This window comes from Pteronotus mesoamericanus, unplaced genomic scaffold, assembly GCF_021234165.1.
Source record: "Pteronotus mesoamericanus isolate MK-2021 breed Mesoamerican mustached bat unplaced genomic scaffold, CSHL_Meso_final contig_41, whole genome shotgun sequence".
NCBI classification, from domain to species: domain Eukaryota; kingdom Metazoa; phylum Chordata; class Mammalia; order Chiroptera; family Mormoopidae; genus Pteronotus; species Pteronotus mesoamericanus.
In genome coordinates this window covers 60194-1213626 of record NW_026555152.1, presented here as the reverse complement: position 1 = coordinate 1213626, position 1153433 = coordinate 60194, and the positions used below count along the sequence as shown (strand labels likewise).

The following is a 1153433-nucleotide window of genomic DNA, read 5'->3' as shown; positions in this document are numbered from 1 at the left end:
ACACTGTTTTCTGCATTAGCTTATTAAATCCTCACAACAACCCTTTGAAGTAAGTACTGTTTTCCACAACTTACATTGGGGTAACTGAGGTACAGAGAGAATAAGTAACTAGCCCAAGGTCACATGACTGGTAAATGGTAGAGCTGGGTTTTTGAACCCAGACACTTTGGCTCCAGAGTTTAATCCCTGTGCTCTTTCACCTCAGCCAAGAAGAACATGTAGTTTACTCATTCATTCATTTGACAAATGTGGTTTGAACACATACATTGTGCCAGGCATTGTGCTAACACTTGAGTCCTCGGTGGTGCTATCTAGGTCATTCCATGTCAGGAAACACACACTTTTTTTTTTTAAGTGATTCTCTAGGCAGAGAAGTGAAACAGGAGAACTACCTTTGTCCCCTGGGCTTTTTGCACACCAGTCTCGAGGATATTTTCAGACAGCTCTAAATCTAGATTATCTTTCTACTATTTTCCCTTCCTATTTTATTCTTCTTCCAAGTTTCTACTGATTTCACAACTGGAATTGGGGGTTGTTCAAACCCTTTATGTTGCAGTGGAATGAGCACGAGACTAAGAAGCCCTACTGCTGGCTTCATTGTGCAATGCCGGGTGACTCACTGTGTGTCTTAGGGCTTTAAGTCTGTAATAAAATAAAGAGGCTTGAGCTTTATTATATGGTTCTACCGTTTTAATGTAGAACCTGCATTACTAACTATTCCCTATAGGTGTCATTTCCACCTTTGTACTCTATTATGAAAAGTCCTTAATTTCAAGACTTCAAGGTTCTCTAATTACATTGAATTATCTGCTCAATCAATTTGGAAAAATTTGTCATAATGAGTTTAATCAATTTGAAATGTATTTGACTTTCACTCATGTGTTCAGAAACATAGGAGAACTCTGTGATAAGGTAGTTTTAAGATAACATTTTTTTTATGGATACAAAATGTAACTTTGGCTCACTAAATATATATTGATTAAGTATTCCATTATATTTTAGGTTCTGGAGATGCAATGGAAGTAAAAGTAGACAATTCTCTGCCCTTGTGGAATTTATAATCTGGGGTATGCACAGTAATGAAAAACTGCTATGCTTATTCCTCCCAAAATATATAATTATAGACTTCAATAAGTGTTAAGAGAAAGCTGGGGTTTGATTTGAAATGTAAAAATAAAAAGCAGTTAACTGAGTAAAGGGGTCAGAAGGAGATCATTTTATAAAAACGAAACAGCAGCAGACGCAAAAGCCCTGTGGTGGAGGGCTTATGGCTTCTCTGAGAAACTGACAAAAGCCAGTGTGGCTGGGATGCTCTAGGATCATGTAGTTTACACCCCTTTGTGACTCGCTTCCTTCATTTACTATATCATGAACATCTTACACACTGTTAAATATTCTATAACAAAATCCCCACATAGTATTCACTATATGTCTACACCTGAATTTATCTAAGGAATTCTCTATCACTGGTTATTTTGGTTATTTGCAATTTCACACTTTTTTTTAACAGTCTCACTGGTATGCCATTTTCACACTTCTAAGTAATTTTTTTAAGAGATTAAATTGAAGCAAGGATGATTTATCTAAGATTAGACATTATCTAATGATTAGACATTAAGGCCAGGATTTTGAGTTGGGCTGCTTACATTGGTTATATCAGGTAGGGGGGTTGAGGAACTTTTACTTTTCTTATTAAAGGTGCTATTTTGACGACAGTGAAAAGAAAACAATAACCATCTCTAATGCAACTTCTAACTCTTTCTTTTTCTATGTTTCCCCCTTTCTCTTTCTACTCCTTCCTTCTCTTCTCCATTCTCCCCTCTTCCTTCCTCCCTTCTGAGACCTTTTGATCAAAGTCTTAACGTTATTAAGAACATTTTGTACTGTATACTTATGAAACAAGAAGCCCAGGCAGTAGGGTTATAGAAGTCAGAATGCAGATAGAGTCAAAATAGTACCAGACCTGAGGTTTTATTTTTCTACTATTAAACTTAATACTGGCAATTTAGTTTTAGGGGAAAAATACATCACACTAAATTAATGTAATTAGCTTTATTGGCTTGGGAATATTGTTTGTATGTACTTTGTTAGTTAATTTTGTCTTTACAGTTGTATAAAAGTGATAACATAAAAAATTATGGACTGCATTGTTTCCTCATCAAATTCATTGGTAGACGCCCTAACTCCTAATGTGACTGCATTTGGAGATAGGGCCTTTAAGGAGTTAATCAAGGTTAAATGAGGTCTTAAGACTGGGACCCACTGGTATCCTTATAAGAAGAGGAAGAGACTCTAAAGATCTCTTTCACTCTCCATGCATGCATGAAGAAAAGGCCATGTGGGGCCACAGTGAGAAAGTGGCTGTTTACAAGCCAAGGAGAGAGGCCCCAGAATGAAATCAATCCTGCTGACACCTTGACCATGAAGTTCTAGCCTCCAGATCTGTGAGGAAATACATTTCTGTTGTTCAGGCCACTCAGTCTGTGGTGTTTTGTTTCTGCAGTTCGAGCAGACTGAGACAGAAATACACAGTCAGGCCTATATTTGTAAATATTTAAGTAACATTACAATGAAAATATTGAATAATTCAAGCTGATGGCCAGATTCCATGAGCAATGTTTTCTGAAAGGGGAGTTACATGATTCAAATTTGACAAAGCCTTACTTGTCAGATTTGAATCATATAAGAGAATGCTGGAGTCATAAAACCTGGATTTTAGTCCTGACTTTGCATCTTAATATGATGCTGGCCAAGTGACTTAACCTCTCTACGTCTCAATGTTTTCTTCCATAAAATGGGTTTAATAACAGCTCCTACCATTTAGGGTTGTTGTGAGGAGTAAATAAGTTCCTAATTTTCCTAATTCTCATAAATTTCCCTAGACAAAAAATTATTGATAGAGCCACATATGTAACTTATAATCTTTATGTGTTATTAGTAAATAACTTGTATTGTTGAAAAAAATTAAACAGAAATACAGGATATAGAACATCCTAAATCCCCTAGCAAAGGCACCTGAATCAAGTTGCCAATAAGAGATCCTAAAAAAAAAAGAGCATGTGATATCCTGGGCAAGATATAGCTTGGGCTGCTGGTTCTAACAAAGGTATAAATTATTTGCTTATAAAATAGCATGCTCCTTTGGCGTAGAAGCGGCATACTGGGCATTGCTTAACTGATGACTTTTCCAAGGATCCAAAGGTTAGTTAAAAGTTTAGGTTTTCTTTTCACATTAGGCAACAGTTATAAATCTCTTTGAGTACCCAAGACTTTTTGGGACTTTTTGTCTTTAATGTGTATACCCAAAGTTTCAACTTCCAATTGACAAGAATATGCAACAGAATGAGAAACTTCACCTGGCCAGGGATTTCATGTGATATCTGTATTAGTTTCCTATTGTTGCTGTAACAAATGACCACAACTTAGTGTCTTCACACAACATAAATTTATTGTTTTACAGTTTTGGAGATCTGAGTCTGAAAAGGACCTCACTAGGCCAATAATCCAGGTGTTGTCAGGGCTGCCTTCCCTCTGAAGTCTCCAGGAGAGAATCTGCATCCTTCCCTTTAAGCCAGGAATCAGTTTTCTTGCAGCTTCTGGAAGCCACCTGCATTCTTTCTTCATATCACCCTCAGACCTTCCTCTATGTTTGACCCTCCTCCCTCCCTCTCATTAGAACCCTTGGTATTGCATTGGACCAACCTGAATAATCCAGGTTAATCTTCCAATCTCGAAATCTTTAACTTAATCACATCTGCATTCCTTTAGCCATGTAAGGTAACATAGCCATAGCTTCTGAGGATTAGAATGGAGACATCTCTGGGGGCCATTATTCTTCCCGCCATACCATCCTAGGCTGTTTTACCTGGCTGCAGCTTTTACCTGGGTGTGCTTCTGTTAAGTGTTGCCTAGGGCTACATGTATGATTAAGCTAAATGTGTGGCCAGTGCTTTTTCTGGCAAATCAATTCCACATGCATTTATGTGCAACTTAAGTGTAACTGGCCTTGTCCTAAAAGTCTGTTTTTAGTAACAGTTGTACATTTTTCTCCCTGTCATCACACTGGTTTAGAACCCACAGATAAAGAGTCCTGCTGACATTTCTGTAACAGCCTGTTAACGTGTCTGTTTCCACGTGATTATTACCTTTTGGTGTTCTTACACTTCACAGAAGGAAGAGCAGCTCAGAGAAATTGCGTGTAACAGTTTGATGTCAGAATTATTTCATGATGAAGTTGGAAGCCAGCCTTTTGCATCATGCTAGTGCTTCTATTTCAAATGATAGCATCTTTGGATTGGCATTTAAGATGCTCAGTATCCACTAATTTAAAAAATTTCCATAGAGGCTCTTGTCAACAAAAGTTTGCTGCCACCAACCTAATGTCAATGAAAGTCCCCAATCTTGGGTGCAAAAAGAAGAGAAACTTTATTCAGATAAACTGTTTGTCAACCCAAAAATCACAGCCTCCAGCAGAAACTGAAAGTGTGCCCGCCCAGCAAAGATGAGGCTGCTTTTTATAGAGCAACTTCCTACCAAGGTCCCTAATTGCTCCATTTTTATGCAAATGAAAAATCCAAATTTGCACTGTGTGATCCTGGCAAATAGCACTGTCCTGATTTGTCAGAATCACATGTGCTGATTGGTTGTTATGGAGCCACTCTAATTAGTATAGATTCAAATAAGGATATAGCTGCTCAATTCTTACTGGACAGTGCAGGTCTCAGCCCACTGGTTGAAAGGCAATAATAGGAACTGCTTTATAAGGCAGCAGGAGCACAGTGTAGGAAGCTGGCACCTCAGTCTGTGGCTTCTGCCTGAAAAGCAGTGTGTGTGAGAGGTCTCTGTCAGCAATAACTGTTAGACTCTGGTTGGGAATTTGGGCCCGGTTAACCACAGGAAGTCCTCCTTGGCAGATATATTCCTTCTCAGGGTCACCACTTTTTAGGAACAAAAAGTAAGGGAAAATATTCTTATGGCTAGAGACATTTAAATAAATTCCAACAAATCATTTTTGAAGACTACAAAAATTGTATTCATTTCTATTTTCAAGGGGGATTGTATTCTAAGAGATAAATCCAACTTCATTTCCCCTAGAGAGAGAAAAATGAATAATTATTTAAGTAGGAATGTTCTGCAAAGCACATATTTGTACAGTTCTACTTTTCTGTAATGTGTTGTGAGTGACACGTGCCCTCACTATAAGGTTGGTGAATGGATTTCCCTGGGAGGAAGACCTGGGGGTTCTGAAGAGGAAGATGATATGACAGTTTTCAAATTACCCTGTTTTAGGTTTTATTATTCATACTTTCAGAAAGCAGGGAACCAAATCCCTCATTAAAGAACCTGACAAGCTTATGGGAGCAATGTGGTGTCTACCATCAGATCAACCAGGCCTGCAGAGATGGCAGAATCTCTGCTTTATAATGAGGGACAGTTAGAGGGGAAAGAAGAGATGCAACTCAGAACCTTTCCCTGGAACAACCTCTTCTGTATAAGTGAGAAGCTGGAATCTCACAGTTACTGTGCAGAAAGAGGGAGTGGATCAGGTTGCTAGTCATGAGAGAACACAAAATAATCTTCCAGCCAAGGTGGAGGTGTAAGTAGATATACTTTGCCTCCTTGCACAACCAAAAGAAGGACAACAACAAATTTAAAAACAAACAACCAGAATTGCCAGAAAATTGAACTATACAGAAGTCCAATAACCAAAGAGTTAAAGAAGAAATATTCATCCAGACTAGTAGGAGGGGCAGAGAGGGCAAGGTGGAAGCTGGCAGACCGGGTGGTCCCACATTTGAGTGTGGATAAACCAGGAGGAGCAACTGAGGAGTGAGAAAGACCACACAACCCAGGGTTCCAGAACAGGAAAAGAAAGCCTAAGAACCTCTGGCTGTAAAAACCTGTGGAGGTTGCAGCAGGAGAAACTCCCAGCCTCACAGGAGAGTTCACTGGAGAGACCTACAGGGTTCCAGAATGTACACAAACCCACCCACCTGGGAATGAGCACCGTAAGGGCCCAATTTGCTTGTGGGTAGTGGGGGAATTTTCTGAAACCAGGGCGAGAGCTGAGCAAGTGGCATAGTTCCCTCTCAGACCCTGCCCCTACATACAGCACCACAATACAGTGAAGTGGGTTGCCCCACCCAGTTAAATACCTAAGGCTCTGCCCCTTATAGTGTACTAGGCATGCCAAGACAAAGAAATGTGGACCAAATGAAAGAACAGATCAAAACTCCAGAAAAAATACAACTAAGTGATGAAGAGGTAGCCAACCTATCAGATGCAGAGTTCAAAACACTGGTAATCAGGATATTCACAGAAATTATTGAGTATGGCCACAAAATAGAGGAAAAAGCAAAAGCTATGCAAAGTGAAACAAAGAAAAATATACAGGGAACCAACAAGGAAGGGAAGGAAACTGGAACGCAAATCAATGATTTGGAACAGAAGGAAGAAGTAAGCATTCAACCAGAACAGAATGATGAAAGAAGAATTCAAAAAAATGAGGAGAGACTTAGGAACCTCTGGGACAATTTTAAAAGTTCCAAAATCCAAATCATAGGGGTACCAGAAGGCGAAGAGGAAGAGCAAGAAATTGAAAACTAAAATTTAAAAAATAGTGAAGGAGAAGTTCCCTAACTGGCAAAGGAAATAGACTTCCAGGAAGTCCGGGAAGCTCAAAGAGCCCCGAAGAAGTTGGACCCAAGGAAGCACAACCAAGGGATATCATAATTGCATTACCCAAGATTAAAGATGAGCTAATCTTAAAAGCAGCAAGAGAAAAGGAGACAGCTACCTACAAAGGAGATCCCATAAGACTATCGGCTGATTTCTCAAAAGAAACCTTGCAGTGAAGAAGGTCCTGGAAAGAAGTATTCAACGCCATGAAAGGCAAGGACCTACATCCAAGATGACTCTATCCAGCAAAGCTATCATTTAGAATGGAAGGGCAGATAAAGTGCTTCCCGGATAAGGTAAAGTTCAGGGAGTTCATCATCACCAAGCTCTTATTAAATGGAATGTTAAAGGGACTTATCTAAGAAAAAGAGGAAGATGAAAACTATGAACAGTAAAATGACAACAAACTCAGAACTGTCAACAATTGAACCTAAAAAACAAAAGAACAGACTAAGCAAACAACTAGAATAGGGACAGAATCACAGAAATGGAGATCACATGGAGGGTCATCAGGGAGAGAGGGAGTGGGGAGAAAGGGTGGAAAGGTACAGGGAATAAGAAGCATAAATGGTAGGTACAAAATAGACAGGGGGAGATTAAGAACAGTATAGGAAACGGAGAAACCAAAGAACTTATATGTACAACTCATGGATGTGAACATAGCAGGAATGCTGGTGGGATGGAGGGTGCAGGGTGGAGGGGGATAAAGGGGAGGAAAAAATATGGGACAACTGTAATAGTATAATCAATAAAATATACTGAAAAAAAAAAAAAGAACACAAAACAATCACTCCTGAAGGAGAGATTCCCACCCTAAGTGGGCAAATAGAGCAGATCTGAGGCCTGGAACATCCAAGTACTACTTACTTCTGGGAAATAGAAAAAAAATGTTATTTTAGTGGGATTATGTTAAATGTCTCCACTTCTACCCCAGGCCAAGGTAGGAGACAGGCAATTTCCTTGTAGTCCCCAGGGTAAGGTGGAAGATTTCTACTTCACATTCACATGGAGGGGACAGCCCTTTGTGGCCCCAGCTTTGTTTGGAGACACTTCATGTGAGCTCTTCCAGTCTAGGCCCTAGGACTTGGCCCCTGGCCCAGGAACTAGGACAGCTAGCTTTAAGCTTATGTTGTGTGGCCAATACCCTCAACATCAAACAGTTTCCATCTACTTTTTTTCAGACTATCTTAATTTGGTGTTTGCCTTGTGCATTCTATACTTATTTCCAGTTCAGCTTACTCATTTTCAGTTCAGTTTAAGGATATTAAAGTATATTTTATCCATTCTTTTTCAGTTGTTTTCAGCAACAGAGTCCACCATACTTCTGGGAACAGAAGGCCTGATTTTCTTAAATATTTAAAAGATTTTAAATAATAAACACAAATAGGTTTACATAATGATTCTATAATGTAAGACAAAAGTGTTCTCATTATGACTTTAATTTACTCTGTATTTTTATAATTATTTGTATACCTTCTTGGTGTGACAGTGCCATTTGCAGAACCAAGGGGAGAAGATTTGTCATCACAGGCTAACTGAACCTACAGGGTTGGAGTGTCAGGACTGAGAGCTGATTACTTACCTGTCACAGATTCAAGATTGAGACACAAGAATAATGTGAGCCAAGTGAATATTCTGTGTATCTAGTCAATTATGCCTACTGTGTAAATGGTGAACCCAAATAGACATTTATCTTACTGCTTAGATAAATTTTACCCCAGTGGATCATACTTTTGTGCATTTCAACCTCATTCAATTTTAGTATAACCTCTTCCAAGTTTCTTTTATCTCCTGATTTGGGTAGATAAAATTCTGCAACCTTTGCCTAAATATTAGCTATTCATTTTGATATGTAGTTACAAGAAACTGACTTCTGTATATCCTATGACATATTAACCATTTTCATATTTATCTTAATAATTTTTACAAGCCAGATAGGGAGAAAATATTCACAATGCTTCTACCTGATTCCTACAGATCAGTAATAAGAAGACAATTCAATTTTTTTTTATAATTTTATTTTGTTATTGTTCAAATATATTTGTCTCCACCTTCCTGCCACCACTTTCCCCTGCCCAACTCCCTCACCTCCCTCCCTCTAATTTCCCCACTTTGGCTTTGTCCATGGATCCTTTATGCATGTTCCTTGACTTGACCCTTCCCTTCTCTTTCCCTGCCCAGCCCTTCCCTCTTGATTCTGTTGGTTTCTTTTTTTCTTTCAATATTGCTGGTTATATTTTTCTTGTTTGTTTGTTTTGTTGGTTAGGTTCCACTTATAGGTGAGATCATATGGTATTTGTCTTTTGTCCCCTGGTTTATTTCACTAGGCATAATGCTCTCTAGTTCCATCCATACTGTCCTTAAGGGTAGTAGCTCTTTCTTTCTGCTGCATAGTATTCCATTGTGTAAATGTACCATAGTTTTTTGATCCAATCATCTATTGATGGGCATTTAGGCTGCTTCCAACACTTGGCTATTGTAAATTGTGCTGCTATGAACATTGGGGTCCATAGATTTTTTTGAATTTTGGGATTCTTAGGGTATAATCCCAGCAGTGGAATTGCTGGGTCAAAAGGCAGTTCCATTTTTAGCTTCTTGAGGAAATTCCAAATGGTTTTCCACAGTGGCTGCACCAGTCTGCATTCCCACCAACAGTATACTCGGATTCCCTTTTCTCCACAGCCTCGCCAGCACCCGTTGTTTGTTGATCTGCTTAAGATGGCCATTCTGACGGGTGTGAAGTGGTATCTCATTGTGGTTTTAATTTGCATTTCTCTGATGGGTAGTGATGCTGAGCATCCTTTCATATGTCTCTAGGCCTTCTGTATGTTTTCCTTGGAGAAGTGTCTGTTCAGGGCCTTTGCCCATTTTTTAATTGGATTGTTTGTCTTCTTAGAATGGAGTCGTTTGAGTTTTTTATATATTTTGGAGATCAAACCCGTGTCTGATGTGTCATTGGCAAATATATTTTCCCGTATAGCTGGCTCCCTTTTCATTTTGCTGCTGTTTTCCTTAGCCATGCAGAAGCTTCTTATTTTGAGGAGGTCCCACTTGTTTATTCTTTCCTTTATGTCCCTTGCTTTAGGGGACATATGGGTGAAAATATTGCTGCATGGGATATCTGACAGTTTCCTGCCTATGTTCTCCTCTAGGACTTTTACGGTGTCATGACTTATATTTAAGTCTTTTCTCCATTTTGAGATTATTTTTGTGTATGGTGTCTGTTGGTGATCAAATTTCATTTTTTTTTTTTTTTTTTGCATGTAGCTGTCCAGCTCTCCCAATTCCATTTGTTGAAGAGGCTATTTTTTACTCCAATTATGACTCTGCCCCCTTTGTCAAATATTAATTGACCATAGAGACATGGGTTTATTTCTGGGCTTTCTATTCTGTTCCACTGATCTATGTGTCTGTTCTTGTGCTAGTACCAGACTGTTTTCACTACAGTGGCCTTGTAATATAGTTTGATGTCTGGTATTGTGATCTCTCCTACTTTGTTTTTCTTTCTCAAAATTGCTATGGCTATTTGGGGTCATTTATGGTTCCATATAAATTTTTGAAATGTCTGTAAAATATGTCATTGGTATTTTAATAGAGATTATGCTGAATCTATAAATTGCTTTGGGTAGTATGGACATTTTGGTGATGTTAATTCGTCCAATCCATGTACACGGTATATGCTCCCATTTATTTGTGTCTTCTTTAATTTCTATCTTCAGTGTTGTATAGTTTTCTGCATACAGGTCTTTTATCACCTTGGTTAAATTTATTCCTAGGTACTTTATTTTTCTTGTTGCTATAGCAAAGGGGATTTTTTTTTCCTGATTTCTGCTTCTGCTATTTCATTGTTGGTGTACAAAAATGTCCCCTTTGATTTCTGAATGTTGACTTTGTATCCTGCTGTTTTGCAAAATTCACTTAATAGGTCGAGTAGTTCTTTTGGTGGAGGCTATAGGGTTCTCTATGTACACTATCATGTCATCTGCAAACAATGATAGATTTATTTCTTCCTTTCCAATTTGGGTACCTTTTAATTCTTTTTTTTTTTTCTGACTGCTGTGACTAGGACTTCCAATACTATGTTGAATAGAAGTGGTGAAAGTGGACATCCTTGTCTTTTTCCTGATCTTAGTGGGAAAGCCTTTAGTTTTGGCCCATTGAGTATGATGTTGGATATAGGTTTTTCATATATGGGCTTTAATATGTTGAGATATGCCCCCTTTATTCCCACTTTGCTGAGTGTTTTGATCACAAATGGGTGCTGTACCTTATCCAATGCTTTTTATGCATCTATTGAGATGATCATGTGGTTTTTGTCTTTTATTTTAATTATGTGATGTATTACATTTATTGATTTGCATATATTGAACCATCCTTGCATCCCCGGGATGAATCCTACTTGATATTTATGGATGATCTTTAATGTATTGCTGGATGCAGTTTGCCAATATTTTGTTGAGGATTTTATCATCTATGTTCATCAGTGATATTGGCCTGTAGTTTTCTTTCTTTGTTGTGTCTTTATCTGGTTTGGGATTATGATGATGCTGGCCTCATAAAAAAAGTTTGGGAGTCTTCCCTCCTCTTGGATTTTTTGGAATAGTCTGAGAAGGACAGGGGTTAGGTCTTCCTTAAATGTCTTATAAAGTTCTCCTGTGGAACCGTCTGGTCCAGGGATCTATGTGCCAGGAGTTTTTTGATTACAGCTTCAATTTCCCCAGCTGTTGTCGATCTGTTCAGGCTTTCTGCTGCTTCTTCATTTAGTGTTGGAAGTTTATACTTTTCTAGAAATGTGTCCATTTCATCGAGGTTTTCAAATTTCTTGGCATATAATTGTTCATAGTAATTTCTTAAAATCCTTTGTATTCCTGTGATATCAGTTATTATTTCTCCTTTTTCATTTCTGATATTATTAATTTGGGTCCTCTCCCTTTTTTTCTTGATGAGTCTGCTTAAAGGCTTGTCAATTTTATTTATCTTTTCAAAGAACCAGCTCCTGGACTGGTTGATTCTTTGAATTGTTCTTTTACTCTACGTCATTCAATTCTGCTCAGATCTTGATTATTTCCTTTCTTCTACTTGCTCTGGGATTTATTTGTTGTTGTTTCTCCAGTTCTTGAAGTTGTAAGGTTAGGTCATTTATTTGAAAAGCTTCTATCTTTTTGAGGTAGGCTTGTATTGCTATGAACTTCCCTCTCAGGACTGCCTTTGCTGTGTCCCATAGGTTTTGGACTGTTGTGTATTCATTTTCATTTGTTTACAGAAACTTTTTGATTTCTTCTCTTATCTCATTATTGACCTATTCATTGTTTAATAGTGTGCTATTCATTCTCCATGAGTTAGAATGTTTTTGAGGTCTTTCCTTAAGGTGCTTTCTAGTTTCAAGCCCTTACGGTCCGAGAAAATGCTTGTTATTATTTCAATTTTCCTGAATTTGTTGAGGCTTGTTTTGTCTCTTATTGTATGGTCTATCTTTGAAAATGTTCCATATGCATTTGAAAAGAATGTGTATTTTGCTTCTTTGGGATGTAGGGTTCTATATATGTCAGTTAAGTCTATTTGATTCAGTACATCATTCAGCTCCACAATATCCTTGTTGATGTTTTGTTTGGAAGATCTATCCATTTTTGACAGTGGAGTGTTAATATCCCCTACTATCAGTGTGTTGCTGTCTATACCTTTCTTGAAATCTTCCGATATTTTCCTTATATATTTGGGTGCTCCTTCATTGGGTGCTTATAGGCTTACAATGTTTATGTCTTCTTGATAGATTCTTCCTTCGAGTATTGTGTAGTGTCCCTCTGGTTCTCTTTTTATGGCTCTTGTTTTGAAATCTATTTTGTCTGATATAAATATTGCTACCCCTGCTTTATTTCCCTGTCCATTAGCTTTGAATATTTTTTTCCATCACTTCACTTTCAGTCTGTGTATGTCCTTTGTTCTGAGGTGGGTCTCCTGTAGGGAGCATATGTGTGGGTCATGTTTTCTTATCCATTCAGCCACCCTGTGTCTTTTGATTGGGGCATTTAGTCCATTTACATTTAAAGTTATTATTGATAGGTACTTATTCATTTTTTCCCTTTGTAGCTGTGTTCTTCTCTTTCTCGCTCTTTTCCATCTTCTTAAGCCAGTCCCTTTAGCATATCTTGTAGTGCTGGTTTGGTGGAGATGTACTCTTTTAGCCTTCTTTTATCTGAGAAATTCCTTATTTCACCTTCCATTTTAATTGAGAGCCTAGCTGGGTAGAGCATTCTTGGTTGTAGGCCTTTGCTTTTCATTACTTGGAATATTGCTTGCAATTCCCTTCTGGTTTGTAGTGTTTTTGTTGAAAAGTCAGCTGCTAGTCGTATCTGGGCTCCCTGTATGTTACTAACTCTTTCTCCCTTGCTGCCTTTACGATTCTTTCTTTGTCTTTGATACTTGCCATTTTAATGATGACGTGTCTTGGAGTGGGCCTCCTTGGGCCCCTCTTGAATGGGGCCCTCTGTGCCTCCTGGATCCATGAGACCTTTTCTCTCCTCAAATTCGGGAAATTTTCCGTCATTACTTTTTCAAAGAGGTTCTCTATCCCTTGTTCCTCTTCTCCTTCTGGTATCCCTATTATATGGATATTATTACATTTCAGGTTGTCCTGCATTTCCCTAAATGCCTCTTCATTCTTTTGAGTCTTTCTTTCATTTCTTGTTCTTTCTGTGTGCTGTTTTCTACCTTGTCGTCCAGCTCGCTGAATCAATCTACTGCTTCATCTAATCTGCTTTTGATTCCTTCTACTGTGTTCCTCAATTCAGAAACTGTATTCTTCATTTCCTCTTGTCTCTTATTGATAGTTTCTGTGTCCTTTTTCATGTTGATATATTTTGCAGTAAGTTCCTCATAGTTTCCTTGTAGTTTTTCATAATTCTCTTTGAACTCGCTGAGCTCATTGAGCTTTCTTAGAACCATTGTTTTGAATTCAATATCTGATAGTTTACTTGCCTCTATTTCATTTAGTTCTCTCTGTGGGGGACCTCCTTTCCCCTTATTTGGGGGGTGTTTCTTTTCCATTCCCATTATTTGTGAGATTCTTCTTTTTCACTTCTGCTTCTTAAATTGATCTGTCTCCATTTTCTGACATTGTGGTGTGAACTCCTATGGTAGTAGGCGGGTCTTTTTTTATTTTATTTTTCTTTCTGGGTCTGCCTTTGATGATGTCAGATGTTGACCCTGTCTGACCTTAGGCAGTCTGTTTGAGACTTCCAGGAATCTACTGTCTGTGTTTGTCTCTTGCAATTGTTAATCTAGTCACTTTGCCCTCAGCCATCAGTCTTAGGCACCCCAGGGTGGAGCAATGCCTCCTAAGGATGGGGCTATTGTTTCCTTACTGGCTTCTGCCACTCTGGGGAGTGGTTTGCCTGAGCAAGATGGAAGCTGATGAGTGGGGGAGGAGTCAGCACCTATATCCCCTGGTTACTCCCTCAGTTCTCTCTCCAATGCTTCCATCTTCAGTCTCTCCTTATGCATCTCTAGGCAGCTCTGTGTCCCCTTTAGCCAGGGATCCACTTTCTGTGCCGGCCACTCTGCACTCAGCACCCAGGCCCATGCTCAACTCCTGGCTGGGGCAGATCATCCTGAGGGCAAGGCTATTGTTTCCTTTTGTGCTGCTGCCTCTCTGGGGTGCGGCCTGCCTGAGCAAGATGGAGACTGTGGAATGTGGAAGGTGTCAGAACCAGGAAACCCCTGGCTACTCCCTCAGTTGTCTCTCCAATGCCTCGGTCTCCAGTCTCTCCTCCAGCATGTCTAGGCAGCTCTGTGTCCCCTTTAGTCAGTGACCTATTATATGTGCAGGCCGCTCTGCACTCAGCACCCAGGCCTGCACTCAACTCCTGCCTGGGGCATAGCCTCCTGAGGGTGAGGCTAATGTGTCATTTATGCCTGAGCAAGATGTAAGCTGCAGAGTGGGAGGTTAGTCTTCACAGGGGCCCTGTTGGTCACCATTTCCGTTCTCTCTGCAAAGCTCTCTTCACCAATCTTTCCTCAGGCTCCAGCCCACTCTGCTCCCGCCTCTGCCCAGAGACCAAGAAAGGTGGCTGCCACTGCAAATTTTTGTGTTGGCCCTTTAAATGTCTCTTTGTGTTTCCAGCTGCCTGTCTCTGGCAGAGAGCACCAGTATGCTTTTCACAGCTGTCTTTTGTCTGTGTGTTTTTTTGGGTTCTGGTGCTGTAGGCTAGAGGTCTCACTTATGATTCAGACCCTGTTCTTCTTAGGGTTATCCAACTGGCTGTTTCAATATCCCTCTGGTGCAGGCGCCTATGAGTTCCCAGCCTACCCTCTTGAGCTTCCACTGCACTTCTCACCCATTAGGATGTGTGAAAGCCGATTCCACTCTCTGTCTGAGGTCCCAAGGCTCTTTCACTATCATTCCATTATTTTCCAGGTGATTTCTCCACAATTTAGCCTCAATTCCAGTTTGGTCCTGGGAGGAGTTCAGCATGACCTCCACTCACTCCTCTGCCATATTCCTCTCTCAACAACTCAATTTATAAGTGGACAAAAGACTTGAACATGTACTTTCCAGAGAATACATATGAATAGACAATAAATGCAGAAAAAGACATTCAACATAATTAGTAATCAGTGTTAAACTCTTAAGTCAGGGACTTTGAATGCTCTGAGATTAATTCTCTTCACAAAGCTAACATGTTAGTCTGTTACAGTTTCATGGACACTGGCAGAAAAACATAAGGCATCTGTGTCAGAAACAATAAATCATTTATTACTCTTGGCCATAGTAGTAGCCATATTACATTTTGTCTCTACTCCCTCTGCCACAACCCTTACAGGACCATGTGATGAAGGTCAGGTGTTTCCTGCAGGTCCATGGGAGGCATTCCAGGAGAAAAACCCAGAGATTACAAAACTTCCATTGGCCTTATGTAGGCGCTACTGGCAAACCTTGTCTTATTACCCTGGATCATAAGCAAATCTGTCCTGGGGAGAGGAGAGAGAGGTCTCTAGCTTTACTATACTGTAACAGTAATGTATGTAAGGGAAGTAAATGAAAGTACTCCTTAAGGAGTCACTGACAATATTTCCAAGGTCCTTATAACAAATATTCTTGCAAAGATAGTTCAAAGAATTTGACTGTTAATGCCTAGGTGTTTAGAAATGTGAGATCTGAGGGAAATTGTCTCAAAGAAATCAGTTTGGGTGACTCATTCAATAGGCGGGGATAGCACACCGAAATGTGCCTAATTTGGGTAGTAGAAGGAACTGGATGCAATAATCTTTTCACCTGAGAAGGAATATCTTGACATGCCTCCACGCCATGGATACCTAGTAACTTCACTGATAGAGAAGGTCCCTGAAAATTTGTAAAATTTATTGTCCACTCTCTGACATCAGCATGTCTAGGATAGTAGCTACTTCCTGATCACCAAGCCAATCAGCCAAATGTCATCTATGTAATGGGTTGTCATGGTATCCTGTGCAGGGAAAAGGTAATCAAGGTTCCTGCCATACCACTGTATGACAGAAAGATGGAGAGTTGATGTGACGCCAGGGTGGAATAGTGAAGGTAGTCCCCACTAACTGGAATAGAGAGAACATTTGCCAGATCAACAGTTACATACTAGATGCCTGGGGGTGTGTTTTAACTTGCTCAAGCAATCACATTATATCTGGAACAGGAGATGTGATTGGAGTCACCACCTGGCAAACTGTTTTGTCATTCTCCAAGATTCACTGTCTTCTGCACAAGTAGACACATTGAATGGTGATGTGGTAGGAATCACAAGCCAACATCTCTCAGATTCCTCCAGAAATGCATTATTGTTTTAGTTTCCCCTTTTCACAGGTAAAGACAGTTCTAGTGACTTCCACTTGGTCTTTCCTATCATAATAGCCCTCTCTCCATTGGTCAGGAAACCAATGTGTAGGTTTTGCAGTTACTGAATAGGTCCCTTCCATTTATGCATCTGGACCTGGGTGGGTATGGGGACCCATTGGGCCCACTGAGAGACTGATCTGAACTAAATGTCTATTGATAACCTCACCTCCATAAGGAATTGTTTCGAATGGTGGACCACAATAGCATTTTGGGTGTCCAGGAATTGGTGTCCATTCAGAGCCAGTGTTGACTATTCTGTGAAAAGCATAATTATCTCCCTTTTCCCAATACATAGTCATCATAAGGCCCTTTGGGGAAGGCTGAAAGACTAATGGTGTTAATATTTGGCAATTTAGTGGGTTGCTTTCTCAAGGGGTGTCATCTGCCACTACTTTCATCCAAGGACCTGAGTCTGAAGACTGGGAATTGCAGGGCTGTGACATTTTGGTGATTCAAGTCAGACTTCTATATACTAGACCTAGAACACTGTCACTTATACTGGTCAGGTAAGAATTTAGTAGGCTGCCCATCTATTTCTTTTCTAGAGACACTGACATCAACTAACCAGTTCCATAGATCTTGGCCAGTTGGACTATTTTGACTACTGCTTTGGTCCCACTGCCCCATACCATAGTCATGCCCACATTGTCTTTGACATTTAAGGGTCATCCTCTGGCCACTGCCACCCTAGATCCCATAATCTACACTGCATTTAGAAATCCCCATTCAGTGGGAACTACTCCCACTGTAATTTCCAATCTATAGAGAAGAACAACCACAGAGCAACGTAGGGATGCTGGGGCTCCCCTCCCTAATCTTTTTCTCATAATCATGGTAAAAAAAATGTTTTCTCTGGGCCCTCCCAAGTTGGGAGAGTCAGATTTGCATAATACATCCACTTTAACATTCTAGTATCCCTAAATATGACTGCTTTTCTCTACAGCCTGCCAAGGAAATCCTGGCATTTGGCCACTTGTGGTCCATATTTCAGTCAATCAACCAAACAAAGCTCTTCCTAACCCCTCAGGCTGAATAAGTCCAGAATTCTGGTTAGTGAGCCCATCTTAGTAATTGCAGACTCATCCAACTTTATATTCCTTCCACGTCAATCCCACACCCTTGAGACCCATTCCCACATATATCTCTCACTTTCTTTTCTCTTTTAAATTTATTGGGATGACATTGGTTAATAAGATTACATAGGTTTCAAGTGTACATGTCTGTGATACATCATCTGTATATTGCATTGTGTGCCCACTACCCAAAGTCAGATCTTCCATCATCATATATTTGACCCCCTCTACCTTTTACTACTTTCCACTCTCATCCCTCTGGTAACCACCATGCTGTTGTGTGTCTGAGTTTTTGTTTGTTTTTCTTGTTGTTCATTTGTTGCTTTCAATTTTATATTCCACATATGAGATAAATCATATTCTTCTTGACTTTTTGTCTGACTTATTTTGCTTAGCATGATATATTCAAGATACATCCATGTTGTTGCAAATGTCAGTATTTCATCTTTTCTTGTGGCTGAGTAGTACTCCACATTGTATATGTACCACATCTTCTTCATTCAGTCATCTATCAAAGGACACTTTGATTGTGTCCATGTCTTGGCCACTGTAAATAATGTTGCAATGCACCCCTATGTTTCATTGCACCATTTTCTACTTATATGAATTAGAAAGATCACACAGTTCTTTTGGCATGTGTCACTCCTCTTCACATGTAGGACCCCAGGTAGGGAAAAACAGCTATAGCAAACTTCACTGGGACAGTTGATGAAATTTCAATATAAATTGTGGATTAGGTACTAGTATTCTATGTTAAATTTTCTGAGTTTGATCCCTGTACTGCTATTATTTATGGTCTTGTTTTTAAAAAATACAAGTAAAATCAGGGCAAAAATCACCTACAACTTCTTTAAAACATAGCTAAACATGAATTTCACCCTTAAACTTCAATCATAATGTTATCGTTTATGTAGCCTCTAAAAGAATTTCAAAGAATTATGTTTCCCTTATCTTTTTAGGTTGAAATTTAAAATGTTTCATCATAAGTTTTACTGAGGAGAATTATCAGAAACTTATAAATAAGATAATTATATGAACTTTTTGCATCTTGCTAAGCATCTTTCATCAGCCAGTTTGAAAACAATCTGATTCTTCAGTGAAAGTTAGTTTGACTTAATTTGTACTGAATTAGGGTTTAGTCATTTTATAACTCTATAAAATTAGAAGTTAACTTGTAGATGATAAGGTGTGCTGATTTTTCTTCTCTGACTGCTAGACCAGATAATATTAATAGTTATGATTTTGTTGACTTTAACACATTAACCAGTTTTGTTTCTAATTTAGCAACTTTGTTTCAGCATCCTTTCTTTCATGGACTGCATATAATCTCAATTTTCTTACACCCTTTTAGAAATGGTTTTGTTTCGAGCTGGTTCTTTCTCAAAATTCCAACTGAAACTTTGACTTATGTACTTGTATGATATTTAACTTCTATTTGTATGATAATTTTTTAATGTTTTGTGAGCTGTGTTGACAGTTTGAATAGTCATAAAATATATAATTATACTATATTGTAAAATATTTAAAATGAAACTTGCTAAATTACTTTTGATTTATCCAGATGAACCCACATACCATGGCAATTTAATACCTACCATCATTCATCTACAAAATACAGGAATGAGCTCTTTGTTAACAATCAGAAGCTTAAATCATTGTTTTTCCTCCTTAAACTCATGCCCAGAATTCTCGAAAGTCATTTATTAATAATCCATCATAGTTCTTGACAACAAAGTGTGTGTGTATGTGTTTGTTTAAAAACCTGCTCTGACTCTAAGGCTTTAAATGTTAAAAAATTCTGGGTTGATTTATCATTATAATTATTATGAAGAAACAATTGGTTAATACAACATTTAGATTTTTGATAAGTATTAAATATAAGAAAGTACTTTATTAGAAATGCAACTCAATGAGATTTGTGAAGCTTTATAAAAATTTTATATATTTATAGATAGGTATTACTTATTCCTAGTTTAATTTTTATTGATATAAGCACTCAATAAGTAGATGAAATGAAAAAATATTATAATATATGCATATATTCTTTGAAACCCTCTGAGTTGTATGCCAAATATTACACAATAATTTATTCATGCAAAATGATGTTTATTGATCCACCAGCAAATAACTGCATTACATCATCCTTCAATTTTATTGGGAGCAAAGAATTGAACACCTGACTTACTTAAGGATTTTTACTTAGTTATTTCCCATGATGATACCTAGATTTTGAAAGGATCTTTTGTTTTGCCCCTAGACATATACCCAGGACAATATACCATAGTGAGCCTAGGGATGGGAGCCATAGCCTTTTTCTTATGAGTGAGAAGGGAGATTGTGAAAGGGAGATGGGGAGGGAGAACCTGCATCTGTGGCACAAAGTTCAGAGAATGGATGCAAGTACAGATCTGGAAACTGATTCTGTTAAACATCCATAAACATGCACATAGTTTGAAGACTGCTATACTGGACAGTTTAGCTTATAATTTTGTAATGTTGCAAAGTAGGATTCCCTTTACCAATGCCAACCTCTCAATGGGTTTAAGTGACTTTTCAGTGTGGGGGAATTGAACCCCCCATATCAGCTCTGTACTGAGCCTAGACATAACTGCCTGTATGATTCCAATGAGAAATTCACAAAATGAAGAAAACACAACATAGACATTTACATCAGCATTTAACAAAAATGTTTTTGGGGTTGAAGCTCTTTAATAAAGATGAAAACTATTGCCTATTATCAGAAGCTAATGGTAATATTTTGTTCTGATGTATTAACATAGAAATTTGCACTTACTCATTCACTTAGAATTAAGAAGCAGAAATATATCATGTCCCCAATGATATGAAGAAAGTCAATCAAGAAATGTAGCAGAATACACCAATGTTGGAATAGTCTAATCAGAGATATCATCATTTGCTGGATAATCTGTGAAACAACTCAAAAGGAGAAAAATATGTTTCCTCTTTCTCTCTTTTTTCTCCCAATACATTTTTAAGTAGTTTATACTTAAGTTTCAGTAAGTGATAAGTTTGTAATTCCCTCTTAAAAATAAAAAGAAATGGCTTTTACATTTCATTTCATTATATAACTTTACTGGTAGGTCAAGGCTAATTTAGATAATGGACAGAAAGCAAATGCCTCTACTTATAAAAAAAAAGAAAACATATAAAACCTCCTAAACTATATGTTCACTTGTAGACTAGTTCTTGGTAATGAGACACTCTCTCTCTCTCTCTCTCTCTCTCTCTCTCTCTATATATATATATATATATACATGCCAATATTTCAGATTGTAAGATTTATCTGCTCACTGATTTTGTGAAAGTTATTTTAATGCAGGAAGATTTAGAGGTTTCCCCACATGGAATGCGGTTCATTGCCATTTATATACAGCATCCTCCATCTATGAGAGAGTTTTCTCTTAATGTGAGTCCCTGACCATGATATCAGCGCAGCTGAGAGGGAAATGAGATGATGGTTATCTGCTTTCTCTGTGATGGGACCTCGTGAGCACTGACAATGCAGGTGACCTGATGATGGCTCCATGTGCTCTGTGGCAGAGTTGAAACAGAGCCATGGTCATGGCTGGGGGTCCATCACAAAATACCCCACTCATTTGTACCTCTGACCTAGGAAGGAAGGGAAGATGGAGGTGAGGGTTTAATTTTTGCCTCCCAACTGGAAAAATCTCTAGGTAGCTATTTTCTGCTTGGCCTCAATCTTTTTCACTGAAAATGGGCAATATTCTGAGGAAAGGTGGAACAAAGAATGTCCAGCTCACTTCAGCAGAACATCCTCCGCTTTGGGCTCTTAACTTCTTTGTAGTTAAATTACAAGTAAATTAGTTATTGATTGTTGTGCAACAAATTATCATAAATTTGGAAACTTAAATCAACACATGTGTTTTATTTCACAGGTTCTTAGGATCAGGAATCCAGACGTGGCCTAGATGGGCCCTCTGTTTCCAACTCCCTCATGAGGCTGTAATTGACGTGTCAACTAGAACTAGGACCTCACCTCAAGGTTAGACCCGGGAAGGATTCACTTTTAAGTTCACTCAGTGGTTGTTGGCAGGATTCAGTTCCTGTTGGCTGTTGCATTCAGGGCCTCACTTCTCAGCCAGCTTTGACCAGTGGCTGTCTCAATTTCTCCCCACATGGGCCACTACAATGCGGCAGCTTGAGCCATAAAAGTACAGAAGCTGAGAAGGCAGTGGAGAGAGCTTCCTAGAAAGATGGACGTTACAGTCCGATACTATGAAATCATGGAAGTGACAGCCCATCACCTTTGTGATATATTGGTTAGAGGCAAGTCACAAGTCACACATATGCACTCAAGGGGCATGGATACCGTGAGACAGGGATCACTGGGGATTATCTCAAAGTCTAACTTCCCCATTGATTGTGCCCTGCCTGCTTTGGCTAATTTTTGATGACCAGATTCAAAAGGTTTTCTTCCCCCCTCTAAATTTTATTCTGTTTATAGAGTTTTTCTTTGTGGAAAGTTTGTTCTAATACAGCCTAGCCTATCAGTGCTGCAAGCAGAAAAACAGTACACATGTACTTTTTACTTATTGTGGAAAAATACAAATAAAATTTACCATTTTCACCACATTAAAGAGTATGATTCAGTGGCATTTAATACATTCACAGAGTTGTGCAAACATTATCACCACCTAATTATAGAATGTTTTTATTCTCCATGTAGAAACTCTATACCCATAATCAGTTACTCCCGTTTCTTCTCCTCCAGACCATGGAAACCACAAGTATGCTTTCTGTCTCTATGAATTTGCTCTTCTGAATGATTTTTAGAAATTGAATCATACATATGTGGCTTTTTGTGTGTGATTTCTTTCATTCAGCAGAAGTGAAAACAAGGCTTATCCATGTTTTAGCATGGATTAGTACTCTTTTCTTATTTATGGCTGAGTAATATGCAGTTGTACAGATATGGTGTAGTTACTTTTAATTTATGTTAACATACCCTACCATAGTTCTCATTATGCTTCTTAGTTTGTTTTGACTCAGCTTCTTTTTTAAAAAATTTTTTTAAAAATTTGTTTCTTGAGGTATAACATTTTCTAATATTAAGTGTACAATTGGATGAGCTTTGACAAATATATGTGTTTCTGAAACTACCTCCACAATTATTATGTCAAACATTTTTCTCAAAATGTCCCTCATATTCCTTTGTAGTTAATCCTTTCTGCCCACAGTGGGCTCAAGGCAGCCACTAATCTTTTTGTCATGATAGTTTTGGTTTTCCTAGAATTTCATAAAAATCATCAAGTAAAACACCTAATGAATGAATGAGATTTTCATGGGAATACAGAATTTGGAGGGGAAAAATTATTAAACAAATAATTTACTAAAATTTCCCAGGGATGTAAAGAGACTTGAATTTTCTAATTAAAAGGTCCTATTCTGTGTCTAACACAATAAATACAAAATAAAATATAAAAGGAAACATAGAAACCTCGCACACTTAGACAACAGCATGTAACACTTAATAGAATCAAGAATAAAGGAATGATCTAACAGATCCATTAGGAAAACACAGGGCTCATATGGAAGGAGAGTAGGATGGGTGTTAAGCTATACTGTTGAAATCAAACAGATCAATATCTTTAATGTGCTAAGAGTAAGATATCTAGAGCTTGGAATGCTGTCTATGCAAGCCATGGTCTCAATCAAGTGTGAAGAGTCAGTGGAAATATTATGAAGTACACCAAGGTTCAGAAACTTTATTTATCATGCACTATGAACTATTACTTATGAAGCTACTCATATTTCAGTCAAATGGGACAGTGAACAAAGGGAAGAATCCAGAAAACAATGACTCCTACTCAAGTGAAGAGTAGGTGTCCAGGAGTGACAATGCAGCAGGAAGATAAACAGGTCCGGGAGAGCTTCTGGAGAAAAACAGGATCATAGACTAGATAACACCACTGAGACGCTGGAGGAGCCAAATAACATAATAAAGGGAGGAAATACTAGAAAGGCAATTGGTATTTCAGAGCTTAAGAGCTGTAAGGGGAAGAAGCATGATCATTAACCCACTAGCTCTGGGTGAACAGTATCTACATCAGCACAATAGTGTAAGTATTCTATTGATATTGAAAACTTTAAGAATCTATCTATAGACAAAGAGCAGAAATATTATTATTACCAAATAACATGATGATTATAAAATTGCACATGATGAGTAATAATGGGTCACGGTGGGGAAGAGGTGAAGGGAAAAGTAGGAAGGCTCTGATCCTCATATTAAAGTCTGAAGGGTCAAAAGATAATGCCTAGAGGTGACACTATAAGAAATAGAAATTTAGCATTTGAAGTTAAAAAAGGTAATCAGTAGAGAGATAAATAAATGATATAACTACATGTACATTGGAGGGAAGTGGAGAATGCAGGAAGGGGATCCCTAAATTTTCTAAGTAAAAAACGACAGTGAAATCTATTATCTAGAAATACACTGGTAAACATGGAAGAATCAGGAACACACAATGGAAAGTGACCACCCTGGGGATCTGGACTGGGAGAGGAGAGGACTGGAGAAAGCACTTAATTACAAGCCCCTGTATCACTTGATTTTAAAACTATGTGTATGTATTATTTTGATAAAATTTGAAAACACAAACATCTCAAAGTGGTGAAATTAAGAAGATGGTGCTAATTTCCATCAAAGTCCTAGAGGAGAACATTGGCAGGAAACTCTCAGATATCCCACACAGCAATTTTTTCACTGATATGTCTCCTAAAGCAAGGGACATAAAGGAAAGAATAAACAAGTGGGACCTCATAAAAATAAGAAGCTTCTGCATGGCGAAAGAAAACATCAGCAAAATGAAAAGGGAGCCAACCATATGGGAAAATATATTCGCTAATGATACATCAGATAGAGGTTTGATCTCCAAGATATATAAAGAACTCACTCGACTCCACTCCAAGAAGACAAAAGATCCAATCAAAAAATGCACAAAGGACCTGGGCAGATGCTTTTCTAAGGAGGAGATACAGAGGGCCCAGAGGCATTTGAAAGGATGCTCAGCATCACTAGCCACCAGAGAAATGCAGATCAAAACTACCATGAGGTACCACCTCACACCGGTCAGAATGGCCATCATAAACAGATCAACAAACAACAGGTGCTGGCGAGGCTGTGGAGAAAAGGGAACCCTAGTACACTGTTGGTGGGAATGCAGACTGGTGCAGCCACTGTGGAAAGCAGTGTGGAATTTCCTCAGAAAGCTGAAAATGGAACTGCCTTTTGATCCAGGGATTCCCCTGCTGGGACTATACCCTAAGAACACCAAAACGCCAATACAAAAGAACCTATGCTCCCCAATGTTCATAGCAGCACAATTGACAACAGCCAAGTGTTGGAAGCAACCTAAATGCCCATCAGTAGATGATTGGATCAAAAAAGTATGGTACATATACACGATGGAATACTACGCAGCAGAAAGAAAAAAAGAACTACTAAACTTCGCGACAGCATGGATGGAACTGGAGAGCATTATGCTAAGCGAAATAAGCCAGGGGGCGAAAGACAAATACCATATGATCTCACCTATAAGCGGAACCTAACCAACAATGCAAAGATGCAAGGAAAATATGACCAGCAACACTGAAAGGAAAAGAAATCAACAGAGACAACAGGGAAGTGGGGGCAGGGAAAAGGAAGGGAAGGGGAAAGTCAAGGAACATATAGCAAGGACTCATGAACAAAACCAAAGGGGAAGAGCTGAGGGAGGGAAGGAGGGAGGGGGCAAGGGAAAGTGGTGGGGGGGAGGCAGAGACAAATGTATTTAAAAAGTAAAAAATTTAAAAAAAAAGAAGATGGTGCTAATTTGATAACTAAGATTCAGATTTATGAAAGAAATCAACAGAGACAAGAGGGAAGGAGGAAGGGGGGTGGGGAAAAGGAAGGGAAGGGGAAAGTCAAGGAACATATAGCAAGGACTCATGGACAAAACCAAAGGGGAAGAGCTGAGGGAGGTAAGGAGGGAGGGGGCAAGGGAAAGTGTTGGGGGGTAAGCAGAGACAAATGTATTTGAAAAAATAAATTTAAATAAATTTAAATAAATAAATAAATAAAAAGGAGTTAAGATTTTGTCCTGGGTGATTCTAAGATCTTGAAGATTTTTTTTTTTTAATCCTCACACATGGACATGTTTATTTTATTGATTTTAGAGAGAGAGAAACATCATTGTGAAACATAAACTTAGATCTGTTTCCTCCCTTTCAAGCCCCAATCAGTAATCAAAAACTCACAACCTAGGTGTGTGTCCTGGCTGAGGATTGAACCTGCAGCCTTTTAGTGAATGAGACGGCACTGCAACCAACTGAGTCACCTGTCCAGGGCTTGAATAATTTTTATCAAGAGACAGACTTAGTACAATTTGCATACTAGAGACAGAGTTTAAGGGGTTGATTGATGTAGTATGAGACTAGAGACAGGTAAAAGTGAGGGTGCTATTGTACTAGATCAAGTAAGAGGTGATGAGGGCCTAAGCCAGAGCAGTGGAAATAGGTGAGGAAGGAGGTTGGCCTGGGCAATGGGAGTGTGGGGGAGCAACTCCCAGAGAGAAAGGAAGGGAAGCTGAATAGGGAGAAAGATAAAGGCTTTAGAGACAAACCTGCCTAGTATCCACAAAGTCATGATTGTGGGTTAAATCACTTAGAAAAAGAATATAGAAGAGGAATCATGGGTCAGGGGAGTGAGCTAAAAAACATCAAAGTTAATGTGGTGGGCAGAGGAATAGGAGCATCCTGGGGACTGGGTGCCGCAGAGGATACTTGGCCCATCCTGATTTGGACACATCTCTCTTGACCTAGCTACTTCCTTCAAGGTTAAACTTTCCTCTTTATTTTAGAACTTCTGTCACAGAAACTATTTGAAACTGATTTTTATTTTCTCATTCTCTATCATAATTGTCAATAAATAGCAAAAAATTAGCAGTTATTTAGTGGGAAAGAGAATACAGAGGCTGCAGAAAATAATGAGAAAACACAATGTATTCTTCATCTTTCATGTAATTGTTACGTAGCATAGAATTTTAGTTGGAAAAGTAAGAGTAGTGGGTTCTCAGTCAGCATATTGACTAATACTTACTTTTCACCCAGTACTGGACCATATTGCCTTGGTTATCAATTTCAACATAGGCAAGGTATTGTCTTATCTCTTATATGATAGCTTTAAAAGCAACTAGATTTTGGAAAAAGTAACACCATTCTGGACATGACATCCACTTGGAAAAAGATGATCTGAACTATGTATTGGTACATTTAAATGTGCAAACAAGTGGAATTAAAATGTTCAACTGCACTATAACATGAAAAGAGTGATAATATACCTATGAAAATGAGTCACTTTTTTTCCTCATGGGTATGGACATTGAAGAAATGGGGCACATGAAAACCAAAGTGAACTTTGAGTTGGAGATTGGTCATAAATATCAAGGGTGTTCTCTCAGTGGAGGCATGAAGTCTCCTGAAAAATGATCTATGCAACAAACATTTGGGCACCTGGCTTCCATATGTCAAATACATCATAAGATGCTTTACTTCTCTTCACCAAAACTCAGCATCCAGCCTCATTACTACAGAATAACAGTATGATGAATCATGTTCCCTTCATTATTTCTTAGCACCTGAATTATATGCTTTCATATTAAATTGGTCTACAAAGATAAGGATTTAAATAATTTTGTTGACCTGAGGTTGAATTACATGTCATTCAAGTCAACACACACACACACACACACACCCATCAACTGATAAGAAACAATGGTAAGATGACAACACATAGCCAGCACAACCATCAACAAAGAAAGAACCCTAATGAAAGTTCACTTGGCATTAAGTAAGCCAAGATTTCCTAGGTAGGAACAACTATTTTTCAAATTGACATATATAGAAAGGAATAAACATTCTGACTTTGTGGTTTCAGGTGGAAAAACCAGATGATAAAGTTAGAAGAGACAATGGGAATTACAATTTTGTGAAAATTTTTGGCCTTTAATTTTCATTCAGTATCATCTCCTGGGCTGACTAGGTCAGTTAATGAACTTTAAAGAATGTAGAATTGGTAACATGAGAGTCTCTAAGACTAAACTTTAAACACTGTGTAACTTTGTAATTACAAGGGGACAGCAATCTGTGACATGGTCTGAAATAATGAATCACAACTGAGTTTAGACAGTAGACCAACTAGAAATCAGAGTTCATTTTAGAAATCCACAAATGTTGAGATTATTTCCTCATGAAATCAGAAATCATTTCAGACATAGGAAATGATGTGTCTGGAAAAAAAATATAATCAGATTTAGAAAGCTTGTTTCTGAATTTCTCACCAATATCTGTTTGCTATTGATTATTGGTTAGATTTGGTCATTTCATGATGTGTTAATAAGTAAGCAGCAGCAACTTCCACATGCATGAATGATTGGAGAAAAATATTAACACTGAGAAAATATTTCAATTCATCTAATTTTTTCAGGTAATTGGGAAAATACTGTCGTTAAAACTTGAGCACACATTAACCCATCTCATTGGAAACTATTCTGTAGGAGTACCTTTCTGGGAATCACTGTTTCAGTCAATAAAGAAAATGGTGCCAAAGCATCAGAATTCTGTTACTCACATTTCCTTTTCTTTACCCATGTAAACATTTAGTTCACTTTGAGAAAGTCATTGAGTCTTTGAACTATTGCTGCAATTTGAAGTAAGCAGGTAAAAACTGCTGTCATTCTCCTTAAGCCTGTTTGCAATATCTAAAATTCATGTAAGAAAATAGATATTGAAAATGTCAACATATACAGCATAGTTCAGTGGATTTCAGATGAAATTCTGGAAAAAGCTGATAATGTGAAGAGCAGAAGGAGCATTGGGGAGAATGCTAAGAGGACAGAAGGAAAAAAGATAAATAGGAGACACTGAGTTCTGGAAAGAGATTATGGTAAATTAGGTAAAAATTAATATTTTTACAAAAATATGACTTTTTAAAAAAATCCCTTCAAATTTGGCAGGGCAAGGAAAAATATGTGTATTATTTTTATCTAAAAGTGATAGGAGTCACTGGAGTGGAAATCAAATCTGCAAAAATAAAATACAGAGAATTTTACCAAATCCATGCTAAAAGAGAGATGCAAATTAAAGAGCAACTGTTGGCCTCATTCTTTCCCTTTCTTCGCTTTTGTGGAGAACGGATACGCAGGCCTTTCTCACTACCATCAGGGTTAGCTTTGCAGTGCAGGGTGAGGGGCTTTGGCAAACTCAGCTCTGGGCCAGCCAAGACATGTAACCAGACCCGTCCCTTCGATGGAGAAATTTTAGTTCCCTCCAGGAATGAGTGTTCTTGATTCTGATGGAAGAGAGACCTCTAAGTCTGTGTTGACTCTCAGTGGCTGACCTTTCCTGAAGGCTTAGCCATCCCTTCTGTCAGCTCCTCTTAGTGCACTTAAACTCTGGAGCCAAAGAGAAGGACTCAGACCAGTCATGGGTCATGGACACTCACATTAATTTCCTTCCTCTCTCTCCCTTCCTTCAACACAGCTATTTTGAGTCTGTAACATGTACCAGACCACTGTTCCTTGACACTGGAGAGAGTGATGGAAACTATCAAGGAGTTTTCATTCAAGAGGATGGAGGTAGAAAATTAGAATACAATTTATTTCTCAGGTTTTTATAATTTCTATGAAGGAAATAGATAAGATGATGTATAGGGAAGTGGGCTCAAGAAAGACATTTCAGGTGAAGTGACAAGAATGAAAATGCCTCACTGTTATATAAGGCTCATGTGAGTGGGGCCCTTATTTGTCTCATGACTTAGCTTGCTACAGTTTCATGGATGTTGATGGAAGGCACTAAATGAAAAGGAATTTCATTTTCCACAGCACAGAAAGCAACAGGAAGTTCATGTTTGTGTCATTTTTCCACTGCCCCTAAGTCCCATGGGTATGATGTGGAGATGTTGCACACACAGTGGGTTTGCATCTCAGGTGGGGAACTCAGAGCTTTTGGAACCCCAATTTTTTTTAATTTATTTTTTCAAATACATTTGTCTCTGCCTACCCCCCATCACTTTCCCTTGCCCCCTCCCTTCTTACCTCCCTCAGCTCTTCCCCTTTGGTTTTGTCCATGAGTCCTTGCTATATGTTCCTTGACTTTCTCCTTCCCTTCCTTTTCCCCACCCCTGCTCCCTCCTTCCCTCTTGTCTCTGTTGATTTCTTTTCCTTTTAGTGTTGCTGGTCTTATTTTCCTTGCATCTTTGTATTGTTGGTTAGGTGGAACCCCGATTTTTTTAATGGGCTCCCAGAAGACTGGCTCATATATTGCCTCAAAAAGATATTTCCTCTATTGTATTGGAAAGTAAATAAATAATTTCTACCTCCCAAGGCTTTGTGTTTTACAGATATCCTTGAAGAGATGGTCTGGAACAAGAACTGCCAGCAGAAACACAAGAGACCTTGGAGAACTGTTTCCCAACAATGTGATTCTGCCTAGTGATGCTCAGCAATGAGGTTAAGCTTCCTGGCTCCCTGATGGTTTAGAGGGTCATGTGACTACTTCCAGCCAACAAGTTGTGAGCAATAATTGCTGATGTGGAACATTCTTGAGCCCTTTCTACCCAGGCACAGTGATCATCATGTTGAGATAGTGGCTGTTTAACCAAGATGGATTTTGAGTCACTGCTGTGAGCAGAATCCTCAGTTGACCCAAGATTCACATGGAACATATGCAGGAATTAAACCTTTGTTTTTTGAGCCAGGGTCTGGCAAACTGTAACCCACAGGCCAAATCTGGCCTGTAATTTGTTTTGGTGTTGCCCATGAGCTAAGAATGACTTTTTACATATTTAAAGTGTTGTTTAAAAAAAAAGGAGAGGATTATGGAACAGAGTTCTATGTAGCCTGTAAAGTCTAAAATATTTTAGGTTTGGTCCTTAAGAAAAAATGTTCCTCAGTCCTTGGTTTACCTAGCCCATCTGCCTGATGTGGAGAAAAACCAAGAAGATGTGTTATTAGGGAAACAAAGGTAGAAAGTATTTGAAAGAGCAGTCAGTATTAAAGGCTATCAAATTAATTGAATGAGGTAAGTTTCTGAGGAAAAGCCATTGGATTAGAAAATGTGAAAGTTACTGGGGGTTTGACAACTGTGATTTTATTTAAAGAGTCAGGGACAAAAGCTGTTTATTTTTTATTTTTTAATTTTTTTTCTTTGATTTGCTGTGTCCTTATGGAGTGCTGGCATCTCCTCATCTTTTCTTTCTTTTTTTTCCTTTTAATTTATTTTTTCAAATACATTTGTCTCTGCCTACCCCCCACCACTTTCCCTTGCCCCCTCCCTTCTTACCTCCCTCAGCTCTTCCCCTTTGGTTTTGTCCATGAGTCCTTGCTATATGTTCCTTGACTTTCCCCTTCCCTTCCTTTTCCCCACCCCCCTCCTTCCCTCTTGTGTCTGTTGGTTTCTTTTCCTTCCAGTGTTGCTGGTCTTATTTTCCTTGCATCTTTGTATTGTTGGTTAGGTTCCACTTATAGGTGAGATCATATGGTATTTGTCTTTCGCCCCCTGGCTTATTTCGCTTAGCATAATGCTCTCCAGTTCCATCCATGCTGTCGCGAAGTTTAGTAGTTCTTTTTTTCTTTCTGCTGCGTAGTATTCCATTGTGTATATGTACCATACTTTTTTGATCCAATCATCTACTGATGGGCATTTAGGTTGCTTCCAACAATATATTCGCTAATGATACATCAGATAGAGGTTTGATCTCCAAGATATATAAAGAACTCACTTGACTCCACTCCAAGAAGACAAACGATCCAATCAAAAAATGCACAAAGGACCTGGGCAGACGCTTTTCCAAGGAGGAGATACAGAGGGCCCAGAGGCATTTGAAAGGATGCTCAGCATCACTAGCCATCAGAGAAATGCAGATCAAAACTACCATGAGGTACCACCTCACACCGGTCAGAATGGCCATCATAAACAGATCAACAAACAACAGGTGCTGGCGAGGCTGTGGAGAAAAGGGAACCCTAGTCCACTGTTGGTGGGAATGCAGACTGGTGCAGCCATTGTGGAAAGCAGTGTGGAATTTCCTCAAAAAGCTGAAAATGGAACTGCCTTTTGATCCAGTGATTCCCCTGCTGGGACTATACCATAAGAATACCAAAATGCCAATACAAAAGTCCCTATGCACCCCAATGTTCATAGCAGCACAATTTACAATAGCCAAGTGTTGGAAGCAACCTAAATGCCCATCAGCCTAAAGCAAGGGACATAAAGGAAAGAATAAACAAGTGGGACCTCATCAAAATAAGAAGCTTTTGCATGGCTAAAGAAAACATCAACAAAATGAAAAGGGAGCCAACCATTTTTAGTTTTTTGAGATACCTCCATACTGCTTTCCACAGTGGCTGCACCAGTCTGCACTCACTCCAACCAATAGCACAAAAGTGTTCCCCTTTCTACACATCCTCACCAGAACTTGTTTGTTGATTTATTGATGAAAGCCGTTCTCACAGGTGTGAGATGATAGCTCACTGTGGTTTTAATTTACATTTTTCTGATGACTAGTGACATTGAGCTTCTTTTCATATATCTATTGGCCATCTGTATATCCTCTTTGGGGAAATGTCTATTCAGGTCCTTTGTCCATTTTTAAATTGTGTTCTTTGATTTCTTGGTGTTGAATTTTGTAAGTATTTTATAAAATTTGGATATTAATCCCCTATCAGATATATCCACAAATATGTTCTCCCATTCTGTGGATTGTCTTTTTATTTTTGTTAATTTCCTTTGCTATGCTAAAACTTTTTAGTTTGATGTAGTCCCATTTGTTTATTTTTTTCTTTTGTTTCCCTTGCTATATCTGATAAAAAATTTCTATGAGCAAATATCCAAGATTTTGCTCCCTATGTTTTCTTCTAGGATTTTTATGGTTTCAGGTCTAACATTTAAGTCATTGATCCATTTTGAATTTATTCTTGTGTGTGGTATAAGAAGGTGGTCTAGATTCATTTATTGAATAAACTATCTTTAGACCATTGTATGTACTTGCTTCCTCTGTCAGATATTAATTAACTATAAAGGTGTGAGTTTATTTCTGGGCCCTCTATTTTTCCATTGTGTATGTTTTTATGCCAGTACCATTCTGTTTTGGTTACTATGGCCTTATAGTATAGTCTGATATTAGGCACAGTGATTCCTCCAACTTTGCTCTTTTTTTCCTAAGGATCATATTTTGCTTTGCAGGGCCTTTTGTGGTTCCATATAATTTTTTGAAACATTTGTTGTAGTTATGTGAAATATGTCATTGGAATCTTGATAGGAATTGCGCTGAACCTATAGATTGCTCTGGGTAGTATGGACATTTTAATGAGTTACTTATTCCTATTCATGAATACGGTATGTGCTCCCACTTATTTGTATATTCTTCAGTTTCTTTCTTGAATGTCTTATAATTTTCTGAGTACAGGTCTTTTACATCCTTGGTTAGGTTATTTTATTCTTTTTGTAGCAAGTGGGATTGTTTTCTTAACTTCCCTTTCTGTTATTTCATTATTGGCATATAAAAATGCAACTGATCTAGATATTAATTTTGTATCCTGCTACTTTGCTGAATTCATTTATCAGTTCCAGTAGTTTCTTGGGGGAATCTTTGGGGTTCTCTATGTACAGTATCATGTCATCTGCAAATAAAAACAGTTTTACCTCTTCTTTTCCAATTTGGATGCTCTTCATTTCTTCTTCTCATCTGACTACTGTGGCTAGGACTTCTAGTACTACATTGAAAAAGAGGTGAAAGCAGACATCTCTGCTTTGTTCCTGATTACTCACTGAGTATGATGCTGGCAGTGGGTTTGTCATACATGGCCTTTATTATGTTTAGGTATATTCCCTCTAATGCCACTTCGCTGAGAGTGTTTTTTTTTAATCATGAATGGGTGCAGAATTTTATCAAATGCTTTTTCTGCATCTATTTATATGATTGTGTAGATTTTCTCCTTCATTTTGTTTATGTGGTGAATCACATTTATTGATTTGGGAATGTTGTACCAGCCTTACATTTCCAGAATAAATCCCACTTGGTCATGGTGTATGATGTTTTTGATACATTTCAGTATTTGGTTTGCTAATATTTTGTTGAGGATTTTAGCATCTATGTTCGTCAGAGATATTGGCCTAAAATTTTCTTTCTTTGTAGTGTCTTTATCTGCTTTTTGAATTAGGATAATGCTGACCTTGTAAGATGAGTTTCTTTAGACTCTATTTTGTTTATTTCTGCTTTAATATTTATTATTTCCTTCCTTCTACTCACATCGGGCTTTGTTTCTTGTCTTTTTCAAGTTCTTTTAAGGTGTGAAGTTAGATTATTTATTTGAGGGTTTTTGTTTTTGTTTTTTTGAGATAGGTCTGTAATGTTATGAATTTCCCCCTTAGAATTGCTTTCCCAGTTTCCCACAGATTATGGATTATTGTATCCTCCTTATCATTGTTTTAAGGTATATTTTGTTTTCTTCCTTGATCTCATTGTTACCCATTTATTGTTTAATCACATGTTATTTAGCTTCCATGTCTTTGAGTGTTTTTCTGAAAGAGTGTTCTTGTGATTGATTTCCTATTTCATACTATTATGGTCAGAGAAAATGCTTGATGTAATTCCAATCTTTTTAAATTTATTAAGACTTGTTTTGTGTCCTAACATGAGGCCTATGTTAGAAAATGTCCCATGTGCAATTTAAAAGTATGTATATTCTGCTGCTTTGGGGTGAAAAGCTCTGAACATATCAATTAAATCCATTTTATCTAGTCTGTTGTTTAAGTGTGTCTCCTTGTTGATTTTAAAGTCTATTTTTCAGATATAAGTACTGCTACCCCAGCCTTTTTTCCCTTTCCATTCACATGAAATATCTTTTTACACCCCTTTACTTTTAGCCTGTGTGTATCTTTCAGTCTGAGATGTGTCTCTTGGAGGCAGCATATTTTGGGGTCTTGATTTATTATCCATTCAGCTAGCCTGTTTCTTAGTTGGAGCATTAAAGCCATTTACATTTAAATTATTGATAGATATGAATTTAGTGTCATTTTATTCATAGACTATTTTCTCCTGTTTTTTTCCTTTCACTTTTTATTCTTCATTTTTTAAAAATTTATTTTAACTTTATTCATTTCTTTCTTTTTTAAATTAATTAATTTATTTTTTCAAATACATTTGTCTCTGCCTACCCCCCACCATTTTCCCTTGCCCCCTCCCTCCTTACCTCCCTCAGCTCTTCCCCTTTGGTTTTGTCCATGAGTTCTTGCTATATGTTCCTTGACTTTCTCCTTCCCTTCCTTTTCCCCACCCCTGCTCCCTCCTTCCCTTTTGTCTCTGTTGGTTTCTTTTCCTCTTCATTTTCTTAAAGAAAGCCCTGTGACATTTTTTGCAGTATTGGTTTGGTGTTAACAAACTCTTTTAGCTTTTTCTTGTTTGGGAAACTCCTTATTTCTCCTTTGATTTGAAATGTTAGCTTTGCTGGATAAAGTAGCCTTTGTTGTAGGTCCTTGCTTTTCATCACCTTAAATATTTCATGCCACTTCCTTCTGGCCTGAAATGTTTCTATTAAGATATCAGATGACAGTCTAGATGCTCCCTTGTAGGTAACTACCTGCTTTTCTCTTGTGGCTTTTAGGGTTTAGGATTCTCTCCTTGTCTTTAAGCCTTGTCATTTTAATTATGATGTGTTTCATGTAGGCCTCTTTGGTCCAGCTAGCTGGGGACTCTGAGCTTTTTGGATTTGTGGGGTATTTTTTCCTTCACCAGATTAAGGAAGTTTTCAGTCATTATTTGTTCAAAGAGATTCTCAGTCCCTTGTTTTCTCTCTTCTTCTTCTGGTATTCCTATGATGCAGTCATTGTCACATGTCATGTTGTCCAAAATGTTTCTTAAGCTCTCATCTTTTAAAAATCTTTTTTTTTCTTTCTGCTCTGCCTGGGTGTTTTTTTCTACCTTTTCTTCCAAATCACTTATTTGATCATCTAACTTGCTTTATCTAACTTACTGTTTATTTTTTCCAGTGTATATTAATTTCAAATATCACATTATTTTTGACTGGTCCTTTTTAATGGTTTCTATGTCTTTTTTCAAGCTGTTAAGTATCCTTATAATCATTATTATAAACGCTCTGTCTGATATATTGCTTGCCCCCATTTTATCTAATTCTTCTTCTGGAGAATTCTCTTGTTCTTTCATTTGGGGTCTGTTTATTTGTCTCCCTCTTTTGGTTTCTTTGCATTTTTCTGCCTTAGTTGTTAAACTAATCAGTGTTTTGAACTCAAGCTGTAATCAGTGATATAGCCTCAAGGTGTAATCAGCAGTCCAGCTTAAGCACCACAGAGTTGGACAGAGTAATTCCGGAGTGCATGCTATTGCTTTCCCTAAGGCTGATCCCACTTGGAGAGGAGTGCTGTGCTTGAGAAAGACAGCTTCTGTACTATGGGGAATAACTTAGCACAGGGATCATGGCATCTGTACCTTCAGTTCTCTCCCCAGAGCCTCCAACTCCAAACTCTTCTCAAGCATCTTCAGTCTACTGTACCCTCTCTCTTGCTGGAGCCTAGGGTAAGTGGTTGCAAATGAATTTTTTTTTTTTTGCATTGGTCCTTTAATACCCTCTCTAGGTCTCCAGTCATCACTCCATGGGAGACTGAAACCCTGATTTTCACAGCTTGATGTTATCTGGGTTTCTTTATGGCTCTGGTGCTTCGGGCTGAGGAGCCCAGCTTGGGGTTTAGATCCCACACTTCTGGGGCACTCCCCTGGGTCGCTGAAATATCCCTCCAGAACTTCTGCTGTTGCCGGTGGAAGCCCAGCCAGACCTCTCATGCCTATTCTGCCCTCCTTACCAGTCCTACGGTGAAGTGGTTTCTTCTGTCTGTCCTTGGTTATAAGGCTTCTCTCTAGCTAGTGTTCAGCTAGTTATTCAGGATGATTCCTCTATATTTAGTTGTAATTCCAGATTGGTCCTGGGAGTAGGTTAGTGTAGCTTCCACTTACCCTTTTGTTATCTTTGATCCTGTCAGCATAATATTTTAAAGAAGAGCTTTCCCTTCTCCCTTTTATATTTATTAACATATTTTTTAATTTTTAATTAATTTATTGGGTTGACATTGGTTAATATAATTACATGGTTTTCAGGTGTACAATTCTATAATACACCCTGTATATTTTATTATGTGTTCACCATCTTGGGTCAAGTCTTCTTCTGTTATCATTTACCCACCTTTACCCTCTCCTAACCTCCCCACCCCTATTCCTCTGGTAATCACTATACTGTTGTCTACGTCTATGAATTTTTGTAGTTGTTGTTGTTGCTGTTGCTTAATCCCTTCAACCTCTTCACCCAGCCCCAACTACCTTCTCCTTTGACAGCAGTCTGTTCTTTGTAGCTATGAGTCTGTTTCTATTTTGTTAATTTATTTTGTTTATTAGATTCCATGTATAAATGAAATTACATGATATTTGTCTGTGACTGGCTTATTTCACTTAGCATAATACTTTCCAAGTCCATCCATGTTTTTGCAAAAGGTAAAATAGTCTTCTTTTTTATAGTCATGTAGTATTCTGCTGTGTAAATGTACCATAGCTCTTTTACCCATTAGTCTACCAACGGGCATCTGGGTTTCTTCCAAACATTAGATATTGTAAGTAACTGTGCAATGAATATAGGGGTGCATATATTTTTTTGAATTAGTGTTTTGTGTTTCTTTAGATTTGGTTCAAGAAGTAGAATCACTGGGTCATAAAGCATCTCAATTTTTAATATTTTGAGGAACATCCATGTATTTTTTCCACAGTGGCTGCACCAACTGGATTCCTACCAACAGTGCATAAGTATTCCCTTCTCTCCACATCCTTGCCAACACTTGCTTGTTGATTTATTGATGTTACCCATTGACTGGTGTGAGGCAATATTTCATTGTGGTTTTAGTTAGCATTTCTACAATAATTAGTGATATTGAACATCTTTTCATATGTCTATTGGCCATCTGCATGTCCTTTGGGAGAAGAGTCTATTTGGGTATTTTGCCCATTTTAAATTGATTTTTAAAAAGATTTTATTTATTTTTACAGAGAGGGGAAGGGAGGGAAAAAGAGAGGGAGAGAAACATTGATGTGAGAGAAACATTTACTGGTTGCTTCTCAATGTGCTCTTATTGGGGACTGAACCTGCCACTCAGGCATGTGCCCTTACAGGGAATCAAACCTGTTACCATTGGTGTATGGGATGATGCCCAACCAACTGTACTGCACTGGTCAGGGCAGACTGTTTGTTTCCTTGTTTTTTGCTCTTGAGTTGTATAAGTGCTTTATAAATTTTCGATTTTAATCCCTTACAGATGTATTGGCAATATGTTCCCCGATTCAGGGCTCCGTCTTTTCATTTTGTTGATGGTTTCCTTTGCTGTAAAAAGTCTTTTTATTTTGATGCAGTCTCATTTGTTTATTTTTTGTTTTGCTTCCCTGAGGTGATATATCAGAAAAAAATATTGCTATGAAAAATGTTAGAGATTTTACAGCATATGTTTTCTTCTAGTCTTACATTTAAGTCTTTATCCATTTTAAGCTTATCCTTTGTATGGTGTAAGAAGTTTGTCTAGTTTTATTTTTTTGCACATTTTTATACAACACCATTTATTTTCCCAACACCATTTATTGAATAAACTGTTTACTCCATTGTATCTTCTTGTCTCATTTGTCAAATATTATTTGACCATAATGGTATGATTTTATTTCTGGGCTTTTAATTCTCTTCCATTAATCTATATATCTCTTTTCATGTCAGTAACATGCTGTTTTAACTACTATGGCCTTGTAGATTAATTTGATATTAGGGAGCATGATTCATCTAACTTTGTTTTTTCTCAAGATTTCTGTGGCTATTTGGGGCCTTAAATGTTCCATGCAAATTTTTAGAATATTTCTTCTAGTTTGGTAAACTATGCCATTGGTATCTTGATAGGAATTCCACTGAATCTATAAATTGCTTTGGGTAGTATGGACAATTTAACAATGTTAATTCTTTCTGTTCATGAACACAGTATGTGCTTTCACTTATTTGTTTCTTCTTCAATTTCTTTCTTCATTGTCTTACAAGTTTCTTAGTACAGGTATTTTACATCCTTGGTTAAGTTTATTCCAAGATATTTTTAATTCAACTATAAATGGGATTATTTTCTTAGTTTCCCTTTCTGGTATTTCATTATTGGTGTACAAAAATGCCACTGATTTCTGGATATGTATTTTGTATCCTGCCACTTTATCAAATTCATTTATCAGTTCTAGTAGATTTTTTTTGGTGGAAACTTTAGGGTTCTCTGCATACATGCCATTTGATAATAACAGTTCTACTTTTTCCTTTCTGATTTGGATGTCTTTTATTTCTTCTTTTTGTCTGATAGCTGTGGCTAGCACTTCCAGTACTATGGTGGATAAGAGTGGTGAAAGGAGGCATCCCTGTCTTGTTCCTGATCTTAAGGGAATCACTCGTATTTTTTGCCCACTGAGTATGATGCTGGCAGTGGATTTTTCATATGTGGCCTTTATTATATTGAGGTACATTATGTGTGTTCCCACTTTGTTGAGAAGTTTTATCATAAATGGGTGCTAGATTTTATCAAATGCTTTTTCTTTATTAATATGGTCATGTGATTTTTATCCTTTATTTTGTTTTGTGGTGTATCACATTTATTGATTTTACCAGCCTTGCATTCCCAGAACAAATCCCAACCCTGATCTTTTTAAGGTATTGCTGAGTCTTGTTTGCTAATATTTTGTTGAAAATTTTAGCATCTATGTTCAGCAGAGATATTGGCTTATAATTTTCTTTCTTTGTAGTGTCTTTATCTAGTCTTGGAATTAGGATAATGCTGGTTTTGTAAAAAGAAATTGAAAATTTTCCTTCCTCTTAAAACTTTTGGACTAGTTTGAGAAGTACATGTGTTACTTCTTTGAATGCTTGGTAAAATTTACCTATACAGCAATTCAGTCAGGGCTTTTATTTTGGGGAGTTTATTGATTACTGCTTCAATTTCATTACTTGTAATCAGCCTATTCAGATTTTTTTATTCTTCCTGATTCAGTTTGAGAAGATGGTATATTTCTTAGAATTTGTCTATTTCATCCAGATTGTCCAATTTGTTGGCATATAGTTGTTCATGATATCTTCTTAATCTCCTTTGTAATTCTTTCAAGTGAATTGTTACTTCTCCTCTTTTATTTCTGATTTTATTTATTAAAGTCCTCTTCTTTTTTTTTTCATTGATGAGTCTGGTTAAAGTTTTGTCAATTTTGTTTATCTTTTCAAGGAACCTGCTCTTGGTTTCATTGATCATTTGTAGTGGTATTTTAGACTCTATTTTATTTATTTCTGCTGTGATCTTTAATAAATTTATTGAGACTTGTTTTGTGTCCTAACATGTGGTTTATTCTAGACAATATTTCATGTATATCTGAATAAAATGTATGTTCTGCTGCTTAGAGTTGAAATGCTTTAAAGTGTATCAGTGAAATCCACCTAATATAGTATGTCTTTTAAGGTCATCACTTCCTTGTTTATTTTCTGTCTGGAACATCTATCCATTGATGTCAATGGGATGTTACAGTCCCCTACTATGACCATATTACTGTCAGTCTCTCCCTTTCTGTTCATCAAACTTTGCTTTAAATACTTAGGTGTTCCTATATTGGGTGCACAATTTTTTAAAATTTAATTTTAATTTATTTTTTCAAATACATTTGTCTCTGCCTACCCCCCACCACTTTCCCTTGCCCCCTCCCTCCTTCCCTTCCTCAGCTCTTCCCCTTTGGTTTTGTCCATGAGTCCTTGCTATATGTTCCTTGACTTTCCCCTTCCCTTCCTTTTCCCTGCCCCCCCTTCCCTCTTGTCTCTGTTGATTTCTTTTCCTTTCAGTGTTGCTGGTCTTATTTTCCTTGCATCTTTGTATTGTTGGTTAGGTTCCGCTTATAGGTGAGATCATATGGTATTTGTCTTTCGCCCCCTGGCTTATTTCGCTTAGCATAATTATTAACAAAGGTTATATCCTCTCATTGGATTCTTTGTCTTTTATTATGGCCATTATTTTTTCATTGCTGTTTATAGAGAGGGGAAGAGAGAGAGGAAAGGAAAGAGAGAAACATTGATGTGAGAGAGAAACATCAATTCGTTGTCTCCCATACACACCCAGACCAGGGATTGTACAGGCCTGGGACTAAGAATGAATGCATAATCCAGTTTTGTGCCCTGATGAAAAATGGAACACACAACCCATTAGTTATGGGATGATGCTCCAACCAAATAAGCCACTCTGACCTGGGCTATTGCCTTTGTTTTAAAGTCTATTTTGTATGATATAAATATTGCTTCTCCAGCTTTATTTTTAATTTCTATTTGAATGAAATATTTTTTCATACCTTTACTTTTAGTCTGTGTGCATCTTTCATTCTAAGGTGAGTATCTTATAGAGACAATATATACGCATGTATTCTTATCCATATACAGCTACCTCATGTCTTTTGATTGGAGAATTTAAGCCATTTACATTTAAAGTAATTATTGCTAAGTATGTTTTTACTGCCATTTTATTCTTTATAACTATGTCCCTCTTTTCCCTTTTTTCTTCTTTTTAAAGAAGACCCTTTAACATTTCTTGTAATATTGGTTTAGTGGTAATGAACACTTTTGGCTTTAGTTTTCTGAAAAGCTTTTTATTACTCCTTCAAATTTAAATAATAGCCTTGTTAGGTAGAGTAGTCTTGGTTGTAGGTCCTTGCTGTTTATCAATTTGAATATTTCATACCAATCCCTCCCAGCCTGAAATGTTTTTGTTAAGAAATCAGCTGACAGTTGTATAGGAGCTCCCTAGGAGGTAACTGTCTTTCTCTTGTTGCTTTTAAGTTTTTCTCTTTGCCTTTAACCTTTGCTATTTTAATTATGATATGTCTTGGTGTGAGCTTCTTTAGCTGTAATTCCAGTTTGGTACTGGGAGGAGGTAAGTGTACCTTCTGCCTTCTTTGCCGCCATCTTGGATCCCTTTATTAACTTATTTATATAATAAACCTGTGTGTTACAGTTTTATCAATGTGTTTAAATCCCACATTGTGTGTATATTTCAAAACAGAGATGTAATTACAAAATCAATCCATTTGCATTATTTCAAAAGCTGCAATACTTTTCTTCATTTATCACTGAAATAAGTTAAAAAATAACTTCAAAAACAGCCAATTGGTGAACAAATCTCCTTGAAACTCCTGTAAATGGTACATTCTTGAAAAGAGGAGGAAGGTGAAAGTTTAATCCTTTTCATAAATTTTGCAAAATATAGGGTGGGACAAAAGTTGGTTTACAATTGTGAGTACATGATACACATAATTTACTCTTATATTATTATTTATTAATTATTGTGTTTTCTTTAGGAACTGAAAACTTAGTTTTGCCAACCTCTGTACTGAATCTACTCAGGTGTGGAGAGAAAAGACAGCTTTCAAAAAGAATTACCTGTTATTGAGTGCAACATTTACTATTTTACTTTTAGTAACTCCAGATGGGGAATGTGTTTTCCAAATGAGATCTAGAAAGTGGAATAACCAATCAACCCATCTTTCTCTGCTGAAAGACTGTCAGCTCATTAGTTAAAAAAAAAACAAACAAAACAAGACCACGTAAAAATTGCTTCATACATTCCCTAAAAAGAAAAGGAAAAAACTCCTAAAACAACAAAGTCCACTGTATGTCTAAAATTAGTCTCTAGAGTGTAACTAGGAAGCTGTTTAACAATTCAAGCCAAGAATTTATCTGTCAAAGTCATCACAAGCTTGCCTTCATATCAAACAAATAAAACACAAAATTGTGTTGATCACTTTTCTTACAATGCAGTTACTTGACATTAACTAGTATTTAGAATGAGTTAGGAGGGGAAGCAGCCATCCTATAGGTCTTGTCTCACAAGAGCACATGTAGGTTGGTTCAGGGCATTTGTCATAATTGCAACAGCAAATTTTAATTTTTGATCTTTAGTTTGATTTAAAGTTTTTAGTAGTATGCCAACACCACTGGTGCAGAAAGGGGTCAGGAGTGACATTCAGAGCAGCACAACAGGTTCTTCTGTTTTGGAGACTGCAGGACAGCTAATAAGTAGTGTTTTGTCACACACACTCTTTAGGTCTTTCTGTACAAGTGTAGGACACCCCACACATGTGATAACTTCAGGCCACAAGCCTGCATGTTAGTGGTCTCCAGGGTGACAAGCTATTGTTTGCTCTTAGCAAGTGTCTCAGTATTGGAGGGATTGTTTGAGGTCAATGCCAGTCTCCACAAGAAACAAAGGAGTCTTTGGGCAGTGGTGTTCTAAGTACCCATTTTTCTTTTTTATTCTCAGATGAAGATAGAGCACTGAAAAGAAGACTAGGGATGCATCTGTCTGTGGACTGGCAAGAAGTCATAATCTGTCACAATTATCTGCACTGTAGTATCAAGAAATCTGAGCACACAAGGCCATCTACCCATCCTAACTGCTGGCACAGCAGTCAGGTGTGACTAGTATACATTCAGACAATAATTTTGTTGGATAGGCTGTCATGTGACTTTTCCCTCTTATTGTTCTTTCACTCACTGACAACACAATTGTTTGCCTATGTTGCTAAAATATTTCTGCATCTACTTTACACGTTGGCCTCAAGCTCTCCACTAGGGCATTGGCAGCTTTGTGTGGGGTCTCTGCCACTAGACAGTGGCATGCCCACAACATATTTAGCTTTTCACACTTTTTTAGATTTGGCCAGGTGGGGCCCCTTCAAGCTAGCTCTTTTTTTTGTCTTTTTTTGTATTTTTGCATTTTCTGGAAAAAAAAGTTGGGCTCTTAACTCAAAGATGGAATCACCTGTTTCTCTGAGGACCTGTGGTTCATTTCAGTGAAGGATGATATTTAGAAACCAAGTGTGGTTTGAGCACTCAGAATGCTCACTGCTACCAGGTCCTTCAGCAGAAGGAGCAGAAAATATAAGTATGTACACACACATGTTAATGTGCACACATCTATAACATCTGTAGCTATCTCTGTCTCTATGCATGTATGTATGTATATTTGTATATATGTATGTATGAAAAATTCTCAAGTTAATACCAATACACCTAATTCCAATTCAATACTATAGTCATTTCTAGTCTTTCCCTTTCCCATATGGGTAAATCCCTTTTCAGCCCGATTAGAATGTTTTTTAACTGAGGTTTAAGTTGGAGGGAGATAAGTCAAAACTGCAAGCCTAGGTATTATTGATGTAGTAACTATCACATAGAAATAAATCAGGATTGACTTTCTGTCACTTGTTTATGTACAGGTTTCCTCTAAGTGTAGGTACTTGCTGACATCAAGATGGCTCAGAATTGCATTGTTGCACAGAATAAAGTGGGGTTTGCTAGAACGGGATATAGGGCCATTTGGCAATAGCATGCCAAACAGGAGCCATTAAGGTCGAGGTCCTCTGAGGAAGGGATTCTGCACACTCATCTTCCGCCTAACCCTGAAATGGTCTAGACTATGTGCACCTAGAAAAGGCATCCTGCTTCTGGCCCTTTTGGGGTAGGGGGCACCATTCAATATCTGGTAGCTTTTTGTCAAAGTCAAGTTTATCAGAATTGCTTCTTCTGGGTACATTTCCCCCCTGCTCTAGGTTCCCTGCCTCCCTGAGATGCCAGCTATTCAGGGAGCTCTAGAGGCTGAGCCCCTCTGGTCTCTGTGAGGACCCTAATGGTGAGGAGGTTACAGTCCCTGGAGTCACATTACAAAATCTAAGCTGGAGACAGAAAATGTTTAGCTGTTGGTTGAATCTGGCCCATGGATATTTTGTTTGAATCCACTTTATAAAATTAGGAGTTTTCCAAAGAAAAATTCAGATTTGTGACTTTTCTGGAAAAATGTGAAGATCTGGCAACAAGGGACCATATTCTTATGCACTGATGCTTAGTTAGAAGTTTAGAAGGGGCAAGTATTCCCGTAGTCACTTCTCTTACTACAGGGCTAGTTAAGGACCACCAGCTTTCTTGGAGCATTAGTCCAGCACTAGTTGAGGACAACTTTTGGCCTGTCTAGGGAGATGGGGCAGGGGAGAAAAGCAGCCCAGACCAAGCCTTGACTTCAAGTTCATTTTTGAGAGAAAGTGGAAAAGAAACCAGAGTCTCTAAGCATCTGAATCTCTTTATTCTATCATGTTCCTAGTGAGCAGAGGAAAAACAAAGACATGGCAGAGGGGCTCAGAGAGAGGCTGAAGCTGTGTTGCTTGCTTTTCTTCTTGGGCATACACCTAAACCTCTTTTCCCAGAGAATTCTCCAGGCAGAGTGGGGCCATGTGACACATGCAGGTAGAAGTGATGCACACCAGCTCTAAGCCTGGCCCTTACTCCTCCACCTTTCACATCGTACACTCACAATCTGTTTCCTTGCTTCAAGAGTTATAGATTCATTAGAGCAGTCTAAGGCCTCAGAAGATGGGTATCTTACTCTTTTAAACACACACTCTTTTACATACTGGCCCTAGAAGTAGAATGTTTCATGTTCCAACTCTACCACCACTTATTAGCTGTGTGACCTTGAGCAATTTTAAAGCTTCACTTAACTCAGTTATGGGGCTCTTGTGAGAATTCATTAAGATAATATCAAGTGCACTGAATGAATACTGTGGACAAATGCAAGAGCTCCCTGAATGTTGACCACAGCCACTAGGATGAATAGTGAGCATCTTCACTGTCTTCCTCCTTCTCTGACTTCTCTTCTGGAATGTATTTTTGGCTCTTTTCTCTCTACTCCCTAATTTTTCTTTTTTCAAAGGTTGTTGTCTTGGGTCTTTTTACATCTCACTTCTCCTCTGTGACTGACATACTTTTATGTCAGGTTCTGAATGTTCTACAAGCTTTTTTTCCAATCTGCTTTCTCTATATCTCTTCTCTCACAGGTCACCAAAGCAATTCTACCTACACAGGAACAGATCAACTGAGCTCTTTCCTCTGGGGCATTGTGGCAGACACAGAGACTGGATCAAAAAGAAAGATCTGGAGGACATAAATTGTGTCATGTGCTCTATGCACTATAACTAAGTGACTGAGCCACAGCACATTTTGATGACCTAGTAGAGATTTCTTGAAAGGGTTGTGGGTGAGGCCTTTATATATTTCAAGATCAAGAAGTATGGTCTGTCACTCATGATCCTTCTCTCTTAAATATAGCCCAACCTAAGATTATTTCAGTTGGTTTATTTTTCTTTAGAATGGGTATCCCAGGGTGAGATCCACAGAGTATTTGACCTAGAGAAGCCTTTGAAAAAGAAGCCTTTCAGAGTTAAGTAATTTTAGAAACATGAAACAAGTCAGAGCAGCATCTTTGTGTTGAGGCCAATGTGTTAAGGTCATTCAGCTGCCACAAGAGGGCTCAGCAGAGACAGAGAGAGAAGAATCCCAGTTGCCTAGAGCCGCCAAGGAGCAGTTGAGAGCAAAGAGGCCAGACAGGAGAGTCAGCACTGTGAGAAGGAAAGAGATATCTGTAGTGTCCCAGATGTCAGGGGTTCCAAGAGATTAAAAAAAAAGAGGGTATGCTCAGCTTCATAAAATGACAAACTGTCAAAGAGAATTTGTTCACTCCTACTTTGAGTCATATTTCAAGAAGTTTTTTAAAAGATTTTATTTATTTATTTATTTACTTACTTATATGGAGAGGGAGGGAAAAAAGAGAGAGAAAGAAACATCAATGTATGAGAGAAACTTCAATTGGTTGTCTCTCATACACCCCCAGCTGGGGACCTGGTCTGGAACCCAGGCATTTGCCCTAACCAGGAATCAAACTGGCAACCTTTCAGTTTGTGGGATGATGCCCAGCCCACTGAACCACAAAATTTAGGTCAAGAATTCTTTTGTACTGGCCTACTTAGGGATTTTAGCCAAGGTTAGTTACTAAGCAATGACTCAAACAGACATAGTTCCAGCTATTGAGACGGAAGAGACGGATGGGTCTATGAGTACCCACAGCAAACTGAGACCCAGGTAGGGAAGCCAAGACTGATGAGAGCCATTAGGCTGAGCATCCCTTTGGAGGCCCAAGGATGGAGGATCATGGATGGAGCAAAATCTAGTGGGGAATTAGGTTATTCTGAGTCTTTTATGCTAGTCCTCAAAACAGAAAAATGTCAGAGTAATTGGTGAAGAGGGAGAGCCAGGCACATTGGGTGTACTTCAACTATCAATAATTAGAGAAACTTCAGAGTAATCTTGCCTTTGATTATTGTTTCAAGTGAGTGACTCTGGAAAACAGTTATTCAGTGTACTGATTACTTCCTTTCAGAGTCCACAGGAATAAACAAGCCTGCCTCCTTTCAAATGTTTTGAAAGAAATTCCATGGGGAGAAAATAATCTCTGTGTCATTACAGCTTAGCAGAGGGAGCATGACTTACACATAGGTTGGCATCCTTGATAGGATTCTTGGTGTCTTGGAAAGATATTCCCCATGTGGCCACAGGGCAAGGCTATGTGGCAGAGATTGCAGAGCAGATGCCCAAGGTCCAGGAAAGACTTGCTTTGTTTCACTTACACAGTGACAGTGTTATAAAAAAAGTGAATTCATTGCTGACATTTAAAAATAGGGAGATGTATCATAAAATATGAGTTTCCAGCTTCTGTAAAAAAAATTTGGAGAGATGGGCAAATTGACTGGATCTATGGAACCGTTTCCTCCTCTCTATGGGGCAGGTGCTGTACTTCCACCAATGGTAGAGTCATTCACTATGCCATTTACCTAGCCCTCACAGAGGTCTGAGGTGTCCACCTTTGCTATACAGCATTGTTGGCATGGATACTATCACTTTAAATCATGTTTTCAGGCAACATTATAAAATCTAGGTTTCTTAAATCCCTAGAACCAGTAATATAAATGAAGGAGCCAATCCAGTTTCTTAAAATTATTCCCAAAGAGACTCAGAGTCCCTTTTCTCATTCACTTTTTCTCTTCTTTTTCTCCGACCTGTAGAAGCTACTAATACCCAATGAAATGAGTATTATGAAGTGACCGAAGATCCACTGAACTTCATAGTGTCTTTATGACAGTTATATGAGTGACTATTTTTGAAGTGCTTCAAACAGAACCTGGTAAATAATAAGTACTATATCTGTATTTCTTAGATGAAACAGTTTAAATGCTGTCAACATTTAATGAGGTTTCCAACTCATATTTACATTTTCCTATCGCTTTTTTCTCCAGTCTGAGTTCAAGATAAAAAATGGCTTATTCCCAGGTCACTGTGTTTGTTCATGGCCCTAGTAAGAAATGGACCTGTCACCTTTGCATATTTTACTTCCTATATTTGTAAGTTGCACGAGACTCCACTCCTAAGTCCTCAATGCCTGGTAGAGATTTTTAGTAAAAGAGATCTATTAGTTTTTATTTGCTCTTAATTGTGCCCTATCCTTATGCCCTACCAACCCTAGGTCCAAAGACGTAAAGCCTGGACAAAAAGAATCTGAATCATAGAGACTGGATGACATTCAGATTTGCATCTCTCCTCCCAGTGTATAAGTTTCAGGTCTCATCTTTCCTTTCCTATAGAAAGGGTTCTATGCTTTTTCAGCTACAACATATAGCCCAGCTTCCAGGGTACTTTGGAAAGCCTAGCTCTTCAGAATCCAATGAGAAACACAGATTAGGGTCCCAGGCTTGGTTCTCTTTCAAACTAAGAGTCATCTTCCAATGTTTTCTGTGCTCTAGCCATCTAGTCAAAGTCACACATAGCCCTGATTTTCAGAGCACTCATTTTTTCCAAGGCAGTGGCTATCTCTACCTTAGAGGCCCAGTGAACAAAGTTGGAAGAGCAAGGATATTTAATATAATCTCTCTTTTCTGTCAAACCTCTCCTTGCCACTCCCATTCCAAACCACAACTAACCAATGACCAAATATAAAATAAACTTTTGTTAGTACTCATCATTAGTTGTTTACAGCACTGATACTATTGTTGAAAGGCCACACAAAATATTAATCACTCAAGTGGAAACCCTACTTTCAGGTACTAAATGCATTTTTTTTTTTTTTTGCTAAGATGAAGGAGATTCTCCTTCTCTCTTTCTCTATTTCATATTCTTGGTAGTTTATTTATTTATTTTTTAAAGAATGCACACCTTTATTACATGAGCTAATATAGAAGAGAGGAGGATTTATTTGCCTTTCTAGGCCTTATTTTCCTCATCTAGAACTCCAGCTCCTTGCCCTCTAGCACATAGTCACTTGCATGACCATTCTTTTTCTTTTCTTTTCTTTCTTTTTTTTTTTTATTTTAGAGAGAAGGGAAGAGAGGGATAAAGAGAGGGCGAGAAACATCAATATATGGTTGCCTCTTATGCGTCCCCTACTGGGGATCTGGCTGGTAACACAGGCTTGTGCCCTGACTGGGAATCGAAGTGGTGATCTTTTGGTTTGGAGGCCAGCACTCAATCCACTGAGCCACACCAGCCAAGGCTGATTTTGGCTTTTTTTTTTTTCATCATATGTTTTCTGAATTTTCTTTGATTGTTTTTTGTTTAAAATGTGTTCCTCCTCAGGGGTCAGCATGGCCCCGGTCTCATGTCCTAGGAGCAGGGCCTAGTGGGACTCATACCACTATTGGCACAGTGTGCTATCAATGAGCATGATGCAGTTCTTTACTAGGGTCTTGGTGCAGATAAGTTTGTTGTAGGATGCATTGTAGATCTTGATAACCCTTATTTTGCATGTACAATACTTGGATCCCCAGGATAAGCTGCCTACATCCAGCCTCAGGGTAGTTCTTGTTGCCTCCTTGCACACAGACTGTGCATATGTGGTGGAGGCTAATCTTAGTGTTGGCAGCAGGGCATCCTAGATCCTTATGGGGGACTTCAGCCTGCGAAGCACCCCGATTTGCCGTGGATGGAAGAGTCATTCCAGACACTGTTTGCCTGTTAAGGAAAGGGGAAAGCAATTCTCTCTCAAGGAGAATTCCCTGAGCCCCTGTCCCGTTCTCAAAGGCTTTTATTGACAGGGTTACAAGCAGGGCCAGGTAGCAGGAATGTATAGGTAATCTAATTACATTAGTAACTTAAGTTTACTGATAATAGGTGATGTTTAAAAAAGACGATGGCAGGAACACACCGAATTGCTTGGGTCTAAGATGAGCTAACATTATGGTGCCAGATGGGATTTGGGTCAGGGTCCAGGAATTTTGTAAATTTCTTTCCCAGACTTGAGTTGGTCATCTGGTATAAGATTAACAGAGCTTGAGGGAGAAACAAAGCATGCTTAAAGAAGTGTAATTTACTTCTAGGCCTGATTTCCCCTGGGAACCCTTGGAGTTAGTATTGGCCCTGCCTATCAACTACATTACCAGTGTTCCAGCCAAGTCTTATGGTTCCTCTCTCAGGCCCCAGCTTATGTGGAACTATAGTCCCCAATGCCACTCAAAGTGGCCCCCTACAGATCCTATTTTCACTTCCTGTGGTGGGGTTAACTTTTGCTCCCTAGTCTCGCAGCACTTGTTCCAGTTGTCCTATGAGATGCCCATGTTTTGGTGCTGGCTGGGAAGAGCCTTGGTAAAATTTCTTGAGAGATTTATTACCTTGCTTGAAATATTATATTTGATTATGACTCTAGATATCACCCCAATGAAAGGATATAAATGAGGTCTGTCCAGAAGGTATCCAACCATGTAATATGAAAAGTACAAGAAACATTGTACATAGGACAATGATGCCTCAGTCCCCCTCAAAGTAGGAATGTTGGGACCCCACACAGTTCTCCCAAACCCCATTAGCTGCCACATCACATTTTTCTGATTTTAGTTTTGGGAAAGGGAAGAAGTTGCTGGGTGCCAAATCTGGGCTCTAGGGGGACTGAGTCACCTGGGTGATTTGATGTTTTGTCAAAAAACTCTGCAATGAGATGTAATGCATGAACATGTGTATTGGTGTAATGAAGCTGCCAATCACTAGTCTGTGGCCTTCTGAATCATCTAAACAGTTCCCACAGACGAATGTTCAAGCTTAACACAAAATTTGATGCAGATTTGTTGCTCTACTCATTCAGTCATTTTTGAATGTGATAGCCACACGTTACATATGCTTACTCAATGGCATCTACCACCCCCATTGACTAGTACAGTGAAGTTGTCATTGTTCATTCATGCATTTTCTAGTCCACTCTCCTTGGCTGCCAGGTTACACTGATGTCACCCAAACTGTTCTCATTTTATTAACAATGGCTGGACTTTTCCCTGACAATAAAACATTATACATATAATTTTTTTATATAAAATATTTACATATATATATATTGCTTTTAAAGAAATGATACCTGTAACTTTGTGTACATACACAGGTGGTGTTTATGTCAACATCAATCATTGGGAACACAGCCATAATAAAATGAGTGTCCACTTTGTATTTTATTTAATTGGATGCTCCCCCTATGAGATGGATAATGTTTCCTTTTCATAGATGAAAAAACTGTTCTTTACCAAACAGAGTAACTTGCTCAAGGTCATACTACTGAAACCAGAAGAATCAGTATTCATGCTGCCTGTCACTACTAGAACCAGTAACTAGAGACAAGGATTGAACCTTTATGGGTGCTTTATTCAGATGGCTGGCAATCTGAGAAGAAGGTGGGTTATGTACCTTCAAAATCATCTTAACATCTCTTTTCAAACTGACCTTTTATAAAGAGAAAAAGGAGTGGGCAAGAGATGTGGAAAAAAGGTTAATTGGATAAAAGGGTAGGTAAGGTGTTTGGAGAAAAGGTTAATTGGAGAAGAGTTGTGGTCTGGTGTTGATTTTCTTAGTACTTCTTCATCTGTTGATCAATATTTCTTTATTTGCATCATAGGCATTTCCTCCCTGGAACACGGTGGCTCAGATACTCTCTCCATGCCTTGCAGACCCCCTGGGGTACAAAGGTTGAATTGCCTGTTGACCTCCTGGAGTCATATGGTCATGCATTCTAGATCCTATATTAGTCACTTAAGCCTATCAATTAAAGCTAAAATCTTTAACTCTTGAATTCCCCTATCACTATTGGCCAATGGCAGAGTTCAGATTCAACCTCTGGCCTGTCAGGTCCTAAGTCCTTCTGCTTTGCCACTAATGTATGGGTAAGTCTTTAGCTCTCAATGCTAAAGAAACAAAGTCTGAGACAGACACTTTACAAAACACACTCTACCTAAAACCCACAGATTTTATGGGTTGGGTCTTTGCCTTCTTTCCAGATAATTTGGAAAAACTTTGTCAGATTCTAAGAAGGGTATGCTGACAGCAATGCAATACTGCAGTTCATATCAGAGGGATAAAATACTCATACACTCTTTTGTTCTTTTAGGAGTTGAGAAACTGGATTTTTGTAGAATTTAACACAGATAAAAGCATTTTCCAAAAGGAACTTGAACTTGGGCCAGTGATGTTCTCCTTTAAAAAATTCAGTTCTAGCAAACTGACTTTCAACCCCTCACTTAAGTGGTTTTCATGGAAGCTCTGAGGGAGGTCAAGAACACAGTTTCAGACTCTCTGGGACAGGATGCACCAAGGGTTCTAGCCATCGATAGAAAGGGAGCTGGGTGGGTCCTGGGCAAGGAGGAAATTTAGCCACATTTGGGGCATTATGAAGATTGTTATGGACAGCTATTATGGTGGGAAAGGACATTGTGGCCTCCAAGATGTCCTGCTGTTAGAACACACTGTTTTTTCCACTGCTGACAAGCTTCCCATTCTCAGCCTTCTCTGTGCCTTTGAACTTGCCATGAATAGAATCATTCTGGAATATGTAGATCATGTAGTTGAGATAAATGAAGGGTTTGTTGATGGTGACAACATCCACTTTGCCATAGTAAAAAGCAGCCCTGGTGACCAGGCGCCCAATATGGCTAAATCCATTTGCTCCAATGTTTACCATTGCATTTCAGGTTTGAGGCTGATACCGGGCGGGAAGACACGGCTGTCTATTGAACAGGAGTCCCACCCAAATCAAATAGGGTGAAACTGGTGCTGAATATGTTGTGGAGTCCCCTTGTGTCTTCACTACCATGGAGAAGGCTGGGGCTCACTTGAAGGGTGGAGTCAAGAGGGTCATCATCTCTGCTTCTTCTGCAGATGCCCCCATGTTTGTGATGGGTGTGAACCACAACAAATATGACAACTCCATGAAGATTGTCAGCAATGCCTCCTGCATCACAAGCTGCTTGAACCTCCCTAGCCAAGGTCATCCATGACAACTTTGGCATAATGGAGGGACTCATGACCATAGTCTATACCATCTCTGCCTCCCAGAAGACTGTGGATGGCTTCTCTGGGAAGCTGTGGCATGATGGCCAAGGGTTGCCCAGAACATCACCCCTGCTACTGGCTCTGTCAAGGCTGTGGGCAAGGTTGTCCCCGAGCTGAATGGGAGGCTCACTGGCATGGCCTTCCATGTCCCCACCCACAATGTGTCAGCTGTGGGTCTGACCTGCAACTTGGAGAAAGTTGCCAAATATGACGACATCAAGAAGTTACTGAAACAAGTGTCAGAGGGCCCCTCTCCATGGCATCCTGGGCTATACTAAGGACCAGATTGTCCTATGACTTTAACAGTGACACCCACTCCTCCACCTTCAATGCCAGTGCTGGCATTGCCGTCAGTGACCGCTTTGCCAAATTCATCTCTAGTATGACAATGAATTTGGCTACAGCAACAGGTGGTGGGCCATAATGTCGACATGGCTTCCAAGGAGTAAGACCCCCTGGACCACCAAACCCAGCAACAGGAAGAGAGCCCCTTAGCTTCTGGGGAGTTCTCACCCCAAACTGATCCCCCAACACACTGAGAATCTCCTGATCTTCAGTTTCCATCCTACACCCCATGCATCATCAATAAAATTCACTCTGCCTGCCCCCCACCCAAAAAAGAACACACTATTCTAACACAGATATTAGGATGTTGCTGGATAGGAAGTGGCCCACAAAGGGTTGCACCCTGTGATGGCTTCACCTTGGGCCAGTCTGTAGTGTGTGGGTTCTTGACTTGGTGCAGGAAAGATTTCACAACATGAGCCCAGGTGATTTTTGAGAGTACATTTATTAAAGCTGATGGCAGTGAAACAAGGAAGGGCTTAGAATAAAAGAAGCAACAGAAGAGAACCTAGGCAGGGCTGATTTGGCTCTCTGAAAATGTTATAGGAAAGAAATGAGCCTTGGCGGGACTGCTTTGGCTCACTGGAAAGTCAGAGAAGAGGGGCCCTTGGAGACAGGTTCTAGGGCATTAGCCTGGAATGAGCAGCTGCTGCCCATTGCTCCCTTGAGTGCAAGTCTCATGGGGACTCAAATTAGAGTTTAGGAGATGCTTACCTGGGGGTGGGGGCAGGGGAAGAAAAATGTGGGCTTCCTTCCAAGAAGGAGAGCGTACCTTGGGTCTTTTGCTTTGAAGGTTTTAGAGCCTGGAAGTTTAGGGGAAGTCTTAGGGGATCATCTCAATAGAATATTCATCAAATTTATACTGATGAGCCAAAATGAGGTTTATTCCCTTAACTTCATCTGTCCTTTTGGTGTGGTTGGTATAAATGGCACTAATTGGATGCTATCTATCTCCCTGACTTGGGTAATTTAAGCTATTCAGGCTCTGGTTGGGGAGGACTAGTGTAAACCATTTACTCTTAAGTTGCCTTGGTTAGGGAAGATAGGATTTTGTGATTTATTAGATGACTGTAACCTGCTTGATCATTTAACTATCTGTCTCAGTTTCCCTATTTCACTTGTCCTGGCTTACTAGCCTGTCTCAAGGAGACTGATCAGAAATCCTCAGAAATACATTTCTGAACAAAAATGCCCATGGGCTTCTTACCTACTTCATTCTGTGACATCTCTGGGCCATTCAGACTTTGTTTTTTCCACAAAAATTTTCACATAGGGGACAACAGACTAAATAATGCCCTTGATATTAGTGATGTATACTTTCAATAACAATGCAGCAGTGTTGATCATATTATTGTTTTTTCTAATAACTGAAAATTAAAAGTCCAAACATTAAATGAATTCTTAAAAACAACTTTGGAGGCAGAGCTATTCTAAGATGGTCTAAATATATAAATTTCTGCAGGCTTCACTGAATTACATTTCAGCATGTTTATCACATTATCTCTTTTAAATCAAAGTACTTTAATTACCACTCAGCCCACTCCTACAGGGCTGGCAAAAAATTAAGTTTATAATTATTGGGATGCCCCACAGGATTGGGCAGGGTCCTCCCACACCTTCCACAGACCAAGGTGCTCAGGCCTCTGTCGTGGTCCTCATTGGTGCCTCTGCTGCGCCCAGTGATGGCTTCACCATGTGCCTGCTTGGTTGGGCTGTCCTACATCTCCCAGAATTACCTCTCTGTGTGTTTCCTGACAGTGTGAGCTATGAGGGAGATAATCTCCCAACAGGTAGAAGATGGAAGGTCAGCAGCAGCCCTTTTGTAGCACACACACGTTGTTTCTGATCTGTTGCTTCTTCATGTCAGGAAACAGCAACTTGACCTGCAGTTGCTCTCATTTCCCCCTAGATCTTCTGTGTCTCTGACTCCTGGGTTGGGTGTGTATGTGTGTTTATGACCCTGACAAAGAAACTTGGCCTCTGTAGGACCCTCTTGTCACCAAGGTCAGAAGCAACAAGAAGCTGCATGGGTCGTCCTGGTCCTTGTGGAGTTCCAGCCCACTCATGACCTTCCTTTCTAACTTCCAACCTGTAGATGTGGAGACAACTTTGCAGAGATTGTTTACTGAACCCCATGAGTTCTTAAGCCAAGTCCCTTTCTTAAATCTGGATTAATCTATCTTCTACAGGTTTTGCTTCTCTGAATTATCCTTATATACTTCAAAACTGCTCTCTGAAGGCACAACCTTTGTCAAAGCCAGAATCCCAGGGTCTAGGATGGGGCCTGCCTATGTAGACACCTGTAGCCTCTCCTCATTGAGTCTCTGTCACTCTCTCAATTTAGCATGGTTCTCTGCCATAGTAGGACCTGAAACTTCTGTCCCTCTCCTAGTCTGGGAGAAATCCTACTGTGTGACTCTGTTCCATGGTCTTCACCCTGGAAGATCTCATGATATTTCCTCAGTGGGTTGAGGCTTTTAAAGAGAGCAAGAGGGTTTGACTTCAGGCCACTTCTGCTTTCACCTCCAGTAGAAACTTACCATGAGCAAGCCAGGACAACCCCTTACCATCTTGGATTTGGAGAGGTCCATGTGGGAGAAAAATTAAAGGGAAACAAGCACAAACACTTCAATAGTTGTCCTGTCATAGGAGGGCACAGCTGAAGATGGGAACATAGATATACTCATAGCCAGTGTTTCCAAAAGCCTTCAGTTGTTTCCAAATTATATGCCTGCCAAATTATAGACTTCCAGCGTGGGGTTAGGAAATTGATTTTTAATTAAAAAAATTTTAAAAACTCTTCTCAGTTGTTCTAATGTACAACTGAATTAAGAATAGCTATTTTACAGCATCCTCTCTACATTAAATATTAATTCTGAGTGGAGCATTTGATGCTAGTGGATAGCAAATAGCAATAATTCTCCTGTACAAGGACTTGGTGTGTTGGCTATTCCATATAGCTAAATAGGCCCTTGTGTGTTCTGGAAGCCGGAAGAGGTAGAGACAGGACTGACGTTCCATTATCGAAGTTAGGAAACTTTCTTATCCAGTATTCTTATGCAATTGGGAGACACTCCCATCTGTGGGAGAACATGAGCAGTGAGGATTATAATCCAATAAAAACATATTTGGGGGTCAGGGCTGGACAGTCACTATGGCTACAGCTCACATACTGGGGGATGTGCTGGCCAGAGAAAGGTGCAGCCTCCTCATTTGCCTGGATGCACACAGATGGGCTGGTCTCATGGTGGTAGGTCAGGTTGCCCTGAACTGATCTGGCAGATTTCTGGGGGCTAGAGGAGCTTCAATTCACTGAAGAAATAAACACAGCCATAGGATGATGGTGACTGAGATTGTCCAATAAGAAAGCAAAGCCTGCCTGGAGCAGTGCTGTGTGAGTCCTGGTGTGAGGAGTCCTGGGGGCCTTTCTGCACTCAGCATGAGAAACATTCACTGGCAGGCAGCAGGGGCAGGAAACTGGAGAGTCACTGTGGGAGGCTGCCCAGAGCATGCTGCAGGACCTTGAAGACAGTGTAATTGATGAAGATGAAAAAGTTGAAGCTAACAGAAATATTAATACCTCAGTCTTGTCCTAAAACAGATTTGAAGAAGGAGTTCCATGAAGTTTTTACAAAAGAAATGATTGAGTCTATGAGCTGTTCTTCCATGGGGGTTGTATTCTGGGAACATCCCCCCAACCTTTTCATCAGCCAAAACTTTGATCTATGTGCCCAGAACTCCATAGGACAGAGCCCAGTGGACATGGGGCTGCTGTTACCTCAGCAAAGAGGGTGCCTTTGCAGCGGCTTTGAGAGAACTGCTCACACAGGTGAGATGGAACTCAAGAAACTAGTTTCCAAAGTAATAGTGTCAGCTTTCAGCAGACCCCTGTGGCCAGGAGCCTACTAGCTTGAGTGCTTCATGAAATGGGTGTAGTTATAGCTCTGCCTTGCCTCCAAAGAAAGCCATTTTCTAGGGTGTTCTTAAACAAATTTTAGCCTTTGTAATGGTGAGTGTGGAAGCTGTAGGTAAGGGTGACTAAAGTCATTTGCCACATTGTCTAAACCATTTAGGCTCACTGAGAACATTCTCTTTAAGATGAAAGAGATGCCTAAAGAAAAAAGGCTGCTCTTGCTCTAATGGGGCCCTGGCAGCTAAGACACAGCTCAGTCCATATTCAGGGCCTGTTTTTACAGTGGTGACTATGTATGTAATTGGTGAGAAAAAATCAAGAGCATAAAAGAAATGTAACGGGCCCTGGAGGTAGTATATTATTTGTCAATTAAACAGTTTTGTCGATTAAATAGCCAGGAGCATCATGACTTACCTCTTTGTCTCTGAAAATGTGGTAGAAATACAAAGAAATGGGTTTTTTTCCCACAAAGAATTATTTATCTTACACTAGGTTGTCCCTGGTTTTTCTTGCATAATTGACAAGCCCAGCTATTCTGTGTATTGGCATGTTAATGTTGAGCAATCAATATAAAGATTAGGGGGTGAGTGAGGCACAGGCTGGCTATGGAAGTGCAGCTCAATTAGCCCTGAGGAAGTGCTGAGTCAGCCAAATGCAGCACTAAAGACTTCTGTAATTAATAGAAAGTTACACCTCTATGACAAGTTGAATTTTTGTTGAGGATTAATTTAGAAAATGAATAAATTCTTTTTTTAAATTTATTTTTTCAAATACATTCGTCTCTGCCTACTCCCCACCACTTTCCCTTGCCCCCTCCTTCCCTCCCTCCCTCCCTCCCTCCCTCCCTCCCTCAGCTCTTCCCTTTTGGTTTTGTCCATGAGTTCTTGCTATATGTTCCTTGACTTTCCCCTTCCCTTCCTTTTTCCCCCGCCCCCGCCCTTCCCTCCTTCCCTCTTGTGTCTGTTGGTTTCTTTTCCTTCCAGTGTTGCTGGTCTTATTTTCCTTGCATCTTTGTCTTGTTGGTTAGGTTCCGCTTATAGGTGAGATCATATGGTATTTGTCTTTCGCCCCCTGGCTTATTTCACTTAGCATAATGCTCTCCAGTTCCATCCATGCTGTCACGAAGTTTTGTAGTTCTTTTTTTCTTTCTGCTGCGTAGTATTCCATTGTGTATATGTACCATACTTTTTTGATCCAATCATCTACTGATGGGCATTTAGGTTGCTTCCAACACTTGGCTATTGTAAATTGTGCTGCTATGAATATTGGGGTGCATAGGTTCTTTTGTATTGACGTTTTGGTGTTCTTAGGGTATAGTCCCAGCAGGGGAATCACTGAATCAAAAGGCAGTTCCATTTTCAGCTTTCTGAGGAAATTCCACACTGCTTTCCACAGTGGCTGCACCAGTCTGCATTCCCACCAACAGTGTACTAGTGTTCCCTTTTCTCCATAGCCTCACCAGCACCTGTTGTTTGTTGATCTGTTTATGATGACCATTCTGACCGGTGTGAGGTGGTACTTCATGGTGGTTTTGATCTGCATTTCTCTGGTGGCTAGTGATGCTGAGCATCCTTGAAAATGAATAAATTCTTAATTGAGAATGTATTGGCAAGTGACATTGAGCTTTACTGAGATAGTCAATTTGCCTGGTCTTAAAATATTGTTGAGTAATCCTAACCTTTGGTGGTTTCTTGCTAGCTGACCCAGGCTCTAAGATATCCTTTGGATGAACACAGGATTGAAGTTTTTACTTCCTCAGGAATCACTCTTGTGTGTGGAAAGAGCTGTCATGAAAAGTGAAATGACAATTCCTTTACTGCTACAACAATGAAAAGCTGGCCTTTGAATCACATGGCAGACCATCCTAATTTTTTTCCTATATTTTGTTCAGAATCAAGTATTTGCATAGAAGAAATGGTTTATGCCAAGTAAAGATGAATTTTTAGAAAGCATCTCCCAGGCCTTTTGAAACCTATATTGAGCTCTCTTCTCTGTTGCTGGTGGTATAGATGAGACATAAGCCTGTTAATTCAACAGATTTTGGGCCCTGCTCTCAGTTTTTGTCTGCCTAATCAGGAACACTTTGAACATTTGGTATTTGAGGGCAATATTTAATTGCAGAGTAAAACTATTCAAACTTCCAAAACTAGTATTGAAACCAGGTGTAAATCGGCTAATGGTTTCTTAATCTCAGACTCAGAGATGAATGTAAACTGTTATTTTCTGAAGTGTGTTTGAAAAACTCCTGCTTCAAGATCACCATTTAAAAGATTCAACTTCCAAAGTTGTTTCAGAGCTAAAATGCTTATTCTGGTACAAGACAAAAACTGGGAGAGCATGTCCAGAGTCAGAAGGTGTGATGGTATCTTTCCAAAACATGACTAAATTTGTGTTTTATAATAAACTATGATACTATTCCTATAGAAGTGACATGAAGAGGAGAAAAGAAGGGTCTCCAACTGTTAGTAAAGATTGGGGAGAATTAAGCTTTAACATCCAAACAGAACTTGTTTCAGGAGACTTTATCTAACATGATACTTATTTTCTTCCAAAAAAGGATATTAATGTCCCTTTTTGAACTTTATCTTCTTGTATTTTTTTAACAAGAATTGCTTCCTTCTTCCTGTGATGTTTTATTACTTGTTTCATTTAGTACAACTTCTGCAGCATGAATTAGATGTTAGCTCACTATGTTAATAGTGGAAGAGAAAAAAAATTAATCTAAACCAGGTGAACTGTAATGAACAAATGTAAATTTTCTTTAAGTTCTAGAGTAAAATTTGGTTTGATTTCTTTATCGTTGTTTTTAACATGAAGAAAATGAGTCCAGTTCTCATAAATATGAAAGAAAAAACTACTTACTCAACTTGTATGGATGCAAGCTTTACAAATATAACAAAGGTGACATCAGAAACATAGGAGGACTATTTACTAGGAACGTGTATTTGTTAGATGGGATCTAAAACATATTTTTTCATTTGTTTTTTAGATAGTGACAACAATTGTGCAGTATTAGGGAAGTTCTGGAAGAGAGCATCAATTTTACTTTAAAATAAGAATGTAGTGTTTCTGTGTTATATTTTTCAATGAAAAATGTTAAGTAATTTCTTTTGGGAAAAATCTAGCATAAGTTCCCATCACTTTTACCAGTAATTCCAGGCACACATGAGGGATAGTTGGGACTATGGTCCAAGTTTAAAGTCAAGGCCAGAGTAGTGTGGATTCAAGACAGAGTTGTAGACCAGATTCAGATGCCAGTCAGAGAGACTGCCTCAGTGGTATCTGAGCCAATACTGCTTCTCACAGTGACTGAGGATTTATATTATAGAGATATATACTCAATATATTTTAATCAATCCCAGTCATTCTATCTGGTGCTCAAAATGTCCTTAATTTGACCAATGGGTGCCCATTAAATTGCTGTTGTGTCATTTTGACATGACCTGGTGGTATTTGGATACTTCTGTGCTTTCTGTAACAAGGATCACCTTCTTCAATTTCTACCCCACACCTGGAATCAGTCAAGTTTTGTTTAGTAGCATGATAACAGGATGGTATTTTGAAACCAGATCTTGACACTGATGGAATGAGATATGAATAACATGGTATCACCAGTGAAATACTCATGCACATGTTGAACTTAAATATGGCCCAGCATTTAGAACTTACTTCTAGTACACTGAAAATGCAGGGAGTAGAGGAACAAATTAAATGACATGTTGATAAAAACATACATCTAGCTGGGTTTGTTTTTAAACAAGTCAGCATCATAAACAAGGTGAGGAGGATGTTGTAGATTTGAAGAGACTTAAGAGACACAACAAAAGCAATGTGGGGTCATTACTTGAATCCTACTTTGAAGAAAAACTATAAAATAATTCTGGAAACTGTTAAGAAAATTCTAATATTCATTATTAGATGATATCAGTTAATCATTAATTTTTTTAATTATTATTGTTGACATTATTGTAGATGTTCCCTATTTCTCCTTTTGCCTCCTTTTGCCCAGCCCCCACTCCCCTTTCCCTCTGGCCATGAGCACACTGTTGTCTGTGTCTCTGGGTTATACATATATCTTTTTTGGCTAAACTCTTCACCTTCTTTTATCCAGTTCTCTCTAACTCTCCCCTCTGACAGCTGTCAGTCTGTTCCATGTATTCATACCTCTGTTTTTATTTTGTTCATCAGTTTATTTTGTTCATTAGATTCCACATATAAGTGAGACCATATGGCATTTCTCTTTCCCTGACTGGCTTATTTCACTTAACATAATACTCTCTAGGGTTTAAAGGTAAATATAATGATGTCTGTAGTTTATTTAAAATGTTTACAACAATAAAAACAAAATAGTATATAAACACATGTAAATTAATATAGATAATGTATATATGAAGCAGATGTAGCAAATTTTTAACAATTTTTTGAAGAATTGTTGAGTCTAGGTGATAGGCATTTATTGTACTATTCTTTCTACTTTTCAAAATATGTTTAGAGGACTTCTGGTCAAGATGGAGGTGTAGGTAGATGCACTTCACCTCTTTGCACAACCGCAGAAAGAATTACAACAAGATCTCAAAACAAATAACACCCAGAACCATCAGAAAATAGAGTTGTATGGAAGTCCAACAACCAAGGATTTAAAGAAGCCACATTCATCCAGATGGGCAGGAGGGGTGGAGATGCTGAGACAGGCAGAGAAGTGTGGAGACACAGTGTGGCATGGAGAGGCAGCAACAGCAGTGGGATGGGTGGTCTCACATTCACATGTGATAGATAAGATTCAGGAGAGATACCTTGGGGGTGAGTGATCCCAGCTCCAGGCCATACCACACAACCCAGCGTTCCAGGGCTGCGAAGATAAATCCCTGTAACTTCTAGTTGTAAAAACCAGTAGGGGTTGGGGCAGCAGAAGAAACTGCTGGGTTTTCAGAAAACTCTGCTTAAAGGGCCATCACAGACTTAGATATATGCAAACCCACCCACTCTGGGATTCAGCACCAGGCAACAGCTGGAAGGGTGCCAGCTGCATACGGGGAGTGGGTGAAGTGACTAGAAATGGGGCAAGTGCTGGGCAAACCTCCAGAAGTCAGGCAATGGCACTGTCCCCTCTCTGAGCCCTCTCCTCCACAAAGCCACAAAGCAGTGAAGCTGGTTGCCCCACCCTGGTGATGATTACCTAAGGCTCCACCCCACACAATTTACAGGTGCCTTTTCAACAACAGATCACAGTACTAAGACAAAGAGTCAAAGCAGCTCTACCTAATACACAGAAACAAACACAGATAGGCTGCCAAATTGAGGAGACAAAGAAATATGGCCCAAATGAAAGAACAGAACAAAATCCCAGAAAAAGAACTAAACAAAATGGAGGTAATCAACCTATCAGATGCAGAGTTAAAAACACTGTTGATCGAGATGCTCAAATAACTTATTGAGTGTGGCAACAATACAAAGGAAGAAATGAAGTTTACACTAAGTGAAGTAAAGAAAAATCTACAGGGAACCAATAACGGAGGGGAGGAAGCCAGGATTCAAATCAGTGATTTGGAACATAAGGGAAAAATAAGCATTTAACTAAAACAGCAAGAAGAAAAAAGAATTTAAAAAAAGATAGTAAAATGAGTATTGGGGACATTTCTAAAGGTACCAACATCCAAATCATAGGGATGCCAGAAGAAAAAGAGCAAGAAATTTAAAAATTATTTGAAAAAATAATGAAAGAAAATGTCCCTAATTTGGTGAAGGAAATAGACATACAAGTCCAGAAAGACACAGCGAGTCCCAAAGAGGATCACACCAAGACTCATAATAATTAAAATGCTGAAGGTTAAAGATAAAGAGAAAATATTAAAAGCAGCAAGAAAAAAATCAGAGAGTTACCTACAAAGGAGTTCTCATAAGACTATCAGCTGATTTCTCAAAAGAAATTTTGCAAGCTAGAAGGGACTGGCAAGAAATATTAAAAGTGATGAAAAGCAAAGACTTACAACCTACATTACTCTATCCAGCAAAGCTATCACTTAGAATGGAAGAGCAGATAAAGTGCCTTCCAGACAAGGTAAAGCTAAAGGAATTCACTATCACCAAGCCATTATTACATGAAATGTTAAAGGGACTGACTTACGAAAAAGATCAAAACTATGAACATTAAAATGGCAACAAATTCACAACCATCAAAAACTGAATCTAAAACAAAAAGCAAAACAAAACAAAAAACAAGCTAAGCAAACAACCAGAACAGGAACAGAATCCTAGATATGGAGATCATTTGTAGGGTTATTAGCTGAGAGGGGGGAGGGGAGAATGGAGGAAAGGTGCAGAGATTAAGAAGACTAACTGGTTGGTGGGTACAAAATAGACAGAAGAAGGTTAATAACAGTATAGGAAATGGAGGTGAAATTATATGCATGACCCATGGACATGAACTAAGGGAGAGATTGCTGGAGGGAAGTGAGAACTGGGCAGAGGTGGTAAAGGGAGAAAAATTGGGACAACTGTAAAAGCATAATCAATAAAATGTATTTAAAATAATAAAATTAAAATATGCTTAAAGTTTTTTTTTTTTTTTTTTTTTAATTATAAAATAAGATTTAGAAAAAGGGCATGAGGAACTCCATGTCTTTGGGACATAGGATGCTTCTTGCTCCTGAGAGCTTTATGGCCATGTTTCTTCCTGTGCAGGAATGGTACCACTGTCCCATCGGCTTCCAACTCAGGAATCTGAGCCTTCCTCATTTCTTCTTTCTCTGTCAGCCTTCCCATTCAACAAGCACCACCTTTTTCATTTATATCTTCTAAAAGGTCATGAATCTGCCCCTCTCTTTGGCCACTACCCTGGAGCACCTTGGCAGCTGTCTTCTGACCCACCCTCCTCCTCCATGGTCATCTCCTCAAATCCCCATAGTCATCTTTCTAAAGTGCAGTTCTCGTCACACTGCTCTTTTAGGATGCCCCACTGCTTAGAGGATAAAGTCCAAGCCCTCAGCATGGGATGTGATGCAGCATTACCTGTGTCACCATACCCTTGTTCCACAACATAGGAACAACTCAGGTCCTCTCTATGATGCCCTTTAGCATCCTGAAATTCTCAAGTGTGGAGTCCTCCTTCTCCAGGATGTCCCCTCCCCTACACTGCTACCTCACTGGGCTGCCAGTCCCCCATAATAACATGTGCACACCACGTCACTACACTTGCTCATACTTGTGAGAGATCTAAAGGATAGTGATTAGAGTCAAAGTGCCTGAATTTGAATCCCAGCTCTGCTACCCACACTCACTCTTTGTGTGACCTAGGGCAAATTAACCATTTAATGCCTGCAGTTCCTATCTATAGAGTCAGGATAACAAGAACAGAACCTCACTTACAAAGTGCTGAGGCTGCAGTGAGTGTAAATGATTAAAAACAGTGCTTGGCACATTATAAGCACTCAATAAGTATTAACCATGAATATTACCTAAGCTGTGTTTTTATGCTTTCACTAGGTAGTGAGTTCCTTAAAACAAGGAGTAGTATTTATAGAAACTACCATGTGCCAGGTGGGGTGTTAAGTGCTTGTATTTCATTGAACAAATGAGATAAGTACCAACATTTACACCCTCCCTCCCCATGTCTTTCACTTCCCCCTACACCCTCCTGCCTCTCCCCTCTTCCTCTTTTTCCTTCCTTCCTCCCACACATATTTCAGTGCCAAGTCTGGGTCATCATCCCTATTTTACAGATGAGGAGACTGAGGTACAGAAGAGATAAGTGGTCTGTCCATGTGCACAAAGCCAATTCATTCAATGGCATTCCCAGTGCCTAACTCTGAAGCTGATGCATGTAACACTGTACTGTACCTTTTTCTTAGTATCATAGCATTTAGTGCTCACTAAGTGTTTGTGAAATGAATGAATGAATGAACAAATGTGAGTAAATTAAGTTAAAATGAGGAAAAGAGGGACATATAGGTGTGGGTATGATGAACTCAGGTTTGGACATTGATATAATGTGTTCTGAACATCCAGGCAAGTAGCCTTTCCAGGAGATATTTGGAAAGTACAGACCTAATGTTGATCCATGAGTGTGTGGAGCAAACAGAGGGGAATCTTGAGGACATCTGCACCAGTTCTTTGAAAGTCAGTCTTGTATTTTGCTGAGAATTCACATTAAACTTAGCAACCTGGGCCAAATTCTTCACTTTCTTCCCTGTGGTGAATAATCAGCACTTTCTGGGGGGTTCCCACCTTGTCCTCTATAATCCCTCAGATATTACTCAATTTCCAGGGTTATGTCCACAAGTTTCCTCATGATTTTAGTTCTTCTGAGTAGGGACTTCAAATAATAGGCTGCTAGGAGTTCTCATTACTTTTAGAATTGCATGCCTTTTTTTTACGACTTTCTGTGGGATTTTCTAGTTTTAAATTCATTCTCCTTGATGGTGGTGCTTGGAGAAAGGCCAGTTTCTATTCTGGTAGTGGGTAGAAGGCCAGTTCATTTGATCAGAGGAGCCTTTCTTGACCATCCTATCTATCTTAGACCCCTAATCTCCATCACTACCATATTATCCTGTTTGGCCTTAATAGCATTCACTGTCTTAGAAATTATCTTAAGCCGTAAAATAAACACTACATGTTTCCAGTATCAATCAAACAAAATTTAAGGTGTAGGAAGGCAGAGCCTAGCATATCCCATTCACTAGTGGGCTGCGTCTTGAGGTGGCCAATAGATGCTTGTTGAATGAATGAAATGGGGATGCAAGTGGTATGGAGAAAAAAGATAAGAGGGATGAAAGCAGGGAAGAGCCTGGACGTGCTTCCAGCATGCTGCACTTCTGCTACCAAAGCCCTTTCCTGAAGTGCGTTGTTTCCTACTTTAGTAGAAAATAGAATAATTTCTTATCTTATCATTCTATTGTTTTCTGCGCTATCTTGTCCTCACGGTTGGCCTGTGGGTTCTAAGAGCTTGGTAACACTTGCTAACTTTTCCACTTCTTTCATTTATTCATTCATTCCTTGCATTCACTCATACAAAATCTACTGAGTGTGATTATAGGGTAGGCAGTGTTTTGGGAGCTGCAGGCCCCTTTTGGCTCGTTGACAAAGGAAGAGATGAGATGTACCAAGACTCTTTTGACTTAATAATTTTGCTTCAGGATAAACCTGTAGCACCAGGACAATATTCCCCTTCTTTTTTGCCTGAGAAGTTTTGCTTAGAAGCTATGAGCTGCAGGAGAGTGATTTGCTCCCGGTCACCCAATCCCAACTCCCAAGGAGATCTTCATCAGCCAGTTTATGGGTTGACAAAATTAGAATTTTTTATTTATTTAACCTCTTTCAAAAACATTGTATATATTGCACTGGTCTTTTTTAAAATGAGACTTGTAGTTTATATTCCTTTGCATTTTAAGTGGAGTAGTTTGTGTGTTTTACACTTGAATATAGACAATAGTCTAAATTTAATTATGACAACATACTTTTCATTTTTCAGTTTGTTGGTAATAAATATTTAACTTAAAAGTTATTTTGTTTAAAGTATTTTTGTAGTTTAAAAAGATCTGCAATGCTCAGAATATGTGAAATATGGAGGCAAAATTTTACTTCTCGTAAAAGAACAACTGTTAGTATAAAACCATAGTCTCACCTATGAATAAACTCAAGAATATATTAGGAATTTACTTCAAAGGTGAAATTTATGTCTGGAATTTAAAATGCTATGCCTAAAGCATCTACAAAGTATAATCATGTAATTTATGAGGTTGTTTTTAAAAACTATCTTATATACCAACCATCTCCTCCATATGAACTTCTATGATTTCCACTCCCCGCATAGCCACTTCCTCCCTCATAATCTCTCTTTCTGCTCCCCTCCCCCTTTCTTGGAAATCCATTGTTTGCCTTTGCGTTCCTTCACCTCTCCCCACCTCCCAAGCCACCTCTTCTCTTCCATCCCTACACCTCCCCTCTCAACTTCTACCATCACAACCAAGCATCCCCCCAACATCTCCACCTTGCATTTCTCGCCACATGGGCATTTCCTCAGATGGTGGTTTATGTCACTCAGCTGTCCTACCTGCCAAGCATGCTTCTCACTTACTCTTTGTTAACAGTGCATGATATCTGACTAGTGCCACTTCACATCCTAGTGCTTGTCACGAGGGACACAAAGATGGGCCAGTGTAACTGTTGTCTCTATTGGCAAAGTTTAGGCTGGTAAATTCTCTCCATGTCATTTGTCCTTACCTTTGCTCTGGTCCAAAGGACTGTGCTGTCATATCTAATTTTTTCATTAATATCTAAAAATGATGTTCATTTTCATAAAAAAAAGAGAATCATTGATTTTGTCCACCTATTTCACCTATTTTAGATTTAAAGTTTTGCTATTGTTTTTCCACATAGCTGGAATACTTTGTTGCATTACAGCATTTTCACCAAATTGAGAATTTTTGCTACTTATTTTACAATATTTGCAAGGGTTAAAGCTTTGTTCTTAAAAATAGAAGTTTAAAACATCACCCTTTTACAGAATGGTTTTACTATTTTCTGACATGACATCAGAATATGACATCATGACATTTCTTTTCAAAAACCACAAGCTCACAGAAGCCACAGTATCACAAGCTCAGAGCTTTCTGTGTCAGCTCTGGCTGAAGCCTCTTACCCCACACAACATGTTTACTTGAGAGACTAACCAAGTGTGTGCTTTACATTCAGGGGACCATCTGCCTCTGCTGCTCTGAAGAGGGTGCGCTCTTTGGTAGTGGCTCCTTACACACTGGGACCGCTAGTGTGTCCAGCAATACCTCTCCATCATGGGTGCAGCGCCCAGTTCTGTCATCTTGTAGTCTTTTGGAGGGGACATTCTTCATGAAAGAGGGGTATGGTATGCGGAGGGAAGGGAGTTCTGTGACCAAATAAGCACTTATTTGAACCAAAACAAACATCCTCACATTTCTCCCCCAGTGTACACAGCTGGAATTCAACTTGAAGTTCCTGAGTATTTTTCCTAGGCACATGCCCTTGCAGCTGTGGAAGTCAGGTTTATTCCAGCCCATCTGAGGCCCAAATCTGAGTCAAAAACTGGATAATTTCTAAGTAAGAAATTAATGACTGTAAGATTTCCATAATGAGGATATGTAAAGGGCCTATCAAGTAATGCATATAAAGGTCTCACAAGGAAGGACAGTGAACAGGAAGTGATGAACAAAAATAACTCAGAATGTATGCCTTTTCCAACCAGGAGAATGGAATTTTAATTTAAATTTATTTTAATTTCAATCTGGGTATCTCAGAACAAATCCCTTCTTAATATGCAGGTTAATTTCTTTTTAAAATAGGGTCCATTCCATGACACCCCCAAGAGATAATGTGATAGTCCTCACTGTCCCCTCTTCTTCCCCACCAAGCATGCTCTCTTTCCTTCCCAGGCCCCTGGAGTAAAGCAAGTTAAGGCCTTGCAAAGATCTTTTACATGAAAACCTCATCCTGTTATTGTACTGACTAAAAACCCTTTCCACAGCTTCTTGTTGCCGCCTTGATAAAGTCCAAGCTCCTTTTCCCAGCAGGCCCACCTGTCACCCACCATCTGCCCTGCTCACTGCTCTGACCTTGAGACACATCACATGACCCAGACCTTGGCTTCTCCTGATGGTCCACGTTGACATCCTTGACCTTCAGGAATGCCTCTTTGTTTCCTCTCCCCCTTCCACCTTACTCATTCTTCATATTCAATTTAGATGTCTTTTCTTGACTTGCAGTGTTGGGTTACATGCCTGCTGGGTTACACACCTTCCCACTCCATCTCAGCCTTTATCATAGCAGTGTTACGTCCATCCTCTTGTTTGTCTACATTGCAAGTCCCAGGAGGCAAGGACTGTATTTTAATTCATTATGTCCTAGTATCTGGCACGAAAGTGTTTGTTGAATGGGAAAACCATAGATGTATAGTGGAGAGGCATGCTGGGTTCAGTGTCTCTTGAGGGTCTCTTGAGAGGAAAATGGAGGAGGCCACAAATAGGTGAGGCAATGGGACAAAGTGAGTATGAGTTTTGTTGATGAGCCCCCAACCCAGGTGATAAACTGTAACAGAATCAGAAAAATGAGATTCAGATTAGTCATCATGCTGAGATTAAAGAAAGACTTGGTGGACCAATGAGTGTCCCAGAAAGCCCTGGAGACACCCCAAGTACCATACTGAGGGGTGAAGATCAGGAAAGATGTGGAGCTGAGATCACATCTGGGGTCTTCTGTCCCTGCATCTGAGTGTGGCTGGAGCAGGACAGCAGGGAGACCTCTTTAAAAAGAAATCCCCTGAGGAGAACTACACGGAGTTTAATTAACCCATTTTGTTTCTACTTGTGACTATAAAACAAAGTGATTGAGCATACATGAGTGGTCTACTCAGTGAGATAAAAAAGGGCTTGAAATTTATACAGGTCTAGAAAACAAAGGTTTGCACTGAGTGCTATCCAGTTCCTACAAAGACAAATGGCTATGAGAAATACTTGAAAACAATTCAAAACATGGACCTATACTGTTTGTGGGGCAGTATTAGGAAAGGATACTCCACAGCTCGCATAATTCTCAGGGTTAATAGTTTCTCTGTTGGCAATATTTATCTGATGTGTATAGGAGAACTCACTTTAGAAGCAATATGGCTCTGGCAGCAAAGGTGTCTGGGCAATGTTAGACTCTCTTTAATTCTCTGTGACTGTTTGACTCACTGAAGCCTTGGGCTGGGCTGACTACCCAAAAAATCTGAATACCCAAAGATAAACGCCATGCCCCCAGGAAGGAGGTTAATGAATATATAGAGCATGATAACTGCCTGAAATTATCTGCTAGCTTAGGAATTCATTGTTCTTGCTGGCAGTCTCCTTGACTACCCACTATATAGTTTTACTATTAACCCCCTATACAAAGAGATCCTGTCCTGGGAGGGGTGTGGATTCTCCCAGGCTGGCCACCTCTGGGAGCAGCTGCTTTGCCTATGTAGTGAAGGTAAGCTTCTCCTATGAAAGCTCTTATGAATTTGAATAAGGCTACCCTTCAGTTCTTCAGAATCAATCCTGAATTTAGACTTCTGGGGCTTTCCTCCAACTCACATTTTAGAGGCTTGTGGAGATCCCAGCATCGTAGCTCTTGGGAGGTGCTGAAAAGGTAAGAATCTCACAGAAAAGAGGGGGCCTGAGGACTGTTAGATAGGCTGATATGGCCCTCCACATAATTCTTGCTATTCTCCAGTCACTATCAGGCTAATTAACTTGCTCCTACTAAATAAGGAGAGCTGTGCAAGAAAAATAAAAAAAACACCCCACCTATGTTGGTGGTTCACTCAGGCAGTCTGCAGGTACCAGAGCTCAGGAGAGAAAAAATGAAGAAATGATATAATCCAGAGCCTTTCCCTCCAAAGTTGCCCACTGACTAGGCCCTCTGGGCAACTGACCAGCTGCCCATTCCCTCCTGAAATCCTGCATTCACTTTCTTGAGCCCACTTACTCCCAGTTCCCTGTCTACCCATCTGACTGCTTATCATCAGAGCCCATTACAGGCTCTTCTTCCCTTCCCTCAAGATGTCCATCCTCCCTGCATCTCTGCCCTGGCAGCCTCTTCATTCTACGTTTGCCTGCTGGGCTATCTCATTCAGAGCATGACTTCGGCTTCTATCTATACATTGATGACTCCCCAGATCTGTGTGCTGAATTCCTGCAAGCGGAACTATCCAACTGAATGTTCCATAGGCACCTCCCTTATTTTCTGTCACCAAGACACAAAGACCTCTGTACCCTCAGACCCAGACTTTCTTGGTAAAACTAGTGAATGACACTCATGTGTCAAATTCTCCAAAGGAGCTGGCCACTAGTTACCCCAAATCCCTCCCCGTCCTTTGTCCTCTCCTTTGACAGGTATGAAACAGCAACTTCTCTTGCTATTACATCCTAACAGTCAGCTTCCTTGCTGGTTTCTGACCACCAATATCACATTCTCTGCTCTATCAGTACTGCTACTGTTGTGAATTTTCTAAAGTAAAATTTCATGTCACAAGTGGCTTTCTAGCTAGCTTCAGTGCAGATTTTCTGTTATCAACCCTCACAGGAGGGTTACATATGGACTCCCATGATGATAATGGCATGCTGCTTTCCCACTTTTTTCTCAAACACTCCTACAATACTACTTTTCTTGTTCTTCCTTTGGCATATGTTGCAAATCCATATAGGACCACCATGAACTTGAATGTGAACAGCATGACATTATTCTTAAATACTGAACTCAACTTCATTCTTGTGAAAGCAGATAATTTATATTCCCATTTTGTCATATTCAGTCTAATCTAGGGATTTTTTTCCAGCTACACTCAAATGTCATTTTCTCAATCATTGTCAAGTTCAAAGGTTATCATGTGGGGTAAATGTTGTTTCCTAGGATTTCTTTTCTCTTCACTTCAACCTTTTTCAGAGGTGATATTAAGTGCCTGGAACAAAAGGGACTAATGTGTTTTCTGACACTGGAAAAGGACAGTCTTGTACCCAGTGGCATTGCTGTCTGTCCCTGCAGTATCTGTTGAGTGTGGTTTGGTGGCCTGGGCATGAGGTGTCTGATGCTGGGATTCATCAAGTTATGACTCCCCTGCCCTCTGATGATGACCAAAGTCCTTATCATTGCTCTCTTTTAGAATTCAGACCCCTCCTAAGTCACTTTTCCTCTCAAGAGTTCCAAAGTCTCCTTGAGGATTAGAAAACATTAGTTTACTTTTTCCATGCCTGATGGAAGCATTGACCTTGTGAGGTTCCTCCACTTGGCTGTCACAGTGACTACTTTCCCTTCTCCTACCACAGTATAGACAGTCTCATGAAGTAAGCCCTTAGAATAATCAACCCTCCACAAATTTTACTTATTTCCTGCATGTTTACAGGTCTTTCATTTGAAGAGATGTCTTCAGCAGTGACAACCCAAGCTCAATGGTTTACACACTGTTTTGCATGTATATGGAAGTGGTCACAAATCTCAGAATGATATCTTTCAATTTTATCTTTGATGCTGCCAACATGACAGGGTGATGGGAGAGCTATCTTAGTCAAATCAAGGATTCTAATGCATTTGGCTCAGGGTCTTGAATAAGTTCCAGGGACTTTACCAAAGAGCCAGAAGGGTCCAATGGTCCTCCAAGTCGTTTGCCTGCAAGTGTGCACTGTGATGTCCATTGATGCACTGGGCCCACAGTTACCAAGTGTTTACCATATCTCAGACATTTTCCAAGAGCATTATATGAATTAACCCTTTTAACTTTTACAACCTCTGTATGAGGCAAGGCTATGACTGTCATCCTCCTTTTCTCAGACAAGGATACTGAGGTGCCCAGAGGTGCTTTGTCTGAGATGGTGCAGTAGGCAGCAGAGCTGGACCCAGATCCTGACAGAAAACCTACTGTCTTTGGTCTTAACTTCATGACAACCTCGTTGATGCCTTTCATCTGGGTCAAGCACTGCAGTCTACAAAGAGCTGGCCTTGTCATCTACTCCTGGCTTGGGCTTGGGGAAGCTGCTCCTACAACTTCTGCACCAAAATGTTCCTAAGGCCAGAGGACAAGGAATTTACATCATCTCCCCATTGCTGGGCATTAACCACACTCTTCCTAACCTCACTTTAGGCCTGCCCCAAAACACCCAGAAATATTGACTCTGTTCTTGAAATCTCATGTTTTGTCTTAAAATTCAGGCAATTTTATAACTTACTGCATAATATATCTGAGTTTATTTTTGTACTCCTCCCATATTGACAAATGACAATGATAGCTTTAGGCTGATAGGCTGGAGGCATGGATTGATAGACTGGGCACTAGATAAGGCTTCTCTGCAGGATAAGGATGTCTGGGCAAACGAGGTAGATAGCAGAAGACAGCTGCATCCCTGTGACAGGTGGAAGTACAGAGCATAGGAACACTGCTACCCTCAAGGCTTGTAGACTGGGAGCACATGCTGGTGGCCCTCTCCAGTGCCAGTGCCTGTTACTGCTCTCACCAGATATATATGAGGGGCCAGAACAGCATACTTGGGTGTGAACATCTTCCTGACTGATCACCCTAATCTTCTTACCTAATCTTGATCACCCTAAAACTTCTAGGTCCACCTACCTAAAATCTTTTCTGATCATAGAGCTGTGAACTTGAACAAGTAAGTCTCAGACACTGGGGTCTCTTAGAATCAGACAATAGGAACAACCCTGTAATTTTACCAATATTTAATTGAATATTTTAGGAAAATGTACATTTTCTTTAGTGGCTTGTATACCCCCAGCCTTCTGCCACTTATATCTAGACTAAACACCCCGATTTTTGGGATGCATGGGGATGGCATTATAGTGCTGGGGTTATGAACATAGGGGTTTTCAGGAAGCAGATGAGACACTGTGGAGTAAAAATTCCCACAGGACGCATGAACTTGGCCCAAGCACTGAGTCACTGGCAGTCACCCATGTTCCATAACCCCTTGCACAGCTGTCCTGTCTTGTCTGTGCATCAGGAGCCAATGATTGCAGGAATGGTTCAATAGGCCCTGGTCCCCAGATGCTGAGTTGTTTTTCCACGTTGACAGAAGCCACATCCCACCAGCTGTGCTCTCCAGGAGTCACCAGAACACAATGACTGTCCAAGTTACAGCCCCTTAAGGGAAGAGGGACTATTGCACAGGAACTGGAGTGGATGACTAATACATCTCTTCAAGCCAGACGTCAAGCCAGGGACCACAGAAGGAGTCAATTGTGTACGACATTCTGATACACTCTTTAACAAAAATGAAAACCATTTCCAGTGCTTTAAACTCTTCCAGACCTAATGCATTCCAGGCACTTTCCTTTTTATCTTTATATCAAAACTCACTCTTATGAGCAATTAAAATAATCACACGTAATTATGCACATTTTATCAACACCTTCTTTAAAGTATGTTGGCAGTGAAGTCCACATGTTAAGATTACAATCTCATAAAATGACCCTTCTCTAAACTCCTGTCCAAGATTAGTATGACAGTGAGCTTTCGTGTGAGTAATCCTGTGAGCAGCAAGCTGGCCTCAGAGGGCATGTTTCTAATCACCTGCTCATGCAGCAAATGAAAAAATTAAATGACCTCTTCAGTGAATTAAATATCTTGTTAATGATACTGTAAAACATATAGTTAAAATTAAGCAAAACCGAACACAGAGAGATGGCTGATCACTTCCAATCTCATTAGTGTTATTAAAGACATGGCCAGAACACTTTAAATTTGAAACAGAAGTTACCTCATAATATATCCAACATTTAAACTGACTTTGGATTGGTGGGGGGTAGAAATAAAGACAAAAAGAGGACAGTGTTTAGAGTTACATGTTGGCCTGTGAAATCACTACAGATTTGTAGTGTGTAATAATAGTTAAATCGTGTTCTTCAATGAATGCATTTATTTTTTACATATTTGTGCAAACCCACATACTAATGTTTACATTAAAGGGGTGTGTAAGACAGGAGCACGAGTAGGAGGGAACGAAATGCTGAAGACACCAAGAACTGAGTGAAGAGGACAAGGGGATTGTCAGTAGAGCTGGAAAGGAGAGGACATATGTGGAGATGATGGGCAGTGATAGGTGGGAAAGATAGGAAATTGAAGAGATAATCCAGAGCCAAATCCTGCAGGATTTGTAAACCAAGATAAGGAATTTGGACTTCATCCAAAGAGGAATGGAGGACTTTTGATGTATTTTAGATAGTAGTGAGACATGATCAGAGTAGCAGGACATGCATGGATCAAAAAGTGCTCAGTCAAGAGATAGATGTGGCAGATTTAAAAAGAAAACCCAAGGCTGGCACACCTTCAAAGAGGCTGGCCAGTATGCTTTCTTTTCCTCTATTTTAATTCAATGTTTATGTAATTAATGTGTACTGTGTCAGGCAATATAAGTTTAAAAAAATTGTAAGAATCATTCTTCTATTGCCCTAAAACTTTCAACAGATGGGAAAACAAGACACATATGAAGTTAAATAAGACTCTATGAAAAATATGAAAATAAGTAGACTATTGGGAGTATAGAGTGAGGAGAACAGGTGCCTTTCCAGGAGGAAAGAGGAAGGGTAATGAGGTCATGTTGAAGAAATTATAATGGAGTCCTGGTTTATAGGCAGAAGAGAGAGAAGGAACAGCAACAGAAGTGATAATACAAGAGGCATGAGAGTATTCAGGCTTTTCAAGGCTCTTGGAAGGAGCCAGAGTAATTAGAGTGGGAGGAAGTTACAGGGGGTCCGATTGAAAAGGGAATCTAGGGTCAGATTGAAAATTTCATCCAAGGAGCTTGATTTCACTTGTTGACAATGGGGCACCATCTAAGATTTTAGGTGGGAGAGTGCCATTCACCTGCTAAAATGTACACTTTTAAAATTCAAATTATTTTTAAATTAAAAATAAAAAGAGAAAAAGATAACAAAGTGAGGCTGCTCAGAGCCAGGAAGGTTTCTAGTGGATGCCTCTCCACATGCTAGGGGACATGATGGTAGAAAAAACAGATATAGAGCAAAACACATTGCTGGATGAAGTAAGGGCATCTTGGGATTCTTTGAGAGGATTCCGGATTCCTGAGAGTCTTGGAAGCAAATAGCTTCATAAACTGTAGAGGTCAGGAGACACATGAAAACATTAGCATCAAGAGCTTCCCCAGACCACACAGATGTGACCAGTGTTATAAAGCTGAGCACAGAGCTAACGTCCTCAGCCTGAGACCTCTTGCTGATCTCTCTGAACCCACAGATTTTCCAGGGATTACTCTCTCCAGCTTCCCCTGTATTCCCTGAAATCTGGGTAAAGAACCATGGGTATAAAATGGGCAGTGGCCTGCCCAAATTCACCCAACCAATCCAGCAGAATAAGAACCAGAAACCGTGTGCTCTTATGGGGCCAAAGATGTCACCTTCAATCCCAAGGGGCTCTATAGTTCCAGAAACCTGAATTTCCAAACTCTGTATGTGTCCACATTGACTTATGGTGTCTACTTTCCCCTCTTAACTTCAACTTCTGAAGTTCTTCTTGACTGCACCTCCCAGACCCTTCTTGTGAAGCCAGATCCTGGTATCTGGGTCCTGCTGGCCCTCTAAGGGGATAAGAGGGAGGAGCAGTAAGAGTCTAGGCCAAGTAGGTAATGAGATCACCTACAAGTGAGGTATCATAGTATCCACCAGATGGCAAGTTAAGAAACAAAGAAGCAAAATGACCAGAGGTAGGCAGCAAAGTCTGTGGACCTGCTCTGTGGAGGTTTGCAGTAATTACAGGTAGAAAATTGACAAAATGTATTTGCCATTAGCTACGATGGCAAGAAAATGGGTGGGAGGCTAGAGAGAGGCCTCCTGCTTATAGTTGCATAAGAAATGGATTGGTGTCCATATTTTGGACTAGTGGAGAATACTTTCCACCACAAATTTCAAGTGACCTTTTATGTTCAAACTTCTACCCCATTTTTCCTGTAATGAGGATCCTTTTGAGCTGATATTCAGCTACTGAGCTGGATTTAAAACACCTCTCTGATTCCCATAGCTTGTAGGAATAGAGGAATGCAATTGCTAGAGAGAACACAGAACAGGCACATCAGACTTGGGCTGGAGACGGAGGATGGCCCCAATGCCACAGCAATCTGCACACAGCATTAGTGCAGGCAAGCAGAGCCCACTATGAAATAAATGGAAAGAAACTTAGAGTCTGTTCTGCAAGCAACTGCCTAAGCTACATCCAGGTATCAGAAATAAGGGCACTGTAGCAAGAAGGGGTACCCAGTGAAGATCTGATCTATGGAACATGGACATGTGGGACATGAGAGGACCCAGACTGGACTAAGTTTTATCATCCACTCCTTAGTGGGAAAAATTCCAAATTCATACCAGCACCTATTATCCACCCTTTTTGATTGATAGCCAGTCTCATTTGTCACTGAGGTCATACACGCTACATGTCCCCTTCATGATCCCTCTTCCAAAATGTTCCTTAGGACTCCTAAATGTGTTTTCATTTGTAACCTGAATGTCTATCCCTCTACTTCTAGGAAAGCTCATTTTTCTTCCAAGGGTACATGGAAGGAGTCATAGGGACTTCCATCATAAAAGCACAGTCAAATGCTTTGCAATCCGTCTGTCCCCAGCTCCATGCTGGTCTCCTCTCACACAGGCAACCCCCCACACTGCTGGCCATCCACTCTGATCGTTACCTCCTCAGACCACAGCCTCTCCAAAGCACACTCTGCCCCTGGGGAAGGGAAGAAGGAGAAGGTAGGGGGATAGAGGAGCTGGCTCAGGGAGGCCTGGGACAGCCCTGCTGTCGGCAACGTGCATTGCCCTGCTCTGTCAGGTCCTATCAGCTAAACTTCATTCACAGGGACTTTCTCTCAGGGCTCCTATACTTTCCTCTTCAGCCTGGTTTCCTTTCGGACTTTAGTCCGGGGGAGATATCTGAATATACTGGTTTCAGATGTTCCTACAGGGTTCCTGCTCCATCAGGTGCACCAGAAGATAGTGCTGGACACTGCTATCAGTGACAGTTAAGAACTTCTCCAGTGTTCTATGACAGTTACAAAGCAGGTCTCCCTGAGCATTGCAGCTGACCTTTGGGTCAGAGGTCGTGAGTTCTCCGTTTCCTCAGCTTAGGCCTAAATCAAAGCACCCTTTCACATGTTCATAACAAACTATGTATCATCTTCATTTCAAAGCACATGTTCACTCATATTCAGTATATAGTCTTACTATTTTTGCATAAAATCCTGAGAGAATTCTAGGTATTTTTTTATGCTCATGCTTGATTGGGTGGATCTCAAGACCAGCTTCCCAGAGGTTTCATTCTGAAGTGGGCAGCACTCCTGCCAATGAGGATCACTTTATTTTATTATTTTTATGAGAGACATTGGTCTGCAGTTTTATTTTTGTATTATTTCTGTCTGGTTTTGGTATCAGGTGAATACCAGAATCCAAAAAGGAGTTGGGAAATGTTCCCTTATGTTCTATTTTCTGAAAAAGATTGTAGAACTGGAGTTAATTCTTCAAGTATTTGAATGAACTCTGATGTGAAATAATCAAGGCCTGGAGATTTCTTTCTTCAGAAACTGTTAATATTACAAATTCAATTTCTTTACTAGTTACAAGGCTATTCAAATTATCCATTTCATATTGGATGAGATTTGCTATTTTGTGCTTTTATTTTTTAAAACAGAGGTATAATTGACATAAATTAGTTTCAGGTATACAACATAATTATTCAACATTTATATATTGCTAAATAATCACAAGTCTAGTTAACATCTATTACTTTTTTTATTTTGATGAGACTTTTAAGATTTACTATCTTAGTAACTTCCAAATATGCAATATAGTATTAACTGAAGTCACCATGCTGTACATTACATCCTAGGACTTACTCACTTTATAATTGGAAGTTTGTACCTTTTGACCCTCTTCCCCCATTTCACCCATTCCTCACTCCCTACCTCTGTTAACCACCAATCTGTCCTCTGTATCTATGAGCTTGGGTTTTTTTGTTTGTTTGTTTGTTTGTTTTTTAGGTTTAACATATAAGTGAGATCATACAGTATTTGTCTTTATTTGCCTGGCTTATTTCACTTAGCATAATGCCCTTGATGTACGTCCATGTTGTCACAAATGGCAGGATTTCATTCTTTATTATGACTGAATAATATTCTATTTCATGTGTGTAAGATTTTATTTATCCATTCATTAATTGATGAACACTTAGGTTTTTTCCGTATCTTGGCTATTGTGAATAATGCTGCAGTGAACATATGGAAGCTTATGTCCTTTCAAGTTAGTGTTTTTGTTTTATTCAGATAAATATCCAGAAGTGGGGTTGCTGGATATTTATATAGATGATAAAAATAGATCATATTGTAGCTCTAATTTTAATTTTTTGAGACTTTTCTATACTATTTTCCATAACAGCTGTACCAATTTACAATCTTACAACAGTGCACGAGGAGCCCCTTTTCTCCACATTCAAGCCATCTTTTTTTTTTATCTCTCTTTTTTTCTTTTGATAATTGCCATTCTGACAGGAGTGAAGTGATATCTCTGTGGTTTAGATCTGCATTTCCCTGATGATTAGTGATGTTGAGCACATTTTAATGTACTTGTTGGTCATTCATATGTCTTCTCTGGAAAAATGTCTATTCAGATTCTTTGCCCATTTTTAAATAGAATTGTGGGTTGTTTTTTGTTTGTTTGTTTTTTTGCTATTTAGTTGTATGGGTTTTTTTTATTTTTGGATATTAACCTCTTATCAGATATATTATTTGCAAATATTTTCTCCCATTCAGTATGCTGATTTTTTCATTTTTTTGATGGGTGACATGACTTTAAAAAATACTAAAACAACTATTTTTCTCATCATAGAAATATTTATTTTTACTTTTTTTGAAATATAATGCAGAAAAATACATAAAACTATCTGTACGGTATAAAGAATAATATTAAACAAGCACCTATGTAACCTAAATATGTATTTTCTCTCTTTGTTTTCAGGCAATAATGTTGTAATGACTATGTATGGTGCCGTGTGAGTACCTGAAACATCAGGAGGACTATGCTGCAAAGTATATGACTGTCCAACCACCATGCTGCACACCTGAAACCATCACAGTACAATACCAAGTGTAAACTATATTTGAAAAACAAAACTAAAAAACAATCTGCATGTTTTCAGCTCATCTTCCTTTAGACCTGTGGTACTTTAGACCTGTCCTTTCCCTTCTCTGGCATGTAAACAGATTGTAGTTTTGGTAAAACCTCACCCTTGACAACAGGGCCATCTTTGGCCTCACCCCCAGTCTTTGGCTGATATTCTTCCTGGGGAGTAGCTTCTAGGGCAAGCCCTGCATCTTGCATTCCAAAGCACTCTAAGTTTGATAAATTTTCCTTGTTGACATCAAGACCATTTTTGCCCTTACCTTCAGTCTTTGAGTAAGCCACCCCTTAGAGATCAGCATCCAGTTCAGCGTCTTGAACCTCAGGTGCCCTGCATCTTCTTTTTTATGATCAGGTATAGTATCCTGACTCTTAGTTGGTGGCTCCTCTTGTTGATGTTGTTCATCACTGGGCTGCTGGGCAACCCCGAGTCCAACTGGTTGGGAAGACTCTTCACGTTGTAGTATTTTGTTCCCATCTTACATGCCCACCCATATTTTACATAGTTGAATCTCACTTAGTGAGAAAGAATAAAGACAGAAGGAACATAACTGCCTCTGGCCCAGCCCCCTAAACATGTGTTTTTATAAAGGCAGACTCTAGTCCTTGAATTTGACTGGTATGGAGCTTGTAGGGCAGATATGGAAGGGTTATTAGAGCATAAACATGTACAATGGTATGGATTTATGTGGGCAGAAAGGAGGTGCTGGGGTGATGGCATGTGATTGCTTTGGGCTGTCTGCCTTCAAAGGCCTGAAAAGACATTCAACAGCAAGGTATGGAGCCAGGAGCAATGAACTAGGTTCTCTGTCAATGATCTTAACTCTACATTAGTATAAATAACCCAGATTTGGTTGTAACAGAAGAGACAACTATGAAGACTGTCATATACTTAATGATATCCATAGAATGTCACAAAAATGATAGTTTGACCCACTGACAAGAGGTAATAATTGAAGCATTATTGTAGCAAATTTTCTTACAAACTTTGCATTAAGTTTTAAATACCAATTTAAAATCACTTTGACTCATTTGGCATCAGAACATCATAATTTTATTTACAATTCTGGGAGTATCTAAGATTATTCTGAGCTTTATCTTAAAAGGTCTCCCTCTTCTCCCAGGTATAAAGACTTCCTCCCTTCCTCCCTCCCTTCCTTCCTTCCTTTCTCCTTCCTCCTTCCCTCCCTCCCTCCCTCCTTCTCTGTCTCTCTCTCTCTTTTTCTTTCTTTTTTTGCAGCTAACCCCAGGATACCTTTTTGTCATTTTTCCTGTCAGTATTGCAAAGAGTATTTAGCCCTCCATGTGGCCCTTTAGTTATCATTTTAATGGATTGCCCACCAGGGGCTATGAAGGGAATCTATCCAGAAACACCATGATCACAGGCCATATTCAAGAGAAGCTCAAAGAAGAATGAGAAATATGATGTTTTTAGGTCTTATTGAATGTCATCCTTTTTAAAGTTGATAGAGTCTTTAAAAAAAATAAGGCACCTTGGGAAGTAACACAGTTCTATCTACTCCTGTTTTTTTTTCTTTTGGAGGAATAAAGGGTCCATTTCCATTTTTGCAGTTTATTAGAAAAACTAATTGCTATATATTAAAGCCACTGGGCTATTTCTTTTATATTAAAGGTCTATTTTCACCGATACATTCCTTAGGACAAAGGATATATAAGAAAGAATAAACAAATGAGGCTACATCAAACTAAACAGCTTCTGCATGGCTAAAGAAAGCGTCAACAAAATGGAAAGGGAACCAACCATATGGGGAAACATATTTGCCAATGATACCTCAGACCAGGGCTTGATCTTCAAAATATATAAAGAACTCACATAACTGCACACCAGGAAAACAAACAATCTAATTAAAAAATGGGCAAAGGACTTGAACAGCCACTTCTCCAAGGAGGACATACAGGGGGCCCAGAGACACATGAAAAAATGCTCAACATCACTAGCCATTAGAGAAATGCAAATTAAAACCACAATGAGATACCACCTTCCATAGGTTAGACTGGTCATCATTAATAAATCAACAAACAACAAATTCTGGTGAGGTTGTGGAAAAAAGGGAACTCTAGTACATTGTTGATGGGAATGCAGACTGGTGCAGCCACTGTGGAAAACAGTATGGAATTTCCTCAACACACGCAAGATGGAACTGCCTTTCGATCCAGTGATCCCACTGCTGTGATTATACCCTAAGAATTCTGAAACACCAATTCAAAAGAACTTATGCACCCCAATCTTCATAACAGTGTTATTTACAATAGCTACATACTGGAAGCAGCCTAAGTGCCCATCAGTAATTGAGTAGATCAAAAACTGGTGGAACATTTACACAATGGAATATTAGGTGGTAGAAAGAAAAAAGGAGCTCCTATCCTTCTCAACAGCATGAATGGAACTGGAGAGTATTATGCTAAGTGAAATAAGCCAGGTGGTGAAAGACAAATACCATATTATCTCACATGTAAGTGGAACTTAATCAACAAAAAAAAGTGAGAAAAAATAGAACCAGAGACTTGGATATAAAGAACAAACTGACAGTGACCAGAGGGGTAGGGGGGATAACAGGAGGAATGAAAAAGAAGGGAAAAGCCAAGGAACATGAATAGAGGACTCATAGGCACAGAAATTGGGGGGTGGGGGGTTGACTGTGGGAGTAGGGGGTAGGGCAGAGTAGAGCAATGGGGAAAAAGGAGGGACAACTATAATTGAACAACAATAGAAAAATAAAAATAAAAAAATAAAGTGGCAAAAATATTTTTACACACTTTATAATTTCTTTTGCTGCCATAAGTTTTCATGGATGTCTCAGGCAGGTCCACCATATATATGTGCCCCAAATCTCCCTCTGAAAGAGGTCTGCCAGAATGATGGGGGAAGAAATCCAAGCATCAGTGGAATTTTATGCTGCCAGAGGTATGTAAGGTAGAAAGAGTGAAAATGCTTCACTGGGCCTTTGTAGGATGGGAAAGTAGTAAGAGGAGGAGTAACCTTTTGGGGACAGCACTGTGGTCTAAAATCATTGCTGCCCCTTTGGCCTCAAGCCTTTTCTGTGCATAGCAGAGGCCAACTCAATCTTTGTTTCTTCAAACTTCCACTAAGTTTTTAATTTTTTTTTCTTTTCTTTATACACAGGCCATTTCTTAGATTCCTAGGCCACTTGGTGGAAGAAAACTGAGTCACTTCACCCTTTAGAGTGCATTTCAAGTAAGTTATATTTTAGTGCTATCATTTACTTCATGAGCAGGTGACATGGATGTCTATGTAGAAAATCTGATACAATTTTATCAAAACATATAAATAAAAGCTACTAGAACTAATAAATGAATTTAGCAAGGTTGTAGCATACAAGCTTAATATATAAAAAGTTAGTTGTGTTCCTATATATTAACAAAAAATAATCAGAAATTAAAGTTTCTGTATTATTAAACAATACCAGGCAGTAACACCTAAAAATATGATATATTTGGGATAAATATACTGAAAACCATAAAACATTAATGAGAGAAATTAAAGAAACCTAAATAGAGTGATATGTTATGTTAATGGCTCTGAAGACTCAATATGGTTAACATGTTCTTCCCAATTATCTATATATTTAATGCAATCCTAATTAAAACCTCAGTTGACTTTTCTGGGAGTAGAAATTGACTAGTTAATTCTAAAATTTATATTGAAATTTAAAATATCTAAATTAGCCAAAACAATAAAAAAACACAACAAAGTTGGACAATTAACTTTACCTGACTTCAAGGCTATTATAAAACATACATAATTAAGACCATGTGGAAATGACATATAGATAAATTGATTAATAAAACAGAAGAAAGTTTCAAAAATATATAAACAGACCAACATGTAAAGACAACTAGTTTTTGACAAAATTTCAAAGATAGTTCAATGGAAAAAGAATATTCTTTTCAACAAATGGTGCTAGAAAAATTGGATATCTATATGCAAAAAAGAGAACTTTATTTATACCTCATACCATATAAAAATTAACTAAAAGTAAATCATAGATTTAAATATAAAATCTAAATCTAAAAATATTAAAGTTCTGGAAGAAAACATAAAAAATAAGAAGATAAGCTACAAGATGGGAGAAAAAACTGCATTTTAAATATTGAGTTCATTTTTTTACTATTGGATTTGAAGATAAAAATCTTGAAACAATACTATAAATATAACTTCTTCATCAGATATATGAATATGGAAATATTTTAATTCAGTTTATCTTTTTATTTTTTAAGTCTTTTAAAGGGTAAACATTTTTAATGTTGATAAAATCCATTTATCATTTTGTTCATTTGTGGATTATGCTTTTGGTGTCATATTAATGAAATCTTTGCCTAACCCAATGTTACAAATGTTTCCTCCTAAGTTTTCTTTTAGAAGTTTTATTATTTCAAAGGGATGGTGACACTGTTCTCTATCACTCCAACTTTGCTGGAACTGGAAGTCCCACTTCCCAGAAGACTTTAACAGTATCCAGAGTATCATAAAATTATATTTAAAATCTTTGGGGTGAAATTCAAACATAGTTATATACAAAGAACAGGAAATATCTGAAAAAAGAAAGTAAACAGTTGCCTACACTGTGATCTGAATCTTTATAACCACGATAACTTATTGGCTCAAAGGAAAGTTGGACACTCTTGTGACAAATGGATGGACAGTAGTTCTCAGCAGAGAAAGAGAAGCTATAAAAAGAACCAAGCAGATACTTTAGAATAAAAAATAAAGTAAGTGATAATGACAGAGGAAAGAATCTACAAACTTGAATAGAGCAATATGATTTATCCAATCTGAACAACAGACAAAAATATTAGAAAAAGAAAAGTTAACAGGTCTCAGAGACCTATGGAATAATATTAAAAGGTATGGCATTCATCCCAGTTGTGTCCTAGGGGGAAAAAAATGTGATTGGTGCAGAATAAATATTTGAAGAAATAATGGTTGAAAACACTCCAGGTTTGGTGAAAGACATAAATTTACAGACTCAAGAAGCTTTGAAAACCCCTAACTGGATAAGCTCAAAGGAAACCATGCTCAGGTAAATGTTAGTCAAACTGCTAAAAACCAGTATTTAACAATAACCTTGAAATCTGCTAGAGAAGAAAATGACACATTATACCTGAAATCCCATGGATTTCTCAAAAGAAGCAATGGGGCCAGAAGGTAGTGGGATGGCACTTTAAAAGTGGTATAAAAGAAGAACTGCCAACCCAAGTCCTTCAGTAAAAAAGATCTTTCAAAAATGAAGACATACTATTAATACTATGCAGAAAGAAAGAGTTACTACCCTTTGTGACAGCATGAATGGAACTGGAAAACATTATGCTAAGTCAAATAAGCCAGGTGGTGAAAGACAAATACCATATGATCTCACCTATAAGTGGAACCTAATCAACAAAGAAAACAAACAAACAAAAAAACCAAAACAACAAAAAAAAAAACCACCAGCAACACTGAGAGAAAAAACAAATGATAGTAATGATAGGGAAAGAGGGAGAGAGGTAATGGGGAAAAGAAGGAGAAAGGTCAAGTCAAAGAACATGTATAAAGGACCCATGGACAAAGCCAAATTGGGGAAGGATTGAGAGTCAGAGGTATGGGTGGGTGAGGCAGGGGAAAGTGATGGTGGGAAAATGGAGACAAATATATTTGAAAAATAAAAAAATTAAAAATAAAATTGTTGATGAGCCTTAAAACCTCTGACAGAGAATTGGAATTGGCTTTCGCACAACCTAACATGTAAGAGGTGCGATGGTACTTGAGGAGGTGAGCTGGGCACCCACGGGTGGCAATGCCAGAGGGATATTGAAACAGCCATTTGGATCCCTCGAAGAAGTGCAGGGTCTGAATCATAAGTAGGGACCTTTAGCTTTCAGCACAAGAGCCCAAAAAGCACACAGACAAAAGACAGCTGCAAAAAGCATAGTTGTGCTCTCTGCCAGAGACAGGCAGCTGGAGATGCAAAGAGACGTTTAAAAAGCCAATGCAAAAATTTGCAGTGGCAGCCACTTACCTTGGTCTCTGGGCAAAAGCAGAGACAGAGTGGGCTGAAACCACCTGAGGAGAGATTGGTGAGGAAAGATTTGGGGAGAGAACTGAGACCCAAGTGATGACTCACTGGGCCCCAGTGATGACTCACCTCCCACTCAGCAGCTTCCATCTTCCTTAGGCATAGAGGAAGCAATAGCCTCGCCCTCAGGAGTCTCTGCCCCTGCCAAGAGTTGCACACAGGCCTAGGTGCTGAGTGCAGAGTGGCTGGCACAGAAAGTGGATCCCTGGCTAAAGGGGACACACAGCTGTCTAGAGATGCTTGAGAAGGGACTGGAGATGGAGGTATTGGGAAGAGAACTGAGAGAGTAGCAGGGGGGCTCCTGGTGCTAATGCCTTCCCCATTCCACAGTCTCCATCTTGCTCAGGCAGGCCACACCCCAGAGTGGCAGCAGCCTGTAAGGACACAATAGCCCCACCCTCAAGTGTCACTGCCCTCCCCTGTGGTGCCTAAGCCTGACAGCTGAGGGCAGAGTGACTAGTTTAACAATTTCAGGAGACAAACACAGACAGTAGATTCCTGGAAATCTCAGACTGTCTAAGGTCAGGCGAGGTCAATGTCTGACATCATCAGAGGCAGACCCAGAAAGAAAAGAAAAGAAAAAAAAGAGCCATCTACTACCATAGAAGTTCACAACACAAAGTCAGGAAATCAAGGCAGATCATTTTAAGAAGCAGAAGCAAAAAAGAAAAGTCTCACAAATAATGAGAAGGAAAGAAACATCCTTCAACCAAGGGGAAAGGAGGAATCCCCACAGAGAGAACTAAATGAAATAGAGGCAAGTAAACTATCAGATATTGAATTCAAAACAATGGTTCTAACAAATACAAAGATGCAAGGAAAATAAGACCAGCAAAACTGAAAGGAAAAGAAATGAACAGAGACAAGAGGTATGGAGGGAGTGGGGGACAGGGGAAAAGGAAGGGAATGGGAGGGTTGGGGAATGTGTAGCAAGATCTCATGGGAAAAACTAAAGGGGAAGGATTGGGGGGGTGGGGGTAGGGAAAGGTGGTGGGGGGAAGGCAGAGACAAATGTATTTGGAAAAGAAAAAGACTAGAAATAATCCAAAAGCTGAATAAACAACTGTTTGTCCATGTGAAAAAAAATTATGAAATTGTGTAAATGATGTTTAACATAAAACATACTAAATGTAAAAAAAAAAGAAAGCTCAATGAGCTCAGCAATTTCAAAGAGAATTATGAAAAACTACAGGGAAACTATGAGGTACTTACTGCAAACTATAGCAACATGAAAAAGGACATAGAAACTATCAATAAGAGACAAGAGGAAATGAAGAATACAATTTCTGAATTGAAGAAGAGAGTAGGAATCAAAAGCAGGCTAGATGAAACAGAGGATGAATTCAGCGAGCTGAAACACAAGGTAGAAAAAAGCTCCCAGAAAAAGCAAGAAATGGAAAAAAGACTCAAAGAGAATGAAGAGGTATTTAGGGAAATGAAGGACAACCTGAAACGTAATAATATCCGTATAATAGGGATACCAGAAGAAGAGGAGCAAGAAATAGAGAACTTGTTTGAAAAAGTAATGATGGAAAACATCCCATATTGAAGGAGAGAAAAAGTCTAACAAGTCCAGGAAGCACAGAAGGGTCATTTCAAGAGAAACCCAATGAGGCCCATTCCAAGACACATTATCATTAAAATGGCAAATATCAAAGACAAAGAAAGACTCCTAAAAGCAGCAAAGGAGAAACAGCTAGTAACATATAAGGGAGCCCAGATACAGCTAGCACCTGCCTTCTCAACAGAAACTACAAGTCAGAAGGGAATGGCAAGAAATATTACAAGTCATGAAAAGCAAAGGCCTACAACCAAGACTGCTCTACACAGCAACGCACTCAATTAAAATGGAAGGTGAAATAAGGAGTTACCCAGTCAAAAGAAGGCTAAAAGAATACACCTCCAGCAAACCAGCACTACAAGATATGCTAAAGGGACTGCTTTAAGAAGATGGAGAAAAAGAGGGAGAAAGAGAAGAACACAGGTTCAAAGGGAAAAAATGAATAAGTTCCTATCAATAATAACTTTAAATGTAAATGGACCAAATGCCTCAATCAAAAGACACAGGATAGCTGAATGGATAAGAAAACATGACTACACATATGCTGCATACAAGAAACCCACCTCAAAAAAAGGACCTACGTAGACTGAAAATAAAGGGATGGAAAAAAAAATATTCCAAGTAAACAGACAGGGAAAAAAAGCTGGGGTAGCAATACTTATATTAGACAAAATAGATTTCAAAACAAAGGCCATAAAAAGAGATACAGGACGCTTTATAATACTCAAAGGAAGACTCCATCAAGAAGATATCAAGATTGTAAATATATAGGAGCACCCAAATATATAAGGAAAATCTTGGAGGTCTTCAAGAAAGATATACACAGCAACACACTGATAGTAGGGAATTTTAACACCCCACTGTCAAAAATGGATAGATCTTCAAACAAAACATCAACAAGGACATTGTGGAACTGAATGATACATTAGATCAAATGGACTTAACTGACATATATAGAACTTTTCATCCAAAAGAAGCAAAATATACATTTTTTTCAAATGCAAACAGAACATTTTCAAAGATAGACCATACAATAGGAGACAAAACAAGCCTCAACAAATTCAGGAAAACTGAAATAATAATAAGCATTTTCTCAGACCACAAGGGCTTGGAACTGGAAACCAACCTCAAGGATAAACCTCAAAAACATTCTAACTCATTGAGAATGAATAGCATACTATTAAACAATGAATGGGTCAATAATGAGATAAGAGAAGAAATCAAAAAGTTTCTGGAAACAAATGAAAATGAACACAGAACAGTCCAAAACCTATGGGACACAGCAAAGATAGTCCTGAGAGGGAAGTTTATAGCAACACAGGCCTATCTCAAAAAGATAGAAACATTTCAAATAAATGACCTAACCCTAAAACTTTAAGAACTGGAGAAACAACAACAAACAAATCCCAGAGCAAGTAGAAGGAAGGAAATAATCAAGATCAGAGCAGAATTGAATGACATAGAGATTAAAAGGACCATTCAAAAGATCAACCAATCCAGGAGCTGGTTCTTTGAAAAGAAAAACAAAATCAACAAGCCGTTAAGTAGACTCATCAGGAAAAAAAGGGGAGGGGACCCAAATAAATAATATCAGAAATGAAAGAGGAGAAATAAAAACTGATAACACAGAAATTCAAAGGAATGTAAGAAATTACTATGAGCAATCACATGCCAAGAAATTTGAAAACTCGATGAAATGGACAAATTTCAAGAAAAGTATAACATTCCAACACTGAATGAAAAAGAATCAGAAGGCCTGAACAGACCAATAACAGCTGGTGAAATTGAAGTTGTAATGGAAAACTTCTGGCTGTAATCAAAAAACACAAAAGTCCTGGACTGGAAGGTTTCACAGGAGAACTTTACAAAACATTTAAGAAAGACCTAACCCCTGTCCTTCTCAGACTATTCCAAAAATTCAAGATGAGAGAAGATTCCCAAACTCTTTTTATGAGGCCATCATCATCCTAATTCCAAAACCAGATAAAGACACAACAAAGAAAGAAAACTACAGGCCGATATCACTGATGAACATAGATCCTAAAATCCTCAACAAAATATTGGCAAACCACATCCAGTAATACATTAAAAAGGTCATCCACTATGATCAAGTGGGGTTCATCCCAGGGATGCAGGCAGGGATGGTTCAATATTTGCAAATCAATAAATATAATACATCATATAATTAAAAGGAAAGACAAAAGCCACATGATCATCTTAATAGATGCGGAAAAAGCATTTGATAAGGTACAGCACCCATTTATGATCAAAACACTCAGCAAAGTAGGAATAAAGGGGGAATATCTCAACATAATAAAGGCCATATATGAAAAACCAACACCAACTTCATATTCAACAGGCAAAAACGAAAAGCTCTCCCACTAAGATCAGGAACAAGACAAGGATGTCCACTTTCACCACTTCTATTTAACATAGTATTGGAAGTCCTAGCCACAGCGGTCAGACAAGAAAAGGAAATAAAAGACATCCAAATTGAAAAGGAGGAAGTGAAACTGTTGTTGTTTGCAGATGACATGATAATGTACATAGAAAACTGTATAGAGTCTACCAAAAAGCTACTCAACCTAATAAGTGAATTTGGCACAACAGAAGGATAAAGTCAATATTCAGAAATCAAAGGGGACATATTTGTACACCAACATTGAAATAGCAGAAGGAGAAATCAGAAAAAAAAAATCCCTTTTGCTATAGCAACAAGAAAAATAAAGTACCTAGGAATAAATTTAACCAAGGAGGTAAAAGACCTGAATGCAGAAAACTATACAACACTGAAGAAAGAAATTAAGGGAGACACAAGTAAATGAAAGCATATACTATGTTCATAGATTGGAATAATTAATATCATCAAAATGTCCATACTACCCAAAGCAATTTATAGATTCAACACAATCCCTATTAAAATAACAATGATGTATTTCACAGACATGAAACAGACATTTCAAAAATTCATATGGAACCATAAATGACCCTGAATAGCTGCAGCAATTTTGGGAAAGAAAAACAAAGCAGGAGGGATCACAATACCGACATAAAACTATATTACAAGGCCACTGTACTCAAAACAATCTTGTACTAGCACAAGAACAGACACATAGATTAGTGGAACAAAATAGAAAGCCCAGAAATAAACCCATGTCTCTATGGTCAATTAATATTTGACAAAGGGGGTAGAAGCATAATTGGAGTAAAAATAGCTTCTTCAACAAATGGTGTTGGGAGAGCTGGACAGCTACATGCAAAAGATTTAAATTTGATCACCAACTGACACCATACACAAAAATAAACTTAAGATGGATAAAAGAATTAAATATGTCACGACACCATAAAAGTCCTAGAGGAGAACATAGGCAGGAAACTCTCAGATATCCCATGCAGCAATTTTTTCACCGATATGTCCCCTAAAGCAAGGGACATAAAGGAAAGAATAAACAAGTGGGACCTCCTCAAAATAAGAAGCTTCTGCATGGCTAAGGAAAACACCAGCAAAATGAAAAGGGAGTCAACCATATGGGAAAATATATTTGCCAATGATACATCAGATAGAGGTTTGATCTCCAAAATATATAAAGAACTCAAACAACTCCACTCCAAGAAGACAAACAATCCAATTAAAAAAATGGGCAAAGGATCTGGACAGACCCTTCTCCACGGAAGACATGCAGAGGGCCGAGAGACATGCAAAAGGATGCTCATCATCACTAGCCATCAGAGAAATGCAAATTAAAACCACAGTGAGATACCACTTCACACCCGTCAGAATGGCCATCATAAACAGATCAAGAAACAACTGGTGCTGGCGAGGCTGTGGAGAAAAGGGAACCCTAGTACAATTTTGGTGGGGATGCAGACTGGTGCAGCACTGTGGAAAACAGTTTGGAATTTCCTCAAAAAGCTAAAACTGGAACTGCCTTTTGACCCAGCAATTCCACTGCTGGGATTATGCCCTAAGAATCCCAAAATGCCAATTCAAAAGAACCTATCCACCCCAATGTTCACAGCAGCACAATACACAATAGCCAAGTGTTATAAGCAACCTAAGTGCCCATCAGTAAATGAGTCCATCAAAAAACTATAGTACATTTACACAATGGAATACTATGCAGCAGAAAGAAATAAGGAAGGAAGGAAGGTGGAGACAAATGTATTTGAACAATAAAAAAAAATAACAATAAAATTGTTGATTCAATGCTCAGCTCCATCTAAAAAAATGAAGACATAATAACAATAGTATTAGATGAAAGAAAACTAAGAGAATTAGTCAAAAGCAGGCATTCTTTAAAAAGCATAAAAGGAAGAATCATAGGAAGACAGAAAATCTTGCCACTGGGAAACAAGAATTTTAGGCATGAAAAAAATAATCGTTAATGTAATAACCAGGTAAAATGACAGATTATCTGTTAAAGTTCTTTCAAATGTGAATGATGATGAAAAGCCAAAATTATAATAATGTCTGCAGGTATTATATCCATAGAACATAAAAAGGGGAGGATGAAGTTTCTACATATTATTTGAAGAGGTAAATATTAATTTTAATATACTTTATATGTGACATATTTTATGTATACAGTAATACGGTAAAGTATTTTACTCATTTGAGTTTATTCAGGTGTGTGGTGTAAATTGGTGGTCAAGTTTCATTTTTTTGCATGTACCATTCCAGATCTCATTTGATGGAGAGGCTATTTTTACTCCATTCTATGCTCCTGCCCTCTTTGTCAAATAGTATTTGACTATAGAAACATGTGTCTATTTCTGGGCTTTCTATTCTGTTTCCATTGATCCGTGTGTCTGTTAATATGCCAGTACCAGACTGTTTTGAATACAGTGGGCTTGTAGTATAGTTTGATATCAGGTATTTTATTGTGATCCTCCTATTTTCTACTTCTTTCTCAAAATTGCTGAGTCTTTTTGGGGTCATTTTTGTACCATATAGATTTTTGAAATATTTGTTCTAAATCTGTCAATAATGTCTTTGGTATTTAACAGAGATTGCATTGAATCTATAGATTGCTTTGGGTAGTCTGGACATTTTAATAATGTTGATTCTTCCAGTCCATAAGCATGGTATAGGCTTCCATTTGTATCTTCCTTAATTCCTTTTTTCAGCGTTCTGTAGTTTTCTGAGTATAGGTCTAATACCTCTTTGGTTAAGTGTATTCTGAAGTATTTTATTTTTCTTGTTTCTATAGTAATTGAGATTTTTTCCTAGTTTCAGTTTCTGATATATCATTGTTGGTGTATAAAAATGCCTTCAATTTCTGAATATTGACATTGTATCCTGTTGTTTTGACAAATTCACTTATTAGGTTGAGTAGTTTTTTTGGTGGAGACTATAAGGTTTTCTATGTATACTATCATGTCATCTGCAAATAATGACAGTTTTATTTCCTCCTTTCTAATTTGGATACCTTTTATTTCTATTTCTTGTCTGATCGTTGTGGCTAGAACTTCTAATACTATGTTGAATAGAAGTGGTGAAAGCGGACATCCTTGTTTTGTTCCTGATCTAAGTAGGAAAACTTTTAGTTTTTGCCCATTGAGTATAATGTTGGCTGTAGGTTTCTTGTATATGGCCTTTATTATATTGAGGTAGGCTCCCTTCATTCCCACTTTTCTGAGTGTTTTTATCATAAATGGGTGCTGCACTTTATCAAATGCTTTTTCAGTGTCTAAATCACAGAGCATGTGATTTTTGTCTTTCATTTTTTTGTTGGTGTATTATGTTTATTGATTTGTGAATATTGTACCACCTTTGCATCCCTGAGATGAATCCCATTTGATCATGCTGTATGATCTTTTTAGTGTATTGATGGATCCAGTTTGCCAATATGTTTTTTTGAGGATTTTAGCATCTTTGTTCAGCAGCGATATTGGTCTGTGGTTTTCTTTCTTGCTGTATCCTTACCTGGTTTTGGAATTAGAATAACTAGCCTCAAGAAAGAGTTTGGGAGTCTTCATTCTTCTTGAATTTTATGGAATAGTTTGAGAAGGATAGTCTTTAGCTCTTCCCTAAATGCTTAGTGAAGCCATCTGGTCCCAGACTTTTGTGTACCATGTCTTTTTTTTATTACTGCTTCAATTTCACTAGCTGTTATTGGTCTATTCAGGCTAACTACTTCTTCTCAATTGAGTTTTGGGAGATTATATGTCTAGAATTTGTTCATTTCACTCAGGTTGTCAAATTTCTTGGCATATAGTTGTTCGTAGTAGTTTCTTACATCTTATGTATTTCTGTGGTATTGGTTGTAATTTCTTCTCGTTCATTTCTGATTTTATTTATTTGGACCCTCTCTCCTTTTTTTATGAGTCTGGTTAAAGGCTTGTCAATTTTGTTTATCTTTTCAAAGAACCAGCTCCTGGATTTATTGACTTTTGATTTAAAAAAAATTCTCTATGTCATTTAATTCTGCTCTGATCTTCACTATTTCCTTCCTTCTATTCATTATGGGCTCTGTTATAGTTCCTCTAGTTCTTGTAGATGTAAGGTTAGGTTGTTTATTTGAGATTTTTCTCCCTTTTTTAGGTAGGCCTGTATTGCTATGAGCTTTACTCTCAGACTGCCTTCTCTGGGTCCCAAAGGTTTTGAGTCGTTTTATGTTCATTTTAATTTGTTTCCAGATACTTTGTTTCTTCCTTGATCTCATTATTAACTCATTAATTATTTAATAGTATGTTATTCAGTCTCCATGAATTTGAATGTATTTGAGTTTTTTCCTTGAGTTCGGTTTCTAGTCTCAAGCCATTGTGACCTGAGAAGATTCTTGATATGATTTCTAACTTCAGAGTTGGTTGAGTCTTGTTTTGGAACCTACCATGTGGTCTATCTTTGAAAATGTTCTATGTGAGTTTGAGAATGTATATTTACTTCTTTTGGTGAAAGGTTCTGTATATATAATTAAGTCCATATGAACTTGAGTGTTGTTCAATGCCAAAATGTCCTTGTTGATTCTTTGCTTGGAAAATATATCCATTGTTGACAATTGAGTGTTAAACTCTCCTACTATGAGCGTATTGCTCTTGATATCTTTCTTGAAATTTCCCAAGATTTTCTTTACATATATAGATGCTCCTATGTTGTGTGCATATATGTTTACAAGGGTTATAATTTTCTTCATGGGTTGTCTCTTACGTATTATATAATGTCCTCCTTAGTCTCTTTTTACGCTCTTGTTTCAAAATCTATGTCGTCTAATATAAGTATTGCTACCCCAGCTTCTTATTCATGTCCATTAGCTTGGAATATTATTTTCCATTCTTTCATTTTCAGTCTGTGTAAATCTTTTGTCCTGAAGTGGGTCTTTTCTAGACAGCATGCATGTGGGTTCTGGTTTCTTATCCATCAGCTACCCTATGTCTTTCTAGTAGAGCATTTAATCCATTTACATTTAAGGTTATTATTGATAGGTACTTATTCATGGACTTTTTTCCTTTGTAGTTGTGTTTATCTTTCTCTCTCTCTTCTCCCTCCACTCTTTAAAGCAGTCCCTTTATCATCTCTTGCAAACCTGGTTTGGTAGAGATATGTTCTTTTAACCATTTTCCTTTTTTGGTCTGGGAAGCTCCTTATTTCACCTTCCATTTTAAATGAGAGTCTTGTTGGGTAGAGTTGTGTTGGTTGCTGGCCTTTGCTTTTCATTACTTAAAGTATATCTTGCCATTCCCTTCTGGTTTATAGTGTTTCTGTTCAGTAATCAGTTGATAGCCTCTTTGGAGCTCCCTTGTTTGTTACTAGCTTTTTTTTTCTTGCTGCCTTTAATATTCTGTCTTTGTCTTTAAATTTTGCCATTTTTATTATGATATGTCTTTGAGTGGGCCTCTTTATATTCATCTTGATTGGGACCCTCTGTGTTTCCTGGACTTGCTTGACTTTCTCTCTCACCAAGTTGGGGAAGTTTTCTATTATTACTCTTTTAAACAGGTATTCCATATCTTGCTCCTGTTCCTCTCTTCCTAATCTTCCTATAATACAGATATTACATTTCATGTTTTTCTGCAGCTCCCTTAAACCCTCTTCATTCTTTTTGACTCTCTCTTTGTTGTTGTTGCTCTTTCTGGGAGTTTTTTTTTTTTTTTCTATCTTGTCCTCCTGCTTGCTTATTTGATGCTCTGCTTCATCTAGCATACTTTTAATTCCTTCTACTGTGTTCTTTATTTCAGATATTGTATTCTTATTTCCCTGGCTCTTATTGATAGTTTCTATGTCTTTTTCATGTTGATGTGGTTCTCAGCAAGTACCTTGTAGTTTCCATGTAGTTCTTTGTAGTTCTCACTAAACATACATAACATCTTTTTAACCATTATTTTGAACTCAATGTCTGATAGTTTACTTGCCTCCATTTCATTTAGCCCTCTTTCTTGTGATTCCTCCTTTCCTTTTGATTGTTTTTTTCTCTGTCTCCCCATTTGATGTACTCCTCCCACTTGTTTCTGCTTCTTAAATTGATCTGCTTTGACCCTTGTCTTTGTGATGTGACCTTCTATGGTAGGAGACTTGTGGGATTTAGTGATGTTGTCTCCTTGATATCTGAACTTACTGCTTTTGGGATGTCCTTTATGTCATTTGTATTGGCTCTCTTGATGTAATTAGATTTTGATTGCTGTTGGGTAGTTCTTTTGTGGGTTCTTCCCTCTAGCTAGCTGACTTAGGGTCACTATGCCCACCACGTGTTATATGCTGTTGTGCAGGTACTGCCATAAACAAAACCACACAGCCCAGGAAAGAAATATGCACCCCCACACACAAAACTCCCACCCACAATAGCACTATCAACAGCAAATGATCCAGTATTGATAAGGGTGTAAAGCAATAAAGACTATAATAAGAAAGGGGAAACCAATATGAGATGACTAAATGAAAGAAAAATGATTTTGAGAGTATAGAGGGAGGTACAATAATGAGTAAGTAATTGGGGCAAGGTGAAGAGAGAAACAAAGTAAAATTTACATTGTAAATAAAAAAAGGAATTAATAAGGCAGAATGGAGCAAGAAAAGGGCAGAAATTAAAAATATATATATAGTGAGAGAAAGAAAAAAGAAAAAATAAGAAAATAAAAATACAGGAAGCAAATTGGAGAAAAAGATCTACCACAGCCCTATCAACAACAAATGAGCTAAGATTAATAAAGATGGGATGGGAATAAGAGGAGAAAAAATAAAGAAAGGAAAGCTTAAGAGATGTATAGAGGACTTCTGGCCAAGATGGAGGTGTAGGTAGATACACTTTGCCTCCTCGCACAACCAAAATAAAGACAACAACAAATTTAAAAACAAAAAATAACCAGAACTGTGAGAAAATAGAACTGTATGGAAGTCTGACAACAAAGGAGCTAAAGAAAAAATATTCATACAGACTGGTAAGAGGGGCAGAGACAGGTAGCCAGGGTGGAGAGGTCTCATGGCAAGGCAGCAGCTGGTGGCTCAGGCAGTCCCACATTTGCATGCAGATAAACTGGAGGAACAGCTGGGAAGCAAGACTGACCATGCAACCCAGGGTTCCAGTGCGAAAAAAGAAAACCTCAAAACCTCTGGGTGTAAAAACCTGTAGGGGTTACAGCAGCAGGAGAAACTCCCAGCCTCATAGGAGAGTCCATTGGAGAGGTCCAAAAGGTCCTAGAATCTACATGAACCTACCCATCTGAGAATCAGCACCAGAAGGGCTCAATTTGTTTGTGGGTAGTGGGGGAAGTGATTGAAAGCTGGCTGAGAGCTGAGCAAGCAGCAGTGTTCCCTCTTGGAGACTCTTGCCACCACACACAGTGTCACAACAAGACCTGGGTTGCCTTGCCCTGGCAAATACCTAAGGATCTGCCCCTCCCAACATAGCAGTCATTCTGAGACAAAGAAATATGTCTCAAATGAAAGAACAGATCAAAGCTCCAAAAATAGAACTAAGTGATGAAGAGATAGCCAGCTTATCAGATGCACAGTTCAAAACACTGGTAATATGGATGCTCACTGAATTGCTTGAGTATGGTTGTGAAATGGAGGAAAAAGTGAAGGCTATGCAAAGTGAAATAAAGACAAATATACAGAGAACCAACAGTGAAGGGAAGGAAACTGGGACTCAAATCAACTATTTGGAGCAGAAGGAAGAGAGCAACATTCAACCAGAACAGAATGAAGAAACAAGAATTCAAAAAAATGAGGAGAGGCTTAGGAACCTCTGGGACAACTTTAAATGTTCCAGCATCTGAATCATAGGGGTGCCAGAAGGAGAATAGGAAGAGCAAGAAATTGAAAACTTAGTTGAACAAATAATGAAGGAGAACTTCCCCAATCTGGCCAAAGAAATAGATTTCCAGGAAATCCAGGAAGCACAGAGAGTCCCAAAGAGGTTGGACCCAAGGAAGCACACACCAAGCCACTTCATAACTGCATTGCCCAAGATTAAAGATAAGGAAAGAATCTTAAAAGCAGCAAGAGAAAATGAGACAGTTACTTACAAAGGAGTTTCCATAAGACTATCAGTTGATTTCTCAAAAGAAACCTTGTTGTCAAGAGGGGGCTTGCAAGAAGGATTCAAAGTCATTAAATCAAGGACCTATATCCAAGACTACTTTATCCAGAAAAGCTCTCATTTATAATAGAAGAGCAGATAAAGTGCTTCCCAGATAAGGTAAAGTTCAAGGACTTCATCATCACCAAGCCTTTATATGAAATGTTAAAGGAACTTATCTAAGAAAAAGAAGAAGATCAAAAACTATGAACAGTAAAATGACAACAAAATCACAACTGAACCTAAAACCAAAACCAAAAACAAACTAAGCAAACAATTAGAACAGGAACAGAATCATAGAAATGGAGATCAGAGGAAAGAGGGAGGAGAAGAATGGGGAAAAATGTTCAGGGAATAAGCAACACAAATAGTAGGTACAAAATAGTCAGAGGGAGGTTAAGAATAGTATAGGAAATGGAGAAGTCAAAGAACTTACATATACGACCCATAGACATGAACTAAATGTGGCAGGGGTGGGGGTTGCTGGGGAAAGGGGTCATGCAGGTGGGAGGAGAATAAAGGGGAAAAAAAATGAAACAACTGTAATGGCATATTCAATAAAATATATATTGAAAAATTATGCCTAGAGGAAAAGAGATTTTGAGATGATAGAGGGAGAAGAAATACTAAGATTAAGGAATTAAAATCAGGCTAAGACAGGGAAAAAGTAAAATTTAAAATGAAAAAAAGAAACAGCCGGAAGAAGGCAGAATGGAGTAGGAGAGGGGAGCGGTAAATTTGAGATTTGAAACATCGAAATAATGAAGATCTAGAGATAAAATTGAAGAAATGCAACAATAGCCACCCTATCCACAACTAACGAGTAAAGTGTGATAAAGGTGGGGAGAGAACAATGGTGTTTTAAGAGTGGGAAAAAGAATGTGAGATGACCAATGACAAGAAAAATGGTTTTGAGAGGCTGGATGGGGGAAATATAATAAGAGTGTGGAAGGGAAATAAGTCATAGCAAGAGAGAAAACAATTTTTAAAATGGAAATAAGAAGGTAAAATGGGGTAAAAGAAAGAAGGAGCAAAATATGAGATTTGAAATAAACTATAATATAAAATCTAGTGACTTAATATGCACAAACTGGAAGGCAAAGAAATGAATGCTAAAAAGCTATGTAGGAGAGAAAATAACACAAATCATTAAGATCGCAGTGGAATTCGTCTTTGTAGAATGTAGTATATGCAGTATTTACCACTGTTTTTACTTTCTGGATCTACCTCTGATGATGTCAGATGCTATCCCAGTCTGGCCTTAGGCAGCCTGTTTGAGACTACCAGTGATCCACAATCTATGGTTGACTCCTCTAGTTGTTAATCTAGTCACTCTGTAATCAGCAGTCAGGTTTAAGCACCACAGGGTGAGACAGAGTAATTCCCGTGGACCAGGCTATTGCTTTCCCTCCTGCTGATGCCACTTGGAGAGGAGTGCTATGCCTGAGTATGATGGCTCCTGCAACATGGGGATGACTCGGCACTGGGATCCTGGTGGCTACTCCTTCAGTTCTCTCCCAAAGACACCATCCCCAGTCTTTCCTCGGGTGTCTCTAGTCCATTCTGCCCACTCCTTACTGGAGCCCAGGATAAGTGGCTGCAAATGAAATTTTATGCATTGGCCCTTTGAAAGACCCTCTGTGACTCCAGTCCCTGGCAGAAAGGGACCCTGCTGCTTTCACAACTGGATGTTATCTGGGTTCTTTTTGGACTCTGGTACTGTAGACTGGGGAGCCCAGCTTGGAGTTTAGACCCCACACATATCAGGGGGCACCTGCTGGCCCCTGATCTATTCCTCTAGCACTTTAGCTGCCACCCACGGGAGCCTAGCCAGCGCTCGTGTCTGTTCTGCACGCTGTAGCAGTCATGTTGTGGTGCAGCTTTCTTCTGTCTGTACATGAGTACAAGGCTTCTCTACTGCTATTGTTCAGTTGTTTGTTCTGGATGATTGCTCTACAATTTAGTTGTAATTCCAGATTTGTCCTGGGAGGAGGTTAATGTAGTTTCTACCTACTTCTCCAAGATCTTGGATCCCCACCTTAAATGGAAATGTCCTAAGTACACTTTAGAAAAGACAGAGAGCAATAGACTGGAAAAAAAAAAAACAAACCTAAGACTCAAATAGATGCTGTCAAGAAATTCACTTGAAATACCTTGATATAAATAAGTTGAAAGGATAATAATGAAACAATACACACCATACAAACACTTATCAAAAGAAAACTGAATTATCTCTATTAATATTAGTCAAAGTAGGTTTTAGAACAAGGAAAATGTCAGGAACAAAGAGGCCTCATTTCGTAGTGATAAGAGCATCATTAACCTAAAGTACACAATCTTTTATACATAGGCATACACAGGAAAGTAACAAAAAGGTATTAAAATCCAAATGAAAAAACTCAAGGAGAAATAAACAAATCCAGTATTCTAGTTGGATCCTTTCAGTTTCCTCTTTCAGTAATAGAACAAATAGGCAAAAAATCAACATGACCACAAGACTGAACATCACCACCACACCAGAGAATAGCAGAATCCATGTACTGTTCAAGAGCACATGGAACACATCAAGATAGACCATATACTGGGTCATACAACAACCTTAACATATTTAAAAGTATTGGAACCATACAAAGTATATCCTCTGATCATAATGGAAATAATCTAGCAGAAAAATATATGGAAAATCCCCAAATTCTTAGAACTTAAATAATATATATACCTCTAAGAAACTCATGGGTCAAAGATCAAGTCTCAAAGGAAATCAGAAAATATTTTGAATTGAAGTGAAAATGAAAATACAACATATCACAATTTGTGAGGTAAAGTGAAAGCAGTACTAGAAAGAAACATGTCATTAAATGCATATTTAAAAAAGAGTCCTCAAATTACTGTGATAATTCCACCTTAGGGAACAAAAAAAAAAAAAAAAGAAAGAAAGAAAGAAAAGAAAAAAGAAAAAAGGAGAGCAAGATGAACCAAAGTTGTCAGAAGGAAATTAATAATGGAGAGCAGAAACCCATAAAAATTGAAAACAGAAAAACAATAGAGAAATCAGTAAAACCAGAAACTAGTTCTTGGAATAGATCAATAAAATTGATAAACCTCTAAACAGGCTGACTAAGAAAATGAAGAGTAGAAGTAAATTATAATATCAGGAATAAAAGAGACACTGTCATTACAAACTCAACATATATTAATGTAATAAAAGAATACTAGGAAGAACTGTATGCACATACATTCAAAAACAGATGAAATGGAATAATTCCTTGGAAGAAACAAGCTACTAAAACTCACAGAAGAAGAAATAGATCACTAAATAATTCCATATCTATTGAAGAAATTTAATTCATAGTAAAATGCACAAAACCCCTGAGATTTGTGGTTGTTAATTTATTTGATGAAGGGTGTTAAATAGTAGATTAGGTTTTGAGCAAATGTCTTGAAATAGAATAATATGATAGATGGTTCATTAGGTCTTAATTTCCTTAAATGAGGGAGGTCTTAGCAAAAATATTTTGGAATAGATATCTGATTAGAAGAGATGACTGCTACAGACAAGGATACTAACCAGGAGGAGGCTACTGAAATATAACGGTAAAGGTTAGATCTACACAGGCACAAACAGAAATGTAAGGGATAAATCCAAGAATTGGTATAGTTTATTATAACCATGTTTATTTTTCTCTAAGTAAGGTATTTGTCTACATAGAGAATATAGAGCTATGCTATTTGAGTGAAAAGCAGTACATATTGAGCATTTCTGAAGCATCTGGAAAGAGCTACCTGGTTCACTACCCTTTTTCCCGTCTGCTCTAGATGTTTGGACCAACTGCATTCCCCACAATAGTTTCTTTGGACATTAAAATAACTGAATTCTCCAAGCAGAAAATGAACACCCTGAAATAGAGGCAGGATAGTAAGAATTACTTCTGTTCAATCAAATATAGAATTTAAACACACAATTAAGCTGCTTGTGTTTATGTGCTTAAACATTTACATTTTCTTACCCATGCTATAATTGAAATTACCAGAAAGAAAACAACCAATTTGAGACTGAATAAAATGGGCCTGGTGGTCTCAAGGACAAGTGTATCTAGTTGAGTAGCAGTGGCAAAATTCATTTTTATGTGTAATTTTGAGAGTAAGCCTCTGGGTCACCACTGAATCGGTGCTTATGCTGAAAGTTAAAGCAGGTACAATGTGATGTTCTCACCATTTCCAACTTCAGCTCCATCTGTTAGTAAATATCTGCAGCAGTGCCCAGATAGCCTGTTGGTAACATTAATGCATTTTCAAGGGGCAGGACCAAATAACCTTTAAAACATTCAAAAGAAAAACAGAATGGTCTTCTAAGATGTTGCGTCTTAGTATGTGGTTCATGGATGAGCAGCAGATGTATCTGGGGAGTGTGCTATAATGCAGACCTAATGAATCAGAAAGTTATTTTATCACCATCTCCAAGGGATGATATTTAAATTAGAAATGTGTTTGAGACTCTTTGAACAGGATTTTTTGTAGGAAGGAGTGGGTTGGAGAATAAGAGGGTTACATGTTTTAAGAGATAATGGTTGATTCTGTAAGCAGGATTACAGCAATGCAATAAACCAGCACACAGGAAAATTACAGAAAAGAAAAAAAAGGCCCCTTTGAGACCTCAGTTGCTGCTGGCACCGGTGCTCAGAGGACTGACCTCTTCTATGGCAGATCAGAGTTCCTGGAAGCATGTGGGTCACTTAACAAGTTTAAAGGCAGGAGTTTCAATATTAGCCAGGTGGCATTAGTGCTTTCTTCACAGATACACAAATCCACCTTTTTTATTATAAAAATGCATTTATGAAGTAATAACCACTTCCAGGGGGCCAAGCCTTCAGCACTTTATCAAACCAAGAGAAAGTGATTAGATTTGTAAACAGCCTAACTTTTTAATCACACAAGAAACACCTCCTTCCCAAAGTCAGGACAGAGAGTGAAAAGGCCTGGAGAGATACAAACTGAGTGGTGTACCAGGGTCCAAAATCATTCATTTTCTAATTTCCAAAGTGCAATCCTGGCCCAAACCTCTGGACATGCTTAGAACTCTGCCAGTAACATTCTGTGCTGGAGGAGAAAACACTTCCCATTTCAAGTCTCTGGCAGGCAGGATCCCTCTGCTTTGTTTCAAGATTAATTTCCTCTCTAAATCTTTGTGCTTTTTGTTCTCAAAAATCTTTATGGGGAGAACAGACAGATCTGAATGGTTCAGATGGTTTTGGCCAGGTGATGTCACAGTATGGATGGAGCAGCAGCTAAGCTTGGGAAGGAAGGGGAGCTCTCTCTTTTTTCCCCCTCTTTTACTTTGTCTCTTACCTGTAGCAACTACATTCACGACCTTAGTTGGCTCATTAATGTGACTCCACTTACAAATGAGTCTTTAAAATGGTACATCAATCACTCATTCTTGTCATACCTCCTGAAGCTGTGACATGTCTTTGTATTATTTTCCAGTGCAATGCTGATGCTTATGATAGTATTCATAATGTCTCAGGTTTTGCGCCACTCTGTGTGGCAGCTGACTTTCACCCTGTGCATCTTTGACTTTCCCTTGGAAAGCCTACTAGCCACCAGGCCTGCATTTCAATATCACCCTCCACCTCTTACTGAATGTTTCCCAGCACCGGAGGCATTGTCATCTGAGCATTCTTTGTTATTTTGTAAGTCAATCTTGAACCCCGAGAATATGTGAGAATAAGAGCGATACCAAGGAGTTGAACCTCATTCTCATCAAGGAAAGCACCTAAAGAGAAGCAAGCTTATGGGCTGAGAGATTATGATAGACCTTTATTGATCATACCTACTCTATATAAGAAAAAATATTTTTTATAGGTTGAAAAGGTTGAATATTGGAAATTTCATATGCTTCAGCCTAATAATTGTACTCTTCCTCACTGTAGTGAGTTTATATATTCTCTACATATTTTTAATAAGAAATACTTCCATGAAGAGAGTTTTGTAACAAACAAGGAAGTGCTAAGTAACATATGTGCATTATTATTGCTGTTGCTATCATTAGACTGTAGTTACAGTAAAGGGTAATAGAAAGGCAACTCAGATGAGTCTTTGCATTAACAGGCCACTTTCCTGTTGTCCCCCTCCTAATGATGGAGATGTGACTAAGCACAGAGGCTGGGAGAGCCTCTCATTGTTGACATCACAATATGCAGGCTGGAGGCATAGGCCCCCTGACCAGAGCACCATCACTGAACCACCTGTTTTCTCCAGCTGACCTAGACATTTACCCTGGGGACAGATGAGTATCATGTGTCATATGATTTACTTGTCAGTCAACTATTTCCACTGTTTTGGGGATTTTCAGTACAGATGGTACCAAAGGCTATGTGGCAAAATATTAAATGTATATGCAGATGGGCTTTTGAAAAGTAGAAAAATACCAAGTGGTATTTATTAAACTGTTTTTAAAATCCTGTTTTATACTTTACATCATCCAGACTGCCATGTCCTTAATAGATGCTCAATAAAAATATAAGTTGCAGTGTGTGATATAGTAATCTAAAGGCCTTGACTTTTCAGCTGGATTAACTGGATTTGAATGCTAGTTTTGTCACTGAATAGTTGTGTAATCCTCAGCAAGTTAATCGCTCTGTGACTCATTTTTCTCTTCTGCAAAATGGGGATAGATGAGATCATGTTTGTAAATTCTGATGCTGGTTATATAAAAAGCATGGTGTGTGTTGATGATGATTATTATTAAACAAATGACTTTTAGTGTAGAGAAGGAGTTTTAAAGTCTATTACAAAGCAGCAGTAAGATCCTAAAAACCAACAAAATGTCCAAACTCCAGGAACAATGCATTTTTCCTTGTATTAAAATAGTATAGTATTGTGAGGATCCAAGATGGCTGCCGGGTAGCTGGAAGCTCTGTCCACTTGCTCCTAGGCCTAGACCAGTCTTAGAGATAAACCACAGAAAAATCAAGAGCAATCAACTCAAAAATCCAGCTGAGAGTGAGTGAAAACATGTGTGAGTGAGTGTGTACGTGGATGAGTGTGTGTGGCATGTGTGTGAGTGGGCAAAAGCCTGCCTGACTACAGGGAACTCTGGAGTGGGTGACCCGGGCTGGGCTCTCTTAGCAGAGCAGCCGCTCAACCTGGCACTTCTGGCTGCATAGATTCGGGGCAGGAGCCGATCTGAGGAATTTAAAATATCACCTTCAGGAAGAAGTCTCCAGAGTGCCCACGCCTCAGTGCCCAGATGTGTTTCTGTGCCCCTGACCTTACAGGGCCAAGCACCCTGCTGCTGCCAGGATCCCAGGACTGTGGTACATACTGGGGAAGAGGATGTCACCTCCCTGATCCCAAGCACCATGGGAGACATGAATGAGACAGAATCTGACTGAGGAGACTGGTTTTGCTCAGGAGCCACGAGCTCTGGGAGTGAGGAGAGACACCTGGGGTGGTGCTGGCTGCAGAAACACTGTGGTGGGAGCTGGCCTGCCCAAGGCTGAGGGAGCAGAGAGAGCACTCTGCCATTACCCCATATTATAGTATTGCTGGGGAACTCTTCCCAGCGCCATCTGGGAGAGATCCAGAGAGAAACTTTATCTAGAACTGTCAGAGGCTCTGGCAGACTGTGGCCAGCCCTGACTGAGAGAGATTTTGCTTTTTGGCTTGGGGTGAACACAGAATAGGCCTCCCAAGAGCTCAGTGCTGCAGTGAGGGGGCCACACGGAGACTCTTTTAGAGAGGAGTTGAGGGGAGACTAGAACTCAGTAGGGACCCTGTGCTCACAGGTATGCAAGGAGGGCCAGGAGCAGAATGTCTGAGATTTGCTGCAGACAGGCAGGTCTCCTAACAGGCAGGCATGCCCAATCACCATCTGTGGGATTACAGGCTCTGCAGATCAGTGAGGCCAGGCTCAGGAGTCCCCTGCTGGGTGCAATCTGCAGGAGAAAGCTAAAATCTGTGAAAGAGCCCATTGTACCAGACAGTATGAGCTACAATCCAGGCATGTCCAACTTGTGGCCTATAGGCTGCATGCAGCTCAAGATGGCTTTGAATCTTGCCTAACACAAAATCATAAATTTACTTAAAAGATTATGAGATTTTTTCAGTGATTATGTGTCACAATATATTTAATGTGTGGCCCAAGACAACACTTTTTCCAGTGTCGCCCGGAGATGCCAAAATATTGGACACCCCTGAACACTGTTCCTTAGGCCCTGATCCACTTACAACTAGCAGAGCAGAGAGAGAAGAGATAGGAGCAACAAGGGAAGTTCAGGGCCCCACCCAGTTTATGCACCTAGACAGAGCTGCTATCTGTGCCAAGTAGGAAAGAGGTGTCCTTTTTACACAGATTGACCTCTCATAGGAAATGGACATTAATTCACCAGAAACCATACATTACTGGAAAGAATCTGGGACAGATCAGATATGTGGTGAGGGGGCAGGGAAACACTCCTACCATCTTTCCTGAAAACTTAACAGCCTACCCACCAAGGGGTGACCCAGTGTTCCCACCTTCCCAATCACACCAGAGGCCCCCTCTGGAGGCAGGTGGAGAAGGTACTAGTGGTCCTCTATGGTCACTAAATGAACTCCTGGACCCTAGGTTAATGGAAAGCCAGCTCGGCAGAAGAGTGGGGATCAGCCAAATCTGAAGGAGGCAGCCACAGACTGCTGATCACTTCTAGTCTTGAACAGGCTGCCTAGGGCCAGACTAGGACATCATCTGACATTACCAGGGGCAGATCCAGAATGAGAAGGCAGTGATAAACACTGAATTCTACAGAGATGAATTCCACTACAGTCTTCTTTATGATTTGCATTATTTTCTCTCCTGCATAGCTTTTTAACATTCATTTCTTTTCCTTCAAGCTTGTGTCTTTCACTAGTTTTTAAATTTTCATTTATTTCATATCTCATATTTTGCTCCTCCCTTCTCTTATTCCTTTACCTTCTTATTTCCTCTTCTTATTTTTGTTTTACATTTTAATTGTTCTCTGGCTCTGACTTGTTTCTGTCCTGCACTTTCACTATTTCTCCCCCATCCAGCCTCTCAGAATCATTTTTCTTGTCATTAGTCATCTCACATTCTTCTTTCCTGTTCTTAAAATACCCTTATTCTCTCTCCACCTTTATCAGTCTCTTCACGTTGGTTGTTGATATAGTGGTTGTTATTGCATTTCTTAAATTTTATGCCAAATCTTCACTATTTTTGTATTTCAAATCTCAAATTTTACTGTTCCCCTCTCCTACTCCATTTTGCCATCCTCCTGCCCTTTCATTTTTATTTTTCATTTTAAATTTTACTTTTCCCCTGTCTTAGCCTGGTTTTCATTTCTCACTCAATATGTCTCTTTCTTCTATCTTTCAAAATCACTTTTCTTTCTTCTAGACATCCCATAAGCTTTTTTTCCTTCCTTTTTTCATTCTTATTCCCATTATAACACTATTAACCTTTGCTCATTTGTTGTTGATATTGCTGTGGTGGATCTTTTTCTTCAACTTGGTTCTAATTTTTTCACTATATTTAAGAAAATTTTTAAACCTTATGTTATACCCTTCCCATTTCTTACTCTATATTGCTTTCTTCCCCCTCCTTTTTTAAATTATGATGTAAATTCTATTTTCTTTCTTCACCTTCATTAGTCATCACATTTGTTTTTCCTTTCTTATAATAGTCTTAATCTCCTTACACCTTTATTAATATTTACTTATTTGCTGTTGAGAGTGTGGTTGAATGTGGGGATTATTACTGCAAGTGTGATTTTTGTTTCCTGGGTTGTATGTTTTGTTCTGGCAGCACCTGTACAGCAGCATACAAGATGTGGTGGGTGGTGTGACTCAGACAGTGAGCCAGAGGCAAGAACCCACCAAAGAGTGACCCAAAAATAACCAAAACCCAATTACAAAAGAGAGCCCAAATAAATGGAAAAAGGACATCCCCAGAGCATCCAGTGAAGGATATCAAGGAGACTGCACTGCTGAGTTGACAGGACTCACACCACAAAGACAGGGAGTCAAAGCAGATCAATCAAATGCACAGAAACACAAGAGTAATCTAAAATGGGAAGACAAAGAAACAACCTTCAATTGAAAGGAAAGGAGGAATCCCCAGAAAGAGTGCTAAATGAAACTGAGGCAAGCAATCTATCAGATGTTGAGTTCAAAATAATGGCTATAAGGATGTTCAAGGAGCTCAGTAAGAACTACAAGGAACTCTATGGATGTTACAAGGTACTTACTGGAAACTCCATCAGCATTAAAAAGAACATAGGAACTATCAATAAGAGTGAGAATGAAATGAAGAATACAATATCTGAAAGGAAAAACACAGTAGAAGGAATTAAAAGCAGGCTAGATGAAGCAGAGAATCTAATCAGCAAGCTGGAAGACAAGGTAGAAAAACACTCCCAGACAGAGCAACAAAACAAAAAAAGACTCAAAAAGAAGAAAGGGGGTTTAATAGAGCTGCAGGATAATATGAAATATAATAATATTCATATCTTAGGGATACCAGAATGAGAAGAAGAAAGTCAAGGGATAGAAAACCTGTTGGAAAAGTTATGACGAAAACTTCTCTAACCTGATGGGAGAAAAACTCAAGCAACCCCAGGAAGCATGGAGGGTCCAATCAAGATGAACCTAAAGATGCCCACTCTAAGACACACATAATAATTAAAATGGCAAAACTTAAAGACGAAGAGAGAATCTTAAAGACAGCAAGGGAGAAACAGCTAGTAACATACAAGGGCACTCCAATAAAACTAGCAGCTGATTTCTTAACAGAAACACTACAAGCCAGAATGGAATGACAGGAAGTATTTCAACTAATGAAAAGCAAAACCTGCAACCAAAACTACTCTACCCAGCAAGACTCTCATTAAAATGGAGGTGAAATAAGAATTTTCCTAGGCAAAAAAAAAAAGGCTAGAGAGTATATCTCCACCAAACCAGCATTGCAAGTGATGCTAAAGGGACTGCTTTAAGAAAATGAAGAAAAGAGACAGAAAGAAAGGAACACAGATACAAAGGGAAAAAAAATAAATATCTATCAATAATAACCTTAAGTGGAAGTGGATTAAATACTCCAATCAAAAGACAATGCATAGATGAATGGATAGAAAGTATAGCTTACATATATGCTGTCTACAAGAGACCCACCTCAGAACAAAAGGTCTATACCAAATAAAAGTGAAGGGATGAAAAATACATTGCAAACAAATGGACATAAAAAAAAGCTGAGGTAGCAGTACTTAATATCAGAAAACATAGGCTTCAAAACAAAGGACATATCAAGAGACAAAGAATATCACTACACTATACTTAAGGGAATAATCCATCAAGAAGATATGTCCTTTGTAAACATATATGCACCCAACATAGGAGTATCTATATATATATAAGAAAACTCTTGGCGGACTTCAAGAAAGATATTGACAGCAATGCATTATAGTAGAGGATTTTAACACCCCATTGTCAACAATGGATAGATATTCCAAACAAAGAATTAACGAGGATATTGTGGTATTGAACAACATTCTAGATCAAATGGACTTAAGTATATATACAGAACCTTTCACCTAAAGAAGCAAAATATACATTCTTTTCAAGCTCACATAGAACATTTTCAAAGATAAATCACATGATAGGACACAAAACAAGCCTCAACAAATTCAATAAAATTGAAATCATAATGAGCATCTTCTCAGATCACAATGGCTTGAAACTAGAACCCAAATTTAAGAAAAAAACTCAAAAAATTCAATTTCATGGAGACTGAATAACATGATATTGAATAATGAATGGGTTAACAATGAGATCAAGGAAGAAATCAAAAAGTTTCTGGAAACAATTAAAATGAACACACAACAACCCAGACCCTATGGGACACAGCAGAGGGAATCCTGAGAGTGAAGTTCATAGCAATATAGGCCTATCTAAAAAAGAGCGAGAAATCTCAAATCAACAACGTAACTTTGTATCTGCAAGAACTAGAGGAGCAAACAAAGTCCAGAGAAAATAGAAAGAAGGAAATGATGAAGATTAGAGCAGAAGTAAATGACACAGAGGAAAAAAAAAGCAATTCAAATGATCAATAAATCCAGGAGGTGGTTCTTTGAAATGATAAACAAAGTCAACAAGCCTTTAATAAGACTCATCAAGAAAAACAAACAAACAAAATAGAGAGGACCCAAATAAATAAAATCATAAATGGAAGAGAGGAAATTACAACCAATTACAACCAATACCACAGAAATACATAGGATTGTAAGTAATTACTATGAACAAGTATATGTCAAGAAATTGGACAACCTGGGCAAAATGGACAAATTTCTAGAAGCATGCAATCTTCTAAAACTGAATCAAGAATAATCATAAAGCTTGAATAGACTGATAACAGCTAGTGAAATTGAAGCAGTAATCAAAAAACACCCAGCACAAAAAGCCTTGGACCAGATGACTGCGCAGGAGAATTTTACCAAACATTTAGGGAAGAACTAACTCTTATCCTTCTCAAACTATTCCAGAAAATTCAAGAAAAGCAAAGACTCCCAAACTCTTTTTACAAGGCCAGCATTATCCTAATTCCAAAACCAGGTAAAGACATAGCAAAGAAAGAAACCTATAGTTCAATATCTCTGATGAACATAAAGGCTAAAATCCTCAAAAAAATACTGGCAATCCAGATTCAGCAATGCGTTGACAAAATCATATACCATGATCAAGTGGGACTCATCCCAGGGATGCAAAGATGGTACAATATTCACAAATCAATAAAAGTAGTAGACCACATAAACAAAATAAAAGATAAAAATCACATGATCATATCAATAGATGCTGAAAAAGCATTTGATTAGATACAGCACCCATTTATGATAAAAATGCTCAGCAAAGTGGAAGTAAAGGGGACATATTTCTACATAATAAAGGCCATATATAAGAAACCTACAGCCAACATCATACTCAATGGGCAAAAATTAAAAAATCTTTCCCATTAAGATCAGAAACAAGACAAGGATGTCCACTTTCACCACTTCTACTCAAAATAGTGTTGGAAGTCCTAGCCACAGTGATCAGGCAAGAAAAAGAAATAAAAGGAATCCAAATTGGAGAGCAGAAAGTAAAGCTGTGGTTATTTGCAGATGATATGATAGTGTATATACAAAGGCCTATAGACTCCACCATAAAACTGCTTGACCTAATGGGTAAATTTAGCAAAGTAGTGGGATACAAAGTCTATATTCAGAAATCAAAGGCATTTTTGTACATCAACAATGAAATATTAGGAACAGAATCTAGGAAAAAATCCCACTTGCTGTAGCAACAAGAAAAAAAAGTATTAGGAATAGACCTAACCAAAGAGGAAAAAGATCTGTACTCAGAAAACTATAGAACACTAAAGAAAGAAATTAAGGAAGAAACAAATAAATAGAAACACATACCATGTTTATGGCTTGGAAGAATTAACATAATTAAATTATGATTAATGCCCAAAGCAATCTATAGATTCAACACAATCCCTATTAAAATACCAATGGCATATTTCATGGAGCTAGAACAAATATTTCAAAAATTTATATGGAACCATAAATGACCCCAAACAGCCTCAGCAATTTTGAGAAAGGAAAACAAAATAGGAGGGATCAAATACTTGGTATCAAATTATACTACAAGGCCACCGTAATCAAAACTAGCAAAAGAACAGACACATAGATCAATGGAACAGAATAGAGAGCCCAGAAATAAACCCATGTCTCTGTGGTCAATTAATATTTGACAAAGGAGGAAGAAGCATAGAATGGAGTAAAAATAACCTTTTCAATAAATGGTGCTGGGAGAACTGGACTGATACATGCAAAAAAATGAAACTAGACCACCAATGAATGCCATATACCAGAATAAACTAGGATGAATAACAGACTTATAGTCTTTTAGGTCTTAAGTCTAGGACAACCATAAATTTCCTAGAGAAAAAGACAGGCAGTAAAATTTCAGACATCTTACATCGCAATATTTTTGCTGAGATATTTCCTAGGGCAAGGGAAGTATGGAAAAAAATAAACAAATGAGACTACATCAAATTAAAAATCTTCTGCATGGCTAAAGAAAGCACCATCAAAATAAAAAGAGAACTGACCATATGGGAAACCATATTTGCCAACAAAATACCTCAGACAATTGTTTGCTCTCCAAAATACATAAAGAGCTAATACTATACAACAGTCCAATTAAAAAATGGGCAAAAGACCTGAATAGACACTTCTCCTTGGAGGACAGACATACTGAGGGCCCATTGACATATGAAAGGATGCTCAACATTTCTAGCCATCAGAGAGATGCCAATTTAAACTGCAGTATGATACCACCTCACACAGGTCAGAATGGACATTGTTAGCAAATCAACAAACAAGTGCTGACAGGATGTGGAGAAAAGGGAATGCCACTGCATTTTTGGTAGGAATGCAGACTGATACTGCCACTGTGGAAAACAGTATGGAATTTCCTCAAAAAACTAAAAATGAAAATTGCCTTCTGCCTGAGTGATTCCACTGCTGGGATTATACCCTGAAAATCCTGAAACACCAATTTGAAAGAACCTATGCACCTCTATGTTTGTAGCAGTGTTATTTACAGTAGCCAAGTGCTGGAAACAGCCTAAGTGCCCATCAGTAAATAAATAGATTAAAAAACTGTGGTACATTTACACAAAGGAATACTATGCAGCAGAAAGAAGGAACTCTTATCCTTCATGACAGCATGGATGGAAATGGAGAGCATCATGCTAAGTGAAATAAGATAGGTGGTGAAAGACAAATACCATATGATCTGACCTACAACAGGAACCTAATGAATAAAACAAACAAATGAGCAAAATAGAACCAGAGGCATGGCGACAAGGAACAGACTGACAGGGACCAGAGGGGAGTGGGGTAGGGCATAAGGGAATCAAGAAGCAGAAGGGTCTATTTAAAGAACAAGTACAAATGACCCATGGACATGGACAACAGATTGGGCATTGGCTATGATAGCAGGGCATGGGCTGGGTAGAGGAGAGCAAACCTGGAAAAATTGGGACAACTGTAACAGAGTAACAATAAAACATTTAATAAAAAAAAGTTATAGTATTTGTTCTTGTGTGCTATAAAGTAGGTCAGAGGCTAAACCAAGCTAAAATCTCTTGGTTGCATGTACTTGTTCCTACTCTACTCCATTTTCCTTTTGGTATTTGATATAACTTTTCCAACTGCCTGAAGTGGCTGATGTAATCATTTCTGTCCATAAAAACTGATGCTGTGGCATTAGTAATGATTATTATGATCAATCAACAACATAACCTGTCTGGTATATCCAGGTCTGCGTTCTTAGCCTCAAATTGGAGATTGTTATCTATTCATTTTGTTCACAATGAACTAAAAATGAGTTTACATATATTTTGCCATTATGTTGCTATGTGGCAAATAGAATTAGCAATATGTCATCACAGGAAAGCGTTTTTCTAAACTACAAGCTTCTTAGAATACCAAACATGAAAAGAATTCAGAGAACCCTTAAATATCTTTATCAGTTATTTTCAAAAGATCTCCTGGAGGAAGCCTGGCATCTCAACCCTGCATGATTTTTCTTGCTGCTTTGAAAACTGCATTCACATTGACCCCAAAGCTACTAAACTGTCATAAAAAAAATTCAGCTTTAGAGAAAAGGTTTTTTAAATAAAAGTGATAAAAATAACTTTTAAGTTTTCAGACTGTCTCCTCTGAAAAACTCTCATAAAACCTTTACAGTTTGGTGAAAGTATTTTTATCCAGGGGTGTTTTTTTCTTGGGTAGCATTTGATTGATACTAATAAATATTTATGAACATCTTTCTCATCTTTTGTTGTTGTGTTTCCCAGTTCAACATATTTCAATTTAACTTATTACAGACACCTATTCCTTCAAAAAAATATTACTCAATTGGCTGGAGCATTGTCCCATGCACCAAAATGTTGAGGGTTCAATCCCTAGTTGGGGCGCATAGCGGAAGCCACTAATTGATGTTTCTCTCTCACACTGATGTTCTTTAAATCTCTTTCTCTCTCTTCCTCTCTATCTGAAATCAATAAACATATCCTCAAATGAAGATTTAAAAAAATCTGTGTGAAATCTGAGTCACTTAGTTTCTTTGTTGTTCAGTTTCTCTGGTTAGCATTTTGTTCCCAAGTCCTTACTTGTGGTTCAGCCACTCCTAACTTCATCGTTCCATTTCATCTGGAGTTTTCCCAGCTGGGGCTGATGACTGACTGCTGAAACTCTAGTTCTCTGTCCAAATTACCAAGCATTCCTTTTTATAGAGTGTCATGTTTCATTACCTAGTGTTCAAGACTCTGGGTTTGGCTCCCCCAAGAAGTTGAATCTCTTACTTCTTCCTATTGTGTGACGGTTAATTCTTTTATATGTATTCCTGTCCCTCTGTCTTCTCTGCACATATATTTGTTTATGGTTTTAGGCCCCTGCATTCTCAGCTTCTAAATGACTTTTTTTGCTTCTCAATATTTTTAATCTTTCCTTAATTTATACATACTATATAAACTTTCCAACTCTGCTTTAATTACATACTATAAAACAAATATTTATAGTTTCAGAATCTTTATCTTTTCCTCTATATATGTTCATTGTAAATGAATAAAGCTTCCATATGAAATTCTACCTCAATGAAATTAACAATGTCCATTTCTTTTACAGTTTTGTTTTTGAATTTAAAGAAAAGTAAAAATTATAATCATACCTAACTGGATTGAAGTTTAGGAACAATCAGAACCAAAATACCAGTGCACTGGGCATGACACACCAAAGGTTTATAGATTTTTATTGATTTAAAACATTTTATATCATTTTGTAAACATTTCCCCAGGTTTTATTCCTTTAAAAAATATTCTCAAATAACTGCATGGGTTTATCATTTGAAAGCATCCAAGGGTTAGTTCTCCTAAGTGCTCATAAAACTTCAGCCATTGAATTATGGCTTTTGTTGTCTGTGATTTCAAAGAAAAGAAAATGATAGCTGACCATTGTCCCTGGAAAGTGAAGGGACCACATAGCAGTGACCTTTGTTGCAAGTGCTGCTGAAGTGAGCACAACAAACTCTGGGATATGTGTTTTAGTCAGAGTTCTCCAAAACATAAGTAATAGAATATTTACAGTGATTAATTTATTATTTAAAGAAATTGGCTTATGTAATTGTTGAGGCAGGCAAGTCTTAAATTTGTAGGGCAGACCTGTAGGTTGGAAGCAGGCAGAGTTTGTACGTCACAATCTTGAAGTGAGGGAATGAAGTTTTATGCACAAGAAAGTCATTTAACACTCTCTTAAATTCTTGTCCTGTTAAAAGTCTTCAACAGCATAAAAAGATGAAAACTTCCCAATTTATTTCAGACCTGCAGCCAGAGCTTTTGGCTTCAAGAAGCCATTGGCTATCTTGTCTTCACTGCTATCATTAGGGCCAGGAGCAAATCAAACTCCATAAATCCTTACTGCTTTGAACAATATATCACAGAAAGAAAACTTCAGAATAATCTATTTTATAAAATGCAAGAAAAAATTTCCGTGTAAATATTAGCAAGTTGAGTTCAGGGCTTGCCTGCTCAGGTGTTAGTAGAGAAAGAACAGAATTGTGATGGGATTTGTCTGGGCAGGCCAGAAAAAATGGAAGATGGATAAGAGACTTTAGGTTTTGTCCAAGAGTGGGACAAGCTTGGAACTACTATACCATGGAGTTTAAATGGAAGAGAGAGGGAAGTAGAAAGAAGCAGGGCTGCTGGATGGGGAGAAGACAAAACACCTATGAGCCAGAGGTTGTGCTGACAGCACCAGGGTGGAATCAAGGATGATGTGACCAGGTAGTATGCATTCCACAGGGCAGGGGTCTTCACCAGAAACTGAAGGAAAATGGTCTAGAAATTCTTTGGGGAGGAGGGGGGTGGCAGGCAGGAATGATAGTGACCTCACCTCCTGACTTGAGCAATAACACAATGATGGTTATAATGATGGAAATTTAATAGCTACTATTTCTGGAGACCTTACTGGGAACCAAGTTATGGGCTAAGAATTTTGTATATCTTATTTCATTTTTCAAGGGCTTAAGAAAATGAGCAGCTCCTTGGAACTGTAAGAGAACTGGTGCCTTTAAGGGAGAACTAGTGTCAGTTAAGGTGGGGACACAAAGAGTGCCTTCCAAGAGAGGTCTGAAGACATAGGGAAGTTTGTAGACACTAGAAAATACAGGAAGGCAGAGTGTCAGAGATTGGGAGGAAGAGGGTGGAATGGGAGGGACCGATCATATAACCTGTGCAGTGAAGGAGGGAAAACAAACTTGTGGATTGGGAGTTAGACTGGATTCATGTTGGATGAAAACAAAACACAGTGAAAAATCAAGTCTAGGTCAGTGAAAGAAGCCTCGACGCAGGTAATGGAAACAAGTGAGAAAGCAGAGCAGGGGCTGCTTACAGAATCTCTTCACCAGGGCCTCTTCTAGGTGCTGTCAGAGGCAGAGCAAAGAATAGGGGCAGGAGCCTCTAAATGACATGTAGGCCACAAGGACATCTGGCTTTCTTTCTGTTTCTCCAAAGAGTTGGTATCGCTGAATACATATTTTCAGTGTCTCAGGAGGATAAGGCTTCTAGAAATTCTTGAGCTATTTTATCTTTTTATGTTATCAAGAAATATGTATTTATATGTATGCTATATTAAGTGCCATAGGGATACAAAGATATAGAAAACAGGGCCCATGCCCTCAAGAAACTTGGGTTCTAGTTGAGAAGAGAGGCCAGGCATGATGAGTCAAAAGTATGAGAAGTTAATGGTAAGACACAACAAAGTCATAGTGCATGTGACATTTGGAAAATAAACAGTATGGATAAACAAGTGACTGAATTCAGAGAAGAGAGTAGACCTGAGTGGTCTTGAATAAGAGTTGGGATAGCATGTGGACAAGTCAAGAGGAAAGTGCATTCCAGGCCTGAATAAGACGTTTGCCAAGTTGGAGATCAGGCAACAAAGGGCTCATGCCAAAGGGGCAATGGAAAAGGACTCAAGCAGCAGGCAGCAGGACCAGAGTGAGGAGGCCCAGGAATGTCATAATGAAGAGCCAAAAAGGCAAGGTTTGTCATGAGACATTGAGAAGCCATGAGGGTGTGAGTCTTTACTTTCTATGACTGATATCTCCTGAGAGAATAGTTCTGTAAAACAATTCCATGTGGTTTATTCTAGGGTGCTCACAAACATTCAATAAATGAATCTTTGACTCAGGAACAGTCACTAGTCTTTTTAAGGTAAGAGTCTAGTAGTTCCTGGCAATTGCTCTTTTGCAAGTTGGGATGCAAGAATAAAAAAAAAAACCAAAGGGATGCCTAATTTAGATGTGTTTGTTTAAGTATGTTTACCACGTGGTTTTGGAAGGGACCTCACCCGGGTTTAGTGATCCACAGGAAGAAGCTGAACAGGGTACACCCTGACAGCTGAAAAGGGTGGATTGCCAGGTTTCACAGATCTGGTCTCTATCAGTTCTTAAGGCTGGAGGACAGGCAGGCCTACTGTACCTAGCTTCATGCTCATCATGAGACCATACAAATATGTTAATGCAACCTGGGAATGATGAAACTCTTCTTTCTCATGCATCCAATTTGCATTTATGCCATACAGATAGCCATAGAGATAAAGAATTATTACCTGCACATGTGCATGTTAAAGCACATTTATGCAGTAATAAGTAATGTTGGAACCCACTATGGACTGCACAAATAAAGGCAAACCACTTGACAAGGAAAGGAATGTTTGGTAAAAATAAAGTGTCCATTTAAGGCATGGACAGCTCAATTTTTAAGGTTAATTACAGGAAAAGCATGTACATAAACTCTCATACATACTTCTTAAATTTCCTAAAGTATTTTATGTTGTCACTATAGTTCTATATCTATATTTTGGTCATGACCTTCTTAATATATTAAATTCTTAAGAATGGTGAAAATTATGCATCCAGAGCAAAATCTTAAAATCCCACCTGACTTCGACATATTGTCAGGACCTTTAGATCCTCTCTTTGTTCTTCTATTACTTTTAGCGTGAAAGTCATTGTACATTTTAATTCATTCTGACACACTCAGCTAATAATCAGGTAAATCAATTAGATGCGAGAAAAAATATATATGTAAAATTGGGGGATATAATTTGTAGATATGGGAAAGGGGGGTATACACCGATCAAAGTTGCTTACTTAGTAGTTTTTTCTCTTTCTATGGATGAAATAAAAGTACATATCAGCTCTGTGCCATTTAAAAAGATTCTGAATTTTAAGTCAATCTATATTTTTTAAAAATTCAGTCGAGCTTTAATCGTTATGGTTTTCTGACTATCATAGACAACTTCAGACACATTCTATGGAAATGGACATGCACATGGGAGGGCTGTCACTTCATCATCCTCATCCTTGCTCTGGAATGTTGGCTGCGTTACCAACATGGAGAAGCCAGTTTGTAAGTGTCCTACTGAGTTATCCTCAGCTCTTGGAGAAGAGATATCTAAGGGAGTAGCAAATTCTCACATTGCCCAGTCTTTTAAGTTGAGGAAAGCCAGGGAATTAATAGCAGACTACCAATGGATGAATTCATCACTAGCACCATATCCCAGACCACTCAAGAGTTTTTGAACTGAGGTTTATATTTATGTCAACAGGTTAGGTTTTAACCATAAGAAGTTTCTATCAGACACTTAACAGATGACCTGACTAAGCATGGGAATTTCTCCCAAGCTCCCTTTCTAGCCATAAAGTATCAGTGATTCCTGCAGGATGTGAAGCCACAGTACACAGACCTCACTATCTGAGAAAGGCAGCACCGTGGTCATGGAAATGTCACAACTGATATTAATAATTTTAGTTTAACACAAAGAATGAGCAAAATGTCTAATAGAGGTGGAGGATGGGAAGTCTGGAGGCTTTGGGGAGAGAGGAGATGTGCCCTGAGAGACAGCTTGGGATGATATATGTACTTACTAAAGGTGAAATGACTACTTTTCTTATAGGGAATGAATCAAGGTTTGGAAGAAGAGGTGGGAATTTTGAGATGTTGGAGCAGAAGAAAAGAACTTAATGAGCTGTGGTAGTGCACAGGAAGAGATGTCCCAGGCAAATGTTCCAGACAAGGAGCTGTATCCAGCAAGCACATGCTCACTCAGTAGAAATGTTACAATTTAAACATTACTTAAACCTTGGTGTGTCAGAACATATTGTACCCTTGGTTTAAAAAGGCCAGTTTCATTTATTCCATTCCTGAATTTCAGGAAGCCACATGGCTGACCATCCCTCCTCTACCCCTTCCCAGAAATCCCATTTCCTTGTTCTTCAGCTACACTGGTCATTTCACAAGTCTAGACACACTTTCAGTGCTTTCTCTACATATGCTCTTGAGGATGTCACTTCCTCCCTTGAAACACCTTTCTTCTGGGTCCTTTTTAATGTTTATGGAATGCCAACTCCTTTGCAAAGATTCTCCTGATCCTTCTGATAATAGTTTTTTCTTCCTCTTGACACACGCCATTTTCTACGTATGCTGGAATTCAACCCATTTCATCATATAGTAGGGTTATCTTTCCAACAGATTATTAAACTTCATGAATAGGTGAATTTTTATTTTAATTTTCTTTGGATGCTTGCCTATACATAGAACAACTCTTGTATACAGAATGTGCATAATAAATACTTGTTGAATTAAATTGAATCAATATTTGTTGAATGACAATGAATCAATGCTGTGAACATGGCTCTCTTTCTGTGGAAATTCCTTTACTGAAAAGTGGGACCAGAGTTCCATAAAGCTTGGAATTCTGGTGGGTGGTTAAGAAGTGAGGGTGGATGGATTTGGTACTAGCATTGTAGAATATGGTGCTAAGGGCATTCACAAGATTTTATCTCAGGGTGAGGTCAGATTTGAGAATGAAACACACAGTCCAAAATGAGCATGTACTGAAAATGCAGCAAATGACAATTTACGAAGATGGAGTAAGCTGGCTGGGCAAAGGAATGTCTAGGAGATACAGTTGAAGAGTCCTCTCACAGTTATGAGCATAAAGAAATTGAAAGCTGGTTGAAGGATTAAGTAAAATAAACTCTTCATGACACTTTCCTCCTTTATTGTTTCAGGAGATTTCAAACTTGTTTGCCATTGTCTGAGTTCATATATCATCAACATAGTTGGTAGAAGTTTTCAGTAGCTAGTGGTGGATCATCCTAATGACCTAGTTGGAATCAGTTTTTCTTAATCTCTCTTTTAAGAGTTAGTGTTTAAACTGTTCTTCCAATGACTTGTTATCTGTATCTTGTTTCAACCCTGTGAACAGGGTGAGGTGGGTGGCCTTCCAGAACCCTGGTCAAATTAAGTAGGCTGGACACACCATAGTTGGCTCTTTCTGTCAGAGACCAATGTCCTAAACTTACCGAGCCTCCTAGAATCTCATTGTCAGAGTATCACCCTTTTGATTGAATTTTTTTTGAGAGGGGCAGTTTTGGATCTAATGATTATGGTGAGACATGGTGAAAAAAGTTCTGAAAGTGAACAGTCCAAGTTGCACTTTTTTCACTGAAAAACTTTGTGGTTTAAGGTTAGTCTCTCTGGGCTTCAGATATATTACTTTTAAAATGGGATAATAAAGCCAAGTAGCACTATTGGTAAATTCTTGGAGGTAGCAAACTTGACACAATAGGTTTCTGAGGTTCTTTTCTTTAATTAGTTAATTCATATTTCTTGAGGCCTGGTTTGTGAGTTGCCCAGGACTGAACAAGACATGGCTGTTCCCTGGAAGTGCCAATACTCTATGCTTTGGACTGCTGATTCCAATTTGTCTTAAGGAATCATTGCTCTCCTGGGTTTTAGGAAGTCTCTGAAATCTAGAAAAATGTTGATAGTGAAATTATAGGTACCTGTCTCATTACTTTGTAAGTGTTTCTGTAAAATGAAGATGATAAAAGCACTACTTGATGAGGCTGTGGCAAGGATGAAATAATTTGTGATTTGGAAAGGATTTATGAACTGTGAATGGCTGTGAAAATGTAAATGGTAATTCTTACCATTTTTTTCTGCAGACTCAGGAATGCCTTTTCCAGTTCTAGTCTGAAGGAGACAAAGAAAGGAAATGGGCAGGAGGAAGTTTCTCATTGCACAGGTGATTTTCAGGCCACGTCTGTGCTCTCATGACTATGATCCACAGCCCAGAGAGGAAGGAGAAGGCACATCTGGGTGGGTAAGGAAGTATTCAGCAGGGAAATCATTCTTTTTCTCAACCTCCTTTTCTGTGGTAGACATTGTCCCCTTCCACCTGTTTTACCTGTCTTTAGTGCCTGGTATAGTGGAAGGCCACAAGTCTTTGGGAGTGAACAGTCCTGGCCCTATTATTTACCACCAGCCCAAGGCAATGTACGTACTCATACTCTCCCTTAGCCTCAGTCCCCTAATTTGTGTAATGGGAGGAATGGTACCTAATTTGACAGTTGTGAAGGCTAACTAATTTATGAAAAATGTTTTGCACAGTACTGGCACATTTTATGCACTTAAAAATATTTTTGATGCTTTTAAATTTTATTTATGTTTCAGAGTTCATATTGGCAGGTGACTTGTGGCTGGAAATATATATTTCACCCTTTAGTCCCTTGATGGCAAGTTTCTTGGGGTCCCTTAAAGTTTAGGAGATATGTTCCTGTGGGGGAAGAAGAAGGGGGAAGGAACAGCGTGGGCCTGCTCCCAGGAGGGAGACTGTATACTTAGTCCTTCATTTTGAGGTTTTTTAAAGGCTGGGAGTTTAGGGGAGATCTTAGGGGATGATCCCAATATAATATTCATCAGTTTTATGCTGACACACCAAAATGAGATTTATTTCCTTAACTTCATCTGCCTATAGGTATGGTTGGCAAATAACACCAATTGGAATTCTGCTATCTATCTCCCTGAGTAGGGTGATTTAAGCTATTAACCTTCTGGCTGGGGAGGAAAAGTGTAAACTATTTACTCCTAAGTGTCCTTGGTTAGGAAATACAAGATGTTGTGATTTACTAGATGGCTATAAACTGCTTGGCCATTTAACTATCTGTTTCAGTTTCTCTATTTCACTTGTCCTGGCTTACTAGCCTGGTGCATTCCTCCCTTAGAGACTTCCATTCCTGAAATCTTTTAAGGGTGATGAGGGAAGATGATTTGTCTTCAATAATTGTTTCCTGCTGACAAGATCTATGGTCTCTTTTTGGTGTAGGGTATGGAAGTCTCCCCTTGCCTGACCTAAGGGAGACAAGGGACTGGAATCAAGGGAGCTGGAACAGAGAAGCTGTTAGCTGATTCTTGCAAACTAGGGATAAGCCAGAATCCTCAAAGCATCATCATCTTGATAGAGAATTGTAGTATCATCCCAGAAGTGAAGTTGGTAGATAGTGTCATATTTCATTGACTCAATAATTTAGTCCTGAAAATAAGTCAGTTCAGTTAAACTGTTGAGTCTCACTTCAAGAGGTAAGGGTGCAGATGGGTTCTCAAAGTGAGGTCTATATTGTGTAAACAAGAAATCAGGTATTTAACAAGAGGTATGCCTATGAAAACAGAAAGAAAAACAAAGGTTAATAATCACAGCAAATTATGAAGAGACACAGACAGTTTCTGAATCTGTAAGACACAGTTGAGAAAATTTTTAGATGTAAGGCACAAAGCTTCTTCTGCTGGAATGAAAGCAAGCAATGACAATCTGATAGATCTTCCTTATCTGCAGTTTGAATATCTCTGATGATGTATATTCTGCATGGTTTACACAACATCAGTCACTAGGATTAAGTAGGAGCTGTTGTGGCAATTTCTCAAGGTTATATCAAGTCCTTTAGCTATAATTTGCAATTATAAGTCTCAGGGAACATTTTTTACTTCTCAGTAATTTCAAGTCAAAGGATAGGAGAAAAATGAACATTAATTTGGAAGAAAACTAGAAAAGCTCAGGATCTAATTTAGTTTGCAGGTGAAAAATAAAATTTTAACTAGCGTCTAATAGCCACAACTCAAAGAGGGAACAATTTGAATAATTTCAGGCAAGTTATTCAGCCTCCCAGTGTTGTACTGTAGTGTGCTGGTACTGGTTCACAAGAGCCCACTGTGTGTCTCTTCTCAACTTCGCATTTGAGCAAAGATCTGAAAGAGGTAAAGAAACAATCCATCCAGCTATCTGGGAGACAACTGTTCCAGGAAGAAGGAACAGATAAATGTCTGGAATGTCTGAAAGACATTGAAGAGACTGGCATGACTGAAAAAGAGTGAGAAAGAGAAGGACCTGAGACCTGAGAGGTAATCAGGCCTTGAAGAACTCTGGCTTCTACTCTGAGTAAGATGCAAAGCAGGGTTTGAGTGGAAGAGTGAACTACCATGTTTAACAGAGATATCTGGTTTCTGAGTTAAGATAAGGCCGTAGGAAGGTAGGTTTGGAAGCAGAGAGAACAGGTAAGAATTCTTGCAGTTGTACAAGCAGGGATGCCTATGACATGAACAAGTTTGGTATTTGGTAAAGAGGATGAGCTCTTGGCCCTGGCTGGTGTGGCTCAGTTGGTTGGAGTATCGTCCCATAACCAAAAGGTCATGGGTCTGATTTTTGGTCAGGGCACATACCTAGGTTTCAGGTTTTGTCCCAGGTCCAGGCGCATATGTGAGGCCACCAATTGATATTTCTCTCTCACATAGATGTTTCTCTCTTTCTTCCTCTCTCTAAAATCAATGAAAAAAATGTCTGCAGGTGAGGATAAAAAATGTATGAAAACCTGGATACAGAGGTGGGCAAAAGTAGATTTACACTTGTGGGTATGCAAAACATAGTTTATTCTTGTATTATTTATTTACTAATTATTGTAAACCTACTTTATTCATTACTGGAAACCTATCATTACCGATCCCAATATAATGTGACAGTAAGGCCTAATGATTTCTGATTGATCACCTCTCAGGTAAGAGACAAGCAGAGGAGTCAAAGATGAGTCCAAGTATTTTGGCTTGAGCAACTAAGAGGATCAAGTTGTCTTTATGAAGGTGGAAAGACCATAGGAAGACCTGGCTTTGGAGGAATAGTCTGGAGTTGGATTTCAGACATGTTAAGTCTGAGATACCTAATAGACATTCAAGAGGGGATGTCAGCTTGGTATTTGGTTTTGTGACCTGGGTGTTAGGGGAAAAGTTCAAGCTTGAGAAAAAAAAGTCTTTATCAACATATAGTATTTAAAGCCAAGTCATTAAATAAGATCAACAAGGAAGTGAATATAGATAGAGAAGAAGTCTTTACTACTCTCTGAGGTACCCTAGTGTTCATGATCATGGAGGTAAGAATCATCCAAAAATACCGAAGAGGATAGTCAAGTCAAGGAACATATATCAAGGACTCATGGAAAAAGCAAAAGTGGGGAAGGATTGAGGAAAGGAGGTGGCTGAGGGGGGCACAGGAAAGTGATGGTGGGAAGGTGGAGACAAATATAATTGAACAAAAAATAAAAATTAAAAAAAAAAAACAAAGATACTAAAGAGCGTAGAAAGTAAGGCAGAAACCAAACCAGGGAACCAAGGGAAAAATATTGTAAGAAACTGATATCTGTTTTAAATATTCTTAATAGGTTGAGTAAGATAAGGACATAGAATTGACTTTTTAATTCAACAACATGGAGGTCATTATTGACCTTCATAAAGCAATTTTGATAGACTGTCCTATATCCAGATTATGAAATCAATATTGTAACTTGTTATGTTGTTTACATTTCTTTCCATACTACTGATATGGTATACCACTCTCTCTTAGGCAGAGAAAGTATCATGTCTTATTAATTTCAGTGTCCTGACATGCAGTAGATGTTCAAGGAATGTTTGTGGAATAAATGTGTGAATATGTGAAAGGGAGTATTTTAGGTATCCACCTAGGATGTCCATTGTAAGTCTACTATCACCCCAGAACTATTGGAAGAGAAAGAGATCTATTGCCAAACAAATTGTATTTTAACAACTCAGGCATATAGATGACTATTTATCCTACTGTTAATGATGCTATCATTCCATGTCTTATTTTGCATATTCTCCTCCTCCTCCTCCAATAAACACATTCTGTTTTTCTTCCCTCATAATTTCATCTTAGAGTGCTCACTCTACTTTTACTTAACTTTTCATATATACTCATTATTATAAACTCCCTAATACCATCTTCATATTGCTATAATGCTGTCTTCATATCAGATTTTCAAGGACCTTTGGTGGCTCCCCCCTTTAGTTATTTATATATTCATTTTTTGGCTTTGAATTTTTGCCTGTAATTTACTCATTCAACTGGAGCCTTTTATTAAGTAGGGTTGTGTGCCAGGTAGATACTCCTCTTCAGAGATGCAATGGGGAGCAAGTTATCCATGATCACCACCCTCAGGGAGCTAGCGAGTATAGTGAGGATATGTGGCAGAGACATCAAACCAAGCACTTACGGTAAGGGTGAAGAAATGTCATGAGAAGGAAAGCGTAGAGTCCTCTTTACCTATATGGAAACTTGATCCTCCTACTTGCTCAAGCCAAAATACTTGGACTCATCTTTGACTCCTCTGCTTGTCTCTTACTGTAACAGGGCACAGCCAGGCCCTCCCCCACCCCCCACCAAAGGGTATTTTGTAATGGGGTCCAGAGATTGGGATGTCCAAGAAAAATATATTCTCCCCACCCCAGGGTGGGCCACCATGGGGGATGGGAGCCTTGAGCAGGGCCATTGAGAGTCAGTTTGCATGTCAATAACAGGATAGCTTCATTCCTCATTTCCAAAGAGGATTATTTATCCTATCACCAGAGCTAATCAGGAAGGTTTAAAAGACTTAATACAGAATGAAGATGGCAGAGGAGTGAATGGGAGTCACGCTGACCTCCTCCGGACAACACCTTACTGGAATTACGACTAAATAGTGGAGTAATCACCTGGAAAACAATGGAACGATAGTGGGAGAGGAACCTTGGAGCCACGGACAGTGGATTCAACTCTCATACATCCCAATGGGTGAGAAGTGCAGTGGAGGCTCGAGAGGGTGGGCTTGGTGCCCACGGGCACTAGCACCAGAGGGACATTGGAATGGCCAGTTAACTACCCCCCCCAGAAGAACGGGGTCTGAATCATAAACAGGGACCCCTAAACTACAGCAGCTAAAACCAAGGAAATAGACAAAACGCAACCCCGAAAAGCTTAGGGGTGCTCTCTGCCAGAGCAGGTGGCTGGGGATGCAAAGAGATATTTAAAGGGCCAACGCAAAAGTTGCAGTGGCAGCCACCCTCCTTGATTTCTGGGTAGAGGCGGCAGCAGGGTGGGCTGGTGCCTGGGAAAAGACTGGTGAGGAAAACTTTGTGAAGAGAACTGAGAGGGCGGCCAGCGGAGCCACGGTGATAACGCACCTCCCACTCTGCAGCTACCGTCTGGCTCAGGCATAAGGGAATCAATTAACCTGCCTTTTGTGCACTCCACACACAGCTTTGGTGTGTGAGCTCGGAAGCTGAGTGCAGACTGGCTGGGAGAGCCTTGAGGAGAGATTGGAGACAGAGGCGTTGGGGAAAGAAAGGGAGGAGGAACTGGGGAGTCCCGACTCCTTCTCCTTGCCTTAGTCTCCATTGCGCGGGGAGAAGCCACACCCCCAAAGAACCAAAAGCCGAAAAGCACACATAGACACCCCAAAAACACCCAGTGCAGGCGCGCACACTTGCGCGAGTGGCTGGCGAGGGCTGGCGAGCGTGTGTGTGACCTGCGCGGGCTGGCGAGGGCTCGCACAGGCTGGCAAGGCCTCTCACAGATTGGGACCGATATTGCCTGCGAGGGAGTGCACAGAGCGGCAAGGGCAGGTTTAAATTGACCCACCAGGCCAGCGATTACAGAGCTGCTCACAGAATTAGTAGATCCCAGGCCGAAGGGGTCACAGAGCTGCCCAGAGAACATGGAGGAGAGAAAGGAGACAGGATTAACTGGAGAGTCCTGGAGCTGACTTCCTCCCATTTCCGTAATCTCCATTTGGCGAGGGCAAGCAACGCACCCAATGAGCCAAAAGTGGGGAAAACACACAATAGAAGACTCTAAACTTACCAGTGCCGGGGAGCCCGTGGCCAGCGGGGCCAGACGAGTATGTGGAGTCGCGAATAAGCCCCCTTGTCTGGGGCAAGCACGTGCGAGCCCAGGCAGGCGAGGGATCCTGCCCAGCAGGGGAGTGCACTCAAAGAGCCGGCGTGAGAGTGCAGCGAGATCCCAGAAAATTAGTCCATCCCTGACCAAAGGGTTAACAGAGCTGCCCCAAGCAGGAGTTAGACACAGACAGTAGACTCCTGGAAGGCTCACACGAACAACCCAAGGTCATATAGGGTTAACAACTGACATCATCAGAGGCAGGCCCAGAAAGAAAAGTAAAGGGATAAATAAATAAATAAATAAATAAATAGACTGACCTACTACCATAGAAGTTTAGTCCACAAAGTCAGGAAATCTAGACAGCCCAATTAAAGCAGAAGCAAAAATGAATAAATAAATAAGTAAGTAAATTACTTAACAAAAATGGGAAGAAAAAGAAGTTCACCCCAAATGAGTGGAAAAAGGGACTCCCCACAGAGAGAGCTAAATGAGATAGAGGCAAGGGAACTATCAGATACTGAATTCAAAACAACGGTTCTAAGGAGCTCAATGAGCTCAGCCAGCTCAAAGAGAACTATGAGAAATTGCAGAGAAACTATCAGGATCTTACAGCAAACTATATCAGCCTGGAAAAGGACATAGAAACTATCAAGAAGACACAAGAGGATATGAAGAATACCATTTCTGAATTGAAGAACACAGTAGAAGGAATCCAAAGCAGACTGGATGAAGCCAAGGATCAAATCAGTGAGATGGAGGATAAGGTAGAAAAAAGCTCCCAGAGAGAACAACAAATGGAAAAAAGACTCAAAAAGAATGAAGAGGCATTTAGGGAAATGCAGGACAACCTGAAACGAAATAATATCCGTATAATAGGGATACCAGAAGGAAAAGAAGAGGAACAAGGGATAGAGAAACTCCTCGAAAAAGTAATGATGGAAAATTTCCCTAATTTGAGGAGAGAAAGGCTCTCATGGATCCAGGAGGCACAGAGGACCCCACTCAAGAGGGACCCAAGGAGGTCCACTCCAAGACACATCATCATTAAAGTGGCAACTATCAAAGACAAAGAGAGAATCCTCAAAGCAGCAAGGGAGAAGGAGAAAGTAACAGACAACGGGACCCCGATACACCTAGGAGCTGACTTCTCAACAGAAACACTACAAGCCAGAAGGGAATGGCAACAATTATTCCAAGCCATGAAAAGCAAGGGCCTACAGCCAAGGCTGCTCTACCCAGCTAGGCTCTCCATTAAAACAGAAGAGGAAATACGGAGTTTCCCAGACAACAGAAGGCTAAAAGAATACATCTCTACCAAACCAGCACTCCAAGATATGCTAAGGGGACTGGTTTAAGCAGATGAAGGAAAAGAATGAGAGAGAGAGGAACACAGGTACAAAGAGAAAAGATGAGTAAGTTTCTATCAGTAATATCTCTCAATGTGAATGGACTAAGACACAGGGTAGCTGAATGGATAAGAAAATATGACCCACACATATGCTGCCTACAAGAGACCCACCTCAGAGCAAGAGACCTACACAGATTGAAAGTAAAGGGATGGAAAAAAATATTCCAAGCAAACGGGCATGAGAAAAAGGCCAGGGTTGCCATACTTGTATCAGACAAAGTAGATTTCAAATCAAAGGCCAGAAAAAGAGACCCAGAGGGGCACTTTATCATACTTAAAGGAAGACTCTATCAAGAAGACATCAACATTGTAAACTTATATGCTCCCAATATAGGAGCCCCCAAGTTTATAAGGAAATTGTTGGATGACTTCAAAAAAGATATAGACAGTAACACACTGATAGTAGGGGATTTCAACACCCCACTGTCAAAAATGGACAGATCTTCCAAACAAAACATTAATAAACATATTGTGACGCTGAATGACACACTGAATCAAAGAGACTTAACTGACATATATAGAACCTTACATCCCAAAGAAGAAAAATACACAGTCTTTTCAAAAGCTCATGGAAGTTTTTCAAAGATAGACCACATGATAGGACACAAAGCAAGCCTCAGCAAATTCAGGAAAATTGAAATAATACCAAACTTTTTCTCAGACCACAAGGCCTTGAAACTCGAAATCAACCTCAAAGAGAAACTTCAAAAACTTGCAAACTCATGGAGACTGAACAGTACACTATTAAACAATGAATGGGTCAATAATGAGATAAGAGAAGAAATCAAAAAATTTCTGGAAACAAATGAAAATGAACAGACAACAGTCCAAAACCTATGGGACACAGCAAAGGCAGTCCTGAGAGGGAAGTTCATAGCAATACAGGCTTACCTAAAAAAGATAGAGACATTTTAAATAAAAGACCTAACACTACAACTTGAAGAACTGGAGAAACAACAACAAATAAATCCCAGAGCAAGTAGAAGGAAGGAAATAGTCAAGATTAGAGCAGAACTGAATGACATAGAGATGAAAAGAACAATTCAGAGGATCAACCAATCCAGAAGCTGGTTCTTTGGAAAAATAAATAAAATTGACAAGCCTTTAAGCAGACTGATCAAGAAAAAAAGGGAGAGGACGCAAATTAATAATATCAGAAATGAAAGAAGAGAAATAAAAACTGATACCACAGAAATACAAATGATCATCAGAAACTACTATGAACAATTATATGCCAAGAAATTTGAAAATCTTGATGAAATGGACAAATTTTTAGAAAAGTATAATCTTCCAGCACTGAAGGAGGAAGTAACAGAAAGCTTGAACAGACCGATAACACCTGGGGAAATTGAAGCAGTCATCAAGAAACTCCCAGCACACAAAAGCCCAGGGCCGGACGATTTCATAAGAGAATATTACAAAACATTTAAGGAAGAGCTAACCCCTGTCCTTCTCAGACTATTCCAACAATCCAAGAGGAAGGAAGACTCCCAGACTCTTTCTATGAGGCCAGCATCACCCTGATCCCAAAACCAGATAAAGACCCTACAAAGAAAGAAAACTTCAGGCCAATTTCGCTGATGAATATAGATGCTAAAATCCTCAACAAAATATTGGCAAACCACATCCAGCAATACATTAAAAATATTATCCACCACAATCAAGTGCAATTCATCCCAGGCATGCAGGGATGGTTCAATATACGCAAATCAATAAACGTGATACATCACATCAATAAAAGACAAAAACCACATGATCATCTTGATAGATGCAGAAAAAGCATAGGATAAGGTACAGCACCCATTTATGATCAAAACACTCAGCAAAATGGGAATAAATGGGGCATTCCTCAACTTAATAAAGGCCATATATGAAATACCTACAGCCAACATCATACTCAATGGGCAAAAACTGAAAGCTTTCCCACTAAGATCGGGAACAAGACAAGGATGTCTGCTCTCACTGCTTCTTTTCAACATCGTATTGGAAGTCCTAGCCACAGCAGTCAGACAAGAGAAAGAGATAAAAGGCATCCAAATAGGAAAGGAGGAAGTAAAGCTCTCATTGTTTGCAGATGACATGATAGTGTACATAGAGAGCCCTGTAGACTCTACCCAAAAACTCTTCCACCTAATAAGTGAATTTGGCAAAACAGCAGGATACAAAGTCAACATTCAGAAATCAAAGGCATTTTTGTACACCAGCAATGCAATAGAAGAAGAAGAATTCAGAAAAAAAATACCATTTGATATAGCAAGAAGAAAAATAGAAATACCTAGGCATAAATTTAACCAAAGACATAAAAGACCTGTACACAGAAAACTATACAACATTGAAGAAAGACATTAAGGAAGACACAAATAAATGGAAGCATATACCATGCACATGGATTGGAAGAATTAATATTTTCAAAATGTCCATACTACCCAAAGCTATTTATAGATTCAATGCAATCCCTATTAAGATACCAATGACGTATTTCACAGAAATAGAACAGACATTTCAAAAATTTATATGGAAGCATAAACGACCCCAAATAGCCTCAGGAACTTTTAGAAAGAAACACAAAGTAGGAGGGATCACAATACCGGACATCAAACTCTACTACAAAGCAGCTATACTCAAAACCATCTGGTACTGGCACAAGAACAGACCCATAGACCAGTGGAACAGAATAGAAAGCCCAGAAATAAGCCCAGGTCTCTATGGGCAACTAATATTTGACAAAGAAGGCAGAAGCATAAAATGGAGCAATAACAGCCTGTTCAACAAATGGTGTTGGGAGAGCTGGACAGATATATGCAAAAAAATTGAAATTGGATCATCAGCTGACACCATACACAAAAATAAACTTAAGATGGATAAAAGACTTAAATATAAGTCACAACACCATCAAAGTCCTAGAGGAGAACATTGGCAGGAAACTCTCAGATATCCCGTGCAACAATTTTTTCACTGATATGTCTCCTAAAGCACGGGACATAAAGGAAAGAATAAGCAAGTGGGACCTGATCAGAATAAGAAGCTTCTGCACGGCAAAAGAAAACATCAGCAAAATGAAAAGGGAGCCAACCATATGGGAAAATATATTTGCTAATGATGCATCAGATAGAGGTTTGATCTCCAAGATATATAAAGAACTCCCTCCACTCCACTCCAAGACGACAAACGATCCAATCAAAAAATGGGCAAAGGACCTGGGCAGACGCTTTTCCAAGGAGGAGATACAGAGGGCCCAGAGGCATTTGAAAGGTTGCTCAGCATCACTAGCCATCAGAGAAATGCAGATCAAAATCACCATGAGGTACCACCTCACACCAGTAAGAATGACCATCATAAACAGATCAACAAACAACAGGTGCTAGCGAGGCTGTGGAGAAAAGGGAACCCTAGTCCACTGTTGGTGGGAATGCAGACTGGTGCAGCCACTGTGGAAAGCAATGTGGAATTTCCTCAAAATTCCGCATACACGACTCAGCATACTCGTCTCGCCCCCCTGGCCACGGGCTCCCCGGCACTGGTCAGTTTAGGGTCTTCTATTGTGTATTTTCCTCGCTTTTGGCTCTTTGGGTGCATTGCTTGCCCTCGCCAAATGGGGAATATGGAAATGGGAGGAAGTCAGCTCCAGGACTCTCCGGTTAATCCTGTCTCTGGTCTCTCCTCCAGGGACTCTGGGCAGCTCTACAAATTTTGTGGGACGCTCCGCAATCCTGGGCGGGCGGGTCAATTTATTCCTGCCCTTGCCACTCTGTGCACTCCCTCGCAGGTAATATCGGTCCCAATCTGTGGGAGGCCTTGCCAGCCTGTGCGAGCCCTCGCCAGCCCGCGAGGGTCACACACACGCTCGCCAACCCTCGCCAGCCACTCGCGCAAGTGTGCGCGCCTGCACTGGGTGTTTTTGGGGTGTCTATGTGTGCTTTTCGGCTTTTGGTTCTTTGGGGTGTGGCTTCTCCCCGCGCAATAGAGACTAAGGCAAGGAGAAGGAGTCGGGACTCCCCAGTTCCTCCTCCCTTTCTTTCCCCAACGCCTCCGTCTCCAGTCTCTCCTCAAGGCTCTCCCAGCCAGTCTGCACTCAGCCCCGCAGCTCACACGCGTACAAGCTGTGTGCTGAGCGCACAAAAGGCAGGTTAATTGATTCCCTTATGCCTGAGCGAGATGGTAGCTGCAGAGTGGGAGGCGCGCCTTCGCCCAGGCTCCACCAGCCGCGGTGTCAGTTCCTTTCACAAAGTTTTCCTCACCAGTCTTTTCCCAGGCACCAGCCCACCCTGCTGCTGCCTCTACCCAGAAATCAAAGAGGGTGGCAGCCACTGCAACTTTTGCGTTGGCCCTTTAAATGTCTCTCTGCATCCCCAGCTACCTGTCTCTGGCAGAGAGTGCCCCTAAGCTTTTCGGGGTTGCGTTTTGTCTGTATTTTCTTGGCTTTAGCTGCTGTAGTTTAGGGGTTCCTGTTTATGATTCAGACCCTGTTCTTCTCGGGGGAAGCTAACTGGCCGTTTCAATGTCCCTCTGGTGCCAGTGCCCATGAGCACCCAGCCCACCCTCTGGAGCCTCCACCGCACTTCTCACCCATTGGGATGTGTCAGAGTCGAATCCACTGTCCGCGGCACCAAGGCTCCTCTCCCACTATTGCTCCACTTCTTTCCAGGTGATTACTCCACTATTTAGTTCCAATTCCAGTTTGGTCTTGGGAGGAGGTCAGCGTGACTCCCATTCACTCCTCCGCCATCTTCTCTCCTTCGAGTCTATCACAACTATTAACTTTTATTAGACCTTTATTATGTACCATACTGTATACTAAGTGCTATAAATGTATTTCCTCATTTAATCCCCAGAACAATACTATTGTGTAAACTTCAGTGAGTTCTAGTGTTATTTTCATTTATATAGATAAGGAAAATGAGGTATAAAGAGAGTAAGAACTTTGCAGGGGCCATGCAGATGGCCTCTGAAGGGGCCTTGTTGTATGAACCCAGTGTCATTAATCCCTAAACACTCAGTTTAGGAAACTATCATTTTTCTGGAATTCTACAACTCCCAACCATGCCCTTTTTCAAGCTTCACTTCAAAAAAGAGTGAAATAATCTTTCTACTTAAAGTTTTTTAGTTGCTTTCTGTTACCCTAAGGATAAATCCCAAAGTTCATAATATATCTTTTGACATTGTGCTCCATGATCTGCCTTCTGATTACTTTTTAGGGCCTTCCCACCCACTCCTCCCTTATCCACCACATAGCCCTAAAGCACATTTTTTAAGTTCCGCAAACATGTTTCCTTTTACCTTTGGGTCTTCTTACATGCTTCTCCTGTTTGGAAAGTTTTCCTCTCTATGACTGATTTGCCTCCTTCACTTATCCAACTTCCCCACTGTGACCCCCTCCAGCCTTCACCAGAAGGATAATATTTTATCAGTCAAGCTTTAGTTCAGATATCTCTTCTTTGAGGAAGCTTCCCTGAATTCCCAACTCTGGGTGATATGCTGTGATAAGCAGAGAGTAATGGCTCCCTAAAGGTGTCCATGTCTTAATGCCCAAATCTGTGAATATTTTACCTTACACAGCAAAGAGACTTTGCAGATGTGACTACGTAAAGGATGATGAGTCAAGAGAGGATTTTGGATTATTCAGATGAGCCCAATTTAATCACAATGATCCTTAGAAGATGGTGTCAGGACAGTCAGACCAGAGAAAGAGCTGTGACAATGGAAGCCCAGCCTGGATGATGAAGCTGTGAGTCAGGGCACTCAAGGACCCTCTAGAAGCTAGAAAAAGCAAGATAGCAGGTTCTTCCCTAAAGCCTTTGAGGAACACAGCTTTATGGACACTGTGATTTAGCCCTGGAAGACCCATTTCAGACTTCAGAATTGTAAGATAATATATTTGCTTTATTTTTTAAATAAAATATATGTTTTTATGTTTTAAGAAATAAAGTTTTACATTGCATTTAAAATACTTCACCAGGTCACATCACAGAAAATAAGAGTTGCCTTTATAGATCTCCAACTGGTCAAACTGGGACAATTTGAACATCACAAAGCAAATAATGGTAATGGCTTATACTATATTGAATATAGGAAAATCACCAAATCCATAATAATGCTAAAAAAAAAAAAAGATAAGGAAAACTCTTCATTGCAGAAAAATGCTAGCTAATACATCTGTATGTAACAATACAAATCACCAATGACCTTTGCAACCATTAACACAATTATTGATTTAAGCAAGAATCATCAACAGATGCTAAAACTATTAGGTGAAATGTAAGAGGACAGGGTATTAACATGGTCTCCTGGTATAAAGCCACAGCTTGCTTATTAATTACAATGGTTAAGAATATCTCTGCAATGAAGAGAGCTGGAAAGCATCATCTTCATTCAGTCTCCAAACTAGCATAACCACAGCAGGACAAGACAATATTATCTGTGTTCCGATATACTGTAATAAGAAGTACACATTGTATTTATAGAATTCTTATAAAACAGTATTTAACATGCATCTAATTATAAGAAAACATTTAGATAAGTCAAAATGTGAGGTGCTGTATAAGACAATTGACCTGGTCTCTTAAAAAAATCACTGTTATAAAAGACAATGTGGTGGAAATTTTCTTAATTAAAAGAAGTTAAAGGTACACGACAACAAAATGCAGTCAGTGATCCTTGCATTTGTGTTATTTTAAACTACCAAGTATGCAGTAATTTATTGTAGCAGAAGGAAACTATTACAGGTGAATTTCCAGGTACTTCCATGCCTTGCTCTCTGTTCTATGTCTTAGCATTTTTCTCTCAACCCACCGTTAATGGTCATTGATGCCAATTTAATGCCAACAGGAATCCCAAATTTGGGGTGTGGTAAAGAAGGAAATTTTACTCAGTGCAAAACAACTCAATAGTGATGCAACCCATTTGTGAGGTGGCCTGAAGCCAGGAGGCCCTAGGGCCAGGCCATTTTTTAGTTAGGCAGCTCTGCTCTGCTCTGGCCTACTTCACGCTGGTCTGCTCTGCTGTACTCTGGTGAGATGTTTTCAGTGTTTCAATTCAGCTAGGGAAGTACAATCTTTGGTTTTCAGTGGAAAGGCAAAGTACAGTTCCTGAGCCAGAGGGGAGCTATCTTATATAGAGAGAAGTCCTTGTCCCTAGTCCCTGACTGGTCCATCCTCATGCAAATGAGGACTCCAAATCCTTGCAGTCTGATTGGACTAAAAGGCATTGTCCTGACTGTTTAGAATGGAGCTGCTCTGATTGGTTGGTGAAGATGTTAGGGGCAGGGGGAGGTTACAGCCGTGCAGCTTCAATTGGACAGGAAAGCCTCAGTCTTATTGGGTGGAATAGGATTCCAGGAACTCTTGTAAGGGCTGGCTCAGATGGCAGAAATACACTGCAGGCAGGCAGTTCAGCGAAGAAGGCAAGGCAGCTTAGCATAGGCTTCTTCCTGAAGTGTGGTTTGGGTGATAGGCTCCTGTGCAGAAATGGCTGCCAGGATCTGTTGTTGTTTTAAATTTAAACCCAGGTAAGAGCCCTTCGTAGTAGGCAACTTCTTTCTCAGGGTCCACATTTCAGATTCTATTTTAATAGCTTGGCGACTTGTTCATTTCTGCAGCAGCTCATCAGATCTTCAGGAGAATATACAGAATCAATACTATTCACCTTATATCTTTAAGGACAAACATGGCTCTTGGAACTTGGATGGTGCTTAATTAATATTTGTCAGATGAATGCTCTTCAATTGTATAGAAATGCTGTAATTTATTTTCTGTGTTTCTCCAAGAATAAATTGGGCTAAGAGGGAAAGTGTAGTGCTTCTTTGTAGACTTGGCCTCAGTCATATATATTTATTTATATGCAACTACAGTTACTGCTCTTCCTCCATGGGGACATTCTTAGTTTGGGTTACATCTGTGTGACTTCATGCACATGGAAATCCACTCTTCCATAAAGAACTTTCTTACCTTTGCACACCTACAGGTGCAAGACTTCTTTTTATGAAAAGCTTAAAACAAAGACCTTGTTCACCCACCAACCTCTCTCTCTGAATCCTCAGGTTAGTGACCTCAAACTATCTGTAGCAGTTGGGTGGATAAGAACCATTTTGGGAATCTCTTAAAGCTAGACCTTTCCTCTCTTAACCTTGACCTGCAATATAGGAATCTCCAGGTGAAGGTCTGGTTCTGTAGGTGGGTCTGGTTCTGTAGGTGGTTCTGAAGCACATCCAAGTCAGGAACCTCTGAGACCCCACTGTGCCACAAGATGAGGCTTCACTGTCACTTTGGCCACTAGATGTCATGCTTTTACTCTCCACAGAAGAGTCAAAGCAAAGAAAACAAGTTAGCTTACATGCTCCTCCTTCCTTGTCCCATCTCAAGGGAAATTCAGTAGTTTTGGGGCCAAGTGCTAGGACAGGTATTTTCATATACATGATCCCAGTAAGCCTCACAACCACACTGCAAGTTAGGCTTTTGACCCAATACAAAGCAACTGGCAGAACTGAGATAACTCAAAACACCACAGTGCTGTCTTAACCTGATTGGTCTTACATGTAGGAGAAGTTTGGTAAATAATTTAACACATTAACTAGCAAATGTAAAACAAACAAACAAACAAACAAAAGCCATAAGCTTAAGAGAAGATCCAGGTGAATCTCTAGGTTTTTTCCAAAGCAATTTTATTATAATAACTTACCTTTATTTTTATTTTCATAAAAGGTCAAGAAGAAATATAAAATGAGTCAAATATGATGCCTTTTAAATTTCCTAGGTAGTCTTTGGAAATGAATAAGCAAGTCTAATAGTGGACATGCCAAAAAGATACTCATATCTAGGATAAGCAGTATGGCCACCTGTAACAATTGGTGTGTGAGTCTTGAAAGAATGAAGCTTGCCTAGAGCTGTAGTTCTAAGATAGTATGCCTCAGAGGCTTCCATTCTGGGAAGGCGTGTCAGACTCTCCTCAGTGCCTGGTATGTGTGTTTTTCTCATGTGTGGGGACAGAATGTATGGTGTGTATGTGTGAAAAAAGAGGAGTCTGGGAAAGACCAAAGGGAGAGGACATTTAGGCCTTTCAGCCCCCATTTCAATGAATACACCCTAATTTTATTGACTTCATGTGTTGGTAGTTCATGTAAGATTTAGTTTTTAAAAATGGTTTTCATCACCATTTTAAAGTAGAAACAGTTGACTTAGGGTCATCCCACAGATTGAAAAACAACTGTAACATTTTGTATAGAATTTTCATCTGCACTAAACACATGTTAAATAGTATACTTGTTATTTATTTTTAAGAGTTTTCAGTTAAGAAGAAATGTTTAAATTTCTTAAGAAAAAGAGAAATAAGGCATCAACCCTGGCTGGTGTGGCTCAGTTGATTGAGTGCCAGCCTGTAAACCAAAGGGTCTCTAGTCTGATTCCCAGTCAGGGCACATGCCTGGGTTGCCAGCCAGGTGCCCAGTAGAGGGCACACGATAGGCAACCACACATTGATGTTTCTCTCCCTCTCTTTCTCTAAAAATAAATAAATAAAATTAAAAAAAATAAAGCATCAAAACAATTACCTTGGAAGTTCAAAAACTGTTTAAGAAAAGTTCAGGTAGAAACCCATCTCTTTTTGTGTCCAGGAATGTGACCATGTGAAAAGTACAGGTAAGGGCCTGTGAGATGCTCTGTATTGAGGGGAGGAAAGTGCAGGGCTTATACGTTGCTTGCCAAATATCCCCTAAAGCGTTCTCCCTCCACTCTGACCTTATTTTAAGGACTGTTAGGAAGAAGGTGCCTTATAGACTGAAATCAGCATGTTATGCTTGTATGATTAGGACCATGTTTCTGTTTCTGAGCTGCTTGGGATCAAAAGAGGAAAAAAAAGCTTAGAAAAAAATCAGTGTCAAGTATAAGACTGGAAACAGAACAATGGTTGGAACAAATTAGAACCACATTTCCATCATCAGATCCAATAACCAAAGGAAATAACCTTTCTCCTTTTTGGAAACTCTAGTTTTCTCTGGAGTTTTGGGAAGGCCAAGGGGAACATTAAGACCATTTGGCCTCCTGGTGAGGCTATGACTGGGTTCCACCAAGTCTCTGGACAGCCATTTGTCATTTATCTCCTTTTAAACTACATCTCATCTCATGCCTTTTAGGGGCAGAAAGTGATGGCAGTATTTTTTGGAGATTTTGCAGGCACCATACCTGCCCTGGTAAGTTAACAGTGACCTCCTTAGCTCTCAGGGTAAAATGGAGGATAATCAAGTCTCTTGTGCTTTAAGGAATGGAAGACATTTACAAAACTGTTTTGCAAAACCAAATAGTTCTGTTGAGAATTGTTATTGTTGTCTTCCAGCTTCCTTTTGTTCTGAAAGGCTCCTAAGGCCATTTAATATTACGTGTCTGCCGAGCAGATCAGAGGGAGCAGAGCCTCATCTAGGGTGCAGGATCCCCCAATACAACCTCCACCGAATACTTCTGGAACACTGGATAGCTGGGTCACCTCTTCCTCTAGGTCCCAAGCAGCATACAATTCATGTCAATCAGTCAGGAGGTGAATCGGCACCCTTCTCTCTCAGAGTGTCAGAACGTCAAAGCTCTTCAGAGTAACTGAAGATACTCTGTACGTTGCTGTTGTGCACACTGGAGCTTAAAGAAAAACACTATCAAATTTTTATTTCAGACCTCAATTTTTAAATCTGACTTTTTTTTTCTTTCTCCCCTTCCTTTTTTCCTTTTGGAAAAGAAAATAAAAAATTTAAGTACATGTAGACAGAATGAAGAGAAGAGGCAAATGTTTAGGTTTTTTGAAATGAAGTAAACTTTTTAAGTGTTAAAAAAAACAAAGGATATTTCAGTGTAAAAACTCTTGAGTGCAAGGTCAATTAAGCAAATAAAAATCTCATTTTTTGACCTCAGAAAGTATAGTTTATTGATTTAATGGATTTTTCAACTCAACCAAATTGCCATCTTAAAAACAATGCTGTTTTTCTCATGAGTGTTTTTTTTTCCCCCCACAAGTCCCAAAATTTCTTTATAATTAGGCAGGCTTCTGTATATGAATTTTGATGTAAATGAAGAATCTCTTAAATTTCTGTGTCTAAACTGCTATTCAGCTTTTCTTCCATAAGCACGCTTTAAGCTGGACCACTGAGTTTTATTTGTAAAATCTCATGAAGCTGATGCAACTTCACTAAGTTTTCAAAATTGCTCTATATTAGTGGGAATGCTGAAGGTCACCAAGTCACCAAAGGGCAAAGGGTGCAGAATGTGCTAGAAACAATTCCTGCCTGCTCACAATCTTTGCTACAGCTGTCCTGACTGGCATTATATGTGAATGGAAGTGTGGTTGTTACCTAAGTACGTGTGTTTCTGTTGTGAGGGATATCACTGTTTTGTGCAAACCTCAGAAAGCCCCTCACACTGAAGTTTTACACGGATTGCTCTGGCACCCTCCCAGCAATGTTGTATTCTTGCCAGGAGGTGGTGAGATCTCATGGACCCCCAGGAAACACAGAAGCAAACCTGGGAAAGCTGAGGCTGAACCTTTAGGTCTGGTTGACTTGGGGTGTGCTGGTGGCGTGGCTCATGCGATGAGAAAAAAGGACAGTCTGTGTACATCTATACTTCATTCTGGATTTGTAGAAAACTTTGTGGTCGACATCTTCTGTGCACTTTCAGAAAAAATATCCCACAGCATTTCGTTTCCATATTTAAAGCATGATTGAAAATGTTCCTAATAATAGCTACAGGGAGACTGAAAAAGTGTTTTATATTCCACAACTCGACAATCTGAATTTGGGAAGGAGAGGAGATTAGTTCTAAAGGCATACATTACTGCATTCCATTGTCCACATCTGGATGTTAACCACACTGTGGTTAAGCAAACTGTATCTGGTTCTTATTACCACTTTATGTGTCTGGGGGTTTTCCCCTTGATATTTGAAATGTTCATCCATCTTCATAAGATTCCAGAAAATGACAAGCCATATCCATCAGTTCCTCTTTCACTAGCCACTTCACTCACCTCTTCCAAACAAGCAGATAGAATCTTCAGTGCATATCACCATCAGTAAGGAAATGAGGTGGGATAAGCACGGGGCTGGAGCAAGGATACATGACATGACACCTTTACTGCCACCCAACAGCAGTGCAATATTGAGGACAGTTAACATCTTAGAATCACAGCTTTCTTGCCTGTAAAATAAGAGTAATCAGATGACTTCAAGTGCATACTCTAGGGCTAGAGTTTAGAAAGCAGCAGGAAACTGCCATGACATGTCACACAGCATGAACTTCCTTTTTATTCTCAGTGACTATGCACATTGTGACTTGTAATAAAGAACGTTCAACAGGTAGACATTTTGTCTCTTCTCAAAGGAAAGGGACAAAGAAAGGGAAGAGAGAATAATACAAAGAAAAGAGTTTGTGATAATAAAAAAGATAAGAGATAGTTATGCCAATTTGAAAACTAACTTGTTTGTGTATCAATTAATACACCAGCTTTTATGACAGTTATCCAAATAAACAAGATTTGTTAGCTATGACACACATACCCTAACACCCTCCAGATATAATGAGTATTTCTTCAACTAATGAGCACCAATTTTAATCGTCAGGCCAACCCCCAGGGTTAGAGGGTGGTGACAACAGGGCAGAAGTGACACTATCACTACTCATGGTGGGACCTGGAACCCAGAGGAGGAACTTGTTTGTTTGCTAAGGAAAAAAATAACAAGAAGCCTGAACTCATATAACTGATAAAAAGTAGATTTTGGAGAGATTACCATATGGAAATGATTTATATATAACCCCACCTAGTTGTAATTCACTAGATTCTGTCTGTAAGCAACATGCGACTGTCTTGAATAAAAACCTTCAGTAACTCTTTATTTCTCCAAACCAGGGTTCCTGGATCTTGGCACAAATGACATTTTCTTCCCCACTGCTGGCTAATTCTTTGCTGTGGAGGCCTATCCTGGGTATTGTAAAACATTTAGCAGCATCCCTGGCCTCTATACACTGAAAGCCTGTAGCATCCTTCTCAAGTGTGAATACTAAAAATGTATCCAGACATTTCCAAATGTGTCCCCTGGGGGTAAGTCATCCCCCCACCTCACCCCAAACATTGTTATAAACTATGCCTGGCTAACTTTTGCAACGAACTATTAGATTTTGAATCCTACATGTTAAGTCTCTGTGGTAACTAACTCTGCCATTGTAGCGCAAAAGTATAAGCAATATATAAATAAATGAGCATGACTGTTTCAATAAAACTATGTAAGGATATTGAAAGTTTAATTTTATATAGTTTAATTCTGTCATAAAATATCATTCTTCTTTTAAATTTTAAACTCATTAAAATATAAAAGCCATTTTAAGCACCCAGCTGGCTCAATTTGGCCTCTGGCCCCTAATTTCCTAATCCTTGATCTAAGCTACTATCAACAGCATAGCCTGGTTCTCAAGGTCCTCCATGATGTTACTTCTGCTTTAGGAGAGGTCTGAGATCACACGTCATTGCTAAGCAGTTCAGACAAGCTGGGACTGTGAATTTTATTCATTACGTGATTTAGATGTGTGATTTCAAACAGCCACTCTCTTACTCTGAACATCAAAGTGGTAGCCCTATCCAAATATAGTTGTGGACACAATTAAGCAAATATTTGTAGTATCCCTGTAAATTATAAATCACTGTAAATGAAAAGTGCATACATTTAAAGTGTACCTGTAAAATCGTAAACACCATGAAGAAAATTAATATATCCATAACATCCAGAAGTTCACTCATAACCCTTGGTAATCTCCTCCACCTGCCTGACTGCAAAACCCCTGTCCCTGTCTTGAAGCAAAGATGCTTTCCCTATAGAAAAGTTTGTATTTTCTACAGCTTTATATAAGTGAAATCTTGTATATATCCTTTTGTGTAAGACTTCTTTCATTCACCATAATTATTTTGGGATTCACCCACTGTTATTTCTAAGTAGTTACCACTGTATGGATGTATTATAGTTTGTTTATTCATGAACATACTGATGGACATTTATATGGCTTCCACTTTTTCTCTACTATGAAAAAAGCTGCTCTGAACATTTATACACAAACCTATGCGTAGACATATGCTTTTAGTTCTAGGAGTGGAATAGCTTGATAAATGGAAGGTGCATATTTAACTTTTGAAGAAAGCGCCAAACAGTTTCCCCCAAAAATTTATGCTGTTTTACATTACCAAGAGCAAGAGTATGAGAATTCTAGTTACTTCACATACTTGTCAACACTTGCGTGTCTTTTTAATTTTAGCCTTCTAATAGGTGTGTAGTGGTATCCCACTGAAATTTTATTTTCAATTTCCTTAATGACTAATCATGTGGCATCTTATCATGTGCTTATTTGCCATTTGTGCACCATCTTTGGTGAAGTGTGTTCAAGGTTTTGGGCTATTTTGAAAATTGAGCGGTTATTCTTCTTATAATTGAGTCATAAGGCATCTTTATTCTTGACACAAGTCCTTTTTGAATATATATTTTGCAAATATTTTCCCATTATGTAGCATGTCTTTTCATGTTCTTAAATGTCTTTTGAAGACAAAAAGATTTAAATTTTGACCAAGTCCAATTTATTTTCTAAAATATTACATGCTCTTCATTGCTGTAGTTAAGAAATATTTGCTAAACCCAAAGTCATCAAAATTTTTTCCTGTTTTCTTCTACAAGGAAGAATTTTTATATATATTTTGCTCTTACATTATTTTTGATTTTTTGTATTGTATTTTTTTTTGTTTTGTATGTGTTGAGAAGATCATCCTTGCTCCATTAAAATTATTTTGTTACCCACTTAAAAAAAAAAAAAGTAGATTTTGGGTTACTTCACTAGCATTTCAGAAATAAATTTCCCTTAAAGTAATCTGTAACTTAAGAACAATAGAATCATTGTAATAATAATAAGTTCAAGACAGTATCTATGATAATTCATAAGGCTTTCCTATGTTTCCTATTGTTTGCTCACAGCCAAGGAGGTATTTGGTTTTGCTGTATGCATAAGCATGAAATTGGAACTTTTTCAAATTTATTATGTAGTTTAAAGCTTTCTCTCCATTTTATTATTATTTTTGTTTATGTGAACTTTGACTAGATGAATTAATTTCAAATTCATTGTATCTTGCCACTTTCTTTTTTTCAATTTCAACTGATATATTTACTTTTCCAAAGTGCTATCAGATATCCATTCCCCTATATTTTATATTATGACTGGCTTTGCAGGTACCAACATTCCTTGAAAAACAAACTTGTGATGTGCATTTATAGAATCACTATAAGTCATAGGATTTTATTCATCAGCAAATTTGTTGCATTTTATATTTATTGATATCAATATATTTATTTTTAGTCATGTGATTTTATTCCTTTGACATAGAATTGTTGGATAATTGCATCTACAGATTATGATTTTTATGTTGGTCCTAATAAATGGTATATTTCTATAAGTAAAAAAATGTTTCTCCTACAAAACCACAATAAAATCACTTTCAATACTTAAGCATGGTAAAAAGCACTTAATTTACCCCCAAAAGTTCTTCATAAAATCTGTAAGCTTTTTATAGTCAAGCACATCCTGTAAGTTTCTGTTCGGTCTGTTCAACAAAGATAAATGCTTCTACTTTACTTTCATTTGTTGGACATTAATTTTAATATCTCTGGGTGGACATTTGTGAGGACAACTCTGCTTCAAAAACAGTGTGCTTGGATCTCTTTCTGGCACATCTGAAAACTGATGTACAGAGATCCACAAATTCCATGCATGTGTGGGGTTTTCCAAGCCCACACGCGTCCACCCCTATTTACCATCGGACTTCTGTTATTATTTGCTCTTAACCAGATATCTCATTATAAGAAAGATACTGACTCTAACATCTGAAGTAATCCCCATGTGGAATCATCCACCGAAGAGGAAGAGAATCATTTCCCCAGGAATTTTCTGTCACAGTTTGAATGGAGTTCTTCAGCAGTTGCAATGTGTGATATTGACTTCCATTCAGTGATTTATTTAAAAAAGAAATTCACAGTTTAAATTAACTTTCATTGAGCACATTTTTGTGTTCCTTTAAAACCCCTTTACTTCTAGTTCAAACACAGACACACTCAGAAGGGGAAATAAGTTTGTTTTTATGATGTCAGTATAACATAATGGAGAAATGTCATCTTTATCTCCAATTTGAGATTTACCACTTTCTAATTCTGAAGGAGAGTTGAGATAGTGCATGGAGATGTTGACTTGGTTCTTGTCTGGGCTCCTTAAAATGTAATTTATGCTGGTCTTGTGTCCTGTATATTTGCCTGTTCTTGGCATTAGGTGATTAATGTCTATAAGAGGAACAAAACTTACATTGAAGTTATAAAACATCCTCTCATCTGTGAAGTCTTGGCAAGCACTGAGTAAACTGCAGGAGGAAACAGTTTTAAATTGTGCTCTAGGCGCAAAAGAGCTGAGTGACTAATTTTAAAGAGGAACTCAGATTGAGAGACAAAACCACTTTTTGAAAGGCATTTCCACAAGAAAACTGTTAATGCCTCTCTCATTGTGCTCTTTGAGAAAGGGAGATGCGACTAACCCCAAGGGCGTAGAGCTGTGCTGTTGTATCATTCCCTGTGGACTTTAAGAATGAGGTGACATCTTTACATGCCTGTGTTTGCATGATGTCATATCTTAGAACTGAAAAAAATAAGTCAAACAAGCTTGACATTGTGTGAACAATGCAACCTTTGTATTAATCTCTCTTTCCAGCTTGGTATTTCCCATTACACATAGAGAAATAAAATAAAGGAGGAGAACAAGAGGAGGAAAATAGGGAAGCAGAAAGATAAGTCTGGAAGAAGGAAAGGTGGCTGTAAACATTCTTGTGTGTAATTAGATAAATGACTGACCACAGATTGGGCTGGCAAATGGAGGATGGTTGTTTTTCAGCAGAGTTGACTGGATCTTTTGGCTCAGGAATTTCCTTTGGCCAAGTGAGGAAGCAATGGCAGCTGTCTTTACTATTTCTTCAGTTTTCTTTTGTGGCCACTCTTTCTCCTACATTTGTGCTTCCCTGTTTCCTCCAGGTCCGCTTCTGGGAGCAGAGCTCACCTCTCACTGAGCCAGGGGAAGAGTCATAGAAACAAAAGGAGAACAGGAGATGTGAAGTCAGAGTTATAGAGCTCCTCCTGCATGGGTCAGCGTCTGTAGACTGCAGCACCTGGGTGCAGGACCAACAGGTGGTTGACTCTGTGGGTCAGGCCCTCAGCATCCTTATTTTCAGCTTCTGAAGGTGTGCTGATTAAAAACTCACTTTCCTGAGCTGTACTATGGGTAAATAAACCTTTATCTCTGTGGGCAAGACCCAGGAATCTGAATTTTTCATAACCTTCTAAGGGGATTTGGCTGGGTATTAACTCTGATACCCACTGGGCTCTCATCTAGATGGTCTCTTACTATTCAGTACTAACACCATAAGGCTCTAAGGCCACTCAAGTTTGTCCCACTTTATTACCTCTAAAGAGAAGCCCTGGTCACAGACATTTGGCAAGAACTCTCCTAGAGCCTGTTCTTACCAGCCTTACAGTCTGCAGCATTCTTGTTCAGCATATCAGGTCTTGGCAGACAAGGAGTGCGTGTGTGGGATGGGTCAGGTCTCGAATGCTGTGTAGCTCAGAGCACAGCTGGCCCCACTGCAGCCTAGTGACTGATCCCTGCTTACGGTCACCAGATGGCATCAGAAGACACTTAGGAGAGGCAAATGAGACAGCCTGGACCAGCAAGCACATCCCAGGGCAAGGAGATCAGTGTTACACAGAGGCACCTGGGTGGAGACTCAGGTCCAGCTGCAGGGAGGACATTTGGGTCAACATGAAGAGTGTTAGGAAGCCAGGGAAGAGCACACTGGGTCAGAACGTGCCAAGGGTCAAAACGGTCAAAGTAAATCAGCCTATTCCTGGTGGAAAACACACATTTTCAGAATGACCTATGCTGTTGGACTTCTGGGGCCTTCTAGCTGTGCAAGAATAGCCTGTAACCCTGAGAAACTCTATTGATGTAAAATCCTAGAACTGTAGCCAGTTCTCTGATAGGAGCCAGATCCTTCTTTAAGGATCCTTTTTTTCTCCATGGTTCACTAAAAACAAAACATAACCAATTTCTCTGGGCCTTAGTTTTCTCATCTGTGAGATGTAGGTGTTAAACTAGTTAATCTCTACAGTATCTTCAGCTCTGTTTCTAGGGAAACAAAACAAAACAACTGAGACAGGAAGAAAAATGAAAAGAAGTTTTTCTGCAAAATAGGTAGGAGGGGAGGCTGAATTTTCTGGAGAGGTACAAGTTGTTAAAGGGCAGAAGGGAAGCTTGGCCAAAGGGACTAAATGCAGCTGACCATACATGGGTACAGGTGGGAATGATGCTCCCAAAGTACAGCACACACTTTGGAGAGACAGCAGGAGGTGGGTGATCAGCTCACGACCATCCAAGGTCATGGCACGAACAATGCGATCACTGCTAATAGTAGCCTCCAAATGCAATGGCTCAGACTCCTCAGTCTTCTTTCAATTCACCGTTGTTGTTTTGGTAGCTTTGTGTAAAAAACACCGGTGCATTAAAGGTATTGGAGAATATTTACCTTGCTCAAGTCCCCAGTGGTGGTAGGGATTAGTCTTTTGAGTGTATTTTTTAGAAGTATGAATAAATTGAAAGAAAATTCAACATACATTTTCTATTTTGCAGCTGCAAGCCCCACACTGCCCCTCAGTTTCCCAGTGTGCTTTTAGTTTCTGAGAGAGCTCCTTTGGGAGGACTTTAAAAAAACAATAGCCATGTAGAAATATACAGTATTATTTAGTACAAATATTTTTTAAATTTGCTTTGTTCACTCTAATGGCTTATAGATTTTCAATGTAAGCAGCTATACATCCACCTCCTTGTTTTGTAACTACAGCTAATATTTCACAATGCTAGTAGGGAATTGGAGGGTATGGTTGAATATAGTTATCCATAGAAATCAGTGGATGAATTTGGCACTTAGAGACTACCAAACATAAGTGAAACTGAGAACTATGTGTGATTTAAAATGAAAGTCCTAAAAAAGAAGCAGATACTACAATACACAATAGGCAGCCTTGAGAGGGGAAAATAATGACATGGGATATTGAATCACTCAGTCTCTCTATCAGTAAATCCTGTTGAGATTCTAGTATGTGATCCTCACTGTGCTGGGCACTGGTGACACAGTGTTATTTAAAGCTGATCCCTTCCTCCTGCAGCTTATAGTGAAGTAGGAAGCACATGACACAATAATGTGGAGAGACTCTTATCACGAAGAGAGTAGAGAGCACTCTAACCTATTTTAGGGGTTCAGCAAGGTCCCCCAGACGGATTGAAATTTAAAACATATCTGAAGGATGAGTGGGATTTTCCTCAGTCACATGGAGGTGTCAATCTGGATTGGGGAAGAAATAGCATTACAAGCTGAAGGAGCAGCACATGGGAAGGACTAAAAGCTAGAAGAGAATATGAGTAAGATGATAAACAGGAAAAGAGGCAAGAGAAGGGGGCAGATGTCAGTTTGGAGGGTTTTGAAAGCCAGGTAGGGATTTGACTCTTACACCTAAAGGCAAGGAAGTTTACTGAAGGTTTTGAGCAGATGTGTGGCAGTCTCTTAGCTGTGATGAAATAGAGTGATGGTGTGATGGATGGGTTGGAGAGGAGTGGACCTAGATCAGGGCGACCAGTGTGGAGGTTATTGCCATAATCCAGATGGGAGTAAAAGAAGATTCAGTCAAGGAGGGTAGGGAAGGTCACTCATTCAAGATACAATAGAAGACAGAATCAACAGCGCCGGTATTGGAAGTGAGAGTTGATGCCTAAGTTTCTAACTTCAGAGATGAGGGACAGAGTGGACCAGAGATCATCTTTTAGTCCAGCTGGTTAAGGTTATCACCCATTCCTTAACAGAGTAAATTAGAGATGATATCAGAAACCAGTTCTTTGTATAGAAGTATGAATAGTAGATAGTATTTTATTTCAGACCAAAGCTGATTATTTTCAATATTATCTTTTTTAATAATACATTCTTCAATATTATGGTTTTATTTTTGTTATCTCAGAATGCTCTGCACAGTATAGCTAGATTTGGGTCTTTTACCTCATAATTACTAGTTAAGATTTGAAATGAGCAAAACCAGGAAAATACTAATACAGAATTCTGAATTAAAGAGATTTGTTTCTATTTGGTTAAGTTATATATTTTACTTCACAAGTCAACTCCTATGATTCTCCTTATAGTCTTTTAGCTTGAAAAGGAATATGTGCTTTGGGTGTTGTGTCTCATTGGGCTGGGTTGCAGGTTCAATTCCCAGGTCAGGGCACATGCCTGAATTGTGGGCCCAGGCCCCCATTTGGGGGTGTGAGATAGGCAACCAACTGATATTTTATTCTCTTTATTTCCCCCTCCCTTCTCCTGTCTCTAAAAATAATAAATAAAAATATAATCTAAGAAAAAGAAAAGGAGATATTTTTTGTTTCATTGTATAAAAGGGAATTTAAGTCTAAGAAAGTTTAAGTGACTTTCATAAAGTCACATGGAACCAGCGTATTTGATTTGTGTATTGAGACTTCTTTCTCATTTAATGCTCCTATAGCACCAGCTGACTAAGAAGCTGGAAATGGGCTGGCAGAGAAATGGACACTGCCCTTCTGATTGAAGTAAAGAAGTTGAGAGTGGCAGTGGGAAGCTCCAAGATCAGCAGACAGAAACTTCAAGCCTGAGGTCCAAAGTGGTTGTCCCTTGTGTTTGAGCAGAGACTTCATATTTTGTTAGTAAAATGACACCCAAATGGGATCACAGAAAACATCAATATGTTTGAAGTGATGGCATTTTTCATCCTGAGTAGTAGTGTACTTTAAGTGCCTGATCTTAAAAACTGGTCTTTGAGCAACTTGTGGGCAGGAATTAAGTGAGATGAGTTTTGGTGTCCACACACTGCTTCGTACACAAAGGAGCTGACAGGTTGCTGAGTGAGTGAATTCAGCACATGTGTTAGCCAGCTGACCAGAATAGAATTGTTGGATTGTGTCGAAGTCCCCTCCCAGGGGATATTGACTCTGACAGCCAGCTTCATCCATGTACCCAAGGCTGATCAGCAAACTTGCAATTGAACAAAGATTATTTAAGGCTCATGTACACACATAAAAAACAGTTTGATAAAATTGTTTTTATTTTTATTTATATGTTTTTATTGTTGTTCAATTACAGTTGTTCCCATTTTTCCCTCATTAGTTTCTGCTGTCCAACCCACTCCCACATCCTGCCTTCAATCCTCCCCCTCATTCCTGTTGTCTTTGTCCATGGGTTCTTTATACATGTTCCTTGACCGGACCCTTTCCCTTCTTTCCCCTGTTATCTCCCTCCTCCATCCCTTCTGTTTACTGTCAGTTTGCTCTTTATTTCCATGTCTCTGGTTCTATTTTCCTTGCTTGTTTGTTTTGTTGATTAAATACCACTTATAGGTGAGATCATATGGTATTTGTCTCTCACCACCTTGCTTATATCACTTACCATAATATTCTCCAGTTCTACCCAAGCTATTACAAAGGGTACAAGTTCCTTCTTTCTTTTTGCTGTGTAGTATTCCATTGTGTAAGTGTACCAAAGTTTTTTGATCCACTTACTTGCTGATAGGCACTTAGGCTGTTTCCAGCACTTGGCTATTGTAAATAATGCTGCTATGAACATTAGGGTGCGTAGGCTCTTTTGAATTGGTGACTCAGGATTCTTAGGGTATAATCCCAGCAGTGGAATTGCCAGGTCAAAAGACAGTTCCATTTTTAGTATTTTTTTTTTAGGAAATTCCATACTGTTTACCACAGTGGCTGTATCAGTCTGAATTCCCACCAAGAGTATACTAGGGTTCCCTTTTCTCCACAACCTCACCAACCCTTGTTTGTTGATTTGTTTATCATGGTAATTCTGACCTGTGTGAGATGGTATCTCATTGTGGTTTTAATTTGCATCTCTCTGGTGGTTAGTGATGCTGAGCATCCTTTCATATATCTATGGGCCCTCTGTATGTCCTTCTTGGAGAAGTGTCTATTCAGGTCTTTTGCCCATTTTTTAACTGGATTTTTCATCTTCTTGGTGCGGAGTCATGTGAGTTCTTTAAATATTTTGGAGATCAAACCCTTGTCTGAGGCATCATTGGCAATATATTTTCCCATACAGTTGGTTCCCATTTCATTTTGCTGATGTTTTCTTTATAGCCATGTAGAAATTTTTAAATTTGTTTATTCTTTCCTTTATATCCCTTGCTGTAGGGGACATATCAGTGAAAATATTGCTGTGTGGAATATTTGAAGTTTTCCTGCCAATGTTCTCCTCTAGGACTTTTATGGTGTCACAACTTATATTTAAGTCTTTTATCCATCTTGAGTTTATTTTTGTGTATGGTGTAAGTTGGTGGTCGAGTTTCATTGTTTTTCATGTATCTGTCTAGATCTGCCAACACCATTTGTTGAAGAGGCTATTTTTACTCCATTTTATGCTTCTGTCCCCTATGTTGAATATTAATTGACCATAGAGACATGGGTTTATTTCTGGACTCTCTATTCTGTTCCATTGGTCTATGTGTATATTCTTATGTCAGTTTTGATTACAGTGGACTTGTAGTATAGTTCGATATCAGCTATTGTAATCCCTCCCACTTCGCTCTTCTCACAATTGTTGAGGCTATTCAGGGTTGTGTGGTTCCATATACATTTTTAAAATACTTGTTCTAACCTGTGAAATATGTCAATGGTATTTTAATAAGGATTGAGATGAACTATAAATTGTTTTGGGTAGTATGGACATTTTGATGATGTTAATTCTTCCAACCCATGAACACGTATATGCTTCCATTTATTTGTGCCTTCTGTAATTTCTCTTTTCAGTATTCTGTAGTTTTCTGAGTACAGATCTTTTACCTCCTTGGTTAGGTTTATTCCTAAGTAATTTATTTTTCTTGTTGCTATAGCAAATGGGATTTTTTTCATAGTTTCAATGTTTCTGATATTTCATTGTTGTACAAAAATGTCTTCAATTTCTGAATATTGACTTTGTGTGCTGTTGTTTTGCCAAATTCACTAATTAGGTTGAGCAGTTTTTCAGTGGAATCTATAGGGTCTTTTATATACGCTATCAGGTCACCTGCAAACATTGATAGTTTTACTTCCTTCTCTCCAATTTGGGTACCTTTTATTTCTTTTTCTTTTCTGATTGTTGTGGTTAGAACTCCCAATCCTATGTTGAACAGAAGTGGTGAAAGCAGACATCCTTGTCTTGTTCCCAATCTTAGTGGGAAAGCTTTCAGTTTTTGCCTGTTGAGTATGATATTGGCTGTAGGTTTCTTGTATATGGCCTTTATTATGTTAAGATATGCTCCCTCTACTTCCATTTTGCTGAGTGTTTTTACCATAAATGGATTCTGAACCTTATCAAATGCTTTTTCTGCATGTACGGATATGATCATGTGATTTTTGTCTTTTATTTTGTTTAGTGATGTATTATGTTTATTGCTTTGTGAATATTGAACTATCCTTGCACCCCTGGGATGAATCCCACTCAATCATCGTGTATGATCTTTTTAATGTATTTCTGGATGTGGTTTGCCAATATTTTGTTAAGGATTTATTGTTAATGTTCATCAGAGATACTGGACTGAAGTTTTCTTTCTTTGTCATGCTGTTTTTCTGGTTTTGGGATTAGGATGATGCTGGCCTTGTAAAAAGAGTTTGGGAGTATTTGCTCTTCTTGAATTTTTTGGAATAGTTTGAGAAGGATAGGAGTTACATTTTCCTTAAATGTTTTGTAAAATTCTCCTGGGAAACCATCCGGCCCAGGGCTTTTGTGTATCATGTGTCTTTTGATTACTGCTTTAATTTTGCTGGCTGTTACTAGTCTATTCAGGCTTTCTGGTTCTTCTTGATTCAGTGTTAAAATATTATACTTCTTCAGAAATTTGTCCATTTTGCTCAGGTTGTCAAACTTCTTGGCATATATTTGTTCATAGGAAATACAATCCTTTGTATTTCTGTAGGGTCAATTGTAATTTCTCCTCTTTCATTTCTGATTTTATTTATTTGGGTCCTCTCTTTTTTTTTTTTTTTTTCCTTGATGAGTCTTTAAAGCCTTGTTGATTTTGTTTATCATTTCAAAGAACCAGTTCCTGGTCTATTGATCCTTTGAATTTTTAAAAAATTCTCTATGTCATTTAATTCTGCTGTGATCTTCATTATTTCCTTTCTTCTCCTCGCTCTTGGCTATGTTTGTTGTTCCTCCAGTTCTTGTAGAGGTAGGGTTAGGTTGTTTATTTTAGACATTTCTGAATTTTTTAGGTAGGCCTGTTTTGCTATAAACTTCCCTCTCAAGATTGTCTTTCCTAAGTCTCATAGGTTTTAGGCTATTGTGTGTTCATTTTCATTTTTTTCCAGAAACTATTTGATTTCTTCCTTGATCTCACTATTGACCCAGTCATTGTTTAATAGCAAGTTATTCAGTCTCCATGGATCTAAATGTTTCTGAGTTTATTCTTTGAGGCTGGTTTCTAGTTTCAAGCACATTTGGTCTTAGAAAATGCTTGCTATGATTTCAATTTTCTTGAATTTGCTGAGGTTTGTTTTGGTCCTATCATGTGGTTTATCTTTGAAAACATCCCATGTGAATTTGAAAAGAATGTGGATTTTGCCTCTTTGGGGTGAAAGGTTCTATATATATATATCAGTTAAGTCCATTTGATCTGTGGTGTCGTTCAGTGCTACAGTAATCTTGTTTATATTTTGCTTGGAAGATCTATCTGTTGTTGACAGTAGGGTGTTAAAATCCCCAACTATCAGTGTGTTGCTGTCTATATCTTCCTTGATATCCTTGAAGATTTTTTTTTATATATTTGGGTCCTCCTATGTTCAGTGCACACATGTTTATAATGTTTTCATCTTCTTGATGGATTCTTCTGTTGAGTATTAGAAGTGTCCTTCTGTGTCTCTTTATGGCCTTTGTTTTGAAGTTTATTTTGTCTGATATAAATATTGCTACCTCAGCTTTCTTTTTCCTGCCCATTTATTTTCCATCTATTTCCTTTCAGTCTATGTAGGTCTTTTGTTGTGAGGCAGGTCTCTTGTAGTCAGCATTTGTGTGGGTTATGGTTTCTTTCCTTTTTTATTTATTGATTTTACAGAGAGTGAGAAGAAGAGAGAGAGATTGATTTTTTTTTTATTCCACTTATTTATGCATTCATTGGTTGAATCTTGTATGTGCTCTGACCAGGAATTGAACCAGCCACCTTGACATATCTGGACAACATTCTAACCAAATGAGCTAACGGTCAGGGCCATCAAGTTTTTTATCCATTCAGCTACCTTATGTCTTTTTATTGGACCATTTAATCCATTTACATTTCAGGTTATTATTGATAGGTTACTTATTCATTGTTATTTTCCCACTTTGTATCTGTGTTCCTCTCTGTCTTGCTCTTTATCTTCATCTTCTTAAAGCAGTCCCTTTAGCATATCTCGCAGTGCTGGTAAGGTAGAGGTGTATTCTTTTTGCCTTCTTTTGTCTGGGAAACTCCTTATTTCACCTTCCATTTCAAATGAGAGCCTTGCTGGGTAGAGTAATCTTGGTTGCAGGCCTCTGCTTTTCATTACTTAGAATATATCTTGCCATTCCCTTCTTCTGTGTAGTGTTTTTGTTGATAAGTCAGCTGCTAGCCTTATCAGAGCACACTTATTATGTTGCTTCCTGTTTCTCCCTTGCTGTCTTTATGATTCTCTCTTTGTCTTTGAGTTTTGCCATTTTAACGATGATCTGTCTTGGAGTGGGCCTCCTTGGGTTCCTCTCTAATGGGATCCTCTGTGCTTCCTGAACTTGTGTGACATTTTCTTTCCTCAAACTACAAACATTTTTCATCAATACTTTTTCAAACAAGTTCTACATCTCTTCCTCCTCTTCTTCTCCTTCTGGTATCCATATTATACGGATATTATTATGTTTCATGTTGTCTTGCAGTCCCCTAATCTCTCCTCTTTCTTTTGGAGTCTTCTTTCATTTTCTTGCTCTTTCTGGGGAGCTTTTTTCTCTCTTGTCCTCCAGCTCGCTGATTCGATCCTCTGCTTCATCTAGCCTGCTTTTGATTCCTTCTACTGCATTCTTCAATTCAGAAATTATATTCTTCATTTCTTCTTGACTTTTTTTTGACAGTTTATATGTCCTTTTTCATGCTGATGTAGTTCACAGTAAGTTCCTTGTTACTTCCCTGTAGTTTTTTGTAATTCCCATTGAGCTAATTAAGCTTCCTTAGAACAATTGTTTTGAACTAAATGTCTGATAGTTTACTTGCCTCCATTTCATTTAGTTCTCTTTCTGGGAATTCCTCCTCTCCTTTTGATTGGTGGTTGTTTCTTTATCTCCTCATTTTTGGGGAGACTCTTACTGTTTGCTTCTGCTTCTCAAATTGATTTGCTTTGACTCCCTGTCTTTGTGTTATGAACCCTTCTCTGGTAGGTGATCTGTGTGATTCAGTGGTGCAGTCTCCTTGACCTCCTAAAATTGATGTTCTTGGGATGCTTTTTATGCCATTTATGTTTGTTCTCTGGGTGTAATTGAGTTTTGGTTGTTGTTGGGTCATTCTTTTATGGGTCTTCCCTTCAGCTGGTTGTCTTGAGGGTCACTCTACCCACTGCACCTTGTTGTGCAGGTGGCGCTAGAACAAAACACACAGCTCAGGAAACAAACCCACACCTGCAAAAATAACTTTCACCCACAATCCCATTATCAACAGCAAATGAACCAGTATTAATAAGGGCGTAAAGTGATTTAGAGTATTATAACAAAGGAAAGCTAATATGAGATTACCTACTGAAATAAAAATGATTTTGAGAGGGTAGAGGGAAGAGCACTAATAAGAGTAGGGAATCAGAGCAATGCAAAGAGAGAAAGTAAAATTTACATCATAAATAAAAAAAGAATGAAGAAGACGGAATGGAGTAAGAGAAGTGGAGTGTATAGTATTATGTTTAACCAGGAATTAAAAATAAAATAAAGTGAAGGAAGAAAGGAAGAAAATAAAGTGAAGGAAGAAAGGAAGAAAAAAGTAAATAAATAATAAAAAATACAAACCAAACTGGAGAAAAAGATCCATAACAGCTCTATCAACAACAAAGGAACTGAAATTAATATAGGTGTATGGGAATCAGAGGGGAAAAAAGAAAAAAAGAAAAGCTTAAGAGATGTCTAGAGGAGAGGGAAGTGATTATGTGATGATAGAGGGAGAGGGAATACTAAGAGTAAGGAATAAAAACCAGGCTAATACAGGGAAAAATTAAAATTTGAGATGTAAAGGGAAAAAAAGGCAGGATGAAAGAAGAAAAAAGAAAAACAAACACAGGGAAAAATGAAAATTCAAGACAAAAAAAGGAATAGGAGAGGGGAATGGTAAAATTTGAGATTTGGAATACCAAAATAATGAAGATCTAAGGATAAAATTAAAATCATACAACTACCCTATCCACAGCCAATGAGCAAAGATTGCTAAAGGTAGAGAGAAAACATGGAGGGGGTAATTTAAAAGCAGGAAAAAGAATGTGAGATGGAGTGGAGAAATCACCTGGAAAACAATGGAATGATAGAGCGAGAGGAGCTTTGGAGCTGGAGACAGTGGAATCAACTCTCACACATGCTAACAGGTGAGAAGTGTGGTGGAGGCTTGAGAGGGGGGTCTGGGCACCCACAGGCACCAGAACCAGAGGGACATTGAAATGGCCAGTTGGATCCCCCTGAGAAGAGCAGGGTCTGAACCATAAACAGGAACGCCTAGACTACAGCAGCTGAAACCAGGAAAACACACAGACAAAACACAACCCCGAAAAGCTTAGGGGTGCTCTCTGCCAGAGACAGGTGGCTGGAGGTGCAAAGAAACATTTAAAGGGCCAACACAAAAATTTTCAGTGGCAGCCGCCTTCCTTGATCTCTGGGTAGAGGCAGTGGGAGAGCGGGCTGGTGCCTGAGGAAAGATTGGGGAGGAAAGCTTTGTGAAGAGAACAAAGATAGTGGCCAGTGGATCCTCGGTCATAACTCACTTCCTACTCTTCAGCTACCACCTCACCCAGGCATAAGAGAATCAATTAACCTGCCTTTTGTGTGCTCCGCACACAGCTTGTGCACATGTGGTCTAGGGGTTGCGTGCAGACTGGCTGGAAGAAATAGAGGATCCCTGGGCAAAGGGGACACACGGCTACATAGAGACCCTTGAGGAGAGACTGGAGACGGAGGGGTTGGGGAAAGAACTGGGGGATTACCTGAGATCCCCGAAGCAGACTCCCTCCCCATTCTATAGTCCCCATTTGCGCAGGCAGGCCATGCCCCCAAAGACGTAGGAGCAGCACCAGAACCAGAAGGTGCATGATTACAACAGGGTCCACAGAAATAGTAGATCTCTGGCCGAAGGGGTCACAGAGCTGCCCAGAGACCCTTGGGGAGAGACTGGAGATAAGATTAACCTGAAAGTCCCAGAGCTGACTTCTTTCCCTTTCTGTAGTCTCCATTTTGCGCAGGCAGGCCACACCCCCAAAGAGCCCAAAGTGGGGAAAGCACACTCTAGAAGACCCTAAACTGACCAGTGCCAGGGCATGCGTCCGGGCAACAGGCGAGCATGAGAGGTCTGGCGTGTACATGAGCCCTGGCTGGCATGCGGGGGCACCCAGGCGGCGGAGGGTCTTGCCTTGGCTGGCCAGTATGCTCAAGTGAGCCGACATGAGAGTGCAGAGTGATCCGCAGAAATAGTGGATCCCTGTCCGAAGGGGTCACAGAGCTGCCCAAAGACCCTAGAGTAGAGACTGGAGAAAGAGGCGTTGGGGAGTCCCGATGCTGACTCTTCCCCGGTTCATGATCTCCATTTGGCTCAGACGGACTACTCTCCTGAGTGACAGCAGCCTATAAGGGCATGATAGTCCCACCATCATGAGGCACTGCTCTGCCCTGTGGTGCCTTAGTCTGATAGATGAGGACAGAGTGACCAGATGGACAATCACAAGAGTCAGACACAGATAGTAGATTCCTGGAAGACTCAAACAAATGACCCAAGGTCGGATAGGGTCAACAACTGACACCATCAGAGGCAGACCCAGAAAGAAAAGTAAAGAAAATAAATAAATAAATAAAAACACGAGCCTACTACCATAGAAGTTTAATTCACAAAGTCAGGAAATTGAGATGGATCAATTGAGCAGAAGAAAAAATAAATAAATATATTTTAAAAATAGTAGACTCTCACAAAATTAGGAAGAAGAAAAAGTTCACCCCAAATGAGAGGAAAGGAGGAGTCTCCACAGAGAGAGCTAAATGAAATAGAGGCGAGAAAACTATCAGATATTGAATTCAAAACAATGGTTCTAAGGAAGCTCAGTGAGCTCAGCCAGATCAGAGATAACTAGGAGAAACTGCAGAGAAACTAAGAGGATCTCGCAACAAACTATATCAATCTGGAAAAGGACATAGAAACTATCAAGAAGACACAGAAAGATACGAAGAATACCACTTCTGAATTGAAAAACACAGTAGAAGGAATCAAAAGCAGGCTAGATGAAGTTGAGGATTGAATCAGTGAGATGGAGGATAAGATAGAAAAACGCTCTCAGAAAGAACAAGAAATGGAAAAAAGACTCAAAAAGAATGAAGAGGCATTCAGGGAAATGCAGGACAACCTGAAATGCAATAATATCCAAATAATAGGGATACCAGAAGTAGAAGAAGAGGAGCAAGGGATAGAGAACCTCTTTGAAAAAGTAATGAAGGAAAATTCCCCCAGTTTGAGGAGAGAAAAGGTCTGATGGATCCAGGAAGCACAGAGGGCCCCATTCAAGAGGGACCCAAGGAGGCCCACTCCAAGACACATCATCATTAAAATGGCAACTATCAAAGACAAAGAGAGAATCCTCAAGGCACCAAGGGAGAAGGAGAAAATAACATACAAGGGAGCCCCAATACGGCTAGCAGCTAACTTCTCAACAGAAACACTTCAAGCCAGAAGGGAATGGCAAGAAATATTCCAAGTAATGAAAAGCAAAGGCCTACAACCAAGGCTGCTCTACCCAGCAAGGCTCTCATTAAAATAGAAGGGGAAATAAGGATTTTCCCAGACAAAAGAAGGCTAAAAGAATACGTCTCCACCAAACCAGCACTACAAGATATGCTAAAGGGACTGGTTTAAGAAGATGAAGAAAAAGAGTGAGAAAAAGAAAAACACAGGTACAAAGAGAAAAAATGATTAAGTTTCCATCAGTAATAACTCTCAATGTAAATGAACTAAATGCCCCAATCAAAGGACACAGGATAGCTGAATGGAAAGAAAACATGACTCACACATATGCTGCCTACAAGAGACCCATCTCAGAGCAAAAGACCTACACAGATGAAAAGTAAAAGGATGCAAAAAAATATTCCAAGTAAATGGACAAGAGAAGAAAGCAGGGTAGCAATACTTATATCAGACAAAATAGATTTCAAAACAAAGGCCATAAAAAGAGACCCAGAGGGACACTTTATAATACTCAAAGGAAGAATCCATCAGGATGACATAAACATTGTAAATTTATATGCACCCAACATAGGAGCACACAAATATATAAGGAAAGTCTTGGATGACTTCAAAAAAATATAGACAGCAACACACTGATAGTATGGGATTTTAACACCCCACTGTCAAAAATGGACAGATCTACCAAACAAAACATCAACAAGGATATTGTGGAGCTGAGTGACGCACTGAATCAAATGGACTTAACTGACATATATAGAACTTTACATCCCAAAGAAGTGAAATACATATTCTTTTCAAATGCTCATGGAACTTTTTCAAAGATAGACCACATGATAAAACACAAAGAGAGCCTCAGCAAATTCAGGAAAACTGAAATAATAACAAGCTTTTTTTTGGACCCCAAGTGCTTGAAGCTGGAAATCAACCCCAAAGAGAAACTTCAAAAACTTGCAATCTCATGGAGACTGAATAGTAGACCATTAAACAATGAATGGGTCAATAGTGAGATAAAAGAAGAAATCAAAAAATTTCTGGAAACAAATGAAAATGAACATAGAACAGTCCAAAACCTATGGGACACAGTAAAGGCAGTCCTGAGAGGGAAGTTCATAGCAATACAGGCTTACCTAAAAAAGATAGAAACATTTCAAATAAAAGACCTAATACTATGACTTCAAGAACTAGAGAAACAACAAATAAATCCCAGAGCAAGTAGAAGGAAGGTAATAGTCAAGATTAGAGCAGAACTGAATGACATAGAGATGAAAAGAACAATTCAATGGATCAATGAATCCAGGAGCTGGTTCTTTGAAAAGATAAATAAAATCAACAAGCTTTTAAACAGACTCATCAAGAAAAAAAGGGAGAGGATCCAAATCTATATTATCAGAAACGAAAGAGAAAAAATAACAACTGACACCACAGCAATACAAAGGATTGTCAGAAACTACTATGAACAATTATATGCCAAGAAATTTGAAAACCTGGATGAAATGAATGAATTTCTAGGAAAGTATAATCTTCCAACACTGAAGGAGGAAGAAACAGAAAGCATGAACAGACCGATAACAGCTGGAGAAATTGAAGCAGGAATCAAGAAACTCCTCGCACACAAAAGCCCTGGGCCAGACAGTTTAACAGGAGAATTTTACAAAACATTTAAGGAAGAGCTAACCACTGTCCTTCTCAGACTATTCCAAAAAATCCAAGAGGAGGGAAGACTCCCAGACTCTTTCTATGAGGCCAGCATCACCCTAATCCCAATACCAGATAAAAACCCTAAAAAGAAAGAAAACTACAGGCCAATTTCACTGATGAACATAGACACTAAAATCCTCAACAAAATATTGGCAAACTGCATCCAGCAATACATTAAAAAGATTATCCACCATGATCAAGTGGGATTCATCACAGGGATGCAGGGATGGTTCAATATGCTCAAATCAATAAACGTAATACATCACATAAATAAAAGACAAAAACCACATGATCATCTTGATAGACATAGAAAAAGCATTCGATAAGGTACAGCACACACTTATGATCAAAACACTCAGCAAAATGGGAATAAATGGGGCATTTCTCAATGTAGTAAAGGCCATATATGAAAAATCTACAGCCATCATCATACTCAATGGGGAAAAACGAAAAGTTTTCCCACTAAGATCGGGAACACGACAAGGATATCCGCTTTCACCACTTCTATTCAATATAGTATTGGAAGTCCTAGTCACAGCAGTCAGACAAGAAAAAGAAATAAAAGGCATCCAAATAGGAAAGAAGGAAGTAAAACTATTATTGTTTGCAGATGACATGATAGTGTATATAGAAAACCCTGTAGATGTCACCAAAAAACTACTCAACCAAATAAATGAATTTGGCAAAACAACAGGATACAAAGTCAACATTCAGAAATCAAAGGCATTTTTGTACACCAGCAATGAAATAGAAGAAGCAGAAATCAGAAAAAAAAATACCCTTTGATATAGCAAGAAGAAAAATAAAGTACCTAAGAATAAATTTAACCAAGGAGGTAAAAGACCTATATGCAGAAAACTATATAATATTGAAGAAAGAAATTAAGGAAGACACAAATAAATGGAAGCATATACCATGCTCATGGATTGGAAGAATTAATATTTTCAAACTGTCCATACTACCAAAAACAATTTATAGATTCAACACAATCCCTATTAAAATACCAATGGCGTACTTCACAGAAATAGAACAGACATTTCAAAAATTTATATGGAACCATAAATGACACTAAATAGCCCCAGCAATTTTGAGAAAGAAAAACAAAGTAGGAGGGATCACAATATTGGACATCAAACTATACTACAAAACCACTATACTCATAGCAGTCTGGTAGTGACACAAGAACAGACCCATAGACCAGTGGAACAGAATAGAAAGCCCAGAAATAAGCCCAGGTCTCTATGGGCATCTAATATTTGACAAAGGAGGCAGAAGCATAAAATGGAGCAATAATAGCCTCTTCAACAAATGGTGTTGGGAGAGCTGGACGGCTACATGCAAAAAATTGAAATTGGATCCTCAGCTGACACCATACACAAAAATAAACTCAAGATGGATAAAAGACTTAAATATAAGTCGCAACACCATCAAAGTCCTAGAGGAGAACATTGGCAGGAAACTCTCAGATATCCCACACAGCAATTTTTTCACTGATATGTCTCCTAAAGCAAGGACATAAAGGAAAGAATAAGCAAGTGGAACCTCATCAAAAGAAGAAGCTTCTGCACGGCAAAAGAAAACATCAGCAAAATGAAAAGGGAGCCAACCATATGGGAAAATATATTTTCTAATGATACATCAGATAGAGGTTTGATCTCCAAGATATATAAAGAACTCACTCGACTCCACTCCAAGAAGACAAACGATCCAATCAAAAAATGGGCCAAGGACTTGGGCAGACTCTTTTCCAAGGAGGAGATACAGAGGGCCCAGAGATACTTCAAAGGATACTCAGCATCACTAGCCATCAGAGAAATGCAGATCAACACCACCATGAGATACCACCTCACACCGGTCAGAATGGCCATCATAAACAGATCCACAAACAACAGGTGGTGGCGAGGCTGTGGAGAAAAGGGAACCCTAGTCCACTGTTGGTGGGAATGCAGACTGGTGCAGCCACTGTGGAAAGCAGTGTGGAATTTCCTCAAAAAGCTGAAAATGGAACTGCCTTTTGATCCAGTGATTGCCCTGCTGGGACTATACCATAAGAACACCAAAACGCCAATACAGAAGATCCTATGCACCCCAGTGTTCATAGCAGCACAATTTACAATAGCCAAGTGATGGAAGCAACCTAAATGCCCATCAGTAGATGATTGAATCAAAAAAGTATGGTACATTTACATAATGGTATACTGTGCAGCAGAAAGAATAAAGGAACTACTACACTTTGTGATGGCATGGATGGAACTAGAGAGCATTATGTTAAGCGAAATAAGCCAGGCGGTGAAAGACAAATACCATATGATCTTATAATACCACTTATAAGTGGAACCTAACTAACAAAACAAAGATGCAAGGAAAATAAGACCAGCAACAGTGAAAGGAAAAGAAACCAACAGACACAAGAGGGAAGGAGGGAGGGGTGGGCAGGGGAAAAAATGGGAAGGGGCAAGTCAAGGAACATAAGGAAGGACTCATGAACAAAACCAAAGTGGGGAAGTATTGAGGGAAGAAAAGGGGGGAGGGGGCAGGGGAAAGTCTTGGGCGGAAGGCAGAGACAACTGAATTTGGAAAAATAAATTAATTAATTTTGAAAAATATATTAAAAAAAGAATGTGAGATGATCATTGACAAGAAAATTGGTTTGAGAGGCTCGATGAGGGAGATATAGTAAGAGTGCAGAATAGAAAAGTTGTAGCATGAGAGAAAACAAAATTTAAAATGAAAAAGAAAGAAAGTTAAAAGGGGTAAGAGAAGGGAGGAGCAAAATATGTGAATTGAAATGAACTATAATATAAAATCTAGTGACCTAATATGCACAACATGAAGGACAATAAATAAATGTTTAAAAGCAATGCAGTAAAGAAAATGTCGCAAATCATGGATGCCATGGTGGATTTCATCTTGGTAGCATCTAGTATTTACCACAGGTTTGGTTTTTTTTTCTGGATCCGGCCTCTGATAATGTCAGATGCTGACCCTGTCTGGCCTTTGACAGCCTCTTCCAGATTACCAGGGATCTAGTTTGTGGCTGACTCTTTCAGTTGTTAATCTAGTCACTCTGCACTCAGCAGTCAGGCTTAAACACCACAGGGCAAGGGAGAGGCCTTCCTGGGGGGAGGGCCGTCATTTCCTTTCAGGCTGCTGCAACTCAGAGAGGGGTGGTCTGCTTGAGCAAGATGGCTGCTGCAGTATGGGGGATGACTCAGCACTGGGATCCCAGTGGCTACTCTTTCAGCTCTCTCCCCAAAGCCTCCATCCCCAGTCTCTTCTCAAATGTCTCTAGCCCACTCTGCCCCCACATTTGCCGGAGCCCAGAGTAAGCGGCTGCAAATGAAAATTTACGCATTGGCCCTCTAAACTGCTCTTTGAGTCTTCAGCTGTCCGTCTCTGGCAGAGAGAAACCCTGTTGCTTTTCACAGCTGGATGTTATCTGTGTACTTTTCTGGCTCTGATGCTCTAGGCTGGGGATCCCAGGTTGAAGTTTAGATTCCACATTTCTTAGGGAAATCCAACCAGCCACTTAAGTATCTCTCCAGAACTTCAGCTGCTGCCTATGGAAGCCCAGTGAGCCTTCTTGGGTCCCCACCGCACTCCCTACCAGTCACGTTGTGCTGAAGGGTTTTCTTCTGTCTGTCCGTGGTTATAAGACTTCTCTCTTGCTATTGTTCATTTGTTTGTTCTGGATGATTTCTCCTCAATTTAGCTGTAATTCCAGATTGGTCCTGGGAAGAGGTTAGTGTAACTTCCACTCACTCCTCTACCATCTTGGATCTCTCCTGAAATTCTGTTTTTAATTAAACCATTCTATTCACATAGCTCAGGGTGTGTGTGTGTGTGTGTGTGTGTGTGTGTGTGTGTGTGTGTGTGTATACTGCCTTGAGGATTATTATTTTTTTGATTAAAAAATATTGGTACCCATACAAGTAAGAGATTTGATTATTTGATTAATTCTGTAGTTGAAAACCAATTATTTTGGTTTCATGAAGGCATGACCTGTTGTAAAAGAAATAGGTAATATATTACATGCTCTAAACCAAATCGTTTTTATGTAAAAGCCCTTTCTCATGCACATCCTCTTCTGTGTTAGGTAGGAAAAAATCTCAATTAATTACACACTACTACTTTATGAATTATACCAGTTATGTAGGTGTTTGTACATGCAGACCCAGGGAAGGGCCCCAAGACTGGAAAACTTGCTCCATAAGAGGGCAGTTAGAGACAGAAAAAGAGGCTGCCACTCCAGTCTGGCAACTAACAGAGCTTATTAAGGGAAATTTACATATGAGGTCCATCTTGGGTGGCTGCAAGATGAAGTGGCTACCTTCCAGGCCACTTGACAGGCACCAGAGAATTACATAGGGAAATGACAGGAATGGTTATGGATACTAGTATGTGAAAGCTACCAGGCACAGGAAATTACCTGTTTGACCAGGCCAGGACTACAGCCTTTTCCAGGACCCAGCACATAGCAGGAGGCAGGAGAGGGGCGCTGATGAATGTCAGTCAGAAGAAAGCATTGATTATCAACAGACAGCCTCTAGGGGGGCTTGCTCCCCATTCTGACCCAGTCTGGTTCACTCTCCTACAGTGGTCATGTTATTGAACAATCGCTCCTCCATATCAAGCAAAGTAGAATCTCTCAGTTTAAGGAAAGTAGCTTCCTTCCCCCTAATCCTTCCTTTTCTGATTCTTCTAAGAAAAAAGTTTCAGATAGGTTTGGTACTAACTTTACTTAGAGAGCATTTCATAGTAAGAGTACATAAGTCTTGTTGCTTTTCCTGTTTTAAAGATGTCAAGCCCATTTTCAGCTTCTGAAGCTGCAGAGCCTGCCAGCAGGGTACATCTGTGCTGTCTCTTCTTGGCCCCATTAGGTCCTACACAGCCCATCTGGTTCTTACAGTGGCACAATGTTCAGAGCATGATGCAGTCTACATGCCAGAGTAGATCCCATACAAGTGATGTGGGCAATACCAGGCTCAGCTTCTTGTGCAAATTGCTTTTTATTCTAGACCACAAGCCTCTGGGCTACCCACAGAAGGATTTGTCTGCACATGAACTGATATTTTAATATTGTGATATTTTATGTTAAAATCTGCATTTCAGCCTCTCTATAAAAGTCAGAACTTCTAGTGACATTGGGTTTCCATTCCTACCTGGCAGCAACCAACCTGTTTAAGTGAGACTTATGCTTTTGTGTGTGTGTGTGTGTGTGTTTGTGTGTGTGTGTGTGTGTGAGAGAGAGAGACATTTCTCACCATTAGTATCACTTTCTAATTATTGTGTTTGCATTGTTGTATTTCTCACACCTAGCCTGGCTTTTCTCATTTATGTACACTATATGTACGCATCTATAGACATTTAAATTTGTAACTCCTATTCTAGTGTATTTTATTTAAAAACCCCAATTTAGCTTTAATTGGCTTGCTTTAAAATCACAAGAACTAAGTCCTGGTCCTGTAGACTTTACATTCAAGCTGGAAAAAAGGCAGATATATTCATTTATTCAGTCAACATTTCTTGAGTACTTCCTGTATTCAAGGCATTATGCTGGATACTGGGATACGATTCAAAATAATCCTGGTGCCTGCCTTAGTGATTTTACAGCCCAATTATAACATCATTATTATAATAATATGATAATCATAGTTCAATTCAATTATAAAAATATAAATATTTGCTATGAGTAAGTAAATAGTTGCTATAGGACAGTGGAAGAGGAAACATAAATTTACACAAAACAGCTAGGAAACCTTCCCAAATATTATACAAGCTCTCTGTTCTTGAGGTAAGCAGATAATGTCATGCTCTGAAGTATACCGATAGGGCAGAACTAGGAAATGTCACACAGGAATCATCTGGGATACTTGCTTTCTAAGATTAGGCTTTAACTCTGAACATGGAATGAACATGAGCCAACCATCCTTTGATGACTGTGAAGTCATCTCATGATGTCACTGAGTCTTCAGGGGCGTCATGACATAAAATGACAAAGAACATTGGGAAAGTCTCTTAATCTCTCAGGGCCTAACCATCCCCTTCTGTAAGGTCACTTTCAGCTCAAAAGTCCTATGACCTATGAATGAGAGGGCTACAGATGTATGACAAAGGGTGTAGAGCATTTACAGATAACACATGAGATGTCTTATGAATACCAAAGTATCCCTGAGGGATGAGGTGAATTTGGAAAGGTGAAATTTTTACCCTAGGTCTTGAAGGAAATTAAGGATTTAGTTTAATGGACAGAAATTAAGAGAGTGTCCTGTGTTGAGAAACAAAGGCAAATACAGAAAATTTGAGCAAATCATAGAGTACCAGCTGATGGGAGGCTTGGCACCAGGGAAGAGCCAGAGAGAAGCTCAGAGAGATCAAGTGAGGCTTGGAAATTGGAGGGATAGGATCTTAAAGTAGAGGATTTAGTCTTGATCCAATAGCAACCATTGAAGTAATGCTTTATAAAGATTATTTGGGCAATTTTGTATACCAAGCTACTGCCTTCCCACTCCCAATCCTTAACATCACTGATTAACAATCTTCAAAGCCACCCATCTAGCCTCCTGATTTCCTGTGCTACAAAGGCCTGGTACCCTTTGAATCTTAAAGGAAATGATCACAGCCCAAAGTCGGTTGAACTATGATAAATAGAGTTGTGGTTGAAGTGAAATTATCAACTCAAGCAGCCTTACAGGTGCATATATATTTTTAAAAGTCAATGGCTAAAAATGTTAAGTCTATATCTGAGTTGCTCCCAGGTAATTTGCCATTGCCAGTCACTTTCCCTTCCTCCTTGGGTAATAAAATACAGGGATCTATTCACACAATTAAAAGAAGAAAAAAGAAGTAGAGTTAATTGATTTCAGGTTCTGACTTACAATTATCCATCTGGTTACCTGGTTGCCTGGCAGACGGGGTGTCATTTTCCTGGATTCTTTGGTTCAAGAAGTTTGAGATTGAGTTTTCTAAAGTCTCCCATCTCTTTTAAAAATGAAAAATGATCCAGTCATCTACCGCATGGATGGAACTGGAGAGCATTATGCTAAGCGAAATAAGCCAGGGAGCTAAAGACAAATACCATATGATCTCACCTACAAGCGGAACCTAACCAACAATACAAAGATACAAGGAAAATAAGACCAGCAACACTGAAAGGAAAAGAAATCAACAGAGACAAGAGGGAAGGAGGGAGGGGGGGTGGGGAAAAGGAAGGGAAGGGGAAAGTCAAGGAACATATAGTAAGGACTCATGGACAAAACCAAAGGGGAAGAGCCGAGGGAAGGAAGGAGAGAGGGGGCAAGGGAAAGTGGTGGCGGGGAGGCAGAGACAAATGTATTTGAAAAAATAAATTAAAATAAAATTTTTTTAAAAATCTAAAAAAAAATGAAAAATGAAAAATAAAAGAATAATAATCTGCTATGCTGGCAGAGTAGACTTGTGGTGATAATCAAATGATTTTCAAGTTAAGGTGATTTAAAACACAAGGTAAAACCAACTACCTTCCAGGATCCCTGGAAGGCTCACTGAGTTCCAACATCACCAACCTGATCTATCATGACCCTCTTCAGTCCTTCACAGAATATTCACAAGAAATTTTGTTTAATTAGTTTATATCTTCTTAATTTGAACATCAATAGCTCAGCAGGATGCTAGCCATAACAAGCAACTCAACTCAGAAAATACTTGGAAAAATACTTAGGCTCTATCGCATGCACTATTGCCTCATTTTGAGAGATTCCTTTAAGCTATCTTTGTTTACCTTAAGGATGGAGTGAATCCCTTCCCAGCTTTGTAGGTAGCCCAGAAAGTACTTACTTCATGACAACATCTTAAACCAAAGGAAAATGCATGTCACCTTTAGGCTCCAAAGAACCTGTAGAGGTTTTGGGTGGAGAAATGGAAGATAAAGAAGAGAAAACTTCCCTCTGAATTGTTTGGAGTCATTACTTTGACACTTTGAAAATATTTATGGTGTGGGATAAACTAAATCAGTTTATCAGGTTTCAAGCTGCTCTCAGCAGAACTGCTCTGTGCTGCTTGCACATGGAGGCCCATGGCATTAAATCACTAAAGACACTTGTGCTTGGCTGGACTTTACCTGCCAAATTAGAAGGATGCCCACTCACTACTAGGATGGGCTAAGGGTTTTTTCCACACTAGTTGAATGTTTCTAAATAAAACCATACTTTAATTCCAATAAGGGAGCATCTATTTAAAGAATTCTACCTTTTAATCCATTTTCTACATCATCTCTAAAATCATTTTTGTAAAAGTTATAAATCAGAGTATGCCACTCCTGCCTTTGCAAAAAATGTTCAGTGATTTCCTATTACTTACATCTACTCTCTCTGTCTCTGGTACTCTCAATATCCCCACTCCAGTAATAACAAAAATCTCTTTGCGCATGACAAAAAATGAGGATTACTCCCAATCTCACGAGTCTATTTATTACATGTAAGTGGTTTCTTTTAGAAAGAAACATCATGAATGCTGTAGAAACCATGGCAACACATTGCTTTTCTTTTAATACTTACTTACTTTTCTACTTTGCCATTCTTTAGGAAAACTATCCTTTTTTATCTAGTGAACTCATTCATTTCCACTTGAAGCACCACCTTTTTTTGGTACTTGCCCAATGTCTGCAACAGTTAACTGTCCTGATCACTGCACTCCTAAAGCTTTTGAGCATCTGTTATAACAATTGGGTATGAGTGATTGTGCCAAAGTTTCTTGGTCTTCTCCAGTGTCCTCCGAGATCTGTGAGGGCAATGGAATCTGTTTTACACAACTTTGTGTCTTCAGAGCCTAGAAGACAGTCCATACTTAAATGTTTGTTGAAAAAATGAATTAATAAAACAATGGTGAATCCTTTTATAAAATGCAGAGCTCTTTCTGTGATGTAAATAACATACCTTGATCCATTTGGTTTATGAGTTTGGGTATTTGCTGGGTTTTTGTTAATTGTGGTACACCAATACGTCATGTAGCTTCAAAGTGAAAAATAGGAAAATTTTCTCAGATATCCCTATGTCTGATACAGTGATTTATCTAATGGAATGTCAAAAATGACTCAAGAAAATGGTGGAAAGGAAAATAAAAACACCTGGAATAAATCTATTTTGTTATAACTTATCAACCTCTGTTCCTTTCCCAGACTGGAAAAGGTGTAATAAAGTTGCCTGGTTTGAGTTTCCTCTCTTTTTCCTAGAGGGAGTACCATTACCTATAGCAAGGTCCACAGGGCTGGAGTTATGCTGGGGGAGGGAGACCCGGCTTAGCCACTTTAGCACACTAGTCCTCTGCGGCAGGTCACATGTATGTAGCTGATACACAAAACACACCTCAAAATTCCTTCCTCAGTGCAATGCAGATTCCCTGTTTAAGCAAAATTGTGTTTTGTATGCTGTTTATTTTGCTTTGTAAACCTTCTTATTATTTTACGTCTGTTCAAGATACCTAATTATAATGACATCATCCTTAGGAACAAGCGGACATGTTCCATTTCTTAGCTGTCCTCTTTCCATGCCCAAAGGCCCCCAGCATAGGGTTTCCCCAGTACTAACACATGAAGCTTTTGCATCCGAGCTATAGGAAATACTTACCATGTCTTCAACTTTCTCTTCACTCCTTCCATCCCCCCCTTAAGTGATATATAGAATATTTAATTCAGATGATTTCTTTTTTTAATTTAGAAAATATTGTAGCATCTCTTAAAATTCACTGGAAGTCCCAAATTGCCAAAAAATTAAGTCCTATGATGCTAGTATTTCAAAACCAGGATAGAACAAATGTTGCGTTAAGTTCTGTCATCATAAGGCATTACTTTAGTTATTAATTACTGTGCCCCATTGTTTCAGATTCAGACATGTAAAATAACAACAACAGCAGCAGCAACAGTAGTAGCAGTATTCTGCCACTGTCATAGACCTGGTTGAAAGATTATTGAGATAGAATGAAGATTCACTTAGTAAAGAACAAGCCATGATACACATACTCAGTAATAGACCAGCAAATTGGCTCTCCCAGGGGAAAAAAAATCCCCAATATGTAGTGTTTACTGATTTCTGTGGTGAAAGTACTCGCACGATGGTTGATTTCCAGCTGTCAATGATTTAACTACAAGCTTGCAAAATTTTTGACTATTTAACAGTGGATTCTTGATACAGTTGGCTTCAGCTCACAACTACATATACCTTGACTCTGAGGTTCCATAGTAGATTAGGTCATTGTAAAATGATACACTAGTCCCCCCAACCAACCATTTTCAATCTTGGAAGGTAAAGATTACTCCTAACTCTCACAAAAATCCTTCAGTTGTCATATTCATATGGTCTTCTAGGTTTGGACATCATGAATGCAGGGGAAATGGCAAAAACTCAACACACAGGCTTTTATGAATATTTGCTTTATTTCCTATTTTGCAACAAAATGAGATTTACTGTTTTCATCCAGTAAGAACTCAGTGGCTGCAGCAATGTCTACACAGCTAATTATTTTGTATCCTAAGTTAAATGCAAAAGAAGTAATAATTATTATTACAGCTAATGTTTAATGAAAGTTTTTGGTGTTCCAGGACTTCGTGTGTATTAATTCATCTATTACTCACAACCACCTTGTGAGTATTAATAAATACTATGACCTGCGTTACACAGCAGGAAATTAAAACCCAAGTGCGCAGCTAATAAAGTGAGCGGGATGCAATTCTATGCAAACTGCTGTTAGCCAGACCTCTTTACCACCAAAGATTAGTAGCTCCAGGTTCCTGGTGATCGACCTCTTGCCTAGCATCGACCTATTGTACCAATAAAACTAGCTAGTTACATTTATCACAATGCAGTTAGGTCTTATTTCTACCCTTGGCTTTACAGCAGGAAGCCTACTTGAAAAATTCTGTTCATTAAGGGAGAAAGTAATTGATCTCTATCGATGGCTTAGACATATACCTCATTATCTGATTTTAATTTAGGCTATTTTTTCTATATGGTAATTCCCTTGCACTGGCTATATTGCAGGGTATAGCAAAATTCTAGAAATATGTGGTATAATCCAACCTTACTGTGAAAGTGAGCTCTTTCTTCTTTTTTCCTATTTATGCAATACCTGGTTTCTAGCCCTAAAAAGTTTTCTTACTTGGACTTTGATTTTCATATTATTGTAAATTTCCTATAAATTGAACTTCACTTTTTTTTCCTTTAGCTACACAAAGACCAAGAGAAGAACAAAGTGAACATTAAGTGCTCAATAGACTGGAAAAGAGGGTTATGGTGGGGGTTTGAGAAAGAAGTTTGGTTTTAGTGAATGGTGGTTTACAGAGTAGAGATACAGGGGAGTGTGGGTGGGAGATGATTTTTACAGCAGAGTGAAAAATTATGACAGGCTAAGCAACAATTCATTTCTTCCAAGCAAACAGCTGGGAAAAGCTGCATAAACAGATGGTGTAGAGGTACATTTCATTTTATTAACCGCTATGGGGGAAGTCTGCTGTGCAGAAGTGTTTACTGCCATGGGATCTCTGCCCTGTTGGGAACTTCTCGTTATAAGAATGGAAGGAATTGGGGAGGGTGGAGCACAAAAGGGCCTGTAGGATGATCTCATCCATTTTCTTCATTATGGAAGGATTCCTCAGGCTTCCTTCTAATTGCAAGCCAGTGAAAATATTTACCTGGCTGCATGTGTAAAGTAGGTTTCAGCAGTGCTTCCTGTCAGTAGACCTAGTTCAAAAAATTTGGTTTGACCTGTGATCTTTTAGCACTGACATTGCAAGGAGCAAACCATAGCAGTGTCCTATTCTATTGGTATTGTAAAAATGGCCTCTCCTAGATAATATTCTTGCTTCTCTCTTTAAACAATCTCATTTTAGAATTATAAAATTCCTTAAATTATTTTTTGGAAGTAAATGACTATATAAATAATCTATAAGTACCCAATTCAGTCTATACCATAAGACTTTTTTCTCCCTTGATTTAGTCTCTGAGTTTCAGGATGCTTTACTAGTTGCAAGTGCTAAATAAACAGTGAAAGTGAGAAGTATGTGTAAAAAATATGCTCTAATTTGAATCTTTCTGGTTCAGTTAGGGACAAAGGCAATTTAAGTATTTGCAACTCAGCTGGAATCAAAGATATACCTTATGGAACTATATAACATGAATTTTAAAAAACATCCCCAGTCATAGAAGAGATTTTCATATGGTGAGTGCTAAATTATATTTGTCATTTATTTCCACTTTTTTGTTTATTCCAATTTTCAAATTGTTAATGTTTCTTAATGTAAAATATATACAATGTTAAAATAAAATAATAAATGAGGTTTGGTACATGCTTAGTACTCAATAAAGTTCTGTTGAATGAATGCATGGATTAAAGAATTATAACCCCTTCCTCAGCCCTAGCCTTAGCTCCAGGTCCCAAAGACAAATACATTAAAATCAAATCTATTTTTACCTTTAAGACTTTATTTTTTATGTGCTTATGAATAGAAAGAATTAACATTGTTAAAATGTCTGTACTCCCCAAAGCAATATACAGACTCAATGCAATCTCTATTAAAACATTAATGACACTTTTCAAATAACTGGAACAAATAATCCTAAAATTTATATAAAACCACAAGACACTGAATAGGCAGAGCAATCTTAAGACATAAGATCAAAGTTGGAAGTATTACATTTCTTGATTCAAACTATACTACAAGGCCATAGTAATCCAAACAGCATGGTACTGACATAAAAACAGACACAGTGGGGCATGGGAGAAAATGAAGACAACTGTACTTGAACAACAATAAAAAAAATCAACAGAGACAAGAGGGAAGGAGGGAGGGGAGCCAGGGAAAAGGAAGGGAAGGGGAAAGTCAAGGAACATATAGCAAGGACTCATGGACAAAACCAAAGGGGAAGAGCTGAGGCAGGGAAGGAGGGAGGGGGCAAGGGAAAGTGGTGGGGGGTAGGCAGAGACAAATGTATTTGAAAAAATAAATTAAAATAAAATTTTTTTAAAAAAAGGACACATAAGTCAATGAAACAGAATCAAGATCCCAGAAATAAACCTATGTCTATATGGTCAATTAAACTATACCAAAGGAAGCAAGAATATCCAATGGAGTAAAGACAGTATCTTCAATTAATGGTGTTTGTAAAACTGGATGGATATATGCAAAAAAATTAAAATAAAACTAGACCACTTTCTTATAGCATATACAAGAATAAACTAAAAATGGATTAAAGACTTAAGTGTAAGGCCTGAAACCACAAAACTCCCAGAAGAAAACATAAGCAGTAAACTCTGACATCACTCTTAGCAACATTATCTTGAAATTTATATTGAATTTATTGGGATGACATTAGTTAAAAAAATTATATAGATTTCACATGTACAATTCTGTAATACATCATTTGTGTATTGTGTAATACATCATTTGTGTATCATTTGACCATCTATAGTCAAATCTCCTTCCATCTCCATTTATTGTCCCTTAACCCTCTTCTACCTTCCCCAATTCCTTTTCCCTCTGGTAATCACCAGACTGTTGTATGTCTATGAGATTTTTCTTTTTTTTTGTTTATTCACTTCTCCTATTTTCTCCAGCCCCTCAATGCCCCTTTCCTCTGACAGCCATCAGTCTGTTTTATGTATTTTTGAGTCTGTTTCTAATTTGTTAGTTGATTTCATTAATTAGATTCCACATGTAAGTGAAAACATGGTATTTGTCATTCTCTGGCTGGCTTATTTCACTTAGCATAATACTTTCTAAGTCTATCTATGGTGACACAAAAGGTAAAATTTCCTGCTTTTTTATGGACAAGTAGAATTCCGTTGTGTAAATGTGCCACAGCTTTTTTATCCACTCATCTACTGATGGTCAGTTGAGCTGCTTCCAAATCTTGCGCATTGTAAATAACACAATGACATATGGGTTTTCCTATGTTTTCCTCTAAGGCTTTTATGTGTCACAACTTATATTTAAGTATTTTATCCATCTTGAGTTTATTTTGGTCTAGGTCTAAGCTGGTGGTCTAGTTTCATTTTTTCACATGTACCTGCCTAGCTCTGCCAGCACCATTTATTGAAGAGGCTATTTTTACTCTATTTTATGCTCCTGCTCCCTTTGTCAAATATTAATTGACCATAGAGACTTGGGTTTATTTTTTGGCTCTCTATTATGTTCCATTGACCAATGAGTCTGTTCTTATGTCAATACCACACTGTTTTGACTATAGTGACCTTGAAAAATAATTTGATATCAGGTATTTTCATCCCTCCTACTTTGTCCTTCTTTCTCAAAATTGCTAAGACTATATGGGGTTGTTCATGGTTCCATTTAAATTTTTGAAATATTTGTTCTATATCTGTGAAATATGTCATTCGTATTTTTATAAAGATTGCATTGACTCTATAGACTGCTGTGGGTAGTATGGACATTTTAATGAAGTTAATTCTTCCAATCCTTGAACATGGTGTATGTTTCCATTTATTTGTTTCTTCCTTAATTTCTTTCTTCAGTGGTGTGTAGTTTTCTGAGTACAGGCCTTTCACCTCCTTGGTTAGGTTTATTCCTAGGTACTTCATTTTTCTTGTTGCTATAGTAAATGTGATTTTTTGCCTTGAGTTTCTGTTTCTGATATTTCATTTTTGTTGTACAAAAATGCCTTTGATTTCCAAATATTGACTTTGTATCCTGCTGTTTTGCCAAATTCACTTATTAGGTCAGTAGTTTTTTGGTGGAGCCTATAGTGTTTTCTAGGTACACTATCATGTCATCTGCAAATAATGACAGTTTTATTTCTTCCTTTCCAATTTGGATGCCTTTTATTTCTTTTTATTGTCTGATCACTGTGGCTAGAACTTCCAATATTATGTTGAATAGAAGTGGTGAAAGTGGACACCCTTGTCTTGCTCCTGATCTTAGGGAGAAAGCTTTTATTTTCTGCCCATTAAGTATGATGTTAGCCATAGGTTTCTCATATATAGCCTTTACTGTGTTGAGGTATGCTTCTTCAACTCTCACTTTCCTGAGTGTTTTTTTTTTTATCATAAATTGGTTCTGTACCTTATCAAATGCTTTTTCTGCATCTATTGATATGATCATGTGATGTTTGTCTTTTATTTTGTGTAATGATGTAGTACATTTATTGCTTTGTGAATGCTGAACCATCCTTACATCCCTGGAATGAATCCCACTTGATCATGGCATATGATATTTTTAATGTATTGCTAGATCCATTTTGCCAATATTATTTTAGGACTTTAGCATCTATTTTCCTCAGAGATATTGGCCTGTAGTTTTTTCTTTGTCATGCCTTTATCTGGTTTTGAGATTAGGATGATGCTGGACTCATAACAACAGTTTGGTAGTATTCACTCTTCTTGAAATTTTTGGAATAGTTTGAGAAGGATAGGAGTTAGTTCTTCCCTAAATGTTTGGTAAAATTCACCTGTGAAGCCATCCAGTCCAGGGCTTTTGTTGCTGAGCGTTTTTTGATTGCTGGTTCAATCTCCCTAGATGTTATTGGTCTATTCAGACTTTCTCCATCTTCTTGATTCAGTTTTGGAAGATATATGTTTTTAGAAGTTTGTCCATTTCACCCAGGTTGTCGAATTTGTTGGCATATAGTTGTTCATAGTAATTTCAGACAATCCTTTGTATTTCTTTGATATCAATTGTAATTTCTCCTCTTTCATTTGTGTTTTTACTTATTTGGGTTCTCCCCCTTTTTTTCTTGATGAGTCTGCTTAAAGGCTTGTCAATTTTGTTTGTCTTTTCAAAGAACCAGCCCCTGGATTTATTGATCCTTTGAATTGTTCTTTTAGTCTCTATGTCATTTACTTATGTTTTGATCTTCATTATTTCTTTCCTTCTACTTGCTCTTGACTGTTATTCTTTCTTTAGTTCTTGTAGATGTAGGGTTAGATTGTTTATTTGAGATATTTTTCCTTTTTTTAAGTAGGCTTGTATTGCTATGAACTTCCTTCTCAGGACAGCTTTTCCTGTGTCCCATAGGTTTTGGGCTGTTGTATGTTTATTTGTTTCCAGAAACTCTCTGATTTCTTCCCTGATCTCATTATTAACCCATTCGCTGTTTAACAACATGCTATTCAGTCTCCATGAGTTTGATTTTTTTTTAGTTTTTTCCTTGAGGTTGGTGTTTAGTATCTTTCCATTGTGATCAAAGAAGACATTTGATATGATTTCTATTTTCTTGTATTTGTTTAGGATTGTTTTGTGTCCTACCATGTACACTATCTTTGAAAATGTCCCACGTGCATTTAAAAAAAAAATGTGTATTTTGCTTCTTTGGGATGAAAGGTTCTGTATATATCAATTAAGTCCATATGATTTAGAGTGTTGTTCAGTGACACAATATCTTTGTTGATACGTTGTTTGGAAGATCTATACATTGTTGGGAGTGGGGTGTTAAAATCCCCTACTATAAATCTGTTGTTGTCTATATCTTTCTTGAAGTCCTCTTAAATTTTCCTTATATATTTGCTTGCTCCTATGTTGGGCACGTATATGTTTACAATGGTTGTATATTTTTGATGGATTCTTCCCTTGAGTATTCTGAAGTGTTCTGCTGTGTCTCTTTTTATGGCTTTTGTTTTGAAGTTTGTTTTGTCTGATAAAAGTATTGCTACCGTGGCTTTTTTTTTTCATGTCTTTTTGTTTGGAATATTTTTTTTTCATCCCTTCATTTTCAGTCTCTGTAGATCTTTTTTCTGAGGCGAGTCTCTTGTAGAGAGCATATATGTGGGTCATGTTTTATTATCCATTCAACCACCCAATGTATTTTGATTAAAGCATTTAACCCATTTACCTTTAAGGTTATCATTGACAGGTATGTATTCATTGCTATTTTTTCCAGACATGGGTTTTTCTCTCTCCCTCTTTCTCTTTCTCTCTTTCTTTGTTTTCTTGGTTTGTTTGTTTTTTGTTTTTTTAAACAGTCCCTGTAGCATCTCTTGGTGGAGACATACTCTGTTAACCTCCTTTTGTCTGGTAAGCTCTTTATTTCACCATCTATTTTAAATGAGAGCCTTGCTAGATAGTGTCATCTTGGTTGTAGGTCTTGTTTTTCATTATCTGGAATATTTCATTCCATCCCTTCATGCTTGTAGTATCTGTTGAGAAATCCGCTGATACATTATTGGAGCTCCCTTGTATATTTCTTGCTGGTTCTCCCTTTCTGTCTTTAAGATTTTTCTCTTTGTATTTAACATTTGGACTTTTAATTATAAGGTGTCTTGGAGTAGGCCTGTTTGGGTTCATCTTGATTGGGACCTTCTGTGCTTCCTGAACTTGTGTGACATTTTCCCTCACCAAGTTTGGGAATTTTTCTCTTATTTTGTTTTCAAACAGGTTTTCTATCCCTTGCTCCTCTTCTTCTCCTTCTGGTGTCCCTATGATATGGATATTATTATGTTTCATGTTGTACTGCAGCTCCCTTAAATTCTCTTCATTCTTTTTGAGTCTTTTTTCATTTTGTTGCTGTTCCTGGGTATTTCTTTCTACCCTGTCTTCCATCTCACTGATTTGGTCCTCTGCTTAATCTAGCCTGCTTTTAATTCCTTCTAGTGTACTTTTAATTTCAGATATTGCATCCTTCCTTTCTTCTTGGTTCTTGTTTATAGTTTCTATTTCCTTTTTCATGCTCTTGTAGTTCCCACTCAGTTCCTAGCTGTTGTCACTGAGATTCCTTCAGCATGCTTATAACTATTCTTTTGAATTCTATGTCTGATAGATTGCTTGCCTCAATTTCATTTAGCTCTTTTTTTTAAGGACTCCTCCATTCATTTTGATTGGGTTTTTTTCTTTTTCTCTGCATTTTAGGTGACTCTTTTTGTTTGTTTCTGCATCTCAGAATGCTCTGCTTTGCCTGCTTGTCTACATTGGGTAGGATTCTCTGGCAGGAGTCTGTAGGACTCAGTGGTGCATCTCTTTGATCTTCTGATCTGGATGCTCTAGGGTTGCCCTTTATTCAGTTTGTGTGGGCTCTCTTTTTGTTCTTGGCCTTGCATGTTGGTGGCTCATTCATTGGTGGGTTCTCCCTCCAGCTGGCTGACTGGTAGTCACAACTCCTACTGCATCTTGTATGCCATTGTACAAGTGTTGGTTAACAAAGTAATATTATCAGAAAACCAAACCCATGCCAGCCAAAAACAAACAAACAAAAAAATCCCCCAAAACCCATCACATCAACAATATCAATGACAAATGAGCAAAGATTAATAAAGGGGAGAGGGATTAAGAATATTACAAGAAAGAAAAGAGGAAATATGAGATGACTAAGAGAGGGTAAATTATTTTGAGTGGGAAGAGAGAAGAGAATAATAAATGTAGGGAATAAAAATAAGGTGAAAAAAGGGAGAAAATAAAATTTAAAATGTAAGTAAAACAGGGAGGGATGATGGCAAAAATGGAGTAAGAGAAGGGAAGAGTATACTCTGAGGTCTGAAATAAAATTAAAAAGGTATTGAACCAGTGGGAACAAAATTGCAGAAAAACACAGCAGGTTCAATAACAATGAAAGTTGAATGAAGATTTCTAAAGGTAGAAAGGGAATAAGAATATAATACAAAAGAGAAAAGTGAATTGAGATGTCTACAGTAAAGAAAAATGATTTTGAGAGGATGGGGAGAAAACTAATAAGAGTGAGGAATAGAACGCAGGACAAGAAAGAAAAAACATTAAAATAAAATTCCTTACTCAATCTGATCAAGGGCAAGGGGAAGGCAAAATGGAGTAAGACAGGGGGATAGTATTCTATATGATTTAAAGTATAAACAAATAATGAACAAATAGGAATTCTGCTGGAGAAGAACAGCAATAACTGTGATATCCTCACCCACCTAGCCACAATTTATAAAGGTGGAAAGGATATGAAACTATTATAAAAGAATAATATAAAAAGGGGAAAAGAATGTGAGCTGTCTTAATGAAGGAAGAATGCTTTTACAAGGATAGATGGAGGAGAAATAGTAAGGGTAAGAAATAGGAACATGGCATAGTGTGGGAGAAAATAAAGATTACAACAACAAGAAAGGTCAGGAAGAAGGAAAAATGGAGTAAGACCAGGAAAGCATGCTATGTGGTATTTGAAATAACAATAATATGAAAAATATATAATCTGAATAAAAAATAAAAGACCAAGAGTAGTGAGTTAGTTGGAATACAATTGAAGCAAAAGAACAAATATTAAAAGGCTTTGTGAAAGGAAAAAAAAAGAAAAAACACTCAAGTTCAGAGGAAGAGTGAGGTGAAATTCATCTCAGCTGTTGTTATTTGCCTTCTGACTTCTTTCTAGACCTGTCTCTGGTTTCTTATCTGCTAGAAAGCCGGGGGTGGGTTGTCCAGCATCTGACACCACCACCTGTATCTCCTTCTCCTGCCTCTAGAGGGAGTTTCTGTTGTGTGATTGAAAGGGTAGGGGCTCTGTGTCTCCACTGGGAAGAAGTGTTCAGTCTTCTAGAGAAATTGTGGTGCATTCCCCCTACCCCTACATCTCCCCACTTAGTCTGTCTCAGTTTATTTCTAATAATGTATAGTTTCTGATTAAATAGCTGTCCTTTTCATGGAAGGGACAATCTGAGCAAGATTTTCAGCTCTCCCCTGTTTGGGGTAGATGGCAGCTCTGTGTATGAGCCGAGGCTGGACCCCCTGTATCCCTTTTGCTTACACACTTTCTGAACTTCCTGCTTTGATGGCCTCAGTGAAATAGGGCTCTAGGACCCAGTGTATTTTGTCTCCCTGAGAGGAGCTCAAAGTGGGCTCTTTAAGGCATTCATCTTGCTGTCTTACTCTTGAGGAAATGCCCCCTGTAGGGTTAAGCTTGCCTGAATGGTATTTCAGATCTTCCTCCACTCTTGTAGGAGTTGGGGGCTGAGCTCAACCTTCCCTTCCTGGAGGTTCCACTAAAGAAGGGGGCTCTGTCTTGCCTCAAATAATCTTAGGTGCACAGTTCCCAAGCCCACCCTTCTCACAACACACTGCTGCCCGCACTCTCCACTCTGTACCGCTATGCTGGGATTGTGAAACCACCTGGCTTTGGCCCCTGTTCGAGCAATCCTCCAAGGTGTACTCAGTAGGAGAAAATCATGCCCACAATCCTCCCTTCTTGTTGGCAGGGCAGCTGTGCGTGCAGGGTCCCTCCCTGGAATGCCTCAGCTCCCCTTTTAAAAAAGTCTCTCTGGGTGCTCTCACTGCAGTACTGAGCCACTGTCTGGCTTCCCACACACTCCACCTCTCCAAAAAGTCAAGAGTCTATCACAGTCATGGCCAGCTGAAGCCCTCCTTCTCTAACAGATCCAGGTGCAGGCAGTATCTCTCATTCTCTGGCACTCTCTCCCAGTCGGCATCTGAGGTAAACCTCCAGATTCTCAGCCACAACCCTTGGGGGTGTGCCCCCCCATTGGAGTTTTTCTCCTTCATACCAGCCTTGATGTGGCAGCTTCTGTAAATCTTTGGTTATAAGACTTCTGTTCAGCTAGTCTTCAGTTTGTTATTCAGGTTGATTGCTATATATTTTAGTTGTAATTCCAGTTTGGTTGTGGGAGGAAGTGAGTGTACCTTCCACCTACTCTGCTGCCATCTTGAAATGTCAATAACATATTTTTAGATATATCTCTTCCAGCAAGACAGACTAAAGAAAAAATAAGCAAATGAGACTGCATCAAACTATGAGGTTGTGCACAGAGAAGGAAACCATCTGCAAAATAAAAATACAACCTACTGAATGGAAGATATTTGCCAATAATAAATCCTATGAGGAGTTAATATCCAAAAATATATAAGAACTCATAGAACTTAATACCAAAACAAAACAAAACTCCAAACAATGTGATTTAAAAATGGACAGAGAACCTGAATACATGTTTCTCCAAAGAACATACAAATGGCCAATTAATATACAAAAAATACTCAACATCACTAATCATCTGAAAAATACAAATTAAAACCACAATAGATATCACCTCATACCTGTCAGAATGCTTATCATCAATAAATCAACAAATGTTGGTAAAGGTGTAGAGAAAAGGGAACTCTTGTGCACTCTTTGTGGGATTGCAAATTGTTGCAGCCAGTATGGAAAACAGTATGGAGGTTTCTTGAAAAATTAAGAATAGAATTATTTTTTGACCCAGCAATACCAGTTTTGAGTATTTATCTGAAGAAACTGAAGAACTAATTAGAAAGAATATATGCACCCCTATGTTCATTTCAGCATTTGCAATAGCCAAGAAAACTATGGAGGTAACCCAAATGCCTATAAAGAGATGAGTGGATAATAAAGTGGTGGCATATATATACAGATAGTGGAATATTACTTGGCCATAAAATGAATGAAATCTTGCCATTTCCAACAATATGTATAGATGCAGAGAGTTTTATGCTATGTGGAATAAGTAAGAGAGGAAAAGACAAATACCATAGGATTTCACTTATATTTGGAATCTAAAAAATAAATTAAACAAAACAAAAACAGATTCAGAGAGAACAAACTGATGGTTGCCAATAAGAGGGGAATTGTGGGGCTAGGAGAAAAAGGTGAGGGGATTAAGAAGTACAAACTAGCAGTTACAAAAAAACCATGGGAATGCAAAGTACAGCACAGGGAATATAGTCAATAATATTGTAATAATGGTGGTGCTAGGTGGGTACTAGACCTATCGGGGTGATAACATTTTAAGTTATATAAATGTCTAACCATTATGCTGTACACCTGAAACTAATATAATATTAAATGTAATTGTAATTTAAAATTTTTTAATTAAAAAAAGAAGAAATGGTGAAACCAGAGGGTCTAAGCAGCTTGGATTACTGAAATACTGTGTGGAGAACAGCTGATCTGGAGAGTTAGCCAGACCCATGGTGGACTCTGTATGAGTGAAAAACTTTTGTTGTATAAATTACTGAAAGAATGACATTGTGTGTTACAGCTACATAGCCTAGGCAATTCTCATCAATACACTGTTATAGAGCTGGAAGTTACTCTCCATTTCACACATCTTAAATTTAGAGAATTATGTAGTTATATATGACAGAAATCACCCAATCAGTGGCACAGCTTGGACTAACACCCCATTTTTAGATTTTCTTCTACTATATTGTTCTATCTCATGATAGTCTAAATCCCACCCTAATTTGTAGGACTACTGTAAAGAATAGAGACAAGGTAAGCAAAGTGCCTAGCAAAAGATCTAGCCCATAACAGGTATTTAAAAATGTTAGCTAATCTTTAAAATCTCTATTTTTAAAAACCTATTGCTATTGCTCCATACTTCTACCATGTGAAACATGCTGGTTAATGACCTTTAATTTTGAACCCCTATTAAGCTGGGAATGGATAATATATCTGCATTTGGAAGCAATTACATTTTTATAGCTTATTCCACTGGCACAGAATCTATACATTACTTGATTTACACCCATTTAATGCAAGAGAAATGCCTATCCTTTATTCAAAGAGAGAAAATTCATTCACATTTTCAACATCTAGAAATTTTGGGAATTTATAAAAAAACAGAAGCCAAATCCTAGGAATTATTTTGCCATTGTCTCTTCTTGGCCTCAATTCCTCTAGCAGGATATCTCCTCTAATCTTTCTTTTTTTTTTTTTTTTTTTTAACTTTTGTCTCTGCCTTCCCCCCACCACTTTCCCTTGCCCCTTCCCTCCCCCCCTCCCAAAACCCTTCCCCTTTGGTTTTGTCCATGAATCCTTGCTATATGTTCCTTGACTTTCTCCTTCCCTTCCCTTTTCCTGTCCCCCCCGCCTTCCTCTTGTCTCTGTTGATTTCTTTTCCTTTCAGGGTTGCTGGTCATATTTTCCTTGCATCTTTGCATTGTTGGTTAGGTTCCGCTTATAGGTGAGATCATATGGTATTTGTCTTTCGCCCCCTGGCTTATTTCGCTTGGCATGATGCTCTCCAGTTCCATCCATGCTGTCGCGAAGTTTAGTAGTTCTTTTTTCCTTTCTGCTGCATAGTATTCCATTGTGTATATGTACCATACATTTTTGATCCAATCATCTACTGATGGGCATTTAGGTTGCTTCCAACACTTGGCTATTGTAAATTGTGCTGCTATGAACATTGCGGTGCATAGGTTCTTTTGTATTGGTGTTTTGGTATTCCTAGGGTATAGTCCCAGCAGGGGAATCACTGGATCAAAAGACAGTTCCATTTTCAGCTTTTTGAGGAAATTCCACACTGCTTTCCACAATGGCTGCACCAGTCTGCATTCCCACCAACAGTGTACTAGGGTTCCCTTTTCTGCACAGCCTCGCCAGCACCTGTTGTTTATTGATCTGTTTATGATGGCCATTCTGACCGGTGTGAGGTGGTACCTCATGTTGGTTTTGATCTGCATTTCTCTGATGGCTAGGGATGCTGAGCATCCTTTCAAATGCCTCTGGGCCCTCTGTATCTCCTCCTTAGAAAAGCATTTGCCCAGGTCCTTTGCCCATTTTTTGATTGGATCGTTTGTCTTCTTGGAGTGGAGTCGAGTGAGTTCTTTATGTATCTTGGAGATCAAACCTCTATCTGATGTATCATTAGCGAATATATTTTCCCATACGGTTGGCTCCCTTTTCATTTTGCTGATGTTTTCTTTTGCTGTGCAGAAGCTTCTTATTTTGATGAGGTCCCACTTGTTTATTCTTTCCTTTATGTCCCTTGTTTTAGGAGACATATCAGTGAAAAAATTGCTGCGTGGGATAACTGAGAGTTTCCTGCCAATGTTCTCCTCTAGGACTTTGATGGTGTTGTGACTTATATTTAAGTCTTTTATCCATCTTGAGTTTATTTTTGTGTATGGTGTCAGCTGATGATCCAATTTCAATTTTTTGCATGTAGCCGTCCAGGTCTCCCAACACCATTTGTTGAACAGGCTGTTATTGCTCCATTTTATGCTTCTGCCCCCTTTGTCAAATATTAGATGTCCATAGAGACCTGGGCTTATTTCTGGGCTTTCTGTTCTGTTCCACTGGTCTATGGGTCTGTTCTTGTGCCAGTACCAGATTGTTTTGAGTATAATGGCTTTGTAGTAGAGTTTGATGTCCGGTATTGTGATCCCTCCTACTTTGTGTTTCTTTCTCAAAATTGCTGCGGCTATTCGGGGTTGTTTATGGTTCCATATAAATTTTTGAAATGTCTGTTCTATTTCTGTGAAATACGTCATTGGTATCTTAATAGGGATTGCGTTGAATTTATAAATCGCTTTGGGTAGTATGGACATTTTGATGATATTAATTCTTCGAATCCATGAGCACGGTATATGCTTCCATTTATTTGTGTCTTCCTTAATTTCTTTTTTCAATGTTGTATAGTTTTCTGTGTTCAGGTCTTTTACGTCTTTGGTTCAATTTATCCTTAGGTACTTTATTTTTTCTCTTGCTATGTCAAATGGTATTTTTTTTTCTGATTTCTTCTTCTTCTATTGCATTGCTGGTGTACAAAAATGCCTTTGATTTCTGAATGTTGACTTTGTATCCTGCTGTTTTGCCAAATTCACTTATTAGGTTGAGGAGTTTTTTGGTAGAGTCTACAGGGTTCTCTATGTACACTATCATGTCCTCTGCAAACAATGATAGTTTTACTTCCTCCTTTCCTATTTGGATGCCTTTTATCTCTTTCTCTTGTCTGACCGCTGTGGCTAGGACTTCCAATACGATGTTGAAAAGAAGCGGTGAAAGCGGACATCTTTGTCGTGTTCCCGATCTTAGCGGGAAAGCTTTCAGTTTTTGCCCATTGAGTATGATGTTGGCTGTAGGTTTTTCATATATGACCTTTATTACATTGAGGAATGCCCGATTTATTCCCATTTTGCTGAGTGTTTTGATCATAAATGGGTGCTGTACCTTATCGAATGCTCTTTCTGCATCTATCGAGATGATCATGTGGTTTTTGTCTTTTCTTTTATTTATGTGATGTATCACGTTTACTGATTTGCGTATATTGAACCATCCCTGCATGCCTGGAATGAATCCCACTTGATCGTGGTGGATAATCTTTTTAATGTGTTGCTGGGTGCGGTTTGCCAATATTTTGTTGAGGATTTTAGCATCTATGTTCATCAGCGAAATTGGCCTGAAGTTTTCTTTCTTTGTATGGTCTTTATCTGGTTTTGGGATCAGGGTGATGCTGGCCTCATAGAAAGAGTCTGGGAGTCTTCCCTCCTCTTGGATTTTTTGGAATAGTCTGAGAAGGACAGGGGTTAGCTCTTCCTTAAGTGTTTTGTAAAATTCTCCTGTTAAACCGTCTGGCCCAGGTCTTTTGTGTGCCAGGAATTTCTTGATGACTGCTTCAATTTCCCCAGCTGTTATCAGTCTGTTCAAGCTTTCTGTTTCTTCCTCCTTCAGTGCTGGAAGATTATACTTTCCTAGAAATTCATCCATTTCATCCAGGTTTTCAAATTTCTTGGCATATAATTGTTCATAGTAGTTTCTGATGATCCTTTGTATTTCTGTGGTATCAGTTGTTATTTCTCCTCTTTCATTTCGATATTATTGATTTGGGTCCTCTCCCTTTTATTCTTGATGAGTCTGCTTAAAGGCTTGTCAATCTTATTTAACTTTTCAAAGAACCAGCTTCCGGATTGGTTGATCCTCTGAATTGTTCTTTTTGTCTCTATGTCATTCAGTTCTGCTCTAATCTTGACTATTTCCTTTCTTCTACTTGCTCTGGGATTTATTTGTTGTTGTTTCTCCAGTTCTTCAAGTTGTAGTGTTAGGTCTTTTATTTAAAATGTCTCTATCTTTTTTAGGTAAGCCTGTATTGCTATGAACTTCCCTCTCAGGACTGCCTTTGCTGTGTCCCATAGGTTTTGGACTGTTGTCTGTTCATTTTCATTTGTTTCCAGAAATTTTTTGATTTCTTCTCTTATCTCATTATTGACCCATTCATTGTTTAATAGTGTACTGTTCAGTCTCCATGAGTTTGCAAGTTTTTGAAGTTTCTCTTTGAGGTTGATTTCGAGTTTCAAGGCCTTGTGGTCTGAGAAAAAGTTTGGTATTATTTCAATTTTCCTGAATTTGCTGAGGCTTGTTTTGTGTCCTATCATGTGGTCTATCTTTGAAAAACTGCCATGAGCATTTGAAAAGACTGTGTATTTTTCTTCTTTGGGATGTAAGGTTCTACATATGTCAGTTAAGTCTCTTTGATTCAGTGTGTCATTCAGCGCCACAATATGTTTATTAATGTTTTGTTTGGAAGATCTGTCCATTTTTGACAGTGGGGTGTTGAAATCCCCTACTATCAGTGTGTTACTGTCTATATCTTTTTTGAAGTCATCCAACAATTTCCTTATAAACTTGGGGGCTCCTATATTGGGAGCATATAAGTTTACAATGTTGATGTCTTCTTGATAGAGTCTTCCTTTAAGTATGATAAAGTGCCCCTCTGGGTCTCTCTTTATGGCCTTTGTTTTGAAATCTACTTTGTCTGATACAAGTATGGCAACGCTGGCCTTTTTCTCATGCCGGTTTGCTTGGAATATTATTTTCCATCCCTTTACTTTCAATCTGTGTAGGTCTCTTGCTCTGAGGTGGGTCTCTTGTAGGCAGCATATGTGTGGGTCATGTTTTCTTATCCATTCAGCTACCCTGTGTCTTAGTCCATTCACATTGAGAGATATTACTGATAGAAACTTACTCATCTTTTCTCTTTGTACCTGTGTTCCTCTCTCTCTCATTCTTTTCCTTCATCTGCTTAAACCAGTCCCCTTAGCATATCTTGGAGTGCTGGTTTGGTAGAGATGTATTCTTTTAGCCTTCTTTTTTTGTCTGGGAAACTGCATATTTCTCCTTCTATTTTAATGGACAGCCTAGCTGGGTAGAGCAGCCTTGGCTGTAGGCCCTTGCTTTTCATGGCTTGGAATATTTGTTGCCATTCCCTTCTGGCTTGTAGTGTTTCTGTTGAGAAGTCAGCTCCTAGGCGTATCGGGGTCTCCTTGTATGTTACTTTCTCCTTCTCCTTTGCTACTTTGAGGATTCTCTGTTTTCCTTTGATAGTTGCCATTTTAATGATGATGTGTCTTGGAGTGGACCTCCTTGAGTCCCTCTTGAGTGGGGTCCTCTGTGCCTCCTGGATCCATGAGAGCCTTTCTCCTCAAATTAGGGAAATTTTCCATCATTACTTTTTCGAGGAGTTTCTCTATCCCTTGTTCCTCTTCTTTTCCTTCTGGTATCCCTATTATACGGATATTATTTCGTTTCAGGTTGTCCTGCATTTCCCTAAATGCCTCTTCATTCTTTTTGAGCCATTTTTCCATTTCTTGTTCTTTCTGGGAGCTTCTTTCTTTCTTGTCCTCCATCTCACTGATTCGATCCTCAGCTTCATCCAGCCTGCTTTGGATTCCTTCTACTGTGTTCTTCAGTTCAGAAATGGTATTATTCATATCCTCTTGTGTCTTCTTGATAGTTTCTATGTCCTTTTCCAGGCTGATATAGTTTGCTGTAACATCCTGATAGTTTCTCTGCAGTTTCTCATAGTTATCTTTGAGCTGGCTGAGCTCATTGAGCTTCCTTAGAACCATTGTTTTGAATTCCATATCTGATAATTCCCTTGCCTCTATTTCATTGAGCTCTCTCTGTGGGGAGTCCCCTTTTCCACTCATTTGGGGGGAACTTCTTTTTCTTCCCATTTTTGTGAGCGTCTGTTAAGTATTTTTGTCCTTTTCTTTCTGGGCTTGCCTCTGATGATGTCAGTTGTTGACCCTATAAGGCCTTGGGTTGTTTGTTTGAGTCTTCCAGGAGTCTAATGCCTGTGTCTGACTCCTGCTTGGAGCAGCTCTGTGACCCCTTCGGTCAGGGCTGGGCTATTTTTTGGGATCTCTCCGTGCTCTCACCCGGGCTCCTTGAGCACGTTCCCAGCGCGGCAGGGTCTCCCGCCTGCCGGGGCTCGCATGTGCTTGCCCCAGACCTTAGGGGGCTTATTCGTCACCTCACGTACTCATGTGGCCCCCCTGGCTGGCATGCTCTGCGGCACTGGTCAGTTTAGGGTCTTCTATTGTGTATTTTCCCCGCTTTTGGCTCTTTGGGTGCGTTGCTGGCCCTCGCCAAATGGGGACTACGGAAATGGGAGGAAGTCAGCTCTGGTACTCTCCGGTTAATCCTGTTTCTGGTCTCTCCTCCAGGGACTCTGGGCAGCTCTACTAATCTTGTGGGCTGCTCTGCAATCGCGGGCGGGCGGGTCAATTTATGCCTGCCCTTGCTGCTCTGTGCACTCCCTCGCAGGCCGTATGGGTGCCAGTCTGTGGGAGGCCTTGCCGGCCGGTGCAAGCATTCATCAGCCCCCGTGGGTCACACACACGCTCGCCAACCCTCGCCGGTCACTCGGTGCAAGTGTGCGCGCCTGCTCTGGGTGTTTTGGGGGTGTCTATGTGTGCTTTTCGGCTTTTGGCTCTTTGGGGGTGTGGCCTCTTCCCGCACAATGGAGACTATGGCAAGGAGAAGGAGTCGGGACTCCCCGGTTCCTCCTCCCGTTCCTTCCCCAATGCCTCTGTTTCTAGTCTCCCCTCAGGGGCCTCTGGGCAGTTCTGTGGCTCCTTTGGCCAAGGATCCACCCCCTGTGCGGACTGTGTTTCAATCGCAGGCAGTCTGGTTCACGCACACCCTGCTTCTGCCTCTTTGGGGTCGTGCCTTTCTAGCCCACAATGGAAACTACAGGAGGAGGAGGGAGTCAGGACTCCCCGGTTCCTCCTCCCGTTCTTTCCCCAACACCTCCGTCTCCAGTCTCTCCTCAAGGCTCTCCCAGCCAGTCTTCACTCAGCCCCGCAGCTCACACGCGCACAAGCTGTGTGCTGAGCGCACAAAGGGCAGGTTAATTGATTCCCTTATGCCTGAGCGAGATGGAAGCTGCAGAGTGGGAGGTGCGTTATCAGTTATCACCGGTCCATCGGCCGCCGTGTCAGTTCTCTTTACAAAGTTTTCCTCACCAGTCTTTTCCCAGGCACCAGCCCACCCTGCTGCCGCCTCTACCCAGCGATCAAGGAGGGTGGCTGCCACTGCAACTTTTGCGTTTGCCCTTTAAATGTCTTTTTGCATCCGCAGCCACTTGTCTCTGGCAGAGAGCGCCCCTAAGCTTTTTGGGGTTGCGTTTTGTCTGCATTTTCTTGGCTTTAGCTGCTGTAGTTTAGGTGTTCCTGTTAATGATTCCGACCCCGTTCTTCTTAGGGGACGCTAACTGGCTGTTTCAATGTCCCTCTGGTGCCAGTGCCGTGGGCACCCAGCCCACCCTCTCTAGCCTCCACTGCACTTCTCACCCGTTGGGATGTGTGAGAGTAGAATCCACTGTCCGTGGCACCAGGGCTCCTCTCCCACTATCGCTCCACTGCTTTCCAGGTGATTACTCCATTATTTAGTTGCAATTCCAGTTTGGTTTTGGGAGGAGGTCAGCGTGACTCCCATTCACTCCTCTGCCATCTTCTCTCTCCAATCTAATCTTTCTTATTCTTAGTGTTGTTATCTTGTCTTTGAAAGAAGTATTATTGCATCAGTGTAAATTCTTGTGGGTATACTTAAGAGAACACCTGGTTCCAGCATAACTCAAATGCATTCGAAAGCATTCAAACTCTTAATAGAAATATAGTACATTTCCTTTAAGGAAGCCTTAGTTTACAAGGGATCTTCCATTTTAGAGTCCAAAATTCTCATCCAAACAAATGTCTAAAAATTGCCTTGGGTGTTTCTCTGAAAATATTGATTCTTAAACCCATTTTTAATCTACTGAATCATAATCCTTATGACAATAGTGGGATACAGTAATTTTGTAATTTTTTAAACCATTATTTTTCTAATATACCTCTACTTCTCCCAGGTTATTTCTCCAATCAAGTTATTTTAATTCCTACAGTACAGTTTGGCAACTATTGATCAAGTGTCAGTTCCTACCTGATTCTGGAATTACCCATACAAACTCCTCTGCCATATTTTTTCTTAATATAATATAATGTAGCTCAGTATATGAGTAAATTTTTTTGATAAAATTTATGGTTAATAAACTAAAAAGTAAGATGCCCATGTTCCAAATGTATGCCTGGAATAATGTTATGTAAAAAATTCCATTCAAGAATGTGAAAGAGCAATATCAAATCAAGGAGTATCAGTCTAATCATACAGTTGTATATCTATGTACAAGATAAGTAGCCTTAAATCTACAGTTAATCAATTAACAAATTAAAAGATACATAGAAAAAGGTAACTTTTTTATTTTTTTAAAGAGATTTTATTTATATATTTTTAGAGAGAGGAGAAGGGAGAGAAAAAGAGAGGAAGAGAAACATCAATTGGTTGCCTCTTGCATGCCACCAACTTGGGACCTGGTCTGCAGCCCAGGCATGGGCCCTGACTAGGAACTGAGCCAGTGACCTTTTGATTTGCAGGCTGGCACTCCATCCGCTGAGCCATACCAGCCAGGGCAGAAGGTAATTTTCAAAAAATGACTCCCAAACACCAAATTCTTGAGAGTAACTTACTAAGAAATTAATGGATCTTAATGTTACTGGAAATATTTAAGATAAAGAAATAAAGACATCTTATGTTCTTAAGAAATTCTAATCACAAACTGAATCAAATTTGATATCTTAATTCCAAAGTCCATTAGGAAGGATAAACAAGGAAAAGCTACAGAATTTTGAAAAAAGTAACAGGACATTTTTGTTAATGTCCTCAAACATAATATAAAACTACTGGTGACATATACTGTGTGTTGGCTCAGTGCTGATTTCAGTATCTTTGGTCTTCTTTTACTTACAGAACAATACAAATGAACCAACAAAAATTAAAAAAAAAAAAAACCCTATTGTAATATTCTAGAGTGTCTTGCAGCTAACGATGACCCTATAGCATAAATATTTGTATCTTCCTTTTTCTCCTTCATGCAATTGTGTAGTGGCTGGAGGTGCAATAATCATTGTTAAATCTGATGAAGCAAAAGGAAAGAATTTTGAGTTCCTGATGGTATTTTGAGCACCTGAGTCATCCCTGGGCTACCACCTCTTGACTTCTTATTGAGTAAATAAAAAAATAATGCCTTCCTAGTAGTGGAGATTTTTATTACAGCTGAATACAATCCAAACTAATATAACAATAAAAATTTTCTCTTGCTGATATAAGCAAAGATATATAGATCTTTTGGGAAAAGTAAAATCCAGAAACGCCAGTTGTTACATATATTACATTATATAACCTAATATAATAATAAGCACAGTATCATAAATCATTCAGTGGGGGAAGAATTATATGAATTATTTTTCTTGAGTAAAAATAGAGCCTTATATAACATCCATTAAGTTCTAGCCAGATCAAAGGGATACACAAAAAATATCAAACTATAACAAAAATACATCTTAAAAATGAATACATTTAAAAATATATTAAAAATATTCATCTGATCTCAAAATAGAGAAAGAACTTACCATGCATAAAATCTTTCAGAGAAATCCTAAGAAAATTTATTTAATTTACTTCTTCAACTTATATATTTTGTGTGTACACACAAACTTAAGTTTATAAATCAGACAAGATATTAGGGAAAGTTTGCTTCAAATGGGATAAACAAATGCTACTTCCTTAATATATAGGAATATTTACACTTTAAAAAACAAAAACAGTACAGAAAAATGAATAGAGGGCATTTGGAAAATTGGAGGAGAAACACAGATGAACAATCAGCATAAACCATGTTTAATTTCATGACTAATAAGACTTTCAAGATAAAAAAAGAGTTTAAGTTACCAAAGAATGTGCCATAAAAATAATCAGATATCAAATTAAAATATATGTCCAGATATGTTCATCTGAATGCCACCTCAGTTGAGTTATTTTCATTGAAGTAGTTAGTATAAGCAGTACATTATACTGTAAATTCAAATTGCAAATAATATTTTTAATGCCTTAATCTTATTCTAGGCTATGTATTTCAAACAAAAATTATTTTGTATGACCATCATGCACTTTTTTTGGTCACACAATAAGCAATGGCATTTAAGTCTATAGTCAAATTGGCATGACCAATTTGAGTATGGTAAAGAATTTTTACTCAAGCCTAAATATCTACATGCCAAAATCTCTGGCTGACACCCCAGATGATGGAAAAGTAAGTGGAAGGTACACTAACCTTCTTCCAGGACCAATATGGAATGACAACTAAATTATAGATAAGTCACCCTGAATAACCAACTGAACACTACCTGGAGAGAAGACTTATAACCAAGGACAGACAGAAGAAACCACTTCACCACAGCATGACTGGCCCAGCAGAGGGAGCCGCTTGCTGTAGATTACTGATAGCTCAAAACTGGTTGGCCAGTGCCAGTCACAAACAATATCTGACAAAGGCCTATACCAGAGTCTTTGTAGATCTACCTAATACATAGAAATAACTACAAAGAAGCAGTCGACATGGAAAGACAAATAAACAGACACCAAATGAAAGAACAAGAGATTTCTCTAGAAGGAAAACTAAATGAAATGGAGCAAGCAATTTATGAGATAGAGAATTCAGAGTAATGATTCTAAGGATACTCAACATGAAAAAAGACAGAAACCATAAAAAAGGACCAGTCAGAAATAGAGAATGCAATATATAAAATAAATTATACACTGGAAAGAATAGATAATAGGTTAGATGAAGCAGAGGATTGAATCAGTGATTTGGAAGACAAGGTAGAAACAAACACCCAGGCAGAGCACCAAAAAGAAAAAAGAATTTTAGAAAAATGAGGAGAGCTTAAGAAACATTTTGAAAATCATGAAGTGGAACAACATCCATGTCATGGGAATATCAGAAGGAGAAGAGAGTGAGCAAGAGATTGAGAATATGTTTGGAAAATAAATTACTGAAAACTTCCCTAATCTGGTGAAGGAAAAAGACACACAAGCCCAGGAAGCTCAGAGAATCCCAAACAAGTTGGACCCAAAGATGTCTACACTGAGACACATCATTATTAAAATGGCAAGGCTTAAAGACAAGGAGAGAATTCTAACAGCCTCAAAGAAGAGCAGGTAGATACCTACAAGGAAGTAAAAATTAGACTGTCATCTGATTTCTCAACAGAAACCTTACAAGCCAGCAGGGAGTGGTGTGAAATATTCACAGTGATGAAAATCAAAAACCTACAACCAAGGTTACTTTACCCAGCAAAGCTATCATTTAAAATTGGAGAAATAAAGAGCTTCCCAGTCCTGAAAAAACTAAAGGAGTTTGTTAACACCAAACCAGTACTGCAACAAATGTTAAAGGGCTTCCTTTCCTTTAAGACGAAGGAAAAAAAAAAGAGAGAGAAAGGAAAAAAAAAACATAGAAGAAAACATAAGAGTAAAATGACACCTAATATGTATCTATCAATAATCAAATGTAAATGGCTTAATTGTTATAACCAAAAGACATAGGGTAGCTGAATGGATAAGAAAACAAGACCCATATATAGACTGCATCCAAGAGACTCACCTCAGGTCAAAAGAAACACACAGACTAAAATAAAAGGTTGGAGAAAGATATTTCAAGCAAATGGAAAAGGAAAAAACAGCTGGGGTAGCAGTACTTATATCTGACAAAAAAGACTCTAAAACTAAAGCTGTAGTAAGAGACAAAGAAGAACATTACATAATGATAAAGAAAACAAGAGGGTATAACCCTAGTAAACATTTATGCACCCAACACGGGAGCACCTAAATATGTGAAGCAAATTTTGATGAACACAAAGGGAGAGATCGACAGAAATACAGTCATAGTTGGATATTTTAACTTCCCATTGACTTCAATGGATAGATCTACCAGACAAAAAACCAACAAGGAGATAACAGCCTTAAATGGCACACTAGAACAAATGGATTTAATTTATATCTCCAGGGCATTTAATTCCAAAGTATCATATATATATATGTTCTCTCTCTCTCTCTCTCTCTCTATATATATATATATAGAACATATATATATATGTATCATAAATATATATATATATATTTAGTTTTCAAGTGCACATGGAACATTTTCTAGAATAGGTCACATGTTAACAAAATAAGTCTCAGTAAATTGTAGAAAATTTAAATTAAACCAAGCATCTTCTCTGACCATAATGTTTGAAACTAGAAATTAATCAAAGGAAGAACAAAGAAAAGCACTAAAAGACATGGAAGCTAAATAATTGTGTTATTAAAGAATGAGTGGGCAAACAGTGAGCTCAAGGAAGAGATCAAAAAGGTACTTTGAAACTAATGAAAATGAGGACACACAATCCAAAATCTGTGGGACTAGGGGAAGCAATCGTAAAAGAGAAATTCATAGCATTACAGGCCTATTTCAAAAACAAAGAAAAACCTCAAATAAACAATCTAACTTTACACTTAAAGGAACTTGAAAGAGAGAAAAAAGCCCAAAGTGAGTAGAAAGGACATAATAAAGATCAGAGCAGAAATAAACAAAAATAATCTAAAAAAATGATACAAAAGATCAATGAATCTGAGAGCTGATTCTTTGAAAAGATTGACAAATTTTAACAAGACACAACAAGAAAAAAAGAGAGAGGTCCCAAATCAATAAAATCAGAAATGAAAGATGAGAAATAAGAACTGACACCAAAGAAATATAAAGAATTGTAAGAAATATTATGATCAACTATATGTCAATAAACTGGACAACCTGAACCAAATGGATAAATTCCTAGAAACCTACAATCTTCAAAGAAAATCAGGAAGAATCAGAGAATCTGAATAGATAGATTACATCTAATAAAATTGAAGCCATAATAAAAAAATTCCCAACAACAACAAAAAAAGCCCTGGATTGGATGGCTTCACAGGTGAATTTTACCGAGCATTCTGCAAAGAATTAACACCTCTGCTTCTCAAACTTTTCATGAAACTCAAGAAGAAGGGAGGCTCCCAAACTTACTTTATGAGGCCAGCATTATCCTAATTCCAAAATCAGATACAAACACTACAAAATAAGAAAATTATAATCCAGTATCCCTGATGAACATAGATGCTGAAATCCTCAACAAAACATTAGCAAACTGAATACAGCAATGCATCAAGAAGATCAAACACCATGAGAAGGATTTATTCTGAGGGGTGTAAGGTTGTTACAACATTTGCAAATCAATAAATGTGATTCACTACATTAAAAAAATGAAGGATAAAAACCAGATGATCATATCAATAGATGCAGAAAAGGCATTTGATATAATGCAGCACAAATTTATGATAAAATCTCTCAGTAAAGTGGGATTAGAGGGAACATACCTAAACATAAGAAAAACCATATATGACAAACCAACTGCCAGTATCACACTCAATGGGCAAAAACTACAAGCATTCCCCTTAAGACTGAGAACAAGACAGGGATGTTTGCATTCACCTCTCTCATTCAACATAGTACTGAAAATCTTACCCACAGCAGTCAGGCAAGAAGAAGAAATAAAAGGCATCCAAATGGAAAGGAAGAAGTAAAACTGTTTTTACTTGTGGATGACACAATGCAGTACCAAGAGAACCCCAAAGATTTTGCCAAGATACTACTAGAACTGGTAAATGAATTCAGTAAAATAGCAGGATAAAAAATTAATATCTAGAAATCAGTTGCATTTTTATATGTTAATAATGAACTAACAGAAAGGGAAATTAAGGAAACAACTCCAGTCACATTGTTTCAAAAAGAATAAAATACCTAGGAATAAACCTACAAAAGGATGTAAAAGACCTGTACCCAGAAAATTAGAACACACAGAAGAAAGAACTTGAAGAAGATACAAATAAATCAAGCACATACTATGTTCATGAATAGGAAGAATTAGCATCATTAAAATGTCCATACTACAAAAGTAACCTGTAGATTCAACACAATCCCTATCAAGATTCCAATAATGTATTTCGTAGAACTAGAACAAACATTTAAAAATTTATATGGAACCACAAAATGTCCTGCATAGAAACAGTGATTCAAAGAAAGAAAAACAGTTGGAAGAATCATGCTACCTAATATCAAACTATACTGTAAGGTCACAGTAATCAAAACAGCATGGTACTGGCATAAAAACAGATACAATGGAACAGAATAGAGAGAAATAAACCCATACCTTTATAGTGAATTAATATTTGACAGAGCAAACAAACACATACAATGGGTTAAGGATAGTTTATTCAGTAATTGGTGTTGGGAAAATTGGAGAGATAGATGCAGAAAAATGAAACTAGACCACCTTCTTACACCACACACAAGAATAAATTCAAAATGGATTAAAGACTTAAATGTTAGACCCCAAACCATAAAAATTATAGAAAAAAACATAGGCAGCAAAATCTCAGACATTGCTCATAGCAATATTTTTTTCTGCTATATCTCTCAAGCAAGGGAAACAAAAGAAAAAAATAACCAATGGGACTACATCAAACTAAAAAATTTTTGCACAGTGAAGGAAAAGATTGACAAAATAAAAAGGCAACCCACAAAATAGGAGAACATATTCACTGATACATCTGATAAGAGGTTAATATCTGTAATTTATAAAGAATTTACAAAATTCAACACCAAAAAAAAAACCCCAAAAACAAAAAACAAGCAATCCAATTAATAAATGGGCAAAAGACCTGAAAAGACACTTCTCTAAAGATGACAGATGGCCAATAAACATATGAAAAGATGCTTAATGTCACTAATCATCAGAGAAATACAAATTAAAACCTCATTGAGATATCATTTCACAGCTGTGAGAATGGCTTTCATCAGTAAATCAACAAACAAGTGCTGGTGACAATGTGGAGAAAAGGGAACCCTAGTGCACTGTTGATGAGAATGCAGGCTGGTGCAGCCACTGTGGAAAGCAGTGTGGAGATTCCTCAAAATTTAAAAATGGATCTGCCTTTAATCCAGTGATACCATTCTGGGAATATCTCTGAAGAAACACAAAACACTTATTCAAAGAAACATAAGCACCCCTATGTTCATTGCAGCATTATTTACAATTACCTAGATATGGAAGCAACAGAAATGTCCATCAGTAGATGAGTAGATAAAACAACTATGGGACATTTACACAATGGAATGTTACTAGGCCATAAAAAATAAGAAAATTTGACCCTCTGTGACAGCATGGATGGACCTGGAGAATATTATGCAAAGTGAGATAAGCCAGACAGAGAAAGAGATATACCATGTGATTTAAGTCATATGTGGAATCTAATGAACAAACTGAACTAACAAGGAAAATAGGGACAGACTCATAGATGGAGTGCAGGATGACGGCTAAGGGGGCCCAAGGTTAGGGTGTGTAGGGATTAATCAAAAATGAAAATGGACTCATGGACACAGACAACAGTATGGTTATTGCATTGGGGGATGGGGATGTGAGGGGACTAAATGGTAATGAAATAATACAATAAAAATTTAAAAATTAAAAAAAGAAAAAAACTCTGGCCAAGGACCAGAAAAAACTAGGTTTTCTAATTAAAGAAAAACTTTGGCTAAATTTAAACAGAAAATGAAGGTAAAACCTGATACTTTTCAATGTATCTCAAAATTCTATTTTTTAAAATATTTTTTTAATTTATTGTATGTCTTTTTTTTTAATTGTTCAAATACATTTGTCTCCATTTACCAACCACCAGTTTCCCCTGGCCCTCCCACCCTCACCTCCCACCCTCAATCCCTCCCTACCCTGAGTCCATCCATGTGTCCTTCATACATGTTCCTTGATTTGACCTTTCCCCTGCCTTTCCCCACTACCCCCTCCCTCTTTCCTTCTCGTTTCTGTTGATTTCTTTTTTATTTCAATGTTGCTGGTTATATTTTACTTGCTTGTTTGTTTTGTTGACTAGGTTCCACTTATAGGTGAGATCATATGGTTCTTGTCTTTCACCCCCTGGCTTATTTCACTTAGCATAATGCTTTACAGTTCCATTCATGCTGTTGCAAAGGGTAGTAGCTCTTTCTTTCTTTCTGTTGCGTAGTATTGTGAATATACCACAATTTTTAATCCACTCATTTACTGATGGGCACTTATGCTGTTTCTAGCACTTGGCTATTGTAAATAATGCTGCTATGAACATTGCGGGGCATAGGTTCTTTTGAATTGTTGTTTCAGAATTTTTAGAGTATAATTCCAGCAGTGGAATTGCTGGGTCAAAAGGCAGCTCCATCTTTAGTTTTTTAGGAAACTCCATACTGTTTTCCATAGTGTATGCAGCAGTCTGCTTTCCCACCAACAGCACACCAAGGTTCCCTTTTCTCCAAATCCTTGCCAACACTTATTGTTTGTTGAATTGTTTATGATAGTCATTTTGACTGGAGTGAAGTAGTATTTCATTGTGGTTTTAATTTGCATCTCTCTGATGGCTGGTGATGTTGAGAATCCTTTCGTGTGTCTATGGAACCCTCTGTATGTGCTCCTTGGAGAACTGTCCTTTCAACTCTTTTGCTCATTTTTTAATTGTCGTCTTCCTGGTGTGGAGTCATATGAGTCCTTTATATATTTTTAAGATCAAACCCTTGTCTGAGGTATTCATTGGCAAATATGTTTTCCCATATGGTTAGATCTCTCTTCATTTTGATGATGTTTTCTTTAGCCGTGCAGAAGGTTTCCAATTTGATATTGTCCCATTTGTTTAGTCACTCCTTTATTTTCCTTGTCCTAGAGGATATATCAGTGAAAATATTGATACATGGGATATCTGAAATTTTACTGCCAATGTTTTTCTCTCGGACTTTTATGGTGTCACAGATTAGGTTTAAATCTTTTATTCATTTTGAGTTTATTCTGGCTTATTGTATAACTTGGTGGTGCAGTTTCATTTTTTTGCATGTACCATTCCATTTCTTCCAACACCATTTGTTGAAGGTACTCTCTTTACTTTATTTTATGCTCCTGTCCCCTTTGTTGAATACTAAGTGACCATAGACACATGGGTCTATTTCCTGGCTCTCTATTCTGTTCCATTGATCTATGTGTCTGTTCTTATGCCAGTATCATAGACTGTTTTGATTAAAATGGCCTTGTAATATAGTTCAGTAACAGGTATTGTGATACTTCCTACTTTGTTTTTCTTTCTCAAGATTGCTGAGGATATTTGAAGTCATTTTTTGTTCTATATAAATTTTTGAAATATTTATTTTTTTATCTGTGAAATATGTCATTGGTATTTTAATATGCATTGCATTGAATCTATAGATCGCTTTGGGTAGTATGGACATTTTGATGATGTTAATTCTTCCAATCCTTGAACATGTTATACGCTTCCATTTATTTGTGTCTTCCTTAATTTCTTTCTTCAGTGTTGTATAGTTTTCTGTATACAGGTCTTTTACTTCTTTGGTTAGGTTTATTTCTAGGTACTTTATTTTTTTTCTTGTTACTATTAACAAATGGGATTTTTCCCTTAGTTTCTATTTCTGATATTTCATTGTAGGTGTACAAAAATGCCTTCAATTTCTGAATATTGACTTTGTATTCTGCTGTTTTGCCAAATTCATTTATTAGGTAGAGTAGTTTTTTTGGTGGAGTCTATAGGGTTTTCTATGTACACTATCATGTCATCTGAAAACAATGACAGTTTTACTTGTCCTTTCCAATTTGGATGCCTTTTATTTCTTTGTCTTGTCTGATTGCCGTGGCCAGAACTTCAAATACCATATTGAATAAAAGTGATGAAAGCAGACTCTCTTGTCCTGTTCCTGATCTTAGAGGGAGAGTTTTCAGTTTTTGCCCATTGAGTATGATGTTGGGTATAGGTTTCTCATTTATGACCTTCATTATGTTGAGGTATGTTCCCTCTACTCTCATTTTTTTGAGCATTTTTATCATAAGTGGGTGCTGTACTTTATCAAATGATTTTTCCTCATTTATTGATATGATCATGTGATTTTTGTCCTTCATTTTGTTTGTAAGGTATCACATTTATTGATTTGTGAATACTGTACCATCTTTGCATCCCTGGGATGAATCCCACTTGATCATGGCATATGATCTTCTTAATGTGTTGCTAGATCCATTTTGCCAATATTTTGTTGAGGATTTTAGCATCTATGTTCATCAGAGACATTGGCCTGTAATTTTCTTTCTTTTTTGTGTCTCTATCAGGTTTGAGAATTAGGATAATAATTGGCCTCATATAAGCAGTTTGGTAATCTTCCTTCTTCTTGAAGTTTTTTGAAAACTTTGAGATTGGGGTTAGCTCTACCCTAAATTTTTGGTATAATTCACTTGTAAAGCCATCTCATCCAAGGCTTTTGTAAGCTTGGAGTTTTTTTAATTACTGCTTCAATTTCACTAGTTGTTATAGGTCTACTTTGGCTTTTTATTTTTTTTTCTTTCTTTCTTTATTTATTTTTAAATACATTTGTCTCTGCCTCCTCCCCACCACTTTCCCTTGCCCCCTCCCTCCCTCCCTCCCTCAGCTCTTCCCCTTTGGTTTTGTCCATGAGTCCTTGCTATATGTTCCTTGACTTTCCCCTTCCCTTCCCTTTCCCTGCCCGCCCCTCCCTCCTTCCCTCTTGTCTCTGTTGATTTCTATTCCTTTCAGTGTTGCTGGTCATATTTTTCTTGCATCTTTGTATTGTTGGTTAGGTTCCGCTTATAGGTGAGATCATATGGTATTTGTCTTTCGCCCCCTGGCTTATTTCGCTTAGCATGATGCTCTCCAGTTCCATCCATGCTGTCGCGAAGTTTAGTAGTTCTTTTTTCCTTTCTGCTGCGTAGTATTCCATTGTGTATATGTACCATAATTTTTTGATCCAATCATCTACTGATGGACACTTAGTTTTTATTTCTTATTGATGCAGTTTTGGAAAATTATGTGTTTCTAGAAATTTGTCCATTTTGTTCAGGTTGTGAAATTTTTTGGCATATAGTTTTTCATAGTTTTTTCTTATAATACTTTGTATTTCTGAAATATTTCTTGTAATTTCTCTTCTTTAATTTCTGATTTATTTGGGTCCTACATTTTTTTTCTTGATGAATCTCATTAAAGGCTTGTTGATTTTGTTTCTTTTTTCAAGGAACCAGCTTCTGGACTTATGGATTCTTTGAACTGTTTTTTAGCCTCCATGTCATTTAGTTCTGCTCTGATCTTTATTATTTTCTTCCTTCTACTCATTCTGGGCTTTGTTTGTTGTTGTTCCTCTAGTTCTTGTAGACGTAAGGCTAGATTGTTTATTTGAAATTTTTAAAATCTTTTTTAGGTAGGCCTGTATTGCTATGAACTTCCCTCTCAGGACTGCCTTCCCTGTGTCCTTATCATAGGTTGTGGGTTATTGTGTATTCATTTTCATTTGTTTCTAGAAACTTATTGATTTCTTCCTTGATCTCATTGTTAACCCATTCATTATTCAATAACATGTTATTCAGTCTCCATGAAATTGAATGTTTTGAGTTTTTTCCTTGAGGTTTGTTTCTAATTTCAAGCCATTGTTATCTGAGAAGATGCTTGACATGATTTCAATTTTCTTGAATTTGTTGAGGCTTACTTTGTATCCTACCATTTGGCCTATCTTTGAAAATGTTCCATGTACATTTGAAAATAATGTATATTTTGTTTTTTGGGGGGATGAAATGTACTATATATATCACTGAAGTCCATTTGATCTGAGTGTTGTTCAGTGCCACAATATCCTTGCCGATTCTTTCCTTGGAAGATCTATCAATTGTTGGCAATGGGGTGTTAAAATTCCCTATTATCAGCGTGTTGCTGTCTGTATCTTTGTTGAAGTCCTCCAATATTTTCCTTATATATTTGGGTGCTCCTATATTGAGTGTACATATGTTTACAAGAATAATAACTTATTGATTGATTTATTCCATTAAGTATTATGAAGTGTGCTTGTCTCTTTTTATGGCCTTTGTTTTGAAATCTATTTTATCTGTTGTAAGTATTGCTACCCCAGTTCTTTTTTCATGTCAGTTTGCTTGGAATATTTTTTTCCATTCCTTCACTTTCAGTCTATATAGATCTTTTTTTCTGAGGTTAGTTTCTTGTAGACAACATACCTGTGTGTACTGTTTTTGTATCCACTCAGCTACCTTATGTCTTTTGATTAGAACATTTAATCCGTTTACATTTAAGGTTATTATTGATAGGTATTTGTACATTTCCACTTTTTCCCTTTATACCTGTGTTTCTCCATCTCTCTCTCTCTTTTTCTTCATCTTGTTAAAGCACTCCTTTTAGCATCTCTCACAATGTTGGTTTGATGGAGATATATCCTTTCAGCCATTTTTGTCTGGGAAACTCTTTATTTCACCTTTCACTTTAAATAAGAGCCTTGCTGGGTAGAATATCTTGGTTTCAGGTCTTTGCTTTTCATTACTTGTAATATTTCTTGCCATTCCTTTCTGGCTTGTAGTTGAGTAATCAGCTGATAGAGTTATTGGAGCTCTCTTCTATGTTACTAGCAGTTTCTCCCTTGATGCCTTTATGATTCTGTCTTTAAATTTAACCATTTTAATTATTATGTGTCTTGGAGTGGGCCTCTTTGGGTTCATCTTGATTCAGACCCTTTGTGCTTCCTGGACTTGCATGATTTTTTCTCTTATCAAGTTAGGGAAGTTTTTTTCTCATAACTTTTCCAAACAGGTTTTTTATCCCTTGCTCCTCTTCTTCTCCTTCTGGCATCCCCATGACATGGATATTAATATCCATGTTGTTTCATGTTGTCCTGCAGCTCCCTGAATCCCTCTTCATTCTTTTTGAGTCTTTTTTTGTTTTGTTGCTCTGTCTGGGAATTTTTTTTACCTTGTCACCCAGCTCACTGATTCAGTCCTCTGCTTCATCTAGTCTGATTTTAATTCCTTCTACTGTGTTCTTCAATTCAGATATTGTATTCTTCATTTCTCCTGGTTATTATTGATAGCTTCTATGTGCTTTTTCATGCTAGTGTAGTTTGCAATATGTTCCTTGTAGCTTCTCTGGAGTCCTTTGTAGTTCTTGTTGAGCTCATTGAGCATCCTGATAACCATTATTTTTAACTTAATGTCTGATAGTTTGTTTGCCTCTATTTCATTTAACACTTTCTGGGGATTTCTCCTTTCCTTTCCATTGATATTTGTTTCTTTGTCTCCCCATTTTAGGTGACTCTTCTTGTTTGTTTCTGCATATTAGATTAATCTGCTTTGACTCTTTGTCTTCATGGAGTGGCCTTCTGTGGTAGGAAACTTGTGGGATTCAGTGGTGCAGTCACCTTGATCTCATGAAATTCATGTTTTTGGAATGCCATTTTTGCTGTTTATGTGGGCTCTCTGGTTGTAATTGGGTTTTGGTTGTTGTTGTGCTGTTCTTTGGTGGGTCCTTCTCTCTGACTGGCTAACTGAGAGTCACTGTCCACCATGTCTTGTACACTGTTTGTACAGTTGCTGCTAGAAGAAAACCAAAAAAGCCCAGGAAACACACCCAAACCTGAAAAATTAACCTCCACCCACAACCACACTTTCAACAGCTAATGAGTCAGATTAATAAAGGTATAAAGTGATTAAATCTATTATAAGAAAGAAAAATGAATATGAGATGACTAACTGAAAGACAAATGATTTTGAGTGTGTAGAGGGAGCAGCAATAAGAGTAGGGAATAGGGACAAGGTGAAAAGAGAAATAAATAAAAATTTACATTGTAAATTAAAAAGGAAAAGGAGAAGGCAGCATGGATTAAAAGAAGGGAAGTGTATAGTATTATGTTTAAACAGAAATTTAAAAAATATATAAATGAAAATAAAAATAGAAAATAAAGAAAATTAGTGAAAAAGAGAATAAAAAAATAAGAGCAAAATTGGAGAAAAAGATCAACAACAGCACTATCAACAATGATATATCCAAAGATGGATATAGGTGGGAGGGGAATAAGAGGGGAAAAAGAAATGAAGAGAAGCTTAAGAGATATCTAGAGGAAGGAGAAGTGATTTTGAGATGATAGAAGTAGAAGTATTACTCAGAATGAGGAATGAAAACCAGGCTAAGGCAGGGAAAATTAAAATTTAAAATGACAAAAAGAAAGAGAGGAAAGGTAAAAATGGGGTAAGAGAGTTGGAATGGTAAAATTTGAGATTTGAAATACAAAAATAGTGAATATCTAGAAATAAAATTGGAAAAATGCAGCAACAACTATCATATGCACAACTGACAAACAAAGATTGATACAGGTGGAGAGAGAATAAGTATATTTTAAGAATGGAAAAAGAATATGAGATGACTAATGACAAGAGAAATGATTTTGAGAAGCTGAGGGGAGATACAGTAAGGCAATATATGGGGAAATATAGTAAGAGTTTGTCAAGGAAACAAGTCATAGTAAGAGAGAAAACAAAATTTAAAATGAAAATAAGAAAGCAGAAGGTATAATGGAGTGAGAAAATGGAGGAGCAAAATATGAGATTTGAAATACACTATAATATGAAAACTAGTGACTTAATATGCACAAACTTGAAGGACAAGAAATGGATGTTAAAAAACTGTGCAGGAGAGAAAATAATGCAAATCATGATGAACACCATGGTGGAATTCATCTCACTGTTTTTTCTTTCTTGATCTGCCCACCTGGTGATGTTAAAGGATGTCCCAGTCTGGCCCTAGGCAGCCTATTCAAGACTATGAGATATCTACAGTCTGAGGCTGTCACTTTCCATTTTTAGTCTAGTCACTCTGTAATCAGCAGTCAGGTTTAAGCACCACAGAGTGGGGCAGAGTAATTCCTGTGAATGGGGCTGCCACTCAGGCTGATGCCACTTGGAGAGGAGTGTTATGCCTGAGCATGATGGGTCCTGCAGTATGGGGGATGACTCAGCACTGGGATCCTGGAGGTTGTTCCGTTTGTTCTCTCCCCAAAGCCTCCATCCCAAGCCTCTCCTCCAGTCTCTCTAGTCTATTCTGCCCACCTCACCCCACTTACTGGATCCCAGACTAAGTGTCTACAAATGAAATTATGTGCATTGACCCTTTAAAAGGTTCTTTGTGACTCTAGCCATCTCTCTCTGGCAAACAGAAACTCTGCCAATTTTAACAGCTGAATGTTATCTGGGTTCCTTTCCCAGCTCTGGTGCTGTAGGCTGGGGAGCCCAGCCTGGGGTTTAGACCCCCTTCTCAGGGGAAACCACCAGCTGCTGAATTTCCCTCTGGCACCTCAGCTGCTGCCCATGGGATCCCAGCCAGCCCTCTGGCATCTCTTCTACATTCTGTACCAGTCATGCTGTGGTGAAGCAGTTTCTTCTGCCTGCCCATGGTTACAAGGTTTCTCTCCCGCTAGTGTTCCATTGGTTATTCTGGATGATTTCTCTACAATTTAGTTGTAATTCCAGATTTGTCCTGTGAGGAGGTTAGTGTAGCTTCTACTTACTCCTCCACAATTTTTGAGCTCCTTGGCATTAGTATTTTTTAAAATACCATAGGTGATTTTTTTGTATCTAGGGTTGAGAAGCATTGCTCCATCCCTGTCACAGTAGCCTCCACATTCTACAGAAACTCTTATCACATTTTATTGTGCACAGAAATCACTGGAGATGTCATTAAAATGCAGATTCTGATTCAGTCAAGCTATGGTTAGCTCGGATTCTACATTTCTAACAATGTTACAGGTAATGCTAATGATACTGGCCCACAGACCAGACTTCAAAAGGATGTAGACCATATTACAGAAATGTAAACATATTATATGGGACACAGTAAAATGGCTTATAAAAGTTTTTGACAAGTGTGAAAAGTATTCCATAATATGAATATTTATATTCCTGTAAAATAATGTTGGATGATAGTTTATTTCATCATTGGTTGAGTCATTCAAAAATATTGATTGAGAATCTTCCTTGTGCTAGACACTGTGCCAATTTATGTCTACTAAAATTATTTGAAAGAGCTTCGAAGCATTTACCATTTAAACCAGATAGATACTGTGGTCTAAAGCTCAAGTTTTGAATGATGACATTAATAGATTTGCCTGCTGCTATCTGTCTTTACTTATGTTTTAGAAAGGCTTTTCACACTGGCTTCCAAGGGTATTTAATGTAAGGAGTGATGAGGGATATGTCATGTTAATCCAATACCAGAAGTTAGTGTGCTAACAGAATGTAGTGCTGTCATTGATGTACCTTAGCTCTCTCATTGTGTTTTTGTTCAATTATCTTAGAGAAGAATGTGGTTGATCCTGTGATATTTTTGAACTCAAGCTACTCTTGTCTTTGGTGTTGGCCAGTCTGTGGACATACTCGCTTTGGGTCAGATGTCTGCATCTTCCAGTATTCCATCAGGTATAATCATAGAGAAGAGGTCTAAAGTGTCTACACAATGAATGGGCAGAAAAGGATGACAAGGTCACCAAAATATTTATAAAATTTTTAAATTGTGTGTTCAGAAGGATGAGTTGCTTCAATTTTCTTTAGTTAGACACAAAGAAAAAAATGTGAAATTACCAGGGTTTTATTTGTAGTTATACTTTACACAAAAAAGTGATGTCTCAAAGCATTTAGGTTCTCAAGAGATTTTTCAAAAACTCTGGAAATAAGTTAGTGATTGTCCAAAGACTTTGGGAATTCCAAAGTCCTTCTTGCTAATAATATTCTAATGTAATTAAGTTAATTTATTCCAAAGCTTTGAATAAAAATTAAATAATAATATAATGGGATAAATGTACCTAATCAAGAAGTCTCCAACATACGAACCTTATTAAATATAGAAAATGCTAAGAAAAGTCTTATTCTTAATTGAGAAATTCTTTTAAACTCATGTTTAACATACACATATGATACAATTGAGAAAGGACAAATTTAAATATCTTCTTCTTAATAAGACTTCAACTAAAACTCATGATTTAAGGGTTTTAAGAAGAAATCAATGTATGTTTAAATTCAATTAAGAAGCCCTTTTAACTTGGAAAGGTATACCCCTTCGCAAAAAATACCACTATGGAAATGTGAAAAGATGTGTGGTTAAAATCATAGGATAATAGAATATCAGCTTTGAAAGGGATTTACTGTCTGGATTTTCTCTATGACATCTCAGCAAAGGGTCACATAGCTTTTCTTAAGGACTTCTTAGACAATGCACTTTGGTGGTAGAATATGGATTGTACTGGAAAATGAAGAGACCAGAATCATGAAGGCAGATTAAGAGCTGAAGGCATTGACTGTGTCAGTCCAGATGTTAGGCAAATCTGGGCCAGAAAATGAGAAGGAAGGAAGGAGAAGTGTATGCGGCAGATATCAAAAAGTGAGAATGAACTGAGTCTAGCAACGAAGTACAGCTAGAGTTTCCAGAGAAGGGCTGATTCTGAGTTTACAATGTGAATGATTGGAGAAGGAAATAGCCTTATCTTGGTTGTTTCTTAGTGGGAGAAATAACAAGGTATTTTTTTTTAATATGCTGAATTTAAGCTGACAAGGCATCACGTGATACTGTCTATGGATTGTTTCTCTATTTTCATTCTCAGGACCATTAGTTTTTCTTTTGCAGTCGTAGGTATGACTCATAGAAGTCCTTGTTTTTATAAATAGAGAACACTAATGTAGTTACAGGATTTAGCAATCTAACATTATATGCTCAGAAATGGTAGAAAAATCATAGATAGTATCATTGACAAGAGGAAAAACAAATCAGTGAAAATCATTGTTTTAATATCCTTTATTTTTCTGGTCACGTGTTTTATCAGAATGGATTTGCTGTGTTTCAGTGGTTCAAAGCAACTACCTACCTACAACTAGTAAATGTTCAGAGCACAAATCCTACTGATGGTGATTTAACAAGGCCAAGGGTTATCTCTACAAGTAAGAAAGGAAATGATAATATAAGTAAATAAGTGCTTGCTTATACTGATAAGCCTGCATGAATCAATAATTGACATAAAATTAAGGTAAAACTTTAATAAAAATCATTTTTTAAATTTAAGATGAATATTCTTAATTCTTAGAGGTATGACTGGTAACAAATAATAACTTCTATGTCAAAATGTGTTGTAGTTAATAAAGCAGTTTAATGTTTATTTTCTTATATAAGCTGTACCTGAACACTGTAGAAGCAGGGATTATGATATTCTTATGAGGGCTTCAGAACTAGTTGATATGTCTAAGATGACCAACAAATATGGGATCCTTTATTTAGAGTCTGGTTTCTGAGTTAAACATTCTTTTTATTATAACTTCCTGCATGGCAAAATTTTCAAAAATATATATTTGTAGAAGATGATATATCTTTCCTAATGTCTTTTAACCATTAAAATGAAGAGTCTGTCTTTTGAAAGATCAAAATTTTTTGATTCACAACTCTAATGCCGTATCACAATTTACTCAGGAACACTGAATCTGTACAAGTTATTTAAACAAAGACAATTTAATATATGGGAGTGTAGAACAAAGATATAATACTGAAACAGTAACTGCAGGAAGCAGCTGCCATTCCTGGGTCTGGGGGAATAAAGAAAGTTGGAAGTTGGGCTGGCATGCATGGAAATATTAAATGGCTTCTCTGGACTGAATTGCATCCACCTCCATATTTATATATTGAAGCTCTAACCCAAATATGATGGTATTTGGATACAGGGAGGTAATTAGGGTTAGATGAAGTCATGAGACTAGGGTTTTTATAAGAGGCACAAAAAACTCTCATTCTCTCTGCCATGTGAGGACATGGCAAGAAGGTAGCTGTAAGCCAGAGAAAAGAGCTCCCACTAGAACCTGACCATGTTGGCTCCTTGATCTTGGACTTCCAACCTCCAGAACTGTGCAAAAATAAACTTTTATTCTTTAGGTGACCCAGTTTATAGCATTTTGTTCTGGCAGCCCCAGAAGAGTGAAAAAAGACTAAGGGGATACTGGAATGGCACTGGCTAAAGTCTGCTGAAGGTGTTTGCAGGACTATTTATTAGTTTCTTTTAGTTTGTCTCATCAAATGTCACTAAAAGTTAACCTTATCTTTCTAGTTGTTTGAGCTATTCTGAAAAATTGTTGTGAAGAATCCAGTGGTATTCAGGCCAGTTAGTGGCATATAAGTGGCAGGCTACTGGGAGTGGAGCTCCCCAGTATAGATAGTAAGGAGATAATTGACTGTAGAGAATTTTAAAATGATGATAAACCTGATTAAAAGTCTGTCTGCTTTTATTATCACAATGCACTGGCAGTTCTAAACAATGTCAACGTTAAAAAACTGTTCCCTCATGGGCCAACCACTCTTCCCCATCCTACCCCCTTTTTCTTGTGTACACTGCTGAAATAAGTTGTTACAGTTTCTAGAGAATATATTTAGGTCAAAATGTTTTAGAAGGCATTTTTATCCCACATGGTGTTTGATTTTGCAAGTAGTGTAATGAATGAAGAATGTTACACCTTAACACTTTAAATAATTCATACAAATAACCCTGATATCAGATGTAGCCACAGCAACACAAACTGTGATGGCTATATTCAGGTGATCATTCAGTAGTGCACAGGTTGAATTGCAGTTGACCAAACAAGAGATCGCTTTTGATATCTTCTGTGATGGTCACTAGACCTGGTGTGGCACAAAGCTCCCACCTGCTCTACTGTTGGAGAGAAATGGATATGCAAATATCAAATACTAGGATCCACCAAAGATCCTTGCTTTTGGAGTGAGTCAGTTCGACATGGTCATTTAAAAATCCAGGTTACTGTCTCCACCTCATTGTTTCACCATAGCCAAGGGAATTGACCTCTCTTGTTGAGAGAGTTGAGTCACTTCCTTGTTCTTCTCTCAGCCCCTGAAATGAGGAGGGCAAATGATTTTTCTTTCTTATCATCTGACGCAGAAGAAGCATATATCACTTTCCCTCATAGTCTACAATTTAGAATTTAGAATTTCCTTTAGGAAAATAGAACACAGTATGATCTCACTGAATTAAAAGCAATTACACACATGTTCTGGGATTGATCAAGCAGAAGGACACAGAGACACCATTTCCATCGAATCCTGTCCACTCTTTATATTCTCCATTGCCAAGGCTGAGAAAACCATCTGCCTAAAGAATTACTCAGTGAGAAAGCAGCCCTAAAGAACTTAGTCACCTGCTACATCTAGCAGTAAGGGAAACTGAGAAATGTAGTCTCTAGGTAGGTGAGCAGGGGCCCAGTCTAAAACTGAATTACTGTGGAAAAAAGGAAGAGCAAATTTGGGGAAACAGTTAGCAGTTTTCTTATTAAACAGTATGTATTCACAGATTTTTGTAAATATGCCTATCTCTTAGCTAAAATGACAAGAAGGACGCTGCCCGTAGCCAAGAGAGTAACCTTTTGTCCAAAAGACTGTGAAATTGACATGTTGATAAATATGCATTTACACAGACATAATGACATCAAATGTTCTGATGAAATTAGAACTCTATATTTTCATTTTATTTCAGCACAACAATTTTTTTCCTTGCCAGAGAGGGAAAAGTTCATTTATTCTCCAGGTGCAGGAAGAATGTAAACAATTAAAATACAGCAACTTGCTTAACACTTGGAAAATCTGTATTAAACAACATGGACATAATTCATTTAAACACTTATGTTTCCTTAGAGACTTTTAACCCAAAGTCTACACAAGCTTTTTAAAAAAATTTTTAGATGGAACAACATTATATAAAAAACCAAGGGTGAATCTTTCTGTCCTAATGTTATTCAGTCAAATGTACAATGATTGATAGAATTACTGGGGAAGCTACCATCTATGGCAATAAGCAACATTTCCTCCACTCAGGTCAAATCAGTGATTCATAAGTTGACTTCATTTTGTCTGTCTTATAAACTAGGTACACAGCAGTTCACTACCAGGCATGATACTGAATGCATTATAAGATACAAGTCATCAAAATTTTCTGTGGGCTTAATTCCTGCTATTTTGTCATCTTTCTATTGTTCACTTATTACCACCCAGATGTGAAGTTGATATTTACAATTACATGCATATTAACCCATAGAAGAATAAGGGTCCTCTTTCTTCCCAGTAAAAGTGATTATTAAAAAACAGAATTATAATATTTACTTCTATTTGAAATGTTGGAATAATAATGTTTGTATACAGTGAAGATAATGACCCAAAATACATCTTATTACTTATTACAAGATTCCTTACAACTATGCAGGGGTCCAGTTGACTTCTCTATAAAAAGGATCATCAGTATGTTAAACATGGGTAAATGAAATGCAATCTATATGTTATGTGATATTTAGAAATAAAATAATTTATTTTGTATGAATGTCAGAAATTGATTTTTTTCATTAAGATGTGGTTCCTTTTAGGGGAAAGAATAACATACAAGTCTTGGAATTAAGAATCATAACTGGTGAAAGAAATTTTAGAGGGCATTGAGTTAAATACTTCCCAAAGGCACATATTACTTCATTACCATCCCTAACCCATTACCCTTCATTCCTCTCTATCTGCATAGTTTCAGTGAGGCATATCCAATTTCATTCCACCAGTCCATTGACAGGCAGCTCTAAATTGTCTCTTAAATGTTTTTCATATTTTTAACAGCCTTCTCTAAAACAATAGAACATAAATCTCTCCTCACTTCTGTGATTATCTGTTAAATATTTAGAAGTTTTGTTTTTCTGAAGCTTTTCCAGGCTGAAAATTCCCAACTGTTTCAGAATTCCTTGATCAAAATGTTTTCCTGTCCCATTACTATCTTGATGACTTTCCTGTAGACACCCTTTTGTTTTCCAAAGTTCTTTAAAAAACGGTTGCAAATGTATTGTGACCAATCCAGAAACAGAGTCCAGTAAGTAACCTTTGTGAACTGGGTATTATGGGTTTGTTATTGAAATAAAAATGAAATCAACTTTTTCATCAGTTTTATCACATTATATGGTCTTATTAGATGTCATGGGGCAGGCTCCTCATCCCCGACATGGCCTTACAAGCAGTCTACATTTTAATCAATAAAGGTTTTATTTATTCTTTCAATCAATAAAGATTTTAATATATGTTGAAATTTTAATTTTTTCTTTGAGACATTTCTAGAGTCCTCCAATAAAATATAAACCACTTGCTGTAGGTAATTCCTTAAAGTTTTTTAAACTGGTGCTATTATCATAATTAGTTCACAAATGAATGAGAGAAGGAGGGGAAGAAAAGCTAAGTAGTTCATGAAAGAAGAGGTATCAATAGTGCCATTCCATAGAGACACTAGCAGGAAATTGGGAAGATACCAAAGAATAAACTTTGCCTACTACAAAATTTTCTTGGCTCTTAATGCATTGTATTGTAATTACTGACACTCATGGAATGTTTGTACTTATAAGCTACTTTGTATTCTAAAGGTAGCCTGAAATAGTGGGGTACAGGAAAAAGATATAATCGTTGGTTTCACATCTGGAACATACACCTGCATTCTCTACTATACTTCTGTACAGAATATAGGAGGGTTTTGCTTTTTATTCCATCTGACAATCCTCACCTTTTAAATAGAATGTTTATAAAGTTATCAAAAGGAAAAGTAATGTGAGCCATATATGTACATTTAAATTTTCTAGCATTAACATTTAAAAAAGTAAACAGATAAAATTAATTTTAAGTGTGCTTTTAATTAACCTGACTATACAAAATATTATTTCAAAAACTAATTAATAGAAAATTTATTAATTAGATATTTAACATTTTTTGGTACTAAATTCTTGAAATCCAGTAATTGAGACAAGCCATGTATCAAATGCACAATAACTGCATGTAACTAGTGGCTGCAATTTTAGCACAGGTTTAAATAATTTCTAATGAACTGTTATTGTGTTAGATTTAATTGACCATCTTGATAGTTGTTTTTTAAATTTAAATCTCTTTTTGTTCTCTCCCTTTTTACTGACTTATGTTTTTTAATAATTCCATTTATCTCCACTATTGACTTATTAACTATACCTTTTTGTTTCACTTCTAGAGTGAACAATATACATCTTTAACTTACCACTATTTACCTTCAAATACTATTATACAACTTTTTGGACAGTGTCAGATGCATCTTCTCATGCTTTGTGTTATTGTTTTGGTACATTTTTATATATATCATGCAGTTCACAATATATTGCTATTATTTTTAAAACTGTCTATTATATAATAAGGATATTAGCAAGTGAGAAAAATACTTACCCAGATATAATTTCTAATCATCTTTATTTTTTTGTGTAGTCCTAATTTTTATGTTATTATATTCTTTATTATTGAAGAAATTTTTGAAATATTTTTTAGAGTTTCTTCTTCTGATGAATTCTCGCAGTTTTTCTTGTTAGGCTTTGTTTCCTCCTTCACTTTAGAAATGTATTTTGCTAGCTATAGAGTTACAGCTTGACATATTTTTCTTTTTATTTCAATATTTTGAACTTGTCATTCCATTGTCTTCTGGCCCGCCTAGTCTCTGAAGAGAAGTCTTCTATAATTCTTATGTTTATTCCTCTAAATATGTTTCCTTTGGCTGCTTTCAAGGTTTCCTCTTTATACTTGACTTTTAGCAACTAGATTACAATGCATCTCAGTGTGCTTTTCTCTGTGTTTCTTCTGCATGCAATTCTCTAAGTTGATTGGATTTGTAGGTGTGGAGTTTTCATCAAATTGGGAATATGTTCAGATGTTTTCCTTTAATTTTCTATATTCCCCTTATATTTATTTCTGCTAGTAATTACTAATGCAGCTGATGGACCCCTAAAATCCGGAATTCTGATTTGAACTATTGACTAAGACTGTGTAAAATAAATAACTGAAAAAGAAAAAAAATGTGGTCTGTTGGAATGTTTGTATTGAAGAATTTTGGCTTTTGCCTTTAACTTTTATAGAGAATGGAGACAAATTTCTTTGGACTTTATTATGCTATGGAAATAAAATAATATAAGAGCATCCATAATATACAATTTTGAGACTTTTTATATCATTGATCTCATTCTACTGTAGTGTTTTTATTCTATTATTTAATGTTATTATGGGTCAGGGGAAATTTTGAGTTAGGAAATAAAAATGAGTGCATTTTTAGTCTGGAGTTTTGGACTGGCCTTGGAGTTGATCCAATTCAGGGCAAACGAACTTCTTCCCATTGTTCCCAGGAAGATAATCCAAACAGAAATAGTTGGTATTGGGGAAATATCAAAAAAATGACTGATCTTGTTCATGAAGGAATGACAAAACCCCTGTTAACTTCAGACTTGATTGGTGAACCCAGAGTTGTAGAAGACAAAAATGTTGCATCCCTGTACAGCTTATTTCACAATGATCTGGCCTCCAAAAATGCATCTTTTCTCCCTCCTCTATATTGAAAATGATTAGTGCCTGACATGCTGACCTGATCACATCCAGCTCTGCTTCAGGGAAATTTACTTAGGGTAGTGGTTTCAGTGGGGAGGAAGGAATACTGCAAAACCTATTAGCTGAGGAGTTCAGTCTTAAAGTTTGTCAGTAAGAAAGATAATCAGACTCATCAAGAAAAAAAAGAGAGGGCACCCAAATAAATAAAATCAGAAATGAAAGAGGAAAATTAACAACTGACACCACAGAAATAAAAAAAATTGTAAAAAATATTACAAACAACTACATGCCAACAAATTGCACAATCTGGACAAAATGGATAAATTCCTAGAAACATACAGTTTCCCAAAACTGAATCAGGAAGATTTAGGAAATCTGAATAGACAAATTACAACTAATGAAATTGAACCAGTAATAATAAAAAAAAGAAAACTCCTAACAAACAAAAATCCTGTGAATACTACCAACATTCAAAGAAAAACTAATATCTCTCCTTCTAAAACTATTCCAAAAAATTCAAAAGGAGGGAAGAATTCCAAGATAATTTTATGAGGCTGGCATTTCATAATTCCAAAACCAGATAAAGATACTACAGTAAGAAAATTATAGGCTAATATCCTTGATGAACATAGATGCTAAAATCCTAAACATAATATTAAGAAACCAGATCCAGCAATATATTATAATGATCATACACCATAATCAAGTGGGATTTATTCTGGGTATTGATAGTTTGTACAATACCCACAAACCAATAAACGTGATGCACCACTTAAACAAAATGAGGAATAAAAATCATATGACTATATTAACTGATGCAGAAAAAACATTTGATAAAATGCAGCACCAATTTATAATAAGAAAAAACCTCTCAATAGAGTGGCAATAGACGGAACATATCTCAATATAATAAAGGCCATGTATGACAAACCCACAGTCCACATCACACTCAATGGGCAAAACCAAAAGTGTTTTTCTTGAAATCAAGAACAAGACAGGGAAATTTGCTTTCACCATCTTTCACCACTCTTATCCAACATAGTACTGTAAGTCCTAGCCACAGGTATCAAACAAGAAAAAAAAGTCATCCAAACTGGAAGAAATAAGTACAACTGTCATTATTTGCAGGTAACATTATACTGTATATAGAGAGTCATGAAGTTTCTACTAAAAGACTACTGGAACTGATAAATGAATTCAGTAAAGTAACAGAATACAAAATAAATATCCATAAATCAGTTGTATTTTTATATAACAATAATGAACAATCAGAAGTGGAAATTAAGAAAACAATCCAATTCACAATTGCTTTGAAAAAGGTAAAATACCTAGGAATAAATCTAATGATGTAAAAGAGCTATACTAAGAAAATTATAAGACAGGGAAGAAAGATATTGAAGAAGGTACAAATAAGTGAAAGAATATATAATGTTTATGGAAGAATTAACATCATTAAAATGCCTATGCTATTCAAAGTAATCTATAGACTCAACACAATTTCTATCAAGATGCTAATGGTGTATTTCACAGAACTAGAATAAATATTCCCCCAAATTTATATGGAAACACAAAAGACCTCAAAAAGCCACAGTAATCTTGAGAAAGAAGAACAGAGTTGAAGGAATCATGCTTCCTGATATGAGATACTGCAAGGCCATAGTAATCAAAACAGCACAGTACTGGCATAAAAACAGACATATAGATCAATGAACAGAATAAAGAGGCCAGAAATAAATCTATGACTTTATAGTGAATTAATATTCGACAAAGGAGGCAAGAATATGCAATAGAGTAATGGCACTCTATCAAGAAATGGTACTCAGAAAATTGGACAGATATGTGCACAAAAAATGAATCTAGACCACCTTCTTACATCATACACAAGAATGAACTCAAAATGGATTAAAGGAGAGAGAAGATGGCAGCAATGTAGGTGGGAGCTTAACCCGCTTGCTCATGTACCCAGCTGGGACACATAGTCAATCTTCCAAAAAAACAAAGTGAACAGCCAACAGAATCTCAGCTGATATGAAGTTTAGAAGACAAAGGGTACAAAGGACTCTTCAAAATGGGCAGTAAGGAGGTTTTATAGGCCCACGGGGATGGTCTCCAGGTCTGGTGCCAGAGATCGCTGCTTTCACAGGAACATTGGAAGAAAGCTAGGTCAGTGATAGTAGCCTACTGGCTCCCTGCCCTCCCAGGGTGAAGAAGTCTTGGACCCTCTGTGCCAGGAGAGGCTTGGATGCATAAAGTTGCTAGGGGAGGGGGGAGGCAGCAAGTGACACAGCCAGTGGTGTATCCAGGCAAGTGCAGCAGTGGCGGCCAGGACAGTGCCAAAGAATTTGGGGGAACCTGGTGATACCTGGAGCTGCGAGAAGAGGTAGACTGTGACTGGCCATGACCCACACAGAACCTGGACTTGCCGAAGAGTTGGACTGTGTGGAAAGCTAGGAGGTGGCTCAGAACAGCAGCGGCACCCAAAGAGACTTTTTTAAAAGGTGAACTGAGGCACACTATACAGGGATCTTGCAGGTGCAGCAGCCTGGCCACAAATGAGGAAGGACCGTGGGCCTGATTTGCCCCCACTAAGTGCCTTATAAAGGAGGAAGTAAAACTCATTGTTTGCAGATAACATGGTAGTGTACATAGAAAACCATATAGACTCCACCAAAAAAATACTTGAAAAAATAAATAAATTTGGCAAAACAGTGGGATACAAAGTCGATATTCAGAAATCAAAGGCATTTTTATACACCAACAATGAAATATCAGAAACAGAAAAAAAAACATTTCATATAGCAACAAGAAAAATAAAGTACCTAGTAATAAACTTAACTGAAGTGGTAAAAGACCTGTACTCAGAAAACTACACAGCACTGAAGAAAGAAATTAAGAAAGACACAAATAAATGGAAGCATATCATGGATTGGAAGAATTAACATCATCAAAAATGGCTGTGCTACTCAAAGCAATTTGTAGATTCAACACAATCCCTATTATGTATCAATGACATATCTAACAGATATAGAATAAACATTCCAAAAATTTATATGGAAACATAAATGACTCTGAATACTCTCAGGAATTTTGAGAAAGAAGAACAAAATAGGAGGGCTCACAACACCTGACATCAAACTATATTACTAAGCCATTGTAATCAAAACAGTCTGGTACTGGCATAAGAACAGACACATAGATCAATGGAACAGAATAGAGAACCTAGAAATAAACCAATGTCTCTATGTTCAATTAATATTCAACATGGGGCAGGAACATAAAATGGAGTCAAAATAGTATCTTCAGTAAATGGTGGAGGGAGATCTGGACAGCTACATGCAAAGAAATGAAACTCAACCACCAACTTATACCATACACAAAAATAAACTCAATATGGATAAAATATTTAAATATAAGTTGTGACACCATAAAAGTCCTAGAGGAGAACATAGGCAGGAAAATTTCAGATATTCCAAGAGCAATATTTTCATTGATATGCCCCTAGAACAAGGGACTGTAGGAAAGAATAAACAAATGAGACTTCATCAAATTAAAAAGCTTCTGCATGTCTAAATAAAACATTAGCAAAATGAAAAGGTAACCAACCATATGGGAAAACATATTTGCTGTTAATACCTTGGACAAGGGTTTGATCTCCAAAATATATAAAGAATTCAGGATGTACAAAGATGGCAGAGGAGTGAATGGAAGTCACACTCACTTCCTCCCAGGACCAATCTGGAATTACAACTAAATTGTGGAGAAATCCCCTGGAAAAAACAACTGAACAACAGTAAGAGAGGAGCTTTAAAACCTTGGACAGACAGAGGAATCAACTTTAGCACAACGTACTGGTGAGGAGTGCAGTAGAGACTTGAGAAGGCAGGCTGGGTACCCATGGGAGGCATCACCAGAGGAATATTTAAACGGCCAAGTGGATTCCCCTGAGAAGAGTAGTGTGTGAACCATAGGTGGGGATTTCCAGCCTATAGCACCAGACGCCAAAAAGTACACAGACAAAAGCCAGCTGCGAAAAGAGGCAGGGTTGCTCTTTGCCAGAGATGGGTGGCTAGAGATGCAAAGAACTGTTTAAAGGGCCAATGCATAAATTTTTATTTGCAGCCACTAACCTTGTGCTCCAGCAAAGGCAGGGGCAGAGTAGGCTGGGGCCGCCTGAGGAGAGCTAGGGAAGGAGGCTTTGGGGGAAATACTGATAGAGTAGCTTGAGGGGTACCAGTGCTGACTCATCACCCAGACAGCAGCAGCGATCTTTCTCATGGAGACCACTCCCCTAAGCAGCAGCAGCTTGAAAGGACATAGTAGCTCCACCCCCAGGAAGCCCTGCCCTGGCCTGGTGGTGTGCAAGCCTGACTGCTGAGTACAGAGCAGCAAGCAGAGAGAGTAGATCCCTGGCTAAAGAGGGCACAGAGTGGTCTAGAGATGCTTGAGGAGAGTCTGGGGATGGATGCTTTGGGGAGAGAATGAAGGGAGTAGCTAGTGGGATTCCAGTGCTGACTCGTCCCCCATGCAGCAGCCATCTGCCTAAGACATAACACTCCCCTGACCAGCAGCAATGTGAGAAGACACAATAGCCACACCCAGAAGAGGGACTCTCATCCGCCCTGTGGTGCATAACCGTGGCTCAGGAGAGCAGAGTGACTAGATTAACAACTGAAGGAGACAGCCGCAGACAGTAGATCCTTGGAAGTCTCAAACAGACTGTCTAAAGTCAGATGGGATCAACAGCTGACATCATCAGACGAAGATCCAGAATGAAAAAAACAGCAGTCGCATACCATAGAAGTTTACACCACAAAGTCAGGAAGTCACGACAGATCAATTTAAGAAGCAGGAGCAAAAAAAGAAGACTCGCACAAATAATGAGAAGAAAAAGAAACATCCCCTAGACAAAGAGAAAGGAGGAATCCCCACAAAGAGAACTAAAATAGAACTGAAATAGAGGCAAGTAAACTATCAGATATTAAGTTCAAAACAATGTGCTAAGGAAGATCAGGGAGCTAAGTAAGAAAGACAATTACCAAAAACCATAGGGAAACTACGAGGAACTTACTGCAAATTATATCAGCATGAAAAAGGACAGAGAAACTATCAATAAGAGGCAAAAGGAAATGAAGAATACAATTTCTGAATTGAAGAAAACAGTAGAAGGAATCAAAGGCAGGCTTGATGAAGCAGAGGATCGAATCAGTGAACTGGAGGATAAGGTAGAGAAAAGCTCCCAGAAAGAACAAGAAAATGAAAAAGAGACTCAAAAATAATGGAGAAGCATTGAAGAAAATTCAGGACAACCTGAAACATAATAATATCGGTATAATAGGGATACCAGAGGAGAAGAAGAGGAGCAAGAGATGGAGAACCTGTTTGAAAAAGTAATGATGGAAAACTTCCCTAACTGGAGGAAAGAAAAAGTCACATAAATCCAGGAAGCACAGAGGGTTCCATTCAAGAGGAACACAATGAGGCCTACTGTAAGACACATCATCATTATAATGGCAAATGTCAAAGACAAAGAGAGAGTCCTAAAGGCAGCAAGGGAGAAACAGGTAGTAACATACAAGGGAGTCCCATTATGATTAGCAGCTGAGTTCTCATAAGAAACACTACACATCAGAAGGAATGGCAAGAAGTATTCCAAGTCATGAAAAGTAAAGACCTGCAACCAAGACTGCTCTACCCAGCAAAGCTCTCAATTAAAATGGAAGGCAAAATAAGAACTTTCTCAGACAAAGTAAGGCTAAAAGAATACACCTCCACCAAACCAGCACTGCAAGATATGCTAACAGGACTGCTTTAAGAAGATGAAGAAAAAGAGTGAGAAAGAGAGGAACACAGGTACAAAGGAAAAAAATGAATAGGTTCCTATCAATAATAATTTTTAATGTAAATGGATTAAGTGGTCCAATCAAAAGACATAGGGTAACTGAATGGATGATAAAACATGACCCACGCACATGCTGCATACAAGAGACCCGTTCCAGAACAAAGGACCTACAAAGACTGAAAGTAAAGGGGTGGAAAAGAATATTCCAAGAAAATGGACAAGGAAAAATAGTAGGGGCAGCAATACTTATATCAGACAAAATAGATTTCAAAACAGAGGCCATAAAAAGAGACCCAGAAGGACACTTCATAGTACTCAAAGAAGAATCCATCAAGAAGACATAAACATTGTAATCCTATATGCAGCCAACATAGGAGCACCCAAATATATAAGAAAAATCTTGGATGACTTCGAGAAAGATATAGAGAGCAACACATTGATAGCAGGGGAATAAACACCCCACTGTCTACAATGGATAGATCTTTCAAACAACGTATCAATAAAGTATTGTGGTCACTGAATGACGCTCTAGAATAAATGGACTTAATTGATATATACAGAACTTTTCATCCCATAGAAGCAGAATACATATTTTTTTCAAATGCACATGGAATATTTTCAAAGACAGACCACATGATAGGACACAAAACAACCTCAACAAATTCAAAAAATTGAAATCATAGCAAGCATTTTCTTGGACCACAAGGGCCTGAAACTAGAAACCAACCTCAAACTAGAAACAAGCCTCAAGGAAAAAACTCAAAAACATTCAAACTCATGGAGACTGAATAGCATGATATTAAATAATGAATAGGTCAATAATAACATCAAAGAAGAAATCAAAAAGTTTTTGAAAACATATGAAAACAAACACACAACAGCCCAAAACCTATGGGATATAGCAAAGACACTGCAGAGAGGGAAGTTCATAACAATACAGGCCTACCTAAAAAACAGAAACATTTCAAATAAATGACCTAACACTCCAGCTTCAAGAACTGGAGAAACAACAAAAAACAAAGCCCAGAGCGAGTTGAAGGAAGGAAATAATCAAGATCAGAGCAGAACTGAATGACATAGAGACTAAAAGAATAATTCAAAGGATCAATAAATGCAGGAGCTGGTTATTTGAAAAGACAAACAAAATCAACAAGTCTTTAAGCAGACTCATCAAGAAAAAAAGGGAGAGAACCCAAATAAATAATATCAGAAATGAAAGAGGAGAAATAGCAACTGATACCACAGAAATACAAAGTATTGTTAAGAAATTACTATGAACAATTATATGCCAAGAAATTTAATAACCTTGATGAAATGGACAAATTTCTAGAAAAATATAACCTTCCAACACTGAACGAAGAAAAAGCAGAGCACTTGAACACACCAATAACAGCTGGTGAAATTGAAGCAGTAATCAAAAAAACTACCAGCACACAAAAGCCCTGGACCAGACTGTTTCACATGAGAATTTTAAAAAATATATAAGGAAAAGCTAACCCCTGTCCTTCTGAGACTATACCAAAAAAATCAAATAAGAGGAAAGACTCCTAAACTCTTTTTATGAGGCCAGCATCATCCTAATTCCAAAACCAGATGAAGACACAACAAAAAAAAGAAAACTACAGGCCAATACTGCTAATGACAATAGACGCTAAAATCCTCAAAAAAATTGGCAAACCACATCCAGCAATATATTTAAAAAATCATCCACCATGGTCAAGTGAGATTCATCCCAGGGATTTAAGGATGGTTCCATATTTGCAAATCAATAATCATAATATATCACATAAAAGGAAAAGACAAAAAAATACGATCATATCAATAGATGTTGAAAAAGCATTTGATAATGTACAGCACCCATTCATGATAAAAACACTCAGCAAAGTGGGAATAAAGGGGGAATACCTCAACATAATAGAGACCATATATGAAAAATCTACAGCCAACTTCATACTCAATGGGCAAAAACAAAAGGCTTTACCACTAAGATCAGGAACAAGAAAAGGTTGCCTGCTTTCACCACTTCTATTCAACACAGTATTGGAAGTCCTAGCCACAGTGATCAAAAAATAAAAAGAAATAAAAGCCATCCAAATTGGAAAGGAGGAAGTAAAACTATCGTTGTTTGCAGATGACATGATAGTGTACATAGAAAACCCCATAGACTCCACTGAAAATCTACTTGACCTAATAAGTGAATTTGGCAAAACAGCAGAATACAATGTCAATACTCAGAAATGAAAGGCATTTTTGTACACCAACAATGAAATGTCAGAAGCAGAAATCAGAAACAAAAATCCCATTTTTCGATTTGCTATAGCAACAAGAAAAATAAAGAACCTAGGAATGAACTTAACCAAGGAGATAAAAGACCTGTATGCATAAAACTATACAACACTGAAGAAAAAAATTAGGGAAGACACAAATAAATGGAAGCATATAACTCTTCATGGACTGGAAGAATTAACATCATTAAAATGTCCATACTACCCAAAGCAATTTATAGATTCAATGCAATTCCTATTAAAATACCAATGACATCTCTCACAGATATAGAACAAACATTTAAAAAGTTTTTATAGAACCATAAATGATCTCAAATAGCTGCAGCAATTTTGAGAAAGAAAAACAAAGTAGGAGGGATATCAATACTTGACATCAAACTATATTATTAGGCCATTGAAATCAAAATGGTTTGGTACTGGCATAAGAACAGACACAGATCAATGGAACAGAATAGAGAACCCAGAAATAAACCCATGTCTTTATGGTCAATTAATATTCAATAAGAGAGCAGAAGCATAAAATGGAGTAAAAACAGACTCTTCAACAAATAGTGTTGGGAGCGCTGCACAGCTACATGCAAAAAATTGAAATTCGACCACCTACTCACACCATACACAAAAATAAACTCAAGATGGATAAAAGACTTAAATATAACTCATGACACCATAAAAGCCCTAGAGGAGAACATAGGCAGGAAACCCTCAGATATTCCGTGCAGCAACATTTTCACCAATATGTCCCCTAGAAAAAGGGAAATAAAGGAAAAAATAAACAAATGGGACCTCATCAAAATAAGAAGCTTCTGCATGGCTAATGAGAACATTAGCAAAATGAAAAGGAACCCAAATGTATGGGAAAATATATTTGCCAATGATACCTTGGACAAGGGTTTGATCTCCAAAATATATAAAGAACTCACATGACTTCACTTCAGGAAGTCAAATAATCCAATTAAAAATATTGGCAAAGGACCTGAACAGACACTTCTCTAAGGAGGACATACACAGGGCCCAGAGACATATGAAAAGATGCTCACCATCAGTAGCCATCAGAGAAATACAAATTAAAACCACAATGAGATACCACTTCACTCTGGTCATAATGGCCATCATAAACAAATCAACAAACAACAAGTGCTGGTGAGGTTGTGGAGAAAAGCGAACCCTAATACACTGTTGGTGGGGATGCAGACTAGTGCAGCCACTGTGAAAAACACTTTGGAATTTCCTCAAAAAGCTAATAATAGAACTGCCTGTTGACCCAATGATTCCACTGCTGGAATTATACCCTAATAATCCCAAAACACCAATTCAAAAGAACCTCTGTATCCCAGTGTACATAGGAGCACAATTACAATAGCCAAGTGCTGGAGGCAACCTAAGTGCCCATCAGTAAATGAGTTGATCAAAAAACTATGGTACATTTACACAATGGAATACTACACAGCAGAAAGAAGAAAGAAAGAAAGAGAGAGAGAGAGCGAGCCACTACCTTTCATGGCAGCATGGATAGAACTGGAGGGAATTATGCTAAGCCATGGGGTGAAAGACAAATACCATATGATCTTACCTATAAGTGGAGCTAATCAACAAAACAACCAAGCAAGAAAAATACATCCAGCAACTTTGAAAGGAAAAAGAAACCATCAGTAGCGAGAGGGAAGGAGGGAGCAAGTAACAGGGAAAAGAAGGGGAAGGATCAAACCAAGTAACATATATAAAGGACCCATGGACAAGGCAAACATGGGGAAGGATTGAGGATGGGAGGTGGGGGTGGGTGAGTGAGGAAGGGGAAAGTGGTGGTGGGAAAATGGAGACAAGTGTATTTGAACAATGAAAAAAAAAAAAGAAAAATACTGGTACATTTTCAAAATGGAATACTATGCATCATAAAGGAAGAAGGAACTCCTACCTTTTGGGACAGCATGAATAGAGCTGGACAGCATTATGCTAAGTGAGATAAGCCAGGCAGTGAAAGGCAAGTATCATATGATCTTACCTACAAGTGGAACCTAGTCAACTAAATCTAATTTTAAGAACCAAAAATATTCCATTTTACATTATGATAAATTGACTTTGTGATTTTTTTTTTTGGTTATTCATGTATTCATTTTGAGAATATTTAATTCTGATAAGATTTTAGTAGATTGCTGGTTAAGTGGCAAATAAACTTTTTCTGGTTTGTATTCTAAAAAAAAAGAATTCACATGACTCCACACCAGGATGAAAGGATGCTCAGCATCACTGGCCATCAGAGAAATGCAAATTAAAACCACAATGAGATATCACTTCATTCCAGTCAGAATGGCCATCATAAACAGATCAACAAACAAGTGCTGGTGAGGTTGTAGAGAAAATGAAACCTTAGTACCCTTTTCATGGGAATGCAGACAGGTGCAGCCACTGTGGAAAACAGTTTGGAATTTCCTCAAAAAGCTAATAATAGAACTGCCTTTTGACCCAGTGATTCCATTACTGTGATTATATCCTAAGAATCCTGAAACACCAATTCAAAAGAACCTATGCCCTGCAATGTTCATAGCAGCATTAATTACAATAGTCAAGTGCTGGAAGCAACCTAAGTGCCCATCAGTAAACGAGTGAATCAACAAACTGGTACATTTACACAATGGAACACTACAAAGCAGAAAGAAACTCCTACCTTTTGCAACAGCATGGATGGAACTGGAGAGTATTATGCTAAGTGAAATAAGCCAGGTGGTGAAAGACAAATACCATTTGATCTAACCTATAAGTGGAATTTAATCAACAAAACAAACAAGTGAGCAAAATATAACCAGAGACATGGAAATGAAGAACAAACTGACAGTAACCAGAGGGGAGGGTGGAGAGTGGTAGTGAGGGGAGAGATGGGGAAGGGTCATCAAGGAACAGGTATAAAAGATCCATGGATAAAGACAACAGCGAGGGGAGGATTCAATATTGGAGGTGGGGAGTGTGTTGGGATGGGGAGAGTAATGGGGGGAAAATGGGGACAGTCATAATTGAACAACAATTTAAAAAATGGATTAAGGACTTAAATGTAATACTTGAAACCATAAGAATCCTAGAAAAAAAACATAAGCAGTAAAATCTCTAACATTTCTTGTAGGAATATTTTTGTGGTATATTTCTTGGGAAAGGCAAACAAAATGAAAAAAATAAACAAATGGGGCCACACCAAATGAAAAAGTTTTTGCACAGCAAAGGAACTCATCAACAAAATGAAAAGACAGCACAGTGAATAAGAGGACATCTTCACCAATGATAAATCTGATAAAGGGTTAATATCCAAAATTTATAAAGAATTTATACAACTTAAAACCAATAAACCAAACAACCCTATTAAAAAGTGGTCAAAAGATCTTAATAGACACTTCTCCAAAGAGGACTTACAGATGGCCAATAAACATGAAGTACTTATCTTTCATGAAGTACTGTGAAGTAATCACAGTAATGAAATCACTGGGTCAAAAGGCAGTTCTATTATTAGCTTTTTGAGGAAATTCCAAACTGTTTTCCGCAGTGTCACTTATCTTCAGAGAAATGCAAATTAAATCCATAATGAGATATCATGTCACATCTGTCAGCATGACTATCATCAATAAATCAGGGATTCGGAGAAAAGGGAACACTCATGCACTGTTGGTGGGAATGCATATGGGTGCAGCCACTGTGGAAAACAGTATGGAGGTTCCTCAAAAAATGAAAAATGGAATGGCCTTATTACCCAGGTATTCTACTTTTGGGAATATAGCAGAAAAAATCCAAAGGAGTAATTTGAAAATATGTATGCATATGTACCTCTCTGTTTATTGCAGTATTACTTTCAATAGCCAAGTTTTAGAAACAGCCCAAGTTAATGAGTGGATAAAACAGATGTGGTACATTTAAACAATGGAGTACTCTTTGACTGTAAAAAGAGAAGGAAATCTTACCTTTTGCAGCACGATGGTTGGATGTGAAGAGTATTATACTAAGTGAAATAAGCGAGTCAGATAAAGGCAAATACCACATGATTTCACTGGTATGTGGACTCTAGTGAACAAAATAAACTAAAAAAAAAAATAGAAACTTACTCATAGACACACAAAACAGACAGCTGTCAGAAGTGAGGGAGGTAGGTTAGGGGGTTGGGTAAAAAAAGTGACAGCATTAAGCAAAAAAAAAGGAAGAAGCCCTTATAGACACAGACAACAAAGTAGTGATTACCAGACGGAAAGGGGAGTGGGGACAGGTAATCGAGGGCAAAATGGAAATAAATGGTGATGAAAGACTTGTCTTTGGATGGTCAGCACACAATACAATATACTGATGATGTATAACATAACTGTACACTTGAAACATATATAATTTTATTAACCAATGACACCACAGTGAGTTCAATAAATTTTTTTTAAATTGTGCATCAAAAGACATTAGCAACAGAGTAAAAAGGCCACCCACAGAATAGAAAAAAAAAATACGTGAGGTGAATAAGGGTTCCCTTTACTTCACAACCTCTCCAACACTTGTTTATTACCTGTCTTGCTGATAATAGCCATTCTAACATGTGAGAAGTGGTATTTCATTGTAGTTTTGATTTCCATTTCCCTAACAGCTAGTGAAATTGAACATTTTTTCATGTATCTGTCCTTGCTGCTGGTTGGAATGTAGACTGATACAATTCCTGTGGAAAATAGCATGGTGGTGCCTCAAAAAATTAAGAATAGTGTTACCATATGACTCAGCAATCCTTCTTCTGGGTATGTACCCAAAAAACTCAGAAACATTTATCTGCAGAGATATATGCCTTCCTCTGTTCATTGCAGCATTATTCACAGTGGCCAAGACTTGGAGACAATCACAGTGTCCTTCAGTAGAGGACTGGCTAAAGAAGATGTGGTACGTATATACTATGGAATACTACTCAGTCACAAGAAAAGATGAAATGCTGCCATTTGTGACCACATGGATGGACCTTGAGAATATTATGGTAAGCAAAATAAGTCAGAAAACACTCAGAACCATATGATTTCACTCATATGTGGGATATAAAACTGAAACTCATAGATATGGACAACAGTGTGATAGATACAAGAGGGAAAGGAAGTGCAAGAGTAGTAAAAGTTAAAGGGAGCAGATATACGGTAACTGAAAATGGTTTGACTCTGGGTGGTAGACACATAATGCAATACACACATCATGAATCATAGAAAGGTACACTTGAAATCTATATAGTCTTACTAACCAATGTCACTACAATAAATTTAAATTAAAGAGAAAAAATATATGCAAATTATAGATCTGATAAAAAGATTACTATCCAGAATATATAGAGAACTAAAACTCAACAACAAAAACAAACAATCCAATTTAAAAATAAAGTACCGAGTAAACATTTCTCCAAAGAAGTTATACAAATGGTTAATAAGCAAATAAAAAGATGTTCAATATTACTAATCAACAGAGAAATGCAAACCAAACCACAGTGAAATTCTGCTTCATACTCATTAAAATGACTACTATGAAAAACAAACAAAAGGAAACAGTAAGCATTGATGAGAATGTAGAAAAATGGAAACCCTCATGTACTATTGGTGAAAATGTAAAATGGCATAGTTGTGGTGGAAAACAGTATTGTAGTTTTTCAAAAAAATAAAAATAGAGTTATCATGTGATTCAGCAATTCCACTTCTGGGTACATACCCCCAAAAATTGAAAGCAGGGTCCCAAAGATCTCTTTGTACACCAGTCTTCATAGTAGCATTATTCATATTAGCTAAAACCTGACACCAACCCAAGTGTTTATCAATCGATATTCATAAGCAAACTGGAATATACATAGAATGAAATAATATTCAGCCATAAAAAGGAAGGAAATTCTGTTATATGCTACAACATGGTTGAACCCTGAGGACATTATGCTAAGTAAAATAAACCAGTCACAAAAAGACAAAGATTATATGATTCCACTTCTATGAGGCACCTAGAGGAGTCAAATTTTCAGAGACAGAAAGTAGAAGAGTGGTTGCCAGTGACTTGGAGAGATAGGAATGAGGACTTTTTGGTTAACAGAGACAGTTTCAATTTTACAAGATGGAAAACGTTATGATATGGGTGGTGGAATGATTGCTCAACACTATTTATATATTTAACACCACTAAACTGTACACTTAAAAATAGTTAAGATTGTAATTTTTATGTTATGCGTATTTTACCACAAGAAAAAACTGAAAGAACTGCTGTTTAAAGTGACTGTTTGCAACAACGTTTAGGAAGAAATTTAAAAAAATACAATTACTGTTTTTCTTAGATGAATAAACTGCTGGTTAAAGAATTTAAATAACTTACTCAAATTTATATGGCTGTGAGTGACAGAGATGGAGTTAGAGCCAGGCAGTCAGAGAAAGAGTCTATGCAGACTACATTATATGTAGGGTGAAGAGTTTAGTTAATTTTCAAAGAATTTAAAAGGTTAGTACTTTTCTGACAATACAACACCTTTAAAACATGATATTGAACAGAGTTTGTGCTGCCATTAATGCTTTGTACCTACTTAATCCTGAAAATAAGCTTTTAACATCTTTTAGTTTGTTTTATTCCCATTGGACAACATTCATAATAGGAGCCAACAAGACTAAAACATTGCATTTCATTTAAACAATACTTGCAGGGTAACTAAATGAAAACTGGTTTCAAATATAAGTGCCAGATGCCACAAAATGAAGTATCTCTGGTTACAGAAAGAACAAGTTTCCTATAGTGTTTATACATTGAAGGGGCATATATCAAAAGTCTATAATAGATCGTTATTGTACACAAAGTAAAACTCCCTAGTCTGCTGCAGCATGCATTTACAACTTCATTTTCATCTTTTAGTCTTCATAAGCCCTCTTCTGACTGCTAATGGTTTCAAAGTGCCTGATGATTTTCTGTGTCTGTACCTCCATTCCAGTTACATCCTGATGAAACCATCCTTTTCTTCATCTTTGCCTCTATAACATTAACTCATTTGTTAAAGTGGAGCTCAAATTCCATCTTGCTGGTAAAACATTTCACCATAAAAACCCCTGCTTGATATGATACCTTCTGCCATCATCTCTGCTGACATTTATTGTCTACATGCATTCATCATTTACTTTGTAGAATTGTTAGTATTCAATTCAATTCTTTAAATATTTATGGAATTTCATTATACTGTGCCAGGCTCTTGATAGAAAACAGTGCATAAGACACAGCCCCTGTCTTCAAAGAGTTATTTCTCAATTGAATAAAAGCTACTTGAATGACAGATAACAAAGATTCTAAAGTAAATTTTAAAAACCTAAGCTATGCTTTCAAATATGAAAAGCTTGCAAATTTAATGGGAAGAAAAAAAGATACATGCTAAAAATAAACTTTGAATTTTAAACAAAAACATACACACTTTTTTTTAGAACAAAAAATTAGGTCCTGGGCTCTAAAGCTGTGCTTGTAAGGTCAATTTCTCCTCAGTATGAACAAAAATGGAAAAGGAAAACATTTAGTATGAACACACGAAATGTGAACTGATTATGGTTGAGGCGGAAAATGTCAGTTGAAATAAATTATGTTACGGAAACATATTTCTTTATTAAAGGTGATAAAGGAGAAAAGAAGGAAGATTCATCATTATAATGCCTCATATATCTAAATTAATATATGCAACAGGTGTTTTTTAATAAGACAGCAACAGGTGTTTCGCTGCAGCTGGTGAGGTTGAGTGTAAAATTCATGTAAAAAGTAATTAAAGAGACTGTCTCTATCAGATAAAAATTCATTATAAGTATTACAATACTCGGTATTTGAAAGACTATGGTACAGGTGCATAAACAGACAACCCAATGAAAACAAATAGAAAACCCAGACATCTGGTACAGATATAGGAACTGTTAAGTGTTTGAAAGTATTATCTTGAATCAATTTGGAAAATACAGCCTTCTCTCAAAAGTGGGTTTTATGTAGCTGGATGGCTATCCGGAAAGAACTAAGGTTAAATCCACATTGTCTACTTACAAAGATAAATTGAAAGGTTAGTAAAAATGAGATTACAACTTCTGCTTTGGGAAAATAGAACTGGTACACTTTTCCGCATTCCTCCTGTTAGGTGCAATAACACACCCTTAACACTGTGTATAAAACTGCACACAGGGAGACTGAGTTGCAGAGGCTGACAACCAGAGACTTTGGGGCCCAATCAATGAAACAGGCAAGTTACATGGATTTTGATTTGCCTTGTATAGTTCAGATTTGGAGCTAACAAAGCTGGCAACCCAGAAACACCAATGAGCACAGACAAGAAAAGCCCCCCAAAAGTCTGCTCTCTGGTTAAAGGAACCGAAAGGGGCAGTCTTGCAAGACTGAAAACTCTCACATAGCAACTCCTCCACTCCAGCTAAAACCACCGAAAATGCTGTGGTCCTACTCCTGGCTTTGCCTGCAAAGGTAGAATGAGGAATCTCGACTTCCATCCCTGCAAGGTTGTAATCTGGTGTCCCAACCGCTTTCCATGTCAGTGGGGTCACAGTGGGAAGACTGGAATTCCACCCCATCCCTCAAGTAATGAAGCTTCTCTTTTCCTACACAAGGAAGGCAGTGTCAAAGGAGGCCTAGTAGAGAGCGAGTATGCCATTCCCCAGGGTGTACGTGGAGGTTATGTGGGGGTAGGAAAGAGGAGACATTTCTAACCTCAGCCAAGGTGTGAAGTAGAGATGTATTAGAGAATGGGAACTCCCTGCTCTCCTGCCAGCAGTAATAAGACGACTCACCCCTTTATGTAGCAGTAATGAAGCATGATCACCTTTCCCCTCTTCTCTCAACAGAGTTGTGTCAGAGAAAGCCAACTAAAACACAAGGTTTGAAAATTCCAAATCTCATAACTTAATACCCTGACTGTCCAGATTGCAACTGAACCATCACTAGTATGTCATACAAAAAAAAAAAAAAGAAAAAAAAGAAAAGAAAAGAAAAAAAAAATCCAGGCAATCTAAACTTGAATTAAAAAATAAGCAAACAAACAAAAAAAACAACCACCACCACCAATGCATGGAAGCCAGATGACAAGAAAGGAAATGCTTCAGGAAAAGTGAAAGGGACTAGAGAGTAACTTGAAGCCTCACAAAGATATAAAGAACTTCAGTAAAGGTAACTTCGTAGTTCAGTATAAAATTTGGTGTTCTTGTGTATGCATTTTGTAACTGCTCTTTTTATTTCCTATATGAATTTTAAAATAAGAATAAAAATAATCATTGTAAAACAGGGCCTGAGCACCTGCACTTCTCTCGAGTCTCCTCCAGGGTGTGGATGCTGCCGTCTGGGGACCACACAGCTGCTCTCTAGATATGACATGTCCTCCATGCAGTGAAAGTGAGCTCCAGCTCAGATCACTGATTTGACCTTCAATGTGTGCACCAGTATCTATGTGACTTGTAATCACCCTGGATACCACCTGGATGCAAACCCAGCAAAAATACACACTTTAACTTATGATTGATCAGCCACCAAACAGCTCTTCCCAAACATTCATCATGAGTGGTTGTGGTGTTTTGGTAGTGCTCCCTATCAGCAGATGGCAGTGCAGTGATCCTTGTTCTCACACCAAACAGTCCTCTTGCCCCCTTTTAAGTTCTTACAACTCTAGTTCCACCCATTCTGATGACCAAGGCACCCCTCAATTATGAGCACACAGTGGCTACCTGGTACAAAGGGGGATGGTGTTCTTGCTTTTCCACTGTCCCCTTGTTGTGGAGCCAGCTGCTTCCCTTCTTCCTATGTGGCATTGGGACCTCACAAATAATCTCACTGTGTTACTTGTGTCATAATTTATATCAGACTAGTCAGCAAAGCTTTTTCTGGTCACCACACTTTTGCAAACTCCGCCACTTACTCTGACACCTATTCACCCATTCTTCTAAGTTTTTCCTTTCTTTTCTGAGAAATAGATATATAACATAAAAAAGATTTATTGTTCAAAGCTCTGCATGTTGTAACCTTCACCTGGAAATTTCAGAGCTGCTTTTCTCTAAGTGCTCCTTAAAGGAGACACCTCCCTTTTTTAGTGAACCTGTCGCTTGTATTATGAACACGTTGGCTACAAAGCAACTTCAGGGCTGGCTATGCACTCACAGTTATGCATTAATGATTTCTGCTTTAGGACTAATTGTGTCTGCTGTGTACTGCATCATCTAGCAAACAGGTACTACATACTGAGTATGCGCTGCATGCCAGCACCTGCACCAACTGCTTTACACAGTTTACACAGTTAATTCTCATAATTACCCTCTCAGGTAGGTACTGGTATTGTATTTATTCTGCAGATGAAGAAACCAGAACTTAGAAAGATGAAGTAACTAATGTCACACAGCTAAGCACTGGGGAAAAGTTTAAAACCCAAAGAAAACCTAAATATGTTTTACTCCAGAACATTCAACTGCTTTCCATTTATTTGCTGGCCCCATAATCAGCAGATTCATACAATCATTCACTATACACTGACTCCAAATCCTGGAGTATCTTAAAACTGCCTTCTCTTTCCATTTCCGTTCCCACATTTAGGTAAAGGACTTTCATGTCTGTGGGCAAAGATGTGGATGAGGAACACGACTTGATGTATTATGCCTCTCTCCTAGAACCAATTAAAATTCTACCCCCTCCTCTTTCCTGGTAGTATCTGAAGCATTCACTTGGCTATTGCAACAGAATTCAGTTACCTGCCTTCAAAATTTCCTCTAGTTCCATTGGCCAGAGCCTCTGATTTCTGCTCTTATCCAGGCTGAAAATGTTTCCAGCTGATAAGGTTTGCATCTTTGTACAGGGAAGGGAGGGAATCCATCCTGACTTCTCAGAAGGGACATTAATTAGTTTCAAATCCAAGTTTTTCCTTAACAAAATTACAAATTACTGCGAGGCAAGTACAAGAGGAAGTAATTTGGGCCTCTCATTTTTGTTGTTTGTTCTGTTTCCTAGAGATCCAGTTTCATGTTTTGAAAACTTTAGCAGTAGAATCAAACTTACCAGGAGAGAAAACACCCTGGAAAGAAAGGAACCAAAGAAAAGCAGATACTTCGTTGTGATGGGATTGTACCAAGATTTTCTGATTATATTTTCTCTCAATTCTTAAAAGCCATAGATTGCTGTGTTTATTTTCCAAGTTTCCATTTCTAACATATAACCATAATTTGGGTGAGAAAATAAGACCCATTCCTTGCTGCCTGGAGCAAACCCCTTTCTGCTGCTACAAAAGAGAAATGAGGAAAAATGGACTACATGATCAAAACTGTGAACATATATAAAATACTGCTATTTTGTACCAGCTTGTATTTCCCAACTTTTAAACCCTAGATTGAAGTATAATACACATAGAAAAATGCACAAAATATAAAATTCATCTTAATAAATTACACACAGGAAACACCTGTGTACTCACCAAGAAATGGAGCACAAGCAACTATTCGTATGTCCCTTCCACCTACTATGTCACCCCTTCTGCCCAAAGGTGATCACTAACCTACTATCCTAACCAATATTGATGTAATTCAGTTTTGCTTATTTTTGAACTTTGTGTATATTTAAACTTACAATATCTGATCTTTCACTCGATAGCATATTTGTTAGCTATACCCATGTTGTTATGTGTTGCCATAATTTATTTATTTTCACTAATGTATAGGTTTTATTGGTGATTTTGGACACTCTAATTATCCAATCTAATGTTAAATGATATTGGAGTTGTTTTCTGTTTACACCTCATACTAGCAATATTGCTATGAACAATCTTGTACTCGTTCTTGGTGCACATTATCATAGGATATATACCAGGAGTAGAATTGGTGGGTTATAGAGATTCTGTGTGTCCAACTTTACTAAATAAAATCAAACTATTTTCCAAAATGGCCAGACCATTCGTATCCTCACTAGTAGTGTCTGAAGGTTCCATGTTTTGCCATCATTTAGTTTTGTTCCCAGATGCTTGAGGGCACTCTTCCTGTAAATGCCATACCAGCATTTACTGAGCCTCCTTTCTGCACAACTACAGGAAGACCAACCTTCTTAGGAATTCTTCTTCCCAATAATGTCAGAGGCTCCCCATAGAATGCTGACATGTCCTATAGATCTTTCATGGTTGTCAATGTGACCTGCATCTTCTTCGATAGCATTCCTTCACGCCCAGTAGGTCACCTTTTGCCATTGTATTTCTCAAGGCTCTCCTGAGGAAATACAGTGAAAGGCATACTCCCAAAGGTGAGGGTCTTGCAAGAAAGAGAAGTTTGGGGGATAAAGAATTAGTGATGAATTCTCAAAGCTGTAATGCTTATGATCCTGACTAAAAAGTTACTGGAGCATAAGTGAGATTAACCAATTTGAGATACACATGAGAGGTGGTCATCCTTGGGTTACATATCTTTCGGGGGATTTCACCTGGACCTCTACTTTGTACAATAACTTCATGCTCAGTTCCTTCAACTTAACTAGACTTTCCTAGTTTTCCTGACTGGTAGGCATCCCTCTTGTCAATGCGGCCATTAAATTTTGGCAAGTACCTGGGCCTGGTACTCTTGTTTTGGACTTCCTCCACCTGTGCCACATTCCATAGGGAAGGTGGGCTCTGAGTCTAGGAAATACAACACCCTTTTACTCCATACTCCAGGTACATAGTACCTCAGAATATTCTGCCTAACAGCCCCAAGCCCACTTCCAAAGATCTATGCGCTTCACCATTCAGCCTATCTTCCTGATGCAGGTATTACCTGTGACAGACCTGTAAGCCTAGACAGCTGAGGGGTGGTCAGTTGCAAGGGGTGTGTATGGTTTTTGGATATGAGAGCTAGGTTAATGTCAGACATGTGTGAAAGTCTCTTCAACCTTCTGAACTTACCTGGGGTGAGGAAAGAGGGGCAGCACTGGGGAGCCAGAAGCTGGACCTGCTCTCTCTGTTCTGTTGTGGAAAGACTGAGGAGTTTGAGAATTTTCAATTCAAATCTCACCTTCCAAGTTGTAAGGAAGGTGTATTTGTCATGGTAAGAGGATAAAACATCTTTCATTTAATAGTTTGTTATCTTGATTTATCACAGCTCTTAAGTATTTAGACTATGGGGAGGGCCTATATTCATACCCTAGTTCTGGGCCCTGCAAGTGTTAGTGGTGTGCTTCATGTTTCAACCTCCTCCTCAGGTGCTTGTTCCAGCTTGATTCTGGCCCCCAGCACTGGAACTTCCACTTAATATCTGGCTGATATTAATTAATTCCAGGAGATTTTCCCAAGCCCTTCTACTATCTGATTCTGCTCCCACCTCTGCTTAAGAGTAAACAGTGACTGAGATGGTCACCGGTACCTCAAGCTTCAAGAGTTCTACCGTGCCTCTTGATTAATATTGAAGAATAGCTTTTCCTTCCTTTTCCTCCATCTAACAACCAAGGAGATCTACAAGCCTTCGAATTATTCAACAAAACATCTTAGATTGTAGGATGAACAATGATCCACCTCTTAAATGACTTGGATCAATCAAGAGGAAACAAACCCCATTATCAAAAACCTTTCCCCCAAAATACCACACAATAAATACTTTAAAGTTAAGTTTTTCATTACTCAATGCATTTGAAAGTTGGAGAAAATCCCTGTGTTAATTTGCAGGATGACACAAGTTTAGGTGAAAAATATTGAACATTGATATGAATGAAATTTTGGTTGGATAATCTAATCTAACTCTGCTAATAAGTAATTGCCCAATAGCTGTAGGTATCTAAAATAATAAAAAAAATACAGAAAAAAGAATCAGCAAAATACTGTAACATATATAGTAAGTTACCCTTTAAAATTATAAAATATTGTTGCATTCTTTATGTATTAAGGTAAAACAAAGTTTCATGCTGATGGAAGAATTCATCTTGAGGAGAGAGCGGTGTTGAACACCCTCATGACCTCTCCACTGCACCACAAGAACATGGTGGGGATAGGTTAGGAAAAAAGTGAAGCTAAGGGTATGGGATTTCAGGGTTTCAAGAGTAGTCTGGGAAGAATGAGATATGAGGAGAGAAAAAGGGACAACAAGCTAGTGAAGGACAGAGGAGCAAGGGTAAAAGTCAAGGAGCAAAACTTTCCAGAGGTGTGAATGGTGAGAATGCTGTGAATGGCTTAGAGCTCTTGAAGACTGAGATTCAGTTTCAAATGACTTCCTGTGCTTTGTAACATTATTCTCTTGTGTTTCTCTTTAACAAAAAACAAAAAAACAAACAAACAAACAAAACCCTGTTTTGTGTAAGTAGTAAGTAGCATTTGTAGGAATCAAGAAAGGGAAACTATGCTCACTTACATTAGTGTAAGATGAAAAGCAAGTACTAACCACAGGAGAAGAAACACAAATGAAATAGAAAATTCTACATAGGGAAGAAATACAAATAGGATATGACTTCGAGAAACATAATCTCCCTTAGAACCCCTGGAAACATTGGTGGCAATGCTCTGTTTTCCATTGTTTGTGGGATAGGTGTCAGACTATTTTAATATAGATGCTGAAGGGGAGGATTTTCTGTAAAGCTGGAAAATGTGGGGACATATGTGATGGTACCTGGGTCATCCTTACAAATTTAAGCTATCTTCATTTTGCAGAAAAGTTTTTATAGAATACAGTGCAGATAGAATTGATCAGAAATTATTTAATTCTTTATAGACATGAATTTTTAAAACTAACAGGCTTACTGACTAAAGGATATGACATATTGGACCTGGGCATCAGTTAACACGTACTTTGTATTTCCTCTGTTCTCAGGCTCATACAGTGCTGTGAAAGGCACAGAGGATATGTGAGGAACAGTTACTGCTCTACAGGATATAACGAAGAATGGAGGCACATGAAGCCATAAGAGGATTGGGTGCTAGATGTGGGCTATAAAGGTAATGGAAGTTCAGAGAAAGGCAAGATCAACTGAGATGCAAAAGTCTGGAGAAGGTGAGCTGTGCCTTGAGGGAGAGTGAGGCCTGGAAGGAGACTGGAGAAAAATGTGGTCCTCTGGGCTGAGGAAGCAGCAACACAGCAGCACAGGCACAGGGAGCCGGGATGGCAAGGGCTGTCAGGTTGGTGCACCATAAAATGAGCCAGTTAATATTAATGGATGGTTCTTCCCCAAGGGGGTGTCCTGAGGGCAGGGAAGATAATGTAGAACTTTGAAAGAGCAGGCTGAGGACACTGTAAATTATTGAGCCACATGAAGAACATTTAATAAATCGTATTTTAGAAGTGTATGCCTGACAGCAGGCTGTGGGATGCCCACATAAATGAGAAACTGGAAGCAGGAGGAAACCACGGCCGAAGTTAGACCAAAACAGTGATGTCCAGACCAGGACTGTGGGATCACAGTGTAGTTGAGGGAGCTTGAGGGACTGTCCATATTTTCAGCCAGCTCTATTTACTGTTATCCCTTTAAAAGCCTTCCCTAGATTAAAACACACCATTTCAAAGAGATCTGGCTGTCACTATCATTCTACACTCAAAAAATATTTTAAACTTTCTTCATTTTGAGAGAAGCAGTCATTCAACTTTATAATAGAAACCTCCTTAAAGAAATTTGCTTCCCATTTTTGGTAACTTTCAGGCTCATGCATTCTCATCAGCTTGAGATAGCCAACCTACTTCCTACAGGACTCATGCATTATACATATTCTAAAGGAAAGTGAAGATTAAAGTTCATTATTACTTTATCTGTGTGGTTCCTACAGTCACAGGGCCTATGAGATGAAAACAACATTGATGCTGGTGCACTGATACACACCGGCTCTGAGGTAGCAGGGCTGGTGACAACCTTTGTGGGTTTGCAGTGACATTTAAAGTTTGTGAATAAATACAAAACACATAACTGGTACTGCCTAAGTTACTACAACATAATTTATGCACCAACTGTAAAACTCCAACGAGCCAATAAATCCAGGCCAATGGCAAGGAAGTCCCAGATGTTAAGTGATTCTGCAAACTAAGTACACGGATCTCAGTGAATTTACGATGGCTCTATATTTGACTCCTTTCTCCATTTTGGAGATTAGTGCCTCTCTTTAATTCTATCTGGAAAATGTGCAAGCTAAAACTGCCTCACAAACTTGATTTATCATTAATCCACAGATTAATTTCAGCATTGGAAAATGCTAAGGTACCAGAACTTTTAAAAATACAATTTTGCTGTCTATTTTACTAATTACTAGTATCATTGTCTCCAGAGATAAGTGCAACATTAGTCAGAAATTCAGGGAAGCATTTTCCACATTGATGTAAGTGGGTTTCTGGGGTTGCTTACAAAAAGTGTAAAATGTTTGCTTATTATTCTGGATATACTAGGTTGCTAAAAGGTTATTTCTAGTTTTATGATTTCTCAGTTTATGACCTTATAATTCAAGCTATAGTTTTAGCCATTAGTTAAAAGGTATTAGGAAACACTGCAACTTCTCACATGTAGGAAAAATAGGCTTTATTTATATTTATATAAAATTGTTTTATAAATGCAAATAGTACTAACGCAAAGGGAAATTTGAAAATGTATCCAGTGAAACAAAGTCTCATAGAACAAATATTTAACAAATAAATAAATGGGAAAAAAACCTCATGGAGATATTAGCTATATAGACTTATGTTTTTAAGTTTAGCAAAGCTAAGTCTTCAGGATGCTAGTTTTTTTCTCTTTATCTATTCAACCTGTAACTTGGGTATTATTGTCTGATGAATTACCTAAAGTAGCAGAATGTCTAATAAATGTAGTTGTTGGAGTAAGGATAATTTAGTAAGTAACACCACACTAAAATAGTTAAGTATAAGTCATCACTAATTCCTGGTAGAGGTTCTATTTTATTTCTAATGAGTACAGAAGGAGGGTAATTTACCTGTAGGCATCAAATTAATTAAAGGTTAATGCAGATAGTCTTAGTTTCTGCCTAAAAGAAATGTGATGAGTTTTCATTTTACCTAACTTCATTTCCAGCAACATCCCTCTCACAAACCTTACTGAGCTCTTCTTCAGGAGCATGTCCTGTCCTGTCTTACTGTCCGTGAAACCAGGCAGCTCAGAGGACTGCGATCGATCAGTGAGAAGCAATTCACCATGTGGTTTGGTGCAAGATAGAGACTCTGCTTCCGCAGACTCTGGAACATTGCTTCAATTAACCAGGATTTCAGAACATCACTGATTAGTGTTTCTTGCCTATTTGTGTTCCTGGGAACACCTAAAAACAAAGTAAGTTGTTCTATAGTTAGTTCACAAGCCAAGAAGACTGACACCCTTTCATTCTATCTTTATTATTAAAGTTATTCTACCTCTTGTGCTTCGAAAAAGTTTCAAGAAAGACACGAAATGTGAAGAAGGAGAAGTAGAGTAATACAGCAGATAAGAGCCAGAAAGCTTAGTCTCAAATATAGCTCTGCTCTGTGACCTTGGGTAAACTATTGAACTTCTCCATGGCCCAAATTTCCTGTTTGAAAACTGGGAAATTTAACTCATAGGATATTGTGAATATTGAATGAGTGTAGATATAAAGGGTCTAGACTGTGCCTGATACATAAATTGTATATAAGTATCGGCTGTGTTGGTGTTGAGCTTTTCAGTGTGTGTGGATGCTGGGGAGAATAATTCGCTAGCAAAAACTGCAACAACTTCATGAAGATGAGCATATTGTGTATTAGAAAAGCATATAGGAGAGCTACATTCCCACAACATATATAAAAATATCTTACAAATCTATATATAATTACTAAATTTTGTTATTTTAAAATAAGAGATATTGGTGGCATACCAAATTGGACAAAAAAATTTTCCAGGGAGAATTCCAAAGACAATGACTTAAAACAGTGATTGTCAACTGTGGTTCATGTTAAAATTCTTGGTTCATGTTAGAACTCAGGGGAGGGTCTGTTAGAATCAGCCTGGGACCCAGGCTTCTGTATTTTTGAGAAAAGCTCTAGGCAATTCTGATGTAAAATAAAGATAGAAAGTAGACAGAGAAAGAAGGGTGCAAAGCCTGGGTTCTAGGTGGGAAAGGGATTTGAATCAGCTCCTTTGGCACTTGGAACCATGATGAATTTACTCAGCATTCCTAAGCTGCAAACTAAAATAATCCATTCAAGTCAGATCAAGCCGGTAACTTGTTACTGAGTATTTCTGCTTTTGGTTCACATTTAAAAGATGTTTATTTTCAAATAGGATCCTTTCCTCTGACAGGGTGAGAGGACTGGTTTCCATCAAGGATGTTAAAGCCCTAGGCAGTAATTTATCACAGTAAGGCTGTCTTTCAAAAGTGTAGCATGTCCCAACGTCTTATGGTTAGACAATCTTTATACATATACACACATTCTGCTTCTTTTGGCTGTAGATATTCCAAAGTAATGAATAAAAGCCCCAATCAAAATAAGCCTGACATTTAGTGCCTCTCCAATTCCCACTCTTTGCTTTTGTTAACCACTTGGGTGGGATAAACTAGAGACCAAACAAGGAAGTGTTAATTTGGTGAGCTAGTAATTTCAAACTCTGTGGAAGTTTGAAAGGCTGATCTAGATTTCTGAATCTTTATAATTCAGCTGAGGTTAAAATAATGTCTCATTTTCTAGGATCAGGCCTCATCCAAAAGGAAAGTGGATTTTCCTGAAAACTTGGTTACTATTAAAGTTACCTCACAAGAAAAAGTGTTGGAAACAGTGGAGAAAACTTTACACCAGGCATATTCACATTCTACTTACTTGAAAGAATGGGTCAGAATATGGGAAAAATTGAAAGTGGGGATATTGTATCTTTTGAAATTTGGTCTTATCAACTCCCAGAAGGGAGATATTTCATTCCCAATACTGTGTCCCTCATTTTTCAGCTCAGTTTTTCACATCTCTAACCAATTAACCCAGAATCATATTTTTAACAAGCTTTTATCTCCTCTCCAATCTGTGATGTTATTTTAAATTTTTATATATATTAAACTGCTATTCCTGGGCTATTAATTTTGTCACATTGATTTATCTCATTACTTTTGCATCAGTATCAAGCTTGGTAATTGTGTTTCTAAGATGTATTTTAGTAACTGGCACTATGTCTTCCCTAGCCTTCCTCTTCCTGTTCTCACAGCTCTCAGTACAGTGTAGTTTCCTTATTGTTTAGGTTTCCCCCACTTGGTAATTTTTGGTGTTACTGTGAAAGGTATTTTCTAACTGGTTATTGTTGGCATAATTGAGTCTTCAATTTATACAACCATATAGTTTGCAAATACTTAAACATTTTCTCTTTCAATAAATTACTTATTATTTCTAAAACTTCAAAAGCATGTTGAATAATAAGACTATAGCAGGCATCTTGGTTTTATTCTGAGTTTTACGGGAACTTCCTTGAGTATTTCCATTTTAACTTTGAAGTTGTCTCTGGCTTAAAACAGACATTATTTATGTTATCTTATGAGACACTATTTGGAATAGCAGGCCTCCAAAGTACCCCCAGTGATGCTTACCTCTGGTAGTTAGAACTTTGTGTAGTATCCTCTCATTTTGAAAAGGCTGACCTATGTAACCCATAGGAATAAGAAGGAAATAGTGTTTTGTGACTTCTGGACTAGTTCATAAAAGGTATTGAGGTTTCTTGAAGTTTCCTTGTGGGAGTTTTTTCTGATCACTCACTCAGATTGAAGCCAGCTGCCATGCTGTGAGGATACTTCAAGCAGCCTTTGAGTGTTGAGGACCTGAGGCCTCCTGTGGACAGCTGGCACTAACCCTCTGGACAGGCGAATAAGCTTCTTTGGAAGCAGATACTCTGGACCCAATCCAGCCTTCAGATGGCTGCAGCCATGACCAATATGTGGAATTTAAATCAGCAATGATAACAGTTATATTGAGTGCTTTTTCTTTTCTTTTTTCGAAAGTGAAATATTAACTATAACAAGAGGTCTGAGTAATGGGATTTGGCTAGTCTACTAGTTTGCTCGGGCTGCCACATAATATGTTCCAGAGCCTAGATGGTATAAACAACAGAAATTTATCTTTTCATAACTCCACAGTCTAGAAGTTAGAAATCAAGTTGTTGGCAGGATTGATTTCTTCTAAGGCCTCTCTCTGGTTTGTAGATGGCCATCTTCTTTTGTCTTGATATGGTCTTCTCTATGTGTGTCTAAATTTCCTCTTTTTCTATTTGATTAAGGCCTGCCCTAATGACCTCATTTTAACTTAGTTACTTTAAAAAATTCCTACCTTCAAATATACATGATCTGCCCAGAAAAAATCCAGCCATTGTTGCTTTATTTTTTGAGATATTTTTTCATAAAAGCTAAATTTTATTTTATTTTATTATTTTATTTATAACACATATTTTATTGATTATGCTATTACAGTTGTCCCATTTTTTTCCTCCTCCTCTTAGTTCATGTCCATGGGTTGTACATGTAAATTCTTCAGTTTCTCCATTTCCTGTACTATTCTTAACCACCCCTTACCTATTTTGTAACTATTATTTATGCTGCTTATTCCCTGTACCACTTCCCCCATTCTCCCTCGTCCCACTCCCCTCTGATCTCCATTTCTGTGATTCTGTTCTTGTTCTAGTTGTTTGCTTAGTTGGTTTTTGTTTTTAGGTTCAATTGTTGATAGTTGTGAGTTTGTTGTCATTTTACTTTTCATAGTGTCTGATCTTCATCTTTTTCTTAAATAGGTCCCTTTAACATTTCATATAATAAGGGCTTGGTGATGATGAACTGTTTGAACTTTACCTTATCTGGAAGGACTTTATCTGTCCTTCCATTCTAAAAGATAATTTTGCTGGATAGAGTAATCGTGGATGTAGGTCCTTGTCTTTCATGACTTTGAATGCTTCTTGCCTGCCCCTTCTAACTTGCAAGGTTTCTTTTGAGAAATCAGCTCATCTCCTTTGTAGGTAACTGTCTCCTTTTGTCCTGCTGCTTTTAAGATTCTTTCCTTTTCTTTAAACTTGGGTAATGCAGTTATGATGTGCCTTGCTGTGTGCTTCCTTGGGTCCAACTTCTTTGGGACTCTCTGAGCTTCCTGGATCTCCTGGGAATCTATTATCTTGGCCAGATGGGGAAAGTTCTCCTTCACTATTTTTTCAAATACGTTTTCAACTTCTTACTCTTCCTCTTCTACTACTGGCACCCCTATGGTTTGGATGTTGGATCTTTTAAAGTTGTCTCAGAGGTTCCTAAGCCTCTCCTCATTTTTTTGAATTCTTGTTTCTTCATTCTCTTCTGGTTGAATGTTTATCTCTCCCTTCTGCTCCCAATCATTGATTTGAGTCCTGGTTTTGTTCCCTTTATTGTTGGTTACCTATATACTTTTCTTTGTTTCACTTTGCATAGCCTTCACTTTTTCCTCCATTTTGTGACCATACTCAAGCAATTCAGTGAGCTTCCAGATTACCAGTGTTTTGAATTGTGCACCTGATAGGTTGGCTATCTCTTCGTCACTTAGTTCTATTTTTGGAGCTTTGATCTGTTCTTTCATTTGGGCCAAATTTCTTTGCCCCAGCGCACCTCGTATGTTGGAAGGGGAAGAGCCTTAGGTATTTGCCAGGGGTGGGGGCAACCCAGGTCACTGAGTTGTGGCACTGTCTGTGAGTGAGGGGTCTGAGAGGGAACAATGCCACTTACTCGGCTCTCGCAGGCTTTCAGTCACTTTCCCTGCTACACACAAGCAAAGTGGGCCCTTCTAATGGTAATTTTCAGGTGGGTGGGTTTGCATACATTCTAGGACTCTGTGGGTCTCTCCAACAGACTCTCCTGTGAGGCTGAGAGTTTCTCCTGCCACTGCAACCCCCACAGATTTTTACGGCCAGATGTTTTGAGGCTTTCTTTTCCCACGATGGAAATCTGGGTTGTGTGGTCTGTCTCACTTGCCAGTTGTTCCTCCTGGTTTATCCACATGCAAATGAGGGACTGCTTGGTCCACTAGCCACTGCCTTGTTGTGCATCCTCTCCATCCTCGCTGCCCATCTCCATCCCTTCTACTGGTCTGGATGAATGATTTGTTCTTTAGCTCCTTGGTGTTGGACTTCCATACAGTTTGATTTTCTGGCAGTTCTGTTTATTTTTTTTTAATTTGTTGTTTTATTTCTTTTGGTTGTGCGAGGAGGCAAAGGATATCTACCTATGCCTCCATCGTGGCTGGAAGTCTCAGTCATTGTTAATATAATGAGAAAAGTTTGCAGAATGGGATCCTGATAGCCTATATTGAGTGCATTTTCAATATCTATTGAAATGATTTGTTTTTTTTCTTCTTAGTTGATTTACCAAAGTGATGTTTCATTTCATTATCTTGTCTAATATTAATTTATTCTTTCCTTCCTTGGTAAAATCTTCTTGATTATGGCAGGTTATTATTTTAATATACTTGCTAATTTTATTTTCTAGTCATTTATTTAGAATTTTGTTTATGCATTTTTATAAATGAGATTGGCCTGTACCTTTTTTTTATTACAATAAAGATTAATCTACTTTTATAAAGTTACCTATTTTTTCCTACTCTAATTTATAATTTGAAGGAAATCATCTGTCCTTTGAAAGCTTAAAGAACTAGGCCATGAAAGCCTCTGAGGCCAGCACTTTTGATTATTCTTTCCTGAGCAACTTTCTCAAATCTTTTCATAGTTATTAATCTATCCAGATTTTCAACTTGAAACAATTTTTAGGGTTTATGTGTTACATAAAATGTTATCTAAACCACTCAGTTTATTTGTCTGTATATATATTTTTAGTATTATACTTCTTTCATTTTTTTAAAATTTGCCTAAAATAAGAAATGACTGTGAGAAACTGAATCATTAGCAGAAATGACCACCTAATGAGAGGATATGTCCCCTCCAGTAAAAACTGTCATGGGAGAAGATGGAGCCATATCACCCAAGTGGAAATTACCCAACATGCAGTTTTGGAAACTGGATTGGTGGAATCAAGGAAAGCTGAAATCAAGCTAAATTAAGAAAGAAGCTAAGTCAGGAAGGAAACATGCTTTCCACTCTTCAAGAGGAACCAGATTTTGTTATTGAGTTGAAGTAAGTTATATGGACACATTGGCCACTGGGAACATAACTATATGGTAGCTAGCACACAGAGCCACTCTAACACTCAGTGTCAAATATTTGCCACAATGTTTTAAGGAGTTCCTTAATAATTCTAGGCCTGGCTGTTTTCTCGCTGCTCCTTATCAATCTGCTTGATTAGTGCTTTATCGAAGAACTATTCATCTGAAAGAACCTGCTGGTGCAAAATCTGTTTTTTTCTGGAAATAACTGGTCTCCCCCTCCCAGTTCAAATAATCTACCTAAATTATAGACTATTAACATTCTTTTTATTTTTTAATCCTCACCTGAGGTTACGTCCACTGATCACAGAGAGAGAGGAAGGGGAGGAGGGAGAGCAAGAGAGAAAACCATTGACGTGTGTGAGAAACATCAATTGGTTGCCTCTAGTATGCGCTCCAACTGGGGTTTGAACCCACAACTTCTTGGTGTATGGGAGGACAATCTAGCCAACTGAGTCGCCAAGCCAGGGCAACCATTAATATTCTTTACATTTTGATGAAAAATTCCTTGCTTCTGAGATTTTTAAAGTGTTCTCCAAGTCACAATGAAGCAAGTCTGGAAAGAAGTGTGGTACAGTGGGTCCTGGAATAACATTTCATTTAACATTTTGTAATAACAATGAGAGAAAAAAATTGATTCCTGAAGGTGCCACTGTCTGTGTGGAGATTGTCCATTCTCCTCTCATTCGAATGGGTTTTCTCTGGCTTCTTCAGTTTTCTCCCACCTCCCAAAGGTGTGCACATGAGGTGAATTGGCATGTCCACGTTGTCCCAGTCTGAGTGAGTATGGGTGTGGGTGGACCTGTGATGGAAGGGCTCCTGGTCCAGGGTGGGTCCTGCCTTAGCCCTGATTTGCCAGGAGAGGCTTTGGCCACCCATGACCCTGAATTGGAATCTGTGGGTTGGAAAAGACTGATTTATCTTGTTTTTCATCTTTCTTAAATGGAGGTAGAACTGACATTTATTTCAGTGTTAAATGTTAGAAGTATCCGGGGTCTTTATTTAGAAGACTGATGTTGTTTTTGTAACCAGAAATATGCTGTAGGAACATAACTCTTTTTAAATCAATCAGCCTAGAGTAAAACTGGTTTCATCATTTCTCTTAAAGTCACAGTTTCCAAGTACCAAAGAGGTCAAGTGAAGGTTTGCTGTAAACCTGAAAGAGCAGAGAGCATGGACTCTGATTTGAGTCTTGCCTCTGCCATTTGCCAAGCACGTGTCATTGGTTGTCCTATGTTCTCACTCTGATCCTGAGTTCTCATAACTGTAAAAAGGGAATAGGATAATAATACCTACCTCCCAGTTCTTTAAAATTATAAAAAGACATACTCAAAAGTGCTTCAATAACTGTAAAATACACTGGACATTGATAACTGTTCTGCAGCTTCTGTTTTTGCAGAGGAGCGTAGAACTATAAGGTACCTCTGTTTATTTGCCACATCCTGAGATTGTGCTCCTGGAGAGACTTCTGCATACACATCTGGTTGCCAGCACCAGCTCTGTGACAAATCAGCCTGTGTTTTCACTCTTTGTCTTTCACATGTGGTTTGGTCAACGGCTGTGTAACCTAGCCACAGATTGGCAAGTTGTTAATTCTCTGTCATTTCTTGGTCAGTTAAGGTCACTTTCTTGTCTAATTTTTTTGGTGTTTATGTTTTGTTATTTTTTAAACTTCATTTTGTTAGAAATTTTGTTTTAATAAGATTTAAATATAAACAGATTTGAGCTTCATGTATTTCATTATTTTCAGGTTCCTAATGTCTTTTTTTCTGTACTTAGAAAAGTTTTTATTTTTATTTTTTAATTTTATGTTTAAGTCATGTTTATTCTACTACAGTTGTCTCAATTTTTCCCCCTTTGCCCTCCTCCAAACATCCCACCCTGCCTCCCTCTCCCACAGTCAATCCATACATGTTCTTTGTTTAGTCCCTTCTCCTTCTTTCTACCATTGTCCTCCTTCCCCACCCCTCTGGTCACTTTCACTCTGCTCCATGTGCCTGTGGTTTATTTTATTCATTAGCTTATTTTGTTGAATAGATTCCACTTATGGTATTTGTCTCTCACTGACTGGCTTATTTCACTTAGTATAATATTTTCCAGTTCCACCCATGATGTTGCAAAAGGTAGGAGTTCCTTCCATCTTTTTTTTAATGCAGATTTTATTTATTTGTTAATGTCAAGATCCATTATAAAATATTTAAAAGTTTAAATCCATTATAAAGGCCCAGCAATTAAAACAACATGATACCAGCACAGAAATAATCAAGTAGATCAATGAAATAAAATGAGCATTCTAGAAACAAATGTATATATCTGTCTAACAATGGAATATACAATTGAATTGATATTTCAAATCAATGAGGAAAATAAAGCTTATTCAACAAATAGGGTGCATGGACCACTATTATTTGAAATAAAACAAATATAGAGCCCTATTTCATATATTATACAAAAAATATTCAGGTGAGTTAAAAATCAATATGTAAAATCCAAGGAGTTTTAGGAAAAACACAAAATAATATTTTTCTTACCCTGAAGTAAGATATTCAAACCCAGAAGCTATAATGTAAAATATTGACATATGACCACATTAAACATTTAAGACCATATAATAATATATATATATAAAAAGTTAAAGGACAAGTAATAGAACAGGAAAGTATTTGCAACACATCTAAAAAAGGGTTAATAGGTCTTTTAAAGGCAAAAATTCTGCAAACATTTAATCAAAAAAATGGATAAAGAATACCAAAAAGTAATTTAAAGCTTTTTAAAAATAATGTAAATAGGAAAGAAATATATAAAAACAGGTTTAGTTTCAACAAATAATAAAGTAACAAAATAACACATCATTGTCACAATCAGATTAATATGTATTAAAAATATTGGTAATATCAAGTATTGGTGACTGTGACAGGAATTGGGTATTCATATACTCTTTTTTTTTCATCTTCTTAAAGCAGTCCCTTTAGCATATTTTGAAATGTTGGTTTGGTGGAAGTATATTCTTTCAGCCTTACTTTGTCAGAGAAACTCCTTACTTCACCTTCCATTTAAACTGAGAGCCTTGCTGGGTACAGCAGTCTTAGTCACAGGATGTTGCTTTTCATGACTTGGAATATTTCTTGTCGTTCTCTTCTGACGTGTAGTGTTTCTGCTGAGAAGTCAGCTCCTAGCCTTACCAGGTCTCCGTTATATGTTACTGCCCCTTTCTCCCTTGCTTCCTTTCGGACTCTCTGTTTGTCTTTGATATTTGCCATTTTAATGATGATGTGTCTTGGGGTGGCCCTCATTGGGTTCCTCTTCAATGGTACCCTCTGTGCTTCCTGGACTTGTGTGACTTTTTCTCTCCTCCAATTAGGGAAGTTTTCCATCATTTTTCAAACAGTTTCACTATCCCTTGCTCCTCTTCTTCTATTTCTGGTATCCCTATTATACAGATATTATTATGTTTCAGGTAGTCCTGCATTTTCCCTCAATGTCTCTTCATTCTTTTTGAGTCTTTTTTCATTTTCTTGCTCTTTCTGGGAGCTTTTTTCTACCTTGTCCTCCAGCTCACTGACTCAATCCTCTGCTTTTTCTAGCCTGCTTCTGATTCCTTCTACTGTGTTCTTCAATTCAGAAATTGTATTCTTCATTTCCTCTTGTCTCTTATTGATAGTTTCTATGTCCTTTTTCATGCTGATATAGTTTGCAGTAAGTTCCTCATAGTTTCCCTGTAGTTTTTTGTAATTCTCTCTGAGCTCACTGAGCTCATTGAGCTTCCTTAGAACCGTTGTTTGGAACTCAATATCTGATAGTTTACTTGCCTCTATTTTACTTAGTTCTCTTTCTGGGGATTCCTCCTTTCCCTTCAACTGAGGGTATTTCTTTGTCTTCCCATTATTTGTGAGACTCTTCTCTTTTGCTTCTGCTTCTTCAATTGGTCTGTCTTGATTCCCTAACTTTGTGGTGTGAACACCTATGGTAGTGGACTGCTGTTTTTTTCTTTCTGGATCTTCCTCTGATGATGTCAGATGTTGACCATGTCTGAGCTTAAGCAGTCTGTTCGAGATTTTCAGGAATCTACTGTCTGTGGCTGTCTCCTTCAGTTGTTAATTTAGTCACTCTGCACTCAGCAGGCTGGTTAAGAGACACCACAGGGTGGGGCTGATGTCCTCCTGGGGGTGGGGCTATTGGGTCCTCTCATGCTGTTACCACTCAGGGGAGTGGTCTCCTTGAGCATGATGGCTATTGCCATATAGGGGAGGAGTCAGTACTGGGATCCACCGGCTACTCTCTCAGTTCTCTTCTCAAAGCCTCCTTCCCCAGTCTCTCCTCAGGCATCTGTAGCCTGCTCTGCCCCCGCCTTTGCTGGAAACCAGGGTAAGTGGCTGCAAACAAAAATTTATGCATTGGCCCTTTAAATGACTCTTTGCATCTCCAGCCTCCTGTCTCTGGCAGAGAGCAACCCTGCCATTTTTTGCAGCTGGCTGTTATCTGTGCACTTTTTGGTCTCTGGTGCTGTAGGTTGAAGATCCCCATTATAGTTTAGATCCTGCTTTTGTCAGGTGGATCCAACTGGCCGTTTCAATATTTGTCTGGTGCTGCCTCCCGTGGGTGCCCCGCCCACCTTCTTGAGTCTCTACCACACTGCTTACCAGTTAGGTTGCACTAAAGCTGACTCTTCTGTCATTTTGAGGTTATAAGGCTTCTCTCTCTCTATTGTTCAGTTGTTTGTACCAGGTAATTTCTCCACAATTTAACTGTAATTCCAGGTTAGTCCCGGGAGGAGTTCAGTGTGACTTACATTCACTTCTCCGCCATCTTGATTCCTCCGCTAATGTTTTTTATTTTAAAATCTTAGCATCCTTTTTCTGTGTTTTTAAAGATTTACTTATTTATTTATTTTTAGAGAGGAAGGGACAGAGAAAGAGAGGAAGAGAAACGTCAGTGTGTGGTTGCCTCTCACATGCCCCCTACCAAGGACCCTGCCCGCAACCCAGGCATGTGCCCTGACTAGGAATCAACCAGTGACCTTTTGGTTCACAGGCCAGTACTCAATCCTCTGAACCACACCAGCCAGGGCTCGTTTTTCCTGTTTTTATTTTCCTTGAGTTGAATATTTAATTATTTTTCTCTGAAAAAAGATACATGATCTTTCTTCTATTAACTAATAAATAAACTTAAAATCACAACTATACATGGAACACTTACATTTGCTAATAATTATTCTTTCCTGATAGACACATAATGCATTACACATATAACATCTCTGTCATCTTATGGGAAATTTATAGGATTTTCAAAAGTGAGTTCCGTAATAACCTCTAGCAAGATCATTGCTTAAATTTGTTCCCTGCTGGAGTGCTTTAATCATATTTGGGGTGGGGAATAGAAGAATATTTGACAAACTCTTTTTCTGTGTCTAGTTCAGTCTTCATTGTTGAGTTTGCATTCACTAGAACATGCATGTACTTAGAATGCAAATATAGTTCATAATGCCATGAAAAAAGGAAAAATGCGCTAATTCTCATTGTTTATTAGTAGGAAAATGTGATGGCAGCCTGTTTTTCTTAGGAATTTAGGTTAACATACATTGACTTTGTTACTACAAATGACTAAAATGTTAATTCATTTGAGTGAATTTGTGCCAATTCTCACTTAGTTCAAAGTGCTGTGATGTGCCTCCTTGCATTGTCGGCACCATCATCAAATCCTCTGCTCAAGTACAGAAGGTCTAACTCTGTGTGTGTTACTGCCCGTCAGTATCTAGTCCATTGACATCATCACCACATGCCTTTCAGCTGCAGCACACACAGAACTTGCCATGTGTCTTACACTCTTGACTCCTTTTGCTGAGACAGGTTCTGGATGATTAGCTACTCATACACATGCACAACAAATGGAATAGCATTCTTGCTTAGTTACCCAACACCTCACCACATTACACATACTAGAATCACTTTGTGTCTACTGTATTTTCTAATATATTTCATAAATCAATAAATTGCTTCCCTCTCTCCACTTCTCTAGAGGCACAAGGTATTAAGATGCAGAGGTAAAAGATGTCTTCCTTGGAAAGGAGGGAAGCTGCAAACAGTGGGTCTCTCCAGTGAGTCCCTTCCAGCCTGTGGACATAGCAATACAGACTGCATGCTCCAACTACTGTACATATTTTTCCCCTGCGGACAGCATTTAGCACTTGCATCCAGAGTAGCAGTTGTCTTGGAGTCCTCTCTGCCAGGAGAACTCACTGCTGCTGTTATCCCTGGGAGTACTACATCCAAGTGTCTTTTCAAGGGCGCAAACAGGCCATCCTTGTCTGAAATGTGCCTGGAGGTTTGAACTGAATGAAGACAATATGATATCTGAAAAGAGTAGCAAATTAGCTGGCTAGAATATTATTAAGAATTAATTGATCACCTTTTGCTCTCAGGCAAAGAAAATGAGACACAAAATAAGAATATTTCCAGGGAAGGAATATTTCTCTTCCAGATCGTTCTATTGAGTGGTCTGGAGATCAGAGTTCCTTGAGGTCAGACCTGAAAGTTGTTTAACCTTTCAGTTACTAATCATGTTTTTCCTCTCTGTTGTTTGCCAGTCACTGCACTAGCTGATAAGATTACAATGTAAAGTGGTATCAGGGGTTACCACTATAGCCTTGGTGACAGTGTTGGCCACTCTTCAGAGTGTGTGGGTAGAGGAGGGCACCCTGCATTTGTGTCTGTGGGCACATGACCAGGCCAGGGCAAGGCAGGCCCAAAGCAATCACCTCCTTGCACCAGCAAATGGTTTTTGGTTGTCGAACCCCCTGTACTATTCCCCAGCCATGCCTTTCTGCACTTTGCTCACTCCCCTGCCCATAACCAGAAACATTTAACCTGCCGTATCAGAAGTGCAACTTTCTTTTCTAGCTCTGGGTTGTTCTCAGAACTGTCAGATAGAGACAAATCTATCAGAAACACTTTCTAGATAGCTCACCAGAGAATGGCACTAATTCTTTCCTAACCTTCAGAAAGCAAAAGCACTTTAATTTCACCTGAATTAAAAGTAAATTCTAATGAAACACCTGATGGATATGGAAAAGTACCTATTGGAAAAATTCACTTCACATTTTGAAATTAATTCCAAAGGAAACTGCTATTTATCTTTGATTTTTAAAGGGAAGAGTAGCTTCATGTTGTTGTTGTTGTTGTTATCCTTTAAAATGTGTGTAACTATTACAGGGGAAAGTGGAGGGTTTGAAGTATATAAATTGTATTTCAGTCCAGGGCAGCGCATTCTCTTTTCCAGAAAAACAAACATCATTTGCTTCCACTGAGATCTTTATAAGGACTTTTTTCCTTTCTTTCTCTTGTCTTCTTCAAATTAAATTTTCATCATTTAAGGAACTGAAGTTGTTTTCCTTTTATATAGGTAGTGCTATAAAAGAAATCGGCTTTTCTGAGAAATATGTAGGTACATGAATATATTTCAAACTAGGATTTAGTGCTCACAAAGAATTGCATGGAAATTATTCAGACAAAAAATTCAGGTTTTTGATTATGGTGGTGAGAATCTGATATTTAAGTGGAAAATGATTCACTGGGTTTAGAAATTAGGAGGCCGTTGGTGACTTCCCCAAGTGTAAGGAAAATATGTGTTTCCTTATAGGATCTTCTGAACCTTTGGTGCACTTTATGTCAATTTTTATTTTTTCTAATTGCATTTGGTATTGATATGGAACCCAGTTTTGGCTGCCAGGTGCTTGAAAGCCAATAGTCAAGAGACAGGGACTGGTGGAAGGAAAAATTTGTTTATTCAGAAGCTGGCAGCCTGAGACAATGGGGGACTGTCAGCACAAAGACCTTCTTAACATCTCAGGGCAGGCAGGGCTTTTTATGAGTGGGGAAGGGAAAAGCAGAACAAAGGATATCAGAAGGGGTTGTGAACTCTCGTGGAGGGTACCATGTGCAAGTCTGCTCCCATAACCAGCTTGAAGCTGGTCAAGTGATGGTCTGGTTTTATCCTTGGAAGGTGAGCAAATCTCCAGGAGCCAAAATGACTGAAGGCCGGAGTTTGCTTCCTTTGAGGTTAGCTCCTAGAATCCCTTAAGCAAACAGGGTTTTTTCTGTAGCTACATGTAAACTTACAAGGCATCATTTACATTAAAAAATGTGAAAAGAATGGTAGGGTGGGTTACAGTATTTTAAAACTTGTATGCAGTAGAGGCTTGATCTGTGAGAGATGGGACTCAATGAAGTTCAATTTCTGTGATCACATTGTTTAAAGTTTACTTTCTAACTGGGCCTATAATATAAGATAACAGATAATGTATGTCTCCTAAGATAGAGATTTTTTTTTTTCATTCACCATTGGTTAAGGTGTGCCAAAGAGAAACAGAGCTGGACACTGGTTAAAGGTGGTGTTACCAGAAAGGGAACCTGACCCTTAGTGGGTCTGCCTAGAGCCAGGCTGTAGTGTGTGGATTCTTGACTTCGTGTAGGAAAGATTTCACGACATGGGTCCAGATGATTTCGAGGATACATTTATTAAAGCTGGGCACAGTGAAACAAGGAAGGGCTTAGCATAGAAGAAGAAACCAGAGAACATAGGCACAGCTGCTTTGGCTCTCTAGAAACATTATAGGAAAGAAAAGAGCCAAGATAGTGCTGCTCGTTCACTGAAAAGTCAGAGAAACGAATCCTGGAGACAGTTTCAGGGGGTTACCCTGGGATGAGCAGCAGCAGCTCATTGCTCCTTTGGTGGCAGGTCTAGTGCGGACCTAGAGTTTAGGAGATGCTTGCCTGTGGGGGAGCAAGGGGGCAGGGAAAACCATGGGTGCATTCCCAAAGGAAGGGAGAGCATGCTCTGGGACTTTTGTCTGGAAGGTTTTTAGGGGATGTCTCAGGGGAGAATCTCAATAAAATATTCACTAGTTTTATGCTGATATGTCCATACAAGATTTATTTCCTTAACTTCATTTGTCCTTGGGTGTGGTTGGCACAATTTGCATTAATTGGATTTTTGCTATCCATCTCCCTTAATAGGGTAACTTAAGCTATTAGCCCTCTGGTTGGAAAAGGGAAGTGTAAACCACTTACTTTTAAGTGTGCTTGTTTATGGAAGATACCCTTTGTGATTTATTAGATGGCTATAAACTGCTTGGCTGTTTAACTATTGGTCTCATTTTCCCTAGACCACTTGTCCTGGCTTACTAAATTGTCTCTATGGTGAAGACAGATTTTATTCAGAACTATTGCACTAGGGGAGAGAGGCTTCAATAAAACTGAGCTCAACTCCCAACATAGCAAAAGAGCTGGGATTTATAGGTAATGAGCAGAATGAGATGGCAGTAGGTAGAAAATTACTATAGGGAGACAGCAGGAGTACAGAGTTATCTGATCAGATGACTGGGGAGAAGCTGGGAGCAGCTGTAGGAGGAGGTTGCCCAAGGCAACCATAAACAGTCTAGGATGGGATTGGCTGAGAAGATGAACCTCTCCAGAGCGCTTTGAATTACAGGCAAGAAGATTTGAAATAAAAGATGGGCTCTCAGACGGGTGGGCACTGGCTCCCTCTGGCTCTTAATCTCTCTCTTCCTTGATGATGCCTGGATGATCTCCCTGCATTTCCCAGCAGACAGTATTTTGGATGGAAAGGCACTCCAGGCACAGCCTAGGATCAGGCTGGCCTTGGCCTGGCAAGAGGTGTCAGGGTTATTCTTCTTAGGGTGTTCTGGAGGGGACAAGTTCCTGGGCAGAAGCCGGCCATTCATTTAAAATTGCAAAATTTTTGTATCTTATGTTGTTTTACTTTGTAAGCTAACTCCATAGATATAAAATAATTAAAAACTAACGGGGGAAATGAGACCAGACTCAGGTGTTAAAGAGTTTAGCCTTAATTGATAAGCTTAATGATTAGTGCCTGTGGAAAGCTGTTATTCCACAATTGTGAAGCTTTTGAATGAAGATTTCTTTCCTTTATCACTAAACTTTTGCCTCTGGAATTTTGCCTCGAGGGTGGTGGTGGGCAGTGGGATGCCAATTGCTTGCTGTTCCATAACAGGAGGATTCCTACAAAACTGCCCCTGTATTCTTGGCACATTGAGGTGACAGAAGTGACCCCTCAGATCATGCTGATGAGGGTGACAGTCCCAAGTTGGTTCCAAGGCCCATCACTCTTCTGGTTCCCTTAGCCCTTGCTTAGCCATTTCCAGCACATCACTTCAATGTTTGCACCTCCGGTGACATGTAGAGTCTAATTCCTAGTGGACAGCTCTGAACTAGACCCCACCGGATGTGATGCCTCCCTTCTCAGTGCATCAGGATCTCCACTAAAAATCTTTGTACTAGTTGGAGCATACAACCCCAGCTGAGTGACCACAGGCCATGCGGGTGAGCACTCAGGGACTCTCCTCTGCTGCTCTTTCCTGTCCCCCTGCCTGCTGTAACCTGCGTTCAGGGGACAAGCCCACAGGTGGATGAGCAGTGCTGGATCTCTGAGGCAGCTGGGGCAGCCAGCCCGGCCTCAGCTCATGGGTCTTTACTTCACAATCAAATGCTAAATTTTGTTGTTGGTTAAAATGGTCTTAATTGTCTGATAATTTTTGGTTGCTTTAAGTAAAAGCAACCCAAAATGCAAATTGTTTTATACTACTTTATCCCCTTTTACTCACATCACTTAGACACAGTAACCCTAACAGTCTGTGAGACCATTATATAACTATATCGGGTTATAGATATTTATGCCAGGTACTTATCAGGTATTCCATCCAAGTTGCTTACTTCAAATTGCTGGTGAAACATTACATTAAGTTTAGCTAAAATAAAAATCTTGTTCTGACCCCGAAGTTTGGTTCAGACTATTCGGCTTCTTGGTTTTCCAGGTTTTGCTGACATTCCTCACTCTTCTGTCCCATGGGCGTCAACGCTGATACTGAGGCCCATGACTTTTTTATACACTTAGTCAAAGTTTGGTTAAAGTACTCAGTCTCTCTTTAAAAATATATATGCAGTTTACTATCAATGTTTGCATGAAATAGACCATCAAGGACATTATATACTTTCATCTAAGGAGCCAATTTCTAGTGAGAAAAAATGATAACTGGTCATCAGTACACTGATGCACTGAGAGAATAAGGCTGGTTCTACCCTCATTCTCTCTGTGGTTCTCCTTCAGAGAGGCAACCACCACAGGGAATTTGGTACACAGCATCTCTTTCATTCTCTCTCTCTCTCTCTCTCTCTCTCTCTCATATTCTTTTGTGTCCTTTTAAAATGTACATCAATATTATCAGACTCTACCTGAGAATCTGTAACTTCCTTTTTTTGTTTGCCATTTTGTTTGCAAGGTTTGTCTGTATTGACTAATATATTAGTTAAGAACCACACCATTATTTTGTTAGATTTGTTTTTTTAAAAAACTTTTACTTCATTAGATATTCAAAAGTTCTATTTATTTAAACTAAAAAAAAAAAAAAAACACCTCAGTTCATCCATTCCTCCCACCTCACATTCCCTACCTCTGGCAACTGTCATGTCTTAGAGGGTGATCTATCTTTTTTTCTGCAATAGTGTTGACAATTTTGTCTTTGTCTTTCAAGTTTTGTAGTCTCACTCCTAAGTATTAATTTTACTTATTCTTATCAGTGTGTTTTTAAGGGTCCCTTTTTTTTTTTTCCAATTCAGGAAAATAGGGTTTTTATCCATTGTATTTTCAAATATAGCTTTGCCTCATCTTCTGCACTGTGTCCTTTCAACACTCTTCAAAGACATATAGTAGAGCTTTTAAATTTTATCCTTTTGTGTCTAAACATCAGTTTCAGTTTCTTTTTAGCCTCTCTGCTGCATTTTCGTTGATATTCTTATTTTTTATAAGTCTGTATATATTTACTACTTTTACTTTAAGTAAGTCTTTTTTTCTATTTTCTGAGTTTTGAGTTCCAAAGGCCATTTTAATTTCAAGACTATCTTGATAGTTCTGTCAAAGGTTTGCTCTTTTTTTATTCTTATATATATTTTTTATTTCTTTAAACAGTCTAAACAGACTTATTTTAAATTCTCTCTGATGTGATTCTGTTCTCTTCAGTTCTTAAAAGGGCAAGTCTTCTAGCAATGTCTATTCCCCTTATGCTCTTTTTTTTTTTTCATGTCACTTTACAAAGTTTATTAGTATTGGTGTGTGTATGTGAGATTATCTTCATTGGGTTGTTTTCTGTAGGAATTCCATGTGCTGGTTGTGACTTTGTCTTTATAGAATGGTTTTCTGTGTTTCCATGCTGGGATCACTTTTTTGTCATTAACTTGGTATCCTTCAACCATGCAAGTACCCTAAATTTAGACTTCACACTTATGCACACTACAGAAGCAGAGTTCAGATTTCTCATGAGTGGTTCTTTTTCTCCCATATTCCTTTGAGGAAAGCAAACTTCCTTTGACTTTCTCTCTGGGGTTGCCCAGTATGACCCCTGTCTTTGGCATGCATGCTGGGACCAGAATGCACTCGCTCCACATATGGAACCAGTTTGTGGTAGTTCCCTGGCTTCAGCTTCCATTCACCATTCTGACCTGCAGTTTCCTGCTCATTTCTTGGGTTTGAGCTGAGTTCCGTATTAAACAGGTTTTTTTGCTTTTTGTTTTGTTTCATTTCGTTTTGCTGTTGTTGTTAAATCCAGAATTTCTATGTTCTAGGAGGTTAAAGAGGTTTTCCCTTTGTTGCCTCAGCTTAGTCAAATCTACTGACCTCAAAGAAGTGATGTACAGGATTATTATCAATGTCATCCCTAATGAGGTTTGCTTCATTTACTGTAAGATACAAAGATACTGCAATACATGACTGTTCCTTCTATGTGGTTGTTTCTACCACTTTCTCTCCTGCATTCTGTCCATATCAATCCAATTAGAGGGTCTTTCTTTGTATATTTCTTCTGAAGGTGGGGAGTGATTTTTATTTTCAATCTATGCTAAAAAGGATGTCCCACTGGGCCAAATGCGTTATCTTCCATCTTTATATGCACATCTTCCCTGGTAACATAATATCAGACTTGTTAAAAATTTTATTAAATATATTGGGGTGACATCGGTTAACAAAATTACATACATTTCAATTGTACTATTCTGTAATACATCATCTGTATACTTTACTGTGTGTTCACCATCCCAAGTCAAATCTCCTTCAGTCACCATTTAACTGCTCTTTACCCTTGTCTACCTCCCCACACCCTTTCCCTCTAGTAATCAGCATAGTGTTATCTGTACCTATGAGTTCTTTTTTCCTACTATTTTTGCTTAATCTCTTCAACTTTTTCACCCAGCTCCCCAAGCCCCTTCCCCTCTGACAGATGTCAACCTGTTCTCTCTATCTGTAGTCTGTTTGATTTTGTTTCTTTTTTTTTTTATCTTCACCAGAGGATATGTTCATTGACTCTAGAAAGAGAAAAAGGGGGAGAGAAAGAGAGAGATAAATATTGATCAGTTGCCTCTAGTACATCCCCCTACCTGGGATTGAACCTACAATGTAGATATGTGCCCTGACTGGGTATCAAACCCGCAACGTTTTGGTGCATGACATGATGCTCCAACCAACTCAGCCACCAGGCCAGGGCTATTTGTATGTTGTTTGTTAGCTCATTTTCTTCATTAGATTCCATATATACAGGGTGGAACATAAGTAGGTTTATAGTCATGAGTATACAAAACACAGACTTCTTGTATTATTACTTATTAATTATTGTATTATTTTCTATACAAACAACTGTAAATCTACTTTTGCCACACCTTGTAAGTGAAATCATATAACATTTGTCTTTCTCTGACTGGCTTATTTCAATTAAAATAATATTCTCTGAGTCCATCCATTCTGTCACAAAAGTAAGATTTGCTTTTTTACAGCTGCATAGTATTTAATTGTATAAATGTACCACTGCTTTTTTCAATTGTATTTTTCCATTGCAATTTATCTCACTTATACCCTCATCCACCTCCACCCCACCCCCGTGCAATCACCATGGACATGTTGTCCATGTCCAGGAGTCCTTTTCCCTTTTTGTTTGATTCCTCCACACCCCAACCACCTCCTGAGCTATGAGCCTGCTCTCTACTGGAGTGTCTCTATTTTGCTTGTTAGTTCAGTTTGGTCATTAGATCCCACATATGAGTGAAATCATATGGTATTTGTCTTTCTCTGACTGGCTTATTTCACTTAGCATAATGTAATCCAGGTCCATCCATACTGTCAAAAAGTATAAAATTTTCTTCTCTTCTATGGCTGAGTAGTGTTGCATTGTGTATATGTACCATACCTAGTTTTTTCATCCACTATTCTACCGATGGACACTTGGGCTGCTTCCAAATTTTGATATTGTAAATATTGCTATGGTGAACATACAGGTGGTTGTGTTCTTTCAAATTAGTATTTTGGGGTTTTTCATATAAATTTCCATAAGCAGAATCACTGGCTCATAAGGCAATTGTATGTTAAATGTTTTGAGATATCCCCACACTGCTTTCCATAGTAGTTGCACCAGTCTGCATTCCCACCACCGGTGCAACAGTGTTCTCCTTTCTCCACATGCTTATGAGCACTTGTTTGTTGGCTTATTTATTTATTTTTGGTTATTTATTTATTTAATATATATTTAATTGATTATGCTATTACAGTTGTCCCATTTTTTTCTCCCATTTATCCGCTCCACCCAGCACTGCCCCATCCCCCAGCATTCCCCCCGTCCTTTAGTTCATGTCCATGGGTTATACATATAAGTTATTTGGATTCTCCATTTCCTATACTCTTCTTAACCTCCCACTGCCTATTTTGTTCCTACTTTTATGCTGCTTTTTCCCTGTACCTTTTCTCCTATTCTTCTCTTTCCCCCTCCCCCCTATTTTACTGTTCATAGTTTTTGATCTTCTTCTTTTTCTTAGATAAGTCCCTTTAACATTTCATATAACTAGGGCTTGGTGATGATGAACTGTTTGAACTTTGTTTGGGAAGCACTTTATCTGCCCTTCCATTCTAAATGATAGCTTCGCTGGATAGAGTAATCGTGGATGTAGGTCCTTGCCTTTCATGACTATGAGTACTTCTTGCCTGCCCCTTCTTGCCTGAAAGGTTTATTTTGATAAATCAGCTGATAGTCTTATGGGATCTCCTTTGTAGGCAACTGTCTTCTTTTGTCCTACTGCTGTTAAGATTCCTTCCTTATCTTGAATCTTGGGTAATGCAGTTATGATGTGCCTTGCTGTGTGCTTCCTTGGGTCCAACTTCTTTGGGACTCTCTGAGCTTCCTGGATCTCCTGGGAATCTATTATCTTGGCCAGATGGGGAAAGTTCTCCTTCACTATTTTTTCAAATATGTTTTCAATTTCTTGCTCTTCCTCTTCTACTACTGGCACCCCTATGGTTTGGATGTTGGATCTTTTAAAGTTGTCTCAGAGGTTCCTAAGCCTCTCCTCATTTTTTTGAATTCTTGTTTCTTCATTCTCTTCTGGTTGAATGTTTATCTCTCCCTTCTGCTCCCAATCATTGATTTGAGTCCTGGTTTTGTTCCCTTTATTGTTGGTTACCTATATACTTTTCTTTGTTTCACTTTGCATAGCCTTCACTTTTTCCTCCATTTTGTGACCATACTCAAGCAATTCAGTGAGCTTCCAGATTACCAGTGTTTTGAATTGTGCACCTGATAGGTTGGCTATCTCTTCGTCACTTAGTTCTATTTTTGGAGCTTTGATCTGTTCTTTCATTTGGGCCAAATTTCTTTGCCCCAGCGCACCTCGTATGTTGGAAGGGGAAGAGCCTTAGGTATTTGCCAGGGGTGGGGGCAACCCAGGTCACTGAGTTGTGGCACTGTCTGTGAGTGAGGGGTCTGAGAGGGAACAATGCCACTTACTCGGCTCTCGCAGGCTTTCAGTCACTTTCCCTGCTACACACAAGCAAAGTGGGCCCTTCTAATGGTAATTTTCAGGTGGGTGGGTTTGCATACATTCTAGGACTCTGTGGGTCTCTCCAACAGACTCTCCTGTGAGGCTGAGAGTTTCTCCTGCCACTGCAACCCCCACAGATTTTTACGGCCAGATGTTTTGAGGCTTTCTTTTCCTGTGATGGAATCCTGGATTGCTTGGTCTGTCTCGCTCCCCAGCTGTTCCTTTGGTTTATCTGCATGCAAATGTGGGACTGCCCAGTCTGCCAGCTGCTGTCTTGCCATGTGACCTCTCCACCTCTGCTGCCCATCTCTGCCCCTCCTACCTGTCTGGATGAATGTTTCTTCTTTAGCTCCTTGGTTGTTTGACTTCCCTACAGTTCGATTTCTAGCAGTTCTGTTTATTTTTTGTTTTTAAATTTGTCGTTTTCCTTCTTTTGGTTGTGCAGGAGGCAAAGTGTGTCTACCTATCCTTCCATCTTGACCAGAAGTCTGTTTGTTGGTTTATTGATGACTGCCATTCTGACAGGTGTGAGATGATATATCATTGTGGTTTTAATTTGCATTTCTCTGATGATTAGTCACATTGAGCATCTTTTCATATGTCTATTGGCCATCTGTATGTCCTCTTTGAAGAAACATCTATTTAGGTACTTTGCTCATATTTTTATTGGGTTGTTTGTTTTTTTTTTTCTTTTTGGTGTTGAGATTTATAAGTTCTTTATACATTTTGGCTATTAACCCCTTATCAGATGTATTGGCAAATATATTCTCCCATTCTGTGGGTTGTCCTTTTATTTTGTTGATGATTTCCTTTACTGTGCAAAAACTTTTTAGCTTGATGTAGTCCCATTTGTTTATTTTGTTTCCCTTGCTTGATGAGATATATGAAAAAAAAATATTGCTATGAGCATTGTCCTAGATTTGACTGCCTATGTTTTCTTCTAGGATTTTTTTATGATTTCAGGACTAAGATTTAAGTCTTTGATCCATTTTGAATTTATTCTTATGTGTGGCATAAGAAGGTAGTCTAGTTTCTTTTTTTTTTTCATGAATCTATCCAATTTTCCCAACACCATTTATTGAAGACTGTCTTTACTCCATTGCATGTTCTTGCCTCCTTTGTCAAATATTATGAATTGACCATGAAAGTGTGGGTTTATTTCTGGGCTTTCTATTCTTTTCCATTGACCTATGTATTTGTTTTTATGCCAGCACCATACTGTTTTGATTACTATGGACTTGCAGTGCAGTCTCATATCAGGCAGTGTGATTCCTCTAGCTTTGTTTTTCTTCCTCAAGGTTGCTATGGCTCTTTGGGATCTTTAGTGGTTTCATATAAATTTTTGGAATATTTGTTCTAGTTCTGTGAAATACACCATTGGTATCTCAATAGGAATTGCATTGAATCAAAAAATTGCTTTGGGTAGTATGGTCATTTTAATAATGTTAATCTTCCCTGCTGTGAACACAATATATGCTTCTACTTACTTGTATCTTCTATTTATTTTTTCAGTGTCTTATGATTTTTCGTGTTTAATATTTTACACCCTCACTTCAATTTATTCTTAGGGTTTTTTTAATGCAATTATACATGGGATAATTTTCTTAGTTTCTCTTTCTGATAGTTCATTATTGGTGTATTAAATGTAGCTGGTTTCTGGATATTTACTCTGTATCCTCCTACTTTACTGAATTCATTTATCAGTTCTAGTAGTTTTTTTGTGTGGAATTTTTAGGGTTCTTTATGCATAATACATTATCATTTGCAAATAATGACAGTTCCTTCCTGTCCAATTGGTTACCTTTTATTTCTTCTTATTTCTTCCTCTTCTCTGATTGCTGTGGCTAGAACTTCCAATAGTATGTCAAATAAGTGTGGTGAAAGACATGCCTGTTTTATTCCTGATGTTAAGAGAAATACTTTTATTTTTCCCCATTGAGTATGTTTTCAGCTATGGGTTTGTCATATTTGGCCTTTATTATGTTGAAATATGTTGCCACTTTGCTGAGAGTTTTTATTATAAATGGGTTGTGGATTTTATTAAATGCTTTTTCTGCGTCAATCGATATGATCATGTGATTTTTATCCTTCATTTTTGTTTATGTGGTGTATCATGTTTATTGATTTGCAGATATTGTACTAACCTTGCATTCCTGGAATAAATCCCACTTGATCATTGTGTATCATCTTTTTAATATATTACTAGATCTGGTTTGCTAATATTTTTTTGAGAATTTCAGCATCTATATTCATCAGCAATATTAGCCTATAATTTCCTTTCCTTGCAGTGTCTTTATCCAGTTTAGGAATTAGGATATTGCTGGCCTTTAAAAAAACAAACAAACAAACAAAAAAACAGCAACAACTCAAAAAGTTTTTCTCCCTTGAATTTTTTTGGAATAGTTTGAAAAGGATCAATGTTAGTTATTCTTTAAATGTTTGATTAAATTCTTCTTTGAAGCCAGATTTTACAAAAGTGTTTAAATTACTGCTTCAGTTTCACTAGTTGTAATCTGTCTCGTCAGATTCTCTGATTCTTTCTGATTAAGTTTTGGGAGATTTTGTGTTTTAGCAATTTATCTACTTCTTCCATATTGTGCAAGTTGTCCGCATAAAGTTAGTTCATGATATTTTCTTACAATACTTTCTATTTCTGTGGTATTTGTTGTTATTTTTCTTTCATTTTTGATATCTTTTATTTTGATCCTCTCTTTTTCTTCTTGAGTAGTCCTGTTAAAGTTCTGTTTCTCTTTTCAAAGGACCTTTTATTTTATTTTATTATTTTATTATTTTATTGTTCACACACATTTGTCTCCATTATCCCACCACCCTTTCCCCCTGCTCCACTCACCCCCATCCTCAATCCTTTCCCACTTTGGCTTTTTCCATGTCTTTTCAAAGAACCATTTCTTAGTTTTATTGATATTTTATGTTTTTAAGACTCTATTTCATTTATTTCTGCTCTGATCTTTATTATTTCCTTTCTTTTACCCATGTAGGGCATTTTTTCTTTTTCTTTTTTAATAGCTTTAAGCTTAAAGTTAGATTGTTTATTTAAAATTTTTCTTGATTCTTGAGGTAGATGTAAAATGCTATGATTTTTTCTCTTAGGGCTGCTTTGGCAGTGTCCCATAAATTTTGGTTCATTGTTTTCTTATTTTCATCCGTTTCAAGATATTATTTAAATTAACCTTTTTTTTTAAAGAGAGAAGAAGGGAGGGAAAAAGAGAAGGAATGAAACATCAATTTGAGAGAGAAACATTGACTGGTTGCCTCTGACATGTGTGCTTACTGGGGACTAAACCCTTATCCCAGGCATGTGACCAAACCATGACTTAAACCTGTGACCTATCACTTTGCAGAACAATGCCCATCCAACTGAGTCACATTAGTCAGGGCTATTTCAAGGTATTTTTCAATTTCTTCCTCGATGTTATTGCTAACTCATTCATTGTTTAGTAACATGTTATGCAGTCTCTGTGTCTTTGTGTGTTTCTCAGTTATTTTTTTTCTTGTGATAGATTTCTAGTTTCATATCATTATGGTCAGAGAAGATGATAGATATGACTTCAATCTCCTTAAATTAATCAAGACTTGTTTTGTGACATAACATGAGGTCTATCCTAGAAAATATTCCATGTGCACTTGAAAAGAATGTATGTCTGCTGATTTAGAATGAAATGCTCCCAAGTGGTCAGTTAAATCTATCTGATCTAGCATGTCATTTAAGGCTGCTGTTTTCCTTGTTGATTTTCTGTCTGAAAGATTTATCCATCAATGTCAACGGGGTGTTAAAATCTCCTACAGCAATGGTGTTATTGTCAGTCTCTCCCTTAATGTCCATCAAGATATCCTTTACATATTTATGTGTTGCTATGTTGAATGCATAAATGTTCACAAGAGTTATGGCCTTTTGTTGGATTGCTCTCTTTATCATTACGTAGTGCTCTTCTTTATCTCTTGCTATAGCCTTTGTTTTAAAGTCTGTTTTGTCAGATATAAGTATTACAACACCAGCTATTTTTTTCATTTGCATTTGCATGAAATAATTTTTCCATGTCTTTACTTTTAGTTGTGTATATCTTTCACTCTGAGGTTGGTCTTTTCTACATAGCATATATATGGGTCTTATTTTCTTAACTATTCATCTACCCTATGTCTTTTGATTAGAGGACCTAAGCCATTTACATTTAAAGTGATTATTGATAGCTATGTACTCATTGCCATTTTATTCTTTATAACTATGTTTCTCTGTCGAAGAAGAAGAAGAGGAAGAAGAAGAAGAAGAAGAAGAAGAAGAAGGAGAAATTTTAACGTTTCTTGTAATACTGGTTTGGCGAGAAGAAGCTCCTTTAAATTTTTCTTCTCTAGGAAGCTCTTTATTTGTCCTTCAACTTTAAATTATAGCCTTGTACAGACATCCAGTCAAAATGACAGTGTAGGTAAACACAGCTAGCCTCCTCACACAATTACATCAAAATTACAACTAAACTGTAAACAACCATCATTCAGAACTGTCAGAAATCAAGCTGAATAGAAGTGCTATGACTATGAAATTAAAGATGAAATCATACAAGACTTGTAGGAGGGGTGGAGACACAGAATGCACTGGTTTCACAACCACATATGACTGAGAAAATTGGGAGGGATATCTCAGGAGTGAAGGGTCCCAACCTCACTGCAAGATCCCCAGCCCAGGGTTCCAGTGCTAGGAAGATAAGTCTCCATAACATCTGGCAGTAAAAATAAACAGGTATCAAGGCTGTGGAAGAAAAAATCTGGAGTCTCAGGTAGTTCCTTTTAAAGGGCCCATGCACAGATTTACTCAGGCTTACCCCCTCTGAGCTCCAGCACAAGGGTAACAGTTTGAAAGATATCAGAAATATATGGGAGGGAACAGAATTGTCCAACTTCAGAGCAAGATCTTGGGGGCAGCTTTTCCCAAACAGAAGTGTTGGCAGAGGCCACTGTCCCTCTTCTGAGTCCTCCCCCAAGAGAGCCACTGAGCCTGCAAGTGGATGCCCTATCAGAGACTCCATCTACTTGGTTCACACTGTTTACCCCATGCTGGTACCTGAGGCCCTGTCCCACACAAATTTTGGGGCCACCTAAGCAGTTTCCTGTGGCTTTTCCATATGAATGGCTTGTCTTGGCCCATGCTTCATATTTTCCTAAATTCTCTCAAGCAAGCAGCATATGGCTTCAGAGAGCCCCGAACCTCTTGCTTAGTTGCTCTAGGCCTTGCACTAGTAGCAGCTGGCCTTGGTTCACAGCTTGCCATTGCCTGGGTACTTCCAAGCCCAGTACAAGTAGGAGCCATCTGCAGATTGCTTTGTAGTTTATGCTGTAGTTTACCCTGGACACAACATGGGCAGTGGCTGACATCTGACATGCCAACAATTAAGGTTCAACTACAACAGGAGGTTGTACACAGCTCCCATGGGGGATGTACCTTGAGTACTCAACTTAGTTAATAAAAGAGGCTATGCCACTGGACCCTACAGGACACTACCTACCACAATAGGCCACTCTACTAAACCTGGGATACATAACAGCTCTACCTAAAACCTAGAAACAGACAGACAGGCTGTCAAAATGAAGAACCAAAGAAACAAGGCCTAAATAAAAGAACAGAACAAAACTCCAGAAAAAGAACTAAACAAAGTGGAGACAAGCAATCTACTAGATGCAGAGTTTAAAACATTGGTTATAAAAAATGCACAATGAACTTAGTGAAGATGCCAAGAGCACAAAAAAGATCCAGTCAAAAATTAAGGATACACTAACTGAAGTAAAGAACAATTTAAAGGGAATCAATAGTAGAGTGCATGAAGCCAAGAATCAAATCAGCAATAAGGAATATAAGGAAACAAAAAACAACCAATCGGAATAGCAAGAATTAAAAAAATGAGGATAGTGCAAGGAGCCTTTGGGACAACTTAAAGCATACTAACATTCACATCATAGAGGTGCTGGAAGAAGAAGAGAAAGGGCAAGAAATTGGAAACCTATTTAAAAAAATAATGACCAAAAAGTTCCCTAAATTGGTGAAGGAAATAGACATAGAAGTCCAGGAAGCACTGAGAGTTCCGAACAAGATGGATTCAAAGAGGCCCACACTAAGATACACCATAATTAAAATGCCAAAGTTTAGATACAAAGAGAGAATCTTAAAAGAAGCAAAAGAAAAACAGTTAGTTACTTACAAGGGAACTCTCATAAGACTGTCAGCTGATTTCTCAAAAGAAACTTTCAGGCTAGAAGGGATTGGCAAGCGATATTCAAAGTGATGAAGAGCAAGCACCTGCAACCAAGATTACTCTACCCAGCAAACCTATCATTTAGAATCAAAGAACAGACAGAGAGCTTCCCAGACAAGAAAAAGATAAAGCTGTTCATCACTACCAAACCAGTATTATGTGAAATGTTAAGACCTTCTCTAAGAAGAAGAAAAATATCAAAAGTATGTACAATAAAATGGCAATAAATACATATTTATCAAAAATTTAATCTACAAAACACAATAAATAAGTAGCACAGAAACAGCATCATAGATACAGAGACCATTTAGATGGTTGCCACATGATAGGGGAGTTGGGGGAATGGGCAAGAAAGATGAAGGGATTAAGAAGTACAAATTGGGATAGTTACAGAATAGTTGTGAGAATGTAAAGTACAGCATGGGGAATAGAGTAGCCAAAGAATATATATGCATGACTCATGGACATGGACAATGGTGTGGGTGTTGTCTGAGGGAGTGGTTGGGAGCTGGGTGCAGGAAGACAAAGGGGAAAAAATTAGAACTGCAATAGCATAAACAATAAAATATAATTTAAAAAAACAAATAACTTACAGCCTTGGTTGCTAGAGTAGTCTTGGTTGTAGTTGCTTGCTTTTCATCACTTTGACCATTTTATGCCTATTCCTTCTGGCCAGAAATGTTTCTGTTGAGAAATCAAATGGCAGTTTTATGGGATCTTCCTTGTAGATAACTGTCTTTCTCTTGCTGCTTTTAAGATTCTCTCCTTGTCTTTAACCTTTGTCATTTTAATTATGATGTGTCTTAGTGCAAGCCTCTTGGGGTTCATCTTGTTTGGGACCCCCTGTGTTTCCTGGTCTTGTGTGTCTTTTTCTTTCAACAGGTTAGTGAAGTTTTTAGCTATTTTCCTTCAAGTAGTTTCTTAATCCCTTTTTCTCTCTCTTCTTTTTCTAGTACCTCTTTTATGTGTATGTTGTTTCACTTCATGTTTCTCAAAGGTCCTCTAAACTATCTTCTAATTTTTTTTTCTTTTTGCTGCTCTGATTCTGTGTTTTCTGCTACCTTGTCTTCCAAACTGCTGATTCAATCTCCTGCTTCATCCAACCCACTGTTTATTCCTTCAGTTTATTCTTCTGTTCAGTACTGTTTTCTTCATTTGTGACTTGTTCTTCTTCATGTTTCTATGTCCTTTTTCATGCTGCTGAAGCAGTCACTAAGTTCCTTGAAATTCTAAGTTCCTTAAGCATCCTCATTACCATTATTTGGAACATGTCTCATAAATTGCTTGCCTCTATTTTATTTATCTCTTTTTCTCAGGATTTCTCTTGTACTTTCATTAAGGGTATATATTTATCTCCACATGGCTGCCTCTCTGTGTTCGTTTCTGTGTGTTACGTAGGTCTGCTATGTCTCGAAGTTTTGGTAGGGTGGCCTTATATAGTAGGTGTTCTATGGGACCCAGTGGCACAGCTTTCTTGATCATTTGAGCTTGGTGATGCAGGAATGTCCATTGTGTGGGTTATGTGACCCCTCCTGTTATAATTGTTGCCTTGATTGCTAATGGCCCATTTGTGCATGGGATCAACCCTCAGGCTAACTGATTGTGAAGAATGACCCTGACCACAGTGTATGAGCTGCTGTGCAGGTGTTGACCACATGAAGTGAAATTGGTCTCAGCAGGGCCTAGTGCCTGCTGAGATCCCCCTTTGGAAATGGTGCTAATGAAGCTAATTGAATCCTGCTCTGATGTTGTCTGAAACTGTCTACTGGGTCTGTCTGTTGTGGGGCCCATTGGGAGGGACTTTGGTAAAGACCAATGTCAGCCCCTGCCTGTGACTGGCCCTAAGCAACCTCTTTACAATTACAAAGTTCCCATGGTTTGGGCTTTGGTGTGTGTGGGAAGAACCAAAGCCAGCTCCCACCAGCATTGAACCCAAGGGCAGGTTAGCAAAAGGCCCAAAGTACCCCAAGGTCTACCCTCTCCCTGTCTCCACCTTCCTGCTCCCTGTTAGGGTCAGTCACTAAAAGAGTCTCTGGTGGTACTTTATTTTCATGAGGTAAGCCCTCAGTGAATCACCAGGAGGAGATGTATACTATTCAACAGACTGATACAGGTTCAAATTCAGTGCCAGTGCTGGGTCTGAGGCCACTGCAGAAGTCCCAACATATACCATGTCTTGCTGCCCCCACCCCACCCCACTGGATTCCCTCATACTTTTGTTTGGTTCAGGGTCTCTGGGTGTCATCATGGTCAGGACAGCAGAGTTTATCAGGCTGAAGCAGACCTAGATTTGGCCATGTGAAGGAAAGGCTCTTGCATCAGTCTTGTGTTCAAGGTGAAAATGGCCCCTGTCCTAGAGCCCCACAACCCAGTCTATTACAGATTTTGCCAGAAGCCTGTGCTCAGCAGGGTGAGGCTGCCAGGAGTCAGAAGGTCGGGCTAATTGGTCTCTTCTGAGGGGGAAGCATTTATCTGGCTTGGGAAAAAACGGGAGAGCATGGCTCCTGCCCCAGAGCCATATAGCTCGGTGTACCTGGGATTCTTCTCAGACCTCTTGAGCTGGCAAAAGCCACCAGGAGTCAGGAGAGTGGGGCTAATGGATCTCTGCTGAGGGAGAGATACGGGTCAGAGTCATGGGAAGGTGTGGAGAATAGCCCCCACCCAAAGCAATGTAAATCAGTCACTGATACCCCAAGTCTGCACTGACCTCTATACCCCAGCTCAGGTAGCAGACTCCTCAGCAGGGTATGAGTTCCACTGGGATCCTTGCAACAGCCCCTTTGTTACCGAACAAAAGGACCTGTGGGGGGGTGCCCAGATGCTATTACCAAAACGACACCCTCCTCACCCGGGACCCCTCGGTTGTGGCTCCTTTGCCCACCGCCCTTGGAATTATGGCTCTGAATGGCAGAATTTGGTGAGAAGGAAAAGGAACTATTTATTCAAAAGTTATACAGGTTTGATTAATGGCTAAACATCACCCTTAAACCTCAAAATCCCTTCAAAACAATCACCAGCACACACACTGTCCTGTCTTCCCCACTTTGCCCAGTTAGGCCAGTCAGGTCAGTCAGGGTACCGCCCTTCAGAGAAAAAGAACAGAAGTCCGGGGCTCGGCTAGGCAGGCCTCTCACAGGTCTCAGCACCATCTACCACGTCGTCAGGATCTCCAGCTCTTAATCCATAACCATGTGGCACCTTCTCCTGGCCCACTAGCAAGAGTCCTTTTTCCCCTCTTTCTTCCCGTGTGGTCTTCACACTGTTCCCCAGAGTCTGTGTCCCTTTCTCTCTCCTGCAGGTCCTTGTCTCTCCTCTTTCTCTCTCAGTTACATTCTATATTAAGTCTTTTAAACCTTCCTGATTAGCTTTTGTGATATGCCAAATAATCCTCTTTGCAAATGAGGAATGAAGCTATCCTGTTATTGACATGCAAACTGACTTCTCAAGGGCCCTGCTCAAGGCTCCCATCCCCCATGGTGGCCCACCCTGGGGTGAGGAGAATATATTTTTCTTGGACACCCCAATCTCTGGACTCTGTTACAAAATACCCTTTGGTGGGGGGGACTGGCTGTGCCTCGTTATACCTTCAGCTTCTCTTCAGAACCACAAAACCCATTTTCTCCTCACATGACTCTTGTCCACTCTTCCTTTCATCCATGGAGGCCAGAGTCAGTGGCTGCAAAGGCAATTTTGTGCATTGATTCTTTTAGAGGATGACTGTGTCTCCAATAGACTCCTGTCTCTCCCTAGGTGACAGGATTCCCTCTAATTTTTGCAGCCAGATGTTATGTGATCCCAGCTCTGGTGATCCAGGCTCAGGATCATGGTGTTGGGTTGAGACCCCCACACTCCTCAGGGGGAACGCTTGCAGCTGAGATACCCCTTCAAATTCCCAGCCACCATCTGTGGGAGCAGGGTCAGCTTCTTGTTGCTGTGCTTCCTACTAATCTTGATGTAGCTTCTTATATAAATCCTTGATTATAAGACTTCTGTTCATGTATCTTCAGTTGGTTATTCAGGTTGATTGTTCTGTAGGGGGAAGACAAAACCAAAAACCAGGAAGCCCAATGGTATTAACCAGCTCTGCTCTCGCCTCTGTAAATATGCTTAGCCTCCCCGGCTCCGCCCCCGCCAGCCTTGATAAACCCTCAGACAAAGGGCTGACCATTGCAATCTACTTCCGCATTCCGATCCTTTTCCCGCCCAACGTTAAGGCTTATAAACTCCAGCCCAACCCCTGTTCGGGGCTCAGAATTTGGAGACTGCCTCCTCTGAGCCCGCACGCATGAATAAAGCCTCCGTTCCCTGAACCGTGTCTGAGTCTGTTCTCCCGCAACAGTTCTACACTTTAGTTGTAATTCCATTTTGGTCCTGAGAGGAGGTGAGTGTGATATCCACTTACTCTACCAACATCTTGAATCCTCCAGACTTTTTTTTTTATAACACAACTTATATATTTCAAATGGACAAAATTAGTATTTACAGTTTCTTAAGATAAATTGCCTTTGAATGGGAGCTCCCTTTCCAGTACTTTGAGGTCTACAAGATGTATCTAGAAAATTTAGTACTGTCGAAAATAAAGACTGCTAAATTGAATGAGGGAAGGTGTGGGCCTGTGGTTTTTCTTTTGATTAATTGCTATAACACTGTCCTTCAAGTGGCTGAGGGAGTTTCATACTTTCTTTAGATATCATTAGGTGCCGAAGCTCCTGCAGGACAGCTTTGATCCTATATGAATTCTGCCATTTTGCCAGCACCGATAAACTCTTGGGTTCACCACTCCATTAAAACTATTAACTCCATTCATGTTAATTTTTGTTACAAATCTTACAAAGGGGGATGCTTCTGGGTATTTAGGTCCACATTCTATTTTAAGGCTGTATGTTTGGTTTTCATAAATTGTCTGAGCCAGTGGTGGCTGCCACCTTGTGTCTCTGTCGCTCCTAAATCCTCCAGACCTTTTGACCTCTAGTCCTTTCCCATCCAGTACTCGGTAGACAACACTTTTACCTACATTGTCTCATTTGTCCCTTTTAAAATACAGCATAGCTATTATTATTTTCATTTTATACCTGGGAAAACTGGGCTTCAGGGGATGATTAACTTATCCAAATTTAGTATCTAACAAAACTCCCCTTCCTCCATTGATGAGGAATCCTTCCAAGAAACATGGCTCACATGGAGCTTAATGGGTCTTTTTCTTTCCTGTTATGGTAGTTAATGGAATCTGCAGGGCTCCTCTCAGCCTGAGAATATACACTGGAAATCCACTCAGGGAATCCTCTGCATGTTCTTGCCCTTTGTTTTGTAAATCTAAAGCAACAGCAAAATTCCTTGGAGACAATTATGATAATAAATACAAAAATGACTCTGAGAAATGCATTCATTTTCTCTCTGAAAGCTGTGTGTTGCACTTTTAAACATCTTGGATTTATTATGTGAAATTTCTAGGGTATATCTTTTGGCAATCATTGCTACAAATTATAGACAATGGCTTTTTAGATGCAATGTTTATATGAAGATGTACTTATTTGATAATTGTATATCATGGAACATTACATATTTTAATCCTCAGAAGTTCAATTGGCATGCTGATGTAAAATTTATAACATTTAGAAGATTGTTTTGGCTCTGATCTCTGTAATGTAGGTTTTATAGTGTTCTTTAAAAGTAGGGTTAACGTTCTGCCTTGAGACCCTCAGTTTTCCTTGTTACCTTTGTCCCTCCTATCCCTGTAATATGTGATCCACAGAAATCACCCAGTGTTGTGTGCTGTCTCTTTGTTTTGTTTACCTTGTGGAGCTAATAACAAAGGAACTATCAGCAACTTTTGGGGACCACTCCCCACTTCTTTTTTGCATCCTCAAGGTGCCTAATGAGGCAATCCCTCTGTCTTTTTCTTTTTTACCTTCTACACAGAAAAGGGATTCAAAGGCATTTCACCCTCCTTGCATTTGTCTTATGGTTTCAACAATATGAATACTGAGTTGAAGTTGTAGTTTTTCATGTAGCAGCAGTGCTCTTTACTTTAAGGAGACTAAAGAAAATGGAGCAGAAACATACAAATTGACAGTTAAATCCACAGGGTCCAGAAGCCTTCAAAGTTCTATCTCTAGAGTCTTAAAAAGAGAAGGGCCAGTGCTCTGAAGGTTTTCACCTCTGGCTTTTAATGTACAAAGGTGCTTTTGAGATTTCACAGGGGTTTGATGTTTCATAGTTAGGGGGAGATTTCCTTGAGTTGTGTTTTGCCCAGTACAATGTCAATACCATCCTTCACATTAGCGATTTTAGCTGAAACTATACCTGAACACATCTCAGATCTGAAAAGCATTCACTGTTATGAAGTAAATGTTTGTGTCCCTCTACATTGGTCTGTTGAAACCTAATCTCCAGTGTGATGGTATTTGGAGGTGGAATTTTTGAGATGTGATTAGGCCATATGTGTGGAGCCCTTGTTAATGGATTAATCCCCTAATGAAAGAAGTCCCAGGCTCCCTTGCCATGCAAGGACACTGAGAAAAGATGAGCCAGAAAACAGGTCCTCACCAGAACTCAACAGACACTGAACCTGCTGGCATCTTGATCTTGGACTTCCCAGCCTGCAGAACTGTGCGAAATAAATGCTTGTTGTTTATTAGCCACTCAATCTATAGTATTTTTGTTAATAGACCAAATGGACTAAGATACTCATCCTGCTTCTCTAGAGAATTCTAATCTTAAAACTGCTAAAAATTTCACCTAGCACCACTGACTAGATAAAGGAAAAAAAAAATGATTATCTTGAAATAGTTGCTCAGTAATATCTGTCCACTCACTGTCCTGTAAAAACATTATAAGGGGGGGAAGATTATTGGAGAGCTATGCTGATTTTAGTTAGTAAGGGTAACTTTATATTTCTGTTGTGTGTGTGTGTGTGTGTGTGTGTGTGTGTGTTTTGCTATATTCCCTAATTCCTTCTGTAGGCTTCTATTTCATTTTGTTAGGTCCAGGATATTTCTCTTAAGAAAGGAAACTTGAGACACCTGATCTTTGCTCTATATTTATTGTCTTACTGTTAATCTTTGGTACCTCTCCCTCTAAGTTCTTACTGAAAACATCAGGTAACACATTTGGAAGAGGAATGTCAAAATCTGTATAGTGTTACTGAGAGAAATTAAAAATCCTCCAGAGAAAAAATATGACACACACAAAAATATCTTAGGCCTTATTTACACTAAGAAAACTAACCCCTTGAAATAAAGTAAAGAAACCACTGAAAAGAAATAGGATTTTGGACTCTGCCCATGACAAACCAAATCATAGACATAAAGTCATCTTATGGTTTCTACATTAGGATGGAAGAAATTACCATGTTAAGGTGGCCCTTGTTTTCAAAATTAGGCAGGACACTCAGGCAACAGTGGCTTGTTGTGATATTCAAGTTATCTTATATATGTAAGTATACCTTATTAGTTTTATATGTATATAAATTTATATAAGCTTTATATATAAATTTATGTGTATAAGTCACCCCCATATATATATTTAAAAATTGTCAACACTTTGCATGACTTCTTGCCCTTCTGTTCTGCTCGTTGCACAGCAGACAGGCAGAATTCAAGCACAGTACAGATAAGTATCTGACATAAGATTACTAAAAGTGGCAGCAGAGCCAGATCCTTAGTCTACAACCTTTAGATTGATCTACAACCAGCTGTACTCCTTTATCTGGAGTACAGCTTCACCATTTCCAGATAAAGACTATTGATTTGTTAACGAATACCTAGATGATTAATCAAGAAATAATTATTCATAAAGCATCTTTAATTTATTTTTCACTCTTTAGGACTGAACAGCAGTATCCTTTATCTGGCCTTGTATAGCTGATGCTAATCTGATTGAGGAGATGCATTGCTTAATATGTATTAGACACGAAGCAATGAGCAAGTAGCATGTCATTGCTATTGATAAAGTGAATGCTGTAGAGATATAGTTTTGTTTTGGGTTCACAGACAAGGAAGATCTAGGAGAACAGAAACTACTTAGGAAGGCTTCAATTGTAAAGGGATTAAGCAAGCCAGTGGCAAAGGAAGATGCTTTATTGGCCAGAGATCAAGTCAAAATATGCCATAGCAAGTTTGTGGACTATGGAGAAGAAGCAGAGAGAAAAGCTTACTTAGGGGAAATAAGATTGGGAGAGAGAAGTAGGGCCATCCTACACTTTCACCTTCATGTGCCCACACAAATCTCCACACAGCATATGCTTCAGCCACTTTTGACCACTTGCCATTCTCTTTATCCATTTATGTATTTACCTTTTTATTCAACCACCCAAGGAATATTTCTAGAATGCTCCCCTTATGCTAATACTGTACCAGTCACTGAGGGTGAAGGGTGAGTAAGAGGTCATTGTAGCATACTGGTTACAAGCATGGGTTTTATAGTCAGATAGACTTGCTTAAGTCCTGGCTCTGCCAGTTATCACCTAAATGAATTTTTTAATCTCTCAAAGCATCAATTTTGTCATCAACAAGTAATAATATCTCATGGGATTTGTATATTTTTGCCTAGCCTTCCTTCCTTTTTATGAAATTTCCTTCGCAAACTTCAAAGGAAAAGTGGCATAGAGAATTTCCATTCTCCCACAGATACACTGAACATAGAGCTAATACAGAGCAATTCCCTCTGAGAGAAATTCAGAATGAGTTGAGTGACTCCTATACTTTGAGTAAATGAGGGGAAAAACTCACATCAAGATGGGTAGGAAAGGCTGAGACACACTCTGCTGTGAACTCCACCCCTGCCACCGTGGCATGTAACTGGGAGAGAGCCCCAACTCCTAGCTTCTCGCTGAGGAGCAAAAGGTCTAGTGTCCCAGCTGTTAAGGCTCTACCTGAGGGATGGGCTCCCCCAACGCCTAGCCCTCATAGCCAGTGGGGCTGGTGTTCAGGACTCGTACAAAGAAGCAGTTTTTAAGGAGTGCATGAGCATTCACAGTGGTGATCCCTCCAGGGCTCAGCGTAGAGGAAGTGGTCCAAAAAGCCCACCTTTCTAAGACTCCCTGGAGTATGACTGCATATCGTACAGGCTGCTGCCAAGGCCCCGCTTCTCATTAGACACATTTAACTGCTGGCTGCTATCCTCCTGAATCCCAAAAATTTGGTGGGCACTTGCTCTGCCTTCTCCCTCTGGCTTGCCCCAACAATAAAGCATCTCTCTGGAAGAAGCTTGTCACACATCAGGCAGCCCAACTTTTGCAGCTGCTGCTGGAGGGACAGACCCCTAGAATGCTTGGTTTTGATATCCAGTGAAGTTTGCATTCATGAGTCCCACCAGACTGTAACAAAGAGACAGTTATTAATGAGCACAAACATGAATGCTGATCACAGCTGTTCCTACAGGGCTCAGTTCAGAGGAAGCAGGCTGAAACACCTGGTTGTTTAACTGCATGCTCTCCCAGCTTTTAATCAACCTGCATGCTCGTGCTAATTGTAATCCTCCCCTTTGGGACATTGATGGGTTTTGCCGCACCCTCAAATCCTAATCCTAGGAGCCACTAAGAACAAGTAGAGGAGCTTGGAAAAACAGTTAATAGAACTCCTTAAGGGAGCTATGGGACACCATCAAGTAGATTGATTTATGAACTAAAATTTCCCTAACACGGGGAGATGTATATATATGTAAAGCAAATATAAACAGATCTGAAGGGAGAAATACAGCAATGTAAGAAACAAAACCGCTATCTTGAAGAGATCTCTGCACTCCCATGTTCATTGCAGCATTATTCACAATAACCAAGATATAGACACAATGTAAGAGTCTCTCAACAAACAAATTAATAAGGAAAATATGGTTTAAATATATACAATGGAATACTATTCAGCCTTAAAAAAGGAAATTCTCTTATTTGCAACAATTTCTATTACTCCAAAGGGCATTGTGCTATTGAAATAAATCAGAGAAAGACAAATACTGCATGGTACATTTATACTTGAAACCCCAAAATAAAAACCAAACTAATTCTCAGAAATGGAGAATAGAATGGTGGTCGCCACAGTTTGTGGGGTGAAGAAAACAGGGAGAGGCTGGTTACAAACTTTTTGAAAGGTTATGAACTTTAAGTTATAAGATGAATAAGATCTGAGAATCTAACATATAATGACTATGGTTGATAAGATTGCATTGTATAATTTGATATTTTCTAAGAGAATACAAGTGGTCTCATAAAAAATAAAAAGTAAATATGTGAGGTGATGGATATGTTAAATTACCTTTCACAATGTTTATATAAAGTAATCATGTTGTACAATTTAAATACATTATAATTTTATTTGCAATCACATCTCAACAAACCAGTAAAAATTTTTCTTCATAGAAATATGCCCTCTCTTTCATGAAGCTTTGAGATCTTTTCGCATGAGTACTGTTTGGTATCTATCAACTAGAGGGCTGCACTTTGAAGATACTGTCCTAGATTCCCAAGACACCTATTGCCATTCATCTCACAACCTGGTTTTGAGCTTTTCCTTTAATTCTGTGAATTTCTATGCACCTTTCCACCCTCCTCCCAATATTTTCTTTAGGTATCTAACTTAGCATCAGATTCTGTTGCTAATGAATACAAACTTTATGGAGATTAAATGAGATATGTCACGTAAGGAATTTAGTATCATTAGCATATATGTGCTTAATTTGTAATGTCACCTACTATCTTCTTTCATTTATTAAGATAGTCATGACCTCTACTCTTCCTGCTTTTCCTGTCTAGTGGGTAATATGAGAAATTAAGCAAAGACATGGTGTGATTAAGTACAGATCAAGTAGGGGATCTCTTCACACACAGAAGGAAAGGGACTTTCCCATGGTTGGGGACCTGGCATGGAGAAAAGACAGCCAAGGTGAACTGTGAAGGGTGAATCAGAGAGAGTCAGACTCAGAACTTGGGAGGGAAGAGCACTCATGTAGAGAAGGGGCAGAGAGAGTTATTTGAGGCAAGGGAGCCATGTATATACAGTCTATGGGGACAGGAAGTGCAGCATTCTTATGGAACCTAAACAAATTGGTTGAGATAAGGCTGGAGAACTAACTAGTGACAGGATATGCAGAGCTGCCTAAACTAGGTAAGAAGTTTTGACTCTATCCTAAGAGCAAGGAAGGGTTATTAAAGTCTTTTAAGCATGAGAGTGACATGATCATGGTCATAAGCCACAGAAATATTACTTTTATGTGGAGAAAATTACACTTCTTATTTTGTCTGGTTTAGAGCTACCCAAACCAGCTTTAATCTCTCTAACATTGATATTCATATACAGAGAGAGAGAGAGACTGAATAGTCAAAAAGGCTTTATCTCAAGAAAATATTCATTTAGCATTTATAGACTTTCATTAACTATAGGAGAAATCAGATTCTGTTTTTTAACAACTTGAATAGAAAAATATAATCTTCTATAGCAAATGTTATAATATAAATAGACTATTCAACCTTTGGAAATATTAGTAATATTGGAAGAGGCTCCATAAATACCATAACAAGGAGGCATGCTGGCTTGTCAGGATGTGGCCCGCATGACCAGCCTCCAACAGCACTTCTAACTTGTGCTCTCAAGGCAGCAGGAATGTAAACATCCCATAACTTCTTCCTTTACCACTTCTAGAAGAGCAGTTTCAACACAGCATTAACAATCCTTCATGTACTTACAGCTACAAGATTACTCCCTCCTTCTTTACAAAGACTTGTGTCTAATACAGTTGTAACTTACTGCTCCATAGACAAAGTCAGTCAGCAGTAAGAGGGTCCTTGTTGATTCCACAGTGGCTTCTCTAGAGAGAACTGATTGAAGGCAGACAAGATTGGGGGCAAGGACACCAGTTTCGACAGGATGGTAACCTGAATTTGAATAATGAGAATAGGATTGAGCTTGAAAAATACTTAGGAGGTGGACTTAAAGGAACTTGGTGATTTACTGGGTAAAGTTACTGAGGAAGGAGTAAGACTGGGATAAAATCTCATTTTCTGTTTCAGGTAACTGTGGAAGATGGTAACATCATATAGATAGAAACACAGGTGGAGGAGCAGAGTAGGGGGTTAGATTGATGGAGTTCTGCCTGGACATGTTGCATTTCAGTGCCTTTATCATGTGCCAAATAGCCTAGTCACCTACCTGTCGAGCCCATCTCCACCTGATGACTGCAGGGCGGCCACATGGATCCTCCAGGTATGAAGCTTAAGAGCCAGATGTTTTGCCATCAAGTCTGGATCCCAGAAGGAAAACAATATAGAGCCAAAACTCATCCAAGTTGAATATGTAGTATGAGCAAGAAATAAACCTTTGAAAAATATTGTAAGCCACTGGGATCATTTGTTCCTTAATCATAAACTAGTCAATACTCCCTGTTACAACATCTCAGCAGCATGTGTATCTAGAGCACCAACTCTCAGAAGAGACATAAGAATAGAAAATATGGATCTGGACTCTTCAGTGGTTAGGTAGTAACCACATTCCTTACAGAGGATGGTATTTTCTAGAGAGACTACATATAGATTAACGAGAGAAAAGAGTCATTGTACATGACAAGATGAAACCAGGAAAAAGAGAAACCTCCTTGGGTATCTAAAACAAAGAGAATTTAATACAGGGAATTTAGTGCATATGTAATGAAAGAGCTAAAACACCAAACCAATGGACAGTGATACCATCCAGGGACTAGCAACAGCAGAAAGCCACTACCACTCTTTGGTTGAAAAGACCAAGAAAGACCGTGGAGAGACCAAAGTCCAAGGTCAGGGACACCAGCAGAAGCTGGACTCATGGCAGGCCAGTCCGTGAGAACTGGAGTTGTAAAGCAACAGAGCTGCTGTGAGAAATGCTGCCACCACTAAAAACAGAAGTGGGGGGGTGATGATGAGGACCCTGGCTCTCCCTTTCCTCCACCCTCCAAACTACCCCCCAGTGCTTCCCAGACAACCTGGAGGAGTCAGCCTCCCTAAGACACAGAGAACCTCTTGGATATCAGATGATTTCTCTGTTACAGTGGTGCCAGTTACCAGAAACCCGATTTCCCACTGGCAATTGAGATCATTCACCATAGCCAGTAAAGCAACCTCCCCTCTGTCTACTGGTTCAAGAGCATGAGCAGGCCAAATAGCCAAGAGACAGGCCCATTCCAATTCATGGGGCTCATTGTTGCTTTCCCTGGTAGAAACAGTCCTCCCTTGGTTGCAGGGATAGAATGCAGAAATCCTGAGTGTGCCTATGAGGTATAACAGAGTGGCCAGTCCCATTTGGATCCAAGAGCCATGTATTGTTCCATGTAAAAAACAGCACCATATATTGGTTACTGGTTCAAAGCATATACTAGGGCCACAATTGTCACCTGTTGAATCTTAGTGGATAGACCATTTGTCAACTTAAAATAAAGTATGTGGAAAATGTAAGGTGGTATATAACATTATTCTGACAGAAAATCACTCACCCCATTTATTCTAATTGAATTACTGAATGAAATATATGAACATTATGTAAATTACAAAGTCATATCAGAGGCATGAATATATGAAACAGACTGACAGCTGTCAGAGGTTTGAGAGGATAGATGAAAGAAAGTGAAGGGATTAGGCAAAACAAAACAAAACAAAACTATATGTATATACACACAAACAACAGTATGGTGATGGCCAGTGGAAAGAAGGGTGGGAATTAGGTGGAGGTGGGCAAAGGGGGGATAAATGGGGCCAACGTGGACACAAAGAGACTTTGCTTGGGGTGATGGGTGCACAATGCAGTGTGCAAATGATGTTTTGTTGAATTGTACACTTGAAGTCTGGTTTTGTGAACAAATATCACACCAATAAATTCAATAAAAATAAAATAATAAAAAATTAAAAATCATTACCAGATCAAAAACACTATTTCCTATGTAACATTTAATTTAGAAATCAGCTTATAAAATAAGAAATCACCTCCAAAGACAACTTAGATTAATAAATTAGTGTTTTTAGCTGTTAATTAAGCACACAACTGCATTTTTTTATATTGATCTCCCATAAGTATATTGATGCTAACTCACTGCCAAAGGATGGCCAGGCAAAGTCATTAATTAATTTTAGTTGCTTGTCAGCATTTTAGAAAAGGAAGTCTTGGAAAGAGTAGTTTATATTTTTGGTATTCTGAGATCTTTCAATGTGGCAAAAGATCTAAAACATCTCACTTGCCTCGTTTTTGGGTCAAAGCTCTACCTCTCAAGAAAGGTAGAGAAGACAATTTCAGTGTAGAGCAATCTTTTCTACCCTTGTATTTGGAGTACAGGCTGTGAAACTCAGCAATGTGAGACAGTGCTGGGCTGATGGGTTACCTCAGTGACCCACAGGTGAGGACTGGAGACAGAGGGAGTGGAGCACATCAGAGGGCCATCAGGAGCTTTTTCCCAGAAGGCTTGTGTGGCGTATCCATGGATAAGTAAAAAAACAGATGGCCTTGAGGCTCACCAGCCTCATGGGAAACTGAGTAACCAACATTAAACCAAGAAGTCAACAAAAGAAGAAACTGAGTGAATGTTTTATTTCTAGTTGATTGCTCTTAAGAGACAATTCAGTCCTTTCACTTTGACCTTGTATTTGAACAAAGCTCTTATACGCTGAGCATTTGTTACTTTAAATGGGATTAAAAGGCTGCTGTGTCTTTTTAGTCCTCATTTGCATGGATTTTTTTTTTCTTTAGCAGTGATTTGAATCACAAGACAGAAGAAAGGTCGGAGACAGCCCCTAGGATATTCAAGGAAAAAAGTAATTCTAAAACTATTACATTCTTGGCTCACAATTACATACTTTTTAAAAATTTCAGTACATTTTGCAGACAATTTTATCAGCTATTGCCAAAGGATATTTTTTCTTGGTGCTTTTAACAACTTCACCTGCCCTTTACCCATCCTAGCCAATAGCTGAGCAGAAACTCTTACCCATTTTCAGAATGAAACAGAAATGCCTTGGCCAGCGCTTAGGCCTTTTCTGGCCAGGAAGTACTTTACATATGCTTCAGATCAAGGGGACAGGAGACAGACAGAATGGAGACTGATGGTACACTGCCAAGCAGATTATCTAAGATTAAAGTCCTGCTTCCAACAGCTAGGATTCCAGTGCCTATGGCAGTAAACATTCAGCAACATGAATCCTGTTATATCACTGGTCCCCCCTGAGTCAAGAAAACACTTAAGATGAGCAAGACCTTCTAAAGGAGCCTCATGGGACTGTTTTTAAAGGGAGGCGATCATGAGCACTCTGAAAAACCTATTCCAGAAAAAAGAATATCTGAGTGCTCTGTAACTGGAACTTCAAATGGAGCCTGAGTTTTCCACAAGCAGAAAGTGAATAGAACAGTAATTGGAGTGAGGTAGTTTCTTGGCATTACTACGTAGAGTTTTCTCTTTATTTTCTCTTTGTCCCCTTACTTTCCAAGGAGTTGACTCTGAGCTAGGGCTTAGTTCAAGGGGTAGGGTGGAGTGGAGAACTAGAACTGCCTGACAGATATGTTTTTTCTTGGATGTACTTCCAAAAGCCTATGCTGAAAAGGAGTGGATTCATGCTTGTAGGAGCAAGCACACTTTGGAGAAATAGGGGTGAATGAACCTCACCACCCCCAACCCAAGCCCAGTAGAGGCTCCCTGAGCTGAGGAGAAGAGAGAGAGACATACAGGGGCTCTGGACTCTGCCTCTCAGTAACTTCTCTAGAAAGATGCCTCTACTGTGGGGGGAAGGCTTCCTGACATGTCTAGGATGGTGGGAGCAGACATCCTGGAGTGGCACAGAAGTTGCAGGAGTACTGCAATTAGTGGTAATGGTGTCTGGCGGCCAATGGCCCATGGTCAGGGTGTACCTTTTTCTGGTTCTTTAGAGCTGCACCAGAATCAGGGTGTCATGAAAGAGCCCAGGAGCAGGGAAGGAAACACTGGGAATGCCTAGGATTGAGGGACTGGAAATTATATTGCATGAAAGAAACATTAAAGCTATATTTCTCTCATTTAAAAGTTTTCAGTGAGTTTTATGCCTACCAAAATGCTGCTCCCCCAGTAATTCCTGCCACCTCCAACCCCCACCCCAAACCCAAGTCAGGCACTATTCTGATTTCTAATACCATATATTAGCTTTGACTTTTAAAGACATTTCTATTAAATGGCATCACACTATTCATTCTCTTTTATGTCTGGTATCTTTTCCAAAGCTCAATGTTGTTGAGTTTTATCTCATCGTCACACATATTAGAACTTTGTGATGTTCACTGCCAAGTAGAATTCCATTGCATTAATACACAATTGGTTTGCCCTTTCTGTCTATTATCATTTGATTTGTTCCCTGTTTTTGGCTTTAAAGAATAAAATGGCTGTGAATATTTGCATGCATGTCTTTTATTTAAAAATTACAATTTTAAGTGATATATCAAAAAAGAAACCACGATGAATTAGGGAGAAAGAAAATCAGAATTGAATTACATTGAAAGCATTACCTAAAACTTATAGGTAATGCAATAAAAACAGTGCTTTGAAGAAAATTGATAGTCTTATATGCTATAATTTATAAGCATAAAAGAAGGTTAGAGGCTAAAAAAATGAGTGGTTAGGGATTTAGTACTGGCCATGAGGGAGTAACAAGTAACATGCTAAAATCAACTCTAAACCTGTACAAAATCTGTGAAGGGACCATTTTCAGGCAACAGACAACAGGCAACACAAGGTAAGCTCAACAGTGATGCTGGTTTCTGTCCGGGGTTCCTTCCAAACTATAGCACAGACAAGTGGGGCCCAAACAGAAACCAGTTTGTGGTGAGGCAGAAGACACAAAGGTCGGAGTCATCTGGGATCTGTGAGGAGGGCCACTGGAAGATGGGAACTGAATGAATAAAGAGCCTCAGAAAACTGCAGTGAAATCCCCTTGAAATTCTGGGCATAGTGAGACTGAGGTCTGGTGGAGGATATAGGGGTGGCGGTTCTAGCGGTGGTTCCAGAGTGTGGGGAGACATTGGAATTCTGAGCCAATGCTTAGTAGCTTTTAACCACCTTTATAGTAATTTTATACAGATAATACTTGTTAGGATTTACTTAAATATTTACCATTTTATTGTCTACCATTCTGTCTTGCATCCTCCAGCTGTCCTAGAATCCTTTTTGTTTTGTTTCTTTTTGGGTTTTTTTTTTGAAGTCAGAAACTTAGAAGTTGTTTTGAAATAAGTCTCTTCATTATAATAGACTCTTCCATTATGTAAATTTATAAATATTTTATTTTGCTTTTGTTCCTGCATTACAGTTTTGTGGAATGCTGCATTCCAGGCTGACTGAATTTTTCTCCATACTTTGTAACTGTGAATTGTTGCATTTTAAGTTCCATTTCTGCTGTAGAAAAGTTGGGTCTTTCTTCTTTGCTATTTTCCAATTTCTCTGCAATATTTCCAGGCAGGACTTATTTTCAGTATCTTGCTTAAGATACACTGTGCTTTCTGGGTCCTTCTGGACTCATGTTCTTTATGTGCAAAATTTGCAGGCACTATCATTTAAAGTAGTTCCACTCCTCAATTTTCTCCCTTTTCTCCCTCTGCGGCATCAATCATACATACATTAAATCTTTTCATTTAACCATCCCTGTCTCTTAACCTGTCTTTCATATTTTTCTTGTTACTTTCTTCAGCAAGGGTTGGTTAAATTCTTTAGATATATCTTCTCTTTGGCTATATCTAATCTGCTGTTTAACTCATCCATTCTGTTTTGACATCAATTATATATCTTATTTTCAGAAGTTTTGCTTCATGTTCAAGTTTCTCTATTAATTCCTGGTACTCTTTATTGTAATTGTGTCCTTTAGATGTTGGTATAAGTCACAGCAACTATTCAGTATTCTGTATCTGATTGCTCTAGCATCTACAGATGTGGGGATCATATAGTGACTGTTTACTGATTCAGTAATTTCCACTCATAGTTTGTCCTGTCATGTAAGTGGTAATTACTATTCCTAAGGTCATGCTTGATTTTAGTCCTTTAGGCCAAAGAAGGGAACTCTGATTGACTCACATGGGAGATTATTTTTTCTTCTGAAGGTGGTCCCCTGACCTCTGGCTTCCCACTCTCCCAATGCCCTTTTTGGGAGGAGACATAGTAATTCTTTTACAAGGTGATCTGTTGACATTAATTCAACAAATATTTATTAACATTCATTATGTGCCTGGCACAGTTCTAGGTGCTTGGGAAGTAAGTAACATTAAAAAATACCAAGGGCCAATTGTTAAGAAGTGCCTCAGGAAAAAATTAAAACAGTATAAGAAGAATGAGTGTGCTTAGGCTCTTTTGGGAGATGTTTTGCAATTTTAAATAGGGTGGCAAGGAAGCCCTTCCTGAAAGATGCCATCTCAGCGAAGGTCTCAGTGGGGTGAGGGAGCCAGGTATATGGATACCTGAGGGATGAGCATTGTGGGTGGGAATAACAGCAGATGCTAAGACCCTGAGATGGAAAATGCCTGTTGTTTTGGAAAAACCACAGAGAGATCAACACAACTGTAGAGTAAAAGGGAAAGTAGTAGGAGATGAGGTCAGAGAGGAAGGGATATCAAATTCTTAGGGCTTGATAGGCTGCTGAAAGAATTTAAGCTTTTACTTTGCATAAGATGGAAAGACACTCTGGTTTTGAGCAGGGCAGTGACATGATCTGACTGAGGATCTAACAGGATGACTCTGCATTCTGTGTTAAGAATAAATTGTAGGAAGAGCTAAGAAGTGAAGCAGACAGGTCAGTTAGAAGGCCACTGTGATAATCCAGGTGAAAAAAATGGTGGTGTTGACCAGAGCATTGGCTATGGAGCTCACAAGAAACAAGAAGGATTTGGGCTAGTCTGAATGCTGAGCCAACAAGATTTGCTGATAAACAGGATGGAAGATAGGAGGAAATGAGGATCCAAAGGGAGATGTGAAGGCCTGAACAATTAGCAGGATGGAGTTAACATCCTTGAGATTGCAAAGGCTGTGAAGGAGCAAAAATTGTTGTGGGGGGAAAAAGATAAACTCTGAACATGACAAGGTTGAGATATTTATTAGATATCAAAATGGAGATGACAAATAATTAGCCAGATACATGAATATGAAGTTCAGGAAGAGGTCTGGGCTGGAAATAAGAATTGGGAGTCTTCAACATATAATAGTATTTAGACCCAAGAGACTAGATGGAAATTATCTTGACACTGAATGTAGCTAGAGGGGAAAAAAAGAGATATGAGGAACAAACTCTTGCACATTCCAACGTTAAGAGGTTGGGGAGATGTGCAGGAGGAGGTAAAGGACACTGAGACACAGCAGCCATAATAATAATAGGAAAATCTTGAGAAACTCAGGAAGCATGTTCACAGAGGACACAGTAATTGGCTGGGAAGTCAAGTACAATGAGGTCTGAGATTTAACCTGATTGAAATGCATTCAAGAGGAAATGGGAGAAGAGGAACTGGACAGTGAGTTCAGATGATTTTTAAACTTGCTGTACTTCAAAGAGGATCAGAGAAATAAGCAGTCTAGTGGGAAATGGGAGTCAGAGAGAGTTCTACTTTTTAAGAAGGATGAAATAATTGCACTTTGTATATTGACGAGAAAAACCAAGTAGAAAAGGAAGGCAAGAGAGAGAAGGGAGAATATCTGAAGTGATGTCATTGAGTAAGGAAGAGGAGATTGGATCGTGGGCTCAAGTAAGAGCCATGGCTGGGGACAGAGACAGTTCATTCATAGTAACAGGAGGGAGGGTGGGGCTGATATGCCCATAAGAGCAGGTATTGGAATATGTGGTGATAAAAACTTGTGGAAGTTTTCCTCTGATTTCTTAGAGTAAAAGCAGCCTGCAGAGGAGGAATCGCTCTCCTTTCTGCAGTTTTACAACTATTAACTGTATAAAAACTTGTACTCATTGGTCACATTAAGAGGGAATCTTCTAAGTGGATTTTGTTAACACCAGGGACTCTTTTCTTTTAAAGATTTTATTTATTTATTTTTAGAGAGAGTGGAAGGGAGGGAGAAAGAAAGGGAGAGAAACATCAGTGTGTGGCTGCCTCTTGCACACCTCCAACTGGGGACCTGGCCCGCAACCTAGGCATGTGCCCTGACTGGGAAACCAACCGTCAGCCTTTCAGTTTTCAAGCTCGCACTCAATCCACTGAGCTACACCAACCAGAGCAGGAACTCTTGAATGAGATATAGACACCTCTGCTGACTGGGAGAAGATATCAGCTCTGAGAAAATGCAGAGAGCATGGGAAGCAATTTGAGTACCTGAGGCCAGTGGTGGAGAAGATATCAACTGGATGTTGTGCCTTCATCAGGAAGCTCAGAGGGAACTGAAAAAGTACTGGGTGATATTTATTGTGGCTCCAAGACTTGGTGGGAAACAAAGTTAATGAGCTGGCCATAAGTAGTAATGCTTCTCTTCTTTTAAATAAAACTTTAGTCTGCTACTTTGCCATCAGCATACTTGCAAGAATGTGTCATATAACTAACATATACTAGTGTATAATGTCTTTACTCAGTTGAACTCTCTGGGTTAAAGTTGATATAAAAGCAGCAATATTTTTTCAAAGGTCATCAGATATTTAGAGTACTATGGCATCTCCAATAAAAATGAGACATAGGATTATAATCTGCTGTTAAAATAAGTACAGAGCAGTTTAATCAACAATAATAATTTTAAAAATTCCAATTCATGCTTTTGCTCAAGTACTATTTTATTTCTGGTTGTGCTAGTGCTTCAAAGATTGAATATTTCCCTTTGGGAAGTAATTCAGGCATGAATAATTATTTCTACCCTTGTTTCCCCTTATCTCATCCATCTTACTAGTCCTCATATCTACCACAGGGTCTGAAAATGGTAGGCATTATAATATATGTATTAATTAAAGAACCCTGTAGGTTTTCAATGTTTACTTTTCTTTATTTTTTTCTGCTTTGTTATAATATATCCTTCCTTGAATCCGGTTAAATCAAAGAGCTTTACGATTGTAATTATAAAATATAAGATCAACATAAAATCAAAGTCTAATTCTACTAGCAGAGTCAGTGAAGAACTGAAGTCCAGGTCAATCCTCATGATTCCCGTGATGCACACACGGACAGTGTGTTTGTGACAGTTAGGCAGTATAGGGCAGTAGCACTGATGATTTTAGCCCGAATTATTTAAATTGGTTGTAAGAGTGTTTCCAAAGACATAACTTTGTTCTTTTAATTGGCTCTTTTAATCAAATGAAATCCCAAACCTCCTCATTTTTTAGCACTAGAAGAATATCTACGTAGCGGGGACACTGATCACTTGACAACGCTGCTCATAAGTGTCACCTTCCCCTGGGATTCACTCATTTAGTTCCCAGCACTGATACGTCTCTGGGGCTTAGGTGCATATGTTTCTTCCTGTAACTCTCTACCTCCTTTCCTTGATAAGTCAGGGTGCAGTTGAGATGACTGCTTTTTCAAGAAGCATTCCTAAATAACATAACTTAAAGAAAATAATCACAGGATCCTTGAAGCACAAATTCAGTCCAGCTTCTCAGTGCATTTCTCTGTTTCTATGATACTAGATTACTGGCTCTGACTTCTGGGATGCTAACATAAGAACTTTCAAGAGTATAATCTTCCAAAATAACAGTGAGAATACCAACAAAAATGGTCAAAATCAACTTTTTTTTAGAACTCTGGAAAATAACTAAAGAATTGCAAAAATCTCAGGAGCACAATTGTATTCCAGATAAATGACTGGATTTTCATAGGAGTAACATGCTGTATGTTTTTCAACTTGTCATATACCACCATCCTCTCCCAAGCCTGGTAGTAGCCTTGAAAACCAGCAGCTTTGCAACTACAGTGGCTGTAAAAACTATCTGTTCAGCAGCCACCTGACGACCCAGAATAGGTTTGGAGCTCTCCAAAGCCTCATCTCCAGAGAACTGTCACCTCTTGACCCATATGGCAGCTCCTTTCAAAGATGTATTGTCAGGTATTGTATTTTTAATCTGAATCTAAGCTAGCTCTGTGCAAACAGCCTTATCCCCAGGTGTTTATCAAAAAACAGGTAGCAGCACTTGTTTACATTGCAGCTGCCCAAGGGAAAATACCTGTTGGGGGTAACAAGGGCTGACTAAGAAACTTAAAAGGAAATATTGGAGACTCACATATACATATGAAGCATTGAAAAACTTGGACATATGGCCAGGAATCTAGAAAACCATGTGTATGTGTTGGTCTGTGCACATTCCCAGGAATGGTATGAAAAGGCCCTCACCTCCAGCCTCCAGCAGAATTTGAGGCTTTGTGTGAGCAGTAAGGGAAGGCTAAGGTGGAGTTGGGACCTGCCTGCTGGAGTGCCAAGGACATGTCCACACACACAGGAAGAGTCTCACAGCAAAGGTGTATTGAGATATGGATCAAAGCATTGAATGTGATCTCTATCCAGTTATTATTTGATCGCCAAGCTGATTTTCAAAGTTGTTACATTATATTACTTAAAACATTCAGTTTTTCACAGAAATGTATAAGACATGCAAAATACAAAGGATAGTAATACACAGATAGGAAGAAAATTGTCAAGAGAAGTTTTCCCCAGCAAAGTCCAGGTGTTAAAGTTACTAAAAGAGGGCTTCTCCCCCCACCCCCCGCCGCCCAATTCCCATTTATTTTTGGCTTTAGAAGCAATGTCATTTTTTAAATATGAAAAAAATCAAGTTCAAGACAAAACAGAAATTTGAAGTGTAGCATAGGCCAAAATCAAGAGTCGTGGGGCAGGGGAAGGCAATAGCAAAAGAAATGAGATGTGGCCAAAAGACAGAGGGTGTACTGTCCCCTCTCCTCCAGGGAATGACTCCAACACTTGGGTGGCAGTAAGTAATTTTTCATACACATATCGGACTGCTGTTCTTTTTCAGGTAAGGAAAGATTGAGATGCGGAGGGACCTTCTGGAGGCTTAGCGACCAAAGGTGGTCACCCTTCACCCTTTACCTCCTTCTCTATCCAGAGAAAGAAAGTGATTCAATATGAGAGGTAAAATGGAAGAGGAAAGGATCTCACTTGACAGAGTGCAGCTGACCCCTGCAAAGGAAATAACTCAGCAAAGAGCTTAAGAAACTGAAAATTGAGGTAATACTGTTCATATCTTCCCCAAAGCTGGGGGTAGATCAGGGAAAAATACTCGGAAAATAGAACACCTCAAATCCATTCTCCAAAGCTGTTCTGGAGTGGGAAACCCCACCCGTTCCTTGTGGAGACTTTTACCTGCTAGAGTTGGAATCATTCCCTTTCTACTTGGCTACCACATTGGCTTAGGATGGTGTTTCCAGCATACAGTCCTAAATGGGACCTGGATGAGACCCAGCTTTTTGGAGAATTATCTTAAAAACAGAGAGGGGAATATTAACTGGACAAATAGGAGGAATGGGCACCAGGAAGAAATACTAGATTATCCCCAAATAGCAGAAATATAGATTTCCTAGAGTGGAAAGAGAGAGAAGACATTCAGCAAATAATGAATATTTATTGAGTGGCCTATTATGTGCTAGGCACTGCTCTACAACACCCCTAAAAGAAAAAAAAAGAGGAAGGAGATGTAAATTCTGAAGGAGAGTAAAGAAGCACTTGAAGAAGTTTAAGAGAACTGAGAAGCCTGACTGATGGATATGGGCTTAAGCCTCCTCACTGAAATCCTCCTCCTCATCTACTGTGGCATCCTGGTACTGCTGGTACTTGGAGATGAGATCATTCATGTTGCTCTCAGCCTCTGTGAACTCCATTTCGTCCATGCCTTTGACCATGTACCAGTGCAGTAAGACTTTCTGGTGGAACATGGCTGTGAACTGCTCTGGGATGCGCTTAAATAGTTCCTGGATAGTCGTGCTGTTGCCAGTGAAGGTGAATGCCAGCTTCAGGCCATGGGGTGGGATGTTGCAGACAGCTGTCTTGACATTGTTGGGGATCCACTGCACAAAGGAGCTGCTATTCTTGTTTTGCATGTTGAGCATCTGCTCACCCACCTCCTTCATGGACATCTGCCCATGGAAGACAGAAGCCATGGAAAGGTACCAGCCATGGCAAAGGTCATAGGCAGCCATCATGTCCTTGGTATCAAATACCTTCTGGGTGAGTTCAGGTACAGGGAAAACCCAATACTGCTTGGTGCCACAGCTGGTTAGAGGGGCGAAGTCAGGCATGAAGAAGTGGAGGCATGGGAAGGGGACCGTGTTGACTGCCAGCTTGTAGAGGTCAGTACTGAGCTAGTCAGGGAAGCAGAGGCAGGTGGTGAGACCACTCATGGTGGCTGAGACCAGGTGATTAAGGTCCCCATAGGTTGGCATGGTCAGCTTGAGGGTGTGGAAGCAAATGTAGATCATAAAGGGCCCCATTATCAATGCAGTTGGTCTCATCGGTATTCTCTACCAACTGATGGACAGAGATTGGTGGCATTGTAGGACTCAGTCATGACTTCTGACACTTTGGGTGAAGATACCACACTGAAGGTGTTCATGACACAGTCAGGATACTCTTCACAGGTCTTGCTGATGAGCAAAGGACCACTCCAGAGCCTGTGCCCCCAACCAGAGTGGGTCAGCTGGAAGCTCTGCAGGCAGCCACAGCTTTCAGCCTCCTTATGCACCATGTTCATAACTAAGTCAACCAGCTTGGCCCCCTCTGTATAGTGGCCCTTGGCCCAGTTGTTTTCTTCCCCAAACTGACCAAAAACAAAGTTGTCTGGTCTGAAGATCTGGCCGAAAGGACCTGAGTAAACAGAGTCCAAGGTACCAGGTCCCAGCCCACCAAGATAGCATGAGGAACATATTTTCTGCCTGTGGCTTCATTGTATTACACAGAGATGTGATCCAGCTGCAGGCCACTGTCCCTGTGGTAGGTGCCAGTGGGGCTGATGCCATGTTCTTCGCTAATCACCTCCCAGAACTTGGTACTGATTTGTTACCACACTGGCCCACCTGGATGTGCATGATTTCCCTCATGGTTCAAACTAAAAGTTTTGCTCACCTCAAAAAAATCAGATAAGAAAATATGAAATGTTTTTTCTCTATTGCTGCTCAAAGGCTGGTAGACTGGGACATGCCCTAGAGGCTGGAGCAGTGAGGTCTGAATGCAGCAGCAGGAAGATTCTGAGAATAGAAAAAGGTTTTAAATCTGCTACTACGAGTTTGTTCAAAGAACTAAAGGAAACTATGCTTAAATAATTAAAGGAAATATAAAAACGATATTTACCAAATAAAGAATAACAATAAATAAACATAAATTTAAAAACAGAACCAAATAGAAGTTTTGCAGTTTGAAATGAAAAATTCACTAGAAGGGCTCAATGACAAATTGAAATGGTAGAAGAAAATAATCAGAGAGCTTGAATATACGTCATCTGAAATTACCATATTTTGCCATGTATAATGCACACTTTTTTGCACAAATTTTGAGGGAAAAATATGGATACACATTAACTTAGGTAGCACTAATTCCCATACATAATGCAAACTGTACATGGGAATTGGCAGTAAAACATTGGGAGCACATTATATACAGAAAAATACAGTATCTAGTCCAAAGAACAGAGAGAAGAAAGAATGAAGAAAATGAACAGAGCCTTGGAGACCTATGGGTCATCACAAAGCATAACATCAGATGCTAATGAGAATCCCAGAAGAAGAGACAAGAGATAAAGGAATAGAAAGTATACTTGAATAAATAATGGCTCAATGCTGAATTACCCCAAGTCCTATCTTATTTCTCATTGAATCTCCCCAGGAGTTTATATTACTGCCCTAAAGGAATGGTACAATTTGCAGACACCATACCTAGTTCCTATCTTCTGGCTTCCAGCTTTTCTCACCAACCAAAGTAAAACAGAATAAAAGAAAAAAGAAAAGAGACTTTGGAATATGTTCATATGTTCTACATTTGAATTTCGGTGCTATCACTTATTAATTAAGTGAACTGGGTAATTACTTCTCCAGGCCTCAGTTTCTTCCATTATTGAAACGCACATAATGGTACCTTATTCATAGGATTCTTGTGAGGTTAAAAATTATACATCTGGCCTTTAATGGACAGTAACACTTTCCTGCCTCCCTTTTCTGATTAGACTATTAACTTGAAAGAATGGTTTCAAAAAATTGCAAGTTGTCTCAGAGTGGAATACTTTGTTAATGGAACTCAATTTCTAAAAATTCATTCCTTACCAGAGATGGTAAAGAATGAGGACAAAAACTGAAGCATTCCATCTAAAGATTTGACTTGGACTGGAAAGGAAAAGAATATCCCTCTTCTTCCCTTCCAGAGCCAAAGCTTGGGGAAGCTGCTCATCTGAGAACCATGTGGAGGGCTGAGACCAATAAGCTCAAGAAAGCAACTTCAATGATCCAATAAAATGGAAGGGGCCCATAATGGAAATGCCAGCATGATAACGAAAGCAATAGCTATGGTTTGAGAGTAAAGGGAGGCAGACAAGGGTAAAAATTTGAAAGAGACAATGTTGATTTTTCTCTTCTTTAAAATGCTAGGGACAAGTATTAATTTACTTACTGGCAAAAGTGAGCTTTACATTGTCCCCCACTCCCAACCCTTAGGACATAACTCTCAAAATGCCTGAATTCTCCAAAGAATATATCATACATGTTTTCTAATGCTCATACATTACTCTTTATGGGTCTTTGTTCTATATCTGTAGACTGGTGCAGCAGACTTGTTACAAAGGCCTAACACTCAGGGCCAGATGCTAAAACAACCTCTCTGAATCATATTGAAAAAAGGGGAAATAAAGAAGGCATCTATGTCAAGTCTCTGTGTCCAGTGGGTCCATCAGAAACACAGAAACCATATCATATTACACAAAGAGGATTTAACACAGAGAGCTGGCTTTAAAAATAGTGGAGAGTTGAAAGAGTAAAAAAGCATGCTGAAGCCCTGGCTGGTGTGGTTCAGTGGATTGAGCACTGGCCTGCGGACCAAGAGGTTGCCATGCATTCAATTTCCGGTCAGAGCACATGCCTGAGTTGGGGGCCAGGTCCTCAACTGGGGAGGTGTGAGAGGTAATGGCACATTTATGTTCCTTTCCCTTTCTTTCTTCTTTCCCCTCACTCTAAAAATAAAATAATATCCTTTAAAAAAAGCTGGCTCAGGGAACCAAAAGAAAGAGCTGGGGTTACTAGAATCTAGTTGTTAGAGATGAGGATCCTCGGGACTTGTGTACAGATATATGGGGCAAGGTTCACACAACTAGTACTCAGCCTTAGGAGGAGCTGTGGGCTGGTGTCTGATGCAGAGAACAGATCAACGGTTGCCTGGGTGGTGGGTGTGTGGAGAAAAATGGGCAAAGGGGGTTAAAATGTACAAACTTTTATAACTTCCAGTTATAAAGTGGGTCCTGGGACTGTAATGTACAGCAACTATAGTTAATAATATTGTATTGCATATTTGAAAGTAGCTGTGTGATTGAATCTTGAAAGTTATTATAGGAAAAAATGTGTAACTCTATGGTGATAGATGTGAACTAAGCTTATTGTCATGATCGCTTTGCAATGTATACAAAGACTCTATCATTACATTGTACATCTGAAACAAATCTAATGTTATGTAAATTATACCTCAATAAAAATAAAAATAAAAAGAAGAAATAGCTAGGGTTGGAACCAAGTGTCTGCTCCATCTGGACTGAAGCTGAAAACAGAAAGGAACTTCCTCTCTGCTTGTCTTGTCTCCCACTTTTCACTGAGTGCCTCTCAATGGAAGAACCAAATAGGAAGCCAACTAACATGGCAATTTTGGAAATAAAATTCCCTTTAAGAGCCTCAGTTCCAACCATCACAAAGAGGGTGTGGAGCCCAGGGTGAGCAGTTATATAAGCAACCCAATCCTGTAACTCAGAACTCTGGTAAGACTGTAGAGACAGCCCAGGTGAGCCCACAATGACAGCAGCCCCAGTCAAGACTGACTGTCACTGCATCTCAGCAAGTGAGGGACATTCACTTGAGTGCAGTTAACTGACAGGGATGTGAGAGAAAGTAGGAAATTGTTGTCTTAAGCCATTAAGGTCTGGATTATTTGTTACTTATCAATGGATAACAGGTGGACTCAAGAATGGAGGGAAATTATTTCAAGAGAACAGGACTAGACCCTAATCAGGAAACTAATGACAAGGGTCAGTGACTGTTTTGTACCTCCTATTTTCTGCTTTAGAATAAGAGTGTCTAATGTGTGCCAATTATATATTGGGGTAGATAAGTTGTCTCTTTAATTCATAGGTCTTCAAAGGAAAAGGAAATGTACTCAAGGAATAGCAACAGAAAAGCCTCATCTACATCTCGACTTAACTTAGAATATGATATCTTAAATCTGAAGTCAATGCCATAAGGAATGAGACTTTGAGAGTCCTCTGGGGACAATCTAAATTATTTTTTGGCCAGTGAGAAGGCAGGAGCACACCTAAGATAGCTGAAAATTCATGACACTCTTCCAATAGAAAAGTGTGTATGTGTTCCTCCACCCTTTGGATTGGGGTGGTCTGTGGCTATTTTGTCCAACAGAGTATGGCAGAAGTAACAATCATTCTGGGCCTAGCCTCTAAAAAGACTAACAATTTCTTCCTCTTCTCTCCAGACTCAGCTCTGCCTTGGAAGAAGTGCAGTCACCAACACAGAGAGGTCCCTAAACTACACAAGGAGGGAAATGGCCCTGCTGAGTTTTGTCCTTTAAGTCACCACCAAGGCCCTGGGCAAGCTAAGAGGTCAGCTGGACTCTTCTGACCAGACCAGCTATAAGCTAAATATCATAAAGCGACCCTTATTGATGTCACATGAAGCAGAAGTATCTTCCAACCCCATCTTTTGCCCCAAAGACACTTCAAATCAAGAGATATAAAATAAAAAGTTCATTGTTTCAAGCCATGAGTGTTAAGAGGAGTTTTTGTTGCAACAATATATACCCCAAATGATTGTGTTTGTTCTGTTTTTGCTAGCTTCCCATTTATAGTCCTCCCACCCACAGGGGAAAAAATTATGTCTATTCTAGACTTCTTAAATCTCTCCTCTGAGAATGATTTCATACCTTTAATAGTAAGCTCTCTGTTTTACTGCACAGGTGCAGTCAGCTTTAGGAAGACCCAAGGTGCATCATTGGAATTCAGTCTTCTCTTCTAACTTTTGCAATTCTGTCCATACTTGCTTCATTCCAAAGACTAAAGAATTCAACCTAGCTGCTTGATTAAAGGCACATTATAGTAAAATCATGCTTTTCAATTAAAAGACAAGAATTCACACTGTAAACAAAGAGTAATGCCACTCCAAAGATGTTCTTTTAATTCAGCCAGGTGGCCAAAGGCATTTTTCTTTGTCATCACTCTGGCTTGATGTAACATGGAATGATTATATTTGGAAAGCATTGACTTTAGACAAGTGTGCTAAATTTGTACAATTGCATACCATATGCTTTTCATTTTGCAATAATCTATTTTGAGATTTCCATTTTTCCTGTTTTTCTTTGGCAGTCTTTCCTGAATGACAGCATGTTAAAAATTTCAGGAGCTGTCTCTAGTGGCTTAGGCAGCTCTTTAACTTGTTTTAAATATTGACTTCCTGGTATTTATTCAAGCCTTTAACTCTAGGAACTATTATCAAATTATGTATAGTGGTTTTCCCTTTGGAATTTTGTCATTATGTTTTTAGGTTTTATCTATTATTTGAAGCATTAAAACATATTTGTGAATGGATTCCTGGGCTTTTCCCATATACACTGAGGTGGCAGGAGGGTGCTCTCTTATTATTAAGCTGTTGTCAATGAAGAGATATCTCTGTCATCCTGATTGTTCATTAGTCACCTAAAATCTTTGTACCTGAAATCTTTCTTCCTCAAAAAATATAATCTTCATTTATCACTTTGATGTCAATTATACAGTGAAGTATTGTCTCAGCAATTTGTCTCTAATGTAACGTGGTACAATGTTCTGGAGGTTATGGAGAAAGTGATCATATGTTCCAAGTGAAAAGTCAGTTGTGGACTAACAGATGAAAAGAGTGCTGGGATTTTAATGGCTGCCATAGTTAAGATTTCCCTTCCTACTTGCCAGTCCCTGGTGAAGATTGAAATAACATGGTGACTCATTCAATACACTTGGCATTATAATCTCTGAGACACATCTACCAGTTTAAAGAATAAATTCTATGTTTCAAAATACTTCATTTTGAAATTTGTCTTTCTTGTCAAAATTTAGCTTGAAAAGGAATTCTTCCTTAATTTTAGTTTCTTATGTTACCCCACTCCCTTTAGAATCCTATTTAAATCCAATTTCCTAACTCTAAATTATTAGACTGAGTGGAAGTAAGTTCTTTTGAAATATGTATTGTGTTGCATGCCTACAAATCCATGAAAAACAACGAGCTACCATGTTCATTCATATGCAGGCAGTGGGGTGCCGTTAAAGCTTTGACAACTGGCTTTCCACATAAAAGTCCTGATTTGTAGAATCTGCCAATTTCTGTGGTGCAAACGTTCCTGTTATTTCTGGCTGAAAACTGCTAAATGACATCACTGAACATGGCATCAATTCATCTATTGAGATAAAATAATAAAAATTTGACATTTTCCTTTTGAAGTAAATTAGTAAAAACCATGAATACCAAAAAACAAAATAAAACTCTTTTGGTCATTTTTATACCTTTATTATATACCTTAAATTAAATTTTAAAAATATCTGCCAAGGGAAAAATTACTGTCTGGGAATTTCTTGATGGCTGGGTCTGCTCTAGCTTTACCTGTGTCCACAGTCTCAATCAGGAACAATTTGGCCACAGAAGTATACTTCCTCTTAACAAGTTGATAAAGTATCAATTCTATATCATTAAATATATCAAGTACATATGGTCAAATATACACACACAATATAAAGTATGTACATGCTCGGGGGACCTCAGTGAAAAAGAAGGAATGGAAAAACATATGATACTTTAACCGACCTATTTCTTAGCCAATTAAAACCTGTTTACTATTTTGATCGGGCATAATGAATTTCATAGAACCAAAAGAATAGGAATATGGTGTTAGCTAATTCTAATTTAAAGATTGACTTTACTTTCAAAGAAGTCTGAAAGTCTCATCAATTATTTTCAGAGAAGAATATGCTAGAGAGCAATATATTAGAATATAAAATGAAAAGTAATGTAGGTTCACAATCCTTCTTACAAAACGCTTAGAGCCAAAGGTGCTTGGGTATTCAAGATTTTTTCAGCAGTGTTCTAAGGCAGCTTCAGTAGATAAATGCACTAATTTTTCTGCTCAGAAATGTACGACTATTTACACAAAATGGAATACACAAAGACTAAGGCCTCACGTCAGTTAAAATCAAATTTTGTGGTCAGATGAGTTCAGGTCAGATCAGGATTTGCAGCCAAGTGAGTTATGAAAAGATATTCAATTTTTAGAGGTTTTTTAGAATCCAGAAATGCAGATGAGAAATTGAGAGATTACAATGAAAGAGAAACTTTGTTTTTAAAGAGCTTTACATTGCTGTTGAGTGATTTTCTTCAGGGCTATTACCAAGAATCTAAAATGATTGTAGACTCTTGGTCAAATTGGTGGCATAGGTAAACAATGGCTTGCCTCCTTGCACAACCACATAAAAATTAAAACAAAACTATGGAACAGCCATCATTCAGAATTGTTTTCGATTCAGAGCTGAATGGAAGAAATCACTTTGAGACTGGCAGGAGAGGCAGAGACACAGAACAGGCTGGTACCACATCCACATGTGGCAGATACAAATCAGGAGGGATTTCTCAGGAGTGAGGGGTCCCTTCCCCACACCCAGGCCCAGCAGCATGGGGTTCCAGTGCCAGGAAGATAAGTTGCCATAACTTCTGGCTGTAAAAAACAAGCAGGGATTAAGGTTGTGGAAGATAGAAACTTCTGGAATCCCAGGCAGTTCCTCTTAAAGAGACTGACACAACTTATTCAGACTCACTCCTTCTGAGCTCCAGGGTCAGGGCAGCAGATTGAAAGGCATCATAGATATGCAGGGAGGAAGTAAATTGTCTAATATCAAGGTGAGAGCTGGAGGCAGCTTTCTCTCAGACAGAAGTGCTGGCAGAGGTCATTGTTCCTTTTCTGAGCCTTCCCCTTACAGATCCACAGAGCGGGCAAGAAGGTGCCATATCTGAGATTCCATCAACCTAGCTTATACTGTTTGCCCCACACTGGTGATTCCCTGAGGCCCTGCCCCACCCAACTTTTGGGCTCAACTAAATGTTTCCAGTGGCTTTTCCATATGAATGGCTTGTGTTTGCCCATGCTTCAGATTTTCCTAAATTATTTCAAACAAGCACCATGTGGCTTCAGCAAGCTTTGTACCTCTTACTAAGTTTCCCCAGTCCAGCACTAGCAGCAGCCAGCCTTGGTTCACAGGTTGGCCTCTTCTGCACACCTCAAAGCCTAGAAAAAGTAGCAGCTTGTGCTGCAGATTGCTTCGTAGCTAATACTGTGTGACCCTGGACAGAACACAGGCAGTGACTAACCTTGGACATGGCAACAACAATTGAGGCTCAACTACTATACAACAATAGGATGTACAGAACCCACAGAATGGGTATACCTTGAGCACCCAGCTTGGGTAAAAGAAGAGGCTATGCCACTGGCCCCTGTAGGACACCTACTACATCAGGCCACTTTGTCAAACCTGAGATATGTAGGAGCTCTACCTAATACATAGAAACAGAAACAGGGAGGCTGTCAAAATGAGGAGACAATGAAATATGGCCCAAATGAAACAACAGATCAAAACTCCAGAAAAAGAACTAAACAAAGTGGAGACAAGCAATCTACTAGATGTAGAGTTCAAAACACTGGTTATAAGGATGTTCAATGAACTTAGTGGACCTCAACAGCATAGAAAAGATCCAGTCAGAAATTAAGGATACCCTAATTAAAGAACAATTTACAGGGAATCAACAGTAGAGTGGATGAAGCCAAGAGTCAAATCAGCCACAGGGAATATGAGGAAACAAAAAACAACCAATCAGAATAGCAAGAATAAAATATAATTTTAAAAATGAGGATAGTGTAAGGAAGCTTCTGGGTCAACCTCAAGCATACTAACATTCACATCATAAAGGTGCTGGAAGGAGAAGAGAAAGGGAAAGAAATTGGAAACCTACTTAAAAAAATAATGACACGAAACTTCCATAATTTGGTAAAAAAAAAAAAAAATGGACACACAAGTCCAGGAAGCACACAGAATCCCAAACAAGATGGACCCACAGAGACCTACAACAAGACACATCATAATTAAAACGCCAAGGTTTAAATACAAAGAGAGAATCTTAAAAGCAGCAAGAGAAAAGCAGTTAGTTACCTATAAGGGAGCCCCTATAGGAGTGTTGGCTGATTTCTGAAAAGAAATTTTGCATACTGGGAGGGATTGGCAAGCAATATTCAAAGTGATGAAAAGCAAGCCTTACAACCAAGATTACTGTACCCAACAAAGCTATAATTTAGAATCAAAAAAACAGATAAAGAGTTTCCCAGACAAGAAAAAGATAAAAGAGTTCATCATAAACAAACCAGTATTATATGAAATATTTAAGGGTCTTCTTTAAGAAGAAGTTCAAAAATATGTACAATAAAATGGCAATAAATACATATCTATCAATAATCAACTATAAAAAACAAAATAAACAAACAAGTAGAACAGAAACAGAATCACAAATACAGAGAAGATTTTGATGGTTGCCTGATGGAAGTAGGGTCGGGGCGATGGGTGAAAAAAGTAAAGGGATTAGGAGGTACAAATTGGTAGTTACAGAATAGTCATGGGGATGAAAAGCACAGCATTCAGAATAGAGTAGCCAAAGAACACATATGCATCACCCAGGGATATGGACAACAGTGTGGCGATACACCTTGAACAATCAGGGGGAAGGGAGTTGAGTGGAGGGGAAAAAAGGGGGAAAATTTGGGACAATTAATAGCATTAACAATAAAATATAATTTAAAAAAATAAAATTATTGTAAAATGTAGTAATTAACTTTCATTAACAAAAACAAAAAGCTCTTAGTCCTTAGGACTATCCATCCTGTATAGATGATACTCTCTATAAAATTAGAGAGATCTATACACTATGTTTTTCAGCATGTCAAAATCAGTAAAACACCACTGTGGCTCTTTTCAGAGTTTTACAGTTTATAATTCCAAAGGGAGTTTTAGTTGCAAAAAGTATGAAATTCTGTGTGTGTGTGTGTGTTTTTGAGGGGGTGGCAAAGATGGAGGCAACTATAAAGTATATATTTTCTTTCTTTAATTCTATCCCACAAAGTAAGACAAAAATCAGACTTCTAATATGAGAAAGGAGTGAATGGAAGTCACACTGACCTTGCCTCAGGGCCAATATGGAATTACAGCTAAATTGTGGAGAAATCACCTGGAACAAATAACGGAACAATAGTAAGAGAGAAGCCTTGTAACAGAGAAGAATCAGCTTTAGCAAAACCTGACTCATAAGGAGTGTGGTAGAGACTCAAGAAGGCTGGCTGGGCACTCACAGGCAGCAGCACCAGAGGGATATTTAAGTAGCCAGTTGGATCCCCCTGATCCCCACTCTGAGAAGAGCGGGGTGTAAACCTTAAGCAGGGATCCCCAGCCTACAGCACCACAGCCCAAAAAGGACACAGATAACAGTGAGCTGTGAAAAGTGGCAGGGTTACTCTCTGCCAGAGATGGGTGGCTAGAGATGCAAAGAGCTGTTTAAAGGGCTGACACACAAATTTTCATTTGCAGCCACTTACCCTGGGCTCCGGTAAAGGTAGGGGCAAAGTGGCTGGAGACATCTGAGGAGAAACTGGGGACGGAGGCTTTGGGGAGACAACTGAGAGAGTAGCCAATGGGATCCCCGTGCTGAGTCATCCCCCATACAGCAGCAATGATCAAGCTCAGGAAGACCACTCCCCACCAAGCAGGAGCCTGAAGGAAACAATATCCCTGCCCCAAGGAGGGATTCCATCATGCCCTATGGTGCTTCAGCCTGACTGCTGAGTGGAGAGTGACTAGATTATCAACTGAAGGAGAAAGCCACAGACACTAGATCCCTAGGAGTCTTGAACCAATCCACTAAGGTCAGGCAGAGTCAATATCTGACATCACCAGAGGCGGATCCAGAAGGAAAAAACAGCAATAAATACTAGAAGCTACCAAGATGAAATCCACTCTGTTCTTCTCCATGATTTGCAATATTTTCTTTCCTGCATAGCCTTTTAAAGTTCATTTTCTGTCCATCAAAGTTGTGCATATTAACTCATTTGATTTTACACTATAGTTTACTTCCTTCCTTTCTTAAAATACTCTAAATCTCTTTACAGCTTTATTAATACAGGTTCATTTGATGTCAATAGTGGGATTGCAGAGGGGGAGTTATTTTTGTGGATATGTGTTTGTTTCTTGGGCTTTGTGGGTTTTTTTCTGGAAGACCTGCACAAAAACACACAAGATGCGTTGAGGAGAGTGACCCTCAGTCAACCAGCTAGAAGGAAGGATTCACCAAAGAAGGACCAAACAATAATCACAACCCAACTACTTCCAGAGTGACAACATAAACAGCATAAAATGCAACCAAAGAGCATCAATTTCAGGATATCAAGGAGATGGCACCACTGAATCTCACAGGTCTCCTACCATAGAAGGTCACACCAAAAGTCAAGAAATCAAGACAGATCAATTTAAGAACCAGAAGCAAAAGAAAAAAGAAAAAAAAGAGTCTCACAAATAATGGAAAGACAAAGAAACATCCCCCAGATGAAGGGAAAGGAGGAATCCCCAGAAAGAGTACCAAATGAAATAGAGGCAAGTAAACTACTTCAGATACTGAGTTCAAAACAATGGTACTAAAGAAGCTCAATGAGTTCAATGAACTCAAAGAGAATTACCAAAAGCTACAGGGAAACTATAAGGAACTTACTGCAAACTATATCAGCACAAAAAAATGACAGAAAAACTATAATTAATAGACAAGGAAGAAATGAAGAACACAATTTCTGAATTGAAAAAAATGGTAGAAGGAATCAAAAGCAGGGCAGACAAAGCAGAGTATCGAATCAGTGAGCTGGAGGACAAGGTAGAAAAAAGCTCCCAGAAAGAGCAAAAAAATGAAAAAAGACACAGAAAGTATGAATAGGCATTTAGGGAAATGCAGGACAACCTGAAACGTAATAATATACGTATAATAGGGATACCGGAAGAAGAGAATGAGGAAGGCATAGAGAACCTGTTTGAGAAAGTAATGATGGAAAACTTCCCCAATTGGAGGAGAGAAAAAGTCACACAAGTCCAGGAAGCACAGAGGGTCCCATTCAAGAGGAACCCAATGAGGCCCACTCCAAGACACATGATCATTAAAATGGTAAATGTCAAAAACAAAGACAGAATGTTAAGGGCGGTGAGGAAGAAACAGGAAGTAACATACATGGGGGCCCCAATACACCTAGCAGCTGACTTCTCAACAAAAACACTGCAAGCCAGAAAGGAATGGCAAGAAATATTCCAAAGAATAAAAAGCAAGGGCCTGCAGCCAAGATTTCTCTACCCAGCAAGGCTCTAAATGAAACTGGAAGGTGTAATAAGGAGTTTCCCAGATAAAAAAAGACTAAAAGAATACACCTCCACTAAACCAGCATTATAAGATATGCTAAAGCAATTGTTTTAAGAAGATGAAGAAAAAGAGTGAGAAAAAGAGGAACATAGGTGCAAAGAAAAAATATTAATAAGTATCTATCGGTAATGACCTTAAATGTAAATGGAAGAAATGCTCCAATCGAAAGACATAGGGTAGCTGAATGGGTAAGAAAACATGACCTGCACATATGCTGCCTACAAGAGAGCCACCTTAGAACAAAAGACCTACACAGACTGAATAAATAAATGGAAAAAATATTACAAACAAATGGGCAAGGAAAAAAAGCTGGGCTAGCAATACTTACAACAGATGAAATAGATTTCAAAACAAAGGCCATAAAAAGAGACCCAGAAAGACATTTCCTAATATTAAAAGGAAAAATCAATCAAGAAATATAAACATTGTAAACCTATATGCACCCAACATAGGACCACCCAAATATATAAGGAAAATCGTGGATGACTTCAAAAAAGATATTGACAGCAACAAACTGATTGTAGGGGATTTTAACACCCCACTGTCAAAAATGGATAGATCTTCCAAACAAAATACAAACAAGGATATTGTGGAAAAGCTAAAGCCTGTCCTTCTCAGACTATTCCAAAAAATCCAAGAGGAGGGAAGACTCTCAAACTCTTTTTATGAGGCCAGCATCATCCTAATCCCAAAACCAGATGAAGACACAACAAAGAAAGAAAACTACAGGCCAACATCACTGATGATCATAGATGCTAAAATTCTCAACAAAATATTGGCAAACCATATCCAGCAATACATTAAAAAGACCATCCTCCATGATCAAGTGGGATTCATCCCAGAGATGCAAGGATGGTTCAATATTCACAAATCAATAACATAATACATCACATAAACAAAAGGAAAGACCAAAATCACATGATCAAACCAATAGATGTGGAAAAAGCATTTGATAAGGTACAGCACCCATTTATGATAAAAAACACTCAGCAAAGTGGGAGTAAAGGGGTCATATCTCAGCATAATAAAGGCCATATATGAGAAACCTGCATCCAACATCATACGCAGTGGGCAAAAACTAAAAGCTTTCCCACTAAGATCTGAAAGAAGACAAGGTTGTCTGCTTTCACCACTGCTATTCAACATCATATGGGAAGTCCTAGCCACAGCAATCAGACAAGAAAAAGAAATAAAAGACATCCAAATTGGAAAGGAGGAAGTAAAACTGTCATTGTTCACAGATGACATGATAGTGTACATGGAAAACCCCATAGATCCCACCAAAAACTACCTGATCTAATAAGTGAATTGGCAAAACAGCAGGATACAAAATCAATATTCAGAAATTGAAGACATTTTTGTACACCAAAAAGGAAATATCAGAACCAGAAATCAGGAAAAAAAATCCCATTTGCTATAACAACAAGAAAAATAAAGTACCTAGGAATAAACTTAACCAAGGTGGTAAAAGACCTGTACTCAGAAAACCACAAAACACTGAAGAAAGAAATTAAGGAAGACACAAACAAATGGAAACATATACTGTGTTCACAGATTGGGAGAACTAAGATCATCAAAATACATGTACTACCCAAAGCAAACTATAGACTCCACATAATCCCTATTAAAATACCAATGTTACATTTCACAGATATAGAACAAACATTTAAAAAATTCATATGGAACCACAATTGACTCTGAATAACTGCAGAGATTCTGAGAAAAAAAGAACAAAGTAGAAGGGATCACAATACCTGAAATCAAACTATATTACAAGGACACCATAATCAAAACAGTCTGCTACTGGCATTAGAACAAACACATAGATCAATGGAACAGAAAAGAAAGCCCAGAAGTAAACCCATGTCTCTATTGTCAATTAATATTTGACAAAGGGGGCAAAAGTATAAAATAGAGTAAAAATAGCCTCTTCAACAAAAGGTGTTAGGAGAACTGGACAGCTACATGCAAAAACTGAAATTCAACCACCAACTTACATCATATACAAACATAAACTCAAGATGGATAAAAGACTTAAATATAAGTTGTGATACCATAAAAGTCCTAGAGGAGAATATAGGCAGGAAACTCTCAGATATTCCACACTGCAAATTTCCACTGATATGTCTCCTAGAGCAAGGGACATGAAGGAAGAAATAAGCAAGTGGGACTTCATCAAAATAAAAAATGGCTAAAGAAAACCTCAGCAAAATTGAAAAGGAACCAACCATGTCAGAAAATATATTTGCCAATGATACTTCAGACAAGGATTTGATCTCCAAAATATATAAAGAATTCACATGACTCCACTTCAGGAAGACAAATAATCAAATTAAAAAATGGGCAAAGGACCCGAACCGACACTTCTCCAAGGAGGACATACAAAGGGCCCAGAAACATATGAAAGGATGCTCAGCATCACTAGCCATCAGGGAGATGCAAATTAAAATGACAATGAGCTATCACTTCATTCTGGTCAGAATGGCCATCATAAACAAATATACAAACAACAAGCATCGGTTGTGGAGAAAAGGGATCCTTAGGGTACTGTTGTTGGGAATGCAGACTGATGCAGCCACTGTGGAAAACAGTTTGGAATTTCTTCAGAAAACTAAAAATGGAACTACCTTTTGACCCAGAAATTCCACTGCTGGGATTATACCTTAGGTATCTCAATACTCCAATTCAGAAGAACCTATGCACCCCAATGTTCATAGAAGTGTAATTTACAATAGCCAAGTATTAGGAGCAACCTAAGTACCCATCAGTAAATGAGCGGATCAAAAAATATGGTACATTTCCACAATGGAATACTACCCAGCAGAAAGAATGAAAGAGCTACTACCCTTTGTGACAGCATGGATGGAAGTGGAGAGCATTATGCTAGGTAAAATAATCCAGGGTGTTAAATACAAATACCATATGATCTTACCTATAAGTGGAAACTAATAAAAAAAAAAAACAAGCAAGAAAAATATAACCAGCAACATTGAAAGAAAAACAAACCAACAGTAACCAGAAGTGAGGAGGGAGCAGGCTAACTGGGAACAGAAGGGGAAGGGTCAAATTAAGGAACATGTATAAAGGATCCATGGACAAAGCCAAAGTGGGGAAGGATTGAGGGTGGGAGGCAGGGTGGGTGGCAGGGTGGGTGGGCCAGAGGAAAGCAATGGTGGGAAAATGGAGACAAATGTATTTGACCAATAAAAAAATTAAAAAATAATAAATCCAAAGCTTAAAAAATAAAAATAGTAATAAATATCATAGCAGAAAAAAGTTGATTATATTTAATAGTTTGTGTTGTTGAATGTTGCATAATAAATTTCAAAACCAAAAAAAGAAAAAGTCATATTTTATTTACAGAAAATTAAAAGATTCTAATGTCTTATTGCCAATATTTATAATTTCTTTTACTTTTTTCCTTTGATCCCCACTGCAGATGATTATATACTTGCCTATTTATACCTTACTTATTTTGCTATAACTAGAATAAGCCTCCTACTTTTTTCCCTCTCGGTAGCAATAAGCATGACTGTCAAAAAAATTTCATGTAGGATAATCAAAAACATCAATGAGAGTCACAGTTAACAAATGAAACATCTAGATAAAACCCCCTACTTAACTATGCCTTCCTTTCAGTGTTAGTCAAGTCTTCCACTGGGAACCTTATGAAATATACATAAACCAAGAAGTACACTGTTCAGCAGTGAAACTTCAGCAACTATTTCTAAGCGATCTTATTGAAGTCATGTGGGGCTCTCTGGGAACCTTTATGCAACTCCAATATTTTATTAAAACAACAGTATGACACTGAGCTAGAAGTGGAGTCTAGAGAAGCTGTCAAGTATTTCTTTTGAGAGAAAAAAATGTCTAAATCCCAAACTGAAAACTTGGTGCAAGATTTTTGAAAGCAAATGTGTCAGCATATGAGACTTTGAAATATGTAAATCCCTCAGCTGGAAATGAGAAATGGAAAAAATAGATAAAGATAGGGAGGAAAATATAAAGAAATATTCCTCCAAACATCATTTATAGTAGGAAATCAGAGTAAACAACCAAACACATGTGGTAAAGAAAAGGTATCTAAAATCATTATGTTCACTTCATGAAATATAATATGGTCATTAAAGCCATCTACAAAAATTAAAATAACATGAAAATATGGTCATAATTTTAAGGAAAAAAGGGGGGGTCCAAAATTCATAATAAAGTATCATCTTAGTCATCAGCTTTTTCCCTCATTACTGGACCATTTCCTCAGGAACACACCCCTGCTCTATTGCTGACTGACTTCAAAAAATTCCTCAACCCAGGCATCCACTAAATTTCTAAATCTTTTCTATGCTTCCATTTGCATCAAATTTTCTTGAAAGATCTATCTATTCTGGTTTTCTCCTTTTTATCAATTTCAGTCAGGATATTCCACCAAAATCCATGACTTCAGTGTTGTCAGATACAGGGAACAATTCTCTTCATGTGATGCAACCAACCAGTAGTATCTCATACAAGTGATAACTTTCTCCTCTGTGGCTCACTTTTTCTCCTTGACTTCCAAAACACTTCTGTCTCCATTCTTCTATCTTTATTGGTGAACAATTCTTACTCTGCTTTTCTGAGTACCCTTTCCACATTCCAGCCATCTCAACATTGGATGCCTCATGGCTCAGCCCCAAACTTCCTTTCTAATACACTCTACATAATTTGAAATCATCTCTCATGACTTATGTTATCTATGTGGAATAACGTTAGCTCATCCTGTCCCCAATCTACATGGCTTCCTATTTGTATCATCTACTTTCCTCAAGTAAATCTGGTTCTCTCACAGTCTTCCCCATCTCAAGAAATGACTTCTAATTGTTCAGTCCAAAAATTTCAAATTTATTCTTGTCTCATCTCTTTCTCATACCCCATATCTCTTCCATCAGCAGATACATTTGACTTTAACTTCAGGAATGTTCCCACTGTCCTCACCTGTACCACTACCTCCCCGGCCCAAGCCTAACACCTTGCATCTTACCTATTCTTTTATTTTTCATATTTATAAAGGTCTTTATAATAAAAAGAAACCCCCCCATTTTCATTTGGTACTATGATTTTTTATTTGTGAATTATTAATCTACTTGCTATTTATTTGGTGTGAGGTAAAGATCTAACTTTGGTTTTTACCTTGATGACTGCTAAGTGGTCCCACTTCCATTTATGAATAATTCACCTTTCCCCCACAATATGAAATGCCGCCTCTGTCATATATTGTTTCCTTATAGAAAATAGTGCTTTATTAAAGCCATTATTCAGTTTAGGGATCTAGAAATTCCCCTGGGTCAATTCGCCAAAGCTATTGCTAAGTCCAAGTAGATATGTGTGGCAAGAAACCCAGAAAGTAATATGCAGAAAACGGGCAGAATGCCTCACAGAAATTAAGGCAGCAAATAGGAACAGAGAAAAGATACAAAATATGAGGGAAAACATAGGAAAGATCCCAAAACAAATGCTTTAATAATGAAGAAGGAGATTCCAATTGCTCTCATGATCAAGTCCAAATTCCATCATGTGGACCCCTGGACCTCTCTGATCTGGCCTCTGTTTACCTCCCCAGCCTAGGGTAGGTTTTGTCCTACTTGTCTTTGCATATCAGCCTGAGCATTATTCCCTGGAGTCTACTTCCCTAATCCAGCCAAAGTTGAGTAAGGAATTCTTTTTCTGTGTTGTCTCTGAAGGATTCTGTGGGTCACAGAGGCTAATAGTCTAGACTCTTAACCTTCCATCTCTGTTGTGGATATTTTCCTACACTCGGATATTTTCCTACACTCCTCAGCTTCTATTTCTCTTTCTCCAGTAACTATGTTTTTCTCAGGGGACTTCTCTTTCTCTTACAATAAGCCCCTGTAATTCTGGTGCTATTGACTCCACCCAGAGGTCCCACACAAAATCTAGAACAAAGCCATTTAGCACCAATCATCCTCTGAGCCCCAATGATTAGGTCAGGAATGGTGTGTGCCCTGAGATAACTAATAGGACACAGTGGGACTTAGGCTGGAGGTATCTCACCTATTCTTTACAATAGCCCCCAACTGGGCAGCCCCCACCCCACTTCCCACCGCCTCTTGCTCTCCCCCACAGTCCTTTCTCAGAGAATACAGTCATCTTTGTAAAAGGCTAAGTCAAATGATATCTTTGCCCCTCTGCCCAAACACTTAGACATCTTCCATCTGGATCCACACTCAGCATTAATTCTAAACCTCTCTAGTATGCACAGCTTACAACTGCCTTGCTGTTATGCTCTGAACACACATTCATTTTGTCAATTAAGATGAAGGCAGAGAAGGGAAGGGGAAAGTCAAGGAACATATAGCAAGGACTCATGGACAAAACCAAAGGGGAAGAGCTGAGGGAGGGAAGGGGGGAGGGGGAAAGGGAAAGTGATGGGGGGGAGGCAGAGACAAATGTATTTAAAAAAGTAAATAAATTAAAAAAAAAAAAAGATGAACGCAGAAATGACACAGGGGCTAGCTAGCCGCTGCCTTAATTGCTGTGGGTGGCCAGCCCTGTTGTGAATAGTGTGGATGGTTTTTATTTTATTTTGTTCTCTGAAGCAGCATCCCAGTATCCAAAGACCAGCTTAGGGGAGGAAGATGGGCATTTGCAGGAGCAGCGGTTTCCTGATCCCTGATCACAGTGTTGGCTGTGGGCTCCAAAAAGGGACAGATGCTGTGTGGGTCCAATTCCCTCCTTCCTGCTCATGGTAGAGAGTAGCTTGCATGGCATGTCCTTGTGGGGAGATTCTCTGGAAGTCATTCCCAGAGGTCCATTGAGAACCTGTTTCCCCAGCCCTTCCAAAGATTTTATAAGTACAAAATTCACTGAATTCTATCCTTTTTCCCTTCAGTTAGCCAGATAATCCTCTCTTCTCTGATGCTGGCTAACCTGCCATCCTGCCACAGTGCGTTCTCAAGTCCTTGCTCTGACCCAGGAGCCCCTGCTGCCCTATTACTGCTCTGCTTGGAGACCCACTTTCCTTCCTTGCTCACCCTGGTCCAGAAACACAGACTGAAAAAGAAACATACTTTTATGAAGGAAATAGATGAAAATTAAGCTACAGCTGCTCCAGTGCCTTCTGAGTCAGTGAGTGCTATCACTCACAAGTCTATTCGCCTTGCCCAGAACAGTTAGGAGAAAATGCTAAATGTGACAGCATTCACATGCATTGCTAGTCCTAAAGAAAGACTGCAGGTGCCTGTCTCTTCTTGGTGAGTCGCAATTTAGTTTAGCTTCTTTGAGTCCTTATTTATCTGCTCTAGTAGAACCAGTGTGAAACTGAGGATCATCATCTCTCTCATAGCAACACTCGGCTTACCTGGTATCTGTTTTCTGCTCTTGTTTTCCTTTTGTGGGATTTTCAGATTATTGTCAAAAAAATTAAAAGCAAAAAAAATAATTCTGGTTTCTTTCACATGAATCCCTGTAAAGGCTTGCGTCCCTCATTTTACACCTAAACTATTAGTTGTTAATATTTATATTTGGAGGAATTTTACATTCACACTTGTACAATTTTAACTCACAGGCACATACCCTCTGATGGGCCAGTCTATTTAGACTTTATGAATTTTGAATCTGTCATCTTGGATATTTAGCTATGAACTTACCACAGCTCAGCCAGTCTGATTATTTTAACTGCCTACACTCTTAGGGCTAAATTCCACAGCAAAAAAAAATGTAAATGTGCCCAAACCACTAAAAATCAATACGTCAAAATCTGACATGATGGGGAATTTAAAGAGCTATATTTATTTATTCCCTTTTAGCCACCAAATTAACTCTAATATTTGACTAGAAAACTGTATTTATTTTTATTTTTTATGTTGTATTTGAATTCCAGGAAGGAAAACAAATTTATGCTTTAGTGACCTTGTGGATGATATCAAGATATCCTTCATAAACAGGTGGATGGCTTGTTCTTGAAGAAGTTCAGATTTAAGAATTAGATTTGAAATAAATGCTAGAAATATCTGTATTGCCAGATGTTTGTATCCTGAGGAATAGGATCTCATGCCTTATATGAGAACTGAAATGAAAAGCTTGTTGACAGGGATAAGAGCTACCAGGGCCCATACTATGGTGCCTGGACTACAAGGATAATTTCTGGTTTGTCACTAAAGCATCAGCAATGAATGAGATAATGAAGTTTAAATATTATCCTAATGAACTTGGGTTTTCTTGTGATTGAGGAAAAACACTGAAAGATTTAATATGGTTTATCTATAAAAATATCATTTAACAACTTAGCGGAGGATGACTTGTAGAAGGGGAGAGATGCAAAAGCAGAAGCAAAGATACCGTCTGGAGTCCAGTGTGTACTCAATAATCCGTACTGGATATAGTGAGGGTATGACCTGAGGCCGCAGTGGGAAACTTCTGTGCATCAAAGGACACTGTCAAGGAAGTAGAAAGGCAACCTACAAAATAAAGGAAAATATTTGCGGAGTGTGTGTGTGGACCCATGGGGGCTGGCGAGGGCTCGTGTGGGCTGGCAAGGCCTCCCACATGTTGGCACCGAAGGGGCCTCCGAGGGAGTACGCAGATCGGCGAGGGCAGGTGTAAATCGACCCACACGGGCCCACGAGTGCAGAGCGGTCCTCAGAAATAGTGGATCCCGGGCGGAATGGGTCACAGGGCTGCCCAGAGTCCTTGGAGGAGAGACTGGAGACAGGATTAACCAGAGATTCCTGGAGCTGACTTACTCCCATCCCCGTAGTCTCCATTTGGTGAGGGCAGGCAATGCATCCAAAGAGCCAAAAGTGGGAAAGCACACAATAGAAGACCCTAAACTGATCAGTGCCAGGGGCCCCACCGGCCAGGGGGGCCAGACGAGTGCTTGAGGTCGTGAAGAAGTCCCCTGGGCAGGGGTAAGCACGCGGGAGCCCAGGCGGGTGGGGGATCCTGCCAGCCCGGGAGCACGATCAAGGAGCCCACCTGAGAGTGCAGAGTGATCCACAGAAATAGTGGATCCCTGGCCGAAGGGATCACACAGCTGCCCAAAGCAGGAGTCAGACACAGACAGTAGACTCTTGGAAGGCTCAAACAAACGACCCAAGGCCATATAGGGTAAACAGCTGACATCATCAGAGGCAGGCCCAGAAAGAAAAGTAAAGGAAATAAATAAATAAACAAACAAATAAACAAATAAATAAATAAATAACTTAACAGACTCTCACAAATTTGGGAAGAAAAAGAAGTTCCCCCCAAATGAGTGGAAAAGGGGACTTCCCACAGAAAGAGCTAAATGAAATAGAGGCAAGGGAACTATCAGATATTGAATTCAAAATAATGGTTTTAAGAAAGCTCAATGAGCTCAGCCAGCTAACGATAACTTTGAGAAACTGCACAGAAACTATCAGGATCTTACAGCAAACTATATCAACCTGGAAAAGGACATAGAAACTATCAAGAAGACACAAGAGGATATGAAGAATATCATTTCTGAACTGAAGAACACAGTAGAAGGAATCCAAAGCAGGCTGGATGAAGCCGAGGATCAAATCAGTGAGATGGAGGATAAGGTAGAAAAAAGCTCCCAGAGAGAACAAGAAATGGAAAAAAGACTCAAAAAGAATGAAGCGGCATTGAGGGAAATGCAGGACAACCTGAAATGCAATAATATCCATATAATAGGGATACCAGAAGGAGAAGAAGAGGAGCAAGGGATAGAGAAGCTCTTTGAAAAGGTAATGATGGAAAATTTCTCCAATTTGAGGAGAGAAAGGGTCTCATGGATCCAGGAGGCACAGAGGACCCCACTCAAGAGGGACTCAAGGAAGTCCACTCCAAGACAGATCATCATTAAAATGGCAACTATCAAAGACAAAGAGAGAATCCTCAAGGCAGCAAGGGAGAAGGAGAAAGTAACATACAAGAGGGCCCCCAATACGGCTAGGAGCTGACTTCTCAACAGAAACACTACAAGCCAGAAGGGAATGGCAACAAATATTCCAAGTCATGAAAAGCAAGGGCCTACAACCAAGGCTGCTCTACCCAGCAAGGCTCCCAATTAAAATAGAAGGGGAAATAAGGAGTTTCCCAGACAAAAGAAGGCTAAAAGAATAGTCTTCACCTAACCGGCACTACAAGGTATGCTAAAGGGACTGGTTTAAGAAGATGAAGAAAAAGAGTGAGAAACAGAAAAACACAAGTACAAAAAGAAAAAATGAGCAAGTTTCTATCAGTAATAACTCTCAATGTAAATGGAGTAAATGCCCCAATCAAAACACAGGGTAGCTGAATGGATAAGAAAACATGACCCACACATATGCTGTCTACAAGAGACCCACCTCAAAGAAAAAGACCTACGCAGATTGAAAGTAAAGGGATGGAAAAAAATATTCCAAGCAAATGGGCAAGAGAAAAAGGCCGGGATTGCCATACTTGTATCAGACAAAGTAGATTTCAAAACAAAGGCCATAAAAAGAGACCCAAAGGGGCACTTTATATTACTTAGGAAGAATCTATCAAGAAGACATAAACATTGTAAACATATATGCTCCCAATATAGGAGCCCCCAAGTATATAAGGAAATTGTTGGACGACTTCAAAAAAGATATAGACAGCAACACACTGATAGTAGGGGATCTCAACACCCCTCTGTCAAAAATGGACAGATCTTCCAAACAAAACATTAATAAACATATTGTGGAGCTGAATGATGCACTGAATCAAATAAACTGAACTAACATATATAGAACCTTACTTCCCAAAGAAGCAAAATACACATTCTTTTCAAATGCTCATGGAAGTTTTTCAAAGATAGACCACATGCTAGGACACAAAGCAAGCCTCAGCAAATTCAGGAAAACTGAAATAATACCAAACTTTTTCTCAGACTACAAGGGCTTGAAACTGGAAATAAACCTCAAAGAGAAACCTCAAAAACTTGCACACTCATGGAGACTGAACACTACACTCTTAAACAATGAATGGGTCAATAATGAGATCAGAGAAGAAATCAAAAAATTTCTGGAATCAAATGAAAATGAACATACAACAGTCCAAAACCTATGGGACACAGCAAAGGCAGTCCTGAGAGGGAAGTTCATAGCAATACAGGCCTACCTAAAAAAGATAGAAACATTTCAAATAAAAGACCTAACACTGCAACTTCAAGAACTGGAGAAGCAACAACAAATAAATCCCAGAGCAAGCAGAAGGAAGGAAATAGTCAAGATTAGAGCAGAACTGAATGACATAGAGACGAAAAGAACAATTCAAAGGATCAACGAATCCAGGAGCTGGTTCTTTGAAAAGATAAATAAAATTGACAAGCCTTTAAGCAGACTCATCAAAAAAAAAAAGGGAGAGGGCCCAAATTAATAATATCAGAAATGAAAGAGGAGAAATAACAACTGATACCACAGAAATACAAAGAATTGTCAGAAACTACAATGAACAATTATATGCCAAGAAATTTGAAAACCTGGATGAAATGGATGAATTTCTAGGACAGTATAATCTTCCAGGACTGAAGGAGGAAGAAAGAGAAAGCTTGAACAGACCGATAACAGCTGGGGAAATTGAAGCAGTAATCAAGAAATTCACGGCACAAAAGCCCAGGGCCGAACGGTTTCACAGGAGAATTTTACAAAACATTTAAGGAAGAGCTAACCCCTGTCCTTCTCAGACTATTCCAAAAAATCCAAGAGGAGGGAAGATTCCCAGACTCTTTTTATGAGGCCAGCAGAACCCTAATCCCAAAAGCAGATAAAGACCCTAAAAAGAAAGAAAACTACAGGCCAATTTCGCTGATGACTATCGAAGCTAAAATCCTCAACAAAATATTGGAAAAATGCATCCAGTGATACATTAAAAAGATTATCCACCATGATCAAGTAGGATTGATCCCAGGGATGCAGGGATGGTTCAATATACACAAATCAATAAACGTAATACATCACATAAATAAAAGACAAAAACCACATGATCATCTCGATAGACGCAGAGAAAACATTCGATAAGGTACAGCACCCACTTATGATCAAAACACTCAGCATAATAGCAATAAATGGAGCATTCCTCAACATAATAAAGTCCATGTATGAAAAACCTACACCCAACATCATACTCAAAGGGCAAAAACTAAAAGCTTTTCCACTAAGATCGGGAACACGACAAGGATGTCCGCTTTTACCACTTCTTTTCAACATCGTATTGGAAGTCCTAGCCACAGTGGTCAGACAAGAAAAAGAAATAAAAGGCATCCAAATAGGAAAGGAGGAAGTAAAGCTATTGTTGTTCGCAGATGACATCATAATGTACATAGAAAACCCTGTAGACTCTAACCAAAAACTCCTCACCCTAATAAGTGAATTTGGCAAAACAGCAGGATACAAAGTCAATATTCAGAAATCAAAGGCATTTTTGTATGCCGGCAATGAAATAGAAGAAGAAGAAATCAGAAAAAAAAATACCATTCAATATAGCAACAAGAAAAATAAAGTACCTAGGAATAAATTTAACCAAGAAGGTAAAAGACCTGTACTCAGAAAACTATACAACATTGAAGAAAGAAATTAAGGAAGACACAAATAAATGGAAGCATATACCTCATGGTGCTCATGGATTGGAAGAATTAATACCATCAAAATGTCCATACTACCCAAAGCAATTTATAGATTCAACACAATCCCTATTAAGATACCAATGACGTATTTCACAGAAATAGAATAGACATTTTAAAAATTTATATGGAACCATAAACGACCCCGAATAGCCGCAGCAATTTTGAGAAAGAAAAACAAAGTAGGTGGGATCACAGTACCGGAAATCAAACTATATTACAAAGCCACTATACTAAAAACAATCTGGTACTGACACAAGAACAGACCCATAGACCAGTGGAACAGAATAGAAAGCCCAGAAATAAGTCCTGGTCTATATGGGCATCTAATATTTGACAAAGGGGGCAGAAACATAAAATGGAGCAATAATAGCCTCTTTAACAAATGGTGTTGGGAGAGCTGGACTGCTACATGCAGAAAATTGAAATTGGACAATCAGCTGACACCATACACAAAAATAAACTCAAGATGGATAAAAGACTTAAATATAAGTCGCAACACCATCAAAGTCCTAGAGGAGAACATTGGCAGGAAACTCAGATATCCCACGCAGCAATGTTTTCACCGATATGTCTCCTAAAGCTAGGGACATAAAGGAAAGAATAAACAAGTGGGACCTCATCAAAATAAGAAGCTTCTGCATGGCTAAAGAAAACATCAGCAAAATGAAAAGGGAGCCAACCCTATGGGAAAATATATTTGCCAATGATACATCAGATAGAGGTTTGATCTCCAAGATATATAAAGAACTCCCTCGACTCCACTCCAAGAAGACAAACGATCCAATCAAAAAATGGGCAAAGGACCTGGGCAGACGCTTTTCCAAGGAGGAGAGACAGAGGGCCCAGAGGCATTTGAAAGGATGCTCAGCATCCCTAGCCATCAGAGAAATGCAGATCAAAACCACCATGAGGTACCGCCTCACACTGGTCAGAATGGCCATCATAAACAGATCAACAAACAACAGGTGGTGGTGAGGCTGTAGAGAAAAGGGAACCCTAGTCCACTGTTGGTGGGAATGCAGACTGGTGCAGCCATTGTGGAAAGCAGTGTGGAATTTCCTCAAAAAGCTGAAAATGTAACTGCCTTTTGATCCAGTTATTCCCCTGCTGGATTTTGGGATACCCTAAGAATCCCAAAATGCCAATTCAAAAGAACCTATGCACCCCAATGTTCATAGCAGCACAATTTACAATAGCCAAGTGTTGGAAGCAACCTAAATGCCCATCAGTAGATGATTGGACCAAAAAATAATGGTACATTTACACAATGGAATACTACACAGCAGAAAGAAAAAAAGAACTACTAAACTTCACGACAGCATGGATGGAACTCGAGAGCATTATGCTAAGCGAAATAAGCCAGGGGGCGAAAGACAAATACCATGTGATCTCACCTATAAGTGGAACCTAACCAACAATACAAAGAGGCAAGGAAAATAAGACCAGCAACACTGAAAGGAAAAGAAACCAACAGAGACAAGAGGGAAGGATGGAGGTGGGGTGGGGGGAAAAGGAAGGGAAGGGGCAAGTCAAGGAACATATAGCGAGGATTCATGGACAAAACCAAGGGGAAGAGTTGAGGGAAGGAGGGAGGGGGCAAGGGAAAGTGGTCGGGGGTAGGCAGAGACAAATGTATTTGAAAAAATAAATTAATTTTAAAAAGATTACCAAAAAAAGAAAATATTTGCAAATTTTATATCTGATAAGGTTATAGTATATACAGTATACAATTCAAACACAAAAAGTTTTAAAAAAACAATTAAAATATGGACAAAGAATCTAAATGAACATTTCTCCAAAAGGTATGCAAATGTGACAAGCATGTCAAGCATGTGAAAAGATATTCCACATCATTAATCACTAGGTAAATCCAAATCAAAACTACAATATGATGCCACAGTACATGTACTAAAATGTCTATGATTATTTTTTTAAAAAACAGAATGGACCAAATATTTGCAAGGAGAAATTGGAACTCTTGTGCAGTGCTGGTGGGAATGTAAAATGATGTAGCCACAGTGGAAAACACTTTGGTGGTTCCTCAAAAAGTTAAAATATACAATTACCATATGCCCCACCAATTCCACTCCTAGGGACAGAACTAAAAGAACTGAGATCAGGGACTAAAATAGATATGTGTTAATTGCCTTATTTGTTCAACCTCAACCTGGGAACATCACGTCAGATGATTCAAATTTTGCTATATCCACTTCTGACCACAAAAGAGCCGCAAGTATTGATATTTGGGTTTCAAATAAATTTTAACAGGCAAATTCACCAAAAAATAAGCTGCAAAAAGTGAGGATCAGCTGTACATGTCCTGAAATATTATCCAACCATAAAAAGAATACATTTCTGACACATGCTACAATAAGGATTTATCTTGAAAAATTATGCAAAGTGAAACAAGCCAGACACAAAGGGACAAATGATGTGATTCCACTTACACAGAATTTCTATAATAGGCAAATTTATAAAGACAGAAAGTAGATTAGAGGTCACCAGGTGCTGGGAGGGAGCACATGGAGTTACTGCTTAATGGATCCAATTTCTAGTTAGACTGATGGGAAGGTTTTGGAAATAGAAAGTGGCGATGGTGGCACAACATTGTCAATGTAATTCGTTCCACTGAATTGTATGAACCAAAATGATTAAAATGACAAATTTGGGGTTATTTATGTTTTATCAAAAATTTTAAAAATATTTAAAAGATATGTTAAGGAAGATAGGAACCAGTTGCCTTTGTAATATCAGATCGAAGAGAATGCAAGCATGACATACCTTTAGCTTTCAGTGGAAATAAGTGATACTATTCAAATAGCATTATTTTATTCCTATCATCATTATTACCCTCTAATCTAATTTTGGAGGCTATTTCTCATACCATTATGATGGTTATACATACCATAGGCACTTCCAAATGTCACATGTCTGAACCCTGGAGAGGATGCAACAACTAACAGTGACTTCTTTACACAGGGTGCAAGGGCATATATTAATGTAAAAAATCAGAGGTTTCATAGTCTGCCTAGTGAGTTGTTAATAAAACTGAGTAAGCAACTTACCCCTATTAACTAGTCCTGTGAGCTCCATGCTTTTCTATTTATGATTACCTCCATAAAAAACTCCTCACTTTGGTATCAGTTCAGTCCCCAGCAATCTTTCTAATTCCTTTCTGTTACATTTTCAAGGGGGGGAAAAATCAGTTTTTCTGTGTGTGTGTGTGAGATTACGTTTCACAATGTATTTATTTATTTATTTTTATTATTATTCAAATACAGTTGTCTCTGTGTTCTCCCCACCGCTCTCTCCCAACTCCCACCCTTAATCCTATCCCTCTTTGATTTGTCCATGAGTCCTTTATACATGTTTCTTGACTACCCTCCCCCTTCTTTCCCCCATTATCCCCCTCCCCCCAGCCCTGGTTATTGTTAATTTGTTCTTTATTTCCATGTCTCTGGTTATATTTTTGCTTGCTTGTTTGTTTTGTTGATTAGGTTCCACTTACAGATGAGATCATGTGATATTTGTCTTTCAGTGACTGGTTTATTTCAGTTAGCATAATGCTCTCCAATTCCATTCATGCTGTTGTGAAGTGTAAGATCTTTCTTTCTGCTATATAGTATTCCATTGTGTAAATGTACCATAGTTTTTTGATCAACTCATTTATTGATGGGCATTTATGTTGCTTCCAGACCTTGGATATTGTAAATTGTGCTGCTATGAACATTGGGGTGCGTAGGTTCTTATGAATTGGTGTTTCGAGATCCTTAGGGTATAATCACAACAGTGGAATACAAGGATAAAAGGCAGTTCCATTTTTAGCTTTTTGAGGAAATTCCAAACTGTTTTCCACAGTGGCTACACCAGTCTGCATTCCCACCAACAGTGTACTAGGGTTCCCTTTTCCCCACAGCCTTGCCAGCACTTGTTTGTTGATTTGTTTATGATGGCCATTCTGACTGGTGTGACGTGGTATCTCATTGTGGTTTTAATTTGCTTCTCTCTGATAAACTCAAGATGGATAAAAGACTTAAATATAGGTTGTGACACCACAAAAGCTCTAGAGGAGAAGGTAGGTAGGAGAATCTCAGATATTCCATGCAGCAATATTTTTCACCAATATGTCCCTAGAGCAAGGGATGTAAAGGAAAAAATAAGCAAGTGGAACTTCATTAAAATAAAAAGCTTCTGCAAGGCTAAAGAAAACATCAGCGATATGAAAAGAGAACCAATTGTATGGGAAAATATATATGACAATGATACTTTTGACAAGGGTTTGATCTCCAAAATGTATAAAGAACTCACACAACTCCCCTCCAGGAAGACAAACAATCCAATTAAAAAATGGGCAAAAGATCTGAACAGATACTTCTCCAAGGAGGACATACAAAGGGTCTAGAGACATATGAAAGGATGCTCAGCATCACCAGCCATCAGGAAATCAGTTTGGAGTGGCTGGAATATGTTCAGCTTTATCTAAAAGTGATCAATAGCAATAATTTCACCTTTGTCATTCTCTTGTTCCACGACACTAAGCTTCAAAAGCTTTACAGAAAAGGGAGTAGTTCTCTCAGAAGTAAGAGCTTAGGAGAGCTTTGTGGATTATTCAAGGGCAAGTTCAGAATGCAACTGAGGAACATAATCTATGCATAAACAAAGAGAAAGTTTAACAAACAAGCCAAGGAAAATAGACTTCTGGCTGTCATTCATATAACATGCATATTTAAAAATTGAGACTTAGTACTCAGTCTTCAATGAAAACAACTATGATTGTTGGAGAACCTGGTAAGTGTCTTGTCATCCTAGGAGACAGGTGCTCTGATTATCATTTTTATATTACCAAAGGTAGATAATAAGGTATCTTGGGAGAGAACAGAAACTTGATGTAGTTTGCATTTCTCATAGTTTTTTCCTCTTTCATATATACCAAGAAATGTACAATTTGCCATTAGCTGATGAATACTTTTGTTTTAATTTTATTAATTATGTGATGAATAAGTGTCTCACTGTGCGGTGGCTATAGGGGCGCGCCGCCACGGAGGAGTGCCACAGAGAGCGCAGCGCTCCCTGAAACCTGAGGGAAACCGGCGGGGACCAGCTTAGATGGGAGCAGGGCTCTGAAACCCGCAGAGCCTGTCCTGGGGTTGTTGCGGATGAGGGGGATAAAACATAAAAGGACGCAAACACTTCTCTGTTTCCTGGGAGAGCCAACGGGGGCACTTCCCTCTCACTGGATAAGGCCGTGGTACATCCCTCCAGTGGGGAAGGCCGTGGCACATCCCCCTAATGGGGAAGGTTGTCTAGTGGGGAAGGCCCTATTTCCCTTTGTTCCAAGGCTTTTATTGAAAATCTTATCAGTGGGGTATGTAACAGGAATGCATACGTTATCTCATTATATTAGCATATGAAGTTCACAGAGAATAGATACTTTTAAGAAAACAAATGACAGGAATTCACTGATATACAGGAGTCTGAGAGGAGATTAGAATCAACAATAGAGACTATAGATAAGGGGGAAGTAGACTTAAAGGCACCTTAAAGATATAGGGTAAAAAATGTAAATGAAGTAAATGTCTTAACAATACCAGGTAAGGGGTGTAAACAAAGGTCCTTGGCAGCAGGAGCAGATCAGAGATTTGAGTAGGAACAGAGCACACTCCAAAGAATTTACCTCTAGGCCTGATTACTCCAGGACTGGCCAGATCTGATTTAGGGCTGTTTTTCCTGCATTGTTTCAAGCCTGAGCCAGGCAGGGGGTGGGAACCACCAAGAGATAAGGAGACTGCTCAGCTGCAATGAGAACTCCAGCTGTGTCTAAGCCAAGCCAAGAGGTGTGGGGGCCTTTTTGCCCCTTCTCCGTGTCCCTCAATTTCTTATCTGCTGCCCATATTGGTCAATGCTTGTCTTAGGTTGCCCCTCCCCCAAGGGGTCTTACCTGTCCTTGACAAGGACCATCACAAGGCAAAGCAGAGGGGCAGGGGCTATGCCCCTGCCTGGGGGACAGGTCAAGTTGCCTCAGGAGCCTGTTTCTCCAAGGTCTCCTGATTATTTTCAGCCTTGGGGCCCTCCAGCCTGTTGGCAGGGTTACAGCTCCTGAAACCAGGCCGGGCGTTTCCCAACAAAAAAGTGTTACATTTAGATATTGAAATAAAAATCCTCAGTTTTCAATCCAAACGGGAAAAATAATCTTAGACCAGTTCAATTGAAGGTTTCTTTCTGGTAAATCAAGTGTCAACTGTCATACACCAGTCTCTCATGGCACCTGTTTGATTTAAACCCTTTGTTAGCACAGGTAGCTAGATGTTAATAAAGAAAGGGGACAAAGGAAATCAGACATTATTAAACATAATCAACTAGGGAGCATAAACCTGCTTAACCAGGAAGCTGCAATTTCACCTTCCAGGGGTTCACAGCATTGCTCCACAAAAGGGATTAAAACCCCTCCCTTCCCCACATAGTGAGGACAGACCAGCTTTTTAATATCCTTGGTCCTCTCGCCCAGACTATGGGGGGAGATGAGCACATGCACATAGGGGCCAAGATGGAGACCATAGAGGCCTGCCTTTCTAGCCTGAGAAAAAAATCAGATTGGATAAGGGATGTAAGACCCCGGAAGATCTAGGAAGTAGATTGGTTAGAGGGTGGACCCATCAGAAGCCTGTGAAAGCTTGGTAAATTGATTGGTTGGTTTGAAGAAATACCCGATTCTTCCAAAGCCTGAGATAATATAATCAACTTAACAAAGAATTTCTTTCTCTCTCTCTCTCTCTCTCTCTCTCTCTCTCTCACACACACACACACACACACACACACACACACACACACACACACATATGCCCTTGCCCCATTGTTTGCATTCTCTCTCCATAGTAACTGTGTGGCCCTAGCGGCCACACAGCTGACTGATGCATAGACTTCAAACAGACTCCAAGCCCAGCCTAGGTATTGGATACAGAAGCACTAGGCTTCCAGAGCATAGCTGGGAACTGGACTAAACTTTGACATGGACTAAGCTTTGGCATGGCACAGAATCTCTGGACATTGGCCCTATCTCTGGCCCTGATGAAGACAAGATTGGGCTTCTTTCAGAGTGAGAGAGGTGGAGATGAGACACTGGGAACCTGGGGGCAGCCTTCTATTTTCACCCAAATAAATCTTACCACTAGATCTCATCCTTCTCTGTGGGTCCCCAAAAGTGCTTTTCTTGCAACACCTTCACTTGTGACAAGGCTGACTCTCTACCACTGCTCATAAGTGAAACATTGTCAGAGAATGTTTGTTTCTGCAATGTGGAGTCACATACCTTGTTGTATATTCAGAAAGCACATTTCTGTCCTGTGCATGTTACTAAGTCAGCCCTGGAAACTGAACCAGCTGAAATTGTTGGGGTTGAATATAATTTACCTTTGGATAGACAGGCTTTGCTACTTCAGAGTCCTGTGAACATATATAGATACATGTGAACAAGGTATAGTTTGTTCTTGGATACCTTCGAGAGATGAGAAACTTTCTTCAGGGAGAGATTCTATGTTGAGTCTTCTGGGGTGTCCTGTGTGTGAGCATTAAACTGTGTGGTGATATCCTATCCAATCACTCACCTCCTACAGAAGGTTCAGAGGTTGTAAAATTGGAAAGATCAGGGCCAAGCAAGAATTCTTGGTGTTTATAGGTTCCATGTGCTACAAAGAACAGGAGTACTTGCTCTTGCAGAAAGTGAAAAAATACTAAGAACAACTCTGCCCAAGGCAATGCAATATCCTATGGCAGGAAGGAGTACCCAACAAATAAAAAATGATGGAACAAATTTAGGGAGAGCAAAGGGAAATAAAATGATGTTGGAAGAATATGAGAGCTACAAGAAAGAGAAGGATCCCACCATTGCTATGTATCAGATGTAAGCCTCTGTACACAAAGGTGAGTAAGACTTCTAAAGAGAAGCTGTGATCCAAGTAAAACTGAACATTAGAATAAGAGATAGAGAAAACTTTGGTCACAGGTGACAGAGAAGAACAGATGAGTCAGGGCTGCTGGTGACTCCTGACAGATGGCTTCAAAGAGCTGGGCATGGCCAGTCAAAGGACACAAGACAACCCTAGTTCAGCTTCCTCATTTATACTGGAGGAACAAGGGGACTCCTGGAGGAGTCATGTGAACTGAGTGGGATCAAACCTTTAATCCTGAATCCATTCTAATTCTTCTCACCAAAACTGCTTTGCTTTACCAATTACAGTTATGAAGACATATTTTTAATGTGCGTGTACCTCTAATTTGAAGTTATATTGGAACTGTGCACCCTGGGGTATAAGCATAACACCAACATTTGTGGGGAAGGAAAGATGTTTTTATTGTCCAAACATGAGGGAGCTGGAAGCATTCCTGCTCTGAGCCAACCTCTTCTGCAAAGCACAGAACGTCAGCCACCGCCACGACCAGAGTCAGTGTCCACACGCCTCATCTCATTTCATCTGCCCTTTTTAGTCCCATGGTGGCTACACAAAGAAGTCTCCACCTTCAGTCTCTCTCTCTCTCTCTCTGTCTCTCTCTGCTTCTCATATGAACTTGTGGGTTCCAGAGTTGCTATCACCCCACAATTTTCTCTCTCTCTCAGGGTCTGGAGTGCACTACCAGACCACTCCAGATGGTCATGTACAAGGAGCTCTATCTGTGGAGACCTGGTGCCTGAGGCTGCCTGTGCCCTTGGAGCTGAGGAACTTCCCTTGCTCATGCCTCTCTCAAGGCAAGAGAGTGGAAGTAGTCCAGGACACATGCAGTGTGCCACACAGGGTCACAGCATCACAGGGGTGGCACACATCCCAGCATGGAACTCCATCTCTACAAGCTGGCTCCAGATTGTGCAAGGCAAAAAGCTCCACAAGTGCTTACCACTTGTGGGCCCAATGCCTGTCAGCCCCTTATGTGCTCCCACACCCTACTCCAGCTGGGGTGAGAAGAAAGCCAAAATACCAAGAGAACAAGCTTCTGTATGTGTTCTATTTTTAAAGCTAGCACCCAAAACTCCCTGCATGGCAGAAGTGTTTGTCCTGTCAACCAATGTGGGCCAATGTTGGCCCCTTTTCCAGCTGCCATGTTCTGCAAGGGGGCAAGGTCTCCAGTCACTCATAGGAGCACCAGATCTCGGCCCAGGGTGGGCTGTTGCTCACCCTGCTGCAGCATGCTGACCTCCACCATACATGTGTGTTCTGACCTTTTCGCCTGAGCAACCTCAGGACAAACTCCCTCTGACTGGGTTCATGAGCTACTCAGCTGCCAGGGCTGTGCATGCTGACTGTTTACTGCTGCCTTGGGCAGCAGCCTCCTACCACAGTCCCTCCCCTTTCGGGAAAGGCACGGGCTCTGGCAGGCTGATGCTTTAATCCATAGCCCTTGGTACTGCCCAGCTCCCTACTTTCAGAGGTCCCTCTGGAGAAGCTCAGGTTCTTCCATGAATTTGGGGATCCTTCCCCTGCTCCTCAGTGATCTGGCCTGACCACCCTGTTACAAAATAACCTTAACTTCAATGATACACAAAAACTGTGCTTCTATGCAGCTATCACAATGTCCTTTGAATTATTCATATCAATCAATAATTGAACATAGACAAATAGCTGTTGTCTTATACATTAGTCTCTTAGATTATGTGGAAAACAAAATGTGAAGTTACAAACTAAAGTTACAATAATACTAGCTTTTAAACTAATTTTTTTACTGAATTAGTCACAAATCACACAGAAAACAAAAGTGTTTACAAGCTGTTATTACAATAATACTAACTTTTATAATTGCTTATACATTTACCTTTACCGGATCTCTATTTCTTCATACAACTTGCATTATTGTCTAGTGTCTTTTCATTTCATTTAGGAGGACTCCCATCAGAATCTCTTGAAAGGCAGATCTAATGCTAAAAACTCCCCCAGCCTTTGTTTATCTGGGAATATTTAAATTTTTCTCACTTTTGAAAAACAATTTGTGGGATATGAGATTCTTGATTGAAAGGTTATTTTGTTGTTGTTTCAGTACTGAATATCTCAGCCTTTTGCCTCCCAAAGTTTCTTATGAAAAATATGCTTATATTCTTACTGAGGATCATTTGTATGTGCCAAGTTGCTTCCCCCACAGTTTCACAATTCCTTCTTTGTCCCTGTGTTTGGACAGTTTGATTATAATGTTGATGTAGATGTCTTTGCATTTATTCTACTTGAATTCATTGAGCTTCTTGGAACTTTATATTCATGACTTTCATCAAATTTGGGAAATTTTTAGCCATTGTATTTTCAAATAATCTCTCTGCCCCTTTCTCTCTCCTTTTTCCTTCTGGGATGCCCACTGTATGTATATAGATTCTCTTGGTCCTTAATCTTTGGTTGCTCTATGACTTTGTTTTTCTCTCTGTTCCACAGACACTATAATTTTAATTGTTTTATCATCAAGTTTGCTGAGTTTTTCTTCTGCCCACTGAAATATATCTTTTATCCCTCTAATACATTTATTTGTCAGTGTTTTTCACAGCTCCAGAATTCTTTTTAGTGTCTTAGATTTTCTATTTATTTATATTTCTATTTTGCTCATACATTTTAAAAAAATTTCTCCACATTTTTCTTTAGTTCTTTGAGCATCCTTAAGAAAGTTTTTAAACTTTCATAGTAGTAGTAGATCCACCATCTGGTCTTTCTCCAGGGAAGTCTCTGTTCACTTATTTTTCCCCCTGCTTCTTTTTATGCCTTTTGAATGTGTTGTTATCTTGTTATTGTTGAAAACTGGGCATTTGAGTCTAATAATGCAGTAACTGGGCTTCCAAGGGCTTGCTCTTTGTCTGTTTTTTTTGGTTGAATGTTCCAGGCTATGTGCTGGGGATGAGCTTGAGGTAAAAAGCTGACGTCTTCTCTGGCCTTCTGAGATTGTGCCCTTCCTTGGGTATGTATGGTGACTTTCTAGATTTCTCCATATATTTAGTTCTTTTTAAATATTCTAGTTCTTAAATGTCTGGTTCCCAAAAAGGAAAATGAGAAAAATGAAGGGGGGAGGGAAAAGTCATCTGGAAGTCATTGCAACTAGAGGGATAGAAGTATGCAGAAATGGACAGTATACAGTGAGGCTGCTTGCCTCTTCATCTGCACTTCTATAAGTAGCATAAATTAATTATAAGAACACAGATGCTGATATCTAGAAGGGTAGGTGCTTATTGTCCACCCTGGTTCCTGCAAGCTGTGTGCAAGGTGCTCTTGGAACATGTGCACAACTGCCTGCCCCAGGTCTAAGAAATGGAAATGAGGAACCACCACTAAATTAAAAGTTGAAATAACTGAAATTAACCTCAATTTAGTGCCCCAGCCTTCCCTTAGAAGCTGCAAGCCTTTGATAGAGTTCCAAAACAGTTACATCTGACAGATTCTGGTGCTTTCTATTCCACCATCTTCCTTGAATATTTATTAAGGTGATTAACAACAACAACAAAAAAAACCCAGAAAATAATAAGTGTGAGGTGAGGGAAGGCATAGAGAAATTGAAACCCTCACACATTGCTGGTGAGAATGTAAAATGGTGCAGCCACTATAATTTTTTGGTGTTCTTCAAAAAGGTGGACATAGAATTATCGTGTGATATAGCAATTCCACCCCTAGGTATATACACAAAAGAATTAAAAACAAGTACTAAGACAAATACAAATTTTCATAGTAGCACTGTTCACAGTAGCCAAAAGTTGAAACAATCCAAATATCATGAATAGGTGAATGGGTAATCAAATTGTAGTATATACATATAATGAAATATTATTTGGCCATAAAAAGAAATAAAATAATTGATGCTACAGTGTGGATAAACACTAAAAAAAGTCAAATTAAAGACAGAAATAAAAGATCACATATTGTATTACTCTATTTTCAAAATGTGTAAATCCAAAGAATCAGGAAGTAGATAGTTGATTTCTGGAGTTGGGGGAAGTATGAGAGGAAATGACTGCTAATAGGTATGAGTCTTAATATAGAGCAATCAAAATATTTTGAAAGTAGATAGAGGTGATAGTTGCGCAACACTGCAAATGTACTAAGTGCCACTGGATTATTCATTTTAAAGTGATTAATTTTATGTTATGGAAGTTTCACTTCAATTTTTAAAAATGGAGGATTTGGCAGTTATAGAACCTCTGTTCTAGCAGTCACAAACCCTGATCAATAAGTAAATATATTACTGATATTCTTAATTTTAAAAAAAGAACCTATTTTGTGGATTACTGAAAGACATTCTGTTAAGCATGCCATTTATCATGGTTAACAAGATATCTTAGAATACTTCAAATTAAAAGGGCTTCAGTGAGAGTCCTCCAGAGCAGAGTTCTCAGGCTGCAGCAGAAACTCCTTTCCCTTTGATTCTTGCTTCCATTTGCTATCTCCACAGCATAAGGCTTGCTGCTCACAGCACCCTGACGTATGGGCTGTGGGTGTTCACAACCCAGCAAACAAAAAAACTGAGACTCAGCTCCACTGTCACTGTTCCTGGTTCAATTTATTGTCTCCATGGAAAACTTAATCATCAAACAGGTGATAGAAAGAATAATTGTTATTTGGTCAACTAGGAATGTAATCTAGAAATAAAGTGAGAACTCTCGGCTAAATTCTTATGCTAATTGGTGGTCAAGGAAAATATCCTGGCATAAGAAAAAAATAAACCTTGTCAGATGATCACTTATATTACAGCTGGCACAGATCATGACACTTCAGATTTTTCTACTTTTATGGACAAAGTATGCCTCAGTCTGTGTTGTAAAGACCACCAAAATACACAGGCTACAGCCCTTGGCTACCCTACATTGATTAGATAAGACCTTCAGCTGACCTCCCTTCCCAGCAGGGTTTCCAAGCAGATGCTACAAACTACATATGTCAACATCAATCCTGGAAACATCATTCTCCACAGCTCACCATGTGTTTCGCTATGACCTGGTCCACAGATATAACACAACTCACAAATCCTCACTTACTTGTCACAGACCTGTAGCTTTCTCAGAGTACATAGCCCACCCACCTCCAACTAGTTCTTTCAAGAAATAAAGTTATTACTGCTCACTCTGAAATGACTTCCTTTGAAGTTCCTGTACCATTGCTAAGGATTTATCACTATGAAGAGAGATAATAGCTTACTAAAATGTTAACTTGGTTCTAAGGAATGTGTATTTTCTTGCATCAGATTGTATATCTACTGATCGGAAGGTTTTCATCTTGCTTTCTCACCACTGCGTAGGCTGGCCTGCCTGCTGGGAGTCTGGAATCCACAGGCACTGCATAGGCACTGGTGTCAGCATTTGTCAGGATTGTTAGGACAGTGTGGTAAAAATGAATTTGGGTTTTTACTGTTGGGTGTTAATTTCCAATGAGGTGCTAAAAGCCGGGAAGGGAGAAGTGAGAACTAGAGCTTGCACCAACAAGAGGGCTGCATCAGGGTGGGGTCTAAAGTAAAAACTGCATTTTGGCAGAATAGGAATTAGAGTTACCAGAAAGGCATATGGAAAATGGGTATGAGAAAAGGCTGTTAAACCATACAGCAGTTGAAAACCTGCTACAAAGTGAACCTGATGAGAATACTCCTGGCATTATCACCAAACACTGGCTGCCAAAGTCTGCCCCTTCACACTGCCATTACTATAGTCTACCTTGTACTCTAACATGGTGCCACCACACCTGTCTCATTGCTCTGCTGCCCACACCTGCCTCAGAATTAGATGCATATAGCTCCTCGTTACTGGATTACGAGCTCCCAATTCACCATCCAGGCAAGTGTTTCTGACTACTGGTGCCTGGTTCATAAGTCTTCTCCCTAGCAGCTGGAAAATCAGGGACACAAATAAAAATAAAACACCTAGCACTTCATCTTCTATAGTGGAAAGTAAGCTTTTCCTTCACGTAGTAGGGAATGCTGGGTATTTCCCAAATGTGGGAAGAGAGTGCAATGCTTGACATCCAAAAAAGGTGCGTGCTAAATATATACATAATGTTTTCTTTGGATGTACAAATAATATAGAGGTTTATACTAGGGGGGAAAGAGAATCAAGAAATCCTTCTTTTTCAACCATGTAACTTTTCCTCTTGCTGCTAAAAATGATCTTTTCTTCATCTCTGAAGTAAGACAACTTAAAGTATAATTAGTTAATAAATTAGCTCTAAATACTGGAACTCTGGACAATATCCATTTCCTCACTAATTCGGTCATGTTACTAGCTCAATAGTTTGTTACTTATGGACTAAACTATAAAGTTAAAGTCATCAACACAACCTTTACAACAGAGAAAGGGAGAGAGAATAAGAAAAGTAGTTCTGATATATGAATATATATGTGCTTTAGCAGGAAAAATTTATGAAGATGCTACAATCCTCATTTTTTGCACCACTCATAAGGCCATATTTGTTTAATAACTTCTCTACCAATTCCATTTTCCACATCGTGGTTAGCCAAAACCCCAGCTAGTTGGGATTCTTTATTATCTATGGCAATGTCATTATGGAAGGAATCTGAGCCAAAGGTATTCTGTCCAGATTGGGTTGTTGTAAAAACTCCAGTAATTCTTCCTACTTGATTTGGTAGACTAGGAGGTCACCAGGAGTTTCGTTAGAACCTCTCTCTGTGCCATTATAAGTATCAGCCTTATTTCCTCTTCACAGCCAGAATCAGTCACTTCAACCAATATCAAAATCCCCATCTCTTTTTTTTTGTTGCCCATTTGCTAATTGGTAAGAAAAACCTGAAATGATAAGATGTCAGTCTTAACTTCCAATTCAGTGGAGTTACTGTTGTGTTCCCTGGTGGAAATATGCTGAAAATCAAAGAGAATCATTTTGTTGACCCCATGTAAAGCCTCCACCCATGTCAGAATGTCCTGTTTGTTCAGGAACCCACTGAGAAAGTGCTACAGAGATTAAGGGATATAGCTGAATGACATTCATAAAGCCAAATGCTTTTCCTCCCTGATTAAAAGCATCCTCCATAATAGAGGGCTTTGGGGACAACACTCATATAGAACATAAATTCTTATACTTTGGCCCTTTTGAAAAACTCCATAATACTTCCTCAAGTCTCTTTGTCACCAAGTCTCCAATCTTGTTCCATGTTTCTCTCTCCCAAAAGAACTATTAGCAATAATCGATGATTAGTTTAGATCCTTAACCAGATCTTTCCAGGCAAAACACTCTTCATGGGAAGATACACTGGGAAGATTTTCATTTTTACTCTATTTCAGTACCACCCCAATTGAGCCTGTAAATCTACAGAAGCCAGTTTTCGGAGTTCACATATCATGAAAGGTCTTCTACAATTAATATTAAACTTGTCTTCTTTCCAGTCAGCTGGTTATAGAGAATTCACAATGAAGCTAAAAGAGTGAAAGAATACAGGTTGTTTTGGGAATTCCAGGAATTCCACCACTGTACCTATTTTTGATGTTATAGGTACATCACAAATATACCTATAGGAAGGTGGAGTTTCCAGCTTCCAGAGAGTTAGGCTAGATTTGCTTTCCATGCAGACATATAAGGTAGCAAATTTTCAAACATAAGAGTTCAGATTCCAGATAAACCAAAAAATTAAAAAAAGAAAACCAAATGTCTATTACAAGGAGGTAAGGGCAATCACTTGATTTCTTTTGTTGGGGAAACCAAAAATCATATGAACCAGAACTAGAACAAAATACACTAATATCCAGCAGCATGAAATTCGGCACATCAGCAAGTGTTACCCTCAGGGAAAGAAAGAAATAGATGGACAATTCCTTTTTTTAAAACAGTAAGTACTTTTACTATACTATGTTGAAAGCTTAAGTTATGTCCTCCAGAGTTTTCCCACATTGTTCACTATTTGATGACAAAATGAAACATTCCAGTCCTTTGGCTTTGTTTTTATTTCTCAGTCTGGCCAAGAGATATACATTTGATTTCATGTGATTGATCTGGTATTTCTCTTCTTGTGTCTTTTTTTTCTGATGCATTATTATTTCTACAAATAGGATCTCTGTTTAAAATTTATTATTTCTACATTTTTAAAAACATTGTACCATTTCTTTTTCAGTCTTGAGAGAAGTTGATTTCCTCCTGAGGCATGTACAGTTATTGCCAAAGATAAGTCAGAGGATCCAGCCTTTCACCTGTCTCACTAAGAGGCAACAATCCTTGTAAAGAAATAGTCCTCAGACCTTTTTCAGAACAAAAGCTGTTTGGAAAGCAGCTTACTCAAAGGATATTCTTCATTTAGAAAAATATATATATAGACTCCCTAGTTTTGCCTTTCTGATATTTCTAGATCTCCCTTTAGTGCTGTAAGACTTACTTTTGGATCTGCGCACACAACATATTTTCTTATTATAATACCCAGCATGTATATAATGCCCCACATGATCACAGTTTTATAAAGCAGCAGACATCTAACAAAATTAAATAACTTGCCCTCAACCATGCAAACAGCATGTGACAGCATCAAGGGTTAAGTGCAAGCTTTTCCAATCTACACCCAGCATTTTTGAGAATATATGGGCCTGACATGCAGGTGCACAGGAGATGACTGTCAGACAGAGGAACTTGAGGATTAAATCAAAACTCATCAAAATATATGTATGTCCTCGGAATAATCTCTGGGTATATGTGCCTAGGTTATTTATTTGTTTATTTATTTCAGTATTATTTTGTACTAGTTTCAAGTGTACAAATAGTGATTAGACAATCACATACTTTATAAATTGTTCCCCCCAATATTTTCAGTACCCAACTGGCACCGTACACAGTTATTGCAATGTTATTGAATATACTTCATATGCTGTATTTTACATCCCCATGACTGTTTTGTAACTTCGAATTTGTACTTCTCAGTCCCTTTACATTTTCATCCAGCCCCTCAATTTCCCTCCCCTGTAGCAACCATCAATCTGTTCTCTGTACCTATGAGTCTGTTTCTGTCTTGTTACTACTGTTCTTCAGGTCCCATATTTAAGTGAGATCATATAGTATTTGCCTTTCTCTGACTGACTTATTTCACTTAGCTTTATAATCTCCAGGTCTATCCATGTTATTGTAAATGCTAAAATTTCATCGTTTTTTACAACTGAGTAGGATTCCATTGTGTAAATGTACCATAACGTTTTTATCCACTTATCTACCAATGGGCACTTGGGTTGCTTCCATATCCTGGCTATTGTAAATAATGTTGCAATGAACATAGGGGTGCATATATGAGGTCTGTCGGAAAGAAGTCCAGCCATTGTTAATATAACGAGAACAGTTTGCATGATTTTGATGTAACCTGGCAGCCAAGGAGACTGGACTGCAATGCACACATGAGAACAATGTTGACTTCATTGTACCAGTCAGTGGGGTATCGGATGTCATTGATTGAGCATGTGTATGTATAGCTGTTGTATTCAGAATGACTGAGTGAGTAGAGCGATAAATCTGCATCAAATTTTGCATTAAGCTTGAACATTCCTCCAAGGAAACTATTCAGATGATTCAGAAGGCCTCAGCTATGGGCAACTGGTGATTGAGAGCTTCATCACAACAACGTGCCATCTCATGCATTACTTCCCATGCAGAGTTTTTGGTAAAACATCAAATCATCCAGATGACTCAGCCCCCCTACGAGCCAGATTTGGTGTCTTGTGACTTATGGCTTTTCCCAAAACTAAAATTACCTTTGAAAGGGAATAGATTTCTCACCATCTGAGATTCGGGAAAACATGACAGGGCAGCTGATGGCAATTGGTAGAACTGTGTGAGGTCCCAAGGTGCCTACTTTGAAGGAGACTAAGGCATCATTGTCCTATGTACAATGTTTCTTGTATCTTTTTCAATAAGTGTTTCTATTTTTCATATTACATGGCTGGATAACTTCTGAACAGACTGGTATTCTTTCAAATTAGTGTTTCAGTTTTCTTAGATATATTCCCAGAAGTGGAACTTCTGGGTCATAAGGCAGTTCCATTTTTAATTTTCGAGGAACCTCCATACTGTTTTCCATAGTGGCTGCACCAATCTGCATTCTCACAAAAAGGGCACAAACATTCCCTTTTCTCCACATCATTGCCAGCATGTGTTTCTTGATTTATCAATGATAGCCATTCTGACAGGTATGTGGTGATATCTCATTTCAATTTTAATTTGCATTTCTCTGATGATTAGTAACATTGAGCATCGATGTACATGTCTGTTAGCATCTGTTATGGCATCTTTGGATAAGAATTTATTAAGATCCTCTGTCCATTTTTTATTGGATTATTTTTTAGCGTTGTTTTGTCTGAGTTCTTTATAAATTTTGGATATTAACCCATCAGATGTATCACTGGCAAATATATTATCCCGTATAGTAGGTTGTTTTTTCATTTTGTTGGTTTCCCTTGCTCAAAGAATTATATTGGAACAATATTGCTAAGAGAAATCTCCAAGATTTTATTGCCTATTTTTTCTTCTAGGAGTTTTATAGTTTTGAGTCTTACATTGAAGTCTTCAATCCATTTTGAGTTTATTCTTGTGTACGGTGTAAAAAAGTGTTTCAGTTTGTTTTAAATGTATCTGTTCAAGTTTTGCAACATTATTTATTGAATAGACCGCCTTAATACCATTGTTCTTGCCTCTTTTGTCAAATGCTAATTGACCATCTAGGTGTGGATTTATTTCTGGGCTCTCTATTCTCTTCCATTGATCTATATGTCTGTTTTGTTTCCTTTATATCTATTTAAGAGACAGAGGAAGGGGGAGAGAAACTGAGAGATAAAGACACGGACAGAAATGCAATGTTTTTCCACTTTATGCATTCATTGATCGCTTCTTGTATGTGCCCTGACTGGAGATCAAACCTGCTATCTTGGCATACTGGGATGATGCTCTAACCAAATGAGCTGCCCAGCCAGGGGTTTATACAAGGGGGGACCCCCAAAACTGGAAGTTATTCATAAAAATTGTGTATTTATTCTTACTTGTTTAAACTTCAGTCAACTTCAGAGTACTCTCCATTTGATGCAATATGTCTATCAGACTTTTTTCTCCGTTGCTCAAAACAGTTTTTTAACTCATTGATTTTGATGCCTTTTAGTGCATCTGCCATTTTTTGTTTCACCTCTTCCACCTCGGCAATACACTTCCTTTTGAGGACTTTTATCATCTGGTAAAACAAACAAACAAACAAAAAACCACTCGGAGTGAGACTGGGATAATAGGGAGAGGGGGCATGAGCGTCATGCTGTTTTTGGTCATAAACTGCTGAACACAGCACAGTGTGGGAAAGTGTGCTCATAAATTACCCATCATGAAATAAGCAAACACAATTAGAGTCTTCAAAAAAATTCACCAAAGCCAATGCAGCCTCTCACAACAATGCCAGCTGGTGCACTAATACAGATGCACTAATACTAGAACACTCACCCACCAGAGAAAGCCTGTACAATGAGGGGCCCACCCTCCAGAAGATAATTATTCTTTTTTCTGGTTCCCCTCTTATATGTCTGTTTTTATGCCAATACCAGTCTGTTTTGCTTAATATAGCCTAGTAGTATAGTTTGATATAAGGCAGTATGATTACTCCAACTTTGTTATTCTTTCTCAAGATTGCTGTGGCTATTTGAGGACTTTTGTGATTCCATGTAAATATTTGGATTATTTGTTCTCATTCTGTGAAGTATGCCATTGCTGTTTTGCCAGGAATTGCATTGAATCTCTAGGTTGGTGATAAATAGTATGGAAATTTTAACAGTATTAACTCTTCTTCTCCATGAGCACAGTACATGCTTTGTTTATTTGTACCTTCTTCAGTTTTTATATTCAGTTTCTTGTAATTTTCTGAGTACAGGTCTTTTCCTTTTACATACTTGATGAAATTTATTCCTAGGTATTTTATTTTATTTTATTTATTTTATTTTAACTTCTTAAATTTGTTATATCTTTTCCATTACCATTTTGTCCCGTTATACCCTCCTCCCAGGAGTAATCACCACACTGTTGTCCATGCCCATGAGTCTTTTTTCCCTTTTTCTAATTCCCACCCTCCCACCTCCCTGTGCCCAATTAGCTGTCATCCTGCTTTCCATCTCTGAGTCTGCCCCCATCTTCCTTGTCACTTCAGTTTGTTCATTAGATTCCACCTACGAGTGAAATCATATGGTATTTTTATTTCCCTGATTGCCTTATTTCATTAGCATAGTGTTCTCAAGGTCCACCCATACTGTCACAGAAGGTAAAATTTTCTTCTTTGTTTATGGCCAATTGGTATTGCATTGTGTAAATATCCCATAGTTGTTTTATCCACTCATTTATTGATGAACACTTCAGCTGCTCCCATAACTGGACAATTGTAGAATACTCTGCAATGAAAATAGTGCTTATGTTCTTTTTTTATTTTTTCTTTCCTTTAAAATTTTTATTTTATTGTTCAGATACATTTGTCTCCATTTTCACACCACCACGTTCCCCTGCTCCACCCACCCCCACCTCCCACCCTCTATCTTTTCCCACCTTGGCTTTGTCCATGAGTCCTCTGCACATGTTCTTCATCTGACCCTTCGCCTTCTTTTCCCGTTACCTCCCTTGGTATTTCTAGTTGATTTCTTTTTTCTTTCAAAGTTGCTGGTCTTATTTTCCTTGCTTGTTCATTTTGTTGATTAGGTTTCACTTATAGGTGAGATCATATGGAAAGACTTATTTTGTCTTTCACCCCCTGGCTTATTTCACTTGGCATAATGCTCTCCAGTTCCATCCATGCTGTCGTGAAAGGAAGTAATTCTTTCCTTCTTTCTGCTGTGTCATGTTCCATTGTGTGAATGTACCATAGTTTTTTATCCACTCACTTACTGATGGGCACATAGGTTATTTTCAGCACTTGGCTATTGTAAATTGCACTGCTATGAACACTGGGGTGCAGAAGTTCTTTTATATTGGAGTTTTGGGATTTTTAGGGTATAAACTCAGCAGTGGAATTGCTGGGTCAATAGCCAGTTCCATTTTTGACTTTTTGAGGAAATGCCAAATGGTTTTCCACAGTGGCTGCACCAGTCTGCATTCCCACCAACAGTGCACTAGGGTTCCCTTTTCTCCACAGTGTCACCAGCACTTGTTGTTTGTTGATTTGTTTATCATGGCCATTCTGACCAGAATGAAGTAGTATCTCATTGTCGTTTTATTTATATTTCTCTGATGGCTAGTGATGATCATCCTTTCATATGTTTCTGGGCCCTGTGTATGTCCTCTTGGAGAAGTGCCTATTCAGTTCCTTTGATCATTTTTTAATTGTATTGTTTGTCTTCTTGGAATGGAGTTGTGTGAGTTCTTCATATATTTTGGATATCAAACCCCTGTCTGGGGTATCATTGGCAAATATATTTTCCCATGCGGTTGGTTCTCTTTTCATTTTGTTGATATTTTCTTTAACCATGCAGAAACTTATCTTGATGAAGTCCCATTTGTTTATTCTTCCTTTTATGTCCCTTGCTCTAGGAGACATATTGGTGAAACTGTTGCTGCATGGGATATCCGAGAATTTTCTACCTATATTCTCCTCTAGGACCTTTATGGTGTGGAGACATGTATTTAAGTCTTTCACTCATCTTGAGTTTACTTTTGTATATGGTGCAAGTTGGTTGCTGAATTTCAATATTTTGCACATAACTGTCCAGCTGTCCCAACCCAATTTTTGAAGAGGCTTTTTTTACACATTTTATGCTTCAGCATACTTTGTTGAATTTTAATTTACCATAGAGACATAGGTTTATTTCTGGGCTCTCTATTCTTTTCCATTGATCTATATATCTGTTCTTATGCCAGTACCAGACTGCTTTGATTATAGTAGCCTTGTAATATAGTTTGATGTCAGGTATTGTGATCCCTCCTACTTTCTTCTTCTTTTTCAAAATTGTTGCTGCTATTCGGGATCATTTATGGTTCCATATAAATTTTTGAAATATTTATTCTATATCTGTGAAATACATCATTGGTATTTTAATAGGGATTGTGTTGAATCTATAAATTGCTTTAGGAAGTATAAACATTTTGATGATGTTAATTATTCCAATCCATGAACAAGGTATATGCTTCCATTTATTTGTGTCTTCCTTTCTTTCTTCAGTGTTGTATAGTTTTCTGAGTACAGGTCTTTTACCTCCTTGGTTAAATTTATTCCTAGGTATTTTATTTTTTTTGTTGTTGCTACAGCAAAGGGGATTTTTTTCCTGATTTCTGATTCTGATATTCCATTTTTGCTGTACAAAAATGCTTCAATGTCTGAATATTGACTTCGCATCCTGCTGTTTTGCCAAATTCACTTATTAGGTCAAGTAGATTTTCGGTGGAGTCTATGGGGTTTTCTATGTACAATCCTGTCATCTGTGAACAATGACAGTTTTACTTCCTCCTTTCCAACTTGGGTGTATTATATTTCTTTTTATTGTCTGATCACTGTGGCTAGGACTTCCAATACAATGTTGAGGTCTTAGTGGGAAAGTTGTTAGTTTTTGACCATTGAGTATGATGTTGGTTTTAAGTTTCTCACATATAGCCTTTATTATGTTGAGGTATGCTCCCTCTGCTCCCACTTTGCTGAATGTTTTTGTCAAAAATGGGCACTGGACCTTATCAAATGCTTTTTCAACACACACACACACATGCACACACATATATATATATGATCATGTGATTGTGGTCTTTCTTTTTTTTATGTGATGTATTATGTTTATTGATTCAAAAATGCTGAACCATCCTTGCATCACTGGAATGAATCCTACTTGATCCTGGTGACCTTTTTAATCTATTGCTGGATGCAGTTTGCCAATATTTTGCTGAAGATTTTAGTATCTATGTTCATCAGCTATATTGGCCTGTAGTTTTCTTTCTTTGTTGTGTTTTTATCTGGGTTGGGATTAGGATGATGTGGCCTCATAAAAAGGGTTTGGGAGTTTTCCCTCTTCTTGGATTTTTTGGAATAGCCAGAGAAAGACAGAGGTTAGCTCTTCCTTAAAGATCTTGTAAAATTCTCCTGTGAAATCATCTGGTCCAGGGCTTTTGTGTGCCAGGAGTTTTTTGATTATGGTTCAATTTCACCAGCTGTTATTCTGTTCAGACTTTCTACTTCTCATTCATTCAATGTTAGAAGGTTATATTTTTCTAGAAATTTGTCCATTTTACCCAGGTTTTCAAATTTCTTGGCATATAGTTGTTTGTAGTAATTTCTTATACTCCTTTGTATTTCTGTGGTATCAGTTGTGACTTTTCCTCTTTCATTTCTGATATTATTTATTTGTGCCCTCTCTGTGTTTATGAGCCTGCTTAAAGGTTTGTCAATTTTGTTTATCTTTTCAAAGAAACAGCTCTTAGATTTATTGATCCTTTGAATTGTTCTTTTAATCTCTGTGTCATTCATTTCTACTCTGATCTTGATTATTTCCTTCCTTCTACTCATTCTGGGCTTTGTTTGTTGTTGTTTTTCCAGTTCTTGTTTTTTTGATTTGTTTTAAATCATGTTGATTCTTTCACAGTTGTCTCAGTTTTTCCCGCTTTGCCCTTCTCCACCCATCCTACTCGATCCCCCTCTCCCACAGTCAATACTGACTCTGTTGTCCATGTCCATGGGTCATTCATACATGTTCTTTGTTTAGTCCCTTCTTTCCATCACTGTCCTCATTCCCTCTCCTCTTTGGTCTTCAGTCTGCTCCATGTTTCACTGCCTGTGGTTTATTTTGTTTGTTAGTTTATTTTGTTGAATAGATTCCTTTTATAGGTGAGATCATATGGTATTTGTCTTCCACCGACTGGCTTATTTCACTTAGCATAATATTTTCCAGTTCCATCCATGTTGTTGCAAAAGGCAGGAGTTCCTTCTTTTTTTTTTAAATACAGACTGATTTTATTTATATTTTTAAATGTCAAAATTGATTATAAAATATTAAAAAATTTAAAACCATTTATAAAGTCTTAGCAATTAAAATAACATGACACTGGCACAGAAATAAGTAGATCAATGAAATTAAATGAGCATTCTAGAAACAAAGGTATATCTCTAACAATGGCATATATGGTTAAATTGATATTTCAGATCAATGAGGAAAATAAGGCTTATTCAACAAATAAGGTGCATGGACCACTATTACTTAAAATAAAACAAATATAGAGCCCTATTTCACACATTTCCAAAAAAAATATTCAGGTGAGTTAAAAATCATTATGTAAAATCTCAGGAGTTTTAGGTGAAAATACAAAATAATATTCTTATCCTGAAGTAAAATATTCAAACTCAGAACCTATAAAGTAAAATATTGACAATATCACTATATTAAACATTTAAGACTATACAGTATTATACATATAAAAAAGTTAAAGGGCAACTAATAGAATAGGAAAGTATTTGGAACACATCTAAAAAAGGGTTAATAGTTGGTCTTTTTTTTAGGGAAAAAATTCTACAAACATTTAATCAAAAAAAAATGGATAAAGAATACCAAAAAGTAACTTAAACCTTTTTTAAAATAATAGAAATAGGCAAGAAATATACAGAAACAGGTTTAGTTTCAACAAATAATAAAGTAACAATTAAAATAACACATTATTGTCACAATCAGATTAAGTATTTAAAATATTGGAAATATCAAGTATTGGTGACTATGAAAGGAACTGGGTATTCACAGACTCATTTTCTTCATCTTCTTAAAGCAGTCCCTTTAGCATATCTTGCAGTGCTGGTTTGGTGGAGGTGTGTACTTTTTGACTTCTTGTGCCAGAGAAACCCCTTATTTCGCCTTCCATTTTAATTGAGAGCCTTGCTGGGTAGAGCAGCCTTAGGTTGCAGGCCTTTGCTTTTCATGACTTGGAATATTTCCCACGATTCTCTTCTGGCTTACAGTGTTTCTGTGAGAAATCAGCTGCTAGCCATATCCAGGCTCCCTTATATGTTATTACCTCTTTCTCCCTTGCTGCCTTTCAAAGTCTGTTTGTCTTTGATATTTGCCATTTTAATGATGATGTGTCTTGGAGTGGGCCTCATTGGGTTCCTCTTGAATGGGACCCTCTATGCTTCCTGGACATCTGTGAGTTTTTCTCTCCTCAAATTAGGGAAGTTTTCCATCATTAATTTTTCAGACAGGTTTTCTATCCTTTTTTCTTCTTCTGCTCTTAGTGGTATCCCTATTACATGGATATTATATGCTTCAGGTTGTCCTGCATTTTCCTAAATGCCTATTCATTTTTTTGGAGTCTTTTTTCATTTTCTTGCTCTTTCTGGGAGTTTTTTTCTACCTTATCCTCCAGCTCACTGATTCATTCCTCTGCTTCACCTAGCCTGCTTTTGATTCCTTCTACTGTGTTCTTCCATTCAGAAATTGTATTCTTCATTTCCTCTTGCATCTTATGGATAGTTTCTATGTCCTTTTTCATGCTGATATAGTTTGCAGTAAGTTCCTTGTAGTTTCCCTGTAGTTTTTGGTAATTCTCTCTGAGCTCACTGAGCTTATTGAGCTTCCTTAGAACTATTGTTTGGAACTCAATATCGGATACTTTACCTGCTTCTATTTCATTTAGTTCTCTTTATGGGAATTCCCCCTTTTCCTTTGACTGAGGGGTGTTTGTCTTCCCATTATTTGTGAGACTCTTCTTTTCTTTTTTGCTTCTGCTTCTTAAATTGGTCTATCTTCATTTCCTCATTTGTGGTGTGAACTTCTATGGTAGGAGACCACTGTTTTCTTTCTGGATCTGCCTCTGATGATGTCAGATGTTGACCCTGTCTGACCTTAGGCAGTCTGTTCGAGACTCCCAGAATTATACTCTCTGTGGCTGTCTCCTTCAGCAGTTAATCTAGTCACTCTGCACTTAGGGTCTCTCCTGGGGGCAGGGCTTTTTGTCCTCTCTTGCTGTTGCCACTCAGGGCAATGGTCTGCCTCAGCCAGATTGCTGCTGTCATATGGGGGAGGAGTCAGCACCAGGATCTTGTCAGCTACTCCATCAGTTCTCTCCCCAATGCCTCCGTCTCCAGACTCTCCTTAAGTTTCTCTAGACCACTTGGCACCCGCTTTGGCCCGGGATCTACTATCTGCGACTTCCGCTGTGTACTCAGCAGTTGGGCTTGGGCCCCACTGCTGGGGCAGAGCCTTCTGATGGTGGGGCTCTTGTGTCCTCTCTAGCTGCTGCTCCTCAGGGGAGTGTTCTGCCTGAGCAAGATGCTAGCTCCCAAATGGGAGATGAGTCAGCATCAGGACCCCCGATCTGCTCTCTCAGATCTCTCCCCAAAGCCTCCTCCCCCAGTCTCTCCTCAAGCGGCTCCAGCCAACTCTGCCCTGCCTTTTCTGGAGACCAGGTTAAGTAGTTACCAATACAAATTTGTGCATTGTCCCTTTAAACAGCTCTTTGCATCTCTAGCCACCCGTCTCTTCCAGAGAGCAACCCTGCTGCTTTTTGCAGCTGGCTGTTATCTGTGTACTTCTTGGTCTCTGGTGCTTTACTCTGGAGATTTTCGCTTATGGTTCAGTCCCCGCTATTCTCAGGGGGATCCAGTTGGTCGTTTAAATATCCCTCTGGTGCTACTGCCCACTGGCGCCCAGCCTGCCTTCTCAAGTCACTATCGCACTCCTTATCAGTTAGGTTGAGCTAAAGCCGATACCTCTGTTCGTCTGAGGTTTTAAGGCTCCTCTCTGGCTATCGCTCAGTTGTTTTCCAGGTGATTTCTCCACAATTTAGTTGTAATTCCAGATTGGTCCTGTGAGGAGCTCAGTGTGAACTCCATTCACTCCTCCGCCATCTTGAAATCTTATTTTATTTTTTGATGTAATTGTAAATGGTATTGTTTTCTAGTTTCTCTTTCTGATTGTTTCTTAGTGGTGTGTAAAATGCAACCAATTTCTAAATATTTATTTTTGTATCCTATTACATTAGTAAATTTGTCAGTTTTAGTAATTTTTGGTGGAATTTTTAGGGTTCTTTATACTCAATATAATATCATCTGCAAATAATGACAATTTTACTTCTTCTTTTTCACTTTGGATGCCTTTTTTTATTTTTCTTGTTCCTGTCTGATTATAGTGTCTAGAACTCACGGTACTATGCTGAATGAGAGTAGTAAAAGTGGTCTTCCATGTCTTGTTCCCAATCTTAAGGGAAACACTTTTTGTGTTTCCCCATAAAGTATGATTTTATCTGTAGGTTTCTCATATATAGCATTTATTATGTTGAGATATATAGTCTCTATTCCCACTTTGCTGAGAGTTTTTATCATAAATATGTGCTGGATTTTGTCAAATGCTTTTTCTGTAGCTATTGATACAATCATGTGATTTTTATCCTTAGATTTGTTTATGTGATATGTCACATTAATTAATTTGCAGATATTATACCAACCTCACATCCCAGAAATATATCCCAATTGATCGTGGTGTATGATCTTAATTAATTGCTGGATCTAGTTTGCTAATATTTTGTTAGAATTTTTGCATCTATGTTCATCAGAGGTAGAGGGTTTTAATTTTTTTTCTTTTTAGTGTTTTCACCAAGTTTTGGAATTAGGATAATGCTGGCCTCCTAAAATGAGCTTAGCAGTCTTCCATCCTCTTGAATTTTTTGGAATCATCTGAGAAGAATGGATATTAGTTCTTCTTTAAATATTTGGTAAAAATCACCTGTTAAGCCATGCAGTCCAGACTTCAGTTGAAAATTTTTTTATTACTGTTTCAATTTATTACTTGTAATGGGTCTGTTCAGATTTTTTGCTGCTTCTTGATTGGGTTTTGAAAAATTGTAGGATTTTAGAAATTTGTCCATTTTTTCTAGTTTGTCCAATTTGTTAACATATAGTTGTTCATAACATTTTCTTACAATCCTTTGTATTTTTGTGATTTCAGCTGTTACATCTCCTCTTTCATTCTTTTATTTATTGGGATCCTCTGTCTTTTGCAAGCTTTGTTCTATTTTTAAATTATATTTTATTATTTATGTTATTACAGTTGTTCCAATTTTTCCCATTTGCTGCCCTCTACCCAACCCCTACCCATTCCCTCAGGCAGTCCCCACACCATTGTCCATGCCATGGATCATGCATATGCATTTTTTGGCTACTCTATTTCCTGTACTGTACTTTACATCCCCATGACTATTTTGTAACTACCAATTTATACTTAATGCCCTCACCTTTTTTGCCCATCCCCTTGAGACCCCTCCCATCTGGCAATCATCAAAACATTCTCTGTATCTATGATTCTGCTTCTGTCTTGCTTGTTTATTTTGTTTTTTAGATTAAGTTGTTAATAGTTATGTATTTATTGTCATTTATTGTTTATATTTTTGATACTTTTCTTCCTGTTAAAGAAGACTTTAACATTTCATACAATGCAGTTTGGTAGTGATGAACTTCTTAAGTATTTTCTTGTCTGGGAATCTTTCTCTGTCTTTTGATTCTAAACTAGCTTTGCTGGACAAAGTTGCCTTCATAATAGGTCTTTGCTTCTCATTACATTGATTATTTCTTGCCAATCCCTTCTGGCCTGCAGTTTCTCTTGAGAAATCAGCTAACAACCTTATGAAACTCCTTTGTTGGTAACTAACTGCTTTTTTCTTGCTGCTTTTAAGATTCTCTCTTCGTATTTAAACCTTGGCACTTTGATTATGTTGGGTTTGGTGTGGGTCTCTTTGGTCCATATTGTTTGGCACTGTCTGTGCTTCTTGGACTTCTATGTCTATTTCCCTCACCAAGTGAGAGAAGTTTTCTTTCATCTTTTAAAATAGGTTTTCAATTTCTTGCTCTCCCTTCTCCTTCTGGCACCCCCTTCATGAGAATATTGGTACTCTTTAAGTTGTTCCAGAGACTCCATACATTATCATCTTTTTCTTTATTCTTGCTATTCTTTTGGGGTTTTTTTGGGGGGGGGTGTTGTGTGTGTGTGTTGTTGGGTTTTGGTTTTTTTTTCCTTCTTTGCTTCCTTATATTCCCTATTGCCGATTGGGTTCTTGGCTTCATTCACTCTACTACCAATTCCCTATAAATTGTTCTTCATTTTAGTTACTGTATCCTTCATTTCTGACTGGATCTTTTTTATTCCATTGAGGTCCTCATTAAATTCATTGAGCATCCTTATAACCAGTGTTTTGAATTCTGTGTCTAGTAGATTGCTTGTCTCCATTTTGTTTAGTTCTTTTCTGGAGTTTTGTTCTGTTGTTTCATTTGGGCCATATTTCTTTGTCTCCTCATTTTGGTAGCCTCTCTGTGTTTGTTTCTGTGTATTATATAGAGCTGCTATGTCTGCTTGTCTTGATTGCATGGCCTAATGTAGTAGGTGTCCTGTAGAATCCAATGGAACAGCCTCTCCTGTTACTCAAGCTGAGTACTCAAGGTGTGCCCACGATGTGAGCTCTGTATAACATCCAGTTGTAACTGAGCCTTGATTGCTGTTGGCAAGTACATGTTCAGCCACCACTTGCATTCTGTCCAAAGTCACACAGTACAAACTACAAAGTGATCCGCAGATGGCTGTTACTGGTGCTGGGCTTGGAGGTACACAGAAAAGGCCAAACTGTGAACCAAGATCAGCTGCTGCTAATGCCAGGCATGGGGCAACCTTAGCAAGAGGTATGGGGCTCTCTGAAGCCAGATTCTGCTTGTTTGAGAATCAAGTTTCTCAGGTTAAGAAAACCTGAAGCATGAACCAAGACAAGCCATTTGTATGGAACAGCCACTGGAAACAGCTCTGGCGGGCCCCAAAATTGAGTGGGGCAAGGCCTAAGGGAATCACCAGAATGAGGCAGAGTGATAGCAAGGCTTATGGAGTCTTAGATATGGCACCTGCCTGCAGGCTTCATGGCTCTGTTGAGGGAGTGTTCAGAAAAGGAACAAAGGCCTCTGCGAGCACTTCTGTCTGTGAGAAAGTTACCCCCCAGCTATCAGCCTTATGTCAGACAATTCAGCTTCCCTCTTATGTCTCTGATGAATTTCTATCTGCTGCCCCTGTGCTGGAGCTCAGAGGGAGTGAGTCCAAGTAAGTCCATGCACAGACCCTTGAAGAGGGACTACCTGGGGCTCTGGAAGTTTCTGTATTACACAGCCTCAATCCCTGCTGGTTTTTACAGCCACAAATTATAGAGGTTTACATTCCTGGCACTGGAAGCTTGGGCTAGGGGGCCTTTTGTGGGGCAGGGATCTTTCACTCTTAAGATAGCCCTCTCAATTTTTATCTCCCACACGTGGGTGTAGGACCAGCCCATTCTGCATCTTCATTCCTCCTACCAGATGTGGTTTTTTTCTTTAATTCCATGTTTGCAGGACTTCCATTCAGCTTGATTTCTCATTGTTCTGAATAATGGTTGTACTATAGTTCAGGTGTATTTTTATTTGGTTGTTCAAGAAGGCAAGCCATGTTTACCTATGCCACCATCTTGACCAGAAATCTCTTGGCTGATTTGTGTTTTTTTCCTGATGAATCTGGTTAGTTTGTCAATCTTGTTTATATTTTCAAGGAATCTGCTCTTAGTTTCATTGATCTTTTGTATTTTTTTTATTCAACTCTATTTTGTTTATTTCCACTCTGATTTTTATTATTTAAATTCTTCTCTTCCCTTTGGGCTTTGTTGTTCTTTCTCTAGTTCTTCTTTGTGTAAAGTTAGATTCTTTATTTGAGATTATTTTGTTTCTTGAGGTATGTCTATAGCGCTATGAATTTTCATCCTAGGACTGTTTTTGCTCTGTCCCATAGGTTTTGGGTTGTATTGCCATTTTCATTTGTCTCAAGGTATCTTTTGATCTCTTCCTTAATCTCATTGTTAACCTATTCATTGTTTAGTAACAGGTTATTTAGCCTCCTTGTGTTTGTGTGTTTTCTATTTTTCTTCTTGTGATTGACTTCTAGTTTCATACCCTTGTGGTCAGAGAAGGTGCTTCATATAATTTCAGTCTTCTTAAATTTATTGACACTTGTTTTGTATTCCAATATCTGGTCTACCTTAGGAATTCTTCCATGTACATCTTAATATATATATATTCTGCTGCTTTGGGGTAAAATGATCTAAAAATATCCATTAATTCCATCTGCTGTAGATTTTCATTAAAGGCTGCTGTTTCCTTGTTGATTTTCTGTCTGGAAGACTAACCATTGATGTCAATGAGTGTTAAAAATCCCCTTCTATGACTGTATTACTGTTGAACTCTCCCTTTATGTCCATCAAAATTTGCCTTACATATTTAGATGCTCATATGTGGGGTACATAAATGTTTACTAGGGGTATACATCTTGTTGGATTGTTCTCTATATTAAATAATGTCTCCTTTGTTCTTACTATAGTCTTTCTTTAAAGTCTATTTTGTCAGATATAAGTATTGCTACCCCAGGTGTTTTTCCATTTCTATTTGCAAGAAATATATTTTTCCATTTCTTTACTGTCAGTTTCTGTGTGCCTTTTCTACTGTTGTAGGTCTTATAGACAGCATATATATGGGTCTTGTTTTATTTTTCACTCAGCTACCCTATGTCATTTGATTTGGAGCCATTTACATTAAAGTTGATTATCGATAGGTATATATTTCTTGCTATTTTACTCTTTTTTAAATCCTCACCTTAGTATATGTTAAGTAATTTTAGAGAGAGAAGGGAGAAAGAGAAACATCGATGTGAGAGAGAAACATCAAATGCTTGCCCCCTGTTCACAACCCAACTGGGGATCGAAACTGAAACCTAGGTATATACCCAGACCAGAACCAAACCTGCACACTCGGAGTACAGGACAATGCTCCAACTAATTGAGCCACCCAGCCATGGTGCCATTTTATTCTTTATTGTTATGTTTCCCCTCCTCCTCCTCCCCTCCCCCCTTTCACCCCCTCCTCCTTTCTTCTTCTTCTCTCTCCTTCTCCTTCTCCTTCTTTTTCCTTTTTATTCTTCTTCAAGAAGTCTCTTTAAATATTTCTTGTAATACTGGTTTGGTGGTAATGAAATCTTCAGCTTTGCTCTTTTCTGAGTTGCTCTTCATTTCACCTTCATTTTTAAACAGCCTTACTGGCTAAAGTAATCTTGGTTTTATTTCCTTCCTTTTCATCACTTCGGTTGTGTTTGTTTGTTCTTGTTTTTGCAATTCTTTATTTATAATTTTTGTGGTTTGCCAAATTTATTTTTCTTGTGTTTTATTGATTATGCTATTACAGTTGTCCCAATTTTTCCCCCTTTGCCTCCCTCCACCCAGTACCCTTCACTCCCTTAAGCAATCCTCACACCATTGTTCATGACCATGGGTCATGCTTAGGTTCTTTGGCTACTCCATTTCCTATACTGTACTTTACACCTCCATAGCTATTGTGTAACTGCCAATTTGTACTGAATTCCCTTACCTCTTCACCCAACCTCATACCCACGTCCCATCTTGCAACCATCAAAATGCTCTTCATATCAATGATTCTTTCTCTATTCTTGTTTTCTTAGTTTGTTCCTTAGGTTTAATTGTTGATAGATATGTATTTATTGCCATTTTATTGTTCATAATTTTGGTCTTTTTCTTAAGTCAGTCCCTTTAGCATTTCATATAATAATGATTTGGTGATGCTGAACTCCTTTAGTTTTTCTTCTCTGGGAAGCTTTTCATCTGCCCTTCCATTCTAAATGTTAGCTTTGCTGGTTAAAGCAATCTTGGCTGTAGGTCCCTGCTTCTCATAACTTAGAATATTTCTTGTCAATCTCTCCTAGCCTGCAAAGTTTCTTTGGAGAAATCAGCTGACAGTCTTATGGGAATTCCCTTGTATGTACTAATGGTTTTTTTCTTCCTGCTTTTAAGATTCTCTCTATATCTTTAACCTTTAGCCCTTTAATTACAATGTGTCTTGGAGTGGGCCTCTTTGCATCCATCTTATTTGGGACTCTCTGTGCTTCCTGCACTTGCATGTCTTCTTCCTTCACCAAGTTAGGGAAATTTTCTTTCATTATTTTTTCAAATAGAGTTCCAATTTCTTGCTCTTTCTCTTCTTCTGACACCCTTATGATGTGAATGTTGGAACGCATGAAATTGGCCCAGAGGCTGCTTACCTTATCCTCATTTGTTTATTCTTTTTTCTTCTTATTGTTCTTATTGCTTGTTCTTTGCTTCTTTATGTTCCAAATCATTGATTTGATTCTCAGCTTCATCCACTCCACTGTTTTTTCCCTTTAAATTGTTCTTTATTTTAGTTAGTGTATCCTTTGTTTCTGACTATATCTTTTTTATGCTGTTGAGGTCTTCAATAAGTTCCTTGAGCATCCTTATAACCAGTGTTTTGAACTCTGCATCTGACAGATTGCTTATCTCCATTTGTTTAGTTCTTTTTCTGGAGTTCTGTTCTTTCATTTGGGTCATGTTTCTTTGACTTCTCATTTTGGCAGCCTCCCTGTATTTGTTTCTATGTATTATGTAGAGCTGCTATGTCTACTTGTCTTGGTTGCATGGCGTAATGTAGTAGGTGTCTTGTAGGGCCCAGTGGCACAGCCTCCCCTATCACCCAAGCTGGGTACTTGTACACCCTTTGTGTGATCTGAGTACAACCTCCTCTTGTAGTTGAGCGTTGGTTGCTGTTGGCAGGTCAATGGGAAGGATTTACCTCAGCCAGTCAGTGGAAGGCCTGGCAGTGACCACTGACCACCAACCTCCACCCTCTGTGGAGGATCAACTCTTGGAAGCAGGCTGGTGGTGCTCCAATGTGGTCTGTAGCTATCTCCTGGGAGTGCTAGCTCTTCAGTTTCCCAGGTGGTGCAGGCCAAAGTCAGCCCCCACCTGTGTTTCCCCAGGGCCACCCTGCCTGAGCCATCAAGCAATCTGAGATGGCTGCTTCTTGTGCTGGATTTGGAGATTCCCAGGTGAATGCAAGTTGTGAATCTAAGCTGGTTGCTGTTAGTACCAGGCCTGAGGCCACTTAGCAAGAGGTATGGGGGCTGGGGGCTCACTGAAGGTGGCTGTTGCTTATTTGGGAGGATTTAGTAAGTTGTAAAGCTGAGCCAACACCAGCCATTCATATGGAAAAACGGTCTGGGTCTGCCTATAAATTTGGTGGGATTGAGTCTCTGGGAATCTCCAGGATGGGGCAAGCAATGTTAGCCAGTTTGATGGAGACTCAGATATGCCACCCACCTGCCAGGTGTGTGGCTCTGTGGTCTAGGGGGAGGGTTCAGAAAAGGGACGATGGGCTCTGCCTGCCTTTCTGTCTGGGAGAAAGTTGTCCCACAGCTCTTGCCTTAATGTCAGACACTTCAGCTTCTGTATGCCACTAGTGCATTTCAAACTGCTACCCTGGGTGCTAGAGCTCACAGGGAATGAGTATGAGTAATTCCATTTGTGGGTTAAGATGAGCTGCTTGAGACTCCAGAAGTTTCTTCCACTGACTCATTCCCCAAGGGTTTTTGCAGCCAGAAGTTATGGGGACTTATCTTCCTGGCACTTGACCAGAAGTGTCCCCTTTGCATCATTTTGAATATCTGTGCCAGTCGTGAGCCTGGGACATTCAAATCTATTAAATTTGATATTAATATCTACTGAGTGCCAGTAAAACATCCAGGTTTCCTGGAAATTTGAGTCCAGGTGATTTTTATCATATAGAAAAGTTTCAGAAACACTTTTTTCAGCCAACCAGCTACTGGGAAAACATGAAGCTCTGGTTCAAGGAGAGTAGGATTGAATGTTACGAGAGACTCAGTGCATGATCTGAACCATCCCATCTGATTCCTGATGGCAAGATGATCTTGTCCTGTTATAGCAATATGCTCTATTTTTCCTGATTTTTAAACACTCCAAAAAACTGGATGATTTTTCTTCCTATTTATGTGTGTCGATATTCTAAGGACATGTCCTAAGTCATGTAAAACTATTATTCTTCTAGCACTTGTAGGGCTTCTAGCACTCTGCTTTGCATGTGTTAGGGGTTATATTAGTTGAAGCTGCCATTACAAAGAGCCACCAGCTGGGTGTCTTTTAAAAGCAGCAACTTAGTTTCAGAGTTTTGGAGGCTAGAAGTCTAAAATCAAGGTGTCACAGAAGGCTCTATGGAAGAGCCCTTCCTTGTTTCCTATAGCTTCTGGTGATTGCTAGAAATCCTTGGTCTTCAACATATGCCTCTGTCTTCAAATGACCTTCTCCAATGTGTGTCCAAATTTCTTTCTTCTTATAAGGACACCTCATCTTAACTTGATTACATCTGCAAAGAGTCAGTTTCCACATAAGGTCATATTCACAGGTTCTGAGGGGACATGATCTTGGTGGTGGGGCAGGGATACTATTAAATTCAATATAGGAATTAAGAAATACTTATTCAGGAAAGGACTAATATGTCAAGTTGTGTTGTGTTCTGTACTGAGTAGAAAATTAGTTTGCAGAATAATTTCTCCTTAATTCTTTGAGTTACGAACTGGCATCATTTCATTCTGAGAATGTAAGCATCTCTTCACATATAATTCTTTTTTTCCTTCAGAGTGCTGCCACATATTCTGACTTAGCATTTCTATGACTTAGCTGACTAGTTTCACATTTACAGTTTTAACAATTTCCCCCACCCCAGACTTCACATTTTTTTATCATCTTGGAAGCAGGACATTCTTACAGATAGACTAGCCTTCCAGAAATCCAGCAAGACTTCTCAAAGTCAAGGGTTGATAGTGAATATAACTTCCAGGGAGCCCCTTACTAGGGCTTCATAACCTCCTACCCCAGACATTCTAAATAGAATCTGGTTCAAATGAACACAGAAGCATTGTTAGAGAGAGAGAAGGACAGAGAATTGTCAGAAGAGGAACATGTTGCTCTGTTCAGGTGATGGTTAGAACTATGTGTTTGTTCAGTGGGGAAAACCAGTAAACAAATGAGGCCACGTCCTGTCTATTCCTGAGGTTCAGGCATGTCTGGACTTAGCTGGCAGGACAGGTGACAAGAGCCTCTGTAAATGCTTTTGGCAAAGTGACTGAAGATCCCCCTGAGAAATGGGGCTAAGCCCAGTCAGACTTGGCTTTTTATTTTGGAGACAAAGGTGATACAAGTGTACCCATTACTGGCTGAGCTCTTTAAATCATGTCATGGAGATGGAGAGTAGTGAGAGGATTGGGCATAAACATGTAAAGAACTGTTTCCCTAAAGCCCCTGCATCTCAGTCGGTCTGGACTACTAGAACAGAATTCCATAGACCAGGTGGCTTATAAACAGAAGACATTTATTTATCACTGTTCTAGGGCTGGAAGTCTAAGATCAGGGTGCCAATATGGCTGGGTTCTGATGGGCACTCACTTCTGAGCTGCAATGCCATCTTGTAGCTCACATGCTCCCGAGGTAGAAACAGTGGGGATGCTCCCTGGGGGACTCTTCTTATAAAAGCATTGATATCATTCATGGGGGCTTCACCCTCATGACCTGACCACTTCCCAAAGGCCTCACCTCCAGACACCATCATTTGGGATCAGGCTTCAACATATGAATTTTGGGGAAAAACATTCAGTCCATAGCTCCCTGTAAGCTATAAAAGCATGGGTAGTACTAATTTGGAACCACGATAACAAAACAGAAAATTGTAAAGAGAATCATTTGCCCCCATTTCTCAGGGTCTGGTGTCTCAGCAGCTGTGGGGAACAACATGCTGGGTGAGCTCCAGGGGTGTTGGGTAGACATAGTGGGATCCAGTGCACCCAGTATTGGATATCCCAGCAGTAATATCCAGCAGAGACAACAACAGGGCATACCAGATGTGACAGCATCTGACAGAAAGAGGCAAGGTGGACCAGGAGGGAGAACTCAGAGGCATGTTGTGGTATCCTATCAACAGCCTTTTCAACCACACTTGGGTTGTAAGATTATGTGAGATATTTCTAGAGAATCCTCAAAATATGTGTCTGTGTATTTGCCTCACTTATTTATGTATTCACTCACTTCTTTCCTTTGTACAAGTTAGAAAAGTCTTTTGTTGCAAATTAAGAAATCTTAATTACCTGAATGCCTGATATAATAGTCCCGATTTATCCCCAAGAAATACATTTCAAGACCCCCCAGAGGATGCCTGAAACTGTGGATAGTACAGAACTCAATAATACACTATGTTTTTTCCTGTATGTGTATATCTATGATAAAGTTTAATTTATAAATTAGGTACAGTAAGAGATAAACAGCAATAACTAAGATAGAACAATTATAACATGCTATAAGTGATGTGAATGTGGTCTCTCTTTCTCTCTCTCTTGTTTTTAATCCTCACCCAAGAATATGTTTATTGATTTTAGAGAGAGTAACAGACATAAAGAAACATTGATATGAGAGAGAAACATCAATTGTCTGTGACCTGTGGGGTTTATACCCCAACCGGGAGGATCAAACTTGCAACCTATGTATGTGCCTTGACTGGGAATTGAACCCTCAAACTTTTGGTGTATGGGATGATGCTCCAACCAACTGAGTCACCCAGTCAGGGCTTCTCTCTCTCTCTCTCTCTCTCTCTCTCTCTCTCTCTCTCTCTCTCTCAAAATATCTTATTATACTGTACTCATGCTTCTTCTTCCGCTGACATGAGATGCTACAATGCCTAAATGATGAGATGAAGTGAGATGAATGCATTGTGACATAGGATTACGCTACTGTAACTGGTATTTGAACACAAGCACTAAAATACTAATAACCGAGATGGCTACTAATTGACAAATGAATAGGAGCATATACAGATTGGATACACTGAACAAAAGAATGATTTATGTTCTGGGTGGAATAGAGTGTGATGGTGCAAGATTTCATCATGCTACTCAGAATAGTGAACAATTTAAAACTTATAAATTGTTTACTTCTGGAATTTTCCTTTTAATATTTTCAGACTGTGATAACTGAAACGATGGAAAGTGAGACTGTCAGGGGAGGCTGCTGGCCCTGGATAGTGTGGCTCAGTTGCACATACAGGAGGTAACCAATTGATGTATCCCTCTCACATTGATGTTTCTCTCTCTCCCTTCCTCTCTCCCTTCTTTTTCTGTAAAAGCAATGAAAAATGTTCTCAGGTGAGGATAAAAAAAAAGAGAGAGAGAGACTACTGTACTTGGTAGCTATAGCTGGCCATTCTTAAACAAGTTCTAACTACTGAGTGCTACTCAAAATATGGTGTGCAGACCAGTGCCACTCCATGATAAAATAAACACACAAATCAAGTATTTAGATGTTTTGACAGAATTACAACATGAAAGTGGATTTGTCTCATTGAACAGGGTGAAGATCAAAAGTATTAGTCCATAAAGAATTAGGAAAAAAATGGTCATTCACCACTCACAGTATCAGAAGCACTGGGACAAAGCACAGGATATGAATTGGAGGCAGGTAGATCCTAAGTTCATTTCATGACTCAGAGCTCTTTCCAGCCTTCTCCTTTGCTATACACAGATTCTGACTTCATATTCTTCTGCTCATCCTTCTGCTTATCCCCTTATTAGAGTCACAAAATGAATTCTACAGTTTCAGGCCTCACATCCTCATATGAAAATCCCCACCAAGGAAGGAAGGGGCAGACAAAAGGCTTCTACTTCCTAAGTCCCTCTCTTTCTATTTAGGAAGAACATCCTCACTGAAAGCCCCCTGGAACACTTCCCTTGTATTGCTTGGCTAAAGAGAAGACTGGGAGGCTGAGTTTCTAGCAGAGAGAAATGGCATTTTCATGATGGCCTTATTCTAATTAAAACAGAGCCCCTGAATTCAGCAGAGTATCTGTCCTTCCCTGAGATCAAACAGTTTCCTCCTGCTACCTGAACTAATTATAGTCTGTTAGAAAGAAAGGAAGTAATTATTGAGTAGACAATAAACAATTTCTGGGACCTGTCATTAAAATATGGGCTCCATGAGGGTAAGCACTGCTAATCCCCAATGCTTAGCATATGCCTGGTATATACTGAGTTCTCAGGACAACCTACTATAATGATGAAACTAATTCATCCAGTCCATCATCTAAATAGTCATTCTTTACAATATCAAGCATCCAGGTACCTAGGACCATTTTTCCCCCTTTCTTCTCACTTCACCTCCCTCTCTCTTCCCATCTCTTTGTCCCAGGTCTTAACTTATGTCAGCACCACATCCTCTCTGCCCTAGTCCAAGTTCTTGGATGCAATAACTATAGGTTATAAGTAATGACCCAGACAGTGCTTCCACTTTACCCCAAATTCTAAAAACCTAAAAATGACTTTGTTCCAGTTAACACTCACTAAAAATCATAGGTCCTAAAACTTCCAGTTTCATCTCTGACATGTAAAGACCCTGAAAATTGTCACTCATGTTCTTTCAACAAGACAAGCTGGAAAAACCGAAAAGCAGTGACTTTTCTTGGATTTACCAGGGAACTGAGCTCACAGGGCAATGTGCCACTCCACTAAAATGTGGAGTCAGGAGAACCCAGAGAGTCACAGCCAAGAACTGCTCACCTGGAACAGAAGCCACTGGAGTCATATCAGTGGGAATACAAAAATGGAAATTTTGATGACTTGCTGGAGACTAAGTGTGCACTAGCATGAGAATGAGAATTTCCTTGGGACTGTGGTTGTGAGAGGAGGCACACTTTCATTGGCTTTATCTCCATGAATCCCACCAAGTTCTTATGATGATGGAGAGCTGATAAAGATACCCTTCCAGCTCTGGCAGGAAAGATGCGGTATGAAGCTTGTGAGATAGGCTCAGACTTCCATAACATAGGCCTTCTCTCCAAGGAGAAAATACTTGACCAGAGTCTTGTCTAAGAGCTGTGGAGGAAGCCCATTCCTTTGATATCCATCTCCTTCTAGCCATATTGTCTTACCTTCAGAGGATGGGGAGGAAAACTATATGGGAAATATGTGTCATCATAGGCTTCAGACACAGACCCAATAAAATACTGAGTTTAATTGGTATACTCTAGAATGCTCCTTCTCCCAACAAACTTTACCTCCACACCAACAGGATTCAGTATAAAAAGACTGAGTTTCAGCTGAAAGAGCTGGAGGACATAGACACTCTCAGATAAGCACTTACAGAATCCCAAAGTCACGAAGAAAGACAGAAACAAGGACACTAAAATAATTTGAAGCCCCTGGCACCTGCAGCTACAGCAAACATTAAATACACACAGCTCCTAGCCAGATTCACATAAAACCCCACACAGAAGGCCTAGTTGCATCAGTTCCTATTACCCAATACATCGTGTTCAGAGTTCAACAAAAAATTACAAGTTACATCAAAAGGCAGTGTGGTGATTGTGGGAAGGAGGAAATAAGGGGACTAAATGGAAATGAAAAAAAAATACATTAAAAACTTTTTTAAAAGGCAAGTTAAAAAACAGTCTGAAGAGACAAAGAAGTATCAGAAACAAACTCAGAAATCATCCAGATGTCAGAATTATTAGATCATTTAAAGTAAGTCTAATATGTTAAAGGTCTGTAAGGGAAAAATGAGACAATAGGCAAGAAGAGATGACTACTGCAAGCAGACATAAACTGATAGAAAGAATCCAATAAGAATTTTAGAAATCAAAACCACTGTAATAGATATAAATGAACATTGCCTTGAATGAGCTCACTGGTAGACTGGACACAACAAAAGAAGGAGTTTGAACATAGGTCAATAACAACTTTGCAAACTGAAAATCAAAATAATGATAAACAGAATAATTAAAAGGTGCAAAGTATACATAATGGGAATACCAGATGGAGAATGAAGAGAAAAGAGAGCAAAAAAAAAAAAAAGTTAAAAGTACTAAGTGTGATAACAATGCACTGTGACAGGTGGCTAATACATACAAATGTCAAATCATTATGTTGTACACCTGAAACTAATATTGTATGCCAAGTATATTTCAATAAAAATAAATAAACAATAAATCATAATTATAAATAAGTAAATAGAAATCTGAGAATTTTTCAAAACTATGACAACCACTGAACCAAGATCCAAGAAAGTCAGAGTAATCACACCCACACAAAAACACCAAAACAAAACAAAGGAAAAAGCCCTACATTTAGATATGTCATTTTCAAACAGCAGTAAATGAAAGGCAAAGACGAAATCTTTGAGAGGACCATGGAAGGGGGGCCTTTCCCACACAGAAGCAAGGGTTGAGAGTGGAAGCTGACTTCTCAGAAACCAGGAGCTTTACCACTTCTGCTTTACCACTTCTGCTTTACCACAGGGATGCTGCAGACCCAGATGAGCTCAGTTTGGGTGAGAGAAATGTGGGTGCCCAGGAAGGCAGGCGGGACACAGTTGGAGCCCTTCAGGTGCACTGTGTGGCCCCGCTGGGAGGGAAGGACAGGGAGTCAGTGGCCTCGGATTCCCAGAGCACGCAGAGGAAGATGGAATCCACCTGAAGCACTGCTGCCCAAACCACTCTTCCAAGGGGATGCCTGATCTCTCAAAATCTCAAGAGCTGATGGGGCAGGCTCGAGAGTCCTGGAATGAGCATCCTCTGGGTACTCTGGGTGCCACATGTCTGTGGTCCCAGACTCCTCTGCAAGGATTCTGGCCCATGTACCCATCAAGTGAATCCCAGGCCTCACCTCAAGGACACCTTATCTCCCCTCCCTCCTTGGCATTTCACACCAGGGGCCCACTTTGTCCCAAAGCTGAGAGACCACCCCAGACCAGAACAGAAACATGAACTAACACTGGCAGGCAGCAAAGCTAGAGCCTTCCAGGAGGCACAAAAACCCAGGGCAACCACATCCTACTAGGGTGGGAAACCCCAGAGTCCCAACCCAAGGTCCAAGCCTGCAGCAACCCAATGGGGTGTTCCACTGCACATCCTCAGGGCTAGATGGTTCTCCCAGCAGCTGGCCAGAATTCTTCCCAGGAGACCTACATCCAGTGCGTTATCCTTCAAAAGCGAGAGGGAAATAAAAGACCTTCACAGCCGTACAAACACTGAGGGAGTTCATTACAAGCAGACGTTCCACCAAAGAAATGGAACAGAATTCAAGGAAGAAATAGTTCTCTAATAATACTTAGCAACTTCATAACCTCAGTTAAAATAGTGAATAGAACAACCAGACAGAAGATAAGGAAACAGAAGGCTTGCACAATACAATAAACCAACTAGAACCCAGATATACAGAACACTTTACCCCCAAATAATACAATGACCATTCTCTTCAAGTGAAATGAAATAAATTGGAAAATTCACAAGTGTATGGAAATTAAGCAACACACTCTTAACCAATGAATTAAAGAAGAAATCATGAGGGAAATTAGAAAACACTTAGAAATAAATGAAAACAAAAAAACTACACACCAAAAGTTATAGAAGGCAGCAAGAACAGTATTAAAGGGGACATTCATAGCCATATATATGTTATATATATATATATATATATATATATATATATATATATATAAATAATGTATGTTACATTAAAAAATTAAAGAAGCCAGTCTAAAAAGCTGTATAATGTATACTGTATGATTCCAACTATTTAACACTCTGAAAAAGGCAACACTATAGAGATGGTAATCAGGTTGACTGGGAGTGGAATGTTGACTAGGGGAAGCTCAGAACAATATTTTGGGCAACACAATATTCTGTCCAATAAGATGTTAAGCATTTGTCAAAACCCATATAATTGTATAACATAAAGAGAAAACTTTAGTGTGAGCACATTTGTGTGTGTGTGTGTGTGTGTGTGTGTGTGTGTGTGTGTGAAGGGTATTTTTTGTTTTTTTTTAATACATCTGAAAAGAATGCATATACAAAGAATTGAGACATGAGGAAGCATTAGTTCAACACTAATCAATCTACAAAAAATTAGGATTTGGGGAAGGTAGAGAAGATTACCTGAACATTTTTAAAAATTGGAAACTGCAACCAAAGTAAGCTGATAAAATCCCTATTAACACTTAAGAAGAGTCTTTATAAGACTCTCTCCATGATTTTTATTAAACTAGAGAGCCTCAACTGGCTGCTCTAGGGTTCCTCATGCAAAACAAAAATAAGGGGATTCCCCTGACTGGTCCCCATGTTTTTAAATGTTCTCCCCACCCCCACCCCACCCCTAGCTTCTTAATGAAGCAGGTCTCCATCCCCATAACCTGAAAGAGGATGTGAATCATTCCATAGACATCTGTCTTCTAGCACCACCCCTCACATATCCCAGCTCTTCAGCTGTGTTGTAGAACACCATATCATACACTAAGAAGCTGCACATCTATGCTAAGCATGTAAGACAATGACTGACAAGGAAAAAAATGTTTGTTTCTTTTTAAATTATGTACTCAACCCACTTGGTATTATTTCAAAAAGTGCAATACTTTTCTTCATTTATCAGTGAAAGAAGTTAGAAAAAGTCATTCAGGAGATCAGGGCTGCCAGGGTAGAAGGCAGAATGCGACAAGGACTAAATACCTTGTGAATACATGAAGTAACTCACCAAAGGGAGGGAGGAAGAACATGATATAGACACTCTGTACTCCAGTTGATAAAGTTTTTCCCATGGGGATATGGGTTAACCATTCTAGAACCACTAAACTGGGAATGAATGATTCAATACATGGATAGGAATAGGGAGAACCAGGATTCTCACTTTTGTAGTGGGAAGTGACAGGTAAGTGAGGGAGAGAAGCCAGAAGAACCCATGTGGTGATAGGTTAGAGATGGAGACATGATCTATGTATATTTACATGATCTATGTACATGTACATGATCTATAACCTGAATCCATACTCACTAAGTCACTGTTAGCTGAATGAACCAAAAAAGAGACTAAGATGAGGTGAAAAATAATAATTTGCTTAAGTCAAACCAAATGATTTTGACTCATTTGACTATAACTGATCTCATAATTATTAAGTGCTCTAGTCTACATTAACACCATATTAGCATTTGCAGTATCCCCTATAGGTTTACTAATATTTTGGTCCCATTTAATATCTTCACTACAATGCTCAGAAGGTATAATACTGTCAATATTTGTAATGGTAACTGTTATAATTCTAAATCCTCACCTTACACTAGCAAGCATAACACCAACCATCTTATTAGTGTTTGCTGCTTGCAAGGATGCACTGAAGTTATCACTTCTAGTTACAGTATCTGACACAGGATATTGATTACATGCAAAATCTCAATCTTCTTCCATGTTAAAAATAATTATTCCAATGATTGTATTAATAATACAATTTACATGACTATCAAAAAAATATAATCTGAGTCAACACCACAATTTATGGCCTATTAATTAGCTTTATTATTCTGTTTCTACCAAATCATTTAGCCCAACAATAACAGACTTAACTTCTCATTAATGTTCTTTCTAACACCCTATCAACACCTTTGTTAATACTGACAATATGACTCCTTCCACTAATACTTATTGCCAGCCAATTTCACTTATGTAAAGAATGTTTAACCTGAAAAAATTATTTATTACTATATTAATCCTGTTACAAATATTTCTCATCATAACATTTACTGCCACAGAACTAATGTTATTTTGCATTTTATTTGAAACAATATTAGTACCAACCCTAATTATTATCACCTGTTGAGGAAGTCAAACAGAATATATAAATGCAGGACTTCCTATTTTATACACTAGTAGGGTCACTTCCACTAATTGTAATAATCTTTATTCAAAACTTTATAGGCTCACTAAACTTCCTATTAATCTGGAACTGAATTCAATCACTGCTTAATTCTTGATTTAACATGTTTCTACAACTAGCAAGTATTTTTAGCATTTATTGTAAAAACACCTCTCTTTGTGGTCTCCACCTGTGACTGGCCTGAAGCACATGCCAAAGCTCCTCTTGCTAGCTCTCTATTCTTACAGCCACGCTATTTAAACTAGGGGGCTAGGGCATATCATGAATTGCAATAATGTTAAACCCCCTAACAAACTTCATAGCACATCTTTTCTTAATATTCTTCCAATGAGTGATAATCATAGCCAGTTCTACTTGTCTGTGCCAAATTGACTTAAAATCATTAATCACGTACTACTCTGTTAGCCACATAGCATTAGTAATCGTAGCTATTCTCCAACACTATGCAATTACACAGAGGCCACAGCTCTGACTAGCAAACTCAGACTATGAACAGATTCATAGCCAAACTATAATTTAGCTTGCAGCTTACAACCAATTCTCCCCTTAAAAGTAGTGTGATCAAGTCTTACTAATCTGGTTTTGCACCCAACAATTAACTTTGCTGGAGAATTGTTCAGTCTTATCAACATTCTCATGATTGAATATTTCTATTACTTTCATGGAAACTAATACTGTCATTACCTATACTCCCTATATGTTTTGATTATAACACAGCAAGGTAAACACATGTGTCATGTCAACAACATCAAACATCCTTCACACAAGGAAATACTCTCATAACAATACATCTACTCCTCCTCCTACTTCTGTCTACCAACCACAGAATTAACATGGGGGTTTTGTACTGTAAATATGGTTTAATAAAAACATTAGTTTGTGATTCTAATAATAGAAACCTAAAAATTCTTATTTACAAGAAAACTATGCAAGAACTGGCAATTCATGCTTCCATATATGACAATATGGCTTTTTCAAACTTCTAAAGGATAGAAGTTATCCATTGATCATATCAACCAAAAAACTGGTGCAGCTCCAAATAAAAGTAATAAATCTATTTTCCACCTCAATATTAGTATCACTGCGTATATAAATCCTACCAATTACAGTATTACAGTATTACATTTCTAATATCTGAGTAAAATGTATTCACACTACGTAGAAACTAATTTCATACATCTTCCTCACTAACCTAATTCCCATAAAAATATTTATCTATTCAGACCAAGAGATAATTATCTCAGATTGAAATTTAATTATTCAGACTCTAAAAACAACACAGCTTTAAACTAGATTATTTATAATACTTATACAAGTCACAATATATGTAACATGATCAATCACAGAATTCTTAACATGATATATATACTCAGACACTAACATTAACCAATTTTTTAAATATCTGCTCATATTCCTCATTACAATATAAATATTAGTCACTGCTAACAACATTTGTCAACTCTTCATTGGATGAGAAGTTAGTAGGAATCACAACTTTCCTATTAATCAAATAACGATATGGTCAGACAGATACAAACACCATGCCCTCCAAGCTATGTTACATAACCTCATTGGAGACATTGGATTTTTACGTCAATAGCATACATCTTGTCCTATTCCAACTCACGAGACTTCCAACAGATCTTCCTACCTAAAGTGGGCAACACTAGCTTCCCACTGGTTTGACTTCTGTAACCAGAAAATCCTCCCAATTTGGACTTCACTTGTGAGTTCCTTCTGCTACAGAAGACTCTATACCTGTCTCAGCCCTACTCCAAAAGTATAATAGTTAAAATGGAAATTTTCATATTAATCTGGTTCTGCCCACAAAGAGAAAATAATCTCATCCTAACAATAATACTATGCCTAGGAGCCATTACTACATTATTCACAACAATCTGTGGATGTGTGTGTGTGTGTGTGTGTGTGTATGGTTTCCATATTTGTGCATTGTCCATGTGTATGTGTGTGTTTATATATGCATTATATATTACATATATATTCCATTCCATGTGGTATGTATGTAGCACATTATTTATTCACTGACTACTCTACCATTATATATCAGTGAATAGGCAATCATACCTAAAAAGTAGAGGAAGACTGACAATAAAGAAATAAAGAATGTTGTATGAGGAAGGTGAAAATTGCAATAGGAAAGATAAAAGATAAGTAAGAGGGATCAAGTATGCAGAAAGTGTGGCATAATTTTAAATAAGGTGGTCAGGCTAATTGAGTAGGGCGCACTTGGGCAAAGACTCGAAGGGGATGAAGGACTTGACCATGTAGTTTTCTGAAATATGAGAATGCCAGTTAGGTAGTTGAGCCAGGGCAAAAACACTTGATGGAGGGTTCTGCCCGGCATTTTAAGGAATGGCAGAGAGACCATTATGGCTGTGGTAGAGAGAGTGAGAGGACAGAGATAGGAGATAAAGTCACAAAGGTTCTGATTATGTGGGTCCTTGTGATGTCTGTAAGAATTTGGATTTTAACTTCCATTGAGATAGGAGCTAGTGACATACTCTTACTTCAGATTTAAAAGCATCACTCTTACATCGGGGTTGAGAATAGGTTGTAGGTGGCAAGGGTGTGGGACCAGTGGTGCTCAGAGTGAGGGAAGAAGAATAAAGACAGCCTAGAGGCTACTACAACCGTGGAGGAGAGAGGATGGTGGCTTGGACCAGAAAGGTAGTGGACATACTGCGAGGTGATGGGCAGTACTAACATTACTTCCCATTCATTTGATTGTGGAGTGTGAGAGAGAGAAAAGCATCACAGACAACAGCTTGGTGAATACCAGAGGGAAAGGGAGGTGGGGGGAGGTAGAAGAGGATAAAGGGGGAATAAGTAGTGATGGAAGGAGACTTGACTTGGAGTGGTGAACACACAATACAATGTACAGATACTACATTACAGAATTGTACATCTGAAACCTATATAATTTTATTAACCAATGTCATCCCAATAAATTCAATAAAAAAGAATAATACCAGCATTTTTAGAACAAGAAAGTATATATTTGTCATTAAATTAAATAAGAAGACTGAGGTAGAGCAGTTTGGGGTGAAATCAGGGGTTCGGTTTTAGTTGTACCAGATCTGAGATGCACCCCTCTTCATAGTTGGCTCCCAGAACAAAAACCACATGTGAGAGTTTGTGATTCCCTCCCACTGAAAAGAAAACACTTAAGGGCCCAAGATTTGGAAATTTCCCATTAACACATCTCATCAATCACTTCACTGAGAAGCTCATGAATAGATAGCTCATTTTTTTCCCATTTTAACAAATTTTTCAAATGCATCTTAGAATAGCTGACATTATCCAGTCACCATTGGCCATGGGGTAGTTATGGGCAGACATCACTGCCTATGGACACACGAAGCCAATTTTTATCCCTGACAACAGGACTAACACTTGACACCTGCAACTCCTCATTGAATATTGATATAACTAAAAATCATGGCCTAACTGTATATATAAAACCTGAATCTTCAAAAACTATCAAAGTAGTTGAAGCTATTTTCATCATAAACCATATGGAATCATATGTCCTTCATACTTTGTTACAAATGAAAAATAAATTATAAAACCCAGGACATGCTATAAGCTGCAACATGCTTATCCTTAGAGTCTCTCCAGAGACCTGTCCTCCAAAAGCCATCTTCTACACCACTGCTGGAAGAATTTTTTTTAGGATTTTATTTATTAATTTTTAGAGAGAGTATAAGGGAGGGAGAGAGGGAAACATCAATGTGTGACTGCCTGTCAAGTGCCCCCTACTTGCCTGCAACCCAGGAATGTGTCCTGACTAAGAATCAACTGGCGACCCTTTGTTTTGCAGGCTGGCACTCAATTCACTGAGCCATACCAGCCAGGGTGAATTTTTTTAAAACTTGCTTATATGTTGACTATTTCCAGACCTGTTTTGAAAATTGTATCACAAACAATTCACATCTTTTAAGCAATGTAAAAAAACTAGCGTCCAATGGTTGGAGGCTGGATCCTTGAAGGAAAAGAGAAATGCCAGAACCCGGCAGACCCAACCAGAGGTGAGCCAACCCACAGTTAGATTCTCTCAGGGGTAGTGACTAAGTGGGACAGACACCGCTGTAATTGTCACCAACATGAAGACAGGTATTCCTGAGTCTAGCAGCTAAAGATTCCTTGCCAACTCCATAGACCAATGGCATAGTGGTCATTCCATAGACTACTGATAAACCCCCATGCGGGGCATATGGAGTCCTTCGGGTCCAGTGGAGCCAAGCGTGTCTTCAATTGTCCTGAACTCAGGGTTGTTGTCCACAGCTCAGGTGGAGCTGGGTCCTGGGCAGGGTGCGCACCTTTATTTAACAGCCAGAATAAGAGAAGGTGGGGAATACAGCCGTCTAATTTTATTGTTCTATAAATCAAAATCTGTCATAGTTTCAATGTGGCAAGAAAAAGAATATGAAATTTTCCAAAGGAGAAACTGGAGGGAAAAATAACCTAAGAATGTCAAGGTGAACTGATGCTAAATCAAGGGAAAGATGTGCTATAAGACACAAGTAAAATCTGAGTTTAAATAATGAAAATAAGAATTTTAAGCTACTGAAGCCATTGAAGGGGAAAATGTGTAAGTACATACATAAAGAGGTAAATTTAAAAAAAGAAATAGAGAAATGTGTTTTTTCATCAAATATTCAGAAAGAGATAATCTGGGGAAAAAAAAAGCCTTAAAAAGATATAATCAGTTATATGTCCCTCCAGGAGGAATGCACAGAAATATCTGTGTTCAGCTACACAATGACTTTTCCATAAGAATAACAATGAAACCACAAATCTTTCAAAAAAGTAGAAATCAAAGTAAGAAAACTGAGAAACAGTGAGGAGAAAGAAGTACATATAGCGTAGGAGAAATCTGCTATCAGCAGACCATCTTGGGATCAGGAATAAACAAACCCAAAGGGAGCAAACCCAAGAGTAAAGCCAGAAGACAGTGCTAACAGCACAACTCATTTGATCTCCTATCTTGTTTGTTCTTTATTTTTAATGGGGTTGGGATGGATATTATTACTGCTGTTGCCCCTCTGCTTAAGGAAACTTCCTAAACATCCATTCTTACAGAGCCCATTAATTTGCAAACAGCTGTATTCTAAGAGGATCACAAAAAAGTTCATTATTAAAATAGCAAACTTTTCTAGTGCCCTTTGCTGAAATGCACATCTTCTATGAAGTAAAAAATAATTAAATTGGTTGAGAAGCAAGCAGCCTTTCTTTTGTGAGGGCAGGCGAAATACAGAGCTGTGTTCATTTTCCAGCCTGTGAAAATAGTTGGAGGCCGTGAGCGTGTGCTAGAGTGTCACCTAGTGGTTTTGAGGGACAGGATCCAGAACTGAGCAAATGTGGAGCAGATGTGCTCTTGGCTCCAGAAACCCCCAGTTCAGAGAGCATCCAGCTCTTTTGTTGGGGCAGGGGCTGGATAGGGTTAACAGCTGACCTCAAGCCTTGCAGTGAGGCCAAAACTCTCAAGCTTCACCTACACTGAAGTCTTTCACAGCCCTGACCCCAGTTATTTTTATAAGCCCAAAGAAGAGCTTTGTAATCAGGTTCTAGTATATCTAATGTGAAACTCCTCCCTCTGGCATTTTTGAGATTTCTGTCTGAGACCTGATGGGAGGATTATCAGACAAGAAACACATGGTTTTAGGCAGGCATCATTTCCAAGTGGGGTGTGAAATGACTGGTGCACAAACAGTCTCGTTCCGTACTCTGCCTCCAGCATTGATCTGTCGCTGGATTACAAGGTCATGGGCCTCACTGACGTGGAAATGTCACTTAGTTCAGGACACTGACCTTTGTTTCCGAGCTCACTGCAACTGACCTACATGCCTATAGCCTGGACCCCTCAGAATTTACCTCTGCATTGCTGCCTCTCTGCTTTCTCAAATATAAGTGGGTTGGTGGTGGTATCAGCCTCAAAAACTGTATGGATTTCTCTCTGCCCTCTGCATAAAGGTTCAGTTTCCTTAAGGGACATGCAAGGCCCCTTAGGGACCTACCCCTGCTCACCTTCCACTCACATGAGAAGCCCAGGCAGACCAAGCCCTACCGAGGCACACCGGCACACCTGGGCCCACTCATGGTGTGCCTTCCACCAGCACAGTCTTCCCCACCCTCTCTTTGCCTTTGTTATCCCTGTTTATCCTTTGTTTTTCCCAATTTTCAGGCTTGCTGGGTGCCTCCCCCACGTTCCCCTAAAGCATTCCATATAACCCATTATGTGATACTTAAACTCTGTTTAATAATTATTCCTCCATTCAATCACTAACTCTCAGATTGTCTTATATTTCTTTATCCCCAGTGCCTGGAATAATGTCAGGGATGTAGTCTTGATAAATATTTGAATGAAAGAAGGCATGAATGATTGAATCAATGGCTTGCTTCTCTGTGCCTTAGCACAGTTAGTCAATCACGTTATTTTCAAATATGTGACCTGATGCTTAGTGGGACTGACTTGTGGCTAGTAAAGCACAGAACCAAAAACAAAGAAGATGTGCTACATTCTAGAATCCACAATATTAAAAGCCAGACACTCCCCACCCCAGGCCCTACCACAACTGAGCACCTATTTCCAGACCCCAACCCAAGTCTTTGAAGAGAGGTCTTGGGAGGAGGAAAGTAGCCACCATTGTGTTACCGAACAAAAGGACCCGTGGGGGGCGGGGGGAGGTGGCCAGATGCTATTACCGAAACGACACACTCTTTCTCCAGGACCCCTCGGTTGTGGGTCCTTTGCCCACCGCCCTTGGAATTATGGCTCTGAATGGCAGAGTTCGGTAAAAAGGAAAAGGAACTATTTATTCAGGTTTGCTTAATGGCAAAAGTCACCTTTAAACCTCAAAATCCCTTCAAAACAACCACCAGCACACACACCGTCCTGCCTTCCCCCCTTTGCCCAGTTAGACCAGTCAGGCCAGTCAGGGGTACCGTCCTTCAGAAGAAAGAAAAGAAGTCCGGAGCTCCGCTAGACAGGCCTCTCGCGGGTCTCAGCACCATCCACGGCGTCGCCGCGATCTCCAACTCTTAATCCATAACCCTGTGGCACCTTCTCATGGCCCACTAGCAAGAGTCCTTTCTCCCCTCTTTCTTCCCGCGTGGTCTTCACACTGTTCCCCAGTATGTGTCCCTTTCTCTCTCCTGCAGGCCCCTGTCTCTCCTCTTTCTCTCCCTGTTACATTCTGTATAAAGTCTTTGAAACCTTTCTTTTTAGCTTTGGTGATATGCAAAATAACCCTCTTTGCATATGAGGAATGAAGCTATCCTGTTATTGACATACAAAATGACTCTCAATGGCCCTGCTCCAGGCTCCCATTCCGCATGGCGGCCCGCCCTGGAGTGGGGAGAATAAATTTTTCTTGGACACCCCAATCTCTGGACCCCCTTACAAATACCCTTTGGGGGGACCCTGGCTGTGCCCCGTTACAAACAGACAGGGGCAACCTGGAAGCAGCACATTAACCAAACTATTATCCATAACTCCATTATTCCAAAAACAGTGCTCAGAAACAAGTTTTCAGCCAAACCGTCTCACTTCAATCCCTTTACAGGGCCACTTCCTTTTTATCTTCCAGGCGTGATTAGGCAGCTGATGCCCTCACAAGGGGTGCAGAGAAATTCTCAGAGACTGGAAAAATCCCATAGTCTCACTCTCCCACACCTGAGGGGGTCGGTCTGCCACAGACAACTGTCTGTGACGAGCGTCAAATACTGTTACAGAAGGAACCTGTTTGGGAGCCAAGCTACTGTTACCAAGACAGCCCCTGCCCACTGCTGGGGTCCTCTCTTCTAGGTTTGTCTTGCCCACTGCCAGGTAGGAATTGTGGCTGTAGTGCCAGAGTTGATAAAAAGGAAAGGAACTGTTTATTCAAAAGTTATACAGGTTTAGAGTAATGACAGAATGTCACTGTTAAATTTCAAAGGCCCCTTAAAACACCCACAAACACACACACAGTCCTGCCTCCCTTTGCCAAACCAGGCCAGTCAGGGGTACTGTATCTCAGGAAAAGAAAAAAATAGAAGTCCGAAGCTTAGCTAGGCTCCCATTCTTAACCCAAAACTGCATCGTCATGGCGGGCGGTGAATTCTGCATCCTTTCAAACCGCTGAGAGAAAGCTCTGCATGGCTGCTACATCTTGCTTTCCTGCTTCCTAAGCCGTGTTGTCAAAGGAGCTCCTCTCCATTCCCAAAACCACATGGTTAAACTCCAGCATGGCTGCTGCACCTGGGTTTAAATCCACACATGGATCTTCTTCCGTAACCCCATTTCCAACTTCTCCCATAAGTGTCTACACCTGAGAGCACTCTCCTATTCTCTGCCTTTCTTGGCTGCCATAGTTAGTCTGGGCAGGGATGGCCCCTTGGCCTCAAGTGAACAAGCTCAAAGCTTTCCTGTAATCATGGGTCAAAGTCAAGCCCATCTCCATAGCTGGTCTGCTGTTGATATGCAAAATACCTGTTTTCCATATAGGTGTGAAGCTGGCCCACTGTTATCGATTTACAAAATACCTCAATATCTGTGCTGCTTTTTTTAAAAATTAATTAATTAATTTCTCCAAATACATTTGTCTCTGCCTTCCCCCCATGACTTTCCCTGGCCCCCCTCTCCTCCCCTTCCTCAATCCTTCCCCACTTTGGTTTGGTCCATGAGTCCTTGCTATATTGTCCTTGACTTGCTCCTTCCCTTACTTTTCCCCCACCCACCCCTACCTCCTTCCCTCTTGTCTCTGTTGGTTTCTTTTCCTTTCAGTGTTGCTGGCCTTATTTTCCTTGCCTCTTTCTATTGTTGGTTAGGTTCCACTTCTAGGTGAGATCATATGATATTTGTTTTTTGCCCCCTGGCTTATTTCGCTTAGCATAATGCTCTCCAGTTCAATGCACGCTGTCGCGAAGTTTAGTAGTTCTTTTTTTCTTTCTGCTGCATAGTATTCCATTGTGTAAATGTACCATTATTTTTTGGTCCAATCATCTACTGATGGGCATTTAGGCTGCATCCAACACTTGGCTATTGTAAATTGTGTTGCTATGAACATGGGGGTGCATAGGTTCTTTTGAATTGGCATTTTGGGATTCTTAGGGTAGAGTCCCAGCAGGGGAATCACTGGATCAAAAGGCAGTTCCATTTTCAGCTTTTTGAGGAAATTCCACACTGCTTTCCACAATGGCTGCACCAGTCTGCATTCCCACCAACAGTGGACTAGGGTTCCCTTTTCTCCACAGCCTCGCCAGCACCTGTTGTTTGTGGATCTGTTTATGATGGCCATTCTGACCAGTGTGAGGCGGTACCTCATGGTGATTTTGATCTGCATTTCTCTGATGGCTAGTGATGCCGAGCATCCTTTAAATGCCTCTGGGCCCTCTGTTTCTCCTCCTTGGAAAAGTGTCTGCCCAGGTCCTTTGTCCATTTTTTGATTGGATAGTTTGTCTTCTTGGAGTGGAGTTGAGGGAGTTCTTTATATATCTTGGAGATCAAACCTCTATCTGATGTATCATTGGCAAATATATTTTCCCATAGGGTTGGCTCCCTTTTCATTTTGCTGATGTTTTCTTTAGCCGTGCAGAAGCTTCTTATTTTGATGAGGTCCCACTTGTTTATTCTTTCCTTTATATCCCTTGCTTTAGGAGACATATCAGTGAAAAAATTGCTGTGTGGGATATCTGAGAGTTTCCTGCCAATGTTCTCCTCTAGGATTTTTATGGTGTTGTGACTTATATTTAAGTCTTTTATCCATCTTGAGTTTATTTTTGTGTATGGTGTCAGCTGATAATGAAATTTCAAATTTTTGCATGTAGCTGACCTGCTCTCCCAACACCATTTGTTAAAGAGGCTATTATTGCTCCCTTTTATGCTTCTGCCCCCTTTGTCAAATATTAGTTGCCCATATAGGCCTGGGCTTATTTCTGGGCTTTCTATTCTGTTCCACTGGTCTATGGGTCTGTTCTTGTGCCAGTACCAGATTGTTTTGAGTATAGTGGCTTTGTAATATAGTTTGATGTCTCCCTCCTACTTTGTGATCCCTCCTACTTTGTTTTTCTTTCTCAAAATTCCTGTGGCTATTTGGGGTCATTTATGGTTCCATATAAATTTTTGAAATGTCTGTTCTATTTCTGTGAAATACGTCATTGGTATCTTAATAGGGATTGCGTTGAATCTATAAATTGCTTTGGGTAGTATGGACATTTTGATGATGTTAATTCCTCCAATCCATGAGCACGGTATATGCTTCCATTTATTTGTGTCTTCCTTAATTTCTTTCTTCAATGTTGTATAGTTTTCTGAGTACAGGTCTTTTACCTTCTTGGTTAAATTTATTCCAAGGTACTTTATTTTTCTTGTTGCTATATCGAATAGTATTTTTTTTCTGATTTCTTCTTCTTCTATTTCATTGCTGGTTTACAAAAATGCCTTTGATTTCTGAATATTGACTTTGTATCCTGCTGTTTTGCCAAATTCACTTATTAGGGTGAGTAGATTTTTGGTAGAGTCTACAGGGTTTTCTATGTACACTATGATGTCATCTGCAAATAATGATAGCTTTACTTCCTCCTTTCCTATTTGGATGCCTTTTATTTCTTTTTCTTGTCTGACCACTGTGGCTAGGACTTCCAATATGATGTTGAAAAGAAGAGGTGAAAGCGAACATCCTTGTCCGCTTTCCTGATCTTAGTGGGAAAGCTTTTAGTTTTTGCCCGTTGAGTATGATGTTGACTGTAGGTTTTTCTTATATGGCCTTTTTTATGTTGAGGAATGCCCCATTTATTCCTATTTTGCTGAGTGTTTTGATCATAAGTGGGTGCTCTACCTTATCGAATGCTTTCTCTGCATCTATCAAGATGATCATGTGTTTTTTGTCTTTTATTTATGTGATGTATTACGTTTATTGATTTGTGTATATTGAGCCATCCCTGCATCCCTGGGATGAATCCTACTTGATCATGGTGGATAATCTTTTTAATGTGTTGCTGGATGCGGTTTGCCAATATTTTGTTGAGGATTTTAGCATCTATATTCATCAACGAAATTGGCCTGTAGTTTTCTTTCTTTGTAGGGTCTTTATCTGGTTTTGGGATTAGGGTGATGCTGGCCTCATAGAAAGAGTCTGGGAGTCTTCCGTCCTCTTGGATTTTTTGGAATAGTCTGGGAAGGATAGGGGTTAGCTCTTCCTTAAATGTTTTGTAAAATTCTTCTGTGAAACCATCCGGCCCTGGGCTTTTGTGTGCCGGGAGTTTCCTAATTACTGCTTCAATTTCCCCAGCTGTTATCGGTCTGTTCAAGCTTTCTGTTTCTTCCTCCTTCAGTGTTGGAAGACTATACTTTCCTAGAAATTCGTCCATTTCATCCAGGTTTTCAAATTTCTTGGCATATTGTTCATAGTCGTTTCTTACAATCCTTTGTATTTCTGTGGTGTCAGTTTTTATTTTTTCTCGTTCATTTTTTATATTATTGATTTGGGTCCTCTCCCTTTTTTTCTTAACGAGTCTACTCAAAGGCTTGTCAATTTTATTTATCTTTTCAAAGAACAAGCTCCTGGATTCATTGATCATTTGAATTGTTCTTTTCATCTCTATGTCATTCAGTTCTGCTCTAATCTTGACTATTTCCTTCCTTCTACTTGCTCTGGGATTTATTTGTTGTTGCTTCTCCAGTTCTTGAAGTTGCAGTGTTAGGTCTTTTATTTGAAATGTTTCTATGTTTTTTAGGAAAGCCTATATTGCTATGAACTTCCCTCTCAGGACTGCCTTTGCTGTGTCCCATAGGTTTTGGACTGTTGTATGTTCATTTTCATTTGATTCCAGAAAATTTTTGATTTCTTCTTTGATGTCATTATTGACCCATTCATTGTTGAATACTGTACTGTTCAGTCTCCATGAGTGTGCAAGTTTTTGAGGTTTCTCCTTGAGGTTGATTTCCAGTTTCAAGCCCTTGTGGTCTGAGAAAAAGTTTGATCTTATTTCAGTTTTCCTGAATTTGCTGAGGCTTGCTTTGTGTCCTATCATGTGGTCTATCTTTGAAAAACTTCCATGAGCATTTGAAAAGAATGTGTATTTTGCTTCTTTGGGATGTAAGGTTCTGTATATGTCAGTTAAGTCTATTTGATTCAGTGCGTCATTCAGCTCCACAATATCCTTGTTGATGTTTTGTTTGGAAGATCTGTCTATTTTTGACAGTGGGGTGTTAAAATCCCCTACTATCAGTGTGTTGCTGTCTGTATCTTTTTTGAAGTCACCCAAGATTTTCTGTATATATTTGGGTTCTCCTATGTTGGGTGCATATAAGTTTACAATGTTTATGTCTTCTTGATAGAGTCTTCCTTTAAGTATTATAAAGTGTCCCTCTGGGTCTCTTTCTATGGCCTTTGTTTTGAAATCTATTTTGTCTTATATAAGTATTGCTACCCCTGCTTTCTCCTCTTGCCCAGGTGCCTGTGAAGCTGGCCTGCTGTTATTGCTATGCAAAATAACTCAATCACTGTGCTGCTGCTTTTCCCAGCCAGGAAGCTAGGCTTGTGGGAGGCCCTGGGACCTCTCAGCCAACACCCCATTAGAATAATGGTATTTACCTCATTATGCTGCGGCAATAAATTGAAGATTCAGTATGTGTAAAGCACTTAGAACAGTGCCTGGCAAATGAGAACTAGTCATTTTATTGTTGCTTTTATTATTTATCTCCCAATTAATTTTCTTTGTTTCTTCCTCCTGCCCCATGCATTGTATAGTACTTGATACTTAAAAGGTGAGGGATAATATTTTTTAAAAATAAATGTTAAAGGATTTCAGAAAAGGAGAAGACAGTGAGACCTGGGGAAGGTCTAGAAGGTCTTATGAAAGGGATCGGGGGCAGAGCTTGTGTAAACTACAATTTACATGTGGTGGAAAACACATTGGCATTTTTATAGGTGACAGAGGACAGATTTGATACATTTGCTCTTATAGCTAACAAATTCCACATGTTACTTAATTTTCTGTATTTCTAATTATTAGTGGGAAAACCTGTTCAAAACTCACTGTAAAATGTAGCTTTATCTCACAGTTAAATCTTTTATATGTTTGCTATAAATTCCAGTTTAAATGGGGAAAAAAGTCAAATCAAACAGTCTTAGGGGTATTGTTCAACTGCATTATAAGAACCACAAGAATTTCACAGGGAACTTTCAATTTATCTATATTTTTGCTTAGTAAATCCAGTTACAGCTGTGTTGCCCTTAGTAGTCTGGGATTTTTTTAATGGCCTCCAGGCAAAGCCTCTGTGTTTAATTTGTCTGGAGTGCAACTCCTTCTTCAACCATCAAAGAAATTGTCGAGTTATTAGCATATTTTTCACTTATTATTTGCTACCAGCCCTGGAGTATCTTAATATCTTTGTTCTCCAAATGTTTGGTATTTGTGGGGAAAGGGGGAAAATTAAGCATATTGTAACATAATTAACACTGAATGTTCTTCAGAAAGTAAAGAGGGTTTTTCCTCCTCTTTAGCTCTATTTGTAGCCCTTCCTACACAATACCTGAGTAGCCAAACCAAAACAAGAAAATCTAGACAACCAACTGAACATCTGATGTGTGTGATGCTGGCCTCCACATCATTCGTCGTTTGTAATGCTACTGATGACCAATACCACACTGCTGAAATTCTTGCCATCAGATCTTGTTACTGAATGTGGACCCATTGTAGGGGGAAGCCCCAGATGCTATTACTGAAACAATGCCTCCCCTCTTCCCCGGAGTCCCTCGGTTCTAGGTTCTTTGCCCGCTGCTCTTAAAAATTACGGCTCTCAATGGCAGAGTTTGGTGAAAAGGAAAGGAACTATTTATTCAAAAGTCACACAGGTTTTGAGTAATGGCTAAGTGTCGCCGTTAATTCTCAAAATCCCTTTAGAACACCCACCAACACACACAGTCCTGCCCCCCCCCGCTACTTTGACCAGTCAGGCCAGTCAAGGATACCATCCTTTAGAAGAAAAAGAACAGAAGTCCAGAGCTCAGCTAGACAGGCCTCTCGTTGTTTCCAGCACCATACGCTGCATTGCCACAATCTCCCATTCTTAATTCAGAACCATGTGGCACCTTCTCATGGCCCACTAGCAAGAGTCCTCTCTCCCCTCTTCTTCCTGCTTGGTCTTTGCATTGTTCCCTCGCAGTGGGGAGCAAACCATGCCTGAGTTCGCATGCACAGGTGCTGTAACCAAGGGAGCTGCTCTGCATGGCTGCTACACCTTGCTTTCCTGATTCCGAAGCTGTGTGGTCAAGGGTACCCCAACATCACTCCCAAAACCACGTGGTCAAAAGCCTCTTGTATGGCTCCCATGCCTGGGTTTAAATCCTGGTGCGAATCTTCCCCCATAACTCCATTTCCAACTCTCTCAGCAGGCATTGTAACCCAGGGGAGCTGCCTCCCAGTTACCTCCTGGGTTTCAGTTGTACAAACCTTCCTGGTTAGTCTTGTTGATCTACAGAATGACCATCTTTGCATATGATGTATGAAGCTATCCTGTTGTTATTGACATGAAAAATGACTCCCAATGGTCCTGTTCCATGTCCAGTATGAGGCTGGCCTGTTATTGATATTCAAAGTAACTTTCAATGACTCTGCTCCCTCTCTCCCATTCCCCATGGCAGCTTGCCTTGGGTGGGGGGGAGGGGAAACTATCCTATATTCTTCTTGGACACCCCAAGTTCTGGACCCCATTACAGTTCCCCCTTTTTGGGGAGACCTGGCTGTGCCCTGTTACAATCTGACCTCTTTGTTGTTGTTATCCTTCTCCACTCCCTCTCATTCATGATGATTTTATCACCTTTGCTCTTTCTTCTTTTCCCCACTTTATCCAGCATCCTGGTCTGCTAAATTCTTGAACTGTTTGCTGCCAGTGGTGTGTTACCTCCTTCCACCTCAGCAGCTCTTCTGGAATCTGAAAAAAGCCCTCTTCCTGATAACTATGACTTTTCCCTCCAGTTCACCTCCCCTGAGTCAACTCCAGAAGGTCTCAGACCTGCCAAAGCTTTGACCTAACCGTATCCTACTATTAACGTTCCCTATGTTTGTCTCTTCTCACTCAGAATAGATTCCACAGACCATCATTATAAATAGCCCCTCACTCCTGCCTCCCTCAGTTCCACCTTGCAAAGCTGAAACCCTATGTAAACTCCAACACTCACCTGCTCCCCACCTGCGCCCAAGCAGTTCAACAATGCTGCAAGCAGACTTGCTCCTCTTCAAGTTCAGAGTGACAATGTCAAATGAGCACATTTCTAATGTGTGTGTGTCCAGGGACAAACCATTTGGCTTGAGCCTCCACCACTGTGCAACTCACACCAGGCAGAGAGCTGAAAGCCCTTCCTGTAACCTCTCAGGGGTCATGTGCCAGAGTCTCACTCTCCACCAAACAGGCAGTTTTGATCTCCATTCCTTTCATTGATGTAAATCACATTCTTCCTAGACTTGCCCTTCTAGGAGGAAGAGACATGCTGTTCACACCTCCCTCGTGAAGAGCATAACCTGCAGAACTAGCCAGATGCCTCATTTCTCATCCCCTAGATCTCCCCTGGTGAGTACTGCAATGCTTCTAGTCATGTTTCCTCCCTCCCCGCTATCTTCAACCTCCTAATCTGCCTTTTTGGAAAATGCCTTTCAAACACACTCGTAGACACAGGCAACATTATGCTGGCTACCAGAGGGGTAAAGTTGGCAGGGGAGAACAAAGAAGGTAATGGGGTCAAATAAAAGGTGATGGACGGAAACTAGATTTCAGGGGGTGAGCACACAATAGAGTTTACAGATGACATGTTATAAAATACATTTGAAATTTATGATGTTATTAACCAATATTAACCCAATAAATTTAATTTTTAAAAAGCCCTTCTCATAGACAGAGAAAAGTACGATGATTATCAGAGGGGAAGAGGGATGGGGGGAGGTAATAAAGAGTAAAGGGGGAATAAATGGTGATGGAAGGAGACTTAAACTGAGGTGGTAAACACATGATACAATATACAGATGACGTATTATAGAATTGTACACTTGAAACCTATATATTGCAATAATTTTATTAACCAATATCACCCCAGTAAATTCAATAAAATAAATGAATAAAAATAAAAGTCTTTCCTCCTTCCCTCTGTAGCCTATATAAGTTACTTATTTTCTGCCTTTTGGAATCAAACTTCTTGAAACAGTTGTCCTCAGAGCCAGGTATATGCAACAAAGAGTGCTAGCTGTGCTCTGTTCTTCAGTTGGGTGGTAGATGGTGGCAGTCATTTCATCATTATGTTTCATGACTCACATGTATGTTACACATGTGCTTTTATACATAATAAGGCAACATTTTAAAAAAAGAGTAGCTCCATGAGTTCCTGTTGTATCCTTGTTTATTCATTTCTGAAGCATTGGAATCCAGGCCTCTCCCCCAGCACTCCATTGACACATCTCTGCTCCTGTGATCAATGGTCTTTTCATCACTATGTGTCTGTTTTTATTTCACTGGCATTCACAGGTATTTGATGAAATTAAGACTCCATGACTCTTGGAATATTTTCCTTTCTTGTTTTTCCCCAGATCCTCTCCTTTCTATGATACAAGATCTTTATGTTGCACTATGTGCCCCTCCACCTCCCACACCCCACCCCATTCCTCTGGTAACTACCACACTGCAGTCTGTGTTCATAGTACAAAGAAGCTTTTAAGGTCAAGCCACATCTATACCCCTACTAGCCCATATATTTTAATATAAAGCTCTCATCCTGGGACTGTTGTTACATATACTGTGAATTCTGTGTACATACATGTTGGGAAATGCCCCGCCTGGTTTCAGGGACTGTAGCCTCACCAACAGGCGAGAGGGCCTCAAGGCTGGAGCTAATCAAGGAGGCCTTGGGAAAACAGACCACTGAGAAGACGAAACCTGTCCCCCTGGCAGGGGTGCAGCCCCTGTCCCCCTTTCATCCCCCTGCTTGACCCTGTGAGGGTCAGTTTTTGATGACGGGTAAATTCTCTCATGAGGAGAGATGACCTAAGACAGACATCAGCCAGTATGGGCAGCAGGCAAGGACTTGGGGGACACAGAGAAAGGGCAAAAAGGCCCACACCCCTTGGCTCAGCTTGGCCATGGCCAGAGCCCTCATTCTATCCGCAAGAAGTCTCCTGATCTCTTGGTGGCTCTGCCCCACGTGCCTGGCTCAGGCTCGAAACAATACTAAAGGCAGGTACAGCCCTAACCTGGATCAGGCAGTTCCTGGGACAATCAGACCTAGAAGTAAGTTCCTCTAAACATGCTTTGTTCTTCCCTCAAAGCGATGATAACTGGCTCAAACTGGGAAGGAGATTTATATTATTCATAGACCTTGATCATGATCTCTATTTGTTTTCTGTAAACATAGCCTTTTGACATTGATTGATGAGTTTTGCTGTGTACCCCTGTGCATATGGTTCTCAATAAAAGTCTTTGCACATGGGGGTTCGAGGCCTTTCCTCCCCTAGAGGGAAGAGCCATGTCCCCTCTCCTGGCAAACAGAGAAGTGTTTGTGACAACTCATGTTTATTCCCGTCATCCGTGACAACCCTGAGACGGGCTCTGCCGAATTCAGAGGCCCGCTTCCTCCTCAGCTGGCTCCAGACAGTGACCCTCAGATCCAGGAGCCCTGCACTCCACTGCGGTGTTCACTGCAATGCATCTCCCCCTGCGACACATCCTCTCACTACTCCCCATCCTTGCCCTCACAGAGGGAACCACTGCCTCTGCAAGGAGTATTCCCTGCCAGGCTCTGGCCAGGCCCCTTCCTAGGCCCAGCTTGCCTTCTCCATCATGATGCCTCTTCATAGACGAGCAGTGTGGCCAAGAGCAGAGTACACAGATGCCCCCTCCAGTGAATGAACATGAGGACAGTGGCCCAGGCTGCAAAGCATCTTCCCCACTGTCCACCCCACTATTCAGCAGGGGCTCCCAAAATGACACCTACTGATCTTTCCCCCAGATCTTCCCAAGCTTGAGCCTGTGCAGAAGCTCAGGATCCATAACTGATCTTACAAGGGTCAAGGAAACTCAAGCATCATAGAGCAGGAGATGTTCTCTGGGGTAGGGAGAAGGAGCCCAGTGAACTGAAGCCCAATTTCTAGAAGCAGGCTTTCTTATTCCTCAACTGAGATAACATAAACCAAATATCGTATCAGTACTGAATCTGAGGAGAGGACCTCTGGTATGGCTGTAGGCCTCCCAGGCTCGTTCTAAATGGCTGCCTTGACCTTTGTACTGCTAATTTGTGTAGTCATGCAGGCTCTGCCCCAGTTTTTAGCAACTGAGAACTACAAGATCTGACAGACTGCTGGCCAGGCCAATGCTCCAGGGGCTGCCAGACATCCTGGGGAGGTGAGAGCTACTGTGGAACTACTATTCTGTCCCAGGGCAGCCCCTTCCCAGTGCTTCCCAAGACTGCAGAGCTCACCTTGGTGAAAGTGAAATCAGGCATGCGTGGGAGTGCAGAGGAGAGTGTTTGCTGGATGAGGCCTCACACATATATCATAAAGGTGACACTCCCAGGCACTGGGGGAAAGGTGACCATTTGCCAAGTCAAACGAATATTTGATGGGAAAATAAATGAACCTTAGCTGCTGTCTCACACTGCACCTAAAACTCAATTCTAAATTGATCACATATCTAAATGCAAAATATTTTAAGAAAACACAGGAGTATGTCTCCCTGACCTTGAAGTAGGCACATACTTCTTACACAGTATGAAAAAGTTGCTAAGCATTTAAAAAATAATAAATTAGACTACACTGAAATGAAGGACTATTCATCTAAGAACATCATTTGGGGGATTGGCGGGCTGGCCACAGATTGCTAGGGGTTGCTTGTGCTTATATCTAGAAAGGAGGACAGTCTGAGGATGTTTGGAATTCCTGCAGATATAGAGAAGTGTATTACTTTATTATTGCCACTGTAATAAACTGCCACACTTAGTGGCTTAAAACAAACAAATATACTATTGTATAGTTCTAGAGGTCAAAGGTCCTAAATCAGTTTCACGGGGCTAAAATCAAGGTGTGGGCAGGTCTGGGTTCCTTGCTTTCTCCGGACTCCAGAGGCTGCCTGCTTTCCTGGGCCCATGGGTCCTTTCTCTGTCTTTAAAGCAAGCAGTACAGCATCTTCTTTCTTCTCTGACCTATGCTTCTACCATTATACTTTGTCTTTCTAACTTTGATCTTCCTGACTCCCTCTTAGTGGGACCCCTATGATTACACTGGGTTCACCTGTATAACACAGGATAATCTCCCCATCTAAGTCCCTTCATTTATTCATCTCTGCAAAGTCACTTTCACCATGTTCACATGGCAGACTCACAGCTTTTGGGGATTAGGGCTTGGGCACCTTTAGGGGTCATTATTCAGTTTTCCCTGGGAGTGCTGACACCCAGAGGAGAGCTCAGCAGATTTGGATGGACAGTTTCAGGGGAGGATATCCAAATGGCAAATAAACACAAAAAACTTATCAAGGAGGCACAGTATATGAGGAGGCTACCAGGCTGTAAGCTGCCCAGCAACCAGAACAGCTCAACTCAGATAGGTGGCAGAGGTGTTAGTGAGAAAGTGACCAGCAGGAACTCTGGAGCTGCTGGACATGTGGAAGGACACAGTCAGTATGGAAAACCCTTTGTCAGTGTCTGTGGGATACTGTGGCCCAGCAATTCACTCCCAAGTATGTACCCAACTACATGCACACACGTGCTCACCAAAAAACACATCTGCAGGTGTTCATGGAATCACTGTTTGCTGTGCCACAGACTGGAGGAGTCAGGGTATTCACCTGTGATGGTGAGGCGTGAATCTTGACAGTCTTCTGGTGGAAAACAGTGAGAATGGATGAGATCTGCCTGCATGCTTCAGCCTGCATAAATTTTGCAGGGTGGTATTGAGTGAAAAGGACTCTTCACAAGGAAATGTGTACATGGTTCCACTTGTAAAAGAACATGAAAAACTAATGTATGGTTTTGAAAGTCAGAATGGTGGTTGCCCTTGAGACAGTGGGCCGTGTTATAGGAGGGGGAAACAGGAGGAGTGTCTCTAATGCAGGTGTTCTTTCATGATCTGCATGCACGTCACTTGGATATATTCACTCTGTGAAAGTGGGTTCAGTGGTACCACTAAGATTTGCACACTTCTTTATATGTTACATTTAATACACAGAGTTGCAAGCCCTTGCACTCTGCATGCAGAGGTCTGGAGGTATGGAATGGCTGCTGTCTGTCTTCCTAACTTGCAATCAATCAAAAATCCTCAAGCACTCAGGGCCCCAAATCATTGAATCTGGCTTTTTCTAAATCATTAAACTAATGAGGGGAGAAACAGAGGCTCTAGCTGGTACGTTAGGCCTGAGATAATGACTGTCCAATCCAGGGAGAGATGCAGTTGCTTCCTTGTTTTCAGACATTTGTAAACAGTTCCAGTTCTGTCTCTAAAAAGTGATAATGAGACCAGTCATACACCTCTGGCAATCCAAATCACAGTGCTGGACAAGATCCATCATTGGGCTGAACTGCTATGTTGCCAAGTAATCCAGATGTTTTTCCATATTTAGAATTAAAAGTTGTAATATTTTCTACGTATATAATCTTAACATATTCCATTTTAAGCACAAAATTATGGGCCAACCTCTGCCAGGTGGTCATAGCATTTCCCACCCATTAATGTCATTAAATCCCCCTGAGGCTACCATCGTCTTGGCCGTTTTCTGGATTTAGTTCAACTCCTCAGAATCCTTTCTTCAAATCTATACCTATGATAACCTGAGAAGATCCTGGTGGTTCTTTCAGATAATGAGTTCTCAACGCAGAGGAGTCATGTGGTTGATTAAAAACATATATTTCCTGTTGTCATCACTAAATGTGTGAGCCACTCTGGGCTAGGCACCAAAGCCACTGTCAAGCACCAAATCCTTGAAGCTAGAGAAATCAGTTCTAAATATCTGCACACCAGCTTTTCTCTCTTAATACTCTGCAGAGCTCTTCATTTGCTCATGAAATCACTCAGTCCCTCCACAAATATTTACTGAGTGTGTACTAAAGCTCAGCACGCACTGGAGAGAGATAATGAAGGAAATAGTCATAGACCTTCGCCTTGTGGGGTTTCCATTCTAGGGAGGGGAGACAGACAATAAATAAATGAATAAACAAAGGAACAAACAAATAAAACAATAAAATTTGATGGCAAGTTGAGAGAGAGAGCCAGGGAGAGAGAAAGCAGAGAGAGAGAGGAGGCAGGAGGTGGGGTTTGATATTTTGGGGAACCTAGTCCTGAAATGGATGTTAAAATGGAGTTTTCTCCTCCATTTGTTCTTCAGCATGTGATCTCCCCAGTGTAGGCCCCCATTTTTTCAGAAATGACTTTCCTGTACCCACAGATAATTTCTTCAGGAGGAAGTGGCATCTGCGATTGTTTTGGCCACTCTGGCATTTGGTGAAGACAGTACCTTCAAGGGCTCTTCCCAGCTCTCCAGAAACCCTGAGCTCTGCTTTGTGCTACCTGATATAGACCTCCCCACCCATGCTCCACTGCTGACGTTGAGCCCTTTCATGTTCACTTCTTTCAGGGCTACACAAGGATTCGATAACTCAAAATGGATTTTTCAGGCCTTCCCATCAGCAATTAGCTTCAGGGACTCCTCAGTTCCCAGCTTCAGCCTCCATTTGAAGATGTTCCAAGGGAGTCCCAGTCTACTGTACAGCATATACATGCCATCCCAAGTTAGGAATGACCTCCAGGGAAGATGCCTCAAAGGAGGCATGTTCTAAGATAGTATAATACTTGTCAGGACACTTTTTCTAACCATAGTTAAGTATTTGTTAGGGCATATCTGTTCTTGACATGATTATGCCCAGAATCAGGTGGCTATCTCTTAAAATGTCCTTCTTTATTCAAAGGTTAAAAATAAAAATGACTAACTACTGTGAGGATGTAAAGTAAATTTTCAGAGCCAACTAATATTGGGGAAAGAAGCAAAGAAAGAGGTTTGCTTACTTCAATGACAGTATCTTGGGATTCTTTTTGGTACTCCTGTCCTCACAATATTTAGTTCACCAAATAATTTTAAGGAACAAAACAAAAATTTCCTACCAAGACCTTATAATATTAAATATAGAAATCAATCAAGGCATAAAAAACCTGTTTTACTTTTTGAAAACTATGAAACAGTAAATTTGTCCATTTACTCATATATTATATGAATCCAAAATTCTTTGTAGCAAAGACATTTTAATTATTTTATTGAACTAAAATCATTTGCCTTTAAATCTACTTGAGTTTCATGCTGTATTAATTTAAATGAGGGAAACAGAAAGAGTGATGGAAGAAAAATCACTGTCTACTCCATCAGCAAGTATTTCGTGAAGGTCTCCAGTGTGTCAGGAGGAAGGGAGGAAGAAAAAAAAAAAGCCCCATGATTGCAGAACCAGAGGAAGTCCAGGGTTACCTGCTGCCTCTAAGGCTGTCCCATTTGAGGTGCTCTCACCTGGAAGCTGACCCTCTGCCTTCAGCCGTGTGCTGAGTGAAAAACCTGCAGCTTGCCATTCTTTGCACGCACGATTTAACCTTCACAGGCTCTTCCCTTTGCAGATGGAATCGTACCAGCAATGAAATCGTGCTGGGGGCTGCAGACTCACACTCACGTGTGGGACATTTGCCAAGATTCGGATGAAGTAGAGCTGAGAGCCAAACCTCTAGGTTTGCCAAATCCAAAATAATTCAATATGTTTTTCCAGCCTGCAGTATGTGATCATGTCCTAAGTTCAGAGTTTCACATAGTGAAAAAAGTGATCATCCTCCAGGGCAACTTTTTTATGGAATGCCAATCTATTTATATTCCTAAAAGATACAGTAAATGGAAAAGCATTCAATAAGAGATAAAATATATAATTGGTGCCTGTTATAAATTTCAACATTCAATTAACTAAAATTAGTAATTAAAATGTTTTTAAACTACAGATCTAGTTCAGCATGTGCTTAGCTAAAGACATATTCTGACTTACCAGATTCTTGGTTTTTTTCCTCAACACATGAGGTTTTCTGGTTTATTCGATGGCCAGGACTTTCAGAATTGTTGACACCACTTTCCTCTCTCAGTTCCTTTAAACTCTGATCAGGTCTTTCTCTCTCTCCTCTTCCTCCCCTCTTTTTTTAGTTTCCTATTATTCATGGTTCCCCAAAAGGGTCAGAAAATGTGTCTCAGAATGCAAAGCACAGAAAGATGAACTACTGTGCTTTGATGATGTGTCTCCTCCCTCTCTTATCTTTCTAACTCATACACACACACACACACACACACACACACATATGAAATATGACTAAAGAACTGAGATGTCTGCAGCCTACAGAAGCCTGTGGAAAGGAAGAAAGTAGATATTCCAGCTGTGCTGTGTGATCTACGTAAGAACTTCAGGCCACTGTTGGCAACAGCCATTGAAGTCATTTCTCTCTCCAGTACCTCAGCCCCTGCCCCAGTTACCTTCCTGAGTCTCTTTGAGCCTCCTGGGTCCTCACTGGATCTTGGAAGACCCCTAAAATAAAGATCTAAGAAGCCGTCTTCATAAGGGTCTGCCTCCGGGACAGGCTTTGTGATTTAAGAGAGAATTTTCGCTTTTCCTTAGCCTCATGCTTGGCCCTAGCTATTTGGGCTCATCCTTGATTCTGAGTGAGCTGCTATATGATATCCCATGAAAATAAAACTTTTCAATATTTCCATAGTTTACTGTTTACACTTACTCATTTGTTAGTGCTGTGTGCCTTCAATATCCATTCTGAAATCCAATAGCATTGTACTGACAAGATCTAGTTAATTTTCTGCATGTGTTTGGAATATGTATGTGTGCATATATATTTACCTAACCTCACCTACTACCGTGGTATTGTGATTTTCCTCAGCTCTTTTATTTTGGTTTACTCAGATGGAGCCCATGTGTGTTAGTTATATAATGCATCCTCATTAGATAGTATTTTGAAATTAGCTGTATGTAACCCTCGTATCTGAGTGTTTCAGAATTTTAACGAACTATGAAGCTTCTTATGACTATCTTCTCATATGCGGCAACTGAATGATTTAAAACTTTTTATTGTAGCTTTTGAATCCCTTTATTTTACCATATTTTAGGTAATTATTTATAAATGAGGCTCCTTGTTTTCCACACCATATCTCTTACCTGGATTTTTTAAAAAAAGATTTTATTAATTTATTTATTAGAGAGGGGAAGGCAGGGAGGGAAAGGGAAAGAAACATCAATGTGTGGTTGCCTCTTCAGCGCCCCCTAGTGAGTGGGGAGCCTGGCCTGCAACCCAGGCTCGTGCCCTGACTGGAATCAAACAAATCAGCCGCACTTTTGTTTGGAGTGTGACACCCAATTCATTGAGGCACACCAGCCAGGGTGTCTTCTGGATTCTAACTTCTATTTCCACCTACTAGCTAGACATTCCTATGCTCAACGCCCTCAGATGCAGCATGTGGAAGTACTCAGTCAACATTGTCTTTGATAAAACACTTCTCCAGGTCTGTGACCCAGAGGCTCAATCTGGAGATCTGAGACTACCCGAGGCATCTCTCCTTCACTTCCTCTCATTGTTCATCACATCCCTTCAATTCCAGGTCCTAAATATATCTTATATTTGCTTGTCCTCCTCCATTCCTTTTGCCATAGCCTTTGGCCATGCCTTTCTGGACTCCAACCATAGGTCTAATGGGTCCTCCTGCTTTCAGGCCTTGCTCTCTGCAACCCACTCTCCATCAGTGCCATGCCAATCTACTCTCCCTTATCTTTGATTAAAGCTTCTCCACACCTTGTCCTTTCCTTCCACATAAAACTTACATCTCCCCCCACAGTTTAAAACAGTTCAATACTCATCCCTATTCCATGCAAGCATGCAGCGTCCCCCCACAGTCCCCTTCTCTCAAGCCCTCTGGACATGCCACACCTCCTCTCTCATCAGCTTAAACATCGTTCAACTCAGAAAGTGTTGGTTGAATGAATACATCAAAAATGAAAAAAAAAATACCCATCATGAGGTTTCACAGGGTTATGCAAACATGTGCAGAGGTAAATCTGCTCCAACGAATATCCAATGTATTGATTATTTAGGGCCTTTGATCATTCTCCCACCTAAAACCAATGGTCTGGGCACTTTTCTGGAGACTTCATCCAGTTGTCAGAATGTGAAGTAATAGAATAAGACCTATTGCACAGATCTGTGTTCACACTCAGGCACAAGGCACAGTAACAGAAGGGGGAGGATAATGGCATCACAAGCCTTCGGGTTGGTTTGAGGGCTTTGGTGGGCTCTGCTGGCTTTGTGTTTTTAAGAGCCTATAATATGAAGAGCCGGCATAATGAATTTGAAAGGAATTCAGATAAAAATGATTTGTGGCTTTTCACTTTAAATCAAAGATCATTACCCAGCAAGATACATGACTGTACTTTATAAGTAAAGGTATTTTCATTCAGGGTAGCTCAGTACACAGACTTGGAAATTAAAACAGTCACCAAATAGTTTTCTCATTTATTTGTTGTTTCCTGAAGCTTAAAAATGTGGGCACTTGGAGCCCATGACACAGATAAACTAGGAAACAGCACCTATGAGGGGAGGCCCAAAAAATCCTGGAATATATTTATTAAAAAATTGTGTATTTATTCTTACATGTTTAAACTCCAGTCACCTTCAAGGTATACTCCATTTGATGCAATACACATACTGAGGCTTTTTTTCTCCACTGTTCAAAACAGTTTTGAAATTGTTGATTCCAATGCCTTTGAGTTCTGCTGTTTTTTGTTTCACCTCTTCCACATTGGCAAAATGTTTCCTTTTGAGGACTTTTTTCATCTGGGGAAACAAACAAACAAAAAGTCAATCAGAGTGAGAGCAGGAGAATAGGGAGGGTGGGGCACAGAGGTCATGACGTTATTGGTCAAAACTGCTGAACACTCAGTGCAGTTTGGGCAGGTGCACTCCTAAATCACCCATTGTGAAATGGGCAAATGTGTTAAAAGAGTCTTCAAAAAATATTCACTGAAGCTGAACACAGCCTCTCACCTCAACACCGCCTAGTACACTGATACAGGTGGGTTCCTAGAATACTCATCTGAGGGGGGAAGTGTGTACCACAAGGGATCCATTCTCCATAAGATGATTCCAGGGGTTTTTGCCCCCACCCCATATTTACTAAGGGCACATTGGAATTTAGTAATAACACACAGGATTTCAGAAGAACAAGAAAACTCAGTAGATGTTCAGGAATCATTCTGTGAATAACAAAGGAATGCTACAGTGGCTCCACCAGTCTGCATTCTCACCAACAATGCAAAAGAGTTCTCTTTTTTCCACATCCTCACCAGCACTTGTTGTTTGTTGATTTATTGATGATAGCCATTCTGACAGTTGTGGGGTTATATTTCATTGTGGTTTTAATTTGTATTTCTCTGATGATTAATGACATTGAGCATCTTTTCATATGTTTGTTGGCCATCTGTATGTTGTTTTTGAGGAATTGTCTATTCAGGTCCTTTGCCCATTTTTTAATTGGATTGTTTGGTTTTTTGGTGTTGAGTTTTGTAAGTTCTTTATAAATTTTGGATATTAACCCCATATCAGAGATATTGTCGAATATGTTCTCCCATTCTGTGGATTGTCTTTTTATTTTGTTGATGGTCTCCTTTTCTGGCAAAAACTTTTTAGTTTGACACAGTCCCATTTATTTATTTATTTTTGTTTCCCTTGCTTGAAAGATATATCAGATAAAATATAGCTATGAGCAATGTCTGAGATTTTACTGCCAATGTTTTCTTCTAGGATTTTTTATAGTTTCTGGTCTAATATTTAAGTATTGAATCCATTTTGAATTTATTCTTGTATGTGGCATATGAAGGTAGTCTAGTTTCATTTTTTTGTATGTATCTGCCCAATTTTCCCAACCCAATTTATTGAATAAACTATCTTTAGCCTATTGTATGTAAAGCAGTATGCGAATACTTCAAAAAATTAAAAATCGATCTGCCTTTTGACTCAGTAATCCCACTTCTGGAAATGTACAAGAAAAAACCCAAAACACTAATTCAAAAGAAGCACCCCTGTGTTCACTGTAGCATTATTTACAATCACCAAGATATGGCAGCAGCCCAAGTGTCCATCAGTAGATGAGTGGGTAAAACAAGTATGGGACATTTATACAATGGAATATTACTCAGCCATAAAAAAAGAAAATTTTACCATTTGCAACAGCATGGATGGACCTGGAGAACATTATGGTAAGTGAAATAAGCCAATCAGAGAAAGACAATTGCCATATGATTTCACTCATATGTGGAATCTAATGAACAAACTGAACTAATAAGCAAAATGTGGACAGGCTCATAGGTAGAAAGTAGGATGACAGATATTGGGGTGGGGAGAGATTAGGGGAGTATAGGGATTGAGCAAAGATGAAAAAGGACTTATGGACATGGACAACATGTGGTGATGCAGGGGTTTGGGAGATATAAAGGTGTCAAATGGTAATGGAAAATATACAATAATTTTTTTTAAAAGAATGCCAACTCTAGATATACCCCTTGCCTAATTTACTCTAAGAAACATGGAAATAGTATATAATGCAGAAGACATTCCAAAAGAATGAGTTTTCTGTAAAGAAAAATGGAATCTGCACATTAGTTGATTTAATATCTATAGCATATACCTATAGGCCAATCTACTCAGTTTTTCTCCTGAAAAACTAAGGTCTGGACTAATGACTTCCAGATCTATCTGAGATGGGTTTTACTGTGGCAACCAAAAGAGAAACAATAAAATATTAAGCTGACAATCATCAAATGAGCTCCTTCCTCATGGTGTGTGGGTCATCTGTGGCTCTTCTGGAGTTGGCTGGATCAGGCTCAAGCATGCTGCATATGATCGTCATTCTGGCTAAAGAGTGGGGAACACAATGGGCCAAGTCATACACATGCTGGAACGTGGCACATGCTACACATTCATTTGGTCAAAATTAGTTTCATGGCCAAGGCAGAAGTATATACACGGCCTATGAGAGGCACTGGCAAGTCATACAGCAAAAGTGAAAGTGCATGAACTTCCACAGGGAGTGCAATAATTGGGACTAGTAATTTAATTCATCACCAAGTGTCCAGAATACTTGAGGAGATGTGGCCATGTAGTGTGTGTAAGCAGCATTCCCTCAGCTTCACACAGGTACCAGAATCTGCATGCCTTACTTCCACCTTCAGTCTGACTTGAGTGGGCCTTCACACCACTGTGAGAACAGTTGGCACATCTTCTTAATCTCTCAATGCATCCTTCACAACAAACAGAGCTCTGCTTTCTTGTAATGGTCCTCAACTCAAACCGATTGTTCCCTTCCCTGAAATACTTTTGAACACTTTATCCACAACTTTTATTTTGGTTCTCCCTTACTTTTTTTTGGTATCCTGTACTTGACTGCATGTTAAAAACCTTTTAAAAGATGGTTTTCCTGGGTACACAGTTTTTAGTCTCCTGTTGCTTTCTCTCAGGAGTCTGATGCTATTGCACTCACTCTGGCTTCCACGGTTGTGGTTGGAAGGTCTGCTGGCCTTTCAATCTTCCCATGGTAGGTGATCTGTCTTCATTCCCTGGTTCCTTTTAAAGTGTTCTCTGCATATTTGATATTATGCCATTTCAATATGAAATGTCCAAATGTGGATTTTTATTTCTACTGTGTACTAGAAATTTTTTCCTACATCTGTAAATTTTATATTTCATCATTTCTAGAAAATTCACAGTCATTTTCTCTTCAAATATTACCTCTTCTTAATTCTCCCTGTTCTTTCTCCCTGGGATGCTAATTAGTTGTATGTTGAAACTTCATGCTTTTCTCCAATCTCTTAACCTCCTTAATTCTTTTCATTTCCTGTTTCTCTGTACTACCTTCTGAAAATTCTCTTCATCTCTTTAATTCCAATTTACAAATTTTTTTTCTTCACTATGTCTTAATGGCTATTTTATTTATCCATTGAGTCCTTAAGCTCCACAAATACGTTGCTCATTTCTAAAAATTCTCTTTGGTTCTTTGGAATGGGTCCTTACTTTTGACTCATTTTCATGATTCCATGTGTTCCTTTAAACATTTTATATTCCATACATGATAATTTTAATATTCGAAGTTCTTGGGCTTCTGAATCTGTTGCTTTTATTTCTGCTGATTCTCACCCAAGTGTGCTTGGTTAGTTTTTGATAATGAGCTGATATTTGGTTGATGTTAATCTGAGTAAAATCTGAGGATCTAAATTGAGGATATTTCCTACAGAGCATGTCCTCCTTTTGCATGCTGCTAGGGGGCGCCTTCAGGACTGCACTGGCCTTGATTCTCTGGGGAGGCAGAAGATGAGCCCTCACAAGTTGCCACTCACTCAAGGTTTAGTCTCAAGCTGCAGTGTGGATCTCTGCATTTGTTTGCAGGGGCTCTTGGCCTTTTATATTTGTTTACTGTTCTCCATTGTCATTTCAGCACTTTGTTTTGATTTTGTCTCACCTTGTGCCTTTAGACTTCATTCCCCTCATTTTGAAGACTCCAGGAACGCAGTGAAAATTGTCTTATGCAGGAACTATAATTTTCAGGCAAGATGGCCTTTCAGAGTTTCTAATCAACATACTGCCTTGTAGTGGGTGTCTCAGTAATGTTTTGTACTCAGGGTTTGTAGCTATTCTCCTTGTCACTGAGCTTGCCAGGAATTGAAATTCCCAGAGAAATGGAGCATGATTTAAATTATTTTAAACATAGCAAATCTGGGTTAGAAAACTTAGACTTTCTTGCTTATAATGGACCCCATGTCAGAACTGGTTTGCTAACTGATTGATACAGTATGCTACTGAGACCATGTGATTCAGTTAGGCTTGCTCTGCCTGCAGGGTGCAAATAAACCTGTTATGGCTGCTGAGAAAGTTACTCAAAATATCAATCATATTGAATGATGAGTTCATGACGTAATCTCATGTAGAAAGGCTAACAATTGTAATCACAAATACTTCACTAGTATGGCTGAATTACTAAGATTTTACTATAAATTCATTTATGGTGAGGAGAAACTGAAAGGAATATTCTGATATTTATTTTCCTATAATTTATCTTTTTAAGGAGAGATTGTATCTATTAATATAAATTATTCATTGAATAGTACTCTATCATTTTCCCTCAAAACAGAAAGTGATATGAAACAGCTAATAAATCAGATTTTGTGAATAAAAGACTAGCTTGATGGTAGAAGTAAGGGTGTTTACGGGCATTAAGCAGAGTGAGTGTTGAGTAAATATCTTGACTGAAAACACTAATTTGGCAAGATAGAGAATTTATAGCCCATATTAAAAAATATCACACAATTCTGAAAATGTGTTAAAATCAGGATTTCTGACCATATTTAAATAAATTATGTTCTGAATTTCAGAGCTTTATATATACCAATGGATTCTAAGATGTGAATAGACATTACAGTAGAAGTTAAGAAAATGCCCCACCCTAACACCCGGAACCAAGTAATTAGTACTTCCAGTTAATAAAGTCTCTAAAATTAACCAGAATTATATTGAATTATGCCATATAGTAAATACTATATTTACATGAGCTTTTATACAGTTACTGCCAAAAGTTTGAGTGCTGCCCACAGAACATTGGAAAGAAGAAATGAGCTGATTCAGGCATGGATCAATAAAATACACTTGCATGAATCTGAAGTTAATATCCAGGGATGAATCAGTTTGTACAAGTCTCCTTCCCAGCTCTGCATGAGGCACTCTCTGGAGCTTCCTTTCCCACTGTGTCTCTAAGAAAAAAGTAAATCCTTCATCCTTATTTAAATACATACATTATATCCTTGGGCACCTTTCAGCCATTTCAGCTTCCATACAAAAGGCTGCATATTCACAATAGATAAATCAAAGGTAAAACATATTAAATAAAATGTTTCAGCCCTGGCTGGTGTGGCTAAGTAGACTGAGCACTGGCCTGCCAACCACAGGGTTGCTGGTTCAATTCCCAGTCAAGGCACATGCCTGGGTTGCAGGCCAGGTCCTCAGCAGGGAGCACACAAAATGCAACCACACATTGATGTTTCTCTCCCTCTGTTTCTTCCTTCCTTCCTCTCTCTAAAAATAAATAAATAAATAAATAATTTAAAAAATGTTTCAATTTTTGCACTTTCTGCCTTTAGAAACCAATAATGAGCCAAAGGTGCTCTTAATTTAATTTTTTGTGTTAATATTTCAAAGAGTAATTTTGAAAAGCTTAACACAAAGAGATGATGATTCAACCTTTTATCAATTTAAATCTATTTAATAGTCACAAAGAAATCTAAACTAAGTTCTTTAAAATCTTGATGTTTCTTCTTTCTACAAAAATTATATTTTCACAAAACATACATCTAAACCTCAAATTGAGTTGCAATGGGCAATTCATGTATTTATTTGAACTTAAAAATTCATGCTCAAAAGTTTCAGGACCAGAAACTTTGAAACAGTCATCTTGGCAGCAGAACACAAAATGTTAAGAAAAACTCATTACCCTGATTTTTCTTTTTAAGTGAAGTAAGACAAATTTTATGTAAAAGGTTAGGACGGGAAAAAAAGGTATTTGAAATGTAAAAAAAGATCTTAAAATATTTCTTCTCATCTTTATTCTCTTTGTTGCTCTCTCATTTGGTTTGAAAAATAAAATGGGAACACATTTAAATGTATCTGGAAAGAGTCTTGGGGAATTTAGAATACTTCTAAAAACAGAAAAGAATGAACTACATTATGTGATAAATAAAATATTTTCTATTTCAAATTCCTTTTGGGTTTTTATTCCATTAAAGTCTGGAGTGAAGGAGAGTACAATGAAAACCCCATCTCTTACTGTTTGTGGTGACAATAGCCCATCATCACAGCACAATTTTTCCAAAAGTGCTGTTTCGACACAACTAATAAAAACATATAAGAGAATCTGTATCATTCATTTACAAAATTCTCTGTTCAAATCAGAACTACATCCTGTTTTATATATTTGTATAGACATTTCACAATTAGTAAACCACATACTCTGACAACGAAATTCTACAGTGTGCCTTTGTAGAAATTTTTATGATTATACTAGAACTGACTGAATCTTACAACCAAAAGTCTCTTTCTGTACTTTAACTTGCACTAACTATGCTGTTTTAGAAGCTGCTTTCAGAATGTAAGAACTAAATTAAGATCAACATTTTCTAATAGATGTGCAACAAGGAATTGGGAGCAAGAATGAAATTTTCCACTTTAAAAAAGGAATATGATTATAGAAAAAGTCAATAAGATTTATAATATTGTGAAAATGTCTTACAGTAAGTAACTATTAAACATAAGGTCATATATTTTAATTATTACTGTCTTTTTGTGTGTCATTTGAAAACATTTAAGTGAATTTGAATAGAAGTGTATTTGCCAGTAAATATCTTTTTGTCACTTGCTTATTGCATGAAAAATATGCTTGCAAAGAGTTTCATCACCTATTCAGTGTAAGTCTATATCCCTTTATATTTTAAGAACCTCTGTATATGTTTGGATTTAAATAAGAGCAGACCAAACTACATGCAAAAAAATTTTAAATGATTTTTTTAAAAAATAAAATACTTCTTATCTATGTCCTTTTGTACATATTATGAATTAATGACCAAGAATACAACTGAAGATTTAAATTAATATGAAACAAGAAAAATAGGCTGCATTGTAGCAAAAACACCGTCTCCCTTCATGCCAGTGAAGTGAGCATGCTCAGCCCATTGGGAGGCACTGGAGTTACTCTATTAGAACTCCTTCTGAGGTATGAGGAGGACATGTCTAATAACTCAATTGCTGTGAACCTATTGCTATTATTCTGGTATTAAGCACTTCTTCAGCCGCAGATTGATTGCAATGTTCCTTCTACTTTATTTCGTCATTTTGATAGACGTCAAAGGTAAGGCTGCTGCTTTCTCACTTACAAGAGTGCAATTCCAAAAGAATATAATATTTCTATCTCGTTTTATCATACCTTGTTATAGACTTGCTGCAGTGCTTGATAACAGACCTCCAGTCTACATTGTCATTATCTCTAACTGCTCAGAGTCCCATCAGAGCAATTTCTAGGTGCAACAAGTTTTTCATAAAAATTTGCCTTATATATTATCAAAATTGTAGATAAAATACCTTTTAAAAACAATGTTGAATATGCCAATTATAATGGAGAATGTTTTTAATATGTAAAAAAGGATGACAAATTAGCAAGTTAAAATTTTATCTTTTGAAATTTCAACCTGTTGATATATGTTCATAGCATTTATATAATTGTTAGTTGTTAAGTTTTTGTTGTAAACATAGTTAAACAGGGGACTGCAAATAGCGGACAAATCAAAAATCAGTATCTCTCCCAAAGAGCAAACCTATCTAAAAAAAAATCATTAAAAACATACGAAAGTATACCCATTTAGATAATTCTTTCAGTTTTTAACATTTTAATTTCCGTCAAAATGCTAATTTTCAAATTAGTGGCATTTTTATTGTAAAACTCAGAAAAAAAATAAAATTTAATCTTCACCTGGTTTAAAAAAATATAACTTGTTTTATTATAAGCTTGTACACTTGTAAATACATAACCTATTCATCATTTTCAATGCATGTTGGGTTTATTATTCCAAAACCTCTTTGTTTAAGTTTATAATTTTTCATAGAGACTTTTGGTAAAAAGAATAAAAGAATTTAAAATTATTTTTTGAGAATTTTTTTAGGTTTTTAACATATTTAATTTATTAAATGAATTCAACTGAATATTGTTAATCTTGAAATAAAATGCAGTATTTATGAGAAATTATGTGAGAACTTCTAAGAAATAAAATATTTTACAAATATTTAAATTTTAGTTTGAATTTGAAATACTAAAACTTTGTTTCAAATTATTTTAAAACATTATTTGAATATGCTTAGCCCAATTTTTATTTTGTATTTTTATCTCTCTCCGTGAAAGCTTGTGTTACCAAGGAGAAAATATATATCTGAACTCATTTTGTATGGTACACAGTTGTAAAAAGCTGTTTATTTCTTTGAATTAAGGTCTTTTCTTGGAAGTTCATGTCCTGTGCACATTTATAATATTCATTTTTAAATGATTTTTAAAGAATAAACAGTTAAAAAAGGAGCTTCTTAAATTCAACACACTTCATAGAGGTTATCTGTGTCTTTAAAAAATTCTTTAAAGTACAGAAATATTATTGTAGTTAATTATTTATACTACAGTACTGCTTTTACTTGTGGCAATGTATCTAATTGGTTTTACTTAGAAAAACAAAATCTTTGAGATGAAAGCACTACTAAATAATATCTTAAGATTTACCATACTGTAATGATGTTCTTTAAACTAACATAAAAGGGGAAAAGAAATTTTAAACAGATGATATTTTTTATATGTAAGTAAATGTTATATTTCAGATCCATAGTATCAACCTGATAAACATTGATTAATTATAATTCCCTGGCAATTTTTACTTTCTAATTCTACATTACTTTCAATAGCTCATTTAAACTTCCATATTTAAAATTATTTATTTTCAAAGTTAGGCACATTAATCAAAGTTTGATATCCCACTTCTACTTATAAAGATAGTAATAATTTGCTACATAATTAGCAAAATTTTTCTTTCTCACAATAAAATTTCGGACAGTTAAAACAGTAAGACTACTTAGAATAAACAAAGAAAAGTAATTTAGTGTCACGTAAGCTAAATTTAAATAAACATTTCTGATAGATTCTTAGGCTAGATCTAAACAAAAGAAAGAGTAGAAATTATATAATTGCTTCCCCCCACTCTCTGCCCCACCGGGCCATGATCACCCTTGAGTGCCTAAGGAATGAATAATATTGACTGGTCTTAAGCTATAGACATTAATTGGTAAGTAAAGATAAAATATCTGGTCACTTTCTAACATTATCATCAGTTCGTTCACTGGCTATCCTTGCTAACTAGCCTCAAGATGCCTCAAAAAAAATTTTTTTTTTTTGTGGACAAATTATGGACAATATTACAAACCAAAAACACGGGCTTGTATGGCAAGTTAAAGCATGAAGTGTGAAGAACGTTACTTGGTAACCACAATTGCTATTTACTCAAATAATCTGCTAACCTTGAAAAACGCAGTCATAAAAAAGGCTTGAGCAGAGTCTGGAAGTGAGCAGTATGTGACTGCCCCCTAATGGAAAAGTTCAAACCTGCATTCTGACGGGTCCTAAATCAAGTCAGTACAACCCGGCGCCTGTGATTTGTGAAAAGGTTTTCCGACTAAATTTTCATTTCACACAATTGCATCCGTGCTGCTTATAGCTGTGAAAAGCAATTATATCACCAGCCAGTCAGACTGAGAGGCTGAAGCAGCACCACTAATGAGAAAGAAACTGTCTTGCCTGAGTGCTACCTGGAACCTGCTGTGAGGGAGGAAGGGGCATACCAGACGCCCACAAGTTAAAGCTCTCCAGATACGTCCTCCAGAAGGTACTAACCAACCCCACCTCACAACAGATGTTTATTCATTAGTTCATCTTATTGTGAATAAATATGCCCACACGTAATAAAAGAGTTTAAGGACTCTCACATGAAGTGACAGAATTGTCTGTTACTTGAATTCTAGAGACAAAATTGGGATGCTGTTCTCAAATAAGCTGATATTGAAATATCACATTTTTATCCTAGAAAATTGTGGCCTGAGTAAAATTCAACTAAGACTAGTTTTTGTGTACATGGTTACTTAATCATACGTGCCCTGAATTTTTAGACTTACATATGCATGCATTTGAGAAACCAAAATGACTTGCTTTGTTTAGAAAACATGTAACTTAACATTTGTCAGGCAAAATGAATGTGCTTGTTTTACATAAGAAATAATAGTGGAATCCCAGGCACAACTTTCTGAAAATAAAAAATAACTCTCTCTTCCATGCTTTATTCATGTGCATCCATTTCTCAGCTCTGTACTTTCAGTTGTTGAATATGTACTGGAAAAAATTAAACTTGCAATATACATTTTCTCACCAGCATTGTATGGCTATTTTGTTTGCCCAGGGAAGTCCTGTGTAAATGGAATACATGTTTGACGAACAAAAGATAAATTTATTTTTCCCTTTCTCTGATTCTAGTTTTTTATTCAGTCTATAACGTTAAAAAAAAAAACCAAAAACTTTTTTCAGTGACTGTATTTTTCTTTCCTATAATTTCAACAGAATTTAAAGCTGTTGATACAAGTTTATAAACTCCCGTTCTTAATTCATCATGTTCTTCCTTCCATTATTCCTTTGAGAATTTTAACCATCCGGATGTTAAACTGTTTTCCCTGAGTCATTTCTTAATTGCCTCAACCGGAGCCCATTGGAGTCTTCAGATCTGAGTCGTTAATATTATATCATCATCTCAGGGATTTTACACTGTGGGTGACCCAGTTCCAAAGCTCATGCCAAATCTGCAGATCTGCTGGCCATGGGAAAAGGACAAGATTCAAGTCATAATCGTGGTGTCAGACAGAGCACCTTCGTCCCCACTCATGTCAGGGCTCAGTCCCATGCACAGCTTCCTGTTGGGCCCAGCCTCTGCAGTAGGGCTGCATTCGGACCCTTTCTCAAATAGGCAGAACCTAACTCTCTATGCTTATCCAGTGTCAGCTCTCTGCCAACAGTAGCTTTAGTCTATTCATATTGTGTGGAGCTGAATGTTTAATGAAAAAAAAACAATACCAATCTTTCCAGGGCCTATGGAGAGAATATGTTGCGGGGAACATATTCAGGATTAGCTCCCAGTAGCTCATTGGCACACAAAAGCTCAGAAATGAAGATAGATTTTATTGTTCAGTTTTGCTTGATGAGAGGCCATGCACACCAAAGGTCAGGAACTGTGGAGTAAAGAGCTGTGCTAATGAAAAAAGTTAGGGCAGGAGGGACAGCAGAGTGGCAAGGAGGCTCCATTTAAGGGTTAGCAGACCCATGTTCAAGTTAGAGCCCTGATCCTTACCAGCCTTTGGTCTTCAATATAACAACCCCTCGACCTTAGCTGTCACATTCATGCAGTTGTTGAGTTTCTGTGGTGATGTTAAAAAAAAAGAACAAAAACAGATCCTAGGACTCCAACCTCCAGGATGGGGTGTGAGACTCTGCACCAGAGGTGACCTTATGAACCTGTCCCACAGATCACTCCCTTGCAAACACTGGCATTGCAGTTAGCACATCAAAGTATAGACAGGCCTCTTTTCTATCAAAGATGCCAATTCCTTGTTATACTCTTTATGTGTACCCAAATTGCTAATTGTGTTCACCTGGGTTATTTAACACATTAATTCTACCTGAAAAGGCTCTTTTTTAATTTGGGGGGGTTATAAGAACTAATTAAGTATTTAGCAAGGGAATTTGTGAAGCTACATTGTCTAATAATCAGTATACAAACTCCTGATGGAGAATATAATTCAAAAGAGTACAATTAATATGCAAGCTTAGCTATAAAGTAGTCTTGATGTTAATTACCACTTCTGCCTTAAGAAATGAAAAGGAATTAGTAACCCTATAACACAAGTGGCCAAGGAAGAGTCTCTTCTGATTTGGAGCAAGATCCTCTTCCTCATTTGTCTCCTGGTTTTCATTATCCATTTTTTTTTTGTTCAATTATGGTGCATCCAGTGGACAGTGGATGACTAGACATTTGCCTATAGCAGGACAAGAGTGGCAATTCAGGGTCCTCTCCCTGCTCTGTCTCTTTCTTATTCTCACTTCACCTGAAGCTTTCTGTCTGTCCTGACCACATAGGCAAAACACAGTATATCTGTAACATTTGTGTAGATATTTCTACTCTTAATTTCTTTTTATGTAAATTCACAAAATACAAGAAATTCAAAATATGTTGATCCTCTTCCACTCTGCCTTTGACAGCTACTGCAAAAATGTTTCCTCAAAAGCCTCAAATTCTGTTGGAAGGTGAGATAATTGAGTCTTTATGTGAACTTACTCATAGGCAGGAAAAGGATAATAATCTACGATAAGTGTTACTGAGAAACTCTGTTCGTTTATTCCAAATCCATTCCTTTATGGTTGTTTTTTAAATCATTTTTTATTTTTCAATCACAGTTGGAATACAATATTATATTAGTTTCAGGTATACACCAGTGATTATACATGATATAATTTACTGAGTGATCATCCCAATAAATCTCACACCCTTCTGGCACCATACATAGATATTACAATAGAATATTATTGGCTTATTTCCTCATGCTGTACTTTACATCCCCATGACTATTCTGTTCTACCAATTTGTACTTCTTAATCCCTTCATCTTTTTCACCAAACCCCCCAAATCCCCTTCCATCTGGCAACCATCAAAATGTTCTCTGTATTTATAAGTCTGTTTCTGTTCTGCTTGTTCACTTATTTTGTTTTTAGATTCAATTATTGATATATATGTGTTGGGAACTGTCCCGCCTGGTTTCAAGGACTGTTGCTTTGCCAACAGGCAAGAGGGCCCAAGGCTGGAGCTGAGTAAGGAGGTCTTGGGAAAATAGGCCACTGAGGATACAAAACCTGTCTTCCCTCACTCACATCACCCTGCTTGGCCCCAGAGGATGGCTGATTAGTCAATGATGAGTAAGACCCCTCAGTGGCAGGGGCAACCTCAGACAGGCACAGGCACATAGGGGTCATCAGGGAAGGACTTGGGGGACATAGAGAAGGGGCAAAAGACCCTCACCCCTCAGCTTTGCATGCAAGCTGTATATCCCTGCATATATGGTTCTAAATAAAAGCCACTTCAAAAGAAGGGCTCGGGGCCTTCTCCACTAGAGGGAATCACCACCCCTTTTACCTGGCAGACTGAGAAGTGTCTGAAATGACTTATTTTACTTTCACTATCTGCGGCGACCCAGGAGGACTCTGCAAGAACAGGGTACCCCCATCATATATGTATGTATATTTCTTGCCATTTTTTTGTTCATATTTTTATGTTTTTCTTTACTACCTCTTAAAGACAATTTAACTTTATGTGTACTATTAGTTTGGTGGCGATGAACTTCTTTAGCTTTTTTCTTATCTGGGAAGCTTTTTATATGTTCTTCAATTGTAAATGATAGCTTTGCTGGGTAAATTTTTTTCCCATTTTTAAAAAATCTTGACATTATTACAGATGTCCCCCATTTTCTCTTCCTTTCCCCCCCCTCCAGCAAGTCCCTGCCCACCAACCCAGCCTTCAACACATTGTTGTCTATGTGCATAGGCTTTACATATATTCATATATGTTCTTTGGTTAATCTCTTCCAAACCTCCCCACCCCACTAGCCTCTCACATCTGCCAGTCTGCTTCATGTATCCATGTCTCTGGTTTTATTTTGTTTGTCAGCTTATTTTGTTCCTTAGATTCCACATATGAGTGAGATCATATGGTATTTGTCTTTTTCTGCCTGGCTTGTTTTGCTTAGCATAATATTCTCCAGGTCCATCCATGCTATTGCAAAGGGAAAGAGTTTCTTTTTTATAGATGCATTGAACTCCATTACGTAAATGTACCACAGCTTAAAAAATATATTTATTTATTTTTAGAAAAAGGGTTGGAGAGAGAAACATCAATGTGAGGTTGCCTTTTGAGCGCCCCCAGCTGGGTAACTAGTCCACAACCCCGGCATGTGCCTTACTGAGTATTGAACTGGCGGCCCTTTGGTTTGCAGGCCAGCTCTCTATCCACTGAGCCACACCAGCCAGCCTACCACAGTTTTTTAATCCACTCATCTACTGATGGGCACTCGGCCTGTTTTCCAACCTTGGTTATTATAAATACCTATGTTATGAACATAGGGGTGTATGTATATTTTCTAATTAGTTTTTTTGGCATTCTTAGGATATAGTCCCAGAAGTGGAATCACTTGGTCAAAATAAACTTTGCGACAGCATGGATGGAACTGGAGAGCATCATGCTAAGCGAAATAAGCCAGGGGGCGAAAGACAAATACCATATGATCTCACCTATAAGCGGAACCTAACTAACAATGCAAAGAAGCAAGGAAAATATGACCAGCAACACTGAAAGGAAAAGAAATCAACAGAGACAAGAGGGAAGGGGGGGGGGCAGGGAAAGGGAAGGGAAGGGGAAAGTCAAGGAACATATAGCAAGGACTCATGGACAAAACCAAAGGGGAAGAGCTGAGGGAGGGAAGGTGGGATGGGGCAAGGGAAAGAGGTGTGGGGAAGGCAGAGACAAATGTATTTAAAAAGTAAATAAATTAATTAAAAAAAAAAAAGACAGTTCCATTTTTAATTTTTTGAGGAAACTCCATACTGTTCCACAGTGGCTGCACAAGTCTGCATTCCCACCAACAGTGTACTAGAGTTCCCCTTCTTATACATCCTTGCCAGCGCTTGTTTGTTGATTTATAGGTGATAGCTATTCTGGTAGGTGTGAGGTGATATCTCATTGTGGTTTCAATTTGTCACTGATAATTAGTGACATTGAGCATCTTTTCATATGCCATTTACATGTCTTCTTTGGAGAAGTGTCGATTTCAGATCATTTGCTCATTTTTTTAATTACATTGTCTTTCTGGTATTAAGTTGTATGAGTTCTTTATGTATTTTGGATATTAACCCCTAATAAGATGTGTCATAGGCAAATATATTCTCCCATAAAGTGGGTTGCTTATTCATTTTGTTGATAGTTTCTTTTGCTGTGCAGAAGCTTTTTAATTTGATGCAGTCCCATTTATTTATTTTCCCTTTGTTTCTCTTGCCCTAGGAAACATATCAGCAAAGAAATTGCTACAAGAAATGTTTGAGATTTTACTACCTATGTTCTACTCTAGGACTTTTATGATTTCATGCCTTACATTTAAGTCTTTTATTAATTTTGAGTTTATCCCGTGTATGGTGTAAGTAAGTAGTCGTTTTATTTTTTTTTCCCTGTACCTGTCCAATTTTCTCAACACCATTTATTGAAGAGGCTGTCTTTACTCCATTATATGCTCTCGCCTCCCTTGACAAATATTAATTGACCATAAAGATGTGGGTTTATTTCTGGACTCTATGTTCTGTTCCATTGATCTATATGCCTGTTTTTATGCCATACCAGGCTGTTTTGATTATAGTGGCCTGTATTGTAGTAAAGTTTGATATCAGGTATTGTTCTTCTTTCTCAAGATTGCTGAAGTTATTTGAGGTCTTTTTTTGCTTCCGTATACATTTTTGGAATATTTGTTCTGGATCTATAAAATGTGTCATTGGTATTTTTTTGTTTATTCTTAGAGAGAGGAGAAGGGAGGATGAAAGGAAGAGAGAAACATCAATGTAAGAGAGAGGCATTGATTGGTTGTCTCTTGCACACCCTCAACAGAGGACCTGGCCCACAACCCAGGCATGTGCCCCAAATGGGAATCGAACCAGTGACCTTTCAGTGTGCAGGATGATGCCCAAACCACTGAGCCACATCAGTCAGTGTGTCATTGGTATTTTCACATAAATTGCATTTGATCTATAGATTGCTTTGGGTAGTATGGACATTTTAATAATGTTGATTCTTCCAATTCATCAACATGGTATATGCTTCTACTTGTATTTTCACCAGTTTCTTTCTTTATTGTCCTACAATTTTCCAAATACAGACCTTTTACCTCCTTGGTTAAATTTATTCCTAGGTATCTTATTTTTTGTCATTGTTGTTACAATAGCAAATGGGATTGTTTTCTTAGTTTTTTTTCCTTATAGTTCATTATTGTTATATAAAAATGCCACCAATTTCTGAATGTTAATTTTGTTTACTGCTACATTGCCTAATTCATTTATTATATCTAGTAGTTTTTTTGTGTAATCTTTAGGGTTTTCTATGTACATTAACTATTATATCATCTGTGAATACTGACAATTTTACTTCTTCCGTTCTAATTTGAATGCCTTTCATTTATTTCTTCTTCCTGTCCGATCGTTAGGACTTCCAGTACTGTGTTGAATAAGAGTGGTGAAAAGAGATGTCCCTGTCTTGTTCCTGATTGTAAGAAAAAAGCTTTTGGCTTTTGCCCATTAAGTATGAGGTTGACTGTAGGTCTTTTATATATCACCTATATTATGATGAAGTATGGTCCCTTGATTCCCACTTTGCTGAGAGTTTTCATTATAAATGGGTACTGGATTTTACTGAATGATTTTTTTTGCATCTATTGATATGATCATGTGATTTTTTATCTTTCATTCTGTTTATGTGATGTATCACATTTATTGATTTATGAATATTGTACCAAACTTACATCGCTGGAATAAATCCCACTTGGTCATGGTGTGTGACCTTTTTAATGTATTGCTGGATCTGATTTGCTAATATTTTGTTGAGGATTTTAGATTCCATGTTCATCAGGGATATTGGCCTATAATTTTCTTTTTTTTTTTTGTAGTATCTTTATCTGGTTTTAAAATTAGGACAATGCTGGCTGCATCAAAAGGAATTGGAAGTCTTCTATCCTCTTGAATTTTTTGGAATAGTTTGAGAAGTTTAGCCCTTCATTATTCTTTGAATGTTTGGTAAAATTTGCCTGTGAGGCCAACTCATCCAGGACTTAGGTTTGCTGGGAGTTTTTGATTACTGCTTCATATCATTGGTTTTTATTAGCTTATTCAGGTTTTGTGATTCTTCCTGATTAGACTGTATGTTTCTAGAAAATTTTCCATTTTGCTTAGATTGTCTCATTTTTTGGCATAGAGTTGTTAATAGTATTTTATTACAATCCTTTGTATTTCTGTTATGTCAGTTGTTACTTCTTCTATTTCATTTCTGACTTTATTTAATTGGATCCTCTCTCTTTTTTTTCTTCTTTTAAGTTTATTTATGAAGGGGGAGCCCTCAAAAACCCTGGAATTTATTTATAAAAATTTGAATATTTTAAAAAAATTTTATTGTATTTTTTTACATTACATTTTAGCTCCTTATACCTTCTTCCCCTAGCAATCACCATGCTGTTGTCCATGTTCATGAGTCCATTTTCCTTTTTGCTCAATCCCTTCACTCACTAACCTCCCCCACCCCCAGTTGTCATCCTGCTCTCCCTCTATGAATTTGTCTCATTTTCCTTGATAGTTCAGTTTGTTCATTAGATTCCACATATGAGTGAAATCATATGGTATTTATCTTTCTCTAACTGGCTTATTTCATGTAGCAAGATATTCTCCAGGTCCATCCATACCGTTGCAAAGGGTAAAATAGTCATCTTTTTTATGGCAGAGTAGTATTCCATTGTGTAAACATCCCATAGTTGTTTCATCCCCTAATCTATTGAAGGACACTTGGGCTGCTTCTATATTTTGGCAATTTTAAATAACTGCAGTGAACATAAGGGCGCTTATGGTTTTTTGAATGAGCGTTTTCAGTTCCTTTAGGTATACTCCCATAAGTGGGATCACTGGGTCAAAAAGCAGATCCATTTTTAATTTTTGGAGATATCTCTATTCTGCTTTCCACAGTGGCTGCACCGGTCTGCATTCCCACCACAGGGCAAAAGAGTTCCCCTTTCACCACATCCTCACCAGTACTTGTTTGTTGGTTTATTGATGATAGCCATTCTGATAGGTGTGAGGTGATATCTCATTGTGATTTTAATTTGCATTTCACTGATGATTAGTAACATTGAGAATCTTTTCATATTGACCATCTTGATGTCCTCTTAGAAGTATCTAAGGAGACTGGTTCTTTGCCCATTTTTTAATTGGGTTTTTTGTTTATTTCGATGTTGAGTTTTGTAAGTTCTTTATAAATTTTGGATATTAACCCTTTATCAGATATATCAGTGAATGTGTTCTCCCTTTCTGTGGGTATTCTTTTTATTTTGTTGATGATTTCCTTTGCTGTGCAAAAACTTTTGAGTTTGATGTAATCCCATTTCTTTATTTTTTCTTTTGTTTCTCTTGGCAGGCGAGATAGATCTGATCAAAAAATTGCTATGAGCAATGTTTGAAATTTTGCTCCCTATGTTTTCTTCTAGGATTTTATGGTTTCAGGTCTAATATTTAAGTTTTTGATTAATTTTGAATTTATTCATGTGTGTGGTATAATAAGGTGATCCAGTTTCATTTTTCTGCAAATAGCTGTCCAATTTTCCCCAAACCATTCATTGAATAAATTATCTTTAGCCCATTGCATGTGCTTGCTTCTTCTGTCAAATGTTAATTATTATTAAGGTATGGGTTTATTTCCGGGCTCTCTATTCTCTACTTCCAGGTTCCATTGATCAGTGTGTCTGTTTTTATGCCAGTACCATGTTGTTTTAATTACTATGGCCTTATAGTACAGTTTGATATTATGTAGCATGATTCCTCCAACTTTGTTCTTCTTTCTCAGGATCACTGTTGCTATGTGGAGCTCTTTGTGTTTCCATATAAATATTTGAAATATTTATTATAGTTCTGTGAAATATGTCATTGAACTCTTGATAGGAATTGCATTGGATCTATAGATTGCTTTTGGTAGAATGGACATTTTAATGATGTTAATACTTCCTATCCATGAACGCAGTATGTGCTTCCACTTATTTATATCTTCTTCGTTTTCTTTCTTCAGCATCTTTTAATTTTCCAAGTACAAGTCTTTTACATTCTTGGTTATGTTTATTCATAGGTATTTTATTCTTTTTGTAGCAATTGTGAATGGGATTGTTTTCTTGATTTCCCTTTCTGTTAGTTCATTATTAGCATATAAAAAATGTCACTGATTTCTGGATATTAATTTTGTATCCTGCTAATTTGCTGAATTCATTGATCAGTTCTAGTAGTTTCTTAATGAGATCTTTGGGGTTCTCTATGAACAGAATAGTGTCATCTGTGAATAAAGACAGGTTTTATATTTCCTTTCCAGTTCGGATGCCTTTCATTTCTTCTTCATGTCTGATTGCTGTGGCCAGGACTTCTAGTACTATGTTGATTCAGAAACGTGAAAGCAGACATCTCTGTCTTGTTCCTGATCTTAAGGGGAAAACTTGCAGTTTTTGCCCATTGAGTATGATGCTGGCAGTGAGTTTGTCATATATGGTCTTTTATTATGTTTAGGTATATTCCCTTTACTTCCACTTTGCTGAGAGTTTTGATCATAAATGGGTGCTGGATTTTAACACATGCTTTTTATGCATCTATTGATATGATAATGTGGTTTTTACCCTTTATTTTGTTTATGTGGTGAAAAAGATTTATTAATTTTTTATTGTACCAACCTTGCATTCCTGGAATAAATCCCACTTGATCATGGTGTATGATCTTTTTAATGCGCTGTCATATTTGGTTTTCTAATATTTTGTTGAGGATTTCAGCATCAATGTTCATCAGAGATATTGGTCTGTAATTTTCTTTCTTTGTAGTGTCTTTATCTGTTTTTGGAATTAGGGTAATGTTAGGCTGATTAAATTAGTTTGGGAGCCTTGCCTCCTCTTGAATTTTATGAAATATTTTGAGAAGGAGAGGTGTTAGTTCTTCTTGGAATATAGGTAAAATTCCCCTGTGAAGGCATTTGGTCCTGGGCTTCTTTTTTGTCTTTGGGAGAGGTTTTTTTTTTTGTTTTTTTTTAAATTACTGCTTCAATTTCACTAGGTGTAATCTGTTTATTCAGATTCTATGATTCTTCCTGATTTAGTTTTGGAAGATTGTATGTTTCTAGGAATTTATTCATATCATTCAAGTTATCCAGTTTGTTGGCACATATTTGTTATAATATTTTCTTGTAATCCTTTGTATTTCTTTGGTGTCAGCTGTTATTTCTCCTATTTCATTTCTGGTTTTATTTATTTGAGTCCTTTGAGGCAGCATATAGATGGGTCTTGTTTTCTTATCTAAATTTCTTATTTAGTTACCCTACATCTTTCGATTGGGGCATTTAAGCTATCTACATTTAAGGTTTACATTGATATATATGTATGTAGTGCCATTTTATAGTTAGACTGTTTCCCTCTATTTTTTCTTTTTCTTTTTGTTTTTGTTTTTTTGTTTTTTTATTTTTATTTTTTAATTTAATTTTAATTTGTTTTTTCAAATACATTTGTCTCTGCCTCCCCCTACCACTTTCCCTTGCCCCCTCCCTCCTTCCCTCCCTCAGCTCTTCCCCTTTGGTTTTGTCCATGAGTCCTTGCTATATGTTCCTTGACTTTCCCCTTCCCTTCCTTTTTCCCGCCTCCCCCCTTCCCTTTGTTGATTTCTTTTCCTTTTAGTGTTGCTGGTCTTATTTTCCTTGCATCTTTGTATTGTTGGTTAGGTTCCACTTATAGGTGAGATCATATGGTATTTGTCTTTCACCCCCTGGCTTATTTTGCTTAGCATAATGCTCTCTGGTTCCATCCATGCTGTCATGAAGTGTAGTAGTTCTTTTTCTTCTTCTTCTTAAAGCAAGCCCTGTAACACATGTTGCAGTACTAATTCTATGTTAACAATCCCCTTTAGCTTTTTCTTGTCTGGGAAGCTCCTTATTTCTCCTACCATTTTAAATGATAGCCTTGTTGGGTAAAGTAGCCTTGGTTGCACATCCTTGCGTTTCATCACCTTGAATATTTCATGCCCCTTTCTTATGGCTTGAAATGTTTCTGATGAGTAATCAGATCACATCTAATTGGTTCTCCCTTGTAAGTAATTACCTGCTTTTCTCTTCGGCTTTTATGATTCTTTTCTTGTCTTTAAGCCTTGTCATTTTAATTATGATGTGTCTCAGTGTAGGCCTCTTTGGTTCCAATTTGTTTGGGACTCTCCAAGCTTCCTGGACTTGTGTGTCTTTTTCCTTCACAAGATTAAGGAAATTTTAGGTCATTGTTTGTTCAAATAGGTTCTTCATCCCTTGCTTGCTCTCTTCTCCTGGTATTTCTATGATGCGGATGTTGCTACGCTTCATGTCTAAAATGTTTCTTAAGCTTGCCTCACTTTTTAAAATTCTGTTTTCCTTCTACTTCTCTGCCTGGGTATTGTTTTCTATCTTGTCTTCCAAATCACTAATGCAATCCTCTGCTTCATTTAACCCACTGTTCATTCCTTCCAATGTGTTATTTATTTCAGATATTGCATTTTTTATTTCTAACTGGTCCTTTTCTATGCTTTCTATGTCTTTTTTCATGCTGTTGAGCATCCTTAAAATCATTACTCTAAACTCTCTATCTGATAAATTGCTTCCTCCCATTTCATCTAGTTCTTCTGGAGAATTCTCTTGTTCCTTCACTGAGGGTCTGTTCTTTGTCTTCCTATTTGGGCTGCTGCTTTGTACTTTTTCAAAAAAATTGTATATTTATTCTTACATGTTTAAACTTCAGTCACTTTCAAGTACTCTCCATCTGATGTAATACACCTATTGAGACATGTTTTTTCCACTGCTCAAAACAGTTTTGAACTCATCGATTTTGATGCCTTTTATTGTTTCTGCTGTTTTTTGTTTCACTTCTTCCACATTGGCAAAACGTTTCTATTTGAGGACCTTTCATATTGGGATGAAAAGAAAAAGAAAAAAGTCACAAAAAGAAAAAAGTCACAAAAAGAAAAAGTCACTCGGGGAGAGTTTGGGAGAATAGAGAGGGTGGGGTACAGGGGTTATGTCATTTTTGGTCAAAAACTGCTGAACACTCAATGCAGAGTGGGAAGGTGTGCTCATAAATCACTCGTGAAATGGACATACACATTGAGTGAATTTTCAAAAAAATTCACTGAAATCATACACAGCCTCTCACAACAATGCTAGCTGGTACATTAAAACAGGTGGGTTCTCAGAATACTCAATTAGTGAGGGAAGTCTGTACTACAAAGGGCCTGCTCTCCAGAATATAGCTCTGGGTTTCTTAGGGTTCCCCTTCATATTTTGTTTTTAGAGAGAGAGGAAAAAGGAGATAAAGAGATGGAGAAAAACATAGATGTGAGAGAGAAACATCAGTCAGTTGCCTCTCATACATGCCTAGACTGGGTCCAACCCTGCAACCTAAGCATGTGCCCTGAATGGGAATCAAACTGGTGACTGTTCACATTGCAGAACAATGCCCAACCAGCTGAGCCACATCAGTCACGGCCTCTCTTTTTCTCCTGATTAGTCTGGTTAATGGTTTATCAATCTTGTTTATCTTTTCAAAGACTTGGCTCTTGGTTTCACTGATCTTTTGTATTTTTTTAGACTCTATGATATTTATTTCTGCTCTGATTTTTATTATTTCCTTACTTCTACTTACCTGGGCTTTGTCATTGTTGGGTGCTTTTTCTTTTTATTTGTTTGGGGTTTTTGGGGGGCGGGGAGGTATTCTTTTTAGTACAGGGTTAGATTGTTTGAGATTTTTGAGATTTTTTTTCTTGCTTCTTTAGGTAATTCTATGAACTCCCTCTCAGGACTGCTTTCACTCTGATCCATAGATTTTGGGTTGTTGTGTATTTTGTTTCACTTGTTTCCAGGTAATTTTTATTTCTTTTTCATAATTTATTATTTTATTGTTTAAATACACTTATCTCCATTTCCCTGCTACCATTTTCCCCTGCCTCACTCATCCCCACCTCCCACCCTCAATCCTTCCCCACTTTGGCTTTGACCACGTTCCCTACTTTGTCCATGTTTCCCCACTTTGGCTTTAGTCTTTTATACATGTTTGTTGATTTGACCATTCCACTTTTTTTCCCAGTTACACCCCTCTTGTTACTGTTGGTTTGTTTTTTTCTTTCAATGTTGCTGGTTATATTTTCCTTGTTTGTTTGCTTTGTTGATTAGGTTCCACTTATAGATGAGATCATGTGGTGTTTGTCTTTCACCAACTGGCTTATTTCTCTTATCATAATGCTCTCTAGTTCCGCCCATGTTGTTGCAAAGGGTAGTAGCTCTTTCCGTCTTTCTTTCTGATGCATAGTATTTCAGTGTGTGAATGTACCATAATTTTTTGATCCACTCTTTACTGATGGGCACTTAGGTTGCTCCCAGCACTTGGCAGTTGTGAATTGTGAAGATATGAACATTGGGGTGCATGGGTTCTTTTGAACTGGTGTTTCAGGATTCTTAGGGTATAGTCCCAGCAGTGGAATCACTGGATCAAAAGGAAGTTCCATTTTTAGCTTTTTGAGGAAATTCCAAACTGTTTTCCACAGTGGCTGCACCAGTCTGCATTCCCACCAACCATGCACTAGGGTTCCCTTTTCTCCACAACCTTACCAGCGCTTGTTGTTTGTTGATTTGTTTATGATAGTGATTCTGACTGGTATGAAGTGGCATCTTATTGTAACTTGCGTTTCTCTGATCACTAGTGATGCTGAGCATCCTTTCATATGTTTCTGGGTCCTGTGTATGTCCTCCTTGGAGAAATGTCTGTTCAGGTCCTTTGCCTATTTTTTAATTGGATTGTTTGTCTTCCTGGAGTGAAGTTGTGTGAGTTCTCTCTATGTTTTGGAAATCAACCTTTATCTGAGGTATCATTGGCAAATATGTTTTCCCATATGGTTGGTTCCCTTTTCATTTTACTGATACTTTCTTTGCCGGTCACAAGCTTCCTATTTTGATGAAGTCCCACTTGCTTATTTTTTTCCTTTATGTCCCTTGCACTACGGGACATTGGTGAAAATATTGCTGCATGGGATATCTGAGAGTTTCCTGCCTATGTTCTCCTCTAGGACTTTTATGGTATCATAACTTATATTTAATTCTTTTATCCATCTTAAGTTTATTTTTGTGTATAGCATAAGTTGGTGGTCAAGCTTCATTTTTTTTGCATGTAGCTGTCCAGCTCTCCCAACACCATTTGTTGAAAAGGTTATTTTTATTCCATTTTATGCTTCTGTCCTCTCTGTCAAATATTAATTAACCATAGAGACATGGGTTTATTTCTGGCCCCTCTATTCTGTTCCATTGATCTATGTGTCTGTTCTTACACCAGTACTGGACTGTTTTGAGGACAGTGGCCTTGTAATATAGTCTGACATCAGGTATTGTGATCCCTCCTATTTTGTTCTTTCTCAAAATTGCTGCAGTTATTCAGGGTCGTTTACAATTCCATATAATTTTTTTAAGATTTGATTTATTTATTTTTAGAGAGAGGAAGAGAAAGAGAAAGAGAAGGAGAGAAACATCAATGTGTGGTTGTATTTTACACGCCCCCTATTGGGGACTTGGCCCACAACCCAGGCATGAGCCTTTCATTGGGAATCAAACCAACAACCCTTTAGTTTGCAGGACGGTGCTCAATTCACTGAGCCACACCACCTATGGCTGATATCAATTTTTGAAATGTTTGTTCAATATCTATGAAATATGTAATAGCTATTTTAATAGGGATTATGTTGAATCTCTGAATTGCTTTGGGTAGTATGAACATTTTGATGATGTTAATTCTTCTAGTCCATGAACATGGTGTGTGCTTCCATTTATTTGTGTCTTCCTTACTTTCTTTCTTCAATTTTGTGTAGTTTTCTGAGTACAGGTCTTTTACTTTCTTGGTTAAGTTTACTCCTAGGTACTTTATTTTTCTTGTTGCTATAGCAAATGGGATTTTTTCCGCCTGATTTCTGATTCTTATATTTCATTGTTGGTGTTCAAAAATGCCTTCAATTTCTGAATATTGTCTTTGTATCTCACCGTTTTGCCAAATTCACTTATTAGGTCAACTAGTGTTTTGGTGGAGTCTGTAGGGTTTTCTATGTACTCTATCATGCCATCTGTGAACAATGACAGTTTTACTTCCTCCTTTCCAATTTGGATGCCTTTTATTTCTTTTTCCTGTCTGATTGCTGTGGCTAGGACTTCCATTACTATGTTGAATAAGAGTGGGGAAAACAGCCATCCTGTATTGTTACTGATCTTAGTGGAAAAGCTTTTAGTTTTTGCCCATTGAGTATGATGTTGGCTGCAGGTTTCTCATATATGGCCTTTATTATACTGAAATATACCCCCTTTCCTCCCACTTTGCTGAGTGTTTTTATCATAAATGGGTACTGTACCTTATCAAATGCTTTTTCCGCATCTATTGCTGTGATCATGTGATTTTGGTCTTTCCTTTTGTTTATGTGATGTATTATGTTTATTGATTTGCAACTATTGAACCCTCCTTTCATCCCTAGGATAAGTCCTACTTGATCATGGTGGATGATCTTTTTAATTTATTGCTGGATGCGGTTTGCCAATGTTTTTTTGAGAATTTTAGCATTTATATTCATCAGTGATATTGGCCAGTAGTTTTCTTTCTTTGTTGTGTCTTCATCTGGTTTTGGAATCGGGGTGATGCTAGCCTGATAGAAAGAGTCTGGGAGTCTTCCCTCCTCTTAGATTTTTTGGAATAGTCTGAGAAGAACAGGCTTTAGCTTTTCCTTATATGTTTTGTAAAGTTCTCCTGGGAAACCGTCTGGTTCAGGGCTTTTGTGTTCTGGGAGTTTTTTGATTACTGCTTCAATTTCACCAGCTGTTATTGGTCTGTTCAGGCACTCTGCTTCTTCTTTGTTCAGTGTTAGAAAGTTCTATTTTTCTAGAAATTTGTCCATTTCACCTGGGTTTTCAAATTTCTTGACTTATAATTGTAGTAATTTCTTATATCCTTTGTATTTCTGTGGTATTAGTTGTGATTTCTCCTCTTTCATATCTGATATTATTTATTTATGTCCTCTCTCTTTTTTTCTCGATGAGTCTGCTTAAAGGCTTGTCAATTTTGTTTATCTTTTCAAAGAACCAGCTTCTGGATTTGTTGATCCTTTGAATTGTTCCTTTAGTCTCTATGTCATACAATTCTGCTCTGATCTTGATTATTTTCTACCTTCTACTTGCTCTGGGCTTTGTTTATTGTTGTTTCTCCAGTTCTTGAAGATGTAGGGTTAGGTTGTTTATTTGAAATATTTCTATATTTTTTAGGTAGGCCTCTATAGCTATGAACTGTCTCAGGACTGCCTTTGCAGTGTTCCATACATGTTGAAATGTTGTGTGTTCATTTTCATTTGTTTCCCAGAACTTATTTATGTCTTCTTTGATCTAATTATTAACCCATTCATTGCTTAATAGCAGACTCTTCAGTCTCCATGAGTTTGAATGTTTTTGAGTTTTACCCTTGAAGTTGGTTTCTAGTTTCAAGCCCCTGTGGTCTGAGAAAATGCTTGTTATGATTTCAGTTTTCTTGAATTTGTTGAGGCTTGTTTTGTTTCCTATTATGTGGTCTATCTCAGAAAATGTCCCATGTGCATTTGAAAAGAATGTGTATTTGCCTCTTTGGGATGAAATGTTCTATACATGTCAGGTAAGTCCATTTGACTTAATGCATCATTCAGTTCCACAATATCCTTGTTGATTCTTTGTTTGGAAGATCTCTCCATTGTTGACAGTGGGGTGTTAAATTCCCCTACTATCAGTGTGTTGCTATCTCTATCTTTCTTAAAGTCCTCCAAGATTTTCCTTATATATTTGGGTGCTCCTGTGTTTTCTTATATATGTTGGGTGCATATAGGTTTACAATGTTTGTGTTTTTAATGGATTCTTCCTTTGAGTATTATGAAGTGTCTTTCTGGATCTCTTTTTATGGTCTTTGTTTTGAAATCTATTTTGCCTGATATAAGTATTGCTACCCCAGCTCTTTTTTTCTGTCCATTTGTTTGGAATATTTTTTTTCCATCCCTTTACTTTTAGTCTGTGTAGGTCCTTTGTTCTGAGGTGGGTTCCTGTAGGCAGCATAAGTGCAGGTCATGTTTTCTTCTTCGTTCAGCTATCCTATGTCCTTTGATCAGAGAGTTTAGTCTATTTACATTTAAAGTTACTATTGATAAGTGCTTATTCATTTTTTCCTTTGTACCTGTGTTCCCCTCTCTCTCACTCTTTTTCTTCATCTTCTTAAAGTGGTCCCTTTAGCATATCTTCTAATGCTGGTCCAGTGGAGATGTACATTTTTAGCCTTCTTTTGTCTGAGAAAGTCCTTATTTTGCCTTCCATTTTAATTGAGAGCCTAGCTGGGTAGAGTAGGGGTGGTTCCAGGTCTTTGCTTTTCATGACTTGGAATATTTCTTGCCATTCTCTTCTGGCTTGTATTTTTTCTGTTCGAAGTCAGCTGCTAGCCGTATCAGGATGCCCTTGTATGTTACTACCTGTTTCTCCCTTGCTGCCTTTATGTTTCTCTGTCTTTGATATTTGCCATTTTAATGATTATGTGTCTTGGAGTGGGCCTCATTGGGTTCCTCTTGAATGAGACCCTCTGTGCTTCCTGGACTTGTGTGACTTTTTCTCTCCTCCAATTAGGGACGTTTTCCATCATTACTTTTTCAAACAGGTTTTCTATCCCTTGCTCCTTTTCTTCTCCTTCTGGTATCCCCGTTATATGGATATTATTATGTTTAAGGTTGTCCTTCATTTTTATTAACACCTCTTCATTCTTGTGGAGTCTTTTTTCATTTTCTTGCTCTTTCTGGGAGCTTTTTCTACCTTGTCTTCCTGCTTGCTAATTTGATCTTCTGCTTCATCTAGCCTGCTTTTGATTCCTTCTACTGTGTTCTTCCATTCAGAAATTGTATTCTTCATTTCCTCTTGCCTCTTGTTGATTGTTTCTGTGTCCTTTTTTATGCTGATATAGTTTACAGTAAATTCCTTGTAGTTTTCCTAAAGTTTTTGGGAATTCCTACAGAGCTCATTGAGCTTCCTTATATCCATTGTTTTGAACTCAGTATCTGAGAGTTTACTTGCTTCTTTTTCATTTAGTATTCTTAATGAGGATTTTTCCTTTCCTCTCTATTGCGGGATTGTTTCTTTGTCTTCCCATTAACTGTGAGACTTCATTTTTTCTTCTTCTTCTTAAATTGACCTGTTTTGACTTCCTGACTTTGTCGTGTAAATTTCTGTGGTAGGAGATCTGTGGCATTCAGTTGTGCAGTCTCCCTGATCTCCTGAACTTAATGCTCTTTGGTTGACTTTTATGCCATTTATGTTGACTCTCTGGAAGTAATTGGGTTGTGATTGTTGTTTGGTCATTCTTTGGTGAATCCTTCCCTCCAGCTTGTTGACTGAGGTTCACTCTGCCCACCATATCTTGTGTGCTTTTGTGCAGGTGCTACCAGAACAAAACCACAAAGCCCAGGAAACAAATGCACATCTGCTAAAATAACTCTTTCCTGCAATCCCACTATCAACAGCAAACGAACCAGTATTAATAGAGCTGTAAAGAGATTAAGACAATTTAAGAAAGGAAAGAAATAAACTGTAGTATAAAACCTAATGACTTAATATGCACCCACTTGATTTACCCAAAATGTACATTAAAAAGTTATGTAGTAAGGTAAATATCACAAATCATGGAGAAGACCACAATGGATTTCATTTTGGTAGCCTGTAGTATTTACCGCTCTTTTTTCTTTTGGGATCTACCTCTGGTGATGTCAGATGTTGACCCCGTCTGACCTTAGGCAGTCTGTTCAAGACTTCCCAGAACCTACTGTCTGTGGCTGTCTCCTTCAGTTTAATCTATTCATGCTCTACTCAGCAGTTAGGCTTAGGTACCACAGGGTGGGGTAGAGTCCCTCCTGGAGGCAGGGCTATTGTTTCTTCTCAAGCTGCTGCCACTCAGGTGAGTGGTCTTCCTGAGCCAGATGCCTGCTGCCATATGGGGGAGGAGTCAGCACTGGGATCCCATGTAATACCTCCTGGGTTCTCTCCCCAAAGCCTCTGTCTTCAGGCATCTCTAGCCCACTCTGATCCCGCGTTTGCCAGAGCCCACAGTAAGTGGCTGCAAATGAAAATTTATGCATTGGCCCTTTAAATGGCTCTTTGCATTTCCAGCTGCCTGTATCTAGCAGAGAGAAACCTGGCAGCTTTTCACATCTGACTGTTATTTGTGTACTTTTTGGGCCCTGGTGCTGTAGGCTGGGGATCCCCCCTTATTGTTTAGACCCCACTCTTCTCAGGGGGATCAAACTGGCCACTTAAATATCCCTTTAGCACTGTTGCCTGTGGGAACCCAACCAGCCTTCTTGAGTCTCCACCGTGCTCCTTACCATTCAGGTTGTGCTGAAGCTGATTCTTCTCTCTGTTCGAAGTTATAAGGCTTCTCTCACACTATTCTTCAGATGTTTGTTCTGGATGATTTCTCCACAATTTAGTTGTAATTCCACGTTTGTCCTAGGAGGAGGTCAGTGTGACTTCCATTCACTCCTCTGCCATCTTGATTCCTCCCCTAATGTCCCCCATGTCCCCTAATGCAGGTGCCCACCACCTAGACCAGAACTTACTTCAGCAGGGCTCTGGTGCCCATTGAATCAGTGAGTGTTCACTTGTAGAGATGGCTGAGTGGTGCTTTGACATGGTCTGAAGCTGTCCACTGAGTGCACTAGCTCTGGGGTCTCCCAGAAAGTGCTGGTCAAGGTCAACCTCTGCCTGTTTTCTGTCCTGGGTCACCAGGCATGAACTACAAAGTGATCTTCAGATGGCTCCTATTTGTGATTGGCTTAGGGGTGTCCAGGCAAGGCCAAGCTGTGAACCATAGCTATTGCCTCTAGTGCCTGGCTTGGGGCTAGTTAGCAAGAAGTATGGGGCATGCTAAGGTCAGATGCTGCTTGTTTGAGAGATTTTAGGAAAATCTGAAGCATAAGCCAAGAGAGGCCATTTGCATGGAAAAGCCACTGGAAACAATTTAGGTGGGGCCTAAAGTTGGTGAGGTAGATCTTAGAGAATCACCAGAGTGGGGCAAACAGTAATAGCCAGGTTGATGAAGACTCAGATATGATACCTGCTTGCTGGCTCTGTATAGGGAGGGCTCAGAAAAGAAACAGCACTCTCTGTCAGCATTTTTTTTCTGGCAGAAAGTTGTCCCTCCAACCCTTTTCCTAAAGCCAGACAATTCAGTTCCTCCTCGTATGTCCTTGGTGTCTTCTGAGCTGCTGCCCCAGCCCTGGAACTCAGATAGAGTGAGTCTGAGTAAGTCAATGCAGGTCCTTTAAGAGGAAATGCCCAGAACTTCAGCAGCCTTTGTCTCACTCAGCCATAATTCCCTATGGTTTTTACAGCCAGAAGTTGGGATTTCTCTTCCTGAGATTGGAATCCTGGGCTGGGGGGGTTGGTCAAGTGTGGGGCTGGGACCTCCTTAAACAGAACCCTCACAGCTGAAATATTCCTCCTGATTTTTATTCACCACACATGGGTGTGGGACCAGCCCAATCTGTGTCTCTATCCCTTCTACCAGCCTTGACATGGCAGCTTCTTTGAATCTCTAGGTGTAGGATTTCTGTTCAGCTAGATTTCAGGAGTCTCTGAATGATGGTTGTTTGGTAGTTTAGTTGTAAATTTGATGTGTTTGTGGGAGGATGCAAGTACCACATTTACATAGGTTGCCATCTTGACCAGAAACTTCTATGGTTGTTTTCTGTTTCTCACTTAGAAATGCCACTCTTACAGCAATAACTAAAACTAAAATGATCTCCGAGGTGATATAAGTTGCCTTTCCTAAGAGCACAGTATTTTGCAAATGCTGTTTCTTTCATCCATTGTTTGTGTGAATTGTAAAAGTTTTGCAGAATAATGCATGAGAAATTTACCTGTAGACATAGAGCATACAGTATGATAAGCCAACATGGGCCACCTTACTCCAACCTACGTGGAGTCCACCTGTATTTTAGGAGAGGCCTAACCACTTCTCTCCCATGCTAGATAGCTTCAAGCAAAACTGTCAACATAAGAAACTGAAGCATTGATATATGATGAAGGAGAAAAGAGAAGTGAGTAGAGAACTTCTATATGTACCTAATACACTCTGATATCCTATCCAGTGTGTAAACCCATATTGGACCTTTGCTTCTGACATGGATTATCACTGAAGTATCTATGTGCTCACCACTTCCACTTACAGGGATTTGGTATATGTAGCCTAGTTATGGAAATAACATTGCTATCTCTGAAAAATGTTAATTAAACTTAGATAACAACTTTGAGGCATATGGTATTTGCTAAAAATTAACTGTTCTAGGCATTGGGAGAATCAAAATTAATGTTTCCTTCCATAGGTGGGCACAGTAAGTTGCAGAAAAAAATATCTATAATTATAATTAAAATACCAGAAATACTACAATAGAGGCATGTGGAAGATGCTTTGGAAATATAAAAGAATGGTCTTGGAGGTAATCAGGAATTTTTTCACATAAATGACTTCTGAGATGAATAATTCAAAAAGGGATGGAATGAAAAAGGAGGGACATTGCATGTCACATAGAGAGACCAGCACAAGCTAGGTCTGAACATCTTACTACCATAGATATCAGGGCTGCCAGGAATATTCTCAAGACAATAGTCATTACAAATGGCAAAGGAAAACTGCCCATTGAGTATGCTTGATCTGAATGACTTTGTTCATTTTTAGTACTATATAATATGTCATTGATGAAGATACTACAATTTTTACCCATTTGATTTTTCAAGGATATCTCTATTGTTTACAGTTTGGGGATATTATGAAAAATGTGCCTGTGCATATTCTTGTCTAAATCAATTGGTACACATGTGCAAGATATCCTTATGGGCATATCCTGGAAGAAAAACTACTGACTCAGGAGGCTTGCAGCTTCATGTTTGAGGGATAATGACCACCCATTTCCAAAAGCAGTTGTTCCAATGAACACTCCCACACCATAGCTTCACATTTTCACCACAGAGTGTAGGATTGGTTGGTTTTAAATAATAGCCATACTGGTAATCTGTAGTGATAGTTCATCATAGTCTTAATAAACACTTCCCTAATTACTACTTAGATTTAATAGTTTTCAGATATTATTTGCCCATTTCAATATCTTATTTTGTTTAGTTTCTATTCAAGTCTCTTGCCCATTTTTCTATATACTCTTCATCTCTTCCTTATTAATTTGTAGAATATATGAGGTCTCTCTAGAAGGTATCCAGCCATGTAATATGAAAAATAGAGGCATTTATTGAAGAAGATAGAAGATACAAAAAAACATTGTACATAGGACAATGATGCCTCAGTCCCCTGAAAGTAGGTAGTTTGGGACCTCACACAGTTTTCCCAATCACCAACAGCTGCCCCATCATATGTGCCTGGACCTCATTGACACTCTGAAATCTCTTCCCTTTCAAAGGTGATTTTAGTTTGGGAGAAAGCTAGAAGTCACAGGGCACCAAATCTGGGCTGTAGAGGGGCTGAGTCAGCTGGGTGATTTCATGTTTCACCAAAAAACTCTGCACCAAAATCAGCGTGTGAGAGGGCGTGTTGTTGTGATGAAGCTGCCAGTCACCAGTTGCCCATAGCTGCAGCCTTCTGAATCATCTGAATAATTTCCTCGGAGGAATGTTCAAGCTTAATGCAAAATTCGATGCAGATGCACACTCAGTCATTTTGAATGTGACGGTCATACAATACACATGTTCACTCAGCAGCATCTACTGCCCCCACTGAAGTCGTCATTGTTCACACATGTACATTCCAGTCCTCTCTCCTTAGCTGCCAGGTTACCTCGATGGTGTGCAAACTGTTCTTGTTGTATTAACAATGGCCAGACTTTTTCTGCCCAGACCTCATATATCATAATTACTGACATTTTTGCAAAAGTCTTCTATTCTGAAACATAATTTTAGATTTTCTTAATAGTGACTTTTTCATTTTTTAAACAGCATTCTTAATTTTAATAGTCTAATTTAAGCTCTTTTCTATTGTGATTAGTGCTTTTGGTTTTGGTTTTTGTATTCTCCTTAAAGTCTCTACCCCAAAGTCATAAAGATTTTCCCCTGTATCATCTTTCAGAAACTCTCCTGTTTTATCTGTCATATTTAGATCTATAATCCACCTGGAACTGACTATTCCTCACCACTGCCACTTGGTCAGAAATCAGATGTTTGCATGTGTGTCTGCCTTTTTCTGAATTTTCTATTCTGTTCCCTTGGTCTTTTTTTCTTATCTTTGCACCAATATATTGCCTGAATTATTGTTCTTTAGTAATAAGTCTTGATATACAGGTAAGTTCTCTCACATTGTTCTCATCTTCAAGGCCTACCTGGCTCTTACACCACCTGCCTTTTAGAAACAATTTATCCATTTCTACACACACATGCATGCACACCCCTAGATTTTTATTGTAATTGCTTTTAATTTAGAGGTCACTTTGGGGGAAGAATTAACATCTTCAAAATATTGTCTCCATTTAATTCAGTCTTTAATGTCTCTAATAATTTTATATACCTTACATAAATGTCTTGCAGATTTTTATTAGATTTATTTCTAAATATATGACACTGTTGATGCCATAGAAAGGCTATGTTTTAAATTGATTTTTTAGAAAATTAGCTAAACTTACTACTACTAACAACATTATTTTGAATTTTTATGTTCACAATCATATCACTCATAACCAATGACAGTTTTATTTCTTCTCTTTCAATATTTATACCATTAATTGACTTGACCTGCCTTACTGCATTTGCTAAGTCCTCCAAGTAGAATGTTGAACAGGTGTGGTAGCGGTGGTATTGCTGTCTTTTCCCGATCTCAAAGGAAAAGGCTTAAAAAATTCACCATTTAGTGCATGATATGTAATGGGGTTTTATAGGTATCCTAAATTAAATAAAATAAATTACCTTCTATTTTTAGTTTGCATAGTTATTTTAAAGTCAGGGTCTGATAGTTTCATCTCTGGTGCCCCTGTCATAAGCAAAGTTAAAGACAAGTGACGAAGTCGGAGAAAATATTTGTGAGTTACAGAACAGAGGACTAACTGCCCTAAGGAATGCTGGTTACACTGCCAGCTGCAATTTTCTCATGCACAGTTCCAAACACTGTGTCCCAGACCACGGCTCTCAGGAATGAAAGTTTTACCAGACCAGGAGCATAAATGAATGTTTTTTTAATAAAGCTAACTGTATTCCTTTCAAAAGACTGTCTTTTCTTCTGTGGATATCCTATCTATAATTTTTAACAAGTAGATACTATTTTTCTAATAAATCATTATTATAACATGATAATTTAAGGTTTTTCATGTTCTTATTTGACAATCTAAAAATATTAGTAACTTTTTGCAGGTCCCTCTAAATCCTTTTATTGATTTGATTGATTTAAGAAACCCTCTTACCTAATGTACATGGGTGACATTCAGGTTAATGACAAAGAAAAACGGAGCCAATGCAATATGAAGATAAGGAGGAGGGGGACCTTTAGAAATTATGGAGAAGAAAGAAGTACACCAGAGCAGTGAGATACCATAAAGCCAAGGAAGAAAAGAGGTTTTGACCTGGCAACTGGCTGTGCCAAACGCTGCCAAGAACTAAGTAAAATGAAGAGTATAAAATATCTATTGCATTTAGTAACAAAGTGGACATTAGCAATTCTGGTTGAAGAATTTTAGTGGAGCAGCAAGGCCAAGGCTGAATGCTGTGAACTGAAGAAAGAAAGAGTGGTGAGAAAATGGAGACATCAGCTTGCACAATTTTTTTTCTGAAAAATTTAATATCAAAGGAAGAAGTGTGTTTCAGTTCTAGTGTGCATATAGGATTTGGGTTGATTGGTTTCTTGGTTAGTTGGTTACTTGCTTGGTTTGTTTGTTTTGAAGATGAGAGCTGACTGAATAAAATTAATGTTATTAGAAAATCCAGTGGGAAGACAGGGATTTTGAAAATATAGGAGATAGAAGAAATGATTAATGGAGAGGGATTCCGAGAAGATGAGGTTAAATAGAATTTTATAGACTACAGATGGAAAGCTTCGCTGCAGGCAGGAAGGGTGACCTTCATCTTTCGTGCATCATGCAATAAGGTCCAGGGCCAGGGCCAGGGCCAGGGCCTGGGACTGTGTAGCTGCCACACAGCTCAGCATCAGCAGTCTCTGTGAGTGGTGCCCACGCTAGTGAGAGGTACATCATTCTCAGTCACTTGCATGCAAGCCATTTTAGAAGTCAATGGAACTAGAATTTGAAAGAACTACCATCAAGTGGAAGAATAGCCAGTGAAAGTCCCTTGAGACAGAATAGTTAATGTCAGAGTGGATTTGGAGAGAGAGAGGCAAAGGGAAAAAGTTACGACCTCCTGGCCTCTCCACATTTCCCATATAGGTTCCATCAGGCTTCACCTGTCTCATTCATGGTCACCATTTCCACGTTCTTTATCCTTCATCTCAAGAGCATTCATTCTCTGAGCTCATTGTGCTCAGGCAGGATTTAGGAAGAAGGCAGTGTCTCAAACTCATGCAGAATAAGATAGGTGTTTAAATATTAAGAAACAAGATTTTAACCTAAGAGAATGCATCTCTAAAGATGAACTTAAGCAGTTTACTGGTGACAGGAGAGAGATCTTTGGAAGAGAAGACTTTCTTGTGCCTTTATATATACCTTAGAATCCATCAAAGGCAGGTGACATTTAGTCTGTGACCTAAGTAACATCACCCAGCCACAGGGGACATGGATCTAAAGTCTGTCCCTGGTGAGGGTGATGTCGACAATTTGAAATTCCCTTTTGTCTCAATTTAAATCAACACATGTTGAGCCTATACCCTGTGCCACAAAAATTAGGCATCATTTCCTTGAATATGTCTGTTCCAATATCAGTCATCTGAGGAGGAAGCTGGGGTTATAGTTTCTGCAGTAAATCCATGAATAGGACCTTGGGGGACATTAATCAGCGTGAAGTGGCTGGTTTGTTTCAGAAGAACATGACAGAAAATGGGGCCTTAGAGAAATAAAGTTGAAAAAGGAATCCTTGACATTAGGAGGAGATGGGGCAAATGTGTGCATGGAAATGAATCTGAATTCTACAATCCTCTTAGGGCAGGGAGGACCAAACATAAAAGCAGAGAAACATAAGATTTCTAAGTATAAAAAAGAACAACTGAGAGGCTAATTTCTCTCCATTTGCCTCACATAAAAGCTTTTAAGGAACACTATACTAATTTCCTTCGAACAAACAATAAATCATCTACTCTGCAAAGGGGGAACTTTTAGTGAAGTTCAGACTCTTCCCAGAAGGAGGAGATCTTCAGGGGAGTGGACTTGACAAATGAGCTGGATTAACCTTGGCATCATGTCCAAGGTGCTGCTGTTCCTCTCAGAGATCCTAGCCCCTGAGTTCCAGGTGGGAATGGACACAGTCTTCCCTGTTGACATAGAACAGAAGAGGCACTCAGGTAATATTTTCTGGATGTTAAATGAATATTTCTTCTGGTGCTGGAGTAGTTGGCTCTTCAGAGTAAATGGCAGAGGGTCCATCTGATTCTGCACTGGGTTAAACTCCACTGAGAGTCATACACTCTGGGAAGAGGTCCTCTGTTTAGCCACCTAGAACGATGGTGTTCTCATCCATGGCATGAGTGTGGAAGGAGTCTCAGCCAGAACACCAGGCTGAGGACCTGAAGGCTTTCTTTTCCTTGGTGCAGGACTAGCACTGGCAGAGAATCAGAGAAAGCAAAGAGAGATTTGCACAGCTCCAGAGATTCTCAAATTCTGACCTAAAAGATAGTTCTCACATGTTTCCCAGTAACACGAGGAAGGTGCTTCTGGGAAGCCAAAAGTGTTCCTGGCAGCAGTCCAGTTGGCTTCAAGAAGCTATCAAGGAGTCATTTTAAAATCCTGTTGCACAGACATGTCCAGAATATTGACCAGAAGAGAAAAGAAGAAAGACTATTACTAAGCAATTTTCTTTTACATGTCCCCACCTCCTCTCAGGTGGGTGTATGGCACGGGTCTCATAGAAATTGCTGCAGAAGCTAGCAGTCTAACGTTTAATGTAAGCTCCTCCTTGTTAGTAATCCCCAAATGTCCATAAAACTACCTCTTTCCATGTCCACAGACGGCAGGAAGCATGGACAGCAAGATATGTTTTCTACAGGTTCATTGATTCATTTTCAGTAAGTGCTAAATATATCAGAGGTTCTTAATTAATTTTCAAATTGTATAAAGACAGAATAGAATTAATAATGGAGTACACAGAAGACAAAAAATGCTTTGTTATCAGAAAAAACACATAACCCTGTAACTTTGGGATGATTACCTCTTGTACAAGGCTCTTTAATTCTTCTTTTATTCCTAACAGATCCATTAATTAAATCATTCATTAAAATCAGTATCGACCACCAAGTAAGTACCAGGCAGTAAGATGAGAAATAGGGATTTGGGATAAAGAGGACAGGGAGTAGGGAATAGATAACATTTCTTTATTTTCCTGCCACGTAAAATTTATACCATGAGATGTCTTCAGTAAGACATCCTTGGATGAAAGATGGGGAATTAGGTGAAATGCAATCAACCATTTCTATTCGTACATGGTCAACCCTTCACCTCCCTTTCCCTTATACATACTAGCTACATGTAACACAGTATTTTAAAAGGAGAAAAAAATAATCTCAATTCCTCCTGTCTGTGACAGCTAATTGCATGCCTCCCTCTATGGGAGTCTGTATCTGTGAAGTTGGGTCTAGCCTTCAAAGGATTTAGGATTATTTTCATGATAACCCCATAAAAGAACACAATCTACAGCCTTCAAAATATTTCACCCAGCCTCGGCTTTCTACTTCAAAATTGTCCTTAATTGAATATTTAATCACCTCTTCTAGTCATTCAGAAAATATTATTAATATTTTATAGGTTGTGAAGACATTTTCATTGCTTATCTATTATTTACAACTCCCCCATTAGCTTTCAGAAGAGATTCGAGGCTGCTTAAGATATAAAGCACATGCATCATGTGGTTTTTAAAATAGAATAATATGAAGAAGTAGGGGAAGCTTTATGACAGTCCCTATTTTTTCTTTCATAGTAGCCACATAAAGAATCTTGCAATGCTAAGGCACAGCCAGCTTGCATTTGACACTAGAGCTTCCTTCTTAAAGTCCTAAGGGCTCACCCTGGGCCAGGCACTATCCAGTACTTCACAAACATTTACTTGCCTCACTCTTGAAACATACCCATCAGAGGGCTATTATCAACAACTTTATTTTAAATGTCAGAAAAACTCAAGTTTAAAGAGGTTAAGTAGCTTGCTTGAAAGTCACATAGCTAGTGAGTGGCTGAGAGAATGATCATCCACCAGGTCAGATGGTCTCCAGAGCACTTTATTGCTGATGAGTATTTTTATTTATTTTTATTTTTTAATTTTATTAAATTTATTGGGGTAACATTGGTTAATGAGAATATATGTTTCAAGTGTACAATTTTGTACTACATCATCTGTATATTGCACTGTGTGTTCACTTTCCAAAATTTAGTCTCCTTTCATCACCATGTGTTTGACCCCCTTTACCTTCTCCTTCCTCTTCCCAGGCCCCTTTCTGCTAGCAACCCATACTATTGTCTATGTAAGTTTGTTTGTTGCTTACTATTTTATATCCCATGTATGAGTTAAATCATAAATATTGGGTAACATCCCATTAGTCATTGGATCATGAGCTCAACTTAGTAGCTTGTGTTCCCTTTTCAAGTGAATAAGAGAATAGCAATGACCAAAGTACATCCCACATAGTAAAAAGTAAGTAACACTTCAAAAAATTTTGTTTTCAGTCCCCGTGTGTGTTTGTGAGCTGAATTGTGGTACAAAATTTATTTCTAACTGTGAAGTACTATCTTTAAAAACTTGAAAGCTGTGTCCTGTTCAGTGTGGCTCAGTTGAGAGCATTGTCATATAGACTGAAGTGTCGCAGTTTCGATTCCCAGTCAGGTTGCCATTTCAAAGGCAACATATTGACGTTTCTCTCTTTCTCTCTCTCCTTTCCTCTCTCTCTGAGATCAATTAAAAACTGTCCTCTGGGGAGGATTAAGAAAAGGTCAAACCTGCTACACTAAAATATGAGGTCTGTCCAGAAGGTATCCAGCCATGCAATATGAGAAATAGAAACATTTATTGAAGAAGATATAAGATACAAGAAACACTGTACATAAGACAATGATGCCTCAGTCCCCTTCAAAGTAGGCACCTTGGGTCCTCACACAGTTCTCCCAATCACCATCAGCTGCCCCATCATATTTTCCTGAGTTTCTTCATTGGTCTGAAATCTCTTCCCTTTCAAAGGTGATTTTAGTTTTGGGAAAAGCCAGAAGTCACAGAGCCAAATCTGGGCTATAGAGGGGCTGAGTCACCTGGTGATTTGATGTTTCACCAAAAACCTCTCCATAAGACATGATATGTGAGTAGGCCTATTGTTGTAAAGCAATTGCCAATAACCAGTTGTTGTAAAGCAATTGCCAATAGCTGCAGTCTTCTGAATCATATGAATTTCCTTGGAGGAATGTTCAAGCTTAATGCAAAATTTGATGCAGATTCATTGCTCTACTTACTCAGTCATTTTGAATATGATGGCCACACAGTACACATGCTCACTCAACGGCAGCTACTGCCCCCACTGAAGTCATCATTGTTCATACATTCACATTCCAGTCCATTCTTCATGGCTGCCAGGTTACAATGATGTTGCACAAACTGTCCTTGTTATATTAACAATGGCTAGACTATTGATTCTCACTCACTTATATTCCGGACACAGGATGACTTCTACAGAAACCTTCACAAGAAAGAATTTAAGAGACTTAAAAATTCATGATTCAGCCCTGGCTGGTGTGGCTCAGTGGGGTTGAGAGCTGGCCTGCAAACCAAGGGGTTGCCAGTTCAGTTCCCAGTCTAGTGCACATGCCTAGGTTGTGGGTCAGGTCCCCAGTAGGGGGAATGTGAGAGGCAACCACATATTGATGTTTCTCTCCCTTTCTTTCTCCCTCCTTTCCCCTCTCTCTAAAAATACATAAATATTTTTAAAAAAATTACAGTGTTAAAAAAAATTTCATGACTCCATATACATGGGAAGAGACTACACAAGCTAACTCCCAGAGCAGAGAGAGTTTTCCTAAAATAGTCAGACCTGACTGGTTCTAAGCCTACTTGCTGATAGTCAACCACTCATCCACCACTGCAGCAATAGCAGAGACAATATATTTTGATTTTGTAAGAAGAAAAGTCCAGAGGGTAAAAAAGCATCTGAGGGCCATGTTCCCCACTCAGAAGCCACAGCTTTGAGGAGAGTGTGTATGGTTACATCTGGCCATTCCCAAGAGAGGGCCAGTTCCTGAGAGGGTCAGCATGATTAAAGGACTAATTAAAGCTCAAGGAACCCATTACTTCACTCATTCTCTAATGATATCTCTAAATAAGCTTAACGTGAACTTGTAACTCACACAGAGCTTTAGTGTCAAAACTCAAACTCCTGCCCTAAAACAAATGGCATTATTTCTTAAACAATGAGGGCAGCAGGCATAACCTACTTTGGGAGAACTTGGCAATCAGCCAGGTGGGAGAACCCCCACTAAAATTTTGGCAGCATGTGCTTAGAGGGCCTGGCTCTCACAAGGGCATTTTCCCAGATCCAGAGTTGAAGTGCACTCATGTTTTCAGTTTCTTTTTTCTCTTCTTTACATGGGGATAATAACACCAACCACACTATTTTGCTGTTAAGTGAAATAATCGGGAAGCACGCTGCATAAAATAAATGGTGCTCCACAAAAGTTTGTCCTCTGTCTTTCTGCCACATTAAAAAACTTTGTAGCACCAAGCCAAGGAAATTTCTAGCCATGATGCCAACTTTCAGCAGCAAACTTAGGGACATTTTACCATATCCCTCACTCCATTTGATCAGTCATACTGAACTGTAGCCATACCTGAGTCTACTTCCACCTAGAGCGTGTACAAAGAGCACTCCTCTATTTCCTGGAGAGTACTCCTTCAAAATTGCAAGAGTGTCTCTTACATCTAAGTTTCTGAAATTTCTTGGTCATCTTATCCCCAGATGTAGTAGTTCTGCAAATGTTAATTATCTTTGCTTTCTGCATTCCTTCATTTAATGCAGTAGTTTTTAAATTTATCCTCATAGGGGACTCTAGAGTCAGAGGGATGACTCAAACCTGCCCTTTCTGACTTTCCAGACAGATGGCTGTATTTACCCCTCAAACATAAAGGATAATATCACCCACACATAGATTTATCTCAAGATTAACTGAAATAAACCACTGTGCCAACTGCCAGACACACAGTAAACTCAATAAGATATTGTTACTTACTATTATCTTCTTATTCATATGTGGTTCTGGATTTCTCTCTAATTTACACTTACACTGTCATTTTATTATATTTAAATACACTGTTATTTTATTATGTCACCTCAAATCCATCTAGTAAAATATTAATAAGTAAATATATTCATCATCTGATCCATGAGCTCACGGTTTTGCCTTTCTGTTTCCAGGAGTGGACAAGGTTTGATTTTCTACAAAAGTAGGGCAATTGCTTTGGTATTATTTACTATAGACCTCCAGAAGTGAGTTCAAAATGAGCCTTGATTCCATTCTTGGTATAGCTGGTGCTGAGTATGATCACAATTCTTTAGAATGTTCTAATGATAACTGTAATTCGTATTAATTATGCATTAAGGATAACACCAGACAAACTCAATTCATAAAGTTCTTGTGAAAATTAAATGGGGTAATATGTAAAGAGTTTGGCCATATTACACTTTCTTGCTATTACATAAAATTTTTATCCCCTTTCACACAGATTTTGCACTGACTAAAGGCAGTACAATCACTCCTTTGTGCCAGAAGGGATATTTTCCCTGTGGGAATCTGACCAGGTGCTTACCACGTGCTTTTCACTGTGATGGTGTGAACGACTGTGAGAATGGTGCTGACGAGGAGAACTGTGGTAAGGACTCCCGCTCAGCTCCATATTTGTACCCCACCTTGTGAGCCCCCAAGCTGTGGGTGAATTGGGTAATAATTGTAATGAACTGAAAGATGGTTTGGTATTCTATAGGGAATCCTTTGATAACACAAATATCACTCCCCAATTTACTAGTGGTAATTAACTGAACTTTAATATATAGTTTGCTTAAAATTGAAATACAGTGTTATAAAGTGTTATGTTTGATACAAATTAAAATTACATTTTAAATTCAACTTGGATACCCATTTTTAATTTTAAATGGCTTCCTATGACTACCTCATTAGGGCTTGGTAATTGGTTCAGTGCAAATGGGCCTGCCTGGAGAATTAATTTGTTTAACAGACCCATGTTGAGTGCCCGCTAAGTGCCAGGTGCTCTCAAAAACCACTGGAACCCAACAGGCTCAAGGGAAGTGAGAGTCTTGCCTTCATGAAGTTCACATGGACCGTGTGAACAAGGAGGACAATGAACTGGCACATGAATGAATTAAATATTTTCAGAGCGCTAGTGCTGTGAAGTACATAATGAGATGGAAAATTATTTGCAGGAAGGACTGCTTTAAAGACATAACCAGAGAAAACCTCTCTGAGATGATGATGCTTGAAACGGGAATGTAATGAAAAGAAGAGAGACTCCATGGAATATTTTGGAGGCACAATATTCTAGGCAAAGGAACAAGCAAGTGAAAAGGCCCTGAGGGTACATGAAATAAGACAATGTGTTTGTGTGACAAAAAAAGCCAGCGAGGCTTGAGCAGAGTAATAAGAATCTGGAAATTAGAGGGCTAAGTAGAGACCAGATCATGAAGGGTTTACAGGCCATTTTAGGTCTGTATATTGAGACTGTGTATAGTGTGTAATAGAACCCATGTATTTTCTTTTCAAAGAGACCAATGCCAAGACAGGTTGACATGTCTAGTTAGTCTCAGGGTATACACTAGGACCTAGATATTCTGAATCTGAAAGAATCCCATGTGTTTTCTACCATGCACAACTGCCATTCATTGGCGCTGCCCAGCTAGCAGTCAAAGTCACAGAGCCAAGTCCAGGAACACAAAGCACCTGCCTCTAGAATCTGCTTTCCTGACCCAGTACTCAGGCAAGTTTCATGATGATGGAACGTTTTTCTCTCCCTTCCCATGATTCACTCCCACTCATACCTTAGAATGCAGTTAGGGACACCTGAGCAACTTGACCTCCCCAGCCATGCTTCTCCACCCTGAGGCTCTAACCAGCCTAGGAGAAGCACATTTTCTCTTTTCCACAGCACCCTGGGGTACCTGTGTGATTGTACTATGGACTGCCTTGCCTTTTCACTGTACTTCTCTCACTAGACATGAACTCTTCAAGAAGAGTTCTTGTTTTTGTCTCATTTGGGTGTCACAAACTGAACAGTAGAATACATAGTAGGCACTCAGTCTGTGTTCAGCGACAGGGCAGTTTCTCTGGATGCCAATGACAAGGCACTCAAATTCTTGATCTTTCCTCTTCACTGCATGGGAATTGGAAACTACATATTTGCCTATCTCATGAAAGCATTCTGAACATAGAATAAATAATCTATGTAAAAGCTTCACATAGAATCATTTAAGAACCATTGATGATATTAATAAGAAATAGAACTAAAATAAAGGTTGTAGAAATCAAAGGGACCTTTGGGTCACTATTTAAATTTACTTTTCTATTTGTATGAACTTCAGTATCACACATTTAATGCATATCTTATAATGACAATAACATATGCTAAAGTAATGATACTTCAAAATCAGGCCTCCTTTTTTAAAAAATATAATTTTACCACAAAATAAGTAAGAAATTCATTTTTAAACATTTTATTTTATCATATTAAATTATATTTTACTATAGCTGTTATTTTCTTAAAGATTAATTTATTTCTTTTTAGAGAGGGGAAGAGAGGGAGAAAGAGAGGGAGAGAAACATTAATGTGTGGTTGCCTCTCAAGCACCTCCTGCTGGGGACCTGGGGAACTGGGAATCGAACCAACAACACTTTGGTTCACAGGCCGGCCCTCGATCCACTGAACCACACCAACAGACTAGCAGTAACCAGAGGGGAAGGGGGAGGAGAGAAGGGGATTATGGGGGAAAGAAGGGGAAGGGTCATCAAAGAACATGTATAAAGGACCCATGAACAAAGCCAGAGGGGTAAGATTGAGAGTGGGGGTGGGTGGGATGGGGGAAAGTGGTGGCAGGAAAAAGAAGACAACTGTACTTGAACAACAATAAAAATATATATACATATATAAATAAAAATAAATAAAGTGAAAAAAACACATGTAATAGGTTTCTTGTAATTTTAAGATGAACAAGTAAAAGATTCTTTGGAGTCCTCAAGAAAAAAAAGAAAAAAGAAAAAGAAGTCAGGTAAATAAGCAGATCATATCTTCTGAAAAATTGAGAGAATATTATTTCTCTTGTAGGACTAGATAGTTTTTATTAAAGGAGATTTTGCTTTATTAAAAACATCAGGTGACATAAATATAATCAGAACTCATCACATCTATCAAGGTCATATCTACATACCCATATGCAGCAGTATGATATGACAAACATTTAAATTATATTTTCTTCTGGGGACCTCAAAATTAATGTCAGGTGGGAAATAGGTGACATTTTTCAAGAGGTGCACAAAATTATTACATATTTCTATTATATATTTTTGATACATATATCTGAAATATTGATAACTACAAAAAAGAGAAAAACTCCAGATGTCTGCCTAGCACTTTCTCCCCTACCTTCACTGTTATTATTCTATTCCTTAAACCAATTTTTAACTGATTTCATAATCAAATTCTTAGACTTTGTTTTGTACTTTGATGTTTGTTTTACAGCATAACTGACGCATATTTATCACCATTTCGCAGGGGACACTAGTGGATGGGCGACTATATTTGGCACAATGCATGGAAATGCTGATAAAGTGGCATTCACACAGGAATGCTGTAAGTGGCATTGGTTCAATGTCTCTGGATGGTTTGCAGTACATAGATTCATATGGGAAAGGCGATCAATTCCATTCGGATTTCCATTTCAGTTCAATGTATTTCAGGTCACCTGACCTACTGTATGTATGCCCAGGGACTGAAAACATAAAGAGAAAAATACAACATGCTGCACTAATAGTCATTTTATGTATTAACCTCATTGCAAGAATACACAGGTGTGAAATAATTGTGACAAGTAATAAGGATCTTATTCCCTTTAATTACATTCTTCACACCAACTACTTTTCAGCCACTATGTTAGGCACTGAGAGTCTAATAATAAGATATGGCTCCAGCCCATACATGCCTTGTACCAAAAAGACAGATCCAGGAATGATGCAATATTTGTGCAAAACTGGAGGAATGGTGTTTGCATAAGGGGATGTGGAAATCCCTCGGAAGAAATGATGGCTCTCCCATGGATGGGGAAACACCCAGAGAGAAGATGGCATTGAGATGAACCTGAAACTCCTTGGATGGAGGAAAGAGTAAGAGGTAACAGAGTGAGTAGGGATCAAGATCAGCAAAGCCCTGAGGAGGAAAGGTGCAGAGCATGCTTCTCAGTGCCTTTCACAGGGTGCTGAGTACATGGTGGGAGGAGAGCAGGAGCTGAACATGGAAGGGAAAGGCCTGCCCATAAAGCATTTGGGCTGTACATTTTGGAGTTTGGCTTCTATCCTGCAGATAGAATTATGCCTATGTATATACACATACTGCATATATGTGTAAAAATATATATTACATACAATATACACAAATAGGTACATACATAGATATAATTAAGTATGTGTATGTGCAACTAAATACATTAGTATGTACATATAATGTATGTGTATATATATTAAATACTACAATAACAGTATATTATGTACTTTATAACACCAGGTTATAGTGACCACTTATCCTGTACTTTATTATACACAAATATATCATATAAAAGTTATAAATTTAAAGGTTACCACAATGGGTCATCTTGTACACACCCCTTTGTGGAGATCACTGCTGGCATGTGGGCAACCACCAAAGCTATGAGCGCACTTTCCTTTAATGAAGAAGATGCACACAACAAGAAGTGTATGTGACAATGGTGCTCCCATCAGGATTGTAGAGACAGGATTAGAACAGTGATTCTCAACCTGGGACATCTCCCAGACCCAACTCCCCACACCCCACCCCCTGAGAATATTTCACAATGTCTGAAGACACTTTTGGTTATCACAGCTGGAGGGAGGTGTGATCTAGTGGGCAGAGGCCACAGATGCAGCTGAAAACCCTACACTGCACAGGACTGCCCCAAACAACAGACAGTGGGCTGGTCCAAATGTCAGCCTTGCCAATATTGAGGAGAAGAATGGTGAAGAGATACTGGTTATTATGTTTCTTGCACTGCTTCAGACTAATACTAAGAATCTGAGCCCAGAAAATATCATTGGGAAGAGTGAGGTAGAGAGATGCAAGAGGCACTTCAGAAGACTCCAAAACCCTTGGGTGAGATTGGCTTGCAGGTGAGGGAGTTCTGCTCACAGTTCAGGCAACAGACCTGGCTGGGACTATACAGAATTCTCTTATTGGTAAGGAAGATTGTCCAACCACAGCTTTTCAATCTAAATAAGCACTCTACTCAATCTCAATAAACATTGAAGAAAACATTCTGATGTTGTATTTAGGAAGTTGAGCTAATTAGCATAAACTTATAAATGACATAGAATAGTTTAAAAACTTTGTACACTAGAAGGCATCTTGTGAATTAAGCAGGTACTCGACGTAAGTTTTCTGAATTGATGAAAAGTCAGTGAAATTGATTTTTCAAATAGAGTTTGAATAAAAGTAATCTAAAAGAAGCAGAGCAATTAGAAAGAACTTATACTCAGATTTAAATGAATAATAATAAAGCTAAAAATTTGAAAATAACTCTCATTTTCTTAGCTCCATCAAAAAAAAAAATCCACAGGATCAAGTTTCACCATGGATTTCTCACTCCTTTATGTCATTATCTTAATAATTATGAAGATTCCTTCAGAGTAAATTCTGAAGCCTGCTTTTCCTTATGAATGCTTCCAATAGATGGCTCTTTGGCTTTCTCAGCTTTGTAGTTGCTCTACATCCTTTACCTTCCACTTGATCTTCATATCAATGAAAAACAAAAACCCAAATGATAGCTTATCTGACTTGGTTGATTTTAATAAGGCACAATGATGGTTATGGCAGAACCTGCATCTAACTCTCCTTCAAGGGAAGTTTAAAAGGGGAAAAAAATTGAATTTAATTTTAATCAACAAGGATTTATTAAGCAGCCACTTGATTAACTTGAATTAATTCAATTATATTCATTAAATATTTACTCAAATATACTAATATTCCTCATTGAGGAGAAGGTAATCATGTTTTACTGTAAGCTTTTTGCTATTTAAACATATCTTTGGTTTCTTCCTAATCACTTGTTAAATGCCTCTGAAAGACCACTGGGAGCTTGAACTGAGGCCAACACCACATTAGTCAGTATTTGACTACAAGAGGAATCTTATTTGCTTTTATTATGGGCCTGAATTAGTTCATTATCATCATGTAAATGTTATACATTCAAAGAATGTATAACAATGTCAGTTATTAGAAGTAAGGTCATAATTAAAGTATTTTTTGCCTAGTGAAGTCTTGCTCTTTGGTCTCCTAGTTCTAAACCAGTATCCACAATGCTGTGACTGCAGATTGACAGAACTGGAGTGTGTAAACGCTGGCTTAAAGTCCGTGCCTCCCGTTTCCAGCAATGTGACGCTACTGTGAGTAGAAGTCACATTTTGATCATCTTTGCCCATGGGAAAAGTGTGTAACTTGATCTAGTCTCTCGTTCTGTTTTATGCTACTTGTACATTAAAAAATAATAGAAATTCCCTTTAAAACCACCAGCTGTCAGAGAATTCTGCATGCTTCTTTTCCTCCAGGAAAACAATGTCTTAAACATTGTTACATTAACCAGGTTATACATTAACACAAAAACTCCTGTAGTCTGGAATTCTTATTTTCACTTACTTTATGATTTATGTATTGTTGCTAATAGGCCAGTACTATAAAATTAAAAATCAAAATTAAGAAAAGGGAGAACAATCTGTTGTTATACCTTCTTTTAAAAAGAGCTTATTTGTACAAGAGTGGGAAGGTATAGGAGAGCCACAAACCTAGCTGAGTCGTAATCATGCATGCATTAATGTACTTTGCACAATGTTTTGGGAATCTCTGGAGTTGGCTTTCATATTACAATTTGGGCATGCACGATCTGGCAGGGATTTTTGTTGTTTTTCGGTCTTTTTGTTGTTGCTGTTGCTGTTGTATTTTGTTAAATTATGCAGCAAGTAAAAGACAAAATTAAATCACTGTAGTTGTCCCAGTCTACTAACTGGCTGAACTTGTCAAATGCTTGCAAGCTGTTTTAATTTTGCACTATGGACTTTTTGTTTTCACATGAGAAAATCTTCAGTTACCATTGTCCTTTTCAAATGTGTGAAGTAGCATATGGATGATCATCAGAAAGTCTCTTCTCAAGCACACAGCTTCCAGAGAAGAGTTTGGTTGGTCATAAAATCCTTAATAAAATCTACTTTACATGTTATTTTAGGTCTCTTAAGAGAAACAAAATTCACAGTCTTCCAGATAAAGTTTTCATCGAATACACAGAACTTAAAAAGATGTAAGTAACTATTAAGAGTGTTCCAATGGGAAAATCCTTGTGGGATTTTGTTTAAGATGTTTTTGATCTAAAAGTAAAATGAAATATGAAGTTGATTACCTTTTTCATTAAACTTCTTTATCTAAATGTAATTAATATTCTAGAATAAAGCATTGAAACGTATATTATCTTCCCATTTCATAACTTAAAGTGAACTGATTTTATTTAAACATCTTTGGAGTTAAACTGGAGTTCAGATGAAGCAGGTCAATCAAAAATACACAGTTCTCTGCTTTAGTCCAATCATTTGGAAAATGACACTGCAGAGCAGAGGCACCAAATGCACCTTTTAACTTGGAAGAAGAGTGTTAGCACAAAAACACTGACAAGAAAGATCAGCTCATTAGAAACACAGGAAGATAGGATACAAACTGTCTCCTAGGATGACAGGAGCAAATGTGATCTTAGTGAAAGCAGGAATATTAGTGTATCTGAAGAAGGAAAATGTGAGTCAGCAGTGAAGAAATGTTAGTCAGTGAAAAGGAAAGTGCTGAGATGCTTCCAGCATTGCCCAAGACAGAAAACCAGGGTCTGGGGAATGTCATCCCTGATATCATCTGTACTGGGAGATGAGTGGGTGGACTGTCCCTCTCCTCCTCAACTTGTGTGAGCTATCTTGTGACACCTTCTATAGCAAAATGCAAACAGCCTTTGCTTTGATTCCCTGCTCACCAAGTAACGTTATAATGACTACATTAGCTTCCCAAGTTATTCATTCTAAAGTATTTGGGAACTTACCTTGGATAGGGACTAAGAATACTCCTATTAATGAAATGGGCACCATCTATTTAAATAAAGAAATTGAGAATATTCATCTTCTTGGAACCTAATTCCTAAAAGAAATTAGACTGTGTCTAAATTAACTGTGTAGTAAGTGCTATAATAAAAATGAAAAACATGGTTTGTTATGAACTGAATTGTGGATCCCTAACCCTTACTAAATTCCTATGTTGAAGTCCTAACCCTCAGCAGGTCAGAATTTAACTGTTTGGAGATAAGGCGTTTAAAGAGGTGATCAGGTAAGAAGTTTTTAGGGTGGATCATAGCCCCATGACTGATGTCCTTATAAGAAGAGGACATTAGGCCCCAGATATGCACAGGTACAGAAGGAAGACCCTGTGAGGACACTGGGAGAAGGTGACCATCTGCCAGCCAAGGTGGTCACAAGTCTGCCTGAGGCTATTTTCATAGGAGTTAGTCCCACTTGGCTCACCTGGAATCCAGGTCACTGGCCTTTCCCAGAGTGATTTCTCCCCAGTTCCTTCCTTCCACATCATCTTCCCTAGAGACAGGAACCCAGGTGGGCCACTTCTGTATGGAGAGACCCTGAGACTAATTCTGTTCCTGGAAAGGAGATGAGTTATAAAGGGGTTTGGAGTGAACTCTCTGTCCCAAGAGTGTGCAGATCTTATAGTTGTCCTCACTCTGGCCTCTAGACAATAGATGCAAACTGTCAAGCTGCCTGTTTACCACCACAACTTGCAGTCAAGTTTCTTCTCAGCAGCTTCTGTAGCTTGTTTAATTCTCCTAAGTGCAGGCCTGAAGAAGCAAGTTGGGGACGAAGGGCAGGTATGACCAGAGTTCAGGCAATAAGTTCCAGCCTCTTCCTTTAAGGAAGTCGCAGTGTCACCCACAGCTTTTGCAGACCACGACAGGAGCAAACTGTTCTAAAATTCTAGCTGTGTGTAATAGTGTCAGAAGCCAGGCTTTAAACAGAGAGCATTGTGATGAGCGGGAGGGCTGGGGACTGGAGATAGAGGGTCTCCAGGACAGCACTCTTTGTTTTGATTGACAGGCTATGTGACTGCTCACATTTACTTGATTCAAAAAAAAAATCAAGTTGATCTGCCTGTCCTATTTCTCAAGAACTACCTTATTCCCTTTCTCTCTGAGGCACTTACAAAGCAGCATTGTGACAGCCTGTTCTTCGATCTTTCCAAGAAACAATGTCGAATCCATCCAACTGTAGCTTATCAAATCTCCTTCCTTTTCTGAAAAATCAAAACTGCATTTGCCTCTTTAATTTTCCAACTGCTCTTCCTATGTCCAGATTCCTCAGTAATTGAGTATAACTTGGTGTTCTCATTTCTGTGTTTCTCAATTTCAAAACAGAGGAATTGAACTCACTAGAGGACAGCTTTTTTCATTGCTTTTAGAGAGAAAAGAAGGGAGAGAGAGAAACATCTACGTGAGAGAGAAGCATTGATTGGTTGCCTCTCATATGTGTCCAGACCAGAGATCATATGGGTCCAAACCAGAGGTTGCAAGTGCCTGTGGCCCATACTGAGGAATCAAATCTGCAACCTAGGCTTGTGCCCTGATTGGGAATGAAACCCACGGCCTTTTGGCTACTCAGTGATGCTCCAACCAACTGAGCCACACCATCCAGGGTGACTTGAACTCATTCTGAATACCACGTTCTACCATCTTGGGCTTTCATGTCTCCTGTGTTATATACCTTCTGTTTTCTTCAATCTGAGGTCATCTTTGTTGATTGAGAATACAGGAACTATAAAGGAGTTGATAATTTATATTTTTATATTATTTCATAATATTATAAGACAAATCTCATATAACAGGCTTGGACTTTTTCTTATTTCTAAAACATAAGTAGAAATACATTTATATTGCCCACAGTATTCTTTACTGAGTTTTGAATGGGACTTAGATCATTTTTCAACTTTGATTCTATTTCTGTGGACCCTTCACATTCATCCTTGAATTCTGAAGAAACCTCTTATTGACCAGCATACCTTCCTCTGAGTTGGGTGGTCCTGCTGTTTCACCACCACCCTTCATTGTTGTGCATGTTGAAATGTACATGAAGATTAATGAGTATTTGTTGAAGGAATGATGTATAAGAAAAACATGCAAAAATAGAGAGAAGGTGGGGAGCATCTTCAGCAGGAAGAACAAACTAATATAAGCAGAAACACCCAAAGGATATCAGGAAGAGAATGATGAGGGCAATTTGTCTAAAGGAAAAGGGTGTCAACAGGCAATGATGGTATGTACGCTGGAGAAGTCACTGAATCATGACTGTAGGGCCTTTGAATGCCAGGTTAAGGAATCTCCGTTCTATTCTGCCTGACCAGGAAGAAGGCATGCATAAATTTATGTTTTGGATGGTTTCAAGATAATAAAGTTAATATGCAGTCTTAAATTGTTTTGGAATATATCCTAAGAAATGCTGAATTTAACATGGAATCTCTCTGGTCAGAAATGCTGTAAATATTCACAGTGAAGCTGATGTTATTTAGGTATCCAGAAGGATACATTCCTAACTCAAAATGAATTTTAATTGCCAGAGAAATACATGTTGCTCAACATATCTGAATTTTTTATTGTTTAATTTATTCAATCTTTCATAATCTTCAAAAATATCAAGCTTTTCTAACTTTGGGGGGGAGCAATTTAAGATGACCTTTCAGAGAAATAAGGTGTAATTTATGAGACTGACTATAATACTTTCTCACTGCTACCATGGAAACTACCAGCCATTCTCCTCCTCAGTGTAACATAAACCTTATACAATTTAGGAATTCCTTCTTAAACTGGGTTCTTGTTCAAGGCAATCATTGGCAACAAAATGTAGTTTAATGAGTTGTCTGGCTTATGAGTATATCATGTTGCATTTAAAAAATAGCCTATAAACATTCATGCCATTAAATCATATATTTGCTTTAGTTTCAGGTACATGAATTCCTGGCGTTTCTGTTTGAAAACTCCTGACAGCTGAAACAGCAGGAATTTATGAACCATCAAGTTATTCTTAGGAAAGCTATTCAATATAAAGTATACCTAATGGACTCCCATCTTCACTCTGAATAAAAAGAGAACACCACTTGCCAATTTGTCATGTTTCCAATTTTTCCTTCACATTCACCAAGCTGGTATTCTCCAAAGAAGAAAGTGGATACTAGGGAATCAAGTTAAAATTCAGCTCCTAGGTCTAAAACATGGGACTTGGTATTCCAGTTCTCTCTGAGGTGCCAGCAAGCTGACTAAATAGACTAGAGTCCTTTATTATTTAAGGAGGTGGAGTCCCACCTTGCAGCAGTGAAGGCAGTTAGGCTGTAAACATCAGGTGAGTTGTGACACTCAGAAGCACAAGGCTGAATTCACAATTCATGAGTGCACCCATCTCTTTAAGACCAACAACATGTGCATAAAATGTGCATTGTCCTTGAGTTAATTATCTTGAAAAAAATGTAAATAACACTTGTTAGGCAATAAATTTTATATTTAGGAGGAACTTCAACATATCTGCTCTATAGTAATATATTTTTTTCTAATTTTGTTTGCTATTATAACATAATTCATTGCATTAACTTTCATTACATTACTTCAAGGGCTCAAAAAAAGCTAAAACAAATATTGATCTGTATGACCTCATTCTATTCATAGAAGAAACTTTAAACCAAAAGCAGAATTTATGTTGCAATATGAAGGGTCTCCTTACAGACATGGTGTGGGGAGTGGGAGTGGAATGACATCCATCTCTCTGGGTTTCAAGTTTACTTTGCAGGACTGAAATTGATGCTTTGTGTGTCACTGTGGATGTAAAGCATGTGCTCTGCAGTGACAACTTTTTCCATATTGTGACACAGAGAAAATAACATTATTTGTCCACCATGTGGGGTTTTACTGATAACTGGAAGCTGATCTTGACTTTACCTAGCTACCCGGAGGGCTGAGGACGTCAATATCCTAGCACACCTGTAGCACATTTCTGACTCATGGGCTTTGCTAGCTAATAATTGTGCTATAAGCAATTTCAGGGTACAGCCGGTGCCCAACAAGTATGTGTTCCACCAATAGTTTTGCAGTGAAATATCATAACAATTAAGAAAGGTTTGTATAATATTCTAAGACCCAAATCAAATCTCAATAAGAGCTAGGGAAGCCATTTAATAGACTATGTAGTCAGGTACTGTTATTTATGTGGATACATCCTGCCCCTGACAGCCTTCAGTAAATATGAATTCAAGGCTAACCTTTCATTGTATAATGAGCACAGAAAATGGAAATTATTTACTTAGATACTCCTGCCAGTGCTATTACTGAATCAATACTAGATTGCTAAATTGCTTCGGAGGTTAAGTAAATCATGACCTGTGAGCTGAAGTTGGTGAACTAGTCCCAATTTAACCACTGGTGTCTTTTAGGACCTCAAACACCTCTCCGGCTTGCCTTGTGCTTCTCACTGTGCATCTCAACATAGGAAAGAATAAAATTTGCCCTCCCTTTTTTTGTGGGAATAGAACAAAGAGAAATGAGGAGTTTGAGATGGAACTTGGCCGTGAGAGACTGGCTGGTCTCCCACAGTGAGCACTCCTGCAGGTCAGAGCAGAAAGGCTGCCATGCTACCAGTTTGCAGAAACAGACCTAGTTTCCTCCGCCTGCTAGAGTCCAGTGGTACAACCCAGACATGCTCCAAGCTCACTGCACAGGTGCTACAGAGACAGCAGTTATTGTCTAGTTCACAGCCACACATCCTTGGCAACATCTTCACTTCCCCATGTGAGAGTGAAACTTGGGACTTCATAAGCCAATTTCACAAATATCTTTAGGGAAAGAAAGTGGATCACATATTTGACAACCCAATGAAGCACATAAGCCATAATCATGTGATTCTTGATTTTGTTCCCACCAGATTTCTTCAGCATAATTGCATTAGACACATATCCAGGAAAGCATTTTTTGGATTACATAATCTGCAAATATTGTGAGTAACTTCTTTATGATTATATTATGAGTACAACTTTAGGTAAGAGTTAAAGGGTGGGATGGTACTTTTGAAAGGTTTGACTTAGTTGTATAGAAATGAGAGCACTAAGTTATTACCAGAAGACAGATATAGAGACACTCTTTAACCTTGTCTGCTTAAGTTTGGGTCATTTCCACAATCGTTTAGCATTTTATTTTTCTAACCCGTGCCAACTTACCTGTACACTGTCTTAAAAGGCTAGTCTACTAAGGATAAAACAAATATCACCCCTCATATTTATTCTACTCTATTTCTGTAACATAATATAATATCCCAGCACACTATTTTGGGCCACTCTCCTGGTTCTTGCCACAACCTTGCACTTGTGTCTCCTGGTGTCATCTGGGTCTCCCTCTGTTCAGCATCCCCCTCAGAAAATGCTTTTAGAAAGAGGTACCCCCACTTCTTGGTCATCATCAGTGGCTCATATTCTAATATATGTGACTAAAATGGGGTCTTGAGTTTGCCTAATTCACTCACTCGTGCTCTTTGTAGATATCTCAGCCACAACTGTATTACAGCCCTCAGACCTGGTGTGTTCAAGGACCTGCATCAGCTAACTTGGCTGTAAGTGTTCCAGCTTTTCCTGCCCTAGAAAGGACCCCAGTCTTTATGATCCACACCAGTATTCACAATGTCCATTTACTTGTATATCTTGTTTACTATACTTATTTTTTCTGGTTGTCACATAAATCTGGAGTGCTTTAGTCAAGCAATTCAGATAATGACACATCAAGTGACACCTGTGTGAAAAAAAACTGGTGCCATGCCCTTTTAGGTGGCCTTCTAAGCCCAGAGTTGGGCTTGCTGAGCCTTCTATCCACCTAGTGTTTACCTGTGGCCACATCTCTCACCTCAGTCCTATTGGCTTTTGGCCACAAATAATTGTTTGATTGAGGGAAGGGGGAGGGTGTTCTCTGCATTTTAGGATGTTTAGCAGCCTCTGTGGTCTCTACCTCAAAAGATGACAGTAGTACTCAGGCCCAGAGTGTGACAACCAAAAATGTGTTCAGACACTCCCAAATGTCCCCCAGAAGAGAAGTTGTCCTCTGCAGAAAACCACTGAGCTAGAAGGTAAACAAATTAAGGACTCCCTAGATTTCCAGAACATTCATAGAGAAATCGAAACATATGACTTGTGGTGTGTCATCACTTTCAAGGCTAAGCCACCAGCCTCATTCCAAGAGGTCTCACATCAGATGTCTGTGTTTTCATCAGGAAAACAAAGGGCAGTTAGAAGGTATTCTGTGTCTATTTGCCCATTTTCTATAGGTTGACCTGGTCTAATGAAAAAAGGTCAGGGCCTCAGCTTCATCCAGACCCTTGTGTACACTGTGGTCCCAGGCTTAATGTTGCAGGTGGTTTTCTTAATCTTCTTAGGCCTCTTTTCCTCATTTTTTAAATGAAGTCATAATTCCTTTCTAAGAGTAACATGATGAGGACTGGCTCACATGATGTATGTAAAATGCCACATGCATTGCACCCAGCATACAGTAGGCCCTTGATGTCACTCTCTTCTCCAGATCATGTGGAAATAAGAGGAAGTAGCACTTGGCTTCAAATATAACAAGGCATATTAGTCTAATTTTTTTCTAGGAAATACCATATATACCTAAAAGCAGTGATTTGAATATATAAATATTTTCACTGTTTCACCCTCTCAGTCCCTAATGATCTTGTTTGTATAAACATTATTAAATACATCATTTAAACACTCTGAGACCACATGACCAGAAGTGAAGGGCAAAACTTGGGTCCATAAGTCCATCAGGATGGATTTGCTCAGTGCTGGGGTGGGCTTTTGGGGGAAAAAGCTGTTCTGCCCGCAGGATGAAGGGAAGGCTCTCAGGGAGGATAGCAAGCCCCAGTGTGAAGGAATAGGAAGGGGGACAGCTGGTGATGGGCGGAGGCAAGATTGTCACAGGCCCGTTACTTTTTCCTGCTTTTACTTCAAAAATATCTCTGACATTGGAAGTGTTTGTGATATGTTTTTTCAGAATTCTAGATGACAATCCAATAACCAGAATTTCACAGCAGCTCTTCACCGGATTAAGTTCTTTGTTTTTCCTGTAAGTATTTACCATCCTTTCAATTCACCTGTCTACACATTGCAATGACATCTAACACCAGTTTACAAAAAGAACTTTAAAAAAATCAAGCCCATTACAATTTTTATTAGCTGAAGCCTGTCCTACATTTCCAGTCACAATTACTGTTGCCGCTTCCTGGCCAGGGCTCAGGCTATGTTTAAGCCTTCCAATTGACTGCTCTTGGATCTCCTTTCACTTCCTTTAGTCTTAAGGCATGTTTATATTTGCAGTGGTTGACCAAAAATAGTGTTCATTTTTTTCTTCTAACTTCATTTAAATCAGGTAGAGTCTCACAGGAGTTTAGCCTTCAACTACATTTTTAACAGAAGAAAATGTGCCTTTAGCCAGCAACAGTCACTGAAAATGCCAAAATCTTTGTCCTACCAATAGAGCCATTCTCACAATTACATTGTCACTGTTTATTAATAGACTAGAATGATCTATTGGCAGGGACCTGCTATGTCCCTTTGCAGTTAATCATATAGCATCATTACTTTTCCGTTTGTCAGGAGAAACCACAATATCATAAATTAATTGTGCAGCTTAACTTGCTCATGTGTTGTTTCCTTTGCCCAAATGTCCCCTATATCACTTCTTAGACTTAATACCAGTTCCAGTGTGGCCCTTTAATATTGTAAATGATTAATACTTCCCTCAAGAAGAAACTTTGAATGTATGATACTGGAAATGATTGAAAATTTGGAGTTTACAAAAAAAATTATCATGAACTTCAAAAGTATTGCCTAATATATATTTTATTTCATCTCATAAAATTAAATTATATAGTATTTAATCCTAGGGTATATGTCATACTGATGCATTCACATTTTCTTTGACATCTGTTCTCTTATCTGTGCTGCACAAATATCTAGACACCATTTTAAAAAGGAAGTTATCTTTATAGCATTTATCCTAGTATATCAACTTTAGCATGTGAGTTTCCACATTGTAGAAATAGAAAAAAACTCTTCTTAATGGGGCATATCATTTTGTTTCATTTTTAAACTTTTATTTTTTAATTTATGTAAAGTTAGTACACAATCCTGTATCATTTATACTAGTTCCAGGTATACAATATTAATTAATATTTTCTTTGTATACAGGTCTATGGTTAATAACTATTTAGAAGCCCTTCCCATGCAGATGTGTGCCCAAATGCCTCAACTCAACTGGATGTGAGTATGCATGTAGGCACTAGTTTGTCATTTGTACAGATTAAGGAAACTAGCCCTGAAGTTAATTCACCATTACATAACAAGACCATCTGTGCTCTTCTTTCCAAAACTAAAACTTGATCCTGTTACTTCCTGGTTTAAAAATCTTGGGAATCCCAAAGGGTGTGAGGGTAAAGTACAAAATTCCTCTTGAGCACCAGGACCCATCCTTTTCCATCCTTAACCCTGCCTGGCCTCTTTCCCTGCCCCTCTCCTCCCATGCCTGCCTTCCAGATGCACCAGTAGTCACTGCCTGCAGCACGCACTGTTTCTTTGACTTGAAAAATCTTGCTTCTTTATTCTTTTGCTTAACTCCAGCTTCCTTCAAAAGTTCTCTTAATTGTCACCTCCAGGAAGCCAACCCTGACACACCAACCGATTTCAGCAGCTGCCTCTGTGCTCCCCTCACACCGAGAACAGACTTCCACTCTGCCACCAGTTTCTACCCTGCACACCTGCACACCTACCTCACAGTACTATTTTCATTGCGCCACTGGATTTCTGTGTGTCCCCTACCTTTTCAGAACCTCAGTGGGGGCAGAAACCCACTTACAATCTTATACCCCAGCATTAGCACTATGATTGGCACATAAGAAGTGCTAAACACACCATAAAGAAAGTGCCACATCATTTTCATTCTTTGTTAGCTTTCAGCCAATGCTTGGTTAAACATTCACTGAAATTCCTCATGGCTTCGCCACCTTTTCACACTATTCTCTGTCATGTTTATCCTCATGTTCTCCTGAGACAAGCAGTGTGGTCATAGGCAGCCTTTCTTGCACTGGGTATATCCCCCAGATTGCCTCTCATGTGAAATCAGGGAACTCAATGACCATAAGATGATACAGTTTAGGATCTAAGCTACTGATTCTCCCTGAACTGGCCTGCTATCAAAGGCTTTTACGGCATAGATGGGCTCACTGAGGCATGGTAGGAAGAGTAGCCATTCTCCATCTGTCAGATCAGGACATACATCCTGACTCTGGCATTCAGGATTTGGAACATAACTTTGGCCTGAGTTTCTCCTTCAGCAAAGTAACAATATTTGCGATGTACGATGTAACAACTTATTACTCCATGGTTAAGTGTCTAGGCTTTACAGTCAGACAGATCTGGGGTAGAAGGGCAATTTTACCACTTAGCAGCTGAATGAGAAAAAGAAAAGTGAATTTCCGAGAACCCCGGGTTCCTCATATATGAAAGGTAGGGGTGTAATACTACCAACTTAAATACTTGGAACAGCACCTGACAGTGTAAAAGCCCAATAAATGGTAGTTACTGCTATTACAGGGGCAATATTAGCATAATTAATGGCATGATATCCAGCATAGACAGATACTCACTAAAATGTTGGGCTGCTCCTCGATATCATTAAGTTCTAACATCAATTAAAATGGGAAAAGAAGCATACTATGAATTATACTAACCATGCAATAATTAGGGGGAACCATAAAAGTTGGAATGAAGTAAAAATAAATTCAGAACAGTTATATCAACACAAAATACCTCTAGACATATAATTTATACAAAAATATTAAAAATATTTTTCCTTCATTCCTTTTAGGGATTTGGAAGGCAATGGGATAAAGCATCTTACGAATTCCACCTTTCTGCCATGCAGTTCACTCACTGTACTGTAAGTACGCAATAGGCCTCAGTAAATGAGGGGATACCCAATAGATTTGGTAATCAAAAGAAAATATTGATGAGTTATTTTATTTTATTTTATTTTTTTTTCAAATACATTTGTCTCTGCCTTCCCTCCACCGCTTTCCCTTCCCCCTCCCCCCTCTCCCTCCCTCAAATCTTCCCCACTTTGGTTTTGTCCATGAGTCCTTGCTGTATGTTCCTTGACTTTCCCCTTCCCTTCCTTTTCCCCTGCCAATCCCTCCAACCTTCCCTCTTGACTCTGTTAGTTTCTTTTCTTTTCAGTGTTGCTGGTCTTATTTTCCTTGCATCTTTGTATTGTTGGTTAGGTCCCGCTTCTAGGTGAGATCAAATGGTATTTCTTTTTCACCCCCTGGCTTATTTTGCTTAGCATAATGCTCTCGAGTTCCATCCATGCTTTCACAAAGTGTGGTAGTTCTTTTTTCTTTCTGCTGCATAGTATTCCATTGTGTAAATGTATCATTATTTTTTGATCCAATCATCTACTGATGGGAATTTAGGCTGCTTCCAACACTTGGCTATTGTAAATTGTGCTGCGATGAACATTGGGGTGCATAGGTTCTTTTGAATTGGCATTTTGGGATTCTTAGGGTAGAGTCCCAGTGGGGAATCACTGGATCAAAAGGCAGTTCCATTTTCAGCTTTTTGAGGAAATTCCACACTGCTTTCCACAATGGCTGCACCAGTCTGCTTTCCCACCAACAGCGTACTAGGGTTCCCTTTTCTCCACAGCCTTGCCAGCACCTGCTCTTTGTTGATCTGTCTATGATGGCCATTCTGACTGGTGTGAGGTGGTAATTCATTGTGGTTTTGATCTGTATTTCTCTGATGGCTAGTGATGCCAAGCATCCTTTCAAATGTCTCTGGGCCCTCTGTATCTCTTCCTTGGAAAAGCGTTTGCCCAAGTCCTTTGCCCATTTTTGGAGTGGACCATTTGTCTTCTTGGAGTGGAGTCGAGTGAGTTCTTTACATATCTTGGAGATCAAACCTCTAGCTGATGTATCATTAGCGAATATATTTTCCCATACGGTTGGCTCCCTTTTCATTTTGCTGATGTTTTCTTTAGCTGTGCAGAAGTTTCTTATTTTGATGAGGTCGACTTGTTTATTCTTTCCTTTATGTCCCATGATTTAGGGGACATATTGGTGAAAAAATAGCTGCGTGGGATATCTGAGAGTTTCCTGCCAATGTTCTCCTCTAGGACTTTGATGGTGTTGCGACTTATATTTAAGTCTTTTATCCATCTTGAGTTTATTTTTGTGTATGGTGTCAGCTGATGATCCAATTTCAATTTTTTGCATGTAGCCATCCAGCTCTCCCAATACCGTTTGTTGAAGAGGCTATTATTGCTCCATTTTATGCTTCTGCCCCCTTTGTCAAATATTAGTTGCCCATATAGATCTGGGCTTATTTCTGGACTTTCTATTCTGTTCCACTGGTCTATGGGTCTGTTCTTGTGCCAGTACCAGATTGTTTTGAGTATAGTGGCTTTGTAATATAGTTTGATGTCCAGTATTGTGATCCCTCCTACTTTTTCTTTCTCAAAATTGCTGCAGCTATTCAGGGTAGTTTATGGTTCCGTATAAATTTTTGAAATGTCTGTTCTATTTCTGTGAAATACGTCATTGGTATCTTAATAGGGATTGCGTTGAATCTATAAATTGCTTTGGGTAGTATGGACATTTTGATGATATTAATTCTTCCAATCAATGAGCGTGGTATATGCTTCCATTTATTTGTGTTTTCCTTAATGTCTTTCTTCAATATTTTATAGTTTTCTGCATACAGATCTTTTACTTCCTTGGTTAAATTTATTCCTAGGTACTTTATTTTTCTTGTTGCTATATTGAATGGTATTTATTTTCTGATTTCTTCTTCTTCTATTGCATTGCCGGTGTACAAAAATGCCTTTGATTTCTGAATGTTGACTTTGTATCCTGCTGTTTGCCAAATTCACTTATTAGGTTGAGCAGATTTTTGGTGGAATCTACAGGGTTTTCTATGTACACTATCATGTCATCTGCAAACAATGATAGTTTTACTTCTTCATTTCCTATTTTGATGCCTTTTATTTCTTTTTCTTGTCTGACCACTGTGGCTAGGACTTCCAATACCATGTTGAAAAGAAGTGGTGAAAGCGGACATCCTTGTCGTGTTCCCGATCTTAGTGGAAAAGCTTTCACTTTTTGCCCATTGAGTATGATGTTGGCTGTATGTTTTTCATACATGGCCTTTATTACATTGAGGAATGCCCCATCTATTCACATTTTGCTGAGTGTTTTGATCATAAATGGGTGCTGTACTTTATCAAATGCTTTTCTGTGTCTATTGAGATGATCATGCGGTTTTTGTCTTTCCTTTTATTTATGTGATGTATTATGTTTATTGACTTGTGTATATTGAACCATCCCTGCATCCCTGGGATGAATCCCACTTGATCATGGTGGATAATCTTTTTAATGTGTTGCTGGATGCAGTTTGCCAATATTCTGTTGAGGATTTTAGCATCTATGTTCATCAGCGAAACTGGCCTGTAGTTTTCTTTCTTTGTAGGGTCTTTATCTGGTTTTGGGAATAGGGTGATGCTGGCCTCATAAAAAGAGTCTGGGAGTCTTCCCTCCTCTTGGATTTTTTGGAATAGTCTGAGAAGGACAGGGGTTAGCTCTTCCTTAAATGCTTTGTAAAATTCTCCTGTGAAACCATCTGGCCCTGGGCTATTGTGTGCCGGGAGTTTCTTGATTACTGCTTCAATTTCCCCAGCTGTTATCGGTCTGTTCAAGCTTTCTGTTTCTTCCTCCTTCAGTGTTGGAAGATTTTACTTTTCTAGAAATTTCTCCATTTTATCCAGGTTTTCAAATTTCTTGGCATATAATTGTTCATAGTAGTTTCTTACAATCCTTCGTATTTCTGTGGTGTCAATTGTTATTTTTTCTCATTCATTTTTGATATTATTGATTTGGGTCCTCTCCCTTTTATTCTTGATGAGTCTGCTTAAAGGCTTGTCAATTTTATTTATCTTTTCAAAGAACCAGCTCCTGGATTCGTTGATCCTTTGAATTGTTCTTTTCGTCTCTATGTCATTCAGTTCTGCTCTAATCTTGACTATTTCCTTCCTTCTACTTGCTCTGGGATTTATTTTTTGTTGCTTCTCCAGTTCTTGAAGTTGTAGTGTTAGGTCTTTTATTTGAAATGTTTCTATCTTTTTTAGGTAAGCCTGTAATGCTATGAACTTCCCTCTCAGGACCGCCTTTGCTGTGTCCCATAGGTTTTGGACTGTTGTATGTTCATTTTCATTTGATTCCAGAAACTTTTTGATTTCTTCTTTGATGTCATTATTGACCCATTCATTGTTTAATACTGTACTGTTCAGTCTCCATGAGTGTGCAAGTTTTTGAGGTTTCTCTTTGAGGCTGATTTCCAGTTTCAAGCCCTTGTGGTCCGAGAAAAAGTTTGGTACTATATCAGTTTTCCTGAATTTGCTGAGGCTTGCTTTGTGTCCTATCATGTGGTCTAGCTTTGAAAAACTTCCATGAGCATTTGAAAAGAATGTGTATTTTTCTTCTTTGGGATGTAAGGTTCTGTATATGTCAGTTAAGTCTATTTGATTCAGTGCGTCATTCAGCTCCACAATATCCTTGTTGATGTTTTGTTTGGATGATCTGTCCATTTTTGACAGTGGGGTGTTGAAATCCCCTACTATCAGTGTGTTGCTGTCTGTATCTTTTTTGAAGTCATCCAAGATTTTTCTTATATATTTGGGTGCTCCTATGTTGGGTGCACATAAGTTTACAATGTTTATGTCTTCTTGATAGAGTCTTCCTTTAAATATTATAAAGTGTCCCTCTGGGTCTCTTTCTATGCCCTTTGTTTTGAAATCTATTTTGTCCGATATAAGTATTGCAATCCCTGCTTTCTTCTCTTGCCCATTCGATTGGAACATTTTTTCCATCCCTTTACTTTCAATCTGTGTAGGCCTTTTGCTCTGAGGTGGGTCTCTTGTAGGCAGCATATGTGTGGGTCATGTTTTCTTATCCATTCAGCTATTCTGTGTCTTTCGATTGGGGCATATAGTCCATTTACATTGAGAGTTATTACTGATAGAAACTTATTCATTTTTTCTCTTTGTACCTGTGTTTTTCTCTTTCTCCCTCTTGTCCTTCATCTTCTTATACCAGTCCCTTTAGCTTATCCTGTAGTTCTGGTTTGGTAGAGATGTATTCTTTTAGCCTTCTTTTGTCTGGGAAACTCCTTATTTCCCCTTCTATTTTAATTGAGAGCCTTGCTGGGTAAAGCAGCCTTGGTTGTAGTCCCTTGCTTGTCATTACTTAGAATATATGTTGCCATTCCCTTCTGGCTTGTAGTATTTCTGTTGAGAAGTCAGTTCCTAGCCGTATCGGGGCTCCCTTATATGTTACTTTCTCCTTCTCCCTTGCTGCCTTGAGGATTCTCTCTTTGTGTTTGACATTTGCCATTTTAATGATGATGTGTCTTGAGGTGGGCTTCCTTGCGTCCCTCTTGAGTGGGGTCCTCTCTGCCTCCTGGATCCATGAGACCTGCTCTCTCCTCATATTGGGGAAATTTTCCATCATTATTTTTTCAAAGAGATTCTCTATCCCTTGCTCCTCCTCTCCTTCTGGTATCCCTGTTATGTGGATATTATTGCGTTTCAGGTTGTCCTGTATTTTCCTAAATGCCTCTTCAGTCTTTTTGAGTCTTTTTTTCATTTCTTGTTCTTTCTGGGAGCTTCTTTCTACCTTATCCTCCATCTCACTGATTCGATCCTCGGCTTCATCTAGCCTGCTTTTGATTACTTCTACTGTGTTCTTCAATTCAGGAATGATATTTTTCATATCTTTTCGTGTCTTCTTGATAGTTTCTATGTCCTTTTCCAGGTTGATATAGTTTGCTGTAGGATCATGATAGTTTCTCTGCAGTTTCTCAGAGTTATCTTTGAGCTGGCTGAGCTCATTGAGCTTCCTTAGAGCCATTGTTTTGAATTCAATATCTGATAGTTCCGTAGCCTCTATTTCTTTTAGCTCTCTCTGTGGGGAGTCCCCTTTTCCACTCATTTGGGGGGAACTTCTTTTTCTTCCCATTTTTGTGAGAGTCTATTATTTATTTATTTATTTATTTATTTATTTATTTATTTATATTTGCTTGTGCTTCAACTGATCCATCTAGATTTCCTGACTTTGTGGATTAAATGTCTATGATGGTAGGTGGGCTTTATTTATTTATTTATTTATTTATTTATCTTTTCTTTCTGTGTCTGTCTCTGATGATGTTAGTTGTTGACCCTATATGACCTTGTGTCGTTTGTTTGAGCCTCCTGGGAGTCTACTGTCTGTGTCTGACTTCTGTTTGGGCAGCTCTGTGACCCCTTCAGCCTGGGATCCACTATTTCTGTGGATCGCTCTGCACCCTCACGCCGGCTCCTTGAGTGCACTCCCAGGCCCCAGCAGGATCCCCACCCGCCTGGGTGCGCGTGCTTGCCCCAGCACAGGGGGTACAGGGGGGCTTATTTACCCGACCTCATGCATTTGTCTGCTGCCCGCCTCCAGCAGGCACCCCAGCACTGGTCAGTTTAGGATTTCTATTGTTTGCTTTCCCTGCTTTTGGCTCTTTGGGGATGTGGCCTGCCTGCACAAAATGGAGACTCGGGTAATGGGAAGAAGTCAACTCCGGGACTCTCTAGTTAATCCTGTTTCCAGTTTCTCCTCCAGGGTCTCTGGGCAGCTCTGTGACCCGTTTGGCTAGGGATCCACTATTTCTGTGGACCTTAATTGTGAGCCTTTTGGCTCCCGCGCCTGGTTCTGCCTCTTCGGGGGCACAGCCTACCTGTGCAAATGGGGACTATGAAATGGGGAGGGACTCTGCTCCCGGGATCTCAGATAATCCTCCAGTTCTTTCCCCAACCCCTCCGTCTCCAGTCTCTCCTCAAGGGACTCTATGCAGCTGTGTGTCTCCTTTGACCAGGAATCCTCTATTTCTTCCAGCCAGTCTGCACTCAGCCCCTAGGCCCACATGCCTACAAGCTGTGTGCCGAGGGCGCAAAAGGCAGGTTAATTGATTCTCTTATGCCTGGGCGAGGTGGTAGCTGCAGAGTGGGAGGTGAGTTATGACTGGGGCTCCACTGGCCACCGTCTGTTCTCTTCACAAAGTTTTCCTGGCCAATCTTTCCTCAGGCACCAGCCCCCTCTCCTGCTGCCTCTACCCAGAGATCAAGGAAGGCGGCTTCCACTGCAAATTTTTGCGTTGGCCCTTTAAATGTCTCTTTGCATCTCCAGCCACCTGTCTCTGGCAGAGAGCGCCCCTAAGCTTTTCGGGGTTGTATTTTGTCTGTGTGTTTCCTAATTTCAGCTTCTGTAGTCTAGGTGTTCCTGTTTATGGTTCAGACCCTGTTTTTCTCAGGGAGATCCAACTGGCCGTTTCAATGTCCCTCTGGTGCTAGTGCCCATGGGCGCCCAACCCACCCTCTCGAGCCTCCACCACACTTCTCACCCGTGGGGATGTGTGAGATTTGAATCCACTATCTGTCCGCAGCTCCAAGGCTCCTCTCCCTCTATCGTTCCATTGTTTTCCGGGTGATTTCTCCACTATTTAGTTGCAATTCCAGTTTCGTCTTGGGAGGTCAGCATGACTCCCATTCACTCCTCCACCATCTTAAAAACCTGATGAGTTATTTTAAAGTAGTGTCTTATTTACAACCTTGGTCTGAAACTGTAGTACTTGAAAATACACATGTGGTTTGATTGATTTTTGATAAGAGTCCAGGACTTACCTTTAGCTACCACCATGTAGACCTTTGCTTTCCTTGATTCTGAGGACTGTCGCTATTTCTGTGCATTTTTTCAGCTGAACTAGTGCCTAAAACCATGGTCTTGAAAATGAGATAATGTATGTGAAAGTGGCTAGCTACCCAGTGATTGTTACCGCCTATGAACTTATCAAATGATGTTTCTCTCTAAACAAAGTTTTTTTAATTCTAAGGGAAAAACATTTAATGTGTTCTGATGAGCCAAAAATTCTGACTGGTGATCAATTGTCGACTATGCTTTCTATGGGTGCAAGAAGGCAGGTGGGTTGGTTAATTGGCACATTTGTACTGGAAAACTTAAAATCACATGCATTTTGCTTTTGTTTTAACCATAGTTAGCTATATAGAGTAAACCCTTAACAATGTTGGTTGATCGGTTGGATGGGTGGTTGGAAGAGAAAAGTTGGAATCTATCCATTTGTAGTAGTCTAACCACTTTTCTCCCACACACTGAGTTAAGACTGTTGCCAGGTTGCACATTGATCAATCAGATTTCGGGTAAGCATGTTTAATGAAAAAAGAGGTATCCCCCTCAGGAGATGCAAAAAATTTATTCCTTTTCTCACGGATGATGAAAGAGAACACTGGAAAATTAAACTAATCAGCGCCTTCTCTTTTACACTTCCACGTAGCTTTGACGTCACTTTCATACTCATTATCTCTCATTCAGCACCTCTGTAAGGCAAGTGGCAGCTGATCCTTACTTGCTGGCATATCTCTTAGAGGATTCTGCTTATAGGCAAAGGGAATGTAAAACCACTGTGATCCCACCAAATTTAAAATTTGTTTGTGTCCACAGAAACTGCTATGAGGTTGGTTCAAGCTTTGCTCTTTCTGGCTTTCTTCTAAGGAACGTACCTTAAATAAGAGTCCTCTCAAAGCCTTCTGGGAAATTATTAACAGGGTCCAAATCTGACATTACTTGTGTGTATTTGGGGAAAAAAACGCTTTCTAAAATAATGAGATCCAAACAAAGTGCAGCTTTATAGACCACACTCAGCACCTCAAACTATTTATGACAGCATTCCTTAACAAGGACTTGTGGGTGTCTCGGTGAGAAACTCCAGCCTTATTTCACACCAGAGTCCACCTCACTTTGAGACTTCAAAGGAAGCTGAGGGGAGTCCACCCGGGTCAGTGGCCTGTCCCAATGAGAACTGGTTACTGCAGCAGACACCAACCAACAGTGCTGACTCTCACCATGTCTTACAGGTTTCTGCCTAGAAATCAAATTGATTATGTTCCAGAGAAGACATTTTCTTCATTAAAAAATTTAGGAGAACTGTAAGTAGCATGGTCTACTAGGAAAATATGATTGCTTCTTCCAAGATGATAAATTTAACTGACTAGTGAGACTGCTTTTCCACTAGTAGCAATCAAAATCCTGTAGACTACTGGATATTCAAAATCCATTAAGAAAACAAACATTATCCTGAAGTCAAGAGCAAATTAAAATTAGAAGGTGAGCTTAATATGGATTTAGCCTACTCTAATTTCCCTGCTTGCTGAATGAATTAACTGACTTACTGAAGTGGTATTAACTAATTATGACTAAACAAAGGAACAAAGATGCATGCTATTTCTTGAGAAATTATGACTTCTAGAGCAGATGAAGCAAATCCTGAAGCCAAGAATGAAGCTTAAGCTCATTGAAAAATATTCACAGAGCTCATGGAACTTGTTTTGTTCAAACATATGTTTTATAGATCTAAGCCTTTGAAGAAGCATCTTTCTTGCTATTAGTTCATTATCACCCACATAATTGTGTACTGTTGGAAGTATAAATTGTGTTATAAGTCATGGCGATTAGGGTAGAGAGCTCCTCCCTCTGATCTGAGGTCTAAAAACAGAAATTAATTTCTTAATTAACATTTCCTCCATTCTTTATGCCTTCTTTTGAATCCAAAAAAGCCTGGGGAAAATAACTCAGTAAGAGTAATTTGGAAAATAATCCATGAACAATTTAGATACTTCAATTTAATTCATAAGCAAAATCCATAAATATTATTTAAGTGTCTAGTGTGTGCAAGGCACTGCATTAGAACTAAAAATATCTTTTTTTTTCCAAAAATTAAGGGCACCTCACTCAAAAGAGCTTACTCATTTCTCGCAGACCTGGTCTGTGTTCCTTGTCAGACCTTAGGGGGCAGATACAGGGTTGGGGCAGGGAGAAGAGGAGCAGCTTAGGGCAAACAGGAGTGGGTTTATGTGCAAACTTCAGAAAAGAGTGGTATGAAGTCCACGTTTTGAAAAATTTCCTAATCCTCCTCTTATCCTATACTTAAGCAGAGCTACCCAACCCCCCAATAAAGGAGCTCAATTAAAAGACACTAGCTTGCTTCTTTAAGTCCACCAATAATCATGTTTTAATCCACATAACATCAGTAAGACAAAAGAAATTCAGAAGTTAATACAATTAACTTGAACAAGGCATTTGTATTTCTTGAGTTAATAAAAATGTTAAATAATTGCACTATGCCTTCATGACACCAAACCTCTCCTGGGGAGGAATAAACACGTTTACTTGAGGCCACTGAAATCCTTTCCCCATAAAAGACTGCCTTTTCTTTTTTAGTGTAACTTTGAAGAATGTTTTCTAGGTGTACAAGACCAGTGTCATCTTGCTTGGTTTTCAGGCACTCTGACCCGTGTACACCTGCAGCTTTCCTTCTGTGCCACAACCCAGGTGTGTTCCTCCTAGCTGGAGCACCAGATCAGAATTCCCAGCTGGCAGGACCTATGCACTTGGACGTCATGACAACCCCACAAGAGCAATCTGTTAAAATTGAATTTACCTCCCTAGCCAGATCACTCAGTTGGTTGGAACATTGCCCCATACACCAAAAGGTTGCCTGTTGGGTCCCCGGTCAGGCACACACAGGAGGCAACCAACTGATATTTTTCTCTCATATCAATGTTTCTCTCTCTCAAATCAATAAAAAACATGGCCTCAGGTGTGGATTAAAAAACAAAAACCACAATTTGCAAACAACCCTTACCCCACTGCCAGTTTCTTCACCTAGACTTGCCATCTTACTGGTGTCAGCGCCCTTCATGGCAGCCAGGCTCAAAGACTGCTCTCTTCTTCTCTCTTTACACTTCATGTCCTAGGAGACTGCAAGCTCTGTCAGTGCCCTGCCTTGAACCCTCATCAGCTGGTCCAGGGTCAGATCATCCTGCTGGTATCCTCCTTGGACTCTGGTCTCTCAGCCTGTCTTTCATGCTTCTAATAGGCTTGCATCACCCCATAACCCACAGCATATTATGCCACTCTCCTGCTTCATGCTTACCTGTTCCATGCTGTTTAGCAAATTCCTTCACATAGTTCTCAAATGTTAATGTCAGAAAAATCACAGCTTTGACTTTAAATGCATGGCTCCCTCGCCCCCGTCCCCCAAACTTCTGATGTGATAGTTCCATACCAGCACCAGGAATGTGCTCTTTTATGAGCATCCTCCTTGATTTGGATCCTGGGCTCTACTCTGGGAAATACTGCCTTAGAAAGTACTCATGGCCCTCCAAGTTTGTCTTCATGCACTTTTCCAGGCCCCTTTGTCTCTACCCACATTATACCACTTGCTGAATCCGGGTGAGTTGACTCCTGAGCATATGTTTTTCTGATCCTGCTTAATTTAACCCTGCACTGAAAAGCTATTCTCCTTTTGTTCCACCTGTGAAAATCCTCCAGCTTTGTTCAGACACTTCCCAATTTCCCAGGCCAAGTTCAAGGACTCTTTCCTTTGCTTCTTACCTGTACTTCTATAATACCACTTGTTTCATTCTTTCCTTGTTTTATAATTGAGCTGTTTGCTCTAATTGTAAGCTTCCTTAAATTTTTTATTTATTGATTTTTAGAGAGAGAGAGGAAAGGAGATGGAGAGAGAGAAAGGCAGAGGAAAAAAATGCCAATTTGTTTTTCTACTTATTTATGCATTCCTTGGTTGATTCTTGTATGTGCCCTGACCCAGGATCAAACTCGCAACCTTGGTGTATTGGGGCAACACTCTAACCAGCTGAGCTATCCAGCCAGGGCAAATTATAAGATTTTTAGAGAAAAAGCTAAGTCTTAGTTATTTATAGCTCCCACATATCCATCAGCAGCTCCAATGCATAGATGAGATCTTTTGTTTGATTCTTACGCATTTTCACATCTGGCTCAAAGGGGTATTTTGGACTCAAAGATTCTTCATTCCTGCTGACCCTAACAACTCTCTTTTCCTCATTCTGCAGAAACACTTCCCTATGATTCTTTCTGAATCAGACAGCCCTATTATACTTAGTTCTAAATTCCCAATTTCTTATTTTAAAAAGCACCATATAAAAATAGATGAAAAATGTGTGACTCTACCTGTTCAAGATTATCTGGACAGATATAGTGTACACAACAATCCTATCTTAATTGGAATGTGAAATAATAGAAGGCATAGGTCTTGGCCACAGACATCTTATAATATAGGCAAATAAACAAGATATCACATATAAGAACCAGTAGGATCACAAAACAGTGAATGGTCAAAGTGTACAAAAAGTACCTAAAACAGAAGAAATTAATCAAAGTAGATATTGAAGCCAAGTTGGGAACGTGTTGGAAAGGGGCTGAGAGGAAATTCCAGACAGGAACTGCATGAGCAAAATGTCACATGTCTGAAAGTGATGGAAAACATATCCATTTGGCCAACTCACACAGCTTGGTTGTATAACAAGTTATCTGGTTGGTTAAATTGAGTCATATTCTCTATTATGTCTGGTGGGATGATGAATCTTGTGAGGAGTAATAACCATGTCATTTATTTCCAATGTAATTGCTTTGGATTTTCACTGTCACCAACAGGGACCTGTCTAGCAACCTGATAACAGAGCTACCAGTCCACATTTTTAAAGACCTGAGGCTTCTACAAAAACTGTAAGTTCTCCTTACCACTGTCATCAGATTTAAATGCCAACATCTTAAGCTTCCAAAGTAATAACATCCTGATTCTTCCTTCCTTCTTCTCGCTAATGGTACAAAAGGAATCTGTCGTCCAACCCTCTCTTGTATCTCCACAAGAACCAGTTTGAAAGCCTTAAACAACTTCAGTCTCTGTAAGTGAAATACGACACTATGTTGATTATTATTTTAGGGGATGTATTTCACTTAGAAACATACCTGATTCATATGGAAAATCTCATCTTACAGTTTTCACAGAGAATTAAATTTGCAATTGTTTTGTTACTGAAACTTTGGTGAAGACCAAATTGTGGAAGACTTCCCACTTCTTCCCTTTCCCTTTCCTATGGCAATCAACTTACTATCAGTCTACAGAGCATGCTTGTAACTTTCCAATTAGCATAGGAAAATATTATCCCACAAAGATGACTATTCAGACTAACTTTGTTTAGTAGTTTAAAATTTCAAACATATTAGGACACAAATGGTGTCAAGAGCTCTGCCAGTTATCCTTTGTTTATACACAGAAGGCATACTATATTACCCAGTCTCAGCCTAAAGCCTTTCTTCATTTAATTCCAAAGACCAAGACTTAATGTCGCTTTTTATTCTTGCTACATAGTTTTCTATTGAAAATAAATGCAAGATGTAGGTTCTCTCTCAACAGGTGTTAGTAAACATCCACTGTTGTAAGGGACTTTTTTGTTGCTCTCAAGAAGCTAGAATATTAAAAACCAAAAAATATAAACAATACATTGTTTTTAAATATACAAATAGATAGAGTATGGACAGAATGACTCTTTCCTTCACTCACCACATGCTGAATTCTGAAAGGCAAAATATCAAGTTACCAAGCATGCCTTTCTGAAAAGTCAAAGTTGTAACTATTTACTCCAAACTTTTCTTTCCACATTTCTTTCTCTATTGTCTTATGTATTCTCATCTAAAGATTCATTTGCATATTTATTTCACATTTATTGGACAACAACTTATTTATCGCACTCGCTGTCTTAGACACTCAGGATATAGTGACTTCCACTCTTTTGGAAACTATAGGCTATTAGTCGGATAATCACACAATCCATGAAGAGCTAAAACTGTGTTAAATTCAGGAGAACACCAGAGAGCAAAAGAAAAAGGAGGGGAAATCCTTTTAAAAGGACTCCAGCGTTCCCTGCAGGAGGCCCCTGTGAGTAACAGTGTCTCTCCTCTAAGCTTTATTTCTGACAACTGAAAAGCAAGGTGGCTCCTCTGCGAAGGACACATGGGGCAAAGGAAAACTCATGTCAGGAAATCCTTATTTGAGTTAGTCAAAAAGATCTGGAGTGAGAATCAAACACCTTTCACAGTAAACCTTAAAAGTGAAAGGTTTCTGTCATTTTAGATTGTCCTCTCTGCATCTACGGTCCCTGAGAACATTAAGGGCACACTCCCTTAATTCATGCCACCCAAAGAGGTCTCCAAAGAACCCATATTTGAAGAGGCATGTGGATAAATGATGAGTAGAAAGATTATCATTGGAGCCCTCCAAGGACAGCTTCTGGGGCTGGAAGAATTAAAGGATCATGCTTTCCACGGTCGACTTAGAAAACAATTGTCCTGAATTGGAGCCCCTCTTATTGCTTCTCTGGTTTTCCCAAGAAAGACACATAGGCCAGAAAAAAATGACTGTATTTAAATCTAGATTCTTACAAACTCACTTAGTGATATTCTCTGGTTGGACATAGCAGAAATCTAACTCACATGCTACAGTTTCTAAAACCAGACTATCAGGCCAAGGTTATAATTGGAAAAATCACCAATACTGCTTTAAACCAAAGAAGTGAATGAAAGTGTTGTATTAGTAATATATTTCTGCATTGGAAGTGACAAAAGAGCTCCAACATACAGGAGGCATAAAGAGAAATGACGATTTTCTAAGATAGCTTACTATAAAATTCACATCCTACTTTAAATTGGTAACATAAGGTTTTGAAGGGTGATATTTATAAAATGACAAAGAATGTAATTACTAAAAAGAATGTAATTACTAAATATAGTTAGTGTAAACCCTAAAAACATGAAATCTGTTGTGCCTGTTTTCCAGAGACCTGGAGAAGATAGAGATTCCAAATATAAACACACACATGTTTCAGCCCATGAGGAATCTTTCCCACATGTATGTATGTATGAAAGAACAGAGAAGACTGCATGATGGAATGTCACAGATGTTCTAGTGCAAACTGTTTCATTGTCACTGCAATGTGTTATTGTGCAAGAAAAGTCTTTTTATTGAGAACTTTTTAATTTTGTCACCTTTGGTCCCTGTTCAAATAGAATTCAATATTTGATGTGCCGACACGAATGACACTTCACTCTGGAAATACGCTGTTTATCCAGTTGAGGCCCAATAAGAGATCAGGGTACCAGAGTGCCACACATTACACAAGATGAAGTCACTGGCTCAGTGGTACTCAGGAGACCTGGGAACATTAATTCACATCTCATAAATGAGCAGTCAGCTGCTCTAAGATTTGAGCCCTTAGGAAGAAAGGTGCTTATATAAATTCCAGGTGTTGTTACTGTTACTAAGTGCACTTCAGAATGGAGGTAATTAATCTTTATAGTAGTTTTTGATAAGTCACTTGAATATATTTGACTAAAGTGCACTGTGTAAGTTGTGTTAATGTATGTGTTTATGACATGACTATTTCTTTATCAACTGTGTAATTTCTGTGTTCATGATTTCAAAAATTAACTATTGTTATCCACAACAATAGGGAGAATTCGAAGTAAGCTTACAAGCTGGGTGCAGCAAGTGGCTGAAATGGTTGGTGTGCAGGTGCTCTTTGGGAAAATGTTTTGTTTGTATCTGTGCCATGGCATAGTTACTAAAGGACAAGTGTTCAATGCATGCTCAAGTGGTTTTCACAATTTCTCTTTCTGTGGCACCGGTAGATAAATATTGAAGGAGGATCTCACTTTCTTGTTGCAAACAGAATGTGAGGTCTTAGCACAGAGAAATTCAGTATTTTTAGAACTTGATAGAGAAGCTTAGTTGGAGGTCAAAAGGACCTAACAACTAACAGAAAATGTATTAACTTGGGTTCCTACAAAGTGGCCTCGTTCTTCTTTCATTTTCCCTGTTCACACTTACTGAAACACCCTACCTCATAACCCCATCCTTTCCACCTGCCAACCAGTGCCACAGTGACAGTGGGAAGAGAGGCCAAACCACTGAGAGACCCTAGCTGGCTCTTCCTGAAGACAGTGGACATAATTCCTGAAAGAACCAAGAGGTTAAGTGTGTGCCTGGGACTCCAGGGAAGGAGGGGAAAGCAGAATTATGTCAAGCTTCTTTAATTGGGTAGATGATAAGGGGAAGCTAGACTGTAAGCTGCAGAGGACAGGGATTGCCTCTACTTTTTCTGCCTGACATCCAGCACTACATTATGCATCATTCATTAGCTCACCTAAGAAGTGTTTGCTGAGCCCTTCCCATGTACTAGGCACTATTCTAGATCTGAGTACACAGGATGACCAGGAGAGCTAAGTGCCTGCCCCATGGAGCTTTCATGTGGCTTTTGGAACCAGAAAGCAAAGATGTAAACAGACAAATAATTAATAAACTCTCTGAAATCAAGTACAGCCAGATGAAGGGATTGAGGGATGGTCCACAGAGAAGTCAGAATGGTGTGACATTCTAGAGGGCCTTAATGGAAGGAGAGAGCAGCCTTAAGTATCAGAGGGTAGTGGGAAGAATCCTCCAGGCAGAGGAGAAAGGAAAAGCACCATACTGAGAAGTGGGTGGGCTCGCTCGTGTGAAATTAGAAGAAAGCCAGTGTGTCTGGGTGGAGTGAGGCAGGAAGTGGAGGAAGTAAAGGGGATCCAGGGAGCCAGGGGTCCCACGTAGGGAGGCCTTGAAGCTGCGGCAAAGTCAAGCTTTTTTTAATTTGCTAGTCTACCAACTGTATGGAGAGGGAAATAAAAATAACTAGAAACAAGGAGATGAACTAAAAGAGGTGGTAAAAAATTAAAAAACAGAGTTTTATGGGAGAAAATCCTAAACACACAGGTTTGAGAAATGGCAATAAGCCAGATGACTTACCCAATTCAAACGCTTGACCATTCCACACACCTGGATCATAAATAGAAATTAAGTCTTTCTGGTCTCTGGGAATAAATTGTGTTTCAGGCAGCTGCTTTTCCTCCTAGCTTCAGTGAGACTGTTTTTCTAATCTCAGAGACCCTTTCTTCCTTTCAGGGATGAGGAAGCGAGCTTAAGTGGGTATACTTAAAACTATGTACAAGACAGGAATGCTTTTAGTGAGCTACCGTAGGTCCTTTGCATCCCAAATTCAAGCACCTGAATGTTTGCTCAAGATCAATTTAACAAAGACAACCTACTTCTTACAGCATGCTAGAGAATAATCCCACATGATGGGGACTTCACATTCTCATGTCCTCCCCTGACTCACTTCAGACAAGCCACACATTTCTATGTTCTTTAGGTTTATTTTTAAAAGAAGCTCCCTAGAATAACCTATATTTTGTGAAGAACTCTTATATTACGTAACCTTTGCTAAACAAAAACAAGCAGACCTAGTGAAGTTGCGTGCCTAGCAGAGCTGCAGCCCTGATGGGATTGCAGCTGTGGTTTCTGTGTCATTGCTGCAAAGTGACTCTTTTTTCCCTTTGACTTTAGTTATTTCAAAAACTTTCGATACTGCTCCTATGCTCCCCATGTCCGAATATGTATGCCCTTGACTGACGGCATTTCTTCATTTGAGGACCTCTTGGCTAACAATATCCTCAGAATATGTGTCTGGGTTATAGCTTTCATAACCTGCTTTGGAAATCTTTTTGTCATTGGCATGAGATCTTTCATTAAAGCTGAAAACATGACTCACGCTATGTCCATCAAAATCCTTTGTTGTAAGTATGTTTCCTATCTACGCAGATCTAGGATATATTCTGTGAGCTGTAAACTAGATAAATGCTGGCCTCCAACCAATGGCATTTAATATAAATTATATATGTCGGGCAAATTTTTTTTAAGTATGATGGTGCTATTATCTTTGATTGATCTGTTGTAAATTGTATGAGTTTTCAGGAATCTAGTCCCTGCCCCTGGGGGGTGACTTGGAAGTGGGGTAAGAGGGAACCAAAGAGTCAAGGGACGGATTCTGGAGGACAGGTTGTGAGTTATAAAAGTAACTTTTTTAACTCTCAATTACAATAACACCCATGCTACTCAAGCCCAGAAAATTATTCTTTTTATTAACTATGTAAGTAATACTGGTTTACTCTTTAAAAAGAAGCCCCATCTAATTACCCCTGCCACCTTTTTTCTTAAATTATAAAACTAAGATGCAGTGTGGTACTTAGAATACTATACCATTTGGAGTCCTTTGGCTTCTAAGTACTGTTGTAGGTGTTTATGTTAGTTTATTTAATATAGGATGAGAAAGTAGACCTAATCAGAAAAATAAAACAAATGCTGGGAACTACTAACATACCTTATCTCTATTCCTTAACAGGTTCAGACTGCCTTATGGGTGTTTACTTATTTTTCATTGGCTTTTTTGATATAAAATATCGTGGGCAGTACCAGAAGTATGCACTGCTGTGGATGGAGAGTTTCCAGTGCCGCCTCATGGGGGTCCTGGCCATGCTGTCCACTGAAGTCTCTGTCCTGCTACTAACATACTTGACTCTGGAGAAGTTCCTGGTCATTGTCTTTCCCTTCAGTAACATTCGTCCTGGAAAACGGCAGACCTCTGTCATCCTCGTTGGCATCTGGATTGTGGGATTTGTAATAGCTGTGATTCCATTTTTGAACGAGGATTATTTTGGAAACTTTTATGGAAAAAATGGAGTATGTTTTCCACTTTATTATGACCAAATCGAAGATATTGGAAGTGAAGGGTATTCTCTTGGAATTTTCCTAGGTAAATTATGTTTTTCATTTTCTGGATGTGTAATTTTGATAGAAATACGATAAATATAGCTTAGGATAGGGCAAGGATAGATAGTGTCCATGTAAGTTTTAAAAAAACAATCAAAGGAATATAGTAAGAAAATATTTACAAGTGGTACTCAGATGCGGCCGAGTCATGGAGAGGTTGCAGCAGAGTTCCGCACGGGGCAAAGGCATTTTTATCCTTTTAGGAAAGTAAACAAATATAGATGAGACTGTGTCCCTTTTTTAAAAAAAAGTTCTTGTAGTGTATTTACAGAATTTTTATTAAACTTTTAATACAGAGATTTAGAATGAAAAGGCATACTGTCAAGATTTTATGATTTACTATATGTTAGACTTCTGATTTCATATTGATATATAGTGACTTATGAGCTAGAGGAATTCCAGGTCACTTAGTTGTCCTCTCACACTACCAAGTTACTTGAACTCATTTTTTTTTTACAGTCTAGATATGCGTTAAATAAATAATAATATAAAATTCTGAAAACTCACTTACAGTAGATTATCTGAGTGGAAATTCCAGGAAGGTTTATTGCCTTTGGTAAATGCTGCTTGGAAGTTAGCAACATAAGGACATTTCATAAGACTCTTCCCTTTTCAGTTGCCTCAATCCCCAGTATCTTTTAAGAAAATAAGACCATATCTCCTCTATTAACAAATGAAGGAGAAACTTAGCCCTTTAAGGTTAAAAAAATGTTTTTTAATAATCTAATAGGTATTTCAATTGTTTAAAATTAAGGCCATCCCTTTGTACTCTCTTTATAGCAGTATTATCATTTCAATGTCCCCTTCTCATCTTTTCTTCACATCTAACTGGTCAATAAGCTCTATTGTTCTTTCTTTTTCACAAAAATTTTTTTTATCCAAATGTGCCTCTCCTTTCTACTTCTTTCACTCTCTGAGCCCACTGCCAATGGCTACCACCATCCTTTAAAAAATCTTACTAACTGAACCCTGAATTACATTAGCCCTGACTGACCTTGTGTCCTCTGGGCCCTTCTCTCTTATCTGTGTGGTCACTACCACTGTTAGAACCTCCCTGAGGACTGAAGGAACTATGTATACCTCTGCTCAGAGACCCTCAATGACAGCTTGCCACTATCAAGGTCAAATTTAAATTAGTCACTGAAAGCCCATCACAAAATAGCCCTAGCCACTGTCTGCAGCTCTTCTTCACCATTCCTTCTCTTCTTCTGAAAAATAAAACACCCTATTTTCCCCATTTTAATAATACTCCTCACATACTATCCTATTGTATAGCTTTTTTTTTGGTGGGGGGAAGGGGATATGTTCTTCCTAGGATACTGTAAGCTGTTCCTAGCATAGGTACACTTTATAGAGAGCTTCCCTCACACACGCACAGACTATGTTATATTAGCTTACATTACATTATGTTATTCATTGATTCAACATGAATTTATGAAGCTCTTATTATAGGCCAAGCACTATTGTAGGTACTGGAGATACAACAGATTGTTCCTCATAGACATGCAGTCAGAAAGCAGGATGAAGACAAGTAACACATCCTTACATCACAGGCTGAAAAGTGGATGAAAAGAAGTACAATATGTTTTAGGAGCCCCAGATCTGGGGACCAGGGAAGACTTCCCAGTGAAATGAAGTCAAACTGAGGCCCACAGGAGAAGGAGAGGCAGTAGTAAGTGAAGGAGAGGTTGTGTTCAGGAAAAGACAGAGGACTTAGGTGCCCAAAGCCAGGGAGTAGGCCAGATAAAGGGTAAAAGAAGTTCAGGTGTGGGGTCGCCTAAAAGGGTTTTCTAGCACTTGTAATATATTCTGGATATATAAAAAGATTCTCTCTCTCTCTCTCTCTCTCTTTCTCTCCTCCCCTTCTCACTCTCAAAGGAGTCGAACAGCCTTTTCTCTGCTTAAAGAATATTAGAACATACCACTTTTAAAGTTATTTTCACATTTTAGAATAAATTAGGTTTAGAAAAGAGTTGCGAGGATAGCACAATTTCTCTATACCCATCACCCAGATTCCCCTGCTGTTAACATCTCACATTCTTATGGTGCCTTCAGAAGATATACTTTGATCCTTTCTGTAAGTCTGTTTTCAGAATTTGTACCAGAAGATCATCTTTAACAGTCATTTTATTTTATTTTCAACTTTCTGACAGACATAATATAAATCAATCTTTCAAAAAAAAATGTGTATAGCGTTATATAGAGAGTCCATAAAAAGTGAAAAGTTTGGAATAAAAACAACAGAATACCTTGAACTAATAGTATTTTCCCCTGGACTTCACCAGTTTTACATACAGTCTAAATCAGATGAACATTTTTAACAATTTTGATATTATATGCAAATTTTATGTTCACCATAAGGTATGATATGATCACTCCTGGGATTTTTATTATAGCAAGAATATAACAAAGGGACTGAGATTTCAGCATTCCAGGATAATGATGTTAAATGAGAACTTCTGAACATATTTAACTCTAAAAGAATAATTCATATAGTTAAATTTTTCATTGTTTTCTTATTTCCTTTTTCCTAAAACAAGTCTACAAGGTTTTGAATTTTAGTTTAAATGACTATAAGCAATCTGAAGAAAAATAAACAAAAAAATGTATTTTTGTTCTATATACTATTTTTATTTAATTCCAAAAAACATGAGGAATAATGTTTCTGAAGCTATTATCTCCTTGATATTCCAAGGTTGTCTTATTTATAATATAAAGGAATGGTGTCATTTTTATTTTTTAAAATGTACGTATGATTGCAGTAATCCCTTAAGGCTTTGAAGTTGCAGAGAGCTAAAAACAAAAGTAGTTTTTTTCCTGCTTTAACAAACTAAAATTTACCTCATGATCCCAAGTTTGAATTTCAGAAGTCTAGAATTCTTTCTGATTTGGCAAACCTCATTCCTTTAGCTTATTCCAGTTTACACCCTTGACCTCAGGATTTTGGCTGAGTGCCACTGAACTGACACAAAAGAGTGCTTTCTGAAGGTTCAGGGTAAGAGGCACCGTGTTAGACATCTCAGTAACAGTATCTTCACTGCTGATGTATGCTCCTGAGATGTTAAGAGCTGTGCTTTTTCCAACAGGTGTGAACTTGCTGGCTTTTCTCATCATTGTCTTTTCCTATGGTATTATGTTCTGTTCCATTAAAAAAACAGCCTTGCAGACTTCGAAAGTGAGGAATCACATTGGAAGAGAGGTGGCTGTTGCAAACCGTTTCTTTTTTATCGTGTTCTCTGATGCCATCTGCTGGATTCCTGTGTTTGTCATTAAAATTCTTTCCCTCTTCCGAGTGGAAATACCAGGTCTGTCCCTTCTCTTATTCCCAAGTACACAGTGCCTTCCCTCTCTCTTTTTTTTTAAATTGTTTTTTCTATTACAGTTGTCCCAATTTTTTCCCCTTTGCCCTCCTCTGCCTAGCCTATTCCCTGCTCCCACACTCAATCCCCACACCTTGTCTATGTCCATGGATTACTCATATATGTTCTTTGACTAATCCCTTTCCCTTCTTTTGACGATTATCTCCCTCCCCCCGCTCCCGCCCTCTAGCTTCTGTCAATCTGTTCCATATTTCCATGTCTCTGGTTCTATTTTGCTCATTAGAATCCTCTTAAAAGTGAGATCATATGGTATTTGTCTTTCACCGACTGACTTATTTCACTTAGCATAATACTCTCCAGTTCCCTTCATGCTGTTGCAAAAAGTTCCTTACTTGTTTCTGCTGCATAGTATTCCATTGTATAAGTGTACCACAGTTTTTTCATCACCATAGATGTATGAAAAGATGCTCTGCACAGTGCCTTCTTATGCCCTTTGTTTCACGAGGTCAGAACAGAGTGCCTTACAATTCCCCATATTCTCCATGAATACCTACAACTTAAATATAAACAGTTACGATTTCCCTCAGTTTAGAATATTCAATATTCTACTACAGAAACTGGGCAGTGGTGCAGTCTAAACAAGAATAATAAAAAATAAGAGTGAGAGAAACAGTCTTAGTGTCTTGCCTCTACCTAAGCGAAATAAAGGTTCTTAACCAAGAGCACACATGAAAAATCAAAATATTCATGCCCAGGTTCTACCCCAGACCTCTGGATTTAGTCCATAAGGGCTAAGACCTCTACAAGGGTGTTTTAGAAAAGGCCCCTGTGATTCCGAGGCACATATACTTGACTAAGAACCATGGGCATGTGCCATGGTCCTGGCCAAATGGTTGCTACACTGGGCTCTCATGTTCTGTGGGAAGTGCCTCATCCAAGAGGCCAGGTTCCCTGCTCACTCTCCTTCTTGAACCAGATAAAATAACCTGTCATTAGTTAGGATTGTACTTGAAGACTTTTCTCAGACCTAGAGATCTTACCTATCTAGGGGCCACCCAGATCTGAAATAATTTTGAGATCATATTCAATTCATTGTTCCAGCCTTCTGCAAATCTCCCTGGAGAGTTTATCCAGGGAAGAAAGCATGGGAAGCTCTTATAAAAGAGTGATGACTGTACAAGTAACACCTACATCCCTCTGGCTTGTGCACAGAGTTTTGAGAGACCTTGCCTGCTTGCCATCCACAGAATTCCCTCAACCTATTAGCTTAATATCACAGCAGAGCATAGATGCCTCTCCAGCCAAGGGAGATGGAGAAGTGAAGATAAGTGCTGATGACTTGGGAGCCTTTGCTGGTGGCAAGAGCAAAGCCATAAGAATATGTGAGGTCACTCAGGGAAAGTCAGTTGTTTGCAGAAAGCAGAGTTAATTAGGTATTACTGGTGACAGATGGGGACCTTGGTGTACAGTCTCCAGTATACCACAACTTCCCAAACATTTCAATTGTTATGTCCTAACATTTCAAATTCAACAGGACTGAAGTGTCTTCTGACTTCCACTGTTCATGGAATAAAGTCCCCATGCTGGAAGTAACATTAAGACTGAAGGCTTGACTTGGGGTGGTGAGCACACAATACAATATAACAGATAATGTATTATACAATTGAACACCTAAGACCTATATAATTTTATTAACCAATGTCACCCCAAAAATTCAATTAAAACATTTTTTGTTCCTCCTGCACCACTTTCATATATTTTGTGATCCAGGCCCATTAGAATTATTGGGCTTTTCTTTCTGAACTTCTTTTAAGTCTTGCCCTTACTGAAGTGGTTCCCTCCACCTGGATTATACTTTCAACCTGTAAGCTTCTAGCCTATGAAACACCCTTCTCATCCTCCAAGGTTTAAGTCAAGCATTCCCACTCCCCTGGTACCATTCTATACCTCTCCCAACCCAACTCCACTGATGAAATATTCATTCAATTTTGTTAGCAGTTCACTTATTGGCCTCATATGAACTGTCTCATGTCATCACTAGTTTGTAACGTATCCACGAGTAGAGACTATGCCTTACTTATCTTTCCACAGTATTTTTAACATAATATTATTAAATAAATGCTTTTTCCTAAATTTTTTAAAAATTTATTGACTTAAGAGAGAGAGAGAAAGGTAGAGAGAAACATCAATTTGTTGTTCCACTTACTTATGCACTCACTGGCTGATTCTTATACATGCCCTAACTGAGGATTGAACCCAAAACCTTGGGGTACCAGAACGACACCTTAACCAACTGAACTACTCGGCCAGGGCAAATAAATATTTTTTTAACTAAAGACACTTGGCTAATCCAGAGTTTCTCTTCACAAAGACCTCTTTGTGGCATCTTTTTCTAGTATATTCTACTAGCATTTGTAAGGCTTCACACAGAAGGAATACATTAAGTTTGGACATGTACCAGTTTTTGTTCTTCAAATCATCAGAATCCCTTCTGGATTGGATAGCTAGAATATGAGGGCCATAAGCCTTCCAGAACTGAAATTAAGACCAAGGTCCAATCTGACCCTGGATCATAAGTTTCCTGAATGTTGTTCTACTGATTAAGAATTATTCCTCACTTTTTTATTTTTCTATAAAGACAATAAAGACAAGAAAAACACATTATACATAATTTATAGTTTATGAAGTATTTTTACATATTTCCTCTCATTTAGCCTCATGGCAACCTACAAAGTAGTACTAAAATTCAGAAAAGTTAAATGGTAGAACCTCACATTTATGGTTCCTACACTCTTCCAACAAAGAGATTTTCAGTATGGTGAGAGAGAATGTAAGTGAATGAGACAGCCCACTCAAAAATAGCATGGACTACAAAATGTTATGAAAATATTATGAAAAAATTCTGTTTTTCACACTGTGTTTCCTTTCCCAGACACAATCACTTCCTGGGTAGTCATTTTTTTCCTGCCAGTGAACAGCGCCTTGAACCCAGTCCTCTACACACTCACAACCAGAGTCTTCAAGGACAAGTTGAAACAGCTGCTACATAGGCATCAGAGAAAATCAATTTTCCAAGTGAAAAAAAAAAGCTTATCTACATCCATTGTGTGGACAGATGACTACACTTCCCTTAAACTTGAGATTTTGAACAAAATCACATTTGGGGACAGTATAACAAAACCAATGTCCTAGTAATGATTGGAGATCACTAGTAATGGTTGGGGATCACTGGACTTCTAATGAACTACCTGTTACAAAGTGCTGCACTTGGAAGATGCAATGCTTTTTGTCTTCACCAGTGGCAGACCTTCCTGCATGGAGAACACAGCAGAATGGTTTCTGGTGCTGCATGCTAACCAACGGCAGCCATGCTGTTTACCAGCTGTGGCAAGAACTGAATCTAAGGTTTCCTCTCACCCTTACATTCCTGAAGTGAGAAGTGACTCCATGTACAAAAGGTTGACATGCAGCTGGTCTCCACCTGGTCAACACTACAAAGCTGCTGGTGAATACCCACATGTTGGTACTTCATGGTTTGCTTTTAAATTGAGTTGCACTGTCCATAAAATAAAAACATTGATGACATCTAATTCTAGTGTGGCCCGAGTAGCATAAGCCTAACATCTCTTTCCTTGGCTTTTCAATGAAATCATCAGTATCCCACTGAACTGATAGCAAAGGATTTCTGAGATGTTCACCCACTTCAAGTCCTGCCTTATGGAGGCTGGCAGAGTAGCAAGTTTGAAGAAAAAAAAAAAACTTCATACAAGTTTACCATGTCAAACTTGTGACCAGAGAGGTACATTGACAAAGCCTAGTACCATTCATCTTCTTGGTTTTTATTTAATGTCAGAAGTGCTGAAATCTCAATCAAGATATTTTTCCTAAGGTTGCCCAAGCCACAGAAGAAAATTGGTCACTCCAACCACTCAAAACTACACTTTAAAATTATTTAAGTATAATTTCTTTACTGCAGTATTTCTATTGTGGGCAAGTTCTGCCTTCATAGAACACATAGATAAGAGGTATTAAGGAAAATTTAAGAAGAGTGGTTTGATGGGACCATTTGCTCACTCAGATAAATTCCCATCATTTTTAACAAAAAGGCCAGTAAGTTTGGATATGTTTTTGAAAATGAAATATACTTGTGAAGTCCTGAGCATGTTTTTACACTGAAAGTTTATATGTGAAAAATATCAGATAAATAGAATTATATTTCACATTTGTCCATATATTATTTTAAATTTAACAAAGGCCACAGAGAGGGTTCATTGACTGTTACTCATGTTTCTCCTGATAGAGAATAGTTAGGAAGCCCTCTCAGAATTTATACTTCATTTTCTTCCTCATTTTTCCAAAGCTTGAGGCAATAACTTTAATTTCTTCACTATTTACTTCATTCTGAGTTCCTTTAATCAGATGAAAAGAAAGTAGCTGACTGGAAACACTGGTATTTCATATTAAACAGGATGCCTCTTATTCAGTTGCATCGGGGAAAGGAAGAATCCCAGAGTTTATGTGATGCAGCCATCCTGGCAATTCACCTGCTACTGCCTAATATTGACTAAAACTGTCATGTGAGTCCTTTTATTTTGATCAAGTGAGATACTTCTTACATCAATGAAATCTTCCCCTTAGGATTCTATGAATAATGTTCCTACCCATTGACTAGGCTGCCTCTGGTTTCAAACTTGTGTTCATCTCTTCTTTTCACTATGATTAGTTATTTCCCAATGTGCATTTTCTATTCACAGACATTTTATTAAATGCTCTTAGCCAGTCTTTGATCATAAAATTTATTTCTCAATATCTCAAATATTGATACATATCTCAAAAACAGGGGCCATAAATAAGAAATAGAGCTCAGACAACAGGTATTTCAATCTTTGCACAAATGAGTATGTCTGTTCTTAAGGACTACCAAGCATGGCCCACACACTAGCCTCTGGAGATGAGGTCTGTACTCTCCCTGTGGAGCAGAGGACATGAGGAGGAGTCCAAGGTCAGATGTGTCAAAGAGGTAGCAGCATACGTGACAGAAAATAGAAGTTATATACTGGTCAACATCATGCCACGAAATAGTATGAGATTAAATTTTAATAGCTTAGTGATTTTCAATTTATTCTGGGCTGCTCTATGCAAAGAAACCATCAGAAATATGTTGGATTTTAGCAAATAATAGATTTTTACCTGGATTAAGAACGTTTGTGTTAGGTCAGACTTGTTTTCTAAACCCAAGATTTCTCTGTGGCGATGAAAATATCACCTCTGTTCATGAACCATTTTCCATAACACTAGAAACATCAATTAAACATCACTTCAGAATATAAGGAACCACAGCTGGTGCCATCTCTGAGCATGACAGAGGGGTGAAGGCAAATTACCTGATCTGCACCCCACCTGGAATCTGTGTACAATTGAGACCTCGTCTTGAGAATAAAAAGAAAAGATTCTAAAAAATAATATGGGAACTCAGGCAAAGATACAAAAAAAAAAGGTATGTGGTTTATCTGTGTTAGACACCGCTGAGCTTATTTACATCATTTTGTTTCATTCTTAAGGCTCATTTCTAATTGAAATTAAAATAGTTTATGCCCATTGCAGTTGCAACCAGGGCCTTTAAATAAAATGGCACATCTGGACTTTTGTATACAGAGAGCAGTCTCACCTACCCTCACTGCCCTCTTGCACCTCAACTCTGCAGCTCCATCCACTTAGTGTCAATAGCATCAGGGAGCCACAAAAGCAGATGAGTATGGTGCCAGGTAAAGTCAGTACTGGTGTATACTCATGTTGCATTTTCAAGAATTTCTTTCACCCAAGTGGCTCTTCATTTTGGTTTTCCATTCTCAAGTTCATATTCAACATATAGACCTAGAGAATGTCCATGATAGAGAGAAATGGTAAAGTGTCACCAATCGTATTCACACTATCCTTTTATACATGCTCCAGGGGGGCCTGAAGGAAGCATATCTTCCAAAATTAACCAAAAAAATATATGTGAGATATACTCTTCAGTTCCTGCAGTGTAGCTTAAATGGCATATGAGGTCTGCTCAGAAAGTATCCAGCCATGTGCTATGGAAAATAGAGACATTTATTGAAGAAGATACAAGAAACATTGTACATAGGACAATGATGCCTCAGTCTCCTTCAAAGTAGGTACCCTGGGACCTCACACAGTCCTCCCATTTGTGATCAGCTGCCCCATAATATTTTCTGAATCTCATCAACAGCCTGAAATCTCTTCCCTTTCAAAGGTGATTATAGTTTAAAGAAACTCCAGGAATCACAGGGCACCAAATGTAGCTGCAGGGGAGCTGAGTCAACTGGGTGATTTGATGTTTTACCAAAAAACTCTGCACGACATGTGATGCATGAGTGGGCACATTGTTGTAATAAAGCTGCCAATCATCAGTTGCCCATAGCTGCAGCCTTCTGAATCATCTGAATAGTTTCCACAGAGAAATGTTCAAGCTTAAAGCAAAACTTGATGCAGATTCGTTGTTATACTCATTCAGTCACTTTGAATGCAACAGCCACCCAGTGAACAATGATGAACAGTCATCATTGTTCATGCATGCATGCACATTCCAGTCCACTCTCCTTGGCTGCCAGATTATATCAATGTCATGCAAACCATTCTCCTTATATAAAGAATGGCTGGACTTTTTCTGGACAGACCTCAGGTGATTGTATTCAATAAACAGTCCTAGGCAAATTTACTCAAGAAACAAAATATTGAAGATAAGTATTTGTGTTCTAATTGTCCCTTACCCTGGTGAATAAGAAAGAGTGATTACAAAGATCCTTCTTTGCATTTATTTGTTTATACATTTATCCATTTATATGTCAGTTGGTTGATATTGTTTTTTTTTCTTTTTTTTAATTTATTTTTTCAAATACATTTGTCTCTGCCTACCCCCCACCACTTTCCCTTGCTTCCTCCCTTCTTCCCTCCCTATATTCTGTTTTTTTAAAAATATTTTATTTATTTACTTTTTAGAGAAAGAGAGTAAGAGAAACATCAATGTGTGGTTGCCACTCAAGCGCCCCCAACTGAGGACCTGGCCTGCAACCCAGACATGTGCTCTGACTGGGAATCTCACCAGTGACCCTTTGGTTCACAGGCTGGCACTCAGTCCACTGAGCCACATCAGCCAGGGCTGATATTCTGTTTATGAAAGATGCATATTTAATAATGATAATGTTTATTTACGCACCAGAAAAATGACATGAAATTAGATTCTCCTTTTCTCCTTTTAAATGGCATTTCAGTAGATCTCGAAATCCTTGAGAAATACTTCCTAAAGCCCTGGAAGCTGATTGAAAGCTATTACTCAAAGTATTTCATTATCATAGTTTCCAGGTAATTTTCCCGGTGACAATATGGGAGAAGTAAATTATAAATGAAGAAACAGAAAACAAAACCACGTCACAAAACTGCAGGTATATCCACGAATAGAGACCTCCTACTGGCTAAACAGCCTGGCCATGACCCATGGTGACACCTCTTACCTCAGGGAGTAGAGCAAACTCTTAACAATTTTGAGTTCTAAATTTATAACCAGTTTAAGTATGATAAATTACTTTTGGACTCTCTGGGACCAATATAACTTTTGCCTATTTGTGAATTCTCTGAGTTCATGGTGCTGGGTGTTTGATTCAAAAATGGTTCTGTAATGGAAGCTTTATACTTTCCTGCTACAGAAAACACACATTTAAGGACAAGGAAATACAGAGTCAAAAGTCAGGGGGCTGGTGCCTCAGCTCTAGTTCAGCCATCAACTACGTACAAGAACTCATAAAAATTACCTCTAAATCTTTCCCATTCTCTGTCACTGAGTCTCCTTAAGATCATATCACATCAACTGTGTCTTGTCCCATTTCTGGGAATATCTTTAATGTGGATTAAACCACTTGCTAAAGATCAACGTAGACTAAAAATCCAAAAGCTTACATAATGTTCAAGGATCATCTAATTCTCAACTTCCCTTTTTTATTTCTACCTCTTTTATATTATTCAAATATTTCTTTAAAAGTCTCAGAATTTTGTCCTGAGTAGGGGCTAACTCTACATCCACACCACAATGGGTCTGATTTAGAGTCAGTCATGTCTCTCCTGCCATAAGCCCTACCCTTTGTCCTACAACTGTGGATCATGGCCATCCTGCAAGCCCTGCCCTGCTCTTTGTTAGCTAATAAGAAAACCATCGGACATAATGTATGACTATAAAGGAATCACTTCAAAGTATACATGTAAATTGCTGCTGCCATTCATTCAGTCAGTCAGTCAACAGACCGGCTCATGCAGGTACCTGGGGACAAACAGCACTGTCAAAGTCATTTCCAAAGGCAGGTAATTCACACTCAGTGAAACAGCCTCAGCAAGACAATTGGGAGACTTTTTTTTTAAAGTTGCCTTCAGAGATCAAGTCCCACATGTGCACTGGTCCTATCACTTTTATTCACAGAACACTCCTCTTTTAGTATTTTTCCTCTCTACTTTTCTTCCTTCTTCTTCCAAACTTTTTGCTGACATTTCTTGCTTTTTTTCTCTTGCTCTGTCCCTATACACACACACACACACACACACAGACATATACTTCTCTTTGTCCCTTTCTACATCTGCCTCTTGGCTTCCCCATTTCTGTCCTATCAGTATCTATTTGTTGTGTTTTCTTTCTGTGTTTTTATCTCTTTGTCTCTCTGTCTTCCTCTCTGTCTCTGTTTTTCATTGAATAGGTACTGTTTGGGAAGCAGATATAAGGCAGAGTGAGGCCAAATTAAAAAGGATCCTTCTGCTCAGTACATCAGGAAGCAAACTGGTTAATTAAGTTTACTTTTATGCTCTCAGCTGGACATAAGGCCCCTAAATCAATAAAAGTCTGACTACCATCATATAGCAACAGAACAATAGAAACATCTTAGATGTTTCTATTAGAGACAGTGATTTTCAGACTTCCAAAGGATTTCACAAATCCTTTATATTGCTGAAGGCCAAGCATTATTTATTAACAAGTACATGCTTTTGTAGACATATAAATAAACATAAATACCTGTAGACATATACATAACATAAGTACTCATAACCTCACAATGTTGGAATTAATAATATATTTACTAGCCTCATCTACATGGGACATTAATAAGTTTTAAAAAATCATTTTTTAAGGCCTTTAAGGAACTAGGGACAAAACATTGTCATTGGTTCATAAATTAAATCTCAGAAGTGGAATGAGAGCATCTCATTTGAGTCATTCATTTATTCAAATATTTATTGAGTGCCCATTATGTCAAGCAATTCTTTAGGTAACAGAAATTAGTGTTAAACACATGGACCAATAGCAGTACCTGTCTTAATGGTACTTACATTCTTGGGGAATTGATGGGTGAGGTGCAGGGGAGAAGAAATAATAAAGGATATGAACAAAACTTATAGTGTACTAGAGTATGAGAAGTTGTGCAGAAAAAAAAAAATAAATTAGGAAGTGGGAGAGTTAGTGCCAGAGGAGAAAGAGTGGCAATGAAAGTCCTCAATAAAAGGTGACATTAGAGTAAAATAGACTGATGCCACCATTTCTCCTTTGTTGACTAATCCTTAAAGTGGAAAACATAGCCCTAGCTGGTGTGGCTCAGTGGACTGAGCACCGGCCTGCAAATCAAAAGGTCACCACCGGTCCAATTCCCAGTGTAGAGCTCATGCCTGGGTTGCAGGCCACATCCCCAACAGGGGGTGTGCAAAATGCAACCACACATCGATGTTTCTCTCCCTCTCTTTCTCCCTCCCTTCCCCTCTCTAAAAATAAATAAATAAAATCTGAAAAAAAAACTTTAAAAAAATGGAAAACATAATAATAACCATCTTACAAAATTACCAAAACTTTTAAGTAAACAAATATATATTTCAGCACATAGGCTGAAATTCATTAATTACTCAAGAAACAGGATGTGTGTGTATATATACATATATATACTGATACTTATAACTTAATCTCATAAATTTCACTTATCACAGAAACCCTTACATATTCAGAACCCATTTTTTCTATAATTCACATATCACTTACGCAAGGTTTATCCAGCCGCCTACCTCCAGAATATCCTCTTAATCTCTTATTCCTTCTTACAGAAAAGTTTTTTTCTTCACCCTTGCCCCAAACTAAGCTTCAAAGAATCAAGTATTCCTTTGCTTTTCCAAAATATGAATCTTCATTGCTAAACAAAGGGCCTTCTGTTCAGGTGCTCCTCTTTAGCAGCACAAAACAAAAGGAAAAGCTTTAAAATTATAGGTTTTCCTCTAGCATGATCGAATTTTATGTAAGATAGTTTCTCCCTACAAATCTCTGGTAAAACAGAAGGAAAATGGTGTGAAAATTTACTTTACCTCTATCCAGAATAAGTCTGCAAGAATGGTGAGTGTCTCCAGTCCCCCTAGAATTTACCCAACTATGCCCCCTACACAGACATGCAGATGGTAAAAGACATGAAATATGGGTCCATTTAGTTTAGGAGCAAATAATTTCATATACCTTAGCTAATACTGTAGAAATGTCTATATTATGATCCAGTATTAAAGTAAATGTACATAAGTGTATAGCCGTCCACAGTTTACAAGGAACTTTTACATTTAAAAAAATCTGTCAAGAAATACATAAGATCACACAAATATTTTTTGCAGAACTGAAATAAAAGTCTAGTTCTTTTGACTCATAATATAATCCTTTCTACTCTACAAGCTTTATCTAATCTCATATCACCAAGAAAAGATTAGATTAGGATTAGAGTAGTATGGAAATGAGAAAGCAAAAAGAAAAAAAACCCAAAGGTTTTACAGAGTTCATTTCAAAGTTTAAGCTTTTGTGGATAAATGGTTGTCTAGAACAGTGCCTAATACAGAATAGGTGATTATAATTATTTGCTGGATGAATGAAAGAAATGTGCATCTTCTTAGCTCCCTGAAATTACAATTTATTTATCCAGAGTGACTCATGGTTTTAGATGGTCGAAGTGATGTTATACAGGATGGAGGGAGATGTCTTTTTATGTATAAATAATCTTCATAAATATCCCCTCCACATCATTCCCTTCCTTGCCATCTGATTGTACACAAAGCCACATTAGAAAGTATAGATTGAAAACATAAAAGAAAACATACCCAGGGATGCTGATATTCAGTAAGTTGTTTTTTTTTTTTACAATTTTATTCCTTACTGAATAGCGTTCCTTTCATGTAACCTCCCGTGAAACCAGACTTTCTTAAAAGAGAGAATATGGCTGACATACTTCTTCCTGGGGCTAAGTGAATGAGGCAGCCCAGACCACAGATAAGAGGAGGTAAAATAAAACTCCTGACCATGACATTAGAGGGGGAAAATTTGCCTAGAGAATGTGATACATGAGAGAACAGACCTGGGCTCCAGGCTTGGAAGAGACTTCCTGGTAACTGAGCAAACAACTGTTTTATTTGGCAGAATTTGCCTCAGAGTAAGAGAAGAAAGAAAGGATTCAGAGAGAAAGAGTATGGATCATTAAGTTCTAACCCCTAATACAATCAATGTCATCAGATTGAAACACACTGGAGAATTTAGAACACTAACCAAAATACAAGTATAAGCAATCACTATTTAGCAAAACTGCCAGAATGTTAGTAAGTCACCTACAAAGCACACAGGAAAGAAAAGGGGTCTCTGTTTGCATCAAACCTCAGCAATCGCTTAATGGGTTCTTGGTCTATGCCTGTGAGAAGCTGACAGAACATTAGCAAATAATGAAGCGGTGTAATTGACTGAATTACAAACATCTCATGATAAGCGAACATGAACACCAAAAGAAACAAAATTCCATTCATTCAACATGATTTTGAATCAGTAAGTACTGAGGATTTAATGTAAGAATTACTGATTTTAGAACAGCATCTAGCAAAGGAGATAACGTCTTCCCTGAACAGGGGCAGCAAAGGGGAGCCTTTCCTCTGGGACATGCAAAGGGGCTGGTGGGCCTCGCCTGGCAGCTCTACCCTCCATCTCTGGAAACCCCAACTCCCTGCTAGGGCCTAACAGCCTCACTCTCAGTCCAGCTGAAATGCTGGAAAAACCACAGGCTAGTGGTTTGTTTTTCTCTTTAGCCATGTAATTTGTACTGCACAGATCAAATTATACTGTTATTGAAAGAAATAATCCCACCATTTTAATGTAATGACTATTTTTGTAGGTCTCTTTCTTTTCTGGCCCTCTTTATGTAAATATATATGTTTTCAAACATTTTAAACACAGCATACATACAAATGTATTGTGGGGGGCGGTTTGCAAAATTGTAAAATTTTTCTGTGACATAATATTCATAATTGTCATCTTTCTGTGTAGAAATGCATGATTTTCCACCGAAGTATTAATCTTAGTTGACCTAATCACTTCTCTGCTGAGGAACACTTTGAGTCTTCCCCACTTTGTTCATTTACTCAGAAAGCATGAAACAGTTTTTATGTGCCAATACTGTTTTAAACGTTAGGTACATAAAGGTAAATAAGAATCAGTCCTTGCTCTTGAGAAGCTCAGGGTGAAAGAGACTTGATAAAATGGGACCAAAACAACAATGCAGTGAGTGCAATGAAAGGGTCAGAAGTCAAAATGTATAGACAATTTTTAGGAGTCTTGATTAGCATTTCCCAGGTAATTAGGAAGAGATATAAATATATATTATGAAAAAAGGGGGGTTCAGAGTCAAATAGGCTTAGGGAGAAATAGATGGAAACAAAGTTAAACATAGGGTTTCACAAGTCTGTGCTCCTACAGAGCCAGTGGTCACCATAGATTTCTGGGGTAGGGGTAGACATGGTCTACATCTTTTACCACATTTATTACAACCTCAGGATCCTTTGCAAGACAACTATTATACAGAGGATCTACCAGACATACCCAGAGAAAAGCTATTCTGGACCATACTACAGGCATGTGTCCAAATGGACTGAACCAATAAACACATCACCCAGAATCTGAGCTTGCCAGCTTCATCCACAGCATGAAATGTTTAAATTGCTGGCTGAATTCCCTCAGTCATGAATGAACACGTGATGGTTATTTTTACGTGTCAACTTAACTGGCCACTGGGTGCCCAGATTAAATATGATTTCCAGGTGTGTCTGTGAAGGTATTTCCAGATGAGATGACCATTTGAATTGGTGGACTCAGAAAAGTAGATCACCCTCCCCTTTGTGAGTGAGCATTATCCAGTCCATTGAGGCCTGAAGAGAACAAAGAGCAGAGGAATGAGAAATTCACCCTAAATCCCATTTTTTTCCTACCCCTCTACTTGATCTGGGACATCTCACCTTACTGTCTCTTGTCTTTTAACTGGGGTTTACACCATCAGCTCCCCTGGTTCTCAGGCCTTTGGACTCAGACTGACTTATACCACTGGCTATCCTGAGAGAGAGAGAGCAAGAAAGAGAAAGAGAGAGCATGCACATATTCCTATTGGTTTTTTTTCTTTGGAAAACCCAAATGCAAATGCTGTTATGGGTTTAATTGTGTACCCCAAAGATATATTGAAATTCTATCCCCCAATATCTGTGAATATGAACTTATTTGGAAATAGGGTCTTTTCAGATGTAATCAAGTTAAATTGAGGTTATTAGGGTGGATCCTTAATCCACTATAACTGATATCCTCATAAGAGGGAAATTGAGACACAGGCACAGAATAACAACTATGTGTAGATAGCAGAGACTGGAGTTATGCTGTCTATACATACTTAAGCAAAGGAATATAGGAATCGAAAGAGACAAGGAAGAATCTTCCCCCAGAGATTTCTAAAGGAAACAAAACCCTACCTTGATGTCAGCCATCCCACCTTCACAACCATGAGAGAATAAATTTCTCTTGTTATAAGTCACCCATTGTGTGGTAATTTGATATAGTAGCCACAGGAAAGTAATGTAGATACCACACCACTGCTGGGAAACACTAAAAGAAGGCTCACCTCTGGTTCCTTCAGCCTCTTCAGTCTGTTTTACCCTGCCCCTTTTAATGCTGCCTCCTTCCCAATTCCCAAAGGTGCCCAATGTCCCTTCCCCTTCTGCTCTATGAAGAGCTAATATCAGGAAACTATCTGCTACTTACTCCCAACTTGATTGTAAGTTACTTCTCACACAGCTAAAATTATCACTGCAGCTGGCCATGATCACAAAGTGAAAGTAGAACCTAGAACCAAACTGCTGGGATTGAAGCCCTGGCTTTGCCCATTCTCGCCTCTTCAAGTTCTGCAAATCTCTTAAACCTTATTCTGTTTGTTTCCTCATCCCATGGGGTTTGAATATTTGAAGATTAAAGGAACTAGTATATTTCAACCCTGAGAAAGCTATTTGGAATATAGAAACTACTCAATAAACATTAGTTACTATTTCATTTACAAGTGAAGAGTGTCTAGAGTTCATTTTCAAGGCAAAGTTTAATGGTTTGGTTTGCTTTAAGGGGTGCAGCTTGGATGAGAAAAGGACTGTATAAAAAAGTGAAAGCTTGTTTTCCTTTCTGACTCTGACAAATACACCATAAAAAAAAGAAAACTCAACTTTTCTACCTATCAGTGGAGATGGTACATATACCCCACAAGAATTCTTTAAGAATATGACAGAGGTATAATATTGTGTAAAGAGGGATATCTGAGAGCCAGGAATCAAACCAATGTGTTGACTCTTAAATAGTTGTATGATTCCTTGCACCATTTCTGAAAATTAAGATGCCACACTCTATGCTATTCAAGGTTACCTACAGTTCTCTCTGCCTGTGTTGTAATATTATTACTATAACAGAAGTAAACTGAGCACTAGAAAAGAAAGACACCACATTAATTTAAGAAGTTACCAAATATCTATTTTGGTTAGGGTAAAATTTATAACAAAAATATTTGCGTAATAACACAGATGTTGTAATCAAACACCAACAACAACAGAAAAAAAAACAGAGGTTCATCTGCCTGTCACCACAAAAGCCAAACTCATGAGGCAGATGCAGGTGCAAAAAGGAAAGAGGTTTTATTCAGATGCTGCATAATCTTGGAGCATGTAGACTCCCATTTCCAAGAACATCTCCTCTTTCTGCCCTGGAAAAAAGTCCAACCGTGCTCATAATGATGAAGACAAAATCCAAATCCCAGAGTTCCTGTGCCATTTTAAAGTACAGTCCTTTGAAGCCAGCAGGCAGCTGGCAGGCAGGTACAGTCCCCATCCAGGTAGCTTAGTTTATTTCCAGCTGCTGTTCATTTCAGACTCCACCCTGGAGCCTGCATGTGGCCATGAGCTATGCAGCTGCTGGGACCACATATCTGCATGCTTCCAGGTAAGAGAACACACAAACACATGGACAAATACATCACTGAGTAGGCAGGAGAGAGCCAGAGAGGCTCCTTCCAGGAGGTCAAGGGCCACAAGGCTGCATAGTAAGATTAGGCATGTGGCCCATGGCAAGAACAGGTAAGTGCACTGTGCAAGTACAGGTCATGGGCAAGCAAGTGTCACAAGCCAGAGTCTGCCTCTTTGTTTCCCCGAGATTATATTAGCCTGGATGTGGGATGGGCCAGGTGCTTTCCCAAAATGACCAATCAACTTTCCAAACTTTCACATGCTTCAGGTAGATCCACCACCCCACCAATCCCTTCTTTCCCTAGGCTGGACTGGCAGGCGTCTTTGGTCCAGGACCTCCCCCTGCACCATTTTGACTTCTATGACACATGTGCCTGTCTTCCCCTGGTCCCACCACTAATCTGGTACAAGAGGGGAGGGAGGGCTTTTTTTCTATCCAATTACCTTGCTAGCTTTTTATGCTCCAGCTCTATCCATTGATATTTCTAGCTTTCCATATGCTCTGTATAAGAACCTCCCCCTGCCACCATCACGGCCCATGGGAAAACTTCCTGACACTGCAGACAGACTGTCTACTGGTAACAATGTCAGTTGTAAACTATCTTTGGAGACACTCAGAAAAAGATTCACCTTAATACAAAACTAAAATAAATAAATAAATAGACATAGGAATCAAGATGGCAGAGGAGTGAGTGGAAGTCACCCTGACTTCCTCCCAGGACCAACCTGGAATTACAACTAAATTGTGGGGAAACCACCTGGAAAAACAACTGAACAATAGAGAGAGAGGAGCCTTGTAACCTCAGAGACAGAAGAATCTGCTTTAGCACAATCAAACTGGTAAGGAGTGCGGTACAGACCTGAGAAAGCGGGCAGGGTACCCACGGGCAGCAGCACCAGAAGGATATTGAAATGGCCAGTTGGATCCCCCTGAGAAGAGCAGGGTCTATACCAAAAGCAGGGATCTCTAGCCCATAGCACCAAGGCCCAAGAAGTACACAGGAAACAGCCAGCTGCCAAAAGCGACAGGGTTGCTCTCTCCCAGAGACAGGTGGCTAGAGACAATGCAAAATTTTTATTTGCAGCCACTTACCCTGGTCTCTGGCAAAGGTGGGGGCAGGCTGGGCTAGAGATGCCTGAGGAGAGACTGGGGAAGGAGGCTTTGGGGAGAGTACTGGGAGAGTGGCCAGCAGGATCTCGATGCAGACTCCTCCCCCATACAGCAGCAGTGTGAAAGGACCCAATAACCCCGCCCCCAGGAGGGACTCCGTACTGCCCTGAGCTGTCTAAGGCGGCCTGCTGAATGCAAAGTGAATAGATTAACAGCTGAAGGAGACAGCCACAAACAGTAGATTACTGGAAGTCTCAAACAGACTGCCTAAGGTCAGACAGGGTCAACATCTGACATCATCAGAGGAAGATCCAGGAAGTAAAAACAGCAGTTTCCTACCATAGAAGTTCACACCACAAAGTCAGGAAATCAAGACGGAGCAACTTAAGAAGCAGAGACAAAATAGAAGAGTCTCACAAATAATGGGAGGACAAAGAAATATGCCTCACTCGAAGGGAAAGGAGGAATCCCCAGAAAGAGAACTAAATGAAATAGAGTCAAGTAAGCTATCAGATATTGAGTTCCAAACAACAGTTCTAAGGAAGCTCAATGAGCTCAGTGAGCTCAAAGAGAATTACCAGAAACTACAGGGAAACTATGAGGAACTTACTGCAAACTATATCATAATGTAAAAGGAGATAGAAACTACCAATAAGAGAAAAGAGGAAATGAAGAATACAAGTTCTGAATAGAAGAACACAGTAGAAGGAATCAAAAGCAGACTAGATGAAGCTGAGGCCCGAATCAGCGAGTAGGAGGATAAGGTAGATAGAGAAAAGCTCCCAGAAAGAGCAAGAAAATGAAAAAAGACTCAAAAAGAATGAAGAGGCATTGAGAGAAATGCAGGACAACCTGAAACATAATAATATCCATATAATAGGGATACCAGAAGGAGAAGAGGATGAGGAAGACATGGAGAACCTGTTTGAAAAAGTAATGATGGAACATTTCCCTAACTGGAGGAGAGAAAAAGTCACACAAGTCCAGGAAACACAAAGGGTCCCATTCAAGAGGAACCCAATGAGGCCCACCCCAAGACACATCATCATTAAAATGGCAAACATCAAAAACAAACAGAGAATCCTAAAGCAAGCAAGAGAGAAAGAGGTAGTAACATGTAAGGGAGCCCCGATACAGCTAACATCTGACTTCTCAACAGAAACCCTGCAAGCCAGAAGGAAATGGCAAGAAATATTCCAAGTCATGAAAAGCAAAGGTCTGCAACCAAGACTACTCTACCCAGCAAGGCTCTCAATTAAAATGGAAGGTGAAATAAGAAGTTTCCCAGACAAAAGAAGGCTAAAAGAATACACCTCCACCAAACCAGCACTGCAAAATATGCTTAAGGGACTGCTTTAAGATGAAGAAAAAGTTTCTATGAATACCCAGTTCCTTTCAGAGTTGCCAATACTTGATATTACCAATATTTTTAATACTTATTCATCTGATTGTGGCAATGATGTTAAATTGCTCCTTTACTATTTGTTGAAACTAAATGTGTTTAGTATATTTCTTGCCTACTTTTATTATTTTTTTTTAAAAAACATCTTTAAATGACTTGTTGATATTGTTTATGCTTTTATTGACTAAAGGTTTGTAGAACTTTCTTCCCTAAGAAAAAAAAACACAAGGAAAAAACCTATTAACCATGTTTTAGATGTGTTTCAAATACTTTTCTATTCTATTCGGTGCCCTTTAACTTTTTTTAATATGTATATTACTATATAGTTAAATGTTTAATATAATCATATTGTAAATATTTACTCTATAGCTTCTGGGGTTGAATATTTTACTTCAGGTCATGAAAAATATTAGTTCTATTTTCTTCTAAAACTCCTTAGATTCTACATATTGATTTTAACTCACCTGCATATTTCTTCTATAATATATGAAATAGGGCTCTATATTTGTTTTATTTCAAGTATAGTGGTCCATAGACCTTATTTGTTGAATAAGCCTTATTTTACTCATTATTTGAAATATCAACTTAATCATACATATATTAATCATATATATACCTTTGTCTCTAGAATGCTCATTATATTTCATTGATCTACTTGATTATTTCTGTGCTGATGTCATGTTGGTTTAATTGCTGAGACTTTATAATGGTTTCAATTTTTTTAATATTTTATAATTAACTTTGACATTTAAAAAATAAATAAAATCAATCTGCATTTAAGAAAGAAAGAGAGATGGAACTCTTACCTTTTGTGACAACATGGATGGAACTGGAGAATATTAAGCTAAGTCAAATAAGCCAGTTGATGAAAGAAAATTACCATATGACCTCACCTATAAGTGGAATCTATTCAACAAAATAAACTAATGAACAAAATAAACAACAGGCACAGAAACATGGAGCAGACTGAAAGTGACCAGAGGGGATGGGGAAAGAGGACAATGGTGGAAAGAAAGGGAAGGGACTAGACAAAGAACATGTATGGATGACCCATGGACATGAACAGCAGAGTGGGAATTGACTGTGGGAGTGGGGGGTGGGGGTGGAATGGGTGGAGGGGGGTAAAGGGGAAAAAATTGAGACAAATGTAATAGAATAAACATGTTTTATAAATTAAAAAAAATTAAAATAAGAATAACAAAAAAATTAAAAATAAAGTCTCCATACTTTTGAAAACAGTGGCTAAGTCACACAAAGTGAATGTAAGTACTTGACTGGCCAAATGTACAAGTTCTTTGTCATAAACACACTCTACCTGTCCTATGGCACATGGTGCACTCAAACATGAAAAATTTCTGACAGATAGTAGTTAGCAATCATGGCAGATGCTAATTAGTGGCAGGCAATCATGTCATCTTCCATCATCTATATAATGTAGATTTTCCTTTGTCCTTGGAGACAGCTTGAAAACTCCACATTAGATTAAGGCCCTAGGGCTTTACTACTAACTGTGGTCAGAAGACAAACAGCATTAGCATCAGCTGAGAGCTATAAAAATGCAGGATCTCGGGCCCCACCTTAGACCTAGTGAAGCAGAACCTGCATTTTCACAAGTTTCCAGATGACTGGCATGCACATTAGGTCTGAGAAGAATGGCTGAAGGGCACACTGATGGGATTGGGGCTCTTGTTCTTGGCAGTGGTCTTAGGTTGTGCATGAAGTATTTTATGACTCTTCTTTAATATCTGTGTCAGGCTTAACCTCTTTTCTTCTGGAATATAGACAAGCAAAGCTGAGGCTATGATGGGGACATTTGCAGAATGTGGACTAGAGTTTTCTGCTATTAACTGGCCATTAATATCAGCCATTCTCTGAAGCTTCTAATTAAGGTTAAGGCTGTTACAGACTTTTTTGGGGGGGAAGCTAAGCAGAATGAGTCACAACCCTACCTCCTATTTGTTCTCTGTGGTGGCTACAGATAGTTTCGCTTACCCACATGGCCCTTAAGGAAGGACTAGTTGGTCCAGCCGCTGGGAGTGCAGTTGGCAGCCTTCGGCTGCCAGCCCCTTCAAGGATCACCTCATATCTAAAGTCACCTCACCCAAGGTCATGTTCCCTCAAGATTGGCTGATTGGGGGTGGGGAGTGTGTAATTTCACTCCAGTACAATAAAATGTACAACAGCTCTGATGGGTTATCTCTGATCCAGGCCTGTCCATGGTGTCAGCCCAAGATGCTGATTTTCCATCTCAGCTCACTTCACCCTCTGCCTAATCTGCTTCTTCCCTTTCTCCTCTACGGATGCTCATCCCTAATAAACTCCATGAATACTAAACTCCATCTCAGAGTCTGCTTTCTGGAGATACTAACCTGTGGCATACCATGAAGGAAATGGATAAAAATGGAACATAAATCACACCCAGGGCATCAAAAGACTTAATTCAAGTTTCAGATCAGCCACAGGGAGATAGTATGATCTTGAACAAGCTTTCTACTGTCATTGAACCTCAAATGTTTGTAAGACAAAAATAATTCTCCCTCATCTATCTCAAAGGGTTATTGTCATAAGATTTGGGTGTATCATGAGATAATATGTCTTAGAAAAGTATACTACAGTGTATCATTAGATAATTTGTTATTAGTTACTAGATTTTGAGGTTGTTTTTTTATTTTTTATTTATTTATTTTTTTGCCTATTGCTTAAGTTCATTCTTCTCTAGAATGAACTTAAACCATTGAGATAACTCTAGAAAAATTTTTCTCTGGGCTACTCTCACACCTGGTTGGAATCAACTCTTTAAAGCTCATAAAGAGGTGCCAAAAATCAAGAGTTCAGAGCAAATGTCAAAGTACTTTGCAAAATTTATAACAAACATTTCTAATAAAATAATTTGACTACACACTCAGGTTCTAGGTTACATGAAAATCTATAGTTCAGGGTATAAACGGACAAAGACATAGGAGAGTTCAAGGTAAACAATTATGGATGGATATAAAGGAGACATATGGCCTCCAAACCCTCATTTTATGAAACTATAAAACCATAGTTGCCCCATGGTTTTATGGGTAGGAGGGTATATTGTTAATGTTTCAGCTCATCTTGGCTACAGAACTTTGTAAGTAATTATTGGTTCATTTTTCTTTCTGCTTATGAAATTTCTTCATAATAATTAGGAGGCTCATCTGAAAGTTAGTAGATCCGTTGGAAATCAGAAGAATGGAACATAGCGACTTTCAATAGAAGGAAAGATAATGCAGAGACTGGACAAAGTGAGAATGGTGAGCAGTTTTTCAGTGAAAAGTATCAGTGAGAGACTCTCTTACCAAGAAGTAATGTCTACTGCCTCTGACCCCTCTATTCTACCTTAATCTGGCATGACTAAGGCATCAGTGAACTGAGTCTGCAACTTAGGTTGTCTCACTGCAAACATTTCGTCTATTACCTATCTATCCATCCATCTATCTATCTTTATCTCCCTTTTTCTGAAAAATCATCTCAGATTAATATAACAATTCACTTATCAATAAATTTCTATAAAAAGAAAATTAGAGAAGAAAATGAGGGCCTTGGTCTCTCTACTAATCTTCAGAGATGTGTGAGTTCCTCATTTCCTCATTTTGACTCACTAAAACACATAGTATTAATTAAAAATTAAAACCTTTCCCTTTGTGAAGAAGTGCAGTGGTCTTTTTTTTTTTTAGCACTAATAAGAACAAAATATCTCCTATTCACAAATCCAGTGCTGAAAAGCCATCCAAGAGAAAAAAATTATCCTTGATTTTCCCCCAAAGTGTTAATAAATAATTAATAGAGAAGTTGAGGGTCAATTTGACAGTAAATAGAATAAGGCGTATGCTAAACTGAAAGAAAAATGAAAAAAAAAAGCAAAATTGGTTTGAGTATCTCTTCTCTTTACCTCTGTTTATCTATTCCCAACACTTAGGATCCACCAACCTTTATGAAGGTTTTTTCCCCTTGCAGCCCCTTGACCTCCCAAACTCTTCATTTTAACTTGGTCACTCTTAACTCATGTCTTTATTTTACCTCCCAAAGTATGTACTCCTTCCTCACTTATTACCCCAGGAGGCTAATCCAGAGGCTAACCTAAGTATTACAGGAAGAGGATGGGTGGGGATGGGCTGCCCCCAAATAACCTGTAACATATGCATGTGTATAATAATCCTGTAAAGACAAACGTTTTATGGGGGTCATTTTCACCATTAGCTATTCTAATGGTGAAGATTTTGGACTTGACTGCTATCTGGCAGAGTGGAGATAACTGTGGCCAGAACAATCACCTTCACTACAATCTGAGGAGATGCCTTACAGCCCTAATTTTTTAAGGTAGAGACCCTCTAACTGCTAGTTTCCTTCCTTCAGGTTTCTGGGAACACTGACGTTATCTTGCCAAGAACCTATTCTGATTTCCTTAATTCCCTTTAGCCTGGTAGTTTATTTGGCTTTACAACAGAGTAGTTCACTGTTCATCAATCATCATCTCCTCTGATCTGCCAGTTCTGAAGGATAAACATAAGCAAATAAGAAAAGTAAAGGAGCCATGCTCTGTGCCAGGGAACAATTAGGTATTAAAGTACTGAATACCCAAAAGATATGTAGTAAATGTGAGCACCTAAATACACTCATAGTATTTTAACTTTCATATTTTTAAATATCATGAAGCTTTTATATGTCCTCAATATAAGCAACAGAATCATTCTGCATTTCTGGAGGTAGAAGTAGTATGAAAAGAGTGGTGTTGCGAAGGGCATGTGAAAGGCTATCTGCAGTGACATTAAGAAGCCCTGTCCTGTGAGAAGCACAACTCTCATTAAAACGAATTGGGGAAGAGCAGAAACATAGCATTGGGGGCTCAAGAGAGAAGGTGACACAGTCTGAGAAGTGAAAAAGGATATATGGAGAAGCCATACTGGTAAAGCATGAAGGCACCAATGAGAAGTTTAGCAACTACAACCACAAACAAGTATGACTCTTCTGATGTCCTTTAGCATATGCAAATTGAGAGCTCAATCTCGGGGCCTCTGAAGAATACAAGCCAACAGAGGCAGACTGTTTTGTTCTTATGAATCTCTAGTGTTCCTGAAATGTACTGACTATCCAAAATGACAAAATCAACATTATGGATTCATTCAATGAAATTAATGAAGTGGAAAATAGGAAGATAAGGAACAAGGAGACAGATTTCAAAAACTTCTACCCATTCCAGAATGATCTTTTTATCTGCCTTCTACTCAGATGGAACATATGAATTTGGTAGATATTTTTTTCTCCTCTTAACATTTATAAGCAACTGTGCTTCATAGGATTTATGTACAGATACATGTTTCAAATCTGGTCAGCATATTGTTCTTTTAAAGTTTGTATCTTTTTACCAACCTCTCCCTATTTCCCCCACCTCCAGCCACTGGCAACCACTTTTCTACTCTCTGCTTCTATGAGTTTGCCTCTTTTTTTTTTTCCCCCTACATTCCATATGTAAGTGATACTATACTGTATGTGTCTTTCTCTGGTGTATTTCACTTAACATAATGCCCTCAAATTCATCCATGATATACAATTCCATTGTATATACATACCACACCTTCTTTACCCATTCATCATTGATGAACACTTAAATTATTCCCATAGCTTGGCTATTGTGAATAATACTGCAGTGAACATGGAAACACAGATAACTCCTTGATATCCTGCTTTCACATTCTTTGGATAGATACCCAAAAGTGGGATTGCTAGATCATATGAAAAGTCTATTTTTTTTATCCTCACCTAAGGGGTTTTTTTCATTGCCTTTTTACAGAGAGAGGAAGGGAGAGAGAGAAATATCAATGCAAGAGAGAAGCATTGATTGCTTGCCTTTTGTACACACCCAGACTGGGGAGCACCCAAATTTGGCATCATACATACCTGGACTGGGCACAGAACCCACAACCTAGGTATGTGCCCTGACTGGGAATAGAACCCTGCAGCCTTCAATTATGGCACAACATTCTGACGAACTAAGCCATGCCATTCATGGTTTAGTTCTATTTTTTAACAGATAGTTCTATTAGTTCTATTTTTTAATAGGTAGTTCTATTTTTTATTTTTTGGAAAACCTTCATACTGTTTTCCATAGTAGCTGGACCAATTTACGTTCCTACCAACAATGCAGAAGAGTTCCTTTTCCTCCACATCCTCTCCAACATTTTTTATTTCTTGCCTTTTTGATGATGACCATTCTGACAGGTGTGAGGTTAGATTTGCATCGTGGTTTTGATTTGCATTTCCCTGATGAGTAGTGATATTGAGCACCTTATCTTGTACCTCTGGCCATTTGTATGTCTTCTTTAGAAAAATGTCTAATCAGATCCTCTGTTCACTTTTTAATTGGATTGTTTGGATTTTTGCTACTGAGTTGTATTAGTTCCTTACATATTTTGGATATTAACCTCTTACCAACTATATAATTTACAAGCATTTTCTCCCATTCCATAGGTTGTCTTTTTATTTTGTTGATTATTGATATACTACACAGAAGCTTTGTAGTTTAATGTAGTCCTATTTATTTTTGTTTTTGTTGTTTTTGTTTTCGATGTCAAATCCAAAAAAAATCATTGCTGAGACTTATGCCAAGGAGCTTACCCCAATGTCTTCTTCTAAGTTAATTCTGTCAATTTTGGTCAATTTGGTTATAATGAAACTTCATTTCCTGAAGGACTTGTTTATAGACTTGTCACTGTATAAAGAATGCAAAACTTAGGCCGGAGTCCTACTGTCGGCTGCCGGTACCGCAGTAGGTGAAGTTGCCCAGGTATGGAGTGCAGATGCCCCGGCCGGAGCCGCGAGGACTTCATCATGCCTAAAGCACTAAAAGGAAAAAAATGTAGGATGGGGAAAAAAAAGTCACCCATTCATATAGTAGAAAAGCAGCTCAAATCAAGAGGGAGGCCCACAAACAAGAAAAGAAGCATTGTGTCTTAATCTTATTGGTGAAAAATTGCAGTGGTTTCAAAATCATCTTGATCCCCAAAAAGCAGGATATTCAAAGAAAGATGCTTGTGAATTAATTGAAAGGTATTTAAATCAATTCAGCAGTGAGCTGGAGCAGACTGAATTACGTAACAGCATCAAAGACAGGCAGGGGAGGTGGCACTTTTCCCGGGAAACAGTCATCAGGTAGAAGATGGAGCATGAGCGAAAGCAGTATGAAGGATATGACCTCAAGATTCCAGATATTATAAATGCAGGTAATCTGAAAACTTTTAGGGAGTGGAATCTGGACCTGAAGAAATTGCCAAACATTAAAATGAGAAAAATGTGTGCTAATGATGCAGTTCCCAAGAAGCGCAAGAAGAAAACTGGTACAGCTGTGGACAAAGATTTAGGGAGATTGGAACTAAATGGTTGGAACTAAGTGACTCAGATGAGGAAATGACTGCGGTGGCCTAATTGTTCTTTACTTGAGTTGAAAATAAATAATTCGAGAACCTCAAGTTACACTTGAACTGATTATGGTAAATAATTGTCTAGGTACAAGGATTTGCTATTTAGCTTCTCTTACAGGATGAGAATCCCACTTGCAGTTTTAAAAACTATTATTTTTATTTAAAAGTGGATATTTTTTATTTATATTAAATTGCTAAAATATAGTGAAATAAAATAAAATAGTGATTTTTAAGAACTGTTTTATCTAAATATCTGGGCCTGGAAGGAGCAATGTAATTAAGAACAAAAAATGTTTTAATTCTTTTCTTCATGTATACATACTTAGGATCACCTAATCTCACATTTTGGGGCTTGGACAGCAACTTCTTTTCTAAAAGGGTCCTGTGGGTACTTCTTGAGCCGTGATAATAACAAAATTGTCTTTCAGTAATAATATTTCACTAACCTTCCTCTTAAACATTAAACCTATTTTCTTTCCTTATAAAATAGGGAAAATTTGATATGGAAATCATATATACTGATGGATTATACATTATTTTTATTTATTATCTTTGAGCAAAAGTTAAGGGGTAAAAAAAAATGCAGGGACTATTCTCATTTTGTTAACCTCCCACACTTTATCAGCTATCTTTTGTTAAAGGGATAGCTCTTTTTGTTTATGTATTATTCCCTGCTTTCTCATTGTGTCAAGTGACAGGTTTTATTTGTGTAAACATTCCTAAAGATTAGAGAATCAGTTTTTCTGATTGTGTGTGGTTTTTTTCTTCTAAAAGATAGATTAAATGGCATCTACTGTAATTCATTATTCCAAAAATCATGAATACCATGGATGCAGTAGAATGTTGTTCTTCATAGAACTTGTGTGCAAATATTCTTTAGTCTATTTCTAAAGAATGTAATGCAAGTCTGAGTATTTTCAAGAAAAAAATTAAAATTTAATACTGTATGGAAGTTATCTAGATATCAACTAAGTTTTGGTAACAATTTATTAAAAGCGTTATGGCTTTTTTACTTTTGAAAGTTAAAAATAAAATGTATTTCTACAACTTCAAAAAAAAAATGCAAAACTTAAAAAAACACAATAACCTGAGTTTCTCCACGATCAAAGTGCTATTCACTTTGCTTAGTATCAGACTATAAAATTAATAATCAACTGCAAAAAATAATTCAACATTCTATAGTTTTGAGTAAAGATTCAATTTTTACCAGTTGGAGAATAAATTGTATGATTTTTAATTATCTTTTTTCCTCAGGATCTGAGTAATTTTCTGCCAATTAAGAAGCAACACTTTCAAGAAAAATTCAACTCTGTCAATGTACTTAAGGGATACTGAAAATAAAGCCAGATAGCTGATTTGGTATTTCTTTCCTAATAACTGACACAGAGAAGAAAAGCTTAATTTATTAGAATATAAAGTTAGGGATATTTACATGTATTTATCCATTAATCAAGTATCTCTTTTTATTCTTGTTCAGTTACAGTTGTCCCCATTTTTCCCTCATTACTCTCTATTAATCAAACATCTTAAATCCAAACATAAAATGTGCTTATATATCTGTCATTAAATTGTTTTAAAATGAATTATATTATTTCTCTGACCCAACAACAGTTACTGAGTACTGCAGAGATGTTTGTTATTGTGTACTAAGCATAACTACAATGGCTTCTAAAATGTGGTTTAAAAATCAATTTCTAAAAGTATGTTAAATGCATACTTAGGCATTTCATCCTAGAGGCATACACAGCTCATTTTATAGAAAAAAATTAAAGACATATTGTCTAAATAAAAACTGTATTTTCAATTCTGTCAGTATGACTTGATGATTCAAGAATAATACTTATATATAACCAAGTTAGAGGATAAACTCAATGATGAAAGACTATTAAACTTGAGTAGCTTAGCTATAGATTTTCTATGCTAGAAATTAGTGTCTTAGTAATATGTAACTACCAGAAATGTTTACTAACAAAGAAATGAAAAAGTAAAAGTTAACCACAAGTTTCTTTAATCTTAATATTTCTGAAAAAATAAAGAAAAAGGTAGTTATATTATTTCTGAGTTCAATGTTATTTTCCGCTAATAATATATTAATTAATTCATTTTCCCTAAGGAATCTTTGAAGAAACAAGACAACTTAAAATTGCAGGAATTAAGCCCCAAGATGGCAGAGAAGTAGGTAAAACTACAATAACCTCTTCCCAGGATCAATCTGGAATTACCACTAAATTGTAGAGAAATCATCCTGACTAACCAACTGAACACTACCTGGAGAGAAGCCTTACAACTATGGACAGACAGAACAAACCACTTCATCACAAAGTGACTGGCAGGAAGTGCAGAGGAGGCATGAGAGGGCTGGCTAGGCTACCACAGGTGGCAGCTGAAGTCCCAGAGGGATATATCAGCAGCTGGAGGGCTCCCCCTGAGGAGTGTGGGGCCTAAATTCCAAGCTAGGTACCCTGCCTACAGCTCCAGAGCTGGTAAAGGAACCCAGATAACACCTAGCTGTGAAAAGCACCAGGGTTTCTGTCCACCAGGAAGAGACAGCTGGAGATGCAGACGACCTCTTAAGGGGACAACACACAAAATTTTCTTTGCAGCCACTTACCTTGGGCTCCAGCAGAAGGAGACCAGAGTGGACTAAAGACACATGAGGAGAGTCTGGGGTTGGTGGCTCTGGGGAAAAACCAAAGGAATAGACACCAGATCCCTATGCTGAGACATTCCCCATACTGCAGAGGCCATCTTTCTCAGGAAAAGCACTCTCATTCTAGTGGCATCAGTCTGAAAAGAAGCAATAGTCACATCTGCAGGAATTACTCTGCCCCACCCTGTGTAGCTTAAGTTGGGCTGCTAAGTACAGCTTAAGGCTATAAACTGATTAAGTTAAAAAACTAAGAAAGCTTTGAGACTTTAGCTGACCCTCCCCTGGGTCCGGTGCTGGTTAAGGCTGGCCTTGGTGTGGAGCCTGGTTATATCTGCACACACCCAGGCCCAGCAGAGGAAGCCAAACACTGTGGATCACTGAGAGCTCCAAACAGTTTGCCCAGGGCCAGTCATAGACAGTGTCTGACACAGGACTGCACCTGTGTCTGCAGATCTACCTAGTACATAGAAACAAACACAAAGAAGTAGCCAAAATGAGGAGACAAAGAAATAGGCCCCAAATGAAAAAAAAAGAGAGAATTCTCCAGAAAAAGAACTAGAAGAGATGGAAGTAAGCAACTTCTCAGAGAGAGTTTACAGTATGATTATAAGGATACTCAATAGCATGAAAAAAGACATATAAATCAAAAAAAAGGACCAGTCAGAAGTAAAATACATCAATGAAAAAAAGACACTAAATAATAAAACAATAAAATTTATAACAAATATAATGAGCAGTATGGTTAATGTCCCTAGGAACTTTTGCATATTACAGGAGCAAACAGATATAAATATATTTTGCTTGAGATAAATTTTGCAATTTTTCTTTCCATAATTAGTTTTAGAAAGATTAAGAGATCTTTTCGGGAGAGAATTTTTCTCTATAATTACTCCAAGATTTTAAAATTTATGCTGTGGTATGTAAATAAATTATAATAAATCTAATTCATATAATAACCTTGTTCATAACAAGGTTCAGGCTACAGTTGATTCACCACTCATTACAGTTTTAACTTTATAGTTGAATTGAAAATTAATTTTTTTTCTGAAGAGGTACTGAGAATTTCATTTTATTTATAATAATTGTTCAATACTTCAAAATTCGTCAATATTGTATATTTTGTTGATTCTTTGGTACTTCAAAATCAATAATTTTGGTATATTTTCCACACAGTCCTGAACACTGTATGTTTGCAATTTATTGTGGTTTTAGTAGACACTTAACTGTGGCCTTAAATCAGAAGCTTTAACGATAAAATACTTAGTTTGAAAAGCCAATTAAAAAAACATTTTGCATCACTTAGAAATACAAAGTCTAGGAGAATAATTAATGAAATACATAAATTTATCACAAGAAATGCACAAAGGTTCCTATCTGTAGGCAAACCTTATGATGTCACCACCTTGTCTTGCTAGGCAGCAAAAGAGGGACTGTGTGCAAGAGAGAGGATAAGAACAATTCTTCCAGATGGTGCTAGCGATAAAAATAAAAATTAGAGAAATTCAGTAACAGGTGACAATAGTGAGGAAGGAATTATCAATGTTTAAAAAAGTAATTTCAGAAACATAAACTAAACCAGAGGGAACCCAAGAACTAATAAGTCAGCAAATTGGATAATGCCTAAAATTAAGTAATTGGAAAACTGGAAGGAAATGAAGAGATTTTTTAAAAAGGATTTGAAAGATAATGATTAATACTGAAAGTAGGCAAAGAAGAAAGAACATACAGATAAAAGACAGAAATAAGATGAGGCAAAGTACAGGAAGAGGGGCAAGAAAACAAAAGAAACTCCCAAGAATTCAACACAATTCCCATTAAAATGTCAACAACATATTTCGCAGATCTAGAACAAATATTTCAAAAATTTATATGGAACCAAAAAAAGACCCTGAATAGCCTCAGCAATCTTAAGAAAGAAGAATAAAGTAGGAGGGATCATAATTTCTAATATCAAAATATAATACCTCAAAGCCACTTAGTCAAAACAGGCTGATCCTGGCATAAGAATACACACATAGATCAGTGGAAGACAATACAGAACCAAGAAATAAATCCAAGTCTTTATGGTCAATTAATATTCAACACAGGAAGCATAAGCATACAATGGAGTAAAGATAGCTTCTGCAAAAAATGGTGTTGGGAGAATTAGACTGGTACGTGCAAAAACATGAAACTTGACCACAAATTTACATTATACACCAGAATGTACTCAAAATAGATAAAAGACTTAAATATAAGTTGTGACACCATAAAACTCCTAGAGGAAAACATAGGCAGGAATATTTCAGATATCCCATGTAGCAATATTTTTTGCCAATATAGCTCTTAGGACAAGGGAAATAAAGGAAAAAATAAACAAATGGGACTACACCTAACTAAAAAGCTTCTGTACAGCTAAAGATACCATCATCAAAATGAAAATGGAGATGATTATATCAGATAATATATTTGCCAATGATACATCGGACAAGGGATTGATCTCCAAAATATATAAAGAACTCATATGACTCAATGCCAGGAAGAAAAACAACTCAATTTTAAAAAACGGGCAAAGGATATGAATAGACACTTGTCCAAGGAGGACATATGTCCATAGGCATATGAAAAGATGCTCAAGGACTTCAAGATAGTGGAAGAGTGAATGAAAGTCACACACACCTCCTCCCAGGACCAAAATGGAATTAAAACTAAATTGTGGAGAAATCACCTGGAACAAACAACTGAACAATAGCAAGAGAGAAGCCTTAAAACCTCAGACAAACAGACAGAGGAATTAGCTTTTTAGCACAACCTAATGCTAAGGAGTGCCACAGAGACTTGAGAAGGTGGGTGGGACACCCATGGACAGCAGTGCCAGAGGGATATTTAAATGGCCAGTTGGATCACCCTGAAAAGAGTGGGGCCTGAACCATAGGCTGGAATCTCCAGCCTATAACACCAGAGCCAGAAGAGTACACAGATAACAGCCAGCTGTGAAAAGTGTCAGGGTTGCCCTCTGCCAGAGATGGGTGGCTAGATACAAAAAGAGCCATTTAAAGGGCCAAGGCATAAATTCTTGCTTGCAGCCACTTAATCTGGGTCCGACAAAGGAGCTGGCAGAGTAGGCTGGAGATGCTTGAGGAGAATCTGGGGAAGGAGGTTTTGAGGAGAGAACTGAGGGAGTAGCCATTGGGATCATGGTGCTGACTCATTCCCCATATGGCAGCAGCCATCTTGCTCAGGCAGACCACTCCCCTGAGTGGCAACAGCATAAGAGGACACAATAGCACTGCCCCCAGGAGGGACTCTGTCCCAGATGGGTGGCACATAAGCCTGACTACTGGGTGCATTGAGTAGATTAACAACTGAAGGAGACAGCAAAAGACAGTAGATTCCTGGGAGTCTTGAAAAGACTGCCTAAGATCAGATGGGGCCAATAGCTGAAATCATCAGAGGCAGATCCAGAAAGAAAAAGCAGTGGTCTCCCACCACAAATTTCACACCACAAAGTCAGGAAGTCAAAACAGACCAATTTAAAAAACAGAAGCAAAAAAGAAGAGTCTCACAAATAATGAGAAGACAAAGAAACACCCACTAGTTTAGGGAAAGGAGGAATCCCCAGAAAGAGAACTAAATGAAATTGATGGAAGTCAACTATCAGATGTTGAGTTTAAAACAGTGGTTCTAAGGAAGCTCAGTGACCTCAGTGAGCTCAAAGAGAATTACCAAAAACTACAGGGAAACTATGAGGAACTTACTGCAAACTATGTCAGCATGAAAAAGGACATAGAAACTGTCAATAAAAGACAAGAGGAAATGAAGAATACAATTTCCGAAATGAAGAACACAGTAGAAGGAATCAAAAGCAAGCCAGAAAAGGCAGAGGATCAAATCAGTGAGCTGGCAGACAAAGTAGAAGAAAGTTCCCAGAAAGAGGAAGAATATGAAAAAAGACTCAAAAAGGATGAAGAGGCATTTAGGGAAATGCAGGACAACCTGAAACATAATAATATCCATATAATAGAGATACCAGAAGGAGAAGAAGAGAAGGAAGGGATAGAGAACCTGTTTGAAAAAGTAATAATAGAAAACTTCCCTAATTGGAGCAGAGAAAATGTCACACAAGTCCAGGAAGCACAGAGGACCCTATACAAGGAGAACACAATGAGGTCCACTCTAAGACACATCATAATTAAAATGGCAAATGTGAAAGAAAAAGAGAGAATCCTAAAGTCAGCAAAGGAGAAACAGGAAGTAGCATAAAAGGGGGACCCGATACAGCTAGCAGCTGACTTCTCAACAGAAAAAATACAAGCCAGAAGAGAATGGCAAGAAACATTCCAAGTAATGAAAAGCAAAGTTCTGCAACCAAGACCGATCTACCCAGCAAAGCTCTCAATTAAACTAGAAGGTGATATAAGGAGTTTCCCAGACAAAAGAAGGCTAAAAGAATACACTTCCACCAAACAGGCACTGCAAGATATGCTAAAGGGACCACTTTAACAAGATGAATAAAAAGAGTGAGAAAGTGAGGAACGCAGGTACAACGAGAAAAAATGAATGAGTACCTATCAACAATAACTTTAAATGTAAATGGCTTAAATGCTCCAATCAAAAGACATAGGGGAGCTGAATGGATAAGAAAACATGACTCGCACATATGCTACCTACAGGAGACCCACCTCACAACAAAGGACCTACACAGACTAGAAGTAAAGGGATGAAAAAAAATATTCCAAGCAAATGGACAGTAAGAAAAAAGCAGGGGTAGCAATATTTATATCAGACAAAATAGATTTCAAAACAAAGGACATAAAAAGAGACCCAGAAGGACACTTGATAATACTCAAAGGAAGAATCCATCAAGAAGACATAAAAATTATAAACCTATGTGCACCCAATATAGGAACACCCAAATATATAAGGAAAATCTTGAAGGACTTCAAAAGGATATAGATAGCAACACACTGATAGTAGGGGAATTTAACACCCTACTGTCAACAATGGATAGATCTTCCAAACAAAATATCAACAAGGATATAGTGGAACTGAATGATGCATTAGATCAAATGGACTTAATGGACATATAGAGAACCTTTCATCACAACGAAGCAAAATACACATTCTTTTCAAATGCACATGGAATATTTTCAATGATAAACCACATGATAGGACACAAAGGAAGTCTCCAGAAATTCAAGACAATTGAAATCAGAACAAGCATTTCCTCAGACCACAAGGGCTTGAAACTAGAAACCAACCTCAAGGAAAAAACTCAAAAACATTCAAACTCATGGAGACTGAATAGCATGATATTAAACAATGAATAGATCAATGATGAGATCAAAGAGGAAATCACTAAGTTTTTGGAAACAAATGAAGATGAATGCACAACAGTCCAAAACCTATGGGACACAGCAAAGGCAGTCCTGAGAGGGAAGTTCATAGCAATACAGACTTACCTCAAAAAGATAGAAACATTTCAAATAAATGACTTAACCCTACAGATCAAGAACGGGGGAAAGAGCAACAAAGCCAGAGCAAATAGAAGGAAGGAAATAATCAAGATCAGAATGGAATTGAATGACATAGAGAATAAAAGGACAATTCAAAGGATCAACCAATCCAGAAGCTGGTTCTTTGAAAAGATAAACAAAATTGACAAGCTTAAAAGCACACTCATCAAGAAAAGAAGTGAGCAGACCCAAATAAATAATATCAGAAATGAAAGAGGAGAAATTACAATTGATACCACAGAAATACAAAGGATATAAGAAATTACTATGAACAATTGTGTGTCAAGAAATTTGAAAACCTCAATGAAATGGACAAATTTCTAGAAAAATAACCTTCCAACACAAAACGAAGAAGAAGCAGAAAGCCTGACAGACTGATAACAGCTGGTGAAATTGAAGCAGGAATCAAAAAACTCCCAGCACAAAACAACCCTGTACCAGACAGTGTCACAGGAGAATATTACACAACTCTTAAGGGAAAGCTAACCCCTGTCCTTTTCAGACTATTCCAAAAAATCCAAGAAGAGAGAAGACTCTCAAATTCTTTTTATGAGGCCAGAGTCATCCTAATCCCAAAACAAGATACAACCAAGAAAGAAAACTACAGACCAATATCACTGATGAACATAGATGCTAAAATCTTCAAGAAAATATTGGCAAATCACAACCAGCAATACATTGAAAAGATCATCCACCACGGTGAAGTGGGATTCATCCAAGCGATGCAAGGATGGTACAATATTTGCAAATCAATAAAAGTAATAGATCACAATTCAAACAGATCAAAGGGAAAGACCAAAACCACATGACCATATCCATAGGTACACAAAAAGCATTTGATAAGATACAGCATCTATTTATGATAAAAAACACTCAGCAAGGTGGAAATAAAGGGGGCATACCTCAACATAATAAAGGCCGTATATGAAAAACCTACAGGCAACATAGTACTCAATGGGCAAAAACTAAAAGCTTTCCCACTAAGATTGGGAATAAGACAAGGTTGTCTGCTTTCATCACTTCTATTCAACATAGTACTGGAAGTTCTAGCCACAGCGATCAGACAAGAAAAAGAAATAAAAGGCATCTAAATTGGAAAGGAGTAAGTAAAACTGTCATTGTTTGCAGATGACATGATAGTGTACATAGAAAAACCCAAAGACTCCACCAAAAAACTATTCCAACTAATAAGTGAATTTGGCAAAACAGTAGGATACAAAGCCAATATTCAGAAATCAAAGGCATTTTTGTACACCAAAAATGAAATATCAGAATCAGAAATCAGGAAAAAAAATGCCATTTGCAATAGCAACAAGAAAAAAAAATTACCTAGGAATAAACTTAACCAACAAGGTAAAAGACCTGTATGCAAAACACTATATAACACTGAAGAAAGAAAGTAAGGAAGACACAAATAATTGGAAGCATATACCTTGTTCCTGGGTTAGAAGAATTAACATCATCAAAAGTCCATACTACCCAAAGCAATTTAGAGATTAAAATACCAATGACATATTTCACAGATATAGAATAGATTTCAAAAATTTATATGTAACAATAAACGACCCCAAATAGCTGCATCAATTTTGAGAAAGAAGAACAAAGTAGGAGGGATCACAATACCTGATATAAAATTATGTTACAAGGCCATTTACACAATGGAATAGTACACAGTGGAAAGAAAGAATAATCTCCTATCTTTTGCAGCAGCATGGATGGAACTGAAGAATATTACGCTAAGTGAAATAAGCCAGGTGGTGAAAGACAAGTACCATATGATCTCACCTATAAGAGGAATCTAAATAACAATAAACTAACAAACAAAACAACCACGGGCATGGAAAAATAGAATAGACTGAAAGTGAAAAGAGGGCAGGGGGGAGGGGGAGGGGATAATGGTGGAAAGAAGGAAAGGGACTAGTTAAAGAACATGTATGAATGACTCATGAACATGGACAATGCTGTGGGAATTGATTGTGCAAGCAGGTGGTAGCATGGGCAGATGAGGGCAAAGGGGGAAATATTGGGACAACTATACTAGAATAGCAATAAAAAATGATTTTTTAAAAAGACTAAAGACTATTATTTGAGCACATTTTCCAGAAATTAGTTTTATAAAAAGATTTGAAACTTTATATTGAAAAAGCACACTGGGTAAGTGAAACTATAGATCAAGAAGGACCAAATGGAGGCCTATTCTAGTAAAATTATTGGACTAAGAAGAAAGAAAAAAATGTATTTGGCTTTTTATATATAAATAACTAATGACTTATTTATAAGGGGATACAAGTTAGATTACCATCAAACTTTTCAAGAGCTCTGCTTTATTCCAGAAGAAAATGAAGTACATGCTAAGACACTCTAGGAAAAAATATTTGAGCCAAGAATTTTAGAATTAACAATACTGATGTCCAGATATAAAGAGCACAGAAAAATGTTAGCAACATGTACAATATTAGGGAACATTGTTCTTGAGCCCTTCCTAAAAAGTCTATTAGAACAAGTTTAAGATAATCAAAATGACTGGAAAGACATTGCCAAATGACTGACTGTGAACATTATACTTGTAGTTTCTTACAGAACTAAAACTACATAATGTCTAACAGGGAAGAAGAGGTTATAAACTCCTTCATTGTAAATAGAGTAAATATAAGCAGTCTGTGGGGAGACTGGAGAGAGCATATAGGATAACATTCTAGCTGCTTTCAGTAATCACATTAGGGCAATGCTATCAGTATTATTATTCTGTTGTGTGTGTGTGTGTGTGTGTGTATAAATAAAAATACATCAATATTAGGGGATATTATAGTTCTAACATCCCCTGTGTTGGTCTTTGAGAACCAGAATTTTCAGAGTATAAAAAGAATATGTAGGTATAATAAGAAAGAAGTGAGGGAAAAGCCTTGTAGTACTGTACTTCAATTGTAAATATTAGTATGATACTCATAAAGTATTGATCTACATAATGATATATACTATGTAGAATATATATCAGTTTAACTCTGTCCTTTTAAAATCCTTAGAAACAATAACCCACTCTACAGCAATGAACTTTTCTAGCATATAGACTGGCTTTGAAATGTTTATTCTAAAAGAAGCCAGATATGCTTGGAGCATGTTACCAAGGAAGCTTCCCAAGTTCACTAAATCTTCTCATAGGGACTCAAGAACCAACTTAAAGAGATCCACTTGGTCAAATATTTTAGCTTTAATAACAGGAATTGCAATGAATCAAAGCATATTGTGTAGTAAAAAAATTAGCCATACCCAAAGAAAGATCTCATCTTTGCCCTCTGCTCCTGGAAAGTCATCTTTATGCTTTTGGACTGTCCTGCCTGATTAAAGTATCTGCTTATCTGGGGACATTGGGTTGCATTAGCTTAATACTGTGATTTAGGGTTGAGGGTTTGGCTTATGTAATGTCAGCTCCACCTTTGGAGGGGCTGGATGCTAAGGCCAGCTCTATGGCCGGTCTATGTGAACAAGTCCCAACAAAAACTCCAGACACCAAGGTTCAAGTGAGATTTCCTGATTGGCAATGCACACATTGTTTTTGAGAGATGCTAGTCCTCTCCAGGACTCCACTGGGAGAGGACATACAGAAGATGTATGTATGGAGATGTCTTAGACTCTGACCCTCGGTTGATTTTAGTGTGCATCCTATCAAGGTAATATCCTGTAACTGTAAGTATAACAGCTTCTAGAGAGTTCAATTTGAGTAAGGTTATTCTTCTAACTATAACTAATATAATAGTGTTATACACATATTCTCTTTGTCTTTGTCTTTGTGATGTATTTGTGAGAAATACATCACAAAGACCTAAGCAAATATCTTATTGAAGTACACATACTTTATTAATTAGGATATAACCTAAGGTGCAATAACACGAAGACTCAGAAATTCCTTCTAGTGAATTGTCAGACCTAAGCATGGTCTTAGGGACTCCCAAATGGTGCAGGTTTAGATTGGAGACTCCCTAACTCTTCATCTATTAAAATATTTGCTTAACATTATAAACATGTTTCTGCTGGCATTAAAGAAATTAGTCACCTTTGGAGGGTGTTAGAAAGACAATTATCTTGAAAACTGGTAAGGAAAAAAAAAAGCTGGAAGCAAGAATTTATTCTGTTTCAGTTAGATGAACTGGACCACTAGATAATCAAATAGTAGATTAGGGGGAATGTATCTTTTGAAAAGTAATACTAGTATAAAATGAAGCAGAAATGACTGAAATAGAGTCTTACCATTTTGAAAATCCTTAATGCATGAACAGATTTAGGCACTAAGTATCAATAAATAGTACCCAAAACCATGAAAAGAGAAACAATTAGATAATATGTGCTTCCTGCTGAAAGAATCCTACCACCACTTTGCAAAAGGAATCATACCTAAGTCTGATCAACTATCTGAAGCCAGATACCAATGTGAAGAAGATAAGGACAGGGGAACTTAAACTGCACATTGAGTGCTATGCAGTTAACATGATACAGACTGTCAGAAATTCTCCAGATCAAGAAACTCCAGTTCTGCTACTCACTGTAAAGAAAATATAATAATGTCAGAAGAACCTGCAGATTAAAAGAGACTTATTAAATTATAAAATGGGCAAGACAAAATTACAGTGTTTAATATTTAGGCAATAAAACAATAAAGAAGTGCAAGGTAGTAATTACTATAAAAATCAGGCTAGTGGTTACTTAATGGCAGATGTGAAGGAGTGATATTGCAATAGACACAAGGATGGGGATTCCTGGGGATTGGAAATGTTCTCTTTCTTGATTTGCATGGCTACATGCAAAAGTTACAAGAGTTTTCTTATACAGTTTATTAAGCTATATATTTGTTTTGTGTGGTTTTATCTTTTTTTGCAAAAGTTGACTTTGGAATTCAAGTGCAAGGCTTACATAAACCCCTACTAAATTTATTCAGATCATTTCTTTGTCTAGAAATACATCACAAAGACCTAAGCAAATATCTTATTGAAGTACACAGACTTTAATAATTAGGATATAACCTAAGGTGCGTATAGATTCATAAGGTACATATAGATTATTATCATCATGTTATCCAACACAATTGTTATTCCTCTTGGCTTAATGTTATTCATCAATTCAAAGGTAAATTATTTTCACGAAAACAACTAATTAAAAATAGAAGTTAACACCTGAAGTTCTGTTTCTTAATTGGGGTAGAGCTTGCATAGGTGTATGCATTCAACAAAACCCATCAATGAGTACTTGCTCCTTTACACTTTTTTTTCCTTTCCTGCCAGCATGATGACTGTGACTTATTGTGACTCATCCTCAACCATGCAAACAACCTGGAGATAAGGGAATAACTTGTAGAAAGGAGTGTGTGCCCCTGCATGACCATTCTGAGTACAGTCCCTTGTGACTGGCAACATTCACCTTCAACTTCTAGGTGATAAATTCCTTTCATTTTTGTACAGTTTTTTGTAAAAATTTCAAGTAACTTTTTTTCAATTTTAATTGAGAAATAATAGACATACATCACTGTGTAAGTTTAAGGCATACAGCATGATGGTTTATCATAGATAGATAGATAGATAGATAGATAGATAGATAGATAGATAGAAAAATTATTACCACAGTTGGTTCAAGTAACATCCATCTTCTCATAGAGATAAAATAAAAAGAAAAGAAAAACATTTTCTCCTTGTGATGACAGCTCTTAAGATCTACTCTCTTAACTTTCCTATATGTCATTCAATAGTGTTAGGTAGAGTCATCATGCTGTGCATTACATACCATGTACCTGTTTATCTTATAACTAGAAGTTTATATCTTTTGGCCATGTTCCACAAATTTCCCCTCCCCATTTCCTCCACCTCTGGTAACCACAAGTCTGATCTCTTTTTCTGAGTTTGCTTTTTCATGTGTCTGTGTGTGTGTGTATATATGTATATACACACAAATATATATTCCTCATATAAGTGAGATCACACAATATTTGTCATTCTTTGTATGACATATTTCACTTAACATGACACCCTCTACGTTCATCTGTATTGTTGCAAATGGTAGGATATACATATATAGAGAGAAACTTCATTCATCCATTGATGGACCTTCAGGTTGTTTCCATGTCTTTGCTATTATAAATAATGCTGCTATAAAAAATGGGGCTACAGATATCTTTTTGAGGGTTTTTATTTTATTTGGATATATTCCCAGAAGTAGAATTGCTGGTTCATATGGTAGTTCTATGTTTAATTTTCTGATTATCCTCCATACTGTTTCCCACAGTGGCTGCATAAATTTACATTCCCACCAACAGTACATGAGGGTTTTTCTCCACATCCTCATCGGCATTTATTATGTATATTGTCTTATTCTTTTGTTTTGTTACTTGTTTTTAATTTTGTTTTATTGTCCAAATACTTTTGTCTCCATTTTCCCACCACCAATTTCCCCCCCTGCCCCATCCATCCCCACCTCCCACCCTCAATCCTTCCCCACTTTCGCTTTGTCCATGGGTCCTTTATACATGTTCCTTTATTGGACCTGCCCCCCTTTTTTCCCCATTACCCGTCTACTTCTTTCCCTCTCATTACTGTCAATGTGTTTTTTCTTTCAATGTTGCTGGTTATATTTTCCTTGCTTGTTTGTTTGTTGATTAGGTTCCACTTATAGGTGAGATCATAGGGTATTTGTCTTTCACCACCTGGCTTATTTTGCTTAGTATAATGCTCTTCAGTTCCATCCATGCTGTTGTAAAGGGAAGTAGCTCTTTCTTTCTCTTTCTTTTTCTTTCTTTCTTCTTTCTTTCTTTCCCTTCCTTCCTTCCTTCCTTCCTTCCTTCCTTCCTTCCTTCCTTCCTTCCTTCCTTCCTATCTTTCTTTCTTTCTGCTGTGTTGTATTCCATTGTGTGAATGTATCATAGTTTTTTGATCCACTCATTTATTGATAGGCACTTAGGTTGCTTCCAGCACTTGGTTATTGTAAATTGTGCTGCTATGAATATTGGGGTGCATAGGTTCTTTTGAATTGGTGTTTTGGGATTCTTAGGGTATAGTCCCAGCAGTGGAATTGCTGAGTCAAAAGTCAGTTCCATTTTTAGCTTTTTGAGGAAATTCCAAACTGTTTCCACAGTGGCTGCACCAGTCTGCATTCCCACCAACAGTGGACTAGGGTTCCCCTTTCTCCACCTCACCAACACTTGTTGTTTGTTGATTTGTTTATGCTGGCCATTCTGACTAGTGTAAAGTGGTATCTCATTGTGGTTTTAATTTGCATTTCTCTGATGGCTAGTGATGCTGAGCATCCTTTCATATGTCTCTGGGCCCTGTGCATGTCCTCTTTGGAGAAGTATCTGTTCAGGTCCTCTCCCCATTTTTTAATTGGATTGTTTGTCCTCCTGGAGTGGAGTTGTGTGAGTCCTTTATATATTATGGAGATCAAACCCTTGTCTGAGGTTTCATTGGCAAATATGTTTTCCCATATGGTTGGTTCCTTTTTCATTTTGCTTGTATTTTCTTTAGCCATGAAGAAGCTTCTTATTTTGATGAACATGATACCAGCACAGAAATAATCAAGTAGATCAATGAAATAAAATGACCATTCTAGAAACAAATGTATATATCTAAAAACATAATATATTGATAAAATTGATATTTCAAGTCAATGGAGAAAATAAGGCTTATTCAACAAGTAAAGTGCATGGACCACTATAACTTGAAATAAAATGTATATAGAGCCCTATTTCACTAATTATGCAAAAAACATTCAGGTGAGTTTAACTTTTTTATATGTATATTACTGTATAATCTTAAATGTTTAATAGAGTCATAATGTCAATATTTTACTTTATAGCTTCTGGGTTTGAGTATTTTACTTCAGGGTAAGAAAAATATTTTGTATTTTCTTCTAAAACTCCTTAGATTTTACAAATTGATTTTTAACTCACCTGAATATATTGTCTTATTGATGATAGCATTTCTAATAAGTATAAGTTGATATATCACTGTGGTTTTGCTTTGCACTTCCCTAATGACTAGTGATGTTGAGCATCTGTTTTTCCTTTTTATTGAATATATTGGGGTGACACTAGTTAACAAAATTATGTAAGTTTCAGGAGCACAATTCTACAACATATCCTCTATACCCTGTATTGTATGTTTACCACTACAAGTCAAGTCTCTGTCCATTACCATTTATTCCTTTATCCCTCCACCTTCTTCCCCTCCCTACCCCAGCAATCACCACACTATTGTCCATATTCATGAGTTTTTTTTTCTCTTTTTTTCCTCTGCTCAATCCCTCCACATCTCCCTGACCCAGCACCTATTCCCGCCTGCATTCTTATCTATGAGTCTGTCTTTATTTTGCTTGCTAGTTCTGTTGCAAAGGGTAAGATTTCTTTTGTTTTTTTTTTAAATACACTGCTGAATAGTATTCCATTATGTAAATATACCACTAATTTTTCATCCACTCATCTACTGATTGACACTTGTGCTGTCTCCCAATCTTGGCTATTGTAAATAATGCTACAATAAACACAAGGATACATACATTCTTTCAAATTAGTGTTTTAGGATGCTTCAGATATATTCCCAGAAGTGAAATCACTGAGTCATAAGGCAGTTTCATTTTTAATTTATTCAGTTAACTCCATACTACTTTCCACAGTGGCTGCAGAAATCTGCATTCCCACTAACAGTGCACAAGGGTGCACTTTTCTCCACACTTTACCAACACCTGTTGTTTGTTGATTTATTGATGATAGCCATTCACACAGGTGTGAGGTGCTATCTCATTATTTTAATTTGCATTTCTGATGTTTAGTGGCATTGAGCATCTTTTTATATGTCTATGAGCCATCTGCATGTCTTGTTTGGAGAAGTGTCTCTTCAGGTCTTCTGCCCATTTTTTTTTTCATTTAATTTATTTTCTTTATTTTTTCAAATACATTTGTCTCTGCCTTCCCCCCACCACCTTCCCCTGCCCCCTCTCCCTTCCCTCCCTCAATCCTTCCCCTTTGGTTTTGTCCATGAGACCTTGTTACACGTTCCCTGACCCTCCCATTCCCTTCCTTTTCCCCCATCCCCCTCTCCCTCCATCCCTCTTGTCTCTGGAATTTTTTTTTCTGGTGTTGAGTTTTGTAAGTGCTTTAAAATTTTGGATATTAACTCCTTATCAGATGTATCATTGGGGAATATGTTCTCCCATTCAGGGAGTTGTCTTCTCCTTTTGCTGATGGTTTCCTTTGCTGTGCAAAAACTTTTTAGTTTGATGTAGACCCACTTGTTTATTTTTTCTTTTATTTACCTTGCCTGAGAAGATATAGCAGAAAACACACTGCTAAGGGAAATCTCTGAGATTTTACTGCCTGTTTCCTTCCAGGATTGTTATGGTTTCAAGTATAACATTTGAGTTTTTAATCCAGTTTGAGCTTATTCTTGTGTATGGTGTAATAAGGTGGTCTAGTTTCATTTTTTGCATGCGTCTGTCCAATATTCCCAAAAGCATTTATTGACTAGATCATCTTTACTCCATTGCATGTTTTTGTTTCCTTTGTCAAACATTAATTGACAAAGGTGGTCAATTTATTTCTGGGTTCTTTATTCTGTTCTATTGATCTGAATGTCTGTTTTATGCCTGTACCATGCTGTTTTGATTACTATGGTCTTGTAGTATAGTTTGATATAGACTGATTCCTCCAACTTTGTTCTTTTTTTGTCAAGATTACTGTTGATATTTTGAGTCTTTGGTGGTTCTATACAAATTTTTGGAATATTTGTTCTAGTTCTGTAAAAAATAGCATTGGTATCTTGATAGGAATTGCATTGAATCTATACATTTCTTTGGGTAGTATAGACATTTTAATAATGTTAATCCTTCTTATCATTGAACATGGTATATGCTTCCACTATTTGTATCCCTTTCAACTTCTTTCTTCAGTGTCTTCTAATTTCCCAAGTACAGTTCTTTTACATCCTTGGTTAGGTTTATTTTTAGGTATTTTATTCTTTTGAAGCAACTTTGATTGGGATTGTTTTCTTAGTTTCCCTTTCTACTATTGCATCATTGGTGTATAAAAATACAATTTATTTGTGGATGTTCATTTAATATCTTTCTACTTTACTGAATTCATTTATCAGCTATAGTAGTTGTGTGTGTGTGTGTGTGTGTGTGTGAGAGAGAGAGAGAGAGAGAAAGAGAGAAATCATTAGAGTAGCAAATCATTTGAAAATAACGACAGTTTTACTTCTTTCTTTTCAATTTGGATGATTTTTATTTCTTCTTCCTGCTTGATTGCTATGGCTAGGACTTCTAGTATTGTGTTGACTAAGAGAGGTGAAAGCAGACATTCCTGTTTGTTCCTAATCTTAAGGAAAATTCTTGTACTTTTTGCCTACTGAGTATGATGTCGGCTGTGGGTTTGTCACATCTGACATTTATTATGTTGATATATATGTTCCCTCTGTTTCCAACTTTGCTGAGAGTTTTTATCATAAACGAGTGCTGGATTTTATCAAATTACTTTTCTTCATATACTGGTATGACCATGTGGTATTTGTCCTTCATTTCATTATGTGGTATATCACATTTATTGATCATAGATATTGTGCCAATCTTGTTTCTCCAGAGTAAATCCCACTTGATCATTGTGTGTGGTCATTTTAATGTATTGCTGGATCCAGTTTGCTAATATTTTGTTAAGGATTTTTGCATCTATGTTCATCAGGGATATTGCCTATAATTTTCTTTCTATCTAGTATAATTATATGGTTTTAGAATTAGAATAATGCTAGCCTCATAAAATGAGCTTGAGAGTATTTCCTTCTCTTGAATTTTTTGGAATAGTTTGAGAAGGTTAGCTCTTAATTCTTTGAATGTTTGGTAAAATCCACCTGTGAAGCTATCCAGCCCAAAAATTTTGTTTGTTGGGAGTTTTTTAATTAATGCTGAAGAGAAGTCTTATACCCAAGAATTTACAGGATAAGTTACATCAGGACTGGTAGGAAGGGCAGAAACACAGAAAGGGTTGGTCCCGCTCCCACAGGTGACAGCTGAGGTTCTAAAGGGATATCTCAGCTGCAGGGGGTTTCCCCTGAGAACTGTGGGGTCTAAATTCCAAGCTGGGCTCTCCAGCCAGAACACCAGAACTGGAAAGAGGTTCTCACATAACATTTGGCTGTAGAAACAACAGGGTTTATGTAAGTCAGGGAAAGACAGGAGTTCTCTAGAGGTATAGGCGGCCTGTTAAAGGGCCAATGGACACAATTTTGTTTGCAGCCACTCACTCTGGGCTCCAGCAGAAGGAGGGAAAAGTAGACTAGAGATGCATGAGCAGAGTCTGGGTAACTCTGGGGAGAGGGCTGAAGAGACAGATACCAGAATTCCTGTGCTGAGTCATTTTCCTATACCCAGATGTTATCTTTCTTGGATGGAGCACTCCCTTCTATGTGACATCAGCCTGGGGAAAAGCAATAGTCCCATCTTCTAAGCTCCATCTTGCCCCACCCTGTAGAGCTTATGCTGAAGAGTGGAGTCAGAGGCTCTTTCATTTACTAAACCTTACAAGCAGCTTGCAAGTGGAAGCAGGTGGAGGCAGATCTCAAGCTACCTTGGAACTTTTGCTGACCTGTCCCTGAGTCCATTGTTGGTAAAAGTCAGCTTTAGTGCACAGCTTGGTCCTTCCTGTGTACACTCAGGCCCAGCAGAAACAGCCACAAACTGTGGATCGCCTGTAGCTCCAAATAGATTGCCCAAGGCCAGTCACAGGCAACATTTGACATTGGTCTGAACCAGAGTCCCTCCCAAGCAGCCCAGAACAAACATAACCAGTGGGCAACTTCACACAACATCAGAGTAGGAGCCAAAAATCTTCACAAACAGCACATGCAAAAAGAGATCTCAGCAGGCATCAAACCTTGTTGAGGTGAGGTCCACTTTGTGTGGTCAAAACCTGCAAAGCAGCTTCCATGTTGTGACCAGGGTTGAGCCTCACAGTTAGCCAGCCAGAGCTGATCTCATCCACAAATGAGCCAATAGCAATCAAGACTCAATTACAACAGCAGGGCTCACATAATCCACATAAGGGACATTTCTGGAGCACCCAGCTCAGGTGATCAATGAGACTGTGCCACAAGGTCCCACAGGACACCTACTACCTTAGGTCACCCCACAAAAACTGGGAATCATGGCAAATCTATCTAATACATACAAACAAACACAAAGAGGCAGACAAAATGGGGAGACAAAGGAATAGACCACAAATGAACGAATAGAAGAAATCTCTAGAAAAAGAGCTAAATGAAATGGAGGCAAGAAATTTATCAAATACAGACATACTAATGGTTATAAGGATGCTTAACAGCATGAAAAAGGATATAGAAACCATAAAAAAGGACCAGTAAGAAATAAAGAATACAGTACCTGAAATGAAGAATACACTAGAAGGGATAAAAAGTAGGTTGGCTGAATCAGAGAACTAAATCAATGATTTGGAAGACAAAGTAGGAAAAAAACAACCAATTAGAGCAGCAAAAAGAAAAAGAATTGTATTTTTTAATTTTTTAAAGCTTTTATTTATTTATTTTTAGACAGAGGAGAGGGGAGGGGAAATGAGAGGAAGAAAAACATCAATGTGTGGTTGCCTCTCATGCACCCCCTAACAGGGACCTGGCCCACAACCCAAGCATGTTCCCTGACTGGGAATCGAACTGGTGACCCTTTGGTTCGCAGGCCAGTGCTCAATCCACTGAGCCACACCAGCAAGGGAAGAAAAAGAATTTAAAAAATAAGAATAGTTTAAGAGACCTTTGGGACAACATGAAATGTAACAACATCTACATCATAGGAATACCAGAAGGAGAAGAGAGAGAGCAAGGATCAAGAACCTTTGAACCTTTGAAGAAATAATGACAGAATGCTTTCTTAACCTGATGAAGGAAAAATATATACAAGTCCAGGAAGCACAGAGTCTCAAATAAAATGAATCCAAAGTAGCCCACACCAAGACACATAATTAAAATGGCAAAGGCTAAGGACAAAGAGAGAATTGTAAAAGCCACAACAGAAAGAGAGTTAATAACCTACATGGGAGCTCCCTCTCATAAGACTGTTGGTTGATTTCTCAACAGAAACATTTCAGGCCAGAAGGAATTGAAATATTCAAAGTGATGAAATGGAAAAGCAAAGACCTACAACCAAGATCGCTCTCCACAGTAAAGTTATCACTTAATATTGAAGGAGAAATAAAGAGCTTCCCAGACATGAAGAAGCTAACAGAGTTCATAACCATCAAACCAGTATTATAAGACATGTTAAAGGGCCTGCTTTAAGAAGAAAAAACATAAGCAAAAACAGATGAGCGTAGTTAATACAATGATAATAAATATGTACCTATCAGTAATCACTTTAAATATATGTAAATGCTCAAATCAAAAGACATAGGGTAGCTGAATGGATAAGAAAACAAGGCCCAGAGAGAGCACAACATCTGGCTTGAGAGAGGGATCCTCTGCGTTAAGGGCGATAAAAGAGCAATTTAAAAATGGGTGATTTTGAGAAGAGCAAGAAGATTTTTGTTTAGAAGTATGACCAGTGTTGTATTGTAGAAAAGGGAAGCAAGCATGAAAGACTGGGCCAAATCTCCATAGTCTGTTAAGGTGAAAGAGAGGTTAAGCCCCTGAATTTTCTTACACAGAGGCCAACATGAACAAAGGCATCACTTGGGGAGAGGTTACATTGACAGAGTATTTGGAGAATCCCCAGAATTATATGCCTGGAACAAAAATGGTCTTCACTGGCATTAAGAAAAGGATAGAAGAGGAAAGACTTGATAGTTTATCTCAAAAAAAGCTTATAATGGGTAATAGTTGGCTACTGTCTTATTAATTACAAATGTCTCATGACTTTTTTTATGTGTACCATATTTAAATTGATCTATATGCTAGAAGTAAGAACTTGAATAGCTGATAGAACATTTCCTTTGGGCAGTCCTGATTTATATAAGATTGGCTCGTGGTTAAATGAATATGGTCAGTTTTTTGAACTTTAATGATAATTTCAGTTCCACAAATGCAATCACTATTTTCCTCTTCTAAAAATATGTTTGGATTTGATTTGTAATGTTCAACTTTTAACAGAGATGGTGAATGCCATCTCAAAACTTATAGTCAATTAATTTTATATTTAGATTTATATAACTGGTTATATTATTATGTTTAAATACTGGGGAAATCCCTTTACTATCTCTTAGAGCAGCAAGACTCACTTGTGTTTCAAATTGTGATCATTAGCCTGTTAAGAAGTAAGGGTTAAAGATAAGCTGGGGGTGCCTATTTTATTCTATTGGTCTTAACTATGCAAATTTAATTAAAATTTTCTGCATCTAAACTGTTGCCTTTCACTTAATGAAAGGCATTTTAGTGTGATTTGTGTATAATGTCAAATAAAGAACACTTAGCATTTTAAAAAAAACCAATAGTCATATATATGCTGTCTGCAGAGACCCACCTCAGAACAAAAGGTACACACAGACTACAAGTAAAGGGATGGAAAAAGATATTTAGTGCAAATGGAAATTTAGAAAAAAGCTGGGGTAGCAATACTAATATATGACAAAATAGGCTTCAGAACAAAGCTTTTAATAAGAGAAAAAGAAGAAAAGAAGGACACTACATGATGATAAAAGGAGCAATCCAACAAGAAGATATTCCGTTTGTAAACTTTTATGCACCCAACATAGGAGCATCTAAATATATAAAGCAAATATTGATGGACATAAAGAAAGAGAACAACAGTAATACAGCTGTAGTAGGGGATATTGACATGAGCAGATAAATCTTCCAAACAATAAATCAACAAGGAAAGGGCAGCCTTAAATGACACACTAGAGCAGATGGATGTAATGGATAGTTTTAGAGCATTTCACCCCAAAGCAGTAGAATATACATTCTTTTCAAATGTACATGGAATATCATCTGGAATAGACTACATGTTAGGACACAAAACAAGTCTCAATAAATTTAAGAAGATTGAAATCATATAAAGCATCTTCTCTGACCATAATGGTATGAAACTAGAAATCAATCACAAGGAAAAAAACCCTGAAAAACACACAAAGACATGGAGGCTAAAAACATGCTATTATACAATGAATGGGTTAACAATGAGATCAAGGAAGAAATCAAAAGATACCTTGAAACAAATGAAAATGAGAACACAACAAGCTAAAATTCATGGGATACAGTGAAAGCAGTCCTAAGAGGGAAATTCAGAGCATTACAGGCCCATCTCAAGAAACAAGAAATATCTCAAATAAACAATCCAACTTTATACTTAAAGAAACTTGAGAAAGCACAACAAAGTCCAAAAAGAACAGAAGGAAGGAAATAATAAATATCAGAGCAGAAACAAACAAAATAGAGTCTTTAAAAAAACACTACAAAAGATCAATGAAACCAAGAGGTTGTCCTGTGAAAAGATAAATAAGATTGACAAACACTTAATCGGCACCCACCCACCCCCGCCAAAAAAAAGAGAGAAGGTCCAAATAAGTAAAATCAGAAATGAAAGAGGAGATGTAACAACTGACCACACAGAAATACAAAGGATGATAAGAAAATATTATGAACAATTGTATGCCGACAAATTAGACAATCTGAATGAAATGGATAAATCCCTAAAAACATACAATCTTCCAAAACTGAATCAGGAAGAATCAGATAATCTGAATAAACATGTTTTGTGGTTCCATATAATTTTTTTTCTACTTCATTAATAACTGCCATTGGAATCTTGATAGGGATTACATAGACTCTATAGATGGCTTTTGGTAGTATTAACATTTAACAATATTAATTCTTCCAGCCTATGAACAGATGAGTCCTTTCCATTTATTTTTGTGTGTGTATGTGTGTTTTAAAGATTTTATTTATTTTTAGACAGAGGGGAAGGGAGGGAGAAAGAGATGGAGAGAAACATCAGTGTGTGGTTGCCTCTCACATGCCCCCTACTGGGGACCTGGCCTGCAACCCAGACATGTGCCCTGAATGGGAATCAAACTGGCAACCCTTTGGTTCGCAGGCTGACACACAATCCACTGAGCCACACCAGCCAGGGCTATTTGTGTGTTTTTAAAATTTCTTTCAATGTCTTGTAGTTTTCAGAGTAGAGATCTTTCACCTTCTTATTTAAATTTATTCCCAATTATTTTACTGTTCTTTGAGACTTTGTAAATGGGATCAATTTCTTTATTATTTTTGAAAATTTATTGTTAGTGTATAGAAATGTTATTGATTTTTGTATATTTATTTTGTATCCTACAACTTTACTTTGATTCGATCTAATAGTTTTTTCTTTTTAATCAGTGAAACCATCTAGTCCTAGTCTTTCCTTCACTGGAAAATTTTTGCTTACTGATTCAATTTGTTTACTATTCAGATTTTTTTTCTTCCTGATGTAGACTTGATAGTTCCACATTTCTAAGAATTTTCCTCATTTCTTCCAGGTTTTCTATTTTGTTACATTTAGTTGTTCATAGTTGCTTCTTGTGATCCTTTGAATTTTGCGCTATCAGTTGTAACTCCTCCTTTTCGTTTATAAAATTTTTTTGTTTTGGGTCCTTTCTCTTTTTCCATGGTTAGATAGGTAGGAATTTGTCCATGTTATTTAACTTTTCAAAGAACTGACCCTTTTTTAACCTTTTCTTCCATTTTCTTTTTGTTCTCTATTTCAGACCTACCAATGTTACTTGGGGGAACTCAGAATATTAATTTGACATGACTTATTTTTCAATAATTTATGCTGGATTCCAGTGGTCATTACTTTTTATTAGATGCACACATCCAGACTTTAAATAATGGTCGAGGCCCTCACTCACAATCCTCTTCAAACTCATCAGTAATTTCATAGAAACTACATCTTTCTGTTTTAAAAACTGGATTTAAATTTTATCTTTTCCTGTCTTTCTTTACCATTCTCAAAAGATTAACATCTGATAATTTCCTTCTCAGCCACTCCCAGTGCCAAAAAATATAATTCTTACATGCCAAGACACACACACACACAAAAAAAAGGTAAAGAAATGGAACCATTTTAACTAGTCTAGTAAGCAAAAAGAGAGTTATGAAATAAAAAAGAATGATTAAAGTTTATTTTTGAGAGTCTGGCTACATCAAGAAAATGTTTCATCTATTAAAAAGATAGAAATTATTTCAATCTCAATCTCCTTTATGTACACACATCCATTGGGTTTTGTTTTATTTTATTATCATTTGCAGGTAACTGGAACTGCAAACATCAATTTCTCTGAATAATCATCATGAAGTCTTCTGAAAGAAAAGCAAGGGCTATAATCTTAGCTTAAATTTTTGGATGTCTTTCCAGTTAAATGTCAAAACAGTAAGTTCCTTTGAGATGACTATATTCTATTGAAAAGCCTTTTCTAATGGTTTATTCTGAATAATTATATATCATGTTTGACCTTCTTTTCATATAATATGAAAAATTTTATTTTCTTATTCTTTATGGTAACAACTAACTTACTTTGAACCTGTTTCTTTTCTCTCTTAAATATATGTCTATTTTCCTGGAGATGGAAGTGGGGAATGTGCAAATATACAAAGGCAGAGAATATATAAGCAGTTAAGATGAAAAGAACCATGCACTCCCTCCACATTTTATCCATAACAAGGCAGCTTTCTTTTTTTTCTGAGACTGTACACATTTTTACACCCTGGGAATTTCCAAGTACTGTTTACTCAACAGGTAATGTTCCTTCCTTTCTCATTCTCACAGTACTGTTCCTTTCTCATGGCTCAAACCCCACCTCCATCATCATGCCTTCTCTGATCATCCAGACAGAATTAAGTGTTCATGTTTCAGCTACAGAGTAGTCTCCACTATTAATTTTTTAGCATATGTAATTGTAGGATTATATTTAAAAACTTCATAATCGTAACATTTCCATTCCTTACAAAATTGTTCTTTTTGACCAGGTTACTTATTTTGTAGTCATTATCTGATGTTATCCTTCCAGAAATTCCACCATAAGGTGAGTGTATTTCCCTAGAACAGCAAAAAACTTGTGGTTGTCTCATTCAAAACACCAGGATCTGGCAGACTGCTCAGCAGGGAAGCAATTTGGTTCCTCCTCTTGTCCTATCTTCAGTTGGCTTTTCACTAGTAGTAGCAGGTCCCATAAACATCCAAAGGGACAGTAGACACGTCCCAGTAACTCTCTGCCCTGTGGCCTGGAAAAGAGCAGGCCAGCTTGAGAAGGCTACAAAGCCCTGGTTGTGGGCCAGAATTAACAGCTGATAGCCAATTGAGCCCATCGAACAGGCCACTTTCTGTTTCCCACACAACATCATGTGTGGCCCAATTAAGTCAGTCTTTTCCCTCAAAATATTTTTTTCTGGATATATTTAGAAAATTGTCATGTTTGTTTATTTTTACTTTTATTAGTAAATAATACTTATCTAGGGGTCTATCTGGCTGGTGATGATGATATTTGATAACATTTACAAAGTAGTTTCTTCTTAAAAAAAAGGATTTCATTTATTTCAGAAAGAGGAGAAGGGAGAGAGAAAGAGTGGAAAACATCAATGACGGAGAGAAACATTAATCGGTTGCCTCTCGCACACCTGCCACTAGGGACCTGGCCCGCAATCCAGACATGTGCCCTGACAGGGAATTGAACCAGTGACCTTTAGGTTTACAAGTTGGTACTCAATTCACCGAGTCATACCAGCCAGGGATCTTGTTTGTTTTCATTATCTCATTTCTTTCAACACATAATAGCTCCTTTGGAAGGTACAACATCTGCTCTTGTAAGAGGAGTGGCTATGGCCACCTATTCAGTTTTCTCCAGTCTTTAGACTCCAGGGAAATTATCTCTCCTCCTCCTTTTAGATTCCCTATTTTCTTTTTACAGAAATTTATGAAAAAGGGAATTGTAATGGTGAGGTGTTAATTAAATATCAGAATCCTATAAAAAATTAAAATGAGCCTAAAAGGAGGAAATGAGAAAAAAAACAAGGAAGACTTAGAGAATATTTTAAAGACCTTTAAAGCCATTAGTAAATTATCTCTTCAGAGATAAAATAATTTTATAGTATTAAAATGATTCTGTTTTCAAGTGCTTAGTTTTTTACTGTTAAAATATTACCATTGCGCTTTTCTAGATTGAGACTTTTAGATTACAGGCATTTAGATTTAGAGTTCAATTCACAGCTTATTAAAGTACAAAGTATATATATCCAATATTGTTGCAATAGAATCCCAAAACTTCTAGAGTGTACACACTACATGGGCCAATTAAAATTCAAGCTTTACAATGTATGTCAGCACTATAAACTATTAGTATTGAAAAAATGATTCCCTTTTTGAAGATAAAACCCTTTACAAAAATTTGTTGAGGGACTACTGGGTCCTAGGTTCTGAAAACTGGAAGAGGTTGGAGAAAGGGCTGAGTGGGGTTGGACGAAGATTCAAGTTGGGGGAGGGAAAGTAAGGAAATCAACAAAGCACAGGATCAGCTTTCAAAAGGTGTTCACAGCCTCATGAGGGAGGAAGGAAAGGAAAAGGACAGCACTGTAAGTATGCTGACAATTGTGCACTGACAATATAAGTAGGTAGCTTCCAGCTTTCAAATGGCAGAGCCACTTTCCTATAAAGCCCAGATTCCAGGATTTTTCTGCACAGATCCAGCTGAGTAGCTAAGGAGATCAGTAACTATGTGGAGTTTTTGTTTTGTTTTGCCTTAGGGCCTATCATATTCCTACTTCCCAATCAAAAAGATCAACTCCAACTGAGAAAACCAGTTTCATTTAGCTCCTGAGTTCTTTCCATGCTTAAGGTAGCTTCACAGAGCAAAAGGCTGATAATGTCAAGAACATGGGGCCCAGAGCCAGGAAATGGAGGTCTGTCCCAGCTCTATCACTTAGAGGCCATTAAGCTTTGAGCTCATCCCCTCACTTGTCCAGCTTCTGAGGAGAGTATTCCGGAAAGCACTTTGTGTACCAGAAATGAAGGTCAATTAATGACACTATTGTTCCTTTACAAGATGATGAAACTGGGTTTGTTACAGAACCAGCCAATGGTATTCTGGAACAGCTGTGAGATTTGATTGCCTACTGCCATGCAGTGTGACTCCCAACAGCAAGAGTTTAATGAAAAAGGAAGGGGATTGTTTATTTAAAGATTATACAGATTTAGTATAATGACGGATTTCTGCCATTAAATCCTGGGCCCTTTAAAAACACCCATAAACAAATAGTCCAGCCTCCCTTTGCAAACGAGGCCAGCTTCAGAATACACCTCTCAGAGGTATCCTCTTTCAGAAAAGCAGAAGTCTGTAACTCAGCATTCTCTGTCACAGGTCAGCTTCATACATCTCTTAGTAGTCTGGGTGGTCAGGCAGGTCCCTGCAGCAACACCACCAGCTCTGCTGCCATCTTCTTCAGGCAGACTTTCTGGCAGGCTTTCAGGCAAACTTCCAGGCAGACCTCCCGACCTTATGGCAGCCTTCTCTGTAGAACTCTCTGCAGACCCTGTGGTTGACCTCTCTGCAGATCTCTCTGCAGACTTTGAGGCTGACTCCCTGACTTTCAGACCTCCCACTCCAACTTTAAATGCTCAGCTCAGACCTTTTTGCGTGATCTAATATCCAGCTCTTCCTATGATGTGTTAGTGTTGGCCATTTAGTGTCAGCTTCCCAGTGTCTTTGACCCTCTTTTGGCTTCCATTTTTGGTCAGGGCAAGAGTTCCCAGTGACATACAGGCATCCGGGGAGGGCATCCACCTCCATGGCTGTATCACAAGTCATTGCACATTCTCATAGTCATGTACACAATTCTGTTGCTTCAGAGATCTTCCTTTCAGGAAGGCATGGGCTGTTAACTTGCCTTTCTTATGTAACATGTCTTAAGTGCCGTAATTTCTGCATTGTGGGCACTCCTCCTGCTCCCTCCTGTGCTCCCTAATCCTGCCTGAAGGCAGGGTTGTGGGGTGTGTTCCCCTATTATTAGGGGACCCATGTCTGTACCCTATTACAGGTTTAGATTGAAACCATTCACCAAAATCACGCACTATACCAGGGGTTGGAAAGACCCAGAGCAATTTAAATTTTCAATTCAAGATTCAACTGCCCCTCTTGAACTGAGCTCTGATCCAAGGTGATATTTTGTCTTGTTAGTAACAGACCAACTTCACTTTCTGTCAGATCTTTTACACTGGGCCACACCAGCCATTGCTAAAATAGAACAAACACTATACTCCTTCCATGACTGATGCTAAGGGTCTTCCTCAGGTCCTAGTACCCTAAATGTAGCACTTTGCTTACGTCCCTTGGAGTAATAGGCACCTTCTTGTATTATAATGACTGACCCCTCAATAGGCTATCAACAGATTATGTACTTAAAAAAACATTTTTTATTTTAGAGATAGGGGGAGGGAGAAAAAGAGGGTAAGAAACATCAATGTGAAAGAGAAACATCGATTAGTTGCCTTCTGTACAGGCCCCAGGGGACCGAACCCAGTCATGTGCCCCAAGCTCAGAATCCAACAGGCTGGCAACCCTTCCGTGCGTGGGATGACACCCAACCAACTGAGCCACACCGGCCAGGGCAGATCATGTATTATTAATCTTTGTTCCCCTTAAGAGTATCTGGTAAAGATGGACATGGTTTATTGGATGAGTGAATGAATGAATGGGTGTATGCACATAATTTTCTGTCTACAAAGAATGGAATTGTGACATACTGAAACTATGTGCTTATGTAGGTTTTCCCAAAGAGATCTCACTCTCTATGTATTTCTATAAGCTCTTTGAGATACGAGTCACATACCATAAAGTTCACTTAGTTAAAGTGCACAATTCAGTAGCTTTCAGTATATGAAGAGCTGTGCATCTATAACCACCATCAAGTTGTAGAACATTCTCATTACCCCCAAAAGAAACCCCTACCCATTAGCAGTCACTCCTCATTCCCCCTCACTCCCTAGCAACCACTAACCTACTTCCTGTCTCTCTGGATTTTTAATCTTCTTACATGTATTCAGAGTATCAAGTATTAGAATCATGTCTCTAATGACTGATATAAAATCTGAGGCAGCTTTGATCTCGTTTACAAGCATGGAATCAACCTCCTACTCTGTGACCTTGGACACATGTTGAACTAAATTTACTTTCTTCACTGTGTGTGAGGGCACGTTCAGGTTAGGACACCAATCTAAAGAACAAAATAAATGAACAAACAAAACAGAAAAGGCTCATAGATACAGAGGACAAACATACTAATGGTTGCCAGATGGGAGGGAGATTGGGAGACTGGGTGAAAAAGGGGAAGGGATTAAGAAGTATTGTACAAATTGGCAGTGACAAAATAGTCTCAGGGGTGTAAAGTACAGCATAAGGAATACAGGCAATAATGTATGGTGCCAGATTTACGGGGGTGCGGGTGGGGAAATCACTTGGTAAGTTATATGATTACCTAACCACAATGCTGTACACCTGAGACTAATATAATATTGAGTGTGAACCGTGACAAATAAAATTTTAAAAATAGTGTAGAAGATCTACAAAAACAAACCAGAAAAACTCAAACAGAAATGAAATGCAACCAGCAAGAACAAAACAGAAACAGCCTGTGGCTACAATTCCAACACCCGTCCTCCGCAGGCTTCCCTGGGTTCTCTTAATAAATGCGTCTATATAACTGAGATTGCACGGCAGAACTGCGGTAGCTGTCCTGCCCTAGCAAAGCTGTGTTCTCTGTTTCTTCTCTTTCGGTCTCTTTTTCCTTCCTTTCAGTCTAAGAGAAGTACCCTTCAGAGCTCTAGCCAGAGGCTCAGCGCCGCGCCCACAGGAAGCCTCGCCCAGCCGGGGACCCTCTAAGGCGGCGCGCGCACCGAAGTGGAGGGAGAGGTGCGGGGGTGGGGCCAAAGATGCCGACAGCCAGTCCCGGCGCACAGGGGGCGGGGCTCCACTTGACAGTGGCAGTCGCCGGGCAGCTGAGCCGGGGCTCAGCCAGCTGAGCGCAGCGTGGGGAGCGAGAGCGGCTCTGGCTGCTGCGGCGGCGGCGGCGGCTCCCGGACCCTGTAGACCCCTGCCAAGCAGCCACCTGCGGTGACGACGACGGCGTCCCGGCGATGCTGCGGGTCTCCTTGAGCGCTGGAGTCCTGGCTTCTTCCTAAGGTAGCGCCCCCATTCGTCCCCTAGCCGGAACACCGAGCGTGACTCCGAGCGGCGCAGGGCTTCGGGGCCAGGGCTGGGCCGGCGGCTGGGCGGGGGCTGGGCGGGGGCTGGGCGGGGGCTGGGCGGGGCTACGCGTAGGGGCGGCTGCCCGGTTGAGGAAGGAGAGAGCAGAGGCGGGGGTGGGCTGCCTCCCGGCAGCAGCTGGCGGCATTCTCCATCGTCCGTACTCTTCCTGCCCCCCTGTGGTTTGAAAGAGGTTTTGTTCAGGAGAAAGTTTGATGCTGAGTCTCAGGGAGTCAGACTCGTGTCCCCGAGGCCTGAGCTTTTGAGGCAGCTCCCCCTGCCTGCCGGGGCGCAAGCCATCTGACACGAGCAAACTCCTGACCCAGGCTGTTCCTTGAGGAAATTCATCTGTGGGAACCCCCTTGGGGACCACTGTAGCTGTTGCTTGAAAGCAGTGCAGCAGGTAGTCAATGGGTAGGGGGAGAGAATAGGGGTTGTCCCATGTTCTCTCCCTCTATAATGGGCTCTGTTAAGGTCTAAGCTGGCAGAGCTTTAAAAATGTGTCTATCTACCTTACCTTCTAATTAAAACCCCCAATCACCGGTGCGTCCAAAGTGCCAGTGATTACTTCTGCTGCGTCTTGAATATTTTCTTATTGCAACATGCCAGCAACAGGCTTTCCCTGAGTACTGGCTCTTGTGAAGAACTCGAAAGGGAAGGGAAATTGTGGTCCAGCTTTCACGGTGACAGGTGGTAACAACGAATAAAGGGCATGCACACCTATTTGAACATAGGAGAAAGTTTCAACTTTCAAAACAAGATTATTAGGTGGGGATTATCTACTTTACAAAATTTTCTCTAATACAGAGAAATAATTAGAGCCAGAATGAGTTTTACACAAGGTTGTAGGAACACAAAGAAGTTCAGGGAGCAGGAATGGCATGGGTTTGAAATGAGCAGCTCTCAGGAAATATATGTTGAATTCTGTCTAATTCTGACCAATCTGATACCATTCTGATTACATGTGAATTCTCACAGTTACTTTATTTTTTACCAAGACATAGTCAGACCATTAGACAACTTCATAATACCAACTTTTGTGCCCCTGGAGACACCCTTGGCCAAAGACATCAACATGTTTTTGTGGTCCATATGGTTTATCCCCACACCAGGTACTATCATTTCTGTAAGAACATTTACATCATAAAGAGAAGGAAGCTTCCTCAGTCAGTGGTGACAGAACAGTGTTCATATATTGAGCACATTCTATTTGCCAGATACATTACTAGGTGTTTTACATATATTATTACTTTAATTTTTTTTAATTAATTTATTTACTTTTTAAATACATTTGTCTCTGCCTTCCCCCCACCTCTTTCCCTTGCCCCCTCCCACCTTCCCTCCCTCAGCTCTTCCCCTTTGGTTTTGTCCATGAGTCCTTGCTATATGTTCCTTGACTTTCCCCTTCCCTTCCCTTTCCCTGCCCCCCCTTCCCTCTTGTCTCTGTTGATTTATTACTTTAATTCTTACAGTCACTCTGATAAGGTATTTTTAATTTCTCCATTTTAGAGTTTAAAAGTTTATGTATTTTTTCCCAAGACTATATGAAAAGTATATGGGGTGGGATTTGAACCTTGATTGGTTTAACTACCTGTCCATGCTCTACTGTATGCTATCTCCCAGCCTCTTTTGAGAGAGACTCTTCTGTGTTATAATAGGAAATCTTAATATGACAGCATAGACAGTGTCTACTAGCTTCCTTGACCAGACCCTTTTATAGAATATGTTCCCCTTCTGGGAACCCACCATTGTGCCCAGGAGGTGTTTTCCTCATTAAGGGGTGACATCAGGGACTCCCAGACTCTCTTACACCCTGAGTCTTCAGCATGTAAATCAGAAGGACATCTACAGACATAAGCATCTTGCCCTTTCAGATAAGCTGATTGCAAAGACAGGTAACCTAGTTTTTCCCTCACAAGCAAACACAGAGCAGTCTCTCCCCTCACAGTCATCAAGTCTATTTTAGGTTTGCACGTTTATGTACACCCCGCTAGTTGGAAACAACACATCCCTTCAGTGCTCACACTGGCACGCTCGTCCTCCCATACAACTGTCAGAGAATTCCTGACAGAGGCCAGCCTACATGAAAGGAAAGACTGAAACAAAGTCACTGGAGAAGGTAGTACTAGTCTAGGGACTCCCTTGATTGTCCTCTGTTGACTAGAAAGGAAACTAATTTAGGGCCCTGGGAGCAAGAAGCAGCCTTCTCCATAGTGTGACATGCCATGCGTGTGCTGTAGTCTGTTGTCAACACTAATGAAGATATGTGCTCACCATATACAAACTGTTTTACATGTTGTTTTGTGATGTATGTGGCCACACACCTATTTCTGACTTCATTACTTGCTTTTACATTTAGTTGATATTTGGCTGAACAGTATCAGAAACTGCTGTCACGGTTGTGACATAGTAAGTTTTGAAGCTACCCTTAAAGCATTTGTGTCTGCTACTATAACCTACAGCCATTGTTTTACTATTTCCCTCCTCTGGGGATGTGTGTATGTATGTGTGCGTGTTCTTACTCTTGGTATCGTTTTCAACTCTCTCTGGTTCCAGAATGACTGACAATACTAAGCCCAAAAGGAATAAATGCATTTCTGAGCTGTGACCATATGCTTGGAAACATATCCTTGCAGTTGGCATTTTGCTCATATTTCTCCAGTGCCAAGAATCTCAAAGTCCCATATGTGTGCTTTGGGATTTCAAGTGGACTCTCCTGTCAAATTATTTCACTCAATGCATTTCACCCTGTAGCATTGCTTGGGTTTAAGTTTAGAAGACAGTCCCAGTATCTCCCACCCAACATCTCTAAACTGCCTGTAATTGGAGAAGCACTAATTAAAACTGGGAAAGTAGAGTATGAGGTATGCTCATTGTCACACTCTGGTGCAAGGCTGGAAAATGTACTACAAACATGGTTGGGATAGAGTGAAGTAGACTTCTTTAAAATGAGTAGTGATTTACAAAATTTTACCAAATTATTGATACCACACAGTTTGCGTAAAGTTGGGTTTGTACAAATGCCTTTTTTTACTTAAAACTATATCAACAAATTTTCACTCTGTATTCTCTTATATTTATAAAACCTCTAAATTACATAGCAAACTATCTTTATTTCCATGTGTTATCAAATCTCAAATGCCATCAGTTGTATAGCATTACTTTTATTTTATACAGAAAGAAAGAGAAAATACTGCCAGTCGTGTTATGAGATGGTGCTTTAATAGTAGTCTTCCATGCCACTGCATGGTTTGGTCACGCTGGTCTCAGTACTTTCAAGTTTCCTCATTTCTCTGTGGGTTTTGCTACTTTTTCCTGCTGGTACCTTGAGTAGCTTGCTTAGAGCTTGATAGGAGATCAGTTTGCATATATCTTAGTGACAAACTGTAACATTTTCTGTGTCTTCCTTCAGTCTGGTACAGCATTTGGATTTTGCTTTGCAAGGTAATATGGAAATGCCAAATGAAGACAAATGTTTCCTTTAGTACTGTAACAGTTATGCCCCATTGCTCTGTGTCTGTGCCTTAGTGCATAAATGGTAGCATCTTTCAGTGTTGAATCATAGTGTAATCATTTTGAAAGCCATTTAAATGGCAGTTATACAGAGTGTTCACAGTGACAACAATGCCGACACCTTTGTAGAAGTGATAATAGAATAAATAGCTGTGATCAAATTTATGTATGTGCAGGGAAATGACAGTTGTGCCATGGCTACTTCCACCTTGTCAGCAATTTTAAGATACTATTAATATTAAAATACGCCCTGACTTCAGAGATGTTACAAGTGTGAAAAATAACCTTGGCAGTGAAATATATTAATATGTACCCACTTATTTCATGAATCCTAACCTGCCTACCTCCTTGCATGTACTCAACCATCCATTCATTCCAATAGTCATTCATTTTGTTTGACTCCAGGCTCTAGGAAGGCAAGACTTTTTCTTTCTGGTTCTCCACTGTATGCTGCCACTTAGGATAGGACAGGACTTGTACCTAATCTGCTCAGTAAATATTCCCAAGAATGAGATATTAGAAAATATATTCTTACAATTATGACATTGACAGGAATTCCAAACATAGAAACAGGGTACAGACCAGCATTGAGTCCTTGATTTTATTTGGAGAGCCCTGTTCAAAATATTTCATGCCTTTACAAAACCTGTTCGGGGTTGAAGAAATTACACTGTTGCCTTTTTAAAAATAATTTTTTTATTTTCAGTTATAGCTGAAGTACAATCTTATAGTAGTTTCAAGTGTACAACCCTGTGATTGGACATTTATATAATGTACAAAGTGATCATTCCAATAAGTCTAGTACCCATCTGCTGCATTCATAGTTATTACAATGTTATTGACTATAGTCCCTATTTTTTTAAAGATTTTTATTTATTTTTAGAGAGTGGAGAAGGGAGGCAAAAAAGGTGAGAAACATCGAAGTGCGAGAGAACATCAGTTGGTTGCCTCTCACATGCCCCCCAGCCGGTGACCTGGCCTGCAACCCAGGCATGTGCCTTGACCAGGAATTGAACTGGTAACCTTTTGGTTTATGGGACGGCACTCAACCCACTGAGCCACACCAGTCAGAGCTATATTCCCTATTCTATAGTTTATATCCCCATGACTATTTTGTAACTACCAGTTTGTGCTTCTTAATCTCTTCACCATTTTCACCCAGTTCCGTACCCCCCACCCGTTTAGCAACCATCAAAATGTTCTCTTTGTTTATGAGTTTGTTTCTGTTTTGTTAATTTATTTTGTTATTTAGATTCCACCTATAAATGAAATCATATGGTATTTGCCTGTCTCAGTCTATACTCTCAGCACAATACCCTTTAGGATCAGGGGTATCCAACCTTTTGGTGTCTCTGAGCTGCATTGGAAGAAGAAGAGTTGTCCTGGGCCACACATTAAATACATTGAGATGTGTAATTACAAAAAAATCTTATAATGTTTTAAGTAAATTTATGATTTTGTGTTGGGCTGCATTCATAACCTTCCTGAGCCACTTGTGGCTTATCGGCATCCATGTTATCGTAATGGCAAGAATTTTTTTTTTTTAAGGCCAAATCATATAGTCCAGTGTATATATGTACCACATCTTCTTTATCCATTGTCTATTGATGGGCACTTAGGTTGCTTCCATATCTTCACTATATTTATTGTAAGTAATGCTGCAATGAACATACGGATGCATGTGTGTTTTTGAATTAATGTTATGGGTTTCTGTGAATAAATAAATACCCAGAAGTGGAATTGTTGGGTCCTTCTTTGTCTATTGTTATAGTTTTTGTTTCAAAGTCTATTTTGTCTGGTATTAGGACTGCCACTCCAGCTTTTTTGTTCCGTTTTCTTTCCATTTTCATGAAATATCTTTTTCCAATCCCTTTATTTTCAGTCTGTGTGTATCTTTCAATCTGAAGTGAGTATCTTATAGACAGCATATGTAAAAGTTTTGTTTTGTTATCCATTCAGCCACTTTATGTCTTTTGAATGGAGCATTTAATCTATTTGTACTTACAGTAATGATTGATAGATATGTATTTATCGCCATTTATTATTCATATTTTTGATCTTTATGTTTCTTCTTAAAGAAGACCCTTGAACATTTCTTGTAATACTGGTTTGGTGGTGATGAACTCTTTTACCTCCTTCTTTTCTGGGAAGCTCTTTATATGGTCTTTGATTCTAAATGATAGCTTTGCTGTAGGTCCTTTGGTATATAACCTTGATTTTTATCACTTTGAATATCTCATGCCAGTCCCTTCTGGCCTGCAGAGTTTCTATGGAGAAATCAGCTACAGTCTTATGGGAGCTCCCTTGTAGGTAACTGTCTTTTATTTTTTTTGGCAGCTTTTAAGATTCTCTCTTTGGCCCTGACTGGTGTGGCTAAGTGAGTTGAGTGTCATCCTGCAAACCAAAAGGTCACTGGTTCTATTCCATGTCACTTCAAATGCCTGGGTTGTGGGCTGGGTCACCCCTTGGCGTCATGCAAGGGGCAACTGATCAATGTTTCTCTTCCTCTCTTTCTTCCTCCCTTCCCCTCTTTCTAAAAATAAATAAATATTTTTGAAAAAATTTTATCTTTGTTCTTAATCTTTGCCATTTAAATTATGATGTGTCTTGGTGTGGGTCTCTTTGGATTCATCTTCTTTGGGATTCTCTTCTCTTCCTGGACTTGGCATGTCTTTTTCCTTTCCTAGGTTAGGGAAGTTTTCAGTCATTATTTCTCCAAATGGGCTCTCAATCCCTTGCTTTCTCTGTTCTCCTTCTGGTATCCTCTGTGATGCAATGTTGTTATGTTTCATGTTGTTCCAAAGGTCCCTTAAACTATCCTCATTTTTTTTTCTTTTCTTTTTTCCATTTTACTTCTCTAATTTGGTGTTTTTTGCTATCTTGTCTTCCAAATCACTCATTCAATCCACTGCTTCATCTAGTCTGCTGTTGATTCCTTTTAGTGTATTTTTCACTTAAGTTATTGTAGTTTTCACTTTAGTTATTGTATTCTTCACTTCTGACTGTTTAGTTTTAATGGTTTCTATGTCCTTTTTTATGCTGTTGAAGTTCTTACTATGTTCCTTGAGCATCTTTATGACCATTGTTTTAGTAGTTTGTTTTCCACCATTTCATTTAGTTCTTTTTTTCTGGAGACTTCTGTTTTTTCATTTGGGATATGTTTCTTTGTCTCCCCATTTTGGCTGCCTCTTTACATTTTTTTTTCTATATATTGGGTACAGCTGCTATATCTCCCCATCTTGGTAGGGTGGCCTTATGTAATAAGTGTCTTATTGGGCGCAGTGACACAGCTTCTCTCTTCACCAGAGCTCAGTGCACCAGGTGTTCCCCACCACCTCATGAGCTGTGTGCACTCTCCTGTTGTAGTTGAGTTTTGGCTGCTGTTGGCATGTCTGTTAGAGGGATTTAACCCAGGTTGATCGGCTGGGAGGACTGGCAGCAACTGCAGTAGAGGTTATGCTGTGTAAAAGCTGAAACCCCCAGGCAGGATACCCTTTAGCTGGGAGTCCTTCCAACTCCATCCCTTGAGTGTGTCACCAGTGTGGAGGTAGTTGGATGGTGCACCAGCATGGTCTGAAGCTGGTCCACTGGTTTCACTGGTTTTGGGGTCTCCTTGGAGGTGCAGGCCAAGAGTAGCTGCAGACTATGTCCTGCCTAGTGTCACCAGCATGAGCTACAGAGTGATCTGCAGAGAGCTGCTACTTGTGCTAGGCTTGGTGATTCCTGATAAAGGCCAAATTATGAACTGAGACCTGCAGCTGCTAGTGGCAGAACTGAGGCCACTTAGCGATGGGCATGTTCAGGCCAGATGCTGCTTTTTTGGGGTTTGTGGACCTTTAAGAGATTTCAGGAAAGTCCACATCATGAGCCAAGACAGGATGTTTGTTTGAAAAAGCCACTGTAGGTGGGCCTGCAAGTTGGGTGGGGCAGGGTCTCATGGAATCACCAGGGATGGAGAACAGTATTAGCCAGGTTGCTGGAAACTCAGATATTGTGCCACATGGTGGGCTCTGTGGGAGGAAGACTCAGCAAAGGAACAAGGCCTTGCTAGCACCTCTATCTGGGAGAAAACTGCCCACTGCCCACCCCCACACCCAGCTCTTGCCCTGATGCCAGGCTATTTAGTGCCTACCTGTACATTCATAGTACCTTTTGGGCTGTTGCCCCAGTGCTAGAGCTGAGTGAATGAATACAAATAAGTCCGTGTATAGGCACTTCAGGAGGAACACCTGGGACTCCAGATGCCCTATGTCTCATTCAGCCACAATCCCTAATGGTTTTCACAGCCATGGTGACTTTTCTTCCTGACACTGGAACCCTGGGCTAGGGAGCCCAATGTGGGGCTGGGATCCCTAGTGCCTTGGGAAGCTTCCACAGCCAAGATATTCCTCCTAATTTTAACCACCATATGTGGGTGTGGGAACCAGCCTGCTCTATGTCTCTACCCCTCCTACCAGTTTCCCTATGGCTCTTTTGTATATGCTCAGATATAGAGCCTCTCTTTGGTTAGATTTCAGGGAATTCTCAATGATAGTTTTTCTATAGTTGTAATTTTGATGTAGTCATGGGAGGATGCAAGTACCTTATTTACCTGCACTGCCATCTTGATCAGAACTTCCCACTGTAGCTTTTATTGCTCTTTGATGACTGAAGGCTTTATAACATATCTTGGTTCTTTCATATCATCCAAAATCACTAATGACTTGAATTTTTTGCTTAGTTCAATTTTATGAACTTGTCCTATTATATAATTAACACATACCAAAATTAAACTTTTCTTTCAATAGGCTTTTCTGAAACAGAAATTTAGTGCTGGTGACCATGTCTTGATGTACACCTCTAAGAATATATATAGATGCGCATGCACACACTCTCTCTCAAGAAATGAGGTCTGTCCAGAAAGTATCCAGCCACACGCTATGAAAAATAGAGGCATTTATTGAAGAAGATACAAGAAACAAGAAACATTGTACATAGGACAATGACACCTCAGTCCCCTTCAGAGTAGGCACCTTGGGACCTCATCCAGTTCTCCCAATTGCCATCAGCTGCCCCATTGTGTTTTCCTGACTCTCATCGACTGTCTGAAATCCCTTCCCTTTCAAAGGTGATTTTAGTTTTGGGAAAAGCCAGAAATCCCTGAGTGCCAAATCTGGGCTGTTGGGTGGCAGAGTCACCTGGGTGATTTGATTTCTCGCCAAAAAACTGCATGGGACATGATACATGAGTGGGCATGTTGTCGTGATGAAGTTGCTAATCACCAGTTGCCAATAACTTTGGTCTTCTGAATCATCCAAATAGTTTCCATGGAGGAAAGCTTAATGTGCAATTTGATGCAGATTCATTGCTCTACTCACTCAATCATTTTGAATACAATGGCCACACGGAACACATGCTTATTCAATGATGTCTGCTGCCTCGACTGACTAGTACAGTGAAGTTGTCATTATTTACACATGCACATTCTAGTCCCCTCTCCTTGGCTGCCAGGTTACACTGATGTCATGCAAACCATTCTCATATTAACAATGGTTAGCGTTCTTGTTATATTAACAATGGTTGGACTTTTTCCAGACAGACTTCATATATACTTAATGGCCTTGCCTTGCAGTCCACTTTTTAACCTCCTCAAAAGGCCACCTTTATATTTTGACATCTGACAAAGCAACACAAAAAAGATGAAGAAAGTTTTGATGAGGAATGTAGACTTCCATCTGCCCACATCTCTGCTTCCTTATTACTCCCTGATCCAGCAGAGTGCATTTCTATGAGAAGAATAGCACACCTGATGAGGTTGCCAGCAGAAGGAATGGCAGGGAAGGGTAAGATAGCAGCAAGCTCTGAAGCATTCCTCAGGATTGAAGCAAGTTAGCATTATCCAAACTACTCCACAGTCTATGAACATAATAGTTGGACCTGCGGAGACACAGATTTCAGTCTAGTGAAATATGCAACCTCTGAAACCCATATGTAACAACCTGAGGTCACTAGTGGGTTTCTGACATTCATTTAGTCTGCTGGCTCAGCAGGAGGGTGAATGATGTGGGCAGGGGGTCATTTCCTGACTTTCCCATGTATAGGTGAAGCAGTGTGGCATGGCAGTGGGTGCTGTGAAGTGACCTGGCCGATGATCAGAGCTGGTTCGTTCACATAGGAGAAAATAATGATTAATTAAGTCTTTGGTTTATACACTAAAGGAACATATACTTACTTTTATTAAGTATTGCTACTGTGGACCAGACAAATTAAAAAATGACAAAAAAAAGTTTAATCTTGTTTTTACTGAACACAGAGGGTGGAATGAAAGAAAAACAGAATAATCTTAGTTGTAAATTCTATGATTATGTAAGGTGACTTGTTTTAATACAGTATGGTAATACATGTAGACATAGAAATTACTGTCATAAAGGAAGAAATTTATTATCCTTACATTCCCCAGGAACCAGGAGACACAGTATGTCATGTGGGGCCACCCAGGGAAGCAGAAGCATCAGAGGGAGTAAAGGGAAAATGCAGACAAGAGCCTTTATTGTGGCTTCCACTGGAAAGAACAGGAGAGGCAAGGTAAACAGGTTTAGCATTGGCTACATGGAATAATTTCAGAGGGCTCTGGGTCTTAGGGATGTCCTTAGTTGTCTGGTACCTGGCCCTGAGGTGATTAGGGCAGGGGGAAAATGGCCCTGAATGTTAGAGCCAGTTAGGGAAGTAGTTGGGAGTTTGTACTCAGGATTGGTTGGTTTGTATATGAAAGGCAAAATGTTCCTCTCTAGGAATTGGTTCACCCTGGGAAGAGTAGTCCCTCCAGAGCCATCAAGTCCCCCAAGATGTCAAAACATCAGAATACAGAAGATAAAAGACATACTTAATACATGGGAATTTTTTAAATAGTCACCTAATGAATTAGGCCCATGTACATATAGGATAGTCAGCCAAATGCACAGAAACGCCTCCCTCTGGGTCTGACACATGGTACTAATCCAGTAAACATTAATTAAATCTGAATCATGGTGCCAGATGGTCCAGCCATGCTCACAGTCAGCCTTTGCTGGATATTGCAGTCAGGTGTTCACTGTTCATCTTCAGAAGAATTAAAAATGAGAAACTGCACACTCCACAAAGGATCCCCAGATGAAAGATGAACCTCCCAGGGTAAAGAGGAGGCAACACATGAAGTCTTTAAAAACATAAATAAACCCTTATGTAAATACATCTTTAGCTGTAAAATCTTAAAATCTACAAGGCAATTATATGTTTGGGGTAATTCCTCATTCACTGTGGATTTGGAATATCAACCAAAGTCAGGATACAGGAAAGTTGCAGGCCACTTTTAAAAAGGTCCTCTTTCAGAGTAAAATGGGAGTTGCAAAGTGAATTTGGTGTTGTATCATTGTGCTCCGGAACAGACTTCTAAATGTGAGTTACTCAAAGTAGCATAAAATGTATTTTCTTAACCAAATGTCAGTATTGAACAGATGATTGGATGACACACATACGCATAAAGGAATGGTACTGGACAGAGTTATAGGAAGGCAATTAACAGGGCATGTGCTGGTGACAAGTTTAGGCAAAGAATGTTTAAAATGTACCTGTACCAACACATGTCCACTTTGAGGATGCTGATGGAGGGTAGAAGATGGACATTACTTTTAATGGTGAATGGAAGGAGTGCATGAGGCTGGGAGTGTTAGGACTCACAGCTAAGTAAATGAAATAAGTTATTGCTGTGGACAGGCTTTTAACTTTTATGTGGTTATCATGATGATAATGTCTTTAAAATCCTATGACTTTTACTTAGAATCTTGACCTGCACATTAAGAAATAATAATGAGCCCTGGCTGGTTTGGCTAAGTGGACTGAGCACCAGCCTGCGAAAGGTTGCCAGTTTGAGTCCTGGTCAGGGCACATGCCTGAGTTTCAGGCCAGGTCCTTGGTTGCTTTCGATGTTGTGTTTCTTTCCCTCTCTTTCTCCCTTCCTTCCCCATTCTCTAAAAATAAATAAAAAAAAATATTTTTAAAATAATGAAAACATAGGCAGGAATTCAATCCTTCACAGTGAAAACTCGGAGATCACCCTCTTCTTACCATTCCTTCTACTTTGTGATTTTGCCACATCTCCTTTGCACTGTATAGGAGCTTATCTATGTTGATGGAAATTATAGGAACCCTTTCCCTGGAGCACAGCAGCTCACTCATTGTGTTTCCATACTCACATGATAACTCTAATTAAAGCAGCAATATTAGCCTAATCTGGCCAATGAAAGCATTTTTGCCTAGCTCATGTTGCTGACCTAGATTTGATTTGGGTCAGGATAGTCCTTAGGTGATTAGGATAAGTCAAGTGAAGCATGTCTCTTAACCGAACATATACTTTACAACCCCGGCTTCTATGGCCTTTTAACCTCTGATTCTGTACACAAATTAGGCCCATGTAAAAATTGGCATATTCCATCAAATGAAATAATATGAAGAAACATTTGAATTTAAAAAAAAATGTAATGAGCATTATATCTACATGAGGGCTTTCAGGTATTTCTCAGCATCAGTAACACTCATGAATCCTTTGTTTCCTGGAGCCCTTGCATTGTGTTGGCACTTATGAGGCCCCATAGTGGAAGAGGGAGGGGTTAAGGGACAGCCTTCCTGGAGCTGTTCTAGGTAATTTGGTTCTATTTGAGCTTTAACCTTTATAAATTTTAGTTTTACTCTTTTGGGAGTGGTATGGAAAGAGAATACCCTTGCTTACTTTTTCAGCCCCACAGCTTAGAAAGGTGTCTGCAAATAATAGGAACTTAATAACTATTTGTTGAATTAAAAATATAATTTGACTGGTTGTCACAGGAACACCCACCCTTCTTGGATCAAAGATCCTTATTAATTATTAATAAAATTTCTCACAAATTACTTTATAATTTGATAGTTAAATCACCTAGAATGAAGAATCAAGACCATTAAAACTGAAATTTTAACAAAAAGAAGTCATGAAGATAAACTTGCCTTAAGAAATTTTTAAAATCTATTATAAATGACCATTAGTAAAATTCTATGATATTGAATTAAAAATAATAGTATGGAAATTCCAGATTTTGATTTAGACTATTTAGGGAACTCAATTGAAGACATATAAATACATAATGCAACTTTAAAGAAAAGATCAATTACTTAATGAAGCTTGCTATAACAATAGAGTAACAGTTTGAAGAGAAAATAGTGAGAAAAAGAATAACATATTTTGGTTGTAAGCAAATATTTCATTAAATTTCACATAAGCCATAGTGTTAAATGTTGCAGAATAAAAAGAAATACCATAATGATGATTATATATCATGATGAATTTGTCCAAACCCAGATGTACAGCACCAGGAGTAAACTGGAATGTAAGCTGTGGACTCTGGGTGATGATGATGTATCAGCGTAGGTTCATCAATTGTAACAAAGTACTACTGTACTGAGGGATGTTGATAGTGGGGAGACTGTGCATATATGGGGTTAGAGAATGTATAGGAACTCTCTGTGCCTTCCCTTCAACTGCTCTAAAAAAGCAGTCTGAATAAAAAAGAAGGAAGGGAGAGAGGGAGGGAGGGAAACCAAACAAAGTAATGTATTTATCCAGGTCTGAAGGCAATGAAGATTTTTTTTGAGTATTTATGTCATCTTATAAAAAGAAAGATGAAATATAGAAAACTGAAAATCACTTAAATAATGAAATACAATAAAACAATTCTAAAAGGCAAAATGACAGAATGGGAAAGAACATGGCTAATGAAGACTTATCTAAAATATGTTAAGGGGTTGATGTGGATATGGACTGCATGGCATGAGTACTCAGGTTCTAGTCCATGTGGTCAGGGAGAAGAGCAGATATCTTGGGCATTGCAATATTGTGTTAGCCAACAAGTCCATACTTATTTTTCTGTAAAATAAAAAACATGTTTTTCATTTTCACCAATAACTTTATTGATTTGGATACTTTGAGTCATCTATTGCTATTGGCTTCTAGATAGCAGAGGCCAGAGGTGCTGCTAAACATCTTCCAATGCATAAGACAGCCCCACAGCAAAGAATTATTTGGCCAAAATATCAACAGTTACCAGAAACTTCGCAAACCACTTTTGACATGTTTGATCAGCCACAGCCCCTTCTCCATACACTGTACAAATCTTTTTTGTGTTTCAGTTGAGTTTTTACCTTTCTTTAAATAATAAAGCATAATACACTGAAAATGTTGTGTATCTTCTTCCCTCTTCAATATTACAATGGGTGCACAAAATTCACCAACTTTGATTTTTTTAAAAATGCATGCTATTATGATGGCACAATACATTCTAACAAAATTGTTTCAAATGAAGTTAAAGACAACTAAGCACTACTACAGCCATCATACAGAAAAAACTAAACGAACTTTTTCGCCAACACAAAACAAATGTTAGATCATCATGCGATCAGCCCAGAGCATAAAACATATACATTAATTACCAACACTTAATGGTGTGTTTCGTTTTTTGGCAAAAATCAAAAGTGATTTAGAAAGTTGGAATCCTGTGTCCAGTGACTTCTTTTTCATTTGTAACTAGTAAAACAAAAATAACAGTAAAAATCCTGAACCAGCACTAAAGAAGTAAATCTGTAGGGATTTTATTCAGAAATCACTAGAGACAGAATTACCCATTGGGATTTTCTTCTACCTACTTAGATGTTTAAAATCAAAGTTCAGTACAGACACTTAAAGATACCAATAGCACATTAGACAGCATCTCAGCCTTACCTGTATCTTCTTGGTTCTTGGTTCTTTTCATCATGACCTCTCACTATTTTGTGATCTTCTGGGTGTCTCAGAGCCATCCTGGTGGTTCCAATGTGCAAGTGCACACAAGGTTTTTTTGCCTTGCTTCTTCTGAAAATGACTGTCAGGAAACACAGATCTGTCAACTGGCCTCTTAAAAAACCAAGGCCATCTGCCCATCAAAAGCTGCCATTCAGAACACTGACACCCTCCCCGTCTTATCATTTCCATGTCTACAGCTGGCCCTCAGACATTGCTTTCCTTGGTATCCTTGGGTGCCCAGATATCAAAGAGAATTGAAACCTACAGCTAATAACCAAGCTTCATGACATTTTAAATCACCTTCTCCTCCATCTTCAACTATAACCTTGCCAGTGGACTGATTTGAATTTCTCCTTTTATTTCCCCAATTCAGAGGCTAATGAGCCACAACGTAGCCAGGATTTGGTTGCCAGAGAGATGAGCAGATGCAGCCTGTCTTAGGATCCTGCATTTTATCAATCTCTGAAACCTCCAGTGATTTCACTGGGGAGAGTGCTAAGAAGGAGTTTTATACCAGTATAATCAAAAACTTACCTTCTTTGTTTTTTATCCAGATAGTCTACCCAGAAACATATAAATTGCTTTTTGCTACCTTAGTTTTCCAAAAACCCATCAAAGTCCTTCTAGCAAGTTCCAACTAATTGATGTTCTTTTTTTTTCTTTTTACACTTATTTGATCCCCTCTTGTCTCAATCTGCCATCTTACTGTCATGTTCCTACAAAAAATACATGTACACACATATGTATATGTGCATTTATGTGTGTGTTTGTATACACATATATAATATACACTAATCTACATTTAAAAATGAATCAGAGTCATCATAGCCTCAAATAGTTTTGTTCTTTTACCTTCTCCGCCAAGAAGCACTGAGTCTGGAAATCGCCAGCCACTGTGTGCCTGGGGGCTGCCAGTATCCTTTCCTCTGTGGCCAGGATGGGCAGCTCTGCCACCTCTTTATCCTTTTCTCCCCAACTCAAAGTCTTCCTTCTGCATTGCCGTTTCTCTTTTCTCTTCTCTTTCCTATTGCATGATGTCTTCTCTTCCCCTGACATCTTTGTCATCTCAGAGAAGACATATAATGTATCTGAAAGAAATAAGCCCGGTCTATATGGGCATCTAATATTTGACAAAGGGGGCAGAAGCATAAAATGGAGCAATAATAGCCTCTTCGACAAATGGTGTTGGGAGAGCTGGATGGCTACATGCAAAAAATTGAAATTGGATCATCAGCTGACACCATACACAAAAATAAACTCAAGATGGATAAAAGACTTAAATGTAAGTTGCAACACTATCAAAGTCCTAGAGGAGAACATTGGCAGGAAACTCTCAGATATCCCACGCAGCAATTTTTTCACTGATATGTCTCCTAAAGCAAGGGACATAAAGGAAAGAATAAACAAGTGGGACCTCATCAAAATAAGAAACTTCTGCACGGCAAAAGAAAACATCAGCAAAATGAAAAGGGAGCCAACTGTATGGAAAAATATATTAGCTAATGATACATCAGCTAGAGGTTTGATCTCCAAGATATATAAAGAACTCACTCAACTCCACTCCAAGATGACAAACGATCCAATCAAAAAATGGGCAAAGGACGTGGGCAGATGCTTTTCCAAGGAGGAGATACAGAAGGCCCAGATATATTTGAAAGGATGCTCAGTATCAATAGCCGTCAGAGAAATGCAGATCAAAACCACCATGAGGTACCACCTCACACCAGTCAGAATGGCCATCATAAACAGATCCACAAACAACAGGTGCTGGCGAGGCTGTGGAGAAAAGGGAACCCTAGTCCACTGTTGGTGGGAATGCAGACTGGTGCAGCCATTGTCGAAAGCAGTGTGGAATTTCCTCAAAAAGCTGAAAATGGAACTGCCTTTTGATCCAGTGATTCCCCTGCTGGGACTATACCCTAAGAACACCAAAACGCCAATACAAAAGAACCTATGCACCCCAATGTTCATAGCAGCACAATTTACAATAGCCAAGTGTTGGAAGCAACCTAAATGCCCATCAGTAGATGATTGGATCAAAAAGTAATGGTACATATACACAATGGAATACTACGCAGCAGAAAGAAAAAGAGAACTACTAAACTCCGTGACAGCATGGATGGAACTGGAGAGCATTATGCTAAGCGAAATAAGCCAAGGAGCGAAAGACAAATACCATATGATCTCACCTATAAGTGGAACCTAACCAACAATACAAAGATGCAGGGAAAATAAGACCAGCAACACTGAAAGGAAAAGAAATCAACAGAGACAAGAGGGAAGGAGGGAGGGGGTGTGGGGAAAGGGAAGGGAAGGGGAAAAACAAGGAACATATAGCAAGGACTCATGGACAAAACCAAAGGGGAAGAGCTGAGGGAGGGAAGGAAGGAGGGGGCAAAGGAAAGTGGTGGGGGGTAGGCAGAGACAAATGTATTTGAAAAAAATTTAAAAAATAAATAAATTTTGGATATTAATCCCTTAAAAAAAAGAAAAGAACAGACTTTAAGGTGTTTTCTGCGACCCATGACAGCTACTTAAGTTTCCCGAAATAGCACAACCTATTTAAAAGATTTGGTTTTAGTTTTTTTGTTAGATTTATGCCTAAATATTTTATAGTTTGGATGTTATTATAAACAGGCATATTTACTTAATTTTTTATTTGTATGCTTTTTATGTGATACGTGATTTTTATTTTTCAATTGCAGTTTACATTCAGTATTATTTTGCATTAGTTTCAGATGTATAGCATAGTGGTTGAAAAATCAGGTACTGTACAGAGTGGCCTCCCTGATTGAAATAACATATGTTGTTTCTTAAATGAAGTCATTAGGCACTCTCGCTGTCAGGGCATACTTGCAGGTGGTTGGGCTATAGCTGTAAGATGGGTCACTGCCCTCTGGTGATGTGAGAGATGCTGAAAAGGGCCATTTGATGTGGGCCTTGCAGAGCACTTTGCCCTGAGCTTGTCCCCCGTCTTTGCTGTGTAAGTGGCTCACACATTGTGATAAATTGACCAAATGTACCTACAGGAAAAAGAAATAAATTATGAAATTTTCACTTTTGGAAGTTTTCTGTTAATCTATTTTATTGTTGTTCAATTACAGTTGTCCCCATTTCCCCCCCATTACCCTCCCCTGCCCTACCCACCCCCACATCCCACTTTCAGTCCTCCCCCCCAATATTTTTGTCTTTGTCCATAGGTCCTTTATACATGTTTCTTGACAACCCTTCCCCTTCTTTCCCGTGTTATTCCCCTCCCCATTCCCCTCTGGTTACTGTCAGTTTTCTGTTAATCTCTTAGTATCAGTTTCATTTTCAGTATTATAAAGAAAATTCAACCTTATTGTAAAAGGGAAATTCTAAGTCACTTTTATTTTGCACTATCTGACTGGTTAAGTACCCTGCTGTTAATCTTATCAACTACACAGTCTGCTCCTGAGTTTTATCTGTGACCTCGAGTGAAGTTTCTGGACTTGGTAGATGAATTTACTTATTTGCAAAACTGGGTGGTCTCCATTTTACTTGAACGCCATTAAATAAGATGGTATGCTTTCCTGATGGATCTTCATTGAGGACTAAGCAGCCAAAGCAGAAGAAAGTGATAACTAGGTGTTACTATAACTACCCTGAAAGAGACCCTGAGCTCTCATTGCTTATGCTGCTTATGTGCCAAGCCCTCATTCCTTACGCTGCTTATGTGCCAGGCAGACTCCGTGTTTACAGATGGAGCACTCTCTTGGCACCAGCAGTGGCTTCATGTACTGTTCTGAGGGCTTCTCAAAGTCTGTCCCGTACAACTGCACAAGCTCATGTAATCTACCACTGTGGGAGAGTGTGTGCCAACAATGTTTTCAGATAATTCAAGCTTACTTTGTTGGGAATCTTTCTACAATAAAGACACTCTTGTCTTCTGGAACAGAGAGCCAAAGTAAACTTTCCCTTTTCCAGATGGCTGGCCCATCTGTGTGGACATGGGAATGTACCTTCTGTGGTAGTAAAGCTATGAATGTGGAATCATTTGTCCATTCAGCTAAGTTGGCAGAAGTCTGAGTTTCCTTACTTATTTACTGAGATTTTTATAGACCTTTTCCTCCACGGATTTTCATGGTTATTTTTCCATACCTGTAACAGTATTTCCTCAGTTACCTGGATGGCTATAAAGAACCCTTTAAAAATGGCATCCTTTTTAAAAATAGTGAGTTAGGATTGACAACTTGTAATTCAGGGCAATGATGCTTATTGATTTTAATTATTCTCAAAATGGGTTTAAGTTAAAGAATAACTTCTATTCATATAATAACATTGGTATTATTCTAAAACATACCTTATAATTTTTAAATTTTGACCTTTTTAGAAACTGTCAGTGCAAAGTCCCTTATTCAGCTTTGTCTGAAGTCAATCTTCTAACTGTAACTTGACCTAAAATTTTGGCTTCATTTGTTATATATAGTGTATGCTAAGTAACACAAATTGTAAACTAATTCAAGTAATAAGGGCTTAAAGGAAAATAAAAGTAGAGTTTTGCACAACTCACATCACTATGCATGTGAATGTAACTTTTCATTCATTACAGATAGATTTAAATATATTTAGTGTTGTGCATATCCCAGATATAAGGTACTAGCCATACACTAAATGGCTTGATGATTGTTTCGATATACATATATTCCTATAAAAATAATCTTTCTTAGTATATGCTAAACAATCCAAAATATTTTTTTCAATTAATTTTTTTCAGAAATGAACACGGTACCTTCATTTTATTATACCTCTTTCAATATTTATTTACTTATTTTTGATTTTTATTCTTTTTTTATTGGTGTTCAATTACAGTTGTCCCCATTTTTCTCCCACCACTCTCCCTTGCTCCACCCCCACCACCCACATTCAGTCCTCCCCCTACGCTGTCTTTGTCTATGGATCCTTTATACATATTCCTTGATGACCCTTCCCCTTCTTCTTTCCCCTGTTATCCCACTCCCGCCTCCCATCTGGACACTGTCAGTTTGTTCTTTATTCCCACATCTCTGGTTCTATTTTGCTTGCTTGTTTCTTTTGTTGATTAGGTTCCACTTCTAGGTGAGATCATATGGTATTTGTCTTTCACAGCCTGGCTTATTTCACTTAGCATAATGCTCTCCAGTTCCATCCATGCTATCATGAAGGGTAGGAAAGCCTTTTCTTTCTGCTGCATAGTCTTCCATTTTATAAATGTAGCAGTTTTTTGATCCACTCATTTACTGATGGGCACTTAGACTGTTTCCAGCACTTGGCTATTGTAAATTGTGCTACGATGAACATTGGGGTGCATAGGTTCTTTTGAACTGTTGTTTTAGGATTCTTAGGATATAATCTCAGCAGTTCCATTTTTAGTGTTTTGAGGAAATGCCATACTGTTTTCCACAGTAGCTGCACCAGTCCGCTTTCCCACCAACAGTATACTAGGGTTCCCTTTTCTCTACAGCGTCACCAGCACTTGTTGTTTGTTGATTTGTTTATGATGCCCATTCTGACTGGTCTGAAGTGGTATCCCATTGTGGTTTTAATTTTCATTTCTCCGATGGCTAGTGATGCTGAGCATCCTTTCATATGTTTCTGGACAAAACAATTTATAGATTCAATGCAATCCTTATTAAAATACCAATGACATATTTCACAGATATAGAACAAGCATTTCAAAAGTTTATATGGAACCATAAATGACCCCAAATAGCCTCAGCAATTTTGAGAAAGAAGAACAAAGTAGGAGGGCTCATAATACCTGATATCAAACTATGTTACAAGGCCACTGTAATCTAAACACTCTCTTACTGGCTTAAGAACAGACATGTAGATCAGTGGAACAGAATAAAGAGCCCAGAAATAAATCCATGTCTCTATGGTCAATTAATATTCGACAAAGGGGGCACAAGCATACAATGGAATAAAAATAACCTCTTCAACAAATGGTGTTGGGAGACCTGGACAGCTATATGCAAAAAAATGAAACTCGACCACTAACTTACACTGTACACAAAAATAAACTCAAGATGAATAAAAGACTTAAATATAAGTCATGACACTATAAAAGCCCTTAGAGGAGTTATCCTCTAGGCAGGAAAATTTCAGATATTCCATGCAGTGATATTTCCACCAATATGTCCTCTAGAAACAATTTATTTATTTTAATGCTATTTTTACCGTTACAAGTGGATAAATTTTAGCCTATAAGAAATTAAACATCTACACTTTCTTGTTTAAAACTTCTTTACAGTGGTGGTGGTAGTGGCTGTAAAATAGAAAAATTAGATGCTATTTAATTACATAAAAACTTATTTCAGTTACATGGAAAAGTCTCATTATGATAGCAGCTTCTTCTCTTGTCCTAGAGCACATTTAATTTCTTTTTCCTTTTCAGTTCCAGGCTAGAGTTGTTACAGTATAGTCTTTTTTTCTCCACAGTTGCCAGCTACCTGGACAGATGGCAGTTGATCAACAAAACTGATTATTCTGCAGGTGTAAACTGGATCATTCAGGTCCCAACCCATTCCGGACCAGAAATATTTAGTTGCTTGTCTCTACCGATGAGGTTCACAAAATAGTTATAAATTGTTCCTTTCCATCTTAGATTTTTTATGGAATAAAATTCTTGTTTTCCTATTAAACTATCAGTCTGTTTTATTCCAACAGAAACATATATACTCATCCAGTAGTTTCTAAGTACACTTTCCCTGTTGTTTACCAAAACAATACTTCTGCCTCCTTCCCTCACTTCACAATGAACCTGCCCAGGGGTTTACTGTTTGAAATCTCTGTCTAGTGGGTAAGGAGAGGTAGACCCTCCAGAGAGTGGTCATTGGTACAACCATTAGTTTTGAGGGCTGACTTTGAAGGCTACTGAGCAATCTGGACATAGCACTGTAGACAAAGCTAGATTTGTTCCTGGTGGCCTGCCATCCTCTAAACTTTGGCTCTTGGATTTATGAGGCATAGCAAGAGGCAATGAAGAAGTAGGAAATCATACTGCTGAACATGAACCTTTATTTTCGGCAGTCTGACCTGGGCCAACCAACTCAGCCCTTGCTCCTATGCATGATAACTCATAACTCAGACCAGGACCTGGCATACAGTAGCTGTGTTACCTAAAATTAAAAAAAAAAAAACCAAAACTTTCAAAATGAGAGGCATTAAGTATTTATTTGAGATCAAAGAATAGCTATTTGAAAAGTGCTGATTCAGGCAGAAGCCCAAATAATGTTTTGATTAGGGGCAAAGGCAATGTGTATTGATGAGAAAGGGAAGGGCAACAGTCACATCTACAGAGGGAAGGCATTACTATTGGTGCAGAAAGCTAACATATTAATGTTAGATTTAAATATTTTGAATTTTCAGTCCAGTAGTCATTAGTCCAGTAGTTGTAGCTGCTTTCTTGTTATATCTACAAACAACTGTGTGGGGAACAAGATTGCTTAGGCCCAGTTCAAAGGTTACTTTGACCTGTTTTAACACCCGAAGGTTTAAGGCACAAGATGTGCAAGGCAATTCCTATGGATGGCAGCTCCAGCTCCATTTTTAAAGTGACTCCATTCATATTACTGTTTACATTTTCTCCCTTTTGATAAAGATCTTTTCTTCAAAGTACCACTGATCAGTCATTGGAAAGCAGCACTGATTAGTTATTAAAACTACCATTTGCCCTCCATTGTCAGATGGCTCATTTTGGGAATGTCATCCCTTTGTCGGTCCCTCATTGCCAGAAGAAGGCTCATTCCTGCTATCTCATGTCCCACTTAGGAGGAAAAGTGGTTTTTCTTTTTTTGGAGCCTTAGGCCACATTTGAGCAACAAGAGTGTCGGAGGGAGGCTTTATTGTCATATTTCTCCAAGAGCAAATAGCTATAGTCTTTTGAGGTTTCTCATATGAAGTTTCATAGGCCTCGGTGATCATTTCAAAACATTGAGTAACTATTATCAGAGTAGTGTCTTATAACTTCAAGCTTTGTAAAACAAGTATTTATAACAGCAAAATATTTTTAACAGCAAACCAAATGCTAAATTCAATTTGAAGAATAGCTCTGAACCAGGAGGCAGTACCTGAGGGCAGCCAGCTAAGATATTAAAGAACCTTGAGGTATTCAAGGGCACTGTATTTAATCTTCTGCTTTGTGCCTGATTTCATCTTGTTCCATCTCTGTTTCACCATAGGTGTTTTATCCAAGTACAACAGGAGGTAGTAACAATAGAGAAAGCCCCACCATTCAGCAAAGAGCAATTCCGTTGTCTAATAACAATCATGCAAGTGAATTTAAATTTTTCATAGTTTTCTATTGCTGTGGTGATCATTGCAATACCTGCCCAAGGAAAAGGTATTCTAAATTTACCTTCTTTGGGGCTGACATCACTAGGCACTGAATATCCTTGACTTATGTCTGTAACAGGTTGTATGCTTGGACCTGTGAAGTAGGTTTAAAAATGATGCACAATGTTGACATCTTCCCAGATAGAATTCTTTTAAAGATTTTATTTATTTTTATTTTTAGGGGGGAAGGAGAGAGAGGGTGGAAAGAAAGAGAGAGAGAGAGCAAGAGAAAGGGAAACACTGATGTGCAAGAGAAACATTGACTGATTATCTCTCAAATGCCCCCAGCCAGGGACCTGGCCTGCAACCCGGGCATGTGCCCTGACCAGGAATCAAACTGGTGACCCCTTGGTTTGCAAGAAGATGCCCAACCCATTGAGCCACACCAGCCAGGGCCTCAGACAAAAATTAAAGGAAACAATAACTATTACAGTGAGTGCTTATCCTCTAATATTTTTATATGGGCTAGGAAGGAACTGAAGTAAGAAAAAAAGGAGAAAAGAGGAAGGTGTTGATTTTACAGGCCTGGTCCAGAAACTTGTGTTAGCTGTCCAAAATGGATGTCATTTGCTTCAATTCCTAGTAATTTTAATTTTAAATTGTTTTGCTTGAGCAGTCCAGCTAGGTGTAAGAGCTTTCTTTAAATTGGGAAACATGAATCCAAGAGTCAATATATTTAAATTCAGTCACACATGGATTAGTTATGTGTACCTGAGGTTTTTTATTTTAGAGTGTCAGAGTTTTCTCCGTGAATTTCTCTGAAGATGAAATATCTTTGTAGAAACATGTTGGTAAAAGCACCAGAGTAAAACAACTGTCTACAAATGATAAAAGACTTAAAAGTGGCTAGGGTTATACAGCTGGTCAGAGTTCACATACATACTTATAAATAATAAAATCGACTTAGTTATCCATTCCAATTTTAGTTAGTTTGACGATATATAAATTCTTAAGATTCCTCCTCCAGGAACCTTCTGCAACTTGCATATACCTTCCAGTTTCTGTTTTACCCTTTTCTTTAAGGCAATCTCTATTTTAGGACAAAATCACTTTCCTTTTTCTTTACAAAAAAACCCCCAACAACTCCCATGTCCTTTGTATCTTTCCTTATTAAAAAAAAAAAAAGACATAAAATACAAAACACAATCTACTGTCCTTTCCTTCAGCAAAGTACATCTCCATGCCCCATTCCTTCCTCCATCAGAAACATGCATCCTATTTTCCATATATGGTCATCTTGTTTTACCCTAATTATTTTCTAGTAGTTTTGTAAAAACCTTAGTTCTTTTATAAATTAGTTTTGGCAAGGGAGCTTATACAACAGCTTAAAATAAAAAACATTTTACTTATTTTTTTGAAATATTAAAAAAAAATATTATATTGATTATGCTGTTACAGTTGTCCCAATTTTTCCCCTTTTGTTCTTGCCACCTAACACCCCCAACTCCTCCCAGGCAGTCCCCCCACCTTTGTTCACATCCATGGGTCATGTGTATAAGTTCTTTGGCTACTCCATTTCCTATATTGTACTTTACATCCCCATGGCTATTCTGTGACTACCTATTTGTACTTCTTAATCCCCACACCTCTTCACCCATTCGCCCTAATCCCCACCCCATCTGGTAACCATCAAAACTCTCTCCATATCCATGACACTGTCTTTGTTCTTATTTGCTTAGGTTGTTTTTTAGATTCAGTTGTTGATAGGTATATGTTTATTGCCATTTTATTATTCATAGTTTTGATCTTCTTAAATAAATCCCTTTAACATTTCATATGATAATGGTTTGGTGATGATGAACTCCTTTAGTTTTTCTTGTCTATGAAGTTCTTTATCTGTCCTTCAATTCTAAATAATATCTTTGGTAAGTAGAGCAATCTTGGCTGTAGGTCCCTGCTTTTCATGACTTTAAATATTCTTGCCAATCTTTTCTAGCCTCTAAGTTTCTTTTGAGAAATTGGTTGACAGCCTAATAGAAACTCCCTTGTAGGTAATTAACTGCTTTTCTCTTACTGCTTTTAAGATTCTTTCTTTATCTTTAACCTTTGGCATTTTAATTATGATGTGTCTTACTGTGGAACTGTTTGTGTCCATCTCATTTGGGACTCTCTGTGCTTCCTGGACTTGCATGTCTATTTCCTTCACCAAATAAGGAGAGTTTTCAAACTTCAAGATGGCAGAGAAGTGAATATAAGTCACACTGACCTCCTCCCAAGACCATCCTGGAATTACAACTAAAATGTAAGGAAATCACCTGGAACAAACAACTGAACAATAGAGAGAGAGGAGCCTTATAATCTTGGAGACAGAAGAATCATCTTTAGCGCAACCTAAGTGGTAAAGAGTGTGGTAGAGACTTGAGGAGGTAGGCAGGGTGCCCACAGGCAGCAGCACCAGAGGGATATTGAAACGGCCAGTTGGATCCCCCTGAGAAGGGCAGGGTCTAAACCATAAGTGGGGATCTCTAGCCTATAGCACCAGAGCCCAAAAAAGTACACAGATAACAGCCAACTGAAAAGTAGCAGGGTTGCTCCCTCCCAGAGACAGGTGGCTGGAGACACAAAGGGCCGTTTAAAGGGCCAGTGCATAAATTTTTATTTGCAGTCACTTACCCTGGGCTCTGGCAAAGGCAACGGCAAAGTGGGCAAGAACACCTGAGGAGAGACTGGGGCAGGAGGCTTTGGAGAGAGAACTAAGAGTAGCTGGCAGGATCCTGGTGCTGACTCATCCCCCATATGGCAGCAGCCATCTTGCTCAGGTAGACCACTCCTCTCAATGGCAGCAGCATGGGAGGACACAATAGCCCTGCCCTCAGGAGCCTCTGCGCTGACCCAGTGGTGTGTAAGCCTGACTGCTGAGTACAGAGTGGCAACCACAAAGAGTAGATACCCTTGCTAAAGGGGGTGCAGAGTGGTCTAGAGACACTTGAATAGAGACTGGGTAAGGAGGCTTTGGGGAGAAAACTGATAGGGCAGCTGGTAAGATCCCAGGGCTGACTCCTCCGCCATATGGCATCAGCTATCTGGCTCAGGCAGCCCACTCTACTGAGTGGCAGCAGTGTGAGAGGACCCAGTAACCCAGCCGTCAGAGGGACTCTTCCCCATCCTGTGGTGCAAAGCCTGACTGCTGAGTGCAGAGTGACTAGATTAACAACTGAAGGAGACAGCCATAGACAGCAGATTCCTGGAAGTCTCGAACAGAATGTCTAAGGTCAGACAGGATCAACATCTGACATCATGAGAGGAAGATCCAGAAAGAAAAAACAGCAGTTTCCTACCATAGAAGTTCATACCACAAAGTTAGGAAGTCTCAACAGATCAATTTAAGAAGCAGAAGCAAAAAAGAAGACTCTCACAAATAATGGGAAGACAAAGAAACATCCCCCCACAATCGAAGGGAAAGGGAGAATCCCCAGAAAGAGAACTAAATGAAATAGAGGCAAGTAGACTATCAGATATTGAGTTCAAAACAATGGTTCTGAGGAAGTTCAGTGAACTCAGTGAGTTCAAAGAGAATTACCAAAAACTACAAGGAAACTACAAGGGACTTACTGCAAACTATATCGGCATGAAAAAGGACATAGAAACTATCAATAAGAAGCAAGAGGAAATGAAGAATACAATTTCTGAATTGAAAGACACAGTAGAAGGAATCAAAAGCAGGCTAGATGAAGCAGAGGATTGAATCAGTGAGCTGGAGGACAAGGTAGAAAAAAGCTCCCAGAAAAAGCAAGAAAATTAAAAGAGAATCAAAAAGAATGAAGGGGCTTTTAGGGGAATTCAGGACAAACTGAAACATAATAATATCCATATAATAGAAACACCGGAAGGAGGAGAAGAGCAAGGAATAGAGAACCTGTTTAAAAAAGTAATGATAGAAAACTTCCTTAAATTGAGGACAGAAAAAGTCACACAAGTCCAGGAAGCACAGAGGGTCCCATTCAGGAGGAACCCAATGAGGCCCACTCCAAGATGCATGCTAATTAAACTGGCAACTATCAGAGACAAAGAGAGAATCCTAAAGGTAGCAAGGAAGAAAGAGGAAGAAACATAAAAGGGGGCCCTGATAACAGCTAGTGGCTGAATTCTCAACAGAAACACTGCAAGCCAGAAGGGAATAGCAAGAAGTATTCCAAGTAATGAAAAGCAAAGACCTGCAACCAAGACTGTTCTACCCAGCAAGGCTCTCAATTCAAATGGAAGGCAAAATAAGGAGTTTTGCAGACAAAAGAAGGCTAAAGGAATACACTGCCACCAAACCAGCGTTGAAAGATATGCTAAAGGGACTGACTTAAAAAGATGTAGAAAAAGAGTCTATGAGTACCCAGTTCCTTTCATAGTCACCAATAATTGATATTACCAATATTTTTGATGCTTATTAATCTGATTGTGACAATGATGCATTATTTTAAATGTTACTTTATTACCTGTTGAAAGTAAACCTGTTTTTTTATATTTCTATTTCTATTATTTTTAAAAAGCTTTAAATGACTTCTTGGTTTTCTTTATCCATTTTTTGATTAAATGTTTGTAGAATTTTTTCCCTAGAAACACCTATTAACCCTTTTTTAGATGTGTTGCAAATACTTTCCTATTCTATTACTTGTTCTTTAACTTTTTTATATATATATTACAGTATAGTCTTAAATGTTTAATATAGTCATATTGTCAATATTTTACTTTATAGCTTCTGGGTTTGAATATTTTTCTTCAGGGTAAGAAAAATATTATTCTGTATATTCTCCTAAAACTCCTTAAGTTTTACATATTGATTTTTAACTCACCTGAATATTTTTTGTATAATGAGTGAAATAGGGTTCTATATTTTATTTCAAGTAATAGTAGTCCATGCCCTTTATTTGTTGAATAAGCCTTATTTTCCCCATTGATTTGAAATATCAACTTAATCATATATTACATTGTTAGATATATACATTTGTTTCTAGAATGGTCATTTTATTTCATTGATCTACATGATTATTTCTGTCCTGATATCACATTCATCAAAACAAGAAGCTTCTGTACGGCTAAAGAAAACATCAGCAAACTGAAAAGGGAACCAACAACACGGGAAAATATATTTGACAATGAAACCTCAGACAAAGGTTTTATCTCCAAAATATATAAAGAACTCACACAACTCCACTCCAGGAGGACAAACAATCCAGTTAAAAAATAGGGAGAGGACCTGAACAGACACTTCTCCAGGGAGGACATGCACAGGGCCCAGAGACATATGAAAGGATGCTCAGCATCACTAGCCATCAGAGAAATGCAAATTAAAACCACAATGAGATACCACTTCACACTGGTCAGAATGGCCATCATAAACAAATCAACAAACAATAACTGCTGGTGAGGTTGTAGAGAAAAGGGAACCCTAGTACACTGTTGGTGGGGATCAGACTGGTGCAGCCACTGTGGAAAACAGTTTGAAATTTCCTCAAAGAGCTAAAAATGGAACTGACTTTTGACCCAGCAATTCCACTGCTGGGATTTTACCCTAAGAATCCCAAAATGCCAATTCAGAAGAACCTGTGCACCTCAATGTTCATAGCGGCACAGTTTACAATAGCCAAGTGCTGGAAGCAACCTAAGTGCCCAGCAATAAATGAGTTGATCAAAAAACTATGGTACATTTACATAATGGAATACTAAGCAGCAGAAAGAAAGAGCTGCTACCTTTCTCGACCGTATGGATGCAACTGCAGAGCATTATGTTAAGCGAAATAAGCCAGGCAGTGAAAGATAAATACCCTATGATCTCAACCTGTAAGTGTAACCTAATCAACAATACAAACAAGCAGAAAAAATATAACTAGCCACATTGAAAGAAAAAACAACTGACAGTAATGAGAGGGAAGGAGTGCATGATGAGGAAAAGAAGGAAAAGAGTCAAATCAAGAAATATCTATAAAGGACCCATGGAGAAAGCAAAAGTGGGGAAGGATTGAGGGTGGGGCAGGAGAAAGTGGTGGTGGAGAAATGGAGAAAAATGTATTTGAACAATAAAAATAAATAAATAGATTAATTAATTAAAATATCAGGGGAGTGTTCTCTTGTTTTTTCAAATAGACTTCCAATTTGTTGCTCTTTCTCTTCTGGTACCTGTATGATGTGAATGTTGGATTGCTTGAAGTTGTTCCAGAGGCTGCTTACACTGCCCTTGTTGTTTTTTTGTTTTTGTTTGTGTTTTGGGGGAGGATTCTTTCTTCTTCTTGTTGTTCTGCTTTGTTGTTTTTTGCTTCCTTTTGTTCCACATCATTGATTTGGTTCTCGTCTTCATCCACTCTACTGTTGTTTCCCTGTGAATTGTTTTTTTATTTCAGTTAGTGTATCCTTCATTTCTACCTGACTCTTTTTTACGCTGTTGAAGTACTCACTGAGTTTCTTGAGCATCCTTATAACCAGTGTTTTGAATTCTCCATATGATAGATTGCTCATCTCCATTTTGTTTAGTTCTTTTTCTGGAGTTTTGATCTGTTCTTTCATTTGTGCCATGTTCCTTTGTCTCCTCATTTTGGCAGCATCCCTTTGTTTGTTTCTATGTATTAGGTAGAGCTGCTTTGTCTCCATGTCTTGGGTAGTGTGGCCCAGTGTAGTAGGTGTCCTGGAGGGTCCAGTGGCATAGCCCCTCCTATCACTCAAACTCTGTATTCAAGGTGTGCTGTCTGTGTGGGCTGAGTATACCCTTCTCTTATAGTTGACTCTTGATTGCTGTTGGCAGGTCTAAGGGAAGGATTTACCCAGGCCAGTCAGCTGCAAGAACTGGCTGTGACCACAGACCACCAACCTCTGCTCTCTATGGAGGATCTGCTGTGCTGGGGCAGGGTGGTGATCTGACATGGTCTATAGCTGTCAACTGGGTGCACAGGGTTTGAGGTTTCCTTGGTGGTGCAGATCAGGGTCAGCCCCCACCTGTGTTCTGACTGGGGCCATCCAGCATGAGCTACAAAGCAATCTGAGAGGGCTCTTACTCATGCTGGGCTTGGAGGTTCCCAGACAGAGCCAAGCTATGATCCAAAGCTGGCTGCTGCTGATGCCTTGCCTGGTGCTGCTTAGCCAGAGATAGTAGGGCTGGGCGCAGGCCATAAGTTGGGTGGGGTGGAGCCTCAGGTAAATGCCAGGACAGGGCAAACAGTGTAAGCCAGGTTGATGGAGTCTTAGATATGGCTCCCAACTGCCAGCTCTGTGGCTCTGTTGGAGAAGGGCTCAGAAAAGGCAAAATGGCCTCTTCTGCCCACCTTTCTGTCTAGGAGAAAGCTGTTCCCTAGCTCTCTCCCTGATGCCAGACACTTCAGTTCCTCCGTGATATGCCACTAGTGCCTTTCAAACTGCTATCCCAGTAGTGCTGGAGCTCAGAATGAGTGCACCTGAGAAAGTTTGGTGCAGGCACTTTAGGAGCAACTACCAGGGAGTCCAGTAGGTTTTTTAAATGACTCAAATCCTACTGGTTTTTACAAGAAGCTTTTTCAAGAAGTTATGGGGGCTTAACTTCCTGGCACTGGAACCCTGGGCTGGGGTGCCTAGTATGGGGCTGTACCCCCTAGCTGCCAAGGTATTCCTTCCAAATATTTATCCACTACACAGGGTGCGGGGACCTGCCCATTCCACATATCCATGTACTCACATCCCCACATCCCCTGCCCTTCTGGATGATTGTGGTTTCTTGAGTTCCATGGTTATGGGACTTCCATTCAACTAGATTTCTGATGGTTCTGCGTGATTGCTGGTCTGTAATTTAGTTGTAATTTTGATCTGGTTGTGCCAGGAGGTAAGCCATGTTTACCTATACCTCCATCTTGACCAGAAGCTACTGGAAGATATTATTTATTTATTTTTAGAGAGAGGGGAAGGCAGGGAGTGAAAGGAGAGAAACATCACTTGGTTGCCTCTTGAATTCTTCCCACCAGGAACCTAGCAGCTTGTATTGCAAAAGCCGACTTTTTTCCCCTTCAGTCTCTATAGGCAGTGTTTTGATTAGTTCCTGGGTGTTCACATTTCAGAACCATGGTAAAAATAACAACTTTCAGAGACAGTGAAAAACTGTAAGTTTTTGGCATTATTTATTTGACAGTGCTTCCTGTGTAATTTAGCATACCAAATAAGCCTAATTAGTTTAGTTTCCCCTTTTATAAAGAGAGACAACATATTCTGAAAGTCTCCCAAGTACTTTTTAAAAAGGCCAAGAAAATGACTAACTTTAAAAAAATCTTGCAAAATTTGTCAAAGATATCAAAAGTGTTAAAACATTGGGTCAAATAAAATCGTAGGTCATTGTGGAACAAATACTTAATGAAATAATACTTGATTATGCATTTAATCAAAATGACAATAATATATTCTGCAGGAAAATATGGAAAGTTAAGTAGTTATAAGCAAAATTTTAGCTCTTTGAATACTAAGAAGTCTTAGTGTATTTAAACAGTTAAAGACATGTTGATAAAGAACACAGGAAATCATTTTAATAAAACAGGTCTATTTCCCTTTATAATTTTTTATTAAATGCATACAGGAAAATTTCATTTTAATTAAGTTTTAGCTTTGCATAAGCACACCATTGATATTAAAGTTTAACTTAAAAAAAAAAGTCAACTTTAGCCAGAGGCAAAATTCTGAAATAACCGGGACAAAATTATTTTCATTTTTTAAATGGGAACTTACCTCCATCTCTCATACCATCTTTTATTGAAAACATTAATTTCATGTTAATTAAATATTAATAACTTTAAAAGACAGCTGTTTTAATTAAATCAAACTAAATCTGTTTTAATATTAAATGTTTTCCGGGATCACATTATTCTGAAAAGCATTTTGGGTTAGTTTCTGTTGTATTTCTTAATTTCTATAAGCACTTAATTTCTTCAATCCAATTAAGCAGAGCTCTTTTTATATAAACCAATTTTATTAATCTCCTCCAGAGGTAGAAAAACATAGACATATATAGATAGACACAATCAGAGGCCTGATAATTTCATTAAAAAAATTTGTTTTAGCCATGAGACAGGTATGGCAAAAAAAACCATTAATTTATAATGGTTGGAATAAGTTAAGTTTATTCATTCTTTTGGCTAAGAATGAATAAGGCTTTTAGAATTTTATTTGTCCTTGATAAACAATTTTTAAGGAGGTGGGGTTGCTGCTGAAACAAGGGAAATTTTTCAGGTGCTTGATTCTTTAGAAAAGCTCTCTTTTATTTTTTCTTTGGTTCCTTCAGTCTCAAGACACCTGTGAGCTATGCTTATCTTTCTCATTATCAGTTGAAACCCCTTGAAAGTTACTGAAGTTAGAAAACTACTATTTGACTTCTAATTTTGTCAAATTTCTGAACATAGAGTTATGAAATTCTTTGACATATTTTGTCAGGTTTCAGGCATGGCAAATAGCCAAAAATTATTTTGTCTCTTAGAAACTTATGTCAATCCATTAAAGAATACATGTTATAGAAGCACAATTAAATGAGCACTCTTGCCCATTGGAAACTGGCTTTCCCTGGGACCTGCAGCATCCCTGTTGCTTGCCTGCACCTGGGCAGTTGACCCTCTTGAGGGAAAAACCCCTCCTGATCTCAGATAAAGGTATTTTAACTTCTACCAAACAAGGAGGCACAGTCAAGGAGACAGGTGTCCATGGAAGCCGTGAGCACAAAGGGGCTCTGTAGGGAGCATACCTGGGAAGATGAGGCCATTTTAGGACTTGTTCATTACACCAGTATGTGAACCTAAACATTAAAAGGCCTTTCAAAGTGACAAGCAAACAACAATTTATTTGAAATCAAAGAGTAGTTATTTGGGACAGAGTCAGGCAAAAGCCCAAATAGTGTTCCAATTAGAAGACAAAGGCAATGGACGTTTATGAGAAGAGGAAGGGAAACAATTACAACACATTCATCAAAGGAAGGCATTTTTTTGTTGTTTAAAATGCCTTTATTACAAGTTCTGTGTAACTCCTTACCACATGCTTTACAGGTATATTTTTTATTTAATTATATTTATTGAGGTGACATTGGTTAATAAAATTATATAGGTTTCAAGTGTATATTTCTATGATACATCATCTGTATATTGCATTGTGTTCCCACCACCCAAAGTCAAATCGTCTTCTGTCAACATATATTCGACCCCCTTTACCCTCTATTGTCCCTCACCCCCTTCCCTCTGGTAACCACCACACTATTGTGTATCAGTTTTTATTTGTTTTTCTGGTTTATTTGTTGCTTTCAGTTTAATATCCTACATATGAGTGAAATCATATGGTTCTTAACTCTTTCTGTCTGACTTATTTCTCTTAGCATGATATTCCCAAGGTCCATCCATGATTTTGCAAACAGCAGTTTTTCATCTTTTCTTATGGCTGAGTCATATTCCATTGTATATACTTGTATGTACCACATCTTCTTTATCCAAACATCTATTGACAGATACTTCAGTTGTTTCCATGCCTTGGCCACTATGAATAATGCTACAATGAATATAGGGGTGCATATGTCTTTCTGAATGAATGTTTTCAAATTTTTCAGGTAGATACTGAGAAGCACAGTTGCTGAGTCATATGGTAACTCTATTCCTAATATTTTGAGGAGCCTCCATACTGTTTTCCATGTGGCTATGCCAGTTTACATTCTCCCCAGTAGTGAATGAGGGTTCCTTTTTCTCCACAACTTCAATACATGGCTATGTTATTACTTGTCCTGTTGTTAGTAGCCATCCTAACAGGTGTGAGGTGGTACCTCATTGTGTTTTTGATTTGCATTTCCCTATTAGTGAAGTTGAGCTGCTTTTCATATATCTGTTGCCCATTTGTATGTCGTCTTGGGAGAAGTGTCTAGTCAGGTCCTCTGCCCATTTTTTTATTGGATTGTTTATTTGGTGTTGAGATGTATGAGCTTTTTATGTATTTTTGAATATTAACCCCTTATGAGAGCTGTTGTTTGCAAATATCTTCTCCCATTTGGTTGGTTACCTTTTTGTTTTGTTGATGGTTTCTTTTACTGTGCAGAAGATTTTTAGTTTGATATAGTCCCATTCATTTAATTTTTGCATTTACTTCCCTTGACTTTGGGGTAAAATTCTTAAAATTTTCTCTAAGACCAAAGTCCATAAGTTTAGTACCTATGTTTTTGTTTATGTAATTTGTTATTTTAGGTCTTATATTTAGGTCTTTGATCCATTTTGAGTTAACTTTTGTATACAGGGTCAAACTATAGCAACTTTCGTTCACTTGCATGAAGGTATTTGTATTGGAGCAGATAGCATAACATAGTGATGCTAATTCTAAATAATGTCTTAAATTTTCAGTCCAGTAGTCATCAGTTCAGTAGTCATCATAACTGCTTTTGCAGTTCTTTGGGAAACAAGGCTGCTAAGGCCCAGCCAAAAGGTTATTTTGCCCTGTTTTAACATTCCAAGTACAGGCAGCTCCTCTGGGATGGCAGCTCCAGTGTCATTTTAAAGTGGCTCTGTTTCTATTATTTACAGGTGCTTAGCTTTCTCCTCTGTAAAATGGAGATTAGAATGCCTGCTTCACAGGTGTGTTGTGAAGGGTAAGCAGGAGCTATGCCTAACACATAGTAGGCTCTTGTTGTAAAAATAAAGTCAGAAGCTCAGAACTGTCTTATGTGAAGCCCTTTGGTCTCTCAGCCTGGGGTGGTGATGAAAGATGAACGGTAGAAGCGCTGGAACCCTGGCTTAAATATTTTAAAATTTTCTCTGAACTATCACAAATGCTTTTAAGTGCTTTGGGTCTGAGTATTTTTAAAACAAATGTGATTCAGAAAAAGTTTAAAGCAACAACATAGTTCCAATATTGCAGACAGCCTGGAGAAAAAGCTCTTTCTCCTTCATACCACTCCCAAATACAAAAAGTTTATTTAAGTACCTGGTGGGAAATCTAGTATGTGAGAAGCTGACCGATCACGTGGATCCCATGCCACAGCTTCTCCTAGGAGGAATTCTCTGCCCTTTGGGTTTGAATATAAAATCATGAGGCTTTAGGTTTGAAAAGTCGAGCCTCATCACAACTTAGCTGGCCCACGTGGGAACCTGGGTAATGTCCATAAGTCATTTAGAGGAAGCAAAACATCCATAGATAAGAGCAAGGATGATGATGTGACTCTTCCAGTGTGATGCTTGTTGGTCAGAGAAAGGCACCTTGGGGACTTCAGTCCACTTTATCTGCTCTGCTGATGAGAGGTGATCATTTTTATCATATGTGACTTTAGATTATAATGTCTTAACGAGATCTGCAGTGAGGGGGAGATGAGTCTCAGAGAACAGTTTTGGGATGTGTGTATATGTTTTTAGGTAGCAGCCTACTGATTCTGAAAATCACCTAAGGCAGATTTGGTAATCAGCTAGACCAGCCCGCCTTAGCCACATCAGCTGCATTTCTGCATTTCTGTTTTGATGGCCTGGAAGCATATGCCACTAAACTCAAAGCATTCATGTTTTGCCTCTTGATAGAAAAAGAGAAAGATGCCTGAGGAAATGGTGTGACTCTACTTTACCCAGGAAATGATTTCTTCTCACTGACTTCGCACTCCAGCCAGAAATAGCCCTGGCCTTGGCTCTATAATCAGAACAAATCCAGGCACTGGGAAAAATGTCAGATTTATTTTCTCCACCCCTTCATGTGCTGTATTTTTTGGTTTATTGTCTTTTTGTTCAGTGAAGGAATTTTACTTAAATATGAGTGTCAGAAAATGACTTGCTAGTTTTACCATTTGGGGTATTTTTTATATCAGTTAATCGTGTTTTGAGACATAAGGCCCCAGAAAGGCTTCCTTGTAGTATTTCTTGGGTTGGCTAAAAAGTCCATTTAGTTCTTTCCATAAAATAAAAGACACATTTTTCATTTTCACCAATAACTTTATTGATTTTGATATTTTGAGTATGTCAGCTGTCTCCTGCATGTTACAATGTTCAGTTAGCGTCTTGATTTCATCATTATCAACTTCAACTGGTCTACCTGACTTTGGAGCATTGTCCAAGGAGACATCTCTAGCACAAAACTTCACAAGCCACTTTTGACCCCTTTGATCAGCCACAGCACCTTCTCCATATACTGCACAAATCTTTCTTTACATTTCAGTTATGTTTTACCTTTCTTGAAATAATAGAGCATAATATGCCAAAAATGTTGCATATTTTCTTCCATCTTCAATATTAAATGGCTACATAAAAATTCACCAATTTTGATAAATTTTTTTTTAAATGGACAGTGATATGACAGCTTTCAAAATGCAATCTAACAAAATTGTTTCAAATGAAATTAAAGACAACTAAGGAGTACTGGAGCCATCTTATGGGGAAAAAAACCCTAACTTTTTTGGCCAACCCAATATATAGTAACTTTTCAGCCTATGTGACAGGTAAATACTTTTACCCTAGAGGTATGAAAGGAAGATTCCTAGTGTGATTTCCTTGTGTGAAGATGTCTCTCAGAACACTAGTGTGAGGGTTACCATTCTTTAGAGTGCTGTAAAGCTGGCTTTCTGTTTAGACCTACATCTAATCCTAGGGTATTTAGAAATTAACTGTTGCAGAATAACATACCATTTACTAGAAATGATTTAAAAGGTCCATAGCACTACAATCTCTTTCAAATAATCTTTATTACTTTCCCACAAGCATACTGTGGCCTGGAGCATGAACTTGACATTAATGTATTACATACAACTTATTTCTAAGACTTACATATGGATCAAAGGCAACTTTGATGCTGATATATAATTCTAGAAGAGTGTTGTTTCCTGGACCTCAAGGGCCACGGTTTGAAGCTGCTTCCATCCTAGACTCCACTCCCCTCTCCACTGGCACACACCAGGTAGGCCCAGAAATCACCTGGTCAGACTATCGGGGTCAGGTGGGTACCATTGCCTAAAGGGGGGCATATAGAAAAATGCTATACAGAACTCTAGCCTTCAAATAAATTGAAGCCATTGAAGAGAGGACATGAACATGTAAGAAACAACTAATGAACAAACTAAACTATGTAAAATTAAGTGCTCAATTATGTGACATTCAAAGTTGTTTTCATGCCCTAGAGCCGTGGTTCCCAACCTTTTTGGCACCAGGGACCAGCTTTGTGGAAGACAATTTTTCTAAAAACCAGGGTCAATGGGAATGGTTTTGGGATGAGTCAAGTGCATTACATTTATTGTGCACTTTATTTCTATTATTGTTACATTGTAATATACAATGAAATAAATCAGTGGGAGCCCTGGGCTTGTTTACTTGCAACTAGACTGGACCTGAAGTGTGTTGCTTATGTCCAGTCTACCCCATGATCTTGTTTTGGTTGCTGTCACTGCAGAAAACCCCGCTTCACAATGATAGCAAGCTGGAAATGGAAGCAGGCTTTTCAGTGCTTTTGTGGCAATCCCAAAATATTCCTCCTTCACTTTTATCCAGGACACGTGGAGATTTGAAGTTGTCTTACACATACTTTTAAGGCCACCGCCATTTGCGATCTCAAGCAGTTGATCCTCTTCTAGCACAAAGTTGACTCACTTGGCTTATTCACAAATAGATTGCAGATCCATTTCTTCCCAGTTTCGGGGTCTTCTGTGGTTGGGAAGTAATGCTCAAACTCTTAAAAGCTGAGGTAGGGGATCATGCACCAACTGGGAGAAAGATGACCCTGGCTCAGTCTCTTTCAAAATCTCTGCTAATGTTTGAAACATCTCAAAAATCCCAGTGTTCACTTGCTGTACCCATAATTCTGGTTGGGCCCTGAATGCAGCCACTTTGCTGACTTTAACACAGTCATCTTTCTCCCCTGAAGAGACAGATTGAGTTCATTGAGCAGGTTGAATATATCATACAAGTAAGCAAGTTTTGTGACCCATCCAGTGTCACTGAAATGTGCTGCCAGTGGTTACCTTTTCTTTAAAAGAAATCTCTAGAGTGGCTCTCATAACTCGAAAACTCCAGCCAGTGATTTACCTGTAGAAAGCCATCTCACTTCTGTGTATAAGAGAAGATGCGTGTGCTCTGCATCCATCTCCTCAGAGCTGAGTTAATTCTCTGAACAGATGTGAGTTAAGAGCATGTACTTTAATGTGCTTGATAATTTTAATCACATCCTGCAAAACATTAAGTTCAGGTGACATTTTCCTACTAGCCAGCATTTCTCCATGGATGATACAGTGCATAGACTCGCATTCAGAAGTGACCTTTTGACCTGAGTAGTAAAACCAGAAAGTCGTCCAGTCATGGTCGCCACTCAGTCCATGCATATACTGACACAAAATGACCAATTCAGTTTTCCTAATCATTCAAAGACTCGAATAGTTCTGCAGCTGTGGTGTTGGTTGGCAACAAAAGTGCACATGACATATCCTCATACACATCCTCTTGAAAATGTATCACACAAAAACAAGTATTATTGCCTTGTTGTCAGCATTGGTAGATTCATCAACCTGGATTGGTATCTCATTAATCCTCTCTAACAAGTGTGCCTCAGTATCCTCTACTCTTTCATCAATTTGTCTAGTTATGGTGCTAGCTGAAAGAGAAACATGTACCACCTTTTGAACTGCAGCCTCTCCTAAATGTTCATGATAAATGTCCTTAGCAGCAGGCAGAATCAACTCTTCACCAATACTAAAGGGTTTCTTAGCTTTAGCAATGCAGTTAGCCACTAAGAATGATGCTCTCAGTGCAGACACATTTGATGAAGTGGTGGCCTTCAGTAATTGATGTTCACATTTTTTTTTCTTTTGAAAAACTCCAAAGGCTTGTCTTTTAATGCAGGATGCTTGGTCTCCATGTAGCAAAGCAGTTTTGAAGGTTTCATGGCTTCATTAAATAGCTGAAGCCATGAAACCATATTATACAAAGTGGGCTTGGAGAATATGAATCACCTCTTGCGATGAATGTGTAATTAGAGTGGGACTCTTGGTATTTTCTTTTAAATGCATCTTTCTTTTTATTGGCAGTCTTAGAGTCTTCTGCTGTCTCATCATTGGGTCTTTCTCCCTTTTCAAAGGAGCTCTCTGGCAACGTTTGTTTTTTTACTCATTTTGGATAGAGTTAGCATGTAAGCTTACCAAAACCGTGACTGAGACAAGTGCACAGTGCAGGAAAGAGGTGTGGAAGGAAGCAGTAAATAAAATACTGGGTGGGCCACATGTGGACTAAAATAAGTGTCAGATTCTGACTTAAAAACCTACTACCAGATACAGCTCTACATTTGAAGTATATCAACTCACTTGCCACTATAAAGTCTGCCACCAGATGCAGCTTAATTGTCACTTTCCACTCACTGATACGGTTTTGATATGAGTGCAAGCAATTGATTTATTATAGTCTCTGTGTGGTCAAACCTTTCTGCTAATGATAATCTGTATTTGCAGCCCATTCCCATTATTAGCATCACTGCCTCAGCTCTACCTCAGCTCATTAGGCACATTAGATTCTCATAAGGAGCGTGCAGCTTAGGTCCTTTGTATGTGCAGTTCACAGTAGGGCTTGCACTCCTGTAAGAATCTAATGCCACCACTGACCTGACAGGAGGTGAAGCTCATGCGGTAATATGAGCAATGGGAAGTGGCTGTAAATACAGATGAAGCTTCGCTGGCTCTGTCACCTACCTCCTGCTGTGCGGCCTGGTTCCTTACAGGCCATGGACCAGTAGCAGTCCATGGCCCTGGGGTTGGGGACCCCTGTCCTAGAGAACCAATCATTTGGAAGTAGACTTAAGTAGGGATGATTTTGTTAGTCAAAAGGAGGGTCAAATTTCCCTGGTGAGTTAGATACACACTGATATGACAACAGGACCAGAGCTTGGAACCTGTAAGTACTGATTCATGGTTTGAAAGGCTGCTGTGCATGATCCTAGGGTAAACATTCCTGAACCCCCCTACATGGTGCACTTTACCCTGCGGTGGCTTAGAAAAGGCTGTTTGGCTTTAGCTGAGAAGCCATACTTTACTGAGGTGAAGCTGAGTAACCTATGTATAATGGGTGACCTCTTCACAAAAACTACATAATCGGCAAAAAGTTTGGTCATTAAGCCTCCAAGAGTGATGTGGGAAAGGAAGAGAGAAGCACTCATTTGCATGTTATTCATTAAAAAATTGTTGATTACAGCTTTTATTTTTCATTATGATAAGAACACTTTACATGGGAGCTATGCTTTTAACAACTTTTAAGTGTACAATATTGTATTGTTGACTATAGGTACATTGTTGTACAGAAGACCTCTAGAGCTTAGTTGTCCTTCTTAACTAAAACTTAATGCCAGATAATAAGTAACTTTTAATTTCCTCTGTCCCACAGCCCCTGGGGCAACCACTCTTCTACTCTTTTGAGTCTATGAATTTGATTATTTTAGGCACTTTACATAAGTGGAATCATCAATTTGTCCTTCTGTAATTGGCTTATTTCACTTAGCATAATGTCCTCAAGGTTCGCCTATGTGAGAAACACCAGTCAGTTGTCTCTTGCACTAACACTGACTGGAGACCAAACCCACAACCCAGGCATGGACCGTGACCAGGAATGGAACCCAATACCTTTCTCTGTGGGATGATGTCCAACCACTGGCCAGGGCTTGCATTAATATTTTAAATGTATGTAGAATTAACCAGTGAAGCCATCTGGCCCTGGGACTTTTTTGTTGGGAGATTTTGATCATTAATTCAATCTTTATACTATAGTCATGCACCACGTAATGATGTTTTAGTCAACAATAGATTGCATAAATGATAGTGGTCCCATAAGATTAAAATGGGACTGAAAAATTTTTATCACCTAGTGGTCATAGCTGTTTTAACATTATAGCACAGTACATTGTTCATGTTTTTATGGTGATTCTGGTGTAAACATTCCTACTGTATTGCCAGTCATATTATGGTATAGCATATACAATTTCAGTAGTAGGCTATACTACCTAAATTTGTGTAATACTCTCTATGATGTTCACACAACAAAACCACATGACAGTGGATTTCTCAGAATGTTTCCCCATTGTTAAATGATGCATGACTCTAATTTTAAGTCTGTTCAGAGTTTCTGTTTCTAATTTTTCTTGATATGTTGTATGTTTCTAGGAATTTATTCTCTTCATCTAGATTATTCAGTTTGTGTATGATTGTTCATAATAGTCTATTATGATTCTTTTTATTTCTGTGGCATCAATTTGAATGACTCCTCTTTCATTTCTGATTTTGTCTTCTTTTTATCTCATTCTAACTAAAAATTTGTCCATTTTGTTTATCTTTTCAAAAACTAACTAGAAAACTCACAAATACATGGAAATGAAACAACATGCTCTTTAATAACCGCTGGGTGAAAGAAGTAATCAAAAAGGACATTAGAAAATACCCCAAGATAAATGAGAATGAAAACATAAAACTTTGAAACTTATGGGATGCACAAAAGCAGAATTAATATGAAAGTTTATTGTGATAAATGCTTACATTAAAAAAGAAGAAAAATCTCAAATAACCTAACTTTACTTATCAAGGAGCTGGAAAGAAGAATAAACTAAGTCCAAAGTGAGCAGTAGGGTGAAAAAAATAGAGATTAGAGCAGAAATAAATGAATATAAAATAGGCAATAGAAAAAATCAACAAAACTTAGAGTTGGTTTTTTGATTGCAGCATTTCTTAACTCTAAAATTAAGAAAATAAACTTGCCTATAGTAGCCGATTTAATTGAAGCAAATATCCGTAACTACCTGATCTTGGGATTATGCAAGGAGAAAATGTGTATCAGTGTACTCGCAAGAGTGCTTTATGCTGCCTCATAGTTTAGTAATATAGAAAATGTTTTCCTGAAACCTAAGAAACATTTTAAGTTACCAGTGGGCTATGCTGTTGATGGCTGCCAGGGGAAAGCAGTGTAGATGAATCTCACTATATTAAACCTTTGGACCATTTGCCATAGTTATTTTGGCCAGCTAGTATCTGCAGAAGGCTCCTAGACGTCACCCACAGTCATTTGGTGTTTGCTTATTCTTTGCCAGAGTGCACCATCAGATGGTGCTGGGAATCTGGTTTCTTGTTTTGATTCACCTTTCTTCCTGATCTGGAGTACTTGTCAGTGGAAACAATAACCTAACACACTGAGTTCAGTGTAAACAGGAAATCTGTCAGCAATAACTGGACCAAGAGCTAACTTTGCAAAGCCAAGCTTAAATGAGTAATTGGCAAAGTAATTAACCAGGAGGCCACTATCCTACAAAAATGGGATGTGTACCCCACAATAATTTGTTGACTTTCTTGGCTGTATGAGATGAAAGTTATGACTAATAAGCATTTCTAACTAACCTGCAATTACCAGAATCTAAGGAAAAAGTTGTGAACTCGAGTCCACCTCTTTAGCCTTAAAAAGCTGCAGATCATGAACCATTAATGACACATCAGAGGGTCAAAAAATCGATTGAATGACTCTAAACCAGCCATTTAAAAAAAATTAAATAGAGTGGACTAGAAATACCAAAGTGCATTATGAATACATATGTAAATATGTGTATATCTATGTACCAGATTGCAGTATAATGTATATTTCTTATTAAAGATTTTGTCCAAAAAAGTTCATCTCATTACTTTAATATTTTTTTAAAACATAGAAAATTTATTCAATTACATTGAAGATATAGTGATATAAGATGTAGTTTATTTCTTTATGCTTAGGGAAAATAATTTCTCTAGGGAAATAATGAATTAATTTAAAGTTGCTGTATTTAGACAAAAGAAATGAATATGGTTATATGGTTCTCCAAAAAATATGGGAGATCCAACATGGTGGAGGAGTGAATGGAAGTTACACTAGCTCCTCCCAGGACCAATCTGGAAGTACAACAAAATTGTGGAGAAATCACCCAGAATAAACAACTGAATAGTGAGAGAGAAGCCTATAACCACAGATGGAAAAAACAGCTTCAACACAATATGGCTGGTAGGGAGTACAGTGGAGACGTGAGAGGTCTGGTTGGGTGCCCATGGTTGGCAGCTAAAGTACCAGAGGCATATTTAAGTGGCCAGGGGGATCTTTCTGAGAAGTGTGGGGTCCAAACCCCAAGCTGGGCTCTCTAGCCTACAGTACCAGAGCCCAAAAAGTACAGATAACACCCAGCTACGAAAAGTGGTAGGGTTTCTCTCTGCCAGAGATGGATGGCTGGAGATGCAAAGAGCTGTGTAAAGAGCCAATGCATACATTTTCACATGAAGCCACTTACCCTGGGCTCTGGCAGAGGGTGGGGGGCAAAGTGGACTATAGAAGCTTGAGGAGAGACTGGGGACATTGGCTATGGGGAGAGAATTGAGACAATTACCACCAGGATTCTGGCGCTGAGCCACCCTCTACACTGCAGTAGCCTCTTACTGAGACAGACCACTCTCCTCCATGTGGCATCAACCTGAGGGGAAGCAATAACCCTGCCCCCTGGAGGGACTCTGCCTGGCCCTGTGGTACTTAAGCCTGACTGCTGAGTATAGAGTCACTAGATTAACAATTGAAGGAGTCTAGCCACAGATGGTAGATCCCTGGTATTCTTGAACAGACTGGCTAAGACCAGACTGGGACATCACCTGACATCACCAGAGGCAGATCCAGAAAGAAAAAACAGTGTATCTGCAAAGCAGCATACAAGATGGGTGGAGTGACCCTCAGTGAACCAGCTGGAGGGAAGGACCACCGAAGAACAACTCAGTGACAAGCAAAACCCAGTTGCACCTAGAGAGCCAACATAAATGGCATTCCAAGAACACCAAGTTCAGGAGATCAAGAAGACTGCACCACTGAATCAAATAGGTCTCCTACCACAGAAGTTCACAACACAAAGACAGGGGAATAAAGCAAATCAATTTATTTAGCAGAAGCAAACAAGAAGAGTATCCCCTAAAATGGTGAGACAAAGAAACAACCCCAACTTGAAAGGAAAGGAGGAATCCCCAGAAAGAGTGCTAAATGAAATAGAGGCAAGTAAACTATCAGACACTGAGTTCAAAACAATGGTTATAAGGAAGCTCAATGAGCTCAGTGAGGATTACAAAGAATTACAGAGAAGCTACAAGGAATTTACCATGAACTACATCAGCATGAAAAAAGACATAAAAACTATCAATGAGAGCCAGGAGGAAATGAGGAATACAATTTCTGAATTGAAGAACAGAGTAGAATGAATCAAAAGCAGGCTAGATGAAGCAGCAGATCAAATCAGCAAGATGGAGGACATGGTAGAAAAAAATCCTCAAAATAGCAAGAAACTGGAAAAAAAGACATAAAAAGAATGAAGAGGGGTTAAGGGAGTTGCAGGACAACATGAAGTATAATAATATATGTATAATAGGGATACCAGAAGGAGGAGAAGAGGAACAAGGGATAGAAAACCATTTTGAAAAAGTAAAGACAGAAAACTTCCCTAATTAGATGAGAAAAAAAGTCACACAAGTCCTGAGAGCATCAAGGGTTCCAATCAAGATGAACTTGAAGAGGTCCACTCCAAGACACATAATTAAAATGGCAAAGTTCAAAGACAAAGAGAAATTCTTAAAGGAAGCAAGAGAGAAACAGGTAGTAACATACAAGGGAGCCCTGGTACGTCTAGCAGCTGACTTCTCAACAGAAACACTACAAGCCAGAAGGGAATGGCAAGAAATATTCCAAAGAATGAAAAACAAACACCTGCAACCAAGACTACATTATCCAGCAAGGCTCTGATTTAAAATGGAAAGTGAAATGAGGAGTTTCCCAGACAAAAGAAGGCTAAAAGAATACAGCTCCACCAAACCAGCATTGCAAGACATGCTTTAGCTGCATTACAGGGATATTTAAGTGGCCAGGGGGATCTTCCTGAAAAGTATGGGGTCTTAAAGTAGCTAGGGGTTGCTTTAAGAAAATGAAGGAAAAGAGTGAGAGAGAGAGGAATACAGGTACAAAGAGGAAAACTTGTAGGCAATGAACAAGTACCTATCAATAATAACCTTAAATGTAAATGGGTTAAATGTTCCAATCAAAAGACATAGGGTACCTGAATGGGTAAGAAAACATGACCCACACATGTGCTGCCTACAAGAGACCCACCTCAGAACAAAAGACCTACACAGACTGAAAGTGAAGGGTTGGATAAAGATATTCCAAACAAATGGACAGGGAAAAAAAGCCTAGGAAGCAATACTTACATCAGACAAAATAGATTTCAAAACAAAGGCCATAAAAAGAGGCACAGAAGAACACTTCATAATACTCAAGGGAAGAATCCAACAAAACATAAACATTGTAAACATATATGCACCCAACATAAGAGAACTCAAATATATAAGGAAAATCTTGGAGGACTTCGAGAAAGATATAGATAGAAACACACTGATAGTATAGGGAATTTTAACAACCAACTGTCAACAATGGATAGGTCTTCCAAACAAATAATCAACAAGGATATTGTGGCACTAAATGACACACTAGATCAAATGGACTTAACTAATATAAACAGAACCCTTCACCCCAAAGAAGCAAAATACATATTCTTTTCAAATGCACATGGAACACTTTCAAAGATAGACATGACAGGACACAAAACAAGCCTCAACAAATTCAAGAACATTGAAATCATATAAAGCGTTTTCTTGGACCACAAGGTTCTGAAAGTAGAAACAAACCTCAAGAAAAAAAGTAAAAAACAGTCAAGTTAATGGGTACTGAATAACATGTCATTAAATAATGAATGGATTAACAATGAGATCAAGGAAGAAATCAAAAAGTTTCTGGAAAGAAATGAAAATGAACACACAACAGCCCAAAATCTATGGGAAACAATGAAGGCAGTCCTGAGAGGGAAGTTCATAGCAGTACAGGCCTTCCTACAAAGGGTAGACAAATTTCAAATAAACAACTTAACTCTACATCTACAAGAACTGGAAGAACTACAACAAAGCCCAGAGTGAGTAGAAGGAAGGAAATAATCGAGATCAGAGCAGAATTAAATGACATAGGACTAAAAGAAAAATTCAAAGGATCAATAAATCCAGGAGCTGGTTCTTTGAAAAGATAAACAAAATCAACAAGCTTTTAACCAGACTTATCAAGAAAAAAAGAGAGTGTACCCCAAAAAATAAAATCAGAAATGGAGGAGAAATTACAGCTGATACCACAGAAATACAAAGGGTTGTAAGAAATTACTACAAACAACGGTATGCCAAGAAATTTGAAAACCTGAATGAAGTGCACAAATTTCTAAAAACATATAATCTTTCAAAACTGAGTGAAGAAAGAGAAAGCCTGAACAGACCAATAACAGCTGGTGAAATTGAAACAGTAATCAAAAAACTATTGGCACACAAAAGCCCTGGACTAGATGGTTTCACAGGATAATTTTACAAAACATTAAGGAAGAGCTAACCCCTATCCTACTCAAAGTATTCCAAAAAATCCAAGATGAGGGAAGGCTCCCAATCTCTTTTTATGAGGCCAGCATAATCCTAATCCCAAAACCAGATACAGATACAACAAAGAAAGAAAACTACTGGCCAATATCACTGATCATAGACACCTAAGTCCTCTAAAAAATGTTGGGAAACCACATCCAGCATTACATTAACAAGATCATCCACCATGATCAAGTGGGATTCATCCCAGGGATGCAAGGATGGTACAATATTTGCAAATCAGTAAACATAATACACCACATAAACAAAAGGAAAGACCAAAACCACATGATCATATCCATTGATGCTGAAAAAGCATTTGATAAAATACAGCACCCATTTATAAAAACACTCAGCAAAGTGGGATTAGAGGGAGCATATCTCAACATAATAAAGGCCATATACAAGAAACCTACAGCCAACATCATATTCAATGGGCAAAAACTAAAAGCTTTCCCACTAAGATCAGGAACAAAATAAGGGCCCTGGCTGGTGTGGCTCAGTGGACTGATGTCAGCCTGTGAACCAAAGGGTCACTGGTTCAATTCCCAGTCTAGGCACATGCCTTAGTTGTGTGCTGGGTCCCCATTTGGGGTTGTGTGAGAGGTAACCACACATTGATGTTTCTCTCCTTCTTTCTTCCTGCCTTCTCTCTGAAAATAAATAAAAAAAATATTTTTAAAAAGACAAGGCTGTCCGCTTTCACTGCTTTTATTCAACATAGTATTGTAAGTTCTAGCTATAGTGATCAGACAAGAAAAATAAATAAAAGGTATCCACATTGGAAAGGAGGATGTAAAACTGTCATTGTTTGCAGATGACATGGTAGTGTTCTTAGAAAATTCTACATACTCCACCAAAAAACCTCTCAACCTAGTAAGTGAATTTGGCAAAACAGTGGGATACAAAGTCAATGTTCAGATATCAAAGTGATTTTTGCACACCAACAGTGAAATATCAGAAGCAGATATTAGGGGAAAAAATCCCATTTACTATAGCAACAAGAAAAATAAAGTAGCTAGGAATGAACCTAACCAAGGAGGTTAAAGACCTGTACTTAAAATCTATAGAACACTGAAGAAAGAAACTAAAGAAGACACAAATAAATGGAAGCATGTACCGTGTTCATGGATTGGAAGAATTAACATGATCAAAATGTCCATACTATCCAAAGCAATCTATAGATTCAATGCAATCCCTATTACAATACCAATGACATATTTCACAGATATAGAAGAAATATTTCAAAAATTTATATGGAACCATAAACAACCCCAAATAGCCTCAGCAATTTTGAGAAAGAACAAAGTAGGAGGGATCACAATACCTGATATCAAACTATGTTACAAGGCCACTGTAATCAAAATAGTCTGGTATTGGCACAAGAACATACATGTAGATCAGTGGAACAGAATAGAGAGCCCAAAAATAAACACAAGACTTTATGGTCAATTAATATTTGACAAAGGGGACAGGAACATAAAATGGAGTAAAAATAGCCTCTTCAGCAAATGATGTTGGGAGATCTGTATAGGTACATGCGAAAAAATGAAACTCAACCACCAACTTACACCATACACAGAAATAAATTCAAGATTAATAAAAGACTTAAATATGAGTCATGACACCATAAAAACCCTAGAGGAGTTCTCCTCTAGGCAGGAAAATATTTCAAGCAGCAATATTCTCACCGATATGTCCCCTAGAGTCATAAAGGAAAGAGTAGCCAAATGGGAATACATCAAAATAAGAAGCATCTGACCACCTAAATGAAAACATCAGCAAAATGAAAAGGGAACCAACTGTATGGGAAAATATATTTGCCAATGAAACCTCGGACAAGGGTTTGATCTCCAAAATGTATAAAGAAATCAAATGACTCCACACCAGGTAGATGAACAATCCAATTAAAAAGTGGACAAAAGACCTGATCAGACCCTTCTCCACGGAGGACATACAGAGGGCCCACAGACATATGAAAGGATGCCCAACATCACTAGCAATCAGAGAGATGCAAATAAAACCACAATGAGATACAACTTCACAGAGGTCAGAATGACTATCATAAACAAATCAACAAGTGCTGGCAAGGTTGTGGAGTAAAGGGAACCCTAGTACACTGTTGGTGGGAATGCAGACTGGTGCAGCCACTGTGGAAGAAAGTATGGAGTTTCCTAAAAAACTAAAGATGGAACTGCCTTTTGACACAGAAATTCCACTGCTGGAATTATACCCTAAGAATCTTGAAACACCAATTCGAAAGAACCTCTGCACCCAAATGTTCATAGCAGCATTATTTACAACAACCAAGTGTTGGAAACAGCCTAATTGCCCATCAGTAAATGAGTGGATTTAAAAAATGGTATATTTATACAAAGGAACACTATTTAGGAGAAAGAAAGAAGGAACTCCTTCCCTTTGCAGTAGCATGGATGGAACTGGAGAGCATTATGCTAAGTGAAATAAACCAGGCGGTACAAGTCAAATACCATATGATCTCACCTATAAGTGGAACTTAATCAACAAAACAAACAAGCAAGCAAAATAAAATCAGAGACATGGAAATAAGGAACAAACAGACAGTGACTGGAGTGGAAGGGGGCGGAGAATAATGGGAAAGAAGGGGAAGGGTCAAGTCAAGGAATATGTATAAGGGACCGGTGAACAAAGACAATGGTGGGGGTAGGATTGAATGGAGGAAAGGGGTTGTGGGCAGGGCAGGGGAGAGTACTGGGGGAAAAATGGGACAAGTGTAATTGAACAACAATAAAAAAATATTTTTAAATTCAAATGAATAAAAAAATTAATACATAGAGAAATATGACATTAGGTATGAACTGTTTGTATTTTAAAATATTAACTTAAGTATCCAAGATTATTTCTAAGCTATATTTTTAACTATATTTTTGTAGATACCATTAAGGTATATGCAAATCAATTATAATACAAATAAGTTAAATATTTAAACATTTTAAATAGCATTTCAAAATTTAGTGTCCTGACACTAAAAAGAAAAACTAAAATTTAATTAAAAAGCACGAATGTACCCCTGGCTGATGTGATTCCGTGGATTGAGTGCCAGCCTGCAAACCAAATGGTCGCTGGTTCGATTCCCAGTCAGGGCACGTGCCTGGGTTGCCTGAGAGGTCTCCAGTAGGGGTTGCACCAGAGGCAACCACATATTGATGTTTCCCTCCCTCTCTTTCTCCCTGCTTTTTCCCTCTCTCTCAAAATAAATAAATAAAATATTTTTTTAAAGCACAAACAGAGTAAATCTACAGGTTCTGCCAAGTAGTGGAAAACATAATTGCTCTATTTCAAGGCTGTCACCAATATTTTTAAAAATTGTCATAGAAATTTTATAAAGCCCTGATATTTTTAGTATTTGATTAGGTTTCTTTAACCATGCAGAGTGGCAATTTATTTTTCTATGTGGAGGGATGATCATACTGTTTTAAAGGATTATAATTTTACCTAAAACAGAGAAGCAACATAGAAAACACACTCTTCGAGGCCTGGCTGCATGAGTGATGTGACTGAGAGCTAATTCTCAAGAGCTAATGTGTCTGTGCTTCACTTTACTCACCCATGAACTGGAGAAGATAGCAGTGTCAATGTTAAGGAAGTTAATAGTTATAAATCTGGCAATTTAGGCAGTGCTAAGTGCTGTTATTATGGTGATCATTTAGCCTTCACTCATTTAGCAAGCTTTCACTGAGCACCTAGAAGATCAAATACTGCCCTAAGAAGAAAAAGACAACCTCCAGTATCTAAAGAGTATAATTGGACAGATCAAATTCAGTAAGAGACCATGAGAAAGTTAAGTGCCATTTTGGTGATGGGAAGGGAGGAAGCTGAGGTACGCAGTGAGGGTGAGAACTAATTTCCGTTAAGTCTTTTTTGACCACCATTGAAACAAAGTCCAGATGTTGACACTTACTTTGGATTTTCCCCTTGGCCAAGCATCCCAACTCCTGGCATCTTCCTTCTTCACCACCTCATGGAAGCTTCTCATTGCTGCTTCCCAAGTGTCATTTTTCTCTGCCTTCAGCCTCAGTGAAGGAGTTGAAGGATTTCAGTCTGTATCCAAGTGATACAGGTGAACTAATCACATGGGACTCCAGGTGCAGGTGTGGCTCTCAGTGCTGATCCAGATTGTCTAGCCTACTTGTTGGAGGTAAAAATTTACAGACTTTCTTATTGTCCCATCCCAAGCCAACTACTATACTTGTGAAATGCTTCAAATATTCTGTATTCACACTGGATACAGGGCATAAATCTTGTAAAGTTCCTTTAACCCCTGAAAATGTGAGTTCCAGATGGTTCTGATTGCCTTAATAATTTGCCACACTGTGTATTTACTAATAAGTTCAATATTACAAAATGAAAATTGAGAGTAAAGGGGCCCTTTTAGGGGAGCAGAAGTCTTGTTAATCACTTGGTGAGCCCCAACTGTGAGGATCCAAATGTGAATCAGACACTCAAGGAGCTCCAGGTTAGGACACACAGATGTGGTTGCAAATATTAGGAGCACACAAATAGAATTACAGATGTGTTTCTGCGGTGGCTCAAAGGAGGGAGTGGTCAATTATGCTTGGGGTAGGTGCTATCAAAGACCCCACATTACCACAGTGAACAGCAACACTTCTTAATTAATGGACTTTCTAAGTGTGGGGTGCAGTGACCATAAGCTAGGGTACACTCCAGATGGGACTGTGGAAAAGTAGACCTGGAAGCTGCCCACATAACCACTTCTAGCCCAGTCCTGCACACACACAGCCTTATCTTAACTGAGGTCATGTTCAGCCATCAGCATACCTATATCCACACCATTTCTATTCGTATAGTGATGGCTTTGAAGTTATGTTCCTGTCTAGTGAGGTTGAGAACATGTTTCTCTTATGTAAAATATGCAGGCGGTGCTGAAGCAAGCAGGTGAAAAGTAAATGCCTATTCAAGTGGTCAACATCACCAGCAAACTAGAAACATAATCCAAATATAACCACAGAAAGTTAACAAGGGATCTCTGGCTCACATGGCTCAGTGGGCTGGGGCATCATGCAAGCTGAAAGATGTGATTTGAAAGGTGTGATTTGATTCCCAGTCAGGGCACCTACCAGAGGCAACTGACCAATGTCTCTCTCTCACATTAATGTTTCTCTCCCCCTCTTTCTCCTTTGCTTAACCTTATCTCTAAAAATAACATAAATAAAATCTTTAAAAAAGAAAGTTAACAAAGGAAGGGAATAGCAGAGAAGTTTTGGGATGGAGTATGACTTTGAGTCAAATGACAGGTGACTCATAAGAGAAAAATAAATACATAGCTTTGAAAGAAAAATGAGAGAGCCAATTTGGTATTAAAAGAGACATTTTGATAGGGAACTGAAGTGACTGAAATGGAAGCTGGTTTATTAGGTGATGGAAACATAGCTGGAAGCTCAGCAGTTCCATGTTGGGGGAAAAAGGAGAAAGTTAACTTATTCTAAGTGAGCCTCCTGTGTTCAGTTAATAATAATATTGAAAGGGAAGGGAAAGGAAACTTGATAAGAAAAATACAGAGGACTAACTATGCACAGAAGAGAAGTTTCTAGGTTAGGATCAAGATATTAAGATGATTAAATCAATACAGAATCTTGTGTGTGAAATATGATCAAAGTCATGGGAAAACTATCTTCTCAAACTGTATCCTGTGCAGATGATAGGAAGTGGAGGGTTTAAGGAGTTCAGGAAGGTGACATGAAACAAAAAATAAAACATGACAATGAGAAAAACTTCTATAAGATCCTCAACATAAGCAAGATTTAAAAATAAACTAAAAGGCAACAGTCAGATAGGGCTCCCTCCAAGGAAGGCACTCTGGCATCTGTGTGGGCCAGGTTGCCTTTCCCCTGAGTCAGGAAAAGGTTCCAGATCCAAAAACAAAAGAAACGAACAACAACAAAAAAAACCTCCGAGGGCCAGGGTGATTCAAACCTGGAATGGAAAAGAGCAGAAATGTCATCACTGAGATACAAAAGGAGCTGGTTTCCAAAACAAGGCCGGGTCTGGCGGTGGAAGCAGCACTGGCCAGTGAGTTCAGGTCCCTGAATTCTAGTCTCACTGCTGCTCCTGCTGAGCTCTGCTCCTGTGAGTGTATTGCCCAGTGCGTTTCTACTTCATCACTTGTAAAACTAGATCATTGAAATAAATGAATTCTAAGATCCTTAATGCACTTAAAGATTCCAGTAAGGTTATAAAGAATAGAAAAAATATTAGGTGAACCCAGTTTTCATGACAAGTTCAAAGTGAATTCACCATCCAAGAAGAATCAGGTGTGTATCAGTTAATTATTTATTGATTTTTCCTTTTTTTTTTTTAAATTGCCAACACTCTTGATCTAGTTTCACAAAAAAAAACTGTCCCACCCCTTCCTCAAAGCCTCCCTGGTTTTGTCATATTGTCTCCATAGGATTTAACAATAGAAATATTTTGAATCATTAAAGGCTATAATATCCAAATTTTGTACATATTCTGCTCCATATTTTACTTCTGCCAAGTTGCTTCTTGAGATGCTAGAGCTTTTGGTTTACTTGACTTTGCAAGTGCTTCCTTCTTCAGAACATACTAATCATGGGACTTGAACAGTGTCTGCTTGAAGTTGCACTGAGGGGGACAGGGAGGGTGACGAGTGAAGGTGGCCAAAAGGTACACCATTCCAGTGATAAGAAAAGTTCTGGAGATGTAATGTAGAGCGTGGTGACTATTAACAATACTGTATTGTATACCTGAAACTTGCTAAGAGAATAAACCTTAAAAGTTTTCATTACAAGGAAAATAGTGTGTTAGATGCTGGATTAACCAAACTTTTGAGAATCCTTTCACTGTACATCAATACTCATACATCAAATTATTATGTTGTATGCTTGAAGCTTAAACAATATTATATGTCAGTTACATCTCAATAAAACTGGCAGAAAATCAATCTGCATTATGCAGTAGAATGTTGCTTGATAACTTCAGTTATATTTATAAATATCAGATGAAAATGTGAGGCACAAATCACCTCGTTTCTATTGCAGGGTCAAGTGCTTTTTCTCTTATTCACTATAGTTAGACAGCAACACACAAAATAAAACAAAGAATAGAAAAGTCGTTTCACACTGGCAGCTAAGCAGGGCATTGCACTGACTTTGTATTACTAGAGAGCTAATAACACCCTGAGGAATCAGAAAAGCGGGACTCTTTTGTATTGGTTCTAAAAGAATGGCAAATTGTTTAAGAATGTTGTCAAACCCTGTATGAAAATACACTTTCAATAATATCGAACAGCGGCTCTGTGTCCAGAAACGGCAAATCATTGACAATGAAGTTTGAGAAAGATGCTAGAAGGCGGGAGTCAGATGACAAGACTGAGCAGCAGGGGGAAGGTCCTTCTAAGTTGTAGACACCAATCTTGGTCAAGTTACATTTGAATCGCTGATGAGCTGCTGCATGGAAGATGCTGCAGAGATAACAGACAGTTAAGATTCCACAGGATGAAAAGATCAGGGGTGCACCGTCGTATTGGGAACCTGCAAAAACAGGGTAGATGGTAAAATTGGAGTACAGGTAACCTACCAAAGGGGTGGGCAGTAGACCAATAGTGGAATCTACTTTTAAAAAATTAACACAAGCAAGAAAAAGAAAAGTGTTCAAGGCTATGTCTACACTAAACTTGCAAGTGAAGTTGAAGGATCCAGAACATCTTTTAGTGTTCACTGCTGTCCTGCAACCTGGAGTTCCCCAAGAAGTTTTTGAAACGGATGCTGCGTCTGCATTCCAGGTAGGATATTTTCTGGTGGGTCTTGTGTGCTTTGCATTTTGATTCCTGGAAGGATATCCACCAGAGTGGATTCTGGTGTCCCATTTGATCTTTAGACAATTGTATTCCTTTGGGATCTGAAACATGAAGCTTCTAATGAGGTTAAGCTTTTTTAAGACCTGCTGGAGAGGTTAGCTAGAAATCCTGGGAAGGGCAGTGTCATTAAGAAAACTGCAGGAGAGAGACTCAAGGATGAGGTCAGTCTCTGCTAGAAAAATCTACCCTGAGTTGGAAGGGTAAAGGTAGAGTAGAGGAAATTAGCATTGTTTGAAAGAAGACAATACTGACTTTAAGGAAAAAAGATAAAGAAAAAAGTTGTACTTAAAAATTTAGAAAACCACCAGGGAAGAAAATAATGATTATCACAGAGCCTACTGGAAGTTTATATTAAAGGGGAGAAAAAAAAAGCATTAGGCAGGAATAGCCATTTGGGTCAAAAGATACTTATAAAATTAGCTAGACCTAGTGACATTCATAACTGATAACACAAAAGACAGTAAAACATGTCCTGCATGTTCTTGTCTTTTTATTTAAATACTTTTTGTCCTCTGAGATCTGTCAGGGCAACATTCAACATTACTTATTTGTCCAAGTTGAATATTAGAGATGTACCTGTGTATGGGTGTGCATTACATAACAGCAAGAACAAGAGTCTGCAACCTCTAGTTCAGTTTTGAGATTGTCAGCCTGGGTTGCTTCTTCTTAGTAGTATTTAAGATACATTAAATGACAACCAACTGATTATGCCTAATCTTTGGGATTCAAATGAGGATATGTTTTCCTTTATCCTCTTCACAAATAAATTGTTGTGTGAGTCTTAAATATTTCTACTATAATGATATAGTAGGAAAATTGAGGATGTTGGCAGAATAAAAAGCCTAGTTGAAATTTTGACCCTGAAATGGACTCTTTTTTTTCTCCTGCCACTCTAGGGAATTGACAGGGACCCTTTGTTGCCAGACAAATGGAAAATTCCTATTTTGGAAACACCCTGTCTATATTTAAATAGTTTTCAGTCATTACTTAACCTAGGTCATAGCTTTTGATCCACTCTCAAAGGATTAAACACAATTGTGGGTTTCGAGTGAAAGGTCAACAAATGCCACACATGCCTTGGATGAAAAGGCCAGGTCATGTGGTTCATTAATACAGGTGTATCTGAGATAGATTTGGTGGGAACCACCACGTATTTTAAGCTTCTTGATAAATATTTTCATAAACACATTTTAACAGTTGTTTGATTTATTAAGAGATTATAAGGGGTATCCAAACTCAGTTTGATAATTTGTTTTCATTGAGGTCTCCAGCTATGCTAATTGAAGTGTGGATATGGCTAAGACACAGTTTTCAAAGTATAAGGTGTCAAATCATGACCATGATTGATGTTTGGTGTTTCCAAATGTACCCATAACTTTAGCTTGAGTGTAGTTTAACTGACTGCAGATTGAATAACCAATGGAACTGAGATGCAATGGAAACTCGAAGCTAAGGCAGATAAAGAGCGCTATCATTACTCTCGAGTGTGGATCAGAGTGGAAGTGGAATCTGGGAACCTGATGTTGTGATAGCCACCCCTGAAACATGATGCTCTCAGCCTGTGAAGAAACCGATTCGTGTGCATGCACAATACTTACATATATCTACTAAGAGAGGACTGTCCATGATCTGTGTGTTACATATGCACATATACATTATAAACCATACATGTGTGCTTGGTAGCCCTTTCAAATATATATAGAAAATACAGAGAGAAAGGAGAGGGAGAGAGTAAGCACATGCACAGTGCGTGCGTGTGTGTGTGTGTGTGTGTGTGTATTCTGTGGATGGTGTATGCTTGCACATTTGTGTAGGTACACTTATGTTAAAAGATAATTTTAACTTATGTTAAAAGATCCCAGAGTCCTGGAAATCATTGTCAACTTGTTCCCTTCTCTTTCACATACATTTCTGAGTAACATGTAGGTAGTAAATAGTTGGTAAATGCTCCTAGGTTTATATAACATAAAGAGCTGATTCTAGGTAGATAATGCCTCAGCTTGTAAATTAAAATATATTTTCCTTTCACTTTAATAGTTGTTTTTTACAGGGTGTTTTTCAGTAAGTTTTTTTATATGAAATTAATTTTTGGCCTCCAGCCTAAGAACTGGAGGGGATAGACCTCATTGTAGAACCTCACAACCATGCTGCTGTCCCAAGATGAGGTCTGTCTTTGAAATATAATTTCTGAAGGAACTGCAGTTCAAATTTCAGGTGTTCTGAAATAACTCCGGAATTTTCTGATTAATTTATTCGATGAGAAAAGCCCTTGTGCCTAGTGGGGAAACATAAACTCTGAGACTCTAATAGTCATTCTGACTTTGTACCTGTTCATCAAGAAAACCTAGAGATTTGCTTCCAAATTAAAAATATATATGGTATAATATCTCTAATATATCATTATAATATGGTGGGTAAGTAAAGATACATAGCTTGGATGTAGCAAGGCATTTCTAAATATTGCCTTAAAACATGACTGTACAAGGAACATATAGCAAGGACTCATGGACAAAACCAAAGAGGAAGAGCTGAGGGAGGGAAGGAGAGAGGGGGCAAGGGAAAGTGGTGGGGGGGAGGCAGAGACAAATGTATTTGAAAAAATAAATTAAAATTAAATTTAAAAAAAAACATGACTATAAATATAAGTGACTTAGAGAACCTAGTTAGTCTTGGGGTTATCATTATTATTTATGCAGTGAAATCTATTTAAGTTATGCATAACTTGGAGTTGTTTATTTAAGTGAAACCTTGACAGAAATTTCTACTTAATTCTATATTTATAATAAAAGTAGAAATCTAAAGCTTATTGTTTAAGTGACTAGCCAAAATCATGTATCTAAGGAAATGGATTGAGGGTTTGAATTCAGGTCCCATGCTTTTTTGAGTACCAAGCCTCTTTCTGAGTTCCTTAGGAATATTCATTCTTCCATTCCATGGATATTTACTGAGCAACACTATAGGCTGAACAGTGTGCTAAGCCTCATTCTTGCAAACAAGATGCTTGTTATCATATTTACTGATCATCCTTATTTCAACACTAGAGCAGTCCTGTGGGACGTGAGTATACTAGCTCTCACCTAGACTGGCAGAGACTATGTATACATTAGAAATAGTCACGTCCTAGCAATTTACACTTTTCCAGACCTCACACATGTCCCCAACTAGTCTAATTGGTGTTATTTTGCCCCACTTAATTTTGTGTGTTGATGGCACTTCTTACTACTTAAAATCAGGATTTACTGTAGGATAGGATTAGTAAAGCCAAGCCTAACTCAGTAGTAGCCACTTCCTGAGAGCATTGTCAGCTGTGGCTCCCAGTAACCTAAACTCTGAAACTGTTTTCATGTGTTGAACTGATGCTGGCAGAAAATAAAACCAGATAGAACTTTAGGTAGAAAACCTTAAACAGTTTCTGAGTTTCAGAGAGGAGGAAGCATCTGTGGATATGTCTTTTAAAAACCAAGAACAAAAGTTTTCTTGTGTTTGTGCTGCCAGCTTCATGTTTGAGAAAGTATTTGGTTCTTCTGATGGTTGAATTCATAAAGAAATGCAGTGCTTCATTCCCAGCTTCAAATTCAATGGGCTTTTAGGTTCTCAGAGGTGTCTAAAATATATATTTCTCTCACCTGTGTAATGAGACATAAACATTATTCTTACCAAAATGCATGGGGAAGGCCCAGCCTTTCTTTAATCTGTGAGAGACACTGAATTCTAATTGCCCCTGTGAAATGTCAGTGAGTAGGAATGTCAGAGATAGAAGATACATGGGCAGAACTACACTATGTACATATTTCAGAAAAAAATAACTCAAGAGATGGAAAAGTTGAAAATTTTAACAGTGTCAAGGATTTGTTAGCAATGTGTGTCCTGTCACACCATTTAGTACATACACACTTTTAGCATTTTATGATATCAAAGATTTCTCCAAGCCTACAGTTAACTAATGAGTGGTATTTTCTCTATCACTGCTAAATGAGATTTCACTGAGAGCTAGGCCTCACTGGCTCTGTGCCGTAATTTCATCTGCTGCCTTACCCATTTTGTAAAGCATGATTTTTTGTGTCTCACAACCTCAATGGGAATAACTCCAATTTGAGCTTCACACATAGCAGAATGAGGCATAGTGTACACACTAGAACTTACTATTTAGTCATCACCTTGCTCAAAAGTCAGACCTGTACAGAATTGTCCTACCATAGAAATCATTTTGGGAGAGCAAAAAGGGATAGAAAAGGATCAACTTCCATAGTGTTCCACTGAAGTTGGACATGACCTCCAGGAATTTCTGTAATAGTTACATTGGTAAAGAAGAGAGGGAAGTTTTGCCATTGCCTGATGAATCACATCAGAATATGTAAACTGGAAAGCCCAGTTTAAAATACAGAGCTGTGCTTCAGAATTGTGTTTTCTTTGTTCAATTGTACCTGAATAGGTCCATACTTTCTTGAGGCCTTCATTTTTCTTTGTGTGTTGAATATCTGCCGTCTGGAAGCCTGTGTGTCATCTTGCATGTCTGTGTATTCTACAATCTCAAGTGAGAATCTCACTTACTCTTAATATATCTTGTTTGCTCAGAAAAGAGTAATAATGTAAGTGGTTGTCTTTGCAGGAAAAAAAAAAAAGGACCAATTAGAATGATTCCATGGGTCTTGGCTTAGAGTCCTTTGTCCCACACTTACTGGAAATGTATTTTAATTGCCAGTCACTTATTAAGTTAGAAGACCTTCAAAAAGGAATTCCTCTAATAAAATCATAAACATATTAAAGCAAAAAATTTAGATGCTAGGTAATCCAACATATCAGCAACTGAGCCATAGTTTAGGAGCTAGTTCTATCAATGGATATTTTGTTGGTCACTCAGACAAACTGCTGTGCTTATTTCAAATCCACCACACTGAGGCTCCTTTGTGACTGTGGATGGTTGGAATATTGCCTGCATTTCTGTCTTCTGTGAAAAGCCAAACATATAGAAATTTCAGTCACTAGATTACACGTTCATCTTGACAATATATTATGCTGTTTGGTGTCATGTTGACATACTATTGATAATGTTCATGACTTTTTATGCCTTTATTTTGTTCTTTGGTTTCAATAAAAAGAAAGTTAGAAAGCCAAAAAAAAAAATCATAAACTAATGGTCAGCCCCTATGCAATGCTAAGTATGCTAGCAGTCTTTAATCCTTTTACAAAAAATGAAAGGGTATACATGAATGGAATAGGTTTCATTTTAAAGTGCATCAGGTGACATGAACAAATATGAACGACTTACCTTGTAGCTCACTATAAGTACCTTAGGTAAAAGAAAAATAGGAATTAAATATTGGAGTTGTAATAAAGACTTCATAGCAATTGTTAGGGATGTTATTTTAGTATATGCACTATAGAGGAATAAATGTGTTTTAAAATTGTATAAGGCCCATGCCCTGACTGGTGTGGCTCAGTGGGTTGGAGCATTGTCCCGTAAAGCAAAAGGCTGTCTGTTTGATTCCTGGTCAGGGCACATGCCTGGGTTGAGGATTCAGTCCCAGGTTGGAGCACATATGAGGCAACTGGTTGATGTTTCTCTCTTGTGTTGATGTTTCTCTTCCTCTCTTTCTAAAAGATGTTCCTTCCCCTCTCTCTAAAAGTAAATAAATGAAATCTTTTTAAAAATTATATAATGCCCATGATTTCAGATTTTTTTTACAAGTACTGCAATTATTAGTTGATTATATAAATCAATGATTTATAAATGATTGATTATTTCCCCCATAGGATTGTTTTCTTATGCTTTAATAAATGGAATACATGGTTGTGCCTTATTAGGAGTTATTATGACATGATTCAAATAGTAATTCCCTGTAGGGGAAAAGTTCTAGTTATTCTGACAAGGAGAGGCCCTAGAGCAGCATGATCCAATAGAAATATAATGTGAGCCATGTAGTCACTTTCAGCCTCTCGTAGACAAATTACAAAAGCAAAAAGAAACTGGAGAATTAATGTTAATACTGTTTTAACTAAGTGCATGCAAAATATTATTGTTTCAACATGTGGTGTGCATTTTACACCTACAGCACATCTCAGATTCAGACCAGCTACATTCTAGTGCTCAGCAGCCTCATGTGGCTAGTGATGTCGCACTGGACAGCACAGATCTATCTAAAGGCTTACAGGGGCCAATGGGGCCGGCGGCAAGCTGCAACTTTCCTAAAATGGGCCTTAGCCCTAGTGCTGCCAGGTTTTGTCATTTTTCCAAGGAAGCCAGAAGTTCTGTGGGAAATTTCTTGACCTCTGAGTGCTGGCAACTAACTCAAAACTTTTGAAATACCAGATGGGCCTGGCCCTTGGGTGGCGAGTTTATGGCTCTCTGTTCCCAGCAGTTCATATTTTAAACCATGCCAGGTTCTCTGCTCATTCAACATGCAGGATTAGGTTTGGTTAAAGATAATAAAGATCTGTGTTTTTCACAAATACAAATGTGTTTGAATATATTTTTAAATTGATGGACTGTGTCCTGTGTTAGAAATTCTTCCCACCTGAGTTAGTGTCTTCAGGAAAGAAAACTTCATGTGTCCACAGACCCTAGATCTGGAAAGGCTTCAGGATAAAGCACTTCATTACTCTCACAATGTACTCCCTTTTTAAAAGCACCTATGCCATCTGTAGCTCTTTGTTCAGTGTCCTAGTCCATAACAGTGCAGGTTTCTTAAGGGCAGGCAGAATCTGTCTTGTTGCTCACTGAACCCCCAGCATCTGTTGTATGGCAGACTTCATGTAAATGTGGACTGAATGAGTAAATGAATTTAAAACCAAGAAGGAAGTTTGGTGAGGATGTGACAAAATTGGAACCTTTGTGCTCTGTTGACAGAGATGTAAAATGGTGTAGCCACTTTGGAAAACAGTGGCTACAAAAAAAAGGGTCCTCAACAAGTTAAAAATACATCCAGCAATTTCCCTTTTGGGTATTTTCAAAATTGAAAGCAGAAATACAAAGAAATATTTGCACGCCTATGCTCATAGCAGCATTATTCATAGTAGCTAAAGGGTGGAAGCAAGCCACTTGTTCATCAAAAGATGAATAGGTAATCAAAATGTGATATATACACACAATGAACTGTTATTTAGTCTTAAAAAGAAGGAAGTCCTGTCACATTCTATAGCATGGATAAAACCTGAAGACATTACTTAAAATAAAATAAGCCAGACACAAAAGGACAAATACTAACTGACTACACTCAGAGAGACAGAAAGTAGAATGGTGGTTTCTAGGGGTTAGGGGAGAGTGGAATGGGAAATTAATGTTTCATGCTTACAAAATTCCAGTTTTGCAAGATAAAAAGAGGTCTATGGGTGGATGGTGGTACTGGTTGTACAACAATGTGAATACAATTAATGCCATTGAACTATATGATTACAGATGGTTAAAATGGAAAATTTTATGTTTTGTATATTTTAACACAAGATTACAAATTTTATAAAAACTCAAGATCAAGTATTTCAGGGCATAATATCTTGCTCAGGGCTTTTAAAACTATACTAGACCATTTGTAGTTTTTGAGGTAGTATTTTTCAAAGGACTTAAATATGGGAACAAGTAGAGCTAGATCTATGATAAATCACTTGATGTCTTTTTACCTCATTTCCCACACACAAGAAGTCCTGTCTCTCTTGAAACAACTTACCAGTAGGGTTCAGTTGAAGAAATGAAATAGTGTGAGTAGAGTATATGTAGTGCATGAATCTGGGCTGACTTCATTATACTCTGGGTTGCTCATGTGTTATTGAGGCCAAAACTTCCTGGTAAAGTAGCAGATATGCAAGAGTCTTGTTGAATGGATGCCTCAGCATAACATCCCCTGTTTAGTTAAAATAATTGACTAAAAATAGAAGTTTGCCACAGTCTCTAAGCAGATTGTTTCACATTGTTGTTGTTTCTCTGAGGGTGAAGCTTTTATTTCAAAGCGATCTTCCCTGGTGCTGAAATGCTGTTGGAGTCACTTTCCTCATTGTCTCAGAGTAAAATGACACAGGGTGAGAAGCCCAGTGGACAATGGAGTATCTAGTCTCAGGATGCAGTACTATCCCCCAAGCACAGCATTTTCAAGAGACTGTCCTGGCCCGGGAGTTGTGTGGGAGTCTGTTGTTCAGAGTAGCCAGATCTCAGCATTTAGAGAAGAGGCATAAGTACTTAATACTTCCATTCTCTAGAGATTTGCTTTATGTAGAAAGCAAGCCCTCGGCCTTCTGTCCCATGTTGTATCAAGTCTCATTGTCCAAGGGACATTATCTCGAAACCAAGAGAGCAAGCAAGATTCTTTAGTGCTTCTAAATCATAGATGGTATAGGTTATCCACCCTTATGTTTTAAAAACAAACAAGGTTAAATGCCTTGCACCTTGCTGCATACAGATAGATCCTTCCCATTGTATGGAGAACTTTCAGACACATCATGTGCTAAAATAAATTCAAGCCTGATTGAAAGAGTTGAATGCAGAAAACAAAAACAGAAAAGCCAAGAAGTAAAATATATATGAAAAGTAAACCTTCATTTGAGCCTGTTGAGGTACAAAAGCAATGGGAAAAAATTACAAAAGAAAAATTCATGAATTTTACTGCACTGATTAATTGCAAACAATTTCTACAATAAAAAGATGATAAAATTTAAGCAAAAAATTAGTAAAATATCTGCAAGAAACAGGGTGGACAAATAAGTCTCTCTAACTGATTATTTTAAAAATTACCATCCTGATAAAATAATGGACAAGGGACCTGATTACTGACATGACTTTTCCTTAAAAAAGAAGAAATACAAGTGGCTAATAAGTGTAAGAAATGTTATTCTCTCAAGTGATTAAAAAAATAAGTTAAAATAAGATGAAGGTTTTCTCCTTATTACACTGGCAATGTTTTACAAGATAATTCCCAATACTGGCGTTGTTATACAGCTGGGAGAGTATAGGTTGATAGGGACTTTTTGGAAAGTTATTTAGTAACAGGTACTAAGAGCTCTAAATGTGATAATACCCATTCACTCAGAATTTGTTCTCAGAAAACAATTAGAAATGCAAATATTTATCTATAAGAATGTTCACTGTAGCATTCTTTGTAGCAGTGAAAAATTGAAGACAACCCAAGTGTAAAGCAACAGGGTATTATTTATATACATATGTATAATGGTTCATCAGTGATGACATTAAAAATCAGGACTCCAAAGAATATTTATTAAAATGTTAGGTGTCAATTGTGTAATTGGTATCCAGTTACATTTATCAACATGCAACATTGTAAATATATGTGCATTTCAAAAAGGACATCAGGAAAATGTTAGAAACAATTACTTCTGGATGGACAGTATAAACAATTTCAATTTTCTTTATACTTTTTTGCCTAGTCCAGATTTTCTACAATAAAAATATATTATTTTTCTAAGTGGAAAAAATGTTTTAAAACCCAATTGCCACCAAACACAGATTTATTATAAAAAGACTCTTCATCTTTTCCATGAACTTTGTTCTGGCACCATCATTCCCTTCATAGTTAATGACTCCATCATGTCTCCCATATCCATCAAATTACTGAGTCCTGTAAAATCTTTCCCCTCCACTCTTCCTAAATCTGCCCTTCCTTCTCTGTCCCACTGTCAGCTCTATGGTTTGGTTTAGGTCCTCTTGACTTACTGCTATTCAAAAGCTTTCTTTGGCTCTCTGCTGTTCTGGGTTTTGAATCCTATTCCTAGGCCCTGTAGATACCATTCTTAGTGACATGCCCCTAACCTATTCTCATGTTAGTCTTCAAATTCCCCTATGCATGTCAACGAGACTGTCCCCTCCTGCACTGTGCTTTATGACTCTACAACACTCCTTCTGCTCACAATAGATTTTGTTTATTCATTTACTGTGGAGACATTCATTGAACAAATTTCCTGTTTATCTGGGGCACAAGGATGAATGAAATACAAGTTTCTAACTTGGAAGCATTCAGAGTTACTGTTAGGAGACAAAAGTAAATAACTAGTCACATTTCATATGTCATAAGTACTAGTTATGTTAAATATGATATCTGATGATAGAACTGGGACTTGAACCCAGGTTGACCTGCCTCCAAATCTGTTTTGCTTCAAGGTCAAGAAAGATCAAAGCCATTGAGGGAGCTGGTATGGCTGGCACCTGGGTAGATGTTGAGAAGGAATAGGAAATGAAGTTGCAGCATGGCTGTGTATGCCATGCTGATGGGTTAAAACTTAATCTTCTTTGTAACTTGAATAACAATAATTTAATAATGACTACTCCATGCCTTGCTCTAGTCTAATAACTATTTTATGAGTTAAAACACCTGTAACTTTTTTTAGATGAAGAAACTGGGGCACAGAAAGACAAAGTGATTTGTACAATGTCACATAGTAACTGTCTGACCTCAGAGTCTGAGCTCTTTACTACTGTGCTTTAATAACTTAATTTATGGGCTTAGTTTTGTCCCTGCAAGTAGATTGTAAAACGTGAAAAGTCAGAGACTGTCTTAGGCATCCTTTTGTATTCCTAGTAGAACCCTATGTGTTGACTTAAGTAAATGTGAACTGGATTGGATTGAATTGAACTGGATAGAATTGAGTTGAATAAAAAACTTTCAAGGTCTCCTGTGAAATACATGTACTCCTACTTGCTTTGATAATTATCCAGACCTATGTTGTAGGGGGCAGAAGGAAGAGAAAAAAGGTTCTGTTTATTCTACCAGCTTAACTGAACAACATCTGTGTGGGCTGAATTCACATTACAGGTGTACTTTGGAGATATTGTGAGTGTAGTTTCAGGACACTGCAATAAGGTAAGTCACAATCTTTTTGCTGGTGGAGGGTCTTGCTTTCAGTTTGTAAAATATGCAACATTTCCGAAGTGGAATGAACAAGATATGCCTGTATGCAGTCTCATCTAGCAGATTCGAAATCTTTTCCAGTGGGAAGCTGTTATGACTGTCCTCTCATTGAACTTTGCATTGGCTCAAAACTCTTAACTTGACTGAATGGTTCTAAGAATGTGATCTGGAGTGTGTGAGGCTCTAGCTTTTTAAACTTACTTGCTCTAAGCCTGTAGTTTCTTGGAGGGAGAAAGTAAGCCCTGCCGGCTCAGATTCCAGCAAATTAGAGCCCTAATGTGTAAGTTCATAGGGGATGTTGTACAAATGAGCACTTGATTCCCATTTGATGCCAAAGATAGAACAGAACATATGTGACAAGTCTTACATTTTTCGTGTGGGCATTGGTTGACTGACCTGCACAGTCACAAATAGGAATGCCACTAAAGACTTGCACACTTTTGTGCACAAAGGGTGGACCATGTACAGCCTTTTCTGTTCACCCTCACCCCCTCACTCCAACTCACTTAGGCATGGGGGGAGCTAGCTCCCATGAGGTCATGTTAGGACACAGCACTTCTAATTCCAACCATAGCATCATGTTCACTTTAGCAGAACAGGCAGTGGAAGGGAGAATGAGACATCACACTGTCACCCCTCCTACTCTGGCTTTGTCACAACTTTGCCTGTGGCACTGCTCCAACCACTCCACTAATCAATAATCCTTACCCTTGAGGCCAGGGTGTCTCAAGGGTGTCTTTAACAATAACAGCAGCTAATATTAACTGGGCACATTTACCAGGTGCAAGACTCTGTTCTGTTGGGAGGTCAGTGCATGTAACCTCTGAGGAATGCATTCATGGCTCCTAGTGGATTTTACCAGCTGCAGAAACTGAGCTCCAGAGAAGGTGGTGGATGGTCTGTGAAAGAGGAGCCAAGACCCAGATCCAAGTTGTGGCCACAAAGCCCAGGCTCTTAGCCTTTGTGCTTCTTGTTCTTGGCCACAAAACATTTGGCCTCTAAATTCTTCCTGCTTTCACCTCCAACCAGAAGTCATTTATCCTTCTAGCAAATTCCCACTGTTTTTTTTTTTTCTGTTTTTCTTTTATAGGACTTACCAGTTCACCATCCTATTATAGTTACTGATAGAAAGAGTTCACTTTTCCTATTAAACTGGAGAAATAGAGGCAGAACCCATTTCTCATTTCTTGGCTTATTTTCCCTAACCCCAGTGTAAAGTGCAGCACCCTTGGAAAGGAATAAGCAAGCTTGTTTCTGATCATACCTGCTCCTTCTGAGTACCTGCACCTTGACAGGGATTTGGGAATCTAAAAAACTATCTGTAAAAATTTTTTATCTCAGATTTCCTAAAGAAAAGTATTCACCTGAGAAAAGTTGAACCATGGTTTTCATAACAAGACCAGGCAAATCATAGCTATAGTTCACTTTCCAATGCCTCTCCCTTCAGACCCCCATTCCTTGCTGTCCTAGTGCCACTCAGAAATCATGAGCATTCCAGTCTGCTCAGAAACTCTTCTTGTTCATGGTCCAGGTTTTCCCATTCTTTTCTGATCATCTCATTTATTTAGGGGCAGAGTTTATTTATTTAAACCTTTGGATCCTCTGTGGCAGGCTGCAAGTGCCTTCTTCTCATGCTGCCTCATATTCAGACTTTAAAGGATATAGTCCTCATTAATTGTACTTTGAAGTTCTTCCCTTACATAAATTTATTCATATGGATTTGAAAACAGTCTTTGAAATACATCCAGCAGTTATTTATTCTGCCAAGAATTCATATTCATTCATAGTCCCTCCACTCTTTCTCTCTCCATCTTTCTCCCCCTGTCCCCTCCCCCACCCAAGGCTGCTTCCCTCTTGGGCTATGACAAATAAGAAGGGTCTTAGGTTCATATCCTGACCCAGTTTTTGGCAAAAGAGAGCTTTTTTTTTTTTTTTTTAAGATGAACTCACCTTAATAATACCTCCTATGTTCTACCCTTAAAAATCTTTCTGGATGTATTACTCAACATTTGAAGGAGAATTAAGATGGTGGAGGAGTGAGTGGAAGTCACACTGAACTCCTCCCAGGACCAACCTGGAATTACAACTAAACTGTAGAGAAATCACCCGGAACAAACAACTAAACAAGAGAGGAGCCTTGTAACCTTGGAGAGAGAAGAATTGGCTTTAGCGCAATCTAGCTGGTAAGGAGTGCAGTACAGACCTAAGAAGGCAGGCGGGGTGCCCACAGGCAGCAGCACCAGAAGGATATTGAAATGGCCAGTTGGATTCCCCTGAGAAGAGCAGGGTCTAAACCAAAAGTGGGGATCTGTAGCCCACAGCACCAAAGCCCAAAATGTACACAGAAAACAGCCAGCTGCGAAAAACGGTAGGGTTGCTCTCTGCCAGAGACAGGCGGCTGGAGACACAGAGGACTGTTTAAAGGGCCGACACATAAATTTGTATTTGCAGCCACTTACCCTGGTCTCCAGCAAAGGTTGCGGAGAGTGGGCTAGAGACGCCTGAGGAGAGACCGGGGAAGGAGGCTTTGGGGAGAGAACTAAGAGAGTAGCCGGTGGGATCTCAGTGCTGACTTATCCCCCATGTGGCAGCAGCCATCTTGCTCAAGCAGAGACCACTCCCCCTGACCAGCAGCAGTGTCAAAGGACCTAATAGCCCCACCCCCAGGAGGGATTCCAACCCACACTGTGCTGTCTAAACTGCCTGCTGAGTGCAGAGTGTCAGCCACAGACAGTAGATCCCTGGCTAAAGGGGACACAGAAACATCTGGTGACACTTAAGGAGAGACTGGAGACAGAGGATTTCAGGAGAGAACCGAAAGAGTAGCTGGTGGAATCCCAGTGCAGACTCCTCCCACATATGACAACAGCATGAGTGGTCCCAATAACCCAGCCCCCAGGAGGGACACTGCCCCTCCCTGAACTGTCTAAGGCAGCCTGCTGAGTGCAGAATGAATAGATTAACAGCTGAAGGAGACAGCCACAAATAGTAGATTACTGGAAGTCTCGAACAGACTGCCTAAGGTCAGGCAGGGTCAACATCTGACATCATCAGAGGCAGATCCAGAAAGTAAAAACAGTGGTCTCCAACCATAGAAGTTCACACCACAAAGTCAGGAGATCAAGACAAAGCAATTTAAGAAGCAGAAGCAAAAGAAGAGTCTCACAAATAATGGGAAGGCAAAGAAATATGCCCCACTCAAAGAGAAGAGAGGACTCCCCACAAAGACAACTAAATGAAATAGAGGCAAGTAAACTATCAGACATTGAGTTCCAAACAATGGTTCTAAGGAAGCTCAGTGAGCTCAGTGAGCTTAGAGAGAATTACTAAAAACTACAGGAAAACTACAAGGAACTTACTGCAAACTGTATCAGCATGAAAAAGGACATAAAAACTATCAATAGGAGACAAGAGGAAATGAAGAATACAATTTCTGAATTGAAGAACACAGTAGAAGGAATCCAAAGCGGGCTCGATGAAGCTGAGGACCAAATCAGCAAGCTGGAGGACAAGGTAGAAAAAAGCTCCCAGAAAGAGCAAGAAAATGAAAAAAGACTCCAAAAGAATGAAGAGGCATTGACGGACATTCAGGACAACCTAAAATGTAATAATATCCGAATAATAGGGATACCAGAAGGAGAAGAGGATGAGGAAGGCATAGAGAACCTGTTTGAAAAAGTAATGATGGACCCCAGTGCAGGCGCACACACTCGCACCGAGTGGCCGGCGAGGGTTGGCGAGCATGTGTGTGGACCCGCATGGGCTGGTGAGGGCTCGCGCAGGTTGGTGCCCACGGGGCCTGTGAGGGAGTACGCAGATCGGCGAAGGCAGGCGAAAACGGACCCCGCAGGCCCACGAGTGCAGAGCGGTCCGCAGAAATAGTGGATCCCAGGTGGAAGGTGTCACAGAGCAGCCCGAAGCAGGAGTCAGACACAGACAGTAGACTCCAGGAAGGCTCAAACAAATGACCCAAGGTCATATAGGGTCAACAACTGACATCATCAGAGGCAGACCCAGAAAGATAAATAAATAAATAAATAAATAATAAATAAATAAATAAAAAGACCTGCCTACTACCATAGAAGTTTAATTCACAAAGATAGGAAATCTAGACGGCCCAATTGAAGCAGAAGCATAAATAAATAAATAAATAAATAGATAAATAAATAAATAAATAAATTACCAGACTCACAAAAATGGGAAGAAAAAGTTCACCCCAAATTAGTGGAAAAGGGGACTCCCCACAGAGAGAGCTAAATGAAATAGAGGCTAGGGAACTATCAGATATTGAATTCAAAACAATGGTTCTAAGGAAGCTCAATGAGATCAGCCAGCTCAAAAATAACTATGAGAAACTGCAGAGAAACTATCAGGATCTTACAGCAAACTATATCAACCTGGAAAAGGACATAGAAACTATCAAGAAGACACAAGAGGATATGAAGAATACCATTTCTGAATTGAAGAAGAGTAGAAGGAATGAAAAGCAGGCTGGATGAAACCGAGGATTGAATCAGTGAGCTGGAGGATAAGGTAGAAAAAAGCACCCAGAAAGAACAAGAAATGGAAAAGAGACTCAAAAAGAATGAAGAGGCATTTAGGCAAATGCAGGACAACCTGAAACACAATAATATCCACATAATAGGGATACCAGAAGAAGAAGAGGAGCAAGGGATAGAGAACTTCCTTGAAAAAGTAATGATGGAAAATTTCCCCAATTTGAGAAAAAGGGTCTCATGGATCCAGGAGGCACAGAGGACCCCACTCAAGAGGGACCCAAGGAGGTCCACTCCAAGACACATCATCATTAAAATGGCAACTATCAAAGACAAAGAGAGAATCCTCAAGGCAGCAAGGCAGAAAGAGAAAGTAACTTACAAGGGAGCCCCGATACGGCTAGCTGCTGACTTCTCAACAGAAACACTACAAGCCAGAAGGGAATGACAACAAATATTCCAAGTAGTGAAAAGCAACGGCCTACAACCAAGACTACTCTACCCAGCAAGGCTCTCAACTAAAATAGAAGGGGAAATAAGGAGTTTCCCAGACAAAAGAAGGCTAAAAGAATACAGCTCTACCAAACCAGCACTACAAGATATGCTCAAGGGACTGGTTTAAGAAGATGAAGGACAAGACGGAGAAAGAGAAAAACACAGGTACAAAGAGAAAAAATGAATAAGTTTCTATCAGTAATAACTCTCAATGTAAATGGACTATATGCCCCAATCAGAAGACACAGGATAGCTGAATGCATAAGAAAACATGACCCACACATATGCTGCCTACAAGAGACCTACTTCAGAGCCAAAGACCTACACAGATTGAAAGTAAAGGAATGGAAAAAAATATTCCAAGCAAATGGGCAAGAGAAAAAAGGAGGGATTGCAATACTTATATCAGACAAAGTAGATTTCAAAACAAAAGCCATAAAAAGAGACCCAGAGGGACACTTTATAATACTTAAAGGAAGAATCTATCAAGAAGACATAAACATTGTAAACTTATATGCTCCCAATATAGGAGCCCCCCAGTATATACAGAAATCGTTGGATGACTTCAAAAAAGATATAGAAAGAAACACACTGATAGTAGGGGATTTCAACACCCCACTGTCAAAAATGGACAGATCTTCCAAACAAAACATCAATAAGGATATTGTGGAGCTGAATGACGCACTGAATCAAATAGACTTAACTGACATATATAGAACCTTACATCCCAAAAAAGAAAAATGCACATTCTTTTCAAATGCTCATGGAAGTTTTTCAAAGATAGACCACATGACAGGACACAAAGCAAGCCTCAGCAAATTCAGGAAAATTGAAATAATACCAAACTTTTTCTCAGACCACAAGGGCTTGAAACTGGAAATCAACCTCAAAGAGAAACCTCAAAAACTTGCAAACTCATGGAGACTGAACAGTACAGTATTAAACAATGAATGGGTCAATAATGAGATAAGAGAAGAAATAAAAAAATTTCTGGAAACAAATGAAAATGAACAGACAACAGTCCAAAACCTGTGGGACACAGCAAAAGCAGTTCTGAGAGGGACGTTCATAGCAATACAGGCTAGAAAAGATAGAAACATTTCAAATAAAAGACCTAACACTACAACTTCAAGAACTGGAGAAACAACAACAAATAAATCCCAGAGCAACTAGAAGGAAGGAAATAGTCAAGATTAGTGCAGAAGTGAATGACATAGAGACGAAAAGAACAATTCAAAGGGTCAACCAATCCAGGTGCTGGTTCTTTGAAAAGATAAATAAAATCGACAAGCTTTTAAGCAGAATTATCAAGAAAAAAAGGGAGAGGACCCATATTAATAATATCAGAAATGAAAGAGGAGAAATAACAACTCATACCACAGAAACACAAAGGATTGGCAGAAACTACTATGAACAATTATATGTCAAGAAATTTGAAAACCTTGATGAAATGTAGTAATATCTAGGAATGTATAATCTTCCAAAACTAACGGAGGAAGAAACAGAAAGCTTGAACAGACCGATAACAGCTGGGGAAATTGAAGCAGTAATCAAGAAACTCCCGGCACACAAAAGCCCAGGGCCAGACGGTTTCCCAGGAGAATTTTACAAAACAATTAAGGAAGAGCTAACCCCTGTCCTTCTCAGACTATTCCAAAAAGTCTTAGAGGAAGGAAGACTCGCAGACTCTTTGTATGAGGCCAGCATTACCCTAATCCCAAATCCAGATAAAGACCCAACAAAGAAAGAAAACTACAGGCCAGTTTTGCTGATGAACATAGATGCTAAAATTCTCAACAAAATATTGGCAAACCGCATCCAGCAACACATTGAAAAGATCATCCACTATGATCAAGTGGGATTCATCCCAGGGATGCAGGGATCATTCAATATACAGAAGTCAATAAACATAATACATCACATAAATAAAAGACAAGACAAAAACCACATGATCATCTCGATAGATGCAGAAAAAGCATTCGATAAGGTACAGCACCCATTTATGATCAAAACACTCAGCAAAATGGGAATAAATGGGGCATTCCTCAACGTAATAAAGGCCATATATGAAAAACCTACAGCCAACATCATACTCATTGGGCAAAAACTGAAAGCTTTCCCACTAAGATCGGGAACACGACAAGGATGTCTGCTTTCACCGCTTCTTTTCAACATCATATTGGAAGTCCTAGCCACAGTGGTCAGACAAGAAAAAGAAATAAAAGGCATCCAAATAGGAAAGGAGGAAGTAAAGCTATCATTGTTTGAAGATGACATCATAGTGTACATAGAAAACTCTGTAGACTCTACCAAAAACTCCTCAACCTAATAAGTGAATTTGGCAAAACAGCAGGATACAAAGTAAACATTCAGAAATCAAAGGCATTTTTGTACACCAGCAATGCAATAGAAGAAGAAGAAATCAGAAAATAAATACCATTCATTATAGCAACAAGAAAAATAAAGTACCTAAGAATAAATTTAACCAAAGAGGTAAAAGACCTGTACGCAGAAAACTATACAACATTGAAGAAAGAAATTAAGGAAGACAAATAAATGGAAGCATATACCGTGCTCATGGAATGGAAGAATTAAGATCATCGAAATGTCCATACTACCCAAAGCAATTTATAGATTCAACACAATCCCTATTAAGATACCAATCACATATTTCACAGAAATAGAACAGACATTTCAAAAATTTATACGGAACCATAAACAACCCCGAATAGCCGCAGCAATTGTGAGAAAGAAAAATAAAGTAAGACGGATCACAATACCAGACATCAAACTCTACTACAAAGCCACTATACTCAAAACAATCTGGTTCTGGCACAATAACAGACCCATAGACCCGTGGAACAGAATAGAAAGTCCAGAAATAAGCCCAGATCTATATGGGCATCTAGTATTTAACATAAGGGGCAGAAGCATAAAATGGAGCAATAATAGCCTCTTCGACAAATGGTGTTGGGAGAGCTGGATGGCTACATGCAAAAAATTGAAATTGGATCATCACCTGACACCATACACAAAAATAAACTCAAGATGGATAAAAGAGTTAAATATAAGTCGCAACACCATAAAAGTCCTAGAGGAGAACATTGACAGGAAACTCTCAGATATCCCATGCAGCAATTTTTTCACTGATATGTCTCCTAAAGCAAGGGACATAAAGGAAAGAATAAACAAGTGGGACCTCATCAAAATAAGAAGCTTCTGCATGGCTAAAGAAAACATCAGCAAAATGAAAAGGGGGACAAACGTATGGGAAAATATATTCGCTAACGATACATCAGATAGAGGTTTCATCTCCAAGATATATAAAGAACTCACTCGACTCCACTTCAAGAAGACAAACGATCCAATCAATAAATTGGCAAAGGACCTGCCCCAAAAATGGGCAGTCTTTTTTCCAAGGAAGAGATACAGAGGGCCCAGAGACATTTGAAAGGATGCTCAGCATCACTAGCCATCAGAGAAATGCAGATCAAAACCACAATGAGGTACCACCTCACAACGGTCAGAATGGCCATCATAAACAGATCAACAAACAACAGGTGCTGGTGAGGCTGTGGAGAAAAGGGAACCCTAGTACACTGCTGGTGGGAATGCAGACTGGTGCAGCCATTGTGGAAAGCAGTGTGGAATTTCCTCAAAAAGCTGAAAATGGAACTGCCTTTTGATCCAGTGATTCCCTTGTTGGGACTATGTCCTAAGAATCCCAAAATGCCAATTCAAAAGAACCTATGCACCTCAATGTTCATAGCAGCACAATTTACAATAGCCAAGTGTTGGAAGCAACCTAAATACCCATCACTAGATAATTGGATCAAAAAAGAATGGTACATTTACACAATGGAATAATATGCAGCAGAAAGAAAAAAAACTACTAAACTTCGCGACAGCATGGATGGAACTAGAGAGCATTATGCTAAACAAAATAAGCCAGGGGGCGAAAGACAAATACCATATGATCTCACCTATAAGTGGAACCTAACCAACAATACAAAGAGGCAAGGAAAATAAGACCAGCAACACTGAAAGGAAAAGAAACCAACAGAGACAAGAGGGAAGGAGGGAGGGGAGTGGGGGGAAAGGAAGGGAAGGGGAAAGACAAGGAACATATAGCAAGGACTCATGGACAAAACCAAAGGGGAAGAGTTGAGGGAGGGAGGGAGTTAGGGAGAGGGCAAGGGAAAGTGGTGGGGGGAAGGCAGAGACAAATGTATTTGAAAAAATAAATAAATAAATTTTAAAAAAAGGAAAAAGTAATGATGGAACACTTCCCTAATCAGAGGAGAGAAAAAGTCACACAAGTCCAGGAAGCACAGAGGGTCCCATTCAAGAGGAACCCAATGAGGCCCACTCCAAGACACATCATCATTAAAATGTCAAATATCAAAGACAAACAGAATCCTAAAGCAAGGAAGTAGTAACATATAAGGGAGCCCCAATATGGGTAGCATTTGACTTCTCAACAGAAACCCTGCAAACCAGAAGGGAGTGGCAAGAAATATTCCAAGTCATGAAGAGCAAAGATGTGCAACCAAGACTGCTCTACCCAGCAAGGCTCTCAATGAAAATAAAGGCAAAATAAGGAGTTTCCCAGACAAAAGAAGGCTAAAAGACTCCACCTCCACCAAACCAGCAGTGCAAAATATGCTAAACGGACTGCTTTAAGATGAAGAAAAAGATTCTATGGATAACCAGTTCCTTTCAAAGTTGCTAATACTTTATTTTACCAATATTTTTAACACTCTTTAATCTGATTGTGACAATGATGTTAGTTTAATTGTTCCTTTACTATTTGTTGAAACTAAACCTGTTTTAGTATATTTCTTGCCTATTTCTATTATTTAAAAAAAAGCTTTAAATGACTTTTTTGATATTCTTTATCCATTTATTGATTAAAGGTTTGTAGATCTTTTTTCCCCTAAAAAAAAAAACCTATTAACCATGTCTTAGGTGTTTTGCAAATACTCTTCTATTCTAGTCCTTGTCCTTTAACTTCTTTATATGTATATTACTATATAGTCTTAAATGTTTAATATAGTCATATTGTCAATATTTACTTTATAATTTCTGGGTTTGAATATTTTACTTCAAGTCATGAAAAATATTAGTTCCATTTTCTTCTAAAACTCCTTAGATTCTACATTTTGATTTTTAACTCCCCTGAATATTTCTTGTATAATGTGTGAAATATGGATCTATATATGTTTTATTTCAAGTAATAGTGGTCCATGCACCTTATTTGTTGAAGAAGTCTTATTTTACCCCTTGATTTGAAATATCAACTTAATGATATAATGTTAGACAGATATATACATTGGTCTCTAGAATGCTCATTATATTTCATTGATCTATTTGATAATTTCTGTGCTGGTGTCATGTTGGTTTAATTGCTAAGACTTTAGAATGGTTTAAAATTTTTTTAATATTTTATAATTAACTTTGACATCTAACAAAATAAATAACATCAATCTGCATTTAAGAAAGAAAGAAAGAGAGAGATGAAACTCCTACCTTTTGCGACAACATAGATGGAACTGGAGAATGTTAAGCTAAGTGAAATAAGCCAGTTGATGAAAGACAAATACCGTGTGATCTCACCTATAAGTGGACTCTAATCAACAAAATAAACTAACAAACAAAATAAACCACAGGCATGGAAACATGGAACAGACTGAAAGTGACCAGAGGGGATGGGGAAAGAGGACAATGGTGGAAAGAAGGGGAAGTGACTAGACAAAGAACATGTATGAATGACCCATGGACATGGATAACAGAGTGAGAATTGACTGTGGGAGCAGGGGGTGGGGGTGGGATGGGTGAGGGGGCAAAGGGGGAAAAATTGAGACAACTATAAGAGAATAAACATGATTTATACATTAAAAAAAGAAGACAAAAATATTTAAAATGTAAAAAAATTAATTTTTAAAAATTAAAAAAAATATATAATTCAAAAAAAGATTTGCATGTTTTTCTCTTTAATCATTTCATAACTACTAATCTAAGCTCTACTAACGTAGTATTCTGTTCATAATTATGTATAAATATTTGTCAATAAATGAACCCATGGAAAAAAGGGGAAGAAAGAATCTAGTGGATGTCTTGCCCCCACCACTTTCCCTTGCTGGTCACTGATAAAGCAATGCCACACTTTCTCCTTAAACAGGACGTCCAGTCATAGCACCTCCTCATCACCTATCCTGGGTAATTTCAATAAATCACAAAGGTACTATGCTTGTCCTGAGGTCAGTCTTGATGTCTGTGCTGCCTGCGATGGAGCGAAGTCCACAGGTGGCTCAGATGTTGCTGCCATCACCCTGACTCCCTCCATCAGCATAGCAAGGATTCTGGCAAATCCATACTGTTGTCTCTGCACCTGTGGCACAGAGCCAAATACTATTATCCCAGAAGGAGACAGGTATGGTTCCCTCTGTGTTACATTTTGAAATTATGGAGACAAGTCCCCAGAGCCACGCTGCTTGAGCTCCTTGAGTGATCAATTCTTGCTCTTGCCACCATGACCAAAGGGCACTGAATCCCCTGCCCTCCCGTGTAGAGAAGTATCTGGCAGACCTACTCAACCCTGCTGCTCCTGCCATAACTGAACATGCAGGTACAGCTTTGCCATTCACTGAAGTTCAAGACAACACAGATGTTTGGCCCAGTAGAGCCAGCGCTGACTTCCAATTGCTACTCGCTTGCTCTACCCCAGTGCAGGCCCTGCCAATTCACCCAGCAGTGCTTGCTCAAGGGTTGTACCTTCCCTCAGAGCTGCAGTCAGTCATGAGAGCTCCAGGTATACGGTTGCTTTATTTCACTCATCCAGCCTGAGGGCATCGTGCTAATGGAGCCATGTGCCAACATTGGCCTTTGAAGATTCTGGAGTAGGCCACTCCATGGATATAGACCAGTACCCCTTCAGTGCCCAGCCCTTGGTTCTGCTGGTTCCACATGCTCCTACCTTCCAGAGGCATCCTCTCTTAGGCACCTCTGTCCTTTCTTCCATCTCAACTTAGTCAAGGTACTGTCATTAGACAAATATTAATAACTTTGAATCTGAAAGGGAAGGCGCTGGGATTCAGGTTTGAAAAGACCTCTCTGCCTCCAAGTAAACTAGGGGGTGCAACTAGATATATGGGAAAAAGTATCCACTGGATTCCATCCAGAGACATGAAGCTCCTCCACTCACCTGCAGGGTCTGAGCACAGGCCTGGGGTCCACTCAGATGGACAGTCATGGAAACAATTTTCTTATTGCCTGTAAACAGAGGCAATAGTAACTGAGTGCCATAAGATTTTTCCAAGTAGGTTAGCTTTTATTTCTGTTCCCCTCTTTTAATTTAGAAATTTACTTACTGTTGATATAAATTTCATAAGGAAATACTTGCAGAAAAATATTTTTAAATTTTCCCTATACATATAAAAGACTTTAACATATAATGAATAATGCCATAATATAACATTTAGCATCTGGACTTAAAGAAAAAGAAATTTAGATGTCACAGAACCCTGTTTTCTAGATGGTGGATTGTGACCCACTACTGAGGCGTAATCAGCATATGTAATGACACAGGCATAGAGTAGAACAGAACAGGCTAGAAAATAGAAGTGCCTCACTCTTAGACTAAGCATGGTTTCATGAATCTTTATTTCAGGTACATGTACATATAACTGTGTATGTGTATATGTACACATTACCCACACACATATGTCTGTGTGTCCTGGGGCTCTGCATAAGAAGCAGGTCTTGTCAAGCAAAGGTGGAAAGTTGCAGCCTGGAAGGGGGCTTCTCAGCCCCTGCCAAGCCCCCTTCCTCACTGCAGCCTCAGCCTCTTTGGATTCTGCTACCCTTTCTCCAATTTCCAAAGGCTTTTTTTCTTTCCTCAAAGCCAAATCATACACTCGTGACTGGTTGTGCTATGTTTGAACATTTGTTTTTTAATTCTTTCGAGATGACTGAGGGGAGAATCAGGAATAGTGATAAGCAGGCAGGAGGAGATAACTGACATTTCAGTGTTCCTGTGGGAATAATCTCTGCTGCTATTTTTAAACATTGTTCAGCTTAATGCAGGATTTCTGCTGTTCAAGATGCACACCTCCACCCAAGCCTGGTGCATATCTGTGGTGGTGCATCAGCGCCAGCTGAGTGAGAGGTGCAGGGCCAGGCCTTTGGCAGATGTCCACCTGCCTGCATTTTATAGGGAAGTCAATACAGACAGCCCCGTAAAAGGCCAGGAATGCTGCAGAAGGGTCCTTGTAGCTACTGAATTCCTCACAGCACCATAGCAGGTCAGTGGCACCAGTAAGCAAACCATCAAATGTTTGTAAAATGAGCAGTTAAGCTCCTACTAGGTGCCAGGCCCTCAAGTGTCTGGCCTGCTAACAACTGCTGCTGGCATTCACAAATGACAGGCTACTGAGGCCTCTTCTGAAATGCCAGCCCTCACTGCTGTGCCTGGAGCTTTTGGAAAATGTCTCCATCAGACATGGCAATTCATTTTCATAAGACAGAACCCAGAGTCAAGAGGAGGTTACGTGAAAAGGAGCACAGCAGTGCCCAGTTTCCAGCCTTTTGTGCATAAATATATATAGGTATTTGGCATAAAAAGTATGTAGCTTTGTCATCTCTCTCAATAGTGGCAAGATGTGCATTGTTAATTCTCTATTTGCTTTCTGTGTCCCCGGATAACATTGTGACAAGTCAATACAGTCCAACAAGTTGAAGCAGAGCCAGATGAATCTCCCTGTGACCTGCAGTTTTTGTCAAGTCTCCTGACCTGCTTAAAATACAAAAGGAAAATAGTGCAATTTTAAAGATACTTTCTGTGCTTCTGCTCATGGACTTGAACATAATTCAATTTAGCTGGGGTTTGGAGGAGGGCATTTAAAGCTAAGTGTTGACAGGAAAACCTCTCCAAAGCAAGTTAATGTGAAAGGGACTTATTTCACAGGGGACAATGAGACAGAAGCCTTGGGTCCTGCTCCGTCCCAGCCTGTAAACATAGCTCAGTTACTAGCCTCTTTGAGGCAATTTCTGCGTGTATAGTTTCTTACAGAGCAGCTCTGAGTGTGCAGTGAGATACACACATGAAACTACTCTGAACCAGAGCACCACTCTTTTTGTTGTCTTTTGATTGCCTAGGTAACAGTGTCATACACAGAGACATTGTGTTTTATCACTCTAACATGCCTCCCTGTGATTACTAGCAGAGAACTGTGCATGCACAATTGCATAGGGGGTGGTGAGGCCATCACTTGCTCACCTGAGACCCTGTAGTGCCTGTCACACAGGAACAGCCTGTATGCCAGCTTTTCTAATATTAGGAACACATCCATTATTCACCAGCCTGTCTCATCCTAGACATTATCTTACAGAAGTCACCGTGGCCACAGTGAACCTCATTTCTAAATCTTAGTCTGAAACCGATACTTAAATATTAGGTTTCATTATCTTTAGATTATTCTGTATGTCAGCTGACTAAGAAAATGCTTTTTCTTTTTCTCCTCTATATGAAACTTTATATGAAGGTTTAGAAACTAAGAGCTGGCTATCATTTTCATTTTCAGTGTAAATTATTAGATTAGCCTTCTGATATATCAGTTATTGAGCTTTGAGAGAAAAATATGTAAGCCATGAATAACAGAAAAAAATGATATGGACATAAAGATATGCATCCCTTTTTAAATGTTTTTATCTTCTTTTTGCACCATGAGCACAAGCAAAGGACACAAAACCATTTTGAGGTAGGGACCACTTGATGTCATTAGTTATCTCTCCTGGCAGAATAGGTAATTGTGCTCTTGAGTGTCTCACATAAAGGAACTAAAGATTCTTGGAGAGAGTCCTCCAGCTCAGCAAAGAAACAGAGACTATGATCACTATGGTAATAGTCTAAACCTGTGGATACTGTCTTTGGGGTGGAATACTGTCTCTTGGTTCATGCTCAGCTGTGGATATAGGCTGAATGACTGCCACTCAGTAGTCATGAAAATTAGATGGTGGTGATCTCTCATGAGAAAAATAACCTTCTTAAAGAGATGTCAGAACAACACAATTAGACAGGCTCTGTATTTATCAGTGTATCTACAGATGGTCTCTTGAGTGCTGCCCATTGGTAATACTGTTGCTAGGTCACAAAACAGGTGAGGAGGGGTGTTGCTGCGGGGACAGTATTCATGTCTGAAAGCTCATTCAGACATGAGCTTTCATGGTCTGAATAAACAGGTATTGAAATGAGTGGAATTTTAAGAAGCAAGTTCAAGTATTGAATAAATCAAGGATTCTATGGAAGAAATTAATAATACCACCATTCAACAGCATGGAACATAGTCTGACATTGTAAGAACAGCTAGTATAGTCTCAAGCATCTTCAGTGCCCTATTATTCTATTATAGGACTCACTCTGCCCTTGGAGAGATTAGATTGTATTATGTAAAATCTTCTGAAACATTTCTCCTTATATTTTTATTAAGACTTAATTTTTTAGAGTAGTTTTAGGTACACAGCAAAATGGAGGAGAAGGTACAAAGGCTTTCCACATTCTCCATCATCAACATTTCCATTCCGATCTATTTTCACGACTGACTGAGTATTATTTTCGACATACATAGCTCTCCAGATCTTTTCAACTTTTCTTAGGGTTTTCATGCTAAGAAATATTCATTTGTTAAATAAACCTATTGTAAGCTAAGCACTCATTAGGCCTTAGAGATATTTATCCCAGCATTCAGTACAGTGTTTATACATAGGAAATTCGATACCGAGTGAACTAATTGCATAGTAGATGAAGAAAATGCATCCTTGAGAAATTCAGGATATTCATAATTTAATAGCTGAGTAAGAAGATGGAAGGGAAAGATATATAAATTAAAAAATAACAGTGAATTTAGTTATAATAGACATGAAAAAGTCCTAATATCAGAAGACATTGAAATGATGCACATTTTATTGATATTTATACCTATAAAATTTCACTTTGGAGACTCTCAAATTTGTAGAAAATTATCCTTGTGGGAGAAAATTAAAATGAGGTATGTTCAATGTGATCTTCCCAGCAACAACAGTAAAATAAGAATTTTGCATTTCTGAGCAGGGTCTTAATACCCAATATTTTTCAAATACTGGACACAAGCACTATTTTTATTTCCCCATTTAACCACCAGGAATTATATACATTTTTACTGTACAGATTAAGCTTCCCACCATGTAAAATTACATTTAATATAACATGGTATTATGTTTAGCTCTCATCTTTAGCATTCTTGTTATATTTAACTGCAACTATTCAAAAGGTCAAATAATTCACAAGGTGGTAGACTTGAAATAAAGTTGTGATATTCATCTTTAAGGGCAGTTTGGAAACACTTAAGATTTCTTGATGGCTAATTTGAGAAATGCACATGTATATTTTAATTTTTCTCTTAATTCGCCTGTTTAACTGTTCTGAAGCAGCTGTACAGATGAGGACACTTTCAGTATTTGAAGCAAACCCTTTCTATGGGGACTTCTGATCTATAGCAACCGTTTTACCTTGAACTCCACAAAATACGTAACCGAACAATATGACTTCATATACCCATTTTATTACTTATGCTTTATTTGCAACAGCATCACCTCCTAGTGTTTTGCTGGTTTTGTTGCAAATATTTAATATATTAATTTTTAAAACAAGCCTGGGTCTTAGTTGGATCCGAGCTTGCTGACTGTAATTCTTCACAATTTACCTTTCAAAACCCAATGTCTCTGTCTGTAAAATGAACACAATAAGGTTTGTGTGAAGAATAAAGGAATAAATTGATCCTCATGATATGCATAGCACCGTGTCTTGCACGTGACATGCACTGAATAATTGTTAGTGACAGGGTGTGCACTGAGCAAGCCCCTAAAGTGAACAGTGCACAACCTGCACGGCTGGCCACTGCTGTCGTTAAATCTGTGGGGAGAAGCTGTTCTGAGTTCAGAACCCAAGCCTTGTTTTAAGATGGAACTTTAAGTGAGTAGAAAATTAGAGAAACATATTAGAGATTTTAGGGGTGGGGAGATCTCTGAGCTGGAGCAATGGAAATATTCTCAAAGCTTTGAGGCCTAAAGAATGCACAGGAGGAAGGAGTATTCAAGTCAGGGAGAATGTTTTGTGCTCGCTCAAGTTAAGGTTTACATGGGGTGCAGTGCCAAGCTGCGAGGAAACATGCCATCATGCAAATGCTGGTGAGGATGCAGAGAAAAGGGAACCCTTGTTTGTGGGAACACAGATTAGTGCAGCCACTGTGGAAAACAGTATGGAGGCTCCTCAAAAAATTAAAAATGGAATTGCTTTATGACTCAGTGTTTCCAGTTCTGGGAATATGTTCTAAGAATCCCAAAACACTAGTTCAAAAGAATATATGCACCCCTATGTTCATTGTAGCATTATTTACAATAGCCAAGATCTGTAAGGAACCCAAGTGCCCATCAATAGGCAAGTGGATAGAAAGTGGTGGTTGGTGTGTGTGTGTGTAATGTAATACTACATGGCCGTAAAAAAGAATGAAATCTTACCATTTGTGGCAGCATGGATGGACCTAAAGGGTATTATGCTCAGTAAAATAAGTCAGTCAGAGAAAGACAAATACCCTATGATTTTACTTATATGTGGAATCTAAAGAACAAAATAAATGAAAAAAATAAAAACAGACTCATAGGCACAGAGAGCACACTGGTGGTTGCCAAAGGGGAGGGGCATTAGGGGACTGGGTGACAAAGGTGAAGGGATAGAAAAGTACACATTGGTAGTTACAAAATAGTCATGGCGGTGTCAAGTACAGCATAGGGAATACAGTCAAAATTATTGTAGTAACTATGTATGGTGTCAGATGGTACTGGAAATATGGGGGAACACTTTGTCAAGTATATGATTGTCTAACCACTATGCTGTATGCTATACACCAGACACCAATGCAAAATAATATTGAAAGGAAACTGTAAATGAAAAATTAAAATTAAAGTGCTGTCATGTAATTTTCACTGGGAGAACATCTAAAGATAACTAACCTCTTAGAATGACAGTTGGTTATGAGCCCAGGGACCTTCAGTTCTGAAAGTCTCTTTACTCAGAAGACACACATCTGGAAGTATCCTGTCAACCTAAGGACTGCCCTGCCCACCAGCCCCCCAGCCCCAATCCTTGACAGCAGCCCCTGTGGGCTGTGGAAGCCTTCCTTTGCCACTGTGACCCTGTGGGTGGAGGAAGCAGGGCTGGCTGTGGTCTCTGAAGAGTCCTGCGAGTCAGAGCTGCTTTCCCCCAAAACAGGACTCCACCCTCTGAATACAGCAGATTTCACAGCTGCCTAACCAAGCATCCCTGGGGGGTTTCTAGAAGCTGAAAACCACGCAAAAGTTTCTCCTGATAGCATGACTCTTAAGACAAAAAATATGTATATATAATTTTAGACTGCAAACTTTGACCTCATGAACAGAAGGAGAATGGTATAAATAAAGAAAAATAAAGTGGAAGAAACTTATATAAAAAGCAGAAAAGTGATAGGATTTAAACCACTGGACCTTAAGATCAGATACAATTTTTTAAATGCCCTAAAAGCTAATACTGGAGTGTTTAAATCTTAACTTGCCCATCATTACTTTTATTTGTTTTATGTGTAATGCAAATGATTAGAAGCTGCTCAGTATTATACGTGATGCTGCCCCCTATTGTCTGTTTTCCTTGGCTGTGTACAGAATGCCTTGCCAGCCCTTGTCAGAGTATTAGTTTCCTGTGGCTGCTGTAACACATCACCACATGTCATCTCTTAAAACACCACTGATCTGTTCTCTTACGTTTTTAATTTCAGAAGTCTAAAATGGGCATCAGGCTGCATTCCTCTTGGAGGCTCTGGAGAGAATCCTTTCCTGGCCTTTCCCAGCTTCTAGAGGCTGCCAGTCCTCCTGGCTCATGGGCCTACTCTCTGGCTTCTACTTCCACAGCCACAGCTCCCTCTCTCACTCTGATCTCCCATCCCCTCCTCTAAGGATCCTCGTGGTTGTACTTAGGTCCTATCTCAGATAACTCCAAATATCTCTCCATCTCAAGATTTTTAATTTCATCTCACCTGCGACATCCCTTTACCATGCACGATGGCATACCAACAGGTTCCTGGAATTAGGATGTAGGCATCTTGTGGGGAGCTCTTATTCAGCCAACCACACTGAGACTGTGGAGTGTGTTAGACCAACAGCTTAGACTGATTTCAATCAGTGGAGAAAGAGGCAAAATATGGGAAGTGGAAGGTATGCAAGGTCTGTCTGTTCCTGTGCAGAATTCTTTGGTTTCATACATTTTCTATGTGAAAAATGAAAACATATTCAAGTATTATGTCCAGAAAGCGTGAGTTTCTCCCTTCGCATTCTAGAAACTATTAGGTTCAGAGCCTCTTCATCCTCCATTCTGCAGCATTTGGGTCATTTTCCAGGTAGCAGGGCCCACTAGTGACCTGCAGTCCTGCTCTGAGCTCCAGGAAGACGACATTCAAGCCAGCTCATTTCCTTCCAGTGCACAGCTGTCTTTGCATCAAATTTAGCACACAACTTGGTCACCATCCCTGTCCCCCAGCAGTAACAGGAACACACACTTAACAGTGGTGTGCAGAGTAGCAGGAAGAAAGTTAATGGTAGATAGCTGCCCTGGAGTGGGGTCCAGGTAAGCAGATGGCTCCCTAGCTGCAGAGAAGGTCTTTGGGGGGTTGTTGGGTGACAGTCTGTGTACTGACAGTGCCTGAAGGAGCTGCCTGTGGAAAAGAGGTTGAAATTCAATGGCTCAAGCAGATGGAAAAACTCCATGCAGAAGCTTCTCATCCTGGCCTCTGAAGCTGAGGGCTCAAGAGTGGGAGCACCTGCTGCACTTGGAAGCTGAGAGGTTGGGAATTGTTCAGTGATGCTCCACACAGATGCTATCCACAGCTCCTAGGCAGCTGCCCTCGGCTCTCATTCTCCTCCCACTGGGACAGCGTGTGCCAGGCCAGGGCCCAGGACTGACCTTTGTCCATCCCTACCTCTGCACAGCTGCGTGAGCAGAGGAGAGAGCTGAGCTGCTTTGCTCCTCTCTCAGTGAATATGGGAAAACCCCTCGTGTCATGTCATGTGCTCCCTAATACATAAAGGTGATTTGTTGATGCCTAATTAAAGTTCATATTAATTGAGCATTTACTCATGTGCCAGACACTATTAGTTTTTTACATGAGTTATGTCATTTAATCCTCAAAACTGTATATTCAAACTGCTCTTATTATTTTACTGAAAATGGGCACAGAGTGATTAAATACCTTGTCCAAGGTCACACAAACTAGTGAGTGGGGAACTAGCCATTAAATCCAAGCAGCCCAACACGAAAGCTCAGAACCATGCTCAGTCCTCTGCTACTCCCCACTGAGATGAGGATGAATGCCCTGGAGTAAAGATCTTTAAGAAAACTTGACTGACAATGCAAACACTAATGAGGGCTTTGCATATATTAATTCATTTACTTATCAGAAAAGCCCTGAGGTTGGTCCTGTTATTAGCTGCAGAGAAAGAGAAGCATTGGAGGGCTAAGTAGCTGGCCCTGAGTTCACAGTAACTAGCATACTGGCATTAGAAGCTAAATAGCCTGCTTCTGTTGTCATTAAGATCCAAAGATAGCACCCAATTTATAGAGGGTAGAATAGAAATGATGTAACTTGTTAAGGTTGTGGAAGCCACCGTAATTGGTAGAATACATAAATGAATTTTTTTAAAAAATAGAGTTGCTTTCCTTTCCTCAGGGGGTTTGCAGCCCAAAATGGAGGGCTTAGATATAGCCAATTATAAACTCAGATGACTTTGGGAACGCAGGAGACACTATGAGGAGAAGGGGCTCTTTGTTCTGGCGTGCCCTTTAAAAAGACAGGACAATGCTGCACCACACCTTCCAGCCTCTCCTGTTGGAATTTCATGTGTTACCTGTGTAAGCAATGGCACCCTGTATTCAGTTTGCTTGGTTATACCATTCCTGTAGGAAATAAAACTCTAAGAAAACATTGAAGGTGTAGGGAGTGCTGACCTAAACTGTGAATGAGGCAGATTAGTTGGCTCGAGGAAGGAAGTGCCCCAGGCACAGGAGCCCATGAACAACAGTGCCCAGAGGCAGACAGGATGTGACAAGCCTGATCAGAGGTACTGGGCCAAGGTGCAGGAAATGAAAGATGTGAAATGAATGTGGTCAATAATTGTCAGTTCCTTAGAGGCCTTTTACAAAAGGAATAAGAAATAATTATTAGAGAAAATTAACATAAAGAGTCTCTACCACCTTACCTTTGGGCTTTGCATTTTTGTTTAGGGGAATCTCATACTTAATTCAACTATATAATGAATAGATTATGGTGAGATTTGTTTGTGTTTATAATGCATGATGACCAGATATGTGACTTGTGGGCCAGGTAGGTTTTCATTTCAGACAACAGGTATATGAGTATTAATGTCCTACCACTACTATAACAAAAAACCACAAACTTACTGGCTTAAAAAAACACATTCATTTTCTTGTAGTTCTCTAGATCAGAAGTCCAGCATGGATTCCACTGAGCTAAGATCAAAGATGTAATTTTCTCTGGAGACTCTAGGGGAGAGCCTGTTTTCTTTCCCCCTATGCCTTCCAGAGGCAGTGCATGATCTTTAGCTTAGGGCCCCTTCCTCCATCTACAAAGCCAGGACGAGTCCTTCAACTCTTTCTCTGGTTCTCTTCATATGCACAGCTCACTCTTCTGTCTTCTTTGATATCTGAAAGCTGAAAATCTTAGGATTATGCCATTCTCTTCCAAAATAATGTTACCAGTTGTATGACTGCATCTCAATGCTTCTAGAAAACATACATTGTTTTTATTTATCAGAGGAAGTAGTTCATGATAAAATCATAAAGAAGTTGGGCAGATATTTATTAACCTAAATAGTGTTGATACAGTAGTATTGCAAAGACTTTTTAGTAAAATATGAGTTCTGTGTGACTTGTATTAATTAAAATTTCCATATTTATGCCCCATCTATCTGTCATACTCCACATAACAACTCTATGAGAATATAAAAATTGACCTATATCAAACAGAAACAGGTTTCCATAGAAGTCAAGCAAAGTGGACGAAAAGAAGAGGGAAGCAGATTTTAGTACATTTATTTTTGTCCATTACCTCAGTTTTTCTGGATTTATTTTAAAACCCTGGTCACATGGACAAGAATTTATATTTATGGTTAAACAAACATATCTGTTAGACCTGAATCCATATAAGGAAATTAATGTTCATCTTGGTTCCAGTGGTCTTTTGAAAGGTTAATATCTGGATTGGTTTGGTAGCCTTAGGCAGTTTTTTCATTCCAAGATAATTGCCAGTTTTTCACTTTCCTCACTTCCTGTGTCCCTCTAAAGCCTGAATGAATGCCTTTCCTTAGCTGATACTGGATAGCTGAATAGGTGTAATACCTTTCTGAAGCTTAAGTGTATTGGGAAACACAGGAAAAACTCAATGTCTCTAATACCCCAAAGGGCATTCAGATGAATGATTTAACATGCTTTCACTTGAAAGGTGAACTTGACTTTTTCTTGCTGTGTGACAGAAGTCACTGTGCCCCAAAGCACATTGAGAAATGGAATAGGAAGTATAAGCCTAGTAGGAAGTATGATATTCTGGTCAGTCATAGGTTCTGGCCAATACAATCTGAGAATTTGGGGAGATGTTTAGAGTCTATAACCCGAGTCTTATTTTGCCAATAAGAAAACTGAAGTTCAGAGGGAAGTGTCCTTCCCAGGATCACACACCTAATTAGCAGAGAGCCACATCTCAAATCCTCAAACCTCCAACTGCTACTTTTTTGAACATGGAGGAAAATAAAAAAAAAAAAACAACCCTACCACAAACATTTTGCACAGCTTATCTTCTTGATGCTGCAGAGCTAAGCCATGGTGGACAAATACAGAGTCAGAGTTGGAAAGTCCAGCTTCTGAGTCCCAGCACTCTCTCTGTGTGACCTCAGACATCACACTCAGTCTCTCTGGGCCCCAGTTTTCTCATCTGTGGGATGAGAGTGACAGCCGCCTCACAGGGTGGATTTGAGTATCAAATGAAACAATAGGTGTGAAAATAGCAAATTGTGAAGTGCCATGTAAACATGAGGTATTATTTTAATTTTTTGTTGCTGGTATCTTCTATCAACTCAAGGGCTTTGTTATGTGGGACTTCTGGTATTAGGAAATTCCAGCTGAGGAAGTGCAGTTTACTCTGCACTTAGTGACCCCATGAAGTGATTTGAAAATATCATAAAATTAAGGGCTGCTTTTAAGAGTAAGCTTTCAAAAGAAATGTAATTTTTATTTTAGTAGCTCTCCATCCACAGCAATAAAGAAAAATAACATTGGAATACATTCTGATTAATGTTTTGGCCAGGTGTCACTTTTTTTTCCCTAAAAACATGTCTATTAACTAATTTTGATTTTTCCATCTCAAATTTGGTAGCTCTGTGTGAATATCAGTTACAGTAAATGGAGATTTTGTTCTCCTCTCTCACCACTGAAAACGATGAGTGGATGTGCTAACTTCTATTTGCAGAGTCCTAGAGTAGGCACTTGAGCATGTAGCTAACTGTGGGGAAATTTAAATCACACAAACAATACAACTCATGGCTGGGTGATCTCAGAGGAAAGCGAGCTGGATGGCTCATCTTCTTGTGTTCAGAGGACAAAAGGGAGCTACCACCAGCAACTCAACCCAGTGGCTCCACGGTAGAAATTTCCCCAGCTTTGAATGTGGAGATTGTCCAACATATAAAGACAATTGTCTAAATAAAAATATAAAGAACAAGAATTATTGGGTGGGACACATAAATCCTTTTTCCATCACTAAGACTCAGTTGCCAGTTACACAAAGTTGTCCCTGTTTTTCTGTGGTAAAATGGGGATAGTGTACCATTTGAATGATTGAAACCCAGAGATAATGACCAAACTTTATTTTTGCCAATGATTTCAAATTTCTTTAGAGAAAGAAATGTTTCCCACTAAGGGCAGCTATGAATTGATGTTAATTTTACCTCTTTTTTTGCATTTAATATTCTTGATTTTGAATAAAGATAAAATAAGAAGAAAGAAAAGCAGCAAATGTTGATAGAGTTTTAAATGTATATATTACAACATGTTTATAAGATTAGAAATATTAAAGTACTTATTTATGAGGTTTGGTTATAGAAATAAGAAAAGACGAGCAAAAAAAAAAAGATATGAGCTGCAGGTAGTAAAAAGATGCTTCATAAAACTTAGAAAAGTGGTATGATGTTCACGAAGCACTGTCAGATATTCACAGCAGTGGGCTATAATTTCACTTGCTCTCTTTGTGCAGACACCCTCCTTCATTCAGTGCAGGGATGTTGCAAACTCCTTGGCCACTGGCTCTTCCTGTCCTCCTGGTTGCAGCTAATTGTGTTGACTGGGTCCACTTCTTCTCTGGCTGCTGCCCTCTTCTGATTCCCTCACACTTCACTGGACGCTCCTTCCTGCCTTCATTCTGGCTCCTGTCCTGTGCAACCACTCAGGCAGAGTGTCTCCAGACACTGGGTCCCAAACCTTTGTTTCCTTACTATCTATTCTCTCTCTCTGAGGTCATTTCCTTCAATCCTGTACTGATACCCAAAATGTATTCTGGTCCTGACCTCTCCCCAAAATATTCAACTCATATTCTAATTATTTTCCTTTGGAGATCTCAGAGGCATTTCAGGCTTAATATGGTCAAAATAAACATTGGTTTTCTATTACATAGCCTGTTTTCCTCCCAATTTTCCCATTGTAGTAAATAACACCATTACTCCAAATCCAGACAAAGTAGCTAGGGCTTATCATTGATTATTTTCTTACATTCACCCTTCACATTCAGTCTGTTCTGTCAACCCTGTCTCCAAAACAGATTTCAGTTCCACTTCCATTATCAACATTCCAGTACCAACCACCATTGTCTCTGACCCTCACCTATCACAGTAGCTCCCAGTTATCCCCCGATCCCATTCATGTCCCCTTCAGTCACTCACTACATGGCAGACACAGTGATCTTTTAAAAACATAAATAATATATATCATACCTTCCCTCCCCCATTTTCAATTTCCCAGTGACATCCCATCTCACTAGCAATAAAATCCAGATTCTGCCCTGGTTTACAAAGCCTCTGACGGTTACTAGGGTCCTGCCTAGTTCTTCAGTATTGTTTTGTATCACTGTGCCCTTTTTGAAAACCCAACTATACCAGTTTACTTTTCGTGTCTCTAACATACCAAATATGTCCCTACCATAGAGCCTTGGCATATGCTGTTGTGCTATTTCTGGGCTGAAAGCTCTTACCTCTTATATCTGAGCACTGAATCCTGCTGACTATTCCTATTTCAGCCTAATTCATGTCCTCAGCATGCCTTCCCCAACCCCAATCTAAAGTAGTCACTCTCTAGCCTGCCTCCCCTGTACACTTGTTACTTTTGACATTTTCTTGTTTATTTATTAATTTTTGTCTTTAGTCTGTGTGTGGGCACACTACAGCTATAATGTAAAGCCTGAGAGTGGGGCCTCAGTGGCCTCATTCACCACCATAACCTCAGTGCTTGGACCAGTGCACACAGTAGATACTCAAAAACATATTTCAAACAAATGAATGAACAAATCTGCTACATGGGAAATTGGTGACATTTTCCTTTTTTTAAAAATATATCTTATTGATTATGCTTTTATGATTGTCCTATGTTTTTTCTTCCCTTTATTCCCCTTCACCATGCACCACCCCTCCCCCCAGCATTCCCCCTACCCCGTAGTTCATGTCCATCAGTTGTACATATAAGTTCTTTGGCTTCTCCATTTCCTATGCTATTCTTAACCTCCCCTTGCCTATTCTCTACCTACTATTTATGCCCCATTCTTATGCCCTGTACCTTTTCCCCCATTCTTCCCCCTCCCCCTTCCCTCTGTTTTACTGTTCATAGTTTTTGATCTTTTTTTTAGATAAGTCCCTTTAACATTTCATATAATAAGGGCTTGGTGATGATGAACTCCTTTAACTTGACCTTATCTGGGAAGCACTCTATCTGCCCTTCCATTCTAAATGATAGCTTTGCTGGATAGAGTAATATAGGGTGTAGGTCCTTGCTTTTCATGACTTTGAATACCTCTTGCCAGCCCCTTCAGCCTGCAAGGTTTCTTTTGAGAAATCAGCTGATAGTCTTATGGGAACTCCTTTGTAGGTAACTGTCTCCTTTTCTCTTGCTGCTTTAAAGATCCTCTCCTTATCTTTAATCTTGGGTAACATAATTATGATGTGCCTTGGTGTGTGCTTCTTTGGGTCCAACTTCTTTGGAACTCTCTGAGCTTCCTGGATCTCCTGGAAGTCTATTTCCTTGGCCACATTGGGGAAGTTCTCCTTCATTATTTGTTCAAATAAGTTTTCAATTTCTTGCTCTTCTTCTTCCCCTTCTGGCACCCCTATGATTTGGATTTTGGAATGTTTAAAGTTGTCCCAGAGGTTCCTAAGCCTCTCCTCATTTTTTGGAATTCTTGTTTCTTCATTCTGTTCTAGTTGAATGTTTATCTGTTCCTTCAGCTCCCAATCATTGATTTGAGTCCCAGTTTTCTTCCCTTTACTGTTGGTTCCCTCTATATTTGTCTTTCTTTTATTTTACATGGCCTTCGCTTTTTCCTCCATTTTGCGTCCATAGTCAATCAATTTAGTGAGCATGCTGATTACCAGTGTTTTGAACTGTACATCTGATGGGCTGGCTATCTGTTTATCACTTAGTTCTATTTTTGGAGCTTTGATCTGTTCTTTCATTTGAGCCATATTTCTTTGTCTCAGTGTGCCTGTTACATTGGAGGGGGCAGAACCTTAGATATTCACTAGGGCAGGGCAACCCAGGTCGCTGAGTTGGGATTTTTTTGTGTGGTGGAGAGGTCTGAGAGGGAACAATTCCAATTGCTCAGCTCTTGTAGGCTTTCAGTCACTTCCCCCCGCTGCCCATAAGCAAATTGGGCCCTTCTGGTGGGTTTGTGTACGTTCTGGGACCCTGTGGGTCTCTCCAATGGACTCTCCTGTAAGGCTGGGAGTTTATCCCGCCACTGCCACCCCCATAGATTTTTACAGTCAGAAGTTTTGAGGCTTTCTTTTCCCACACTGGAACCCTGGATTGTGCGGTCTGTTTTGCTCCCCAGCTGTTCCTCTGGTTTATCCACACACAAATGTGGGACTGCCCAGTCTGCCAACCACTGCCTTGCCCACCTGGTCCTCCAGCTGCTACCTTGCCCCTCGGCTTCTCCACCCCTGCTGCCCGTATCCGCCCCTCCTACCAGTCTGGATGAGTGCTTCTTCTTTAATGTCTTGATTGTCAGCCTCCCGTTCAGTTCAATTTTCTGGCAGTTCTTGTTATTTTTTGTTTTTAAATTTGTTGCTGTCCTTTTGGTTGTGCGAGGAGGCAGAGTGTATCTACCTACACCTCCATCTTGGCCAGAAGTGGTGACCTTTTCTGACTTATTTTATAGTGAGGTCTTTAATGATTGAACTAACTTTTAAGGACTAATCAATAAAATAAAATTAAAACACTGCCACCTAGCCGATTTAGTTTACTGAAAACGTTCTCCTACATTTGTGATCAGGGCTTCCATAAAGAAGAAACAGATGGCACTGTAAATCTGGTAGGTTTCTGATTAAATACATGAAAGACTTTAATGAAACTTGGACAGAATCCTCACAACCTATGGCCTCTTGTTTCACATTCACTTGGTGAGACTGTAGTCATAAACTTTAAGTAGTTTGGCAGAAATGGATAGCTTGTAGTACTAGGAATTCTACTGAATGTTCCATTCCTTCCCCATTCTTCCCTCCTTTCTGCTGGTACGAGATGAAAGAAAAAGTACAACAGACATGGTACCGGGACATTCTCAGTCAGAATGAACATACCACAGGTTCTCACCTGTGCAGCCAGAGCTCCTGTTTAAACAGATGTTCATCTCTCACCTAAGCCACACCCTTTCCCAAAGGAGTTTTCTAAGGCAAAGCCTATTGGCTCACTTGGATATCCAGGGGCAAGAAACTTTCCATTTGTCATTAAAGCACTATTTATGGCATTCTAATCTCATGACATTCTTAAGACTATAGTTTACAGAGTTTTGTATGAGAAGAATATATAACATTTCTTATTTGATTTTTGCTTTTGTGATTTAGCATTGAAAATACTTTACTTGACCGGTGGCCAGTGTCCCATTCTCCCTTTCTCATTTCACAACTGCTAATGCTACTGGTGTACTTTTCCTCTGTTTTGAGCCCCACCCTTCCTGTTGCTAAGCAGATGAATGGATTGCATAAATTTTTAATTATGCAGCTCTGACAATGAAAAAGGCAGGACAGAGGTAGCCAGAAATGAGGACAGCTACTTTTAACAGTTGGGATTTAGGATTAGATGAGAAAGAATCAAAAAGCAATAGGTGAAGTTATCATAAATAAAAATTTGATTAATATTTACCCACAGGGAGAATTTGGAAACAGGACAGAATACCTCTCCCCTTGCCTTAATTTACATATATTTTCAGAAAGACCTGAGCAAGCACATTCTCCTTTAGAACTTTTATTTATTGAATGAGTTTTTCCCTCATTATAAAAGTAATTTCCTATCATGACCAAAAGAAAAAAAGGAAATTATAGAAGGAAAAAGGACTCATAATTTTACTACTTTAATACAAACCCTATTAGCATTTGTGCATATTTCCTTCAGAATATTATATTAGATTGATTAGTTTGTGTATTTGTTTGTGTTTAGTTATAATGTACGTACTTTTACCTTTAGTTTTAGAATATTTATTGAGTAGCACTTATTAATTTATTTTAACATTTCAGGTTAGGTGGACTCCCAAATATGAAGTCAGTTCTAAATCTGCATGTAGTAAAGGAGCATATTTACATTTCTGACCCACAAAAAAAAAAAAGGGTTAACATCACTTATGGCAAAGAATCTTCACTTATTTGTTAAACTTCTTTTTAATAAAGCAAGTCTAGTATGGCATTTATACACCAAACATTTGGTTCTCATCAGGTCACCTGTGGTTTACCATGGAAATTTCCCACAAAACAACCATTGAATTAGATTACAAAGATTTCCTTTTGGAGTCCTAACATTTACTATTTACTGATTCCCCTCATCTGTGTGACGCTAATAAGCGCAACGCAGGTTCTGACTCCACAGAGAATGGTGAAGAGTGTGTACAGGCATAAACAGCACACCATCTGATTGTAAGACCTAGGTATTTTTCGTTGCCTTAGATGAGGCATTCCCCGTCAGACACATTAATGGTTTCCCAAAGAGCTTCTATCCAAAGAGCAAATGACCTCAACAAGACATGCTGCAAACAGGACACCAGAGGGCGCTAGAACAATGCTGTAAATGTACCTGTTTTTCCCTTTCCAAAAATTTTTTAAAAAGAAGAAAGCTTTTTGAATAATGCCCTTCCCTTATCACGTGAATCAAACATTGTACATATCCTTCCAGAATTGTGACTTTGCTCTCTATCAAGATAATTCCCAAACCTGCTTTTAAAATCATATAATGTGGTCATTTGATCTGTATGTACCACCAGTTGAATTTAAATAAAGCATGAATGCATCAGGATTAAGGAGCAGTGCTGAAAAAAATATAAGTATGGACAGTTAGGTAATTATACTAGCATTTATTTATATATAATAAATATAATATATAAATAAGTGCATAGTTAGAAAACTATAGTGGCTTTATTCAGAATCAATCATTTAGGTTAACCACGAGACATTTTTAAAAAATCTATAAGTAAAGTATTTTTGCTTAGCATAATTTACTTTTCAAAAACATATGTGCTTAATGTCTAATATTTCTGTGTCTTTTTGCCTAGATTTGTCTTTTAAACCATCCCTGCCCTCAGTGGCCTGGCAGTCTACTGAAAAAGACAAAATATTTTTTCTCTTTAAGAAGTTACCACATGACAATTTAAATAAACCAGGAAATAAATAATACTCACAAACCATACAAGATTTTGGAACTGTGTATCATATAAAATCATGTGTATTTAAAGGATAGAGATACCACAGGCCTGGGGGGTTAAGGGAGACTTGTAGAATGGGAGGAACTAGCGGGGATGGGTGGAATTTAGTTCAGCAGACAACAGACAATGGCAGAATAGTAGCCAAGCCAAAAGGGACAGGAGGCAAGAATATACGAACATCTCTTCATCCTTCCACAGGGAGGTCCCAATCCAAACTAGTAAATGCCATGTATTTTTAGATTATTTCCTGATTTTTTAATGCTGTGGGTTGGATTTTTTGTTGTTAGTTTTGTTGTAGAGTTTGTTTTCTTTATTGTAAGCCTGATTCTTTTACCAGGAAAAAAATCCCAACATCATTCTTCATCCCCAATTTTGGTGCTATTTTTCATGGCCTTTCCTAGCTCTGTTGCAACCAGATCAGCATGTGCTACTGGGATGTCCCAGGAGGGATGGGCCACATCCTCAGTGTTCCCGCAGCTCTTCATCCAGGCCATCGCTATGTCCTAACACTCAGGGGAATGTGTTATCTCCCCCTAGGGACAGAGTTCCTCAGGGTAGAATCTCAGCCTGTTTTCATCTGTGTTGTGTTAATGCTCCCTGTGCATTAAGAACTTAATAAATGTTTATTGTATAATTAAAACTCTCTGTTTGTCAGAGGGCAGACTGATGGATTCCAGAAGGGGAGGGGTTGGGGGACTAAGTGGAAAAGGAGAAGGGATTGAGAAGTACAGATTGGTAGTTAAACAATAGTCATGGGGATGTAAAGTACAGCATAGTGAATATAGTCAGTAATATTGTAATATCTATGCGTTGTGCCAGGAAGGTACAGGAAATATCAGGGGGGATCACTTTATAAAGTACCTGTATATGATTGTTTAACCACTATGCTGTACACCAAAAAATTATTATAGAATAATGTTGAATGTAAACTGTAATTTAAAAATAAAATTAAGAAAAGAAATTTAAAAAAACTGTAATAAGCACACAAAAACAAGCTGATAGATACATGCAACAGAAGGGTGGTTACTAGAGGGGAAGTGGGTGCGAGGCAAAGTGACGTGGGTAAAGGGTCAATTATATGGTGATGGAAGGAAGCTAGAATTTTGGTGGTGAGCATACAGATACAGAATTTTCATATTGTACACTTGAAATTTATATCATGTTATTAACCAATGTTACCTCAATATATTTAATAAAAAACAAAAAAATAAGTAAAATAAAATGTACTTTGAGAAAAATATCTTTTTATTAGTATAAGAGCCATATAAATGTATTGTGGGAAATTAGAAAATAGGTAGAATAAAAATATTTTTGATGACACCATATTCTCATGTAATTCACTAATATTAACCTAATATCTATTCCTCAGAACATTTTCTATGCATATCTGTATAAGTCTGTGTTTCTATCTCCCTATCTCTATCTCAGTATTTTATAATGAGGTTATACTCTAATACACATGATTTTATAGCCTATGTTCCTTCATTTAATAATATGCATATTTCCATGTAAATAAATATTGATTGTCATGTGATGATTTCTGTCATCAAACTTGCTGTGTAAATAGGAAATGCTTGTTAAGATTTAGATTCCTGGGCCCTGGCTTGGACCAACAGGTTTAGAATCTTCAGGGTTGTGGCTCCAAATGTGTACTTTAGCAAATATCTAAAGGCCCATATCCCTGTCACTGATCTACAGCAGAGTTGTGGGTGCAGAATAGATGTCCACTGTATAGACACATTGATTTAATCAATGAATTTAACCAATCACAAAGGTTTACTTTTTAATGATCATGAATCAAGTGATAAACATCATTAAGTGAAGAGCATGGAAAGTTGAGATGATAAACACCTTAAATCTCTATAAATGTCAACAGAGTTATTTATTAACTGGTAGTATAATGTATTTAGAATCTGTGCTTAATACTGATAGAGGGGTATCTTTGATGGGATCACAAAGCCACAGATAGATTAGCATAAAATGGACTGAGTTAAAACTACTGCAGAAGCCTTTCTTCCTTCCTTCCTTTTTCCCTCTCCCCTCCCACCTTCTTTCTCTCTCTCTCTCTCTCTCTCTCTCTCTCTCTCTCTCTCTCTGTCCTTTCATGGGCCATGGGGACATGAATCTGTGTGTGTGCATGGTAGCCAGATTACTCAGACTCCATATTTAGTGTTTTTTCCTTTGGGTTATACACACACACTGAATCCTTTGAGGTCTGCTGACTGAGTCTTTCTTAGCACCTGTTAACACCACTGATTAAATTATAATCAAACAGCTCTGCCCAAATCATATTTTTCATCTTAATATGTGTTCATATTCTTTATCCAATTCTCTAAGTTCTTGACTGCCACAGAAGAAAGTCTCCCATAATTTTTTTCCTATTTCTCTCCTTTCAATTATTTTTTTTTGTAGATCCCCAATTTCATGCTGTAATGTCATTGGAATTAAATGTGAACAGCTTAGACTTATGTAATTAATTACATTAGCCTTCGATTGTAATTACTAATTGATCACTGCCTATCCGGGCAACACCTGGTAGCAGTGAGTTTTACAGTGCTATGAAGGACAGATAGCAAGGCTCCATTTGGCCTGTCACGTATGTGGTCCAGGTAATTAGGTCAAAAAATTTTTTTTCAAAGATCTCAGATGGGTCACATTTGCCCAGAAGGCTGAATGGACACCTAGACACCATTAAGTCAACGTTTTTTACTCTATTAGGCATAATATTACTGATATGTTTCAAAACAATAGATAGAACTTACAGAACTATTCATTTGTTCATTAATTGGGCCATTACTAAGTGCAGAGAGCATGCCAGGCACAGACTCAATGGTCAACAGAGAAACAGTTCCTGCTCTCATCTCTCACAGTCTAAGACATCAGAGACCAAAAACTAGGCAAACCTATAAACATAATAGGAGCAATTGACCCAACTTGGAGTGTCAGGAAAATTTTCTTTGTGTGTCCACACAAATTTAAAGGACAAATTGGAACTGATGAAAGATTGAGTTGAAGATACCTAAAGCAAAAGGGACGGCATTTACCAATGCCCATGAGATCCCTTCCCACTTTCAAGGTGCTGAGGGCAGTCTGCTCTGGCTAGAGGGTTGACCCTAACTGGAGCTGAGGCTGAACACATGGCAAGACCAGGCTGCCCAGGCCTTGGAAGCCTTGCAGAGGAGTTTGGACTTATTATAAGAGAAATGGCGAGCCACTGAAGGTTTCTAACAAGGGTGTTATATTTTGATTTATGTTTCAAAGATAGCACTCTTGCAGAGGTAGGATGAGTGGGTTGAAAAGGAGCAGTCACCCAGCTGAGAGGTGCTGATAACCTGTGAAAGAAAGGACTCATTAATTTTTTTATACTGATCATGTATGACCATTTACCGTTGACCCCTGAACAACATGGGTTTGAATTGAGTGGATCCACTTATTTGTGGATTTTTTCAATAAATATGCAGTCAGCCATCCATTTCCCTAATTTTCACATCCACAGATTCAACCAACCAAGGATTGAAACAGTATTGTCCATTCACAGAAAAGAATCTTCAGCCGTGGAAGGCCAACTGCATGCATTGCTCTACAACATTTTATACAAAGGACCTTAGCATCTGCAGATTTTGGTGTCTGTGAGAGGCCGTGGAACCAATTCTCCAAGGATACTGAAGGGCAAGTGTACAGAGTTAAGTTTTGGGCGAGTCAAAAATTATAGGTGGATTTCCAACTGTGCAGGTGGAAGGGTTTATCTCCCTAACCCCTATATTGTTCAATGGACAACTGTAGTTTATAATATTATAGTTGGCTCATAACATTGCTCTTAGTTTATACAATTTTTACCAGAAGTCAGACACTGTTCTATTGTCTCTGTCTTTTTGGAGTTTACATTCAGGTAAGGAGAGACAGACAATAAACACCTTTAAAAAATTAATACAATAGCAACATTATCTACAATGGCCAAAGGTGGAAACAACCTAAATGTCCATCAACAGATAAACCAAATGTGGTCTATGTGCACCATAAAATATTATTAAGCCTTAAAAAAGAAGGAAGTGCTGGCGCATGCTACAGTGTGGATGAACCATGAAAACATGTGAAATAAAATAAGCCAGACACAAAATAACTTGATTTCATACACATGAGAAACCTGCACTAGTCAGATTCACAGAGATGGAGAGAAGAGAGGCTACCGGAGCCTAGGGAGGAGGGGGCACGGGGTAAGTTATTGTTTAATGGGTACAGTTTTTTTTGAGAAGATGAAAAAGTTCTTGAAACAGAGAGTGGTGACAGTGGCACCACATCATGGATATACTTAATGCCATGCAATTGTACACTTAAAGGTGGTTAAATGGTAAATTTTGTGTTATATCTGTTTTATGACAATTAAACAAAAAATAATTCATTTACCCCACAGCCAACATTCTGTGAGGCTATGGGGTAAACAAATGCAAGAAAGAATGGCCAAAAACTATGTTTCAAGTTGATTTTTTTTTCTGGGCAAAAAAGGTAACGGATTGTGATGAATTGCATGAAGCAATGAACCATTTGATGATGCCATGGAGAGCATCGTGGGTGTGGGGGCTGGGCCGAGCTCCTTCTCTAGGTGAGGTGGTAAGAGAAGGACTCTGAAGAAATGACATTTAAGGCAAAACCTGAAGGAAAGACTCAGTCATACCAGGATTTGATGAAGGAATATTCTAGGTGATGAAACTAGCAGGGACAAGGCCCTCAGGTGGTAAGGAGCTTGGCAGAGATAGAATAAAGAATAGTGGGCTGAAAGGTAGTTAACAGAGGAGTAGAGATAGGAAATGAAGTCAGAGAACGAGACGGGGACCAGATTCAAAGGGTTTAGCAGGAAACAGGATACAGGCAAGGTTTATTCTAATTGTTCTGGGAGGCATTGAAAGTGTTTTGTCTTGTTATTTTTTTACAGCATAGTGGCTAGACATTTATGTAACTTAATGAAGTGCTTCCCCTACATAGCACCATACATTGTTATTATAATATTATTGACTATATTCTTTATACTGTACTTTTTATATCACCGTGACTATTTTGTAACTGCCAATTTGTACTTCTCAATCTCTTACCTTTTTTCCCCCAGTCCTCCAACTCTCATCCCCTATGGCAAGCATCATTTGTTCCCTGTGTCTATGAGTTTGTGTTCTGGGGATTCTTTTGGTTTGCTTATTTCACTTTTTCAATTCCCCATATAAGTGAAATCATATGGGATTTTTCTTTCCCTGTCTGATTTACTTCACTTAACATAATATCCTATAGGTCCATCCATGTCACAGATTTCATTCTTTTTTATTGCCAATTAATATTCCATTGTATGTATGTACCTCCACTTCTTTATGGATGAGTGCATCCATTGAGGGGGCCTTGGACTGCTTCCATAGCTTAGCTTTTGTAAGTAATGCTGCAATGAACATAAGGGTGCACATATCTTTTTAAATTTGTGTTTTGGATTTTTTCAGATCAATACCCAGAAGGGGAATTGCTAAGTCATATGGCTGTTCTAGTTTTAATTTTTTGAGGACCTTCCATACTGTTTTCCATAATGGCTGCACCAATTTGCAGTCCCACCAACAGGCACTGGAGGTTTTTGAACAGCAGAGATATGTTCAGATTTTTATAACAAAAAGATGGCTCTGCTGTGAGATGAGTTAATATAGAAGCAATGGTTGAAGTGGGAGCCATGGGAACTGTCAGCAGGAAACAGGGTGAGAGGTGATGCTGAGATACAGAAGAGAAAGGATTTCAGAGCTCTTGGGAAGATGAGTCCCAGGACTCAGTGCGGAATGATGGCTGATGGTGAAATCTCTGATTCCCCAGTTTCTAGCCTGGGCTTCCTCATAAACATAGGTGCTGCCTTGGTGTTGACACTGCTGAGGCATTTGGAAGGAACTGTGTATTAAAAGGCAAGGGTTAGAATTAGGGTTATGGAGTCAGGATTGGAGTTGTGAGCCCTACTTACTAATATTGGGAGAGATACTTCCTCTCTTTAAGCCTCTGAAAAGAGGCCAATAATATGAAATCTGGGTATAAAGGGGCTCCTAAAAATGACTTTTTCCTTTCCTCTGCGAACCCTAGCTCTCCAGCCTCACCAGAGGAAAACCATGGGTTCAAGCATCAATAATACAAAGTCCTGCCTGAAGGATCAGTCAGGCAGATCTCAGAAGACACCCGACTCCTGCACTTCCTAAAAAAGCTGAAAAATAAAAAATACTAACCTATTGCTTGTCACTTGGCTTCAGGGAAGCTATGCGCCCAGACTGTCAGCCACAAATTAGGTCAACCTGCAAATGTCCGAAGGCTCTGAAAACAACAAATCACTGCTAATAGGTGTTAAACTAGAGGGAGATCTCATTCACAATCATAACAAAAGCTAAAAGGTACTTAGGAATAGGTCAGATATTCAAGTCCTTATAGACAAAATTATAAAATATTACAGAAGAACATAAAATATTACAGAAGAACATAAAATATAATGCACATAACAGGAGACACCACATTCTTACATGGTGATATTCAATATCAATGTCAGTTTTTTACCAAATCGATTTTAATACTTAATAAAATTCCAAACTCTCAGTAGGTTTTTGTGGGTGTGTTGGAGTGTAGAATTTTACAAGCTGTTCCTAAAATTCATGTGAAAACAAAAAGACAAATACCTGGGACATGTTGAAAGAAGACCTATTTGGAGAAACTTGCTCTATCAGATGTCAAAACTTCTTTTAAAGCCACACTGATTTAGTCAACGCAGTATTAGTGCAGAGACAGAAATATAGATCAAACAAAGTCAAGACTCCATAAACAAATTGATGCATGTAATAGAGAATAGATATGGGGCCCTAGATATGACATTGTAGATCCAGTAAGGAAGTTGTTATGGGAGAAAATCCTAAGAATTCAGTTCTACTTGCCAACACAGTAAAGAATTACACATCAGTGAGACTATGAGCCTGCATGCAAAGTTTATTTGTGAAATGTTCTCATGTAAGAGAAGGGTCCTAGCTAATGTGGGGGGTGAAAGGTATAGGCAAAGTAGCATAAGGGCAGCAAAAGTAAGGGTGACAAAAGGCTGGGGTAGTAAGCATGCCTGGGGTGGCCGGAGGCCAGATGGCCAGAGAGAGAGAGAGTCCTCTGTTCTGAGGGCTTATATAGTTGTGGGATGGGGGTGAAGAAGTTACATATTGATTGACAGGTAAAGGTGGTGCCAGCTTGCCCATGGGGATATGACTACCCAAACTTAGGTATGTGTGGGGGTCTGTTAGTCCAAATCCTTATCTTGCTCTAGACTCCATTTGTTCATCTTGTAAAACAGATACATGAGAGGAGGCAGTTAATTAAAGTTGGGGCAGTTACCCAAAATTATTTATGGGTTCTTTCTATAATGCACTAGGGACTTCCTTGTAAAACATATACTGACCAGAAGTAGGCAATTAACCAAAGTTGTTTTATGGGTTTCTTCCTTTGGTCACTGTGGACTCTCTCCAATCTTTCAGATTTTGGGATGAAAGCACAGTTTCAGAGGCTTTCTTTCCCAGATAGCGGAGACAATATATAGAATTTCAAGGACTACCCTCCTCCCATGTAACAAAGTTTTGGAACACCTGGCAATATTATCAGACCAGGCTCAGGACTGCTGAGTCAGTGGGTGAGGCATGTCTCTCTCCTCCCTGCCTTGCTTTGCTATCTATCCTACCTAACCAAGTGATGGGTATTTATCTCATGACCCATACAAAAATATATTCCAGATGGACTGAAAACCTAAACGTGACCAACAAAAACATAAGAAAAATATCTTTAAAATCTCATATTATGGAGAGGATCGAGATGGCGGAGGAGTCGGTGGAAGTCACACTGACCTCCTTCCAAGACCAACCTGGAATTACAACTAAATTGTGGAGAAATCACCTGGAACAAACAACTAAATAATGGTGAGAGAGGAGCCTTGTAACCTCGGAGACAGAAGAATCGGCTTTAGCGCAATCTGAACGGTGAGGAGTGCAGAAGAGACTCGAGAAGGTGGGCAGGGCGCCCATGGGCGGCAGCACCAGAATGATACTGCAAAGGACAGTTGGATCCCCCTGAGAAGAGCGGGGTCTAAACCAAAAGTGGGGATCTCTAGCCCACAGCACAAAAGCCCAAAAAGAACAGAGAAAACAGCCAGCTGCGAAAAGTGGCAGGGTTTCTCTCTGCCAGAGACAGGTGGCTGGAGATGCAAAGAACTGTTTAAAGGGCCAATGCATAAGTTTTTATTTGCAGCCACTTACCCTGTTCTCCGGCAAGGGCAGGGGCAGAGTAGGCTAGAGACACCTGAGGAGAGACTGGGGAAGGAGGCTTTGGGGAGAGAACTGAGAGAGTGGCCAGCGGGATCTCAGTGCTGACTCATCCCCCATGCAGCAGCAGCCATTTTGCTCAGGCAGAGACCATTCCCCATGAGCGGCACCAGCGTTAAAGGACCCAATAGCCCTGCCCGCAGATGGGATTCCACTCCCGCCCTGTGCTGTCTAAGCTGCCTGCTGAGTGCAGAGGGACAGCCACAGAGACTAGATCCCTGGCTAAAGGGAGCACAGAGAGGTCTGACGACACTTGAGGAGAGACTGGGGATAGAGGCTTTGGGGAGAGAATGGAGAGAGTAGCAACTGGGATCCCAGTGCGGACTCTTCCCCCATATGGCAGCAGCATGAAAAGACCCAATAACCCCGCACCCAGGAGGGACTCCGCCCCACCCTGAGCTGTCTAAGGCACCCTGCTGAGTGCAGAGTGAATAGATTAACAGCTGAAGGAAACAGCCACAAACAATAGATTCCTGGAAGTCTCGAACAGACTGCCTAAGGTCAGGCAGGGTCAACATCTGACATTATCAGAAGCAGATCCAGAAAGTAAAAACAGGGGTTTCCAACCATAGAATTTCACACCACAATGTCAGGAGATCAAAACAGATCAACTTAAGAAGCAGAAGCAAAGGAGAAGAGTCTCACAAATAATGGGAAGACAAAGAAACACCCCTCAGTCGAAGGGAAAGGAGGAATCCCCAGAAAGAGAAGTAAATGAAATAGAGGCAAGTAAACTATCAGATATTGAGTTCCAAACAACAGTTCTAAGGAAGCTCAATGAGCTCCATGAGCTCAGAGAGAATTACCAAAAACTACAGGGAAACTATGAGGAACGTACTGAAAACTATATCAGCATGAAAAAGGACATAGAAACTATCAATAAGAGACAAGAGGAAATGAAGAATACAATTTCTGAATTGAAGAACACAGTAGAAGGAATCCAGCGCAGGCTCGATGAAGCTGAGGACCAAATCAGCAAGCTGGAGGACAAGGTAGAAAAAAGCTCCCAGAAAGAGAAAGAAAATGAAAAAAGACTCCAAAAGAATGAAGAGGCATTGAGAGAAATGCAGGACAACCTGAAACATAATAATATCCGTACAATAGGGATACCAGAAGGAGAAGAGGATGAGGAAGGCATAGAGAACCTGTTTGAAAAAGTAATGATGGAACACTTCCCTAATTGGAGGAGAGAAAAAGTCACACAACTCCAGGAAGCACTGAGGGTCCCTTTCAAGAGGAACCCAATGAGGCCCACTCCAAGACACATCATCATTATAATGGCAAACATCAAAGACAAACAGAGAATCCTAAAGCAAGCAAGGAAGAAAGAGGTAGTAACATGTAAGGGAGCCCCAATATGGGTAGCATTTGACTTCTCAACAGAAACCCTGCAAGCCAGAAGGGAGTGGCAAGAAATATTCCAAGTCATAGAAAGCAAAGGTCTGTAAAGAATACTGCTCTACCCAGCAACCTCTCAATGAAAATGGAAGGTGAAATAAGAAGTTTCCCAGACAAAAGAAGGCTAAAAGACTCCACCTCCACCAAACAGCACTGCAAAATATGCTAAGCAGACTGCTTTAAGATGAAGAAAAAGTTTCTATGAATACCTAGTTTCTATGAATTTCTCAGAATACAGAAAGCACAATCACAGTTGATCTGACTGCATTGAAATTAAGGTTGTCTTTTTGATGGAAAATACCATAAACAAGATACAGTGATAAACTACACCATGGGAGAAGGTAAGTGCTATGGGTATAAGTGATAAGGTTAGTATCCAGAATCTGTTTTAAGACTCTAAATAAAATATAGAAACAAAGCCTAACATAAAACTGGGCAAAGAAAATGAACATAAAATACACAGAAGAAATTTAATTGTATATGAAAAGAAGCTCAGCCTCTCTAGAAATCAGGCTGTAATGGATATGCCTTACAGATGCCCATCCAATTGCTCTAGCACCTTGTGACATTTGCAGTAGAAGAAGACATAGTCTTTAGGAGTTCACAGACCAACACTGTGATTTGGAGCTAGATGCCAAGTTAAAGTCTGATGCTTTCAAATTTTGCCAAAGCATAGAGGTCAACAGCTGGAATAGTATGGAATTCAGGTCTTAAGCCAAGCCACACAGGGTTTTGGAGAAAGCAGAATTTGGATGAAGACTTGGTGAGATGGAGAGGCCCAAGGCTATAAGTATAAGCAACCCAGGGAACATCACAGCTCATGGAGAGCAAAGTCACAGGAAGCCAGATTGCGAGCTGAAATTTATGCTAAATCAATTCTGTTGTCTTTTAAATGTTGAGCAAATAAAGGCTGGAACACAAGGGAGCTGAGCCCTATGAGGAAAGCAGTGACTTCCAAAATGAGCTAGTGCAAACCTCTGGCCACCTGGCCACCTATGTCCTTGTTGCTTGCCTTTCTCAGTTTTAATAAGTCAGTGGTGTCTCTTGAGCAAGACCAAACACTCAAAATCAGAATGGGCATCTTCACCTAGTTAGTGCTGGGGTTTGTACATAATGCCATTCACTCATTCAACACATGAAGGTTGAGGGCCTCAATGTAGCCAACACTATTCTAAGTGCTTGGGTACACCAGTAAACAAAGTGAATAAAGATCCCTGTCATCTGGCATTCACATTCCAGGGGGAAGGAGGACATTATAAATAATAAAAATGAATAAGTGAATTATTTATCTCAGGTCCTACCCCACATTCTGAAAAAATAATCTATATTTAACCATTTCATCTCGTGATTTATATGCCCATAAAAGTTGGAAAAGCACTGTGAGACAAGTCATTGACTTTTCCGCTTTCAATTCCACATCCAGTTGATCACAATAGAATCGGCTTCCTGCCAATGCCTAACCTGTTCATGTAACAGGCAGTTACAACATCTCTCAGTGATGGTGATGGGAAATAGTACTTGTGAACTAATAGTATAGGCACACTCTCTAAGTCATTCTGAATATGGGACTGTTTCCTTTGCTGTAAGTGTGCCTACTTCATACACTGAGTAACTCGTGGCTAAACTTAAGGTAACTTTAATGGTAGCAAGTGGTTTTGTTATTTTATGCTCCTTGCTATTCTGGACCAATTTATTTTTGTTCTGGTCCATTTAATTGTACTAAAAAATATTGACTCCTTTGCTAAATAAATACATTCGCTCTACTTTCTTCATTTTAACACAAAGAGGTAGGCAGATAGTAAGAGCGGAAGATGAGCAGTTGGAACTGCTTGGAGTGCTTTCTGATCTCCACACTTCAGCTTCCACCATTATCCCTTCCAGAAGGTTCCTTCATGTCTCTCTGCCAAGAGAAGACACTCATTCTTTGATATCCAGTTTCTAGTTAGTCTTTTCCTTTAATATTTCCCTGCCCATCTTCAACTCATATAGCATCTACTGTTACTGTGTCTGATTCATTTCGAAATGATTCATATACTGATTTGTGTCATTGCTCCCACATTTGCTGTGAACTGTAATTATGTCCCGTGAACTGTCGTTGAAGTTTTGCAGTGTTATTACATTCTCATACATATCATATTTTCTAAGGTATATTTTACATTCCTTAAGGATGGGAACTATGTCTCATGTATTGTAATGCAGTTAATGCATTGCCTGGTACAAAATAGTCATTTGATAAACCCTTGTTGATTTTAATGGTAAAGGTTTTTCTTTTGAAAGGTGAGGGTCTGGTGTATAAATTATAAAACTGAGGGCTGACTTCACACAGACATTTCCATTTGCTATTGGAGAACAGCCGTAAGTCATATTTAAGGGTTGGAGGTGAATTGTATGCAGCTTGAAATGACATTTCTCAGGCTGCAAAAGAGAAGTCTTTGCATGTAGGTTGTGTTGTTCCCAGCATGTGAAATGACAGGAACCAGATACTGTTTGAGGAGCAAGGTAAGTGGCCTCTCCCATTAGAGAACAAGCAGTAAAAGAATTTAGAATTCAAATGGAAGGCCACTAATTTTGAGTGGGGTGTTCCTTGTATAATGTCATCACCAAACATTTGAAAGAAAGCTGTAACACAAGTTGTAAAAGCAGACTGAATATGGAAAGCATACAGAGAATATCTTTTCCTATAGCAAAGTGGAAAAGCAATTCCATACAGAATATAACACAGTTCCCAAAGAACAGTGAAGATCATATTTACGTCTCAGAATGAATTTGTTCTTGTTTTTATTTATCTGTGCGTTCTTCAAATTCACTTACGTTACATGAGTTTTGCAAAAATCAAACTAAATTTAAAAAATATTGTCATTAAACATAGTACTTACTGTGCCCAGAAAGATCAGCAAACTCAGAAACTGAAAGATTATACTGGAGCTAAGATAAAAGATTGCTCTATGCATTCTTTTTTCTTCAAAAGATGCACATTTTTGCTGTATCCTTTTTGCCTCTTTCCAAAAGCCTTCTCTGTATTGATGAAAGGAAAAGTGGGCTATTCCATTCTTCAACTTATTTTTAATAGTTTAGCATATCATTCTGTGCTACATTTGGCCACCTGGAATCTTGCTACAAACTGACCTACCAAACTTCTAAATGGGATGAGCTGCATTTGCCTGCAGAATTGAATTTTTGGAAGATAAGAAAGGCAAAAAAAAAAAGTCTAAATACTAAAAACTTATTTTGGAAAACACACTGACTCCTTCTAGTCCATGTTTTTTGCAACATTTTTACATTAACTAACATTTCACATTCTAAAAATAAATCCCCTGCTTATCTAACCCAGAATCAACAGCAATCAGTGTTTTTATGAATTTAACTGTAGACAGGGAGCACCCACACTCAGGTGTTCAGAAGTCTGTTTGACTCTATTTCCCAAACTCTGGCTTACCTAAAGGTAGAGAATGGACTTGGAAAAAGTGACAAGTGTCCAGGAAGGCTTTTGCCACACATAAACCCATCTTTGCAGTCATATATTTTCTTGTTAGAGTGAATTTGTTCTTGTTTTTATTTATCTGTTGGTTCTTCAAACTTTAGATATATCTCTCCACATATAAATACTGGGTTAAATGTGAAAAAGAGGACTTTTCTATCTTTTAGTAAGATATTTACTATGACTTAACATAAGTAGAAAATTAATGGCCAAATTAAAGATACATTTATATGGTTAGCATATTCTCATACAAACCAAAGTTTTAAAAAATCTAAATCACCGATTATTTAACTTAGGTAGCATCAGTTTTCTCTGAAATGTCAAATCCATGGCTCACATATTAAATGAGTGAGTTTTGCAAAAATTGAACTAAATTTAGAAAAGATTGTCATTAAGCCACAAGATATTTACCACTTGCTTTATGGTAGAAGTTTAAAAACCCAAAACTGACACAGCTTTCACAATCTGCTTAGAGGAGAGTTGAGGAAAGATGAATTTTAAATAGCGTTAGTATCTTCCTGTGTTAAATTATTTGTAATAGCTTTATTGTACTCCCAAACAGTTTTACTCTCTGAACAGTGTGAGCTAACACTAAGTTGGGTGCTTCAAGTTGCAGCCATTTGCATGGAAGAACACCTTTTCTCTGAATGTAAGTACAGGGTAGGGCAAAAGTGAGTTTACAGTTGTCCATAGGGAAAATATAATAATTAATAAATAATAATACAAGAATAAACTCTGTGCTTTGCATACTCAGAACTGTAAACACACTTTTGCTCAACCCTGCCAAGTAGTAAAATAGGTTGAAGAAAACAAGGCCAGGGGACATTATCAGAAAGACCATTTCAAACAGCAAGAATCTGTTGTCTTTCTGCTGCTATCTGTTAGAAAATGCATGTACCAAAGAGGGGAATTTTATTCCAACCAACTCACATGCTTTTGGCTCAGGTTCATGCATTATTTCAAACCAGTTCACATTGGTGTGTTCCTTTACTAAACACTGAGAATCTTTTGAGATCAAGCACTCTGCTCACCCTCCAGTGACAAGACAGAAACAGTTCCTGCCCTCTTGCAGCGTCCAGTTCAGTGGAAAGTTCTTTTGGAAACTCCCTTCATTCAATGATCAGGGTCGCCCCAATGCACAGTGATTCCACACGGTATTTTACCTTTTTGATTCTTTGAAATTCCCCACCTTACAAAGCTCTCCTCCCTTTAATTCCAAGATATGAGTGTCTTCAGGTCTTATCTAATCTCAGTTACTGCTTTTTCTCTTTCTTTTTCATTTAATTGTTGCTGTTATTAGGTTCACTGTAGCCTTGCTTACTATTCTGAATGTTGTTTTTGGTGCAATCTTCTATTTTCTTTGTATTAAATTATCACTTACATGTTGATGATTCCTAAATTATCCCCAGCACTGACTTTCCTGGGCTCCAAAGTCCACATCAATAGTCCCAAATATTTCCACATCCTGTCTCTCAGGTACCTCAAAGTCAACATAGCTCAAACTGAACTCATCCAGTATTTTCCCAAATTATTGCCTCCTCCTGTCTTGTGTATCCTAATAGCATTTATATCTCAAGTTAGATGTCTTGGGGCCATCTCTGGCTCATCCCTGTCCCATGTTGGCCCTTTAGTTCTATATAACCTAATTATAAAATCTTTTCTATCTGTTTAGTATTCTCTATCCTTGTCCCAGTCTCAGGTTCATCAGCTGCATGTGGCCTTGGAGCTGGTTTTCCTACACCCAGACTTTCTATGATGCCATCCCCCTGCTCTGTGGTGTGATGGAAAGTGCATAGGTGTGGAAGGGGGGTGCCTCATGAAGTTCTCAGTAGGATTAAACAGTTGCCCATAGAATCAACTGTTCAGCAATCATTCAGCAATAAATGGTTGTTCAGCAACCATTTATTGGTTTTTCTTCTTCTCTGTTTCACTGTCCTCATTCCCTCACTGCTGTGCCCTTGGATCATCACCCAAACAAACCTCCTACACCCCAGTCTTTGTCTCATGCCCTGCTTTTAAAGGAAGCCAAACTGAGACATCATTAAAGAGTTACTATTGAATTGCGATGAGTAAAAAGAAAGATGAGTACAAAATACCATGAGAGTACACAACTGGAGAAGAGTTTGAGGGAAAGGATGTTAATGTTGAGAACTAATAGATAACTGTGAGTTGGCCAAGGGAGGGGGGGAGTTTTTGAACTTCTTTCCATATCAATAAGTGTATATCTCTATCATTATTAACAGCTGTGAAGTCTTCCATTGTATATGTGCTCAGTTTTGGCACCTTTTCTAACAATGAAAAACATCATTCCTTCTATTCTTTGATAATTCGGTCAGGGAAAAATCTCAATGTTGTTTTATTTGCATTTAAGGTTCAACATTTTTTCTTTTCAATTTTTTATTGTATTTTTCCCATTACCATAGAGTCCCCTTATATACCCCTTGCTATACAATATAAATAACAATATTTATATTGTTATTTTTAAGATCAAAATTTTTCCTATAATTTTATTTTAATGAACTTTGTTACTAAAATTATTAATTCTGATGATTGTTTAGTAATGGATTTTACAGGGATAAATTCATATAATATGTAAATAATGCAACTCATTCTATCTTTTACTTGTTTTATTAGTTAGTCAGAACTTCTAGATAACACTGTGAAATACTGTCAGTTTCTGATTTTACTGAGAATATCCATAGTGCTTCACCACTTTAGGTAAGTTGTTGGCTGGTTTTAAATCATAATTTTTATCATATTAATGATCTATGCATCTAATCCTAGCAAACTAATTTTTTTAAACCAGGAAGTGAACTGTATTAAGTACTTTTAAAGCATCTATTGAAATAATCATGTGTTTTCCACTTTTTTAAGATTAATTATAATAGATCAAAGTAATTAATTATTAACAAATTGCCTAAGACTGAACACTTTTTGCATTACTGTAATGAAGTCAATTTTGTAATAATTTTATACTGACTTGATTTAGTAATATTTTATTTGTATTTCTGTATCTGTATTTCTAAGTGATATCAGACAGAATTTTTGCTTTTCTTGTTTGTTTTGGACACTATTTTTCTGCTTTTTGTATATAGGATACATGAGTTTTATGAAATGAATTGAATACCTTTCCATCTTTTTCTTTTCTACAGAGTGACTTGGGTAATATAAAAGTATCTGTTGCTTAACAATTGCATAGAAAATAATTTGGTTCTAGTGGGTTTGGGAAATTGGGTATTATTTTTAAATTATTGCTACATCTTCTCCCATAATTATCAGCATAGTAGAATGTCAAAACTTCCTGTAAGATTACATATTTCTTACAAATTTAATAATTTGCTCACAATGAGTATATATATTGTTCATCATACATTTCCTGTACTTTCTCCCAGGTTTAATCTTTACCTTTTACAAAACTTTTGATCTTTTATTGTCATTTTAAAGAGCCAGTTCTTAGAGTTGTAGTTGTAGAGTTTTCTAACTCATTACTTTCTAGTCTTTTAAACCATTCCCTTGCATATTCTTTAGGTTTATAGTATTCTCTGTTATCCTAAGTCATATATTTGATTAATTTATTTCAATTTGTTCTGATTTAATAACAGAAATCTTAGTTTTAAATATTTTGCATACTATCCCCTAGAGTCTCAAATGTTTGGAACCTGATGGAATTGACAAACCATATAAATCAAAACTTTTGTGTTTCATATTGGGAAAGCGAACAGCTCACAGGCTGGTCTCACAGTTAGCTAATTGTAGAATCAAAGTAGTTGTCAGTTTCCTTGGCGCTCTTTTTCTACTCATTATTCTGCCTGGATTCTTAACCAAAAAACAGACAAGAATGAAAATGATCATTTCTAGTGGAAATGTGGCCTGTTTGCTAGGACAGCTTGGGAAAATCCTCTCAAATGCCCAGGACTTAAGAAGCTAGCTACATACTTTCTGAGCACTCTTTTTCTTTCTCTGGGACACAGGTGAGTTTGTGTTGGATAGGCTGAATCAGTAAACCTATTGATTCAGCTAGAGTGCTGGAACTATAGAGGGGATGATTTGGAACTAGAGTTTTAGACCTGTGGAGCCATACCTGCCCTGAAGCAGCCACATATACATTTAGCTGCCCAGCTCTAAACCAGATCTCCAGGTTAGAGAGCTTCGCTCTGCTCACTCAATGATCCAGTGTAACTATGTCCCTCTACCCATGTGCCAGTGTTCCATCATGACCTGGTTGCATTTTTATCCCAAAGCTACACTGGCAAAGAATTGCATCTCCTTGAATTAGTTCTGGGAGAAGAGCCAATAAACTTCACAGGGGAGGTTAAGAGAGAAGAACAAGTGGGTTAAGAGCAAGCTGCTCAATTAATAAACCACCAAGACTTGCATGTGTGTGACTTGCTCCTTCTCCCTGTCTCCTTTTCTGTCCAAACTTGTATTAGTGAGAGGTAGAGTGGCATGGGGCAGGGAATAAAGGAGTAGTGTAGTCGGGATTCAAAAATGAGGGGTTTTTTTGTTTTTTTTCTTATCAAAGATTATAAAAATTAAATGCTTTCATGTAACATTGGATGTTGACAGTCCTTTGAGAATGAAGATATAAAAAAATGGATTTGTGTGTATACACATCAGTGTACATACATATGTATACACACATATATTTTACACACACAGAAGAGTCCAAAACCCAAGAGATCTTATGGTGGAGTGTCTTTATGTAAAGGGAAAAATGTTTTTGTCATGGGTATAATTTTTATCTCTTCTTTAAGTGTTTGTTTTACTGGTCCAAAGCCTATGTGTCTGACACTTAGAAAGCCAAAACCTAAAATGTCTGGGTTTGAGGTAAGGAAATGTTCATTGATTGAAAAGACACCAACTGAGAAGACGGGAGACTTAATGGTGCCTCAAATCCATCTTACAAAAGTACAGAGTTCAGTCTTCTTTTATGTTAAGGGAAGGGGAAATGGGAGGGGCAAGAGGTCATTGACAACTGTAGACATCTGGGCACTGAAGAAGGGTCTGAGGAAGATTGTGCTTAGCTTGTTGACCCTGGTTGAGGTGAGTGTGGCAGCAAGTTCCTGCAAATCTTTGATAAACAATGTATACTTTCCTTATCTCCTCCAAAGAGGCACTTTATGGTAAGGATCTATTTTTATAAACCTCAAGCTGGAGGCAGGATTCCTCTAATGATTAGCATGTCTATATGCAGGACTAAGCAGAAGCTATTAGCCTGAGAGCCATGGGAAGAACACAGGTTTGAACAAGATGGAATCAGAGAGGCTGAGAATTTTACTGTTACATCTATTTTGTCTGAGTTTTTTATATTTTATGCAGAATAATACTCAGGATTTGTTTTTATTTCTATTTCTTGCACTGCATGAAGGTTAGGGGGGTTAGACTTTTGTTACCTGGAGTTATCTGTAAAATTCAATGCAGCTTATAAATATTTTGAGTCAGCTGGTGTTTATTATGGACCAATGCTGTGAAATCCCTGTACCCAGGGACTTTCAAAAGAAATAGCTTGTTCACTTTTACACAGCCACTTCCTGTATAGTGAGTGACATTATTCCTGCTTTTAAAATGAAACCACAGAAGCTCAGAGAGGTTAACTAATTTACCGTGGATCATACAGTTAATAAATGTCAGAATTTAAAATCAAACATAGAACTTTTGATTTTGAGGTTAATGTTCTTTCATCTGCCTGCCAGACCAAAGCAATTTCATACTACCTGTGAATTCCTCCAGGTCTAGGAGAATGCCTTGTTTACCTTTATGCAGTGCCTTGTTAGCTGTTTCCCAGGAGATTATAAGCTTTGTGGCTTATTATCCTTATTGATTTTTATTTCTTATCAAATAATTGCATAAGCATTCTTTGAGAGGTCATATCACAATGCTATAAAACCTTTAAAAACTAGTCAGCCATGAATTCTCACCCCACTCACCTTAACAAAATGTGTTCACTCAGTCTTTCATTTCCCCCTAGTAAGTATGCAACTGTACAAAATACTACTTATTTTTAGATTTGGACATTCATTAAAGTCATGTTGATGTCTCAAAGTGGAAATAATATTGTAGATGTTTTCTAAGGAAAAAAGCTTCAGATACAGTATGACATATATTACCTTCCAACATGACAAATAATACAGCGACTCTGGTATTAAGGGATTTAAAGGATTCTATTTCTTATGGTTCCTCCCCTGGAATGGCAGAAGAATAAACATTAGTAACAGTTGGCAAATATCATATATTTTCAAGTCTGAATTACATTGAGGATTCCATGATAGTCTCCAAAACTCTAAAATTTTCCAAAATTCACAACTGTTTCATTACTATAAACTTCATAAGAATTCTCTTTTAGTTTGGAAAGGGGGCTTAGAAAAACTGCAGTGACATACTGGCCTTTCAGATCAATAGTAAGTAAAAATAAAGGCCTGACAAAGAATAAAGATGTACCAAAGTTCGAACTGAGGTAGTGGTTCATCTTTTGAGAATTTTAAAGGAATTATTGTGGAAAAGTGGAAAACCATGAAATGATTTTTATTAACTTACTCATCAAACTTGTACATCTTTGTAGAGACGAAAATGAAACCACAAGGAACCATAGATGGAAAAACACTGACCTCTGTGATAGGATAGCATTTCATGAAGGTGGTGCGAGAGCTGATCCTTAGTGGAGAAACTTGTTCAACAACAAGAAAAATACAGGTTTGTGTAGAACAGAGGGATTGCTGACAGAGTGAGAACGTTGTTGACTCCCAGTTATTTTCCATCTACTTTGAGGACAATCTGTAGAAAAATAGAAATTATATTTTAACTTCACTTGCCCCCTTCCAACAACTGGGGCATGCTGGAGAAGTAAAAATGCATTTCATTAGTTGCCGTATAAGTTTTCATTATAAAGACAACTCATTTGGCTTATAGTTGACTCCTGAGCCAGACGTGAATTATTTGAAATTACTTTTCTCTGGTCTACCTTCATTAGCATATGTAAAGGTAGTGGATTTTGTACTGATCACATAGCACTGAGGCCTATCTTACTTGTACAGGAGGGGGGCTGGAGGAGCTCAGTGACTGGGACTGTAAGGCACATCGCAGACTTGTCTGGTTTGTCCCACCATGGCTTGCCACAGCCTCCAAAGAGACCATTAACAAATGGCTTTCGGTTAAGACAGCATTTCCAAAACTTTGTTTTGTAGAACATCATGGCTGAAGGTTACTAATAGTTGTTACATAGAAAAAAGAAAGAAATTTCCATATTCAACTAAGTTTGGAAAATGCTGGTTAAACAGAGTTAAGCAGGGCTGGTTCTTTGCAGGCACCTCCAAGCACGTGGCACTATTCCCTGGATGGATTCATGGGCTGGGAGCCAGCCCTGAGATTGAATCTGCTTGGGTTGTGGGTAGCAGGACAATGCCAAAAATCTGGAACCAACTATACCAAAATGTTGGCAGTGGTTGTCTTGACTGGTGAGGTTATACAATTTTTTTCAACTTCCTTTTATTTACTCTTTTGTGCTTTCCAAATATTCTGCAACATACTTGTATTTCCTTTGTAATGAAAAGAGTTAAAAAACAAGAATCTAAAATGTTGAATTCTCTTGTGATTTAGCTACTATAAAAACATTTGTCTTCCTTTAAATTGTAATTACTAACAGCATTAAGATAACCAGCAAGAAGTTTGGATTTTGTGCAACAAACCCAAAATAGATCTGCTTCCAGAGTTTTCTTAAATCCTATCTCTTAGCTATGGATCAAAATTAGTAATATAAATGTATAGCTATATTTTGTAAGGAGTAGGAAGATGTTGCTTTGACATACAGGAAGTTTCTTTTCTGATACTTGGACTTATACAAGCTTCTATAATATGATATGAAATAAATAACTTTTTTATCTAGAAAATGATTAAAAATAAACAGAAGACTAGATAGATCTTTCTGAGATGATAGGGAAACCTAGGAGAATTAAGACCCTTCTTACTGAGGAAGATGGTCCCAAATTTTGGTAAAGTTTCCTGAAAGCTGGCTAGGACTCAATAGTGAGTAAACAAAATGGTACATTCTAAAATCTTGGGTACAACATAGGGACCTGGAATCTGGAGATGTAATTTAATTTCTAGGCAGAGGAAAGAAAATGGTAGCTCCTGTCAATATCTAAGAATAGAGGTAATAGAAGGACACTTTTTGATGGTCCTTATTTAACTCAGTTGCTTTTTGCTGAAAAATAGAAATTTCATAGAAAATAGCCTATAAAAGAATACACCTCCACCAAACCAGCACTGCAAAATATGCTTAAGGGACTGCTTTAAGATGAAGAAAAGGTTTCTATGAATACCCAGCTCCTTTCAGAGTTGCCAATACTTGATATTACCAATATTTTTAATACTGATTAATCTGATTGTGACAATGATGTTATTTTAATGTTCCTTTACTATTTGTTAAAACTAAACCTGTTTTTTGCTTATTTCTTGTCTATTTCTATTATTTTTAAAAAAGCTAAAATGACTTTTTGGTATTCTTTATCCGTTTATTGATTAAAGGTTTGTAGAACCTTTTTCCCTAAAAAAAACAAAAAAAAAAAGCCCTATTAACCATATTTTAGATGTTTTGCAATTACTTTCCTATTCTATTCCTTGTCCTTTAACTTTTTTTATCTGTTTATTATGATATAGTCTTAAATGTTTAATATATTCATATTGTCAATATTTACTTTATAGCTTCTGGGGTTGAATATTTTACTTCAGGTCATGAAAAATATTAGTTCTATTTTCTTCTAAAACTCCTTAGAGTCTACATATTAATTTTTAACTCACCTGAATATTTCTTGTATAATGTATGAAATAAGGCTCTATATTTGTTTTATTTCAAGTAATAGTGGTCTATGTACCTTATTTGCTGAATAAACCTTATTTCCCCCTTATTTGAAATATCAACTTAATCATATATTATATTGTTAGACAGATATATATGTTGGTCTCTAGAATGCTCATTATATTTCATTGCTCTACTTGATTATTTCTCTGCTGGTGTCATGATGGGTTAATTGCTGAGACTTTATAATGGTTTTAAATTTTTTTAATGTTTTATAATTAACTTTGACATTTAAAAATAATTAAAATCAATCTGCATTTAAGAAAGAAAGGAAGAAAAAAGAAAGAAAGAAAGAAAGAAAGAAAGAAAGAAAGAAAGAAAGAAAGAAAGAAAGAAAGAAAGAAAGAAAGAGAGAGAGAGAGAGAGAGATGGAACTCCTACCTTTTGCAACAAGGTGGATGAAACTGGAGGATATTAAGCTAAGTGAAATAAGCCGGTTGATGAAAGACAAATACCATATGATCTCATCTATAAAGTGGACTTTATTCAACAAAATAAACTAACAAACAAAATAAACCACAGGCATAGAAACATGTAGCAGACTGAAAGTGACCAGAGGGGATGGGGAAAGAGGAAAATAGTGGAAAGAAGGAGAAGGGCCTAGACAACATGGATGAATGACCCATGGACATGGACAACAGAGTGGGAATTGACTGTGGGAGCAGGGGGTGTGGGTGGGATGGGTTGAGGGGGTAAAGGAGTAAAAATTAAGACAACTATAATAGAATAAACATGATTTATAAATTTAAAAAATAAAAATAAAAATGTAAAAAATAAAAAAAGAAAATAGCCTAGAAATAAGGTTGTGGTAAAAGAGAAGCTTTGTTTAAAGTGGATATAATGCTAGTATCACACTTGTGAGGGTAAACAAAATACTGCATGAAAACTGCTTAGCCCAGGACATGATGGGGGACTACATAATAGGTTATTTATTATCAGCAATGGATTAACAGACAATTTTTTTGTTATTTTTATATTGATTTCCAGTTTTATTGGGTAGTGGTAATGCTTCATACAGTAAGACACCATGAAACAAACTGGTATTTGGAGATTTGTTTTGTGGTGCATGTTCATTTTTTTTGCTATTGTAATGCAATTGAGAGGACATTATTTTGGAATACAGAGTTCTGCATCCATTTGGCCAGGCTTTTTTATTGTTGACACTATTACAGATACCCCCTTTTCCCCCAACCTTTGCCCACTTCCACCCAGCCCTGGCCTTCATCACACTATTTGCTGCATCCATGGGCTATGCATATATGCTTTTGGCTAATTTCTTCACCTTCTTTCATCCAGTCCCCCAACCCCCTTCCCCTCTGAGATCTGTTCCATGTAACAATGCCTCTGGTTCTATTTTGTTCATCAGTTTATTTTGCTCATTTGTTTCCATGTATAAGTGAGATCATTTGGTATTTGTTTTTCTCTGACTGGCTTATTTCACTTAGTATAATAATCTCCAGGTCCATCCATGCTGTCATAAAGGATAAAGGTGTCTTCTTTTTTTACAGCCACACATAGTATTCCTTGCTAAAATCATTTATTAATTCTTGTACCTCTTTTGTTAGATTTTCTACATAGATAATCAAGTTATCTGTAAATACAGTTTTATATCTTCCTTTACAAATTGGATGTCTTTTACTTCTTTTTCTTGCCCACTTTCACTGGCTGGAACATTCAGTGGAAGGTTAAATGGAAGTGGTGAGAGCAGAAATTTTTGCTTTGTTCTTGATCTTAGAGGGAAAGCATTCACTCTTTCATCATAAAGTATGGTATTATCTGTAATTTTTTCATAGATGTACTTTATTAGGTTGAGGGAGTCTCCATTGGTTCTTACTTTGTTGAGTGTTGTCAAGAATACACCCTCTAGTCAGATAAATTTTATCAAAGTGGTATTATAATGATAAAGGCAACCACTTCATTTGCCAGAATAATACTTCCCGGCATTTATATGAATACATGTAATTTCTCAACAAGTTATTTATTATGTACTTTGTATATAACATATTTCACCTTTGATATCAAACATTACTTACTTAATTCACACAGTTCATTTGTGAAAGAAGCAAAAATTACTCCCTTTGTTATTTAGATCAGAAAGTTAAGACACCAGGATAATAAATAGCTTAGTCCAGTAAACAATGGTTTATTTATTAGTCAGAATACAAACTAATAAACTTAGAATTTTAACCTAAGGAAACTTTTTTGGAGGAAATCAAGATGGGAGAGGAGTGAATGGAAGTCACATTGACCTCCTCCCAGGACCAGTCTGGGATTACAACTAAATTGTGGAGAAATTTCCTGGAACAAACAACTGAACAATAGTTAAAGAGGAGCATTGTAACCTCTGACAGAGAGAAGAATCAGCATTAGCACAACCTAACTTGTAAGGAATGGGGTAAAGACTTGAGAAGGTGGGCAGGGCACCCACGGGTGGCAGCGCCAGAGGGATATTGAAATGGCCAGCAGGATCCCCCTGAGAAGAGTGGGTTCTAAACCATAAATAGGGGTCTCTAGCCCAGAGCATCAGAGCTCAAAAAGTACACAGATAACAACGACCTGCAAAAAGTGGCAGGGTTACTATCTGTCTGAAATGGGCAGCTGGAGATGAAAAGATGCATAAATTTTTATTTGCAGCCACATACCTGGTTCTCTGGCAAAGGTGAGGGCAGAGTGGGCTAGAGATGCCTAAGGAGAGACTGGGGAATGAGACTTTGGGGAGAGAACTGAGAGAGTAGCCGGCAGGATCCAGGTGCTGACTCCTCCCCAATACGGCAGTAGCCATCTGGCTCAGGCAGACCACTCCCCTGAGCAGCGGCAGCATGAGAGGACCCAATAACTCCTACCTCAGAAGGGACTCTGCCCCACCCTGTGGTGCCTAAGCCTGACTGCTGAGTGAAGTATGACTAGATTAACAACTGAAGGGGACAGCCACAGACAGTAGATTCCTGGAAGTCTCAAACGGACTGCTTAAGGTCAGACAGGGATGACATCTGACATCAACAGTAGCAGATCCAGTAAGAAAAAACATCAGTCTCCTACCATAGAAGTTCACACCACAAAGTCAGGAAGTCAAGACAGATCTATTTAAGGAGCAGAAGCAAAAAAAGAAGAGTCTCACAAATAATGGGAAGACAAAGAAACACCCCCCAGTCGAAGGGAAAGGAGGAATCCCAAGAAAGAGAACTAAAAGAAACAGAAGCAAGTAAACTATCAGATATCGAGTTCAAAACAACAGTTCTGAGGAAGCTCAATGAGCTCAGTGAGCTCAGAGAGAATTACCAAAAACTACAAGGAAACTACAAGGAACTTACTGCAAACTATATCAGCATGAAAAAGGACATAGAAACTATCAATAAGAGACAATAGGAAATGAAGAATAAAGTTTCTGAATTGAAGAACACAGTAGAAGAAATCAAAAGCAGGCTAGATGATGTAGAGGACTGAATCAGCGAGCTGGAGGATAAGGTAAAAAAAAGCTCCCAGAAAGAGCAAGAAAATGAAAAAAGACTCAAAAAGAATGAAGAGGCGTTGAGAGAAATGCAGGACAACCTGAAACATACTGATATCCGTATAATAGGGATACCAGAAGGAAGAAGAGGAGGAAGAGATAAAGAAACTGTTTGAAAAAGTAATGATGGAAAACTTCTGTAATTCGAGGAGAGAAAAAAATCACACAAGTCCAGGAAGCACAGAGGGTCCCATTCAAGTGGAGCCCTGTGAGGCCCACTCCAAGACACATCATAATGTAAATGGCAAATGTCAAAGACAAAGAGAGAATCCTCAAGGCAGCAAGGGAGAAACAGGAAGTAACATACAAGGGGGCCCTGATACAGCTAGCAGCTGACTTCTCAACAGAAACACTACAAGCCAGAGGGAATGGCAAGAAATATTCCAAGTCATGAAAAGCAAAGGCCTGCATCCAAGACTACTCTACCCAGCAAGGCTCTCAATTAAAATGGAAGGTGAAATAAGGAGTTTCCTGGACAAAAGAAGGCTAAAGGAATATACCTCCACCAAACCGGCATTGCAAGATATGCTAAAGGGGCTGCTCTAAGAAGATGCAGAAAGAGAGTCTATGAATACCCAGTTCCTTACATAGTCACCAATACTTGATATTACCAATATTTTCGATGCTTATTAATCTGATTGTGACAATGATGTTATTTTAAATGTTATTTTATTATTTGTTGAAACTAAACCTGTTTTTGTATATTTCTTGCCTATTTCTATTATTTTTAAAATGCTTTAAATGACTTCTTGGTATTTATCCAGTTTTTGACCAGATGTTTGTAGAAATTTTTCCCTAAAAAAAACCTACTGACCCTTTTTTAGATGTGTTGCAAATACTTTCCTATTCTATTGCTTGTCCTTTAACTTTTTTATATGTATATTACTGTATAGTCTTAAATGTTTAATATAGTCATAATGTTAATATTTTACTTTTAGTTCCTGGGTTTGAATATTTTATTTCAGGGTAAGAAAAATATTATTTTTTATTTTCTTTTAAAACTCCTTAGATTTTACATATTGATTTTTAACTCACCCAAATATTTTTTTGTATAATGTGTTAAATAGGGCTCTATATTTATTTTATATTTCAAGTAATAGTGGTCCATGTACCTTATTTGTTGAATAAGTCTTATTTTCTCCATTGATCTGAAATATCAATTTAATCATATATTACATTGTTAGATATGTACATTCGTTTCTAGAATGCTCATTTTATTTCACTGATATACTTGATTATTTCTGTGCTAGTGTCATGTTGTTTTCATTGCTGAGACTTCATAACGGATTTAAATTTTTTAATATTTTATAATGTATTTCAACATTTAAAAATAAATACATAAATAAATAAAATCTGCCTTTAGGAAAAAAAGAAGGATGAAGGAACTCCTATCTTTTGCGACAACATGGATGGCACTGGAGAATATTATGTCTAGTGAAATAAGCCAGTCGGTGAGAGACAAATACTATATAATCTCACCTATAAGTGGATTCTATTCAACAAAATAAACTAATGAACAAAATAAATCACAGGCATGGAAACATGAAAGTGACCAGAGGAGATAGGGAAGGAGGACAATACTGGAAAGAAAGGGAAGGGAATAGACAAAGAACATCTATGAATGACCCATGAACATGGACAACAGTGTGGGAATTGACTGGGGGAGAGAGGGTGGGGTGGGATCGGTGGAGCAGGGTAAAGGGGGAAAAACTGAGACAACTGTAATAGGATAAACGTGATTAAAAAAACTTTTTTGAATAAAAAGCTTTAAAGAAGCTTTTGAATTCTATTCTTTCTGGTCCTATCCCAGTGTGCCAATCATGTGGGAGAAAGCAAAGGCTGGATCTAAGAGCCAAAATCAACAAAATGAAATTTCATGAAGTCCTCATAAAAGATCTCTGGTGCATTTCAGAAAGTCAGTTGTCCAGGTCCAGGACTGCGAAGACCAGAGCAATGCTTGTGTTGCAGTTGGTGCCTTTGGTGGGTCAAACCACCAAAGAGTAAGGAAATATGGCTGCTACAAAACCTAAAGAAATCTTGTGTTGCATTAATAGATACCTCGTGTTTGTATCAAGATTAGAACTAGCCAGACACCCAGTCCAAAAACCCAAAGCCAGAGGCCATCCTCACACCACTCACACACAACGGCAAGTTCGCTACTCCCAGCAACACGGCCAAGATGCTCATTAAGGCTGACCAGCATCACCTGGACCTGGCAGCCTTACCCACCCCAAAGTCCACACCAACGCTGCAGCAGAAGCGGAAGCCCAGCCGCAGCAGCCGGGAGTGGGAAAGAAAGCAGAACCTCATCAATGCCTGCACAAAGGACATACCCGCTATGGGATCCCCTGCGATTCCCACGGACCTGTCCCTCCGGGCGTCGCCCAGCCACATCCCCAGCGTAGTGGTCCTACCCATCACGCAGCAGGGCTACCAACATAAGTATGTGGACCAGTCTAAAATGAGTGAGGCGGCCACCCTGGAGTATAAAACCATCAAGGAGCATCTCAACAGCAAGAATCCCAACCATGGGGTGAACCTAGTGGAGAACCTGGACAGCCTTCCCCTTAAAATCCCCCAGTGGGAGGCCTCCCTGGGCCTCCCTGGGAGCCTCCCTGTCTCAGAGTGGCCTGAGCAAGCGGCTGGAGATGCACCCCTCCTCTTCCTCTTACGCACTTGACTATAAGAGGAGCTACCCCACGAACTCGCTCACGAGAAGCCACCAGGACACCACTCTCAAAAGAAACAATACTAATTACTCCAATTCCTCCCACCTCTCCAGAAACCAGAGCTTCGGCCGGGGAGACAACCCGCCCCCTGCCCCGCAGTGGGTGGCCTCCACCCAGGTGCACAACTCCCAGCCATCTGTCCCTGCCGTGACTGTTTCGAGGCAGCCCGGCCTCAACGCCTACAACCATTGACTAGGTCGGGGCTGAAGCGCACACCCTCGCTAAAGCCAGATGTACCCCTCAAACCTACCTTTTTCCCCCTTTACACATCCATGAAGTCCAATGATGCGTGTACATAATCCCCAGGGTAGGGTCAGGTATCCAGCCAGCAGGAAAGGTGAGGCGTGTGCTCCGCGCAGCACGGTTCTCAGCTGCCTGAGTGCACACCGGACTAAGATGGCCTTGGCAAAGCTGAGGACACTGTGTCCTCTGGGATTTGGGGGGACTCTCCAAGTGGCCCACGTGGTTTGATGAAGCTTTGTGACGCGGGACTCACCTTCATTCTCTTTCTGCACTCTCCCCCCACTCCCTGCAACAGGTCGTACTCATGAAAGACTTAAATTATCATTACAAACAGCCAAAAGCACATACCCTCCAACACCCACATGTGTGCGCATGTGCATGCAGATACACACACACACACACACACACACACACACTTACACAGACACATTCACACTGAGGTAAACAGCAACTACCTGTGACTGCACAGAGCACTCCCAAACTAGGCTAGTGTTCCAACTTGCAAAACAAATACATTTTTTAAAACCATGCAAATAAAACTTAAAAAAAAATTAGAACTAGCCTTATGCTTTTGTAGACTGGTCAGTAATCAGAGGTGTTCCATCCAATTCTTAACAGCATTTTAAAGAGGGAAACGGGTTAACCAGAGGTAATTTGCTAAGATTAGAAATGGTCAAGATGCCACTTCAAAGGTGGAATGCTAGAGGAGCTAAGACTAGAAATGGCCAGACCTGTTGAGAGTCTAAAGCAATAGCTCAGGGAAGAGATAATAGATGCTGCCACTGGATAGTGTTAGCAGAGGTACAGGTGACAACACAGATGAAAAGATGTATAAGGGGTAAGGATGACATCATTCAGGCAGAGTAACTCCAGGGCTACAGCTTGAGTCACAGGGTAAATGGTGATGCCATTGTAGTGAATTCAAAAATTTCAGGAGCTGCAGGTTAGGGCATCGGTTTTGTACATGCTGAGTTCCCACCAGGAAATGTTTGGTGTGCAATTGAATGTACAGATCTAGAACCCTATGAAGAAGTTTGGGATGGGGCTTGGACTTAGTCATCACTAGCACACAAGTGAAAGTTGAAAGCATAGGTTAGAATGATTGATGAGTACCATCTCAGTGAAACCAGTCACTTGACAACCTGGTTTTGGCAATCACATTTCTGAGATTACAATGTCTAGTATTTGAGCTAAATTTTTGAAAGCTTTAATTCTTTTATGAATGCAATTTTCAGTTCAATCACTTAAACAGAACCATCCACCCTTCCTCTCATGGACCATGTTGGTGTGTCAACAATAGTATAGAGAGGGAGATTTGATTATGTTTCACTCTCTCATCAAAATGCTCCATGGCAAGCCCAGAAAAATGTGTCCTTAATCCCTACCTGAATTTGAGAAAAGGCCAGGCAGTTATGCTAGCATTCTGCTCAGACTTGCAAAATTCAACAAGGAGGAATGCGAATGTAAATGAAGTTGAATTTCAAGCCATTAAGAACTGGTTCTTAAGCTTTTTTTTTTTCTTTTAAAGGTATGGTCTGCTTCAACAAATCTCTGTTTCACAGATTCTGAAATAAATGAAGATGATTCAAGAGAAGAGTTATTTACTGGAGTCAGATTTTTTAAAATGTCTTTTTACATTTTGTTAGAAATTACCAAATTGTTTGAAGGGTTGGAGCCAGTTTTTTAAATACAGATTTTTTTTTAAGTAGGTGTTTTCCATATGTTTCATTGTGATGTTGTTTAAAAAATAGAGAGTAATGCCAATTTATGGTTTTCCCTTCAGTCCTTTTTCTAGGATGACTCGATCTTGTTTCTCCAATGTCTGTACTTCCACATGATGTAACACTTGGTGTGGATACAGGACTACTGTCCTTGTCATGTTATGGACATTCATGTTACGTCACATCTCCCCTCATCTGCCTTGTGAACTCACTTCTCTCCTCTGAAAACCTTTTCTTTCCCATCCCCATCTCCACTGGGAAGGGTTGACAAAGGAGCTTTTTTGTGTCACTTCTACACACCGAAGTCAGTCAGTGTGGCAATAACTAGTTTGTTATAGATCTGTTCCTTCCAAATGAATAGGTTCTTGAGAGCAGACACCTTGGACTTAGCATGGTGCCAGACAGATAGTAGATTCTCAATAAATGGGCTTGCCAAAGAGAAGAAGCAAAGGAAGGAGGGAAGGACATAGGCTTGTAAGGAGCACCTGAAGAGTTTGAGCAGAAAGGACCTGAGACATAGGAGAAAAAACAAGAGATAATAGTATATATCATGGGAGTCAAAGGAGTAGAGAATTTTAAGTAGGAAAGGCTGATTATTAGTGTTAATAGTTATCAAGAGCCAATGAGATAAGTTCTGAAAATGTTTGTTGTAGTTTTAGGAACTGAAGAAAGATTTCCTCAGCCATAATCACACTTTAGATAACATTGCAGGTGTACTTATCAACCCCAAGCAAAGATGTGCTGACAAGAAGAGGCAGCTGGCGACCTCTGGAGACATAAACCAATGGAGCAGTCTGACGTAGTGATATCCATTATTCTCACATTCTGTATAATTATTTTTTCCTGGTGGCAGATGGTTTAAAAACTGAATAAAGAGTTCAAATTTTTAAAAAAATATTTTCAGGCTTTTCAGTATGGCAGAGTCAAATTAAGATTGGAAGCTAATTTGGCGAATCCTAAAAGAGCTAAAATTTTCCTGGTGACTCATTTCTTGGAAAGCAATAATGAGAAATATGTGGTAATATTGTACAATTCTAAATGTACAGCTTTCTCACAAAAAGCAAAATTATTCAGTCATGCTATTTAAAAACTACCAAAATTGGCAAGGAGATCATGGCTGCAAAGTAAGGAAATGTGTTCCTGTGGGATATTTGAACATTCTAAGAAAAAGAAGACAATGTCTTACCACCGGAAAAAATAAAATGTTCACAAGATGGTAACATCAGTTAACATAAAATACATAACTTCTTGAAGAATAGGAAATCAGTCTAATTCAAAAGAGATTAATATGTTAATTTTTAGAAGAGTAGAGACTTTTAAAACAATGATTTTTTAGAAGTATAGTAATAGAAAACAAATTACATATTTAAAATTACTTAATTATGCTATTTTGAGAATCCTTTTAGACCATAGCTCAATATCATCCTTCATTTGACTGCCTGAAAAAAAAAATGACCTTCCACTTCTGGCTGTTCCTACAAAGAGGGTGGGGTAGACTTAACATTGCAATCTGTAAATATTTTTTAGATCAAAGCAGGCTAAATTTTCTGTGGTTATCATTCACGCTGTCTGCCAATTTAAATATTTTGAAAGGAAAGTACTTTTTTCATGTCCGCAGATTTAATATTACTTTTAAATAAATATTGTTCTTTGTTTTAATTGCCTTAAAATTATAATAATAGCGAGTGCATGTTATTTCCACTTTTCTCTTTAAGGAAATGTATTAAATGAGCCAAATCCATACCTGATTATATTCCCTGTGAGGCGAGAATGAATTTGGCAGGAGAGAGGTTAATATGAGCATGTCAGGAACCCTCCAGCCTTCCATTACATCATTTAATTTTTAGAGGATCAGGGTATTAAATGTACCTCTACAGTAGGGTAGACTTTTTTTCTTAATTGTAATTTAAATCTCAGGAAAATATAGTGGTTTAATTAAGTGCATTTTAATATGAGAAGCCTCAACATGTATCCGTTATTATTAAAGCAAAAACTTGAATTCTCCTTTTGCTTTTTCTCCCTTTCCACTCATGTACACTTACAGGCCTGCTGACAGCTCGGTCACATGGGCAGGCCAAGGTGGGTCATGGGACCACACCTCAGTCCACCAATGATGCAACAAGAATCTGCTTCAACCCAGTTATTGTTCTAGGGAAAGAGAGAATGACTTTTCCATTTCTTTTAGATTTTATATATGTTTAATAATATAGACTTCCATCCAAGATGGAGGCATAGGTAGACACACTTTGTCTCCTCATGCAACCACAGAGAGAATTACAACTAAACCTCAAAACAAATAACACCCAGAACTGTCATAAAATTGAACTGTATGGAAGTCTGACAACTGAGGATTTAAAGAAGCCACACTCATTTAGATGCGTAGGAGGGTCAGAGATGCAGATAGGCGCAGAGAGGCAAGGAGATGTGGGGTGGTATGGAGAGGCAGCGACAGAACAGGCGGCCCCACATTCACATGTGGTGGATAAAAATTGGGAAGGATACTTTGGGAACAAGCAATCCCAGCCCCAGGCCAGACCACACAGCCCAGGATTCCAGGGCCAGGGAAGACAAATACCTATAACTTCTGGCTGTAAAAATCAGTGGGGGTTGAGGCGGTGAAAGAAACTGCTGGATTTTCAAGAGATTCCTCTAAAGGACCCACATGGTCTTAGCACGTAAAAAATCCACCGACTCTGGGATTCAGTATCAGGGCAACAGCTAGAAGGGCACCATTCACATACAGGGAGTGAGTGAAGTGACTGGAAACGGGACAAGTGCCAGGCAAACCTCCAGAAGCCAGGCAGTGGTACTGTCACCTCTCCGAGCCCTCCCCACAACATAGAGCCACAAAACAGTGAAGCGGGTTGCCCCACACTGGCAATTACCTAAGGTTCTGCCTCATACAATTTAAAGGCGCCTTTTACGGGGAGTCAAAGCAGCTCTACCTAATACATAGAAATAAATACAGGGAGGCTGCCAAATTGAGGGGATGGAGAAATATGGCCCAAATGAAAGGATAGAACAAAACCCCCAAAAAAGAACTGAACAAAATGGAGATCACCAACCTATCAGATACAGAGTTCAAAACACTGGTGATCAGGATTCTCAAAGAAGTCATTGAGTACAGCAACAACATAGAAGAAAAAAATGAGGGTTACACTAAGTGAAATAAAGAAAAATCTATAGGGAACCAACAGTGAAGGGGAGGAAGCCAGGGTTCAAATCAACAGTTTAGAACATAGGGAAGGAATAAGCATTTAACCAGAAGAGCAAGAAGAAACAAGAATTTAAAAAAAAATGAGGATAGTATAAGAAACCTCTGGGACATCTCCAAATGTGCAACATCCAAATCATAGGGATGCCAGAAGGAGAAAAGGAAGAGCAAGAAATTGAAAAATGTATTTGAAAAAATAATGGAAGGAAACTTCCCTAATTTGGCAAAGGAAATGGACCTACAAGTCCAGGAAGCACAGAGAATCCCAAGCAAGTTGGACCCAAAGAGGACCACAGCAAGATACATTATAATTAAAATGCCAAAGGTTAAAGATAAAGAGAGAGTCTTAAAGCAGCAAGAGAAAGCAGAAAGTTACCTATAAAGCAGTTCCCGTATGACTATGAGCTGATTTCTCAAAAGAAATTTTGTAGACAAGAAGGGGCCGGCGAGAAGTATTCAAAGTGATAAAAAGCAAGGACCTACAACCTAGATTACTCTATCCAGCAAAGCTATCATTTAGAATGGAAGGGTAGATGGAGTGCCAGGCAAGGTAAAGGTAAAGGAGTTCATCATCACCAAGCCTTTACTATATGAGATGTTAAAAGGACTTACTTAAGAAAAAGAAAAAGATCAAAACTGCGAACATTAAAATGGCAACAAATTCACAACCATCAATCAGTAAATCTAAAAGAACAAACTAAGCAAACAACCAGAACAGGAACAGAATCATAGATATGGAGATCATTTGGAGCATTATCAGGTGGGAGGGGGAGGGGGAAAATAGAGGAAAAGATGCAGGGATTAAGAAGCATACATTGGTAGGTTCAAAATACACTGGGGGATGTTAAGAACAGTATAGAAAATAGAGAAGCCAAAGAACTTATATGCACAACCCCTGGACATGAACCAAGGGGGGGGATTGCTGAAGGGAAGGGAGGTACTGGGTGGAAGAGGGCAAAGGAGGGAAATTGGGACAACTGTAGTAGCAAAATCAATAAAATATATTAAAAAACTAATGCAGCATGGTGTTGTAATTTAAAGCATGGACTTGACCATGGGCCTTGGAGTCAGGTAAACTTATCTTCTCCCCTAATTTCTAGACATTTGACCCAGTGCCTCAGTGTGACCTCTAGAACAGGGTGATTAGAGGAATTAGGAGGCTTAGCACAGAACCTGGGTGGTATGAAACATGCAATAAATGATGGCTGTTATTATAATGCATTCCAGATGGGTAAATACTGCACTCTGTGCTTCCAGCCAGTCTGCTGAAGACAAAGACAAAATCACCTGTGCACTCTGCACAGCTGTACCTGTGGCTCACTGTGTGTGGTAATAACACCTTTCCTCCAAGACCCATTTCCTATCACATACACTGTTATTTAGACCCAGGGTGACACTGTGAATTAGGAAAGAAACAGTCCCTAAAGAGCTCCTTCTTCTGCTTGTTATTGATGTATTTTGTGTCCTAGGGCTCTCCACTTCTATTTGAAAACTAAGCACTGTTCTTGAGAATTGGGTTATGAATTTTTCCTATTATTAAATCATTATCTCAAACTTTAAAAATGCTTTTTATTTCTTTACTAGAAAAAATGTATTTTCACTAAGCTAAGGGAGTTTTGAGCAGTCTCGTGGGCTTTTAAAAGCAGTTTTGTACAGGCCACTTGTTGTTTTGAAACAGGGTACATTTCAACTTGATAAAATAGTTCGAAGTCCTGTGAGAAAAACAGTGTAGGTGTTTCTCAGAATTAATAAGATAACCCAGTAATCTAATTATGTAAATACAATTGCTGCATTATAATTATGATTGTTGGGTTACAATGGCAACCCTAATGTGGAAATTTTGTTAAAAAATGCTTTTGAGAAAATCTGTTTGAAGATCTGTTGCTGAAGAATAAGAGAATAGAGAATGAAAACTCTCTTGGTATGGAAGTGTATCATTAATTAGGTAAAGAGACCTAACCGGTACATTTTAACAAACACGAAAACCTACTTGGCATCCAGGAAATGAAAGGAAACAGTGATTTCTGAACCAACCCCTACATTCTTTGTGGTGTTCTGTATGTACTGATTGAAAGCACTGGGAAGAGAAAAGGCAGGTCTTTCTCCTCTGTGAGAGAGAGAGAGAGAGAGAGAGAGAGAGAGAGAGAGTGTGTGTGTGTGTCGGGGGGGGGGGGGGGGGGGAGCGGGTGGTGGGGGTGGGGTGGGAAGAGGACACAGCCCTGGGGCAAAGTTGCAGAGGATAAATGAGTTAGGACCTCTGCACCAGTTAAGAGAAGGCTGTGGAACATTTCAGAAAAATAGAGCAAGAGGAAGGGAATAGAGAAAGGAAGAAAACATGTGGCAGGTCACTGTGGTAAATGCTGGTTTTTCTCAGAGCACCAAAGCACCGACCATTTGAGTGGAAAGCCAGGCAGAAGTGGAAAGCCAGGCAGAAGCTGGCAAGGATAACAACATCCACTTTGTTTGTTGAGTGGAGACCGGCATCACGGTCAGGGTCACAACTTGTTTGCTAGACCTCTGACTTGGCAGCCAGACAGCTGGCTGCCCTCAGGCAGGTACAGCACAGGATGGAGGGGGTGTGGCTGCGCGGTTCCCGGCACTGCAGCCTGACGCAGCCCAGAGGTTCCTTCCTGATCATCACAGATCATCTCCTCTCTCCAGCCAGCTTCCTGTCGGCCGCCTGCCAAATGAGGACTTCAATGAGGTCGGCTGTGTCTGTAGTTCAAAACAAAAGTTACAAGGGCGTGTAAAAATGTTTCTTGAAAACTTTAAAATCTCTAAGAGTTTGGAAGCAAAGAATAATGAGACCTACAATTTGCATAGGTATTCATTCTTAAGTAGTGAGTGGTGTTTGCTTTATGGCATTGCATCAATAAAACAAATTTCTCCCAGAAACCATTGCCCCGCTTTACTGTGCCTGCCAGAGCAGGGGAGCGGGGCCACACCTGCTCCATCCCCCTAATGAATTTTTGCATCTCTCCTCCCCTGCGTTATTAAGTGTTGAAAGGAGGGGCCACTTAGTAATTCTACACCTGTTCAAGTCCACGCCTATCAACTCCTTGAGCTTCCCAAACAAGTGTGGGGCAAAGCATGAGGACGTCTGAACCTGGGTGGAGATGGCCCTGGCCTCTGCTGGCTCTGGCTTTGCAGATTTTTGTTAAGCATCCCTAATGTATGTTCTGCAATGGCAGTTGATGACAGCAATTTGTATTCCAGAACGAAGAACAAGCTGCAGTCAGCTCAAAATGATTACAAGTCATCAAGACGGAGTAGTCTGCCACCTGAACTACTTCTAGGACATGATGCTAGAGGAAGACTTCAAAGAAACATTAAAAACTTGGAACCCATCCACCTGAGGCGCCCGAGAAAGAGACCATCCATATTTCCAGGTAGGTATTGTTTACATTTACGCCTGCCAACTAAAAACAACCAAAAACATACAAGGCCTGCATTTTATTTGTTACGATCAGATGTGTTCCATTTAAAATAACCTGGGACACATTTCAGAGCTCAAAGTAGCCAAATCAACATGTTTTAATGTAAAAAATATAATGATTCTTCTATCTGAAAGCACTGTCACCCTTTTATTTTCCTAATGTCTTTAAGGGTTTGTGAATAGGCAGCTGTTTCGTTACTTGTCAGGAGCAGCTTTGCTTGCAGTACTGCAGAAATCCCTGCTGCTTTTCATTTTCTGGCATTTTTTTCTTTATTTTCCAAGATTTTTGGATTGTTGAGTGAAGCTGATGTTTGTTGGCCCCGGAAATTAACACCATTAAATATTCGAATGCATGCTTCAAATTCCTGTCTTGCATTGGAGCCTAAAACCTTTGGTAGAAAAGAGCTCAATGAAACAATGTGGATGGTGAAATGCCTGAGAGTTCACAGGCCTCCTGCTTTTACTGCTGATGAAGGGACTGTGATGTCTGCTTTAGATGTCCCTGCCTGGGTGTTTCAGACCTGGAGATGGTGTAAGATGCCTGTGATAGTGAGCTCCTCCTGAGGGATCAATGAAGAATATGAATTATTTCATCATCTTGATTTGAATAGTATTTTTGTGGGAATTTCCTGGAGAAACTGGAAGTGGCTTTTTTTGTAATGATTAATTGGTTTATCAGAGTCTTCAGGGAGGACAGGTTAGAACCAACTGCTGAGAGGTAACTCTATGGTGGTAGAAAAGGAAAAAAAATATTCTATCAGGTTTTACTTCATAAAAATGGTATTGACTCCTCTGATAGCTGAGTCTTTGCATTGCTTTAGAAAATAGCTAGGAGGTTATTTAGAAATATGGGGTTCAAGGCTACAAGCTGAAAATTACACTTCTTAAGGAAGCTGTTGTTTTCATGAATTTCTTTTTGGTTCAGTAATGTTGCCCTGATGTCAAACTCCTCTCTGCAGGAGAAAGCAAAGCCCAGACTGGCAGGGGCCAAAGGTGTGCCTGAGTGTGCTGGGGGAGAAAGAAGTGCTGCTGTGATATGGAAAATGCTACAAGGAGGAACATTTATGTGTCTAAAGTATCTCAAAACAGTTGCTTTCTGTTTGTGCTCTTTGATCTGCAAGCCTTGAATATTTGCCCCTCCGGTTGTTCCCTAGCTCTGTAAGAACCTCCTCCAAGACCTGTTCTTCACCTGCTGTTTTCTTCTCTCCCTTCGTTCTTTGGGTTAATATATCTGGATCCATGTAAGTATGACTCTTCCTGCTTTTCTCCACTACCAAGCCCCACTCCTAGCCTTCATGAGGGCCTCTCCTTCTTTCCAAACAACCAGATTCCAGGACACTTCACTTCCTCCAGCCAGAGTTCCCGTTTTGCCCTCTCTTTAAGATCACCTAGTTCTGGGCTATAAGCTACAGTCACAAAATTATGAGAAGACCTGTTAGCTTGGACCTCACACAGGTTATGCTTTCTAAGATCTTGAATTGTCATAATTAATGTAACAGGGTGGAGTGTGAAAAGAGCATTGTACTTAGGGGGAGCTGAGTTCTAGTCTAAACTGTGTCTCTAAAAGGCTGTGTGTGTTTTCCAAGCCACCTCATTGAAGCCTGTTGCCTTCAAGCAATAAGCAAGAATTATTTATTTTTGCCCCCTGTCCTTTCCTTGGAAATAGCAACAGGAGATGATTCTTACCATCTTTCTTGCAGCCTCTCTGCCAGAGTCTCCATTTGACAAGCTCGAGTCACCTTCCCAGAGTTTGAACACTACTGGCTGTTTGATATTTTCCTTTTCGCTAAACCTGACCCCACTGTCATGCAGGTTGCATGAATTTCTTTTTACAGTGGATGACTTAGAAATGCCATGGGGCGACAAATCCCACTCCATCTTCTAAACATCGACTGTGAACAGAAATGTGGGTAGATTGTGAGAAGCATTTCCCATTTTCTATTGCTATGTAGTTGGACCTGAGAGTCAGAGAAATTAAAGTGCAACTCAAAATTAATAACTGACAAAACTAGGCCTCAGACCTGGGTCATTAGACTACAGCACTGAAGCTGCTTCTCTCAGTTGTGTTGCACCCCATTGTCATCTGTTGTTGTTGTTAAGGAGAAACTCCCAGAAATTCAGTTCTTCTTGCCGATGCAGTAAGGAATCACAGATCAGCAAGTCCATTAGTGTGCAAGCAGGGTTTATTGGTAATATGTTCTCATGGAAGAGAATGGGTCTTGCTGAGGCTGGGGAGAAAGGCAAGGGCAGGGGTGGCAAGAATGAGGGTAGCCAAAGAGAGCCAAGAGAGAGCCCTTTGTTATGAGGACTTAATATAGTTGGTGGGATGGGGGTGAAGAAGTTATATATTGATTGACAGGTAAAGGTGGTGCCAACTTTCGGGGGGGGGTGGGGGGAGGGGACCCGGCAGGGGAGTGTGAATACCGAAAGGTGTTAATGTGCTTGTTCCTTTTGGCACTGTGGGCCCTTTCCGGCCTTTCAAGCCTTGGGATGAAAACACGGTTTCCAAGGCTTTTTTTCCCAGATGGTAGAAGTGGTACATATAATTTCAAGGACTGCCCTCCTCCCTTGTTAGCATAGTTTTTCTTGTGATATTGTAACACCAGGCAAGATTACCAGACCAGGCTCAGGACTGCTGAGTTAGTATAGTGAGTGAGACTTGTCTCCCTCCTTCTCCTTGCCTTAGTTTGCTATCTATCCTGACATTATCATTTGTCTGAAGAGATTCAAGCCTGGAGGTCACGTCAGTGTTCCAATATGCATTCATATGGACCCTCACATGCACACAGACCACCTCAAGTCTCATATTTTCAGTCCCATGCAGAATAACTGATTGGTTGATCAATTCGTTAATTTATTCATTCATGACATATTCATTCTGTTCTGAACTGTATTAGGAATAGACCTTCAAGTACCCAGCTACATATTACACTTCTGTTCTTATCACCCATTTTCCCTCTAAGGGCCATTGCACCCTGAGGATAGTTACCACTCCAAAACACAAACTTGTTTGCTTCATTCCTTTGCTTAGAATTCTTCAGTGGTTACCACTGCTCTTGGCATAAAGTTCAGACTTTTTAATGTGAAGTACAAGAGACTGCATAATCTGCCACTGCTTCCATCCCCAGCCCCATCTGTTAGCACAGTTTCCCCTCACATCCTCACAAACGCAGCCAGCTTCAAATCCCCATGACCCAGCACACTTGCTCTTCTAGAGCAGGTGCTTTGTAACCTACCTGCAGAGCTTCACCTCTCTGATTTCTATTTTGGCTTTAGGTGTCAGCTCAACATTCCTTATTCAAGGAAGGTTTTCTGACCTCCACATTGGGACTGGGTCCATTCTGTGTTCTTCTCATAGCACCCAGGCTTTTTCACACTGTATTATAATTGTCTGTTTGTCTGTATCTCCCACCACCCAGTGAGCCAGGAACCATAACAGTCTTGTTAACCATTGTATCCCTAGTTACCTGTCACAATGCCTGGCACATAGTATGTGCTCAATAAATATTTATTATTTACTCAAACTGTGCTAAACTGAATTAACTCTATTTGTGCTATTCTCAGTCAACGCGCGCGCTCTCGCTAGCTCGCTCTCTCTCTCTCTCTCTCTCTCTCCTGTGTTCCTATTGTGCCTGCCATTTTCTACCTCACCTTTAAGGCCCAGTTCAAGTCTGACTTCTGCTACCATCCCGTCTTCCGCCTCCATCCTTTTGGAGCTCTGTTATGACACCACCTCTTTGGCCTCAGTACTGCATAAAGCTGTAACACAGAGTCCTACCTAGGATTGTGTTCAATTGTCTTAGGTTGTGCATCAGTTATATGGTCACTTTGTCATTCTGGGGCAACTGTTAAGTTTTTGTTTTTATAGAAACTCTTTGAAAACACAGGCTATATCTTATGTGTCCTGGAAAGGCCCAATTGTCTTGGAGGGGAATTTGCACGCAGCAGGTGTTCAGTCAACATCTGGTGGCTTATTAATTAATTTTCTGTGAAGTTGTGTCCACCCTTTAGGGCCTGATTGTAGCCCAGAATAGAACTAGTTAGCAGATAGAGACTATCAAAGGGGAAGGCCTTTATACTGACTTTCATCGTTATAAGAACTCTTGATTCATTGAAAAGTATGTTAGGATTATACCATGTGCCCAGAACTATTCTAGACCTTGGTGGAGAGCGGAGGGTAAGACAGTGTATGATCTAGGCTGATGGGAATTCTCCTATCAGGGCACTTGCTATTGCACAACTCAACAAATACCTCTTGGATACAGGAATGAAGGATCATCATACTGAGAGCAATGAATCTTAAAAATAGGACCAATATATTTAAAAATCATACTTTCACAAAAACATCAAAACCCAACATTTTTTATTCCATTAAAGAAACCTCAACAATTGGATTCTAGTTTGAATTGTACAGTGGCAGTTTTCCAGCCTCACGTCTCCCAGGCCAGGTGTTAACAGTAATTTTCTCTGCAGCGGGCAGCAACCTGGTTTCCCCTCCTGAAAGACTTCCAGCAGCTCCATAGCAGCAGTGTCAGCCTGGTTACAGAAAGCAAAGGGCTGAGAGAGAAGCAGTCCTAACACACACCATGGCCGTGGGCACATTGGATGACAATGAGCACCATCTATACCTGGAGGAAAGCAGGGCTCGGATGCCTGGTGCACTGGACTATTCATTTTGCACTCTTAAGCAAGTTGTATGTTCATTCAGCCAGTTCTTAAAATACCCTACTGATTTTACAGTCATCTATAGTGAAAAGCAAGGAGCCATCTGCTCTGAGGAAACAGGCAGCTGCATGGACTTCCTTGCTGCTTAGTCAGAGGACAGGCATGGCTAAGACTGCTTATAGCCAGGAGAAGCAGGGCGCTTTGGCCTGAACCCACATGAAAGATATGCAGCATGGAGGTTAACCATGATCCTCGTTTCAACTTATTTTTTTTTAAAGGCGTTTTTTTCCAAAATCACAATCTAAAAAATGTTATTTAAGATCATTAGTTTTATAACCAAGCAGATTGCAAACACTTCTAAATGAAACTGCATTTCTTCTTTTTCTCATGTGCTGGTTTTTATTGGAAACATAGGTCATCATTACAACAATGACAGTTAGATGCATCCTGGCCTCCCTTAGGGTGACCAGGAGACTGTCAGGATAGCAGTTTGGTTTGGGTTCCCTCTTGAGCACCTACTTGTCACAGACATAGTGAAAGACACTGGAATTATGGAGACCTCCTCTAGTGTCCTGTTCTCTGATAGAACTCTTTCATTCCAGAGCGCTGCTGAATAGTGCATTGATGACAGTTCAACATGGCCCTCCAGGGGCGTAGAGAAGTTGGTCAGGGCCTCCTTAAAGATGTGCTATGAGAAGAGAGCTTCTTTGGTGGTGTTCAGTTGTCACATGGGCTCAGTGGTTCCACTCTGTGACAACAGGAACTATGTTTCATATACCTGGGATTACCAAAACACCCACCACAGCCCATTGCATCTGGCAGGCCCTTGCCAAGTGCTGAAATAGGCAAGGTGAAGATATGTGAGGATAAGATGTCACAACCACTCTGTGGGCCACATTCCGGCCTGTCTGTTCCTAGGCCACTTCTAGAGCAGCCATGCTCAGGGGCCAAGCTAAGGAGCCTTGAAGGCAAGATAAGGACCCTCTCCTCTCATGAAATGGTTTCGGCCAATGAATGTCACCAAGTGAATAGCTTTCTCACAATGGAGTTCAAGTTTTGATCCCTGTCTTAATAAAAGTGGAACCTGGGATAGGTCCCTTGATGTCATAAACCAGTTTTGCAGGTTGTATCAAACTCAAATGAGATAAGGTGTGACTATGAAATGATGAACCAGAATTAAATATGTTCTCTTTGGTCACATTAGAGGTTTTGTTTTCATAATTATTACTCTTTCTTTTAATGGATGAGTAGTGGGTATAATTGTAACACTTTTGCAAATCTTCATGTTTGGAAAGTTATCCAAAGTTTTGCTAAGGAGACCCTCTGCTAATGTAAATTTTATATAATGAGTCATCAGGACAGACCCATTCATTTTAATCTTTTTCATTAAAAAGAATGACATGGAAACTCCTCTTTGTTATATAAATATTGATGTATTTTTATCAACATGCATCATGAGACTTGAGAGTATGGTCATATAAAGCCTCTGAAAATTGTTTGCTACTAGAAATATCAATGCCTGTGTTTTATAAACTTGCAGTCTTGATTTGTTTAACACTTTTGCCTAATTTTGTCTGTTGAAGGCCTTGCTTTTGGAAATTCAGCCCATAAGCTTTTCTCTGAACTAAAGCTTGGAATAGGGAGATAACTGGTTTGCACTGGTGATTTTTCAAAACAGCTTTGGAGCTCTGGCTGGGTATTTCAGTTGGTTAGAGTGTCCCCAATACACCAAGGTTGACAGTTCAATCCCTGGTCTGGGCACATGCAAGAGTCAACCAATGAATGTATAAATTAAGTGGAAAAACAAATTGATGTTTCTCTCTCTCTCTCTCTTTCTCTCTCTCTCTCAAATAAATAAATAAATAGTAAAAGAAAAATAAAAGTAACTTATATGTGAGATTGTAAATGAATTCACTTGATCTTCTTTAAAAAGAACACTTAATCTTCTTAAGTATTTGCAGTGTTTAGACATGAAAATCTTTTGAAGCCTAACTTTTAACATATTGGTTTAAAATATGTATGGCACTTTTTACTCAAAAATATGCAATAAAATTGAGGTAGCCTGTTTACTTGAATAATCAAATTTATTTATTTGACAAGCTTATTCAGGGAGATGTAGTTTTTGTTCTTGCTTTGCTTTGTTTTCTAAAAAGAAACAAAAGCAAACTTTGAGGATATCAGTGGTAATCCAGTGCAAAATACTCATACTATAATGTTTATATGCATGATTTATAAACAAGGATTTTTACCTTTGTACAGAGACTGAGAGTGAGCTCAGCATAAACAGAAGGTATTTGATTTATATCTCAACTTCAGGCTTTTCTCCTGTCATAGAAGAATAAAAATATAGGATTCTGAATTCAGTACTTAATGAAAGTGGCTTAAACCCTCCCTATATAAAAGCAGTTCATTTCCATTCGTTGTTCTATACTAAATGTTATAGCTTTACCAGTTCAAGAGATCCCACACCCTTTCCCCTGGCCTCATTCTTTAAAAAATGCTCTTAATATGTATTCATATCTAGACTAAGAAAATATGTATTTTTACATCTACATAATTTTATAATTGCTCAATATACTTAAGTGATTCTTTTTAAACATTTTAAGTGTCTACATAAATAATGTACTCTTAACAAATATTTAGGGGGAAATGGCCATTTGGTTACTCAGTTGCATAAGAAATGACCGTAGCCCAACATTCTTTCGCATCAAATATTTTAGGACTGTGTAAAGGATGTTGGCCTTCAAAATTTAATTAGAATATCTCCAGATTTTCTTTAAAATCTAGAAAAGTATAGATTTGGAAATAGGGGGTTACAAAATGAGATTAAATGGATAACCATTTTTAGGTAACATATATGTAAAACTCTCATCACAAAGTAGTCAGAGTATTTTTCAGTCACCATTTTAAAACCTTGGCATCTTAAGTAGGGCATGAGCCCATGTTTTTCTGTTGAACAAATAGTTGTCAGATACACCTTTGAATATGCTGGGGGTTGAGAGCGTGACAGAGGCTGAGGGACCACATGATGGTGTGGACTTTTGGCGTGAGATCAGATGTACCAATGGTGCTCCTCAGCTATCAAGTAACACACTTCTCTTCCAGCCTGATACTTCAGAAAGACTAAAGTCATCTTCATGGATAATCAGTACTGGATGGCTTTTTAGAGGAATTATGAGCAAGAAATATATAATTTAGAAAACATTCCTTAGTTTTGAAGTATCAAAATAGGTGCCCAAGGGTAAATGGAAGATATCCTTAAAAAAGACTACAACATCTATTCATCAAAAATATAATGTTGAATGTGTTTTGAGTAAGAACATTGTGCAAGGACTGAGGATGGTTAAAGAATTGATACACAGTATCTAATTTTTTGCTAGGAGAGCAGGGTACATTAATCTGGGCATTCTATCTTCTGTGATAATCAGTATTTAAGGCTCCCTGATGCACTAGCTAATGGCAATACTGACACCATGTCATCAGGCACAGAGTGCCTAATTGACAATGAGTCTGCCTATAGGAAAGTCCCAGAGGATCTTAACTCTCCTCCTCCTCCTCCTTCCCCCGGTTTCCTTGCTGGAGGTTTGTTACTTTTTATAATTCTCTCTCTTTTCTTCCCCCTCTAACAAATAGCTAAATGGGAAAGGGTCCTAAATTGAATGTCTCCCCAAGGGCCCAACTCAGGAAGGATTTCCATTCTTTTGAGGTTTTCAAACTCCTGTATGACTAAGGGAATATTAATTTATCAATATTTGTTTTCAAAAATAAACTTTATTAACAGTCAGATTCACAGAGAAATTGCAAAGATAGAGTTCCCATAAAGCCCACCCCTAGTTTTCCTTCTAATTAACATCTTAGGTGAGTATGGTACCTTTTTTACAATTAATGAACCAGCTTTGGTAAGTTACTGACTGAAGTCTGTCTTGATTCAGGTTTTCTTAGTTTTTCCCAAATGTCCTTTTTGTGCTTCAGGATCCACATCACATGTAGTGGTTACATCTCCCTGGGCTCCCGCCATGACAGTTTCTAAGACTTTCCCTGGTTTGGATGATCTTGACAGTTTTGAGGACAGGTCAGGTATTTTATAGAATGTTGCTCAATTTGGGAATTTGATATTTTGAGGGGATGAAGATTTTTCACTGTATACTTTTGAATAGTTGAAAAAAATAGCTGAACTCTGTTACTCTATTTCCTATTCAAAAATTTAAGTAATTTAAAAGACCTAAACTGTGGGAACTAGGAAGAAGAAAAACAAGAGGAAAGAGGGAAGGGGGGAAGGGAAATGAAGAAATGAAAGAGGAGGAGAAGAAGGAGGAGAGGAAGTGAAGAGAAGGAGGGGGAGGAGGAGAAGGAGGAAGCCTTGGTGAGGGGCGGCCCTGGCCAGGGTTCCCACTCCAGGCAGTGACATCCAGCTCCCAGTCTTGACCTTGCCTGGTGGCTGAGAGGGACACTGTGCAGAGGGGTCTCTGGCATTCCCTAGATGGCTTTGTTGTATCCCTGTCCTGGAAATGGGGAGAACAGAGGTAGAGAGTCCTTTTGGCACTAGGGGTTCTTTGGGCCTGAAGTACCAGGACAGGTATCTGGGAGGAAAAGGGGACAACCACTCTGTTGGGTCCAGACACACTGATTGTGTCACCACCACTGCCGATGGGGTACCAGGCTGAGTCCCCACGTAGAGGTGACCGCATCATCCAGCCCTGTTTATGGAAGGTAGACCACATGAGTGTAGGGGCAATGCACATATCCAGCTAATACTTGAGCCACCAGTCTTCAAGGACTTCTCTGATCACATCAGTATAATAAAACACACAGGTGCTTCTTCACTGCTTTTCAGAATCTGGGCAGGTGCCAAGTCCCAACTTAGTACCTCATGGGTGCTGCAGAGGGATCTGCTGGTTGTGCCCTCGATTGATTCCAGAGTAACAGGAGGTCAGTGCTACCTGCTCACCAGGGTTCCAGGCATACAGGCTCCTGCAGGCAGTGGCTCCTACACCTGACCAGTGGCAGATGACTAGTGGCCCAAGACTGGTGGGGGGCGGGGGGACTCCCAGAACAAGTACTTCCCACCCTAGGTCTTTGCAAGGGCTGTTTTCTCTACCAGCTTTTCTACCATCAGGCTCTTTTTTTTAAGTTCTTTATAAAATTTTCTTTTAAAATTTATACACAGAAAATTTTACCTTCTTTGCTATACAGTTCTATGAGTTTTGAGAAATAAATAGAGTATAGCTACTCAGCTGAGGCCCCCCTCCTGCACCCGCCACCAACCCAGTCCAGGCCTGCACAGCTCCCCCCGTGGGCTTCACTGCAAGGTCAGATGCTACTGAGCAAGGGGTCTGGAACCTACTCACCCTGACTTCCTCCAAATGGAGCCGGCCCTGGTGGAATGAGGGCAGCAATGCAGAAGCCCCTGGGGGCTGGAGGTGGTGCAGGGAAGCCTCCTGTGGGGGCATCCTGGTTTGAAGCAACAGTGGGTTAAGGAGGAGGCTCCAAAGTTGGTGGTTACCCCGGGTTCTGGGGCCAAAGGATAGGTCCGGGGTGGTGTTGGGGGTGGAGGTTGTTGTGGGAGCTACTCCAGGAGGGCTTTGGGCAGTGCTTGAGCAGGACTCTGGGGCTGGGTCTGCCCTGCCACCTCAAAGGTCCCCAAAGTGCTCTAAGGTTCAGGCTGCTTCGGGAAGAGTTGGAGCAGATTCTGCAAGGGCCTTGCCTGGAACTCCAGAATGGGCCCCAACCCAGGGCAGCGGAGGGCCATGGGGTGCCTCCTATGCCCCCATCCCACTCGGCTGCTCCAGCTTCTGCTGCTGAACCTGCTTGTAGTTGATGATGGCCTGCCAGAGACCAGTGACAGAGCCCTTTTTGTTGTAGGGGTGAGGCCCATGAAGATCTTCTTCAATGAGTACTGGAGCATCAGCATGCACACTTCACAGGGGGACATGCAGGGGAAGTCCATGCAGCCCACGAAGCCGTAGTACAAGTCACAAGTCATGATAGAGGTCTCTGTGGGACTCTAGGTCCTTGTTGGTGAAATGGAACTGGACCATCCTTGAGTTCCAGAACACAGGGCGCAGGGTGGTCAGCAGCTGTTTTCCATGTGACTGGAAAGTCTCCATATGACTTCTTTAAATCTCTGCAGGGTTTCCATTCAGCTAGATTCCAGGCAGTTCTGAAAGATGGTTGTTCTGTAATTTAGGTGTAATTTTGATATGGTTGAGGAAGCCAAGCCCCTGTTTTGTGCTGGGATCTCTTCCTTGCCTTCCTCAGCTGGGTCCTATCAATATTTGTTTTCAGTCAACTGTATAAATACAGAACTATTGGAGGGGCTTTCTCAGAATCCACAGGTACTGGAGATTTTAATTTAGTAAGTCTAGGCTGGGGGTAGGCTTCTAACTGCACTGTGAAAATTTTCCCGATACATAGACATTTGTCCCATCCCTGGTTGAGAATTACTGACTTAAAGGAACTAGAAAAGATCCTCAAAGATCAAAGTTTTCCTTAAACTATTCTATGTTTCACATGCAGGAAGCAGGAGACAGCTATTTATGTCAGGCCCCCATTCCTTTCCCTTGTCTTCCAGTCCCCACGCACACCCAGGTGCCGCCACTCTCAAAGGTCAGTATGTTCTTGGGCAGGAGGAGAACCTGTGTTTTTTTTCCTAATAGTGACTGGATTTGAATTCCATTATGTACAGACTTCCTCCTGGTATCCATTCATAATCTTCTAAAACAGATTGGCAGAGTGCAGAGGTCTAGCTTATTCTTCTTTAGGTCTTTGTTCTGACACCTGCTCAGAATCACAGGATAAAACACTAAGACTCTTTCTGCCACCTCTTGACCAGTTTTATAAATGGCAACAACAGTGTGCTATGGACTGAATGTTTGTGCCCCCCGCCCCAAATTCATATTAAAGCCATAATCCCCACTGGACAGTATTTGGGAGTGGGGCCTTGGGGAAGCACTTAGGCCATGAGGGTGGGTCTGTCATTAATGGGATGAGTGCCCTTATAAGAGGAGATACCAGAGATTTGATTTTTCACTCTGCTATGTGAAAACACAGCCAGAAAGATGGCTATCTACAAACCTGGAGGAAAGCTTGCTCCAGACATTGAATCAGCCAGGGCCTTGACCTGAGACTTCCCAGCCTCTAGAATTGAGAAACATACAAGGGGGACCCCCCCAAAACCCAGAATTTATTTATAAAAAATTTTGTATTTATTCTTACACGTTTAAACTTCAGTCACCTTCAAAGTACTCTCCATTTAATGCAATACACCTTATCAAGACGTTTTTTCCACTGCTCATAAAAGTTTTTTAACTCATCAGTTTTGATGCCTTTTAGAGCGCCTGCTGTTTTTTGTTTCACATTTTGTTTCTCTTCCACATTGGCCAAATATTTCCCTTTGAAGACCTTTTCCATCTGGGAAAACAAAAAAAAAAGTCACTTGGGGTGGGGGGAGATCTGGTGAATAGGGAGGGTGGGGCACAGAGGTCATGCAGTTTGGTCAAAAGCTGCTGAATACTTAGCACGGTGCAGGCATGTGTGCTCATAAATTCCCAATCATGAAATGGGCAAACACGTTGAAAGAGTCTTCAAAAAAAATTCACTGATGCCAAACACAGCCTCTCACAACACCACCAGCAGTTACACTGATACAGATGGGTTCCCAGAACACTCACGTGGTGGGGAAAGCCTGTACTATGAGGCGCCTGCCCTCCAGAAGAGAGTTTCATTTTGGGGGGAGTCCTCCCTCATGCATGTTTATTGCCCAAATGCCTAGCCTGTGGTAACTCATTATAGCAGCCCAAACTGACTGAGGCACAATAATTCTTATAGGCAGCAAATTGGATGAATGGGAAACATTTTACATTCTTTAAAACAAAAAAACTCTCTCCAACAGTACAAGTTACAAAATATATAAAATTTTAATGTATAGAAGTTAGTGAATATTACATGTGATACTTAGTGCTGCACAGAAACTGCATTCTTCAGAAATAGGGTAAACCTTAACTATGTGGGTTTTCTTGTTGTTGTTGTTGTTGTTGTTGTTTGTGGTTTTTGAGTCACATCCCTCTAACACAAGCGCTAGTTGAACAACTTCTCAAGGGAAATATTGCCAAATGTACTTACTTTTAATAAAGATGCCATAAACCACTACATAACTGTTTAAATAAAGGTCTGTGCTGTTTTGGAAGATTGTAAATATTCCAAAGCTAGGACCTTGCATATTGTCTTAATTTCTGCTGAATTACAAAGGGCTTTGCTCTTTCCCTTGTACCTGTGCCATTTCAGTCCCTCCTCAGCAGAAAGCAGGTGACTTGAATCTGTAGACTTAACTAATCTCTGTAATAATTGAAGTTATTTTATTGGCAATAAACCAGCCTCTGATTCCATACCAAACATGGCCATGTGCGCAAACATGGATGAGCAAGAAAAGAGAAGTGGTCAGATCAATAGTTTTCAAAGACAGTATAAAATCTGCATCAATGGAGGTGATAAAGGGGGTGAGGGTACCGCAGAGGAAACCCATCAGGAATTTGTCTGATGTGCTCAGCAGAGGGAACTAAAAAATAATTAAAAATAAAAATAAGCAAAAAAGAAAAATGCACAGTGTGACATCCACACAAACAGTCACCTCCACAACAGGGAATATGTGGGGTGGTTTTTATTTTTTTAATGTTGCTGATAAGGAGAGGGAGAGGTGACTTGCAGAGATGGAGATAGGTTTGGTGCTTACCTGTAGAAATGGGAATGCTTCCTAAATGTCACCTGTGTGGTTAGGAGACAGGGCAGCATGAGTGTGATCGGTCATTATTTGATGAATCACAGCTTCTTGAAAGGTTCTCTTAAAGTTTCCAAACATTGAAAGTATTGATGAGTTAACACAGGGTTGAAGAGAAAGTGGGGGGCTTCTGTTCCATCCTCTCCCCCAAAGCTACAACAGTGCATTACACAGCTCTACCCAACCAAGGCCTCTGGAGAGTTATAGGAAAATGGAGTGGCAGAGGGAGGGGTGGGGAAGAGAGAGAGAAAGAAGATAAGCCCCTTGGAGTCATTGGCTTCTCCTCATCCTCACAATCCTTTAACTCTCCAGAGTTTAGTCTGTGCATTATTTCTCTAAAAGTGTTAGGATTGACTTCAGTTATATTCAGGCAGTAGAGAGAAATTAAATATAAAATTTTAATGTTCAGATAGAAGTCCAGCCCTACATGTTGCTTTCATTATATTTGAAATATTGTGCATGGAAAGGAATGAAAAAATTTACTCAAAACCCGCCACACTTTCGGGAGCTACAGTAGAGTTGCGTATTTATGGTTTTGCTACTTTAAAGTACTATATAGACATTTGAGAATAACCAACACCATAAAATAGGTTAATATATATAAAATTTGTGCACAGAATACAGAATTCCACCCCTTCATGGACCAGAGTGTTTATAAGCCCCTAATCTCCCAAATTCTGCAGTTACACTCTTAATGCACACATTGCTGTATGCTACTCATTACTGAATAGAACACCAGGAAACATCTATTAAAATGTGGCATAGTAAACTCTTGCATAGTTTAGGATCTAAAATAAGTTATAAAGTATAAACCTTGAAATCCCATGAATTTCATGTGAAGTGGAATATGATGAGGTGAGAAGTACATCTCATTTTCAAAATATTTTAATGTCATTATTGAGAAGTAGGGAGAAATACACCCATTTTGAAGTCATATGAATTCATCAAGCTTGGCCCTTGCCAATGCTGGATATCAATGAGCTATTTCCATTTTTTGTCATCATTGTCAGTGGTTTAATCAATGAGAAGGCATCTTAGAGAAACTATGACATTTTTTTTCAAGACTTTATTTCTCTATTTTAATTTCTTTTATTAAAATTTTTTTCAACAAGAATTCATACACAATACCATTCTGCACCAGCCTCAGGTGTACAAGCAAAATGGTCAAAAAAACACACATTCCACACAGGGGTCCCCCTGCTGTTGCAAACACCCACTCAGCTCCATACATATTTATCTCAACATTATTGACTATATTCCCGATGCTTCAATCCATATCCCTGTGCCTATTCTATAACTACCAATTTGTACTGCTTAATCCCTTCACCTTTCTCACCCAGACCCACAAACCTCCTCCCCTCCCATAGCTGTCAGTTTGTTCTATGTATCTATGAGCCTGTTTCAATTTTGTTTATTTTGTTCATTAGACTTTGCATGTAAGTGAACTAATACAATATTTGTCTTTCTCTGACTGACTTATTTCACTTATCATAATATCCTCTATGCCCATCCATGCTGTTGCAAAAGGTAAGATTTCATTCTTTTTTACAGCTGAGTAGTATTCTGTTGTGTAAGTGAACCACAGCTTTTTTATCCACTCATATGTTAATGGGCACTTGAGTTGCTTCTATATCTTGAATATTGTAAATAATGATACAATGAACACAGGAATGCATATGTTCTTTAAATTAGTGTTTTGGGTTTCTTCAGATATATTCCTAGAAATGGAATTGCTGAGTCTTAAGTCAATTCCATTTTTAATTTTTTGAGGAGCCTTCACACTGTCATCCATAGTGGTTGCACCAGTCTGTATTACCACTGACAGCGCGTGAGGGTTCCCTGTTCTCCACATGCTTTCCAGCCCTTCTTGTTTTCTGATTTATTGATCATAGCCACTCTGATGAATGTGAGGTGGTATCTCATTGTGATTTTGATTTGCATTTCTCTGATAATTAATGATGTTGAGCATTTTTTCATATGTCCATTGGCCACCTGTATGTCCTCTTTGGAGAAGTGTCTATTCAGATCTTCTGCCTACTTTTTAATTGGGTTGTTTGTTTTTCTGGTGTTAAGTAATTCTCTCCTTAAATTCTCTCAAATCTTGCCTTTGAGTCTTGGAGATTTAGTGTTTCTTCAGAGCTCAGATTGCAAAAAGTGCATAGTGGTTGTGCTGTTGAAGAGCCCAAAGAAGAAAATAAGTCACTTGACAGTGGGCACAACACAGAATCAGAGAATCATTTGATTTATGAATGTGAAAAAACCTTAGAGAGTGTCTAATTCAAAGCTCTTATTTTACAGAGGAGGAAATACAGGCCTACACAGTCAGCTTACATCAAGGGTCTCCTGTTATGCAGTCTAACTTCATGAGAGAATCACAGAGACCTAGTTTAAGAATGTGTCAGTCATTTTTTTTTAACACAGACAGTGAGGAGAAAATGACATCCACAGCTTTCCGTGTGGGTCCCAGAGGCAAGTAATTCACACACCAGCCTGTGTGCGTTCAACTTCCACATATCAGTCACAGTTGGTAAGACACTCACCTGGGGGTGAGCCTAGTTAGGTGCATGGCATCAAGATCTCAGCTGGATTTATTTCTTATTCTGTCTATAAGTGATTAAAAAAAATCTGTTTCTCTCATGAAAACAATCAAGTGAGAAAAAGGGAATTTCAGTTTAATTTTAGTTCAAGAAACTATGCCTCACCTCAGAGATATCTGATCTAGGGAAAAACCTGGAGTTTGTATCAATCCTTTCTTTTGGGTTAAAAGTTTTGGGGATATGTTTCTTTGAAAGGTAGACGTCTGCTAAATTTTCATTGTCCTCATAGACTAAGATTTGTTACTGTTCGCATATGACGGTGATGAAACTAAGGGTCATGGAAAATAATTTTTTCAATGTTAAGAGAGCAAATTTGAGACAGGGTAAGATTTTATAAGTTCTCAATTTCAAGTACTCCTTTACTAAAAAATCTCTGAAGTTTATTCGGTTCTCATGTTCAGAAAGTTATAATCCTAAATCAGCTTTACCACCATAATTTTAGTAATTGAACAAAAAAGTATTATCTTTTCTATGCAGGTTATAACCAAATCCCTAATAAATAATCAGTTAATAAGTCTCCAGTTAAGGGTGCAATGAGGTTAGACAGTAGTCTTGGCCTAAATATGCTTGTGAAGAAACTCTGTCCTTGCATCTGTCATTGAAAAGTGAATGTTTTGCTTATTTTGGGGAAGTACAGTATTTTTTTATGTAATTGTCAGGGCTCAATTTAATTCCCCAAATTAGGTGACCCTATTGTTTTCTCTGGCCTTCTGTTTAAAAAGTTGTCTAATAGAAAGTTCTATGCCTCTAAAGGGATGAATAATAAATAATCATTGCTTTGGGAAAAGGATTCTAGAGCAGCTCAAAGGAAAGTAAATTTTTTTAAATGCCAATTTCTTCTAAACACCAGAGTTTGAAAATACACGAGGATTTTTGTTTGTTTTGAAGTGGTAGAAGACAAAGAAGATGATAGAACCTCATAGAACCCAAATGTCATCTGGGAACACTTTGTCTTTAAAATTTAAATAAAAATGGATCAAGAGGACTTTCAGCCAAGATGGAGGCATAGGTAGATACATTTTGCCTCCTCACACAATTATAAGGACAACAGCAACTTTAAAAACAAAATATAACCAGAACTGCCAGAAAATTTAACTGTGTGGAAGTCCGACAACCAAGGAGTTAAAGAAGAAACATTCATCCAGACTGGTGGCAGGGGGGTCATATATGGGCAGCTGGGGTGGAGAGGACCCATGACAAAGCCATGGCTGGAGGACCAGGTGGGCAAGGCATCTGGAAGACCAGGCAGTCCTGCATTTGCATGCAGGTAAACCAGGAGAAACATCTGGGGAACGAGACAGACTGCAACATCCAGGGTTCCAGTACAGCAAAAGAAAGCCTCAAAACCTCTGGCTGTAAAAATCTGTGGGAATTGCAAGGGCAGGAGAAACTCCCAGCCTCACCAGAGGATTGGGTGGAGAGACCCACAGGGTCCTAGAATGTACACAAACCCACCCACGAGGGAATCAGCACCAGAAGGACCTGATTAGCCTATGGGTAGTGGGAAAAATGACTGAAAGCCAGGGGAGGGCTAAGCAAGTGGCATTGTTCCCTCTCAGATCCCTCCCCCACATACAAGATCACAATGCAGCAACCTGGGGTGCTCCATCCTGGTGAATACCTAAGGCTCTACCCTTTCCAATGTAACAGACACACTGAGACAAAAAAATATGGCTCAAATGAAAGAACAGATCAAAGCTCCAAAAATAGAACTATGCAATGAACAAATAGCCAATCTACCAGATGCACAGTTCAAAACACTGGTAATCTGAATGTTCACAGAAATTGTTGAGTATGGTTCAAAGTGGAGGCAAGAGTGAAAGATATGCAAGATAAAAGAAAGAAAAATATAGAGGGAACCAACAGTAAAGGGAAGAAAACTGGGATTTAAATCAAGGATTGGGAACTGAAGGAGCAGATAAACATTCAACCAGAACAGAATGAAGAAACAAGAATTCAAAAAGATGAGGAGTGGCTTAGGAACCTCTGGGACAACTTTAAATGTTTCAACATCCAAATCACAGGGGTGCCAGAAGGAGAAGAGAAAGAGCAAGAAATTGAAAATTTATTTGAACAAATAGTGAAGGAGAACTTCCCCAGTCTGGCCAAGGAAATAGACTTCCAGGAGATCCAGGAAGTTCAGAGAGTCCCAAAGAAGCTGGACCCAAAAAAGCACACACCAAGGCACATCATAATTACATCACCCAAGATTAAAGATTAGGAGAGGATCTTTAAAGCAGCAAGAGAAAAGGAGACAGTTACCTACAAAGGAGTTCCCATAAGACTATCAGCTGATTTCTCAAAAGAAACCTTGCAGGCAAGAAGGGCCTGGCAAGAAGTATTCAAAATCATGAAAAGCAAGGACCTACATCCAAGATTACTCTATCCAGGAAAGCTATCACTTAGAATAGAAGGGCAGATAAAGTGCTTCCTAGACAAGGTAAAGTTAAAGGAGTTCATCATCACCCAGACCTTATTATATGAAATATTAAAGGGACTTATCTAAGAAAGAGAAGAACATCAAAAACTATGAAACAGTAAAATGACAACGAACTCACAACTATCAACAACTGAACCTAAAAAACCAAAACAAACTATGCAAACAACTAGAACAGGAACAGAAACACAGAAATGGAGATCAGTGAGGTGGGGGAGGAGGGAGAATGGGGGAAAAGGTACAGGGAATAAGCAGCATAAATAGCAGGTCCAAAACAGACAGGGGGAGGCTAAGAATAGTATAGGAAGTGAGAAGCCAAAGAACTTATATGTACAACCCAAGGACATGAAATAAGAGGGGTGGGGAATGCTGGTTGGGGGGAGAGTACAGGGCAGAGGAGGATAAAGGGGATAAAAAAATAGGACAACTGTAATGGCATAATCAATAAAATATGTATTAAAAAATAAATAAGTAAATAAATAAAAAATGGATCAAGCTTTCATGCCAATTCCTGTAGCAAGCCCCTGGCTCAACCCCAAGATTTCTAGTAACTTTTTAGGTACATGTTTCCTTATGCTTAAGTTCCTGCTTCCACTAATGTTTTATTTGTTGTTTTTTGCCATGTGTGGATTTTTCTTATGCTCCTGTGCTGTCTGTACTCTGTACTATGAGGTTCAGCCTCTTTCCTTGATTTTCGCAAACAAAAACTCAACCATCCACAACCTTTGCTTGGAGAGCAGATTCTACTGGATGTCTGGAGAAATGAATGGAATCTAGAACTTTTGACATTTATTCAGCATAAACAACTTTCATTTTATATTAAATGTCCTTGTTTCTTAAAAGCCTTTTCAGCATCCCTACCATCTAAGATGTCTTGATGCTCGCTCTACCAGTATTCTTCAACTTTTGGTCATCTGGTGACTGTTTTCTTCTTTTCTTCTCCCCTCTATCCTTTTACATTTTTTCCCTCCACCATGTCCCCAGAATTTCATGCTTTCCCCTCCTCCATTGTATAGAGCAGTTCTGACATTTCCAGCTTCCGCTCCCAAGCTCCTCTTCAGGCCTATCATTTAACATCCAAAACCAATCAAAGTGTTCATGATAAGGGGAGTTATTAAAATATGCAAATATTATTAAAATTAAATTCAGATGCTGGTTTATCTAGTTTTAGATTGTAGAAATATCTACCTTTAATAGTCATGATTTGATTCTGAGAGACTTTCAGCCCATTCTTTGAGAAACTCTGTAGTCCACCAAGATTCATCCCTGTAGGAGGCAGTTGGAGTCTAGTGGAAGGTTTTTTCTCCTTTATAGGTACAGAATGCTTTATTTTAAACTAAGTTTTAGAAAGACCACACCATGATTGGAGTTGAACATCTCCACATCATCCTCTTGCTCAGACTGTCATATGCTGTCAACCACTGAGCACTGTTGTTAGAATCTCTGTCAGTTAAAGCTTTGATAGGCTCATTAGCAGGGGATAAGACTCATGTTTTCTGTCTTAAGAGGGTTTCTTTTGTTAGAAAAATGTTTGCATTCATTTGAAGAGGCTCGGTGACCTATATGGCTAAGTCACATAGAGGACAAAACTTGCTCTGGGACAACTGGGACAACCCAAGGTACTTTGCTTCTATCTTCCAGGGGTATGTAACATAAGATAGTCTGAAAGGATCAGGAAGTAAGATCATCTCAGGTTAGCAGACTTCCACATTTATTTATATTTTTAATGCCCAGAATAATGAAAAGTTCACATTAATTTGGGCAGCATTAGTCAATGACGGTAGGTTTGCAGCTCAGATTAGAATGTAGCTACATACCTTTCAAAAGATAATTATAGGGTCCAAGATGGCAGTGGAGTAGGTGGAAGCTACATTAATTCCTTCCGGCCCAAACTAGAATTGCAACTAAATTGTTAAAAAAAAAAAGTCATCCTGAATAACCAAGTGAACACTAGCTGAAGAGAAGTCTTGAAACCAAGGACTTGTGGAAGAAACACACAACCATGCTGACACTGGTAGAAAGTGCAGAAGTGCAATAGGGCTTGCTGGGCTCCCATGGGCAGCAGCTGGAGTTCTGGAGGGATATATTAGTGGCTGGGGAGGGGGCTATTCCCCCTGAGAAGTAAGGGGTCTAACCCCCAAGCTAGGCTCCCCAGCATAAAGTACCAGAACTGGGAAAGGAACTCAAAGAACATCCACTGAGAAAAGCTTCAGGGTTTCTGTCCACTAGGGAGAAACAACTAGAAATGCAGAGAGACACTTAAAGGGCCCATGTATAAAATTTCATTTACAGCTACTCACCCTGGGCTCCAGCAGAGAGAGGGTAGAGTAGACTAGAGCCATGTGAGGAGATCCTGGGATTGGTGGCTCGGAGGAGAGAGCTGAAAGGTTAGCCACCAGGATTCCTGTGCTTAGCCATTCCCCATACTACAAAAGCCATTAGCCTTGGGCAGAACACTACACTCCATGTAGTATCAACCTGTGGGGAAGCAATAGTCCCACCCACAGGAATTTCATGCTCCCTACAATATGGGGCTTAGGCCAGGTTGCTGAGGAGTAAGCTGGAGTTGTTATAGTGATTAAGACTAAGAGTGAAGGCAGATCTCTGGGAGCTTTGAGACTTTAGTTAACCCTTATCCAGGGCTGGTTCTGGTAAAAACCAGATATGCAGCCTGATTCTTTCTGCACACTCCCTAGCCCAAAACAGGGAGTCAAAAAGTGTGAATTGCTGATAGCTCCAAACAGGTTGCCCAGAGCCAGTCACAAGCAGTATGTGACATAGGTCTACACCAGAGTCTTTGCAGATCTACCCAATACATAGAAACAAATACAAAGATGCAGCCAAAGTGGAAAGACAAAGCAAAACAACAACAACAAAAAAACAGGCCCCAAATGAAAGAATGAGAGAATTCTCCAGAAGAACTAAGTGAAATGGAGGCAAGTAGTTTTATTTACAGAGTTTAAAGTGATGATAAGGATACTCAACAGCATGAAAAAAGATGTTAAAAAGTTACAGTCAAAAATAAAGAATGCAATATCTGAAATAAATAACACACTGGAAAGAATAAATAAGTTAAATGAAGCAGAAGATAGAATCAGTGATTTGGAAAACAAGTTAGGAAAAAACCCCCAAGCAGAGCAGCAAAGAGAAAAATGAATTTAAAAATGAGGATAGTTAAAAGGACCTGGGGACAACATGAAGCATAACACCATCCACATCAAGGGAATACTAGAAGGACAAGAGAGTGGGCAAGGGGCTGAGAATCTGTTTGAAGAAATAATGACAGAAATAATCTGTTTAAAAACTTCCCTAAACCTGAAGGAAAAAGACACACAAGTCCAGGGAGGGACAGAGAGTCCCAAACAAGATGGACCAAAAGAGACCCACACTGAGACATAACGTAATTAAAATGGCTAAGCTTCAAGACAAGGAGCACCTTCATAGCCACAAGAGAAAATCAGTTATATGCAATGGAACTCCAATTGGACTGTCATCTGATTTCTCAACAGAAACATTAGAGTCCAGAAGGGATTGACATGAAATACTCAAGATGATGGAAAACAAGGACCTACAACCAATGCTACTTTACTCAGCAACATTATCATTTAAAACTGACGGAGGAATAAAGAGCTTCCGAGCTAAGAAAAAGCTAAAGGAGTTTGTACCATAAAAGCAATATTGCAACAGATGTTAAAGGGCTTACATTAAGAAGAAGAAATAGGAAAAAAAAACCCAGGAAAATAGTTAAAAAATAAAATGACAATAAATATCTATCAATAATCAACTTAAAGGTACATGGCTTAAATCTCCAATCAAAAAACATAGGGTAGCTGAATGGATAAGAAAATTAGACCCATATATATGCTGCCTCCAAGAAACTGACCTCAAATGAAAAATACACACAGCCTAAAAGTAAAGGGATGGAAAAAGATATTTCATTAAACTTGAAAGAAAAAAAAGCTGGGGTAGCAGTATTTAAATCAAAAAATAATAGACTTTAAAACCAAAGCTATGGTTAGAGACAAAAAAGGAAACTACATAATGATAAAAAGTAACAATACAAGTGATATAACCTTAGCAAACATTTATGCACCCAACATAGGAACACTGAAATATGTAAAGGAAATCTTGATGGACATAAAGGGAGATATCACCAAAAATACAGTCATCATAGGAGATTTTAACACTCCATTGACTTGAATGGAAAAATCTACCAGACAGAATATCAACAGGGAGACAGTAGCCTTATATGACACACTAGATCAAACTGATTTCATTGATATCTTCAGAGAATTCATCCCAAAGCAACAGATTATCCATGTTTTTCTAGTGCACCTGGATGTTTTCTAGGCTACACCACATGTTAGAACACAAAACAAGCCTCAATAAATTTAAGAAAATTGAACTCAAGCATCTTCTCTGAACACAATATTAAAAAATGGGTTAACAATGCAATCAAAGAAGGAATCAAAAGATACATGGAGATAAATGAAAATGAGAACACAACAACCCAAAATCTGTGGGACACAAAGAAAGCGATCCTAAGAGGGAAATTCATAGCAGTGCAGGCTTATCTCAAAAAAGAAAAAAAAAGAACTCAAATAAACAATCTAACTTTACGCTTATACTTGAAAAAGAACGAAAAAGCCTAAAGTGAGTAGAAGGAAACAATAAAGATCAGAGCAGAAAAAAAGAAATGGACATAAAAATTATGAAAAATCAATTAATCCAAGAACGTATTCTTTGAAAAGATAAAGAAGATTGACAAACCTTTAAACAGACTCATTGAGAAAAAAACAAGAGAGGATGCAAATAAATAGAATCAGAAATAAAAGAAGAGGAATTACAACTGACACCGAATACAAAGGATTGTAAGAACATGTTATAAAAAGCTATATGCCAACAAATTGGACAACCTGGATGAAACAGTTAAATTCCTAGAGACAGACAATCTTCCAAAACTAAATCAGGAAAAATCAGAGAATCTGAATACAGATTACACTTAGTGCAACTACAGCAGCAGTCAAAAAACTCCCAGCAAACAAAAGCCCTGGACTGGGTGACTTCACAGGTGAATTTTACCAAACATTCCAAGAACTAACCCCTCTCTCTCTCAAACTATTACAGAAAATTCAAGAGGATGGAAGACTCCCATGCTCTTTAAACGAGGCCAGCATTATCCTAACTTCAAAACCTGATAAAGACACTACAAAATAAAAGAATTATAGGTCAATATTCCTGATGAACATAGATGCTAAAATCCTCAACAAAATATTAGGAAACCAAATACAGCAATACCTCATAAAAGATCATGCACCATGATCAAGTAGGATTTGTTCTGGGGACACAAGTTTGGTACAACATTTGCAAATCAATAAATGTGATACACCACATAAACAAAGTGAAGGATAAAAACCACATGCTCATATGAATATATGCCGAAAAAGCATTTGATGAAATCCAACATCCGTTTATGATAAAAACTCTCAGCAAAGTGGTAGGACGGAACATACCTAAACGTATTAAAGGCTATACATGACAAACCCACTGCCAACATCATGCTCAATGCACAAAAACTACAGGTGTTCCCCTAAATATTAGGAAGAAGGCAGGAATGTCCCCTTTCCCCTCTCTTATTCAGCAAAGCACTGGAAGTCCTAGCTATAGCAATCAGACAAGAAGAAGAAATAAAAGGCATCCAAATTGGAAAGGAAGAAGTAAGACTGTCTTTATTTGCAGATGGCACGGTACTGTACGTAGAGAACCCTAAAGATTCCACCGAGAAACTGCTAGAACAGGTAAGTGAATTCAGCAAAGTAGCAGGATACAAAATTAATATACAGAAACCAGTTAAGTTTTTATATGCCAATAATGAACTATCAGAAAGGGAAATAGGAAAACAACCCCATTCACAATTGCATTAAAAAGAATAAAATACCTAGGAATAAATCTAACCAAGAATGTAAAACACCTGTACTTGAAAAATTATAAGACACTGAAGAAAGAAGTTGAAGAAGGTACAAATAAGTGGAAGCACATAACATGTTCATGGATAGGAAGAATTCACATTAAAATGTCCATTCTACCCAAAGCAATCTATAGATTCAATGCAATTCCTATGAAGACACCAATGACATATTTCACAGAACTAGAACAAATATTTCAAAAATTTATATGGGACCTCAAAAGGCCCCACATAGCAGCAGCGATCCTGAGAAAGAAGAAGAAAGTTGGAGGAATTGTGCTACGTAATATCAAACTGTTCTGCAAGTCCACAGTAATCAAAACAGCCTGGTACTGGCATAGATACAGGCACATAGATCAATGGGACACAACAGAGAGCTCAGAAATAAACCCACGCCTTTATGCTCAATTAATTATGTTCAAATAATAATAATAATAATGTCAAATATTATGTTCAATTAATATTTGACAGAGGAAGCAATGGGCTAAAGATAGTTTATTCAATAATTGCTTTTGGGAAGATTGGAGAGAGATGTGCAGAGAAATGAAACTAGACCACCTTCTTACACCACATGCAAGAATGAATTCAAAATGGATCAAAGACTTAAATGTTAGACTGGAAACCATAAAAATCCTAGAAGAAAAAAATAGGCAGTAAAGTTTGGACATTGTTTGTAGCTATATTTTATCTTATGTATATCTCCTCAGGAAAGAGAAACCAAAGAAAAAACAAATGGGACTGCATCAAACTAAAAAGTTTTTGCACAGCAAAGGAAACCATTAACAAAATAAGAACACAACCGAATGAATGGGAAAACATATCTGCCAATACATCTGATAAGGGGTTAATATCCCAAATTCACAAAGTACTTATAAAACTCAACACCAAAAAACAAACAACCTAGTTTAAAAAAATGGGCAAAGGACCTGAATAGACACTTTTTCAAAGAGGATATAGATATGGCTAATAAACACATGAAAAAGATGCTCAATTTCACTATCAGAGAGATGCAAACTAAAACAACAGTGAGATATCACCGCATACCAATCAGAATGGCTATCATCAGTAAATCTGAAACATGTGCTGGTGAGGATATGGATAAAGGTGAACTCTTTTGCATTGTTGGTGGGAATGCAGATTGGTGCCGCCACTGTGAAAGCAGTATGGAGTTACCTTAAAAAATTAAAAATGGATCTGCCTTTTGACCCAGTGATCCCACTTGTGGGAATATATCTGAAGAGACCCAAGATAGTTTGAAAGAACATGAGCACCTCTATGTTCATTGCAACATTATTTAAAATTGCCACAATATGGAAGCAGCCCAAGTGTTCATCAGGAGATGGGTGGGTAAAGCAAGTGTGGAACATTTTCTCAATGGAATACTATGAAAGAGAAGAAAATTTTCCCTTTTGTGGCAACATGGATGGACCTGGAGAATATTATGCTAAGTGAAATATAAGCCAGTCAGGGAAAGAAAAATACCACACTCATATGTGGAATCTAATGAGCAAACTAACCTAACAAGCAAAATAGAGGCAGATAAGAGGGCAGGATGACAGCAAAGTAGGTGTGGTGGAGGTTAGAAGGTGGAGGGATTGAACAAGAAGTGTAACAGACTCATGGACGTGAACAACAGTGTGGTGATTGTAGGTGAGTAAAGTGTATAAGGAAGAGAAATGGTAAGGGAGAAAATTCAATTAAAAAAATAGACAAATAGATTCCAATATCTGTTATTTGGGGTAAGTGTCATAGCTGTTTTGAATTTCAGTTTATCAGCTATTCAAACAAGACACCCATGAAGATTGAAAGAGGTTAACAAATGTAAGGACCTAGAATATAGTAGGCAACTAATAAGTTAGTTTCTTTTTTCTCTTAATCCTCACTTCTATCTACATCACTAGACTATGCAGCTTCACGAATGGCAATACTAACTGAAATATTAAATAGATAAATGAAAGCCAATATTTTATTTATTTGTTTATTTTGAATTTTTTTAAATCCTTAACTAAAGATATATATTGATTTTAGAAAGAGAAGAAGCAGGGAGAGAGAAAGAGAAAGACAGACAGACATACAGACAGATAACAACAGAGACAGAAAAACATCAGTGTGCTGTCTCCCATACATCTCCTGACCAGGGATCAAACCCACAACCTAGGTATATGTTCTGACCAAGAATCAAACTTGCAACCTTCTGGTGTATGGGACAATGTGCCAACCAACTGAGCCACCCACTAGGGTGAAATTCAGTATCTTAAATCTCTGGTTTTTTCTAACTTTTACTCTTCTGTAACAATATACATTAGGCAGGTTCTATATAGGGAACTGTGTGCATTTATGTTTGTCCCAAAAAAGCTTATAAGCTGTCCTAGGTTCCCAACATTATTATCTCATTTCTAGAATATTCCCTTAATATTAGTCAGAAAGCAGGGTCACTTTTACCATACTGGTTGATACTAGATTATGCAGTAAGTTTGCAGCAAAGTGATGAAAATAATTTGTTTCCTGGTTCTTGAGCCAATGCTTTGTTATGAACTCTGGGGCTTTTAAAACATTCTACATTCTGTGAGACTGTTCTCCACATGGCTCTAATTTGACAGATTTATTTCTGTGTGCATTCATCATGACAATTTAAACGTTCTGTTTAGAGACTATGAAAAGAAAATTAAAAAAAAAGAATTTCCACTAGCCATTTTTCCCCCTTAAGGCTCTGACTTTCTTACAAAATCATGTTTCCATGGGCCAGGGTTCACATTGCTATCCATAATGGAGAATGTCAGTTTTCATATCACTACTATTTCACATGAACTATAGAGCTAGCTTAATGAATCAGAGGATGACAAGGAACAATTTTCAAATATAGTTTTGAGGGATTTTGGAATTCTCAGGATAATGTGTTTACCCCTTGATGAATACTACTATAGTTATGATCTATTTATCAAACTTTAAAAATTAATGGTTATATATCTTAATATTCCATTCTGATAGGAGAAAAATATATAGGCTTGTAAAATATGAAAGCTGGGAAGCTGGGCCGATCTGGCTTCTAGCTGGGACTGAGGTAAGCAGTTACATCACTTCCAGGGGCTTCCTCTGAGTCACACCCCACCTTCCCACACCACCAAGAAATGGAATCATCCAGGGTCCCACATTTCATTACTCATGTTTTGAATTATTTTCAAGAAAAACAAAAGCTATAAAAATATCAAGTAGCACCATCTAATTCTTTTCTCCTCATTCTATTGCTGTGATAGATTTCCTGCATCTCATTTCTTAGCTGGTGAGGTAGGAAATATGCCACCAGAATGCCACCTTACCTAGAGAAAGTAAAAACCACATTTTTTTGATACTCAAAATGATGAAACACTGAGGAAGTTTCTAATATAATTTATTGTTATGCACCTAGAGATATTTTTGTTTAGCAAAGTCCTGATAGCTGGAAAGGCACAGTTGTTCACTGGGTGATGTCAACAGCTATTTTAACATGTGCTACTATGTTGTTTAGAAATTGATTGAAGCAAATTATAGGGCTGCATTTCTTCAGAGATGACACATGGGCGCACTTAGACACAGGTAATAGTCTGGTGTCCTAAGGTCTTATCTGTTGAACAGCCTGGCTCAGATGATAAATCTGCCTCCTGATGTCCTGAGGAAGGCGCCATCTGGGTGACCGCTGGCTTCCCAGGCACATCTCTGCACTCCAGGCATCCTAGACTGTAAGCGGTTACCCAAACCAGCATGCCTTTTCTTCTCCGCCTGCACCTCTACCACCGTTCACGTACCTTCCCTCACCTTCATGCTGCCCCATTGGCTGGAAGAGACTTTCCTCCCTAGGCCACCAATGCCCTCCTGTTCTATAGTTTCCAGGCTCCTGCTGGGAAGCTGTCTTGACATCCATGATGAGTTGAGTCCCTTCCTAAATACTCCCAAGGGCCCTCTGCAAACCTCACGTTACAATGTTCCAATCAGTTGCTTGTCTCCCCCATTGAATAGTGAGTTTCTTGAAGATAAAACCCATCCAACTTCTCTTTTTATTTAAAATACCTAGAATTCTGCCTGTTACCTAGGTAAAATTTAAAAAACATGTGTTGAATGAAAAAGTGTACAAATGAATGAATGATTTCATCCTGCTCTGAAAGTGGAATATTGAAATATAAATAAGAATGATAGGTAACTCTCACCAAGTTTTTTCCATGTGCCAGGCTTGGAAGGCATGGTGTTGGACTTTTTAGAAACATTTGCTTATATGATTCTCTTAACTTTATGAAGTAGATATCTTTAGTTATCCCATTCTATGGATGAAAAATTGGGAAACAGAGTTGAAATGAACAAAACTGCACAATGTAGATAGATTTCAACCTTAGATTTGTTAAGCCCTTTACACTCAGTCTGTCTGCACTTGAAGTTTTGTGGCTATTAATCATAGAAATGTGATAAATTGTTGGTGCTAGAAGAGTAGCTATAAGTCTTTTACTATACTGTTTTTAGTAATAGAACAAAGAAAAAGAATATCACCTAAAATCCTTCCCACAAATCTGTCATTTTGGTTCATTTGCTTCAACCTTCTTTTTTTCATTTAAAATATATTACCCTCTATATACATATTTTTTTTGTCTTAACACTATATTTATGTTGCTACCTTACCATAATAGTTAATGGTATGGCAATATCCCATGTAAGTTGATATACTTAGCCAAAACCCTGCAATTGGATGTTTGTTTCTAACAATACTATGACAGAAAATTTGTGTATATAGGGACTTTTTTCATGACTTTTACCTAGCTCTTCAGAAAGGGCATTTCAGAAAAAAAAGCCACAGCAATTATTTAACAATAGAAGCATCAAGGGGCCCAGACATCCAACACTGTCCCTGTGGTTCCTACAGAGCCTGGATAAGGGAGAAAAGACTAGTTTTGATGGGTCTTTGGTTTGTCTGGATTATCTGCATTGTGGGTAAATGCCCCAGAACAAACAACTCAAAGTACAGTCTGAAGAAGAACCCGTAGTTCACACCACATAACACAAAATAGTCTGATGAAAACAGGGATTCATCATGGCTAAAAATGAAGGTCAGCGGGAAATTGTCAAAAATGAGTTATGTGCATCATAAGAGGTCTCTACAGAAGACAGGGAGTTGCCCCAAACTGCCTGCATTGTTTTGGTGGCCCTGGTAAACTTTGTGTTGAAAATCTCAGAAACTTAAAAAAACAAAACAAAACTCTACCAACTAGTGTCACTGATGTCTGCTTCTTGGCACAGGTGGCTCCAGTGCCATTTTAGTTATAGACTTCTTCAGACATGTCAGAGAGAAAACTGTTGCCCACATGAGGATTGGGATCATTTCAATGTTTGAGCTTGATGTGCAGTGTGCCCTTTATGAAGCACTTAGCACAGTACTTGGCACATAGTAGGTTCTGACTCAATATTTGTTAAATGAAAGCATGAGTGGAGTAGAAAGCATGCCCTTTAGAATAGGACGGTTTGGATTTGAAACTTGTTATCTGTCACTATCAGGGCTGGAAAACAAATGATGGCTCTGAGCTTCAATGTCCTTATGTGTAATGGGGACAACAGGGTGATGTATACATTGCTTGGGTGTATAATGATTAGTAGAAGGCGATTGTAGGGGGGAAAATCCAAAGATTGCCTAAGGCAGACGAGTCTTGGGTAAGTGAAATTAAATAGGTAATAAGGTGGGAGGGAATTGTACAGAGAACATAACTTCACCCAACAGTGACAGAGGTACAGGAAAAATAGGAATTAAGTTGTGGCAGGGACTCACCTTACAAAACTGATTGGATACTTCCCACTTGTTGACATCTTAGTCCCTTCTTTGGGTAATCTTGGATTTTTTATATTGGTTTCTTACTTATCCCTAGATATAATTATAACTAACATACATAAAAAACAGAGTTTAGAACATAGAGATTTTGGAAGTATTGTTTTAGTAGATCTTGCCATGTGAAATTTATTTTGAATATCTCATTTGGTCTCCAAAGCACTTCCTAGAAATCTTTTTAGAAGATTAAGTTGGCATAAAGTAGAAATTACAGTTTGGTAGGAATCCTGGAATCCTAATATAATCCTGGAATCCAAATATGTGGCTTGTTTTAGGGTTAGTATACTCCATTTAGGTGTGTGTCTATGATTCAGTAAATACTATTACATATTGCAAAGGCTGGTTGAGGATCTTAAAGAAGAGAAATGAGAAAAGCCAGTGCCCACAGCAATGTCCAGCACTCCCTCTGTGGATCTTCTCAAAGCTCCTCCTTATTCTCTCATTGCTTCATACTCAAGAATCCTGACAGTGAAATGCCTCCTGTCAGCTATCACTATCAATGTAGAACATTGTTTTTCAGTTTTCCACGTTGTCTTCCATCATTTCAACAGCACCTCCAATCTTATAGTCTAAACGTTGATTAGAAAAAAAAGTCTCAACTTCTGTATATACCTCCAAGCTCTTTACCATCAGATCAGGATACCAACTTCCTTGTTTCTTCCAAGAATAAATGTGCCTTTTCCTTCAACTCATAACATATAGTTCCTTTGTTTTAATTGTGGATCATATAATTTCAGGGTTTTTTAAATTAAAAAGTTATGAAATATTCAAAAAAGAAAAGAGTAAAAAAATGCTATAACAAACAGCTGTGTGCCACCCTCAAAACAAAACACATGCTAATGATCTAAAAAATGAACCTTGTATACACAGCTAAATCTTGATCTCTATCCCTCCCCCATTCAGTCATCCCAAGAGATAACCATTGGCTCCTGACATCAGTGTAGTTCATGGTGGTGAAATGTTTTAGTAGTTTTACTACATGCGTGTATATCCACAGCAATATATCTTGTCAGGAGCCCATGGTCTTATTTCTTGTTGCTACACCAACCTTCAAGCTGAAGCTCCTAGGTTCCCAAGAATAGCACTTGCTCCCCAGTCCTTTCCACAGGGACTGCTATTGTGTTACTTTGTGTTCTCACTGGTTGTCAGTTCCTGCAGCATTTTGTGAACGTTGTCATTTCTCTTCTTTCAAACAGACTTAACTATGCATGTTAAAAATTATATACTGTACCTTAGCCAGCATATATGATATTTTTTAATCCTTGTCTGAGGATACACTTTATGGATTTTTAGAGAGAAGAAGGGAGATAGAGAGAGGAACATCTGTGTGAAAGAGAAACACTGAACAGCTGCCTCCCATAGGTGCCCTGACTGGGACCAAACATGCAACTCACACATGAGCCTCAACTGGAAATCAAACCTGTGACCTTTTGGTATACTGAATGATGCTTCAACCAACTGAGCCACACTGGCTAGGGCTAGCATATATGATTTTAATAGGAATGTTTCGTGTTATTTTCTCTACAGCACTGCAGAAAACAGAAGTTCTCACTTCATTTTCATAGACCAGTCACTTTCCCGTAGTAATTTTTTCCTGTTTTGTGTTAACATTTTAATGGCACTATGCATAATCACCACATTTTTTATCAGTGCATATCAGAACCCCTCTCTGGAATGGAGAGTCTCCCAGGCCTCAGTTTCTTCAATTACTTTCTAACAACAAAATTCTGTGATTGTTAGGAACTGTACCATGATATGACAAGTATTTAAGACATGATCAGAGTTCTTATAATAATATTAACTGAACGTTCACATGAAACTGCATAAAATATTTTAGAGCGTTTTTATTATAAAACAATGTTCATTTTTTCTTCTTTTAAGAATACTCCCGAAGATGACTGTAAATATTTTCTAAAATAACCCATGAGATCATGAAGTAAAACTGTTTAATAAATGAGTATGTCAATTTTAGCAAATTACTTCAAAGTTTGTATTCTCTTCCTTAATAATGGGTATTTGTATTTCTTTCCTAACAAAGCTTTTTTCCCCCTTATCCACTCCTTAGTCAAGATCACTGCCAGTTTTCGGTTACAAGTAACTTACTTTATAGGCTGAAGAAGATGAATCCTGCTCGGTTATTGGAAGGATGAAAATAGAAATCCCAGTTAGGTAAAATTTCAACCAAAAAATGTTGTTCTGACAGAGTCATTTTCCATTTAAAAAATCTGGCATGGCATTCCAGCGCTAGGGTCTCTAAGGCTTTGCTGTAATCTAACTTTTAAAGGCTGGTAAACATAAGGCATACAGTGGGCCTTTAGCCATACTGAAGAATAACATTAAGTAATGTAAAATCTTTCATGATTAAAAGTGTCCCTCTGAGGTTTGCAGAGTTCTTTGAGCCCCACCACCCAGAACCACACACTGATGCACAATCACGTGATTGTCAGTATGTGCTCCCCTGTGAGCTAAATAACGTACAGGTGACACAGACAGGTCCAGGACCACACCCTGGCGCACAGTTACATGACTGTCAGTATGAGCTCCTCAGGGAGCTGAATAATGAATAGGTGACACACACAGACAGCTCCTGAACCACTGGCAACACCTCTCTGCCAGCTCCCTACTCCTAACACTAAGGTTTGCATTCAGTTTTAAACCATGAGGTTTTTTTTTAGTTAAAAAATATAACTGGATAGTCATATTTTCCCATTTTAAAATGCTTTGAAATATATTTGTATCACTTAGAGGGATAAACATACCTTAAGAAAACTGATTATGTGGAAAATAAAGGTCTTATTAAAGGAGCAGCATGGTGGAATAACCCAGGCAAATAATTTTCCTGGAAGCTTTAATGAAGCCTTGAGGTAGGAATCTTTCAGTCCTGAGAGGCAGGGAGAAAGGTGAGCCTTGAAGGTCCCTTGTCAAGCAGGAGTCGTAATTGAGGTTCTTTATTGGAGTATAGTAGTAGTTCCCCCTTACCTATACTTTAGCTTTCTGCAATTTGTTACCCACATCTGAAAATATTAAATGGAGAATTAATCAATTCATAAGTTTTAAATTGTGTGCCCTTCTCAGTAGCATTATGAAATCTCATACAGTCCCATTCCATCCACTCAGAACATGAACCATCCCTTTGTCCAATGTATTCACACTGTGGATGCTCCCCACCCTTTAGTCACTGTCTCGGTTACCAGGTTGACTGTCACAGTATCACAGTGCTTGTATTTAAGGAACCCTTATTTTACTTAATAACAATCCCAAAGCACAAGAGTAGTGATGCTGACCCTTTGGGTATGCCACAGAGAAGCCATACAAATTCTTCCTTGAAGTGATGAGGTATGTACATATAGAAAAAATATAGTGTATATAGGGTTTGGTACTATCACAGTTATAAGCACCCATTAGGTGTCTTGGAATGTATGCCCTGTGGATTAGGGAGACTACCATATGGGTAAAGAATTCAAGTGACATCCAGACCAAGCAACAGGAAACCTGGGTTCCAATCCTAGTTCTGCCTAAAATGCCATCATATGACGTACATCGTAGGACAAAGCACCTGTGGACCACAGTTTTTCTTATCTGGATGTCTACCAAGGTTGGATGTGATCACATTGTGGGTTCTTTTCCATCTTTAGAGAGTGTGTTCATAGCCTATGGCTTTCCAAATATAGCCTACTTGCACTCTGTTTCCTGTAGTACAGATACAAATGTGGACTTCTGGCACATGTCTGCCTTCCTGATTTTCATAGACTCACTCTTTTCCCCTCACTGACTTACAGTGGGGATTGAGTAACCCACGTTTCTCTTCACTGGAAGCTATTTTGTTTTCTTGATTTTTATTTCTTCATGTCTTTACATTAGTTCAATGCCGACGATATTAACTTTTTAACCCTCTGATCTGATTTAATAGATGCCTGGTAGCAGGCATCTATTGCTGATGTGTCCACCTTCCCATCACACCATTGACCTACTTCTAGGGCCTTTTATTCATTTGTGTATTCATTCAACAAACATTAAGCAGCTCTTATCTTCCAAGCTCTACCCAAGGCTGGGATGGAGGTTGCAAAGTGGACAAGAGTGCAGTCCATAATAGTAATGACATGTGAACACTTCTCCGATAGAGGTCAACAAGGTGTCATGGGACTGTACGAGAGGCAGCTCTGTGCTCTGCTGTGTTTCTGAAATAGAAGATCTCAAATCTCATGACCCTTAAGTCATGAGTTTTAGCCAATAAACCATATTCCAATTGTAACTCTGTACTTGTTTCCATATTATTTGATTGTATTCTGCCTCATATTCTAGTTAATCACTGCAATATAGTCACTTCTCTATCTTCCATCTTGGTTCTTCTGAAAATGGTAGTTACAATACATTTATTTCTCTTTGCTTAAATGAATATCATGAAGAAAAATGTCAAAAAGTCAGCTACATTTGGAAGCCACTTCACAAAGAAAAGTTGCTCTCTAGGTTATGGTACTTACTAGCAAAGACATAACAAAAATTACAAATGAAAATGTAATAGTCAACCAATTATATTCATAGTTGGTTTCCTCAAAATATGTTCATGTTGTTAATGGTCTACCTTAGAGGTATTTGAATGCTCAGTTGTTTGAGACAATCTGAGGATGTGACATTTGCTTAGGGTATAGCTGGAAATCAAGGATGTGAATCTGCAAAGAGTAGAAACAGAAAAACCAGTATGGAGGTCTGGTGCAAGATAGTGATCAAATACCACATTTTCCTGAATAGAAGACAATCTCTTTACCTACGTAATTTAACTATAAAAATAAAGATTCACTTAAATTTGGGTAAATCCACATCTATTAGTGAAAGGGGGTAATTGAAAGTTAACGTGTTTATGGATACTTAAAAATGGCATAGAATTTGTTAGATTCAATCAGGATAACCAAAGTGAGAACGAATTTTAAGATAGCACAGTGCCTATGACAGAACTTATATGGAAATGTGAAGTATATAATCTGAAACAATAATGGGACCATGCATTAGAAAGAAGAATGCAACAGAAATTATGCATTAGAAGGAAGCTGGAGGGCGGTTGGCCTCAGCTGTTCTTTCTTCCAGCCCAAGAATGCCCTTCACAATACCCCTGTGCATCTGCTGAATTGTTGAGGGAGACTTTGACCTATTTGGAAATTTTCAGAGACAAGGAGCTTCCTACCTGGAAATCAGTCCCTTCCTTTAGTGACCAACTCTAGAAGGTTCTGCTAGAACCTTGTTTTGTCTCATGCTATAACCAAACTCCCTCATATCTGTACAATCTACCTGATTCTGTGTTCTGTAGACTCATGAAGTTAAAACCAAACTTTCATTATTGTGACAGCCCTTTGCAAACACTTAAAGAAATTGGTCATTGTCTTTCTCAGTTTTCCTTCTCAACCTAAATATCTCCCAGTTTCTCAACCATTCTTCATAGGGGTTTGTTTCCATACTTTTTAATATCCTGGGCCTCCAGTGCTGTCTTAGCACTTCCAAAATAACAGATGGGCTCTATTCATTTATCCCAAGATTATATTCACTTTCGAAGTGTAGTCCTATCATATTATTATTGTTAATGAAGAGAGGTTAGTATTTTTATTCCCAACTTTCTGAGCTTTGGGTATATCTATTCTATTTGCTTTGTTTGTTTTAATTTAATTTATAAATGCAGACTGGGCACCATGCTACTTCAGTCACAGTACTGGGTCCTGGGGACAAAAGAGGAATAAAATTCTGTCTAGAGGTTGTTATGATGTTCTAGTGGGAGAGACACACATAAAAAAAGTAATTACAATATGACATGTGATGCATTTGTGAACTCAGTGCTCTAAGAATGTAGGAAAGGGAATGACCTGCCTAACTCGCCTCCTATGTGTGAGACACATAAACGACACTTGTGTGTATGATTATGACTCTAAGTATGGTGAGGTGTACATTATTTTAGATTATCTATGAAAACTTAAAGAATTTGTGAGTTCCCTTACTATATTTCCTTGATTTTTTAAATCTAGTAATATGAGAAGTTAATACAGTGAATGGTCCCTAATGCTTACTGATTTCTTTTCAAAGTTTTTAAAAGTGAGTTTTACAATTTGCTCTGGAATTTGGACATATAATAAAATCCATGCTATAGTTTTGCAGTTTCTAAAAATATTCTTTTCCTCTTTTCTTTTGGAATTTACCACTTCTTCCCTTTGTTGTAATTTCTCCAAGACTAATGACAGCATTTTTGTAATCATATCTACAGGTTTTCCAGGATGCTCATTTATGACTTATTTGGGTGTGAAGACTTGAACTCAGAGTGGCTGGGTGTTCTCTCACTATCTTTTATATCAGGCTTTTACTTTCCCTGACTTGTGTTTGTTGTAATTTAAAAATGAGGTTCATTGATTAAGAAGCTAAAGACATAAAATCTTGTGAGGAATTCAGTGCTCTGACCACAGTCTTGACCCTATCCTCCTCCATTCAGTAGATATTGACAAGGCCAACTACGTGCCAGGTACTGGCCATGCATACATCTTAAAGCAACATCTGGCTCAACAGACATATTGTTCCTTTGTGCTCTTAACCTGTGTTAACTTGGGGATTCTCGCCTTCCTGAAATGTATACATTTGGTTCATTTTAGTGAAGACATAAAGCTTTTCATTAAGCTTTTATGTATCTAATTGAAATTCTTGCTCCCCTGAGAGGTCACTTTGCAACCACACAAGTATCTTTACAGGTTTCTGTTTTTATTTCTCATTAAGATCATTTGGTACATGAGTTCAGAATATTTTATTTTGAAGCTGTATGACCTTTGAACTCTCTGCCCCCCCCCAAAAAAAGGTGCTCATTTTTTTTTGTTTGTTTGTTCTGTTTTGTTTTTTGAAATAGTAATGAAGGATAAGAAAAGAATATAAAGTAACTTCAGGCCAAGTGTTTGGGGGGAAGAATCACAGGCTAATGTGGAAAAGCACAGACAGTGGTCTGGGAGCACCTCTGGGTTGGAGCTAGTCCATACCTGACAAGGAATGTGACTGACCCCACACCTGGTAGTTCTTTATCTTTAATATGCTTGATTTTTCCCCCTTAGTGCTTATTTTTTAGATGTAAGTTTTAGATATAAAACATAGTTGCATGATTTAAAACACAAAAAGTATAAAAACTGTACAGTGAAATACCTCGTTCTTTTCACCACCCCCTCATCCACCCAGTTCCCATGCTCCCTTAATTATTGGTTTTTTCATGCATATACAAGCAGATATGAATACAGATTTTTTAAAAGATTTTATTTATTTATTTTTTAAAAGAAGGGAAGGGAAGGAGAAAGAGAAGGAGAGAAACATCAGTGTGTGGTTGCCTCTTGCGCACCCCTACTGGGGACCTGGCCCACGACCCAGGCACATGCCTTGACAGGGAATTGAACCAGCAACCCTTTGGTTCACAGGCCTGCACTCATTCCACTGAGCCACCCCAGGCAGGGCTTAAATTAGATTATTATACCCCTTTTTACACAAATTATAAAAATGATTTTGCAATTTGCTTTCTCATATTTAATATATTTTGGAGATTTTTTCATATCTGTACATAGAGAAGGTCTTTGCTGTTTCTTAAAGGTATATGCATTCCATTGATACATGTACTATTATTTACTTACCAGTAATACTATTGACAGATATTTCTGTTGCTTCTAACATTTTGTTATGACATAGTGCTGCAACAAATAATGTGGTGTATGTATCATTCCAAATGTGAGCCAGTACATCTGCAGAACCAATTTCTAAAAGTCAAATTACAGGTATTTGTAGTCTGGATAGAAGTAACCTCCATTTGGATCTTTATTGTTCTGCTCTTCTGCCAGGAACTGTTTTTTTGTTTTTCTTTTTTCCTTTTTGGTTCTTTTTTTTTGTTTTTGTTTTTATGGTTGGCAGAGCCAGCTGAGACTTTATTTTGGGATAAAACATTTGATTTGGCTTTTAGGTGGGAGCATCAGTAAGGTCACCCAGCCAGTAAACTCCCTCACTCCAAGCGTAAGCCAAGGTCTGGGACTGAGCTTCAGGCAGGTCTCTGTGCCCCCCACTCCCCTGCACAGCTCTTTTCCTGTGGGCTTGGGGGACAGGAGGGACCGCAGTAGTCATTCACTTGGGCAGAAAGGGGATATTTTTAGGTGATTTTAACTCCCGTTGACATATCAACATTAGACCTTACAGACCATCAAATGTACTAAAGTCTGCTTATAATTGCACATGTTTAAGAAAGCTTTTAATACCTACCTGCCGTTGGTGAAAATAAAAGGAATTTTGTATGTAATATGTAATATATTGAGTTGGCCAAAAATTCCGTTTTTTTTTTTCTGTACACTGGCTCTAGTAGCGCTTAGTTGTCTTTAACTTCATTCGAAACAATTTTGTTAGATTGTTTTGTGACAGCTGTCATATCAGTGTGCATTAAAAAAAAAAAACCTTATCATAATTGATGAATTTTTGTGTAGCCATTTTAATATTGAAGATGGAAGAAAATACATAACATTTTCAGCATATTTTGCTTTATTATTTCAAGAAAGGTAAAAACAACTGAAATGCAAAAAATGATTTGTGCAGTGTATGGAGAAGGTGCTGTGACTGATCAAACGTGTCAAAAGTGGTTTGCGAAGTTTTGTGCTGGAGTTTCTCACTGAACAATGCTCCACAGTTGGGTAGACCTGTTGAAGTTGGCAGCAATCAAGTGGAGACATTAATTGAACATAACCAACATTATATCATGTGGGAGACGGCTGACATACTCAAAATACCCAAATCAATAAACTTACTGGTGAAAATGAAAAATGTGTCATCTTATTTAATGGAAAATGCCATGTGGACTTTTGGCCAACCCAATACATAGTTATGTGTTTAATATATTTAGAATATAAGGAGAAATTAACAACAAAATACCATTATGAATGTCATTAAATGATTTTAATGAAGCTGAGTCCTGGTTATGTAACGTTTAGATAAGAGATATTGTACTACAGGGTAAAGAAAAAAGCTTTTAAGTTAAAAAAAAATAAACTTAAGGCCCTGGCCAGATGGCTCAACTGGTTGGAGCATCATCCTATTCACCAAAAAGTTGTGGGTTCAATATCAGTCAGGGAATAAACCTGGGCTGTGAGTTCAATCGGAGGTCGGCATGCGTGTGGGAGGCAACTAATGAATGTTTCTCTCTCACATCAATGTTTCGTTCTCTCTCTCTTCTCTCTCTGAAATCCAAAATAAAAACATATCCTCAGGATTTACAATTTTTTTAAATTTTAGAATAATGGAATGCAGTAATCATAATCTAGCTTCTTATCTACCTGCTCAAGAGATTCTTTTGACCCACAGGTTCTTTCTCCACCTTTGACCTCTTTCAAAATGTTGTAACACTCTGAAAACATGTTGTAAGATAATGAACTTTGGAGAATGCTTGGGAGAAAGAGCTGAGGTTGGCAGTTCCTAAGTGAAAAAAACCAAGGATGATTTGTTTATTCCATTGATACAATCTTTGTTTGCTTAATTCAACATAACTTCATGTCAGTCATTGTGGCACCTTATTGCTTTTCAGTGAATCCAACAGCTAAAAGGCTACATGCTCTGAAGCAAGATCACTTAGGGCCCCTTTTCTAGGCCCCTGCATCTTTGATTATGAAGCATACAAAGCTGGAAACAACCTGTCATGGGAGAGATGATTTGGCCAAAATAGAAGAGGAAACAACATACATATTATAATGTGGGAAAATCCAGATATAAGCATGTGAACATGGTGCGTTTTTTTTTCCTCTTCCCACATAGGTGCCGAGGGAGGGAAGACAACACATAGAACTGTACCAAATTAGAATAAAACCTGTACGAGAGAAACAAAAGCCAGAATTTTGATTTCCCCAAGAGATAGTCTGAGTGGGCAAAGGTGACAGTGTCCCAGTGTCCTCTGGGAAAATGTCTGTCTTCAATCAATATCTCCACTCATTCCCCAGTATTTGGTTCTTGGCAAGAGTATTTTAACAGATAACTATTTTGAAAATAAGATGTGGCAATTAAAATTCTATGATTTCTATGATGTGATTTTAATTCCCATGGATCTTCTTCTTTTCTATAAAGATGTTTAATAGGCTCTTCATGAAAATGAAATACTTTCTTTTAGATTCATTACCCTCGACCATGGTAAGTAGATGATGCAGAAATGGACCTGACACAATGAAGTACATTGTGGAATGCAAATTACCCTCTCTACATGGCTTTCTGTCATGACTTAACTATGGCCTATTTGTAGCAATTTTCCAAGCCCTTAGAGTTTCTGGGGAATAATATTTTACTTTCAAACTTAGCTCTGCCAAAAAACAATCTCCAAATACTATAATATTTAGATAAAAGTTTTTACTTTGAATTTTCTGTATCTGGGTTATGTTTTATGCATTAGTGCTTTCACTAATGGAATATTACTGGTCATAGTAAGTATTGAATAGGTCTACCACTATATTGGAATTTGTATAAGTTATAAAAGATAATAGGAATAACAGCTTTTTGTGTAGCACACTATATACTCATATGCAGTATCTTATTTAATTATCAAACTAAGCCTGACAGTCAGATAATACTGTCTACTCTCCATTTACTAATGAAAAACCTGAGACTCTGAGATGTAACTTACTGAGAAACATACTTAATAATGGCAGAGTTGAGTTCAAACCAAATTCTTTTTACTCCAAATCCATCACTGATTCTGTCTTTTTTCTTAAAAATTATTAGTTTTTCCATTTATTTGAGTCATTACAGCTCTAGAATCAAGGGACCTGTGTTTGACTCACAGTCTGACCCATGAGGAAACACATGGCCTGGACCAGGTACTTGGCCTCTCAAAACCTCATATCCTGAGGTCATGACGTCCATATGAAGATCGTTCTGCCTCATGAGATGGTGAAGATTAAATCAGATTATGCTGTAAAACTCAAGCATACAGTAACCGCTCAGTAAATGTTAGTTATTTTTATTATTATTATTTTCAGGACAATTCTTAAGAAAATATTTTAGGAGTTGATAGGAGATTTCCACTCTTTTCACCCTCACATTTCAGAAAGTCTGCCTAGTCCAGTTCTTCAACAATGACTACTGTTTGGCAAAGATGTCTAACCATGCATGAGACCCAAAAACACAGTGTTTCTCTTTGGTCTTCTCTTACCACACCGAGCAATGATCTTGCCATCCCACTTATACCACACTCAAGTCAGTCCTTCTCTTTTTCCGTTTCTGTCACAGAATGAATTTTCCCTGCTTATAATTCAATTTAATTGACAAGCACAGTTTGGGAAATTCTCAAGTAACAAGTCAAATATGTCAGTCCTACTCTCTAGACCTCTACTTAGATGTAGAATTTCTCATTTTATTTTGCTTGTCTCTTAATCTTTTTCACATTTGCTCTCTTCCTCTGTCTGTATTTTATTTGGGATAATTTCATCAGGTACATCTTCGAGTTCACCAATTTTTCCTTTCAGCTGCATTGAATTTGTTGTTAAATCCATTCATTTCTAACTTCAATTATTATATATTTTTTATTTCTAGAAGTTTGTTTCCTTGCCTTATCTATTTGGATATTCTTGAGTATTTCTGCTTCCATGAACATATTTTTCAAACTGATTTTTTATTCACTTAAACATAGTAAATATAGTCATTTTGAAGTCTATAACTACTAATTTCTGTCATCCTTTGCGGGGGTCTGTTTCTACTGTCCATTGTTCAGGCTAATTGTTCCTTACGATGCCTTATTTTCTTGTGTATTTAGCTAGGTTTTTTTTGTTTGTTTGTCTTTAATTGTGAACTACTTATCTTCCTTGGAATTTTATGTGTGACAATTATTTGAACTTAGGACAGAATGTCTTCCTTCAGAGAGATTTGTCACTTGTTTCTATCAGGATACTGCTTAAGAGCACTACCAGCCAAGGATCATTCAAAATCAAATTTTTGGTCTGAAATACTTTGGACTACCTACATAGTGTGAATTTTTGTTCCCATGCTAACATGAGGACTGGCTCATGAATCCAAATTTTCAGGAATAATTCTTTTCTTTTTTACCTAGTGCCTAGATTTGAAAGTGTACTATTTTTTGTCATTCATCTGTGGGTGTAGAGGTTGGTGTCATTTTCTTTTACTTACACTAAGGGGTAGCGCTTTGCAGTCTCAACTTAATGTTGGAGAGAAACTCATATGAGACTACTCCCCAAAGAGGGCAATCCCTAGACCTCCTATCTGCCTCTTTTTCACAGGCCAGGGACTCTGCATGGGCAGCTGGGATGCACAAGGCTTTTCTCCACTTGGTCTCTAATCCCAGGGGGCCAGCCTGGCCTAGATCTAAGGGATCTGAATCTCTGAGGTAAGATAGTCATGTGCTCATTAAAGTAGAATGCATGATCTCATACCAGCTGCGATTGTTATTGTAATTATCTCTTAGAATTTTACAATGCATTATCCCATTCCAGGAGTTTTAATTACCTCATATGATTCAGCTTTCATAAATAGATGAGGCCTAAATTATATTTTTCCATGAAATTACTATGCCGTTTTCTGATAATTACTTTTAGATTCTTTTTAAACTATCTAGGTTGTGTTTTGCTTCATGACCTATTTTCTGAGTTCTGTGTTTCCACTGGAGGGCGGGAGCACACCATTGGAAAACAAGCCTAGCCAGCTTGCTGGCTTGTCTCTAAGCATTTAACTGGGATGTTTACTCCTAAGGCTGTGCTGACAACCTCATCTGGCCGGGCAGAGGGGTACATTTTGAGTTAATTCTTAATTGTGTAGAATACATTATTGTAAGAGCAGCGGGTAGGGGAAATATGTTTCCTAGCCTTGATGATTAACTTCTTTGTACATGACAAAAGCACCTTCTGGAGGTTACTTACTCTTCCTCCTAGAATATTCTAGAATGTGAGTTACATGATGAACCTGGAAGAGCACTTTGAGAACACAGTAAATCAAATCTTGTCACCTGAACATTAGCCAGTGTCAACAGCAGTGTCACGGCAGGGCCCAAGTAAGGTGGCTTAGCTACATAGGTTACCCTTGCTGAGTGACTCCTCTGGTAGCAACAGGAAGACTCAGGTCACTTCAGAAAGGGTCAACCAGCCAGGATGATCTCAAACTTAGAAGCAGCCCCAAATCTATGCAGCAAAAAGATTAAAAAATGACAACCAATTAGGACAGGTCACCTTTCTTAAACTCACTCAAACCTTTTTTTTTTTAAAGAAAAAAAAAAATCAAATTGTTTTAGTCTCTCCAAAAAGAGACATCGTCTTCTCCAAAATAGTCAGGGTTAGATTTGTATACAAAGTGATATATTAAAGAACAATTTTTGTAAATAATATTTTTTTATTCCCAGTAAAATAATTTTTTGAGATGTAACCTTTGTTCAAATTATTATTTTGTCAGATTCTGTAGTCTGATGAATGTGATTTTTATTTAGCCTTATTAAGATGCCAGGAATTTCAATGTGATTCAATTCCTGCTTCCACTTTCCTATGCTAACATTGTATATTAACCCAAAAACCCAAAATTATGTAGCTCAAAATAACCAGCATGCACATTATTTACTTAAAATATTGTCCTCTTTTAAGTAGTTAGGATCTTATTTGTACTTATTGTAACATTGCTAAAAAAATGAATAGAACTGTGGAACTGCACAATTTGAATCTATATTATAGTTATTTACAGAATATATGAGACTTTAATTTTGATATTGATATAAAGTCAGCTGATTCAGTTACAGCCTCCATGTGAATGTTCCCATGTGGCCCTCCCTCTCATTGCATTGGTCCCACTGCTGCTTACTGCCTTGTTCCTCCTCTGTCCACACATTTCAGCCCACATCTCTTCTTAGGGCGGAACCACCATCCTGGTGGCCCACTGGCAGGCTTACTCCTGGAAATTAGATGTTACCTGCACACCTTCTCTATCAGATTCAGTACATTTAGTGTCAGGTACTCCTACTTTGCAAGAAATAGCACACAGTGTTTGCACGTTTAGTTATGCTACAGGCACTTGAGGGCTGGGATTTATTTTACATCTCTGTGTGTTCTCCATTTTTTAATAAATATGTCTTGGTGGCATAAATTATTATATCCTTTTACTTTCTGACTCCTCTCTTGATTGAATTTTTTGTTTGCCTCAGGCTAACTGTATGGTTTCTTCAGTGTAGCAGCTTATGATGCAGATTTTCTCTCTTCATATATGTCTGCCTTTCTCCTCTCTTTTCCCTAATTCACGCCAATGCCACTCCCTGCAGGAAGAACTCAGAGAGCAGATGGGGATCTGCGGGAAAGGTGTGTGATACAGAGTCACAGCTGGCTGTCAGCAGCCCTCTCCTGGCCTGCAAAGAGAAAAGGTAGATGACTTCAGAAAGGAATTTGACCTCTGAATGTCAGGAACCTTGTCTGTACATTTCTCTAAGAATCTAGAAGTAGTGATTCTCAACCTGGTGGATCTAGTGGCCTTTTTACAACAAATGTCATGTCCTACCTCCTTTATTGTCCAAAAATTAAATTCAAAAAATATTCACTTATTCTTAATAACTTTTAGGGAAAAAAAACTGTATTTAAACACCAGGGTTGGTATCTGACATGTATAATATAAAAGAGACCTGTAAGAAAAGTCACCCATGATAAACCACTCTGAATGTCAACACCCTCAGTGCTCTGACATGTTATAGGACAGACATGCTGAAATGGCCACGTGCATGCACAGCTGTCCCAGAGTTGCCCAGGCAAACTGACACAGACCTGGGCCAGGTATGCCATTGCCTTCTGTGTTATTTTCCAAAATGCTAATTATTTTTAAATCTCCAAACCCAATAAAGTATAATCTTCCCTCAACTTATGTAGTAGTTGCATTCCTTGAAAATTTAGGAGCTATTTTACCTGTGCTAAAAGACTTTGTTTAAATGCACAAACATTTGATTCCAGACTTATATCATTAAAAATGAAGTTTTAATCTCCAAGGATATCAAAAGGAGCACTTGAAAGTCAGGTGCGGCTTGAGACAGTTATTTGTTGTGCTGGAGAGCCTCACACATCACAGGACACCTGGCAGTGCTGTCCCCTGTCCCTAAAATATCAGTAGCATCCTCTCTCATCACTGGTGTTACCAAAAGCGTCTCCATGAGTTTTGAATAAGACCCCTAAAGGGTGGTGTCACATCCATAAAGAAACACTGATAGAGAGCACTGAGGATGCCTGGTAATAATCTGATTCTATTTTATTAAAGAGTGTAATTGTTGTAAAAATCTACATCAGAGCCATCTTCATACTGAGAGATCACCGTTAGTCTTGTTGCCTATTGAGAGTCAAGTCCATATCTTACTGTATCCAGAGGGTCCAAAACAATGTTAAGCAGTTAATTGCTGCTCAGTAGCTATCTGTTGAATGAATAAAGACTTGTGAACACCACCCATTTTAAAAGGAATAAATATCATGTTCACTAGTAATACATAACACCACTTATATCAAACTTCATTGGTAAGATATTACTAGTAAGCTATTAAATGCTGGGTTATACAAACCTAGAAAATAGTCAGTGATCTGTGCCTTGTGGGAGAATATTATCTGTCTTCATCTGCTGAAGTTTTAAAACATAATATGTAAGAAAAGAGATGCTGGTGACATTTATAGATTTTCATGTTTTCCCCTTTTAAACAATTATAGTCTTCCATTCATAGAGAACTATTGAGAATTTCTGAGTACAATAGGGCAGAGAAAAACAGTAAAGACAGCCTATCCCCAAGGACTTGTTATTCTTTCAGAGAGCCGAGCTACATGTCTAGACCCACTAATGGCAATAACCAAGTGCCACATGGAGCAGGGATGTCATTAAAGACAATTAGAACCAGGGAGTTGATGATCACGAGTTGTCAGTTCATGGAAGGGGAGGGATTGAGCTCCATCAAGCGATGGGTAGAATTTGAACTGGTGAGGTAGGCCATATTCTGGGCAAGGAGAGGAGAATGTAACAAAAGTTTGAAGTCAGCAGTGAACATGATGAGTGTGGGTGGGAGGCATCAGGGGAGCAACCAGGTGATGGTGGTGGTGGTGGTGGTGCTGAGGGGAAAAAGAAGTTTGTCTTGCAAAGAACTGTTTAAGGGGGCAATGCATAAATTTTTATTTGCAGCTGCTTACCCTGGTCTCTGGCAAAGGTGGGGGGAGAGTGGGCTAGAGATACCTGAGGAGACACTGGGGAAAGAGGATTTGGGGAGAGAACTGAGAGAGTAGCCAGCGGGATCTCGGTGCTGACTCATCCCCCATACAGCAGCAGTCATTTTGCTCAGGCAGAGACCACTCCCTCTGAGCCACACCAACATCAAAGGACCCAAAGCCCTGCCCCCAGGTGGGATTCCACCCCTCCCTGTGCTGTCTACCGCCTGCTGAGTGCAGAGTGGCAGCCATAGGCAGTAGATCCCTGGCTAAAGGGGGCGCAGAAACATCTGGCAACACTTGAGGAGAGACTGGGAACCACGGCTTTGGGGAGAGAACAGAGAGAGTAACTGGTGGAATCCCAGAGCAGACTCCTCCCCCATATGACAGCAGCATGAGAGGACCCAATAACCCCACTCTGAGGAGGGACTCCGCCCCACGCTGAGCTGTCTAAGGCAGCCTACTGAGTGCAGAGTGACTAGATTAACAGCAGAAGGAGACAGCCACAAATAGTAGATTCCTGGAAGTCTTGAACAGACTGCCTGAGGTCAGACAGGGATGACATCTAACATCATCAGAGGCAGATCCAGAAAGTAAAAACAGCAATCTTCAACCATAGAAGTTTATGCCATAAAGTCAGGAGATCAAGACAAATCAACTTAAGAAGCAGAAACAAAAGAGAAGAGTCTCACAAATAATGGGAAGACAAAGAAATGTGCCCCATTCAAAGGGAAAGGAGGAATCCCCAGAAAAAGAACTAAGTGAAACAGAGGTAAGTAAACTATCAGATACTGAGTACAAAACAATGGTTCTAAGGAAGCTGAATGAGCTCACTGAGCTCAAAGAGAATTACCAAAAATTACAGGGAAACTATGAGGAACTTACTGCAAACTACATTAGCATGAAAAAGGACATAGAAACTATCAATAAGAGACAAGAGGAAATGAAGAATACAATTTCCGAATGGGAGAACGCAGTAGAAGAAGTGAAAAGGAGGCTAGATGGAGCAGAGGATCGAATCAGCAAGCTGGAGGATAAGGTAGAAAAAAGCTCCCAGAAAGAGAAAGAAAATGAAAAAAGACTCAAAAAGAATGAAGAGGCATTGAGGGAAATGCAGGACAATGTGAAACGTAATAATATCCTTATAATAGGGACACCAGATGGAGAAGAGGAAGAGGAAGGCATAGAGAACCTGTTTGAAAAAGTAATGATGGAACACTTCCCTAATTGGAGGAGAGAAAAAGCACACAACTCCAGGAAGCACTGAGGGTCCCTTTCAAGAGGAACCCAATGAGGCCCACTCCAAGACACATCATCCTTAAAATGGCAAACATCAAAGACAAACAGAGAATCTTAAAGCAAGCAAGGAAGAAAGAGGTAGTAACATATAAGGGAGCGCCAATACAGTTAGCAGCTGACTTCTCAACAGAAGCACTGCAAGCCAGAAGAGAATGTCAAGGAATATTCCAAGTCATGAAAAGCAAAGGCCTGCAACCAAGACTGCTCTACCCAACAAGGCTCTCAATTAAAATGGAAGGTGAAATAAGGAGTTTCCCAGACAAAAGAGGCTAAAAGAATACACCTCCACCAAACCAGCACTGCAAAATATGCTTAAAGGACTGCTTTAAGATGAAGAAAAAGTTTCTATGAATACCCAGTTCCTTTCTGAGTTGCCAGTACTTGATATTACCAATATTTTTAATACTGATTAATCTGATTGTGACAATGATGTTATTTTAATTGTTCCTTTATTATTTGTTGAAGCCAAACATGTTTTAGTGTATTTCTTGCCTATTTCTATTTTTTTTTAAAAAGCTTTAAATTACTTTTTGGTATTCTTTATCCATTTATTGATTTAAGGTTTGTAGAACTTTTTTCCTAAAAAATAAACAGACAAACAAAAAAGAACAAAATCCTTTTAACCATGTTTTAGATGTGTTGCAAATACTTTTCTATTCTAGTCCTTGTCCTTTAACTTTTTTTATATGTATATTACTATATAATTAAATGTTTAATATAGTCATATTGTCTATATTTATCTTATAGCTTCTGGGTTTGAATATTTTACTTCAGGTCATGAAAAATATTAGTTCTCGTTTCTTCTAAAATTCCTTAGATTTTACATATTGATTTTTAACTCATCTGAATATTTCTTGTATAATATGTGTGAAATAGGGCACTATATTTGTTTTATTTCAATAAATAATGGTCCTTGCACCTATTTGCTGAATAAACCTTATTTTACCCATTGATATGAAATATTAACTTAATCATATATTGTTAGACAGATATATACGTTGGTCTCTAGAATGCTCATTATATTTCATTGATCTACTTGATTATTTCTGTGCTGGTGTCATGTTGGTTTAATTGCTGAGACTTTAGAATGGCTTTACTTTTTTTTAATATTTTATAATTTGACATTAAAAAAATAAAATCAGTCTGCATTTAAGAAAGAAAGAGCGAGAGAGATGGTACTCCTACCTTTGCAACAACATGGATAGAACTGGAAAATATTAAGTTAAATGAAATAAGCCAGTTGGTGAAAGACAAATACCATATGATCTCACCTCTAAGTGGAATCTATTCAACAAAATAAACTAACAAACAAAATAAACAACAGGCATGGAAACATGGAGCAGACTGAAAGTGACCAGAGGGGATGGAGAAAGAGGACAATGGTGGAAAGAAGGGGAAGGAACTAGACAAAGAACATGTATGAATGACCCATGAACATGGACAACAGAGTGAGAATTGACTATGGGAGCGGGGGGTGGGGGTGGCATGGGTGGAGGGGGATAAAGGGGGACAAACTGAGACAACTGTAATAAACATGATTCATAAATTAAAAAATAAAATAAAAATAAAAAAAGAAGTTTGTCTTTTGGGGGGAAAATGTAAAAAAGTTGGTTGGCAGAGTGGGGGCCAGACTGATTATTTAGTTTTGACCAGAATTATAATGCTCTAAAAGACCTGATGTTAACTGTGTGTTACTTTAAAAAAAAAAAATAAGTGCCCTCAGAGATCTGGTTGCTTTTTCATTTATTCGTTTACATCAGGGAAAAGAAAACATTTATGGTCAGATTTTGAATCAAATACTTAGAAGTGATGTTAAGCAAGTACCCAAAAGCAAGAATTAAAAAAGAAAAATGTTTTTTTTGCCCTGGCTGATGTGGCTCAGTGGATTGAGCACTGGCCTGCAAACCAAGCAGTCATAAGTTCAATTCCAAACAGGGCACATGCCTGGTTTGCAGGCCAGGTGCCCAATTAGGGGTGCACAAGAGGCAACCACACATTGACATTTCTCTCCCTCTCTTTCTCCCTCCCTTCCCCTCTCTAAAAATAAATAAATAAAATCTTTTAAAAAAGGAAAGCAGTAGAGTTTTTTAAAAAAAAGAAAATTTTTTTATCTTTTGTTATTGGTTTACTTTATTAATATATTTTAATTGCCTTCATTCAGTTAACTAATGTTAGAACAGAAGAGAACACAAAGTTAAAGGAAACTGTGCTTGAGTTTGGAATCAAAAGTCACTTATAGCCATGCCACCTTAGGTAATAATTTAACCTGATGAACCTCAGTTTTCCCATCTCTTAAATAGGGTGATACCTCATTCATAGGCACACATACAGTTCTGGACTAATTGCAATAGCATGTAAAATAGCACATAAAAGGCACTTAATTACATCTCTTATTAGATCAAAATATTTAACCCCTTTAAAGTTAGGTGCAATTTGTGCTTGGTCTATAAATGTTACTGTCATCTCTTTTCTTATGTGTTAAGTTGAAAAATTTCAACCACCAAAACAAGATAATCTCCAACTAGGCAGAGGTCATCTATTTTCTAGCATTTAATAGTCTAATAGTAATATCTTACCAGCATTTTACCGATGAAAGTGATGGTAGTTTCTCTGAAGATAGGGTAGGTGTTCATGAGTCTTTATTCATTCAACAGATAGATATTAAAGCTCATAAAAAGTACATCCCCTCAGCCAAACAAGTGTTTATTCTCTGAGTGACCTTGGCTTCTTTGAACTTCTGCTTTTCCATCTATAAAGTAGGGACAATGTATGAACTCTTAGAGTCACTATAAGAATTAAGTGGGATGATGCATGAAGATTGCAGGGCACCATCACTGCCCCACAGCAGTCTCTCTTATGTTCTTAGTATCATGGCGATGCCTACTGCATACTGTGCACACATATTACCTCCTTTTATCATTATTACAGTCCTCAGTAATATGTGTTTTTTACTCAGTTTTATTGACATATACATTGTAGTGACATGAAACATATATATTGTAAAAGGATTCCCCCCATCTGGTTAATTAACACATCCAGTGGAATGTGTTATCCATGTTCCCATTTGTCTGTGGGCAGGAGCTAAAGTACGGAGAAGTTAAGTGGCTTGCTCAAGGTCACCAGTTGGTGCAGTTAGACTGGAACACATATCTTTCCATTCTAAATGACATGGTTTCCACTATGTCAGTCCTGCCTCAAGCCTTTATAATGGTGCCAGGATAACCCTTTCCTTCAAACTCCACTAAAAATATTCTTCATAGAACAGTTTGAAAACCACTGGACAGAATAGCAAACATTACTTGACACCCCAGAGCCACAAGTAACACTGTATATAGTAACCACTATGCTTAGTAGAAGCCCTGCTTTCCCAATGATATTGATAAAGATGGAACGGATAACCTAATCTTAGCAATTACTCTTTGTTGTCAATGCATTTGTCTCCATGCCTTCATGATGGCATAGTGGGTTGTGGGAGCCGGGTGGGAAATTTGACAGTTAAGATTTATTCAACACAGTCTACCTTTCAGTATTGATCACACGGAATTACAAACATGTTTGACTTATCACCACCATTTCATAGCAAAGCTTTTTCATCTGGTTGCCAATCAGTGCTAATCATTCTTTGGTCCCATTGAGAATGAATTTTCTGTATTAAAATAGATATTTTGGAAGTGCATCTAGAATATAAACAATCATGAACATGGAGGCACTGCACACCTAGACGCATGCTGGGTTATAGAACCTACCATCTCAGCTCCACAGGCAGTCTTGCTCCTGGCATCTGGCAGGATTTCTGCAAATTGGAAATAAAGTTGATGGGAGCAGGAAAATGTTAAACAGTTGTCAAAGTGAATTATGAAACAAAAGTAGGAGGGTGCTTCACCCCTTTCACTCTTTTGTACTCAAGGACAGGCCTGTTTTTAAAAATCTGAGTAAGGACATCTGGTAATATTTTTCAATTAAATTGCTGTGATTGAACTTATATGGGCTCATCTGCTAGAGAAGAGTCTGTTCAAAAGAACCTTTGAAACAACAGTGAAATTGATGTAGTCCTGTTCACTCTGTTCTTAGGATGCTGGCTTCTTGAAAGATGCACAGCCATGGGATGGCCAGAATTAGGCATAGCCAGAGGTCAGCACCTGCCACTGCCAGGGCACATAGGAAGAGGATAACTGTTAATATTATTAATTAGTCATCATTATACAGTAAGACTCCACAGTCTTCTGCTTTTGGCGTTCATGCTATAAGTTAAACAAACATACGAAATAGAAATGTCTGTCTTTTTTAAAAAAATGAAAAGAGCTGACTTTAAGAAAACAATTAATAGTGAACTATAGCTAACATTTATTTTTTTCCCTTGTGTTGGGACATTCAATGGGTGGCTAATAAATTCAGGAAGAAATGCAAGATATAAGTGTATGGTCCTGATACTTTGACTAGAGTTCATATATGAAGACAGATATTTACATGGGAATCTTTACCATGAGGAATGCCTATATTTTATTCATCAATAATAGAATCAGATTAACAAAATTTCAGCTTTGAAAAAGGACCCTGAAAGAGCCTCACCCTATGTCCTCTGCAAGAAACTTCTTAATGATATCCTCAGAGAGGGTGTGTCTGGCTTCTGTTCAGCTCCCTCCATGTTCCCATCACTCTCCAAAGTGGTGTGTATGAAAATGTCTGGCTTCATCCAGATCATTAATCATGAGATCTAACAGATAAGAACAGTACCAGTGTTGTCATAAAAGTAACAGTAATATCTTGAGCTACAAATAGCCAAAGGTCTAGCCATCATCCGTAAATGGGGACTGTAATTAGAAATATTAAAAAGATTAAAGCTGCCTACTGCTAAGTTTTCTGTATGACTAGCTTGAGTCTGAAATGTTCCTCTCCTTGTGCCATGTTTATCACAGAAGGCCTTTCAAGTTGTCTGATAATTCTTAAAAGGTCAAGTCCATTTAAAGTGTTTCACTCCTAACATGAGGAAATGAAATTGTTTTCAGTCTAACCAGCAAGAACCTATTTGCAAATCAGAATGTCCATGTTTTACAGTGTCAGGGCTTAAAGGCGAAGTTCATTATCTCCTTTAACTGGACATGTCCTGCCATGCAGGCCACCCTGGAAGCCTGGGGCAGCATGGGTCCAAGGCCAGAGCTTCCCCAGACCAGCTCCACAGTGCCCTCTCTCCTCTCGCCTTGGGCATCCCTGGCTCTAACAAGCGTTTCTACACTTGCTGCCTTTGTTCCACCTGGACTCCCCCACAAACAGTCCCTGTGTTTGTCCATCACATTCAATGTTTGGATAAAAGGTACTCCAGATCTCTTGGCTACCAGTCCATGGAACTGTCACTCCTTCTAGTTGGGGTATGGAGAGTTCAAGCAAATTCAAAGAACTAAGGATTAAGCAAATCATCATACAAGCACATTAACTTAGACCATCAGAGGGCTAAGGACCCCAAGGCGATGTTGCCCTCACATCCATGGCAGCACACAGAGACCACTAGAGAAAATGAAATGATTTTGGAAACAGTCATACCTGACCTTTAATTTAGCATAGACCATAGCTTGTCAAGGCTTGTGAGCAGAGAGGTACTATTGTATGCATTTGTTAATGTAGATATTATTTGACGTTAGTTTGCTTGCTAATTTGGCACATCATATTATGTGATAGACTATTACATGATAAACATAGAATAAATTAAATTGCAACAAAATTCAGTCATTCATTTATTCCTTTATTTAGTATTCCTTAAACAGTTCTCTCATTGCCTGCATTGTTCTGGGTAATAAAATTATAGCAAGGAGTAAAACAGAAATAATCCTTGCCCCCACAGATCTTATATTCTTGTGGGGGTGGGAGGCAGACTACAACTGAGTAAGTATCTACTATTCAGAAATAAAGATATGCTTAAATAAAATGAAGCAAGGAAAGGGAGTACAGTGACACTTGGATGAAATCTAACCTTATATATGATGGTCAAAGCAGACCTTCCTGACAAGTGGAAACCTGAAGAAAGAGAGGAGCAAACAGTGGGGATGTTTGGGCAGAGGGAGTTCAGGAAGACCTGCCCTGTTTTGTTATTGCTCTTGTTTTTTGTTGTTCAATAAAAATCCACGAGGAAAGAGTATTTTTGTTCTCAGTCTGTGCCCTTATTTGGCTGAGGAGGTAACCCCGTGTGTGTGTGTGTGTGTGTGTGTGTGTGTGTGTGTGTGTGTGTGTGTGTGTCTGTGTGTCTGTGTATATCCATGTTTAATTAAGCTGGAGGAGCAGTTGAAACATACATGTTTGTGCTTCAGTGTGACAGTTGTGAGAGTCAGTCATCTATCTCCCTGTTGTAAGAGCCCTTGTGGTATCTTTTGCAACCAGTGCTTAGCAAGCAACCCTGCAGGAGCTGTTATTTTCCTCCTCCAAGTAAAGCAGGGGAGTTAGGTGAGAGCCATCTAAAATTTCAGTGAGGACTCTGATTCCTTACAGGTCCCTCGCACCTGTGTTTAACCACTTCAGTTTGATAAGCAAAGCCTGGAGTAGGGTGACCTCCCAGTAGCCTATTTGTGGGCACAATACCTCTCTCCTAGTAGCCTGTTTGTGGGCACTTCCTGAGAAATGTTGCAAATTGTTTCCCATTTTTTTTTACAAAGAAAACACTTCTTATGTTTCTGAGTGTTTCCACAAGTTTGGCTCTAAGAGGTTACCTGTGTTGGGAGCTGAGTGGTGCCAGTGATGCTGTGCCTGGCCATCCAGCAGGGACACAAAACCACTGAGGTAAAGGAAGAAAATGACTAAAACCATAACTGCCTCATAGCTACACTCTGAAGTACCAACAATGTAACTTCCATTGGTCCTGAGAGGACAGTTTGCAAAAAGAAGAAGTCATTATTTGACCATTTTGTTTAATTCAGCTCCTCCGTATGTAAAATGAAAGACATGGTAGACCTTCCCATGATGTGAAGGTGATTAGCGCCTTGGAAAAGAAGGATGTTGAGGCATAGTGGTCTTCCTTTCTTGTTTGGAGCTTCTTTTCTGTGATTGATGAGCTCGGTAAGCCTATCCAGTATAATTTATTTTGGTCATTGATGAACATTTGCAGAGCATTATAAGATTTCATGGGTCTTACCTTGTGTGTGCCTTCTTGTTTCTAAGGGTCGACCTTATTTATGGCCTTTAAGGAAGTTTTGTGGTAATGGCAGAAGACTTCAAAATTAATGTTTGGAATTTATATATTTCTGATTGGCCATTTCATAAAAATGGGATATTCCATACTATCACATGATGTTTCGTCTTTGGTTTGTATCAAACAATTCATTCTTCTTCCTAATGTTTCTTGATTTTTACGGAAAATCACTTCACAGATGCACAGCAAAGGACTATATTTGATGTACTTAATGAATAGGGAGGGATGCCGTGGGCTCACCCAGCAACATAAACTCCAGCTGGCATTTGTTAGACCCCATGATGTCCAGGCACCATGCTAGGTGCTGGGAATTCAAAGATTAGGGTGCAGCTTTGACTTCCTTCAAGGAGCTCACAGTTTCATTGGGAGGTAGACACGTTAACTAATAATTATAAGGCTGTGTAAAAAGTGCTCCTGGAATCCAAATGAGGAGCATCTTGCTTCTCCTGGGAAAGTCAATGCTTCTCAGAGGAATGGGTGAGGGTGAGAGCCGGGGGGCAGGGAGGAAGAGCAGCATGTGCCTGGCAGAGCGTACCACTACTGGTAGTGCAATGTTGTGGGGACTTTCAGACTGTTCCCTGGGGCTGAAGCACAGGGATGCATGACATTAGAGAAGTAGGAAAGGGTGTAGTGTGAAACTAAAGATTGGGCTTTATCCCTAAAGCAACAGAACTGTTGAACAATCTGGCAGCATCAGGGAGGGCCATGAGACCAGTAGGACGGCTGCTGCAACAATCCAAGCAATGAATTACAAATCTCTGAGTTTAGACAGTGGTGATGGGATTAAGATGAGAAGACAAATGCAAGAAATGTTTCAGAAAGAGAGCTTGGTAATACGGGGAGTAGGGGAAGGAAGTGATGTGTTGAATTTCAGGTGGAGATGGACAATAAAATGTGAAGAGATACTTATGAATGTGGGCCTCAGCAGTAAGAACTGAGGTAAAAAAAATAATTCAGGAAATATCACACAATAGTTAAAGCTAAGGGTTTATATGAAATATTCTAGGCAATATTTGTATATGAGAATAAAAGGAGCTTAATATCAAATTCTGAGTTACTTCTAAGATTTAAGAAAGGGACAGAGGATGAGTCTTGAGGACAATGAGACCAAATGGTCACTGAGGAGAAGAAGAACAGGAGACTGATGCCATAGAAACCCAGTGAAGTCAATGTATCAAAAAAGACTTGTGCCCTGGCTGTTGTGGCTCAGTGCATTGAGTGCCGGCCTGCGAACCAAAGGGTCACCGGTTCAAATCCCAGTCAGGGCACATGCCTGGGTTGTGAGCCAGGTCCCCAGTAGGGGACACTCAGGAGGCAACGACACATTGATGTTTTTCTCCCTCTCTCCCTCCCTTTCCCTCTCTCTAAAAATAGATAAATTATAAAAAGAAAAAAACTTGGCTAACAGTGTCACATGTCACCAAGAAGGCAAGCAAAGTGAGGACAAGAAGGTTCCATGGGATTTGGATGTTGGTGGTCAAGGCACATTCATTCCCAATGACTGGAAATGGAAATAAATTGGAGAGTGAGAGGGATTAGGAATAGTAGAAAGAAAGTGTCTTTCTTTCTTTCTCCCTTTCTTCCCCTCTGTCCCTCTCCCCCTTCCTTCCTTCCTCACCCCAGGATGTGTTCATTAATTTTAAGATGAGAGGAAGGGAGAGAGAAAAACATCACTGTGAGAAACATCGATTGGTTGCCTCCCGTATGTGCCTCCCGTGGTCTTGTAGCCACGCCAGGACCAAACTCTAAACCTAGGTATATGCCCTGACTAGGAATCGAAACCACCACATTTTGGTGTACAGGACAATGCTCTAACAGACTGAAATACTGAGCCAGGCCATGTTTTTCTTTTTAATAAAACTTGACTGTAATAAGGACAGAGGATTATGTGTTGCTCCATTAGGTTTTGCTGATTCTGTAAAGTTGACTTCTCCCAGCCTAAATGACTAAGTACACCAAGGACTTCTCTGTCCCCTCTATCACCCTTCAAATCAACAGGCTCTTCTCAGCATTGTTTTAAAGAATAGGGGTCAAAATTTTATATTAAAAGTCAGTCCTGGTTAGACACTCACCTGGGGCTTCTGTTTATCCAGTTTTCCCACCAGTGGAGACCTTGGGCTTGAGCTTTTCACCTGTGTAATAAGGGGTTTGGCCCAGTGACTTACGAGACCTGTCCCTGCCAGGTCCACTGGACTCTTGGGTCTTCAGAGTACCTTCCCCAGGCCTCCCATTCTGTACGTCCTACACCATGGCTTCTGAAGGTCTCAGGTCTATAGTACCCTCTAGCAAAGAGGCCATCTATAGCCCATCTAGTTGGATATTGTCTGGGAAATAAGGAAGCAAACATTGCGAAAACCAGCCTATTTTCTGCCAGCTTATTTTACCTCATGCTTCTCTCAGCCAAAATGAGAGTTTGTTCAAGCAGGTATCAGAGCGCCCAAAAACTTCTAAGTAGGTCTGGGTGGAGAAGATGAAAGGCATGAATTGGCTGGAGTAAAGTCACTGTGTGCTCTGATTCCCTGGCCTCGGGCAGAATGTTGGCTCTCCCAACCATTTTCTTTCAGTGATTACTGAGTGAGTGCCTACTATGTGCTATGCTTGTTCTGTCACCCTAAGTCCTGGGACACAAAGAGTAAACCAGTGGAGATGACAACTATGGAATCTGCCTTAGTGTGAATTGGTAGTCTGAAGAGAAAGAAAAGCAGACTGGAAAAATCACACAATAAATGCGTAAGTACAAGTTGTGATAAGGACTAGTAAAGAAAGGGGAAAGTTAATGTAAATAAACAGTAGATTACAAAAAAAGGGTAGGGAGAAGGAATAAGAAACTTTAACTATGGGCCTGGACTTAGACCGGGATGTCCAGGCAAGGCTTCTCCTAGGTAGTAATGCTCAGACTGACAAAAAGACAAACAGTATTTAGCCAAGGTAAGGGAAGAGAGATGAAATTTGAAAAAAGAATTCTGATTCCTTTCAGGTCTCCCACACCTGTGTTTTATCACTGCAGGAGCCCTCCGCTGGGTGGCAGAGGTTTTAACAAGCAAAACCAGGAGCAAAGTTACTTCCCATAAGCAGGAGGCAGCATTGCTCACCCTGAGATGGAAGAAGGCAAGGTGGCCAGAGGATTGGGGAGGAGAGAGGGCCAGAGGAGACTGGAGAGGTAGACAGTGCCAACCAGGCAAGACCTGGAATATGAGGCAAGAAGGAAGTCATGGGTTCACCTGCATCAAATAACTTGACTTAAATCAAATTTAAGTTCGAGATTAAGGGCCTGCTGGCTTACTAGAGGCTGTTGGTCACCTTAGCAGGAGTGTGGCCACAAGAGATAGACATGGACTGAAAAGGTGAGGGAGTAAAGGCAGCTGCTTTGAGACACTTAACTATAATTGAGAGGTCAGGAAGATGAGGTGGAAATGGGAAGGAAATGCGGGATTAAAAGGAAACTTTTTGTTTTGTTTAATGTTTGTTTCTTAGATGCCAGGTATGTTTCACAAAGACTAGAAAGATCTCATAGAATGAAAAAGGTTCAGGTGCAAGAGACTGATGGCAAGTGGTCCCAGGCCCAGAGGCCAAGACAGGGCTTGAAGAGGCATTCCCTCCATCCTAACCAGAGAGAGTGGGAAGGTGGTGCTTGGTATTTCGGGGCAGGGAAATGGAAGAATTTATATCAGATGGCATCAAGGGGCAAAGACATCCCTGATGGGTGGGAAGTGGGGAGGGGAGGCGTGAAGCACACACTCACCCTGAGATTACTGGGAGAGTCTGGCTCCCTACACTTCCGTGCAGGGTTTTTTCTACTCATCACCTCACCACTGATCCTGTAAGCACTCATAGAAGTATATGAGAGAAAGTTTTGATTTTATTTTCTGGAGTTTTCTTATGCTGAATCGCATCACTTTATATAATTCCCTACAAATCCCAAACATTCTGCCATGGGAGTAGTGCATTTTGCTCTGATCATATTTCCTCCTTATTTAATTACTACTTAATTTTATGATTCTTCTCTCCCTGTTCTTACTTTTACCTTCTGAAATGCTTGCACCTTTGGCCTCACAATTTGAAAAGCATGTGGTTTTGTGTCTGTCTTTTCTGGTTGTTTATTTTAACTGCCTATCAAGATCCATTCTTCCATGTCATCTTCACAAAATGTATTATGAAGTTGGACTTCTTCATACGAGCCAATTTTCAAAAATATGCAAATACTTTGTCTCATGTACTTTTTGGGTGTGTGTGCCTCCTCAGTTGGGAACTTTTGTGGCCATAAGAAGGCTGTCTGCCCAGTCTTTCCTTTCCTCCTCCTGCATTCCTCTCAGACATGGGCACTCACTGTGCCCTAAGGCTTTGCCGCTTAGCTCTGTACAATACTTAGCTTCTGCATTGCATCCGACTCTGTGATCTCCATATCCCTGTCACTTTGCTCCAGGTACCTACAGTCTTTTTCTTCTTCCAACGACATTCTGAAGCAGGCGAGCCCTTTAAACTAGCATTCGGGAGCAACTACCTATATATTTGGTGCATTTCTTATGCTATTTTGTATTAACCCTTACAGTAATCCTGCTGTAGGTGTTGGTCCCAGTTTATAGACAGATAAATCTCAGAGAGATTCAGTGACTTCTTGAGACATATGTATTTCAGGGCCAGGACTGGAACCATTCTTCTCCCTGCCTAAAATTCAGAGAGGATGAAGGTTATCACTGTGCAACACCTGGACACTCCTACAGTTGACACCCCAATTAAGGGCATGGGCTTGACTCTAGCATTGAACTACTTCTGATGTGAGAGTGGGCCTCCTGGCAGGCATGCAGGCATCCTCAGTCCTGAGTTGGGACAGGAGATGCCTTCACCAGTAGGTGGCGATGTGACAGCACCACAAGCCAGCACAGTTCACTTGGCAGGGCAGCCCAGTAAAGAGACTTCTAGAGGGAAGGCATTAAAACGTATTTGTCTTTAAATAATTTCTTGAGGTGAAATGCACATAACAAAAAGTTAACCATTTTAAAGTGACTGTTCAGAGAGGCATTTAGTACATCACAATGTTGTACAACCACCACCCTATCTTGTCCCAAAATATTTCTATCATGTACAGTGAAACCCTTTAACCATTAAGCAGATTCTCCCCATTACCCCTCTGGGCCCCCTGAAAACAACCAATCTGCATTCTTTCTATGGATTTACCTAGTTTGGATATTGCCTATAAATGGGGTCATGTAATACATGACCTTTTGTATCTGGCTTCTTCCACTTGGCACCCTGTTTTCAAGGCCCAGCCACATAGCATGTATCAGTACTTCATTCCTTTCTTAAGAATGAATAATATGCCATTGTATGGCTAGACCACAATTTGTTCATCTAATCATCCATTGCTGGACATTTGGGATGTTTCCACCTTTCAGCTTATTGTGACTAGAGCTGTTGTGAACATGGTTGTACGTGTAGTTCTTTGAGTCCTTGTTTTCAACTCTTTGGGGTACACACCAAAAATAGAACTGTAGAGTCATATGGTAATTCTCTGTTTAACTCTTTGAGGACCCACCAAACTTTTCCACGGCAGCTGACCCATTTTGCATTCCTATAGCATTATATAAGATTTTCAAGCTTTTTTTCTAAACATTTTTGACCATGACTCACAATAAATATACACATATTTTACATTACTACAAAACATTCATATATGTGGGTATACTTATAAATATATATGTACCATACACATTTAAATATATGAGACAGAAATTTCATGAAATTGTACTTGCCCCTGCTGCCATATGATGCACTCTGATGTGTTCCTTTCTGTCTTATTTTATTTTAAAAATTATGATGGTTTTAACCCACCAAATAAGTTCTGTAATGGTAATGGAAAAAAATACAATTAAAAATTTATTTGTAAAAAATAAAAAATAAGAAATAAAAAAGATCAAAAAAAGAAAAATGTATTTTCAATATTAGAATCAAACTTAATACACTCTTATATCCTGGTTTTTTTTTAAAAATTGCAGTGAACATTTTTTCGTATTAAACATTCCAATAAAAATATGATTTTTATTAAATACAAATTTTAAAAAATAAAAAAATTAGCTGTTAATATCACAGTACTATTCTAAGTGTGTATAATAATATGCCTCTTTTCCACTTGAATAGTCAAAAAGTTAGGATATCATTTATCAACTTATCAATACATGTAAGTTTGGGGGTAACTTATTTAACTTGTGGGGATGACATTCTATATGTCATATTCTCAAACACAGGCAAATGTGAGTTATATTGCATATACTTGACACCATGAGGTCTGTAATTAGCTGATGCTTTATATTTTTTGGTAAGTATTCTACCTATAGTTTCTAGGAAAAGTGCTGTGATACATGTTATTTTCATTTATTGAATGGCTCCATTCTTTTAGTATCATGAGTATTTCATGAGCAAGATACTAAAGACTAGAGGTGATGACAAAAAGAGCAAGTCACAATGATAAAAGAGAGGAGAGAAAGAAGTAGAACTAAGGGAACTGGGAGAAAAGCATGAGAAGTTTCTCAACTGTGCAGCAATCATGACCATTGTCAAGAATTACCTGAAAGTGAACTCTCCTAGAGGAGTGGCATTTGGGAGCAGTAGAGGTGAGTGATTAGAGCCCATGCTCTCAAGCAGGTCCCTGGGTGGGACTGAGGGCATCCATAGGCTGAAATGGGAAAAAATTACATTTTACTTTTTATTAACCTCCAAACCAAAATTTAGTAGTTTCTGCAATTGCAAATACAGGCAACAAGCATAGTATTAGCAGTACTGTGACTTTGCTATCAATTGAAATCACAGATATTTTCATAATATTACAGTGGCTTTAGGTAGATTTAAAAAGTGTTTATGTTCATTATTTTATTTTAAAATTATAATAACTATTAGGCTTGCCCTGCAGTATGCTAGTTAATGTGTTATCAAAGAAATGGATACATACAATTCCACACTTAAGTAGATTTTAGACTAATTTAATAATTGAATTTCAAAGTAACTGGTTTCTTTTAGAATCCTGCATATTTTGTCTTATTTTATATAAACACATTCTGAGAAGAAGCCCATGGACTTTGATGCCAGAGAAGTGCATCCCACAAAAACATTCAGAATGTCTAAGCACCACACTGTCCAATATGAGAACCACTAGCCACTGGCTATTCCTGGGCACGTGCAATGTGGCTGGTCCACAGTGAGATGTGCTGTGAAATACACACCAGGTTCCCAATAGTGCAAATAAAGAATATTAAATGCCCCACTAATAATTTTATATTTATCACATGTTGAAATGATGCTACTTGGAGTACACTGGATTAAATAAAATGTGTTCAATTTAATTTCACCTGTTTATTTTTAATTATTATAACGTCAGTACTAAAAATTTTTAAATTGCATATGTGGCTTGCATGACTTTTGTGCTGGATATCACTGGCCTGGCATCAGAGGCAAGTTCCAATCTTGACTCTATCACATAACCAGCAATCATCCTCATTACAGTTATTGTCATTATTTTACCATGTCCTAGCTGTTGAACCCCCATAAATTTCAATTTCCTTATATGTAAGAGTAGCTATGAGCCCAAAGAAGAGAGTCTGGCTGATTAATCCAGAGGGAACCTTCTTCCCAGGACAGTTCTTATGGTCAAAAATGCCCCGCATCCTTCTTCCTTTTCCTTACTCTCTTGTTACACATTCTAATGAACAAAAAAATTTAAATTATATCTGAAGTGATATACAAAGATAAGGATATAAGAATTCAGAGCTGGAGTGAGTTTAAAAAAATTAAAGGATAAAAAAGGGAAAATTCCCTTGGAAAGCAAAAAGATGGAAAATCAGTCTTGAAGTGAGGTGGAGTAGTGGGCAGGCTGCAGTTGCCACCCATCCTGTATTTATTCAGAGAGGTTGAGGTGGCATTTGGATAAGACCCAAGCAAACCACCAGCACATTCCTGGAGTTTGGAAATGGTCATTGAAAACGCAGGACAACCTGGTGCGTCCCTAAATCAAAAACTAAAAGTCTAGAGGGCTATGTATGGAAGGTGGGGAGATGGCAGGGTGTCTCTTTAAGAGTAAAGGGCCGATGAGGGCCTCCGGCCCTTATTGTTTGTCTCTTCCTTACTGTGTTGCAGCCCTGAGCATCCTAACTCTAGCACCCTGAGAATAAGAGCTCTTTCATCTACAGAATCTCCTTTGAGATGATGAAACAATTTCCTGTAGACAGCAGAGAATATAGTATCACATACAACTTATAAATGAGAAGGGAATCGCTCAAACACACAAATGGACACTGACCAATCCCTGGTAGAATAGGGGCTGACTGTGAGCTTGCATTTCTCCAGAGCTAACACTGCAGGGTCAGAGCATGCCCTGCACCTCCGTTTCCCTGGGCTTCTCAGAGTAACCTCACCCACCCTGACTGTCTGCAGAAATCATTATTCTCACTCTGGCTCCTAAGCCAAGCCATGCATTCGGAATTGCTCTGACCACCAGCCAGTTAAGCTGCTCTGTGCCACCATTTAGACAGTTTCTAACAGCCCCACCCTCCTACACAAAGCCCTGCCTGTCTGGTCAAAGTAGGGTGGCGAGTTCCCCACCCTTTCTAAAAACATGCCTTGCAAGACTTTTTCTATCCTCCAGGATATACTTGCCCCTTCACAGTTACATGTTTGACTGTGTGTAAACTGTGCCTGTGGGTGGAGAACGTGACGTGCGTGTGTCTCTGCTTCCCTGTTGGGCTCAGGCCACAGACTTCTAAAGGTGGAAATCAGAGGAGCTGAACCACACAGCACCATGAACACATGGTCGTTTTGAAGACTCTGAAAGTCTAGTCAGTGATGCTCAGTGAAGTAGACACTTTCTTTTTTAAAACATTAGTTCCAAGTGAAGAGATATTCACCTGTTCAAAAACAGGTGAAATTAAATGTATTTTTATTTCTTAGTTCACTCTTTTCCATCCCAGTGGTAATAATCTGACTTGAGCTGTGGTTCATCCTGGTTTACAGGACTGACATGTCCAGTTTCTATCAGTTTTCCCCTGGGATGAGCAAAGCACTTTAATATTGCACCACTAATTTCACAGCAGACAGCTCAATTATTTTCATATTGATTTATCTCTTTCTAATTTTCAGTCATTTTTTGTCCCTGTAACATCTCCTACTAGTCAGCCAGACTGTGCTTCATAATGGATGCTTTTGATACCAGTGTTATCAAAACATAATTGAGAAGGTAAATCTGTTACCAAAACATGGAAATAAGGTATGTTGAACACATACATTAAGTAATTTATTACCCAGTGTTCTGCTTTCATTAGGCCACGGTTACCCCCAAGAGCATGGCTTGCCCTAAGTAGCAGAGTACTTCATTTAGTAGAGGAGTACCTTGGCCAAAGTCAGAGTATCAGAGTCCAAAAAAAAAGAAAAAAGAAAAAGAAAATATAGTTTCCTGAATGCCAGTCCTTATGTCTTGCTTGGTCGATAACTATAAACATGTGATCACACTGAGAATGTACTAGAAGGGAGAAAATACTAGTACATGTAAAACTTAAGTAGCAAGCATAGCAACAAAACTAATCAATATTTCCAATTTCATTGACTTTAAAATTATAAATTTTAATAACTACATACAGTAAATAGTACCTTTGAGGAAAAATTGATGTTCCTTTATGACTAAAAATGTAATATTTATTTTTGTGCATGAAATTGGAAACATTAGTGGGAAAATTAACTCTAGCCCTAAGAGGTAGTTAATATTTGTCACTAAATAATGGAAATACTTATGATCCAATAATTTGAATGCAACTATGAGAATGTTTCTCTTTTGTTTTGTTAGAGCATCATTCATATGGGGAAGAATCAATGTTTTCTTAGGTCTCCTTTGATGGCAACTAGTGTTTAGGGAAGGGTGATGATTAATATAAATATAACTGTTTTTTATTGTATTAAGTATTACTTAATACAATAAACTATTGGCAAATAATAATGTACAAAACAAGTGCCATTTTTGTACCTTTAGATGACTCAGTATTTTATAGTCATGCATTGATTTTTGGCCACTATTATAACTGGTTATGTTGGTCCTGTTGGTGTCTCAGTACAAATAATTTCTCAAGCTGGCGGTGGTATTTGAAAATAGGGGAGTAAAGTTATCATCCTCTTATGTGCTTTCACAATAAATTCCAGTGGAGGAAACCCTCCCACATTTTCTCTTTACATACATGTCTACAAATACATGCAATATTAAATTCTATGTGGGCCTTGCATTTACAGGAATTGAGGTCAAATATTTATATATATATATGTGCAAAATTTTTGAACCATACCATCTCCCAGTACATCCAAACAGTATGCAGTCCCCCGTTGAGAGGTTAGTGAGAAAATAAGTTTTGAGCTGATATGAAGCCAGTCAGAATCTTGTCTCAGCTTTGCCCTGGGTACCAAAAGTTAGGAGCACTAAAATATTAAATAATACTTTTCTGTACCTGCACATGCTTAGGGTTTCTTTACCTGTGTAAAACTTCAGCATTACCCTGGTATCCTGCAGGGGTGACTGGAGGTGGGGGCCCAATGTGGCAAGCAGGTCCCTCTCACCCCTTTCTCTCACCTGGCTGTGAAATTAAAGGGGCACTTAGTGCTGGGTGTTCTGAGATCATTTTTAGCTACAGATCTGCTACTTAACTGTTGCCATCTGCCTGAGAGCTCACTGAATCCCATAACACTCCTGCGTGGTAAGACTATTGCACAGACCAGCATACTGAGGCCGTGAGATGTTCAACAACTTGGCCCATGACACTGCCCCTTCTGCCGAATAAATGCAAGGCCCACATAGAATTTCATGTAGTACCAAACCCTCGTGTACTGTATCATGCCTCTTCTAATTAACATCCCTTGAAGATTTGCTCTTGAAGTCACTGTTCAGTTGTCTGGAGCAGTGTTGGAGAAGAGGCCCAATTCTCCCAGCAGTTATGAAGATGCTGGGTGCAGACCTGAGTTCACTGATGCCTTAGGCCCAGTTCATCCATCCAAGTTATGTCCCAGTGCCACTTTTAGATAGGTGCCCCACAGGTGCCCAGAAATGTATGCCTTTTTTCAAAACTGTCCATACAGGTCCTCTGAGATCTAGTCTAGCACAGTGTCTTCACATCAAGCTCTCATAAATGGTAATTCTCCTACCCAACTTATATTTTTTGGTGGGCCGCAGAATTTTTAGTAATTAGGTTATACGTGTTGTAAGATGGAAAAAGTTGAAAATCACTGCTCTAGACTAACATCCACTTCCTTTGTCTTGGTTGCAGTTCCATACAAAACTCCTTTGCAGGGGATGCAAGTGGGGAAGAAAAGTGGGTTCTGCTGTTCTCTTTGGCTGAAGACAATTTTAAGAGACACAATTTTCCTTGTTTGTGTCTGGATCTTTGCAAAGCAAGATGTGCTTTAATGAAGTTCAGATACATTCAAAAATTTAAAATGTACAGTAGAACCTCAGTTCTCGAATTTAATTTGTTCAGAAGGCTGTTTGAGAAGAGATTTGTTAAAAAAATGAATCTCCTCTGTTTATCACCTGAGAGATGTGTGACTGATCATACAGGTGTCAGCATGAAAAGGTTCTCAGGTTGAGAACCTAAATTTCTTCAACAATCAAGACATTTTTTCCATGTACACTTTGGTCGAGAACTGGTTCGAGGTGGGAAACATTTGAGAATCAAGGTTTGACTGTCTTTTCATTCACTTGAAAAAAATGATTGTACTGGGTAGTCATAGAGTAAATGTTTTCAAAACTCACAGTGGGTTGACGTTTTTTAAGGGAAAGTGATTGCATTTTGTATTCCCAAAATAAATGTTGTGTGGCACCACTTCCTGTTTTTTCTCTAATATTTCTCAGCATGGGTAGATCAGCCCAAATCAAGTATCAAAAATAGATCGAAAGAGAAAAACTGTAACTTTCTCAAAACTTGACTCTTTAGATTATCTCTGAAAGACCTCTTATTCTACCACATAAAGGAAAACAAAACCCTGTCTCTGTATTTGTCATCATTGTCTCAGCTGCTGTCTTTCTAACTCAGCCCAGGCGGTGCTTACACTGATTCAGCACAATGTACTATAATAGTAGGATATAGTATATTTGATGCTTTTCTGGACTTTGAAGCTGCTGATCAGAAATTGACAGAGCAATTTTTTTTTACATTAAGTGATTTTCCTTTGTTTACTCAGGGTGCTAGTAACACATTTCTTTTCATTCAAATACAGTCTGTGCCTGAACATGCATGCCACTCTGACACTAATTCCATGTGTGTGCAGGTGCAGCCATCCCCAAGGAAAGGAGTGCATTTTAATCCTAATCTAGTCAAGTCGATCAGATGCTTCAAAATCATTAGGTGATAGCTCTTGGTGCTGACAAGCATCCAGATTATATGCTGAGCTTTCTTTTTACTTTTTTTTTTTTTTTGAACACCACTCATTTTAGCCTTAAAAAAAATGTCACAAATGCTAGGAAAAGGAAAATTAAATATGAATGAAAACAAACCAATTGCACGTTAGTTGCACTTTTTTTCACAGGCAGCAGACAGCAGTAGGCACGTACAATAAGCCTGTTCACTCACTGACTCACTAAGTCTACCGCAAGAGGACTTTATGCATTCCAGGAGCGGTGAGGGAGACACAGCTCTTCTGGAGTGAGTAGACAGCAGGCTGTAATCAGAATCAAGACATGACTCAAGAAAATGGCAGAGACTGAGAACTACCTACAGTCCACGTACCCTGTATCACTCTTATTTCACTGCCATTGAGCAGCCTGAGACCAAGGTGACCAGTTTGCTACTGCCTTTCTGATCACAAACAGGGCTCCCTTCCTGTGATTGAGTATTGGGAAGATGTGCCCCACGCCAGGGTGGACACAGCCCATGACTATCCCTTTGCAGCGTGGAGAGTTAATGTTCAGACCAGATTCTACCTTTACTCACTCCATTCCCATCTCAGGTCGGGCCTCCTTGTACAGATGACAACCTGGGCCACAAGTCAAATTAATGAGAAAAAGAATAGCATTCTTCTCTAGTTTCCTTTGGGTTGAGAATGTAGCCCCCAGAGCACAATTCCTCCCCTGGCTAGAGCTCCCTCAGGCCAGAAAGCAGTGAGTACAGCCGACCCTTGAACAACATAGGTTTGAACCGTGCACGTCCACTAATAAGCATATTTTTTTCAATAAGTATGTTGGAGAAATTTTTGGAGATTTGCAGCAATTTGAAAAAACTTACAGATAAACCTTAGGATTTTCTTAATAATGTTTTCTTCTCTCTAGTTTACTTTATTGTAAGAATACAGCATATAACACATACTATATACAAAATATGAGTTAATCAACTTTTTTTTATCCTCAGGTGAGAACATGCGCATTGATTTTAGAGAGGGAGGAAGAGAGGGAGAGTGAGGCAGAGAGAAACATTGATATGAGAGAGAAACATTGATTAATTTCCTTTCATATGTGCTCCAACCAGGGACCAAACCCACAACCTAAGCATGTGCCCTGACTGGGAATTGAACCCATGACCTTTTGGTTTATGGGATGATGCTCCAACCAAGTGATCCACACCAGCCAGGGCTAATCAGCTGTTTATGTTATCATTAAGGCTGCCAGCCAACAGTAAGCTATTAGTAGTTAAGTTTTGGGGGAGTCAAAAGTTGCATGTGGGCTTTTGTCTATGGGGTGTAGGGGTGGAAGGGACAGGGTGATAAACTACCCCCAACCCTGTGTTGTTTCTAGGGGCAACTGTAGTCCTGGAAAGCCAGTGGGGCCTATTAATGATAACGAGGGTTCTTAGCTTTCTCTAAGGAAGTTGGTAATCATAATTTTCTTTTTTCCCGTGGTTTAAAAAAATTAGAATAAGTGACTCAGGTTCTAAAATCTACTACACCTAAATTTTACCAGCTCTGTAATGTTATTTTATGCCCCTTTAAACCTCAATTTTCTCATCCGTAAAATGGGATTATTTAAGAGAACTTCATAGGTATGGGGTAAGGATTAAATATGATTAAAATATGTATTTTCTGCACAACATTAAGGTTCAATAGATGTAGATGGTGTCATTCATTATTATCACTTGTCTCAGGTCACTTTCTGACTTTTTGCCACTCTGATACCATTTCCTAGGCCTCTCACTTTTTCTGCATCTCTGCTATCTTCCTGTTGACTCCACATCTGTGCCTAACTCCTTGCCTCAGGATTCATTGTATGTTCTCCTAAGATTTTTAAGATATGAACACTGAAATAATTTTGGGTCATGTTAAATGACAACTGAAGTCACATAGCAAACCAGGGACAAATTAAGATTTTATTGATTTTAAGTAACTCTGTCCAAGTGCCTAATCTCACCACAATTTTAATAACCTCCACCCCCTCAGAGAGAGAGAGAGAGAGAGAGAGAGAGAGAGAGGAGACAAAGGATAAAGGTTTTGTCCCAGCTATCAGCAGGTGTCATTCTATTTGATTTGTAGACCTTTCAACAAAACTTCACAGGCTTTTTCTGTCTGTTCACAATATGTACTCTCCTTGAAGGCACTTGAATGAAGAGAAAAGTACAGACTGGATGAGATTTCAGGTGTAACAGGCAGAAGCCGGTGCTTAGCTGACGATTCACTTTTCACAGGGAAAACCAGATGCCACTAAAAACATTATTTTCTAAATAGCATTTACATTTTTATGATAGTTTCCTTTTGAAATATATGTAAGAGGAGTATTTTCAGCAAATTGCTATGTTTATAGTAAGACTGAAAACTTTGAAAAGCCAGTAAGATCTCTTTTATAAAGTCAGCAGAGAGACTCCGGATGCCACTATCAGCATGTTTACTCATTGCTGCTGCTTTTAAATGTCTCCAAATAGTCACCATTGGTGTTTAAAACTCAGATACCTAAGTCACATACATGGCACAATGTATATTTAACTTAAAATTTAAAGTTCTGTTCTGAGGCCCTAAGGGTTCATAATAAAAATCAATATAGTTAATGTTTCATTGTTTATGCAAGACACTATGCTAACCACTCTTCACTTGCGGTGTCATTTAATCTTCCCAACAATTAAGTGAGGTTGGTACCACTGTTATTCCCACTTTACAGATGAGGAAACTAAGGCTCAGTGGGGTTAACAGGTTGCCCTGGGTCCCATACCTAGTACAGGCTGGTGCTAGGTGGGACAGGGGGCATGTCCTATGAGTCTTTGTGCTCATCAATTCCAAGGCACCATGCAGCACCCTGGTCATCCTGTAGTGGGCGAAGCACCAGAGAAGTAGGCTTGGACATTAGTTATTTTCAGATGAAATAACTGTTTCAAGGTAAAACCTTTGGGTCCAATTTCATCTGGATTCACACCTTCAAATTATAGGTAATTAAACAAAATTAGCTCATCAACTCTCACATGCATGTAAATGAAAAAGAAACCCATCTGATGACAGATTTCAGGAGAATAGGGTCCTGTGAGTGCAGTTGGAAATCCTAGGGGATGTGTACTTGCCTTCCATGTAAGGAGTTTGGAAAGCTCATTATATAGACAGTGTCTTAGGGCATTCCAGGACATAGTCTTAAAAGTCCTCTTTAGTGTCAAATTTTTTAAATTCTTAGTCTTAAAAAACATACATTATTCTCTTTCCCTTCCATTTCTCAGATGAACTGTTAGTCAAGGATGTCCTATTTGTGTGATGTTTTGGGTGGGGTATACAACAATTTTCATGTTAAACAATTATTAATATGGTTTATTAAGGATTCTATGGTTTATGAGATGGTTGGCCAAATCCTACCTACTTGGGTGTAGCCTGTCATAATTAAAATTCTCTTATTTAATGTCCTGGTCCAGCTAAATGATAATGAGAAACAAAGCTAACAGAACTCAGGACACCAGAGATCAAGATTTCATGCAGTAAAAAGCCATTGTGCAGTAAGGAATCCAATGCGTTTGCTTCTTATCCTTTTAGTACAAATAAACTAAGCTGTACTAGGCTCTGTTTCTTAGATATGAAAGATTTGAGAAACAGATCCACTGTGGAGCCTGACATTTCCAAAATAAGCCCACTGAGCAGTTGCAAATTGGAGCTGATGTGCCCCAGAAAATGACAGCACTTCTGGGAGGGAGAGGCACAAAGTGCAAATTCCACTGTGCCAGTGAAAGAAGGGGCAGAAATATCCCAGACAAATGTCTTGTCGTCAAGCTTTTCCACTGCAACGAGGCTGAAGGATGGGGCTTTTAAGAAACGTCACTGCAACTAGATCAGGGGTGCAGTCTGCTCACTGCAGCACAGTGCAGCTGTGTGTGTCAGGGACAGACACGGGAAGCCGCAGCCCGCGGGCGCATGGGGCCGCTCACTGGAACATTTCTGAACTGAGGATCGGCTGGGAAATCCCTCCTGCAGCTGAGTCAGGACCCCAGCGAGTTGGGGCTCAGGTTGAGGCTGTAGACAGGGGCAGGGGCGGTGCTCCCAGCCCATCCCACCCCCTGCAGGGCCCAGGACCCACCCTCCCTGGGGAAAAGGATCATCGGGTGTGGTGGACTTCCTTGGACTGTACCTGCTGGAGCAGAGCGCGTGGGCAGCCAGCAGCAGGAGCTTCTGATTATGGCAGCTCAGAAATGAAAGCGGCCACCGCCTCTGAGGGCTGCACGGAGAGTGGCGCCCAGACAGTGAGACAAATAAGCAAGTCCTGGACCCGCAGAAGGAGGAGCGCTGAGCATCTCTCTCCTGCTCTTCTGTCCTTTACAAAGGACTCCCTGCCCTCCGGGTGGTAAATCTTCAGAGCCTGCCTCTGCGCCCTGACCCCCTGGTGACATCACCAACCCGTGACAGGCAGGTCTCCGGCGGTACCTGCTCCTCCCGCGGCTCTGAGCCCAGCCCCAGCCTCTTTGCCTCTTTGCTTCTTTGTATGCCGCGGACATGGCCAGCCAGCAGGATTCCGGCTTCTTTGAGATCAGCATCAAATATTTACTGAAATCCTGGAGTAATAGTGAGTAACAGAAAATAACCTTTGTTTGTTTGTTGGCTGGATGTTGTGTAAGGTTGGTGAAATAAAATCTCAACTGGATGTATACGCTTGTGAACCAAGGACATCTTTTTTTCTTCCATCTGCTGTGAAAATAAAAATGTCAGTGACTGAACCAGCTCTCCTTAGGTGCAGAGGCTGCAGTGGAATTATAGCAGGTTCTATCTGATTACATTTTCAAGTGAGATGGCCCCTCCGAGTCTGGCAGAGCAGAGCGCAGGGTAGGGCATGTGGGCTGCATTTCCTGTCTTGCTGGGTGTTTGGTATGTATTTCATTTGTTCAGCCTTTATCTCAATACTCTGAACTGCGGTTTGACCAGGGGAGTAGCAGGGTTTCAGAGTACTTCCTAATTATTTTATTAGGGTATTGTCTACAGACAAAAAGTACTTAATAGTCTAAAACTTAAGACTCATCTTTTTTGTACACTGAGGCATTTGCACATTTATTTGATCTGTCCCATGTCTGTGTGGCTGATACTCAGGATGTTATTTAATATTTGAATTTTTAACAAACCTGATGTTTGCTGTAGTCCAAATAATGTGCTTTTCTGAAATGTAAACAATTGAGGTTCTGACCGTAATCATTTATTAGGATATCAGAATATTCTGGTTTCTGAAGTTCCATCTCTGACCTACTTAAAGATTTTAGCACTAAGTTATTTCAAAAAGACAATCTCTATGGCTTTGTGAATCTGGAACCAGATGAAAATGAGGCCTTCAGGGGATTGGTGATGGCTTGTGTTTTCGGAACAGTTTAAAACAAAGTCTTCCCTGTTTCACCTACAGCCTTTGTACTTGCCCTGGGTAAAAGACCGTCAGGTATAATAGGCCCTTTAATTGTTTGGAATTTTTAGAAATTTTCCAAGAAAAATCTTAATGTTACATTAGGTGCATACTAATTAACCTACCTGTGTACAAAGAGCTGGCGATTAATTATCTCCTTCACAAATGACCTGTGGCCAAGATTGTTCTCCTGTAAACAAAACCCGAGCAAAAGAACCTGAGCCATAACTGCTTTAAGAAAACAGTCAAAGTCTCTTCAGCCTTAAGGTGTTCAGGGATGTACATCTCAAGGTATGGCCATTTTTGCATCGCTGTATATACTATGGGGCTTTTCAGAAGCTGTTTTCTACAAGTGGGAAGCCATTTAGGAGCAACGCTGTCATCTAAACAGCATTCCTTTCTCTGTTACAGCCATAACTCATTTATCGTGTGTGTAACCCTTCCTCCTCCGGGATGAATCTCCCTTTGTTTCTGCACCCTTTGATTAAGGGAAGAATCTGATGTGTAGGGCTCTTTATGGAGCAGTTTTCCAGTCACTAGAAAAACCTGTGCATCCTACACCAGCCAGTGGTTTTCAGTCATCATTCTGGGTACTTCCAGGCCAGAGATTTTTCTTCCATCAATTTTTGTCATTGCTTCATTAGATGGAAAATTGTGTTCTGATGATACTGAGTCCAGTGAGGTTGTTTTTAAAGTCTTTTTTTCCCTTGAGTATTTTTAAATTACTCTACATAAAGTATACGTATATCCCCTCCACCTTTCCTAAGCTCTTCCCACTCCCCCCACATTCACGTCAGAAAATGGTTCAAAATGACTGTTCAGTTAGTTCTATTTGGAGAGTATCTGGGACACAATTTTAAATTGTTTCAATTCATCCTGCAAATATTTATTCAATACCTACTGTGTGTGTGGGCCTACAAAGATGAAAAAGACAGGCCCTGCCCTCCATCTTAATGTCTTCAGAGCAAAAGAGAGAACTTGACATTCTCTAGCATTCCTTTGGGGCTCAGAATGTTTTTAGTCCTGTCTTGAAAGGGAAAGAGGAACTATACTTTATACTTAGCCTTCTTTAAGCTTATTGTGACACTAGCCAGTTTATAATCTATCATAGGTCCCTGTTTTACATATTTTCAGTAGCAAAGAGAGAAAAGAATTTGTCTGTAAGGCAGACAAAGTAGAAGTGAGAAGCCTTAGAGCTTTACAATACTCAGGTAACCTTGCAGAGAAGGTGCACAGGGACGAGAGAACCTGCGAGGAGAACCAGGCTCCTAACTCCATAGCAGTGCTTATTTACAAAAGTACAACAATGAAAAAGTAAGAAAACAAACTCATAACTATGGCTGGCTGCTTTGCAAGGTGGTAGAAAAAGGAAAGATGATCCAATGAGCTTTTTCAAGATTTCCATTTGTTGTTTTTTCCTAAATGGCACATTGTGAGGAAAAAGTAATTTTATATATGTCTTCTCTGAAGAGTTAACAAGTCAATGAGTGTAAGTCAGTCATTGCCTGGTGAGGCATATTACTTTTCATTCCCTGTGCATGTTGATTCCCTCTTCATAGGCATGCCCACTCTGCCAGACCATCCTTTCATTGTACAGACTGAGAAGTAATATGGCCTTGATGTGTCCTGAGAAGTATGGCGAATAAAATGTCCTCTGTGGACCTCACTGCAGAGGATTTTCCTATCCCCTAGGACACATCTTCTATTGCTCCTTCCCCATTCCTGTCCAGGCCTTCCCCAGCCATTCAGCGATTCTCCCAGCTCCTGCCCTGCGGTGTTCAATCTAACCTGGAATGCTCCACTGGTCACTTACTGGTCCACCTGACATAAAGCATCCTGGAGAGGCTTCTGCTAGCATTTCAAAGACTATGCTGCAGCTTCTCTTGCCTCGAGTGTCTGCGACCAACATTCAGGCCCCTCTCCAAACACCTCATCCATCCTGTCATGCTGTTTCATCTGTTCACCTTCCTCTGCATTTCACTATCCTGCTCTCCAGTCCATGCCCTTACCTGGGACACAAAAGTCACAGGGCCAGATAGGCTTGGTCCAGAAAAATTACTCACAGGAGTAAATGAGGTATTAAGATGTAAAGCACTTAGCACAATTTCTAGCACATTGATATAATCTTAACATTTATTGAGCATTTACAATAGACTCCAGTGCTCCCCACTCCTGTAAACTCACTAAAAACCAGACTTGGGCTGTGTTTTCTCTTAGCACTGACATCCTCAAGGCATCACCTGTGTGTGGACAATTCCACAGCCCTGGAGAAGGGAACTGCATCAACATAGCATGAAACTAGTTGCTTGCTTTGGGCCATTTTTTTCTAGATTTATCTTTTAACTTTACTCCCTTCAGCTGCTGTTAGAATATTCCTGCCTTCCCTGAGTACATACCTTCCAGCAGCGTGAGGTGGCCTGGAGGTTTTCTCAGTGGCAGAAAGTCACCTTGACCTCTCAGGTTTGCTATAGAAAAAGCTTAGAGCAGATAGTTCCAGACTATTTTCTGGAAAGGAGAGTTTGTTGCATGTTGGTGAATAGAGCTAGGATGTAAACTCTCTGCTGATCTGCAAGCTCTGACTGGCTGTCCTCGGGTTTACATCACTCCTCATGCGCAGCGAACATGGGCCTATGACCACGGGACAGTCTGAATCTACTCAAGGCCTGAATTTTCCCAGGGTGGTGTGTCCTTCCTTTAACATTTGGCTCTCCCACAGAGGGAAACTTTTGAATGCCTGTTAACTCTTTCAAGGAAGGATTTAATTAATTTACTTGACAGACTGCCCTTTGCTTTTTTGGAACGAGCTGGTATGTGTTGTAAAAGGTCTAATGTTGCTGCAGAAAATTTGCAATAGTTTTCAGAATCGAACATGGCATTTTGCAGCTATGATGTAGTGAGTTAGGTTGTGGTGATAAGGACAGTTTCTGTCCAACATAAAAATGCCAGTTGGTATAAGGTCAGCTCTAGGGACAAAAGAATCCTGTGCAAGTGACGATGGAAAACACCTCTGACTGGCTGCAGAGCGGTGCTTGGGGATCCTGATTTATGTCACTGTGTTCACAAAGACACTGAGAAAGGCTCCGGAGAAATCTCTACATGCTAGTTTTAGCCTCTTTGTAAGGCTGGTTTTAATAAATAAAAAACTAAAAAGTTTTAACCAAGTTGCCTAAATCCAGCAGAGCAGTACTTATCTCAGTTCTTTCAACAGGAGATGGTCCCCAGCACTGATCCAGGCACTCAGACAGCATTACTCCAATATTCTGCACCCATGGTCCCTTCTGCTAAAGTTGTTTGTAGTCCTAATGAGATGTAAAACCCCAAATCAGCATCCACTCTCGATAGATGGGGTCTATCTCTGGATTTGTGATGGCGACAAATTAGAAATGTTGTTTGGGACTTTTTGTTGTTGGTGGTTGGTTGGTTGTTTAAACCTATGAACAACCCTAGAATAAAATACTGCCACATTGGCTGTAGGCCCACCCTGTGTAAAATGCTATGCCTGGTAATTTATACGTAGGGCAGAATGCAAGTTAATAATAATGTTGGGACACTAGGCATGAACTGGGACAGCCCTGGGCAAGGGAGGACATATGACCCCTCTGTGTATCACCGTCACTCTTTCCAATAACCCCGCAAAGTTACACATCATCTGCATTTTCAGATTTAAAAAAAGTAAAATGAAAGTTGAGAAAGTGATTTGCTCAGAGCCAGGTTGCTAGTAAATGCCATGAACCCCAACCCCTCCTCCAATGCAGTCGATAATCTCATTTTTTAAATCATCCACAAGGTGATCAAAAGATCAAGAGCACTTTGCAGGAACTTTGCTTTATAGGTATGTCCATTCTTGATGTCTGATGCCCTGCCAATTATTAGTCTCCTTCCTCCCTGGGCACCCCCGATGGGGTCTCTCTCTCTCTTCTTTTCTCTTTCTTCTCTCTTCTTCTCTCTCTCAAGAACCAAGGTTGGAGGTCACCACCATTATCTTGGCTCAGACCTATTTGAAAGACCTAAGTATCGACAAGTCTTCACCCTCATTACAAATAACATACTGGCATTCCTGCATGCTTGGTCATTTGGTATCACACACACACACAAAAAGGTTATACTAAAAAGGTATACCCTCCTAACTTCTGTTAGGAGTGTTTTATGTTGACTCATCCCATTTTTAAAGTCTATTTAAATTTGCAATTTAAATGGCTCCAGTAAATAAAAATGTATCAATGATCTTTACTTCTAGAATTGTCATTTGCTTCTTGCTGATGTTTCTCTGATATGTTGTATTCTTTTTAAGAAATGGTAGCAAATACCTAATTCTTTTTAGCTGTGAGAACAGGGAGAATATTTCCAGTGATAAAGGAAATCTATCTTTAATTTGGGTGTCTCATTTTTCCTGTTAGCTTCAGCCTCCGCCACCCTAAAACTCCACACATTGATAGCACAAAATTGTTCAATTTCAATGTCTTTGCCTATTTTTGCACCAACTAGAACTGAAGAGCCCGAGAGATAAACAGCAGTCGGCAAGGAGGAGAGATGACCTAACAATGTTACAATCTGGGAATTGCCCAAGGCATTTGAGAAAGTGTCCAGTATTTAGCTGTATCAATTGAGCAACGTGCAGATATTGTCTTTATTTAAAAGACATCTGTTCCAAAAGGCATGACTCAGTAGTTCATTTTTGGGTAGAGTTCAGGGTAGAATGGGTTACCTAGATGCTGATCATCTTAGAAACTTCTGTGTTTTTGAGCTTATGTGACATTCAGAATGAGCTGCGCACAGAAGTGAGTTTGAGTTCATGAGAAATGACATTTGACTGCATTGAGACTGTTCTGTCGAATGACAATACGATATGCTAAGGTTCTTGATTGAGACTAAATTTTAAATTTATTCAGTGCTTTGTAATTTGCCCAGTGCCTTCAACAAATTACCTCATTAGATATGTGTGTTGCATTGATTATGAATAAACCAGCATCTTAAATGTTCCTAGTTTGGGATGATAAGGCTTATCTCCCAGAGTTTAGCTTTTATGGTATGACATACCCATATCAGGCTCAAATGAACAAATAATCATAGTTCAGGGTCTTTACACTGAGTAAGACATTTTTATGCATTATAGATTGGCATTTATCACTGAAGATATACAGCAATGAGTCCATCCGAAAAATATGTACTAAGATTTTTCTGGACTGTACCCTGGCTTTTCCCTTAGTCCTTAGTCCTGTTTGGTAAATCCTTACATATTCCGAACTTCTACCATGTGGTGCCTCCTGGAAGTCACCCACTGTTCACACACCACCCAGTGCAGAGGGCTTAGCAGGCAGGTACTTCCTGGAAGGCTGAGCGGCAGGTGTGGAAAAGATAGTACACAACTTTATCTTATTTTTTTTTCCACTAACTTTTGTCATTTGATAGATCCCATCAATCATACTCATGTAAATACTGCTCCATTGTAGAACTGTTGGCTGCATGAAGAAGAGAATGCTGTCTCTTTGAGCTGAAGTCTTATCTCCCAGGCTTGGAGAGGCAGTGATGGGAATAGCCTTTTCCAGAAGGACTTCTTTGCTTACTTTTCAATGTGAGATATTACCCAAAAACTTACTATCTTAGTGTCAGCTTTTCTTGGTTATTGCTCCAAAATGCCTTGGTACCCAACAGTGTCAGAGAAGCAAGGCAAACCCTATTCAGTACTGCTTTCCTGAGCATCTACTGTGCACTATTAGACTCGCAGCTTTGGGTGTATCAAGGCTGACTGAGACCTACCTGCTCCAGTCCAGGCTCTCAGAGCTTCCCTTCCTTCCTTGTTAGAGCTAGAATTCAGGAATATTAATGTGGAAGTTCCCAGGACTTAAAAAACGTCAAGGAGAGAAGCCAGTGGTATTTCAGAGACTGTGTGCCCTAGAGAATTTTATTTGGGATGATGTGTTTGATAGATTCTGTCAATTTTAACTTTATAGATTTATACTTTCATTGTATCAGAAAACTATTAGAAAGCCTGGTGTTTGCAGGCCAAGTCCTGTAAGAACATTTTAGAATATGCCACCTAGCAGGATAGGTGACAGAGAAGAGGAAATGTAAGTTACTTACACTGACACACTTAACCAGATGTCAGGATTTGGGTTAGCAAGTGTTTCAGATAGACATTCTTTACATCAGAAAGTTGGGAAGAGTTGCCATGTTCATTGGAATTTTGACCTGGGGCTAATATAAAGTCAGTTATCCTTCATTTTGAGGGGTCCCCTCACTCTTCCGTATATTTCTGAGATTAAAGAGAAGGGTTGTGTGTGTGTGTGTGTGTGTGTGTGTGTGATCATATATTTCTATAAGTTAAGTTTAATCATATATCTCACCTATATTTTTACAAACACTTTTCTTCTCTTTCACAGAACATACAAACACAAGCATTTAATTGTTAGTCACTCAAAACTCCAGATGCTCAGACTGGAAGTTTATATTCTGCCAGCATCTCAGACTCTGTAATGAGACTGATTTGGGTTTAATTCCTTCCTACTGTTCAGTCATTTGATGAGCCGCATATGGAAATTTAAGCCAAAGCCTTAAAATTTCAGCTTGTACTTTTTATGCTGCTGTAAGAGTTTGTTGTCGTGTCAATTTAAGAGAGCTGAAATCTTTTTTGAGAAGGCATTCAAATCTACATTAAGTGCTTTTATCAACTCTAATTTGATATACAGCTCCAACTGCCTCTGCTGTTTTAATCAGTCACAGAGTGCAGAGTTGTTAGCAGTCAAAGAAAGCTTTGAAATTTTCAGGACTTCTCAGCTAATGCCACAAGCACAACAACATTTTGGAAATATACAATTCAGTTGCTGTTAAAGATTTCTTCTTAAGTGTAAGAACACTAGACTGACTTCTTTAAGTTTATCCTTAAACAGGTAAATATGTATTTTGGCAGCCATGAAAAGGAAAGGGTGTTAAATTAACTATGGCAATACTTTAGTAAAACTTCATTAGAATGTGATACATATTTATGCAGGAAGTTAGGGAAATCAATAAAACACTTCAATTACACAAATACAAGATTAGGCTTTTTTCCCCCTTCTTTTTTTTTCTCTTTTTTTTTTCTGTGAGTGAACTTGTTTATGTCCTTCCCTCAGTTCCTTATAGGAAAGTAACAAACCTGACACTTTGTCTTTAGGGGTCATATGTGAAGGGTTTTGCATACCTTCCAAATGAAACCCCTTGAAAAATGGGGTTTATGTAAACAGCATAATATTTGTCAGTTATCACTCCCACACCATTAAAGCTGGACTGAGGGAGGTCGAATTGTACATTATTGAACTTGACTGATAAGTGGGGACTGGACTGCTGAGTTTGGTCAGTTTCTTAGAATAGCTCACTTTTCAGTATTCTGAGTAAGAAAAAGTTTTCACACTACACAGCCTATCAGGTTTTTTCTATTGTGTTTTTTACAATAAAGTGACTGTATCTAACTCAGTGGAGGTGAACAGGGTTGTCTCTTGATCTGAAGAGCTTTTGTTTCTGCACAGGGAGATATGGTGTTTATGGAAATTCCTGACATTCTGGAGGTTTTTATAACATATGATCATACAGGCAAAGGACACTTTCCTAGGTTTGGGTAGATTTCAATTAAACCATGTAGAAATAAAAAAGGAGTAAGTGTCCAAAATGCTGTTAAAAGATCTGTCTGGAACATTTCGTTGGTGTTGTTACCATTCACCTCTACTTAATGCCTGCAGCTAGGCAGGAGGCCAGTGATAGGCTTAAACAATTTTAAAACTAAAAAAGAGTTGCTCTACGTAAATAGATTGCCTATGACTTTGGCAAATTATAAGCAATTACTTTAAAATTTATAAGTTAGAGCACCAATTAGAAGACAAATTACAGTTTTTCTTTTTTAAAAAATTTTACTTACTTTTAGAGAGAGGGAAAAGGAGAGAGAAAGAGAGGGAAAGATACATTGATGTGTGAGAGAAACATTGATGGGTTGTCTCTCGCATGCACCCCAACCAAAGACTGGTCTGCAACCCAGGTATGTGCCCTGGCTAGGAATTGAACCTGCAACCTTTCACTTTTCATGACAGTGCTCAACCAACTGAGCCACACTGGTCAGGGCACACAGTTTTTCTTTTTTAAAAACTTTACTTTTCAACTTTGAGTTTTTAAAAGCTGCATTTTAAACAAATCTCCTTTAAAACTGAGGCCGTGCAATTGAATGACAAATGGCCTTAGCTGTAGTATCACTTGTACTATTTCAACTCTCCAAACATAATCTTCCGCTTCTCTAGTGAGAATTTTAGCTTCCTTGGGGAGTTGAGAGAGAAGCCAAGCCTTGCGATGGGCTACACTGAGTGTTCTGTTTCCTTCCCGCCTTTGATGGTGGCCCTGAGGTCTGTTCTCATCTTTTCTTCCAGGTTGAGAGTGCAAGACAACCTGTCCTCTTTCTATTTTATTTGACTGAATACAATTGCAAGAAAATAGGAACATAAGAGACAGTTTAGTCTTGTCTTGTGATTTCACATTCCATTTACTGATAAACCTTAGTCCTTATCATCATGGGAAAGCTAATCCTAGTCTAAGCCAATGGAGATATCAGTTTTGAAAATGTTTGAAAACCTGGCCCATTTCCTTTTTATTTTTAATACTCTCTATTCTTTAATTTTTTAAATTTTTATATATTTTTATGTATTTTTTCCATTACCATTTATCCCCCTTATACTCCTCTCCCCCTGCAATCACCACACTGTTGTCTGTGTCCTTGAGTTCTTTTTCTTTTCTACTCAGACACTTCATCCTCCAACCCCTGCTTCCAATCCAGAGCTGTCAGCCTGCTCTCCATGAATCTGTATTTTGCTTGTTAGTTCGGTTCATTAGATTCCACATATGAGTGAATTCATATGATATTTGTCTTTCTCTTGACTGGCTTCAACAAAAAAACCACCAACTTTTTTTAATTAACAATTTTAAATGTTTGAACTTTAAGAAAGGTCAAAATTATGATTGAGAATGAAGATTCTATCATATTTTAAATATCTAAAAATCTGTTTATTTCAGCTTCTTTTCTGTTAATCATTTTATTGGCTATTTCAAGGCTTCTTATCATTTTCTTAAGGGGGCAAAGAAATTTGAAATCAAATTATCTTTTGCAATTTTTCAACTGCTTTACTTAAAAAATACGTAAATTGGAGAGGATTGAGTAGGGTTCTGAGATCAGTGACTTTCATTTCTAAATCCCAAATTCCTCTTGACACATCCTCACAATATAGTAACATCCATGCTGTTCACAGGTAGAATGGTATGGTTGATAAATAGAAGTAATTTTTGCTATCTAGTGATTTGAAATATGTGTTATTTTAGGATAATTTTGCTATAAATAATGAAAAATGACTGAAAGAATAAAGACATTTAATGAGTTTTCCTAACCCCCAGCCTGGAGATGGGAGGTTTCCGATGGGTTTAGAAGCTCAAGGACCCTGGTGTTCCTATCTTTCAACTTGTCACTGCATGATCACAAGATGACCACTTCAGTTCTAAGCATCTTTGCTTTACTTAGGAGTCAGGAAGGAAGGAGGCCCAGAGGAGGTCTTTCTTCTGGATAAAAGATTTTGCCAAATGTCCTGGCAAGCTTTATCTTGCCTTCCTTTAATTGGAATAGGGTCATGTGCCAATCACTGGCGAAGCTGACTGGGATTACCACATTGGACGAATCATGATGCTTGTCCCAGCACTGTGTGGGTCTGCCTTATGTAGGACAAAGACTTCTACCTGCTACCTGAACAAAACAGGGATTCTTTTACCAATGGAGAAGAGGGGGCAGCCAATAGTAAACACCTTAGAATATAAATTGTACCATGGTAGTGCATAATTTTCTCTAATCTTCACCATGACCCTATTTTACACAAACCATTTTATGTGTCAGAGCCAGGAATCAAATCTAGACTCCAGGATAAATGCCAATCTAGGCTACCTATCATCGTTATTTGCAAGATAAAGATATTAATTTATAGTCGGTGAAATTGATGAACCTGTGGTCAGAACAGATATAGATTGGTTTATTGAAATCTGTCATTAGATTAAAATGAACATATATGGTAATTACTTGTTTGAGTGTCATCCAACAGTAGTAGATGAGATATCCTTAATGATTCTGTAACTAAGCAACAAATAATGTTTAAAAATTCTTAATTTTGTCATTACCAAAAAATGACAAAATGTTTTCCTGTTTTCAGATATTTCCATTAATGTAGAAATAGCAATATTTTCCACTGAGGTTTATATTTCAATCTTATTGTTCAGACTTAGCCACTAATTTAAAAGGACTTTGTCACTGACTGTTTTACCTGTCCATGGCCTCCTTAAGCTAGGTCATGCAATAGTTTAAGAATAGTTAGCACTGTTTTAGCCACTGTGCTAAACACTATCTCATTTAAACTTCATCAGATCCCTTTTAAGGCAAATATCATTTCATCGATAAAAAACCTAAAACACAAAGAAATAAACAGACTTCCCCAGGGAAGCATTTTAGTAAGTGCTGGTGGCCAGGTTTAAATTTGCTTATGGCTCCAGGGCTTCTGACTTACCGGTAACCTAGCAGGAGCTGTTCCCAGCCTTCTTCTGTGTTCATCTTCCCCCCTAATGGCTCAAAAAGGCAGGCGCATGATTTCTCAGCCTTCAGTGCAAACTTGCAGCTGTGATTCAGTTGTTGGGGGAACTCCTAGAATGTATTTTTCTTCCCGAAAATGTTACTAAACAGCAATTGGGGGTTCTGTTGCCTGCTGGCCAATAGACAAACTCCAGAGACAGAGATTTGGCGAAAAGGAAAGGGGTGGTTTATTTGACAGTTACACAATTTTGGAAGAATGACAGGCTTTTGCCTCAGAGCCCATTCCCTCTAAAATTCCTAAAGACAAATAACCCCGCCACCTTTTGCCAGATTAATTTAAAGCTGTGTCTGGAATTTCTTCTGCCATTTAAAATGCTGTCCTTTGGGAAACACAGGCAGCTGCAGCCTGATCATCAGACAGCTTAGCTGGTTCTCGCTCACAGTCTGGCTTCAGGAATCTTTCTGGAGTCTATATGTGCCGGTATCCTATTTGCTGTGTGTTGCCTTTTCTTCTGCATGCTGCCTGCCAGCCCAGTGCCTGTGCCTGTCCCTCTGGCATGGGCTCGCCAGTGCATCCATGCCTAGCCGAGTATGTCCACTCACTGTAGCTCCAGTCACCAACACCACCACCACTTCTCACACTGGGAGGGACCTGGGGTTGATACCAGAGCACAAGGTCTCTAGGGATTGCTGGCCAAGAAAGCTCAGCCCAAACCAGAAGGGGAAAAGGGCCGAGTCTCTGCCTGTCCTCCATTGAAAAATTCCAGTCCAAAATCCTATGCACTCCAGAAGCAAGTTAGGAGGGTCTTTTCCTTTGCCCAAACATTTCACTGACCTGGCGCATACTCTGTTCAAGTTTCCTCCTGCTGTGTCACAGGCCCTGCTAGTTTGTTTACTCTTCCCAGGAGATATGGAAATCTAGCTGGCTCCGGTTCCAATTTCAGTCTCAACACCTCTGGCACATCCTGGCCACTCCCTTCTCCTGGGCCTGGGCAGGCTCTCACGCCACCTCCACCTCGGAGGTCCCTCCCCTCTGCCCAGCGATCTTGCCAGACGCCCCCTGTAACAAAAATAGGAAAAAGTCCTTGTTTGGCAACACCGGTTAATCTCCTTATTTCAACCTTTAGATACAGTTTATGTAGACAGCAGAAAAAAATTTTTTTAATTCTAATACCCTGAGATGACTTTAAGCTGAACATGAGCCAATTTGCTGCTCTTAGGACAAGATTGCCTAGTAAAGAGATCTACATAAATCAGTAATTACAATGAAATATGGCCAGTTATCAACCCCATGAAAAATGAATTGTGTACATGAGTAAGAGTGATTATTGTATATAAATATCACTCGTTGAACCCTGAGGTCAGATATTCCCTATTATTTCCCTGTGTTGCTGATACTCATCTCCAAAGCTGAATCTTTTCTTACTGCCCACCAGAAACTGTGACTCTGGTCCACCAGGTGCCTCATTGTGTGCTCAGCTTCCTCATCATAAATGCTGGGTTTCACTGTCAGTCAGTTGCAGACAAGCAACTGTTCTTTTCAACCTTCTTTGTTGTTTATTCACAACATTGCTGAAATGTGTCATGCTCTCCTTTCCCCGTGAAATATCCCACATCTGGATCTTGGTCACGATCACTTCTGCCAAGGCCTGGATCCAAGTCTTTATTATTTCCCAGTTAGAGTAGTCAGAACTCTTCCTTGTTGACCTCTCTGCTCCCACCACCTTCCAGGACAGTCTGGCCCTGGCTGCAGCTCTGAGCATGATCTTCGCCTTTGCTCTCATAATGATGTGTTGGTGCTGAGAGTCATGTTTCATACACAGGATTGGGTGACAAGTGCTTTTGATGTTGATGATCACAAACACGTTGAATAATGAAGAGGTCATTATGAAACGAAAGTCATCATCTGAATTTGTTTTAGTGACCATGTGTATCCAAACCATTTGTTTTTGGTAGGTTTGAGAGTTCTGTGGAATGCAGAAATGGACTCAGTCCCTAACCCACAGTCTGGAATAATGGTCATGACCAAGGGTGGAATGGGAGTATCATTGTGGTGCTAGAAATGCACTTTAAGGTAAAAGGAATAATATATACTATTGTGTACATTTTCAAGATGCTGAGATATAAAGAGCCTGGGTTGGATGGATCTGATGTAGAAATTAAGAAAAAGTTCCCCTAAAGTTAAATCAAAGACTGAAAGTTAAATATAATTATGTGCTTAAATATTAAATGAGTTCAGGCAGAGGAGCTAAGTGATCATGAAGTGTACATACTTTCGTGATAGAAGACCCATTCAATAATTCTCAAGTGTCCCTTATCCACAAAGTAAGTCATCAAACTGTCCCAATGAGCTCATTCAATATCATATTGTTCTACGAACAAGGTCTTTGTTTTAGGGGGTGACTAAGAGGCTGTCACTTCTTGGGCCAGAAGAATGGAAATGCTCTTTGGGCTCTGGGAAAAGGAGAGAGATAAGTTGTTAATACTGTTCCTGAGATGTGCACACCCATTTCAGCCTGCGTCTGATTGGGTGTTTTATACTAAAAGATGACAACTCAGCTGCTTTCTTCAGCTAAGTGTTTTCATGAAATTTCTGCTGTTGACCCACACAATAGAGAGAAGGTTAGAATGTTTCTTATGGGTAGTGTTAAGCTAATGGCAAAGACTTAGCCATGACTGGCAGTGCTGGGGCTGGTGAAGTCATGTGTGCTCAGAGCTTGAGCTCAAGTCTGTCTCCTTCATTTTAAGTGGAAAGTTAATCAAGACTGGAAGAGTGAGTCAGGAGAATCATCCCATTTGGGTTATTTGCTTTTATTTTTTCTTGATGGAAACAGAAGTTAATCCCATTCTTCACTGAGCCCTGCTGCACAAGGAAGTGATGCAACACTGGTCAGGTGGCACAAAGAAGAAAGGCCCATTATGCAAACCTAGTTCTCCATTGTGTTCCCTGTAAGGAGATGTGCAGCACCCATACCACCGGGAAGCAGCACACACCTGAGGCTCTTAGACTTGGGCCTTCTCCACATGGAGGAACCAGGATGTTTTACTTTGCTGTATTGTAGTCTCTTTTTTATTCTTATGTGTTTTTTGACCACTAGATTCATTCATTTTGGTTGTAATACATATTATAGGAAGTATTTATTTAAGCTTGTTTGATTTACTTTTTCCACATGATTTAGGATAGTTATGAACACGTGCTCTGCCACAGCCACCTACTTGCTATGCAACTTTGAGCAGGGTATTTAAACTCTGATTCTGTAAGAAGGTATCAATGTATATCTTTATAAATGATTGCTATCCATATATGTATAGGTATATGTACCTACCCATAGAGCCATAACAATTAGAGTTACTGTTTATGAAATGTTTAGACTACAGTCTCACTCTAGTAATTGCTTGATAAGTGGTAGCCATTATTATTATTACTGTAGCTATTTAATGCTTGTTTAAATTCCTCTGTGAGTTAATAGTTTTATCATGTCTGGAGAGACATGCAACAATTGCCTTTATCTCTCTTTTTAAGCAGCTCACATGAGCTACATAACCACATGTTTCTATCATGCATTAAAATACACAAGCTGGATCTAGGGATGATACAAAATCCTGATAGTCTACCTCAGACAATGGGTAATTGTTGCATATGACAATTAAATTGTCATATTATCATTATTAAGATAATATGACCAGCAATTGAAGAATACTGGAGTCTCTTTGTGACATTATTGTCACAAAGCTTGATGATCTGATCTTTACCACTCCCCATCACAGATATTTTGGTAAAGGCATGTTTCTGGAACTTCAGAAAGTAAACCATTTGAAGGTGTCCCAGATGAAAAACATTTCCTTCACGTTCACTGTTGTGCAGAGTGAGATTGATAACAGACAGAGCATGAAGATCTGCTACTGTGACAGCATTTTCGGCAAGCGTCACATGGATTAACCCTGAAGCATGTGTTTTTTGGACTCGAGTCAAACTCCTCTCCCAAGTATGAGTTCAAGTGTCACCTTCAGGGTGCAGACTTCTCTGACCACCCACTTCCCCTCCCCTTTCTACACACTTCCAGTGTCGCAATGGTGACAGCATTGTGTAAGTGTGCTTTCCCAGCCCTGGTCCCTCCTGGGCTAAGAATCAGTATCTATTCATTGTCATTTTCCCCAGCATGCTTCACAGCACAGGGCACACTGGCTCTTGTCAATTAACTTAAATGTTGATGGAGTGAATAAAATTATCTGGACAGGTGAGGGAGCTTTATGGTCAAACTTAACTACCATTTATCTCATCAGTGGCTCAGACCCCAGCAAGCAATAGCAATGCTTTGTATTTTGGGGTCTTTCGCTCTTTTTCTCCAAGCAATACCTCACCATCTAATCAAGTGATAGAAGTTTTTTCCTTCTTTGACTCTCACCTGTTTGCTTTGAATGGCTTCCACAAGTTGTACAGTTGTGTTCACCGATCCCTGGGCAGATGTATCCAGGAAACTCAGAATGAAGTGAGAGTGAAATAACTTTTTATTTATGTAGTGCTCAGCCAACTTGAGAGAATAGTTCTGTGATGGGTTTTTTGTTTTTAATCTACCAACAGTGTCAAAAGATTGCTCTCTATAAAAATTTTTAACTTATATAGTCCATATTTGTCTAAATGTCATTTAAATTACCTGGATCTGATTTAACTTTATTTTTAAACCTTCCAGCCAATTTTACCAAATTGGAAGGACACCATTCTCAGTGAAATTACTGAGTTAATTTAATTCTTTACTGATCAAGGTCTTTTTCCATGCAAGGGATGCTGCTGTTTCGTATTTGGAGAAACTAACTGGTTGCCTTACTAGAACAAAAGTTCAGAACCCAAAGATTTTGTCATGATGATTAAGGTGGACGTACTCAGAGCATCAGCCTAAACTGGACATGCCCTGAATCAGCTTGAGGAAGTCCTGAGAATGAATCAACAGCCCCCAGCTTCTCTCCTTATAAATTATTAGATGCCTGCAAAGGCAGGGCACGAAGGTAGGTAGAGGACACTGTGAGTCAGCAGGCTGCACTCCCTCCTTCCGTGGGCTTTCAACCAAAGGTGGCCTGCTTTGCTGAGCAGGAGATTTGGGGCAGTTGCAGGGAATAAAACTACTGAGTAAATACACATTCTTCCTGTGCCAAGCATTGTGCTTGGACCTAGGGATACTTGCACCCAGAGGAGAAAGTGATTCACCACTTTATGGGAGGGAAGAGGCCGAGGAATAGTTCTAAGAGGCTGTGTGACATTTGAACTTGAGGAACAGTCCAAGGGCAGAGAGGAGAGGGCAGAGGGAAGAGCATGAGCAAATGCAGGAGGATGTGAAAGTGCCTGGTTCAGAGTGACAGCTGGATGGCAGGGTCCCGGAAGGATAGTAACAGATGATACACACAGGTAATTTGGGTCAGATTGTAAGGAGCATTGAAAGACCTGATGAAGGGTCTGGGCTTTCTCCTGACAGCATCAAGCAGTCCCCAAGGGTCTTTAAGCAGGTAGCTGATTCTGAGGGTCTTTGCTTAACATGCAGGTACAGAGAATCATTGTGAGGATAGCCTAAGTAATAGATGACAAAGACTCAAAGTAAGGCCATAGTAGAGGTGTTGTAGAGGACGGAACAAGTTTAAGCCCATTGTCTGAGGTAGACTATCAGGATTTTGTATCATCCCTAGATCCAGCTTGTGTATTTTAATGCATGATAGAAACATGTGGTTATGTAGCTCATGTGAGCTGCTTAAAAAGAGAGATAAAGGCAATTGTCCAAGGAATAGTGTTTTGAAATTGTACGTTGCATAGAAGCTGTGCTCTTTAAATAGGATATTTGTGTTGAGGTTAAAAGGTGATACTAGAGTTCTCTCTTGACAATACACAGGGGCATTTGCGGCTACTGTGTGTAGCCTCTGGTGAACTTGTTTCATGGTTCTTCACAGGTTACATGTTGACAAAGGTTTTGTTTTGTTTTATTTTTTCAATGAAACATAAACTATAGATGACCAAATGACCTTTAATCATTGAAATGTACAAGGAAGTGTCTAATGAATGCTACCTAGCCTGCTGGAATGCTTTGGAATAATATTGTGGTCATTTCATCTGCATTGTCTAACAATTTGTACATATGGAATTCTACCAGGAAAATGTAGTGTAATTTTCACAGGAAACTGATGTATCATTGAAGGTCCCAAAGATACTACCTCATAAGAAACAGGTCCAAGGTGATCTCCGTTAGCTGCTTTTTATTGTGTTCACAGCCATACATGGTTGGCCCTGCTATGACAGACAGGTATAATGAGCATGTATTTCACTTTTCTTCCTACCTTGTAGGGAGAGTAATGTGCTTTCCAGGGCCATGTACATTTGCATAAACCCTTCGAGGAGAATATTTCTTCTAGACTTAGGTGATTGGACACTGACATGTCTTTTCTGTTGTTATGCCAGTTCAAACTCCATCCCATTAGGCAACTTAAATCAGAATCTCCCAATGCTTCCTCCCTGCCCTTGAGGAAACTTCTGGAAGTTGTGTTAACTGTTATAAGCTGCCAGAGCATGACAGTAGCTACTCCAGAATGCCTCCAAGTGCTCTGCTAACAGTTAATAAATAATAGCAGATGATACATCATCACAGAAAGTAAGGCAAATGCATCTAACTTGTCATGGTAAAATATCGGCTTGTGAACCTTACACCTATACTGTATTGTGCATTCTCAGTTCTCTGGGTGAACAATGCAAAATAAAGCTACTTAAAATTAATTTATAATTATATTTCCAACACATACAGTATTTCAGGAAGACAAGTCAGCATGTGGACAAACTCTAAAAAGGGACTTACTGAGGATTATGCAAGTAGATGAACTTAAAGAAATACAGTTGAGAACAGAGATAACTCAAATTGAGAGATTGTACAGTAAGAAAACTTTATCTGTGCAGATGCATATTTCAATATTTCATCATTTCTAATCTGGGAGTTCAAGATTGTTGCATCCCAGGATGTAGGTGGGTGAGCAAAATATTTGTTTCCCTCTTATTTGGTTAAGGGAAGTTTTATGGTACAAATTAAATTTTCAAAAGGTCTTTGAAAGAGAAGATATGTTGGCAGGATTGGAGGGAAAAGGCATGTAAGCACAAAGTGAAGTTACAGTGGAAGAAGCAAAGGAAGGGAGTGGTATGTGGCTGGCCAGAGCAGGTGGGAGGCAATTCCAGAACCACCTCCCAGAATAAGAAAGAAGCCCAGAAAAAATTCATGCACACATTCACCAGGTGAGTTTTCTGCTCAGCTATAGAGCCCATTCTTCCCAGCACTCGAATTACTTCTGAATTTTCGGTGGGTATTAAGCCTCTGAGCCCAATAAACTGTGTGCACATTATGACAATGGTCAAGCTGTGGTAACAGTGTAAGCTGAAATAATGCTGGGCCTAGTGCAAGTCTGTATGAGGAATTCACAGTTTTTCATACAGTTTTTCCAGCAAAGTGGGAATAAAGGGAACATACCTAAACATAATAAAGGCCAGATATGACAAATCCACTGCCACCATCGTACTCAATGGGAAAAAACTACAAGTGTTCCCCCTAAGATCAGGAACAACACAGGGATGTCCACTTTTACCTCTGTTATTCAACATAGTGCTGGAAGTCCTAGCCACAGCAGTTGGACAAGAAGAAGAAATAAAAGGCATCCAAACTGGAAAGAAAAAAGTAAAACTGTCTTCATTTACAGGTGACATGGTACTGTACATAGAGAACCCCAAAGATTCCACCAAGAAACTACTAGAACTGATAAATGAATTCAGCAAAGTAGCAGGATACAAAAAAGAAATTTCCAAAAGAGAAATCGACACATAGAAATGTACATAGTAAAAGCACTGCTATTTTGAGGTCTATAATCATTATTTTTCTGTCAAGTTAAATTTTGCCTTTACTAGTACAGTCTAGGAGCAAGGAGAAAGCATAGTGTTCTTTCTTCTTGATCTGCTGCATCCAATTTGTTGAGGGTTTAAAAACTAAAAAAATAAGCTTCCTTGAATTACGAGGAGGGACCCCCCAAAATGGAATTTATTTATTAAAAATTGCATATTTACTTTCACGTGTTTAAACTTCAGTCACCTTCAAAATACTCTCCACTTGATGCAATACACCTATCGAGACATTTTTTCCACTACTCATTAGAGTTTTTGAACTCATTGATTTTGATGCCTTTTAGTGCTTCTGCCGTTTTTTGTTTCACCTCTTCCACATTGGCAAAACATTTCCCTTTGAGGACATTTTTCATCTAGGGAAACAAAAACAAAAAGTTGCTCAGGGTGAGATCGGGTGAGTAGGGAAGGTGGGGCACAGAGTCATGCTGGTTTTGGTCAAAAACTGCTGAATACTCAACGCAGTGTGGGCAGGTGTGCTCGTAAATCACCCATCATGAAACGGGCAAATGGGTTGAGTCTTCCAAAAAAACTTACTGAGTCTTCCAATAAAATTCACAACAACACCAACTGTTACATTGATACAGATGGGTTCTTAGAACATTCACGTAGCTGGGGAAGCCTGTACTATAAGGCACCCGCCCTCCAGAATATAATTCCAGGTTTTTTGGCGTCGTCCCTTGTATATATAAAAAAAATGTTAGACTTGAAGTGACAGTTTGCATTAGTCTATGTCTAAGGAACATGGATTTTGTGACATCTATTGGGGACAGAGAAAAGGAACCTGTGAGGCTGATTTAAGGTAAGAAACAAATTAAGGACAGCATATATGAATCCCTAGGTTTTAAAATTTACTTCCTGATTCTTTATCTTTCAAGCTGTAGGCGCGAAGTTACCAGCTTGATAACTCTGTTCATGGTGGTAACTATTTTTAACTCCTCTGCAGCCTCCTGTCTGGGGAGATAGTTCACAGGATACTCAATTATCACTTATTATTAAATATTCCCAGAGGCCCTCAGTACCTTCCAAACCTGGCTGCACATCAAAATCTCTTAAGGAGTCTGTACAAAAATGGCATATTCTAGCCTCCTTAGAGCTTCAGGTTTTGTAGGTATCCTTGAGGCCCTGAAACCTGTATTTTTTAATTAATTAATTTATTTTTTCAAATACATTTGTCTCCACCTTTCTCCCACCACTTTCCCCTGCCCTGCTCCCCCATCTCCCTCCCTCAGTCCTGCCCCACTTTGGCTTTGTCCATGAGTCCTTCCTGTATGGACTTTCCCCTTCCCTTCCTTTTCCCCCACCCACCCCTCCCTCCTTCTTCTTGTCTCTGTTGGTTTCTTTTCCTTTCAGTGTTGCTGGTCTTGTTTTCCTTGCATCTTTGTTTTGTTGGTTAGGTTCCGCTTATAGGTGAGATCATATGGTATTTGTCTTTCGCCCCCTGGCTTATTTCGCTTAACATAATGCTCTCTAGTGGAACCTGTATTTTTTATAGAGCTCCCCAGCTTTGGGTAAACTTTGGGCTTTTGTCAGGCCCCTTCCACCAACATAAGTGAATTGAACTCAAGAAACAGGATTGATGTTCTGCAAAATAATATAATTAAAAGACTGTAGGCTAGGAAAAGATCCAGTTAGGGATTACACTACAATTGTAGAGCGGAGGATTATTAAAAGCTGTTCAATGACAATCATCAGAGAAAACTTTTTGGAGACAAAGCATTTAAAGTATTTCTAACACATTAAGTACTTTCCCTTTTCAGTAATATCTGATCCCTTCTGGTTACCCTCTCCAAGACTGGGCTTAAGTGTATCTAGTAATTTATAAGAGAATGTCTGATATTGGAGGTTTAAAGTGAGCCTCTGTAGCTTCAGACGGTCTGTAGTTGTAAGCATTTCACACCTGTTGGTAGAAAACTGCCTTATCCTTGGTTTGGTTCCAGAGGCACCCTGTGCCAAACAAACTGGTATTTTCCCAGAGGCCTTCCTAATAAACATCTGCAGGTCCATCTCATTTCTTTGCTGCATGTGTCTTCAGGTAATGACACACTTGGCAAATGCCACTGCACCTAGAGGCCTGTGTGATAGCCATTACTTCCAGGCACAATGGCACATTGTCTTTTATGGGTTCTCTGCTTCTGTCTCCACAGGGAAGAGGCAGGACTGCAGGGGATGTTTGCTTGTGTTGTACCTAATTGGTTCGTCCCTTAAGGCACCTTCAGAGGTTTTTTTTGTCTCTAAAAGATTTGTTAATACAAGTGAATGACTATATTTTGTACTATGTTAAGTCACCGAAAAATGGTAAAAAGGTAACTGCCATATATCTGTGACAGTATTTTAACACTCGTGTTTATTAAATTTCTAGAAAGACTAATATTCATGTGATTACATAAATAAATGTGACCATATCATTACTGAACTATTTCCTTAAATATATCACAAACTGGTTCTAAAGTTTCATGAGAAATGTTGGATTTTTAATACCAATGATGAAAAAATAAGAATCATCATCAGCTTAAATTTCTTGTCACCCTAGGGTTTTGAATGATATAGGTCATGTTACAATATGATCATTTTAAATGCTTTTTTTTAAATGATTTTTTTTAAGCTGGGAAAAAATGTCTTGAGTGTATGGCTAAAGGATATTTTCTGCTTTTCATAATATAACTGAATGAATTGACTGTACATAAAGGAAGGTCAGGAGAATCTAGAGGTTACATTTAATGAGTGGTTACATGACTAACCTTCAACCTAATAATGTAACAATCAGTCGGCCCATAGCCTAGGAACAGTCTTTGCTGAGGCAGTGAGATAAACTAAATACACTCAAGAACTTTCTTGTAACTTCTAAGCTTGTTAAGGTAGCAGCATCATGTTTGGACTTTTATTTGCACTTCAAAATATTTCCAAGTCATGAGAAGGAATCAAGATGGCGGAGGAGTGAGTGGAAGTCACACTGACCTCCTCCCAGGACCAATCTGGAATTACAACTAAATTGTGGAGAAATCACCTCGAACAAACAACTGAACAGTAGTGAGAGAGGAGCCTTGAACTTCGGAGACAAAAGAATCGGCTTTAGTGCAATCTAACTGGTAAGGAGTGCAGTAGAGACTTGAGAAGACGGGCGGGGCACCCACGGGCGGCAGCACCAGAAGGATATTGAAACGGCCAGTGGGATCCCCCTGAGAAGAGCGGGGTCTAAACCAAAAGCAGAGATCTCTAGTCCACAGCACCAGAGCCCAAAAAGTACACAGAAAACAGCCAGCTGAGAAAAGCAGCAGGGTTGCTCTCTGCCAGAGACAGGCGGCTGGAGATGCAAAGAACTGTTTGATGGGCGAACGCATAAATTTTTATTTGCAGCCACTTACCCTGGTCTCTGGCAAAGGCAGGGGCACACTGGGCTAGAAACACCTGAGAAGACACTGGGGAAGGAGGCTTTGGGGAGAGAACTGAGGGAGTACGGTGGGATCTTGGTGCTGACTCATTCCCCCATGTGGCAGCAGCCACCTTGGTCTGGCAGAGACCATGTCCCCTGAGCGGCCCCAGCGTCAAAGGACCCAATAGCCCCACCCCCACAGGTGGGATTCCACCCCGCCCTGTGTTGTCTAAGCTGCCTGCTGAGTGCAGAATGGCAGCAACAGACAGTAGATCCTTCGGTAAAGGGGTCGCACAGAGGTCTGGAGAAACTTGAGGAAAGTCTGGGGACGGAGGCTTTGGGGAGAGAATGGAGAGAGCAGCCGGCAGGATCCCAGTGCTGACTCCTCCCCCATAGGGCTGCAGCTGGGGACGACCCAATAACCCCACCCCCAGGAGGGACTCCGCCCCGCCCTGAGCTGTCTAAGGCGCCCTGCTGAGTGCAGAGTGAATAGATTAACAGCAGAAGGAGACAGCCACAAACAGTAAATTACTGAAAGTCCAGAACAGACTGCCTAAGGTCAGACAGGGTCAACATCTGACATCATCAGAGGAAGATCCAGGAAGTAAAAACAGCGGTCTCCAACCATAGAAGTTCACACCACAAAGTCAGGAAATCAAGACAGATCAACTTAGGAATCAGAAGCAAGAGAGAAGAGTCTCACAAATAATGGGAAGACAAAGAAATGTGCCCCATTCGAAGGGAAAGGAGGAATCCCCAGAAAGAGAAGTAAATGAAATAGAGGCAAGTAAACTATCAGATACTGAGTTCCAAACAACAGTTCTAAGGAAGCTCAATGAGCTCAATGAGCTCAGAGAGAATTACCAAAAACTACAGGGAAACTACAAGGAACTTACTGCAAACTATATCAGCATGAAAAAGGACATAGAAACTATCAATAAGAAACAAGAGGAAATGAAGAATACAATTTCTGAATTGAAGAACACAGTAGAAGGAGTGAAAAGCAGGCTAGATGGAGCAGAGAATTGAATCAGCAAGCTGGAGGAAAAAGTAGAAAAAAGCTCCCAGAAAGAGCAAGAAAATGAAAAAAGACTCAAAAAGAATGAAGCATTGAGGGAAATACAGGACAACCACAAATGTAATAATATCTGTATAATAGGGATACCAGAAGAAGAAGAGGATGAGGAAGGGATAGAGAACCTGTTTAAAAAAGTAATGATGGAAAACGTCCCTAACTGGAAGAGAGAAAAAGTCACACAAGTCCAGGAAGCACGGAAGGTCCCATTCAAGAGGAACCCAATGAGGCCCACTCCAAGACACATCATCATTAAAAGGACAAATATCACAGACAAACAGAGAATCCTAAAGCAAGCAAGGAAGAAAGAGGTAGTAACACATAAGGGAGCCCCAATACAGCTAGCATCTGACTTCCCAACAGAAACACTGCAAGCCAGAAGGGAATGGCAAGAAATATTCCAAGGAATGAAAAGCAAAGGCCTGCAACCAAGACTGCATTACCCAGCCAGGCTCTCAATTAAAATGGAAAATGAAATAAGGAGTTTCCCAGACAAAAGAAGGCTAAAAGACTACACCTCCACCAAACCAGCACTGCAAAATATGCTAAAGGGACTGCTTTAAGATGAAGAAAAACTTTCTATGAATACCCAGTTCCTTTCCGAGTTGCCAATACTTGATATTACCAATATTTTTAATACTCATTAATCTGATTATGACAATGATGTTATTTTAATTGTTCCTTTACTATTTGTTGAAACCAAACATGTTTTAGTGTATTTCTTGCCTATTTCTATTATTTTAAAAAAAATAAGCTTTAAATGACTTTTTGATATTCTTTATCCATTTATTGATTAAAGGTTTGTAGAACTTTTTTCCCCTAAAAAATTAAACAAACAAACAAACAAACAAACCAAAAAGGACAAAAACCTATTAATCATGTTTTAGATTTGTTGCAAAACTTTTCTATTCTATTCCTTGTTCTTTAACTTCTTTTATATGTATATTACTATATAGTTAAGTGTTTAATGTAGTCATATTGTCTATATTTACCTTATAGCTTCTGGGTTTGAATATTTTACTTCAGGCCATGAAAAATATTAGTTCTTTTTTCTTCTAAAACTCCTTAGTTTCTATGTATTGATTTTTAACTCCCCCAAATATTTCTTGTATAATGTGTGAAATAGGGTTCTATATTTGTTTTATTTCAAGTATTAGTGGTCCATGCACCTTATTTGTTGAATAAGCCTTATTTTACCCATTGATCTGAAATATCAACTTAATCATATATTATACTGTCAGACAGATATATACGTTGGTCTCTAGAATGCTCATTATATTTCATTGCTCTACTTGATTATTTCTGTGCAGGTGTCATGTTGGTTAAATTGCTGAGACTTTAGAATGGTTTTAAATATTTTATAATTAACTTTGACATTTAGAAAAATAAAATCAATCTGCATTTACGAAAGAAAGAAAGAGAGAGAGATGAAACTCCTTCCTTTTGTGACAACATGGATGGAACTGGAGAATATTAAGCTAAATGAAATAAGCCAGTTGATGAAAGACAAATACCATATGATCTCACCTGTAAGTGGACTCTATTCAACAAAATAAACTAACAAACAATATAAACCACAGGCATGGAGACATGGAACAGACTGAAAGTAACCAGAGGGGATGGGGATTGAGGACAATGGTGGAAAGAAGAAGAAGGGACTAGATAAAGAACATGTATGAATGACCCATGGACATGGACAACAGAGTGGGAATTGTTTGTAGCAGTAAGGGGTAGGAGTGGGATGGCTGGAGGGACATAGAGGGGTAAAAACTGAGACAACTGTAATAGAATAAAAATGATTTATAAATTTTAAGAAAATAAAAAAATAAAAGAAAATGAGCAAGTAAAAAAAAACAAATTTCCATGTCATCTCACCAGGCCACACCTAAACAGAAAGGAAAATTTGATGAAATTTTAATTAAATTAATTATTTAAAATGCTAGAAAGCATCAATGTTATATTCATTATTCAATTAATATTTGAGAGTTATTGTTGAACTGTCAAACATGCTAACAATCCAGTTTATTTATTAAATTGAGATTACATTGATATTGTTTAAAATGCATGACTTTTTTTAGCATCATCAGGGAACAATCGATCTGTGAGTAAATTTCTCCTGATCATTAAGCTTAACCCTGAAATGTCAATACATTGCAATTTTATAATTTTGCATAGAATTCTTTCTAAATTGCACTTTACTGTTCACAGTGTGTGTCTGTGGTATAAGATGCTGTCATAACTTATGAATTCAGACCATCAGCAAATTTATTAATTATTAATGATTCCATAATATATGGGTATCTTTGGGGCTCTTGAAGTGTTAATGTTCTCTCTTATTATACTTAAATATCCTTAGGCTGCTATCCTTCATAAGTTGTATATCTGCTTTTTGCTGTTATTTTCAACCATCAGCTGACAACTGTCACTTATTCACCATCAGCATGCCTGACTTTAGGGGTCTTTACTCACCTGTGATTTGTCACTTTTATCTAACAGAAACTGAGGAAAAATCAGGATTGTTAGAATGATGCCCACCTTAGAAGGGGTAGACATGGCTGAAGTAAGGTGAGGACTCAGTAGCAAGGACTGAGCTCTAATAGGTAGACTCCATGGCATGGTTTTTTTATTATAAAGACACCTTCTATTATTTATTAATTCAACTTTTCCTAGGCCCTGGGCATCCAAAGGTGAGCACAGTGAGGGTCATTCCCTTAGGATGCCTCCCACACCAGAGAGGGCCAGGCTGCCACACAAGGACCACAGAGCTGGGAGGGCATTGAAGGAGCCTGCACACTCTGGAGTTTAGATGGGTTTTGGATGTGTGAAATGCCTGGATAAAGAAGTGGATTATTTGGGGACTTTCCTTAAATGCATACTAAGACAAATACTCTGAGGTTACCATTGTTTAGAAGTCCCAGTTCATATTAAGGGAAGTACTCAATAAAAATTATAAATGTAGTGACTCTGGAGTCTGACAAACCTGTATTTAAATGACTTTGGGTGATCTTCTTTTTATTCTTTGTCATCCACTCTGAAATGGAGATGGCAACACCTACCTTAAGAGGTTGCTGTGAGGACTGAGTGAAATAATACATGAAAAGTCCAAGCAGGGTGCCCAACCAAATTCTGTGCCCACTAATGCTAGTTCTCTTTTCTACTTTTTTCTTTCTTGTACTTCCCTTAAATGTTTTTGGTAACTGGCATCTGTAAGAGTGAAAAAATACAATGAAAAACCCTTGTTAAATATTTTTATGAAGCTGTTTTAAGTAATATTCTTTTAATGGGAGGACAGTCACATCATTGAAAGGTTGGTCTAATAATGGCACTGGAGACTTGAAGCTGATAAAGTGCAAACTTTCAGATGAGTCTAGATTCCAATTTAGATGTAGAAGGAGGAGAATCAAAAAAGAAGACTTATTGCTCAAAACACAGATAACTCCACAGGCATACTATTGTATTGTAATTATTTTGACCACTTTTGGTAAAACATAAACTAAATGACACATATGCACCTCAGTCAACCCTTGAAAAAAAAGGTGTCATAAGCCCTGAATGTATGAGACACGGTGGAACCATGGGGCATCTTTGCTTGCCCTTAGCGAGCCTGAATCACTTTAAGTTCTCATTTTGTTCATTTGGACACCTTTCTCTTTCCTGTGAAATGTTAGTTCACTAGTCAGTTCTCCAGATCATGCTGTTTTGTAATTCCAACTTATATTGCTAAAGAGAACCCCCAGCCACTCTGAGTGAATCAAGAATAGAAAGCTGTTTTGTCTCTGCTCTTCACAGCTGCATTAGTGAAAAAATGTATTTTCATCAATCCTCATTAAATCCTCTGTCATAGGCAATGCCCATTGAAAGGTGAATTAGTCACACTTGCAGTTTGCTTTTAGGTAACTGTGCATTTTCCTTTCCAATCTCCTCACTAGACTAACACTGTTTTCTTTTAAAAGTGGAACACGTAATGTTTGCCAAAATCGTCTCCTTGGTCTGATCAAGTTTATAACAAGTCAGTTTAGGTTGTGCCTTTTAAAATGGTGTAATTGTAGACTTAAATGCAATCACATCCCTTTACTAGTATTGTATGTCAGCAGATACTCAGCATCTGATTGTCCATAAGGGTGTAGGTTTCTCACTGACTCTCAGCTGCTGGTTCAGCCTGTAAGAACTGAAGCTGTTTTAAGCTTTTTGTAGTGTTCAAGAACTCCTTGTCCCCAGAGCAATGATTTATCTCTCAGCCTGTAATCTCTGCTCTTCTACTTCTTGGGTCACAGGAGCACAGCAGCCAGGGGTTAGATCTGTGGGTTGCACATGTGTGCCCAGTATGCATGGACTGTGTGTGACAATCTGTGTGCGTACTGCTCAGGCCTGGAGGGCTTGGACAGCTTCACTCATCTGTCAGCATCGCATGTTCTTGTGGATAAATATAGACACACGGGCACTCTGTGAGTTGTAGATCACTGTCTCACTGTGCAGCTAAAAATTGTCCCACTGGTGTGAACAGTCTGCCCTGGATGGAAGGCCCATTTTAGTTTGTCTTCTACTGTAGTTCTTCAGCACCTGACTAAAAATATACCTTGGGCCCAAAATAAAAGAGCCCTATCTTGTGGCCTAGACACTCCTGGTGTCAGGGAGCAACAGAATCATGGAGCCTGTTATTATGTTTTTTTGGCCAGGGAGCACAGTCTGTGAAACAGCTCCAGACTGTTAGTTTGGGTTCCTTTCTGGCTCATGGAGATAACAGCGGCGTGTTGGAGACGGTCCTGTGTGATCAGCTTCATCAAAGGGCTGGGTAGGTACTCAACACTGTGTATGTATGCGCGCACGTGTGTGTGTGTGTGTGGTGTGTGTGTGTTTAGGTGATAAGTAGTTGTTAAATGCTGAGTGTAGGAAGGGTTCTCCCAAAGGTTTCAATGGGTGGGGTGGGGGCAGCTATTACTTATAATGTTGCTATACAGAGACAGAAGGAATACCCTGTAGGTTTTCTTTTTGGGATTGCAGCATTTTAGGGGTAAGATTTGGTATTTTTTGTACATGAGTTTATGGAACAACAAACTATGATGTAATGGAATTTTCCAGGCACTGAAGTTTCACAAAAAGATTCAGCATGGCGGTCTGTTCTAAAAAATTGCTAATCAGTAAAAATAGCTATTATGTGTTTGGAAAATAGTTAATACCATTATATTCAATATTACAGTAGAGGTAAGATTTATTCTTGATTTCTTCTAATGAGTAATGTAAATATCCTATTTGTTTTGTTTGAAACATTGAAATTGGCCAAAAACATTTTTTTTGCTTCTGCCTTAACCTTCTCCAACATTTAAAGAATAAAATGGGTTTTTTTTTGTTTATAAATTTAAAAACAGCATAGCATATGTTAACCAACATGAAATGGATCCAAATTGCATTTTGCTGCATCTTCTTTATCTGAACAGTAGCCTGGTAACTTAGTTCTTGCATAACCCTGCAGTCAATGTTGTACCAGTGTTCAAAAAATTAACGTAAGGAAACATCCATGGCATGGGGTTCATTACATACACCTTGGATATTGACTGTTTAACTTTCAATTTAATGTCAATGTAATGAAGGTAGGAAAAGTTCACTTGTAGATTGTAAAGCATAACTTCATACTGTAATAGAGGAGAAGCATTTTGTTTTTCAATGATTCAAGAAACTGAATTACTTGTTAATTATTCTATTCAACCATCTCCAATTAAAAACTATTAGATATTTATATATAATACCATTCTCTTTTTTCTAGGAATAAAATCTCTATCAATCATTAATTTGCCTCTTATTTTGTGGTTTATGATGTAGAGTGTGTGTTAGGGAACATTTGTTTTTCTCTCAAGAGATTCTTTTTAATGTATAACAAGCATACTAGTTGAAAGATAAAACTTATGGTTTTATACATTGTGAAAAATGCTGCATTAAAATAGGACCTATATGAAATGCTTCATTTCATATTTCTGTTGTTTGTTATCTCTTGGAACTGATACTTTCATTGTGTTTCAACTGAACAGACCACTCCGATGGTCTGGTAAGTATCTTGACTCCTTTTTCACCCATTCCCTTTCTTGCTCACAATGTATAAGGTTATCTTTTACAAGAGATCAAGAACAACTAATATGTTTCTGTGAACTGGTAGAGTTATCAGTGTCTTAAGTTACAAACATACAGTAGTCATGTATCAAGGAAATGTTACATAGTGATTGTACAGTTACATAAGTATTTAAGAATTTAATAAAACTTAAAATAGTTTCTGTTATGTGAGCTGGCATCTAAATAAATAAGCATATAGGAACCAGGAATTTAATAAATATTTTGATGTTGACAAAAAAACTCATCAGACTATAAAAGATTTTACTTATTCATTAATTTGTCAACAAATGTTTATAGAGCTTCTACTTATACCCTGCACTGGAGGTCCATCCCTCACTATAGACACTGGAAATCTGTCTTGTGTGGTAAGCATGACATATATACTATACATATGTATATGCATATTATTGCACACATGTATAAATAATTTTTGCAATAAAATGCATATTGTCATGCATTGTACCTGTGTGTACATATATTACTTTGTGATATAACGTTTATTATATTTACAAAGACACATGTAGGGTTACACTCTCCTTCAAGTCTCTTCCCTCATCATGTTATCTCCAAGGGCATCCTGGAGTGGGACAGCTAAAACTTTATTTGACCTTTATTTGTCAAAATAGAGCAGCTTCCAGCACTGCTTTCTGGTGGCAGCCCCCACACATACTGCCTGCACTGTCCTCCTTGTGCCTTTAGGTTGGGTCTCTGTGCAATGTGCCCACTACACAGCTGCAAAAACCTCTGCTCAAACCTGTTCTCTTGACCTGATGTCTGGCTTAAAAGTGGTTTTAGTAAAGTACGTCAGGAACCTCGGTTTGCCATTTGGGTAGGCCTGAACCTAACACTAGATAAAATCTGCACATGATGGCTGTTCCCACAGCCTCAAGAGCCTTGTAGACCGCAACCTACAGTAGGAAATACACTTTGTATTGTGACCCAAAGCATGCACATACACATATTTGCACAAAGAGACTGAAAACAATTTCTGTGAAAGGGTGCATGCCCTCACTAGACAGGGGGCTGCTACTCTGCTGTTTGGTCTTCTGTGTTCTTATTCCATTTCATTGCAGTCACACTGGTCAACATCCCCTAATGTAGCTTCATGGTCAGGTAATGGCTCACAACGTGCAGTCTAACAAACTGCTGTAAAGGTTTCATAAGCTAGACACTCTAAACACACCATTAGTCAAGTTCTCTACTGAAGTAATGTGCTGTTGTCCTTGATAGAATATTCTACTCCTGGGCGTGTTGGTGCTTTATTTGTCAGTGTCCTGCTTGGTTGCAGAAATAGCTCTCTCAATAGATTTGATGTCAGTCTTGAGTTGAAGATAGAGTTTCCAAGCTAGAGACAATTTATGACTTTATATGTCTTAATGCTTCCTTATTCCTTAATACAACAAATATTTATTGAGTACTGGGTGTTAAGCTAGAAAGTGGGGGTACACGAGGAACAAAACAAATTTCTTGTCCTTGCCAACCTAGTTGTTAGCAGAGTAGACAGACAGAGAACATATATAAATATGTTATTATTACATAAAGGGGCAGTTTGCACTCTGCAGGAGGGTAAGCTGGGTAAGGCTATAGCAGAGGGAAATGCCAAGCTGTGGTTGCCCAAGGAGCTACTAATGAAACCAGAAGGAAGTGAGCAATTGAGCCACTGTTAAGTGACCTTTTCCTCACTGGTATAATTCCCACAATCCCATTCTCTTCCTCCTTGATGCCTTCTCTGACCATATCTATCATCAGTCATTTCTAGGTCTCATCTTCTCTGTTGCCAGTCCTGCCCCAACCCCACAATCACAGATATGTCTCCCTATGTCTCTCTTGCAGCAGCTTTAGTAGCACTTCCTGTTTTGTCATTGTATTTCTGGGTGTTTTTGTTATGTAATGCCTGCCTCCCCTGTGTAATACTGGCTGTGTGAGGACAGGGGGCATGCCTGTTTTTTCCCCAAGCAGTTAGCACAGTGCTTGCAGTAGAGTGGACCTTTAGTAAATATTTGATGACTGAATAAATGAATCAATGAATGCCGTTCTAAATTCAACTGCTCTTTCATTGGCTTTTCAACCCAACACTGCCTTGTGGCATCTGGGAACTGAATATACTAAATTCTAAAAATCCTTCATATTGTCTTTTGAAATTTATCTTTGTATTCTCCACAGAACTTGGCAGAGGACCTTGTCTATACTGCAGTCTCAATGAAAATTTTTCTATTTAGTGAATTGGTTAACCAATCTCACTCATAGTCTTTTGAGACAAAATTATTTCTAAAAGGACTGAAACTGTATTATAACACAAGTGAGACAAAGGGTGCCTGTTTAAATGACACCCACCTGCATTCGCCCTCGCTGTGTATTGTAGGTATAAATGCTCCTAGATCCACACCATCCAGTTCAACACATTTAGCAAATGTGGAAGTATGTAGTTGGACTTGAAATCTTAGTGGACATTCAAACATATATGATCAACCCTGGATTATAGATGGTATTCAATTTCTTTTATATAACAACATATTGTTTTTGTAATTGAAGTTCTAGGATAGCATTCCTTCATTATTGCCATCATGAGACATAGGAAACTTTTTGCAAATCAGCCTTATCTTTTTAAGATAATGTTTTATTATATTTTTTTAAACAAGCACCAAAGGAGAGAGAGTAGTACAATATACAATATAGTGCCATCATTCAGATTCAGCATTATTAAGATTTAGTCATTTGCTTCATGTATACCATTTTTTCCTTAAAATATTTTGAATCAAATATAGACATAACTGCATTGAACTCCATATAATCAGGATGCACTCTAGAAAATATGGATATTCTCTTACCTACCCACAATGCTGTTATACGTAACAAAATCTACTATAATTCTTTGGTATCACCTAATATCCAGTGCATATTCACATTGCTTTGATTGTCTTTTTTTTTAAATGTCTTCTAAAAGTTGGTTTGCTCAATTAAAGACTTAAACAAGGTCCATATGCTACATTTGGTAGTTCTGTCTCCTATGCTTCCTTTCATCATTCTACCCATATTTATCTCCCCTACTCACTTGTAGAAATTGATGCTGTTTCCTTACAAAATTGATCTGATTCTGGATTATCTCTTTTGCTTCCTTATGGTGACATTTAACTTGTTCTTCTATCCCCATTGTTGATTGTAAATGCATGGTAGCTCTAATGTTTTGGAAACTTGATGAACATAGACATCTCTGCCACACTACCAGGGTCATTTCTGACCTCATTCTAGGAGATGAAGAGCCACTCTTCATTCCCAGGAATCACAGCCAGTAGTTTCAGTGCTTCACTCCAAGAACCCTGACTAACATCTTGCTATAGGTCAGGAGTTCTGAGAAAGCTTCTAGAGTCAGTATTCTGAAAAAGCTTCTTAAACACCTTAATTATTACAACAGCTCACCAGGAAACATACCTTGCATGTTTCCTTTATTGGGAAAGGATGGTGTGACAGAATCAGGTACATCTGGGTAAGACAGGATCTTCCTTTTTGTTCTGATAGGCCCCATCAAAGTTCCCACTTTTATTATTTTTCTTATGGAAGGTGCAGTGGCCTTTAGTTTATATTGTCCCTCAGATAGCCTATTTTTTTTTAGCCCTTCCTAAAAGCAGTATCAGATCAACATTTCTTTTTAGAAACCTGCTAACTCCCAACTGTCCTCCAAATAAAACCCGAACACATTGACCGGCCATTCCACACTTTAATTCTCATGATAAAAATTTAAAACCCTAGCTTTTTATAGGACTCAAGACTTTGTTTTTCATACAAACGTGTTCAATTATTTTACTTACACAAAGACTGTATTGTGGAATCAGATGGGTTCAGTTCAACAAATATTAAGCACAATTGTTTAATTAATTATGCCAGGCACAGTGTTCAGTCCTTGGGATAAAGACAAGATGGAGTCCTGTTCTTGAGGATTTTGCCATTCCTTGATGAGGACAAAGTTTGAACGTGTGCTAAGACAAGGACATGTGATGGGAGGGTGAGGAGAGAGACGGGATGAGGAGAGACTCTTAAGAGATGCCTTCCTGAGCCTGCCATGCTGTTCCCTTAGCCTAGGTTGTCCCTTTGCCATCTGTCCCTATCAGAATCCTACCTGTCTTTTAAGACCTGGGTCAAAAGTCATGTATTCCTCAATATGTCTAACTAATCAATGGCCCAGAACAGAGATGATGCCTCTGTCCTTCGCTAGGCCTAGTGCAGGATTTTATGAAAGGTAGACTCTCACAAATATGTTAACATGTATCTTGAGTTTACAGTGAGGAATAAAGACAGGCTTCCTCTGTGTCTGCCTGCAATACAGATACTTGTCAATCTTACAAAAGTGAGTGGAACCAGAGAAGAAGTGGAGATAGAACTAGAAGGGTCTGGATTATTTGTAAAGCTTTCCTCTATGCAGAGGATAAACAATAGAATCTCACTAATTCATAGCACTCCAAGGAAGGTTGATGTTAATTACTGTTTGAATTGTGGAAGTTTTCAATATGATTTTTTTATGCATTGTCAGTGTGTATCTTTCCACAGTCATAGACTACTGGAGCTAGAAAGGACAACCTGGCTTAGCCTCTTTAAGAATGATAGGTAAGATGCTGGCCTGTGTGTCTCAGTTGGTTGGAGCATCATCCTGTAACCAAAGAGTTGCAGGTTTGATTCCCAGACAGGGCACGTACCTAGGCTGTGGGTCCCAGCACATACCTTCCCAAGTCCCAGGAGAAAACCAGTCAATGTTTTTCTTTCACACCGATGTTTCTCTCTCTCCCTTCCTCTCTCTCTAAAAGCAATGAAAAAAAATGTCCTCAGGTGAAGATATAAAAAATTAAAATAAAAAAGAATAACAGGTAAGTAAATGGGAGCCCAGTGGGTGCAAGTTTTCCCCCAAGGTCACATAGGACTGCACTAGGACTTGGACATTTTACTCCCTGTTCAATGCTCTATGTTTTGCCTATAAGACATTGGCTTAATTTGAGTTAATAAACCCTTCTATTTTTACTCTAGGTAAAACAGTTTTACCAACTGAATTAATTGGTCCCCTTTGCTTTCCTGTTTATTTACATTAGAGGTGTCAGGCTATGGTCCCTGGCTCACCAGCATCACCACAACCTGGGGACTGGTTAGAAGTGCAAATTATGGATCCCCCACCTAAGACCCACTGAATCAAATCAGGCAGGATGCAGCCTTCCAGATGAATCTGATGTGCAATGATCTCAACACCGTTGATCCACACTATATCAGAAAACCTTTTTCAAAGTTAACATAAAAAAAATACAAGGCCTTGTCCAATTTATCAAAAATTTAGAATTAAAAGATTTCAAGTCTGTGAGAGTTTGCTGCATAAAATGAGCCAGAATAGGAAGAAAATAAAAAGAAGGAGAAAAGAAGAAAGAGAGACTGGCTAGCCAGGGACACAGGAATGAGAGCAGTTTGTTGGTTCTGTTGGGGAGAAGAAGGAAGTTGAAATTCAGGAGTATCCTGCCTCTAGCAGATTATCCGATCTCCTTTTGGTGACAAAAGGACCTTGAAATGTCATTGTAACCTCATCTTCTCACAGATCTTGGCAGACACTCTTTCAGACTCTGGTGACAGTATCTACTTTAAAATTCAGGCGGAAGTCCATGTAATGGCATCTTCGGAGATGACAGATACTGTTCAAGGAAGTCACTGAAATATTACTGTCATTTCACTGAGATAAAATGCTAAAAAGCAGAGGGAGAGGGAAAAGAAAGGAAAGCAGGTACTTGATGTTGACTTTCTTTTTTTTTGACTATTTATTGAATGAATTCACTCTCTTCAAGATGTTCAGTCTTAAGAAACCAAAGACAAAAATAGTTTTGTGAGGCCTCAGATTGAAGTAAACAGAGATCTGTGCCTTAGAGTTTACTTGCTTCTTGTGAGGATAACAACCAATGAAATGTTATATTATCAGTATATTCAGGAAGGAACAGCCTCTAGACCTTTGTAAGGTGTATCATTAATCAGATTTCCTATATTTTTATGGGCCCTCAATTCTTGACTCTTTTTTGTACTTCTAGCCTTTGTTAAAGCCACTCTCATGGCTAAAATATGTATTCAAGTTCAAGAGGGCAGACAGCCTGGCAAGAGGAACCTCCATGGATGAACATTATATGAGTCTTTCTAGCAGATAACCAACTATATTAATCTGTAGAAAGCCTCACTATCCAAATCACATTCATTTTTTATTTTGTCATCCCTTGAAGTCCCCAAACTAGCTTACACCAGGGAAAGATCTCTGGGTAACAAGACTTACTTTATTCAGTCTTCATCATAAGTAATGTGTTTTTGTTGTTGTTTTGTTTTGTTTTTAAAGGCAGGGTAATACAAGAAACTCACCGAATATGTTGTCAAATAAACATGAGTTCAGATCCTGAGTCAAGCACTCCATGCCCTTGGGCAAGTCTCTGAACATACATGATCTTATCTGTAAAAGAGAAATTGTTTGGCTTTCTAGGATTGTTTTTGAAAACTAAAATATAAATTATCTTAGAGATACCTTGATGGAATGCATTTGAGAACTATAAGATTAAGAGAAGTAAGTAGTGTAAGAGAAAGTTGGAATGTATTTAATAAATAAAAATGGAAGGTACAGCCCTGGCCAGTGTGGCTCATTTGGTTGATGCATCATCTCATAAACCAAAAGATTGTGGGTTTGATCCCCACTTGGGGCATGTATGGGAGGCAAATGATCAATGTTTCTCTCTCACATCAATATTCCTCTCCCTTACTCTCCACCTCCCTTCCCCTCTATCAAGAATCAATGAAGATGTCCTCAGGTGAGGATTTTAAAAAATGATAATTAAAAAATAAAAATGGGAGGAACATTTCACATTATTAGCACTTTATGGGAATTTTTTAAGCAGAACTATACCTGTCACTGTATATATATTTTTCCAAGGCAAAAATCATTTCTGAGTATTTTTTTACCATTAGTCTCATCTTGACCTACTTTGAAATATATCAAATTGTTTAGGAATCATCTATCTTTTTGTTAAGAAATGATTTTACGTAGCTCAAAATAATTGTTTTCTCCTGTTTCAACATTATTCATTTCTTAATAACACTCTTCAGAGGAAAATAATCCTTTCTGTCATGCTTGGAAGTTTCTTTATTTTCATTCTAATTTACTTTGCATGACTTTCAGGGTTTCTGGTCATTGTGAGTATTTACAATACCTTTTAAAATGCCTTTTCTCAAACACCCTCATAAATGCATTAGGGTACAATTTATTATTGTTCTATACATACTGTGACGTGTTCTCATGGTAACTGTGTCATCCTTGGTTTGTTATGCTTTATTAAATATTCCTGTAAACTAAAACTTATGGGAAAAGAGGGATGGTACAGGCGGAGGGCAGGGGGGAAGGCGGGAAGGATCCTAGAGAGAGGTCTTGGTTACTAGAGGGGTTTGCCTTAGGAACCTACAGAATGAACCAGGCACTGAGGACTGGCAGAAAGAACAACTAATATTCAGCCGTGAGCAAAGAAATCTAATAAATTAACTCCCATGTTGAAAAGACATGGTTACATCTATCTGTAAAAAGTAAAGATGTTTAAATAGACCGGCCTTTCTAAAAAGAGTACCTACTTTGAACAGTGATCACATAGAATCTCAGGGATACTTCAAAAAAAAAGGAAACTACTTTTTATTTCAAATGTTCTGAGTCTGAGTCCAGTAATGGGAACATCAGAAAGAGGATTGAGTGTTTTGAAAAACTAGCTCCATGTTCATCTGTCTTTGTAAGCCAGAGAAAAGCCAGCAGAGATGCCTTCTTCTCTGAGCTGAGTACTTAGTGAAGGAGGTAGGGAAGCAGGGCACTTCGATTCATGCCATTTACAGGCTGGTTACAATTCTCATTTCCAACTGGCAGTGACACAGATATGAACAAGCCACAGGGATAGGCTGGGAAAGCAGAGCCTGCCTGACCAGGTGTGCCCAGATTTTCTCAGACACCAAAAGCACACAGCTTCCATTCTTCTTCATGACAGTTCCAAATTAGAACATCTGAGCACCTTTGGGAATAGAAAGACAAGCAAGTCTCTCTCTGTAATTTTTCCTTGTAGTATGTGAGTGTGTAGAAACATGTGAAATTGCTGGTTATACGACCCTGCCACAGGAACCTGTAAACTCCATGAGGCCAAGAACCATCTATTCTGTTAATGCCTGTCTTCCCAGTGCCTAGAACAGTGCCTGAAACCCAGGGACTCATTGAATAAATATTGGCTGAAATGAATGAGTGAACGAATGAGCAACGGTATTAATGTCTCTGAAAATCTGAATGAAAAAATCAATTGCTTTCTTGTAACACCTATCACCACTTGTGGCCTCTGGGGCATTCACATGAGGAAATTTATAGTATTTCCTTTTTTTCCGATGTCATAATAAAAATGTAGCTGGACTGCTGTACTGTGAGCTGTGGGTGTTTGTTTTTGCATCGCCATCAGGAGGTTAGTAATCCCTACAAATCTTGGTAATTTAGGAAAGTTGTTCTGAACAGCTTAGCCAGCCAACAGTAGTCAGCCTGAAAATTCAGGTGTTTGTTAATGAGATTGGAAAAAAATAGTCCTTTTCAGAGTATCATCCTTCATAGTCAGAAATAGATCTAATGAAAAGGTAAGGAAAGGCCCACAAGAGCTTAAAGCAGACTTCTTCCAGATTGAGGAATGGACCATGCTTGATTTAAGAAATAGAGACCCAGTGAAAGAGAGAAACACCTCCCAATACCATTGAGCAGAACCAAATAGAAACATAATTTGGAATAAAAATAAAACAATGTCAAAAAAAAAACACTTAAGGCAAAAGAAAACAATGGAGAAAAATCAGAACATGATTAATCTAAGGTTAAACTATAAAGAGAAAGCAAATCTCAGAAAAGTTGAGACCTAATATCTGAAAGTGGTACACTTCTTCTTGACCTCCCTCATGTCCCCACCAACCCACAGAAGCACTGGTTTGTATGACTTTCTAGGGACATTGGGCTGCTCTGTGGAAATGGAAAGATAAGATGAAGAAGAAAAGGAGGCAGGATGATGGCAGTTGGAGATTTGGAGTTGAAGCTTAAAGTTTCATCACATGCAAGAAATTTAAATGGGAGAAGTTTTTAATCCAACAAATTAAATAATTGCTTCAACATGTATTTAGGTGTGGGAGACAAAATACTGATGCCAGGACTCTTGCATCATTAGGGAGCCTAATTCCAGAGGCCCCCACATGAGGAGGAGACTGAGTGGCTGGAGCAGCTGGGTCGATCTGTCAGGCAGAGCCAGACCCAGCCAGGTGGACAAGGGGACACTAAACTGAACCTGAAGTATGGGCAGACTTGCTTGCCTGTTGGGATAGAAAGTAGGCAAAGCGCTGTGGTGGTAAGGAGTCGATTCCGGCAATGATTGACTGTGTGTGCAGAGCTGGAAAACAGGGCCTGAGCATGGCTGTTCCTGAATTGGTAGTTTGTTGGTTTCCTAGGTATTTTTTTTTTATGAAATTGTAAATGGGATTGTGTTCTTAGTTTCCCTTTCTGATAGTTCATTATTGGTGTAGAGAAATACAGATGATTTCTGGATATTTCTTTTGAGTATACCTGAAACCTATATAATTTTATTAACTAATGCCACCCAATAAATTCAATAAAAAAATGATAAGTTCCAGTTAGAAATCAGACCTGTGCACAGATTTATTTTTTAAATTTATTTTTCAATTACAGTTTACATTAACTATTATTTTGTATTAGTTTCCAGTGTGTGCACAAATAGATTTAATTCTTGAGAGCTAGCTTCTTAGAGATAGTGTTTCCCACTTTAGACACCAAAATCTTTTTCAGTTTTATACTTTTGAAAGGGAAACCTGGAAATTTCTGTTGTTCTTTTTTTCACCTTCTCAAATACAGGTCTATACATCAGACTTATTTTAACTTTCCATGGGACTCAGGGTCATCTCCTGAATGTTAGTTGTGACCGCATGCTGGACTGAGTCATCGATGCCCCCAACCCGTGAGAATGTCACATTCTGTGGCCCTGTACTAATGGCTTCAGGCAACTGCATTTTTAAGGTCTGTTGGCTTTTTTAGAGTTATGCCATTTTTTTCTTCCTTTGCTACTAGTGTTTCTGTCCAGAGAGGTCGTACCTTTCCCTTGTAATTTTCTGTTTTCAGACTGTTGTAAACTTAGAAACTAGATAGACAATTGATCTTAAATATGTGTAGAACGAGAGCAAGCAAGTGCTGATGGATAGTCTTATGATTTTTTCTAATGATAATATTCAGATGTTTAGACTAGTATGAATTTTGTGGCTCAATTTTGACCAGTGGGGATTATGTATTTCTTGGTTTTTAGCTATATTGTAACCCCACAATAGAGTTGTGAAAAGGTACCATGTCATATGTTTATTTTGAAAGCTATCCTGACAAAGGCTAGGATTTGTTGTGAATTACTTGTGATAGGATAAAGGGGGGTTACTAAAACTTGGAAGTGCATCTAGTTCAAGGACACTTACCCATTAACTTTAACTGTATCTCCACCTGCCCAGCTGACCTATTTGGTACCACAGTGATGGGTGCCTCCCCTAGAATCACTCTCAGCTCTGGCATAGGACTCGACTGGGCCAGGACCATTCTAGCTCACAAATGCTGTACATGCAGACTGTAGTACTCACAAGATGTCTGGATTCAAAGTTCAGGTGGATAACATTTTTTTATGACAGCAGTGAATTGGTACTTAGACGTTTTAAATGGAAGATCTGTCTAAGAGACATTCTGGTTTTTGGATGTCAGCTATCTGCTTTAAAAAGTGGCTTTGCATGCCCTGGCCAGTGTAACTCAGGTCATTGACTGTCATCCTATAGTCCAAAATGTTGTGGGTTCAATTCTTGGCCAGGGCACATACCCAGGTTGCAGATTTGATCCCCAGCTGGGGTGCATATGAAAGGCAACCAACTGATGTTTCTCTATCACTTCAGTGTTTCTGTCCCTCTTTTTGCCTCTCTTCCTCTCTCTTCCTTTCTCTCTCTCTCTCTCTCTCCCTTGGGCAGGGCGGCGGGGAAGACAACTTTGCAGGCCAGAGGTTACTCTTAGGAACATTCTCTCACTAGAATTATGACTTTTAGGGCCCATAGTCTTATAGTTATGGGTCTGGTCTTGCAGTTATATGTTGTATCATCCCGATTATTATTGTATTCTAGAAATCGATGCAATCCTGTAGAAAATGAAAGATAATGAAAAGTCATCCCCAATTTGACTTTCTGGGTTTATGTTCCAGTATCCAATTCTATGGCACAATGCCTGGATACAGCATCTCATGGAGGTCATACATCCCTCTGTAAGTTGGGCTTGCACTGAGAGAGTAGGTGGTAACACAAAGAAGTGTCCAGGGCTTTATGTGCATCACCTGATGTTAAGTATGCTTCTTTAGAATAAGTGGGACCTTTTAGGAAGATGCCTGGAACACCACTGAACTAATGACTCTTTGTAGCAAATCATGTACCCCATTCCTTTGGAGACTCTACTATTGAGTCTTGTCTTAGAATTCCCTCCCAGTGAATCACTTTAAGATGTATAGAAACCAAGTAAGACATCATTTTAGTTAATGAAATGTGTTGGGTGTTAGCTGAGCAAAGAACTCTATACTGGATTTAGGAGACTGTAATCTTTTGGGGGAACCTTTAGGGGAAACTGAGAAGAATGCATGGTTCAGTTACAGGGCCAACAATAGGTTGAGCTGTGTGACCAGCAGGTAATCACTTCACTTGTCACCTGTCTATCGAGTCTTCCTTAGTAATGTGGGATGTGCAGCACCAAAGAGCATGAGTTAAATGTTTAAATCTGGAAATACAAACTTACCAGTGAGTTAGCCTGGTGGAGATGACACTTGGAGGTTTAGATGAGCAGAGAATATGGGAAGGAGCAGCAGGAGAGGAAAGCATTAGTGGGGCGGCCAGGGTATCAGCATGACCTGGGCACAGGATGGAGGCAACTGCTGCAGGAGCTCAAACCCAGGCCATGTGTTTGAGACTTGAGCATGGCAGTTGAGAGCCATTGAAAATGTTATGATTAAAGCCATGTAGAAGAAATATTAGTTTGCTATGTAAAATGAATGAACTGGAGGCAACAAAGGAGCTGCTCCAGTAATCACGCTGTAGGCTTGCTAGACTACGATGGAGCTGCTAAGAATGGAGAGGGAAAAAAAGTAATATACAACATGTTTTATTTTTATAACTGAAGAGGCTATATTTTTAAGTGTAGTGGTAGTTGATCCCTCAAACTGTAAGACAGTTTCAGTGACCCAGAGAGGATGAGGCATTAGGAAAGAGTAGGAAGGTTTAGGGAGAATCTGCAATATAACATGAGTATATGTTGGTAATTCAATAAAATAAGCAAAATTTTGTCGTGGCTTCCTCAGAATTTGGCTTGGGGTAGAAAGCAGATAAGAGAAGACTTGAATTTACTTGAGAAGGTTTCAAGGAGAACTCTTCTCTTTATTGTTGATGGCACACCACTATTTTCTGGTACTCTAGCAAGTGTCCAAACTGGAAATCTGCTTTTTTTTTTTAACTCATTACCTTAATCTCTGAATCCAGTCATCCAAAATGATATAGTCTTCCTTTTAAATGTCTGCATAACATTATTCTGTCCTTAGCATTCCTAATGCCTCTATCTGAGCCCACTTACTCATACATTTCTTTCATTGGATAGTGGTGACTGGTCATCTTACAGGTATTTAAGTGGAAGGCGATGTTGCATATTACAGTTTAAAAGGGAGAAATTGTGGTAATCAGAAGTATTTCGAGATTATCATTATGGCACAACACAAATCTAATGTACTCAAGATAATTAAATTCTGACACCATTCCTAAAGAATAAGCCCAGGTTATTATGCTAAGTACAGCATTCCAAATATGATTCATATCCTTATATTTATGGTTTAACACAGCCAATCTGAATGTTTATGATATGATTTTCAGCCAGTAAGAATATTCATTATATTTTCCAGCTTCTCCTGTTGGCAACGGTTATATCAAGCCTCCAGTTCCACCTGTGTCTGGCACACAAAGGGAGAAAGGGCCGCCAACCATGTTACCCATCAGTGTGGACCCAGACAGCAAACCAGGGGAATATATCCTCAAGAGTTTATTTGTCAACTTCACCACCCAGGCTGAGCGCAAGATTCGCATCATCATGGCAGAGCCCTTGGTGAGTGCCCCCTGATGCCTGCTCCTCCTGAAATTCATCCTGACACTGAAAAGAGGAGATTTTACAACTCTAAGAAATGATGGATTGCCCTTCCCCTAATTTCCAGAGATTTTTTGATACCATCGGTAATTTTTTAAAGGTTATAGTTAAGTTTCCTGATTTAATAAAAAGAAATTGAGGGTTGAAGACTTTAAAACAAACCCAGGAAATATATTTCAGTAGCACATTTCACTTCTGTGTTCAAAACTAATTGGCATAATTGAAAAATAGATGTATTAATCACAGAAAAATTGTTTTCAGTCTCTGTTCTGTATATATACTTTAGTCAAAGTCTTTTGTCCTATTTTTAAAGTAGAAGGGAAAAAAATTGTCCTTCAAGTATCTTTCTGGACTGCCAGTTTGAGAACATAGTCTCAGTGACACAGGGTCCAAGGAAGTGTTTTGGTGTGTTATTCAGAAATACCACTTTGTTTTTTGAAATTTTGAAGGCAGGGCATTCTTGACTCCCTTACCTTTAGGTCCTTTATTATATTATGCCCTTAGATATCAGGGTCTTTCTTTACAGATAATTCTGCCTCAAAATAAGGCATGTATTTCAGCCGTGTGTTAATTGCTCCCACAAGTGCTGGTTCTCAAAAGGATAGTCTGGAAGGAAGTACCGTTGCTAGATTCAGCTTACTGGTTTGCCGACCCTGGCCACACACAGTAAGAGAGAAGGAAAGGCATGCAGAGTGATGCAGCCCCTTCTGTGAAGTTGGGCTTTGTCTCTCCTGTGGGGGCGTGGGGAACGTAAAGTCTAGGTTTTCTTTATGGCATCATGGCTTAAAATAATTAAATGGCTTGTTAATGAGTCCACAACAACACAAGTCTCTAACAAGTATGTAACAATGTAAGGTTTGGGGATCAGCATTCAAGAATATTTAAGTGTGTGTTTACCTGGAAGTTATATACTTTGCATTTTCAACCTTTTATTAAATCAGTGGAGCTTATTTTTATGAGTTCTAACTTATTATGGAAGATGTTTCTTGGTTTTGCCATTTAAATCATTTAAATTAAACCTTTGAATGGTACCTTTTCCCCCTTTCTCTCATGTTTTTATGTTTCTACTACTCCTACAGCTAAAAATAATAGCTAACATTTCTGGACTACTTACTATGCCCAGGCACTGTGCTCAACTTTCTATCTCCTTTAATTTTCACACTGGTCCTAGTTAGGTAGGATTTATAGCTCCATTTACAGATGGGAAAAGTTGACGCAGAGAGGGTAAAGTAATTGTGCAAGGTCACACAGTGTTGATTTGCATTCAAGCTGGGTGACCTCACAGTCAATCTCTGAACCTTTCTACACTTTACTAACCATCTGAATGGTTATTTTCTTATAAGGATACTTTCTTTAACTTCCTAGGACAAATCAGCACAGGGCTCTCCCATACCAGCCAGCCATAAATCATGTGCCCAACTTCTCACTGCCCAAAACAGTGCTGTACAGGAAACCCTCTGACTCCTGGAGAGACACTGAGACAACCCAGACTTCCACCCTCATGGAGGGTGGGAAGCCACTTCAGCTCCAGAGGTCATAGGGGAGTTCAAGGAGGAGAGAGTGGTAAGGCACATTATATTCCTTGACAGTGGAAAATGCCAAAACAGCAAGTCAGGGCTCTCTGAAATTGTGTATCATGGTGAATTTTCCCAAAGAACTGAGAAACTATACAAAAGTTGAGATGATTAGAAGGCTAAGTCCTAACACCTTTTGAGTAACCCCTGTTTCCACAATAGTAGCTTAAATACTATTATTGAAGAATTTATGAAGTTAAATGGTTTGGGTTTAACTTTTCATCTTTACTCAGCTTGGAATTTGTTTGCATGACATTTATCTTTTTGGAATAAATGTTATATCTGAAAAACAACATGTGCCACAGCATTCTTTTAATTAGAGGTTGATGTTTTGTTCCTTTCTATGGGACAACTTAAATGTCCCCAAACAAGAAAAATGGGAAAGAAAAGTGTAAGTCCTCTTTATCAGATGAGGATCTATTGGAACTATTTGCTGAGTTGATGAACATTATGTTTTAGCTGAAGAAATGTATTCAATCAGTTTTTAGTATTGTTGCTTTTTATAAAAGGAGATGATTTTGTTCCCTTGTATTTTTGGCAGAGATGTAAGCTTCTATGCCACATTCATTTCTTGTCTGTTGAAAAATGCTTAGTAACTTTTGTCCTTATACTCTCTTACTTATGGGACAATAAATGTGAGGAGATTCTGAGGCTTGTTACCTTATTCTAAAACTGTAAGTGGGCATTTTGTTCTGTAGCCATAGCAAGAGATGTTATTTTTGACATATAATAATACATTTAAAGTGAATTTCAGTAGATATCTTCAATTATTTCTCTTGCTTAGTTAGCTTTACTTAGAAAAACATGGAATACTTAAGAGCCTAGATTTGCATGGGTTTGTAACAAATCACAAATTGTATTCTAAATCTTTAATATAATTAAAATTTGTATGGGCATGGCAAAGGTTATTTTTTAAAAATTGAAGTGTAGATTTATTCTTTATGAGGCAACTCAGGAATCTGTTTTTACAGTTATTTTTAAAAGGCTTAATCCTTCAGAATTCTATGTCAGTAAATGTGGGATAAATTATATACAATATTAAATTAAAGTTGTAGTTTTGAATATTTAAATAGCTAACTTTAATTTTTAAAAAAAGACAAGAAACAAAAATGTTCTACCAAAATCAAATTTTAGATTATTTTCTTTGTAAACACCTTATACTGGTTCAGCAGTTCTTTGTGCCCAAAAGATGCGCGGGTCATATTCATTAATATTTATGGATTAAGCCAGCAATTTTCAATTGGTGTGCTGTGAGAATTTTTAGAACATGCAATACCTGACCATTTAGTCAGGAGCACTGACCTTTTTTCTCTTAGAGTGTCCAATAAAAAAATCGGCCAACACAACAATAGCCATCTAGTGTGATTGAATCAAAATCATACCTATTTTTTTTCAGATTGGCAAAAAATTATATTTTTTAGTGTGCTGAAGAATTTTAGTAATTGATTTATGTGTGCCATGAGATGAGAAATGTTAGAAATTGCTGGATTAGTCAATAACTTTATTCTAATTTTGGTCCCTTCTGGGGTCATGTGATAACATTTGTTCTCATCCAATTTTACCTTTATTTCACCTTTCCCAAATAAAGTTTTTTAACAAGTTGGGTCATCTGTACAGAAAGTAATATAATTGATGCTTTTCCCTCTTGCCTCCCATTTTTTCTCTGTTTTCTTTTTCCCAAAGTATATTTTTGTTGTTCTTTAGTTAAGAGTCAGTGGGTTGTTAATTATTCAGTCTTATTTATCTAAGATGTTTTATTCTCCCTCAATTCTCAGTGACAGTTCAGCCAGGAATAGAACTTTAGTTTGGCATGTATTCTGCCTCTAGACTTCTGACAATATATTTCACTATGTTGCCTCTATTACTGCTGTTGAAAAGTCTGTGGTTACTTTGTCATTTGTTTGTGATTTTTTTTTTACTTTTCCCCCTGCTTGTTTTAATGCTTTTTTCCCTTTGTCTATAGTATCCTGAGGTTTCACTGCTCTGTGTTTGGATGTGGACTTTTTTTTACTTTCTGTTTGAGATCTTATGCTTCTGGGGGGTTTTTTTGGCTTTATTTTTATAATTTTTAAATTAATTATTTTTTTAAACTTATAAATCATGTTTATTCTATTACAGTTGTCTCAATTTTTACCCCTTTACCCCTCTCTACCCATCCCACCCCCACCCCTCACTCCCATAGTCAATTCCTACTCTGTTGTCCATGTCCATGGGTTATTCATACATGTTCTTTGTCTAGTCCCCTTGTAATGGGGCACAGCCAGGGCCCCCCCAAAGAGTATTTGTAATGGGGTCCAGAGATTGGGGTGTCCAAGAAAAATATATTCTCCCCACCCCAGGGCAGGCCACCATGGGGTATGGGAACCTTGAGCAGGGCCCTTGAGAGTCATTTTGCATGTCAGTAACAGGATAGCTTCATTCCTCATATGCAAAAAGGGTTATTTTGCATATCACCAAGGTTAATCAGGAAGGCTTAAAAGACTTAATGCAGAATGTAACTGGAGAGGAGGAGGAGGAGAGACCGGGGCCTGCAGGAGAGACAAGGGACACAGACTCTGGGGAACAGTGTGAAGACCACACAGGAAGAAAGAGGAGAGAAAGGACTCTTGCTAGTGGGCCATGAGAAAGTGCCACATGGTTATGGATTAAGAGCTGGATATCACGGTGACACCGTGGATGGTGCTGAGACCCATGAGAGGCTTGCCTAGCCAAGCCCCGGACTTCTGTTCTTTTTCTTCTGAAGGACGGTACCCCTGACTGGCCTGACTGGCCTGAATGGCCTGACTGAGCAAAGCGGGGAAGGCAGGACAGTGTGTGTGCTGGTGATTCTTTTAAAGGATTTTGAGGTTTAAGGGTGACATTTAGCCATTAATCAAACCTGTATAACTTTTGAATAAATAGTTTCTTTACTTTTCAACAAACTCTGCCATTCAGAGCCATAATTCTAAGGGTGGCGGGCAAAAGACCTACAACTGAGAGACCCCAAGGAAAGGAGGTGTCGTTTCAGTAATAACATCTGGGCACCACCCCCTCCCACGGGTCCATTTGTTCAGTAACACCTTCCCCTTCTTTCCACCACTGTCCTCTTTCCCCATCCCCTCTGGTCACTTTAAGTCTGCTCCATGTCTCAGTACCTGTGGTTTATTTTGTTGAATAAATTCCACTTACACATGAGATCATATGGTATTTGTCTTTCACTGACTGGCTTATTTCACTTAGCTTAATATTCTCCAGTTCCATCCAAGTTGTCACAAAAAGGAGGAGTTCCATCTCTCTTTCTTTCTTAAGTGCAGATTGATTTTATTTATTATTTTAAATGTCAAAGTTAATTATAAAATATTAAAAAAATTTAAAACCACTATAAGTCTCAGAAATTAAACCAACATGACACCTGCACAGAAATAATCAAGTAAATCGATGAAATATAATGAGCATTCTAGAGACAAATGTATATATCTAAAAATATATGATTAAGTTGATATTTCAAATCAATGGGTAAAATAAGGCTTATTCAACACATAAAGTGCATGGACCACTATTACTTGAAATAAAACAAATATGGAGCTCTATTTCACACATTATACAAAAATATTCAGGTGAGTTAAAAATTAATATGTAGACTCTAAGGAGTTTTAGAAGAAAATAGAACGAATATTTTTCATGACCTGAAGTAAAATATTGAAACCCAGAAGCTATAAATATTGACAATTTGACTATATTAAACATTTAACTATATAATAATATACATATAAAAAAAGTAAAGGACAAGGAATAGAACAGAAAAGTAGTTGCCACACATCTAAAACATGGTTAATAGGTTGTTTTGTTTTGTTTTTTGGAAAAAGTTCTACAAACCTTTAATCAACAAATTGATAAAGTCTACCAAAAAAATCATTAAAGTTTTTTTTTTTAAATAATGGAAATGGGCAAGAAATATACTAAAACATGTTTGGTTTCAACAAATAGTAAAGGAACAATTAAAATAACATCATTGTCATAATCAGATTAATGAGTATTAAAAATATTGGTAATATCAAGTATTGGCAATTCGGAAAGGAACTGGGTATTCATAGAAAGTTTTTCTTCATCTTAAAGCAGTCCCTTTAGCATATTTCTCAGTGTTGGTTTGGTGGAGGTGTAATCTTTTAGCCTTCTTTTGTCTGGGAAACTCCTTATTTCGCCTTCCATTTAAATTGAAAGCCCTGCTGGGTAGAGCAGCCTTGGTTGCAGGCCTTTGCTTTTCATGACTCGGAATATTTCTTGTCATGCCCTTCTGGTGTGTAGTTTTTCTATTGAGAAGTCAGATGCTACCCGTATTGGGTCTCCCTTATAGGTTACTACCTCTTTCTCCCTTGCTTGCTTTAGGATTCTCTGTTTGTTTGTGATACTCGTCCTTTTAATGATGATGTGTCTTGGAGTTCCTCTTGAATGGGACCTTCCGTGCTTCCTGGACTTGTGTGACTTTTTCTCTCTTCCAGTTAGGGACGTTTTCCATCATTCTTTTTTAAACAGGTTCTCTATCCCTTCCTCATCCTCTTCTTCTTCTGGTATCCCTCTTATACAGATATTACTACGTTTCAGGTTGTCCTGCATGTCCCTCAATGCCTCTTCATTCTTTTTGAGTCTTTTTTCATTTTCTTGCTCTTTCTCGGAGCTTTTTTCTACCTTGTCCTCCAGCTTGCTGATTCGGTCCTCAGCTTCATCGAGCCTGCTTTTGATTCCTTCCACTGTGTTCTTCAATTCAGACATTGTATTCTTCATTTCCTCTTGTCTCTTATGGATAGTTTCTATGTCCTTCTTCATGCTGATATTGTTTGCAGTAAGTTCCTTGTAGTTTCCCTGTAGTTTTTGGTAATTTTCTCTGACCTCACTGAGCTCATTGAGCTTCCTTAGAACCGTTGTTTGGAACTCAATATCTGACAGATTACTTGCCTCTTTTTCTTTTAGTTCTCTTTCTGGGGATTTTTCCTTTCCCTTCAACTGGGGGATGTCTTCCTATTATTTGTGAGACTCTTCTCTCTTGCTTCTGATTCCTAAGTTGATCTGTCTTGATTTCCTGACTTTGTGGTGTGAACTTCTATGGTTGGAGACCGCTGTTTTTACTTTCTGGATCTGCCTCTGATGATGTCAGATGTTGACCCCATCTGACCTTAGGCAGTCTGTTCTCGACTTCCAGTAATTTACTGTTTGTGGCTGTCTCCTTCAGCTGTTAATCTATTCACTCTGCACTCAGCAGGCCACCTTAGACAGTTCAGGGAGGGGCGGAGTCCCTCCTGGGGGAGGGGTTATTGGGTCCTCTGATGCTGGTGCATATGGGGGAGGAGTCAGCACTGGGATCCCACCGACTAATCTCTCCATTCTTTCCCCAAAGCCTCCGTCCCCATTATTTCCTCTAGTGTCACCAGACCTCTCTCTGTCCCCTTTAGCCAGGGATCTACTGTCTGTGGCTGCCATTCTGCACTCAGCAGGCAGCTTAGACAGCACAGGGTGGGATGGGTCCCTACCTGGGGGTGGGGCTATTGAGTCCTTTGGGACTGCTGCCACTCAGGAATTTGTTCTCTGCCTGAGCAAGATGGCCGCTGCTACATGGTGGGAGAGTCAGCACTGAGATCCCACCGTCTACTCTCTCAGTTCTCTCCCTAAAGCCTCCTTCCCCAGTCTCTCCTCAGGCGTCTCTAGCCCACTCTGCCCCCGACACTGCCGGAGACCAGGGTAAGTGGCTGCAGATAAAAATTTTTGCGTTGGCCCTTTAAACAGTTCTTTGCGTCCTCAGCCACCTTTCTCTGGCAGAGAGCTACCCTGTTGCTTTTCGCAGCTGGCTGTTATCTGTACTTTTTGGGCTCTCATTTTGTAGGCTAGAGATTCTCGGTTTTGGTTTAGACCCTGCTCTTCTCAGGGGGAGCCAACTGACCGTTTCAATATTCTTCTGGTGCTGCTGCTCGTGGGCACCCCATCCGCCTTCTCAGGTCTGTACCCCACTCCTTACCAGTTAGATTGTACTAAAGCCGTTCTTCTGTCTCCGAGGTTACGAGGCTCCTCTCTCGCTCTTGTCAATTGTTTGTTCCAGGTGATTTCTCCCCAATTTAGTTGTAATTCCAGATTGGTCCTGAGAGGAGGCCAGTGTGATTTCCACTCACTCCTCTGCCATCTTGATTCCTCTGAGATCTCATGCTTCTTGAATCGAGGGTTTACATCTTTTATGAGTTATGGAAATTTCTGAGCCATTAAATATTAAAATATTACCGTTCCTTCATTTTTCCACTTTTCTGATACTCCTCTTAGATCAGACCTTCCCATGCTATATTGCATATCATTTTATTCTTGTTATCATTTTTACTTATTTGTCTCTCACTGTTGCATTCTGAGTGAGTTCCACAGGTCTGTATTTAGTTCATGAATGCTCTCTTGGGTTATGCCTAGTCTGTTGTTTAACCTACCCATTGAGAATTATAGTTCTGGTGACTATATTTTTCAAGTCTAAAAATCCTGTTTGGCCTATTATGTAGGGTTTTTTAAAGATTCATTTTGTTCCTTTCTTAAGTATACAGTTTCTATGTTATGTCTTTGATCACCTTGAATGTACTTTTGCATGTGTGTCCTCTTTTGGATTAGCCTAGAATTATTCCTCTCTGGGTCCAAATATTATTAATTTCTTGGCTTTAAAGTTTTGTGCCTAGAAGATGACATAAGTAGAACTCCAACTCATAAAAGACTTGAGACAGTGGTTTCAAATTCTTGGGAACAATCTGTTGTTGTTTTTACTTAGAACCCAAGCAAGGACCATTGGAATATCTTTTTGTTTTCCTAGATTTTCCCTCGTTCATTTTTTCATCATTTAGGACCAGACTTTATGTAGTTGTTTTATTTCCAATGTCCCATCTCTCAGGGTCCACAGCTGTGCTTCCTGTTCTCAGTGGACAACAAAAAAAGGCTCAAGGATAAAGAGACCAATCGTCCTACTCCTCCACAGACACTGCATCAGCTCATACCAAACTGCTTTCTATTTCCCTCTTCATTTCTTCTGAACTCATTTCTGCACTTAAAGAAAATCATATATTCCATTCAACATTTCCATGTGGTTATAGCATGTGAGATTTTTGACATATTTCAGTCCATTATCCTGCCAAAGTCCTCTGGGCAATTCTTGTATTGCTTCTCATGTAGCTAAGGCCATGATGGGTCTTTGCACTGTGAGGCTTATGTGCAAGCAGAAGTTCCCATGACAAGGTAGAGCATCCCCAAAATAAATAAAAGGAGTAATAAGGATATTGTCACCAATTCTTCCTCTTCTGATCCTGTCATATAAATCTTGCCTAAATACAACAGCGTTCTCTTCATCCCTCATTCAAAACCTTCATTTCACTTCTTTCACACCTTGATTTGGCTGCAACCTATCTTACTTCCCTTGTGCACCTTAACGAACCCCAGTTTGAATTCTGCAGTTTCAAGGGAAGCTGAATCATGTGTTGGGCCATGGGAGTCAACTGGATCTACTGTCTGTCAGCATAAAATGTCAACAGAAGAAGAAATTCTAACTTGCCTAAGACTTAGAAAACAAGTAATTTATTCTCTACATTGATTGATAATTGGAAGACAGCAAAGATCTACATAATTTCAAAAGAAGGAAACACACCCAACTTCTTGTCCTTCAACAAAGCCTATGACTGAGCAAGAGGGCATTTGCTCACCTTCTTCTAAAGTTCTGGATTTAGGAACCATTTTATGATGAGAGGTGACATGAAAATCAAGAATTTTTTTAGAGGGATTGCTTGAGCCTTGATAGCCCTTGCTCACAAAATGGTTCGTGGAAAAGACCACAGGCATGTTATCTCAGTAAGGATCCTGGGTTGAGCTTGGAGCCCAAGTGTTCCATGATAAACACATACTCATAAAGATGCTAACTGTGTTGTGCTGAAATAGATACGACAATATAACATGATCTAGCTGGTTTGCTAACATAAAAGAAACAATTAAGAGAATTTCTGTTTTAATGTGAGACTAAAAGTAAACCAGAAGTAACATGAAATATTTTCTTGGTGTGCCAGTCTTTAAATTAGAGTCCAGGATGCCAGTCTCTCTTGTACCACATGCCAAGAAACCATAATAGGATATGTCATGCCTTAAGACCAGGCCTGTACAAACATCAGTCATGGTCAGCTGGCACCAACATTGAAAGTCCAACAATTAGCTAATAATAACATTACTGCATGCTTATGTTGTTCTAGATTCAGGCAGTAACATCTGTTGACAAATCTTTATTCCTTGCCTCTGTATCTTAGGATTCCAGCTTCTCTTGGTTGCTGATGTCACTGGGCTGGCATCAGGACAACTCTAACTACCCCTGAATTTGAGTAGGACACTCTGCTATAATAATGACACTCCTGACCCACCACCAGCAAACTATATATGATGGGTTGTTCTAGTGATTTTAATGAATTCGATTGTGACTCTGAGTAAGCAAAGCCTTTAATTAGTGAAATACACCCTCACTCCAGTTCCTTCTTACAATTTTAGACCAAGTCTGATAAGAGGTAGCAGGCTAAGATTACAATATAGTCTATTTGTAGTTATAAAGGAGTTTTTTTTTCCACCAGTAACCGGTATAGAGATGGAACATTCAGCCATAGTTTTATGTTCTACCTCTTCACATACCTGAATTATCTGAAGACTTCTAAATAGCAGAAAAATATAAGCTCCTTTAATCAGGAAACTTTTAATATTTAAAGAATTTGTGAATTAAGAAATTCTCCTGTGATTGGTGCAGCCACTATGGAAAACAATATGGAAAGTCCTCAAAAAAATTAAAAATGAAACTGCCTTATGACCCAGTGATTTCCACTTTTGAGTATTTATTCAAAGAAACCCAAAACACTAATTTGAAAGAATATATGAGTCCCTATGTTCATTGCAACATTATTTACAAGAGCCAAGATATGGAAGCAACCCAAGTGCCCAGCAGTAGATGAGTGGATAAAAAAGTTGTCACATAGACCTTTATATATGCTGCCTGCAAGAGACCCACCTCAAAAAAAAAAAAAAAAAAAAAAAAAAAAAAGATACACACATAGTGAAAGTAAAAGGATGGAAAAGGACATAAAATGTAAATGGAAATGAAAAAAAAATCCAGGGTAGCAATACATATATGCAACAAAATAGACTTTAAAATGAAACAAAGGCTATATTTAAAAATAACAAAGAAATACACTACATAATGACAAAGGGATCAATCCAACAAGAGTATATAACCTTTTGAACACCTATGCATCCAACATAGGAGTACCTAAGTACAGAAAGCAAACCTTTACAGACAGAAAGATCAAGAATAATGCAGTCATAGTAGGGTATTTTAACACCGCATTGACATGAATGGATAGATATTCCAGACAAAATATCAACAAGTAAACAGCAGACTTAAATGACACAATAGACCAGATGTATGTAATTGATATTTTCAGAGCACCTCACCTCAAAGAAACAGAATATACATTCTTCTCAAGTGCACATGGAACTTCTTCTAGTATAGACTACATGTTAGGACACAAAACAAGTCTCAAGAAATTTAAGATTGAAATAGTATCATGCATCTTCTCTGACTACAATGCTGTGAAACTAGAAATCATATACAAGAAAACTGAAAAACATGCAAACACATGGAGGCTAAATAACTCATTACTACTAGACAATAAATTGGTCAACAATGAGATTAAAGAAAAAAGTCAAAACATACCTTAGGCAGCCCTGACCAGTGTGGCTTAGTTGGAGAGAGCATTGTCCCATAAACCAAAAGGTCATGGGTTTGATTCCCATCTAGGGCACATGCCTAGGTTGCAGGCAAAATAAATCTACAAGAGAAAACCTATGGGACACAGTGAGAGCAGTCCTAAGAGGAAAATTTATAACAATACAAGCTTACCTCAAGAAGCAAGAAGATGTTCAAATAAACAATCTAACTTTATACCTAAAGGAACTAGAAAAAGAACAACAAACAAAGTCCAAAGTGAGTAGAAGGAAGGAAATGATAAAGAATAGAGTGGATGTAGTATTGTAGGGAGGAAGGAGGGCCACTGGAGGTGGAGGAGAGAATAAGGTAGATAAATGGTAATGGAAAAAATATACAATAAAACTAATTTTAAAAAAATAAAAGAAAAGAAAATTTGAAAAAAGATGAAAGCAGAAATGAATGACATAGAAACTAAAAACACAATGCAAAATCAATAAAACCAAGAGCTACTTCTTTGAAAAGATAAACAGGATTGACAGACCTTTAACAAGACTCATCAAGAAAAAAAAGAGAGGACCCAAATAAATAAAATCAGAAATGAAGAAGGAGAAGTAACAACTGACAGCACAGAAATACAAAGGATTGTAGGAAAATATTATGAACAAGTACATGCCAACAAATTAGACAACCTGGAAGAAATGGATAAATTTCTAGAAACATACAATCTTCCAAAACTAAATCAAGAAGAATAAAAATATCTGAATAGAGCAATTTCCACTAATAAAATTGAAGCAGTAATCAAAAGACTCACAGCAAAAAAAAAGACCTGAACCAGATGGCTTCAGAGGTGAATTTTACAAAACATTCTAAGAAGAACTAACAATTATCCTTCTCAAACTATTCCAAAAAATTAAAGAAGGGAGAAGACTCCCATGCTCATTTCACAAGGCCAGAATTATCCTAATTCCAAAACCAGATAAAGACACTACCAAGAAAGAAAATTTTAGGCCAATAGCCCTGATGTACATAGATGCTAAAATCCTTAACAAAGTGTTAGCAAACTGAATTCAGCATCATGATCAAGTTGGATTTATGCCTGGGATGCAACGTTGTTACAATATCTGCAAATCAATTAATGTGATAAACTGCATACCAAACAAAACAAAAGTATGAAGTATAAATATCACATGATCATATCAATAGACTCAGAAGGGCATTTGATTAAATTCAGCACCCATTTATGATAACAACTCTCAGCCAAATGGTAATAAAGGGAACATACACCAACAAGATAAAGACCATATGCCAAACCCACAGCTAATATCATAGTAAATGGGGAGAAACTCAAAGCATTTTCCTTAAGATCAGAAACAAGACAGGAATGTCTGCTTTCACCATACTTGCTCAACATAGTGCTGGAAGTCTTAGTCACAGCAATCAGAAAAGAAGAGGAAATAAAAGGCATCCAAATTGGAGAGGAAGAAGTAAAACTGCTATTATTTGTAGATGACGTGATACTGTATATAAAGAATCTTAAAGACTACACCAAAAAACTGCAAGAACTGATAAATGAATTCAGTAAAGTAGCAGACTAAAAATTAATATTCAGAAATCATATGCATTATTATATATCAATAATGAACTAGCAAAAAGGGAAACGAAGAAAACAACTCCATTTACAGTTGCACCAAAAAGAAAAAAACCAACCTAGGAATAAATTTAACCAAGGATGTGAAAGACATATACCCGGAAAACTATAAGACACTGAAGAAAGAAACTGAAGAAGATACAAACAAATTCATGGACTCATATTCAGTGTTCATGGATAGGAAAAATTAACATCATGAAAATGTCCATACTACCCAAAGCTATCTGCAGATTTAGTGCAACCCCTGTCAAAATACCAACAGTGTACTTTGCAGAACTAGAACAAATATTCCAAAAATTTACTTACACGTGCACATGTGTGCACTCACATACGCACACACACATACACAACAGATAGCCTCAGTAGTATTGACAAAGAAGAACAAAGTTGAGGTATCACCCTACTTGATATCAAACTATACTACAAGGTCATAGTAATCTAACAGCATAGAACTGGCATAATAACAGACACAAAGATCAACAAAACAGAATAGAGAACCCAGAAATCAACCCACATCTATATGATCAATTAATTTTACAAAGGAGGGAAGAACATGCATGGGATAAAGACAGTCTATTCAATAAATGATGCTGATAAAATTCGGGACAGATGTATCTACTTGCAAAAAAAAGGAAAAAAAGAAAATGAGACTGCCTCCTTGCACCATATACTTGAATAAGCTCAAAATAGATTAAAGATTTAAGTGTAAGACTTGAAACCATAAAAATCCTAAAAGAAAACGTAGGGAGTAAAATCTCTGACATATCTTTTAACAATATTTTTTCCTGCTATATCTCCTTAGGGCAGGGGAAACAAAAGAAAAAATAACAAATGGGACTACATCAAAGAGTTTGGGCACAGCAAAGGAACTATCAAAAAACTGAAGTCACAACCTATTAAATGAGAGAACATAGTCACCAATGATACATCTGATAAGAGGTTAATATCCAAAATTTTAAAGAACTCATAGTACTCAACACCAAAAAAAACAAACAATCCAATAAAAAAAATGGGCAGACCTGAACAGACATTTCTCCAAAGACATACAGATGGCCCATAGACATATGTAAAGATGTTCGATGTCAATGTTTAGTGTCACTAATCATCACAGAAGTGCAAATCAAAACCACAATGAGATACCACCTCACACCTGTCAGAATGGCTATCATCAATAATTCCACAAATGACAAGTGCTAGTGAACATGTGGAGAAAGGGGAACCCTTGTTCACTGTTGGTGAGAATGCAGTAGTACATATATACAATGGAATATTACTCAGCCATAAAAAGAATGAAATCTTACCATTTGCAACAGTATGGATGAACCTAGAGGGTATTGTGCTTGGTGAAATAAGTCAGTTAGATAAAGACAGATACCATATGATTTCACCTAAATGTGGAATCCAAAGAACAAAATAAACATACAAAATTGAAACAGACTCAGAGACACAGAACCTGGAATGGTGGTTGCAAGAGGGAAAGAAATTTGGGGGACTGGGTGAAAGAGGTGAAAGGATTGAAAAGTACAGATTGTTAGTTACAGAACAGTCACGGGTATGTAAAGTATAGCATAGGGAATATAGTCAATAACACTGCAGTAACTATGCATGGGTACTGGAAATATCAGGGGAACACTTTGTAAAGTATATGATAGTCTAATCACTATGCTGTAAACTTGAAATGAATAGAAAATAATACTGAAAGTTAATCATAATTGAAAAATTTAGAATATGAAAAAAAAGAAATCTGTTGCACTAATTGAAGAAGTACATCCTCTAATTAAGTTTGGATCTTTATATGGTGGCTCTTCATAAACTTACTATAATTAGTCATGTTCACACCTATTAACTTCAACCATGTGGTATTTTATAACATTTCATCATGCCCAATTTGCAATTTGGTGGTTTTCCACACTGCCATATAAGTCCCTCTTCCAATACTAATCAAATGTTGATGAAGGATGTGTAAGTGGTAGAAATGCCAGCTTAAATGGCTCTCTGCACTGTGGATTCAGGGAGCTTCCAGAAGGACAACCAACTAGTGTTCTTTGACAAACTCCTCTAGCTTCAACAACCCCAATAAGGGAAATAGAAAGAGGATAAAAATAATTCATAGATTAGTTCCCCATCAAGTGTAGTTAATAGAAGCAAAGTAAGGCTGTCCTAAAGGGAAACTAAGAAACAGTTATGGTCAAATAAGGAATATTTATATTACACTTGACAAAATGTTGGCTTAGGTCAGAAATTATACATAAATGACTTTTAAAATATTTTGCCATGTATAATTTGCAATTTTTTTCACAAATTTTTGAGGGAAAAATAAAGATGTGCATAATACATGGGTAGTACCTGAAATACCTTGTATCTGTTTTTGTGTTTTGTAATTATTTCTTACATAACATTTCTTGTACCACAATATGTTCAAAAATAAATGCTAAAATTTCTCTATAATACCAAAAAACAAGTATCTAAATATAAATAAATAAGTGAATTAAAAAATTAAAAGATGTTTTTGCTGAAAGTTTGGGCCAAACATGTGGGTGTGCATTATACATGAGAGTGCATTGTACAAGGCAAAATACAGTAGCTATTTCTTAATAAAGCAACTCAGCCTGGCACCCCTTACTTAATCTTATAGACATTCATCAGAAATTTGAATCTCACCCCAACCCAGAAACAAAATACAGTATTTGTAGCTAAACCCAGAGATAATTGTTCAAAAGTGTCATTTTGCTGCTAAATAAGGCAATCTTCCTGAAGAGCTCACAAATTCACTTTTTTCTGAACACTGTTTAATCTGAAATGTGTTTTCCTTATTATTAATATTCTTAGAATCATATAGATGAGGAGCATTTCTTCTGTGGCTGTTATATGGGACTTTTTCAGCTGTGAAATTAAATTTAATGCACCATGATAGTGAACATTTGAACCTTATAGCAAATAAACCATGTGAAAAGTATCATGAAGTAATAAAAAAAGAACCAAAGGACTCTCTATTCCTTCTCTATACACTTCAGTTTATCCATGGGTAAGGCCATCATTTTTATGTCCAGTGACTTTGGAGAAGATCATCAAAGTTTTTTCTTTTTGAGAATCAAGACCAGGGGAAGGTTAATCCTCAAGTTATTATTAGTCTAGTTCTTTCTGATTATATGCTTCTTTTTACTATTTATGATGTATCATTTTACTAAAATGATATAGAGATATCATTTAACACAATTAAGAAAGCATTTGAAAATATATCATCACATTTTAAAGTGGCAGAAAAATGCCAATAAAAATACATTCAATATTATGGCATAGAAATAGGCACCTCAATTCATTCCTATGCTCACAATGATTAAATATTGCTGTTTCCACATGAAATTTTGCACTTTGACATTCCTGGAAGTCACTAATACAATCTTAGGCAGCAGCAATCTTCACTATGTAGTATTGTGATAATTTTGAACAGCACAAGTCTTGATTTCTACAGGTTTAGGTAACAATGCTAAGGCATGTTCTATTAGTTTTTTTTTCCCAAAGATTGTATGTATGTATGTATGTATGTATGTATGTATGTATGTATTGGGTAAGAGAGGATAAAAGAGAGGGAGAGAAACATTGCTGTGGGGGAGAATATTGATATGAGAGAGAAACATTGATTGGTTGCTTTTTGTACATGAACCTGCAACCTAGGCATATGTTCTGACTGGGAATTGTACTGGCAACCTTTCGCTTTGTGCGATGACACCCAACCAACTGAGTCACACTTATCAGGGCTTATTAGGTATTTTTGATTGATTGTTAATATATGTCTAATACCCTGCAACCAAATCAATTTTTTAAAATACAGTATTCTATTTGATGGTATTTCCTGATGTCTCTGGGGATTTCTATTTGATTTGTAAGTTGTAGCCACATATGTTGAGGTCAGGTGGGTGGGAATTTTCTAGAAGGAAGGAAATTTCTAACTTCCAAGGGCAAGTGATTATCCTTGAGATTAAACATTATACAAAGAGGAGTAAGACAAACTTTTATAAAAATAACTTCTATTTTTTGCTTAACTATCATTTTACAGGCGACTAATCTTCACATTAATCCTAGAAGGTAGATAATAATAATACTAACATGTCATGTTTATCTGGTGCCAGGCACTGCTCTTAGTACTTGACTGATATTAACTCACCTAATTTTCATAGTATGAGGTAGGTACTCTTAATACCCAACAAGAAAACTGAGATGTAGAGGTTAAACAACTTGTCAAAAGTCATAGTAAGTGGTGGAGCTGGCATACAATGTGGACTATCTCTGGGATCCTTGCTCTTAACCACTATACTCATGGCCTTCTTAATTTTTAGTCAGAGACACTAAACCTGAGCGATTTGATAAAGCTTACTAAGGGTAGTATAGTTAGGGCTAATGCCCCAATTCAAATACTGGTCTGACTGATTCCAAAGTCCAAGCTCTATAATCTACCTGGGAAATGACGCATACATGAATAAGTAAGATGACATTGGGTAGGTATACCAAAGAGCTATTGAAGAGTGAAACTGAACTGTCGCTTCTTGTCAAGGTGATCAGGAAAGTGTGGTAGAATAAATGAACCTTGAGGAACAAGTAGGATTTTTTGGTGAGAGGTGGATGGTTAGGTTTGAGAACGGTAAGTGTCTATGGGTGTGTGTGTGTGATGTGTTAGTGGTGCCAGAAAATAAATCAGAATGTGATTGATTTCAAGTCCTCAAAGATAGCCCTGGGGAATATAAACATTTAAGGAGAAAGACTAGCTTATGTAGGACCCAGAGAAGAGATACCAAAAGAGGTAAGAGAAACATTGGAAGATGGAATGATTCAAGTAACAAGAAATGAGTAAGCATTAGTGCCTCACTGCAGCTGAAATGTCCAAAAGGAAATGATTGACAAATGACCACCAAATTTGTCACTTGGAAAGTCACCAGGGCCTCTAGGGAGACTATTTTATTGGTGACTGAAAAGTTAGATTACAGGTGGTTGAAAAAAGAAAGAAGGGAAGACAGGAAGTATAGACCATTCATTGGAAAACTAAAGATGAGAAAGAAGGTAGAGAAAACAGTAGCCAGAGGTTGACATGTGCTCATGGAAGGCTAAGATACAAAGGTCTAAGCTTGTTGTTAGCTGAGAAGAGCCAGAAGAGAGGAGGAGGTTCATGTCTTGGTAGCTGCTCATAGTTTAAAGAAAAAAAAGTCTATGGGAGCTGCTCTTTTGTTCAATTAAGATGATTAACTTCATAGCCAAATTTAATTGAAGTTTCCTCTTCACTGTTCAAATACTGGATTTGTGCTTGGAATTGTTAGATCTGGCAAAGAAGTAAGCGTCACTGAAATGTGCAAAGCCAGCTACAAATAAGACAGTATTTCTCAAGTATTTTTAGTTTTTTTTTAAAAAGCGCCAAAATAGTCTCCCAAATTTGAGCCCACCTTCTTGTCTGATGCACTGCACCACATCTTACTTTCTAGTGCCTTTAGCTAATTTGAGGTACTTTGTATATCATTATTTTGATCTTAGGACTAATTTCCCCAAGATTTCAGGTGAAAACCAGCATATATCATTTTGGTTAAGGAAATTCATTTTGGTAACTGAATAGACTGCAAAGGGAAAACACAGTTCTGTCCATTTCCATAAGCACCATTCTTCAACAGACCTCCAAGTGTCTTGATAGCATTCATTAGTTCTTGTTAGAAAGCTGGTCAGGACATCAGGGGTGATGTCCATTTTTACTGTGGACAAACTGAGGCAGGCATCAAGGGGGTTCAGTTTTCCACCAGAAGTTCAGCGATCCCAGCAGGTCATCAAAATGACCAGAGTATATTTTCAAGGCATTCAGGACACTGAGTCCCCTCATTTACCCCTCATTTGTGGGGAGTCTTTTAGGGAGGAATGGTCCATATTCAGAACTGTGAGTCCTCTGGTTCACTCCTTAGATCTATTTCCAAAGTTGAGTCCAGGCTGACACAAATGACATATGAAGAGAAAAATCTGTGTCAGACTGGAGATATCTAGAACCCATTTTTCTTTGGTCCAGGCTGAGTTGGCCGCCTACCACTGTGTACTGGCAATCTAGATGAAATGCTTCAGTGGTGTTCCAGGTCTGGCCCAGCTTTTTGTTCTGAAGACACTGGCTGTCACCAGGGGACCACAGGGATGAGCCCGCTTACTCCTCATCTTCCTCCCATTCTGGTGACAAGAGATCCCAATTGTATTAGTTCACTTCTGAAAATTCTATAATCAAAACCACTGTAGTTTCCAGTTTTGAGGAGTTTGGTAGTTTTTATCTCATCCCACCATTAAATTAAAAGGTTTCTTCTAAATTAAATATTAGGAATTAAAGTCATAGTAATAATATTTGGCCCTTTTTTTTAAGAGAGAAGGACAATTAATCTTTATGAATTTTTTCCTACTGTCTGTAATGTAGCTTTCTAGTTACACTTGGAAACATCATGGAAGCTAAAATGAAAGCTTTAAGTAATGTTGGTGGGAGTGCACATCCCCCAGGAAAACATGGAGCTCAGTTTCAGCCCCTAAATATTAGGAAAAGTGACACACATTTTAATCTTATCTAATCCCAATAATAATGGTGTTAGGAATTTTAATGATCATAAAGACTATCAATTATTGAATACTCTGTGCCATTCATTTTTCAGTTCTGTGAGGTAGACTGGTAATATTTATCCTCATTTTACCCAAAACATGACTGAAGCTCAGAGAGACTAAGGCTCATGTATTATAAACAGGGGACATAGGATTCAACTTCAAACTTCTCAGATTCCGCTGTTCCACTAGATCCAACTGTTGTAATAATTCACTAAAATAGCACCCTAAGAAAGGCTCGTGATAAATTTGACAAATTGAATAATCTCACATTAACTCTCATGGCATTGCTGGGTTCCTTGTCTATTGAAATATCTCTGAGGGCAATAATAATTTGGAAATTTTTTAGGTTAGTGAAGCCTTACCTGTGTGGGGCACACTTGGGATTTTTTCTTTTTAGTCCAGTAAAATGTCAGAATTAGAAAGTGATTTATTAAATGAGCCCCTTGTATCCCGCAAATAGAACTCCTTTGATACATATGTAGACTTTCTCTAGACTTGTCTAACTGCCCATGTCCTGTCGTGTGTGGACATCTCTCCTCTTACAGATTACAGAGGACCCAGTGTGAGAAGACTATAAAGTGAAAATGTAGCTAGTATATACTGAAATTATTTGAAGATTGAGATGGAAGTCAATGGCTTTCCTTACAGATTTTAGGTATGTAGGGACACAAAGAGCTTTTAGAGTTTGTATTTTCTTAAGGGAAGGTGGGGGTGGTTGGAACTTCCCAAGGTGTGAGAGGCACAAACAGGAACCTTTCTCTTTTCCTGTGAAAATACTTGACACCCCTGCAGCACTCTTCATGACAGGAGAAAGTGCGACTGTGCCAGCTCAGGACAGCTGTGCTCTTTATCTCACTTCTCTCACAGTAGGCGAGACATTTGCCACCCAGATCCTACTGGTAACTGGGAAGAACTGCAAAGTGGTCCCTTCTGCAATGCCATTAGGAAAATATAAAAGTTGGATAAGTGCTGTTGAAATATGTTTTAAGAACTACCTTATACATTCTTGAAAAGGGAGACATTGTAAGATTGTTGTTGTTAAGCAATGATGACAGAATGATATGTCATATTCTTCTGTTTTTAATTTTTGTTGTTTGGTTTTTGATGGAGAGTTTCAAACATCTAAAGCAGAAAGAGAGCATGATAAATGCTAATTGTCTTCAGTAATTGTCAACCCTAGCCACTTTGTCACATGAAACAAATACTACGGGTTGGCCAAAAGGTTTAGTTTTTTTCTGTAAAACACACACTTTTCATTTTCACCAATAACTTTATTGAGCTGAATATTTTGAGTATGTCAGCTATACCCCATATTGGCTTCTGGTGGGTAGAGGCCAGAGGTGCTAGTAAACATCTTCCAATACATAAGATAGCACCACAGCAAGAATTACTTGGCCAACATGTCATATTAACTAGAAACTTTGCAAACCACTTTTGACACATTCTATCAGTCACAACACCTTCTCCATACACTGCACAACTTTTTTTTTGCATTTCAGTTGCGTTTTTACCTTTCTTGAAATAATAAAGCATAATATGCTGAAAATGTTCCATATTTCTTCCATCTTCAATACTAAAATGGCTGCACAAAAATTAAATTTTTTTAAAATTATTTTAAATTTATAAATCATGTTTATTCTATTACAGTGGTCTAAGTTTTTACCCCTTTACCACCCTCCACCTATCCGACCCCCACCCCCCACTCCCACAGTCAATTCCCACTCTGTTGTCCATGTCCATGGGTCATTCATACATGTTCTTTGTTTAGGTCCTTCTCCTTCTTTCCACCATTGTCCTCTTTCCCCATCCCCTCTGGTCACTTTCAGTCTGCTCCATGTCTCCATGCCTGTGGTTTATTTTGTTCGTTAGTTTATTTTGTTGAATAGATTCCACTTATAGGTGAGATCATATGGTATTTGTCTTTCACCGACTGGCTTATTTCACTTACCTTAATATTCTCCATTTCTATCCATGTTGGCAAAAAAGGTACGAGTTCCATCTCTCTCTCTCTCTCTCTCTCTCTCTCTCTCTCTCTCTCTTTCTTTCTTTCTTTCTTTAATACAGATTTATTTATTTTTTTTAAAATGTCAGTTAATTATAAAATATTTTAAAAATTTGAAACCATTCTAAAGTCTCAGCAATTTTTCCCCCAAAGCATTTCTTTCTTTATTCTTTATTTTTACATCCATTGGTCTCTGCCTCCCCCACACCGCTTTCCCTTGCCCCCTCTCTCCTTCCCTCCCTCAGCTCTTCCCCTTTGGTTTTGTCCATGAGTCCTTGCTATATGTTTCTTGACTTTCCCCTTCCCTTCCCTTTCCCTGCCCGCCCCTCCCTCCTTCCCTCTTGTCTCTGTTGATTTCTTTTCCTTTCAGTGTTGCTGGTCATATTTTCCTTGCATCTTTGTATTGTTGGTTAGGTTCCACTTATCAGTGAGATCATACGGTATTTGCCTTTCGCCCCCTGGCTTATTTTGCTTAGCATAATGCTCTCCAGTTCCATCCATGTTGTTGCGAAGTTTAGTAGTTCTTTTTCTCTTTCTGCTGCATAGTATTCCATTGTGTATATGTACCCTAACTTTTTGATCCAATCATCTACTAAGGGCATTTAGGTTGCTTCCAGTACTTGGCTATTGTAAATTGTGCTGCTATGAACATTGGGGTGCATAGGTTCTTCTGTATTGGCGTTTTGGTGTTCTTAGGGTATAGTCCCAGCAGGGGAATCACTGGATCATAAGGCAGTTCCATTTTCAGCTTTTTGAGGAAATCCCACACTGCTTTCCACAATGGCTGCACCAGTCTGCATTCCCACCAACAGTGGACTAGGGTTCCCTTTTCTCCACAGCCTCGCCAGCACCTGTTGTTTGTGGATCTGTTTATGATGGCCATTCTGACTGGTGTGAGGTGGTACCTCATGGTGGTTTTGATCTGCATTTCTCTGATGGCTAGTGATGCTGAGCATCCTTTCAAATGCCTCTGGGCCCTTTGTATCTCCTCCTTGGAAAAGTGTCTGCCAGGTCCTTTGCCCATTTTTTGATTGGATCGTTTGTCTTCTTGGAGTGGAGTCGAGTGAGTTCTTTATATATCTTGGAGATCAAATCTCTATCTGATGTATCATTAGCGAATATATTTTCCCATACAGTTGGCTCCCTTTTCATTTTGCTGATGTTTTCTTTAGCCTTGCAGAAGCTTCTTATTTTGATGAGGTCCCAGTTGTTTATTCTTTCCTTTATGTCCCTTGCTTTAGGAGACATATCAGTGAAAAAATTGCTGCGTGGGATATCTGAGAGTTTCCTCCCAATGTTCTCTGCTAGGACGTTGATGGTGTTGCGACTTATATTTAAGTCTTTTATCCATCTTGAGTTTATTCTTGTGTATGGTGTCAGCTGACGATCCAATTTCAATTTTTTGCATGTAGCCATCCAGCTCTCCCAACACCATTTGTCGAAGAGGCTATTATTGCTCCATTTTATGCTTCTGCCCCCTTTGTCAAATATTAGATGCCCATAGAGACCTGGGCTTATTTCTGGGCTTTCTATTCTGTTCCACTGGTCTATGGGTCTATTCTTGTGCCAGTATCAGATTGTTTTGAGTATAGTGGCTTTGTAGTAGAGTTTGATGTCCAGTATTGTGATCCCTCCTACTTTGTTTTTCTTTCTCAAAATTGCTGAGGGTATTCGGGGTCGTTTATGGTTCCATATTAATTTTTGAGATGTCTATTTCTGTGAAATACATCATTGATATCTTAATAGGAATTGCATTGAATCTATAAATTGCTCTGGGTAGTATGGACATTTTGATGATATTAATTCTTCCAATCCATGAGCACGGTATATGCTTCCATTTATTTGTGTCTTCCTTAATTTCTTTTTTCAATGTTGTATAGTTTTCTGTGTACAGGTCTTTTACCTCTTTGTTTAAATTTATGCCTAGGTACTTTATTTTTCTTCTTGCTATTTTGAATGGTATTTTTTTTTCCGATTTCTTCTTCTTCTATTTCATTGCTGGTGTACAAAAATGCTTTTGATTTCTGAATGTTGACTTTGTATCCTGCTGTTTTGTAAATTCACTTATTAGGTTGAGGAGTTTTTTGGTAGAGTCTACAGGGTTCTCTATGTACACTATCATGTCATCTGCAAACAATGATAGCTTTACTTCCTCCTTTCCTGTTTGGATGCCTTTTATCTCTTTCTCTTGTCTGACCACTGTGGCTAGGACTTCCAATACGATGTTGAAAAGAAGCGGTGAGAGCGGACATCCTTGTCGTGTTCCTGATCTTAGTGGAAAAGCTTTCAGTTTTTGCCCGTTGAGTATCATATTAGCTGTAGGTTTTTCATATATGGCCTTTATTACGTTGAGGAATGCCCCATTTATTCCCATTTTGCTGAGCGTTTTGATCATAAATGGGTGCTGTACCTTATCGAATGCTTTTTCTGCATCTATCGAGATGATCATGTGGTTTTTGTCTTTTATTTTATTTATGTGATGTATCACGTTTACTGATTTGTGTACATGGAACCATCCATGCATGCCTGGGATGAATCCCACTTGATCGTGGTGGACAATCTTTTTAATGTATTGCTGGATGCGGTTTGCCAATATTTTGTTGAGGATTTTAGCATCTATGTTCATCAGTGAAACTGGCCTGTTGTTTCCTTTCTTTGTAAGGTCTTTATCTGGTTTTGGAATTAAGGTGATGCTGGCCTCATGAAAAGAGTCTGGGAGGCTTCCCTCCTCTTGGATATTTTGGAATAGTCTGAGAAGGACAGGGGTTAGCTTTTCCTTAAATGTTTTGTAAAATTCTCCTGTGAAACCATCTGGCCCTGCGCTTTTGTGTGCTGGGAGTTTCTTGATTACTGCGTCAATTTCCCCAGTTGTTATCAGTCTGTTCAAGCTTTCTGTTTCTTCCTCCTTCAGTGTTGCAAGATTATACTTTTCTAAAAATTTGTTCATTTCATCAAGATTTTCAAATTTCTTGGCATATAATTTTTCATAGTAGTTTCTGACGATCATTTGTATTTCTGTGGTATGAGTTGTTATTTCTCCTCTTTCATTTCTGATAGTATTAATTTGGGTCCTCTCCCTTTTATTCTTGATGAGTCTGCTTAAAGGCTTGTCAATTTTATTTATCTTTTCAAAGAACCAGCTTCTGGGATTGGTTGATCTTCTGAATTGTTCTTTTCGTCTCTATGTCATTCAGTTCTGCTCTAATCTTGACTATTTCCTTCCTCCTACTTGCTCTCGGATTTATTTGTTGTTGTTTCTCCAGTTCTTGAAGTTGCAGTGTTAGGTCTTTTATTTGAAATGTTTCTTTTTTTTTTTTAGGTAAGCCTGTATTGCTATGAACTTCCCTCTCAGGACCTCCTTTGCTGTGTCCCATAGGTTTTGGACTGTTGTCTGTTCATTTTCATTTGTTTCCAGAAATTTTTTGATTTTTTCTCTTATCTCATTATTGACCCATTCATTGTTTAACGGTCTACTGTTCAGTCTCCATGAGTTTGCAAGTTTTTGAATTTTCTCTTTGAGGTTGATTTCCAGTTTCAAGCCCTTGTGGTCTGAGAAAAAGTTTGGTATTATTTCAATTTTCCTGAATTTGCTGAGGTTTGCTTTGTGTCCTATCATGTGGTCTATCTTTGAAAAACTGCCATGAGCATTTGAAAAGAATGTGTATTTTTCTTCTTTGGAAGGTAAGGTTTTATATATGTCAATTAAGTCTCTTTGATTCAGTGTGTCATTCAGCACCACAATGTGTTTATTAATGTTTTGTTTGGAAGATCTGTCCATTTTTGACAGTGGGGTGTTGAAATCCCCTACTATCAGTGTGTTGCTGTCTATATCTTTTTTGAAGTCATCCAACAATTTCCTTATAAACTTGGGGGCTCTATATTGGGAGCATATAAGTTTACAATGTTGATGTTTTCTTGATAGATTCTTCCTTTATGTATGATAAAGTGCCCTTCTGGGTCTCTCTTTATGGCCTTTGTTTTGAAATCTACTTTGTCTGATACAAGTATGGCAACCCCAGCCTTTTTCTCATGCCCATTTGCTTGGAATATTATTTTCCATCCCTTTACTTTCAATCTGTGTAGGTGTCTTGCTCTGAGGTGGGTCTCTTGTAGGCAGCATATGTGTGGGTCATGTTTTCTTATCTTTTCAGCTACCTTGTATCTTTTGATTGGGGCATTTAGTCCATTCACATTGAGAGATATTACTGATAGAAACTTACTCATCTTTTCTCTTTGTACCTGTGTTCCTCTCTCTCTCATTCTTTTCCTTCATCTGCTTAAACCAGTCCCCTTAGCATATTTTGGAGTGCTGGTTTGGTAGAGATGTATTCTTTTAGCCTTCTCTTGTCTGGGAAACTCCTTATTTCCCCTTCTATTTTAATTGAGAGCCTAGCTGGGTAGAGCAGCCTTGGCTGTAGGCCCTTGCTTTTAATGGCTTGGAATATTTGTTGCCATTCCCTTCTGGCTTGTAGTGTTTCTGTTGAGAAGTCAGCTGCTAGGCGTATCGGGGCCCCCTTGTATGTTACTTTCTCCTTCTCCCTTGCTGCCTTGAGGATTCTCTCTTTGTTTTTGATAGTTGCCATTTTAATGATGATGTGTCTTGGAGTGGACCTCTTTGAGTCCCTCTTGAGTGGGGTCCTCTGTGCCTCCTGGATCCATGAGAGCCTTTCTCTCCTCAAATGAGGGAAATTTTCCATCATTACTTTCTCGAGGAGGTTCTCTATCCCTTGCTCCTCTTCTCCTTCTGGTATCCCTATTATACGGATATTATTGCATTTCAGGTTGTCCCGCATTTCCCTAAATGCCTCTTCAGTCTTTTTGAGTTGTTTTTCCATGTCTTGTTCTTTCTGGGAGCTTCTTTCTACCTCATCCTCCATCTCAGTGATTTGATCCTCGGCTTCATCCAGCCTGCTTTGGATTCCTTCTACTGTGTTCTTCAATTCAGAAATGGTATTCTTCATATCCTCTTGTGTCTTCTTGATAGTTTCTATGTCCTTTTCCAGGCTGATATAGTTTGCTGTAAGATCCTGAGAGTTTCTCTGCAGTTTCTCATAGTTATCTTTGATCTGGCTGAGCTCATTGAGCTTCCTTAGAACCATTGTTTTGAATTCAGTATCTGATAGTTTTCTTGCGTCTATTTCATTGAGCTCTCTCGGTGGGGAGTCCCCTTTTCCACTCATTTGGAGGGAACTTCTTTTTCTTCCCATTTTTGTGAGAGTCTGTTAAGTATTTTTGTCCTTAACTTTTCTTTCTGGGCCTGCTTCTGATGATGTCAGTTGTTGACCCTAAATGACCTTGGGTTGTTTGTTTAAGCCTTACAGGAGCCTACTGTCTGTGTCTGACTCCTGCTTGGGGCAGCTCTGTGACCCCTTCGATCATGGCTGGGCTATTTTTGGGGATCTCTCTGCACTCTCACACTGGCTCCTTGAGTGCGCTCCCGGCGCGGCAGGATCCCCCGCCTGCCTGGGCTCACAGGTCCTTGCCCCAGACCAGGGGGCTTATTCGCAACCTCGCGTACTCATCTGGCCCCCCTGGCTGGCGAGCTCCCCAGCGCTGGTCAGTTTAGGGTCTTCTGTTGTGTGTTTTCCCCTCTTTTGGCTCTTTGGGTCGTTGCTTGCCCTCGCAAAATGGGGACTACGGAAATGGGAGGAAGTCAGCTCCAGGACTCTCCGGTTAATCCTGTCTCCAGTCTCTCCTCCAGGGACTCTTGGCAGCTCTAGTAATTTTGTGGGCCGCTCCGCAATCATGGTCCGGCGGGTCAATTTACGCCTGCCTTTGCCGCTCTGTGCACTCCCTCACAGGCCGTGTGTGTGCCATTCTGTAGGAGGCCTTGCCGGCTGGTGCAAGCATTCGCCAGCCCGCGCGGGTCACACACATGCTCGCCAACCCTCGCTGGTCACTCGGTGCAAGTGTGCGCGCCTGCACTAGGTGTTTTTGGGGTGTCTATGTGTGCTTTTCGGCTTTTGGCTCTTTGGGGGTGTGGCCTCTTCCCGCGCAATGGAGACTACGGCAAGGAGAAGGAGTTGGGACTCCCTGGTTCCTCTTCCCGTTCTTTAAAGTCTCAGCAATTAAACCAACATGACAACAGTACAGAAATAATCAAGTAGATCAAGGAAATATAATGAGCATTCTAGAGACAAACGTATATATCTAACAATATAATATATGATTAAGTTAATATTTCAAATCAATGGGTAAAATAAGGCTTATTCAACAAATAAGGTGCATGTACCACTGTTACTTGAAATAAAACAAATATAGAACCCTATTTCACACATTATACAAGAAATATTCAGGGGAGTTAAAAATCAATATGTAGACTCTAAGGAGTTTTAGAAGAAAAGAGAACGAATATTTTTCATGACCTGAAGTAAAATATTGAAACCCGGAAACTATAAAGTAAATATTGACAATATGACTATATTAAACATTTAACTATATAATAATATACATATAAAAAAAGTAAAGGACAAGGAATAGAATAGAAAAGGAGTTGCCACACATCTAAAACATGGTTAATAGGTGTGGTTTTTTTAGGGAAAATAGTTCTACAAACCTTTAATCAATAAATGGATAAAGAATATCAAAGAGTCATTTAAAGCTTATTTTTTTAAATAATAGAAATAGGCAAGAAATACACTAAAACATGTTTGGTTTCAACAAATAATAAAGGAACAATTAAAATAACATCATTGTCATAATCAGATTAATGAGTATTAAAAATATTGGTAATATCAAGTATTGGCAACTCGGAAAGGAACTGGGTATTCATAGAAAGTTTTTCTTCATCTTAAAGCAGTCCCTTTAGCATATTTCTCAGTGTTGGTTTGGTGGAGGTGTAATCTTTTAGCCTTCTTTTGTCTGGGAAACTCCTTATTTCGCCTTCCATTTAAATTGAAAGCCCTGCTGGGTAGAGCAGCCTTGGTTGCAGGCCTTTGCTTTTCATGACTCGGAATATTTCTTGTCATGCCCTTCTGGTGTGTAGTTTTTCTATTGAGAAGTCAGATGCTACCCGTATTGGGTCTCCCTTATAGGTTACTACCTCTTTCTCCCTTGCTTGCTTTAGGATTCTCTGTTTGTTTGTGATACTCGTCCTTTTAATGATGATGTGTCTTGGAGTTCCTCTTGAATGGGACCTTCCGTGCTTCCTGGACTTGTGTGACTTTTTCTCTCTTCCAGTTAGGGACGTTTTCCATCATTACTTTTTTAAACAGGTTCTCTATCCCTTCCTCATCCTCTTCTTCTTCTGGTATCCCTCTTATACAGATATTACTACGTTTCAGGTTGTCCTGCATGTCCCTCAATGCCTCTTCATTCTTTTTGAGTCTTTTTTCATTTTCTTGCTCTTTCTCGGAGCTTTTTTCTACCTTGTCCTCCAGCTTGCTGATTCGGTCCTCAGCTTCATCGAGCCTGCTTTTGATTCCTTCCACTGTGTTCTTCAATTCAGACATTGTATTCTTCATTTCCTCTTGTCTCTTATGGATAGTTTCTATGTCCTTTTTCATGGTGATATAGTTTTCAGTACATTCCTCATAGTTTCCCTGTAGTTTTTGGTAATTCTCTCTGAGCTCATTGAGCTTCCGAGAACCGTTGTTTGGAACTCAGTATCTGATAGCTTACTTGCCTCTATTTCATTTAGTTTTCTTTCTGGGGATTCCTCCTTTCCCTTTGAGTGGGGCATATTTCTTTGTCTTCCCATTATTTGTGAGACTCTTTCTTGCTTCTGATTCTTAAGTAGATCTGTCTTGATTTCCTGACTTTGTGGTGTGAACCTCTATGGTTCGAGACCGATGCTTTCACTTTCCGGATCTTCCTCTGATGATGTCAGATGTTGACCCCGTCTGACCTTAGGCAGTCTGTTCTGGACTTCCAGCAATTTACTGTTTGTGGCTTTCTCCTTCAGCTGTTAACCTATTCACTCTGCACTTAGCAGGGTGCCTTAGACAGCTCAGGGCAGGACAGAGTCCCTCCTGGGGGCAAGGTTATTGGGTCCTTTCTAGCTGCTTCATATGGTGGAGGAGTCAGCGCTGGGATCCCGCCAGCTACTCTCTCTGTTCGCTCCTCAAAGCCTCTTTCTCCAGTCTCTCCTCAAGTTTCCCCCGACTTCTGTGCACCCCGTTTAGCGAGCAGTCTACTATCTGTGGCTGCCACTCTGCACTCAGCAGGCAGCTTAGACAGCACAGTGCAGGGTGGAATCCCATCTGGGGGTGGGGCCACTTTGACACTGGTGCCTTTCAGGGGGCATGGTCCCTGCCTGAGCAATATGGCTGCTGCCACATGGGGAATAAGTCAGCACCCAGAACCTGCCAGTTACTCTCTCAGTTCTCTCCCCAAAACCTCCTTCCCCAGTGTCTCCTCAGGTGTCTCTAGCCCACTGTGCGCCTGTCTTTGCCAGAGACCAGGGTAAGTGGCTGCAAATAAAAATTTATGCATGGCCCTTTAAACAGTTCTTTGCGTCTCCAGCCACCTGTCTCTGGCAGAGAGCAACCTTGCCACTTTTTGCAGCTGGCTGTTTTCTGTGTATTTTTTGGGCTGTGGTGCTGTGGGTTAGAGATCCCCACTTTTGGTTTAGACCCTGCTCTTCTCAGGGGGATCCCCCTGGCCTTTTTAGTATCCTTCTTGTGCTGCCGTTCATGGGCGCCCCACCTGCCTTCTCAAGTCTCTTCCATAGATTAAATTGCACTAAAGCTGATTCTTCCGTCTCCGGAGTTACAAGGCTCCTCTCTCACTATTGTTCATTTGTCTGTTCCAGGTGATTTCTCCACAGTTTAGTTGTAATTCCAGGTTGGTCCTGGGAGGAGGTCAGTGTGACTTCCACTCACTCCTCTGCCATCTTGATTCTCCTCCATCAATTTTAATAAGATATTTTTAATGCACACTAATAGGACAGCTGTCACAATGCAGTAGAAAATATTGTTTTGAATGAAGTTAAAAATAACTAAGCACTACCAGAGTCATCATACAAAGAACTCTAAACAAAATTTTTGGCCAACTCAAACCATATTATCTCTGAGTATTTCAGCATGTATCTCTAAAATATAAAGATTTTTAAAACAAAACTGCTATACCTAAAAAATTAAAATCTCTTAACATCATCAAATATCTAACTAGTGGTCAAATTGCCAACAGTCTCATAAACATCATATGTACTCGTTATTGGAATCAGAATCCAGATAATGTCCACAAATAGCCTATTTTCCCTTTCTTTTCATCCTCTGAGGATATATCCTTTGATTTTAGTCAGACAGGAAAGGAGGGAAAGAGAGAGAGAGAAGCATTGATAGAGAAACATCGATCTGTTGCCTCTCACATGCTCCCCAACCATGGACCGAACCCACAACCTAGGTACTTGCCCTGACCAATAATCAAATGTGATACATTTTGGTTTATGGGATGATGTTCCAGCCAACTGAGCCTTAGCTCAGGGCTGCAATAGCCTTTTTAAAAAATCAATAGGACCTCCCTCCATTTATTTTTTCTCCTCCTTGCAACTTACTTATTGAAGACATCTTTCATTCATTCTCCTTGAGCTGGATTTTGCTGACTGCATGCCCGTGTGCATGGTGAACATATTCCTCCAGCTCCTCCTAACTCCTGTATTTTTTAAAAATTAGAAATTATGGCTAAAGTCTTGGTCAGATTCAGGCTTGATCTTTTTCCCTTTTTTTTCTTTTTTCTGTCAAGACTATTTCAGAGTGTTTGCTTCCATCAGAAGAAACTGAATGTCTAGTTTTCTCTTTGAGGGAGCTGTTAGCAGCCATTGATGTTCAATGCCAAGTCTCCTGATGATGCTGCTTTGCCATTTCTTTTGTTCTCTGTGAACTAGAGTTTCTAGCCAAGGCTAAGTCCCAGGCCAAAGTGTCCCAACTTTGGACCATTGAAAATTTTCAGAGATCCATCACCTTAAAATTATGTTTTTCAGAATTATTTTTTAAAGAGCCTATCATTCAACTCAAATAACGAACCTTCGTTTAATAAATACAATTGTACCAAGATATACAAAGCAAGACAAATTTTAGAAGCATGAAAGCAGTGTTCTTATTGGACAAACGGGACCATTATATGGAGCCTACCCTGTGATCTTCCATTGCCACTTGTCCTTTCAATACCAATTGTTTATTCTGTATGAATTTCACTGTACTACTTATTTAGTGCTCCTTGAGAACCAGGATGTCTGGAATGTGTAGACTTTTGATGCTGGCAGACCTTGTATTCCATACAGCTAGTCTCCCCCTGGGGAACCTCAAGGAGAACCTCACCTCTCCAGTTTTCTTTTCTCAAAGGGGCACAAGCCTTACTGGTCTCCGCCCTGTGTTCAGATAGCTGTCTTCTGAACTGAGCAAGCTTGCCTCCCTCCTCTTCCCTCTCCTTCTTTCTCCTACCTTCCCTCCTTTCCTCCTTCTTTCTTTTTCTCTTTATGTTTTAGCCAGCATGATAGTTTCTTCTCCACCTCTACTCTTAAACCTCCTGACACTGATAAAATCTATGTTGATGGAAAGACAATCTTGGGAATGGCAAAATGTGAACTTCAGTCTTGGTACCTAAAGGTGTGTTTGCCGTGGCATAGGGATATGTTCAGTCACTTACCAAACCCTGATAATAAGTTACAGCTATGAACAAAAAATGTAGGGATACTGACAAGCTACAACTTCGTGGAAATGCTGGCAAGAATAGGTGCAAAGTGCCTGTGACCACTAACTGCCAGGGAAAACTGGGAGGGGCTTAATCTGGGAAATAACATTTAAACTAAGCCTTCATATAATTAAGACAGTATTTACATAAAAATACTTAAGGAAAACTTAGTGTAGTGGTATGTTATTTTATTGAGGACCTGAACACAGGTTGTTGGCTAATGAATTTGATTTTTGTGTATGGCAGTGGCTTACCATGTTGACTTTGTCTGCTAAAGAAACAGACTTGCAGCATGTTGCTTCCTTCAGATGTATGCAAATATGTGTAAGCACAAAATATCACATTTATCAGCATTCCCCCTCCATAATGGTGGGGAAAAATAACTTTTAGGCATGGCAAGTTTCAGGGTGTTGTAGGACACAGTCACCTGCCTTCCTCCACTGTGGCAGGACCTTGTCTTTTAGGTGGTAGTGCATAAAGCACCACAGGTTCCCAAAGTATGGGCTCCTGAGTTAATTCAAGGGTCTGCGGGTCCACATGTGTGCCAAGCACTATGTGTTGGCTGAATAAATTGTGGTCTCTCATGTAGATGTATTGCCATGTTTCTAATGTATGCAAAGTAAGTATTGTTGTTATCATAGTACAAAGTCATTTAAAGGCATTGATGAAGTCATAATACTAGCTCTGTCATTATGTATGGTTTAAATATAATGAATACTAAAATAGAATTGCTATCTTGTATGTGTGTTTGGGGGTGTGAGTACATGTTTTGTGGTTGGGAATTCTTTGAAAATTTTTGACATTCAAAGAGGTCCTTATAAAATAGATGATGGTGCTGGTTGAAAACATTGAGAAAGTGCTTAATGCCAATGAGTTTTACACTTAAAAATGGTTAAAGTGTTAAATTTTACATTATGTATATTTTGCCACAATAAAAAGTTTATAAAATGATGTTTTAACTTACAACAAAACACACACATAAATAAAAGAATTTCATATTTAAAGAAACTAGATGTCATTGGCCTAGGCTTTGATTAATGTGACAAATATTTGGCCATTACCAAGCAATGCTCTGCCATGTAACTTGGAGTGCTGGGAGAAACAGAAAAAGGGCTCTGCATTTCTGCAGCTTGTAGTCTAGTGGAGGGGACACCCAGCTCGTCCTCATGAATGTACGATTGTACGACATTCTTCCACATTTTGATGTGACTTTACACTCTGGTGACTGTTGTGAAAGGAAAAGTATTTGGAGATTTGCATGCATGTAACGAGAGTGCAGATGTGGTGTTGGGAGAGGACACAGGGAAAGGCTTCCCTGAGAAAGTAGCAGTTGGACTGAGATTGAATGATTAATAAATATAGATTATACTCCTAAGAGGTCATTGACCACTTTTACATTTCAGACTCTTGCCCCTGCCCCTCCCCACCCCAGTGGGAACACTGTGTTGTCAGCATTCCACTGAGTAGAAATATTTATACTGGGTCTGTTCCAAGGATGTTTGTGGGACTTGACACCCCCTGTTTTCACTTCCTTAATTTTCATCCTTGTGTTTTAATTGGCTTTACAAAGAACTTCAGAAGACATTATAACCACTTACACAGAAAATGCTTTGCAATTTAATGGCTGAATCTGTGTTCTTGAACAATCAGCTTAATCTGCTGCTTCTTTAGTTTTCTTCCTTGCTTTCACTTACATTTTTATCTCCTCTCCCACTAGTTCTAGATAGTATACTTTGAAGTGAAAAATGTTTATTAGCTTTTAAGAACACAGCATTCTTTTTATTTTAGATAAATACACATTTTGAAGCTGTATGTTTTACAAATCAGATAGAGAAATTGATCCATATGGCTCTTCGTAAAGCTTCAGATACACAGATTCAAATTTTTCAATCTTCAGGCAAGGGTAGGACTTGTATCCACTTTAGGCATGTATCACCTTTTCAGGTAAAGGAGAAGATTGGAGAAGTGAGGCAGAGAGAAGGTCTCTGTGATTGGCAAAGTATAAATGGAGTCTTCAAGGACATCTACATTTGTTAAAGTGTAACATTATTTTTTGATATATGACTTCTGCATGGTTTCTAATACTAAACCAAATTTGGGTCAGTATTAACTTTAATACCAAAAAAAAAGTAAGGATAAATAGTTAATAGTTATAAAATGCTAGAAGGTCAGGTAAGGCTTTCTAATGTAAACAAAGATGTAATAATTAGGAAAAAATATTTCTGTACACCTTTGTAATTACACACATTATTTCTGCAGAGATTTAGATGCGGTGCAAGTCAAATAACATGCCCCAAATTCACTGATTGTTCCTAGTAAATGTGTGATTGGTAGGTTGTCCCTCAACACTAGTGTAATAATTAGACCTTATTTTGTTTCTAAATTAGGGAGCTGGGCTAGTATTTCACTTTGAACTTTTTATTATATGTCAAGTCCCAAGATAGGTACTAAAATTTGTCAAGTGAATTCCATAGTTTCTATTATATGATTTCCATTGAAAAATTCAGTATCACTTAGAACATTAGAATTTTAATGTTTTGGTCAAAGAAGAGGTATATATTAAGGTGAATAGCAAGAATTGTGACAGTAAAGATCAAATACTATGTGTTTAGGTTAGAATAGTAAGGCACTTTCTTACTCATTTGAAAACTGTCACCTCTTCATATCATGAAGAGAAAAATAGATGAGAAAATTATTATAATAATGGCATTTCTTTTATAATATTTAAGAGTGTCTAATAATTTTTCCCATACATACTCTTTTTCTTTCAAGGAGAAGCCCTTGACGAAATCTCTACAACGTGGAGAAGACCTCCAGTTTGATCAAGTATGTGATATGTTATATATGTTATATTCTGGTTTTTATTTATTCAAAGTATACAAACAACAAGGGCTGGATGTTCACTGTTGACAAGCTTCCTCCAAGAGGATGGGATGTGATCTTAGGAGCTGATCCTGCAGCTTGTTTATAGTTATGACTTATAATGGACGTTCGGTAAATGTCTATTGATATGAATTGCAAAGAACTGGAAAGTGTTGGAATAATATGAGTAGGCCCCCAATTGATTGTTTCCTGAATCTTTGTGTACAGAAGTAAGCTGAGAAAAGATACAGGAACTTCCATTTAAAAACTTATTGAGATTCTCCTGGAAAAATGATACAGCAGGTCCTCAGATAACACAGTTTTAGTTAGTATCATTTCCTTATAACACTGATGAGGTGCCATAGGAAGTTAACTCTTGTTTGTATCAATTAGCCTATGGTAAAAATGGTTTTGTTATATGTTGTTTTGCTTAAAGTCACAGAACCTATTGACAATGTTAAGTGAGGACTCACTGTGCTGTTTGATGATCGTATCTCTGCACTAGAGTTTATTCGCGTTTTCATCCTATATTGTCTTGAATGCCTACTATTTGGTCAACACAGTGCTAGCACTGAATCTAGGACATGTTAGCCCTTCAAGAATTCACAGTCCTATGAGAGAGAAACCACCTAAACCATAATTATAAAACAGTATAGTAATTTAGATGCTAATCAAAAAGGTGACACATGAACAAAACAAGACAAAATAAATATAAAGAAAACCTCTGAAAATAGATCAGGACTAGTAAAAGGACCACCAACTCTAAACGACAGGTAATAAATACCAAATCTGACAGATTCTGGTTCAGTAAGTTCAGGAAGGCTGTAGTTATGTTGGAGAATGAAGGATAGCAGGCCATCAGGAAAGTGGGAGATGTGTTTGTGGTGTTTCTGAACTTCTGCAGTTAACAACAAAAAGGACAGCATGTTCTTCTCAAAATCCTCATGTGGTGCCAAGAGCAGAAACAACACAGCACTGGAAGCACCGTGGCCTGATCCAAAATAGTGGGGAAAGCACAAGGAGTACACTTTCTGCGGGGCTTTGAGATTGTCTTTAATGTGGAATCAAGAGGATCTCTGGCCATTAAAGTCCAAATTCGTTTGAGGATTGACCAAAAATGTAAGGACTTACCATAGAGTCCTCCATTGTATGTTTTATAAGCTCTGCATGCTCACAGCCATCTCTGCAGGCTGCTAAGGTTCTGGGTTTGCATGGTCGCTTGCATAACTGGCTGGTTTCCGGACCACTACTGAAGCACAGTGTGGGCTACCCCTACCTGTCATGGAGCTGTCTCCTCTCATCATATCATCTCTATTGTTGTCACTTGGTGGATGCTTGGGTGGTCAGAAACCCCAGGTAAATGTTTGGGGTCATCATTTTGGAAATGTGGCAAGTTGGGGCTCTCTCAGTTCTCTTTGAGAATGTAAATATTTATCATCTGTCTTGTAATTTTTCACTCTCTTTTGTATACTTCATTTCTATCCAATTAGATCGTCACTGTCCTTTGCTCAAAAAATATGCTGGTATTTTTCTCCATCTTAGTCTACCTCTTTCTGCTTTCTCTGGAAAAACAGTATTTCTAAATTTTAATATTGCAAATAATAGTTATCAAATAATTTAGCTTAAACAAAATTTCCCATTTATTATTCAGCACTCTAGTTCTACATTTCAGCATTGTGGAAAAGAGACAGCTTTTGGAATTAAACAGATCTGAGTTTAAATCCCCACCTTGCCACTTATTGAAATGTAATACTTTTGACCTTGCTGCTCAAAATATTGCAACTCAGAATTGCTGTCCTTCCCTAAATATACTGAATCAGAGCCTGCAACTTAATGATCCCCAGGTGACCCAGATACACATTTAAGCTTGAGAAGCACTGATCTGTAGCACATCTCTATGTACTCAGGAGAGAGCCAGCACTGAGATGGTCACTGGTAACTTTCAAATAACACACATATCCTCTCGTCATTAAACCATAAATTTAGACATGAACAGTGAGAGAAACCAACCTGTAGAGCCTATCCCATGCCATACAGAAATGTAAGTAAAGTTGGTCTACCTGTGGATTCAATGACAAAAAGCCAGTCAAGTCATCTTTGAAAGTACCCATCCAGTATTTTGCCAGCAAATTACAAGAATTGTGGTTCCATTGGCAAGGCCACAAATGTGTCAAGCTCTCTCAGTCTTTTCATATTAAATGTTCAAATTATGTAATTCCCCTTGTTCTGAATCCAAGCAGTAGGATTCTAATCTGGATTGACACAAAGATCCGTCTATGGGAAAAGAACATGGTGGTGGTGCCACCTTACCTGGTGTAGATGTCATTGTTGTGATGTAGTAATAGCAGAAGTCACATTTATTCAGCACTTACCTTAGGATAGGCACTATGTTGAGTATATCCTCTGAACAGCATTTAGCTGGTCCCTGTTTAGAGAATATGTTTATCCATTTCTTCCTTTGAAATTTCACTGATATGAATGATAAGCTATAGAGAGCTGGGCTTCTTCACTTTCAGTGCCTCACCCTGGGTGACTGCGTTTCGTCCTCCACTTAATAAGCCCGTGATTCACTTTTCACTTGCTAGAAATAGAAGCAAACTTTAAAAAATCATGTAGTCTTTGATAATTTACCAATCCCCTTATGTATTATCTCACCTGACATCACTCAATGCTTCCAAGAACCCCCAGAAGAAGGTCTCATTATCAGCATCATCTCTATATTACATTAAATGGCAATGAGTCACAAGGAGGTTGCCCAGAATTATGATGAAAGCCTGAAGGCACCATGACTGTAATCTTTATGTTCAGACTCTGAAGCCTGTGATCTTCATGCTGTAACATGTTTATATTTCTAAGACCTAAGTTGGTAGGAATTCAGATGGGAGTATTGAACAAGGGAAGGACTGAAGATCTTACATCAGTTAAGATTAGGTTTGGCTGCAAATGATGTATAAAATAACAGTAGCTCAAATAAGATAGAAATTTTTTTCACATTCAAGCAGTATAAAGAAAATCAGTCTCTATATATTTTTTTCTGTTTTCCTGTATGTGGCTTACATTCCCCAGGTCTTCTATGGCCCACTTGGGCTTCTGAACCTCAGCCTTTCCATCTGGATTCCAGGAAGCAGGAAGGAGAACTGGAAAAAGAATTGCAGAAAAAAAAGTAATAACAAAAAACAGTATCCTGACATTGCACACAGCACTACTGATTATATCCAGTTGGCCAGATCTTAATCATATAGCCACATCTAGATGTAAGAAAGACTGGGGAAATTTTATGCTACCTATCTCTGCAAGATATTATATAGCCTGTTTTTGCCAAAATGCCCAATAGAGATTACTGTTTTCAGTTCTGTATCTTTGTTATTCCACTGTGGAATTCTCCTAGAATTTGTCAATTTTCCAGTTTAAATTTAAATATATTTATATATACTTCATACATATTTATATATTTGTTTATATCATATATTTTATGTTTCATATAGTTATATATATATTTCATATGTATTTTATATATGTTTAGAGAGAGAGAAAGAGGTTAAAGCTCATGTTTCCTTAATTTTTCTTTTAAGTTTCTTTTGTATTTAAATAACTATTGGTTTAATAGATCTTAATTTAACTTAGTCACAGTCTAACCCAGTATAGAATAGACTTGGGGAAAAAAGCCCTATTGTTTCATAAGTAACAAGATATCTAAATAGGGTTAACTTTTTAAGCTCAGTATTAGTGAGAGACTAGTCAACCTAGTGATAGCTTTACACCATGGAGAGCTAGAAATTTGTACCCGTAATTTTAAAATTTTACTTTTTACAAATTTCGTGGCAACAATGTGCCAAGTATTATGCTCCCTTGTGGAAATGAATGGGAATGAAGCATGGTACCTGCCCTGGAGGCCCCTAATCCAGTGTTAGAGAAGAGACATGTGAGCAGATAAATTACAACCTCAGGCTAGTGAGTCAGCTCAGGGTGGAAAGATAAAGCAGAGTACATTGTGCCCGGTAAGAAGGAGCCCAGTGAGGGCTTCCAGTCCCTGCCAGCAAGGAAGTCTTACCAATAATGAGAATTAGTAAAGGTGGAAGAGATTTCCAACAGCATTTTGAAAATATATACTGTTACTAATTCATTTTAAATGCCTAACTCAATGGTCAGGGCTTAGAAAGTGAAGTGGATGAAAAATTGCCCTGGTAATAATTCTTCATTTTGGCAACCATGTGTTCAGTGTCTTTGTGTGTGTCTTATGTGTATACTCATACTCACAAAGCCCTGTTGTGACGAACAGATTTAGGGATGTGGCTTCTGCTTTCCAGGAGCCTCAGATCATGAAGGGATGACAAGGGAATGCACAGATACCTCTGACAGGGCCCTTGTATATAAGTGTTATGTGAATGATGCAGATAATAAACATTATGGCACTTCAGGGCCAGGAGACTAGAAAAACTTTCTATAAGAGGAGGACATAGTTTTACAGGTGTCCAACAATGGGAGCAAGAGGATTTCTCTGGATTTTGGTGAGGAGAATAGGAACATTTTGTGCAAAGGCCCTGGACAGAAATATGACATTATAAATTATCTTGGGGATTGATGAATAAGTCAGTTTAATTGGGGCAGAGGTGTGTATTGTTAAAGATGACCTTCAGAAAGTGGCAACATGATGACTCTCATAGAAATATAAAATGAACACATGCCAAAGTTTTATTTAACTCATTATTAAAGAAGGACATTACTACCAGCTTAGAAGAGAATATTAAAAAATAGACAATAGCGTAGTAATGGCCAGAAGGCAGGGGTGTGGGGGCTGGGTGGAGGCAGGCAGAGGAGAGGGAAATGGGGACATCTGTAATAGTGTCTACAATAAAAATAAAGAAAAAAAATAAAGTACCAGTGAGTTAACACGTTTTTCACCTCCCCACCCCCCCAGCAAATGTACACATTAATGTCAGGAATCTTGAAATGAATGTGCAATGAGAGGCAAAACTGGCTTCTTCTACAGTGGAAGATGGAAGTCCATTAAATGTTCACTGGACAGTTTTTTTCCATCTATAAACAAGAATTATTCTGCATTGCTATCAGTTATCTACCATACACACTGTTTTAAAATAGCTCAAAAGCTGCAGTGCCCCCCTAGATTTAGAATCAGGTAACCCTTAGAGAGATGTGTGCTAAACAATGCATACTTTTTTCTGAAAAACAAAATTTTCCTCTAATGTGGGAAAGATCAGGTAGGAAGGGACCAGACTGTGGGAGACTCTAATGCCAGTGGGTGGGGCCTAATCCCATACATGCTATAATCTAAGTGATCACAGTGGCAATTTGACATTACTCCGTGGAAGCAGTGTTCATGAGCAGAAAGATCCTTGAAGCTTGGAGGCTTCTGGGAGTTTGGGCATTGATAAAACTTTGAAGCTAAAAGAGCCAGAACTAAAATGGACATAGTGGGACTCAAAAGAAAGAATGATTATAAGCAAAATTATTAAGAAGAAGCAGTATTTGTTGAGACAAGGAGAAATAAAAAGGAACTGTAGTTTTCAATCCTGATTTAGAGGCATTTCCATTCAGTTTAGTGAACATGAGGGACTTGAGTCCTCCTAGGGATCTGTGTGCTGTAATGGGGTTACAAAGCAGTCCCCACCCTTGAGGAACTCCCAAGCACAGAAGGAAAACAGACCACCTAAACAAATAATACCACTTTGCAAATGCAGTAGCAGAGGTACATGTCAAGAGCCAGGGGACTCAGATAGGAAGCCATAATGAAGCTAGAAAGATGGACCGGTGTGCCATAGGAAGTAATGATGAAGCAATGTTTTAAAGATATCTGTCATCCAGACGAACAAGATGGGCTGGATCATGCCCAATAGGAGGAGCTGGGTGGACAGGGAAGCTGACAGCGAGAAGAACAGAGGGCTGGGGAGAGGCTCTGCATGAAACTGGACACGAAAATGACAGCCCATCCCTCCAGTGGCCGCAGGAGCCACCTGAGGAGTCTAGACTGTTTTCTGTGGATAAGGAGCGCTTCAAGCCAAGGAAGGCTGGGCTTGGAGAGAGGTCATGAATCAGTTTTATATATCCTGGATTTTCAGTGAGAGTAGAATATCTCAGGAGAATAATATTTCATTCATTTATATAGTCACTTAGTAAACACAGAAAGAATAAAAAGAGAGTAGAGCAATGGGTGAAGAATTTCATGGGGGAAACATAGTTTAGGATCAGAAAGTGGGACCCACAAAAGAATACCCAGAGAAAGAGTGGCCAAAAAAATGAGAGAGCCCTAAAAAGACGCAGCTTTCCAGGTCCAAGTTGGCCCATGAAGGCAGTCTGTGTGGGGACCCTCTCAAAAGAACGAGAGGTCAGCAGGCAGGAGCTCATTGAAGCTGGCTTTGAGAAAGCGTTTTACTGCTGTGGCTATTCATTTACAAGTAGAATGCATTTTCACAGTGGAGAGATTACTGTTAACTAGTTTAGGAGACTGACTTTCACACTAAGTTAGAGTGGCTGATTATGATTTGGCAATACTTATATTAAATAGCAGTCCTGGAACCAGTTTCCCATCTCTGATCCATGGACAGAAAGAAGGACATGGAGAGCTCCCATGGTAACTCCAAATGACTTTCTTCTGTTATCAAAGTTTACAGATATCCTTTTTAAATATAAATAGGCATTTCACTTTGTATTCTCCAAATGAAACAACTGCCAACCTATGACAAGTGTGAGCCTGGGTAGATGATGACCAACTGCAGCTCAATAAGTTAACCCATTTTGAAAAATGAAAAACAACACTCCACAATGACCCTCACCAGAGAGGGATGCAACCCTCACCTGGTGGAAGATAGACTAATGACAATCATGTGGGTAAATCAACCTTTACCCACAGAGATGAAAATTCTGGCTCTTGAGTAAAGTAACAACTGAATCTTTATTTCGCATACCTTCCAGTTACATATGCTTTCTTGTTGATTTTCTCTGCCCTTGGCTTTTGGACCTTTTCTTATATCTAATGATGACATAAACATGCAATAATTTAAATGATACAAACAATTGTATGCTGCGTGATGTTTTTCTACTTGAAGTATTAGCACCCTACATTGTTTCTTAAAATAGTCTCATATAGTAAGTGGAAGTGATTTGCTTTTCACATAATGAAGTATGATTATTCCCCGAAGGAGCTTGTGTCTGAACGGGCAGAATTAGGGCTCAGACCCTTATGTTCACAGATGAATTGCCTTACTGCATATTGCATCGCATAGTTAGCTGTGTAGGAGATAGAGAAAGTTCAGGGGATAATTAAGACTGGCAGTCCCGTAGCACATTGAGCAGGAAGGAAGACATCTCAAGGAGAGCTTCATGCATAGTGTCATTTGTTCAGAAGACTTCAAGAAAAATGCAGAAAAAGCCATTGCTTGGCTACTGGTTGTATCCTATCTCTTCTTTCATATGGAGGTGTCAGTGGTATGGCAGTTTCAGGGATGAAGAAGTGAGACAGGAAGAGGAAGTATCACTACACATGGCTGATTGAGAAGTTGATCAAAGGAAGGATAGGTCTTGGGTACAGAAGGGAGAGCTGAGTCAAATGAGGGCTTGCCTGTGTTTTATGGAAACCTCTTATGCTGAGTGAAACACAGGAGCTTAACACTGTGCCTTTCTGCTAATGTGTGTGTCTATTCTTCCCTTACATTTCGACTCAAACACTTTTTTCACAGTGGCCGAGATTCCGGAGAGTCTGACGTGTGTGTAAGTTGGACCTATGATAACTGGTTTTATTCAACTGATCAATTTTGGTTCCAGAATAGTTACTATCTCAGTATCTTTTCCCATTTGCTTTGAACTAAGCAGTTGTGAGCAGCAGACTTGGGAACCCAGTGTTCTCTACTTTTCTCCTATGGAGTGAATGTCAGACAGGCAGTGCTCAGCCACTGCTACAGGAAGCATTTCAAAGTCACTGTGTTTACATCTGCTAGAGCCAGAAGTGTGGGAAAGTAAACTACAGGGTTCCAATAGAGGCCCTGATAGTTTGTGCTTGAATAACAGATAGGCGGATCTTTTAATTTTTTGTCCAATATAACTAAAAGCAATAATTATCTGCTCCAATAAATAAATTCTTTCATTAAGTTCTGTCATCCATCTGTCATTGACTTAACCTATGATGTTGTAAAAGACAAAATGTTTCATGTCTGTGCTTCAATTTCACCATTTGGAAATGGCAGAAGGAAAAAAAACAGACATTTTTGAAGATCTCTTATGTGCCCACTTGTTATAGTATCTCTTTAGTCTTCATAAAACCCAGTGAAGTAAGTAAGTTTAAGTCCCGTTTTATAGCTGAAAACACAGTGCTTCAGAGAAATGGCTACATGCCCAAGTCATTTAGCCAATACCAGGCCAAGCTGTAACTTGAACCCAAGACGAGCTAACCTTCCCAAAGCTCTCATGCAATTATGAATACGTGGCTTGTGAAGGATCAGTCCTCATCTATGGTGTTCTGAGAACATTAAGTTGCAACTATTTGCAATTCAGTGTGACATGTTATTTACTGATGTCATCCCTATAAATTCCAGATAATTCCAGATAATTTGCTCAAACATTCTAAGCACCTTCTATTCGTGTTTTCTTCTAGATGTTATATGTTTTATGGCACCTTAGTTTCTTAATATGTTAAATATGTCTTTAATCATGAAACACATGGCAAAATAAATCCATACATTTATAATAGAGCTGTTGCAAATAGATAGCCAGGTATCTCTCCAGCATGCAGGTTTATTTGGGAACAACAAAGAATTGCAATTCAGCACATACAGTCTAATGGGGAATCACACACAAGTCCAGAGAAACAAAGGACAGGAATGTTCTTTTATAGACTTGGGAGGGACTTGGGAGAGTCCACTGGAGGAAACTGAAAGTTTGAAATGTAGTGGCTTCTCATTGACTGAGTTATGGCGGTCTCCCATTGGTTGAGATGCTACTTGGCAAGGAGAAGTCTTTTCTTCCTCCTGCAGAGGTAGTAATGTACTGTCACCTCCTGTCAGAGATGCAAGATTATCTGTTCCTATTGGGGTCAGTAGTAAACATTGAGTGACATGTGTGTGGGAGTTCTCTCTTCCAGCCTCCTGACTCCTTTATTAAATGAGGTTCCTTTTTATTAATTTTCACAGAGCTAAAATAATTTTTTAACATCTTGGATAGTAATAATTTTCTACCACCTTGAGTAGTAATAATTTTCCTGGAAAGGTAGAGATGAAATTCTAGTGTTGCAACATCGATTCTAATGCTATAATTCAATGAAAATCTATTTAAAATGTATAAATGGAAAATAAAAGCAATTAAGAGTAAAAAATTAACTGGCATTGGATTCATGTTAGTGTTATTCAGTATTTCTTATTCTCCAATGGAACAGTGTATCCATAAAATGGACCAAGATGTTAATTCCTGACTAGTGTGGCTCAGTTGGTAAAGCTCAGTTGGTTAGACATTGTCCCACCAAGAGAAAGGTTGAGGTTCAGTTCCCGGTTAGGGCACATGCTCAGGTTGTGGGTTGGGTTGGGGTGTGAACAAAAGGCAATATAGATGTTTCTCTCTCACATGGATGTTTCTCTCCCTCTCTTTCTCCTTCCCTTCCCCTCTCTCTAAAAATAAATAAAATCATTTAAAAAGATGTTAAAATCAATTAATAAACATCTTTCCTTATTTTTCAAAAAATGTATTTAATGTATTGAGTTTATAATTTTTTGTTTTTGTAATTGGTATTCTTAAGCCTTTGGTGGCTGTCATGACTCGTCAAGTGCTATAATCTAGAAATGGTATATGAGATTGGGTAAAAAAATTGAATTATTTTAATAGATTATTACTTTGTGTTATTTCCTAGAGAACACATTGACCCCTAGGTGCTTGGCCACCTGACCTAGTTTGAGAAATTAAACCACCAATGAAGTTACTTTAAAAATTGTCATTAGCATCACTCAGGACAAGTCAGCCTTATTACTGTAAAATATAGAATGACTCCACTGAGTAATTATTCATATATTTATAGGTGAAGTTTCCTTATTTGCATTCAGCAAGTTTAATAAAATGCTTATGAAAAATTAATGTCTTAACTACAGCATAATGGACAGTCTCTTGTAGCCTGTTTACATATAAAATGCCAAAATAAACATTAAGAAAACATTTGCAGAGTACACATTTCATATCCCTCTTCCCCCTCAAAAAAAAACAACAAAACACCAGTATGAAATAGTTCTGCGATTCTGTGCACTTCATCTCCTCAAGTGGCACAGCACCAAGCTCATCTATGATGGAAGAATGTGATCATTAAAATAAAACAAGAGCATCTTTGTGAATGGGCCTGCCACCTTTCAACAGCAGCACAGAGCTAGAATTCATCTCAACAGAGCTCTGCTTCCCCAAAATGAAGGTGCTGAGAACCAAGAAGGCGACTCAACCTTCCTCCATTCCTGAGCTTTGAGGGCTAGATCTTTGCAAATTCTACCCTTCCTTTCTGAAAATCTGGACTGCAAAAGGTGGTAACAGAGAAATGGAAGAAGCATATACATCTACCCCGTACTGACCTTTCATCTCTTCTGAGATGGTCTCAGTGTATTTGCGATGAAAAGTATGCCCAGTAGACATAATATAATACCAAAATATAATACCAAAATAAAATACCAAAATTGGATTCAGGATGACATTTTATTAAACTTATTGGAGGGACATTGATTAATAAAATTATATAGGTTTCAAGTATACAATTCTATAATACATCATCTGTATATTGCATTCTGTGTTCCCCACTCAAAGTCAAGTCTCCTTCTGTCACCATATATTTGAAGCTTTTTATCCTTTTCTACCATCCTTCCACGCACCCCCTTTCCCTGTGGTAACCACCATACTGTTGTCTGTGTATGTCAGCTTCTGTTTGTCTTGTTCATTCATTTGTTGTTTTCAGTTTTATACCCCACATATCAGTGAAAAACTGCCATCTGAGACAATATGGATGGATCTTGAGAATATCATGCCAAGCAAAATAAGTCAGACAAAAAAAGGAAGATTTTTTAAATGGGTAGACAAAATCATTATAGCTGAGGCTGGAAGGGCACTACTGATATTCTCCATGGAGAATGTGGATTACACTTAAGTGCAGTAGTCGAATTTTGTGTGCTGTACCCAGAGATGTTTAAGAGTCAAATGTAGGTTCATATGACCTTTATGGGCCCGTAAAGAATAGTGGAACTTGTAATTATTCCACACAAGTATTTTTAAAGAAACTTAATTTTAAAATAATTTTAGGTTTACAGAAAAGTTGCAAAGATAACACCATTGTTAAATACTTTGTACCCAGTTTCCCCTATTAACATCTTATATTAGCATGGTACATTTGTCACAGTCAAGAAACCAACTTCAGTGCATTATTAACTAAACTCCATACTTTATTTGTATTTCCTTTGTTTTCCCCTAATATCTGGTCCAGAATACCATCTAGGATGCCACATTACATTTAGTCATCATGACTCCTTAAGTTTCATTCAGATGTGCACAAGTATTTTAAAAGTATTAAAATAAAATAGTAGAGGAGTTTGGATTTGATTACGTATGCAGTAATTATGACAGAATTAACCCATGGCCAGGGACTCTGAATTCTGATCCCTTTTCCTCTGTGGGAGGGACCCCCTTTATTTCCCAGCTCAAAACATTTCATTTTTTTACTATTTTATCTATTTATTTATTTTTAGAGAAAGGGGGACGGAGGGAGAAAAAGAAGGAGAAAAAGAGGGAGAGAAACATTGATTGGTTGCCTCTTGCGCATGCTTTGACCAGGGAACTGAACCCATACTGAAGCCACAACCCAGGCATGTTCCCTGGTCAGGGATTGAACCGGCAACCTTTTGCATTACAGGATGGTGCCCAATCAACTGAGCCATCCTGATCAGGGGCCAACTCAGAACATTTTAGATGGTGACTTTCTTGTGCTAGGGTAACTTTAAAGACAAATGGTAAATTACTCCCTTCACACACCTTCTTTTGTGTCCCCCATAAATCTACCCACAGAAACAATAGAAAATATATGTGGCTATTGTGGGGACGAAGGCCTTTTTCTTCTTTTTATTAATTAGATTTTTTTAGTTTTAAAAAAGTGAATGGTGTCTAGGTTCATAGGGCAGGCTAATGCAATAACCTATTTACTTTAACTTGTACTAGCCCATTATAAGAGAGAGAATATGAAATAAGGCTATCGAGATAAAGAATCTGAGGGAGAGAGCAATACTTTTGTTCAATCTTAGAGCTTCTTTTAAAGGTGACAGTGAGTAGTTCTATTGACGCGAAGTACTTCAGCTCCCGTTGCTCTGGCTTCCCTCTTTGTAAAAGGAAGTTAAGCCTAGCCTGCTTAACTTCAGAAATATTTTAAGTTAACTAAGGTTTACTACCATTTTTGCCACCTCCCCAGCTCAGGCCTTGGTCACTATATGCCTGGAAATGTTGCAGTGACCTCATTCAATTAAGCACGTGTACGTACGCATCTATTCTCCCAACTGCCTTTATTCACAAAGCCCTTTGCTCCAGCCTAACATCACTGATAGATTCACCTCCCAAACACCATTTTTATGGATGGATTTCCCTATTCAAAAATATTTAGGGACCTCTCATTTTCTAGAGAAGAAAATTGAACATTTTCAAACCTTCTAGATAACCTTCTATAATTTTGTTCCAACTTAAAATTTTCAACATTTTTCTCCCACTTCTGATACCCCGAAGTCCCTGGGCCAGACAGATATTTCTCCTTTTAGTTCACCCAATATCTTTATTAAATTCATTATTATAATCATTATCAGCAATTATTTTGCAACTTCATTACCAGAAGTTTTCCTGCCTTGTCCTTTGCTTCGTTTCTTTCTTGATGCTCATCTCAAATTTCCACCCTTTCTAAAATAGGTCCAGGTAAAATCCTACTTTCATTCCTCTTTAATTCCCAACTCCCTCTCCCTCCTGAGAACTCCTGCTCTCAATGTACACTAATGATATGCTGGTGTATTTCCTCCTGACCCTATTTTCTGTATGTGTATACTTATATAGCATCTATACCAAACTGGGGCATACCAATTAAACGACTTCTTTAACTTACTACATCATGAACATTTTCATGTTAATAAATATTTTTAGAATGTGATTTTTCATGGCTTCATAGATAATCTTAATCAGATTCCCCATTATATTAAAGCATTTACATATAGTTGAACACTTAAGTTGTCTACTTTTTTGTCTCTAATAAGTAATGCTGCCTGAACATTCTTACTCATCTTTAATTATGTACTTGAGATAAATTCCTAAGAGTGGACTTATTGAGGATGGTTTTTATTAGGTTCTTGATATGTATTTCTAAATTTCTTTCCAGATACATTTTGCCATTTTCTTTTTCAGTCAGCATTGTATAAACATATCCATTTTATCTGCTGTCTCATCAGCACTGAGAGTTATAATTTGCTTATACTATTTGTTAATTAGTTAATTAAAACCTATCTGATTATAGTTTTACATATTTTGGCTACAAGGCCTTAATCAGATATGTGTTTTGCAAATATTTTCTCTCCACCTGTGGCCTGTTTTTTGTTGTTGTGTTTGTTTTTTTTTATCATTTACTTAACACTATCTTTCTAAAGGCAGAAGCTTTTAATTTTGATGACTTTCAGTATACTGGAGTCTCATGGACTTTATTTTTGGTGTCATACCTAAAACATCCTTGCCTAACCCAAAGTCACAAAGACTTCCCCCTATGTTTTCTTTCAGAAAATTTCAAGTTTTGGGTTTTTTACTTACGTCTATGATCCATTTTAATTTTTGCATATAACATGAGGTATGGATAGAAGTTCATTTTTTGGTGATAATTCATAAAAGATCAGGACTCTTTCCACATACCAAAGGCATGTTTGTTGTTTAAAGAAGAGGGAAGAAGTTTGCCTTTAATGTAATACCAGTAAATTATTGCTACTGATTCATATCTGTAGTCTAATTTGGGGCATACATCAGATTAGTGGATGAATCAGCAGAAAACCATACATTCTGTTATCACTTAAGTTATTTGTTTGCTTATTTCACCTAAACAATTAATGTAATTTCATTAATACATTTATTTATAGAAGAGCATTTTTGAATATCTGAGAAGTACACAACACTCTACTTCTTGGCTGTTATGGGAAAACAATTTCTTTGCAGTCCATGAATAAGCTGTTTGCAATTTACATCTGATTTCTAGAATGAAAGGGAGTCAAAGTAATTAACTTTCTTGAAGCACTATTATTAGTAACTAAGGAACATCTGTCAACATTAAGTCGGGAATGTACTAATAAAGATTATTAAAGAAAGAACTGCAATAAATAAGAAAACTTTGTTATGACTGTGGCTTGGAGTTATTTGTGAAACAGGAAGTTTCTCAGTAATTGGAAGTGCCACTAAATTAATCCAGCAATTTTCAACTGGTGCACTGTGAGAATTTTTAGAACATGCAATACCTGACTATTTAGTCAAGGACACAGATGTCTTTTCCCTTATGTTGTCAAATTAAAAAATGACATCAGCCAACACAACAATAGTTGTCTTGGTGTGAATGGATCAAAATTATACCTATTTTTTGTCATATCAGCAAAAAATATATTTTTTGGTTTGCCACAGAATTTTAGTAATAGTTTGTGTGTGCCGTGAGATGGAAAAGATTGAAAATCGCTGCTTTAATCACGTATTTTTCTCTACAGGTCATCAGCTCAATGAGCTCCCTCTCTGAGTACTGCCTACCTTCAATTCTGCGCACACTGTTTGACTGGTATAAAAGGCAAAATGGCATTGAGGATGAGTCACATGAATACAGACCGAGAACAAGCAATAAATCAAAAAGGTACATTTCTTTTGTGCAAGGATTTTGAGAATTGTGATTTTTTTCTTTTGATTTATTTTTCATTATTTTTCCTTCCCTCCCCCCCTCCCTTCTTTCTTTCATTTTGTTTAAGAAACATAAATCAAAATGGAAGTTAAAAGCCTTCTAGGTGTTTCTGTCTCTTCACACAGATACCTAGCAGTTGCTGCAGGAGCCCCTTGTTTGGCAGGTGTCACATTTGGAGTACTGGTCACTGGCAGCTGTCATAGGTTGAAAAGTCATACAGGGCCTTATTTCAACATTGGTGGGGTGACTTGTAAAGGGCCAAGGTTACCCTTTTACCTGCTTCTTTTCTGTGCAGGGTCACCTCCAGTCTCTTCCTGAGAGCAGAGAGCTGCTGCCTGCTCCGCACCATGCTGCCTGGATGTTTTAGTCCTTGTTAGTAACCTTGAGTGCCCAGTGTACCATGGACAGACACTGGTCTGGACACTAGCCACGGCTCTGGAGCTGCCACTAATTAGCCGTGTGACTTTGGGCAACTCACCACCTTTCTATGACTCAATCTCTTCATGAGCAAAATGGGAAAGTCAGCTTCCAGCATCTCTAACTTCCGTTCCAGCAGAGAATTTTGTTTATGGGTTGTGTGGATTGAAAAAGTGTAACTTGCTGCCGCATGAGTATTTTGACAACCATAAAACCTAAGCACACACTGTCCAATGAAGGTGTATCCTCCAAATACATGTGGTTTCATATGTTTGAATTCCAGCCACTAGAAACAGGTAGTAAAGATAAGAAAGTTTAATATATTTATCTTTTTTTAAAGGATTATTTCAAAGGAAACTAGCTTTCTCCACCTGAATTGGTTATGCATGTTTTTATGCTTTTAAAGGCAGCAAACAGAAATTGATCCCTCAGAAAATAAGAAATTAACTACTTCTTGTAAGTGGTTTATCCCTCTCATTTTTTGACACTCCAAATATTTTTTAAAATATAGACTTCTCTTGAAATATAAGACTTGTAATTTTACCAAATTATAATCCATCCAAATTTGTAATTCCATTCTATGATGTGCATGAGTTTATGCAATTTTCAATCATTTATTTATGATTTTGTTTGGGAGAGGAATTAATAACTTTGAAATTTTTTAGTTGATGAAGGAATTTTTATTGAGATATGATTCACAAAGAGTACAATCTACCCTTTTAAAGTGTGTAATTCTGTGTTTTTGGCACATTCACAGGGCCATGCAACCATCACCATCTAATTCCAGAACATTTTCATGACCCCAGAAAGGAATCTCATATCAATTAGCAGCCTTTCCTCACAAACACTTTTTTAATGTATCAAATGTTAAAGATAGAATTTCAATTCTTGTGTCTGAAAATTCAGACTGTGTGATTATTAAATTAATAGAATCATTTTATTATATGTTTCCTATTACCTGTTAGTTTATGAACAGATATTAAAACTTTCCTGCAGGTAGGGAGTGGGGTGGTTTTTAGTGAGTTGACTTGAATGAGCTTTAGTTTTGTTCCTCAGTTTTGTTAGAATTTAGTTACTAAAACTAGATTTTTCATGAACTGATTGCTTTGTGAATTAAAAATAATAGTTTGTTTTATCATGTTACTGATTATTTTCAGGAGAACAAAGTAGTTGCTGGAATCAACTACAGAATCAGGACAGTGAAATTCAACTCGGTAGCATTTGAGTTAGCATTTGAAGGTTTAAAACAAGATATAGTGTGTGTGTTTGGGAGAAAGCTAAAAGAATCAGGGTCTCCAGAGCATAATGTAGCTAATAATGTGAATTTTTCTCACTAGAAGAAAGAGAAGAGAACTTTTGGGAGGAGCATGAATAACTGAAGAGTCAAATGTGACAAATGTGTATTTGGGTTATGTTTTCTAAGATTAGTATTATATCAACATTTTGACTGCCAAATAAATTTGTCAAATGCCTCTGGCTCCTGGCAGTTAGATCTCAAACCAGCAATGAAGCTGAATTCGTTATTGTAAAAGTATATGTCTTACTTGTATTTAAAATCATCTTTGGCTTAATAAATAAAAAGATGTAAAGGTTTAAAAAATATTTTTATATCAAGAACTGCTACTTTCTCAAGGTCCTTTGGCCCCTTTTGAAGACCCTGATGAGCCATCCAACACAAACATTTTCTCTCTACTGTGGCTGGCCATCTTTAGGAGTCCTCCTTCCATTTGGTAGTCAAATTTCTTGTTTCCATATTCCATGATACAATCTAAAGGTTAGACTTGTGAATGCCTTCTTTTTAAAAGCATTTCTGTATGTTTTCTTCTTTCCCATGTGGCATTTTCCCCTTATTCTTCTGGTAGGTCTAGAAGGCCTTCAGATAGATGGTTCTGTTCAGTTCGCTGCTCCTCCTTCTGCCAGGACTGTTCCTCAATGATCCTGAATGAAGGAGTGCCAACCCTGTCAATACATTTTCCTTTGAAAATCAAAGCTGCAGATTCCCTTGTTAACCTGTCCTGTCATCCACCAGCCTTAATTTGACTTGCCAACTGTTACAGAGCTTCTCCAGAAGTCATTTTTCATTATTTTAAATATCACCTTTCTTTCTGTTCATTTCCTCTGGACTAAAGAGAAAAACATTTCACATTTAAAATATTATCTTGACAGTATCTGCCTAAAAAGTGCAAATCCTGCCATCTCTATCCTTGCTTCTATTGAATATAGAAGTATTGAGCAGTTATGTGTTTGGGAGAGTAGACTCCTTCATCTTATTTAATAGTCAAGCAAACCTTTATATAATTGCTTTTATTATTCCCATTTGTAGATGGGGACATTATTGGTAAAGAGAAAAGGCATAACTCCACACCAAAGCCAATGCTCTTAGCCACTATTCTTGCTTCTGTGCTAGGGAACTCGGCATTCATTTCTTTTTTTTTTTTTTTTCCTTTCTTCAATTCCCAGTTAGCTCTCAGTATGTTAGATGAGCAGAAGATGGGGGAGGGGCATGGGCTCACATTTCTGTCTTTCTAATTCTGCTTCCTAACTTTTGAATGAATTCAAATGACTTCACTTCGCCTCTTCTACCTCTTTTCCCATCTGCTTTTCAATCTCTCTCTCTTCCAACAACCCTTATACTTTTTCTTTCTTCCTTTCATAAATATCAAGAGACAAGGTCAAGAGGAATGAGACAAGGGAGAAAAGGCAATTCTGATCCTTTCTTCACCCCCTGTAGTTTCACTCATTGTGGTCCTTTCATTGGTTTAGCTTCTTTCACAAGATCTTCTCACTGTATATACCACTTGTGTGGTAGCCCTGTCTGGTGTTTGTATACAGTTTACAGATGATAGAGTTTGTGGGTTGAAACATGCCTTAGAAAAGCTCACAAGATAAGGTTATAGACTCACTAATAGCTCCTCAAGTTGACATGGTTGAAAATGTAAAATTTGAAGTCAACTCTTCTGACTCAGTGTTTGTTCCCTGCACCACCCCAGTAACAGGAATAGCTTCAGCAAATACTGTATTTACCACTGCAGTCTCATAATACCAAGTTTGGCTTGCAGTCCAATGGGCATGCGTCCTCAGTCTTGGAGGAATTCTATCACTCATATTATCTTCAGTGCCAGTTAATGTGAATATTTTCCATTTTACAGTGATGAACAGCAACGAGATTATTTAATGGAAAGACGGGACCTCGCCATTGATTTTATTTTTTCTTTAGTATTAATAGAAGTTTTGAAACAGGTAGGTCATTAATTTAATGTTACCTTTAGATAAGATTTATTTAACTGAAAATTAAGTTTTTAAAGTCTAAGTTTATTAAATTGTTTATGAACTTCAAAACTAGGTCATATGAATTATATTTATTGATTGCTAAAGTCCATATATAATTATTAGAAGTACTCTTATTGGTTTGATCTTTAATATTCTCAAGTTAAGTGTCATCTCTTTTTTTTTTCCTCAGATTCCACTTCATCCTGTATTAGACAGTTTAATACATGACGTTATTAACTTGGCTTTCAAGCACTTTAAATACAAAGAAGGGTAAAGTAATTTCTCATCTTAGAATTTTGACAAGGTTGGTGCTTAAAACTAAATCTAGTTTTAGATGACCAGGGAACCCCTAACTTGTCTAATTATATCTTTTTTTAGGTACCTTGGTCCTAACACTGGCAATATGCACATTGTGGCAGACCTGTATGCAGAAGTCATTGGAGTGCTGGCACAAGCTAAGTAAGTAAATGTCAATCAGAACCCCTTACCATAAGAACAGCAGTGCCTCTCTGTCCATCCCCACCTACTCTCAGGAAGGGCACCAGCGTAGCTTATAGGAAGCTAAGGTGTCGTTTTGCTGTGTGTGCACCATCTGTGCAACTGATTAAAACCTTCCCCAAGACAAGTACGTCTTTCTCCAATTTGTTTGCTCTATTATTTTCATGTAACAGTTGAGCCAGATCCTACCAAGAGTTCATGAGTTTCATATGACTGCATCAAAGAAAGAAATGGACCAATCAAATTACTTTTCTCTTTGTCCAAATATTCCAGAGATATTTATCAGTTTTAAAAGTTTCATTGTGCTCATTTCAGCAGCATGTATACTAAAAAGTTTTATTTTCTATATTCCACAAGTGGGTGGTTATTATATATCATCCATGAGTGGGAAAATTCCATTTTAGAATGCCCCTCTAATATAGACCTTACTTAATTCATTCTATCTAAAAATGTCCCATACTCTGTCATGGAAATAAGTCAGGGGAAAATTCTCATTGCTAAGTTTATCTGGCCCCATAATACTACTTAGCAGGCTAGAACAAAGTGGTGTTACAGTATTAGCAATAATACACTTCTTCCAAAAGTGATGTCACACCTCATTCTTCCATCTTCATCTTATTCCACCCACAGGCAGATCAGGCAAGATCTCAAATTCCTAGGTTAGACAAAGTGAGCCAGGGACCTAATGAAAACCCAAGGCAAGAGGCCAGCTGAAAGCAGCAGTGATGCCCATGTCCTTGTGAAGTGCAATCCTCTGAAAGAGATTTTTATCTTCAAGAAATGGAATTTCCTAACTTACTATCATGGAAATACCCAGTTTATCAAACAACAACAACAACAAAAATTTTAAAGTACTTACTCAGCAATCTTACCTACTCAAAACAGAGGCAAGAACTCAGGACAGAGCCCCCCAAAACTCCTTGATATGATTTATGCCAAACCAGTGTATCTATTGTATTTATCTAGACCACTCATTTTTTCTAACACATGGAACATGAGTAATTAGAAGGAAGAGAGGTGTTTATACTATCACCAGTGAGAACTGTGAAGCTCCAAGACCGACTGTAACAGAGGGGAAAGACCAGCTAAAGCATGCCCAAGGACTAAACAGTACAGTTATCTGGACCATTTTGCATGAGACAAAATTGTACTTTTATTTTAGCCCACTGTAATCATTATGTTCACCAGTCATCAAGAAAAAAAGCATAATGTGTTTTGGAGAGATTTCCATGGCAATTGAATAATAAAAGTACTGGCATTTTGAAGGGATAAGCTGCAATTATCTAGCAAATTAATTCATGTGCCTCTGCCTAGAAAAGATCAGAAAAATGAGTTATTAGTATGTATTTTTGGTGATTAGTCAAACCCTGAAAATCTCAACATATTCCTTTGTAATTACTCTAACATAATTTTCTTATCCAATCATTTGGGAAATTTAATATGCCCAAAATAATATTTTGTGTTTTTCTCAGTTTTTGTTAATTATTCATAACAATATTGGTTATTTATAGAATGACTGTCCTTAGCTACATCAGTTTTGGGTTAGTTGTGAATGAATTAAGAAACAGTGTCATAAAACTAAACAACATTCTAAGGTTGTAGGAATTTCTGTATTCTTTCAGATGTATGATCCATCAAAGCCAATGTTTTCTTGCCAACAGTGGCTTTTTTTAATCTGTTTTAATTTTCATTATTTGTCCCACTTCTGCAGTAGTGGAGCATAAGAAATGTCTCAATTTGGACAAGACTCCAATATTTTGCTGTCACAGGAGAACCCCTTGACCACTGGTTCTTATAGTTAATCACGGTAATATCTGGTCATAACAAGCAATGGACAGTTAGCCTTTATTGATAGTACAGTCTTAAACTGGTGTCATACTATGAATTATCACATTACTTTCTTCTCATAAGTACACCAGGAGCATCACATTATCATTGCCTTAGAAAGTAATGCTTCATTTTTTCTCGGGAAAAAGGATGTGTGCATATTAGGTAGAGGTTGGTTATCTTCTTTTTAAAATAAACTTGATTAATGTAACAATTCTACTTTTAGATTTTGTATCTAGTTCCCAAGATAATGCATATGAAAAATTTTCTTCATTATGACTTTAGTTTTTAATACTTAAGTTAGTCTTTTTAGTTTAGTTTTTAAGTTTCAGCACAATCACTTTTTTAAATCTTACTAGTGATAATGTGCTTAATTCATGTTCTTAAAAGAAAACATTTTTGTTATGAAGTTTCATTTATCTATTAGTGTTGACTTTCCCAAAGTCAATTAAGTTAAAATTAGGTATTTTAAAGTGACTGTTTCTTGGGTGGTGGTTGTTAAAATCTGGTATAATCATTTAAATACTGATAATTGCATCTAAGATTCATAGATTTCAAAATTGCTTTCCCCTTATGTGATATCTTAATGTATATATTCTTACTCTCACTTTTATATGTATTATTCATTTTAAAGCAAAAGTTATTTTAATGTGAATGTCATAACATAGCAAAGCCTAAGTAATCCTTAAACTAATGTATTGGCTAAAGACAGTACTAAACACTAAAGGCATGGTCATTGAAAAGAAATTTATTTTTCCCTAAAATTATTTTAAAAGAAAATATATTTTACCACAAATAGATTTTTGGATTATTTTTATGCTAAAATAACATACTTATGTTATTTGGAATTTTTTAAGTAAAAGATAGCCATATTTATTTTTAAATGAGAAATAAATAGACTTTTAACCACAAGCTCATGAGAATAGTAATGCAAATCACCTGCCTTCTCCCTCCCCTGAGGAAAGACCTCAGTATCACATGGTCTTTAAAATAATATAACTCTAACCTGTAAGATTAATTTTCTTTTTTAAACTCTCACATTTCAAAATTAAAACCATAAATAGTTTTTGTTTTGTTTTATTTTTTTTAGAGTTTGGAAATAACTTTAATTAAAATACAATTTTTAAATATCCAGTTTGGAATTATTAATTTTTACAATCTTGATTGAAAGCCACTTCCATTACTTTCCAGTCATTTCTTCTCCCTACTTCTCTCCTCTGCCCAAACACCTCTGCTCCCCACCATTGAACTCAGATCCACTCTGAAATCTTCTCTAAGTATCCAGGTGAAAGAGTCCCTTCTTTCTCCAATGTACTCTTCCTTCTTCAAGTATAGTATTCACATAAAAGACAGTGGGAAATATGAGAAAGTGATCTGGCCTGGAGTATTCGACCTCCCTCAAAGATCAGACAGATCCAGGCAAAGTGCTAGACACATGCTAACACACTGCATTTTTATTATCATCATTATTATTAATATTCACATGACTTGTTGTCAAGGATGCATTGTTTTATCTTCCCAATTAAACTGTACATGGTTCTAGATAGGGCAGGGGCTACATTTCATAGTTCATGACTATCATGAACTATGCAGCTGGATTATAGTGGAAGTTCCTGGAATTTGCATTAGGAAGACCTGGGTTTGAGTTTCTTCTTTGTCACTTTGGCCTTCCAGATTTGTTACTTCATTTGTAAAATTAAAATGCATTCATTGCCTGACTCAGTGGATTGTTGAGAAGATAAAAATGTGAGAGTATAACTGCATCAAAATATACACCTTCTTACAAATGTATCAGTTGTTATTCCTGATTCAAACCAATGCTTCAGAAACTTCAGCACATCAGAATTACCCATAGGGGTTATTAAACAGGATAACTGGACTCACCGCTAGAGTTTCTTGTTCAGGGGGTCTGGTTCAGGCCAGAGAATGTGTGTTTCTTACAAGTTCCCCAGTGATGCTGATCTGGGGACCACACTTGGAGAACCACTGCTCTGGACATACTATAACGTAAAGGTTAACAGCATGAACTCTAGGGCCAGACACCTGGCTTAAAATTCTGGCCTCACCAGAATTCATCACCTGACGAAACTTCTGCCACAAGTTCCTCTTATGTGAAAAGAGCACAATAATAGCACCTACTGGAATGGCTGTGAGAGTTAAACAAGTGATTCTTTGCACTTCACTGAACTCTGCCTGGCATATTGTGACCTCTGCATGTCTACTGGGAGCTATCATCATCATCATCATCATCATCATCATCATCATTATCGTTTCTTATATTTTTACTATAAGGAGTAGACAAAAGGATGACATTGGAGTTTGGAACTTATATTTTCTACTCCATTATCTCCTTAAAACCTTTTATTGTGAAATATATGTACCAAACCTAAAGAAAAAAACCCCATACATTGTTTAGAAAAAGACAAACAATTTTAATCAATCATTACCAAATAAATACTATGTCACCTCCTCCACCCAAGCCAAGAACTAGAAAATTTCCAGCCTCCACAAAGCCTTTATACCCACCTTGCCAGTCATATACCAATTTACTGCCTTTTAGTGAAACATAGCTGTATGTTACTGCTGTCCTTATTTGTCCTGAAATTTCTACTGTGTCATATCAAGAGCCACTGTTCCATACTTCTGGGGTTCTGTTGGTTGGCCTTTCTTTAACTTCTATCATCATAATTACCCTCTCCAATCATGCCTTGCTCCTAATTGACCCTTTTAACTTATCCAGAACCTCAGGCTGATGGTCTCGGGAAACCAAGTACAATGAGTCTTAGAACACCTCCCTTGTATTTCCTGTTTGAACCAACTGTGAAACAGACTATTTCAGAAGTAGTCTGGGTAACTTTTACATGTATGTTCCCTCAACCTCAGGTGCTTTGAAGATCTGCTACTGCTTTGCATCTTCTTAAGATCTATTCTTCTTTTAATTCTATATGATAATATTATAATATTAATTATATTATCATTAATTATATTGATAATAGTCATATAACAGTAATCAATATTATTATTTTACTTTAATTAATATATTATAATTAATATTAATATTATAATTATAAGATCCACTATAATTAATTACATTAATTAATATTGATTATATTATGTAATATATAGCCAACATTATAATAGTGATTATGGCATGATATAATAGTAATTAATATTATTAATTATTAATATTATTTTACTTTCAAACAATACAAATACCTTAAGTTCCTTGAGGACTGAGTCTTTTTAGCTGCAAATTCCCATACCTGTGGTAGAGAGCTTATTCATCTTCTAAAGCTGATTTAAATTTTCCCACTACTAGTTCTCCTTTAACCCGAAAATATTTTCTTCAATAATCATGAGGCTAAAACTATAAAAGAAACATGAACATAAAATTTTGGAGGTGGATGTAAGAGTGTTTCTGGGCATCATTCCCTGTTACTCTCAGACTAACTGGCCTGGCATGCTATGCTCATGCTCGCAACTGGATGCTTCATGCCCTTGGGGTCTGCAAGCATGTTGGAAATTGCTAAGCCTGAGGAAATGGAGCTCAAGTAATGGAGATCTATTTAGGAGCAATACAGTCTGGGGAGTATTTGTGTAATCTTGACCCTCATTCCTAGCCCAAAGGAGATATTGAGCACCTTCAGAATAAGCGAAGAAAGAAGAGGAGACTCTACCAAATCCCCAATATCAAGTCCTTTCAAAATGGCAGCCACTCTACTTAGATCTGAAGGATACCCTATCTCTGTGCACTGTCACCCTGAGATGCTGAAGGCCTCCATTACAGTTGCTTTCCTACCCATTATTTGATAAATCATGCATGCTCTTTTCTTAGATTCCATGCTGTGAAAAAGAAATTTATGGCGGAGCTCAAAGAATTACGGCACAAGGAGCAGAACCCCTATGTTGTTCAAAGCATCATCAGCTTGATAATGGGGATGAAATTCTTTCGGATTAAGATGTATCCAGTAGAGGACTTCGAGGCCTCTCTTCAGTTTATGCAGGTAATATCTTGGGCAGGAGGCCAAGGGGCTCTCTTAGCTGGAGTGACTCCATGCTTCAGAGTAACTCATCTGGAATGGGAAAACCCATTCACTTGTCAAGGTGGAAAAAAGTCCTACTTTTCAAAATGAAGTTTCATTTTGAACTTCATATCATCTCTATAGCACTCTGTCCAGTGGAATGTTTTATTTACTAACCTTTTCTCAATCTCTCCCTCTCTCTTATTTATTATTTTGGTTTTTGCCCAATGGCCACCTATTGTATATAAATAAAATATTAAATATAGCCAATTTTTTAATTTTTTTAGAGTTGATAGCATTAGTTGGCTATGCTAAAATCCATAGGCATCAGAACTTTAAATAATGAAGAGATCTTTTTATTCATACTAACAGAAGGAATCCATTTTTTAAAAATTAACCCAACCATGCAGATTTAGATGTAGGTTCCATGGTGTTTAGTATTATGTGCTAACAAAAGAATTGTTGAATTGTTGCTAATGAGGATTCTATAGAATATGCAGCTCTAGTAGAGTTTATAAAAACTTTAGTATCTGAAGGGATTTTTTTAATGCTGCTGTGAATCAGACTTAGTGTATTCTTCCATATATAATGTGTACTTTTTGCCCAAATTTTTGAGGGAAAAATAAGAATGTGCCTTATACATGGGTATAATGATTACATACCATGGATATAATAGTTGGTATGATAATCCCACATAATATTTATACACCATATTTTGCCACATATAATGTGTACTCACATCTTTGTGCATCTTGTACACACAAAATAAAGAACTAGGATATGGGGGTTTGATAATAGGCTGCACCACTTCATACCCACTAGGACAACTAGTATCAAAAAGACAGTGTTGGTGAGAGGATGTAGAGAAATTGGAATCCTCGTGCACTGCTGATGGGAATGTACAATGGCACAGCAGCTTCAGAAAACAGTTTGGTATCTCCTCACATAGTTAAATCTAGAACCTCTATATAATCAAGCAACTCAACTTCCAAAAATGAAAATATATGTCCACATAAAAACATGTATGCAAGTGTTCATAACAGCACTACTCCTTATAGCAAAAATGTAGATATAAGCCAAATATTCATTAACTGATGAATGGTTAAACAAAATATGGTCTATCCGTACATTATTTTGCCACTAAAAAGGAACGAACTACTCATATTTACATGCTATAATATGGATGAACCTTGAACATAGTATGCTAAGTTAAAGAAGTCAGACACAAAAGACTACCTATATGATTCTATTTATATGAAGTATCCAGAGTAGGCAAATCCATAGAGACAGAAAGTGGCTGTGTAGGGTCAGAGGAAAGGAGTATGGGTAGGGATGTTAGGGATGACTGCTAAGGAGGGCAAAGTTTCTTTGCAGGATAATGGAAATGTTCTAAGTCTGATTGTGGAATACAGTTTTTCACAACAGCAAATATATGAAAAGCCACTGAATTGAGCACCTAAATGGGTGAGTTGCATGGTATCTTAACTATATCTCAAAAAAAGCTGCTTTTTTAAAAATATTTTTGTAAAGTACATGGCGTATCCTGGAAGACATTTTCTTTTTTAACGATTTTATTTATTTATTTTTCGAGAAGGGAAGAGATGGAGAAAGAGAGGGAGAGAAACATAAATGTGTGGTTGCATTTCGCGCACCCCCTGTTGGGGACCTGGCCTGAAACCCAGGCATGTGCTCTACACTGGGAATTGAACCAGCAACCATTTGGTTTGCAGGCCAGCACTCAGTCCACTGAGCCACACCAGCTAGAGCAAAAAGCTGTTTTTTATAAAAAGAATATGGGCTGTGTATAGAACTTCTTGGGTTTGAATCCAACTTCAGCACTTACTAGCTTTGGGACCTTAGAAAATCAGACTTAGTCCCTCCCAGCCTCCCTCACCTTATCTGTAAAGTGGTAATCATGACACTAACCTTAGAAGGTGGTTCTGAGAATTCTCAGTAACTGCTAACTATTATTATTTTTATTCCTCTTACCTACTAACTCATATATCTATGTACTTGAATGACAGTTTGAGAGAGTATTTATATATACATGCAAAATAATGTAGGAAAAGGACCATAATGCTGGGAAGCTCCATTCTGTTATCAGTGACTCTATGCTGGCAATGCCAATCATGGGCTGAGATCTTAGTGTGAAAGCGAGAGACTGGGGACTTCAGTAAGTGCTGTTGGTGATAGTCCCAATGTTGACTAGAAATAAGTGGTAATGAACAGCTAATATAGATATTTATGTCATCCCAAATACACGAAGTCTTGGACTGTTTTATGAAAACAATTCCTAATAAAGACCACAGTAAGTTACTACCAAGTCTGGGCACGAGAAGAGGGCTGGCAGAATTCTGGACAGGCCAACTCCTACTAGATGTTCCCAGGGCAACCAAAAGTATCCTTTCATTGACAGCAGTCCACAGGCAAATACATCCTTGCTTGAAGAACTATTGCAAAGGTTTCCTTGTCTAAGGTGGGGACAGGAAGTTTTCCAGACTTGCTTGTGAAACTGTCTGAATAATAAACACCCTTAAAATTCAGGGCTAGCAAGTAAACATCTCTGCACCCAGGCCTGTCAGGACCTAAAATAAATGTAAGGTCTTCTTCTCTCTTCCAATGTTTACCTTCTCTGGGGAATCTGTATTTTGGGGTTAATCCAGGGCTCAGGAACCCACACACAAGTGGTCTATAGAAATTTGTTGGAAATGAATGAATGGTTGAATCAACCAGTAAGTCAGCAGATTAATGTATCCTTCCTGGGTGTAGATGCTTTGTCCTTTCAACTTAGTGTCTGAGATCAAAGTAGGAAGGGAGTGAGAAAGCCAGCCTTAGAAAATGGGCCATTGTGGATTTTAATATAAATGCTAAATCCATGGTTTTTAAATATATGATGGAATATGTGATGTTGGTATGTATGGTGTAATTAAGAGTTGTTTACTTAAATTTGTGTAAATATATTTTTATGTGCACATCTCCGTCTATGCTCCCACCCTTAACTCTTTTTCTCCTTCCTAGGAATGTGCACATTATTTTCTGGAGGTCAAAGACAAAGACATCAAGCATGCCCTGGCTGGACTTTTTGTTGAAATTCTGGTCCCAGTTGCCGCTGTGAGTTGTTACACTTTAATTTTTAAGAACTTCTTCAAATTGGATTAGAGAGTCAATAATTTAATGTAATATTAACATGCATCTCTGTTTCAGGCTGTTAAAAATGAAGTCAACGTTCCCTGCCTTAGAAACTTTGTTGAAAGTCTGTATGATACCACGCTGGAACTTTCTTCTCGAAAGAAGCATTCCTTGGTTAGTAACTATGAGGAAATCAAAACATAAAACTGCAGACTAAAATTTCTAGGCTTTTTGAGTGTCACAAGCATTCCACTGATAGAAAAATTACCTACATCTCCCCCAAAGAAAGGTAGAATTTCAAAATTTGGAGCTTGCACTTAATGTTGACCATGATTGAAACATGGCAATGTAAGGTAATAAGACCGTGTCACCTCAGATAAACCTTCTAGTTCTAAGGATTGTGGTGTTTATTTTTGAGATTGGCTTGATTTTTGTTTTAATTTCTATTTTTCCAATATATGAAAAAATATTAGAGAAGGCTAAAGTTTATAATAACAGTTCCTCCTCTCTGTCCTCAAGAGTCTTTCCTAGCTAATTCCTGTTCCAAAATTCAGAACCAACATGTATCCAGGCAGGGGCAGTTGGGACAGAGATAATTGCCATAGGGAAGATTCTCTAAAGGTTGAGAAAACAATTTTGGGGAAAACTCTTACACTAAGAGCAGCATAAAAAATTCTTCTAAATTCCTACCTTTTGTCTTCATTGGTAAATAACGCTCTGGTTTATGAATAAGCGAGTGTTATACCAGCTGTTGCAATAATGGAAAGGAATCTTGCTTAGATTGCTGGTACTGGCATGGTTGATGCTAGCCTTCAAAGTGTGAACAATTGCCACCATTATTTGAGCAGTACTCAGAGTTGCTTTGCTGGTACTGGTAACGAATATGCTCATTTGTCTGCATTTTGTGGTCATTGTGACTGAATGCTTGCTTGTGTGTTTCTGTTGGTGTTGTCTTTGTTTTAGATTACTGGCCTGAATTAAAATTACACTCAGTGGTAGCAGTAATTCAAAATCAGTTTAAAATTTAGTTGACTTAAAGAAAATTAGGCTTTCAGTCAAGATGGCAGCATAGGTAAAAGCATTACTTCCGACCTTCCACAACGATATCAAAATTACAACTAAATGTCTGAACGACCATCATTCAGAACTGGCTGAAATCTAGAAGAACAGAAGTCCTATAACTAAAGTTATATAAAGAAGAAGCCACCTCAAGACTGGTGGGAAGGGCAGAGACACAAAGGGCTGGGCCCACACCCACGCAGAGTGGATATAAATTGCAAAGAATATCTCCACTGTGGAGATCCCGGCTGAGCTTCAAAGGGTCCCAGCTCCATACCAAGTCCCCCACCCCACATTTTTAGAGTCAGAAAGAGAAGTCCCCATAAAGTTCTGGCTGTAAAAACCAGCAGCAATTGTGGCTGAGTGAGACAGAGGGCTTCTGGAGTCCCAGGTATTTCCTCTTAAAAGGTCTGTGTGGACTTAATTAGAATCACTCCCTCTGAGCTCCAGCACTGGGATAGCAGCCTTGAAAGGCTCCAGGAACATATGGGGAGGGGCTGAATTGTCTAGCATCTGGGCAAGCCCTGCAGGGGCAACTTTTTCCCAGACAGAAGTGCTAGCGGAGGCCATTGTTCCTTTTCTAAGCCCTCCCCCTACAGAGCTGGCAGGCAGGCAACATATCTGAGTCTCCATTAACCTATCACTGTTCACTCCACCCTAGTGATTCCTTGAGACCCCACCCCACCAACTTGCAGGCCTCCCCAAGCTGCTTGCAGTGGCTTTTCCATATGAATGGTCTGTCTTGGCTCATGTCAGACTTTTCTAAAATCTCTTAGGGACTTTTATAAAACTCTCAAACAAGCATTATCTGGCCTCCATGTATCCCATACTTCTGATTAAGTAGTCCCAGGCACAGCACTAGTCACAGCCGACCTTGGTTCGCAGTTTGTCCTCCCCTGAGCACCTCTAAGCCTAGCACATGTAGAAGCCATCTGCAGATCACTTTGTATCTCATGCTGGCTGACCCTGAGCAGAAGAACACAGGCAGTGGCTGACCTTGGTCTGTACTTCCTGGGAAGCCCCAGGGCCAGTGTATCTGGTAGACTGCTTCAGACCATTGAAAGCACCACCCAACAATCTCCACAAATGACACACACAAGGGGAAGACTCAAAGGCATCAGAGTCCCTCTGAAGTAAGTCCTGATCTGTGAGGTGGGCCCTACACAGCTGATCCTCCAGTGGTCTCAGCCAGTCCTTGTAGACAATATGCCTGGGGGTAAATCCCTCTCACTGATGTTCCAACAGCAACCAAGGCTCAACTACAACAGGAGGGTGTACATGGCCCACATGGGGGACAGCACACCAGGAGCACCCTGTCAGGTGAACCGGGAGGCTTTTCCACTGGAACCTACAGGACACCTACTACATTTGGCCATTCTACCAACCCAGGTGATGTAGCAGTTCTCCCTAATACAGAGAAATAAACACAGGGAAGCTCCCAAAATGAGGAGACAAAGACACATGACCCAAATGAAAGAACAGAACAAAACTCCAGAAAAAGAACTAAACAGACTTGAGACAAGCAGTCTACTAGATATTCTAAACCCTGGTTATAAGGATGCTTAATGAACTTAGGGGAAGAGTATATAAAGCTAGATTTCAACAGCGTAAAGAGAGGCATGGAAATCATTGAAAAGAACCAGTCAGAATGAAGGATACATTAACTGAGATGAAGTGTAACTTAAAGAATCAACAGTAGAGTGGATGAAGGTGAGAAACAAAAGTCATTTGGAATATAAGGAAGCAAAAACATTCCAGCAGAAAGAAAAAAGGAATACAAAAATAAGGATAGTATAAGGAGCCTCTGGGACCACTTCAAACGCACCAACATTTGCATTGTGGGGGTGCTGGAAGCAGGAGTCACCAAGCCCCTGGCCCTGGACCAGTAGCGGTCCGTGGCCTGTTAGGAACTGGGCCACACAGTAGGAGGTGAGGGGCAGGCGAGCAAGTGAAGCTTCATCTGTATTTACAGCCACTCCTCATCGCTTGCATTACCATCTGAGCTCCTCCTCATGTCAGATCAGTGGTGACATTAGATTCTCATAGGAGCACAAACCCTACTGTGAACTACGCATGTAAGCATTCTAATTCATGTGTTCCCTGTGAGTATCTAATGCCTGATGATCTGAGGTGGAGCTGAGGCAGTGATGCTAGCACTGGGGAGCAGCTGGAAATACAGACTATCATTAGCAGAGAGGTTTGATTGCACAGAGATCATAATAAATCAATTGCTCATGGACTCATATCAAAACCCTGTCAGTGAGTGGCAAGTGGCAATTAAGTGGCATCTGGTGGCAGGCTATACAGACATTCCTCAGCCCCACACCCCAGTCTGTGGAAAAATTGTATTCAACAAAACTGGTCCTTGGTGCTAAAAATGTTGGGGACTGCTGCTGGAAGGAGAAGAGAAAGAGCAAGAAATTGAAAACCTATTTGAAAAAATAATGACAAAATTTCCCTAACCTGGTAAAGGAAACGACATACATGTCCAAGAAACACAGAGAGTCCCAAGTAAAATGGACCCAAAGGGGCCCACAAAAAGACACCTCATTTTCAAATGCTGGTGGTTAAAGACCAAAATAGAATCTTAAAAGCAGCAAGAGAAAGCAGTTAGTTACATACAAAGGAGCTCCCATAACTGTCAGGTGATTTTTCAACAGAAACTTTGCAGGCTAGAAGGGATTGGCAAAAAAATATTCAAAGTGATGTACCTACAATGAAGATTATTCTATCCAGCAAAGCTATCACTATTTTATTTATTTATTTATTTATTTATTTATTTATATTGAATTTATTGCAGTAATGTTGGTTAATAAAATTATATAAGCTTCAGGTGTACAATTCTACATCATCTGTATATTGTATCGTGTGTTTACCACACCAAGTCAAGTCTCCTTTTAACACAATTTATCCCCCATTTACCCTTTTCTGCATACCCTCACCTGCCTTTTTCTCTGGTAATCACCATACTATTATCTGTGTCTATGGGATTTTTTTTTTGCTTAATCCCTTCACCTTTTTCACCCAGCCCCCAAATGCTTCCCCTCTGATAGCAGTTAGTCTCTCCTCTGAATCTAACCTGTTTCTATTTTGTTTGTTAGTTTCTTCATTAGGTTCCACATATAAGAGAATTAATATGATACTTGTTAGTCTCAAAAATCATAAAAATCCAGGAGGTAAACATAGGTAATAAAATCTTGGACATTTCTCATAGCAATATTTTTTCTAATGTATCTCCTCAGGCAAGTAAAACAAGAGAAAAAAATAAACTGGGACTACACGAAACTAAAATGTTTTTTCACAGCAAAGGAAAACATCAACAAAATGAAAAGACAACCCACTGAATGGGAAAACATATTCACGAATGATACATTTGATAAGTGGTTAATATTCAAAATTTATAAAGAACTTATAAAATTCAACACCAAAAAAAAAAATCAATCCAATTAAAAATGGGCTAAGGAGCTGAATAGACACTTCTACAAAGAGGACATACAGGTGGTCTATAAACATATGAAAAGATGCTCAACATCATTAATAATCAGAGAAATGCAAACTAAAACCACAATGAGATACCATCTTACACCTGTCAGAATGGCTATCATCAATAAATCAACAAACAAGTGTTGGCAAGGATGCAGAGAAAATGGAACCCTCATGCATTGTTGGTGAGAATGCAGATTGTGCAGCCACTATGGAAAACAGTATAGAGTTATATGAAAATATTAAAAATGGAACTGCCTTATGATCCAGTGATTCCACTTCTGGGAATATATATGAAGAAACCCCAAACACTAATTTGAAAGAATATATGCACCCCTATGTTCATTGCAGCATTATTTACAATAAAGATTTAGAAGCAGCCCAAGTACTCATCAGTTGATGAGTGGATAAAAAAGCCGTTGTACATTCACACAATGGAATACTACTTGGCCATAAAAAAAAGGCAGGAAATCTTACCCTTTGTGATAGCATTTGTGGACCTAGAGAGTATTATGCTATCTGAAACAAGCCACTTAGGGAAAGGCAAAGCTAATTTAGAATTGAAGGACTTACAAAGATGTTCCCAGACAAAAAAAACAAAAAGCTGAAGGATTTCATCACCAACACACCTGTATTACATGAAATGTTAATGGGTCTTCTTAAAGATGAAAAAGACTAAAAAGTTCATATATGTGAACGAAAAAGTGACAATAAATATATATCAACAATTGAATCTAAAAAATAAAATAAACAAACAAGCAGAACAGAAACAGACTCTGGTTTGCCAGGTGGGAAGGGAGTTAGGGAGTTAGGTGGAAAAGATGAAATGGTTAAGAAGTACAAATTGGTAGTTGCCAAATAGTCATGGGGATGAAAAGTACAGCATAGGTGATATAGTCAATAATATTGTAATAACTATGTGTAGTGCCAGGTGGGTACTAGACCTTACTAGGTCGATCGCTCAGTAAGTTACATGTTTAATTACTGGGTTGTACACCTGAAACCAACATAACATTGCCAGCTGTAATTGAAAAATAAAAAAATGATTTAAAATTTTTGAAAAAAGAAAATTTAGGTAGTGGAAACCTCAGTTGAACCTAGAATTACAATTGAAAATCAACTACTGAATTTGTTAAGTTGTAAATTGAAATCAAGTAGCATTTCCTCACCAATTCAATTCACATCCCACAATAACTTTATATTTAAAGCATATATGTGTACATATATTTGTATATGTATGCACATGCTCTTAATGAACCTGAATGAAAAAATCTGTTATTATTTTATATAACAAAAATAAAAATAAAATAAAAAATAATGAATTGTTAAGCACCAAATTTCATTGTGACAATTGCTTTTTTGCTAATTTAAGTTAATGGATGAGCCAGTAATATTTTGTTTTAATCTTCACTAGCTTAAATTTGGGGAGAGCCATAAATGCGTATGCTCTCTAGTGCAGCAAATTGGTGATGGGGTCTGCCTCTATGTTTCTTGCATGGCCACCCATGAGCTATTCTGTGCCCTCCAGCTGCTGTGGGAAGCTGACCCAGTGAGGCTGAAAAAGCTTAGTAGCACCTCTGTTTATTCAGTCATAAGCAAATTCCTTCTGTGGTTAAATTTGTCTTCTTGGTGTTTACCAATGCAATAACAAATCTTTTAGGAACCTTCCTTAATTACAAGAAGATTTCATGCAAAAGAAAATATATACATCTACCTCTAAGGCAGGGACAAACTAGTAAATGTAAGCAAAAAAAGCCAGTAACATTTTCAAAATCAGCGTGCCTTTCTGCTTTCCTTCTGAAGATGGAGAGTAATAGAAGAATATGAGTTTTTTGTTTAAAATTCAGAAGTGAAGACCAAATCAGTGAATCAGGTTTTTACTTATTGAACATGTAACTTGTGTGTTATATATAACACTAAATTATTTACCCCCACTATCATCAGAAAGCCTTGGTAAAATATCCGCCTCAGCATGGCACCTGTTGGGCCTTATTGTGTTATAAGGGCCCTGTTTATTCTGGCCCATACAGGCTACAAAAGAGGTTCCAAGAATGTGTATTTCCTGGTTTGCTGAACTATAGTCCTTCATTGACATTGTCTTCTTTATCCTCAGGCCTTGTACCCCCTGGTGACCTGTCTGCTCTGTGTCAGTCAGAAGCAGCTGTTCCTGAACAGGTGGCACATTTTCCTCAACAATTGTTTATCCAACCTTAAGGTTAGTATTATTGGCTCAAAAAGTATTTCATAAAAGTATATATAATTCTCAATCTGGTATATGAGATTTGAGAGTGACTTCTGGTAGTTGCAGGGGAATTATCCTATACTATTTCAATGATGAAAAAATATTAAGGGCTCTCTTTACCATATATAGTCAGTTTTAGAAGGTGACTTGGGGATAAGAGAAATTACTCCAGATATCTTCTCTAATAAGGATCAGTGTAAAAGTAGAATTAAATGCCCTCCTCTCATATGCATCTATTGTCACATTTTATCTAAATGATTTTTAAAAGGGAAGTCATACTTCATTGGCAGAATCATGTGAGTTGATTTCAGAAGCTTACTTAACACCTCCTCCATCCTTCTACTGCCTCCAATCTAGGAAAATATTTGGGGGGAAAAGTTCCATTCTGTAGAATGATTGATGTAGTAACTGAGAGCACTTGTTTCCCATCACCGTTGTTTGTGATTATTTGAAGGTATTCTATTTAAGCCACATGCCAGTCAGTCAGGCCCAAGCCCTCACTGAACAGCTCTCTTCAGAGAGAAAGTACAGGGGCTGGGTAACATGAAAAATAAAGTCATGGTCCCTGAAACTGAGGAACGTACAGTGAAAACAACTATAGTGATCAGCCTTAAAATTGGCTTTATAGCTTGCAAGTGGTAAACCTAGTTTAAGTTTTAGTAACCTATCAGTAAAAGACAAGTAAATAAAAACCATCCTAATATAAGTGCACATAGGCATGTATTTTTCACATTTGTTCCCAGTTGTGCCTAAAGATGTTGAATTTCTTTTACAAATTTGATATTTGCTCCTTAGAATTTTTGAGAAATATACTTAGTTATAAAATCTTGTATGTGCTTATACATGTTGCCTTGTCTTTTTTGTTTTAAGACACTTTAATTTGGTGAAGTGGTTAACATTAATTATATTATTTTTGCATTTATTATAATTACACAATGATCTGCATTAGAGCTGTTTTAAGTGTCAACTATGTACTGGCTCTAAAAGCTGATTGTGAAATCCAAGATTAGAATCATTTATTTTCTTCAAATTAGCAGTGAACTATAATACCAGTAGATATAGAATTAAGCTTTTAAATATTCTGAAACACAAAACTTTTCAGGGTTATCAATTATGAAATAATGGCCAGTTTAAGATTTTATTTAGGGATTTAACCCTCTGTCATCATACCTCTAACATGAAGTAATCTCTTTTTTTTTTTTGAATTTGGTCCAAATTTGGTTCCTGTTAGAAATTCTTTTTAATTTTACATTTTATACTGATAGAAAGTAACCATTTTGTTCAAAACAAAATAGAGAACTTAATTACAAATGTTCACAATGTATTTTTCTATATACGTGTATATATAATCCAAATGGGTTTCTGATTTATTTTAGGCAGAATTAAAATTATATTTTGCATGGCAATTTATTGTTGTGGCAAAAAATATCAAAATGTTTTTGTCCAAAGTTGCTTTTAAATATATTGGCATAATCTTACTTTGAGACTTAATTGCTTCAAAATTAGAATATTGTTTGGAGCTCTGGTCAAAGCACACCCAAAAGACTTAATAACAGGGTTATAAACATCCCTAGAGAGAATGGTTTCCCTATGCAAATGCTTCAACCATTGGGATTTCTAAAAGAGAAAGGCAATAAGATCACAAAGTCAATAGTATAGAGAATGAACCACATTCCAGAATTCAGTTGAATTCACAAAGAACTTAGGCAATTCTCATTATGCATGGTGCTAGGGAAGGTGCTGGAAGTGGGAAAAATAGGGAAAGTCAACTCTATGAGTTGGATCCATAAAAAACCCAGAATTATCTTCTGGAGGGTAGGCCTCTCATAGTACAGGCTTTCCCTTCTAGGTGAGTGTTCTAGGAACCCATCTGTATCAGTGTACCAGCTGGCATTGTTGTGTGAGGCTACGTTTGGCTTCACTGAATATTTTTTGATGACTCTTTGAGCGTGTTGCCCACTTCATGATGGGTGATTTACAAATACGCCTGCCCACACTGTGCCAAGTATTCAGCAGTTTTTGACCAAAACCAGTGTGACCCCCATGCTCAACCCTCCTTATTCACTCGATCTCACCGAGTAATATTTTTTTGTTTCCGTGGATGCAAAAAGTCCTCAAAGGGAAACATTTTGCCACTGTGGAAGAGGTGAAACAAAAAAACAGTAGAAGCACTAAAAGGCATCAAAACTGATGAGTTCAAAACTGTTTTGAGCAGTGGAAAAAATGTCTCAATAAGTATATTGCATCAAATGGAGAGTACTTTGAAGGTGACTGAAGTTAAACATGTAACAATAAATACACAATTTTTTATAAATAAATTCCTTTTTGGGAGTCCCCCTTCATATAAGAGTTTGATCTAGAAGAGAGCCCCTGTCCTTGAGGAGCTTAGCATTTCATTGGGGACCGTGTAATGAATTTTCAAAATGTGTGATACAGATAGTGAGGGATGTAAAAGTTGAGAGTAGGGAGATGCCTGGGCCATTTTGTGGAGGTCTGGTATCCCATGAAGCATGAAGGACATAGTTTTTAGACAAAGGCAACAGTATTTTACTTTATGGGTAACAAACTGTTGGAATTCACACCCCCCGTCTAAAAGACATAAAAATATTTTTAATGAGTTACAATCGGAATATAGTTGTATTCTATATATTTAGAACTAAACCCAGAAGGCATTTATGGGACCATTTGCAAATGTCATAAATAATACAGAAAACCTTCCAAACCTCCTTGTGAGTCCTCAGTAGGGACGAAAGACCTGAGGAAAAACTAACATAGCTTCAGAAATATGCTTTATCTTGAAGAGCTCCAGTATTTTATGGGATATGGAACCAACAATGTCATCTCATGAAGGACCACCAAACTACCTCTCCTGCAACATCCTTCCCCACTTTTCTCCCTCTGGCACCCTTTCCCCCTAACCTCCCCCTGCCCCACACATGCTTAAGTGTGATGAATATAGTATTTGAACACAGTGAACTTAGCAGCCATTTCTGTTGTATTCTGAAGAACCAAGTCATCGAGGTGACAGAGCACAATAGCAGTGTTGTGAGCACCAGCCAGCTGCTGCTCTCAGATTCGGTGCTCATTTAATGTCAGTCAGAAGCAAGCTCCTTTGGTTATATAAACTTTACTATGTATACTTTATTAACTAACTCAGTTAACCATATATTAGAAACATGCCCTTGTAAAGCGATGAGAAACATATGGCATCTTCTCGCCACAACATTTATATCTTTCAGAGACTCCTGGTCAGTGGTGACTGACACTCTTTTCTGTATTTTATATCAGAGTCTGCATGTATTGAGCTATGAGAAAATGATACATTTCCTTCCCATCTGTCATGGATTCCTCATTCTGAAAAAAGGAAATGCAATTTGAAAATGATTTAATAGTACCTTTATTTTTTTGTTATTAATCCCCATTTATTAATAGCTCTTTTAAAATGTGCCATTTATTAAGTATTCATAGTAACTAGGTGTTAGTTTCTTATTGTTTAAAATAAATTTAATAAGGAAAATACTTAAATTTCTTTTCTCTTACAATAATAAATATGTCAGTGAGATCCAGATAAAAGCAAAACAAAACGAAAAACAGAAAACTCAAAAGTTAAGAAAGGTATTTACTCTATGATTAAAAGCAGAAATAGCTCTCATTAATTAGAGGTCAGTTATGAGGTAAGCCAGTGGTAGGGCTTACATATATTGTCATGTTTCATCATGATAATGTTATATGCTACACTGAGCTATCAATGAAAGCATAGGACCTTCATGGATATTATTTATATTTTTCCAAAAATTTTTCTGAGGTAGTGATACTTCATTGACAGATACTTCATTGACATTAGTCAGCCTAGTTTCATAGCACTAGAAATCAAAGAACAAAATTAAAAATGGTTCTCCATTCTTTCATCTCAGTCCCTGCTTGCACTAGAACTTGAATGTATTCATTCATGCAGTCAGTCAATTGGTTGACAATTTCTTACAAGAAGTGGACCAGGTCCTGGGAATAAGAGATGAATGAGGCAGTAACTCTCCAGTCTCTTAGACCTTGTAGTGAGGGAGACAGTAAACATGTAAACAAATGCTTGAGGAAAAAACTTCAGATAATGATAACTTCTGTAAAGAAAATTAAATACAGAGGTCTTTTGATTTCCTTTAAGGATCTCAAAGAGTGGTTGCCATATATACATTTGATGAAACTTGTCTTCAGCACTTAACATATATTTGTGTGTAGTTATCACAATGAAGTTTAAGGAGTGCTTTTTAATTAAACTATTCATATAATAGTAAGGGTACTAATATCTCGATTTTATAAGTGGAGATATTGAGTAATATGTTAAGGATTCCAGAGTCTGCTGGAATTCATTAAAATGTATGGCACCAGGGAACACAACAAGGATGTCCGCTCTCACCACTTCTGTTCAACATCGTATTGGAAGTCCTAGCCACAGCGGTCAGACAAGAGAAAGAGATAAAAGGCATCCAAATAGGAAAGGTGGAAGTAAAGCTATCATTGTTTGCAGATGACATGATAGTGTACATAGAGAACCCTGCAGACTCTACCAAAAAACTCCTCAACCTAATAAGTGAATTTGGCAAAACAGCAGGATACAAAGTAAACATTCAGAAATCAAAGGCATTTTGTACACCACCAATGAAATAGAAGAAGAAGAAATTGGAAAAAAAATACCATTCGATATAGCAAGAAGAAAAATAAAGTACCTAGGCATAAATTTAACCAAAGAGATAAAAGACCTGTATGCAGAAAACTATACAACATTGAAAAAAGAAATTAAGGAAGACACAAATAAATGGAAGCATATACCGTGCTCATGGATTGGAAGAATTAATATCATCAAAATGCCCATACTACCCAAAGCAATTTATAGATTCAACACAATCCCTATTAAGATACCAATGACATATTTCACAGAAATAGAACAGACATTTCAAAAATTTATATGGAACCGTAAACGACCCCGAATACCCTCAGCAATTTTGAGAAAGAAAAACAAAGTAGGAGGGATCACAATACCGGACATCAAACTCTACTACAAAGCCACTATACTCAAAACAATCTGGTACAGGCACAAGAACAGACCCATAGACCAGTGGAACAGAATAGAAAGCCCAGAAATAAGCCCAGGTCTCTATGGGCATCTAATATTTGACAAAGGGGGCAGAAGCATAAAATGGAGCAATAATAGCCTCTTCAACAAATGGTGTTGGGAGAGCTGGATGGCTACATGCAAAAAATTGAAATTGGATCGTCAGCTGACACCATACACAAGAATAAACTCAAGACAGATAAAAGACTTAAATATAAGTCTCAACACCATCAAAGTCCTAGAGGAGAACATTAGCAGGAAACTCTCAGATATCCCATGCAGCAATTTTTTCACTGATACGTCTCCTAAAACACGGGACATAAAGGAAAGAATAAACAAGTGGGACCTCATCAGAATAAGAAGCTTCTGCACAGCAAAAGAAAACATCAGCAAAATGAAAAGGGAACCAACTGTATGGGAAAGCATATTTGCTAATGATACATCAGATAGAGGTTTGATCTCCACGATATATAAAGAACTCACTTGACTCCACTCCAAGAAGACAAACGATCCAATCAAAAAATGGGCAAAGGACCTGGCAGACACTTTTCCAAGGAGGAGATACAAAGGGCCCAGAGGCATTTGAAAGGATGCTCAGCATCACTAGCCATCAGAGAAATGCAGATCAAAACCACCATGAGGTACCACCTCACACCAGTCAGAATGGCCATCATAAACAGATCCACAAACAACAGGTGCTGGCGAGGCTGTGGAGAAAAGGGAACCCTAGTCCACTGTTGGTGGGAATGCAGACTGGTGCAGCCATTGTGGAAAGCAGTGTGGGATTTCCTCAAAAAGCTGAAAATGGAACTGCCTTATGATCCAGTGATTCCCCTGCTGGGACTATACCCTAAGAACACCAAAACGCCAATACAGAAGAACCTATGCACCCCAATGTTCATAGCAGCACAATTTACAATAGCCAAGTGTTGGAAGCAACCTAAATGCCCATCAGTAGATGATTGAATCAAAAAGTTAGGGTACATATACACAATGGAATACTATGCAGCAGAAAGAGAAAAAGAACTACTAAACTTCGCAACAGCATGGATGGAACTGGAGAGCATTATGCTAAGCGAAATAAGCCAGGGGGTGAAAGACAAATACCATATGATCTCACCTATAAGTGGAACCTAACCAACAGTACAAAGATGCAAGGAAAATAAGAGCAGCCACACTGAAAGGAAAAGAAATCAACAGACACAAGAGGGAAGGAGGGAGGGGCGGGCAGGGAAAAGGAAGGGAAGGGGAAAGTCAAGGAACATATAGCAAGGACTCATGGACAAAACCAAAGGGGAAGAGCTGAGGGAGGAAAGGAGGGCGGGGGCAAGGGAAAGTGGTGGGGGGTTGGCAGAGACAAATGTATTTGAAAAAATAAATTAAAATAAAATTTTAAAAAAATGTATGGCACCATTTATTTTAAAGCAACTACTATTCTCTTTAGAAATGCCAGTTTTAAATTATATAGTATTAGATATTTTTAATATTAATTTTCAAGAACTAGTTACTTTCCTTTAATATTAATCTTATTTCTAGAGACATGAGAAAATCTCTTATCATCTATGTTTCATTTGGATGTCAAAGGCACATTTCAAAGTGGAATTTACAAATCCTAATAGTGCCCATAAACTGTCTAAAAATTAGTGGTCAGATGACAAGCATATTACTTTCCATGAATGTCTTATTTATTCAGACACTGAATAGAAAAGTAATCACCATCAACTGTCAGTACAGTAATTTTGGAGGTTATTCTAAACTATCACACATATATTATTTGGATAATACAGTCACAAAAAAGAGTGAATTATGATCAAAGTAAATTGATACAAGCATCAAAAGGAAATGCCAAAAAGGAGAAAGGTGTTGACTGTGATATGCAAGAGAATATAAAAATTGATTTAGTTGAAGCAAAAGAGAAAATTCAAAGGTATTTAAGTATGAAAAGATCAAAAGGTATCAATCTGTGTCAATAATCTTTACCTGAACATGCATGAGAATCTCCAACAAAGCCATATTTATAAGAAGCCCATGTAACTCAGTATAAATGGTCAGCTGATAGACCTTAAAAAACATTAGTCTGTCCAGTGAGACCATCAGCAGCTGAGAGATTAGTGAATTCAATTCTCCCTGCTTGTTATTGTTAACAGTGAATTGCTTTCACTAGATCACAAGCAAAATTTAAAGAAGGTGGGCAAGGGGTTGGGCAGGCTGACATGTCACATGATGTGTACCCGATACCAGCTCTGAGATGAGATGCAAAGATCTAGGTAATATCCACTCTGAAGCCTACTAGTTTCTTGAACAGTGTTATCAGTGGAACCTCAGAACCAAAATTAATATATTCTTGGTTAATTAATAAATGGAGAAGCACATTCCAATGGAAGAATAGAAATCAGTGGTTTGAGATACGCTAAAAATGTCTACACCTTGAAAATATATATCGAGTTTTTGGACTAGAAAGGGAATGTAGAAGTCCTGTTTTCCAATAAAGAGCAATCTTGTCAGTGCCAGTAGCATACAAGGGTGGGCAAAAGTAGGTTTACAAGTTGTAATACAAATAAATAATACAGTAATTAATAATATAAGAATAAACTCTCTTTTGCATACTCACAACTGTACATCCACTTTGCATATCCTTGTATTTGCTCAACCTCCAAATAAGTGGAAAAAAGTGCTCTGAAGACACTGGAAGCAGAATGTCCAGGTTTATATTCTGGCTCTGCCACTTATTACCCCCTCTGTACCTTGATTTCTTCAAGAGAGCATGAAAACATTCCCATTATTTACTTCATAGGTTGTTGTGAGAATTAAAATGAGTTAATATATGCTCAGCAATATAACAGTGCCTGACATCATAAGCACCAAGTAACATACACCTTCCAATTCCTGAGAAAACAGTACTTATGGAGCAGCAGTAAGTTTCTACTCCCGTTGTTATTTAGCATCCCTATGACTCCAAGCATGTCATTCGGCTGCTCTTCAATGATGAAATCCCTCAATGGGTGTCATGGTGTGTGAAACATTTCTGAGTGTAAGATGTTTCATTATATCCTTATGTCACACAGATTAGCTTTATGAGGCTTCAGCTACATACATACCAAGGGTTACCTTCTTCACAAGCTCTGTAGAAAGAAACATTGCTTATGCATCAAATCTTGCTTCAGCTACTACTCACAATTTGTGTTTTTAGTTTAGTACTTATTAATAACCTGCTACATGGAAGTCACTGAGGGCCCCAAGATGAGCAACCCAGAATTCCTGGAGCTCACAATCTGGTAGGAAACATACAAGTAAAGAGGTAGACCAACATTCTAGAAGCCAGAGAGCGGGGACACTTGGAAATCTTTGTACGGTGGAAGAAGGAGTGGAAGGGCAGGGGAATGTAATAGGGGGGTGACACCCTCGGAGTACACCTAGCCCAAGGTGAAGGCAGGGGGTGATCATGGGGGGCCGGGTCACCAAAGGCCCCATGGAATTTGGGCATTGTTCAAGAGGTGATTAGAAGCCACTTAAAGACTTTAAATGAAGAGAAGTCAATAGTCATGTTTGCAGGTTCAAGATGCCATTTGACAGTGCCAAAAATGGAAGACAGGCAGCAAGTAGAGCACTTAGGGGCAGTTGCAGCCATCAATGGTATAACCTTGAAATGCTAAAAAATCAGTAGTACAGGATCCACAGGTAAGATAGAATAAAAACTTAAAGTCCACCACTTTGCTTCAGTCTTGATGGGAGCAAGAACAGATCATCTCACCTTATTCTTGAGAGTGAAAGAATATTAGCCACAAGACAATGCACCAAAAAGATAACTGTGGGTGGCTCAGTGGGGGTGGGAGACATGAAAAAAGTATCAAAGAAGTCAAGGTTAAACAGAATACAGTAATATAAGTTGTTTAAAAAAGAGATGTCAATTAAACTCTTCAGTGGAACTTAGATGATATTTGCTCTTCCCCATCATGATTCACAATGAGGTAAGGCACAGGAGACAATTCTGAATGGTACACAATGTCAATATAAAATTCTTATATATAAATAAAGGGAAATTCACAATAAAGGAGAAATTTCCACTAGAATGAAAGTTCCTGGAAATCAGAGTCCACATCTCTCCATTTGCTGCTGGGCCCTGGTGCCTTGTGCACAATGACAGTGACAGTGGGCAGGAACAGTGCCCATACCCTGCATGCATCTACTCATTTAATTCTCATAACACTCCTATGAGGCAGGTAGGATACTCATCTGCATTGCTTGGGGGAAATTAGGTCCAGAATGATTAAGAGCTTCCCTGAGGTGGGCCACACTGCTAATAAATTGCAAAGCAGGGAGGATTCAAACACAGCCACTATGTACCTCAAGTCTGCTTTTAACTACCAGATAGGCACATCATAGGTGCTGGCTGATTTGCACTGATTGAAGGAAGGGTAATTATAATTCCTGAAATTTTTAAATGATGACATATTTTAAATGCAACATTACTAGTTTCGTTGTTTACTTGAAGCTTCTTTGTGTCATCAAAACATTTGACATATTACAAGGTATATCATACCTGTTTAATAACAGGCAAAAAAAATCATCCTTTATGTATAAAGTATGCATCTAAAAAGTTAAGACTTTTTTCCCCTGGAGCTAGAGAAGTAGTTGTAATGTGTATTTGGAAGAGTAAACATGCAGAGATTATCTGGGGAAAGCCTAAAAGTAAAATAAAGAAAAAAAGCAGTGGATGGTGGCAGGTAGGTCATAGCAGATAGTAGAAAACATTAAAAAGCCTCAAAAATTAAAATGATAGTACTTCCACATGAATAAACAGACTAATAGAACAAAAAAGAATCCAGAAACAGACAAAAATGGATATAGAAACTTAGAATTTTAGTATAATGATCGCACTAAAAAGTTATTTTAAGATTACATAGACATAGGATATCTCTTTTCTAAATCTAAAAAACTGCTCCCTATAATCTTTTCCAATCTTTAAGTGCTTTGTCTTTATTCAGTAAATAGTTTAAAGATAAACTCCATCCTAATTTTTTAATAATTATGAATTCTACAAAAGTCAGTGCCCAAATTATCTAGCCTAAGAATAAAACAGCTAAATATGTTATGATAAAATAAATAGAGGAATAAGAGAACGGAAGTAACATAAAAGCAAAAGACCTATAAGAAAATTGAGTGATATTTAAAGAGTGTTTAGGAAACATTTATCAATCCCTTGCAAAATGTTAGGGATTCTAATATATGCCAATGGTAAACAGTCCCACCTTTTTTCCAGATGTTTAAACGAGACCACACATAGAGTTGAAGGGCTCTGCCAGAGGTTGGTTTGAGTGTCAGGGACACTCAAGAGGGAACAGTTGTATGGGTTTGGTTTCAGGACACTGGAGAAAAACAAAATCCTGCACATTGGAGGGAGCATTCAAGCAGACTGTAAAGGACTATGGTTCACTGGACCGAAAGGAGAAACACAGGGGTGGGCGTGAGGAGAGCCATCTCCTGACATGGACATGAATGAACATGGCCTAGCTAAGGTTTAGGGAGCTTGTGGGAGAATAATAGGATGGGAGGCAGGAAAGGTGGGTTAGAGCCACATATTGGCTGGTCAGGTATGCTATGCCAAGAAATGTTACCTTGATACCATAGGCATTGTGGAAAGCACCCAAACCAAGGTATTAAAACAGAGAGGAATATGATTAAGATACTGTCAGATAGGAAAATGCAGAGGAGCTCAGTTCCCTCCTCTGTAGCCAATGTGTTATTGCCTAAAAGTGGTAGTTATGCCACAGCTGATCTGCATGCCTCAGCTCTGTTTCCCACAGAGCAGACATAGACTTCTAACATAGTTTCCTGCAACAGTCGTGAGAACTGGGGTCCCCTTACTTAGCATGGCATTGTAGGGTCCCTCATGTGACCCTGTCTTTCTCTTGAGCCTCACTGACCACTTCTCCCTTACTTGTCCCACACATTGGCATACAAATTATTGCCAAGTTCCAAAACATGGCCCTTCTCATCAGCTCTCCTAGGTCCCATGTGCCTTAGCCTCTGCCTAAAGTACTCTCCATTCCCATCATTTTTTACACCATTCCAACATTTCTAGTGCCAAGCACAGTACTTGATCCCGTGTAGTGGAAGGGACAAATGAGTAGGTGAATGGATTAAAGTTCATCTGAGTTTTCATCTGTTCACAGAAATGTTCCTGACCTCAAGTTGGCCTTCTCCTCATCCTCTGTCTCCTGTCCCTACCAGTTCTTCACACCATCTTAGTTGCTTGTTTACTGTCCTTCTCCCAACTTCTATAGACTGTGAAGACCTTATCTCTATCTGCCAAATTCTAGCACAGTGCCTTACTGCACTTTAGTCTCAATAAGCATTTGAGGGTAATTAGATGGGGGTGGGGGAAGGTTGAGGAATCAAAGCAATACCAATGTTTACAGGGCATAACAAAAATAGAAAGACCAGATTGGTTCTCCTCTTGGTGTTAGGAGATACGAGTTCCCTAGGGCTGGAGGAGGAAGGTAATCTCAAGTTTTCATCTTGACAAGGGAGAGAATGACCTACCTTCCTCCAGAACTACTCTGTCCCACCCTCAGGGCTATTTGGATCCCTTCTCATAGATGATTTATCCAATGTGCACTGGGAGTCAAAGACCCCTTTAGTCCCTGATGGTGCATTGTGCCTTGTAGGCATCCTGCCACCCACGCAAGGCCCTCCATTTCCAGGCATTCAGAAAAGAATCATCATCATATGTCATCACTTACTCTGCAGTCTTCTGTCCTGGTTTCTGTTGTAGAATAAAGACCCCAAGATGGCTCGAGTCGCACTGGAATCTCTGTACAGATTACTTTGGGTTTACATGATTCGAATTAAATGTGAAAGCAACACAGCTACTCAGAGGTAAGGAGCTAGCCTGGATAAGTGCTAACTGCATCCCTCAGCCAGTGAGAGGGTGTTTTGTTTTATTACTCCCTACACTAACCCTGTTAGAAGCTTTTCAAAGGTGACAGTTTGTAGAAGATCTAAGTCCTTGAGGAAATGTTAAGGCTTTCAGCAGCCATGACAGGAACTCCAGCCTCAACCAGGGCAGCCAAGTTCAATGTCCAGGGCTTCATTTTGTCACCTTAACAAAGGAAATGGCTACAGATTTTCAGTTGCCTTAGGTTTACCGGAAGCACTTTTCAAAGAGTGATTATGCTAATAGGGGGATGAAATGGTTTGTTTTCTTTTTCTGAATTCTGTCTGATACTGAGATAAGATGAAACATCTGCCATTTTCCCTTGAAGAACTGGAGCTCAGCTAATCTTGCTTGTTTTCTCTTTTTACCCTTGTCTTTCAGCCGTCTTATAACCATCATCACAACACTTTTCCCCAAAGGGTCTCGTGGTGTGGTGCCAAGGGACATGCCTCTCAACATCTTTGTGAAAATCATTCAGTTCATTGCCCAGGTAATGGACAACCCTCTGGCATGAGTCTCCTTCTCAGGACGTGCTAACAGATGAGGTGTCTAAACTATCTTACATAGGTAGACTTTTCAGAATGGTCTTGCAAGTGTTTTCGCACATAGCTGATGATTTTTGCTTCAAAACAAATTATGAACAGGGGTATGCAAGTTTTCAGTACTTAACAAAGGAAGGAACTGAGAGACAGAGTTTAAGTGACTCATCTAAGGTCATAGAACCTATTAGTAAAGGGGTCTCTTTACTCATAGCCCCTGGTGAGCTTTATTTCTTTTGTTTCGTTTCATTTTGTTTTGGTTTTTCTCCCTGATTCTCTGCTCTGGATTCTGCAAATCAGGAGGAAGCAGAGTCTGATATTTGGAGGAAACCAAAAGAAGACAATTTAGTGAAATTTGAGGAGTAATAATGCTGTAACATTCATCCTGTGAAAAAGAAGACTACAATAGGGGTATTAGCATTTATCAAGCACTCACTCTTTGCCAAGAACAGTTCCAAGCACTTTACATGTATTAACTTACTTTAAAACTGGGTCCAATAATTTTAAACATAGTTTTTACTGTTTAATTTACTATTTAGACCCAACATTTTTACTTCTTAACTCACTTTGTGAGTAAATGGTTTTACCCCAACTTCGTGACTTGCAAAGGAACGTAGAGATGATTATTCCAGCTCAACCTGTGCCTCGAGCCAGCTCTATGCTCTTAAACAAGTTAGACAACATCCCCCCACCCCAGTTTCTTTACCTGTAAAATGTGGGTGAAAATGCTTGCCTGGTATACGTAGAATGTTGAGCAGAATAAAGGGAAATAATAGGTATGAAAATGCTGTTGAAATACAATTGACATTGATATAAAGATATAAGTTCAGTTGTTACTACTTAATATATCACTCTGTATGGTTGGCACAATGAGATGCCTCTGTAATATTTATACTTAGGGAGAGGACATTACTTGCTTGGTAGGCAGATGAATTAGTATAACCTTTCTACATGTAGTTATCATGTAGCTGAACATGTGCTTAAATTATTCCAGAATAGATTGTATAAAATAAACCTATTATATTTTCATAGCCAATATCTCAAACTATTATAATCTGGCTTTAACCTTCTCATTTAAGTAGACTTGACATGTCTTATTTATTGACTAGTCATTTCACTTGTAGAATTGACTATTGTAATGTCAGCCAAAAGATTTGAAATGTTAGCGAATAGAAGAAAATGGGCATTTTCCAGTGGCTTTTTAAAAAAATACACTTTAAACTGAATTTCAAGAAGGGATCAGCATTTGCAGTACAGTAGGAAGAGTTGGGCTGCATTTAAGCCCAGACACTACAAGTGTTTTGATTTTTTACTTCTTGTTTTTGGTCATTAGTCATTCACTGCTATGGGGGCTAATGGCATATATTAAATAATGCAAACATTTCTGTACACCACGCGAATACAGAAGCAGCTTCTCCAGAGGTTCACAGGGATGTTCTTCCTAGGGAGGCAGAGTGAGCAGGCTCTCCTCTTAGCAGCCCGGTGTTTGGTGCAAATGATGAAAGTAGATATTTCATGTTTAATTTCTATCTTAATACCTTTGGTTTGATTAGTTTTTTCTCTTTCCCTACAGGAACGATTAGATTTTGCAATGAAAGAAATCATTTTTGATTTTCTTTGTGTGGGAAAGCCAGCAAAAGCTTTCAGTCTCAACCCAGAGGTATGAGTGATCCTTTCCTGTACCTGTAACAGTGTGGGCATTGACAGAGCCACACCTTTATGACTTTGGGGAATGTGTGAAGGGCATCTTCTCTAAAAGTTTTCTCTTTGTTTCTGTCCATGTTATTTGACTAAATAGTACAAATGATGGCATTTGAGAAGTAAGATTTTAGGTGAATAGACTCAGCATGATAAAAGTTTGGTGTGCTGCCAGATTCTGATCGTGTATAATAGAGTAAACCTTGCCCCCAAAAGGTAAGCTCTCACTACAAGACAGGTTGTTTTATTTTTAAAAAGTCAGTGCTTTTACTAAAATTTGATGTAGATTAACAAGTGGAGTATTGGCAAGTGATGAAACAGAAAAGAATAAATACATGTAATAAAATGCTAAAATCTGGTGAGATTAAATAAGTCATATATGAATATATATATTTCTATGGCAGCATCACAGCTCAGAGCCAGGCAGTCATGGAAATGAGGACAGGGTAGGCCTGTGCAAATGAAAAACATTCAGATTTAAACTTTTAAAAACATGTTGGCCAGTAGAAATATGCCTGACAAGCTGCCTCTGTGTGGCCCTTTTCCTACGAGACTGTAGAAAGAACACTGAACTGGAAGTCAGCAGAGCTGGATTTGCCGCTTGCCACAGGTGCTACCACTTTACCAGCTACATAACATTTACCTCTCTCAATCCCTGCTTGTTCATAAGTACCACAGACAAAATACTTTTCTAGGTCACCTCACAGAGGAAGAGATTCTTGGTGATAAGGTTGCCACACACACATATAAGGATGACTGTAGAGCCCCCCAAATGTGTTTCTGTCTTCTGTCTAATGATGCCATAGTCTTCTGCAATGGCTCCAGGAAGGGTTCATGGGCTAGTGGGAGGGGGGACAAAACCAGTGCAAATCCAGGGCATTGGTCAGACTGAGGCCCAGGCCCCAACTAGTAAAGGTGCTGGGAAGGTTCTCAAAATATTTTTCACTTCTCAGGAGTCATGGCTGTACCACCTTTAACAATTAATTATCAGAATTACTGGGCTATTTGTCTAAAAGGAACGTGGTGAAAGCTGCTTCCATCAATATCACCATCTAGAAAATTTACCCTTGGTTCTTCTCTCAGACTCCTCATTCAGTCAATGATTAACTAGTTAATGCCTCTATGCAGAGCAGTTGGAATTATAGTTTTTTAAAAACTACCAAAAGTAGGAAATATTTGTGTATCTTCTATTTCTCTTGATCTTATAGGGTTATGGAAGAGTTTAGTTATCAGTACTTATGAGTAGAATCTCGAAAGCATATCTGTGACCCACTCAACAGCAGTGCAAAGATGAGAATAGTCTATGCAGAAGATGCCATGCACTTGATGAAATATGTTGGAGAGCACAGTTTCTTAGGAAACAAATCCAGATTGTGTCTTAAATATATTTTGGAAGTAGCGTGTGGAACAGGCCCAAAGATCTGGTTATCTTATTGCATAGCCTGTATCACTCTACCGCTCAGCAGTTAGGTGACTTACAAGTAAGTGTCTCATCTTAGTTCAGACCTGGATGGTCTCCTACATGCACTCTCATCATCATAAGAACTTATTCATCTGTGGGAAGCATTTCTTGGTCATCTCTCTCTCTCATTTTTGTCTTGATCAAAATAACGTGGCCCTGGAGATCCTTCCTAGCCTGTGCCAGTGGCAAGAAGAAATAAAAGCATATGGATTAGAAAGGAAGAAATAAAGCACTCTGTATTTCACAAACATGATTACCTACATAGAAAATACCAAAGAACCTATAGAAAACCTATTAGAACTAATAAATGACTTTAGAAAGTTTGTAGGATATAATATAAATATATAAAACCAATATATTTCTGTATTCTAGGAATAAACAATTGGAAATTGAACAATTTACCAATGAAAACAAAATATTAGCAATAAAGCTAACAAAATGTGTGCAAGATTTGTATAGCAAAAACTAAAAAATGTCGAGAGAAATCAAAGAAAACCCAAATAAAGGAAGAGAAATACTGTTTGTGAATTCAGAGATTTAAGATTATATAAGGACGGTTGTTTCCAAATTAATCCAAATAGGTTCAACTATAATTCCAATAATAATCCCAATTAAAATTCCAATAGCTTTCTCTGTAAAAATCAATAAGCTGATTTTAAAATTTACATGTATAGTATAAGGAACTAGAATAACCAACTTAATTTTGAGAAACAATAAAATTAGAGGACTAGCATGTCCTGATTTCAAAACTTATTATAGAGCTACAGTAGCAGTATTGGAGGAAGCATGAATATAAAGACCAATGAAACAGAATAAAGAATCCAGAAACAGACCCACATATATATGGTCAATTGATTTTCAACAATGGTTCCAACTTATTTCAATAGGTAAAAGATAATCTCTCCAATAAATGATGCTGAACCATTGAAAATCCACTTGAAAATAATGAACTGACCCATAATTTTCACTGTAAGCAAAAATTAATAAAATGAATTATAAACCTAAATGCAAAATCCAACATTATAAAACTTCCAGAAGAAAACATAGATAAAATCTTTGTGAACTTCAGGTGGGCAAAAAAATTCCCAGGACACAAAAAACATAAATTATTATATAAAAGAAAATGTTGATAAATTGAATATCACCAAATTTTTTTTAAATGTATGAACTTTAAAAGACACTGTTAATAAAATGTAGAGTCACAGACTGGAAGAAAATGTTTGCAAAAAATATCTGATAAGGCATTTGTATCCAAAATTCACAAAGCACTCACACAACTCAACAACAAGGAAATAACCCAGTATTTTTAAATGGGCAAAGAAGAGATAGAAATGACAAATAACCCAATGAAAAGATGTTCAGCATCATTAATCATTAGGGAAAGACAATTTAAAACCACAGTGAAAGGTGCTGAGAAGGATACAGAGCAAATGCAACTTCATACTATTTTCATGAGAACGCAAAAAGGTAAAACCACTTTAGAAAACAGCTTGGCAATTTCTTATAAGGTTAAACATACACCTACCATATGATCCAGCATTTCCATCCCAGGGCATATATCCAAGAGAAATTATTAAGTCCACAAAGGTTTTTATTAATATTTATACTAACTGTATTCATAATCACTAAAAATAGGAAAATGGCTCATGTTCAACCACTGGTGAGTGACCAAACAAATTGTGAATCATTAATACAACAGAAGTTATTCATCTTCAATAAAAAGGAATAAATTACTGATATTGCCCAACATTCCAAAAACATTATGCAAAGTGAAAGAAGTAAGACACAAAAGACTGTGCATGGTTTGGTTCCATTTGTATTACATTCTGGAAAAGGGAGAACTATAGGTAGAAATTTAACAATGATTGTAGGTGCTGGGGCTGAAGGAGAGGAATGACTAGAGAAGCACAAGGGGTCTTTTTTGGAGTATGGGAATATTGTATATCTTGGCTGTGATGGCAGTTACCTGACTATATGTTTCTCAAAACTCAAACAATACATGAGCCTAGAAAACATTTCATGAAAGGACTATTAAAATACATGAGAGAACTAATCGACTTTTATTATACAGTGAAATTTTTTAAAGTTAATACTCTTTCATTCTAGAAAATGGAGAGAGAATATTATTGAAGGACATAAAATCACAAAGTGCACATTGGATAGGGTATAAATGAGCCAGAGAAACATTCACTTAATCCTTAGTGGAATATCATTACACCTTAAAGCTTGGATAAATAGTTTAAAGTGAAGAAAAGTCAATATTACTTTGTTATGAAATGTAATCCTGTACCACAAAATAGGTGATTCAGTCAGACGTGACTTGAATGTATAGCTTCCCACCTACTAGTTAGGTAACATCAGTTTCCTCACCTGAAAAAATGGGAATAGTCATGCCTTCCATGTATGACTGTTTTAAAGATAAGAGTTAATGAGAGTTCTGGATACATTGTAGTGACTTGATAAATTGTATATAGACTATCACTGTTAGTACTAATAGTTTTCTGCTGTAGGTAGTAGTCAACTTTGGGAACTTAATACTTTATATGATTTGCAAATATGAGTGTAAACGTTTTACACATGGTTGTTTAAGGAAGAGCAGATGTTCTAGTACCCTCTGACCTTTTAAGATTATCTACTGGGAGTGTCTTACTGAGTCATCTTCCAGAGCCATCATTATGCTTTACCTGAGCCTGAGAAAGATAATGATCTCGCTAAGAATGGCATTTCTTCTTATAAACTCGTGTTTTTATCAGTAACAGGTTCTGTGGCATCAATGTTTTTAAAGATTTGATTGATTGATTGATTGATTAGAGGAAGTAAGGGAGAAAAAAAGGGAGAGAAACATCAGTGTGTGGTTCCAGCTGTCATGCGCCCCTTCCTGGGGACCTGGCCTGCAACCCAGGCATGTACCCTAGACTGGGAATCGAACCAGCAACCCTTCGGTTCACAGACTGGCGCTCAATCCACTGAGCCACACCAGCTAGGGCATAAATTTTTAAAATTTATTTTCCAACTTGCCAGTGTTGTGAATCAAGAGTCAACCACCTGCAATTCCTAGCAGGCCATTTTTATTTTGTATGGGACTCCTTTAGTTTGCCTTAGTTTACTTTAGTTGCAGCTGCTCTGGAGGATGACTGCTTACCTCCATGACATTCACCCAGGGACCTCCAAACAGAATGGGTATGACCATCGCAAACGTATCCTCCTAGACTGTTGAAAATTTTCCTGACTATTTTCTTGTGATGTTGTAACATAGTGGCAGAAACTATATTTTATTTTCATAGGTTTGGCCTAAACTCTTGTGCCTTTTAAATTATTCTCCCACTCTAATCTAGATGGCAAGCCATACTTAACTGCTCTCCAAGACTCATGGTTTAATTGCACCACAATAACTGGGTCTGTCTGTATCACAAACTCACTTTCTCTTACAGAGAATGAACATCGGTCTGCGGGCATTCTTGGTCATAGCTGACAGCTTGCAGCAGAAGGATGGCGAACCACCCATGCCGGTGACAGGCGCTGTCCTGCCATCAGGGAACACATTGAGAGTGAAGAAAACATATTTGAGTAAAACGCTCACTGAAGAGGAGGCCAAAATGATAGGTGGGTTTCAAAGATGTGTTAGATATGGGATTTATTAAGCCTTTAAAATGATCCAAAATACTTACTGTTAGTGAGATACACTTTGAAAAAAATCTATATAAAAGTAGCTGTGCTTTGTTTTAGTGCCCTTTAAACTTTTTGGAACTTTATGGTAAACATTTTGCCATTTAAATATTAGTCTCTTATCTGTGGTCTTTTCAAAGTCCTAAAGTTGATGATCTACAACTTATAGTAAATTTTAAGACATCTGTGCCCTTTGGTAAATAATCCTGTTTATAAAGCAACCACATATACATTCATTTATTCATCTATTTATTCATTTATTTTTATAGTTCCTTTCCTCCTTTTCAGTAAAATTAGTTTAATCTGTCTTTTAAACATACCAAATACCACACATGCAGGTTATATTATGGCTTTAAGGCTAAATATGAAATTTTCTTTTTAATTTAACAGCCTTAATCCCAAGAGGTAACTTCTCTGCATTTGTTTCTTTCTTCCTGAATACCTGAATTTAAAAACTGACTATAAACTTTGTTAAGATAGTCCTGGAATGCAAAGACCTGAAGGAAATACAGGACACCTTTTGTTTTAAATGTTTGTCTTTCATTCTGCAAAGCTTAAGTGAGGTCAAAAGGATTTAATGTATGAGAAATAACCATTAACAATTATTTAATTAAAGTACACATTGTAAATACAAGGCAATTTTCTTTTCATTTGTATCATATACATAAGTATATAAAGTGTATATTTTAAATACATATGCTATACATATTTATCTTTCCCTGTAGGACATTGACACTGTATTTAATGAGAGCAGTGAAAATAATATAGCTAAAGTATATTTTCCTCCATTTTAAAATTTATGACATGAAGTCATTTTGTTTATTTTACTTAAAGAAGATCCACACATATTTCAGATATGAAATATTTCAAATATGAAGTTATGAAAAATCCTAACCCCAAATGAGAATTGTCCTTCATTCACAAACCACCAATGATGGTGAATTTTCTTGTACTAACCAGAAACATAAAAATTCTAAAGTAAAACTTTTGATTTTCTTGTTTATTTCAACTCTACTGGAAAATATCTCTTTCTGAAGTATTAGAATACCTGTCTATTGAATTTAAATGGTTATTTGGTGAATGCCCACTAAGGGCAGGGCACTGGGCTAATGGCTTTACAAACAAGAGATTGAATTAGACTTTGCTCACAGAAACCATTGATCCATAGAAAGTCTTCAGTAAAAACATGTCATAGAGGATGAATAAACTAAGATTTCATTCTTTGATAGATTTAGTCTAAGATGTAATTATAATGCATGTTTTCCAGGCATGTCCCTATATTACTCTCAAGTACGAAAAGCTGTGGACAATATTTTAAGACACCTTGATAAAGAAGTAGGAAGGTGTATGATGCTAACTAATGTTCAGATGTTAAACAAAGAACCTGAAGACATGATCACGTGAGTACAGTGAGGACTAAGTCCCAATGAAAGGTTAATTAATCAAAAGATTCCAGCATAGATTCTCCTCCTTTATTCTGTGTAGCTGACCCTTGAACAACTCGGGGGTTAGGGTCACCAACCCACGCATAGTCAAAAATCTTTGTATAACTTTTGTCTCCCCAAAACTATACTACTAATACACTAATCTTGGCCAGATATTTTATCCATAACATAAACAGTCAACTAACTCATATTTTGTATGCTATACTTATCATACATTGCATTCTTATAATAAAGTGAGCTAGAGAAAAGAAAATGTTATTAAGAAAATCATAAGGAAGAGAAAATACATTTATAGCACTGTACATATTTATTGAAAAATATCTGTGTGTAAGTGGACACATGCAGTTGAAATCCATGTTGTTCAAGGGTCAATTATATTTTGTTCCCATCTTCTTAGAATCAGAAGTCTCAGAGGTGTTAAGATGGTAAGAGCATAATTTGATAATATTTGACTAACTCTAAAAATAAGACCAAACTTGAGATTATGCTATTTTGCCTATATCTGAAGTATCATTAGACCAGTAAATTAGAAAATGTGGGGACAGACAGAGGAATTGGCTTAAACACAACCTAACTAGTAAGGAGTGCGGTAGAGGCTCGAGAAGGTGGGCAGGGCACCCACAGGCAGCAGCGCCAGAGGGATATTGTAATGGTGAGTTGGACCCCTGTGAAAAGAGGAGGGTCTGAACCATAGGCAGGGATCTCCAGCCTACAGCACCAGAGTCCAAAAAGCACTCAGACAACAGCCAGCTGCGAAAAGCGGCAGGGTTGCTCTCTGTCAGAGAGAGGCAACTGGAGACACAAGGAGCCATTTAAAGGACCAGTGCAAAAATTTGCAGTGTCAGCCACTTACCCTGGGCTCTGGCGGAGGCGGGAGCAGAGGGGGCTGAAGACACCTGAAGAGAGACTGGGGAAGGAGACTTCAGGGAGAGGACTGAGAAATTGACCAGTGGGGTCCCAGTGCTGACTCATCCTCCATTCCACAGCTGCCATCTTGCTTTAGTGGACCACTGCCCTGAGGTGCAGCAGCATGGAAGGACACATTAGCTCACCCCAAAAGGCTCTGCCCCAGCCAGGTGTTGCAGAGGCCTGAATGCTAAGTACAAAGTGGCAGTCACAAATAGTAGATCCCTGGCTAAAAGGGACATGGAGTGGTCTGGAGTTGCTTGAGGATAGATGAGATACGGAGGCATTAGGGAGAGAACTGAGGGAGTAGTCGGGGAGATTCCAGTGCTAAATCCTCCTCCACATGGCAGCAGCCATCTTGCTCAGGCAGACTACTCCCTTGAGTGGCAGCAGCCTAAAAGGACCCAATAGCCTTGTCCACAGGAGGGACTCTGCCTGGTCCTGACCACTGAAGGCAGTGGCAAGATTAACAGCAAACAGGAGGTGGACACAAACAGCAGATTCCTGAAAGTCTCTTAAAGACTGCCTAAGGTCAGATGGGGTCAACAGCTGACATCATCAGAGGCAGATCCAGAAAGAAAGAAGAAAAAGAAAAGTGGTCTCCTACCATAGAAGTTCATACCACAAAGTCAGGAAACCAAGACAGATCAATTGAAGAAGCACAAGCAAAAAAGAAGACTCTCACAAATAATGGGAAGACATCCCCCAGTTGAAAGGAAAGGAGAAATCCCCCCCAGAAAGAGAACTAAATGAAACAGAGGAAAGTAAACTATCAGATATTGAGTTCAAAACAACAGTTCTGAGGAATCTCAATGAGCTCAGTGAACTCAGAGAGAATTACAAAAAACTGCAGGGAAACTATGAGGAACTTACTGCAAACTATATCATCATGAAAAAGGACATAGAAATTCTCAATAAGAGGCAAGAGGAAATGGAGAATACAATTTCTGAATTGAAGAACACAGTAAAAGGAATCAAAAGCAGGCTAGATGAAGCTGAGGATCACATCAGTGAGCTGGAGGACAAGGTAGAAAAAAGCTCCCAGAAAGAGCAAGAAAATGAAAAAAGACTAAAAAAGAATGAAGAGGCATTTAGAGAAATTCAGGACAACTTGAAACATAATAATATCCATACAATAGGGATACTAGAAGGAGAAGAGGAACAAGGGATAGTGAATCTGTATGAAAAAAATAATGATGGAAAACTTCCCTAATTTTGAGGAAAGAAAAAGTCACACAAGTCCAAGAAGTACAGAGGGTTCCATTCACGGGGAACCCAATGAGGCCCACTCCAAGACACATCACCATTAAAATGGCAGATATCAAAGACAAGGAGAGAATCCTAAGGCAGCAAGGGAGAAGGAGAAAGTAACATTCAAGAGAGCCCCAATACGGCTAGCAATTAACTTCTCAACAAAAACACTACAAGCCAGAAGTGAATGGCAAGAAATGTTCCAAGTCATGAAAAACAAAGACCTGCAGCCACGACCACTATACCCAGCAAGGCTCTCAATTACAATGGAAGATAAAGTACCGAGTTTCCGAGACAAAATATGGCTAAAAGAATTCACCTTCACAAACCAGCACTTCAAGATATGCTACAGGGACTGCTTTAAGAAGATAAAGAGTGAGAAAAAGAGAAACATAAACAAAATGAAAAAATGAATAGTAACTGTCAATAACAACTTTAAATGTAAATGGACTAAATGCCCCAATCAAAAGATACAAGATAGCTGAATGGATAAGAAAACATGACACACACATATGCTGCCTTCAAGAGACCCACCTTGGAACAAAGGACCTACACAAACTTAAAATAAAGGGATGGAAAAAAATATTCCAAACAAATGGACAGAGAAAATAAGCAGGGGTGGCAATACTTATATCAGACAAAATAGATTTTAAAACAAAGTCCATAATAAGAGACCCAGAGGGACACTATAATACTCAAAGGAAGAATCCATCAAGAAGACATAAATATTGTAAACATGTATATACCAAACAGAGGAGCACCCCAATATATAAGGAAAATCTTGGAGGACTTCAAGAAAGATATAGACAATAGCATACTGAAAGTAGGGGATTTTAACACCCCGTTGTCAACAATGGGTAGGTCTTCCAAACAAAACATCAACAAGAAAATTGTGGAACTGAACGATGCATTAGATCAAACGGACTTAGCTGGCATATATAGAGCCTTTCATCCCAAAGAAGCAAAATACACATTCTTTTCAAATGCACACAGAACATTTTCAAAGATAGACCACATGATAGGACACAAAACAAGCCTCAACAAATTCAGAAAAATCGAAATCATAACAGACATTTTCTCGGACCACAAGGGCTTGAAATTAGAAACAAACCTCAAAGAAAAAAACTCAAAAACATTCATACTCATGGAGACTGAATAGCACACTATTAAACAATGAATGGGTCAATAATGGAATCAGAGAAGAAATCAAAAAGTTTCTGGAAACAAGTGAAAATGAACAGATAACAGTCCAAAACCTATGGGACACAGCGAAAGCAGTCCTGAGAGGGAAGTTCATAGAGACCTACCTCAAAATGATAGAAACATTTCAAATAAAAAAATTAACTCTACAACTTCAATAACTGTAAATATAACAAGAAACAAAGCCCAGAGCCAGTATAAGGAAGGAAATAATCAAGATCGGAGCAGACCTGAATGACATAGAGACTTAAAGGACAATTCAAAGGATCAACCAATCCAGGAGCGGTTCTTTGAAAATATAAACAAAATTGACAAGCCTTTAAGCAGACTCATCAAGAAAAAAAGGAACAGGAGCCAAAAAAATAATATCAGAAATGAAGGATAAAAAACAACTGATATGACAGAAATACAAAGGATTATAAGAAATTACTATGAACAAGTATGTGCCAAGAAATTTGAAAACCTTGATGAAATGGACAAATTTCTAGAAAAGTATAACCTTCCAACACTGAATGAAGAAGATGCAGAAAGCCTGACAGACTGATAACAGCTGGGGAAATTGAAGGAGTAATCAATAAACTCCCGGCACACAAAAGCCCTAGGCTGAACGGTTTCACAGGAGAATTTTACAAAACATTTAAGGAAGAGCTAACCCTTGTCCTTCTCAGACTATTCCAAAAAATCCAAGATGAGGCAAGACTTCCAAACTCTTTTTTTTATGAGGCCAGCATCATCCTAATACCAAAACCAGATAAGGACACAACCAAGAAAGAAAACTATAGGCCAGTATCTCTGATGAACATAGACGTTAAATCCTCAGCAAAATATTGGCAAACTGCATCTAGCAATACATTAAAAAGATCATCCACAGGGAAAAGATGATGGAAGAGTGAATGGGAGTCACGCTGACCTCCTCCCCAGACCAAACTGGAATTGTGACTAAATAGTGGAGAAATCACCTGGAAAACAATGGAACGATAGAGGAAGAGGAGCCTTGGAGCTGCGGACAGAAAGTGGATTCAACTCTCACACATCCCAACGGGTGAGAAGTGCAGTGGAGGCTCAAGAAGGTGGGCTGGGCGCCCACGGGCACCAGCAGCAGAGGGACATTGAAATGGCCAGTTGGATCCTCCTGAGAAGAACATGGTCTGAACCATAAACAGGGACCCCTAGACTACAGCAGCTGAAATTAGGAAACACACAGACAAAACACCCGAAAAGCTTAGGGGCACTCTCTGCCAGAGACAGGTGGCTGGAGATGCCAAGAGACATTTAACCAGGCAACGCAAAAATTTACAGTGGCAGCTGCCTTCCTGGATCTCTAGGTAGAGGCGGCAGGAGAGTAGGCAGGTGCCTGAGGAAAGATTGACGAGGAAAACTTTGTGAAGAGAACAGAGATGGTGGCCAGCAGAGCCCCGGTCATAACTCACCTCCCACTCTGCAACTACCACCTTGCCCAGGCATAAGAGAATCAATTAACCTGCCTTTTGCGTGCTCCACGCACAGCTTGTGGGTGTGTGGACTGAGTGCAGACTGGCTGGAAGAAATAGAGGATCCCTGGCCAAAGGGGACATACAGCTGCATAGAGACCCTTGAGGAGAGACTGGAGATGGAGGGGTTGGAGAAAAAACAAGAGGATTATCTGAGATCCCCGGAGCAGAGTCCCTCCCCATTCTGTAGTCCCCATTTGCACAGGCAGGCCGCACCCCCAAAGAGGCAGAATTGCGGGAGCCAGAAGGCCCGCAATTAGTCCGCAGAAATAGTGGATCTCTAGTGGAAGGGGTCACAGAGCTGCCCAGAGACCCTTGGGGAGAGACTAGAGACAGGATTAACAAGAGAGTCCTAGAGCTGACTTATTCCCATTTCCTTAGTCTCCAGTTTGCGAGGGCAGGCCACGCCCCCAAAGAGTCAAAAGCAGGAAAGGACACAATAGAAACCCCTAAACTGATCAGTGCCAGGGTGTGCCCCCAGCACCAGGCAACTGCAAGGTTGGGCGAGTCCACTGGTCCTGGGGCAGAGCGAGTGCGCTCAAAGCACCAGCGTGAGAATGCAGAGCAATCCACAGAAATAGTGAATCCCTGACCAAAGGGGTCACAGAGCTGCCCAAAGCAGGAGTCATACACAAACAGTAGATTCCTGGAAGGCTCAAACAAACAAAACAATGTCAGATAGGGTTAACAACTGACATCATCAGAGGCAGACCCAGAAAGAAAAGAAAAGATAAATAAATAAATAAAAAGACCTGCCTACTACCATAGAAGTTTAATCCACAAAGTCAGAAAATGTAGATGGATCAGTTGAAGCAGAAACATGCATAAATTAATTAATTAATTAATTAATTAATAGACTCACAAAAATGGGAAGAAACAGAAGTTCCCCCAAAAACAGTGGAAAAGGGGAATCCCCAGAGAGCCAAATGAAATAGAGGCAAGGGAACTATCAGATATTGAATTCAAAACAATGGCTCTAAGGAAGCTCCATGAGCTCAGCCAACTCAAAGAAAACTATGAGAAACTGCAGAGAAACTATCAGGATCTTACAGCAAACTATATCAACCTGGAAAAGGACATAGAAACTATAAAGAAGTCACAAGAGGGTATGAAGAATACCACTTCTGAATTGAAGAAACAGTAGAAGGAATGAAAAGCAGGCTGGATGAAGCCGAGGATCGAATTAGTGAGATGGAAGATAAGGTAGAAAAAGCTCCCACAAAGAACAAGAAATGGAAAAAAGGCTCAAAAAGAATGAAGAGGTGTTTAGGGAAATGCAGGACAACCTGAACCGCAATAATATCCACATAATAGGGATACCAGAAGGAGAAGAGGAGCAAGGGATAGAGAACATCTTTGAAAAAGTAATGATGGAAAATTTCCACAATTTGAGGAGAGAAAAGGTCTCATGGGTCCAGTAGGCACAGAGGGCCCCACTCAAGAGGGACCCGAGGAGACCAACTCCAAGACACATTAATATTAAAATGGCAACTGTCAAAAGCAAAGAGAGAATCCTCAAGGCAGCAAGGGAGAAAGAGAAAGAAAGGGGGTCCCGGCTAGGGCTGACTTCTCAACAGAAACACTACAAGCCAGGAGGGAATGGCAACAAATATTCCAAGTCATGACAAGCAAGGGCCTACAACCAAGGCTGCTCTACCCAGCAAGGCTCTCAGTTAAAATAGAAAGGGAAATAAGGTGTTTCCCAGACAAAAGAAGGCTAAAAGAATACATCTCCACCAAACCAGCACTACAAGATATGCTAATGGGACTGGTTTAAGAAGATGAAGGAAAGAGTGAGAAAGAGAAAACACAGGTACAAAGAGAAAAAATGAATAGGTTTCTATCAATAATAACTCTCAATGTAAATGGACTAAATGCCCCCATCAAAAGACACAGGATAGCTGAATGGATAAGAAAACATGACCCACACATATGCTGCCTGCAAGAGACCCACCTCAGAGCCAAAGACCTACACAGATTGAAAGTAAAGGGATGGAAAAAAATATTCCAGGCAAATGGGCAAGAGAAGAAAGTAGAGGTTGCAACACTTATATCAGACAAAATAGATTTCAAAACAAAGGTCATAAAAAGAGACCCAGAGAGACACTTTATAATACTTAAAGGAAAACTCTATCAAGAAGACATAGCATTATCAACTTATATGCACCCAACATAGGGGCACCTAAATATATAAGGAAAATCTTCGATGACTTCAAAAAAGATACAGACAGCAACACACTGATAGTAGGGGATTTCAACACCCCACTGTCAAAAATGGACAGATCTTCCAAACAAAACTTCAACAAGGATATTGTGGACCTGAATGACACACTGAATCAAATAGACTTAACTGACATATCTAGAACCTTACATCCCAAAGAAGCAAAATATACATACTTTTCAAATGTGGATAGAAGTTTTTCAAAGATAGACCACATGGTAGGACACAAAGCAAGCCTCCGCAAATTCAGGAAAATTGAAATATTACCAAACTTTTTCTCAGACCACGAGGGCTTGAAACTGGAAATCAACCTCAAAGAGAAAATTCAAAAATTTGCAAACTCATGGAGACTGAACAGCAGAGTATTAAGCAATAAATGGGTCAATAATGAGATAAGAGAAGAAATCAAAAAAATTCTGGAAACAAATTAAAATGAACATACAACAGTCCAAAACTTATGGGACACAGCAAAGGCAGTCTGAGAGGGAAGTTCATAGCAATACAGGCTTACCTAAAAAAGATAGAAACATTTCAAATAAAAGACCTAACACTACAACTTCAAGAACTGGAGAAACGACAACAAATAAATCCCAGAGCAAGTAGAAGGAAGGAAAAAGTCAAGATTAGAGCAGAACTGAATGACATAGAGATGAAAAGAACAATTCAAAGGATCAACCAATCCAGGAGCTGGTTCTCTGAAAAGAGAAATAAAATTGACAAGCCTTTAAGCAGACTCATCAAGAAAAAAAGGAACAGGAGCCAAAAAAATAATATCAGAAATGAAGGTGGAAAAATAACAACTGATACCACAGAAATATAAAGGATTGTAAGAAACTACTATCAACAATTATATGCCAAGAAATTTGAAAACCTTGATGCAATGGACAAATTTCTAGAAAAGTATAATCTTCCAGCACTGAAGGAGGAAGAAACAGAAAGCTTGAACAGACCGATAACAGCTGGGGAAATTGAAGCAGTAATCAAGAAACTCCCGGCACACAAAAGCCCTGGGCTGGATGGTTTCATAGGAGAATTTTACAAAACATTTAAGGAAGAGCTAACTCCTGTCCTTCTCAGATTATTCCAAAAATTCCAAGAGGAGGGAAGACTCCCAGACTCTTTTTATGAGGCCAGCATTACCCTAATCCCAGAACCAGATAAAGACCCTTCAAAGAAAGAAAACTACAGGCCAATTTCACTGATGAACATAGATGCTAAAATCCTCAACAAAATATTGGCAAACTGCATCCAGCAATACATTCAAAAGATGATTCACCACGATCAGGTGGGATTCATCCCAGGGATGCAGGGATGGTTCAGCATGTGGAAGTCAATAAACATAATACATCCCATAAATAAAACAAAAGACAAAAACCACATGATTACCTCGATAGATACAGAAAAAGCATTCGATAAAGTACAGCACCCATTTATGATCAAAACACTGAGCAAAATGGGAATAAATGGGGCATTCCTCAACGTAATAAAGGCCATATATGAAAAACCTACAGCCAATATCATACTCAATGGGCAAAAACTAAAAGCTTTCCCACTAAGATTGAGAACACAACAAGGATGTCCTCTTTTACCACTTATTTTCAACATCGTATTGGAAGTCCTAGCCACAGCAGTCAGACAAGAAAAAGAAATAAAAGGTATCCAAATAGTAAAGAAAGAAGTAAAACTATCATTGTTTGCCAATGACTTGACAGTGTACATAGAAACTCTGTAAACTCCATCAAAAAACTACTCAACCTAATAAGTGAATTTGGCAAAACAGCAGGATACAAAGTAAACATTCAGAAATCAAAGGCATTTTTGTACACAAGCAATGAAATAGAAGAAGAAGAAATCAGAAAAAAAAAAAAAAAACCCAAACCATTTGATACAGCAAGAAGAAAAATAAAGTACCTAGGCATAAATTTAACCAAGGAGGTAAAATACCTGTACAGAAGACTATACAACATTGAAGAAAGAAATTAAGGAAGACACAAATAAATGGAAGCATATACCGTGCTCATGGATTGGAAGAATTAATATCTTCAAAATGTCCATACTACCCAAAGCAATTTATAGATTCAACACAATCCCTATTAAGATACCAATGACATATTTCACAGAAATAGAACAGACATTTCAAAAATTTATATGGAACCATAAACGACCCCAAATACCCTCAGCAATTTTGAGAAAGCAAAACAAAGTAGGAGGGATCACAATACCGGACATCAAACTCTACTACAAAGCCACTATACTCAAAACAATCTGGTACAGGCACAAGAACAGACCCATAGACCAGTGGAACAGAATAGAAAGCCCAGAAATAAGCCCAGGTCTCTATGGGCATCTAATATTTGACAAAGGGGGCAGAAGCATAAAATGGAGCAATAATAGCCTCTTCGACAAATGGTGTTGGGAGAGCTGGATGGCTACATGCAAAAAATTGAAATTGGATCGTCAGCTGACACCATACACAAGAATAAACTCAAGACAGATAAAAGACTTAAATATAAGTTGTAACACCATCAAAGTCCTAGAGGAGAACATTAGCAAGAAACTCTCAGATATCCCACGCAGCAATTTTTTCACTGATACGTCTCCTAAAGCACGGGACATAAAGGAAAGAATAAACAAGTGGGACCTCATCAGAATAAGAAGCTTCTGCTCAGCGAAAGAAAACATCAGCAAAATGAAAAGGGAACCAACTGTATGGGAAAGCATATTTGCTAATGATACATCAGATAGAGGTTTGATCTCCACGATATATAAAGAACTCACTTGACTCCACTCCAAGAAGACAAACGATCCAATCAAAAAATGGGTAAAGGACCTGCACCAAAAATGGGCAGATGCTTTTCCAAGGAAGAGATACAGAGGGCCCAGAGACATTTGAAAGGATGCTCGGCATCACTAGCCATCAGAGAAATGCAGATCAAAACCACAATGAGATACCACGTCACAATAGTCATGGCCATCATAAACAGATCAATAAACAACAGGTGCTGGCGAGGCTGTGGAGAAAAGGGAACCCTAGTCCACTGTTGGTGGGAATGCAGACTGGTGCAGCCATTGTGGAAAGCAGTGTGGAATTTCCTCAAAAAGCTGAAAATGGAACTGCCTTTTGATCCAGTGATTCCCCTGCTGGGACTATACCCTAAGAATCCCAAAACGCCAATTCAAAAGAACCTATGCACCCCAATGTTCATAGCAGCACAATTTACAATAGCCAAGTGTTGGAAGCAACCTAAATGCCCATCAGTAGATTACTGGATCAAAAAACTATGGTACATATACACAATGGAATACTACAAAGCAGAAAGAAAAAAAGAACTACTAAGTATTATGCTAAGAACTAGAGAGCATTATGCTAAACGAAATAAGCCAGGGGGCGAAAGACAAATACCGTATGATCTCACCTATAAGTGGAACCTAACCAACAATACAAAGATGCAAGGAAAATAAGACCAGCAACACTGAAAGAAAAGAAACCAAGAGAGACAAGAGGGAAGGAGGGAGAGGTGGGTGGGGGAAAAGGAAGGGAAGGGGAAAGTCAAGGAACATATAGCAAGGACTCATGGACAAAACCAAAGGGAAAGGATTGAGGGAGGGATAGGGGAGGGGGCAAGAGAATGTGGTGGGGGGAAGAGAGAGACAAATGTATTTGAAAAATAATTAATTTTTTTTAAAAAGAAACATATATAAAGGACACATAGAAAAAGCCAAAAAGGGGTAGGATCCAGGGTGGGAGGTGAGGGTGGGAGGAAAATGAAGAAAACTGTACTTGAACATCAATTAAAAAAAGAAAGAAGAAAGAAAAAAACGATCATCCACCATGATCAAGTGGGATTCATCCCAGGGATGCAAAGATGGCTTAGTATTCACAAATCAATAAAAGTAATACATCACATAAAGAAAAGGAAAGAAAAAAAATCACATGATCATATCAATAAATGAGGAAAAAGCAGTTGATAAGGTACAGCATCAAATTATGATAAAAAACACCTAGCAGAGTGGGGATAAAGGGGTCATACCTCAATATAATAAAGGCCATATATGAAAAATCTACAGCCAACCTCATACTCAATGGGAAAAACCTAAAAGCTTTCCCAGTAAGATCAGGAACAAGACAAGGATGTCCGCTTTCACTATTTCTGTTCAACATAGTATTGGGAGTTCTAGCCACAGTGATCAGACAAGACAAAGAAATAAAAGGCATCCAGATTGGGAAGGAGGAGATAAAACTATCATTGTTTGCAGATGACATGATGGTGTACATAGAAAACCCCATAGACTCCACCAATAAATTACTTGAGCTAATAAGTGAATTTGGCAAAAGAGTCAGGTACAAAGTCAATATTAGGAAATCAAGGCATTTTTGTACCCCAAAAATGAAATATCAGAAGCAGAAATCAGGAATAAAAATCCCCTTTGCTATAGCAACAAGAAAAATAAAGTACTTCGGAATATTCTTAACCAAGGAGGTAGAAGATCTGTATGCAGAAAACTATACAACATTGAAGAAAGAAATTAAGAAAGACACAGATAAATGACAGCATATACCGTGTTCATGGATTGGAAGAATTAATATCATCAAAATGTCCTTAATACCCAAGCAATTGATAAATTCAACACAATCCCTATTAAAATACCAATGACATATTTCACAGATATAGAACAAACACTTCAAAAATTAATATGGAACCATAAACAACCCCGAATAGCTTCAGCAATTCTCAGAAAGAAAAACAAAGTAGGAGGGATCACAATACCTGACATCAAACTATATTACAAGGACACTGTAATCAAAACAGTCTGGTACTAGCATAAGAACAGATACATAGATCAGTGGAACAGACTAGAGAGCCCAGAAATCAACCCATGTCTCTATGGTCAATTAATATTCGACAAAGAGGGCAGAAGTATAAAATGGAGTAAAAATTTCCTCTTCAACAAATGGTGTTGGGAGAACTGAACAGCTACATGCAAAAACTTGATATTTGACCACCAACTTACACCATACACAAAAATAAACTCAAGATGAATAGAAGACTTAAATGTAATTCACAACACCATACAAGTCCTAGAGGAGAACATAGTCAGGAAACTGTCAGATATCCCACACAACATTATTTTCACCGTTATGTCCCCTAGAGCAAGGAACATAAAGGAAAGAATAAGAAATTGGGACTTCATCAAAATAAGAAGCTCTGCATGGCTAAAGAAAACATCAGCAAAATGAAAAAGGATCCAACCACATAGGAAAATATATCTGCCAATGATACCTCAGACAGAGATGTGATCTCCAAAATATATAAAGAACTCACATGTCTCCACTCCAGGAAGACAAACATCCAATTAAAAAATGGGCAAAGGATCTGAACAGACACTTCTCCAAGGAGGAGTGGGCCCCATACATAGGGCCCAGAAACATATGAAAGGATACTCATCATCACTAGTCGTCAGAGAAATGCAAATTAAAATCACAATGAGATACCACTTCACACCACTAAGAATGGCCATCATAAATAAATCAAGAACAACAGGTGCTGGCAAGGCTGTGGAAAAAAGGGAACCGTAGTACACTGTTGGTGGGAATGCAGACTGGTGCAGCCATTGTGGAAAACAGTGTGGAATTTCCTCAAAAAGCTAAAAATGGAACTGTCTTTTGATCCAGTGATTCCACTGCTGGGATCATACCCAAAACACCAATTCAAAAGAACCTATGCCCCTTAATGTTCATAGAGGCACAATTACAATAGCCAAGGGCTGGAAGCAACGTAAGTGCCCATCAGTAGATGATTGGATCAAAAAATTATGGTACACTCACACAATGGAATACGATGCAGCAGAAAGAAAGAAGAGCTTCTACCCTTCTTGTCAGCAGGGATGGAACTAGAGAGCATTGTCCTAAATGAAATAAGCCAGGCAGTGAAAGACAAATACCATATAATCTCACCTATAAGTGGAACGTAAGCAGCAAAGCAACCAGGCAAGGAAAATATGACCAGCAACATTGAAAGAAGGAAGAAACCGACTGGGACAAGAGGGATGGAGGGAGGTGGGTAATGGGAAGGGGGAGAGGAAGGGTCAGATCAAGGAACAGGTGTGAAGGACACATGGCCAAAGCCAAGGTGGGGAAGCATTGAGGGGAGTAGGTGGGGGAGGGTGGAGCAGGAGCAGGGAGAGTGGTGGTGGATAAATGGAGACAAATGTATTGGAACAATAAAAAATTTTCAAAAAAAGAAAAAGAAAATGTGGCCAAAGCCTCATTTGCTAATTCACATTTTTCAGAAGTGGTTTTGCTCCCAAGTTGACAACATTGCTCTTGTGACATCACCACTTTACAGGCATTCCACCCTCGTAAATCTCAGCTTCTCTTGTTTCCAGGGACAGTCCTGGACTGCAAGATTTAAACCTGCTGAATAGTTTCAATGCAACTGTGCCATAGAAATACTGGGTTTTAAGAAAGCATTTGTAAGTTTTTTTAATGTAAAAAATTTGAATGTAGAAATCAAATGTTCTTAGCCAAAATCTAAGATTTAGATCTGTAATTAGAGTTCTACAGAAGAAATTTAAACAACTTGTATTTGCTACTTTGGCTAATTATGACAGGAACTAGAATTGGGTTTTAACTTTACATTTTAAGAGAGTTTCTACTTTATTGCTGGACTGTGAATTAAATTATATTTGGCACCTGTGGCATAAATTTTCAAAACTATAATTAGGAAAATTTTCTTTGTCACTCAGAACATTCAGTTCTGAATATCAAAGTTAGTTAGAAGGTTTTTAACTCTACAGGGAAGTTCATATTGTGGATATGTATTGCAAGAGTGGCATATTGAAAACAAAATATGACAAAAGAACAAAACATGTTAAGTAAAAATTACAGAATTATTTTAAATGCATATTTAACATTATGCAAAGTTTAAATGAAAGCCTCCTCCTCAGAGCTCAACTTGAAATCTGTCACCATTCCTTGGCTCAATGTGATTCCTTCCAGACTTTTCCCTGTGTCAACACAACTATATATATACATTTTTTAATTAAAAATATGACATTACACAACACATGTTATTCTGAAACTTGCCAGTCATTTTATTTAAATGGTATGAAGATCATTTGAAGACTTTTCCACCAAAATGATAGCAGAATGGAAGCTGACAAGGCTGATAACATTAAATATACTGTCTGTAGCTCTAGCTCTCACCTCACAAACTGCCAGATTGTCCATAGACCTTTAACATCATTATTGCATGCTCTTTGAATATATTAAAGTAATTTTAAATTTATAATGTAGAAGATACAATAAATGCTTTTTAAACTTCTGCCATAGAGTTGTTTCCTCTTATGAAAAAAGTAAAAAAAAAAAAAAATGAAAGACCTTTAAAGGACGACTTTATCAGTAATCAAGAGATCACAAGATAAGGTCAGAACCAAAATAATATATTCAAAACAATAAAAAGGTATAAGTTTAAATGTACATGTAAAAATATTATTTGTATTTTAACCAATACCTTAAATTCTTTTCAAGATGATTCTTTACTTTGTCCTATTGAAACATATTGAGACCCCCAAATAGGGTTAGGGATGTTTTTCATGCTAGGCTTTAAGACAGATTCCTGAATGGAAAATAACTCATTGCTACATTTCTTTTTCTTTTTTTAAGATTTTACTTATTTATTTTTAGAGAGACGGGTAGGGAGGAAGAAAGAGAGGGAGAAAAACATCAATGTGTAATGTACGAGAGATCCATCAACCAGTTGTCTCTCCCTCCCCTCTAACAGGGGACCTGGCTGGCAACCAGGCGTGTGTACTGACCAAGAATCAAACCAGCGACCTTTTGGTTCACAAGCTGGCACTCAGTCCACTGAGCCACACCAACTGGGACTCACTGCTACATTTCTTAAAGAACAAAACAAATAAAACACAAGGAGAAGTATTAGGGAATCACAGAAGCAATTAGAAGCGTGTTGAGGTCCACACCACACTAATGGGAACGGTTATTGGAGTTAATATTCGAAGTTCATCTACCACTTTCCCAGGCCCTGCTTAAGATTTGAACCTAAACATTAAGCATTCTATATCATGCCATTTCTATTTCCCATCCCTTTTCTGGTTCATCCTAGCAGATGATAATAATAATATCAGTTAATGAAAATTCTGTTTTGGAGGGTTCACATGCTTCCTATAAAAGCCTAGAGAGCAAGGACTGCAGCAGTAAAAAAAAAATCCTACACCAGTGGAAGCCTGCAGGAATTTTGTCTTGCGCTTCAGGCCACGCAGGGTTACCATGTCCTGACAGATATGGAAAATAATCCTAGCTGTTTAAAATATCTGGTGAGGAATCTAGGAGGACTGTGTAAATGACTACTGAGTTGCACATGAACAATTAGGAGAGATCTCTGGGCTCTACCTCTGTCCAGGTATCAAGGATGTCATTTCCAGGTCCTCCTTCCCTCACCTGGTTGAAAAACACGGCACATTGGCTTCCTTTCCACAGTCCTCATATACCCCATGCAGGACCACAGAAAAGGAGCGAAAATAGTCTCATGGCTTTCCACAGAAACAGAGTATTTTAGAAATCAACACATGCATAGTTTATTTTTCCCATGAACAGCTTTGTATTTATTCTTAACAAATTTACAAAAGCATGGTAGAAAGTAATGTCACAGAGTGAACTTGCCATCTGATTATCTTCAGGTTATAGAGAATTCTCCTTGTTGCATTTCTATTCAGACCACAGTTACTGTTCCAAGGAGGAATTACTGCCATGATACTTTGCATTTTCATTATTATGTTTGTGTCCTACAATTGTTTTAATTTGGTAACAATTTTATGGTTATTCTCAGAAAACTAAATCATCAGAAGTTAAATACGCTGTTATGTTTTATCAGTTACATTATTTGAAAAATTTGGTGGGTAGTTAAGTTTTTCCATAAAGGGTATTGATAAACTATGTGTGGTTAAAAAAAGTTACCTATTTAAACAACTAAAAATTGAATTTATTTATAGATTTTATTACAGACAGAACTCACATTTTTCTCTTAGATTTTTTTCTCTTAGATTTTTATAACAATATAGAAGGCATTAATTACTTTTCAACATTCATATTCATATTCTCAAGAATGTAAAAAGAAAGATGGAAACTCCAAAGAGGTCAGACCCATCAGAGTAATTTTAAAAATCAGAAATAGGTGCACAGCAATATACATTGAGCATTTTACTTGACATTATAGAAGATTTATTTTTGGAAGCATTTCATTAATGAAACGGAGTGGGGACTCTAGAGAAGAAACACAACTCATTTTGGAGAGAAGCTTCCATATGTCATGCTTGTTGGAGACATCATTCCTTGTATTAAGTCTCATTTTTAAATGCTGAATGTAGAAATGACTGCTGTGTATTTCTTACATGCTGATGTGTTTAGGCATTTCAGTAAATTCAGTGTTTTAAATGCAGTCCACAGGGACCAAGCTCCATGGAGCCCAATTGAGTGGCAAGCCATATGGTAGAACGCTACTGATATAGCATTTTCCTTTTCAGATTTACATCTCCATCTAAGATTTAAATCTTTACAAGTTCTCTTAGACCTGGCTGAAATATAAAGGGCATAAATATTTGAGAACAATGTGGAGCAAACATCAGGCAGTGATTCAGAAAGCATCGATTCTCGTCTTTGTTTACATAGTTGGTCAATTTTTAAAAATTTTTCATAACCATTGACTATGTTTAAACTGTATTTTCACATTCTAGGGGTGAGAGAAAGCCCAAAATAGACCTGTTCAGGACATGTGTTGCTGCTATTCCTCGACTACTTCCTGATGGGATGTCAAAACTTGAACTCATTGACTTGCTGGCTAGGTAGGTGAGAACAATAGTATGCATTCTGTGACCAAATTAATTTTAATCCCTTGTCATGATTTTTCCAAAATGAAAATTATCATTAGAAATTAAAGATTTACCAAGTGAGACAGTATTCTAGGTACTATGTGTAGGCAAGAAGGAATAAAGAGATTTTTTGTTGTTTTTCCCATGTTCAGAGGGTTAAAACCCAATGTAGAAACCAATACATAAGGTAACTAACAATCTAAGGCCCAAAACTTTGCAAATTAACAGCACAAAAATTGTACCACAAAGTTCAGTGTGTGGAGAGATAGTTGTGGACTGGGGATGTTGGCACATCACTCCTGGGAGAAGGTAGAGCTGGAGCTGCCCCTCAAAGGAAAGATGGGATTCAGAAAGGGAAAAAGACTGACTGACATGAGCATAGGCAGAAGTAGAGTTGGATGTCAGATGAGTCTCGCTGAAAAAAAGTTCCTTCGAGGTCTGATTCCAATCTGAAGCCCACAGACACCCCTCAGAGGGCCAGTAAGGTGGGTAACAGGGATCCTAAGCTAACTTTAGTACTTTAGAAAGCTGTCTAAAATCATACACTTATCACCCTTCCCATCCTCCACAAGAACACATAGTCCAACCAGAATCTAAAGTTTTTATTTGAGTGAAAATGTATGATTTTTAGGTAAACTTAACTTTCTCGTGTTGATCTCAAGTTCTCATGGACAGTTATGCCTGTCCTTAATTTAAAGATCAAAAGCAACTTATGATCTAAATGCCATTTAGAAGGCAGTATCATGAGAAACATGGGGTGTGTGGAGGGAATGAAAGGGGGAGAACAAAAGCTATCCTAGATATGGAAAAAGAAAAAGAAAAAGAAAGGAGTTTAGAAACCCAGATAAAAAGAGACAGCAATAAGATGTGAGAGGTAAATTTTCAGTTCATCTTTACTATTAGCTGAGGCATTTAGACTGATGGAGTTTAAACACAAGAATAACATGATAACAAATTCCATTTGAAGCAGGTTAATCTGATACTGGTAGAATAGAGAGTAACAAATATTACTGCAGACTGAATGAAAGATGTACTCTGTATGAATAATCTTGTTCATCCACATTCTCTAACCTTGGAGAGCACCCTCCTATCAATACCCAAATAAAATGCCCAAGTTTCCGTCCCACATGTCTACAGGTCACTCAGTAGCCTCCACTGGCTTCTGGGTATCCTCACAGAGTACCGTGTCTCCTGGCCATTGTGGTCATAGCGCTTCTGCTCTGGACAGCCAGCTTGGCCTCCTCTGTTGACCACTTCTGCTATCAATCCATAACTTTTGTAGCCTACTGTTCTTCCCCATTCGTCTTCATTCCAGGTGTAGACACGGCAACTCCTTTCCTTCAGCCAGTCACCACTAGCACAAGGATGATGCTGAGTTGAGAGATTTCCTGAAGATTCATTCCTTTGAAAACCACTGATTCAGGCTTTAGTGCCCTATGACCAAAGCTTTCGACCCCTCTAGCTAACTCTGTTACCTACGACCTGTAACTCATTCTTTGCTATAATCAGTGACTTCTGGCCTTGGATCCTTCTTTCTTCCATTTCATGTTTAGGACATACTTTAAGAAGAATATAAAGTTAAAAAAATTATAACCCAGGCTCTTGCTGAGGCCTTATAACTGGAATGTGGCCCAAGCACATTCCTAGGAAGCAGGGAAGCCATGCAGAAGAGGGGAAAATAAGCCTGGATCAAAAAGGGGCTTTAGGTCCCAGGTGGGGAGAAGATCTGAGCGGGAAAAAAGGGTAGATTCCCAAATGGTAATAAACATGGTGACTAGGGGGCAAGGGGAGCTGAGGAAGAAAGAGACTAAAATACTCAGAAGGGTCATCTATACTATTATGGAGTCTCCCAGGGTAATGGCAGACTGCAAATGAAGAGACAAGTGCCCAAATTACCCAGAAATATTAAGGCTTGTCCATCTGCTGAGGACAACAGTAGAGAGGGTGGTGTGACAGGGACAAGTATTTCCACAGATGAGGGGCTGCCGAGTGTCAAGGCTGGATGTGGCATAAGGAATTAGGGAAGGAACCCCTCTCCATGGCCTTGAACCACCAGAGAGTGAGAAATCACCATCTGAGAGATTTGGAGGCAGTACCAAAAAATAAGAATAAAACTGAATCATTTGGAAACCTGGTATTTTGCATGCCTACTTTGCCATTCTACTAGCCATGTGATCTAGACAAATTATTAAACCCCAGCCTATCATTTTTTCTTTGGTGAAATTGGAATAATACAACCTATCTCATAAGACTCTTGAGAGAGCTAAATGACATAGAATACATGCACTTTGGTTAATCCAAGGGAAAATGTGGTGGCAGGGAGAAGACATTTATTAGTGAAATTGGTGTAGAAGGAAAGTTCCCTTATTTCAATGCAGTTCTGATTGGTGGTGATGATGTACACTAAAACCTTTGAAATACTATTTTTAAAATGCCATGCAGTGTTCTGGTAGTCTCTAATGCCATATTGCTGCAAATCTGTGTGGGGAACTCTTACCTCTGACATCACTTTGCTAACCTGGTCAGTGATGCCTGAATCTTTGGCCCAGGGAGCCAGGTGTGTCAGGAGGGACTCTGCTGATTTGGTTGGAATGCCATACCATTTAGAGTGCATCATGTTTGATATTACATGTGTTCTCACAAAGCCCAAAACAATGGGTACTGTTCTTATGAGGGGGGAGAAAAAATAAATATTCTTGAGTGTTCATGACTTAGAACAAAATTTTAAAATGACCAGACTTACATGGGAAGCCTGTAAGGAAGCCTTTTTCATAAGGTTCAAAAGAAGCCAGAGGCTGTTTTCCTCATGGGAAAGATTCTAAGTTGTGAGAAAATGGGCTGCTCCGGGTCAGCTCGAGAGGATCAATGACAAGAGTGAAGAAATTCAGTAGCAATAAATGTGTGTTTCAAGTCATTAGTCACTTTATTTCCCTGTAGTCCAAACGCATTTGGATTAATTTGACTCTAGACAATATATGGGCCCAGTCAGAGAGGTATGAGACCTTTTATTTCAGACTCTTCACAGTCACAACCATAGCACATTTTTACTATGGAAGAATACTTGGCTTTCTCCATAATTGGCAAAATAAGACCAACATTTGTGCCAGCTCCCTGTCCCTTCCAGCTCAGTTCCATGAATAGGGATTTTCATGGTTTTGTCCCACATAACTGTCCCCAGGTCCCCTTCCCAGCATTTCAGATGATGGCTAAATGTCACACACACTCTAACCTCAGATTTTTGTATGTTTGGCATGACATTGGTCTATGGAATGAAACTGGCAAACACCTTTCTCCACACTACGAAATTTCTGATTTTTGTACATAGTTCAGCCCACTTATAATGGCTGAATGGGTGGAATCTATTTAGATTCCATGGGAACTATGCATCGCCTCCTGACATCATTATAAGATCCCTGGGATGTACTTCCTTCATGGTCTCAACAGAGTCCACCCTTCTCAGCCATCTGGGTCCCCCAAGCATTCTTCACAAGGTGGGGAAGCTACTTATCTCCTTGGCAGTTGCCATCTTTCTTCCCTCATACCCCCACACCTGATGTCTTCTGCTCCATCCATGGATAATAAGGACATTTTCCTTCAACAGCCTCCAGGCCTGCCTCTGTCACTTCCTCCAACATTATATATACACTAAGGCTTTGCTGTTCGGTAGTTACCCTCCTCTTTCAAAAATGCGTCCTGGGGTTGTGACAGTGCATATAAATCACTTAGCACAGTGCTGGCAACACAGTTAAGCTCTCAGCAAATGTTAGTTATTTTTAGGCATACTTAAATTTGAATAATTTATTATGCCATGATATATAATCCATTTTTGTACACATGTTAGGAAAGCTGGCTACCTATTGATTCCTATTTTCAGACAAGTAAGTTAAACTTCAGAAGAGTTAAGTCAGTTACCCAAATTTGCAGAATTTTCCTGAAGCCAAATGGAAGTGACATATGTCATTCATTTTATGCAAAATGGCAGGTAAATGCATTTTATGCTATTTCCTTATAATTTGTAGAGATTTATATACACATGTTGATGATCTTCTGTGGTATCTAAACAATATTCATCATTCACCATTTATCACTCGCTTTTTAATATATGGCTATAGTGGAAAGCGGCTCATTGGTTTGAGAGCTGAGTGAACTATTGTCTCAATTGCATATATTGCCTCATTAATGCACTTAATCCCTTTTTGTTAATTGAGACACAGTTCAAAGCTCTGTATTTAAAGAATAAAGAATTTATTCTTTAATGAGAAGAAATTTCCACCACTTTTGGTAGACAATCCCAAGGTTAACAGTCCACCTGTCAACAGGTCTTGGAAATCCTTGTCTCTTGGGCTTCACTCTAAAGCCACTTCTCCTTCTGCTGCCCTTGGTGACATCATGGGGGCAGGTCTTCCTAACAACCTGTTGACCTTTCCTTTATCCAGCAGCAGGTCAGAGGATGCAGTTTCCCCTAATGGCTCTTTTCTTCTGGATATGGCTTGTGAATTTGAAATCACTCCCTTTTAATTTGTGCGCTTCTGTACAACAGAATTATTCCAACTGCTATGTTGATTCTATGGAAACTGAGGTTCACCTTTACTGAAGTGTTTTCCACAAAAATCTTTTATCTGAGCTGACCAACGATGGGGGTGGAGGATTGTGATCACATAACACACCTCCTCTAGGTCACTGCCAAGTGTTTACTCCAGCCCAGCCTGAGAAGAATGTGGCTGCATGTTTAATCTGGCCAACCTGTCAGTGCTCCGCATGGCAGCTGCCTGGGAGGGACAGCGCAGTGACATTGGCAGTAGGGCTTCTGCTCATCTGTGTTTATGGCTGTGTCACTGTGGAGTCCTTTTAAGCCCCCTTAATGGTTTTGTGTGTGTGACTATGTATCTCTCGCCCTGTTTTAGGCTGGATCCCCTGGCTGATCAGACCTCTGTGTGAGCTGCCCTCTCTTAAATTAAATGTGTTCTTTTAATTACTGCCATCAAACTCTCTCCTAAGACAGGTTATTTTGTTTTTGTTTTTTGTAATTGTAGTTTATTTTGCAGTCAAGGGCCTGCCCTTTCTTTTCTGTTTGGGTTTCTCTGCATGATGGCCCAGGCCTGCTCCTAGCTCACTAGACAAGGAGATGCCAGAGGACCTGCCGATCTCTTGGCCACACCACACTGCTTTCCTATACACCCAGGACAGTCAGAATGGCTAGACATCTTTCTTATTTCATTCTGAGTCTTCTCTTCCTTGTTAGCTAATTAAATTTTTTTCTGTTTCCTATTTAACAACAGTAAATTTTAAGTGCGTCACAAGATGATCTGTGATTATCTGGTTAAAATCTAATACAAGTAAAAATGAGAAAGATCTGGGTGGAAGAAATGTCAACTATATCTAATAGGCAGCTCTCTACATCCTCTTCCAGGAACAAACACAGGGATCCATGCTTCCCTTCTCCCAGCCTCATCCCCTCCTCCTCATCTGCTGCCATGCAGACTTGCCTTGATGCATTATTCTCATTCAGTCTCAGTTCCATGACAGTCTGGACCTTTTTCTTCTGCAAACATTCCACTTGTATCCTCTATCAGGTTTCCTATTCCTAAAGCTCCTCCACCACCCACCCCCCCCCCCAGTCCTGTCTCTTCATACTCTGGTGATGTTTTTGAGCATTTATACTGGTCAAGCATGTGAATGCCATCACTTGAAGAGGAGTGGCCCCAAATAACAAGAGTTTTACAACCTTAGGGCTCTCACGGTCCTTGAAATGGTCCTGCATTCTCCACTGTGGGTTTAAAGTTAAAATGAATGCTAAATTGCTAAGTCTGAATGAGAGTAAAGTTAGATGAAGAGTAGACCTAATCTCATTTGCAAAGCTGAGAGCACTGGCTCTTACTTAAAAGCTTCATCTAAATATACCATGACGTGGCTTTTGTTTTGACTCTAGAGACAGAGACCGATCTGGTCTCATGACTATATTGGTTTGCTCTGGCTGCCTTAAACACAGAAATATGTGGTCTCACAGTTCTGGAAGCTGAAAGTCCAACATCAAAGTGCCATCAGAATTGGTTTCTTCTGAGGGCTGTGAGGGAGAAACTGCTCCAGGCCCCTCTTCTGGCTTCTGGTGGTTTCTAGCCTTCTTTGATGGTCCCTGTCTTGTGGAAGCATCAGTCACCCCAGTCTCTGCCTCCACCTTCACGGGACCACTTCCTGTGTGCATACCTGTCTCCTTATTCAGACACCAGTCATAGTGGATCAGGGACTCACCTTGATCCAGCATGATCCTATTTCCAAATAATATCCTATTCTGAGGTCCTAGTGGTTTGGATTTTAACATATGAATTTGGTAGGAACACAGTTCAATCTATAACAGTGGCCAACATCATTATCATCAGTTTACATTTACTGAGTGTCCAGTGTTCTTGTCCTAAAAAGGTGATTTGTCACCTGCGGAAGGTTATTCTCTATCCAGGACAATAGGCAGGTAAAATTCAGTAAACAGGAGTAATAACCCTTAATATAGGGAAATGGCCTCAAACATTTTTCATAAACTAGTGTTTTCACACTCTGGGCTACAAAAATGACTTAAAGCTGCTTGTAAAATGAAGGGATGTTTTCTCCCAAATGGGTGGACTTCAAGCTGGGGTCGGGGGAGGCTCCCTTTACCCCAGCCTCAACCAGAGCAGCTAAGATTTTATGTATTGTGTATACAGTTCTACATAAAAGAAATTAATGGAGCTGCTGATTGAGAGACAAAGTTTCTAAATTCCTTTCTTAGACCATTCTTAATTGGAAGCTAGGCTTAAAAGGCTCTAATTTTTCTTTAGCAACTGTGATCTCCTTAAAAACTGTGGACTCAATTGGGTCTTTCTCAAAGAATTAGCTACAATCTTCCTTTTCCATATCTTTTTGGAACTTTACTTGCTTTAGGAACAGGAAACAGATCTTAGGTTAAATTTGGATCAGTTAGTGTTTCTTGGGCTTCTGGGAATAAGAAAAGTATTTATTTGTTAAGTTTTTAAAATACTATTATTCAAAAGTGTGCAACTGTACCAGACTTGTCTTATTGAGAAAACTTTAGATTAAGGGTTAGAAGTCCTGGCTCAGAATCCTGGATTTTAAGAAAGTTCCTTAAACACTCTGGGTCACAATTTATCTTTCTATTGGTTGGGATTAATATCTACCCTGTTTGTGGGAAGCCCTCATTGACTGGCCACCTTCTCCCCTGACAGTGAACACTTCCAGGCTACTGAGTCCTGGAAATTCTCTCTCCCTAACACCTTTGACCTTTATGTCTCCCTTCCTTGCTGCTCCTCTGCCTCAGGTCAGGCCCCTCACCTGTTGCCTAAGACACTACAGTGACCTCCTGGCTGGCCTTTGCCCTCAGTCTTGTTGCTTTTCCAAGGCATCCTCCCTATTTCTGCCTGGTTTTCTTTTCTCAGATGTGAATGAATCATATTACTTCTGAAACATTCAAGGTGCATTCATTTTCTTTTAATGATAACCGCCATCATTTACTGAGTGCTTACCACATATTATCTGTGGTGCTAAACCCTGCACACAGATCCTCTCATTGAATCTCACATGTTTGTGAGATGCAGGTGCAGTTATTGTCTCCGCTTTCCAAATGAGGTTCTGAGACTGGAGAGATTAGGTAAGTAGCATGAGGTCACATGTCTAATGAGTTACAGAAGCAAGACACTGGTTTAGGCACTCTGATTCCAGGGCACACACACCTGATGCCTTGCCTGCTGTACAGACCTTCTCTGAGCTGCCTCTGCTTCTTCTCCAGCAAAGTCTTACACAACCCCCTACCCAGTAGACACAGTAATGCTGAGCTCCATATCCTGAGGGCTGTATGCAGTGAATATAGTGCCTGAGAAATATTTCTTTATTGAATAAATGAATGAAAGAATCTATAAAGCACTGTTAACTATAATTTCCCATACCAGTGTTAAGATTTAATAAAGGTTAAACCAGAAATGCACTGATATTCTTCAAAAGACTAGCATAGGATTGCCAGCCTTTACACTACCAATATTTTGGTAATTATTTATCACAAAGAGTTGTCCTGGGCACTCTAGGATGTTTATCAGCATTCCTGTCTTATACCTGTTAGAGAGTTGCCAGTAGTACTCCCCAACATGCGATAACCAGCAATGTCTCCTCTGACAACCAAATATCCTTTTGGGGGCCAAACCAGTTAAGGACACTGGCCCAACTTTTAATTGCTCATTTTCACTGGGTCCCTTCATTTCTCTAGTAATTAGGTTTCTCATCCTTAAAAGTGGTAAGATTTCATACTAATTTATTCTGTAGTCAATACAAAAAGTCTTCATATCAAAAACTCTTCAGATACAACTAAATGCTGTGTTGTATCTTACATTGCATTCTGAAGCAGAAAAAGGACACCAGTGGAAAACTGGTGAAATCTAAATAAAATCTATACTTTAGTTAATAGGATTGTACTAATGTTAACTTCTTAGTTTTGATAAGCCTACCATGGCTATATAAAATGTTAATGTTAGTGTTGCTGAGTGAAGAATATAATAACATATTAGGGGAGGATGACCCAGTTTTCAGACACAAATAAAAGCAGAGCCTTGTTGATGTTCCTTCTTAGATCTAGAAGAAAAGTTAATGTAGTATGATTTTATTGTCTTTTATTCATTTCACAGGCTGTCTATTCACATGGATGATGAACTGCGTCATATTGCACAAAATTCTCTCCAGGGTTTGCTGGTTGACTTTCCAGACTGGAGGGAAGATGTCCTTTTTGGCTTCACCACCTTCCTGCTGAGGGAAGTAAATGACATGCATCACAGCCTCCTGGACTCCTCCCTGAAGTTGCTGCTCCAGCTGCTTACCCAGTGGAAACTGGTCATTCAAACTCAAGGAAAAGTCTATGAGCAAGCCAACAAAATCAGAAATGCAGAGGTGATGTTCCCACTAATTTATATATATGTGAATAAGTTGCACCCAAGAGAACCTTGGGAGTTCTTACTTTAAGCTACCTTGGAACTTCTCTCCCGAGCGGTGGCCTTTATTTTTCCATCTGCCTAAATTGTGACCAAGAAACTCAAGGTGTGATGTGTGATCAGGTTAGATTTGTTTACATTAACAAGGCCGTTTAGGGAGTAGAAAATTTTTTCAGAGAATTATGATTATAAATGTGTTTGTAAGAGCAAATGACAGTAGAACAGGGAGATAGAGATGGATTATGGACATAGATATAAAAGTTATCTGCCCACCAGATTTTATTCATAGTCGGCAACATATTGGTTGTGTTATCCAGTCTCCACAGAGAAAAAAATTCAGTCTTGTGGTTTCTTTATTCTTTCGTGCCTCAGTCCTGAGTGGTAAAACTTCATAACAATATTTTGAAGATCTGGGTTGCCAGAAGAGAACCAGGGCAGTGGCATCATGGCATTGACAATGAGCAGATGGAGGAAGAGGTCTAGCTGGAGAAGAGCACAACCTAGATTCTGTGGCATGTGGAGGTTCAGGGAGATAGACTTGTATTTAGGGATCAGCTAGGACCCCAGGTGGGCTGACTTCAGTGATGAGGTCAAGATCATTCTCCTTCCTTGTATTCTACACATGCCAAAAGATGATAAGATGAAAAACAAGAATTACTTGTGCTTGTAAAAGGAAAACTGAAATGAAGGTAGAATATGTCCTGCTGTCTAGCTCGCATTTGTGTTAGACTAACTTGGTTGTGGTCTGGAAACATTCAGAACCCATCTCATAAACATCCAAAACCTAGATTAGAATCTAACAGGAAAACAATTAAGCAAGTCTAATTAGAAAGTAAGTGTTTGAAAATTCCATTTAATAGTATCTAAATGTTTATAGAGAACGTAAGTAAAAAATTAGACCACTTTGATTAAGTACATAGAGTAATTTCAAATGGTAAGGATAGAAGCAGTTTTGTTTTTATTAATGTGTTAATAACTTTTGAAATGTTATTTCTTATCACAGATAACAGATGGTTGATGGTATCCCAAAGTAACAATGGATCTAAAAACAAAAAAGGATCTATGACATTTCATGAATAATAATGAATTTCTAGACATGTCTGGGACTAAGCTGTTGTAATTTATTTTAATTATCACAAAGTTAAATGTACCCCAAGACATACATATAAGAGTAGTTTCTTCCTCCACTGTTATAGTTCTGAATATAGAATGTTGTTCTTATTGTATGACAGTTGATTGCAAATGTCTCCAGCCACCGCATACAGTCGGAGCGAGGTCCCCACTGCAGTGTCCTCCATGCTGTGGAAGGCTTTGCTCTGGTTTTGCTCTGCAGTTTCCAGGTGGCCACACGCAAGCTATCTGTTTTAATACTCAAGGAGATCCGTGCTTTATTTCATGCCCTTGGTCAGCCTGAGGTATGGATTATTCTCCTTAATTTTCCAATTCATTTCTTTCAACTGCTTTGAAGTTTAGATTAAAAATTGTAAATAGTGAGTTGCTATTCTACATTTTGTCATGTCACACATGTCAACAAATCATTTTTTGTGGTGCGTTCTTAATTATGAAATAGTGCTCTTGATTTCCTAATAAAAAATTAATACAAAATGGTCATTGTCTTTATAAAATATTTTTAAATCCATTAGAAAAACCCATTTATGATTCTCCAAGAGATGGTGCTTGCAAAAAAGTAAAGACTTTTAAGATTAAGTTATAGATCATTTGCCTTTATCATCTTCAGCTTATATCGAATTAAGCAGACATTATTACATTTATATTAGAGAACAAACTTAAGAAAATAATGAATACCATTTAAAATGATTAAGATACTAAACAGTCTGGCTAACAGGAGGTCATTTAATTTTTATAACAGTAGAAAAATGGCATCACAAGAAAAATGTGTCCCCTTGAGATAGGAGAAGTAAGCATATGACCAAGTGCCCTAGACACCAGGTGACCTTCCACCCTCAGTCAAGTACACCCTTGTTCAGGAGTCCATGGCCTCATGACAGGTGACCACGCCCCGGGCATGAGTTGATGAAAGAAAGGCCAGCTTTTTATGCCAGTACTTTTTTAGAACAATGATACTTTTAATTTTCTTGTTTTAAATCACTGGTCTTGGTTTATGATCCTCAAAAGGGTCATTGTCTTTATAAAATATTTTAAAATCCATCACAGTCCTTATTTACATTTCTTCAGATAGCTATCTGATATATTTTAGGGCCATGGCTCTATCTAGCAAGATGGATATCTGAGACATGCTATATTTTGGTAAACCTCTATTAAGTCTCTAATAATGATAATAGTGATAATAATAATTACCACATACGTGCCAGTTGCTGCCTAAGTGTCCTACACACATATTATCTCATTTAACCCTCATAATAACCTGAGGATAAGTATTGTTATTACCTCCAAAGTACAAACACTGGGGCTGAGGTTTGGGAGGTTAAAAGCCTTACTCAGAATCAACAGGAGATGACAGAGCCAGAATTCAAAGTCATATACAGATACATCTAAAGCCCCATGTTTGTAACTGCTATTCCAGCAGACTGGTAAGGATGTTTCTCATATGTTGTTTGCTTTGACCAGCCATGCCTCTTTGGAAACCATTCTCTTTCTGAAATCATTCTCATACATGAATAAAGTCATTCCAAGGTTTTCCTATAAGGCTTCTAAGTAAACAATTTTATATATCTGAGTTTCTCTATGATAAAGGATGGCAAACATCCACAAATTTTATATATTATACACATATACATATATAATGTACATTTACACATGTAAATATATCAAAACTCAAATTATCAAAACTCAAAAACATTAAGGAACACATATGTATATGTAAATATATATATGTATATGTGTATATATGCACACCAATCATGTAGAAGGTCTTAAGAAGTACACATTGACAGTAACAAAACAGTCACAGGGATGTAAAGTATAACACAGAGAATATAGTGAATAATATTCTAATAACTATGTATGGTGCCTCATAGGTACTTGAAATATCAGGGGGATCACATTGTAAAATATGATTGTTATACTCTCTTTTCATGCCCCTTCCAATTTGCTTCTTTTACCACATAGATACCACAGAGAGTATGTAGTCAGTTTCCAGTGCAGTTTTTGAGAGGACTAAATTCTATCACAGTCAATAATTTATCGGTTATTTTAGCAGATAAGCAATTTCAGTAAGTAGTATTTTAGAGGTCTGGCAAAGCATATTCTTGTGGGGTTTCTGGTCCTTAAAATTAATGACAACACCAGTGCTGCAGTGAATATTGTCTGGTACCAGTTAGATTCTTGAGCACGGGAATGAGTTTTTGAAATTTAGCTGCATGTGTTTTCAATGCAATGTGAAATGGGAGCTGTAATTATCTTCCACTGAAACTTGAAAGACTCAACTCAGAAGCATGGAAAGTTTTATCCACTGCCTTTTGCCATCTTGACACTCAGTTTTCTGTGGGAAAACTCATCACTATCTTGCAGGGTGTTCTGCTTCATGTACTAAAAAGGGAGTGGGCTGGAGGGAAGGATTTATTTTGCCATGAAGAGTAACTTCCTCCCCTTTGTACAGGACGATGACAGGCCTATGATTGATGTCATGGACCAGCTAAGTCCTTCCATTCTTGAAAGTTTCATTCATGTGGCAGTTTCAGAATCGGTAAGTTCATACTTGATTCTGATTGCTAGTCATTCTTGAGTACAAACTCTGGACCTATCAGAAAAAGAGAGAGAAAAATGATGTGAAAGAATTTAGGGGTTTATGTCAGGTTAATAAATTGATACAAAAGTACTTAGGAAAACAAGTTGAGATTTTCAAATACTGATTTAGGAGACATTCAGATAAATTTCAAACAAAATTTGAGCCTTATGTATATAAATAATATTTTGAAAACTAATTTCAAGGAGAATTGCTCAGGCTTCTTTAAGAAAATTAATTCACATTATTTACTGTACTTAACACTATATGTAGCTTATATTTACAGAGTGCTTTTATAATTTATAAGTTGCTTTCACATTTATTGTCTTTTGATCCTCATAAGTATTAAAACTCAAAAACATTAAGGAGCTTAGGGCCCTAGTCCCACAGAAGGAAGTGTTAGGGCCTGGACTTGACCCTAATTGGAGTTGGACTCTATTAGAGCTTTATCTGTTACACAGATACATTCTTCCTTATAAAGAGCCTATTGGTAGCTTTCAGTTTCCTGAACAAGTAGAAGAGAAATTGAAACAGATTTTAATCATCTGGGGTTTTTTTTAAAAAAATCAGTACAGTGCAATAATGGAATGTGGACTAATTTCAGCTCCAAAGCTGAAGAGAGGCAGGGCCATCCTGACTGCTTGGATAATCCACACTGCCAGTGTCCCTTGTGTATTCCTTTCAAGTAACTATAAATGAATGCAAAATTAATGGACAAATATCTATGAGTAATTACAAAACCCAAAGACACTTGTGAGCTTTTTGTGGCCTTTTCTAACTAAGATTGAACACAGATCTCTATTTTTCAGTAGCCTTATTCTTGCTATGGTTGTGACCATGATGACTAAAACTGTTAGCCATGCCACACACACCTACTGCTTCTTTTAGAAATTCCAGTTATTTAAACATGGAATGGAAGAGTCAAGTGTAATTGTTTTGTACACATGTCTTACTTCCCTACAGATTATATTTTGCTTGTGTGATTTTGTTCTGTGTTTATCAGAGTCGAAACCTTGGGCCAGAGTAACTAAGTCAGCAACTCTGCATTTCAAGAGATGCACGGGAGGGGAGGATGGGGGAAGCAGTGCCTGCTCTGTGCCAGGTGTTCTTATGTCCCTTACCTCTTGTAATTCATGTAAAGGTCCAGTGAGAGCAGCACTGTAATCTCTAAATCATAAATGAAGTACTTGGGGTTGTCTGGTGGTTTTCCCAGGTCACAGGCTTTGCACAGAGTCTGGGCTGGAATTTCTTCTGGCCCATTAGCCATTGAGGCCACTGGTGGAGCACTCTGACCCATGAGAACTCCTAGACCCACTAGTGAAAATGAATCACTTTAAATACCTAACAAACATGAAGGCAGTTTTCTCTCCTGGCACAACAGCTGCATCATTTGAAACTTGGCCTTCTTTGAAATTTGATATTCTGGACTTAAAAGAAAGTGAAATATAAGAACTTCTGTGATAGATCTTTCAAAATGTTTAGAATGTGTTCTTTTGACTTGATATCATAGGGCAAGAAAAAATAGGTATCTGACCTTAAAAATCATCCATAAAAGGCCCTTCATAGAAGGTACTGCATTCAGCCATCTCCCTAAGTCAACATCATGGCTTAAAATATAAATATATAATCTAATTATAGGGAATTAAAAGCACATTTATGAATCTCAGAGATTAATAACTTTTCAGAATTTTGAAATGGTAAATCTATGGTCAAGTTTAATTAACTAATGTCATATATTTGTTCAAAAGCTATTTAGTGAGTAGCATCTGTGTACCACTGCACAACTTTGTGTGACATTAGAGCTACATGAAGTACAACCCCTGTCCTTAACCTCTGCACTTTGGGGGCTTGTCACCTAGCCTGGGAAGCAGTGATGGCTTTAAACAAAGGTCCAATGTGGTAGGGGTGAGAGGAGGTTTCAGTTGCAGCATGGCCCATTGCAGAGGTGGTCAGGTAAAGCCATAATGAGGACCTGGAATTTACAGTGTGTTGTTGACTCATTGCCTACTTGCACCTGTAGGCTACCTTACCACTGACGCATAACGTAGATCTTCAATGGTTGGTGGAGTGGAACGCGGTCCTGGTCAACAGCCATTACGATGTGAAGAGTCCATCCCACGTCTGGATATTTGCTCAGTCTGTCAAAGACCCCTGGGTCCTCTGCTTGTTCAGTTTCCTGCGGCAGGAGAACTTGCCCAAGCACTGCCCCACAGCCCTCAGCTACGCCTGGCCCTATGCCTTCACTCGGCTCCAGTCGGTTATGCCTCTGGTGGACCCCAAGTAAGGGATCTATGTGCTTCCCTCTGTTTTGCTTCTCACCATTTGTTCTCTTACATTTTTATTTCATACCAGAGATTAGGATAATTGTTTTTTCCTATAATAACCAATGTGATTGTCTGAGTATAGAATCTTGGACCTTACTGGTGAAAAGGTTCTGGAAGTTCCATTCAGCTTCCCACCCAGTAGTGACCTTCCCTATCCAGGCAATCCTTGACAGATTGCTTTTCATCTATATTTGAGCACTTTGTAGGATCTTTACTCAGTAAGTGATAATTAAAGTCCAGAACTTGTTTTTAACTCCATATTTCTAGTAGTCCAATTAATGCCAAGAAAACCAGCACTGCCAGCAGTGGAGACAACTGTGTTACCTTGTGGAGAAATTACCTGATTCTTTGCTTCGGAGTTGCAAAGCCCAGTATCATGAGCCCAGGACACTTAAGAGCTTCGACTCCAGAAATAATGGCCACCACGCCTGATGGTACAGTGAGCTACGATAACAAGGTGACGTGACATGCTTCAGAAGAATTATTCTGTAAGGTTTTTTTTAGCTTGTTTGTCTAGAGTTCACAGTGCACATTGCACTGTGCCTGCCACCTGGAGTATATGGGATCAGATTTTCACCCTGCATGTTTCTAAATTCCACTGAGTGTTTATGTGAACAGTTCATTATTCCTCCCTGGCAAGTGGGCAACTGAAGATAAAGAAAAGTGAGTAAACTTTCTTAAGACTACAGTGAGTTGTGTTTATAAGTGCACTGAGGTCTGGTTCATGTCCTACATACCATATGTCCATCACTCCTCACCTTTAAACAATGCCTTGATTAACTTACTGTATTAAAGATAAGTCTTATAGATTTAATTTGCTTACTTATGAGAGACTATTATAAAGAATTCTTTAGAATTTGTGTCCCAGATGGGAAATGCATTCACTGTGCTGTATTAAAATGCATGGATTGTGTTATTTTTTCCTGCAATGATGGCAGTGTCTTGGGAAGTGGTTCAGAACTTTGAAAGTGTTGTAATGGAATCACCATTTGATTAAAGGAGCATCCTTTATCATGTGACCTCTTTTTCACTTTAATCAACTTGTTTCAGGCCACAGGCACCCCATCGGTGGGAGTTCTGTTAAAGCAGTTGGTGCCTTTGATGAGACTAGAGGGCATTGAGATCACAGAGTCCTTAGTTTTAGGATTTGGAAGAACAAATTCCCTGGTTTTCAGGTACAGTAGTTTTAATAAGTTGTTGTAAATTTATATGTGCTGCTACTGTCATGGTTCCTGTTTGTAGCACAGGTCTGAGTTGCTGATGTGCTTGCTGTTTCTAGTGTCCACTGCCTGAGGTGCATGAAACAAGCACTGCTCCCAGCTGGCTCACGTTTCACTTTTTGTAACTGCAACTTTGACTTTACCTCTCAGATTTTGTCTCACTTGCAAGCTTTGTTTTCAATAACTGTAAAAACAGTTCAGTGTCAACACCCAGTTAACTAGACTGTCCAGAGGCTTTAACATCACTGTAAAGAGTATCTGCTTATCTGCTATTTCTACAGCCAGCTCTCAAAGGTTAAGCCTTGGCAGAACTGACTTCGGGGTGACCTGTTACACTAGTGGATCTTTCTATAAAATGCTCTATCTGCCTTAATAGAACCATCATATCTCACTTTTTGTATTCCTTACTCATTTCACACATTTAATTAAATAACCATGCCATCTGAGGAATTGTCAAGGCCTTTTGAAAGAGCAATCATAAAACAGTTGAGCTGCCTCTGATGACTTTAGCTAAGCAGGAAAGCCTACAAGGAAAAATAAAATCTTACAGTTGTCATTCAAATACAAAAGGGAAAGCTCCAAGCATCTGTGAGGAACTTTATTTGAAAAATGAAGATTAATGAAACACTGTAGAGGCAACCGAAAAAAATTAGTTACATTATTTATGCAGAGAGTCAGATTTTATCCTTAGGAAAAGTAATGTTGAGTTCTGATTACTTGAGTGCCAGTTAACCAGAGTTTTACTACTTATTTATTAGTTAAGACAAAGCATCATGTAGAAATACTACAAGTAGATGACAAAAACAATTCCTGGAATTTCCAAACATTCTTTCCCAAAGAACCTGAGGCTTTTTTGCATATCTCTTGCTCTCAGTTTCTTCGACGAAAGTAACTTATGCAACTTACTAGTACATAGATCTGGGCCTCAGTTCCCTCCCCTGTAAAATTGTTATAATCAATGAAAATGAAGTGTATCTCTCTAACAAAATAAAGAAAAATTAATATAGTTACAGAATCTGTCTTATAGATTTATTAAGAGGATTAAATAGAAAAATGCACATAGTTAATATTTGATAAGTATTTGCTTTTAGATAGGAATCTATTAATATTTCTGTCTTTGATGAAAAAAATTCCAGCATCTATATATTGGAAAAATCTGGAATGGAACACGGGCTTTTTATATCTCAGTGCAGAATCCAACAGAGTTTACCTTCCTGTCCTTGGATTTCCCTGGAGGGTGATTTCTAATAGCACAAAATATTCTACCAGAAAATACAATGTTTTTAGACATGAAGCAGACTATGGACAAAATACCTACCAACAGGCTAGATCTCATAATTTTGTTTTGGACATAATGGGGACTAGTGAGGTATATACATGTAATACAAAATCTATATTGATATTACCAAACTTTTATTTTTACTACACAAGAGAAAAGGTTTTGATGACAACCTTACTACTATAGTACTTGCCATATTTGCATTTGTCATATACTCCAAATAAAGTAATTTATCTCTGCAATTCCAAAAATACTTCTTTTTAGAATCAACTGTCAATCATTCCCCTGAGCACACATCCCAAAGGTAGTGCTGTGGTCATTGTGCCTATCTCTTGTACCCTAATTAGATTGAACATTTCTGTGCAGAAACTCAGTTTCCTTTGTCTTCAGGTCCACAATGTAGTAAAGTGCTTTTAATTTAGGAAGTTTCTGCAAAATATTATTAATTGTTCAGACAGGGTTTTTTGTTCAGATAGAGGTCTCCAGAACATTAAATCAAAATCAAGCCAACAAATATATTGAGCTAAAATTATATACATAGCACTGGAATTAATACCAATAATACAAAAGTATAGGCCAGTACTTACTCTCAGTTCACCATGTGATCAGGAAATGGAAAGGCCAGGGGAGATTTTGATGTCAGAAGCAAAGGGGAAAGAGCAAATGATTTAGGATTGAATGGATATGCTTGGTGACAAGTTTGGTGTCAACAATAGTGAATTTTAAATGCTTACCTTTTTCCCTTGTAGAGAATTGGTAGAAGAACTTCATCCATTAATGAAAGAAGCTCTGGAACGAAGACCAGAGGTAAGATTTTGAATTTAAATCATTAAGGTACTTGATTTATTTGGACAATGGTGTAAAATTAAATCACACCCATGGTTTCCCCTAAAGAATACAAACACCTCAACATGCATTTAACATTGAATCTTCAGATTTTAGATTTTTTAATTTTCATTATATTTCAATCTTTGAATATCTAGTATGATTCCTACTTTAAAAGATTTTATTGTTCTAAATTTGTGAAAGCAAAACAACTTAAATAGTTCTCTTATATTAAGATATTACATTATTTTGCAGGAGGTTTGAGTTGATTGAATTTTGGTTTTTAATTTGCTTATTTTTTACAAGGAGTTGGTGGATGGTCAAGAATATTATTTGTTTTGTCTGGCATGTGAAGCATTTTCCTCACCATTATCTTCCCCGAACTAAGCTCTGAAAAGGATAAAGTTATAATGTAGCAAGATAAAAAAATGAAATGTAAGCGAAGACAAAAAAGGAGCTCCCCATAGAGTAGATATCAGCAGTAACACAAATTGAGCAGTTTGAGTGAGATCATGTGAGCTCCGTGCTCAGAATTGGTGGGAACATGAGTGGCCACTCCTCCTTTCCACTTGATTCAGATGCTCCAGTCTTTCCACAGACATTTGAGCACCGATGAATTGAGGCTTATTCTGAACATTTCCACCTTAAAAATATTTATTGACACCACTGCCCTCCCATGATCTTTCTCTTACTCCTATAATAGCAAATGTTGTCTCTAAGGATTAAGAAGAAAGAAAAATACATACTGTCTTTTATCTTTAGAACATTGAAAAGGACTGGGTTATGCCTTTCTTCAAAAAAGTTTCCTAAAACAAAGATCCTGTTTTCTTGCCCATGTCTATAAGTGCTATACCCTTTTTCTGCACAGAACAAGAAACGCCGAGAACGGCGGGACTTGTTAAGACTGCAGTTACTTCGAATTTTTGAACTTCTGGCTGATGCTGGTGTAATAAGTGACAGGTAGGGTGAAAATCCCCCCAAGTTGATCTCTGCTCACCACACTGGTCTACTCTTGTCTTTTGAAATTTTCTGTCTTTTTAAAAAATATATTACTTCTAACTTTTACTCAGAAAAAGTCCAAAAAGCTTGGGTTTTTTTCTTATTCTATTTATATTTCTTATAGGTCAAAAACAAATGTAGTGTGTCACTTCTGACAGTGAATCTTATTTTCCATGAAACATGTAGCACTTTGACATGAAGACTGGGCATCTAAAAGATTCATTTTCCTTTATTCCAGTACAAATGGAGCCTTAGAACGGGATACTTTAGCTCTTGGAGCTTTGTTCTTAGAATATGTGGACCTGACCCGTATGCTGCTAGAAGCTGAAAATGATAAAGAAGTTGAAATTCTTAAAGATATCCGGGCACATTTTAGTGCTATGGTTGCCAACTTGATTCAGTGTGTTCCAGGTACAGTGATGCATCACTTCAGGTTATTATAATTGAAAAATGATTTGTTCCTCAGGGCTGTGCTTTCCACTGATCCACCCAGCCTGTGTACAATAAGGGGGAGAGACTGTCCACTTGTCTTGAATAATTGGAAATGTAGAGGAGGACACATTGTAGTAACTCAGCACATAGTTGGAAAGGGAATAGTAGAAGTTAAATTTGACTTTGTATTTGTGATTATTTCTATTCTTCATTTTGGTTCCCATGTGAAAATGAATGTATGTGATTTCCACAGGAAAGAGGGGATTCAGAGGGAACATTTACAACTGCTTCATTTTTTTTTCATTCTTGCGCTAATCTGTGAACATGTTTTAAATTCCAGGTTTTTTTAATTTTTTATTCTTAAATCATGTTTTTTCTATTACAGTTGACTCAATTTTCCCCCTTTGCCCTCCTCTACCCATCCCACCCTGATGCCCTCTCCCAAGTCAATTCCCACTCTGTTATCCATGTCCATGGGTCATTCATACATGTTCTTTGTCTAGTCCCTACCCCTTCTTTCCACCATTGTCCTCCTTCTCCATCCCCTCTGATCACTTTCAGTCTTCTCCATGTTTCCTGCCTGTGGTTTATTTTGTTTGTTAGTTTATTTTGTTGAATAGATTCCACTTAGAGGTGAGATCATCTGGTATTTGTCTTTCACTGACTGGCTAATTTCACTTAGCATAATATTCTCCAGTTCCATCCATGTTGTCACAAAAGGTAGGAGTTCCTTATTTTTTTAATGTAGATTTTATTTATTAATTAATTTTTAACATAAAAATCCATTATAAAATATTAAAAAATTTAAATCCAGTATAGAGTCTCAGCAATTAAAACATGACACCTGCACAGAAATAATCAAGTAGATCAATGAAGTAAAATGAGTATTCTAGAAACAAATGTATATATCTAACTGTAATATATAATTAAACTGACATTTCAAATCAATGGGGAAAATAAGGCTTATTCAACAAATCAGGTGCATGGACCACTATTACTTGAAATAAAACAAATATAGAACGCTATTTCACACATTATACAAGAGATATTCAGGTGACTTAAAAATCAATATATACAATCTAAGGAGTTTTCAGAGAATTTTCAAAATAATATTTTCCTTACCCTGAAGAAACATATTCAAGCCCAGAAGCTATAAAGTAAAATATTGACAATATGACTTATTAAACATACAGTAATATACCTATTAAAAAAGTTAAAGGACAAGTAAGAGAATAGGAAAATATTTGCAAAACATATGAAAAAGGGTTAATAGCTTTTTTATAGGGAAAAAAATTCTACAAACCTTTAATCAAAAAAATGGATAAAGAATACCAAAAAGTGAGAATCAAGATGACAGAGGAGTGAGTGGAAGTCACACTGACCTCTTTCCTGGGCCACTCTGGAATTACAACTAAATTGTGGAGAAATCACCTGGAACAAGCAACTAAACAATAGCTAGAGGAGCCTTATAACCTTGGACAGACAGAAGAATCAGCTTTAGCACAACCTAACTGGTAAGGGGTTCGGTAGAGACTCAAGAAGGCTGGAAGGGCACCCACTGGCAGGGCACCCACAGGCGGGGCACCCACCAGAAGGATATTGAAATGGCCAGTTAGATCTCCCTAAGAAGAGCGGGGTCTAAACATAAGCAGGGATCTCCAGCCTACAGCACCAGAGCCCAAAGAGTACACAGATAACAGACAGCTGTGAAAAGCGGCAGGGTTGCTTTCTGGCAGTCATGGGCGGATAGAGACACAAAGAGCCATCTAAAGGGCCGATGCATAAATTTTTGTTTGCAGCCACTTACCCTGGTCTCCGGCAAAGGTGGGGGCAGAGTGGGCTAGAAACGCCTGAGGATGGACTCGAGTCAGAGGCTTTGGGGAGAGAACTGAGAGAGTAGCTGATGGGATCCCGGTGCTGACTCATTCCCCATACAGCAGTAGCCATCTTTCTCAGGAAGACCACTGCCCTGAGCCACAACAGATGAGAGGATGCAATACCCCCACTCCCAAGAGGGACTTGGCCCTGGCCTAGTAGTGCTAAAGCTGACTGCTGAGTACAGTGTGGCAAGCACAGACAGTAGATCCTTGGCTAAAGGGAGCACAGAGTGGTCTAGAGACACTTGAGGAGAGACTGGAGACAGAGGCATTGGGGAGAGAACAGAGAGGGTAGCCAGTGGGATCCTGGTGCTGACTCCGCTTCTGTATGGCACCAGCCATCCTGCTAAGGCAGACCACTCCCCTGAACGGAAGCATCATGAGAGGACCCAATAACCCCTCCTCCAGGAGGGACTCCACCCCGCCCTGAGCTGCCTAAGGCACCCTGCTGAGTGCAGAGTGAATAGATTAACAGCTGGAGGAGACAGCCACAAACAGTAGATTACTGGAAGTCTCAAACAGACTGCCTAAGGTCAGAAATGGTCAACATCTGACATCACCAAGGGCAGATCCAGAAAGAAAAAACAGCAGTCTCCTACCATAGAAGTTCACACCACAAAGTCAGGAAATCAAGACAGATCAATTGAAGAAGCAGAAGCATAAAAGAAGACTCTCACAAATAATGGGAAGACACCCCCTGGTCGAAAGGGAAAGGAGGAATCCCCAGAAAGAGAACTAAATGAAATAGAGGCAAGTAAACTATCAGATATTTAGTTCAAAACAAATGTCCTGAGGAAGCTCAATGAGCTCAGTGAGCTCAAGGAGAATTACCAAAAACTGCAGGGGAACTATGATGAACTTACTGCAAACTATATCAGCTTGAAAAAGGACATTAGAAACTATCAACAAGAGGCAAGAGGAAATGAAAAATACAATTTCTGAATGAGAGAATGCAGTAGAAGGAATGCAAAGCAGGCTAGATGGAGCAGAGGATCGAATCAGCAATCTGGAGGATAAGGTAGAAAAGAGCTCCCAGAAAGAGCAAGAAAATGAAAAATGAATGGGAGAAGTTTTTATACAATGAGGATAATTTAAGGGTCCGTCTAGAAAACATTAAGGATACCAATATCCACATCGAGGTGTACCAGAAAAAGAGAGTGAGCAAAGCATCAGGAACCTATTTGAAGAAATAATGACTGAATACTTCCCTATCCTGGTGAAGGAAAAATGACAATCAAGTCCAGGAAGTTCAGAGAGTACCAAACAAGATGAACCCAACATAGGCACATCAAAGAAGCCCAAACCAAGCCGCATCATAAATAGCCCTGACTGGCATAGCTTAGTTGGTTGAGTGTCAACCTACAAAGTGAAAGTTTGCCGGTTTGATTCCCAATCAAAGTACATGCCTAGGTTGTGGGCCTGGTCCCCAGTTGGAGTGCATGCAAGAGGCAACTGATTGGTGTTTCTCTGTTACATGAATATTGCTCTCCCTCTATTTCTCTCTCTCTTCCCTTTCTCTATAAATAAATAAATATAATCTTTAGAAAAAGAAAAAAACATCATAATTAAAATGGCAAAGGTAAAAGACAAAGAATGAATCTTAAAAGCAGCAAGAGAAAGATAGTTACCTATAAGGGAGCTCCCATAAGACTGTAATCTGGTTTCTCAACAGAAACATTTCAGGCCAGAAGCGATTGCCATGAAGTAGTAAAAGTGATGAAAAGCAAGGACCTACAAATAAGACTACTTTACCCAGCAAGGCTATCATTTAAAAGTTAAGGAGAAATACTTTCCCAGACAAAAAAAAAAGAAAAGAAAGAAAAGCTGTAGGATTTTATTACCACAAAATCACCATTATAAGAAATGTTAAAGGATCTTCTTTAAGAAAAAAGAAGAAAAAGCAGAGGAACATAATTAAAAGAATAAAATGACAATAAATATGTCCCTATCAATAATCACTTTATTTTTAATTGATTAATTTTAGAGAGAGAGGAAGGAAGGTGGAGGGAGAGAGAGAAACATTGTTTTGTTGTTTCAGTTATTTGTGCAATCATTGGTTGATTCTTATATGTGCTCCGATCTGGGATTGAACCCTCAACCTTGGTATATTGAGACAACACTCTAATCAACAGAGCTATCTGGCCAGGGTGAACAATCACTTTAAATGTAAATGGCTTAAATGCTCTAATCAAAAGACATAAAGTAGCTTAATGGATAAGAAAATAAGACCACATATACACTGTCTTCAAGAGATCAACCTCAGAATGAAAGATACACACAAAATAAAAGTAAAGGGATGGAAAAAGATATTTTATGCAAATTGAAATGAAGAAGATGATAGAGAAGCACTACTTATATATGACAAAATGAACTGTAAAACCAAGGCTATAATAAGAGATAAAGAAGGACACTACATAATGACAAAGGGAACAATCCAACAAGAGGATATAACCCTTGTAAACATTTATGCACCCAACATAGGCACATCTAAATATATGAAGCTAATCTTGATGGACATAAATGAGAGAATTGACAGTAATACAGTCATAGTAGGGAACTTTAATACCCCAATGACATAAACAGATCGGCCTTAAATGACGCACTAAGAACAGATAGATTTAATTGATATCTTCAGAGCATTTTACCCTAGAGCAACAGAATATACATTCTTTTCAAATTCACATGGGACATTTTCTAGGATAGACTACATGTTAGAACACAAAACAAATTTCAATAAGGCTGAAATTATATCAAGTAACTTCTCTGATCATAAAGGTATGAAACTAGAAATCAGTCACATACACACAAAAAAAGAAAAACACACAAAGACATGGAGGCTAAATAGCATGTAACTCAATGATCAGTGGGTTAACAATGAGATCAAGAAAGAAGTCAGAAGACACCTTGAAACAAATGAAAACAAGAACACAGCAATTCAAAATCTATGGGACACAACAAAAGCATCCCTAAGAGAGAAATTCATAGCATTGCAGCCTACCTCAATAAACAAGAAAAAATTTCAATTAAAAAATCTAACTTTACACTTAAAGCAACTAGAAAAAGAACAACTGACAAAAGCCAAAGTGAGTAGAAGGAAGGAAATAATAAAAATTAGAGTGGAAATAAGTGACATAAAGACTAAAAAAAATTGCAGAAGATCAATGAAACCAAGAGTTCATTCTTTGAAAAGATAAAAAAGATTAACAAACTATTAATCAGACTCATGAAGAAGAAAAGAGAAAGGACCCAAATAAATAACATCACAAATAAAAGAGAAGTAACAAATGACTCCACAGAAATACAAGGGATTGTAAAAATAATAATAAAAAAAAAAGTTAAAACTATTTGCCAACAAATTGTATGACCTGAAAGAAATAAATAAATTCTTAAAAACATAAAATCTCCTGAAAGTGAATCAGAAAGAATGTGAATAGACAGATTATAAGTAGTGAAATTGAAGTAGTAATTTAAAAAAAAAAAACAAGCCTCCCAACAAACAAAAGTTTGGACAAGACGGCTTCATAGGAGAAATTTAAGAAACGTTCAAAGAAGAATTAACACCTATCCTTCCCAAAACTATTCCAAAAAATTCAAGACGAGGGATGACTCCCAAGCTCATTTTACAAGGCCAGCATTATCCTAATTCCAAAACTGGATAAAGACACTACAAAGAAAAAATTTTAGGTGAATAGCCCTAATGAACATAGGTGCTAAAATCCTCAACAAAATAGTTGCAAACAAGGTCCAGCAATACATTAAATAAATCATATGCCATTATTAAGTGGGATTTATTCCTGGGATGCAGGGTTGGTACAATATTTGCAAATCATTAATGTGATACAGCACAAAAATAAAAGAGAAAGAAAATCACTTGATCAAATCAATAGATGCAGAAAATGCATTTGGTAAAATCTAGCACCCATGTATGATAAAAACTATTAGTAAAGTGGGCATAGAGGGAACATATCTCAACATGATGATAAAGGTCATATTTGACAAACCCACCACCAACATCATATTCAACAGGCAAAAACTAAAACTGTTTCCCATAATATCAGGAACAAGACAAGGATGTCCACCTTCACCACTCTTATTCAACATAGCACTAGAATTCTTAGCCACAGCAATCAGACAAGAAGAAATAAAAGGAACCCAAATAGGAAAAGAAGTAAAACTGTCATTATTTGCAGATGACATGATACTGTACATAGAGAAACCTGTATATAAAAGATACTATATAGAGATTCCACCAGAAAACTACTAGAACTGATAGATAAATAAATTCAGCAAAGTAGCAGGACACAAAATAAATACCCAGATATCAGTTGCATTTCCATACACCGATTATTAACAATCTAAAAGAGAAACTAAGAAAACAATCCCATTTACGATTACATCAAAAAAATACATAGGAGTAAATTTAAGCAAGGATATAAAAGACTTGTATTCAGAAAATCATAAGACACGTGAAAAAATTAAAGAAGATACAAATAAGGGGAAGCATATGCCATGTTCATGCATAAGAATTAACATCATTAAAATATCCATACTACCTAAAGCAATCTACAAATTCAATGCAATTCCTATCAAGATACCAATGGTATATTTTACAGAACAAGGACAAATATTCCAAATATTTATATGGAACCACAAAAGACCCCCAACAGCTACAGCAGTCTTGAAAAAGATGAACAATGTTAGAACAATAACATCAACTGATATCAAACTATATTAAAAGTCCAAAGTAATTAAAGCAGCATGGTGCTAGCCTAAAAACAGAGATATAGATCAATGGAACAGAAGAAAGAACCCAGAAATAAACCCACGCTGTTGTGGTCAATTACTGTTTGACAAAGGAGGCAAGAACATACAATAAGGTAAAGACAGTCTATTCATTACATGGTGTTAGGAAAATTGGACAGATAGGTGCAAAAAATGAAACTAGACATCCTCTTACACCATACACAAGAACAAACTCAAAATGGATTAAAGACCTAAATGTTAGACTGAAATCATAAAAAAACCTCAAATAAAACATAGGCAGTAAAATCTTGGACATTTCTTGTAACAGTATTTTTTTCTGATATATCTCTTTGGGCAAGAGAAAAAAGAAAAATAAATAGGACTATATCAAACTAAACAGTTTTTGCAAATCAAAGGAAATAATCAACAAAATGAAAAGATAAACCACTGAATGGGAGAACATACTCACCAATGATACAACTGTAAGTGGTTAATATCCAAAATTTATAAAGAACTTATAAAACTCAGTATCAAAAAAAACAATCCAGTTAAAAATGGGCAAAAGGCTTAGATAGACACTTTTCCAAAGAGGACATACAGATGGCCAATAGACATATGAAAAGATGTTCAACATCAACATCACTAAACATCAGAAACACACAAACAAAATCATCAATGAGATATCACCTCACACCTGTCAGAATGGCTTCCATTAATAGATCAACAGAAAAGTGTTGGCAAGGATATAGAGAAAAAGGGTACTCTTGTGCACTGTTGGTAGGAATGCAGATTGGTATGGCCACTGTAAAAATCATTATGGAGTTACCTTAAAAAATGAAAAATGGAACTGCCTTATTATTACCCAGTGATTCTACTTCTGGGAATATATCTGAAGAAATCTGAAACACTGATTGGAAAGGATATATGCACCGCTATGTTCACTGCAGCATTATTTATAATAGCCAAGATTTGGAAGCAGCCCAAGTGCCCATCAGTAGATGTGTAGATAAAAAAGCTGTGATACATTTACACAATGGGATATATTTAATCAATAGAACACTACTTGGCCATAAGAAGGAAATCTTCACTTTTATGGACAGCATGGATGAAACTGGAGAGGCTTATCTTAATGGAATAAGCCTGTCAGAAAAAGACAAATACCATATGATTTCACTTAAGTGTGGAATCTAATGTACAAAATAAACTAACCAACAAAATAGAAACAGACTCATAGATATAGGGAACAAACTGACATCTGTCTGAGGGATGGGGTATGAGAGTTGGGTGAAAAAGGTGAAGAGATTAAGAAAAAAAAACAAAAACAAAACCTCATAGATACAGACAACAATTACCAAAGGGAAAGGTGACTGTAGAGAGGTAGGAGAGGATAAATGGGACATAAAAGATGATAGAAGGAGACTTGACTTGGGGCAGTGAATATGAAATACAATAATTAAATGTTGTATTATTAAATTGTACCCTTGAAACCTGTATAATTCTATTAACAAATGTCACCTAATAAATTCATTAATAAATAATTTTTAAAAAAGAAATAATTTCACCTAATACAAGCACAGAAAGTAAAAATACCTGGTCAGTTTGATGTAAAAATTAATGATTGTCATTAAAAGCTTTTGACATATTTACAAAAACTACAAGTGAACTGTTTCTACTTTTCATAACTTTGATGTTGTACCAATATTCCTCATTTTTGATAACTCAAAAATAAGATGCGAGTTGACCTCTTCAGTTAAAGTATGTTTGTTTTAAATTGTCTATACATTATACTTCACAGTTTTTCCTAATGACTGACAGCAGTCATGGGAACATTGTCTATTTAAGCAGCTGATTGGAAGCTGAAAGTTCTCTAGACTTTGATGAGAAAACAGTGTGAGTTGTCTTCTGTCTCCACTTCCCACTCTAAGAGAAGGTGCTAGTGACAGTAGCATGACAAAGAAGAGTGCACACTTAGAAAATTCTGCTTGACTTTTAAGCATGTTTTATTATCTTAAGGAAACTTGAGTTAGGAAATTAATCCTTTCCCCAAAACTTAAAACTCATGTGTAATAGCAACATGAATTGTATTCACTATATTTTTTACTGTTCTTAGATTCAACTCTATGTTTTTCTCTCTAGTTCACCACCGGAGATTTCTTTTCCCCCAGCAAAGCCTGAGGCACCATCTTTTCATCTTGTTCAGCCAGTGGGCAGGGCCCTTCAGCATTATGTTCACACCTCTGGATAGGTACAGTGACAGGAACCATCAGATAACAAGATACCAGTATTGTGCCTTAAAGGTATGTCACTTTTGCCTCATGATTACTTTTGTCAGATCCATAATGTCTTTTCTTAAACTGATAACCATTCCTTAAATTAGGTTAAAATAAATAATATGATATCATGTAATAAGTGCACATACAAAAAATCAAGTAAACACACACATAAATACACAAGCTAAACTTAAAAATTCCACAGTCTACACACATAAGCTTAGATTGATAGTTGTGTATAAATATGCAAATATTCCAGTTGGCCTTTTAATTTCTACATGCAAAATTTATCCAAGCTTCCACTTTAATCAGTGTTTCTTCTATATGAAAACCACATGTTTTTCCTTAAGGGGTAAACCCTTCAAATAGCTACCTTGCCAATAAACTTCCAACCTAAAAAAATCCATAGGTTTTAACAAGGTTTTATATATACAAGGTCTGTCCAGAAGGTATCTATGCATGTACTATGAAAAATAGAGACATTTATTGAAGAAGATACAAGATACAAGAAACATTGTACATAGGAAAATGATGCTTCAGTACCCTTCAAAGTAGACACCTTGGGACCTCACACAGTTCTCCAAGTTGCCATCAGCTGCCCCATTGTATTTTCCTGAATCTCATCAATGGTCTGAAATCTCTTCCTTTCAAAAGTGATTTTAGTTTTGGGAAAGGCTAGAAGTTGCAGGGTGCCAAATCTGGGCTGTAGCGGGGCGAAAGTCACCTGGGTGATTTGATGCTTCACAAAAAAACTGAAGATGTGATACATGAGTGAGCACGCTGTCGTGAAGCTGCCAAACATCAGTTGCCCATAGCTGCAGCCTTCTGAATCATTCACATAGTTTCTGCGAAGGAACATTCAAGCTTAATGCAGAATTTGATGGAGATTCATTGCTCTACTCATTCAGTCATTTTGAATACAATGGCCACACAGTATACATTCTCACTCAATGGCGTCTACCTCCCCCACTGACTAGTACTGTAAATTTTTCATTGTTCATGCATGTGCATTCCAGTCCTCTCTCCTTGGCTGCCAGGCTACATTGATGTCACACAAACCATTCTCATATATTAACACTGGCTGGATTTTTTTCCAGACAGACCTCATAGTATAGTCCCAAATTCAAAATCTGCCATTTCCCTCTTCAGTCTCCTATCCTAAAAGACTCCGAGAAACAAATTTCCACACAACTAGGATTGTTCAAAAATTTCAGAAGCATGATTCCTTTCAGTCCAATTTCCTTTAGAAAATTAACTGTATATTAGCTCTATCCCATAGACGTTCAGGTTGACCTTTGTCTTGATGGAGCTAATTCACACTATGGCCCTGAAAGTCATCTGGAAGTGCTAATTGCAGAGTTAATCAACATCTCCCCTTCTCACCTTCCATTGCGACCTTGCCGCTCAAAGGAACTAAAGTTTATATTTTTCATTTTCTTTATCTTTGATTAAGAATCACAATTATCTCCATGTTTCTCATAGTTTGTCAATTTAGTACATTAGTCAAATATTTGTCAAGTTTGTCAGTTCGGTATATAATCAAATATTTGTCATCAAAGCAAAATTTGAAAAGCTCTGTTTTCTAAGCAGAATTAATTCATTTGAAATCACAGAATATAAGGTCATTTTAAATACTATGACATGGTCATTATAAAGATATGTTATAATCATAAAATTACATGTTTATGAAGTTAAATTTATGGGGTTAGCTCTTCTAAAAAGAGCCAAAATTTGCAATCTGGTATTTTTTACTGAATCTACTAAGGAACACTTTAAAATGTCATCATAATAACTGCTTTAAAAGACCCTTATCATTTATAAGTCTGGTAGTTATGTTTCATAAAGTCATTTGCATGCCATTAGACCATACCAGGGCCCATTCTCAAGTGTTTCGTGTTTTGTTATCAGGCAATGTCAGCAGTGTTGTGCTGCGGCCCTGTGTTTGACAATGTGGGCCTTTCCCCAGATGGCTACCTCTATAAGTGGCTTGACAACATTCTGGCTTGTCAAGATATACGAGTAAGTACTATCTAAAGATACAATTGTTGTTTAATGTCTAGGGTGCTCTACCTAGTTAGGTTACTAAGGTGTCTAAGCATTGTTTACAGCCCAGTCTTTTCCCACACCAGCCACAAAGTATAGGTATAAATGGTGTTCACAATTCACTGTGATGCATCAGGATAAAAATTACAGCAACATTTACCAAGGTTGACAATAAACTGGGCCATAAAACAAGGCTCCACAAAGTTCAAACAATTGAAGTGACACAGACTATTCTCTAATCACAGTGGAATTGAGCTAGTAATCAACGATAAAAAGATAATTAACACACACTGTTCCAGATAACCAGTGAGTCAAAAAACAAAGGAGACTGAAAAATGTATTTCTAACTGAAAAATAATGAAAGCACTACATACTATATTTGTGGATTGTAAATAAAGTCTTGCTTAGACTGAAATGTATAGTGTTAAGTACATACATTAGAAAGAAAAAAAGGCTGATAACCAATTACATAAGCATCCATTTCAAGGAGTTAGAAAAGCAATAACATCAAAGTCCAAAAAGTACAATGAAGGAAACAATAGAGATAAGAGCAAAAATTAATGAAAGAAAAAATTAATTAAAATGAATATTTAAACCAAAAGTTGAATTTGTGAAAGGGCTAATAAAATTAATAAATCCATAACAAGTCTGATCAAGAAAGAGAAAAAGAAGGCACATGTCATCAACATTGCAAAAGTAAATGGGGCATCACTACAGATGCTACAGATATTTAAAATAAAGGAAAACATATAAATATCTTTGTGCCAGTTAACTTGAAAAATTATATAAAATGGACAAATTCCTCCCTAACCAGTGGGGCTTAGTTGGATGGGCATGATCCCACAAAGCAAAAGGTGTGATTCCTGGTCAGCGCACATGCCTGGGTTGTGGGTTCAGTCCCCAGTCAAGGCAAGTATGGGAGGCAACTGATTCATGTTTCTCTCTCACATTGATGTTTCTCACCTCTTTCTCCCTCTCTTCCCCTCTCTCTAAAAATTATAAATAAAATCTTTATAAATAAATAAGACAAATTCCTAGAAAAACACAGCACCACAAGAAAAGAAAATCTGAATAGTCAGATAAGTAAGAAATTTTTTGTCAGGCTTTTTGAATTTTATTTTTTACTTGGAATATATCTCTTTATTTGCTATCACACTTGAGCAAATAGGTTGTTTTATGATAAAATATCATAAAATAAGATTTATTTTACACTTTTCAAGTTCCATATAAGTTAGTTTCTTTTTTTTTATTGTGTTCAAGTACAGTTGTCTCCATTTTTCCCCCACCACTCCCCCCTTCCCCACCCTTCCCTACCTCCCACCCTCAATCTTACCTCCCTTTGGATTTGTCCATGTGTCCTTTATACCTGTTTCTTGATGACCCCTCCTCTTCATTCCCACAGTATTCCTTTCCCTCCTCCCCTCTGGTTACTGTCATTTTGTTCTTTAGTAATAAAGAAATTTAATCTGTAATTGAAATCTTCCTACAAACAAATCTTTAGGACCAGATGGCCTTACTGATGAAGTTAACATTTAAGGAACCAACTGCATTGATTCAAAACAAATCCTTAAAGAGAAAACAGCTTAAGAGGAAATACATCTCAATATGTTTTAGGAGACCAGCATAACCTTAATACTAAAGCCTGACAAAGATTTAACAAGAAATAAAATTGACAAGCAATTTCACTCATGAACATGGAAAAAAACTATAAACAAAATATTAGAAAATTGAATTCAGCGGTATATAGAAATGTTGATGTATCATGTCCAAGTTGGAATTATTCAAGACCTACAAGTCTGGTTTAATGTCTATCAATTCATTGTATGTTAATTATATTAATAGGGTCTCAAGAAAGAAATGTCATATGGTCATCGCAATAGATGCATTCAAAACAGAATTCATTAAAATTCTACATTCATTCATGAGAGATACTCTTAACAAAACCAAGAATAAAAATTAACTTTATAGTTTGATATAAGGTATCTTTAAAAAACCCTGTAGCAAACATCATACTTAATAGTGAATATTGAAAGTGTTCCCTGAGATTAAAATGACCAAGGAAGCCCACTGTCACCAGTTCTGTCAACATTATTCTATAGATACTAGTGTATGTCTAGGAAAGAAAAAATAAGATTTCAGGAATAAAAGAGAAGAATGCAGATCTAAATGTGAAAGCTAAAAAAACTGTTTTCTTATTTTCTAAAAAATCTAAGTTTTTAGAAAACAAGACAGGAGGATATCTTAATCCCTGGGATTGAAGAAAGACTTTCAAAACAAGATGCAAAAATTACTAGAAATTAGAAATTAAGAAAGGCTATTTAATAAATTCTGTTCGGAAGATGCACCATTGAGCAGACCAGGCATAGCATGAAAAATGTTTGTAACATAAAATCAAATTTTTATCTAAACATACAAAAAGGACCCCTACAAATAAATAAGATAAAGGCACCTAGAAAAATGAGCAAAAGACTAAAACAAGCTATATACACAAGAGGTTATATAAGAAGCCAATGAACATAAGAGAAGATTCTCCAGCTCATCAGTAATCACAGAAATGCAAACTAAAGCCACAGGGGATGCTACCCAGAAGAATGGCTAAATTTTAAAAGATTGGCAGTACTGGCCCTAGCTGAGTAGCTCTGTTGGTTCGAGCATCATCCCAATATGCCAAGGCTACAGGTTTGATCCCTACTCAAGGCACATACAAGAATCAACTAATGAATGCATAAATAAGTGAAACAACATATCAGTTTCTCTCTCTCTCTCTCCCCTCCTTCTCTGTCTAAAAATCAATAAACATATCCTCGGGTAAGGATTTTATACACACACACACACACACACACACACATCTCTATATTCGTTGCAGCATTATTTGCAATAGCCAAGATTTGAAAGCAATCCAAGTGTCCATCAATAGACAAGGAGATTAAAAAAAAACAAAACTGTGGTACATGCATACAATGGAATATTATTCAACCATAAAAAAAGGAATCTTACCATTTGTGACAACATGGATGGACCGAGGGTTTATTGTGCTAAGTGAAATGTCAGGCAGAAAAAGGGAAATACCATATGATTTTACTTATATATGGAATCTAAAGAACAAAATAAACAAACAGAATAGAAATAAACTTATAGAAACAGAAAATTGACTGATGAGGGAGTTTGTGAGCCTGAGTGAAAAAGGTGAAAGTATTAAGAAGTACAAATTGGTAGTAATGAAATAATTACAGGATATAAAGTAAAGCATAGGAAAAATAATCAATAATATTATAATAACTTTATGGTGTCAGGTGGGTACTTAAAATATTGGGGGAATTACTTTGTAAATTATACAATTGTCTAACCACTGTGCTGTACATCTAAAACTAAAACAAAATAATATTGAATGTAAACTGTATTTGAAAAATGAAATTAAAAATAAGAAGAATAAAATATAAAGGTTAAAAATCACCAATTGTAACATAAAAAAAGAAGATTGACAGTACCAAATGTCAATGAGGAAATGGAGCAATTGGGAACTCTCACACAATGCTATGGAAAATGTAAACTGGAATAACCATTTTGGAAAAGTGATTAGCATTGTCTACTAAAGTTGAACACAGTATACCCACAACCCAGCAGACTCTAAATTAGGGGGTAATTATAAATGAGGATATTATGCATCAATGGGAATAAATGAATGTAGGTGACTGTCAAACAGAAATTGAGTAAAAAAGAGGCACACAAAGTTGTATACTATATAATTCCACTTACATAGATTTCAAAAATACCCCAAAGTAACCATGGTGGTGGAAATCAGGGTGTGGTTGTTTTTGAGGAATGGAGAGAGGCCACTGAGCAAGAAAATACACAGGCAGGCTTTACTGGTGCTAGTAATCCATGGTTACTTTGTGGTGTTCATATCATTGTGTTCGGTTAAGGTACTTGGGAATCATATACTATCTATGTATTTTATACATCAATATCAAGCTTCTAAAGAACAAAAAAAACTTACTGATTTTCCTTCAAGTCTTTTTTTAGTTTAACCTTTATTGTATTTTTTCCATGACCATTTAGTCCCCTTTTACCTCCCGCCCCTAGCAATCACCACATTTTTGTCCGTGTCCATGAGTCCTTTTTCCTTTTTGCTAAATCTCTCCACCTCCTAACCTCCCTACTCCCTTAGCTCTCATCCTGCTTTCTATCTATGAGTCTGTCCCCATTTTCATTTTTAGTTCAATTTGTTCATTAGATTCCACATACGAGTGAAAACATATGATATTTGTCTTTCTCCGACTAGCTTATTTCACTTAGCATGCTATTCTCCAGGTCCATCCACATTGTCACAAATGGTAACATTTTCTTCTTCTTTATGGCCAAGTAGTATTCCATTGTGTAAATGTCCCATAGTAGTTTTATCTACTCCTCTACTGATGGACACTTGGGTTGCTTCCATATCTTGATGATTGTAAATAATGCTGCAATGAATATAGAGGCACTTATGTTCTTTAGAATTAGTGCTCTGGGTTCCTTCAGATATATTCCCAGAAGTGGGATTGCTGGATCAAAAGGCAGATCCATTTTTAATTTTTTGATGTATCTCCACACTGCTTTCCATGGTGGCTGCACCAGTCCGTATTTCCACCAACAGTGCAAAAGGGTTCCCCTTTCTCCACATCCTCATCAGCACTTGTTGTTTGTTGATTTATTGATGACAGCCATTCTGACATGTGTGAGGTGATATCTTATTATGGTTTTAATTTGCATCTCTTGATTGTTGATTAGTGACCTTGAGCACTTTTTTCATGTCTATTGGGCATCTGTATGTTCTCTTTGGAGAGGTGTCTATTCTCCAAATAGACAGTTCTTTGTTTCTTTGTTTTGTTGTTGTGGAGTTTTGTAAGTTCTTTATAAATTTTGAATATTAACCCCTTATAGATATATCAGTGAATGTGTTGTCTAATTCTGTGGGTTGTCCTTTTATTTTGCTGATGATTTCCTTTGCTATGCAAAAACTTTTTAGTTTGATGTAATCCCATTTGTTTATTTTTCTTTCATTTTCCTTTCCTGGGGGAAGTATACCTGATAAAATCTCTCTATGAGCAATGTGTGAGATTTTCTGCCTATGTTTCCATGAATGCAAGGTTAGTACAACATTCACAAAACACTAATGTGACTCACCACTTAAACAAAATGAAGGATATAAATGACATGATCGTATCAATAGATGCAAAAAAACATTTGATAAAATCCAGCACCTATTTATGATAAAAACTCTCAACAAAGTAGGATTAGAGGGAACATACCCAAATGTAAAGAAGGTCATATATGACAAACCTACCTCCAGCATCATACTCAATGGTCAAAAACTGCAAGCATTCCCCTTAAGACAAAACAGGGATGTCCACTTTCACCTCTCTTTTTCAACATAGTACTGGAAGTCCTAGCCACAACAATCAGACAAGAAGAAATAAAAGGCATCTAAATTGGAAAGGAAGAAGGAAAACTCTCTTTAGTCGCAGATGACATGATTCTGTACATAGAGAACCCCAAATATCCCACCAAGAAACTACTAGAACTGATAAATGAATTCAGCAAAGAAGCAGGATACAAAATTAATATCCAGAAATCAGTTGCATTTTTATATGCCAATAATGAACTAACAGAAAGGGAAATTAAGAAAACAATCCCCTTCACAATTGTTTCTAAAAGAATAAAATACATAGGAATAAACCTGACCAAGGATGTAAAAGAGCTTACTTGAAAAATTATAAGACACTGAAGAAAGAAATTGAAGAAGGTACAAATAAGTAGAAGCACATACCATGGTCATGGATAGGAAGACTTAACATCATTAAAATTTCCATACTACCCAAAGCAATCTATAGATTGAATGCAATTCCTATCAAGATTCCAATGATGTATTTCACAGAACTAGAACAAATATTTCAAATTTTTTTATGGAACCATAAAAGGCCCTATATAGCAACAGCAACTCTGAGAAAGAAGAACAAAGTTGAAGGAATCATGCTACCTAATATCAAACTGTAACATAAGGCCATAGTAATCAAAACAACATGGTACTGGCACAAAAACAGGCACATAGATCAATGGAACAGCATGGTACTGGCACAAAATAAACACTGATCTTTATCATAGATCAGTGGAACAGAATAGAGAGCCCAGAAATAAACCTACACCTTTATTGTCAATTAATATTCAACAGAGGAAGCAAGCACTTACAATGGGCTAAAGATAGTTTATTCAATAAATGATATTGGGAAAATTGAACAGATATGTGCTGAAAAATGAAACTAAACCACCTCCTTACACCACACACAAAAATAAATTTAAAATGGATCAAAGACTTAAATGTTAGACCTGAAAACATAAAAACAATCTAGTCTAACTTTTTAATGAAATATTATTCTTAAGTTCTTTGCAGTAGTATTACCAGTTTTTAATCTTAATGAAGCCCCTTAAGGAACTAGGTTGATGATATTTGACCACTTAATTAGAATTGACTCCAAACTGGGCCCAGATCCGTAGGAAAAAAAGCCAGGAACTGCCTTCCTCTGCCTGGTTGTAACTGGCAAAGCAGTGGACAACTTCCAGAGGTGTCAAGGAAATGTTTTCTAAGGGGAATATAGCACCTGGATACCATTCTTCTCTTGGACAAATGATAGTAGCTTCAGCAATCAATTAAGTATTCTATTAATTCTCTTTCCTGTGCTGATATTTTTATATGAAAGCCTGTGATTAAGAAGTTTCTTGATAACTGTATTTGTTTGTGAAAGATCACCAGCTGAGCTTTACACAATATGTATAGTAATCAAGCTCCTAGACATATTCCCTCTGATTTTTTCTTAAAAGATTGCATTCATAAATGCTATCTCCTTCTGTATGTTTAAATTTTTCCAAATACATGTATTTTTCAGAACGTTTTAAATACAAAGAAGAAACATAGCCAAAGTCTTCACCATGTTTCTAGAGTTAATGACCCAGAATGAGTGGATCCTTTATAACAGGTTTATATAGGGTCCTGTTTAGTTCATACATTACACTATTCAGTTTCAATTTCTGCCTCTTAAAGAGAAAAATGTGGAATAAAAATTAATCAAGATGAATGCTCCATTTCCACTTTTATTTTACTCCACTCAATATTGGCTAAACTCAATTTTGTGTCTTTCCCTGGAATAGCCTTTCATTAAACATGAATAATTGCTTTCTTCTGTGTATTCAGGTCCATCAACTTGGCCGTGAAGTTGTCGTCTTGCTCTTGGAACTTAATCCTGACCAAATAAACCTTTTCAATTGGGCAATTGACCGATGCTACACAGGTTCCTACCAACTTGCATCAGGCTGCTTCAAAGCCATAGCGACTGTATGTGGAAGCAGGTATGGGTGCTTGTAAGTGGGAGCTGCCGGTCAGTGGCAAATACAATTAGGGCTGTCCTTTGTGATATGAGTAACTGAGAGCCTATTGCTTCTGCAATTATCTGGACATAGTAAATTCTATGGGAATCTAAAATAGCCTATATTTCCCCAGCAGAAATACTACTCCCAATAAGTGTACAGCTACATTGATTTTTCATGTTCAACAGGAGAGTAGTTTATTGTTATAGCACCCTTCTTTTAATTGCATGAAAATTCATAGTGAAACAATAGAGCTGAATTTGAAAATGACCAAGAAGATATGTTAAAGGAGTTTCTAGAAATGCTTGTGACCGGTATGAACAACAAGCCCTTCAGCCATCTTGATAGCAAACTAAAACCAAAAAGGAGTCTCAAAAGGTTTATTCTACCTTGTCAAAAGCTTCCGAATGGAAGAAAAGGAAAGAAATATGGCATCCCAACTTACACAGGTCACACTTTTGATACCACTGGCCTTGTTATATAAATTGGTCATTCAGCATAACCATTCAGCACTGTACTTTATTGAATTTCACAACTGTGATACAAGAGTTAATGAGGATACCCTTGAAGATTTTGAGTGGCATAAGTTTTTCCCAAGAAAAGAGCTTACATATTAGAACCTGAAAGAAGGCAACTGAAGTCTATTTTTGAAAAATTCATATAGACTCTTGATTTTCCTTTTTAATTAAATGTTTCATTTAAAATGTCTGTCTTGAGCAACCAGAAGAGGGAGATAAAAGTGAATGAGTTTTAAATTCTAACCTATTCTGTTCTAAATAAACAAGAATAGAATTTTAGAAGACATCTACTTTTAATAAATGTAAAGTAACTATACTATATAAAATGTTTATCTTTCTTTTTTGAAGAAAATAGATATTATTTCATACCTAAAGCTTCCATTTTTCATAATCTTAGCAGCAGAATTTCTATGTACTTTAATCTCCATAAAAGTTATAGCAGATGAATATAAACTGATTTTTCTATCATTTTATGTCTTGATGTTAACATTATGAAAGTTTATTCGGATCAATGGAATATTACCAAAATAACATTGTTTGCAAAAACCTCATTCTCCAAAATATTTTTTATCTTCAGATATTTCTACATACTAATAATAAATTTCACATAATGCTTTGATTTTTAAAAACATACTTAGAATGTATGACTCGGATCATAGATTCCTTTGACAAAAATAAGAATAATAATAGTTTCCTTTCTTTGCTCCCAGTGAACCTGCTTTGAACTTTAGTAGCCAAATTTATTTCATTGCACACCATCTCATAAAATGTTACACTGCATTCATGTGAATAATTCTAGGTATTTTTCCTTCAGGAGCACAAATAAATGCTTTGAGGATTTAGTGACACAATCTCAATTTCAGTAGCATCTTTAGTCACAAAAATATGAGGACATAGACCCCTCTATTTTTACAGTAGATATTTTAAACTATGATCCTAAACTATTTGGGTTTCTTAAACAAATATTGCATATCAATTTTCATTTATGGCACTCATCTGTTTGGAAGGAAGGTTGGAGGGCCAGGCAGTGCCATGGCTGTGACCTCTCTGCCAAGAAGGTAGCCGACACTGCTGTCATTTCTCGCCGCAAGGCATGCTCACAATTTAAAGTTTCTGGTGTGGCCAAAAGCTGCTCTCTTTCCCCATAAATTCTCAGGCTGTATAGTTTGTAAAAGCCTCTGATTTTTTTTTGAACAATATTTGCACTTATGTTTTCAATTCTGTTTTTCCAAAGCAGTTCCAGTGTTTTAGCTTCTGTGTTTTTTGTTTGTTTGTTTGTTTGTTTCCTGCATGTTTGCTTCTGAAAGATACCTATATACCTTCTCTTATAAAAGGATAGATGTCTGAAAAGGCACACATAAATTGGATCATATTTTAAATCTTTCAAACAAGTCATCTGTATAGTTAATCCTATGACAAGTTATTTTCCAAAGCAAAGAATGCTTCTTCTAAAGTAAATTATTACCATCTCCATTTCAAATAGGAATGATCATAAGCTGGATTTATTTTATAGAAATACAATAATTTATGAGTTTCATTTATTAAGGAACCACTTATAATTATCTTGAAAATATTCCAAAGACTGGACATTTTTAATGCTCTTATAGCTTAAACTTTTCTACCTTTAGTTTTAGGAGAGGAAATAGACATTTTTGCATAGTTAATTTACCAATCCCTATATTCATCAGCAGTGACAATGGAAAAATGAGTCTCTATATTATTGTTCTTCATTTCTTTTATCTCTGTAATAGACTCTGAGTGTGTGTGTGTGTGTGTGTGTGTGTGTGTGTGTGTGTGTGTGTGTGTTTCTGCGCGCTCACGCATGCATGTTGTGAACTTGCTGGTCTCCAATCAAACCTTTAAGTATAACTATAACTATGACTATCATGTAACTCTGGTGATATTGAGAGATTTGGAAGTTAGACTAGAACTTGACTATGACCAGGGGAAGTGAGGATAAAAATAGATGGTAAAAATGATGGTAAAGCTGGTAATAGTAATTCTTAAGTATTTTTCATCAAATATGTTTTATATTTGATTAAAAGCTATTAAATGTATCTTGGCACTATAATTAGCACAAAAGAAAATAGCTCCTCTATTATACAACATTAGTTCCAGTAACTATTTGGCTTCTGTATGTGTTCTTGCTTTCCCCTCAACTCTAAATTATATCAGTACAGAATAGGTAAGGAAATTGAGAAAGAGATTAAATGGCTTTCCAAGATTTTTAATCAAGAAAATAGTGTGATCTATATTAAAAGTATAGGCCATTTCCAATCACCAACTTATCTCAATAGGATTATCTTAACATTTAATGAAATACTTAAGAAGTCCATTGATTTTACTCTTACCATCCAAAATACTACTAAAAAATATTTAATAGATGTTTTATAATTACACATAAATTCAAAGTTTTAACTTTTAAAGAAGCATGTTGGGTTTATTTTTGTTGTCATCATTGTTTGTACATTTGTTTTGCCTTAAGTTAACTCTATAAATTTTTCCTCATTTAAATCAGGCCCAGCAAGCTTGAATTCTTAAAAGTGAATGCCCCACATTTCTTAAAGGAATAGCATTTATTTATTTCCAAAGAAGATATATGAAGCTTATGATTCATTAATCCCAATAACACCCCCTACCTGGTGATGTATAGCCTCATTCAGTCCAGTCGGGCAGCCAGAGGGTTGCAAGAAAACATGAAATGTGGGGATTTCACCTCTGTAAACATATGATCTTTCCTTAATTAAATTTATTGGGATGACATTGGTTAACAAAATCATACAGATTTCAAGTGTACAATTCTATAATATATCATCTGTATATTGCACTGTGGGTTTACCACATAATGTCAAATCTCCTTTGGTCACCATGTATTTGACCCCCTTTTTCCTTTACTATCCCCTATGCCCTTCCCTCTGATAACCGCCATACTGTCATCTGTGTCTATGGGTTTTTGTTTGTTCTTCTTGTTTGTTCATTTGTAGCTTTCCATTTTATTTCCCGCATGAGTGAAATCATATGCTTCTTGACTTTTTCCATCTAACTTATTTTATTTAACATGATGTTCTCAAGATCCATTCACATTGTCACAAATAACAGTATTTCATCCTTTCTTATGGCTAAGCCATGTTCCATAGTATATGTGTTCCCATCTTCTTTATTTAGTTACATATCAAAGGACACTTGCCATGTCTTGGCCACCATGATTAATGCTGCAGTGAACACAGGGGTACATATATCTTTGCAAATGAATATTTTCATTCTTGGGGAGTAGATACTCAGAAGTAGAGTTGCTCAATCATTTGGTAACTCTATTTTTAGTTTTTTGAGGTGCCTCCATTCTATTTTCCATAGTTGCTGTACCAGTCTACATTCCCACCAGCAGTGAACGAGGGTTCCTTTTTCTCCACAACTTCTCCCACACTTGTTATTACAGGTCTTGTTGATAATAGCCATTCTCACAGATGGGAGATGGTATCTTGTAGTTTTTATTTGCATTTCCATAATACCTAGTGAAGTTGTTTGTCACCATATACAAAAATTAACTCAAACATATCAAAGACCAAAATATAAGATGTGAAACAATAAATGATATAAAAAGAAAGCATAAGTATTAAACTTATGAGCTTTGGTCTTAGAGAGGACTTTCTGAATTTGACTTCAATGGCAAGGGAAGTAAAAACAAAATAAATGAATGGGACTATATTAGACTAAAAACCTTTGCACATCAAAAGAAACTGTCAATGAAATAAAAGGTCAGCCAAATGAATGGGAAAAGATATTTGAAAATAGCACCTCCAACAAAAGGTTAAATATCCAAAATATATAAAGAAATCATACAACTCAACAACCAAGATAAAACACACCAATTAAAGAATGGGCAGAGGAGGTGACTTAGGGACTGGCAAGATGGCAGAGGGATGAATGGAAATCACACTGTCCTCTTCCCAGGACCAATCTGGAATTACAACTAAATTATGGAGAAATCACCTGGAACAAGCACCTGAACAATAGCAAGAGACAAGCCTTATAACCTCAAACAGACAGAAGAATCAGCTTTAGCACAACCTGACTGCCACGTACACTGGACTCTGGAAAAGGCAGGGGCAGAGTGGGCTAGAGATGGCTGAGGAGAGACTGGGGAAGGAGGCTTTGGGGAGAGAACTGAGGGAGTAGCTGGCAGAATTGCAATGCTCAGTCATCCACCATATGGCAGCAACCATCTTGCTCAGGGAGACCACTCCCCTGTGAGGAAGCAGCATGAGAGGAAATAATAGCCCCACCCCCAGGAGAAACTCTGCCCTGGCCCAGTGGTGCTTAAGCCTGGCTGCTGAGTGCAGAGTGGCAGCTACAGACAGTAGACCCTGGGCTAAAGGAGGCACAGAGTGGTCCAGAGACACTTGAGGAAAGACTGGAGATGGAGGCTTTGGGGAGAGATCTGAGAGAGTAGCCAGTAGGATCCCAATACTGACTCCTCCCTCATACAGCACCAGCCATCCTGCTCAGGCAGACCACTCCCCTGAGCAACAGCAGCATGAAAGGACACAATAATCCCACCCCATGAGGATCTCTGCCCCACCCTGTGGTGCCTAAGCATGACTGCTGAGTGCAGAGTGACTAAATTAACAGCTGAAGGAGACAGCCACAGACAGTAGATTCCTCGAAGTCTCAAACAGACTGACTAAGATCAGACAGGGTCAACATCTGACACCATCAGGGGCATCCAGAAGGGAAAAAACAGCGGTTTCCTACCATAGACGATCACACCACAAAGTCAGAAAGTCAAGACAGATCAATTGAAGAAGCAGAGCAAAAAAGAAGAGTCCCATAAATAATGGGAAGACAAGAAATACACCCTAATTGAAGGGAAAGGAGAAATCCCCAGAAAGAGAGCTAAATGAAATAGAGGCAAGTAAACTATCAGATATTTAGTTCAAAGGAAGCTCAATGAGCTCAGGAAGCTCAATGAGCTCATTAAGCTCAGAGACAATTACAAAAAAACTACAGGGAAACTACGAGGAACTTAGCAAACAATATCAGCATGAAAAAAGACATAGAAAGCATCAATAAGAGGCAAGAGGAAATGAAGAATACAATTGCTGAATGGAGGAACACAGTAGAAGGAATCAAAAGCAGGCTAGATGAAGCAGAGGATCGAATCAGTGACTGGAGGACAAGGTGGAAAGAGTTCCCAGAAAGAGCAAGAAAATGAAAAAAAGACTCAAAAAGAATGAAGAGACGTTGAGGGAAATGCAGGACAATCTGAAATGTAATAATATCTGTATAACAGTGACACCAGAAGGCAAGGAAGAGGAGGAAAGCATAGAGAACCTGTTTGAAAAAGCAATGATGAAAAACTTCCCTAATTTTGAGGAGAGGAAAAGTCACACAAGTCCAGGAAGCACAGAGGGTCCCATTCAAGAGGAACCCAGTTAGGCCCATTTCAAAACACATCATAATTAAAATAGCAAATATCAAAGACAAAGAGAGAATCCTAAAGGCAGCAAGGAAGAAATAGGTAGTAACATACAAGGGAGCCCTGTCACAGCCAGCAACTGACTTCTCAAAGTTGCAAACACTGCAAGCCAGAAGGGAATGTCAAGGAATATTCCAAGTCATGAAAAGCAAAGGCCTGCAACCTAGACTGCACTACCCAGCAAGGCTCTCAATTAAAATGGAAGGCGAAATAAAGAGTTTCCCAGACAAAAGAAGGCTAAAAGAATACACCTCCACCAAACCAGCACTGCAAGATATGCTAAAGGGACTGCTTTTGAAGATTAATAAAAAGAGTGAGAAAGAGAAGAACACACATACAAAGGGGAAAAAATGAATAAGGACCTCTGAATAATAACTTTAAATGTAAATGGATTAAATGCTCCAATCAAAAGACATAGGGTAAATGAATGAGTAAGAAAACAGCACCCGCACATATGCTGCCTACAACAGATGCACCTCACAACAAAGGAACTACACAGACTGAAAGTAAAAGGATGGAAAAAATATTCTAAGCAAATGGACAGGAAAAAAATCCGGGATAGCAATACTTATATCAGACAATATAGATTTCAAAACAAAGGACATAAAAAGAGACCCAGAAGAACACTTCATAATACTCAAAAGAAAAATCCATCAAGAAGACATAAATATTGTAAACCTATATGCACCCAACATAGGAGCACCCAAATATGTAAGGAAAATCTTGGAGGACTTCAAGAAAGATACAGACAGCAACATACTGACAGTAGGGGATTTTAACACCCCATTGTCAAAAATGGATAGATCTTCAAAACCAAACACCAACAAAGATATTGTGGAACTGAATGATGCATTAGATCAAATGGACTTAGATCAAATGGACTTAACTGACATATAATGGGCTTTCATCCCAAAGAAGCAAAAGACACATTCTTTTCAAATGCACATGGAAAATTTTCAAAGATAGACCACATGATAGGACATAAAACAAGCCTCAACAAATTCAAGAAAATTGAAATCATAACAGCATTTTCTCAGACCACAAGGGCTTGAAACTAGAAACCAACCTCAAGGAAAAAACCCTAAAACATTCAATTCATGGAGACTGAATAGCACACTATTGAACAATGAGTGGGTCAATAATGGAATCAGAGAAGAAATCAAAAAGTTTCTGGAAACAAATGAAAATGAACATGCAACAACAGTCTAAAACCTATGGGATAAAACAAAGGCAGTCCTGAGGGGGAAGTTCATAGCAGTACAGGCCTACCTTAAAGAATATAGAATCATATAAAATAAGCGACCTAACCCTACAGCTTTAAGAACTGGAGAAGCAATAATAAACAAAGCCCAGAGCAAGTAGAAGGAAGGAAATAATCAAGATCAGAGCAGAATTGAAAGGCATAGAGACTAAAAGAACAATTCAAAGGATCAACAAATCTAGGAGCTGTTTCTTTGAAAAAATAAACAAAATCAACAAGCCTTTAAGTAGACTCAAAAAGAAAAAAAAGGAGAGGACCCAAATAAATAATATCAGAAATGAAGGAGGAGAAATAACAACTGATACCACAAAAATAAAAAAGGATTGTAAGAAATTACTGTGAACAATTATATCCCAAGAAATTTGAAAACCTCGATGAAATGGACTAATTTCTAGATAAATATAATTTTCCAACACTGAATGAAGAAACCCAATGCCTGAACAGACTGATAACAGCTGGCGAAATTGAAGCAGTAATCAAAAAACTCCCAGCGCACAGAAGCCCTGGACCAGATGGTTTCACAGGAGAATATTACAAAATATTTAAGGAAGAGCTAGCTCCTGTCCTTCTCAGAATATTCCAAATAATCCAAGATAAGGGAAGACTCCCAAACTCTTTTTATGAGGCCAGCATCATCCTAATCCCAAAACCAGATAAAGACATGACAAAGATAGAAAACTACAGGCCAATATTGCTGATAAACATAGACGCTAGAATCCTCAACAAAATATTAGCAAACAGCATGCAGCAATACATTAAAAAGATCACCCACCGTGATCTAGTGGGATTCATTCCAGGGATGCATGCATGGTTCAATATTCACAAATCAATAAAAGTAATATATCACATACACAAAAGGAAAGACAAAAACCACATGATCATATCAATAGATGCAGAAAAAGCATTTGATAAGGTACAGCATCCATTTACTGATAAAAACACTCAGCAAAGTGGGAATTAAGGAGGCATACCTCAACATAATAAAGACCATAAATGAAAAACCTACAGCCAACATCATACTCAACAGCTAAAACTAAAATCTGTCCCACTAAAATTGGGAACAAGAGAAGGAAGTCCACTTTCACTACTTCTATTCGTGGTAGTAGTCTCAGTTCTAGCCACACCGATTAGACAAGAAGAAGAAATAAAAGGCATCCAAATCAAAAGGAGGAAGTAAAACTGTCATTGTTTGCAGATGACATGATAGTGTACATAGAAAACCCCATAGACTCCACCAAAAAACTACTTGACCTGATAAGTGAATTTGGCCAAACAGCAGGATACAAGGTCAATATTCAGAAATTGAAAGCATTTTTATATGCCAAAAATGAAATATCAGAATCAGAAATCAGGAAAAAATCCCCTTTGTTATAGCAACAAGAAAAATAAAGTACCTAGAAATAATCTTAACTAAGGAGGTAAAAGACCTGTACTCAGAAAACTGTACAACACTGTAAAAAGAAATTAAGGAAGACACAAGTGAATGGAAGCATATTTTATGTTCATGAATTGGAAGAATTAACATCATCAACATGTTCATACTACACAAAGTAATTTATAGATTTAACGCAATCCCTATTAAAATACCAATGACATATTTCACAGATATGAACAAATATTTCAGAAATTTATGTGGAAACATAAGCAACCCCAAGTAGCTGCATAAATTTTGAGAAAGAAAAACAAAGTAGGAGGGATCACAATACCTGATATCAAACTATATTACAAGGACTCTGTAATCAAAACAGCCTGGTACTAGCGTATGAACAGACACATATATCATGGAACAGAATAGAGAGTCCAGAAATAAACCCATGTCTTTATGGTCAGTTACTATTCGACAAAGGGAGCAGAAGCATAAAATGGAATAAAAATAGCCTCTTCAACAAATGGTGTTGGGAGAGGTGGGCGGCTACATGCAAAAAAATTGAAATTCAATCACCAACTTACATCATACACAAAAATAAACTCAAGATGGATAGAAGACTTAAATATAAGTTGCAAAACCATAAAAGTCCTAGAGGAGAATCTAGGCAGGAAACTTAGATATCAGCAATATTTTCACCAATATGTCTTGAGCAAAGGACATAAAGGAAAGAATAAACTATTGGGACTTCATAAAAATAAGAAGTTTCTGCACAGCTGAAGAAAACATCAGCCAAATGAAAGGGGAACCAACCATATGGGAAAATATATTTGCCAATGTTACCTCAGACAAGGGTTTGATCTCCAAAATATATAAAGAACTCACACATCTCCACTCCAGGAAGACAAATAATCCAATTAAAAAATGGGCAAAGGACCTGAACAGACACTTTCCCAAGAGGACATACAAAGGGCCCAGAGACATATGAAAGCATGCTCAGCATCATTAGGCATCAGAGAAATGCAAATTAAAGTTACAATGAGATACCACTTCACACTGGTCAGAATGACCATCATAAACAAATCAACAAACAATAATTTCTGACGAGGTTGTGGAGAAAAGGGAACCCTAGTGCACTGTTGATGAGAATCCAGACTGGTGCAGCCACTTTGGAAAACAAAAATTGAAATTTCCTCAAAAAGCTGAAAATGGAACTGTCTTTTGACCCAGCGATTCCACTGCTGGGATTATACCCTAAGAACCTGGAACATGAATTCAATAAAACCTGTGCACCCCAATGTTCATAGCAGCACAATTTACAATAGCCAAGTGCTGGAAGCAACCTAAATGCCCATCAATAAATAAGTGGATCAAAAAACTATGTTAGATTTATACAATGGAATATTACACAGCAGAAATAAAGAGCTGCTATCCTCACAACAGCATGATGGATCTGGAGAGCATTATACTAAGCGAAATAATCCAGGGAGTGAAAGACAAATACCGTATGATCTCACCTATAAGTTGAATCTAAACAACAAAACAAACAAGCAAGGAAAATATAACCAGCAACATTCAAAGAGAAAACAAACCAGCAGTAATGAGAAGGAAGGAGGAAAGGAGGGTAATGGGGAAATAGAGGGGAAGGGTCTGATGAAGGAACATGTAAAAAGACCCATGGACAAAGCCAAAGTGGGGAAGAGTTGAGAGTGGAAGGTGGGGGTGGGTGGGGAGGGAAAAGTGGTGGCGGGAAAATAGAAACAAGTGAATTTGAACAATAATAAATAAATAAATAAATAAATAAATAAATAAGCAAAAGACCTGAGCAGACACTTCTTCCAGGAAGATATACAAATGGCCAACTTATATATGAAAAGATGGAAACTTACTGTCTTGAGTTTGAATTTAACCTGTATGGTCTTGAAGAAGTTACTCATCTGTAAAATTAGAATGAAAAGAAGGTTAAGAAGAGGAGTACATAAAATAAATCTCTTGATCTGAGAATCAAGATCGCCAAGTATGCACCCTGTAAATGCTACTTTTCACTAGCTGTTGGAGGCAAAAGGCTGTAGAGTGATCCCCTCTATCAACTACTAGAATCTGTCTCTCTTCAGAACGCCTCAAAGTTATCCTGAGCTTTGTCACTTAGTTCTAAAGAACCAGAGCTAGAGGATATTTCCCAAATTCTTCAAAAATTCCCTCTTTTCTAGATTGAAAAGAAAAAAAAGTTTTATTTCTTGGGTACTGTCTGAATCATACCTACGTTTCACATTTAATTCGCCATTTGATTTCTATTCTGTACATTCACAGCTGCTTTTATTCGTCTTTTTCCCTTCCAGAGGGCCTATAGTGAATAATTAAATGCTGGAAGGTATAAGGTTTCATTTCTGTTTTACACATCTAAGTTCAGATGGTTTATTGTGCACTCTTGCTCATTTAAGATCTTTCTCACTTTTTTTCCTCTGGGTTTCTTTCATTTTCTGTATCTGTGTTGTTTCATATAAATTCCATAGCTCATTTTTAAGCAAACTAAGGAATGCTTTCATTACATGATCAAGTGCACAGCCCTACATAAGAGAGATGCTTTATCCATTTTTGCCCCTAAATCTCCAGCAGTGTATTCCAATGTTCTGGAAAATATGTGTGAATTAAATCTTAATGTCAGAGACAGAGTTGTAAGTCACCTCTGCCACTGTGGGGCTCAAAAGGACATGTCCTTTCTACTTTCATAATCAGAAAGGTCTGCTTCCAGGTATTGTAATAGTAGAACAGGCTATGACATGTTCTACTGTGGGCTGCTAGGAAGACTGTGGATAAAAATATGAGTGCTTTGGAGTCAGACTATCCAGTAGGGAGTCTAAAATCCATTACTTCCACATGGCCTTGGGTAAGTGCTTAGCTCCTCCAAACCTCACTGGCTTCTTGTGACAGTGAAGCCACACATCTCAGTAAAGGCAGTAACTGGCACAAAGAAAGTACATCATAACGTAAATGTCACCCAGCCTCATGACCCGCTTCGCCACCATCATCTGGAGGCTTTCCCCAGTTCTCCATCTCATGCTTTTTTTTTAATCATCATTTAGAACTGAAAGTTCTAGAAAAGTAATAATTTTGGAATGCAAATTAGTAAAGCCATCTTGGAGGACAATAATGCAGTATCTCCCAAAGTTTTAAATGTGCCCTTTGACCCTGCAGGATGTTTTCTAGGCATTTGGTCTGAAGAAATACTTGCACATTTGGAGTTTGTGACATTATAATAGTAAAAAAAATGAAACTAGCAGAGGTTGGATTCCCCAGGAAACAGCCTCTGAGGTGAAGATTTGCATGTAGCAAATTAATTAGTGAATGCCCATGGGTCATTATCTGTGAAGTGAGGAAGTAGAACTGGGCAGAGGAATGAAAACTTCCACCAGTCTCATAGAGGCTGCTGCTGAGTAGTAGGCATGAGCTTGGCTTGGGTACATCTCTCTGGCTGAAGGCAATTCCCAGAGAGGGGTTCAACCAGCAGTATCAGCCTCCAACACTTCAGTGGGAGGATTGAGTGCCTGGTCCTAACAGGGGAATATAGTTGGCACACCATTGCATCCACTACAAGACGAGTTACCTATAGTCTGCCCACACTGTGGGATACTGCACAGCTCTTAAGGTGTCTGAAGTGGGCCTTATTGTTCAGTGTCAAACCTAATCTCCAAACATTCCATGTAGATAGTATCACATTTGTGTTTCAAATCCTATTTGTTGAGGATGGGGTACTTACATACACATCTTTGTATATAAACTTAGAAAATGGCTTGGACACACACGAAAATATTGGCAGTAGTTGCATGCAGGATCAGAAACAACAGTTGTGAGACAAGGAAATGGATGTGTCCACATTTTATTCTATACACCTACTGACAGCCCACACCGACTTATAGTCATGCAAGTGAGCCATCTTCAGTGGGGGTCCTCCAGCCTCATGTGTTTCAAGAAAAATGCATTTAATGTATTACTAGTATCATAATTAAATTTGAGTAATATTCAACACAAATCCTTTTTCATGTGTCTAAGCAGGTCTCAAGTTAATCTGTCATTAAACTTACTGTAAGATGGCCCTGTACACATAGTGTGATTGTGCCTTTCTACGAGGGTGAAAGTTCTAAAACAGAACTTCTTAGTGTGATTATATACAATCAATAAATGATCCTACAAGATAAACAATATGCTTTTCACTTCCAAGATACCTTCTGCTTTCTGAAGGTTGCCTCTAAACAAATATCAGTCTCCAGATATAGACCATTCACTAATTTATCTCACCAGGAGTTTTCCATCTGTGACCTCATTTCTACTATAGACTAAGAAAATGCATGCAGAAAAGAAAGACATCATCTTTAAAGAGTATCACACAGCAGGAAAAAAACTGGATTTGAGCTCCATATTCTACTTGATTATGCCACTAATTGCCACATACTCTATTGTCTGTGCCCCTCTTTTCCCCTGGCTCCCATCCCACACATATAATCAGTTACCAAATCCTGTTGACCTTTTTCTCCTTAGTGTTTTTCAGATCTATTCCCTTTTCTGTTTCTACTGTCCCTGCCCTAATTCAAGCCCTCATCACTTCTCATCTGGATTATTGTCACAGCTTCCAATATTGACCTCCATTCTCTACTCAGCAGTCAGAGTGGGTGTTCAAAACTTAATATCCTTTCCTCACCTCCACCCCCATGCAAATCCAATAGGATCTTTATACCTTTCAGGATGAAGTCCCTAGGCTGGTCATAATCCCAATGTACCTATGCCCTAGCCTCATTACCTACCTATTTTTTTCATTCAGAGATTCTTTCCTTTTTCACAAGGTATCTTGCTGTTTCATTCTTGTAATCTTTTAAAATGTTCTCTCTGCCCAGAGCACTCCCCTACTACCCTTCCATTGCCCAGCTGATGCCTCCTGGGGTTTGAGGCTCAGTTTACTCATCTGTCCCTTGGAAAAGCCTTTCCTGACCTACCTCTGATTTGGGTGTCCCTCACTGGAAGTTCACAGCCTGTCATCATAAATGTCATCTTAACTAGACTGTATAGTTTTGTTTCTCTAAGTATACTGGAAGCTGCTCTTAGGTGGAGGGACTGGCCTCACTAATTTAGTATAATAAATATTTCACAGGTGTTCCTAGTATGTGGTTGGTACTTAATAAATGTAGATAGACTGAATGAAAATATTGAGTCAGTGAACTATTGAGAAATTTAGACATATCATCTAAGTGCAGTCCTTTCTACTTGTATTTGTTTTTCATTAAAATCTATTTGTATTAAATAGATTCTTGTATTTGTTTCTCCTGGTATGACAATATTTGTTTTTAAACAAAAATGGAGCTATTTCCCTTTATCTGCTAATAAACAGCAAAAGAGTAAAGCAGAACCATGCCAGACAGGCATGAGGTGCCACTAGTAAGTGTGACTGAGACCAGTGGTAATGATTTATCTAGATTACTAGCCAGACAGTCTTATAAACTATCCTTTTTTTCCCCCTTAGGAACTATCCCTTCGACACAGTGACATTGCTAAACCTTGTTCTGTTCAAGGCCTCTGACACCAGCAGAGAAACCTATGAAATCTCCATGCAGCTCATGCAGGCACGTACCACTCACTGACACAAACATCCATCCATGGGCACAGAAAATAGAAATGGGGATGACCCCTGGATTGTTCTTTCTTGATATGCATTTGTTTATTTACACCTATCACTGTAAACAGAGGGATTAAATGATATCCTCCATTGAATACTACTGTACTTAATACTACTATATTGCATCATTACTAGATTCATTAGTTTATTTTGAACCTTTATTAAATAGAAATGCTTTTGACATAGCCAATGTTTATTGTATTGTTTTCTTACTTTCCTACCTCTTTATAGGTCCTTGAAACAAAGCTTTTTGTTTACTCAAAGAAAGTAGCTGAACAAAGACCTGGCAGTGTTCTCTGTGGAACCCACGGCCCACTGCCACCCCTCTACAGCATGTCACTAGCCCTTTTGTCATGTCAGCTGGCCAGGATGTATCCCGAGCTCACTCTCCCGCTCTTCTCAGGTACCAGACAATAGTCCATCATGACATATGTGATCATTTATGCTCTAATTAATCTTGCTTTTTAAATTCTCATGTCTATTTAGAGTCACAATTATGGGTGCTAAATTTGTAGATCAAAATTACTGTGGACTAAGTCCAGTTACATACAAAAGTAAATTTTAGAATATATTTAAATGTAAAAATATATGTTTACCTAAAACAGTATAAGTATAAATAAACATGAAACAAATGTGAAGATGCACTTGTTATAAATTAATCATAATGTTTCTACAAACATTATCTAGGTAAAATTTTCCAAAGAAATTAGTATGGGTAATACAACTTTTAATGCATATAATTTCTGCAAATTGTTTGCTGGTGGTGGCAGTGAAGGGGACTTTGTAGCTTGTATGTTGCTACGTATATAAATTGTCGAATTTTATATTTGGCACGTCTTTGCAAGTAATCTTTGTGACTAATTTTTATGAAAATTCAGTTTTAAGGAATTGCATTGGTCAATTAATGTCTTGCCTGAGCTCACATGGTACCTTGAGGGGAAGCTTACTGTAGTTCCTTGAATTCATCTCCTTTCCCATCTACATTTCCACTGCCTTAGTCCGGATCCTTGAGAGTCCCACCCCACCCACCTACCATGCAAAACCAAACATGTACAGCACTTCCTAACTCCATCTCTGCCCAGTTGTCCTAAAAATTGCTGATATGAGCTTCCATGTATTGAGTGGTTAGTATGTGCCAGAGTCTGTGCTAGGCACTTTATATACATTTCACTTCTCCTCATCTCTTAAGACTCATGTAGAGGTTAGAAGTGAGGCTGTGGAGTCAGGCAGCCTGGGTTAATCACTGGCCATGCCATGCACTAGCTGTTGGACCACAGGCAAGTCACAGAGCCTCTAAATTCCATCACCTTGTCTGCAACAAAAACTACCTCCTAAGATGTGAGGATTAAAATGAGATAATAAAAATCAAGTGATTAGCCCAGTCCTGTCATGGCGTTGTCACCATCACCACTACCATTGGAATCATTATTTCTATTTTACAGACGAGAAGCTAAGGCTTGGAGATGTTCACTAATATTTGCCCAAGACCATGTAGTGAGGAGGGATCCAAGTCAGAATTAAATCGAGATATCTTTCCCCAAAGCCAGTGCCATAAAATTGGAAGTCTTTCATCTTTAAGACACTTCCTCTTCCAAGCTTGCTTTATGCCTTTTACCCAAGAACCCTCTGCTCCCTTCTCACATAGCTTTTTACCAGCACCACCAGTCCCTTTTGTAAATCCCTGCTCTGCTGGAAAAGGCACTTCTCCTTTTCTCCCAACTCCCAGTCTTTCTTAAGTTCCATTTAAAACCTACTACACTAAGAAAGCTCTCCATCTCTCTGAGATAGAGTTGGCCACATCTTCGCATTGTGCCTCACAATGGGGAGATTCAAGAAAATCTTTTTTGATAAACTAATTCCTTTCTTGGAAAACTAAATTTTATTTTTATTTACTTTAACCAAGAGTTGAGTGCCACCTCTATGCCAGGCACTGTGCTGGGGTCCTCAGAAGACAGTGGTAAATAAAACAGTCTCTCCCATCAAAGGTTCATCGTGGTTTGGTAATAAAGTAAAATGTGCAATTGCATGGTTAGGATACAGTGTGGGAAATGCAATGAAAATAGCACATTCTGTTAGAAGATGAAGGACTGATCAATTACTAGGCCAGGAATATCAAGAAAGACTTCTCAGAGCAGGGGATACCTGAACTGCAGTTGAAAAGAAGCGGAGAAATTTGCAAAGCAGATAAGTAGTTGGCATTACAGTTGGCAAGTAAGTAGGCACTGCAGACCAAGGAAATAGCACATGCATTGGCTGACTGAGAGGTGTCAAATAGCAGGTTGTATTTGAAAGATTATGTAGTGGTCAATTTGGCTAACATAATATACAGAGGGACAGGGGAAAGACATGGACAAACGGAGAGGCAGGAGTCAAATGTTGGAAGGCCTTGTATTGCTCCCTAAGGAGTTTGGAGACCAGTGATCTCCATGTCCTCCTTGAAACCTCTCAGAGCCCTGTGAACAGGGAGGGCATCCAGGCAAGGTGTTTGGGTTTTGAAAGCCACTGATCAGATTCAAATGAGGAGTAAGGGACAGATCAGAATGCATTTGAGAGAGTCGGGCTGCAGTGTGAAAGGTGCATTAAGGTTTAGAGACAGGAGACCAGTTGAGAAATGATGACAGTCACCCAAGGATGAAGTTATGAAGGCCAGAACTAAGACAGCCCAGGGCAAGTGGAGAGGAGAGAGCAGAGTAAAGAGCTCCTGGGCAGAGTGCACGGAAGAGAGTGCCTGTGCTTAATCTGCAGGCCAAGGAAGGTAGCCCCATGCTTAGAGCCATTCAGGGAGAAGAGGAGGTTTAGTGCTAGGCAGGGAGCATAAGCTCAGGCCTCTGTATAGACAGAGCAAGGTAAAGGGGAGGTCGGCACTAGCAACTCGTGGAAGAATAGAAGGATTTAGAATCTAGGGGACAAATGAGATTGAGAGTGGAGAGAGTCCAGAGTGAGAGAAAGAACCTGGACACCCAACTTTCAAGCACTGGGCTGAGGAAGGGTGAGGGAGCAGATGGCGTGGAGGCACGTTCGTAGAGGACATCTAGACCCACCATCTAGGTGGGGTAATGGAAACCTTGGGAAAAAAGGATTCAGGAGAAGGGAAATGGAGTAGAAAGATCCTAGGAGATAAGGTCTAGAATTACCAGAATTTCCCTCTGGATTTCTCAATTCGTTGGTGACTGTCAGTAGTTTCCATGGAGACATAGTGGCAGAAGCCAGATCTCAGTCATTTGGCAAAAAAGAAGGAAAGGGAGGATGTGGCCACAGGGGCTACAGAGTCAGAGGATGAGTAAAGTTTGCTTTGGGCAAGTTTATTGGCTGAGAGGGAGAAGCTAGCGGAGGTGTGAGTCTGACAGTCATGAAGAGAGAACATAAATAGTACAGGAAGTTTTAACAAGAAAAGGAGCTCAGATGATAAGTTGCAAACAAGTTTTCTTCAAGAATTGACCTTTTGGCTATTTTGATTTGTGAGGATTAAGGTTTTTTTAAAATAATTGTAAGGAAAAAAAAGCGGTTATAATAGATCCCTAGGTCTTGTTTTTTACTGCCTTTACTATTAAAAACCCTGTGGTGAGATTTTTATTGCTTATAATTTCAAATTACTTAATTCCTTGTGAGTAGCCAGGCACGTTATTTGGGCCTTTCCTAAAGGAGCTGGAAAACGCATATAACACTCCACTGACATCGTCTCACATTTCATTTAACTTGTTTCTGGAGAGGTGAAATGGTGGGGGTTGGTGGTCATGTCTGTGGTATTCTTTTCCTCTTTTTCCTTCAGAAATGCTCTACAATCCAGGCCCTGATCAGGATGCCCAGGATACCTCAGACAGACACATCCACCCCCTCAGATCTTCTCTCTGACAGACAAGATGCAATAAACATCATTAGAAAGCAAATTATGTGATGTATTGGAAGGTGATTGTTGCTTCAAAAAGTCTATGGACTTTCATACTGCAATTAAAAGGTGACAGATATTCTTAATAGTGATTGTCCTTGTTATTCAAGGACAATCATTCCATAACCTTTTATTCCTTCCAAAGTCCAAATCCTTTCCAGTGAAATTTAAGCCATTCTTTTGCCATAAGAGTCCCCTGAATCTTGTAACCAGAAGTCCTTTTTCTCCATGGAACCCCCAAAGTACTCTGTGCCTCTGTGTGTCACTTGTCACCACAGAGTTATCCATCAACATAACTGGTGTCAGGGCTTCCTGCTCAGGGCTGGGGCCAAGGCTTCCATCTTTCTCTTGCCACACAGATTAGGGCTATGCTCCTAGAAAAGGCCTCGTATGCTGGAATGAATGACTGTCAGGATTTCACAAGGATCTTAACATGTGTCATAAAAGTCTGTAACACCAATCATCACATCTATGAAGTTTAGAAATTAGGTATTGAATACATTTTGATGTTTTGACCCATGTGAAAGCTAACAGCTTAACACTGTCTGATTCTTGTGGCACAGCATTAAACATGTATACTCTTATTCTTCAAAGTAAAAAGCTGTAATTGTGATTTTAGGAAAAGGGCCAAAACAGTTGCTACAGTGTCAGGGATCCATTGGGTTTTCTTGGTGTAATTCCTGATGACTGTGCTTTTCTATTGCTTAACGGCCACGAGCTCCCTAAATGAGACTCCTTCCCATGCTGGGTAGTAAGTGCCTCAGACCAGCTTTCTCATTTCCCTTAGTATGAAAGGGTTTCTTTTCTAGATGGTAGAAATGAGAGATTATGTAACAGCTTCCAGCACAAACATAAAGCTGTGCTTTTATTTCTATAGAAAGCTTGTTTTGGTTATGAAAATAAAATGCTGCTGGCTGTGAACTCATGCAAAAGTGCTATCAGAGAAAGTCATGATGAAGTGACTGGGCTGGCCACATAGTTTGCCCTTTGATTCATTTATGTCATGAATCAAAAAATTACAGCACTGAGCATGTACCTTCCACACAGTTGGCAGTTTTCAAGTGGACTCCACAAATAGGAGTCTGTGCACTGGGTTGGTTCTCTCTAGAGGCTCACATCCTACTTTGTAACAGCTAATAGTGCATGGAAGATGCTCTGGATGATTTTGGTGCTATGGAAAGACAGCCACTGTTCTAATTGTCTTAACCACTGTTTATTTAGAGCCTGAAAACGATAGACACCATGATGAACATATTTTATACATTATGATTCCATCTTTAACCCTCACAATAGCCGAGTGTGGTACCCTAGTGACCCTGTTTGACACATGAGGAGACTGAGGAACAGAGAGGTAACTAACCCAGAGTCCCATGTAGCTAGTGTGTGAAGGAACTATATCTAATCACATGTCCCTCTGATCCCAAGTCCCTTAGTCTGTCCACTCTAATGTGCCTCTTCTATCAGCAGCGGATTTGAACTCAGGAGGCCTCCCCCTCACTCCACTCTCCCAAGCTATGCTCTTCCCACATGCTCTCTCACTTTTTCCCACAGGGTACCAGATGTGAAGGGAAGGGCAAGAAGACAAGCCTCAGTTTTAAGATTTCAAAGCTACTGTGTATACAGACACTTTGTAAACTGAAGGCCCTGTGCTACCTGTCAGTGCTGTTAATGTTTATTTGGTGCCATAACACATGGCTCTCTATCACCACCCTTCTCTCTAGAGGTCAGCCAGCGGTTCCCCACTACGCACCCAAACGGGCGTCAGATCATGCTCACTTACCTGCTGCCCTGGCTGCGCAACATAGAGCTGGTGGACAGCAGGCTCCTCCTCCCAGGGTCAAGCCCCAGTAGCCCAGAGGATGACAGCAAGGACCAGGAAGGAGAAGCGACCACTTCTCACGGGCTGAAAGGGAATGGCTGGGGCTCCCCAGAAGCTACATCTCTGGTCCTGAATAACCTCATGTACATGACGGCCAAGGTACCGTGCCTCTGTAACATGGCTCCATCATCCCAGAAAATCTGGGTTCATCAAACCCAGTCTACAAACCCAGGCAGAGTGGCATTTATCATTAAACACCACATGAATAGGGCATGGGTGATGGCAATGGTTGCACAACATGACTGTACTTAATACCATCCAACTGTACTCTTAAAAAATGATTACGGTGGTAAACTTTGTTATATGTATTTTACCACAATTTTTAAATTATAATAAAAATAAGAAGCCTAACATTTTTAGTCACATGAGCAAGCAATGTGCATTACTAATTTGTGCATTCTAAATTGCTGAACATGGCATCTTCCTGGTGGATGGCCATGTTTCTTTCCCCTTGTTATGGTTCTCAGAGAGCCATGACTCTTAAAATGAATTATAATTGAACATTTCACATCCCTGCATTTTCCCATGTGTCTCTCAGGCCAGTGTTTCTTTTGCTTGTTGCAGTATGGGGATGAAGTTCCTGGACCAGAAATGGAAAATGCTTGGAATGCACTAGCCAACAATGAGAAGTGGAGTAACAACCTGAGGGTCACCCTGCAGTTCCTGATCAGCCTTTGTGGTGTCAGCAGTGACACACTTCTCCTGCCCTATGTAAGTGGTCCCTAGGCTCTCAGCAGGCATTATTCCGGCTGATGGCTCCGTCTCAAATACAAGTCAGAATGTGGTCCCTGCTCCAAGTAAAATAGAGAGGTCTAATGTTGTCAGTACATTCATCACCTGTGAGCTCCTCTACATGTTACACAGAAAGTCTCTTCTACCCCTGACAGACAAGGTGTAGGTCCTAGGGACACCTCTGTCACCGCCTTGCAAGCCTTTGAACACAGAAGCCTGTGACTTTAGGGGTAGATGTTTTTCTAGCAGTTGCTGAAAGCTGCTTTCTATAAACATTACACTCATTGTGTAGGAAAAACTAAGTAAAACATATTAATTCTAACAAAAATTTTCATATTTACACTTTGATGCTCTTAAAACAAAATAAAATGCAAGTTATTCAGGTTTTTCTCTTCAAATTTCATTGGTAGAAGAGTGAATCAAGCAGAGAAAAATACTTCTGAGATGCCCAATATTTCCTGTTTGTAGTCAAAAGTGATATGATAACCCAAAACAACAGCATTTTAAAGCTCTAATTTATTTGACATTTGTGTATCATTTTTTCCTGAGAGGCTGTAGGCCCACCTGGGGTTTTAAGCCACACTAGCCTCACTGCAGCTTGTGGTACCTTGGGTTTGACTATGAGGGCTCCAATAACACAGAGCTTTACTCCAGAGTCACTTTTAAAATGTAAAATCACCCAAACAGCTATTATTCATTTGTTTATAGGGAAGAAGAGAATAGCAGGGGACTGGATTCCTTTGCAAACAAAAATAGTTCATACCTTTCTCCCATGGTTTGTATAAATACAATCCTTTCTCAAGATAAGACCTTAGATGGCAAATTCATTATTTTTTGGTAGAATTCATGGTCCCCAAAAGTAACTTTTCATAAAAGGTAAGGCCTTTGACACGCACTCCCTAAACCGTCCATGTGTTGAAGGCAGATTTCCATCCAGACGCTAGGATCAGCCAGGAGCCGGAAGCTGAGCTACCAGGGTGAAAGCTTCTGGGATTGCCCTGCGTGGAAGCCAGTGGGGACTGTCTCCACTGCCCATGGCCAGCACTGTTGCAGAGGTTCTGTGAGATGCCCTGTGCTCTGTTTTCTTCTCAGATTAAGAAGGTGGTGATATACCTGTGCCGGAACAACACCATCCAAACCATGGAGGAGCTGCTCTTTGAGCTGCAGCAGACTGAGCCAGTGAACCCCGTGGTCCAGCACTGCGACAACCCGCCCTTTTACCGCTTTGCCGCCAGCAGCAGGGCTGCGGCAGCAACCTCTGGTAAGCCGGGCACACAGCCTGTCCTGGTCTGTGACACTCCTTTGTGGAGAGCACTGAAAGGATATGTGTGTGTGTGTTGTTACTTCTTATTCTGGCATATGTTTTTCATTTAAGAGGTGGCTTAAATTGCAACAGCATAGATGGACGTAGAAAGCATTATGCTGAGTGAAATAAGTCAGACAGAGACAAATATCACATGATCTTATTTGTATGTGAAATCTAAAAATAAAATAGACAAAACAAGCAAAACAGGACAAACTGATAGTTGCCAGAGGGGTGGGGGGCTAGGTAAAAAGGTGAAAGGGAAATAAGGAGTACAAATTGACAGTTTAAAATAGCCACAGGTATGTAAAGTACAGCATACAGAATACAGTCGATAATATTATAATATAACTATGTATGGTGTCAAGTGGATACTACTAGACTTATGTGGTGTTCACTCTGGAAGGCATATAAATGTCTATCATTATGCTGTATACCTGAAACTAACATAATATTGTATGCCAACTGTAATTGAATAATAACTTTTTAAAAAAGAGAGGTGGCTTAAGAATAGCTGAGACTCTTAAGGGTACTTTATAAGGATGACTATCAGTGGCCCAAGTGTTCACATGCCCAGAGCTGGGCCCCAGGCAGGACACTGCAGTCATTTAGGAGTCTCAGTTATGCACCTTCCTTCTTGTGTCTACAGGGTTCTCTTGGTGAATATTCTCAGGATTAACTAAAGTGCCACCAACAGTATTTTCACTTTCAATAAACTGGCCTTTCCGCATCATTTTGTAAAATGTTTACCATCCTCCTCAAATTCTCTGAAGCCAGCTTTGCTTTGGTTTATCTGATATCATGACTGCCTTAAAATCTCTCCCCGGTCCTAGTCTCTCGCACTCTCTGCTTGCCTCACGCTCTGCTGCCAGAGCAGCATTCCTGCAGACAAGCAGTAGCCTAGAGGGCAGAAGCTCTAGGAACTTGGACTTGCTTCACTAACATTAGCTCAATAACTCCTGGGCCCAGAAATGCTAAAGCAACTAACAGCAGGGATGCCACTGTAAATAAGCTCATTACCTGAGAAATGGTTTCAGGAAGGTTGTAATCTCAGTTTATAGGAGAGTTTGGGAATTAGGTTTGACCATAACAGATACCTGAGATTCTCCCATTTCCGTGGTGTGGGCTTGGAGTTTGTTTAGAATGTCTGAGATTGTGCAGAAAGTAGAAGGCCCCTTTCATGAGATTTCACAGGAAATCCTTTCCTAGAATACTTCAGACTTGAGCCTGACCCCTCTATAGGCATTTTTTTTCTAAGTGTCCTCCTTCTAACCCATAGGAACCACCTCCAGCAGCAACACCGTGGTTGCTGGCCAGGACAGTTTCCCAGACGCCGAGGAGGGCAAGATCTTGAAAGAGTCTGATGAGAGGTTGGTGCACAAATTGGCTAATAGCCAGTTTAACTTTCAGCAGTAATCTGCACAGAGGCAGCAATAAAAAATTGTAGGCTTCATAAATTTCACATGCACACATACATACAAATCCTTTTTTGTTCTTAGAAACACAGACTGACTTGCTAACTCTGCTCTGTTTATCCCCGAAGATAACAACTTCTTCCTGAGCACAGCCAGACAAGAGAAGGGTTAGAGGAATATTGTTCTGTTGGTTGACACCCACTCATCTTAAGGACGAGCAAATCCACCAGTTGTCCTGCTAGTGGGCAAAGAGCATCTGGAATCAGAGGGCATTTTCATGTGAAATTTTCAAATCTCAGTGTTGAATAATTTCTTAGGGTAGTTTTCTTGAACTGAATTCTATGAAACATCATCATTCTTATTTTACCAAGAACACTGTCTTTCCCTCTTCAAATAAGTCTCAATGCCCTTCCAATAGGCTCTTTGATGATAATATTTCTTTTGCCCACATCTCTGCCTTCAATTTCCTAGGATCTATTGGGAAGCAAATAAAATCTAGATCACCATTTCCTAGTTGATTGTGAAGAGCAGAGACACAACCAAAAGAGATCAACAGGACTCAAATTCAAAAATAAAATTTAGGATGATTCCATGATGTTTTCTAGTAAAAAGGAATGGGGAGCTGAGCATTTTCTACTGAAAAGGCATGGGGAGCCCGTTCAATTAAGAAATGAGTAACAAGGATAAGATACAAATTCATGTTGGAGAGAATGCAGTGGATTAAATAATGAAAATACCTCAGCCCAGAATCCCCTACAGACCTGATGGCTGTCCTCAGGTCGCATCCAGGGCACAGCACATGGCAGGGGCTGCAGATGGGAGACTCTCCGACATCAGGCTGCCTGCCCCTGGAGTTGTGAAGGCTCATTTTCTATTCCAACACGTGCACTGTTAGGTTGCTACTCTGCCTTTAAACAGAGGCTTATCAATATGAGCTTTCCTTCAGACCAAAAGCCCAGACTTAATAGATCATGAGTTATAGGACTTGTTTGTGGTGGGGAGCCTGGGACGGCCTCTGGATCTGAGGGCCCCTCTTCCTTGGGGGCCAGCTGAGGAGGGAGCAGGGCTCCGAATCCCACAGAGCCCATCCCAGAGTTATCACAGATGGGGGGAATAAACACGAGTCATCACAAACACTTCTCTGTTTACCAGGAGAGGGGGCATGGTTCTTCCCTCTAGTGGAGAAAGCCCTCTGAGCCCCTTTTTCCAAAAGCTTTTATTGAAAAAGTTATCAATGGGGCTAGGTAATATGAATGTGCAAGTGAGCTCATTACATCAGTATGTTAATGTTTACAGAGAATAGATGACATTTTGAAGAAAACAAATGGCAGGAACACACTGATTTACATGGGTCTGAGACGAGGCTATTAAACATGAAAGCATAAACCTGAGAGCACCAAAGGGTTTAGGGTCAGGGTCTGTGAATAATGTAAATTTCCTTCCCAGCATGAGCTGGCTATCATAGCTTTTGAGGGAGAAACAAATCATGCTTTAAAGAATTTACTTTTAGGCCTGATTTCCCCTGGGAACCACCAGAGCCAGTTTAGGGCTGTCTCCAGTATTGTTTCAAGCCTGAGCCAGGCAGAGGGAGGGGACCAAGAGACAAGGAGACCTCTTTCAGATAGAATGAGGACCCTGGCCATATTCAAGCCAAGCCAAGAGGTGCGGTCCTTTTTTGCCCTTTCTCTGTGTCCCCCAAGTTTTTGTCTTGCTGCCCATTTCAGCTGTGTCTGGCTTACGTTGTCCCTTCCATCGAGGGATCTTACCTGTCATTGACTACCAGCCATCTCGGGGCTAAGCAGGGTAATGTGAGGGAGGCAGGGGCTATACCCTGCCAGGGGGACAGGTTTCATTTCCTCAGTGGCCTGTTTCCCCAAGGCCTTCTTGATTAGTTTCAGCCTTGGGGCCCTCTCACCTGCTGGTGGGGCTAGAGTTCCTGAAACCATATAGGGCGTTTCCCAACACTTGTCCTTCATAGCTCTCCAAGAAAGCCCTTTATTTCTCAGAATTGAATAAAGTTTTTCATACTGACTATTCATGAGTGACCGTATAACATTAGTAATTAATTAGTAATTAACCTGTGATTTTTTTAATCTATATTGGCTAGCACCTTCTTTGGAAAACTACCTCATGGTAAAAACAAACAAACAGAAAGAAATATTATGTCTATAAAGATGTTTCTACATTCCAGTTGGAATAGGACATTCTTTATCATTTGTTGTCTAATCTGAATGGTTCATCTTAATTTTATTTGAGGTAGAAAGGTGCTACATTTTTACATATTAACATCTTACAATAGAGGCCCCTTTAGAACCAGAGATCTAAGTGTCCCACAAGGTCTTAGAAGTGGCCTTGAAGCTGAAGAACCAGTTCTCACTCTGTAAAATTGAGAACAGAGAGCATCCTTAAGAGATACTTTCTTGTTTAGCTCTTGACTTTCTCCTCTGTCACTTCACCTCTGTTGGCCATTGGAAAGTCTAGTGTAAGTATTTATCTATATTTTATACATATTCATACACATCTAATTTTTTCATGCTATCAATTTATCTAACTGTACATAAATTGATCATATTTATATACATGATCATATGTATGTGAATACTGAATCCCAAAGGATACCACTGTTCCATTGCCACTGTACTCCACCTCCCCTATTTCTGTAATGTAGTTGCTTATCTATGGCAGCAGACTGTGCCCTCAGCCTAAGATACCTTTCTCTCTTCAACCTAACAGCTTCTTTCCTTGTAGACCCTGACATGTTGGTTTAGAGTTACTTGCACACATGCTTATTTTGACCACTAGATTTTAATTAATGGAAAACAGAGACAATATATCTCTTACATATATTTCTGTCCTTAATGATTAGCCTACTGTGCTGCACATAGTAGGCATTTTTAAAATTTTCAATATGTGAATGAAAATTGAAGAAACATCACAGCCCCAGAAGTGGATAAGCTGTCTAAAACACCATCCAGCCCCCTTTCTTCCTCCCTCTTGCTAACCCTATTACAGAGAACAGTTCTTTATTTTGTTCTTTACAATCCTTGCAGACAAAGAGTCTGCAGAAATAAGAGTGACCAGAAACACTGACCTGGCTGCTATTACTTACTTGTCACCTAGGGATATTTGTCACCAGAATAAACTGTTGGTCTACAGGGGGCGCCATGGAGTTGTGCAAAGCGGCAGCTCTGACGCCATGTGCTTCATGACTGGATGTTATTCAGAACCATTTAATAGTGCCATACCTACTGACAAAAAATTCAGACAGTTTATAGTAAAAGAACCAGTAAAACAAGGGTAAAAGAATGAGAGCCAAATTAAGAGAATAAGATAGTTGTGTCAAAAGTTCTGACTAAGGAAAATTACTAAAAGTTAATATTAACCTGACCTTGCATTCCTCAATAGCCACAATGAAGGAAAAAAAATTATGGTGAATTTTATAACTTTCAGTACATTAAGGCAAACAAATGATTCATCAGAAACTACTAACAAAAAGTAACTCTAAACTCAAAGAAGAGTTTATCATGCAAATTTTAAAAATTAAACAACAAAGTGAACACATCTTTTTATTAAAATTGCAGTTCAAAGCAGTTTTTAAATATTCAGAAACAAACTCCGTGAGTATTTTCAATATACCAACCCTTAACAAAAGCCTATTTTATGAATTTGTAATTTCATGAAAGCATTTTTCATAGGGAACTTAAAGCAATAAACATCAGCTATGTAAGTTTCTAACAATCTGTGACCATAAAGGAATAGAGATCAGTAATCTACAGACAGTTGCCTAAGTATTAATCTGGATATATCATCCAGATAAAACTTGGGAAACATTTTTGTCCTTCTAGTTTTTCTCTTATCAGAACTATTTTTATGTTATATTTCTAATTGTATATTTTTAACATTAAAAGACTATTCATTCTACTTAAGCCTTGAAATTTCTCTAGGGCCCAGACCCAAAATTATCTTTTCCAACCCAGGGAAGCAAAGAGAAAGAACAGATTTGACTCCTGGGAGTCAGTTTTTATTTTCTCTTTGCCAAGCATGCACTTCACTGCACTGTGGTTTCCATCTTCTTGAGAACAAAAAGGGTTGTCTGGAAGTGGCTTGCTCCTCCCCTTCACCTTGTCCTCATAAATGCTACCTAGATTCATCTGTAAAAACAAAAGAGAATTATCATCCATGCTATAGGTCTTCCTGGGCCTCCAGAACATGACTATAAAACCACCATAGATGACAATACTTGTGCAGCTTGGAGCATCCTGTGCAAACCTCCAGGTGTAGAGTCTTTCATCGCCCTGATTCTGTTCCTTGCTGAATGATGCCTTGGCTCTCCATATTCTATTTATAACTTTGCCTTTATCAGAATAAATATAATTAAAGGACTTATTCAGAAGGTCCTATAAGTTGTCACATTTTTTATTTCCTAAGTGCCAGTCTGATTTAAATGATTACATGGCTTGATTTGTATGAAACTAAGCAGGTGTCCTTGAGTTTCTGTTTTATGGATTCACAAATAATAGCCCAAAGATAAGACAGTGAAGAATGCCTGAAATACAGAGTTACTGGGGAAAAGATTGCTGTGTCAGGAGAAAAAATAAAACTGCTACAAATATCTAAAAGGTGAATAAAACCAAAGTCACTATAGTCTTTGTAGTCATTATAAATCATGCATTTACGTATTTAGCAAATTCAATCACGGATGCTGTATTCTGAGGTTACACAATTGGGACAAGGTAGGCATCTTAGTGGCACATCCAGTACTTTTTCCTGCAACATCACTCTTTCTCCATACTGGTGAGGACAGCTAGAGCCCTGCATTTTCTAGAGTGAAATAGGGTGTTGATCTGCTGTCAATTAGGGAAGAACACCCAGTCAGTAATGTAGGAGCACACCCCTACTTTGGCTTGAATTTTCCAGGTATTAATAGATTGTCTTAGTTGTTCGCTTTGACTGCATACATATTAAGTACAATAGATAAAACCTGCTTTGTATCATTTTGTATAAAGTAAATATAGACTTAGTATTTCCCCTCAGTCATACCCTTGTCCTACCTGTAGTCCTCAGGTGATATTTACATGCGATTGATCTGAAAGTCTTTGGTGCCCTGAAAAGAGAAAGCATTGTAGAAATCCAAGGTAGAAATATAGTAATTAATACCTTAGAGCTTGATGGTGGCTTGCAGTGTTGGAAACATTCTCATATCATTTCATTTGATTTCTACAACCCCAACAAAATAAATGTTAAAGTATTATTGTTCCTTTTTGGCAGGTGTTGAAAAAGAGTTGCCAAGGAGGAAAAGGATTTGGCCAAGGTTACAGAACTAGGGAGAGTTCAGTCCTAAAACCCCGTGACTCGCCTTCTTGCATGGTACCAAAACCATCTCTGCTGGACACTGGACAAGCTGTTTACACTCACTTGGCCTTTTCCCTCATTCATAGAGTATATAGTGCTTCCCTCAGAGAGGAGTGAATGAGAGTAAATGAGCAATATGTGTGAAGTTAATATACTTGTCCCCTTTTTTGCGAGAGTATGGGGTGGCTACTTCTTAAGCCACAGAAAGAGCCCTTCTGGTTAATTTACAACCCAAGTAGTTACCTTTTCCTAAAAACCCTCCAATCATTTTAAGGGAAACTTTAAAGCCAGTATAGTCCAAGATGTGTTATGAACCACTTTTTCTATATTTCCTGTTCTGTCAACTTTCACTCTTCAATCATTCAGCCCTTATTTACTGACCACCCAGCATCTGCCAGGCCACCATGTGAATAAGGGATGTAAATTATTCAGTATCACCCCACTTTCTTTCCAAACAAACATTATAATTATCTAAGGAACTAATTCTCTAATTCAATTCAAATATTAGACTTAAAATGTTTATCTGTTCTAGGTTTGAATTAGTACTTAGAGTAAAAGTGACCACTGGCCCTCTCCAGGGAAAAAGAAATGTTTGGGATGCAATTTTTACAATATTCCTTTAGTAAAAGTATCATTGGAACTAGCTACCAAAAACTCAACCACTAAATAATAGTATGTGTCTATGAGAAACAGCACATGCACACACAGGTCAGTATTTCATGATGGCTGTTCTTGTATTTGAAGGTTTAGCAACATCATCAGAGCCCACACTCGCCTGGAGTCAAGATACAGCAATAGCTCTGGCGGGTCATATGATGAGGATAAAAGTAAGTACCACCAGACTGTGGGGTTTCAAGTTGAACTCAAGTGGTTGGAGAATGGAATATGAGTATTTTGATTATTTTTATTCTAATTACTAAAGAGGGACCAATAAATATTAAATAACCATTTATCCTACTATACAAATAAGCATAGAGTCAGCATCTGAAAAATAAGAAGAAGCCAAGGAGTGGACAAATCAAAATTATAAAATTTCAAACTGCTACCCAAGTCTGTATTTTTATATTCTTGACATTTTTCCCCCTTGGTGATGTGTTTGGGGAAAGGCTCTGAAGAAATTGTCCCATTAGAAAGCCGATGTTGCAGTTATCTTGTGAATCAGCTCACCCAGGAGAGGGTCTATTTTCACACTAAATCTTTCAAAAGCATAGCCTTTGTTGCCAAGTGAAGACCAGCCTAAAATGGGAGATATAATTGTCACAGAAATTTCTTTGTTTCTTGGAAGTTGACAAAAACCAAAAATCAATGCTTTCTTTGATTTTGTTGGAGACCTGGATAACATCTGTAGATATGGATCAGGTAAAGAGTGTTACTTGGTCACAAGTCACAGAAATTCTACAATCAAAGACATTTAGGTATGCTAAGAAAATCAGTAAAGTAACTGGTGGAATTTATTTATATATTTCAGTGAAAGTCATAAATATGATGATATTTCATATTTTAGATTCATTTTGTAAATCAGTGCCTAAGACCTTTGTAACTGTTGTTATAAATCACTTTGTTTTATGGGAAAATGTGCAGAGCAGGGTAAGAGCAAGTAGTCCTTATGACATCACAGTTCAGCTGCCCTTCTCTACCTCTTACTGCATAGATAGGAAATTCTCTGCCATTCAAAATACCAATGGGAGGATTGTCTAAACTCCATATATAATTATCAGACTCTAACTTAGGTAAAGTTACAGCTATGTCCCTTTAAAACTTTTTACTAGAACCATCAGTCTCAGATAAAGTACAATTATCTGTGTTTTCCCTTCTTCTATGCCCCATCAGAGTCTGTATCTGTACCATCCAAACACCAGACAGTCAGACCCAGGGAGCACAGGCCGTGAGATCCAGGGGGGACTGGTTTTACCAATGGGGAGAATAGCAACAAGAAATGGAGAGTTGTTGGTTCAAGAAAAGTCTGGTTACTATAAAATATTTTGTAACCCAAAATTTGAGTTCAGAAAAATCGAATCATGAAAACATTAAGCAGTCAAATACTCCCCCATTATGTGGCAAGCGCTGTGTAACAAAACATAACACACTCTGGCTGTCAGTTTTACATTACGAATATCACTGTCTTTGACCACCTGATTTCTTTAAAGTGTATCTCTTTGCTCTGGGTATAAGGCATAGAATTTGGTAAAAAATACTATAATAAATAGTGTTTTCATTTTATTTTCATCTGTGATGGTCATGGCTGCTTTTTTATTTCTCTTTGTGTTGCCAAAATTGAGCTGGAAAAAAATGGCTCTTTGAACATAGTTTTGATTGCTTTTTACAATTTTTAAAATTGGGCTCTTGGACATGAAATTGGAATTGTTAATTGCCTTCCAAAAATAAAGATTTAAAATAATATCTGGTCTCACTGAACTAATTAGATTAGCTCAATTGCACTTGAGTCAACTGGCTTATAGACTTTCATATACACACCAATTTCTTATTAGATTTTTACCTTCTTAACTTGGTTCAACTGATTAGGCTCAATACCCAGGATTCATACTATTGTACTACAGATTTGTTTTCACAGTAATAAATCTTCATTTTTTGCTGTTGTTGTTGTTTATGATTCCACTCAACAGAAAGCCTGCAGAAGTGATTGATTATTGGGATATTTGAAGATGACACAGTCAATGGTTTTTCTGAAAACTGTTCTACTCCATACTCAGATGTGCTTCATTGTCAAATGCATATTTAGATTAGGTTCTTGAAGTGTTGATCTGCCAGTTTAAAAAAAATGACTGAAAATGTTTTTAAAAGATAAAAGGATTGCTTTGGTCAATTATACCAAAATAAAGTAAAATAAAATAAAAAATAAGATCGCTCTGGCTGCTTTTTGGAACAAAGACAAAAAAGGCGGAGTAGCAGTGTAATCTGGGATATAGTAAGGAGGCTGTTCCCCAGCCCCGTGTGAAAGAGGTGGTGGCTTAGACTCGGGTGCTAGTGATGGAGATGATGGAAAGTGGTATTATTATGAATGCATTTTGAAGACATGAAGGCGGCAAGTCACTTAACCTCCGTTTCTTCTCTATAAAATAGGGATAATAAGACATACCTCTAATTGGGCTAGTAATATGGGAAATGAGTAGACCAGTCCCTGGCATAAAGTACTCTCTGTGCTAGTTCTGATGTCTCTGTTTTTATTGTTATTACTGTCATCATCATTATAATTCTGAGTTGGATGTGAGCTGTCAGAGGAATCAAAAAAGGCCTGAGGCTCCTGTCCTGAGCAAACTAGAAATATGAGATTGTGTTTTACTGAGATAGAGGAGATTAGAAAAAGAGCAAGTTTTCAGTTATTGGAATTCGTATGATTTAATGTTTTTCTTTTTGTGTATCTGTATTTTCTATCACTCTATAATGAATAACTGTAAATTAAGCATTGAAAAAATAAAAGGATGAAAGAAACGTCATCAAGTAATTCTAATCCATTTGATTATATAATTCATACTCACCAAATTGAATGATTAGAAAGTTATTTTTACTAGCATGAATTTGTAAGATTCTTTCTAAAAACACCAAGTAGGGAAAACAAAATTCTCTCCCTAAAAATAAAGCATGCTGTCTTTCTCACCCTACAGATGACCCAATATCTCCCTACACAGGCTGGCTGTTAACTATCACAGAGACCAAACAGCCGCAGCCGTTACCAATGCCTTCTACTGGTGGGTGCTGGGCCCCCCTGGTTGACTACCTCCCAGAGACCATCACCCCTCGGGGGCCACTCCACAGGTGAGCAGCCGGTACAGGTAGTGGGAAATGATGGCTTAGTTTTGGACTGACTTTTCTTCCTAGAAGAAGAGGGAAACCTATTCCAGTTCCCATCAAATGAAATAACCTTTGAAATCTGAGTAACTTGGGTGACTTGGATTGCCTCTCTCAGCATATTGACAGAGTTTGGTGAAATATTAACCAATGTGCAACACTGTCTTGTTACCCTCTAATTTTTCTTTGATGTCATCTTGATATAGGTTTTCATTCTGTTATGCATTTTAGATTGTAAGCAACTTGAAGAGAGGACTCTTGCCTTCTGTTTCTCTTCATCCCTCAGCTCTTATTACCTAGTGACAAGTAGACTGTGTTATGTGACTAGCTCAACTGATGCTTGTTCTTGTAGAGCTCCATGCAATGTCAAAAAGTTAAATTCCACTTCCCTGGAAAAAGAGTCTCTCATAGTTCTTCAGGAAAGTTTAAGTGTTGTATTTAATTGTGATTTACTAATCTCTACGTATAGTAGTTCCAGCCTCTGTAGAAGTTGGATTAACTTTGTCATTTCATTGATTAGGTGCAATATTGCTGTGATTTTTATGACTGAGATGGTAGTGGATCACAGTGTAAGAGAAGACTGGGCTCTTCACCTGCCATTATTACTTCATGCTGTCTTCTTAGGTAAGACTGAATCCAAGAGGCATTCTAGCCACTAGATCCAAACTCTGTGGAAGTAATCCAGGGAGCTTTCCTTGTATATTGAAATCTGCATTCCTCATTTTAAAATACTTAATCTCTTCCAGGCTTCATTGCCTTATTTTGACATCTGCTCTAAAATTTCAGGCATTTTTTTAAAATTGTCCTGTGACTATAATATAAACAGAGTGGCACCTACTCATGCTATACCTATGAAGATATTGAACTCAAATTGGCCTCTTTGAAGGTTCTTGGCTGGATGTGATCAACTTACAGCAATAAGACATGTTCAATGCATAGAAAGAAATAATACAGAGCATAGTGTGCTACACACAGATATTAACACACCCAAGTTGTAGAGCAAAAATGGGAAGAGGACCAGCCAGTCAGGGAATTTAGTTAAAGAGAGATAGATGAAATTAGAATCCCTCAGTAGCAGGCAGAGAGATCCAAGGAAGAGAGCCTCAAGAAAGAGGAATACTAACTATGCCAACAGGTCAAGGGAAGGCCATCTATCAGCATTTTATGAGAACATTTGATTTAAGGAATAAAACATTTCGTTTTCCCTAAGTCCAAATTCTTTATGTTGGTAACACAAAAAAGTAACAAAGAAAACTAGACATTCTTTAAGATGTTCCTCCCCTGGGTGTCTTGGAATCTTTACTATCCCTGGAATCTAAATGAGCTTAAAATTTGTTTATACTGAGAGATTTCACATTTTGTTTCAGGTTTGGACCATTACCGGCCTGAAGTCTTTGAACACAGCAAAAATTTGCTTCTTCACCTCCTGATTGCGCTCTCCTGCAACAGCAATTTCCACACCATCGCCTCTGTGCTCCTGCAGACTCGAGAGATGGGGGAAACCAAGACGCTTACAGTTCAGCCAGCTTATCAACCCGAGTATCTCTACACAGGTAACAGAACGAAGTGTGGCTGAAGGCCTGAAACACCATCACAAATTCAGAGTTTATCAAAGGTGTCAGTGGAGCCTAAGTTACCTTCTCTAATGCTCTTATCTCCTAGTTATCCAGGTAGTAAAATAACAGCTCAATAAGTAAGCACCATTTCACTGGATGTTGACATGCTTCTCAAAATCCTTCTTCATTATCGAGCATTTTAAAATATATTTTTCTTATTATGTTTCTGCTCTCATTAAATATGTTTCTGTCAATACATTGAAAATTAAAATGTCCATTGAACAAGAGCTTCAGTCTAGAACCCTGAAGGATGAGAAGGCAGGGAACAGTGACCAACCCTAGCACCATGAGCGTGGGTCATTCGTAAGGTGCCAGATATTTCACTTGTGTTTCTTCTGGTTTCTTTGAAGGAATTTTCACTTTTTATTAAATTACTGACTTTTCTGGAAGGCACTAATGTGTGGAAGTTTATTAAAAACCACCACTGTTTTGAAACCAAACATTTCTTCTTAGAAATGAGAACAGACAGTATTAGCTGAGTCAAAGAAATTACACTGTTCTATTCAGCTGTTCATGAAAACTTTCTCAAAAGGGTTGACCAATGGTTTTCATTTAGAATCAATACCTTTTAAATATCTTAAAATGAAGATGATATAACAGAGTTCTGTGGCTACCTTTTTTACCTAATTATTTTGTATATTACATTGGCATTAGATATAGTACAGCATTTCATGTTTCAATGTACTGTCTTCATAACCTTGAAAATGTACCTTTTATTCAACACTGGTACTCAGCACTGCCTTGTCCTCTAAGAAATGTTAACGTAAGTCTTTGGAAAAAAAATAAGAAGCCATTAACTCTGAGGTGAAAAAACCACTGACCTCTTCGCTAGTGAATATTTTCAAAGATATTTTCTGTCTTATTATGTTTTATTATTGGGTATTTATATTGAACCATGCTACACTTAATTGAAAATAATCTATCAATACCTTTCAGAGAAATAAAACTCTGTTTTCCATAGATCCTTACTTTAAAGACTCTGAAGTGTTCTGGCAATTCTAACTCTCTAGGATAAAGATGTTTTCTGTTAAATACACGCCTTTTGGCTGAGAAAATTATAATGTCTGTTAAGTTGTGTATCTCTGAGTGCATCAGTTTTTATTCACTATCCCAGGGATGTGGCATAAATGAGTTTACAGTAGAGATTTACAAAACAAAGCACAGTATCCATAGTCAAGACAAACAATGAATAACTGGAATTGTTGAATGTGGGGCACACTTGAAAAAGGCAGATACACAAAAGGTTTGGGGAGAGTCTCCTCTTCAAAAACATTAGTGTATTATTTATTGAACACCTTATTTCAACTGCAGTTGCTTTCAAATCTACACTAAGAACCCATGAGAGAAAGTGTCTTTATCTTACCATAATGCAAAACTGAGGTAAGATAAGTCATATAAACTCCCTGAGATAATACAATTAATGGAAGAGATGATATTCTGACCTAGAGCTCCTCTCTCCTAATTCAATGTCTGTCAGATGCACCAGAACTTTTTTTATTATTTTTAAGTACAGGGAAACTTTGCATACATTTGGAAACCCACGATGCATCTAGAAATATAGAATGTTAACCAAATAAAAAGTGGAAAAAAAACCCTAATAGTTTCTTATACTGTGTGTCTATGACTATGATATATACTTTGTTAAAATAATTAACATACACAAAATATTTATGATTCTGAGCATAATAACTCAAAAACAATATGTATAACTTACTCAACATCCCTTAAATGACTGGTATCCTCAAACATGGTATCACTTCTCATGTCTAAGAAGTCTAATATCCAGGCACAATTTATTAACAGCAATTAGGTCCAGGTGTATAGTGGAACATTCACACACACACCCCACTTATTTTGCAGAAAGCATCAATTAAAACCCCATAATAGAAACCTATTTGACGGTGTATAATGTCATTATGCACCATCAAATAATTTTCTATACTCCTATTACCAAATTAACTCAGATTTACACAGCGTGCAACTATTCCCTAAGCAAGGGTAGAATATGAGTCTCTTTTAATCATAACCATAGCCAAAATCAAATGATGTCTCCAAGAAGTTAAGACACCTATACACTTCTATATGCTCTCCTCCTGATATCATTACATGCCCTGAGCAGCACACTTCAACTGACCTCTTCTTAACTAGGTGGCTTTGACTTCCTGAGGGAGGACCAGTCATCACCGGTGCCAGACTCTGGGCTGAGCTCCAGTTCCACCTCCTCCAGCATCAGTCTGGGAGGCAGCAGTGGGAACCTCCCACAGATGACCCAAGAGGTAGAAGATGTGGACACAGCTGCTGAAACAGATGAGAAGGCCAACAAACTCATTGAGTTTCTGACGACCAGGTAAGGAAGGCAGGGAGACAAGCTACTGTTTTCAGGTCAGCTTTGATAAAATGTCACTTTTAAAAAACCACACAGATGGAAATGTGAGCCCAGAGTTCTAGCGAAGTCATGTTTTCTCTCCTAAATTGCATCTGCTGGACTCTGTATAAAGTAGACACTGGTAGAACTTGTCCAGAACCCTCTGATGTCACCATGGATTGGAAGGAAGAACTTGGGAGTGAGAGGGGACCCAAAAAAACAAAATTTATTTGTAAAAAATTTGTATATTTATTCTTACATGTTTAAACTTCAATCACCTTCAAAGTATGCTCCATTTGACACAATACACCCATTTAAATGTTTTTTTCCACTGTTCAACACAGGTTTGAACTCTTCAATTTTGATGCCTTTTAGTGCTTCTGCCATTTTTTGTTTCACATCATCCACATTGGCAAAACGTTTCCCTTTGAGAACTTTTTTCACCTAGGAGAACAAAAAATATTTGCTTGGGATGAGAACAGGTGAATATGGAAGGTGGTGCATGGGGGTCATGTTGTTTTTGGTCAAAAGCTGCTGAGCACTTAACACAGTGTGGGCAAGCGTGCTCGTAAATCACCCACATGAAATGGGCAAACAGGAAAAATCAAGATGGTGAAGGAGTGAGTGGCAGTCACACTGACCTCCTCTCAGGACCAATCTGGAATTACAACTAAATTGTGGAGAAATCACCTGGAACGAATAACTGAACAATAGCAAGAGAGAAGCCTTGTAACCTTGGAAACAGAAGAAACAGCTTTAGTGCAGTCTAACTGGTAAGGAGTGTGGTACAGACTTCAGAAGGCGAGCAGGGCACCCATGGAAGGCTGCACCAGAAGGATATTGAAACAGCCAGTTGGATCCCCCTGAGAAGATCAGGGTCTGAACCATAAGCGGGGATCTCCAGTCTTTAGCACCAGAATCCAAAAAGTACACAGATAACAGCCAGCTATGAAAAGCAGCAGGGTTGCCCTCTACCAGAAACAGACGGCTGGAGATGCAGAGAGCCATTTAAAGGGCCAACGCATAAATTTTTATTCGCAGCCGCTTACCCTGGTCTCAGGCAAAGGCAGGACTGGAGTGGAATGGGCTGGAGACATCTGAGAAGAGACTGGGGTCGGAGGCTTTGGGGAGAGAACTGTGAGAGTAGCTGGTGTGATCCTGGTGCTGACTCCTCCCCCATACAGCAACAGCCATCTGGCTCAGGCAGACCACTCCCCTGAGTAAAAGCATCATGAGAGGACCCAATAACCCTGCCCCCAGGAGGGACTCCACCCCACCCTGTGGTGTCTCTAAGCCGGCCTGCTGAGTGCAGGGTAAATAGATTAAAACTGAAAGAGACAGCTACAGATAGTAGATTCCTGGAAGTCTTGAACAGAATATCTAAGGTCAGACATGGTCAACATCTGACATCATCAAAGGCACATCCAGAAAGAAAAAACAGCAGTCTTCCACCTTAGAAGTTCACACCACAAAGTCAGGAAATCAAGACAGGTCAATTTAAGAAGCAAAACAAAAAAGAAGACTCTCAAAAATAATGGGAAGACAAAGAAACACCCCTCAGTTGAAGGGAAAGGAGGAATCCCCAGAAAGAGAGTTAAATGAAATAGAGGCAAGTAAACTATCAGATACTGAGTTCAAAACAATGGTTCTAAGGAACCTCAATGAGATCAGTGAGCTCAGAGAGAATTACAAAAAAACTACAGGGAAACTACGAGGAACCTACTGCAAACTATATCAACATGAAAAAGGACATAGAAACTATCAATAAGGGACAAAAGGAAATGAAGAATACAATTTCTGAATTGAACAACACAGTAGAAGGAATGAAATGCAGCCTAGATGAAGCAGAGGATCGAATCAGCGAGCTGGAGGACAAGGTAGAAAAAAGCTCCCAGAAAGAACAAGAAAATGAAAACAGACCCAAAAAGAATGAAGAGGGGTTGAGGGAGATGCAGGACAACCTGAAACATAATAATATCCATATAAAAGGGATACCAGAAGGAGAAGAGGATGAGCAAGGGATAGAGAACCTGTTTGAAAAGGTAATGATGGAAAATTTCCCTAATTGAAAGAAAGAAAAAGTCATAAAAGTCCAGGAAGCACAGAGGGTCCCATTCAAGAGAAACCTAATGAAGCCCACTCCAAGACACGTCATCATTAAAATGGCAGATATCAAAGACAGAGAATCCTAACAAAGCAAGGGAGAAAGAGGTAGTAACACATAAGGGAGCCCTGGTACAGCTAGCAGCTGACCTTTCAACAGAAACACTGCAAGCCAGAAAAGAATGACAAGAAATATTCAAAGTCATGAAAAGCAAAGGTCTGCAACCAAGACTGCTCTACCCAGCAAGGCTCTCAATTAAAATGGAAGGAGAAATAAGGAGTTTCCCAGACAAAAGAAGGCTAAAAGAATACACCTCCGCCAAACCAGCACTGCAAGATATGCTAAAGGGACTGCTTTAAGAAGATGAAGAAAAAGAGTCTAAGAATACCCAGTTCCTTTCAGTCACCAATATTTGATATTACCAATATTTTTAATACTTATTAATCTGATTGTAACAATGTTATTTTAATTATTACTTTATTATTTCTTGAAACTAAACCTGTTTTTGTATATTTTTTGCCTATTTCTATTATTTTTAAAAAGCTTTAAATGACTCTTTGGTATTCTTTATCCATTGTTTGACCAAATGTTTGTTGAATTTTTGCCCTAAAAAAACAACTATTAAATCTTTTTTACATGTTTTGCAAATAGTTTCCTATTCTATTACTTGTCCTTTAACTTTTTTATTATGTATATTACTATATAGTCTTAAACATTTAATATAGTCGTATTGTCAATATTTAACTTTATAGCTTCTAGGTTTGAATGTGTTACTTCAGGATAAGAAAAATATTATTTTGTATTTTCTCCTAAAAGTCCTAGATTTTACATATTTATTTTTAACTCACCTGAATATTTTTTGTATACTGTGTGAAATAGGGCTCTGTATTTGTTTTATTTCAAGTAATAGTAGTCCACGCACCTTTTTTTTAATAAGCCTTATTTTCCCCATTGAGTTGAAATATCAATTTAATCAGACGGATATATACATTTGTTTCTAGAATGCTCATTTTATTTCATCGATCTACTTGAATATTTCTGTGCTGGTGTCCTGTTGTTTTCATTGCTGAAACTTTATAATAGATTTAAATCTTTTAATATTTTATAATGTATTTTGACATTTAAAAATAAATAAATAAATAAAATCTGCAAAGAAAGAAAGGAAGAAAGAACTCCTACCTTTTGCGACAACTTGGATGGAACTGGAGAATATTATACTAAGTGAAATAAGCCAGTCAGTGAAAGACAAATACCATATGATCTCACTTCTAAGTAGAACCTATTCAACAAAATAAACTAACGAACAAGATAAAACCACAGGCATGGAAACATGGAGCAGACTGAAAGTGACCAGAGGGCATGGGGAAGAAGGACAGTGGTGGAAAGAAGTAGAAGGAAATAAACAAAGAACATGTATGAATGACCAATGGACATGGACAACAGAGTGCAAATTGACCGTGGGAGAGGGGGTCGGGGTGGGATGGGTGGAGGAGGGCAAAGGGGGAAAAATTGAGAGAACTGTAATAGAATAAACATGATTTAGAAATTTAAAGAAATCATAACAAAAAAAAAGAAATGGGCAAACACATTGAAAGAGTCTTCCAAAAAAATTCACTGATGCCAAGCACAGCCTCTCACAACACCACTGTTATATTGATACAGGTGTGTTCCTAGAACACTCACCTAGCAAGGGAAGCCTATATGTACTACAAGGGGCCTGCCCTCTGGAAAGTAATTCTGGGCTTTGTTTGGGTCCACCCTCATATAAAGACAATGCAGCAGATGGCAGCAGATAATGGTAGCATCCCTCAATGAGCATGACTTTATTATCTATTAGAGTTGTCAGGACCAGAGAGTTCTGAGACTTGGCAAATAATCTTGGCCTGGAAGCCAAAGATATCAGCCACAGTCAACCCAGGAGCAGCTGCAGAAGGAACCATGGTCTGCTCATCCAGTCCAAAGAGTCATTCGTAAATGAGTATCAGAAACCAGAAACAGTAGGAAGCATGATGGGAAAGAAACCAAATGAATAACAAATCAAAATCAAGAAAAAGTGGTAGTGATCTCATTTTTTTAGGTCTTCTCTTCTTCTAATGCACAATTTAGCTTCAGAATTGCAAGGTCCAGCATTTGTATATAAGCATGCTCACCTGTGACTGGGACATGCTATTGCACCAGGAGTCCAGTCTCAGTTCATGTTATCTGAGACCTCATATGATTCCTCTCTCTTTAACAAATGCATCTTAATGAAAAAGAAAGCATTTTCTTTCATCAGTTAATGATTCAGGATATTCTGGTAACTATTAGATTCATGTTGGATTTAATGTTCAGGAAAATTAGGAAAGGGTTGATGGTGCCCACACACAGGGTGCTTCAGACACCTGAATGCTTCATTGTCACCACTCACCATTTTCAATGCCATGTTTTGAGAATTCTCACATCTGGCTGCATCCTAGTCTCACTCGAAAAACAAGTAGAAAAAGAAGGTGTATTTTCAATTTGGTTCCACAGTATTTGGCAACCTTATGATGTGACCCAATAAAAACATTATCTCCCCAAATGCTAACATGCACAAATTGAATCTGTGTCTAAATCTATATTTTATTTAGAACTTTAATAATTTTGTTTTATGGAGCATCTATTATGTGACAAATACTGTTCTGGTGAACTGAAAGGTTTGCATTTTGTAATTAAATTGTTGTGATGTTTTGGTTTTGTCAGTAAAACATAAGACATATGTCTCCATAAAGTAGTTAGACCTGTTTTGTGTATTCTTAAGCTTTATAAGACTGAAATTCACCCCCAAATTAATTAGCAACATTTTAAATATATATTTTTCACTTTTAGAGTTAAAAACTGCATAAATGGTTTTCAAAATGCAAAGTGACAGTTCTGTTTTTGACATTGTATGTGTTTTGTTTCAGGGCATTTGGTCCACTTTGGTGCCATGAAGACATCACACCCAAAAATCAAAATTCAAAGAGTGCAGAACAACTCACGAATTTTCTACGTCACGTTTTATCTGTATTTAAAGATTCTAAATCAGGTACTTCATCCTGTTTCCCCAAATTTATTCTACTTTCAGGATTTTTCTATAATCAAGCTCATTCTTCCCCATATGACTACACTAAATATTATATATAGTAGATGTCAGACTTTATACTCATATATATAGGAGCAGGCAAAAACAGGTTTACAGTTGTACATATGGAAAAATAGCCCTGGCTGGTATGACATAGTGGGTTGAGTGCTGCTGTGCAAACCAAAAGGCACTGGTTCTATTCCCAGTCAGAGCTCATGCCTGGGTTGCGAGCCAGGTCCCCATTGAGGGGCAACCTGATCGATGTATCTCTCGCACATTGCTCTTTCCCTCCCTTTCTCCCTCCCTCCCTTCCCTTCTCTCTAAAAATAAATAAATAAAATCTAAAAAAGCTATAAAAAAGAAAAATATATAATACAAAAATAAGTAATAATACAAGAATAACCTCTGTGTTTTGTGTGCTCATAACTGTAAACCTACTTTGCCCACCTCATATGTCATACTATATACATAAGATATGTGCTATGTATTATATATATCATATATATTTCTAAATTTGACATTGATAGCAGAAGAATATTCATAGGGGAGTTTTGAAGTTTATTTCAGCTGTGCCTAACTGACTGATAATATCATGTATACTTGCATTATGTTCTATTTAATAATACCGCCAAAGTCACCATTCTCTTCACATCATTACCTCACTAGAATTAAACCATGCCTATAATAATTTTATCTAAAGAGGGCTATGAGAAATAAATCTTATTAACAGATTGGGCTTAAACTCAATTGTAAGAAATTATCAGCCTTGCAAACTGGTTTTAAAAAAAAGAATTCTGTGATAAAATGGTTTTGACTTTTAAAATAGTTAACATTTCCTGTGCCAATGATATTGAATATCATTAACCCAGTGTGATTCTTAGACTGTAAGAGCATCATAATATTAAAGCTATTAGCTAAATTCCATTTAGATTCAATTTGAGCTCATCTATGTGTGAAATTTAAATGTAGTTTTTCAGCCCAATGCAATGACTGTTCCTACCTTTGTCACACACCTGGCTGGACATATATTCACTATGGCTCCCTGGCTCCCGAGCTGCTCTGATAATCAGCATGTGTCACAATTTGAAACATTTCAGATTAGCCACATCTTTTTTTGTTATCAGAGGATACTTATTTTAAAAAGGAAAATAATGATACACAGAAATAGGGAAGTCATTCCAGAAATAGGATGGTTTAGATTTCTAGTCTTGCATTTCCGCTTCGGAATTTCTTTGAAATATGAAGACCTCTTCTATTGGTACTCCTCCCACTTGAAAGTCACTTAAAATTGCACAGGACCCAAAGGAAGAAATTTACTATTGTATGTGAACTATTTATTTGCCTAAAACTCTTAATTGTATAAAGCTAATAAAAATGAAAAAAACATATGAATGTCTTACACTCCGTTCTCAGCAGGTGCAGGTGTCTTTTCACACCTTACCCAAGATATTTTTCCCCACTACAATTTCCATGTACATTGTTGCTTTCTGCCTGTTTCCACTACAGCAAAATATAACATATTCCTGGAAACACCAGTACTAGTTAGAGTAGCATAGCTGCTAAAACAAATAACTCCAGAACTCAAATGCTCAACACAGTCAGTTATTTCTGGGTCAAATAACAGTTGTGTGGAGGGTGGGCAGGTGGCTTTCTGCCTGATGCTCAGAAACTCTGCATCCTTTGGCTCTGCTGCAACCTGGCTCAGAGGCCTCTGCTGGGCCCTCTGCCTCTGGGGAGTAGGAAGAGAATGAGCTGGGGGAGCATTACTCTGAGGAGCTCACTCACCAGGCCTGTGTGGTGTCTAATGTTTCTTCCAATATTCCACTGGCAGAACTCAGACACAAGGTCCCACTGAACTGCAAGGAAGCCTAGGAGATGTAGGTTCACTGTGTAGCCAGGGATATGCTACACATTAAGTAGCTTTTCTTAAGGGCCACTGTCATAGGGGTGGTAGAGTCTGCAGTACTCCTAGTAGAGTTCTAGACTTCAGCTTATGATGACATAAGTAAGCTTTTGTTCACTGCCAGGGGACCTAACCCCACATATAAAATGGTTTAAGTAGGAAAACATGTTTTGAAAGACAAAATGAAAACATAAAGAACAATTTCAAAACATGACCCATTTATAAGTTGTGGCGTGCCTGTATGGGTTTCATCCTGCATTTACCACCCTGGATTTGCCTGAGTCCATTTCCCAGGATCCTTTGTTCATTCTACAGGAATATTTTTGTGATGTCAACATATCCCTGAGATCAATCAACCAAGCGCATCTAAGAAGAATAACACTGAATTATTCCTCCTGATCCACTTTCATGTCACCACCAAATGTGCCACAGAGCCCTCCAAATCAAAGAGACAGTCAAAAATCACTGTTAGCTCCATGTCCTCCAACCTGGCAGCCTCGTTTGTCCCTGTGGAGAGCCACGACAAGTGTAAAGCATAATAGCCCAGACTTCATTTATGGGCTTTTCCACACATTCTTATCTCTATTCGGTCAAATGGTTTTTGGATGACTGAGATTCCTTCCATGTTATTGGAAAAACACATATTCTGGTGAAAGTTTAATCTGGCTGCCTTCTCTGCAGTGTCTATGTTTTCATAACTGTAAATTTATAGGCCACTCTGAGGAGCAGAGACTAGGGTCCAGGCCTTGGTTGTGTTTAGAATCGACTAGGTTCACTAACAGCTTCTTCTACATACAGAAATACTCAGAACATTTATTTTGAACAAATTGTCTTATAAAAAAATAAAAGGAGTGAAAATATCCCATGTAAAAAGTAGTGCAGAAGAATAATATAGAGAAATAGAAGGATAATAAATAGGAGGATACTTGTGAGCGCATGTGTGTCATATACTACACTAAGCACTTTTAAAGTTGTTTAATTTTCACAAAAAGTCTGTGACATAGATGCTATTACTCACAAGTTAAAGGTAAGGAAACATGCTCATAGATGATAAGTTTCTTTATCAAAGTCTGAAAACTTCTAGTTCAAAATCAGGACCATCTTTCTCCAAGCCTCTGACTCTTTCTACTATACTATGCCCCTTAAGATATATTCACATATGTATGTTTGATCCTTTATTAATTGTTAATTTTTACATAATTACCACTAGGAGAAAGCCCTGTGCAGTGAACCTGTTTCAAACCTTCAGGTAACTGTTGCCCTGGACTTTGCAGAGTGGCAGCTGACCTGCTCTCTGGCCTCTTGCTGCCCTAGGCTTCCGTCTGGAGCAGCATTTGAGTGAGGTTGCATTGCAGACAGCCCTGGCAAGCTCTTCAAGGCACTATGCCTGTCGGTCCTTCCAGATATTCCGGGCCATCAAACAACCTCTGTCAGCGCATGCCTTGTCTGACCTTCTCTCAAGACTGGTCGAGGTGATTGGGGAGCATGGCGATGAGATTCAGGTAGGAAAGGAAGGACCACCCAACACATCCTGTGTCTCTCATTTTGGAGAGGAGGAGTTAATGACTTTCTCAGAGCCTTGTCTCTCTTGCCAATTATTCTGGCCCTTTGGATATGTACAGTTCATTAAAAAAATTTAGAGATTGACTTTTATATTTACAAAAATTATTCCCAGAAGTATTATTCTAGAAACTCCACAGATATTGTCTGTCTTATTCAAGCTAACAACTGAATATTCTTGGGTGAGTCTTCTTTGTTGTCTTGTTGTTGGTTTTATTTGGTGGAAGATAGGAAAAGATTGTTTTGTCTTCTTACCACTAACCTAGCTGTGCAATCTCCCCACCGAGAGAAGGGATCTCCACTGTACCTGTGCAAAGCACTAACTACCTTTCTCTGCATGATCAGCCTTCAGTAAACTGGGAGGAGCTGAAGAAATAATGGAGAGAGTATATGCCACAAGAATACCCCATAGATAGGGGCCAGAGACTGGGCATCTGGGCAGGATGAAAGCCAAGAGCATATACTGCTTTTCTGCATGGGCCAATCCCTTATTTTCCATCAAAAATGTGCCTTCATCACAGGAGGCCTGCATATGTATAGACTCTAGCTTATTTTCCTCCTTTTGGTCATTACAGAAGTGCCATTTAAAATGCCACTGAGGCACAGCCCTTACATACACCTCTTAATCTCTGCCTTCATACATTGCAACTCTGTGTTGCAAATGCTTTCCATGCCTGCCACCTTCAGCCTTAACACTCCATGTTGAATTTCAAATGAAATTGATTAATCTTTTTTATATCTTTGAGTATTTTTTTAAATTTTATGTATTATCCTATTACATTGTAAACAGAAACTAAAGAAACTCCTGAGCCACCTGAATTTCTTCAGTGGCCCTTAAAATTTGCTTTTAAGCTTTGTAAATTAAAGTAGCAATGACCATCTAGCTTTCAATAATATTAACATTCTTTTAATAAAGTTTACATTAATTAAATTTATGTCCAGGAAGTTAAGCAGTCCAAAATATTGTCTTTGCATGTTTGGCAGGGCTACGTAATGGAAGCACTCCTGACTTTGGAAGCTGCTGTGGGTAACTTGTCTGACTGCTTGAAGAACAGTGATCTGCTAACTGTATTATCTCGGTGAGAACCATTTTAAAGTCAAATATACTGTACTGAATATTTGGGAGGTATCCAGATTTGAGGCAAAGTCCAAAGAACAAATCTAGTTTTTGAAGTCTAGATCTGAAAAAGTATGTATGACATTTTCTTAAGTTAAAAAGGTGGAGGAGAGGACGGTTATGACGCACACACTTACATACACATTATAAAAGTATTTTAAAATGTCAGGAAGTTAGCCCTGGCCAGGTAGCTCGGTTGGTTGGAGCATCATACTGATGTGCCAAGTTTGGAAGTTCTTTCTCCAGTCAGGACACATACAAGAAACAATAGATGAATGCATGAATAAGTAGGAAAATAAGTCAATGTCTCTCTCTGTTTCTCTCTCTCTCCCCCTCCCCCTCCCTCCCTTTCTCCCTCTCTAACTCTAAAATCAGTAAAAATAAGTACATACATAAATAAAAAATGTTAAGAAGATAGACACCAAAATTTATCTCTAAATAATACAAATAACAATTTTTCATTTTTTATCTTTCAGTATTTTTTTAAATTTTATATAATACTATACTATTACATTGTAAACAGAAACTAAAACAAAATATTATTTTTAAATGAATTTACTTGCAGAATTTCTACCTTAGGATTTTTCTGTATTATTTTTTCATTCCTTTGTTCCCGCTAGTGTTAATAACCTTTTTAAGGTCATTCATAATTTCATACTGTTTGTATAACTAAGCATGCTTCAAATTGAGTCAGTAACATTATCTTATATTGTGCTATGCCTTGTTTCATTGTTAAGTTGAGCATTTCTTATGGATGGCTAAGTTTAACGTGATTACTAACATCATACATATTTAGCTGTATCATCTAAACGAGTAAAATTTACCAGAATGTTGATAAAGAGTTTTACCTTTTCAGCCTGAAATAGGCTTTGAAAGCATTTTTTGTAAAGTAAATGCAAAAAACTTCCTTTGACACAAATCGTTACTATTTTCTTTCTTGATGATATTTTCATTTCTGTTCGTACCAGTGAAATGATAGAATGTTAAAGTTTGCATCTATCAGGTACATTTTATTTCATAACTCTTCCTACTCAAATTGAAACAAAACAAAAAAGAAGATCAATAAACTTACAGCCAACTGTTTATATTTTTAACCTTTCAGTAATTGAATGTTAGGGTTAGACTTTGTTGTAGTCTTGTTGGTGTTAAGTTTGATTTTCTTGTTAAGTTTTATTTTTCATACCTTTTAAGTTTAAGAATAAGAAAACTTATTTCTTTAAGTTTATGAGTATGGACAAAAATGAATAGAAATTAGTATTTCCAAAGAATGATTTCCCTCCCATGTTGTTCATCAGTGGATCTTCATCAAAACATGTTGGCTTTCTATTGAACTTTTTATTTTTATACCCAGTTCTTCATCACCAGATTTAAGCTCTAGCACTAAACTCACAGCAAGCAGAAAAAGCACAGGACAGCTAAATGTAAACCCTGGAGTAGCCAGTGGCAACACAGCCACTGCAGAACGGAGCCGGCATCAAAGAAGCTTCTCTGTGCCGAAGAAGTTTGGTGTTGTCGACCGATCCTCAGACCCACCTCGGAGTGCCACACTGGACAGAATCCAGGCTTGTACCCAGCAAGGCCTTTCCTCAAAAACCAGAAGCTCATCCTCCTTGAAGGACAGCCTCACAGACCCGTCACACATAAACCATCCCACCAACCTGTTGGCCACCATCTTTTGGGTCACCGTGGCCTTGATGGAATCTGATTTTGAATTTGAGTACCTAATGGCCTTAAGGCTGTTGAACAGACTGCTGGCTCACATGCCACTTGATAAAGCTGAGAACCGAGAAAAACTTGAGAAACTCCAGGCACAGCTCAAGTGGGCTGACTTCTCGGGGTTACAGCAACTGCTACTGAAAGGGTTCACCTCCATCACCACCACGGACCTCACCCTGCAGCTTTTCAGTTTGCTGACACCAGTGTCCAAAGTGTCCATGGTGGACTCATCCCAAGCCATCGGTAAAGCCAACACACTCCCATTCTAGTGTTCAGGGCCATGTTTAGCATAATAAGAAAATATGGGCTTAGTGCATTTTAGCCAGCCTGCTTACAAATGGTTTGCGGGGACTAGTTTGTTTTATCTTTTAAAATTTTATATAATGTAAGTCATAATTATTTATATTTTAGAAGATATTTTTAAGGCAATAGCAAAAAAGGGACAAAAGTAATATATATTGGTCATTTTTTTATGATTTCCATATCAAACTGCAGATACTGTTAGTTTAATCTATTGCTGTCATATGTACATTGTTTCCCTTTTTTCTTGACTCCTAAATCTTTTATTTTTCTTAGACTTTCTTTTCCTCTTGAGAATTCTCTTGGTTCCCTGTTGTTTTGAATGAAGCCAAATCAACAAACTAGATTTTTAATACCATGGCATGTAGGCCAAGATTCTTTCTTTGGAACTAGAGCTTATCACAGCAGTGCTAAGCCATTCTTTGTCATTTTAGAGTCTTTTTAATTACGTGAATAAGACTTAAATTGATTGGCCTCATCCTTTCATACAGATTTTCTTTAAATTATGTTTTTTGATAAAAATTTCAAACTGGGGCTTCTGTTGATTTTATCTTTCTGAGATTTTGTTAGATCATATCAAAGCTGATTCAAAAGACTGGGTTTGTATGACCTCAGCATGAAATCTGTAATGTGGTTTCCCACTATTAACAGCTAAAATGCACCATATTTAGTCATTTCCATTGTATCCTCTCTAATCCAGGGTTTCCTCTGAATGTCCTGTGTCTCCTGCCCCAACTGATTCAGCACTTTGAGAACCCCAATCAATTCTGTAAGGAGGTAGCCGACAGGATTGCTCAGGTATGGCAAATGGTTTAACTTAGGCAGACACATCCAGGCCCTCAGGAGGCCCACGATGGTCAGAAAGTCATAGGCCCAGGGATAGCAATGAGTTTAACAAAACCCGAAAAAGATACCTGATATTGCTCATCATTAACATTCTGGGTGGCTGATATACACTGTCTCTTTTGGTTCCATTATGAAAAACGAGGTGTAAAGAATTTGTGAAAATTATATTAGCTAAATTACTAAAATAAGCACTTCCACAGCCTACCAAAAATATATGTGTATATACGTAAATAATCTGTTTTCTTGACTGCTAGTTCTGATAGTGAAATTGATTTCTTCCTATTCTTCAGGCCATTTCATCCCTGATTGATTTTTCTCTTCTACAAGGTTTGTTTGGAAGAGAAGAACCCCAAACTTTCCAATCTCGCACATGTCATGACTCTTTATAAAACACACAGCTACACAAGGGACTGTGCCACCTGGGTCAACGTGGTCTGCCGATACCTTCATGAAGCATATGCTGACATCACCTTGAACATGATTACCTACCTGGCAGAGGTGAGCTCTTCAATTAAGGATAAAGTCTATTATAGTTTCCCTGGGTAAAATATTTATATGGAACTGATAATAAGACTTCATGTATTGAGCATGTTGTTCATAGATTCCATCTATGTTGAAATCATTTTAAATCCTCATAACCACACATTAATATAGATACTATTATAAGAGGAATCTGAAGCTCAGCCAGTTTCAGTAATCTGACCTAAGTTTAAGGCAGCAGAGCCAGCATCTGAAATGCAGTATAGATGCCTCTACCATTTAAACTTCTTTTTACTTCATGAACACCTGTCAGCACATGGCAACAACAAAAAAAAATGTTATCCTAATTTCTCTGTGTTCAAATATTAAGAAGTCACTATGAAGCTTGATATGGTTGATGGTTATTTGCTCTGAACTAATTCAGAAAGCATACATTTTTAAATACACTTTTTATCTTTAAGTCTTACGTTTGCTTTTAAAATGGAATGAGATTTTTTTTCCTCCTCCAAATGTGTTTCTCCTCTGAGTTCGGTGTACATTGGGGCTGGAAATAAGCAGCGTATGGAACAAGAGATAACATGTACTTTGTTTAGCAGCTCCATTCCCCAGCAAGCCTAGTACACAAGTTCAGGAACTCCACGAAGCAAATGGCCGAATACAGCTACCTGTTTAGAATTTTCAGTGCTGCTTCTCCGTAGAGTACATGCATTCATATCTCTGAGAGGGCCTTCTCTGATGGTGAGAACAGTCCATTCTAACTTTTTTGAGTTATGTCTCCCTCCCACTCAGGGTCCAGATAGGTTAACAAATCAATTACTTTCTGGAAGGTTCTGCAGGACTGAAAGCCTCTGCCTGGAAGAGCGTAGTTATCCCATCCATCAACATTTATGGTTGATCCTGCAGAATTTGTATTTGTGATATGTGTCTGAAATATGTGGTCTGTACAGCCCTGATTTGTTTGCTATTTTCATTCTCCCATCCCTGGCACTTGGAAGAATCTTTCATAAGTGCCACCTGGCTGCTTCTAATTATCACCTGGCTCACATCTGTTCCCACACGCACACTCCTCAGCATACTGGAGTACAAGATAGCCAATGTAAATGCTCTGCTTACAAAGGCAGATGGTACTTGTTTTTACAAAGGTAGCATGTGAAGTAGCAACGAGGCAGACTTGTTTGGATTGCTAGACATAAAAGCTTCAGAAATACAAAGGAATGTGATATATCCATACAAAGGAATATTACTGAGATTTAAAAAGAAATCAAGTACCAATATATGCTACCACATAGATGAAGCTTGAAACTATTATGTTCAGCGAAAGAAGCCAGGCACAAAAGGGAAAATATATGATTCCACTTATATGATGTATGTAGAACAGGCAAATTTATACAGACAGAAAGTAGAAGAGCAGTTACTAGGGACTGGGGATGGGGGTGAAAAAGAATTATTGTTTTACAGTTTCAGTTTGGATTTTTAAACAAATTCTGGAAATAAATGTGGTGATAGCTGCACAACAATGCAAATGTGCATAATGCCACTAACTTGTGCACTTAACAGTTAAAATGGTAAGTGTTACATACTTACCACAATAAAAAAAATTAGTAAAAATGGACTACCTAATTTGTCCTTCGGTCCTTATCACAAATTGCCACCAACATTTTTATTATGAAGATAACATACCACCATACATAATATATAATATTGGTTTGGCCAAAAAGTTCGCTTAGTTCTTTTTTGTATGATGGCCCTACTAGTACTTGGCTGTCTTTAACTTCATTTGAATATTTTTTTTCTATTATATTGTGACAGCTGTCATATCAATGTGCTTTAAAAAAAATTACCAAAATTGGTGAATTTTTGTGCAGCCATTTTAATATTGAAGGTGGAATAAAATACGCAACATTTTCAGCATATTGTGCTATATTGTTTCAAGGAAGGTAAAAATGCAACTGAAACATAAAAAGATTTGTGCTGTGTATGGAGAAAGTGCTGTGACTGATCAAATGTGTCAAAGTGGTTTATGAAGTTTCTTGGTACTATTGATATATCATCCAAATAATTCTTTGCCTTGGGACTGTCTTATGCATTGGAAGATGTTTAGCAGCACCTTTGGCCTCTATCCACTAGAAGCCAATAGCAAGATAGCCCCCATATGCAAAATATCCAAATCAATAAAGTTATTGGTGAAAATGAAAAATGTGTGTTTTATTTTATGGAAAAAACTAAATGGACTTTTTGGTCAACACAATAACTCCTATTTCTATTACTCACCTGTTTGTACAGTTGTTGGTCATGCACATCCATATAATTTTATGCAGTTGTGGTCAGTATTTCCATTGAACCTGCTCTTTTCACTGAAAATTGACTTTGTATTTGTATTTCTATGTGTGACACAGCTCACATGGTGTCACTTTGAATAACTGGAATTCTATAAGGTTAATGTAACAGATTTGCTTAACTGTATCCCTTTTGTTGCTTGTGTTCATAATTTTTCTATTACAAATGGTTCTTTTATGTAGACTTTTCATCCGGTCCTATTTGATCATTTCTTCTGGTGGCAATTCCCAAAGTAACTGTCCAGGTAACAGGCATGGATATGTGGATATGTTAATAGTTCTACACATTTGGGAAACTGGTCTTCACAGAGATTTTCCCAATTTACAGCGCTACAATGTATAAGTAGTCTTGTTTTCCCCTACCCTCTCTAAATTTTATCATTCTATTTGTTATTTATTATTTTGGTACTTTAAAATCATTTTCTTGATGTATTTCATTTCTAAGCAAATATGTTCATTTCTACACACTAGATTTACATAGTTGTGTATTTACTCCTCTGTTAACTGCTCACATTTGACCACTTTTGATATGGAATTTCAGCATTTATTTGAATTATTTCTATTAATTCTTCAGTTTGAACCTTTTATCATAATGTCTGTCACATATATTTTCTCATTATTGTGCTTTTCTTTTTTAAAATATCACTCATTATTATTCCAATTATAAAAGCAGTCTGTGTTCAACACAAAAAATTGGAAGGTACAGAAAAGCTTAAAAAAAACAATAAAAAAAGAAAAGTTATCCAATAATTATATTATTTAGAGAGAAACATTATTAACATTTTGTTGGGTTTCTTTCCAAAGTTATTTCTGTATAACATACACATTCACATCAATACTGTCATCTTACTACAGAGAAATTATCTATACTTCCTCTTTTCTTTTTTGACTTTATTATGGTGATATCAGTTAATAAAATTATACAGGTTTTCAGGTGTACATTTCTATAATACATGTTTTGTCTTCCAGTTAATGTTATCTGATATCCTGCACTATCTTTAAAAATGTCATCCCATTGACTACATGATATTTCATCATATAATTCACTATAACTTGTATATCCATTTCCCTAGTGATCAACATTTAAATTGCTTGCAGAGCTTTCTTGTTTTGTGTTATGTGGGGGGTGGGGGGGAGGTTTCACCATTATAAATAATCTATGGTGAAACCTCATACATAAATCTCAGTGTTTATCTCTAGGTTTGGACACGTTCCTAAAAGTGTAATTAGTATTTCAAAAGATTTGAACCATTTCAGTACTCTTGATTTCAAATGCAAAATTACCCAATTTACATGTCCACTGATGTGTAAGAAATTCCCAACTTATATCCTCACCATTACCATTATCAATTTCCTGTCTTTGTCAATTCCATAATTGGTAAGTTGTATCTTTTATTTTCATTTGTAATTTTTAATAATTAGTGGTATTTGATGCTTTGCTTTTGACATTTATTTTGTTTTATTCCATTGTGTGAATATTATATTTATATATTCAGACCTGCCTACACAGTCTTTGACAATATCTTCATTTCCCCTCTAAGGAACTGTGCAATCCTAAAAGTATTGGGAAAGTTTGGTGCTTCTGTGTGAAACTCTGGCATCAGACTGACTCAGGCTGTGCCTTGCCCCCACAGCTGTTGGAAAAGGGCCTCCCAAGCATGCAGCAGCCCCTCCTCCAGGTCATCTACAGCCTGCTCAGCTACATGGATCTTTCGGTTGTTCCTGTAAAGCAGTTTAACATGGAAGTTCTGAAGACCATCGAGAAATATGTACAAGTGAGTATTTAAATAACTGCACTTAAGAACAAGAGAGTCATTACAGAAAGACCGAGGCCTTGCATGTAGTTTGTGCTTGACCACACATTTGAATATTCATTGATATTCTAACACCCTAGACAGTCAAGAAGGGTAGCTGGCAGACAAGTGGCACACTGAGAAGACAGACAGAACTAGGACCTGATGAGTTCCTTCAAGGGCACACTTAAGTTTCTTGGGGCTTACAAGTTGGGTATTAAAAGCACACACCTGGCTGGGAGGGCAGGGCCAGGGTCTTATTTGTAGTTTCCCATTTCAAAGAAGGAAAAAAGGAGATGGAATTTGCATGTCCCTGGTTCTATACCAAGTGTTTCAACAAACAGAGTTGAGGGAAATAAGGTTAAGTAACTAGTATAAATGCCCTTGAAAATACTCCAACAAACAAACCAAAGAAAATGTTGGGATAAATAAATCAAGATGACAAAGTACACATGGGAATTCATTTTACTAGTCTCTCTGTTTTGTGTATATTTGAATATTTCTAAAACAGTCTTTTACAAAAAAATTTAGACCACCTTGTTATATCATACACAAGAATAAACTCAAAATGGATTAATGACTTAAATGTAAGATTCAAAAGCATAAAAATCCTAGAAGAAAACATAGGCAATAAAATTTTGGACATTTCTCATAGAAATATTTTTTCTGACATACCTCCTGGGACAAGGGGAAAGAAAGAAAGAAAAAGATAAACAAATAAGACTACACCAAACTAAAAAGTTTTTGCAAATTGAAGGAAACCATCAATAAAATGAAAAGACAAACTACTGCATGGGAGGACATATTTACCAATGATACATCTGGTAAGGTCTCAATATCCAAAATTTATAAAGAACTCAGACAACTTAATACCAGAAAAACAAATAATCCAATTAAAAAATAAGCAAAGGACCTGAATAGACACTTCTCCAAGAAAGATATACAGATGGTCAATTGACATATGAAGAGATGCTCAACATCACTAACCATCAGAAAGATGCAAATTAAAACCAATAATGAGATACCTCCTCACACCTGTCAGCAGAGTGCCTATCACCAATAAATCAACAAGCAGCAAGTGTTGGTGAGGATGTTGGAGAAAAGCGAAACTTCATGTGTTGTTGGTGGGAATACAGATTGTGCAGCCAATGTGGAAAACAATGTGGAGGTCCCTCAAATATTAAAAACAAAATTGCCTTAAGACCCAGTGATTCCACTTCTGGAAATATATCCAAGGAAACCCAAATCATTAATTTAAAAGAACATATGCACCTTTATGTTCATTGCAGCATTACTTACAATAGCCAAGATTTGGAAGCAGGCCAAGTGTCTATCAGTAGATGAACAGATAAAAAAGCTGTTACTTTTACACAATGGAATACTACTCAGCCATAAAACAGGAAATTTCACCCTTTGTGAGAGCATGGATGGACATGGAGAGCATTGTGCTAAGTGAAATAGAAAAAGTACCAATATGGTTTCACTTATATGTGGAATCTAATGATCAAAATAAAATAGAAACAGACTCATAGATACAGAGAACAGATTGACTGCTGTCCGAAAGGATTGGGGTTGGGGGCTAGGTACAAAAAGTGAAGGGTCTAAGAAGTGCAAATTGGTAGTTACAGAATAGTCACAGTGATGCGGTTTGCAGCATGGGGAATATAGTCATTGGTGTTGAGGTGACTAAGTATGGGGCCAGGTGGGTGCTTTGGGCAGTAGAGGAACCACTTTGTAGAGTGCATGGTTTTTCACCACTTTGCTGCACAGCTGGAACTGATGCAGAATGGTATTGAATGTAAGCTGGTTAAAAAATAAAATTTAAAAAAAAAAAGAAACTGGCCCCAAGATCTGTCAGAAAATGGTGGTACTGGTATTTGAACCCAGTCCACCTGGTTCCCAAGCCAGTGCCTGTTTCCTTTTACGGGCACCCTTCCAAGCAGGACACTTGCTGAACCTCAGTAGATACCTGCAGATCGATTCTTCAAAGACTTACCTGAGACTACAAGGGGAAAAAAAGGAAAGAAACAAAAAATTTTAAAAAGAAACATTAAGAGATCAAACAGACCAGAACAAGTTTCTAGAGCCTGAAAGTTAATATGAAACACATGACCATATACTAAAAAGGCATGGTGGCTCCAGGCCATGGGGAACAGTGTGGGGTCACCATGCAGTGAGTGGGGAAGGGTCAAGCCCAGGAGTATAGACAGCCTTCTCGCCACATCTAGTCAGGTTCTATTTTTTTTTTTTTTTTTTGCTTCAGGAGAGTACTTGCTGAGTTTCAGAGTTCAAGAGCAAATTCTAGGTTTCCTCTGATTAGTCATTCACAATGCCATTCAATATAATTCTAGACATTTCTTTCCATCATCACTTTACCACTCTCATTACTTATTTGTTAATATTATTTAATACTTAAAAGTGATTTCCAAGCTTTTTTTTTCATTTTTCAGGTGGCGTTGCTCCAATAATAGTTGTGCCATGTAGCAGGCATTAAGTGATACTTTCTCTCTTCCCGGCACTCATGGGAGACAGAGGGTCAGTTAACATCTTCCTACCAATCGTCTGCTCCATTTCATGGCTTTATTGGAACTCATATTCTGTCCTAAGCCCATGGGCCGTCTCTGGTACTAGATACCTTAAATGGTAGTCAATGTCACATTCAAACCATGACCTCTCTTGTGCAAATCGAACAGCAAATGAAATGTTTTATATCATGTGCTTTTATCCTAAAGCTTAGGCAAATAATAATAGCTTTTATCAAATCGGTGTATATATGTTTAATATTTTTTGTGGAAGAAGAACCTCACTCAGTCAGCCAGGGTGCTGTCAGGGAGACAAAGATGGTAAAGCAAAGTGAGTCTTACAAGACAAGTAGGTGTTTGATGAGCCAATAAGGAGAGGAAGGCCATTCCAGAATGAGGAAATAGCCTAAGAAAAGGTACAGAGGCTAAGGGAACTGGCCTGGTTTGGGGAGCTCCAGGGGTGGCTTGAGTCACCCCTGTAGATTCAGCCCGGTCCACCAGAGGAAGACCTGAAGGAGTGTAGGCTGGGAAGTGACATGGTCTAACGAGTTCTAGAAAGACCACTGTATATACCAGTCCAGTTCTCCCATTTATTGAACAGGCTATCTTTACTTCATTTTATGCTCCTGCCCCCTTTGTCAAATATTAATTGACCCTAGCGACTTGGATTTATTTCTAAATAAACCCCTCTTCTGTTCTGTTAATGTATGTGTCTGTTCTTATGCCAGTACCAGACTGTGTTGATTACAGTGGCCTTATAATACAGTTTGATATCATGTATTGTAATCCCTCCTACTTTGTTCTTCTTTCTCAAAATTGCTGAGGCTATTTGGGGTCATATATGGTTCCATATCCATTTTTGAAATATTTGTTCTAAATCTGTGAAATATGTCATTGGTATTTAATAGGGATTGCGTTGAATCTATAAATTGTTTTGGGTAGTATGAACATTTTGATGATGTTAATTCTTCTAATCCATGAGCACAGTATATGCTTCCATTTATCTGTGTCTTCCTTAATTTCTCTCTTCAGTGTTCTGTAATTTTCCAAGTACAGGTCTTTTACCTCCTTGGTTAAGTTTATTCCTAGGTACCTTATTTTTCTTGTTGATATAGTAAAAGGGATTTTTTTCCTAGTTTCTGTTTCTGATATTTCATTGCTGGTGTACAAAAATGCCTTCAATTTATGAATATTGACTTCGTATCCCACTGTTTTGCCAAATTCACTCCCCAAGTCAAGTAGTTTTTTGGTGGAGCCTATAGGATTTTCCTTTGAACACTATCATGTCATCTGCAAACAATGACAGTTTTACTTCCTCCTTTCCAATTTAGATGCCTTTTATTTCTTTTTCTTGTCTGAGTGCTGACAGCATGGATGGAACTGGAGAGTATTAGGCTAAGTGAAATAAGCCAGGTGGCAAAAGACAAATACCACATGATCTCACCTATAAGTGGAAACTAATGAACAAAACAAACAAATGAACAAAGTAGAACCAGAGGCCTGGAAACAAGGAACAGACTGACAGTGATCAGAGGGGAGGGGGGAGGCGGATAACAGGGGAAAGAAAGGGGAAGAGTCTAGTCAGGGAACAAGTATAAAGGACCCATGGACATGGACAACAGTCCATGTGGGAACTGACTGTGGAGTGGCAGGATAGGGGAGAGCAACGGCTGCGGGAGACGGAGTGGGGATGGGGGTGGGAATTGGGATAACTGTAATAGAACAATAATAAAAAAAAAGAAAAAAGAAAGAACACTGTAGCTGGTGTCGGTGTGATGGAATTAAGTAGAGACTGCCAGCAGGGAGACCAGTTAAGAGTTCATTGAAATAAACCAGGTGGTGTCTAGAGAGGATTTAACTGAGCTGGCACCAGCAGGAATGGCAAGGAGGGAACAAATTATCAGGAGAGAGAGACAGAAAGGAATAACGAACAACCCCCAGGTTCCTGGGTTAGGTTATGAGGAAGATAATGGAGTGGAAAGAGAAGAGGGCTGAGGGCAGAGACCAAGTGCCCAGGAACAAATAGAGTGGGAAGAGCCTGAGAAGTGGGAGAGAGACTGAGGGAGACTGGAACTGGGTACAGGAGGGGGAGGGGAGGGGAGGGGGAGGGCGCAGACTGAGAGAGTGGTCAGTAGCATAAATGCACTAAGGATTCTTTGGAGGCAGCATTTGTTTTTTGCTTTTTGTTTTCAAAATTAAAGAGGCACTTCATTAGCAAAAAATGGTAACTTTTTAAAATATAGTTATTTGAATATGGACAAAATTGGTCTTTTTTTATTTGATTGTTTCTTAAATGTAGGTCATCTTATATATAAATTGTCTTTTTATGTCATTTGCCCTTTACGTATCATGGAATTTCCTATACTGTTTTAAATCAGTGAATTCTGACAAATTATGAGATATTTCATTATCATTTTTAAAAAATGAGATTACTATTAACAATTGGATATTTTATTTCTCTCAGAGTGTTCACTGGAGAGAAGCTTTGAATATCTTGAAGCTGGTGGTTTCTCGGTCAGCCAGCCTCGTTTTGCCATCCTACCAGCACAGTGACCTGTCAAAGATAGAAATACATCGAGTGTGGACCAGTGCTTCTAAGGAATTACCTGGGAAAACCCTGGACTTCCACTTCGACATTTCAGAGGCATGTTAACTGTTTCTGTAAACTTAGCATGATTATATAGTGCAAAGATCACAAGTAGCTATCTTAAGCGACACTAGCCATACATTTACTTCCAGTAAAGACTTACTTCTAAGACCTGAATTAGCTTGTTTTTTAAGAACACATTGAATGTTCTAAATCACTGTTTTTCAAATTAATGAGGCATATTCACTAGGGCTCTGAATTCACAGCTTTTAAAAGTAGAAGCTAGACTTGATTGTATAAAAAATGATTTTTAAAAAAACTTTAAAATGCAATGTTCTTCAGCATTTTAAACTATTACCTTCACTCAATTTTATTTTTTTAATCTGGCAACTGTTGTATCCTGTCTCTTTATAGGCAACCATGTTCCCTGAATTGTAGCCAGACCAGCCAATGGCTGAGATTTGCAGTAATACAGAATTCACCTTTATAGTTGCTTCCCCAAGCTACTTTTTTTACAAAAAAAATTATCTAAATACTTGCCCTGGGGAAAGGGGGCTCTGTGGTGGGAGGAGGGTACCAGCGAACCAAGCTAAAGACTCAGGGTAAAAAGAGAGGACAGAAAGTAGTCAGATTTACCTGCCGGTTCAGGAACAAATGTTCAAAGGCCTGTACTTAACCATTTTAATTTAAAATGTAAAAATACTTTGCTTTCTTGTGTCTCTCACCCCATGACCCATAAGCCCCCCAAAGCAGAAACTATGCTCTGTCCATTTTGTAACCAGGTCCTGATTCATGGTAGGTACATAAGTATTCTTCAACACTGCCAAATGAATAAATTCACTGAAGGAAATAACAAGAACTTCCTCTATGAAGCAGGTTGCGTGTCCAGGTTGAGTTGTCTCACACAGTGCTCTCACAGACCCTTTATCTTTTCAGCGGTCAGCATGAATTGCTGCATGGTGATAACTTCATCTCTAGTTCGTATAGAATATTAAAGTATTGAATCAATACTTTTCAGTTTTTAACATTTTTTACATCGCTAGCAGGGAAAAGCTGCTTTTATTCTTTGACTTGTTTATTCTTTTCCAAAGAGGTACAAAAAGCATACAGCCAGTCAGCTGCACACCGAAGAGAGCCGGTTATTCCAGAATAATGAGCCTTGAAAGCCAGGTGTAGACTCACCCTTTGGCGTCTGCTGCCCCCAGGTGTAGGCCCTCAAGCCGGTCTCTGCACAGGATGCACCCTCAGCACTAATTTGGAAGCTGCTGCCCACCCAGCCACCGAACTCTAGGACTCTCAGAAAATAAAATTTCTGGTGTTGCCCAAGTAGCTGGCCCAGACCTTATTCATTTACAAATTGAAAAGATGTAAATAACCTAACTAAATTTTTAAATAATTTAGAGTATATAAAGTTTAGGAAGAAGGGAAGGACTTTTGGTCTCTTGTTATGACTACGAGAAATTCTTTCAACTTTAAACACCTGATAACTGATTCTTTGTTTCCCTGAGTGTTTTGCTTCTAATCTTCATCAGTGGTTTCTAAAGCATGTTTAAGAACTATAGAGGGTGGGAAAATGTTGAATGTGCAAAATGACTCAGAATGTGTATTTGAACATCAGGAAAATGAACCTACTTGTAAAATTAAACTTCTCTACTCTAATTTTTAATCAAATTAGCAGTTCTTGGTTGCTGCTGGGTAGAGGAATTCCACGCACCAGAGAAGTGTCATGTGATAGAAGTTAATGTGTGCTTTGTGTTCTTTCTAAGACACCAATCATCGGGAGACGATATGACGAACTTCAGAACTCTTCTGGCCGTGACGGGAAGCCCAGGGCTGTGGCCGTCACCCGGAGCACGTCCTCTACCTCATCAGGTTCCAACTCCAACGTCCTTGTTCCTGTAAGCTGGAAGAGGCCCCAGTATTCTCAGGTATGGAATCCTGGACTTGCAGGATTGAAGGGGAGCCTTGGGACAAACTAAGCCATTGGCCCGTGTGATAGGGGCCACTCACCATCCCGACTTTGCCCATCTGGGCACGGACTCCAGTGGTAAGGATCTCACAGCATTCCACCAGAACCCATTTTCAGTTTGAACAGCTCCTTACATGGAGTTGGAGTCTGACACTTTGTTGCTTTGACTCAATGGCTTAGAAAGTGAAATCTGATCTCTTTCACATGGTGGTCCTTCCAGTATTTAAAGAAACTCAGCCCCCTCTGCCACTCACCCAAATGTCTTCTCTTTTCCACATAACACAGCGTTGGTTCTCTCAATCAGTTCTCTCTGCTGGGCTGCACATCCAGTGAAATTCTGGCTACTATCTTCTGAGTGTGCCTTCCACTCATGGTCCCCATGCACAGACTGAGTCACACAGAGCAGAGCAGCTAGCTGCCAGGTCTCTATTAGCGCTGCCTGAGAGTATTCACTGTGGGTACCTGCACCTTTGTATTGGTGTTGGTGCACAGTTAAGTTAAACCTTGCTTCGTAGGGCTCTTTTGGTAACGTGACAGAAGCCTAGTGAAAAAGTACCTTAAGTGGGAAAGGAATTTATTAACTTATGTGTCTTAGCTTCAAGTACAGCTGGATTCTAGTACACCAACTCAGAAACTGGATCCCTAGATGCTCTTTCCTTCTCACTATCCACACCCGCTCTTCCCAGGCTTGGCCCTCCTTTCCTCTGTGTTGGCGCCATTCTCAGGTGGGCTTTTCTTAGATTTCCATGGTTTTCAGCTCTGATGACTTCAAGTCTGCCTTTGCCACACCCTTAGCAATTCTAGAAGAAGGACTTGACTCTTGTGGGAGGGAGGCAGAGCTCCACTTAGAGGGAGAAGAGCTATCCCCAAGATAAAAAGAAGTGGGTGCCAGGCACGGAAAACTCTGTGTGTGCCCAGTAGGACTCACCTTCACTCCCAAAGTTTAGAGAAATGGATCATATAGAGGCGCCTGCTGGAACACAGATGGTCCTCTGTGAGTGTTCACAAAGTTGTTGCAGGGAAGTCGACTATAATTTAGTGGGAATTTGGCAAAGAGAAGAAAAATGTACAGCCCCATTCCATGTTCCTCTATATTGATTCCTTCCCAGAATTATAAAATGCTCACTAAAAGGTAGGGAAAGAACTTACAAATCTCTTGCCTTCCATTCAACATTCTTCTACACTGAGAAGACACTGTACTGAGTATCTCTTCTATAATTTGGACAGAAGGATGCAGTGAACTGAGTTCCATGAATACAAGTCTGTGAGTGACATTGGCCTCCTAGCAGTCGCCACATAAATTAAATTAGATTAAAAAGGGAAAGATCATTCTAAAGAAATTAGGAAGATTGCTTTAAGAGCAATTCTGAAGCACATACACATTGTTAATGCTCTGGATGGTCTTTTTATTCTCAAACCACCATTTATCCTGAGACCTGGTTAATCTGTGTCATTAGAAAATGTGAGGTGCTACAGAAGAATCTGCATGCTTAAGGCACTGAAATACAAGTTTTATGAAGACAACCAAAAGGAATTGAAGCTGCTTAACTTCAGGAAGAAAAAATTGAGAAATATTTAATATAGCTTGCAAACAATTCAGCTGTTTTTTTTTTTAAATTCTGTACAAAGTAGTCTCCCCTTTAAGGAAAATAAGTTTGTGTTGTAACAAAATAGATTTCATGTAAGTGTAAGGAAAGTCTTGCTAATGCTGAAGATTGTAGCATACAAGAAAAGATATCAAGGAAAGGAGTAAATATCTACTGAAGAACCTGGGTTTGATTTTCAGACCTTGACTCCCACCTTAGGAAAACTTAGATCAGCAATTGTACCATAGAAACAGAAGATGACCCTCATTTTAAATTTTCTAATAGTCATTTTTTAACAGTAAAAGAAACCAGTAAAATTAATTTAATAACACATTTTACTTAACTGAATATGTCTAAAATATTATTTTGACAAGTAATCAATGTTTCATAATTACTGAGATTTTCTACATTCTTTTTTTTACCAAGTCTGTATGTATTTTACATCTCAGTTCTCACGGGCCAGGTTCCCAACATGACAGCCCTGTGTATACGAGCAAATCTGCTCATAAGTACCCCGATTACAAACCCACCTGTGTGTTTCTCTTCCAGAAGAGGACAAAGGAGAAGCTGGTGCACGTTCTTTCGCTGTGTGGCCAGGAAGTAGGATTGAGCAAAAACCCATCAGTAAGTTCTATTACGTATCACATGTATTTTGGTATAATTTCTTTTTTACCTTTGATCAAAATAAGTTTAGATTTACCTTTGTATTTCAAGTATAACATCTATTAGCTAGATCAAACCCCTATATCATTTCTTCCCACACCATTGTTTTTAGTTTCAACTTAGTTTGGAAACAATGAAAGATTTTGTTGGCTATTTGTTCCAGTTTATAAATAAATACTCATTTATTTTATTTTTTTAATTTCTTATTTTTTTAAATAAAAATGCCTAGCTTCCTAAAATATGTATGTGACTACTGCACTACTACATATGATAATACTTTCCTTTTAGGTGTAATTTACTCTGTATACAGAACTCTTACTGTGATGTTATTATTTTACTCACATACAATAAGGTGAAAATAATGATATTTTATCAAGTTTTTTTCTCATATAAAATTCCACCAAGGTTACAGTTTAGCCCTGACCAGTTTGGCTCAGTTGGTTGGGTGTCATCCCGCAAAGCAAAACGTTGTAAATTCAGTTCCCAGTCAGGGCACATGCCTGTGTTGCAGGTTCAGTCCCTGGTTGGGATGCATAAGAGAGGCAACTGATCAGTGCTTCTCTCCCTCTCTCTCTCCCTTCCTTCCCCTCTCTCTAAAAATAAAAAAATAAAATTCTTTTTTAAAAAATCATGCCATCAGGCATTGGAATATATGGATAATTAAATTAGAAGTCAGCTTCTGAAGCCCTTCTAAAATTCAAAAAATTTCAAATTGTGTGTGAGTCTATTGTAGCAAAAGCAGTAAAAATCTCAGGGTCGGAGTTCACCAGATACAGTATTTTTATTTCATCTTTATCATGACATCTTATTATTAACCCACCCACCAAAAACTCAAACTCAGTGATTTCCCAAATAAAGTAAGAGCTATCAAACAGCTTTTCTGGAGAAACAGCAGCTGCTAACGTAATTCATGAGTGGGTGAAATATTAGAGGCTCGTAAATACTTGCTAAAGTGCAAATGTGCCTCAGCCAGCCGTCAGCTCACCTTGCTCTCTGCTAAAGTCACCACTTTATTGATCAGTGGGTTTGGTGCTGTGCCTGTGGCATTATTTAGGGCAGAGGGGACAGGTGACAGTGGCCATAGCAGGTGAAGTCTCTGAACCCACGAGGAAGGGAAATGTGAGCACTTGACTTCTGCAGAGCAGCTGTGCCAACCGGGACCATTTCTTCCTGCCCTGGCATATGGCACTTTCCCCTTCAGATCCGAACCATCTGCTTCTGTGCCTCTGTGCCTCTGTGCCTCTGTGGCTGTAAATGTTTCCTGGAGGGATTTTACAACTGAGGTCAGCAGCACTGATGAGGAAAGGAGCCTTTGGCTGAGGAAACCAGAATTCTCATGTGGTCTCTCACTAACTAGCTGACTGGCCCTCCCTGTTGTCTGTCTTATGTGCACATGTGTAGCTCCTGGACAGACTGTGTGTCATGTCATGTACACCTGTGACACATAATGACTGTTCTGAAATACTGGATAAAAAGTACCTATAAAATCCTCTCACTCTTTTACCTTTGAGAGGCATTTGTTCCATTTAAACTCTTCTAGCCTACATTTCAAGAAAGACTAGACATTGTAATGGTTAAATAAAGAATCCTGTTCAATTTAATATCAGTCTGTGTTCAAGAAAGGCTGGATAGCAAAACATTTGGCTTCACTTGCAGTTTATAATTTGTACAAAGTTCTGTTAAGATGGCTCAATGAAAAGAACCTAAACATAGACGTTAATTTTAAAATATCAGTGTATTAAAGATTTTAATAGAAAAAAGCCTCGTTTTGGTTATATCAGGAATTTAAGTATAAATTATGAGCATAGCTGCTCAGTTATGCTTCTGGAGTTCAAATGAGCAAGTATTGTGCCTTTTGGTTTCTGTTTCTTATTCCTTTCCAGTTCCTGGTTTATCTCTGAAAGGGTTAAGTCCTTTGCTCTCACAATTCATTCTACAATAACCTATCATGGTATCAGGAGTTCTGAAAATATTGTGTGACAATTTGTGTGTGTGAGAAAGAGTGCATACAAGTTCTAACCTCAGTCTGTTCAGAAACAGTGGAAATTTTCTTGGCTGCTCTAGTTTGTGAACACACACACAGTTGTCGTGCACACACACACACACACACACACACACACAGAACCTAGTCTTCATCCATCAAGCAACCATTTGACGCTTAAACATTTTCCTGGTGCATGAACTTCTGTGTGTGTCTTTGCACCAAGTTTAATCTGAAGGCATCTGTCCAACATAAATAATAAAAGAACATTCTAAAAATACCCACTTGAGGAATTAGGTGTGTACTGGAAATGTAGTGTGATGAAGAGCCAATAACAGTTTCTTGTAGCACAAACAACCAGAGGGGAATGGTTTCTCAGAATCGGACTCTTTGGATTTTTAGGTGATTTTTTCATCGTGTGGGGACTTGGATCTGCTGGAGCACCAGACGAGCTTGGTCTCCTCTGAGGACGGCGCCCGAGAACAGGAGAATATGGATGACACAAACAGTGAACAGCAGTTCAGAGTCTTTAGAGACTTCGATTTCCTGGATGTAGAGCTAGAGGATGGAGAGGTATGGTATATTCTCTAAAAATAACCCACTTGACTAACAAAAGTTTCTTTTTACCTGCTAAATAATGAGTTTTCATAACTGGGTCTTGCACTGAAAAGTTGTAAACTTTATTTTGAATCAGCTTATCCCAAGGACAGCAGCTTCACTTCAGTGCAAGGTACCACACCCTTCCTGTCTGAGCCTACAACAGTTGCTGCCAGGTTATTTTTAAATGGCCATGATCTGAATGCTTATGACCACACAAAGGCCATGTGTGTGTAGTCCAACAGTGAACTTTTTTAAAAATCACAAAATATTCAAGTTCTGAGCCTATTCACTGATACCTGGCTAAAACAGGTGGAGCATTTAATGCTTATCAATGTGAAATTGCTCCAATTCTGTTATTTCAGAGCTTGCCTGCTACAATGTGAGCTGGGAGCCTGAGGCCCCTGGTGCCTTTGTGCTGTCTATGAAGTCATTAGAACTCAGAATGGGATGGAAGGCACAGGAGGGTGTCTGGCTCTGCTGTATGGCGCGGCTGTATACCCCATGCCTGGAGCAGCTGATTCAAGGCTCAACAGGCAAAGGCAGATTTACATATTTGGATGATAATTACGGTCATAAGATTCTTTCACTTATGATTGGAAGGCAACACATCATACCTTTGCTCTTGTTTTGATAGCTTGGGGAATGTTCCAGCTGAGATGTAGTCTTATGCCTCACAGGGTGAAAACAAAATTCACTGAAGGGAGATTGATATGTGTAAAAAGGCCGGGTGCCCCTGGTACCATGCCAGCTCCTGGTGTCAGTCAATATACTTGAGCTCACATGCAACCACACACACTATATTTCCAAAAACAAAAGGGAGAGGGTGCTTTCTGCTAGGTTTACAGTTAAAACAGAGTCCCAGATTCAAAGTTTCTCCTCCCCTGTGGTAGGGAGGCACCTCCTATCTTAACTGCAAGTAGCTTCTTATCTTCCCTAAAAGATAGGTCTGCTGACCAACTTGCTTATACCAAGGTGAGGCCAAGAGGCTATCCACTTTTGTCCCTCACTGGCTACTGATAACCCTGGATATATGTACCAACCAGGGAGAATCATACCCTCAGGAAGAACAGTATTTTCTTTACCAGTTCTTTCCCTGGAAATTAGTTTGGCAGGCACAGTATGTGAAGAGCTAAAGGCACAAACTACAAGGTGGCTTTTCACCTTGAGTTGTTTAGAACCAGTAGAAAATAGAACAGAGTTTCCTGACTGTTCACCATAATAAGTAATAAAGAAATCAATCACTGATTGTGGTGAGGATTGTTTTAAAAGTCTAACATAAAATACAATGGTTTTGAATGTCTCTGAGCCAAAACTGAGCTCCCTGACCTGGGAAGCTCACCCTATCTTTCCTCCTGGGCTAGAATTCAAACTGAGGCACCATCTTCACTCTGCAAATAAAACTAAGGAGCAAAAAACTGATGTAGCAAGAGAAGCATAATTTTTTTAGAGTCAGCCAAAGAAAAATGTGTCATATGACATGACATGACAGTAATGATATAAGCAGGAGAATAAGGCACAGTTTCAGAACAACTAACAAATTTAATTTCTATCAAAATAAAGGAGGGAAAATCTGAGATGCCCATCACTTGAAAATAAATATGACACTAATGTTTCTCAGGGACAATAAGTAATGAATACTACTGGTATTCATTCTCTCTATTGTCATAGCCGACAAGAACTACAACATCACAGTGATTTTATCTTATATGATTAAGAGTTCATAAAACATTTAAGAGTATGAAAGCATATATTGTATCAAAATAAAATAAACCATGTGAGAAAGTTTTGCTACATCTCAATATGATACAATAAGGGATGCTAGTGTGCTTACAGAGGGGTAGAGTGAAAATACATGGGCTTTGGAGCCAAGCTGGTCCAACTTTCACCTACAGCTCTGCCACTGACCTCACTGTATGACCACAAACAGGCAATTTCACTTGGCTGCCTCATCTGCTCAGTGGGTTTGAGAATACCCTCCTACAGAGTAGATCGGAGCATTCAGTGAGATAACCTACATAACACTTCTAGCACAGTGTCTCAGTGTCTCTTCCCTCATACTGTTTTTTTCAGTTTTTCCTCATCTAATAAGGTTAAAAATATTTAGCTTTTAAACAAGACACAATTATCAAAAATAAAGACTGGACTTTTTTTGTCCCATCTATTCCTTTTCGTTAAATTGTCTCAGAATTTATTGCCTAATATTGGTAAGGGTTTGCCCTTGAACTTTTCAGAATCTTTGAAAGGTGCTGTGTCTTTCCTATTAGCTGCCCATCGGCAGTGAAGAGACCATGTTCATGCACACCTTTCTCTTGGTGAGCAGGATCAGGTGACACCACCTTTTCTTCTTCTAGTTGATGGCCCTGATTCATTTAACCATGACATTTCACAATTGTCTCACAAACAGTCATTCCCCCTACCGCCAAAAAAAAAAAAATCATTGAGACCGCAGTTGCCACTGAAGGGGAAAGCTATTTCATAAACTGTATTTATGACTTGTTACTCCATTTCCATCATCCACCATTATGAGGTTGGGGATTTCTGATTCTATGCTGATTTTTTTTCGTTTGGGCTTTGTGAAACTTTACCTTTGTTAAAATTGCATCTACTGAAGCATATGTTGTTAGCACCATTGGTTGTGTTAAAACTAAGACAAAAGCACTTGAGTGTCCTTAATATCATCATTTAAAATAGACCTTTTAATTTGTTTTTCTGTCCTTTTCATCTGCCGCCCAGGAGCTTCAGGTAAGAGGATGTTCTTTTTTCAGGTATGCGAGCCCATGTTTTGCATAGCAGATTGATAGCAACAGAGTTGCCTCTTCCTCCCTCCCAGCATATGTGTGCCTGTGTGTGTGCATAGTCACATTGGTGGGTGTGTAATATAATGAAGTATTTTTCTCGGTTGCCCTAGTATAAAAATATTTTCTAAAGTATAGATACAAGAGAGTTTAAAAATATATACCTAGTTCAGAAAGTTGCATGATGATATCTCTTAAGAGAAATTGAGTTTTTAAATATGATCTGTAAAAATCCTATGGTTTTTGATTATGCAGCGGTACAACTGGATTGGTTTTGTTGTTAAATTCCTTGGTGAAATTAACCAGCTATATCAAATAATGCATCATATATGGCCCCAATCAGAATTTTTTATATTACAGGACCTAGGAGCTGTCTTTGTATGGTGATTATATAAACTTTCATCCAAATGAGCACCCTTTTGCAAGTAAGAGGGTGTCAATAACTACACCCAGAAAACAGACATAAACTGGGACCATCCTGGGCAGACTGACCTAGGACCCATGATCAGCCTGTATCTATGACCTATCAGACTTACTCTAAGTAGGTACATTTGGGAAGACATATTTTGACCAAGTTTCTTCAACAGTAATTCTTATTTGTCGGGTTTCCAATATGAAAAAAGTTATTTCAAAGACAGTTATTTCCCACCTCTCTAGAATGTTCAATCATTAATGCTTTCTCACCTCAGTATAAATCCTGAGTGGTTAAATTTGATAACTGACATACATAAATGTTCATCAGGCATAGCTAACCATCTTCTAAATTTTCTCACACAGAAAATCTGTCACAATCACTTAAACACTGTTTTGGCTTTTGACGTTGTTCGTAACATAAAATGCAGACCTGACATTTGTGTCTGGGGACAGAGGAGGGTGACTCCCCCAATAGGGGTGTTCCTAGGCCATACCCAGAAGGCCTTATTGGCTTTTAATCACCCCATACTTTAGGCTAGGTCACAGTACTGTTCCCTCTCAGCAACCACCAGAAAACAATTTCAGCACCTTTGCCTCTAATGGAGACGTTGTGTCCTCGCAAAACATCCATATTCCTGCAAGGACAGGTTTCCCTAATTCCCAGTTCTCACACCTGACTCATCCAAGTTTCATCAGAGCTTGCAACCCAATCAACAGTAGCAGCAGTCCATGTCCAGTGGTGTTTTCTAACCTAGACATCTGTACTTCTGTGCCAGCTCAGTGTTCTGTCTCAGGGTCAGTGGGGACACCTCCAGAATTCTTGCCTCAGAGAGTTCATCCAACCCATCCATTGATTTGGTGCAAGAGAATCAGTTGTGTGAATTTATGTTTTATATTTATATTTGCATATTTCTCCTAGTCATTTTTACATTCTTCTTTTTTCTCTGTCTACATTTTTCTTTGTATTCTCTTATTTCTTCACACATTGCCTTTTCTTTCCAGAACTCTTGTCTTTCTAGAACTCTTGTCTTTCTTCTGTTTTTATTTTTTCACTAAACTAGCTATTTTTAAATTCCAGCACAATAGTTAGTCTTTCAACCAGGAAAAAAATTGTTTGGTGGTAATTTATCAGAGCAGATATAGATAAAAGGTACAGATACAGATAAGAGAGCAGATACAGTTATAGAATATAAAAATCATATTAAGTCTGATTTCCCTTTATAACCAAACATTCCTAAAACAATCATAAATTGGGTTAAATAATGATAACTTGTGTATTATAGACAGAATGTATTTGGAATTCTTACCTGTTGCCTTCTGCAAAACAGATTTTTGGGGAGAGCTAAGCATCTGTTAAATGAGAGATCTGTGAGATATTCTGGTTTTGTTTTATTAGGAGCCTGAAGAAAGAGACCCTTAAACCAGAGGAAAATTAATCAATTTAATGATCACTAATTTTACCAGTAATTTGCATCTTTCATATTATATTATTATGCTATTAACTGAGCTCTCACCATAAAAAGTTAATGGTGAACCATCAGACGGTGCTTCGAATAATTTGTAAATGGAAAGATTCTATGCTATATTTTATTCAGTTTACCTATTGGTTTAGATTTATTTTTGCTTACCATGGGCTGTGTAGTATTTCTCTTCATTTATACCTGTCTTAAGAGAGAAAAAATATGGTGAACACACAACAGTGCAGCTGAAACCAATATAATTTTATTAACTAATGTCACTCTAATGAATTCAGTTAAAAATTTAAAATAAAGTAAAAAAGAAAAAGAAAAAGAGGGAGAAATAAAACCCAAATTAGTTTCTAGAAAAACATTTTATATTGGTCAAATAAACATAGTTAACATTGTTAATTGTGGAGAATGTCTGAGACACAACTCACAGCTTTTTAAAAAACTTGCATTGTCACTTAACTCAGTTGGTGCCTCACCCAACTCACATGCCATCCAGGACTCTTTCAGTGGCTAACAATTACAGGTAGCCAGTAGGTGGTGGCATGCCTTAGGGTGCCTTGAGTCTTTTGCTGACCTTCCCCAGGCCCTCTGTTTGTGGCACTGGCCTTGGTTTGCAGTGTGGCCCCTCCCATGCAAATCCAAGTCCAGCACAGGCACTTATCAACTGAGGATTGCTTTGTAGCTCCTAACAGGTAGCCCAGGCTCATAACAGGCAGTGTCTGACATTGATCTGCACTGGGGTCCCTCCCAAGGGTCTCCAGAACCAACACTCACAGTGGGCAGCCTCAGACCACAACAGAGAACCACCTGATTAACTTCACAAGAAGCACACCCAAAGGGAGGTTGCAGCAGGCATTAGACCATGCTAGGGCAAACCCTGCTCTGTGGGGACAGCCACAGCACAGAAGCTCATATGCTGTGGTCATGACTATCCCTCAAGTCAGCCAGCCTGAGGGTCACACCCACCCACTAGCATTCCAACAGCAATTAAGACTCAACTAAAACAGCAAGGCACACACAACTCACAAAAGGGCAAACCTGGAACACTAGGCTCAAGTGACCAGAGAGACCATGCCACTAAGCCCAACAAGATACCTACTACATAAGGCCATCCTCCCAAGACTGGACACATAGCAGATCTATCTAATAAAAAGAAATAAACACTGAGAAGTAGCCAAAATTGGGAGACAAAGAAACAGGTCCCAAGTGAAAGACCAGTAGAAATCTCTGGGAAAAAAAAAGAAATAAATTAAATGGAGACAAGCAATCTACCACATACAGAGTTTAAAACACTGGTCACAAGGATGCATAAGGAACTTAGGGGAAGAATGAACTCAGGAAGAACTTCAACAGGGAGATAGTAAGCAGACTTCCAGCCAAGATGGAGGCATAGGTAGATACACGTTGCCTCCTCACACAGCTAAAAGAAGGACAACCACCAATATAAAAAAAAAACCAGAACTGCAAGAAAATCGAACTGTATGGAAGTCCAACAACCAAGGAGTTAAAGAAGAAGCATTCATCCAGACCAGTAGGAGGGGTGGAAATGAGCAGCTGGGGCAGAAAGGATGTGTGGCAAGGCAGCAGCTGGAGGACCAGGCAGGCAAGGGAGCAGCTGGTGGTCTGCGAAGTCCCATATTTGCATGCAGATAAACTGGAAAGAACAGCTGGGGAGCAAGACAGGCTACACAATCCAGGGTTCCAGTGTGGGAAAAGAAAGCCTCAAAACCTCTGGCTGTAAAAATCTATATGTGTTGCGGCAGTGGGAGAAATGCCCAGCCTCACAGGAGAGTTCGTTGGAGACACCCACAGGGTCCTTAGAACATACACAAATCCACCTACCCAGGAATCAACACTAGAAGGGCCCAGTTCACTTGTGGGTAGTGGGTAAGTGACTGAAAACCTGCCAACAGCTGAGCAAGAGGCATTGTTCCCTCTCAGAGCACTTCCCCCCATACAGTGCCACAACGCAGCAACCTGGGTTGCCCCGCCCTGACAAATACCTAAGGCTCCTCCCCTTCCAACATAACAGGCATGCTGAGACAAAGAAATATGGATCAAGTGAAAGAACAGGTCAAAGCTCCAAAAACAGAACTAAGCAAAGAAGAGATAGCCAACCGATCAGATGCACAGTTCAAAACACTGGTAATCAGGATGCTCACAGAATTGGTTGACTATGATCACACAATGGAGGAAAAAGTGAAGGCTACGCAAAGTGTAATAAAGAAAAGTATATAGGGAACCAACATTAAAGGGAAGGAAACCAGGACTCAAATCAACTATTTGGAGCAGAAGGAAGAGATTAACATACAGCCAGGGCAGAATGAAGAAACAAGAATTCAAAAAAAGGAGAGGGTTAGGAACCTCTGAGACAACTTTAAACATTCCAGCATCTGAATCAGGGGTGCCAAAAGGAGGAAAGGAAGAACAAGAAATTGAAAACTTATTGAAAAAAACAATGAAGGAGAACTTCCCCAGTCTGACCAAGGAAATAGACTTTCAAGAGATCCAGGAAGTTCAGAGAGTCCCAAAGAAGTTGGACCCAAGGAAGCACACACCAAGGCCCATCATAATTGCAGTACCCAAAATTAAAGCTAAGGAGAGAATCTTAAAAGCAGCAAGAGAAAAGGAGACAGTTACCTACAAAGGAGTTCCCCTAAGACTATCAGCTGATTTCTCAAAAGAAACCTTGCAAGCAAGAAGGGGCTGGCAAGAAGTATTCCAAGTCATGAAAGGGAAGGACCTGCATCCAAGATTACTCTATGCAGCAAAGATATCATTTAGAATGGAAGGGCAGATAAAGTGCTTCCTAGACAAAGTAAAGTTAATGGAGTTCATCATCACCAAGCCCATATTATATGAAATGTTAAAGGGGCTTATCTAAGAAAAAGATGAAGATCAAAAAGTATGAACAGTAAAATGACAACAAACTCACAACTATCAACAATTGAACCTAAAAACAAAAACAAATACAAAAATCAACTAAGCAAACAACTAGAACAGGAACAGAATCACAGAAATGGAGATCAGAGGGGAGGGGGAGGAGAGAGAATGGGGAGAAAGGTTCAGGGAATAAGAAGCATAAATAGTAGTACAAAATATACAGGGGAAGGTTAAGAATAGCATAGGAAATGAAGCCAAAGAACTTATATGTACCACCCATGGACATTAACCAAGAAGCGGGGGCGGGGGTGTTGCTGGTGGGAGGGGGAGGGTACAGGGCAGAGGGAAATAAAGGGAATAAAATAATGGGACAACTATAATAGCATAATCAATAAAATATATATTGTTTAAAAAAAAGAGTAAGCATAAAAAAGACATAGAAACTATAAAAAAAGAACTAACCAAAAATAAAAAATGTACTAGAAAAAATCAACAATAGATTAGATTAAGTAGAGGATCAGATCAGCTATTTGGAAGGAAAAATAGCAGAAAACACCAAATCAGACCGGGGGTGGTGGGGGGAAACAATTTTAAAATGAGGAGAGGTTAAGGGACCTCTGGGACAACAACAAGTGTATCAGTATTTGTATCATATGGATACCAGAAGGAGAAGAGAGAGAACAACAGATTCAGAACCTATTTGAAGAAATAATGACTGAGCCCTGGAAACCTCAGTTGGTTAGAGTGTCATCCTGATACACCAAGGTTGCGGGTTCAACCTCTAGTTAGGGCACATATAGGAAGCAACCAATGAATGCATAAATAAGTGGAACAACAAATCGGTGCCTCTATTTCTCCCTCTCTCCCTCCCCTTCTTCTCTCTCTCTAAAATCAGTAAATGAAATTTTTAAAAAAGAAATTATGATTGAAACCTTCCCTAACCTTGTAGAGGAAAAAACATATACATGTCCAGGAAGTAGAGTCCCAAATGAGATGAACCCAAAGAGGCCCACTAAGACATATCATAATTAAAATGGCAAAGTTTAAAGACAGAGAGACTCTTAAAAGCAGCAAGAAAAAAGCAGTTACCTACAATGCCACTCCATAAGACTGTCAGCTAATTTCTCAACTGAAACTTTGCAGGCCACAAGGGACTGGCACAAAATATTCACAGTGATGAAAAGCAAGAACCTACAACCAAGACCAGTTTACCCAGCAAGGCTATCACTTAAAATTGAAGCAGAGATAAAGAGCTTCAAAGTCAAGAAAAAAACTAAAGGAGTTCACTGCCACCAAACCAGTATTACAATAAATAAATAAATAAATATAAAATTGAAGGGACTTGTTTAAGAAGAAAAAGACAAAAAAAAGCAACAAAATGTGAGAAATAAAATGGCAAAAACTACATACCTATCAATAATCACTTTAAATGTAAATAGCTTAAATGGTCTAATCAAAAGACATAGGGTAGCTGAATAGATAAGAAAACAAGACACATATATATGCTCTTTACAGGATACCCACTTCAAATTGAAAGACACAGACAAACTGAAAGTAAGGAGATGGGAAAATGATATTTCAGGCAAATAGAAGCAAAAAGAAGCTGGAGTATCAATACTTATATCAACAAAATAGATTTTAAAACAAATGATATAATAAGAGACAAAAAAGGACATTACATAATGATAAAGAGATCAATCCAACAAGAGGATATAACCCTTATAAACATCTATGCACCTAACATAGAAGCACCTACATATAAAGTAAATATTGACAGATATAAAAGGAGAAATCAACAGTAAAAAGTCATGGTAAGGACTTTAACACCTTATTGACATTGGTGGGCATATCTTCCACACAGAAAGTCAGCCAGAAAACAGTGACCTAAATGACACATTAGATCAGGTGGATTTCATCCCAAAGAAGCAGAATGTACATTCTTTTCAAGTGCACATGGAACATTTTTAGGATAGAATACATTGTAGGCCACAAAGCAAAACCTAATAAATTTAGGAAGATTGAAATCTTATCAAGCATCTTCTTCAGCCACAATGGTATGAAACTAAAAATCAAAAGAATAAAACTAAAAAGCACATGGAGGCTAATTATATTTTACTAAAAACATGAATGGGTCAACAATGAGAACAACATAGATATCAAAAGATACCTTGAACCAAATGGAAATGAAAATACAACCCAAAATCTACAGTGAAGGCCATCCAAACAGGGAAATTTATACGAATATTGGCATACTTCAAGAAACAAGAAAATGTCAAATAAACAACTTAATCTTACAATAAAGGAAATGGGTGGGAGAGCCCAAAGTGAGTAAAAGAAAGAAAATAATAAAGATCACAGTGGAAATGAAATAGGATCTGAGGAAACAATAGAAAAATCAATGAAAATAAAAGCTAGTTGTTTGGAAAAATAAACAAGACTGATAAATGTTTAACCTGAATTATCAAGAAAAAGAGAGACATGAATAAATTAAAGCAGAAATGGAAGAGAAGTGACAACTGACGCCACAGAAATACAAAGGATTATAAGAAAATACTAAGAACAATTATACACAAACAAATTGAACAATCTGGAAAAAAGTGGATAAGTTCCTAGAAGCATACAATCTTCCAACAATGAATCAAGAAAAAAAATATGAACAGACTGATTACTCCCAAAGAAATTGAATAAGTAATAAAAAAAAAAACTCCCAAAAAACAAAAATCCCAGACTAGAAGGTTTCACGGGTGAATTTTACCAAAAATTCAAAGAGCAATGAACACCTACACTTTTCAAACTATTAAAAAAAAAATTAAGAGAAGCCTCCCAAGTTCATTTTACAAGGCCACCGTTACGCTGATTTCAAAACCAGACAAAAACATTTTTTTAATTTATATACCATGTTTATTCTCTTAAAGTTGTCTCAATTTTTACCCCTTTACCCCCTCAACCCATCCCACCCCCACCCCCCACTCCCACAGTCAATTCCCACTCTGTTGCCAATATCCATGGGTCATTCATACATATTCTTTGTCTAGTCCTTTCCCCTTCTTTCCACCATGTCCTCTTTCCTCATCCTCTCTGGTCACTTTAAGTCTGCTCCATGTTTCCATGCCTGTGGTTTATTTTGTTCATTAGTTTATTTTGTTGAATAGAGTCCACTTACAGGTCAGATTATATGGTATTTGTATTTCATCAACTGGCTTATTTCACTTAGCTTAATATTCTCCATTTCCATCCATGTTGTCGCAAAAGGTATGAGTTCCATCTCTCTCTCTTTCTTTCTTCCTTTCTTTCTTCCTTTCTTTCTTCCTTTCTTTCTTTCTTAAATGCAGATTGATTTTATTAAATGTCAAAGTTAATTATAAAATATTAAAAAATTTAAATCCATTATAAAGTCTCAGCATAAACCAACATGACACCAGCACAGAAATAATCAAGTAAATCAATGAAATAAAATGAGCATTCTAGAGACAAACGTATATATCTAACAATATAGTATATGATTAAGTTGATATTTCAAATCAATGGATAAAATAAGGCTTATTCAACAAATAAGGTGCATGAACCGCTATTACTTGAAATAAAACAAATATAGAGCCCTATTTCACACATTATACAAGAAATATTCAAGTGAGTTAAAAATCAATATGTAGAATCTAAGGAGTTTTAGAAGAAAATAGAACTAATATTTTTCATGACCTGAAGTAAAATAATTAAACCCAGAAGCTATAAAGTAAATATTGACAATATGACTATATTAAACATTTAAGACTATATAGTAATATACATATAAAAAAAGTTAAAGGACAAGGAATAGAATAGAAAAGTATTTGCAACACATCTAAATCATGTTTAATAGGTTTTTTTAGGGAAAAAAATCTACAAACCTTTAATCAATAAATCGATAAAGAATACCAAAAATTCATTTAAAGCTTTTTTAAAAAATAATAGAAATAGGCAAGAAATATACTAAAACAGGTTTCGTTTCAACAAATAGTAAAGGAACAATTAAAATAACATCATTGTCACAGTCGGATTAATGAGTATTAAAAATATTGGTAATATCAAGTATTGGCAACTCTGAAAGGAACTGGGTGTTCATAGAAAGTTTTTCTTCATCTTAAAGCAGTCCCTTTAGCATATTTTGCAGTGCTGGTTTCGTGGAGATGTATTCTTTTAACCTTCTTTTGTCTGGGAGACTCCTTATTTCACCTTTCATTTTAATTGAGAGCTTTGCTGGGTAGAGCAGTCTTGGTTGCAGACCTTTGCTTTTCATGACTTGGAATATTTCTTGCCATTCCCTTCTGGCCTGCAGTGTTTCTGTTGAGAACTCAGCTGCTAGCCATATTGGGGCTCCTTTATATGTTACTACCTCTTTCTCCCTTGCTTCTTTTAGGATTCTCTATTCAGACAAAAACATCTTAAAAATTATAGGGAAGTGTCTCTGATCAATGTGCTTGCAAAAATCCTCAACAAAATATTAGCAATTCAGATGTATCAATCAAAAAGATCATGCACCATCATCAAGTGGGATTATTCCTGGGATGCAAGGACAGTTCAATATCTGCAAATCAATTAAGATTATACACCACATAAACCAAATGAAGTATGAAAATCATATCATTTCAATAGATGTAGTAAAAGCATTTGACAAAATCCAGGACTGATTTATCATAAAAACTCTCTGCATATGGAAATAGAGGGAACATACCTCAACATAATAAAGGCCATTTAACAAACCCACAGCTAACATACTAAACAGGAACAAGCTATAAATGCTTTCCGTAAGATCAGACACAAGACAATGATGGCCAGTTTCACCACTTTTATTCAACATAGTAGTGGAAGTCCAAGCCACAGCAATCAGACAAGAAAAAGAAATAAAAGACATGCAGATTGGAAAGGAGGAAGTAAAACTGTCATTATTTGCAAATGACCTGATGCTATAAAGAGAGAGAATCCTAAAGATTCCACCAAAAAAATTACTGGAACTGATAAGTGAATTCAGTAAAGTGGCAGGATACAAAATTAATATTCAGAAATTGGTTGCATTTTTATACACCAATAATGAATTATCAGGAGAAATTAAGAAAACTATTTCATTTACAATTACATCAAAAAGAATAAAATAGCTAGAAAAACATTTAATCAAGGAGGTAAAACACTCAGAAGACTATAAGACGTTGTAGGAAAAAATTGAAGAAGATGCAAATAAATGGAAGCATATGTGGTACTCATGGATAGGAAGAACTAACATCATTAAACTGTCCGTACTACACAAAACAATCTATAGATTCAATGCAATCCCTTTCAAAATACCAATGACACTTTCCACAGACAAATAAACCTATACATATATGGTCAATTAATATAGAGCAAAGGAAGCAAGAATATACAATGGGGTACAGACAGTGTGTTCAAATAATGTTGGGAAATTTGAACATATACATGCATAAAAATGAAACTAGACTACATTCTTACACCATACAAGATTAAACTTGAAATGGATTAAAGACTTAAATATAAAACTCAACTATACAACCCATAGAAGCAAACATTGACATTTCTCTTAGTAATATTTTTTCTATATGTCTCCTCGGACAAGGGAAGCCAAAGGACAAAATAAACAAATGGGACAACATCAAACTAAAATTTTTTGCATGGCAAAGAAAACTTACTGAATGGGAGAGCATATTTGTGAGAGAAAGATCCAATGAGGGGTTCATATCCAAAATTTATAAGCAACTCATACAATTTAACATCAAAAAAATCCAATTAAAAATAGGAAACAAACTGAATAGACAATGCTCTTAAAAGGACATACATATGGCCAATAGGCATATGAAAAGATGCTCTGTAACTAATGATCAGAGAAATGCATATTGAAACCACAATGAGGTATCGCTTTGCACCTGTCAGAATGACTCTCCTCAATGAATCAACAAACAGCAAGTGTTGATGAGAATGTAGACAAAAGGGTACCTTTGTGCACTGTTGTTGGGATAGCAAATTGGTACATACACTATGGAAAACAATATGGGGTTTTCTCACAAAATTAAAAACAGAACTATCTTATGACCCAGCAATTTCACTTCTGGGTATACATACAAAGAAATCCAAAACACTGATTTGAAAAGATACATGCACCACTTTGTTTATTGCATCACAATTTATAATAGCCAAGATGTAAAAGCAACCTAAGTACCTATCAATAGACAAATGGATGAAGAAGATGTGTTAACATATGCACAATGGAATATTAGTCATAAAAATAAATGAAATCTTACCATTTACAACAACATAGATGGACCTAGTGAGTATTATGCTGAGTGATATGTTAGACACAGAGAGACAAATACTATATGATTTCAGTTATATGTGGAATCTAAAGAAAATAAATGAACAAAACAGAAACAGACTCATAAATACTGAGAAAAAAACTGAGGCTTGCCAGATGGGAGGGGTGCTGGGGTGCTGGGGTGCTGGGGGCCTGGATGAAAAAGATGAAGGGGTTAAGAAGTTCAAATTGGCAGTTACAAAATAGTCATAGGGATATAAAGTACAGCATAAGGAAAACAGTCAATAATATTGTAATAACCATGTGGTGCCAGGTGGGTACCAGAAATATTGGGGAACCACTTTTTAAAGTACATGATTGTCTTACCACTGTGCTGTACAAATGAAACTAATATAAAGTAATATTGAATGTAAACTGTAATTGAAAATTTTTAGAAAACATACAGGTGAGCAATAATGCTTGGTACCAAGTCAGCCATTTCAAGTCCAAGAAAATAACTATTTTCTGTGTTGGGACAATTATTTAAACAATCCAAAAGCAAAAGCTGAGCCCTGCTGCTGGGGACTCTGCGTAGTGCATGACTGGCCAGCTTTCTCACCTGCTCTTCCATATTTTTAACTCTGCATTTTCTCTGCAAAAATGACGGAATGTTTGCCTAATGCTCTTCTCCTTAATACCCAGAGGATGTGGAATGTGCTAGAAGCATAGCTCCTACTTTTGCTCCTTCCAAGAACACTAAACAATGGTTGGGGGCACACATCTTTTGAAGATGTTTTACTCTCAATGGTCTCTTTCTTACAGATTTTTGGAAACACAGATCATTTATAGAGTTTACCCATATCAACTTTTAAAAAACATATTACCCACCACATTATATAAAAGTATGACCATGTCCACCGATGATTTATTGTGCATGTAAATGAAAACAGTATGCTTTTACTACTTTTCCCATCCTGTCACAAAAGGTTTGGTGCCAAAGGACATGAGGGCTTAAGAGTTCATAATGCAAATATTTACTTCTAAGCCATGACTAATTCATTGTGTGAAGGTTTGAATAGATTTGGACATTAAAAAAAACAGCTGATGGTGTGATTTCAGGGTGAGAGTATGGACAACTTCAACTGGGGAGTACGCAGGCGTTCTCTGGACAGTCTGGACAAGTGTGACATGCAGCTTCTGGAGGAGAGACAGCTTTCTGGAAGTTCTCCCAGTCTAAGTAAGATGAACCATGAGGACTCGGATGAATCGTCTGAGGAGGAGGACCTTACAACCAGCCAGATCCTGGAGCACTCAAACCTCGTAAGTAGAAGCTCTCCCACTGCAGAAACTGGGAGATTTGTTTTTCAAACTAAAGCAGTAGCACAGTTTCCAGTTGAGCTGAAGAAGCTTCCAGAGCTGCTAAACTATACTCTGAACTATCACATGGTATCAAACTAAGTCCCACTGACCTCTCCTCTGTAGGCTGAAAATAGAAGCAAATGCTGAGGTATTTGTTATATTATTAGCGGTCTCTGGATGCCATCAAATCTGTCAGGACCTAGATTTTCCCAAGATAACTTTCATTATGCCAGAATCTTTTTTAAAAATTCCTCAGACATCTAAGTTTTAGGAAGTATGACAGATGAACATTTTGATATGGTTACCGGAAAGCGTGAGCATTTTTGTGTTAGGTGCTATGCCATCATCATTCCAGGTTGTCAGCTCCCATGTTTAAGTCCTAATAACAGTGAACTATGTACAGTAAACAAGACAAATCAACTAACCACTAGCTCGTACAATGGCCTGTACTCTTATGGGAAGAAGAATTAGAGTTTTTACCAAAATGTCACACTGTCTTTTATGTCCTTTGCTTTGTCAACAGATCATGAATCTCTCCCCTTCTGAGGAGGCCAATCCTGTGGAATCGCTCACTTCTGCCTGTGACATGGCCCCCGCTGACCCTCACTCCTATAGCACTAGAATGACTAGCTTTGACTCTTCTGTGCCCGATATGAATAATCTTCAGATTTCTGAGGGTTCCAAGGTGAAGAGATTTTGGCAATTATGATTATAGTTTTCTTAAAGAAAAGTCCTTCCAATTTTCTGAGAATTCTTAGAGTTTGTGATTAGAGGGACTATTTTTATCTTTTTCTTTCTTACTTTTTTGAAATAATTGAGTTTGTACACCTAAGCCTATGTTTTGAGGTTGTTTTACCCTCATAACTTGAGCCACCACCCTCTTGTTGGTTTAAAGAGATTTTATATGAGATCTTTTTAAAATGAAGTAGTCTGCATTTTCCATACAGCATGAACACAGCTGATTAATTGACAGAAAAATTGGTGTATGCCTGAGACCACTGTGACTGGCAAACTGCTGTTTTTTGTCATGACTTTCATAAAACAATGTGCTATTGAAGTGTGGGTGCATGCATGTATTGGAGGAAATTTTTTCCTCTGTAGGAACCAGTTATACAATTTGTACATTGATTCAGTCCTTGCCTTTTGGCATACTGTCAGAATTTTCAGTACCAGTCACAATATTATATACAAAACAGATTTGTACAAAACAGTCCTAGCCAGGCTCTCTGAGGAGAAATGTAAGTAATGGATACAATTTTCTTATTTAAAAATTCAGCTTAAAGAAAAAGCTAACAATGTGTATTTGATTTAAAGTTTATTTTATCAAAATTTCCAGAAAATATCTTCTCTGTAAAACTGTTCACTCCCACAGTGTTCATATGGGTGCACAACAAATTAAAATTTTGTTTTCTTATATTAGACATACCAAAACCACCTATTCCTGTTATGATAAAGCTGTCTTTATCTCAATATTGATTATGATAATGTAAGTTTGAAAGAAAAAATAAAATAGAAAAAATTATAGAAGTACATTATTTTTGATACTTCTAATGGAAAATATGTAAAATGGAAAAAAGTAATATTTTGGGTTCTTTTGTAGTGCACTAAAAACAGACCTGAAATCTAGAAAAATCTTACATACTTTAAACCAAGGGAAACCAATCAAAAGCATCACCTAAAAATATTGAAGCTTAAAGCAAAATTATTTCTAAGATTGTCCCATTGCAAAGGGACCCTGGTCAAGGATTCTTAGAGTTAGTAGAGCCCTTTCTCAGCCAGAAAAGAAATTTACTTGTGATTAAAACACCAGCATCATAAAATTAAGAAATTAAATTTCATAGAAAGAACTTAACGTTTCTCAGTCTTGGAATGGGCATTTTCTCAATTTTTCTATTTTGAATGCTAAGTTATATAGATTGCTTATAGAAAGCATTGACTAAGTAATAATATTTTTGTGGACTCACACAGACATCATCTAATTCTATCAAGAAAAGGTTGAGTTTTATTTCTTAAAAGCTATATCTGTCTCAACATAATCTGGGTCTCTGCAATGTTTGATATACCTGTGATGTTACAAAAAGAAAGTAAAAGGTATTTTTGTAAGAACTCAGCCATCTCTTAATAGTTGATATATGCTAATAACCCAGACCAATCACTATGGCCAGTCTCGCGCAGTTTTAAAAAGCAGGAAGAAACAGATGTGGATAAGCTTCCAACACCCAGTATGTATGAGTAATTCTTTTAAAGACATGAGATATGCTAACTCCCTAACAAATCTGTAAACACACCTGTTAATTTCCTTATTAATCCTCAATTTAGAATATTAAATGGGTGATAAGAGGTCAACCGTGATAATCCTCTAATTCATACACAGATCTATTTTGCCCTGATTTTGTGATTGTTTTAAGAAAATGACATGAAATATGTACGTGTAATTTCTTCCTCCTCTCTCCTGGTCTGTAACCCATTCATCTTCCTTCCTCTTGTAAAGAACAATCAGTCTCCAGCTGGTCCCCCAGCCCAGCTTCTGTTTTCATTTGACTTGTTATGACTCCTTCTTGCCCCTCCCTGATCCTGGTTCTGCCTGCCCTGCAGCCTTTTAATTGCACTGCTCATTCTACATTTTACAGTAACAGGAAAGTAACCCCTTGTATCTGTTATCTTCAAGGGATATTCCCAAGAAGGCAGCATATACATCAATGGACCTTAGAGGATTTTCAGTGTGGAAAAACCTGTCAGTATGGTAGTTCATTGACCACTATGGAGCACTCACACACACAGGGCACATTTCTTAAGCAATTATTGTACTGTCACTGAGGGTTCTAAATTCTAGTTTCCATAGGTAAAGGGTTCTATATTCGAGAGTCAGCTCTGGACAGGCTGAGGCTGTTCAATGGAGAAATGTTCTGAATCCAGTGCTGGTGTTACTAACCCCAGCTCCAGCCCTGATGAGACATTAGGCAAGGCCTTTCCCACATGGGGCATCGTTTCCTTATCAAGTATGGGACGCTGTGGTCTTTCCAAGTTTGGCATTTGTATTCCATAATCATGAGTCAAATATGGAAACCTCCTGAGAGCCTCTTTGGGAACTATTGTGGAAAAAACTGAAAAGTGAAGAAAGAGCAAAACTTCAAATGATTCCTTCAGTCTGCTTATAAAAATTGATGACACTGTAGCTAGGAAACAAAGGCCCCCAACTTCTGTCATTGACAGGATTTCAGCCTCTTTTCCTTTGGTTGAACAGATTTTCCCATATATTCTTATATATGAGGTGAGGGATTCTTTTCTTTTCATTCTTCCAGACTGAAGCTGTCCAGGAAGAGGAAGACACCACTGTGCATGAAGATGATCTTTCTAGTTCCATCAATGAACTCCCAGCAACTTTCGAATGCAGCGATAGCTTTAGTCTGGATATGACTGAGGCAGAAGAAAAAGGCACCCAAGTTCTGGACCAGTTCACTCTTGCAAGGTAGAGAATCCCTTGGTAGAAATGTGTGGTACCAATGTGCATGGCCCGTGGGAGTGCAATCCCTCTGACTGAAGTTGAATGTCACACACTGCTGGGACCTCTCACAAAGGAGTCCAAACTGACACATAACCTAGAGGGATCCTAGCAGGTCGGAATCATCTGTCCCCAGTGTAGGGACTACATGGAACCAAAAAGGTGCTCATGTAGGAACTCATAAAGCCACAGAATAACATATAAAGCTAAAGAGGGGCCTGGGGACATGGTCCAAGCCTTGTGAGTTTTTAAAATAAGCAAGATTGGCAAGGCCTTGGAAATGAGAAGCTCTTTCCATTTTGAGTTAAAAGACCAGAACAAGAGGCTCTTTATAAGTTGAATACCTACTTTTTTTCAAACTGGTGGCTTCCAGCCTTGTGGCTAATATTTCTGAGACAAGTAAGATGTAGTATATAGCCAGAGAATACAAATAGGAAAAAATTTAAATAGAAATAGAGATGTAAACACTAATGTAGGATCTAGAATAAATCACAAATATTAATGTTACATATTTACTTCAGGAGAAGAAAGACAGAACCCTAAAATCACTTCTCTGAACATTAAAAACAAGAGCTAAGTAGCAAAGTTCCCCTGTAACAGTGGCCAGTATCCACTCAACAAATTGCTTATGGTACTGCCTAGAGGAAGATTTGCCTTTTAACTTTGTTCATAATCACTCCTTTTTTTGTTTCTCTCTGCATTTCTCTTTCCTTTCCTCCCTCCACTTTTCTTCTGGGCATTTATGCATATGCATTCAGTAAGGAAAAGTTTAAAAATTCAAATTTTTTGTTCTCATTTTTCACAATAAAAAATACCAATGACTGAAAGGGCCAGAGCCCAGGAAGGAACATTACTATGTCTGGGGAGTGGCCAGCTAGTCACATGAGAGAAAGTTGCTGAAGGCTAAAAGACATACCAAATCTATAAAAGGAATCAGAATTGGAAGAATCACAGAAAATCTAGAAGTGAAAATTCTATTTTCTAACATCAAAAAGAATCTCACAGACCTTTGACTGAAAGCCAAGTTCCCAAAGCAAACCCCAAACAGAGGAGTGGGCAGAGTGGGCCCCTCATGAGGCTGACTCAGGAGTAGCACTGAGACCATCCTGTAAGGGAAGAAGGACATCACTTCTTGACACAGTCATTGTCATTTCTTCCAGCTTTGAAGAAAGTGACAGGAGAGTCTCTCCCCCTCCCTCACCCTTCTTCTCAGCCATCTTGGCTGCGTTTCAGCCTGCAGCCTGTGACGATGCCGAGGAAGCCTGGCGCAGCCACATCAACCAGCTCATGTGTGATTCTGATGGCTCCTGTGCTGTGTACACATTTCATGTGTTCTCCTCCTTGTTTAAGGTACGGTGCTCACCTCAAGTCAGAACACGCTCTCTAGGGCTCTCCAGGGAGCCAGCAAGCTTCTCATTGAAGAAGGGATTTCTATTTAGTTCTGAGTTTATAATATTTTCTCCTCCAAACATCTCTCTATGTCCTCTGATGTCATCCTTTCTTCTGTTGAACCTGATCCACTCAACCTTCTCATACTGGCATTGTGAAAACACCTCAAATGACTTGGGCTGCTGTGACATCCCACTCACTCTGACATTCTGGCCTTTATTGGTGCCATGAATCCCAGGCCACCATGATATCAGGGCCATTACATGGAAGCTTCTCCTCCATCTCTGCTAAGACCTCTCCTGCATCTTTTTTCTTCATTATGTGTCTTTCCTTTCTTTGTATTTTATCCCCCTTATGAATTCTTGAACCATGCCAGCCATAGCTGTGAACATTTGCTTAGTTCATTTAGCTGCTTCTGAACAGATGAAAGGTTATATCCTGTCTCCCATATGAACCACAGCCCATCTACTCCACACAGTGTCCTTGTGCAAATTGGAACCCTGTCCCTCCCCCCAGAGGGCTGCAGTACTGGATGTGGCCAGCAGGGGGAAGGCTGGATTTCAGTCCCTTCACCCTGGCACTGGAAGGTCTCAGACACACACAGCTCTGCGAAGGTGCCTCTCCTGCAGATGCCTTCAGATTCTACTGTTAGCCTCAAACACACTTAAAAACAACGGTTCAACTGCAGAGATGGCAGAAACTCAACTTCTGGTTGGTGCTTAAAAGTTTATTTTTATACCTGCCTATCTCTGGTACTGCAAATTCTTGTTTGTTATTCTCTGTCTTGCTCTGAATGTTTACTCTCCAAATTTCATCAAATGTTGACAGGGGTGGGAGGCAGCCAAAGAGAAAAAGTGCCATGTTAGGAAGAAATTCAGAGGCCTTCAAGCATCATCGGGGTTAACTGGCCCTGTGTGCTGTGTTTGAAGCAGATGTTGACACTGACATGGAAACAGGGTTATCATATAATTAAGGTGAAAACTAGTTTAAAAATATATGTAGAATACTGCTCCCTTTTTAATGCCTAGAAAATAGTGAAGATTATATACTAGCATTTCATTGTAGTTTACTCATTATTTCATTGTAATGAGAATATGGGTGTCTTTGGTTTTCTTCTTTCAAGTTATTTTCCTATAATGAAAATGCTTTTCTTGCAGTTTTTCAGAAAAGCATTTTTCTGAACTTTACCTTTAAAAAATGCATAAAACAGAACTGCCACTGATAATACAAAGAAAAAAATGAAGAAGGGCTGTGCAGTTCCAACACTGAGTGGACGTAAATAATGGATAACTGGACAGATACGTTAGAACTCTTCTGACCTTTTTCAGATGTTGAGTTCTGTTAAATGTATCAGAGACAGACAGTAACTTGGTTGTACTGAGGGATGGGCCCTCCATCAACCTTCAGGAAGAGCCATGGAAGGAGGAAAAGGCAGGAAAATAAGGAATTGCCTAAGGAAATGCAGGTATATAACAAGTGAAAATGAAAAAGCTGGGATCATCTGTCTTAAATAATTTCAAGGTCAAGATGTTGTCATTTAGTTAAAAGTAAACTCTGTCTTTCAGCCTCAAGGCCCTCCTTATGACCTATTTTTGGAGAATTTTAGATCAGTAGTGCTAAGAGCATGGTTTCTCACTGAGTGTTACTCAATTTATCCTTAGTGAAACCTATTAGAAGTGTAAGTGGATACACTAAAGTTGTATCTGAGATTAACCAGGGACTGGAAAGGCTGTCAGGTTTAAGACAAAAAACAATTAGCTACTAAAAGATAAAAATTCCAGAAACACTCTAACATTAAAGCAGATCGAAATTTTAAAACAAACTACCAGAAGGCTACCATTTGAGATCAATTTCATTGTTAAGGATTCAAGAGCAAACTAATTTCTTTATTTTTTTAAGATTTTTTAAAATTTATTTTTAGAGAAGGGGGAGACAAAGAAAGGGATATATACATCCAATGTGAGAAAGAAACATCAGTCGGTTGCCCCTCACACGCCCCCAACTGGGGACCTGGCCCACAACCCAGGAATGTGCCTGAACCAGCGACCTTTTTGTTTGCAGGACATCACTCAACCCACTGAGCCACACCAGCGAGAGTGCAAAGCAATTTCTTATTTAGATTGTTCTAAAGTTTGTTTTTAAATAATGGTTAATAATGCATATCTAAGTTTGGCTGTTTAGTAACTTTTTCTTTGACTATACTATTCATGTTCAATTTTATAGTCCTGAGCAATACTTTCTCCTCTACTTAGAGAGGTCATCTCTCCTCTTGTCCCTGGACTGTCCTCCCAATTACATGCAAACCCCTAGTGATTATCACTGCTGTGAGTGAAGCCTCCTTTATCTTTCTTCCTTCTCCTGTCCCCTGGTCAGGTAATGGTGCCTTAATTTGACTCCCCATCAGCTGGCACCCTTGCTAATAGGGGCTCAGTAAATGTAGAAAAAAAAATGAACAGAAATTTTTTCATGGAAATCTTAACTGTACAGCTTCCGACTGAATGCGAATAGATAAACAGGTTGATACTTGAGCTAAGAGGTGTGACTGGACCCCAGTGGGCACATTGGGTTTGGATTTTTTTTCATCACTGTATTAGATCAATCCCTATGGAATTTATGTGCAATAATAATGCAAATGTGTGCCCCCTGTTTTGGTTTTAATATTACATTTAGTCTTAAGAACTTTCTTAACTACTATAAATACCCTGTGATTGAGAGCAATAACAGTAGCAAATAAGTGTTAAAATATGTTAGAATTAAAATACATTTTAGATATGTAATTTATTAATCTCTTGTCATATCCTCACCAAGTCTGATAACTATTTTCAAACATTTTCTTGTGAGCCTAAACAACACATTTCCCTGTATTTAGATGAGTTTTGGAGAGAGCAGAGAGGAGGCAGTTGCAAAAACAATTTGGTTTTAAAAGCAAAGAAATAGTTTCTAATGATCCTGTATGGGCATCTTTCCAAGTGTCTCAGTTAGCATATTTCCTTTCTGCAGTACCTGTGTTAGAATATTGTCATTGCATCATACAATGCCACCAAATTACAGGATGTGTTCATGTAGAAGTTAAGAAGACAAAACTGAATTTATGTCCCTTAAATAGCACCTGCCTCTCTCTCTGGTTCTAAAGTTCCCTGGAAGATCTAGCTTCTTGCTTGGTACAATAACAAATAAACCCAGATCTCACCTTGTCCATGGTAAGATGGGGAGAACCCCAAACTGTTTGGGGAATCTGAATCCCACCCCCAGCTCTGCCACTCAACTGGCTGTTGAGATGCCAGACATGGCATCCCTTGTTCCTTTCTGTTTTAACATCCTGTCAGGTTTTGGGGGGAGGTTTGCATGGAAAATTAACATAACACCGTAACAGCAGATGTATGTTATGCATTATACCAAGATTCTCAGGTATAAAAAATAAATAATATGCAACATGGTTGGTGTTTTCCTAGCATAACTTGTAAAGAACCTGCTGTTGTTTTGAGGACATGCAAACTTTCCCAAAACAGGGCAGATTGGGTTTCTCATGAAGGAAAGCCTACAACTCAAAAGGTATGACCTCTCTTTGTGGAATTTAGTGCCTAGTACTAGAATTACTTTTTGATTAAGTATTTTATTCTTTTGGTTAAAGATATTGTGTGTTAGATGTTTGGAGACCAAAAATGTTCTCATTTGCGCACCGACACAGGCACAGTGAATCAGACTATTCCTAATTTTGGTTTTTCCTCAGGCAGAGCAGGAGGAACAGTAACTTTTTGGAAGTGTTACACATTTATGGGAGGAATGTGAATGCTGGAGTCAGGCTCACCCTTATGGTATCACTTACTAGTTGTATGAGCTTAAGCAAATGCCTTCACCTCTCTTTAACCTCAGTTTCATCACCCACCATTAACCTTCATTGTGAAGATGAATGAGTTCATGTGGACAGAGCAGCAGGACAGACTTAGATCAGACATGCTCCCAGAGGAGATACTATTCTAGGTCCTAGGTAGCATTTACTCTTTCATTTTCCAGAACCTCAAAAGGCACTATTTCAGCTTTGTCTCAGGGAGTTGTGACCTTGGGAAACAGAAAGGAGTCCCAGCTTGTAACATTGTTTTGTCTTGCCCACATTGAGGTAACCTGGGTAACTCCTTGGTGATCAGACAGACAAGCTAGGGGAACCCACGGTGTTGATCTACTGATCAACGCTGGCCATCAGCACAAAGAAAAGCTGCACTTATTGGAAAGACTATATGAGCATCTGCATGTTGGGAAGCGACATTTTAGGAGGAAACTTGGTCTACACTGCATGACTATTTACTTCAGACAAACATTCACTCTACTCTCATACCTCCCAGCCACATATACTGAGGACCTATGCTCATTCGATATTTTTATAAAGATTTTTAAAATAAATTTCTAGTCCATACATGAAATCTTTACAAATGATGACTATTTTGACTTTCAGAATATTCAGAAAAGGTTCTGCTTCCTGACCTGTGACGCAGCCAGTTACCTTGGAGACAACCTCCGGGGGATCGGGTCCAAGTTTGTCAGCTCCTCCCAGATGCTCACCTCCTGCTCTGAGTGCCCCACCCTTTTTGTGGATGCTGAGACTGTGAGTGCCCCAGTCCTGCTTTGGTGGCCCATGGCCTGCCCAGCCTCTGGTGTGGATGACAGGGAGCTTGTTTTTGTTGTGGTTTGAGTGACACTTTCATTGTTTGTGAGCAGTGTTGGGTTGTGATGTGACTCCCAGCGGCTGGAGTCAGCACAATAATGAAGGTGCAGTGCTAGCCCAAGCCAAGGTAGGTCATTGAAGATGATCGGGAAAAAGCTCCACCTCTCCCTGGTGACTCTGACTTTGACAGCTATGAATATGGTGAGCTGGACCTCTAGAGCTGACCTCGCCTGTCCCCACAATGCCAGGTTACCCGGCCAGATGGGTCTCCAGAGGCAACATGTCATCATTTATGCCACCCTCTGGATGGATTAGTCCAGCCCAAGTTGCAAGCGCTGAGTTTAAAGAATGATTAAAACAGTCCCTGACTGACTGCTGAGTTGTGACTTTATGAACATAACTCTAACCCCAAAAGACTGGCAGAATCATTGAGGGTGAGGGGATGGGGGTTACCTTCCTGTACATCTCCCATGCATATCATGAACCATCTCATGTGCTGGGTAATTACTGAGGTTTAGAACCAGTGAGGATGTGCTTTGATTTTAAAAGTATCTGAGGAGTCATTCTTGCTAAGAACATGATTGGTGGTTGGCTGTCTTGCAGCAAGGCATTCAATCTGAGAAATCATTCTTTCTTAAATGACTTAAAGTACAGATTAAACACAAAATCAATTTGAAAGCCCATTTGGACATCTATCTTCACACTACTTGGAGTATTACTGGATGAAGATACTAGCGTTCATACATGAAATAGACAGTATATCTTAATGTGGGCTTCTGCAGAATACTTGCTAAGATTTGTCTGTCTGTAATGATATGGGAAAATGGATATTTTCATAGAACATTTGGATTAGCATGCTAATATTTAGTGCAATTGTAGCAAAATTACAAATTGCACAGCTTACAAAAATGGATGCCCTTCCCCATTCACTTGTAAATATACCTCTCTTTTCTGTGTAGCCATACCTTATCCAGGTATCTCTCTAGGTTGTTTTAATACAAATTATTTTCCTGTCTTTAGCTCCTTTCTTGTGGACTCCTGGACAAGCTCAAATTCAGTGTTTTAGAACTGCAAGAATATCTGGATACGTACAACAACAGAAAAGAGGCCACTCTCTCAGTAAGCATCGTGTCGCTGTGTGTCTACATTCCATTAAAACCAAATGAACTAGCCACTATGAGTTCTTGGAGGGAGTTAGCATTAACCTAATGGAGGCACTCTGGGGAGTTTGACCTCATCTATTCCTCTGCTAGGGATTACAATTCCAATTCAGTAGGGGTAGAACTGTCAATACTGTGGATTATATAAAAATGGTAGCTACACAGGAGAGTTTTCAGCTTTCATTTTTAACCCCATAATTTCCCTACCAAGAAATTGGACAAAGTAGGTATCTGCTTGAGATGTTACTTTATCAATGTTGTAACTGTTGTCTGAGATTTTAAATTGTTAATTACTTCCTTCCATTGTTAGCTCACCCAAAACTAGTTTGAGATGGATTTCATCACTTTCCTCCTCTTAACCATTCTTGGGCCTGTTCTTCCCTGGTCTCACCGCTTCTCTTGTCCTCTGCTCCTGCTCTTCACTCTTTTCTTCTGGATTGTAGATCTAGATCTAAAATGTAAAATGATAGAGACAGAAGTGATCCAAACCCCCTGATTTCTGGCAAATGATAATGTAATATCTATGAAGCACTTCCTATAATATGCCAGGCACTATCGAAAGAGCGTGGATTTTGAAGTCAGATGGACTTGGCTTCCAGTCACTGCTCAGCTACATGAGGGTTAGGGACCTTGGATGAATTACTAACCTCTCATCTCAGATTGATCATCTACAGGATAATGATAATAATGTACAGAATTTTTGTAATATAGTAATTTTAAATAGTTGTAGCAATTATCATTTCCTGAATTCTATGTGTCCAGCAACCTGATAAGAGTTAAATCTCAAATTAAATCATTTAATGCTCACAACTACCCTGGGAGTTGCCATCACAATCCTCACTAGCTAGGAGGAAGAAGCATGATATTGAAACTGCAACACAATATTGCCTTTAAATATAAATGATATATGGAGAAACGATCCAGCACAGTGCCTCATACATACAAGTTATGGGGTTTTTTTGTTTGTCGCTATTGTTATTGGTCTTCTTGTGACCTGTCCCAGGGAAAGAGCTCTGACATTCTACTTTAACAGTTCCCATTGTCATCAGTTCCTGTGGCTCATTATCTGGTGTTGCTTTCCAGCTTCTCAGCCATTCATTAATAAATCAATCCTTTCATTCTGGGTCGAGGAGAAACAAGTCTTTTGATATCAGGTGTTAAGTTCTTCAGTGTTTTTTGTTTTCTGCCCAAAGGCTCATTTTCACATCTTGATTAGTTACTGCTAGATGCTTAAGACTGGCAGACTCTCTAAATAGCTGAACCAGCCCTGACAGATGTGGCTCAGTTGGCTGGGCACCGTCCTGCAAAGCAAAAGGTCACAGATTCAATTCCTGGTCAGGACACATATGTGGATTGCAGGTTCAGTCTCTGGTCAGGGCATGTATGAGAGGCAACATCAATGTTTCTCTCTCACATCAATGTATCTCTCCCTCTCTTTCTACTTCCCTTCCCCTCTCTATAAGTAAGTAAGTAAGTAAGTAAGTAAGTAAATAAATAAATAAATAAATAAATAAATAAATTGCTGAACCATTATTATAATAGTCTTTCTTTCATTTAAGGAGAACTGCCCCTTCAGAACTCCCCTCAATGTAACAGAGAAGTATATGTGGTATGAATCAGGTTGCATTGTCAGAATCACCCAGCCATGGAGGAAGTGTTGGGCCTTCACCCAATTTCAATCATATGAAAATTTTCTAACTCTATATTAATTTGTTTCAATTTGTGTATATATATAGTAGGAATAGTCTAGTCAAATTCTTCAGGGTAATATATCACAATGTTGAAATTTTTTTTTTATCCTCACCCAAGGATTTTTTTTATTGATTGTAGACAGAGAGGAAATGGGGAGAGAGAAAGAAAAAAAATTGACAAAAGAGAGAAACATCGATCAGTTGCCTTCCATACATGCCCCAGCTGGGGATTAATCTCACAACCTAAGTACACGCCCTTAGTACGGAATCAAAACCCCAACCTTTTGGTTTATGGGATGATGCTCAAACCAACTGAGATACCTGGCCAGGGCAAAATTGTATTTTTTAATGAACATCACTGAACCCACTTAAATGGATATTTTTATTTCAAATAGTTCATCTTTAACCAAAAAGAATGATTTTTAAAAAGTCATTACAAGCAATTTTTATTTTACTGTGATTAAAAGCTTAATCAATTTTTTCTGACAGAGTCAATGATAGCATATTCTTAGAACATCACTGAATTTACCTGTATCTGTGTCTCCTTCTGACAACAGTGGCTTGCAAATTGTAAGGCAACATTTGCTGGGGGATCAAGAGATGGAGTAATTACCTGTCAACCAGGGGATTCAGAAGAAAAGGTAAGAATAGCCTTTCAGAATTTATCTTCTCTGTACTCTGACATTGTGTGTTGGTTTTGATCCATCCAAGAATCATAGAAGTTGAGAAAGAGGCAAAATGAGTCATCCATACATCCACACGGAACCAATACAGTATAACAGAATGAAATTCAGGCCAAGCATGATCGTGTGTTGATGGGATTTGGGTTGGAGAGGGTCTTTTTTTGGAAAGATAGAGGTAGAAAAATAACCTTTCTTCTGGACGTTGTCTAACTATACTAATTATTTCCTAATAATTCTGTTCTTTATTCAAAATATGAAACCAGTCATTAATTCATCACTAAATCCCTTGGTTCCTTCAATGAAGAGTCTTTGTTAACATTTCAGCACTCTTTTTATTTTTTTAAATTTTCAATTACAGTTGACATATAATATATTAGTTTCAGGTGTACAACTTAATGATTAGACATTCATATAACTTATGAAGTGATCTCCCCAATAAGCCTAGTACCCACGTGACACTACATACATAGGTATTACAATCTTTTTTAACTATTTTTTTAAATTTATTTTTTTGTTCAAATACATTTGTCTCTGCCTTCCCACCACCACTTTCCCCTGCTCCCCTCCCCCATCTCCCTCCCTCAATCCTTCCCCACTTTGGCTTTGTCCATGAGTCCTTGCTATATGTTCTGGACTTGACCCTTCCCTCTTTTTCCCCGCCCACCCCTCCCTCCTTCCCTCTTGACTCTGTTGGTTTCTTTTTTCCATATGCTGTACTTTATATCCCTATCAATTTCTACTTAATCCCCTCACCTTTTCACCCAACCCCCACTACCCTCCCATCTGGCAACCATCAATTTGTTCTATTTTGTTTAGTTTTTTAGATTCCACACATAAGTGATACAATACCTTTGTCTTTCTCTATCTGACATATTTCACTTAGCATATCCTCTCCATCTATCCATGTTGTTGTAAATGGCAAGATTTCATTTTTTATGGCTCGTTAATATTCCACTGTGTGTATGTACCACAATTTCTTTATCCAACTGTGTATTGATAAAATCGTAGGTTGCTTCCATATCTTGGATATTGTAAATATTGCTGCAATGAACATAGGGATGCATATGTCTTTGCAAATTAGTGTTTTGGATTTCTTCAAATACCCAAAAGTAGGATTGCTATGTCATATGACATTTCTATTTTTAATATTTAGCAGAACCTCCATACTGTTTTCCATAGTACCTACACCAATTTATAATACCACCAATAATGCATGAGGGTTCCCTTTTCTCCACATCTCTCCCAAAACATGTTGTTTATTGATTTACTGATGACAGTCATTCTGACAGATGTGAGGTGATATCTCATTGTGGTTTTAATTTGCATTTCACTGATGATTAGTGATACTGACATCTTTTCACATGTCAGTTTTCTATCTGAATGTCCTCTTTGGAGAAGTGTCTATTCAGATCCTATGTCCATTTTCTAATTAGATTGTTCCTTCAGTGTTAAGTTGCATGAGTTCCTTGTATATTTTGGATATCAACCCCTATTGGATGTGTCATTGATGAATATCTTCATCCATTCAGTAGGCTGTACTTTTGTTTTGTTGATGGTTTCTTTTCATTGTGCAAAAGCTCTTTATTTTGATATCATCCTATTTATTTTTTGTTTCATTGCCTCAGAAGATATATCAAAAAATATTACTAATAATCATATCAAAGAGTTTACTCCTTGTGTTTTCCTCTCATAGTTTTAAGGTTTGGGTCTTACATTTAAGTTTTAATCCACTTTGACTTTATTCTCATATATGGTGTTAGAAAGTGGTCTAGTTTCATTCTTTTGTATGTGTCCCTCCAGTTTTCCCAACACCATTTGTCAAAGAGACCTTCTTTACCCAATTGTATACTCTTGCTTCCTTTGGCATAGTTTAATTAACCATATAGGCATGGGTTTATTTCCAGGATCTCGGTTCTTTTCCATTGATCTAATGTGTGTTTTTATGCCAGTACCATGTGGTTGATTGCTATAGCCTTATACTGTAGTTTGATATCAGGTAGCGTGATACCTCTGAATTTGTGCTTCTCAGGCTTTGGCTATTCAGCAGTTATGGTTCCATATAACTTTTAGGATTCTTTGTTGTAGTTCCTTGAAAAATGCCATTAGTGTTTTGATAGGGATTACATTGAGTCCATAGACTGCTCTGGGTAGTATGGACCTATGAACAATGTTAAAGCACAGTATATGCTTCCATTTATTTGTGTACATTTCAATTTCTTTCTTCATTGTCATTAAGTTTTATGAGAACAGGTCTTTTACCTCATTGGTTAAATTTCTTCCTAGATATTTAATTTCTTTGATAAAATTGTAAATAAGGTTGTTTTCTAAATTTCTCTTTCTGATATTTTATTATTGCTGTATACAAATGCAACAGATTTCTGACTATTTTTTCCTGCTACATTACTGAATTAATTTATTAATTTTTTAGGTTTTTGGTAGAATCTTTAAGGTTCTCTATATAAAGTATCGTGATATCTTCAAATAATCATGGTTTTACTTCTTCCTTTCCAACTTGAATGCCTTTCATTTCTTTTTCTTTTCTGATTGCTGTGGCTAGGACTTCCAGTACTATGTTGAATAAAAGTGGTGCAAGTGGATGTCCTTGTTTTGGTTTTGATTGTAAAGATAAAGCTTTCAGCTCTTCTCTGTTGAGTGAGTTTGTCATACAAGGTCTGTCTAGATGGTATACAGCCATGTAATATGAAAAATAGAGAACCACAGCAAAAATTACAACTAGAATACAAAACAAATATCACCCAGAATCATCAGAAAATCCAGCTGTATGAAAGTCTGACAACCAAGGAAGTAAAGAAGTCACATTCATCAAAATGGGTAGGAAGGGCAAAGACATAGAGGGGTGGGGAGACACAGAGACATGGAAGGGGCAGTCCCACACCCAAATGTGGTGGATAAATATCTGGAAGGATACCTCAGGAACAAGGGATCCCAGTCCCACACCAGATCACCCAGCCTAGTGTTCCAGTGCCAGGAAGATAAGTCCCCATAACTTCTTGCTGTAAAACTCGGTGGGAGTTGAGGCAGCAAAAGAATCTGCAGGACTCTCAGGAGGCTCCTCTTAAAGGGCCCTCAATGGACTTAAGATTTACAAAGACTCACTCTATCTGGGCTACAGCACCAGGAGAGCAGCTGGAAGTGCACCAGTGGCATATGAGAAGTTGAAGTGTCTGCCATCAGGGCAAGTACCAGAGGAGAGCTTCCACCTGGACAAAACTCCAGAGGCCAGGCAGCAGCACTGTCTCCCTTCTGAGCCCTCCCTGAGACAGCACCATAGAGCGGCTACACCATATCTGGGACTCCATCAACCTGGTTTACATAGGTTGCCCCACCCGGGAGATTACTTAAGGCTCCACCCCATCCAACTTGTGGGCATGCTTTTCTGCAATAGGCCATAATACTAAGGGAATCAAAGCAGCTCTACCTAATACAAAGAAAGAAACACAGGGAGGCTGCCAAAATCAGACAAAGAAACATGGCCCAAATGAAAGAACAGAACAAAACTCCAGAGAAAGAACTAAATGAAAGGGAGATAAGCAATCTATCAGATGCAGAGATCAAAACAGTGGATATTGAGATGCTCATGGAATTCATTGGGTACTTCAACAGAATAAAAAAGACCCAGGCAGAAATGAAGGTTACACTAACTGAAGTAAAGAAAAATTTACAGGGAATCAACAGTGTTGTGGATGAAGCCAAGAATCCAATCAGTGATTTGGAACATAAGGAAGAAAAAAACATTCAATAAAAACAGCAAGAAGAAAAAAGAATTTTTAAAAAATGAGGATAAGTTAAAACTCCTGGAACAACTTCAAACATACCAACATTCAGATCATAGGAATGCCAGAAAGAGAAGAGAAAGAGCAAGAAATTGACAACTTCTTTGAAAAAATAATGAAAGAAAGCTTCCCTAATTTGGTGAATGAAATAGACATACAAGCGCAGGAAAAACAGAGTCCCAAACAAGGTGGACATGAAGAGGACCACACCAAGGTACATCATAATTAAAATGCTAAAAGTTAAAGATAGAGAATCTTAAAAGCAGCAAGAGAAGAGCAGATAGTTACCTACAAAGGAATTCCTATAACTCTGCCAGCTGATTTCTCAAAAGAAACTTTACAGGCTACAAAGGACTGGAAAGGTGATTCAAAGTGATGAAAAGCAAGGACTACAACCTAGATTACTCTACCCAGCAAAGCTATCATTTAGAATTGAAGGGCACATAAAGTGCTTCCCAAACAAGATAAAGCTAAAGGAGTTCATCATCACCAAGCCATTATTATATGAAATGTTGAAGGGACTTATATAAGAAAAAAGATCAAAACTATGAACATTAAAATGGCAATAAGTTCACAACTATCAATATCTGAATCTGAAAAACAAACTAAGCAAGCAAGCAGTACAGAAACAGAATCATAGATAGGGAGATCATTTGGAGGGCTAACTGGGAAGGGGAGGAAGAGAATGGGGGAAAAGGTGCAGGGATTAAGAAGTACAAATTGGTGGTTATAGAATAGACAGGGGGATGTTAAAAACAGTATAGGAAATAGAGAAGCCAAAGAACATATATGTATAACCTTGTGAAGCCACTCATTGTTTAATAGCATGTTACTTAGCCTCCACGTTTTGTGTGCATTTCAGTTTTTATCTTGTAATTGACTTCTAGTTTCATATCACTGTGATTGGAGAAGATGCTTAATATGATTTAAATCTTCTTAAATTTATCAAGAATTTTTCAGCCTAACATGAAGTCCATCTTGGAAAATATTCCATGTGTACTTGAAAAGAATGTATATTCTGCTACTTGGAGTGAAATGTCCTGAAAATATGAAGTCCATCTTGACTAATGTGTCATTTAAGGCTGCTGTTTTCTTGTCGATTTTCTGTCTGGAAGATCTATCCAGTGATGTCAATGGGGTGTTAAAGTCCCCTGCTATGGCTGTTATTGTCAGTCTCTTCCTTTAATTACATCAGTATTTAATTTATTTATTTAGACATTCCTACGTTGATATACAGATGTTTACAAGGGTTTTATCCTCTTCTTGAATTAATCTCTTTATCACTATGAAATGTCCTCCTTTGTCTATTGTTACATCCCTTATATTAAAGTCTTTTTTGTCTTAGTATTACTGTCCCTGCTTTTCCTTATTTGTATTTGCATAAAATATCCCCTTCCATGCCTTTACTTTCAGCGTGTGTCTTTCAATCTGAAGTGGGTCTTTTCTTGGCAATGTAAGTACTTACCTTGTGTTTTCCTATCCATTCAGCTACTCTGTATCTTTTAATTGGAACATATAGTCCATTTACATTTAAAGTAATTATTGATAGGTATAGAATTATTGCCATTTTATTCACTTTTTAATTATTTTTTGTCATTCTTATCTGTTCCTTTCTTATTCTCTTGCTCACTTCTCTTGTATGTTAATGACTTTTTATAGTCTTATGTTTGGATTCCTTTCCCTTTATTTCTTGTATAGCTCTTACAGGTTTTTGGTTTAGTTACCATGTGCTTCATGTATAGTAAACTATTTTCATAGCAGTCTATTTTAAGTTGATGGTTGCTCAAGTGCAAACATATTCTAAAATTACTGCAATTTTTACTCCTTCCATGTTTATATTTTTATAATTTTTATTTCTTTTGTGTATGTTTGTGTATCCCTTAATTTATTGCTGTAATTACAAATGATATTCCTATCTTTGTCTTTTAATCTTTATAGCAGCTTCATTGTTGCTTAATCCCTGCTTTTACTAAATGTTTGCCTTTGTCAGTGATGACCTTTTCTTTCTTTTATTTTCTTGTTTATATTTTTTTAATCTTTTCTTTTCCACTTAAAAAGAACCCTTTAACATTTCTTGTAATACCTGTCTAGTGGTGATGAACTCCTTTATCTTTTTCTTGTCTGGGAAGCTCTTTAGCTCTCCTTCAATTCTAAATGACAGCTTTGCCAGGTAGAGTAATCTTGGTAGTAGTTCCTTTCTTTTCATAACTTTGAATATTTAATGTCAGTTCTTTCTTGCCTGCAAAATTTCTGTTAAGAAATCAGCTGACAGCCTTATGGAGTTGCCTTGTAGGTAACTGACTGCCTTTCTCTTGCTGCTTTTAAGATTCTCTCTTTGTCTTTAACCCTTGCCATTTTAAATATGATGGGTCTCTTTGGGTTCATCTTGTTGGGGATTCTCTGCACTTCTTGGACTTATGTGTCTTCTTTCTTCACTAGGTAGGGGCACTTTCCATCATTATTTCTTCAAACAGATTTTTCAATCCCTTGCTCTTTATTTTCTCTTTATAGAACCCTTATGGTACAAATATTGGTACATTTGATGTTGTCCAAGAGGTCCCTTAAACTATCCTCATTTTTTTTCTTTATTCCTTCTGTTGTTCTGACTGGGTGTGTCTCCCTACCTTGTCTTTCAGATCACTGATTTGATCATCTGCTTCATCTGCTTTACTGTTCACTCCCTCTAATGTATCTTCATTTTAGTTATCATATGCATTTCTATTTCTTTATGTTTTCTATTGATACCAAACCTAGGTTTGGCTACCACTTGAGAGCCACTACACAAGAGATAGCAGCTGATGGAAGGAAAAATTAGTTCATTCAAGAGCAAGCAGCCTGAGATGATGAGGGACTCTTGTCACAAAGACCATCTTAACATCTCAGGGCAAGAAGGTGTTTTTATGAATGGGGAAAGGGAGAGCAGAACAAAGAATACTGGAGGGGGTTGTGAGCTCACATTGAGGGTGTCATGTACATGTCAGCACCATCTGCTCCCATAACTATCTTGAACTTGGTCAAGTGATGATCTGGTTTTTATCTGTCAAAGGTGAGGAAATCTCCTGGAGCCAAAATGCCCGAAGGCTGGAGTCTGCTTCCTTTGAACTTAGCTCCTAGAATCCTTTAAACAAATAAGCTATTTATACATACCTACATATGAATTTATAAGTCATCATCTACAGAAACAAGTGCCCATCAGTAAATGAGTGGATCAAAAAACTGTGGTACATTTACACAATGGAATACTATGCAGCAGAAAGAAAGAAGAAGCTACTACTTTTTGCAACAGTATGGATGAAACTGGAGATATTATGCTGAGTGAAATAAGCCACGTGGTGAAAGACAATACCATATGATCTCACCTATAAGTAGAACCTAATCAACAAAACAAACAAGGAAGCAAAAGTATAACCAGAGGCAGTGAAATAAAGAACAAACTGACAGTAACCAGAGGGGACAGAAGGGGGAAAACAGGGGAAAGAAGGGGAAAGGCCGCCAAGGAGCATGGATAAAGGATCCATGGACAAAGCCAAAGGGGGGTAGAATTGAGGGTGGGAGGTGGGACTGCATGGGTAGGGGAGAGTGAGAGAGGGGGAAATGGAGACAACTGTACTTGAACAACAATTTTAAAAATGTCCATACATGAAAAAATAAATAAAAATAAAATCTATTAAATGACATTTAAAAAATGGTCAGGGGGGAGCTGGTGTTACACTATCTCATTTTTTGTTTCCTGTCTCTTTGTTGAAGTTTTCACTGAGTCCATCTATTCTTCCCCTATGTTCATTCGACATCCTTATAACCAGTTGTTTTAGCTCCATATGTGGTAGATTGTTTATCTCCATTTCATTTAGTTCTTTTGCTAGAGTTTTTTCCTGGGTTTTTTTTTCCATTTTGACAAGTTTCTTTGTTTCCTCATTTTGGCTGCCTCCCTCTGTTTGTTCCTATGTATTAGGTAAAGCTGCTACACCTCCCAGGCTTGACAGAGTATCTTTATGTAGTTGGTTCCTGTTGGGCCCAGTGGCACAGTCTCTCATGTCACCTGAACTGGGTATTATAGTGGTGTCCCTTGTGACTTAATGTATGCCTTCATGTTTTACTTGAGCCTTGAATGCATTTAGCACATCAGAATGTGTAATTGACCTTCAGTCTGACTGGCTGTGAGGGCTTGACATGACTAGCCAACAAGCTGTTGTGTGGGGTCTAACCCCACAGAGCAGAAATCACTATAGCCAGGCTTTGGTGCCTGCTGAGTCTGCCCTTCGGGTGTGTTGTTTGTGAAGCTAGTTGAGTGGTGCTCTGGTGTGTTCTAAACCAACCACCAGGTGTTTTGGGGTTTGGAGCTGCCTAGGAGGATCTGTGATGCAGGCCAAAGTCAGCCACTGCTTGTGCCTTGTTTGGGCTACCTGGTAGGAGCTACAGAGAGCTCTGCAGTCGGTTGCCACTTTTACTGGCTGGGAATTAAGGCAATTGGGAGAGGTTATGCTGTGAACCAAGGCCAGCTGCCACTTGTGCTGGACTTTGGACACCTTGGTCAGCACCACAATGTGTGCTAAGGCCAGCCAACATGCATGCAAGTCTTGTGACCATCTCATTAAACCTACGTTCAAGCCAAGGCTAGCTGCCATTTATGCCATGCTTGGGGCCACCTTATGGGAGTTACAGTGCAAGTTATGACCTGTCACCACTTGTGCCAGGCTTAGGACCACTTAGCAAGAGGTACAGAGCATGCCAAAGCTGCCACTGCTTATTTGGCATTTATGGACTTTTGATATTTTGGGAAAGTCCACAGTGTGTACCAAAGCAGGCCACTCATGTGAAAAAGTGCCTGCAAGAGCATTTTGCCAGGTGCACAGATTGGGTGGGGCAGGTGAATGGTGTTAGCCAGATCTCAGATTTGGCAGCGTCCTATGCCCAGCAGGCTTGGTGAAGAGAGAATGCAACAAAGAACAATGGCACCTGTCAGCACTTCTGACTCCAGGGAAAGCTGCCTAAACCCCTGCCCTTCAAGCCTTCCCCCTGAAGTTAATCAATTTAGTTCCTTCCTGTAGGTGCCTGACACTTTTTGAGCTGCTGCTCCTGTGCTGAAGCTCAGAGCAAGCAAGTTTGTTAACAAGTGAATCTGTGCATGATCCCTTCAAGAGAAGCACCTCAGTCTTTCTTTCGGCAGCCCTCCATCTCACTCAGATGGGACCCCTGCTGGTTTTCACATCCAGATGTTCTAGGGACTCCTCTTCAGGCTCTGGATCCCTGGGCTGAGAGGCCTCATGTGGGTCATGGACCTCTCTCATTTCATGGGGACCTCTGCAGCCAAGATATTCCTCCCGATATTAACCACCAGACATTGGTGTAGGACCTGTCTATCACACCCCTCCTACCAGCCTCAACATGGCTTCTTTATATGCTGAGTTATAGAAGTTCTGTTCCGCTAGTCTTAAGGTGGCTCTCAGCCATGGTTGTTCTATAATTTAGTAGTTATTTTAATGTGGTCATGGGAGGAGGCAAGCACAGTGTTCACCTACATCCACCATTGTAACCAGAAATCCTTAGTCTTTCTCTTTTCTTCTTTTTTAGAGTTTGTTTATTTATTTATTCATTTGTATGTGACAACACTGTTAGCATTATAATAAAGGTTTGAGAGTACAAAAGTGGAAAGAAAAACTAATATTTTTCAAGCACTGTGCAAATATAATCTCATTTTACCTTTTACAACCCTTTAAAGGGTTTTCCAATTTTGAAAATAAGAGAACTATAGCTGAAAGGCTGATTCTAAAGGCTGATTCTAATTTCCCTTTGTATATACTTTATCTTAGTTTTGGAGGCAAAACATACACAGGAAAAAGCTAGAGAATAATTTCTAGCCTGTGTCTAATGTCTAATATGGTTTTAGGAATCTGCATAAAACACCCAGGAATGATGAGAGTGGTACTTATTAGGAAAAGGTCAACGGAAGGGCAAGTGCTGAGTCTGCTGTTTCCAATGTTTTTTGCAAGACAAGGCTTTCATCTCATTGTTCCACAATGTCCCTGAGTGGTTCATGGACACACTGGAGACCAGAGAACTTACACAATGACCAAATGACCTGAACAAGATTTTTTCAGTCCTTTGTATGTGACAATTCTGAGGTCTGAGGCTGGCCTGAAAGGCAAACTGTGCCCCACCGAAGGAGAGGTTGGCTTTTCTAGTAAGTCGGTCAAGGCCAGGTGGTTTGTATAGATCATCTGCATACTTGTTTAAATTCTCCCTTCTAATCAGCAGACCCTGGAAGTAGTTTGGCCATTGGGTATGCAACTTAAACCATTCACTCTAATTCCACCATCCTTAACTGAACAATTGCTGAGCCTGAGGTATGGCTAGGCATAGTGGGATGTGTAAAAATTAGGAAGACTTGGTTCACATCACAGCAATACTCACACAAGGCTGAAATTGGCTATAAAACTGGAGTAAGTCTTTACACACTAAGGGTAAATTATGGTATCACTCTATTTAAATAATGATCTTATGACCAGAATTGGTGGAGGTACTATTTTGCTTTTTATTTTGCTTTTTAGAGCTACCATTTGGCTTCTAACCCAAAGCAAAACCCAACTAATTTTTTACCTCAGATCACTCCTTAATCCCAAGTGATTCGCTCCAATTCTTTTCCTGTAGTCAGTTTCTCTGTCTTCTGGGATGGTTTGATGCTACGAACTATTCTGAGCAACCTTTGCATGGGAACAAGTGAAATGAGATAGGAAGTGAAGTTATAACTTGAAGATTCTATGTAATCTGAATGTAAATTGCAAAGTAAACATGCCAATAATTATTACACATATGTATCCTATTTCAGAGAAGTACATACTTTATAAAAGGATTAGTACCTACCTTACTAAACCCAGCAAAGTAAATTCTCAAACAGTTAGAACTATCAGCCTGCCAGAAATTGTGACAGCATACAAACTGGCATACAAAATCTTCCCACCCCCAAGCCCTACCCACTCTGGTTGGACTTTGCCAGAAGCTAATTTTTACTTATTACTAACAGGCGACATAAAATTGCTTTGAGAATTGTTTGGGAATTTAAGAAATTGCTTTGGAATTGTTTGTGGAAAATAATATAAATCTTGTCTGGGTGTTGAACATTTGCTTTTCAATTTCTCTTCCATTTTTAAAAAGAAGTTGTAGATATTAAATTAACAAAAAGAAGTTAATTTTTGTTAACTGGTGGCCTTCAAGCTGTAATCAGTTCACAAACATGTTTTATTACACTTGCACAGTGTTTCTTAATTGACCTGATGTTTAAAAATTAGAACTCTTTCCACATACACAGTGTGATCTGGTGTGTCTAAGAAGGAAGAGCTAACAACACTGGGCCTGCCTACCTAAGCGGCAGCAATGAGCTTGAGCTGATTGCTGCGGTCTGCTCTCAACAGTTTCTGCTACAAACTGAGTTCCTAACCCTGACGACAAGAGCCTTAGACTATTACTTTCCTTAAAAGAGAAAAATGTGCCTCTCTATCTAATGTCCAAAACAAGGAAGTAAAAGTTAGAGAAGGCTGTGTGTGTCAAGAAGAATGCCACCTGGTATTGTCCATTGAGAGAGTGACTTTTTGCCACTCTGAAAAACACCTCTACGTTTGTGAGACTCAAGAAGCCTGCCTGCTACCCATGCTTGCTCAAGGGTGTTAGGAAATTCTCAACACATGTACAGAATAGTGTTTCTTAAAAAGTGTCTTTAAAAAGTGTTTTTAATACTTGGAAAATTTTTTAATTAAAGTATAGTTTCCATACAATGTTATATTAGTTTCAGGTATACAAGACAGTGATTCAACATTTATATTACTTATGATGTGCTCATCCACACTAAGTCTAGAGTCTTCTGTCACCACGTAAATTATCATGCTGTTATTGATTATATTCCCCTTCACCATTTTCATGCATCACTCCACCCCCACCCCACTCCTGGAAACCATCAGTTTGGTCTTTGTTTCTATGAGACTGTTTTGTTTGTTCATTTGTTTTGATTTTTTTAAATGCCACATATAAGTGAAATCATGTAATATTTGTCATTCCTTTTTATTTATAAGAATTGTTCCATTGTGTGTGTATATGTATACATATACATATATATATACACACTATGTCTTCTTTATCCATTCATTTATCAGTGAACACATAGGTTTCTTCCATATCTTAACTATTGTAAATAATGCTGCAATGAACATGAGGTGCATCTAATTTTTCAAATAAGTATGTTCATTTTCTTTAGATAAGTACCCAGAAGTGGAATTGCTGGGTTGTATTGTACTACTGTTTTTAGTTTTGGGGGGAACTTTGTATTGTTTTCCATAAGGATATACCAATTTGCAGTCCAATCAACATTACATAAGGTTTCCCTTTTCTCCCCATCCTCCCCAACACTTCTTGTTTGTCGATTTATTGATGATAGCCATTCTGATGTGTGAGATGATATCTCATTGTGGATTTGATCTGTGTTTCCCTGATGATTAGTGATGTTCAGCATCTTTTTGTGTGTGTATTGGCCATCCATACCTAAGCCCCCAAAACAGGGAAGTGAAGGCAAATAGAGACAAATAGATGGCCAATATCTTTGGAGAAATGTCTCTTCATGTTTTATGCCCATTTCTTGATTGAATTGGGGGTTTTTTGTTACCAAGTTGTATGATTTCCTCATATATTTTGTTTTTGTTTTGGGGAGGATTTTTAAAAACTTTTATTTATTGATTTTAGAGACAGAGAGGATGGGGGAAGAGAAAGAGAAAGAGAGAGAGGGAGAGAAAGAGAGAGAAAGAGAAACATTGATTTGTTGTTCCATCCATCTATGCATTCATTGGTTGACTCTTGAATCTGCCCTGAGCACAGATCAAACCTACAACCTTGGCGTGTCAAGATGATGCTCTAATCAACTGAACTACCCAGCCAGGGCAAGTTGTTGTTTTTTTTTAACTTTTTTTTCAATTACTCTTGACATTCAATATCATACTAGATTCAGGTGTATAGCGTTATGGTTAGACATTTATATAACTTAGTAGGTGCTTCCCCATGATAAGTTTAGTACCCATCTACCACCATACATAGTTATTACAATATCATTGACTGTATTCCCTGAGCTGAGCCATCCCGATGGCTATTTTTGTAACTGCCAATTTGCAATTCTTAATCCCTTCCCTTTATTCACCCATCCCCTCAACCTCCTTCCCATCTTGAAACCATCCATTCGTTCTCTGTACCCGAGTTTCTCTTTTTTGTTGTTCCTTTAGTTAAGTTTTTAGATTTCACACACAAGTGAAATCATGTGATATTTGTCTTTATCTGACTTATGTCACTTAACATAATACCCTCTTGTTACATCCATGTTGTCACAAATGGTAAGATTTCATTCTTTTATGGCCTAGTAATATTCCATTGTATATATGTACCACTTCTTTATTAATTCATCTTTTAATGGACACTGAGGTTGCTTCCATGTCTGGGCTATTGCAGATAATGCTGCAGTGAACATAGAGATGCATATATATTTTCAAATTAGTATATTGGGTTTCTGAAGATAAATAACAAGGAGTGGAATTGCTCGGTCATATGGTTATTCTATTTTTAACTTTTTGAGGAAACTTCATACTGTTTTCCATAGAGACTGCAGTATTTTGCAGTCCCATCAACAATGTACAAGGGTTCCCTTTTCTTGTGAAGAAGGGTCCTCACCACCACTTCTTGTTTGTAGATTTATTATTAAGAGCCATTCTGACAGGTGAGGTGATATCTCATTGTAGTTTTGATCTGCATTCTGTGATTTTTGATGTTTAACATCTTTTCATATGTCTTTTGGCCATCTGTATGTCATCTTTGGAGAAATATCTCTCATTCTTTAGCCCATTCTTTGATCAAATTGTTTCTTTGTTTTGAATTGTATGACTTCATCTGTTTTGAATATGAATTATTTAATGGATATGTCATTTACGAATATATTTTCCCATTTAGTAAGTCGTTCCTTCACGTTGTTGATGGTTTCCATTGCTGTGCATAAGCTTTTTTGTTTAACTAAGTCCCATTTGTTTGTTTATTTCCCTTGCTCAAGGGGACATATGCAAAAAGAGGTTACTAATGTTGCAGATGGAGACAGGGTCCAAGTTCTCAGTGGTCACAAGCAAAGAATTAAATGGACTACACGATCAAAGATAAACAAAGAAGCAAAGCAAGTGAGATTTATTAAGCCCAAGATAGGGGTGCAGACATTTCTGACCAGAGAATGGCACCCTTCTGCTGAAACAATACAGGCTTTATTGAGTACCCTAATTCTCCTTGACTGCCCACATGGGAAGGAAACTGCAATGCTAATTTAGGATAATGAGGCAAAGGTGTGACTGAAGCTGTGTTGCACAAGCATGGTTCCTTGCCAGGTGTCACAAGGTGATTCTCTGAAATCGAGATGCTGACTGATGACAGCTGCAGTATCTCAGGACTTCATTCCTCTTCTATCTCCTACTTCAACTTTCCCCTGAGAGACATAGTTCTCAAAAATTCCTTTTTGGGGTTGCTAAGGGAGGATGACCAGTCTTCTCTAGCTACGTCCTGCTGGAAAGGAAAAATAGATCCTGCCTGCTGAGAACCATGAAATTATCACCCTATTTTGTCTAGAGGTTGAAGAGAAATCCCTGAGACAGGCATGGATGCTGTGTGTTGGAAAGTATCAGCATCAGATTCTTTATGGATTGGTTGAAAACTCTAGAGCATCATCATCTTGTTGTAGAATTGTTCAAGTCTAGAAGATACAAATTTAAAGATGCATGAGTCAAAAATTAGAATTAAGATGATGATTATAATAGGTCCTAACAGAGGTAGAAACCAAGTTACTGAGGGAATGTATCCCTTAATGGTATCCCAGATAGTTTTGGGGTTCTGGTATGTAATCCTTTAAGCCCTGTTGCTTGCTGTAATAGTTTGTTCTATTTGTAACAGAAACCCCACCCTCTTGAGCCAATAAGTAATCAAGAGTTACCCAAAAGGGAATACCAAAATTGCAGATTCTTAACAATATACATGAGTAAAGAGGCTTCATAATGAAAATTAACTATGACTTATCTTTAAGGTTTCTTCATGAACAGGAGCTTGAGGTCTTCTAAGGGTTCACAGGGGTAAGTGGAGTTGAATTCTTCTCCTGGTCCAGGTGAGGATCTGAGTCAACAGAGGCCGGCTTTATTCTAGAAATATGGACCCAACTATCTATCCATAACAGCTTCACAGCCATGGGGGTACTTAGGACAACCTGGTAGGGTCCCTTCCATTTAGGGTTAAGTCCATCTCTTTTTCCAAGATTTGAGAAGTACCCAATCCCCTGGAGATACAGTGGCCTGGAATTCTCCTTTAGGAGTGGGTAAGACCTTATTTCCATATTCCTGTAGTACTTTTTTAACTGTCCTAAGTTTATATATACTTACCTGCTTGACAGGTATCATATATCAGATCTAGAGTTAAGAAAAGACACCCATATAGCATCTCACATGGACTGAGTCTAGTATTGGCTTTAGAGGAGCCCCTGAGTCTTATGAGTGCTATAGGTAATAATTTAACCCAGTTCTCAGAAGTTTTCTGACAGAGCTTTGCCAATGCTTTATTCAAGTCTGATTTGCACACTCTACCTTCCAGAGGACTGAGGTCTCCAAGTTGAGTAGAGGTAATATTTTATGCCTAGTGCCTCAGAGATTGAGTGGTCTTAGATGTAAAGGATGGCCCATTATCACTTTGTAGGGAGCATGGGAGACCAAATCAGAGTATTCTTTCCTTTAGGAAAGCTTTTGCTACCTCTGTGGCCTTCTCCATCCTTGCCAGAAAAGCCTCAAACCATCCAGTAAAGCTATCTATCAGGACTAATAAGTAATTGTATCTTCTACAGGGAGGCATTTTGGTAGAATCAACCTGCCAGTCTTCTCCCAGGTAGGACCCTCTAACTGAATGGGCTCTAACAGTGGGTGAGAGATGACTTTTGGCCTAGGTTGTCATAGGCACAAAGGGTATAAACCTGGCTGATATCCCTTAGGATTGTTGCTATTTTTTTTTTGCCTATGAATAATTTATTAACCATTGTTGTTGTAGCATACCTTCTATATAGAAGGAGTGATGCAAAGCCTTTAAGAATTTCCACTGGGAGGCCTGGGGAAAGAGTTTTTGGCCAATGTATATCTTTCATAGACAGCCTCTTGCTCTGAAATCTGCCCTCCTATTTCCCTGGGAGATACAGGACATATCATTCTGGTGACCTTTGCAATGCATGACTGCCACTTGCTCAGGGAGCTTAATTACTTCTAACAGATTTAGGATTTTTTGTTCATGTTTAATGGTCCCCCCCATTCCTGCCATTCCTGGCAGTAAGTAGCGCCCTTACTCTCCATATGGCAGCATGAGTGTGCAGAACAAAGAAGGTGTATTTTGAATCTGTATAGATATTAATCCTTTTTCCTTGTCTTAGAATGAGAGCTCAGGTAAGGGCCATAATTCCAGGCTTTTGGGCCAACGTCAAGAGTGGAAGAAGTGTGTCTTAATGGTGTCATACAAACTAACTACTGCATATCCTGCCTTTTGCTGCCCATTCCTTACAAAGCTGCCTCCATCAGTGAACCAGTCTTCATCAGGGTTATCTAAGGGTTGGTCTAGCAAGTCACACCTGCTGGAATAGGTAAGATTAATAATCTCTAAGCAGGAATGGGTCAAGTCTGGAGATGATTCTGTAGGCATTAAGGAGGCTGGGTGTAAAGTACTCCAGGTTTTTATAGTTACTTCAGGATTGTCCAGCAGAAAGGCCTGATACCTGGTCAATCTATTTCCTCTTAGCCAGTGATTCCTTTTCATTTCTAACTCCTTGTACCTGATACGGAGTTAAGACCTCTAACTTCTGCCCGAAGTTAATTTAGCAGCTTCCTTGGTTAACATAGCTGTGGCTGCAACTGCTGGTAGACAAAGGGGCTACCCAGTTACTACATTGTCTAGCTTTTTAGAGAAATATGCAACCAGTTAGGATTCATTTCTAATCATTGGACTAAGACCCCTAAGGCTATTCCCTGCTTCTCTGCATGTAAAAAGGGAAAGACTTATTTGTCAGGGATGCCTAGGGCAGGGGTCTAAACTAGGTCCTGCTTGATTTTATTAAAAACCTGATCATGTTCTTTTCCTCATGTAATGGTTTCAGTGTCTGGTCCCTTAGTTGCTTCGTATAAAGGTTTTGCAATTAGTCCAAAGCTTGGGATCCAAATTCTACAAAATCCAGCCATTCCTATGAAAGAGTTGAGTTGTTGTTTAGTAGCAGGTGGTGTTAGCTCAGTGATTGCTTTTATTCTTTCTTCTGACAGTTGTCTAGATCCTGGGGTTAGGATATATCCTAGTTTATTTTTGCTTGGTAATTTGGGCCTTTTTCTTAAAGACTCGATATCCCCAATCCCCAGGGAAGTTCAGAGTTCAGATAGTGTTACAATCTGAAACTCTCTTCAAGGAGATGCAGACTAGGATATTCATCTACACATTGTAAGACTGCTCCCTCTTGTAATTGTAATTTCCTTAGGTCTTTTTCTAATGCTCTTGTGAACAGATTGGGGCTATCTCTAAACCCTTATAGTAGTACCATCCAGGTGTATTGCTGATGGGTCATTGTTTTTGGAGTCTGTCCACTTAAATACAAACAGGTACTGGGAATCTGGGTGGACAAGGATGCAAAAGAAGGCACCTTTTAAACCTAAAGCTGTCTACCACTGAGTATAGTCCAGTACTTGGGTGATTATGATGTAAAGGTTGGCTACAAGAGGATGTAGGGGGATAACAGCCTCATTAACTTAAATCCTGGACCAATCTGTACTCCCCTGTTGGTCTACTAACGGAGGATTGGAGTACTGCAGAGGGATTGACAGGATACTAGCATCCCACATGTTACAAATTTCTCTATGATGGGCTACAGACACCCTAGGGCCTGCCATTTGATAGGATACTGTTTCCTATGGGGAGAGCTGTCCCAAGCTTTAAGCAAATTTGAGATGCTTGGGCAGTGTTGGCTTTTCCAGGAATTCCAGAGTCCCAAACTAGATCTACTTTTTGTAAAATTTATTCTGGGATGCAATTTTCTAGTTTACTTTTATTAGCATAATTTTAAAGATCTTAACTGAGATGTCCTAAATCTTTTTTTTTTAAGTTTAATCTTTATTGTATTTTTCCCCATTACCATTTAGTCCCCTTATACTGCCCAACCCCCACAGTCACCACACTGCTGTCCATGTTCATGAGTCCTTTTTCCTTTTGGCTCAATCCCTCCACCCTTTAATCACCCTCCCAACTAGCTGTCTTCTGCTCTCCATCTAAGACTCTATCTCTGTTTTGCTTGTTAGTTCAGTTTGTTCATTAGATTCCACATATGAAATCATATGGTATTTGTCTTTATCTAACTGGCTTATGTTACTTAGTATAATGTTCTCCAGGTCCACCCATATTGTTGCAAATGGTAAAATTTTCTTCTTTTTTATGACCAAGTAGAATTCCATTGTGTAAATGTCCCATAGTTGTTTCATCCACTCATCTATTGATGGACACTTTGACTACTTCCATATCAAATAACACTACAATGAACGTCAGGGCACTTATCTTCTTTCAAATCAGTGTTTTGTGTTCCTTCAAATATATTTCCAGAAGTGAGATTACTAGGTCAAAAGGCAGATCCATTTTTAATTTTTTGAGGTATCTCCACACTGCTTTCCACAGTGGCTGCACCAATCTGCACTTCCACCAACAGGGCAAAAGTGTTCCCCTTTCTCCACATCCTCACCAGCACTTGTCATTTGTTGATTTATTGATGATAGCCATTCTGACAGGTGTGAAATGGTATCACATTGTGGTTTTAATTTGCATTTCTCTGATTAGTGACATTGAGCATCTTTTCATCTGTCTATTGGCCATCTGTATACCTCTTCAGAGAAGTATCTAGTCATGTCCTTTGTCCATTTTTTAAATTGTGTTCTTTGTTTTATTGATGTTGTTATTAGTTCTTTATAAATTTTGGATATTAACCTCTTATTAGATGTATCAGTGAATATGTTCTCCCTTTCTGTGTCTTGTCTTTTTATTTTGTTAATGATTTCTTTTGCTGTGTAAAACCTTTTAGTTTGATGAAGCCCCATTTTTTTATTTTTATTTTGTTTTTCTTGCCTGGACAGATATATCTGATACAAAAAATTTCTACAAACGATGTCCAAGATTTTGCTGCCTATGTTTTCTTTGATTTTTATGATTTCAGGTCTAATATTTAAGACTTTGATCCACTTTGAATTTATTCTTGTGTGTGAAATAATAAGGTGGTCTAGTTTCATTTTTCTGCACATATCTGTCCAATTTTCCCAACACTATTTATTGAATAAACCACCTTTAGCCCATTGTATGTACTTGCTTTCTCTGTTGAATATTAATTGACTATAAAGAAGTGGTTTGATTTCTAGGCTTTCTATTCTGTTCCATTGATCTTTGTGGTTTTTTTTTTTTTAAGGCCAATACCAGGCTGTTTTGATTACTATGGCCTTGTAATACAGTTTAATATTAGGTAGCATACCAACTTTGTCTTTCATTTTCAGGATCACTGTTCCTATGTGAGGCCTTTTGTGGTTCTATATAAATTTTTGAAATATTTGTTCTAGTTCTGTGAAATATGTAACTGAACTCTTGATTGCAAGTGCACTGAATCTATAGATTACTTTGGGTAGTATGGATTTTTAATGATGTTAATTCTTCCTACCCATTAACATGGTATGTGCCTCTATTTGTATTTTCTTCAATTTCTTTTTTCAGTGTCTTCTAATTTTCTGAGTGCAGGTTTTTTACATCTTTGGTTAAGTTTATTCCTAGGTATTTTATTTTTTTGAAGCAATTATGAATGCGATTGTTTTCTTAATTTCCCTTTCTGTTAGTTCATTATTGGCATATAAAAATGCAACTGATTTCTGGATATTAATTTTGTATCCTGCTACTCTACTGAATTCCTTTATCAGTTCTAGTTCATTCTTGGTAGAATTTTTGGGGTTCTCTATGTACAGTGATGTCATCTGCAAAAAAGACAGTTTTACTTTTTTCTTTCCAGTTTGGATGCCTTTTATTTCTTCTTCTTGTCTGATTGCTGTGGCTAGGATTTCTAATGCTATGCTAAATAAGAGAGGTAAAAGCAGACATCCCTGTCTTGTTCCCAGTCTTAAGGGGAATGCTTGTAGTTTTTGCCCTTTGAGTATGATGCTGGCAATGGGTTTGTCATATATGGCCTTTATTATGTTTAGGTATGTTCCCTCTCTTCCCACTTTGCTGAGAGTTTTGATCATAAATGGGTTCTGGATTTTATTAAAGCTTTTCTGCATCTATTGATATTATAATGTGGATTTTATCCTTCATTTAGTTTACATGGTGAATCACATTTATTGATTTGTGAATGTTGTACCAACTTTGCATTCCTGGAATAAACCCCACTTGATCATGGTGTAAGATGTTTTTAATGAATTACTATATTCAGTTTGCTAATATTTGGTTGAGGATTTTAGCATCTATGTTCATCAGTGATATTGGCCTGTTATATTCTTTCTTTGTAGTGTCTTTATCTGGTTTTGGTATTAGGATAATCTTGGCCTCATATAATGAGTTTGGGGGCCTTCACTACTCTTGAATTTTATGAAATAGTTTGAGAAGGAGAGGTGTTCGTTAGTTCTTCTTGGAATGTTCGGTAAAATTGACCTGTGAAGCCATCGGTCAAGGCATTTTTTTGTTGGGAGGTTTTTTTTTTTTTTTTTTACTGCTTCAATTTCATTAGGTGTAATCTGTCCATTCAGATTCTCTGATTCTTCCTGATTTATTCTTGGAAAATTGTATGTTGCTAGGAGTTTATCCATTTTGTCAAGGTTGTCCAGTTTGTTGGCATATAATTGTTCATAATATTTTTTTACAGTCCTTTGTATTTCTTTGGTGTCAGTTCTTATTTTTCCTCTTTCAATTCTGAATTTATTTATTTGGGTTCTTTCTCTTTTTCTCTGAATGAGTCTGGTTAAAAGTTTGTCATTTGTTTATCTTTTCAAAGAACCAGTTCTTGGATTCATTGATATTTTGTATCTTTTTTTAGACTCTATTTCATTTATTTCTGCTCTCATTGTTATTATTTTCTTCCTTGTACTCACTTTGAGCTTTGTTTGTTGTTCTTTTCCATTTTTTTTAAGTGTGAAGTTAGACTGTTTATTTGAACTTTTTCTTGTTTTTTGAGATAGGCCTGTAATACTATGAATTTCCCTCTTAAGATTGCTTTCCAAGTGTCACACAGATTTTGTATTGTTGTGCCTTCATTTTCATTTGTTTCAAGGTATCTTTTGATTTCTTCCTTTATCTTGTTCTTGACCCACTCATCTTTTAATAACACATTATTTAGCTTCCATGTCTTTGCATGTTTTTCAGTGTCCTTCTTGTGATTGATTTCTAGTTTCATAGCATTGTGGTCAGTGAAGAAGCTTGATATGATTTTAATCTTCTTAAATTTATTGAGACCTGTTTTGTGTCCCAACATGTGGTCTAGCCTAGAAGACGTTCCATGTGTACTTAAAAAGTATGTATATTCTGCTGCTTTGGGGTGAAATGCTCTGAAGATATAAATTAAATACATTTGATCTAGTATGTCGTTTAAGGCCTCTGTCTCCTTGTTGGTATTCTGCCTGGGAGATCTATACATTGAAGTCAATGCAGTGTTAAAATCTCCAACTATGACTGTATTTCTGTTGATCTCTCCTTTTATGTCCATTAAGATTTGCTTTACATATTTAGGTGCTCCTACGTTGGGAGCATAAATGTTTACTTAGGGTTATATCCTCTTGTTGGATTGTTCCTTTGATCATTATGTAGTATCCTCCTTTGTCTCTTACTATAGCCTTGATTTTCAAGTCTATTTTGTTGGACATAGGTACTGCCACCCCAGCTTTTTTTTCTTTTCCATTTGCATGCTAAATGTCTTTTTCCATCAGTCTACTTTTAGTCTGTGTGTGTCTTTTGATCTGTGATGGATCTCTTGGAGGCAGCATTTATTTTTTATTGTTAGACTGTCTTCCTCTGTTTATTTTTCTCTTTTTCTTCTTCTTAAAAGAAGCCCTTTAACACTTGTTGCAGTACTGGTTTGGTGTTAACAAACTCTTATAGCTTTTTCTTGTTGGGGAAGCTTCCTATTTCTCCTTTGATTTTAATTGTTAGCCTTGCTGGGTAAAGTAGCATTGATTGTAGGTCCTTGCTTTTCATCACCTTGAACATTCGCGCCACTCCCTTCTGGCTTAAAATGTTTCTGTTGAGTAATTAGATGCCAGTCTAATTGGTGCTCCCTTGTAGGTAACTACCTGCTTTTCTCTTGTGGCTTTTAGGGGTCTGTCCTTGTCTTTAAACCTTGCCATTTTAATTATGAGGTGTCTCAGTGTAGGCCTCCTTGGGTCCAATTTGTTTGGGATTCTCTGAGCGTCCTGGACTTGTGTGACTTTCCTTCACTAGATTAGGGAAGTTTTCGGTCATTATTTCTTCAAATATGTTCTTGATCCCTTTCTCGCTCTCTTCTCCTTCCGGTATTCCCATAATACAGATGTTGTTACTCTTCATGTTGTCCCAATGTTTCTTAAGCTCTCTTTTTATTTAATTGTTTTTTCTTTCTCTTGCTCTGCCTAGGTGTTTTTCCTACCTTGTCTTCCAAAACTCTGATATGATCCTTTGCTTCATCTACCGATTGTTTATTCCTTCCAGTGTATTATTTATCTCAGATATTGCATTCTTTATTTCTGACTGGTCCTTTTTTATGTTTTCTGTATCACTTTTCATGCTGTTTAGTATCCTTATAATCATTACTCTAAACTCTTTATCTGATAAATTGTTTGCCTCTATTTCATCTAGATTTTGGAGAATTCTCTGGTTCTTTTCATTTGGGGTCTGTTTCTTTTTCTTCCCATTTTGGCTGCTGCTTTGTATTTTCCACCTTAGATGTTCTAATCAGCTGTTAAATTGTCCTATTGTTAACTAATTAAGCTGTAATCTGCAATCTGGTTTAATCACCACAGTGTGAAGCAGAATGATTTCTGTGGGTGGGGTTATTGCTTCCCTTCAGGCTGATTCTACTTGGAGAATAATTGCTTTGCCTGAAAAAAATGGTTTCTGAAGTATGGGGAATGACTCAGCACAGGGATCCTTGTAGCCATTCCTTCAGTACTCTCCCCAGAGCCACCAGCCCCAAACTGTCCTCAAGAGTCTCTAGTCCACTCTGCCCTCCCACTGCCAGAGCCCAGGGTAAGTGGCTACAAACACAATTTTGTGTGTTGACCCTTTAAGAGGCTCCCTACAAATTCACCTGTCTCTCCCTGGCAGAGAGAAACCCTGCTGCTTTTCACAGATGGATATTATCTGGGTTCCTTTCTGGTTCTTGTGCTGTTGGCTGGGATTTAGACCTCACTTCTCAGGAGTAATGCCCCTCTCCCCCTGGCTGCTGAAATATCCCTCTGGAATTTCAGCTGCCACCCATGAGAACCAGCCAACCCTCTCACACCTCCCCCACACACTCAACCAGTCACATTGTGGTGAAGTGTTTTCTTCTCTCTGTCCATGTTTATAAGACTTCTCTCCAGCTAGTATTCAGGTTGATTACTCTACAATTTAGTTGTAATTCCAGATTGGTCCTGGGAGGAGGTTAGTGTAGCTTCCACTTACTCCCCCACCATCTTTGATCCTCCCTGAAACTTTAAAATGGCCCCTAATCTTGCCAAGCAGTCTCATCCTAGCAACAGTATAGGACACTGTGGAATAATTAGGAAAGAATATTTAAAAATTTGGCTTTCTAATCGACAAGTGACAGGACTGTGTAAAAACAAATTCAAGATTTTCCTTCATAATATTACTGCATAACATTAATTGATTTAGAGGAGAGACCATCTGTCTTCCAGTATCAGGGATCAGGATGTGTACCTTTGCATGTGGGACATGACCCTGTGGAAGTGGCCTAGTGCAATCCTTTGCCTAGTGTCCATGGCATTTGCACTTAAAGTATGTTCGGTCTTTCTGTCCTTGGTGTTTTTGTGAATTTTCCAGGTTTCCCCAAGGCATCTAGACATTGCCAATGGTGCTGCTAACACCTAGCACTATTATTTTGACCTGCTTTTTCTTCCCCTTCTTCTCATGCTGGCTGTGCTCTTTCTTTTCCTCCAAATCACAATTTTTAAGACTGAGGAAACAATATCTATCAGCTAGGCCATAGGAGTTTGTGGGCCCATTTGTAATTTCTGAAGCTTTCTACAAATATCAGAGGCTGACTGGCTGATAAAGTGTTGTCCCATTAATACTTGACCCTCTGGAGAGGATGGGTCTAGATTAATATAGTTCCAGAATGCCTCCACCAGTCAGTTGCAGAAGAGAGCGGGGTTCTCCTCCTTTTCCTGTGTTACTACTCTAGTTTTTATCATAATTCACTGACTTTTTGATGCAACTTTTCATTTCAGCCAATGAGCACTGTATCATGGTGTTTTTATTTCTGTTCCCTCCTGCTGTATTACCCTCCCCTATGGGGTCCTGATCTGGGACTGTCTGAGCTGTGGGTTCAACATCATTGAGGTTTTCAGCATGTAATTGGTCTGCATGTTTTAGGCCTCTTTCCAGATTCATTGCTTTTCTGCTGGAGATCAACAGGTGGTCAGGATTATATAAATGTTTCTCCAGGACATATCAAAGGCAAGAGTTAACGTTTGGAAGTTACTAGTGAAGTGTGAGGGATCCTCAGAGAAGTTTCCTAGTCTGCCTTTGCACTGCTGCAGGTGAGTTATTGAAAAGGGTACATGTACCTAAATAGGGCCTTCTGTACCTTCTACTTCCCTCAGGGGCAGGAACAGTGGGGAGATATGAGGCTCTGTTCCAAGTATGCCCCACCAGACTAGGTTTCTTCTTAGCTGATAATTTTAGATATATTGTAGAATAAGGTTGAGGAAAGGTTAAGGTGGCCCCTTAGTCTCCAAGGTGGGAGCAGAGGCTTCAGGACTTTGAGACCTACTTGGTTCATCCTGAGAGGGGGCCATCTAGAATGTCATTGTTGACGCCTAGGGGCTGCTTCCTTTGGTCCAAAACAAAGAGCTGGATTGCGATACAGTGCCATGAAGGTTTGAACATAAGGAACCTCTGACCATTTGCCTAACCTTCTACTAAACAGATCTAATTGGAGTATGGTGTTGTAATTGTTGTTGCCATTTTCAAGCCATATTTCCCCATCTTCCCCTATACTGAGGCCAAGCCATATTGCAAAAAGAAAATTGACCTCTTGAGATTTTCAGCATCAAATTTGTCCCAATTTCTAAGAATGAATCCCAACAGGGATACTGAGGAGAGAGAGAGGATGTTTTTCCCATTTTGTCCATGGCATGCACAAGGAAGAGAGAAAGAGTGGAACTCCCTGGCTCCATTGAAGCATCCCTTTCATTTGCCTAAGGAGTTCTCTCGTAGTTACAGGGCATCCCCCATTATCCCACCATTCTACACTGCCAGACATCTCTGGCAACTCAAAGACTTGAGTGTGCCAGCTGGCAGAAAACAAACTAGAATTGTCATGGACTAATTGCACCCTCTTTCCTGGTATCTAATTCAGAGGCTTCAGTTAAATTTGACATGGCCTGCCTCACAAAAAATCCAGGTTAAGTTGGACTCCTGCAAGGAGTTGTAGGAGGAGGACCATACCCATCATTTAAAATGTTTCCCGAAAAGACTGGAGACCAAAAGAAAAATTGCTCTATCTGTCTCTTCCTGAGTATAAGAAAAAAAATCCTCCTGTTTGTTGGCCAGGGTCTCTTCTGTCCTGAGTATCTACAGGACCAAAACACCTAAAGAAGAGAGGTATGTCCTTCTCTGTAAAATACCAGAAGGGAAATTGATTAACTCAAACTATTTTCCTCTGCTCTTCATGAGTACAGAGCGGGGCAGGAGCATTCTAGTTTCTTACAAACCTACCTCACCTGCTCTAGGGTAGTACCAATTGAAAGGGTCCACCAACCTTAACTTACATTTAGCATTAGAGCAAACGCAGCAGAATGCAATTTTGGTTGCAAAAGAGACAAACAGGGAAGAGGTGCAAATAGAGAGGCCATAATTCTGCAGGTGAAGCAAATCTTAGGAGGATATGTGGTTGACTTGAGAATGAGGCTGACAATACAAGAGGACATAGAAAAGAAGAGAGGTGCACCTGGCAACCCTTTCCAAGAGTTACAATAGTCATTAATGGAGAGCCACAGGGGAGGGTCATGTTATGCTTTACAGTGTGCCTCATTACATGGATGTTGTCTTGTTCCTGGTGAGGGACCTAGTGCCTTCTTTCCCTGATCCATGACCAGGTAATCCTCACATGGGAGTCTTTTAAGCAGCAGCCACCCTTTTAGTTCTAACTTCCTGACTTCCTGACCTGAGCCTGCACAAAAATGTCAACTCTCTTCAAAGAGCTAGGGCACCCCAAAGCACCAGAAAACAGAATGGAAAGAAGACAGAGAGAACAAAAGTCTCCTCCAACCTACAGGAAGGTGAAGAATTGTCTTACTGCACTGGTGTTTCCACAGAAGATCTCCTGGCTATCTCGCCAAATTGTTGCAGTTGGTTGTGAACAAAGAATTCAACAGACTACACAAACAAAGATAAGCAAAGAAGCAAAGCAAGTGAGATTTATGAAGCCCAAGATATGGTAGTGGGCCATATCTGACCAGAGAATGGCACCCTTCTGCTGAAACAGTACAGGCTTTATTGGGTCCCATGATTCCCCTTCATCGCCCACAGAGGGAGAAAACTACAATGCTAATTTAGGATAATGAGGCAAAGATGCTACTGAAGCTCTGGTGTACAAGTGTGGTTCCTTGCCAGGTGTCACAAGGTAATTCTCGGAAATCAGGATGCTAACTGATGACAGCTGCAGTGTCTAAGAACTTCATTCCTATTCTATCTCCTGCCTCACTAAGAATGATGTTAAAGTGTTTACTGCCAATATTTTTTGGGGGGAGTTTTATGGTTTTAGGTTTTACATTTAACTCTTTAATCCATTTTGAGTTTATTTTTCTATATGTTGTAAGACAGTGGTCCATTTTCACTTTTTGCATGTATCTGTCTAGTTTTCCCAATAATACTTACTGAAGAGACTGTCATTTCTCCATTGTATGTTCTAGTCTCCTTTTTCATAAATTAATTGACCATATAAGCATGGGTTTATTTCTGGGCTTTCTATTCTGTTTTATTATCTATGTGTCTTTTTATACCAGTACCATACAGTTTTGATTACAATAGCTTTGTAGTGTAGTTAAAAATTAGGGACTGAGGGTTTTAAGATGGCGGAGGAGTGAATGGGAGTCACACTGACCTCCTCCCAAGACCAAACTGGAATTGCGACTAAATAGTGGAGAAATCACCTGGAAAACAATGGAACGATAGAGGGAGAGGAGCCTTGGAGCTGCAGACACACAGTGGATTCAACTCTCACACATCCCAATGGGTGAGAAGTGTGGTGGAGGCTTGAGAGGGTGAGCTGGGTGCCCACGGGCACCAGCACCAGAGGGACATTGAAATGGCCAGTTGAATCCCCCTGAGAAGAACAGGGTCTGAACCATAAACAGGGACCCCTAGACTACAGCAGCTGAAATTAGGAAACACACAGACAAAACACCCGAAAAGCTTAGGGGCACTCTCTGCCAGAGACAGGTGGCTGGGGATGCAAAGAGACATTTAAAGGGCCAACGCAAAAATTTGCAGTGGAAGCCGCCTTCCTTGATCTCTGGGTAGAGGCAACAGGAGAGTAGGCTGGTGCCGGAGAAAGATTGGCGAGGAAAACTGTGAAGAGAACAGAGATGGTGGCCAGCGGAGCCCTGGTCATAACTCACCTCCCACTCTGCAGCTACCACCTCGCCCAGGCATAAAAGAATCAGTTAACCTACCTTTTGCATGCTCTGCACACAGCTTGTGGGCATGTGGCCCTAGGGGCTGAGTGCAGACTGGCTGGAAGAAATAAAGGATCCTTGGCCAAAGGGGGCACACAGCTGCATAGAGACCCTTGAGGAGAGACTAGAGATGGTAGGGTTGAGGAAAGAACTGGATGATTATCTGAGAACCCTGGAGCAGAGTCCCTCCCCATTCCGTAGTCCCCATTTGCACAGGCAGGCCATGCCGCTGAAGAGGCAGAAGCAGGAGCGGGAATCAGAAGGCTCGCAATTACGGTCTACAGAAATAGTGGATCCCTAGCTAAAGGGGTTATAGAGCTGCCCAGAGACCCTCCAGGAGAGACTGGAAACAAGATTAAGCGGAGAGTCCCGGAGCTGACTTCTTCCTATATCCTTAATCTCTCTTTTGCGTGAGCAGGCCATGCCCTCAAAGAGCCAAATGCTGGGAAAGCACACAATAGAAGACCCTAAACTGACCAGTGCCCCAGGGGCAGGCAAGTGCGCGAGGTCGGATAAATAAGCACCGCCCCCCCCCAGCCCCCGCCCCCTCCCCGTGCCCCCCCCCCCTGCTGGGGCCAGTGTGCCTGTCTGGGGCGGGGCAGGGGATCCTGCGGGGCTGGGGATGCTGCCAGGCCAGGGAGTGCGCTCAAGGAGCCAGCGTGAGAGTACAGAGCGATCCAAAGAAATAGTGGATCCCTGGCCAAAGAGGTCACAGAGCTGCCCAAAGCAGGAGTCAGACACAGACAGTAGATTCGTTAGTCTATTCAACAGCCTAAAGTCCATTAGGTACTCAAATTCAAAATCAGATTCCATCAAGGCCACGGTGACCCAAAAGATGGTAGCCAACAGGTTGGTGGCATGGTTTATGTGTGACAGGTCTGTGAGGCTGTCCTTCAAGGAGGATGAGCTTCTGGTTTTTGAGGAAAGGCCTTGCTGGGTACAAGCCTGGATTCTGTTCAGTGTGGCACTCCGAGGTGGATCTGAGGATCGGTCGACAACACCAAACTTCTTCGGCACAGAGAAGCTTCTTTGATGCCGTCTCCGTTCTGCAGTGGCTGTGTTGCCACTGGCTACTCCAGGGTTTACATTTAGCTGTCCTGTGCTTTTTCTGCTTGCTGTGAGTTGAGTGCTAGAGCTTAAATCTGGTGATGAAGAACTGGGTATAAAAATAAAAAGTTCAATAGAAAGCCAACATGTTTTGATGAAGATCCACTGATGAACAACATGGGAGGGAAATCATTCTTTGGAAATACTAATTTCTATTCATTTTTGTCCATACTCTTAAACTTAAAGAAATAAGTTTTATTTTTCATACCTTTAAGTTTAAGAATAAGAAAACAAGAAAATTAAACTTAACACCAACAAGACAACAACAAAGCCTAACCCTAACATCCAATTACTGAAAGGTTAAAAATATAAACAGTTGGCTTAAGTTTATTGATCTTCTTTTCTGTTTTGTTTCAATTTGAGCAGGAAGAGTTATGAAATAAAATATACCTGATAGATGCAAACTTTAACATTCTATCATTTCACTGGTAAGAACAGAAATGAAAATATCATCAAGAAAGAAAACAGTAATGATTTGTGTCAAAGGAAGTTTTTTGCATTTACTTTACAAAAAAATGCATTCAAAGCCTATTTCAGGCTGGAAAGGTAAAACTCTTTATCAACATTCTGGTAAACTTTACTCGTTTAGATGATACAGCTAAAAATGTATGATGTTAGTAATCACATTAAACTTAGCCATCCATAAGAAATGCTCAACTTAACAATGAAACAAGGCACAGCACAATATAAGATAATGTTACTGAGAACAAGATGATAGCGGAGGAGTGAATGGGAGTCAGGCTGACCTCCTCCCAAGACCAAACTGGAATTGGGACTAAATAGTGGAGTAATCACCTGGAAAACAATGGAACAATAGTGGGAGAGGAGCCTTGGAGCCGTGGACAGTGGATTCGACTCTCACACATCCCAACGGGTGAGAAGTGCAGTGGAGGCTCGAGAGGGTGGGCTGGGTGCCCACGGGCACCTGCACCAGAGGGACATTGAAACAGTCAGTTCGCTTCCCCTGAGAAGAATGGGGTCTGAATCATAAACAGGGACCCCTAAACTACAGCAGCTAAAACCAAGAAAATACAAACAAAACGCAACCCCGAAAAGCTTAGGGGCGCTCTCTGCCAGAGACAGGTGGCTGGGGATGCAAAGAGACATTTAAAGGGCCAACGCAAAAATTGCAGTGGCAGCCACCCTCCTTGATCTCTGGGTAGAGGCGGCAGCAGGGTGGGCTGGTGCCTGGGAAAAGACTGGTGAGGAAAACTTTGTGAAGAGAACTGACACGGCAGCCAGTGGAGCCCGGGTGATAACGCACCTCCCACTCTGCAGCTACCATCTCGCTCAGGCATAAGGGAATCAATTCAATTAACCTGCCTTTTGTGCACTCCGCACACAGCTTGTGTGTGTGAGCTGGGGGACTGAGTGCAAACTGGCTGGGAGAGCCTTGAGGAGAGACTGGAGACGGCGGCGTTGGGGAAAGAACAGAAGGAGGAACTGAGGAGTCCCGACTCCCTCCCCGTTCTGTAGTCTCCATTGTGGGCTGGAAAGGCGCGACCCCAAAGAGGCAGAAGCAGGGCACGCATGAACCAGAATGCCCGCAACTGAAACACAGTCTGCACAGGGGGTGGATCCTTGGCCAAAGGGGTCACAGAACTGCCCGTAGGCCCCTGAGGAGAGACTAGAAACAGAGGCGTTGGGGAAAGAACGGGAGGAGGAACCAAGGAGTCCCGACTCCTTCTCCTTGCTGTAGTCTCCATTGCGCAGGAAGAGGCTACATCCCCAAAGAAACAAAAGCCAAAAAGCACAATTAGACACCCCAAAAACACCCAGTGCAGGCGCACACACTCACGCTGAGTGACCGGCGAGGGTTGGTGAGCGAGGGTTGGCGAGCGTGTGTGTGACCCACATGGGCTGGCTAACACTTGCACCAGCCGGCAAGGCCTCCCACAGACTGGCACCTATATGGCCTGGGAGGGAGTGCACAGAGCGGCAAAGGCAGGCGTAAATTGACCCGCCCGGCCCGCGATTGCGGAGCGGCCCAAAAAAAATTAGTAGATCCCCACTGAAGGATCCACAGAGCTGCCCAGAATCCCTGGAGAAGAGATGGGAGACAGGATTAACCGGAGAGTCCTGGAGCTGACTTCCTCCCATTTCCGCAGTCCCCATTTGGCGAGGGCAAGCAACGCACCCAAAGAGTCAAAAGCAGGGAAAACACACAATAGAAGATCCTAAACTGACCAGTACCGGGGAGCGCGCTCAAGGAGCCAGCGTGAGAGTGCAGAGCGATCCCAAAAAATAGCCCAGCCCTGACCAAAGGGGTCACAGAGCTGCCCCAAGCAGGAGCCAGACACAGACAGTAGACTCCTGGAAGGCTCAAACAAGCAACCCAAGGTCATACAGGGGGAACAACTGACAGGATGAGAGGCAGGCCCAGAAAGAAAAGTAAAGGACAAAAATAAATAAATAAATAAATAAATAAATAAATAAATAAATAAATAAATAAAAAGACCCAACTACTACCATAGAAGTTTAATCCACAAAGTCAGGAAATCTAGACAGCCCACTTGAAGCAGAAGCAAAAATAAATTTAAAAAATAAATAAATTACTTAACAGACTCTCACAAAAATGGGAAGAAAAAGAACTTCCCCCCAAATGAGTGGAAAAGGGGACTCCCCACAGAGAGAGCTCAATGAAATAGAGGCAAGGGAACTATCAGATAATGAATTCAAAACAATGGTTCTAAGGAAGCTCAATGAGCTCAGCCAGATCAAAGATAACTATGAGAAACTGCAGAGAAACTATCAGGATCTTACAACAAACTATATCAGCCTGGAAAAGGACATAGAAACTATCAAGAAAACACAAGAGGATATGAAGAATACCATTTCTGAATTGAAGAACACAGCAGAAGGAATCAAAAGCAGGCTGGATGAAGCCGAGGATCGAATCACTGAGAGGGAGGATAAGGTAGAAAGAAGCTCCCAGAAAGAACAAGAAATGGAAAAACGACTCAAAAAGACTGAAGAGGCATTTAGGGAAATGCAGGACAACCTGAAACGCAATAATATCCAATTAATAGGGATACCAGAAGGAAAAGAAGAGGAGCAAGGTATAGAGAACCTCCTCAAAAAAGTAATGATGGGAAATTTCCCTCATTTGAGGAGAGAAAGGCTCTCATGGATCCAGGAGGCACAGAGGACCCCACTCAAGAGGGACTCAAAGAGGTCCACTCCAAGACACATCATCATTAAAATGGCAACTATCAAAGAAAAAGAGAGAATCCTCAAGGCAGCAAGGGAGAAGGAGAAAGTAACATACAAGGGGGCCCCGATACGCCTAGCAGCTGACTTCTCAACAGAAACACTACAAGCCAGAAGGGAATGGCAACAAATATTCCAAGCCATTAAAAGCAAGGGCCTACAGCCAAGGCTGCTCTACCCAGCTAGGCTCTCAATTAAAATAGAATGGGAAATAAGGAGTTTCCCAGACAAAAGAAGGCTAAAAGAATACATCTCTACCATACCAGCACTCCAAGATATGCTAAGGGGACTGGCTTAAGCAGATGAAGGAAAAGAATGAGACAGAGAGGAACACAAGTACAAAGAGAAAAGATGAGTAAGTTTCTATCAGTAATATCTCTCAATGTGAATGGACGAAATGCCCCAATCAAAAGACACAGGGTAGCTGAATGGATAAGAAAACATGACCCACACATATGCTGCCTACAAGAGGCCCACCTCAGAGCAAGAGACCTACACAGATTGAAAGTAAAGGGATGGAAAAAAATATTCCAAGCAAATGGGCATGAGAAAAAGGCCGGGGTTGCCATACTTGTATCAGACAAAGTAGACTTCAAAACAAAGGCCATAAAGAGAGACCCAGAGGGGCACTTTATAACACTTAAAGGAAGAAACTATCAAGAAGACATCAACATTGTAAACTTATATGCTCCCAATATAGGAGCCCCCAAGTTTATAAGGAAAACCTTGGATGACTTCAAAAAAGATATAGACAGCAACACACTGATAGTAGGGGATTTCAACACCCCACTGTCAAAAATGGACAGATCTTCCAAACAAAACATTAATAAACATATTGTGGCGCTGAATGACACACTGAATCAAAGAGACTTAACTGACATATATAGAACCTTACATCCCAAAGAAGAAAAATACACATTCTTTTCAAATGCTCATGGCAGTTTTTCAAAGATAGACCACATAATAGGACACAAAGCAAACCTCAGCAAATTCACGAAAATTGAAATAATACCAATTTTTTCTCAGACCACAAGGGATTGAAACTGGAAATCAACCTCAAAGAGAAACTTCAGAAGCTTGCAAACTCATGGAGACTGAACAGTAGACTATTAAACAATGAATGGGTCAATAATGAGATAAGAGAAGAAATCAAAAAATTTCTGGAAACGAATGAAAATGAACAAACAGTCCAAAACCTATGGGACAAGCAAAGGCAGTCCTGAGAGGGAAGTTCATAGCAATACAGGCTTACCTAAAAAAGATAGAAACATTTCAAATAAAAGACCTAACACTACAACTTGAAGAACTGGAGAAACAACAACAAATAAATCCCAGAGCAAGGTGAAGGAGGGGAATAGTCAAGATTAGAGCCGAACTGAATGACATAGAGATGAAAAGAACAATTAGAGGATCAACCAATCCAGAAGCTGGATCTTTGAAAAGATAAATAAAATCAACAAGCCTTTAAGCAGACTCATCAAGAATAAAAGGGAGAGGACCCAAATTAATAATATCAGAAATGAAAGAGGAGAAATAACAACTCATACCACAGAAATACAAAGGACTGTCAGAAACTACTATGAACAATTATATGCCAAGAAATTTGAAAATCTTGATGAAATGGACAAATTTTTAGAAAAGTATAATCCTCCAACACCGAAGGAGGAAGAAACAGAAAGCTTGAACAGACCAATAACACCTGGGGAAATTGAAGCAGTAATCAAGAAACTCCCGGCACACAAAAGCCCAGGGCCGGACGGTTTCACAGGAGAATTTTACAAAACATTTAAGGAAGAGCTAACCCCTGTCCTTCTCAGACTATTCCAAAAAATCCAAGAGGAGGGAAGACTCCCAGACTCTTTCTATGAGGCCAGCATCACCCTGATCCCAAAACCAGATAAAGACCCTACAAAGAAAGAAAACTACAGGCCAATTTCACTGATGAACATAGATGCTAAAATCCTCAACAAAATATTGGCAAACCGCATCCAGCAATACATTCAAAAGATTATCCACCACGATCAAGTGGGATTCATCCCAGGCATGCAGGGATGGTTCAATATACGCAAGTCAATAAACGTAATACATCACATAAATAAAAGACAAAAACCACATGATCATCTCAACAGATGCAGAAAAAGCATTCGATAAGGTACAGCACCCATTTATGATCAAAACACCCAGCAAAATGGGAATAAATGGGGCATTCCTCAAAGTAATAAAGGCCATATATGAAAAACCTACAGCCAACATCATACTCAACGGGCACAAACTGAAAGCTTTCGCACTAAGATCGCGAACACAACAAGGATGTCTGCTTTCACCACTTGTTTTCAACATCGTATTGGAAGTCCTAGCCACAGCGGTCAGACAAGAAAAAGAAATAAAAGGCATCCAAATAGGAAAGAAAGAAGTAAAACTATCATTGTTTGCAGATGACATGATAGTGTACATAGAAAACCCTGTAGACTCCAACAAAAAACTACTCAATCTAATAAGTGAATTTGGCAAAACAGCAGGATACAAAGTCAATATTCAGAAATCAAAGGCATTTTTGTACACCAGCAATGAAATAGAAGAAGAAGAAGTCAGAAAAAAATACCATTCAGTATAGCAACAAGAAAAATAAAGTACCTAGGAATAAATTTTACCAAGGAGGTAAAAGACCTGTACACGGAACACTATACAACATTGAAGAAAGAAATTAAGGAAGACACAAATAAATGGAAGCATACACCGTTCTCATGGATTGGAAGAATTAATATCATCAAAATGTCCATACTACCCAAAGCAATTTATAGATTCAACGCAATCCCTATTAAGATACCAATGACATATTTCACAGAAATAGAACAGACATTTCAAAAATTTATATGGAACCATAAGCAACCCCGAATAGCCGAAGCAATTTTGAGAAAGAAAAACAAAGTAGGAGGGATCAAAATACCGAACATCAAACTCTACTACAAAGCCACTGTACTCAAAACAATCTGATACTGGCACAAGAACAGACCCATAGACCAATGGGACAGAACAGAAAGCCCAGAAATAAGCCCAGGTCTATATGGGCATCTAATATTTGACAAAGGGGGCAGAAGCATAAAATGGAGCAAAAATATCCTCTTCAACAACTGCTGTTGGGAGAGCTGGACGCCTGTATGCAAAAAAATTAAAATTGGATCATCAGCTGACACCATACACAAAAATAAACTCAAGATGGATAAAAGACTTAACTATAAGTCACAACACCATCAAAGTCCTAGAGGAGAAGATTGGCAGGAAACTCTCAGATATCCCACGCAGCAACTTTTCACCGATATGTCTCCTAAAGCAAGAGACATAAAGGAAAGAATAAACAAGTGGGACCTCATAAAAATAAGAAGCTTCTGCATGGCTAAAGAAAACATCAGCAAAATGAAAAGGGAGCCTACCATATGGGAAAATATATTTGCTAATCATACACGAGAGAGAGGTTTGATCTCCAAGATATGTAAAGAACTCACTCGACTCCACTCCAAGAAGACAAATGATCCAATCAAAAAATGGGCAAAGGACCTGGGCAGACACTTTTCCAAGGAAGAGATACAGAGGGCTCAGAGACATTTGAAAGGATGCTCAGCATCACTAGCCATCAGAGAAATGCAGACCAAAACCACAATGAGGTACCACCTCACACCAGTCAGAGCAGCCATCATAAACAGATCAACAAACAATAGGTGATGGCAAGGCTGTGGAGAAAAGGGAACACTAGTACCCTGTTGGTGGGAATGCAGACTGGTGCAGCCATTGTGAAAAGCAGTGTGGAATTTCCTCAAAAAGCTGAAAATGGAACTGCCTTTTGATACAGTGATTCCCCTGCTGAGACTCTACCCTAAAAATCCCAAAACACCAATTCAGAAGAACCTATGCACCCCAATGTTCATAGCAGCACAATTTACACTAACCAAGTGTTGGAAGCAACCTAAATGCCCATCAGTAGATGATTGCATCAAAAAACTATGGTGCATTTACACAATGGAATACTACACAGCAGAAAGAAGAAAAGAACTACTAAGCATTATGCTAAGAACTAGAGAGCATTATGCTAAGCGAAATAAGCCAGGGAGCGAAAGACAAATAACATATTATCTCACCTATAAGTAGAACCTAACCAACAATACAAAGATGCAAGGAAAATAAGACCAGCAGCACTGAAAGGAAAAGAAACCAACAGAAACAAGAGGGAAGGAGAGAGGGCTAGGCGGAGGAAAAGGAAGGGAAGGGACCAGTCAAGGAACATACAGCAAGAACTCATGGACAAAACCAAAGGGGAAGGATTGAGGGAGGGACGGGGGGAGGGGGCAAGGGAAAGTAGTAGGGGGAAGGCAGAGAGAAATGTATTTGAAAAAATAAATGATAAAAACAGGGCCATGCCATACATGTTCTTAATAATCTTAAATAATTAAAATCCACTTCTTTATTTCATTTTGGTAAAAGATACTTCCTCATATCATAAACTTTCTATTAATTCCTTTAAAAAAAATTAGGGAGCATAATGCCTCCAACTTTGCTTTTCTATCTCAAGATTGCTTTGGCTCTTTATGGCCTTTTGTGATTCCATATAAACTTTAGAGTATTTGTTCTAGTTCTGAGAAGAATACCATTGGTATTTTGATAGGGATTGCATTGACTCTGTATATTGCTTTAGGTACTATGATCACTTCGAGTCTATTAATCTCTCCAATCCTTGAGCATGGTATATACTCCCAATTATTTGTGCCCTCTTCAATTTCTTTGTTCAATGTCTTATAGTTTTTAGGGTTGATGTCTTTAACCTCCTTGGTTAAGTTTATTCCTGGCTATGTTATTCTTTTTCATGTAATATTAAATGGAATTATTTTCTTAATTTCTGCTTCTGATTGTTCATTATTAGTATATAGAACTGTGACAGATTTCTATATATTAATTTTGTATCCTGCTACAATACTGTACTGAATTAATTTACTAATTCTCTTTTTGGTGGATTCCTGAGGGTTTTGTATAATATGGTATCATATCATCTGGAAATAGTGAGTTTACTTCACTTCCAACCCAGATGCCTTTTCTTTTCATTGTCTTATTGCTGTGGCTAAAATTTAATTACTGATTAAATTACATTGCTAGCTTTTGATCTGTATTGTCCAGTATTATATTGAACAATAGTAGTAAGAGTGGGCATCCTTGTCTTGCTTTTGATATTAGAGGGAAAGCTTCCAGCTCTCCACCACTGACTGTGATTTTTGCTGTGGGTTTGTTATATATAGCCTTTATCATTTTGAGGTAAGTTTCTTCTGTAACCTTGTTGATAGTTTTTGTTATAAATGGATGTTGAATTTTTCAAATACTTTTTCTACATCTACTGAGATTGTCGCACAATTTTTAGCCTTGTGTTTGTTGATGTGACGTATCACATTAATTGCCTTGTGGATATTGATCCATCCTTCCATTTCTGGTATAAATATTCCTTGATCATGGTATATAATCTTCTTAATGTATTTTTTAATTTGGATTGCTTATATTTTGCTGGGAATTTTTGCATCTATGTTCACAGAGGATATTAGCCTGTCATTCTCTTTTTTGTAGTGTCTTCATTGGTTTTGGAATCAGTAATGCTGGCATTGTAGAATGAGTTTGGAAGTGTTTTTTCTCTTCAATATTCTTGAATACTTTTAGAAGAATAGGTATTAATTCTTTAACTATTTGGTAGAATTCACCTATGACACTGTCTGGGCTTTTGTTTGTGGGGAGGTTTTTTTAAAAAAATTACTGATTAAATTTTATTGCTAGTTATTGATCTGTTCATATTTTCTTTTCCTTTCCACTTTAATCTTGGAAGGTTGTTTCTAGAAATATATCCATTTCTTCTACACTGTTCATTTTGTTATCATATAATTGTTCAAAGTATTCTTAAATGATCCTTTGTATTTCTGTGGGGTCAGCTGTAATCTTTCGTCTTTCATATATGGTTTTATTTATTTAGTCCCCTCTGTCTTTTTCCTGATGAGTCTGACTAGAAGTTTGTCAATTTTATATTTCCTTTCAAAGAAACAGTTCTTGGTTTGCTCTTTTCTATTATTTATTCTCTATTGTGTTCATTGCTCCTCTGATCTTTATTATTTCCTTCCTTCTACTTACTTTGGTTTGTTTGTTGTTCTTTCTATCTAATAATCCCTTTAAGTATAAATCTATATTGTCTATTTGGTATTATTACTGTTTCTTGAGATATGCCTATTTAATTGAAATTCTCTCTTAAAAGGCTTTTGTTCCATCCCACAAATTTTAGAAAGTTGTGTTTTCATATTCATTTGTCTCAGGGTAGTTTTTTATTTTCTATCTTTTTTTCTTTGATCCACTGGTTGTATAGTAACATTTTGTTTAATCTCCACGTATTTGTCTTTTTACAGTTTTCATACAGTAGTTCATTTCTAGATTCATGCCATTTTGATTGGAAAATATGCTTGATAATTTCAATCTTCCTGAATTTTTGAGAGATCTTTTGTTGCCTTTTCGTGCCTAAAATGTAGTCTATCCTGGACAATGTACTTTGTGCCCCTGAGAAAAATATATATCCTGCAGTTTAGGGATGAAATGATCTCTAAATGTCTATAAAGTCAATCTGCTCTACTGTGACATATAAGGCCATTATTACCATATTAATTTATGTGTATGATTTATCCACTTAGATAAATGTGGTATTAAAGTCTCCAACTATCAGTGTATTACTGTTAATTTCTGTCTTTATTTCTGTTAATATTTGCTTTATATACTAAGATGCTCCTATATTGGGGGCATAGAAATATACAATTGTTATATGCTATTCTTGGATTAGACCACTCTATCATCATATGTCCTTCTTTGTCTCTTTTTATATTCTTTGTTTTTTTAAGTCAATTTAGTAGGATATTAGTGTTTTTACTTCAGCTTTCTATTCATTTCTATATTCATGGAATATCTTTTTCCACCCCTCACTTTCAGTTTCTACGTGTCTTTCAATGTAAATTGAGTCTCTTATAGGAAAAATGTAAATGTGTCTTGTGGGATTTTTTTTGTTCATTCAGCCACGGTATCTCTTTTGATTGGCACATTTAGTCCAGTTATATTTAAAGTAATTATTGATAGGTATGTGCTTATTGACATTTTGTTCATTTTTTTTGTTGTTGATTTTGCTGTTCTTTATTCCTTTTTTCTCTTGATCTCTTTCCTTTTGAATTGATGGTTTTCTTGAATGTTTTGTTTGGGTTTCTTTCTACTGAATTTTTTGCATACATCATGTAGGTTTTTAGTTTATGGCTACCATGAGGTTCATATATATCCATCTATAACTATAGCAGTCTGTTTTCAGCTGATAACTGATAGCACTGCATTTTTACTCCCTCATCATGCTTTGTTTTTGATGTTTTTATATTTTTCTTTTCTGTAACCCTCATGATTGTATAGTTAATTTTGCTACCTTTATCTTTTAACCTTCATATTAGCTTTTTAAGTGGTCTAATTTGCTGTTTATTATATACTTGCCTTTACCTGTGAGGTGTTTTCTTTCCTTACTCTATTTTATTATTCCTGATTATGACCTTTTCTATTCTGCATAAAGAAGATCCTTTAATATTTCTTGGAAATCCAATTTAGTATTGATGAACAGCTTTAGTTTTTGCTTGACCCGGAAACTCTTTTATCTCTCCTTGAATTCTGAATGATAACCTTGCTGGGTAAATTATTCCAGATTGTAGGTTGCTTTCTTTCAGCACTTTAAAATTGCCCTACCACTCCCTTCTGGCTTTTAAAGCTGCTACTGAGAACTCAGCTGACAGCCTTATGGGTTTCCATTCTATATGAGAGTATAACTTGCTTTCCTCTTGCTTCCCTCAATATTGTCTCTTTATCCCTAACTTTTGCCATTTTAATTATGACATCCCTTGGTGTGAGCCTCTTCGGGTTCACCTTGTCTGGAACTCTCTTTGCTTATTGGACATCTGTTTTCTTCCCCAGGTTAGGAAAGTTTTCAGTTATTATTTCTTCAAATATACTTTCTGCCCTTTTTTCTCTCTTCACTTTCTATAATTCTTATAATGCAAATGTTAGACCATTTGACATTGTCCCAGAGGTCACTAATACTATCTTAATTTTTTAAATTGATGTTTTAATTTTGTTTTTCTTGCTTGGTGACATTTACTAGTCTGTCTATAGGTCACTAATCCACTCTTCTGTATTAATCTGCTGCTGATTCCTTCTAATGTGTTTTTTTATTTAAATTATTTTATTCTTCCTACTTGATTCTTTATTATATTTTTCACTCCTTTTGAAGTTCTCTGAGTTCCTCTATTCTACTCTGAAGTTTGTTGAGTATCCTTATGACCATTTCTTTGAATTTTTTATAGGCAAATTACTTAACCTCATTTTATTAGATTTTTTTTTCTCCGTGTTTTTGCGTTCCTTCAATTAGGGCATATTCTTCTGTCTCCCTGTTTTGTCTGATGTTCTATGTTCCTACAAGTTATGTGAAACAACTGTCTCTCCCAATCTTGAAAAAGTGGCTTCTGTGAACACTGTGTATCAGGTAGTTTTGGCAGACTGGTTGTATTCTGGGTGGGCACATGTCGTGTCTGTCCAGAAGTAGTGGGTTCTCTGAGAACCTGGGGTACACATGTGTTCAGTAGCTCCCTGTCGTCCTGGCTGTCCATGGCCAGAATGGAGTTGGGGCCAGGCAGCCTGATGTGTGTATGCTTCCTTGGCCTTTTGATCTGTGTGTGGCTGCCAAGTGTGTGCTCGCAGAAGCATCCTACTAGGTCTTAACTTTCTCTGGATGGTGCAGCTCCATGTATGCTTGCAGCACTATCTCCAGACTGGACAACCCTACATACAGGTACTGCAGTGCTTTGCTAGTTCTACACCCTCTCTGTGTTATAGCACCATGGTATACCTGCTGGATCAATATCCAGCTAGAGGGACTCCCTTTGTGCATGATATGGCACTCTTCTCTTTATACTCAAGGTGGCTCCAGGAGTGGTGGTGGGCACATAAAACAGCAGCCCTGCAGGTTAGCCAAGGAACCAGAGAGAGTTCCAGCAAACTATCCAAATACAGGGGAGATGTAAACAAGTATGCTCCTCAGTTCCTCTGGTCCTAGAGAGACCCTCAGCTCCCAGAGAGCTCTCACAGATCCCCAACCTTCCTCTATGTAGTCCCAGTCTCTCTCTTGCTCTTTCTCTCATCATCTTGTTCAGAAGCTGTTCAGTTGGCCCTTAGTTACCTATCAGGAGGAATTGCTGTAAATACACACATGCCTTTGATATGTTCTTGGGAAGGAATGAGCTCAGCGTCCTCCTATGCCACCATTTTTGACCCTCCTCTGGAAGTATTTTAAGAGACGGCTTTTGTTAAAAGACAGGCATGATTAGTAAATGATTTAGGCTTGTTGGTGATCACAATATTAATTCATCTAGAATAAGGCACCACACACACTCAACAGAACATAAAACAAGGCATGTGTCTCATGAGAGGAGCCACACTCATTGGTATACACTGCTTTACTGGTACTTTTTCAGCCTGAGCATATCAAGAAGAGAGAGAAATCTCTTCACAACTAAAAACTGTACTTCTATTTAAGTATTTGGGTTTCCCTTGACCTCTCTATCTCCTGTGGAGTTCATTCTGAAGTGACTGCTACTAGGTAACTTAAGTTAGCAGAAATGTGGCTCAGAGCAAAGAACTCAGTTCTGGATTCTCCAGGCATCAACTGCAGCCCCACAGCTAATTAACACAGCTCACCTCCTAGTTCTGCAGAGCTGGCCATAGGAGAGCATGAGATGTTTCCACTTCACTTGTCATACCAGATTTTAGTTGACGCACTCATGATTCAACAGATATTTCTGAGCACTACTTAAACATGTTACTCTTTGGACTGAAGTACAATAATTGACATTTAGCCCTACTACATTTCATCTTATATTCAAACCACCAGTCCTGTTATAAGGGTCTTCTTGAACACTAAGGCTCTGTTATGTGTTTTCTACTCCAACGTAATCCATGAATGAGAAGCCTGCAGCCTCTGTTCTTATACAGACTGAACTAGTTAAATTGAACAAGACATTTCTCAATTAAACTGTAATCTATTATACATCATCCTTTCAGTATAGTCAATCAATCTTTATTATATAAGGAATCTTCTTTCCAATATTGACTAAGGAAATGTATGCTGAAGTCAACCTTTTCTTGAAAATAATAAATACCTCAGGCTGTGTAATCTGTATCATAGGCTTAAATGTATTTATCTTTCAAAGCTTTGAAAGATATTCATGGCCAAGGTCCAAAAAGGTACTCATCAAACATAATAAAATGGTCATCAATGTGCCAGATCCATGTGATATTAGCAACAGGTGAGTGCATATTGTTCACACCTGCTTGGGAGATTAGATACATCTATGTATTACTGAGTAGAGAGACTTCAACAATTGGCTAAATTATCTAAATTTTAATCTGTCTAGTTTTAACTAGTGACTTTCAGAGATGAAATATGATCAAAGTAAAGCTGATACAATACACTGTGGCTCATCTTCTGTCCTGTTGAAAACTTCTCAGATTTTTACCTATGTCATAAGCGTAGAACTCATTTCAGAGCAGAATCCAGAGAAACAAGAATACCTATGCCACTGTTAATGAATAAGAATTAGATTATTCTGGGCTTTTAAGCTACCATGTCTATAATAAGTTCTTAACGTCTTGGTTTCTTGATCTTTCTTATGTTGAGAAAACATTCCTCTAAATCCAATCTATAAATTAAGCCATATCAGGACTGCAGGAACAGGGCTTGAAGAAAATTCTTTAGACCAAATAAAACAGTGACCTTCCCACATTTTCAAAAGAACCTTGAATCACATAGATACATTTATAAATAAGACTTCTAACAGGGTTATTTTTAAACTTATATATAAGAAAACATTAGCAGGGAGTGGGAACATTTTTATTATTTTCCATAAAATGGCCCCCTAGAAAGGCATTTTCACTATCTTTTTGTAGCTCTAAATGAAAACTAGGTTTCAGCCTCTGGCCTAGAAAAGGATTCTGAGATGATAAATACCAAGGCAGCTTGGATTAGGTTACCTTAAAAGGAGAGTTTAAGAAGGACATTGATTTGAAACCCAACTTTTTTCCCTTCACTGTTGGTTCCCTGTGGATTTTCTTTTACTTCATTCAGTGTAGCCTTCATTTCTTCCCTTATGCATTTCCTGTATTCAGTGAATTCTCTGAGCATTATTATCACCAGTGTTTTGAACTCTGCGTCTGATAGTTTGGCTATCTCCGTTTCACTGAATCTCCATTCTTTTTCTGGAGTTTTGATCTATTTTTTCATTTGGGCCATATATCTTCTCCTCCTCAATTTGACAGCCTCCCTTGTGTTTATTTCTATATATTAGGTAGAGCTGCTTTTATTCCCTGTCTCAGCACACCTATTACATTGTAAGGGGTGGAGCCTTTGGTATTTGCCAGGGTACAGCAACCCGCTTCGCTGCTTTGTGGTGATGTATGTAGTGGAGGGGTTGGTTTGATAGGCAGATAAAGTGCTTCCCAGACAAGGTAAAGCTAAAGGAGTTCATCATCACCAAGCTCTTATTATTTGAAATGTTAAAGGGACTTATTTAAGAAAAAGATCAAAACTATGAACAGTAAAATGACAACAAACTCACAACTATCAACAACTGAATCTAAAAAAAACAACAACAACTAAAACTAAGCAAACAACTAGAACAGGAACAGAATCATAGAAATGGAGATCACATGGAGGGTTATCAGTGGGGAGGGGGAAGGAGGAGAATGGAGGAAAAGTTACAGAGATTAAGCATAAATGGTAGGTACAAAATAGGGGAATGTTAAGAATAGTATAGGAAATGAAGCAGCCAAAGAACCTATATGCACGATCCATGGACATGAACTAAGTGGGGGCATTGCTGGAGGGAAGGGGGTACCGGGTGGAGGGAGGCAAATGAGAAAACAACTAGGGCAACTGTAATAGCATAATCAATAAAATATACTTAAAAAAAGAAAACAGAAAGACACTGAGAACTGGTGTGCATCAAGTTTGTCAACTCCCAAGAAACAGTTTTATGCTGTGAAAATTGAGTGGGAGGAATTCATTGATGATGAAATTCCTTAGCACCACACAGGAGTCAAAAAGGCATATTTGCCTTTATTGAACAGAGAATTTGCTTGTGATAATCTTCTTGCATTACAGCTTTGCTCTGGAAAACAGAAAAAAAAAACACACACATCATTTTCTTCACACAAGACTATGTAATTTACTTAGCTCTTGCTTCATTCCACACTTCTCAAAAATTCCATGGTGGAAGCAGTTATGTGCTAAAGTGCATAGTAAACATTTTGATCAAATTTGACTTTTACTTAAAAGTCTCTATAGTAGAAATTCTGTATATACACACTTAAGACTCTGGCCCTGCCCTCCTTTTTAGGAATGATGTTGTAGTTCAGTACATAAAATTTGGCTATAAAAACTTTCAAATAGAAAGTTTTCTCTGAAAATAGTAAACACTTCAGGTTATATAATCTATATCACAAGATAAAGGTATTTATCTTTCAAAGTTTGAAAGATATTCATGGCCAGGGCCCAAAAAATAAAACGACTTAATAAACGCAATAGTCATCAATGTGCCAAAACCATGTAACAGGTAAAGCAAGAAGAGACCATAGAAGACAGGGGCTATGGTGGGGATTGGTAGTGGTAATGCTTTCTGTTTGAATACAGTAATAAATAATATGATTTTAATTTTTTGTACACTGTACCTTATATTAAGTATAATACATTAAACTAATAACCCAAAAATTTTTTTAGAAAGAGCTTTAATGTGAGATGTTTTTGTTGTGAAGAATTGGAAACTGAGTTAGGTCCTAAAATATTTTGAAAATCCAGAACCAAATATATTGACCCATAATAAAGAATGATCAAATTGATTTACTTAATATTGTATCAGGTTATAGTTATCTCTTTCCACATACCTAAACTTTCCTTAAACCAATTCTATGGTTATGATATGGTAACACAAAAAAATGGTAGCCATAGTTGAACATGGCCCAGCTAAAATTTTTATTACTCTAGACTAACTATAGGTTCTATATTACTTTTGTGTACTGACAAAAATACATATGTAAAAAGTACATTGCAAGAAAATTACTTGTCATATCTCACAGTTGTTCTGTGAAGTATATGAAGTATACGGACAATGTTTAGTACTTTGAAATGACAATATCTAGCAGTATTAAAAAATATCCTCAACTGCAATATGACTAAAGAAAATGCCACTTATATGTTAATTATATTTTATGTTAATTGGACAGTCATAGTTTAGTAGATATGAAGCCAAACATATGCCTCTGCCTTAACATTTAGCAGTGGTATTATTTGTTTGGAGCTATAGTTCATTCACGTGACTCAACTGATCTCACAGTTTCATGTCCACATATTATGTACATTTAAATACTAAAATCATCAAGCAATGAAAGTTTTGACCTCTGGTATGCAAGACTAACAAAATCTAAACCAACTAACCAAATAATACAATTATATTTTTCAATATTTCTCACTAGAGCTTGTTTTTTTTAACTGGGCTGCCGTGCATGTCGAATGGGTACCACATTTGCAGCCATTTAGCAAATCTGGGCAAGTGATGCTAATACTGCTGCTGGTTCTGCTGGCAGAAGAGGGCTGTGCTTTCTGTGCATGCAAACACTGACCCTGTGCTCTCTTTCCTTTCCTGTCTCCTGTGCCATGCTTGCTGTGTAGCAAATGGAATCTCTGGCAGTAAGTTAACTTTCTTTCATACTCTCTGCCCTTTTGAGGCATGGACCCATAACAAATCTTATTTTTACTGTTACTGTTGTATCTCTTAGCATGTTTCCCCATTTTCCTTCCATTTTATTTTATTTTGTAGACTGATATATGCCAGTTTGTTAGTAGCATTCTGAGCTGCTTCTGTCCCAAAAGTAGAAACCTATGTTGCTATGATCTCTCATATTATCAATAGAATATATTGAGTTATAACTAACATTATCTGACCCTTTGGAAAGTCAGAGTTTTCATAGGTAGGTTTCAACCTAAATTGTAAAGGTAGCATAATTTTTTAAACAATACTTTTTATTTATCTGCGACTCTCTGGCAGTTTTCTTTTATACCACATTTTAAAAGATTTTCATAAAGAAAAGTTTAAAATGAGATGTTTTCCTGAGACAACCAAAGATCTAGTTTGGGGTAACTAGTGAATGTAGCTACTTCTTTAATCTTAGGCTGGTTTCCAGCATTCAGAGATCAGAATATTTCCCCTAAGGGCCAGAAAAAGAGTAGGAGAAGAAAGGAAACTTCATTCAGCATAGTTTTAAATGAACTTCAGTAACTTTTATAAATTAGATGAAAAGTCTGTTAATAATACTATTAATAGAATATTCTTCCTAAATTTAAATTCTTGTAATTTATCTCCTTGAACTGATTTGGGGGAACAATTTTCAGTCATCACAGTAGCTCTCAAAACAGAGCTAAGTTTTTCCTACTCCATTAGCAAAAGAGAGGCCCTAGTTACCCTCACAGAATCACATTTGAAAACTGAACAGTGAAATGTAGTGTAAGCCACATATTTAACAACTTTCACTGGTGACTGCTGAGCCATGAAATTCTACCTAATGAAGGTTATTCCTGTCCTTGCACAGAATCCCATCCACTACCTAGGAACTAACCCATTCTTAGAATTAAAAACAGACAACGTTTAGAGGCTGTTAGGAGCAGATACAGCTCAAAGAACAGTATCATCATTGGTGTTGGAATTACTTATGATTATTTTTCCCTCACAGGATACATAAACCGTATAATGAAAACATTTTAAATTCCAGAGGTATCCACTGAGCTTAAGGGTCATTTTGTATGATTACTTGTTTATGTTCTTTCCACAAATTTTTAATGTTTTTGTAATTTCTCCTTTTTGTAAGCACATTTTGGCCCCTTTTTCTCTCTTTAACTCAACAAATATTTATTGAGCACTAGTAGAAGCATCATCAGTAAAGGTGACATGGCACCTTAGGGGGTCACGTGGCTGTTGTGTTTACACAGACTTCAGGATAAGAACACCCAAAATGCAGCCAGAATTGTTGAATGGTTAATCTCCCGGGTGTCTGCTGAATTTATAAATTTAACACTTGGAATGACTTAATGTTTTACCTTTCAAATGTACTTTTAAAAAAGTTATTCTTTTTAAAAATAATCTACAGCTTATAAAAATTAAGACAACCACAGCTATAATTTGTAGATATGTACATGACAAATGTAATGAGAATCTGGCAATTTACTCAGTCCCTTTATAGCTACTACACCTCATTAATTAGTCATCTTCCATATTACATTGTGAATTACTCACTGATACTTACTGACTGGATCTTGTTCTATCTTACTGGGAGTAATAACAGTTAGTTATGGGACAACCAAGATTTTGCTTGTTATGCAAACACTGTCCTTATTAATTTATCTCTCTCCATAGCAACTGGAGCTGTGTCAGAGGCTATACAAGCTGCACTTCCAGCTGCTGTTGCTCTTCCAGTCCTACTGCAAGCTCATTGGCCAAGTGCACGAAGCCAGCTCTGTGCCCGAGGTGAGCCCCACGCCTCCAAACCTGAGTGCCAACCCAATGATCAGTTCTTTCGTTCTGTCTGTAACTAAGTGATTTTATTCCCACATACTTATTTTGCTTTAGAATAAGTCTTAAATGTGTCTTGCATTTCTATTCTCATTTGGCAGTGCCAGGACAAGGGTGAGGTAACAGGCCTAGGCACAAAACTGAAGAGCTCGAGGGTGAGTGCTTCCCTCAGTGCTGTGCCAGAAGCTTTACCTGGCTCACCCTAACCTTGGCCCTGGGTCCTTGTGTTATGGTTTTCTTTTATATTTAACTTTTTGTACTTGCTCTTACACTGAGATATTAAGGAAATATCTAACTGATGTTTGATTTTCTTCTACTTCCCTGCTTAGCATTATAATGCTTTGATATTCTTTAATGTGAAAAGTAAAACATCTGAAACATATTATTTCCAAGTGAGCCAAAATTTTCCTAGAAGTGAATAAATAGTACTGCTACATAGTAGGTAAAATAACAAGGATGTGCAGAGGATATGGAAGCACAGAGGACTGATGCCTAGGTCATCTGGAGGTAAGGAGACTGAAATGGAATAGCTTTTGGGGGGAAATCCCATCTTACCCAATTCTTCAAGGATGAATTGGAGTTAGAGAAAGTGGGGGCTGAGGAAGAGTGTTCCAGTAGAAAAAGCATGGGCATAAATATGGTGGTAAGGAAGAGAAAGGAACTACAAGCCATTTACTATTGATAGAATATCATGTGCAAACAAAAGAGGAGTGATGGAGCAAGTGGAAGAAATGGGTAAGGGGAGATCATGGAAGATACTGTGCCTGAGAGTGTATTGGTTAGAGCTTATGGCAGAGATATGAGATGGACTTGATGACAACTAGACTGGAGACAGGAAGGCCACTTATAAGACTTATAAAATAGCTAAGGCAAGAGGTGAGAATTTGAACTAGTACAGGAGTGTTAGGTATGAGGAGAAGGGAAGAAATGTGAAGATAGTTAGGCCAAAGGTCAATGAACCAGACTGGGTGGTGGGGTGAAGGACAGGAAAGAGTGTGATGCTCGGATTCCATCTCAGATGAACTAAGTGATGAGTAGTGCCACGAGTGAGACAGGGATATAAAAGGAGGACCTAAGGCAATTGTACATCCAACTAGCCAAGCCACCTGCCAGCTAGTCAATAACTGAGTTTGCCCTCTAGACCAGCCCAGGTTAATGACATCTTGCAGGCAGTAAAATACGAGGATCTAGAAGAGATCAGAGATCACAGGAGAGGACTGAACTGAAGGCACGGATATGGTAGTCATCAGTGCAAAGCCAGGAATCCAGGAAACCGTCCCACCAAAAGCACTGGGATGAGGATAGAGCACCATATTTATCCCTCAGTTGGAAAATAAGGAAAAGGACAGTATAGTTTTTTATTATACTCTCAAATGCTAATTTCAAGGGAGGCATAAGCCAGACATCTTTGTTTATGAAGAGCTCTTCACAAACCAGTTTTCCTCCATAGAATTACAAATTATATCAGATAAAAGAAAAGACAGTTGATATGTTATTTGCCATGTTGTCAAGATAAAGTTTACTCTTTTTACTCTTCTAGCAAGTATTAACAGAATCCTTAGGATCCATGTTGTCTCAACAAAAAGAGAACATGCAAATGCAACTCACATGTCCTTTTCCATATTAAAAAAGCAAGTGAAGTTTCACTTTGAAAAGTAAATTATGTGCTACATACCTTGAGTGTGTGTGTATTATATAATTGTTTAAAATCTTGTAAATTTAAAGTGAATCTCTCCTTAATTTAATACTAGGTAAGTTTTAAATATTGAATATTACACAAGCACATAAAATATTTAAAACTTGCCTAGATTTAAAGTAATTAAAAAGAAATTCACTTTCAACCTTAAAAACTTATATACATAAGGTACTCTAATATCTTATTTAAAATCATTACCAGAGTAAAATTTAAACCTAGCTCTGGAGTATATATTTGAATTTAACAGGCATCTATATGGAAACTAATATTCCTGAGGGCCTTGGCTCTATTGCTTATAAAATGAAAAATCTGGGCCCTGGCAAGTGTGGCTCAGTGGATTGAATGCCGGCCTGTGAACCAAAGGGTCACAGGTTCGATTCCTAGTCAGGGTACAGGCCTGGCTTGCAGGCCAGGTCCCCAGTATGGGTGTGCAAGAGGCAACCACACATTGATATTTCTGTCCCTCTCTTTCTCACTCCCTTACCCTCTCTCTAAAAATAAATAAATAAATTTTTTTAAAAATGAGCAGGCTGGGAATGAAGATGTTGGATAAATCAACTCTACAAAGAAAACAAGCATCATCAACTTGTATTACAAAGGAAAACGCATGTAAATTCATGTCAGTTTTTTAAAAATGTCCTTGAGATCAGATTCCAAAACAGCTATCCTCCACAGTACATTTCAGGTTCTCTTTTATGACTGACTTTTTAATGCCTTGGATCTTTTGGTTTCAGTAATTTTGAGGGAAAATCTTTTACCTCTGTAACATGAAAACTAATATTACATTGAGATTTTTTCTCTTCTTCCTTAAAGTTATATCTTTAATATCTTTCCATATATATTCTATATAGTGAGAAAATTTTATTTTTCAGAGTCCATGTTGATGATTACAGTTATTGACCATTATATGCCAAACTTACTGTTGTTTTATGTACACTATCTCATTCATCTTTAAAATTACCCTGTGATATCTTGAGTCCCACAGATGAGAAAACTAAGACACATAAAAGTCTATTTAGTTGATTGTGGTTACACCATACATTGTAGAATTGGCATTTGAATGCAGCTCTATCCAACTCCCAAGCCTGTTCTTGTGTGCATTTTATCTCTAAATATGCCCTTCTACTTATATATAAAACACTTTAAAGGAAGTCTTAATCTTTTTTTCTATAAGAAGCACTTCCAAGCTGTTGACACAAAATTATGTCATCAATACAACCCCATCACCACCTACACATACAACCTAGTCCAGTTTTATTTTTCCTATTTTAGTTTACCCCAACGTATTAAGCTTGTACTTAATCACATCACTATAATCAATTGTTTTCTTTTGGGAATGTAAAGTCCAGCCTTCAACTAACCACAGTAAAAATAATTTTTTAACAGCTGCTAAATATGTCCAGGGAACTGAGTGACTTAAAGAAAAATCTGAAGGAGGCCACTACAGCCATTGCAGCTGACCCTCTTTATTTAGAGGGTTCATGGTCTGAGCCAACCTTCACATCCACTGAAGCAGCCATCCAGTCCATGCTGGATTGCCTGAAGAACAATGAACTTAGCAAGGCTTTACGTCAAATCAGAGAATGCAGGTAACTGTACTATCCTTTTAGACATGGTTAAAGGAAATGCATGCCTAATAGTTACTTTGTCATGGTTGGGGACTAAATGAATACAGAAGTAACATCTATATATTTTATATATCTCCTCCTTAGATCTCTGCTGTTACCATACCAGAAATACCAGATTTCAGAACTTACCTGTTTAAAGTACTGATATTGTTTCTGATAATTTGTCATACCTAAAATGTTGATACACTTCAATGTATACCCAAACAAAAGGTCCAAGATGGAAGCAGCGTAGGACAATGCTGAAATCACCCATTTCCAACATGTTCACTGAAATACATGTGTAGTCCTATATAGATAGCAGTTATTCCTAAGAGACAACTGAGAGCTGATTGAAAACAGCTTCTGAACACAAATGAGAGAAAGAAACCAAATAAAGAAAGCTAGAAAACCATAGGAGCTCTCTAGGATCTGCTCTCCAGCATCAGAGGTGTTGATGAGCAGCATTGTTTACATCCCCTTCCACCTTCATAGGGCAGGCAGGAGCTCTATTGGGATGCCTTGATCTACCTGCAAGATTAAAGCAACATGTTCCCAGACACACTGCCCAGAGTCCATTTCGGCTCTGAACAAAAAGAGCAAGCAGGAACAACAGGGCATCATGACACATCACTGGACTCCCTGCCCAGAACCAATCTAGCCCAGCAGGCTAGTAACAAAGGTGCCATAAACCCCTGCCCAGTTCCAACCAGCCTGCCAAAACTGTCAGGCACACAGCCTATAGAGTTTGCTTCTAAATAAGACAACTTCCTATATATTTTTATGTCTTGTACATCTGACGTTCAACCCCATCCTGCTTTGTTCGGCAGTGTGAGGGGACTGGGGAGCTGCACAGAGCTGGGATTTTCAGACTGTGTCTTCCAGGGAGGCCTCTGTCTGGGAGCCAGATGGGCAAGTGCTGGGCTCTGTGGCTACATTGTGGGGAGGCAAATAAAAGCTCCCCTGCGAATTCAGTCTGTGCTACTCTGGGAAGGAGAAGTGCCCACCCCCCACTACAGGCTTTCTGACACAACCCCCAACTAAAGATATTTGCATCAACCCTGCCAAGTCCTGGATACCCCGTCTTGGCACAGTTCTGTGGGGGGAAATGATAGCAGCTCAGTGGGGACAAAGTGTGAGACTCTCAGGGGCTATTGTCTGGGTCCAGAATGAAGTGCTTAGCCCCCTCCTGTGGGATGGGCCAGCATCATACCCAGTGGGAGACTCTTTTGATCTATCTTCCTGAGCCCAGAGCAGCTGAGTTTGCTGCTGCAAAGGGGACAGCTGTCTGTATCCAACCTGTACCTGCAACCAGCCCCCCTAGGGGGAAACTAGAGTTGGAGACTCTGGCAGAGTCTGAGGAATTTGACTTTGAAGCAGGGGCTACTTTCCCCTCATTGAGTGCCTAACTGCATGATCCCCAAGTAGAGGACCCACTAGCCGTATCTCAGCTAGTGTGGGCTCATCCTACAGTCTCCAGAAGGCTCTAGAGGAAGACCAGGCAACCTCAGTGGGAGATGCAGCAGCTGACAGGTGGAGGTGGACCTCAGGGAGCCTTGGTCCTTTTATAGATCTGCCCTCAACTCTAACCTGGATGAAGCAGACCATTTTACACAGATTCCCCTCTCCCATACACACTCAGGTACAGTAGACACAAACACAAACAGTGAACAGCATGGTACCTACAGAGAGGTAGCCCAAGGCCAGTTACACAGGTGTGACAGCAACTTGTGCCTGAACCCCACCCAAGTAGACCCAGAATCTTCACAACCAATGGTGGGCTTTCGACCATACTAGAGCTTGACCCAACTAGCCACACACGTGGCATACCCAAATAGGGATTCCAGCGGGCACCAGACCTTGCTGGGAACAACCTCACCTCAGTGAGCATCCTCTGCACAGCATCTCATACACAGTGATCAAAGTTTACCCTTATAGACACCCAGCCTGAAGGGTTAACTCTACCCACAAATGAACCAACAGCACTCAGTCCTCAACTACAACAGGGAGTGCACATAACCCACATGAAACATTCCTGGAGCATGGAGCTTGGGTGATCTGGAAGATTGTGCCACTGAGCCAAACAAGACACCAATCATAAAACCATCATAACAAGTGAGGGAGTCATAGCAGATCTACTTAATACACATAAATAAAATGGGGGAGACAAAGAAAAATGCCACAAGCAAAATAACAAAAGAAATCCACAGAAATAAGGAATTAAATAAAATGGATGAAATGGAAGCAACCAAAATACAAGCAGCACAGTTTAAAATAATGGTTATAAGAATGCTCAAGGATCTTAGAGGAAGAATGGAGGATCTCAGTGACAACTTAAACAAAGAGATAGTAAGCATTAAAAATGGCACGAAACCATAAAAAAGAACCAGTCAGAAATGAAGAATACAATATCTGAAATGAAGAATACACTAGAAGGAATCAACAGCAGGTTAGATGAAGCAGAGGATCAAATCAGAGAATTAGAGGACAACAGTAACCACCCAAGGAGAGCATCAAAAAGAAAAGAGAATTAAGAGAAATGAGGAAAGTCTAAGGGATATCTGGGACAACACCAAGTGTAACAACCTCTGCATCATAGGGGTACCATAAGGAGAAGATAGTGGTGAGCCAGGGATAGAGAACCTGTCTGAAGAAACAATGAAGAAAACTTCCCTAATCTGGTGAAGGAAAAGTCAAACAAATTCAGGAAGCACAGAGGGTGCCAATCAGATGAACCCAAAGAGAAACACACCAAGACACATCATAATTAAAATAGCAAGATTAAGAACAAAAAGAGAATCTTAGAGGCAGCAAGAGAAAGACAGTTTTCTACAAGGAAGCTTGCATAAGGTTGTCAGATGATTTCTCAACAGAACAACTTCAGGCCAGAAGGGATTGACATGAAATATTTAAAAGGATGAAAAACAAGGCATGCAACTAAGACTACTCTACCAAGCAAGGCTATTGTATAAAACTGAAGGTTAAATAGGAGCTTCCCAGACCAAAAAAAAAAAAAAAAAAAAAAAAAAAAAGTTAAAGGAGATCATTACCACCAAAGCAGCATTGCAAGAAATGTTAAAGGAAGAAAAAGGAAGGAAGGAAGGAGAGAGAGAGAGAGAGATGAACATAGGTATAAAGAAAGAATACAATAAGTACCTATCAAAAATAATCTTAACTGTAAATGGATTAAACACTCTTTTCAAAAGACATAGGGTAACCGAATGGATAAGAAAATATGATCCATTTTTATTATATCTACCAGAGACCCACCTCAGAACAAAAGATTTACGCAGGCTGAAAATGAAGAGATGGAGGAATATATTTTATGCAAATGGAAATTTTTTTAAAAGCTGAAGTAGGAATACTTAGATATGACAAACCAAATTTAAAAACAAATGCCACAACAAGAGAAAAAGAAGGTCACTGCATAATACTGAAGGGACTGATCCAACAAGAGGATATAAGCCTGGTAAACATATATGTGCCAAAAAAAGGAGCACCTAAACATACAGAGAAATCTTGGCAGACTTTGGGAGAGATTGACCGCAATCCAATCACAGTAGAGGCATTAAACACCCCATTGTTGTCATTGGATAGATCTTCTAGACAAAAAAAAAATCAAGGACACATGACCTTAAACAACACACTAAGCCAAATTAATTTAATTGTTATTTACAGAACATTTAATCTCAAAGCAGCAGAATATAGATTCTTCTCAAGTGCATATGGAAAATTCTGAAAGATAATTCACATGTTAAAACACAAAATAAGTCCTTACAAATTCAGGAGGATTGAAAGCATATCAAGCATCTTCTTGAGTCACAATGGCATGAATCTAGAAATCAAGGACAATTTTTAAAAAACACTGAAAAATATTCAAATACATGGAACAGCATGTTATTAAACAATGCATATGTTAACAAGATCAAGGAATAAATCAAAAATTATCTGGAAACAAATGTGAATACACAACAACCCAAAATCTATGGGACACAGAAAAAGCAGTCTTGAGAGTAAAGTTCTTAGCATTACAGGCCTCAAGAGGCAAGAAAAAACCTCAAATAAACAATCTAACCCTACCCCTAAAAGTACTACAAAAAAGAACAACAAATGACGCAAAAGTAGAAAAAAGGAAATGATAAATATTAGAGCAGAAATAAATGGCACGGAGAATAAAATGAAAACTACAAAAGATCAAGGAAACCAAGGGCTGGTTCTTTAAAAAGGTGAACAAGATTGACAAAGCTTTAACCAGACTCATCAATAATAGAAGAAAGAGGATCCAAATAAATAAAATCAGAATTTAATAAGGAGAAGTAACAACTGAAATTACAGAAATACAGAGGATTATAAGAAAACACTATGAACAACTATATGCCAACAAATAAGACAACTGTAGCAAAATGGATAAATTCCTAAAAACATGCAATCTTTCAAAACTGAATCAGGAAGAATCAGAAAACCTGAATAGATCAATTACAACTAATGAAATTGAAGTCGTAATCAAAAAGGTCCCAGCAAACAAAAGTCCTGGGCCAGGTGACTTCACAGGAGAATTTTACCAAACATTCAAAGAACTAACACTTACTCTTCTCAAACTGTTTCAAAAAAAAAAAAGAGAGAGAAAGAGTAGGGAAGACTCCCACACTCTTTTTATGAGACCAGCATTATCTTAATTTCAAAACCAAAGAAAGACACTACAAAGAAAGAAAATTATAGACCAATATCCCTGATGAACATAGATACTAAAATCCTCAACAAAATATTGGTAAACCAGATCCAACAATACATTAAAAAGATCATATACCAAGATCAAGTGGGATTTATCTCAGGATACAGGGTTGGTACCATATCTGCAAATCTATTAACATGATACGCCACATAAACAAAATAAAATATAAAAACAACATGACCTTATCAATAGATGCAGAAAAAGCATTTGATAAAAATCCAGTGCCCATTTATGTTAAAAACTCTCAGCAAAGTGGGAATAGAGGGATTATACCTCAACATAATGAAAGCCATATAAGACAAACTCAAACCCAACATTATACTCAGTGGACAAAATCTAAAAGCATTTTCCTTAAGATCAGGCACAAGACAGGGATGTCTACTTTCACCACTCTTAATTTACATACTACTGGAAATCCTAGCTATAGCAATCAGACAAAAATTTAAAAAGGCATTCAAATTGGAAAGGAAGAAGTAAAACTGCCATTATTTGTCGATGACATGATACTGTATATAGAGAACCATAAAGACACCACCAAAAAAAACTACTAGAACTGACTATTTAATTCAGGAAGGTAGCAGGGTACAAAATAAATATCCAGAAATCAGTTGCATGTCTATACACCAATATGAACTATCATAATGGGAAACTAAGAAAATGATTCCATTTACAACTGCATGCAAAAAAAAAAAAAAAAAACCCTAGGAATATATTTAACCAAGGAGGTAAAACACCTGTACTCAGATAAATTATAAGACACCGAAGAAACAAATTAAGGAGATACAAATAAGCGGAACCATATACCATGTTCATGGATAGGAAGATTAACATCATTATACTGTCCATACTATCCAAAACAATATATAAATCCAACACAATTCCTATCAAGATACCAATGTCATATTTCACAGAACCAAAACTAATATTCTAAAACTTTATATGGAACCACAAAAGACCCTGCATGGCCAGAGCAATCTTGAGGAAGAAAAACAAAGTTGGAGAAATCACACTACCGGATATCAAACTACACAGCAAGGCCCTAGTAAGCAAAACAACATGGCCCGGGCATAAAAACTGGCCTATAAATATATGGAACAATAATAGAAAGCCCAGAAATAAACCCATACCTCTATGATCAATTAATATTTAACAAAGGAGGCAAGAACATACAATGGATAAAGATAATCTATTCAGTAAATAATGCTGGGAAATGTGGACAGATACCACATTCTAACACCATACACAAGAATAAACTCCAGATGGATTAAAGACTTAAATATTTGACTTGAAACCATAAAAATTCCAGAAGGAAACATAGGCAAAAATCTTAGACATTCCTCAAAGCACTATTTTTTCTGACATCTCTCCTCAGGCAAGGGAAACAAAAGAAAAAATAAACAATTGGGCCTACATCAAGCTAAAAAGCTTTTGCATAGCAAAGGAAACCATCAACAAAATGATAAGACAACCAATCCACTGAATGGGAGTATGTATTTGCAATGTATATTCAAGGAGTGAAAATACATAATTTATAAAGAACTCATGAAACTCAACACCAAAATAACAAATAACCCAGTTCAAAAATGGGCTAAGGACATGAATAGACATTTCTCCAAGGATATACAGATGGCCAAAAGGCCTATGAAAAGATGCCCAACATCACTAATCATCAGAGAATGCAAATTAAAACCCACAATGAGACATCACCTCTCACCTCTCAGAATGGCTATCATCAATAAATCAACAAACAACAATTGCTGGCAAAGATTTAGAGAAAAGAGCCACTGAGCACTGTTGGTGGGAATGTAGACTGGTACAGATCAATGGAAAGCAGTATGGCGTTACCTTAAAAAATTAAAAATAGAACAGTCCTATGACTAGCAATTCCACTTCTGGAAATATATTCAAAAAACCTGAAACACCAAATCAAAAGAATATATGCACCTTTATGTTCATTGCAGCTTACTTATAATAGCTAGGATTTGGAAGCAAGCCAAGTGTCATCAGTAGATGAGTAGATAAAAATGATGTGGTACATATTGCACAATGGAATGCTACTTGGCCATAAGAAAGTAGGAAATCCTGTCCCTTACAAAGCATTAATAGATCTGAAAAGAGTTATGTTAAGTGAAATAAGTCAGCCAGAGAAAGACAAATACCATATGATTTTACTTATATGTGGAATCTAATGGTCAAAATAAACCAATAATCAAAATAGAAGTAGATTCATAGATACAGAGGATGGACTGACAGCTTTCAGAGGAGCAGTGGTGATATCTGTGTGAAAAAGGTGAAGGGATTAAGCAAAAAGAAAAGAAAGAAGAGAAGAGAAGAAAAAAAACCTTGTAGACAGACAACAGTATGCTGATGGGGATTACCACAGGGAAAGAGGGTGGGAGAGGTAGGGGAGGATAAAGGCGAGATAAGTGGTGATGGAAGGAGACTCTACTTGTCATGATGAACACAAAATACATATGATTTATTACAGAACTGTACTGTGAAACTTATAAAATTTATTAACCAATATCATGCCAATAATTTTAATTAAAAATATAAAATAAAATAAATATAAATATAAATAGTATTGTACTGGCACAAAAACAGACACATAAACAAACAAAAGAGCCTAGAAGTATACCCTTGCTTATATGGTCAATTAATCTATGACGCAGGAAGCAATAACATACAACATTGAAATGCCAGCCTCTTCAATAAGTGATGTTGGAAAAATTAGACACTCACTGTCTTACACCATATACAAGAAAAAACTCAAAGTGAATTAAAGATTTAAAGACTAAAAACCATAAAACTCCTGGAAGAAAACATAGGTAGTAATCTATTTAACATCTTTTTGGGCATGTCCCCTTGGGCAAGGGAAACAGAAGCAAAAGTAAACAAATGGGACTTTATCAAGAAACTATCAACAAAATGAAATAAAGTGTACTGAGTGAGAGAATGTATTCACAAATTACAGACCTACTAAGGGTTTAATATCCAAAGTATATAAGGAATTCATATACCTCAATAACAGAAAAAAAAACAATTTGATCAAAAAATGCATAGAAGACATGAGGAGACATTTCTCCAAAGAAGACATACAGATGGCCAAAAGAGATGTGAAAAGATGCTCAGCATCACTAATCATCTGGCAAAGGAAGATCAAATCCACAATGAGATACTACTTGACCCTTATCATTATGACTATTATCATGAGATCAACAAATAACAAGTGTTAGTGAGGATGTAGAAAAAAAGGAACCCTTGTGCAGTGTCCACGTAGGATTGCAAATTGGTACAGCCACTATGGAAAACAGTATGAAGATTTACAAATAGAGCTACCATATTACCCAGCCACCTGTCTTTTGGGTATTTATCCAAAGAAAACTAAAACATTAATGTGAAAAAATAAATGCACCCCTGTGTCACTACACCATTATTTAAAGTAATAGATGCAGAAGCTACCTAGGTATCCATCAATAGACGAGTTGATAAAGAAGATTTGGTATATAAATAGTACAATGGAATTTACTTGACAATAAAAAAAGAGTAAAATCCTTCCATTTGCAACAACTTGTATAGACCTAGAGAGTATTAGGCTGAATGAAATAAGTTAAAGACAAACAGCACATGATTTCACTTATATGTGGTTTTAAGACAGTCAAAACAAATGAACAAACAAAACAAAGACTCATAGAAACAAAGATCAAATGGATGGTTATCTGAGGGGACAGATGGGTGAAAATTTGAAGGGGAATACAGTCAATAATAATGTGATAACTTTGCACAGTGACATAGTTATTAGACTTCAGTGTGGTAAGCAACTAGTAAGTATAAATTACTATGCTGTACACCTGAAACTAATGTAATATGATATGCCAACCAACTATCCTTTAATAAAGAAAATCCACCAAAATACCCAATACATGGAAGGGGGACAAAATGTAGTCCTTTTAGAATATATTCAAATTTTAATGTCTATCAGCTTAAAATTGACTCTTATAGATATAGAATTATATACATAAACCTCATGGTAACTTCAAACCAAAAATCTACAAAAGATACGCAGAGAATTAAGAAACTAGAACCCAAACAAAACATTAAAGAAAACTAGCAAAACATAAGGAAAGAGATCAAGAAAAGAAAGAAACAGAACTATGCAACAAACAAAAAATGGAAAAAATGACAATATGTGCATGCCTATTACTGATAACTTTAAATGTAAATAATTAAATGATCCAATAAAAAGACAGAGTGACTGAACAGATTAAAAAACCAGAACTATCTACATGGTACCTAAAAGAGATTCACTTCAAATTAAAAGACACATACAGGCTGAAAGTGAAGGAATAGAAAGAGATATTCCATTCGAACCAAAACAAACACACACAAAGTTGGGGTAGCAGTATTGATATCAGAAAAAATAGACTTTACAGCAAAGAATGTCATTAAAGACAAAGAAGGACATTACCTAATTATAAAGGAGTCAATCCAAGAATAGGCTATATCAATCATAAATATTTATACACCCAATGTAGGAACACATAAATATATAAAGCTTACATTAATGGACATAAAGGGAAAAATTCACTTATATAATAATAGTAGAGGATTTTAATACCCCACTCACATCAATGGCTAGATCATCCAGGAAGAAAATTAATGAGGAAGTGATGGCCTTAAATGTCACAATACACCAGATATACTAAAGGACATTTATAAAACATTGCATCAAACACTGTAGAATACACATTTTTACAAGTATACACAGAATATTATCTAGGATAGATCCCATAACAAGCCTCAATAAATTCAAAGAGATTGAAATTATATCAAGTATATTTTCCCACCACAATGTCAGGAAACTAGAAAACTGGAAAAAATAAAAATACATGGAGATTAATCAATATGCAACTAAACAACCAATGGATCAGAGAGGAAATCAAAAACTACTTTGAGACAAATGAAAACACAGTTTTTCTTTCTTACTGTTTTTAATCCTCACCTGAGGACACACTTACTGATTTTAGAAGGAGAGGAAGTGAGGGGGAAAGAGAGAGAGAGAAACCTTGATCAGTTGCTTCTCGCACAGTCCCCAACTAGGAATGAACATGTGACCCAGGCATGTGCCCTGACCGAGAATCGAACCCATCGCCTTTTGTATCATTGGGCAACACTCCAACCAACTGAACTACACTGGCCAGGGCAAACACAGCTTTTCCAAATGTATGAGATGCACCAAAACAATTCTAAAAAGGGAGTTCATAGCTATACAGAACTCAAAAAAAAAAAAAAAAAAAACAAGGAAAATCCCAAATAAACCATCTAACTGTATATTTATAGGAACTAGAAAAAGGAGAGCAAACAAAACCCAGAGTAAACAGAAGGAAAGAAAGAATAAAGATTAGCATGAAAATAAAAGAAATAGAAATCTTTTAAAAACACAATTAAAAAACTCAATGAAACTAAAAGCTGGTTCTCTGAAAGTATAAATAGAATTCACAAATCTCTAGCCAGACAGGCTCAAGAAAAAATAGAAGACAAAAATAAATAAACTCACAAATGAAAGAAACCTTACAACCAACACCACAGAAATACAATTAATCATTATAGAATTCTGAGAACAATTACAGGCCAAAAATTTGACAAGCTATAAGAAATGGATAAATTTCTAGAAGCATATAACCTTCCAAGACTGAACCAAGAGATAGAAAATCTAAACACACCAGTTACTAGCAATGAAATTGAAGCATTAATCAAAAAACTCGCAACAAATAAAGTGCAGGACAAAATGGCTTGACAGGTGAATTGTGCCAAACATTTAAAGAAGAACTAATACCTATCTTTATTAAACTATTTCAAAAAATGGAAGAAGGAACATTTTTATGATTTTTTAAAATTTATAAATCATGTTTATTCTATTACATTTGTCTCAATTTTTCCCCCTTTACCCCCCCACCTATCTCACCCCCACCCCCGACCCCCACAGTCAATTCCCACTCTGTTGTCCATGTCCATGGGTCATCATCCATACATGTTCTTTGTCTAGTCCCTTCACCTTCTTTCCACCATTGTCCTCTTTCCCCCTCCCCTCTGGTCACTTTCAATCTGCTCCATGATTCCGTGCCTGTGGTTTTTTTTGTTCATTAGTTTATTTTGTTGAATAGAGTCCACTTATAGGTGAGATCAATTGTCTTTCATCAACTGGCTTATTTCACTTAGCTTAGTATTCTCCAGTTCTATCCATGTTGTTGCAAAAGGTAGGAGTTACATCTCTCTCTTTTTCTTTCTTTCTTAAATGCAGATTGTTTTACTTATTTTTTTAAATGTCAAAGTTAATTATAAAATATTTTTTAAAAATTTAAAACCATTATAAATTCTCAGCAATTAAACCAACATGACACTAGCACAGAAATAATCAAGTAAATCAATGAAATATAATGAACATTCTAGAGACAAATGTATATATCTGATTAACATAATATTAAGTTGATATTTCAAATCAATCGGTAAAATAAGACTTATTCAACAAATAAGGTACATGGACCACTATTACTTGAAATAAAACAAATATAGAGCCCTATTTCACACATTATACAAGAAATATTCAGGTGAGATAAAAATCAATATGTAGAATCTAAGGAGTTTTAGAAGAAAATAGAACTAATATTTTTCATGACCTGAAGTAAAATGTTCAACCCCAGAAGCTATAAATAAAAATTGACAATATGGACTATATTAAACATTTAACTATTTAGTAATATACATGTAAAAAAATTTAAAAGGAGAAAGAATAGAATAAAAAAGAATTTGCAACACATCTAAAACATGGTTAATAGGTTCTTTTGTCTCTTTTTTGGGGGAAAAAGTTCTACAAACCTTTAATCAATAAATGGATAAAGAATACCAAAAATCATTTAAAGCTTTTAAAAAAAATAATAGAAATAGGCAAGAAATATACTAAAACTGGTTCAGTTTCAACAAATAATAAAGTAACAATTAAAATAACATCATTGTCACAGATTAATGAGCATTGAAAATATTGGTAATATCAAATATTGGCAACTTTGAAAGGAACTGAGTATTCATAGAAACTTTCTTCATCTTAAAGCAGTCCCTTTAGCATATTTGGCAGTGCTGGTTTGGTGGAGGTGTATTCTTTTAGCTTTCTTTTGTCTGGGAAACTCCTTATTTCACCTTCCATTTTAATTGACAGCCTTGCTGGGTAGAGCAGCCTTGGTTGCAGGCCTTTGCTTTTCATGACTTGGAATATTTCTTGCCACTCCCTTCTGGCTTGCAGTGTTTCTGTTGAGAAGTCAGCTGCTAGCTGTACTGGGCTCCCTTATACATTACTACCTGTTTCTCTCGCGTGCTTTAGGATTCTCTGTTTGTCTTTGCTATTTGCCATTTTAATGATAATATGTCTTGCAGTGGGCCTCATTGGGTTCCTCTTGAATGGGACCTTCTGTGCTTCCTGGACTTGTGTGCCTTTTTCTCTCTTCCAATTAGGGAAGGTTTCCATCATTACTTTTTCAAACAGGTTTTCTATCTCTTCCTCATCCTCTTCTCCTTCTAGTATCCCTATAATACGGATATTATCACATTTTAGGTTGTCATGCATTTCCCTCAATGCCTCTTCATTCTTTTTGAGTCTTTTTTCATTTTCTTGCTCTTTCTGGGAGCTTTTTTCCACCTTGTCCTCCAGCTCGCTGATTCAGTCCTCAGCCTCATCAAGCCTTCTTTGGATTCCTTCTACTGTGTTGTTCAATTCAGAAATTGTATTCTTCATTTCCTCTTGTCTCTTATTGATAGTTTCTATGTCCTTTTTCATGCTGATAGAGTTTGCAGTAAGTTCCTCATAGTTTCCCTGTAGTTTTTGGTAATTTTATCTGAGCTCACTAAGCTCATTGAGCTTCTTTAGAACCATTGTTTGGAACTCAATATCTGAATGTTTACTTACCTCTATTTCATTTAGTTCTCTTTTTGGGGATTCCTCCTTTCCCTTCAACTGGGGTGTGTTTCTTTGTCTTCCCATTATTTGTGAGACTCTTCTCTTTTTCTTCTGCTTCTTAAATTGATCTGTCTTGATTTCCTGACTTTGTGATGTGAACTTCTATGGATGGAAACTGCGGTTTTTACTTTCTGGATCTGCCTCTGATGGTGTCAGATGTTGACCCTGCCTGATCTTAGGCAGTCTGTTCAAGATTTCCAGGAATCTACTGTTTGTGGCTGTCTCTTTCAGCTGTTAATCTATTCACTCTGCACTCAGTCTTAGACAGCTCAGGGTGGGGCGGAGTCCCTCCTGGGGGCAGTGAGTGTGATTGGGTCCTTTCATGCTGCTGCCATATGGGGGAGGAGTCCGCACTGGGATCCCACTGGCCACTCTCTCCATTCTCTCCCCAAAGCCTCCATCCCCAGTCTCTCCTCAGGCGTCTCTAGCCCTCTGTGCCCCTGCCTTTGCCGGAGACGAGGGTAAGTGGATGCAAAATAAATTTTGCATTGGCCCTTTAGAAGGTTCTTTGTGTCTCCAGTCACCTATCTCTGGCAGAGAGCATCCCTGCCCCTTTTCGTACCTGGCTATTTTCTGTGTACTTTTGGGGCTCTGGTGCTGTGGGCTGAGATCCCTACTTTTGGTTTAGACCCTGCTCTTCTCAGGGGGATCCAACTGGCCGGTTCAGTATCCTTCTTGTGCTGCCACCCATGGGCACCCTGCCCTCCTTCTCAGGTCTCTACCGCACTCCTTACCAGTTAGATTGCACTAAAGCCAATTCTTCTGTCTTCAAGGTTACAAGGCTCCTCTCTCATGCTTGTTCAGTTGTTTGTTCCAGGTGATTTCTCCACAATTTAGTTGTATTTCCAGGTTGGTCCTGGGAGGAGGTCAGTGTGACTTCCACTTACTCCTCCACCATCTTGATTCTAGGAACATTTCTTTTCTAAACTCATTCTACAAAACCAGCATTACTCTGATACCAAACCAGATAAATAACTTACATAAAAAGAAAATTAAAGGCCATATCCTTGATGAATATACATGAAAAACTTCTCTACAAAATGTTAGCAAACCAGATTCAACAACATACTAAAAAGATATATACCATGACCAACTGAGATTTACCTAAGAGATGCAAGATTGGTTCAACATCCATATGAATCAACATGATACATCACATTAAAAAATATGAATAAAAATCATATGATCTCAGAAAAAGTATTTGACAAAAGTCAACATCATTTCAACAAAGTGAGTATAGAGAGCACATTCCTCAGCATAATAAAGGCTATATATGACACACACACACATACACAGCTAATAATATACTCAAAGGTGAAAAGCTGAAAGCCTTTCCTCTAAGTTCAGGAACAAGACAAGGACAACTACTACCACCTCTATTCAACATAGTATTGGAAGTCATAGTGACAGCAATCAGGCAAGAAAAGGAGGGGGAAAAAGCCATCAAAATCAGCGAAGAAGTACAACTCACTATTTGCAGATGACATGGTCCTATATGTAGAAAACCCAAAAACTCCACAAAAAATGATCAGAGCTATTAAATGAATTGATTTTCAGGATACAAAATCAATATACAGAAATATGTTGCATTTCTATATATCAGTAATAAAAATAATCAGAAGGAGAAATTAAGGAAACAATCTGATTTACAATTGCATCAAAAGGCATAAAATTTTTAAATAAATTTAACCAAAGAGGTGAAAGACCTGAATTTAAAAGCTATAAAACATAAAAGAAATTGAAGAGTGTACAAATAAATGAAGGATATAAAATGATCATGGGTTGGAATGATTAATACGGTTAAAATATCCTTAGTACCTAAAGCAATATACAGATTTAATGCAACTCTATTAATAACATGGCATTTTTCTTAGAGCTAGAACAACATATCCTAAAATTTATATAGAGCCATAAAAGTCCACAAATATCCAAAGATAACTTGACAAAAAAATATGAGGTAATATCAAACTATACTCCAAAACTATAATAATCAAAATAGTGTGGTACTGACATAAAAACAGATATAGAGATCAACGTAATAAAGGACCCAGAAATAAACCCATGCCTATGTGGTCGGTTAATCTGTGACAAAAGAGGTGTGAATATAGAATGAGGTAAGGACAGTCTCTTCAGTAAGTGGTATTGGGAAAACTGGACAGGAACATGCAAAAAATGAAATTAGACCACTTTCTTACAACATATACAAAAATTAATTCAATGGATTATCAACTTGAATGTAAGACCTGAAACCACAGACCTCCTAGAAGAAAACATAGGCAGTGGACTCTCTGACATCAGTCTTAGCAATATCTTTTTGGATATGTCTCCTTGATGAAGGATAACAAAAGAAAAAAAAGGGACTAGTGGTCTGTCCAGAAGGTATCCAACCATGTAACATGAAAAATAGACACATTTATTGAAGAAGATACAAGAAACATTGTACATAGAACAATGACACTTCAGTCTCCTTCAAAGTAGGCACCTCACACAGTTGTCCCAATCACCATCAGCTGTCCCATCGTATTTTCCTGAATCGAACTGATAGGCTGAAATCTGTTACCTTTCAAAGGTGATTTTAGTTTTAGGAAAAGCCAGAAGTCTCAGGGTGCCAAATCTGGGCTATAGGGGGACTGAATCACCTGGGTGATTTGATGTTTCTCAAAAAAACTCTGCATGAGATGCGATACATGAGCAGGTATGTTATAGTGATGAAGCTGCCAATTACCAGTTGCCCATAGGTGTGGCCTCCTGAATCATCCAAATAGTTTCCATGGAATAATGTTCAAGCTTAACACAAAATTGGATGCAGGTTCATTGCTCTACTTGCTCAGTCATTTTGAATGCGATGGCCACACAGTACACATGCTCGTTCAATGGCATCTACCATGCCCACTGACTAGTACATTGAAGTCATCATTGTTTGTGCATGTACATTCCAGTCCACTCTTTTTGGTTGCCAGGTTACATCTATGTCATGCAAACCATTCTCTTTATATTAAAAATGGCTCAACTTTTTCCAGACAGACTTCACACATCAAACTAAAAAGCTTTGCACAACAAAGAAAACCATCAATAAAACAAAAACACAACCTACTTAATGGGAGAAAATACTCACAAATGATACACCTGATAAGGGGCTAATCTCCAAAATATAAAGAACACATACAACTTAACACCAAAAAATAATCCAATTTAAAAATGGTCAGATGACCTGAATAGACATTTATCCAGAGAGGACATACAGGTGGCCAATCAACATATGAAAAGATGCACAATGTCACTAATCATCAGAAAAATGCAAATTAAGACCATAATGACCCTAACCTCACACCTGTCAGAATGATTATCATCCAAAATCAACAAACAACAAGTCCTGGCAAGGATTTGAAGAAAAGGGAACCCTAGTGCACTGTTGATGGGACTGCAAATTGGTGAAGCCACTAGGAAAAACAGTTGGAAGGTTCCTCAAAAAATTTAAAAAGCCCATATGACTCAGTCACTCCAATTCTGGTTATCTATCCAAAGAAATCTAAAACTCTAATTCAAAAAGATAGATCCACCCCTATAGTCATTGCAGCATTATTTACAATAGCCAAAATATGGAAACAGCCCAAGTGCCCATCAAAAGACAAGGGGGTAAAAAAGTGGTTGTACATATATACAATGGAATACTACTAACTATAAAAAATAAAATCTTGTCATTTTTGACAACATGGATGAACCTAGAGGGTATTAATGCTAAGTGAAAGAAATCAGACAGTAAGACAAATACCATATGGTTTCGCCTGTATGTTGAATATTTTTAAAAAACAAATGAATAAACAAAAACAAATAGACCCATAGATATAGAGTACCAGCTGATGGTAGCCAAAGGGGGGTGTAAAGGATGGGTGAAATAAAAACATATTTAAAAATGTTTTAAAGTATATATGCCAACATAATTTTGGAAACTAGTATTTAATTCTATCCTTTTGGGAGTTTTACCCCTACATTTTCATAATGAGCAAATAAATGTTTTAAAATTATCAGATTCCATGCTGATGTTTTTATACTTTATATATTTTCATCAAAGCCAATAATGTTTAAAATTATAAATTTATGATGACGGTTGCAGAACTCTGAATATACTGAAGGTACTGAATTGTATACTTTAGATTGCTGAATTGTATAGTGTGTGAATGTTATCTCAAAGCAGTTTTTATAAACAAAAGATTTTTATACTAACAAAAACTTATTAACATCTCCTCTTTGTGATCAATAGTGCCTATAATCTCTGCTCTTTTTTTTTTTTAATGCAGAAGTTTGTGGCCCAATGACATCTTTGGAAGCAGTTCTGATGATGAGATCCAGACACTACTGAATATTTATTTCCGTCATCAAACTCTAGGACAAACGGGTACTTATGCATTGGTGGGGTCTAACCAGAGCCTGACTGAAATCTGCACCAAGCTGATGGAGCTAAACATGGAGATTCGAGATATGATTCGCAGGGCCCAGAGTTACCGAGTACTCACTGCTTTTCTTCCAGATTCCAGTGTTTCTGGCACTAGTCTCTGACAGGAGCCCTCCGTCACCCATGGGTTCAAAGATGTGGGTGCTGCCATGCCAGGGTGACGTCATTCAGTATCTTTTCTGCCTTCAGAAGGCTTGGTCAGACTGTTTTCCCTCTCATTACCTGTTGGACTTTTTCTAAAGGGGAAGACAGAACTTCCAGCATGTAGCAATACTAAGAAACAAGGTAACATAGACCACGTTGGGACAGACTCCATCTGTCATCAGTGTGGCACAAATGGTATCCTTTTACTGAGCAAATGCAACTCATGACTGAAGTGACTTCCATTGCATACCAAAGCCGACTACCCTGAAAGATACATTCCTTTCTAGAAGCTACTTTAAATTGACAAAAGTGCAATGTTTTCCTCACTAAAAAAATTTTATATTATAAACCTTGTACATTCTTTCCCTTTATTTTTCTTTTCTTTGTGTGAAGTGTGTGTGTGTGTGTGTGTGTGTGTGTGTGTGTGTGTGTGTGTGTGAATTGAGGAAAGGACAGGCAGAATGAAGCTGGCCATTGAAAACTAAAAGACTATCAAAAGCTGACAGCCTGTGTATGTGAAAAGGTAATTGTAAATGGACAATTTAATGTACACTGTAATTTGAATACAATTACTGTACCTAAAAGGAGTTACTATGAAGTACCTTTCTTATGTTGCTAAACTACTGTTTCTTAAAGCTCTGGATCTCTTTGCAGGGGTCTGTGATTAGGACCTTATTATAAAAATGGTCCAGATAGACCTTTTTTTAAGGATCTTGGCTGCTTTTTACTAGAAGGTTGCTTTTATGAGCAATTTATACTACAGAAGGATGTGTTAATTTTAACCAACTTTGCCATTTTGCAGAAAAGAGTTAAAAACATTCACATTATAAATTCCAAGTCCTTTCACCTGTCATGCATGCATATTTTAATATCCATTTGGATAGCCAGAAATAGAATTCTAAAGGTAAAATATGGGTTGTTACTTTCTTAAGAAATGTCATACTTTATTTGTAATATTTATCCAAAGGGCCATTCTTAAGTTTTTTTTCCCTAAACTTAATGCTGTCAAGTGTTAGATGTTTGCATGCAAACCTGTTGCACATCAGAAACATATTCAAAGTTTATCTATGTAACTTATATACTCTGTAAATACATTTAAAGTTTTTGTGATGTAATCTTGGTTGATATTGTGTTCAGAACTTCCTTTAGACTAAAAAAAAAAAAAAAAAAGACAAAATACATATTGCCCATGGACTGGCCTTCTGATTAATGAATATTTTTGCCTTTGACACAATTCAGTTTTGGGTGAGAGTTGCCACAGTGGTAGTCCCAAGGAGCGCCATTTATATGTGTTTCATAAATGGCAACCATTGTGGCTGTACAGCAAACACAGTGGCCTTGTGAAGCAGGAAGTATCTATTACCTTTTTGGAAGTGGACATAACACAGAGAATGACCTTCAACCAGCTCTCTCTGTAATCAATAAAGAAGAAAAATCATTAACAGAGTACCAGTTGTCCACAGCCTATCATTAGGTTGTCATCTTTAAAATTTTGAAATAACGCTGTAATGAGCAGGAATAGCAGTAGGAGTTTTAATTCTGTCACCAACACCCATCTATTCTCTACCCCATTTGTAATACAGTGACAAGACATATATAATGATCTAATTTCTACTGTATCTCTATCCATATTTACTTAGACTAGCAAACATCCTTTGCTTCCCTTACACCAAATGTGCAAAAAGTAATTTTCTTTTTTTTAATTTATAAATCATGTTTATTCAATTACAGTAATCTCAATTTTTCCCCCTTTGCCCTCCTCCACCCATCCCACCCCACTGCCCCCAGTCAATTCCCACTCTGTTGTCCATGTCCATGGATCACTCATACATGTTCTTTGTTTAGTTCCTTCTCCTTCTTTCCACCACTGTCCTCCTTCCCCATCCCCTCTGGTCACTTTCAGTCTGTTCCATGTTTCCATGCCTGTGGTTTATTTTGTTCATTAGTTTATTTTGTTGAGTAGATTCCACGTATAGGTGAGATAACATGGTATTTGTCTTTCACCAACTGGCTTATTTCATGTACCATATTCTCCAGTTCCATCCATGTTGTTGCAAAAGGTAGGAGTTCCTTCTTTCTTTTTTCTTTAAATGCAGCTTTATATATTTATTTTTTTAATGTCAAAATCCATTATCAAATATTAAAAAGTTTAAACCCATTATAAAGTCTCAGCAATTAAAACAACATGACACCAGTATAGAAATAATCAAGTAAAGCAATGAAATAAAATGAGCATTCCAGAAACAAATGTATATATCTGTATAACAATGTAATAAATGATTAAAATTGATATTTCAAATCAATGGGGGAAATAAGGCTTATTCAGCAAATAAGGTGCATGGACCACTATTATTTGAAATGAAACAAATATAGAGCCCTATTTCACACATTATACAACAAACATTCAGGTTAGTTAAAAATCAATATGTAAATGTACATTTACACAATGGAATACTACACCACAGAAAGAAAAAAAGAACTACTAAATTTCGCGACAACATGGATGGAACTAGAGAGCATTATGCTAAGTGAAATGAGCCAGGGGGTGAAAGACAAATACCATATGATCTCACCTATAAGTGGAACCTAACCAACAACACAAAGATGCAAGGAAAATAAGACCAGCAACACTGAAAGGAAAACAACACAGACAAGAGGGAAGGACGGAGGGGTGAGCTGGGGAAAACGAAGGGAAGGGGCAAGTCAAGGAACATGTAGCAAGGACTTATGAACAAAATCAAAGTGGGGAAGGATTGAGGGAGGGAGGGGGGAAGGGGCAGGAGAAAGTGCTGGGGGGAAGGCAAGACATATGTATTTGGAAAAATAAATATATTATTAAAAAATAATAAAATAAAATTGCTGAGTAAAAAAAATCAATATGTAAAATCTCAGGAGATTTAGGAGAAAATACAAAATAATATTTTCTTACCCTGAAGTAAAATATTCAAACCCAGAAGCTATAAAGTAAAATATTGACAATATGACTATATTAAACATTTAAGACTATAGAGTAATATACATATAAAAAAAGGTTAAAGGAAAAGTAATAGAATAGGAAAGTATTTACCACACATCTAAAACAGGGTAAATAGGTTTTTTAGGGAAAAAATTCTACAAACCTTTAATCAAAAAATGGATAAAGAATACCAAAAAGTCATTTAAGGCTTTTTAAAAATAGAAATAGGCAAGAAAAATATAAAAAGGTTTAGATTCAACAAATAATAAGTTAACAAAATAGCACACTGTCACAATCAGATTACTAAGTATTAAAAATATTGGTAATATCAAGTATTGATGACTGTGAAAGGAAGTGGGTATTCATGGACTCTTTTTCTTCATCTTCTTAAACCAGTCCCTTTAGCATATCTTGCAATGCTGGTTTGGTGGAGGTGTATCATTTTAGCCTTCAACACTGAAGAAAGAAATTAAGGAAGACACAAATAATTGGAAGCATATATCATGTTCATGGATTGGAAGAATTAACATCATCAAAATGTCCATACTACCCAAAGCAATTTATAGATACAGCACAATCCCTATTAAAATACCAATGATGTATTTCACAGACATAAAACAAACATTTCAAAAATTTATATGGGACCATAAATGACCCCAAATAGCTGCAGCAATTTTGAGAAAGAAAAAGTAGGAGGAATCACAATACCTGACATCAAACTATATTACAAAGCCACTGTATTCAAAACAGTTTGGTACTGGCATAAGAACAGACACACAGATCAATGGAACATAATGGAGAGCCCAGAAGTAAACCCATGTCTCTATGGTCAATTAGTATTTGACAAAGGGTGCAGAAGCACAAAATGGAATAAAAATAGCTTCTTCAACAAATGGTGTTGGGAGAACTGGACAGCTACATGCAAAAACTTGATATTTGACTACCAACTTACACCATACACAAAAATAAACTCGAGATGGATAAAAGACTTAAATGGAAGTCATAACCACCATAAAAGTCCTGGAGAACATAAGCAGGAAACTCTCAGATAGTCCACCTAGCAACATTTTCACCAATATGTCCCCTGGAGCAAGGGACATAAAGGAAAGAATAAACAAATTTGAAAGAACCTGTGCACCCCAATGTTCATAGCAGCACAATTTATAATAGCCAAGTGCTGGAAGCAACCTAAGGGCCCATCAGTGGGCAATGAGTGGATCAAAAAACTATGGTACAGTTACATAATAGAATGCTATGCAGCAGAAAGAAAAAAAAGAAAGGAAGAAGGGAGGGAGGGAGGGAGGAAGGAAGGAAAGAAAGAAAGAAAAAGAAAGAAAGCTACTACACTTCACAACAGCATGGAGAAAACTGGAGAGCATTACGCTAATGGAAATAAACCAGAGGGTGAAAGACAAATACCATATGATCTCACCTATAAGCAGAGCCTAATCAACAAAACAAACAAGCAAGGAAAAATATAATCAGCAACATTGTAAAAGAAAAAGAAACCCACAGTAACAAGAGGGAAGTAGGGAGGTGGGTAATGGAGAAAGGGAAGGGCCAAATCAAGGAACATGTATAAAGGACCCATGGACAAAGCCAAAGTGGGGAAGGATTGAGGGTGGGAGGTGGGGGTGGGTGGGGCAGGGGAAAGTTGTGGTGGGAAAATGGAGACAAATGTACCTGAACAATTAAAAAAAAATTTTAAGCAAAGAAATGGCAAAGTCATAGAAAACTAAACTAATGGATATATAGTCAGAAAAATTTAAAAAATAACTATAAGTCCTCATAAATCAGTAATCACTCTAAATGTAAATGGAGTGAATTCACAAATCAAAATACCCACAGTAGCAAGATGGATTAAAAGATAAGACCTAACCAAATGTTGCCTGGAGAATCGTCTCAGACCAAAGACAAACGTAGGATCATGATACTCTCAGCAAATGACATCCAGAGATCCCACCCCACCACAGAAATCCACAGGACTCAGCATGGAAGCTGGCCTTGGTATACCGTGAATCTTTTACTGAGTGTCCTCAGACCTAGCACTGACACCAAGGTTGAATTTCTATCACCTTGATGAACCCCATTCACTTCTACCCAGTACTCAATGAGAACCTGTCTCATACATCTTGCATGCATACCACCAGAGGCTCATTCAGTGACTGATCCCGACAAGCAGCTGCCAGGCCTAAGCAAATATCAGGGGGCCTTGAGCCTTTTGCTGACCTGCCACCAGGCTCAGTGCTGGCAGAAGCTGACCTTGATATATAACTTGACCTCTACCACACACCTCCAGGCTCAGCAGAGGCACCACAAACTGTGGATCGCTTTGTAGCTCCTAACAGGAAGCTCAGGGCCAGTTACAAACAGCATCTGACAATAACCTGCACTGGAGTCCTTCCCAGTAGATACCCAGAACCAACATACCTGGTGGGTTGCTTCAGACTACATCAGTACCTGACTAGATCTACAAGGAATACACCAGAGGGAGATCTCAGCAGGCACCAGAGTCTGCAGCAAAGAGATCTGCTTTGTAGGGTGAGCCCCCAGACAGGAACTTGTATACTGATGACAGGGTCAATCCTCACAATGAGCCAGCCTGAGGGCCAGTCCAATCCACAAACATGCCAATAGCAATCATGACTGAACCACAACAGGACTCACATAAATGATACAAGGGACATTCCTGGAGCACCTATCTCAGGTGATCAGGGAGAGTGTTCCACTGAGCCCCACAGGTCACCTACTAGATAAAGGCATCCTATCAAAATGGGAGACATAGCAGATCTACCCAATACACAGAAACAAATACAGAGAGAATCCAAAATGAAGAGACAAAGAGACTTGCCCCAAATGAAAGAACAAACAATCCTCAGAAAAAGAACATAGAGGCAAGCAATCTACCAGACACAGAGTTCAAAACAATGGTTATGAAAATGCTCAAGGAACTTAGAACTTCAATAAAGAAGAAGCAAGCATAATAAAGGACATAGAAATCACAAAAAAGGACCAGTCATCAATGAAGAATACAATATCTGAAATGAAGAATATGCTAGAAGGAATCAACATTAGATTAGATGAAGCAGAGGACCAAATCACCAACTTAGAAGACAACATATCATAAAACACCCAATCAGAGAAGCAAAAAAAGAAAAAAGAATAAAAATAAAATGATAGTTTAAGGGACCACTGAGACAACATTATGCATAACAACATCTGCATCATAAGGTTACCAGAAGCCTCAGAAGACAGCAAGGGATTGAGAAACTATTTGAAGAAATAATGACTAAAAATTTCCCTAACCTGTTGAAGGAAAAAGACGCACGAGTCCAGGTAGCACAGAATACCAAACAGTATTAAACCAAAGAGACCAACACCAAGACACATAAATAAAATGGCAAAGATTAAAGACCAAGAGAGAATCTTAAAAGCAGAAAAAGACCGTTACTTACAAGGGAGTTCTCACAAAACTGTCAGATGAGTTCTCAACAAAATATTTTTAGGTCAGAGGGATGGGTATGAAATATTCAAAAGCAAGGATGTAGAGCCAAGATTACCCTACCCAGCAAAGCTAGCATTGAAAACTGAAGTTGATCAAAATGGCTTCTTTTTCCTTTCCTCTATATGAAGCAGGAAGCGGGGGCCAGAGGTTGATTTTTATCTGATATATATGCAGTCTGTGAGAGGTTGGTTGAGTTCCTCGAAGTAACCTTATTCCTGTTCTGCTGGTTCCCATGCATATTTTTTCTCCTAAGTCCCTGCTCCTGTTGTTAAAATATATTATGTGTTCCTATGAAAAGATATTCAACTTCACTGATTATTAAGGAAATCCAAACCATAACTACATTGATGTGTCACCTCACATCTGTGGCTATTGCCAATGGAACAAGTAATAACAATTATTGGAGAGGTTGTGGAGTGAGGGAAACCTTTGTTCACTGCTAGTGAGAGTGTAGACTGGTGTGGCCACTGTGGATAAGAGTATGGAGGATACCCAGAAAGTTGAGAATGGGGTTGACATATGATCCAGTGACCCCTCTTCTGGGTATCTACCTGAAAAATTTGAAAACATTTATTTGTGGAGATGTATGCATCCTTATGTTCACTGCACCATTATTCATGGTGGCTGAGACATGAAGGCAACTGAAGTATCCTTCTATGGTTGTTTGGATAGAGAAGACATGGTACATATATGCAGTGGAATACTGCTCCACCATGGGAAGAGATGAAATACTGTCATTCACACAACATGGATGGATCTTGAATATATCTATCACACTAAGCAAAATAATTCAAGAATCATATTATTTCGCTCATATGTGGGATATAAAATTGAAAGCAACAAATGAACAAATAAGAAAAACAAAAGCTCTTGGACACAAACAACAGTATGGTGGTTATCAGAGGGAAGGGGGTGAGAGGGTAGTAAATGGTAAGGGGATCGAATACATGGTGAGAAAAGAAGATTTGACTTTAGGTGGTAGACACACAATGCAGTATACAGACCATGTATCATAGAAAGGTACACTTGAAACCTATATAATCTTGTTATCCATTGTCTTCCCAATAAATTTAATTAAGAGCAATACAATAAATAAAAATAAATAAAATTGAAGGAGAAATAAGGAGCTTCCAAGACAAGAAAAGGCTAGAGGAATACATTACTACCAAACCAGTATTATGAGAAATGTTAAAGAGACTTCTTAGAGAAGAAAATTAATAGAGGAACATAATTATAAAGAACAAAATGGCAATAAATATATACCTATCAGAAACCACCTTAAATATAAATGGATTAAATGTTCCAAATAAAAAACAGAGTAACTGAACGGAAAAGAAAACAAGACCCATATATTCGTATATGCTGTCTACAAGAGACCCACTTCAGATTAAAAGATACACACACTGGAGTAAAGAGATGAAGAATCATTTCAAGCAAATGGAAACTTAAAACAACTTGGATATCAAAACTTTTATCAGACAAAATAGGCTTTTTAAAAAGGATATAGGAAAAGATAAAAAAGAACCTTGCATCATAATAAAGACAGATCAAACATGAACATATAACCTTTGAAAACCTCTATGCACCCAACATAGGAGCAGCTAAATATAGAAAGCAAATTTTGATGAATCTAAAGGGAGAGATGGACAGTGATACAGTCACACTTGGGGACTTTAACACCCCATTTACATCAATGGATAAATCTTCCAGACAGAAAACCAACAAGAAAACAATAGTCTTAAATTGCCCATTAGATCAGATGGATATAATTTATATTTTTAGAGCATTTTACCCCAAAGAAGCAGATTATTCATTCTTTTCAAGTGATATATAGAACAATTTCCAAGATGTTAGGCCACAAAACAAATTTCCATAAATTTAATATCTAAATTATATCAAGCATCTTCTGTTCTCCATCTACAATGGTATGAAACTAGAAAACAATTACAAGGAAAAAAACTGAAAAACACAAACACATGGAGGTTAAATAACATGTTACTAAACAATAAATGGCTTAATTATGAGATCAACAAAAAAAACAAAAGATACCTTGAGACAAATGAAAATGATCACACAACAACCCCAAATCTATGGAATACAGCAATACAGGCTTACCTCAAGAAACAAGAAAAATCTCAAATTAACAATCTACCCTTACACCTAAAGGAAATAGAAGAAAACAACAGACCAACTTAGTAGGAGGAAGAAAATAATAAAGACCAGAGTGGAAATAGAGTCTAAAAAACAATACAAAAGATCAAATAAACTAATAGCTGGTTGTTTGAAAAGATAAAAAATATTGACAATTCTTTAACCAGACTCATAATGAAAAGAAGAGAAGACCCAAATAAATAACAGGAACAAAAGAGGAGAACTAATGACTGACACCACAAAAATACAAAAGATTGTAAGAAAATATTACAAAACAATTACTTGCCACCCAATTAAACAATCTGGGAACATACAATCTTTCTAAATGAAACCCCCCCAAAAAAACTAAAACAGAAAATATGAACAGAGAGATTACAATCAATGAAATGGAAACTGTAATTTAAAAAAAAATTTCAACAAACAAAATACTAGACCAGATGGCTTAACAGGTGAATTTTACCAAATGCTCCTAGAAGAAATAACAAATATCCTTCCCAAATTATTCTAAAAAATTTAACAGAAAGACAGATTCCCAAGCTCAGTTTTATGAGGACAGCATTATCCTAAAACCAGATAAAGAAACCAGAAAGAAAGAAAAGCATTGTGAATATCCCTGATGAACTAAGAAGCAAAAACTTCAACAAAATATTAGCAAATCAAATTCAGAGTAAAAAAGATCATATACTATGATGAAGTGGCATTTACTTCTGGGATGCAAGTTTGGTTCAATATCTGCAAATCAATTAACATGATGCACCACATAAACAAAATGAAGGATAAAAGTCATATGATCATCTCAATAGAGGCAGTAAAAACATTTGACAAAATACAGTACCAATTTTGTCATAAAAACTGTCAGCGAAGTGTGAATATAGGGAACATATATCAATATAATAAAGGCCATATATGTCAAAGCCACAGCTAACATCATACCCATTAGGAAAAAACTAAAAGCATTTTCCTTAAGAAACAAAACAAGAATGTCTACTTTCATATCTCTTATTCAACGTAGTTCTGAAACTCCTAGCCACAGCAATCAAACAAGAAAAAAAAACAAATAAAAGGCATCTAAATTGGAAAGGAAGAAGTAAAATTATTTGCAGATGACCTGATACTGTGTATAGACAATCCTAGAGATTACACACACACACACACACACACACACACACACACACACACACAAGAACCTATAAATCAATTCAGCAAAGTGGCAGGATACAAACTTAATATTCAAAAATTGACTACACTGCCCTGGTTAGTGTGGCTCAGTGGATTGAGCACCAGCCTGCGAATCAAATTTCCAGTAAGGGCACATGCCTGGGTTGCACACCAGGTCCCCAGTAGGGGACACGTGAGAGGCAACCACACATTGATGTTTCTCTCCTTCTCTTTTTCCCTTCCTTCCCACTTCCTAAAAATAAATAAGTAAATTTAAAAAAAAAGAAATTGACTGTATTTTTATACATTGATAATGAACTTATCAGAAAGGAAAACTAAAAAAAAATCCTATTTACAATTGCATCAAAATACATATATAATATACCTCAAAATAAATTTAATCAAAGACGTAAAAGACTTATACTCAAGAAATTATGAGACACTTAAGAAAAAAAATGGACTTCCAAACCAAATGGAGCCATAGGTAGATACACTCTGCTTCCTTGCACAACCAAAAGGAGGATAACAACCAATTTAAAAACAAATAACCAGAACTGCCAGAAAAATCAAACTGTAGGGAAATCTGACAACCAAGGAGTTAAAGAAGAAACATTCATCCAGAATGGCAGGATGGACAGAGACAGGCAGCTGGGTGGCTAGGACATGCAGTAAAGTGGTGGCTAGAGGACTGGGCGGATGAGACAGCAGCTGGTGAACCAGGATTTTCCACATTCACTTGCAGATAAGCCAGGAGAAACAACAGAGAGCAAGACAGACTGCACATGCAGGGTCCCAGCATGAGGAAAAAAGCCTCAAAATCTCTGGCTATAAGAACCTGTGGGGGTTGTGGCAGTGGGAGAAACTCCCAGCCTCACAGGGAAGTTCATTGGAGAAACTCACAGGTCCTAGAACATACACAAACCCACCCACCCCGGAATCAGCACAAAAGGGCCCAATTTGCTTGTGGAGGGGGAAGTGACTGAAAGTGGGGTGGTAGCAGAGCAAGCCGCATTGTTCCCTCTCTCATCCCTCCCCAACATAGAGCACCACAATCCAGAGAGATGGGAATACCTAAAGTTCTGCCCCTTACAATGTAACAGGTGTGCCAAGACAAAGAAATATGGCCCACATGAAAGAACAGAGCAAAGCTCCAGAAAAAGAACTAAGCAACAAGGAGATAGCTAACCTATCAAATGCAGAGTTCAAAACCACTGGTAATCAGAATGCTCACAGAAATTATTCAGTATGGCTGCAAAATACAGGAAAAAAGTGAAGGCTATGTGAAGTGAACAAAGAAAAATGAAAGGGAACCAACAGTGAAGGGAACAAAACCAGGATTCAAAGCAATGACTTGGAACAGAGGAAGAAGAACAGAATGAAGAAACAAGAATTCAAAAAAATGAGGAGAGGCTTAGGAACCTCCGGGACCAATTTTAATGTTCCAACATCCAAATTATAGGGGTGCCAGAAGGAGAAGAGGAAGAGCAATAAATTGAAAACTTATTGAAAAAAATAATGAAGGAGAACTTCCCCATCCTGGTGTAAGAAATAGACTCCCAAGAAGTCCAGGAAGCTCAGAGGGTCCCAAAGAAGTTGGACCCAAGGAGGAACACACCAAGACACATCATAATTAAATTATCCAAGATTAAAGATAAGGAGAGAATCTTAAAAGCAGCAAGAGAAAAGGAGTTACCTACAAAGGAGTGCCCATATGACTATCAGCTGGTTTCTCAAAAGAAACCTCACAGGCAACAAGGGGCTGGAAAGAACTATTCAAAGGCCTAAAAGACAAGGACCTACATCCAAGTTGATTATTCTATCCAGCAAAGCTATCACTTAGAATAGAAGGGCAGATAAGGTGCTTCTTAGATAAGGTAAATTTAAAGAAGTTCATTATCACCAGGCCCTTATTATATGAAATATTAAAGGGACTTATCTAAGAAAAAGAAGATATCAAAACTATGAACAGTAAAATGACAACAAACATACAACTATGAACAACTGACCTAAAAAACAAACTAAGCAAATAATTAGAACAGGAACAGAATCACAGAAATGGAGATCAGAGGTCAGGGGGAGAGCAGAGAATGGGGAAAATGTATAGGGAATATGCATAATTAGTAGGTAAAAAATAGACAGGGGGGGTTAAGAATAGTATAGGAAATGGAGAAGACAAAGAACTTATAAGTATGACCCATGGACATGAACTAAGCAGGGGGAGGGGCAAATGATGGTGGGAGAGAGGTTACAGGGCAGAGGGAGATAAAGGGGGAAATGGGACAACTCTAATAGCATAATCAATAAAATATGCTTTAAAAAGAATGAAGATACAAATAAATGAAAGCATCTACCATGCTCATCAATAGCATTAATATCATTAATGTCCATACTACCCAGCTAAATCTACAGATTCATCCCTTTCAAAATACCAATGTAATTATTCACAGAACTACAACAATAATCCTAAGATTTATATGGAACAACAAATGACTCTGAATAGCCACAGCATCCTTGAGAAAGAAAGAAGTTGGAGGTATCATGCTACCTAATCCAACAAGACTATAGTAATCAAAACAGCATGGTACTGGCATAAAAACAGACATACATAGATTAATTGAACAGATTAGGGATCCCAGAAATAAACTCATCCCATATGATAATATGATAAAAGAGGTCAGAACATACAATGGGGTAAAGATAGTCTAGTCAATAAATGGTATTAGGAAAATTGGACATACACACACAAAAAAAATGAAGCTAGACACCTCCTTGCACTATATATAAGAATAAACTCAAAATCAATTAAAGACTTAAATGTAGACTGAAAATCTTAAAACTAGAAGAAAACATAGGCATTAGACTCTCTGACAGCTCTCTTAGCAATATTTTTTCTCACATATCTCTGGGCAAGAAAAACAAAACAAAAAATAAATGGGACTACATCAAACTAAAAAGGTTATGTGTAGCAAAGGAAACCAAGAGGACAAAAAGACAATGTAGTAAATGAATCCATTAATGAGTAATATTCAAAATATATAAAATCTCATGCTGGCTGGTTTGACTCAGTGGATTGAGCACTGGCTTGCGAGTCAAGGAGTTGCTGGTTCTATTCCCAGGCAGGGCACATGCCTGGGTTGTGGGCCATGTCCCAGTAGGGAGAGTATGAGAGGCAACCACACATTGATGTTTCTCTCCCTCTCTTTCTCCCTCCTATTCCCTCTAAGAGTAAATAAATAAAATTTTTAAAAAAGAAAATATTTAAATTATATATATTCATATATAGATATTTGTTACATTTAATTTATTTACTATATATAATTTATTTTAAACATTAAGGTATAATGTTTAAAATATAAATTATTTATATAGAAATATTTAAATTATATATATTACATACATATATGTAAAATCTCAATAGGAAGAAATAATCCGAGTTTTATAATGGGTAAAACCCAAATAGACATTTCTCTAAAGAGGGCATAGTGGTGCTCAATGTCACTAATTATCAGAGAAATGCAAATTAAAACTGCAATGAGATATCACCTCATACCTGTCAGAATGGCTATCATCAACAAATCAATAAACAACAAGTGTTGTTAAGGATGTGGAGAAAAGGGATCATGCACCGTTGGTGGAAATGGAGATTGATGCAGCCACTGTGCAAAACAATATGTAGTGTCCTTTAAAAAATTCAAAATGGAACTTCCATATGACCAGAAATTCCACTTCTGGGTATATATCCAATGAAACCCAAACCATTAATTCAAAAAATATATGCACCCTTATGTTCATTTTAATATTTTTTATAATAGCCAAGGTATGGAAGCAACCCAAGTGCCTATCAACAGAGTGCATAAACCAAGTTGTAATACATACATACAAGGGATATCACTCAGCCATAAAAAATAATAAAATCTACACCCCCCCCCCCATTGAAGGGAAAAGAGGAATCCCCAGAAAGAGAAATGAATAAAATAGAGGCAAGTAAACTATCAGATATTGAGTTCAAAACAACAGTTTTAAGGAAGCTCAGTGAGCTCAGTGAGCTCAAAGAGAATTACCAAAAACTACAGGGAAACTATGAGGAACTGTTGCACTGTGTGGCGGCTATAGGGGCGCGCTGCCACAGGGGAGCGCCGTAGAGAGCACTGTGCTCCCTGAAACCTGAAAGAAACCAGCTGGGGCCAGCTGAGGTGGGAGCAAGGCTCTGAAACCCACAGAACCCGTCCCAGGGTTGTCACAGATGAGGGGGAATAAACACGAAACATCGCAAACACTTCTCTGCTTGCCAGGAGAGCAGACAGAGGCACTTCCCTCTTACTGGAGAAGGCCATGGCACATCCCTCTAGTGGGGAAGGCCCTGTCGCCCTTTGTTCCAAGGCTTTTATTGAAAAACTTATCAGTGGGCTAGGTATGCATAGTTTTTACGTCCTTTTACATGCTAATATAGTTTCAGTTAGTTCCTTGTTGGGAAACCCCTGGTCTGGTTTCAGGAGCTATAACCCTGTCAACAGGCTGGAGGGCTCCAAGGCTAGAAATAATCAGGAGGCCTTGGAGAAACAGGCTCCTGATATGACTTGACCTGTTCCCCTGGGCAGGGGCATAGCCCCTGCCTCTCTGCTTTGCCTTATGATGGTCCCTGCCAAGGATGGGTAAGATCCCTCAGGAGAGGGGCAACCTAAGACAGGCATCAATCCATATAGGTAGCCAATAAGAAATTGGGGGACACGGAAAAGGGGCATGCATACGTACACTCGTTACATTAACATGTTAAGTTTCACAGAGAATAGATACCTTTAAGAAAACAAGTGACAGGAATTCACTGATTTACATGGGTCCAAGAAGAGTCCAGTCTAAACAAAAGAGAATGAAGATAAGGGCAAGCGCCTTAATGATAAAGGGTAAGGGGTATAAATAATGTGAAGGTCCTTCATGCATGAGCTGACCAGATATCTGAGGGAGGAACAGAGCACACTCTAAAGAATGTGTATGTTTAGGCCTGATTACCCCAGGACCCACCAGATCTGATTTAGGGCTGTTTTTCCTGCACTGTTTCAAGCCTGAGCCAAGTGGGGGGAGGGAACTACCAAGTGATAAGGAGACTGCTTCTCAGCTGCAATGAGAACTCTGGCTGTGTCCAAGCCAAGCCAAGAGGTATGGAGGCCTTTTTGTCCCTTTTCCATGTCCCCCAATTTCTTATTGGCTGCCTGTATGGATTGATGCCTGTCTTAGGTTGCCCCTCTCCTGAGGGATCTTACCCATCCTTGGCAGGGACCATCATAAGGCAAAGCAGAGAGGCAGGGGCTACGCCCCTGCCCGGGGGAACAGGTCAAGTCATATCAGGAGCCTGTTTCTCCAAGGCCTCCTGATTATTTCTAGCCTTGGAGCCCTCCAGCCTGTTGACAGGGTTATAGCTCCTGAAACCAGACCAGGGGTTTCCCAACAAGGAACTAACTGAAACTATATTAGCATGTAAAAGGACGTAAAAACTATCAATAGGACATGAGGATGAAGACTACAATTTCTGCATTGAAGAACACAGTAGAAGGAATCAAAAGCAGGCTTGAGGAAGCAGAGGAACAAATCAGTGAGCTGGAGGACAAAGTAGAAAAAAGTTCCCAGAAAGAACAAGAAAATGAAAAAAGACTAAAAAAAAATGAAGAGCTCTTGAGGGAAACGCAGGACAACCTGAAATGTAATAATACCTGTATAATAGGGATACCAGAAGGAGAAGAGGAGCAAGGGAGAGAGAACCTCTTTGAAAAAGTAATGGGGGAAAACTTCCCTAATTTGAGGAGAGGAAAAGTCACACAAGTCTAGGAAGCACAGAGGTTCCTATTCAAGAGGAACTCAATGAGGCCCACTACAAGACACATCATCATTAAAATGGCAAATATCAAAGAAAAAGAGTGAATTCTAAAGGCAGTAAGAGAGAAACAGGTAGTAACATACTAGAGGGTCCCAATACAGCTAGAAGCTGACTTCTAAACAAAAACATGACAAGCCAGAAGGAAATGGCAAGAAATATTCCAAGTAATGAAAAGCAAGGGCCTACAGCCAAGACAGCTCTACCCAACAAGGTTCTCAATTAAAATGGAATGTGAAGTAAGGAGTTTCCCAGACAAAAGGAGGCTAAAGGAATACACCTCCACCAAACCAGCACTACAAGATATGCTTAAGGGACTGCTTTAAGAAGATGAAGAAAAAGAGTGAGAAAGAGAGGAACACAGGTACAAAATGAAAAAATGAATAAGTACCTATCAATAATAACTTTAAATGTAAATAGATTAAATACCCCAATCAAAAGATATAGGATAGCTGAATGGATAAGAAAACATGACCCACACATATGCTGCCTACAAGAGACTCACCGCTGAACAAAGAACCTACACAGACTGAAAGTAAAGGGATGGGAAAAATATTCTAAGCAAATGGACAGGGAAAATAGCCAGGGTAGCAATACTTATATCAGAAAAAAATAGATTTCAAAACAAAGGCCCAAAACAGAGACACAGAAAGACACTTCATAAAACTCAAAGATGAAGAATCCATCAAGAAGACATAAACATTGTAAACTTATATGCACCCAACACAGGAGCACCCAAATATATAAGGAAAATCTTGGAGGACTTCAGGAAAGATATAGACACTAACACACTAATAGTAGGGGATTTTAACACCCCACTGTCATAAAATGGATAGATCTTCCAACCAAAACATCAACAAGGATATTGTGGAACTGAACAACGCATTAGATCAAATGGACTTAACTGAAAGATATATAACCTTTCATCCCAAAGAAGAAAAATATACATTCTTTTCAAATGTACACAAGACATTTTCAAAGATAGACCACATGATAGGACATAAAAACAAGCCTCAACAAATTCAGGAAAATCAAAATCGTAACAGGCATTTTCCTGGACTGCAAGGGCATGAAACTAGAAACCAACCTCAAAGAAAAAAACTCAAAAACATTCAAATTCATGGAGAGTTAATAGCACACTATTAAACAATGAATGGGTAAATAATGAGATCAAAGAAGAAATCAAAACGTTTTTGGAAACAAATGAAAATGAACACACAACAGTCCAAAACCTATGGGACACAGCGACAGCAGTCCTGAGAGGGAAGGTCACAGCAACACAGGCCTACCTAAAAAAGATAGAAACATTTCAAATAAAAGACCTAACACTACAACTTCAAGAACTGGAGAAACAACAACAAACAAAGCCCAGAGTGAGTAGAAGGAAGGAAATAATCAAGATCAGAACAGAATTGAATGACATAGACTAAAAGAACAATTCAAAGGATCGACCAGTCCAGGAGCTTATTCTTTGAAAAGAAAAGCAAAATCACCAATCCTTTAAGCAGACTCATCAAGAAACAAGGGGAGACAACCCAAATAAATAATATCTGAAATGAAACAGGAGAAATAACAACTGATAACACAAATACAAAGGATTGTAAGAAATTACTAGGAACAATTATATGTCAAGAAATTTGAAAACCTCAATGAAATGGACTAATTTCTAAAGAATATAACCTTCCAACACTGAATGAAGAAGAAGCAGAAAGCCTGAACAGACCGATAACAGCTGGGGAAATTGAAGCAGTAATCAAAAAACTCCTGGCACACTGAAGCCCCAGAATGGACAGTTTCACAGGAGAATTTTACAAAACATTTAAGGAAGAGTTAACCCCTGTCCTTCTCAGACTATTCCAAAAAAATCGAAGAAGAGAGAAGGCTCCCAAACTCTTTTTATGAAGTCAACATCATCCTAATCCCAAAACCAGATAAAGACACAACAAAGAAAGAAAACTACAGGCCAATATCGCTGATGAACAGAGACACTAAAATCCTCAACAAAATATTGGCAAACCACATCCAGAAATACATTAAAAAAGATCATTCACCATGGTCAAGTGGGATTCATCCTAGGGATGCATGGATGGTTCAATATTTTCAAATCAATAAACATGATATACATCACAATAACAAAAGGAAAGACAAAAATCACATGATCAATAGATGTGGAAAAAGCATTTGATAAGGTACAGCATCAATTTATGATAAAAACACTCAGCAGAGTGGGAATAAAGGGGGCATAGCTCAACATAATAAAGACCATATACAAAAAACCTACAGCCGACTTCATACTCAATGGGCAAAACCTAAAAGCTTTCTCACTAAGATCGGGAACAATACAAGGATGTCCACTTTCACCACTTCTGTTCAACATAGTACTGGAAGTCCTAGCCACAGTGATCAGACAAGAGAGAGAAATAAAAGGCATCCTAATTGGAAAGGAGGAAGTAAACCTGTCATTGTTTGCAGATGACATGATAGTGTACATAGAAAACACCATAGATTCCACCAAAAAACTACTTAACCTAATAAGTGAATTTGGCAAATCAGCAAAATACAAAGTCAATATTCAGAAATTCAAGGCATTTTTGTACGCCAAAAGTGAAATGTCAGAAGCAGAAGTCAGAAAAAAAATCCCCTTTGCTATAGCAACAAGAAAAATGAGATACATAGGAATAAACCTAACCAAGCAGGTAAAAGACCTGTATGCAGAACTCCACAACACTGAAAAAAGAAATTAAGGAAGACATAAATAAATGGAAGCATACATCGTGATCATGGATTGGAAGAATTAACATCATCAAAATGTCCAAAGCAATTTATAGATTCAATGCAATCCCTATTAAAATACCAATGATATGTTTCACAGACATATAACAAACATTTTAAAAAAATGTATATGGGACCATAAACAACCCCATTACTGCATCAATTCTGAGAAAGAAGAACAAAGTAGGAGGGATCTCAATACCTGACATCAAACTATATTACAAGGCCACTGTATTCAAAACAGTCTGGTACTGACATAAGAATGGACACACAGATCAATGGAACAGGATACAGAGCCCAGAAATAAACCCATGTCTCTATGGTCAGTTATATTTGACAAAGGGTGCAAAAGCATAAAATGGAATAAAAATAGCCTCTTCAACAAATTGTGTTGGGAGAGCTGGACAGTTACATGCAAAAAATTGAAATTCGACCACCAACTTACACCATACACAAAAATAAACTCAAGATGCATAAAATACTTAAATGTAATTCACAACACAATAAAAGTCCTGGAGGAGAACATAGGCAGGAAACTCTCAGATATCCCATGAAGCAATATTTTCACTGACATGTCCTCTAGAGCAAGGGACATAAAGGAAAGAATAAACAACTGGGACTTCATCAAAATAAGAAGTTTCTGCAGGGCTAAAGAAAACATCAGCAAATTGAAAAGAGAACCAACCGTATGGGAAAATATATTTGCCAATGATACCTCAGACAGGGGTTTGATCTCCAAAATATATAAAGAACTCACATGTCTCCACTCCAGGAAAACAAACAATCCAATTAAAAAAATGGGCAAAGGACCTGAACAGACACTTCTTCAAGGAGGACATACACAGGGCCCAGAGACATATGAAAGGATGCTCATCATTACTAGCCATCAGAGAAATGCAAATTAAAACCACAATGAGATACCACTTCACACCACTAAGAATGGCCATCATAAACAGATTAACAAACAACGGGTACCAGCAAGGTTGTGGAGTAAAGGGAACCCTAGTCCACTCTTGGTGGGAATGGCCGACTGGTGCAGCCACTGTGGAAGACAGTGTGGAATTTCCTCAAAAAGCCAAAAATGGAACTGTCTTTTGACCCAGTGATTCCACTGCTGGGGTTATACCCTAAGAGTCCCAAAACATCAATTCAAAAGAACCTTTGCACCCTAATGTTCACAGTAGCACAATTAACAATAACCAAGTGCTAGATGCAACCTAAGTGCCCATCAATAAATGAGTGGATCAAAAAACTATGGTACATTTACACAATGGAATACTATGCAGCAGAAAGAAAGAGTGAGCTACTACCCCTCACGACATGGATGCAACTGGATGCAGCATGGATGGAACTGGAGAGCATTATGCTAAGTGAAATAAGCCAGACAGTGAAAGACAAATACCACATGATCTCACCTATTAGTGGAACCTAATAAGAAAAGCAAGCAGGCAAGGAAAATATGACCAGCAAAATTGAAAGAACCAAGAAACCAACAGGGATGGGAGGGAAGGAGGGAGGGGGAGAACAGGCAGGGAAAGGGGAAGGGTCAGATCAAGGAACAGGTGTGAAGGGCACATTGACGAAGCCTAGGTGGGGAAAGGATTGAGTGGGGCAGATGTGGGGGCGGGGGCAGGGGAGAGTGGTGGCGGATAAATGGAGACAAATGTATTGGAACAATAAAAAAATTAAACAATTTTAAAAGTCTTACCATTTGTGACAGTCTGGATAAACCTAGAGGGTATTATGGCAAGCAAAATAAGTCAGAGAAAGACAAATATCATATGATTTCACTTATATGTGAAATCTAAAGAACAAAATAAAGGAACAAACAAAACTGAAACAGACTCATACAGAGGCAGACTGATGGTTGTCATAGGGGAGACAGATTGGGGGACTAGGTGAAAAGGTGAATGTATTAAAAAGTACAAATTAGTAGTTACAAAATAGTCATGGGGGTGTAAAATACAGCATATGTGGGGGACCTCATCCCACGAAGTTCCCCAGAGCCACGGATGAAATAAATCTACCAACACATGATCTGTGTGGGGAGAAAAGCCTGGCCAATCTCTCAGAGGAGAAAGGCCATGATCTCCCTTTTCCCTAGGCTTTTATTGAGTTCAGCAGGTTAAGGGAGCACACAGCATACACATATAGCTCATCAATCAATGTCACATAATGTTGACCAAAGGAAAATGGATATTGTTCAGAGTGACCATTGCAAGAACATAGGGGTCTCCTTAAATCAGGGTCGCTTAGATAGCATGACGCTAGGTGGTCAGTACAACCTTGTGCTTTGAACCTAAATATCCAGTGTACATTAACTCGATTAACTAGAACATATTATTCTTAGCAGGACAGGCTTCAAAGGAAATAATGCATCATTTTTCTTCAGTCCTGATTTCCCTGGGGGGCTGCCTGTGCCCAAATCAGTTCATGCCTGCTGGCCAGCATTCCTAGTTTTCCAGTTGAGACTTACAGGTCAGTCCTTGCTTACATGGGGCTACAGTCCCTGATACCAGGCAAGGCAATTCCCCACATTTCCCCCCTTTTTGTTTGTGACCGTGGATAAAGTGGTTAAACCAATAAAGCCAGATTTGCTCCTCTCTGGCACGATCATGAGAGAATAATTTACATATGCATCGTAAAGTGCATAGGAGAATTAACACAAGGAGACACCCAAGAGCTCCCATGACCCAGACCCGAAGGTTCAGTCCATCAAACCAGGCCTTAGGGTTCAGCTGCTGCAGGTTATTAGAGCACGTCTCAAACACCTTCTGTTCGGTCAGGCATTTGATGTTGCTAAGCTGCTGATGGAGTTCTAGCTGAAGCTGATCAATCTGGTCTCTGAGGTGGGTAGGGAGGGCACCTTGCAGGTGATGATGGATGTCTTCCCATGAGTACTGGCTAGAGTTCCACCTTAAGGGGGCAACGCACAGTTTAGAATAGTGAGGATCCTAGGCTAGGATAATAGGCAGGTATTTCCTGACCAATTTGAGCTTGTCAGAGCATTTCTTGGGTAGTATTAGCGAGAACTGCGTCAACCTTTTGGACAGTTTGTACAGACAGAGAGAGCTGCAAATGCAGTAGCATCAGTAGTGGCCACAACAACAGCTGAAACTATACAGGCAATAAGCGTGCCAACAAACCGGAAGTTCTAATTCAGAGCATTCATTGAGAGCACTCATACCTCCTATATTGGCCCACTCTCTGCTGATATTAACAAGGAGCCAAACCTGGGTCTGCCCGTGAATAATAAGAACAGTTGTGAGATTTAGTTGAGTAACATTCTTGCGGGTTAAGCAACCGGCATATATAGTGCCAGGGGTAGTAATGAAAGTATATTCAGTAGAAGTCTTATTAAAGATGAGATGAGGTTCACCTGGGACAGCTACACAGCAACAAGGGTCAGAGGTGCAAACAGTAACCCAAGTATTATTAATCTTTTCTATATCATAATAAAACCTCCTCTTCTGATTTTAAATGAACTTAAGACTTCCTAATCACTAATTAATGAACAGGAGTCCCATTCTTCAAGTATTAGTGTACCATGGGCTAGAATGATTGAGATAAGTTATTCTGATGACAGGGGCTCCCATTCCCCTACCATAGCAATTAAGGCTATGATATGCAAAGTGGGGTTTGGCTACTACTGGGGCTGAGCCTAAGGCAGTATTCACCTCCCATTTGGCACCCCAATCCTCTGCTTTCAATGGGGTACCTGGGATGTCTATTATTAAAGGTGCCTGGACACAACATAACTTCCAAGTGACTGTCTCAACTGACATCCCTTCTATCTTACACAAGGGAAGGCCTGAGGTGTGGTTATTACCCCCGCCTCTCTCTTTTTTAAACACTACTGTAATCACTGAGACATTGGTCTGATTTCCCTGAATATCAATTGCATAAGCATACCAGTTAAACCATATGGTTAGGCAGAAGGTGTTGGTTAAATGTGAGAAACAAGCTGGCAAATGATTAGAGACATATACAGTGTTCTCCAGGACAGAGAGCCAATGGTGTTTCTCTTCTAGGGGCCCATCTAGGGGGAGTCAGGTTCCTCCAATCCACTTGGTGTCATTATTGGACAGGGGAGGGTCTATGTCCCACCAAGTGTGGACCTTAAACATAGGTGGATCTAGGATATGACTCCAATACACATATTTGGTCTCAGAGGCCATTCCTAAACTTCCAAAGTAGTCAAAGAGATCTTCAAATGAAAGCTACCTTGGCAGACTGGGCCAAAATAACTGACAGATAGGCTAGAAACCAGTGTTCGGGAGTATCCCTGACCCTAGATTGCTGTAGCACTTGCTCTGCTCTGTTAGTTAGAGCTTTTAAATCACCCCAAGTCACTCCCTGCTGGGGGTCTCCCCTTCAGATGACACCATATGGTCCAGATATGGCACTGCCTCTCTGTGAGGTTCATCTGGGACATCTGGTCTGTCAGCTCCTCCAGTCATCATATCCTCTTCCGACTGAGTCACAGACATCGGGTAATGGGGTTGCTCGGCTATGGTCCAGCTTGACCCTTTTTGCTGGAACCCACAATGGGCCTGTGGGCATTGAAACACACGCATACCCTCTTCCCTATGTCAACAGTTCTACCAGTCCTTCTCATTTCCCATCTCCTAATGGGTCCCTATATAGGGCCAGGAGATATGGACCAGGTGCCCAGGAATGATCAAAATTCTTGTCTATTGGGGTTTTAAGATTGGCATCACAATTCAAAAAATACGTATATATAGCTATCATAGTTAAATTTGGGGGGGATACTTCCTGGCTCCCCCTTTTTTGTTTGTTCAACAGAGACTTAAAAGTCTGATAAATTCTTTCAACAATTGCTTGTCCTGTGGTGTTGTAAGGGGTACCAGTTTTATGTTTAACCTGCCATTGTTGCAGAAAAATTTGAGTTGCTTGAGCGACATATCCAGGACCATTGTCTGTTTTTATTTCCTTAGGGCAGCCTAAATGGCTAAAGACTTCAAGCCAATGAGTTCTAACAGTTTTTGCTGATTCCCCTTTTAGGGGAGTAGCATGTAAAGCTCCTGAGCAAGTATCAATAGATATATGTAAATACTTAAACCTTCCAAAATGTGGGTAATGAGCAACAGCTGTTTGCCAAATAATTTGAGGTTCCAAACCCCAGGGATTAACACCAAGTGTGAGAAGAGATTTAGACAATGCTTGACAATCTGGGCATTCTTTAATGATTTATTTGGCCTGAGCCGCAGGAATATTAAATTTCTTATGCAAGGCATGACTATTTTGGTGAAAGAACTGATGAGGATTTAATGCAGATTGGAAAGCATCATCAAAACTGATGAGGGCATCAGCCTGAGAATTGCCCTCAGCCATAGCCCTCAGCTTGGTAGGCCTGAATGGGGGCAAATATGAGTGGCAAACAAGGGGTGTTCTCTTTTATCTAACAGACTCTATAGAGTTAGGAATAGGCTTAGCAATTGAGGCTCAATAGATCCCTTCAATAAGGCTTGATATATATGCTTATATGCAAAAGAGTATAGACAGTGTAGCCAGAATCACAAACTAAATTAAGAGCTCTTTGGGCCAATGCTGAAGGGCAAGGATAGCCCCTGAGATTTCAGCTCGCTGAGTGGAAGAATGTCCAGTGCAGAGAAAATGGTTCCATTCATTCCCTTCCCTCCAGGTAATAGCTGCCTTGCCGGTTTTTCCTGAACTGTCAGCAAAGACAGTTCTGGCCCCAGGTATAGGAGTAATGCTGAACTTGTCTCCTATATGAATGTTAAGAGAGGGAAGGTTTTGGAGAAGTTTGTCTGAAGGCAAATGTATATTAATATCTCCAACAAAGTCAGCAAGTGCACACTGAAACTCTAAAGAGTGACTGTAAAGCTGCTGTAAGTATGTTTGAGTAAGTGGGACATGGATCACAGCTGGGTTGTGACCAAAAAGCTGGACTATTCTGTCGTTCCCCTTGATAATAAGTTGACACAATACTGTAATATAAGTAGTAATGGTACTCCGAGGCTGATGGGACAGGAAAAGCCATTCAATCATTCCTAGCTGCGGAGACAGCTACCCAATCAAGTCAGTAGGCATCCTGAGGGTAGGAAGACACAAAAGCCTGACCTGTAGCTGCCTATCAACCCTACTAAGTTGTCTGGAGGAAATATATTTATATACTAAATATAGTTCCTTCTTAGCTGGCTGAGTTAGAGTTCACAGGGAGTTCAGGTCAGGATCCCCTTTAAGAGTACTAAATAAATTGGTTAATTGGCTGGTAGTGATGCCTAAGCTAGGGAAAATCCAATTAATGGTCCCTAATAGCTGCTGCAAATTAAGGGGACTGAGCACCTTAATTTGAACAGTCTGGGGTCTAATAGTGCGGTGAAACAGAACGTAACCTAAATAGTGCCAAAGCTGACACTGCTGTACCTTTTCTGGAGCTTTAAGTAGCCATGCCACTGAGACACTGTTCTTAAGATTAAGATAAACCTGTGTTGATTCTTCCTGAGAAGGTACAGCAAGCAAGATGACATCCATGTAATGATAAATTATATTCTGTGGAAATTGATTGTGTACTGGCTGAACAGCCTAGTGAACAAAATGCTGGCAAATAGTGGGGCTATTCGATATGCCTTGAGGCAAAACTTTTCACTGGAATCTTTCCAAAGGTTGAGAATTGTTAAGCATGGGGACTGAAAAGGCAAATCTCTCTCTATCCTTCCCAGCTAAAGGAATAGTAAAGAAACAATCCTTCAGATTGATGACTATGAGGGGCCAATTTTTTGGTACGCACACAGGGTTTGGGACCCCTGGTTGTCAGGCCCCCATGGGCTGTCAGATTTCATTAATTTTTCTTAGATCATGAATAAGTCTTCATTTTCAAGGTTTTTTAGAAACTATTCAGGAGTATTTCCATGGGCTACTGGATGTTTTTATATGCCCTGCTCTTAATTGTTCCTGGACAAGTTCCCAGAGCCCTGATAGCCTCTCCCTTTTCATTGGCCACTGGTCAACCCATACAAGTGTATTAGACAGCCAAGTGAGGGGTTAGGGAGAAGCTTGAACAGTGGCCACTAGGGAAAAGGCAGCAAAGTGATTTTTACTCCCCACTGAGTGAGGAGATCTTGGCCCCAAATGTTAAGTGGGGCGGGGAGAATATAAGGTTGAATTCACTCTGTTTGGCCTTCCATGCCATAACATTTTAAAGTCCACATGCTTTTTCATGGTTGGGACATTCCTCCAATGCCTGTTATGAAAATATCAGCCTCAATTAATGGCCATTCCAGGAGCCAATGCTGAGTAGAGATAACAGATATACCTGCCCCTGTATCTAGGAGGCCAAGAAATTCTCTGTCCTTTACTTTCACTTTTAAAATGAGCTTATTAAGCTTAATGGAGGTGGTCCAGAACACCACTTGAGTGTCAGTGCTACCAAAACCTCCCTGCTCCCTGTTTACTTCCTGGGAGTTTGGCGCGACATAAGGTATAAAAAGGAGTTGAGCAATATGGGTCTGAGCAGGAATAATATGAATCCTTGAAGCATAATTTTTATTTCCCCTTGATAATCTGAGTTAATAACTCCTGGTTGTATAACAATGCCTTTGGTTGTTGTACTACATCTTCCCAAAATGAACCCAACTAACCTCTGGGGTAACAGCCCCCACACCCTCCAATGGGGCCAGTAACTACTTCATCTTGCTCTTTTAAGATAAGGTCGATGGTGGTGACCAGGTCCAACCTCTGCTCCCCTTTGTGGCTGCACAGAGACCTGGAGTTGTCCTGTGCCCAAAACAGCTAGTTGTTGCCATTAGGACTCCTTTTGGGGTTCTGGGCACCATAGCTTGCACTCTTCCTCTCATTTCTCTGCAGGAGAGGCAGCAGCTTCCCATCTTTATCATAAGTAGATCTACACTGATTAGCACAATTAGCACAGTGCTTGCCTTTGCCTCAGGGAGGGCACTCCTTATTAGACAATTTCTTACCTTTGTTCCTGCATTCCTTTCTAGTATACCCTGGCTTTCCACAGTTAAAGCATCTCACATTGCCCCTAATGGCTGCAGCAAGCAGGGTTGCCTTGTGCCACTCTGACTCTACATTCTGGCAGGGTTTGACGTACTGACTAATATCATGGACATTCATCCTCATTGGGGAGAGGACAGCCTTGCAATCCTCTTAGCATTCTCATAGGCCATCTGCAGCCACAGAGCGTCTACAACATCCTGGTTCTCTGTCTCTTAAGGGCTTCCTGAAGCCTTCAATGAAATCTAAATAAGGCTCCCGCACTCCTTGAGGGATGGTAAGAAAGGAGCCCACAGTGTGTAGTTTGGCTTCGGGAACTGCCCTAAAGGCATGGAGCGCTACCACGGAACATCAAGTAAAGGTCTGTGGATTCATTCCAGCCTGTTGTTCCGGTCTACTGTGTTGTCTGAGCTGAGAAGCTCATCAAGATTAACAGTGCCACCTGCTCTTTCATTCTCATCTGCTTGTTGACAGCAGAGGACAATATATTCAGAATGCCAAACAAGCTGAATTGAACAAGAGTGAGGATTGTTCCTGCTACCTCAGCTAACTTCAGCTAACATCAGCTAATATCACACTCCATAGTGAGAAAAATGAAAGCTTTTCCTCTAAGATGAGGAAAACACAAGGATGTTTGTTCTCCCCACTGCTATTCAAACTGGTACTGGAGTCCTAGCCAGAAAAATCTGGCAAGAAAAAGAAATACAAGGCACCCAAATTTTGAATTAAAAAGTAAAACTGTCACTATTTGCAGATAGCATAGTTCTATATACAAAAAACCCTGAAGAGTCCACCAAAAGACTGTTAGAGACAATAAATAAAGTTGCAGGAAACAAAATCAGCATACAAAAAATCTCTGGGATTCCCATATACAAACAAAGAAATGCTAGAAAGAGAAGTTAAGATAACAATCCTATTGATAATTGCAACAAAAAGAATAAAACACCTGAGAACAAACTTAGCAAAGGAGGTGAAGGACCAGTGCACTTAAAACTACAAGATATTGTTGAAAGAAATTCATGAAGACACAGGGAAATGGAACAATATTCCATGTCATGGATTGGAAGAATTAACATGGTTAAAATGATCATATTACCTGAAGAAGTACAAGTGTAATGCAATCCCCATCAAAATCCCAATGGTATTTTTCACTGAAATAGAACAAAACAGCCGAAATTTCTACAGAACCACAAAAGACCCCAAAGAGCCAAAGCAATCCTCAGAAAAAAGATAAAAACACACAAACCAGGAAGTATCACACTCCCTTACTTCAAACTCTACTACAGAGCTATAGTAATCAAAACATATAATATTAGCATAAAAATACACACACGGAGCAATGGAACAGAATTGAGAACCCAGAAAAACACACACACATATATGGGCAACTAATTTTTGACAGAAGAGCCAAGAATATACATTTTAAAAAGAGATAAATGGTGCCAGGAAAATATGCAAAAAAAAATAGACAGCTATCTGATATCATACACAAAATTTAACTCAAAGTAGATTAAAGATTTGAACATAAGACCTTAAACCATAAAATATGCACAAAAAAGTATAGGCAGTAAACATATGGAATGGTGTCAGAGGCAATTTTGTGAAGCTGGCCCCAAAGGCAAGGGAAGTAAATACAAAAATAAATAAATGGGACTACATGAAACTAAAAAGTTCCTGTCCCACAAAATGATCGATCAACAAAAAAAGCAACTAATCACCCTGACTGGTGTGGCTCAGTGGTTTGAGTGCCGGCCTGCAAACCAAAGTGTTGCCAGTTCGATTCCCAGCCAGGGCACATGCCTGGGTTGCGGGCCAGGCCCCTAGTAGAGAGTGCACAAGAGACAACCACACATTGATGTTTCTCTCCCTCTCTCTATAAATAAATAAATACATAAAATCTTTTTTTTTAAACAACTAACCAAATGGGAGAGGATATTTGCAAGTGACACCTCCAATAAGGGGCTGATATCCAAAATGTTAAGGAACTCATATAATTCAACAAGAAAAAAATCAATCCAATACAAAATGTGGGCAGAGGACCTGAATAGATCATTTTCCAAGGAAGGCATACATGAGGCCAACAGATATGTGAAAAGATGCTCAACATCACTAGTTATAAGGGAAATGCAAACCAAAACCACAATGAGATACCACCTCACACCTATTAGAATGGCTATTATCAATACAACAAGAAATAACAAGTATTTGAGAGAATGTGGAAAAGAGAGAACCCATGCACACTGCTGGTGAAGATGTGAATTGGCACAGCCACTAAGGAAAACAGTATGGGGGGGTCCTCAAAAAATTGACGATAGAACTACCTATGACCCAGCAATCCCTCTTCTGGGAATCTACCTTATTAGTAAAAACACATGTAGCCCTATGTTTATTTCAGCATTGTTCACAATAGCCAAAACATGGAAACAACCTAAGTGTCCTGACAGGTGACTAGATAAAGAACATGTGACACATATATACAATGGAATATTACTCAGCTCACAAAAAAAAAAAAAAAGCTGAAATATTGTCATTTGCATTTCCAACAAGATGTATGGATCTTGACAGTGTTATACCAAGTGAAAAAAATTCAGATAGAAAAGAACAAGAATTGTATGATTTCACTCATACATAGCATATAAAACAAAAAGCAACAAATGAACAAGCAAAACAAATACACAAAGAAGCAGAAGGCAAAACTCATAGATAAAAAGAACCTTATGGTGGTTACCAGAAAGGAAGGGGTGGACAAAGAGGGTGAAGGGGCTTAAATACATGGTAAAAAAAAGGAGGGTGACAACACAATACAATACACATATGTCATCTTATAAAAATGTGCACAAAAAATTCATATAATGTAGTTAATTTTTACCTACAATAAATTTAATTATATGTATATATAGGTATGCATGTGTGTATATATACATGTATCTATAAATGTATATATAAACAAAACCTACTGCATCTCTGTGTTGCAAATTTCATTTCATTAAGTTTCATGATGTGAACTTTAACCAATCTTCACTGTCTTTAGCAAGCACATCAAAACTTTCTAGTTGATGACTATCTGTGTTCCTTAAAATGTAGCCGTGTTTTTATTAGTAACAACCAGAATGGCATAACAATCAAGATAAATATCAAGCTGGTAATAGTACTGATTATAAATAATCACTTACCACAAGTCACCCAAAGGTATAACCCTGGCGCTGCTGCATTCTTTGTCCCTTTGTCTTGTCAGTCATTAGTACTTGAGTTATACCATTTTTTAAAGTCCTGGAAAGGGGTTTGTTAGTGGAGAATGATCTGCAGAGAATTGCTAGGTCATCTGCAGCACTCCAACCAAATCTTCCTGTAAGTATATTATCCTGTGATTAATTTTGTTGTATTCTATAAAGTTGTCTGCTTCATCTTTCAGTCTGAAGATTCTTCTCATTATGGTGGTCATTATACATTTGCCCCACCATCAGATACACACACACACACACACAAACACACACACTGGATTGGCCAAAAAGTCCATCTTTTTCACCAGCAACATTATTGGGTATGTCAACTATATCCCACATGATATAATATTGATTTTTCTCAATTAATGTCTTGATTTTATCACTATCAACTTCAACAGATCTACCCAACTGTGGAGCACCATCCAGGGAGAAATCTCAAGCACGAAACTTCACAAACCACTTTTGACACATTTGATCAGTCACAGCACCTTCTCCATACACTACACAAATCTTTTTTGCATTTCAGTTGTGTTTTTACCTTTATTGAAATGATAAAAGCATAATATGCTGAAAATGTTGCTTATTTTCTTCCATCCTCAATATTAAAATGGCTACACAAAAATTCACCAATTTTCATAAGACTTTTTAAATGCACACTGATATGACAGCTGTCACAATACAATCAAACAAAATTGTTTCAAATGAAGTTAAAGACAACTAAGTGCTACTAGATCCATCTTACAGAAAAAAACAAACTTTTTAGCCAACCCAATGTTTCACAAAAATATTTTTAAAGAAACAATGGAGATACATAGCAGCCAGAAAACGAGAAGCAAAATGGCTGCAGTTGGTCCTCATGTATTAATAATCACCCTAAATGAAAATGTACTGAACCCACCAATCAAAAGAACAGGGGAGCAGAATGGATTAAAAAACAAGACCCAACTACTATGTTGCCTGCACAAGAATCATGTCAGCTCCAAAGACAAACATAGGCTCAATCAAAGTGAAGGGGTAGATGACATGCCTAGCAAATGGTACCCAGCATGTAGCAGACTAAAGAAATTTCAAGATAAAATAAGGTAACAGACAAAGGTGGACATTTTCTAATGAAAAAAAAAAAAAGGGAAAATTCCTCAAGAAAACATAAGACATCAATATATATGCACCCAACTTAGGAGTACTAAAACACTTAAAGCAAGTACTAACACACCCAAAGGAGTGAGACAGAGAAAAATACAATTATGGGACAGAATCTGAATACCCTACTCACAGCAAAAATAGAACATTGAGACAGAAAGTCTACAAGCAAATACTGGCTGTAAGTGACACACTAGAGCAAACGGACTTAATTCACACTTAAAGAACTTCCCATTCCAAAATGTCAGAATACACATTCTCCTCAAGTGTACACGGAGTATTCTCAAGGAGAGACCATATTTAGGGATACAAAACTAGTTTCAGTAAATTTAAGAGGACTGACATTATACCAAGCATATTTTCCAATCACAAAAGTATGAAACTAGAAATTCACTACAACAAGAAAGTAACAAAAACAACAAATATCTGAAGATTAAATAACATGCTACTGAACAACCACTGGGTCAAAGAAGAAATGAAAGGAGCGATCCAAACATACATAGACATAAAGGAAAATGAAAACATGACATACCAAAATTTGGGGGATACAACAAAAATGTTATTAAGCGGGAAATTGTGTTACAAACTTACCTCAAGAAACAAGAAAAAATAAACAATCTAACATTAGATCTTACATATATCAAAAAATATGAACAAGCAAAGCTCATAGTAAAAGGAAGGAAATAAAAATCAGTGAAAAAAATAACCTAACTGTCTTTTAATGGATGACTCAATAAAGAAGACATGATACACACACACACACACACACACACACACACACACACACACACACACACCTGAAATATTTCCATTTGCAACAATATGGATGGATCTTGAGAGTATCATACTAAGTGAAATAAGTCAGATGGAAAAGCATATGGCATATAAAACAAAAAACAATAAAGAAAAAAAAACAAAAAAGACAAACTCATTGATACAGACAACAAAGTGGTAGTTACCAGAAGGGAAATAGGGTGGGGGAAGAACATAGAGGGTGAAGGGGACAAAATATGGTGATGGAAGGAAGCTAGACTTTGTAGGGTGAGCACCCAATAGACTATACAGATGTTATATTATAGTTATACACCTGAAATTTACATAATGTTGTTAGTCAATGTTACACCAATAAATTCAAAGAGAAAAAGAAAACATTTAACCCAAAATAAATTCCATAAATTATAATCACTCCTTGGCTGACATTCACAAATATCTTACTCCCTGTCTTACTCAGATCTGAGATCTATCCTGCCCACACCTGCACCACAATTGCTTGAGTGAGACACTATTATATTTTAGGAAAACAACTGCAATCAAGCACCTCTCAAACAGCACCAAGTCTCAAAAGGAGCTCTCATTGCTATCAGACAATTACAATTGAAAATACAATTATGTCTCCTTGACCATTTCACACTCCCAATACCTGAAATGATTATTTCACACCTTGCTCTCCCTCCTCAGCCTCTTACCCCTTTCTCTTCCTATCTGCCTCAACTGATGACTTCGCTTCATAAGTCATTGAGTAAATACAACAAATCAGATGATATCCTCCTTATCTCCAAATCCATAAGCCTGTCTTTATCTAACTAGCCCATGCTCTAGGTGCTCCATCCTTTTAAAATAAAGGGAACATCACTGCTCCCATTCAGGTCACATAACTCCACTTTTCTCTGGACCCATCCCTTCTGCCTTTTCAAGTGTCCTCTCCTGAGTGTCCCCTCCATGCTGCTCAGTCAGCTTCTCTCTGCTGAATCATCCCCATGAATATGTGAATTCACTCAGCACCTCCCTTTCCCACAAATGCCCTTCTCACTATCACCAATTTATTTTTTAACAGCAGAACTTCTAGAAAGTACTGTCTCTATTCACTATCTTGACTCTATTAACTCTGGCTCCCATCCCCACATTTTCACTGAAGCTTCTCTTTTCAAGACCACCAGTCATCTTTATGTCACCAAATCCAATGGACATGTCTATCTTCATCCTTCACACTTACCACAGGATTTGACTCAGCTGACCACTCCCTCATGACAACATCCTCTTCCTATCCCTCTTGACCACCTTTTTTTACCTAACCTCTAACCTCCTGCTCAGAGTGTGACCTTCGGGACCAGTGGCATGAGAACATCTGGGAGTTTGTTGGGTTTGCAGACTCAGACCTCAAATCTGCTGGATCAGAATCTCCAGGTAACAGGATCACCAGGTAACTCCTGGGACATTAAAGTTACAGGATCATTGCTCTGAATGATGATATGCTCAAAGTCCCATACAGTACTCTCCTTCTAGGCGATCCCATCCAGGTCTATGGCTTTAAATGTGTTTTGTTTTTTTTTAAATCTCAAAATGTCTCTCTCTGTAGCTCCTGTTTCCCTCCTAAATTCCAGATTCATAACTCAGTAGCCTACATTACATCTCCATTTGAATGGTTCTGATAATCCAAACTTAATATGTTGAAAATAGAAAATCTTGCACACGTCACTACATAGTCCCACCAAAATAAGACAGCTAAGTTTACAGAGCCCTCAGAGTTTTACAGGTTCTATCCTAAGTGCTTAACATGTATCAGCTCCTTTAGTCCTCACCCCAGTACCAAGAGATAGATACCATCACTGTCCCCATTTTATAGAAGAGTAATTGAGACAGAATAAGTTGCCCACAATCATACATCTCTTAAGTACTACAGCCAGGATTTAAACTTAGGTCATCTGACCCAAGAACATGGTCTTATTATTCCTCTCAATCTCATCTGCCCATAGCTCAAAGCAGAAATCTACAAGTCATCATGTATTTCTTCATCACCCACTTGCAATCCTGTACTTCTCTCCATTTCCACAGCCACCACCCTTGACCTGCCATTATTTTTCTCTTGTGTTCATTAACCTCCTAATTGATCTCCTTCCTTTTACTCTGCCTGGTCTTCCCTCACAGTAGTGAGTTTTCTAAAGTAAGAATTGATCTCACTACCTTGTTGAAACCCCTTCGTGGGCTGCCATATGCTGGACCATAGCCAAAGGAACACTTTCTGACCTAGGCCCCATCTTCTCCAGCCCACACCCCACAGTAGTCTTGGCCTCCTAATTCATGGGACATGTCAAATATATGTCCCACCCCCTCAGGCCCTTTGCTCTTGCTATTCCCTTGGGTCAAAACCATCTTCTTCTCTCCCAGATCCCTCATCCTGCAGGTCTCCATTGTCATGTCGCCTCTTCCCAACCACTCTACCTAAAGGATCACTGTCCTAAAGGATTACTGTCATTGCACTATTTCCTCTGTAAAACTTACCACATCTGAACCTGAGAGAAAATAGAAAGGTAGTAGTGAAGCTCTGGGGCACATCCCTTGTCCATCTGAGTTGACATCCTGGCTCTATTCTCTCCTCCTCTCATAAGAAGGGATATGTTTAACAGTCCCTACTTCCTGTGGCTTATAATGAAGTACAACAATGCTTAGCACTCACTACTTGCTGTTGAAGTGTTTGCTCTCCTTATGATGTGTACTTGAGGGCAATGATTTTGCCTCTAGATTGTCTCTATATTCCCAGTAGAACACCCAGCTTATAAAAGTTTGTCAAATGAACACTGTTCCTTTCCATTGTTCTCTTCATATAAGTGACAATATCTACCATTTCCCAATGGTATATTGATGTTTTTATCTTGGAGTCACCAATTAGTGTGACTTCATGGTCTATTTTACATGCATTTATTTCATTCTAGTCACATGGTACAATTGTTATACAACCTATAAAAAGTACAAAAGCTTAATTCATTTTCCAGAACAGGGTCAGAGCTAAGGTGCAGAAAAGATCAGTACAGTAAGTAATGAAAAGAGCTGCAATGACCTGTACAAATCATACTGTTATCACATGATGTATTTAAAGCTATAAATATTGCCACAGGAGAATCTCTTGTCTTTGCAGCGGCCACATAGTTCCTGTCGATGAGGCCTCCTTAGGTCAATATGTCTTTTTTTTCGAGGACAGGAACAACGGGACTTTGAACAGGTCTTTAGAAAACAAGGAACGGTTTGGACACATGATCAAATTAGTGTTTGAAATGTAATCCTCAAATCAAAATATTTCTCTCCACCACCCCCTCCCTGGTATCTTTATCTTCTTGTGAATCCTAGGAGAAGTCCAAGACCAAGTTGTACAAAACCACTCAAATCCCATAAAATACTATTAAAAGCCATTTCTCAAGAAAAATGATCAAAGATGATCTTTGGAATATCACTGAGCCAGTCAAGACAATCTAATGTAACAGAAATGTTTTCCAAGTTAAGAGTTTTGTAGAGTGTGTTCACTATGCAGGTGTTCACATTTACAGCCAGGTGGGAATGAGGGCAGCGGGTGATTATTAAATGATTTGATTATCTAGATTGGAACATTTAAAAACACCAGTGCAGTAATTCTCAATGAGTGGTATCTTACCCACCAGCAAACATTTGGCAATGCCTGGAGATATTTCTGCTTGTCACAGCTAGGAGGGAGGAGTGTTCTAGAAGACGCTAAGTATTTTTACTTTCTGAATATGCCTGCTCTTTACTAGAATTTAAAGTGTTTTTAACTATTATCCCATTCTACCTTCTGACAAATAAAATTACATCCTATGGAGATTGGTATACTGCCCTGGTCCACCCTCCCAACCCTGCTAAGCTTTAAAATTGATAATCACTGCTCTATTTTCTGCATATGCCCATAGCCAAAAAGAGTAAGTCAAGCTTTCTCTCTTATATTATGAAAATAGGCATTTTCATTTTCCAAACAAGAGTCTTAAATGTGATTTATCAAACATTATACTACATTTATATGTGCCACTCTCCTATTGATAAGTATGGGTCCTTATAAGAAAATTCTGTTAGGTAACACTCACGTGGCACTTACTATAGACACTGTCTTAGCATAGATTAATTCATTTAATTCTCACAATACCCTTGCAAGGAAGGAAAGTCCTAAAAAAATAAATCAGGACTTACTCTAAAGGTAGGTTGTTGTTTATGGCAATGGAGGATTAGATAGTTTTAACCAAGCCTCCTGCTTAGGACAATTGGAAAAGTTGAGGTAAAAAAAAAAAAAAAAAAAGATGATTTTTTAAAAGAATTATTTAAAGGCACTAGGGAATTATCCAAGCATTTGAGAAGGAAACCCAGAAACAGAGATTGAGCCTGACATTTGGGGTTATTTTCTTAAGGCATCTGACAATTCTGGAATAGGTGAAAAATAGTAGAAATCTGAAAATGAGTTAAACACAGGGATAATCTTAAATATGCCAAAATGGAACAGTCTTGGTGAACAATTCGAGTTTTGTGTTGGGATCCTGAAAGGCTATACCTAAGAATAAGGATGAGCCAAAACTTGACCAGCCTCCAGGGATGCTAAATCCTGGTTTAGAAATAGATCCACCCCAACAGAAAAATAGTAAGCTGATATTGTCACTGTCCCCATCTGCCCCACAGAAGCAAATAAATCTTCTGTGGAAGAAGATATTATCCTAGGCCTCAATTATCACTGAAATTTTTCATATAAAATATCTAGCACTCACTTAAAAATAACTAACTACATGAAGAAACAGAATAGTATACTTGAAAACCAAAGAAAATAGAGGAGAACAGGACCATCAGGAACGGAGTTATCTGATACAGATTTTAAGATAATTATGCTTAATATGTGTAAAGAAATGAGACTGGTATTTTCAGCAGAGAACTGGAAGTCTTTTTTTTTTAAAGGCATAAAAATTCTAATACTGAAAAATGCCAAACCTTGACACATAATAAAAGCTTAATAAAGGTTATCTACTAAATTATATTACATCCAAGCTATACAAAGGGTGTTTGAGGAAAAACATACAACCCCATACATAAACACACCTCCTAAGGCAACTTAAGACTAAATCTTTCTCCCATCCCCCCAAGACCCAGAATTTATGCTTTTTTTCAAAAATATTATAAAAATTCAAACACATGGAAAACCTAACATCCCTACAAAAGCATCCATTTCTATCAAACGCAAACATTATGCCACAAAAGCTTCATGTTAAAAAGGGAAATAGTATAGACACAAGGGAGTGTTCGGTATGCTTACCTGACACTGGATTGCTTCTACCCGATAAGGGTTAAAACTCTTGTAGCATTTGCAACAGTGTTGTTTGAAATAAACCTAAAGAGAAATTTGTCTTTTTTAAATCCCAGTTTATATGTACCCTAGGCTCCCAGTTTTTAATTTAATAACCCATTCCTTTCTCTTGTACTTTGTTTTGCTCAACCTCTACCCTAAGATCTTCAGCTCCTCTGGTGCTCAGTCACTTTTTCTTACTCTTTGAACCTCATTTTCCTTACCTGTAAAATCGATGTCCTGCTCTTACTTTTCCTGTGATTCTGACAACTACCCAATAATATACATAAAGTACCGTAGTAAAAGTCTTCAATGGGGAAGTAGCTACTGCAATTTCACTCACTGTGCAGCTGAACCCTCGACCTTTTCCTTTTGCCCCAGTCCACTAGCCCCTTCTTTCTTATTTTTCTCCCCAGTATTTCCATACCTGAACTTTGAATTTCTTGTGTTACCCACCAATATATGTGGTTCCCAGGCTTTGTGTATTCCTTTGTGCACACTGCCCCCCTACCTTACTTGATCTCCTATTTATCCTTTAAAATCCTACTTGGGCATTGTAATGCCTTCCCCTGACAAGGCCAGTCATTCCCTCCTGTGCTATTTCTGTACCACGTCCATGCCACTGTATTGTCACCAATGCACACTGTGTCTGTGTCATTCCTACTGGTATAAATGCCTTGAGGATGAGTTCTACATCTTATACTTTATACCCTAGTGTATTGGAGTGTTTAAGTTCAATCCACTGTCTTTCTTCCAGCAAGAAAATTAAAGTCATTTTTGTTTAGGGAAAGGATCTATTCTCCTCAAGGCCTAGTGAGTGGCTAATGTGAAAAGTCATGTTTCCATTCAGGTTTTGGCATGTCCCTCTCCCTCTCTACAGTTCTTTAGCCAGAATAGCACAGGGGACTCCAACTCAAATGCTTGTAGAAGTTAATGAGATACACCAGGTGTAGACTGTTAGAAAATGAAGGGCACGTACCCAGAGAAGAGAGAGAAGCTGCTTAGCACCAGCCTACTGTTCTCGTACTGAGATGGAAATACATGATTTCCAGAGTCTGATTATTCAGGAACATCTGGAAACACCAACTGTGAAATCTCCCCCGAATGCGAGTATGCTGACAACCAACCAAAGTAAGGGGGGAACCTGCTTAGCCTAAAGAAGTCTCTCACAGGCTAAGCTTTACAGTAAATTCTTTCTCTTATTGTCCCACTTTATGGACCAACAGTAGAAAGTTCCTAGTTCTAATGCCCAAACCTGTTCAAAATACACCAACTAAAAAATGATTCTAGAAAGTCCCAGTGTACACAAGAAGAGTTCATGTAAATAATCTGAAATTTTGTCCAACAGAACTACCAAACCCAATAGACACCAAGGCATGTGTCAGCAGTCCAGGAGGTCATGTGGACTGACCAGTTCAGTTCTGTTCAATTCATTTTTTAAAAATATTTTATTTATTTCTAGAGAGAGGGGAAAGGAGGGAGAGAAGAGAGTAACATTGATTGGCTGTCTCTCACATAAACCCTACCGGGGACCCGACCCACAACCCAGGCATGTGTACTGACCGGGAATCAAACTAGCAACCTTTTGGTCTCTGGGACAATGCCCAACCCACTGAGCCACACCAGTCAGGGCTCAATTCATTTCTAACACCTATTATGTACCTGGCATGGAAGATGTTGAGATGAATTAGACAGCATTAAGTCACGCTCCATTAGGAAACACATCCTTCCTCCACTTAACATCTTTGCCTGCTATGTCCCACTAACTTTTACTCACCTTACTGGTTCCAGAAATGCACCATACATAAGCACTCTCCCACCTGGTCTTACAATCTTTACAATGAAAATAGCCATATTTTCGTTCCAAAAACTGCAAATAAAAGGGGAAGAGTCTTTTATTATCCTGGGGAGGAAGGAGCCAGATCCTTCTTTGCTCGTGGCTCTGTATAGGAAATACAAAAAGCCTCCTTAACCTCATTCTCAGCTGTTCTCAAAGTTACTACATTAACTTAGTGGCTCATCTCTGAAGGATAAATCTGGGATTCTTCTCCCTGCTCTCTCCCATTTTTTCATATGCACAATGCCACCAGTGCAGTCTCCCCAGAGCAAAATTCTGATCATGTATTTCACTGACTTAAAGCTCTTCTTTGTCTCACATCCCCAGTCCATAATGATTGCCAGACTTTTGGTTTCCACATGCTTAAAGCTGGCAGCCTCCTTCCCCAAAGTGTTATAAAGCGTGGAGGCCATGTAAAATACACATTTTCAGAACTTCATCTCATCAGATAAAGGGAGAAAGGGAAGATTTTGCTCTTATTGCCCCAGAAATGGAAGAGGACAGAGAGGAAGGCGCTAGCAGAAGTCTGAGGAGGGGAAGGCAAAGTTCACCTGGAAGTTGGGTTTCCTGAGTGAGTGGGCATCTCCTTGGGCCTGCTTACTCTGTCTTTCCCCAGGACTCAAGTTATCTTCTTTCCTCAGCTTGTCCTGCTGCCAGAGTTCCTCCTCCTTGTCCTCTTGCAACCTTAGCCTTGGTGGTGACTTCTGCTGTTGATGGCTGGCCTCCACGGAACCTGAAAGCTCCTGCCTCTCCTCATCCTTCCCATCCGTCTGCAGCCGGACCAAGTGTCTGAGGCCCATCACTGGTGAATAGAGGTCCCAGGCTGGCGATGGTGCCTTGGGGACCTTCTGGCCCCAAGGAGAGCAGCTGCGCAGAGTTAGCGGGCCCATCGAGCACTGCAGGGACCTGTCCACCCGCAGGCTCACTTGTATGCCCACCTCCTTGGTACTGGCCTTGCATAGCCCCAGGCTCAGGCTGGGATTCATCTGGGAGAGAATGACCTTAAGCTGCTCCCTCTTGTAAGGGTCCATGCAGTAGGCCCAAGCATTCGTGGGCACCACCAGCCCGGTCCTGGCCAGGAAAGTGGGGGCACCAGCGTTTTGCCTCCAGTAGTGCAGCTGGTCAGAGAGTCCAGGCTGGCCTAAAGCCAAGTGTGTTCCCTGGTACAGGCCCTGGGGAACATGGACAAAGTGCTCCATCTGCTGGCCAGGCTTAGCGCAACATCTTGGTGCAGTTCGTATCCTGGTTCTGCCTTCCACCTTCACCCACCCCTTCTTTCTCCTGGTCAAGCTGGTTCAGGTTCACCCCTATCTTTTCCACTTATTTCAGATTCTGATGGGAGCTGCTGCCTATCACCCTAATTGAAGGGGGTGTTGGGAGGAGAGGTTCCTACCTACAGAGGCCTAATTGCCACCTGATTAAAATTGTTCTTCCCTGCGTTTTCAATTCACTGTTCTCAAATCTTCAAAGCTGTTTTTCATTGCTGACTTATTCACATGCTTGCTATAGTTAGCCATTCATTTATTTATTCACGTAATAACGTACCATTTTAGAGATCCTGTTCTAAAGCATATAGTAAAACAAATACAAGAAGGAAAGTATTTGAGCATCCTTACACGAGAAGAGTGTAAGGAAGAAAGTACATTATTATGGCAGGGCTAATGAAAATAAAGATGAGAGGAACAAGGAGCATAAAGTTATGGGGAGGAGGGGGTGTATATAGTGAGAGATAATATATTTCAGAGGTTATATAACATGCCACAGGTTCTCTGTCCACCCCTAGTGAGCCCCCCCAAAAAAGGTGGGGGAAGCAAATTTTTCTGATTTAGAGGGTAAATGCAGATTTAATAGCAGGATAGTTAATTACGTGAGATCAAACCCATTTGAACTGAAACCTAGACCTTGTTACCAGGCGTTACTTTACTGGTTCCCCGTCTGACAGTACTAACCAATTTATGGGATGATTGTTAAGGCTAAATGTGTTATTTCTTGTGAAGCACAAAACAGACTAACTCGCATGTTCAGTAAGCGGCAGTTACTGTTACAGAAGGATCCCAGGCCTGTGTTCCTTTGTTATTCAGGCCCAGGTGACCATAAACATTGGCATCTCTCTGTATTGGTCAGGCTTCCTGCTGCAGCTGAGGGTTGTAATCAAACTAAATGACACCTGAGGATCCAAATAGACTTCACACCTTTTCTTTTTTTATTTATTGATTTTTAAAGAGAGAGAGGAAGGAGAAGAGAGAGTAAAAAACATCAATTTGTTCCATTTATTTACTCATTCATTTGTTGATTTTTGTATGTGTCCTTACCAGGGATTGAACTTGCAACCTTGACATATCAGGACAACGCTCTAGGTTGAGTCCCCAATCAGGGCCAGCAATGTTTTAAAGCACTGAACTTTCAGCAAATGTGAATAATAAAAGTTACTTTGTAGCAGAATTGTTGGGGGGTATGGTCTCAGTATTCCTTGCGCTCTTAAAAAGTGATCCAAGACCTCAGAGGGCTCTTTTTATATAGTTCATCATATTAGAACTTAAAACTAAGAACTTTTAAAAATATTTAATGATTCACTTTAAAATAAAAATAAACCCAATGCATATTAACATGAATAACTTTTTTTTGAAAAATAACTATTTTCAAAGAAAGAGGTGCATTGTTTCACAGTTTTGCCATTCCCTTTAATATCTGGCTTTATAGAAGATGTCTGGATTCTCATATCTGTTCCTGTGTCTAGTGTGTTGCAATATATTGCTCTTGCAGAGTTTTGTGAAGAAAACCCAGCCATACACAGCAATGTAGTTGAGTAAAAAAGGAGTATTTTAATAGTCTTGAGTTAATTGCGAGTATTTGTTTTCCATGCTACACCAAAACTTAAGTGGCAGTTACTGAAAAGTTGCAATGTGGAATCTGAACTATGTCATGAACTGTTCATAACTTTTGTTACATTAAATTCTACTAGTCTTTCTTGAACCTCGAATACTTCTTTTGTCCATATTGTAAAATCAGACACAACAGTATTTGGAAAGTGCCCTTGTTCTGAATTATACAGATATTCCATATATTGACACATTGCATTAAATAATATTTTTAAAATCACATTCATCACTTCACTCATGTCAGGAAAGATTTTTAAGATGGGGAGGATGTAGAGTTTAACAAAATTCTAATTCTCATTGGAAAGCTCACATTGTATCAGGGGCAACAAATAGCTGTTGTTTTCCTTCAGTGACAGGTTCACATCATACATTTTAGAAAAATGCCTCACAAATCACCCAACTCAGAATGACTTAGTTTGTCATTCGTTCTAGTAAAAATGGCTTCCTATAAAGAAAATTCTAATTCAGCTCATAATTCATCATATGAGTGATTTTCTAAACAACTATTGTATTCAAACATACAGAAATGCTTTGTGCATACTTTTCGTTTTGTCAGGGAAAATATTTAAAAGATACACTGAAGGGTTGGGATTTAATAACACCAATATTTACTGCTTCGTAAAGGACATTTTAAGTTAATGGCTACTGTTTTTGCTTTTTTACAAGTGCATGGTGATGAAGAATACACTGACTACTAGGACAATTGATGTCACTGCACTGGCTCTTGTCCAGTGCCCTGAGTCAAAGCTTTTCTCCTTTTATTAAATCCTCATTTTGTCTTCTTTGCTTTCTCTTCAAGATAAAGAGTTCCTGTTTTCTCCTAATGATTCTGCATCTGACATTGCAAAGCACATATATGACAATGGGCCAGTGGGTGAGTGATGTTTTCCTCTTCAGAATGAATAATGTTAATTTTCCCCTCTCTCCTTACTGTCACTTTGTTTTCTCTTTCAACGTTGCTGGTTATATTTTTCTTGCATTTTGTTATGTTGATCAGGTTTCACTTATAGGTGAGGTCATATGGTAATGAGACTGGAGGAGAGGGAAGGGGTTACCTGGGAAAGGAAGGGGAAGGGTCGTCGAAGAACATGTATAAAGGACCCATGGACAAAGCCAAAATGGGGAAGGATGGGGGGGTGGGCAGGGGAAAGTGGTGGCGAAAAAATGGAGACAAATGTATTTGAACAATAAAGATAAATAAAAAAATAATGTAAATTCTCCATGCCTTTACCTGATGTCACAAACCATTTTTTTAAAACTTTTTGAAAAAGTTTTAAATATATAATATATAAAAGAACAAACCATTAATTGAGGGTATAAGGCTCAAAGTTAAAGGGGACACTGTATGACCTTCCCTATTTTGCTCTTCAGCTACCTCCCTGCGAAATGGTAAAGGAGTCACTATGCCAAGTACCTGTTTTGACTTAGAACTGCTTGATGTAAATAAAATTATTTTTTTAAAAGTAGAACACAATGAAGCTAACATGCACACACTTTCACTTTAGAAAACCTAAACAAATTAAAAGGAAAGAAAAACTAACTTAAACAAACTATAATATATTCTCTTTGATCTGTTCTATGTATAAAATTGAGTTTGACACAAAGTGAATTTCTAGTTCATGTCACTTCATGTGCTCTCTGAACTACTACAAGTCAAGAAGATACAAAACCCATTTGCGCTTTGCATTTCTAATCCAGTGTCCATGACACCAAAAATTTGGAGGGGGGAGTGTATGTCATTCCTCCCTTCACCTGGTTCTTCCCTGTGTGAGAAGACTCTGTCTTGCCATCATAAAGTGAGTCTTTAGCCTGTGTTCTTCCTTTGAACTTTCCCCACATCATCTTGACTCTTTAATGTAGGTACCATAGTGATATGGCTGTTTTAGCTGATGTCACTTAATTGTACTGGCCAGGGCAATTTGGACTTTATTTTTTTTAACTGTTGACACTATTACAGATATCCCTATTTTCCCCTCCCATTTACCTACCGCCCCCGCGCCCCCCTCCCTGCTTTCAACTTGGACATTTAAAGGACAAGACTTGTTTCAACAAAGAACACTATGTGTACAAAACAAATCAATTTCATCAGTGCCTCTCAACCTTAAATAACATACAGAACTCTTTTAGAGAAAGAAAATTCTTGTAGATTTGCCAGCGCTGACTTAAATTATTTTTTAACTTATTAAACATTTTTATTGTTGACACTTCAACAGGTGTCCCCATTCCCCCTCTCCCTTTTGCCCACCCCCTTCCAGCCCCTGCTCCCCCTTCCCTCTGGCCATCACCACACTGTTGTCTGTGTTCATGTTCTTTGCATGTTCTTCAGCTAATCCCCTCCCCTTCTTTCACCCAGTCCCCCCTCCTCCCTCCCCTCTGAAAGCTGTCTGTCTGTTCCATGTACCCATGCCTCCGTTCCTATTTTGTTTGTCAGTTTATTTTGTTCATTACTTTCCACATATAAGTGAGATCATATGGTATTTGTCTTTCTCTCACTGGGTTATTCCACTTAGCATAATAATCTCCAGATCCATGCATGCTGTGGTAAAAGCTAAGATTTCCTTCTTTTTTACAGCCCAGTTAAAACTCTATCCTTATTAACTCATATACAACCATAAAACTAAAACAGATCTACAAGGACAAGGCACACATAACTCTAAAGTCGAAAATGTGAAAATTAACAACCTTACTGTGCCCGGTGATGTATTTTTATTAAAAACAGTGTACAGCTTGCACTGTTGAGTTGGCATGCATCTGTGCTCTTGCTTGCTGTATGAGGACCCAGTCACCACAAAACCGTCATTCACACAGTGTGCCAAGTTGTCATTCAGCCCTCCCTCAGCAAGAATGAATCGTTTATGTATTGAGTCCACCTCCGTTCTTTCCTTGTTAGCCTCTTGACAATTTAAGAAGTCCTGCTTGGCGCCAGTTCAATCATAAACTTAAACGCATACGTGGGCATTAAAACCCCAATGTTGTACTTGGTCATAAGGTGATTATTCAAATTGTCTAGACAATCTCTTCTAGATTATCATTAAAATGAAAACACAATTTAAAAATTCTTGGAGAGGACTTTCAGACCCTAAGAACATGCCTTTGTGGATTCATAGATCTGAGTTTAAGAAACACTGATTGAGACAATTACTTTCAAATAACTAGATCTCTCTTCCCACTGGTAACCAAGGGACAAGTCAATGTTAGTCCTAAAAATTATAGTTAAAAAGAAATTTCAGAAAAGCTGAACTGGGCTGAACTTGGGGGTCTTGCAATATTGGAATTTCTTCACAGTCAAAGAGGACAGATAGCTGTCACTATGAAAAGCATTTTTAAAATACCTGTCTAGTACTGATGCTTTACTAAGGATGGTGTAACAGATTACTTTTGTGATTTTGGAGGGAAGGGAAGGTAAAGATAGCTTTTGACATCTATGGACAGTATACAAAAGAATACATAAGACATAAATGGGTTATCCCTCTCAAAAATTTATTTTACTTGGGCAACATCATAACTTGAGGTAAGAGAAATACTTTTACCTTTATAATTATTTGCCTTGGATATTAACATTAGTTTTAATTCCTTAGAATATCTTGACTAGTGGTGAACAAAGGTAAAACTCAAGTGCGGGCCTTTGCCATAAATAATCTCCCAACTGAATGAACCATCAATCCTGTGGTACTTCTTGCCACAAAAAAGTTTTTGAAACCAGGCTTTCCTCAATTTGCCAGTTGTACTCAGCAATTTTAGACAATGCAGGGAATGAGATTATATCATTTCATTTTTATTTTTTAAATTTTCAAAATTGTTCCATACAGTTGTCCCAATGCCCCCGCTGTTGTTCTACCATGCCCAGCCCACCCCCCCCCCCCCAGCTCCCACAGTCAATACCTGCCCGGTTGTCCATGTCCATGGGTCATTTATATTTGCTCTTTAACTGGCCCCTTCCCCTTCTTTCTTCCCTTATCCCCCTCCTCTCATCCCTCTGGTCCCTGTCAGTTTGTCCTTGTTTCCATGCCTCTGGATCTATTTTGTTAATTTGTTTGCTTTGTTCATTAAGTTCCTGTTGCAGGTGAGATCATATGGTGTTTGTCTTTCACCACCTGGCTCATTTCACTTAACATAATGCTCTCCAGTTCCATCCATGTTGATGTCAAGGGTAGAAGCTCCTTCATTCTTTCTGCTGTGTAGTATTCCATTGTGTAAATGTGCCACAGTTTTTTGATCCACTCATTCACCGATGGGCACTTAGGCTGTTTCCAGCACTTGGCTATTATAAGTAACACTGCTATAAACATAGGGGTGCATAGGCTCTTTTGAACTGGTGTTTCAGGATTCTTAGGGTGTAATCCCAGCATGGAATCGCTGGGTCAAAAGGCAGTTCCATCTTTAGGGTTTTTTTGAGGAAATTCCATACTGTTTTCCACAGTGGCTGCACCAGTCTGCATTCCCACCAACAGTGCAGCAGGGTTCCCTTTTCTCTGCATCCTCACCAGGGACTGTTGTTTGTTGACTTGTTACTGATAGCCATTCTGACTGGTGTGAGGAGGTATCTCGTTGTGGCTTTAATTTGCATCTCTCTGATGGCTAGTGATGCTGAGCATCCCTTCATACACCCGTGGGTCCTCTGTATGTCCTCCCTGGAGATGTGTCTGTCCAGGTCCTTTGCCCACTTTTTAAATTGGATTGTTTGTCTTCCTGGAGTGGAGTCATGTGAGTTCTTTATATATTTTAGAGATCAAACCCTTGTCCGAGGTATCGGTAACTGTTTTGTCCCATACGGTTGGTTCCTTTTTCACTTTGCCGGTGTTTTCTTTAGCCGTGCAGAAGCTTTTTAATTTGATGTAGTCCCATTTGTTTATTCTTTCCTTTATTTCCCTTGCCCTAGAGGATGTATTGGTGAAAATATTGCGGCGTCGGATATCTGGTATTTTACTCCCCATGTTTTCCTCTAGGACTTTAATGGTGTTGTGGCATATGTTTAAATCTTTTATCCATTTTGAGCTTATGCCGGTGTATGGTGTAAGTTGGTGGTCTAGTTCCATTTTTTTTGCACGTACCACTCTGGGTCTCCCAGCACCATTTGTTGAAGAGGCTATTTTTACTCATTTTATGCTCCTGCCCCCTTTGTCAAATATTAATTGGCCATAGAAACGTAGGCTTGTTTCTGGGCTCTCTGTTCTGTTCCATTGATGTATGTGTCTGTTTTTATGCCAGCACCAGACTGTTTTGATTAAAATGGACTTGTAATATAATTTGATATCAGGTACTGTGATACCTCCTACTTTGCCCTTTCTCAAAATTGCTGAGGCTATTCAGGGTCATTTATGGTTCCATATACATTTTTGAAATATTTGTTCTATATCTGTGAAGTATGTCATTGGTATTGTGATAGGGAATGTGCTGAATCTGTAGATTGCTTTGGGTAGTATGGGCATTTTAATGATATTAATTCTTCCAATCCATGAACACAGGATATGCTTCCATTTATTTGTGTCTTCCTTAAATTCTTTCTTCAGTGTTCTGTAGTTTTCTCACCACAGATCTTTTACCTCCTTGGTTAAGTTTATTCCTTTTCTTTTTTCTATAGTAAATGGGATATTTTTCCTAGCTTCTGTTTCTGATATTTTATTGTTGGTGTACAAAAATGCCTTTGATTTCTGAATATTGACTTTCTATCCCACTGTTTTGCCAAATTCATTGATTAACTTGAGTAGTTTTTTGGTGAAGCCTATGGGGTTTTCCATGTACACTATCATGTCACCTGCAAACAATGACAGTTTTTCTTCCTCCTTTCCAGTTTAGATGCCTTTGATTTCTTTTTCTTGTCTGGACACTGGGGCCAGAATTTCCGATACTATGTTGCATAGAAGTGGTGAAAGTGGACACCCTTGTCTTGTTCCTGACTTAGTGGGAAAGCTTTTAGGTTTTTCCCATTGAGTATGATGTTGGCTGTAGGTTTATCATATATGGCCTTTATTATGTTGAAGTATGCTCCCTCTATTCCCACTTTGCTGAGTGCTTTTATTATAAATGGGTGCTGTATTTATCAAATGCTTTTTCAGCATCTGCTGTTATGACTGTGTGATTTTTGTCTTTCATTTTGTTTATGTGATGTAATACAGGCATTTATTTGTGAATCTTGTACCATCCTTGCATCCCAGGGATGAATCCCACTTGATCATGGTGTATGATCTTCTTAACGTATTGCTGGATCCAGTTGGTCATTATTTTGTTGAGGATTTTAGCATCTATGTTCATCAGAGATTTTGGCCATCCGAGATTTCTTCGTTGTGCCTTTACCTGGTTTTGGAATTAGGATAATACTGGCCTCGCCAAAAGAGTTTTGGAATCATCCTTCTTCTTGGATTTTTTGGAATATTTTGAGCAGGATAGGAATTATCTCTTCATGAATGTTTGGTAACATCCGCCTGTGAAGCTGTCTGGTCCAGGGCCTTTGTGTGCCGGGAGTTTTTTGATTACTGCTTCAATTTCACTAGTTGTTATCAGTCTATTCAGGCTCTCTGCTTCTTCCTGATTCAGTTTTGGAAGAACATGTGTTTCTAGAAATGTATCCATTTCACCCAGGTTGTCAAATTTCTTGGCATATAGTTGTTCATAGTAATTTCTTATAATCCTTTGTATTTCTGTGGTATCGGTTGTAATTTCTCCTCTTTCATTTCTGATTTTATTTATTTGGGTCCACTCCCATTTTTTTCTTGGTGAATCTGGATGAAGGCTTGTCGATTTTGTTTAATCTTTTCAAAGAGCCAGCCTCTGGATTTATTGATCCTTTGAATTGCTCTTTTAGTCTCTGTGTCATTTAATTCTGCTCTGATCTTGATTATTTCCTTCCTTCTACTCACTCTGGGCTTTGTTTGTTGTTGTTCCTCTTGTTCTTGTAGATGTAGGGTTAGGTTGTTTATTTGAAATGTTTCTATCTTTTTTAGGTGGGCCTGTATTGCTATGGACTTCCGTCCCAGGACTGCCTTCGCTGTGTCCCATAGGTGTTGGCCTGTTGTGTGTTCATTTTCAGGTCTCCAGAAACTCTTTGATTTCTTCCTTGATCTCATTATTAGCCCATTCATTATTCAATAGCATGCTATTCAGTATCCCTGAATTTGACTGTTTTTGAGTTGTTTCCTTGAGATTGGTTTCTCATTTCAAGCCCTTGGGATCTGAGAAAATGCTTGATATAATTTCAATTTTCTTGTTTTTTTTGCGGCTTGTTGTGTGTCCTACCATGTGGTCTGTCTTTGAAAATTGTCCCATGTGCATTGAAAAGAATGTATATTTTTGCTTCTTTAGGGTAAAAGGTTCTGCATATATCAGTTCAGTCCATTAGATCTACAGTATCGTTCAGTGCCACAATATCCTTGTCGATTCTTTGTTTGGCAGATCTATCCATTGTGGACAGTGGGATGTTAAAATCCTCTAGTATGAGTGTGTTGCTGTCGATATTTTTCTTGAAGTCCTCCAAGACTTTCCTTATATGTTTGGGTGCTCCTATGGTGGGTGCATATATTTTTACCATGGTTATATCTCCTGATGGGCGCTTCCCTAATTATTATGAAGTGTCTTTCTCTGTCTCTTTTTATGGCCTTTGTTTTGAAATCTATTTTATCTGATATAAATATTGCCACCTTGGCTTTCTTCCCTGTACATTTCCTTAGAATATCTTTTTCTATCCCTTAACTTTCATTCTGTGTAGATATTTTCTTTTTTTCCTGAGGTGAGTCTCTTGTAGACAGCATACATGCATGTCATGTGTTCTTATCCATTCAGCGACCCTATATCTTTTCATTTACATTTAAGGTTATTATTGATAGGTATTTATTCATTCCAATTTTTTCATACCTGTGTTTCTCTCTCTCTCTCTCTCTCTCTCTCTCTCTCTCTCTCTCTCTCTCTCTCTCCCCTCTCCCTCTCTCATTCTCTTTCCTCTTCTTTTTATAGCAGTCCCTTTAGCATCTCTTGCAGTGGTGGCTTGGTGGTGACATACCCTTTTAGCTTCCTTTTGTCTGGGAAGCTCTTTATTTCACCATCCGTTTTAAAACGAGAGCATTGCTGGGGAGAGTGTCTTGGCTGTAGGTCCTTGTTTTTCATTATCTAGAATAATTTGTGCCAATCCCTTCTGGCTTGTAATGTTTCTGTTGAGAAATCTGCTAGTAGCCTTACTGGAGCTCCCTTGCATGTTACTTGCTGCTCATCCCTTTCTGCCTTTAAGATTCTCTCTTTGTCTTTAACATTTGGCATTGTAGTTATGGTGTGTCTTGGAGTGGGCCTCTTTGGTTTCATCTTGATTGGGATCATCTGTGCTTCCTGGACTTGAGTGACTTTGCCCCTCACCAAGAAAGGGAAGTTTTCTGTCATTATTTTTTTCAAACAAGTTTTCTATCCTTTGCTCCTTTTCTTTTCCTTCTGATATCCTATGATGAGAATGCTGTTATGTTTCATGTTGTCCTGAAGTTCTCTTAAACTGTCCTCATTCTTTTTGAGTCTTTTTTGTTCTGTTGCTCTGCCTGGGTATTTCTTTCTTCCTTGTCTTCCAGCTCACTGATTCTGTCCTCTGCTTCATCCAGTCTGCTAGTGTATTTTTCATTTCAGGTATTGTATTCTCTTTTCTTCCTCGTTCTTGTTCATAGTTTCTACTTCCTTTTTCATGCTGCTGTAGTTGCCATTCAGTTCCGTGTAGTGCTCACTGAGTTCCTTGTGCATTCTTATAACCATTTTTAAACAAATTCTATGGCTGATAGACTTCTTGCCTCAATTTCATTTAGTTCTTTTCCTGAGGATTCCTCCATTCTTTTTGTTCGGGGTTCCTTCTTTGCCTCCCCATTTTAGGTGACTCTCTTTGTTTGTCTCTGCATCTCAGGATGCTCTGCTTTGCCTGCTTGTCTTCGTGGGCTGGACTTCTGTAGTAGAGGTTCTGTGGGACTCAGTGGTGCGTCTCTTTGATCTCCTGATCTAGAAGCTCTAGGGCTGCCCTTTATTCAGTTTGTGTGGGCTCTCTTGTTGTACTTGGGCTTTGCTTGTTGTTGGCTCACTTGTTGGTGGGTTCTCCCCTCCAGCTGGCTGACTGGCAGTCACACCTCCCACTGAATCTTGTATGCTGTTGTACTGGTGCTGGTGAACAAAGCAGTATTACCAGAAAACCAAACTGATACCAGCAAAAACAACAACAACAACAACAACAACAACAAGAAAAGCCTACCATATCCGCAATATCAACTGCAATTGAGCATGATTAATAAAGGCAGAGAGAGATTAAAAATATTATAAGGTAGGAAAAAGGGAATATGAGATGACTAAAAGAAGGAAAAATGATTTTGAGTGGGAAGAGGGGGGAGAAATAATAAGAGTAGGGAATAGAAACGAGGTGAAGAAAGGAAGAGAATAAAATTTAAAATTTAAGGAATACAGGGAAAGGCATTGGCAAAAATGGAGTAAGAAAAGGGAAGAGTATACTATGAGGTTTGAAGTAAAATTGCAAAGGTATTGAACCAATGGGAACAAAATTGCAGGAAAAAAAACACAGCAGGGTCAATAACAGTGACAGCTGAGAGAAGATTAGTAAAGGTGGGAAGGGATTAAGAATAATCTACAAAAGACAGATGTGAATATGAGACGACTTACAGTAAAGAAAAATGGTTTTGAGAGGATGGGGGGGAGACAAAAAGAGTAAGGTATAGGACTCAGGCTAAGAAAGGGGGAAAAGATTAAAATGCAATTCGTAAGTCAACTAATTGAGGACAAGGGGAAGGCAAAATGGAGTAAGACAGGGGGAGAGTATGCTATGGGATTTGAACTACAAACAAATAGTGAACAAATAGGAATACTGTTGGAGAACAGCAGTAGCTGTGATATCCTTGCCCAACTAGCAGCAATTTATAAAAGTGGAAAGCAAATAAGGCTATTATAAGAGGGGGGAAAAGCATGTGAGCTGACTTAAGGAAGGAAGAATGCTTTTGTGTGGATAGATGGAGGAGAAATAGTAAGAGGGGGAACAGGAACATGGTGTAGCGTGAGAGTAAATAGAGTTTACAACAACAATAAGAAAGGTCAGAAATAAGGCAAGATGGAGTAAGACCAGGGAAGGGTTATGTGGGATTTGAAATAACAATCATATGAAAAATATATATAATCTGAATAAAAAGAATAAAAAATAAAAGGCCAAGAGTAGTGAGTTCATTGGAATACAATTGAAGCACAAGAAAAAAATATTAAAAGGCTATGTGAAAGGAAAAAAAGAAGAAATTTAAAAACACACAAGTTCTGAGGAAGAACAAGGTGAAATTAATCTTAGCTGTTGGTGTTCACCTTCTGACTTCTTTCTGGATCCATCTCTGTCTGGTTTTTGATCAGCTCGAGGTCGGGGGTGGGTCATCCAACTTCTGGCAACACCGCCTGTATCTCCTTCACCTGCCTCTAGAAGGAGCTTCTCTTGCAATCAAGAGACTGAGGCCTCTGTGTCTCCCCTGGGAGGTGCTGTTCAGTCTTCTGGAAAATTGTGAGTGCATTCCTCCTGCCCCTATACTTCCTATCTTAGTCTGTCCCAGCTTATGTCCACTATTGTATAGTTTCTGATGAAATAGCCATCTTTTCCCTTGGGCGTTGGAGTGGGGGACAATCTGTATAAGTGTCAGCTCTCTCCTGCTTGGTGTAAGACAGCAGCTCTGTGGGAAAGCCAAGGCTAGTCAGAGCCCTTAGTCCCCCTTGCTGCACCACTTTTTGAACTCCCTGCTCTTATGGCCTCAGTGAAATAGGGCCCTAAGACCCAATGTGCTCTGTCTCCCTGTGAGGAGTTCAAAATGGACCCTTTTAGGCATCCCACTTGCTGTCTTTCTCTTGTAGAAATGCCCCCTACAATGTAGTTAACCCAGCCCAGCCAGTTTTGCAGATCTTCTCCACCACTTACCCCCAAAACCCCCGCCGCCCCCTCCTGCAGGACGTGAGGGCTGGGCACCACCATCCCTTCCCTGAGGTTCCTCAAAGGAAGGAGGCTCAGGCTGGCTTTAAGTACTCTCAGGTGCACAGTTCTCAGCCCACCACCCTCATAGCACACTGCGGCCTGCACTCTCCACTGTGTGCCACTGTGCGGGGCTGCGGCCAAAAAATCACCTCGCTTTGCACCTGTTTGATCAATCTGCCTCACTGCACCGAGTGGGAGTAGATCACACCCACAATCGTTATTTCCTTGTTGTCAGAGCAGGTGTCCAGAGTGCCTCAGCATGCCTCAGCTCTCTTTTTTTATTTTTTATTTTTTTACTTTTTTTTTGAAAAATTTAAATCATGTTTATTCTATTACAGTTGTCTCAATTTTTCCCCCTTTGCCCTCCTCCACCCATTCCGCCCCCACACCCCACTCCCACAGTCAATTCCCACTCTGTTGTCCATGTTCATGGGTCATCATCCATACATGTTCTTTGTCTAGTCCCTTCCCCTTCTTTCCACTATTGTCCTCCTTCCTCATCCCCTCTGGTCACTTTCAGTCTGCTCTACGTTTCCATGCCTGTGGTTTATTTTGTTTGTTAGTTTATTTTGTTGAATAGATTCCACTTAGAGGTGAGATCATATGGTATTTGTCTTTCACCAACTGGCTTATTTCACCTAGTATAATATTCTCCAGTTCCATCCATGTTGTCACGAAAGATAGGATTCCTTCCTTCCTTCCTTCCTTCCTTCCTTCCTTCCTTCCTTCCTTCCTTCCTTCCTTCCTTCCTTCCTTCCTTCCTTCCTTCCTTTTTTAAATGCAGATTGATTTTGCTTATTGTTTTAATGTCAAAATCCATTATAAAATATTAAAAACATGACACCAGCACAGAAATAATCAAGTAGATCAATGAAATAAAACAAGCATTCTAGAAACAAACATATATATATATATATATATATATATATATATATATATATATATGTAATCTGTCTAACAGTGTAACGTATGATTAAATTGATATTTAAAATCAATGGGGAAAATAAGGCTTATTCAACAAATAAGGCATGTGGACCACTATTACTTGAACTAAAAGAAATATAAAGCCCTATTTCACTCATACAAAAAATATTCAGGTGAGTTAAAAATCACTATGTAAAATCTCAGGGGTGTTAGGAAGAAATACAAACTAATATTTTTCTTACCCTGCAGTAAAATATTCAAACCCAGGAGCTATAAAGTGAAATATAGTCAATGTGACTATATTAAACATTTAAGACTATACAGTAATATACATATAAAAAAGTTAAAGGACAAGTAATAGAATAGGAGAGTATTTGCAACAGCTCTAAAACAGGCTTAATAGTTTTCTTCATAGGGAAAAATTTCTACAAAAATATGGATAAAGAATACCAAAAAGTCATTTAAAGCTTTTTAAAAATAATAGAAATAGGAAAGCTATATACAAAAACAGGTTTAGTTTCAACAAATAATAAAGGAACAATTAACAGAACACATCATTGACACAATTAGATTAATACATATTAAAAATATTGGCAATATCAAGTATTGGCAACTGTGAAAGGAACTTGGTATTCATAGACCCTTTTTCTTCATCTTCTTAAAGCAGTCCCTTTAGCATATCTTGCAATGCTGGTTTGGTGAAGGTGTATTCTTTTAGCCTTCTTTTATCGGGGATACTCCTTATTTCGCCTTCCATTTGAATTGAGAGCCTTGCTGGGTAGAGCAGCCTTGGTTGCAGGCCTTTGCTTTTCATGACTCGGAATATTTCTTGTCATGCCCTTCTGGCGTGTAGTTTTTCTGTTGAGAAGTCAGCTGCTAGCTCTACCGGGGCTCCCTTATGTGTTACTACCTGTTTCTCCCTTGCTTCCTTTAGGATTCTCTTTGTCTTTGATAGCTGCCATTTTGATTCTGATGTGTCTTGGAGTGGGCCTCACTGGGTTCCTCTTGAATGGGACCCTCTGAGCTTCCTGGACTTGCATGACATTTTCTCTCCTCCAATTAGGGATGTTTTCCATCATTACTTTTTCAAACAGGTTCTCTATCTGTTCTTCCCTGCTTCTCCTTCTGGTATCCCTATTATACGGATATTATCACATTTCAGGTTGTCCCGCATTTTCCCTCAATGCCTCTTCCTTCTTTCTGAGTCTTTTTTCATTTTCTTGCTCTTTCTGGGAGCTTTATTCCTACCTTGTCCTCCAGCTCGCTAATTCGATCCTCTGCTTCATCTAGCCTGCTTTTTATTCCTTCTACTGTGTTCTTCAGTTCAGAAATTCAGTCCTTCATTTCCTCTTGTCCCTTATTGACGGTTTCTATGTCCTTTCTCATGCTGATAGACTTTGCAGTAAGTTCCTCGTAGTTTCCCTGCAGCTTTTTGTAATTCTCTCTGAGCTCACTGAGCTCAGTGAGCTTCCTTAGAAGAACCATTGTTTTGAACTCAGTATCTGATAGTTTATGTGCCTCTATTTCATTTAGTTCTCTTTCTGGGGATTCCTCCTTTCCCTTTGACTGGGCGGGGGGAGGTGTTCCTTTGTCTTTCCATTATTTGTGAGAGTCCTCTTTTTTGCTTCTCCTTCTTAAATTGATCAGTCTTGATTTCCTGACTTTGTGGTGTGAACTTCTATGATAGGAGACCGCTGTTTTTACTTTCTGGGTCTGCCTCTGATGATGTCAGATGTTGACCCTGTCTGACCGTAGGCAGTCTGCTCGAGACTTCCAGGAATCTACTGTCTGTGGCTGTGCCCCTCAGCTGTTAATCTAGTCACTCTGCACTCACAAGTCAGGCTTAGACAGCACAGGGCATGGCTGAGTCCCTCTGGGGTGGGGGGGCGGTTATTGGGTCCCCTCATGCTGCTGCCACTCAGGGGAGTGGTCTGCCTGAGCCAGATGGCTGCTGCCGCATGAGGGAGGAGTCAGCACCGGGGTCCCGCCAGCTACGCTCTCCGTTCCCTCCCCAAAGCCTCCTTTCCCAGTCTCTCCTCAGCTGTCTCTAGCCCACGCCGCCCGTGCCTTTGCCGGAGACCAGGGTAAGTGGCTGCAAATAAAAATTTATGTGTTGGCCCTTTAAACGGCTCTTTACGTCTCCAACCACGTGTCTCTGGCAGAGAGCAACCCTGCCGCTCTTCGCAGCTGGTTGTTATCTGTGTACTTTTTGGGCTCTGGTGCTGTAGACTGGAGATCCCCACTCATGGTTTAGACCCCACTCTTCTAAGGGGGATCCAACTGGCCTTTTCCATATCCTTCCAGTGCTGCCGCCCTTGGGTGGCCCGCCCTCCTTCTCGAGTCTCTACCACACTCCTTACCAGTTAGGTTGTGCTAATGCTGATTCTTCTGTCTGTCCGAGGTTTAAAGGCTCCTCTCTTGCTCTTGTTCAGTTGTTTGTTCCAGGTGATTTCTCCACAATTTAGTTGTAATTCCAGATTGGTCCTGGGAGGAAGGCAGTATGACTTCCACTCACTCCTCCACCATCTTGAGTCTTAGCTCAGCTCCCCTTTTTAAAAAGCCTCTCTGGGTGCTCCCACTGCAGCGTGAGGTCACTGTCCTGCTTTCTGTACACATCATCTCCCCAAAAAGTCAAGAGCCTATCGCAGTCACAGATAGCTGTGGTCCTCCTCATCCACCAGATCCAGATACAGATAGTATCTCTGCTGCTGCTACGGGTGTGCCCCTAGCTGTGTGTGTAGCCTGGTTCTCCCCGATGACTTTGCATAACCAAGTCGCTCCTGGCCCACACAACTCCCTGCCCTGGGAGGGGAGGGAGCTGCTAAGCTGCTCTCTGACTAGGCTCTTCACAGATGCAGGCACCACAGCTGCAGGTGCAGTGGCTGCTGGCATGTCATCTGCTGGTGCCACAGCTGGGGATTTATCCCCATCCACCTATAAAACCTCCCCACCGCCCATTTTGAAGTGTCTTCTGTTCTCTTGGCTTCCAAACTTCTTATCAGCTAAGATTCCGTTGACTGTTCACTTTATTTTTTGGAAGATCTGCTAAGTGTCCGAGTCGGGTGCAAGAGCAAGTGGACTCTGCTTCCACCTACTTGCCCTTTGTGCACATTTAAATATCAGTGGTGCGGTATCCTTGGCCTCCTGAACTTGATGCTCTTGGGATGCCCTGTATGCTGTTTATGTTGGTGCTCGAGTTGAACTGGGTTTTGATTGTTGTGGTGTCATTCTTCGGTGAGTTTAATTTTTATTTTACATAAAATACTTAAGTTAAAAATCTAGTTCCACATTGGACCACATAATGCACCGAAGGTCAGCAAATGTAAATATGTATTGGTGCTAATAAAAGTGTGGTAAATATTAAATAAGTCAAAGAGAATACTTTATACAATATATTTTTGGAAGGAACTGGTTTTCCTTACAGTTTAGCGGAATATTGCTAATGGGTAGAACAGTGACACATGTAGCTGTTACTGGGTCAGAGGTCCAAAATATAATTCACTGAATATATGTTCCTGGCAGCGGAAATTGCTCCTTGAGGCCATTGTTCTTCCACAGGCCTCCACATTTCAGATCCTCTGAGAGGGAAGGGGAGCTTGCATATTAAGCCAGTGGCGTACACAGAAATCAGGAAACTGTGCAAGGTAATGAAATATGTGGCTTCAAGTTTCTGCAACTCAAAAACCACTTTAAAGGTTTTTAGACTATTTTTTTCTGTGAATTAGATAATCACTGCCATTTGTCTTTATGGAACACTTCCACCTTAACCACAAACATTCTGTTAAAAAATAATTTTGGGTATGACGGATTCAGAGTAATCCATACAAAAGTGTTCGAGGCTCATTTGACCTTTCTTCTAGAAGAAGAGGGCTCTTGGAGCGCTGGAGTCAGAAGGAAGGAAGGCATGCCAGGAGGAGGGAAGAGGGACAGAGAAGAGGCAGGAGGGGCCTGGGTGGGAGGAGGGGAAAAGGAGGGGGGGAGAAATGACAGAGATTTATTTTCCCACTATACCTTTCTGCTGAGCTGAGTCACTGGTTTTATCAAATTATGTTCATCATTTTCACTTACCCCCTTTTCTGCTATCACTTCCTCTTCTGGATATTTTAAACTAGTTTTTGTGTTGATAGTTATCCCCCGATAATAGGAGCTTCTATAGGAAACAAACACATCATACTAGAATTGCTGAGAAAAATAATGATGGAATTCTCAAATCTCTATCAAAATCAGAACTTAAATTACTATGCCCACAAGCTAGTCAAAATTGCTAACCCCATACCCTATCACATGCCAGTGTCCTCACACCAGTATTTTAAAAGAGCGGTGTTTCATAAGCTACATGCTAAGTGAACTATTCTGTCACTCATCCTGCCCACCAGTTTGTCCTTTGATTTTCCTTGGGCACTTTCCCAGTGTCCATGTTTGTATAGTGTCTTCTAGTATATGTGATTTTTCAAGTTTCTTCTGAGCGTGTCGGGTAAAGTGAATTAAAGTTGTGTCTTCAGTTACATTTACCAAACAAAATGGCTTCAAAAAGACAATAAAGTAATAAGTTGCCATGTCCAAAAGTGAACACTTAACTTGTTGTTTTTGTCTTTTAAAAATTTTTGTTTTCCAGTTTTTAAAACATCTTTATTTATTTGTTTGTTTGTTTGTTTATTTTTACAGAGAGGGAAAGGGGGAGGTGAAAGAGAGGGAGAGAAACATCGGTATGAGAGAGGAGCATTGATCAGTTGCCTCTCGCAGGCACCCACCCTAACCGAGGACGGGGCCCGCAACCCAGGCATGTGCCCTCGACCGGGAATTGAACTGGCGGCATTTTGCTTTGTGGGTGCAGGACGACGCCCAACCAACTGAGCACCACCATTCAGGGCTGTTCTCCAGTTTTACTGACACAATTTTTTTGTTGTTGTTTTTCTCTGTATTAACATATTGATTCTTTTAAAAATCTTTGTTAAATCTATTGTTTCTAACCTCAAATATATACAGCGGTACTTTGGTACTCATCATTAATTCGTTCGGGAACTCATGATGAGTGCCGGAACCAATGAGTACCTAACGATGGAGCATTTTCTCTTGCGGGGCGGCGTTGTGACTCATACAAGTCCTAGCAAGTGTGATGAGTCTCGAGCAAGCGCTGAGTGCGGACACATTTTTTTATCGTCAAAATACAAGTACAGGGTTTGACGAGTTCTGAAGCCAACGACTACCGAGGTGTGACTGTGTTTTAAAGGAACAAATATTGGAACACTGCAATATTCTCTGTTAATTACTAGTAATTGAAAGTAATTTTCAAATGACGTTTCTCTTTACCTAGGATTAGGTATTCCCAGCTCGGTTGTTCTAAGTTTTAAACTTCAAGGCTCTGTTTTGGCACACTTTACTGTTCTTAAAAGCAAAAACTAGTCTTTCTGCAGGTCTTATTTTCAAGGAGAAGAGCTAGCAAGAACCGAGGCTGCAGTGGTAGCGTGAGAAGTGCTTGTTTTACGTAAGTGGAAGCTCCAAAGTGTCTTCTTTGATGTGCTCTATCTGATTTGGATCAGAAGTTTAGAACAATGTAGTAGTACCTTAATTTTGTGTTGAAACACACCTAACAAGTTCACTGCTCTTTTCATACTGGGAAGAAGAGCAGGGCGGCAGCCAAAATGTTCTACGACTTATTTATCACGGAGACTTATTTATCAAGGGCCATTTCTACATGGAAATGTCACAGTAGGAGGTAATAGTGGCCTTTGTACTAGGATTTAATGTCTGTCTCAGGCAGCATTAGCCATTTGTTTGTTTAATGCTAATGTCTGATCTTACTAAAAAATTATAACCCCAAACTCAATATGAGTTCTGCCTATTTTTGGTGTCTACTTCTTTACATTTTGCATTCTGTTAAATTTAATCTTAGCATTATGATCTTTACTACCCTGTGAAATAAACTCTATCCCATTATAGGTAGAGGTCCATAGCCATTTTATAAGTATAATTTCATTCACTTCTGTGTAATATAATTTAGACGTAGTATTTCAAGTTAAAGCCAGACACGTAAACTAGGAAAAGTTTCATGATAGTCGCTTTTCAAATATAATGATGAAGGAATGTTTTCAGTTCGACTGTAACTGATATAATGGCCATTCACAGGCCCATCAGTAGATGAGTGGATAAAAAAGCTGTGGTACATTTACACAACAGAATACTGTGTGGCTGTAGAAAAGGAGGAAACCATGCCTTTTTTTGACAGCATGGAGGGATCTGGACATTACTATGCTAAGTGAAATGAGCCAGTCAGAGAAAGACAAATACCATATGGTCTCTCTTACACGTGGACTCTAAAGAATAAAATAATCTGAGGAACAAATGGAAACAGAGGCATGGCTACATGGAACAGACCGACAGCTCTCAGAGGGGAGAGTGGGGGTACTGAATCAGAGAAGGTGAAGGGATTAGCCAAAAAACATATATACATAACACATCGGCACAGACAACAGTTTGATGATGGATGGCCAGAGGGCAACGGGGGTAGGTGGAGGTAGGCCAAGGCAGGGGCGGGGGGGAAATGGGGACTGAAAGAGACTTTGCTTGGGGCGATGGGTGCACGATGCAGTGATGCAGTGTACAGATGAGGTTTTTTTGAGTTGTACACTTGAAACGTGTGTGGTTTTGCAAACCAATGTGACTCCAATAAATTCAATTTAAAAAAGAAAGAATAAAGAATAACAGTAGAGAGACAGTATCGTACAGTGACAGAGATTTTAGAGCCAGGCTGTGCAAGTTGCACCCTGGCTTCACTGCTCGTTGGCTGTGTAACCTTGGGCAAGTGACTGCTTTGTGCCCCAGTTTCCTCATAGTAAAATGGAATAGTCATTGTGCCTGCCTCCAAGGTGGGGACGGTTAAAGCAGTTTATACACTCAAAGCAGTCAGAACAGCGCTTGGCACATAAGTAAACGCTTGTTAGCTATTACTGCTTTTTACCTGTGATTGGGGAAACGTAGCTAAATGGTGCCCCCTTATGGGTACATTTTCTACCATCAGCAGGGTTTGTTTTGTTTTTAGTACAAGTATTCGGGCAATTAGGAATTTGTAGGCAAACGAATGATCTGCTTTAATATATCTTTGTTTAAATGCAGCTTGACTTTTTACAAAACCCAAACCTAATACGAAATGTTTAATTTGTTTTTCCTTAAAGGTAGAATATTTTCATTCATCCATTCAGCATATACTTATTCCTTCTAGGCCAACACTGTGCTAAACAACCGGAGATACAGGATTAACAAGATGGAATCTCCTCCTTCAAGGTGCTCCAGAATGATGTGGAAACAGACAAAATCCACTGTGAAATCCACTGTGTGGTCAGGGCTGGGGTGCTGATGAGTGCAAATGATGATTATAACAATGTGGAGTAGGTACAACTTTTCAGGGTGCAATTTCGCACATAGCCAAGTTTCAGTGGCAGTGTAATAACTGGTCTGAAAGGCACTGCTATTTACTAAGAGATGTCTGCCATTTCAAATACAGCTTTTGGTGTGTATTCCTTTTTATAGCTCTTCGTGTAGTTGCATGGACCAACTCTTAGTGTAAGAATTGACTGTTAGCTCTCTGGCTGTTTTGGACATTCAGTAAGGATGGAACCGTGTTTTAGTCTCTTTCTGAGTGCCTGTGTCTCACATGAACTCTTGTACTGTTGGTGGGTAAATGTTGAGTGAATCTAACGTATCCAGTACGTGAATGAATCTTGAGATGCCTTTTTCCTGTGAGTATTGATCTATGCGGGCAATTTCCCACCAACTGAATTCTTATCCTTCTGATGTGGCCCCAAAGTTCCAACTCTCTATGAAAGAATGTGGAATGTGTGTTTAGATCAAACTATTGATTCGTTCGCATTAAAGTCTAGATTTTTACACTATTTTGGGGGGAGTTTTTTCTGGAGTAATTTACAGATTGACTTATCATCATTATTGTCATTCTGTGGTGCTGTCAGAGTTTTGAAAAACAAATAGCCCATCTCTGGCCTTAGTAATTCAGGAAAATAACAAAAGAGCCTAACCTAGACCTTTCAGGTTGATCAGTACATCTGGGTGCTCGATAAAGGTTGAGTAATACTCAACTATTTGGTTTTTTGGTTTCAATTTTTCTTTTTAATCTTCCTTTGTTCTTGAATGTGGATAATGAAGGAGACAACACACAGGCTCATAGCAACTACCTTCAAAGATTCTAATGGCTAGTGTGGAGAAGGCTTAGGCCTGTGACTTGCTCTATAATGCTGTGAATTAGAGGTAGGACCAACAGCTGGAAGTCAAAGGCAGACAGATTTCTATTCACTTAGAAAGACTATTTGAACAGGGTGAGCTGCCCAAAGAAAGAATGGACCTCTGTGGGAAAGAGTGAGATCCTTGTTATTGGTGATGATCAAGCAGTGGGTGAATGCAACGTAGGGATACAGCCATGGATGGAGACCAGTCATTGTGTGGATGTTCAACCAGGAGACCCGGGCGTTCACTGCCACTCTTGAGATTTGGTGGTTTAGTAAGTTTCAGGTTTAAATTTTTTGGTTAAAAATTTCCTAAAACATACTCCTGAATCTCCTTTTTTGATCTCAGTTACATAGAATTTCAACCTCCTAAGGAAGAGGTGTGATGACAGCCCTACCAACTGGAAGATAAAGATCAGCTACAGGTTTGACATTCATACATTCCAGATCAGCGCTTCCTGAAATGTGGATGAGACAGTGAGCATGAGAGTCACTTGGATACTCATTTTAACAAGCCGACTTCTGCATGCCCTCTCTCCCCGCCCCCGTCTCCCAGTCGTCTACCATACTGAAATCCTGGGTGATGTTTACGTGAAGGTGGAAAGCCTCTGTTCTGGATATTGTGCGGTGTCATAGCAAAAGCAGAAGCGTCCATGATGAAGGAAAGTGGAAGCATTTCAGATCTTTGTATGCTCTTCCTTCAGCTTCTTTGATGCAGTTGGTATTGGTATCTACAATTTCTAGTTAAAATTCAACTGGAAAAGAAAAATCATAGCCCTCATCAATCCAAATTTTAGCTTCAAATGGCCAGCCACTCAGCAGCTTTCCAGGCCTGTCCAACATTTGCCTAAATGGTCATCTCAGTTCTCTGCCTGTGTTCTGAGATCCATTTTCCTTGCTGTCTGAGGACATCGATGTTAATGATGAGCACGGCTAACATTTACCAAATGCTGTCTTTGTGCCAAGCCCTGAACTAAGCACTTCCCTTGGATTGTTTTGCTTAATCGCTAGAACTGTTAAGGGGCCAGTGATAGAATTACTATCTCCAGTTTAGGTGGGGGAAACGGAGGCTTCCTAGGGAGGGATCAGTAACTCCCCACTCCTTTCACAGTTGGTGAGTAGCAGAGGTGTGATTTGAACTTGGGTCTGGCTGACTGGAGTCAACAAGATGGTGTGACAGAGATGCCCAGCGGGACACGTGTCCGTTTTAAATTCGGTCAGCATTTCCCGTTACATTCAGTGAAATTTTTAATAATATAAAGTTTTCTTTGCATTTTATAATAAATTTTTAATAATTATAAAGTCTTATTTGCATTTTAATGTTAAGTCTGGCCTGAGAGATTACCCAAAAAGGCTCTCCTTTTTTTCCCATCATCGTGTTTATGGGCCATTGTGCTTCATTTGAACTTCAGAAGTTGAGAATAGACCAAATAATGGGTGGCTGATCTTTTTTAAGAGTTTTTAAATTTATTTTTAGACAGAAGGGAAGGGAAGGAGAAAGAGGGAAAGAACATCAGTGTGTGCGTGCCTCTTGTGTGCCCCCTTCTGGGGACCTGGCCTGCAACCCAGGCATATACCCTGACTGGGAATTGAACCAGTGACCCTTTGGTTCACAGGCCAGTGCTCAGTCCACTGAACCACACCATCCAGGGCCAAAGGTGGCGGATTTTAAATAAGATGGAAACTCACCTCGAATACACGAAGTGTTAGTGATATTGAAAATAATCAGGACTATTATTTTTATCCACATACTGACCATCATCCAGCAGAGCAAGTATTTAAAGGGAAGTAGAGTATCTCCAAGATAATGGCCTAGGTATACACAGCATGCCTCTTCAGACAACCACATCAAAATTACAACTATACTGTAGAACAAGCATCACTCAGAACCAGCAGAAATCAAGTTGAATGGAGTTCCTGGAACCATGGAATAAAGAAGAAACCATATCCGTCTAGACTGGTAGGAGGGATGCGGATATGGAGAAGCAGAGATGTGGAATGAGTTGATCCCACATGATGTGTGTTGAATAAAAATCAGAAGGAATATTTCAGGAGTGAGTGATCCCAGCCCCACACCAGGCCCACCAGCTCAGGGTTCCAGTGTAAGGAAGATAAGTCCCCATAACTTCTGGTTGCAAATACCAGTGGAGATTAAGTCAGTGGAAGAAACTGATGGACTCCCAGGCAGTTCCTGTTAAAGGCCCACACATGGACTTACTCAACCTCACTCCTGCTCAGCTCCAGCACTGGGGGAGCAGCTTGAAATACACCTTGGCATATGGGGAGGAACTAAAGTGTCTGACGTCAGGGTGAGAGCTGGGGGACAGGTTTCTCCAAGACAGAACTGCTGGCAGAGGCTTTTGTTACTCTTCTGAGCCCTCCTCACACAGGGCCACAGAGTGTGGCAGGCACCATATCTGAGACTCCATCGACCTGTCTGATGTCTGATGTCAACCTGTCACACTTTCTGCCCAACTCTGGTGATCCCCTGAGACTCTGCCCCACCCAAATATGGGCCCACTGAAGCAGTTAACAGTGACTTTTCCATACAAATGGCCTGCCTTGGCACACACTTCTGATCTTCCTAATAGCTCTCAAAGAAGCAGCAGTTGGTCTCAGTGAGACCCTGTACCTTGGTAAGTCGTCCCAGACCTGGCACTAGCAGCAGCGGGCCTTGCTGGTACACCTCCAAACCCAGCACAAGAAGCAGCCAGCTGCATCTCACTTTACAGCTTAAGCTTAGTGGCCCCAGACAGAACACAAGTGAGCACTGTGGCTCTGCTGGAGTAAGCCCAGCTGTTTAGAGTGGGCCCCTAAACAGCTGATCCTCCACAGAGGACAGAGGTTGGGGATCAGTGGTCACAGTTAGTTCTTGCAACTGACTGGCCTGGGTGAATCCCTCCCATTGACCTGCCAACAACAATCAAAGTTGAGCTACAAAAGGAGAGAGTACTAGGGCACATGGAGGATGCACCTCGAGTACCCAGTTTGAGTGATAGGGGACGCTGTGCTACTGGACCCCACAGGACCTCTACTACATTAGGCCATGCTACCAAGACAGGGAGTCATAACAGCTCCATCTAACACATAGAAACAGATATAGGGAGGCTGATAAAATGAGGAGACAAATAAACATGACCCAAACGAAAGAACAGAACTCCAGAAAAAGAACTAAACAAAATGGAGATAAACAATCTATCAGATACAGAGTTCAAAACACTGATCATAAGGATGCCCAAGGAACTTAGTGGATGATTCAACAGAATAAAAAAGACCCAGGCAGAAATGAAGGATCTACTAGCTGAAATGAAGAACAATTTATCGGGAATCAACAGCAGAGTGGCTGAAGCCAAAAATCAAATCAATGTTTTGGAACATAATGAAGAAAAAGACATCCGATCAGTGTAGCAAGAAGAAAAAGGGATTCAAAAATCAAGGATGGGGGAAGGAAGATGGGGGAGGAGTGAATGGGAGTCACACGGACCTCCTCCCAAGACCAAACTGGAATTGCGACTAAATAGTGGAGTAATCACCTGGAAAACAATGGAACGATAGTGGGAGAGGAGCCTTGGAGCCGTGGACAGATAGTGGATTCAACTCTCACACATCCCAATGGGTGAGAAGTGCGGTGGAGGCTCGAGAGGGTGGGCTGGGTGCCCACGGGCACCTGCACCAGAGGGACATTGAAACAGTCAGTTCGCTCCCCCTGAGAAGAACGGGGTCTGAATCATAAACAGGGACCTCTAAACTACAGCAGCTAAAACCAGGAAAACACACAGACAAAACACAACCCCGAAAAGCTTAGGGGCGCTCTCTGCCAGAGACAGGTGGCTGGGGATGCAAAGAGACATTTAAAGGGCCAACACAAAAATTGCAGTGGCAGCCACCCTCCTTGATCTCTGGGTAGAGGCGGCAGCAGAGAGGGCTGGTGCCTGGGAAAAGATTGGTGAGGAAAACTTTGTGAGGAGAACTGAGACAGCGGCCGGCCGAGCCCCAGTGATAACTCACCCCCCACTCTGCAGCTACCACCTCGCCCAGGCATAAGGGAATCAATTAACCTGCCTTTTGCGCCCTCCGCACACAGCTTGTGGGCATGTGGGCCTAGGGGCTGAGTGCAGACTGGCTGGAAGAAATAGAGGATCCCTGGCCAAAGGAGTCACACAGCTGCATTGAGAGCTTTAAGGAAAGACTGGAGATGGAGGCGTTGGGGAAAGAACCGCAGGAGGAACCGGGGAGTCCCGACTCCCTCCCCATTCCGTAGTCTCCATTTTGGGCAGGCAGGGAGCGCCCGCAAAGAGGCAGAAGTGGGACGCGCATGAGCCAGACTGCCCTCGCTTGCAACGCAGTCGGCACAAATAGTGGATCTTTGGCCGAAGGGGTCACAGAACTGCCCAGAGACCCCTGAGGAAAGACTGGAGACAGAGGTGTTGGGGAAAGAACGGGAGGAGGAACCGGGGAGTTCCGACTCCTTCTCCTTTCCGTAGTCTCCATTGTGGGGAAACAGGCCACACCCCCAAAGAGCCAAAAGCTTGAAAAGCACACAAAGACAGCCCAAAACCACCCAGTGCAGGCGCGCACACTCGCGCCGAGTGGCCGGCGAGGGTTGGCGAGCGTGTGTGTGGACCTGCGCGGGCTGGCGAGGGCTTGCGTGGGCTGGCAAGGCCTCCTGCAGGTTGGCGCCGATGGGGTCTGCGAGGGAATGCGCAGATTGGGGAGGGCAGGTGTAAATCGACTGGCGTGGGCCTGCAGAAATTGTGGATCCCAGGCGGAAGGGGTCACAGAGCTGCCCAGAGTCCCTGGAGGAGAGACTGGAGACAGGATTAACCAGAGAGTCCTGGAGCTGACTTCCTCCCATTTCAGTAGTCTCCATTTGGTGAGGGCAGGCGACGCCCCCAAAGAGCCAAAAGCAGGGAAAGCACACAATAGAATACCCTAAACTGACCGGTCCCGGGGCGCCCACCTGGCGTGGCCGCTAGACGAGTGTGCGAGGTTGGGCGAATAAGCGCCCAGGAGGGCTGGAGATCCTGTCGGGCCCGGATCTTGTTGGGCCAGGGAGCACGCTCAAGGAGCCCGCGTGAGAGCGCAAAGCGATCCACAGAAATAGTGGGTCCCTGGCTGAAGGGGTCACAGAGCTGCCCAAAACAGGAGTCAGACACAGAAAATAGACTCCTAGAAAGCTCAAACAAATGACCCAAGGTCATATAGGGTCAACAACTGACATCATCAGAGGCAGGCCCAGAAAGAAAACTAAAGAAAAAATAAATAAATAAATAAAAGACCTGCCTACTACCATAGAAGTTTAAATCACAAAGTTAGGAAATCTAGACGGCCTAATTGAAGCAGAAGCAAAAAATAAGTAAACAAATAAATTACGTAACAGACTCTCACAAAAATGGGAGGAAAAAGAACTTCCCCCCAAATGAGTGGAAAAGGGGACTCCCCACAGAGAGAGCTCAATGAAATAGAGGCAAGGGAACTATCAGATAATGAATTCAAAACAATGGTTCTAAGGAAGCTCAATGAGCTCAGCCAGCTCAAAGATAACTATGAGAAACTGCAGAGAAACTATCAGGATCTGACAGCAAACTATATCAACCTGGAAAAGGACATAGAACTTATCAAGAAGACACAAGAGGATATGAAGAATACCATTTCTGAATTGAAGAACACAGTAGAAGCAATCAAAAGCAGGCTGGATGAAGCCGAGGATCGAATCAGTGAGACGGAGGATAAGGTAGAAAAAAGGTCCCAGAAAGAACAAGAAATGGAAAAAGGACTCTAAAAGAATGAAGAGGCTTTTAGGGAAATGCAGGACAACCTGAAATGCAGTAATATCCACATAATAGGGAAACCAGAAGGAGAAGAAGAGGAGCAAGGGATAGAGAACCTCTTTGAAAAAGTAGATGGAAAATTCCCCCAATTTGAGGAGAGAAAGGCTCTCATGGATCCAGGAGGCACAGAGGACCCCACTCAAGAGGGACCCAAGGAGGTCCTCTCCAAGACACATCATCATTAAAATGGCAACTCTCAAAGACAAAGAGAGAATCCTCAAGGCAGCAAGGGAGAAGGAGAAAGTAACATACAAGGGGGCCCCCAATACGGCTAGGAGCTGACTTCTCAACAGAAACACTGCAAGCCAGAAGGGAATGGCAACAAATATTCCAAGTAATGAAAAGCAAGGGCCTACAACCAAGGCTGCTCTACCCAGCAAGGCTCCCAATTAAAATAGAAGGGGAAATAAGGAGTTTCCCAGACAAAAGAAGGCTAAAAGAATACATCTCTACCAAACCAGCACTACAGGATATGCTAAAGGGACTGGTTTAAGAAGATGAAGGAAAAGAGTGAGAAAGAGAAAATCACAGGTACAAAGAGAAAAAATGAATTAGTTTCTATCAGTGATAACTCTCAGTGTAAATGGACTAAATGCCCCCATCAAAAGACACAGGATAGCTGAATGGATATGAAAACATGACCCACACATATGCTGCCTACAAGAGGCCCACCTCAGAGCAAAAGACCTACACAGGTTGAAAGTAATGGGATGGGAAAAAATATTCCAAGCAAATGGGCAAGAGAAAAAGGCAGGGGTAGCAATATTTATATCAGACAGAATAGATTTCAAAACAAAGGCCATTAAAAGAGACCCAGAGGGGCACTTTATAATACTTAAAGGAAGAATCTATCAAGAAGACATAAACATTGTAAACTTATATGCTCCCAATACAGGAGCACCCAAATATATAAGGAAAACCTTGGATGACTTCAAAAAAGATACAGACAGCAACACACTGATAGTAGGGGATTTCAACACCCCACTGTCAAAAATGGACAGATCATCCAAACAAAACATCAATAAGGATATTGTGGAGCTGAATGACGCACTGAATCAAATAGACTTAATGGACATATATAGAACCTTACATCCCAAAGAAGAAAAATACACATTCTTTTCAAATGCACATGGAACTCCTTCAAAGATTGACCACATGATAGGACACAAAGCAAGCCTCAGCAAATTCAGGAAAATTGAAATAATACCAAACTTTTTCTCGGAACACAAGGGCTTGAAACTGGAAATCAACCACAAAGAGAAACCTCAAAAACCTGCAATCTCATGGAGACTGAAGAGTACGCTATTAAACAATGAATGGGTCAATAATGAGATAAAAGAAGAAATACAAAAGTTTCTGGAAACAAATGAAAAGGAATATACAACAGTCCAAAACCTATGGGACACAGCAAAGGCGGTTCTGCGAGGGAAATTCATAGCAATACAGGCCTACCTTAAAAAGATAGAAACATTTCAAATAAATGACCTAACCCTACAACTTCAAGAACTGGAGAAACAACAACAAATAAATCCCAGAGCAAGTAGAAGGAAAGATATAATCAAGATCAGAGCAGAACCGAATGACATAGAGACGAAAAGAACAATTCAAAGGATCAACCAATCCAGGAGCTGGTTCTTGGAAAAAAGAAGCAAAATCGACAAGCCTTTAAGCAGACTCATCAAGAAAAAAAGAGAGAGGACCCAAATAAATAATATCAGAAATGAAAGAGGAGATGTAACAACTGACACCACAGAAATACACAGGATTGAAGAAACTACTATGAACAATTATATGCCAAGAAATTTGAAAACCTTGATGAAATGGACAAATTTCTAGAAAAGTATAGTCTTCCAACACTGAAGAAGGAAGAAACAGAAAGCTTGAACAGACCAATAACAGCTGGGGAAATTGAAGCAGTAATCAAGAAACTCCCGGCACACAAAAGCCCTGGGCCAGACGGTTTCACCGGAGAATTTTACAAAACATTTAAGGAAGAGCTAACCCATGTCCTTCGCAGACTATTCCAAAATATCCAAGAGGAGGGAAGCCTCCCAGACTCTTTTCATGAGGCCAGCATCACCCTGATCCCAAAACCAGATAAAGTCTCTACAAAGAAAGAAAACTACAGGCCAATTTCGCTGATGAACATAGATGCTAAAATCCTCAACAAAATATTGGCAAACCGCATCCAGCAATACATTAAAAAGATTATCCACCATGATCGAGTGGGATTCATCCCAGGGATGCAGGGATGGTTCAATATACGCAAGTCAATAAACGTAATACATCACATAAATAAAAGACAAAAACCACATGATCATCTCAACAGATGCAGAAAAAGCATTCGATAAGGTACAGCACCCATTTATGATCAAAACACCCAGCAAAATGGGAATAAATGGGGCATTCCTCAAAGTAATAAAGGCCATATATGAAAAACCTACAGCCAACATCATACTCAACCGGCAAAAAGCTTTCCCACTAAGATCGGGAACACGACAAGGATGTCCGCTTTCACCACTTCTCTTCGACATGGTATTGGAAGTCCTAGCCACAGCGGTCAGACAAGAAAAAGAAATAAAAGGCATCCAAATAGGAAAGGAGGAAGTAAAGCTATCATTGTTTGCAGATGACATCATAGTGTACGTAGAAAACCCTGTAGATTCCACCAAAAAACTACTCAACCTAATAAGTGAATTCGACAAAACAGCAGGATACAAAGTCAACATTCAGAATTCAAAGGCATTTTTGTACACCAGCAATGAAATAGAAGAAGAAGAAATCAGAAAAAAAAATACCATTTGATATAGCAAGAAGAAAAATAAAGTACCTCAGAATAAATTTAACCAAAGAGGTAAAAGACCTGTACACAGAAAACTATACAACATTGAACAAAGAAATTAAGGAAGACACTAATAAATGGGAGCATATACTGTGCTCATGGATTGGAAGAATTAACATCATCAAACCCAAAGCAATTTATAGATTCAACGCAATCCCTATTAAGATACCAATGACGTATTTCACAGAAATAGAACAGACATTTCAAAAATTTGTATGGAACCATAAACGACCCCGAATAGCCACAGCAATTTTGAGAAAGAAAAACAAAGTAGGAAGGATCACAATATGGGACATCAAACTATATTACAAAGCCACTATACTCAAAACAATCTGGTACTGGTACAAGAACAGACCCATAGACCAGTGGAATAGAACAGAAAGCCCAGAAATAAGCCCAGGTCTATACGAGCCACTAATATTTGACAAAGGGGGCAGAAGCATAAAATGGAGCAATAATAGCCTCTTCAACAAATGGTGTTGGGAGAGCTGGACAGCTACATGCAAAAAAATTGAAATTGGATCATCAGCTGACACCATACACAGAAATAAACTCAAGATGGATAAAAGACTTAAATATAAGTCGCAACCCCATAACAGTCCTAGAGGAGAACATTGGCAGGAAACTCTCAGATATCCCACGCAGCAATTTTTTCACTGATATGTCTCCTAAAGCAAGGGACATAAAGGAAAGAATAAACAAGTGGGACCTCACCAAAATAAGACACTTCTGCATGGCTAAAGATAACATCAGCAAAATGAAAAGGGAGCCAACCTGTGGGAAAATATATTTGCCAATGATACATCAGATAGAGGTTTGATCTCCAAGATATGTAAAGAACTCACACGACTCCACTCCAAGAAGACAAACGATCCAATCAAAAAATGGGCAAAGGACCTAGGCAGATGCTTTTCCAAGGAAGAGATAAGGAGGGCCCAGAGGCATTTGAAAGGATGCTCAGCATCACTAGCCATCAGAGAAATGCAGATCAAAACCACCATGAGGTACCACCTCACACCGGTCAGAATGGCCATCGTAAACAGATCAACAAACAACAAGTGCTGGCGAGGCTGTGGAGAAAAGGGAACCCTAGTCCACTGTTGGTGGGATTGCAGACTGGTGCAGCCATTGTGGAAAGCAGTGTGGAATTTCCTCAAAAAGCTGAAAATGGAACTGCCTTTTGATCCAGTGATTCCCCTACTGGGACTATACCCTAAGAATCCTAAAATGCCAATTCAAAAGAACCTATGCACCCCAATGTTCATAGCAGCACAATTTACAATAGCCAAGTGTTGGAAGCAATCTAAATTCCCATCAGTAGATGATTGGATCAAAAAACTACGGTACATTTACACAATGGAATACTACACAGCAGAAAGAACAAAAGAACTACTAAACTTCTCAACAACATGGATGGAACTGGAGAGCATTATGCTAAGCGAAATAAGCCAGGGTGTGAAAGACAAATACCATATGATCTCATCTATAAGTGGAACCTAACCAACAATACAAAGATGCAAGGAAAATAAGACCAGCAACACTGAAAGGAAAAGAAACCAACAGAGACAAGAGGGAAGGAAGGAGCGGGGGTGGGAGAAAAGGAAGGGAAGGGGAAAGTCAAGGAACATATAGCAAGGACTCATGGACAAAACTAAAGGGGAAGAGTTGAGGGAAGGGGCAAGGGAAAGTGGTGGGGGGTAGGCAGAGACTAATGTATTTGAAAAAATAAATTAATTAATTTAAAAAATAAAGTTTTATTTGCATTTTATAATTAAATTTTTAATAATTATAAAGTCTTATTTGCATTTTAATGTTAAGTCCTGCCTGAGAGATTACCCAGAAAGGCTATCCTTTTTTTCCCATCATCATGTTTATGGGCCATTGTGCTTCATTCAAACTTCAGAAGTTAAGAGAATAGACCAAATAATGGGTGGCTGATTTTAAATAGAATGGAAACACACCTTGAATACATGATGTAAGACAGCAATACATAGTACTTTTGAATTAGTGTTTTGGGTTTCTTTATGAAAATGTTTAGAAGTGGATTCACCCTTCAATAAGGCAGTTTCACTTTTAATTTCTTGAAGTTCCTCCTTGCTGTTTTCCATAGTGAGTGCACCAATCTGCATTCACACCAACAGTGCATAAGGTTTTCCTTCTTTTAAATTTTTTTTAAAAAAATTCTTACCTGAGGATATAGATATTGCTTTTTTTAGAGAGAGAGGAGGGGGGAGAGAGAGAGAGAAGTATGGGAGAAGAACATCAATATGAGAGAGAAACATTGATTGGTTGCCTCCTGCATCTTGCTGGGTAGAATGGTCTTGGTTGTAGGTCCTTGCTTTTCACCACTTTGAATATTTTATGCTAATCTCCTCTAGCTTGAAATGTTTCTGTTGACAAATAAGCTCACAGTCTTATTTTAGCTCCCTTGTAGATAAGTGGCTGCCTTTCTCTTGCTACTTTTAAAATTCTCTCTTTGCTCTTCCCCTTTGGTTTTGTCCATGAGTCCTTGCTATATGTTCCTTGACTTTCACCTTCCCTTGAGCTGAGGGAGGGAAGGAAGGAGGGGGCAAGGGAAAGTGGTGGGGGGGAGGCAGAGACAAATGTATTTGAAAAAATAAATTAAAATAAAATTTATTTTTTTTATTTTTTATTTTTTTAATTAATTCATTTACTTTTTAAATACATTTGTCTCTGCCTTCCCCCCACCTCTTTCCCTTGCCCCCTCCCACCTTCCCTCCCTCAGCTCTTCCCCTTTGGTTTTGTCCATGAGTCCTTGCTATATGTTCCTTGACTTTCCCCTTCCCTTCCCTTTCCCTGCCCCCCCTTCCCTCTTGTCTCCGTTGATTTCTTTTCCTTTCAGTGTTGCTGGTCATATTTTCCTTGCTTCTTTGCATTGTAGATAAAGACCCTACAAAGAAAGAAAACTACAGGCCAATTTCGCTGATGAACATAGATGCTAAAATCCTCGACAAAATATTGGCAAACCGCATCCAGAAATACATTAAAAAGATTATCCACCACGATCGAGTGGGATTCATCCCAGGGATGCAGGGATGGTTCAATATACGCAAATCAGTAAACGTGATACATCACATAAATCAAAGAAAAGACAAAAACCACATGATCATCTCGATAGATGCAGAAAAAGCATTTGACAAGGTACAGCACCCATTTATGATCAAAACACTCAGCAAAATGGGAATAAATGGGGCATTCCTCAAAGTAATAAAGGCCATATATGAAAAACCTACAGCCAATATCATACTCAACAGGCAAAAACTAAAATTTAAAAAATAAAATAAAATAAAATAAAATAAAATTCTCTCTTTGTCTGTAACCTTTGCCATTTTAATTATGATACATCATGGTTTGAAACTCTTTGGGTTCATCTTGCTTTAGACTCTGTACTTCCTGCGTGTTTTTTTCCTTTACCAGGTAAAGAAAGATGTCAGTCATTATTTCTTCAAATAGGTTCTCAATCCCTTGCTCTTTCTCTTCTCCTTCTGATAATCCCTATGACACAAACATTGTTAGGTCTGGTGTTCTTTCAAGGGTCCCTTATACTATCCTTACTTTAAAAAAATTATCTTTTATTTTTGCTGCTACGATTGGGTGTTTTCTGCTGCTC

The 1153433-nt window shown here is 38.5% G+C and overlaps 3 protein-coding genes, 1 long non-coding RNA gene and 4 pseudogenes across 11 annotated transcripts; 4 read left to right on the top strand and 4 right to left on the bottom strand.

Annotated features, from left to right (window-relative positions):
- Nucleotides 1–272485: 272485 nt before the first annotated feature.
- LOC129073451 (ubiquitin-conjugating enzyme E2 variant 1-like) lies at nucleotides 272486–280037 on the bottom strand (annotated as a pseudogene).
- An 11468-nt stretch (nucleotides 280038–291505) lies between these two features.
- LOC129073405 (tubulin beta chain-like) lies at nucleotides 291506–292828 on the bottom strand (annotated as a pseudogene).
- A 130748-nt stretch (nucleotides 292829–423576) lies between these two features.
- On the top strand, nucleotides 423577–470921 carry RXFP2 (relaxin family peptide receptor 2). The gene is made up of 18 exons (XM_054577088.1): nucleotides 423577–423679; nucleotides 429082–429228; nucleotides 432136–432213; nucleotides 434927–435032; nucleotides 435866–435937; nucleotides 441633–441704; nucleotides 442242–442313; nucleotides 443744–443815; nucleotides 444940–445011; nucleotides 446615–446686; nucleotides 454748–454819; nucleotides 458367–458438; nucleotides 458546–458617; nucleotides 460549–460620; nucleotides 463147–463376; nucleotides 463982–464392; nucleotides 467496–467714; nucleotides 470662–470921. The coding sequence occupies exons 1-18, from the start codon at nucleotides 423577–423579 to the stop codon at nucleotides 470919–470921; spliced, it is 2274 nt and encodes a 757-aa protein (XP_054433063.1).
- Nucleotides 470922–492451: 21530 nt separating this feature from the next.
- Nucleotides 492452–783462, top strand: LOC129073477 (translation machinery-associated protein 16-like; annotated as a pseudogene).
- Nucleotides 514709–524059, top strand: LOC129073449 (cytochrome c-like; annotated as a pseudogene).
- FRY (FRY microtubule binding protein) lies at nucleotides 524308–1081517 on the top strand. Of its 8 annotated transcripts, XM_054577105.1 has the most exons (63): nucleotides 524308–524359; nucleotides 655956–656128; nucleotides 770924–771123; nucleotides 806118–806171; nucleotides 820931–821070; nucleotides 824682–824772; nucleotides 824993–825072; nucleotides 825181–825261; nucleotides 830963–831131; nucleotides 834168–834260; nucleotides 834354–834452; nucleotides 840934–841035; nucleotides 852945–853048; nucleotides 853488–853596; nucleotides 855219–855305; nucleotides 860237–860408; nucleotides 861739–861871; nucleotides 878738–878845; nucleotides 887533–887791; nucleotides 889065–889247; nucleotides 891413–891499; nucleotides 893559–893818; nucleotides 894130–894319; nucleotides 894913–895037; nucleotides 897111–897168; nucleotides 898055–898146; nucleotides 898424–898596; nucleotides 907374–907534; nucleotides 909416–909526; nucleotides 916776–916930; nucleotides 931082–931181; nucleotides 931466–931637; nucleotides 936842–937098; nucleotides 937564–937710; nucleotides 938824–938992; nucleotides 940314–940404; nucleotides 946546–946628; nucleotides 949425–949575; nucleotides 950129–950232; nucleotides 950976–951161; nucleotides 953373–953571; nucleotides 958618–958739; nucleotides 961993–962180; nucleotides 963223–963317; nucleotides 964707–965314; nucleotides 966072–966169; nucleotides 966545–966715; nucleotides 970668–970808; nucleotides 975813–975992; nucleotides 977702–977863; nucleotides 980040–980114; nucleotides 982537–982707; nucleotides 997692–997892; nucleotides 998455–998616; nucleotides 1001234–1001400; nucleotides 1002594–1002783; nucleotides 1007273–1007422; nucleotides 1008503–1008601; nucleotides 1010891–1010974; nucleotides 1056886–1056903; nucleotides 1058624–1058734; nucleotides 1061862–1062064; nucleotides 1079118–1081517. In XM_054577105.1, the coding sequence occupies exons 3-63, from the start codon at nucleotides 771004–771006 to the stop codon at nucleotides 1079374–1079376; spliced, it is 8910 nt and encodes a 2969-aa protein (XP_054433080.1). In that variant the 5' UTR covers nucleotides 524308–524359; nucleotides 655956–656128; nucleotides 770924–771003; the 3' UTR covers nucleotides 1079377–1081517. The 8 variants fall into 8 exon arrangements, with proteins under 8 accessions (XP_054433080.1, XP_054433074.1, XP_054433073.1 ...); XM_054577099.1 differs by lacking the exon at nucleotides 524308–524359 and having other exon boundaries at nucleotides 655922–656128; nucleotides 894133–894319; XM_054577098.1 differs by lacking the exon at nucleotides 524308–524359 and having other exon boundaries at nucleotides 655922–656128.
- On the bottom strand, nucleotides 715486–739565 carry LOC129073478 (uncharacterized). The gene is made up of 3 exons (XR_008529441.1): nucleotides 739429–739565; nucleotides 717653–717760; nucleotides 715486–715755 (listed from the first exon to the last, which is right to left on the bottom strand). It is a non-coding gene; the product is annotated as an uncharacterized LOC129073478 (long non-coding RNA).
- Nucleotides 1081518–1114044: 32527 nt separating the features above from the next.
- Nucleotides 1114045–1119328, bottom strand: ZAR1L (zygote arrest 1 like). Its single transcript, XM_054577057.1, has 4 exons — nucleotides 1118681–1119328; nucleotides 1118070–1118162; nucleotides 1116263–1116337; nucleotides 1114045–1114188 (listed from the first exon to the last, which is right to left on the bottom strand). Exons 1-4 carry the CDS (start codon nucleotides 1119326–1119328, stop codon nucleotides 1114045–1114047), a joined length of 960 nt encoding a protein of 319 aa, XP_054433032.1.
- Nucleotides 1119329–1153433: the final 34105 nt, after the last annotated feature.

Bases quoted from the DNA above. Each gene is read 5' to 3' on its own strand.
- ZAR1L (XM_054577057.1), bottom strand. From the start codon at position 1,119,328: ATGGAGCACTTTGTCCATGTTCCCCAGGGCCTGTACCAGGGAACACAC. The intron at 1,118,163-1,118,680 runs GTGAACTTTGCC...TTTTATTTGCAG, and splicing joins TCAGGAAACCCAACTTCCAG to TTTTTGGAACGAAAATATGG. The intron at 1,114,189-1,116,262 runs GTAAGCATACCG...TGTTTTCTAAAG, and splicing joins TAGAAGCAATCCAGTGTCAG to ACCTGTTCAAAGTCCCGTTG.
- RXFP2 (XM_054577088.1), top strand. From the start codon at position 423,577: ATGTCCAAGGTGCTGCTGTTCCTCTCAGAGATCCTAGCCCCTGAGTTC. The intron at 443,816-444,939 runs GTAAGTATTTAC...CTTTGTATACAG, and splicing joins TTAAGTTCTTTGTTTTTCCT to GTCTATGGTTAATAACTATT. The intron at 463,377-463,981 runs GTAAGTATGTTT...ATTCCTTAACAG, and splicing joins GTCCATCAAAATCCTTTGTT to GTTCAGACTGCCTTATGGGT.
- FRY (XM_054577098.1), top strand. From the start codon at position 655,924: ATGGCAGTTGATGACAGCAATTTGTATTCCAGAACGAAGAACAAGCTG. The intron at 806,172-820,930 runs GTATGTGATATG...TTTTCTCTACAG, and splicing joins AAGACCTCCAGTTTGATCAA to GTCATCAGCTCAATGAGCTC. The intron at 853,597-855,218 runs GTAATGGACAAC...CTTTCCCTACAG, and splicing joins TCATTCAGTTCATTGCCCAG to GAACGATTAGATTTTGCAAT.